This window comes from Ptiloglossa arizonensis, chromosome 8 (assembly GCF_051014685.1).
Source record: "Ptiloglossa arizonensis isolate GNS036 chromosome 8, iyPtiAriz1_principal, whole genome shotgun sequence".
NCBI classification, from domain to species: domain Eukaryota; kingdom Metazoa; phylum Arthropoda; class Insecta; order Hymenoptera; family Colletidae; genus Ptiloglossa; species Ptiloglossa arizonensis.
The window spans coordinates 12,545,088-13,615,156 of NC_135055.1; the positions used below are offsets into that span (position 1 = coordinate 12,545,088).

The following is a 1,070,069-nucleotide window of genomic DNA, read 5'->3' on the forward strand; positions in this document are numbered from 1 at the left end:
ATAAGAGAAAGCCTAAGTTACTAATTGTAAGCAGTATGTCGCGTTTCGTGTTACATTGAAAATCCGCGGGAAACGAGATTGTTGCGTGCGCGCGCGTGTGTGTACGTATGCATGAACGCGTGTTGTTGTTGAATCTGGTATCAACGATGCCAAAGATGTAAGTCATGTAATAAAGTTGTGGCTAAGGTATTATAGTAATGTCAATGATAACGATGAACAACGGTGATAATCGTTGTTGCTGTCTTGTAACGTTTAATGTATATCAGTGTCGTGCAAACAAAAAAAAAAAAACAAAAATGAGCGGCTGAGCTCCTCGGTGTTGTGGGTATACATACTCGTTCCTAGCAACTCGTATGACAATTACTACTCGATACTACTCATAACATTGCATTGATCTACTTTACTCTACGTACTTCAAAGATAAATAAATACATTCTGTCCAATCTCAACGGTGGAGCGTTTCGTTTTTACACGCCCTGTATATGCGACATCCCCGATTCCTTTCTCTCGAAATCAACATTATTTAACAGAACGACTGAAAAAAAAAATACTTTCCATTTATACTCGTAATTTTGTCGTGCCACCTTCACAAATTAAATCCGAAAAGGTAAGTGTATCTATGTAATTTTGTAATTAGCTACGTCATTCTGTTCTTTAACATACAGCAGACGATCGATATATTTTTAAATATCTTTAGAAACTTCTGTAAGTGAAATTAAAAGAAAAATAAAAGAATATAAGTAATAATACAAATGTAATGTAAATATGAAATGTTTCTTTTTGTTTCTTCACTTAAAATTCTTTTACTATTACAGTAAAGATAATAGTAAATTAAAATAAAAATAAGTATTTTTAAATGAGAGACAGCTTGAGACAGTTCTACTTTAAGAATAATAAAACACGGACATGATTTTGTACAATTCAAAAATTACACCACCTAACACGTTACTTCTCACCAAGGGGATGCTATCCAATAAAAAGATTAATGCAAAAGAAGCAATCACTTTATTATTTTCTCAACGACTTTATACAAATTTCCGATGTGTTCGTATATTTTACAATTTCACATTTATATGCAATATTTCGGACTGTGCAGTTTCAACGTACCTCCCCGATACACTTCGATACATCAAGCATCGCCTATTCTAGCGAACATTTTCGCTCCGGTATGTCACGGTACGGAATATTTTAAATCTATTTAATTTCTGATCAAATGCTTCCATATTTATTGTACACACACTCTGTTCCCTTCGTTCATTTTGTCTACACACCCCGTTTCGTCGAATCACTTCCTTCCGGGAAACTCAGAGACAAGTGTTGTTATCGATCATAATGCGTTCTTACGAAATATCGATTACGATTTTTCCCTAATAGCTAGCAGAAGCTGCCTTAAAAACTATGAAGTCTACCGCTCGATGCAACTCTGCAAAAGGACTTCCGATTCTCGAAAGCTTTCGCTAAACACGCAGTGGTCGCGCTTTCGAACGTCTGTTATCATAAAATGGCAAACAAAGCGCGTGCTATTCTATTAAACAATATGTACGGTTAGTTTCGCGTGGCCCAGTCCACGGTCTACTTTCGCTCCTTTTATTATTATTATTTTTTTTTTCATTTTCAGTTCAAATTAATTTCGAGTTACGTCAAAGATTCGTTACGCGTGCGAATTCTATTTCGCGTTGCGATTCGTGCATCCGGTCAGATGTACGCGAAGAATATTTTTCGAGAGGCTGCTATAAAAAATTAAACAATATTTTCAGCTCAGTGTTTCGAAAAGGATTGATGCAGAGTTCAGTCACGAAATTTACAATTATTTCACGACTACAAACCGATGAAAAAATTCCAACAAACACGGGTACTAACATCGTTTGATATTAAGATGCACTTTGAGTTGCATACATGAATTATAAAAGAGGTTGCGAAACTTATATAGAAAATAAAGTAAATGTGATGTGACCCTTTTATCGTCGTTAATTAGTTACAAAATAAATAAAAAAATAATCCATTACTGTCCAACCTTAACGTATAAGGTGTACAATAAAGTCTAACTAGAGAGCAAGTAGTTTCGTTCCACTTATGGTCAGACATCGAGCTTACCTTGACAGACTCAACTTTCTTTACCCCTTTGGCTTTTCTAGACGATGACAAATGATCTATCGTGCAATCTATGGTAGATAAATTTTTCTCAGATTTTCACAGTTAATATTAACATGACAATATCTATATTACAAAATTTGTTCAATAAACTCAAATAAAAGACCCTCTGAGTAATTTGACTGTTTTCTCAGCAAATTATCAATTTTTTATCCGAATATCATTTTTCATGGTTTAGTAATAACTTTATAGTAGCTATCTAGTGCCAAACATTTAAAACAAGAAAATGAATCTCCGTAAAACCATCCAAAACGAAAAGTAACATCCACTGTACGAAAAGAAAAATATTATTGGATGTTTCGATATGCAGAAATAATCATGATTATTCAAATTACGAAAATTCGTAATATTCATGACTGAACAATAAAATACACTCCACTCTGTAACATCACAATATTTAATGGACGTAGCAAGAGTCATTTTTTTTTTTTACGTCTTTTCTCTTGGCAATTGCAAAAGAATCCCTAATAAAGCAATTCGATAAACTTTAACAACACGGATAATATCTGTACAAAATACCCGAATCGCAAACGCTCTCGCGGCATCCTACCTATTCTGTGTTTGACTATTCGAGAACTGTGACTAGCTTAAAATTATGATTACACGAACGTTATCTATTGTCGTAAACAATGGTCACAATTAACCTGCACCTTTGCGCTTCTTTCGCTGTACAACTCTTTCGCGTGAAAAAAGAACAATTTACGCTGTAAGCGATATTAAGTGTGTGACTGTACAATCGTAATTGTGCATAAGTACTTCCAGTTGTCTGGACCACGTCTACGCACGAAAGTTAGAAGTCTTTCAGTTACATAACAGCTGCTAATAGAAATTCTATGATGTACAAAATGTCTCGATCCAAGGGTTGTGTAAAGTAGTCACTGAACGACGAGAGATACGAGAATATGTGACAAAAATTTTCTTCCTTATTTTTACGTCGAATTTGCTTTGATGGAAAAAACGTTTTATTTTTTTCAAAGTAATTTCAATGTGTTTTTTTAATCTTCAACTATTATAATAGGATCGAATTCAATTAAAAGCAGAAAATCTCTGCTAGGACTTATGAATCGTACGAGACACGACTCCTGTTTTCATATTGTACCAGATTATGTCTTTGTCTAAGAGAAAGGGAGAGAGAGAGAGGGAGTGGTAAGGACAACTAAACGGAGTGGTGGGGATAGCCATTCAGTGGCCTTAAGCGGCCAACTTATTTCGATCCGACTACCATACTAGCAAATACTCTATTGATTTTGTGACATACGTGCACGCACGTTTTATATTATTCATACAAAACGAAGAAAATATTAAACTGATTTCCAGGAATTAATCTAGTATAGATATTTACAGCAAGTCGTTTATAAAACGATCAATCGTTAGTTTCCCGTATTTCTCACTGTTTAATAACTATTTCATACGACGCTCATCTCGAGACACTTTCGTAAAAAGGATTCTCTAAAAATTCATCAAAAAATACATCAGGATTGTTCGTTCTTGCATGGAATCGGAATGCTAGACAATGCCAACGAAACACTGCATTTTTATCGTTGGACAACTCATGAAACATCCTCGAAAATTCGTTTAAGAACAATCTTAGAAGATTCGTTCGCAATAATATATTTGTAAAATAGCTAGTGTTCAATTAATACACTCACAATAAACAATTTTTACTAGATGCTTTGAATGTAAAATTACTTAACCCTGATGGACCTATTTAATTGGGTTTGTAATTAGTAATTCGATCGTACGATCATATGAATTTGTATTATTTTAATTAAAATTTAATTTTGGGTGATAACATATGAAATATCCACTCGCAGACACTTCTGTAATATTTTCATAGAAATTGATAAACGTACTATTTGCCAACGATATATTCTTTTCTTTTAAATTACAAACCAACTTATATTTCTTTGATGACACAAAAATGATTGCTACATAAACCTTTAAAACAAAGAGCGGTAAAAATTAATTTTAACTTAGTTTGAAAAATTAACGCTTAAAGTATTAATTTTATATTAATTATGTATCAAAAGTCTCGTTCTAAGGGCCTTAATTAATAGAAATTTTTTAATCGCCTATCTTTCTTCATCGTAGTATTTATATATTACAATTATAAAAGTCTGCCCTGTATACTACACTCGTTATATTTATCTCAACTTTTACATCACTTGGATAATTTTCTATCAGATCCTGTTTCTTAACGAAGACGTTCCAAAAACCTAGTTTTTAAAGTTCATAAGATTTAACTCTCGAAATATATTCGAACAAAATTCAAAGTCTTACAAACAATTTTATCAATCAATAATACATCGACCAAACTATTTCGTTAAAAAGATAGAAGTGTCTTTATTTCGATCGAGCTAATGAACATTTCATGTGTTATAACCCAACAGTATAAAATCAGTGAATTACGAAACGCTTAGAAAAACTAGAAAATAGAATACTAAACAAATTACACGACAACAATTTATACTTAATCTAATTCAAAAAGAATTTAAATCGAACTCGTGAGTAATCGTTTATATTATTAATCTAAATTACATCAACGATTCAATTGTAAATCGAAATCCAGGTAAATTTCATAGTAAATTGTAATCTTTCATTATACCTGAAGTATGTTTCAAAATCCATCGTATCGAGATTCCCATTGTAACGAGCGCGATTATGTTACAGCTACGATTAATCGGAGTCGCTAATTACCAATAAAATTGCGAAACGATTACCGTGTAAATGAAATTCATTTTCTAAAATTACATTCGAAAACTGCGAATTATATTAATTTACATTAATCGAAATTACATTTGACTATTCGCGACTCGATTGCGTTAATTGAAATACCTTTCGAAACGAATTCTGGAAACCTGGTCTTTACTTGCATACGTTCATAGCAATCCCTTCTTTACTATTGTACTAAACTACGATGAAACTTTCATTAATAGTCTAGTAACTGTGGCAGTGACAAGTGTCAAAAATTGCTATTGATTAATAACAATCTTTCTAACTATGGATTCGATCGGAGCTGTCCAACTAATGTATCCCAAGGTACAATTGTTTATAGCCATTTTCATCTAGGCAATACATACATATACACAGAGTGAGTGGTGTAAGACTGTCGTTACAAATATTTCAATTTTAACACGACTATATTAAACAAAATCGAAGGAGATGTATAATACATACGTGATTTAGAAACGGTTAAATGACCTCGAGATATGTTGAACTGTGGCCTCGATAAAAGTAAACTTTATTATATTGTCTAGCCAGTGTCATACAACTCACCCTGCCTGTGTCACAATATATACATATACATATATTTTTAAAACGTTACGTCCTCTCTAATATTTCCATTTTAAATTCAACAATTTCATCGTTAAAATTCTATTTCCATTAATCATTTAATATACAATATTTTCCTTTTGGCACCTACGTGAAAACAAAATTTAGAAGAACACGGTCCTCACGAGGTGGTTAAGTTGGACAGCATTACAATTGTATTAATAATTGTAAATTCTAAACAGCGACAAGTATACTTATAAAAATTCCTCTTCGTTTCAATCGGAAGTCATTATAAATTGACTTAATATTGGTGTCTATCTAATACACAGATATTTCATCGTCTTTCATAAGCTACGACAACAATTTCATTCGTTTTCACTGATCATACAAATAATCGAGATAAAGCATTGTGCAGGTTGGAGGCGAAATTCGTAACTCAATCGGAAGGTAGGTAGTTCCTCGTAGAGAAATGAATCGAATATATGGAACATAAATTTGTCATGAGTGTTCGTTCTTGAAAAAATTAAATTAAAAATTCGCGGCATATGCAACCTGCACATATAGTTGATGAATGTTCAAACCCGATTTTGTTGAAAGGACTACTTCTTAGAGAAGTTATTTTATTCCATATACTTTCGGTTCATTTTATCACGAAAAATGATTCCGTTTGCGATTGTACCACGAATTACGCGCCATCCTGTACATATAACAATTAGCAAATAGCAATTTAGACGACATCATATTAAACAACGGCTTATATGACTGCATGACTCGCGTACAATGCACAGTCGACTTAAAAAATATGTCATTTACATATATAAAATTCTAATTAAATTGCACTGAATGATTCGGTAGTGGCTGCGCATACAGAGTACAGATAAATGCGACAAACGACGCAAAAAATGATTACAACTGGATAATGAAACAAGTCTTTAAACTAGATGTTAGTATGTTATCTCTCGATATACTCAAACGTAAATCAGTATTCTGAGGTTACGCTTGAACTCTCAAATAAGTCATGGATTAAAGATTATGTATCATTATTGCAATACATACCTTGAAAACAATTACGACAGGATATTCTTCATGGCGAATAATTTATAAAAAAAAAAAAAAAAAGAACGATCTTCAAGTGTGGATTAATAGAAAAATAATGATATGGGTATTCAAATATTCGTTAAGTGTACATACTAACTACAGCCGGACCTTTAGCTCTTCCATTCTTTGTCGTATTCTTCGTTGCATCTCTTTATATCTGGAAATTAAAAACACCAGAATTTTAGCACACATTGTATGAATTAATTTGTTAAGAATTACGTACAAATTCGATAGAAACGTACTTTTCCTTCAATACAAGAATTTGACGTTCCTCCTCGTAATGATAACGCTGCAAAATGCCGTGACATTCTGCCAAAGAGAGATTCAAAAATTGTGCGACGTCAGAGCTAATTTCCGGTGTCGACAGTTTATCTACTAAAAAGAGTCGCGCAACATTTTCGTGCGGACCCAACACTACTCGAACTTCCAAAGGATACTCGTCCTCTCTCAATCTTCTTTGTTCTAGAGAAAAACATTATTTATGTAAAATACTAGATAAGAATAATTCTACGTTTTGTAAATAAAATTACCGATTCAACTCACCGCCATTATCACGAACCACGAATAGCGCAAAATTGTCCGGCTTAGCATCGACCTTATACTTGTCTAACATGAGATTAATTACTTCTTGAGTATTTACTAGGCTCGTAATCCAGACGGACATTTGAGATCCATGAGGGGGTGTGAAAAAACTAGTCTCACGATTATAAAAGTGTCCATTAATCGAACAACGACGTCGCAAACGACTACGAGATTGCCGTCGACCTCCAGGACGACGTCTGATAGCAGTAGATCCTTGTTTTCGTCTTAAAACTACACCGTCCAACTAAAATATATTATAAATAAACACATTGAACAAATAACGTATGTACAAATACAGGAATGCAATCATTAAATACCTCTAATCCACTATCGGTGGACATTGTCATGTTATCATCTTCTCTAAACTGAAGAGAATTCACAGAGTCCGTATCGCTATCTGTTCGATGTCTTTGAAGACAATCTGGTCCGGACATCGATCGATTTAATCCTTTCTCTATCCAACTATCGTCGGTACTGATAGTTCTGTTACCAGGTATATTTTTTTCCAAATTATCGAAATATTCTACCCTTCGAAGCGTTCCATTTCGATTTGGTGTTCCATGATAAACAGGTGTATCGGTACTCGAAGAACTACCTATACTGTGCGTTGGTGTACTAGTTACGCTACTGTCATTCCCGCGGTTAACTTGATGATTAGGACTACTCGTTTCTGAATTTTCCCGAGAATCGGACTTGTCGAGACTGGACTGAGACGAAAGCGGTAACGTATCCGAACTGGTTTGCGAACTTATCGATGGCAAATTTTCAGGCATTGTTTGATACAATTTATTACCATCTTCAACTTTTCGTTCAACCTAAAAAATTATAAGTACAAAAAATAAGTATATACATACAAAAATGTATACATAGCAATAGAAAATGTTTAGTAATCATAAATTTAAAAGGTCTGTTCATTACCTGAAGAAGCTCATCTATTTCGTCCCACTCCATGTTTTTAACATCTAATTTCATTGGTAAAGTGAGACTTTTAAGATGATCAGGAGAGGTTGGAACAGATTTTGGTTCAGTTTCTGTATTTTGCTCAGATGTACTCTTCACTGAATTATCCTCTTTATCCTCATCTTCTATACTCTATTATAAAAATTGAAAAGCTATACTAATTTCAAGTAGATATGTATTTTTATGTAAAAGTATGTACAAACATCAGAAACACTGCGCCTGCATGAATTTCTATTCCGAGCTGTAACCACTGTACGCTGATCATCATCTTCTTTTAAATGAATTACTCCTCGAACACCCCAGTAAATTCGAAGTGCTCCTTCTAATATTAATCTTCCATTAACCTGTATTAAAGGAATTATAATTATCTATTTCTTTTGTACTTTCCTAACTACAAATATAATAAAAACTTTATTTACCTCACGACTTCTAAATCCACCACTTTTGCCCTCATAATATTGATTGAAAACTTTCAGTTTTGATTCTAAGTGTGATCTGAACATAACAAAATTTGATTAATATATTAATTTAATAATACTTATTAAACAACATACCTAGGTAATGATGGTCTAGCTTCTTTCTTCCCAAAACTTGTGTGTGATTCAACTCTTGTTCCATGACCAAACAATTGTGGTCCAAAAAGTGCTCCATAGCATGGTACATGACAATATGGTACACCTTTGTGCTATATAATAATATGTAAAGAATACAGATTATATCATTTTGTGATTAACAATTAACAACAGTACATTAAGGGTACATTAACAATATAAGCAAAAAATATATTAAATACATTTTAAAATATATTTCAAACTAATTTAATAATATTATAATATTATAAAAATAATTCGGTGATAAAAGATTATTGCACCTCTGCATGCTGGCCTGGATTTAAACGTTTTCCACATTCCTCACAGCGTAAACATTCTGGATGCCAATCATACCCCAATGATTGTTTACGTTCAGCTAAAGATACATAACTCTTTAAATGTTTTATCAAAATAAATAAAGAGATTTATAATACATTTGTGTAAAGTACATTAATTTTATTTTTAACAATTTATGCATCAATATAAGAAATTTATATACTAAATATAATTTTTTCAAATATTACATTAAATATTTTTAATACAGTTAAATACTGTAAAAGCGCATTACATTATTAATTAAGATTGATATCTAAAATATACAAATAAACTAAAACTTCCACACATATTATTCATCTTTCCTTTAATATTTAAATACTAAAATTGTTAAATTATCAAAACAAAGAATAAACATTGTTTGCATTACTTTTTTAATTATAAAAATAACGGTTTTATTAACAATGAAAAGTTCGACGAATACATGCACAAAATAATCATTGAATAATCTCTATGTTTGAGAAATACTCAAATATTATGACATTCATTCAAATAAAAAACGAATCAATTCGACCTAATGACAGGAAACGGTACTTGTCAAAATTAGTACGCCTTTTTAATATATGCGAAGATTGGGACTGACCGAAATATACTGGTTTCCCACATTTATGGCACTTCCACATGACGACGAGCAATCAACAATTCCATAAAATAACAAAAACTAGTTCTTATAGAGTTTTAATCCATTTTGTTTATACTATTTAAATAGGCGCATTGAAAATGACATGCGGGTTAATTAAGGATGTTACTAGTAAGGCAACCTTCGCTGAATAATGAATAGTTCCTGTTCGGGTTCGAAAACGTATCAAGCACTTGACTTACATTTCTTTACTAAAATCATAGAGCACCAAATAGAAAGGAAACTACGAAAAAAGTGTAGAATGTTTATTCATGGGCATTATCCGTGATAATTAATGTATCATGAAAATTGTCATGACATAGAAATAGAAATTTGTATTTCGAATAATACTAGAAATATTATAGAAAAATATAAACTTATTTTAAAAAATATTTTCATAAAAAAAAATAATGTGAATCCAACAATTATCAAGTACAGTTTTATAAAGCTTTTATACAACATTATTGTTCTACGTAACAAATAATAAAATAACTATAAAAGAATTTAATATTTTGTTTTATTAAAAACAGTAACTTTAATGTATAATATTCCCTAGAATATTCGCTTCATGAAAACAACCTTAATGGCGCGCTTGTTAAATTTAACGGTAAATTTAGAAGTATGCCGGTTTCTTGAAGCACAAAACGTACATTACTTTCATTTTTTGATAACAATGTATTTGTGAAGAGTCAGAATAATAAAGATAAATATCACATTCACGTAAATTTCTGCACTTTTAAAGAACACATCCCAGTATATCAATTTGTTTAAAAGAATTTGAATTATACCGTGCAGAAAATTTCCTCAAGACAGTGAAGGTTATTCAGTGTAACTAAATAAAATGATGCAGACAAATAAAAAGGGATGCAAACAATTATTGATGCAAAGGATGTTTTTAGCTATAATATCCAGCATAGCAGTGCAATTTTTTCTTGTGTCTTGTTTGTTTCTTATCACGAATCTGAATACAAACTATGCATCGTGGTTTCAAAACACATGGACAACGATAACCTCATTTCGAATGTGGAGTTATTTCTGCATTCTTGCTACAGTTACTTTTTTTCAAGGCATTGTTTGTAGCAAAAGTTATTCAAATAATCCACCATATCTGAAAAGCAGATTTGCAAAACTTTATGCAATATTCACATCACAAAATATCTTACTGGGTGCTCTACACATCATTATTGGTGGCCTCCTTGTTTGGTTGCATTTATCAGTTCAAGGAGGGACATACAGCTTTTTAACAACAGAATGTACTGTAGTTTATGGAACGTGTTTAATGGAAGAACATTATTTTTTGTTCTTAAGTGGATTTTGGAGTGGATTCTATTTCTTTTTAAAGATTAGTATCTTCCGTATAAATTACTTAAAGTTTCCAATTATATCCTTGTCAAAATTCTATCGATTTAAGACAGAACTATATACGCTATTACCATCATTAATGGTTAAATGTGTGTGGCCAACTTTATACTACTTAATTGGTTATTATTTTCTGGGCTCCTACTGTCGATCTGTGATATTGTTCCTAGCATCTGCAGAACTAGAAAGCCAACCATTGAATAGCATTCCCAGATTGTTAAATCTCTCATTGATGTTCCACTTGTGGCTGTACCAATTAATTTTCGTATTAGCAATTGACAGCACATATTTGTTATTTAATCTGCATTTGACAGAATGGATTCCTTTTGAATTTAATCAAAGTAATATGTTTAACAATGACGACTCTGGAATAACAATTACTGAAGCATTGTCCATGGATAAAATACCAATAATACAACATTTAGGATATTTGGACTTAGTCACTCTGTCACAAAAAGAAAAGACAAGAAGAAGCATACTATTTACATTGAGTCAACCAGGTGGTCATCCTTATAATTGGAATTGCATTTTAGAAAAGTGTATTGAACATATTAAGAAATTTTCTGATGATCTCAGTGCAGCATGCATTAAAACTCAAGAACCATCATGTGTTTCAACTGCAACTGCAATAACAAAGAATAGTTTATTTCAAAAAGAGTATGTATATCGCATGCGCAATTTAGTAAATGAGGAAATATCAGTGTCTACTCAACAAAGTGTTATAAAAAAAGATATTAACAATGAACTGTTTATTCAAAAATTTATAAAAGAAAAATGGAGCAATTTTCTCATGTATTTGCTTTCTAAACCACTCATTTCTTACATCTTTGGTGAAATAGAAGGTGGCAAAGTGTGTCACATTTTATTCAATGGACAATCAATTGTTTGGGCTGTTGATGCAATCTCTTCCTTATCTGTATTATCAATAAATGAAGATTCCTATGGAATTGCACAGAAGGATTTACCGCTTATAATCAACACTTTACTTATTATGAAACAAGCTCTTGATAAATTACAAAAATCAAATATTATGGTAAAAAAACAAACAGAAGATATATTTGTTACACAAATGTTTCGATCATTATGTGATGCAACAAAGCGAAGTCTTTATAGGACTGTTATACACTTTGAAGCTTATATTGGAGATTTGACACTAGAACCTGCAACAATGGAACAGTTATATCCTTTTCTTACATACAGAGAATAATTTTTGTACTTATATTTATAAACTGTAATGTATATACTGCCATGCTGTAAAATAGTTATAAAGTCTAAAAGACTACTCAGTATCAAAATATATTACAAAAACTATAAAATTATTTTTGTAATTCTTATATTTATGTACATAAATTATATTTGTAGTTAGTTTTTTTACAATCATGATTATAGCTCATTAAATTTAATGTATGAATTTTCATTGAAAAGATAATTATAAGTTTGAAATGTGTAGTGTACTTTCTATATGTGATAACATAGTTAAACTTCAATTTGTAAAATGTTATAATAAATCAGATATTTTAAAGAATAACTCATTTTACTATCTCAAAGTATATTACATTTTTTTCAAAGCTTGTACAACACTAAGATTATAAAACAATTTATCTCTTAATAAAAACCAGTTCCTCAATTGTGCTTCTTGTAATGTATTTAAATAATTTCTTAATGATTCGTTCTCAGTTATTGCTGTTCCATGCCATTTTAAGAATACAGCTAAATAAGCTTGTGCTAATTCAAAGTCAGTTTTCTTTTCCATCACGTAATGTATCATTTTCATAAAACGGAGCAATAGGGTATTCGTCGTGTTTTCATTCGTCGAAAGCGACTGAATTTCAAAATCGATAGAACTTGTGCTCATATATTTCAATTCTTCCATGATATCTTTAAATTCATCGTTTTCAACGCATAATAGAGATTTACCGAAAATAGTAAGATTCTGTATATCGGGATGAGTCACAAACTTCTTGTTTGGTTTCGTATTTTTAATATCTGAGAAATCAAATTTTATTTCTAACGATGGAATAGTTGGTAAGAAGAAAGGGGCACTTTCTGGTGCTTTGGGTGGTTCTTTTGGTTTATTTCTTCTTTTAATGATATCTATGTTGAGTATATTCTGCCATCTTGAATGAGCTAAGCCAGACATTGTAATAAGGTCATTGTCAAGTTGATTTGGAGAAATGTATTCTGGGTTTAGTTCAGTGACTTCATCTTCATCGACATCAATAACTTCTGCTAATGAATTCGATAGACTGATCATTGGAATTGGATCGTCTTTATTTATTGCTTTCAACGAAATATGAGAATAAAGAGTCCGATTTGACCATAAATATATTCCAAGATTACATACATGTGTCGTGGCAAGGAATTCTCCTGTTGGAGAAAAATGTAAAGATGTACATGCTTCTGGGACCTAAAACGTTATTGTAAAATATCAATATTAATATATATATTTTTGTAATTGATTCGTTTGGTTTTTTAGTATTTAAAGTTCAAAAAATGTGTACATAGATATACCTGAAAGATATCTATTAAATTTGAAGAAGGAATATCCCATGTACAGATTGTACAATCCATAGATGCTGTTACAAGCCATCTGGAGTCAGGGTTAAAACATGCATCTGTTACACGTGCTTTGTGTCTTTCAAAACGTCGTACAATTTTTTTTGTATCAAGATCTATTAATATAACACTAAAATCTTCTAATCCTACAGCCACAAGAGAACTTTCGTTATGATACCTTAGCCATTCAATTGGTTCATCCATTGCTATTTTTGCTCTTGGTTCTGTATTTCCTTGAAATTATAATACATAATGATTACATTTACAAAGTTATTAATTCGTGTTGTAAACGAAATTACTTCAGTGGAAGGAACAAATATTGCAATCAACAGATCCTACAAGTTGGAGTAGTGCTAAGTTTTATGAGATATTTTAAAGCAACTACCTAACATTATACTTTATATTAAAGGAAGTTTACATTCCATATAAATTTACTTTTATTACCTCCCATTGGCTTAAAATCCCAAAACTTTATGAAAGCATCTCTTCCAGCAGTAATAACAGTTTGATTTAAAGGATCCACCATTACACCTTTTACAGGACCCTCATGGGCACCTTTATCATTGCCATAACTAGTTCTGTGAAGTCCTGATTGTATATTAAATCTTTCTACGTGACCTGTATTATAACCAATAACAACAAAATTCCCACATTTTGTTAAGCATACAGTGCTTGCTACAACATTATGGTTGCCTTTAAATTTTTTTGGGAATAATTTGTACTCTCCCATTTTTGCTTGATTATAAGACCATGTAGTAACTGTACCCAAACCAGAATGTGTTGCCACAATATTATTCCATTCTTTTTCTCTTGTAGATTCTGAACAGAAGTCAGCTATTGGTGGCATTAACAAGGGATCGTCTACAGCTCTTCCTTTCTTTTTTGCAGCTTTTCTGTTAAACGATGCTCTTCCCAAACTTTTGTTCAACATTTCTGTAATTGTTGAAAATATTCTCAAGGAAGAATCACTTCCAGCTGTTAATATATTACTGCCTTCATTTCCATAAAAACGAATTACAGTAGGTGGTTCTGCATGTGCTTCTCTAATTCTCAAAAGTCTGCCAGCACCATCAGCCAAATCAAATATCCATAGTTTCAAAGAATTATCAGGCGACGATGACACTAACAGTGGTTCATTTGGCAAATATTTTAAACCAGTCACTGCTTTAAAATGTGCTTTATGAAGTTGACTTTCTACTTTACGCTGCTCCAAATTCCAAAATACGATATGACCATCTAAGCTTCCTGTGGCCATAATTGGATGTTCATCTGTACGAAAACTAATAGATATTACAGAACCCCAATCTTGTACCAATTCAAAAAGAGTTTCATCGTATCTTAAATTGTGTAATATAATTCTTCCATCGCTCAAACCTACAGCTGCAACATCTATGGCAGGAGCTTGTTCAAGCACAGTTACCGATGTATTCCAACCATTGAACGTATGAATCGACTTTACAGCTTTCAAATTCCATAATTGTAATTGTCCCTGTTCACTGCCAAATAAAACTTTATTCATATAAGTGTTGGGATGCATCAGAGTTGTTATTTTAAAAAGCTTGTTGCTAAAGTTAAGCTCTAAAACGAGTTCTTCCAATTTAATATCCCACACTTTAACATTGCTATCTTCATCGACTGATATTAAATGTGGACCAAAAGGTAACAGAGCGCATACAGTATGCTCGTGACCTTTGTAGGTATGCTTTAACTCTGTTCCTCTTCGCCAAGCATATATGACATTTTCACATGCTGTATAAATATGATAGGTGTCCGCTGATAAACATGTAATTTCACTTGGATGCGTTCCTGATACACTAAGAAGCGTGAAATGCGTACAGCCGTATGTATGAAACGCATTACCAACGCACGTTACTATAAGATTTTCTTTTCGTCTCTCAATGTATCTTGTCACGAGGGGAATATGATTACTGACATATCCTAATGCGCGATTCCTTAAAAATATTTTGCTATGCACCATTGTCTCGTCTTATTATACATCAAAATTAATGTTTACAAATGAAAAATTAGGTTAGAATACACAATCATGCTTCGAAGATAGCAACTACGGGTGCGTCCATATTGGATAGCATGAACTATATTTTTTAACGAAGGTACTATCGAGTTTTTTATCGATGCAAGCAATGTATCGAAAGGCGGGTATTTTCAAATATATTTTATCCTGCTGTATTTCAATTAATAAATAAAAATAAATAGTCTCGCGATTTTATCTTGCACATAGTAAAGATTTCAAGGTTTTATATAAATTGATGAAACTATTACAAAACGTTTTGTCCTGTATTAACATAATTAGCTCTGTTGGAACTACGATGTTAAATATTTTACCTTATCTTTTATTACAATAACAATTTAACAATGTCTTAAAATATTATTCTGTACTATTATATACACCTTACACGTATTGGAGATGATAGTTATGACAAGAGCTGCATTGTTTAAAAACTAATTTAATGAATGAAATGTCAATTTTGTACACCGACGAGGGATTAAATAGGGAAAGCACCAGTAATACTAAATTTAATTGTAAGTACTGCTTTTTACAATTTCCTTTTGTTTGTCAGTCGTTTCCACGGATTCGTATAAACCATTTTTTCGTTAACATCGTATAAACACAGTATCTATTCTACGAAACAGAAATCCGTTCGTTCACAACTAATATATTGATGTCCGAAGATTGTAAAGAAATATAATAATAAATACTATCTCGTACGAATTGACTAATTGTAATCACTTATTCTTAAATAAAATCACGTATAATACATAACTCCGAAACAATTACACGCAATCATCTACCAGAGATTATAATACAATGTGTAATTGTTGAATTACAATTAACGGATAACATTTAGATAATGTTACCTACAAAAGAAGACAAAAACGATCACGTTGATATCTAAGACATCGATGCAGACAGGTAACATTCTATTGTACGTTTGAAACACATTTAGATAATTTCACATTAAAATATCATAAATTGTAAATAAAACATTTCATCGATTGATATTAATTAATACCGTTAATTGAACATTGATTATCCAAATACTTACGAATGAACAGAATTGATTAATCGATTAATTACAAAAATTACAGTTGCACTCGAATTCGCACTGTTCGTACCGTGTATAATTCCGGGATTTTCATCGATCTTAAAATCTGTTTAAACACAATCGAAATACTTTCTCGATAATTTGTAATGTACAAATAACTTTTGTTTCTTCCTCTTACTTCTCTAATTCAATTTACCATTGATTCCTTCACGAAACATGAATTTACACGAATTTAAAAAAAAAAAAAAAATAGAAAAGAAAAAACGGATCGACAGCGAGAAACGTTCGAATACTCTGATATGCATTGTTTAATATTCCCAATAAATGACGTCGTCCGATAATAAACAGAGATCAAACGGTAGATTATTCTAAACTTCTTTACAAATATTACTCGTACGCGACTTCGTTCAACTAAATAACGTTTTACAGCCTGTCGTTGTGATTTTCAATTTCTCCGAAAATCGCGTACGTATCTATTAAAAAAAAAAAAAAAAAATTAATTTACACGGAACCCTACTGCAAATGATATTTCTAATTAAACGTCACGAATATTCCACCGACGTTATTTAACCAGACACGAACGATCGACGTACGATTGCTATCGCGACCCAAAGGGACAGTAAGAACCACGAAAAACGGGTCGATCACGAAGAGATCAATAATTTTTGTTTCGTACACTTATAGTTTACAGTCTTCAGCTACAGATTTCGAAAACATTTCCCTGTGGAGTCTGAATTCACGAATCAGAGAAGTTTCGAACAGTCGCGGGGGAATTCAACGAAACAACTCTCGCCATTTGTCGATGAGCCACTACAAAGAGGCTCGACAATGTGTTCGTTTTTACATCTGACATATGCTGACCAGCAAACGAGAGATGGGAATCTCGCCGATGGTTTCGTGGAAAAATAAACGCTCGATCGTCTTCGAAGCGACGGATTTCAGGTAACCGACCAGATACATCAGCGTCCCGCTTCTGCCCGGTTGTTGTTGATAACGCGAGGCCGTGTAATCCCCTAAAATGCATTGGGCCTGGTCTTGTAACATTCTGATCGACTCGATGGCCTGCAGACCCTCCGTTTCTGCGGACAAATTTCATTGAAACCCGAACGTTCGGTAATCGCGTAGAAATTTTATGAAAATTCGTTGGGAATCGATCGGGTGGCAGATCTGGGCACTTTCGAAACTATCGTGTCTTCCTTCGTTGGTTATTTCGTTTTAGAATTGGAATCGATTTATTTTACGAAGTTACTTCGAGGAGAGTCAATTTGCGCGCGAAACAATGAAATACTCTTGGAAATAACCGGATAAAAATTTAAATAATAGCTCTCTTTGAATAATGAAAATTATGTAATTGAAATTACGAAATGGTAATTGACTGAAAAGAATGAAATACTCTTGGAAATTAGCGGATAAAAATTGAAATAATAGATCTCTTTAAATAATGAAAATTATGTAATTGAAATTACGAAATGGTGATTGATTGAAAAGAATGAAATACTCTTGGAAATTAGCGGATAAAAATTGAAATAATAGATCTCTTTAAATAATTAAAATGATGTAATTGAAATTACGAAAGCTCTCCTTAAATAATTGAAATTATGAAATGGTAATTATTGAAAAAAAAAGAAGTTTGTGTAGAAAATATTCTTCGTCCATTGTAGATGTTTATAACGTCAAATACGATAGAGTGACGATTTACATAAATTATAAATGTACAGAGTGAGGAACAGAGTCCCGAGAAAATTTTGCTAATATATTGTATAGATAAAAATAAGACAAAAATATTACACGTGTTGTTAAAAAATTATTAACTTTCTATTTGCAAAAGACGAATCAATTTTTAAATAGTCGAATAAATACTTTTTGTTTTGTAAACGATAATATTATTATTTCAAATTTTATTTGAAACACTTGTTATAAATTCGTTACTCGAAGTAAATCAATATTTCGGTTATTTCCAAATTATATTCCGGGAAATAAAAGACGAAAATGTTATCTCTTATTTTTATTTCAAATGAAATTTGCCCAGGTCTGTTGGGTGGTATGCAACGATTTCAAAGAGATCAAATATTAAGAATTCTATGTATTAAAATAAGAAACAACGTTCGTATGTACAGTAATTCCCGCTTTCGAGTGACACTCAAAAATATTATATTTTAGTTTTATTTGCGAATAGTTATCGATTATTACAATCTGATCGATTATATCGAAAGTTGAAAAAAGAAAAAGAAAAATCATAAATAATATTCATCAGAATTGTATAATATGTATCACCTGGAGTGAACAATGCGACCGCTTTCATGCATCCACATTCACCAACATCGGGAGCCAGTTGTCTAAAACGGCATATTATAGACTGAAACATAAATAAACAATACCTTGATCCAACCTCCACGTTCCATTAATTAATTTTTACAAATCCCGAACAACTGAACACGCACGAAGGACAATGAAACGTAGAAATAAGAAACATTGAACGAACAAAATTGTGTCGAGCGAATCGATCGTTATTGAATAAAAATGGGAAAGATTGTTGAAAATGGCGCACAATCAATACCTTTCCGTTAAAATTCCATATCCAAAAAAATTCTCCTCGGTGTTTTACATTATATTCGAACCGTAAGAAACATTTAAATCAATCACCTGAATGGTAATTAAATCTTGATTGGTCGTGGCTTCGTCTTCCGCTAATCTCGCTTGTATTTGTTCGTCTTCCAGTAGCCCGGTAATGTTCCAGGATATGAACCACTGGGCGAGATGAAGTAGAAAAAGTTGCGTCCAAGATCTTTCCAGTAGCAACAATTGATCGTTCTTCGAAAGCGCCAAAAAAGGTGGCAAAGAACGAACCCATTTCACGGCCATGAATAATAATCGAGCTGTTGTCTCCTGAAACGTGAAAAGGAATAGTTTCTCTCAAGTGAAACTTTCCGATCTCGAGTCCACATTAAAGATTATTGTTTTACAAATTAGCAACGCGTGCTCGTTTTCCGTAACAGAGAGAGAGAGAGAGCGAGCGAGAGAGACGGCGAGTAAACGTATCGATCCTATAAACGAAGAAGTGTGGATGTAGGAAGCTGTTTGTACATGTGTCTGACCGTTTGTATGAACTTTGTTCGGCGTTGTTTCTATATTACTTTAACAGTAATTCGAATACTCTCTGAACCATATCCTATCCTACACAAATATTCGATTATGCGATAAATCTTCAAATTGCTGTTTGATACAGTTTGTGTTACCTGTAATAGTTCCCGAATGGGAGTAAGATTTTGTAAAGTTCCCGTCGAATTGTGACTGGTTTCTGTTTGCTCCAGTGAACATTCGGATTCCGGTTGTAGTCGTGCATTCCATGCGAGTTCCTTGTAAATGGGAAATTGAAAATAATTTTTACTTCCGAGAGACGTACAGAACAATTGCAGAAGCATGTGGGAATCAATGTGTTAAACGCGTTTCGTGCGCACTTCGATTTTCAACCGAAAATAATATTCGTTGATTAACGTGTATTGGTATGAAATTTTGACGGAAATCTGCGATTTGAAACTTTGTCGCTTCGTACACTTGCGACGAATAATTCAATATGGTCAGTAGTCCTTTTTCGAATTTTTGAACACAGTCCTTTCGAACAAAAGAGTTTTCTATTACGATATATTTTCTACTACATATTTTCTGTATGTTACTTAAAAGTACATGAAACGGTAAACTATATTTTAAGATAAAATTATCGAGCGTTTGCAATTTCAAATTAACGAGATTCTTTCATAGGGGGTGATTAAATATTGATCAATGTTTTCGAAATTAATTATACGAGCAAGCGTATTTCCGTAGAAAACTAAATAATCCTTGTATAAAATTGAAAAAAATCTTACAAGTGAAATAAGACCACTTTAGAAGTATGTCTCTAAATTTTACGAAACATTTTTGTCTTTCGTTTATAATAGTTTTATTCAGGATAGTCATTTTGTGGAGCAACCTTTGGTACTTAAGATATGCAATTATTGTGTTTTCTGTTACAGATACGAAACAAATATTCAAGACGAAAGTTGAACGATTTCGTAGGTATTTATGCTTCGAAGTAGCAAAGTCATAAATATTGTATTGATTTTACAATATAATAATTCCTTCGGTAATAAAGACATCCTTTAAAGACGTTATCTACGTTCTCTAAACAAACCATGAACAACTCGAAGAAGACTACAAAATTTTAACACTTGCATTTTTTTCCAAAGCACAAATAATCAACACAAAAATAGTAAACACTAAAATCGAATTTCACAACCGATCGCCAACCTTCACAATTAATAATTCGTTTAACTCGTTCGATCACCGTTAAATGTACATTTTTTAAAAGTTACCTCCCATTCTCCTTAACATTTCATTAACTTGTTCAATCGGTCTGAATTAAAAGTATAATCATTTCACGGTTAACGATTAATAAGTTAATCATCTTCGATGATTGCATTCGCAATCGATTATTCCTCTTGTTCGTTAGTCATGATTATTAATTACTCGGTAATCATAATCATTAATTATTGGCTTGATTACATTTTGCCAAACTCTGGCCTCTTTTGGTGAACTGTAGGCAATAACATCGATAATACGTATCGAAAACGACTTCATTATATCGAGGAAGAAAAAAGAAGCTAAGTAAATCAATAAATAAATAAACAAACAACGAAGTAATCAATTTCGTCAAAGATTCTCCCGACTGTTAGTAACTTCCAATTAGTCTGGAAGTGAGCCACAAACGAAAACAGGGAATGCGACGGAACTCGTCCGTGATCGCTCAGTTTCAGTCCATTGTGTGAAAGCGGGCAGGATTTACTGGGTTGCCGTTATAAAGTTTGCAAAGGGGAAACACTGGGTCGAGCAAATTGAACTGAATTACTTACCTGATACTTCTCGGCGGACGTTAGTATCTGAAGAAGGGGTGGTTGCGGTGCAAGGGCGACAGTTGGGGGTGCCGAATAGATGGTCGTGGTCGAAGGAGAATGCGACATGGCTAGTGGTACAGGGGATTGAGAGTCTTCCGGTAGTTTCTGTCCCACCAAACCCACCGACCTAGGATAAGGCGCGAACCTCTGGTCGCACCTGAGCCTCCTTCTAGAGTCATTACGTTTCCATTAATTTTCAAAGTTTACATATCGACCAGGAATCGAAAGAAACATCGTTTTTTTTTTCTCAATTTTGTTAGTACGTGTGCGATGTATTTTGTTCGCGTGACATTTTGACGAAAAGAGAAATTTTCTCGAAAACTTATCTCGAAGAATGGATATTTCAGAATTTGCTCGAGGAAGGTGAACAGGTTGTTTTTGAATTTTTATGAGGGAACGTTGCAACGAATACACGTCGTTCCATTGATAATGAACGAATGATGGTCACTTAGGTGACAATTTTTCTTCATAGTGGATGGAAATAAATAATATCTGACACGAGCAGCGGGAATATTTCAAATAATTACGGTAAATGGGACATTCTGTATGTTGTACATATATTTTGTATAATATATTAGGTTGTTCGGAAAGTCATTTCGTTTTCCAAAATGGAGAATGTACAATTTAATGAAATGTTTATACACTCTAAAGAAATCGTGTTTCATTTTCACGAAAAGAAACGAAATGACTTTTCGAACAACCCGATAATATTTTCTAAAGCGTAATAATACGTAATAGTGAGAATGCGGTATACTCGAAGTGCTTTCTCGATCTTAGTTATCTGATATTTAAACAAGTGTACAAAGAGTGTGATATTAATTAATAGTGTACAAAACGAAGGATGTGACCGATATAATATTGCGTAGGATGAAAGGATATAAATGAAAATCGAATGAAAAATATTCTACGGATGAAATATGTTTTCTAACACGAACGTTACACACCTGTGAGATGATAGTACATAGCTGGAGCAAGACCTTAATCGATCGTTGTGTACAATCGGCGACTGTTTGCACGAGAGCATCGAATGAGGCTTTGGTTTCCTCGGGCCACGTTCATGTTGTACTGCTAAACATCAGTCACGACGAATTTATATTCTCTTTGTGTTAATAATGATTAATACAACATTTTGTTAACAGCAATTATTACAGAATCCTAACGTTTCGATCTGTCCTTCGATGTTGAGGTAGGTACTTTTTACCATACCTCGTATTTTATCGATTACTTTTTACCATTGTGAAATATCCAGACTGATTAATATTTAAAAAATGAATCATCATTAATACTGTAGTAGTAACTGGATACTTGACTCTTCTTAACAGTTAAAGTGTTAAATAAGAGAATTTGGAAATAAACGAGTAAGAAATATTATTAATATTTCCATTTAGTTTTGGAATTGATATTCAAAGCATTAAATTGAAAAAATCAGCTTTCGATTTTGTACGAAATCAGATCTTTTGATTGTTACACGCTTGGCAAAATTCGATGTTTGAGATACTTTCCACGATATAATCAGAAATGATCTCTTAATGGCGGGGAACCATCTTCAATGGCACTATTGATACCACCCCAACGCTTATAGGGGGAGCAAAGAAGCTCTTGCAGGATTGAATACAAGATTGTAGGTTTCCCAGAATACATAAATCATAATTAGCTAAATTACGTGTCAAAAAAAAGATGAATCGTTCGACACGATCGACGAGCTTACAAAAATATCGTTAATGATCTTTCATCGTTATCGTTCATTTCCTCCAATTAAATATTTTCTAAAATTATCATTTCACAAAGTGGCGTGATCTTTTTCACTCAGAAATTTTTCAATTATTTCAGACCGGTATTAAGAAAATTCAGCTTCGATAGAATCTTAGCTACAGTATAATACTCAAGGGATAGAAATATTGAATTCTATTAAAAAAGAAAAGTAAAATATATACGTTGCAATCCTAAAAAAATTGATCTTGAGAGGAAAATATAGTATTCAAATCCAAGAAAAATATCCAACCGTTCTGTTCACGATCTTCCACCCTTTATAAAGAATTTTAAACAAAGTACAAATAGAGAAAAGTTACATTTATGATTTTTTACCAAAGAATCGTCAACGTTACCACAAACGAAAAATTCAAGTTCGCGAAATTACTTCCCTTCGAAAATACACTCTTCGTATTCGAATATATTCGAATTGATTCAACGAACATACAGATTCGTAATTCGCGAATATTGCAAGCTGAAACTAACCGATAAAATAGCGAATAAATTCTCGTGATTAAATTGTCCCCGCGGTGTATCGTAGAAACATTACATTATTACAGCACCGAGAAACGTGTCGATATCGTTTTCAATTATTATTCGATTCGTACAAAGTGATTCGGTCCTCGAAGGGTTTAATAGATTCGTTGATCGCGAAATGTACAAACGTAATTCACCCTCGAAGATTAATCGAGTCGACTCCACAGCCCGATAAATCGACCTCGATATCCTCCGTTCTTCTATTCCGCTCTGGCGCGAAGTCTTCGAAATCAAGTTCCATCGCGTCTTCGAAGCCATTCTCCGCGATTGGCCTAATTTACACAAGAAAACGTTCTCACCGGGCCCGATCGCGGATCAAGCTGTTCCACTCCAGCTCGGAGGGTGGCAATGGAACCAATTCACCCACGACGATCAGGAATCACAAATCATCCCTTAATAGCCCCACGGGCGGCGCTTTCCTATTAATATCACCCACGAACTTAACGGTGGGAGCGAAAAAGTCCGCGCAGGTTGCGCGGAATTGAGTTCGGGGGTGGAGGGGTTGAAACGGCCTGGTTCGAGATGTACGAGCTGTATTTCCCCACTGGTGGGGCGGAATGGCGGCAAGGTAGGTCGGCCAGGAGGTTGCAGGGGGTTGAAATCCACCGGGAGAGAAACGGGAGGGTGAACGTGTGCGGTGGCTAGCCGGGCGTCAGCTTCCACGGGGTCTTGTCGGCAAGACATCGCGAGAGAGGAGCGAGACGAAGAGAGGATCTCGCGTAGACACGGGCATACACGTTGAAATATGTAGAGAGTGTGTGGATGTACCCTGGCAAGGGTCAGACGGAGAGAGAGAGACAGAGAGAAAGAGAATGGAACTGCAACTGGGTGGCAAACACATCATCATTAATGAGGCTGAGCGGATAGCAGCCGTAGATTCCCACGTTCGCACTGGCGTCGCAATATCTGCGTTTCGCCCAGCCTCGCGCTAGCATTGGCGGCGTAAGGATCTCCGTTTGCCGACCTTTGACGACGGGATTGCGTGCGTGCAACGGGGAACGATGCCGGGAAGGAGGTTAGAGTTCAACGGGGAGACCTCGTTTCGTGTTTTCAGAGTAATTAATGCTCGATGGTTGACTTAAACTTCGTTTAAAGTCACTTTTAACGGGGAATCTCGTACGCGTTGGTTAAGGCTTGATCCGCGTTCAGAGGAACGATGTTACGGAGAATTGCGACGAGTCGGTATCGGGGAGTTAATATCGAGGAGTTAATATCGAGGAGTTAATATGGAGGAGTTAATATCGAGGAGTTAATATAATCGATGAGTTAATATCGAGGAGTTAATATAATCGATGAGTTAATATCGAGGAGTTAATATCGAGGAGTTAATATCGAGGAGTTAATATCGAGGAGTTAATATGGAGGAGTTAATATCGAGGAGTTAATATAATCAATGAGTTAATATCGAGGAGTTAATATAGTTAATGAGTTAATATCGAGGAGTTAATATAATCAACGAGTTAATATCGAGGAGTTAATATAATCGACGAGTTAATATCGAGGAGTTAATATAATCAACGAGTTAATATCGAGGAGTTAATGTAATCGACGAGTTAATATCGAGGAGTTAATATACTTGACGAGTTAATATCGAGGAGTTAATATAATCGACGAGTTAATATCGAGGAGTTAATATAATCGATGAGTTAATATAATCAACGAGTTAATATCGAGGAGTTAATATACTTGACGAGTTAATATCGAGGAGTTAATATAATCGACGAGTTAATATCAAGAAGTTCATATAATCGATGAGTTAATATCGAGGAGTTAATACAATCGATGAGTTAATATCGAGGAGTTAATACAATCGATGAGTTAATATAATCCTTTTGCAGGATAATTCAAGGACACAGGAGTTTAGGCTAATGTTGCACACGGATTTTGTTGTTGTTTGAAAGTGTAGCACTTTTTGGGGATGAAGAAGAGTAGCTTGACGCCATACGATATAAATTTATCAATGATAAATACACTTGTAGCGAACGTAAATGATTCTAAATAAAGAGAATAATTGTTTTTTAATTTGAACGATGATACGTGTAAGTATAATATTTATCATCACTGTTATCGCTATCACCACTGCTACCATTGCCACTACTACTATTTATGATGCTATTTATGAAATCACTATCACTATCACTACTGATTTCAACAATCGTATTTATGCTTCTTGGGTTCGGATATTTGTATGTAATGTAACTTAATTGATGCACTATAGTATAATTTAATTTAAAAAGAACCACTTTAAATATTCTGAATTTATTTTGTTCATTATCATAAGTACACATTTCGCATATGTTAATAACAAACGTCTTGTACGAATATTTGTGCAATAATAGGTAGAAATATGAGTATCGATAGACTTTGTAGATGTTTTGGAAGTAGATAGGCCGACGCAATGTTGCTTTCTGTGGATTTATGGCTGGGTAAAGGGTTATATGCATAGGTTCTTAACATAAGCCATGCAGCCTCATGAGCTGAACGATCACCGGTGACTTGCGGACGCTTAATTATTGAGTATCAATGGATATTGTTCAGGAAACTTGTTTAAGAACATCGTAATCTTCGTAGAAAACACTATTTCGGGGTCTACTCGGAGTTTAAATGTTATCTTTATAAAAAACGATAATTCTGCAGATGCTGGTAAAGGCAAACCTGTACACTGTGTACTTCTGCTCGTGTGTTGTATCTTGCTAAATATAATATTCTTATCTAAAGAAACACAATTACTTTCCATCAAAAAATTATACATTTATATATTTACAAATTTTTAAGGTTTAATTTGGTAGATTTAGAAGGTTTAAATTCTAATACAGTAAACATCGATCAATGGAACTCGCATAAACAGAAGCTCAATGGGACTTCGCGTAAACTATTAAAATTACACGTGACTCCGGGGATTACAAATTTGAGAACCTGTATCGATTTAATCAATATCTTTAAACAATTGATTTCGTATTCTTCTCGTTTGATATTTTAAACTAACATTTAGCCTCGTTAACTCTATCTACTTTCGGTGTACTTTAAACAGCACATGTTGTTTCTTCATTTTCAGATTTAAATTGCAGAATGTTCATTAGCGAGGAATGGAACGTTTTGTAAGCGTGCAATACGATGACGCGCTTGCAATCAGCTCAAAAGTAAGGTGAGGCAAAATCCGCTTCGGGTCTGTTTGTTTTATCGACTAAATTGGCCGTGCATCGGAACAGGTACAAATATTATTATTTTCCGAGAGTAATAACTGTTTTTTCATCGGAGTATTTCCTGCTGGAGGAAAAAAACAGCGAGCGGTGAGAGCTTGTTTGCTTTGTAAGCAAACTTCCTCGCATCGTGTACGCTGTTGAGATATTAGACTGTGGAAATTCATTTTTAAAAGCGTACTCGTATTTTCTTTCTATCCCCTGTGAAATGTTCAATACAATTTTTATTGGTCTTTAAACGAACGATAACTGCTGAGAGCAAGTGAAAATTCAAAGGACGCTCGAATATTACTTATATGTTGCAATTAGCACACAACAAGGTGATGCATTTCACGCCATGTGCATTCGACTTCCTTGATTATTTTAATAATATTCTACTTTTTCACAGTAAACGATGTTACAAACTCGTCGATAAATTGCCAACGAGGAAAGACCGTCGTCGTTTGATACGCATCGTTGATAAAATACACAGGGTTTAGAATGAAGGAGCTTAGGACGTATTTTAAAGAAAACTTACAAAGTACATCAAAGGAAGTGTCATTGGAAAATTAAATTCGAAATTTTGTCCCCCTTTTATACGTCAATAAAACGACGTTATACAATATTAAATATTAAAATATTTACAGTACTGTTGAATCGAAATTACTCGTGGAAACGACCATCTTGCAAAATATGACAACAAATAATTCGTATAGATACGCGAAAAATGTACTCCTTGTTTTTTTATTTGCAATAAAAAAGATTCGTTTGCATATTTATTTTCCTCGAAAATAATTTATTTTCGTGTTTCGTCACGTTTCATTTATATTATACCTGCAATATATATGAATTGAATACTGGCAAAACACGAAGATAATAAAATAAATTGTTCAACATTCGTTGCAATTATTTGATTTCACAATACGGTTCAAGAGAAAATAAAATTTGTTGGGAAACAAACAGTAATGTCACTGTTATGTTTCAACGATACATGTGCAATTCCTTATGAAACTTCGATTTCAATATTATTTTGTAAGAACTATAAGCACGTTATTGTAATTTTTAGTATATAAAAGTATTACTTGTGAATATAGACAGTTTTCAAGCCTGAACAAAAGATTATCTTCGTTAAAACGACTCAAACGTGGAACTTAATGCTCTTTATTTCGTTTCTCTGAAAAAGGACGTATTCATCAAAAGAAGCAACAAGCAAGGATCTGAGTGTCGAAAAACGGACAGGTTACATTAAAGAAAGCTTTAAATTCCATGTCCTGTATAAAACGCAAAAATCTATGCACGGACATGTTTCATACGAAAAGGACTCAAATTTCATTCCTTGTAACGAAAAACAATGAGCAGAAATTTGTGCGTGAACACGTTCCATTCAGAGAAGTCTGTAATCCCATTTCGTACAATGACATATGACACGCAAAAATCTATGTATCGATACGACCTATTAAAAAAAGCTTGTTATCCTGTCCCTTATAACGAAAAACAATCTGGACAAATTAAACGCAGAACTTGACGTTCTTTACATCGTTAAACTGCCCATTCTTCCAAAAATTACGCGCATTTATAAAAAGGGAGCAACGTGCAAGAATCTGAGGATGGACAAATCTTAAAAAAAGCCTATTGTTATAAAAATTAACGTGGACGAATTAAACGTAGATTACAATGTCCTTTATATCGTTCAGTTTTCCATTCTTCCGGATACAATACTGATCCATCAAAGGGAGTAACGCGCAAGAATCTGAGGATGAACGAATCTCAAAAAAAAGCATCCAATCCCACCCATTGTAATAAAAATTAACGTGGACGAATTAAACGTAGATTACAACGTCCCTTGTACCACACAGTTTTCCATTCTTCTGAAAACAATACTGCTCCATCAAAAGGAGCAATACGCAAGAATCCGAGGATGGACAAATCTTAAGAAAAGCAAGCAATCCCACCTCTTATAATAAAAATTAACGTGGACGAATGAAACGTAGATTACAACGTCCTTTATATCGTTCAGTTTTCCATTCTTCCGAAAACAATACTGATCCATCAAAGGGAGCGAGAATCTGAAGGTGAACGCGTCCTGTTGAAAAAAGTGTGCAATCCTATCCCTTATTACAAAACACGTGCTACGCAAGTCGAACGCTTGTCGCGGTTTCGTTTCGTTCAGTTTGTCATTCTTTCAAAAATTACCCGGGCTCGTAAAAACGGAGCAACACGTAAGAGTCGATTGTTAGGACAAAGAACGACACTCGTCGTCGTCGTCGCCGCCGAGGAAGGAAATCCCCAATTTGATCCCCAATGTTCACGTCTCGGATGGATTCCATCGGTAGGGAATACGTAGGTATATACGTTCCTCTTAATTCGCCGAAACAATTTTTCGTTCGGCGTAAGGGGCTTAAGGGGACGATTTTCGAGTACGTGCGTACTCACGATCCGGACGTCGAATGGACGTAGGGATTAGGATCGCATGCGCTGGAATGGACCGCGCCCTGTTCCCTTTTCATCCACACACTCTCTCCCTTTCTCTTTCGTCGGGACTCGCTCGCTCGCACGTACATCCCTGGTAACATCCAGTGCACACAGAAGCCACGAGCCACCGTAATACTCGCGTGCCACGTGTGGTCCACAATGTGAGTTCCCACAGTTGAGTGGCGTCAGGCTATATACGCAGGACGTGGCCAGGTTAGGCCGCGTGGGCCGTAAGGCTTTGCGTTTTGTCATTCGTGGCGAGGGTGAGCGAGAACGCGAGCCTACGGGCCGTGACACGAACAGAGTAGGAACACCCGGTTGCTGAGAAGAGCAAGGAGAGGACACCGGTGTATTCTACCCCGATACGGGGAGACAGCGGTCGACCGGTTTCAGAAGGAAAAGGAGCAACAGAGGATGTGTTTTCCATTTTATTTGAAAAGTTCATACGAGCATTTTAAGTCTCGTAAGTATTATAAGAATATTTTAAGCGATATCTCAAGTGTTATAAGAAAATACAACGGAACGAATTCAAACAGATACTTGATTTAGGATCTAGATTTTATCGGTGTACTCTGTTAATCGTTTTCGCGGGTTTGCAGATACTTGTCATTTAGCGAGTTACAGGAGCTACTGGTTGTGGATTGGTAAGCATTGGATGAATGTAAACGATTGTAATTGGATTTCAAGTAACGACGAGGATCATGGTACGGGTTTGAAGAGGGAAGAATTGCATCGAATCAAGGGTTGCGATAGGGATTGATTGAATTATGGATTTATTCAGTTCTTGGAAATCGTAGAATCTCTAGACTCCTGTTTAAAAAGAACATTTTCGACGTGTACATTCGTTTTATTAAATAAATGTTTTTTCGTAAACGAAGCTTGCGACTACCGTGTTTCTTTGTTACTGTTTCGATTGTTGCTTCTGGAAGGTTGAACGATATTAAAAAGAAATGACAACTATTTCGTTACGATTCTGTACTGAACTCCAGCCAAATCCCACATAAATCGTACAATTCGCTAAACTATACTAAACTATACTCGTTCTGTTCTCGATGCACGATCGATTCCCTCGAATTGTCCAAACACGTCGAGTCGTTCGAACACAATAATCGAATCGATTCGTGCGAAGGTAACCTCCGAACGCTATAAAAGAACCGAACAACCTCTGAACGCGGAAGCAACGCTAACTCCGAAACTGAATTGATAAAACTAAGCCCGAAACGGGTAACGAGAATGTGAAAATAAAAAATTCTTCGATTAAAGGGAAATCCGGTCCTTGAGGAATCCGATCGATTTAAGCCGGCCAAAGAGGAGAGCACGAGCGTCCTCGAGCAACTAACAAAAGTAAAATAGCGAGAAACAGTGCGAAACGGCGCAGCGCGCAATGCAAAAAAAAAAAAGAAAAAGAAAAAAAGAAAAAAAAAACAAGCGGATAAGAAAGCAAGTGTACAAGTGACAGAAATAGCCAGAGGGGGACACGAAGCGCACGCGATGCACGTAACGCGGGAGGAACGAAATTTTTACCGTGTGTTGGAGCGCGTGTGTGTGTGTGTGTGTGTACGCTCGCGTGATCATGCGTGGGGTCGGGGCGCTCACACGGGTCATGGATCACGGGGCTCACACTCTGTATCCTGCTAAACGGTAAACCGATCTGTGAACATTTCAGCAGTCAGCGATCTCGAAGGCTAATCCTCGAGTGAGTGGGGTTGATACATCGACTACCACCACCATCGCCGCCACCATCACTACCACCACCACCATCACCACCACCACCACCACCACCACCACCGTCACCTTCACCACCATCACCGTCGCCATCAACGTTTCCGTGGCGTCGAGTTCAGCCCGATTGAAGGGGCGGGGGGCTCGAGGGGTCGAATTCGCGATTCGTGTGTCGGACTCGCGTGTAGGACGCGCCCGTACACGTGTTACCACTCCGGAGAGATTCATATAGAGCTTAAGTGTATACGGGCAGGGCCGTGCGTGTGTTGAACGAAAACTGGGAAGGGAACCGACCCCATGAACCTGTTTCCTGCCTTCTGGAAAATGCCGCGCCTGTTGCGGCGCGAGGGCACACGACTCGTCAACATAGCGGAAAGTTTGCAGGTGTTTAGCGGGTTCGAATACTGAGACGAGATTGCCGAGCAACGCGAGCAACCGTAATTTTAACTACGGAAATCATTTTACGTACACGTATCCCGGTTGTTTCGGCGAGATCGCGCTCGTTTTGTCTCGGGAGACTTCGACACCAGTCTACGCAAACATGGTCGTACCGCTGCAAACCGCGAGACGGTCATCGATTTCTTTTTTTATGGTATGTTTCGTTCGTGATTCTTTATGGAGTGTTATATTCTTTGGAGAAGCGTCGAGGTTGGTTCGAGGAAGGAAGGAAAGTGCATATCACTGCATTGTTGAGTTTGACGGGGGAGGGCATGCTGCGGGCGCTTTTGTGTGCATTAGAAACATTAACGATAGACATTGTTTCGAAGTTGAGACTGTTTTTTTAGAAATATGAGATTTAACATTTTCTTTGTTACGTTACAATTGTCACCGAATGCTGGAATTTACGGTGTATTATAAAATACGGAGGAGAATTTTTTAATAATTAAATTAGTTTGTAAGAAGTGTTATAAATTGAGTAGCGACAGAAGTGATTAGGTATTTAGTTTATAATGGAGAGTTAAGAGATTGTAGTGTACGTAGGTTAGTCTAAAGGGTCGTCATGAATTTTAGAGGCATACTTTACACCTCAATGACGAAAAGGTTCTAATAAACTTTTAATTGAAATAGTAATTCATTGTGAAAATGGTCTCTATAGTGTGCTTGTTTAGAGGTATAAGAAATTGACGTCAATTAACTGCTTCGTGTATGTTTTGTACTATAACTCAAAGTGATTGTTATCTTAAAAATGAATTATTTACGAATTCATGTTTATTTAAATTTGTTTCATAGTTTTTTAATATAAAGTATACTTATAAATGTGACACCCCTTTAGACTCACAGTGTATGGTACTCGATATTGCTCTTCGATAAAAATTATACAATATATGTTCGTATGAAAAGTAAAATTCAAGTTTCATAAAAATTTATTCTTGGGGTTGTAAAATCGAACTATTTCGACGAATATATGACTGCCCAATATATATGCTGTAATTTCCAACATGGAAACTGTACAAAAGAAAGAACTGAATAAAAAATCAGAATTACTGTGTTTTACATGTAACATGTAGATACGTTCCATGTTAATAGAACTTGATCCGTTGTCTCTTCTCGAAATTGTAGTACGATTCATGATGCGAGTAAGTATGTACATATGTTATGCAGATTAACGGGAGGGTTAGCGTATGCGACATGTCACATATGTATGTTTAAATGAGATGACCAACGATTAATGGATTGTCTGACAAGCTTATGCATTTAGTAGAACCGACCTTGAGATTCTTAACTGTAACGAAAACTGCATTTTCCGATCGTGTTGTCGTATACATACTATATACTCAAATATCATTTAAGGACCAATGGTACACTATGAAACGAAGCATCGATAATTTAACGAACATTTTAATTTTAATTTAATTATCGCGTATCTGAGGGTTGTTTAAATCCTTCAAAAACTATATAAAAGTTTATAACTCATCACGTATGCATATCTCTGATTTGAATCATTTCTGGAAAATATTCAACTATGTATAATTGAAAATAATCCGCGATTTGGATTTATTTCCAATACCAATCGTCACCGCAAATTTTTGTATCTACAACCCTTTAGGTTCTTTGCGTATTATTCTACATAATCGGTAAAACGATACGAACAAGTTATGACCACAGTACACATATACACGTGTTTCTCGTAATTCACACAACCCGTGTTGTTTCAATTTCTTATTTTTCGGCGCCGACATAAATTTCAAAACCATTAAAAACACAACAGAAATATTCGCAATAATTCTATCCGTAAAAATTCATAAAATTGGCCACCAATGCGAGTTCGATTCGAGCTGAACAAACCTAAACAACGATGAGGAGGCAACCGCTCGAATCCGGTGTAAAACTCGTCTGTTGAAAACGGGCTCTACCGTACCCGGTTACAGCGCCGGAAACCTTCGTTCGAATAGCTCTGGTGAGTTGCTGCGTTCGTCTAAAACGCATTAATCGCTGGATTCCTCGCGAGAGAGTTCTAAAAAGCGATCCGTCCGCGAATGAAAACGGCAATGTGTGCACCCTCGGTGCAGAAGCTCGTGGATGTAATTCTCGCAGTTACGTGAACCGTACCCGTGGTGCAGCTCCTCTGAGCGTTAGTATGACAGGTGACGATCAAAGCCCAGCTTAGCGCAACGACTCGTTCCGTCCACACAGATCGTACCCCGCCGCAAGAGGGAGAGCAGTAGCATCCAGGGACTGGTTCCATCTTCCTCTTTTCTACGGTGTGTCAGTCTGGCTTCGCGTGTTCCCCTGTTTCTGTCTCTCTTCCAGGACCCGCTTTACAGTTTACCGTTTATGTGGATGGATTGATGCTGCCGGCCGCGTGTACGGCACGCCTCGCTTCGTTGCGTTACCAGCCGTCCACTCCCACGCAACCCCCTTCCATCATTCTCACCCCTGTTCTATGGTTTTCGCCGTGTCTATCTTTCCTCGTTGTGCTCGTGGTCCACGAGACCACGTTTCCAACGCGGACGGCCGCTTGGCCGCAACCGTAACGCCGTAGGCTCGTTTCTTCCAGGTCACTCTCGCACGGAAGGTAGTTTTCTTAGAGCGAAAGAGGGTTGATAGCTATGGAATTTGTTGTCCAGATACGGAGAACAGCTATACAGACTTATTTTCGCGAAGATTGTGCCAATTGACAGTGAACATCGTTCCCGACACAGTGTGGAATCACAAGAAATTAACACTGTAGGCTCGTTTGTTCCAGGTTACTCTTGCATAGGAGGTTGTGTTCTTAGAGCCAAAGAGGGTCGATAGCTATGGAATTTGTTGTCCAGATACGGAGAACAGCTATACAGACTTATTTCCGCGAAGATTGTGCCAATTGACAGTGAACATCGTTCCCAACACAGTGTGGAATCACAAGAAATTAACACTGTAGGCTCGTTTGTTCCAGGTTACTCTTGCATAGGAGGTTGTGTTCTTAGAGCCAAAGAGGGTCGATAGCTATGGAATTTGTTGTCCAGATGCGGAGAACAGCTATACAGACTTATTTCCGCGAAGATTGTGCCAATTGACAGTGAACATCGTTCCCAACACAGTGTGGAATCACAGGAAATTAACACTGTAAGCTCGTTTGTTCCAGGTTACTCTTGCACAGGAGGTTGTATTCTTAGAGCCAAAGAGGGTCGATAGCTATGGAATTTGTTGTCCAGATACGGAGAACAGCTATACAGGCTTATTTTCGCGAAGATCGTGTTAATTGACAGTGAATAATGGAATCATGAGACATTACACCGGTAACTTGTCCAAGATCCAACCCAGACCACTTGCGGTCTTTCTTTTAGTGTTCGAGGTGATGAAAATTACGTTGATCGATGCTTGTATTGTTTCAGTCGATTCGTGAATTTTATTGAGAACGCATAATGTTTTCGACTCTAGAATTCAAGCCCTCGTCGATACATTTAATCGGAGTTAACAAGGAATTACATAACGTTCGAAAAGTGTTTTTACAATTAGTTGGGCTTACAATGGTAATATTTTTTAAAAACTTTTTTGAAACACATAATATATATGTCGTACTCCTATTCTCGACATATGTCTGTTTTTACCGGTGAATTCTTCACAGTTTCATTTTTAAGACGGGATTCTAATCGATCGAATGTTTTCAAATTTAAATTATGACTCTATCAATTATTATCCATAATTTTTTCATACATTCTGTATTATTTATCTACAATGACGATAAATTACTAAAATCGAGTACATTTATATATTCGAAGAACCGTGATTTCGAATGAACTTGAAATAGAAATAGATGGTATAATTAGACACTTGTACTCCGAGTATCACGATCGACACAACCGCGGAGAATTGGTCGTGAAACGTTATCATAAAACGTTATCGATGAATCGACCGGTTGAACTTTACGTTCAAATTTGTTGTATCTTTTGGTAGAATTGCATAAACGCGTTTCAAGAGACACTGACAACGAGACAACCACCGTGACTCAAATTCCAATCTTATTTAGAAGGTCGTCCCCAATTAGAGTGCACTCGAATGCGACGCGGGTTAATGCGATTTTAATTATTTTCTTCGCTATCGACGCGTGAAGCGATTCCACGACTGCTGAGAAGGTAGAAACCGAAGTATTGGAAATAATCCCGATTTTCTACTGGCGAAAGGGGCAAACACGAGGCGCGTCGGTTTAATTCCGGTTCAGAGTACTTTCGTACTTCCAGAAAGGGTGGCTTCGAATTATGAACGGAAACAAAGAGATTTAAACTTCGAAGTTGCGAGCCGCGATCGATTGGGCATGAAACGAGACGAAGTTTGCAGATCCAAGGGCCTCGCCCGATTTGAATGTGTACATTGGAAATGATGTTGACCGTACGGCCAGGCAGGAGCAAGGGGTTCATTATTTCGTTTTGACAAGTCAAGACTTGGCCTCTCGTGCCTTTGTACTCGAGCAAAAGGGAGGCATTGTTAACGATTTAGACGACAAAGTCTCGTAGCACGACCAAAGCCACTTTCAACAAGCTTCAGATGTAGAAACTACTGCTGGAAAGATCTAAGATGCGAAGTGCAACGATTCGAGATTGAACTGACTTCGCCAGCGAAGCGAAATAACAATTTGTGTGAACATTACACAATGGTCGTAGTGTCGTACAACCTATAGATCTTTGTATATATGACAACGGTGAACGTATAAACAAAGGAAGTATGAACTACAGAATCGGTGTCTAGATTCCAGTCGGTTTATTTGATACAATTTGTATATAATAAGATTACTGTAAATGTAGAGTGGATTGTTGCGGATGGTTTTTCAACCAATTGTCAGAAATATTGTTGAAGGGCAATTTAGTAGAGAAAAAAAATCAAGAAAAAAATAGTACAGGTCTTCGTGTATCGCAAGGAGCAGGAAACATCAATCTCGAGTTAAGTGGAATGTGGTACCATGAGCGAAAGAAACATAGATAATCGCTATAACTAAAACGTGTGAATATATGTGGATTGAAACGTGTGAGTGAATCGATTAAAACGTCCGATCCAATACGAACTGCAATTCCTTCTAGGACTTATCTTCTAGGACTTGTCCTTACTCAACATTTCCTAGCCTGACTACAATTTCGACTCTGTTCGTATCTTAATTGCACCAGAGGACTCTCTAACTGTGTCACTTAACCAAAACTAAATACAGAGACGAAAGAAACGGAGAACGAAGCAAAACGGTTTAAAAATTTTACGATAAGTTTAAAAATGATACTTTACAATAATTAAAAATGAAGTCTCGGGGTGAATACTTGTCTCCTGCGAATTCACAAAAGGAGAGACCTAAACTAAATACAGAGATCAAGGAAACGAAGAACGAAGCAAAACGGTCTAGAAATTTTACGATAAGTTTAAAAATGAGGTCTCGGGGTGGATACGTGTCTCCCGCGAATTCACAAAAGTGGAGAAAAGAAGCTGAAACTTCCCCCAAGAGCGAAAATCATCGACTCGAAGGAATATTCGGGAGCCCGGTACCAATCCTCTCTTTCCCTTTACAAGTTACAAATCCGACGCGGTAAGCCGTTTGGTAATCTTCTGATATCGTTTAACGCCATATTTCGCAAAATATACGGGCCTCGGAGCCGCGCGGGGCATTTCGTCGGCAAGGTAGACGGGCAGAGCAAATGACACCGAGAGGGATGAATTTCTGTTGAATGAGGAGGGTGCTGGTACAGGCTTGGTGTGAGGGGTTAGAGATCTCCGGGTTGTCAGGCGGCGGATGATTGCGTGCCTGCGGCGGCGCTTCGCGAAGCACCGCGTACATAATATATACCACTTACCCAGTGGTCACCTACGGTTTATGGGCTCCTCACAACGTTTCACGATACCATCTCGGTTAAAGCCCGCGATAAAATCGCGCGAATAAAATGGAATCTTTAAAGTACTGCTCGTTCGATCCGAGCGGTTGTCGGTTTCACGTCGTAGATGACACACGCGCGCTGAGAATCGAATTCAACTCACGAACGAAAATTTAAGGAGAATCTCATCTTTACGAGAGTATTGGCAATTGATTCGTGAGATTCTTCCGGTGAAAATGTGTTCGAATTTGACTTTTCATTATTTTAATTACAGGTTGTATCACGAATATGCAAATACCCGCGGGTTTTGAATAAGACGGTGTTTGAAGAGATTTTCATCGGAAAAACTTTGTCGATTTATTGATAATAGTTTCGCGAAGATAGAATGAAATGTATACAAATTGTTACGTCAATGGTTGACGTGCATCGATACGTGTCATCGCTTTGAAGTTTCGGACACCGAGCGCGCGTAACGCAACACTCGCTCGTTGTTGCTCTATCTCGCTCACTCTCGACGAATCCTGTTCGCTTTATATACATACTCCCTTTGTTTTCAAGCGAACCGGCGATTTAGATTTTGTCAGTTGAAAACGAAATTACTAGCTTACCGTCGAATCAATTCTGTTGAATAAATTGCAACCGGAATTTTATTTCGATACGTATAAGTGATCGAAAATTTTTTAAATTTGAGATCAGATCGAAATGTAATTCTGGTAATGATGTAATCATCGGTTTATTCGACGAATAAAGTTCGATTTTCTCCATTGTGCATCAGTGTGTTCTTTTGTTTTCTAAATGTGTAATATCTTACGATATACAGAATCGTTCAGTCAAATTTTCATAAAGAATTCGTCTCTATGTGATAAAAATTTGTTATCAGTGACAGAGCTTTGGGAAAATGTATCGAAAATTTATAGAGACTTTATCTTAAAGTAGAATAATCTTCCTAAATCTTTACATGTATTCTATGACATTCTAAATATACTACAAGTAGTGTTTGCGAAAAATTGAAATTATTAAATTTCAAAAATGTAGGTTATCGTGACACATTCGTCTTTTAAATGAACTCCGTACATAATAATGCGTCTGAAGTAAAGTTAACATTGGTTATCACCTTATACAGGTAGCTTTGTAAAATTGTTGTCAAAACATTTCGAAGTTCTTTCAGTAGTTCCGTAATTTCCAAAACTTGCCTACTGAAATCATCAAATTGACTACCAACGTTAGCAATTTCTAATTTTTTTCTTCCGATTTGTGTAACAAATCAATTAATTTTTAATCACTCCAATTACACTTTAGAATCCCACCCGAACAGATTACCATTTGTTGAACAATTTCCTCCGTGTGTAATTACATAAATTGTTCGTTCTGTCAACTTCTCTCTGATGAAACAACAACTAAATATTACCTAAAAAATGATCTCGTGATCAGACACCTAAACCTTGTTGCCCCCTCGCGAACGAATCTATTTTCGAAATTGATCGAGCGGGCAACTTCTTCTAATGATTTGTATCACGCACACACTGTCTGGCAGTTACATCTCTTGAAAATTACCTACATTACTTCTTTCATCCAGCATCGTAAAAACGTGGTAGAACCGACCCCTTCGTGCGCAGGATTCATCCCCGTTGATTATCTTCGCGAACTACCGCTAATTTTCAGGAAAGTAAGAGCGACCGGAGAAAGCGTCTCGCGACTAGCATATACTCGCGCGTCCTCATGAATGATGACCGTGAGAGTAAGAGAGAGAGAGAAAGAGAGAAGAGAGAGAGAGGAAAACGCGAGAACGAGAGGCTCACCTCACCCCGTGTGGAGTCTCCTTAACGTTAGGAAGCTCTGCCACTAATTGAATCTCCTCTCTTACTCGCGTCTGAAGCCTCAGCAACCGCTGGGAACCGGAGCACCCGTCCTGCATTAAGCACCCCCGACACCCTGGGCACCCTCATCCCCATCGAGCGGTCTGGTCCGCCCCTGGCTGCTTTTCTCTTTCGATATGTACCTCTGCCTCTCATCCTTCTCTCTTCGCCTTGCTCTGTACCTTCCTTTGAATATGTTCCGTCTCTCTTTATCTTCCTTATACCTTCTTCTTCGTCTTCTTCTTATTTACCTCCACCGTGTACGTACTCGTCTCTCTATTCATTTGATTTCGTATCTTTTTCATTCTCGTTCGCTACATCCTTTTTCCATAAATCAACGATAGCTTCGAATTTTCGATCCGGTACCTGTCGTAGGTTGCTCGATATGTTTCGTCGTTCGATAAGAAACGGAGCTATTAGGTTCGTTGTTTTATTTGTTGAAAGATGGTAACGTTGTTCGATGAATATGTTTGTAGACTTATGTAGATCCGTCGACTCGTTCGTATATTTACAGTTGTTCAAACGTTGAAGCGTCGTAGTATTTTTTCACAATGGAAGAAACGACGAAACTTAACGAAGAATCTAGTATCTGGAGTACTTCTGTTATCGTTCTGTTTTATTCAGATCATTTTGTTTACTCAGTTCACGCTACGCGATTTACATACTTTAACCTTTTTCGTTCGTCTGGTTATCTCTGGCTGCCTTACTGTTTTTGTTTCTTTTTTTTTAATATACATGTTATTGTTAGTGTTTGTATTTTGTTTCATTTATCTGTTTCGTTTCCATTTGGATCCATCGCTTTGATTTATTCAATCATTGTTGTTTGTTTATCTTACTCGATGATGTTGCATTAGAATTTCTCATATCTTGGTATATAGTATAGTTGGCCATTTTAAGCGGATAATATAGTATAGTGTGAGATTTATGTTAGGAACTTTAACACGATGAATAATTCGGTATTAAGTGCATAAAACCGATGAAAAATCGTCAGATTTCGTTGCACAACATTGTACAATACGAAAGGATTAAAATGCATGTATTATTAGAAGTAATAATTCATTTTGGAATATGGTAAAATATTCAAAAACAATGCGAACGAAGTAGTGACAACTTAGAAACTTTGCTCAGGTGTAAATATTTACGGCAAAATTGTATTAAAGTCCTACACCATAGAATAAATCAATTTCAACGCTTAATATTTATAAAAGTATCTTTTTAGTGTTTCAAAAGTGGAATCTAAAATCTTTGAAAGAAATTTCAAATTTTTCTGAATTCAAATATACAGAATATAGTGTTTAAAGAAATCATTTTTCGATTGTCACTGTGCTCTCTATATATTTAATTTTGACACTATATCTATTGCACAGTAAATTATTGAATCGTGCACGATTTATTATTTTATTTTATTTATGTTTAATTCCGTTCTAGAGTTGATACCGAACAAGAATTATATATAATCGTGGCGGAGTATTCGGTTGAAATATCAAACCAGGATTACGTGTATATAGTTGTATACTTCTCGATATCAAATCGGATTTGCCGTGCCACGCGAAATACAACTCTAAATCGAAACTTCGAACCTTTTCGGTCCGTGGAAAGTACCATCACCATTTTCTTTATCCGTGATAAAACATTGTCGAACGATGGAACGAATAACGGCAGTCATTATTGTTTAATTGCGATTCACTCGTTCGTAATTTTGAAAGCAACACGATGTTTACGTAACACCGTACAAGAAAAACAATAAAATTTACAGTAAATAGACGTTAATTACTATTCAGCCCGCGATGGAGGACATAATGTAATGCCGCATCGAAAGGAGATTACGAGTTTTCGAGCGATTAATTAATTAAATGGAAATGGTCGGCAACGTTTATCGAAGGGCAAGTACGCTATCGATTAAAAGTTTTGATGCATCGGCATCGTCTCGAATTTGTGAAAAGGGGCGAGACAAAGATGCAATTTTAAATTTTGACAAAATTTTGCTAAAATTTAGCCACGCGATCGATGAATTATTACAGAAGGGTGGTTTGAATATAAGCGAGACTTTATTCAATTTTTCGAACGAATATTTTGGCTAAGTAATAAAGAATTATTTTTCTAAATAGTATCTTTTAACTTTTGCAAATTTATTTTGGTTAGATGTGCTGTGTGCACCGTGAGGAACTGTCGAGGTCCAAACACGAAGTAACAATCAAGTGAGAGATCACGGAAAAATGAAACGTGGCATGATTCTGCCAAATCGTTATTAAGTGCTCATATTCAAGTTGCTTCTGTTGAAGTCTCCCACATTGTCGATTAATAGAGACACGTGTAGAACGATATGTGATAAAGCAGGTTGAATCTGACGCAATTTGAAATAAAAATTGAATTGTTTTTAATAAACTTATTTACTTATCTTTATTAAAGATAATAGTAGGTGTGCAGGAAAAATTTGGCAATATATATTCGAATCAAATTCATCACAACTCGATACTAGTACAATTTCTTGGATTACGATTGAATAATAATATTTGTTTCTAATCCTGTATTAGCGAATTAATGATTTGAAGTAAAACTTACATGGTACGTAGAATAACATTCTGATATAATCGTGCACACTTTCTACATTTTAGCAAATGCAGTTGAAATGTAGTGGAGATGAATGCATAAAAATAATAAATTTATAATGAAATTTAAAAGTTATTTTCTGTGAAGAAGTTTTTTAATTTTAAGAAACTTGTCCAAAATAAAATTAATGCAACTGAATAAATTGTTAACTAAAGAATGCAATCGTATTAATTTTCAACTGAATGCAATTGAACTTACGCCAATGGAAAGTGCAAGATACAATATTATGTCTAAAGATCGAAAGAAATTTCAAAATTTTTTCATGTTTCAAATTGAGTACTCCTTTTGACAAATCAGTTGTAAAACTAACGACAAACAGTCTTCTAGTTGAATTTGATTACTGTTTCACTAGGCCCATGAGAACGTTTACTTAGGAGGGTTTGTCTGACCCATAGCTAAAGTCACTACTTTGTGGTGTATTTGTGGTTCGAGCACCTTTGACCCATGAAACCGTAACTAAATTGAGAAAGTATTTGTACTCTGTCGTTTCACGTGTCCGTCTGCTCGAAATTCGAAAATTTAAGACGCCTCTTCAAAAAATTATTCCTTTTTCAATAAAAGACGAGAAAAACCCCCATTATTAAATACACTTCTCAAGTGTGTTCTACTTAATTCTCTACTGTCATGGTCTCTCGAAAAGAAGCGTCTTTAAACGTGAAAATAATTATTTTTTATTCTCTTAAACGTTAAATAAAAACCAGAATATCAAAGTTGAAAGAAATATTATACTGAGCAAAAATTCATCATGACTTTAATTTACACGTATTTAGACAGAATTGCTCATCTTTTATTAATTACTAATTAGTATTATTTCCAATTACGGAGAAATAAATTTCATTTACTGCTAACTTCTTCAACGATGAATTATTTTGTTTAAAATTCACAAAAATTCAAATGCTTTATTGATCCGTAACGTTTATAAATTTTGCGAAAATAATGTCGTTATACTGTATTATCATAAAATATTATATATAAAACATATTAGTACAAATAATATGTAGTTTTCTAATTACATTATTTCTCATATAATATTCGTCTTCTTTTTCTATTGTACGATTTTATCAAATTATTGCGAATCAAGAAAAATAGGGGGTAGATTTTGCTCGTTGCTACTAAATTTAACTGTAGTGATAAAAAAAAAAAGCAGTAAAATGAACGTTTACTATACGTGATACTTTTGATCTTACGACGACGTATAAAGTTTTACATAATTTCTATCACTTACCGTCTTTGTTCATGTTAGCTGCGAAACACTTAGCAAGACGACAAGCACGGCAATGGTTTCTGTGTGTTTTGTCAATGGGGCAGCGCCCTTTCATATCATCCTGCCCTTTGCAAATGTAATCCCGCCTATTGTGGATGCTCCTCTTGAAGAATCCTGAGCAACCTGAGGATCAATGAGATCATGTGCGTAGTATTGTGAAAATTCGCGTTAACCTCTCCAGGGATAAATTACTTTTTGCGCAACGGACATGAGTTCAAACTGATACTGAATCTTGATACGTATCAACTTTGTAACAATTAAACAAATATTTCTTCAGAATCTTAGCGATTACTTCTATGTTGCAATATTTCAAATAATTCACACACTAAACGTACACGTATGTGCCAGTATCCTTGAAGAGGTTCGATATTTATACATTAGTTTACGAATACAATTAGTAGTAAATTATGCAGACAAAGTTTGGCTAAACAGTTCGCTAGTATTTTCATTAGTGCGTGTTATGATACGAAAGAAATAAAATGCAGAATGTAAATAGATTAAAAAAATAATTTCATCCATCGAATGTGTTAACGAATTCTCGTGTTTTAGAGAGAAAACAATTACGATATTTCGGTTAGAAATGTTGCGCTACGTATTTAAAAAAGTTAAACTTTAAACCGCTCTGCTGCCATTAATTTATCAAAATCGACTAAAAAATTACATTTGTTTTGTACGTCCGTAAACCGAAAATTCAAATAAACAACAACGGTAAAATTATTGTAAAAGTTATATAAAGGTTAATAGTTTCTTGTGTAAATAAGATTATAACAAGTACTCTTCTTTAAACGTGTTTGTCTTCCATTGAATTATTTTTGTCGTTCTACGTGGAGTGAGATCAAAATGGAATCGTAATCAACGAGTCTGTTATTAATTATTAGAGTTTCAGAGAACACTAAAATACAAAAGATTAGTAATTACCGTCGCAACTGTAGATGCCGTAGTGTTTTCCGGAACTACGATCACCGCATACATTACACGCAATATCAAGTAATCTGTCTCCTGCAACAGAAATTAACTTCACGGTTAGTTAACTGACAAACGAAAGTAGAACGTTGTGCAAGCGTCAATAACATAATTGTTCAATAATCGTAAACGACAATTCCCATACTAAGTTCCCGTACAATTGAAAAGAAAGACATATCAATCGACTAAAAGTGACAATGTGTATATCTTATCGTTCATTGGACTCTGTTTATCTTGATTTTGTCACTACGAGCAGATGCAACTTAGAACGCAACAAATTTCTCTTAAGGGGGCATATCAGGCATATATAGTAGGTCGCTCAATCGGAATTTTTTTAATAGAAAATTATTACATGTATCTCTTTTCAGTTTACGTTATTTAAAAATACAAACTTTAAGGATGGTATACAAGAAATGTTTTTATGAGAAATATTAAAAAATGGCGGCGGAACGTCCATCACCGTGAGGGCTTGTTTCGAATGTAGCGTTTTGTGGTGACTGTTGTAGCGTGTGCAGGAGTCACCTGAAGCAGAAAGAAAGAACATCCTCTTAAAATACAATAAATTAACCGATCTTTGTCATAGTCGATTTCTAATATATCGTTTCTTCGCAAAGTGGCGGACGTTTGAACTCGAGGCTAAGGAAGCCTGTAAAGAATTCGTACGTTGTTCGACCATGAAATAAAAACACTCCAAAAAAAGATCCCTATGACAAAGACTGCTTTTCATGTAGAATAAGCTTGCAAGAATTCAAACGAATAACTTTAGACGATTTCTACAATATTTTTGTCACGCGTTTCAACGATACAGTGTCGAGAAAAAAGTGAATGTAAAACGTGTAGAAATTTTTTCTTTTTTAACTTACATCGAGTCCATCCACTTCGGGACCATAAAGCAAGCCCCCTGCAGACTCTACAGCCTCTAGAATGTTTATTCTTACTTGTCTGTGGCAAATTCTTGCATCTTGTGTCGCACAATGGACTCAAAGTTCGACTTGACGAATCCAGCGATCGTCTTTTGCGAGAGTTATACTCATAAACGTGTTCCACCGTAGAAATTTTCATGTCGTGTATACTCTTTAATAGAGATGATACGTCTTCGTTGAGAACTCGGATAACAATGAAGGCTGTTAATTCGACGAGTAAGTTCTGAAGTGATTCTCCAAATCATATTGTTCAAGCTTCCAAAACGTGAAACCACCAACATACAGCTCCAACAAACTGTCCAAGGTCCTCGTATATTTGTCGAATAACTTCTAAGACATTTCGTGGTGATTCCTTATAATTGAGTTTGTACAATGTAATCCAATGTTACATCATCACCGTGCTGTCAATGACTGCGTAGCTTCAAAACGTTTTTCATCAGTGATTCTTCGTCCATAGAACGAGTAGCAGTGAAAAGTTGTCCAGATTGTATTTTTTGTCGTCGAATCGTGATATTTTTTTAATACTTTCAACACTAGATCGTCGGTAGCAGCGTCGACACCAACGTATGTGTGACACGGCTCTCGAAAATCTTCAGGTGACAATTCTTGCAATCGTTTCTAACCGTGTCGCGTACGAAATGAGTCCAACGCGTACATATTGCAGTTAGATAAGGGTTTCGAATTGTGATAAGACACCAAGAAACCGGTTATTTGTTCCAAACGTTCGAATCGCTCGAGGAGGATCGAAAGTTTCGCGTTTGTAATTAGATGACTCCGTAAATTTTCAAGAAACGGTCTTAAAACTTTCAGAGAGTATTCTTCAATCTTTTAAATGTGAAAAATCCTTTAATTGTGAAATAAAAGGAATAAGAAACATTAATTGCGACTTCTCGAAATTTGCAGTCGTATATGCCCCCTTAATTCTTGAGAATATACAGTTTTTACTTATTTACGCAATGTGAGAATTAACGAAAGCGTTGCAGTGAACATTTACAGTAGTATTGACTCGTATTGTCAGACACGGGCACAATATGTTTCTATTTTAAAATATTGTAAGAAAATATGAACGATGACTCCCTTTACTCTGATACGATAAAGATGAGGCAGTGTACGATTGAATATTTTCGGTACACGTCGAGTGAAAATTTGTTGAAATGTGTAATTAAATAAAACGTACTCGTCGCAAAGTATATACTGCGTGCACGATACAATAAATTGCTGATAAAAGTTCGATTTTCTAATTGAAATTTCTCAACGTTGTACGGAAAATTAATATAATGAAACGATTTCGTTTATTACCTCGTTGGTTATAACAAATTGATTTACGTGTACGCGTCTGACTTCGGAAGGAAATTACTATACTTGGCATACGTTCTATGTACAAGTATTTAAACGAAAGGATCACGTTTACAGAATTGTTTCTTTTTTATACTTGCAGATTTTATTACGGCTATTCTAAACTTATAGTAAATAAATTAATAACATAGAAACATTGAATTACTCGTCTTATTTTGTTGTATGAATGTCCTGCCTGGTATCGTACACTATAACAAGTGTTTTTCTTTGTCTAAAATCAAGAGATCCACAAATCCATAATTTGGACAATCAATATAATTCCAATCAACAAACGTTAAATGAATAGACTTAAGAAAATTCAAACATTATAATTTCCTTCGTGAAACTTTGTCTTAAAGCAGAGTTTAACGTTTTTCTCCCTCATACTACATCAATTGTGCAATAATGAATGTCACATAAAATAAATAAAATATTTTTTCCCCTGAAAATTATATGTAATCCACAATGACGTATAAGATACTTATATCCATGATCGACCGGTGTAAACATACTTATACTACTTAAATTATTACACTAAGTTAAAACGAAACGTCACATTTTGCAAATATTATAACATTCGGGGTAAAGAAAACAAAAATATCACGAGATTACTCGAGTCAGCTGCTATCTTTGTGAATGTTAATAACTTGTACGATAAAAATAATACTTGGTTACAATTTAAAAGAAATACGATCGTCTCGGTGTGCAAATCAACGTTGTATTTAATTATTAAGAATGATTTTCTTTTTATTTCTCTTTCGAACAAAGGATTCGGGATACTGTTCGCGCACCCTGCAATTATGAGAAATATTTCTGATTATAAGAAAATAGTTTTTTATTTCTCTTTCGAACAAAGGATTCGGAATACTGTTCGCGCACCCTGCAATTATGAGAAATATTTCTGATTATAAGAAAATAGTTTTTTATTTCTCTTTCGAACAAAGGATTCGGAATACTGTTCGCGCACCCTGCAATTATGAGAAATATTTCTGATTATAAGAAAATAGTTTTTTATTTCTCTTTCGAACAAAGAATTCGGGATACTGTTCGCGCACCCTGCGATTATGAGAAATATTTCTGATTACAAGAAAATAGTTTTTTATTTCTCTTTCGAACAAAGGATTCGGGATACTGTTCGCGCACCCTGCGATTATGAGAAATATTTCTGTAGAGGGAATACGGGAAACTTAAAAAGTTGGCAGAAAGACGTGTCCATTTAAGAAAGCGAAGCGGACCGCAAGAAGAACTCGAGCGTTAATCTGTTCTCTCCCTTTTCGGAGGAACCCTAATCGCCCTAATGATCCGCGGCAAGAAAAACACGGCCATGCCTAAGCCAACCAAAGCTTCCGTTTCTGGCCTGGGGAACCAACCACCTTCTTCTCACACCCAAAAACCTACCAACCTAACCCGATCAGACGATCTACTTCAACCCCAACAGATTACCTCCTTCGACGTATACACAAACACGCACAAACACACTCACACCTGTACACTATTGTCTTATATATCTTACACGTCGATTAGGTATAAACGGCTCCAGTAGACAACGAGAGCCTCGAATCCTCTTCGGTTTGTTCACATTTGATGTTTCAAACTGGACGACACTGAGCGTTCTTCGAAAAAGCATCCAACCTTTCCACGCACCGAATCAACATAAACATTCTCGATCGGACGAAACAAAAATTGAACTTACGAAGCTTCATCTTCTATTGGATGTTCGAGAATATTACGAATCGAATTAATCACGTTTGACGATTATTACGGAACGATGATATTGTTTGTGCGATTGAAGTGTACGTACGTATGAGAGTCATTTATGACGAAAACTCGAAGAACTTTGAGACACGAATTTAAGGTATTTATAATAATCGGTAGAAAATATCTGGTAAATGTAGATTTAAAAATTTGACAAAATTAATGAAATTTGATGAACAAAAAAATATAAAATGAATTCAATACGGTTCTTGTAGACAGGAAATTTGTTGCACACTTTGGTAATTACCGTGTGCTCTTAATTTATTTTCTATTCATAAATTAACATGTGTATAAAAATAAATATAACGCTTCGAGTTTCGTTTCTTATTATAAACATGAGTCTGTGTATAAAAAAATTCACATTCGTGAGTATATTTAATGGAAAAATATTCGCAGCACGAGCATTCCTGTAACGTGTAATTTATCAACTTAAAATCACTTATCATTTGTATCGAGAAATAATTTTCCTTAACGCGTTTCAAATTACAAATAAATTCAATCACTGTAGTACAATAATTGACCCCGAGTAATTTTACACACGCGCGAAAACCTTCGTTAATAATTCAAAACAGTTACCAAAGAAATCAACGAACAAGATCGAGAGAAGAAAAAAAATATCAACATCGTTCCGACGTAACAGTAATCGCGTACCTACGATTTAACTACAATTTCAACGCGTTTCTACAATAAAAAATATATCCAAAAATGACCACAAATGAACCTTGACCCCGCTCAAATCCCCCAGAAAAAATAATTCATTTAAATCACTTATCGTTTGTATCGAGAAATAATTTTCCTTAACGCCGTTAATAACTCAAAACAATTATCAAAAAATCAACGTAACAATAATCGCGTACCTACGATCTAACTACAATCGAACGATTAATTTCAACGCGTTTCCACGCTAAAAAATATTTCCAAAAAACGATCACGAGTGAACCTCTTGTCGATCAGTTCCCCCAGAAAAAATAATTCATTTAAATCACTATATAAATATCGTTTGTATCGAGAAACAATTTTCCTTAACGCGTTGCAAATTACAAATAAATTCGATCACTATGGTACAATAACCGACTCGAAAACCCGAGTAATTTAACACACACGCGAACCTCCGTTAACAACTCGGAACAATAACCAGAAAAATCAACGTAACAGTAATCGCGTACCTACGATCCAAGTACAATAAAAACGATCGATTAGCGTTTTCACGCTGAAAAGTATCTCCGAAAAACGACCACGAGCGAAACTCTGGTCGATGGGGTCCCCGAATGAGGAAATAATTGAAAAAACCACCGAAACGTTCGATTCGTTCGCACTCGCGAGGATCGTCGGCGTTGAATCCCGAATCGAGCGACGATCGGTGACCGGTTACGAAAATCGCGACGAAAAGGAGAAAAAAAAAAAAACAAAAAAAAAACAAAAAAGAAGAAGAATCGTCGTGAAAACGGCTGCGAACGAACGAGGCAAATTAAAGTAGAGAAACGTCGGTCACTGTACACTCAGCACGTGCCCGAGGAGGGGGTGGTGGTGTCGAACCAGCCCTGCGTATCGGTGGCAATATAAGCAAGAGGCGCGCCTTATCGAACTGACCTGTGCCCATCCTTTGCGGCTGATCAAAAGTCGAGCATCCCCAGACGGACAACCGGGCTGGTGGTCGTTCCGACACGCCGAGGGAGTCGCGCGAAGTCCCGAAGCGTTCTCCGTGACGGGGTGGCTTCGAGCCTCGGCGTACCTACTCATCTCGCCGGGAAGGGCGTACCCGTGACCGCGTTCGTGTTAGTGGCCGTGTCGGTGTATGCACGATGCGTCTGTCCGCCCGTGTACGCACATACAGGGGCTGCTGCCCGACTGGCTGTCGGAATTACCCATTTCTCCTGACCGTGGCCATACTACGTGGAATCACGGGTCGTTCTTCAGCAACGCTCGACGTGCCGCTCGGGAGGATGGTGGGTGGTTCCACGGGGCTACGGGGTGGGTGTGGGCGATGCCTAACACACGTACGGAACTTCCTAAACGGCCGCGAGTCGGCGTAGCTGTGACTTCGGCTCGTCGGTTCGGCTAGCGATGGCGTCGAACCGCTCCTGGTACCGAACTCCGTTCCGGTACGATACGAGGTTGCGCGTTGTTCTCTTTTGCATCGTTCACTGGGAATCACCGACTTCGAGGAACTCGATGTAAACAACCTTTGGACTGGATTTGGATTTTACGGTGCGAGGGAAAGGTACGAGGATCATCGAAGAGGGTTGGTTCGAAGTTGATTGGAGTTGTGGAGGATGTTAAGCAGGTTTGGTAACTCGATGCTTGAACTAATGGTGTCGATAGATGATTGTGTACTGAGGTTTTCTTTGTTCGTGTTTCGAGAAAATAGATGAGTGAAAAAGAAGGAATTTACGAGATTGATTGTATTCTCGACCTTGGAGAAAATAGATGATAGAAAAAAGGGAAGTTGTGAAATTGATTTTATGTATAAAATAGAAAAAGTCATAGGTATTTTGAAAATATACTTTAGAGGTTAAAGTAAATTTCTTTGTAAAAGTAGCCATTTTGACTGGTTGGTAAATCTACTGTAGTGTTAAGAAGAAGCTCGAAGGATTCTATCGGAAGAAGAATTATTATTATAGAGCACCTGTGAAGTAGATGGAATTTAACAATCCTTCTAATTCGATCGCGCGAATTGATCTTTTGTTTTACTTTTTTCTTTCTATTGCGTAAATTTTATCTTTTCGAAAACGAAGCGATTATTTCTCGGCAATTTGTACGGCCATGAATTATTTAATACTCGAAATAAACAACAAGCGATCGAACGTGCACTAGATATCCGTGTTAAAAAATATCGTAAAATTAACTCAACGAATATTCGAAAAATTTGATCGAGTTCCCAAGTTGGCGAATTACGCGTGAGAATATTTTCAAATCGATATACATATTGGAAGATGTACAGTATATAGTACAGTATTGTAAGAAAAGCAGATCGTTCATTGTCAGATATATTTTACAGTCAATACGACGAACAATATTCTTTTGTAAGTTTCCAAACATGAAATAATCGAGATTGATCACTGTGAAAACATGAACGACAAATTTAATACCACATCTGTTTACAAGATCAAAGTCACTCTTCTATCTACTCGAACTATGTTCGAACAAGTTTACTAAAATAATTACATGCAGTATTTAGTAACAAAACGATCAGTATTGAATCGATACTAAATTATTGGAAACTGTTCTTCGAGATCGATCGTTTCGAAACCTCCCCCGTATACACCGATTCAAAGATTCCGATCAGATTTCATATCAGCGTGAAACTGTATAACTTCCATCCGCGAGCAATCGTCGAATTTTTGCACCACGCGGTTCTTTGATCGCTTCCTCCGTGAATAACACGAAAAACGAAAAAATTCTACCCAACAACGTGGCCAACCCCATTTGCTCGAGTACCGCGAAACCGAAGTCGAAGCCATCGCTGCGTACAGCTTCGGTCAGGCTATCGCACGTTGTACACCACTTCGTCGGTGTGGCTGGTACGTTGACCTAGAAGTGTGGGGTGGTATAGACGAGGAGGGGTCAGAGGAAGGTGACAGCGGAATAGGTGGGGAATTCGAGCGGGCGACTAGACGGCCCGCGGACTTGCTGGCCGAGTGGCTGACGCGACTATAGTGGGGTAGTGCTAGTTAGCCACGGGAAATACGGGGGGCGTCACCGAAGGCCACGTTGTCAGACGAGCGTTACCACCGTGTCATTGGTCGACTCCACCCCTGAGACGGCACAGGGGTGCAGTTCTATGTAGCAAGGGGTGATGGGCGTTTCCAGCACGCCCATTCGACGAGAGAAAAGAGCCAGGATCACAACGACCAACCGGTGCTTCGAGATTAGACCGACGTCGTAGGTGGCTGCTGCCAGGGATGCGTTTCCATTTGTCGATAAAACGGTACGTGAGTCGTTTCTTCCCCGTTCGCCGGCCAGGGAGCTAGGAGAGGGTGGAAATCGACATGATGGTGCGAGCTGCGGTTTCTGTGAGAAAGAAGGGATGGTAAATTGTCAATGCAAAGATACTCGGTGAGCGACACCCCACCATCCTCGCCCATCCACTTCCTACACCACGGCAACGTTACGCTTTGATTCGAGGAAGTTCCATCGAGTACGTGACATAGATATCTTCACTTTTTTTTTCCTTCTTTCACAGGTGGTCTGGATCGGGTCTCGAACACTGTGTACATATTTTTTTGTCAAGCCATTGCTGCGTACACCGAACGTCCGAGGAACGAAAATAAATCTTTGCTTTGCAATTATTTCACGTTTATCCAATGATCGATATCGAATTGAGCGTCTTCGCCATGGCTATCTTTTCATTCCAATTTAAACGTCGCGAATATAGAAATATTAATTGGTGATATTAATTAAATAAATATTAGATTTTAAAGGCGATTTAACTGAAGTGAAACGTGTCGATTGTACGCTCGTGCGTAGACAAACGAACAGTTTCAGCGAAGATAAATCAGTAGATTTAACAATGTTTCACGGGAATGCAAATGATATTCGGAAGGCGGTATACAATATATGGTACTGTATGTTGTTTAATTATATTCTTGCAAACAACGAGGAAGAAAAGTATCGGTACAACCGACAAGTGGGAATAAAGAATTGTATATTTCTACATTAATAATTATATTTAAATATGTATAATTGTATACTATCCGTAAGCTTCAGAAGTTGATAATAATTAAAACTTCGCAAAAGAATATTTCTTTGAAACAAAAATGTTCGTATACAATTATTAAAATACAACTATTGGATACAAGAATGATCTTTTTGTTGAAGAACTTTTTCTAATCTACCAGCCATAAATTCCTAACTAGATCAGGTACAATATTATTTCATTTTCTCCCTTAAAAATGTCTAAGATTTTGTCGACTCTCTTGCAAAACTTTCTTTCCAAATATTTAACTATAAATATCTCCAGCATATATTCTCGAACATTAATGAATGCAATTTCAACATACAAGAAAAATACTATATTTGATTACTTATGATAAACTGTGTAGCACAGTTAAGTACTATCATCGAATATTAAACGAGGTACAATAATCACAAATGATAACGACCTGAATGAAAAATGGAATAGATATATCTACTACGTAAAAGAATATGTCACACGACCAAGGAGGGGGAGGTGGTGCTCTACATACAAACAAAATATAGAATAGCCATTTTACCTTGTGAGAATTGGGTCATAAGATCTGAAATACCGATCGTGTAAAATATCAATGATTTTAGAGCGACCTCTTCGTTTAAAAACTCTAAGAACTATGTACATTCACCTGAACCATCGAAGTCGGTCACGTAGTTTTGCAGATTATGGTATCCGATTGCATAACGATGGAACGTGTTGCACCTCTGACTTATCTATATCACTGTTAGATACAGGATGTCTCTGAAAGATATGTACAAGTGGACATCAGATGATTTCTCATGAAAAAATATGAAAGAATTATTTCATAAAGAGTCACCTGATATGGTTATACATATCTTTTAGGGACACCCTGTATATACTAAATGTATATACTCTACCTTCTAGTTTTTATCAAAACGAGAGAGATCGACCCAGAATAATTCTACAATTTGATCTATTTTCTTTTCATCGAATCATCGAGTATTCGGAATCAGTAGAACCCTAGACTCTAAGTCTTCAGCAATTGCAAGAAAATTTAATCTTAAGTTGTTTTTGCGACTGATGTTTCTAATAATTCCATCAGGAATAAAATCCTCCTTCTAGTTAGTTAGTCCCGTTTTCTTTTAGCGAGCCCGATTGAAGAGAAAGATGACTGATGACGCTGAAATAGGCTTTACCAACTTTGGTTGGACATAGTTTTCACAATCACAATTTTTAAACAGAAGAGTATCTTCAGAATTACTAACAATTTATGAAATTGATATTTATATTTCTCAATACTTACGCTATTCACAATAATTAATTCTTGTTGTTTAGTTTTAATGCTTACACGTAATAGCGTTAAAATATCTGGATTAATAATATTGGAAGTGACAAGGAAGTGGTAAATTTGTGTGACACAAAAAAGTATTACCTGCAAGGTCTATCTTCCATCTTATTTGTGATGTTAACTCGAGATATTCACAGAGGGTACTGATGGTCACTTCTGCTTGTGATATTATTTTGGAAAAATTGGCCCTTTTTTATTTTTCATGCTTAATGGTAGTAAAATCATACTATGACAACAAAAATATAATAACGAATGTTAATAATTTAAAACTTTTGAATAAAATGTTGTATCTCACAGATTCTCTATTACAAATATTCTTGAAAATAATGTAAAATTTTGACTGTACCTTTTACAAATAAATATATTCAAAGAAACTCATCGTTATTTATTTATGACCATAAAAAATGAACTTTTGTAATTATTAAATAATGTTCAGCAGGAATTTTGTGTATAGACTAGAAAAATGAGGTTAACTGTGAAACTAACCTATACATTATAATTATACGCATGTACATTCAGACATCGAATAAATATTTCTGATCTTTTTATTATAAGTGTTAATCTTATTCTTTGTTAACAAGATGATTACACGAATATTTCAAAAACTTGTACTCGATTTTAAACACAACAGCCTTGCTTTTGTTAAGTATTACCATTCTATTGATCACTTTAGTAATATTTCTTATCGAAATTTAAACACATATTTATTTTCTGAAAATAAAGTGTTGTCCAGTTACATTTCGAATCGGCAGAATTCGTCAAAAACACAAGAAACTCTTTTATGTCAACAAACGCATATTCCCATACCTAATGGACCATTGTGTTGTAAAAACAATACAATATTAGCCAGAACAAATTCTGTCAGTTATTATCCTGTTACAGTAAATAATATTAGGCAATATTCAAATTTGGCATCTGCAACGGCAGATCGAGTTGCTTTGTATAACAATGGCATTATCAAACATATATCTGAAAGTTCTTTTGTAGAATGCATCATGGATGCTTTGAGAACATTGCATCAATATACAGGATTACCATGGTGGGCAACTATTATTCTTGCAACATTTTGTACAAGAATATTTACTTTTCCACTCGCTGTACATCAAGTAAGTATTATGCCTCATTAAAACAATTATACATTTACCTTGGGAGAATCCGTTCCATTTCATTAATGATCATTTTTTAGCATCAGGTTATAGCTAATATCAAAAATATACGAGATGAAATGAAAGAAACTACAGAACACTGGAAAAGGATGGTAACAAAGAACGTAACAACTTCAAAATGGTCTGCAGCACATGCAAAACGTGTTTATAGAACCAATGTAGGTTTATTTTCTCTTTATTTATTTATTAATACATTAACATAATGATTAAACATATAAGTTATTTTGTACACAATTAGAAACTAAATTTAGAAATATTTTGTACTATAATTTTCTATTTAGGTTAGTGTAAATTGTAAAATATTTGTTCTTTATGACAGGTAAGAAGAAAGTGGAAAGAATTAATAATTAGAGACAATTGTCATCCAGCAAAAGTTTGGGTAATATTCATGTTAGAAGCACCAATATGGTTAGGTTTATCATTATCTTTAAGAAATTTTTGTTTCATGTTACCTAAAACAAACGATTGTAAGTACAATGTTTCTTATGTTTGCTACTCTTGACTTAGGATCTGTAAGATTTTAAACTTCTAAAATATTTTATATTAGTTGCCCATGAAGATTACCTTCAGTTCACTACTGGTGGTTTTGGATGGATGAAAAATCTTACAGAGATAGATCATTTATATATATTACCCATATTATTTGGGCTTCTTAGCTTTGCCATGATAGAAGTATGTATATAAACATTTATGTCCTCCTTTTTAAATATGAATACATTTGTCTTAAAAAAATTATTTTTCAGATTAACTATACAATTTATGGTAAAGATTATACAAGACTTTCAAGAATATATATGAATTTCATTAGAATATTAACTGTTTGCTTAGTGCCCATACTAGCATATTTACCATCAGTAAGTTGTACACACAAGAAAATTGAAATAATCAGTTTACTTTCTTCCAACTTCTTCTTATATTAAAGTTTGTAAAATATATCTTATAGAGTGTGATTTTGTTCTGGACCGCTAATCGTTTCTGTACACTTAGTCAAATTCTTCTATTACTGTCTCCAAAGATTCGTAGACTAGGAAGAATATCTAAAGTGAATTTGGAATTGCAACATCCATATGCAACATTGTATGAGAAATTAAAAAAGAGACTACATTTATAAGAAAATGCGATTAACCAGTAACGTAAGTATAACTATAAATGAACTAAGTAAAAAAGAAACTAATCAAAATACATATTTGGATCTGTGACTTTGATCTTGCATTCTTTGTAGCACGGAGGTTGTAAAAAATGTAGCCTTGCACAAGATACTGATGATGAAAACAGGAATGAAGTCACTCTAAAAAATTTGTTTCCAGATAACATGTTCAATCACGTTCCTTGTTTATATAATAAATTCTTGTTGTACACACGATCGCCAGATTTTATTCGTTCTATGATTCCTATCCCCACCAACCGGAAAAATCCCCTCCAGAACCAGGAAGCGTCAAATAGAACACGTGCTGGTGGCTATCTTTATAAGTCTGTTGATATTTAAAGACCACATTTTTCCATTAAAATGAAAATTTATAACTTTTGGTTTCATTTCTATGAAAATATTTCTAGTATATTAATATTTCTAGTATATTATTTTTCTGACGAAAATAAGACTCAATGCGATGTGATTTAGAAAATTTGTAGTTATTTTAACATTAATAACTTTTATTTTCTTTTACAATCGTTTCTGATAAATCACAAGAACAGTTTATTTGTTATACAGGTAATTCATCTGCACTATAGTTTATAGGCATCGACGATAAATTTAGAACTGTGTATTATAAATTAGAAGAAAAATGCAATAATACAAAAATACACTTAACAAACTTGAGCACCTAAAATATATAATTTTATAATAATATTTCTACATAAAGACAGTTTTAGAATAAATGAACAACATGGTCTAAAAGCGTCAAATGTGCGCGTTTATTGTATTACCATTACAGAGAACGAGAGAACATAGGTGGAAGTACACGTTGTTATAACAAAAGAACAAGATATTGTGCATATAGGAAATCCTATCTTTAAAGAGATCGTTATTTTGATCATTTGACCGTACGTATCACTTGTACTCGAAACTTCATTCGTTTACCTGAAACGGTGAGCATTGTTGCCCTTAGCAGTTACCATTGCTCATGCGAAAAATGATCAATTTTCTGCAAAACGACTCAAAAGTTAACATTTCCGTTCAATCAACAGACGAAAAATCTATGATACATCTTATTCTAAATTTCTCGGATTTGCTCTTCTTTCTTCCTCGTTTGAACTCATTCTTTCTCATACGCCGTCCTTTTCTTCGATCATCGTTCATTCTTTCTTATTCATTCTCATTCGCTATCCTTTTCTTTGACTACCAACTGCTACTGTCGGTAAAATATAAAAGCGACCGAATCTCACGCACTGTACACGCTATAAAGCTCTGCCCGGTTTCGAGTGGCGATCATATAACGAGGTTTTACTGTACTTAGAAGATACAGATATAAAATTTATTTCTTCAATAAAGAAGACACTCGAGATTTGAAGAACGGATTTACAGAGGAAGATACAGTCAATATGAAGCCCTCTACAATTTTGTTATGTGCAATTATTTGCATTAGTTTATTTTTCTGTGGATCAACATTTGTAAGTATTTTCTTGTAACACCCATAATTGTACAAATACAATGAACATTTCAATAATTTTATATTATAAATTTTGTAGTGATTACAAGACAAACAATGTTATTTGAAGTATAGAACTACTATTAATTAAAATATTAAAATTGATTAACTATTGTATTAATGAAAATCCATTGATAATCTCAATTGATACTTGATTTACGTGATTAAAAAACATGTGTAAATTAATTTAAAATAAGTGTTTATATACATCATATTTGAATATTTCAGGGAGAAGTAATTCCTTATCCAGGTGATTGCTCCAAGTATCAGCAATGTGATGGTAGCGGGTGTTTCGTTTTATCGTGTGGTCGTGGAACGGAATTTAATCCAAGCATCGGAACTTGTGATTACCCTCTGCAAAACCGTAGGGAATGTGGGAATCGTGGATAATATTGGGAAATAAATTAATCATATTAAATCAGCATCGTATTTCTGCAGTATAGGGCTATATAAGCAAGACAGTGAGAAAGTGAATCAAACCATTGTTCCTTTTGGAATTATTTTTAGAGAGATTGAGTAATGAAATAAAGTATATGTTGAATTCATATCATTAATGTTTCGAATTATTACTGCGACTGTGAACCTTTTAAATAGAAATCGTGTTTGTAATATTTCTTGAAAATGTATAATTTTATGTAAGAAATTATACACTCTCTCACATTAAACAGGTATGAACTTTATAATTGAATCGTCGATAGACTACTAAAATAAGTATCATTAATAAATTATAAATAAATAATGTTTATCACTAGTACTATACTATATTTTCAAGTAATAATTGTGCTGGTTTGCAATTGTTATCTTTATAATCGTATATTGATCTCCTTTGTAAGTAAGTTTATTCGTAACTAGTATTGAACTTAATTACATACAAGTAACCTTACACGCTATTTGAACGACATTCAATACTTTATGCACTTTGACTATTGCTTACAAGAGGCGAATTGCTAAATCATAGCGACGACCTTTGACTTGGTATCGAATTGATAACAGATAATGTGCATTGAATAACTTGATAAAATCGTTTTACTATTTCATCAATTGAAAGCGTGACTTATACGATTTAAACGTGATAATTACATTACCATTATAATATGTGATGTGATACAATTAATAAATCATTGTCTTCGTATGAAAAATGACGGTGGTCTCGGTGGGTGATTTATCATGTTTTATTCTTGTTTGTGTCATATAATGGTAAGTATAAAGATCGATTTGTTGTTGACTATTATTGATCTTGTAGTTAAAATTTTGTGTGCATTTAAACGTTTCTAGTTTGTACAAATTAAAAACTAAAATGTATTTAAGTTTCTTCACACTTGATTCATATACTTATTTGAAAAAAGATATTAATTTGTGTAATAAACTCAAACTCGATAAATATTACTTATGAAAGATTTCTACATAATTACAATAACAAGAACGAGTGAAATAATGCTCCATTTCCGAATATTCATATGTTTACTTATCTGTTCTACTTTCAGCTTTTAATATCGGATATCAATATTGTCTTCATTTTCTGATCTATGTTTAGACTACTTTTTAGTATTTACATACAATTTATATTATTTCCTGTTACTTAAACAATATTTCCATTATTATCGATTGGCAATCAATTTTCGTGTATATTTCGCATATTTATTTCATTCTTCATCATTTTTCCTATTTATTTTCTTCTTATTATCGTACAAAAAGAAATTATCTACTTGGGAAATGTAACTATGTTTGTTACTTAATTGTCTTTTATTATATGTAATGTTTTTTAATTATAATTCTACACGAATTGTATTTTTACCTTTCCAATATGATAAGCTATGAAAAAATTGAATGTACTTTTTAATCTTTTATTTATCTTGATGTGTAATATACTGAAAATAAAATTTCGTTATCTGTATTTCATTCACTATACGTTTTTATTAAACTACGAATTTTTCTTTTCGATTTAACGTAGGCGAATATAATTCTAATTTGTTTTAATTGAGAATTAAATAAATATTTTGTAAAAAAAGAAATTTTCCGGTACCGGGAATCGAACCCGGGCCTCTTGGGTGAAAGCCAAGCATCCTAGCCACTAGACCATACCGGATGACTTGTTAACATCTTCCTTATAACAAGGTTTTATTTAAGAATTACAGTTTTATTTAATTTGAATATTAAAACAATTTGCGGCCATTTATACGTTACATGCATTAAAATGTAATATAAAGAAAATTAATATAAGTACAAAAAATAAATCACAATTTATGTTTTCTTAGTTTCAGCGATGTTAGCATTCAGACGCTAGTTTTGCCATTCTTCTTATGGTTGTCCCTAATATTTGTGTTTCTGAGATTTTAATTTATACTAATAATACATATTTTGTATATTTCAGATAAATATACCATCGCTAATTTTGTAAATACTTAATCAAAAGGAAGATTGGAAAGTTTTCACATCGTTATCAATAAGTCATTGTGATTTTCGTTTTCGAATTACTATCATTTTCATCGGTTAAGCTCCTTCATTAAGTTATCAGTAGAATTAGAAAAATGGACACGAACAAATTGCCTAAGAAAGTGCTATTCTTTTTTACAAATGATCAATCTTTTTCGGAAAATTCTGATGACGTGTGTGAACAACATGTAGCCTACAGGTCAATGTTAATATTCTTGATACTTTTTTTTCGTTTTAAACGGTGCATCCTCCTTTCTGTGGTAACCTTGCAGAAGTCAAAGTTTGCTTCTTGCGACTTTTACATGTGACATACAAATAAGGTGTTAAATAGTTTTATTTAAAGTATAAATGTATGAAATAATGGTTTATATTATATTTAGATCTGCAGACAACAAAAGCACTAGAACTGTTCTATTTCGAGATGGATAAACATCTAATTACAGTAATTTGTTTCCAATTTCGTAAAATAGACGAGTGAGAAAAATATTATAGGTGTTCTAAGTTGCGATGTATCCTCTGTCCAAACGAATGTGTCGTAGACAACAATCGTCTCTATTGGAATCAAAATATAGAAAGTACAATTTAACAAAATGGCGACAATTTAAAAAGAATTTCGATATTGTCCCAATATTTTTGAACATTGAGAAGATTGACAGACTAGAAGATTTAAAGATATCGTTCGATATCTGTTTAAACCGATAAAACACTCATCTACGTAATATCAACACGAAATTGTATTTCGATAGTTCCAGTAATTCCCAAGATATCGTATCAATAATTCTCAGAAACATGGCTTTGTGAATTTGTGCTACTTGCTTTTTACTGAAATGTGTCATAGGTTTCGTAATATTTAATATATATATTTTTTTAGGAAATACAATAAAGAGATCAATTTTCTCAAAAGTTCTTAATAGGGGATTAAGAACCACCTTTGATTTGTAGACAAAGCAAACACATAATATTTAAATTGTTCATAAGTAGCTTAAATTTGGTGGATGTGGCATGTGTCATGTATGTTACACTATTGAATTCAAGATAAGATAGGAATTTAAACGCGGAAAACGTAGGTACTTATCTCCAAATTAGATGTATATATAAGGATGATTTTTTTGGTAAAAGAAGCAGTTGAACTCGACAAATTTATCTGTGGAAATCACGTTGGTCAAGATGAATTTCTTCGCATTCTTTGTGTGCATGGTGCTCTGCATCGCTTCTCTTTTCTCCGGATCAGGATCAGCAGTAAGTATATATATTAACTTGCATTGTTTGTAATTAGAAGAATGTAGAGGATTTCAAATCAGTTTGTATTGTAAAGTGTATCGAAAGTAAAGGGTAGACTATTTCGTTCCAAGTATGTAGTTATCATCGAGTGAAACTTGTTGTACGTAAACTATTACAATATTCAAAATTAATGTGGTGGTAAAGAGTGACAAATGATACTCGATTCTCTATCTCTGGATAGACTGTTAGATTCTAAGAGACATATAATTACCAATTAATGGAACAACATTTTTTAGTTGAATGAAAATAAGTACTGATGCATATTATGTTTGCAATCATTTCAGGCAGAAATCAAACTGGATCCGGCTGACTGTTCAAAGTACATGGAATGTAATAACGGTATTTGTATTTCCTATAATTGTCGGCAAGGATTCGAGTTCAATCCTGTAATCGGCATATGTGATATTCCACGTGCTCCCCGTACAGATTGTAAACGACTCAACCAATAATTAAACGAATATCGTCCCATCGAACATGAGAAACTGAATTCAACATTTATACCCGTTCCAGAATATGTCTGACGAAATGTAACAATTGAATAAAATTTATTTTAAGCACCATCGATGTTTCACATTCTAATCATAATTGTGAATGTTCTATCTAAACGTGTACGCAATAGTCTCTATCGATTTGCAATGAATGTACAGTAAAGTAGAAGTTCCATTATCTGAACTAATATTGGGATTAGGAACATTTAAGAAAAATTTCGGATACTGGATTACTCAGTTTTCTGACATTGATTATTTTATACGCTTTTATAAATAGATAAAATTACAAAACCATAATAATAACTTTTTCTATTCTATAACGATTTTCTTGAAATTTTACGAACGCTACAAGTTTTTCGCAGCTAAGTTTTATAAACTTTTTAACTTATTTGAGTAGAATTGTGTACCTTTATGCTTTAAATTATTTCTAATTCGAGTAATAATAACATTCTCAAAACTATGCAATATTTACACTACAATGTATTAATTGTCATAATATTGGTTTAATGTCATAAGTATCTATACTAAATTCTTATAGTAGTTAATATTTATCGTTGTGAATGAATGCTTCAGCCAGAAAAGAGATACTCTATAAAGATAATCTCTGTTTGGTTAACACAATCCATTGTAGGTACAGTAATATCTTTACTATACAAATTCCATGTAACCTAGCATTTTTAGAAATAGGAGACACCTTACGAGTCTAAAGGGGCGGGGAACAAACATTTTTGATGCAGAAAAATACGGATAAACTAATTATAACTTTCTTGTATTGACGTACATTAAAATTTCAATTGATATGCACCCATGATATCAATAAAACCTGTAACGATGGGTGATATATTATTAGGAAATTTAATTAAGAACATTCATTCATAAATGTAACGATTACTTCCATGTTGTTGTATTTTAAATAACTTATAAACTACATATACGTGTCAGTACAACAAAAAACAAGTAAGTTGACTACGACATTGAAAACACCTAAGCATTAAAAGACTAATAATATCATCTTTAAATCCCCTCCAAAATCCTGATAATCATGTTCCATATTTTTTTTTAATTAATTGCCAACGAGATACTTCGTTATGTGAAATTAAACGTAATATGAATTTTAATTCAAGAAAATTATGCCAACGTGCAACTTCTGTTTTTGTCATCTCTTGTTCTGTATAACATTATTTATAATATACATAGTCTAGTAAATATAATTTAATTATTTGTGTTTACAAACGTTCTGCGAGCACTTAATTTGCTCACTGCCATTTTTTCAGTAATATTATATATTCAATGATTAGAAAATTCAATCGTTCAAAATCAATAAAGAGAACTTACTTCTGAATTAATGAAATTAAACGCAATAAAATTTCTTTATCTATAGATTTCGGGCGTGGAAATTCTCTGTCGCAGAAAGCCTGTTATCGGAAGACCAATTAACGAAAAGGTCGAAGTAAGACCTTCTAACATACTTATCACATGCAATAGTTGTATATCTCAAAAAGATATTGTCACTATTTTGAGTGGTGAGTAGTTTAATATGAGTTAAACCTGCTCTTTAAACGTTCGACCTTTTTGTTTCTGTCCTTATCGACCAATTATACGTAAAATTGTTTAGTGGAAATGATTTGTTTATTCATCGTTTTCTGTAATTAATGTATGAGGTCACACTCACACACAAAAGGTTTAAATCCAACTGTACACCATTCTCGCTATGGAAAACCGTATAAAAATTTTTAGGGTCGTTGTAAAGGGAGACTTTTGTTTCCAAATTTATTGTAAAAGAAATTGCAACAAAAAAGTATTAAACCCCGTGGAGTCGTTTGAATATAGTCAATTTTCGAAAAGGGGAATTATGTTTGTCTTTTGCCACACATCCGAGTATAAAAGCGTAAATGTTACTTGGTTTAATGGCTAGTATTATTACAAATGGATATCAACTATGATTTAAAATATTTAAAGGAGTAAAGAATGAGATGTAAACTTTACGAATTAAATGATCCCTTTGTTAAGAGTTTTCCTATAAATCAGAAAAGCACTTCAATTCCCAAATTGTAATTTCATATCAACAGATAGATGTCAATGATTAATTGTATCGTATTTACAAAAATTGTTTGTTTTCTTTACTGCAGTAGGAATTTAATGTACTCCGCCATTGATTCGTTTATTGTGAAGAATTTGTTAATTGTGAAAATTTTATTAAATACTGTCTCTGTACTGCGTTTGCTTTACCAAGTTCTGTTAATGTAATTTACGTTATGTTACTACATTACATTGAATTGAAATAAATATTTTTAAAATGGTAGTAAAACATTACAAAATTTCAGATAAGTTTTTACACGGTAAATGGATATCGTACATGTTAGTTTACTATTTTTCTAATATTTTTTAGATTCGTGTATGCGTTTCATGCAACATATTATACATATCTTATCTGTGCATGAAATAGTAAACAATTATCCTTCAATGACAATGCATACTTATCGGAAAAAATGTTATATGGTTACCTTATCGTTAGTGAAAAACTGGTATATAAAAGGGATTTTTTCGCGTTGAAAATCAGTCAAACTTAAGCAATCATTGTGATTTCTAGAAATTATATCCTCCAGTATGAATTTCTTCGTAATCTTGGTCAGTATGATGCTTTGCATCGTTTCCCTCTTCTCTGGATTGGCAAATGTAAGTATTTTTTTTATATCACACATAATTAAAATATATAATGCCAATGCTCACGTTTTGCAAAGTTTCAAGTATTTATACAACAGACTACTTCGTTTGAAATTTACAGACATTATTAAGTAAGGTGTGTTAAGATCAAATACTGCAATACCTATAAAAATTAATATAATAGTAAAAAGTGGCATATGTAACTTAATTTCGTACGTCTAGTGTAACGAGACAAGCATTGCGTCTAAATAAAATATTAGCTATTTACAGACTGTGAGATATGCCTATGAATTAAAAGGAGGAAAATTATGAATTACTTTAAAATGAGAACTGATAGTAAAATTTTTGTTCACTATTATAACGAAAAACGATAATATAGTGGTGATACAGTAGATAGCATAATGCGGAATTGAATTGAACGTTTTGGAAGTTAGAAATTATTTTACCAAGTATTATATTTAAAATGATTTTCATTTACTAATATTTACTTTTCACTTCATTTTTTTATACTATTTCTCATAACTTCGTGTTCAATAAATCCCTATGGATGACAGACAATATATTTATTCGCCTTCTATCCACCTGTTACTAAATTTTCTACTTATGTTAGAAATAAACATGTATTTAGGTAAAATGTCACGGAGATTGTTTCATCGAATCTACATGGTTGACTTTTTATCGAGAGATACATTTTATTACATTTTAATTCGTTAAGAAGTTTCATAAAACACTGTAGTGTTAAAAAGTCATCAAAGAAGTGTTTTCCAATAATTATGTTTTCGATAATGCAATACCACAAATTTACAGATCATCAATCTTTTGTTATTCTCAATATTTCTACAGAAAATATGACTACAAGGGGATATTTTTATTGTATGTTTATTGTACTTAATCATTTCAGGCAGACCTCAGACTATACAAGGCAGACTGTTCAAAATACTTAAATTGTGACCGTGGTAGATGCTTCGTCATGAGCTGTGGTCCAGGAACGGAATTTAATCCTCGTATCGGTGTCTGTGACTATCCTTACAGACCCCGTCATGATTGCCATCATGGTTAAATATATGCACCATTTATAATATATAAAGAAGTTATAAAAAATAAAGTGTAAACTCTACGAATTAAATGATCCCTTTGTTAAGAGTACTTCTGTGAATCAGCAAAAACACACTTCAATTCTCAAAATACAAAATCATATTAATAAATGGACGTCAATGATTGATTGTATCGAATTTATAACAATTATTTGTGTTCCTTCCTGCAGTAGGAATTTAAGGAATTGAATGTATCGCACTACTATTTCGTTTATTGTAAAGAAATTGTTCATTGTATAAATTTTATTAAATACTGTCTCTGTAATGCATTTGCTTTACCAAGTTTTGTTAATTTAGTTTATGTTACGTTACCACATTAGATTGGATTGAAATAAATGTTCAGGTAAGATTTTACGCGGTAAACGGATATCGTACGTGTTATTTTAATATTTTTAGACGCTTGTGTGAGTTTCGTGCATATAAATATAAATGTTGTTTTCATAATTTATCTATATAGGACATATCTTATTTATAATCTTATTAAAATCTTACAGTAAGCTCATACTTGAGCTTTGATGATTACGTATACTTATCGGTAGACATGATTTATTTATATCTTATTATTATAGAGAAAACAGGTATATATAGTGTTCTTTTTCAGTAGCAAGTCAGTCAAATTTTAGCAATCATTGCAATTTGCCAAAATTACGTCTGCCAGAATGAATTTCTCCGCAATCGTCGTCAGTTTGATGCTCTGCATCGCTTGCCTCTTCTCTGGACTAGCACAAGTAAGCATTTCTTTCTATTGTACATAATTAAAAAATATTATTGATGTAGAATGCTTACGTTTTGCAAAGTTTCGAGTATTCATAAGATATACTACTTCGGTCGAAATTCGCAAAAAATATGAAGAAACACGTGTTATGAACTGACATTGCAGTATGTATAAAAATTAATGGCAATAAATCGATTGATATTAACGCAATTATAGTACTCGATAGTCTAATCTACGATTGATCCCCTTATATTTTGTTACTTGACGAATACTCACCTGAATTTGTAGCAAACACAGCCGATACCATAATTATAGTTTTATTATCCCTTACTCTGGTAGCACGTTGAAGACGTGGTTCCAAACGTACGATAGATGTGCCAGATATTTTAAACGATAGGAAACCGAGCGTGGAGTGTAATATTTGGAACTGCACACAAGAGACCGAGCATGGGGTTAGAATAAACATTTTAATCTTGTTTGTTTTGACATTCTGATGTCACAAAACTTACACCTATAAATGTAATATTAATAATCGGTCCACACATCTTTTAATTGCCACCTTTACTGCGAGGATATTAGTAATTGCGATACTCGACTAGCCTAGTCGGGTTGGAATAATTAACAGTCAGCTAAGTGTTGAAAGCAGGGTTTGTAAACGAACTTAATATATTACGGACGAGGTCTTTACGTACAATAGTATCGTATTCAAAGTTTTTGTGTGAAACAATATTAGTTTAATTACTCCGTAAATTTTGAAAAATAAAAAGAATGTGGTCGACAAGTGTTGTTAGAGATGACTGGAACTGTTTAGAATTGCTCAAATTTTTATGGTATTCCAGTGAGAAATTAAGATGGGTTTCTCTCCCTAGGTTGGTGGAGGGGACTTGACAGCTATACTGCGTGCATTATGTAATAATCTGTAATAGTAACAATCTTTTTGTTATCCCCGATATTTCTACAGTAATGGTCTGTGAGACTACAGAAGAAATATTCTGATTGTATGTATTATGCTTTACTCATTTCAGGCAGACCTCAAAGTATACAAGCCAGACTGTTCAAAATTCAAAAATTGTGACCATAATAGATGCTTCGTCATGAGCTGTGGTGCAGGAACGGAATTTAATCCTCATATCCATGCCTGTGATTATCCTTACAGACCCCGTCATGATTGCCATCACAATTAAATATATTCCGCATTTTCCAATTTTAATGCAGTACGTTTCTCAAAAAAGGAAATAAGGATTTGAATTAAGAAATGTTCTTTTTTTCCATAAGATTTGATCGAATGTAATAACCGAATAAAATTAAGTGCAATACCAATAATGTTTTGTATTGTTATTTCATTTTTCCATTTCTAGTATACATATCTGCACAACAATAAAACTTTATTCTATTGCATTGTACAGATTACTGTACCACGAATTGTTACAATTTGGTGAATATAGTTCACGAAGATCACAGTTCCTTCGAACAATTCTGTTGGAGATGACGGGAATAGTAAACGTCCCTTTCTATGTTGTCATTGAGCAAAGCAATGTCTTTTTACAAGAAATAGGGAGGAGAACTGTAGTTTACCATACTCGCTGTGGATGTTTTCCAATGCTAATGTATGTATTGTAGTAGTGAGCCTTTCCAGAAAAGATTGCGTGAAAGTTTTCGGTCGATTCATAATAATTATTATTAGAGAAATTATTTATATTCCTCTTCTTTTTTTACCAATTCTAATCTCCTACTACATTAATAAGTTTATCAGTGAATGGTATTGATTTTATTTTTATTAATATAGTATTAAATTAATTTCAACGTAGTAATTGCTGTATCGACATATCCACCAGTAAACTTGAACGAAATCCTAATTTATTTGTATAAAATTCTATTACATTAAAATTCCAAACCTATTGTTGAGGTCATCAATAGTGATCGTCGTTCATCGAAGAAATAAAGTTTGACGTAACCGTGTTAACGAAACGCATATTAAGAATTATCGGGAGCGCTGTTTCTGGAAAGCTACGATCTATCATTGCGTGAACGAACTCACGCAAGAAGCGTACTACGATTCTCGGTGTTTACGTTCACGTTCGCGGCAGTATTTACGGCTACGCAGTCGACCTGTTTGCCGAGTGAATAGTAACTTATGTTTCTTAATCATATTGTACATATTTTTATACATGCCGTTTCAAGGTGAAACTATGGAAATATTACATTTTGTATACGTATTAAATTCACATTAGTCTATACAAATACAAATCTATTTTTACTTTTATCGTATTTTCTATATTTGTTTTTACCGTTTCTTTGAAATGATTATAAGTACAGTATTAATTTCATATTTATATGGTACAGTAGAGGCAAATGCAATTTTAAACAAGGGTATTTCATTAAGTTTAATTTTACATTCATTAAACGTTATATATAAATAATGTAACATCTCATTTTGTGTAATTTATAAAGATATTCAGCAGACATTCTGCTTGTTCTTTAGGATTCTTTGTCCAACCATTGTTGGTTATCCATAGTGGTATCTGTTTAATAGGTTTTTTAATGTTTTTAACTGTTTTCCATATAAAATAGTTAGTTGCAGAGATGACGTCTAGATTTTCCACAAATATTTGAAATTTTTTTTCTTTTAGACAAGTAGAAAACTTTAAACCTGTTTTGTTAGCTGATTTACAGTTCTAATTCAACAGTGTGATTCTTTTGTCAACTTTCCACTGCTTTTCTTTAATGTTTTTCTAATATTTCTCAGATAGCAAGTAAATGCAAATATTTTTTAAGTATCTTGTCTGTATATTAAATCAGAACAAATGTATATTGAAGTAACATACATATTTATTATTATTGAGAAAGTGGGTATATAAGAGTGATTTTTTCCTGTAGAAAATCAGTCAACTTAAAGCAATCGTTGTGATTTGTAGAAATTGCATCCACCAGCATGAATTTCTTCGCAATCTCGGTCAGTATGATGCTTTGCATCGTTTGCCTCTTCTTTGGACTAGCACAAGTAAGTATTTTCTTCAACTGTATATAATTAAAAAATATCATTCATTTAGAATGCTAACATTTTACAAAGTTTTAGAAGTCTTTACGTACAATAATATCGTATTTAAAGTTTTTGTGTGAAACAATCTTAGTTTAATCACTCTGTAATTTTGAAAAATAAAAAGAACGTTGTCGACAAGTGTTGTTAGAGATGACTGGAACTGTTTAGAATTGCTCAAATTTTTATAGTATTCCAGTGAGAAATTGAAATGGGTTTCTCTCCCTAGGATGGGGGAGGGGACTTGACAGTCATACTGCGTGCATTATATAATAATCTCTAATAGTAACAATCTTTTTGTTATCCCCGATATTTCTGCAGATAATGGTCTGTGAGACTACAGAGGGGATATTCTGATTGTATGTATTATGCTTTACTCATTTCAGGCAGACCTCAGACCATACAAGGCAGACTGTTCAAAATACTTAAATTGTGACCATGGTAGATGCTTCGTCATGAACTGTGGTTCAGGAAGGGAATTTAATCCTCGTATCGGTGCCTGTGACTATACTTACAGACCCCGTCATGATTGTCATCATGGTTAAATATATGCACCATTTATAATATATAAAGAAGTTATAAAGAATAAAGTGTAAACTCTACGAATTAAATGATCCCTTTGTTAAGAGTACTTCTGTGAATCAGCAAAAACACACTTCAATTCTCAAAATACAAAATCATATTAATAAATGGACGTCAATGATTGATTGTATCGAATTTATAACAATTATTTGTGTTCCTTCCTGCAGTAGGAATTTAAGGAATTGAATGTATCGCACTACTATTTCGTTTATTGTAAAGAAATTGTTCATTGTATAAATTTTATTAAATACTGACTCTGTAATGCATTTGCTTTACCAAGGTTTGTTAATTTAGTTTATGTAACGTTACCAAATTACATTGGATTGAAATAAATATTCCTAAAACGGTAGTAAAACATTACAAAATTTTAGGTAAGATTTTACGCGGTAAACGGATATCGTACGTGTTATTTTAATATTTTTAGACGCTTGTGTGAGTTCCGTGCATATAAATATAAATGTTGTTTACATAACTTATCTATATAGGACATATCTTATTTATAATCTTATTATAATCTTACAGTAAGCTCATACTTGAGCTTTGATGATTAGGTATACTTATCGGAAGACAGAGATAACTTATAACTAACTATATAGAGAAAACAGGTATATATAGTGTTCTTTTTCAGTAGCAAGTCAGTCAAATTTTAGCAATCATTGTAATTTGCTGAAATTGCGCTTACCAGAATGAATTTTTCCGCAATTTTCATCAGATTGATGCTTTGCATCGTTTGTCTCTTCTCTGGACTAGCACAAGTAAGCATTTCTTTCTATTGTACATAATTAAAAAATATAATTGATGTGGAATGCTTACGTTTTGCAAAGTTTGAGTATTCATAAAATATACTACTTCGGTCGAAATTTACAGAAAATATTAAGAAACGCGTGTTATGAACTGACATTGTAGTATGTACAAAAGTTAATGGCAACAAATCGATTGATATTAACGCAATTATAGTACTCGATAGTCTAATCTACGATCGATTTCCTTGTATTTCGATACTTGACGAATACTCGTCTAAATTTGTAGTAAACACAGCTGATACATTAATTATAGTTTTATTATCCCTTACTCTGATAGCACAGTGAAGACGTGGTTCCAAATGTAAGACAGATGTACCAGATATTTTAAACAATAGGAAATCGAGCGTGGAGCGTAATATGTGGAACTGTACAGAAGAGACCCAGCACGGGGTTAGAATAAACATTTTAATCCTGTTTGTTTCGACATTCTGATGTCACAATACTTACACCTATAAATGTAATATTAATAATCTTTCCACACATCTTTCAATTGCCACCTTTACTGCGAGGATATTTTTGCTATCCCCGATATTTCTACAGATAATGGCCTGTGAGACTACGGAGGGGATATTCTGATTGTATGTATTATGCTTTACTCATTTCAGGCAGATCTCAGAGCATACAAGGCAGACTGTTCAAAATACTTAAGTTGTGAACATGGTACATGCCAGGTCCTTAAATGTCGCACAAGAACGGAATTCAATCCTGCTCGTGGTTACTGTACCGATCCTTACAGACCCCGTGATGATTGCCATCACAATTAAATATATTCGCGATTTTCCAATTTTAATGCAGTACGTTTCTCAAAAAAGAAAATAAGAATTTGAATTACGAAGTGTTTTTTTCTTACGTAAGATTTGATCGAATGTAATAACCGAATAAAATTAAGCGCAATACCAATAACGTTTTGTATTGTTATTTCATTTTTCCATTTCTAGTATCCATATCTACAAACCTATCACAACGATAAAACTTTATTCTATTGCATTGTACAGATTGCTGTATCATGTTTTATTACAATTCAGTGAGTACAGATTTAAAAAAATTAACTCTTGCTATATTAATATATTGCAAAAGTTTAATCAAAATCAGATTTTTATGGTGAGTGGATCGCAAAATGTGATACAAATTGAAATTTCTAAATGATACATATAGCAAATGTAGCAGATATAGACTTCGATATTCACTTTTGTGTCAATTATTTTAAAAAATATTGAGACATACATTTTTGTCCATTATGTTAATCAATGGAACGAATATTATTTAATCCATCGGAAGTACGATCGCGCTACTATGTAGAATTCTGGAGGCATAGCCGTATTACCGATAGCGATGCTCTTTAATAACCATTTCTTTTAATTTTTCACTTATTCGTTTAGAAATCAATGGCTTCTCAACCATTCTTATCGAATAATGAAACAACGGATTGATTTGATTTTTGGTTACACAAAGTAATTGTATTTTATAAATATATTTCCTTTTTTCATCGTAGTATTAAACGTGTTTATCATTGTTGCTCGTACGAGTATCGCTGACAATTGCTAATTTAGCTATGAGTGACCCTTAAAAGCGGTTGAACGACATGCTTTACGCGTGTTAGCTACTGCTAGCAAGAGTAGCGCTACAGTTCAGAGACGATCTTCATTCGGATGTCAAGCAGACATCTGATGGTGATATATCGAATAACTTGAGGAACTGTTTTATTGTTTCTTCCGCAGCTTTCACGCTTCAGTGTAAAATACGAAGTAAATATATCAGCCGTTTTATATGCAAAAGAATGAGGTCTGCACCATTGATTTTGTTGTTTGTGTTATGTTGCTGTTTGCTGGTTTCCACCGCTAAAAGGGTGAAGGTAGTAAGTATATAGGATTTAATTGCTACTTGGTATTGTCGATAGTGAAACTGTACTTTCTTCTTGTGTATTTATACCTGTATCTGATTTATACGAATTGTGAGCTAAAAAGTTTTAATCCTGTGGTATATGAATATATAATATTCTTAACGGCAAGCTATTAACGAGAGATTTATTTGAAAATTATGCAACAGATGGAAAATCAATTTATCGTAAGTGAGAACGTTCTATAACGTAGATTTCATTTTACAATTTACTCAAACAATATCTTCAATTTATTATTGTTGGTGAAATTTTCATTCAACGGAAACATCATCAGTCATTTTGTTTCTTATTACGATATTATGATAACGTAGTCATCGTTCCCTTTACTTTTGAATATAATTTTATTAGTCGATGCATTTTTGTCGAGGTCCTTCTCAAAATAATGCGAAAGATAAAATAAAACCTAAATGTTGTATATTGAACAGCATACGTGTTAATAAATCAAGTGAGAAGGGGGTAATACTACAGTATTGAACAAGCTTCTACAATTAATGGTCCGACTGGTGAGTTTTCTCTTTCAATTGAATCTATCTGTTAACGTTTTATGTATTCAGTGTTGCACAACGGAGTAAAGCAGTAACTACAATACAAATTTTGCATAAATAATTTTTGCTCGACCGAATGGTTCTTTATCTTTCCGAATTATATTGTGCATATCTTCGTGTATATCGCTGCAAGTGAAATTTTGTAAATGTTTCATTACTTTTTCCATATGTTTTAAATTCACATTAGTCCATACTGTTGCAAATCTGTTTTTACCATTTTCGTATTTTCTACTTTTGTTCATACCGTTCTTTTCAAATGTTTATAATTACAATATTAATCTCACATTTGTACGATACACGGTATAAACAATAAAGACAAATGCAATTTTAAACAAGGGTATGTCATTAAATGTAGATTCCCTGTGCTGGGACCGTTTTCAGATTTCTAGAAACAAATTCGCGCAAGAAAAATTACAGAACAACCGTACAAATTGATTTTCGTGCACATAAAAAAAGAAAGAAGAATAATAACAAGCTCGAAAAGGACACACGCTCAAACTCAAGACGAAACGAAAAGGAAATATCACATACGTCGATTCTATTGGGTTGTTCGAAAAGTAATTTCGTTTCTTTTTAATGAAAATAAAACACGATTTTTTAAGACTGTACAAACATTTTATGAAACTATATATTCTCCATTTTGGAAAACGAAATGATTTTCGTTTTCGAACAACCTAATAATATTTCCTTCTCTCTCTCTCTCGAGTTCGAATTGCTACCCTTTTCCTCGTCGTCGTTCTTCTCGACTAAAGTTCAACCAACAAGATCGTTCGACGATTATTCTTCTCGCAATTCGCTTTTAGAGATCCGAAGTCCCAAAAATTGTTACACCCCGATGAAAATGAACTCCGGTACGAAACCAATGGCAATATCCTTCGCTGCGTTCGCAGGAAGGCAAAGAGTACGACGTGAAGCCGCACCCGGAGGACTGCTCCAAGTATCTATTATGCTGGAAGGGTGTCTGCAACTTGATGAACTGCCAGTACACCTACGTGTTCGATCCAGCGACCGGTATCTGCACACATCGGACACGCGGTACCATCAACTGCGATCGTCGTTCACCGAAGAAATACAGCTTCCCGTAACCGCGTTAACGAAACGGGTGAACGGTGATCGGGCGGCGCCTCTGGTTACCTGTGATCAAGCACGGCTTGAACAAAGCTACGCAAGAAACGCACCGAACCGACTCCTGATGTTTGCGTTCACGTTCACGTCGGTGTTTGCAGCCGCGCGGTCGGCCTCTTTGCGAGCGGTCGTTTTTGATTGTTGCCAACGAGGGCCAATTTGTTCTCCTGGGAGTCAATTGGCAAACAGTTCTGTGTGCACTCGCTCGATTGCCGCGTTGACAAAAGCGTGGCTCTCCCTGTCTCTGTCACGGTGGCTCGAACGAATCTTCCCTCCTCTTTCGTCACTGTAACGACTGGATGGTTTGGTCTCGCTCCCTCGTTATTTACCGCCCGCTGTCCTATTCCCACCAACGTGCTCGGGATTCTTCCTCTGGCGCTGATCTCCGGCACCGACCATCGACCTCCGCGACTGATAACCCTTTCTTTTCCACGAACCGCTGCGCGTTTTCTCCCAGAACGCCAGCTATCTGCCATTTCTGGGTAAGTACGCGACGATCGAGACGATCGCCGATCGGGCGCGCGCTAGCGACCGTGCCTCGTTCGTTTTATGGGGAAAAGGGAATCAGTACGACGCGATGCTCGGTGTATCGTGGAGGCATCCAGGATGATTTCGCGGCTCGATCGTTTCATCGTCTTCCTCGTTGTTCTCGGCGTGGTCGGTTTCGCTCGTGCGGTACGTGTTCCTCCCTTCTTCACTGTTCTCCCCTATCGGTCTCGATCATCACCACGTGATTTAACCACTTCACGAATCTGACCACAGAAGCGTGGCTACTCGACACCTACGTACGGATACGTGCGCGAGATCCTCCGAGGGACACCACGGAGAAACGACCCTTTCACCGAGCGGTGGCTGTCGATTAGTTTTCAGTCTTTTCCACTTTGAGAGAGAAACGTTGCGATCAAATTTCGACGCTTTCGATTAAATCGTAGATACCTTTGTAACGAGGATTGGACAGTGACATCGGTATTCATGTAGATTAGCGTGTAAGAGAAGGAAATCGTTTTTCGCCTGTTCAACTTTTCTTTGTTATTCGTAGAGCCGAGTTTCTACAGTTTATCCGAGGGGGACTCTATCGGAGATAATTGGAACGTAGTGAACGTTCGTTGAAAACACAGGCCGTTATCTACCCTTAGTTGCAAGCTCTGTTTTTGTTCATTTCACCAGTTACGTCGATACAAATTTTTATTACGAATGTATTTGCATCTGTTTCGTTGGGAAGTATCGGCACTTAAGAACAGTAGAACTTCGATTGTACGAAACGGTTACGCTATACGATGCTAGGATAATCGAATGATCATGTTTTCGTTAACGGAGACCTAATGATCCGCGATTCATCGTCTGGTCCTAAATCAGCAGGAAAATTTAAAAGGGATGGATGTTTATCTATGTTCTCAGACGTATTTTTCTTAAAATTGCTGGACTTATTTTCCATTTGGGTATCACGAGGGTCATGAAAAAATTCAATTTTAATATATCTATGTTAAATTTTGCAATACTTCACTGTTGCACGTTTTAATAGCACTGACTGTGTTTCGATGCAAATGGATAATAACCAGAATTGGGTCGATCTCTTCATACAACCTCTGAAGCTTTTAAGCGATCTGTGGATCAGGTTCTTAAATAACAAATTCTTCGACAATTTATTTTCTAATAACGAAAGTCTAATTTTATCTTGTAATTTTTCTCTTTCTACCGAAACAAAATTTCTAAAGCGGTGAATGCTCGAGGTGAAATACTATGAGAATTATTTTCTGTTTCTTTTTCCACTTCTTTATGGTCTTTTTTATTTTATTATATTTTTTTTATTATTAAACTCCTTTATTATGCATGTGTGAACATTATATATATATACATATATATTATATATATATTTTATAGAATATACACTTTTATAAAAAACAAGGTGTGGCTAAAAATGCTGTTAAAGAACCTAACCTCAATTTCTGTTACAGTTTGTGGGTAATTTATTATTTTAGATTGATCTCATTATTTGTCAAGCATTTCAATTCTTGCATCATTCTTATTAGAATTCCCACAGTTCAATATGTTCTGGTGTGAAAATTGTTTCCATTTTGTTTATCACACCGTTCTCACTTTGTTTCTCATTTGCTTTTTTTCACAGTAATTTGTTTCATTCAATTTGTTTAAATAGCGTTTAACGCATTGTCTCATTAGTTATCAAATAACTGCACTTTTTCATATTCAAACTTTTACACAGTGCTAGTACATTCACTTCGTTATCTTCAATTGTTGAAATTAAATTACAAAAAACCACTGCTCGGATTTTCCGTTTGGTTGAACAGAGTTCGAATAATTAAGATCTTATAATAATTTCACGCTATTTGACGTTATTCGTTTCAATCAATTAACAACGTAGGAAAGAAAGATCTCTAATATTTAAAGACTGTGTTCTTTTTAAGCAGATCTCATTAATATTTATGAATGAGATAAGTGTTGATAAGTTGAAGGTAAAAACGAGAAACATGGGACTACTACAAGCTATATCGAAGAATTATGCAATGTGCTCTGTCTGACGTGGACACACGTTCGGAAATAAACTCATAATTTAAAAATAATTAAGTAGTTCGTGTAAATATTTGTCATTGAATATTGTTTTCAAGTTGTACCCACGTTAACGTTGTTATTGTTTGTCTTTACATAATGTGTTGATAAAAATCGTTGACACTGCTCTTAATAAGAGAACGTTTCGAAACGATTCATCAAATATCATGAATGTGTCTATGAATAGTCATTAAGATTACGCTATGAGATATGGAACAATGGTTGTACATATCGAAGTGGAATGTGCTACGCTGGCCCAGTTTAAAATGGGATTATCGAAACACTAAAAACGCTTGTAACTGGAAAACATAATCAGATAGAACGAATGTTCGTATAATTTTTGTTCGATGATATTACGATCCACATTTTATGAAATACTCTGCATAATAACAAAAATGATTTTTAATTTTACAATTCGACGAGTTTGAAAGCAAATTCTATTGCACAATAAAAAGTGTTGTATCGTAATGTTTAACAATTAGAAAAATACGTATACTTTGGTATTCTTTCAAAATATTGGAAATTACATTTTTCTAAAATACATTCTTTTTATACGTAAATATAATATATCATAATATCCTTGTTATCATTTTGAGTACATGTATAACCAATTTTACTGGATACATAACAAACTGAATAGAATACATCGACTTATTATAAAACTAATGAATTGTAATCTATTACAACAATTCATTGCAAGTCAAAAATTATAATTAAATGTTTCGTGACTTTGATTCTTTATGTTCCCACTGAATAAATTTACACATATAAAGATAATGTGTTAAAATACACATATAAAGATAATGTATGTCCTTTTAAAGTGTGCACCTTTTATAATTACTGATAAACTTATTTGTTCACTCTCACACATATCGGTAAACTCTGATTAGTTTCAAAAGAAACCCCACCTACATTGTAAAACTTTGCATATCTTAATTATAACTCGGTAAATATTGTAGACGTTCTTTTATTGTTCTATATAAACATTATGTAAGGAAAATTGAAGAAAATCTTAACCCTCTGTAATCGTCCGATAGAATACTGTAAGGACACGAAGTAACACAATAAACTTTTTACTCTTGGTGATTCATACTGCATTTCATTTTCATATAAAACTCCATTGTTTTGCTAATTTTTGTTTATACTATCGCGTAGATTTACGACCCTAGAGAAGCGACAACGAAGCCACCAATACGAAGGGAGCCAGTACTTCCTTGGTATTTAGCTGCTAAAGATGACGTTCACCCAAGCGAAGACCCATCGCGTTCTCCAAAATGGCAGACGGATCCGGATAATCCCATACCGAAGAAACCATTCGTCGTGGACGCTGGAACCTGGGATTCTCAAAGTCCTTGGAGTGGAATCGAGCAAGAAACAGAAACTACGGACGATAACCAGGCGCATATCAATGTTGATCAAGGAAAGGATTATTCTTTAGAGTACAGTGAATTCGAGCGACAAGAAAATCAGAGATTTCCTTCGAAAGCAGGTGGTTCTCGAGATCTAGAACAGAAGAAAAATAGAGGTTATACAAAAAATAAAATAAAGAAACAGGGTACAAAAAATGATCAAGATATTTACGAGGGAGTACCTGCTGACAGCATGGTAATATATTAACTTCTGTTTCGTTACAGAGAAATTACATTTATAAATTATTTCAGTATTCTCTTTGACAATTTTTTATCCTTACAAGTGAACAGGTGTCACTTGAAATTATCGAATAGAAAGATATATTTTTTCTTTCCTAATAAAATACATATTTACGTTTTCACCAGTTGATATTATTTTAATTAAAAGATAAATCGCGAATGAATTTATGAATACGGTTCGTCCAATAAGATATTATCTTTATTAACAATTACATTTATGCGGTGGTTGGTAGTTTTAATATTATTTCCGGTATTTGTAACTGGTCTCAAATGATACAAAGCGCAGTTTACGTTAACCTTTACTCTTCGTTACCATTTTTATCTGCATTGGATCTAACCAAAACTCATATTATCTAAAAGTGAATTGAGAAAGAAACTATTAAGGCAATATTATTCGCAAGATGTTTACAACTACTGTTGCGTAGGAATGGAAAACATTATGAAAGAGTATTAGAAGATTCTTGAGGCCTTGAAATATTCTCGTTTTGTTCCTTAGGACTCTTTGTTCGTAACACCTTTATTATTCTTCGATATTCTTTAATCTCTTTTCAGAAACCTCGTAAGGAGAAAATTCTTCAATCTTCGAAATCAAAGTCCACGGTTGCTCGGTACGATCCCAAATTAGGTGTACAGTGTCCAGATTTGGATTCTACTGGGCAATTCGTGTACCCTCCCGACTGTAAATTCTTCGTCAACTGTTGGAAGGGCAGAGCTTTTGTTCAGACATGCGCACCCGGTACCCTTTTTAATCCAGACACTCTGGAATGCGATTTTCCGCACAAAGTCAAGTGTTATGGTGGAGAAGTTGCCGAGTTTCCATCAATCGGACACTTGGACTCATCAGGAAGACGGGAGCCATTACTACCTGATTCGCAACGTTTACGGGAACATGGAAAGCTACAAGTCAGTTAAACAAAATTTACTTGCGCAGTAAAAGTCACACTTTCGGACAATAAGAAGTCATACACACCGATAATTAAAATTTAGAGACACGAAAAGATAAAAGAAGAATTGTTTTTCACTATGCCACTGCACCAGACAGCAATCTCGACTCAAAATGTTTTATGACATCAGCTGAGAAATTAGCTAGTCGATATTTATGTTTTAAATTTATTAAATGGCAAAAGATTCGATAGTTACAAAAAAATAGAATATTATTCGTCGAAGAACGCAGATTTTTAAGTAAATAAGGTGGACGAGTTGCTTACGAAACAGTAAATAGTTATAAATAACCGTGGAAAGTATACTATACATTAATCCTACTATGTTACTATACAGTAGATAGTATATGATGAAAATGGGCAGAATTTTTTTGCAGACTTAATTTAAAATACTTTCAGAAATACTCATTAATTGTAATTGTACAATAGAATTCTTTATTTAACCAATTAACAAACTGTTATTAAAACCTAAGCTTGATTGGAAGTATTATTGCAAAATAACGTATTTCCCTGTGAATATTAAATTTGATTTGTAGGAACCACGCTGTCCACCCCAAATGTCAGGATTATTACCGCATCCATCAAATTGTACAAAATTCTTACAATGCGCCCATGGTGGAACGTTTATTATGGATTGTGGTCCCGGAACGGTGTTCAACCCTGCTGTCAGTGTCTGCGATTGGCCTTACAATGTGAAAGGTTGCGAAGGTAAAATGATCGAAATAAGGAAAATTAACTTCATTGATCTTATAATTAACAATGAAAGTGATAGAAATTTCAAAATATTATTTCTATCAATAAATTAAAGTGCATACAGAATGCACAATGACGTAAAAACAATTATATTGTCGAACAGATGCCTTAAAGCCCAAGACAGTGACTACATCACCATTGATTCCTCCCCAGTACCAGCCTTACGATCAAAAGGGATCAGAGTACAATAAACAACCAGTAAAGAAGGTTGAATGTCCTTCTGATTATACAGGATTATTGCCGCATCCAGATACGTGTAAGCAGTTTCTTCAGTGCGCGAATGGTGTTACATACATCATGGATTGTGGTCCCGGGACAGCCTTCAATCCTTCGATATCCGTCTGCGACTGGCCTTACAATGTACCTGGTTGTAGCGAAGGTAATTGGCAAATACATAATTTAATCATTGATTTGTCATATGATTATTGCAAAACAAATTTTTTATTTCTTTCGCAGAAACACCAACCACAACTACCCCTAGACCATGGTCGTCAGGTTCTGAAACAGGACCTTGGCAATACAATCCTCAACATAATCAAACGTGGCACAGTCAGGTTAATCGTCCCGTAACAACGACTAGTCCTCCAAAAACAGACTGGGATTCGTTACGACCAACTTGGAGACCAAATTGGAGTCCAAATACAAGGACAACCCAGAAACCATCAGAAACAAACCAAAATTGGAATCCCAATGCTTGGAAAACTGACCCACCACCTCAGAATCGCTATGATCACGTCAGTCGTGATAAAAACGATAATAATTCTCCCACACAATGGCCACACAATCACGGAACGAGTGATCAGAATCCAAATTATGATGGCAGATATCATCAACATCATCACTATCATCATTTCCATCCTCATGGGTCTGATAGGAATATCGAAACTCAACAGCCTAGTCCGCCATATGACAACACTCAAACTCAAATACCTGGTCAAGCAAATCCAGATGGAACTTGGCATTCTAGCCCAAGATATCATCATCACGAGCATCATCACTGGTCTGACGACAAGCCTCCATCACCTCCTAATTATCCCACAGAATTCGACGATTCGGATCAACAGACTCAGCAGGTCACTTTCGATCAGACAGATAATCAAAGAGGTGTCTCTGACAGTGAAGTAAATCATACTTCGAATCGTAATGTCAGATTTGACTTGGGAAACTTGCCAGCGAACCAAAGAACTGGACAAGAATTTATGCCTAACAGACAAGCGTACGGTAGAACTGATCCTGAATTTTCTGAATCAGGAGTTAACCGACAGATTCCACCCGATAGAAATATTTACTTTGATAACAATTACGATCCTGCTGCGGTGACAAATAGTAGAAACACTCCTGGTAGCTGGAATCAACAAGGTCCAGGGCAATCGCAGACTGGTCCACAGAATCGACCATGGGATAAAGGTAGATTTTATTTCTTTTTTAAAAATTTGCTACGTAGGTAATTTGTATCGTGACTTGTATCTACGAACGAAAATTTCGGTTCAGGAGAAATGAAAACGACAGTTATCAGTTCTTCATGATCGTTTTAATTTAATTTGTTCGTTCTCGCTTCTCCCAATGTTTGGAAAAGTTTGGGATTGATGGTCTGATTTTATAATAATTAATGCATGCAAAGCATGTTTAGATTAGAACAAGAATATTGCACGTCTTATAAAATACTGCATGTTGATTTTCTTTATTTTCTCGCTTAAATTGCACGGTACATTACAGCACAGAGTTTTCGATTCACGAATACATACTTTTGTGGATTTAAGTCAAAATTTAAATTTCCAACCACGAACTTTAAATGTAAATTTTTAGAGTTTGTTTCACTCGGAAACAAACCTGAAGGTAAGATCACCCAATCAGGGTAACGAGTAGACGGTTAGGTTCGTTTCCATATATCCAAGTTGAGCTTCGAAAGATAGGTAAGTATTCCAAGGAATTGTGAAAAAATAGTTTTAGATTTATTTAATATTTTATATCATATCTCTTGCAGACTGAAACTATTACGTAGAAGGAATTGTTTGACGAAATTGATTTTCTTGGTGCAGATATTTTCAATTTATAATTTTCACCCAATTGGGAAAGCCACGTTAATGATGATAAACAATAAGAACGAGGTGTCGATAAGGGTTTGATTTCTTTTAGGTGTCAACGAGGATAAATTCCGCGAATGGAGATCTAGGACCAACATATATCAAAGCACAGCTGACAGAGAAATAGACTCGAAGTTAAATCAATTGGCATCGAAAACAAATATTTTACAGTTGGCTAAAGGACAACATCGACCAGGTGGTGACAACACGACATATTCTAATATTTCGTTCCATATTTTAATCATTTTAACCAATATTCATTTCTTGCAGGAGTTAAAACTTTGCCTAATTCATTAAAGCCCCAATATCCAAGTAATATTTATATAAATGCAAACGATACTTGGGAGGATCTTCTTCCGAAAGAAATCGAGGTCAAGCAAGGGCATTCGAAAATAAACACTTATGGGCCAAACAATCTTGAAACTTTGAATAAATTTAACAAAAACGATCAGAATATTTATATCGATTCTCAAGCGACTGATTTTGGTCGAGCTGATACTCCTCCTTCTGAACTACCAGCTGTGGACACCCCTCTTCGACCAACATATTACAATCCTAATCGACAAAGTAACGGACATCGTACACCTAAACAACATTCGATCAATTCATCGCCTTCTTCGGCTGGCTCTGGAGATTTATTAGAATCTGGTAATGATTAATCAATTTTGCTGTCAATGTTCAATGCTCCAATAAAATTTAATAGCCAGTGAATTATTCAAATTTTGTATACAAAAATTTAATTAATCCATATGCAGCGTAACAATTGAAATTAGTAGTTATATTAACGTTCTAGATTCTGGTGTCAGAAGTTAGTCCCATCAAATACTTCGAGTTTTGATTTCTTTACCTATCATTTCGATCAAATTATAATTACTTTCAGTTTCGATTCTCTTATTGCTTGATTACTTGTTTATCAATTCAACAGGCACAGATTATCATCGTGTAGTTGTACCTTCGATAAATCTCCAACCACCATATTATCCAGCACCAAGTCAATCATCGATTCCTCAGAGTTCAACGAACAATTTAAAAAGCGACAATTATTATCCACCTGTGCCAGCTATTGATTTGCAGCCACCGTATTATGAAGCTACTCATACGAACAAAAATGATCCACCAGTGCCAGCAATTGATTTGCAGCCACCGTATTATGAGCCTACTTATACGAACAAAAATGATCCACCTGTGCCAGCTATTGATTTGCAGCCACCGTATTATGAGCCTACTTATACGAACAGAAATGATCCACCTGTGCCAGAAACTGAGCTTCAACCACCTCTCTACGATCCTCCAGCAACTGAGCTTCAACCACCTCTCTACGATCCTCCAGCAACTGAGCTTCAACCACCTTTCCACGATCCTCCAGCAACTGAACTTCAACCACCTCTTTACGAAGGTCCAAGTCGCGGTCAGGATTCTTCGACTTTTACATCGACAAATGTTAATCGATATCCCGCAGTATTCACCAATTTGGAACCACCAGATCGTTTCTTCGTTCCTCCAAGTCTTGATGCATCGACCACCACCAATCGATATCCAAGTGTCCCATCAATAAACCTTGAACCACCTTACGAAGAAAATCCTTCGAGCAGTTCGCCAGACTTTGTCGGTACGACCACACAAAGAATTCCAGACAAGTTTTTGATAGTTCCTTTGAAGAAGAAGGTACCGCGGACTCTGAACAATACTTTGGACAATATTTTCACCACGATGGATCCAAATGTTCCCAGCGTGTCGATCGAAGAACCAGACGTTCCTGCGTCCAATGGTAATTACGATGTGGACGTGTTGGATGGCAAAGTTTGGAAGCCAGTGCTCGTGTTCGAAAACAAAACCCAAACGACTACAGAATCCTCCGTTATCATGAAAATTGCTAAGAAGAGTGTTGATACGGATCTTGTCAATATCGAAGATGCTTCAACTCAAGAAGGTAAGTTTACTATTGGAAATATTGAAATCTACATTTAAGTCACTATCCTGGAATCCAACAGAACGTAGGTGAGTCTTTTAGTTCATTTCTATATAGATACATTTTTCCTGCATAATCCGCTTTTGGCATGAACGGCTCTTGGAATGATCTCTTAACGTTGGGCTAAGAAGTTTTTGAAATTGCAATAACATTTTCTTCCATTATCCTGTGAAAAATATTACTTCGTTTCTTTGCTTTGCCAATTTTTATTTGTCTCAACTTTTTCGTCTTCCAGTTCGTTCTACGTTTAATATTATTACGCATAAATGCAACAGGCTATTGCGTACAAAATATCGCAATATAAATGAATTAATTGCATATATTTGAAAATAAATTTTACGTTGCATATATTTGAAAATCAATTTTACGTTGCATATATTTGAAAATAAATTTTACGTTGCATATATTTGAAAATAAATTTTGCAGCAACGTGCTCTGATAGCTGACAAAATGTTTTTATTATCGATATCTATTTAAAAGGAGCAAGAGAACAATATTCTTTGATACTAATTGCACATAATATATTTTTATATTTCTATTAAGAAATATATCGAAATAAGGCATATGTGCTATAAATGAGGGACTCCTCTTTCTGGTTATAATAATAACAACGTATTAAATCTTATGTTGCAGACGAACCACCGTTTCCAACGTACTACGTGCCACCAGTGGAACCATTAGATCCATCAAAAGCAGTGTATCAAACAACACCAATTTCTGGCCAGGTGAGAATTATCAATACTATCGGAACAATTGTTGCAAGTGTTGATTTGTTGTTAATATTTGCAATAACAGACGAGTGGGACACTTAAAATTTTGAAAAACACCCGACTTTTACGGTTTAATAATCGGAGTAGAACTCATCTCTTGATTCGTTGAAGATTGAAAAATATGACAAAGAAAATCTTTCCATGACCTCAACTTCTTCATAATATTAATTCAATGTTGTACAACGAGCTTAATCAGTAACGTTGTACAATTTTTATCAAATTCCTTCTTTCATAGCGTTAGAATTTCTTATGTATAATTCTAAGTAGGTATTTATTTATTGTCCTTTCAGGTGGTTCGACTTAGAGGTGGTTCTGGGTCTCACGACGGTTATGTAGAAGTTCAAGGAACGAATCCCGGCTGGGGAGTGGTCTGCGATTCCAGAAATAGCTGGACTTTGAAAGAAGCCCATGTTGTATGTAAACAACTCGGATACAGCAGGTATTCTATGCGTGCGATAATTGTAAGGATAAAATCAATATTGTGATTTTTCCTTACACGTGCGTGTTCTAACTAAGAATAAAATTATATTGATAACGACAACGATTCTTCTACTTTTCAGAGGTGCCGAGATGGCCTGGCAAGGGAGAAACAATCGTGTCGGTACGCCAACTTGGATCGCCGCGAACTCTGTATCGTGTCAAGGCAACGAGACCAGACTCCAATTGTGCAAGTAAGATATTATGTGTCATAGATTTTTCTCTCAATCAGCAGATAAGAGTTCGCTTACGTCAGCAATGTTTGAAGTAAACATTGCGCCAATAAGTGACTTTTGACTACGTTGCGAATTGCGTTCTTAGAATGTGTAACGAAACGTTTTCAAAGACTTACTCTAGAATTAAAATATTGTGTCATTCTCGAGGAACATAATTCTCGGAAGTTATATTTCGCGATTCATTGCTCACAACTACTATATTCAAAATACTTGTCGATATTGTGCAATATCTCCGTTAGATTAAATATTGCTTGGATCAGAATTCACTTTTCGCTTTTTTGAAAATTCTTTCGACAACGAAGAAACACGTTCTTACGATGGACATTAAAAAATTATTCGTCGTGATTTTCCAGATTCACTCACGAGCCACAGTGTCGAGTAGAGAGAGACGCCATTGGTGTGAGATGTGCGTTGAATCGCATAGCGCATTGCCGCAAGGACGAAATACCGTACGAAGGGCAATGTTATCATTTGGCGAATCCTGACAGCAGTTTGAATCACGCTGAAGCGTTGGATTATTGTTCACAAAGGCAGGCACGACTTGTTGATATCACCAACCAGGCGGAAAACGACTTCATATCTGAATGGCTGGTTCAGGGACACCCGAATGTCACTTCGATCATGACTTCCGGCATAGGTTTCACCACTATAAATCACACCATATGGCTTTGGGAGGATTCGTCCCGTGCCAAGTTCAGGTTGGGAGAAATTTCACAAACTTTCTCGCGATAATTTCTTGGGACAATTTTTCACATTTGCAATATCATTTTTGTTCTATATAATTCTGATTAAATTATTAAACCTATTGATTAAACCTACTGATTAAACCTACAGAGTATTAAAATTCGTATCAGTAGTGATGGATAAAGTGTGACACAACTTTGTTCACAGATTGTCATTTAATGTAGCAATATCAGTATATTGTATGTGAAGGACTCAAAAATTGTTCTAATTTTATTCAGTTGGACTTTCACAATATGATTAAAAAGATTTATATATAGAGAAAGTAATTCGAAAGTTTCCATACACGAAGGACAATAATGTCCTGAAAATATTTCAGAGTGTTGATACTAGTCAGTATCTACATGTGTTATCAGTGTAATGATATTCATTGTAGGGCATGTTTTTTAAGTAGATCACTTTCCATAGATATGATTTATGAATTACTGTTCCTGTATGAAGACTTTTCGATCACCTTGCATAATTTTTATTAAATTTTTATCGAGTAATTACACCCGATCAATTTCAAACAGATTCGCAAAATGGTGGCCAGGTTGGATGGAAGACAAGAAACATCCCCCAATCGTGGGTTCCCGTATTCTTTGCGTTGTAATGAAACGCAAATTCCCGTGTCACAATAGGCCAGATTCAATCTGCGTTGCTGATTACTTTTTCTGGGACACTGAAGACTGTGTCACTTCAATGAAAGGTCATTCTTACATCTGTAAGAGACCTTACGATGATATCGGTACGAAGTTGTCAATTATTACTTCAGCGTACCACTTTTTAGTCTCTAGTCAACTTTTTCATTTACTTTTTTCAATTATCATTGTAATTCTTCTATAATTGATGAAACTATATATTCATACTGTTACATTCATAAATTTTGTTCATATCTGCAGGGTAATTAATTTTTTTTTAATTAAATTTTTCTAAAAGTATTTCCCATTTTTAAATTAAATTTTTCTAAAACTATTTACTATTTCTAAATTAAATTTGTCTAAAACTATTTACTATTTTTAAATCAAATTTTTCTGGAACTATTTACATGTTAATACTGATGTAGTATTTTTCGCAACAACTTAGGTTGCATTTATGGAAAAGGAAGCCAGTACGCGGGAAATGCAAACGTAACAGCATCGGGGAAACAGTGTCTTTCATGGGCCGATGAGAAAGTGCGCCATCCACTCCTAGTAAACGTTAGTTTCTATATTCTCTATGTTTTCATATCTTCTAGCATTTTAACATTTTATATTTTTTCTCTTGGGTAGTTTTTCTTTTAGACTTTTTTAGATTTTTTGTTTCACTTTTCCTAGTTTCTGTAATTTACTATAATACAATTTCAAGTTACTTTTTATACTAAGTGCTTTCAAAAGGAATTGAACAATTTTAAGACACATCAAGTTTATTTTTCTCCTTATACACAACATTATTGATTTACACACCTCTGTTTGGTATCACAAACAATGAGTATGTTTATCACATTGAAATTATTTATTAAAGAGCACCTAATTTTTTTGATTATAGGTTGTTAATGTAGATGTTAGGGAAAAATTGAAAACTCACAATTACTGCAGAAATCTGAATCCGAAACGAGAAAGCAGGCCATGGTGTTTCACAGGCCCAGCTGGGGAACGAGAATACTGTGATATTCCACCTTGTGGAAATATTGGTATTACTTGCAACGGGCATTTTTAAATCCAAGTTCTTTTTCTTTTAGATATTTCTAAGTGTTTTTAAACAATACGAACATTTCCAGTAGGTTCTCCAAAATCAGTTTCAATGGGACAGTGCAAACCTAAGCATTTCGAATGTTTGCCAGGAGAATGTATTCCTTCACCGTGGGTTTGCGACGGAGAAGAGGTAAATTATACTAAGTGTGTTAAAATTTATCGTCTACACTTTGGATACATACAGAACTCGTAAAAATAAGTCAAATGGGTTAGTAAACATTAGTCTAGAATTTAATAGTTTCCTCTTCCTCTCAAGAAAACGAGGGAAAGACATATCGAACACCTGTTGCAATGAAATAAAGTTTCTTAGTAAAACTGGAAACTGTTGATTTCTAAATTCATAATTATTCACCCTTGTTAGCTTATTTTGGTGTGTACTACAGGTACACAAAGTTTGAATCAGAAATTTTAATTCACCCTGTGTACCCTACTAATTTAATTTTGTATCGAATATTTTGGTAAAATTAAACAAGTCGAATTCAATAATTTTATGTAAGTTTTTGGAAAGTTTGAAATGTCCTTTTCCACTCTAAATAAAATGTACTTTCATATGATAACGCCAAAGCATAAGTATTTACTTGAGCATTATTCATTCGTTGAATTTTAAGGATTGCACAAATGGAGCAGACGAAAGGGCTTGCATATCGTACACGAATCTGTATAAAAAATACTCAAAGCATAAATTGCAAGGTTACGATGTTGAAAAATGGTTGAATACACCGTTAAATACATGCGCTCTTAGATGCAAAGAGGCTGATTTTACATGTCGATCCTTCACACATCAGTAAGTAAAATATTATTATATAAAGAACAGGGTGGATACAATTTTTTCTCATTTTTATCAATTTTTGAATTTAATTCATTTTTTCTAAAAATACTTTAAAGATAATCAAAAATGATTGTACGAAATTCTTCAATAACCGATACTCGCAACGACTGAAAAATTTAATAATTGTTCTCATTTTTCAATTCATTTCGTTTTTTTCCAGATCCGCAGGAAACGTTTGCCTCTTAAGTGACAGTAATGTGGGAATGACAGGAGCGTTGAAACCTGATCGAGCGTTCGATTATTACGAAATGACAGACAGGAGTATAGATTGCGAAGGGATGTTTGTTTGTGGTAATGGAAAATGCATAAACCAGACTAAAGTGTGCAATGGAAAGAACGACTGCAACGATCGAAGCGATGAAAATATTTGTACTGTAGAAAATTTAGATTACGCCATTCGATTGGCTGGTTCGGAAAACAAGTACGAGGGCAGGATCGAAGTTAAAAGTAAGTGAAAACTTCTGTGAGCGGAAATTGGTATAATAGAAAAAAGTTGAAAAATATAGACTAAAATGGTTAGCTGTCATTGTACCTACAGTTAATAGATCTATGATAATTTCAATTTTCACGAAATTAAAAATTTAATTAACTCGCTTCTGTTAAAACGTTATACTTTTTTAACGTTGACCAAAAAATTTAATTTAAACATTTTTTCCAAGAAAAACTTTTCGTGTTCTTTTTTTTCTGTATCAGTAACTATTATAAATCTTTTTCTCGATAATACCCAACAAAAAACTGTGCAGTCTTAGGCGTCTGGGGTCAAGTGTGCGACGATGGTTTCGGAATGATTAATGCAGACGTAATTTGCAAAGAACTCGGCTTCGATCTTGGCGCTTTGGAGATCAGACCAGGAGGATTCTATGGTAATCTGGATCCACCTACGAGATTCATGGTGGACCAATTGCAATGTCGTGGCAACGAGACTTCTCTGCGCGAATGCGACTTTGAGGGGTAATTTTGATAAATACGTATATAGTTATTATATTTTATCCACGTGAGTAATTATATTTCTACTAAATAGCTGCTTCGATCAAGAAACACGATTAAATGTTTCCAAAAAGTTTTAAAAATAACACAAATGGTTAATTAGATACTGAGAATTTGGGTAGTATAAATTGTATAATTTTAATACTTTATATCTCAAAAATATCCTAAGGCTATGACGAAATTTCGTACAATGAAACATGCAGACACTTAAAAAAGAAATTATTGTTTGCGTACTAGGTTTGGAAACGTAAAACAAAATTATTTAAGAGACCAGTGACCGAATAAGAGTTTCTGTCTTATTTTTACAGTTGGGGTGTTCACAACTGTCAACCGGAAGAAGCAGTGGGAATTATTTGCAAGACTGAAGTCGATAGTTGTCCAGATGATCAATGGAAATGTAAAACGATTCCCACATGTATTTCAGTTGCATTTATATGCGATGAAGTTGTCGATTGTGCGGATGACTCCGATGAAAGTCCTGAATATTGTGACGTAAGTAACAAATTACACTGTATCGAACAACTATATATGTCATTGAAATATATAGGTGTTACATAACACTATAAACAATTATTAACAAAATTTTAATCTTAGTATCCTTCGAACGAAATTTCAAAGTTAAATAATTTGTTGAACTATGAATTTTATCGTAGCCCAACAACATTTTATATATTTTTATAAAAGTAAATCTTAGTGTGTTTGAAACGAAATTTCAAAGTTAAATAATTTGTTATGAATTTTGCTGATGCACTTCTATCTGAGAAGGATAAATTCAACATACAGGTTTATGGTTCGTAAGATAAGATAAACATTTACTAGAAATTAAACGAATCAATACGAACAGGATGTTTGGATACGATTATTTTAATGGTGAGGTGTCAGTATCTTTATTATTCTTAACAGTTGAGGTGCTATGTGCTTGTAAATATTAAATATTTTTAATTAACTTTATACGTTTGAATGACGTGCAAGTATGGGTGATAATTCTAGGCACCCTTCGAGGTACGTTTAGCAAATGGAAGCTCTCCTCTTGAAGGAAGAGTTGAGGTTCGTCATCATGGCATTTGGGGCACCGTTTGCGACGATGATTTTTTGAACACAGCGGCAACGGTGATTTGTAGATCCTTAGGATATGGTGGACCAGCTGTTGCTAAAAAAGATGGTGCATTCGGATCAGGAGAAGGGCCAATTTGGCTCGACGAAGTAAGTTCCATAAAAGAATTTTAAATTAAACTCTTTTTAAAAAAGTAATTCGAACAGTATTTTAATTCTTTTATAATTGCTCACTTCTCTTCCTTTAATTTGCTTTAAACATTATATCAATAGAATTTTTCTGTGAATACATACTGTGCATACTCGTTACCAAGTTTACCCTTCTATTTGTATTGAATAACATTTTTCAAATATTTCTTACTTAAGTATCGTGCAATTTTTGATATGTCATTCAACGTAACACTCATAATTACAAATTACTATTTTATTTACTATTTTCTAGAATATTTTTGAAAGTTTTATTCAATTTTATCAATTTCATTTGACTTTCAAGATTACTTAATAAAATGAAAGTACATAGTACAACTTAATGTTAGCAGCACAGATTAAGTAATTATCGACGTTTTCTGATAAGGTCTTGTTAGTAATCTTTTCTCTTATTCAATAACACCAATTTTGTAGCCACGAATGCGTGTTTTTATTGAACCGTAATATTTTTTTAAACAAGGTTTCCTGTCACGGAAACGAGACTCAGCTATATCGGTGCGCGCACAATGACTGGGGTAAACACAATTGCAATCACAACGAAGACGTAGGTGTGATTTGTACACGTGGAAGTGTTAACGATCCCAAGGTAAATCGCAACATTCTCACCCGGAGGAAGGCAAAAATTTGAAAAATTCTAATTTCTTTGAACGATCGTTCGACTACGTCATTCAATACCTACAACAAGCCTTACTAAAATGGCTGTGCTATGAACAATTAAGAATTGGGAAAATAAATCAATATTTCCTTACCTAGAGATTATTTTCACATTCAAAATTTTGATGCGATTCGTAGTAGGATTTTCGTTCCATAAAATTATAATTAAAAAGCAAAAAAAAAAAAAAAATAAATTAGCGTTATTAGTTTGTACGCTTTCTTAGGTAGAATTTAGTAGTCGCTGCTCGTAGTATTTTAACGATTAATTTAACTAAACAAAAATGCAACTATTCTTCCAGCGCGTGGCGTAGAATTTAGTAGTGGCTGTTCGTAGCCTCTTAACGATTAATTTAACAACTAAACGAAAATGAAACTCTATTCTTCCAGCGCGTAGCGTTATTTCAACGAGTGTTTCGTCTACCAAAGTTCTCCATATTGTAATATAATTTAATAATCGTAAATTGTAAGCAATATTTCAAACAAGTACGATGCAGTAATCGCACATCGGTTATTCAATACCTCGATCAGCTTGTTTCTTGTAAACGTAAACTAACGACGGATTTGTAAACAATCGTTGAAACTTTCACAATCGGTTCAATAAATGATGACCTTACGCAACGATCACGAGGCTTGTTTACTTCATTCCTTAACCTCGATCTTCCCCTTTGTCCGTTTAACCCACGAATGCAATTATCGAATCAATAATTGCAGCTGCACTGGGAGTCACTACCGGATTTGCCGGACACGGACATCGATGATATACTTCCGGCCAATTGCGGCAAGCGATTCAAAGACTTCAACGACGACGAAGATTTAATATTCGAAAAGGTGGTGCACGGTACCATCGCGCCGAAAGGCACCTACCCATGGCAGGTAATTCAGATCTTTTTCCCACGAGGGCTTCAAATAACGTTCAAACAACGATACTTTTATATTTTATTTCGTAAACACCACACCATCGAATCTGTAAACGAATTGAACGCTTCAGGGGAATGTTTTATCGTTTTTTACAAATTTCTTTTGGCAAACAGATATTTCTTCTATTTAATGCTTCGCTGCTTAGTACGATCGATCGAACACTGAATAAAAACAATCCTTGGAAAGTTTAGCGAGTAAGTTTCGCGAGATTTGAGAATGATATTTTCTTGTAGGCACATTCAACAGACCGAGTTCAATCACTTGTTCAATTTGCGTGTCAATTGTGGACGTATGACGTATAATTATAGAATAATCTCTTGTTCGAATGTCAAAATAAAATTCAAGCGATAGAGTGTTGATTTTTAAATGCGAGAATAGTTTAAATTCGGTGTAAGGTTCAAACTCTGACGCGTTAGAATTAAACGATAAAATTAAATATCTTTGTTTCCAAGGAAGGTGATTACGAATGAAATTTAAAGAATGAAAATTAATTAAAATTTTCTTACTCTACGGAATTGATCTCTTTGATATTATACAATGATCTTTCCTGTAAATTGAAAAAAATCTCTTCCTTAAATTCTCATCTCGTTTTACAAAATGCATCATTAATCTTTTTAATACTAGTCGGCTAAAGACTAGTATTTTCCGTTACTTTAAATCTCAGTAACTAGCAGCACTTCATGTTATTGAATATTATTGCTTATATTTAAAAACTTACTAACATAAGATTGAATATCAATGTTTATATTTGTATTTTCGTTTTTATTTATTCAGAGACTGTATTTAATTACATTTTGCGATTTTTGTGAAATCGACAGGCCAGCATTCGCATTCGAGGACACAGCAGATCGAGTCATTGGTGCGGAGCAGTGATTCTCTCACCTTTGCACGTGCTTACTGCTGCTCATTGTTTGGATGGTTACAATAAAGGGGCATACTTTGTTCGTGCTGGCGATTATAATACAGAGGTAATTAAAATCGTAGTTAGTTTGTGTTCTAAACGATACGTGATTTTTTGCACACTCCAAATGGTAACGAAAGACAAATCGATCATATCGGGTAGTATTCTCTTTTTGTTTTCATCGAAAACAATCGAACTGTACATACGTACAATATTTTTCCATAGAATTCTACCGTGAAAATTATTGTTTCGCGAAGTTCTGCGATACAATTTCGAATGAACGTTCTTTCCGAAATAGTTTTATTTTTTCCGAATAAAAAACTATTCTTTTTTATCCGAAATATTAGAATACTTCCTTATTTCATGTATAATCGTTTGATTATTAGTAAAGTAACGATAGAAGTAAAGAAAATTTGGTAAGAAATTATTTTCATATTCGATGAACTTGATTGAACAGGACATATTATTTTCGTGATATTTTGTGTTGTGTCAGATCTATAAATATTATCTAATTCGCAACTAAGAGCGATTTATGAAATATTATTGAATTAAAAAAAATTTTTTATGCATCGATTATGATAATGTTAGATAGATGAAGGGACGGAGGCCGAGGCCAACATCGAGGACTATTATTTGCACGATGAGTTCCGTAAAGGTCATCGAATGAACAACGACATTGCCCTCGTGTTGCTGAAAGGACGAGGAATCGCTCTTGGCAAGGACATTATGCCAATTTGCTTGCCAGCCGAAAATGCAGAGTACCCAGCTGGCCTTAACTGTACCATCAGTGGATTTGGCAGTATCGAGACTGGAAAATCGAGTAAACAATTTAATATAAAATCCATTAACGTGCATCGTCCTTTAATTTTACTTTACTGATTTTACTTAAAAGCTAATTGGGAATTTCTTAAATATATTGTATTTAAATTTTCCTATTTTGAATATCCTATGCTATAGATTTAAGTAAAATCTTAATCGATACTTCGTACACTTTTATTTTCCTTTTCGCTGTTAACTTATTCTCGAACCTCTCAGTTGCTTACTAACTATTGGGAAAAATAAATAATTTAGTTTAGCAATACCTACTATTATCTAAATATTGTAAATTGATATATAGCTTCATGGAAAAGATTGTAAAATTTCCAAGAAGTATTAAATTTCGTAAAGAACTCTTCGAGATAAATTCGGAGTAGATATTAATCCATCTAAAAATGGCTAATTAATTCCGTTACCTTTGATGAATAATCAAATTTAAAATACACATAAATGAGTCGTAGAATTTGCTTTATTTTTCTACAAAGGTTCGAATTTTCTTTGAAACAAAATAAATCGTTTGGTTGTTGTAGCTCATTCCAAGGACTTGAGGTATGGTTGGGTGCCATTATTAGATCAGTCTGTGTGTCGTGCTGAACACATTTATGGTGAAGGTGCAATTAGTGATGGAATGGTCTGTGCTGGGTACCTTGATGAAGGTACCGATACCTGTGACGGTGACTCTGGTGGGCCATTGGCGTGCTATCATAATGGTAACGTAGACGAAAATAAAAAATCTACCATCTTTCTTAACAGTAAGGATAAATACGAAGTAATTACATTCTGTACGTAAATTAAAATTCGCAACAAATCTTCTCTGTACAAAATTTTCACTACGATTGCATTCGTGTTTCCTTCATTGTTCTTAGAAAGTGAACTAGTAAAAAATTGGTATTAATTTAACAAATAATAAAATGGAATGTATCATTGAACGTGTCAGTGTGCAATTTAACGAATAACAAGCTGAATAATAGTAAGGATACGTAATAAATAGAAGAAAATATTATAAAATTGAAACAAGAAATAGGAAATAATAGAGGGAGAAGGTGATAAATAAAGAGTGAGATTCGGTAATAAGTTGTTATTAAATTTAACTCTGAAGACTATGGCTAAAACTATGTTTCGTCATTATGAAAAAGGACGGGCTTGTTCCAATAATTTTTCTGTTTCACTTTTTATGCAGGAGCTTTCACATTGTATGGAATTACCAGCTGGGGAAAACACTGTGGCAAAGCCAACAAACCTGGTGTATATGTTCGAGTTTCGCATTATCGTCGTTGGATCAATCAAAAGATAAGAGAATCTCTAGCTGGAAGATAGAGCTTGTATTGAGATCCGTAAAATTTCGATATGCGTTTATTGAAGCATTTTTTTTAATCAATAGATTAATTAATCGAAACATGTACGTTACTTAATTTGTTTCAAATAATAAGATTTACGTTTAATCGTCTTAAAATTAAATCTACTTGTTAGTACAGTAAAAGGATGTTATTATTACACAAAGTTTTGTTTTTCCTTTGTTTTGCATATTTAACTCTTCGATATTTAACCGATAAAAGTATCTAATAGCGATACAAAATTTGAAAAATTATTTATACAAAAGATGTACATTAATACAGCCTTAGGTTCAGGTTGAAGTGTATCAACGATGCAGCACAACAACATGAAACTTGACATTAGCTAAGAATTAAATGAAATGTAATCACATGTGATAATATTCTGTTTCAACATTTCGAATAACATATTTGGAATATTGAATTTTGCTCGGAAAATAATTGATGTATTTTACATTGATGGTTTTAAACTGATCGAACGGTCTGAAATAAATAAATTACATCTATTATTTCGCCATATTCTCAAACTATTTTAAGCTGTAAAAATATAGTATGCGTAATATTGTTACACAAATATCTGCTGTAATGAAATAAAATCCAGACAGAAGTCGGTAAATCGTTAAAATTACTAAAAATTTTTTAAAATTGTAATTGTTCCGGAACGATTAAAAATAAAATTATTTCGTTCGTTTGGGATGGGTTGGCATGCTCACGGTTAATGAGAGTTTAAAAAACACTTCTTGGAGAAACGTCCATTAATCTGTAGTTTATTTCGTAAGACATCATCGTTTCTACAATAATTGTAATTGCTGTCTTGTCGCTGTTACATGATTGAGCCTATTTATGTACAATAGTCCCAACATATTCGATCGGATAGATCAAAATCACGGAAACGGAAACCTCGACGTTCATACAATAAAATCGACGCACGAACAACGTAATGAAAAAAAGGGGAATAGGGTTCGGTGACTTACATTACGAGATTGCAAAAATCGTGTAACATTATGAAATCGTTGTACGCAATCTATTCAGGTTGATCGATTGACAGCTGGACCAACCGTAAACAATTTTTTATTGACTTTATTTGCAACGTTGGCAGTTGTTCTGCTTTATGAAATGATTTTTCTTTTATCTTACGAATCGCCCCTCCATCACGCTTGTCCTTATAAAAAAAAAAAAAAAAAAAAAACTAGTAACAATACAATAATATATTATACCGATATATTGTAAAACGATTGCACGATTGTACCTGTGGCGAAATTAATCGATTTGTTAGATTCATCGCTAAAAATTTAATAAATTACTAAATTTCCTCGTGAAAACTTTATATTATACAAAAATCGACGAATATAAAATTATATCTCTGTTCAGTCCTAACTTCTTTGCAGGCAAACTCCTCATTTGATTCTTCTATAATAAAAAATATCACCTTGCTCCGTGAACTTTCTTCTACAAAATTCTCTTCCAGCGACATAAATAATATTTAAAAGGAGACATTTTAACACGTGCACCATTCTATACTTTACGTATCTCCGATGTTTTCTAAATGGTTTCGACTTTCAAACGGTAGATTTTACAAAAGAAAATTCTAGGAATAGAGTGCCGTATTCTTAAAATTACGTATCCTTTGAAACAACATTTGAAAAAAGATCCACTTTTTAAATCTTGCGGAGCTTGGATCGCGCATTGTACAACGCGAACGTGCATTTTTTCTATCTTGAAATCTTCCCGTGGATTCCATTTATCGGAAATACGTGTATTCTAGAGGAAGATTCGAGGAATAGCGTGATATCTTTCATTGCAACGCGATGCAGCAATATATTCTAATTGACGCAATATTTGGTTAAAAATACCTTTCAATTTAAAAGCTAGTAGCAATCAACCGCAAACAAGGTTCTGAAACGAATACAAAAATCCTTTGTACCCTGATTACTTTTCGTTCAACATCTTCGATCCAATAATTGTATAGAATCCGTTGTTCTATGTACATGGATAAATATGTTTTTTGTTCTTTTCTTTTATTTTTAAAAGACTCAACTGTAGACTCATCGATGATAAAAAAGGACAATCGAGCTGTCGATCGTGCAACCAATTACATTGATTTTCTCGTTTCCGCAATACGCGTTTAATCACGAATCTAGCAAATGGATCGCAATTATGGTGTTAAATTCGATGGATGAAAAATCCGTGAATATCGATCGTGTTCGATTCATCTTCTCTCTCGATCGTTCGTCGGTATCTTCGAGACGATCATTGTGTACGATCGTGCCTAGGAAAACGAACGACGATCGCCGCGGAGGTATTCCTGAATGGAATCGAAGTGAAAAATAGAGATAATTACACGCAAGCAAAATCGGTGAATGAAATCTGCTAAACTACGCAAACCTTTTTATCGTGTAATTATAAACGTCTTACAATTAAGGGAATGTCGACCAAAAATACGCTTAATATGAAACTTAACGTTAACTCTAACCCGAATACTCTTAATTTAGGCATAACACGGCCCGTGTCCTACTTCAATGAGAAAACGCAGCACCATCGCTTGTAACTTCATTCTGATGGATTCCATCCAGTTGGGTAAACGTTTGGCGCGTTGAAATACTATTAGATTCACCATGATTAACTTTTAAACGAAAAGTTATCAATCAACGATGCTCAATTAGAAAAATTGGAATCCTTTGACTTGAAATTGAAACAGTTTACAAATCGTAACTACAGTGAACGCAATACCGCCAAGAATCGATTACGTTATTCTACACAAAACGTTATATAATTTAATAAATACTTTCGCATATCGATATTCTTGGTTCGCAATAGGCTGTTTCTTAACACTGTCTGTAACTTTGCATACGTGTGTCGCTTGTAAATACTCGACCGAAAAAACAATGTTTTCGCTTTACATCTTCCAGCTTGGTGTGTAACCAAAAAATGGAGCGATTCCTTGTTCAGAAGAAATTTGAAACGAATTCGGTACAAAAAATTTTATTCTACATTTTCGATCTGTCTTCGAACGAGGAATCTCCTATTCGGTTTTACCACACATCGCGTGGCCCTACGTTTGCATTATGAAAAAAAATAAATAAATACAATCGTTAATTCCAACTGTTCGGTGTCATGAAATTCGTATACCGATTCTAATAATAAAGTAGTAAACAAATGTATCTTTAATCGTTAAGTAACAACGATAAGCTCATTCCATAGATTAATATTCATTGCAATCGAGTCCGATATCGCGATACATTTTATCGGACAAATAAATATTACCTAATCGAAGAAACGAATCACGATTCCCAATGTTACGTAATACGTATGCACCCGTGTCGCAAAATCGGCGCGTGTATCTCGAACGAAATTAGACCGATTTTTCGTCGATCTTCGAAGATTCTTATCGCTTGAATAATTACAAGCGATGTCACGTCTTTATCGTGAAACGTGCGAAAAATATAATAAAGCGTTATCCCCGACGTGACAGCTGGAACGTGACAAATCGGTAAAAAAGATCATTTCCTTCGATAGAGCCAGGTAAGAAAACAAATCTCGTGAAGAACGAATTTCTTCGTTCACCGGTCGGGAATATTGTGTGTTCACCGACAGGAAAGCTGACGCAAGCATGCGTTCGCGAACAAGGAAACGCGGGACACGGGCCTCCGACTAACGATCTAATGACTAGACAGTAAGCAAGTGTTCGTATTCTCTTCCAATCAATCAATCGTTCGAGGATGAAGGTTCGTGTGTACTATAAGGTATTGTTAGGCGATCTCAGATCGATCGATCGGCGATTATCGTGTTCGACAGGCCATCGACGTCGACACACGACGGCGTTGGAAAGTCGAGGGACACTTGGTGCCTCTCACCTACCTATTTCACGCCGTGGCTCACTCTTAAATTCGATTACGGCCTATCCAACCTTAGATCCTAAATAACGCATAGATATACGCATATGTTTATGTGTCATATAACTATATATATATACACGATTTTCTTTGTATGTACAGAATCGCAACTATAGGTGTTTCGTTACGCAGCTATGTCCTCACGAAACCGTTAGAACGGGACAGAGACGCGCGCACGCGCACGCGCATGCGCTCGGTTGTGATGGCGCTCGGTTTTCATAGTTTAATTTTCGCGCGGCACTCGAGCGATTTCCTGGCTGGTCGATGACCGTTCACCTTGTCATCACGCGGACGATCGATGTTTTTTTTTTTGCTTCTTCCTCTCTCTCTCTCTTTCTCTCTCTCTCACATTCGCTCTTTCTCTCTCTTTCTTTCTCTCTTTATCTCATTTTCGTGTTACAAAAATCGTAGAAAAAAGCGATCGGTAGAAAATATTACAACGACCAGTCGTGCTGCTGCCTGCGAGAAATCAGTCGAGACGAGTGCGAAAGAAATCGAGTGGCTGGTTTTTCGAGACTCTCCTCTCTCCACCCCGTGTATGTGTGTATGTGTGTGTGTGTGTGTGTGTGTGTGTAGATTAGATTTCTTCGTTATCGGGGGAACGAGGCGTCTCGTTGAACACGGATCTGGCGACGACCATTTTTTGAACGATTGTTGGCGCAACGGTCTCTCTCATTCGAATATTGACAACGGCGGCGCGCGGAGGCTTACACGGTAACACTCATTAATTATTACAGATTACGATAACTTCGTACTGTTATATCGTGTAATTATATGATAAACGTGCATGGGATAATCGTCGACATCGTTCGATGCTCCGAGGGTATGTTTACGTTGCTGCGGTCAGGCTACAGAACGTGTTTTGGTGTCAGTTATGCCTGAAAAGCGTTGTGGCAGACAATCGAAACGGTTTCATTCGTTCGCATCGTTCGACGTACGGGTATGTTGTATATTAACTCTCAGATATTTTAAACGACACACCGGTACGTACAGATCAGGTGTATTGTATTTGTCGAAATTTCAGATAAGGTATGCGCCCAATAATTTGGCCGCTCAATGTCGTTGAGAAGTATGTTCCATTGTGTAATCTACTTTACCACGTTCGTTTCACGCCAGTGGTTGCTTCGAAGTTAATAAGAACGAAATTGAGTTGTTCGGGTAATGAAACGAATACCTACGGGAAAAGAGTAGGAAAGTGAATACAGGAGTGATAGAGAATAGCAAATAGGTTTCATTTCATGATTCGAAATAGACGAAGGTTGCATCGCAGTGAGTTTCTTGTGTAAGTTCAAACGCGTTTATACGTTCAGTGAAAGTTGAAGCTCGTAACAATATCGTGAGAGTGGGGGTAGTTGGGACTGTGGCCTTGAGCGGTCAAAATATTTGGCGCAGACCTTTGTAAGTTTAATATCCTAGCGAACGAGATAAATGGTTTAACGTGTCGACTATTATACTCAAATTAGGAAGAAGAAATTTTGTTCAGTCAGATGCCAATGATATTCTCATACGTTTTAAAACATATGGGTGATACTTGTTACTGTTAACGCACTCAACATTACTTATGCTAACTATATAACTAAATGTGTTAAATGAAACGAAGCCTGAATTTCGTCATGTGCGTGCAATGTTTACCATCAACCATGGAAAATATCGCACATTGTAAATATCATTCTGTACATTTGAGAGAGTAAAGTTAAGTCGTTTTGATTTTTACATTATTAGCAAAGAACGAATGACTGTTTTACAAAGTCTTGTTCGACGTTATTAAAAATTGAACTGTAAGGAAAAAATGGATTTCAGCAATCAAATTGTGCCAAAGTACAAATTTTTAAGATGTTCAACGAGAATATACATTTTTCTATAAATACATGCCCGTGAAATCAAGTATTAGTACGTAGAAGTGATAATAATAATCGTACAGAACATTTTACAATCGATATAAGAAAAGAAAATGATTCGTGTTCGCTTTATTTTAACACTTGGGATAAAAATATGTGCTTACGCTCGTAGTAAAACGTAACAATGGACGATTCTTCTCGAAAAAATAAGACGAAAAAGTGGAGTAACAATTTTTTATACGAGCTCGCGTTTTCGGGGAAATCGATGTTGAAAATATATGGTGCACGTGTCTATCAGTTACAAACGTGCCCTACGTATTTTCAAGATCGTGTATCTCGAAAATGGAGGCCCGTACGAAGAAATTTTATTTTATATTTTCGATCTATTTTTTCGAGAACAATCGTACAATATATATCGACAAATTGCGCATGTAATGCGCGCAACGTTTTTTCGTCTTTTCCATCGATAACGAGAAATAAATCTTAATCTATGCTCGACTGATGTCTCGTACGCGTTGTGCCATTACAAGTGATTCTTTCCAAGGGTTTCAAGCATGTTTTGTAACAAAGTAATGCAGCAATGTAAACGTACCCTAATATCAGAACGTTCTTCGGACTACTGCGTTGCCGGACTCCTTTCCTGGCTTTGAGAGATTTCGAGAAGTGGATACAATATTCGAAAGCTTTCTTGGCGACGTTCGTACAAAATTGATCGACAACTAAATAAACATGACAGAAAATACAATCGTGGTTAAAACAATCGAGTATACATATACATGTGCAAAGTATTTATAAATAACTCTCCTAGTAAACCAAGTGGTAGAAGATTAAATTAAATATACGTAAAGTAAGAATAAAATATGCTATAGCTATCGAACATAATACTAAGCTGTAGTTTAAATATAGGTAATACGTAAAATTCTTAAGATAAAATGATCGTAAAAGTGTACGTGTTAATGCAAGAGTAGTTAATTCGACGATTCTATAAAATTTTGAGCGATCTTCTCAAAATCTTCTTCTGTAAAATTTTGTAGAATCTCTGGCTATGTTGATAATTTCAGGATTGAATTAACTTTGAATTAGATAAGATCGAGATAATAATTAAGAGCGGTATTAAAGTACAGAATTTTATAAAAAATGTATTCGTTAGTGATTTTATAGAAATACGAATTAATCACTTTCGTGATGGTGTATATAGTAAATTTTATCAAAACCAAGTTATCGAAGCTTTAGTAAAATGTACAGTAGAAATTGTAATACTGTCCGAGTAGGCGTTCGCGTGCATCGATGGTAATTTTTGTCGTTGGAAAATGTTTGGAGAAAGGAGTCCGACGAACAATGATGTTTTAGTTTTGGCGGCTCGATCGATGAATTATACTTTCTTTATCACGCGATCTTCGCGTAGACTCTGGTTCGTCTTCGTACATACGAAATATGCTACTCTGTTGCATATGATACACATTTCCCCCCCTTGTTTCTCGTACTGAGAGAAGAACGCGAAATATATTCGTTAAAAGTATTAATAACTACGACAAACGTTCGCATCGATTACTCCTGTAGCATAAAATGTAGTGTCCCTCAAAGTAGATCCGTATAAATAATGAATAAACTTCCTCGCACGTTCGTGCTCCGTTAAAAACTATTCCGTCGTGATTAAAATTAATTACAATCGAAGCCGTTATCACGGAAACAGTCGATAGAAAATGTAGAAAAATATTTTGCGGTATTAAAATATCCGTATGTCCAACAGTACGGTTGTATAAATAACATAGGAACGGTAAAACGAAATAAAAGTGTCGTATACAAACTACAAATTAAAGACGAGGAGAGCTGCCGCCGACATTCGCATAATTTCAATGCTCCTTAGTAAAGATCAACAACAACAAAATTACGAAAATAAAATTATCGATGGATGCAAAATTTGTACACACTGAGTACCGTTGTTCGAAACCGAGTAAGCGAAGTTGCGTTCACTCGTACGAGTGTCTTCGTCGAAATGCAAGAAACGCTCGACAGTACGTATAAATATTTAAATTAAAAAAAAAAAAAAAAAAAAAAAAAAAAATAATAATAATCTATGATACACTTTACCGTGAACGCGTGATGTTACAGTTTTGACTGCAAAAACAGCTTACACGTGCTCCGCTGTGCTTCTCTTATATCCATAAAGAATACGCACAGCGGAACAGGGTTATCGTCAACCCGTTTATCCTGCGAATATCGAAATGATAAAAATTCACGATCGTGTACGAGTACACGGAAATTATCTACTTAAATGCCTAATGACTGCAAGGTTTCTCTCAGTACGCGAAGTTACGAATTAGCGAGCGAAAAGTTCAACAGTCTGCTTTTGCAGTGCCCTCTCTGGATTTCCTTCACGTGTCGCAGACGCAGCTTATTCCCAGGAAAAACGAACTCTTGGTCCCTATGTTTTCACAAAATCCTTCCCCCATTGCACCCCTGATCATCATACCCAATCTTCTCCTCCCTATGTTTCTCTGTCCGTCTATTACGAGTTTATCCAGGCAATAAACGAAACAAAAGCGTCGTTTGTTCGATCGATGGATCACGAAACGATCGATTCTCTTCTCACTGGATCCGCGGTGGTCTGCGGGCGGAGGAAAGTCGAGATCATCGTCGAAGGAAAACATAATACACGAAACGGTGACGCACGCGTTGGAAACGCTTCTTCATCGATGTCAATGCGTAGCGAGAAACAGGGGGTTTCCGGTTACTTTACTCTTTGCTGTTTGCAGGGATCAGAGATCGTAACGAACACATGCTACAACTCGAACGAAGGAAATTCTTCTCGAAATATTGAATCGAAATGGTAGAATACACTGTTTCTTTTGTACATGGTTTCGTTTTCAAGGCGATCCATTTTGAAAGTGAACTCGCAGAATTTCAAACGAGAACTGTCGAATAACGTGTAGTTCGATATTTGATTTCTTTTACTTAGGCCAATCAAGGACGCGCGATTTCTCGCGAGAAGTTTGAATAAAATTTTTCGTGCAATTATAAAAGTGAAAACGGCAGTGTTTTTGCGTGGAAATTATAAGTTACTTTTACATTGGGTATGAATTGGACAGATCGTCTGTACGTAGAGAAAAGTTTTATTGTGAAAGAGAAAATTGTAGTGTTTGTGATTGAAAATTATAAATTACTTTTGCATTGTATGCGAATCGGGTAGATCGTTCTTATTGAGACAGAATCGATTGAAAACGATAACACGAACAAAAAAATTTATTCTGTATTTTCGATTTATATTCTGGGGTAGAAGTTTTTCCCTTTTTTAATTACATCATCGAATTATGCGACACTGTATATTATAAAATCTCTCGAATTTCAACAATTAGACAATTTTAAGGCGGATACAAACGCTTCTTGATTGCAAGAAACGAGAAATACGTCGTGCCAGAAGATATAGTTGTAAAATTAATAAACAGGATGTCCAAGTGATGAAATGTGATCAGAAAGCTGCTAGTGATCGACAAAAATAAAAGAAAGAAATAATAAAGTACAAAAGGTAATAGTTTTACCTTCGAATGAAGTATATTCCAATACTTAAAAATTTTGAATTTCTGAAAAAACAATTCGTTTGCAACTTATAAACGATAACATATACCAGTGTCTTTTGGAATTTGTTATACTTTAGAATTATAAAATATTTTCTAAACGAATAACTTTCAGTGGAAGCTGTGCCAACAATGAATGCAAACATGTTTTATTAGTAAAAGTATAATTGTGCAGTACTTAATTTGGCATTCTTAATTATCACTTTTATCTCGTGTTTTTAATCACTTTGATAATACAGTATGTTTCAATTTCACCAGGACACCCTGTATATTGTCGATATTATGACGAAGAAATTCACGAAGACACGACATCCTAAATTTGAGGTCAACCGAGATTATCGTTGTCTCAAACCTCAAGTTCCTTAGATAGCACTGCCTGATCAAACTAAACTAAACTTCCATCGACATTTTAATTTTAAATTTGGCTAGGTTCTCAAATCGTACGCGTAAAATTTCACAATTACGCGAAAACGTCGCGTAAAAGATTCCACGAATGCAGTCAGTAGAATGTAAATTGAACACCTGAACATTGAAAAGAAGGTAAATAAAAGATGGCGATAGGTTCGAATTTTCACACATAAGCTACGAAAGTGGTTACAATATTACCTCGCTAATTTCTCGTGAGCGAGAAAATAGCCCATTGTTAAAAAAAGAATGTTACCTCCGTAACTGAACACGACTCGCTATCACGTAGCGAGGTAGTAGTATATTTCCACGAAAATGTTGATCAGTAGTGATGGGAACTAAGTAAAATCAATTCTAACGATTTCAGATCGTAAATTATAATCCCTTATCGTCTAGTATCAAACACGTAGTTATCGATCAGGTGTATCGATACTTCTACAGTGTTACGTACAGTAAAAATTACCGATACACGCTCGATACTTCACGGAAGAAATTGAACCTATTTGATACTTCGCGGAGGTGTTTCCAAACATTTGCTGCTTCCTCGAAAGTACCATTAATACTATAAACGCGTCAGAGCGGTGGATCTTTAGAAAACGCAACGTTGCGATGTAAATGTTACCGCGTAAATTTACATTTTTAGTTAAAGAAATTTTGTCCTCGTCGGTGCAGTTGTATCGCACCGATTAGATTATGCGTAACATTTTCGTTAGATTTACATTCGTTACGAAAGTATCGGTACCGGGAATCGATACAGAGTACCCGAGTTTTCGATAGATCTCTAGACACTTCTTATTCGTTACTTTGGCATCGAATTGTTCGATTATCCTCGATATAGCTAATCGTGTCAGTCCCATCGCTATTGACCAGACATCGCGATGAACCGTGATCCCACGTGTCGTCACCGCGGATTTGGCGAATCAAGCCATATCGTCAACGCCGTAAAGATGTAAACGCTTCCTGAATAACAGCACGACAAAGCTGTGTGCGTTGCGAGCGAGTCGTATCCCTGTTTGTATCGATGATCGCGTCGAAATGTTCCTCGTATCGTTCGTTAAGTACGTGCACGACGACCGTCGTCCGCTACTACGTATCCTAGAATCTTAAAACGACAACTTCCGGCTTACTCTACAGGAACGAACCTATACTTTTTCACCTTCTTACCACCGTCTGCATCCTCTGCTCACACCTAGGAGTTTTTCGTTAGCGTATATCAAAAGGACTATGTACAAAAGGGTCGACCGCGCGAGAACGATCTCTCGAACACGTCGCGAGTGGTTCGTCGATCGTCACGGTAGTCGATACACCGAACGGCGCGAAAATAGTGTTCGAGAACGCTTCCTCGCTGGCCCTCGGGCTTAGGAACTATACTTACTTCTACGCGATACTGTCCAGTGAAATTTTCACGTTCGTTACGATAGATCGTCTCGATAGAGACTCGATCCGCGAACGACTTCAACCGGTGCGGTCGTGTCCCGTTTACGGTGTTCGCGAGTATCACGAAGCTCCGCGACTCGTACGCCTCGAAGTCGTGGAACTTCGGCGTTGTCTCGCGTTGACACGGTGACTGCCGAACCGATTTCATAAAACCTTGTGGATATTGCTTTTGGGTATATTCGTCGTTTCTGTTTTCAACCGAATCCCTTCGTCTCGAATCGGGAGATTCCGTAGAGATCGCGCTTTCGAACTTTGGATTTCTATTCGAGGTTAGCTTGAACCGCGAATTTCACGCGTTTATACGCCAACGTGGAAAACGTGTGCGAAAGGTATGCGGAACATATTTCATAAATTAATATAATAATATTAATACTTGGTTTTCCATAAGTGCGTACACTCTGCGAACGTTTTGCGTATGTTTTTCGTACACGTGGAAGTCACAAAGGTGAGAAATTCGCAGTTCAATCGTGAGCTGCAAGTGACGCCGCGATAACCGATACACTGGTGTCAGTTGCATACGCGTAACGTGACGGTCAACGCGCGGTGAGTGCAGCGAAACGCGGTCGGTGCGGAGAGCGCATGCGTCGCGTGAACCGACGCATGCGCGGAGGGTGTTACAACGCGATGTGACGCGCGATGCAACGCGCGATGCAACGCGCGATGCAACGCGCGATGCAACGAAGATATCGGTTTTCCGTGTAGAGAGGGGATAGATAGAACGTAGGAAAAGAAGTCACAGCTTCGCGGGAAACGTTGACGACCGCACCGGTCTACCTAGTACCTAAACGACGTCCTTAAACGATGCGAGATCACTACGGTGAATTTTTCTTCTTTTTATTATTTTTTTTCTCCTGTCGATCGCGAGCGAATCGCTGCGTCGGAAGTTTTTCTCTTCTTTTCACAACTTCATCGTTTCGTGCGAGTCTCTCGTTCACCATTCGGATGCCTCCCTCCTCGGGTTGTTTCCCCTCGATCCCTCTCGCGGAGGCTGGTCTCTCGTAGAAGATTCGTGCGTGAATATATTAACATTTATAAGAGTGCGTCTATTTATATATCGGTCCGTCAATATCGCTCCCATTCGACGCGTTGCACGGCAGCTCGTTTTCACTGAGCGTTCAGCTCGGACCTGTTGACACGAGATTGACAGAAAAGGAATCGTTTTAGAATAGTCGGGGACGAGTATTCTGAGGGTTGCAGGGGGTTTGTTGATGGTTGTGCGATCGGGTATTGGAAAGTGGAAAACACGAATTGAACGAGGCAAAAGGAGTCGAGCTAGTTAAATCCTTATTCTAGAAAATAGGGAACAAGGAGCATGTTATTTATTTTTTACGGTCGTTAAAATTACTTACTTTAAAGATTTATAACGTTCCTTCTCTGGGTTGTTGTCTGGCGGTTCGCATTCGAACGATGCCAAAGCCAAAGCTGCGTGAAAACAAGGAAGAACCATTATCGTTTCATTCGTTCAAAGAATTAATTAATTTCAATGTTTTAATAGAGTAAATAATACTTTCTTTAGAATGTACGATTACGTTTTTAAAATTTCATTTCAATACTGCGATACTGCAACATCTTGTTATCGTTAATTTTACTATGATTCAACCTACGATATAATTACTGTTATACTGTTCACGAATCTTTTGATATTATTTAAACATTAACAGGCTACGAAGTATTTAAAAGAAAAATAAACGAAGAGCCGAAATGGAGGATTTTAGCAACCAAATCTTTGTGTTATCGTTGAACCAAAGTGACAGTTTAACCTTTCGTTATTCGTTAAAATTTTCGATAAAATGAAATAAGAAAAATCTTACCATTTTCTGTTAGCACCGGGCTCGCCTGAAGAAAAGCAATGACACGTGGATTCTTCTCGAACGGACACGCAACTTGTTTCCAGGCGATGAATTCCGTTACTTGTTTTGCCAGTTGCCAGAATTTCTCGAAGTTAATATGTCCATTCGGTAGCCTGGAATAGCAAACAATTATACAAACTAATCTCGTGGAATACTAGAGGTTCGTGATTTATAAGGAACGTCCTCCACGTATCTGGGAAGCTTTGAATTTATCAAAAATAGAAGAAACTGTTCGAGTTGAATATTTTATACTTTTCTTCGTGTATTATTAGCACAAGTCGTATATTATTACCATGACAATGCTATAGAAAATTTGTTTTGAAAATTAACGAAATTTATATAGAAGTTTGAGCATTACACAATCGTTTATGCTGGCTGGCGCATAAAGAGCAATCGGTGAATGTCCATTCATTAATTCTCATTTATTTCATTCGTTGAATTCGCCAATAATTCTGTCCGTTATTGATTCTATTTACTACAAAAGCATGTAGGGGTTCATCGATATCTTGTTTCTCATTGGGCAGACTATCTAGTGGAGCGATAATTGCAACATTGTAACCTTTAACGTGCACGTTGCCTCTTGTTTATCTAATGTCAGGGGTTACCCATGGAATAACCGCTGTTTGTTATTTTGTTAAATTAATTTCGGATAATCCCAATCGCATTAGCCTGCTCGGGAAACGCATTGATACGTTAAGTTAATGGCTGGCTCTATAAATTTCAAGCTTAGGATGCACTAATCAATCTTCAGGTTGACGTATGCTTCGATTGATTCGAATTTAACGAGAATTGCTCACAGTTTCTCGTATGGGTTTCCAATTAACGCACAATCTCGTTGGTTGTGTAACGAAACAAATGGATATTCAAACTAAACCGATACATCATCTTACGAAATGAATGTTAGCTTGTTATTTGGAACATTTCTCTGCCAAATATGGATTACATGCATATCGAAGAAAGAGATTAAATTTACAAGAGACCATCGTCCAGGTGTCACCGATGTGGAGCATTCAAATTAAAAAAAAAATATTTTTTCTTCTTTTTGGATTTTAAAATTGCATCTATTGCAAGTTTATTAGTGACTAGACTGTGCTACGTAATTTTGGACAGTAATTTTATTTGTTTAAAAACGTGACTATTTTTTCTTTATAGATCTTTCGATATTAGTCCGATCTGAAGAAGTTTCGGTGAGTTTTGCATTTTGCACAGTCTAGTAATACATGACCACTTGTTATTATTGTGTTGCAGTTATAACGAGTACCTGCTGGTTCGTTGAAAATAATGCGAAGGTGTCGTTCTACGACACAAATTGTCATAAATAGATAAATTATGTTTCATATTTTATATTACCTAGGTTCCATATTTTGGGTAATATAATTATATTACCGTAATATAATTACATTGCAGAATTAATGGTACTTAATAAACCAGTTTCTGCAACTGATTTCTTTCGCAATATGTATTCTTTCTGAGGGGAGCTAATATTGAAACTGAATATTTTATTCAGCAAAAGGAAAGTTCATGCGAAGAGGCTTTTGGAGCTTCTTCATTTTGTAGTTTCAAGAACTGGGCTCAAAGTGGTCAGTTTGCGAGGAAAACTTGGAAAGTTTCGGAGTAGTCCTTCAAGTTCTATATACTCCGAAAGCAATGTGATTTTATGCGCAAACAATCTTGGAACTTTTTAAAATCATTCTTAAGGGAAAAGAAGAGAAAAAGAACTAAGTGCTTTCGATGAATTATAAAATATCTTAATATCGTAAAATGATTCTAATATAAGTACATACGAAACAAATTACTTTTATATTCAACGTATTAAAAAAAATCGTACATATTAATTTGTTAAATGGCATGACAACATTTAAAAAGCTTTCAGTTTGTGAATATCGTATATAGAAATTCTCTAAAATTATAAAAATGAAATTTTGAAAAATTCACACTATTTGTATAATTTGTACAATTCATACAAGTTTACTATTCATACTATTCACACTATTCACACTATTCATACTATTCATACTATTCATACTATTCATACTATTTATATTATTCATACTATTAGTATGAATTCATATAATAATTATTTCATTGTTGCTCTTAATGTTTAGAGTGATTCAAGCAGTAAACTCGACAAATGTATATTGTCACGAAATAGCCGAAAGTTCAATAAATAAAAGTGAAAAACGTTTGAAATAAAGGGGAATATGGACCGTCAACAAACGCAATGATTTACAGAATGATTGCGAATCGAAAAACATTCAGAAAAGCAATGCACGCCAGTAATATTTTTACTCACACGAGGCAATTACGGTTTATGCATCGAAGAATATTTTAAATTACGTTAACGTATTCGTTGTATGCAATCGTTGAAATTTAAACCAGGATTGAAATTCAACAAACAACTTCGAAAACTGGAATACGTAAAATAATTCCAAACGGAATAAAATATCGTGGGCGACTCGAGCGGTTCAAAAACCAAAATGAAACATAAACATAAAACTTTATCGTTTTCTAATTTACTATGTTTATTATATTGTTCATCTCTTGCAATAATTTCGTATTATATTACTCTCGATGTAGTCAAATATATTTTATACGTTTTCCAAATTTGTATCGTTTAACGTGGATTCAAAAAAATTTGTTTTATTTGACAATTTTATGCGAAATTAAAAATTCACGAAAACAATGACATATAGTAGTACAGTAATAGAAAGTATGGTAAAAGGGCAAGGTTCAGTGAACAGTCGTTTTGGAATTTTTGGGCTAATAAATAATGGTATATAATCATTTTTTACAGGTGTTGGAAATTGTCGCAGAATCAATCATGTTCCGATTTTCTCATAAAAACTAGTAGCAGGTAGTTCATGTTTTCAAGTAATAACAGTCAATATTTCTTCAGTCTGACCTATAACCGGCTCATACTACTATTTTGTACGTACCATTACTCGTCAGTTTCAACTGTAAAAGTTTCAAACTTGCACTGTGGTAGAAAATAAAATATAAATGAAACTATTTTCTTCTGAATAATAATCCAATGCGTATTAAATATTCGTGTGGGATATTTTCTAATTCAGTGACTACAGAGTCATTAAAAACAAATGCTTTCGCTTTTCAATTCGAGACCATATTCACAAAGGAACAGAACAGACAAACAGCATAATACATATATACGAAATAAAAATGAAAACAAAATTTACCAATCACGTAGATACGATTCATTCTCCCTATGAAAATTTCGCAAGATTTTATACATACCCATTTTTTTTCTAAGAATAACAATACCAACTGATTTCAACAATAACTCAGCGAACAAATCGTGTGCAACAATTCGATACGTAATTCGCAGTACCGATTAATATCTCGAGAAAGTGGTCCTCCTCGATTCGACCGATTGAACAAAATTTTTACGGGAGAAATAGAATCCTCCGGATGGTCTCGTATAAATCATCCGAGGGTGGGAAAAAAAATGATTAGTTGTCCGCGAAACGAGGGAAAACGAGTTTCCGGTGGAGTTTTCGTGACCGTTTCGAAAGTTGTCGATTCCGTTGAAAAAAGAAATGGATTTCTCTGTAACGATCTACACAACGATACAACTATCGTGGATACACAGACACACAGGCACGTGCAGGGCTTTCGCAGGGGCCATCGGAAAATTACGAATCGAACTTGAGCAATTTATCGTCGGTCGGAGGTAGGGGAACTCGCGCGCTAGCAGCACTCGCTTCCGGCTACACGACGTCCGCGTAACGTGCACGTAACAGACATTTACATACGTGTAGCTATTCGTCTTCAGTCGCTGGATGTTCCGATCGGCCAATATCCATCGATGGCTTCGAGAAACCTATCCTCCCTCGCGGTTTCTCATCCTTTCCCTTTCTCTCTCTCTCTCTCTCTCTCTCTCTCTCTCTCTCTCTCTCTCTCTCTCTCTCTCTCTTTCTCTCTCTCACTCTCTCCCTATCTCTTCCTCACCCTCTCTATTCACTTCTCCTGCCACCAATTCCAATCCCTACGATTTTGCAGATCGAAATTCCATTACGGATTTCGTCCATTGTGAAGGAGAGTGGATAATTGGCTACAGACCTTTTTCCTTATTAGGTGGTATATAGAAAACCGATTGGGAATCGACGAAAATCGGTACCTACCGGGGTAACCGATACACCGACGATGTTGCTGAGTTCGTTACGACAGCGTTTCGTATTAACGTGGAACGTGGAAGAGTGATATAAAATAGTTCCCGCTTTCAAGTAAAAAACACGTTCAACACGCTTCAAACGGGAATAGGTCTGGGTTAAACTTTGGAATAATTAAATTAAGGAATATTTGATTCTTTAAAACTCCCATTATCGATGTACAGTGTATGCAAAGTGCACGAAGCAAGAGTGATATAAAATAGTTCCCGCTTTCAAGTAAGAAACACGTTCAACATGCTTCAAAGGGGAATAGGTCTGTGTTAAACTTTGGGATATTTAAATTAAGGAATATTTCATTCTTTAAAACTCCCATTATCGATGTACTGTGTATGCAAAGTGCACGAAGCAAGAGTGATATAAAATAGATCCCGCTTTCAAGTAAGAAACACGTTCAACATGCTTCAAACGGGAATAGGTCTGGGTTAAACTTTGGAATAATTAAATTAAGAAATATTTGATTCTTTAAAACTCCCATTATCGATGTACAGTGTATGCAAAGTGCACGAAGCAAGAGTGATATAAAATAGACCCCGCTTTCAAGTAAGAAACACGTTCAACACGCTTCAAAGGGGAATAAGTTTGTGTTAGACTTTAGAAGATTTAAATTAAGAAATGTCTGATTTTCTAAAACTCCCATTATCGATGTACAGTGTGTGCAGTATGTATGGAGCGATATATAGTACTAGTTATCGTTTTCAGGTGAGTAAATCGCTTGAAAGCGGATCGGTCTGTGTTAGACTTTAGAATAGAGAGATCAAGGAATGTTTGCTTTTGTAAAACTTCCATTATCAATCTTATTATCCAGTACAGTCATTATCTTGTTTCATTATTAATTCCCAAGTTGGTACTTTTAAATGGCAAAAAAAATATCAAGATTACTTAAACCGTTTGACTTTTATTCAAAAAGTAATAGGTTGTTCAATAAGTTTTATGGAACAACGAAATTATTGTTCATTGAACTACTGTTTAATATAGTATTGTTCAATAAGTTTTATCGAACGACAGAATTGTTGTTCATTGAACTACCGTTCAATGTAGTACTGTTCAATAAGTTTTATCGAACGACGAAACTTATCGAACAACCTGGTAAATCGACCGGTGACGATTGGAACACTTTACATCAGCATGGAATTTTAATCCCGAGTTATTACTAATCTCTCGTGTTGTCCACGGTAAATACGGTCCACAAGCTACCGAATCTCGCGTTCCCGCGAACCGCCTGGAACGCATAATGCGCGGACATTTGTCTGCAGGCTGCGCGCGTCTCGGTGCAATTTGTATTCGCGTGTCTGCACAGTGATCAGTTCTTGCAATTCAGGGGAAGGTTCCAGGGTTGCTCAGACGATTGCTGCCCGAGCGTGGATTTTGTCGGAGATCTCCCGTGCCTTCGTCGTTTCGTAGATAACGCGGCCCCGTTATGAGTTTAATGCTCATATGTTACGCGGGCCAGCGACGGAGCGCTATATAAGAGCGAGCATTATGCGCGAGGTTGTCCAGTAAATAGCGCCTCAAGTAGCGGAACAGTTCCGAATAGAATTTTTTTCCACCGACGAAAAGTTCGCGCGACCGCGCGAGCGCCGAGCTTTTTACCGACGGTTTCATTTCAGCCGCGCAATCGTACGCATAATGAGTTTCTCGAATAAAAAGGCGCGCTCCACTGGCCGCGTCATTGTGATGATTAATCAGTCCACGGGGTCGTAAAATATTCACGTTGGAACGGAATTATTGGTATCCGCGTACCAGCGGGGGAAAACGATCGAAACGGTCCCGGTTTCGTATCTCCCTGCGATACATTTCTCGAAAACGTCGAACGTTCTACTAAGCCGTTTCTCGGTGTATTTCTACGATTTTTGGAAAGTTGTAATCCCCTATTCGGATAATATTGTACGATTTTTGGAAGGTTTTAATTGTATTAGGATAGTATTGTACCATTTTTGGAAGGTTTTAATTGTATTAGGATAGTATTGTACCATTTTTGGAAGGTTTTAATTCTATTAGGATAGTATTGTACGATTTTTGAAAGGTTGCAACTCTATTAGGATAGTATTGTACGATTTTTTGAAGGTTGTACCTGTATTAGGATAGTATTGTACGGTTTTTGGAAGGTTGTAACTTTATTAGGATAGTATTGTACAATTTTTGGAAGGTTGTAACTTTATTAGGATAGTATTGTACCATTTTTGGAAAGTTTTAATTCTATTAGGATAGTATTGTATGATTTTTGGAAGGTTGTAACTCTATTAGGATAGTATTGTATCATTTTTGGAAGGTTGTAACTCTATTAGGATAGTATTGCACGATTTTAGAAGGTTGTAACTTTGTTAGGATAGTATTGTACGATTTTTGGAAGGTTGTAACTCTATTAGGATAGTATCATACGATTTTTAGAAGATTGTAACCTCTCTCTAACTATGTTTTCTTAAGAACGAGGTTAATTTGATATTTTAATTAGAATAATCGCGATCAACGTGCAACGGTAACGATTGTGACGAGTTTCTGTTTTCAGTAGTCCATTCGATACAAGCAACGTTTTCGTAGCACAATTTTTTTAAATGTTCGAGGCTAGAAAAATATAGTTAAGGGTTTCTCCACTGAATCGTGCGTTCTTTGTTTTACTTTACACGTTCGTCTTTCAGTCGCTACTATTTGTTCATCCGACGATTATTTAGCCCGAGTTAACTCGGCCACGGTTTTTCGTTTCGTGGCCGGTGCTTTGTTTTCGATGTGTACCAGACAACTTGTGTATTTAGAACAATATCAACTGCGTGGTTTCTAATCGATGAATCATTCGCCAAAGCTGGAACGTTTAATTCCAGCGAATTAAACGAGAAATAAACGGTAGCGAACAAATTTGGACAACACTTCTACGTAAAATGTTAAAATTTAGCAAAATTAATACACTTATAGGAATCTCCGTACAATATTTCGTTGATAAATCCACCAAAATGCTATTAATTTTGACAATTAACAGACCCTATGTAGAAATCAGTAGTAAGTAGTACAGGACGATGCTTGGTCAGACACAAATCTCGATCACTGTTCAAGCAAACTAACCCTCTGCGTGAATAAATATTCGAGCTTTAAATGTACCAATAAATTCACAGATGTACACGTTTTCAGAAAATTCCATGAATGGTGCCCTCCGAAGATTTTAACAAGCGAAAACGAATATTTAAAAACGTTTCGTTTTCCTTCTTTCGAGGTCTCTTTCTTTCACTCTGCTCCCCCCTCGCTTCTTTTAAACAACTTCTAGCCGAGCAACGGGGAAACAACTTTTGCTATTACAAGTTTAATAAGTTTACACGTAGAGCCATAGATGGTGAGAGAGGTGGGGAGGGGGCAGGGACGTTTTTCGCGCGCAGTAAGGCGAAGGAAATGGCATGGCACATTCGTCGTCGTGATAAATACGCTCGACAAAAAGAACGGAAAGGTCGGGGACGCTTCGCACAAGAACGAGCTTCCTTCCTGTCGACGTATCGCCTCTGCAGGAACAAAATTATCGAAGCTTCAAACGAGCCACGGTAAAAAGTTTCGCCTCGGTGTGCTCGATAGAAAATCGTCGATCGCGTTTCAATGCGAACCGAGAATTTGCCCGCGCATCTGGCGAACTTAAATTACTTTATAATTATTCTCCCGCGCCCGATACCGAGTCATTCTTCGTAGGAAAATACGAGTTTATGAAATCGCGCGCAAGACTCTAGCCCTGAACGAAACCGAGAAGGATGAAACACGACGAGAAACAACAAGAGTGTATAATTTGTCTCGACGATAGAATTCTTCTCGACACTCTTAGTAATCGACTAGATGAACGCGTTATATTAGTTTAAAGTAGATTTGTGTACGGGGAATTTTACAATTATAATGTATAATTTGTGTTGTTTTTAAGGTATTGTGTTTTGTGGTTATTGACAGTTGTTAGGTTTATATTACTAAATATGAAATTCTCTTAATTTTAAATATCTTTTGTTTAGTTAATTGGTTACATTAGGCGATCTTTTAACAATGAAATAGCAAGAATGTAATTTGTGCAAAGAAAAAGTGTTGCTTAATATTCTTCGTAATCGATAAGATTGTTCCATTACGTTAGTTTAGAGGAGATTGGTACGTGTCTGTAGTATTTAACAATTATAATATATAATATACAAGAAATAATTCAAGAAGAAGTTCTGTGATAATTGTGTCTAAATCTTGAGTTCTATAGTCACTGACAGTTGCTAATTTCTCATCCCTAAGTATAAAATCTCTTAGTTCTGAACATAAAACGAGATCGTTAAATTTGGGCAATTGAATAAAAACGAAGACATTTGAAACAAAAGTCACAATTAATAACATCTAATTTTGAATTCTTATACACACTGCTCTTCTAAACTTCGGAGTACCCTTTATAGAAACAAAGATTTTTTATACACGCATACATGTTTCGTTAAAAATGTTACCGTTTCGTATTAAAAGGACATTACTTAGAAACTGGGTATCGTTCAGAAAAACACCAAAGTGTTTTAAAATATCTAAATTCAAATACAATTATAATGTACCTCTCGAACGACGATTAACTAACGCCCAATTGATGTCTAAAAATAATACATTCGGTGAAACGTTTGTGCATGCACGAGAAAAGGTTAATTTACTATCAGAGCGAAACTTCTGAACGGAGATGTATAGGAAACAAGCGATAGATAGAATCGTTACGCGAAACTTTTTACGGATAGCTTTGATACAGACACGAGAAGAAACGAGGGAAGGAAAAGTTAATGAAAAGTGCTTGTCAATTTTGTTCTGACGTAGGTCGTAATTACTTAGAGCGCGAGAGCGGGACTGAAACTCTTCAATTTTTATCAAACTTGAAATTTCCTCGAGTGCCCTTAAATGATTAATGCGAGGGGAAGTTTTTTTCTTTTCTTTTTTCTTTTCTTTTTTTTTTACTCACTTGTTGCTGCATCCCTCGTTCAGGAAGTAGAGATCCTTGACCAACAAGCTGAAGAAGGGCACGACGATTCTCTGTCGTTCATCCGTAGCGCCGGCGCTACGCCACATTGCTGCCTTCAAGGTGCTGCGATAGCTGCTGAAATTGCTGCTCGGATCCATTTGGTGCTCCAGAATCGAGAACTTCGCCAGCTGCACCTTCGACCACTGCAACAGGAAATAGTTTTCCAAGCTGTTAGTAAAAGCATCGCTTATTACTCCGTTTATCGAAGATCGAGGATACACGATTTTTTGCAATGGGTTGCTTAATAAGTTGTCGTTCGATAAGAAATGGAGTACTTCGACCACTGCAACAGGAAATAGTTTTCCAAGCTGTTAGTAAAAGCATCGCTTATTACTTTATCGAAGATCGAGGATACACGATTTTTTGTAATGGGTTGCTTAATAAGTTGTCGTTCGATAAGAAATGGAGTACTTCGACCACTGCAACAGGAAATAGTTTTCCAAGCTGTTAGTAAAAGCATCGCTTATTACTCTATCGAAGATCGAGGATACACGATTTTTTGTAATAGGTTGCTTAATAAGTTTTGTCGTTCGATAAGAAATGGAGTACTTCGACCACTGCAACAGGAAATAGTTTTCCAAGCTGTTAGTAAAAGCATCGCTTATTACTCTATCGAAGATCGAGGATACACGATTTTTTGCAATGGGTTGCTTAATGTTTCGTCGTTCGATAAGAAATGGAGCACGTCGTTTTATTTTTTTTGAAGATGACACTACTGTTTGACGAACGTGTGCGAAGTTTCACGTGGATCTGTCGACTCGTTCGTATATTTACAGTTGGTCAAATTTGAAGTGTGAAGTTTCATGTAAATCTACTCGTTTGTATATTTATACTTGTTCAATATTGAAGTGTCATAGTGTTTTTTTTTACAATGGAAAAAACGACAAAACTTATCGAACAATCTTGTATTTAATCCCTTGAATGATTCGCGACCCTTAAATGATTATTTTCCAACGAGTGAGACAATTCTTGAAAACAGGTGACAATTGATGTCTGATATTATTTTTGTTGTAACACACAAAATTATATAGTGTATTATACAGTATTCTATATTGCTCCAATGTGTTAAAGGTTTAGTACGATAATTAACGGATTGGTAAGTATCACAATAATCGAAGAAAGAAATTGTTACTTAAAATTTGTATTCAGTTACCTAGATGGAGTTTCTTTTTGTATAAAATAGAATTCTTTCTCTCTTTGTCACGTGTAATTAATAATAATGAAGCAATTCAACGATTGGACTCTTCCTAGTAGTATGTATTATATGTTCGTTTGGGAAAATATACGGTTAAATTTTTATAAACTTTCCGAAAGATTGAAACAAGAAGCCCGAGAGGAACGAAATAGAATCACGAGGGTTCAAATGGGGTTTAAAGGTCTGCAGTGAAGAAATCGAGAAACGACGCGGGGTAGGGGTGAAGCCAGGGAATTAGAGGAAAAGGTACGAAGTATCGAAACGGGGAAGAGTAGGTCAACGAAAGAGGAACGGGGTCAAAAAGCGAAGGTAACTTATCTGACCGTGCGAACGGCGGATAGAATTCGATACATCCGAATGGGGAAGAGGGTAGCCAGCGGAGGCAATGGGATCGGTTCGATTGCATTGTATCCAGAGGGTCGAGTCAGATGCACTTATTGTCTGTCGCGAACACGTTTCGTTCGAGCTCGTCTTCGTTTCGCGCGTATATGCTCGATCGTGTTAAAAGACGATGGATGGGTAGGAAATAAACGTAAAGAATTCCCCGAAGGCCAGCTGTTGATGTCGAATAAACTGCGAGGGGATTGGGATTTTCGACTTTCTCGTCTGACGTTTCATCTTCGCGAAAAGAGTGTAGAAGCATCATCGAAACATTTTCGATCGTTGAATTTCGATGTTTTTCAATATACCAGAATATTGAAACTATTTAGATACGTCGTATGTTAGATAGTAGATAGTTGGAAGAAAAATGTATTTGTATCGTTCACTTCAGTTATCTTGCATATCGAAGAAGATTGAAAGTTTCTGCAAATTGTTTTCTTCGAGTTTTCGAAAGGTGCTCCTCTTAAGAGAAAAGAATTTTTTGCGTATTCGAGATGTTTACGAAGAGAAGTTTTTTATTATATTCATTCTAGTCGATTCAAAATTAAGTTGTCTTTATTAATTTCTGGGAATACTGTAATAGAAAATAAAAAATCATGAAAATCCTAGCGACGTAGATTATAATTTACAAATATGATTGTCTATTAAATCAGATAAATGGTATATAAAACGATACAAAGAAATATATATTCGTGCAATTATTGAAAATGTATCAATATAGAAGGAAATAATATGTAATTTTTTTATATTAAATATTTTCATTTCTTTCCACAATAATTAATCATTAATATAATTTTCCACGTTTAATCCGTGTTTGTGTAAACTGTGTTCATATTTTCGCTAATTTCTGAATAAAATTTTTCGTCGTATAGAATCCTCTCTGTCGAGTGTGCCACGCTCTCACGATAAATTAACCTTGAAAGAGATTAACGAAGGATGTGATTTTAATTTGAGTGACGCTAAGTCTTCGTTAAGTATATATTTACACTATCGACTATGCATAGGGTTCTTGTGCCCGTGTCTGTTTTAAAGTTAGAATACTTTAAAACAGAATTTTTTTCGATGTCTGCTCTTTGCAGTCTGGTGATATTCAAAGTGTGTTCTTTGAGGTTTCGTGATGCTTCGTGTCTGAATTCATTGAGAGATCATAATGTTTTATGTCTGGGTTCTTTGATATATCACGATGTTACCGTTTGAGTTCTTTGAAAGATCATCGTGTTCAATGTCTGGGTTATTCGAAAAATCGTGATATTCGATGTGTCGGTGCTTTTGATATTTTTTGCCTCGTGAACTGAATTTATGTTTTACGTTTCCCGTTGCTTATTGGTAAGTTACGACAATTTAGAAATTGGAATCAAAATTGAGAGTAGTTACGATAATTTAAAAATTGAAACAAAAATTGAGACTAGTTACGACAATTCTGAAATTAAAATCAAAACTGAGACTAGTTGCGACAATTAAAAAATTGAAACCAAAATTAAGACTAATTGAGACAATTTAGAAATTGGAATCAAAGTTGAGACTGGTTACGACAATTTAGAAATTGAAACGAAAATTAAGACTAGTTGAGACAATTTAGAAATTGGAATCAAAGTTGAGACCAGTTACGACAATTTAGAAATTACAATAGAATCGAAATTGTGACTAGTTACGACAATTTAGAAATGAAAATCGAAAATTAAGAACACACTACGTTCGTAGCGCGATCGAAACGTCTGAAAACTCCCAATAAGAGTATCTGCAATCGTCATATCAACGTAACGTAATAGAAACCCATAGAGAGTGGAACTCCAAAGCAGAGAAGGAAATTTTTATCCGTCGACGTTGTACGTATATTCGAACCTGTACTAGCAAAGCTGTCCCAATTCTCTGTCATTTTCCAAAGTCTTGCGTAACTATTAAAGTTGCTGTTATCGTCAGGGTTGAAGCTTTCTCGACGTGCAGACTCTCGCTAAATTTCTCGATCGAATTAAATCTCTGTGCCTCGGCCGCGATGGAGCTCGTCTCGCTCGAGTAACATAATTTCTCGGTGAATGGCGACGAGGCGTGAAATATCAGAAGACACGACGCACGAACACGTCGTTGTTCTTCGATCTTGAAACAGGATCGGCACAGAAACGAATCGCGTCGCGATGCGGCTGTTGAGTTTCCTGTGACATCTAACGGAGGAAGAAAAGGTGGGAGGGCGGAGGGGTGGTAGACCGGGGTATTAATTGAATTAACTTCTGAAACGATGAAAACGACGTCGGCGCAGACGTCGGAATTAATTTCGTCTGTCGCGTATCTGCGCGCTTTAATTCGGAAATTAACACTCAGACGAACGTGCATTAGCGACTTACAATTAGCGTAGGTACGCGTAGCGCACGGGATGATATTAATCAACGTGCGCGGAGATATCGATGATCATTAACGAGCTTCGAGGGGGCAAAACTGAGCACTTTCGAAGCTCGAAATTCGACGGAAACACGTCTCGCGTATAATTGGGCGAATTTCGGATATCAACGGAAACTCGTTGATGGGCTGCCCGCATTAAATTTAAAACGAAACTGAGCTCTCAAAGAGGCAATCTGCATTTTTCATACGACAGTTAATTATTTAGTTAATTTCTGTTACTTTCGAGAAATGTAGGTACTCATGTTTGCGGTAGTCGTACAATTTGGACCGGTACCAGGGATATTGTGGAGGGAGATTAAAGTATTTATTTTTGTGTATCGGTTACTGATTGTAGTTGTATTCTCTTTTATATAAGTGAATACGCTTTTTTTTAAATACTGGTTGTGGTTGTATTCTCTTTTACACAAATGAAATTATATGCTCTTTTTAAAATACTGGTTGTAATTGTATTCTCGTTTATATAAGTGAAATTATACGATTTTTTTGAAATACTGGTTGCAGTTTTATTCTCTTTTATACAAGTGAAATTACATACTTTTTTTAAAATAAATTAATTCTTTCAAAGATGGAAAAATTAATACTTGGGACACTGTAGACTTTTGAATTCTTTCTAGGGAAACTTGGTAATCGCGTTTATTAGACATACTTGTGGAACACCTATATGCGTTTATCGTACCTACTGTACAGAATAACTGTGATAAGGAAATATTTTTGCAAAGTTATTTCCGAGATAAAGTGTGCTAAGATTCCTTAATCCTCGCCGTAGCATTTCTGTTTTTTTTTTTAGATCTAGAGAAACTCTTGTCTCGACTAATTGTATTGTTCGTACAACTTTTGTTAGAAATAAGAGAAAGTGGAATAAATATGAAAATTTTATTTAAGATATTTGTAGAAATAAGTTACGGGTCTATTCGGACCAAGACGTAACTTTCAACATTTTTATTTAAAAATAATAGTACTGATTAACGTGTACTTTGATTAATCAGGAAAGTACAATTCCAGTTTGTAGATGAATTATTGTGCTTGCTCAAAGTAAATGTTTTATTTATAGTAAATAGAAATAGAGATAATATCATAAAAGAATTTAATATTTCATTAATTTATTTTTTAACGATTGACAAAGTTCAGATTCATAGTTATTTAATCTCTAACGATGATTTCCTAAAGTGGAAAATATATTCAATCAATTTTTTAAATGTAAATGCACGTGTAAATGTAAATATTGAGCGACTGTGTTGATTTTATAAATATCGGTAAAATTTCAATATACGCAATAAGAGAAAATACAACAAAATGAAAACAAGTAAAACGATACATTGTTATTGAGTTCAGAAACAAGTGAACGAAAAAATATTACTTTAAAACCGAACCAAACTTATATCGAAATTTATTTCCACCTTTGATACTGAATATATCGTTGTCTCTGATACAAAGTGTTAGATACTTTGCTAAGGAAACTATTCAAAGTGACTTAATAATGCTCTAGGATACTCATAAAGCCTAATTGATGTTAACTGGTCCATTAAAATGACACCGAGTCCACTATAAAGTCGTCAAACATATCCCGACCTCGGCTCGAATTAATTTACCGGAAACTATTTCAATGTTGCATTCCGTAATTAAACCGAATCTCGTTTTGCCTGGACTTTTCAGGCCAGCCAATTAAACCGTGCAGCAACGCGTAGCAGGCCTACAATGAACGTTCGTCAATTTTAACACTTGCCACGTAAATCGAATAGAACGTCATCGAGTTGACCGGTATTTAAAATTCTTTCGTTTTAAATTCAAGCTTGAATGCACGCGTTCCTCCATACTGCAGCACTTTCGAGTTAATACGCATTGTGCAGCGAGACGAGCATCGATGAACGAACACCAAGAAATTATCTTGCGACAAACACACGAGGAAGAATTAACATTCACATATTTCTTATATAAAATTCCGTAACTGTAATTTTGTATTCACTCGTGCTATTTACTCAATTATCGTTAAATAACTCACGAATGTGATTGGTGGAAAGACAGATGCATCCAATTAAGATGCACGTGTAATACTCTGAATCTGTATCGTTTATTAACATAAATATACATGTAAAATGTAAATACGTTGGTAAATGTCTACTACAAGTGTACGTGCAATGATATGTACGTACATATATGTAGAAATGTAACGAAATTGGTATGGTTCTGAGGAAACGCGATGAGTGTTTGGAATAGACGAGCGAGTGAAGTGTTTCCAATGCGTGAAAGAAAAGTGCTTGAATGGAACTACAGAATGTCTAAACTAAGGCACGAAAGACGAGTAATTGAGATGGATCCAGACTGAGGAATTTTAGGTGAACGTGACCAAATGCATCGAGTGAGAAAGGTTAAGAATTACAGTGAAAAGGAATGAATGTGCGAGAGAATGTAGGGTGCGAGAGAAGTTCACGAGAGACTAGCCTAACGAAGATTCTAAGAGTATCGTGAGAATTTGTGCGAGCGAGTCTTTCTTCTATTTTAAATAAACCTATTATTGATACCAAAGGAGTTTCTTTATTTCTCACACTCTAAACCTTTATCCACGTGGAGTTTAATAAAGATAACCTTCACATATACGTGTTAGCAACAACGCATTTTGAAAATATTTCGAAGTCCATCGTTTTTTAAATCGGATATTAAAGAGCTTCGTGTAATACGATACCATTTATCTCACTAGAAATGTGTTTGTCTTTAAAGAAATACAGTAATTACACTCTAAGAAATTAAACGTTCAAATAAAGGTACCAGGTTGTTTGGTAAGTTTTTTTCCATTGTAAAAAAAATACTATGACACTTAAACTTCGAACAACTGTAAATATACGAATAAGTCGACAGATTTAGACGAAACTTCACACATGTTCATCAAACAGTAGTATCATCTTTAGAAAAATAAAACGACGAACCTAATAGCTTCATTTCTTATCGAACGACTAAACTTATCGAGCAATCTATCAAGATTTCAACAACAGTCGTCGATATGTTCGTATCAAAGTGATTCGTACTCAACTCGACTGATTCGATTCAATGTACACTCGCGATTAATTTCACAACGCGAAATGGAGCTATATCTGAAAGTGATGAAGATATTCTTCATCGAGTTTGCAACTAGCAACAATAGTTACTTTCAATAGTTAATTTTTGTACTAATTACTAATCACGTCACGCCAGCGAGTAACCAACATCGAAGACGTCGACCATCGACGAACAATTGATAACCTATTAACACGATAACCATTTAGTCATATCCGCGGGAAATAATGCAATTCCGGAAACGAGGTGAAAAAATACTTCCGAAACGATCGATATCGTTTCAACGATTACGAGATCGTCCCCATTCCCCCTGGCGTTGAAAAACGAATACGTTGAATAAGAGGAACGCGTCGAACGCGCGCGGCAATAAATAATAGTTGGAGCTTACGGCAAGCTGTCTTGAAACCTTTTACAACGATATTTCAAAGAATGGTCTACCGACTTCCCGAAGAATTATTAAGCTGAATGATATATCGAAGATATCCTGCGTAAAGAACGGAAACCGGATCCCCCGCTCGCAAATGCGCGGATTCTTTTCCCGTGGAAGCTCCGTCTCGGCCCGGAGGACTAAATTCTTTAAGGCTCGGGGATCCCTCCCCTGCGCTGACTGCATTCTGAGGAGGAAAGGAGGGTTCTCCGGCTCGCCGCGGGAGCCATTTTTCTCCAACGCGACTCGATTCGATTTCTCAGGAAATGCCCTCACGGAGTAAAAAAAAAAGAAAAAAAAAAAAACACTGAGAATCGAGGACTCCTGGCAGATCCGATAAATTGAAACTGGATGGAAAACGTAGGAGGAGGGGACTGAGGGCCTGATGAAGAGGATGCGGGAGGGGGTGCAGAATCTGCTTTCAGGTAAAGTCTTGCGAGACGGTGTCAAATGATAAAAAGAAAAAAAAAAAAAAGAAGAGATCCTAACGCGGCGGTGTCTGAAACAGGGGTTCTAATTACGTGGAATTATAAGGGGAATTTCTGAGATTCCCAGACTAATCTTTTGGAGAAATTTTGCACTTGTGATGGCGAAAGTTAACGAGAGGGAGACATTTTCGAGAGTAGGTGAGTGAAAGTATTTTTATTTCTGCGTTCTTTGAGGGTAAGATACGTTTGTAAACTTTGTACGAAGTAATACCGTCTTGATCGTTTCGTTTCAAGGTTTTAATACCCCCATTCACTTTTCCTATCGACGTTTCGGTAAAAGCAAGATTACAAATCCACGAGCTTGTACCATAAAGTTTTCTAATCCTTTAAATCTGAAAAGAAATCGAAAATGGTTTCAAATCTTTTTAACGCATCTACACGCTGGTACGATTTACATTCTCGTAGGTTTAACATACGAAATTCCGCGTTTCGAAAAATTTGTTAAAAATTATCTGACCACAAAATTGCCACTGAGATGTTTTTTCACAAACAAAGAACGAGTAACGCTTTGCGATTCAGAATTTTTCAGCCGCAAAGGAAATGCATGAAATTCAATAATCATGAATTTAACCTCTTTTCACGAGATGCGCTTTTATGGTCGCCATTCGTTATCAAATGTTTTTCTCGCGGCTCTGATTTTCGCATTTCCAGTTGATTTGCATATTAAAAACTCCATTTGAATCTCCATTTGAACTCGTGCAGCTTTGTCGCATAAAAGAGCGGTACGTCGTCGTGGCTGGAAGCCTCGCGGACGGTAAATTATTAGTGGGCAAGTGGAAGGACGAGTCAAAGGAAAAAGGAAATGCAAATTCCCTTCTAAAATTCGATTTTCAACGCTTGGGGACGGGAAAATCGGGAAAATACGGCGTGTCGTGTAAGTAAACAGCCCCGTGATCGATTCGTTAAATATTACGCTCGATTTGTAGGACTTCGTCGTGTTTTCAAACTCGATATTTTTTAATTAAAAACCGCACCTCTCGCGTAACCGAAGCCAATAAATTTCACGTCGCTGAATCGAAAATTATTCACGCGGAACGGAGAAAAAGAATTTGTTCGTTCAGGGTTAGCAGCGAGGAGAGGGGAGTGGAGAAGCGGAAGAGTCGTCGAGATCAGCGTAATTAAGTTTTTAAGGTACGAGAAGTTATAGACGAATAGTCGTATTATCCATTGCTCGAACTTAAACCGAGTTGCAATTTCATGAAATGTTGAATCAATTTTCAGACGACAAAAGAGTTCGACGTGAATGCGAAGAATGAATCTGTTGGCGGATCCTTCGATGTTGGAAAGAAATGCAAGCTTCGCGGAGAGAACAATTTTGAAATGTTTAAAAAAAATCAACGTTACGATACACTGCACGATTCTGACCTTTTATTCATCTTTTCTGTTAAAACTCATCAAACGTAGGTTTTACGTAGCACTTGATCTACTATGTGACAGTAATACACAAACGATTACTTTGTTCCTGGACTTCTGTCAATAAGTAAATTTTCCTCGATTATTTTTCACTCGAGTTACTTTTCCATTTACTTACCTCTTAGTATAGAGGTCCACTCAACGTTTCATGAACTCACCCTTAAAGACTTATCGTTTCTAATTCCAAACCATGTACGATAACAAATATCCCCAAAAATAAGTAACACACAAACGATTACTTCGTTCCTGGACTTCTGTCGGTAAATCAATTTTCCTCGATTATTCTTCACACTCGAGTTGTTTTTCCATGTCGAGTGGAGATTGATTCGCGGTTTCTCGGCTTACCGTAACGTCGCGAATCGTTTACGCTCGACGTCCTCATCGATAAAGATTTCGAAGAAACTGAAGCGACGAGTCGCAGGACTCTCTCCCGGTCCCCTCCCCGCGGCAATGCACGCGACAGAGGGCCAAGGGGTTGTATATCTGGCAGGGTGGATCGTAATTAGCTTTTTGAGGGACGAGGAGCGAAGGGCCAGGGGCTCCCTTTCACCACGGAAGAAGGAGACGTCACCCGCAGATTATCTCTGTGGTAAATTAACCCGGCACGGGGCGGTATCGTTCATCTTCCACCGACGGCCCACTCTCGAGCCCCCAATGATGCCGCCCCCGAGATACCAGTCGTCGAATCCCTTCGATGCTCGAGTTTCGAGGCGGGAACTCGCGGGACTCGAAAGTCACCTTGCGAAGAGAATATTTTTTGGAAAAATTGGAACTCATCGGTGCTGGGGACGGTACGTGTTGCTAGAAACGAAGTTCAAGATTCGAGCGTGTGCGCGTAAACGTTAATGTAGACGCTGATGCGCTACGTAAACATTTAGGTAGACGTTAATGTAAACACTGGTGTCTCGACTCTTTGGATGGACTATAGAAACTTGTATTTGGTAACTGACATCGTATTGCGTCACACGAGTCGTGAATAGATAAATAAACGAATATGAAATTGTACGTTTATATCACTGGTGTAAAATAACAGATGGCTGCGTTGTGTAAAAATGGCAACCGGTGAAATAATTCTGGACTTCGATAAATAACATAGCAGAGATCGATTTCGATGTCGCTCGACGAGAAAAGTATTTGTCTGTATAAATACGAGGCGAGGGGTTCGATTCTACGATAGTTTAGGGAGTCGATCGCTATTGGACCGGCTCCTGTATACTTCTTTACGAGAAGGAAAAATTGGACACGAGGAAACTTCGTTTCGTAGGGAAATGAGTGTGCGAAATACGCGCGAGGGTGTAAGCGGTACAAGAGTGTATCTATGGACTCCCATAACCTCGAGGGTTCGGTGTGTAGTTTGACAATCTGAAATTGATTACTTTGGGAGAGCGTTCGGCTTCTTCCCTCGACAGGTATCGCCGTGGAGACTCCGTTTTGAAAGGAATTGAAATCGACAATAACATTTTTATGCCCTTGTAACTCGAACATTTTCATGTTCTCACCTTTTTTCTTTTAAATTCATTGTACATCGTTCTTCTAAACGCGTATTGAAAAATTCTTCGAGGACCCTCAAAAAATGATTCTCTTTGTACACGTTGTAACATTGAATAAATAAAAATCGCTCGACAACGATTATACTATTCTAAATAATTTACGAATAAACAGAAGTCTTTCGTATCGAAGATTTCTCTTTATTCGCGTATTAATTTCGATGTGTAAGAGATTCGAGAAAAATTATTTTTTCGTTCAAGAAATTTCCTTGTCGCATATATACACACGTTATAGTTAGCTAAGGGATCGAATCGTTTAAAATTTACGCATTTCGACCCTCTCTCTCTCTCTCTCTCTCTCTCTCTTCCATCATCGGGATAGACGATTCATCCTGCGACGCGCGAAAAATCCGCCAATGTTTTCTCGAGTGAGCGACGAGGGAAGGGTGTGAAAACAACGGGAGCGCGTGGTCGAACGGAAGCGTTAAATTTTCATTAACGAAAAATTACGAAGCGAGCCACGCCGCCTGGCCGCCGATAGTTCCAGCAATTATTTTAAGCGCGCCCTGTATAAATCAGCTGGCCGAACCAAATGAACCCTGAATAACACTCCGCATCGAATAGAGCCGGAGGGATATGTCCGCGGAACAACGGCTCGGTCTCGTAATTAAAAACGAGGAAAAACGTTTAATGGTTTCCGTTCTGCCTTGCAATTTGTCCAGGCTGCGATAAAGTCGTACGCCCGCGTCGATTTGTCAGACTGGATCTCGGTTACACGTATTAAAATAAAATAATTCGACGTGTTTGTGCACCGTTTTTCTTATTTTAAACAACAACGGGCTGGTTCGGTTGTATTTATCGCGATCGTGAGTAAAAGCGATCACTCGTGGTTCAGCGATCGATAAATTTGTACTGTCGGATAATTAACGGTGTTGGAATAATCTAAAAGGGAGAAGATGGATCATTTTCCAATGGAGGTAACGAAAATTATTCTTTTTCAAAAAATTATCGTATGCATTAGAACCGGTTGTCTCAAATGCACGTACTCCGAACGATCCCTTGTTTTTCGTTAATTAAATTATAGACTTTTAACGATAGTGGTAACAGTAAGGCCTCGATTTAAGAGTTCAACTCGTCTTGAATACCGCGTAAATTGAATTTTATGTATACGGTGTACCTTTGACGCACGATCTCGGTTTTAAAAGCTAATTAGAACGAAAGAAATATTTAACTATACACAGAATGCAACGTGATGGGAATTACATTCGCTCAATTTCACAGTTGCACTTTCCACGTTACACTTTCCATTAATGTCCTCTCCGCGATGCTTTATTCATTAAACGTCGCTAAGGTTTCAAGACCCGTGGCAATTAAATGACCATAACTTAATATGCTAATTACGTTATATTCTCGCATAAATTCATTTGGGGAGCCGCGCACAGTCGCGACATATTTATTACAAACAGCCCGGTCACATGGAATATTTATGAACATTTTTATGCACGGACCGCGGGAAGCTAGAAACGAAGTTAAGAGAAAAAAAATTTAATTTTGTTTACTGTAATGACCGCTACATTTTCATCCGTGCGTCATCCTCCCGCTTAATCCAATTCGCGATGAAAATTTCATTGTGGCCAACGGGTTGGCCGCTGGGGAAATATTTTTATTTAAATTCGATCATCGTGTCGATACTATATCTCTTGAACGTGTACGAATACCCTTTCTGCAAGTGTGCACTGTTATTTATTTATTTTTTTTTAATTTTCTTTTCTCTCGCGACGTTTCGAACGTTTCGACCATTTGTTTCGTTAATAATAAATCGCGCGCCCGGAACCATTATAAAGCTTAAAATATTTCAATGTTGTATACGTCGAAGGCTCAAAAGTAGGATATATGCATTAAAGAATAAGTATAGTTAACGATCGTGATAGATTTTTATTCCAGAATTTCCTATCAATTATGTTTCTCTCCTTTTTCCAAGATTCTCGTTTTTTTCAACACACCACTACCTCCATTTTATCATTTTTGGAATTAATAACATCAAATTTGCCCTAGAAATTGTATTTTTCATGAAATACACATCACGCGAAATATTTTTCAATTCTATCAAGATGAAACATAATTTGTCGAATGACAATATTTAATCCACTTGGGACTCTTTTATCTCTTAAATCTGTGATTAATCGCAAACGGAGAAATACGAAATCTCTCGTATTTCAGTTTCGAATAACGTCTATTTTACGACGAATGTAATATTCATCCTCGTTCTCCGCAAGAATATTTAGAAAATATTTATATACACGTTGGAAAAATCCCGTTTGGAGATACGGAGCGGAAACAAGCATAAATCGTTAACAACATTGAAAAATGGCTCACCACTTTCACCGTTCAGCAGTGAACGTCGAATTTGAATCGCAGTTCGAGACTTATTAATTCGTAACCTGCCTTCATTTCGTTGAATTGTGTCCACGTGAATGGGAATGACGAACAAAGACAAAGAAAATGACGAAATTGAGATACTTCTTTGCCTTATACGACGAAGGGAAATTGTTTTAGATCGTTCCCATTCTCGACAGCCGAGGTATTTGAAACGGGATTATTAAACCGATTATTTTCCACGAACGGATTCATTGTCTTCTTTAATATCTCGGGGGATCCTTTGTTGAAATAATTATTTGACCAATAGGCGGCTCGATCGAAGTCCACTGTATTTTCTTTTAAAAGCGGCCTCGTTCTTTCGTCCCGGCTACAATTCTATCGCAAAACGAGGAAATAGGACAATGCACGAAGACATCCTCGTTCTAGGATGGTAGCAATATCGTGAGAGATTGACACGAAGGCGTACGTATTGAATCCTTTTCCTTCATTCCCAGGAAACGCAATCGCTGCGAGCGACACGCGTTTCGATTATTTCGCCAACGTCACGGATCGGAATTCAAAGTTCTTTTTTTTCGTTAGTACGGTGCTGCAATAAATTCGCGTTGCATCCTCTCACCCCCTCTCCGCCTCCTTCTATTTAACATTGAGTTCTTTATTTTTTTTTCAATCGGGCAAGAATTCCAATTGTCCCTGATTAAATTGCACTTGCCTCTTTCCCGAATCTCATATTGGCTCGAGAAGCTGCATTTTATTAGTCGAGTATTATTTTGTTAGAATTTTACCCTTAACTTGTAGTTTTAATACAACGTTGAGGTTCAGGTTTAAATAAATTCTGGTTGGAAATGATTTGATGACTTCTCTTCAAAATTAAATATATTCGTTTGTTAGAATAAATAAATAGTAAAAATCTGAGCGAGCTGTTGTAATTTTGAAAAATTGGTAGATTTGTAACGGTGGATTGAAACGTGTGCAACATAAATAATTTACAGAGTTAAATGATTTCATTGTAATTGTAATGGATAATCGTAATTGTAATCAATGAATTGAGTTATCGATGCATTAATTGTATTCTGTAGAGTACAATTTGATATATCACTGAAGAGAAAATTGAGCGAAACGATGGGTATTTATTAACGGAGAGAATACGAAAGTGAAATACAAGTTTTCACAAACGAAATTTAGATTGAGATTTATGGTAGAGTTTAATTGACAGAGTTCTCCGTAGAAATAGCCATTTGAAGTTTTATTCACCCTCGATACAATCTCATTCGATATGATTAATGGAGAAACGAGTCAGTGAGAGAACGAGAAGAAAGAACTCTCGACGCGCAATAATTGTATCGAAATTCGTTTCAAACTAAAACGCTTCTACTATATAACAAAATGTATAGTTTCTAATCTATCACGAACGTTGAGTGGATATTTGAAAATAAAAATACCTCCTAGTTTTATACATATAATATTTCAACCAGACCGTGCACGTATCGCACAACGATAAAATACATTTTCCCTGTTTTCATCAATTGGAACAATAAACCATGGTTTAAATACACAAATTACTACTTGCGTTAGAACAATATTCGACAAGACAGAAGTATATTTAACATACACGTAATAGTGTTAAGAAGATTGTGTTTCAGCAAAATTACGTGTGTATTGTTCTTAAATGTACGAGTCTATATTTTATTTATACTCGGATTTAATTCACGGTTGGCCAATTTAACTATATTATCTTTTCAAACGTAATTCTCAAAATACTCTCCTACTGAGGATCCGAGAACAAATGTTCTAGAAAGTCTAACAAAATTCAATTTTATTATTTAATGTCTCAATAATCTTCAGTAATGAATACACAATTCCTGTTAGGCGAAGAATTTCATTATTCACCTTTCTAGTCTTCAATAATATACTAACCCTGTTGGGCAAAGAATTCAACAATTTTCGACGCATCGTTTGCACATGGATCATAAAGATACAAAGAAATCGTTGCGTGCCTATAAATTTGTTCTTACGGGGCTGTTGAGCCGTAAATGCTAGAAATCGAGGATCAAAGTTTCTCGACTTATTAATTAGTTCGAACCTTGTGTACCTTTAAATCGAGCTCGCAAAACAGTGACGAGAAAGATTCAATTAAACGCAACCCGTGTCTCCATCTTCCACGTTCGTCGTTTCCCCCCCTTTTCCGTGTCCTTTCACGAATCCATTCGCTCGCGCTTCCATTCCTCGTCGATATTTTCTCTCGAAATTGTTCACCGTGCTCGCGTTTGTACGCGTTGGAGAACATTCGGTTCTCAGCGACTCGTCACAGCTAACGCTGGTCGTCGTGGCGCCACGCTCGATTTACGAGGATTACAGACCGCTTATTGCCGCGCCCATCCCCTACACGGGGGTGCAAACGAGCATGGTCCGATCCAACGTGCCGTCGTCGTATTAACGCTATTCCGAGTGGATGTCATCGTTTCGGTGAGGAATAGACAGAGATCCCTCTTAAGTGTAACGTTTCGCTGCTCCACGATCGATCGACATACTTCTAATTTTCCCCCTCCATTCTTCGATCCACTCTATTTAGAATCTCTACTCTACTCGGTTTAGATACAAATTTCATTCGATAATTGCATTCGTTGCACGAGACAAGATCCTAAATAAAGGTATGATGAAAATATTGGGTTGTTCGGAAAGTTATTTCGTTTTCCAAAATGGGGAATGTATAGTTTGATAAAATGTTTGCACACTCTAAAAATATCCTGTTTCATTTTCACCAAAAAAAGAAACGAAATGACTTTCCTAACAATCTAATAATTTAGATCGGTTAATAATACACTTCTGACGACTAATTCCTTTTATTGTCTATATTTATGTTTCATCGGGTTTTCTATTCTTCGTTTCCTACTTTTATACGTATCATTTTTTATTCATGGTCAATTTTAAACGCATAATTTCAGTTTCGAAAAGTATTAAAAATGTATAGAGCGATGATTCGGTTCTTCTTTGAGCTCTCTTTATGAGTTTATCTACGCTTTGTAAAAATATGGGGACACGAGATGGTTTTTAAATTTTGAAGTATGTTGTTTACCAGATGAAAGGACGACTGTATGGAATATTTATATGGAGTATCTAGGGTAGATAGATACTGTTGTTTGGTTTTCTTGGACAAGTACTAAAAACTTGAGTATATTTTGGATTTTACGTTAAATAATTCTTGACTAAATAACATGGTTTTCTATGTTTACTCATAGTCGTATATTTACCAGTTTTGTACAGGGTGTATCAAAAAAAGCGATACAACCAAGAAAGGAAGTTATTTTATATACATTATATTACGTGAAATAAAATTCAAATTTCGTGTATATATTTGCATATTTCTATTGTATTTATATGGAAAACGTGTAAAGTTAATAATGAGAAAATAGTATCATTGGTTACAAATTACTTGTAGACGTTATATGCAAATGTAACCCACGTCTCTAGTTAGGTATATTATATTTGATTAAAACAAGCACGTGGTTCGAACATCTTTAAAATGAATTTCAATAGTAAATTTCGATTAAAAAAATGTTAATCTATTCTTTTTCATTCATATTTACACGTAGAATTATCCTCTTCTCGTTTGTATCGTATATTATAGATCACTGAGTATATTATTGTTGATCAAATTTTAAATGCAGAAGCATTTAATGCACTGCACTTCGTGCATTTAAAAATAAAGGCAGAAAAGCAAAGAATTATTTACAAATTGCAGTCATGAATAATCGACGCTCATCGGCGATGTATATTTAATATTGGAATTCAATATTTATAAGAGCGTATTAACGCAGAATAAAAATACGATTAAACAAATTACTCACCGTTTTCTTCAGACGAGATATCGGTGACATATTCAGGCCAGCAATGATCGCCATCAGAGAGTTAAAGTTACCAATGTTGAAACACTCGCGGGCTGTTTCGATCCAGTATTCAACCACACGGACGCGTTGCTTCTTTTTTGCATGCTGTAAAATAATTCGAAGACGATTATTCGACAATTATTGTATTCAACGTTTATATGTAACATTTACGAAAGTTAACCGACATCTAGTTAAGAAGTTATACATTTTTACTCTCATTTCTGTTAGTTTCATGGAATGTGTGTATTAATATTTTCTTCGAGCAAAAATATGTGAATTTTTAACGTTCTGTTTGAAATCAGTTCGCGTGACAATTTCTATTAATTGCATCAATAAAATCGGTGAAGGTAGAAAAATTGTAATATAAATTAATACGATGAAATGAATCGCTCTCCTTGTATGTTTGAAATTTAGGTTCGCTATTGCGATTTACCTTGCACACTTCAGTTGCTACGAAATAGCTCAGTCTATTAAACCATTGGACGTACGATTCGAGATTGCGCGTTTTCTTCATGTCCTTAAACGATGTTTCCAAATGAGGAGATTCCTATTTAAATAAAAAATCGAAATTAAAGATCGGCATAAAATATTTAAGAATATATTCCAGGACGCATAGCCGACGTTTAATTAATATTCCTCTCGAGCAACATTTTCCACTCGGAGATCTCAATATTTTTCACTTTTAATATTTCCATTGATCAAATCCGTGATCTGAACTTTAAACTTTATCAGTAGAAGTATTTAAATTTTATTCGCAATAATTCCAGCCTTAAATTACCAATATTCATTGCGTCAATTTTTCATTTACACGAAATTGTAGAATATTTACTGTATAAAATTACATCGAGCGATCGTAATTATGTACGTATCTACCATCAACTCAAATTAACTTTCCTTCTTCTCGTTGATCACTCGATTGAAAACTCTCTACCGAATCCTTTCTCTTCTTGCTCGTACAATTCCTTTAAAAATCCACCGCATGGAGAACAAAATAGTTTGCACACATTCGCAATTGAATTCAATACAAACTGTATCACTTTAGCTTACTTCGTGATAATTTACTTCGCGCAGAAATTAAACGGTCTGAAAAGACACGTTTCCTTTCAAATAAATCGTAAGGAAAGGGGGTTAACGAACATCTTTTACTTCGGGAAGAAAAATGTGCAAACGTTTGGCGAGGAAAGAAGTCCCCTGATGACGCTGATCAGGAGGACACGGTTGGACACGTACCTTTGCGAATGCTTGGACGAATTCTTCGGGGCCGATATAAGAGAGCCTCTCGAGTTCCACGTGGGTCAATTGCTGTGCCAGAACCGTGGCAGAGGGACACAGCTCCGTGATGTCCACCTGAAAAGCGTGGTGACAGTTCCATTCGGTTAAAGTGTCGAAGAAAGTATCTCCCGAAGAAAGGGTGATTCGGGGGCGGGGGGTGGGAGACGATGAAAAGGAAGAACGAGGGCGTCAACGAGAACTCGATTCATGGCGCTCGCGGAAAGATAGAAAACGGAAACGGACGAACGTGAGGGGCGTCGCGACGCCTCTTCCTCTCCTTTCCAATTTCATGTCCCCGTGCTTCGCCGAGCAAATTCGAGCGAGTTCTTATCCGCGCCGACCGCAGTTTCCAAGTGGATCCAGGAGCGTCGCGACGCTCTGGGACATCGCGGTAACGATCCGGCGACTTACGTACGGTGATTGTATCGTACACGAGTTCTGCTCGATCCTAAGCACGTCGTCCAGCGTGTGCAACAACATCTACTATGCGCAGCTGAGAATAACACCTCTCGAAGTAGTCGCGGATCGTGTTGGGTCAGACGTTCTCACTCGCGTGGAGAACGTAACGATTCTTGGCAATTTTAATGAAATTCGACAGTTGACAGGCTTGTAGGTCCACGTGTATAACGATCGTTAGGGAAATTATAGACGTAGATTGTCAGTCGGTTATGAAAAAATAAGTGTGGAGTTTAAAAAAACCGGTTAAGTAGGTATATTCAAATAGTAGAGAATTTTAACTAACAGTAACTTTAGCATGGGTAAGTATCCTTTCTAACTTTCTTTTCTATTATATATGATTACTCAATGAAGTCGATGATTTGTAATGTATGTATTATATATTAATTTAGCTTAAATGCTTCTTTTGTTTCTACGACAAATGACGTCCAGCAGAACGTAGATTATACGAACGTTGGTTAATTGAACTTTCGATTAACACTGTTTACTCGAATGTTCAATTAGCCAAACACTTGATTATCCAAATAATGTCCAATAGGAGAGAGCTTGTTAATTTATAATAATAGACGCTATACAAGTACCTTTTCAAACACAGATACATTATTCTAATACTTCAAAATAATAAGAAACATATTTTATGTCAATTTTGTCCAATAAAGAAAAATTGTAAATAAAGAAAATTTAAGAAGGATCTAAAAAATGAAAACAAACTTGTACGTTTCACATTCTACACGGTGATTAGAAACGACAGAGTTTTAGTTTACCGAATTTTCTGCAGGAAACTTTGCAACCTTTGTATTCAAATTTTGTTAATTATAATTCTTTTGATTTTAATCTATATAGTTATTTTTATTCCACTGTCTTACGTTAGATATTTTACTTTGTCAAAAAAGGTGTGCGAGGAAGACCAATGTATACCTCCTTCTTTTAGTACGTACAGATTTTAATTTAGGTATAACAGTGCCTCATTAAACGTTTTTCAACAAAGAAATATTACCGTAGACCAGGCCATTTATTAACTCGAATATACGAAGGAATAAATTCGGTAGACATTTCAATTTGAGTCGAACGCTCGAGAATTCATATCCGCCTCCTCATTGGACGAAACGACGTCTGGAAAATTGATATTCTCTCACTCAATATAATAGGGCGGGAAACGGCGTGTCGTTGCAAACACTGAGCTATATCACTAGATGCTGCTGACTCGAGAAAACAACGAGATTCCATTGTCATTTTCTATTATTCATACTTTTATCGACATCCTTCCGTATATATTTTTTTCTTTGTCGGTTGCTGTACCTTTTTTATTTTTCAATCGAAAGTCACGAGAGTATTTTCAAAATGTTTTCACAAATGTGTCTTTTTTAGATTCTCCTTCTAGATAATTCGTACAAAAAGAATCAGAATGGAATCTAGTTTCCATTCCTATATATTTTGACATCCATTTCAAATAAGACAGAATCAATTAAACGAGAGTTAAAATTAATCTCAATAGCCGACACGTGGACCGACTAATTATTTCTCGGGGAAATTTGGACGATTTTTACTCCCTTTCGCGTTAAAGAATTATCAACAGTTAAAAATGGCAATTAGCGCGGTCAGATTACGCAGAGAAAATTGCTCGAGTTACCATAATTAGTCGGCTATTATTCGCGTTTCAACGAAATATATGGAAATTGCCGGTAATTGCGGTTCACGGTAGCAATCAGGTAATCGTGAGATGGAAATCCTTTATCGTAACAACTTAACTTTGATAATAATTCTTTTATTGCGTTTAGAAGTATAATATATATAAAAATTATTTGCGTAGACGAAACGAGCTGGAAGGTTGCTGTACAACTTTTGAATTAATTATAATCGTTTATATCGTTACCAATAAATAATGACACCTCGTATCATAATTCATCAATACAAGTAATGACTTCTGTTACTGTGTCACAGGTATTCATCATTCATCAACGAATGAAAAAATTAATCAATTTACGTAGGTAATTATATAATAGAAAAATTGACAATTTTTAGTAGTCGTTCCCAGACAAATAACTAGTAAAAATCGTGACCAAAAATGATTGAAGATATTCTGAATTTGTCAAGAAATAAAGTATCTTGTAATAAGAAAGAATATACTTTCGTTCATTTTTTTCAGGATTTATTTCACTTGAAATACTCCGAAAAATATAACGAATTATTGAATGCAATTGTTGAACGAAGTCACCGCAAAAGGAAATGGAAAAGTCACTTTAGGAAAATATCGTTGAAAAGTATAAAGGATATCAGAAATAGGATGAAAACGTAGAGCAAAACAGGTTATTGATGCATCAGCTGGCAAAGAGTGGCTAGCCTTACCTTATGAAGCGCTATGCTTTTTCTTTCTTTAAGCTTTTACGTTTCATTCGCAAGGGAGGCCATGCTTTCAACGCGTCGCTCTTTTAACTTTATATTTTTTACTATGTACGTAGAGTGAGGCCATTTTGACCTTGATAACAAAGAAATGGAACATGCTTTTTACCCATCGTGTTAATAGACCAACTTTTTGTGAAATTGTAAAGTGCAATATTCGTGTGGAAAGTTGGGAACAAATTACGGCGCTGTGCAAGGAGGAGTGACCACTACCACTATTCATATACAACGAAAGAACTAGCCTCTACTTTACTCTGCACTTAATTATTTGTAAGTTTAAAAGTGTGCAATTTCTTTTGTTCTTGATGTCGAACGAAGGTAACGAATTATTGGTAATAAGAAGAAGGTAGCTGTAATTTATTGGATATTAATAATACATCCACAATGAAAATCGAAGAAGCATGGTTACCAAAGATAATACCGAAATTATAAACATTTTTTAACCAACCATAAAAAAATTAAGGCGAGACTCAATATTTTACTTTAAAAGTGAAATATTAAGTACTTTTTAAATACTTTTTTTTTAAATATTAAGACCAATATTTCGTCAGCTTTTAATTAGCAACAACAACGAAGATAGTCCAAGAATTTTAAGTATTTTTTCTCGAATCGAAAGCTCTTCGTTATCCACGATAAGCCAGTCGAGGGAAAAATATTCCTAATTTCTGAAGATTAATATATATATTTAAATATGCATATGTTAAGTATTGAATAATTTTGAATCAGTCAATCATAGATTTTCTATAATAAAAATGTACTTCTCGCTCTTTCTTTCAGCGACGAATATTTCGTTATCTTTCAATCAACAACAACGAAGACGATCCAAGCACTTGGAGTATTTTGTCTCGAATCGAGAGCTCTTCGTTATCCTCGAAATTATCGAAGCTTCGACGAGCAGGTTTCGTGAGAATTAAAACGGTCAGACGTTTCACCTGCGTCGTTTCGATGGCCACATTTAAATAGCATTTTCCGCCGGACGTTTCCATAAAACGTCATATCGTTTCCTCAACGCGATAAAAGTAAGAACCGTCGGGTTCGAATAAGATCAGCGAGCCGCGTGATTCGGTTACGGGCAAATGGTGTTCCCGCAGCCTCCGTTTCTTCGAATTAGATCGTCGATTGAATTATCAACGAGCGAGGCTGGTAGACGCGACAAGAGCAGGAGAGAACGTTCCCGATGTGACCGTCTGCGACATCATTGATTCGTACTACTCGGAGCAAACAGAGCGCGAGTGAAACGTTTCATTTACGTGGAAATTCGTTTGTATACTTTCCTTTTGATAAGAAAGTGGCGCCAACGACCCGTGAATCTCGATCTAACGAAACAACCGACCTGTCGCGATGAAATATGAACAACAACGACGAAAATATCGTCGCGAAGACGATTTTCCATAAAACGTTTCCGATCGCGGAGTTTCATCTTAATTGGGATACAGAAAGTAAGTTTGAAAATCTTTGTTCGATCCGAGTGATTGAAAAAGATTATTTATAATCAATTGTACGATTCGAGTAACTTAATAGATTTACATAAAGTATTCTATTAATGCGAGTATTCATTTTTATCGTAGTGTATGTGGGATGTAATGTAAGAATGTAGAATGTGTAGGAAAAGAATTAGTAAAGTAACAAATTACAATTTTTACATTTTATTTTGGAAGTAAATTTGTTTGTATATAGTTACTGTGTATTGTAAGAGTTGAAGTTTAATGGTTGGAAATGTTTTAATAAAAATGAATGTGTACTGATTAGTCTTCGATATGTCATTTAACATCAAATATATTTCGAACAATAGAATAAACTTTTACAATTTAAAAATAATGAATATAAATATTGATACTTTGCTTTACAACTAGAGATACTAGATTGTTTATTCCGCAGGTATTTCGATGTCGATTGCTGTATGAATATAGACCAATTTACACATTCGAATTCATTGAACCAGAAAATACATTTAAGAGAAATTTTATCAATTTGTCACGCCACATTATTCGATATATGGTAAAATATTAAAAATTGTATAAACCGTTTCCATAAGTTTATTGGATTGACTAGGTAGAGAAAGTCACGTACCGAGAGCAAAATGGAATAAAATAAATGATCGTGCTAAGAATGTCGAGGCAACGCTGAGTCAAGTTTCGAATCAAGAAAACTGCAACGACTGCGCAAGATACAAACCGCGAAAGTACTTCGCGAATTTCTCTGTTCGCACCTTCTCGAAACTGGTAACGGTGATAAAATTAAAAAAGTTACGATCCATTATTTCTTTGCGAGGAGATCGAAAAAATTCTAAAGGAAATTAAACGTTTCCAACAATCGTAACAATGAAATTAATTCCTGCGACAATACGCATGAATTGAACTTTATTTCAAAAAATTGTCGTTTAATTTACGGTTTCAGTTCAATGAAATATAATTTTTTCGAAATTAGTTGTAACGTTAAGCTTGCAAGTAATTACTATGCACAGAGACGAATGTATAAATTATGATAAAAGTATTAATCAATTATAAAGTTTCATTATTTTTATTCGTAACTGGTCTATGCTCGATCATTTTAGGAGCAAGGATTTTAAGAACATTTATGAAATTACTGCGAAGGATTAAGTAGGATTAATTCTTTATTGGCCGATAATTTATTATCAAAGAAGCTCTGGATTCACGAGTATTAAGAGTTTAATGTAATGGAGCTGATAAGTCAAGTATTTTAATTCGATAAATTCTAATTGAAATAAAATTTTATAAAATATATAGTCAAATGACGTATAGTATATTTAAAATTCTAGTCATAAGCGATTACATATTATGTACTGCAAAAAACTAAAATTAAAGATCAGAATGTTCATTTAAAATAATGTTAATTGTTTCGACTACGTCCTAAAGATATCTTTTTCACAATTCGTTTAACAATTATTAAATATATAAAGTAAGCTCGATACGCTCAAAAAAATACACCAATTTTATCACTGAACCTCGTATACTCACAAAAACAAAAAATAACTCGATTGTTTTAATTTTGTACGCACTCAGGTTTGAAATCAAAGTTCATCTAAATTAATTTCTCTGAAACAGAGTCGATCGGTTATTAGTATTTCGCAAGTAAGGGTTGGGTATTTGCCAACATTAAACCAAAACACGTTGTCTTTATAGTCAATGGCGAATGTAGCGTAATCGCCAGATAGGAATGAAATTTGTATCGTACGAGCACAAAGTCATCCTACAGCATGATTCCTGGAAGTTTCAAACTGCTCGAGTTTCGAGGACGATAATGTTTGCGGTGTTCAAAGAAACCTGGTAGAAGGTATTGTGCAGCGCGTGCAATTCTCTCGTGAACTGCAATACACGACCGAATGCAATACTCCCCGGAGATTGTCACAGTTTCTTGCACTGGACAATTAATGACGGTTTCGAAACGGCGCGATATATTAAGTTGGGACCGACGGCATAATTTCGCCGGATCCTCGTTACACGCGATATCCGTTACTGCATTCAAATGAGGTGCATTGGCAATTTCCAAGATACGAAGCCCCGGAACGATAAAACTGCAGAATTTTCATCGTTCTTTCACGCTCACGCTGCGCGAAACTCTCAAATACGTACGATTCTGGGAAAATAAATGCATTATCGATATCGATGTAGGGATTAAATAATATTTTTACTTGAATTTTAATCACGCGTATATTTAACTCTTTTAATCCTAATCGTACCGAGGTAAGGTCAATATATGTTTTTTTTTAATGGTATTTTACAACTGTTGACAATATACAGTTTGCAATTTTTCTATGTGTTTTATTATTGATTTCGAATAGTAAAGGGAAAAATTGAAGGGATCGACTAAACTGATTTTTGCAATAAAATTTGTATATCGTGTTTTTGCGTGTCAATTTTTTCGTTTTACTTCTTTAGGCACGAGAATTATAATTATTGATCAGTTTAATATAGTTGAGGTTAGTTGGTAATTATAATCTAGGTTTATAATTTCCAATCATAAATCATACTAGCCTTGTTTTTTATTAACTTGTTGATTCAATCATAATCATAAATGTAATCATTTCGTGTTAATAAATAATCAATGAGTCGATTGCGTCAATTAACATTCGATGATCACTCACGGTTTGATTGTTTGCGTTATATCGATTGCTTAATTATCATAATCACTGGATTGATTACAAAGTAATTTTGTTAATCATTAAGTAGATTACACTTTGCTCGCCACTGGCGCGTAAGTAGATTTTAATCTACTCAGCAATTTTAATTATATTTAACAATTTATTATTTATACAAATTCGGTTAAATACCTCTCATAATTAGTCCAACGTATATTACACCATTAAAATTAATTCAACAAAGTATTTTTACACACATCCGCGATTTAGTATTTAAATTACAAAATTAAAAGGAAAATATTTCAAAGTTACATTTTTTCGTGTTCCCGTAGCAAGTTTTATAATATTCCGTAGACGAACAGTTGTTCGTCGGTATTGTTCAAAATAATTATTCCTGTCGTTCGCAGGATCGTCGGTACAATATTTGTAAGAACGGAATGCGTAAAACTAACAGGCACGATTACAAGGTAAGGGTTATCGCAAAATTGATAGTGACATCCTTTAATCATTTAAAAGCAGGGATTAAATTCGATTCGGCGTTAATTGGATACAATAGCTTGTAACAGAGATAATATGGATTTTAACGCGTATTATCGTTACCAATTAAAATCCCGTTATCTGCAGTAACAACGTTAACGGGGGACATTTAAATACGGCCGATAGCGCGCGGGAACTGCGTTTCGAGGGCCTTTGTCTCCAGCTTCTCTTTCTGTCGTCATTACGCGGAAGAAAACGTAATTAAAAGCTTTGTTCGCCGCGACACGCAGAAAGACGAGCTTTCTAGCGCTCTAATAGTTTCAAGTTGTCTCTTACGTACAAATCGTATACAGAGCGAGTCGCTACGATTTTCCATGTTAAATAACTCACCCCGTTTTTCCAACAATTATAAGAATCGTTAAAAGTCTATGCAGTCGTACCGAAATTATTTGTAATTCGTGTTTAATATTTTCAACCAACCGTTTGCGATCATTCTCAAAATTATCAATGTAGAATAATTTGCATTAATGAAAAGAAAATTTGCCTGATGAATAAACTAAAGCTCCTCTGAGCATATTTTTCTCTTGTTTTCTTCCTTATTATACTTTCGTTCGATTTATTTATTTTTATATAGGGACAGAGTGAGCGAGGTGAGGGTTATTAGAATTTAATTTAGAATGTGGAATAATTTATCAATTATATGATAAGAATCTATTGAGCAAAGTTTGTTTGTGCTAAAGTTTTGGAATATGAAATATAAGCATAATCTATGTGTACTATACGTAACATGTAATATGGTATGTGTAAATTAATCTGGAGAGAACTATGTAACAAAATTGTAGAAGGTCTAAAATGTTTAACGATGTTCTATAATGATAAAAATATACAATAGATTGTACGCACAGCGAGAGAATATATAATTTTGAACGAACAAAATTGAACAAGTTTGTACGACACGAAAGTAAATCTTACGATCGTTACAACAAAATTCAGATCCATCAGAAATCAATTATCCTTTGAGATGTAACATCGTGCCAACCAAAAGAATTATTTTTTTTTTTGGAGTTAGAAACGTGACTCGTTTTTGTACCGATATCGTTTTGATGTATTTAGGTCTGAAATTAATACTCTTGATGGCTATCGTATTTAAATATAATATTCGTTTTATCCGTTTTCAATTTGAAACGGTTAGAAATTATTCGTTGAATGCAAATCCTCTTATCGATAAAAGGCAAGCATCTTTTGAAGTTGAAATTTCAATCTAAATTAGAAAATAATTCATATAGCTATACCTCCTTTTGAATTAAAAATTCAATTTACATTTATGCTCCTTCATTTTCTCCTTCTTTTTAAACGCTTTCTTTTTATTACGCTATAGAACCCACTACAGAGTTATTAGCAGCATGCACTTTGCAGTGCATACTAACGATACAGAAAATAAATTGACACGAGTCTTAAGGATTGTATGAACGTACAATACACGTAATAATGTTTTTGTATTTATAACTAGAACTTAAGGTTACTGTTAAATTGTTGAAAAATCATACGTATGTTACCGAGTACTCGGTGCAGATTAATTAAAAGTGCAAACTGTGATTTTTTAGATATTTATGAATACACATCAAGGGGGTGGTGTATGGTTCATTTAAAAAGAAATCCATTGTGTAGAACAATGATTATCAAGCATCTAACTATCACAAATATCAACACGCAACTGTTTCAAACGCTTTCTTAATTTCATTAGCGATGGAGCGTGTACAGCACAATGTGAAAATGCATATTGAATATTTCAAACATTGAGAAAGAATTGATGTCAAATTTTTGTCACGCAAAATGTCAGATTTTAGTCCTGTTGCATTCAAGTACAGAAACTGATGTGGAAATTAACTTTTCCAGCAAGCAGCTGGTCAAACGCAATAAAGGATCTAAATTGAGTTGTTGGGTGTTCGTTCAAATCTTCTTTTCGCGAAAGAAAAAGATTAAAGCGTGTTGTTGATTCACGAGTTCTTCTTGTTCTCAAGAAACACAAAACAGATAAATTAATTGAAGGTGTAAAATGAATAAATACGTTAAAAAACGAGGCATAGTAAGATTCCATTACAAAGGTTCGGAAATTGTTATTAAGTGCGTAATGATTATTACATTAAAACCTGTTTCATCGAATTACCAATTAATTATGTATCATATTATGTATTTCTGTATAATAAAATTATACAGTATAATACAATTCGAGTATTTTGCTTTTCATATGGTTTCTTTCAAAATTGCTCTCGTATTTAATTTTACTTTTCTATACGAAAAGTTGAATTTCCTTTTTAAGAAAAAACGATGAATTCTCAACTTATAAGAGTGCAATTACTGATATTTAATTACAAAATAGTATAATTTTCGGTGAAAATTTATATATTTAAATTGCATAGCTGAAACGAGAGTTTATAAATGTTCTACAATGGTGTTAGAATTTTGGTGGAGCTTTATCTACGTATAAATAATATATAATATTTTTGTAAAAACTATTAATAGTGTTAACACGTTTACTGTCCGCCCCAACACGTATATTTTGTAGATGTTTTATCGAAAAATACTCGATAAATATGCATGTCAACTTTTTAAATATTCAGTTTTGAATATTCATTTTCTCTTTTGTAAATTCTCGATGGTAGTCGATGGTTACCTTCCACTTTCACCATAGTTCTGTAATCAAGGAAGTCGTCGAATGCGTTACGAATACACCGATTGTTATGGTGTAACATAAAAATCCATAGAAACAACGAAACGTTCAACGCAGAAAAAGGACAATTTTTTATTGAACATATAATAATTAAATTTATACTGATAATTGAAAAAGTGTCAATAACTTCAATAGTGCTGTTTAGTAAATTTCAAGAACCTTCAGAACAATGTAAGAAAACATGTGACCCCGAGTAAAAAGGGTCACAGCTGACCGATTCATGTGATCCTTGGAGGCAGTTATCCTTGGAGAAAAATGTGAATCGCTGATTGGTGCGCCCCTTGGTAACCAAAATACAATATAAAGTGTGACTTGACTAACAAACATCGTAACATTAAGTACCGCTATCGATCTTGTAACATTCCAATCTTGGTTGCAAGGCCTAGAATAATACATTGCTTGCGAATGGACCCGCGTTAGAGTAAACACTTTGGCGTCGAACTGTCGCCAGGTTTTCCGAAGGGCACGAGCGACCCTTTGCAGGAGGAAAGACAATACATGTGGTTCGGAGAAAATGAAGAGTGTTTGGAAAAGACGAACGATCGAGATGGGCGAACGTGACCAGATGTCTGAAGTGAGAGAGATTGGGGATTAAAACGAAAGGGAATGGATGCGCGTAAGAATCTAGGGTTGCGAAAGAAGCGTGTTTGGGACAGTAAGAATAAGATATGAGACTTGTAAAGACATACTGAGAAAGGAGAGTTGAAAAGACACAGTGAGAGGAGAGACTTGTACAGACGCAGGCGACGATCAGTTCAGTTTTATATACAATCGATCTACTTTTAGCGTAAAGAGTGTTCCGATCTACTTTAGTGTAACCTATTCCAAAACCACGTCTGACTATAATCTGATACTATATCTATTCTCATCGACAACAATTCGTACCGTCTCGTATAAAACGAAGACGACAAACAGCTGGTCGAAACATTAATAACATCGTGGTCCCTCGAAAGCGATAAAGCATTTCGTAGTCGAGCCAGTTCCTAGCTCATGGTTGGAACTTTTCTGACGTTGGTGAGTACCCAAAGAGAGAGGGGTAAGGGAGAGAGAAAAAAAAAAGGGCACGACGACGACGACGACGACGACGACGAAGGAGGGGCAGAGGAAAAGAGATTAAGGGCGTATTATTGGTCTCGCGAGTTACGTCTCGCTTCTTGAAAAGTTCAAGCGAAGCTGTCGTCGCGGCACGTAGCAGGAACGAGTTCAAAAAGCGCGGCGAACTTCCACTTTAATAAGCCGGAGCTTCCTAAGAGCCCCGACCTGGCCGTTTCCTTATCCGCTTTTTTTCCCCGCCTCCTCGTACATTTTTATTGCTTTCCTTCGAGCCTCAGACTTCCTGCACTTTCGATGCAATTCCGCCGTAAATCTTGGCCACAGACGTACAAGCGCCACGCAAATACGATTCTTTGAAAGGATGTTGCGAGCCGCGAGACATTCTTCTTTATACAACGACGACTTTTCCTTATTGCGCATCCGGTTGAATCACACGACCTTGTCCAGGGGACAGGGAATATCGTTTCAACGCAAAAATTGTTTTCCCGCATTTTTTACACGTGACGCCTTTTGTTTTACTTTCCGAGGAACACACAAATAAGGCTTTGCTACTGTACTGTAGGGTATTAACCTTCCCTTAAACAGGGAAGGTTGATATCTCGGTCGATATCGATTTTATTGGGAAGTTGTGTGGAATGATTTAATTTGCAACAATCTTTGTCGTTTTGCAGCTTTTTTGTACCTAACACTTTTTGAGAAATAAATGAATAGGGCTTTGCTACCATACTGTAGGGTATTAGAAACAGGGAGGGTTGATATCTCGGTCAATATCGATTTTATTGGGAAGTTGTGTGGAATATGAAAGTTTCTAAATTTAATTTGCAACAACTTTTGTCGCTTTGCCGCTTTTTTGTACCTAACACATTTTGAGAAATAAATGAATAGGGCTTTGCTACCATACTGTAGGGTATTAGAAACAGGGAAGGTTGATATCTCGGTCAATATCGACTTTATTGGGAAGTTGTGTGGAATATGAAAGTTTCTAAATTTAATTTGCAACAACTTTTGTCGCTTTGCCGCGACAATTTATCGATTATTGTTCGTAATATATTTATTATAATTGAAGTAGAAGTGTAAGATTCGTGAAAAGAAGATTTAAATCTGAACCGGTTTTTCCAAAAGAAAATTGTTACCATCTATTAAGCTTCTTTTTGTGGAGATTAAGTGTTTTACGTTTTACAAAACATTGTGTACTGTAATAATGTATGCGTATAATTAACGATAAAATTCCATGGAGATAAAATAAAACTTGTTACAAATAAAGCATAAAATATTTTACATGCAGTTTGAGATAGATTAATTTTTGATACTGAGCTCGCTTATTGCGTGTACTTGTTTCTTTACTTTAGAAAAGTTACTTTTTCAACGTATTTAAAACATCCGTTTTACATAACAGTATTGAAAACAAGTATTAAAGTTTCACATTATCAAAGTGTTTTCAAATATTTGTTTTCGAAATGAAAATTTATTTCAACAAACATTTCATCTCGACTACAATTTCGATATTAATTATTCGTCGTTTTGTATAAAGAAGGAATGATCGGAAGGAGAGAATTCTAAAATACAAAAGTACAGTGAATCACAGAAATATCCGCATTCTCTCGATTACATAAATTTTACTTAAATTTCTACTTTCGTTATATCGAAGTGGTCTTTTCCACACAAAGTTTACATTATTTCGAAAATTTGCATTATAAGTAAATATCGATTGTTCAAAATCAATAATCGGCGGGATACGAATATTGCTGCGGCGCACTGTATATACGAATACTATAAATTTTGAGGGAAATCGAAAAACGGAGTGCTTTTTATGCTGCAACATTTTAATATTCATTTCCATCCTTCACAATTTTAATATCTTTTGCGGAAAACGAACAGTTTGCGAGAGATCTCCGATGAACGTACACGGTGGGGGGTTTTTTTTTTCTTTTTTTTTGTTGCGGATAGAGGAAATTGCGTTCACATTAATTTTTCCATGAATACGAAATAAACGTACGCTTTCGCGACGAAGTATGTTATATTTATCGTAACAATTTCCATTGAATCAAGCAAGCAAGTTACGAGATGGTTACACGGAAAGAATATTAAAGTTGCCGTTTAAAGAAGCCGCTTTCAACAATTTCCGGAAACTTCTGATAGGCGATGGAGCCATTTCCTTCAGGTTTTGACGAGGAAGTTATTTATTACGCGGCAGGAAATTTATCTCCCTTTGATCGTAAAGAACGCCACTATTATTCATTCGTCCACGATGAAATATGCGTTTAATGCTCCGTCATCGCGGAGATGAAAGATCTTTCAGGTTGGGAATAAAACTACTGTCCATTATCATTAATATTTGGTAACCCTGAGAAAAAACATTAGAGAAATTTGAGTATGTAATCGTCGATAGAAAGAAGAGAATTCGTTCTCCATTATCGAATTGTTTGTTAATGGTTAAATTATTATTACAAACGGTAAACGAAGCAAATTTAGAAACTTTAGTAAATGAAAAAAAGAAAAGTTTGACGTGCAGTATCTTAAGTGAAAGCAATTTCTTCTTTTAATATTGTACGTGTTTATTTTATTTTGTCCTTCTTCGTCAGTAAACGACCATTTTTTCGATACTATAATACATAGAAGAAATTCGTTTCAATTGAGAAATGTAAAAAATTCTCGAACGAGATACAACGCACACAAACACTCCATGTTATCTAAGTTAACTTTATTTTACGCGTTGTACATTCAATAAAATTGAAAAATAAGCCAAAAGCAAACACCCACCTAAACTTTCCAACAACCGTTTCGACCCTTCACTTTTGGATCCTCTTCGGTAAAAATAGACGTACAATCTCCTCTTGCCTACGTTATTACTATTTTCATTTTCATTTTTTATTTTTCCACGGTTTGGTCGCGGTAGATCTATTTTCACTCTAGACCTTAAAACTGTAGGGTCGAAAGGTTCGATACAAAGTTTACACAGATGCTTGTTTCCGACTCTTCCCCTTTATTGGTACCATAGAAAACATTTCTTCTCTGTACTTCAATTTCACCGAAATATGTTTCCATTCTGGAAAATATACGTTAAAAGAACGAAACGCTCGTAACGATACACGCGGGGAATTACGTTCACCAATCTTCGCTGTTCGACACAAATCGTTGACAAAATCGAGGCGCCTGGCGTCCGAAACGGGTTTCCCATCGAACCCAGCAGCCACGCAATGAAACAATAGGGTATGCGGCAATTTCTCCAGCCGCACGATCATCAACGAAGCTTGTAGTGGGCTGCGCTCACGCAATTCCGTCCTGATTAGCCGCGCCCGATGCACGGGCATATTTAACTAACTAATGCAGTTGCAAATTAGCTATTAGTAGGTGTTACACGCGGTGGCAGATAGGCGCAGGGTAATCAAATTAAACCGAATAGTTACTGCACTGTCTCCCATGCAGGGAAACTACGTAACACTGTTACCCTAACTGCACAAAGTGCACGCGTCCGAATACGCGATTCCGTGTGCAGGTCCACCAAGAAATGCGAATAACGTTCGTAAACAAGATGGTGTGTAACTGAACGCTACGTAAGTGTTGTGAATCGTCACGAGGCAAAATATCGAAATGTCTGTCCAGGAATGCACGTGGCTGGAAAATCGAAAACGACGGAGGAAGGTAGCTTCGATTCCTCGAAACACGAGAAATCGTCTGGTGGGTGCACCGAAAGTACAATTATGAAAAAATGTGTGCCAGGAGTGGCGTAAGTTTCGTTGGAAATATTTTGATATATAATCTAATGGTTGATCGATGGAAGATCGAAATGTCACGAATGGGTACTCTCTGTTGGTCGAAGAGAGCAATGGTACTAATTTGGATATTGTCCTGTTAGAGAAATGAGCTAGTGGATAAAATAATGAAAGATACGAAATATTCATAAGGTTCGTATCTTCGATACATGTGGGGAGTAGGTATGTGAATGTATGAAGTATGTTTGGCGCCAATGAATCGTGTGTGGAGTGAAGTGTTCGAGACTGTGCGAAAGGGTCTAGTGTGTCAGAGTGCGTTTGTTTCTAAGGTTTGGGTGAAAAATGTGGATGGTCTTTTTCCAAATGTATGAGAGTGTGTGTTTGCGTGTGTTTGGGGTTTTAAGGATAAGTACAGCGTGGGAGGCGGTAGTATTAGGACAGATTCGAAAAGTAACAGAGCGAACAAAACACTCTAGTGTGTAGTTTTAACGAATCTATAGTTCTGGTCTATCTTTAATAAACATAGTCTTACGTTTTCAACCTATATCTCAATCTCGCATCAATTATTCCTATATACACGCAGTGAAAATCCTCTGCAGTAACAGTACACATGTGTCAGGAGTCAAGAGAGGGATGTTTGTCTAGAATCTTTGGACATCGGTATGTTAAGGAACTGACAACGCCAAAGAGGACAGTGTTATGAGACTGTAACGAGTGGTGTGAAACACATTTCGCGGCATGTACCCTTAAGGGTATTGCTTTGGGTATCACTTGAGTGTGCCTCGAGTATAGTAGGTGGAACAGATATAGCGAAGTACTCGAGGCACAGTGAAGTGGTCTGTTAAGCGATACCCTTGCTGGGTACAAACCACCAAATGTGTTCCTTCCCATTGAGAAGCTATTTATTGACTGGAGATCCGTAGTTAATGGATCTAGGTTAAGTTTACTTTTATTTTACATCGTTTTTTTCGAAGCAGGAGAAGTTTCAGTATATTTTGATAATAGTATAATAAAAAATGTAACATGCTTGTTTGCTCTAAACTGATGCCAAAGTTAACATTGTCCTTTTATAAACGATACAAGGCTTCTTCTATTTAGAAGAAAGAATTTTAAAATAGTATGGGATTTTATCGGATAAAGTACCTATAGTATCGTAATATTTGTAAGGGAATTGGTTCAGTTTTGTAGAAACAAATGTATGATGTTTTCAAGAGTGTTAATTATAAAATGATCAGAATAATGAAAGATCGTATTAATAAATGTTGTATAATATTAGTCGTTCATAGTTAATCTTTTAAACGATGGGTAGATAGTCGTTTAGGGCTATTAGTAGCGAGTGGTTCGAAGTTGTTAGCTGTTGAGTTAATTGTCGAAAACTCTGGCGAAGTTGTCAAGTGTTCAACTCGAGGTGTCATATTTTCAAGTGTTGCATCGGGTCGTTAATGTAAAAGCGAAAGGAACTTTGTAAAATAATAGGTTACCGTATACATGATGCAGTAAGTGCATCTTCTGTATATTTGAAAACAATTTGTGCTTGAACTATATATTTTCCATCATTACTTGTTAAAATTGTCCATTAATGTGGAAGTTATGCCTCTTTTATAAAACACTTCGTATATATAATTAAACAAGAACTTATTCCATTTTTTACGGTCTTTAAGGTATCGAAGTTTCTTTCGTTGCTTGGATCGTTCATTGTCTCTTTTTGTTACGTTATTATACAAAATCCACTTTTCGGTTTGGTAAGTTTTTCGTTGATAGTTCGCACGGAATCCATGCGCTGAGTTTCGAAGCGAATCCACTTTCATGGAGATGTCTGACAACGTTTGAATTATGAATTCCAAGTTCAGATGCAACTTCACGGCTAGTTGATTCTGGATTTTCTTCAACGAACTTGATCATTTGTTCGCTAGAGACCTTTGTTGAACGCTCTTCTGGAGAACTGTCTTCGAAGCTGAAATTTCCAACGCGAAACTTTGCGAACCATCAGCAACTAGCGCGAACAGTCTTGGTACATTCGCTGAGCACAAAACAAATGCTTTTTTGCTGCATCCGTTGCATCGTGACCAAGTTGAAACTTGTAGAGCACGCAATGTTTTACATGGACTTCACCACTGTTCATTTTAATCGCTTGTGAAAAGTTTTCTGAATTCCTAATTAACGAAGGAGTAACAAAAAGATTTTGGTTCAATCCTTTTCAGGCTCTAGAATCATTATTTAGATAGTCTTTTAGAATCGATAACAGTGACGATCTAGAAAATCTATTTTTCTTAGAAAATCTAAGAAAAAGATCAATTATACAAATATGACAATAAAAATGCATAAGTATTCAATAAAATACTTTAAATATACACTTTACATTTTTTGTTTACCTTTATATACTTAAAAAGGGGATTGAATACCTCCTAAACGCACGAAGCATTGAAATATTTGTTAACATTTTATCATTTACATTTTCTACAGTTTTCAAGTTGTTTCAAACTCTGTATAATAGTGAGTAAATGTTCCAGAGAAAATTATCCGTACTGTATGCGTTGCGTAGGTACTGTTGTAGTTCGGGTTCCGTAATTGAGAGCATCTTATGCAAACAGTTGCTCATACGTATGCAAATAGCAGAAAGTGCATTTGTATTGATACAAGGGTGAAGGACACGAGCGAGCCATTTAAACCGAAACAAGGGCCTGATGCTACGAGAATGGAATTGGTACGCGAAACGAGCTGAACGGGTGCAGGTCGAGTCCCGTAGACAAGAATATTATCGGCTCATTATACCGGAAGTTCTCGAAGGTTTCATACAGTTACAGTAAAGCGAATAATCGCTATCGAACCCGATAAATACGATCAAGTTATTGGAGCGTGTACGCGAACGAATTAATACTGTTCACATGAGATAAACAATCCAGAACGACTGGCAGAGCAAATGGAAGTGGAAATAAATGAAAGTACGTAGGATTTAACGTAACGTTCTCAATTGAATTTTAATCAACCACTTTTGTACAATCATTATTCCATCGGAGATCGTGTTAATTAAAAGAGTAATAAAATAAAGACAACCGTTACACTTTTTTATATATTTAAGAAATTGATGCGAAATACTGTTAAAAATTCAGTTTCATCATCGGAATTCTTCGCGGTGAGTAATCAAAGTAATGTAATATACGCGGTTACGTTATTAAAATGCCAATGTATGTTACTCGAGACAATTAGTGGACAATTAGTGATTATACGAGTATGAAAAAAAGGATAGAACAACTTTGGAACGGAGTACGGTTTCACTGTTCTTTATGGGGAATAACGCGACTTAAATAAAATTTTCAATTAAGAAAGAAATTTGGACTTGTAGAAGTAAACTTAATTTTTCGGAATGGAGGACCATATTCTTTTCTATATTAAAAATGGTTGTTCAGATAAAAATAACGATAGTAGACATGCATCGTTCGGTATCGAGAGAGAGCAGGGAAGAGAGAGAAAGAGAGAGAAATTTCTAGAAAATATGCGAGCGAAATTCCTGTTTTTCTTGCTGTGTCTTGTATCAAAATCACAATTTCTATTTTTATTCTTGAACCGATATTCCTTCGACGACTCACAGAGAATATATATACACGTGCTCAAAGCTGGAATGCACCAGTTTTCAGCATTTTACGTTATTGGGATTACAACATCGACAAAATAATATTAGAACACTGTTGAATCCGTCCAAATAACTGGTTTGGACTAATTTTTGCTATTGAATTATTATGAAATGAAATTTATTTCATCCATTGTATTTTTCGGAAAAAGTATTTTAAATAGTTACTCAATAATAGTGTGTTATTATCAAAGATTCTTTATCCATATTATATCACCACAAATGTGTTAGCTGCTACATAATCCGATCAACGATAACTCCGATCGATTCTTAACAGTATAATTCGTTCTCGAGATCAATTTAAAATAATAATAATAAACTATCGAAAATTGACTACCAACTCCACTTACAGAAGCCACTACAGTCGCAAAAATGAACCAGGAAGTTTCCCCCAAAAATGTTATCCGTGTTCGTATTCTCGAAACAAGTCGACCTAGCTTTTAAAACGAGACTGTTCGAAGTAACTAAATAATGCAGCGTATTATTTTCAAAGGTTCTTGATCCATATTATTCTCATATCACCACAAATGTGTTAGCTGCTACATAATCCGATCAACGATAACTCCGATCGATTCTTAACAGTATAGTTCGTTCTCGAGATCAATTTAAAATAATGATAATAAACTATCGAAAATTGACTACCAACTCCACTTACAGAAGCCACTACAGTCGCAAAAATGAACCAGGAAGTTTCCCCCAAAAATGTTATCCGTGTTCGTATCCTCGAAACAAATCGACCTAGCATTTAAAACGGGACCGCAGGTCCTGACGGTTGTAATGGGCCTTTGTAGGAAACTTACGTACCTGTGTAAGTTGTTCTGTCGCTGCCTCGGTCGCCAGCCTAGCCAGGCCCTCCTCGTACCTCTCCAGGGCCGTCAGTCTGTGCAGCAAGTTTTGCAGCAACGCTGAAACTTCCTGCCTGGCCGCAGCGTCGACCGTAGCGACCTTCTGCGTGATGGACCTGACGTGACCCATCACCCTCTCGTCCCGAAAATCGTACGGGAATGTTTCCGTCCATTCGGCCAGCAGCTGCACCAGTCGCGGAACGAAACGCTGTAAACGCTCCTGGAACACGTCGAAGGTTTTCTATAAATTGTCTTTCTAATTTATTTTCAAACCGTGTCACTTGCCACGCGTTAATGTCACAGGTTCGCGAGTTGCATTCATTCAGCAAAGACACAGAAGCTTTTCTAACCGAACGAAAGTTGAAGGAAGGTATACTGTAAGGTACAAGTTGGTCATTGATAGTCGATTGTGAATCCTCAGCGAAGATAGATATTCTTAGGAACGAGCGATTGTTTTATATTGGATTATGTAACAACACGGAGAGTCTAGAGTGGAGAATTGAAAAACCGAAATCTTTACGTGGATAAAATTAAGTTGGTTGAATCTCTGGAATTTGTGAACAAATACTGGTTTGATTTCTGTAACGCTGGATGAATTAAACAAACGAATCGATTCCGTACGGCACGACCACGAGTATTCGAACCATCTTTATCAACTTCGAGCTTCGAGACACTCCAAATTGATCGATCATGTATAAAATGCAAATTCAACGACGGACACTTTGACTCGTTTATCCCGTGCAACGTTCCAAAAGTGTTTTTTACAAAATAACCAAAAAAAAAAGAAAAAAGAAATTCATTGTTTCGGTGACTCCGTGTCCGAACGCGACCAAACATTTTAGCAATCAGAGCGTCGATGTAACAAAAACGTCGCGACGCACTGTCCCTTCCGTATCCTGTTCAAAAAAAAAAAAAAAAAAGAAGCGAAAAAAAAATAGTGGAAAGTAACGTGGGGTCCAAATTGAAAAAAAAAACAGAGGAGCGACGGGGGGAGATGGGTTCCGCGAAAAGGAGAGGGGGTAGGGGGTAGGGGCTGCGAATTCATTTGCGAGCGAGACTTTTCTGGCCTGGATACGCGTGCTCGTTATTACAACGCGGAACGAGAACGAAGCGTGCCGGGATGATTCTCCGGAGGGGGTGAATGCAAAAGGGGGTCGAGTCTGCGAGACGATGAAACGATAATGCACGCGGTGGCCGTAAAGTGCACGCCCGGAAGGCTCTCGGCGGGCTTTTGTGGGACGCGGGATTCGTGGCTCACCTTGCCACCCTCTCCATTCAGGTTTTGCTGATGCTCGCAGAGGGCGCAGACCTCGCCTAGGAGCTCGTGCGGCTTGATGAAGAGCCTGGCGCTCAGCAAAAAGGCGAAGAGGTACGCCCGATCGGGATAATATTCCTCGGTGGGCACCATGTGCTGCACGAGGGCTTCCAGAGACCCGGAGACGAGATTCCCGTCACGGTAAACCAGAGCCTGAAATGAAACACGAAATTGGTTAATTGATTGAGAGAGGTTCCAGGGGGTCTACGGGATGGTTTCGCGCGTAGATCTAGGGTCCATGTGTCGTGTATTTTCAGGATGGAAGCTTTCTGGGTTCATTTTCTTCCTTTTTTTTTTCTTTTTTTTTTGGATAGACGTCGAGCGGTTTGGAATTGTTTAATCATGCTTGTTCGTTTATCACTTCAATCGCAACACGCGTCGAGTGAAAATTGTATTCCGCGTTTGGTGGGATAATTGCGTATCGATGAGAGGTAGCAAACGGGAACACTGTTCAATTGACGATTTGACAGTTTTATGGAACGTGGTACAGAGGTGAAACGTTGGAAAATATTGGAGCAGTTTTTAGTTTTATCGGCTTGTGTTTGTATTCGGAGTGGGAGAGATGGAAACTATCCTCGAAGGTGAAATATTTATTTAGTTAAATATAAACGAAAATTAACGGGAGTCTTTCAATTTGTTTGATTATGTTTTCTGTTGTGTATACGCCACGACGAAGTGGTTAGAAAAGGTAATTTTCTGAATTAATGTCTACGGTAGCTACGATCACACTTGGGCTCTATTTAGTCATAAATTTTCCAACAGTGTGTCATAGTGCCCATTGGCTCAAATAGCTTCAGTACATTGACCTAAATGGTCGTCTACGAACGGAACGAATTTTATTCATTTACATAAAAAACAATATAATTGTAACACGTTGAGAAATAAATTTAGTAACGAAAATCGTAGGCAACTTACGATACGTACTTATAATATTTCTTTTGGACGAAACATGTTTTAGATAATTTTGTGTTACGCGAGTACACTATTTTCATTGCTAAATTTATTTGTCAACGTATTATTATAACGTTTATTCTTGTAACTGTTTTTCTAAGGACGATTAAAATTATACGATGCACAATTAAATTTATGTAATTGATAAAAAATTTGTTTACAATATCAATGAATATTAAAATTACGCAAAACAAACAATTTTTAACATTGTAAAATTTCAAAGATCATTCTTCGTAATGTAGAACGTACAATAGGCAACTACGTAACTGTTTATTTATTAATCGTACATGAGATGCATAAACAATGTTAAAATTGTAATTGAAAGTGGTCGGTAATAGCTTTTAAATAGATGTGAAATTAAAAGAATAAAAATTGAACTGACTAAATGTGGAAAAAGTTAAACTTTTACGAGCAATGAATTTAACGATTTCTTTATTCAAACGATGTATAAAAATTTCATTCAAACGATGTATAAAAATTTCATTCAAATGGTATAGAAAAATTTCATTCAAATGGTATGGAAAAATTTCATTGATAAAATGAAGAAGAAAATCGAGCTACCCTTCAGAATGTTGAAATCTGTTCGGAAAGGTTTGTCGAGGTTTGCACGATAGCGCGAGGGATCGACGAAATATGGCCGAGACGTTGAATAAACGAGCTGGCCGTTGTCGTCTCGGTTAATTCCCGCGATCGTTCCACCGATCCCCGCGAACAACGACAAAAACTCTTTCAAGTTGGTACGTGTACGAAATTAGAAATTTGTTTCGGTTCCACGGGCCGAATGCCTCGAGCTTTTGAGTTTGGCCCGTAGGAAAGTTTGTACCCGCGCCCTGTTAAATCTGCGAGCCATTAAAGTTGCGCCGACCGGTAAGCCCGAACAACTCACCGAGGATTCAAATGGCTTAAACTTATCGCGGGCTAATACAGTATTGACGGAGCAGAATTCCTGCCTCGTAAACTTGCCACCGTGGAAGGACGAGGAGGGAGGCTGGATGGGGGATACGTCCACCCTCCGGGGCGAGTTCAATGAAAAACTTGCAGCTTTCGTTCGAAAATGCCCTCGGAGTTTCGTCCATTTCACTCGAATTGCGAACGAATCTGGGGGCTGTACGGAAATCTTGCGAACTTTTTTGGAAGTTTTCGCTCGACAGTGTCTCGCGCGCCATTTTCAAGATACAACGAACGTGCCGAACCACGTGTTTATAATAATTCTTGGCTATAGTAGTCTTTTTTCGTATTGTATCGCGTAACTGTTAAACTCGTTCGTAAACGTGTTTAGTCGTTTATTTTGCGTTAATACCCACACGAATAAATACGGAGAATAGAATACGAAAATAGGCTGTTGCAGGTAAGAATTATTATAAACACGCGGTAAAAGTAAAGTAAAAGAGTAAAGAGGCAAGGTGCGGCTAAAGTGCAGTTATAAAATGTTACTTTTATCGTCCTTTGTAACGGATAAGGTTAAGTAACCTGCTCGATACGATTCTCATTTTCGAGGACGTACAGGGTGGGTGTAACCGTTGCAAAATTTATTTCTTCTATAAGAATCTTCTTCTATAATGCCTTTCGGGTTGGAATATCTTGTTACAAATATGAGCCTGTAAACTGTACCATGTTGAGATACAGCTGCATTAAAATGCAATCAAGTACGACGAGATCTTGAAGTGCATTCATGGCGATTGACATGGATGCGGAGAAAAAAGAGCGATACAAAATATTCAATTTAAATAATACATTTAATATATTATATAGACATTTTGGGATCGAAATGTACACTTAATAATACATTCCCCAGACAGAAAAAACGAAAAGGATTAATAACCAGTATTTCACCCCCACCAATCTCCTAGTGTAATTTCACTCTTCGTTCCATCGTCCATTCACCTCTCTCCATTGAAGTTCTATACTTTGAAAAACAATTCGATAAGATCGCAGCAGTTGAAATTTTTCCAAAAATCACACGAAATTTTTCCACTACTCAATCCTTCGATCTGTGCATTTTCGTTAAAGTCTCGTTTCGTTCGACCCTGGAATCTTTCCTCGAAACGCGTCTTAATTCCATAAAAACTCCCGTGGCATTCACCTACCCCCACTTCCTCGTATAACTTCACTTTTCGTTCCACCGTCTCCCATTCACCCCTCTCCATTGAAGTTCCGTACTTCGGGGAACAATCGCGGCATTCCGAGTTCTTCCTCCGATCGTTTTATGCGGTGGAGTTTTGCCACGGCGTTCAGACCACACTCCACTTGGCAGGACCCCCTTTTCGAAACCGTTTCCTCGAACAATTGCGGCGTGCGTTTAATTGCGAGGCACGGGGCGAAGAAAAGTGGAGAACACAAATTCGCGAAACCGGGTCTCCCCGCGTTTTAACTAAACTTTTGTCGTAGCCGTAACAATTGCCGGCTATTCAGGATTTCGAGCTAGCGTCGTTTCTGTTCCTCTCTGTTCGCTCTCTTGAAAAAAAAAAAGAAACGAAGGCGCAAGCCTGACGGAAGAAACACGAGGGAAACGGAGGGTGAAGAAAACCCAGCGGTTCACCCGTTATAAAACATTCCAGCGTCACCGGGTTGTCCGAGTTTCCGCGAGCTGGCCGACTGTTTTTCTTTTCAGCATCGATCCTCGTTGCCGAACCGAGCTGCAGAACTCTCTGCCTTCTTCAGTTTCCCGCTCGATGGGGCAATCTGGTATTTCGTGGGCCCTAAGTTTTTCTATTCAACGGTGGAAATTACTTAGATCGAATCGACGAGGAGGAAGAACGATAGAGTAGATGTCCCATTTGTAGGATTTTTAATTAAGGGTCAGTGTGTTAGAAATATTTGTTCGACTGATTCACGTATAATAAACAATAACAGTGGTATCTCGAGTAGACAGAATTTTTCCAGGTAGAAATTATTTAAATTGAATCGACGAGTCGAAAAAAGGTAGAGTAGATGTCCCATTTGTAGGATTTTTATTTAAGGGTCGGTGTGTCAGAAATATTTGTTCGACTGATTCACGAGTAATAAAAAATAACAATGGTATCTCGAGTAGACAGAATTTTTCCAGGTAGAAATTATTTAAATTGTTTCAACGTGTCGAAAGAAGGTATAGTGATGTCCCATTTGTAGGATTTTTATTAAAGGTTGGTGTGTCAGAAATATTTGTTCAACTAACTCACGAGTAATAACCAATAACAATGGTATCTCGAGTAGACAGAATTTCTCTAGGTAGAAACTATTTAAATTGAATCGACGAATCGAAAAAGGGTAGAGTAGATGTCCCATTTGTAATTAGAAAAAATTAGAAAATTATTAATTTAAATTAGTCTATTCAGCGAGTGAATCACTGTAAATCCAAATTTCAAAAGTTAAGAAAATATCTTAACTTACTCGTTCTTCCTTTTCTTTCTTAAGTAAATAAAAAATCGTAAAACATTTTTGGTCGATGGTAGTTCACTCTTTGGGCAAATGTTTTTTCTATAACATATTGAAATTTCAATCATCTCATTGCCGGTTGCATCACATTTTACCGGGTACTCTGTATACAATCTATGTCTGGGAAATTGGAGGATTGATTGCGTAAAAATTCATGCATCACCCACGACTGCTACTGATCGATTGTCATGTATTGGATATATGATGCATGAACTAATATATGAACGTTGTGATGTATGAATATCCGGAATACGTGTGAATATACAACGTACACCCGAAGTTTAGGAATAGAAGACAAATGTGTGCGCAAGTCGACAGAAACTAGCTTGCTAGCTGATCGATTCCAAATTTTTGGCTCGCGATCAAAGATCCATGATATACGCATGGATGTTTTAAAAGATGACGACAGTAAGATCCTGTATCGGTGTGTTGGCAGATGAAATTACCTGCAGCGATACAGTGGAATCAAAATCGACAAGGAGACTTTGACGTTATCCTCTATATAATCTGTCTCTCTTCGCGCAAACCTGCAAGTACATATTCCCTGTTTCTTAAACAGAATCAAATCGATACTGTTTAAAAGTACAAATCGTTTCTAAGGAGATTCACAATTACACTGAAACAAACTTTCATGACGACACAATTTACACCTAACAGTTTTAAATAGTCTTCAATTATAAAATTTAAAAAATTATATTAGGTACACAAGTATCGAATTGTAAGAATTTTATAGACATTCAAATTCCTATCGAACGTTTTATATCAATCGAAAAAGTAAAAATAGTAAATTACAACCTTACTTGATTCATCTACAAAAATGATGGAAATATATTGCAATGCTCGATATTTCCACGATTACATAATTGTAGTCTCGGAAAATTTCGCAACTACGATAGGATATTGTTCACAGAGTTTACAAGTTGTATTCAATACTTGATGTTTCCACGATTTCATAATTACTAGCTCGGAAAATTTCACAACTACGAATAGGACATTGTTCGTAGAGTTTATAAGTTGTATTCGATACTTGATATTTCCACGATGGCATAATTGCTATCTCGGAAAATTTTGCTATTACGATAGGATATTGTTCATAGAGTTTATAAGTTGTATTCAGGTTCGAGCGACACGGAAAGCTTGACTATGGTCGTTTCGTCGTTCCATAGTACTTTGGACATCTAATTTTGCGCGAACGAAGGTTCCACACTGGTTATAAAATGAAAACGACCAGGAAACAATGACAGGGAAGTCGTCTCAATTAGTAGACAGCTATAATCGAGCGGCGACGATTTCCGTTTTAAGGAGGCAATAAAGCAAACGACTGGAAAGTTTCGTGCTGGAAATCGTCTGGATATTTCCGCCCCTACTGTCGTTTTGTTTCGACTTCTTATTATCCCTCCCTACCTACATTCCTCTTTGTCGTTTTCTCTTCTTTTAACCGCGACTCGAGCAATTTCATTGCATTTCTAATTACACTTTAATACGAAGCACTCTAATAAGCATCCGTGCTTCCCCGTTCGGAAAAAAGTTGCAATTTTCTTGCTGTTCAACGGTTCGGTCCCTTCGATTATTTATAACGACACGATTATTACTAGAATCGCAACACTCGAACGATGATTTAACGATTCGAAGCGATCACCGAAGACAGGTTCCAAAATAGATTTTCTTCGTTTTCGAATTAAAGAATTTACGACATTATTCGCTTTGTTCGTTTACAAGTAGCAGTGTATTTTTGTATCGTTTGAAAAATGCAACGACACTGCGACAAACGAAATTAATTTCCTTCCTGTTCGTCGAGTCTCTTGAAATATAGCGTATTTTGTTTCAATTATTTTTTTGTTTTCAACGTAGACGGGACGGAAGTGTTGCAAATAAGAGATAAAATCGGAGAACAATTATTCTTACGAGGAAGTACGTTCTGAGAACCCCTGGTCGTGTTTTAACTATTTAAAAAAAATATTGTGCGTTTGTGCATATTTACAGTGGACAACTGAGAAGAATACCGTTGTTTCATTACCAGAGTCCATTAATTATTTGCGTTTAAGCAGAAATACTAGGCTCTTTACCTTCAGGCAGATATCGTGGTTGGTGCTGGAGAGCTGGTGGTTCTCTGCTCAAACGAAAAGAATTAATGGACCACGGTGGTGACACAGCGGCATTCTTCTCGGGCATGGTTTATATCTACGTATTACACGTATATGTGTTTTTCAGTTCTTTCTAAACGGTTGAATGGATTTGAATAAAAATTTACAACGATGTCCTATATTCTTATTCTAAGATTTGATTCGATTTTCAATAAAATCAGCCCACGGATGAATGACGTTTACTTTTGCAATTTTTAAAATTTTTCTAGTATATATCCGTTGTGTTTTTAAAAATGAAAAAAATGTTTCCAATAAATCTTGAAGAGAATCAAATTTTACACAAAAGAGTTAAACTTTTCTCTATCTCTTCTAGTAAATAAAAAATTAATTTACCAATACATAAGTGATACATTCGTGATGAATGACAGTTACCTTTTGCAATTTAAAAAATTTTTCTAGTATGTATCCGTTGTGCTTAAAAATAAAAAAGAATGTTTCCAATGAACCTTAAAGAGAATCAAATTTTACATGAAAAAGTTAAACAAACTTTTCTCTATCTCTTCGGAAAATAAAAAAATTAATCTACCGGTACATAAGTGATGTATCCGTGTTAGTTAATTTTTTCCAAAACGAAGGAAAATTTACTTCGAATGGAAATTTCCAACGGTACAACCCTCTGTGTTGTAATACAAAATATTCGAAGGAAATGCCACGAATTTACTACGGAATTCTTGGTGTGTTATTAATTTAACGAAAATTCAATATTTTCGCACGCTACCGTCGCGCGACGAAACCCTCGAACAACATCGTGAGCATAATTTCAGATTCGTTTAGTCCCGAGGTGCTTTCGAGCGCAGCAAGTTCCGCATCGCGTGAAAACTTAATTTCTCGGGAAATGCGTTTTGCGAGGACTCGCGTTGCACATCGACGTGTATTACGAGCCGTGCAAGTCGATGCAGTTCGACACAGGCTCGTCCTGTTATTCCACCTTGAAAAGTATTAGCGCGGAGGGATCGATAGGGACAATAAATTATGGACGGTGGGGGATGGCGGTGCATTTTCCCAGGAACCACGATGGAGACGCTTGTAATAAGTGATTGCAAAATAATGAAGAATCTTCAAGAGCGATGAGGATCAAGCGAAATTTATCCAGGCTGATGGAATCCATTAGAGGCCCTGAGCTTTTTATTTCAGAAACCTTTCGCCAGCGGGAAAGATGTATACGAAGGGTGAATGTGAAAAGCTACCGAACAAAGTGAAGCAACGCGGTCCCGCGTCTCGGCGAAATTAATTGGTCGAGAAACGCCGGAAGTGCGAGGGGACACTGGTTCAACTCTCTTCGGTTTTAAACAAAACAACGCTTCGAGGCACCCTCGATGATTTAGAACGCGAAAGGAGAAGAAATGAAAATTTTTGAATAAAGGAGAAAAGGAAAATGGTATAAATGTTCGCCAGGAAATTGGGTATATTTCAAGTAATTAGAAGTGTTTTTATCAATACCGAAACTTTAATGAAAATTACGTGAAACTTTGATTCTTGAACGATAATGTATCACTAATTGTGGGTATGCGAGATTTATTACTTTAGGAATTTCTAAAGAGTGCAACGTAACAGATTATTAGAAAGATATTTAAAAAAGTATTTTAAAGCGTGCTACGTTGTATGTACAAATTCGTATTATACTGTAAATAGTTGTTATTATGCATTAGAAGTAACTATATTGAATCAATGGTCAGTTAATTGGATAGGAATTTCAGAAAGGAAGATTAGATAAAAATAAGCGATACGAGAAGATGAATAATATTCCATTTTCCGATCATCGTCCCAAATTCCAGGCTATAGATTTAAATCCATTCGATACAAAGAGAAACCTTCCCTTCTTCATTGATATCAATCAAACGCCCGCGCAATTTACGAGAGGGTGCATGAAAAAGCTCGGTCTACAAACGCGTTTCAAGCTGAGCTTGCAAAAGCTCCATAGGGCCTCGCGCGCGGAAAGGTTGTAAAATTTATCGTCGATACCGATCCTCCACCTAGTCAATGACATCTAGTTTGTTACACGAGATATCGTCGACTACTGAAAACCGATTTCAAAATGAAATGTTCAAATTGAAAAATATCGGACGACACGTAAGAAAATATTTCAAATACGGTGGAGAAATATCCGAGCACTTGCTACAGTAATAAAAAAAAAAATCAAAATATAACTTCATACCTACTATACCTGAAGTATAACACAAGGAATCAATTCATGTAAAAATATGTGTTCCATTAAAAAAAAAATACTCAATATTATGCAAGTTCGAACAATCGTATTATTAAAAAACTAAAGTAACTGTGGTACCCTAAACATTTTCTCGCATCTTTCGTCACATTTTACACTGGTTCGATATTCAAGTTTCAACGTTCGTATTATAAAAAAACCAAACGAGTAATTGTTACGTCCTACAAATTTTCTGACGTCTTTCCTTGCATTGTTCGCTGATTCGATATCCCTACTTTTAACATTCGTATGATTGAAAAACCCGAACGCGCAAAAATAATTTATTTTTCAATTAATCCTTCCGATCAATATCGACGCTGTTACGCGACACGGTGTAAAAAGGGCCGGGTGATTTGTACTCGTCTCGCTTTATCTCGTTCACATGGTACGGAAAGGGTTACGTCGTACTTGAAGGGTAAGTAGCAATCTCGAGCTGAACCCGTCGGAGAATCGCGCGTGTTCGAGATACGTTCTCCTTTGTAGCGGAGAGGGTGTCGTGCGCTCGCGATTTCCGTGTTGCTCGTTGCAATTCGAGTGATCGCACGAGCTCTCGACGGTGCAGCTCGCGACGGACGTCCGTTCCGTTTCAAAAAGGCCAACCCTGCCTCCATTTCGAGGAAATTGGATGGAACGAGGGGTCGAAGTGATCACGATAACAAATTTCCAGCGGGTTGAGGAAATACGAAACGACGCCCCGGCCAGAGATTGGAGTTTACGAGCTGCCGAGTGAAAGCATGACTCGGAAAAATTTGCCGGCCAGCTCAGGCTCTGGGCATCCCGGACCCTTTGTCCGGTACTTCAATTCTCCGTTCTTTCCAAGATTTAATGGAATTTTGAACGTTCCCCGTGCGATCGTGTAACGACCACTGGACTACCGAGCAATTCCTGTAAACAACTCGCCCCGAGCACCGACTATAATAATAATGAATTCTTTGGTTCTCTGTCGTTACCAATGTGTGGTCAACGAAACATAGAGAGTCTTGGGTTTTCTGAAACGGAGTCGGTAGTTTTGTAATGCTATGTTTGACCACACTGTTTTCCTCGGTCGTGGTATTGTAGAAAGAAAGAAGGATCAGTGTTGGAAGGAATTGCTTGTAGGATTACCTCAAACGTCTGATGCAGTTTAGATTCTGTTCGTTCGTGGTAATAATCTCTCTTTGATCGAGGATTGATCTTTTTTAATCCTTGTAGAAGGCATTTATGTTTTTAAATACGATATGCTGAAATATAAAATTAGAAACGATTAATGTCGTTTATTGTTGACTCGTAACAGTTTAAGTGATATTTTGTAGAATAAAAAATGGAGACTCTATTCCTTAGATTTTCTAGATGTAACTGTTCTTGTATTCTTCTTCAGATCGTGAGAGGAAGAAATTTAAACGAAGATGCTTTAATGCGAAGAATACGAATAACGAGCATCCTGTTTAATTCTCTTGTAAATTGAAAGAAAATATTATTTATTAAGGGTCCGTATTTAAATGATCTTGGGATCGATTTGCGCGAGAATTGGAGCGAAAAATTATTTGTTCGTTATAAATTCATTAAACACGAGAAACAGGTGAACGAAGTCGATTAAGAATTATTAACGAGTAATTTACTTCGATATTCTTCGAATTGTTTCAAACGGAATATTAAATTACGCAATTTCGAAAATTACTACGTTAATCGAAAGACAATGATTGCGATTAAAGCAATCCTTTTACTAATGAACATTTACTCGTACGATATACTTCTAAATAATTCTTCGCACAATTAGTTAATTTAGACGACCGTAACCATAACCTGGGTTCTTGAACAGCTGCAAACCACCTGCAAGGTAATTAAAGAACCTCTCCGATTTTAGTATCTTTGTTAACTTTTTGCTTCCAAGAACTCCAAGTTAACAGCTGACGAGAAATTTTCCACTCCTCGTTTCCCCTTCTGTCTACACAAACCATCTACCAATTAGACACAACTTTTTCCACTTCATTATCGTACAAATTATCTAATAAGATTCCATACTAAATACACAAAATACCCAGAGCACCCGCGCAAAGATTTCACGTCGAGTTTTCGAACAGTTTAAAAACACATCGAACATACAACGGTCAAACACTCCGGCGATTGTGATTCAAGTATCAGTTCCCTCCACTTCCATTCACAATTGTACCGAATAAACAATTCGTAAAGTATTTCGTGAACATTTTTAAATTCTAATTCGTTTGAAAAATTTACATAAATCGACAAAAGTGTTACACGTCCATGAAAACGTTACAAAACTTTAATTCGATTGAAAAAGCATTTAGAAATTTGGACTCAATTCGAAGTGTGGTCAATTCCTCGTCGATGTTCATCGTCTCCGCTTCGAAGTTCCATGAAACAATAGCGCACAAAATAATGGGTAGATATCGTCGTTGGATAAAAATTCAAGAGCGGAGAATCGTGATTCGGAGTACCATCAGCTACCATCGTTCAAGATACAATTGCCTTTGAATCGTCAGAATCTCCGGCCAATTGTCGGGAAAGTACAATATGCGTTTCGCAGGATCTCCGCTTTCGACGCAACCACGACGACAATAACGCGACTAAGTCGGCTGCTTAACACCTAGCTTTAGCTTTAATAAAGCGTCCTCGCGATCGCCTTTGAATTCGTGAAGGGTGCGGTCACGGAAGCAGCGAGAGCATTTTCCGACGCTTTCCACATTATACCGTCTGAGGAAGAGGAAAAAGTGGTCGAGCAATGCGCTAGGAAAAATAGGGGTGGCTCGAGGGGAGAGGAGAGCTGGCCCAAAGGACGGAGAATTCCGAGTCACGCCGCCGGGATCCTTTGTTATACAGCGTCGAGTCCTCTCTTCTTTTCTATTGTTTTCGTCCGAGCGCACCACCAGCATGCTTTTCCGCCCTTCGTACCCTTCGTCGAGCGGTTTGCCGTGGTTTTTATGTATCTGGCTTAATAAAACGTTCAACGCTATTTCGTCGTTACAACGTGCACCTACCTGCTCCGGGGTCTCCTTTTTATTACCAGTCCCGTTAGATTGTCGCGGAACGGATTCAACGCATCGCGTGTCAATTTTCTAGAGACGTCAGCGAGGTTGAAGAGAATTGTTTTACGTGGAAATTAAATCGTTTCGAATTCCCCCTGCGTTGCCTTCTTTCGGCCCGATCACAGTTTCGCGATCTCGAAAGGAGCCATTTTGTTACCACTAAATCATATCTTTAACATATCTTTAAACGATGCGTGGTACTTAAATGCGAAGAAAATATTGCTTCGAGAAATATTCGGTCCTGTAGTGTAACGAAACGTTATATTATTGTTTGGGAGTTAAGGTACAAATACACAATGTTTCGAATGGAATAAAATTATCGTTAGTGTAGGAGGAGTAATTATGATAATGTTTGTAGTCAACTCCTGGGTTACGATGTAAAAATTATACGTCTTGCAACATGGTAATACGTCGTATATTTAGGTGTAACGTTGTTGCAGAAATTAGATTTTAGAGATATGCAATTAAAATATAGTTAGATGTAGCACAGTTAGATTTAGAAATATTTCTCTTTATATGTATTAAAAAGAAATAGTTTCAAAGTGTTTTTGTAAGCACACACTGCTGAAATTATTATTAAAAATTATTCTTGTCGTTCACGCGTGAATAACAGGATACTCGATGCATTATAGTGCATCAAATTCTTTGGTAGCGTCGATGGTGAAATTCGGTACAAAAGAAAAGATATTTAATTCGCGGTCAAGTGCGTAATTGTCCAAGTATTTGTAAGAACATTGTAAAAGGTATGATTGTTCGTTGAAAAATAAACGAAACGCAAGGAGCGAAATTGTTTCACATTTAGATTCCGTTTTAGAAATAATTACACTTAAAAGTCTCTCGAGCACGCGTGCTGCAAAGTACGACACGGGTAACGTGTCTGACCACGACAAACCCTTTCTACTTGTGGCATGCTTGAAAGTGCTCCACGCCCCTTAATTCTTCAACTCTTTTCCAGTCACTGTCCATTTAAATATACAAGTCCACTCTTCGCGTGACGTTCAGTTACCAGCGTTTCATTATACAACCTAACATTGTATTTATTTCTTCGCAAGAATATTTCCGCGCAACGTGTTTCCTCTACTGCGCACACGAGTGTGTCGTTTCATTAAAACACCGAGGAAAGTTCAACGCAGCATTCGTTTCTAAATAAGAGGCGTTTCATTAAATGTTTTTAACGTTGCCCGCCAAACCACGTAGAGAGAGTAATACGCACATTCTATAGCAATCTCGAGCCAGTTCGCGTTTGCAAGAGAAGTTGGACGATCTGACGTAGAATAATCCATCTTTAACCTCTTACTGGTTCTTCTGTATTAACCGTCGGACGTGACCCATAAAAAGCAAAGCTACCAAGACGCAGAAGCGGAGAACAAGAGTCCACAGCCTAAAAGAAGGTTGGTTAATGAAACTTTAATTCAACTGCCTGTCCTCGTTTAATCGTTGCGTTTTTCATTTCCTGCTTTGGGCAAGGACAGACAAAGAGCAAACAAGGAAAAAGACAATGAGCGCAGGAAATAGAAAAACAGAGACGAAATACGGCTCTAACGAAAGAGGTTAAAATCACATTTAATATTCTGGAACTACCACTGTATAATTAGATTTAAGATGTTTCGTCAATTTTCTGTATTTGAGTGGCTCTGGGAAAGCTTAAATAACTATTTATTTTTGCTGTCGTGTATTTTTTTTAAGAATTCCTCCGTTTTATGTATCCTTTTCACGTTTTCCTGAGAAGAAAATAATCGCCTTGAAAATTAGACGTAAATGAAAAATGTGTAATAGAATCTTTTTTATACGAGTCTTTGTTTTTCGAAAAAATCGATTCCGAAAATTCCTGGGCCGTGCGCGCGCGACTTCAAGAGAACGTGCCTGACCGTCACTCGTTATTTCTATTTGTGTTCGTGTTTGTAAACACTGACGCTTTTAATTGGTTCTGGCAAGAGTCAGACACGTTCACCATTTTGTACACACGATTCATCGCTCGTGTACGCGTTGGATTTTCGCATTTAGTTTTTTTGTAATCGAAGGCTCGTATCAAAATATTGTATTCTGTGTTTGATCTATTTTTGCGCAAGAAATCACCTAAATGAATTACACGATCTCACTCACCCTGTATAAAATTGCAGACGTGCACTGATAGACAGTATGCAGAGCGTACCCTTTACGTTTCTCACCAAATTATAGCGTTTGCTCACCATCGTCGAAGCTGATTACATTTTGTTCGAAATATTTCTTTGGAAAAAAATTCCTCAATCCTGCGAAATGATTCAACGCGCGAGGTTCGAGAAAAAACTTCGAAAACGTCATCTGGAACCTCACGTGTGCCTACCTAGACCACAATAGTGATTTCGATGCATTGTAGTTTATATATGTACATTCGTCTGATTATTACCTCTGTGGCACCACTCGGCCGCAATTTCACGGCCTGAAAAATTAAATAATAAGGATTCGTCGGTGGATCGACGAAACGGAAATAGGGCGACCCGCGGCAGCGTGCTTTCAGTGCATCCTGAGAAACGACGACGAGGCAAAAGGAGGCAAAGAACACCGAAGGGAATTAGAGCGTGGTCCGAAAAAGATGAAATGAAGACGAAAAAAGGAAGAGCTCGGGCCGGGGCTCGATGAAAGTGCCCAAAGAGCGAAACATAACCAGTGAAACGAGAAAAGAACGGTTCGACGATAAGCGGGGTCTTGTGAAATTAGAAAACAGAGGGAACAAGAATTTCAGTGGAATTGAAAAATTCAAAGTTCTTTATTCAGGGTGTATGTAATAGGATTAGAGAAGTTGAATGTCCTCTGAAAGTCCCGAGACCCTTTAATGTTTCTTCGGACTTATAAGTCACGAGGTATCTGAATTTCTTAACAGCTACGGGGAGGAACTTGCGAATCATTGATTAAAATAAATTAGAATTAATTAAAATTAAAATTATCCACAATTTCGAGGGTTAAATGGAAAAGTGATTTCAATGGAACGATTTAACCCTGATGTTACTCTACAACTTACGCAAAGTTGAATAGTTGAGTAATTTTTAGAAATTCTGAACAATTCGATTTAATTGTATCAGGTTTTCCGAACGAATGTTTGAAATAATTTCAATGTCCTGTATCTATTGCTGTTATAGATAGAATAGTCGATCGATGCCGAACAAACAATTCTCCGAATCGATAAATTGGCCGGTTCGTCACTATCGACGAATGTTAAACATTTCTGCGCATCGATCGCGTTCCATCTCATCACCAAAGACGACAAAAATGAAATCGATTAAATTTGAGACGACCCTACGAAGCAATTTCTCTAAAAGTTTCGCGTCACAGCTACTCACGATGTTTGGTTAACCGTAACCAAGAACAAAGCCAAGAAAAATAGGACAGCACGACTGAAAAGGAAAACGAACGATCCAAGAGAATTTAATTGAGGAAAACGGCAACGAAGGAGCCGAGGAGGAATTTAAAATTAGAACCGACGAAAAGAAATAATTAAGAGCAGGGAACAGGGGGAGACAACCAAGAACGAACGAAATATTAATACACCGTGGAAGAAAAATAAGTGGAATCTAATGCAAACGATGGAAAAAAGAACTAAACAAAGGAGAGGGCGGAGAGAGAGAGAGAGAGTCGGTTGGTGAAACGTAAGGCGGAAAACGGAGCCGGATTGAAGGAAATAAGCAGAAGCGAGATTTAATGGAAGCGGTGGTAAAGAAGCGAAAGCTTTTCGAAAAAGAAAACGAGGGAGAAGCTGGAGAGAAAAATAAAGCGTCGACGGTGACCAAAGACGACGAATGTTTTGAAGACGGAGGGAATGGAAGAATGGCGAGGCGGGTAAGTTCCCCCGCGAAAGAAATTTGGATCGCAATTACGGAATTAGTTTTTTCTCCTCGCGACGTCCGAGCGGTGGCGCGCGACGACGAAAATAAAACGCAGCCGGATGTGTACGTGCTCGGCCGAGCGAAGCCACGGGCCGTCGTCGTTTGGTAGTTCCACCACCCTCTCTGCCCACCTACAGTGAATGTCGTCAACTAATTTTCCGGCTGCTCGCTGTTCTGACTATTTTCACGACAAACGAGTTTCAGGGCGTAATATTCTCGCTTAAAAATCTCCTTACGTTTGCGAATACCTTTTTCTTTAATACGAGGTTTACAGATGCATCGAATTGCTTAAAAATCTTCTTACGATTACGAATACTTTTTTTACAATTTTTAGGTTTAAGGTTGTATCGACTTCGAGGTCTTTAGTTAGTATACTGGTCAACTAATTTTCTGGCTATTCGCTGTTTGGACTATTTTCACGACAAACGAGTTTCAGGGCGTAATATTCTCGCTTAAAAATCTCCTTACGTTTGCGAATACCTTTTTCTTTAATACGAGGTTCAGAGACGCATCGAATTGCTTAAAAATCTTCTTACGATTACGAATACTTTTTTTACAATTTTGAGGTTTAAGGTTGTATCGACTTCGAGGTCTTTAGCTAGTATACTGGTCAACTAATTTTCTGGCTATTCGCTGTTTGGACTATTTTCACGACAAACGAGTTTCAGGGCTTAATATTCTCGCTTAAAAATCTCCTTACGTTTGCGAATACCTTTTTCTTTAATACGAGTTTCAGGGCGAAATATTCTCGCTTAAAAATCTTCTCACGTTTGCGAATACTGTCTTTTTTCAATTTCGAGGTTTAAAGTTGCATCGACTTCGAGGTCTGTAGCGAGTATACTAATTTTCCGGCTGGTCAACTAACTTTTCGAATGGTACTTACAGTGTTTTCAAAGTCCTGAAAGTTATTAATAAAAATGCTAGCTTTACAAATAAGAAAATGTTACGAAATTAGTTACTAAACAACTGCTGCTACAAATTTGAAATCGAAATGAAAGAAAATATACAAATCTGGTCAATCGATGAACTTGCTGTTTTGAAAAATAAATATTAAAAGTAGTGCTTCGTTGGAATGTAAGAAATTATATGTTACAGGGCAAACAATCTTGGAGTCACGAATCGAAACGCAAAAATATATGTCGGTCGATTATCTTCCGATTTAACGGTGGAATAAACACTGATGGCGTTTCTATCCTTTTCTGGTAATCGCGAAGATCATGTTCAATAATCACGACAATTAGCTGATAAGTAAATTGACAGCGTTGCACGCGAGGGCGTAGAAATTGCTAGCGCAAGTTCGTGGATCCTGAGTACTCTCAGAAATTCTCCTATTAAGGAATTAGTGAGCGTGTTTAACAGGGGGAAGTACGGTGCAACTTCACAGTCAGCATGGTTTCCGGCTAACTGCCCTACTCAGATAAGTCGAAACGTAGGAAACTCCTATGGAGATATGGTTAAGTCGACGGGATTTAGTTTCCGTGCAGTTGGAATTATCGAGTTGTCACGTTCGCTACATTTCATTTAGAAAACTACCGACCTTCTTCGAGCTAAGAAATATTTGTTTCATTTTTTTATTCGATGCTCGGTTATTTTATTCAGTGGAACAGAAATAAAAAGAAACCAGCAGCTACTAATTCTCTCATAGTATTAACAAGTCGATATCTCGGTTAATGCTAATTCTATCGAAGATTTGTACACAACGAAATAGTTTCTGCATTTAATTTTCAAGTTTTTGTCGTAATAATAATTGTAAACGAGATATCGTATATTGCATATTTGGTGTTTCGATTGTACAATTCCTTCCACTGGAAGAAATTTTCTCATATCTGAGAAAATTTTTATTTTTATTTTCTCAATATTGTGTGTCACAGTGAATGATCTTGGTCGAAAGCAATTGATCGCAAAATAAGAGAACGTTAGTCGGATAAGAAATATCTTAACGGTGTATTTTGTAAAACATATGGGTGTTGAATTGTTCAAGAATCCTTTTGCAAATATCGGTGTATTTGTTTCACAAAAGTTATCCAAGATATTACCTCGAAGGTACAATGACTTGCTGAAAGCTCTCGCCTCTCAGCGAAGATGAAATATTCGACTACGTCCCTCTCATTTTCCTCTGCCCCTATCTCGGTTTTCGATTATAGAATCCATATAACCAGCACGGGAATTGACGAAGGCGAGCTTTTTCTGCTGTCTCATGTAAATCGATAGTACATCGTCGAAAATTGTAAAAAGAACTTTGGACGTTTGGAAAAAGCGAGAGAAAGAAAGAAAGAAGGAGAGAGAGAGAGAGAGAAAATATCTGCGTGACTGAGAATGATGGAACGAGACAGAAGATAAAGTGAAACAAAAGAATCAGACGGTACCAGGAACGAACGAATTAAAATCGTCAAGGGGAGAGCGAAGGGAACGAATGAAAAAGATAAAGCTTGGAGAAGGTTCGTTTGCACGCAAGAAAACGAAAAGAAAAATACTGACGTATAAATAAGGAAGACTTTACAGCAACCGAGAAACAAAAAGGGCGTATCGTGGAAAAATGGTGAGAGGGAAAAACAGAGAGTCTGAAAGGAGGGAATTACGCAACAAGGTTCAGAAATAAGAAATAACGTCCTGTTAGTGAAATCTGGAATTAAGGAAAAGGTACTTAAGATCGAATCCAACGATCGAACGACATAGCGTAAATTGATTAAAATCGAGAAAATGATCAAAGGGAGCGTATAATAAAAACAGAGGGTTAGTATATTAAGGTTAACTCATACTACATTGCACAATTAAATGGAAGTTAAGAAACATGATCACGATTCAGATTCAAATATTTTAATGAAATGGTTTTTGAAGGAAGGTTCCCTTAAAGGGAAAAATCTTCCCATTAAGTCACATTAAGTGTCACATAAGCTTAATCGTTTATAGTTTAAATATTGTATACCACCATCATTGGAAAGTTACATAATTTCCTATTGGCGAGATTTAGTAAAAATATGCGCACTCAGCACCTCGACAACGACAGAATTGACAAATAACAGATAGGTACTGAATACGATCAAATTTTCCTCTACGAGACCAAGACCTCCTACTCACATTGCATAAATAAATCGAGGTTTACATTAAACACCCGGTCGTGATTCAACTATCTTCTCAACTCGTCTACAATCCGTTAATTCGAAGTGCAGTCACGAGAGCGATACAACGCTTAACAATAGTGGAGAATAAATTGCCAGATTGAAAGGAAGGGTCAAAGAAAAGTAATTTTAATTGAAAATACTTAATCTTGAAATAGCATTAAATAGTTGGAGGACGATGGAGGAAAGATAAAGCGTAAAAGGATCAAAGGAAGGACATTGTAATAAGAGCGGATCTACATAGTAGGTAATAAACCGAAGCTAAGATAAAGCAGCAAGAATAGAGTGAAGGGGAAGGATCGAAGAACAAATTTCAATTTCAATTTCCACCTTGACGTTGACGTTGACGTTGACGTAAAAAAGAATCGGACTAAGAAAAAATTGAAAGAAGATAACCGTTCAAAAAAAAAGAAAAAAGAATAACTATACGTATGTACAATATAATAATTCTTGCTTTGAAAGAAGATAATCGTTCAAAAAAAAAAGAAAATAAATATACGTATGTACAATATAGTAATTCTCGGTTTAAGTAACAAACTCGAGACTGTCGATTCATGCGAAAGCGGGTTAGGTATTGATTTGTATCCCAAATCGAGATCCAGACTCGCGTATAGCGCTCTGGAGAGATATAGCACGTGTATCGGTCCACCTCTAATGAAAAAAACATGTCTATACACTTTTAATGCAAATTAGTGATGGTACTACTTCTATACTTTTTACATCTTTACGAAAGATCAATGAATCGCTACGATTCTTCCAATGGAAATGGCAACCCCGTTCGAATTATTTTTGTACGAACTTCGTTCGCAAGAAGTATTCAGTTGGACGTAATTGAAAATAGTTGGATCAGTCTCGTGTTTGGACTCATTTTAACCAAGGAAACCTGGCCAACTCGTCGATGATACTCTCGTATGATTCTCCATACGTGTCTAACCGATCGAGAACAGTCGCGGGGATGAGATTTCATTACTCGTTTTTCGATGTGGAAACTGTCACTTGAAAGCGGGAAATGTGGAACGCATCGATGAGAAAGGCAGAGTCGGATTCGAGAGGACGATGGAACTATGAAAACGGAGCTGCAAAGCCTGATGACGTAAAAATTGACGTCGCTTATCAGACCGAATGGGAGGCTGAACGTTTCGAAACAAACGATGGCACGTATTCCGCGAGCATCGCTCTCCATCGGGTTCACAGTTCCACCCCCGGCCCCCGAGTCTCATTTTCGTCCATTTTCACCGCTCAAAGCTCAACGAAGCAGGCGGAGGAACGTAGATAAAGGTTTTAATTCCGTGCGAATGGATCAACGCGCGAAAATCGGAAGGGAGGATCAAGCCGGGGTAGGCAGGGGCGCGAAGAGGGACGGATACCGAAGGGAGGTCCGATTGATGGACCGCTTGGAACAATGGTTAACTTCAGAAGTAATCGCTTAATTCCTGGATTCCCCAGCTATGTCCAGCCGATTTCCGATTGAACTGTCTTCCAGGCTTTTTTAATCTTGTTGATCGAATCGATCGTCCACGGATTGTTTTGTTGCCGCGAAAAACGCCGAACGAGATATCGGCTACCGAGTAATAAATTTGTAATTTCGTGCGGGACAGGGATAGAGGGATCCAGTTTGGATAGTAATTCTTTACAAATTACGAGACTCTTAGTTCCAACGATTGGTCACTTTTTACTTTTCCAAGACTCTTCTCGACTACCAAGTCGATATTATATTTCAACGATTCAGATTCTGGTGCTCGCATATACGCAACTGTTAATTCTTATTACAAATTGTACAAGTTGATTTTTTAATCTCTATTTCATCGTTTAGAAATTTCGAGTTAACGTAAGAACTCTTGTTCGTATACTGTTAAATTTATAGTAGGACTTTTGGTTTTATATTGTTAATGTAAGAACTTTTTGTAGTACGTTGCTTTCTCTTTCTCTTTTTGTTTCTTTTTCTCTTTCTCGTTTCGTTTCGATGTTTAATGTACACTTTCTTCCGTTTAAGTAAATAAATAAATTTTCCCTAGATACTGATTTAGATTTCTTCATTGAATATTCACGAATATTTTAAAAGCTGACGATAATAAGAAAATTCAAAATTGAGTAGAAATATTATTCTGTCAAGTACCGTAGAGTTTCTTCCTTTTTCCAGGATCATCTCTTTAGAGTTATTTACAATTTACTTCTACCACTGTATTTTTCAATGTTACGTCATATTCAATTACTTGATCCATTCAACCTGAACTACGAATTACAGTGCACGATCTGGACCAAAACGCACATCTACGAGTCAAATTCATAGTTGTCCATCTTGGACAATTTCAAATCATAGTTTCTATTTTCTATTATCCGAAAATTGTTATAAATAAAGACGAATGGGTTAAATTATAACATATACAAAGCAAAAGCTTCTTTTTTCCAATGCAGAAGAATTACGTTACTTATCAATTGTAAACGAAAATAAATTAGAAACGAATTACGAGTGCATACGGTTGATGCATAATAAATTCATCACTACCAATTTATTTTTTCCCACCTATTAAGATATATTAACGAGTCGTAGCCGTCGATTGTCGTAGTCGTTACGAGTCACTATGTTCGCGAGTAATTGCGAAGATTTCCTCGAGCGTTCGCATATGTCAGTTTGTTTTTTTTTCTTTTCTTTTTTCGTTCATTTCTTCGCGGACCCGGCTATACGACGATATAAAGGTAGCCGCGAAATAAAGCGAAAGAAAGCAAACAATGCCCTCCGGCACGCCGAATGACTCACTTTGTTGCTTTCACTGTGAAACTTTCCTCGTGGAGGTACTTTTAAGGAAGTTTCGAAGAACAGTAACAGCAATCATTGTCGAAGGAACGGGCGACTTGTTCTTGCTTGCTCGGTCGAGAACCCGCTGCTTTTTCTGCCACTATATCACCGCATGGCGTTATAGTTGAAAGCGCGACGAAATTTTTACGAGACGGTTTTGCGACACGACCAGAACAAGTTACTTGTTCCGAGCAAAGCTTTTCCAGAAATGAAAATTTCCTACCGAACGGGGAAGACCTTGCATCGTTATCGAAAATTACGAACGAGGATAACAAAGTACGAGGACTCGAGGACTCGTTTCTTCATAGAATTGATAAGGTAATGTATATATATATATTTATTTATTAAAATACAGAACGTGCATCGCAGCGAGATTTCACGAATTAATTCTCTTCCGTTTACGTTATAAGCGCTCTACGATCATTTGTATGAAATACCAAGTTATTGTTAGCCCCCCAGGAATTTTATTAAATGCTCAAGTACTCGACAAGTGCTTGGAAAATTCAATCATTTGGCTTATTTAATTTTACATTAACTTCTCGAGAAGATTCAATTTGTCGGTTGGAAACGTTTAATAAAATGCTCAAGCGGGCCGATAATTTCCACGAAAAATAACCAACAACAATGGCTACCCCCCTCTCAATCTCTTGTTACGACTTGTGCAGTTTGATCGATGAAAAACTACGCGAAATAAAATTACTCACGTGTTCTGTGTTTAATGCAGCACCGTCACGAATATCTTGATGATCGGCACCGGAACCATTGACCATACCAGAACCGGCGCCAGCACTTCCGCTTCCTTTTCCACCGACACCGCCAGCTGGGGTTTGTGGCAAGCTCTGGAAAATAGAAACATAATATCAGGATAATTCATGGAACCGTAAAAAACAAACAACACGGTAAATTATACTCTAAGAATTTCTTCTTAGATTTTTCGTTCAATTAACTTTAACGTCGATGCATTATTTCTTAAACAGTTGACCATTTTAACCAGCTGTATGTACACAAGTATCGGTATAAAAATTGTACATCTTTCGTAGTATACAAAAGACTTAGTTCTTTTTGAAATTTTTATTTTCATTCAACGTCTTTGTCGATCAAAGTTCACGGTATTATATATGCATAAATTCTTACTCTTTTATTAAACGCGTGCACCAATGTTCGAATATGTAGTTTAATTTAATTCTTATCTCGTATCGACCAATCATTATAACAGAGAAACGGGTGTTCGTATCAAAAGCGAGAAGAATACCGAGAGCATCAAAAGATTCGCGATATTTCAATAACGCGAAATTTTAAATTAAATTGTCGTTTCATTTGCTTCCTTCAACAATCCTCCCTCACTCTCTCTCTCTTTCTCTCTCTCTAGAAGAAAACTAATTACCGGCTGGAACGTGATTTGTAAGACCACCGAAGGAGAAGCAAAATAACGACGAATACAAATATCCCTGGGATTAAGCAATGCAATTTAACATTATAAATCACTCGAACAAAGAAATGTATAAGAAAGCCACACGGTGTTATTTATTCGACCTGTTTTGCCGCGGGATTCGCGCGCTGAATTCCTGCCTCAATTTTCCGCTTCACACGTATCGTTTCTTTCATTCAGCAGCTTTTCTCGAACTCTTTTGCCACGGTATTGCACACCCGAGATTTCTCTTTCTTCCACGGAACACGCTTTTACGAGAAGGATTAGATGGTGCAAAGATGGTCGTAAAGGGAAATTTCGTCGATCGTGTTTGCTCGACCTTACCCTCCCGGTAACGAGAATTGTCGCAATAAGAAAACTTGTAACCATAAGAGAGTATTCGCAATAGTAACGCAAATATTTCTTTTAAATTCGTTTCGCCATTGTGTAGAGTTTCGGGAGAATACGTATTCAATCACACTTTGCTTACAAATATGTGAATTATAAATTAAGTACACGTGATATAAAAGAAATATATGTAACGATCGTGGAATAAAGGAAATTATTATTATTATTATTAATATTAATATTGTTATTATGTAAGTAAAATGTATCTACAGTAGGTAAGTCAAATTTCTCAACGGAAAAATTGAAACTTACGCGTTTGATCGAAAAATTTGTACGAGTAAGGAGATAAACTTTGTACAATTTTAATGTACGTATGTGCTACCGTATCGTTCACAGAAACAAAGTTTTAGCTGGTCTTAGAGTCTCAGTGGCGAAAGTTCTTCGCTATTTTACTTTCTTTCGTCGTTCTCCAACGAATGCAGAAAAATGGCGCGATTTCTTAAATCTGTCGGAGGGTAAGCTTAGTTCTGCTCCTACTTATGAAAATATTTCATGCTTTCCCGAGTGCAGATGTGATTAATGCAAATGAATTTTGCACATTGAGGTTTGAATCAGAAAAAGTAATACTATGGTTATGATTTTACAACTAAAGTTTTATAACTTATTTTATACAGAATTGGTATTATTTAAAGAAAAACAATTGAACCAGATATTTTACCCCCCAATTTGTATCAGTCATTTGATACTTTTGACTGCTTCTACTTCATCGCCGGAACATTAATTACTTCTCGTAGATAAATACAAAGAGACGAACTAATCTTGAACTTTGTTTGACGAGCTTCGTCATTAGCGAAATTGAAATACGAAGATAGTTAAGATTATAATTAATGGTCTCAAATATTTTAATAAGACACAATCTTGAGATGTACCCATGTTTTATACCGATACAAAACTAATCAAGTCGTACATTACTTGAAAGTTTCATGGCGGTCGATAGAAAATAATTGCAATGCAATTTTCTAGTCTTGTTTTTATTTTCTAGTAACACATGCCACTGTTAAGTATGTGCATGTATATTCATTGCATATTCTTCAATTGGAAAACAGAAATAAGAAAACCCTTTTAAAGAGTAAAATATTTCAAAGAGAATTAAATCGTGTGCATAACTGTGTAGAAGATATATTACAATTAAAAGGTTTGAAATCCTTCGTTCGTCTGATATTCTATAATACGAATCATTATTAAATGAAACCTGGATCTTTTAATTAGTTGATTAATTAATTAGTTACTTATTAATTACTATGTAGAATGTTTTACCAATGGTATGGATATTATCGTTACTTTCAGAAGACACTCATGGGCCTCGAGATGTTTTTTACAATTACAATCGTAATTTCATAGTTTTATATTAAACTCCAATATTGAACAATCTTCTCAGTATTTCTTTGTATATGCTGTTACTAATCTAACTTCAAAATATATCCACCGAGATATTATACATACTCAATTATAGTCAGCTAACCAATTATAAAATTATCGTATGAACGAAAGAATGAAAGAAAATATCAAGCGACACGGTGACAAATGTAATCAAAATTACATATCAATATGTATATCGTATTTTTATAGAATATTGTAAAATCATTCGAAGAATGCTTGTCGATGAATAATTCCATGGAACAGTGACCTACCTCGCGTATAAAAAAAATCTCCCTTGAAAATTAAACGTTTACGCAATGGACGGTAAATGAAAATCTCTCGGAACAAACGTTGAAAATTCAACGCGATGCGACAAACCAACCCCACACGAAAAACGACAGGAGTCATCGGGCAAAATGTCACCTTCGTAGTCATCGTCATCGATGCATCCCGCATAAAACTTCCTGTTTATCATTATCCTCGCTCAATTACCGACATACGCGCAACGTGCCGAGTTCTGGCAAAGCTCGCAGCTTGAAATTTATGCGAGCGATCCGAGTCGATGGCCGCGTTACCATTATAACGCAACGCCACTAGGGGGATGCAATTTTGAAGGCAATTTAACTTGAACCGCAGCAGCAAGCGTGAGCTATGGGCAAATGTTTACCGTGAAAATCGTTATAATCGTTCCGAAAGCTTCTGGACCGAGAACCTTTTCTCAGGGGACTGGGGGGATGTCCATATATTTTAGTTCTATTCCACCAAACGTTCCGATATTCTCGTCCCGTTCAATTCTATTTATACTTTTTCAACTTTCAATCTTTCGCGAGCATATTTGTGCATTAACGCGAAGTAAACTTCATAAGAAGTACTCCTCGTGAGCGATTCATTGTCCTCTTTGAGCAACCAGTTTAATTTCAATCAATTTCGACAAAATATTCCCTACCGGTGCTTTGCATAACCAGAGGTCCCGATTTTCAAATATTAAACGAAACACTACCACAATGGATTATAAATGAAACCTGAAATTTGTAAATCACGAAACATCCATCTGCTTTACGAGCCTATTGTTCTTTCGCACTATTGTTGTTATTTCTATTCAATGGTCCAACACATCCCTACTGTGATCATCTCTGCTAGATTTGTTGCAATTTCTAGTCCATGGCTCTCAATACATTCCTACTATAATCGCTTCAGTAGCATTTGTTACTAATCCCGGTCGATGATTCAATATACCCCTACAATGATAGTGTCTATTATATTCGTTGCTGTTTCTAGTCGATGGTCCAATGTTATCGAGATTCAACCTCCACTTTGACGTTTATACAAGCTTCCTTCTTATTCCCAAATGATAGCAACAAAGTTCCAATGTGATGTGAAAGGTAACCTAACATTTATTACCATATCCATGGTCCAACACACCTCTACTATGATGGCTTCAATTACACTTATTGCTATTCCTATTCAATGACACATTGTTATTTCAATTCAATAACACATCCCTACTATGATCGTCTCTGGTAAATTTATTATAATATCCAGATGATGATCCAATAGACCACTACCACGATCACTTTTACCGCATTTGTTACTATTCCTGGTCGATGGTCCAACGTTATCGAGATGCAACCTTCACTCTGACTAATCCTAGTCGATGATTCAATATACCCCTACAATAATAGTGTCTATTATATTCGTTGCTGTTTCTAGTCGATGGTCCAACGTTATCGAGATGCAACCTCCACTCTGACGTTTATACAAGCTTCCTTCTTACTCCCAAATGATAGCGACGAAGTTCCAATTCAACGTTGGAGGTAACTTAATATTTATTACGATATCAGCGAAGCGAATTTCACGCGCACCGACTGAGCCTTTTCGCGGCGTTCTCACCCTCCCCAGTCAGCTTGTCACTTTCCTTCGCCCACCCTCCGTGCCCCACGAAGAGTAAATGTATGTATACGCGACCCCCGTCGTTGGTACGTTCGCAGCCCCCGCACTCTATTCCTTATTTCCTCTCTCTCTCTCTCTCTCTCTCTTCCCCTTTCTGCCTTTGCGCTCCCTCGAAACCCAACGCAGATCATAACGGATATTTTAGTTCAGTCAGGAAGTTCACTTTAGCTGCGACACAGCAGCTCCTCAACGAGGGGTTGAAAACAGACCACGACGAGGGTGGTGCGCGAGGCGGCGAAACGCGCGATGGAAATAGCGCGTCGCTGGAAATTGCGACCGAAGGATGAAAATTATGACCATAGTGAATGGCGTTTCTATAGTGACCGGAGGATGAACGATCAGTTTCTGGATGCGTCACGGCCCTGGTTCGTGGGAATAAACTGGTGTTAATTGACAGTTTACCGGATCGTACATTATAGCGAATTATACGATATAAAGTATCGTTTACTGATGTTTTTGCACAGATGAAAGAAAGAAAGACGAAGTAGTAGAATTTATTGTGCAATTTAAATAAACGTTTACTAGTCTCACGAAGTTGCGAGGTTCGGGTATAAAGATGATATTAACGCGATATTAATGTTAGCAAGTTTGAGATGGTTCTACTGTGGTTCTTACGGTTATTAGAGTTTATTGGTTTCCATGAACATTGGAATAAGGAGTCTTAACGATAATCTTTTGTAATGCGGTACTTGAAGATCGAATATATTTTACAACTTTTAATTGTAATCTACGAGTGGAAAGTTAGAAGGTTCGTAACTGTTGGAAAAAGATTGTCATAAAAATTTGTTATAATTTAGATCAATTTTGGAAGATGTAGTCTGTTTTCGTAAATGAAAGAAAAGACAGGTGTTTCTAATTGGAATTAGGTTCGATAATAGGTAATTATATGTAGAATTTTAATTATTTTTTTTACCGCGTTGAAAACTGTGTCGTATATCAATTCATTGCACTACGATGCTTTCAAGATAAAAATAACGCTTCACCAGCAAGTACAGTCAATAACAGTTTGAAAACAAGTTCCCTTAACCTATTACCTGCTTTATTGGAACGATGTATTATATTTCTATAAAAGGATGCACAACCTACATCAATGACTTTTTCTATATTTTTGTTTAGTAGAACTTAATTTCACACCATTTAATGGTTCATTAACCTTACCTCCTCATTGATGAAATCCTTTACAAACAATTACCTATTCCTGAAGATACCGTAACATCGGGTTACTTATATTTTTACACTTGCAACTTCTCTGAACAGTCAGTCCTTTCAAACTCAACTACTACGTAACTTCGAGTAACTGTTGCAACCTACGAAAAGTGTCTATTGACCAGTAATTAATGACCCTGAATAGTTGCACCATCGGTATAGCTATCTCGGTTTTGGTTGCATTTAGATGAAAGGGTGTTTCGCAGAGAAATTCAAGAAACATTACCTCGACCCACGAAACTAATAATAATACGTCTTTTTTGCAATAGAAATTATATACAACATAAAACATAATTATATACACCACGAGCTATAGGTAACCTCAATCCTTTCAGCTCTCAATAGTAATTAAACGGTGAGGTGGTGTTAACCACCTTCAATGGCTTTAAACGACCACTTGAATCAGATTCCACTGTAGCCATCTACTAATGTCTATGACCGTTCATTCATCTGTCTTATGTCAAGACTCCTATTCAGTCCTTGGGAAAGCCATGTCCTCTACGAAACTGAAACAGCGTCAAGCTATTTGTCTTCGTATTGACCCTAAACATACGTAGTTGCGAATAGATCCGAATGGCCTGTCGATCGTTCAATAGGTTCATACATTTCACAAATGATCGACTCGTTTGCATCGATAACTACGAATTTGTCCATGACATCGATGTTCGCGATTCATTATCACCAATTTCACATTCTTTGGATTTCTTGATAATGGGATTAAATCCCATACGGATAAAGGTTCAGAAATGTGAGAAGTAAAGGAACTCCTTTTATTTATTCATTCATTTAAACTCCTCGTTCATCGACACTCTTAGAATCTTCTACTTTATACACTTTATACTCTCTTACGCATTCATTCCCTTTCGTTCTAATGTTTAACTTTCCTCACTCGATATATTTGGTCACGTTCACCCAAAACTCCTCAGTATGGCGCCATCTCAGTTGCTACTCTTTCGCACCTTAGTTCAAACATTCTGACATTCTGTTCAAGCACTTTTCTTTCACGCTTTGAAAACACTTCACACTCGTCTATCTCACTCTTCACATTTTCTCAAAATCATATCGATTTCATTAGATTCTCACATTACGAAATATTTTGTTTCTTTCTGCGAATGAAACTTTCGTAGCCCTGCCAGATAACTACAGCTTTTGGATTCATCGACGTTAGGCTTGATTCACCACTTAAACCATCATCACGAATGACTACTCGCACACGATCTCTGGTAAATGTACATGTGACGGGATTACGCGTATTAACGCTCCTTCCGGCGACGGTTCGATTATCGATCGAGATGGGTCGAGTTCGAGGCCATACCTGCCCACCTCCTCGTTGAATTCCACCGGTTGGTTGGCACCTTCGGAAACCTACGACTTACTCCGTGCACGAGGATGGCGAGCAGACGGATTAAAGAGGATTTCTCCGTTCTCGTGCTCCTTCTTTATAGGCTGAGTCGAGAGTCGGACCTAAAATTTTATTCCGTTTCAAGTGCCTCGGAGTTTTATTCGGTATCGAGAAGCTGAAATTTTACGAACGATATGGTACGGTTTTTCAATGAAATTGATTGCCGAGAGATTTTAAGGAGAACTTTCGCGAGCAACTATAGCTTCGGGTATAGTTAACGGTCGGTTTCAAGTTAATTTGCTCGGTTGTGTTCGGATATTGTTAACCGAGCCGATATAGTAACTTGGTCATTGTTTCGAGACCTGGATGGATTATATAAATAATAGTTCTTCTTTAACAAAACTGACCCACCAAAGTGAAGCTCTTGTGGAAACCACTAACGATTTTTTAAATAAATTTTTATTTTCTTACAAATTTCTATTAGACGAATATTCGCGTATTTTTTAAATTTGATAATTAATTTCATCTTTATAGATTGTAGTTTCAATACTTGATAGGGTATTCTTTCTCATAAATAATGTTTTTTAAATATTGTAACAGATTGTAAATCATTTGTTCAAAAATATTTTATATCAGTACCGTTCCACTCGTTCTTCATTCTTTGTGTCAATATTTCTTCGAAATTATTGACATTTATTTGATCTGCTAATCTAAACCATTCGATAAATTTTCAACGAGGTTAGTGTACAATATACAGTAACTACGCGATATACAGAATTAAACCTGTGCAAAAAATTTTGCACAACTAAAATATTCACATTTGAATAAAATATTGGCTCCGTTTCCTGCTTCTGTGATATCATGTTTGGATTTAACGAGTCATTTTTATTGTCACGTCAACGAATATAAATTTCCATTTAGACGTTATATATTTTCATTTCAGTTACAAGGTATTTACGATACACTTAGAAAAAATATATCAATTTCTTTTTCGCCGAATATACGAATCGTGGAAACATTTGCAATGCAAGAGGTAACGAAGGGAAAAGTTATCATTTAACCGATCGATCACTCCCTACTCGATCACGCCCTTATCTCTCGTTCGTTTCGTCGGGGAGAAAGTACGATCTGTTTTGTAATTATAAATCTCATTAAAATTCATAACGCGACATGGAAAGTCATTAGCCTTAAGCGTTCTACGTTGTTGCGCCTTCGAGACACTCTCCAGCGATTAAGCGACCTTCAACAGGGGAAAATAATTTTAATTTCCCAAGGTTGGTCGTACCGAGACGTTTTCTTAATAATAATAATTATCATTATAATTGCATTGAAATCGAAAAGAAGTTTTACGAACGAGCGAGAAAATGTAATACACGAATCACGTAGATACAAAATTAAATACGTCATCGATACTTATTACGATATTGTAGACATTATTTGACTTCCAAACACCAACATTGCAAATAATCAAATTCTAGAAAAAAGCAGGAATAAAATTGCAAGTACAATCTTATTCAATATTGATTTTTAAACGCGATAGAAATATTTTACTTATAACTGGTGTCACACATCTATGTGACATAATCAAATATCGATAGACCAGACAAAATTCGTGTTTCTCTTACTGTAATCCACAACGAAAGTATTCACTCTACATAAAAATCGCCAACACTCTGATCGACGAAAAACCACGAACGAAACATTTTCTTACCGCTGTATAATTTCTACCGAGTGCCTAACTTTCAAGACTACCTCGATAACTATACGTAATTTCAGGAATTACGTCTACTCCAGGAATTAAAGCTATTCCAGGTCCTTCCCGGAAACTCGATACTCCGATTTCCCACGGTTAAATTAATAAAATTATCCCGGAGGGTCGAAGTCGTTCGAAATATCCCGGCGTGATGCAAATCAGAAAGGGTGGTTTCCGGCAATCGATCGCCTCAAACGAGGCACGAAATTGTGGCTGTCGACTTCTTCATCGATCACAAAATCCCGACAATCCGTTCGCCGAGTAACACGCTCCATAGAATCCCATTTGAAGGAATATGGTATCCGTGGTCCCCTTGAAAGCCCGAATAAATACGTTCACGGCGATTTAATCTTTCAAGCGCCAAAGACCTTTCGACCCGTTTTGTCACCGTTCTTTATACACTACTCGGGTACTCCTCGTCGCTCCTACGACAGGAAGTTTCGTCGAAGCGAGTTACCTGCTCTTTTACCCTGCACTTTGCAGTCTTCGACGGAGAAAATTCAGTTTCAGGGGAATTCTCGGTTGCACGGCCATCTTCCTCGCTCCACGTCGTCATCCTTTCTCCTGTGCCATCACTCTGTTCCTTTACTGCGCTTGATAAAGACGAATCGTCGGTTGGAGAACAGCTGAAGATATAAACTGGTCAGGGGTAACGACTGGACGAAAGGGGGACCGCGAGAAAATTGAACAAAAGTTATTGCAATGTCGACAGAAGGGAGGGGGTTTGTTAAAAAATTCGAAAGCGTCGAAATTGAAGGTCGATTCGAAATGGGGCGAATGTTAAGTGTTGAATAGGAGTGGTCGAATGTGAAGACATTGAGTTTCTTTTTGGTAATCGAGAACTCGGTTTTGTTTGTAACAAGGAGCAACGGGGTGTCGATTATTTAATACAACGTTGGGAATGCAAAGTGCTTCGAAGTAGTTCGACCTAGTGGTCGATTTGTTTACATCTTGGAATGTCTTCTTTAAATGCTGTTTATTTTTTTTAATACTTGACGATAATATAATACATAATGTAGAATATAATAATGGTAAATCAAAGATATAATAATGTTAGTAGTTAGACAGTAAGTTCGAAACCGAAGAACGATTATTTGTTGAATAGACATTGTTGAAAATGAAATTGTCGAACTTTTGGTAATAAGGGAGTTGTAACTTTTGTTTGTAACATATCAACGCTGTTATAGAGATTCATTTATAAGGTTAGAAATTTACAAAACTTTAACAAAAGTAAATAATATTATTCTTTTTCAATGTTGTAAGAAGATAATACAATACAAAAAATAGTATCGATAATCTACGTGCAAGAAATATATAATAATGTATACAAATTTTTGATAATAGAATACACATTATTTGTGCTCTAAAAGATTCAGATTCTATTAAAAAGCAATTAATAACTTAAATAATAATTTAAATAATTTTTCCAACCCTTTGAATCTTGATTAAGTACCATAAACGAAATCAATGGAGAGAATTCTTATTTAGTAACTTCATTCGGACCTATATCTAGACAAATGAATCGTTATTTAATATTTTAATAACGTCAAAGAATACGATAACATATTATTGTTCGAATAAATCACCAATATCTCGCAGGATCAGCAAACTGGTACGATCAGTTTTACTTTGAGAAAATCATGCACGTGATATTCGAATTTTGCATCGCATAGAAGGTGCCCTATTTCTGGCCGTATTTTCATCGATCTAACACACATCTAACCCACACCTAATCTAAACGTTTGTACGTACGGCTTTCTATCCGAGATTATATACATCGCTGATTGGATCTCGTCGTTGGGATCGTTTGAGAGTTATGGCTTTTCGATGAGTAGAGAATATATGCCGAGGGCCTTACTAGATTATATTTCGGATAATCGAGAATATTTGGGAACACGCACACTTGGAAACTCAGTTCCTTCAAAAACAAGGATGAGCGAGACTCGTCTGTTCCGTAGTAGGGGTCCTCAATTTCCTGATTCTGTCTCCAGGCACAGATCACAAGCCTCTGTTCGACAGAAGCTATTAGTCTGATACACAAAGTTTTCCACGAACGAAGAAGATTTTGTACAGTCTTTTGCTTGTCTGTATTAAAAACATTGTGTAAGCGTACAGCACAGTAAAATGAAAAATAACTGTATTATAAACTCGAACAGTTCACGAGGATGTGTGGTTCTATAACCACCATATGGTGGACATAAAAAATACTAGATCGACGCCATCGACAGGAGAATGTCCATACAGAATAACATTTATTACTGTTCAACAAATCGACAAATTGTAACCAAAAATGATATCTCCAAACATCAAAGAATATATATATGGAAAGTGACGATGAATTTCATCTATGTTTAACGTTACAAAAAAAATGACCAAAAATCATTTTTATTCCAACATTTCACTCGAGTCTCCCCCTCTTAAGGCTCATGAAGAATAGTTTTGTCCATTCGGGTTAAAAATTCAGCAAAGAGATTAAGTGGAAGCTATTAAGAAAGTTTCACGACTGTCACCGTCCGCGTTCATTAGTCGCTTATGTTATCGTAGCGCAAAATTTGTAAGTCTGGGAAAGGGACGTTTCGCGCGGAGCAATTTAATAAAAAGCGTTTACCATTTTCCTGGTCTACACGGGCAGACGAATGTTTCGAGTTTCGGTTGTGGACCGCGCAAACGAGGAGAATTTTCCCCGGTAGTAAAGTCGACGAAATAATTAAGGCAGGCCCTGCGGATGGGGCAGAAAAAAGAGCACGCATCCGGGTAATACTGCACGCGGAAACGTGCACGAGCCACAGGGCTGAAAAACCTCTGGGTGAACTTTGACGCGAAGGGAAATCTCGCCTTCTGGCTTCCGATTCCCTGCAAAATAAGAAACAAGCGAACGGCTTCAAAGGAGCCTCGGAAGACGCGTTGCTGAATTTTCGTCGACGCTCTCGCATTACTTGTATGCAATTTCGACCCATCGAAAATACGGGAAAATTGTTTCAGCGATGTTTATGAAAAATTCTGTCCAGTGAAGTCGTAACTCCCAACCGGACTCAACAGTCACGAGACGCGAAACGTGGATCGAGAATTATTAACCGACTATGAAATTATACAATAACGAAACGAGAGGAACGTTATCCTTTGCAGGGAAACGCACAGAGGAGAATCATATATGTTAACGGAGAAAGTGACGCTGCATTTCTAACGATCTCTTTTTCATTATATTTATAGTTACATCCATGAGTAATGGTTATTACCTTGACTTCATAGAGGTTATTTATCAGTGAAACGTAAGCTTATTTATTAATTTCATTTTTTTATTACCTTTCTATGGGGTTAACAGTTACCTTCTGTACGATAATAGAAATATTAAAATATAGAAAACACGCTAAGAAAATGTATCGAAGGCAACTTTTGTGAAACGTTACGTTTCACTTATCTTATATAAATAGTCGATGTGAAGGACGATAAGTAGACGCAAGAATTGTATCGAGATGAATTATTTCGGAAAAATTCCAATAGCGACGATAAGTACGTCGAATACACGTAGTTGTTCAAATCGTGCATTTCTCGAACGTTTCGACATCAAAGCCTCGAGTTCCGTACGATAAGGAAACATCTTCGCCCGGAGCTTTCGGATGGAAACGTTTAATAAATATACAATCTAAACGTTCCCTGTACCCGATTAATTTATCATAGTATTGGAATTTTCAACGAGCAATTTCCCGGGAAATTATTAAAAGATCTTTGACAAGCGCAATCGGATCGTTCGAAAGAGACGACGAAGGGGAAGATATATCCGGGCAGGTAGTTTAGTTCGCTTTTTCACCTCCGGGTTCGATAAAAGATACCAGAGATGGATCCACCGCGGAATAAAGGAGGCGAACGTCTATAAAGAGCGATCGTAAAGTGCCGAACGTCACTTAAGGGGTCTTCAAGCCTCTATTACTTTGCGAGAAGCACTCTACGCTATTACCAATACACGAAATAAAAGCGAGGTGCGAGAAGCGGAGCCGAGCTCTTACCTGGACCTGCTTTCGTCACCGACACTGTCGCTTCTTACGCGACCGAGTCCCTCTGTTCGGTTTCCTTTCGCTTGTTCGAGCCACGGTCCATCGACCAGCCCATCCCTTACCACTTGCAAAGTGCTGTTCGATCGCCACGATCCATTAGGAAGGCCAAATATCGTTTCGTCGACTCGCTACCTCCGTTCTTGAAAGTGTTTTTAATAGAACGGATCCTCGTCCACGTCGCGACACACTCTCTCAATCGTTACTTGGTATTCGTCCTCGTTACTCGGCTACCGACGAACGTGGGAACAAAAAATTACGGTGAACGGAGCAGTACCCTAGGACGACAATCGAGTATAATTTTAACGCTTTTCAATTAATTAAGAAATTCCCGAGCAAAAAGAATTCTAACGCAAAGAATTCTAGCGCGGAGGAATTCCAGCGCAAGGAAGATTTTTACGGAAAAAATTCTAACGCGAGAAATTCTAATGTAAAAGAATTCTAATGTAAAAGAATTCTAACGTGAGAAAAGAGAAGCATCGTGAGAAATAAAATTCCTTGGAATATTGTTTTAAAAGACTAATCTATCTCGAAAGGAGCACTAGTCATTTTTTTTTTAACATTTCAATGTACACTCTTCTTTCGTTTGTACAACGGCCAATAATGATAAGAGAGAATTAGGTTAAGATAATAATTGATCGTAGAAAAATGGACGAAGTAAAAATTTCAAAATGGAAAACGAAAGCGTTGAAACCAAAGGAATGCGTAATTATTCTCGGTATAATATATTTGCTTGCAAAAAGATACGAGTGTATTGAGCACAATTTTATAATAATGCATTAGCAAATGAAATATTGTAATAACGAGTGTATTTAACTATCGAGTAATTAATTGTCCAGAGCGATCAACATTGAATATTAGAGAGAAAATTCGTTAAAAATACCATAGTTATAAGAACATCGAAAACTGATAAAAAGAATCATCGATAATATATCTTAAAATAATAATATTCTTTTTAATATGGAATTAATACTACCAGAGACAGGGAAATATCCGCAAGTTACCGGAAGGAATATTCTACGAGCAGACGTTGCGAAAAATTGCAAACCGTGAAGCAAAAATAATCGTATCTGTTACAAAATACATTACACCGCGAAAAAACTAGTTAACGTTCAATTCTTTTTCCGGAAATCGCTTTCACTTCGATCACACACCACGCTCAATTATTGCTGTAACCGTTACAACGATGCTACAAAATACACCACACCGTGAATAAAATAGTTTAAACGCTCAATTCTTTTTCCGGAAATCGCTTTCACTTTGACTGCACACCGTTCTCGATTATCACTGTGAACACAACAACGCCGTAAAACACATCTCACCGTGAAAAAAGACTAATTTGCTCTCAATTTTTTTTTCCAGAAATCAATATTACTTTACGTACCGTTCTGAATTATTATTATCTCAAACGTTACGACGATTCAATCCCGTGGGGAAATTTTTCGAATAACGTGCAGCGAAATACTTGCAATTCGTTTCGAGCTTGATCGATCGTTTCGCCACTGTCCGAGCAGTTGCGGAGTATTCCGTGTTGAAAAAAAAAACGGTCGGTCTTAGTTACGGAACAACCTTTTGTTTCCCAGTTGGTTGTCGGGACGAAAAAATGTATAATTAAAAAATCAGACCCCTGTCACCGACGCCGTATTCGCCGAGCGTTGCGAAACTTTCCGGCTTTTCCTCGTTGCTGAAACGAAGCAATCGATCAACCCTAATGCAGGGAACTGGAAAAGTTTCCCCTGACGAGCGATTTAACGAGCGTATCATAATCCTTCGTTAACAGACGGGCGTCATTAAGCCGCGATATTGCGTGTCGAATTTCGTGGAATTTCATGCCGTGCTCGTAATTACGACTCGTTCCATCGGCGCCTCAAAAATCGTTGATCGGATCGCGTGTACCGTAAGTACCAGCGTCCTTTTCTCCGGATTATTAAAGGGATATACGTGCAAACGTTTTTATTCCTCCGCGAGTTGGATTATGTTCTTCCCTTGGACGGGTTAATTGCAGAACAGCTGGAAAGTTCACCGTCCGTTTATAAGATAGATGTCCGAGGGAAGCGCTCTGTTATTAAAATAACCGCTGCACCGCATAATTTCAACAATATCCGTAATTTGATGTTTCAATCGGTGCGCAACTCGTTTCAGAGACGGTCTCGATTTTATTGACAACGAATATCTCGATCACTTCTTTTTTTTTGTGCAATGGAACAAAAGTTTAATTGCCTCAGAGCACGAGACATTTTCTTCAATCGGGAATGCATTAACCGTGAATGGAAAGTTCCGATAAGAGAGGAAAATTATAAACAAGCATTCGTTAAAATTTTCTATCGAACATTTCAATCTTACTATGTCGAGTCCTCTTCGGTAAAAATGATTAGAAATAAGAAATTAAATATTGTAAAATATAAGGATAAAAATGAAATGATTGAAAATTAAAAATAAAATATCGAAACGATCGTTAGAAGAGTATTTCTAATTATGAAATCGAAACATCTCTTCAACTCTTAAAACTATAATATCAATCTTGTATGTTTTGTTCGATTAATTATTCAAAGAACTGGAAGTATCTAATATTTTTCTTTCATAAACATCGTTCCAACAGACAAATGAACCAAAGCGATGGAACAGAATATTGTTCATAAACTGAGAAAGGACAAGAGCAATTTTAAATATATTAAAAACGACACTTTTCTACCTACTCCGTGAATGAAATTACGTTGATCCGGATCGACGACGTACTTTTAATTCGCAGCCCTTCGTTGTCCACGGTTAACAATTTAGGTGACATTTGATACAGAAGCAAGAGAAATGGAAGAAAGCACGACAATCCGAGTGTGCTCGAAAGGACTTCCTGGTGTCCAATTAGAAGACGAAAATTCGTTTAATACAAAGCCTCGAGAATCTCCCCAGTGGAGTTCGCCACCGCGTACCCATGACAAAGTGTTGGAGCTCTGGTGTAAAAGTGGCGTTTTATGCTTATATTTAGCAGTTCACGAAGATCTCGTGGGAGTCTGGTGTCCCGTCGTCATCCCTTGGAGATACTCGAGACAACGATAGCCAGGTGAAGGGAACCAAGGGGACGAGGTGGAAGAAAGGTGGGGAGGTTGGGCACGTAGGGCGCGACTGAAGTGGACAATGGGTGTTCTGGTAGCGCACAAAGGCTCTTCTGTCGAAACTGGCTCTATCCGAGGCACTCGTCTCAGAAGCAGGGACGAACTGAAATCCAGGAGCCTCGGGGATTGTTCGTAATAAGACACGAGAACCGGGGAAATCTCGAACAAAGCCATCGTAGTGGCCACGGTAATTCTTGAGCACCGAACGTGTATTTCTGCACGGGACTTTGGGGTAGCAACTCTGGCGAGCTTTCGTTTTCTAAATCTTCGCGATCTTTCGTTTCGAAGCGTACGGATTGACGGAATCGACGAGTCGAAGAACGGTACAGCTACGAAAACTACGTTTCGAGATATCGTACAAACCATTTCTCCATACCGCAAATTTCCATTCGTTAAACTCAAGGGACTATCCGAGATACTCGTAAAGGGTATCTTCTTACTTGCATTGTTCTCGATCCCAAGATGTACTTTTATGCATTTATGCATTTTCCAGATTATTTGAAAATGGCTAACTTTGGATCTGCACTGTTCTTGGATTCATCGATTCACTTGTAATAATATTTCTCTGATAGTTGTACAACACTTATTAGATGGGGCACGATTTTGGAAACAACGTTGAAGGTGACATAGGACGTTTTTCGAGACGATTTCAAAGGAAACAGAACTTAAGAATTATGTTCCGAATTTAAGAGTAAGACCTTGAGTTATATTTTGGATGTTACCTTGAAATGATTCGATCAGTATAGAATCTACGGTAGCACGTGGGAGCTACATATTCAATGAAAAATGTTACATTAGTCTCGAGTTATAGCTATTTCTCTAACAGGTGATTACCCCTAAACTTAACCCTAAACCAGGCTACTAGAACCAATGCTACTAAATTTGTTAGAACAATTCATACCTGGATGTATGACACGGTTGCTCGGTGGGCGACATTTTCGTGGAACAGTTGTTGAAAATATTAATGTTTCGGTTGCTTAATTGGACGAGGAATTGAGAGTCTAGAAGTTGCTTCATTGTTACGAAATTTCTGTGTCTCTAGCGTGAATCTCCAGCATTCTTGCTGCTTCGTCACAATAGCAATTGACATGTCGTGAACCCAACTTCCTGTGTCCCTCCACGGTTTGACTACTTCTACAGATGACAGGGTGGGGGAAATCGCGGGAAAAAACTTAAGTACCTGATTCTTAAGATTTTACACTCAACAATCACCTAAATAGAACTTATTTAAAATCACGGACAAAGATTGAACAATTACACGTAATTGGGAATTACATTGAACTCTTTGAACGTTACGAATTTTAAACATTTGGACATCTGAGAATAATTTGCATTGCACGAAAATATCTTGTATCACTATTAGATTTTGAATTATTGTATTCTTTGCATTTGTGATTTACGTCTGGTTTGTTATCGTATGCTAAATATTGCTGTGTTTACGAATAAGACATTATTCGCTGGATATTCGACTCCACAAATGCTGTGAGAGCTAATAAAACTTTTTGTTTAGAATGTTCGACAATTTCTTGTTGTTCATTCTGTTCTATAAGTCAGTCAACAATTTTTTCGAGACTTTGAATGCATATTTTCGAAGAAAGCAATACCACGATAAACGATGAATATTGCTCTAACGGGCTGCGACAATTCCATTAATTCGTCGAAGAAAAAATGTGAAGAAATTTCAACAACAATCTGCGATTCCTCCATGACGATACGTCGTTCGTACGGTTCGTGTTGCGAAGGCACGATAAGAAAAATGAGGATTTTATAAATGATCCTATCTATTCTCAAAATTGAGATTCAGCCTTCGGGGAAGAAAGTTTCAAGATGGCGAGGAGATAAAATCGACCGTATTATACCATTTTGAAGACAAAGATAAGCGTATCGTTACTTCTAGACACGTTAAATTACATAAATACGGTGAATATTATTGTGCAACATCGAATATTGGCCGTCTATGGAGGACACTCTGTTCGATGCAATATATATTGAAACAATCAAAAAGTCTTTCATATTATTCAAGCTCTGTCAATATATTGAGACACGTGCAGACAGTATTCTGCAATATGCCACGAGTGCATCGCGCGAGAAGAAATATTGAATAAGAACTGGAAATATTGTCTCGATAATATTGTCTCGTCTGTGTGGATTATCTCTTCTCTATGTTATTGACGTAACATTATGAATAATATCGATCGTGTACGGCTACCTTCAGCTTCATATCTGAAACATACATCGAAGCAAGAGGAGCACCATGCCGAAAAATAATACTCGATCGTTCATTCCATAAAAGGAAAACCAGGTCCATCCTTCCGCATCTTAATTTCGAGTACAGTGAACTTTGTTGAAATTCGATTAATTCGTTACAGATAATTTACTATTTTCGTTTGAACTATACAATAGTATATTTTCTATTTCTTTCGATTTTTAGGTTCACAATTTTTATAAATTTGATTTTTGATTTTCATTTATAAAATTGTACAAAGTATTTATTAAAGGAGTTTCTTTACTTTCCTTAAATGTCTGAACCATGATCACGTAGGATTTAAGAAAGACAATCCCTACAGTATCAGTGTAAACAAATATGCAATTTCTGTCCGTTCTTACTTCAGGAGGTTCAAAATTGATACGAGATTCGTGGTTCGAGGATCGAGGACTTTCGTATCCAGGTAAGTTCGCGCAGCAAGGTCGAAATTTCGATCCTTAACGACAGAAACGTCGTGCCATCCGGGTGAACAAGTTGGATACCGTTCAACGCGAATTAAGTGAGGCCGTTGTGCATTGGCGAAACACAGTGGGCGTAAATCGCGAACGTCGAGCGTCGTTTCGCGCATAATGGCTTTCCAATGTACCGGGCGCGTACGGCCGAAACACTCGCGCGAAATATTTATCGGCAAGCGGCCGAGATAATGCACGCGCAAACTAGAATTTACTCTGCACGCAGGGATGTACGTCGGAATGGCGTGGGGCGTTACGAGAAATCGGATGCGAGGGGAGAGCTGGCCGAGTGATTGAGCCCCGCGCCCGAGTACTTTGCACGTTTGCCCTCCGCTCATTAATCTTTCGACGGATCGCGGAATAGGCCTATCGTATCCCTGCCGATTTCACGCCTCTTCCGTTTCAACGGAGCCGCCATAACGCCCAATTGTACAAGCTACGTCCGGAAAAGTATTATCAGAACAATTGGACGCTTCCGATAAAGCGATCGAATGTAATGTAAGTTGAATGCTTTACACTTTAAGAAAATGTAAGTTAAATGCTTTACACTTTAAGAAAATATAAGTTAAACGCTTTAAGAAAATATAAGTTAAATGCTTCACACTTTAAGAAAATATAAATTAAACAGTTTAAGAAAATATAAGTTAAACGCTTTGAGAAAATATAATTTAAATGCTTCACACTTTAAGAAAATGTAAGTTAAATGCTTCACGCTTTAAAAATTCCGTGAATTCATCGAGTTTCGTAGTTTCTGAACGAAACAAATAACAAATAACGCATCAAATGTGGATTGGCAATATTTAAAAATATCACCAGTCGTCTCACCCTGTTATTCCGCGTGTTTCCCATTTAATCCCTCGATCATAATATTTATTTCGATGAAACAAATAATACGCCAATATACGATATCGTATAATAAACCTGGTTAATCTGCATTTGTTTAAGCTACCGATACCATAACTTTTTTTTATGAAATGCATCCCGTATCGAAAGAGTAGCACAGCAAACGTTTGGGAGAGGAAATATACGTTACGTTTTCCAATAAATAATTATTTAATGCTGATATTATTGTATATTTTACGAAGAAAAACGGAAAAATATATCGATCGCTGTATCAGTGTATGAATTTTGTTTTAATTCTTTATAATATTTCATAAAAATTATTTGGTTGCAATGGTGTTGAAAATTTGAAATACTTTGGAAATACATTTCTGCAAAAGTTGATAATGTGGTAAATATGTTTCAAACGAAGTAAATGTATATCTAGATACAGGTATTTCGAAGAAGATAGATGTATATATTAGATGCAAGTAGTATAGGCAAACCACCGATCAGACGTGAATTATAATTCTTGAACACACACAGTTTTTGATGTGTACATTTTTCCCAGTAGATGTACAAATATATCTCTTGTATATTTCATTTTTTTATTTTTCAAATGTACCGAAATTGAAGCAATTAAATGAAGCACATTGGGATCAAATGTAGAGCATCCCTCCTCTCTCTCTCTCTCGCCCCTCTTTGCTTCTAATTTTCGTTTATTGCCATAGCTGCCTCGTCCTTTACATATCTAGAGTTAAACGATAAACACGATCAAACTTAAAATCAACACTTGTTACCAGCAAACATCTTTACTAATGGTACCTGAGAGATTTATCTGCATCAAATCATCGGATTTGCAAACTCGTTTCCCTATCCTCTACGAAGTATTTACCTCCTTACAAACTTTTCTGTAAATCAGTTATTAACACTTTCCCATTAAGAATTTCATCGATGAGAAATATTCCACGTGTACATAAACTGTGCAAAGTCTCTGAGAAGTTAGTATAACTTAGAATTGATAGAACACAAATCAAACACTTTAAAATGCTATCACACCCAAACAGGATATAATACATATTTGAATAAATATTTCTGAATATTTTTCTATCTTTTCGAATTAGTTCGAGGGAAATTTTCGATCATTCCAGCGATGCTCTTAATTGTTCGAAGCGACACTGGTCAACTCATCGTCGTTTATATTTATGATTTTGACCAAGTCACGAGAATAATGTCTGTTCAATGATGTGGCAGCAGCCAATGCGGCCCATGTAACGCAACGTTGAAGAGACGAGCCGCCTAATTACCCCAGTCATCGACGCAACCTCATTCGGGAGTAATCATCCGTATCGACTAATTCGACAGACAGGCCATCGTCCGTTATCGTGCATCCACCTCAGTGTCCACGCTTCATTAATAAAGACCTTCCGATCGATATCTCAATTTTTAATTCTTCCCTAATCGCGTATTGTTAAGCACGTTCCACGATAGGCAACGCCAACTGTTATTCTCTGCAATCGAGTATCATATATTTGTATATTTTTATAAAAAAAAAAAAAAGGAAAATTCTTCCATGCTTTGTCAGTTGTACTTAATAACAATGGAAAAGAGATCAGACTTTTCAGAGCATATACTCTTTTGGTCGAAGTTTAATTATATATTTGTATGCTCTAGGTCTTATTAAGAACGTGAATTTATCGTTACTGGTAAATTAGTTTAGTAGCAAACTAAATGAAGCAGTAACAGAAATCGATTATGCGTTCATTTAGGTAAATCTACATTTTGTTAACGGAGGTCGTTACGTCCTTACCTTGGTAACTGTATATAATAAAGATTTCGTATTATTTTACGACAATAGTATATTTTCGAGCGATATTTGCAAGTCGTGTAACACAGTTAAAATTGCAAACAATAATCTTCAGAATAAATAGAAAATAAAATACGAACACGAGAGAAATTAATAACGAGATATGTTTATTGCATCAATATCAAACAAAGTTGAAAATGTTGTAAGTTCAATAAGCAGTCAACGAATATCTTCGTGTAAATACTAAATGAATTCGTATTCTTTTTTCTGGAGAAATTTATACAGCAGATTACATTATAAGACGAACCAGGAACGAACAAACGAGAATGTGAACGTCGAATGATTTCTTCAAATAATTATCAAATTATCGCTATTGATAAACTTTGAAACGTATTTCTTAATTTGGATGTTTCTGTTTATCTTGTGTAATTATTAGAACCGCTTCATGATTCTAAGAGCACCTTTTCTGCACACTGAAGAGACTGAAAGAGCACGGTTATACACGATCCCGGTATTACCAGTTAACTTTCGTGTTATAAGGGAAGGTAATTTCAGAGAAGCAGCAGAGTACTAAACTCTCGTAATTAAGAACAGTCTGTGTTCATCGCGTAATTTATAAGCACGAAAGGTTAAATACTTTCGTTTCTTTCATTATTTGACATGAAACTTCAATTAGTCCAGAAATTAAAGTAGTCCACGGAGTGAATTTAAAAACTGTGCTATTGCTTTGTTCTATGGATGGATAGAAAAAATTGGTAGAGGGAAAAATTAAGGTACCTTCTCGTTGCCATTTCATTCGAAATGCGCACCGATGCACCTACACATTTTTTCTAAAATGAAACCATATCGTACCTTCTTTTACACAAACTTCAGCAGTACGAAACTATTAAAATATATTTTTCAAACAAATCTATCATTCATAGGATACGTTATTTCAGTAAAAATACCTCACAGCACCGTGTCCAAAAGCGTCACTGTTACGATTCTCTATTGTTGCACAAGAGTATCGCTCAATGATCGTGTTCCAACCTACAATTTTAATTCGCTCTTCTAAATTTCACGCTCGTGTTTTTCCAAATGGTCGACTTCACTTCGTAAGCAGCTACTTCACCTTATAGAAATAAATTTTTGCATTCAAATTTTATTCCAATTCTTAAAAACCGTCAACGATTCCGAAATCGTGCAAAATATATTCTCGAAAGAAAAATAGTTCGCCGGTTGCAACGTCTTTCGAAAATAATTTGTCACGGTGTCGAAAGAGGGAAATTCCGAGACGACAATGCCGAGTGTTTCGCTCTTTACGCGTCTTAACGACGCAGTATCGCGAAACGGTGGAACGAAGCTGCGGGGAAATATTTTTTCTTCTTTACTGGTCGCAACACAGGTGGCCTGTCTGAGAAGCGAGGGAAGAGATTGTTACGGCAGCGAGAGATGAAAAATGGTCCGCTATAACCATACGTCTTACGTGGAACCTGTTGTCTTGTAACCCGAGATGCAGAAGCCTGCAAACCCTCCGCGCCGCAGTCTCATCCGTGACATTAATAATTACAGGCTGTGTACCCACGAAAATTACTCTCTTTATCTGTCCTCCTTGTCTTCCGGTATCTTCGTCCCGTCCGCTTTCGTCGTCTATTCTCCTCTATCCCGGTCGCAACGTTTCTTTTGCGAGCTTCCTTTCAATAAGGCGGTTATATTTACGAAGCTTTAATACCCGGTGAAGAAAAAAGAGCCTGAACTCCGAGCACGCGCGCGCGCGCGCGTGGAAAAAGTGTGACTCTTTAGAAATTACGTAAACGCCCGTATCGCGGGGCTTTTTCGTCGTTGAGGATTTCCCGCGGTGGAGAAACACCAACGAATATTCTTTCCTTTACTTTCCCTGTTACAATGTAATTGAAAAAGGGGCCGACCAGTTGTTTCCGAATCGAAGAAACCCTCGACTTCCTTTCCACAATTTTTCAACGAACATTTCCAGACCATTTTCTCGATCTTCGTAAATTAATTCGATCGTCACTGAGCGTTAATTGGAAATTTTAACGATTTCGATCGATACCAGGACCCTCTTCAGAAATATTCTAGGAGATGAACAAAGTGTGCGAAATATAACGTAATGTATCGAGATCGAAGATCAATGTTTTTGAAAGAAAATTTCTTTTTCAACGGAGAATATTGTATTTAATGGTTCGTTCCTTCTTTTTGGATTGATTTCTTTTAAACGAGGTTAGTCCTTCGAATGAGAATGTTGTAGATAGTTATTTGTGAATTCTTTTTATTTTTCGAACGAATCTTTTTTCCGATTGTATTACGTTATATTTCGCATAATTTGTTCAACTTGTAGGATTAATGTAAAGAGAGCCGTCACAACGGCCAAGAGTGTTAAAATTATAATTAATGCTTAAAGCTTATTAAAACAATTCATTTGAATTTACTGACAAGGATTTATGTTCCAAATATTTGCAATTTTATTAAATTCGAACGATACTCGGAGAATAAAATCTATAGAGAGTGTCTGTTTTATTCGAAGACGATAGAATATTTTACGAGAATCTGAAAGCATCGTAAAAATGTTTTCATAAAATTTGTTCGATAGAAAGAAGAACATTATACTGTTGGGAACTGTTAAGAGATTTCAAATACTCAGTTTACGATATGCTTCAAACGTAAGAACATGTTTCGTGTAAGTAAAGCGTGACGAAGTATCGAACACGAACGCAAATAAATTATTATTCGTCGCTGTCATTTTTTCTCCGTCATCCGAATCTAATAAAACTTTGTCGAGGTTTGAAAAAAAAAATGATGTATATACAGGGTGTACCGCAACACGTGGGACCTACTTTAACGGTGGGTCGGAGACACGAAAGTAATGAAAAAAGTTTGTGTAAACATGTGCCCTATTTGACCTTGTTCCTAAGTTATAGCAGTCTTTGTACTGCAGTAATGTGCAGTAGCACATTTTTATAGAAAATGCTTGAAATTTGATGACATTGTCCGCTTGATTTTTGCCTTCTAGAACCCGTTGGGTGATTCTTGTAGAGCCACTCTCTCCAAACAAGAATCTGCTACAAAAATGAATTACTGTATCACCCCCAATTTCTGAAAAATATAGGATTTTCGACAAAAATGGGATATTGCACGAATAAGATGCATATTGTAACATAAATGTTCGAAACATGTATAAATGTTAATAACAATCGCGTAGAGGAACAAACAATCACTAGAATCATTCGTCTTTACAGATTTCGGAATAACTTGATGCTTATATATCATGATAAATAACAACAGTTATAGCAGTATACTATGAACAATTATTAATAATATCCTAGCATAAATAATGGCTTAAAATAGCATTTCGTTGAAACATTGTTCGTTCGTGAAGAAATTTTTCGTCGAGAATCAACTGACATTCTCAAGGCTACACGTATCGATCATCGATTCACGAGTATTCAACGCGATGATTTTTCTATCCAGAAGAGCGATTAATTGAATTTCGGCACTATTAAGTAAAGAGTACAACTTTTACGCGTATTGTGTAAATTATAAGAATTAAACAAATGTTAAATTAAGGTACCAAATAGAGAATTATTACTTTCCATGCTTAAAAACTTTACGAAACACGGTTTTACTTCGAATCTCGATAAAAATTAATTTCTATCGGCAAATCAATCATTTATAATGCATAAATAAGATGCACATTATTCGATTAATGTTAGGAACATGCGTAAATGTTAATAACAATCGCGGAAATGAACAAACATTCACCGAAACCGATCGCCTTTGCAGATTTCGCAATATCTCGATGTTTGTTTATCATAATTATTAACAACCGTCGTAGGACCATACTTTAGACAATTATTAACAACGTCCTTGTATAAATAATGGCTTAAAATATCATTTCGTTGAAATATTCTTTGTTCGCCAAGGAATTTTTCGCTGAGATCCAACTGACATTCTCAAGGCTACACGTATCGATTATCGATTCACAACTATTCATCGGGATGATTTTTCTATCCAGAACCTGCGATTAATTGAATTTTGGCACTTTTATGTAAAAAATATCACTTCTACGCGTATTGTGTAAATTATAAGAATTAAACAAATGTTAAATTAATGTATCTAATGAACAATTGTCACTTTCCATGCTTAAAAACTTTACGAAACACGTTTTAACAACGAATATCGATCAAAATCAATTTCTATAAGTTTCTTAATTAATTGCAATACATAAATAAGATGCACATTGTTCGATCAATATTGGGAACATGCATAAATGTTAATAACAATCGCGGAAATGAACAAACATTCACCGAAACCGATCGCCTTTGCAGATTTCGCAATATATCGATGTTTGTTTATCATAATTATTAACAACCGTCGTAGGACCATACTTTAGACAATTATTAACAACGTCCTTGTATAAATAATGGCTTAAAATATCATTTCGTTGAAATATTCTTTGTTCGCCAAGGAATTTTTCGCTGAGATCCAACTGACATTCTCAAGGCTACACGTATCGATTATCGATTCACAAGTATTCATCGGGATGATTTTTCTATCCAGAACCTGCGATTAATTGAATTTTGGCACTTTTATGTAAAAAATATCACTTCTACGCGTATTGTGTAAATTATAAGAATTAAACAAATGTTAAATTAATGTATCTAATGAACAATTGTCACTTTCCATGCTTAAAAACTTTACGAAACACGTTTTAACAACGAATATCGATCAAAATCAATTTCTATAAGTTTCTTAATTAATTGCAATACATAAATAAGATGCACATTGTTCGATCAATATTGGGAACATGCATAAATGTTAATAACAATCGCGGAAATGAACAAACATTCACCGAAACCGATCGCCTTTGCAGATTTCGCAATATATCGATGTTTGTTTATCATAATTATTAACAACCGTCGTAGGACCATACTTTAGACAATTATTAACAACGTCCTTGTATAAATAATGGCTTAAAATATCATTTCGTTGAAATATTCTTTGTTCGCCAAGGAATTTTTCGCTGAGATCCAACTGACATTCTCAAGGCTACACGTATCGATTATCGATTCACAAGTATTCATCGGGATGATTTTTCTATCCAGAACCTGCGATTAATTGAATTTTGGCACTTTTATGTAAAAAATATCACTTCTACGCGTATTGTGTAAATTATAAGAATTAAACAAATGTTAAATTAATGTATCTAATGAACAATTGTCACTTTCCATGCTTAAAAACTTTACGAAACACGTTTTAACAACGAATATCGATCAAAATCAATTTCTATAAGTTTCTTAATTAATTGCAATACATAAATAAGATGCACATTGTTCGATCAATATTGGGAACATGCATAAATGTTAGTAACTATCGCGGAAATGAACAAACATTCACCGAAACCGTTCGCCTTCGAAGATTTCGATTAGATCGAACAAAGACAATGGAAGAAACGGTAAGTCACCTTGGGGAGGGTATATAAGGAGCCCCCGGTTGTTTAAAATTTCATTCTTCCTGGAGGCTCCGAGGTGGACGGATCTCTTCGTTTTAGGTTCATGGAAGGGGTACCCCCCACCTTGGTAACCGGTACTGGCCGCCGGTAGGCGGTGGTCAGTACTGGCGACCATTCTCTCAATCCTTTCTTTGATTTTTAATTGTTTCTTTGTGTAATTTATTTTATTTGTTCTCTGATTTTAATTTGTACTTGTTTTTCCATGTTTATTATTCTGTCACTGCTTCGTTTATTTTCTTTATTACTGCACGACTGTATGTAATCACTGACCAACTTCATTTCTATTTTCTCCTTTATTCTATTTAGCTCCTTTAGATAGATGTATCGGAAAACGAAGAACGAAGAGGACTGATGCATTGCATCCTCCGCGGGACTGCTAATTCTAAGTATAGACTAAGTTAGTTTTAAGGCCACCATGTACGAATATCTGTGATCTGCCGAGCAATTGTCCAATCTTTAGCTTAATTTTGCTCGCTTCCTCGTTCCTCAGCCCGGTCACCACTGCTTGTTGCATAAGCAAGTGACCGGCCGTGGAGGTGGACCGAACGGTCGATCGCCGTCTCTTCTGGTGCGTCCGCTTTGAGAGAGAACATGCAGCGAACACAGGGGCAGGTGTTCGCACCGGTCCCTGTGGAAGCCCCTGTGCCACAAGACCCTCTCTTCGTCATCCTCCGTGAGACAGGTCCACGCTCCGCGTGGCTCCTGGCTGCGGAGTTGGGAGAAACGGGGCACTCCAAGGAGTGGACGGCGTCGCGCATTTCCTTGAGAATCGGGCCCACTGAGGGGAAACGGGACCGACCTAGTAGGAACAACTCCACGGTTCGCGTCGCGTATTCTCCAATTTTGCCTCATTTTTCCATAATGTAATTGCTCGGCAGAATTAAACGAGGAGATCGAAGGAACATTGATTCCTTCTATCTCTGCAGTTAGAATAAGTTAGTCTTAAGGCTGTGATCTGCCAAGCAATTATCCAATCTTTAGCTTAATTTTGCTCGCTTCCTCGTTCCTCGGTCCGGTCACCACTGCTTTTTGTAGAAGCAAGTGGCCGGCCGTGTAGGTGGTCCGAACGGTCTATCGCCGTCTCTTCCGGTGTGTCTGCTTTCAGGGGGGACATGTTGCGAGCACAGGAGCAGGCAGTTTTGCCAGTCCCTGCGAAAGCCGCCAAAATAAGACCCTCTCGTCGTAAAGATGGAGAAACGGGGCACTCCTCTAGGGGAGTGGATGGCGTCGCTCGTTTTCTCTGGAATCGGACCCACTGAAGAGAAACGGGATAGACCTAGTAGGATCAACCGCACGGTTCGTGTCGCGTCTTTCCTAATTTTGCCTCATTTTTCCTTAATCTAATTGCTTGGCAGAACTAAACGAGGAGATCGAAGGAACATTGTTTCCTTCTATCTCTGGAGTTTAGTAATTTCGTTTGTACTGCGTGTCGAGGGAGATCGATGGAACTTTGATTCCATCTATCTCTCTCCGGGTCTCCGCTCGCAGCAACCTCCACGTGGTGAGACCTGGTAATCGGTATTACTCGCGACGAACAATAATTATTCGTCGCGGGTAGTACCGAGCTAATTGGCTGCGAATTTAGAATATTACATTAATGAAATTTTTGTTAATTGAAATTGATTAATAAGTACATCATAGTTTAATAATTGATACGTGCAGAAATATTTGAGAATAAAAGAGAGTATCCTGAAGTAATAACAACCTGAAAGGGGAAAGTACGATACATATACTTACGAAGGAAGTGCACCTCACCCAAACATTCTTATTGTCGCAATTAACAGAATGTAAAAGATACACTTAAACGCAAGATAAATTACGAGGTAAAAGCAGTTATAAATTCGTAAATCCATAAACGAGCTTATTTGCATCGAAGAGACATAAATAATTACGAAATTGTTCGGATGGAACGAATTGAGTCTAATTTTGTTCGCTGCTCCATTATGGTATTATGATTTTACGACCTCCTTTCCTCTCATAATTTGTCTTACGTTCAAGCATATTCTATACGTTTTCTTAATTACAACATTAAGAATATCTCGATGGACGGTACAATCTCGTATATATTATATATTACTTTTTTCTTCTTTTCATGATAAATGACTTCTTGAACAGGATCGATTACAATCGCGGAAACTCGAAAAGTGGAAGAATTTCGAGACAAGTGTTCATGTCACGTTCACGTCTAAGGAAACGTGCATTATTCCGACAAGAATTGAATAATTTTCGGAAAAATTCCAATATTTAATGTATCGTTACACATACTCGAAATTCCGAGTCGATTCGCCGGATCGTTCCCTCGCAATTTTCGTACTCGTTCGTTTATTTCTTCCGCTATGTAAACCGCGTGCGTACTTTGCGATAATAACGAGCATCGTGTTGCCCGCGAGGGTAGCGAGCGAAACGTACCTCGTTATTAAAATTGCGCTACCCGTTGTCTAATAAACCAGCGACGCAGATGCTACGCTCGATTCCCTTTTTCGCTCAGTTGTCTCCGCTTTACCGACCTCGCGCCACTTCTCGTTTCAATGCTTCGGTCCCACGTGTACTTTTGTCTGTTAGCTTTGTCAAGGGTCATATGTTTATGGAACAGCGAATTCGTCGTCGAGCACGAATTCGTCTTGCATTCTATTCCGCTTGTCGTCTGCGACGCAGACAGGGCGTTGACAATGTGCGCGACTCTTCAGAGAAGTGCACCCTCGCTCTACGAAACGTATTTCGAACAACGATTGTTTCAAAAATTGCACAGCGAACGAAACGTTTGGCGACGTTCGTTAAACGCGATCGTAAGTACCGCGAACTAGTTTTTAATTTTCTGGGGTTTGGTATTCTTGCGAATCAAACTGCTCGGTTCATTTATAGGGATTGCTATGGAAAATAAATACGTGAAATACGTACAAATACGAGATAAGCTTTAGTTTACTTAAGAGGTTCTGACACCAGGAGTTTTTTCGCCTTTTAGCCGAGGTCGTGATAGTTTTTTGCTTAAGTTTTAGAACGAAATTCGTTTTGAGTATCAGTCCTCGACGTACACGCGTTACGTTTTATGTCTTATGTTACTTTTTATGATTTTTACGTATTGATTTTAATTATTGTGTTTCTTTTTCTGTTATATTAATTATTGTCATAGTCACCCTAGTCAATATATATATACATGAAATTTAAATTACAAATATCCAAGTTCTCTTTGGAATCCTGACACTCGTCTATCCTTGACATCTCAAAAATAAATGATTCTTTTCCATACTTTGGCTTGTGTAGTCTTTTAAATATTTATCCAAATAGTGACAGTATCGGGATAAAAATGTCTAAAGATATACTTTACGAAATATTCTAAATTCCTTAACAAGATATACGAGGGTAGATTCATTGCAATATTTTCTTTTTATATATATTTCGACACATTCTTCCGAACACTGGTAAAATTGAGTTAAGGATTTGTAAAAATGTAATAAATTTCTTACGAAATCATGAGGGAGCCTTTTAGACATTTTATTATACACTTCTAAATATTCTTCGGAATATTGACAAGTATTAGGACAAGAGTTTTTAAAATATACTACAGATGAAACAAATTCTCAAATAAAATACATGAGAGTTTCGATATATATTTATCTAACAATATAAGACGAAAATTGCTCTTCACCTTTATTCAGTAGCGTGAATATTTCTAAGGAAATAACTATAGAAAATTATTTAAACGCGTATAATAATTATTTTAATTTTATAAGGAGAAATAACGAAACAAGAACCATAATGTTTCACACGTAAGTGTGAAACGTCTTCTTGGATGAAACGTGTTTTCATAAATTAGAATATTTTATTCGCAAGAAGCTATACTTTCTCGAAATATGATACTCCACATAATTTAATAATATTTCACAATTGAGCCTATTTAAATCAAAACTGACACGATGGGAACAATAGTTGGTAAGATTGTTACTAACATTTGTGTGTAAGATCATCTTTCGAAATATTCGTAGTACTATAATTCGTATTATAGAACTGATACTCTCAAATTTGTCTCGAAGAGATCGGTAACGATTACTGAAAACTCTTAACAGGCCCAAGTGGAAATTCTTCTTCTGTATCCACTTTTCACCGTTGTTATATACCATAACGTACGATTCGCGTGTTGAACTTACAGCTCGCGTCGTAGACGCAATATAACAGATGGAATTATCTCGAATCCTCCTTTTAACTGTGTACTCGGCTGAACGAGCCCGAATCCATCCTCTGTTCCAACTTCTGCTTGATAAACAGACGCGAAACTCCTCGAGTTGTAATAATATTTGAACAAAAGCCTCCGCACTATGGTTTAAGCCATGATACGCGGGATTCGCGCACTAGCGAATACGAATTAAGGAATTAAAGTCGAAAGAGGACGTGCTATCTGCTATCGCGATAAGACGTGTCACGCTTAATCCGTCGAGATTTCATTACAGTCTCAGTTCCCACCGTTCCGTATCTAGATTATTCTCGCAACGAGGAACGCCCACGCTTCTTCTTTCGAAGAACTGAAAAATTTTCACTGTGAAAGAGACATCTTCCAAGGAGAGCTACTTCGAAGGATCGTAAAATTTCAAGAAATACAACGTATCTCGACAAAGACCGATAACAAATACTGTCGAATAATAAAATTATATTCACATATCGAGATACTAGATGAACAACAAGAAGAAAGTAGACGATCTTGGATATTTAAAGTTCTCGAGATCATTGGAATTGTTTTATCGTAATCAGATATTTCTATCACCGTATTGTTGCAAGTGACAGAGAATGAAAGAAAATTGTTAAAAAAAATGGTTGTAAACGGTACTTGAACCGGGTTAGGCCAAAAGGAACTTTCCTCCTAACTCAACACTGCATTCATTTCGCCTAAGTATTTTGTTCATGAAAACAACAAAACTTTAACGATTTTTTATTCGAAAATGGGAGTTACTTTGCAATTTTATTAATGCTCATCTATTACATAAACGTCTGAACAAAATTTGATCATAGAACTAAGGGAACACCTGCGACTTTTCCCCTCAAGACACTTCACAGAGTATCCATTCCAAGAAAAATACGATTACTTTTTTCCGAATGCCACAATTAAATATTACCCTTGGTATACAAAATACCCCAACGTGGGTAATTAAAGGTTAATCACCCAGAATAACTCGTTATTTAATAACTTCGTAAACAAATGTTTCAAATGAAATTTCTCGGTTCGGATGAGACTTATTACGTGTTTACATTCCAATTTTTTGTGTCTCATATTTTTGGAGATATTCTATAATAAGATTGACCTCCTATCGATCTTGAATCTTAAAACGAAACGAAAATATGTGAAGAGTAATTTCGGAATGAAATTTCTGAAACATTTCTTTACGATGTCAACAGATAATGAATTATTTCGAGTGGCTATTCTTATTATCTCGTATTTCATCCAATTGAAAAAAGAAACAACAGAAACGATAAAAATACCAGAATTATAAATGATAAAAAATTATAGATCTCACCCTGTGAGTAGTAGAGGAAAGAAATAATAAAAACCTTAAAAATACCAGAATCTAAATATTTCACAATCGATTTTAATTGATTTACCCTGTACGTAATTGAAGAACGAAACAATGAACACGATAAAAATACCGGAATGCAAATGTTTCAGCATTGTAGACTTCGTTGAAAAATTTCAAAATTACAGATTTTAATCGACTTACCCTAGATATGATAAAGGAAAGAAATAACGGAAACGATAAAAATACCACAATCTGGAGGCATCTTCAGAATTATTGTTTCAGAATTGTAGACTTTGTTGGAAAATTTCAAAATTACAGATTTTAATCGACTCACCCCAGATGTGATAAACGAAAGAAATAACGGAAACGATCAAAATACCACAATCTGGATGCATCTTCAGAATTATTGTTACAGAATTGTAGACTTTGTTGGAAGATTTCAAAATTACAGATTTTAATCGACTCACCCCAGATGTGATAAACGAAAGAAATAACGAAAACGATCAAAATACCACAATCTGGATGCATCTTCAGAATTATAGATAGTAGTGGTTGGCGGAATCGTGCAAAATTCTATTAACGCGGCGAGACATCTGGTGAAGTTGCGGAATGCGTTTGCTCGGGGCGGTTGCCGCGCGTCGTGTACGCGGAGTCGCAATTACCAAGTGTTTCGAAACTTTCGTTCCGTTTGCACAACCGGAATCGACATTCCGCTTATTAATAACACAACGCGAGTTACAATGCTATTCGCCGTGGCGTGCAATTGCCGAACAAATTGATTGCTGCGACTCGTGCGCGCGGCAAATTGAAATACTCCGTTGCAAATTCGCGAATTATTTTTAATTCGCGCGTTTCACGATCGGCGGATAAAAACGACTGACGAGTGCAAAAGTGATGGAAATAAACACGCACGTGTACGGGGACAGAGATTACATTCGTTCTTTGTTACAATCGAGAAATATATTCGATGTATTGACAAATAAAATTCGTTTGTTTTTAAGGACAACCAGCAATCGTTACATATTTTTACAACATTAATGAAAGCTAGTTGTTTATCAATGCAAGTTTTTTATCATGTTATTTCGGAATAACTTTATGCTTATTTATCATGATAAATAACATCTGTTATAGCGGCATACTTTAAACAATTATTAACAATGTCCTGGTATAAATAATGACCTAAAATATCATTTCGTTGAAATATTCTTTGTTCGCGAAGGAATTTTTCCTTAAGATCCAACTGACATTCTAAAAGCTACACGTATCGATAATCGATTCACGAATATTCATTGCGATGATTTTTCTATCTAGAAAAGTAATTAATTGAATTTCGTCGCTTTTAAGTAAAAAATGCAACTTCTACGCGTATTGCGTATGTTATAAAAATTAAACAAATGTGAAATTAAGGTACCAAATAGAGAATTATTACTTTCCATGCTTAAAAACTTTACGAAACACGGTTTTACTTCGAATTTCGATAAAAATTAATTTCTATCGGCAAATCAATCATTTATAATGCATAAATAAGATGCACACTATTCGATTAATGTTAGGAACATGCGTAAATGTTAATAACAATCGCGGAAATGAACAAACATTCACCGAAACCGATCGCCTTTGCAGATTTCGCAATATATCGATGTTTGTTTATCATAATTATTAACAACCGTCGTAGGACCATACTTTAGACAATTATTAACAACGTCCTTGTATAAATAATGGCTTAAAATATCATTTCGTTGAAATATTCTTTGTTCGCCAAGGAATTTTTCGCTGAGATCCAACTGACATTCTCAAGGCTACACGTATCGATTATCGATTCACAACTATTCATCGGGATGATTTTTCTATCCAGAACCTGCGATTAATTGAATTTTGGCACTTTTATGTAAAAAATATCACTTCTACGCGTATTGTGTAAATTATAAGAATTAAACAAATGTTAAATTAATGTATCTAATGAACAATTGTCACTTTCCATGCTTAAAAACTTTACGAAACACGTTTTAATAACGAATATCGATCAAAATCAATTTCTATAAGTTTCTTAATTAATTGCAATACATAAATAAGATGCACATTGTTCGATCAATATTGGGAACATGCATAAATGTTAATAACAATCGCGGAAATGAACAAACATTCACCGAAACCGATCGCCTTTGCAGATTTCGCAATATATCGATGTTTGTTTATCATAATTATTAACAACCGTCGTAGGACCATACTTTAGACAATTATTAACAACGTCCTTGTATAAATAATGGCTTAAAATATCATTTCGTTGAAATATTCTTTGTTCGCCAAGGAATTTTTCGCTGAGATCCAACTGACATTCTCAAGGCTACACGTATCGATTATCGATTCACAACTATTCATCGGGATGATTTTTCTATCCAGAACCTGCGATTAATTGAATTTTGGCACTTTTATGTAAAAAATATCACTTCTACGCGTATTGTGTAAATTATAAGAATTAAACAAATGTTAAATTAATGTATCTAATGAACAATTGTCACTTTCCATGCTTAAAAACTTTACGAAACACGTTTTAACAACGAATATCGATCAAAATCAATTTCTATAAGTTTCTTAATTAATTGCAATACATAAATAAGATGCACATTGTTCGATCAATATTGGGAACATGCATAAATGTTAGTAACTATCGCGGAAATGAACAAACATTCACCGAAACCGTTCGCCTTCGAAGATTTCGATTAGATCGAACAAAGACAATGGAAGAAACGGTAAGTCACCTTGGGGAGGGTATATAAGGAGCCCCCGGTTGTTTAAAATTTCATTCTTCCTGGAGGCTCCGAGGTGGACGGATCTCTTCGTTTTAGGTTCATGGAAGGGGTACCCCCCACCTTGGTAACCGGTACTGGCCGCCGGTAGGCGGTGGTCAGTACTGGCGACCATTCTCTCAATCCTTTCTTTGATTTTTAATTGTTTCTTTGTGTAATTTATTTTATTTGTTCTCTGATTTTAATTTGTACTTGTTTTTCCATGTTTATTATTCTGTCACTGCTTCGTTTATTTTCTTTATTACTGCACGACTGTATGTAATCACTGACCAACTTCATTTCTATTTTCTCCTTTATTCTATTTAGCTCCTTTAGATAGATGTATCGGAAAACGAAGAACGAAGAGGACTGATGCATTGCATCCTCCGCGGGACTGCTAATTCTAAGTATAGACTAAGTTAGTTTTAAGGCCACCATGTACGAATATCTGTGATCTGCCGAGCAATTGTCCAATCTTTAGCTTAATTTTGCTCGCTTCCTCGTTCCTCAGCCCGGTCACCACTGCTTGTTGCATAAGCAAGTGACCGGCCGTGGAGGTGGACCGAACGGTCGATCGCCGTCTCTTCTGGTGCGTCCGCTTTGAGAGAGAACATGCAGCGAACACAGGGGCAGGTGTTCGCACCGGTCCCTGTGGAAGCCCCTGTGCCACAAGACCCTCTCTTCGTCATCCTCCGTGAGACAGGTCCACGCTCCGCGTGGCTCCTGGCTGCGGAGTTGGGAGAAACGGGGCACTCCAAGGAGTGGACGGCGTCGCGCATTTCCTTGAGAATCGGGCCCACTGAGGGGAAACGGGACCGACCTAGTAGGAACAACTCCACGGTTCGCGTCGCGTATTCTCCAATTTTGCCTCATTTTTCCATAATGTAATTGCTCGGCAGAATTAAACGAGGAGATCGAAGGAACATTGATTCCTTCTATCTCTGCAGTTAGAATAAGTTAGTCTTAAGGCTGTGATCTGCCAAGCAATTATCCAATCTTTAGCTTAATTTTGCTCGCTTCCTCGTTCCTCGGTCCGGTCACCACTGCTTTTTGTAGAAGCAAGTGGCCGGCCGTGTAGGTGGTCCGAACGGTCTATCGCCGTCTCTTCCGGTGTGTCTGCTTCCAGGGGGGACATGTTGCGAGCACAGGAGCAGGCAGTTTTGCCAGTCCCTGCGAAAGCCGCCAAAATAAGACCCTCTCGTCGTAAAGATGGAGAAACGGGGCACTCCTCTAGGGGAGTGGATGGCGTCGCTCGTTTTCTCTGGAATCGGACCCACTGAAGAGAAACGGGATAGACCTAGTAGGATCAACCGCACGGTTCGTGTCGCGTCTTTCCCAATTTTGCCTCATTTTTCCATAATCTAATTGCTTGGCAGAACTAAACGAGGAGATCGAAGGAACATTGTTTCCTTCTATCTCTGGAGTTTAGTAATTTCGTTTGTACTGAGTGTCGAGGGAGATCGATGGAACTTTGATTCCATCTATCTCTCTCCGGGTCTCCGCTCGCAGCAACCTCCACGTGGTGAGACCTGGTAATCGGTATTACTCGCGACGAACAATAATTATTCGTCGCGGGTAGTACCGAGCTAATTGGCTGCGAATTTAGAATATCACATTATTGAAATTTCTGTTAATTGAAGTTGATTAATAAGTTCATCATAGTTTAATAATTGATATGTTCAAAAATATATGAGAAAAAAGGAGAGGATCTTGAAGTAGTAACAATTTAAAAAGGGAAAATACGATACATATACTTACGCTTGTCTTCGCACGTACCATCCAAAACACTTTATCGTTACATATTTTTATGACATTAATGAAAGCCAGTTTTTTATCAATGCAAGAATACGAAATACTTATTTTTAAAATCAGGGCCAGAGTTCTACCAAATGCTCAAATAATGGGAGTGCTTGATTTTGTAGAACGGAGAAATTTATTTTTATGCATGATTTAATTCCTGCCAGCTTTGAGCTTCGACTCCCTTGCGCGAGTGCATTCGAGTTCACGCCGAATGCGAGATTTAAATGCGAACCGAGGTTGAGGCAAGAAGTAGAGCGATGCGGACCTCTTTGTGCATCGGCTTACGCGAATCAGAAAGATCCAATGAAACTCTTTCTCTTTTCTGCGACAAAAGGTTGAGAAACGAAGCTCTTCGGCTAGAGTTCTTCAAGTTATAAAGCTAGAGAGACATCGAAGAATGTTCCGAGAAGAACGAAAGAAACACAAGAATTACCGACACTCTTGATGATATTGTGTTATTAATTGTCCACTGACCCGTACTTTTGTAGAATACGTATTAACAGTGAATGGATCGATCAACGAGTCTTGTAACTCTTCAATTATACAGTTCGTTTGCATTCCAGGTCACTATTTAAAGATTCGATTCTGGTAAGGGGACGAAGATACCAATTAAACATTCACACCGGTATTTCTCGATGGAGTATGCTATAGCAAAGTGCAGTATTGCTCCTGAGGTTGCCGCAAGTAGTGACGAGACCTTGATACTCTTGCTTGGAAATTTCCAAGCAAGTTGGAAAGATTCGAATCACTTTGAGATTGTTTTGAAGCGAAAATAGGCTCGAAAGGCATGAATATTTTATAAGCCTCGCATATTTCAAAAGACTTTTCTACATTGTTGGTATCGTTATGATACCGAAGAATTTGCTCGTGATTATTTCATACAATTAGATTAGAAGATAATATTTTAAGTAAAATCTTGTTTTTGCGTTACTTGTTAATTTTTCTTACCCTTGAATCTTTCAAGATTTTCATACTTTTAAGATTTTCAAAGTACTCGAGACTCCCAGGAGTTTGCAAGACTTTCATAAGAGGTTTGTAAAATTCTAAACTTTTCTCGAGTTTCGCTCCTTGACTCAAAATGTTTTGAAATTGTTTCAATCCTGTCACTAGGCACAGACTCGAACCTCGAAGAGGATAATCAAACGGACAGGTAGATGTTTCATAAATTTAACATGTTTTTCCATTTTGTATAGTTCGAGAACAAGAGTAAGGGATATCGAACGATTAAACGATACAAAGAAGCGACGAGGTTAACTAGGTGACAACCTGAGAGACAGTACCATGTATGCAACTTAAAAAAGCAGGAATACGTAAGAAAGAAATGGAAACAAACGTGGAATGTGGATTGGTCGACTATCTTAGAGTATTTTCAAAGTTCGACAACTCGTTCTATAATTCATATGTTACTTCTGTTTGAAAATTTATCGCATCCATTGTCGAGTACGATGGATACACACAAGCATACATTTTCTCGTTGTCCATCCGTTCTTCCGCTCTCTGCTTCCCGACGTTAAATGCTCGACTGGGAATAATATGTAACTTCAATTGCTAATTGGGGATCGTAAAGTAGATTAGCTACTATTTAGAAACTTCTAACTACTTTGTACCGCGGTGAAAGATGTTTCAATATCAGTGTGAAAACCGAATAATGACTCGTTAATTTATTGCTAAATATACTCGTTCGCTGAGCAATCTATCTTACCTTTAATGTTAATCAATTACAATTAAAGTTATCTATAATGGTAGAATTTATTGTATTTTCGGAGGTACTGCTATTAATGTTGTCTCCATTATTTTAATTCTGGTATTATTAATAATTTCTAAAATGAAATATACATATACTGTGAACTAGAATTTACGGTACAAATATCGAGTAGATTCTATGACTCAAAATAAGACGAAAATAAGGAATAACAAAATTGCATCAGAGGCTTCGATTTCGAGAAAAGTGCATTTGAAAATCAATTTAGAACCTGTACACCTAACGCGTACGATAATTGACATAATCTTTATTTTTGTTTTATTTTGGATCGTAGAATCTCCCTTGTTTCATTTGTACCACGAATTTTGGTTCACAATGTATGTTACACAAGAGATTTATTTGCTATTCCTTTACTGTGTAAGTTCTTTTTATGTTAGCCAAGTATTAAAATCCAGAGTACACCGTAATGAATAAAACGAGCGAATATGAGATGATTCTACATGCAAAAATGGACCGAAAACGTGGAATAGGATTTTTTTTGCACGAGACTTTGTTGTCGAGAAAATTGATTTTGAAAGTGGTCGAGGCACCTGCGCGTTTTAATAAAAGTTTAATGAATATCTCTGTAGATACCTATGAGATTTATACATAGTGTGTAGGTATAATAATTTACAATCAGAAATATGATATACGAGTATTTTCTTAAATAAGGATGAAAACAAATTTTTATTCCACGTTCTCGTTTCATTTTTGTTTGTATAATCAAATTATTCTCGGTGATAACAGTCCCTGCGGAATATTTCGTATAAAAATTCTAGATAAAATTCTGTAATCACTGGATCCGCCGAGCATTAAAGATTAAAATGGTAATACCAAAGACAGATAAATAATGAATAAATTTCTTATTAGTCGACTTGTGTATTTCACGAATTATGACAAAAATAAAACGTTAAAATTTTCTTCTTACGTCCAATGACACCATCCTCTTCAGTTCGTGCTATTACGTCACAGGAAAAAAACCAATTGCTCAAAGGAACAATTTAAGATAGTTGGAATATTCTTGTTTCAGAATAAAACGTATGCAATAGTAATGATGGTAATTTTCTTGTCGGATATATACGATCCAAATTTTACATTAGATTAAACTAGCTGGAATTTATAATAAAATCAAACATTAAATTAAATTCTTCTGGACGATAACCTAATGAAATTACGTAGCCACAGCCAGCGAATGTTCGTCCGCGTTATTTAACAATAATTACAGTTGCAATCAGCGAGATCCCGTTTATAAAATTTTATTCGGACCATTTCACGAAATTTCGTTAAATTCCAATGTCATTACCACTTATTTCCCGAACATCCGTGTCACGGAAAATTGCGCGAATTTGAAAACAACTTTGCAAACCCGGCATTGAGTTTTCATAATGTTGTAATCAAATTTTGAGCTTTAATCTGTTTTTTAAACATCGAGCTTCTCGCGACAATAATTATATTTTATTTTAATATTGGCCAATCCCAATAATCCTTTCGCCGACCAGTGGAATAATAATTTTTCTCGAGCTTGATTTCAATTATGCATATACAATTATATTTAATAGCATTGCAAATAATATTCTTCATAAACGTTTCGATAAAGGATATACTATTAAATTGGCATATTTTAGAAATAGCTAAATATTTTAGAATCAGTGATTTCATTATTCGATAAATTTGTCCACAAGTTTTATTTAAAAGAATCTATTTTTCATCTTCTTCGTCTTTGTTTGTTTAGTCACATATATTATTATTGGTTGAATATTTGAAACTATTTTTCCAAATAATGTGTGAAATTTTTAACACGTGTAAAAGGTAGTGAAATTAAATGTCTCTTACAAAAACATTATCGAGTTTGGTCGACGTGTAATATTGTCAGTTCACTAGATTCAAATTATTATCAAATAATTAAGTTACTCAAATTTTATATTACTTATCCATCGAGGAAAAGAAGTATACATAGAAAGTAAAATGTTACTTTAAGTACATAGCTAATTTCCAAAAAAAAATATAGAAACTTTGATAAAAAACAGTAAACTTTTTTCTTTGCCAAAGTAATCTAACACACCTCGATATTGAATACAATTGCAAACATATGGACAATTTTTGATGGAAATATACTTTAAAGCGTCTTTCGTACTGAAATTTCTCTTGAATTTCAATTTCGAATCTTAAATGTCTTAAAATCTGTACACCGGAATGTAACGCTTACTATCGGAATTTCGGGCCAGAAGAACGTCTCGTCAATTTTGCGTCAAATCGACGACATTTCGCAAACAATTATACCGCAACTATTCGCGCAAACAAAAACTGTGTCTCTGTCCCGAAGTGACCTTATCGTCGCTATCGAAGAGAGAAAGGCGGGCAGAACGGTGGCGGATAGGATTGTTCAGAAACGATTGCGAGCGTAAACATAACTGTAAACACATTGGAATTCTGTCCACCGTGACGGTGGCTTGCTGCCAGTTGGGAAAGTTTCGCTGCACCGTTGGGGTTGCATGTGCAAGGGATAGATGGAGGCTGGAAGGGAACGAGAGCTCGTTCTGCGCATTCTGTATGTGTACAAACGGATTGATACGGCTTTCCTAACAAAATGGCACATGACTCGAGATTCCTGACCGGACTACGTTGCAACTGCGCTGAATGGACTCCGCGGGGCGTTTCTAGCCGCCATAATAATCGGGGCTTCCGCCAGGAATTTAAAATAGACTCCGAGCATGCGGCTCTTCCGCTTGACAGATGTTCGGTGCGCGGTGCAGCGTGAAATCGTGGACGGAGCATGCAGGATTTAAATGACGATGAAAACCTCGATCATTTCACCGCCAATGAGCCTTGCAAAATTTTGGCGTTTGTTTAAGAATGTATCGGTTCGAAAGTTTTCGATCATGGGGTACAGCATTGTTAAACTTAAGTTCCAACTGTGAGTTCCTGTTGTTAAGAAAAAGTATAGATATTTTCATTGAGAAAGAATACAGATAGATATCTGATACGATGAAGTTGATGTAGGTCAACGATACAGCAACAACCACAAACGCAAAACAAAGATGACTCTCCACTCTCGTTGCTATACATTGTCACAATATTTATTTAAGTCTTGTATTTTGAATCTCGTATATTTTCCTTGTACATCGATGCCCTTGCACCGTGTTGTCCCTCTGGTTGCATTTAGAGTCTGGATTTTGATCATTATTTCATAGTCACGCTGTTAGATCTGTTACTGTCTGTGCTGACATAAGTTGAAAGCACTATTTTTTTACAACATTTCGTACAATACGATACAATTCGTAGAAATTTTTTTCTCTCGAACTATAATCGTTTCTCACTCGTTCATGCAGCTTCGTAGATAGCTCTTGGATCTTAGATACACAATTTCGATAACAGAACCTGGTGTTCGGTCGTTCATCTTGGTCAGAGTTCCTTTTCATTCAGTAGATGCCTGAAATATTTTATGCTCGCAAAGGAATTACCTAAATGGAAAAATTGTTCTTTTAACGACTTTGAAAATGAATCAATGAACGATACTTCGGCTATAATTCTCACTGGGTCGTAGCTACACGACAAGAAACCCACTGTCGGGATTTAATACTGCTCTACCAAGTATACAACCTGGAGCAAAACTCACAGTAGCGTTTAATCCAACTATTGCATCGCGAACCTTTAGTATGTGAACGCGTTTGGAACCACTTTAAATGAACTCAATTCTGCGTCAGGATAAAGACACTGCAGTCTCGACAATCCTTGCAACGGTCATAAATTAAGAGGCGCCGTTCGACCACCCTGAAACCTTCTCTGTTTTCCTTCCAATGTATTGTGTCCTTTTCCTTGATCTTCTCACTCGTATTTCTCTTTCCCTGACCTATCTCGACATGCACTTTAGATTGCTCCTACGACTTCTTCCCACAGTTTCTACATTTCCTGAATATCCAACTGTGGTCCGACCACTCCCAATTCTGTTCTTACCGATTCTGAGTTCACCAATTAGAAACGACGAGTGTTTAGCTTCTAACCGAAAACACGAAATTCAAGATCACTCCTGAGACTTGCCTCGACAGTCATACACCTTCGCGTTCGTTCTTTCACCAGTTCTACTCGAACAGTATTTGCGCAAAGCTTCGATAAACGGTTGTTATTGTATATTGTGTACAATTGCGTAATAATTATCCATCGATTACACATCGATTAATTCGACCTGCAACGCGTGTTAAATATTCAATTCGACACGAAACGAGATCCGACTCGAAACGAACAATCCTTTCGTTGCAATCAACGATCGAGCCAATCGTCTACCTTCGCGTTCATTCTTTCACGAGTTTTACATAAAATGTATTTCTGCCTTATATACAGTTTCAATGAACTGTTCTTATTCCATATTGTGCGTAATTACAACGAACAAGATACATTTAATGATTCCGTGAAACATTGAATTATTCAAGCTGAACTCGACACGAAACGTCAAGAGACTGGACGTCCGTATTTTTCTCCACTCGATCTTAAATACTGGATGATCTCGATATTGGACTTCTGCATTGTTAACACCTTATGGGAAACGGTGATTCTCACGACCACGGGACCCCTGTTTATTTCACCGATCGGTCCACGGTGAAACTCGTCGAAAATGGTTTACGACGCCATCAGGACCGCTCGAGAAGTGAGCGACACTCGAGAATAAGGAAAAATTTCGGCCGTTTAATTTGGCAGCGAAGATTCAGTTTCGCTCGGGCAGCAACGATCTCCATCAAAGCGGAAACTATTTCCGGCGGTGGTTTAAAGTGGGCGCAATTTTCTCGACGTTCGCGAAGATTTGCATTCCGTCGAGAGTGCAGTTCCTCTTTATAAGCTTCTTAAATTGGTACCGAGTCGAGGCCAGCCCCGCTGCCAGGACAAACGCAACGATTTCGGCGCGGAACGACCGTTCGAGAGGTCGAAATTCGCCTCGCGGAAAAAATTCCGCGACTCTGATGGTAGATTACGTTTGGTCCGAGCGGACTGGGAAAGCCTCGAGCCTTCCTCATGAATAATGAAATATGAAAACTGGGAGAACTATGCGGCAGGCATTTTAAATGACAAAGCTGAGCCACCTTAAACGGATAAGATACAAAAGACGATTTCTTGACAAGTATTCCGATCTAGCGATTGATCTTTTTATCGCGCGAATGGTCGCGAGAATCGAAAATCTGGATCGAAATATTTTCCATTTGTAAATTCTCGAATAAAGGATTTCGCAATCGATCGTCCTTTTGACGGTCAAATGGTCGCATGAATCGAGAAACTATGGAAACGAGAGAAGAATAAAATAATTATGAAAGTGGTCAGTACAAATATACTGTATTCGTATAATAACGTATAAACATTTCGATCTTGGTTTTGGGTCTTGATGCATCGAACATTATTCTAGAATGAAGAATTTTTATTCACGTTGAACTTTTATAACTATGTACAAAAGTTACAAATTCAATCGTAATTTAGAGTCATACTGTTTACCTATAATTTTATTCTTACTGTACGTTATTGTACGAGTGTAATATGCTTTTGTACCGACTATTTCGATCATAAATTTATTCGTTTCGTATAATTACGTCTTTCGTTTCGTTTCTAAAATTTCAATTCGAACAAAGGATCTTTTACTCGTTCGTGTAACTGTTTCGTGTAAAGGGGTCTCGATGAAAACGCGATATTTCCACGGGTATCGCCACGGAAACACTTGTCAAAGTAATAGTTCATTTATCGATGTACAAATTAATTTTAACCATCGGGACGTTTCTGTGCGCATTATTATAGATTTCTTCGAATAATTTATCGCGTCGAGTTCCGTGTTTAAGATTTATTTTACCGATTGCAAATTGTTTAAACGTTACTCACAGCACCGCTCCGATATAATTACGCGCGGTTCAACTATTGTCCCCTTACGTGCACCGTGTACGTACCTGAAAACAACGACGATACAAAATGATTAATTTCATCGAACCACGTACGGAACGAATACGAACCGTGGTCTCGAAATATCCCGATAACCGATGCGAAAGAACGCTCTACATTGTTCAGCGCAAACGCGATCATTAACGCAAAAATAAGGGCAGAGAGAGAGAGAGAGAATCAATTGCACTCACGTAAACGCGAATTTAAGGCGACACGTGACCAGGAATAATCGAGCATTGAGCGTCGCGCGCACACGAGCGAACGCATCGACGGATTCCGATCGCGTAAATAATCACGGGGTTTGCGGGTGTGGCACCCAACTGCGGGTCGTTTCACGAGCAATCCATCGGGACGCCCGATCGGTGGCTGGCCCGACATATTCCGCAGAAGTTAAGTGCGTCGTGATTAATGGAAATAGTCGTACGACGTTTGAATAGACGTGCACGCCCGCACGGTGGTCAGTGAATAAACGAAATTAACACCGCGAGATACCAGATACCGATACCAGTGGCGTATTCGGTAATCCTCACTTTCGAGCGAAACATTTTTACACCGCTCTCGAGCGACCATTTTTAAACCGGATTCGAGCGACAATCTGTACACCAGTTTTTAGTTGCAATCTTTATCTCGGATTCGAGCGACGATCCGTACATCAGTTTTTAGTTGCAATCTTTACACTGGATTCGAGTGACAAATTGTTACCCCGGATTCGAGTGACAATTATTACACCGAATTCAAATGACAATTTTTACACCGGATTGGGCGACAACTGTTAGATCGAATACAAATGACAATCTATACACCAGTTTTGAATTATCGAGTGATAATTTTTGCCCCGCTTTCGAGTGACAATTTTTAAACCAGATTCGAGCGACAATCTGTACACCAGTTTTGAGTTACAATCTTCACCCCGGATTTGAGTGATAATCTTTACCCCGGATTTGAGTAACAATTGTTACCCCGGATTCGAGTGCCAAACAGTTGAGTAGTTGCCTTCTCGACAATTGATATCGACATACCAAATTGATCGAACACGATAAAACATTGTAACATATACAGAAATATAATAAATGATATAAAAATTCTGATTTTACATTACTCGTATTCGTTTCTCAATTCGGTGAGAAAGATTGAGAATACCTTTTCTAAATTTGATTGAAATTTTAAGAAACTCGAATATACAAAGTGTATTAAAGAAATTCACTTCACGAGTACCGTTCTCGTACACGGTTGCATATTAAACGAATGGAATATTTCCAACATAGATTGTACCCAGGTAGCATTGTATCTAAAAACAAAAGTTTATCTAATCAATGCCCGCAAACGAGCGCAAGTTTCGAACGCAGTGACCCATCGCACGGAGTGAACAATTTGCTCCCGCGTCCGGGAGCTCGCGATATTATTGTGAAATTTAATTTCACACCGTTGATAACGGAGCAGGCGAATCGATACCGGGTGTGACAAGGCGATACAACCCGTTCGATGAAGGCAGAGTTGCGTGCGCGTAAATAATCGAGTATGTGAATAAGTGAAGGCGCGCGCCTGTGGGGAAATCTCCGAGCGCACGGGGATACGAAGTGATTGAGAGTTAGGGAGGGAGGAATAATGTGGGACAAGCGATACACACGCGTTGCGTACGCTGCCGGGAGGTTGCAAGGACCGGGGAGAAAAATTATGGAAAAATAGCGGAGATGAGGAAAAGAGATAGGGTCGATGATAGAGAGACGTGGTAGGAAAGGGAACGGGGAACTGAAGAGATGGGACCACGGAAGAGATGAAACGAGAAGTGGAGAGTTGGGAAATTGAGGGGAAAAGTGAAGAGGTTGGGAGATTGGAATGCGCGAATGGAAAAAAATTGTTCAAAGAGACTCGACGGAAATAGAAAAATTGCGAAAATAACGAAACCGGTAGGAATGCTAGTAGCGACGAAGGAAGTCGCCGAACGAATGGAAGAATACATTCAAATAACAGGAGTGGTAAGCAAATAAAAAGACTCGCAGGGAATGGCGATCATAGGGGGGACGGAGAATGGAAACGGAGGAATACGTGTAAAAAAGGCAGGAAAGTACGGCAAACTGGGAACACGCGGACTGTAAGCATCGTAAGTGGATACGCGAAAGAGGATCTCTACCTTTCCAGGAGATGCGGTTAAGTTAGATTGCTACAAGACAGATCATAAATATCCTGGAACGACTTTGTATACATGTGCACCGGCCTGGAGCAAAACCGGAACGATATCAACACGAATCGACGCTAGATCCATATTGTTTTCCCGTGTAACTCGATGCATTTGAAATGCTCCACGGCTGCAACCGGCTGTTGTAGTTTTACGATACGCATACGTGCTATGAACATTCCTTAGCGATTGAAAAAGTTTCGATCTTAGAGCTTGTAATTTTTCTCGCGCACGGTATTAAAATATTCTTTGGAAGGACGTGTCGTGGACGGGCCTTGTGACTATCGTGAACTGATTTTCAATCGTAGGTGGAAGAAAAACACCTGAACTATCGTTAACAACTCGATGGTGCTGAAAAAACCGGAGAGACTTAGGTTTCAACTGTTGCGTACTCGATCGGTTAAGAACGATTTTATACTATTGTTAGTGTCGATCTCGATCGATTGTAGTTCAATTTCAATTTTTTTATTTTTCATTGCAACGTTCGAACACTCTACACAATCACAAATATTGAACAGTTCTATGAATATAGCGATAGCAGAATAAAACGATATTTTCGTATAATAATTCCAATTTCAAACGCAATATTTTTCCTCGCCGTTAATCCACCGGTGAAAATATAACAAGTATTGGCAAAAGTAAGATTTATTTGTGAACTTTTCGTTATTTAACATTTTAATACCAACATGTTACGCACATTTTGAAATCGTTTTCTGTTATTCGTATCGAACGATGAATTTATCTTTTTAAAATAACTTCGCAGAAATATAATAATTCCTTATCCATGTATAATACGCGTGCTAGAAAATTGCATTTGGAGGTATATCGATTTCTAATATATTAATTCAGTGACTACCCCTTTGAGCGCGTACAAAATAAATAGACGCCATTCAGGACACTTATTCTAACCCTAAACGCAATCTCTTCGCACTCGTACTATACATATACACTTCCCTCTACCATTTCTAACATTTCGTTCAGATTCTATCGAACATTCAATAGTACTTCGAAAGTGACTGAGAACTCGAGATTGAAAACATTTGAATAAAGTTTGAGCCACGACTGCTTACATTCAACAGAAGTCGCCATTTTGAACGTACTCCGTTTTCAAAGTTGCATCTTCTGGCGCAGAGCGATCTCGTTATCATTCAAGATCCTGATAACAACGTCAGATACGCAACGCTACCAACCGCGAAAACAACCGCACATAACGACAAACAAACATCAAAGCTCCTCGAGCATCTTGACCAAGAAACCCCCTGCGATACGGTGTAATTCCATCTTGAGAGATTCTCGTTCCTCCTACCCCCCTTCCCATTTGCTCGCGCGAGTCAGACCGATTCCGCTCGGTGTTCGAACAACCGGCGCGTTATATGGTAAATTTACGAACAGGCCGCACAAATGGAGCCAAAACTATCCAATTACCAGGAATCGCCGAAATCACCTAAAGCCTTGCTCACCGGGACCGATAGAAGCAACCGCAGCAGTTGCAGCGCCGACAATCCGGAATAAGGTGCTTCACCGGGTCGGTATCTGGGCCAAGGACGGTCCATTGCACTCGACATAGTTGCATACCGCGCGCGTAGGGCGCAATTAATGGTGCAATTTAGCCGGCCTCGAGTGCGCCTCTTGTCCGTGATTGAAACGATACAGCCGAAGGGGGCGAGTTCACGGGGCAACGAGAGAGAAACACGGCGAGTGTCGAACAAAGAGGGCGAAGCTGAACGAGACGAGCGAGAAAGAACGAGGATGGGGTGGAAAGTGACGTGGGGACGGCCGAGGGAGAAGAAAGAGCGGGAAAAAAAATAATTTCACTGTGGCAGAAACGAGGACGACGTTACACAGGGACCTGGTTACCCGGGAACGATGCCTTCTCGAAAGTAAACCACCCCCGACGCTTCATCCCCCACTCCATCATCGTTTCTTCTGCTTAGCCCCGCGGAACTCGATTGCTCTCTCACTCTCTCTCTCTCTCTTTCTCTCGTTTACTCGTCTCCCTTTTTCTTTGCGACGCATCGGGCGAGTTTGTATTTTTTTTTTCTTCTTTTTTTTTCAGGCTGTCTTCGTGCGATGTGTTTTCACTATCCCAGTCTCGGTTATATTTCCCTGGAGTGACGTGTTTGCGTTAACCCCTTGACGACAAGGTTCCGTACGAGTTACGGACTCGCGAGTTTTTCAAACGTCAGGGTCGGTCGGTGATACGTGCACCCGGCTGCTCGATACACGTAACGAGGATGTTGCACGGATTGCGTATAGTATGTGTTTATTGAGGGGGACTAAGCGGTTGGCTGTTGTAAGAATTATTTCGAGTAGATGTTTATCTATGATATTATACCAAGATATATTATTTTTCGTGAATGTTCCATCCGTGGAATAATTATTTGTTACTTGTTACAAATTACTTTCTCTGTTTAGTCGAGTAAAGCATTTGAATAGGTAATGACAGTTTACGAAAATTAATTATTCGAATAAATAATGACTGTTTATTTATACAGTAAGTAACTCGTTCGAATAATATTTGGCAATCGTTGTTCGAATAATGATAATACAAATAACTGTTTCGATTAATATAATTTTGTAAGAGGGTGTTTATAGAAGTACTGTACACGTTTATTTCCTGACTGTGTTTTCTGTATAAGTTGTGAAAATAAAACGAAGCAAATTTACACAAAATATCGAACACAATTTCTAATATGTCAGGATTGGGTAAAAGTACCAACCCTTATCACGATACGATTCTGGTTAAAAGAGTCATTCGTTTCTCGATCTTTGAATGAAAATGTGTAACGATTTTCAACCATGGTGTATAATATCTAGGATAGAAATTTGCAAATGTAATTGCAACGATATTAAAGGAAACGTGCCTTGGAATTCCGACGATCGTTTGGAGAGGAATCCTGGAACGTGTCGTTAATAACGATGAGCCATACTCTTTGTAGACAAAGTATGCCCGTTAATAAAATGTATATTGCGTTGCTCGTTTTGTTCCACCGATGAAGATACTTTTCAATGTAAGTGTTGACACGTTTCTCGTGCACTCTGTGTAATAGTTTAGTTGCTCGTATTCTTGCCAGCGCCATGCTCGAGTTTTCGTCGCTCGTCAGTCGTCGTGAAAGGGTTAAGTCGACAACACAGAGGATTCCAGACGAAGTCGTCCGTGGCGCTCTTTAAAGCGACGTGATTCAGTTCGTGTTGGCTGATAATTAATTAGTCCGGTCGGTAGACGAATTCCCAACTAACGCAGACGTGTTCGTGACGTTTTTAATCCGGGACACTGCTCCTGATACTGTTGAACACGTTGGATCTTCTTTGGTTTTTTTTTTTTCGTATCTTTTTTTTTTGGAGTTCCCATTATTTCGCAGCGTTGCGCAGTGATTAATGAATTTTATTTAGTGGAAAATGGTTGAGCTTGTACGAACGGAAAGTTGACTTTCGAATTAACAGCGAACGTACTCCAATGAACCACTTTTTTCTCCGAGTTTACTTGCCTTGACTTTCTGTGGGTTTAATTTCAATGGTACGTATGCAGTTTTAAACTTCAAGACGAAAATGAAGTTCTGTAATTTCTACTTATTTTTGAGTGACTCGAGACTGTAACAGTTAATTTCGGTAGCGGTGGAATAAATGAAGAAAAAGTCGATCGATTCGAATAATATATTATAGTATTATATCTAATGTACCGTAATAAATATTCGACTGTATTTGAAATTATTTATTAGAAATCTAGAACAAAATATACGAAGAGAAAGTAGTTGAAAGAATTGAATGAAAATCGCTCGACGATTAAATAAGAAATTTACAATAAATATTCGTTCGCAGGAAAATCATAATGTACAGTAGTTGTAGAATAAAAATAAAAGGTTATTCGAAATGTTTTCCTTGAGAATTGTTTTAAATATCATGAATATCGAAGTTGTGGATAAAATTGTAACTGTTTGAAGAACTGAATTTATTCAGTGTAACAGTTGATTTCCCAGAAGAATACTGCTAGTTGCTAGAAATTGCAGCCCCTTGTCTCTGCAAAAACTAAATACTCAATTACACTTGGTGTTGAAAATTTTTTAAATATTAACAGCTCCATTGTTAAAACATGAAGATTTTAATTGCCATTTGACCACAAACGAGTGTTATTTATCTACGTTACGGGATAACATTTTAATTACTATTCTTCCAAATTATTATATTTTTTGTATATTATGCTTGTATGTTGTAATTATGAACAGTTTCTGTTCTCATTAATAATATATATGTAATATAATCTGTACTGGATATTTAAAAAACGAAAACACAATATAAATGATAAAAGTTACCGCATAGAATAGCAATATTTAAAAATTCCCGTGTTTTAATATTTAAATCGGTGGAGTTTATTCCACATTTCAACAATTCGTTCACAATTTTATCTTTCTCCGAAACGATCAAATTTTCTAACAATAATACTCGATAAATTCGAGTTAAATTTTATTCCGAATTTTAACCATTCTTTAATTTCCTCTTCGAGACAACTAATTTCAGCGATAACAGTGATCGATATCGGTCCCGATCTTTCCCAAGGAAATACGCGGCGAGATAACCAAGGCTTTTCCTTGTAAACCGTCAGCGCTGGTCCGCGCCAGATAAAGGGATGAGTTTGGCCAGTGCACAGGGCTAAACACCACACCCCGGGTGTTTAACACCCTTTCCCGCGCCAGGAATCGTGGCTGCACACCTCCGGCTCTTCTTCGATGTTGCGAGCGAGCTGCTGCATTATTCAACGCGCCGGAGCGATGAGTGAAATTTCTCCGCTCGCATCTGACGCCTGGGAAACTTTCCGCGCGGGTTTTGTCGCCAAAATCCGCAAGAAGTTCGAAAATATGAACGGATGCTGCCGTGCAATCCCCCAAGGAATCCTTCAGAACCGTGAACTTAACGTTAGTCGCTAAATACGGTGAACCGAGGGTTAATCTTTCCTTCCGCGGGAAAATTCTAATTATTCGAACGAAGAACGGAGACTATTATACAATTTCATGTAATGGACTATATTTTTACTATTATGCAATTTCGAAATTTTTTTTCGACAAATTGGCGTCTCCTCGTCCTAAAAAGTGAGATTTTCTACATTCGAGATTTACAAACAACACATTTTTTATATATCTCTTTCGACTAATTAAAGATACAATTGTTTTCATTCATTTCGATCGATCGATTCATTTTGGAATTTCGAGGAATCATTGAGGCTTCATAGAATTGAATTTTTTTATTCGTTGAATGTGAAAAATTATTTACGAAAAGATTCTGGATAAATTACTGGAGCGTTCCGGAAAACTGCTGATTTGGAAACATTAATTTATTAATGTTCGTGACGGAAAGTAATTTCAAACACGATGATTTGTACAATTTTCTTAATCCGAGGTACAAGAATCATTTATAAAACGAGGCGAGTGTTTAAAACGATGAGAGTAAACTATCCCCCGACAGTTGTTAAACTTCGATGATTAATGTACTAATAAAAAGAGATATTTAAGTTATCCACATTTTTCTACTTTGAACGTATTTCTTCGAGCCCTTCGTGGAATGTAAGATGCTCCCCTTAGATCGTTATTTGTTCTGTGTTCGAAGAGTTTTTATTTTACTTTCTTGGAATTCTCCAATTATCTTGAAAGTTACGTAATAAATACAGTCTGGTTTATAGTTTCGTCAATTCTTAATACTTTGCGAATTTCTAGGTCCTTCCATCCAATTTCCTTCCGTCCGATTCATTTAATTATTTATTATTCCGAAAGATTAGAGAAAATTCCGTATCACCCTCTAGCGATATTTTAATTTCCTTAATGCAATTTCTTTGGTTTTGCGTTACCATATTTCCACGTTTCTGCTGAAACTCTGTCTTGGAAATACTTTCACACCTGCGGCTGCTTCTACTGAATTTGTGGTCTTAATATTACCTTCGTCTTAATTACACTTGTCGTATTACCGTGATCATAATTGCAAACTCTGGTTTAACTTTATCTTATAATTATAGTCTCAGGTAGTACTGCTACGTTACCGATGTCATTTTTGTCTTAATTACCGTCCTCGCGTTACTTCCGTACTATTCGCAAAACCCGCGTATTCGAATAATTTATTTCCCTCAAACCTCGTGTACTCCAACGAAAACTTTAAATTTATTCATCTCGAATTTATCGAAGTTGATCAAAGATTCGGTAGGACTTAGAGGAATCGCAACGTTTTCGAGGTTGTTTTGAAACTGCATCGACTAAGAAATTGCAATTCGAGAGATGATTCTCCACGATGGAAATTTACAAAAACCATTCACTGTCTAAATATATTGTAGGAATTACTACTGATCACTTATGAAATGAATACAGTTTCATGATATACGTAAATTGAATGAAATGGTAGAAATAAAATAACAACAAAATATACAAACTATAACTACGCTGACTACGAAACTTTTTTCTCGACTCGGAATAAAATTGTGTTACTATACATTTTAAAATAATTCGAAGATTTACATTTTTTTGTAAGATGGAAAGTATTATACATCCCATTAATATTACTTTAGTATTGATATTACGTTTGGGTAATTATATTATCTTCAGGATTGGGAACAGTCAAACAACAGACATGGAAGAAGAAAACAGATCCTAAAAATATAAAATTCTAATCTTTGATGGAAATTGGCAGACAGACTTCTAATAAGATGTATGAAAGTACGTGTTGGAAATGGTGATAAAAATTTAGATTTCAATTGTGATGTGAGTGCCCGCGAAAGAAATCTCTCCAGGCCTGGAGTACCAATGACGGTTGAGCAAGACCATTATCTCCAGGAACGATTGGGAATATATAGTAAACGCTGGTATATTTGATAACGGGAGGTTCACCTCTTCAATATCTCCAATTGCAAATTCTCATGATAGTTTCATTGGTTTCCGTACATCTTTTCAGCTATTTCATTTGCTCGCGTTTAATGTACACATAAAAAGTTCCGGGTTAAAGTTTATTACAGTTATATGTGGTAAAAGAATCAATTTCGATTGGACGTATATTACTTTCCAATGGATAAAAAACGTGAGCATATCAAGAAAAATTTCCTCCGTTACATTTTGACTATAAAAAAACAATTTCTTCTCGAATGTGCATACACACGTCTGTTAGCACGATTGAATTGATTTCAATGAAATGTCACTTCAAATTTTCTACTCTTATCTCGAGACTTAAATTTTGAAAGAAAGCAATCCACAGATAGTAATGCTTACCTCTCCAAGACATAGTTTCTATTTGCATAAATTAATAACATTATTTTCTATACATTTTAACGAGAAACAAACTCTTGGTAAAGAATCTTCTTTAAGGATCTACCTTAGTATGCTACGAGTTAAATGGAAACATTCTAGTTCTATGGAACAAATTTGAACTGTTTCAAGGAGCACGTGTATTATTATTTTTCCAAGATTATCCTTTCAGAAAAATTTAACGTGATTGATATTTTTTTATATCACAATATACTTTATCGATATCCTTTCAGAGCATAATCAATAAACCATACTGTTTCTTTGAAAAGAACATCGATCGTTCCACCTTGGTACTCTAAGGGTTAACACAGCCCTTGTCCAAGTTACGACTATCGTAACAGTCGAAACAGTCGAAACAGTCGATCTAAACTCTCTTCGTACACTCTCTTGAACGAAAGCTTCGTCAGGGGCTAAGCTTTGAATGTTTAAATGTATTTCGAGCACGCTAGGTCGTGGTGCGCGCCTCTGCTCTCTTCGAATTCGAAGAATGCAGCTCATTCTCGGATTATGTCCTCGGTGTGTTTCGCGTGCTCGGGCACGCACCATCGTCTCGCGTTTCTCGATTCACGTGTAATTGGAAGGATGCGGGTCTCGTGCGAAACGCTTCGCGATTCTTTCGCCCAACTTTCGTTGGTTGCAGCCGACTCCGCCTTTACTTTCACGAACGGATCCTCGGACTCGTATTGTGAGAAGTTTCCTGAGCGCAACGAGTCCCGTGGACTTTCCTGTTCCCGAACTACCTTTTGTTCCCGTGCTCGTCGATGTCCGAGGATCGATTCCAAAGTCTCGCGACGTATTCTTTCACCTTTGAAACGCGATTTCGTTGCCAGAAGCTGAAAGCACTCGCGCGATTACACGGACGTCGATTATTACGGATTTGCGTTCATTTCGGAATTAATATACTTGTCAAAGCTACTTGAACAAGTAGCTTCGACAGGTGTAATTATAATTGCGAAGGGGAAGGTGAATTCTAGAGAGGTTTGTGGAGTCTGAGAAAGCTCAGTCAAGAAACGTTGGTGTATAGCTAATGAAGATGGTTGAGCAAGTAGCTTTGAGAAATATAGTAAACAACGAGTAGCTTGAAAACATAATAGTTGGACAAGTAGCTTTGACAGGCGTAATAATTGAGCAAGTGGCTTTGGTAGAGCAAGTAACTTTGACAGGTATGATAATTGAGCTAGTATCTTTGGCAGAGTAGGTAGCTTCGACAGGTATGGTAATTGAGCAAGTGTCATTGGTAGAGTAGGTAGCTTTGACAGATATGATAATTGAGCAAGTAGCTTTGGCAGAGTAGGTAGCTTTGACAGGTATGGTAATTGAGCAAGTAGCTTTGGCAGAGTAGGTAGCTTTGACAGGTACAATAATTGAGCAAGTAGCTTTGGCAGTGCAAGTAAAATTTGAATCTTTGTGGACCAAGGAGTAACATCAAAGAAAATACTTATATACATATAAATACATATTTATCCATATACTGAAATCATGTACTCGTAGTTCATGTAATTGTATCAACAACGTACAAAATATAATTTTTTACGTTAATTCTGCTTTACGATTGCGAATACGATATAATTGAAAGTAGAAGGAATCCAAGATCAATCTCAAAATACAATGCATCCAGTGTTAGGGCATACATTCGTGCACAACTTGTATTTACACACAGACACAAGAATCCAAGAACTTCGAGGAGTTTTGGAGAAGACGAACCAGTTCTTAAACATTTTTAAGTACAACACGAAATTATATATGGGGATTTCTCGAACATCGGACAACGTGTTTCCGAAAGTTGAGTTTCTAATTATAAATTCGTGGTACTTATACCAACGTCAGAATGGCTCATTAAAATTCCTCGTTAAAACTTCACCGAAACGAGGTGAACAATTTCATCGTGTTTTTTAATTCTCCTATCTAATTTCATTAATCTCCTCGATCGCCGCGTCTTTTTAATTTTTAGTCAGCCGTGGGTCAATTAACCCGAATATCCTTTGTTCGAATATTTGGGGTACATAATTAGAGGCCACGCGCACTCAAGGACTGACCAATTTTCCAGTGGTTTTAAAGGGTCCTTCATTCAAAGTTCCGCGATCGATAGCAAAGTCTCTAATTTGAATTAGCTTCCAGTTACTCGTGTTCGTCGATCGAAATTCGAGATTTCTACGAGAACTGTCGTCGGTTCTATAAGTTGGCTTCGCAAGGGTCGTCGAGTAATCGTCGAGGAAAGATTTCTGAGTTTAAAGATGTACAAGCCATTTCTATAAATATTTAACGGATTGATCGTAATTATTTAAAGTAATTAGGGATAATGCATTTATTCAGAGTGTTTCTATTATCTTGACCGATTTAATATTTGCTTCGTGTTTAAACGAAGGAAACAACATACATACGTAGTACATAATCAATAAATACCTACTTACGTAATTGAAATGTGGAGTATCTGAGAATTCAGTACAGTATCAAATATAAACAACTGACTCAAATTTCCGCAAGGATATAGTTGATCTAATTATTTTAATATAACGAATAATATAACAAGCAACTAATAATTGGTTGACTCGACAGAATACTTTACATTTTAATAGTAGTAATTAAACATTATGATTATAAATTACACAAACAGATTAATGCATTTTAAAGTTACTTTAAAATTGATCGCAATTTTAAATATATGCAAATTAGAAACATACAGGCCTTGATATTGGATTATCTGGAATAAAATTTAGATAACCTATGAGGTCGCGTAAGCAACGATGAAATTGTATAAAAATAATAATAATGTAACGAATAATTAAACTATACAAAACTCGAGTAATACAAAATGACAAGATTTTATTCAAGGTTTCGAAGAATTGATTTTATAAAAAAAAAATAGGAGACAATTTAAAGTAGATACCGATGTTCAATTGCGCGATCGAAGAACGTGAAATGGTTTTTAAGACTTGACAAACGATGGTCCATTGGGTAACGAAATTCGCAAAGAAATCACTACAACCCCGAGGAAGAGCGCGTGGTGTGTCAAATCGCGATGGTCGAGTATCATTTATCTTTTCAAAGAAGAGGGCGAGGGTAAAGAAAACGTCAAAGGGGAAGTTTCGTGCGTCGTCTTCGTAAAACACGGAACGAAAGACAAATGGACCCGTATAATAGAATAAAACCATTTCCAGAATGTTACAAGGGCGACGTACCACTCGGTAGATTCATTAAACCTTCATTCGGCAAGCGTGGAAACCAATTCTCTGAACGATTGTTCCCAGAAAAATTGACTTGTATGCAATTTCCCATATCGAATTCCATTCCACGAGAATAACCGTTCGACAGCTTCGTTCATTTCGGAGATGAATCTTTTTTTTCAAATCCTTTACGATATTTGTGAAATTCATCAGGACCCTATATTGCACCGCTGCAATGTCAATCGAACGATGTAAAAGTAATCAAACGTCCATTTTCAGGTTTCAGGATATTATAGAACCGTTCTCGTAAGAATAAAATGAAAACTCGAGGCAAACGTTATCTAGTTATAAAATTCGGTTCGGTAATAAGGATATGAAAACGTGGTATCAGGTGAAGATGTCGATTTATAAAACTGCACGTATACGATATCATAATCGTTTAATTTCCAAGCATCCAATTTTAGTAATTTCTGATCGTTAAAAGATTACTTCTTTTTATTACCTCCACAAACACGAAGGAGTAGAATCCTTTGTACGTAATAATACAAGTGTATTTATGACGACTCGATGATGTGCAATTATGAACTGTGTAAAAATTTTTGAAAGTGTTTCACGAGGAGAAAAAGAAAATATCATTTTTTTCTAGTTTATTCGATTTTCTGTATTTTGAATTTACTTTATTTTCCAAATTTACACGATGTAAAGATAATTTGTGTTAAACTTTTGAGGCTCGTCGTCATTTGCACGGAAAAAAGTTTGAATAAAAATTCCAAAATTATCTTAAATAACGTTGTGATTCTTTCTGTACGTAAATAACATCCTCTACTTTAATTTAAAAAGATAAATTTAACCAATATTCTAAATGCTCTAATCAGCCCCTGTAACAAACATCTAAGTACACATTCTTTAAAACCCCACAACACTATTCGAGAATTAAAGACGTCATAGAAAAATAAAAACAACGAATGAGACTCTATTGAGGAAAAAGAATTGTCGGTTCGTTCGTCGTGAATAAAACGCATAAAAACGATCAAACGCAACAAAAACTATTACAAAAATCGTCAAATACCTTGCAAAACAAATGACTCTCGAAACCATTGTTCCAACCCCTGTGTTTAGTCGTCGAGTTTTCCATATTTTTACCGATCATCGACAGAGCTTTTTGTTCGCCCTGTGTACACCCTCGAGAAAATTCGACCTATCCCCAGTATTTTCAGTCGCGATTGCAATATGCGGGGCACTATTTTACTCGAATTAATTTCGACGCCGCAATTTTTCTCGAGGTCGATCGCCGAACAACGCGCGATTCTCTTCACGGGGACAACATTACTCCGGGGTGGAAACGCAAACGAGAATTTCAGGGCAACACGATGGCCGCATTTTTTTATATCAATTCATTACGAATCACTGGCGTGATGTCGCACTATTTTTCACCCCTTCCGTACCGTGAGACTGACAACAATGCCGATGGCCAATCGATAGCGCCGTTACCCCTTTCGTCACGCGCCCTTCATTGTCGAGAACTTTCGGTCATTTTTCATCCCCTTGTCCTATTCACGAGCTGCGTTATTGCGCGAAGAGTGACGTTCAACCCTCTACCACGACAATGCGTGTTGCACGGCAACGCATTACAGCCTTCATTCTTCGAATTAACGAGACAAAAGAGCTCGCGAGATTCAATGTACATATTTAAACGTTGGTAACGAGAACACCGACGATCGTGTTTACGTCGAGAAAAGATTTGACGAAACTTTTAACTGTCCAAGTGCGAGGTTCGATGACAGGTTCGATCGTGTATCGTATCTAGTTTGTAGCGAAATCTTACGAGCATCGGGCAACGAAATTGCACAAGGAATGCAGTTTCTACAGGAAGGTAGTTGATATTATTAATAAACGACGAGTAATTGTCAGTCTCGAACGAGCTGTTTATATTTGACTATTTGACTCGCACGTCCTAAGATATATTTGAAAGGATGGAAAATTTTAAAGATATGAATACAAGATTGAGAATATATGCTTTTTTAATCGATTAGTCGAAGAACGATGCAAGTCCAAAAATTAAATTTTGAGATATTTGAAAAATTGGTTTTTGCATTTATGTATTTTATGTATCAAGAAATTGTTCGAATATGGCTAATTTTAGACTTGTATTGTTCTTCGACTTGTTAAGTCGATTATGTAGGAAACGAATGGTGCATGTGAAGTTACATTCCGTAAAATAATTTTCGAAATTAGGCACGTGCCATTTTTGTCGAAAGTTACAACCAATTTTCACGAATTAGAAACTTGTTCAAGTTTCCGATATTGCTCCTTCTTATGAATAAATTAAGTTACATTCTATAACTTGTACAATATATTTCACCAAAGAAGACGTCCGAATATAAATAAATACTCGATGCACGTACACACATTGCCTTTCAGTATTTCTAACGAACGATTACATTCGTAAATAATGTATAAAAATCGATGGAACTCGTTTAATTGCAACTGATAACTCCCTAACGTTCGATTTTGTCAAATACGTGCATAGATTCCGCGTAACGATCGATGCAGTTGCAACGTTCACGGATCGGTACTTTCACGTGGATCGGAATGAATTTCCAGTTTTTACTCGGTGGATCGGGCCTGAAATCAGTCTCGAGATAAATCGAAAACATCGATCAGGTTAAATGTCGCCGGCGCACGGGCAGCCCTCCAGACTTCCGGCCGTAGATTTTCCATGCTGAATGAAAAATCACACGGGTTTCGGCTTGAATACCAACCGAGTCGGATCGCGCGGCTGCGTAGCAAACAGATGCTTCCGATTTAGCATATCACATTGTCAACGCTCGTTGTATACATGCATGCATAAAGGATATTCGATTCCATCTCTGCCGGTTGGGAAATCGCTTTCAACGGATTCCTTTTGCGCTCGCTTATCTCGCTTCTTTAAGCTGTGACGAATATGCAACGATGTGTGTCGCTTGCAGTTTGTTTTTCGGTAGACGACATTTCTCAATTGTCGAAGACGAATACAATAGAGCTCCGTTTTTTTTTTTTTTTTTTTTTTTTCAGAGTAATGAGAGCGAATAGAATTGTCACGGATAAAAAAGTGAGGTGAAAGTATTCGAAAAGTTATTCGTTTAATCATTTTTCGAAACGTTTCGATATCAGTGTATTCGATAGTGTATTCGAGGCAAAAGAAAAATCCGGAATAAAAAACTATTATTAGCAACGATTGGACCAGATTTCCACAAACTTTCGTCCTTGTTCGCATTTACAAACTGTCAAATATCCCTTTTCGCTAAACCCATTCTCAAACATTCGTTTCTATAATAAATACCGATTCGATATCAGTGTATTCGACGAGCTACAGGGCAAAGGAAAACTCCCGAACAAAAAACGGTTATTGGCAACGATTGGACCAGCTTTCCGCAAAATTTCGTCCTTGTTCGAATTCACGAAATGTCGAGTTTCCCTTCTTCGGGAAATCCACTCTCGAACAATCGTTTCCATAACGAAAAACAATTCTACGTCGCAATCTTTCGCCCCGTTTCTCGCGATTCCGGGACCGTGAGTCACGGCGGCGAGTGGAGAATCTCTCGTTCGATTCCCGTACGACGTCGAATCTAATGCAACACCGTGGAAAGCTCGCGAAATATTCCGAGTGCGCGGGCACTCGTGCAAAACGAGCGACGTCTCCACCTGTTCACCGAAGATAACCTTAAACTCTTTCCAATCCTATATCCAGTGACTTATGGAGCCGACACGAGACAGTATTAAGAGGGCTGTGCGAAATGGCGAAGGACGGAGGGGGGTTCGAGGGCCGGGTGGGTGGGTCCGTGCAAGAAAAAGTAAGGACACGTAAGTCGAGGGGCTGGGGTACAGGGTGAGGTGTTAGTTCGCAGCCTGGTCACGATGCTGGTAGGTGGTGGGCGCGAACTACGGGGGAGGGGGTGGGCCACGGCACGGGGTTGGTTTTCACGAAGGGACCCAAGCAGATGGGAGACACCAGGGACTGCATTATGCATCCGAAAGTGGCTGACTACCCTCGTACCGACGTTCAACGCGTAGTGTACGGTTTCCGTGGAATATTCGACGAGGCTCGAATTTATGGAGGTCGCGGTATCGCGCGTTCGCCGCCGTGTGTTTCTTCTTTGACGAAGGGAAATGAATAATTGCGACGTTTAGCGTCGCCCGCGTGAATTTCGAAGCGATAACGTTCGATCCGATGGATTTAACTTCGTAATCCGTGCTCGCGTTCAGCACGACGAATATAGGTTAGATCTCCACACGGAGATCCGAGCATCAATTTTTCGTCGCGTTATTTAACCCTGGTTGACCCTCCGAAACGATTCTCTCGCCTTCTTTTGGTTCTATTCGTAGTGAATTGGAGTTTCAGTCGTGCACGTATTTTGAGGTATGCATCGAATGTGCAGTGTTTGGTGAACTTTGGTAAGAATGGTTTGGGTTTTTATTGTTGAAATGTATGACGAATAGTGTTGTTCGTAACCGAATGGAACTATAAGTCGGGTGGAGTGTTTACTTAGGCTTCACAGAGGAGAGGTGTCTGTACAAAGATGACAAAAAGAAGAAGTCAATCTATTGGTGTCCAGATTGCAAAGTAGAGTCCACACTCTTTATTTGAAAGAGTGGTTCAAAGTCTTTGGTACGATTGAAAATTTGCAACGTTATTTGTATTATTTTTGATACTTTACTACAATAAATTACTATTTTTTGATTACTTATTATTTTTAAAGTATTTACAGTGCGTCGTTAACGTATATCCAAAATTAGGGCAAGTAGGTGTTGTTTACATAGTAAAAGTATTCAACGTTACTTAAACAGTTTGAATACATGCTGAACGTTGTACTGCATTCTTTTCGCGAAGTTGTCTACACACTATCTACGGATAAATGCATTAGCCTGAGTATTTCAATATGGATGGAAGCAGCGCCGTATCTAAGCTCGATGATACGTTATCTGATAACTTGAGTAACGCTGCACGATATACTTTGCACACTTTCGTTCTCCCAATATCTTGCATAAAAGAGTCTGAGGAAAATCGAATTTAAAACAATGAATAATATATATAAAGAAAAAACGGACGACAACGATACAAACATTCACCGTGTCCTTTTTTATTAAGTCAGCTACTCGAATGTAATCGCCCACGTGTCAATCATTTTAGTCTAACAAACCTACTTCCGGAAAAACGAAAGTTTCTCGTCTACAAGTTAAAAATTTTCCAATTTCCTCATTTTTCGGTTTCCAAAATTATCATAATTTCCTTAATTTGTCAATTTTTATATTTCTCTAATTTTCCATATTTTCTACTGGTCTTGGACACTCCAGTCAAAACAATTTTTTCCCATATTTCTATTTTTCCCAATTTCCTATTTTTCCCAACGTTTTTCTTCGCGTTTCCAGCCCCTTCGCTATTCCAATTCCAATCCCCGATTCCCCGATTTTCCGAACTGGCGCCACTCTAAGTTTTCAAGTTCGCGAGTTTCAAGTTACCGTAGTTCAGAATTCCCCCGCCGTCACCGTGAAGAACCGATCTTCTCCGCTCGACCGCGACAAATCGATTCGTTTGAATTCCATCCCGTCGTCGAATTACTCGCTCGTTGTTCCGAGTCGAAGGTAACAATTCTAGATTCGGTTGCCCCGCACGGAACACGCGTAGCTGGTTGCACGCGGCGATACAACTCACCGATTCGCAAACTTTGCGCTTCACTTTGTGTGCATATTTACATTTGAACCTGGCCGCTTCTCAAATCGAGTTTATTGTCTATCGACATGCCGTCAAAGGAGACGAAATCGTGGGCGTAACGCAAGATTCACGAGGAGTTCGAGAGAGAAAGACAGACTGTGCGACAAGGAGAGAGAGAGAAGAGAGAGAAGAGAGAGAGAGAGAGAGAGAGAGACCTTCTGTGTGCAGTCGTGCGAAACTACTCAAGGACATGTACAGGAACCGTCACAGCACCGTCGACGGATCCTGTCGATGCCACTACTCGACAGGCTTACCACTAAAGCCCTGTGATTCGATTCGAGCCAGCGACCCAGATCGTTCCTGACATTTGCCAGACGATCCACGACAGATCCGCCTTTGCTCACAGTAGCACACTGACTTCCAGGCTGTTTCATTTTTATGCTCCACGGCATCTACACCGGTATACATAAAGATGAAATTTTTCCTGGTTACGTGTGAAAACGGATGCCCCCTTCCGGTTGTTGATTTTTGTTATTGCTGGCGCGACACCAACGATATCCTCCATCGATACAATCGGTGATCGTAACGAGCCATTTATTGTTTTTTGAACACTTTCGATCGAGAATCTTCGAAGATCATCATCGAGACTAGCGGGTAAGGATAATTGAAATTTATGAAACGGAGTGGTGTAGAGATAAATACAGGATAGAATTTTTGTATGCGTTTAGATCTGTAGAAAATTGGAAAGAGAGAACGGGAAATTAAATAAACGTAGAGTGTACGAGTGTACGGTGGAATTATGTATTCTGTTTAGGAACTGGTGTAACTTTGGTTCGGATGTAAACAAAGTTCTAACAGTGGTAAATAAGAAAAAGATATAGAATCTTGTATTTTACATTGTATTATTTAATATATATTCCTTTCGATCTCAAAAATACCTCGCGTTAATTACAAGACACCGATATCCAGAACAAGTAGCATAAGTGAATAGGAAGCAAAATACATTCCTGTTTTTAATTTTTCAATACGACTTAATGCATACCGTACGAACGTAATATTCAATTGAAGTAAAGAAAAACTTAATACTCATTGAACGTCATCCAATTGCACAAACCAGATCAAAAGAATCTGAAATCCAGAGCAAGTAGTACAAGTCAACGATAAATCAGACACGTGCATTCATTCGGTAAAGGAAAATATTTTCCGTGAAATTTGAACATTCGTGTCGCTATAATGTATAATTTACACGCATCTGTAATTTTAATCGATATTTACGGTTTCATTACGATTAAAATTCTTTTCGTTAAATAAAATATCAACAATGACGAATTTCGTGGCACATCTTTCCTAAATATTACAATACCAAATCAGAGGGTAGTGCAATTGAAAATGATTTACTTTCGACACATGGATCCAAGTCCGTTTTTTGCGACTCTCGCAAGATGATAAAAAAAAGAAAAAAAGGAAAAGGTAAATTACGTAATAGGTTGCGCCCTCGAGCGAAGCGTAGGCGCTATAAAAATAGCATCGGTGTGCGTGCCCAGTGATTTGTCTCCCGTACAGTTCGCCACTTTTCACCTGCCATCGATTTCGCTGGTTCTCGCTCGATCGTTCTCCTCCCTCTTATTTTATTTTTATAGTCGGTCTACCGCAGTTGCAGCTGCGCGCCGCTGCAATCCCCGCCCTATCCTCACGAGGGTACGTCGCGAGGGAAACGCATATTGAGAACTGCATTACTTTGATTTATATTTCATTTGTTACCGCGTCACTTGAGGTTTCGCGCGATGACTTAGCGGACCAATCTTGGCCCCGTTCTCTTATTAATTTTACGAATAATGTGTATTGCTTGTCGCGCCCAAGAACACAATAATCAAAAGTATGGGTAACCAGCTGTTTTTTGAGAACTCGAAACTAAATCGAATAACGAGAAAAGAAAAAAAAAAATCTCTTACAACGTGGTGTTTGAAATTTACTGAAATTTATATCAATTACGAAATATTGATATCCAGAAGTGGTATAAGACAATGCGAGTCTTCCACTGGTTCTCGTGCAATGTTCTGCAATTGCAATTAAAATTTTACAAAATTTCTAATATGGTTCCACACACATTGCAAGAACACGATACGAAATTGTTAAAAAAATAGCATAGTCTATTTTTTATAGATATTTTTACTGCAATTTTTAACTTACTTCGATGTGTTAAAAAAAATGAAATAGACGTTATTTGAACCTAAAACATGAAATAGGATTCATTTCGGCAAGAAGAACTTTTTGGCATGTAGCGAACGAATGCATAAAGGTCAACTTTTGCCTAAATAAACATTTTTATTATTAATTTTACAATTTATATACGAGCTGAAAGTAGAACGATACACGAGCCATACCAATATCTAAAGTGCTATGACCTGTTTCGTTTTGAATTAAACGTTCTCGTAAGAGCGATGGCTAATTTTAGATTCAACCGTAAAAGGAGTCTATGCGAAACACGAGGTACGGAATTTACGAAGAATTTTTAGTTCTGCGAGATTAATGTTTTTCTGTTATAAGAATTTTAAAATCGAATTACGTCGGATTAAACTTAATCTCTTCGTGACTCGTGACATTTAATAATATTCAGCCTCTGTAGCAGTTTTATATCAGTAAAAATCGATTACACAATATTCATTTCGTCTTACAAGCAACTATTCTTTAAATTAATACATAAACGTTAAATTAGATTTATTTCTATTCTTCTCGATTATCGTCGAATTTTTATATTTTCTTTCCCAATGTTTCTCAAGGTCTCGCAGTTCTTTAAACGGTACCCAAAATCTTGTACGAAACAATTTTTATTTACAAACCATTCGTTGCATCTTATGAAGAAACACTTGTACATGTAATCGTCTCTTTCGACAAGGTTCTCTTTGAACGAAATAAATGTTCTCGTATCGCTGAAACAATCGCTAAAAAGTTACGGGAATGTTCGTTTCAGCATCATCTTGGCATTTTCTGTTGCACGTCTATCTTCGTTCCCGCCTCCCTGTCTCTGTCACGTGACATTTTTCGCCGTTTATCGCGTTCCGCAATGATCGTGGCGTTACGAAAATCGTGGTCCGCGATCATCTCGCGGATTAATTGTCGCCCAGCGGGGAGACAGATTGGCAGGTGTCCGGCAAAAGGGCACTGTCACTGCGGCACAGGACAAATTTTCCGTTCCGTGACGCGCGGAGATTTAAGTCGACGATGTCAAATTGGAAAATGTGGTCACGCGTCAATTAATTTGATGCCTTGACCCGACGTAACCGTCTCCATTACTGGATCGCGATTAATCGCGCCGAGGATACCGTACCCGATTAACTTTTGAAAGTTTGCGAAGGAACATCGATTATCGTATCACGTCCCATCCCGATGGATTCGCATAGTGTCTCTCGAAACTGATACAAAGACCAATGGGCTCGAGATACGGTGAAACGACATTCAGATGTTTCGTAGAAAATGATAGAATTCACAGGTGTAAAATATGTTTCATAATTTGATAACTAGAAAGTAGTGTCAGGTAGTTTTTATCTTATATCGACGAGACAGTATATTAAACTATAGATTTCGATTCATTGTGCCTTTAAGGGGAATTATAGATTTCAATTAAAGTATCCGAAGAGACGAAAAAGAGGTATCGTAGATTTTTGTTTTTTAGAATTAATTAAAGTGTATTTAAAAGTATTTAGTTCTATCTCTCGAACTGTGATCGCTCTCCAGAAATGTAAATAAAATGGAGTTCAATGTCAGTACAGTTTCAGACTATGTATATTTTTTGTACGAATCATTGAAATTAAAATTAATAATTAGTAATGGTTAAGATGCGAATCCATGAAAAGAGAGACTTAAAATCAGTTCGATGTGTTTGAAGTAAATATTTTAAAAATAAATTCAAATTTCAAAATGGTGCACAGCGATATTAAAAAACAATGACTGAAACCAAACAATAAAACAAGAAAAACTCTAATCGAAGGGGCGTTGAAATTATTAAAACTGTGACGTTCTCTGCTTTGGACTGTTTTTATTATAAATGAAATTCACGAAGATACCCCGGTATTCGCTCACGCGCTATATTTTACTCGAGTTTATTGTAGCACGATATAATTCAAACTGCAGCTTAGATGTAATTCTCAGAATTGAATTCTACAACTACTTTAAGGGGCTACAGTAGCGCGGTCCACCTATGTTTTATTGCTACCATGCAAGGGCAGAGCTCGATATACGACGCTGTAAATCTCGAGAAGAAGTTGTCGGAAAATTAGCACCGCTTTCGACCTGAACGGTGAACCAATCTCGTGCACCAACCAACCAACCAACCAATGCACCTTGCTGTTCAATACCGTCACACGAAACGAGTACTATTTTTCAGACCCTGAAAAACGTGGTCTGCGTTTCGACTCTCGATGCGTTAAATTGAAAAAAATATTCGTGGTCACGAAAGACGTGCAGGTTTTTTATAAACATTGACGCAAGTTGTATCTTTTTTTTTTTTTTTTGGTCGTTGACTACGTCGAGAGTTTAATCCACTTGTACTTCGTCGAATAAATGACAAATACGAAATTTGTGTATCGTTTCGAGAATATTAATAGTTTAGAAATGTTTGAATATACCTTGGAACGACTGTCTCGAAAAAATTGAATACTTTGAAAATATCAGAAAGAACGACAATGTTTCTTGTTACCATTACGATAACAATTTTTCAAGATTTGGATAATTTCAAGATTTCCAAATTTTTTCCAAAAGAGATTCATTAGCTAAGCGAAACAATTTGTAACGTTCTATTTCTCGTGAAGGTTGCATCGGTCATTAAAATAGAAAATTGATGGATTTAAATGTAAAGTGGTGTTCTAAATGCAAAACGAAATACTGTTTTGCACGAATTAAGGTAGACATTTCGCGAGATATTTCCGTTACAAATCCGTAATAAATCACCAACACGATACGTTCGCGTTGTGTAAATGAAAAATATTCGTCCAGTTTTAATCATTTTTACGTAAATACGTACGTCATTTTTTCACGTGGAATTTTTCAAACTTGAACGTTTCTATTAATATCCAGTTTGCTAACGACCTCGTTTCTCATTTTAATATTTGCCGGGTTGAAATTGAAAATGCCAACACGATGACGAGTGGATGGAAAAAAATCAACTTCGTTGTAAAAGCAACGCGAGCGAAGCATAGCTTCCCTTTTCCCTTCGTTTCACATTTTTTTCCCGAGAGAGAAACAGAGAAGAAACAATCACTTTTCGCAAGACAATGGTTCACTCGGAACGGTGAAAAACGCGGTGAATATGGTTTGCTTGCCATGAGTGCATTTTGCGTAAGATTTTCCCAGAACGTTGACTTTGCTGTGAATAACTTTCAAACATTTTCGTTTCCCAATGTTCTAGTTAAAATGTGTGCACGTCTATTGTACCGGTAAATTACAAAAATGTTCGAACGTAAAACGAATCAAATTTTCCCTGAATTTCAAAGTACAACATTGGTTCAACATGGGGGAGGACCCAATCTGACCTTTGATATAATTTTTCAAGACGATACAGAGAATATAAGTTTCTGTCAGGATACGTAGAATATTAAATGTAGATATTCGATAATTTAAGAAATATAAGTAATTAAAATTCTTCCACGATGGGTAACTGCTCGATGAAATTTATGATTTTGTAAATTTCTTCGTAATAATTCGATCATCCATTGTACATTCACAATTCTTACTTTATGTTGCAAGCCAATAAATTGTGTTCAATTTTATACCAATAAACATTGAATTCTTCCACCTGATTAGACATGAAACACAAGGGGATGGATCGAGTCTTTTTCCCTGTAAGTCGCAATAAATAATGAAATTGACGTTTTCGTTAAAATATTAATTTCCAAATATACACGACGAAGAATGAATCAGGTTGACAACACAGAAATGTCGCGTTTAAATACGCGCAGGTAATTTTATCGCTCGGTTCAAAACAAACAGAACGCGTAATTTTACTGTCGGCTTGTTAAAACGATTAAAATGAAAATACGACACGGGAAAAGCTAGATCGCCGAGAAAAATCGGACGAAAAAAGACGAAATTAAATACAATAAATTGAACAGTAGTATTCTAAAGAATAAAGCACAGAATAAAGAAACAGAATGCGTTATTCGAGAATTTACTATTTTATCTAACTCCCTTACGGTACAAAAGAACCCTTTATCGATTTCTGATGAAAAATCGAACGGAAATGGACAAAATTAAATATAATAAATTTAACAAAAAATTCTAAAGAATGAAACACAGAATAAAGAAAGAGAATGCGTTATTTTACCATTTACTTTTTCGTCTAACTCTGGTACGATACAAAAGGACCCTCCGTCGATTCCCTGGGATGTTAATATTTTCTCTAAAATACGACAGAACTTTCCCGATACATATTTCGAAAGAATTATTTGGTCGTGGCATCGCTCGAGGGAGCAGACGGTCGCTTCGTGATGTCCGTATCATCGAAAACACGATCCGTCGCGGGAAATCTTCCGATACTTCGATCTTTTCTTTCACGGGAGATCGGGAAATTCGTTGAACCGAGGAGGAGTTTCCCGCAGTTCCCGGTGTCGCGAGAAAATCCGAAACACGCCCGCCAGGACAGATCCGTTGATATATAGAGCGCAGTTCTTCGAGATCCGAGTGCAAATGGCGGTGGCACGAAGGGCTATGCAAAGGATGAAAGGGAACGATGGGTAGTACGCGGAAGACACTGGGTCCTTCGTGATAAAACTCGTCCTTCGGAACAACGCCAAGATCTACGGGACACCGTCACGGAATTTTTCTCTGCTTTCTTTTCGCTGACTGCGAGCGGGTGATTTACAAACCGTTCCGAATCCTCGATGACAGAAGAAATTTAAGGTCTGCCGCCCGATGAGACTATTTGTCCGACGAGAAGAATGCAGAAATGGGATCGCGAGAAAGGGTTTCCGTTTCGATGCCTTCGTTCCGTATCGGGTGGAATATTTCCGAAAATTTGCGATGCAAATGCACCTTCAAAGTCGTTCGCCGACGATATTTATATCAGACCATCGGGACCCAGGACGGGGAAATAGATTGAAGATCTGTACAGAGTGTCCTCCGATGTGTGCCAGTGGTCCACGGGATCTTAACAAATAAAAGTTTCGGTTTAGTTTTAAAATAGGTCACGTGGAAACACGTTTTGTGTTGCAATTTCTCGACCCACTGAAAAGGGAATGTTATTGGGTTGTTTGGAAAATCATTTCGTTTTCCAAAATGGAGAATGTATTATTTAATAAAATGTTTATACACTTTAAACAAATCGTGTTTCATTTTCACTAAACAAAAACGAAATGATTTTCCGAACAACTCAATGTATGCTAACACACTTATTGCTCAGTTACTCGAGACGAACTTCATTTAAAAAAGAAAGGTACATATCGGTTTGTCGTTGAAATTTATTTTTCTAAGAAAAAACTATATTTTTGAGGTTACCAGTTTGTAACTGTATAATAGCTCGATTCGATAGCACACCTAGTGTTTAATTACTTGTGCAAAATTTAACTTTTCCAAGAAAAAGAAGAAGAAATTGTTGCTTTCTTATTGAAATGTATTTTTCCACGAAGAAATTGTATTTTTGTAGTTTTGTAATTATTCGGAACAAATTCAACTTTTCTAAAAAGAAAACAAAAAGTGATTCACCGTTGAGATTTATTTTTTCGAAAAGAAACTGAATTATAAAAGGTACCAATGCGGTGAAAGTATCGAAAAAAAATGCTCCGATTCGAGAACGTATGCACTGAATTATTTACAGGAAATTGAACATTTTCGAGGAGAAAGAGAGAAATGATATTATCGTTGAAATTTTTTCCAGGAAGAAATTGTATTTTTGAAATTACCAATCTGCTTAAAGTATTAACAAGGAAACGTTGTGAAAGTTCTTCGACGCGTTCATCGAAACAGGCAAACAACCCTTTGATCAGGAGTTAATACGAACAGTTAATACGAAAAGTTTACGTAAGGTCGCGCCAGCGTGTTCACGGCTGACTAACGGTTGAGCGAAATGGAATTAACGATGGCTGGAAACTCGATGTAAAATTCTAACCGCCTATTACGCAGGTCGTGAGCTACTCATTTACGGCTTGAGGAGCTTCCGAACGTGCAAGCTTCGAGCACGCAGACAGAATTTGATTTATTCATACGTCGTGCGAAAACCCATTCATATAACGCAGCTGACGCGCACAATTTAAAGGAGAGTATTGCAAACGCGAGACCCTTTATTCGCGACTTCGTGATGGAAATTTCCCTCAAATTTCGGAGACACTGGACACCGTGTACCGAAAATTCTGCTACAAGCGAGTAGGAGACGATTCTTCGTGCAAAAAGAGGATGGACGATGCAATTTCCTCAAACGAGATCCATTTACGATCGAATTGGTTTCGAAAATTCCTTCCATAAGAGTGCAATTCCATAAAGGATATTGTAATAAATGTTTCAATTGTTTTCAAGAATTACGAAATAATATGCAGAAAGGAATTATTTAACTCGAAAGAAGATATATTTTATATATTATTACGATATTATAATATATTTATACATTGTAACGAAATAGTGTTTGATCTTCTTTTTCAAAAAAATAAAGAAACGGATAGTCGACGGTTTCTCGAGACAAATCTCTGTCACTATTGTATTCAAACTGAGGGACTGTACATAATACATTGACATTCGACCTTGAAATGTTCAAAGAAATATCCTTCAGAAGTAAATATCACCAATCGATAGTGTCTATTCCTTCAAAATACTCCCTTACACGTTTCTACAAAACCTCAACAAGCAACGTATATAGCAAAATGGTCAAGATGAACCATTTCGTCCAAAATCTGTGCAATCTGCCCAAACTTATCGTTGAAGTTACCGATGTTCTTTATTTGCAGATTGATATTTCACATACTCACCACCGATAACTTCGTGTACTCCGTATCTGGAAAGATCTGAATTTACCCAGTTCCACTGTCGAAAGATCCTTTTGTTTATCAACTTCAACGTTTCTCGACACTCGAATCACAGTCACGCTCGAGTAAAATCTTTGCGATTCTCTGGGCAAAACCGGACACAGAGCTGCCCGTGATGCTCGAAATGGACGATGTAATCCAATTCTACGATTCAAAAGCACCGCAGAGGCCTGTTCCCGGGCCGCGTAATGTCAAATTTGTTTTTGTTAGCCAGCATTACGAACATTACAGCGGGCAAAGTCGGGACGCGCTTTGTGGGACTGGCCTGCAGTTAAACCGATTTGCAGAAGGGAAATTCGCCAGGTATTATATATCGTCGTTTAGCCCGACGTACCTCGCTAATCCATTTAGGGTCGACATTAGCTGACTTAGACGCTCGACTAACTGTATATCGCATTAAACTCGGTACCACTCCACTATCTGACGTTTTCTCAAGTGACACGGAACGTCTCGGTAGTTGCAGCCACCACTTTTAGATCGTAACTGTATAGTCAAGTTCGTAGAAGCTTGACGTCATGGGACTGTGGCAAGTTTTGACACTATCGATACAAGTGAACGATTACTCGTACATTAAGCGATTACTCGTCCACTTTATCGTGGACATATATCGGGTGTCTTCGAATTTGTGGGATCCATTCCAGGAAGGTTACATACAAAATCAATGGGAAGAATTTGTATAAATATATGTCTCGTTTATCCTTGTTTATGAGATACAACGAATGTGTATTTGATTACATTTACGAAATATATTAAAAACTTCTTTGCATTAGCGACAGAATGAACTAAATCGATTCATAGAGTATTTTGAGAATTTGCAGAACTATCGTCGTACGTCAGACGTTAATTATTATTTGTAAACAGAACGATTTATTGCTCACGAGGTATAGAGTGACCTTTGTTGTTTACGAGCTCCACTTTGCAAAATTTCTTATAGCTGATAAACGAAAGCGGGTAGAATGTATATTTATAAGAACTGTATTCGTTGTTTTGAGGTGTAGGACAATCTGTACAATACTTGATAACCTGTTCTACGATTCTATTTTGGAGAAACTGAAAATCAACGTCAAGTGTCGTACTATTTTCAAATGATTATTAAAATTTACAGATCATTAGTGAGTACAAAACATACGAGAATTTCGAGCATTAAGAAAATACTTCAGTTAGGTCGAAACAGTATACAACCGTGCAAGGATCTCACCTCGTTAGGTTGCCACTTATTTCCATGTAATAAAGTATTTTTAACATAACGACGACCTCGGTGTTTTGAATACCTTCATTCACCTTAAAACTTTGCTTCTTCATCCCAGATCTCTTAGAGTTTGACCTATTTTGTGCTACTATGCGTAATTTATTTAGTGCTCTCTAACGTCTCCGTGGGTCTAATTACTTTTTTAATTTCGAGCCTGAATACTACCGAATCTTATTACATCGGTGCTTATTAAAACGATTAAAATGAGAATATGACACGAAAAGGCTAAACTAAAATCGGAAAAAGTCGGATGAAAAGAGACAAAATTAAATATAGGGAACTTAGTAGGATTCCAGGGAATAAAGTACTCGGAGATCTGTCAGTAGGAAAAAATGTTGAAGCGTAAATCATACTCTAAATCCATTCTCGTTCGATTTAATTATTCAGCGTCGCAGTCTGAATTCCGAAAATTGTGGAATAATTTTTTAATACTACAATTAGAAACTCTCAGGCTGGGATAAAATTAATTACTTGCTCTCTCAATTTGCTTCACGATAAATTTTCACTCTCTATGTTTAATAAATACTAAAATTGAAATTAATGTTTGTACTTAACCATGGAATTTTAAAACGAATACATTCGGTCAAAGAAAAACGATCGAAGATCGAAGACATCGGGAAAATGCACGTAAAACTTTGTTGGAAACTCTTTTATGCAAGTGCATCTTTCGATGAAAATGCAACGCGATGCAGACACTCTGAAAGTACGAAAGCAAATAATTCGTGGACAAGAAGCGTCTGTGAGTTGCGGTAGCGGATTGAATTTTATTCTCGGGGATTATTTAAATACCAAAAATAAATAACCTATGGTTTATGATATTTTTATTCTTTAAAGAACCCGTGAGAATTTCCTGACACGCGAATCTGGACAAGAATTAGATTCAATCGATCGAGCTACCGAAAAATAAATGTTTTACTTTTATTAAGAGCACGTAATTAATCGTCGAAAGTTAAATGTATTTCGTCTTGAATATGTAATTTATCTCCATTATTATCAGATACGATAAACGAAACAGATGCTTCGTCCATAGCTTGCAGGGTAGTTTTCAGTCCTGGGATATGAACATCTGTCGATAAAAATTGTACGAGTTTAATATCTTTCAATGTGCCACCTGTGTACCGAGTTTCGTAAAAATCGGAGACTGTCAATCGAACGATGCACGTTGTGCATGGTACCAATTTCTTTAGCATTCACAGGGGGAAGTGGCTCGTTTATTTTCAACGGTTGTATTCCTTTCTTCGTTTCTAAGGTCTCGCTATTTTCGAGGCGAGCTGCTGAAACGATTTCCTCGACCATAGATACAATTTTTGCTTGAAAGAGAGCTGGTTTCCGCGGTACCAGCTTCGTTCCCGGATTGGCTGCTCTCAAAAGGGTATAGCCACTCGAACTTTCCCCGAAGATCGAGAAACAGCCACGGAAGTCGAACGTTTCGAGTACGATACTTCAGTAGGTACTTCGTCGTGAATATTTCACAAGTTCTTCTCGCCGCGAAGTTCTCGAGAAGGGACGCAGAACTCGCAACAGGAGATGTTCGTTTGTCGTCAAAGAGGCGAAGAGAAATCTATGACCCTTCCGCAATCTTCGGTTACCACCAATCGTATCGCATATCGTTACAGGAAGACGTGTACCTTTTAAGAACGCTTCCATCTTCCCTTGCTTCTTGGAAAACGCGTTACGAGATGTACAGTCCGTTGCAAAAATCGACACGAATTTTATGTAATCATTGTACGAGTGACCAAGATTCATTAAACGTACGTTACTACGAGTTTCTGTGATACACGTTGATGTTACACGATAAAAGACCACCGAAGTATCGCTGCAAAGTTGAAAACCAATTTCTTAGATATTAATATACACAGTGTGATAGAAGAATTTCAGGTCTTTGGCACGCAAATTTTATTTTTAACACTCTTTTCATTTTCTTACAATTTCTCCAAGAAAATATTTCTTGTCGCGAAGGACGACACTTGGAAAACCATTTTCGTATGAAATTTCATCGAATTTGAGAATTTTTACACAACTGCATCGAGGTATGATCCCCGATGATTTGGTTCATATGGTAATTTTATATTTCTGAAAAACTTTATCGTGTATATAATCTCAAATATTCGTAGATAAGGATTTCAAAACTTGATTATCTATAAGTGTCTCGTCATTCGTTTTCTTTTACAGGCGAGCTAGTTATCGTATAGTCGAGTTTCGTTTCTTATAAACGATCGTTTCGTGGAACACCTTCGTTTGCTGCACCACGAATCAAAACACGGAACAGGCCCGCGTAGTCCTCGGGACCGTTCGAGGGTTAATTTACGCAGCAACGCGTCAAGGAGCACCGCAATTTCCTCTTTTCAGGCTGTCGTTTCACAGTTTGTCCTGTTTTCCAACGTCCCTGTCGATTTCGTCGCGAGGAAATTGATTCGCGAGAAAATCCAGGGAGACGCGACACGGTTTCTCCCTCGGAATGAAAAGCAGATGCCACGCGATGTTCCCGCGATACTTGTTCCTTTGACGATGTTTCGTTAAGGGGCCAGGACAGTTGGAAGTTTTGAAAAAATCCATTTTTTTATCCTGAATAGTAGTTCCAAGTCTTAAGAGTAAAATATGAAAGGTTTCAATTTTTAACACCAAAACTACCAAAGGGATCAATTTTTTTTTGCCTTAAATTGGAATTCGAAGTCTTAAGAGTAAAATATGAAAGGTTTCAATTTTTAACACCAAAACTACCAAAGGGATCAATTTTTTTTGCCTTAAATTGGAATTCGAAGTCTTAAGAGTAAAATATGAAAGGTTTCAATTTTTAACACCAAAACTACCAAAGGGATCAATTTTTTTTTTGCCTTAAATTCGAATTCGAAGTCTTAAAAGTAAAATGTGAGAGCTACTAGTATTTAACACTAAAGCTACCAAAGGGGTAGTTCGATTTCTTTCAAACTTCATCTTAAAATTATTTAATTATTAACCGTGTGTTCGCCTACAACATTCGTGGACAATTATCGAAATAGACAACTAATGGTACTCGTAATAACAAATATTTCACAATAATATTTGTTAAAAGCTTTAATTATCCAATTTAATTTTAATCATTCGTCCGCATTCGACTTCTCAAATACAAATAGCTGCAACTTTGACAATTTTCGTAAAAATCAAATTCTTCGAACGTCGATCCCTAGAGAATCTATTATAGTTTCTAGCATTTTCTGAATTTTTGTCGCACCTCGTCCCGTTTGACTCGAACCGTGCATACCGATATCTCGTATCGTAAAATAATCATTGGAAACGACGACGTCGAAAACGCAGACAAGAATCGTTCCTAAAAAAATTACCGCTGCTTGTCACAGTACACACTATCGTAAATTAAATCACAAAAACTTGCATCAACCGAACGTTTACTTTCGCTTTGGTGTGGATTTATACAATACGTGTTGCTTCTTAAACCATCGAACCATTTCACCTTGAGATTTAATCCCCTTGGATCGAGAGCAACGAGCCGATTCGCGCACATATCGTTCCCTACAGATCGGTCAATTAGAAGAAATCAGGAGTTCACGAACGAGAAGCGTCGAAACGGGTTAGTCGTTCAGTCTCGAACGAGATATTTTACGAGAGGGTGGATCGAGCCCCGAGGTTCGACGCGGAATGGTGCAGCTGCGAGGTATTTCAAATATTTTGACATTTCGGGCTCGAACGAGGGCCGGTTTCCTCGAACGAGGAGCTGAATGGAAAGGTCACGAAGTTGATTTTTCTCGTGAACGCGATTCAACGCGGCGAAACAAAGTCTCTCTCTCTCTCGACCATTCTCGCCCGTACGCTGAAACAGTAGTCCCTTTTTGCGCGTTTTGTTAATCAAATATACGCGGAACAGGTTTCAGGACCGAGGTACGCGGCGTTGGTTCGCCTTTTTAGCGACCCGTCGATTAAAGCGAGTGCTTTCGACATGATTCGCGACGATATTGCAAGCTGAAATTACCGTCGGTGATCCGATGCAGGAATAGTTTCGAAAGATTTTATTAGCGAAACTTTGGGCGGGAGAGCCTCGTCGATCGTCGGGAAAACGGGACTGAAAATTCTTGCAGGTGTGCACAGAGATCGGGCCAACAGATCGAGTACGAAGAAACTTTGCCCCGTTTTCAAGTAACAATCTCGCAGCAGTTTCAACGGAGTCATCGTTGATTCCGCGTGTGATTCTTAGCATCGAATCGAATTTTATGCGGTAATTACGATTTCTAGAATATATTTCTCGATACATTTTCGTAACTGTATTATCGATTGGAGAAGCGATAGAAAACTGACTTCATTCGAGCTGTTTCACTTTATTCGTGGCTGGAAATATTTTAAACAGCGTGCAATTAAAAATTGAACGAGGTAGTGATTGGATTCGTTTATACTCGGATAACCACGCCACATTGATAAGTGATACTGTTGTAAATATATAACGAACGGTATAAAAATTATTTGCATCGCTTTGAAGTTTCGACTATCGAATGAATGTAACGCGAGGCTCGCTCGCTTTCGCGCTATCAGATTCAATTTGGGCGATAAAATAAATTCGGCAGCGAGTAATTATTGGGTAATGAAAGGTTTAAGAAATTACATAATAATCGACCGAGGAAATAGAATGTAAGAGAAATGATTTCTCTAGTAAAATTGTCAGAAATGTAGTATCGATCAAACTAGTTGTCCTTTAAATTCGTCGAATAATATCGAGTTAAACGTGTATCGAGAAATGACTCCTCAATCTTAACGCGTTATTTTACAACTGATATAAATATTATTTTCATTTCGAATTGCAGAAAACACAGTTTCGATATGTACAACGTGTACCGAGTTACTTTATAAGAGTAACTGTACTCCCTTTTTACTTAAATTATATAAATAAACGCGATTCGTATTAATGCGCTCGACAGAACATTTACTTCGATATTTATAAATTTAATAGCCTCGTCACTTCGGTACAGTGTCCGTTTATTCTCTCTTGATCCGCCGATGTAAATCGTAATGTCTAATTTCAGCGAATTAAAAGAGATAATTATCTCGTCCGGAGAACGCTGCGAACCAGTGGCGTAACTACCCTGACTTTGTCACAAATAGAAACAAACACGATATCGGTTAACTTTCGATTATCCTGTTCATCCTTCTCTCCTTTTGTAAATATAAATTCTGTAATATCATAGCGAATATAGCAAAGTATCTTAATTATTTTCCTGAACATATTTCCCAGGAAAATTTCATTTAATCCGATGAATATTCTCGAGAAACTTTTGTCGCTTGTTCTTCGTTGAAAATTGAAAATGTTACCTTACTCTTGCCCAATATTATACGAGATTTAGAGAACAGAATGTACATTTCCCTCTAAAAGGGCAATTTTAACACACGTGCCTCGAAGTTGCTGGTTACGCCATTGCTGCAGACACATTCAGTGTCAAGCAAGACGAAGAAGGAGAGAAAAAATATGGAGTCGTTCGGTGTTTCGTGAGCTTTTTAATAAAGCCCACGCGAGACTGTCGGCCCGATGTTTACGGTTTCATCGCGTGTGCAGAAATGCTCGATGCAATGAACGTTTTGCTAAGGTTCACCGGGGAAAAGCTGCCCGCCAGGACGAAACGCGAACTGAACATGAATTTCCGTGTAAGCAAAACGAAGGAACGAACGAGACACTGAGAACGAAACATACAAATCAATATTACAACCGAATTCTAATACACGCGATTACAACGGTCGTTTTTCCCCAAATTTAGGAAATTTTATTCGGTAATTAGTGGGGGAATCACGTTCTATGGGATAAACCTTGTAACATGTTCACGCGTATTATTATTGTTGGTAACGCAACGATTACAATTTTTTTATCATGAATTACAACGGTTAGGATGGTCCTTCAGAGTGGTGAATAGCTGTTTATCATTTATCAGACATTGAGATCGAATCTGCTATGACAACATGACCTCGATACAACATCGAGTACGAGAACTAATATTTGTGAAACGTAAGTAATCAGTACATTCTGTTTTGGCAATACAAATTTTCCTACTAGAGGTCATTTGAGGTCATGTTAGATAATATGAAAAAAATATAGGGTTGAACATGAAACAAACGAAGGTTAACTTAAGAGCTTGCAAAAAATTACGCATAATAAATTTTAAAATTTTTTAAAATTTATTTTAAATATTGAGTAATGCTTTATTTACGAGTATTTAAATTAATACTGTGTCACGGTCTACTGTACGCTTGAATCTACATGGAAAAATATATTTTCTCAATTTTTACGTATAAAATTGATGTTGAAAAACAATGTTAACAAATTACGTGTAGTTTAATTTGTTCCTTCGAGTTTTCCACGGAAGCAAATGAACACGAATAAAGTAAGTACACGACTTGTAAAAAATTTAACGAGAAGGTACACTTGCATTTTTTGTGCATCGTTGCACTTACGAAAAAAGTTCGACTTTTATATCTACAGTCTCCTTTTAAGAAATTCTTTTACCAAATTCGAAATATAATCTTTTCTCGTCAACGTATCCATACTGAATACATTTACATCTAATTAAAAAATTGATTTCAATCGCAAATATTTCGTATTGATTTGAAAATAAAAGAAGTAAAAAGATAATACGAGTTAAAAAACTGAAATACCAGTTTCATTTTAAAATAGAGGAACCTCCGCTCCGTAGCTCCTCTTCAATAATAAACAAAGAAATTTTCAAACGGCGTTGACAATACCTTTCCTTTCGTACTCGCTGGTTCTCGATTCACCAAACATCCACAACATTCTTTAGCATTTAATGAATATTAAATATTGTGCGATGTAATATCGGTAAAATGTAAAATCGCTGCGAACTTGGCAAAATAGGGCTACGAAACGTTTTATTATTCAAATTCAACACGGATGTACTAGAAATTCTATTCGATTTTCTTCTACTGGGTAGTCCAATATATACCGAATGATAAAGAAATCGTAAAAATATTTAAAATAATTGAAATTCTCACACGGTTTGTCGTCGACACAAAAGCCGGGCACTAATGGTATACATTTCTTTTTGAAGTTCGCTAATTGCATCAAACAACGACAGAACGAAACAGAAAAACTCGCCGTTAGTTAAATTCTACAATATTAGGTCACCGTGAAAGTTTCGGCCACTGGTAAACACGAAACTGTGATCCAGTTTCTTCTTTTTTTTTTAAATATTTTTCACTCGAAATTAAACTGTAGTGTTCACCGGTGTTGCGTACGAATGTTTTTCGTCCTTCTACCGGATGCACGGCGACTCTTTTATGAAACTTTCCTGATTTATAAGAGAACTTATTAAATCTTGCAAGAAAACTCGTAAACCAGGCAGTACGAGAGTGGATTGTATTTTTCATCATTTTAGATTCTTGCATAATTTTTTTCTGTCTACCTCGTAAACGAATAAGCTACTTACACTGTACAAACTGGATTTTCGGTGAAAGTTTCACAATATTAAATATCAAGAAAATTTTCTTGTTTTTAATTAGTGGTTCATTTTCCAGCCACGGGGTTCTCCCGATTACTTTCATTGGTGTTTTTTCAACCGACTTTATTTGTATCAACGAAGCAATTCATTTGTTTTTCTTTTTTCAATACAATGTACAATTGAGATAGTTTTTGTTTAATATTTAGAGAACGTGTACTCTTTTATAACGATTAATATCCATTTTTCCTAATCGGATAAATCGCTAAAATGAATACAACTGGTGGAAAATAATGGAAATTCATAAAAACTACGTACCAACTGAAGACAGTTGTCTTTTGATATTTTCTAATCAACGTTTCGTTAAAATATCTTCAATCGTTCAGAAGTTATTCATTTACTTCGATTTTCAACAGGTGGAACTTTCACCGTTTTCTTGTTCCGCTATCTATAGACTTAGGAGAAAATTGGCAACGAAGTTCGATCATGACAACATAGATTTACGAGTATGCAAAATTTGGAGCAAATCCATGGAGGAGTGAAGAGCAACTCGATCGTTTTTCAAGAAGCTCCTTTGTACTCTAAATGTGTGAACACTCTGTATCAAATCAACAGAAATGGTCTATCGTAACAAATTGAATATAATTTATAATAAAAGTGAAAGATATAAAGTAACGAATGAGACGTTTTTTCAAATTCAATTCAAACTCGAACTTCGTTCGCGATTTTGAAAAGATTCTTCAAGATATTCGAGGCTACGATCGCAAGTGAAAAGTTGACGAATCGAATCGCTGTGTTTGACGTCAGTTTCGTCGAAGTATTTTCGAGATTCGAGGAATTTCGGAAAAGTGAAAATTCATGTACGTGTATGAAGATTCCAAGGAAATACAGCGGAGACAACATCTTTCGAACGAGAAACAGGAGTGGAAGGAATTTCAATAGAGTACCGAATGCTGTGCGACGAGCAAATATTCTGAGACTCCTGGCATCATCTTCCTTGCATCCCGTTTCGTTGGTCTTGCATCCTCAACACAGAACAAAGGGATCCCTGTTATATGCTACGACTTCAATTTGTTTTAGAAAACTCAGTAGGGGGAAACGCAACTACGAGAATAAATAGTTAGCGAAACGTTTCGTTCAGTTTGAGACAAAGAACTTGATGTTGGCTCGCTTACTTCAAAATAATGCAATCACCTCCTTGACGAAAGAATCACTCCTTAAGATCATCCGATTATCGTGAATTTTACTCAACAGTTAGCACGCTGTATAATTCAATATTTATTAATTTAATAGAATCGAGTAAAATGTTGTGTCCTTATGTGTAATTGGAATCTAATCCTTCCTACCGAATTGTAAGAAGATAATTATTTCTTAATTAGAGACTTTAGATAACGGTACGTGTATTTGTGGTAGGTACTTCCAGAAATTTTACAAACATTGTAGTATTAAAATCGAATCGATTTGATAAATAATATTCTCAAGTTTTGGTGAATAGCAGAGAAGTTTATGATAATTAAAAATTTTCTATTATTTTAACGTTTGTACTAACTGTGCATCGATAATAAAGGAAATATCCATTGGTAGATAGATTTCGTTCATTAACAACGCTTTGATGTCTTCTTCGTCGTGTATTTTCAATTGTTTTACATTATTTATCTTGTTCACGTAGAATTTGTATTACGATATAATTATACTGTAAATATATCATACAAAATATAACATTTATATTGTAAATATAAATTTTTTTTGATAAAGAAAAGTTCCTTTTTCTCGTCAACTTCAGTGCTTCTTTCTCGTGGACGCAATATTTCCATCCGTCGTTTCTTCGTTTAAGAAAACGGTATTGTTCGCCTAATAATTCGAGAATTGCAAACTCGGCCACGCTCTTGGAATATCTGCCGTTATTAATTCCTTGCGGCGAAACCATTTGAAAGATCATCCCGAATTTCCAGCGATCAAAATTACCCCGAATATTTAAACGGTATTCGATTCAGAACGGACGCAACCACGATATTAATTCTGCGCCCATTTCGAATAGTTTCGCCAGTTTATCTTTGATTGGATTCCAGCTATTGAGATCTCGTATCCTGGCCCCGCGTACCGGGTGTCTAGTAATTCATCGCACAGCGGAGAAGAGAATTATCCATTGTCCAAAATTGAATCGTGAATATCGTGAGTAAAATGTTTTCCGTACGAAACTTCGTTAAATAGAGAAGAAACAATTTTCGATTAAACCGATGCGTAAAGTCTGCGAATATGTTTTCAACGACTTTTAAAGTGATGTCGAAATCTCTTAGATGATAATCTTATCAAAAATTCATCTTCGATATTTATTTATCCCCTTCTCTGAACGAAGCAACGGTTTACGTACGTTCGACAGTTCGAGTGCAACTGCACTGTGCACTTAAATCGAACACACGGTACAGTTTCAGTTTGTTTTCGAACGAAGGACCAACCCTTTAACTGTTGTACCACGAGTTGCGGTGCACCCTGTATAATCGACGCCCGCATCAATTTATCGCTTTCACGTCACTACAAAGAAATTCACATGGGGCATGAATTACACATCAACCGTGGCAAACCACAAATGCAATAGTCATTTGAAAGCCAAACACGAAACGCTGGGTGGACTTTATTTAAACCTGTCAATTTCGACTGATTAATTCTTGCGGTGAGGAGAACAGTTATAGTACACTATCGACTAACGTAAGCAATCCATATACAACGGTGCAGCTTGATGCATTTTCTCTCTTACCCTTCGTGAATACTTCTCGTCCAGAATTCGACACACTGCTGAATATTCCACGCGATTTAAAAATACAATGATTTAATTAAATAACTCAGCCACCAGTGGCGAATAAATATCAGTGTAATTTACAGTGTACATCGTATCAAATTTACAGTTTCCTACCAAAAGATGAAATCTTTAACGAAATTTCTACCGATGATTGTCCATCGAATAAAATGCATCGAAAGGAGTACAATTAGCTCAAGCTGTCTGCATAGTCGCGAAGATAGAAAATAGCCGAGAACTTTAATTTTCTTTCGTGATTTTCACTCACCGAACCCCGAACAGTCTAATTGCCAAACAGCCGCGCACAACAAACCGAAGTTCATTCTCTTAATCGTTATCTCCTTCATCGTTCCCAAAAGTTTGTCTTTCCAGACTACCGGCCCCTTAACATCCCAGTCACACTTAACCAACCATTAATTAGATTTACGATCCGAATCACGAGTTTCGAATCACGCCAAGTTCTCCGGGCTCGTCCGTTAATCCCCGAGAAATTAATTATGCGAATTAACAACTTAACGGCGAAACTTGAACACCGAAATACACCGCCGCCCGTAAGTTTCCGGTCACTATTTAAGTTTCATTTTGTCGTGAATTTCTTAGCACTCGGGTTAACATACCCCAGCTAGTGTGCAGAACAGACACAAGAATCATAGAACAGTGAAGAGAATCTGCATATTGGATTTTTAACTGTTGAACGAACTTGGATGGAAATGTTAGAATATTGAATTTGAAGATAGAATTGTTAGACAGAGATGTTAAAGTCACATCGTGAGTCTCATTCGGTGAGATACGTTATTGTATCCTATCGTGGATGAAATTTGAAGATTCGTAAGATTTAAACGGTTAGTTACGATATACAAGGGAAAGTAATCTACGTTTCGACGAGATAAAAGAGTGAATGATTTTTGTGACTAAAAAACAGGACCTTTGGGGGAGAAGATAGTGTTCGTCGTGCTGGTCCTTCGGAATCATGCTCAAGAGGATCTCCTGGGGAATCTGGAGCTTCTACAATCCATTTATACGAGTATAAAAATGATATTTAAGTGTTCTGGATAAGTCCAAGTGTATTAAAACGATCTTACTTCTTTTTGTTCTACTTTCTATCGTTGAAAAATATTCCAACTCTTAATCTCGGTAAAAAGAATAATAATCGAACGAAAATTTCAAGCACGATTTGCTTAATTAATAATTGTTTCAGCCTCCAGTGCCCTCCTCGAACCAGAAACTTACAATTAAATAAAGAAGTGAATAGAATCTTCATCTGATACGTTCAATGTTAAATTTAAAATTGATAAAATGGTAAACCGGATGTTCCTTTTTCCGATGACTCGCTCTGTATACGATTAGAATATATACGGATCGTTGCCCGTTGACAGTTATGCTATCGGATAACGCGTGACCCCAATCTTAAGGACAACGGAGCACGTCGTTTAACCCGAAAAGCTCTCCATAAAATACACCATTTCCGGGCACGAGATAAACGCGATCAGAGTACACGAAACCGGAACGAACGACGAGGGAACTCGGTTTCGTTTCTCCCTTTGTATCCCTCCTGTGATCGTTTTTGTCACGACTATTGTCAGGACTATCGGATTTAGAAATTCCAGTGACGAAGTTCGGTGGTACGGTTCACGCGGAGGAACGGTCCGTTTCCGGGACAGAACGCGACGTCACACGCTGAAAACGCGTTATTTTTGCGTCCGTTGTAGCGGTACGAGCGAGCTTTATTTCTTGGACGAGTCCTTCCGTCGTCCAGTCACGTTTCTCGGAGACACTTGTCTCGACGAAACGGCAACACGAGGCCGAGAGACCGGTGTACCGGAATCGAATCTGCCCGCCGGATGTCGAAAATAAGAAAATTCGCGGCTAGAAAAATACCGTGGCACCGTACACGAGACACCGAAAAAAGATAAAAAAAATTTAACAGCTGGTGTCTAGCGACTTTCCACGTCCGATTTGTATTCCAACGTGGGTGAAATTTGCACGGTTAGTTACGATTTACTGTAGCTTGTTCGATAAGTTTCGTCGCTTTTTCCATCGTAGAAGAATACTGTGACACTTGAACTTCGAACGACTGTGAATATACGAACGAGTGTGCACATACAACAAAGTGAACATACTTTGAACGAACTTTTATCAATTATTGTATTGTTAATATCAATAATATCGTACACAATACTCATTGTATTACTCACTCAAAACTGGATTCACCTTTAACCCTCATGATCCAAAAAATATGCTCACCTGAAACAGAAAATAAAGGAAAATTATTAATTTTGGTGTCTTTCTTACATATCTTTCGATTTGTTACGTCCTCGTAATACAATAGTCCTTTCAAATTGTATTATAAAATTGAGAAGGTAAGTTTCACATTTATGAGACATCTTTTACTCCAACAATCTCGACTGTCTACGTAATTCTCTATTTTTAAGGCTATTGTAATAGATCTTCAGTCCTTTCGATTGCACCATAAAATTGAAAACACAAGTTCCATATTTATAGGACATTTTTAACCCGAAATTTCTCGACTCTACACTCGAACGGAAGAACATTTCAAGATTAATCGTCAACGACAGAGAACAAGAAGAGTACAATGCACGATCGCACGATCTGCAAGACTCGGAAAGAAATCGTAGCGTCGATAACGACGATTAAATCGTGCGCGAAATCGAGCAAACAGCTCGCGGATTTTATCAAATTTCACGGATAATTTCCTCCGACTACTTTCCGCGCGACGGAAGTCTGTTCCCTGAAAGGATGGCCGGAAATTGATATCCCTTCAACACGATGTCCAGACATCCCAACCAGGTATTTTCAATCGCGAGATTTTATTCCGCGCCCGAAAACAAACGCGACCAGCGGGGTTTGTTCGTTGTTCGTCAATTATGTATCAATTTTTTATGCTTGATTTGTGTACGCGGTGCTGAACGTTATACCGTTTCGCATCGGGGCCTCTTACGGCCCAATAACCGGTGAACGGTGAGAAATTTATGGACGATCCAACCCTCCGAAACATCATCGTGAATAATTATATATTATTCGATGAACAATTTACCACCAACGGCTCATACAACCGTAATTCATTGACCCGCTGATAACGCTACGATTCTCGTAATTCCTCTAATAATGAGGTTGCTGGTCGAATGCATCGAATAATTCATTGTAATAATAGCGACAAAGGAAATCGATGATTAGGTAAACGGTGTTTAATTGTCTCTAGAATTACTTAATCGCGACGACGTTGCACCGTTATTATTCGACGACGAACTTGCAAGATGCAATTTGTCAACGCGATTGACACAACGAGTTCGCGTACTGTTTCGAGCGATTCTTGTGTAATATTATAGAATGCAGCAAATACTAAAGTCTTATTAATTAAGCAACTATCAAGAATTTCAAACGTACTGTATATTTTATTTCAAATCTCCGGATCGGGTCTCTAAATTTTGCAAAATTTTTCAAACAATCCAATTCTTTCTTTGAATTAGATTATTTTTTTTAGAAATTCTTAAGTTTGCTATACAAATATTTGGCCACTATTTGTCAAATTATGAAATCGTCAGTCGTAATTAGTAAATCAATACAATTTCTATATTTCTTAGTGTCTATAATAAAAATTACATGTAATACAAAATTACAAAATATTAATTTTCTTTAAAAATAAAAATAGATTGCAGACAATTGCCATAATAGGTTTGATATATATCTTACAAATTGTCAAATAGTGACACCGAGAAAGCGAGTTTTTTACTTTAAATTTTTTAATTTCGAAAAGAAGAAAACAATTATCAATTTCCGTGCTGACAATCAAGCGCAAACACGGTCGAATCGCGAAGTAGCTGTAAAGGAAATTTAATGAAACTCGCTGAAACAAGTTGATGAAGAATGTAAAACAGCGCCCGGAGTCGAGACATCGGATTAACTAATAGCGGTCGTGAATAAAAGAAAAGCATCGCAGCTTGTTTCCTTAATTCCACGCGCTGCATGCATAAAAACTATGCTGGTTGCCGTGCCTCTTAAATTGTACGAGCGAATTCGTTTGCACCATTGCTCGTTCTTCTTTCTACGTCTACGAATATTTCGCAGTTGCGTGTTTCTTGCGCGAATGCAAGACGACGGGGAATTTTCGAGCGAATCTCGTTTTCAGTTTGACAGTTCGCATTCCAACGAGCCGCCTCGCTTTGTTAAGAGCACGAGTTTCGCGTTGAGTGACGACAAATTAACGTAAACACTGTGACTAGAATTAAACGAACGCAATCCGTCGTCTGAATTTGAAATAATAGTTCACAGTTTTATCGAAACTATCGTGCAGAAGTTCACGTATTTATTTTCGGAGTAATTATACTGAGTATGTACAATACGCACGCGAAAAGAATGCATCTGAAGTCGTTCTATTCGTCCAGGAACCATTTCTTGGAGCTTGTGTGACAAATAGATATGTATACATAGTATGGGTTCATAGAAGTAAGTATATACAGTACACACGCGAGAAGATTGCATCTGAAGTCGTTCTATTCGTCCAGAAGAAAATTAAGTTTTATATTTTACACGAATATCGTTAAGTATTTTTGTATTTTAATTTACCAATATTAGAGACTATAATTTGAAACGATTCATTTCTATAAAATTCTCCCCTGCGGGTGTGCGTTTCCTCCGGTGTCTAACAATTATTATTGCAAACTTTGGAGAGCAGTTTTACGAAAATTAAACACGAGGTACGTGTGCACCATTCGCGAGAAAACGTTGGTCAGCAAATTTATTCTCCGTTCGTGATAATTCAGTAGCAATCTCAATGAAATTTCAGCCCACGGTATACCTATACCCGAAAGTCTGGTAAGCGAATTCTTTCACGTTCTACGTTTGGATGGAAATTTTTAGAAATTTTGGAAAATATTGACCAATATTGGCTCATCATTAATATAACGTAATTTATCATAATTGAATCTGCGTGTGAGTTGTATTCTAACTGAATTTAACATTCGAAGAGTGACCGTAATTATAAATTACCAATTAAATGGCTAAATACTTATTTACTAAATTGAATTTAAAATACACGTTTATTTTACTAATTACGTATGATACCGCTACGTTACTCGATTAAAATATCAATTTGTGGTAAAATTATAAGATAAGTGTTCCAATTTGTGTTGATTAATATCGGAACGAATTAAATGATTTATAACGAAATGATCTTCGAAGAATGAAAACCTTAAGTGTGAAAAGTTGTATTAGCTATAATGTTCCGACTACCATTTGTAGACTTCGGTACCCAAGATTATTTTAAAATGTGTCGTTTGTTAGCTGTAAGCGTAAAAAGGGTTTTGACTAGAGCGATGATCCAATCAACGTGACGACACCGATTGATACCGCAGCACTGACTGGTTACATCTTGTACGACTGGAAATTTCATCCCCATATTTCAGAATAATGAAACCCATAAGGATATATGGGTTAGATATCTATAGGGGTGCTAGCAGAACCAATGTAGCCATTCCTCAGTGAAACCAATCTAAAATTCTCCGAGCCAATGCTCAGTGGTATCTACCCAACCATTTATGTAGATCTGAGTATTCCATTTATAATAAAAGTTATTAAATCGTAACCGTATAAAACACCCTAGCAGGTTATAAACTCATCTAAATCCCCTCGTTCGATTACTAACTCAACAACAGGATGTCAGAAAATTGAAAAGACTACAATGATCTCGTGATCAGAGTAAGGAGAATCCCTTGCTGCATAAATCTTCGTTAAAATATCATGGGAACTTTTAATTAGATTCTGTGTCAGTATACAATTATTCTGAATTGTTGGTTTAATAAACTAATGGAAAACAATATTTCGAAATGTGACAAATTTACGATCGAGTCAATGGCGCTTGGAGACTTCACCTCGATAAATGTATCGACTTCGCCTCGATACATGTATCGACTTCGCTAGGGAGAATATTAAGAAATCTTAACACCCAATTTCCGTTTAGAAAATGCGAAACAAATCTCTCTAGCCGCGCACAGTTGATATACCAATACTATATTCTCTTTCTATTTGCATACACTGTTCCTTTCATCCCCTCTTTTCGTGACCTCTGGCATTTGTCTCGTTCCTGTCCAACGTTCGCGTTGCAGCAACACCCGCGATGCACACACAAAGGGATGTATCAATCGAACGTTTATACACGGTAGAACGAACCACCAGTAGTATTTGCAGGAAGAACAAAAGACCGCGCTTATTAACGGTTTGGAACCGGTGTACCTTGCTGACGATGGCGGGTACATGACCCGCAGGCCTGTGGAAATTATGCGAACGATTCGCGGTGATTGGATTCTAGGGATATTCGTTTGGATCGTTTCCTTTCGATAGAGGGGGGTTTTTGAGACGAAGCAATTCTTATACAGTGTGCCCCGATTGTTTCTGGAAATCTAAGAATCAATCTTTTAATTATCACGTTCGTGTACAGTTATTCTAGATACTCGTTAAAAAAGAATACCAAATAGAGGATATACCAATACTGATCAAAACTTTTGTCTCCGTTATCAGATAATTAAAAAGAAGTCGAAAAGAACATAAGAGAAAGATTAGTAGATTGTATACAGAAGTCATCGAGTGACGATGAAGTGACTGAGTGTATTACTTGTGAAGAATTATTCGATCGACATTAGATAGAATGCACTTGATGCGAAAAGTGCATACATGTACCTACAGTTCAGGAATGAGGAAAATATTTTATTTGTGATATTTGTAAAGATATATTTCAAATAATACTATTCTACGTATTTCTATAATTTCGTTTCATGCTTTGTATCATGTGCTACAAAATAAGTGGCAATTATTATATTTATACGTTGCTGGTATACGCTCGTTTAATCCACTCGAGCTCGTAAACATCGAAGCGTTGGTCAAGTAAAAGGGAGCCCCGGTGACATTGCGTAATAAATTTTCATCTAATTTCCTCTCTCTCTCTCTTCATCTCCGTTCTTCCTAATGATTGTGAAATTTACGATCAAGAAGCGTCTAGGATGCTTCGGTGCAACCACTGCGAAGGTGTTCTCGCATAATGGAAGAAGATTCTGAATCACTCTAGAAGCTCGAATTTATTGAAAGCGACCAAGCTTGCTCGTGGTTGGTATAGATCGCGTACGTTAATCAGGTTCATAAATTTATCGTGGGCCAGATATTTTGGAACAATGGTTTCCGGTATTTAAAATTCTTTTGTCCCCCACTTTTGCGTTATTTTATCCGAGCATCCTTTCAACGCATAATTTATTGTTCGAGAATAATTAGAGAATCATGTATTAAAGTAATTCTATTATTCTATGGAATATCGAATTAAAATTTTAATATAAAGTAACGGTTAAATAGAGACCCTACTATATTAAACGTGCTAATTGGTCCAGAAATATGATCTCTTGATTTTCATATTTTCGAACACTGTAATTCAAACGTTAAAATTTCGGTTTTAGTAATCGAAGTACCAATTCTGAATTGTATTCAGGAAATCGTAAAAACTTTTCCTAATATAAAAACAATAATAAATACAGAATGTTACCGAACTGAGGGTACATCATTAAAGTACAGTATAAAACATCATTAAAGTTCTACAGTTAACAACTATATATAATGAAAATGCATTTTTCCACGGTTTGTGGAGTTTTAGACGCAGTTATTTAGCTGCATCCACGCCCGAAAGCGTTTTATTACTTTCTAAAGAGCGATTGTCGCCAGGTCTTTGATGAACTTCGAGATTTATCGAGCGTGTTAAATTCTCCTGTACGCTTAAATTTTGCGGAAATTGAGAACCGTCTTGTAAATCATCGTGTGCAGTTTATGGTAGCAGAAACAGCTTAACGAAGGTTCGTATACTATTCGATTATAAATATGTATATCAGGAATAAAGAATTGAATTCCATTGCAGTTAGTTTGACGAGTTTCACTTATTTGTGGACAATTATACGCTTTATACTCGATCCACTTACAAGGTTCCAGAAGTGCATTCTCGATTTAGTAAAAGTTTTAGTATCACTTCAGTAATAGAAAATTTTCAATTCTTCTGATTAAAAATTTTTCACCTGTTTAGAAATATTTAATTTAGGAATAATTTGCGATGCAAAGGAGATTTCAAATATAATGCAGAGCCTAATATTAACAACAATACGATAAAACATTAGTTTTAACCAGCAACTGCATTCTTAAAAACAGTTTTACGACTCCGCGTTCGAAACCAAGTCTTACGTCCTAGACCCTCCATCTTTATCCCAATAAATAGTTTATTCACTCGTGTGCAATATCATTGAATATTATATTCAATTAAATATAATGCTATCTACATTTTTCAAAGAATTAGTCAAAGATCGTTAGGCACGATTATTACTTGATAAATGATAAAAATAACGAGTAACTAATAAAAGTTGCTACTGTGTGACCTAAGAATTAACTGATTGTCCTAACCGTTAGAAATCCGTTTGTTTCTAAACTAAATCTAGGCCGATGAAGCCTAATTACTGCTGAAACTATTTGAAATCTCGAGTATCTCGAAAGCTCCTAAGCTGACCGATTGGAAACCTAATTGCTTTCATGGTTCTAAGTGATTAGATACAATGAAGTTTGAGTTCTACCTGTTGGAAACTTTACTGTTACTTGGGTTCCCTGACTAATTATGAGTTATGATTCTTATTTACAAATTAGAATCAATTAAGATCATCAACTATATTCTTTTTCATACGATACAATAAAATATTCCTACTTATCACATACCAAAACGTATTCTTGCTGCTTACGATTTTACAATTGTTATTGCTCGGGTGTAAGGTAAAATATTCAATTAAAATTTTATATTTATATTTATATCACTCGTACAGAAATTATTCCCTCTTTCTTTCATCCACAAGAAGCATCCCCAATTTTTCAAAGATTGTCTTCTGTACTCTTTTTATACGATTCAGCAATGGTAACTGTATCATCGATCAGAAAATTTGACGATATGTTCAAAATTGAAAGCTTAAATATTTTATAAGAGTATTGCTCGATTTTTATTTCCCTTTATATAACGACGGGATATTTGTCGAGACGCAACTTTCGTAATCGAAGAGAAACAAATCGCGAGTCCCAGTTTTATATTTTCCTTCACTCGACTCGATTCAACTGTTGTCCAACTTTATGGGACAATAAACGTCGCGAAACATAATATACGCATTGTTGTGGTGGCGCACGTGATCCCAGACAGAAGCACGTGGAAGCATATTTGGAGGCAGTCACCGACAATATAATATATCTTCCTTGTGAGTGGTCACGTTTATGGGAACTACTGGTTGCTCGCTTGAAGAAAAGTTATCCCATATATCTTCGATTCTAAGGGCAATGCCCTCCGTTTGGGGATGCACGCTCTTCTTGTTCCGTTCGAACATATCGTACTCGAGCAATGAATTGTCATCTATATTGAAACGAACTCTATACCAACCTATTTTTCGGTAAGTTTTGGCTCCTTTGTCGCACGATCGAGACTCATTTTAGCTGAGTAAATTTTTCAATAGTTACTTTCACGTGAAAAAAGAACGAAAATTCACCCTTCAAATATATCTGTTTCTAAATGCAACAATTTGGAAGTAGGCTTCGTATTCTATTAGTTTGCAACAATTTGAAAACAGATTTTGTATTCTAATTGTTTGCTCTCTTATAGTATTTTGAAGATTTTCTTATGTACAGGCTGGTGAAAAAGAACTTATAGTATTCTGTATAACCGTCTAAATTTGTACAACCGTCACTGGCTTTACAAATTTATTTTTATTCGTACAATTAATCAAATTTTATCCATTATTTAATTAAACTACACTGTGTTTAACGAACAGTATTACGACGTTAATTAAACATACATTATTTCCAGGCAGTTTTCGATTAATGTTACACCCCTCGGGCTAAAGTATTAGGTCAAAGGTAAGATTGATTAAGTTAAGTTAATTTAGTACATGAAGGTACAAAATTGTGGATAATAACCATTTAGGTGCGGTTGATGCAATGGTGAAATATACCTAGAAAAAACGAAAACAAAATTCTTCTTTTTAGTGTATTATACGGAACTAGAGCGAGAAATAATTTAAGCGATGGCATGTTTGTGTGCCCCTGCTCATAATGAAACCTTTCGATGTGACGGGGTTTCGTGGTTAAAAGAATCAGGATAGTTTCCACGAAGTGCCTGGAAAGAAAAGTTTCCCCATAAATCTGCCACGCACACTCGTCCGTTCAGAATTGCATGCACCACCCGTTTTAGCACTGCACGGGTCTCGCGAAAAAATTGTTTCCATCGATAAAATATTTGAGAAACAAACTTCCGTGGTTCAACGTTCGTTGGAAAATTACATTATCCTCGATTTTCCACGGTATTTACATTTCGCGTCACAAATAGGGTGCAAAAGAGCTTAACTTTAATTTCTCTATTACCGTACGTCGAGTATCCGAGTATTTGAATTTTAATATTTTATTCCCCGTTGTATGAAAATAAACACAATGAAAAATAAAATGCAACGTTTGCGAAACTAAATTGCAAAATGAGAGAATTAGATTATTTCCAGTATTAAATTATTTTACAAATCACGGAGTACGACACGTCTCTTTATTTCTCGTTGTATAAAAATAAGCATAAAAAATTGAATGTAGCGCTTGGAAAATTAAATCGCAGAATGAAAGAGTTAGACACTTCGTAAATAGATTTTTGCACCAAGCGTTAACTCATTTTGCAAATTATAAAGAAACACGGTCGAGATCTCTTGAATATTTGAAAGAAGGAATTGTCAAGACAATTGATGAAGATTAATCGACGATAAAAATATTTAATGCTTCCATTCCAGGTCACGAATCGATGCGTATATTATTGTCCACGGATTGTAGTTTCCATGGGTTGCGTAAATGGTGGGGAACGTAGGATTTTTGTATGCAAAGCTTTCGATAGCGACGATATTTTAACCTTGATGAATTTCGCCGATCGGGGCGAACGATAATGCTCCTGGGACCAGTCGAGAAGAAAAGTTTCTCTATAAATTACGATTCCTATGTCCATTGAACGGTATACACGCTGAAACGTGGCGAGGCACCCTTTATGTCGGATGAAATACGCGAGAAATCAAGAACTCTGGTGAAAAGTCAGTTGAGAAATCTTTCTCATATCTTTGCTTACCGTTGCGGCAATTCTTTGCACGCGGCAGTATATCAATGACTGGGAAATAACGGACATTTCTCTATTTCGAAGGGTCCAATGATACCGTCACTCTCGACTTTGTCGTTAAAATTTCAATCGTACTTACGACACTTGTACGTTACCGTAACTTTTCGAACACTTTCTCTATAAATGAGAGACCACTTTTGTTTCTATACGGATGAATAAATATGTCAATATTTCACGTTTCTTCTTGCGAAATTTAAAGCACTTTGTACTCGAATGTAACAGTTTTTTTTTATTGCTTCTGAAATATCGAAGGGATCACTTTTGCGAACAACTCGAAAAAGAATGCACAAAATATTAGAAATGAAATTTTTATTACAAAATCTATTGGAAAATTTCAAGTGGCATATTCCATTGGACGTACAAGTAAGATCAAACGAGCTAAATAACCACAATATTTTATAATCGATGAAAATGCAAACATTTGCACGTTAAAATGCAAATTTTAACCTTCCGTTACACAAATTTTCTCCTTCGCAAAATATCGAAATGAATCATTCTTTACAATCCAAATAATCCCTTTTAAATCCTCGTTTAAAAAAAAAAGAAACAAACGAATACACTCGAAAACGAACCTCGCGCAATATGAAAAATAAAAATTCAACGTCACGAATAATCAATGCGATCGAACAACGGCGCGATAGGTTTCGAAACAATTCCAATTCCAATAGAACGCGCGGAATCTCCGTTTGTAAATCAACATCGGGTAATGCTTGAATCAATCGGTACGCGTCGATCGTGTATAAATCCCGCGTAACTCTCTCGACAAATTTTACACAATTTCTTACCTCGAGTTCCCTGAAGGGTGCATTGTGCAATAGGTAGTTAAATGCCTCGAAACTAGGAAATCTTGGACTTACATCGCTGTTGTGTGTCGTGGAGTCTGTAATCTCGCAAATATGGATCCGGTGTGTGTATGTGCGTGCATGCGTGCGCGCGTGTGTGTGTGTGTGTGGTAATTCTGGGTCGTGAATAGCGAGCTGGGAGCTGCTCGTTCTCGTGCGCTTCTTGTAGACCGAGCGTTCCTTCGTGCGAGTATTTCTGCTTCGCTCTGGTCTTGCGATGGTCTCGTAATAACCCGTGGTCCTTCCCGAGTCGAGTATAAGTAGTCATTCTTGACAGTACCAAGGACCGAGCGAGGTTTCTAATTGGCGGTGGAGAAGGATAGCTGGTTGATGCAGCTAAAGTCCTCGCGTACCGTTATGGAGGTCACGATCACCTGTAGACGTATCGGTCGCTTTTGCAACTTAATTACAGCTCGATGGAACACGGATAGATTACGATTGTAAAATAAATTAGGGTGTAGGTATGATATTGCGGAGTGAAAAAGAAAAGGAAGGAACAGCTCGCTTTTAATATCGCAACACCCCAACGAACGAACGATCCACAAGATCTACCGTGAAGGTTTCAAGAAATTGATCTTTTTCGTTGCATTTTCTTGAAGATTGGGATTTGGAAGGTATAGCTGCGCAAGGATATGTAAACATTTTTTAAATTAACTAACTTGTAGCTGTTCCAAGGAGACGACTATTGGTACAATACTTGAGTAGGTCTAAAATTTTAGACGAACTTTTCTCGAAACTATTGGGTTAGGTCATTTCGTTTTCCAAGATGGAGAATATATAGTTTAATCAAATGTTTACATACTTAGAAAAAATCGTGTTTCATTTTCATTAAAAAAAACGAAATGACCTAATATATACATTCAACTCTCCTATAATACAATTGATTCATTTCGTATTGTATGGAAACTGTGTCAATTTTCATTCTTTTTCTTTAAAAAAATTCCTGGACGTTATCGAAACACGAGTGGACACGTACGAAAAAGTTCGACGTTAAAGGGTTCGTAGTGTCTTGGCAAAAAAATACGAAAACCCGGTTGAGAAATATGTTTAAGGGTCAGAACTCGTTCAGAGGCCTGATAAAACCTAAACTATGCTCGAATTCGTTTACGTAGAGATACCTGTGTACCCGGTAGAATTTCTGAAAATCTACACAACCTTTCCGAGCACACTTCCGAGCCTGACCACCGAGCAACACCGGCTGAATGGAGAATCATCGGCGCGGAAGTTTCGACGAACAGGGACACGATGCAACGGATACCGATGCAAGTCGTTCGATGCGTGTGGATGCAAATCCAGCGGATAAAGCTCCCGTCCGGGACTTGAACGCGGAATGAAAGATAAATTCGATGGATTCGTTCCATCGAAATGCACGCTTTCGCCCGAGAGGAATCTTGAAAGCGATCGCTTTCATCGTTCGTTGCATATGAGATGCAGCGCGAGATGCAGAACGATAAAAACCGACCAGTTAGGTTTTCATTCGACCAGCGATGGGACTGATCCAATAACAATATCGACGGCCACGAATCGCGTTGAGGTATCGAAACAAGCAGCCATTGGTACCGATAATATGTACTCGACGAGTGTTCTAAGATCGACGAAATTCAAACATCGAGTATTATCGAGACTTAAACGAAAAAACACAGTTGGGGATTATTGGAATAATTTCTAGTAAATGTAGCTGATAATCTAAGTAAAACCGTTTCGTTCGAGACATCAATTGGTGTAATTAATACTCGTTGTTTGAAATGTGCGTTTATAGCGAATAGCGATGGGACCAAACCAGCGCAAAACTTGCATTTATATATCGTGCAAGTGTCGAAATATGTAAAGACGATAAAATTCAAACATCGAGTACTATCGAAACCTCGTCGAGACAACTATGTAACTGGTTTAGTATCAAAGTTGAATATTATGGGAATAAATTGGAATAAATGTTTACTTGTACAATAATTGGAATAGAATCGTTTTACAATTCTTCTGGGCAGTAAACACTCGTTATTCGTAGTGTTCGTTTGCAAATGATAAAGGTTCACTCGGATTAGAGATTGTTAGGACAATCGCTAAATAATGAGTCATGGAGCTGAAGAGCGACAACGACAAACATTTGTGTTATTAAATACTCAGTTGGCAGCTATACTATCGCTCGTTCCATTTATAAATGAGAATTGTAAACAGACATCGAACTCGGTATCAACACGAGAGTGTCGATGAAAATTGTTCCATAGGACGAACCAATGGGAGAATCAATTTCTGGCGTCAATGTATCGATGGTATCTAAATGCGTGTCGGTCCCATCGCTAGTACGCGCGAACTGAATTCCCGCAGCGATATAAACAAAACGTGAGGCATTCGCGGCTGAAACGGCAGTCGATAAATCGAATTGCAGGCCGTGCTATTTCCAATCGCCGATAAAACATTTATATTCGATTGGCCAATAATAACCTCTGAGGCGCTATTAAGAATAGTTCTCTCGATGGCTCGGTTTATTTTCTACCGTTTGCACTTGAGCTATGCAGCTCCACGTTTTATCGTGGATCATCTTCGAAAGTCATTTCGAATACTCGTACGATTACTTTTATCGATCTTGCGCTCGATACCATACGTTTAGCAGTGTTGGAGCAGTTATTAACACGTTGGACGCGATACTCTAAAGTATCCACGTTTCTCTAAAGAATTAACAAAGAATGAACTCTAATGCTTGTAAACTTTCGGATAATGTTACCATTGTTGGTAATACTATACAATAACAAGCACACCGATAAATTAAACTTTCCATTTTTTACGTAATGTCGAATCTTTAACGCAACAGACATTCTAAACTTACAAGTTTAGAAAAAAAACTTACTTCTAAGGAGTTGGCAAAGAATGACAGCTACCAGTTCAATGTTTCGTACCTGGGTATGGGCCATTTTCGAAAACTTCTTCCTTTATTTCGGCCAGAATAGGTACACTTAATTTCATACTACCCACTCATTAACATTCTCAATGTATTTCATTAGTATAATTGTTTAAAATTTTGCTGCAAGGTGACAATGTATGCTTGAAAACGATCATCTGTTACGAATTTTTGGAAAACACAAGTAATTGAAATAACTTTGATGAATAAATTTATAATGTTTAAAGTATCAGGACGAAAATTTTATACTAGGTTTGCACATGATATGTGACTTGTCGTCTCTCTTCAGTTTTCAATCATCGCGCCACAATACAGGGCTCAATGTTGGGTTTAGATAGTCATTCTGTAACTTGAACACAGTAAACATATATTTGTTATTAGTTCCCTTGACAGTGGCTCTTCGATCTCGTATCTGACCTCGTTGATTAGTCGACACATTACGTGCAAGTTTAATCAATTTTCCACGATAGATTCTAATTGACAATGAGATTTATTCTTTCCTACGTACACCGTAAATCTTTCCTTCGTTTCTGATAGGTTCATGCACGGTCCCGTATTCGATGCATTTTTAATAGCATGTAAATTTAAATTACCACGACAGAGAGGAAGGGTCAGGGCACGAAGATCGACTTCATGGCATTCGACAGACCTCTAAGCCCCTTTCCCTCCATCTCTCTCCTCTTCTGTGAGCTTCGAACCGTATCGATGCCATTCACCCCAACTTCGAACCTGATCTATCAACCGCACCTTCGGACTCCTATCTCTGAACGTCGGCTTATGACGTCTTTGTTTGCATTGGACCGATCTCGATTATTCGGTAGACATTGTATTGTTGTGCACCGACCCGTCGCAAATTTTCAATGGGAATTCGGAAGCGTACGCGTATGGGAAATGTTGTACCTCGGGAAGTTCCAGAGAGGGATGGAGAAACCGATTGTTTCCCTCGTGAAACTTAGCAAGAGAAAGTACCTATTCGTAATTCGATCGGTATGTGAGAGATTTGCATATGGAACTGGAAACCTAAATCCCATTAGTCCACGAAGATAAATTGTGCGAACGAACAGTTTGCATTTTATTTCGCACAGGTTGTATTTATATTAGATCATTTAGAATTTAAAAAATTAAAAGGAAGACGATATTTTTCGTATCTTTTTCTAAACATTTTTCGTTCGATAGATTTACTATCTTATTTTGAAAAAGAATCGGAGTACTTGATGCAGAAAAAATTAATAAACGACCTCAACGAAAATAGATAACCGATGATACGTACATGTACATCATTTGTCGAAGATTGAAAGTTAAACAGGGAAAACAATGATGGCTAGATGGTTTCTGAGAAAATGTTTTTATCTCTATAATTCGGTAAGAGTTCCTGGAGCTTGAGAAAATAGACCAATAGCTACAGATTATTTAACCGATCACGCAGAAGTTAATGTAAACATTGGTATCTCGTCCCTTTAGACGAACTATAGAAACTTGTATTTCGTAACTCGCATCCTATCGTGTCGTACGAGTCGTAAATAAATAAATAAATGAATAATCGCGTATGTTGTCACGTATGTAAACACACTACTGTAAAATAACAAACGCATCGAAATGGCAACCGGTCAAATAATTCTGGACTTTGGTAAATAACGTACGTATGAAAATCAACGGTCTCTCGTTTCTTTCGGAAGTAATTTCAAAATCAAATATAAAACTAATTTTTCGGATATCCTGTATCGATAGGTTGTACAAACCGTGAATTTTAATCGAAGAACCGTGAATTTCAATCGAAATGCTCGGAGCTAATTTACCGGTATCAAATTTATACCATAATATTTGTCGTTGAAAATTCGCAGAAACTTCCGGTGTTCCGCGTATTTGAGATGCAGTCCACGAACGCGCATGCGTGTGTAATTCACGCAGAAACGTCAGGAACTAAGAGCGAAGCGACCGTCTGTTTCAAGACCGTAAGTGAGTTAAACAAAACTCCTTAACTAGATTCCACGTTAAATATCGACTTTTGGCTTAACCCTCGACTGGGATGCTCCTAATTGAATCGAAATTTCCGTAGACGTCCAACGGAATCAGATATCGCGACGGAACTAAGTTTACCGGATGCTTTACGCAACAAATTCCGCGATGCGGTTACAGTTGGGCGTAAAAATTACGACCAAGTCCTTGAAACGATTTTCCATTTTACTTTTTTAAATTTCATCCGTTACTTATCAGAAAATCTTTGTCATTCGTTGGCTAAAGGAGCGATGATTTCGTTTGCATTTCGAATTTTAACGTAATAATTATTACGCGTATTTTAGACACTATTATATTTTTAGAATATACTTCGATCTCTTGACCCTAAAAAAAGCGAAAATCCCTTTTACTTCTACTATTTTCGTTCTTCGATATTTATCCAGGGACGTTTTAATACATAAGCGAACCCGTATTTCCCGGAGGGCTCGAGCTTTAACTTTAAACGAACATGGTTGCAAAATTGCAATATACTTATTTTTCGTTCATACAGACGATATGAGCTACATGTTTCTTATCCATCGTTGCATTTCCATAACATATTTGTCTCAATTTTAATTTCTTTCTCAGCCAGTATCTACTTATTACAACGAGTGGAATAATTTTGTTCAATTTCACTTGTAATCTTCAAAAAAAATATGTAGTTAAGGGTGATAAGTGGAGCCTTAAAATGAGATTAGCATAACGCGACTGATAAAATAGTAGTGACTTTCCTCTTTACTTCGATTATAATTTATAAAAACGAGAAGAAATGAATCAAGAAATCGAATGCCACGAACACCTACAAATTTAACACTTACGAATATTATATATAATATTTTGGCAGAGATTGACTTTGAAGATGTAAATTTTCATGTTTACCTCTAAATATTGAAAAGTTCTTTCATAGAAGATGAAACGCACGTATTTCTATTATCATCATTGCTATTATTGCGATTAGATATTATTCTTACAAACTCTTTCGTAAAGTCTAAGCAAAAATATACTCGCTCTACTCGATCCTTGACTCGTCGCTGCATTTTCGAAAATAAAAAATGCATCGAGTAAAGGTCAACCAGCCCGAGAAACCGATCAAGAAAATCGTCGGTTTCGCACGAGAAAAAGAGACCATTCTGGTGCATATGGTAACGAGCTCGGCAGATTACTTCCTGCAAATGGCCGAGAGGGTTGGCTAGCGAGGTACGTGGACCGCCTGCGAATTAATTGAAATGATCTTAGGCGGGGTGGAGGAAAAAGGTTTATCATCGGTGCAGCTGCTGTCGCGATCTTGTCGTAGGTACGAACGCATCGCGTGGGTAAATTGAGTTCGTGACCTAGGATCCTCTGTGTCGGGAATCCAGATTCCAAAGAGTACCTCCCCACCTCTCTGTCTCTCTCTCCCTCTTTTGTGTTCGATAAGTGCCTGTAAGATAATACAGCAGTTTCGTCGTAAAGGGACGGGGACGAGACAAGACTGACAATCCGGAAATAAATTTTCCCTTCGGCGATGAGAAACTCTGGCGCTTGCGCGTTTAGAAAATGGAAATTGTTCGCGGATCGGTGAACTTTCGATGAATTTCCTGATGAACATTCGGTGCACGTTAAGATACAGATTGCAAGATTAACGTTCAGTGTATTTTCAAGTAGTCGTGTCGCAGTTGGAGGAGACTGGAGTTTGTCGTAATTTTGGGAGAGTTTCTTTCGGGCAATATTATTATATCGAAAACGACTCTATTGACCATTGTGTACGAATCGGTAGCTTTTTATCTATTACCTAAATATTTGAGTTGATCGTATTCGGATACGTTAACGCGCAGGGAAAACAGTTTGTTTTCATTTTCAATGTTTCTGTATTTTCAACTGATTCGAGAACGTTTATTTTTTGTACAATCCTTTCGATCAATGTGCATTTCTTAATTTATGATACTTTACTTCACGTCGTGTAATAAGTTAAGAGTAATAAGAGTCGAAAACATAATTAACATGGCAATATGCAGGTAAACAACTATCGATTCGACTATGGTAGTGTAAAGAGTCGTTTTCGAAATAATATTACTTAAAGAAAAATAACTGTAAAGCAAGACACTCAAACCATCTGCCCTATATATAATCAGTCATCGAGGATCGAGTTAAATACGGAAATACTATATCTACTATATAAATATTTACTGCATCTCCTCGACCTTCGCTCTCAAATAAATTACTTACACAGAACAAATCCCAATTAGCATAAATATACTATATATGCATACACAAACACCTACAATTTCATTACACGCGAATACAGGGATATCTGGCTAAAGAATCACCTATTCGTATCTAATGTATCGGTGAAAAGATCCAAATACGAAACAAATTATCTGTGAAAAAAAACTAATTGAAAATTGAAACGATAAATCGTCTACCTCACGTGTCAATCGTCAAAGAACGTGCCAAATGTCGAGTTCGGGTCTCCTTCGGGGGACCTATTTCTTCCTTATCGTCTTCGATGACTGGTGACGGACAAGTTACGTGTGCCTCTCATCCCCGTTCAAAGAACGAAGACGAAAAATGGGCAATGAAGAATCAATACGATCAATGCCGATCACGTAGCATCCTACAAGATACGATCGCCGTCGGTTTTGCGAACGATAAGTTGGTCCTTTCGGGATAATGGGGTCGTCCTCGGAGATCTGGGGAGCAAGTGGTTTACTCGCAATTCCGTAAATCGCCGCTGGCGCTACGGATTTCTTCGCACGAGGCTGAGTTTTTGGCGGCTGAAATAGGATACGGGGGGGAAAATCGAGAGGTTCCTTCCGAGATTTTGAGATACTTTGACGGGAGTGGAAACGATGAACGAATAAAACGAAACTGCGGCCCGTGCGGCGAATTAGTAATAGCGAGCGATGAAATAGCGATGAAATTCGAAACAAACGGTTCTCGAATTACTGTCATTACGAGACGATGGTAGTTGGAGAATCGTTTTATAAGAACACTTCGTGTAAGTGTGTAAAAGAGTAGAAATGAGATGGTGTAAGTGTATAGAAGCGTAGAAAGGACCTTGTGTAAGGTATTAGAGGTGTAGAGAGAACTTCATATAAGTGTGAAGACATGTAGGAAGGGCTTCGTGTAATGTATTAGAGGTGTAGAGAAGACCTCGTATAAGTGTGTGCAAGTGTAGAGAGGACCTCATATAAGTGCGTAGAAGTGTAGAGAGAATTTCACATAAGTGTATAGAAGTGTAGAAAGGACCTTATGTAAGGTATTAGAAGTGTAGAGAGAACCTCACATAAGTGTAAAGAGATGTAGAAAGGGCCTCGTATAAAATATTAGAAGTATAGAGAAAATCTTATGCAAGTTTATATAGGTGTAGAAAAGACCTCGTATAATATATTAAAGGTGTAGAGAAGATTTCACATAAATGTGAAGAAGTGTGGAGTGGATCTCATACAAGTGTGAAGAAGTGTGGAGAGGGCCTGATACAAGTGCGAAGAAGTGTAGGGAGACATTGTGTAAGTATATAGAGATTATCTCATTGATACTTAATACATTAATAACTGTTACATTATTACGTGGAAGGTATATCGTGATATGTGGGCTCCATCTCTGCGGTGAACTGGAGAGATGTAGAAACAATGAGAATAGTTTGCACAGATTTGTAGCTTACTTTCCCCTATTCCTGAGTTTTTGTTCGGGCGCTATCTCAAATTGCACCTATCTCGAGAGACCCCAAGAGGGACGAAATGACACGACTTATTTAGGCTTTCGTTCACGTTCCCGATCGTGCCTCAAATTGAATATTATATCCTTGTGACCACTGCTGAGGAAAGAACGAGGGAGTTCATAGAAATAGCAGTTACGTGAGTACCATACATATGTACGTCGGAAGAACAAATGATGGTAACTGTTTGTTCGAGGAAACTTGATTATTTTCATCCGAGTTCAGGTAAGAAGAAGTTCGATTTATTTTCAATGAAAATTAATTGTACATTTGTTACTCGACATCGAGAGCGAAATGTATCGATTGCTGGTACGAAAAATTGTTTCGAAAGCAGTTATCGTAATAATGAATTAATTAATTGAACTCGTGCAACGTTGATGAAATAAAATTGTTCTTCGTTTCGTTTACCTATTCCGTGACAACACGAACGTGGAAACGTTACCGCGATCGTTCGAAGAAAACTTTTACCATAAGTGACATCGGAGAGTTTCATATATTGCCGCGTTACGAAGAGGGTACACGACTTCTCTCGTTAATAACGTATCGAGTATACACCGAACAGTCATCGTTACACTCAATAATTGCTTCAAACTTTGATGAATAACTTCGTTAGTAACCAAAGTTCCGCGTGCATCCAAGGATCAGACGTAATTTCGTAATTGCAACACACGAATCCTTGAGATACACCGAAGCGGAAGCAACGTATGGAATAGAGAGCAATCCAAGTTTCCAAATGCGAAATCGCGTTAAAGATGAACGACGTATTCGAAGTATCACCACTGAAAATATCGCGACAAACAAACGGGTTTTTTTTTATCATCTACACATTCATTGACAGACATTGAGTCAATTTTATACCAGACATTGAGTCAATTTTATTCATAGCTGCAATAATCCACAACACGTTTTATCAATCTACTTATATGTATTATCAAAGGGAATATAACAGCAAAAATATTAGCGTTAATAAACTCTTTGATAACATTTTCGAATTAACTTCTCACATCATCTCGAATAATGATTCATTAATTAAGTTTTCTATGTTTCATTATCCAGTAATTTTGAATGCTTTATTTTTCTAACGCGACTCATAAATATTCTTCTCACAGTATATAAAAAATCAAAGTTTCTCTCGATTGTTTGTCTTTCTATCAGTTCTTTCTTCGCCCATTCGCTCCTATGAAATTCAATTCGAAGCTAAACGATCCTCTCGAAGGGCTTCTCTATCTCTTCTGTGTAAATGTGCCTAATATATCACTCTCCTCGCTTGCGACTCCCGATCGTGAATTTTGTTTAAGCGGATTTTTCGTCACCGGCAAATCGAACTGTCCCAAACAAATAAGTTCCACGTCGGACTACGATTAATTTTAACCCGACGAGACAAAACAACGACGAATAGGGAACGAGCGAGAGGAGAGAAGCCAGCGAAGGGATAATGGTGGAGGATACTGAAACTTCACCGAGAGTAGGGTGGCACTTGCAGTTAGCGCCCGGCACCGCGACGAAAAACAATTAATTTTCTTTCCAGCATTGGCAACCTCCCAGCGGTCTGTAGGAAGCTCGAAGAAAAGCAGACGCAGGTAAAAGTACACGGAGAAAGTTTCACAGGAAGAGGGAGAAGTGAAAGATGAGGAGAGGAAACCGTGTCTACGATGAACGGAGTGGATGGAAACAAAGAGAAGGAAGAAGGAACGTAACCGAGGAAGGAAGATGAATTTTATTGCGACACTTGTACGGGTACTCGCCCATACGAATTCGGTGAAACAAATAGCTCGAGTTATTGGCCGTGCGATTTATTCCTCGACGACGTGCGAACGAACAACGCGAAGAATAAACGTTAACTCGATTAGAAGAATGGCGAACAACCGATCCGAGAACAATCGTTCCCTCGAATGTTGCGAAACGTGCGTCTAGGTTCACACTGTTTGTCTTCAAACCTCTCAGGACATTGTCTATTTTACAAAAAACATTAAGTATGTAGACTTGTTGGTTTTTTCAGGCAATAGTGTAAGATTTTTTATTAGTTTATATGCGAAATACCATTTGTTCGAAAAACTACCGAAATCAATTTTTTCCACGACACGGTAGTACAGCTGGAACTATCGGAATAATTTAATCTTTACAATATTGTCCACGTTACAGAAAACACAAGATGTATAAATTTGTTGACTTTTGCAGGCTACTCTGTACGATTTTCTAAGTATGTATGAAATGACACCGTTTGTTCGAAAAGCTAACCAAACCGATTTTTTCTATTATATTCTACTCTAGTTGAGACTATTCGAATAATTTAATTTGTACAATATTGTTTGCGTTATAGAAAGCACCAAGTAAACTTGTTGGCTTTTGAAGACAATTCTGTAAAATTGTTCAGTGCTTTGTTAAATTTCTACGCGAATTTATGAGCACAATTTTTAAAAACGTATTAAAATCGATCGATTTAGTAGTGAAAAAGTTGATGTAGGAACGAATTGTGAAATTTTGTGCGCACGTTATTCCTGCTTTTAATACTTGAAGCAATTTGTACCGATCAGTGTGTACCTTTGATATGCTCGACAGTAAATATTCATTCGACTGTGTACAAATCGCTGCTTTCGTAGAGAACACTGCTCGAACGTATACGTGTGCTATTAAACAATGCTGTAAGTAACGTATAAGCGATAGTTTGCATTTGGCTGGAGTGATACGCAAGGTTCGTAAATTATTTCCTGCTACCTCGAAAGTGGAACTAGAATACTGTTGCTCGGCGCGTGCATCTAAACGATCTTACCGGCGAAATTGCTTTCGAACCAGGCTGAGCAAATTTACCGAATTTCGAGTAAATTATGTGTCCGCTTCTATATTCAATTAGCGACTCTAATTCGTTACCAACAAAGAAAACCGATTTTCCTGCTTCGTGCATTGGATAGATATCGGATCGCGATAATTTATTGGGGAACGAAATAAAAACGTTTCATCTTTTTCTTCGAACAATTTCAGCAATCAGAATATTTACTGTCTTTGATGTAGCACTCTTGACAGTGTCTCAGGAGACTGTAAACCATTTTCTAAAAATACATTTATCGTAATATCTTCATCGAATTCTTCTTCAGAAATTTCCAAAGTTAAATACTTTGTACGTTACGAATCAATACCTTGTGATTTTTTATCGTAACTATAAACATAGTTTTCCGAATTGAAAATCAATTGAAGGAAAATCAAAAAAGGTATAAAACTGGAAAAGAAACATAAAACATTCGAGTTATATTATAGAAACATTTGTAAATAAATTTCTATTTAAACTTTTCGTGATATAAAAGTTTAATAGCGGGAAAAGAAACGAAGAATACTCGAGATATGTACAAATATTTCTATATAAATTTACATTACCTGTATAGCTATATAGTATAGTAATGTATTGCATCATATCTATGCATAACTATGTATTATGTCTATATAACTATAAACTTATACCCGTTATTTATTTAAGTTCTCGATATTTTTAAAAATTCCGATCTATTCGTGAATTCTGATAATATTCAAGGTTTTCAAATATCGTCGAGGACTTGACAATCTTTGAGATTCTCGACATTCTCGAGTAACGACATAGTTTCAAGGACTTGTCTCGTCTCGACTCGAGTCTTCTCGTCTGGTCTGAGAAATCGAAATCTCGATATTTACGAGACCTTGCACACCTATGATAGTTTTCGATAAGGTTTCGAGAAGAATTTTGAATAGAAATAATAATCCAAATAAGAGTTAATTGACTGTAACAGTGTTACTTTTTTGTAAAAGTTTCCTCGAAGCTTGTTTATTTTTACCCGACTTGCTCTGCGTGTTTTTCGATAATGTAACAAAGGTTTGTAACGACTAATCTAAAAACTAACGATTCAATTTTTTTACTTTCCCTTGTGACATTTTAGTTTGCAGTACAACGGCCAACTTCTCGCCAGATGGCGATACGTAAATTTTGATTCAGTCGATTAACAAATAACAAATTTGTATACGTGCCAAGTGCAGTTATAAAATAGCGAAAACGTGTAAATAATTCTTCGTGATGCTCGTAAATAACCCATTAGTAAAACACGGTACAACTATACGCGTACAAAAGCGCAGAAAGTACTTATCTACTATAAATTTCTTTCGCCCTCTCACCGCATGTTTACGTAACCTTTGGATCTATAATTTAAAAATAAAATTGTAGGAGGTGGAAAAATATAGTCCAAGAAATATTAAAATTAGAGAAATACAGTCCAAGATTTACGTAACCTTTAAATTAGTAATTTAGAAACAAAATTATACACGTCTGAAACATATAGTCTAAAAGATACTAAATTAAAAAAAAGTACAATTCAAGAAATATTAAACTCATCTAACGAGAGAATCCTTCGTAAAAGCGTTAAAGTAACAATAATAAGACACTCGCTCCAGACGAGTTTTACTTTCAGAAGAATCGGAATTTTCTCGTCGAATATGTTGATCGTTACAAAAAGAAATCATACAAGTAAATCGCTCTCTCGTTTCGAACATTATCCCGTAGCCACGGTGGCTACTCTCCGCGAAATGCAATTTCACTCGATTCGAACGCGATACAAATATTAGATCCGAAGCGGGCAAGAAAATCGATAATAAAGTGAAAACCCCTATTCCCTTTTCTCGAAATGGGAGCGCGGAGTAATCCCCAGCCCGGCCTTATATTTCTTATTTCGTCTCATCAACAGCGTCTGACTACGTTCGGGTCCGATCTACTTACGGGTCCACACGTCTCACGTAAACGCACACAATTTTACGGCCTGAATTCGTTATCGAGACCGGGAGAGGCACAACGCAATTGCAATTACGCGTAGAGCAATACGTCGGGGGTGGCAGGAGGAACGGGAGGCAGAGGGTCGGAAGGCGGATTCTATCGTAGATTTCCAAGGCAGGATTTCATTTCGTGACTCTTTCGCGTCGATCCCCTTTCAACACTCCCTCCTCGTTACCCAGGAAAGATACTCCTTGAAAGGGTAAGAGAGCCAGTCGTCAGCATTTTCAGACACTCCAACCCGGTAGCTAGGTTTTCCTCGCGTCTCTCCGCTTTTCTCGCGCTCTCCCTCTGTCTTTCGTCGTCTCTCAAAACTGCGCCTGAGAGGAACCTACGTGCCCGGGTACCCGGTGTCTGTTTCAGACCCGTGTTCGTACTTAACCGTGTGTGGATAGACGTGAAAGGCATTTCCTAGTCGACGTTGAATTCGTAGAGTAGCGCCATAGGCGTAACGATACCCGGTTTCCATCGCGAGAACATTTCTCGAGAATGTTTATTCCGCATTGACGAACCCCCTGCGCGAGAAATCGCTTTCTATCGAGTCTTTCACGGATCGCGAATTACTCGAGCAATTCTTTTTACGGAATTTGAATTCGCGTCACGCGTTTATCTGCGTTCTCGCGAACGTTTCTCTTCTCTGCGTTTCGATTGTTTACGAAGAGAGTCAGGCTTTCATTCATTACGATTTCGAAAGACACTTCCGTCTCGAATAACTCGAAGATTTATGTGCAACTATTGGATTCGACATCGAACACCCTCTTACGATCGCCAGTGATACACTCCGTTCAGGATTCGGTATCGAGTAGCGAAATCTCGATTCGAAACGATAACGAAGTCGGTCCCCGAACGCCTGGAAACCTGCAACGTCGGTCGTTTTGTGGCTTAATTCGAGTTTCGTTTAACGCAGCTACACCCTCTTTCTCTCTCTCGTTCGCTCACTCTCTTTTTCTCACTCTGTCGCTCTCTTTTCCTCGCTCCATCACTTTCTCTCTCTCGTACACTCACTCACTCATTCATTCACTTACTCACTCGCTCACATTCTCTCACTCACTCACTCTATTTTTCTCATTCACTCATTCACACTCTCTCACTCACTCACTCTATTTATCTCACTCACTCACTCACTCTATCACTCTATTTTTCTCACTCACTCATTCACACTCTCTCACTCACTCACTCTATTTATCTCAGTCACTCATTCTATTTTTCTCACTCACTCACTCGCTCTATCACTCTCTTTTTCTCACTCCATCACACTCTTTCTCTCTCTCTCTCTTTCTCACTCACTCACTCTCTCTTCCTCTCTCTCTGACGACCCCTCGATCGGAGGAAAGGTCTTCGATCGCTTTCCCTCGCGGGAGTGGGTTGTAATGAGAGTTCGTCGCTGCCTTCGTTACTTCTTTAACAGAGGTCCTTTGTGAGCGAAATAAAGGTCGACTCCGGTCCCCTTTGCGCGACGCCACGTTCCAACGTGTGCGCCCTCGTAGGAACGGATGCAGCCCCGATTCCTCCGCTTTTCTTCTGCTCGTCGTTACGAGGAAAGTCACGGTGCTACGGGACACCGAGAGGACAGGAAGCAACCGACGTTGGCCAGTATCGGTGCAACGGTTCGTGATAATTTCGCGACAGGAGGTTTCAATGGCTGAAATCGCGACTCGATCGCCTGGAACGCGATATTCTTGAGCAAAGTTTGCTGGAAATATTCGTGCACCGATTTAGCGCGGAATTAAACCTTGGGTCGATAATCGAAATGCACACGGCTGTTCGATACGCGAGAAAGCGTCTGAAGTGTACTATAGGAATGAATCGGGAAGGAATCGTAGCACGAACGAAAGCTGGGTGTTTATTTATGTAAAAATAAATCGAAAGTTTGAAAGAAAACTTTCCTATACGTGGCCTCGTGTTCGAAGAAATCGATTTTCAAAGTTCAGAGTAGAGCAGGTGTTCAGGTGACTAACGTGGTCTGTCGAACGATACTATGTTGGTAGAGTATTTTTTCAAACTCGTATGTTCCTTTGTTTGTCAACCACACTGGCACAGTTTTGCTTTAAAAAAATAATAACACGATGTTCGAGCGACGTTATTTCCGGAACCACGAAAACCCAAATAATTTCTACTGGTCACCACTTTCGTAAACTGTCCGTATAAAATTTCTACAAACGAATTTAGAAGCATAGTTTAAAGATTACTAACTTTACCAGAATGAATCGGAATGTCTCATTAAAGGGATACTCTTTTCGTGTCGGTTCGAACATGAGCCGAGTTTATATTCGCATTGTTCCATACCTTCCATAATGACACCCATTCTGTTCATCGTAAACAAATAACTCAAAATGATTTTAAAACTATACATTTATCTTTATAATAGACACCAGAATGGTTAAAAATAAACAAGACACGGTAAAACGACAATAACGCGACAAGTATCGATTCTTCGAGACATTGTATCAACTTTTATCAGTTACGTTAAAAAAATCAATGATACGACTTATTCCGTTTTCGTATGCAAATGAGTCACGAAGAGTTCTCAGTGTCTCGAAGCAAACAACAATCTTCGTTCAACATTATCCCGTACGGTTGATCCTCTGATTTACTCTCAGTGTTCAAAGGGGTGTAAGAACAACCACTGTGTCCACGTTTAAATTTACATAGAGAACAACTGGATTTCTGATTGTACGTGTGCACGGTATCGAGCATGAAAACAGAGGCACTGGCCAGAAAGGATAGGATTCGCCCCGAAAGAAATCAATGCGTGAATATAAACTGGTATGTAAATGCCGTTGAATATGGAACACTCGAACGCGAGAATACATCTACCAGGGTAGACGCCAAATACAGATAAAATCCGGTAAAATTATTCAGTAAGGACAAGGGAGGAGGTAGGGGCGTGAACGTAAGGAATACAAACTCGGGAGGTAAACGCGAATACGTCAACCGATATCATTTGACTGACGGAAGGGAATCCCATTTGAGTTCAGCGAGCGCTGAACAATCAGATGCACCCAAGTATTTGTAATCCCGGATGGAATAAAGTATAGGAGCACAGACAGTTCTGAGAATCAATTTTCCGTCGAGCGAGGAGGCACACACGTTGATAAAATACGTCCAACGTGCTCGGGGTAATCTTTACGCGATACGAACCGAATGTGAGAAATGGCCGAAGTAAATGAAGGGAACAGCGAATACAGTGATTCGTTCACTTTTGAATTTTGATATTGACAATGAACACGACAGTGTCAAGGGGGCTGCGACGTATCCCGTGACCGATTGGAAATAGAAAACGAACATCGAGGGAAAAAGGTGAACAGTTTCGAAGGGGGCCACGTGTTACGGAACGTATTTTCCTCGCAAGTGCAACGATACTTTTGCAGGTTACAATTGCAATTTTTTTTTTTTGTTTTAAGTAGTGTTTTTATATAAATACTCTGGTTATTTTGTGCGACAAAGTGTATGGAGTGGCGTTCGAAAAATGAATTAATTCGTGTAACGTTTGGTCTGAAAGGAAAACACTTATCGAGGTCAATGCACGCTTTACGAAGTGTTCTTGTTGAAGAAGATACCGAAATGCGATGCGTAATGTATTTTATGGGTGTTGTAATTACCCTCTCGGGGCATAATAATTTTTGTAAAGAACAACGTATAATTTACAACCTGTTAAGAGTGCTAGATGAAAGAACTTACTCGTGTTTTGTTTTCAGAGATGAATAGAAGCAATTACAAACAAAACGAATTACAAAAAATATTTAATTTACGAAAAAAAATTCTTTGTAAAAATAACTTGGAAATCAGTTCTGGAAATACAGCAATCCAAAGCCGTGAAAAATATAAATAAATGTGATGGATATCACCGGCAGAAAAGAAATCTATGTACATACATACGTGTACGTACGAACGGAGCATAAAGAGGAGATCGAAGAAATGTTTTTCCATGAAATATGAGCACGATTTTTGCATATATGCGGCACATGTCATGGCTCGTGTAACTGGAATGAATAGTAGGTAGATTTTATGGGAAACACGAAAATGTAAGCTGATATGACAGCGGGAAAGGAGATCGGAGGATGCGAAATCGATGAACGAACGGATGTTGTATTTTGCATACGCGAGTTCGTGGTTACGAGGGCTTATAACCAGAAAAAGAACCTTTCGAATTGAGGAAACGTCTCGTAAAGAAAATGTCCTTCCGCAATGTTATTGCCGATATTCGAATGATCAGCATTTTTCCTTCAATATGTCACATAGAAATTCACACATTGCGTTAGAAGATACTCGCGAAGAAATTGAATAAAATGTTATTCCTTTCGAAAGCATTAGTTCTATTAGGTTATCTTTACCCCAACGAAGATATTTTAGTCTTCCGGTTTATTGGGTTGTTCGGAAAGTCATTTCGTTCATTTTGGTGAAAATGAAACACGATTTTTTTTTTTAAAGTGTACAAACATTTTATTGAATTATATATTCTCCATTTTGGAAAACGAAATGACTTTCCGAACAACCCAATGAATGGTCTACCCTGTATATTCTTCCTTTTTTTCTAGAATATGTTTGTCAGTTCGATTCCAATACACGTTTTATTATATTCATTTGCAGGAACATGTCCATTTGTTTCAAAACTTTGAACGTGTCAAAAAAACCTGGAAGTTTGTTTTGTGTATATAAAAACCATCTGGCACTCGAATATCTTTGTCTATTCGTATCAGTGCACGACGAAACTTTCCTAACAGCCTGTCACAGTAACGCTCGACAATATACGAGAAATCGGAACAGGACATTCCCATATAGCCGGGGTTGGTTGCGAATATTCGTTTCAGAAATTGACCTTTTTTGTCTCGAGCTGAGACTCAGCAGTGTGTGAACCGTTAGACGAAGAGAATGAACGAGATACACCGAGAGCGAGTGCAACAGCGAACGTGTCCTGTATTACTGACTTTCAGTCACCGAACTTCAAAGCGACGTGGCGCAAATATCGGTATGACAGCCACTAATGCAAATTGGAAATTTTTATATTTCCCATTGTATCGTCGTAAGAGTACTATCGATAAATTCATGCGATCTAATCTATGAAAATGAAACCAAACACGAGCGTATCAGTACCACTTTTACTTATACGTTGTACGAATTGTTTTTGAAACATTATTTACAGCATATAATTAAAAGTGGTCGGAATGTGGTCGTGTTTGGGCTCATTTTCAACGGGACATCTTCAGAAATTCATTGATAATAGTCTCCAGAAGATACAACATCGAGTATAAAAATTCAATTTACATTAATTCAAATGTAATTTGAACAGTCTGTATATTTTATCGCTCTTTCCTTGGTCATTGCTCGAAACAACGATGGAGATGATTCTTTCCTATGTATAAAAGAACAATGTTTTCATATAAGCGGGTACCACTGTGTTTTTCAGTATCGAACGTTTGAAACTGAACGTCGTGCCCATTTTAAAAGCAGAATGTCTTCGATAGGATTGATAAATGATTCGAAGCTTCATTGGCTCGCGATGTTCCACGAAAATATGATTTTATAAATATTTAAAGACGACTATTGTCGCTACGAAAGTCCACCAGCGTCAGTTTTAATTTTCCGTTCATTTACGATTCACGAAAAGAAAACGACTACCGTGCGCATTGTAACCGGTTCTTCTAGGTTGTTACTCATACTGTTGCGAGAGAGCGTTGGTAAAATATGCAAACCGTCAGGGGAGAAAGAATATCGTGTCTCATAAGGGCAAAGTACACGTGCAGGGACCATGAAAACAACGGCGAATTCACGCCCGGCTAAATGAAACATCAAACTTAAATTTATTTACGTTTCATTAACTCGGGCACAGTGTCATATTTTCGTGCTGAAAGTCACATTACTCGGGAATTGTACAACCAACCGAGTAAATTTATTACATATTTTTTACGTTACTGCATCCACGAGGAATCGCATTATTAGAATAACGAAAAAGGTGATTAAATTAAAAAATCTATGTATTCTTCTATTCGTATTGGTTGATAAGAGGTTTCAAAAAGTTCGCGACGATAAGTTTCAATGATCACTTTTTAAAAGTCCTACGAAGAGAGCACTAAAATTTTACATAAAATCACATTAATTTTGTATCCTTTCGTTTCTTGAATCTTAAAGTATCTAACTGCACTTTGATTAATGTTTCGTGCAAGTATTTCACGTTCCTCGTTCATCTGTAATGTAAAATAACAAAATGGACGTACACGAACAAAATATTGTGTCGTTGAAATATATAAGTACGTATATACGTTCATATTTTATTCATTTAATCAGACAAGTAGTATGACCCCGTTTGTGGTCAGACACGTAGCATCACCCTGTCTGTGTTCAGACAGGTAGTATTGCCCCCGACCATGACCAGAAAAGTAGTATTGTCCCGTATATGGTCAGGCAAGTAGTATTCCCCGTCTATGGCCAGACAAGTAGTATTTCCCCGTCCATGGTCAGACAAGTAGTATTATCCCATCTATGGTAAGGCAGGTAGTCTATGCTACTATAATGGCTATAAAATCGTTAAAAATCATCGTATTTTAATGCTCTCGCGCTAGTTTGAAAGGCAAATGATTGCGCTATCCGACAATCTGACCAATAATTTACCAACTGTTTTTTTAACAAGCAGATGGAACACGAATGGAACGTGCAGTAGAAGAGAATACTGATACAATCGAGTGTCCTTTCACAGAATAAACGATAGAAAAAGAGAGAGAGAGAAAAGGAGAGTATTGTGATCCAACGAGTTTAACTTTTTAATAGGGGGAATTAAAGAGATAAAAGAAAATGGTTAACGAAGGGAAAAGCGAAGAAGAAACCGGGGTAGTCGTCGAACGAAGGAGAGCAGCGGGTTGCGGACTTAATGGATGGGTCATCGCATACACGGGTTAATTTCAAGTGTAAATTATGAGAAGCGTTTGAGCTCGGCGCGAAGAAAAATTCTCTCTATCGTGTGCAAGCTTCCGGTAATGTTTAGAATTTCTCGGTGAGGGGCATAGTAAAATATTACATCGAGAGATTAAAGAAGCTTCCTCGTGGAGCACGACCTTCTCTTTCCATCGAAATTAAGCGACACGAAACACTCTTAATTGCACGTGCAGTGACCTATCCTTCGAGGATAACGAATCCTGCGGAGAAGTATACACTTCTTTGTGTAGTAACTTTTCATTCGAAGATGATCAAGCTTTTGACGAGAGAGACTCGAGTAAAATGTTGAAATAAAAGTGACTCTCGGCAATCTTTCTCAAACGAGAGAAATTTCTGAACTGCACACTATTATTAATTTTAAACAGGATTTAGGTTTGTACGATGAGTAGTTCTATCAGGAAAAACATTTCGTTTGATTTTTCATTCTAGATTAACACAAAAAAGTGCTAGACTGCATCCCGTCTAGAGATCAATAGAGAATAATAATTATTATTACTCGAAACACCGATAAAGTATAATCTTGGAATAATAAAGAATCTATATATGGAAAATGAGGAAAAGTTGCATCGAGGTTTTACGTTACGAAAGAAATTTTTTAAAATCACTTTCATTTCGTTTCACACGAGTCGGTAAACAAAACTAAATTCTTTTCTAGAAAAATACATACCTTCACAATCCACGAATTCAACCACACTTTCGTATTAATAAAAGAACCTAAGAAAACAAACCAAAAGGTCAATTCACAAATTTCCAGCTATTTTTACACATCCTCGCAGGTTTACAAAGCAGCCGAAAATAATAAAGGACAAATATTCAACGCGATCTTTTGGCCTCGTGAGAGAGACGAGCGTGTTCGCGTTTTTTCGCTGCAATATCCTCCATTCGAAAAATTACGAAGCCCTTTGTTTTGCATTGAAAAAAGAAAAACAAGGGAGAGAGAGAGAGAGAGAGAGAGAGAGATTTTAAAGGCACCGAGTATCGACAAGTCTCTTCATCAATGTCAACGAAGCAAACGTGTACGCCACTAGCAGTGCAATTAATATATTCATAAATCTCGACGGTCGTGGCGCGAGTTAGGGGCTCGATAATTAATTTCAGTCTCTGTCCGTAGCCGTGCGTTTACGTACGGTGATTCCGCTCGGCTCATTAAAGATCCGGCTGGCACGAAAGAGGACGCGAGGGTTGAATCGGTGGGGATGAAAAAGCTAGACGCCTACCCGCCGACCCCTCTCTCTCTCTCTCTACGCCCCTCGCGAACTGAAAGCGCGTTGCTTACGAGTAAAATAATATTTTCTTTCAAACGGAGCTCGCTCTTCTTCGCTGATCTCTTTTTCAGCGTCTCTAGCACGGAGCCGACGCGGGGCGCAATATTAATCAGGCCTCAATGGGTCGAACGTCTGAACCCGCATCAGGAAACGTTCGTCCAATCGGGCTGAAAGCATTCTCGTTGGACGAGGTGCTCACCGTCGGTCCTCGTCGTCCTGCTGATGCAACGCTGAACCGGCCATCGAGGTTGCACCGTACCCCGGATTTGCATAAGGCATTCGTCAGCTGAACGAGACCCTTGGATGATCGCGCGAAACGAAAATTTTCTCGATTGTTTCGCCGCGTGTTTCTCCACGCTCACGGATTTTCCAAATTATGAGACGCCCCGAGGGAACCGAATCGCAGCTTGTTTACGCGACAGGATTTTTTCAACGTATCCATGACGACGAAAGATAGGACAATTTTTGCATTTTTATCGCGCGTCCGGTTCTATAATACACGAATCAATCGATTTACCGCGGCGCGCGATATTTGTAATATTTACAACGCGGTAAATCGATCATTTACCGAAACAATTGTATCGACAATTGTGTAATTTTATAGATACGTATTTGTACAGGATGATGTCCACACGTTCCAGATGGATTCTTTTGAATTTTTATTTTTGTACCATTCTGAATTTTTATCACATAAAACGGACCTTTGTTACGTTATATTTATTAATAATTCTATGTTTGTTTCTTATATTTTGGACGTGGTAGGTGTTGAGAGAAATGTAAAGGAATATTAAAATTAAGGGAATGAACGTGATAATTGAACTTTGAACTTTAAAATTTAAATTCAAATTGGGAACAGTTAACGAAACATTGATTGTATTTCTCGATCGCTTTGTTCTGCTTTCGGTGATTATCGATACGCGAAGATAACCAAATCGATCGAAAAACCGTATTGTGTGAACTGGCTGTTACGAGCAGTGGCTGAGATCTGAATCAAGGATTGAAACAGTTATGGAACTTTTTCAATCGGTCCCGTTGAAACGCCCCAAATGGAACTTACGCAATAAAAGTTTTCGCGTTACAAGTTTCGATTAGAGCCGATCGATACAAGTTCTAGTTCGATAAATAGTTTTCACAAAATAGTTTTCGATTGTTCAAAAAGTTGGGCGTTACTTCTGGCCAGTTTACTTTTCTCTTCGATACGTTTTACGAAACTACTAGTTTTATATTATTTCGTATCTTTTATTCGAAACAAATGTAGGAACGTGTTATATTATTGTATACAGTATGATATTATATCGTCGAAGGAATGTATTCGGTCTATTCGTTTTATGAATTTTTATCTAACCGAGGTTCCGAAATAACTGTTTCTGTGGAACTTTTGTTATAAGAGTTCTAAAACATCTGTTCCTCGTGAACAGTTTTTAAAAAAGTTCTCAAGATAAAAGTTTTTTTCCCATAAAAGTGCCGCGAAAACAGAGATTTTTTTCCAAAGAAAAGTATAAACTTGAATAGAATCGTTAAAAAAGAAATCCGTTTCATTTCCCGACACGTTTTATCAAGACAAATGTTACGATTCGGAAAATATATTTATCCTTTCAGCAGGATAAACACCTCCTAGCACTTCTCCCATCGATGTATCTACCCTTAAGCTATAAAAACAGTAGTAAATGTAGCCATTATGTAATACATATACAGTCTTTTATGGGGAGAGTTACCGATAAAAAGTCCACGAGAATATGAGGATAAAAAATTTATTTGATACAAAATTATTGAAATCTTTCTTAAACTAAAAGTAACGAAAAGTAACGATAGTTTAAAAAATATTCCAGTTGTAAATAATAAATCCGGATTAAAAATACCTCATGTTTTTATACCATAGTTGTGAAGAATACTACAAAATACTAATTACTGGACCACAGGTATTAAATAATCTTTGTTCGATGGCGTAACAGTAAAATTTAAAATTCGTATAAAAACAATTATATTATTAATACGAAATTATTACAGCAATAGAAACCCTTGACTGTACTTTATTTACTATATAACTAATATATTCTCTGATAAGTCTAACCATTAATTTTTTCTTCAACAGCTTACCAACGAATAAATAACGAAGCAATAAAATAATTGGTATTTTAAGATTGAAGAAGAAGTCCCTAGAATTATTTCATAAAATGTTGTACTCGAGCTGGTATATTTGCGAGTATCGTAAATCACGACTTTTTTTTACAAATAATATTCTTCGGATAGGAAAGAGAATTTGGATTCAAGATTTTCGGTGAAGGAAAGATCTTTCTCTCTTTCAGCACCATCGATGGCATACACAGCAGTGCCGTTTAATGGCCTGCATATATCAAGGTCTAGAGCAAAGCTCTAGCTTACGTGCCCGATCTAATATATCACAACGCTTTTGCCTGCATCTTCCTTCTCTTCGTGGACGGAGATGAAAAGCTTTCTAGTTTTCCAGAATGGCTCTCCGATTTGTTTCTGTAGACGTTTAACGTAATCTGCCGTTTCCAATAATACGTAATTATTGTAATCGAAAGTCTCCGTACGCAAAATAAAACGATGCAGGTAGCACAACATTTTGAAAACGTGAAAAAGACATTTTCTTAAATCAAGTAAAATAAGAAGAAAATCCCTCGCCTTCACTTTCAAATATGTTTCGAGTATATTATCTGTACATTAATGAGAGAAAATGATGGAAAGATGAAATAACATTTTGTAAGAAAATTTACGCAAGGAAAAGCCACAAAAGGTAAAGTATGGAAGAATATATTTGTATATATTTTGTTTTTAATTTTCTATCAATCTTACGTGCTTCTCTTATTGTTAGTGCATGTGGATGCTCAAAATGCACATTGGTAGTGTTTTCGAATGTATTACAGGGCGCAAGAAGGATTAGTCTCAGTGTTGAGTAATTTGCCCTTAGTCGTAGCCTGTACGAATACTAATTGAAACATCAGTCTCGATACTAGTTGTAATTCCATCCACGATTCATATTTCCATCTCCCTAGAATACATTCTGTGTTGTAAGTGACGGACAAAAGACTCTATTTACATTGGTAATTCCAGAGAAAAGTGTTTGTATAAATAAAGAAAGTAGAAAGTAAGTATTAAGTATACTTATTAGAAACTAAGCACACACGTTACCTACCAGAAACTAAGTGTACTTGATACTTAGTGGAAACTAAGTGCACTTAATCGTAAGTAGAAACTAAATACACTTGACACGTAACAAAAATTAAGTATAATTTATATTTAGTAAAGAGCAGGTATACGTGATACTCAGGAGAAATTAAGTATGCTTGATACTCAGGGGAAACTAAGTATACTTGATACTCAGGAGAAACTAAGTATAGTTGATACTCAGAAGAAACTAATTATACTTGACACTCAGGAAAAACTAAGTATAATTGAAGCTCACTTTCTACAAGTCTACTTAATATTTAGGTCCTACAAGTATACTTAATACTCGGCTTCCACAGGTATACTTAATATAAAATTTCTACAAATATTCGTTTCGTTTCCTACGATTGCAATTATCGTCTAATTATCGTCGAACGGAAGAGTAACTCGTCGACTGAAAACCAATGGGCGTTGAGAGATAAACAAGGTCTCGAAGAATCACCAACTAGCATAAAGAAGAAGAAAATCGAATCAGATTCAGTACATAATGATGTTTACTCGAACGCACGCTCCGCGCGAGAATAACTTTTGATTTAACGATGCCAGACTCCTTCGGTGATGATCGCATTGTCGTTGATCACGTCTCCGTACAACGAAGACCGTGACAACAAATTGGCCTGTTAGGGGCGATTCTCTCCTCCATAGCCTGTCGTAGAAGGCTGCTAAGGTGGCCGACTGCATATTTCAACTGGTTTCTCAGTTACGCTATGACAAGCGGAGTAATGGCCATTGGAGCCAGGCCACCTAGCTGGGCTTCAACAGCAACAGCAAAGCTCGTCGTTTCGCTAGCAACGAGAATCTTTCATGCAAATTCGTCGATATGTTTTCCTGTAATGACCACGTTTCCCCCTTCTCTTTTGTTCTTGAATCGTTTCTTTACGCGAGTATTACATCACGCGAAAAACACTAGTCGAGATGATTCGACGGATTAAGTGGCGATCGTTTAGCAATTCTCAAAAAGGAGAGTATGGGTAATTAGAACCTGGTCGAATTTTACAAGACGATACTGCTTCTTACGACAGGAACATCGATCTATCAGATTGTTCGGAAAGTCATTTTGTTTTTTTTTTTTGGTGAAAATGAAACACGATTTTTTAGAGTATAAACATTTTATTAAATTATATATTCTCCATTTTGGACAACGAAATGACTTTCCGAACAACCCAATATTAAACGTGAGAAATTGACCGAGGTAATTTCAGTGAAAAAATAGTAGTAAAATTCAAGAGATTCGAACGAAATCGTTGATAATTTTGTATAGAAAAACGTAACAGCGAAGAATTTGTTGGGGATAACTATTTCAATAGCCTTGAATAGCCAGTTAATTTTGAACCGAACATAGAATATAAATAAATGAAAAGTCAAGGCAGAATGAGAGATAAGTGGTAGTAGATCGTCTGTAGTCAGACACAGGCTGCGTCCAATACTGCAAGCGTCACTTCTCGATGCAATTGCTAATGCATGCAATATTTTAAAGATACCTTTAGCGCACATTTATTCGGATTAATAGAAAATCCAAATGTAGATGTACTAATAAGTTTTTCTTTAGATTTTTTAAACAGAATGTAAAGAAGAATTACTTGAATATTATAAAAGATGCTAGCAAAACTCTATACAAATATATTAAAGTCTAACATAAATTTTTTTATTCATTTTCTAATTTCCTATTTAGAGTTTTGTCGTTTAGATTAAAATTTTTCGTTTTGGTCGTGTTTTACTTTTGTTTTATATTAATTATGAAAAAACAAATTTGTCTGAAGATGACCTTTCAAAGTGGGATGCTTGCAATATAAATATTTATTTTCTCATACACCGATGAATGAAAATACATAATTACTTGTATGGCCATAATTATCGATTGCTTTTAACATTTACAAAGTGAAAGAAATCTCTGATGATTTTGATCATTTGTGTTTGCCATCAACTTTTCACGAGTCAGGAGATTAAGGAATATAAATGTCGTGCAGGTTTGTATCGTTTCTTTGTGGAAATACTGTCTGCTTCGGAAAGAATGGTGCTCGTTAGTGAATTTGTTATCGTTCAAGGCGGATCACGAAAATTAACTTCATGGAAAGCGTATCTTTAGATCTCTTTATAGTTTTACTTGAAGCTTTCCTTAAACTGGTTTTCACTGAAACTGGATGTTGCAACGAAACTACATAATCACCCCATTGGAACGAACTACAAAATAATTTATATTTTTAAGAATTATCGTTACAAATTAAACGCTGCTTTTTATTGATAATAATTCGAATAATATATTGTATTAAAAAATGGTTTAAATTTCTTCAAATAACACCCCATACTGCAAGATAAAAGTTCTTTCTTTAAAATTTCTCATTTATCAGACTATTTTACAATTTCTCTGATATTAAAGAATAAATAGTAAGAATACTATTTATATTTAACTTTTACTACAGTTATATTTCATTAATTGCAATAATGTTTAAATATTACGTCATACAACATTTAATTAGCCAGTATATTATGCTTTATTTCCACTATAGTCAACTTCATTAATTTAATCTCTTTATATTCCACAGGAAAGAGTTGCTTGCCAAACGCAAGTTAGCACGTATTGTAATATTTCTGACTCAAATATGAGTTTTATAATTAAAGACCTCGGTTATTATGCGTTAACTTCAAACGCAAACTTCATTATTCATGACATTTTACCCGGTATTAACATTATTATAGAAACTTTTACTTTCAATTTCCGCTGCTCTTATTATTTACGCAAATGATACGCGTTTCTCTGTACCGTGTAATTTCTATACTCTCCTTTGTTTTTCGTTGTAATTTAACTTCTTTGTACATGCCGAAAAGGACGAAAAATTTATATTAAAAAGTTTGCGACGATTACAATGCAATGAAATGCATTTCGTTACGAATTTTTGCTTTGCAATATACGAAACAACCAACGTCAAATAAAATTATACAAGCTCCGTTACCGTCTAGTCGAGAGTTTACATTACAAATATAATTAATGCATTTAATCTCGTGCAATTTCTGCTCCGAATGTACACAATTCATCCATCTTGTGAATTGTGGGAGTCGATTAACGAACTTAACGTTACGTAAGTTCCATACAACCTACCTCTAGCGATGAATTCGTGGATTGCACGACAAATTGAATTTATCACGGTTTTCTAACGATCGCGAGTTGGCGTGACACCGCTCCCGCGGATCGTCATATTAATCATCGGCGTTGACAGAACGGAGTAGCTACTTTATCCGTTTTTAATACCTCGCGTATCAAAGTGACCACCAGCCTTTACCAGTGCCTGATTTCCTGGCTGTGAAATTGCAATTTGAATGCTGCCAGACACTTTTAGAACCAATTTATCATGCGGTCTGACGCATTTATCGGTTTCGTAATTTAAGAGCTACCGTCCAGTGATAGCTAATGGCCCCAGAAAATGCAGATTAGCGCGAGAAGGATTTCTGCGAAAAATAAATCGACGCTCCGTAAAATACTACTGCAGTCGGGGACGAGATCGCGCGCTAATTTTTCTTCGCTTCTAGCGACCGGGATGCGTATCAATTTATCGTTACTTCGGAAGTGGGAATCGTTTCAATTGCAGAATTGGGTACCGAAAATGGATAATCGAGTTGCAAATTTTGCGTTCGAACGTTCGGGAAACATCGTTCGACGTATTTGCAATTGAAACGTATTTTCTTTCGTAATCTGCGTACCGTTGCATTTATCCGAGAAGGATGAAGGCAAGATTCAACGTCAACAACCGCGACAACGAAAGTGCCGAAATTTGAGAAACAATTGGAACTAGTTCGTGAATTATTAATGGAACGCTAGTTCCTCTACGCAAACGGTATAACGGGATTAACGGTAATTAAATATCGCCTAGTTGCGTGAGTCGTGAAATGAAATCAGGATATTACGTTCTGTATTGAATAATAAATCAACTGTGACGGGTAACAATTTAATATCGCTATATCAGCAGTTTATACGGACCGATTAAAACATCCACCATTTTAACTACAAGACCGATTTATTTCTGTCGAGACAATATTTTATACGTAATCCAACCGATTCACCTATACTGCACACTTTCGAAATTAATTTCGTGGCTGTAATTGCGTTGCTAGGTAATCGTGTAACGTTACAAACAAATTTGAAATATCTTTACGTATTGTACAGTTATGCACTGTGTACAGAATAATGGAAGCAGAGTTCAATAACGTGACTGTCAAATATTTACCTCGGATAACAAATTAGAAGGAATTTATCAAGTACGAATTTCCCAAAGATTATCAAACAGAATGATTCGAACAAAATTGAAACTTGTTTACCGAGTATATATGTTATACACGATATAGAGGTATTATTAGAGACAATTGGAGGCTACTTTTAAAGACTGCAATCTGCAAAATGATATTAAAATTGTGAGAAGTATATAGATAAATTTATACCAAATAACGTGAATTATTTAATTAATTTTTGTCAATGAGACTCTACAAATCCCGCCATACCATACATATAACAAAATAACCATCATACCAGAGTTAAAAGATACATCCTGCATACGTGTGAAGTTTGACGTGTCTATTAATTTGACAGCAAGTTAAATTTTCCAAACAACTTGTATCCAAAAGCCAATTGTTCCTCCATTTTTTTTCCAACCCCGTTTACATTAAAAAAGGATCAACCCTTCCAATTCTCTCAGCTCCAGAAAATCCTCGTCTCATTGTAATAAGCATTTTCCTCGTTACATGTTTTTAAAAATAGTCTTCAACTCTACAGTTTAATTTTCTTTACAATTCGTACTTTAAACGATCGGATGTTCTACGCGCAATTTTTTGTTTAGCAGTCGGTGCTAGAACCTGGCACCAATGCACGCCATTGTGTTTTTATTTTTTATCAAAACGAACAAACAGACAGAAATGAAACGAGATATTGAAAATTGAAATAGAACGAATACTGTACGCGTTCGAGGAGATACACGAAGTAAATAAAGTGTCTTGATATTAATTTAGCAATTTAATAATAACTGCTCGGCAAAAGTCAATACTTCGTGGAGCAATACTCGCGACACATTCATTATCGATGGCGATATTCGCCAAAGGTAAACAGAATTTTAATTAAAAACAGCGACACTATTCATCAGACTTCCTTTAAAGATTACTCGAATACGTTCTTCGGGTAGCATAATTCATATCTAATGCAAACAAAAACGAGACAATTATTTACGAAACGAAATCGAAGAATTTGTTTTCAACCCTCTTCTTTCGTTTTCCCAGAATTTCATTCAGTAATCTACACGCGTTCGTTCGACTACGTTAACATCATTTCGTTCTGGAAAATTTCGTCACCGTCATCGCAAGTTCGACCATAAACAATGGAGTTCGTTGAAATTGATTGTAAAAGTCGATAACCGATAACGACCAACCCTACGATGTTTGTCCAATATTTTTCGACGTTTCTGCTATATTGTTTAATAAATCGAGCACGGTACGTATTATTCTTGCAAAAGAATCTTGTTTTACGTATATTTTTATTTATCTAGGTAAATTGAATAATTTATACTGCTGTAATTAAAGTTAAAGTTACATTTGTGTATAAATAAATTGCATTATTACACATACTGCTACCTAGGAAGATATTCATTATTAATTACTGTAATATTAATTTTTCCTAATGTTTCAATATATAAATTACTTGCGAAACACTTCTTGTAATAAAAAGCTAGTATGTTACAGAATTAATACATTTAATTGTAATTTATATAACCCGTACCTAATGTATATATTATTATTTCGACTTCCACTATTTCTCTTAAATATTCGTAACTTTAATTTTATACTCGTAAATTGTATAAACATGCATATTCCGAAGCAAAACACAATATACACTACAACAAAATATATTTACTATTTCTTCCCTTTCCACAGAGATAAAAATACAGTAGCTTGTTTAAAATTGGCTAGTTGCTCGTCGATTACAATGACAAACACTCTCCTCACTACGAGCAAAATTATTTGCTAACTATTTGTTCCTTCTCGAATGTACAGTTCGGGGCACGTACACTCCGACATTGTTGAAACTCTATTTCCACGAAAACAGGAGTACCTCGTGCGAAGGAAATTGATTCCACACCATCGACTTTTATATATGCTATACTTTACAAAAACACTACCCTCCTTTCGATCGCGCCACGAATCGTGCCCCTATCTCTGTAATCAAACTGATCTGCAACGTAATAGATGCCCAATCTACGAACTGTACCGAGCATCTGCTGTTTCGCTCGTCGACGAGTAATGTCGTCCGATAAATTCACTCGAAGTAGGTTGCAGAGAAATAAACAATTTAAAAGCAGCCACGGCCCGAGCTGTTTTAACTTGCGCGTTCGCCGCGCAAAAATAGATGCGCGACACAATGGTTCCCAAAGGAGGGTACGTTCCAACCCCCCTCGCAGACGTTTCAGAAATTTATGGTAACATTTGGAATTGTAATGCTTAAAAGGGTGACAGGGGACGAACAATTTAATTCGAGAAGTTCTCGAACGACTACGACCATGTGTACTTTTGCGCGCGATAACGCTCGGAACGCGTGGTGTTCCATAAAACATTTAAATTAACGCTGCAATTCTGTTCGGGTTTATTTGACCTGGAATGATTTTCATTCACTTATACAGTGGCTCACGTTGAAAATCGTCCGCCGAATTATCCTTCTATTTTTCGTTTATAAAATGTGTCGTATAAATATATTTTTTCGATCGATCTAAAGATAAAATATCTATATAAAAATATCGACCTAAAAATAATGCTCACCGTTCCTCTTTAAAGTTTTCGACCGAGAGTATTTATTTTCAATCGGTTATATATATATTTTTTTATCGTTTTCTAATATTTTTTACGAATTGTTCGAAAAGTTCGAATTGTATAAGGTTACAACTGACCTTGTTGAATTTAACAATACGAACTTTTGATCTTAATAATTTCCATTTAAGAATACTTTATCTCGAAGAGACTATTGTTAAGATTTAATGGTATTGAAAGTACTCCAATCCTACGCGAACTCTAAACGTTTTTTTTTTTTCGTCAAAAATTCCTTAAAGAATGAAACGAAAATATTACGACTGTTGTATGAAATATGGATTAATGAATGCAGTTGAATAGGTCGCTTATACGTAAACCCAGGAAATGTACATCGCACGAGATGAAGAAATAAAAGAGAAGTGGAACGCGTATAAAGGAAGTGGGTCACAAAAGCACGTACAAGATTAACTTCGCGAGGTATTTCGGAAAAAGGGTCAATCGATGACCGTATGCAATACATTCGGTTTACATTTGAGGCAGTCACCGTGCATCTCAATTTAGCGATGCTACTTCTGATACGAATCGAAGAAAATCAACCACGAAGAAGCAATACACAATGTCGGCCTTCGATTAAGAATTTGACGGAAATAAGAATTCAAATATTCTCTAATAATTCCCTGAATGTTTATCCCTGGCGGGTGTTTCTTCGTTAAATAAAAGTATCTTATTGCGTAATCAGTGTAGTCGAATAGTTGCAAGTAAAAATCACTAATCACGCATCGATTAATTTTCTCAATTTTTATTCGGAATAATTTTTGGATTTTTACCAATAAGCTATGCCTTATACTTTATAACTCAATGTAAAATTAATCTGAAACGATAAGCAAAAATAAATAGCATATTTTCTAGAATGAATTATTAGATTTGTTACAAAATTTTGTAGGTTTCTTTCTAGTTCGATACCCGTATGAAATATTCTCTCCATTGTTGCTAATATTAGTTCTTTATTGTTCGATTCCGTAGTGATTGATTTCAAAATAATACCTCCGGTAGATTACAGTAATTGTTAAACGTTTTTAACAGTTTTCCAAAACGAGATTAACAGGAAAACAAATTTTTAATAACAACGTTGCTACGTTCGTGTTGGAAAATTTGTTGGTAAAGCTTGGTGGGAAAGTTGTGCATTGATGGATCTGAAACCCAATTTCCAACGGAATATTAACGATTATTTCAGAAATTCTGGTGGTTTTACATTCAAAGCAGAATCAAAAGAAATATAATATAACACGAGTGGACATTTTCTAACGAAGAGTTTCGATAATTTTAAATGAACTAACCGACTGACCCAATTTATTTCAATACTCGCTGCACCAATGCTTCGATTATTGCGATTTTAATACAATATTGGAAGAAGTGAAGTGTAATAAAAATATCACACAAAAATCGTAAATAAAGCAGCCATCGAGAATAAATCAAAATTTATTTGTAAAATGAAAAACGATCCTCGGTAATCGAGTACTATACCGCGCGAAAAACCAAATTGAAAATTCCACGAAATCCGAAATTCACGAATTTATACCGGCTCGAGAAAAAGGAAAGGTAAAGAAAATTAAATATTTCTGATCAAAGTGCCAATTAATTAAATCGACAAATTTTTGTCGCACAATGGCTCGCTCTGTATTCTCTATTATCGTTTGTCGAAACAACACCGGCGATCGTATACCCTTTCATCGCATTTTCAAATAACAAGAACAGAAAATAATTTCCAGAAAAATATCTCGCCGAACTGCATTACGCGAGCTGTAGATCCACTGATCTTCATTCTGATCCAATTACTTCCGTCGGTAGGAAAAAAATTTACGAGGAACCCTCGATTTCCAAAATACCGAATTGCTCCATTAATCTCGTTCCAAATTCAATAAAAATATGATCCGATGAAAAGGGCTCCAAACACGGACTAACGTCGAATAGTTAGTAATAAGGTTGAATTCGCATTGAGTCCTGGACGAGCGAAATCTATCGGCAAAGCAAAACCGACGAATCGACTGGAGGGGGGATGGGGAAAAAAAAGAAACGGTCCCGACCGACTTTGATCTATCTCGATTTTCAACGTCGATGATCCCTTTTGTCCTCGGAACTGAAAATTTGGTCTTCGCTCACTATGTAGGGCGAGCTTTGATCGACGAAGCTTGATTTCACCGGAGATCAGAAGCGGTGCGCGTGCCGTGCGTTCTTTTTCACCGAAGCCTCGCATGACGAAAAAGCTCGCGGGTCACTCGACTTTCGATGAAAACCTGCAATCGTCTGTAGAACGGGGCCGACGTTGCTGACCGAACGAAAAAGTATGCCCAACTTGTATAGGGAAGTGGTACCCTACCTTCCACGGAGCCGAAATATTCTACCGGTGCCCCCCTCCCTCTTGGTGTTTTGTGTTAAAAACTTGAAGGACAAGTTTCTTGTGTTCTCGTAGTGTCTTATTCAATGCACCTTGTCAAATGTTGGGGCGCAAAATTAATTAGAAAGAGCAGCGATTTGGTAAAGTACGGGTGCATCTGTAGTTGATGCAGTTGCTAAGAATGCAGTCATAAAGAATCGATGCTGCTGTACGTTTGATTGCATCTGGAGAAATTTCCAAATTGTCCACACACTCGGTAATACCATGACATTTTATCATTTCCACCAAGAAACGTCGACATTCGAAAAACAAACATCAAACAAACAGATTCAAATCACCCACACACTTCGTAACTGCCATTCCTGTGCTAGTTTATTATTTTCAATATCAATAGAAACTGTCGAAAAATTGATATTCGAAAAACAAATATCAAACGGACAAATTCAAACGTACCTTCAAACAGCACGCGTCCACTAAAATGGTTAGAGAATTTTCCAAATCACCCACACACTTTGTAACTGTCAATCCTATGCTAGTCTATTATTTTCAATATCAATAGAAACTGTCGAAAAATCGATATTCGAAAAACAAATATCAAACGGACGAATTCAAACGTACCTTCGAACAGCACGTATCAATTAAAATAGTGTAGTCTCTTTTTTAGTTAAAAATACTAGTACGCTACGTATCATATTAATTACACTCGCACAAATTTAAGTTTGACACTTGTCACGTGTTAAATTAATCTTGCGTGGTCGATGAATAAGGAATACGAAATTACACGCAATGTGCAATAACAATTTATCGAAACTAACGCAAATATAATTTAAGTAAATCTTGAGGAGGGAATAACTGTCGAATGAGTGTCAGAAATGGTCTCTGAAGGTCGGTTATGGTTGATCTAAAGGTCTGTGAAGGTGGGTGGTTATCGAGGAACCGTCAAGGAAGATCTCTGTCGAGAAATTGTCAAAGTAGATTTCTGTCGAGAAACTGTCGAAGCTGATCTCTGAAGATTTTGTCTTTTTGTATTCCAATTTGAAACCTAGCTTATTTTTTGGTTACGCTGGCGGTGATTGACGCGGATTCGCGTCAACCGCAGCAAACGGTTGCAAATTTGTTCACACGTTGAAGATTTGCGACCCAATACCCGCAAACTTTTCTCATCTCCGAACGTTTATTTGTCATCGCGATCATTTACCTCCAGAAACGTTCAGGCCGTGGAATTCTCGCAGTGAGATGTAGTTTTCGAGAAATGTTCAAAAAGGTATGGTTTTCAAAGCATCAACGAGGCAAACTTGCATCTGTCCACGTACCTCTGACACTACCTTTCGTTGGACTATAACATATACTGGGCTGTTAAACTTCCCTTGGTAAGCTGCTTTCAGTAGTCGGACTAGAAAACTCAACGTTTTCTTACTTCGTTCTTTAAATATGTAAAGACACTTGCAAACTATTGTTAAGGATTTTTAACGAGACACGTGGCTACGAGTTTACGCTGCGGGCGTACAAAAGACAATGCCGTCTTTGAAACAGTCGTTCGAGCCTCTATAGTTGGTATATGTTTCATAAAGACTCGGAGACTGTTGGAAAATATCAGTCTGCTTTCCCAGAAAAGTAGCCGTAGCTCGCTCAACGGCACCTGACGCATCGTAGGCAGCGAAAAAAATTATGGCAATGTCCCAGGGCGGTTTTCTCGAACAAAGGACTTCCTGTGTAACGTTCCTTCACAGCCTTCTTGCAGTACGATTGCCTTTGGTCTTGTAGGCGTTGCATAATAGGGTCGTATCTCTGATGAAATTGTTTCTTGAACTTTAAGAACAAAAATGAGCCAAGAGTAAACATACTTCGCAACAGCTGAAGACTGAAGTGAAGGATCTTCGGTACCAGTTTTCGATGATTCGAATAGAATGAGAGAACCAGTAATTTCGAGTCAAACAAAATTCGTAGCATCGAATAAAGATATTTTTATATTTAATGAGAATTTGTACGATTCTTTAGCTGGGTGTAACATCGAACGATGATTGTTATAAGATACTTTAATTCGTTATTTATTATTTTTATTTCTTCGTTGTATCTTCGCTTTCAACAGTTTGGCTTTCTTAGCTAGGTATATACCGGTAAAAGGACGATTTAAAATAAAACTAGTTTTAAGATCGTAATAAGATACAAGGTGTGCTTCAGCTTCGTCGCAAAGACTACAAGCAAAGACATCGCAGGATCTTTAGTTGTAAGCTTCGTCTAAGCTAGTTTTAAGTCAGCCATGTACGAATCTGTGCTCTGGCAAGCAATTATCGAATAAGTGCTTTTTTTCTTGCTTGTTCATTCGTTCCTCACCATTGAGACGAGAACTGTCTCTGTTGTCAGACGTTCTAGGTTGTGTCCACGTTTGCGTGACTCGTGGCGTGTTACAAAGAGAACTAGGGCACCTGTTTCGGTGGCGTCGATCATCATTCTCTTCGATCAGGCTCACGAAGAGGAAACGGGTCTGCCCAACTTGAACCAACTCTGGTACGCGTCGTTTCTTTCCCAATTTCCCCTGATTTTGTTTGACGATGTAATCACTTGGCAGAACAAAACGAGGAGATCGATGAAACTTTGATTCCTTCTGTCTCCTCGATTTAGTCATCTCGATTCTAATGTATGCAGAGGGATAACGATGAATCTTTGATTACGTGCAAAAGATTGCTCGTCACAGGTAGTGTCGAGTTAATCGACTGTGAATTTAGAATAGCTTTTTAATATTGAAGAATAAATATAATATTCTGATATAGAGTACCTTTGTAATCAATATTATAAACCTTTCGATATTTCGACAAATTCGTTCCAAGTAACACGAACACCCCTGTATGAGATACAATTAATATTATTTCCCCCAAAGAGAGATATGGAACTTAGTTACTAATCTTCCATGCGTTGTTTTAAAATTCCTACATTGGAACATAAAATATCGAGCAAAGTCTGAACATAGAGGGAACTTGGGGAATTTTAGTAAGCTGCTAGGATAGCCGCAAGTATGAAAATATTTTTAGTTCCGTGTAGTCCATCAGTTTGCTAAAATATTCAAAGTTCCATACGATTTCGCGTTCCTGACATTGTCCAGTTCCTATCTGTTTTAACGTAAAGCTACGAAAATGTCTAACGTTTATTGTTAAAATATTTTCTCCGACAGATACAGTCGGTGGAAACCTTCTAGAAGTTATTTCCGACGAACGATGTGAATTGGGAATTGCAACTATCCGCGTACGTGTAATAAGAAACATTCGTTTTCTTTGCCTGAAAAATTACTGTTTGAAAGGTATTTGCGTTTCGAAAGTATCGCATCTCGAAGATGACAGAAATTACTGAAAAATAGAGTGGTGTTTAAAAGGAAAAACTATCATTTGGTCGTGGAAAAACGGTGCAGTCGCGAATGCAAATACTTTAATCAAAATCTATCGAACACAGGGTTCTCGCGACATTTCTACCGGCCGGTATTATTTGCGAAAAGAATTACCGGTTACACAGGGGAAAATGCAAATATAACGACAACGATAGTCCCAATTACAAAGTTCCCAACGTGACCGAGAGGCGTTTCCATTCAGGGGGGCTTTTCATTATTCAAATCCGACTTTGAATCGCGCTACAAGCGCCACGAGTAAAATAATATTCATCGTGTTTGGCAAACGTGTTTGCGCTTCCGATTTCCGAGTCCGTGGCTTTTTCTCTCCGACCTTTGTTCCTCGCTTGATTTCCGTTTCTATTTTCCTTTTCGATAAAAAAAAAAAGTAAACGTTTACTATATATTGTAATTTGCGAACTCGTCGTACGCATATTCTAAACCCGCGACGATTCCATTCAATTCTATTTCCATTGAAAATTTGCAACAGGAAGTCCTATAGAAAAGAATTTTTAACGCGTTATCCAATATGCAAGATAACGTTTTTACAATCACGTCTATTAATTTATTTATGCTCCGCTCTATACATGGTCCACCTTTGACAATATTCTTTTTATTTAACCGAATTTTTTTTTCGTGGAGCACAACACAGTATCGTATCCGTACGATGTTTGTGGATTCGTTGAAAAATGAAGGGCATTTTGATGGAAAGTCATCGGAACGAACAATGAAAAACATTTTCGGTAAAATAGATTGCGAAATTAATATTCAGTTTTCAATCGTCTCGTGCAATCCGATTGAACCCGATTCAATACGGTTGCTCGGTCGTCTATTCGATCGTTCTATGATATATTAATCTCGACATCGCGTCTCTCGGTGGCCTACCGGAACGAATCGCCGTAATTTACGACGTCGTAAATAATATTCTTACATGGTAGAGCATAAATCACGGAATTATTTGTTGCTAGGAAAATTCTCGATTCAAGATATCGTACCGAGTATCCCGCGTTTTTATTTCGCGGTAAGCACATTCGATCGCGCGACGGAATGAAAAATAGCCAAGGTTGCCTCTTCTCTCCCCTGGTTTGATTTAAATCTCGTGTTCCGTTGCTTCGGGTCATGGAAATCAGCTTAATAAATACTTCCAGCGTGAAACAACGATTTCAGACAGCCACAGTAATTGCGTTCTTCTAACGAAATTTTCGTGAGAAGGAAAAGAACCGAGACCATTGTACATCAAACATTTCGGAGTATCAAACTTGTCAAATTTATGCAAAAATTGCTCACTGGTAGTGCAACGTATATTTCACTACAATTTTTGCAACGGAAACCAAGTGCAGTGTGCGAAGTGAGGCTTTTACGATATAAAGGAAAGCAAGATTGGCAATCGGAGAAGTTTTCACTTTTTCATATCGTTTATAATAATCCTAAGTGGAAGATAAATTAAAAAGTACGAAAAGTAACGAAGAAATATAAATATATAAAATGTTCGTTCAAAAAGTGAATTTTAAGAACGTACAGTATCGAACAAAATAAGATACGATACGAGTAGGAATGAGTTCAAAGAGGAACATTTTTAAATATTTATGGAACAGAGGTATTCAATATATTTTCCGCTCATTTGAATGCATAACTCGGCGCGTCCCTTCATTCCGACTCGCACGGACTCGAGAACACTATGTTTTCTTTCATCGATTCACACGAACAAAGAATAATAGATTCAGAGAGACACGATACATTAGAAAATCGATAACTAATCGAGAAGACATCGGAGACATGTCCCGTAACTCAAACGGTGTCGTAACATGGTTACCAATCGAATAAGTGTCTCCATACTTTCTATCGCAAATTTGCAAACACTTCTTTCCGCAATAAAAAATAATCTGTACGATTGACAGTTCGACTGAACCACCAATGAAAGAAATCGAAAGAGAAAGTAAAAACAAGGATCACCTCTTCGTACAAAGTAGAAATTTGAAAAATCCGGTGTTTGCAAAATTAGAATATTTTCTATTTGTCCAACTATCGCGAACATCGACCGGTGAGATAAAAATCGGAGTAAATGGAATCGAAAAGCTCTGGAAGAAAATCAGCGTTTCTGATTTGCTCGAAGGACTCAAAGCACGAGAAACCTCAAGGTATTTCGACGAACAATCTGTATTGCACCGATGTTGAATCTTTAATTAGTTGGTATTGTTTGGTTAGTTAGCGAGCGGGAACAGGGGGACGGTAACGGAAATGAAGATTACCTGTCGTCAGCAATTTGCTGACGAGAACAGCGAGCTAGTGGGCCGAGTTAGGCGGAAGATATCGACTGGGAAATAGTTCCTTCCGTCTCGGACAGCTGCAATGTGTGCACGTAGGTGATCCTTGAAGAACAGTTGTTAGACGTGTGAAATTATACGAAATAACTAAAACTAAATAATAGACACATAGATGTGTCTAATAATATCTAACCGATAGTAGATACTTGATCATGAGATGGAATGTTAACAGTCTCACCGTGTAACTTGTATGTAGTTATTTTGATTTTTCATGGTGGGTTAAAAATATCCCAACGTGTGTATCAGGGAATTAAAAAGGTGGAATATTTCTTTGTACACTATGTCCCAAAGAGTTAAGTTCTCTTTATAACGAGACACTCGCGCAACGTATCCGAAATAAATTACCAGAGTGGTTATTGAGGTGTGATCCGATTTAAAAAATTGATTGTTCGAATTTCGATCACGTTTCGGGGGATTCAGCCCACAGTGCAATCTTCTAATGTCTTCTGTGCAACGAGAGTGTCGTTCGAGCGTCGAGTCCCTTGAGCGTTTGGAAGAATCATTGCTCGTCGATCTGGATGCGTTTGGTTAGGTTGGAAACCCCCGAGTGTACTATAAACCGGGTAATTATATTTTTTACCATGGACGGCAGTAAAGCTGGCCGTAGTAAAAAGGCGAGTGATAATAAATTCTTTTTCGTCGGGCTTCCTTGCTAACTGTAATAAAAACGCGACCCGGCGCACAGTAAAATAAGACATAAAGTGGATAATGATACTTGTTACGGACGCGTATTTCGGTATTTAATAGGATGTATCGCACGAGAGTACAATGCACTGTATAATTTGATCAGACGGTAAACATTAGTGACAATTGCGATGTAAAATTTGTAACGAACACATGAATCGCTTTGCAGTACATCTGTGATGAAATATGCATTTTCACGGGAATAGATTCATGAAACGGGGTCAGGGTATAAATCTTAGCACTATATGCTAGTTTCGTATAAATAATATAAATAATTATGTAATATAAATTAGTAAGTTGTAGTTATTCGAACTTGATGGATCGTGGACTGTGTGACGTATGTAAAGAGTGTCGTTGAATAGAAAAATTGCACACGTGTGCAATATGCACTTGCTTCTTTTAATTGAAATTATACACTTCCGTGAATATTCGTAGAAATTTTACTGTTACCTTTGTGTATGTTCAATACGACAAATATTAAGCATAGTCGTCGATTACATTGTCACGACTATTTTTAAATCTTTGTACTTTTAGAAATAAATGTACACACTTAAACGAGACATGATTTGTACAATTTCTGATCTCGTTGGCGGCTATATTTAGCCTAAATATTTATCGTCGTATTTCTTGTAGATTTAAAACAAAATGGGACACGTAATTCGGGGATCAGAAATTGAAACGTACCCCGAGAAGTCGTAACTTCAGCATTGCCGCGAAATCGAGAAATTAATCGCAAAAGAGGGGCCAGTTCTTACGTCTTGCAGTCAGCACGTATAGTCTGGTTGAAAGATAAAAGCAACCCGTTAAAACTCGTTATTTCCGTGGCCCTTCTCGACCACGTACCAGCCGTATACGCAGTTACAAAACATTTTATTGTCCCAAAAAGAAGAGGAGGCAGCTTCCTTTTACGGCCCCGGAAAGTGTTAAAGAGGCTGTCAAAGACAGGAAGGGAAAACAGTAACAAAAACTTTGAAACCGTCGCTTAATTCCTACATGGTTTCACAGCGAAGCTGCTGGTTCGGAATATGTATGTAGGAAAAAATTGAATAAAATTGTTAAACTATACAACGGTGTTTTCCAAAGGGTAAGAAAATTTCATATGCAAAAAATCGTGGATAACTTAAACATACATATTTGTATTAATATATTCAAAGATTAATAATCGTAAGAATATCTTCTCCCTGTATCGTTTCAAATCTACAAGTCATCTCGATCAATTCTTAATTTCTAGATTCGAATAGAAGAAAATTATACGAATACATTAATTGAATTTTCGTAATTATTTTCACGACACACTCTGATGAATATAATTAATTTGAGATATTAAATACTATTTTGTACTCGATGAGTACAAATTTCAATCGATTAAAATCAATCGAAACTTAATTTCCAGTTAATTGCGATAAACGCAATAACATTTTATCGTTAAATTTCAAGTTTAGGAATTCTCTCTTTTTTGTAAGGGGTTTCTTTAAAAAAAGAGAAAAGACTTTAGAAACCACTCTTAGAAATTTTCAAACGAGCCGAAAGAATCTTGTGAATTTCAAGCGTGAAATATTTCCAAGGAAAACCTCCTCGAGAAACACGGCTACGCGAGATCGAAGAGAAAGAGGTTTATAAACGCCTGCCAGCCTTGCTTTTCGTAAGTTCAACGAAATCCGTATCGTGTGATTAATTAAACGCGACTCTATGGAAACGTCTGAACTTTCCAGTGGGGGACGTTTAATAAAGAAATCTTTTTTATTGGGCAATGGCGACACGAACGGGAAATTCCGTGTCAATTATCCGCTACCTTGGGAAAAAACTGTTTCGAAGAAGGAAACTGTCGACTTCTGTTGCGACTTCGTCGATACCAACCGACGTCGACTCTGCGAATCCTTTCAAAGTTCCGGAAGCTTCGCTTTTAACTTTCTGTCTTTTCCTTTTATTCCGAAACACGTCATTAGAGCTCGCCTCGTTAAGGTGTCGGAACAATTTCAAAGCCATTCGAAAGTGGACAGGATAATCTCTTTACAATGCAGTAAACCAGCTCGCTTCCGTTCCCTCTTCAACGCGTAAATGTTTTATGTAACATTACTTTCGCGTAACCGTAAAAGTTTCATTTCGTGCTTAACCAAATTGGTTTACGTTATCTTGGACTACGTTCAAATTCCTCTTACGGCTCGGACGTCAAAAGGTTAGAGAAAATTCTTATCCTTGGTTTTTTACGCTTTGTTTCCATCGAGGTGTTATCTCGAACGTCGTTTCGCTAACACGCTGCTTATAACCCGAACACACTCTTACTTATTCTTTCGGTCATTTTAGAGAAACGATTAACGAGATTCGTGTATAACGAGGGTCGGTCGATTTTACGAAGTCATTTCTTTCAAATTTATGTTTCAAATTACGCAATTGCCTGCGGTTCGGTTCTTGACGAAATTTTGTTCGCGTAGTCAACGAAAAATTGCTTTTGTTAGAATTTTGAATAAATTTCTTGAATTTTTTGAATTACTAAGCAACCACTAATTGCCAGCCTTGAACAAGCTGCTTTTTAATGCTGTGTTTCGAGTCGTATAAAGTTTATTCGAAATGTCTGTTATTTCAAACACTGTAATAAATTATTAGTCGAAGTATTTGTTATTTCTAATAGCGTATTTTTGAAATATCGATGAAACTTATTATTTCAAATAGTGAAACATTATTACTTCGAGCAACGAAACAACCGACACTTATTTATCAAACTCGATATTTTAGTCTGAAATGTTATTTCAGATAATTACTTCAAATACGATTCACCCTAGTTTTCGTAACAGCACGTTTAGTAGTTTCTAGCACGTACTAGTTCGAATGCAACCCTGTTAATTGGCTGGTTTTTTACTGTCGCGATACATCTATCCGGTCCGTATAATCTCGTAGCACGTTTAAAAAATATTCCGAATAATTATACAGGAACGTGTGTGCTCGTATATTGTATTTATTCGTGCAGCTGGAGGTAGTCGTATGTAATTATGCGAAATGCACCGGCAAGATTACGCTCGTAGCGGGTAACGATCTTCTCTAGAAAGATGACGTAGGTGAAGTCGAACATTTTCTGCTGGTTAACTTCGAAACGAGGTAACGCCTTATCATTTATAACAATGTTTAAACGAGAAGCTTCCAGAGCAATTTCAGTTAGGAGTTAGTCTCCATTCGAAATTACACGCAACGTTAGCAATCTCGATTGTTGTTGCTCCACTGTTTTCGTTCGTTTATGCAACGAAGAATGTCAATATTAAAATAAATCAAAATTCGAATATTCGAAACACGTTGAAACAACTCCTCTCGCAGAATCAATCCGCGGAAGGTACGGTGTCGCACAATTTTGTTTTTCCTTTTTTTTTTTATTTTTTCCTTCTTTTTTTTGGCGTCGTTACAATGGTGTATAGATTACGCGGCTGCCAGAAAATTGCAGAGTACGTTGGTAAGGCGGCCATTATTCAGAATCATCGTACCGAACCATCAGAATGCTCAGAAAGATGAATGCGAAAGTACACGCGGCCTTTCATCGCAATTCGCAACAGACGCGTCGCGAAATTTCTGTTTCGCGATACAAATTTCTCAAAGAATACGCGCAACTGCAAAATTTCTTACCGTAAGCTGGGAATTTACATTCTTTATTTGTTATTCGCCACCGTACATTTAAATGTAGGTATACACGAAACGGTTTTCTCTTTCGAAGAATATTCTCGTAGAAAATTTTACCACAAATTTTCAATACGAACAGGTTGCTAGCTTAATTCGTACACGTGTAGAAATTATTTGAGTTGCAATTTTTTAACACTTCGAAACCTGTTCTATAACATTCGTTTCCTACGAGAAATAATCCGATTACCTCGGTGGCTTCTATTATGAAGTAACAACATTTGTAAAGCTAAGTGGATAATTTTAATACCCTATTATCTTCCATGTTATCCGTAAAAATAGCATTGCGTTGAAAATTGATTGAAACGTTTCTTTACCTTTATTGGATAAGTTAAGCGTGAAACTAGAAAAATGATAAAATTGAAGTTAAGTTTAAAAACATCGGTTTAACTACACTTTAAACTAAATCTATGAGATAAATAAAACATACTTGCGAATATAACGTATTTTCTTTCTTTCTTTCCATAGAAGCAAATTTTAAATGTTCTACCCTGTATATGCGGAAAATTTCTTTCCATATCGACAATTTAAATCTCTGGCTCGCGTAAATATTGCTCGTCAACTGACACAGAATTAATATTTTTAATAAATGTTACGAATTCTGTATAAATGAACGATATCTGTTCAACACAGTCGATTAAACGATTTCATTCGTCAAATACATCTCCCTCGTCAACTTCTGAACACTAAATAAATCGATCCTCGACTCGTGTTACGTTTACACTCGCGTCGCCCGTAATGCATCGCAGATTACCCTCATCGAATCACCTTATCATCGCAACGAAATCTATCAACTCGAGTAGAGATCATTATCACTCTCCTGTCTTTCGAAACCACCATTATAAATACACTGGCGGTTCACGATACCTAGGAAACTGTTCTCCAAAACGACCTCCACGACGATCGATCGCCATGAAAATCGAGGCCGTCGAACTTCCGGCAGACGCTTTTGCGAGACACTTTACTACGTATAATGACGAAACTTTGACGCTCTTCGTATGGAACGAGACGCTCGCGTCGGTGTTGGTTGTCATCGGGATTGTATAAACTATGTCTCGAACACGACGTCGAACTATGCACGGGTCTTAAAACCCATTGAATCGCTACGAATGTACGACATAAATCTCAAAATCGTTTCGAACGGTTCTCGAAACCAGACGATCCTCGAATATCGCGTTACGAATGTTACTCGAAATCGGATCTCTTCAAGTACCATATCACGAATGCAATTCGAAAAACCAGAAGCGTCAAATATATCAAAGGTCTTGCCAAATCTTGAATATCTTGAACGTTCTCAGTCTCGATTTTCAATGTCTGAAGCTTTCCGATATCTTCAAAGTTTTGAATCTCTGAAACATTCGATTATCTTGAAAATTGTCGAATATCTGACATTTTGAAGGTTCGAACGTTTCAAAAGTCACGAATAATTCGAAAGTTTCGAATACACTTGGAGTTTCGAATATCTTGAAACTTTTGCACGTTTCGAAGGTTTTTAATGCATTGAAAGTCTCGAATCGTTTTGGAAGTCATGAACGCTTGAAGGTTTTTAGTGCCGTTAGAGATTCGAATTCGATTGGAAGTTTTCAATGTTCTGAAAATGTTGAACATCGTGAATCTTTGAAATACTTCGAAGCTTTCGAACGTTTTGAATGCTTAGCTAATCTTGTGCCGTGTACTGAATCTATGTAGATTCATGATCCCAAATGTCTATATATATTACCATATAAACATGGGTATTATGTGCAATATGGTGTTGGTAACTAAACTTCCCAATAGATCACATAATAACAAGCATATACTTCGCCATTGTACGTAAATATATACTTATCTTAAATGTATATACATATACATTATCCTTCTTACCCAATATCCAATTTCGTATTGTACACACCACTGTTCTAACAAAGATGGATCGTTGTTAGTATTATCCAAAGAACAATAAGCAAACGAAGCCAATAATTGTTTCGTTACCACCAATCGTCTCTGATTACTAATGATACAAGCGATAATATTTATTCTACAGGAGAAAATCGATTTAATATATACAATAAAATTTTATTATTCGAATCATGGTTTTCGAAAAAAGTAACCACGCAATAAAAAAACTATGAAACAGAAAATAGATAATACTGTGCCAAAATTACTGCTTAATACACTAACGCAAAATAAACGGCAAGTAAATACGTTGACGCGTTATCCGTTTCGGTCGAATTTATTTACAATAGTTAAAAGAAAGTAATATCGACAAAAAATGGTCAAAATAGATATACCAATAGATACAATAAATAGATACCAGTACCGATACATTTTCGATTTATTTTCTTGCATAGAAGGACCGTATTACCACTTGTACCACTAATTACCGAACAATCTCTATATATTCGTGACGAAAGAAAATCCGCGAAGAATAATTTCAAAATGTACGTTCTCCTCCTAATACTCGTAATTACAAGTTCTGGGTATCTATGCGTCTGCAGACATTTTCTCGTCGTTGGATTCGATGCATGGAGCGTATCACCAGGGTTCGACGTTGTTAACCAAGTTGCACTCGACTTGATTATAATGACTCGGCTTCAAAGCAGCACTCGGGGGACCTCGGTCATCACGACACCAAAGCAGACGCGACGAACTCAAAGGAACACACCCCTTCGTGGCATTTCGCCACCTTCCGACACATTCGCGTATCGCTGATATCCTCGTTCAATTGTTACTATTGCCGCGACAGTGTCTGTGTTCACCGTACGGATATGTTTGCACATCAAGAGGTGACGAGATATGCGGGTTATTACAGAGCAACGCTGGAGCGTGAAGATGCTAGTTAAGCGATGATTAAGTGTGTTCTATTATTTACGTTCGCGTATGCAGGTGCGCGAAACTCGTCCGTCTATCGATGCATCGTTCGTTTCGCAAACGCAATTATTTGTATTGGATTTTTTTGTACCCGCATTCGAGCGAATTGGCAACGCCTGGTACCGATTGAGTGTTTCGTAACGCGGGAGTTTTTGTAATTTTGTGCTGCGTTAGGGAGATGAACGTGGACATTTCGAGTAAATAAATATATGATTGTAGGAGAAAAATTTTTCTACTCGAGTACTTTAGCGAGCGATTCTTCGAGTAATATAGCTGTTACCAAGACACAGAATCTTTGAATACTTAAATAAACTATCAATTGGCTTCGTTTCAAGTATAACCGAATGTTTTGCAACGTGCGAGTCTTTGTAAATTGTATTTTGTTAGAGAAACGAACGTGGACGTGTCGAATAAATAAATATACAATTAGACCAAAGCCTCTCGTTGCATTTGCGTAATATAACTGTCGCGAAGACATAGAATTCTTAACTATTTAAAAAACTGTCTATTCTCTTCGTTTCTATTTCCACGAAAGAAGTTTCATATTAAGAGATTGTATTATCTCTACCGTAATTGTCTTTTCTTCGTCCAGATAAAAAAGATAACAAGTAACGACGTTATTACTTACGTTGGGGTACGTTTCACACGACGAAGAACAAAACGTGTTACTCACCTGAAACAAAAACGAAAATTCAAACATTAGCATAATTCTCAAGTTTCTCGTTAGTCTGCAAGTAAGGTTTCTTTTTTTTTCTCAATTATTTCCTTTTTTACCATCGATCTGTTCATACGTTTGAAGCACTGTTTATTCATTTTCATTTACTCGAGTGTCTCTTGTTTCGCAAGATAGACATTTCTTCGTTGTAGAAGCGATCTGGTACAATCACACGATCGCTGCACGTGAAAATATAATTTCTTACGCAATACACGTGGAAGAGTACAGCGTTGTTCGTACTCTCGGAGCACTCGATGTTACAATTCCCAACGATTGTACAGCACCGTCCATTTTATTGAAATTTCGTGAGCTTTGCCCACGGAAGCACGCGAACGAAGGAGGGAAAAAGCTCGAACCCGGCACGAGAAGAACCCCGTGCACCAGGAAAAATTTAGCAATCTGCTTCGATTCACAATTTCCAGTGGTCAGAATGTAGGTCGAAACGCGGTTCCTTTCGACGATGCACTCGAAGATCAAAGGACGACTATGCACCCTCTGTAATCCTTTTCGAGAGAATCCGTATCGAGTCCTGAGTCGACTCTTCTCGAGCAAGTACTTCTTATTCAATAATCCATTCACCCATGGTCGCGGTGTTCGCAAGTACCACTAGCATGCACTTCCGTGCACTCTAATGACACTCGAGTGGATCGTATTCTGTTTTGCGGCGCATTCGTGAAACCTATTCAATAAGAGGTCGGAGCTGGGATTGTTAGAGGGAAAAAAGTCTAATTTGAAATTTACACTCTGAATCGATAATCAGATTTAATTAAAACGACCGTCGAAAGAAGCGGACCGTAATTCTTCCTACATTTTTAATGCGAATAAACGCTCTTTTCATGGGGTTAAGTAAAATGTAGAGGAGGTCGTGAGATAACCTTTCAGCTATAGATTGTACGAGATAATTAAACGCTCTTTTCATGGGGTTAAATAAAATATACAGAAGGTCGTAAGGTAAATGTTGTTTGAAATAATGCCTAGACTATAGAAGGGACGAGAAGAAGCTAGAGGGAGAGAATGATATTCTTATCTTTCGAAGGTTATTCCAAGTTCAACTTCATTTCCATAAATACTATATTTTTTTCTTTTTTATCAGAGAATGGAAAATTAAATCAATGGGATATGACAATAATGTTCGAGACCATCCGAGAGAAGAGATGAAATATACGGTAAGTATCGTATTTATATAAAAAGTTTTCAAAATAGCATTTCTTGACAACTCGAACGTTCTTTTCGGTAAAAGTAAAATGCATTTCTGATCTTGAAGGAATCAAATTGACCTTGAAATAACCTTCAGAATATGAAAAATGAAATTCTTCCTTTGCGTAATTTAAGTATTATTTTAAACGAGACACCCTGCTCGGAGAAATAATTGAACCAATCAGAAACCAAATTGACTTCGTTTCATATAAACTTTTTAATTCCAGCTAAGTTTCAGAAACAATATTCAAAGTATCAACCTTTATTTACTTTTTATTTTATGGAGTTGATCAGATTGGTTTCTGAAAGACGCGATTAATCGTAGAATAATCATTTACCCCGTTATATTATGGCACTCGTTATTTAATTATTAATTTCTGGAGTGAACATTTAGTTCTACCCCATTAAATCATTCTGCTGTGGGAAATTGTATATTCGCTTTTCAATCGGTTCTCAAACGTTAATGAAGTTTCCATTCCTCCCTCTGCAGACGTTCACGACAAACGTAATGCAAATTGAAAGCTAACAATTCATCTTCGACGAGGTATGCTTATAACATTGGGCTCTGTTATTTCCTTAGTCGAAAGAACTCGAATTATTTTGTATTCCGAACGTTTTATTTTCACTAGTCTTTCAATTCCATTTTTAGAAACATTTAACTTCGAAAAAGTTAATTATGTTCGAAGTCACTTATGCTGCTAAATACTATCAATAGGTATCGTTCTAATTATTAAAATCCATACATTGTAATTTTGAAACCCAACGATATTAAAGATTAAGATACACGAAGAACATTTTAAGGAAGTTAAAACAATCAGATTATCAAAACTACAGAATTTTATAATGTTCCATAAAAAAAAGGTTCAATTTCTTAAACAGTCACACCATTTAGTAATTGAAACCTTTCTTAATAAACTAGAGAAAAATCTATATGGATCGACAGTCTGTTACGTTCAGATTAAATGATTAAAAAATATTATTTCAAACAGTCTTATTTCCATTTCGAATAAAATTTGCCCGTGTATGTGACACTGTCTACAAGAAAGACGCCCGTGTTCATTACGAACGTGGAACACAATTGAACGAGACGCAATATACGAATATTAATTTCGAGTCGAGAAACTCCTCGGTGCCAAGCATCTTAACACTCCTTCGTATCTCATTGTGTTGGGTTCTCCTTCGCGTGTCTGTTGAATTACGTGTTCGACCCAAAGTCGTGTGAAATTTAATGGATTTAGATCGACACGCGAAACGCGAATCCACCGTTATCCTTCGTGACTAAATGCACACACGTAATTAACGAGCTAGCAATTAACTCTGGCGACATTTCGATTGACCTGTAACCACTGTTACATTCTGGAGGTGCGCGCATATACGCAACCACCAATTGCATGCTTGGATTGCGTATACAGCCAGTTCAATCGTGGAAGAAGCAGATAGTACAAGGAGAACTCGGTGGTTCCATTTGGACCGTGACTATTCCATTCCATTGTATCGCCAGCATTATACACACCGAAGCAAACATGAAAACACAAGTACCTATAGAGTTCCACGAATCGAAGGAAAAACATATTTCTCTCTTCAAAGTCAACCGGTGCATACATTGTTAGAGTATCTAAGATATATCGACCCATGTGTCTCTATATCTTGATGTACTATATATTCAGAGAAACCTAAATGTCTCTATATGTGGATTTATGTGTCGATAAAGACCGAAGGGTCTTTATATATTGACAGCGACTCTACACATTGGTTTACGTATTGAGAGAACATCTAAATGTCTCTATACGTTGATTTATATTTCGATAGAGAATCTAAATGTCTCTACATGTGGATCATTCATATAATATTGTTTTACTTAGCACAGAAGTCTAAAATAATTTTTGAAATGTTAATATCATAGAAAATGTCGATCAAAGGAGTTCGTTTCGTTGTATAAAACATGTAAGGCTATAGACAGTTCGCGTCTTCTTGCGAATCTTCTAATGTTACAATATAAATCAAATGATACGTAACGATCGTTTCGGAAATAGTTTACATCTACGAATAGATAAATCGATTAATGGACTCTTTGCAAGTTGAAATAATTTCTTGTTTATATTAGACATTCGTGAGAAATCTTAAGCAGAAAAATTCATCGTTGTCTTTGATTAAAATGAAAATTTAACCCAGTTTTGTTAAATATTTGGAACGTTTAAATCGATTTCGATTTACCAGCCAGCCAAATTTGGAACAAAATTGGAAGATACTATCAATTCCAACACCCTGGAAAATTGAAAATTTATTATAAAAATCGACGAGAATGAATTTTCAATAGGGAATCGCTAAATTTTTAACGGAATTATGAATAAAACTTGGCGAATTTTTATGAAACAAACGTTTCGAATTTCATAAATTTATCCGGATAAAGTTTCGTAACTGTACGGTCGCACCGATGTTAATAACCACCGTGTAACATACAAAATGAAACATCAATCGTGCGTAACCCGCGAGAGTGTACCTATTCCGGGGTAAATCAGAAAAGGAAACCGTGGAATAAAAAATATGAGAGTGGAAACGTGAGTTATAATATCTTGTTTCGTGTACACGTGGGCGCGTTGTAACATATTTTTTTTAACAGCAAGAAATACTTTTTCTCTCGGCGAGAAAAAGCGAACCGAGGGAAGCTAAAAGCAGAAGCAGAGACCACCAGAGACCGGATATCCGGCCAACCTGTCTGTCTCGTACAGCTTAAAACTTTCGTACTGTCTTCTACACATTCTTGCATTAACCTGCACGAACGTTGCGCAAAGATACATTCAAAGAAATACAAGCCCTGGCAATAAAATAACAAGAGTGTATTCTCGAACAACAAACGGCTGCTGACGGGTTAAAAGCGAGTAGGAGGCTATTGGTTTTGATCTTTGTAAGCTAATTTTAATCACGAACCATCTCCTGTCCGAAACTCTGGGAAAGCGTGCACGTTCTGCATCGAGGCAATGCACCAGTTCACACTGAGTTCACGGTGCAGCGGAACAATTCTTGGCTGACAAATGCATAACAACTGTAAAACATCTACATTGCTCGACAGATGTAACTCTGTTATTTCTTCTTATTCCCCAAAGAGAGAAGTCTTTGCTCAAAAGGATACGCTCCAAGTTCCGCCGAGACGATAAAATAAAAAACAACGAGTCTGTTAACAGTTGTTGTTACAAGATCCGCAGGACTGTTTCAAACGGTGAAAGACACGAATGCAGCGGTGGGTACATGCAAAAGAAGAGTATAGTGAGTTCTCAAATTACGTGGTTGTAGTCTTTATACAAGTCCTTGTATATATTATGTAATCACATATTAAATAATGTTTTCTCTTCGTAGAGGACTATGTATAAATGTTCAACTTGGATTAAACTTTGTAGCGAATATTGTATACCAAATGTAGTCTGTCGAGAAAGAAAGATGTTAAATATCACCAATAATTGAAATAAAAATTATACAAACGTATAAATTTATTTGATAGTTAATTTAGTATGTTAATATTATAATCGTGTATAAAATTAAGCATAGCGTGGGTTACGATGGATTAAAATTTTTTTTTTATAGCTAGATATTATTAGAATAATAAATAAAACAATTACAATTAGAATGTCGAATTGTAATTTCACTTACGCCGAAAGCTCCAGAACGGGTTAATCGCGTAAGCAGAGGATTACTGCATATATATATATATTAAAGAGGATAGAAGTAAAAATGTAATTGTTTTCAAATAGAGTATTATTAATGCATCGGTTCCGTTATTTTACAACCACTTTGGTGCAGTATTTATTATTGAAAACAACGAGAGAATGTAACTCGTTGGAATTTGGGGAAACGACTAGTTTTTGTCAGCTTGCATCTTTCACGATCGTTGATTAATTTTGCATAACCTGTGTACACCACGTTTGAACACGTGAGTTTTAATTGGTCTACGGAAACGCGTATGGTCGCTTCGCAGTATGTACAGGAATTTTTAAAGTGACGCGTGTAGTACGTGCACGGATAAACGACGCGTCGGATTTCTCGAGCGTTTTCCCGCCCACCACGCTTTTTCATTATTAATTCCAAGGCTCACCCTTGGATTTCACGGATTTACGAGATTTCTGAGCACAGGGGAGCACTTTTGCAACAGCCATGGGGCCGTAGTGTTAGTGTATTAAGTCCTGGAGTGTCTTGTTCGAGCCACGAAACTCGACAATAAACATAGTCTACTCTCGAGAAGCGCAATAAAAGAATGGTACGAATTCTACACACTCTTTCGTTCATGATACAGCTTAGAATTGGTTTAAGAAATGTTACATCAATTTTAATCTCTTTTATCGAATTATTTCGATAACTGGAAAATTTCACTAACGATCATCGAGTTAATTTCTTGAATTCTATTTCAAGTTGTTCGCAAGTGCACGTTATGTAGTTTAAATTTGAATATTCATTCGTGGACAGAATCTTTTTCATCTAGACACTTAAATAGTTTGAATTCCTTGACAATTGAACATTTCGGATTTCACGCTACGAAACAATATAAGGCAGAATTTACGTGCTTTCAAGAGGTAAATATAATAAACATAGTCCTTTTCTCTCAAGGTTAACTTTTTGGAGCATTTAAACTTTTCTGTATTTTGTTTTAATTTCTACCCAGTATTAATTAACGACTTGTATATTGTAACTGTCGTCATGGCGAATTCAACCGGATACTACATGATCTTGAAATGACCTTGAACGTAATATTAAGCCTTGGAGATTTTTAAATGTAAAATTAGTTTTCTCGAGCCTCCAAATATCCGTAACAACGTAACAGTTTACGTCGTGTATCGATCAACATAGTATCTACAGTACGCGTGTAAGAAAATTGCAGTTGGTGTTATTACGGTTCTTGTTCGATCTAAGGCACTATCTTAACTGACTCCTGAACCAATAGAATCCACCGTCACTCAAACGCAATCTTCTCGCACGCGTATTGTACACAAGTTCTGTTTCCTTCATCAACCTCAATATTTTTAATACATTTGAGCACAACATTTTCAGCCATATGTACCACATTACAGAATAGAAAGTATTCAAAAAATAAAAAATTGAAAACAATTTAAACCGAAATATTCAAACCGAAGAAGATTTTCTAAAATGTTGCAATGAAGGTTCGCTGAAAAATCACATCGGCACCGATTACGAATAAATCGCGTATAAAATTAATAAATCGGTCGAGATTATTTATAATTCGGTGTAGATTAATCGTCCACTGTTTTCCATCGACCAGCTTAACGCGTAGAAAAGGAAAACAGAAAACCCTTGGAGTTTTCGCGTAAATTCCAGTCTCGTTGCGGTGCGCTAAACGCAGCCATTTTCAGAAAAAAATTCACCACCGAAGGCATATAATTTCGAGTGGGCGCCGTTTCGCTCATTACGCCTCCGCATTGTTCATTCCTCGGAACAATTAAAGCGAACCATCCGATGAGAGAGGGGGAAAAATGGGTGAAACTACTTGAAACGCTGTTTTCTCGACGGTTCGTCAAAAAATTAAAAATAAAATAGGAAGGGTACGGAACGGTGAGAGGAGGGGCAGGAAGGGGGGTGGTTAGGAAGCGCAACGAGGAAATAATTTCCTAATTCCGTTAAAAGGGCGACCGACCGGTGCCCGTGTCTGCAGTGAACGTAAAAACCGGTTTTGGTGTTTCTACGTCATCCTGATGTTTAGAGAAGAGTAGAGTAGCGAGGGATGCAAGAATGGAAATTAAATTAGCTTTTATCCCGAGACGAGAGCCCCGTGGTAAATTAATCGCTACAAAGCCTTTGATAAGAACTTGCTTGCCGGAGAATACCGTCTTCTTGGCAGCCCTTGGTAACCATAGTTCCAAGATAGAAACGTCGGCCCTTTATTTACCGTAACTAAACCTCCTTTCTTTTTGTTGCGGATCTTGGAACCTCGTTTTAACGGGAGAAAAGACGACCGGACGATTAAACGGACAAATTTTCAAGATTTTATTCATTCTTCCGCTCGAAGAAATAGTCTCGAACACCTAACCGAGGTAAAAATTACTTTTGTTTCTTTTTTTCAAATTTGTACGCAATTGGTTTTATCGTGTACCAAGGAATCTTTGTCTCGGTGAGGAGTGAACATTTTGCATGTAACTAAGAGCGTTTTGCATGCGTTTAAGCTTCACCAGTGCAGTTCGAGGTAAAAATAGCTACCTACCCCGCTTTCGAGTCAATGCGTTGGACAGTGTCCAGTATTGGCCCCGATCTCATTAAATATATCGAGCTATTTACATGTTGGAAACAAATACAATACACGTAGTCGAGAGAAACATGGTCAGTTGGTCAAATAAAGGATTAAAGGTATAAATTATGAAAGATCCTGGACCACGTACCCGGTTTTATGAAATCGACAAGCTTATAGTGCTTCACACGTTCTCACAGAGTTTCTCTCCTCGTGTTTCTTCCTTCCATTAGCTTAAAACTAATACAATAATTCCCACCAATTTACTTAAAAGCGGGGAAGAAGCTAATTCTTGTCTTTAACTAAGATCAACAAAGATTTTCCTTCTGCTAAGAAAGTATCATTTTAAGATTCTTGAAAGTCAACTTGCAAAGTAATAGAGTAATTCACATTAATTTACTTCGAAACGGGAGTAAATGGTAATTTTTAATTCTAAGTAGGGTCAACGATATAAGTGTTCCCTTGGACTGTACAAATGTAAACAACAGGGTGGAAGAGGCATTCGTGTAAAAATTATTACTCCAAAACAGGATTAACTCTAAATGAATTTTCCTGTTGACGGAGCTCCAGTATATGTGATATATATTATACATATACATAGCTGTCCAAGAATCTCAAGATACAATAATTCGCAGAAAATACAACTGGTATATTTCACATACCGTTAAAAGTTTATTTTGAAAACTGCGAGGTCGACGTTAGCACAGCGTACTCTATTAAATAGGATCGAGAGGTAATACAAAGGGTCAGCAATTATTGTGAAAACGAAGGTAGAATATGCACAGTGTGTCGATTGCAATTCGAATAAGACCGTAACGACTGAAACGTTGAAGCTGCAAAAAAGTTGTTCGCACTTTTTAATTATCCAAGCACTCCAAAATCGGATTTTCATGTTTGCTGTAAACTCGGTGGAACCGACGAGTCCTTATCTCAAATTGTAGTTTAACTACGCTACAATGTTACCCACTGAAATTGTTGCGACCAATGAAGCAACAAAAGACTCGTTCGTTGCAATTATTCCAAGAACAATGTAATCAACGTATTTCGCTCTCAGAACGAGATTTCAGGCACTAAAAATTTGAAGTCGAAAACCATTATCGAAAGTTAAGAACTTTCTTTGTCCCTTGTATATAGCGGTGAAAAGCCTCTGTCGTGTTCGTATCATGAGAAAAGGGTGGGCGAGGATAATGAGAAAAGTAATTTTCCTAATCCTATTCAACGTGAAACCAGCGAAGTTCTGCGTTCGTAAGCTCTGAATTTCATGGGAAAAAAGTCGACTATCGTTTGTTCCTTTACCTTCTTCCTTACGTGGAACACTAACGACGAATAAACGAGTCCAATTGATTCGACCGTTTCTTTCTTTTTGTATTTCTTAAATTAAAATCTTGCAATCGTGGAAACCAAGCGTGATAATCAATTTTAGTATCACGTGGATCTTGTTCGAACTATTGAGCTTTCATTGGAGATAAAAATCAATATTTAAATAACGAATTTATTACAATTGCCCAAGAATTTTTGAATGTCCTACCAACTTGTAAACTTTTTGAATAATTTCATCCCGGAAACTTTACATCGTTGTTTCAAGCTATTTCGGAGAAACTATTTTCTTTACGCTAGAGATCTGTAGGACAGCACATTCATCTTACGAACTGTACCGTCGAGTAATTTTTGCTCGACCTTAAACACGTTTTTCTCGCAACAGGTATTTTAAAACTGATGGGTCATTTTTCTTAGAAACTAGTTACGCGACTGTCTCGAGAACTTGACCGTACATTTACAGTAATCATTACACGTACGGATGTTTTTCGTCTCGATACCTTTCGAGAAAACTCTTTCAAAAGCTGTCCATTTTTTCTTCAAAATTTACATTTCTTTCCCAAAAAGTTCGTCGTTCCAAAACACTTCAACAAAACTATCGGTACTTACAACGATAGAACCATTCACCAACCAAATTACAACATTCAGGTCCCATTTACATATTCCACGCACGTTAAAATGTTTTCATAAAAATGATCAAAAGTACCTTCCAAAGTGTGTTGTCGACACACGTAAACATTGACGTAGAACATTGCACATCTCTGGAAAAAATTCCCAACAATCGGCAGCTTTTTTCGCTGGAAAGTGTGCCCCTCGACGTGCACCTTATTCTTGCGGACGGTTCGAAAATAAGACGGATTGAAGCAAAGGGATCAAAACGTGCAATATTTCCCGAGACGCCCTAATAAGAAAAAAGTTTCGCGGGACGGGTCTGGAAAGTTACGAGCAAACTCGTTTTCTCGAGGATTAAAGTCGAGCAGCCACCGGAAGACCGATACGAGGTGTAACGTCGTTCCACGTCACCCAATCTGAACTAGTTCTCGAGCATCCGTTTCCAAAATCACCGTTCCGCCGTTTCGAAGATTATAAGGTCAATCATTCGACGAGTTCGTCGTGCCCGGTCGAATTCAGTTCGACGTCCATACGGAAACTTGGGGAACTTCGAGAGTACTTACGTGCGACGAGTAGCGGATGAACGGGGTTACGGAGATGTTGGAACGAAATATCGGAATTACGCGAAAGCCCCGAGGCTCGAGAAGACTATGATACCCCGGCTTTAAGAGCCGTCTTGACGGATCCTGCGACTCCGATCAAGTCGTGTCTCGGCCGAGCAGTTGTATCGCGGCTCCAGATTGGTTTACTCCTTGAGATCTCGTTCCGATGTTTGTCGAGCAATTTGTAAACGGTCACCAGAACAACCAGGGAAGAAGACTAAACTTTTCGTCTCGCGACTCTGTATCGATTAAATGTTTTTTCTTTTTTTTTTTTTTTTGGGTAGATAAGATACGTAGATATGGATTAGCTACGCCATCTTGTTTCTATACGGAGAATACGATATTCTGTGAACTGTATTTTCGAATCTTTAAATAGGTCAATTTGTTTCTTTTAACTTTGCACAAATTATGGTGGTATATATTTTGATGTGTATTTGAAAACTTGGTAAAATGGTGTTAACTGTTGTTCGGATAGATGTTTTTATGATACGACGATGAGTGTTACCGTAAGTATAATACAAGTCTAGAATGTATTTACGATGGAAATAATAGGAGAAAGATTATTAGACATTTCGAACGCGGGGGATTATTTTCGTGAATTAATGTCGAGTACACACTTTGTCTTGTAACTTTTAAATAATTTAGGGAGATGTTGCTATAGTAAATTATTTCCCTTTGCAGTAGTTCCAAGCCCTTCAAAAAATATAGGAAATTAAATTTTCTTATTGTTTGCATTAGTGTTCCCTTTGTGCCTAGTATGGAAGTTATTCTCTGATCAAGAATAATCCTTATTTTTTATACAAGTAATAGTACAAAACCTAAGTATTAATATAATTGTAGCTCGACGATATTAAACACTATAGATGTGTCTTTAATTTTACAATTTTGCAATTTTCACCGAGTCGGAATAAAACGTATTATGAAACCAGAAATTCGATATTCGAAATTAAACGATACAAATATTAGAATATCGATTATTTTCCTTCGGAACCCGATATAATTCGGTTGTGAACAGGGATTCACATGTTGTCTATTAAAAATCAAGAGTCCAGTAAACATCCGCATTATTGCTGACCGTTCCGTTTTCAATCTCGACTCGAACTTATTGGCTAAATAAATTCAAATACATTCACCGTGATCGAATGAGCTGCACAAAACGAATTTGCGAAACTATCTCCAAACTGAACCAACTCTCGATTAATTTCAACGATTCTCGATTTCCTAGGTGTAATGGCTCCGAATCGGGATTCCACATTTATCGACTTTCTCAATTATCGGAAATTCGATCAAATTTTCAATCGATACGGATTTACCAATAGTTGGTCGTTAGTTTTTTCATCTCGCAGAGTCATCGATCTCGAAAACAGGTAAAGGTGAATATTAATAACGAACGCATTATAAAAACATAGAGGTAATCAAAATTTTAGTTTAAATAAAAATACTATGCAAAATATGATCCACGAACGAAGAGCAACGCTTTTATTTCGAATACGTGGAAAATATTTATACACGAATATTAGGTCTGCTTCAAAAATAAACACGTAAAAAACATAATTCGTGGAGAATATGATTTTTTTTCTCACGACCTACATTTTGTACAAATTAAGTCAGCTACGGGGAAAAAAATCTTCCAAATAATGCTTACGTTGGTCGTCTGGTTGTTAAATATTTTAAACGCGACTTAACAACGCGGTAATATCATTGAATAAACCATTCCTTTTCACGATTAGGTTCAACCTATTCAACTTTAAAGTAATCTGGTTCTAAAAAATACCAGTCAACAAATATTGATCCGTGTCCTATTACCTGGTAATCGTTTATATAAAAAACCCAAAAAGTCAGTGGAACCCATACGAATATAATAAACCGTGAAAAAATGTCTTTTCAAAGACTCTTGGAAGAAAAAAAAGAAAAGAAAACTCCAGGTTGAACGAAAATTTAAAGGTAAATCGGTTGCAATATCGACGTACCTTGTGCTTGGTCCGATGACGGTGATAATGATTGGGCCTGGGGTGCTCGACAACGACGTGCTCGGAGGTGGTGGGCCCGAGGGTGGGGGTGTTCACTCGGGACGGTCGGGAATGATGACGAGCAGTCTGAGGTGGTTGCTGTTGCGTCCTCCTCGGCGATTGTTGTTGTTGCTCCTTGCGGACCTCGTGACATCGACACACCGCTGATCCTCCGCCGCCACCCGTCCCACCCCCGCCGCCCCCTCCGAAGGAGCCACCGCCGCTCAAAGCTGCCGCAGTCAGCTTGCTGGCGTAATAATACATCGCGCACATTTATCCGGCGAGAGCTTAACACCACGGCCCGCGCGCCACCTCACTGCTGTCATCACTGACGTTAGCGATGACGCTCGAGCGTCCTTAGCGCGTCGCTTCGAGGGTTCGACCGCTTAGAAGCGTCTTCGAGCGTATGAACAAGCCCCGCGTGGCGACTCACTGAACGATCACGGTGATTCTCATCGCACGGGGTAGGTTTTTTTCGCAGCTGGGTTCGTTCGTCGCGTCGTTGACCCTTTGCTCGCCAGCAGAGGGTACGGGATGGTCCTGGTTGGGTCTACAGTTGCCGCTCGATCGGTTTTCCCGTTTCCTTTCACGACGTGCGCGCAACAACTCGTTGTTACCGTTCAAAGTACGATTCTTTGCGCGTTACTCGAACGAGGGTTTGTTTCTCGTCGAGCGCTGCGAGACACTCGACTGAAATCGTTCAGGGTAGCTGGACCTGCACGACAGGATCGCGGACCGTTGTACACTGAACAAGGCACTGTTTATTGCGATCGTGGAAATCGCTCAACCGATGAAATCTCTAGAGAAACGTCGAACTTGCTCCCGACTTCGAGATTCTTCCGTTCGAGTCGGAAGTTTCGAGTAGTGTTCGCGGTCGTCCAGCGGCGAAAGTATTTCTGCAACGTGGTTACGAAAATCGGTCGACGACACGATTTTCGACCACTCGCGCGTGCAAAGAAAGAAGCTTGGTATGCGTCGGTGAACACTGAACGGTTTACGTCAGCTACGTTTCGCACACCTGCGAAGAATATTGATATAATTAGGGACGTGATACTTTCGAAATTGTACGAATCGGGTTCACGAGCACGGTTCTCTGGAATTCGAGATCGACACTGGGAAAGGACGTTTACGACGCGGTTGATACGTTTCGATATCGAAGTTTCTATCTGGCGAGGATAAACATCTGGCACGAATGTGGTTTGCTGTTTATCCGAACCTTTCGTCACGAATGAAACTCTAAAAGCGGTATTATTTATTTAGAATTGTAACTTGGTACGAAATCTTATAGGAAGGAGAACTATAGAACTATAATTGCGATTTATCCGAACTTTTCGTCACAAGTGAAACTCTAAAAGTGGAATTATACAATTACATTTTATATATGAAATCGCAGAAATACGCGACAAAATTTCTACGAACAAACTGTTCTTTCCACTTGAATAGAAATAAAAAATATTGAACCCAGTGAACAAAAGCACACCACGGAAGAGTATCGAAATGCTTTCAAAAGCGATGAGAATGACCATAAACTTGGGAGTAACAAGAAGATTGAAACGATGAATGAAAACAGTGCATCACGTCGAAATCCCTATAGTGGAATCTCGATATTTTTACGACGTGACAAGTCATTGTTCGATGTTACAAAAACGGAGGAAAAAACAAGCGAAAACGGAAACAAAACGAAATTGTGGTCCGCTTTGTTCACTTGTCTATTCTTGGCTCGAATTTTCGACGAGACATTGGTTCACGTTCGATTGGTCAGTAGGTCGATTTTATAGGTAACTGCATAGTAGATGCGCAGAATTCAACGTTGAATGCAGAGGGAAGCTGCAGGGGCTTCATTCGTGTCTTCGTCAAACTCTATGCGGTTATCGAGGCGGACAACTTTGATTGGACATTATTCGCGGGAACTTTAATTCCCGGGAATAATTCGAACGGTTTTCAAACCACTTGGCAACGTGTTCACCGCATTGTTACAGAGACGCCATAGATTAACGCTCGAATTCATATGTACCAATATCGCCTGAAACTTTCTTACGATTTTTTCTCGAGGAATTTGACAAATTTAAACACTTAAATTATTAGAAATAATATTTCCGGTAATAAAATCAATAACGATTAGATATTCAAAAACCTTCGTTTTGTCGTATAACATAAACAATGCGACGTATCGTACCTTTCATTTATAATTTGCAATTTGTACGTGTGAAAAGAGTAATACAAATTATTCTTCGTCTTTTCTTAACAATATACAGGGTATCCTAGATTTTAACGCCAAAGCTTCGTCAGCGTATTCTTCGAACATAAATAAGGAAAGAATATTATACAGTACCAAAAAAAAATACGAATAAGAAAATAACAATTAAATTCGTTTGGCGAATTTAAAAATAAATGCAGCTTGGACGGAGATGAACCGAAGGTAAACATTTACATTTAGTCTACCTTTATCCATTCGTATATTTCTATATTCTATCGTAGTATTATTATTTCATTACTATCTTATACTTTTATCATAACTTTCGAATAAAGTTCTAAACGACGTATATATTTTCGTAACATTTTTTTCTTATTCAGATTCAAAGAATACCCCAACGAAGAATGGTCGTAAAAATTTGAAACATCCTGTATACGTTTATTAATATTGACTAAATGTAAAAGAAAGAAATAATACTTGACATTGCCAAGATTCTCTGTTTTATTTCGTGAGGTTGATCGGTTCAACATCCGCGGGACTCGATATACGGAACGTAAATGGTATCGAATCAATTTTATCATTTAATCGCATCAATTTTACACCATAGTTACACGATGGATGCTCGAGAACAGCAGCATCCTTTCACAGAGGGAAATTCGTTGTATAATTACACGCCGCCGGTCGTTTCCAGCAACTTTGCACCACGTATCAGAATCCAGCAAACCAGTAACAACGCTAAGCACTTCACCGACAGCTTCATGATCAACGTACACGCCCAGGGGCGAACATTTTCCTCGAGGAACTCGTTCGACTGGACAGACAGAACGACAATAAAAGTAGTAACAGTTCGTACCCGACGAGACGGGGCTCCGATCGTCGATATCGATCGCGCGTGCAAAAAAGGAGCATTGTTTATGACGAACGTCCATTGCATGCGCGGTCCTCTACTTACAAAGCACGTATCGAGCAGCGGCGTGCGCGGCGTGGTTCACTGTTAAAATCACCGTAAATCTTTTTCTCCATAAAAGTCGAATGAATTGCGAGCGCACAAAACGGCGGGCATTAAAACGTTCCTGGAAATTCCAACGAACGTCTATGAATTGCCTCGTTTAAATATTGCGAGAAACTAGGCGAACGAACGCGGAAAAAAAAACAAAGAGTAGGATCGATCAAAGGTGTCGACCGACGCGCGAATAATTAGGGTAATTCAGAGTGAGACCAGTCAGTTATTTCTGGAGTTCTGTTAAATTACATACGATCGAGAAATCTTGTTCGTTATTGTAATCTTCTCAAGTTAGTTGTATGTGCACAAGTGATTAATTTATCGTGAACAAATTAACAGGTTCATTAATCGTAAAGGGATAAAATAAACGAGAAATCAATGTGAATTGGCTCGTATCTGTACTGACACGAGTACAACTTATTTTTGAATATTTTATTACACATGTGTGTATAGACGTTTGCGATTTGTTAAGACAGTTGCTCCATTGTTTCGTGCATACGTTAAAAATATTAAGTCGTTTAATTGTAAGTTAAGCGTATATTATGTTTACTCGAGGTTTCTCACTGATCAAAGCGATCAACGATGCAGAATCCGGGTATTGGTGCAACGATGCGGCATCGTTGGATAGCCTTGAGAGGATACAAGGGTAGACCAACCCTCTCGAAGGAAGTTTCAGAGTTCATCGAATTATCGGGAGAGTTACTATTAATTAACGTGGAATTAGCCTGCAGTAAATGCTAGGTTTTCTTTTACGAATGTAACCGATTCTGTTGTTCGACGATAAGTTTTCTTATATAGAATAAACCGTAAATTACAAGAAACAAAGCTATTGGATATTAATTCGATTAGTCAAAACTGTAAATACTACAAACGAAAGGAAATTATGCCGAATCCACTTTTACAGGAAACATGTTTAAAATCTTCTTCCTTCAAACGTACATTGTAGACTATTTGTTCTGAATCCCAATTTATAATTGTTTAACAATCGTACATCTTCTGAGATATAAATTACAGTTCTGTAAGTTACAACTTACAGTAACTACAATTATGACTCCTTAGTAATTTATAATAGAATATTGCATAAAATTTCATTTAAAAAGAAAGTATTAGTTCTTATTCCTAGAGTGATTTTTGTGCTCAGACGATGAATGTATCGTACGTATGTATAATTTTCCGTCTTTCAGTTTTTGATAATTATTTCTAGAAATACTGACTTTCTTGAAGCGAAAACTTCGAAAGGTAATGTAAATATGGAAATTTTTGAATTACATTGTCTGACAATCCGGCTCATCTCCGTGGCAATTATAAGTAATTCTATCAGATCAGGATCTAGTTGGGTCGCATAATAAGTCAATGAATAAATTATATCGTCACGAAGGCGCCGCTCGTATTTCCATGAATGACAAACCATGACGAAATGATGGAACAATGTCCTCCTGGAAGATGTGAAAGAACACTGTGTAATATCTTTCGACGTGTCGATCACGCGCGCTAGCTATTATTCATGAGTCGCTACTTAAGTGAGATCGTTCGAGTGCCAAAAGCTGATCGAAATATTAATTATTCGATTGGCCGCGTGACGTTAGGGACACCTTGAGACGAATTTCTATGAATTATTATCAGATTGCGATACGCAACGAATAATATAAATTCGGGCCTGACGCTAATCGTATTAATCGTCGAACGATGCAGATACTGATAAGGTACACGATTGAAGTTACGGGACGAATTATGGTTTGGTTGTAATAAACTGTCACGAGAATTCGTTGTTTGGAGGATTATTTGGTATAAGCCACTTGTTATTCAATTGCACAGGGTAATAATTTGACGTGAGCATCGATTAACGTATGTTTATTTCAGTAAAGTGACATTATATATACTGAACGGAACCCGGTTAGGTGCTCGTAAACGTTGAAATGACATCGATTATTTTATTAAATGTTAATGTACAATTTAGCGTTATTCTACTGCAACACTGTTTCATTACCAAAAATAAATTTCTTAAGTTGTACAGGCTGTGAGACGTAACTGTGGTCATGATTTTTTGGGCAAGACTTAATCAGTTTTAAATCGACTACAATTTGTAATATTAAAAATTTAGAATAGATTTTTGTTTTAATAAAATGTCTAGGTTATCTTGATTTGTTTTTGGCTATAATTATATTACATTCTTTACGGTTAACTTAACTTCTTTTCAGTTATAACTATTTTTGTTTTCTTCTTCTGAAATTAAAACTACGAGGTTTCGTGATTCTTTATGAAAATAAATGGTATTGTAAAGTCAAAGAAGATATAGGAAAAGCCCCAATTTTAAATTCTATAATCAGAGAATTAACATTGGATAGCAAAAGTATCTAAATCATGAATTTTCGTGAAACATGAATCGTAACAGGGTCGAGCGTATCATCATCAAAGGGTTAATTCTCGTTTTAGCAGGTGTTAGACAATCACGAGGAACATCGTCGTTCTCTCAAGGGATGCGTCGTCTAGTGCACCAGAGCATTACAAGATAATGCTAATACGTTATCGAGCATCATGATTGTCTGTAATCGTACGTGCATAGTCACTAGATAGTGAGAAATTATTTAAACTATCCTGATTTTCCGAATAGAAAGCGTAATAATTTGACAAATATCATTCTCCTGTTGATTTCTCAATTAGTCAAAGTTTCTCAATTGTGATCTTGAAAGTATTATCAATGATTTGATGAGATTTTCCCAATCAAAATGAATCCAAAAATGACCATGATCGCGTTTACAATTATGTTCATCTCTACTTGAGATATATCAGATAATCAGATGATTCGTGTCACATTATTTTTCAAAACAATTTTTAATCACTTCGTTATACGTTCTTATAGATAAAATTAGAAATTTCTATCACACTTTCCTCTTCATATACAAATCGTATTTTCGCTTGAAATATTTTTAACACTCCTTCACTGTACTCGAAAATCAAATCATAAACAAATATTACATCCTGATATTAATTTACGACAATACAATTATTATAATTGAATAAATTGACATATCGAAATACGCAATATTTGTCGAGTTACCCAAATATTATTCGATTATCACTACCAAGGAACTACCCCGATGATACTATTAAACCTAATTACCGGCACGCATGATTCACTATTCATCTGTTATGGGTAACCGTGGCACGAGACAAGTTATATTTTCGCGTAGAACTCGAAACTCGATCGTTGGCGCAATTGTAGAATAGGGCAACACCGGGACAACGAGTTTCTCCCTAAACGTCCAGCAAATCAGTCAATGATGATTGACAACGTCCCTTCGCGGATGTCCTGGGGGTACAGACCAGGCGGAGGAGAGTTTATCGGTATATCTCGAACACAGCATCAATTAATTATCGAAACAGTGACCGCGCGGTAATAATTATCCATTCGGTCGCCTCCATATCCGTATTTATGGGGGCGCGTGCACCGAATGCTCCGGCTATTTGCGGCCGGCCAATCACAAATATGCCGGTCGACTGGACGCTCAATTTTACTAATTAGCACGACACGTCCAAAACTCGTGTAACGAGGGCACCGGCTCGTCCGTCCCCCGTCTGAAAGAGTGCGTTTGGTAGCTCGCGTTTATAATTTCTACGAGCGTAGAAATCATTTTCCCCCGATACTCGCGAATGAAACTGCTGGAAGTAATCGGAGCATTACGTAAATTCGAAATCCATCCCGCTAATCCACCGTAGTAATTTCATTCGATTGATTTATTATTATAAAAAGGTTACTCGATGCGTTCGAGCCTTCCGAAATGTTACAATACATTAATGTAGGATATTAAGACAGGAGGGTCGTTTCGTAACAATTTTCTCACTATTCTCAACTTCGAAAACGTTTCGAAGGATATTCTTACGGTTACTGTCGTCGAAAATAATTTTGGAATTATTTTTATCAATTTTTTTTTTTGAAGAATCAATTTATATAAAATCGATCTTGCTATCTGGTACAGTGAGAGTAAAGCCTCGAATTGGACCCTGATTGGAGAAAGTAGAAACGTCGGATGTTTTTTTTTTTTTGTTGAATTCGAAAACTACCGAGTGCTCCTGAAATTTATCCGGAACGTTTGTACACGCCCCAAATAAAATATTAACAAAACCATTGACACGAGTAATTGTGCTCTCTTGTCTCGAAAATACGACAATGTATTTTTAATATTCAAAAATCATTTTACCCGCGCGTCGAGCTCACCGAACCATGGAATTTTATGGGGTGTATCATTTTTTAATTAACTCCATGCCGCGCGATGACAATGAAAATATTATTCCGGCTTCCGAGCACGTTTCCTGTGCGAAAATGGCGCTCGTTACACTTCTGCCCTCGTAATAAGTCGGTATAGGGGGCGCCGAATGCCTTTTTCAATTCTTTCCTCGGACTTTCGGAATATTCCACGGTGTTATTGTTACGTCTGCACGTGCGTAATCGCGTGCAACAAATGTTACGCAAATTGCGACGTTTGTTTAAATATTCCGTTAATGTCGTGCGTTCGTTGATAACGTTGCTCGAATTAAAAATGTGCATTCCAGTAATGCGTGCACTTTGCGCTCCGCTAACGAATGAAAGTTTTAAGCGAACCTTTATAATTCAAAGCGGACATTTGGTTTACCCAAATCGAGTGAACAGACGGAGAATTCTTATTCGGACGGTAAATGCATAAATTGTCAACGTCGACGATTTTCGTGAGTAAAAATTGCTTTGAAATGAACTTGAAGAAATAAGGTTTCAAGTAGACATCGATTAATCGTAATACAGTGTCGAGGAGAATTTTATTTCGATAACAAATAACGAGCAAAAGTGACGGGGAGTGTTTATTCGTCAGTTGAGAATAAATTTATTTGCAACTGAAAGTGTACGTGTACAATACAGACGGGCATATAAATATGAAGTTATTTGGGTCATTGTTCAAGTTAATAATGGTAAAAGTTTTTATTGCTCGAAATATTTGTATTTTGTCTCGTCAATAGGCTGATTTGTATTTTAAAATAAAATATCGACACACATTTTACAGTTATGTTCACTTAATAAGAGATTTCGTTTTCACAGAAGTGTTTATCGTTCGTGGTTCATAAACCATTCATTTATACTGCTTGCTAATGAAGTAATGCTTCATTAGCAAGTGCCTTACTTGCCTTGAAAAATTGTACTATAAATGAAAATAGATATTCGTGTTACACTATACTTAAATTATGAGGCGAATAATTGTTCACGAAACCGAAATAATTGATCCTTGAGAAATTATCTTGGATAAATATTTTGAAGAATAGATTATTCAAATAATACCCAACTATTACAACCAAGAGAAATGTATCGATAAAGGAACGTCAAAGACTTTAAATCTCGATTGATATCGCATGTATATCACAAAATGTATAAACGCTACCACATGTGATCGTGGTTTTCAATTACGTGATACGACACTCGTTCAACTAATACATATCCGGCATTTTGTTACAAAGCTGCTCTTTCTTTGCGCTTCAAACTCAAAACGACGGAAATATGTGTTTCAAGCAATGCTCGCGCGACTCTCGACCATTGAAGAGTCGAAAAAGTCATACAAACGATCAAAAAGGGAACGAAGGGTGCTTTGTGTATACAAAGAACGTAGTAAACAATTACCTGGTATCGATTCATTGGTATTACTAATTTTTTTTCCACGTATTCCCTTTTGTCGATAGTTTTCGATACAAGTTAAAAAATATCGTAGATAGAAATGAAAAAGTATCTATAGAGAGAATTTTCTTTCGTAGGAACGCAATTGATCGCTTTCATTGAAATTCGTTCAAATATTTCAATGTCTAAAATTTCATGGCAGATAAAAATTAACGTTAATACGGTATTCCTCGAGAATAATTCTGTATCGATTCACGGAAACGTATAACTAACTGAATTCCATTACTCGAAACGAAATAAGGTTGAAAGGATTAACTATTAAGAGTACTCGTACTGCCTGAGAACCTAATTAATTCTCTCTCAGCGAAGTTACTCAGACTGTGTACACGTTGGAAAGATTTCATCACGATGTACAATAGGGACCGTGTTGAAAGACGACTAGGATGGTTTACAACGTGTTCGTGGACGGTTTATGGTATTCGACGAGCGCGATAAATCGATCTTGAGGGTCTCTTAAAATTTTTGAAAACGGCACGCGTTATGTTCGTATAACATCGTAAATCTGATACTCTCCATTTCTCTGGAATTGATAAAAATATTGGATTGCTGCAGGGGTTCTTGCAGATTTCTCCTTACAAATCTGAATTGTCGTTTACGATATCCGAAAATGATTGATTTAAAAAGAGAAATTTGAAACCGTTGCGTAGAAATGCGTTAATCTTGAAACTCTGAATTAATAGAAACTTTTAGAAAATTTTTGCGAAATATTATACGATAAAGAAGATCAAAACCGTATCGCAATGTGGTAGATAACGAAAGAATAAAAAATTCTATCAATGAATTTTACTCGCAACGATATCTATACAATGAAACTAAATATATAATACAATATCTAGGTACCGAAATTACTGGTTCGTTCTTTTGAAACGAACACCATTTAAAATTAATTTTATCGCACGGTTCATAAAAAGTAACACACTTCTAAACCTGAAATGCGCACGTTTCTCGTTTTATTTAAATAATACAGAGATCGTTGCTCGTTACTTCGTATTACCCGGTAAATTCATTGCTCTAGAGTCTGTATAGTTCCAGGCAGTACAAATATTTTTGTTTCGTGCCGTTTTAACCGTGCTTGCGTGCCATGTTCGATCGAAGGTTCGCGGACGGAAATGATTACATCACACCAACAAAGCGAAATTGCGTTCCGGTTCAAAAGGGAACAACAACAAAATCATCAAACGTTGATATACACCCGATCTGAAAATCATATTCACCTCAATTCAAGTATATACCGCTAAATAAATTCGATGATGTTAATTTCGGTATATGAAAATGTAGGTTTGGAAGTACTTCATCCCCTTTTTTCACATCTGGGGGCAAAAAAAATTTGCAAACCATGTTTGGAGAATGTTACTAGTGGTGGTATTAATTACCATGAAACTAACGAGCTTCAACCTTTTTACCTAGGTATTCCCCTGTGACCTCTTGAGGTTAAATTAATTTGTTAATTTAAATGCTATTCAGAAGTATGGAAGAAAATTTTATCATTCTTGGACAATACCCTGGTCTACGTAAATATCTAATTCTTGTCTCAATATCTATAAACTTATTTCTTAATTTTTTAATTTACCCACTATTCGTGTAAGAAAATTTTTTTATTCGTGAAACATAATATGGTCATTTTACACCGACATGAAAATACGTTCGAGCGATTAAATTTCACACTTTTATTTTGGAAATGAAATTTTCCCAAAATCATGATTTTATAAATACTCCAAAACGTTCCAAGCTTTGGTGCAATTAGATTCGTCACAGATCCACGATATCTCTGCGTGTGCAAAATTTTCGTTAAAAATCGAAGCTTTCGCGATAATTATCCACCGGAGAATTTATTAAATTAATTATACGCTCCGTTATAATGGAGCATATGAAGTCTCTCGATGAATACCGTTCAATGGTTCCTAATGAGGTTAATTCCAGATTCCGTTTACATATTCTCGTTTACGAGGCACGGAACGAAGCTAAACAGAAAGCGGTTCATTGAAAAAAAGGGTGCGGACGTAAAACGAGGGTGAAACGAGCGAACGTGGCCTAGGGTGAGACGGGAAATGGGGTGGTTATGGGGTGGTGAGAGTGGAAACAGAAGTGGGAAAATAGGCAGCGCGATGGGAACTGGAACACTGTGTTACGTCCTGCAACGATTCGGTATTTTGACGCGTGGAAAAAGCTATAACTTGGTTCTTTTGTATGAGAAAAAATTGTAACGCTTTTTCGGTTACCAGTTCTACCGGCATTGAACACGCCATTGCGTTTCGCAAATACATCGAAAGAAGTAATTATATGCTCGAGCAAACGGCTAAGGCTAATCCGCTGTTTGTTCGAACAAACATAATAAAGAAAAGGATACATAGAATTTCTCCATTGACCGTACCATTTATCGAGAGTAACCCAGAACTCCAGAATTCCCAGAATTCCAAGATATACTCGGAAAGGTGTACTTTGGTTATTGCAATTCTAGTTCGTTATTCTGTGAACTATTCGAAACAGAATTTAACCGCTTGTGTATGCACACTGATGCTTCGATGACTTCTACGGGCTACGAAATTGTCGAAAAATCTATTTTCGAATGCAAAGATGCGTCTTGAGTTCACTATGGTGCAATTAGCTTCGAAATTTTTAATTCCAGGTTCTCAAAATCCTTTTTAAATAATGTATAACATCGTGTAACAAAATGTAATATTACTTTCGTTTCTTCGCCGCATAACCAACCCGAAACGAAAGTATTTTCATCGTACAGTATCGTTTACAAAACTGTACAACTTTCGTGGAAAACATTTTTTGGAACACCGAGACCGGAGGAAATGTTTCGGGTGATAAAGTTGAGAAGGACAGTCTGTATATTACTACAGGAAGTAGAGTACTTCCTGTAAAGACTGAATAATTCATTTCGCGAATCCTTCGTTTTTCACTGTTCGCTCGTGCCGTCTAGCTGCGCACTTTTTCATCGTAAATCGAATAAAAAATTGCACGCAGTTGGAACGAAAACATTTCCGGTTTAAAGCAGCTGTTGCGATATAAAAGAAACGCGGTAATGTCGAAAGAGAGTCCTTGGCGAGGATCAAATTAATTAACAGACGCGTGTCTTTAGGAGGTGCTGGGGATGGTTCATCAGATACATTAACAACATCCGTTTTCGATGGAAGAGAAAACCCTCAATGCGAAAGAAAATCATTGTTGAGTAAGAGAATTGACAAATTGATGTAAAACTAACAAAGTAAACATTACCTTTTAGATCGTGGATTAAGTTCATGAGTATAACGATTACTTTTTATATTTAATGGTAAAATCACACGACACTTGAACCATGTATAACACTATGTAGAATAACTAGAATAGATTACAATGCTGTTCTTGTTCTAGGATTCGTGTTGTTACGCTGACAGAGTTATTACATATTGTTCGCGAGATGCAGTTGAATTACGATGTGTTGTTCGCGAGATGTAAATGTGATCTGGTTTTCCGGTTGGACATAGTCGCAGATGATTGCGATTTGGTGTCACGGAGGTGTATCGTGTTTTGTGTGCAACTGTAGGAAGAGAAGGAAAACATTATCCGTCCTTAATTAAAATTCCCTAATGTCTCGAGATTCACAGACGACCTCTCGGTGTAACAAATAAACTTGATTGCGACTAGCGTGCGAGCGTGGTCTTCTGTCGTTCAAGAGTCTCTAGTATGACTGTTTCGGAGACAATGTTGGACTCGGGAGGACCTTTGAAGTCCTCGTCTGCTTAGCTCGATGCACAAATGAACAGGAGGTCGTGTGGACTGTCACACCCTTACTATTGACGCATGGATCAACGCATTGTTTCTAAAACAGGAACACCCGAGATATCTAGATTTTGTAATTAAGACTCTTGTTTCGTTGTTAGAACGAAAGTTGCACGTTAAGTAACGAAAAGTTAGCGTTTTTTCTCTGGTTTAGATTTCCCAGAAAACAGAACACCCTAAAACCTCGATCGTGTGCAACTATCTCCACTTTCATCGCACAATGGCTAAACGCTAAAGTTCACGTAAACGTACACCCACGCGGAACAATCAGGACATAGTTTCACCACGAACAGGACATCGAAGCCTCAAACACGGTAACAACACAAACATCAGAAACGAATAACATCGTAACTTCAGTTGTTCCAGCGATACTGTAATTTGAGTGTGGTGTAATATCAGAGCTAACCTCAAAACATGTTTTCGTTCTAACCGTAAACTTGAGAGTTAGATATATGAGCCAAAAATGCTCCGAATGGTCGTCATATTTTTAAATGTACGATACAATGGAAGAGTCGAGGATACACGAGGGCATCCGTTCGTCTCTGTTACAATGTACTCAATAACAAAGAAGTGATAATGAAGGACGTGGTGGGTCGAACAAAACCCTAGAGTTTCATATTTATTACATTTAGCAAGGGTTACGTACAATACGATTGCAAATCATAACCAATTGTGTCGTGTTTGAAACCACAGAAGCTCACTACCATAAGGTAGATAAAAAGGTAACCTATTAATCTGACTTATAGGGAAACTTCTTCGTACTCGACACTCTCCCCCGACCGCAAGTGTTATTCACGGCCCCAAGGACCTCCGTGTCGAGCCACGCGTCGACAACCATGTACATAAAAAAAAAAAAGAAAAAAAATAGAAAACAAGAAAGAGAAAACGCGTCGTATCGAAATCGTTTCTTCAACGACGAAGTCTATTTACCTGGTCCCGCGCAAGTCGAAAGCGGACCGAGCATCGCGGAGTCGTTGGCTAAAACAAACGGGCGTGAAAGTGCCAACAAGCGGTAACAGTTCGAAATAGGGCATAGAAGTCGGGCCTGGCGATCGTTTATAGGGTCGAACCCGGGAGGGTTAAACAGACGCCAATCGAGAACTCGAGCCGCTGGAAATCCAGGAAACGTATACCACCACGGTCGCTAATGAGGTTAATCCGCGATTCCGTTTACATTTTCTCGTTCACGAGGCACGAAACGAAGCCAGGAGGCTCGTTGAAAAAAAAAGAGCGAGAGAGAGAGAGAGAGAGAGAGAGAGAGAGAGAGAGAGAGAGAGAGAGAGAGAGAGAGAGAGAGGAAGACGGAGAGGGAGATGAGAGAGAAAGAAAAAAAGGAAACCGTCCGCGCAAAGCGAGCCTGGAGGAGACGGATGTAAAGCAGGACGGGAGAGCAACCGAGGCGGGGTGGGGGAGGGGAGGGGGAGGGGAGGGTCGCGAAAAATTACGGACGACCCACGATGGGAATAAGAGCAGTGTGTTACCCTGCACACCGTTTCGAGTGCACCGCGCTCAGATACACCCTCTCCAGGCATCGTCCAACCCCCTCCCTCCCACCCACCCTCCCACGCAACCCACCGCCCTTTCAGCCTCTCGTTCCCGCCACTCGTCGCGACCTAAATGAAACTTCGTCCCCGCCTCGATCGGCCGATTCGCGCACCTGCGTGCCAAAGGTCGTCGTTTTCCCCCTTTTCAACCACCACACCCCCCCTGACGCGAACCTTTGTCCTCTTTTTTGATTTGCAGCGACGTCGTGGAAACGAGGAGCGTTGTCACTCTTGTTTCCACGCTATCGATGATTACTCCTTCCCCCGCCACCGTCCCAACGACCGTAGCCCACCACTTTTGTAGGTCTTTCGTGTTTGTAACGCGGTCGGTGCGCGAAATGTTTAACGTCGACGCAACAAATGACGAAGCGCTCTCCATTCAGTCTGGCTTTCACGTTCCCGGATGAAATAGTTTTCGGGACGCTCGCAAAGGGGGAGAGAGAGGGGGCCGGGGATTTATATCTCGAAATGTCCGGATGATTCGGATGTCTTTTCAGGGATGAAGTTATCGATGTGTTTTCTAACGGTGCAAGTATGAAAGGGCAAGATTACTGTTGCATCTCGTAAAGGCGCAAAATCTCGTTTTTTTGAAAATCTGGCGAGCAGCTGACTGTCCAAAGGTTTATTATTCAGAATTGTATATCGTCGATGTAACGTACGAAGGATTTACTACTCAGAATTGCATACCACCAACGAAAACTCGTACGTTACCGAATACTTCGGTATAGAGAACTAATAACTTCAGTTACAGAGGGTACTGCTAAAACAAGGGTTAGAAGAAACAAAATTTACGAGTACGGTCCACTTTACTACGGGTCTCTCTTGAACTGTATATGAAAGGAAATTTACGAAGGAGGTAACTACCCAAACATAATTCCAATACTCTTAAACGCTGTGGTACGAGGTGAATAATCGTTGTTAAGTACCAGACAACGATAAGAGTAACGGTGCAACTTAACCGTTTGTTTACCACAAACATTGAACACTCAAAATTAAATTTCCGTTTCGATAGAAGAGTTATAGTCATTCGATACAAAAATTGACCACTCAAGGTCACCGACGAGCTATCCCTACCAAACCGTTTGATTATCCCTACCACTCTGTCCTTCGTTTTTGTAAAAATCTGTAACTATACACACTGAAAACAATCGTCGAATAATTGAAATCATTTAAGGGATTTTGTAACACACTCGACTTTCAACGAATAATTTACGAATGTTTGCTCAAGAAAGTCACTCAAGATTTTTCTTCAACGTAGAAGTTTGAAAGATTTACAGTTCTGGAAAAAGTACTTACGGATTATAAGTGCCTACGTGACAATTTTTTATCAGAAGAATAATAATACAATTCGTTGGATTGGCATCCCATCGAATAACACCAGTATATTCCAAACGCATTGTCAACAAAGAATTTTACGATATTCAAAGGGTCTTGGGTTCTGAAAATTGAATGAAAACCTTTTGGGAAGTTCAAAGCCTTTGTCATCTCTATTCACTGTGTCGTGAATATATTGATTACGCACGAGGGAAATATTTAGACAATTTCATTACTCGTAAAGTTGATTACAGAGAGTATGGAAAAGCAGTGCACGGAGTATGGCGGAGTGTAGCACTGGGACCCCTTCAACCAACTATTCGGGTAACAAGATGGCTGTTGTAAGTAAATTCTGAACACGAGGGCTCTGTGTTTGTTAGTACAACGAATTTCTTTGATGTTTAACCGGTGATGATAATCTCCATGTTGATCCGCATGTGTTTATGATGCAAAAAAAATTTGGAATATCGTTCGTTGTCGGGATAAAGTAACGAAGTTGACGCTGATCGATCGGATCCGTTATTTGCTTTTGTTCGCGGATTTTAGTTCCCCCCTCCTCTCTCATCTACCCTATCGGACGAAATCGGTTCGGGAGCGAAAAAAAAAAAAAAAAAGGAACGAACTTTATTCGAAAACGATCGTATTATTATCGCACGTCGACTAAAATCTCTATCGGGCATTCAACAACGACTAAATTCCCCTGAAAATATAATCAACGTTACGCGCCGATAATCGTTTGTGATTTGTCGCAGTTCCGCGAATTAAACATTCGTTTGTCTGTTGCAATTTTGATGAATCAAAGGGTATGGAAAATGTTTGAACGGAAATTAGCGGGAAATTCTGACCTTGTTCATTTTAATCGAATTAAGTTTCACTATCCTCTAGCAGAATTTTAGAAATTGTTTGCATTCGTGAAACAGTTAATTCTATTTTTCTCTGGAGATTTTATTCTGAAACATTGATCCAGAAGAACAACGTGGTGTGACGTAAGAAGGAATGTACGGAAACGTAAATATGTTTGTACAAATGTGGATGACAAGAAATGATAAAAATCATCTGTGATTAGATAATATATTTACGTAATAAAGTATAGGAAGTCGTTAGTCATTAATAATAATACTACTATTCATAATGAATCACAATTTTTATAATTTTCCAGTCACCAACTTTTATTAGAACATATACTATGTAGTTTCTTGTGCATTTCTCTTTATGTTATTATTCTAAACGAAATAATGCCTCTTATGAAATAATTTCTCATATAAAATAATTCTAAACAAGAGGATGAAACGAATACAACGGACGAAAGAAAGTCCAGCTGGTTCTAGTGTCTTTTAAGATATTCGATATTTCCTGTACATAATTATTCAATGGATAATAAACATGTAACATAAATATGTAATATGTAATACATAATAAATCTCCAAAGACGTGTTCGCAAAAGAGTTTGATCACCCGTATCGTTAATTATAATACAATTTCGTCGGTTCGTGTGAAATTTGATTCGCGAACGTTCGAGATTCGTTGCATCCACTCGACTGAGAGATGAAGAGAGGAAAAGGGAATTGGTGGAAGGGCACGTTGTGCAGCGATTTCCGATTATTGGATAAGACGGAGGAAAAATCTTGGCGAGACTTACGGGATAACGCTGAGAAGGGGAATCTCCGGTACCGACATTAAAGGAAAAGGTGCTGAGAACAAACAGAGGGCGGTTGTCTCAGTTAATATTGAAGTTTCGTGCCCTCGTGCTCCGCCCTTGTAACTTAGTCCCGCCATCGGAGAATATCTTCTTCCTCTCGGTCTTACTCTCAACGTACAAAATATAAATCGTTGTCGCCGGTGTTTCGGTCGATTCACTCGGAGTGATATACAGCTGCGAGTCGAAAGTTTTCAGGACAGTCGCCGCTCTGGCTCCGCGCGTTGGTACCAGAGAAATCGGAATTTGAAATAATACGGGATCAAAGTGTGACGAGAAGGGAAGAAGGAACACGGACGAGACAAGAACTTTCATATTTATAATAGTGAAAAAAAAGAACTCTAAACGCGGAAGGAAGTTCTATCTCTGGGATTTCGACGTCGCTTTGCAATTCAAGGGAACTGTTGGGGACTTTTCGAGCCTAAGTTCACGATACTGTTGCTTCATACGCGTTATTCTTTTCGAGTAACAGTCGGTGGAAACAATTGACGCTCCGAAGGTCTAATTGCACGAGAGGTTAAGGACCTAGATGTCCTCGATAGCCATTGACATAATTCACGGTTAATGGCCTCGATAAACGTCCAGGGTGATTCTGTTGTCGATAGACTCAAAGACAGTGCCGCTGTCTAAACATCCCAGTGATAATCCTCTGTTTGTATATAGTGATGAAGTGGTCGATGTCCCTGTTGCGTCATCGACTGGTCGACTACGACGACTAGTGTAACAGACACTGCTGTATTTGTAACATCTGTGAACTAAAAACTCTCGCGCAGGATTATCGCTCAGGTGTTTAGATAGCGACACTGTGAGTCCACTGACGAGAGAATTATCCTGTATAATCATGGGTCCAATTTTCTACGCCTTCATAGAGTGGAACACTTCGGTAGGCGATAAGGTGAATGAACTCTTTGGGAAGACTTGTCTACGAAGGAAAACTCGATTAGTTACTTGTCTACAATCTCACCACCCACATGAAGCAATTGTTTGTTTAAGAAGCATTTAACAGAACAGTTATTAAAAAAGCAGATGGAAGGATACGTGTACGAAAACAGTTCGTCAGATGTGTAGAGTGTAAAAATGAGAAAATTTTCTTTTATTTTTCTTTTATTGTAATACTTATCCTTGATAATATTTATTACGTCGAATATACCGAATATATTACCAAAGATACGAGAATCTTTTTATTAATACTTATATGTTCTTATATGTTAATACTAATATTCTGGACCTATACCTACGCCAATGCATTCCAGTTGTTGCTCGTTATCGTTTCGTTTCGTACTGTTTCGATGTCTCTTCATCGCAACATTTGTCACGCAATAGGTTGTATATACGATCGCCTTAGTTAATAACGAAATTACGTATAATTCCAGGTGGGACGATTAATCTGATTCGTTGACAACTTACGATCTCTGTATAGTACTTTGCAGAGATGACTTATTGGCTAGGCAACTTGATTGGTTAATGCATAACGGCGACACCTCTAATCACACCCATTATCGTTATTGGCTGAATTGGTCACATCGCGTGATGAAGAACATGTCTAGATAGAATGAGATAGAGCAATATTGAACGAAGAGTTCGACGCATTGGCGTAGGTATTCAAAGCTAAATAACTTGTACATAACAACAGTGCTACAATTAAATATAATATTCATTTTTTCTTCCTCTACAAATCTTCCAACGAGCTTCTATCACTTTCACTGTCTTCAGAATCTTAAGTTAAAGCTCAAGCTGTCCATTGCAGTTTCTAATCAATTATTATTCTCGCAATATTTTTTCAAACTGAACTACACTCAGTTATAATATTCTAACGAAAACTAGTAACTGTGATACTACTTGTAGTAGAGTTTCCATCGAACAGAAGTTTCGAGAATAAATTCTGCATAAACTTCTAGCGAAATAAATAAATCGGTAAATACGTCCATGCGATCTTTTCTTTGTTGCAAAAAAAATAGATAAAATATTCGTGCATCTTCAACACAGCCACTGCTGAGTCAACATGGCCCAGTGTATACGTTGTAAAGTTAAACACACTCGAAGTAGAAATATCGGATTTTGGATTATTGTACTCTCTTTATTTGTGCTCCGCGTACTCCTCCGCGCGGGCTAACAGAAACCTTGTGCCCTGGGAATCAGAAGGAGGGCGTACAAAAGCTTTTTGTAGAACGGCTGCGGTTACCCTATATTAAACGCGATGAATGGCAATTGATTCACCAGTTCTACGTAACCTTCTTTCGTGAAAAGTGTTACCGAAGTCGCCGAGGTCTCGCAACATTTGCGCGCCCCGCATGGAAAGATAAGTACTTCATCAGCCAATGAAGGCCTGAATCCGTGAACCAGGAAATGAATGGCACTAGAGCGCTGCATCAAGCAAACTCGCAAGGCGATAAACAAGCTTCCGCGATAGACAGGATTACGGATAAGAGCGGAACGTTGCGAACCTAATGACCGCAAAATTGCGAAACCAAGCAGCCATTGCGAATCTGGTCGAACCTTAACGAGCTGCTCGAGCAGGTTCAACCATTGTCCTTCTTCCCTCGAACTTGCAGTTATCTACCTTTCATTCAACGATGGAAAAAAATATCCCCTTCGGGAAGCACTCCGTCCTCATTCTAAATGCAACCTTCGTAGGTAGCTACTTATGTTCGATAATCTTCAAAAGGAACATAAAGATTCTTTATTCACCCTTCTCGTCGTTCGTTTCGAATTGAAACTGCTCGTTTCTATATTAATCATTCCTACCACGACGAACGTTCGCGCAGAGTTTCCTCTCTGCTTTAACTCTTTTATTCAATTTTGTAACGCGCTCAAAAATAAGGGACATGTTTTTCTTTTTTTTTTTTGTTTTCTTTTCAATCGGAGCAATTCAAAGTTTACGGAGTTGAAACTGCATCCTGAAGTTTTACACTCCTGGTGTTATCTCGGAAAACGTATCCAGTAGACTTTTTATGATTTTTGGTGGGTACATGCATCGATAAAATAAATTCTTAAAAAACGTCGAAGAATCACTTTCGTCATGATTGTTATCGAACTGTTCGAAGAGCTCGATATAGCGAGCTATTTTTGTTTCGTATTTAATTGAATTGTTTTGACGATTTTTGGCGACTGAATTTTTTGCTCGTCAAGAGGGAAAAAGTATTTAAAGAAAGCTTTCAGCCGAATTAAATGCTTGGGGAAATTTCGCACTAATAAATACCAGAAGACGTAAACGGAACACGAGAAGGATTAAATGAATTACAAGTCACATTTACATGGCATGACGTAAATATTAAATCATTCGCAGATTCTGGTGATTTAGTTAAAATTTTGCGCTCTGACTATTCTTGTTTTAAAGTTGAAAGGTGGGGCGGAAAGTTCAGTCGCTGCAACGGTATATGTAAATACACCGCAATTTGTTACATGCTTATTAAAACGCTTCCTGTATCTGTACACTCCAGGCTGAGTTGGAAGTATGTATATTTAGTTGCGTTTAAGTTGCCGCATGAATAGAGGATAAACGTAATCGCGGTAAATATTCTCCAATGAGATTATATTCATTTACATAACGACACAATAAGGTGTCTCCGGCTTTCCGGTTACTTTTTCTCTATTTTGTGAAAACACACAAAATCGTAAATAAAAAATACCATTAATTTCCTTTACAAGCAGAGTATATGCACATTTTATTATTAATACATTTTTTGGAATCCGATATTTGTAAAAACTTTCACCAATAAGGAAAAAATGGCTTTTTTAACGCGTACTGCAAAAATAAATACACAATTTCTCTACCACGCTTTATTTTACGAGCAAAATACGTTGTGCAATCATCATTATGGAATAGTTATATTTTCGCTGGTTAGCAGGTTGCAATACAATGTTCAGAAATGATAAAGTTTTAATTAACCGAGTTATTTGCAAAAATTTCCACAACTTTCGTACCTTAAAATTCGTGTATCATTTATATTCTGTAATATAATAAATTTAATTTTGATATATTAAACAAAATTACACGTATCCGTTGTAGAAGAAAATATGTGTATTAATAAAATTCTTTGCTTTTATAAATTAGTATATATTACAATATTAATAGAAAATGAATCATGATGCTACACTAGTTACTAATTTAATAATTTGTCTTTTCTTTATTTTTAGAAATCTTCAAACTCTACACATTTTTAAACGCTTTCTTTTACATGCACAGTTCATGTCTTTTAATTAATTATAGACTACTTTTGTAATTTTGCTGATATATTTTCCAAATTTTAAAATTGAATACATTTCTTTCCTTAACAACAATATTGTTCACATTCCATAATTCAAGTATATATTATTATACACTTACTTCTGTATTGCCTAGCAACCAATATGATTTAAGCATTTACAACAATTGATCTACAATTTTATCTACTTTTTTGAATTTAATTAATAAATACAGATTCCTGTACGATGAATATTTATAATTTTATTTAACATATCAGAATTTCAAAGTGTGCTACAATTTTGTCACAGACTCTACAACTGTGAAGAGTCGAAGATGCAGGAAAACTACAGATTGGATAATATCACAAGAGACAGTAATTACTCTGGAATGCCAAACGTTTTGGAAATTGGCCCATAGAAAGTTATTCGTTGAATGGACATGCACACACGCGTGAATTTATGCACACGGTTATGGACAAGTCACGTCTGAAGGACGATTAAACCATATTTCCATGCACGACATGAACAGATTCACCATCTACCCTCTTCCACTACGTCCACGCATCCTCTCTGTAAGCATACGCGTCTGTACGTGGCGTCTAGTCGTCTACCGGATGCTTCTTCCTGTTGCAGTATACCGGAAGTCTCGGCGACTTGCACTGTCGCGGAACTGTTACCGTAATTCGCGCACGTGCGCCCTGGATATGTGCAGAAATCTTCGTGGGTGTGGTTTGCGTGTCATATAAGGGTTAAAGCGTGTTAGATTCCTCGGGTTACTGGGTGGATTAAATCGTGCAAGCTGTTTTAAGCTTCTTCTGGAACCAAATGCACACGGCCATTGATATAAATACGGAACCACTCGATTTATTGTCCCGTACGTGATGTGTGAACCTAATGAGATTAATTTTTACATCGTTCTTGTACGTTTTTGATAGCTATCGATTCTTTGATCGAATTTTTATTACATTTACAGTTGATATTATTTAACAAGACCATCGGGTAAAATGAACTTTATCGCTTTCGTACGAACGAAATAGAAAGTAACGTAATTTAAAAAAATTTAAAGAGGACAGTACGAAATTAATTATTAGTTTGTACAACTTGATAATGAGATTCAGTTTGTGATAATCAGCTTATGGTGGCGTTGAAAGTATTTAACATTTTGTTCGTAATACGGAAAAACAACTGTGCAATTTTAAAGTATAATTTTCTATTATTTTTTAAATCTTGTCTTACAACTTTAATTATTAATTTGCAGAACTGGAGAACTTGTAATTATTCGAGAAAATATACTACTGCAGAGGACATCATAGAAGATTAATTATTAATCTTAAATTTTGTTTTGCAAAATTAATCGTTTAATTTATCAATTCAACTTGTGAACCTAGAGGACATGTTATTACTCAAGAGAGCATACTGTTGCAGAGTACAGGACATAAAAAAGGATTGACTATGAATTCTAAATTTCGTCTTGCAATATCGATCGTCGATTTGTAAAACTAGAGGTCTTGTAATTGTTCGTGAGAAAACAATATTACAGAATGCAGAATACCAGAGACGATGGAGTATTAAACCTAAATTTTGTGTTGCTGAGCTAATTCTAGCTTACGCGAATAAGGCGATGTTTGTCGATTTGTGTGAACCACATTTCGACGGCGTTGACATATACACCGCTGAGAGATGGCGACACTGTTACCTGCGACCTGCTGGAACTACACGGTTCATAAATCTCCGTGCTCAAGTATTTCAGACTGGTGAAACATTAGCTGCAAGATAAAGTAGTTGGATCTGTCAAACGGATGCCTCTACCAACGAACCCATTCCATTTAGACACGCTGAGAAATATATCGTCCAGGATGGACAGAATAATGATTTCAATATTAAAATAACAATATAAATTATTTCAATTTCGCTCAATTTACTAGAGAATCGTACAGAGCCGAATGCATTGCTCAATTACATCAATAGCATGTACAATTATAAATCGAGAACTAATATATTAAATAAACAGCAGGTATACAAGAATTATATTACCTTACAATTATATAATTGTATCTCTTTGTGCGTCAGAAGGATTCTACCAAAAATTTCTATTCATATCTGCTCGCAGACACATTTCGTTTCAATCGAAATTAATATTAAACACAGTCAGAGCTTGAATGTGTGATAATTTAGGAATTCTCGTTTGCTGTTGATCAATGGTTTGTAAATCCAAAAGGTCTGCGTCAATTAAGAGTGAAATGTAATAAACTGCCAAACAGAAAGACACTTTTAAAAATATCTTTCGTTCCACCTTATTCCAGGAAATATTCCTGAGAAATATTTGTCATCTCTCAAAAATCTACAAACTCCTAATAACTAACGTAAATTAAGTTTAGAAAGTACTGTTCAAAATATCCCTTGTTCCACTTTACTCCAGGAAAGATACTTAACCAATGTTTCAGGCCTTCAAAAAATTTATGAAGCCCTAATAATCAATACCTGTTAAGAACAAAAGATAAGAATGAATTTCCAATATCCCTCGTACCACTTTATCATAGGAAAGATTCCTAATCAATGCTTCAGACATTTAAGAAACCTGCAAGTCCCTAGTAATCGACATCGGTTAAGAACAAGATATAACGCATCTCCAAAAATGAATTTTCAAAAATATCCCTCGCTTTGCTTCATCAAAAAAAAAAAGATTCCTAACCAATGCTCAGTTTACACCTTTAAAAAACTTTAAAGTTTCACCTTTAAAGAACCTGTAAACCTTTCATAATCGACACCGGTTAAGACCGAGATGTAACGCATCGCCGAAGATAGATTTTTAGAAAATATTCCTCGCACCGTTCGTTTTATTCCACGAAATTTTCCTGACCAACGCTGGAAAAAAAGTGGAAGGGTACCGCTAAGCAGCCAGGCGCAGTCCCTCAATCGCCAACGAGCAATTTCGCTCTCCGAAATTCAAGATCCTCGGCCGTATCTCGATTCGTACGAAAATTCCACGGGCAGAGAACACGTACGCGAATCCTTGCATTTACGTGCTCGCGGTTCGGTGTATGAGAGAGAGAAAGAGAGAAAGAGAAAAAGAGAGAGAGAGAGAGAGAGAGTGAGGAGGGGGAGAGATGGAGAATAAGGGATCCGGGTAGGTATAATTCTGCAGGTTGTTCCGGCTCGACATAACTAACATCCCTCTCCGACTTCAGCGTACCGCTGAATATAGGCGTTTGCACTGGGAAAGCCATTAGCGTCCGAAGCAGCTCACCAGCGGCGTTTCCCGTTTCTCTTTCGAGCCCCGCAAATCTGTCTCTTTCTACTTTTATCACGGCCCCGAGACAACGTTGGGGACCCTTGCGTAACGAACACCCGCAGTGTTTCCCAACGTTTGCGATCTTAATGCGAAATCCTGCCGGTGTGCAGCCCGCCTTGGTGTTGCACCGAAATTGCAATACGCAATTCATAAGACGTACCTCACCGGTTCATTCGACGCTACTTTCCACGGGATGATGAAAACTACACCCTCAAGTGGGCGTCCACCGTATTTCTTACGTCCATGACGACCAACGTGTTTCGAGAGTTTGCGTGTACGAATAAATCTGTTTAGATGAACTCGATGCGCGAGTGCAGGGACACGACTGCCCTAGTTGATTAGCGGTGTTGCAAGGATCTTTTCACTCGATGCAATTTGATTTTTATCGGTCGTAGTTATTTCTCCAGTCGCACCAGGCTATCAATATCTGTTCCACGATGCAGGTGTGTATTACGTCTTGCAATGTGAGTACAGAATCAAGTGTGTCGTAACACATTATTTCTGCAGTATTCTCTGTGTTGATATCTCTTGTTATTTGATCATAATTCATTTTACTTATTCTTCTAATTGAACTGGGCTCTGGGAAGTTCTTTTGTAACACAGATGTATAGGTAAATCTATTCTCTCTTGATACTTCTTACTATTTGATTTCAATTGTTCTTGTAGTTGCATCGAGCTCTAAGAATTTCTTGTATGACGCAGGTGTATACATAAATCTGTACCATTTAGAGTACAGTAGAGTAAGCTTACGACGCGAATACTGAGGTAAGTGTGTATCCCATTACTGACTGTTCTTGCAGGATCATCTCTCTGGATATTTCTTTCTATTTGGTACTAACTGCTATTAGTATCCTTTTCGTTGTACCAAGAGTTACTCGCGCAAGGCAAGTGGATAAATCTGTCTAAATGAATCCGATGCGTGAGTGCAGAAGCATGTTTGCTTCAGTATTGAATGTTGTTGCAGGATCTTCTCTCTTGATACTTACTATTTGCTCCTAATTACTTTAGTTGTTCTTATAGGTATACTAAGCTCGAAGAATTTCTTGCACGACACAGGTGTGTAGAGAAGTCTACGTTGACGAACTTCTTGCGTTACTCGGGACGCAGGTGTTCCCTAATATGGATTAGTATAACAAGATCTTTCTCGTTATCTCTCTCTACTCGGTTCTGCTTCTCTTTGGTATTGATTCAACTGCATTGCAACGTTCTGTATCAAGCAGATACAATCGACGAAGTCGCGGTAGGAACGAGAATAATGCTCGATACCTGATCCGTTGGAAACGTTTCAAAAATGATGACTCGATCCTCGCGCAATCACTTGGGAGACGTTCCAGTTGAAACGATCGATTGAATTAAAAATGTACCGAACGCGAGTGTCGAATACATTCTAAATTACTCCGCCCGGATAAAAGAGTAGATTAATATTTAAACTATCTCCTCTCGAAGGCAAACTCCTCTCCTATTATCGACAAAAAATACACCATCTCTGCGTTGAACATCCTCAAAGCAGAATATAACTACGATAAAACGATGATCCCTTCCGCGCGAAAGTGGAGCATTTCCCGTCAGAAATTGAGTATCGTTCGATCGCTATCGAAGCAACAACGATATCGCTGAATAGTCAACTAGTGGCGCAACCGTGCCACCTTTAAACATTGAATCTTCTCGGTGACCGAAGTTACATTGTAAGCGGAAGTGTCGCGACTGTGAACACAGCACCAAGGAAAGGAAACGCGTACCGAGGATCGCGATTTCGGTTTGAAACCAACGGTCGAGCAGTTCCGGACAGGAAGAGAAACCTCGGGGTGGTTTGGAGCTGGAAATCTGCAGTGCAACCCCCCACCACCCCCTCCACCTCCCTCTCCGCCAATAGACTTCATTACATCCCGGGCATATTGTTGCCTGCGCAGCTCCGCCACGAGGTACCGCTATCCTTTGCTATTATTTGTTGTCCGCCACGAAGTTCCAGCCAACGCTATCGTCCGTCTCTTCTATTTTCTCGGTGGCACCGTCTGCAACAGTGTGTCATGTTTCACTAGCTTTTGTTAAGGTCCGCCCGTCTGTCTCGCGTTCCGCGTCGCCACTCTCGCTGCGTACAACGTTCCGCTGTACCCAGGGGTCGGTATTTCTTCCATTGTGCTCCCTGTTCCTTGCTATCAGTCACCGTGCACTATATTTTAGCGAGACGTTCGGTGTTGCGTTTTTATCAACCGCTATCGTCCAGCTGCAGCATGCTAATCCTACGGGGAACTTTATTCTTTCGCGGTGGGTGATGTATCGCGAGCGAATTGGGTCGCAGGAACCGACGTCGTTAAACCACGGACATTGTTACGGGCCAGATGCTTTCGTATAGTTTTCCTATGGAAGTTTCGTTTCGACACTCCGCAGCTAAGAACGGTGCTACAATTGGGGAGGGTTGCGAGAGTTCGGAGTTACTTCGTTGTGATAGGTGGTTCGGTAAGTTCTGTCGTTCGATAACACTTATCGAGCAACCTGGTACTACACTGTTCGATAAGTTTTATCGAACGACACAACTTATTGAACAATCTAGCATACTGTTTCGTTTTGTACTGTTGCGCGATAGTCGGCGAGAAATTGAATTATCTCGTCGATTCGGTATTCCAAATTAACGAATCAATGGGTATCGGAATTTTCACTTCTTATTCGTGACTGCTTGGAAAGTAGGCGTTGGGATAAACGTTTTGACGTTGGACTATAGCTGGGTTTTCAGTGGGCACGAGCGACCCTTTGTGGAGGCTGTGTAAGACGGCCAAGTGTGGCAATGCGTGAGAACGAAATGCGTGTAATCCGGGGAAAATGTAGGGTGTTTGGAAAAGACGAGCAATTGAGATGGGTGAACGTGACCAGATGCAGGGAGTGTGAAAGGTTAAGAATTAGAATGAAAGGGAACGAAGGCGTGTAAGAACACAGGGTGCGAAAGAAGCAGGTTTGAGAGCAGTAGGGCAGTAGGAGTTGTAAAGACACGTGCAGAGAAGACGGAGCAGGTTGTAAAGAAGACGGAGCAGTTGTAAAGGCACGTGTCGAAGGTACTTGAACGATTAATTTGGTTTTATACGGAAATTCTTCGTTTATGTAATTAATCTCCTAATAAATAAGTCTATTCTTAGTACATAAAGAGTAGTTGTAAAGACACGTGTCGAAGAATTCTTGAAAGCGATACTAATAAAATTGAAAGCCGGGAGAATATCCTCGATTGCCTCGTACACGTTTCGCAACTGTCCAAGAACCTCAGATTATGGTCGCAGTTGACCGTAATTACTAATTTGACAAATTGAAGACTGCGGGTCGGTTGGAGGCATTGTTCAGCGATTCGTGCTCTCAACATATACGATTGTGTCTGGTGATTACCTGGCCGTCACGTTCATAAGATAATGATCAAAATTTATCAATCTCTAGAAGCAATAAACTAGAATTTAATGTTAAATTCAAATAGCGTGTCGGTGTGCTAATAAAGAGAGTTGGTGGGTTTCCTTGCAAGTCTCTTTGCTTGATATTTATTCTAAATTAATGTGTAGAATCTTTTACAATTTTATTTATATTCGTCAACGCTCTATTTCAATATTACCATTTTTCGTTACTTCTTAATGTTTTCCTTCTACCGTGTCGTTTTATCCAACGCAATTCTTAATCTATAATTCTTCCCGTATTAAAATAATTCTCGTTTTTAACGTTACAAATTTTCCGTCGTAAAGAATATTCCCTCGCAGCACAAATTTCGACTCAACATTTCCTACCGCCATTCGTTATTCGCTTTCTAATGTAACTTCGCTGTTCTCTTTCGCTACACTCCATTTATTGCTCCCGCCCCCGTTATAAAATTAGCGTTTGTTATTATCCGCCATTAGTTTTCATCTCTCCATCGCCTTTTACCACCTCTTGGCATCTATTATTCCCCTTCCGATACCGAATACTAATTTAATCGACCCTTCCTATCTTTCATAAACCTCCATTACTTACCTTTTACTTCCAAACCGCCCTTCATCTACCTCCATTATCTCTCACCCATTCCCTAGTATTTACTATCGTCCACAACCAACCGTTTCCTTTCACGCACCATTAATCAGGAAACTATCAATCGCTTTTCATCCTTGGCTTTCACATCTTCCTCGACCAGCACGCTGTTACTCATCGATTAGATCGAAAACTTTATGCCCACTTCGCGTACTTAGTCACCCTTAAACGCGCGTGTACACCCTAAACATTATCCTTCGTACACAGCTACTCTGTACCACGTTCTTCCCCAAACTCCAGTCATTCACGTTCGCGCACACAAGGAAAAGTTCCGAACTTATTCATCGGAACTTTGGTTGATCGCTTTCTGGTACCAGAGTAAGCAGCTCTAAGAAATTATCAGAAATCTTTAGATATTAAGCATCGTACAGAACCAAACTTCAGCGTCTACGATCCGTAAGGAAAACAGGTTCACAGAGTTGGAGCAAACACTGTCGATGTGTCCTCGGCCCATTATCGTGGTCATTAGCGAGTCAAAGCGTTTGTGTACGACGAGCACTATTTTTCTTAGATACTTGACGCCGAGAATCGAGGTTAGCTTCAAAAGCACCTTGTATCTATGCACACCTTCTCGTCGTCTGCGGGTAAATAAATGTTTACTTTGCACGTATCGTGCCTGGAAACTTTGTGAAAGTAAGGACGTTAAGTAAAATGAAAAATAAAGAATGTCTTGGGTCAGCTTAGGGTACTATTTTTAGACAGAATGGGGAAAAAGAATCGATTTACTTTAAACGAGGACACTTAAACATCTTCGTCATTTACGGTTCCATGAAACACTCTCCGGGACGAAATTGCACTATTCGAAGGGACACGTGTACTTTTACGAGAATTTAAGGTCATTGATATCTTTTTTATCGGAACGCTCAATTTTATTCGATACGCTCGCCGAGTATAAAAAAAGAAATAAATCCAACGAGCTTACGATCCATAACTTATATAAGAGAAACGTACGATTCTACGCGAAAGGAAACAGTGCAATTGCACGTTGCACGTGTGTCGTTGCACTTATGAAAATATTCAGATCGTAGAAAGATGGATCCTTATTATTCTATCCAAATAGAAATTATTTTCCTGGTTCGATGTCGAATGTTACTTCAATTATAATAGAACTTGAAATTTCGAGAAATGTGCAATTCTTTTCAAAGAACAAAGATTTGTCTTCGTTTTTACCTGAATTGATCGAGTTTACCTCGCTAAATTCGAAACGAGCAAAGAGACACGATTGAAGGAAAATCCATACCGGGAGAATAAAAATTCTAATTGCGGGAGCAGCTGTAGCGAATGGATACGGGCAATTTTTGATAGATGGAACCATAACGCAAAACCCTAAATAGCGATTACTATTCCTGTTGCGCCGCAGTCATCGTATAAATTGTATTCCGATACGGTCGAATCGTCCGGAGATTTCGGGGGATAAAGAACAGTACGGGTTGGCATCGTAAAGTACGAAGCACCGAAATTTTCGAGATTATGGAGGGCTTAATGCGCACGTCCACCATTTGCACGGTTTCTGCCGTAGACCGTATATAGAATTCACGCGACGATGATAATACAGGATTTGAACTAATTCGCAATACCACCCACGAGGATGATATTTCGTCAAAAAATAAATTCAAAATTCCGAATGGAATGTTACGATCGAATATTTTATTTCGACAGAACAAACATCGATAGGTAGAAAATTGGCAAGGAAAGTTTTGTTTCTGTTCAGTGTGTTCGATTCCATCGAATCGAAATAATTTAACATTCATTTTGTAAGAGTTGTTAAAGAATTTCCTTCAATTTAGACTACGCGTCCGATTTGTTCACATTTTCCAATTCTATCGAACGGTGTATCCACGGGACAATTTTAATAAATGGAAAAATAAATAGTATTTCCGAAAGTGTGAATTGAATGTAGGAATATATGTCACGTGAGAATGCGAATGAAGCTAAACAACGATCAACTGAAAAGTAACGAAAACCTGAATTTATAGTTGAATAAAATAATTCACTTTGTTGAACGAATCGCTCGTAAGGAAAATAAATGAAATCGACGAAGCGATATTACGAAGAATATCCATTAGCATCTAAATGCTAGGAAATGAATATAAAATAATTTCAGTTTTCTCCTCACGTAGCGCTTCCACGTAAATTCTACTTTAAGCGGTATCGTATATTGCTGGAGGTTTCAACGAATGTGAAACTTTCGAGCCCTTGGAAGTATTTTGAAAAATTGCCTCTCGTACGTAAACCTTCGTTTATATATCTTTCATCGCCACTTATCATAAATAAACGACACTGTCCGCGCGCTTATTTTAATCGGCTGTAAGAATCTCAAGGAATTCCAGTTTCGAGGTATTAATGTTTCAACCCTTGAAAATCTGGCTTTACATCTCAATGGAAGCGAATCAGGGCCGCGAGAGGTACGCCGGGATAATGCACGGAAGAGAAAATAAACGTTAGAACCCCGAATCGGGGTTTCGATAATTTATTCACGCGGTTCCGCGAAATAGAAATCTATTCCGAAATCAGAAACTGCGGAATTTCGATCCTCGTGTTCGGGATTATAAATTAACGACCCATGAAAGTCGGAGTGCCGCGGGACGTACTTGAAAACTCGTTTGTTCGCGAATTTTAATCGCAGGACCGAACCACCAATTTGCCCATTTTGCACGAATTTTCCCCGAGCGTCTCCGAGTTGTGGGAATAAAATGAATTATCCGATGAAAAGCGTAGGAAAATGTTCATAATTCGACGAGATCCTTTTATCGCGAACGCGGCACTTTCCCCTTTCTACTCGAACGTTGAAATCACAGCATCCGCTTGAAAATTAATACGAAATTCGAGCCCCGTCGTTTTCAATTTGATATTGTAACAACGTGTTTTCTCGACCAGTTATTCGAAGCAAAAATTAATGTTTCGAAGTAGACAAAATTACCGTGGAAACAAATCTATCCTATATCGACGAGTTTCGTTTTCGATCATTTCTTGTTTACGTAATAACGCGAACAAACTGATAAGAAAAACTAACAAGTTTTCCTCGAATAGTCCAGGAATTGTTGGGTTTAGAAATAACAACCACTTAACGGAACGATGGATTGGAATTATATTTTTCGATCGTTTGTTTCCTTACGAAAGTATCGGAAACGTATAATCTGTATACCAACATCGATAGTTTCGATGGTACTCGAACACGAATTAGTGTCGAGCAAGTTTTATTAAACTATTCCAGAGGCCCCTACGGGAACTTATTCCGAATAGTGCGCAAACTCGCTTTTTCGGATCAGGGAGAGTTCGAAACTAACTTTGTGCAGTGTAGCAGTCATGCAAAAACGACAGATGGCTTGAAGTTTCGCGTGAAACATTGAACTTCCTATAATGTATTCGCTTTTTCCAGCTGTCAGAGCCCGGGTTACGTCCCAGTATCTAAACCGTTCTCGCGTAAACAAATTCTGACAATTGTGAAATTGCTCCGTGAGAACGATTAAGGACGCTCGACTGGACGCTAAATTTGGAATAAGTCCAATCTGATATTTCGCAAAAAAATTCGGATATTTGAAAGGAATTGATCACTGGTCTAGAGAAGTTTAAATATCGGTCAAAGTTTTCCCTAACTTTGGCTTCTCCCGATCAATTTTAATTGGCCCCAAATAATTCCTTAAAAATCTTTTTTTTCGTATATAAGTTTCAAATCGTTGAATCGTGTCCCTCAGAGGTTCAATCGATGAACTTCACTTTACGAAAAATACTCAATTTTGGTCAACTTGTGAGAAACGATGTTAAAACACTATTTATAACACGAATTTATTCTGCTTTTTATTTCACTAATTCGTTTAATCTGATTTTCAAGAGTAAATACATAAAACTTGGAAATTATTGAACGTAGTATAGTATTTATCGTGCACTGAACTCAGACTGTAATTAAACTTTCATAATTACTTAACGAATCGTACAATTGTATTACTGTCTAAGAAATATTGTACCGCTCTAATTGAGTCTATATCGAAGTCTGTACAATTCATCATAAATAATCTCGTTTCGATATTGTTTGTATATTTTGAAAATTCGATGAGACAAGACATTTATTATTATTCGTATCATTAATAAACATCTCAATTATAAAGTATATCTAAATATGTACATATATAAGAATAAAATATGATTAAAATTCGTACATACGTAATTATTTCTAAAAAACAACAATTTGTCTCTGTTATTAGACATGCAAACAGATCAACTTGAATTGCTTCGCCGTAAAACCTAACCTCAATTTTTTCGGATAAACCGCATTCGTATCGCGTCTATTCGAATATTTTCAAGGATCCGTACAATGTATCGTTGCACTTACGAAAAATACCGAGATCATAGAAAGATGAACTTTGTTGCACCAACGTAAGTACAACGCTCCAATAACTATATCGATGTTGAATTTTATTTAAACCATAATAGAATCTGTAATTACTAGCCCAGAACAAACGTTTGTCTAGGTCGTTACGACACAAAGACCGATCAACTTTACTCGGTCTCCCGGTAAAACCAAACCTGAATTTACAGAGGCAGAAACCATATCCCTCTTGGCGAAAATCGGATAAACCGCATTCGTATCGCGTCTGCCCGAACATTTTCATCCGACCGGCCCCATACGTACGCGTACGATGAAACTCGAAACCGATCTCAGACCACGTGAATCCCCGAAATGAGAATATTCCAAATTTATTTCGAAACCGCGTGCAAACTCGGACGCCGCCGCGCATCCTCCCGTCTAACTTTCGCGTCGAAAAACGACAGATGGCCGCGAGTTTCGTCCGAAACAACGGACCTTTTATAATGTATTCGGTCCCTCGCGACTGTCGGGCCACGTGTTGCTGTACAATGCAGATGTGACAGCTGCGTTTATCGCGAAATTTCAAGGTACCGGTAGTTTTCCAACTTCCTTCGGTGCCACCGCAAACAGCGGCTCCGTACACGTTCCACGTTAAACCAAGGTGAAAAACCGCGGTGGATCGCGGCGAAACAGCTTATACGTAAATGTTCTTGCCCGGCCGAGAATTTGCAAATCTTATGAGCCTCTCCATTCGCCGTCTGAACCGTCTCGCGTTAAAAGGACCCCACGGGACGGCCGGACGTCCGACACTCGACGTTCCAGGAGTGGAAAGTGCAAAAGGAGCGAGGACAAACAACGTAATCGTTCGTTAAAGTACTGCGGAGAGACGAGATGTTGGCACACTACCTACAAGTTAAAACAGCGCAGGGATAAAGGGATTCGTTCGCTGGTGGCGTTACAGCCGACGCCCTTACGCGTTAGGCGTATTTTCGTTATTCAGTTAAGTCGATCGCGTTTATCGGGTAACTCGGGTATCGCTGCTTTGGGTATAACGAGATTATCATCTTTTTACCGGTGCAGTGAAACGTTCAGGATGGTAGACAGAAATGTTTAAGAGATCGATCAATGAGTTTTCATTGGTTTCGAAAGTGTTACATCTTGAGAATATTCCGTGGAACGTTGCACTCGGACGAAATATCACGGATATAGTTTAATCCAGGATTTCAAGAATTTGTAAAGTTTAGAAAAAATAAACATGGAGAAGTGCTTTCGATACTTTTTCGACAGTTTCCATACGGATATGCCATATGGAAATAACTTCTTCGATCAATTGATGTGCATATGTACGTAAAGGAGGGTGTGATCAAATATTTATATATATATACTTTTCGTACTGTAGAAGCTTCAAAATAGCTGGAAAATATTATGAATACAACAGTATACTTTTCAAGCAACTAAAACCTCGTTTCAAGATCATTTTACGTACGATCTGAAAATGAATCTTTCTGTAAAAAATATTTCAAATTTGTCTGGATTACTTCCTTTCGTATCGATAAGTAACAATTATTCGAATTTTAGTCGAGCCTCTCTACGTTTTTACAAACGAGGAATACAAATTTAACCCATTCGATCGAAACCATCCCGAATAAATCGTTGCGCGTTCGTTTTATTCGTTATCCATTGTTTTAACGAACCGGTAACTCGTGTTTCACGAAGCTTTCAAGGGATACATAAAATTCAGATAGTTCGGGAGTTCGAAATAATTATGACGAGGCGGGCCGTTGCGATGAATCAACGCCTAACGTTAAAAGGCCGCCTCGGAACCGAACTTCCGGTAAAGGACAATTAAGAGTGGGTGGAGCAAAGTAGTCACGAGTTTCACCCCCTGGTTCGCCCCACGCTACTTCTGGCCGAACTTTCACCCCTTGTTGACTCAACGATTATTCCCTATTTGTCGGAGTTTCTCCTTCGAGGTTCTTACCTGTCGGAACTTTGATAAATCTTTTAACGCACGTCCTACACGCTTCAACCGGTGGATATCTTCTCGCGAGCTATCGACCATAATTAACCGACAGTTAGGTGAACGAATTCGGTGGAGAACAATTCGAAGGAAACGCACGATGATAAAGCGACTCGGTTGTATAAACCGAATAAGGAAATACCAGTTTCGGTTCGATTAATACCGAACAAAACGATCGATTAACGATTATGGTTAATTATTACGCAGCATTGATAGTTTATACAATCAAACGGCCGCACCGATGAATTGATTTTGATTTCCGCAAGCGTTTCGAGCACGTAATAACAAAATTCTGGCGCCCATTCAATGTGTCAAGGACGCTGAGGGGTATTATTAATTGTAATAGTATAGTTACTGTGGTCGTCAAAATTCATCGAACATTGCACGGGTAAAATAACAATTAACGCTGCATCGATCGAATCTGGTCGAGTAGTTTTATCGTGTCGCGTTCTTTCCAATTTATTCTTAACGTAAGAATTAATGTTAACGTTTCCATTAAGATGTACTTCGAGAATACGTTTGTAAATAATTTCGAGGAATTTATTTGTCGATAACTATGATCCGAAACGCAAGATTTACGAAGCGGTTGATTTTTTTAATATTAAATTTTCGATTTAGAAATTTTAGATATTCACGAATAACAAGTTTTGAAAGGAGAGATTTGTTCGAGTGAAATTAAAATTTTTACCTGGAGGAAGTAACGAGTATTAAAATATAATTGAATAATAAAAATATGGGAATAATATCAGAGGAAATGTTAGAGACGATAGTAATGTCAATGGTAATGTTTATTTAATTCCTATTTTGATTCTAATTCTGTCGTTTTGAACTCTACGAATACTTTTCAACTCTGATGTGTAATTTTCGTTGACGTACCTTGTTCTTAGGATTAGCTGCAATAAAATTGTCTTTATAAGAATAAGTATGTTCAGTCGCGAGTAGTATGTATGTAGAATGTGCGCTATTATTGCTTTTAGAGTTGTTCGGGGACTGTTACAGGCCGTGAAAAATTCGATGGAAGCGGCTCGGAACACGAAAGAATCTTGCATGGGGTGCAGATAACCGTGCAATTTTCTTTATTGCGCATTATGTTCTTGAGTTTTCAGTATCAAACTTCTTGGACTTTTCACGAGTCCTTTCGTTCAAAGTTCGAGCAAACTCTTCTCCTAGCCAATGGCCAAATAAATTCCTGTTCTTCGGCGAATAGCATACCACGAATTCCAGATTGTAGCAAAACGCGAAAATAAACAAAAGAATGACCGATAATGTGAACCAGAAACGCTGCAACAACAATGACGTTATAATTAGCCATTTAAGACGACAAAGATGATTTCTCATTAAAACAAAGATACGTTTCTTTTAGTAGCTTATCGTTAATTGCTGTTTACTAAAAATTAATTATACTTGTGTATATAAATCACTATTTAAATCTCGATTTTTAGAGCAACACACAAACAATTTTCCGACTGGAGAAAAACTGTAAAAAATCACGATTTTCATTAGTAGTTTGCCAATACATCAAACCATTTTTTCTTTAAACTTTACTATAATGTCGTGTATAATTATAAATAATGCAATGGTATATTTGTCCATTAATTCAATTTTGAGTATTCAGTGTCATTACAAATATATAGACTCACGCGCTAAATTCGTATCTGTTGATCGTTCACAAATTTTTTATGTATAATACATCATTCAATGATGAATGAATATTTGTTGAAAATAAATATTGAAAAACTAAAAATGAATTTTTATTTTCTCCGTTCTTCTGGCATCGTTTCCCTTTAGCTAATTGCAAGTGCAGTACAATTTTTAAAATTATGCACTTTGGAGTTAAACGGCGCTCTTCGTTCAACAATGACTGAAGATGTATCGAACATGAAATTTTTCGTTATAGGCGCATAAAGTCAGACCAAAAAGCGTCCCCGAACGAACTTGTTGCTATATCGATTGCCTTCTGGAAAGCTTGGAACGGTTCCAGGCCGATTATTACCGCGCCAGACCACGAAACCTAGTGAAACCTAGTATATCTATTATCTATGTATTCTCCACAGGACACCGTAACAGGGATACGTAGGAACTTATAGTCTGACTCAAGGAAGAATCTACTCCAAAAATGTCTTACTACTCGTTTCGATTGGAAACACTTTTTCCCCACTGTGATCGGTGTTGATCAACGATGGGAAGAAACTGATCGCAAGTAGAATGAAAATCCGATCAAATGGCATTCTTTTAATTATTACTCGTGGACAAAAAATGGATCCTATTTATGAGATTTTAAATATGGAATAAAACTTATAGAGTGTCGAAAATTAAACTTTTTGTAGAGTATCAGTTCGGTGCAAATTGTTAATAAAATCAATGCTATAATTCGTATATGACAGAGCCTGAAACATAGTACTGTGGTGAGCACAAAAATAGAAAAAAAAAAAAACAAATAATTAAATTGTATTATTACGTTTTTTATATTGTTATATATTCTTAAAGCGGCTGACGCGTGAAATTTATAGTTACAATAAAGTGCATTTTTAAATTGAAATTGGAAGCATTCCAAATGAGCTTTATTTTAATTATGAATATGGTTTAAATAATAATAAATTAGAAAATTTTGTTCCAAAATGTGACGGAGAGTGGGAAAGTTTCAATTGAATCGACGAAAAAGCAACGTTGAAATTAATTATACCGCGATGGAGTTTATAACTGAACGTGAATGTACAATAATTTATATAAGTTTAAAGTACGCCAGACGATACATACGGATTTAATTTATAATTATTACTCCAGTTGCGGAGAAATTTTAATGCTACCGTTTATATCTTCAATTGGAGAGACAATATCTCCATTTCTAACTTGTTGAGTATATCTTGTACAAAATGGTTTCTGAATGTTTTGGAACCATTCCAAAATCTATAGCGACCAGTTAAATTCGAGAGAATTCTAATTCTGCAACTTATGATTATTTAAAGTGAACTTTCAAAATAAAACTGTTAATCCATTTCAATACGAACATTTTGTTGCTTTAACAAAATTGTTCAATTCGAAAATTTTCGTAAAGGTTTTTCCACACCGAGGAAAATTTCTTGATTATATGTACCATCGTATTCATACTAGTTAATTTACGTTTCCTTTTTACATTCTTCTTATACAATTTAAATACTTGTATACTCGTAGGTCTAAACTGAGGGTGAAAATTAGGAATCGAAATATTTACATAAAATGAACTATACTCGATTGAACTACATTTTACTCTTATAACATATGTTTCAAACACGACAGACAATATATACCATCAAGCTTAAGAAAAAAGATTCTCTCGACGATGGATTCGGTATTTAAACAAAGACTGAAAACCAAAACATTCGAATTCAATCGTTCGATTGACACTTTTTCAAGACCGAACGAACTTTTTCCAAAATATTATGCCAGATCGTGTCAAGCGTAAACCGAGAAAGTTCTTCTCGGGTCGCATTTCGATCTCGATTCGAATCACTCGAAACCTCTCGAGGGATTTGACAGTCGAAACCGCGTTCCTGTGGATTTAATCTCAGATCCCGTGATCGGAACGCGTATAATGTACAAAGGGTTTGTTCTCGTATGGCATACCGTTCGCGATCGAGGGTTGTTCTAGGCGTCCCGACGCAATTATGTTATATAATTTCGGCCGATTCGGTGTTTCAATATTTGATTTGGACGTTCACTCGGAGAATGTAGGGGGGATGTATTGGAAATTCGTCACAAATCTGCTCAAACGATCACAGCGGAACATCGATCGCGCATGCTCCACCAAAATCAACTGTTGTGTCTCAAATCATTGTTCGAACGAATGCAGTTTCTCACAAAGTGAATTTTCCGAAGATGTCACTTTTAGACGGTTTTCAGGATAAAATATTATCAGCTTCTGACAGGTTTTTTAATATTTTTTCGTACACGTTGGAATACGATTCGAGACATAACGGTATCATTTTTATTTACTTAGATTTATCATTACTTATGCTATTACATATTTACCGAAATGGTTTTAAATAGCTTAGACGATATCTCAACACAGAATTAACCAATCCCTTTCAAATTGAATGTACATCTGTACAAAACGAATGCATCTTTCGAACTAGAATTATATAAATATTTCGGTTGGCTTCACATGGTTGCCATTTTGTTAAAACACAGACTTTCATTCTAGTTCAGAAAATAATTATACTCGTAGAGACTCGAATTACCTTTGATTTTCCATCTTGTCGCATGGATCGTGGAAAGCCATTTAAAATGGTACACTTTGGCAAACGTGTAATAGCCCAAGTAGTGGCAGGTATAAGTATATGCAAAAGATACTATTCTTTCTCGAATCATATTCCAATGTGTACGAAAAATATTACATTTCTTAACCTATTAGAAGCTGGTAATTTTTTATCTCAGAAACCGTCAAAAAACGACGTCTCCGGATGAGAACACCTCTTAAGGAAATGTTTTCTTCGCGAAAGACGATCGTTTTTCCAAGCGACATTTGAAATTCGGTGGCGCCGCTCAACCACCGAGAAAATCTTCCCTGTTTTTTCTCAGACTCGTCGTTCCTTTCCGTGACACCTCGCTCGCATTTTCACGACCTTCTTTGTACATTTCACCGCTTCCCCCATAATCCATTTCCATAGCCTTTTGAATACCCAAACTCCAAACAACCACACCCGATTCTTCTTTTATGACACTGACTCCTCGATTCGACAAATTTTTATCGAGAGAATGAATGTTCGAAATAAAAATAACCGAAATATTTTTAATTAGCGCAAGTTTGACTACTAAATGTATTAAAACGGAAGAAATCCATAAAAGTTTCCGCCCAGTATTGCAATCGTATATGCATATTACATGGTTATAACCGATCGTTGATAGTGTGCAGTGCACGTGGGTCACGCTAATTTTCGCATCGTAGGTTAATTATCAGGGCTCGTTCGAGATCCTTTACAGAGAATTTCGGTTGTTTTATTCTATTATCGGGTCGCGTTTCTGCGAGAAAATTCGCTTTACCTCTAGTGAACGTAACAGGGGTTCGTTAATGGCGCGCTGGGAACAGCGATTTGCCACGTGTTAAATAATTCCCGATTGGACTTTTCCGCGGTGCCTTTGACACTGTCCCGTACCGTCAGACTAATTCCACGTTTTCAATAACGCTGATGTCACATTACAATGTTACGGTATTCGACCAGCTGGACAGTTCATACGAGGAGAAAGGAAAAAGATCAAGAAATATTGCAAAATATCTCTCTCTAGTGTGTTAATCGGTCAATGACGAAACAAGGTTCGATTAAAAAACAAGCCACGAAGTATGTGGAAGTAAGTATACTTTAAATTGGCATTGGATAATAATGAGCGAAACAATTATTGTTTTAGATTATTTTAATCAGCTTTTTATTTTAAATATACTGTATGCGAGGAAAATTTGTCTCGATACACAAGAAATATTAATCGTCCATAAACTGATCACCTTCGCTGATTGTTTCCTCTCGTTAAATTAATTTATCAATGTCTCTTTCATAGAAATCAGTTTATTTTCAAAATTTCGTTCAGTGTCAATTTCAATCTATCTAAGTCGTTTTTATTTTGAAATAGAATAATAATACGAGTCAAAATATATTATTGTTAAGCTTGTAAAGGTTAAATTTTGTTATAGGAAAATTCATTTTAAGATTTGCATCGCTGTAACATTGTCTTAAATAAATTTCTGATAATTCTACCATGATAAAAATTAATCATTCGGAGAACTTTAAGTGCTTCTAAATTCAACTTAAATTATTCTTCAATTACCCCAAATTTTGTTTATTAATTTTTACGAACGAAAATTTATACACCGTACGTACGATTCGTATTTTTATTTTTTTTTTCAGTTACAGAAAATACTCAGCGATGTGATTTCGTCAAAAGCATTTCAAAATGTCCGTTCCACTCAGTTTCATTTCATTCCATCAACCAATAAGCGAACATTAAACAGTGTATGCGTTTGAAATTCATAAGTAAACACAGCTAATACGGGTTTGCGTCATAAAGTGTGCCACCGCTTCCACGATAATTACTCATTAATTCAGTACAATGGGCGCAGAAAATTGAACGGTAACGGTCATCGTTTTATAAAACCACTGACGCTTCCATTTTTCAACATTATAATGACAATACTCGTGTACCGTAATTGTTCCACGCGAATCGTAATTTCCACTTCGACGTTATTAAATTATTTCCCAGCAAAAGACAACACAGGGCAACACGGTACAATTTATTATACGAGAGCTGTTATTTCGACCTTACTTATTGTTTCATAATTACTTATTATTAAAATTTTTACGTCGCATTATCGAAAATTAATTTAAGATCGTGATTTGCCTGTTCACTCAACTCAGTGGTAACGATACTTTAACATTAATTTAAATACAAAATTTAACAGAATCCACGAATACAAGTTCGTTCTGTAACAAGAGAAATTTAATTAAGGAATAAGAAGTTTAAACATTCAATTCATAGGTCTGAGTAATTTACGATACAAAAATTCAAGAAATATTTACACTTGTGTAATAATAAAAAATTTTATTTGACAAAGAATAGAATACTTGCTAAATTATAACGTTTTCAATTTTACGTGCAGGTCCTCTCAGATGTACGATTCTACGAGTAATTGGCAAAATTATATTATACTTGGTGCGATAGCGATAAGTATTGTGCAAATTGAATGTTCAAGAATTTAAAACACTGTACGAACGTTCGAGTAATTTTGACCCTAAAAATTGATCCGACGCCAAACGTATGCTCTAATTTTCCACCAACGAAAGACTTTTGGGTGAATTCTTGAATTTTGCATACGCTTCGAGCAAACCCAGTGCACGAGGCATGCAGGTATGCTATGCAGGGAAACTGACCTACAATCCCTCCTCCATGTTCATCATTTACATGAATTTACGTCAGTCGCCACTGAGAAACAAGAAGGATCTCCAGATTCTCCGAGTTTTAATAATGATAACAGTGATACGAAATTTACCAAATTATGAAGAAAGTAACGTTAATTATGCAGGCGTAACATCCACGAAAAATTAATCTAGACAATGATGAATGAACATGGTTCGACGTAATCTGTATTTATATAACGAGTTACTATCGAATGAGAGAAAAATTTATACCAGCTTAAACAAGTTGAAATGTAAAATAAAAAATCCTTACCCTGTGAAATAATATGGTAAAGTGAAGTGTACATTACAGTATGGACTGGTTCTGATATTTTTTGCGCTAATACTTTACGTCGTTATACTATAATACTTTGCAAGTATTTTTTATTTTATATTTCAACCTGTCTGAACGCACACAAATTTTTCTTCGTTTCTCAGTATGTAATTTATACATTTTTTCTTTTATCTAAACGACTGTCTACGACAAGAGATCCTCACAGACAGACTATGACATACTTCCACAATCTATACCAAACAACTTAAAAAATATAATTCCATTTCAAAACTATCATTCTTCCTAATAAATCGACTGGAACTTTCATCAAGCAAGAAGAATCATTGACAAAAGTCCACTGACGAATACAGTAATCAGAACACAAATCCTGGTCTGAACATTAAATTAAATCAAAGATCATCCAAACGAGCCTCTAAGGCAGAAGATCCTCGCGTAAAGACCACGGTACACTTTACTATCCACACGAGACAACTTGGAGAGTATCCTAGAATCAGTCATCGTTGTCACCGTACCGAGGAAGACAATTTTCAAAGGTATCCTAAAAATCGTGGACAGATTCAGGAGGAGCGGGCAGAAGAATCGTACGTAAAGCTGCAACAATTACGGTTAATTCTTTTTACGTTGGGATAGACGAGACTCAGGATTGACGTTTTGGCAAGCGGTTCTTCCGCGGTCGTGCTAAATTCGCTGCTGCGAGATGACTCGACTGCTCTGTTGGCCCGACTGCCTCCGCTCTGCGGTTTCCGCTGTCAATGCCTTTCTCTACGTACTCTGTGCCGGCAGCGTATTACACTTCGCTTGTAGTGACCCAATATCATGTTGCGTCAGCCATCCCTGGCTCTCTCGCGAACGTAAATTCCGCGAGGGAACACCGAGCTCACCATTTTCACGCTTTCGTTTCCGGTACGTTCAATTTCCCCTCGCTCGGCACTCTAATTTTAACAATTTCCCCGGTTACCGCCATTCGGTATTACACCACGATGGTACAACAAGATTTCAGCGAACCGGATAGGTGCAGAGCGGGTCACTGGAAGTGACAAGACGTGTTTCAAGATCCGTTTCGTTTGCGTGCATTTGGGACGAAGTCTCGCGGTTAGATTGTAAAACAGCAATTCGCTGAATTATGAATTCAGCCTTGGTTCTCGATATAAAATTCGGTACGTGGTCATGTTTGCGGATCATTGGGGAAAATTAAATAAATGTACAGATTCGTGTGTAGGGAGAATAATGCAATTGGTTGTTCAATAAGTTTTCTAGTTGAATGAAACAACCTTAGTATTTATTGGGAGATATTTTGATTTGAAGGTAGGTTATTTTAAGGGGAAATTGGAAAGTTTGATTGCTATTTTAATTAATATTTTTGCTTTTCACGGTAGCTGAAATTTAGTTTGGTACGAAGGTGCATGTAGTTTGAAAATGTCGGGCGATAACGTTCTTTTTCACGGTATACGTTCATCGCTGCTATACTTATCGTCTTCCGGTGTTTTTATGGAATAATATACATACGTATGTTACATTTCTTTCTTCGTCGAGAATAAATTTTACGTCTTTGCAATTATATCGGTTATAAGAAAATTGTGCATTTCAGTAATTGATCAATTTATTACAGTTTCAATATCTAAGAAATTATTTCGTTTTGCATCCTTCTTTGTTAATTCGACCGTGTAAAGAAGAAATTGAATAATGTTTAAAGTTGAGAATTCCTCTGCTGCATATTTTTAGTCTTAATCGCGTTCGTATTAGAATCAAGGCTGAAAATATCTAATTCGATTAATTATTATATCGATTTTATAAATTTTCAATTTCTTCTTTGTACGATCCGATGAAAAGATTGAACAATGGAAGAAATCGTGTAAAATTTGATATTTGTACAATCACGTCGCGATCGATCGAATGATGAATAAGTTCTTAATCTCGATTAGTTAAAACAAGTGTGGAAATTGTGAAAAGCAATAGGAACGACCGATGGTGTTTCCACTGCATGTATCTTATACATTTCGACGGCAATAGCAGGAATCTGCATCCATAGAATCTACACTGAACCACGTGAAATATGTATGAGCGTTAACAGTAACCACCAGTGATATAGCAGCGTATTCGGTCAGACATCTTTTGAGACGCAAATGAAGCCAACTAGTTGACCTGGTTTATATTCTTTATCGCTTCGTTCTCCATCAGCAAGGGCCACAAGAGGAGTGATTTTAAGATAACAACACGGCCGCACGGTCGTTTCCAAGTTCAAAGTACCTTTTGAATCGACTGATTTCAGGACCGGGTAGCATTCATCTTTGTTCCAACGAGGAAAATAATACTCGAAATAAAGCTAAATCCATGGAAGTGGAAAATAGACGATGTATTAATTTCTCTGCGAAGCGTCTCGTCGACCAAAGAGTTCTCGTGCTACTCGAATTCGTGGATACACGTGCCCTCCACTTGTATACATTGTACGTGTGCATTTATTCACATATCGAACAAAATGTTCATTTCTTCGATCTTGATTCTTGCCAAAGTAGAAATACGAATGTATTTGTTTAATTTTCATTAACGTTTGTAACAAAGATCGCGTACCAAATGTATTGCAGGGAGAAAGAAAGATCGGTCCTGAGAGGAGTTCCTAATAGTATTGGTCGAACGCTAGGGATTTATTCACGTGTGAAATAAAATTTTCTTTCCTTCGATTTTACTTCTCATAAAAGAGTACACGTATACATATGTATCTGTTTAACTTTAATTACCGTTTGCAACGAAGATCACATGCAAAATGTATCGTAGAGACAAAGAAAGATCGGTCCAAGAAGTGATTGCTAGACCCACTGGGTCAGACGCCACGTAATTATTCACATATTAAACAAAATTTCCTTTCCTTCGATCTTACTTCTCGTGAAAGACTACGTATGCATCTGTTTAACTTTAATTAACGTTTGTAACGAAGATCGCGTATCAAATGTATCGTACGGAGAAAGAAAGATAAATCCTGAAAGTAGTTCCTGCTCGTGTTTGGTCGGACGCCCCATTTCCCTTACAAATTGCACCACATTCTTCTCAGCTTAGAATCGATTTTTTTTTTTCTTCCACTTCACGATACATCGTATTTCGATTCGCGTGGGAAGTTCTAAGAATAAATAAACCGTGTTTGTCGTAGACTATACTTATTGTTACATCGTAGGTACACATCCTCTCGAAATGTACGATCGTGTTGTTCCAGGCCATAGAACAATCGTTCGAACGTGAAACTTGGGCGAATGTATAATATATCGACAAACAGGTGCACAAACATTTGAAAACAAACATACGTGCGTGGTACTTGCCCGGTCGTCATTATCATCTAATTTCACCGGTGTGTATGATTAATTACGTGACACGATCGGAAATAAACGGCGAACGTTTCCGTAGCCCACGTAACGATATAAATCTCGCGACACTGTTTAACCCCGACTGTTCAATTATTAATGCACAATACCGATCGGTATCGTACTTACACCCTGCTACCGTAGAAATAAATTACGTAATTCGAACACCGTCGCGATTACCGGCCGAGTGAAATACGAGCTAAGATACCATCGTGAAACGCGTACGAAACATCGCGGTACATCGTGGTACATCGCGCGGCATCGTTCTGAAATAATTAATGTATCAATTTCGCCAAACGAAAATCGACCGAGCCACGATCGTACCGTGCCGGTAACTCGATCGAAATTTCATCGGGACGTTGTAAAGCCCGTGGTATCGGCCACTTTCTCGCTGGGTCGAAAGTATACATCGGTCCCGGTAGAAAAAATTTAAGAGCGCTCCTATTGGTCCAAAACACTCCGCGGCTGCTATTAAATTTCGAAGGAACCTGATTGGTTCCACTGTGAGGATAGAGCGAAAACACATTTCGCGAAGATTGGGTTCGCCAATTAAGTACCAGCGTTATATTTAGAGGGTAGCCAACCAAATATTTCTCCGGCAGCAATATTTAGTTCAATATTATTGTAAGTTTTTTTTCTTTTTCGTTACGAGTCGTGAATACAGAAAATATTACGTTTAGAAATAATTCGTTAATTCGGTTTCATCTGGTGTGAATTATTCTTTGTTTTTTTTCTTTTTAACGATGAAACTGATTATATTTCATCTTCTTATAAATTTTCCATAAAAATATATTCGTAGGAGCTCATAATACCGCTTATGATAAATAAAAATATTTATCGAGAACAAATTATTTTTGTTCCGTAAAATGAAAAAAGTAGTATAAGTATTCCGTATACTTTAATTTAAATCTCTTATTAAAAATTATTCTTATTAAACCCCCAATGAAATATAATTTTGACACTATATACTTATCAAAAGACATATAAAAATATTCCTAAACACCGTATCAAACTTTCAATCTACGTTCCAGTTTCTATCATACCTTACGTGATCGTTATTCGTTCAGTCGCTCTATACACAACCCAAGAGTCCACTCGGAAAGTCAAGTGCTAACATTAATCGTTAGTCTGCGAGACAATACCAATCTCGACATTTCTCACCGATAATCGCGCTACAATTCCGCTGAATGAAATCGCGAGCGGATCAAACGAAACCTGTCCCGAAGTATCTTGAATTTCACCGAAACACGATCACGGTACTCGACGTAGGAGCTCTATTATAACATATTTTCCATCTACGCCATTAAAGAACGCTCGAAGCAACAATTTCCACCGTTTGGACGATAACAGGGTCGGTGGCCGGTAAAATTTACGAAATTGCGTCTCCGTCGAGTACAATTAATTTCCCGGCGATCAACGGGAACGACGTGCCCTGTCGTTCATTAATTCATTACGTTTATCATTAAAATGGCGTTTTATTATTCGCCCGCGGGGATGTGGCGGGGTGTAGAGTGCACGCGTCCTTGGTGTGTATCGTTGCGCGATGCCTCGAAAGCACCGACGACCATGCTTTTAATTAAGTTCGCCGAGAGTACGGAGCAGCTCGCCTTAACGATCGATTACCGTCGTAAACGTTACGCTCTTTTCTCTGCTTTCATTTTTACGCTCTTCCCTGGCTCCGCGAACGACGGGCGGTAACCATTGCACCGATAATATCACCGTGGCCCCCAGGGAGGGAAAGGGCACTTTCCGGAGGGGTGTTACACGAAATCCGCATTTATCATCGACGTAACGCTCTGCATAACGCAGTTAGGCGAACACGTGTATTTTTATGCCCCCGACACGATTCGATTCGATTCAAACCGCGACGAGAGTTTCTCGTTTCGATGCGAGCCGCACGGAGGATGTTAACAAGGCAGAGACTGCGCGCGCGGTAAAATTATTACGAGAAAAAGACTAGTCGCGAGCTGAGGGGAATTTGGAATCGCGAACAAGTAGAACGTGGACGATTTTCCAGGCAGAAAATGGCTATCGAGTCCTCCACGGGTAGAAGTGTAACGTATTGTATCGTACAGGGTGGTTCACGAAGATTCGTCAGCTGTATAACTTGAGAACTGTCAGGTGAGAAAATGTTCCGAACACGAGTCATAGGGTACGAAGTGGAGTGTACCAAAGGTCACTTTGAATTGCTATTGAAAGAAGTAGGAAAAACTTGGTAAAAAAAAAGAACTATTCATTCGCAAGAAATTATCTTTTTTAAATATAGTTTCTTACAAACTATTTTCTTTGTAATGCAATTTTTTTACTCGAACTTTCAAATAATAACTGATGATTAAAAATGCAGAATCGTTTCGAATAAGTGTAAGTATCTTACGAATATATTTTAAATATTCGTAACATCTTGTCCTATATTTCTTGTCATTTTTCGATGTAACTATTACACTTCAAACGCTTTGGGGATTGCAAATTTGGAATATTGTATGTACGGAATTTTTTTCATAAATTTAATTACAGTATTATTGCATAATGTGGTATTAAAACAAAATGAGGTAGTTCGATCGAACGGAATATCATGTATAAATGATAATACAGTCTTACTATGATATACAACCTAATTGATTCGAGTACGTAAACAATTTAGTTTCTCATTTTCTGTAAGAAAGTATTTTGTTGCTTCCGCTGAATAATTATTAATTTAGGAAATACTCTATTCAAGTAGGTGGAGTAATATTAGTGCGTTTCAACCTATATGAACTCTCTTATGTGCACAGTTATAATCATGTTTATAAACGCCTTTATCAAGCCGGTAACTTGATTAATGTTTGCAAACATGATTAAGAGTGTGTACGTGTAGGGGAGTACATGTAACTAGGTTGAGAGACAAGAATAGTACGTTGCAAACTAAAAGTTGGTATATCTCCTGAATTGATTGAATAATTTCGTTGCAAAAGCATCGGAAAACTTTCTTGTCGACTATTAGAAACTTCATTAATGCACTATAATATATGAGGTTGAAGTACGAGCATCTATAATACTGATATTAAAAGTAAACTTCTCAATTAGTAAATAACTTTGATAAGACTAACTACAACACAAGAGATTTTAAACTTTCTGATTTAATAATCTATAATATAACATAGTTGATATCCTAAGTTGAGTATTAAAACTTGGAACAATTATTAATGCATTAAAGCTGTCTATATAAATATACGAAAAATATACAGGTTGCTTCGTCTAACTTGACGATCAAATTTAATTTAAGACATGATTACAAATACCTCGATAATTATTAACTTTGGATGTAATTCACCTTAACATGTCTGTACTTCATGTTTGGTATCATTTCAAATTTCCGAGCTAAAATTGGAAGAAAAATATTTAAAGAGTATTCCTTTCAAATTAAATACAAGAAAGAAATTTTCCGTTTGCTTATCAATATCGTTACATAATTTTCTGCACGATTCTTCTTTTCTGATATTAGAAGCAATTCAATTCGATATGCAAATTTTCCTTCCTGAATTTTTACTCGTTTTACGTTTCGATTCAGATTAGATCCTTTCATAAACCGTGCTTATTCTGTAATATTGAATTACTTCTCGTAATAAGAAACAAGAACCATACAGCGCACTGTTCGATGCAGTTGCATCGAAAGTAATTGGTTGTTTTATCGAATGACAAAACTTATCGAGCAACCTAGTATTCGTAGAAACATTTTTATTTTTATCGCAAGCTTTTTACCATCGCTGTAATTATTCTCTGCGACGAAGTGCCTTGCAAAACAGCGATTCGAAACGAAGTAACCAAGACGGTAAATAATGCTGTCGATAACCGGTGCTCGATAATACGTAACGTGAGGCGAAACGGTTCGTTCGTGAGAAAATTAAAGGAAAGTAAAGTACGATAACATCCAGTACACGATTTGCACATGCCTAAAATTTATCGACAAACCTTCTACGCTGAAAGAGAAGGTCGTTAGCGTGAATTTTGTGAAAAAAATGCGCTAGAAAATGCAGTGAAAATTCGCGGAAGATCGAGCAAGTAGATACTCCATAACGAATAAAAAAATGTTCAGAACATTTAGAATGTCTAAAAATGTTTTACCTTTCAACGACTTCTTCTTCGACAATAATTATGTATTTTCTTATCGTGAGTTTGGCTATTGAATGCTTTCAAAAAATGATAAAGTTTTGCAAGAATCCCCAAAATGATTGAAAATATCAGTTTCACGACAAGAAGAATATGGTAAATTAATTTTCTACAATCGAAATAAATAAACGTTTCTGCATGTTTGATGCATTTTCAAATGGACACGAATGGAGTTAAATCCATTGAAATGAAAATACTTTGAGCACCATTATATAACTTGCTTTTCAATGAATTGGTTCGTCCACTTGCAGAAATGATTGAGAATACGTTTAAATTGAGATCGATGTCAATAAAAACTCTGTCCGTGTTATTATAATTAATATTACGGCTCATAAACGGACGATAAGTTGATAAATTTCGATGCGCGGCCGCATTGAATTATTGCGAAACGATGGTGGCACTTGTAACAAGAGGAAAATGCAAAGAAATAATTTATGAATTTCGCGTAATGTTGTTGCTACGTAACTTGAATGGGAATATTGGTTCGCGGCATTATTCAATTTACAACGTGATCATGAGCTGCTAATAACAGCGCCGTGTAAATTGGAGCTGCCATCTCTAAAGGAATTCAATTGAAATCAAATATTCATTAGGACGGTCACTGTTGGCGCTTGGGTTAAGTAAAGCGTCGATGAATTACGTGCCAGATATTATCGTGCGAATGCATTTGATCAGAGACGCTCCATTTCTATGATATTTACCGATTAAAAATGCACTCCTTTGTAAAGCACAACGTACTGTTATAAATTACAATTTACATCAGTGTTGCAAACAAACCTGCAATTTGTTAACATTCTAAACGTCAAGTGCGACGATACGTTCAGCTTCCGAAGAATCTTATCAGTCAACGTTGATTTTTTGGTGCAACAGTCGATGAATCGAGTTACGATACTCTCATCGTTTAACTCGTAACTGGTAAGATAGGATTAATGAATTTTGTTACTGTCAAAATTCAATTTATTCAATTTTTTAATAAATTAATAAGAGTACTTCGTAGTATTAGATTTTTTTCTAATATCTACGAGTATTCAAACGATACTCGGTTCTACGGATTCTATCATACCGTTTATATAAAAAAAAATAACCACTGTGACAATTAAGGGTGAATTAAGTCTCAAATTATTCGTCAATTCGCGTATTCTACTAAGCATGCCTTGGTTTATCTACAATACGAAGAAAACCTTATTTCGATAGATTAATTTCATAAATTTCTGAAAAGGATTCTATCTATGATTTAATTACCAGTTTCGGGAAATGTAACTAACTTCGGTAACATTGACGATATGAACGGTTTAAATAATGAAACACGGTATAACAACGCAACAGGGTGGGTAATACATGTATAAGGGATGATGTTGAACTAACAGTAAATTTGAGGATAGTTCCCCTAAGGCTAGACGGTACTGTTCCTAAAATAATACACCATTACACAGCTTATTTAGCTGTTTAATATGTAGAAATTCGTTTAACGTGAAAACGAAGATAACACAAGTACGAGTTACAATAACACGAATTTTATATTCGAACGAGGAAATTGTATCACTTTGATACGTGATTAAATACATTATCACGGAGAAGAGATTTTTGATACAGTTATCATAGAAATGCTAAATATTAATTTCAATGTATCTGAAAAGAGCAACAAAGAGTACAGTACAGTTGAAATTTTCACCATATTCGGTCCTTCGTACACAAGACGAGGAATTCAATTATTTCCTCAGAATGTAGAGCCTGCTTTATTCAAATTACACGTCCAATTAAACCCTCAAACGACATTGTACGTCTTTTGAACCGTATAATTTCATAAATGGAAATTTGTACAAACACTCATCTGTTTCATTTCTTAATCTCTCATCGAACTGACTACACATTGTACTAAATTTTAATCGTTCGAATTAAACAAAACCTAATTTTGCAAATATTATCCATTGAGCACACAGTTTCGTCACTCCAAGAAAATTGTTTAACGCTCGATTCACAAATGTGCGCAGAAATGACCGGAATATAAATATCTTTCGAACGATTTATCAAGGAATGAAATAAAATTCATGCAACGAGGGGTTAAATTCTCCAGGCTCCGTTCTATCAAATCATGCTGTACACGTGACAGTATGTAACATCTTTACGACTGTTACGCGGGAGAATATTCGTACAATCGCGCGCGCATTTTCCTGTCAAAAATTTCCCACGAGGATATACAAGACGAGGTCTGTGTCGAGAGAGTCTTAAGGCTATCGTTGAAATTCTGTGGGCAAATTTTCGCGCATCGGAAGACGCGGATATCCGAATAACTTACATCGGAAATTTTTCACTTATTTCCACATTGACACGCGCGAAAAAGTTCCAGGTGAATGTATATATATATATACATACATACATCCGAGAGAGTTACGCGAAACGTTGCTTCGTAGCGCAAGTTGTTCACCGACCGAGAGCATTCTGTATTCAAATTTCGCCCCGGCGTTCTAAAGAATATCGAGGAAAATTGAGTTCCATTCAGTAACCAGGAAACCAAAGACACTGTTAACTTCTCGTTATTGGTCATGTCACGCCGCGCCTATGGCTGGTTGGCGTTTTCCATTAAATTATTGGTCGCAACTTCGGTTGAAAACCACCGACATTGTCGGTAACAGGGTTTACTTCCAGGAGGGAGAAAATATGCCGCGACATCAAACGACTTAAACGCGTTTTCCGTCGATCGGTGGTTTTGCAAATCAATTCGGATGCAAAGTGTTCGCTCAGAGACGCCGCGAAGATTGAAATAAATTCAATACTCAATAATGGAAACTACCGTGATCGTGCAGCTCGCAGAAACGCCAATACTTGTATAATAAACGAACCTCCGTTTAAATATTGGCGCTGAGACGAATCCGGTGACGCGTGTTGGCAATAGTAGCCCTTTGGACGAGGAATTCAATTTAATTCAGGAAGAAATTCCAGTATAAATTGTGTAAAAGTGGACGAGTACGAGTGAAAGTTTGCACGAGATTTTTGTAAGACCGTTTCCTTAAAAATTTAGAAATTTCTTGTGTGGAAGTAATGACTACTAATCTCGAACGAACTATTCTTATTAGTGACTTTTCGATTCGCACAAAATGTTCGCAGACAGTGAAAATTAAAATCAATTAAGAAAAGATTCAAGTGTAAATTATGTAAATATATTCGAATTGGAATATTGCTTATATTGATCTTTCAAAAATTTGAAAATGAACTATGTAAAAATAGCGAATGATTATTAATCTGAAACAAACTATTCTTATTATTGACATTTTAATTCGTGTAAAATATTTTTAGATATATGGGAGTGTAAAATTTGTACGAGTTCGTGTTCAGAGATATTGCTGTGCATTAAAATTGTATAAAAATTTTGAAACAGTATAAGAAATTACAAAAGAAAATTTTTAAAGGAACGAATACAGACGTACGAATATTTAGTTTTACGATAACATTAATATTGTTGATTTGTACTTTTAACTATTTATTAAACAGTTTGTTATAATTTCCATTTACTCTACCATTTTCCTTTCAGAATCAACGTTGAAAATGTGATTAATTTTCTCTCCTCTAGATCCTTTCAAAACTTTAATTATAGCGAAACAGTTTTCCAGAGTGAATTAAAAAATGCTCCTACATAAAATTATGTACTTTATTCATTCGCAACATCGCTGTCGAAAGACTTCATTAGCCCAGTATAATAAATCTAGGTACAACTTTCACCTATTCAAGTTTTATCCAATATCAGACTTTCGATATTACTTTCCTAATGTCGTATACAAATAATTACCATCGCTCGTTCTTTTAAAAGCAAACAATTTTTATACCTTCCATCCACAAAGAACAAATTCCACATAAAAAAATCACAAAAATTACCCAAATTTCGATTTTAACGAATAATTTCACAAATTGTATAAAATTGATCGTTACAACTCATTCTTCCAGAAACGAAACACTTTTGTATCTCCTATCGGCGTAAATCTGATTCTCCGTTAAAAAGTATACATACGGTGTCGCGAAAAATTGAATAGAACCTAGTTACTCGAACGTGAAAACAAATATTCTTAAGCGGATTCGAGCGAACGACGACACCGGTGTACACGTAGATCGCGCAAGGTGGCTATGGAACGTGAAAATCTCCGAGTGCACGGATCCTCCGGGGCTGTGTGTCGATGCTAATTTATTCAGAATCGCGTCCCGATCTTCCAGGGAACGTTTAAACGAGGCCGTAAAGCGGCGGTGATTTTATGCGTCGCACCCTGACACGCGTGCATCGTCGTGATCTTGGCTGCTTCTTCCCAGGGATGCAAATTTCCAACGGCATCACCGAGCTCTGTCCTCGTAAATCGGGGACAAATCGTTGGGGTGAACCGTTGGGGTGAACCCCTCGTGGCTTTCCACGACCCTCGCCAATGGATTTCCGTCGTTTCTTTTAACGGAACCAAATTGTGTCATCTCGAACTCTCATCCGACCTCGAACTGGAAAATCCCTCCTGCATTCGACGAACGACTCGGTGAATTAAGAATACATTAGACGAATACGAGACACCAGTTCGAAGAGAACGAAGAAGAAACATTCCAAGCACGATTTTTCGAATCTCATAACTCAAAGAAAGATAATGAAATTTCTTCGTGAAACTGTGTTTTCATTGTTTTTGGAAAAGAACTTCTCTTTAGAATTAAATTCAAGGTAATTTCGAAAATCTGGGATGTATATTTTTTTTCAATCAACTAGACGATTATATAATATTTCGTGTAGCATAACACGTATAGAAATGTAATAAAATTTGTTTGCCCTTTGATAGAATGGTATACGAGAAATAATGTACGTAATTCTTTTCATTACCTTTGTGAAATTAATTTTTCGTCGGAATTGAATTTAACCTGACTACGAAAATTTAAGATACTTTTTGCTTTTCCAATAGTTTTCTAATAGTAATACATACATAGATATACCCAAACTCTATGTTCTTTTATGGGGAATACATGAGAAGTACTTGTAAAAATCCAATGGCTTTCGACCAATATTGAAATTAATATAATTCAAACGACGAATACGTTCATCATTGAGATTGTTTACTTATAGCGGAGAAAGAAAAACGTTAATTTATTCTTTATGTTACAATTCAGAAGGTACGATTTTATTTTGCATCGCAGAAAAAAAAGTTGGAAAGTTTTGTCTAAATTTCCATTCCAATAAAATAGAAATTTTTACCCCGAATTTCATCTTTCCATCCAATCATTTTCGAGGAAACATTCCAAACTTTGCCGAGGTCAACGACACACGGGCTAGTTTATGAAAGAGACGTGACTTCTTTGCTATTTTTGAGAGTTAATATTTGGACTTGGACGAGTTGGAGTTCCTTCGTGTCTGTTAGAATTGCTGCTACATCTGTTGATCTTACGAATGTACTCTTTCGGGGAGGACGGCAATAAGATTTACCCGTATATTGAAATTCCTTGGTTTCTTTAATAACAGGTAAATTAAAATGAACCACATCTGGCCGGATAATGAAACAATTTCGAGAACGTAACATCGCAGAAACTCTGCAAGAGTTCAAGGTGCAAGTATTTAATCAAAAAAAATTCTTATTCTGAAGGACACTAATTCAATCCTGAAGGAAAGATTCTAATTTTTTTCTGCAAAATATTTTTGAGAGGATGTACTTGAAACTGGTGGACTTTGTAATCCAAGTTTGTCAAAAATGAAAATATTTTGTGGACCAGGTCTGTATTAGATTGAAGTTATCGATACGTATCTTAATAAATATTGATTGGTATTACTAGCAAACAATAAGAAATATATGTTTATGTATCGTTAAATATTAACTTAAATCGCTAACCGATAAAATGAAAACAAATAATTGGTGGTTGAAAAAGAATTGAAAAAATATGTAACTCGATAGAAGAGTGTCAAGATGAAAAACCGTAGATATCTTAAATTGAGAAATAAACGATGCATTCGAGTTTGCAATAATAAATCCCGCATCGTGAACAATAATAGGATAAATTTAATTACTCTTAATGCATTCATTGATCCAATTACATCAGTAATTTATAGTATATTGATATTTGGTTCGATACAAATTTTGAATTTTATTTTTAAACAACTTCAACAATTCGAACCCTTGTCGATACTTCGTGCTACGAGCTCGTTAATATACACGAATAAGCACTTTCATTACAGGATCATTTATTAGATATTTGATCGTTTATTACCAGACTACAAACTGCTCTGGCACTAATAATTAAACTCACAATTAGCGCAGCGAGCCGTAGAGTATATATTTAAAATTCATAAACCTTCTCCATTCCTAACGTGTTTCCTTTCCATCAAAATACATACTAAACAAAAATCGACGTCGACGTAATTATCCAATTAGTAGTACCAATGTTACAAATTCAATAACAGGTAAAATTCGTTGTAGCTTCGAAAAAAAAAAATACTAAAAATACGACGCAACTTTTCGTACCAGCCGCACATTATTTCCCATAAATTCCAACAAATTTTAACGAATATTGAAAAAGTGACAAATTTGAAACAAACACCCAAACTAAGGTTTAAGGGCTACCAACTCCGATGTTGATTGTCTCGACAGACATTATTCGTTTTTCCTTGTTTGCTGTTCCATCGGGTCAACGAACCCCCGTGGGAATCAACACGGTGATATCGTAAACAGCGTCGAGTAACATTATCCTGGTTGCATCGGAAGGGCTTCCAACTGTTTCGAGACGCAAAAGTAGCGGCACGCAGTTGCTTCTCGAGCGTGCCGCAAAGGGTTTAGATTTGTTTAATGCGCTTGTACGATCTTAACGAGCATCGATCGAACCACTCGAGGAATAATGGCGCATCGGGATTCGGCATTTCCGTGGTAGATCAATTGGGACGAAGGGGGAGGGGGGTGGATGGAGAAATTGCGGCGAGTTTCTAATTGCGCGCCAGACCAGAATTTAAAGACGCCACTGAACAATCGATAATCGTTTTTCAAGCATACACCATCCCTCCCCGGCCACTCTCTCGGTGCCACGGCGATGAATGAAATTTATTACAGAAGCACGACTCGTCGCGGGCTTCCAGGCTGGAATTATTCATGGATATTTGTATTTCTGGCGTAGTTGGCGATTTGAATGAGAAAGCCGGGAAGAAAGGCGTTTTCAGTGAAACGCGGGGGAGTAATCGAATTCCGAGCCAGGGCCGGGCGCACCGCGTTCGTTATCGAGATTTTAAGGACGCTAAATGCGAACGGAGGTTCCATGGATGCTCGGGGAAATTATAAGAAATTACCCCGGGCTTTCCGCGGAATTCTGTGATCGTTGAACTCCCTCGTGGATTAAAGCTGAACGTCCCACCAGCGTACCGGCGAGTACTGTTGCTAAATTCGTAGCGAAGTAACATTTCGTTTTGTGGACAGGAAATTGTTCGATGAATACGGTTTACATGACAAAAGATGTTTACCAAGTCAGCGCTACCTTTGTCACAATTTGTGCGACACTGGAGGAAGAAAATTGTAGAATAATTCAATGTGCAATCATAGAAGAAAATTGTACACTATTTAAGAAGAAAAGAATCGAGTTATTTAATTTGCAATTATGGAAGAAAAGAATAGAACGATTCAGTGTTAGTATTATAGAAGAGAATAATGGAATAATTCAATATTAGTATTATAGAAGAGAATAATAGAGTAATTCAATATTAGTTTTATAGAAGAGAATAACAAAATAATTCTATACGCAATTGTAGAGAAAATAATAGAATAATTCAACATACAATTGATTAATAATTTTTGAATCACTCGGTGAGGACCGAATACGAAATGGTAAGTTGACAAAATATTCTCACGATTGTTCTGGAAAATTCCAAAATATTTTTCCTTACTATCATACAACGTACGATGCAACTGTATGATACAAACTGCATCGCTAATATTTTCTCAATTTTGATTAGCAAGTTTGAAGATGAGGAATGGGATATTTTTTCGTTGCCGAAGGATGTGGAATGTTTATAATTGTTTCTAGAATATCAATGCTCGATGGGGGTAATTTGACATACAATTTTTCGACAAAGAAAAAAATGATTCTTCGTGTAAAATTCAATCGAAAATGTTGAGTAAAATTGAATTTGAAAATTCACCGTGTACGTGTGCAATTGAATACGAATTTACGTGTCTGTCTATTACCGCATGCTTCTACTTGTATCGGTGTTTGTAAAAATTGAGCGTAGTATTGTGTGGTTTGTTTTAAGAGGTTCTAACTAGTTATCACATAGTGAAATTAATAGAAAACAGAGAGCACCGCATCACCAACGAGGTTTCCAAGTACAAATGTCAGTAGAAACTCCAAGTAATGATCAGACACGCGTGCCAATTTGTACCGACTTTTCAAATCGAATTTTCTTAAAGAAAAGACCACGTTTGACAAACTTTGACTCCACATTTTCCATTTATTTTTACACGAAGAATCATACTTCTTTCGTTTATATTAAAAAATGTAATTACATCAAAATTTTGCCACAGGATATGTTAATAACAATACGTAGCTAAAGGAAATATACATATTCAACTCTACCATTGAATATTTTAATTAATTCTTTAATTAGTACTCCATACATTGCAATGTATATTATTATACGGATGAAATAATTTTTCTTGCGTTTGATAAACACAAGTAAAGCACTGTATTTGTTATTAGCTGTTCTACATCAAGGACTAGATTTCTCAACAATCTATGAAAAAATTTCGTTCTTCCTCGATTTATTTTGAAATAAAAAATCACCTCTTTCCCGATCATATCATTACACTTCAACCCACAGTGTACATTTGAATTATTATACAAACGAAAGATTTTCCTGTGCATTTAACGAAAAGAGAAGAAATAACTTTTCATTAGTTGATGTACTTGGACAATTCCAAGTATATAGAAAATGTTTGCTCCACACTTTAGGTTTATTTTCAAATAAAGAATCGTACCCATTTCTCTATTTTACCACGAACTTCCTCTCTATACATTGTTATCGTACAAAGAAAACAGAAACTGCAGCATACTCTTTATCAATTGCTTCTTTACCAATTCCAAAAACAATTTTCAACGATCGATGACAAATTCTTACTCCAAACGCTCTAGATTTATATTTAAATAAAATATCATCTCCGTTTCCGATCCCATCGTGAATGTCGACCGACCCCGTATTCAAGAGCGGAAAAGAAATTGTCGCGCGTTTGTGTCTCGTATTCAAGGACAGTGAAAGAATTGTCGAGGCGTAAAAACCAGCGAGTTCCGTTAAGAAATAAATACAACGCATTGTTCAGGTCAGAAGTACTTGGTGCGCATTTACCCTTAAATTCCACCACCTCCGGCAATTAAACTCGACTACTTGGTAACAGTAGTTTCTCTCAATTCCAGCAACACCGATACGGAAACCCTCGCGATTGTACCGCCCACTTCCCTCGTTTACGGATTGATACTCGTTAAAGTTAACCACCGTGTCGGTGTGTCGCTGTTGCTTTTCGATCTACCGATCTATCGATCAAATTTCACAAATATTGAAACATGAGACGATACCAGAACAACACGTTAAACCACCGCGCGGTACGTACGAAGTTAAGTCCAACAGACACAGCAATTAAGGAGTATTTAGTGGCGGTAATTAACTCGTCTTTAAATCCCGCCACCTTCGAATCGGCGTAACACAGTTAATCCCCGCGAACCGTTCTCTTTTATTTCTGATGGGGCTAAAAACTTTTCCCTCGGCTGCCAAATCCTGCCCGGAAAATGAATCGATAATGGCCACATTTTCATTCCGCGAAACTTCTCGACAGGACGTCGAAATATCGTCGAAACAACGGTGTTATTGAATCGCGTGGCGAAACATCGATGGTAATTCCACGACTCTTTACGTTCAGCAATTACACCATGGAGATTGTTTGTAAATTTCACGATACCGGGCAAAAATTTTCCAACACAATACTCGCGTTTGGGTAGTTGCATTCGACGTGTCGCTGAATCGATAAAACTACCTACAAAGGACGAGGAATGGCAGATAAATTGTTATCGTGGATTAAAAAAATTTTGAGGACAATATAAATGTTTGAATAATAAACGAAAATGTAGTGAAAGTATTTAGAAGACATCGATGGGAATGTAAAAAGGTTTTGGAAACGTATACTTGTAAATTAAGATTTTTGTAGATTTTTAATTTTTCAGATTCTGAGTAATTATTTATTTCATATATATATATGTATCGTATGTACCGTACGTAACATACTTGTGCTTTGTTATCGTGATTGTTGTATCTTACATCGACGGTAATATAAAATAGCAAATGAGGTTTACGATAACAAAAGACCAAATAATTACGTGATAAATTACACGAAATATTACGAAGAATTTTCATTTTGTTGTGGTCGTAAAGTGAAATTCAATACCTTTGGTACGGTTAATTCCCGAGCGTACATTAATTAAGATTTTTTTTTGTCTCCCCAAACGAGTTCACCGAGTCTGTAAATTCTGTACTCATAATTTATAAACACTCTGTATTTATCGCTCGAATTCTCGCAGAAGAAACTGTTCGCACAGAGAGACACGGTCTTTATATGAAGCAGCTGGCGCTCGTTAAAGTCTGGAATCGAGTTTTATTTCTGCCATTAAACTGCACGAAAGCGAAGACGCCATCGGACTTCTTTGCGACCGAACGTGGGGTTTTCGTTATTTTGCCAATGAATCTAAACAAACGCAAAAGTGTACGATATCCGACTCATTATTTCGTCGAAGTTGAACATCGGGTATATCGTTTTTACTATAAACGCGAAGAATGAAATGAAGAAACAAAAAAAAAAAAAAAATGAAAAGTACTTGTATCCCTTCGGTACAATTGGAGAAGTTTGACACAAGAATAAATAAAAATTTGTAAGCAAAACAGACTCACAGATAAATATAATACTGTACATTGCCCGTGCAAAAACGCAGCTGTTAAATATTATCGAGAAAAAGAATATTTCTACTTTTTCCATTAATTCTCAATTACCTTAATACATAATAAATTGATGGAAAAAGATCTCCTCTCTTGGTACATAATTAATTAATGGAAAAATGTCTCAGGTCATAATACATAATATGAATCACCGATAAAAATAAAACCCCTACTTTACTTCTCGATTTTATAAATTATAAGGTGACTTTGCAATTATTTTTTAATCAAAAATTATCCTCGTCAAATTTGACCTTTTCATAATTTAAGTTAAATCTAACCTGGCATTATTTTAGCAGAAGATCTTCTACAGAAAATTATTTTGCTTGTTTTTATACATATGCAGCTTTCTGAAAACCGATCAATTGATAAGATAAAATTACGAAATTATATCGGCGTAAAAATGAATTCTTTCGTCGATCGATTACCACAAGATGCTTCTTGAAAATGTGCCGAAATTATGTAACGAGTTACCTTTGCTTCAACTAGCACAGAATTGGCCATATTACGAAACTATCCAAGTTCCTACTACATAATATACAGTGCGTCTCACCTGATATTACCATCTTGATTTACGTCGCTATTATTATCCGTAGCGGAAAATATTAATAGTTTCGAGGGAGGGGGGCACATTCTGATGTTATTAATTTGTATGAAGGTAAAGACATAAAGACCTTGTAAAGGTGAACCTTGTTTCTTCTAACAAAATTACATAATTTTTAATGAATTAATTATCGCAACACGACATTCTCTACAAAAGAAAGTACCGACCCATTTATTTCGAAAAATTATTGGTTTGAAAGATTCTTTAATTCGAATATTGCTATGAAACCATTATGTTCTTACTGATGTTAATTTTCTTTCAAATTAAAATATCTCCGAAACTAGAATAAATACATACACCAGAAGCAGATAGTAACACGAAACAGAAATAAATTTATTTCAACCCTCGTCACTATGCATGCATTGATACTTTCTAATAGAGAATGTCAAACTGCATCGACTGATGCATTGAAAAACACATGATTCCACTTGAAAAAACATAGTAAATTTTCAAATATCTTTCACGTGACTTTAAAAAAAAATTAAAAACATCAGAATGTGCTGTACGAAAAACTTTCGACTTTTATTTCAAATATTGAGGTAAATCAAGATGTTAATATTAGGTGAGACATCCTGCATACACACGTTGTTGCCTGAAGTCGATGGACCTATCTACTGTAAAATACGTTAAACGAAAGCTAGTCGATAATTTACTATCGACCATTCGTTGGACCGTGAAACTAATCAAACGAGAATCTCGAAGGTTCTTTCGTTTCCTTCGTTCTCTAAAAAAACAGGAACACTTGGGATTTCTGGACGATCGGAGGCGTGTGTACCAGTAGAGATCACTGCGCTTAATTTATCGTACAATCGAGAGGTCGTCTGGGAATTTCAAGACGCTAACGAAGGGAAATTAGAGTTTTCCCTCTTTGCTACATTTTCGCTAAGAACACGACACACCCCGGCGAAAATTAAAATTCGATCATGAACGAACATTTCCATCATCACGTCGCAATAATAAATGTTAAATTTTTCATGGATTATATTCCAAACAGATCGAATCACGATTCTACGACAAAAATAAGACATTGATAATAACACGAATTAGAAACGAATCGCAGCATTGTTTTAGTTATTTCAACGAAGAGTTGCAATTCTATTATTAAATATAACAAGCGATTTATTACCCAGTCTCGAATCAAAAACATGTCATTTCGTTACGATCACGTTGAAAAGTAACTTTCCACTGCGTTAACATTAAAATGACTCGTTTTAATTATTTTTACACATATACAGTATGGTGAGGTCTGTATATAATTGCTTAAATATTTGTAGGTATTGTTAAAAAAGAAACATCTGATGTAAATTATTCTTATTAATCTATCAAGAAACTCAATAATTTACCTTCTCGAGTTTCGACTCAAGTTGTGTTAAGTTTTAAACACTCGATCGATTTTACAAATTCCTCTTTTCAATACTTTCGAACGTAAAGATATGAACAATTCAACGATTAGCCTTACATCGATGTTCATCTTTCTCGTGGTTACTTTCTTTCAAGTAAAATCGAGTGAATTATAATCGCATCGTTACTCGTGAATTCGAAAACATTCCAATTGATTTTCGCGTAATATTTTCCTGTCGTTGAACCTTCTCGATGCACGAGAGGAAACGTAATCCCGACAAAGAATTTTGATGGTACACGAAACGATAAAAGTCCTTTCCTATTGCAGTAACTACCGTCCTTTCCATGCGGAAGCCATTTTCCTCGCGGAAAGAAGGCCAGTGTATGGCTAGCTACTGTCTCCGTGATCAACGTTTCGATCCTTCGACGAGTCTCCGTACTCAACGATACAGGGTGTCTCGCAAAATGTGGTATCATCGAGGTGATTTCACAGGAAAGAGTAAATCGAAAATGGAAGATAAATTTTTTTACAAAATCGATTCTGAAAACGCACCGAGTATACCTGCACTTAATTCGTAAACAACGACTCGATAACCTAAGTGTACATTTCTACGTTTTTCTAAGTGTACATTTCTCTTACATTCGTGCTTGTTTGATACGAAATAAGACAATTTTTGAACGCGTAATATAAATGTTGAACAGACGTACAGTGGAAAAAATCATTCGGTAATCTCGATCACCAAACTTGGCATCACTCTCATGCATGGAGTCACATCGCATAGGTTGTTTGTTTCGAAGATGTAACCAGTATCGAACATTTATAAGGTTGCACTTGCGTTTGAAATTATACGTAAATTATAATATATTAGAAAAAGTTCCTGGTAACCTGGCATAGAAAGCTCAGGTGTGTATGTAACATGAACGCTTGCAACAATTTTCAGAATATTAAAATAAAACATTCCACAATTTCCCTTTTTTCTTCTATGAAACGTTTCTCTTATCTCGCGTCGACGAACTAGATTCCACGAAACGAGAAATCTATACTAAACTTTACCAAGTCGTACCCCGGTAAATTCGTAACCGTGATAAGTATTCAAAATCGATTCTCTCGAGAAGGAATCGTTGCTCCGAAAACGTTGTTCTCCGTTTTCGATTTACATTCCCGCGCAGAATGATCGTCTGTTCGACGGTACCGCAGTTCGCGGTACACCCTGTACATCGACGATAAGAACTCGTCCCGATAGTTTCCTCGGTGTTCGAACACCGCCGGGGCCAGCAGGGTTCGGAACAGTGGATAAAGAAACACCGAAAGCATGGTGGAACGCGACCGAACCGCATCAACTCCGCCATTACGACCCTTAACGAAACCAATCCGCCGGGAGAGACGCCTCTAACTAACCTAGGAACGCTCGATCTTCTTTAAAGGCTTCCGAACGATTAAGAGCCGCGAGTAATCAGATTCCTCTTCGCTCGTTTCCATCGAACGGTGAGTCCTGCGAGCGAAGGGACACACGAGTCGTCGACCCTCGTTAAAAGTGATCGTGTCGCGGTATTAAAACTCGATCGGTCGAGATGAGAAGCTTTTCGATAGGTACGGGGGTGGTACGGCGACGAGCATTTACGAGAACGTGAAACGAGGATCGGTGGAACGCGCGAAAAGCACGCGAGAGATAAACAGGATCGGGGAGAAGAAGCAACTCCCCTCTCGTTCGAGGTGCACGCTACGTTTCATGCTCCCGAGGCTCGCTGTTGGGTTCGAGGGGCTGGGCGGAGGCGAAAGGGGGCGACCGGATGAAACATAGGGGCAAACGGGGGGTTTGTTCTGCTATGGACGCAAGCTGCATTTCAAACAGGACTAACTCTTCGCCTCTGGAGGTCCTTGCTCGAGTATTAAGTCGACGGAGGTCTCGCCTTTGCTCCTGCCTCTCGCGGATTCTACGAGAGGAGCAGTGTCTCTCAAACTTTTCGCGGAACGGACCACTTGGACGGTGGGGAATGCGTTGGGCTAATTGATCGTGTTGGTCGTGGTCTTCGGCTCTTTCGAGACCCGTCTTGTAACGCATTACACTTCTGCGATCGATTATCCACGCCTGACCAAACTGTGTGCAATCCTTTTGAAATCTTCTGAACGATAACTACCAAGTTCACTGTCTTTTTATGGTTATGAGCACTACTGAGTTCACTACCTTTTTTTGATTTATGATGACTACTAAGTTCACTGTATTTTTCAGGTTACGATGACTACTAAGTTTACTGTCTGGTTCAGGCTATGATGACTGGTAAGTTCACTGTCTTCTTTAGATTACAGTGGCTACTAAGTTCATCGTTTTGTTCAGGTTATGATGACTACTCAGTTCACTATTTTGTTCGGGTTATGATGGCTACTAAGTTCACTGTCTTGTTCAAATTATGATGACTACTAAGTTCACTGTATTTTCAGTTTAAAATATGGGCAGAAATTAGAAGCAAGAAAATTATTCTTTATTTTGCTCGAGTTATGATTAAATACACTCGCGTTCAAAAATAAAGAATCGGTAAATTTTAGCTAGAAAATTATCAATTTTCGAACAGTTGTAATTCCGTTAAAAGTTTTCGTAGGATTATGATTCTTTTTAAATTAAAGATCGAAGTCTCTACTTTATAATATATTTTAATGCTTCGAACTATGCAGCTGCATTATTGTAGTATTCGAAGTGCAAGGGGATATTCGTGATACTGAAAGATTGCAAAGTTGCCTTCTATGGGGTTGCGCAAATTTTGTTGGCACGTGCCATTTATATCGTTGTAAAATTTGGATCTTTCCAATTAATTCGAGAGAAGAATGAAGCCGCTGTAATTTTTTCTCGCAAAGTTACAGCATCTTAAAGGAACCCCTGCACTTTTGCAACGATGCCCTGGAGGAAAAATCGTGATTCATTCGTGAATAACACACGAGACCATTCTCTCCCTGTCTACTGTACGTGACTTCTTACGTAAATAAACACTGTCGACAATGATTTCAGTACCAACACATACGAGAAACTTCACTGCAATATCGAAAAGTAGTAGATGTTTAAGACGATATACCACAAGTTGAAAGTTTAAAAAAACTTTCCGTTCGGGATCAAAATAAAGTCGCTTCGACTTGTTTCTCTGAACACATTCTAACGTTGACTTTGGTCAGTTTGTGTTATTCAGCATTGGAGCTTAGTATATTAAAACCTGAGAACATTTTACAACCTCTTCCCCCATACTAACACACAATTAGTGTACAATTGTACTTCTCTGGACTGATTCTGACTACCTACCAAGTCAATTAAAAATCAAACAACGTATTACTTTTTATTTTCTCCGCGAAGAGAATTCCCTCCAATCGTGAATCCGTGAATACATCATTACCGTACCAAGATCGTATACCTTGATAAGAAAAAAATACTACTAATAATACATTATTGAGCGAAGAAAGGAAGGAAAGAAAAAAACGAGAATAAAAAGTTAACGTACGAGAAGTAAAATTAAAGTATACGTTCGGTATAAACGAGAAACGGCTACACTGTCGTTATTAACCCGATCTTGAATTTGGACCGCGGTAAAAGTAAAAAAAATTACAAGTTGTGTAAATTTTCGCGAAATTTAGGGTCACATCGATCGAACGTAACTTGTCGAGAAATCCACGCGCTCCGTGTTTCGAGAAAGGTTGCTGCTTCGGGACACTGTTGTTTCGTTTCTGGTGTCTATGTCGTTTATTATCGTTGTTAGCTGCGCTGGAACGATCTCCGATATCGTCACTTTCGTTAACGCTGCGAGGACACACAGACGGTTAATAGAATCATCGATCCGCAAGAGCGTGACGAAAAGTTCGCTTCGGTGAACGAGGCAAGGTAACGAGGATTGTTTAAGACCGAAGTATCGTTAAACCGCCGTTTCTGAGATTGTCGACCCTGTTGTTCGGTTCACGAAACTGTTCCGCGTATTTTTCCGACAGAAACGTTTCGTTTCGCTTCGCCTACTTCATTATTTCCGCGAAATATAAAATCACGAAGTAAATACACTTTTACACCAGATTGAAAGACATTCGCCAGGTATGCTTTTCTTAATTAAGAGAACAGTAGGTGCAACACTTTGCATCATTTTTAATCGGGGAAAATACAGAAAATAGTTTAATATTGTTATTCAACAGAATGCTCCATATTGTCTTCGCAAGATTGAGAATCGGCCATTAAAATTTATCTCTTTCCTTCTTGCCCGAGAAAGAAGATATACTTGTATGCAATAATTGTAATAATGTTACAATGGACCGTATCGTAACGTCGTGCAAGAAATACCAACGAGAAAGGAATTTCTATCCAATAAATGGGTGCCTAAAGGAAGCCCTCAAGGACGAAGAGTTATGCTCTAATTTAGTAAACTTTTCGGTGCGTGTTAATCTACTAAATTATATTTACTAATTTTCTAACTTATGTAAACAGTAATCGCGATTTCTAACGACTTTTTCAGGTTGAAATAACCTTAAAGAAATTCAACAAACAAAAACATAAAACGAAAAATTATTCCCTGCATTCGTCTTTTCGCAATTACACTATTTGTTTTATTACTCACGTCTTGCGTTACTTTATGAAAAATCCAATCTAATCCTGTCTAAGGGAATACCAATTTAAATTTCGTAACTTTTACTCCGAAGAAGTAAAAGAATAGTTTATTTTTCGAAGAAACTCGTCCTACTTGCTACAAGGAAAATGATACATCAATTTTCACTTTCGTGACCTCTGCTCCGAAGAAATGAAAAACAGTTTCCTTTTTCAGAGAAACTCGTCCTATTTACTTCAGAATGAAAATTGTCCTCGTATTCGGTTCGAACGTCGAAAAGAATCGTATTCTATCGACAATGTTTAAACATACAGATCCGATGACACGTATACACATACGTATCGAATTCACGCGCACGTTCATTGACCTCGTTTAAATGTCAAATGTCGCGATACAAACATTCTTCGGGAGAACGGTGTCGGTGATACGGATTACACGATAAATGGAACATCTTTTTTCTTTTTTTTTTACGTTATCATTGTAATTTTAATGCCGCCAGAAGAATTCGGCATAAAAGAAGAGAGAGAGGGGAATGAGATCCCAGTGCTCGAAAATTTCTGACGAAGAACGGTACTTTTAACGAATGAAGAGATGCGGTATTAAAAATAATATCTGGAGCAGTTCGGTCCACTGAATTACGCGGTGCGGCTTCCTTACTTTTTTTCTCATTAAACTATGGGCTTTATTATCGCAAGATCGATCACTCTTCCCGTTTTCCAACGGTCCATCGCGAACGATTTTCGTCGTTTCGAAACGCATTCGAACGATAGATTTATGAAAAATGTTCCTCCTTATCGCGTACGAGATACGGGAGCAAAAATTTAATACCATCGATTGGGGAAGAAAATTTGTATCCCTCGGTGGCGGTTTAATCGTCAAAGGAATTTAATATTTGCGCACGTTCGTTTTCACGTATCCCCGGTTTCGAGACCGACGACAACACGAATCTCTACGCGCGACACAATTTCACCGTGATTAATTAACTTGGGCTACCTTGTAGTTTGTACTCTTTATGGATATAGTTTAATTAGAATTTAATCGGAACGCATCGTTCGAATTAATTCGGAAAGTATTTTCTTGCACAGCGCCAGCGATTATTATGTCGATTTACAACGCGATAATTTCGATATTGTCTCGATTATTCGGAGCGTGCATTTACCCAAAATTCGTTTCTAACAGATTCGCGAACGATTCTAAAGCATCCCTATTAAAACATAAATACACGTCATTGAACGTAACGAAATTTCGCCAACATTTACCGAATCGGTTGCGTCAATATTAACAATACGTACCAGCGAAGAACGCAATTCCCCGAGTAGAGAAAACAGGAGTCTCGAAAAAAAACATCGAGCGATAAGAACGATTATGGGGTTCGTTGCGAAACTAAATCGGCCAAAGTTTATCGAGTTCCGAAACTAAGAACGGAAACGATGCTTGCTGTGTAAAAAGCTAACGATTCTCGATCGCGACCGAACGGGATAGCTCGAATGAAAAATCATCGAAGTTGGCATTGCTTTCGCTCGATTCTCGAACAAATTCTTTATCGCGTTTGGAATTAAATCTAGTAAAAGAAATTAACGATTCTCGAACGCGACCAGAGGATAACTCCAAGGAGAAATTACCCAAGTTTTTCATTTCCGAGCGAACGCTTTATCGTACCGAAAATCAAATCTGGTAAAAAAGCTAACGATTCTCGATTCGCGACCGAAAGATAGCTCGAACGAGAAATCATTCTAGTTGTCAATTTTCGAGGGAATGTTTTATCGGGTGTAAAATCAAATCTAGTAAAAAAAAAAAGAAAGAAAAAAAAACCAACGATTCACGATCACGACCGAAGGATAGCTCGAACGAGGAATCACTCAAGTTTTCAATTCTCGAGCGAATTCTTTATCGCGATCGAAATCAAATTTAATGAAAAAGAAAGAAAAAAACTATCGGGAGAATAGCATGGACGAAAAATCAAGTTGATACAGATTTAACTTAATTCTCGACGCGAATTTTCCATCGTCCTTGAAATCGAATCCGGTGAACTTTTCGGAGGAAAGAATCGTTACGAAATTACACCAACGAGAACGACCGTCAGGTAGGTCGCGATGTTTCGAATTTCTTCACGAACCACACTCTGGACGAAAACACCATAAAATACACAGTTTCTCGAGTGACGAAACGAACCTCGAAGGTGTTCGAAAATTCGTCCCGGTGGAACGCAACACTGTTACGAACCTCGTTACATCGCCACGGAATAAAAACGTTCGAAGTTTGCTTCCGGAATTTCACGCCCGCACAGAAGAGGGACGCAGAGGGGGATGGGGGTACGGGGTGGATGTTGCACTGCGCGCAAGAGTGAAATTTTTGCCACGACTTCGCTAAACCTGCCACTCGGTTAATTAACCTTGTGCGCACCTCAAATACCGCAACATACTAATTTACTCCGACGTAATTACAACACTTTATAGAGCGGTGGCACTCGATGGGGCGGGTATCGGGGATCCAGGTGAAAAGAAACGAGTATACAACACGCCCGGGGTATACCGATCGCGATCGGTCCTCACCGAAACCGGTAATCTACACCGAAATAAAGCGAGCGAGCGAGCGAGCGAGCGATCGATGAAAATGCGGGATCTCAATTTCGCGAAACCGTCTCATCCTTTCGAGGAATATTCGCTCGGAGTATCTTGAATACGCCAAGCTGGAATTCCCGGACGTATCTCGAAACGCGACTCGTTCAATTTTCAAACCCCCCTTTTTCATCCCCGGTTTGGTTTCGCGGGTCCTTTCCCTTCGCGGTGTTTACCATCGGTGAATATTTCTTCGAGATATATTCGTACACCGAGGTAGGTTTACCATCGAAGTAAAAGACTTACCGCGACGATTTTAATCAATTCGCGAATTGGAGAGCAACGCTTCGAAACTATTTTACATGGTGGCTCGTTTCACTACTGGATATCCACCGGTACACTTGCACACTTCTCCGATCCCGGTACCGGGTGTCGGCGTGTCGCGACGCCTATGCGCTCCTCCTCCAACTGTGTATACATTCACACGAATCACCCACCACGTCGAACTGATACGCACCACCGAGCGTATACGCGAACAAATTTCACGCGCGACCGTCGACGCGATTCTTTGCTTGTTCAACGAAATTTTTCCTCGGATTCCGTTAGGTGCGTTTCGCGCGTTCGCGGCGATCCGTTCGGTTGGATCGCGAAACGACGGAGTGAATCGCGCGGGGAAACCGATCGTACTGTGCGCGAGCGAACGGGAGACTTTCCCGCCTAGACGGGACGAGCGAACGATTTCCGGTTCCCTCCTGGAGGAGAGCGAGACAGAACTGAGCGTCTCTCGGCCGGCAGGCCTCGGTCGGCGGGGTGGCACCCTCGGTAACGGGGCCGTGGCCCACCGCGCTTGCGTTACGCTCCTGCGCGCGTATAACCACCCTACCGTGTCGCCCCTCTCTCGCGCTACCGAACCAACGAACGAACGAACGAGCGAACGAGCGAACGAGCGAGCGTGTTCGACGCGCGAGGACCGTCTTTACGTCGCGGGGATACCCCCCTTTTCTTCTTTTCTTTTTTTCTTTTTCTTTTTTTCCTGTTCACGGAAGTTACCGAAATTCCGCGATACGCGACGCGTCTGGACCCGCTGCGGACGATTAACCGCGAGAAGGTGTATCGATAACTCGTGGATTAATCCGTCGGGGAACGAACAGAGCGTTTTTTTTTTTTTTTGGGAAGGAGGAATTTTTTAGGAAATTTTTCTCGATCACTTGTCATAATTAAATAATTGAAACGGATCTAGAAGATGTGTTTCTTTGTTTCTTTACTATATTTCGGGGAACCAACAGAGCGTTTTTTTTGGGAAGGAGAAATTTTTGAGGAAATCTTTCTCGATCACTTGTCATAATTAAATAATTGAAACGGATCTAGAAGATGTGTTTCTTTGTTTTTCTACTATATTTCGGGGAACCAACAGAGCGTTTTTTTTGGGAAGGAGGAATTTTTGAGGAAATCTTTCTCGATCACTTGTGATAATTAAATAATTGAAACGGATCTAGAAGATGTGTTTCCTTACTATATTTCGGGGAACCAACAGAGCGTTTTCTTGAGGAGGAAATTTTGAGAAAATCTTTCTCGATCACTTGCGATAATTAAATAATTTAAAGGGTTCTCGAAGATGTGGTGTTTCTTTGTTTTTTTTACTATATTTCTTGTAAGATTGAGAGAGAAATAAAGAGGTAGTATGGGAGTTTCAAGTGAAAGGGTAATTGAATTAATTGGCGATGCAAAAGTGTCCGTTCGATTTTGTAATATACTTTGTGATAATTATGCTTGTGAATATTAGTATCGTGTGAAGATAAAGCGAATATTTTGTTGAAATGTTTTTCGATAAGGGGGTTTCTAGAGATAATTTCAAATAAAAGAGTAACCGATTAATTCGTTGCTAAGATTAATTAGTCAAAGTCTTTGTTCGGTTTTGTGATTTATTTTGTAATATTTGTACTCGTGAATGCTGAGTACGGTGGGAACTGTGGATCGAAAAGGGAACGATTATTTGTGTAAAAATAAATTGCAAATTTTATGGAAATGTTTTTCGATAACTTGCGAATAAGCTGCAAATAAAACAGATTTTAAGGGGTCGATATGGTAATTTCGAATTTAAAAAAACACCGAATTAATCAACGATAGAAAAGCCTCCGATTAATTTCGTAATTTATTTTATAATAATTATGCTTGCGAATACAGGGAGCGACAGGAATCGTAGCATAACAATCGAGAAAATGTTAATTATTCTTTCGTGCGATGAATAACGTGCGGGAAGAAATATTTTGGAATATCCATATGAAAACGCTTTGTTGGAACCTTTTGATCATTTTGTTTTCCGTCGTCATTTGAAAACTAATATATGTATAGAAAATTAATATATAATTTAGGTTCTGGTTTACAAATGCGAAAAACTATAGACATAAAGTATAGGTATATACTGTATCGTAAATATTGTGACCGTAAGTAAGATTATTTTATAACAACGTAAACGATCGGTAAACACGAGTGGTGTTTGAAGACAAAGTTAAATACACTTGTACATTTTTCAACTGCGTTAACTTCGCTGGAAATGAGTCACATAAGTACTCCACTGGGATCAATTGGATCACATTGCCTCTTTCCTTCTCGATACGTACGATACGCTGACTCATAGGATAATGACAGTGCGTTGACTCTCGCGCAATGACTTACGTATAAGATACACAAAAGCTCGCGCCTTAAGCGTTATTCTCTTACCAGTTGTAAATCAATATTTGTCGACCGGGATCCGAACTTCACCGAACTACTCCAAGCTTTTGATTAGATGCATAAATGTATGTTTACAATATTTACTATTCAAGGTATCCGACGGAATTGAAGCTGTATCGTGGATTGCAAAATCGAATAATTTCGATTTACCCAGGTCGTTTATACATTCGGGTTTCCATCAAACGCAACATCGTATTTTGTTAATGCATTATTCGATGTGGCTTTGTTCTATAACCTTACCTCGAATCTTTGAATTCTCTCGCTAACGAATTGGAATTTATCGATAATCGTTAATGGTATCTCCAGTCCTGGCGAAATTGTTCGACCCACGAGCACCGATCGGAAACACGAAGGGATAAAGCGATATTGATGTTTCTGGGTGGTCACGGTTAATTTTAGGATCATTCCGCCTTACACGGTTGCAAATCCGTGACGAATTTAATTAATGCCCGGTTAACTTGCGTAAAAATGAATGCGTGCCGTTTTTACACTTGTTAACGAGTCACCGGCGGAACGCGGGCGAGTTTGTTAGTGGAGCGTTTTAAAGTGGAGAAATGTAAATTTGTTTTGTTGGGAATTTCGTTGAAAGATAATTGGACGCACTAATGCATCGTAAAACGCACAGCACGTTGCATAATTGAGTTTTGAGATTGTTAATATTATGAGCTGCGATAGTTTGAGTTTAAGATTAATGGTCGTGCCGAATAGTAATCAGAGCGTGTACGGTTTTGAAGCGGTTAACAATTCTAGAATAATACAGTAGAATCCGCATTAACCGAATGCTCTAGTGTTTTGACAGGAAATGACTGTATGTAACATATGCGATGATGATAACGATAATAATAATTACAAATACCATTATTGGGTAACAATACAAGAAAATAGTACGGAATGTGAACGACAGGTACTAAACTAAATATAAAATAAAAGATTCTTTCATTACAATGGGTAACTATAGTTGGATCGAAATCAGCTGATCGTTCAGGGTAACTTCCGCGATGAAAAAATTGAATGGGGCAGATAAATGGAATGTATTGTACGAATAATCTTTCCATGGTCAATTGTTTTTGCTTCGTCTTAATATTGATCGAAAGTATTACGACAATTACAAGTAGTATAAATTATTTACACGTATTATTGGGTATTCTAGTGTTAAAAATTCGAATATGAAAAGGAACAACTCTCTAATAATCTTGAGGGCAAAAGTAATCAAAGTTTAATATCTTATTTCGACATCTTAAGCTAACCGTTATATATATTTAGTAATTCTTAATTTTATTTACAGATAATCATTTTTTTTATGTAGACAGATAAAGTGGAGATTTTAAAAAAACTTTGCAAACATGTACTATAAATTTTCTCGTAATAATTATAGGAAAGAGTAAATTTACCAACATAAAAACAAGTCACAAAATAATACAAGAACTAGAAACCAAACAGAGTGTCAATATTTACTAGAATATGTAGTATTGGAAAAGATATGATTCTCAATAGTAAAAGTAACACTATTAAAGGAATCATTGAAAAATTAGGACTTTGATGACAGTAAACTGTACTAGAAAACTTTAACAATCTGAATTTTATTTTCACACTTCTGTTATTATATCCAAATCTGAAATGATCGATGTCAGAAAAGCGTGTGCTTTATTTTATTAATTTCGATAACGAAGATTCTACGGTAATTGTTCGAACGAAATTACTGAAAATGATAAATAACTAACGTCCCTCCGTCGATTTAGTCGTAACGACGTCATATTCGATTTGAAAATTAAGTCGTTACTCCGTCTCCTCCCACTACCGTAGAAACGGTGAAATTCATTTCCCATTTCATTGATTAACCAGTTTCAGGATTTCCGTTCGAAGTGGTCCATGGCTCCTCCGAATGTTCGAAAGGAAGATCAGAAAACGTTTAACACCAGATCCGAATATAAGGAAATATTTACCAAAGAGATTTCCTTCGTGGATGTGAAAATACGACCAGATGAAACGGAGTTATTTATTTCCTGCCTTGAGGTAGCTCGTGGTGTATTAAATGCTCACGGTTATCTTTTCCCCAGTTTTGTGCGCAAAACGATTAAGGCGAAAACTGTATTTCCACATAGCAGATGCTGCAGACATATTAGAAAAATGCTCTCGTCCCACCGTAAATCTAGGAAGTGAAATTCAACACCAATGGTGATGTAAGATTGTGAATCTTGCCTTCGAGTGCCTGCTGTTAGACGTTCGATTCAACGATGCACGTGACGTGTTCACTCAACTACGTACCTACTTGTTACTCTCCATAAGAAACTGCACGAAATTAGGTTTCTGTAGAAAAACCGTAGTGAAGCTGCACAGTACATCTTGTCTAATTGAATCTACACTTACATTTGGGAGAAATTATACAGAGAAAGTTACGTTACTTTCCGATGACTTGGTTAATATTTTCGCAGACTGTACGTATTACTTTTCTATCGAATGAAAATTTCATTTATAATTAGGACGAGCATTACTCTCTAAATATATACGCCCATAGTAGTAACACAAATACTTAAACGCGCGAAGGATTAACGAATCCTCGATTTATATTTTCTTCAATTACGTACAAACACTATTTTTTCAACGCGTAGTTTAGTTACAAATAAATACTATTCTTTCAATAGAAAATAATTTTCTAAAAATTACCAGTAAATACTATTTTTCAATACAAAATAATTTGTTTCATAATTACGAATGAATACCATTTTCTCGACACAAACTAATTCCTCCCCATCGCTCCAATGTTAATATATTCGATCATTTTTAATCTAATTAAAAAATACCCAATCTGTACCAGACATCAGTGCACATAATTTACTCCAGAGAAGATTTACCGCATACAAGATTAAAGTAACCGTTTCGACAGTTCCCCAATTTGACCACTTTTACCCAAAGTAGCAAAAAAAAAATGATCTCAAAAGGGTCCGATCAACAACTACCCCCAACAAAGTCGTTCGAGCGTAAAAATATCGTCCTCTTATCGTGGTCGCAACGTTCCCCGATTGCTATACAGCGACTGTCGGTTAAATTAGGATCATCTCGACGGTCATAATCATTTAAGGCGGAAATACTCCACTAATACGTGCCGTTTTTAATCTCTGCGGGGTCTCCGGTTAGCAGTGTCGTTGCAGCCCCTACGACCGCGTAGAGATTCACGTTTGCAACCGCGTTACGAGCATTCTCAGCTGGGAGTTAGCATAACAGTCGCGTTGCGCAGCATCTCGTAACTGTCAGGCCAGTGATTAACATAACAAACGGATAATAACGGCGGTGGTTCGCGTGTCTCCGTCCGTGGGTGTAATTCCTTGCGTCTCGTGGAAACGTATCGCCCCGAATTTTAATTAAATTTTTGCGAACGAAGAGGATAACGCGCCGGGAGCATCGAGATACGTACGAAAAGAGGAATACAGGGTGGCTAGATTGGACTCTATTGTCGTGGCATTCGTGTAAGGAGATAATTTCATTGCGAGTTACAACTGTTTTCGAGTCGCGAGCCTTTTAGTCTAATGGTATCCGTTTCGAGCAATACGTTTCGGATTTGAACGATGCACAGTTAAGAAAGATGGCTTCGTAAACCTTCGTTGAGAACTTTCCTGGACCCCCGAGACACCTTTAAGAGTAGCTCGCGAGGTATGTTTAATACTCGCGAGCAAGACGCGATTTTATCTTCGCTGTGTTTCGACGCAGAACAAGGGAGGATGGAAAGTTGCAATTAATACCGGAGGAATCTGCTTCAAAGGGTGTTTCATAATTTGCAAGTTGTTAGCTACTCGAGTCCATTTGTCGAAAGTTGTAAACACGGCGAGGAGATCTAAGAGTTAATAGAGGCTCATTGTGCGATAGAGCGGAAAATGAAATGTGCGGACGAAAATTGTTTCTAGGATTACTTCGACCGATTTTTGCGGGCGTGGATGTAAAATCGACGAGTGAACGTAATTTTCTTTCGATGGTAATTTGGATTCACTTCGTTCGAGGAGAATTCTTCGAAAAGGATTAACCGATTGTATCGAACAATTTGTCTTCTACTAATTTTAGAATTGTAACATTGGTATTGTTATTGTTTACAATGTTAACAATAATTTATATTTACACTGTATTGCAATATTTTACATTGTTATTGTCGTATTCTATTATTACTTTATTACAAGTCACATTTATAATCAAAACTTCTTTCAAGTTTTAGTACGCAATTCAGGTTACCTCTTGAAGAGGATCAAACATACTGATCGAAACGTCCAGAAAAAACACAAATCACTTTTCCACGTTAAATTGCACCGACTACTCGAAAAAACGATCCCTTTCCCCACTCGTTCGAATCAAATTTGCGAATTGAAATCCAACGTATTCGCCACGCGAGAAAACCCGATCCTCAACGAGACAAAAATTACTGACCCTGCGAAAAATGATTACCATTGAGCACCGATCCGAAACAATATTCCTCTACGTGGGTACAATAACAAGAAACTGTTCTCAAATTACGATAATTTCCATACGAGTTACAAGTTTCTCGTAAGTGGCAGAGAAAAATCCCAAAGACGACAATTTGTGTACGCGTGGTAATCCTATCTAACCACCGGCATCCGTAACATCCGTGAGCGGAAGTTATAATTATGATACAGAATCCGTGAGCCCCCGTACGTACACGCTCCGCGTAATGAACTCGTATGATGTAATTACGCGTTTATCGCCGGCGAAGTTCGAACGCAATTATTAAGATGCACGGTCGCAGTTGGCAAAGAATTACAGGACTCCGCCGGCGTCGTAAATATCATAAATCACGGCGTCTGAGGCGCTAACTTCCCGCGGCGAGCCAAACGGCTGCGGGAAATGAAAGCTGCCTGAGAAATGTGCACACGCGCTGTCTTTCAAACTGTGAGTTCCCAGCAAGTTTCGAAATTGCTCGCCTCGAGTGTGCGTCGAATAATCCCCACCCACCCACCTACCACGTGCGCCTCGAGATGCGTGTTGGGCTGCGAGCTACTGTTACGCTAACCGAGCGCGGGTTAACTAATACGCGATACGCGTACGTGCCTCGCTTGAACGCGAGGGAAACTTTTGCCCCGCGTTCAAGTCGCGAAAAGACTTCTCTCGCCGATTTCTCTCGCGCGAACTCGACGGAGAAACGTTCGATCGTTGTTTGTTTCTTTTTTATTTTCTTATTTCCTTGAGCGTTCAAAGTCGCGTCAACTGCTCATCAACGACTCCGTTCGTTTGTTCAACAGGGGTGTTAATTTCGTGCGACCTTTCGAAAGGTCAGCGATGATACAGGTTATTGAATTTGTTACCTAGGTTCACGAGACGTGACTTAGAATATTTATAAAAGTACGAATATAATATTATCGGAAAGAAAATCATCGATGGTGTACGATATTGTAAAGTATTTCGCGATAGTGTTTTTCATGTGAATTTATCGAAATGGTTTGAATGCGAAATAGAGTGGGGTTTACTGATGGTATTTATTGTGTTTATAGATTTCTGTTTTTTAATAGTAATTATATCGTGCTCGGTGAAACGACCGTTTTAAAATTTGAAATTGTGCTTTAATTGTTAGTTCTTTCGTAAATTTTTATAATTGTTCGAGGATAATAGAATACCCATTATCTCACAAATTAATAAAATTAATATGTTTTGATTGTATTCCCCCTGCGAGATTGAGTAATTTTAAAATGGAAACTGTTTATACACTGACAGTTCACTCTGACGTATATTACAAATTAGTTGAATATCACTGACAGAAGTGAACACTATTTAAATTTGCCCTGAGTTCGTGGTTATGTAGGTCAAAAGCTTGGACCATCTGGTATGACGTCTGGTATAACAATCTATTTAAATTTCTATCGTTCTCGCAAAAATTGGTATTTCGTTCGCGTTCGAGATTTTAAATACAACTGTGCACTAACTGGTAGCAATTTCAAGGTCTGGAATTAATGGAAAATGGAAATTTCGAAACTCTTGATAATTCTATACCTGTAAGAACTTCGTTTACAATGTAATATCGTATTGCAAACAACTGTAATTAACAAACATCGATTACTTCGAGTACGTATCGCAACGGAGAATATCAAAGATGTCACACTAGGTAGAAAATCTTAATTACCATCCTCGGCTTGCTTTAAATTTGAAAGTTTCGTTCACGATGTCATTCTAAAGTTAATTTTAAGTTATTGCCTCTCGAATCGTGCTACCTTTAATAGGCAATTTCGTTATATTCTCAAGTCTTCGAAAAAGTAACTTCGTCAAAGATTATTAAATTCAGTTTATTTATTTATGTTGTACTACTTGACGCAGCAATATTAATAATTGGTTCTTTTTTTTCTATCAATTTGTATAATTACCCGTTTAACTTAACTATTCAAAATAATGAAAAGTCTATCGTTCGTTGCAGAATTTTTCTTCTTAAACACTTTTACCGTTCTATTTATTATGTGTGAAAACGTGCACACGAATGTCTATACATGTAAAATAAAATATAACGTTACCGTAAGAAGCGGTAACAAAAAATACTACCATAAAACCTAACCTCGATATAACCTGATTCGAGCAGTTTTTAGCGATTCAATTTCTGGTTACAGGCGCTTCAATTTCATTGAATTCCGATAACCAACCGCTAGATAATTATACGATCGTATACCGAACATATTCCCCGAGTTAAAAAAATAATTATCCACCTAATGTTACTCAACACGTAGAATTTACCATCGATCCTGTTTCAATTCCAAATACAATTAAATGTTCCAAGATCATATACGCGAAAAGAATATTCGACTAAGATTCAACCCTAAGATCCTTCCAATAGTGATTGCGCAAGTATTCCCCGTATGTTCGATATAGAAATGGAATTTTTAGTACAGAGGTATCTTTTTCGAAGGGGGCGATTAATTCCCACAAAAGATCCCAATTTTGAGATCTCCTCAGAAACGATGTAACTGTATCCTATACTCGTTCGATGGAAATCCAAATATCGAAGAGAACGGGCTGCAATACCTCTGACGATTCTGTCCCTGCAAAGCGATCAATTCCTTCGTTTGTCGTGCACTTTTTTCTCCCGATTCGCGGAACGTGTAGCCCGCCACGATGGAACGAGAAACTCCCTGGTTCTCGGATCCACTTAGCTGGTCTATACGGGGCCGAGAGGACGGAAACGTTACCGTACGTTATTACCCCTGTAACCATATGTGTACAGGGCTCGAGGGCCTCGATGGAAACTCGAAGTAAACTCCGCTGGACGTTACGACGCAACTCTGCTCGTCGAAGCCGCTCGAGTCGGCCAGTGTACGCTTGTAAGACTATGTAGAACGGTAATCGGTACAAGGGATTCGTCTACGGTGTTGCAGCTGCACCCCGAAGCGCCGTTAAGCCGAAATTGATGCGTGCGTAACGAAGTGATAAACCAGTGCCGCGCAATCAAGCGTTTCTCGACGCGTCTACTGGATAAACCGAGGGGGTAACGCTACGTATATATTGTTCCTTCGGGGACAATTTTTAAAAGTGGCGGCAAAAGTGGACGATAATTGTTTTCTGGTTTTTTTTTCTTCTTTTCGTTTGGATAAGTATATTTTTGAAAAGCGAACGGGAGAGGTTACGTTCGAGCACCTGGTAAGTGAGTAGGTGGTGTACTGTATAAAACAGGTTGTTGCATCTTGTAATTATGTAGCTTGTGTATTTAAATTTTGTTGCAAGAGTCGTGCAATTTCGAAACTCTGATACACAGTTTCCTTGTCGTAATCAAGCTTTGTCAAAGTATTTCACCATTTTTTAATGCGCAATATGGATTTTTCGTTATGTTAACTTCTATTGAAAGATATTCAAATTATCTTCTTCAATGTTTTGAATCCATTTTCGCCTTTTGTATTAATAACAACTGCGCGGATAAAATTTAGTATGTTAGAAACTCGGCAAACTTGTTCTACTTGTCTCGTGTCTGACCATATGAAGATTTATTCTACTTATCGTTCCGCTACGTGTTTAATTTCTAATTGCAAAACTCCATTCAAACGTTTCGCGTCAAGAATCTTAAGCGGAACGAAGTATAATTTTCTATTTTATTTTATTTTAATCGTCATTTTACATTTCTATAGTTTTATGCGACGAGATGTAATATATATAACACATAATCGAAGAAACAAATATACACAGATAACAAATTCTTAAATAAAAAGCAAAGCACTAATGTAACGAGTAGAAGTACTTTGAATACGTACTACTACGAAATTTGATGTATCTCCTGCATGTTTACAACAACAACAAATAACAACAAATTTCAATAGTAAAAAAGAGATGTATAGATCGGGAAAACGTCACTCGCTAATAAACACAAATAAGAAATTCTTCGAGGCACGAACCAAGAATAATCTAACGAATCAAACTACCTCAAACATGAACATCCAACTAGTTTAAATTATTCTCTGCTCGTAACACATCGTTTAAAAAAGGAGATACCCAAATTGGAATAACGTTACTGGTCCAAATACACGGACAACAAATTCTTCGTAACACCGACCAAGAATAATGCAACGAATCAAACTACTTCAAACGTGTACGTCCAACGAGTTTAAATAAGCCCCCAGCTCGCAACGGATCGCTTACGATAACAACGAGTAACAACAGCGAGTTTCGTCGGTGAAAAAGGGGCGTTCGCGTCAGTGGCGACAGCGATAAATTAATTTGCATAAACAAGCGAGTCGGGCGAAAGAAACAAGCGAGGTGCGCGTTATAACGTACACACGGTCGACCTTAACGCTCCTATTTGTGTACACACCGTGGGAACAGGGACGCCAATGCGCGGTAACGTCGAGCGTAAATCGGAAAAGATGCCAGAGTCGCGTCTTACGGCGAAACAGTAACGAGAAAAGCTCAAGAATTCCGCGTCTTTTCAACGAGGACGCGATCGAACTCGGAATTTTATATCTCCAGCGAATTTCACGTCCCATGAGCGTCGCGTTACGTGCTCGCGACACGGTGAAATCCGCGCGATTTTCTGCCTTGAAAACCGTGTCCCCGTTACCTCTTTTTCGCCGCTATATATATTTTCTCTCTTTCTATCTCTCTTTTTTTTTTTTCTTTCTTTCTTGTTTCATTTAAATAAAATTACCGCGGGTAAATTTCGAGCGTGCACGACGTGGCCGGCCGAGTCGCGTGATTGGTCTATCCGCAGGACCGCGAAATCGCATTAACTTCGGGTTAATATCCGCGGAAATCGCGGGTTCAGATCACCGGACAATTATCGTGGCCCGACAGCGAACGCCGACCAATCGCTGTCCCCGAAGCTAGGATTTTCATCCTCGCCGCACGAAGCTGCCTCGTAATTTCTCGCCGCGCGGGAGCTGACCGCTGCGCGTTTCCCCGCTATGATTTCCAATACCACCTCCCCACCAGCATCGTGTATACGCCCCTTCTCTCTCGGTGCATCGTCGATGCAATATTCAACCACGCGACTCCAAGGAAAATGCTTCCGCGATAAGTTTCGGTGTGATTTTCGTCTACCGAGATAACGCAAAACTTCAAGAAAGCTGAATGGAACGCTACGTACTTATTGGCTGGATTATTGTTTCTCCTCTGATTCGAAGATTTGCAGATTTTTGATTTTGATAATCAGAGTATTATTGGAGGTAGAATGAATCAAGGTTATGTATAATTAACTCGGAGAGAGTTGTAGAGTGCAAATGACGGTGCAGAGACGAGGAAATTCAAAAATTTATCCTATGGTTAAAACCATGTTTCGTAGAGTATATTGTAATCCGAGATATAGTTTTCTGATAAGAATATTATTTGTATTTATCTTATGCGAAATTGTAGAACACACATTACAGAATCAAATTGAGAAATTTATGAAGCAAATTGATATTGTACATCAATAATTCACTGTTTATTATTAATATGGTGTTTCAATAATCCACCTTTTATTATTAATTTAATTTAAAATTCAGGTATTATTGTGCAAAACGAACGTTGCAAGGAATTTACAATTGTGTTCTTCGTATCGATAGAATAATTAGCGTTTGCAAGAACGGTGCACAGTGAAGTGTCTGACTGGTCAAAACCAAGAAATTTTATTTCTGTGGGATTAAAGTACCCAAGGATGAATTAAAACCTTGGAAACTAGTCTTTAAATCGATACAGGCCTCAAGAGTGTATAAATCGAAAATAGTTCAGCAGTTTATTATACACTCCTGGGGCCTGCTGCATCGAAGTAGAATAAATTAAAGTTCTGGTTCAGGTGCTAGCTACTTAAGCGTGGCCAAGATTTTCCAGATTAATCTGCGAATTAAAGAGTGTTGCCTTTTACATTTATTCCACGAGTACTGAATCGCCATAGTTGAATTAGGGTATGGATATATTAATTCTAATTGAAGAGTACCACATTTTACACTTATTCCACTATAACTGAATCAAGGTACGAGTATATTGACTCTGTCTATTAAAGAGTACTGTCATACAAGCACAACCAATTCCACCATAGATGAAATCAACAATTAGTAATATTTTCTTCAGAGAATTGTAGATACATACAAACACATTGCGAAGTAGCAAGAAAAACGAAAATATGGATAAAAAGCTAATGCGGCACAAGCTGCATTAAACTCGCGATTTTCTTCCATGTGAAATAAAGACAATGAAAAATATTAGACGAAGTGATATTCGAAATAATATTTCGTCCCGCTGAGAGAGCGGAGATAAAGTTAAAGATAAATACAAGACGATTAAAGTGGTGCACTCCAGAGAATCGTCGGTTCAAATAACAGTGTTGACTGATGATTCTTGGATGGTCTGTGTCACGTTGTCGAGAAACCGGAGAAATTCGATACACCTGAACGATAAAAAATCGAGGCAACGATTAAGGAATAAAACGTTCGAAGAAAATAAAAGAGGGTTAACGTATCGAGTCGAATTGCTGGTTACCTATGGTAACGTTAAATAATATTAAATTCGGAACGAGAGGAAACCTTGGGAAGAAAATTCAGAGAGACGTAAAAATTGTTACTGGTACTTCGGAGCTGTATCGATTAAGATAAACGATCGTTAGGAATACACAGATCGTAAAGTACAATGCTCTGCTGCAGTGAGAGAGGTAATGCATTATTGATTGCGTACTTGCAATTTCCAGCACAAGGAAAACGTTGAAGCTTCATTTCCTGCGCGCAAGTATCCCCCGAGAAATCTTGCCAAATATGTGTTGCTTAAATTGACGTAAGATATGTCGGGGATTATTTCCTGCAAATGCACCGAACACCCTTCCGGAAGGAAAACTTTTTATTCCGAGTCATTCGCTTCCAATCTGTACAGAATATTCACAGTATTCGCGTTCGTGGTTTCTCTCTTGTAAGCGACAGAGAAAAATAATATTTCACCAGTTCTGGTAAGGCACACGATGACTTGAAATAATTCCCAATAGATCTCGAAGTCCGTAGGTGACTAGCATCTTTCTTTGACGAAAAGTTGCTGTATTTTCATATTATGCGAGAATAGTTGTGAAAATCAAGTCTACGATACATAAACAATAAATAATAAATCACACGACAACAGGAATAGAAGAAACTTGGAAAAAATGTCTCGTTAACGAGTGTAAGTTACAGTGTAACGTAATTACTGATGGACAATGTAAATATATTGTGAATAAAATAACTAGGGCTCGAGTCCGGTATAAAATTGCTAAAACACTAATGTTGCGTCTTTTTTAAAACATTAATACACGTAACTATTAACCGACAGATCAATTTTTCTTCAGAAAGATTACTTACTCGAATACTCTTCTTTGATCCTCCAAAAGTGTCTTTTTACAATCACATAAATATTTCCAATTCAACCACAAATACGATACCTCGTCCAATAAATTTCCACGATTAAGTACACTACACCCTATAGCGAAGTATCCGAACGGAATGTTTGTAAAATGTTCTAAAATATTCACTCAACCCAGTACACCGACGCACGCAAGAATCCAAAACCAAATAAAAATTCCATTGTAGGATTCGTTTCGGGCGATCAGAATTCTCCATCGTTGTTTCTCCGAGCGATACTTATCACGGTTCGACCGAAAATATGCATGTGTCGAAATAACGAACCGAGAACGTTCCCCGAACTCGAATGTTAATTCGTTCGCGAAGTTCTCACGGTCGTTTCGAGCACGCTAACAGTGCAAACTTCTTTCGAACAATTATCGAGGAACGTCGCTGCGTTCCCAATGCGCGCGGAGAAGGAAAATTCGCGAGAGAAATTGTCACCTTAAACCGAACGCCTCCCGCGGAGATTCCACGCCAGGGACGTCACGGTGAGAAGAGAAATCCACGGAAACGGAATATCATCGAGCGATCCTCGACGGTTGAGAATCCGACGCACAAATTCAAGCATTCCCGACACGGGGGAGCAATGTCGCTAGGCGAGGGTCGAGCGATCGAAATTCTCCTCGAAGAACTTGCCCGCGCTATGGCAGCCGATTCAAACTTCCCAACTCCGATTTACTAAATAGCGAAACGTTATCTCGACATCGACCGGATTAAGCAGCCGAGCTCTACGCGATGATTTCCCGCGCACCGACAAAGGAAATCCCGCGCCCGCGAACCTTGTCGATGTCTCTGCGCTTTACGACGTGAGAACACACGAAGCTTTCTGCATCTTCGGGTCGACTCCAACTGCAGGAACGTTTCCTCGAGAAAAGAGAATTCCTCCGATTGGTGCCCCTGGGATGTTTTTTTTTTTTCTTTCTTGCGAGTGCAAACGATGTGGTTTATTAGAAATTGAATGTTTGCGTTGTTCGTGGACATTGAGAGACACTTCGTGTTCTAGTTGTTTCAAATAGCGATTATTTTACGTGAATTTGTTAGTGCAAGTAAGTTTGTTCGATTCATTTGTTCTTCAACTTTTATTGCACCAGAATGAAGTTGTTTTTATAAAGTTATTGTAATTGTTGGAAATATGTTGCAATTTCTCCATGTGTTTTATTACTAATCTCGATTGGTCGAGACAAAAGAAAGAAGAAATCAAGTGGAACAATTTTTGTAAGAAAATTTGAAATCTATGGAAAAATTTGTACGATCTTCGTATATAGTGTTCTTGCACAACAATTTCTTTTATTTTATTTCTCTCGGTAATTGAGTTGTACGAATAATCAGTTGAGATTGTATTGAAACAGACTAGTGACACGAATGTATATATTGGATAGTTGTAAATAGAATATAGAGTGATAATGGGACATATGATTTTATTAGGTTTGTTTGGATTAATGGAATCGATGTTTAAACGTAAATACTATGATAATAATTGATAGAATAATGGTAAAATTACAAGGTCTTTTAAGGACTCTTTGGTAAAGAATGTCGACCACCCCACCTTATTGTGGTAAGAGTTAAAATTGCTTGCAAAGGGATAGATGCTCTTGCAAATTTTATTGACAAAAAACTTCGTTGCAAGGGGAAGATAAGAAATGATATAAAACTTTATCTACTGTACCATGGAAGGAAGGAGTAAATTGCGAATAAATATTCCGAATTAAATTTTACAAAGATACAGCGTGGCTAAAAAATTGATCAATTTCAGTAACGGTTTGTATTTTTGCATAATATCTTTAAATGTGTAAAAGCCTTGTATAATATTTGTTCGTCACTGAAAGATTTAAAAGAGATGCTACATGTTTCGTATGCATGTCATCAAATAGTCATTGGATTAATGAATTTCATATCGTGTAATCTGTACAGATATAGATAACCGTCGCAGAGAGGATAGAGTTCCAGGCTGTAAACTATGCGGGGATTTGAATTAACATACTCGTTAGGACATTAGTATTAGTTGAAACAACTTCTGCATAATACAGAATTTAGCAGTTGATTCTACCGTGTGATTGATATTTATGTGACTGACACGGGGTAACTGTCTGACCATGCGCGAGTATGTTCTACTTGGAAACATTTGTGTACGTCCAGGTTTATTCTACTTCCTGTCTATCCAGGCAGACAGTGACTTGTTCTACTCGTTGTACGGTAGCTTATATGTACCTAAATATTCATGTCCATATTCGAGAAACGAATGATATTTTTCTTCGCTCTCGTAGTTGTGTTTCAATTATTTATCCACAAACTACCATTATTAATTTATGTTCTCACGATAAATTACTTATACATTTGAAACAGTATTCATATTTATTCACACGACACGTCCAACGTTCACTTTCCTCTAAGTTTTTCTCTTGCTCTAAAATGTGTAATTTTCATACTGTGTAAATATATTTCAAATTTATTACAAATCACTAAATTGGAACCAAAATGGCTCGCTTTTACTCGTTATTTCTACGGTAGTATAATTTTATTATACGTGAAATATATTTAAAAGGAACAGTTTGCTATTTAATGTGAATTGCATTCAAAGTGCATACAATAGCACGTTGTATATATCTTTGAAGCAGCGAGTATATTTATCGGTGTAACATTCATCGACCATAAATCGTTTCTATCCGTCAATTACGCGTTTGAAATGATGAAAAGGTTGCTTGTGTAATGCGGAGAATGGAAAACGAGATGTTAAAAAATTAAAGGCTCGTGTCTGATGCATTTTGTCGCATAACGATTTACGTTGCTCAACAGTTCCTATTGCATTCGCCTGTAAGCAACCAAAGTCAAACACGTCACGCACACCGTCAATTGCGCTAACTGTTAATTAGAGAGAGAACGTATATAATTTATAACTAACTGTGCCGTAGTGCGTTCTATTCTAACGGGCGAGAGTAGTATTTCATTGCGGCGAATTTCGAGAGAAATTCAACTAAATTCCTACTCGACTACTCAGCGTTATTAATTAAACCAACGGAGTGCGTTCGATGTATTTGCTGCTTCATTCGACATGGCGATCGATCGAAGAACGTAATAACAATTGGTTCACTGTGAATTTGTGTAATCTGTCGATGACACGATGCCCTAGACACAGAACTAGCACGGCTGAGTGCACGACAAATAATTCTTGACCTCTAAGGACACCAGTGAATCGAATAATTAAGTCGATTGTTCGTCGAAAATTCTGATACTGTGGTAAGTTAAAAAAATATGAATTCTGTGTTGTATTTATACATAAATAATACAATAAAGTAGAAAACGTCCAATTTTTAACGAAATATTGTTACCAGAGTGGTTGAAATTAAAAAATTGTAATTGATTGAAAAATAATCAATGAGCAAATTTAATTGGAAAATAATAAATATTATGAGAATCGTTTCACTAGAATTATCTGCGCAAAATTCGATCTCCTTCATTGTGCATAATGACCATTCACGATATTAAAGAATAATTTCACTTCACATGAAATTGCATTGTATTACTAATTCATTCGATATTTAATTCGCACAAAATGTATACATCTCGAAATCGTTACTCATAAATAAGCGTAACTGTCTGTAAAATTTCCATGTCAATTTCAAAAATCAAAAAGTGATACGTATCTCTGTTATCTATTCGTTAATAAATTGTTCTTAAGGAGAGAAATTATTGGACTTCCCAGAGGAAATACATAGTTAGTAAATGATAAAAATGTAAAAATGAATACACGTCGAACAAACACCAAATACGAGATTACACGTATTATACGTATTAAAAAATTTGCGTAAATCCTTTAAAAAATATCTATACTTCCTGCTTTGTCCGGTTGCACTTTTCTCGATTGATGCCCGATGTATACTTTTCAGATTGGAGTACTTTGGCTTTTCATTATGGAGCACCACCGTGAAACTAACGTCGTAAACGTTAAATAACAAATAACGACGGTACTTCATACTTCGCTCGAGTATCCGAAACAGGTATCCTTTGCGAAACGTAGGTATGCGAGGTACGAGTTCAAAGGGAATGATGGAACAATGAACGAGATACCGGAGAGACCCTGGGCTAGCTCGGGCGCGCGCGGTGCCAAGAATTCATTCCGAAGACTGCATCCATCGTGCATTATTGCATAGACTCGTCCGGTCACGTACATGCATCTCGTAACCGTGAACACCGTGGCCAGCAACAGCTTTTCCATATTTCTCGAGAAACGGTCTGAGGGATGGCACTACCAGCGGCGACGGACTGCCCGCTTTTCCGATCCACCCGGAAACGGAAGTTCTCGCAGGGGAACTTCGTCGACGGACACGTAAGCGGTTAATGCACCGCACAGAAATATTCCGGCGGGGCAAAAATCCGACGGCTGTTCCCTCTGCTTAGATTTCATTTCCAGCCTGGCGACCGTCCAAGGAGCCTCGACACAAAGGGCCGTTGGATCCGTGGCCACGGTGTATCGAAAAAACCGCGGCTTCTGGTGTAATTCTTGCTACACGAAATAACGGACCCGTTGTTACTACTACGAACGTTGCAATCGGATTTATTATCTCGAACCGTAATCCTTCGAACGGGAATTGCGTAAAATTTGATTCCTAGATATCGAATCGTTATTGGGAGCTTTGGGCGATAATCGAGAACACTTGTGAACGAGAAAGGACGACTCTGGGTTGCAAAATAAATTAAAAGGGAGGAATTATTTCATGGACGTTGTAACGAATTAAATGTAAATAGATTCTACTGAAAATTCTGACCATGGGGACGATGGTAAAATAGAGATGGTAAATTAAATAATGTAAGTAGATTTTATTAAAAACTTTGACAATGGGGACGATGGTAAAATAGAGATGGTAAATTAAATATTGTAGGTAGATTTTATTAAAAACTCTGACAATGAGGACGATGGTAAAATAGAGATAGTAAATTAAATAATGTAAGTAGATTTTATTAAAAACTCGGATGATACGAACGGTGGTAAGGTAGTAATGAAATAATGAACGAGTTAAGTGGGAACACGTACGACCGAAAAGAAGATGATTTTTTGTTAAAAAAATAAATTGAAAGTGGGAAATAAAATTTGTACCAGGCTCCATTTTCGACGAAATTCGTTCTCGATGCACCAATATAGCTGATATAGTAAAATAAAATTTTCTATAATACGTATTAATAAACACAGCCCATAATTCATATTTATGTCACATGTCGCGCAAACTGAATCATCATTAACACCGTGTAAATTAATTTACGGAGTTATATAGCACACTAATCGGTACAATTAGTAAGGTAAATTTATCGTTACATGAAAATTATAATCGATATTTTATCGCGCGAAGTGAAAACAAAGTAAAAATTGGTTAATATGAACTGCTTAATAATGAAAAGTTGTCACTCCGTTAGAGAACAGAATTAAAAAGACATACTTTTACTTTGTGTATCCTCGAAAAATAATTTTTGCAAACATTCTGTGTTTCTCTGAAGGTACACAATATGGAATTTTTACTTTATACCGTATGTATAAAACATTGCGTTTGTTGCAGTAATGTTCAACAAATATACATGTCGGAAAAATTATCATTTGATATTAGCAGAGTAAAACACTAAAAACAAAACAAAATTTCCTTTGATGTGATTCCAGAGAAAGTTTCAATTTATATTCGACAAGAATATACGGGTTACGAAACGGTGTGATGGGCGTAATCAAAAGGTAGAGGGGGCGTAGCCAATCGACGCGTAGGGCGTGGCCTCTCGATAACCTTGAGCGGCCAATTTATTTCGTTCCAACTCTGTAAGTTTACCTAAAACGTGTAGAGGATTATATTTCTTAATTTTTATTTCAGAATTATTTCATACCCTGTGGAATGATTACAAAATTGTTGAAATTCCGAACGAAACGTTACGCTTGGTTTCTGAATCTGGGAATACTAGTATTTCTCCCGCAATTGTCACGAAAAATTGATGAAATGCAAATGTCGAAAAGTATGATCTCAATGGCGAACATGCTGAACGCGATCTCGCATAGAGTAAAGAGCTCTGAACGTCGTGATGTTCATCATCCATTCGGAAAGAATTCCAAATGGCTCCAGAAGACAGAAATTTCGATGCGACACGGTTTCGAATAATACGATAGATCGTTACGATCGTCGCAGCCGCGCTGATATAATGAATGTTACACTTTCGACCATGACTCGGTTGAACGCCGCGATTCTTTGGCACTGGGCCAGGGTGGGAATTAAATCTAAACAGGGAAAACCAGCCCTGGCTTTTGGCGTTAAGCGTTTCGCATGTATTTATACGTACACAACAATTTTGCATTAGCCTCTTTAATTGTGTACTATCGAACGAATCCGTATTTGTCGTTAACGACAATCTTTATCGAACGATTTTGTAAAATTCGTTCGCTGGTAGAACAAGAACATTAACCTTGTACAGTGTGGTTTCCTAAAAATAAACTGTATGAATATATTCTGTCATATAGTTCCATTTAGAAAAATATTTAAATTTTAATAACATTGAAAGATAAGTGTTTTAAATTATATTATTTCGTATTGAACGATTCAAATATTTTACCTTTTGTTAACTTTGAAATAAAAGTAGGATGCTCGTAAAAAATGGATGTATTTTAATATATTCTATTATGAAATTCTATTTAAAAAAAAATACTAATAATAACAAACATGTTGAAAATTTGGTCAGCGTACTTTCTGTTGTAGCGTTAACTCCGCGTGAAATCCTTAGAAGGCTGCCAGTTGACTCGATTTATTTACTCACAATATTTTCCAAGATTGTTTTCGCTGAAATGGATTCATTAGCGATTCCATTAAGGATAACGGTTCGTGTCCTTCGCGCCATTTTATTTCAATGGGATGAAACACTCGCTAAATTTGTCTCGAGACGAAAGGACGAAGGATTCAAGACATTGAGCTTCCCGCTCGTTTTCCGTAGATTTTTCCACTGCGAGACGACAATGAAAGAGAACGTAAAACCCTTAACGATACGAGGCGGGAAGAAAAAGCTCGTGAAGCTCGACGACGATTGAGATAGCAAGCTGTAATTAACTTTCGATGTCCATGGAGACTTTTGGTGCCGCCCACGTCATTATCCACTTTATGCGGCGCGAAATGTTATCTTTGTATCTGGTCTTTGCTTTTCCAAACATATACACAACTTCGATGAAAGTTCTTAGTCGCGATAACCGTATTACCTCCATCGAAAAGAAAAATTTATCTTTGAAAATATATCTTCGTGTCGCTAATTGAATTATTTTTTACAATTGAACGCTAATTTTACAGGAGGATATTTATATTTTCTATAAATTTATATAAACTTTACTATCGAAGGTTAACTAGCATTTTTTGGTAACTATAATTTTTCTCTATTGGTAGTGATCAATACGAAGCAGTGTCATTGTTCTCGAGTAATACATTCCTTGCATTAATTATTTAGTTTCAAATATTTACATTCGCATCGTACACTTCATTCGTTCGCGTTGATTTAAATTGTACCGTTTCGCTTTAATTTCGCTGAATTAAATAATATCAAAAATTACAAAACCCCTTTCTAAACTATTTGAGATATTTGTCATTTTTATCGATGCTGAACGAATTTCTTTTTCCAAAACTACGACATCGAAGTCTCGTTTCGAGTGACATTTATTTTTCAATCGCGAAGGCACGTTTATTTTTGTTACGCGTCACTCACCACCGATACCGATCCATAATATGCGTTCAGGTAGTATATTTTCACTCGAGGTTACGAGAAAAGTACCGGGCGAAGAATTTAGGAGCATTTCAGAAACGTGTACACACCTTGTGGAACATTCTACCTGATACCGTCAAATGAAATAGTAAACAACATGGATGTTCTTTAGCTATTTTTGCAGAGAATACGCTTTTCAGAGCGAGGAATTTCCCGTGGAAAGATCGCGTGCACTCAAAACAAAGATTTCGTGGCAACAAACAAGAAGAAAGAGAAAATGGAAACGAAGCAGCAAATTATCTAGTCCATCGTTGTGAAAAGTTTTACGAAAGGTGCTTGAATCTTTAACGCGAAGAAGTAGAAGCCTAGAAAGGTTTTAACTTCGTAAGTTTCCTTGGTTTTGAAAGTTTTATGAATACTATAAAGGGAATTTTTGGCGACAAAAGAAACGGCTACAATATTTCTTACGGTGTCGTGTATAAAATTAAAGTTTCAGAATTTACGACTAGAAATCATACTTCCGCTCTCGCGTTACTCGCGACGCGTGCATGTATTTTGTTGAGCAATTAATATCGGTCAAATGGAAGTATAGTTTCGGTCAAATTGATACGCGATGCGTCGAGTTTATTTTAATCTCTCTTCAAACCACTGGCCAACCGTTGATCGAACTGCATCGTTCGATTGAAAACTGCATTGCGCACACTTATCTCCTTTCATGCTTCGTTTAACGAATACAGCGACCAAATAATCGAGCAACGCGTAATTCCTTTTCAACTTTGTAACACGTACGATTGTTGCAGCTGCAATGCATTTACACAAGCTTGCAGCTTAATCAATTTTCAATGTATCTTCAATATTGTTTCAACCTATACCGATACAATTCAACGTGAAGTATCTGAAACGTACGAGATATTTATTTGAATTTATTCTTCATTGAATATATTCTTATTGCTAGTTTATAGTTTCCGTAACACCGTAGAATTGTGAAATTCTTCTTCGAATTCTACAGTTTCGAAAATATTGTACACGAGTGAAATGAAAATTATCGCTTTAAAATACGATGTTTGATTTAACAAATCGAAAGAAGATACGAGCATCGAGTACTACATACGGAATATAATTCAATCGGAACGTATTAATTCCATTTAGCAGCACGACCAATTTCACGGTCAATATTTCTCAATTCTCCATTTAACGATTTGTTTAAACAGATCTATGGCACGCGATTTCTCAGCCCACTGTTTCTGCGCGTCCACCGATGATCTATGCATCGTTTCGATACTGCGTACAGAACGAATTCTCGTTAGATTTATGTAACCGGAACGAATTCATAGCGTCTCGTCGACGTTTGGAAATTGAGACGTTCCTCACCAAACATCGCGCCATTATCCCGCGAGAGCGTATGAAAAAGAGTGGGCATTTTGTTCCGTCGAAACAGCGAGGCATCTATTTCCCCTGGAAGATACCACGGACTCGATATGCTTACATTTATTTCTCGAGCCATTTTGCAACATTTATCCTACGTGGAAATCACACGCGACAACCCTCATACCTTAACTTTATCACTGTCAGATTTCCAGTTCGAATCGCAGACTATCGATGCCTGTTAAATAACGAAAATATCGTAGAGTGGCTGAATCATTTTTCTAATTGTTCTCTTGGAAATTTTTATCGGTCGTTAATTAAACATGGGTCGATTCGCTACAATACTTTAACCTTTATAAATTTGATGTCCCGTCTGGCGATTTATTTGATTCGTTTAAACCGTGTCTCGAAATCAGAAGATCGTATAATCCGATCTAGCTTCAATTAATTTCAAGTTTAGCTGGGTCCACGTAATCTTTTAAAGTAGAAACCATTTTTTTCAATTACGATCCTCGAGACCACACGTCGAGCTTTAATTGCCAAGTTGAAGGCTCTGACAGTTCAAAATCCTGCGTAAATCCAATTTATTAGTCGTGTAACACTGACAGTGGCATGTGTCGCGCAAAAACTTTACTTAAATCTACTTTTATCTACGTTTGTTATTCGTATTTATTCAATTCTATTTATATGCACGTATCTCCATGTTTGCCCCAGAGTATTACAAATTTCTTAAAGGACGATACATCGGTTCTAGAAATTATTATTAATATACATTCTCGTACATAAATAATAAATGCAGACTAAGAACATACCTACCGACATTGTGAAATAATGTCAATTATGAAATCAAAGTAAAACTGACTAAAAGAAGTATTCAAAAGTTTCGACTTTTGAATTCAATTCTCTAAGAGGAAGCATAAATTTTTAAACAAGAAAAATATCGCCTCAACTAAATCTTCTTTTCGTCCATGTGCATATCAATCGCGTTTCAAATGGACTAATTCAAATCGAACGAGTGTATTACAAATAAAAATAATGAAATAATAATTTAAAGACAAGGTGACTTCAGGAAATCAAGAGCTTCGCTCGTGAACGTCAGCGTAGATCGAATAAACAACCTCGAGTATTGATAAAATCCCTTCCTAGAACTGTACTGTACATGTTTCTTCAATTCGAGCGTCATTTCCAAGAAGACAAGAATACACGAAAACAAAACCCAGCTAGCCTTCGTTCCACCGTATTCCATTTGTTTTTCTTTTCGACCAGTTCCATTCCGACGAAAGATTCTCCGCTCGTGCCCCGCGTATTGATAACAATCTCGGTGTTTGATTATACGAGACATTGGCGTGCAAATCTTCCTGGCAAAATCTCCCAAGAAACTCCCAAGTTCCCAGACACGAGAAATCGAACTCGTCAACGACGTGTACATGCATCGAATCATCCCCCGGGCTAAGGTTAGACTCCAGCTTGACGCCTTACGAACAAAAAGTGGCCAACGATTCGTTTCCTCTTCTCGTGTAAATATTTAATCCGTGGCTGACTCGAGCCCTCGATATCTCGAGGAGACATCCGTGACAGACGAAAGGTGTGGCAGCACGTACCTCCGTGGAAAGTTGCCTGGCGGTAAGTTGACAAAGTGGTCCATGGGAAGGACAACGTTCCTCCGGGATTAGAGGATTTTTCCTTTTTCCCTCTGTCGACAGATCTTTCGCAAAAGGTACACCCCCCGTGGGTAGCACTCGGCCCTACTTATGGTCTATCGGGGATCAACGAACGGATACGCTCGGATGATCCTGGCGCGTCGCCAGAGCGAAACAAATACAAATTTAATTAACCAGAAAGCAGCAGATAACGCCACATTGTTCTTTCTTTTTCCTTTTTTTTTTTTATGCACGCGCCGATCCCCCGGCTCCCGGCGGATCCTGTTTTGTTGCCTCCGCTCTGTATCGATCATGGTTCTTCGTTTCAAACTCGACGATGCACTCGGACTATAGGAAGAGCTCCGTTGCTTGTACCCGAGCAATGTTTTCCCTGGTTCATTGAGCATGGTTTAACACGTTGGCTGGTCGCTGCTGACTCGAGCGGACAACGTTCCTTTAACCCTGGAACATCAGACCTGGGATACTGGATTCCTAACCCAGACCTAATTCATACACCGAGCAGGGATCGGTGAGTTTTTCCTGAGAGGAACCAAAGAATAGAAATGGTGGACTTTGAGGGTCTAGAGGGAATATACAAGAAGTTATCCACGTTAAATGGATAATTTCAATTTGACACAGTGTTTGTATTAATAATATAAATTTAATTAAACCTCAGATTTAACTCAGTTTTGCAATCGATCGAAATAAGGATTAGTAAAGTTTTCGTGAAAAGAACCGAGGTATAGAAATGTTGAACTTTGGTACCTAGAGACAGTACTCTCTTGGAAATTATCTACCACGAAACTCCTGCTTGGGAACAACAATTTTAGTACTCAGTGTATCATTCTTGACATAGACGAAACGTGATAAAAATTGTCTGCTATCTCAAAACTATAAAATATTAATTGTACATTGTTCAAAATTCACCACGATCCCCAAGAATTATATCACACCTCGTGAAACTTTCCTTCGGATCGTTTGTACGTAACTCAAAAACGAGTAGGAACCCTCGATCGAAAATCTTGAACGAAGAACGTCCAGGAACTATTTCATTGCGTGTAACATAAATCTATGCCATTGTTCGTCCGTGTCGTAACTCCGCGCGATGTTAGGACGTTCGAGGAACGACAAAAGGATCGAGGGATCCGGTGCACGTTACGCGAGCATCGATCTCGCGGCTCGACGCCGAAATAAATATCGAGACAGTGAATCTGTATTTCTCGAAAGGACGATGCCAGGGACGGGTCAGAAATTCGATCAAGAGAATTCAGCTCGCGATACGTCCACGAGACGGACCTGATTTCCCTTCCGTTTCATAAATCCGCCACGGATTCGTTCCATACGTGGCGCAGGTACCGCGTATACATTATCGGCGTGCACACAGTGGCAACGCGAATGCGTCTATACGGTGGTGGATAAGTTATGAGTCCCATAGCGAGCCGTAGATCCCATGGACGCAGACGTACTGCGATCATTATCTGCGAATTTATGGGGGCCAGTCGTGGCGTCGCGCCGCCAATGCTTTCCCGCGGTATTGCACCTGTTAAAAGGCCCTATGAAATCTATCGGATGTGCCTTTAATCGCGCAACAACGGTTTAATCATCGGGACAATTGTAAATCGATCGAAATCTCATAAATTGATTCAGTCTTGGCCCTCGGTATAAATGGATCTCGCTTACGATGCTCCGTGAATTTAACGTTATTAAGTGTATATGTTGCTCGATAGAAATTGCTATTCGAAATATCTCGTTACTTGTAGATTCGATCGAAGAAACCTTTCGCACGAAATGCATTTTATTGGAAAAGGCCCTTCGAACGTATGAATTTTTGTTCTTTTAGGTCTTGGATTCTCAGAGATATCAAGGTGACGTTGAGTTTTTCAAACGATACCATTAGGTTGTTCATAAAGTTATTTCGTTTTCCAAAATGGAGAATATATAATTTAATAAAATGTTTGTACACTCTAAAAACATCGTGTTTCATTTTCACCAAAAAAAAAAAAAAAACGAAATGACTTTTCGAACAATCCAATATATATTTTGTCAGTGCTGCATTGTAGCAGGCAAACATTTAAAAGGGATTCGTTTAATAGGTCTCCATGTATAATATATTTCGTAGCTTGTATAGTAGATTTGGAAACTTGAATCCACTTAAAAAGAAGAAACGAGATACTAAATATGTATCTATGTTTGTTGAAGTTACGATTAAGTTATTTAATAATTTCCCAGAACTTCTTGGAAATTGGTATGTAAAGTATTCTAACATTTTGAGAGCAACTGTCTTCAAACAGCTCGTTAGTAGTCATATTGACAACTAGCAGCTGCCCGTCTCCGTTTATTAATGTAATAAAATTAGTAGACCATCGAACAGCATAATAAAACATAACATGGACAACGATACTAAGACTGGACATGTGTAGAGTGTGCGTTAGACTAAATGCTTCATCCTCGCAAGAGATCCGACAATAGATTAATAGCTTCGTCGTTTGTTCGGATGGTGTAATATAGCTCGAGAATCGCTTAACGAGGTCTGTATCGTTCATAAATACAATTGTATTTGTTGGCCGATTGTGTTCTCGATGGTCCGTGTCCTAACGATTTACTGGGATTTCTATGGTATCTGTAATCTTTGCCGTTCGAACGTGCTTTCGATGACGTATCATTGTGTTCCACCTACGGTACGTGAATATATGCCAAACTATATATGTTCTCTTATATAAAGAACACTAATTGTGCCTTGACACGCAGTAGAAATGGATACGATTAAGTTTGACACGCACGGGAAAGTTTCACTAATCGTTACTAAAAATTATTTTGGATATTTTGAAAATTAACTTACAGTGGATACGAGATTGAGATTCCTTGAAATTTTTCAGAAATATCAAGGGATTTCTGACCCATTGAGGATTAGACGACCTTACATACTTTACTAATATAGTAGAAACAAATTATCCTTTTTTCAAAATTATATAGAAACGTCATACGATACTCGAACAAATTTTAATATCAGTGAATAATTTTTTTCTATCATTCCTATATATTTAGAAGTATTCTATACAAATCCTGGCATATAAAAAGTCAATTTGCATTATAATTTGACGCCTGCAATAGGTGTACTTAGTAAAAATATGACGTTAAATTTCCACGTTAAGTTTCCTTGATAAATATTTATAAATTTATGCCCCGAACATTGATATTTCATTTTCTTAATAAACTATCTAATCTAAATCTTGTCTAAAACGGAACAAGCAAATCAAGATCGAAAATAATTGATTTTAATTTTCCTTGTTCAATAAAATATTTTACATTGGAAAAGACCTAGGTGTCTCACGGACAAAGATTCATGCGTTATTCAAATTTTGGAAACTATCCGATTTTAATTTTCTTTATTCGACGAAGTATTTTAAGTTCGAGAAGATCCAAGTAACGCGCAGAGAAAATTGCGCGGGTTATTCAAAATTTTCTGTACGAATCGCAGCACGAGCTGCTCGTATTTCGATAAGGTGGGCACACACACGTGACGACGCGTGAACTGTGTGAAAATTAACACGTGCCACGGCAGACACTTTCGCTGTCTTTCTTTTGCAGACAACCGGCGACGAGAGGGAGGAAGGTGTCGGGGATGAGATAGGGGTTGGAAGCTCGTTGGTTGCAATGGCCGAAAGCAGGAGTAAGAGAGCAAACATTTGGACCGCGATGAGAATCCACAATGTAGGCTGGCACTCGGTGCAACTCGACGACTCGCCACAACATCGTGTAACGCGTATTGCGTTTACTACGTGTGAAAAACCACGGCTGGAACGGTTCTGCATCCGGTGCGACCGGAAGTGCCGTTTCTGTGTCACTTTCTTCCTTCTCCTGCGACTAAATTATACCAATCTTCGGAGTCGCTATTACTTCGCTTCAAGTTGACGCTCCGATAGATGTATTAAGGTATATCTCGATTGTACGTATCTCAGAAAATCAGGAAAAAGAGAAATTTGAGAAATTGACCATAGATATAGAATAGAAAATTATTACGAGTAATAATGCCTTGAGAAAATTTGCGATGGAATTTATAGTATTGAAAAACATGAAGTAAAATGTTTGATAAAAATAACTGAAATTAATCGTTTCGACTGGTTGGTGAATTTAGCGTTGATTAACTATGGAGTGTCGACATCATTGCAGCTATCGTATTAATTGTAGAATATTTTCAATGGTATCTATTATTCTTATCATAATTTTTTTTGTTCTTCTTCAAACTTCATGCTCTACTGCTTATTTTATTTTAAATTAGTTTGAATTTTTTCGCGATCTTATTAATGTACTTATCATCTTATACATTTATTCTTATTGTCTACTTTCCATTCCTTTTCTATTTTTTTTCTTTATTATTTGTATCTTCATTGTACTCGTATTACACTGTTTTTAAGGACAGATAAATAACAGTATACAGTTATATCTCGCTTTTGTAGCGAACGTACATTTAATCTTATTTCCTTCACTCAATACTGCATTATTATCTTTTTCCTTTTTAACGAGTACAATCTTGGGACATTGAAGACAGTTATTATTGTTATTATTATTAAGTAATGTCCTCTACTTTCGAAAAAATATTATCTCAATTACAATAAGGTTAGTTATTTGTTATGCCATAACTAATAATAATGTTATTAGTCATACTTGGTAAACGTTTAGTTAATCTTTCGTACCGATATTTATATTCTTTTTTTCTTCGTGCACATCAGCCTATCTTGTCGCAAATATGAGATTACACGATCATAATTACGAGTAATGTACCAACATTGAAGATTAATCGATAAAAAGATAAATAATTTATATTATAATGACAATATAATACTTATACACGTGTTAGTTTCTATTTTTATACGTAATTGTATGCAATTTTAATCTTTATCACTTTTATTAATTACAGTTTGTAAACGTACGTGACTTTCGTAACAAGTCTGCTTGTGTACATAAGTGTAAGCATATATACCCAATTTAAAATTTTAATATTATCAGATTACAGGTTCCTCTTCTATAGATTCGTATTATGTTATATATTCATATTTATTTTATATGTATAAAATATTACGATCCAATTGGAAAGATTAAAAATATTAAATAAAAATATGCTTAGTAGGAGTAACAACCTTAAAATTGTTTTTATATTTTTCTTTCAAAAATTTAACGATCTCCTTGTCGCTTTCGCGAAACAAATTCCGTCTCAAGTGACCGTACTGATTTAACGTGTAAAATTCAATCCGGGTCTAAGGGAAACCACTTTTCGTCGAGCAAGGGTTAAAATTAGAAATACTGAACGTTTTACCCGATAAATTATTAAAATTAGCGTATTTAAATTCTACGAGATATTCTTTAAAAAAAAATTGGAGAAATATACAGTAGGCACATAAAAATCATATTCACGGTTTCGTTGCATAAAAGACAGAAAATGATTTTAACATTCTTTTGAATATAATTGAATTTTCAAACTTAAGATTAAAATAAAATTGTAATAATATACTCTGCTCCCAATTTCAATTTCTTATATTGGCTACACTTATAGTGATATGTATAAATAGGGATAAGATCATTTTTTTCAAGTATTTTCTTTGAAAAATGTATACAGTAATTGTATGTTATGACTCTTGAAACACACTACAGCTAAAACAAAGGTTACTTTCCTCGTTGAACTGGAAAAACGGTACACTTTAAATTTACGACGTGATGCGTGTCGTAAAGCAAAATTATGTCACTTGGAAAAATCACAAAATTTTACGACCAACTTCCTAGGAAATGGAATTGAAAGTTATGAACTGAAAAAAAAACGAGAAAGCGGATTATCGAAGCTTTGAACCACAGTCAAGTGGTTCTTTCTAAGAAAAGATCAGCAAACTGGATCTTCACCATCGGCCAATATTACATTATGTTCGAAACGAAGAAAATGGTTTCGATTGAGATCTGAAATATTTCATAAAGATTTTTCCCAAAACAAGAATTTTATACACTTTATACAAAATATTACACAATAACTGTTTCTTGTATATCGAGGTAACTTGTAAATATAACAATTGAAAAATACGATTAACGAATCTTCGAGGGTATAATTATTCATTACACTACCTTTAAAGTGTTCCAAAAAGCAGAAAATTAAAAGTCTCGAGTAGAGATACAAAATACTTCATACAGATCTTTTCCAAAGTAAAAATTTTCCAGATTTCATAGGATATCTATTGCGTACTATGGTTGTTTATAAACGTGGCTATCGTAAAATAAAGTGCACGATTCCTTCAATCCAAAAGTTAACTTCCACCGCTCTATACGCATCCAGAGTATGAAAATCTCACTAATGACGACTGGGTCTTATCTTGAATCTTAAATGTTTTCATTTAACGAATCAATGCGGCGCTTTGTCACGTGACTTGCGCGTTACGGTTCGCAGAGGGTGTATTCTTCCCTGAAAAGAATTAGGAGTCAATGGAACCCTGAGTGCCGGTCGAGATAAGAATTCGCAGGAAGTCAACAAGAAAGTCCTTTTCAACGATCCTTAACCACCCTCGGCCGTGTTTTCCTCCGTAGCACAGGGGTGGCGAAATTTTTCAGCAAGAAATTCGAGAGTCACGCCGTCTCAATTTCCATCGCGTACCCTCCTTGCTTGGAATTCAATCCACTCCCTCGTTTATCCATTTTCTTCGAAATATGGCCCATTTTCTTTTCGAAATTATATAAACTTTCGGAAACACCCCTCCACGCCCGGATAATTAAAACGTTACGCGAGGGTGGGAACGAGAATTTTAATGGAAAACAAATTACGAGAGCAATGTCACATCTGGCACCGTTTATAAGGAATGTACTATAAAGCAGTACCTTTTGAAAATAAAAATACATGCTAAACCTCTAAGATATTATTTTTAACGAGTTCCCCGTATTTCCGGAAAGAGGGGTTCCCTGGAAAATTGTTACTCTTTTCGTGAACTTTTCAATTTTGGTACGATTAATTCGTTTCGATTAATTTACGTTAAACGACGAGGTAAGTGAAAATTCATCCAGTTCTTTGATGTTTGTGTAAAGAATTATACCGTAAGCCGAGCAATATTCGATTACTGTGTTGTTACTTTGGTAATCGATTAATAAACTATCGCTCGAAGTATGCATTTTTTGAACGAGCTCGGACAAGCGGAATCGATTTGCATAGAAGCGAGTTGGTTTCATTTAAGGGAAGATAAATAATATTAAGCCACAGAGAAATATACGGTTCTGAGAGAATGTGAAGAGAAGAATTGAGATGGCGCCGGACTGAGGAATTTCGGGTGAACGTAACCAAATGCACCATTGTGAGAAAGATTAAGAATTAGAATGAAAAGGAACGAATGCGTGAAAGAACATAAATGGACCAGTCCAGCGAGGATTCTTAGAGCATTGCGAACGAGAAAGTTTATCTAAGCCTTAACTTTTATCTCAAGTAAACTTATTATTGATACAAAGGAGTTTCTTTATTTCTCATGCCTCTGAACCTTTATCCACGCGAGGTTTAACAAAGACAGCTCCCACAATTTATTGAATATTAATTCAGCGTAGCGCGTTGCGGCCAACACAGCCAAGAAAAGGATTCACGGATACCGAGGAAGCTAAGCTCCAGGGAGCTTAGCCTTAAACACATCAAAGTAACATTCTGAACCGACCGATAGTTGCCCGATCCTTGGATCTCCCTGTCCGGGTCCCTGGCTCCGAGTTTACACGTGCGTCTTTAGAGTGGACCGCTGAGTGCGACAAAGCTGGTAACCGTGGTCGAAAAACGCGGGTCAACCTCGAGTCCTCGTTGCTTGTCCGCTGGGAGGCTCTAAATCCAAAGGGTTCGGACGCGAGTTTGCGCAAGAAAAGCAGAAGAGGATCTCGAGGGGGACGAGAAGCCAGGAAATCGGCGAAGATGGACGCAGACGCGCACGAGGTCACGAGAAGGGAGAGAAGAGGAGGAAGAGGAGAAGGAGGAGGTGGAGGTTAGCCTAAGCGGAGAGGATAGCAGAAATTGTACGCGGTCTCTGGTGGACGTTGGAGAGGGCCGTGTGATTGGACCAACGACGCGGACATCCGTCGCTTTGGAACTTGGTCCACCGTTAAATATGGCAACCGACGGCCTGGACGACTAATGTGATTGCTGGCAGACTGTTAGAGGACGCTAAAAGCACCGCGTCGTAAACTCTGCGTTCCGCGCGCCGGGATAGGACCGTGTGTGCGTGTGCGTGTGTCTGAGAGAGAGAGAGAGAGAGAACCACCCACCACACGGACACACGTATCCGTCGGTGGTAACTTCCAACAGTGTTGTGCCCGGCTCGCGTCTACGTCGTAATTTCGCCCCCCTCCCGGATGAATTTTGTATCGAATGGCCCCGACTGAATTGGAACTTCCAACGATCGACTAGAGTCGTCCATTGGGTGGGATCGCGGGCGACCCTCGCGAAGAAAACGACGCGCGATGTTCGGTGGAGATGTAGCACGAGACTTGTCCCGTAACTCGGATCGATGGCTCCGAGTAACAGAACGAGCGAGTTAGGACCATCCTGGTAGCTCGTTAACCTGTTCAGGACGCTCGACGTACGTGCACGTCGTCCTAGACGGGCCTGTCATAGCCGAGTGACCTTACTTTATCGTAACGGTGATCGATCTTGCGCGACTGTTTTCACAGTTGCTAGTTATCGAGAGAGACGTGTGTCGACTAACGTCTACGAAGTAGATATTATCGATGAAAGTTCTTTTTATTCAGGCCGGTCGCAACACGAGCGTTCCATTCGTGTTGCGTTTATGCGGAATAGATGATATCGGTTTTCAAGTTTTTTTTTTAGTTACGGTAGTTGCGATGCAAATATTCCAGTGCTTGCAACGTACCTTTATGAACGATTGGTATGGATGAAAAATAAATAACATTCTCAGTGAGAGAATAGGTATTATCGGTTAAGTTCTTTCTATTTACGGTAATTATAATGCAAATATTCTAGCGTTTGTGATGTACCTTTATGGAAAATTAATGTGGAAGAATAATTAGTAAGGTTGTCGGTTGGTGAGGAAGGTTTTTCTTCGTTGGGAATTTTTGTGATAATTTGGCGATGAGTCTACGATCGATGACATTCTGGAACACGTTCGGTTTCGTTGGAGATTTTGTATAAACAATTGAGATTCGATATCCGAAAGCCCTAAACGTTGCAATGCAGACATCCGTAGACCGTATCAAGACCTGTCTAGCAACTCGAATCGGTAGCCCTGGATAACAGAACGAGCAAGTTAGGACGATCATGGAAGCTCGTTAACGCAGTTTCGACTGCATCGAGGCGAAAGTTACGAGTAGGACTCTGCAACTGTGGCCCCCTGGGGATTTTTGTGATATTTCAAGTCATAAATCTACGATCGAGGACACTACGGAGAATGTTCCGTTCCATTGGAGACTTTACGTAAACAATTGCGATTCGAAATACGAAAATTTGTAACTTTACTGTTTTTACAAGGAAGCGTGTTAGGTTCGTACAACACCTGTTTCGCAAGGAAAAGGTGTCGATTTCGAATCCCTGCGATTCTAGATCCTTTTTTCAAGTTTTATTTCGAAACATTAAATTTTATACGATCTTATTTACCGCAACGTTATTACGATCGTGTGAAATTTCGTTATTCGAAGTAAAATTTGAGAAAACAAGCCGAGGTCATGGGAATTCTAATTCGAGAGCTACCGCATACGAAGCAGGTGCTCAGCCAATATATTTCAAACGTCACTAAAATCTCCAGGGGCACATCTGTAGGGCCCACTTGTCGGATAATACAACGATACTAATTGGAAGAACGTCGCAAGGGGTCCCCTTTAAATTTGTAATCAAATTTTTTTTTAGATATTTAAAAGACGATTCTCGATAAAGTTACAACGTAGCTGGGCCGATTCCACCGCACTTTTTAATAATAACATCATTTATACGAGAATGATAAGTTGCATGTAATTCACGGTAACCTTTTAATTTCTAATATCGATTTTAAATTAAATAGTGTAAATATTCGACATAGAATACCATACCCAACTTTCAAACATCAATATAACTATATACATAGTTTTGGTTTCCCTTAATATATTTAAAAAATAAATAAGACAGTTGCAAAAGAAGCAGGACTTTCGAAGAAGCAAGTAGTAAGGTAATAAATAATTCTGGAAATATTACCACGTTTATACCACGTAACAGGGATTTTATACTAAATCCCCAATAAAATCTTGAACATTGTAAACTATTACTCCTGTGAAGTATTTTTCACAATCTGGTAAAAGATCATGTTGTTGAAATTGCTCGAGGAATTGTATTCGGGAAGTATATACGGTTCACAATACGTCTAAAAGACGTTTTCACATCAATTTCACGACTAGCATTGTAATCAATAGTCACAGGTACACCTGTCGTCCCTCAAGTACACAATGCTGGCTTGAATCGCAGCTGAGTACTCGCTTCAGGGTTTCAGAAAGCACAATCGTGGTCCACTGAAATGGGTAAACTCCTCTGGAGGTTACGGTCGATAGTATACCAGCAATTGAACACAAGTGAACAGTATCTTGAGATCGATTGGTATTGGCATATCGTAGATTCTTTATCTTGGGATGCGCAAGTATCTCCCTTCAATGTACTTTTGTTCCCTCGCAATTTCGAGAATTATTATTACCTAACCAGGCAATAGAGGTAATCAGCTACGTAATTCTCTACCGTCGTAACCGGTATTCGTTAATAATTAAATCTCGTATAATATTCGCGAAATTTGCAAAACTGAACCGAAGACTCTTGAGAATTTGATTTCGATTCAGGCACTTTGCCAAATTAACTCTAGAAATCTTTCATAAATTACACACGTAATCTGTTAGGTTACTCACTCGATGTTGAGCTTACTGTCCAAACCAAGATTGAATCGAATTTGTAGCTTACCTGAAACAATAAAGAAACGAACGATTAGTCATCGAAGTAACGGTCGGTGAGAAACTTAAAATAAAAGCTCGATGCCACGATATCTTTCGATTCTCTTCGAACATCCTAAGCTCGAACGAGCGACAGCCACTTGTCGCGAATTATTAAATACATTTTACACGAACTGTTAAACAAACTTCGCGACAATTTCGAACAGGTCGGGTTACGTCGTATTAAACGATTACAGATTCCGACACCAAAATTTCAAAGCAAACAAAGCATATTTGGCCAAAGTTGCATTTAATCGAGATAAACCCGAAGCAGTAACGACTACTGCTTAAAGTAAACGCACGAAACGCAAAGCCGTCTCTAATCCGCTTTAAGTGATATTCATATTCCTATCGTGCAATGTTGGAACACCACCCAGGGCAGCTGTACGCCCTGCGAAATATAATTTCACGTCGAATTTCAATTTCGGAATCACGACCTTTCGTTCACTGGGTCAGACGTAACAGGAATAATTGCGGTATCGTTAATGTATTCTAGCAGGAATCCACTCTAAGTCCATAAAGCCGCGTTACCATAACCCCTTAATTGGCCTTCCCAGGAGTGCCGAGATGGCTCGAACCGTGTGTCGATGGTAAATTTATGGAACCCCAAGGTCCGACGTAATTCAATTACTGTTCCCATTAGGGCAAACTCTTCCAGTCTCGGTTCTGTGTCCTTCACAAAAGGTTCTCTCGCCAGCCGGCCATGGGGAACGCGCTGGGACCCTCGGTCTTTCAAAACGTACACTCGTGCCCCTTAACGTTCGTCGCAGCTCTCTTTTATAATTCCCTTTAAAACTCTTCAATAATTACGAAACACGGTTCAACGTACCTAATATTTCAACGACTTGAAACAAGTATTTTCATTCACGGCCGGATGTCGCGCATTTTCGTCACTGGATACAGAACCACGTACGTGTATTTTTAGTTTCGTTTAAAAATATATCGATTTCGTGTCGGGTCGATGTGCTTGACACTCGATAAAAATATTCCTACGTCGTATCTCGTTCGTTATATTGGATTCGTCTTCCCAGATGTTCGAGAAAGTTGATTAATCGTACGGAATAATGATAATAATTTATTCATTATGAGTAATTAATACTTAGACAATAGCCAGATAACAGTGAATTTCCTTCTAAGAAAAGGAAAATTAAAAGTCTGTCAGTCAGTAATCTGTAGAATTAGTTGAGAGTTTATCGACAATAGACTAGTCGGTTGAGGCTCTATTGATCACTGGACCGTAGTAACCTGAGAATCTATAAGTTAGATCTAGAATCTGTTAGTTAGTAGTAGCCTGTGCAGGCAGTTGGCAGTCTAAATCAACAGTCTGTAGTCAGTTCAGACCTTATGAATCGCTAAATTCTGGAGAGTCTATAGGGCAGTGGATTACTTGAGAGTTTATAGGGCAGTGGTCTGTAGAATCATTTGGGTATCTATAGGCCAGTAGACTGTAGAATCACTTGAGAATCTATAGGTCAGTAGACTGTAGAGTCACTTGAGAATCTATGGGTCAGTAGACTCTAAAGTCACTTGAGAATCTATACGTCAGTAGACTGTAGAGTCACTCGAGAATCTGTAGGTCAGTAGACCGTAGAATCACTTGAGAGTCTCTCGGTCGGTCAATCTATAAGAAAATCATAAAATAAAGAGCAAAAAGTTCAACACTGAAGATTAAATACAGAACAGTGATAATTGTACCAGACTGCTACACAGAGTTAGGAGATAATCTACAAACCAGGATCAGCCTTATTTTAATATCGTTTAAGTTGGCGATAGCTAGATTAAAAATACCTCGTATTTAACTTTTTCGTACATTCTGTGATTCCAGATCGAAGATTAAGAAAATATTTGCCGTAGGAGTAACGTTCGAGCATATTCGAGCCATTCACTTATACGCGTTGAAACTTTTACGCGTATACTCGTTTTCACGACACCGTGCTCGATAAGATCCCCGATTTACCGAATTATACGCGCGCATTCTGAAATCCGTACGGGTTTCTTCGCATAATAGAGGTCGAACCCACGGGGAACTCCTCGCAGATTACGCCCCGTCGTTCCGAGAGGTAAGTACGTAAAAGTCTTTTACGATCCTTCTCCATGGCACGCGCACTCGAGAAGTCGTTCAACTACGGCCTCCACTTCGGCCGACTTTTTCCGAAGCGATCGCGGCTTTCGATAATGACAATATCAATCATAAAGGAACATTACGGTGATACTAAACCCTACCAGAAACTTAGTTTCATGACTTAGATTACGATGAAAATAATCCGCGAGCTCGTGTCGCTGGTTTTCACAAGCCTTTGATGAAACGGTTTTATTCCCCTGGTTCCCGAGAACTCCGTTGATACGTTACCATTGATAAAACCGAAAATAATCATTGATTTCCACAATATCGTCGATCACAATTACCTTCACTTTCGTAGCATTTTCAATGTACATTACATCTTTCGAATGATAGAATATCGACTCTATAGGTACCTCTTTCTTCTAACAAAGTTCTCGAATATTATCTTTCTTATCGTTTACAATGACACTTCAATACTTTATTTTATATTAACAATTATACGTTCGCAATTTAAAATAAGAACAAACAGTTGTAAATAACGATGTTTACTCGATGATTAAACATTTTATAACTATTTCCATAATAACATTTCCATAATTATTTCTTTCACTCGTTCTTATGGATTATCCAGTAAAACATTTTTCAATTTACAATTTTTCCAGCACGTGGGCAGCTGTTATTGGTAAAAGAGGCAACGTTCCCCCGTAATTATGCAACAAATGGCGTTCCAAGGAATTTCCCGTCGTTAAAGCCGCGATTTCCGATCGTTATCGTAACAATTGTTACCGAATACCACTTCAGGTGGTAGAGTTGTTACGAGTGGCGTGTTCGAGGTCTCGCGAGCACGAAAGAGCCTCCTACGTTCGCAAATTACGCGCGTCAGAAATTCTATCGGTTCTTGCGGGTGAATTCTTCGAGGAGGCGAGAGGTCGCAATTAAACGAGGATAAATGCGCTCCGTCTTAAACGGAGGGGCCGTAAATTCGCCGGAGCGAGAGGCTGAGCGTGTCCCACCTTTGTTTCACGGCTCTAATGATTTCTCTCATTAGGCAATGTTACTTAGCGCAGCGATGCGCAATCGAGCTTAATTAATTGCATTTGTCGCCTTCGATTATCCCGACTCTTGGCGTTCCCGTTCCTTCCGCTTCTCCTCATTGACGTCAGAGTATAAACGTCAGACAAAGCAGCAAGTGTTTATAGTCTTCCGTCATCCGACTGCAGCCACCGTGTTGAACACCGTACAGTTTGCGCAACCGATTTTAGAGTAAATAAAGAAATCGTACGAAACAGATATTATAACGGACTTTTTTCCTTAATTTATTATGTATCTCTATCCTATTTCCATGACATTTGGAAAAACATGTTTTTCGATCGATGTAAAAATTTGTTTAAACGCTACACGAGTTTCATAGATGAGACGTGAATTTAAGAAGAATAATTTGATTCTTCGTCGGGTCGATATTACGATATTATAATCCAAGTGAAGGATATGTATAAAATTAAGTTTAGGGTATTATATTTTTTTATTAGGTATACTGGTGTCACTGGGAGGTCCAAAGAAACTCCTCGTGTTTATATTAAATAATTCCCTTGAAAGTATTCAAATTTTTATTCCGTAATACTATGTAAAATACTAGGATCGCTAGTTGTTCCAGGTAAATCTTTATTTAACGTTTTCGATATCCTTTTTAAATCAAATTTATTAATAATCGTCCTGTAATCTAACTTTCTACTTTTGCATAATTAATGGTTTATTCGAAATGTATATATACATTTATTTTTAATTTCAAATATATATATATTCTTCTATAATTTTCTCTTGTATTGTATTAGGAATATATTTATACTTTTTAGGGCTGATATTTCTGTACGTTATATAACTCTGAACTAAGAGGTAAACAATATTCACAGGTCAGAAGTTAAACATGAAAATTGAAAATAGAAAACGAGGTCAAGTCCAAAGTGTGGAAAGTTCACGGAGTTCAAAGGCTTCGTACAGTTCGTAGGTTCAATGTATCTCGTGAGTTTCCCGATGTTTCCCGATTTATAGGTACATAAATTTCTTCAAAGCAAAATATTGCGGCGCGAGAAATTCATTCAATCAAGAATAACGTACTTTTTACTATCTGTATAATTCGATTTCAAAAATACCTCTTCGAAACGATCGGGGGGAAGTAGCGGCTGAAATAGAAGGCAGAAAAATAACGGTGGATCGTATTCTGCAGATAGATAGGTGCCAGGCACTTTATTCCATAAGTTCCACGAAGTTCAAAACAAACGATTTTTTCCATGGAATACGCTAACCGAGCAATTTTATATTTTTCGTCCCTTTTTTTACGTTTGACATACGTTTGCAACATTGGATCACATATCGCGGTAATCGGAGATTACGTAGACACGTTTCTGTAACAGAACTTCATAACAAAAAAAAAAAAGAAGAAAAATGCACCTGCAGACTGCAAGTTGAACGAAAACGATCACCATTACATTTATCGATTCCTTTTCGCAAATACGTTTCGTCGTTCGATAACACGATCGTAGTACTATTTTTAAAAATTATTATACACAATGATCTCGTTCAATTAATTTCTATCGCATTGTATCCATGAGAATTTCTTTCAAATACTCGAAACAAAAATTAATGCACTTCGTATATTATGTGTAAATTATAACGTTGTACTAATCTACTCCGAATGAAACAATCTTCTGAAAATAACGATTCTTCTCTACGATCTCTTTTTATTTTACGGATAAATAAATAATATTCCACAGTATCAGGGAACTGCACTTTCCGAGGAGGACAAGCTTTTAACTCTGAAAGCAGGAACGCGATCTTAACAACGGATCCCTCCTGCTTTTAATCCGACTAACAAACAAACTACGGTTCCACTCGATAATCAGAAATCCTAGGGATCGATGTCCAATCTGGATCGGCTTTTAGAGACAAAGGTATCACGGCGAAGCTGAAGGCGTTGGCTCTTGTGAACAATTTATAACGAATTTATTACACGATCGTGTCCCTTGTTAATAAATCGAGTCCAGTATAAAAGGTTTGACGGAAATTCATCCTGAAGCACCGAAAGGGAAGCAGTGGAAAAAGCGGGTGAACCTTAATTGCAAACGGCCAGACTCTTTCAGGATTCCGGAAGTGCTATACAGGATGAACCATGTACCTCGATCACTTCAATTGTTTCTAATTTAGCGTGCCGATACGAATATTTTCGTTAAAGACTATTCGTTCCACGGTACCCTAGAAATTGATCACTGTACAATTTTGATACATTATCAAAATTAATTGCATTCTAAACGAGCTCAGTATTCATTATTACGTCGATGAATAATATAATAATCTACGATACAACTAAACGAGGACATGAAGTTAATTTTCAGCTCAAGCGTAAAAAATTAATTGCAATTAAACTTATAATATATTTCGAGTATTGACAATTCTTTACAAACGAGTAGTTACTTTAATGGAATCTTTTATGTCATTTTTGTCAATTTTCAAAGTAACTTTCAGATCTTTTTAACGAAACTATATTTTCTTTCGTGGGTCGTTCGCCAGAAGAAGAATTTAACTAACATTAAAAAATATTGTTTCTGTCCCCTTCAACTGAATACGTTCCATTAACGATCTTAACTCCTTGTTACATATTGCAAATCGAGAACCAAATGAACAGAATTTCTGTAACGTGACTAACACAAAGTTACTTACGAGAAAATTGTATTCTTCGATAAAAATTGTTACTTTTACACATTGTGTACAAAGGTGATAGAGAAAGAGAGATGTCGCTTATCACACACTATAGGACGAGATCCTCTAAGTGCATTTAGCCATCAGTGCAGAGGAGGTGCAGGTGTGGAACGTAGCGCACGATTCTACTTAAACGAAGTTAACAAATAGGCGGATACATTAAACTGTGATATAGATGCACATAAAAGGTATCTAAACTATAAATTATACAAATATACATCCATAACAATGTAAAGCTATGCGCGTATGAACGGAAACAAAGATAAGAATGAAAGTAAAGTGTAGAGAGATACAAAATAAATATTAAGAGAAGATACGTGTACTAAGATAAAGAAGAAATGGAAATACAATGGATACCTATAAGGAGAGCCATTAAAAACAACGATGGTTCATGCTCCCGTTCGAAATACAAAACTTCGGTAACGTCGATTCGAGGATCTTTCTTTTACAGAAACATTCTCGATCTCAATTCTGCGTTAGAGTCGGTAATTTATTTTTATTGAAAATTCCAAGAAAAGATACTATATAAAAGAGATACGTATTTAGAAGTAACTAATTAATTCAGGCGTGTGATTCGGTTAACGGTGATCTTGAAGATAAAATCGTCCAGGAAACAATTATATTTTACGTTCTCGATTTATTTTCGCACTTGGTAATCATTTCTGCTCGATTGAACCACTCATTGCGAGTCACCCTGTATACCCGATACTCCTGAAGCTGATCCTTCCGTTTAATGCCATCGATTCGGGGCCGCCTATCGTTTGCCGAACGAGGAAAAGTCAGGAGATTCGAGTAGGTACGATCGTTAAATCCCCGACCTCATAGACGACTTAACCATCCCCGAAGGTAGAAGAGATAGTGGCCATTCGCCGGGTTGAATTAACTCCTTACCCCGACTGTTTCGACGTTGGTAGACGCAGCCTTTTATAAGAAGACCATGTTGGAGGGGTGACATTTCCTATTAAACTTTCACCGATCTCGTCACCTCATCATCGTAGTTTCACGTACAGCGGATTACCATTATACAATCCGCTACGATAAGAACGAACATTAGGATCACGAACGATCTTTCGTAATTATTAATATCGAAACACAGACGTAATATATGTATGTATCTTTGAATCGTTTTTCACGAGGAAATAATTTGATCTCTTTTTAGGGATATCGATAAATACGTGTACTTTAATTATCGACATTGTTTCAAATGCATGGAACATGGAAATAATCGATAATGTTGCGAATAAATATTTATAATCTTAAATTCTCCGATGGTATGATGCAAGGATGAAATTGTATCGAACGAAATAATTCTTTTTGATTAAATGGAGAAACATTACTGCGTTTATAGTAACTGCTATCTGCACTGGGGAAAATGTTAAGTAAAGATGAAGAGAGTTATTGGAAGAGTATACGATTTAAATCAATGTTAATTAGTACCAAGATTGTTCTCTTTCCGTTAAGATTGATTTAATTATTCATGAAAGATACTATTCTTGGAAATAAAAATGTGCGAATAATATTGATTGTGAAACATTTTATTGAAACAGACGTATCGTGCGATCGTTGTTTGTAATTTCACTTCGTTCTTGCAACGAGGAATGTGCAACTTGCCCGAATACGCATTTCGAAAATAATTTCCAGAGATAAATATCTTTCACTTGAAAATGTTCAATGCAGATAAATATAATTAGACGTAGGAACAAAATCGAAAATTCAGCGGAATGGAGAGACGCGCTGAACCCTTGGCACGTATCCAACAAGGAAAATCATCTTATCAACCAGGCCGTTTCGAAGCGATGAGAAATGTCGCTAACAATATGGAGCGGAGAAAAATGGAATAAATGGAATATTAGCAAATCGAGAAAAATGAAATTAACGAAAGTGTCGGAATCGTGCATTATTGCAAATTATCTCGCGTAACCGAGTAGTACCAAATATTCTCGTGCACTGAAAATCACCCTCCTATAAAATATCATTATCGTAATAACGAACAGTCTTTCAGTGTTTAAAATTTCGTTTCCATTACCTTCAAAAATAAATCACCTTTCGTTAAATAATTCTAAACGTAAAAAATCTCCGTCGTAGATGTTCCATAATTACGGTCTACATTTCTTGTAAATTACCGTTTATTAAATAATTCTAAACGCAGAAAAACCTTCGTCGCGGATATACCATAATTACCGTCCACATATCACGTAAATCACCGTTTATTGAGTAATTCTAAACGCGAAAAATCTTCATCGCGGATGTTCCATAATTACCGTCTACATTTCTCGTCAAATGGTCGTTCGTTAAATAATTCGAAACGTAAAAAAATCTCGGTCGTGGATGTCCCACAATTACCGTCTACATTTTTCGTAAATCCCCCGTAGCGTGGATACGTTCGCTCGTAATCGATAATTCGTAAACTCGTCGACGATCTCGAATCTGTTCGAAGTCGACGACGGTGAGAGGACGCTGCATTAATTTTACGCAGCTTCCATTAGCTTTGGCGCGCGAATTTCTCGTCGGCGTAAACCCGGCCGCGTATCAAGCTCAACGTAAAAATTTAATTAACCGTAAGAATGGAATCGAAAGTTGACCGTAACGGCGCCTGGTCCCGAATCCTTGGCACGGATCCAGCCGTGAAAATCGCCTTAGCCGCTGGCTGCTCGAGAGGGGGTGGCGGCAGGAAAAGGCAGCGGAAAGAAGAGTGGAACAAGAGGGAGCGTACGGTTTTTAACGTTGAGGTAGGACAGGTCTAAGCTTTCCACGAGCAGGTCCTTCGGCTCTCTTACCCCCCTCGTCTTCCTTTTTCTTCCTGCCCGGAAGATCTTCGCGGCGGAGGACGAACTCGGGTTCCACGGTGCCGGAGAGTGGAGAGGGGCCAACAAGAACCATCTACCCTCCCCCCTCCGTGATTTAGTGCACCGCTGCACTGCGCTTCTTACCAAAAGGGTGGAGACGCTCAGATAGCGAGCGAAAGAAGGAAAGGGAACCGCTGGACAATTTTAAAGGGAGATGATAGCTATCGTATATCTCCCTTGTTTTCCACCAGGAAGGGTCTGCAGACGGTTGGAATTGCCATTAACCCATCGAGTACCACATTATTTTTTTCGACGAAATTCCTCTGCGTTATCTACACACGAATATCGTGCAAACTTCGAATTTATTTTTATATACGCGAGATTTATTTTGCTCGATGGTGTACAAATAGGATGTATCGCGAACGACATGAAAGATTCTACGAGGAATTGAGCTTTGTTTTAGTCAGACTTTATCGAACCTTGATGTTTCTTTATTTGTAAATGAATACGTAATGGGTTAAGGGATTGTGCGGTGACGAGCTTTGGAAAATTTTCTACGAAACCGAGTATAGTATTTTATGAAATGTTTGTGTGCACTTTGCAGCAAAGTTTTCGGGTGAAAAATATCGATATTTGAATTGCTGTTACTTTGTGAATGAAAATTGTACAGTGTGTACAATTGTACTCTCTTTCCTAGGGTGATTTTAAAAGAGAAAGTTTCTACATATTTATCCCTGGATTGAATTTTCTCAAAGACGCTTTTATACTCGGACGTAGGGCGGGAAAGCGAAGATGGTTCTTCTTCAAAAATTTCTAGTGAAAATAACCTGTGCCACTGGTAAACCGTATCTACGTTGTATGCACTTGCAGCTGACATTGTTAAAAATGTAAAAGCAAATTTAGATAACGAATCCACAAAAATTCGTGCGCGACTCTTACATGAATAAAATACATGAAATTTCATTCGTCCGTTTTCATTTCTCGAGAAGAAAAAAAAATTCGACCAATACGAAGACAGCTATGGTAATTTCGAACAGTGAAAGCTTAAGAGCAAATCCATTCAGAAATGAAAAAAAAGAGTGTTCACGTGCTAAAGTGTGCTCTCGAAATTTATTCTCGCAGAAACGTTACGAGACATTAATTTTCATTAGCAGAGAAGAGAATGAACAAATTTTCACGAATCATCGATCTTTCCCATAATATATTTTACGTTTGGCAATTTTTCTATATCGAACGACTCGAAATTAAAAACCGGCCAATTCCAATTTCGAATCGAGGATTATCGACGAAGTAAAATTCCAAACGTACGTAAAAGTCGTCCAATGGTCATCCAAGTCGCTTGCATATATAGTCATAAAATGGATCTACAGGGCAGCAACCTCGTGTCCAGGTTCGCTACTGTCCGTTTTCTTATCCTTCCCGGCCGCTATTCGTCCTGTGAAAAACAGATACGCAGCGCCAGCTTGAAAGCTAGCTGGATCGTTAAAAGTCTCCAATTACCGGGTGGAGTCGTGAACCTCTCCGAGGAAGTCCGTCTGCAGCTGCAACTGCAGCCAGCCCGGCAACAGCTCCGCATTTCGCAGACTCTAACGATGATACCCCCTAAACTTCCACTTTACTCTTATTCCCTGTGTTCTTTGCGTTCGTTTCTACTTGGCTCTGTTGAGGATCGATCTATCGCGGTACACGGCGACAACGTCGATACCCTCTGTGAAATCCAGGATGGGATACTCGTGTCAATACTCTAGAATTACCTAGCATTACACTCGTTGCTTTGAGTTTTGCGTTCAACGCGAAATGTTTTCCGAATAAACTCCTCATTGGTCCTGCTTTGACGTATCGCGGCGGAGAACGATTGTAACGTCGCAAATACGAAGGGACCAGATTACCATTGCCCTCGATAAATGTCTGAGCTTTCATTTTTAAAAATTTTCCACCGAATCGTGATCGACTCTCCTCTTTCCGCCTTGCGAATAAACCGAAGTCAATCATTGGACTCTCGGATGTCGAAACTCATCATTGGACACCTCGTCGTGATTCTACAATTTTTTTCAACACGATTGCACTCCGTTAGTACGAAGTGCAATTATCGAAGCGACGTCGCGCTCAACAACAGTAATATGCATCGTCAGTCGTTGAATGTCTATCAGAACGCAATAAACAGAGTCGCTTTCAGAGATCGTGATCAAGTGGACGGCACTTGATCTACGATCCAATAAATTATCGTTAGTTTCTGAAATTGCGTTGTTATTCATGGCGTCCCGTCAAATTAATATTCGCGAGCGTAACCGTATCATTGCGCAAGGCGGATTGATCTGCATTCGGGACGCACGGATATCGATATTGGAGCTTTTTTAATAGCTTTCTTCAATAAGCTTTGTCGTTCGATAAAACTTATTAAACAACCTTAAAGTTTTATCAAACGACAAAAGTTATCGAACAAGCTAATAGTCCTTGCAAGGATGGGTCTTTGAACAAAAATTTATAGTCTCAGGCTTCACTGTTCGACGAACATTATCGAGTAATATTCAGGAGGAATGTATCTCGAGTTAATCCGAATTGGTCAAATTATTTAGTCATTTGATTTGGTTGAGATACGATGGGAAAATGTGTCATGGCCTTTGAAGAATCAGCGAACGGTGGTCGTGTCTCTCGAAGTCTAATAAAAGATGAAAATGATTATAACAACGACACCCTAACGGTCCAAACAAGCGTGGTTTAATTTTACCAAACGCTTCGACCCTATATTTGCATCTTCCTAGATGATATAATAGTTTTACTGATACGAACGCGACAGATTTTGATAACTACATTACAAGAACGTAATAAATTATTACTTACTACGATTGATTATTAACCTCCATTACGTTTTCAAATTACCAAAGATAGCATGTTCTTTATTTTTTACCGATGTTAAAAACCTATTATAAATTTAGATCAAGTTCCTGATCGATATTAATGAATTTCAAGTATGTCGTAAAGGACGTTATTTTAAATAACTTTTTCCTTCGCGGACAATAAATAGTTGGTTTTAGGTTCCGAATATATTCGTAAAAAATTTTATGTATTGCATAGTTAATTTCTGTTATCTATCTATCTTTTTCATAAACACATTAATACATTACGGATGAAGTTTTTATTTAAATACAGATATTGGTATCCACAGATAGATACATTGTTTGTACCAAGTGTTGCTTTAAACATTGACGCGAAATTTACGAACACATTACTGGTTTTATATAGAGGGTTAGGTTAAATTTCCTCGGGACCGAGGTATAGGGAAAAGGGCGGAGTACCTCCCCGGCTGATACGTTCCGTAACTATTTACTATAAATAAAACGAATTTACTTCTCGGCAAAAGCTTCTCCAATCTACGAAAGTAGTTTGTTCAATACCTAAACTATCAATTATTTGATCAAAGCGTGGCGGTGGATAACATAGTGATTCGACTAAAAATGTTACCGCTTTGAATACAGGTAAACGTACGTTTGAAAGAAATGTTCTTGTTTCAATGGATTGAAAATATCTGCATCGAATCTTCTGTTCCTTTTTCTCGGAAAATAAAGCCGATGGCCTATTTTACGCGCAAATGAAAATGTTTTTTTCAAAGAACGACCTTTGGAACGTATTTGGAAATCGGTGAGAAGCAATTAAGAATTTCGTTTAATTTTCAGTTCGTGTTGCGTCACGAGTGACGTAAGATCGAACCATGACCAAATTGGTCAACAATCGATCGTATTCTCGGTGCTATTGATTCGTTGAGAATACTTCGCAGAAATATAAAGTGCATCTGCAGCGGAGCCCGCGAGCGTTGCTAGTAGACAAGCAGATATGTAGTCCAAACTGAAGCAGTAATATAGGCCGTGCAATATATTCGCGTCAGGTTGACCAATGCCCTGTCCAACCCACCATACATCAACTGCTGTATTGTGGCCACTTCGGATTATCCTGGCTTCGAAACGGCTACGATTTCAAATTTCCACACCGAGTTTTACCACGTATCGTCGCTTCAAACGTTCCGCTACGTTCGAATCCCCCTGTACCTTTCATTTCGACGCATCCAGGTTTCGTTCGTGCGCCCGGGTGGGGATTGGCGCGTTTTTTTTTTCTTTTTTTTTTATTTTGATCGGGTTTCGAATGTTTCGATGTACCGAATAAAATGGAACCGTTAAGATTATTTGTCCGAGCCGTGTGAGATTCGAAAATTGGAAAATATCAAAACGCGTCTCTGTTGCTTGCATTCAACGTATTGGATTTCGGGGACAAAAACGAAGAGGAAAGGAACGATATAAAGTGAAATACTTCGATGCATCGAGTATTCGACGAATCTAATACGAGAACATAACGAAAACTGAACCGGATATTCGTAATGTCGAAATAGCACGAGACAGACTGCAAATGAAATTCGTTAAAGTCGTCGTTCGTTTTCAAATACCTATTCGAGTAATGATATTCAAATACTCAAATATCTATTCGAATAATGATATTCGAATACTGAAATACCTATTCGAATACTAAAATACCCATTCGAACGAGACTATTCGAATACTAAAACACACGTTTATCCTTGGTATTTTCAATATCCACGAAACGTCCGCATATGAAATTATTCGAGTAGTTTCAGTTCTAGTTTCAATTACTGGACAAATAAACCGGTACAATTAATACGGTTCGGGACACGAACTGGGAGGTTCGAGTATAAACATTGACCGCGATCGTGATTGCTTCCCTCTTCCAAAAGCTCCATAACTTTCAGCTCGACACCAGATCGACCATTAAGACGACCACTTGGTGGCCCGATCCGTCGAGACTTTCAATCAAGCTTTTCACCGGGTCGAGTAATAATTCAGTCCGATCACGTGCGACGAGTTCATTTACTTTTATGAAAGAAACGCCGCAGAACCGGCTGCCAACGAGAGAGATCCGGCTTCGACTCATCCGCAGTTTCCTAGAGCTTATTGTCGCGACTAGAATCCACCAAGGAAAACAATTAAGGGGACCACGATCGTGATACACGTTCTCGTTACCGCTGGAACTCCATCGAGGTGTTGGCTGCCCCTGTGTGAAACTTTCGTCAATTAACCGGCGAATCGAGACACAAAAGGAACAATTCCCAGCTTCTGCGCAACCAATTAGAAGGCCCAATGTCTCGAGGAAGCGAGCGAGTTCACGGTGGACGATCGATTAATATGGAACCGCTGTATTCGACGTCTTATAAAACACCGTACACACACCGTGAGACAGTAGTTCGTTCGATCGAATCGGTACGGTTAACGATGGGACCGAAACGTGTTTTACACTCTTGATGAAGGTACGCGTGAAATCCTGAGCTTGTTAACTGCAAGAATCGCGTTAAATAGGTGACGATAAAGAAGAAATTAAAAATTAACGATTTTTTAGTAGAAAGCATCTCTCGCGTGGAACAATTCTGAGAAACGTCTTCCAACAATTTCAAACCTATCGAAACAAATGATTATGATATCTTGTCGATTAAATTAATTTTAGTAGCTAAATAATCTTTTCGGGTATATGTGTTCGTAGCAATGTAGGTGATTAAAAAAAGGATTATTTTTTCAGACAGAATAAACGTGATATTCGTGAGAAGGTATTAGAATTTTAGAATATTAGGAACGGTTTGGTACTAATATGACATAATAGATCGTAACAACATAATGTTTTATATAAAATATTAGATTTATTTTAATTTATAATTTGAAATGTGCTCGTTTAGATTTAAATGAACTTTTACACTAGAGGTAAGTCAGCAAATAAAACTATCATTGATCATCTTCCACCCCTCCTATAATTTCTAAACAAATCCGAGCATTAAACGTGAAATATATCGTACATTTTAACTAATTTTTATTGCGTGTTAAATTAACTTTGGTTCGCGTACAAAGTTTTCCGCGTTTAAAGGATAACATACAATTGCACGAGAGGAAACTTAATGAAGTCATTTTAGAGCACTCAGTCTAGAGGGAGTATTCTACTCTTACATTTCTGAACAGCTTTGCTTTGGTGGTCCGCGAAACAAGTTTTGCAAAGTCGTAAATTAACCGCAACATGTGTTTAAGTATCCTGCTGTTTGAAAGATAAAACAAGAACAAGGAACCAATTAAAGTTCAAATATCGTTCCATTGGCTTTTTCTAACTCGGTTTTTATTCAACAGTTCCCCGATTTCTACGGATTTTTAAAATTCTTTTTTTCCAATATTTCTTCAAATTTTTAAACATTTTTATTTTCCGATACTTCACAAATTCATTCAAATTTCCTTCTCTGATATCTGTCCTCGTTCAATTCTTTCGTAAATCAATTTCTACGTATTTACGGATTTTCGTGAATTTTGTATTACCCGCCGGGAAAGTATTCCACAAACACGTCTGGGATTAAGAAGAACATTTAATGCGCTATCTTGACTGCTCGGCAATGGAACCACGACCAAAGAGGTTCGCTTGTACTTAATCCTGCAGTTCTACTAAACTTACCCGACTGTTTTCAATTAAGATAATAGTTGGTACACAGTTTCAACCACGAAAGTTAATCGATCCGAAGTGGCAGACGTGAAATGTGAATGAAATTCTCTTACTCCTCGAAATGCTCCGAGATTCCTCTTGCCCCGGTAATAAACCGTGTTATTCTTTCTTTATCGTGAACCACGAAGGAATTAGTAGAACTTTATAGCCTTACTCGCACGTCGCAACATTTCAGTTGCACAAATCTGCCTCTCGCTCTTGAAATAACGATTTCGTTACGAGCATCGCGTCGAAGGATATTTTTACAACAATTCGATTATACTTTTACAACTACAACTACGTCCGGTGTAACATCGAAAATTTTAAATACAAATCGTCCAATCGCCTCAGTTTATACACGATATCTTGCCTGTCGAAGGATATCTCGAAAAATATACCAAGCGGTAAGAGTATTTTTCCAGAATGTTAAAAGTATTAAAGTACGAGCAGAAGTATACGAACTCGTGTGAAAAGTCTGCGAGAGTAACTTTGAAAATTTTCGACCATGGACCGATATATTATTCGGACGCCGTACTTTTCGAGACTTTGTGGAAAACATGTGCAAAAGAAGTCGATCTCGGGAGCCAGTGCTGCCCGAATTGAATTCCACCCGGTACATGGCGGCGATATGATCCCGCGAACGAAGAAGGCGTCGATTGAAATGCTGATCGATCGAAACGTCGCGATTCGACAAGATTTAAGGACCTCTTTGCGTTTACGTGGCAAGCTCAGACCGAACTCGGGCCAACTTTGGTAACTTTCGAATTTTTACTTATTCGGGGCAAGTTCCCCGAATCGAATAACAATTACGGTGAACCTAGGCCCGTAATGATCTTTGTCAACGTTCTGTATCTTGACGTCAAGTCAAAGAAACGTTCTGACTTCATTCAAGATAAATTAATGGATCGAGATAACCTTTGTCAATATTCTGTATCTCGACGTCGAGTTAAAAAATCGTTCTAGCTTCGTGTAAGATAAATTAACTTTCTTTAAATTACTTTCAATTTCAAATTTGATTTTCACTTTTATAAAATTATATTGAAACTCGGAATTGTTAAAAGAATATGTACGGAAGTATAATTAATTTATACTTCTTTGGATTGTATACGACTACGTTGTTGTAGTTGTATAGTTGATCTGTATTAAATATCTTTCAGTATGTTGATTTCACTGCAAAGTCGAATCATGAAAAAATAATATGGAAAAAGTTGGATCGTCGAGAAAGTTCGAAACTCAGTTTAAAATAAAACGAATTTCAGTCGGTATTATTATCGTGTAAATTCCTATAGTTTCAATTCCACTTGGAAAAGATTATTATGGTAGTTTCGAACGTTATCACGGTTATATCAGAATCGTGGCCTCCAAGCGGCTCTAGTCACCAGTTGAAATAGTGGAATTAGCGTTAAAAGTTAAGCCCACTTTGAATTTTAAGTTACCCTTAGGACGATTATGAAATTGATTTAAGGAAGAGAGGTAAAATCAGTAGACAGGTTGGGTGGTTACATAATCATATTATATACGGTTTAATATTAAAAGTTACCTTAACTTATATTACCGAAGGCGACCTTTTTAACTGCAACCCAACTTAAAGCCAGTTTCAAAGTTCATTTACGGAAAGCGATCCTCTCGAAGTTGCTGTAATTAGTTCGAAAATAGTAACGAAATGCAATAATAATATTTCTCTCGATGAAAATTAAAATTGACGTGTAATTATTCGCACGAAGTGTGCGGTAATTTTAATTAAATTTTTCTACGAACGAAAATAAAATTTTCAATTGTTCTGGACATTCAGTATTTATTAATACCTTTACATCGATATCTTCGTTTCTCTATAAACGCACTATATCCTCGTCAAATATTTGTATTTTACATATATCACCGTAGTATATATTTCGGTGGATAAGTTTCTATCATTTCTTTCGATTATTAATTTTCCACCGAAAAGTTCACAAGTCGATGAAACACTCTCCACACGACATACTCCGATCGATATACAATTATCGTATTTTTACGTATTTTTATACATATATCGTATCTTTTTGTTCGTATGTTCGAATATTTATTACGTTGTTATTGAGTCGTCGCGATGTGTACAATTTGAAAAAAAAAAAAAAAAAAAAATTCAACGAATGTCAAATATACTACCTACCGAATCGATTAATCGGTAGTTTATTCGTTTAAGCAAGGAACGAACCGATACTCAGTTGCGTTATTCCACGACAGATAAATATTTATCGTAAAATTCAACTGTAAAAATGTCAAATATTTTATTCCCTCGTGTATTTTACATTGAATCGATTCGAGTTGAATTTATTTCGATAGAGGTTGCAAATTCTTCGACAAAGTTAATACCGGATTCGAAGCTCTACTCTTCGATTGGTCAGCATCCTTTCATCGCACGATGTCTATGTTATCTGACATCGAGTGGCGTTTTACGATAAAATCGACCCAAATTCAGCAGCGGGAACACCGACAGAGTTTTCACAGTGATTGTCAACACTCTATGAATTCCCTTTGCCGATCCATCGGAGCAGATCTACGCGCGAGCACATTTAGCGAATTACAGAACAGGATGATTCACGAGCGTCGATTTCGATCGTTGCGATCGACTCTTCGTTTGGTAAAGCTGGCCCGGTAGAATCAGATCTATCGGTGCCACGATCCGCCATTATGACGTGCAATTACTTATTATCCGTCATCGCGCTCCGGCTTAGTATTTACAGTTTCGCTGAACAGTATTTGTTAGAAATTATACTGTTCACGATGACTAACGAACTCGCGCTTCGTCCGACAATTCGCGATATCCGCGAGCACCTGAAATTTCGACAATGACGAGCACACATAGGTGTGGAAATTAGTTCGGTTCGTTGATCGGATTTGTCCGCGTTATTCTGAACGAACGTCTGGAAAAATATACAATGGAGCTCGTCAAAGTATTCGTATATTGTAAGGAAATTTCGCTAACTTATACATGAATTTAACGAAAGTTTGTGTGTGCATACTGGATTGCATACAACATAATTTATTTGTCGACGAAAAATATTCTTGAGGGGATAAAATCAAGTCTTGAATATTCTTAATTTTTTGATTTCTTTTAATACAATTTTTGGAGGACTTTTTCATTTTCATTAAAATTACACTTACGAGTTAGGAGAATTTCCTTACAATAGATCGTACGAATACTTGATTAGCGTTTCTCTCGCAAGTATATACGAGAAACTTGAAAAAGAAGAAACTTTTATTGTTTTTCTATAACCAATACGATAGTCTGGGACAATTTCTTCCGTTAGGAACGTTTTCTGTGGAACGAAGTTGACGAATACATTTATTTATTTCATTCTTAACCTTGTGCGATTCTGAAGGTTATAGCATACCATAACATTGAATTTGCCTTGAAATACACTTTCATATGAAAAATGTGTAGCATTCTATTTAAAAAATTGAAACTTTGTTTTTCGACAAATATTGCAAATATACAAAATTTACATCGAGTATTATATTGGCTATAAAAAGCAGTACAAATTTTTTTCTTTTCCAGCTCCCGACTGTACACGAAGCTCTGTAGTCAACAGACTGTTGTTTATCCTTGATTGACAGTATCGATTTAAATAGATCGATGGATTCGTTCAGGCAATTGTACAACGATTACGAAAGAAAAGCAATCATCGCCGCCCGGTAAGTTTGGACACCGCGAATCGATTAGAGTGACTCTAATCGGGGCGCGGACACGGCTGGTGAATTATGGCATACCAATGGTGTGATTCATGCACAGCAATTTCACAGTCATGCAGACGAGACGACGTCCCTGGGCGTCGTAATTCAAAATTATGCGCGCGTCAGAAGCCAAAATCTGGAACGGGAACAGCAAGCGTCGTCGTGATGCCTCGGATCGAACGAAAACCAGATCACGAGACAACCTCTTGGGGATCCTTTTCGACGTGATCGCATTTAATCACCCAAGTTTCCTAATTAGTAACACTCCCCTCTTCGATGCATACCTTTCGTTCTCCCTCGACGACGTTTCTACTTCCGCTTCACAGCCCGTAGAAAATTGTGAGTTAATCTTGATTAATCGAACACCGAAATAAAGTACAATCTTTTATCGTTCTTTCCCTCCATTGACACAGCATTCATGATTTTACGAGCAAATCTCTCGCTGTGATCGCGTTGTGTGTATACAGTGGTAATCAGGTTACGTTGAAAATGATCGAAGAGTTCTTTGAATGTGCAAAGAACTGCAAAGAACAATTACAGTGATGTAATTTTTGAAAATGACGATTAAAAAATAGTGGGTGAAATTTTAATACAAAGATCGATACTTTTTTTTCTAGATTTAATTGTTTTCTTCTTTTTTTCGTATTTTGTCCTTTCGTACAATGTACGTAGTTTTAACATTCTTGATAAATCTAGACAAAAGATCTCTTTGGTTTGGCAAAGAATGGTGAACGATCGATGTAAGACACTTTCTATTAGAACAGTATGTTTCAAAAACATCCAATAAGGGACATTGTACAAAGAGTGCTTCTCCTGTACAAAGTGGATACTTTTTCCGCTCTAACCGCGTTCCAGTCTTATCTCTCGCCGTGAACATAGACGCGAGCCAATTCACATTGGAATTTTCAAAAGATTCGAAATCACGGTGCGCGGAACGTCGAAAAAGAAGAAAGGCGAAAGCACCGCGAAAGAATGTCGGATCGAGGCGTACCGCGATAGATGTCAAGATGATTAATGATGCCGGGCTAATAAATATAATATTAAATTCCAAGCCTCGGTGGATTATGCGTCAACTCTCGCGACTCATCGAGGATAAAACCCTCGAAGATCGTAAAGTGTTCGTTCTGCGAAATAATTAATTCTTCAATTTTTTTTCCTTTTCTTTCTTTTGTTACGTGCCGCTTGTAACACGTACTTACAATTGGCCACATTTTATCAAAGATTGCGCTTGTCGGCGAAACTGAAATTTCCCGAGTGATTTAATTTGTAACGATTCATCACCGGGAAAACAGCTCGAACAGAAAGGAACCGATAAAATTAGTATTTCCCGTATTTACGTACATTTACGTGTTGTAGATTTATCGTAACTGTAATTCTGAGACCAATTTGTCGGGCTGTAAATTCAAATACGCGTCCCGACGTTAACCGGTAGAAATAGTATTACATATCGACAGGAGTTTCGTGTGAAATAATTTGAAGTAATTACTTAATATTCCGTAACAGTGTGCGCCAAATTAATCGATACTGCACTAATGCAAACGTTACTTCATTCTCGCGAAGATTCCAATAGAATAACGCTGACCTAAAACCGTGGTCTACATCCACGGATTCCAATTATACGCACACGCAGAACGTTATAGAATGGCGCGTTCTAATTGCATTCGATGCACGAATATATGTAAGATTAAATATCGTTCGATAGATACTGATAAAATATAGCTATTCAATTGATTGATCAATTGTTTATTTCGTTCGTACACTCGATATTTTGCACAAGTGAATCGTTGGTACCATTATATACACGAAGGTTTGCTTGGTTGTAAAATACATATGAATGAAAGATCAGTTGAACTACCTAGACATTTAATTGTAAAACTCTTACATTAGAATACGAATAATTTATATTCTTCGAAAATCAATGATCTTTAATAATTGATTTGAATGTGTCTTTGAAACGAAAGCAATCGTACGCCGTATTAACTAATTTTAAGTAATTTATACTTTTTCAGAATTTACGTTTAAACAATTCTGACGACTGTGTAAAAACAAGTTCGACTTGTTGAAATTAAATTTTCATTCGTGACTCTCTCGAGACTAGTACCTTGTCTAATATGAAAGTAAAATTTTTCTATTAAAACCGACACCTAGAATCATTGTATCGCAATATTCTCTATTTTAGATAACACCCGAGAAAGATTTTTCTTATTAACGAAAGCTATTACACCACTTCGACCAACTCGCAGAAGGTAGCAGCATCGATCATCTTTAGTTACGTTTAAATATAAAAATAAAGTGATCAATTTTCTCGAACAGAACACTTCCTTGAACACGAAACCCAACGATGAAGAACCCAAGGACCTAATTACTTCCGTGAAACTTTACAACGAGGCGAAGGAATCGAAAGGAGACGAAAAAGAAATAGTCTCTATACGTAGACTCTATACTCAAAGTTTGCCCTTTAAAGACGACCGCCATGGAATTTACTGTCGTCGCGAGATTCAATTTTCCCCTTTTGAGAGCGCGAGTCGAATTAGTCGAGTAATTAGTTAATTCGACTTTACCCTGTCATTCGTTGCGATTGTTCAAGTGCATGGTGCTTTCGAACGACGAGTCGAGTTTTGCCAACATTGGGATTGTTGTTTATGGCGTTTCGCGTAATGGTAAATTGCAATGAGTCTCGAGCTGTAAAAAAATCATAGTGTATTTATAATATTACAAATTCTTATCGGTATAAAAGATAAATGTAGTAAACGTTTACCGACTACACTTTTCTTTATTTTCTATTAATTTTAACGAATAAATAATGTACCGATTAAAGCGACTAAGAATGAAAATGAAAAAGATTTCGCGTACATATTAATTCGTTCGTTATTTCATTTATTATGCATTATGTCATGAATACATAATCATTTTAATGAATATATAATTTTATGGTTGCTCGATAATACAGGAAGAGAGAGATTTTATAATCAGAATTATTGGAAAAGATACATTTAACAATTAATCGAAGTACAAAGTAACAACTTTGTAAAACTTCTTTTGCGTCGATAAAAAGTACTCGTTTCGAAAGTTCCACACTCAGACTGGAACTACTTAACAGATAATTATAAAAGCATTATAGGATTTCAATATATACTTACAATTGTTCGGAAATTATACGGTGCTATAGAAATTTCGAGGAATAGGTGCAGTATCAACGAAGTGAAAGAATAAAATTTAATTAGGACCTTGGTTCGAGAAAACGTTTGAAATTATTCAACTTTTCGTATCCTTTCGATTTAATTCCCTTCGAGAAAAACCTTCGAAAATATTTAAAAGTGATCTCTTTGCTGAAGTATTAGGAAAGCTTGTAGTAACTCATTTAGCAATTTCTGACTTGAATTTCCAATGTAATTTCACTTCCTTCGTATCTGTACTTGCTAAATTAAATTAACCGATCTATTTACTTAATTAATGTGATATTTTACCGCTTCCTTCTCATAAAAATGATAAGAAAACATAAGCATCGAATTACATTGAATATCATTCATAGACCACTCACCCAAGCACTTTAAATTCAAATTAAATTTATCGCACAAGGTCTATCGTATATTTAATTAATTTCGATACGATACCTTATTCACTATACACTAAAATACAATATATAAAAAAGAAATAAGCTAATTTTCGCTTCAGGTATATATCCACGGTAGATTCTCAAGTAACAAAAATAAACCGGTTTATATTCTATTAAACATAATAAATGAATAATCAAAGCTTCTCCGTAAAAAAAAATTGATCAACTAATCCGAAAAATATCGCTAAATCGATTTCCATGAACGTATACCTATTACGTCCATTGAAGATTGTCATTAAAAAACCCCGCAGACTTTTAAACATTAATAACGGGTTTCGGTACAATGAATTGAGAAGCATTCGATCAACGTATATAATACTATACATAGGAAACGAAATCAACTCGTGACAATTTCACGAGTTCTGTCCAGCAGGAAATCAAGGAAACAATAACCCTTTTCTAAACGTATTCTCTTGATGCGTGACCAATGAAACGATCCGGCGCAAACTCTATGGAACCCCGATAAAATGGACGCGGAAATGGCGTTGAATGGCATTCAACGAGGCCAACTGAAAAGCAGAACGCGAACTGCTGAGGTGTCCGCGACGTCGTTCCTCCATAAAGCAATATTCTGCAACAATGAGTCGGGGACGAGCCCCGTATATACCGGGACGATGCAATTAGCAAAGTGCCGGGAACATTACTCATTACATATTGTGTGCGTAACCGACATGCGAGTCACGAATATGCACGACTAATGATCGAAAGTCTGACTGGAGATGATTTTCATTCGATGCGGTTTCGTTTAATTGTCTCGCCAGCGAGACCGTATGGAAAGGAAAATTAAGCATCGCAATTGAGTTTCTCGGTATTAAGTTACGATACTGAATAGGGACACATTTTTTAAGGGAAGTGTCGATCGAGTAGGCTACTGTTCGGAGCCGAAGAGAATGCACCTGGGAAGGAATTCTATCGCTCTCGTTAACGAATCGAATGAAATCTCTCGATAACGATCAATTTTCATAGATTTGTTTATCGAGGATTCGTAGCCACGATTGATAGCAGTTAGTAAAGTTTGCATTTTTTAAGTTTTAAGGGTGGTTTCTTCGGGTCTCGTAAAATTCAGTGATCTTTAAAATATAACGAAATAGCGAAATCGTGAAGGAAAATGTTTGTAAGTTTTAAGATAATTTCTAAATTTTAAATAAATATACAAAATATTGTGGAACTGCTCGAGAGAAACTTCGTTTCATTATATGTTTCGTAATTGTGTGTACTGAGGTGTTAGAATGTTTGCGAAAAATTTTAAAAAATCTTTTCTTTATTATAATCGTGAGACAAATACCGTACATCCTCAATTCCATCTTGAGCAATTTATTTTTTAATTTCTGATCAAAATTGCTTCGTCCGATTTCAGATTTTTTACAATTTTTACCATTTTTCAGTTTCATAGACCTTTTTCCGGGAACTGATCCCTGTTGCTCTCGTTAACGAATGTAACAAAATATTTCGGCGACGATGAATTTTCGTAGATTTGTTTACCAAGAATTCATCGTAACCGCAATGTTTAGTAATCGATAAAGTGTATATTTAATTCTTAAAAAATGGCTGTTAGAATTCTTTCGTTCGATAAAACTACGCGATACATTGAATCGAAACTTGTGCTTGTTGATACACACGAGAAAATATTCTGCGAATTTTTCAATACAATAAAATAATGCAGGAATTATCGGCAATGGTCCGGTGCTGCGTCGAAAGTGACACAGTTCTAGATACGCTAACGTGGAAAATAAATTTTAAAGCGCCGGATTTGCCAATTTCCATTCGAAAAAATTCAATCCCCCATTCGACGGTCTCGAATTTTTCAGTAGCACGGTGCCCGACTTTCTAATTTTAAAAGCGAAAAATAAACTCGGGAATTCGGAACGAAACTCGCACGATTGAACGCCTCGTTTTCCTCGGTAGAATTTGAAAACATCCGTGTGCTTGAAATAACGAGCTGCTCGGCCCATTCAAACCGGGCCCTTTCAATCGCAACACGTTTCGGAAGCCGAAATCAGAAAGGCAACAAGTTCTCGCGCAACGGGGGAAGAGGTAACGGACACGAGATTACCGAGATTCCCATAAACGCGGTAGATCTCGAAGGATTTCGAGACAGCGGGGAGGAAACGACGGAAACGGGATCAAAACTAAGGAAATCGAGGGACGATCCTCGACGGATGGTAATACGAAGATGAGAATTAACGAACGAGAATGGAAACGATCGCTGGATCGAAATAACCGCGAGAGGGAGCGACTACGGAGAAATGGAGAACGCATACGGAAACGGAAGAAATGTAATTTGAGTCCTGTGCCAAGGAAGAATGGTTAGAGAGGGTAGGAGAGGGATCTAAGAACCACCAAAAAGAGGAATTGTTTCCCAGGTGTTGCACCAACTCGTCGTGGAAACGATTTTTAAGGAGATGGCGGGAATGGAAAAAGGATTTAATAAAAGGAAAAATGAGAACCATAACCAGACGAAAATAAAAGGGATTTACAACATTGCATCCGCGCGTGAGAAGTCCCGAAGTAGCGGCAATATTTTGCAAGGCCAGAATCGCTATGGATTCCGTGAAATTCTCGAAGATCGGGAAACCGAGGGACGCGGGGCGATTCAGGGAAATCGACTTCGCCGAGGTGCAAGATAAAACGGAGAAAACTTCTGGAAATAGAAACTGTGATAAAAATTGAGAAAAATTACGAAACGATGTAAAAATTAACTGCCAAATTTACCTTTATATTTTCCGCGCGAGTTCGCGGAGAATTTTACCGGCGTTTTACGTTTACTTCGATAACGAATAGGAAAGTACGTGGAGCACGGAATAAAATTATTACGGTAGAACGTAATATATAATAACAAGAAAATGTATCGTGTAACGGTGTTGTAAATTCTACGCGCTTTGTTACAACGTGAAATAACGATAATGGAAAAAGAAGATGAATTTTTCACCCACTCGATGCTAGCGCATCGTCATTGAATCGGATAAGAAAGAAAAATTATTCGTGAAATGTGTTTCAAGATAAATGTTTGTAAATGTTTTACATCTGTACAATTTGATATATACTCTTTCTGGCTATACATAGAACGACATTAATATTTCATATTAATTATCATTACATTCTTTCAACTTAGTAAGTAATGCTTCATTTTATCAGATACTTCTACTCTGTCAAATAACAAAACTTTGATTTTTATTTCATTTTACAGAGAGTGTCACTAAAGAGCAGAGTGTGTCTCTGAAAGAGTATAGTGTCTTTGAACAATATTATTTGTTATTAATTGTCACACCAGTGTTCCTATCCTCAATTTACAAATCACACAATACGTTTACTCCAATTTGAGAACACTCGGTTCTTCCAGTTAAATTTGACACGATACACTTTTTTTCACGCTTTGTGTCTTTGTATAGCAAGATGTGATTCTGGAAGAGAAATAAGAGAAAGACGTCGTATGCTCGAAATAATATTATCTGTTATTAATTGTCACACCGTTCATACTCTTACTTTACAAATCCCACAATACGTTCGATCCGATTTGCGAACACTCGGTTCTTCCAGTTAGATTTGACACGATACACTTTTTTACACGCTTTGTGTCTTTGTATAGTAAGATGTGATTCCAGAAGAGAAATAAGAGAAAAACGTCGTATGCTCGAAATAATATTATCTGTTATTAATTGTCACACCGTTCATACTCTTACTTTACAAATCCCACAATACGTTCGATCCGATTTGCGAACACTCGGTTCTTCGAGTTGCATTCGACACGATACACTTTGTTTCACCGAAGCACGGATCAACCAGGAGGTTTCTCGCTTCGTGAAATCGAAGATTCTCGCGACGATCTTTAAAGTGGTCGTATTCTTCGAGACGTGTGATCCAAAGAGACGCGTGAAAGTTGTTGGAAAGAGACTGAACCGAAAAGAAGGGCGGAATAAAAACGGGAAGAAAAGGTTTGCAGACAGCGGGTGTAGAGACTTGTTCGGAAGTTTATCATTACTTTGCACCGGTTGCATCGGAATCGAGTTCTGCACCAATACCCGCCGACTAATATCATTTTAAAACCAAAGTTTTCGCGCAAACTTTTGTTTATTATTTCCCTGTTGCCGGGGGGTAGAAACCGTCGGGGCGCCGCAACCGAGGATAAGAATGTTCGGGAAATCTTCGATCGAACTTCTTTTATTCCACGCCGCGTTGCTTTCCCATTGTTGTTCCGAACTTATCGAGCGAGTATCGAAAACGCCGCGATGGAGATCGGAAACGAGAAACAGGCTAATGTTACGCTCGAGAGAGTATTGACCGATGGCGGAACATTTTCTACGATGACACGCGAGTTGTACAGATTTTTGATTTACCGTGATCGTTCGAGCGTTAAAGATAAAACGAATGTACAAAGCGGGGCGACGGAATGATATTTTACGAATGCAAAGAATCGTAGAACGCTTTGGAATCCGAAGGAAAATCGTCGAGAAATACCGGAGCGTTTCCGGTGGATAAATTGGAAATATTTGTGCTCGAATGAACTGTGCGTAAAAAAAAGAAAGAAGAAAAAAAAAATTATTATCGTTTTCGAGGATATCGCGAAATATTTCATTAATTTTCCGGTATCGAAAGTCGTTAGTTACGCGACAATACAGTCGTTAATTTTTTCATCCGGCGCTTCAAAATTATTACGAATACCTTCCGGTCGAAAAAATTACTTATCGTTAAATACTAATGGCAAAATTTGTAACGAATTCGATATATTTCTACGATATTCTCTGATTTGAAAGCAATTCCATTGAAACAAACTTTTCATCATTTTTTTCAACTCTTGAGTTCATCGTTTATTTGCGTTGATCGCATCGTTAAAAAAAAGAAGAAATCTCTCTGTACCGACGAAAATCATAAATCATTGGATAATTTTCCATTTGCATCGTGTCAACCCTAATAGATTCGAACACCCCGCAGGGAGTCAAAAGTGCGAACAGATTTTTTTAAAAATCATGAAAAATTAAATGCTAAATATTTCGCGTTGAAATTTTGCATGCATATTTATACGCAGACCACTGTATTACTGCGAGTACTTGTGGCGGTCACATGATTTTAAGGCCCCCCGTGATTCAAAATAATTCGAACATGTTAATACCGTACAAATTTTTGTTTCCATACATTTTTAACGCGCTCTCCTAACATTTTCAACTTTCGTTCCATGGTAAATTTTTCCTTACCTTAATTTAAAATAAAAGACAGAACGTTAAATTCTTCTGAAATTTATTATTTTCCAATATTTTCCATATTGTATTCATCGATTCTGAACAATCTTTCTTAAAAAAGAAAATCTCTCCGGTATTTTCTACTTGGCAGATAATTTTCGAATACGTTAAATTCTCCTGAAACTTATTATTTTCCAATAATTTCCATGTTGAATTCATCGACTCTGAACAAACCTTCTTAAAACAAAAAAATGTCTCCTGTATCTCCCACTTGGTAGACAATTTTCGAATGCGTTAAACTCTCCGGAAATTTATTACTTTCCATATTTTCCCTAACAAATTCACCGATCTTGATCGAACTCTTCTTAAAAAAAAAATGTCTCCTGTATCTCCCACTTGGTAGACAATTTTCGAATAGGTTAAACTCTCCGGAAATTTATTACTTTCCAATATTTCCCGTATCAAATTCACCGATCTTGAACAAACTCCTCAAAAAAAAAAAAAAAAAAAAAAAAAAAGAAGAAAATTGTCATCGATATCTTCTGCTTGCCGGATAATAAATTGAACAATGCTAAGCTCTCTGTGTTCAATTCCAAAAGATTGTCCGATTTACAAGGCTATTGGGTTGCGCGATCGTTCGCAGCAGGACGGTGAATCCCCATCGACGACACGTCGTGCAAGTGAATAAAGTCAGTCGGGGACCAGACGCGGCTGATCCAAGAGCGACGCGACTACTTGAAGCGATGGAAGACAGAGAGGGCAGCGGAGCAAAGAGGAGCCTGGATTTCTATCGGAGATACGGTACGTCAGGTCCAAACGACAGATTCCCCGTGCTCGGATGATCGGTTCATTTCCGATCGTTCCCCACAATCAACAATACGCCCTTGGACATTCCAGATTCCGGATCCGTCGGCAGGATCCCGTTCCGTAAGCGTTTATACATCTGTGTACGTATCTGTGAACACTGACACGCGTGGACGCGTCTGGGTTAGGTCTGTTTGCATCAACGAGCGGGTATGTGTGTGCAGGTGCATTGCGGCCCAGAATCCAGGTTCCACCGTTCGTTGCAATGGAGCTTGTTATCCGCTGTAGCGGCACGGTTGATGCACCGTTTATTGCTGGCGTAGCAACTGCGACAACACTCGGCCCATTGTGACCGCTCGTGGCTTTTTAAAACGGACGCGAGCACTGGAGAAACTAGCAAGTGGCGTGCTCCGTTCCATCGAGATCCTTTTATCCCGTTGCGACGAGACTTCCGGAAGATGATTTGCAATACTTGCCGATTTCCACCGACCACCTCGGCCGTCCACTGTCTCCCCGCGTCGATTTTAACGACGATTCTATTATCACGATCGTATTCGTCGAGAGAGAAAGATTTTAACACCGAGAACCACCGATGGTGAACGTGATAGTATCTTTTATCGGGTAATGTATGTATCTTCGAAGTTGGTAGCTTGATCGATAAGTTTCGTCGTAAGATAAGAAATGGAGCTATTAGGTTCGTCGTTTTATTTTTCTAAAGACGGTACTACTGTTTTATGAACACGTGTGAAGTTTCGCGTAGATCTCTCGACTCGTTCGTGTATTTACAGTTGTTCAGAGTTGAAGTGTCGTAGTATTTTTTTACAAGGGAAAGAAGAGAAGAATAAATATTTTGAGAATTTGATAACCATGTTAATTCAACGAAACACTATTGAATTTTCAGCACACTTCGTTTCGTTCGATGATTAATATACCTTTGCAAATATTTCAAAGTGACTCGTCTTTGAAGTATTAGAATTCACGATTTGATTTTAATTGTTCGTTACGTGTACCAATGATATTTAACTACTAAGAAATTTCATTTGCGAAGAATTTTATTAGCAAAGTACTGGATACTCCATCGAAGTCTTCTTTTGACAAATGAATTAAGTTTTGACAAATATTACTCCATGTATTATTTCTACATATATAATTCAACCGAGCACGTTCAATTAAATTTGTACTCTTCTGGAAAGAGTTACGATTGATTAATTGTCCAATCTAACTATTTAATTACTAAGAAATCCTATAACCGAGGTATTGAACGCCCCACTAAAGTTTACTTGTTATAAAAGAAGTAAGATCACCCAAGTACACTCAACTCTCCTACAACACGGTCAATATGTTTCGTATTGTATCGAAACCGTGTTAAGCGAGATACTTTTCAAAGCTTCGAGAATATTAGAGAATATTTGTGCTATACGAGGTTTGTCCAAGTTCATTAAACCGTGCTATAAAAAATACCTCGCCATAGGACTGTCACGGTTTTCGCATCTGTCGCATATTTTGGTTTCATACGGAAACCATGTTTTAGAGACTGTTTCATAAAACCGTGTTACGAAAGAGTTGAATGTAACAGATTCCCCAAATATTATTCCACAATTGATCGAAGCGCGTTCTATTCGATTTAAAAGAGTTATTTAATTTGGTTCGATTGCGAGTGTAAACAAAGAAATAATACAATAACGCGAGCCGTGTACTCGTTCGGAGAACGAGATATATTCGTCGTAAATTTCTGTCAAAAATCAATATCCACGGAATTATCGAGATGGTTCCAGTCACGTGCCCTCTGTACCCCCTTCTCTCTCTTACTCTCGCTCTTTCTCTCTCTCTGTCTCTCTCGATCGGTACATTCGTGTGCTACGTTTGTTTTATAATCTTTTTTTTCACCGTTCACCCCGATGAAACAGACGCATCAGCATTTTCCCAGCTCGCCAGCGGCGCTCAAGAGGTATCAGAAACGATATCGATTTAATTTTCCCGTAGCTTTATTTTCGCGATAAATTCGCGATAGCCACGCTGGGGCGACGAATCCCCTCAAGACTCTCTCACACGTCCGTTCATTAATCTCGATCGTGTGTCACGTTCCGCTTATATAGACATACCTATCGAGCGTATAAGTGAATTCACCTGAAACCCGGGCGACGATGTATCGGTCCGGCGCGATAACCATTATCGATGTTCCGTCAAAACGGCCGAACGAGGAAATTAAAAATGTAACCTATCCGCGTCCGGTGTAATGGCACTTGACGGGCCCCCCCTCCGAGGGGAGAACGGGTGGCTATTTTTCAAACCGAGCACCGACGATCCTCCTGAAAACCGTCCAGCCGTTCCTTGCGATAAAACCGAACCGCCCGTCTGACCGGAAGAACCACGCCACGACGCGAAAATTGATAAATCAGGAAAAACGAACGCGGAAAAAAAGTGCGTTCTCCGTACAACGAACGCGATTCTATTTAGACCGATGCTCTACTCTTCGTTTTATTTCGAAAGAAATACTTGCTTCGTTCGATTTCAGACCACTCGGACGATTTTCATCATTCTTCTTTGGATTTCGAGTAGATACGTGCGCGGTATCGAATACATCGAGATCTCGGTGTTCGAGACGAAACGAGAAGACTCGAGTCGTGACGAGCTGAGCCCTCGAAAGTATCTCGTTGCCCGAGAATCTCGGATATATCGGGATTGACGCAAGTCGGGACGAGCCTAATCCTCGAAAGTATCTCGTTACTCGAGACTCGCGAGAATCTCGAAAAATTCGTTGGATTTTTGGAAATGTTCGAAAATTTCGCCAACGTAAATAAACGATAGGTATACATCGTACAACTATATACGTATATGTATAATTATATATCTACTTGATACGTACTCGATTACATCTTGAGCAATTTTATTTCTTGTCAAAAAATTGCTTTGTTCGATTTCAGATTTCCTGTGCAATTTTTATCGTCTTTCAGTTTCATAGACGTTTTTCCGGGAACTTGATAGGTCAGTCGAGAATTCTGCGACGTAGCCAGTTATTTTTTAACAAAATGGGAAGCTGTCGGTCCACTGGATTGAAAATCGTAAAGTGAAATTCTTGTAATGCTGTTTCGATGAACGATGAATTTGAGCAATTATAGTCTAAGGTCCAAGTGTGGATCCTCTGTGCAATTAAGAGCATTGCCAAAGAGAATAATTTTTAATTTTATAGAAAACGGTTAAATCGTTTCAAAACGATTTCTTTTTTTCAAAATTTAACGTTTTCCAAATTACCGAATAGGAAATAGAATATTTATACTGTCGATTTTTTATAATATGTGTGAAACATAAATGAGATTGTTCGAATGGAAAATAGAGTATTGTGCAAAGAAATACAAAGCCAAACGTCTATTTATAAAGTGAATTTTGCGATTGTAAATAAAATTGAAAAATATCATGGTATGGTTTCCATTTTCCAATAAAAACGATTCCAGTCGACCAATATACCGAATAGGCAAAAGCTTTTAACAACGCCTGTAGAATTTTTTCGAAGTACGATTTCAAAGGATTGGCTAAATCCAATTTTTGTATCCAAACAAAGTACAATATTAGCAAATATGTAGTTTCTTTTATGTAAAATGTGAAAACTCAAGATCAGCTTTTTATATATTTGGACCGTATAACGTATTTCGATAGTTCTTTTAGTGCAAAAGTATACAGTATGCAAGTATACAATAGTGCATTGTATACGAAGAGAAATCAAATCTGGTAATAACTAATAACTGATTTATCAAACGTTTTCGTACAGTACTCCTATTCGTACCAAATTCGTAACGACCATAGACCATAAAAATATAGAAATATTTTTTCACGCGTGTTCAGTGGTTCGTTAACTGCTCCATTAAAGAAATTACAGCAAAGATTAAGAAACTGATCAAAGAGAGTCCTTTAACCGGAACTTGGAAACTTTTCTACCCAGGAAAATACTGCCTGAAACTCGTTAGATAAGGCGAGACTATTCGAACAAATACTGTAACAAATGCTTGCAAACAACAGAAACAGGTACTACTTTTGTGTAAAACACGGAACGTAGTTAAAAATGTCATTTTGTGTAACAACGAACGACAAAATAAGACAGTTAAGAATGAATCATCTATAGTTTGACCTCCGACTATTCCCTTAGAACAGTTTTAACAATTTTCTAAAAAGAATAACACCAAAATTTCAAATTCCTCTAAGTCTAAATCGTAGATATAATTTACTTAAATACCCTTTGTACCTTTCCTCCGCACTTTTTATTACAAGGATTTGGTTCTAAAAGGTTTATAAATTTTTGAAAGCATTTCTACCAAGACGTCGAGAAATTTGCATAAAAGGATGAGTTTTCTGCTCAGGGAGGCTCTGTAGGAGACTGTGACCAGGAGGAAAGGAATGAGAACGGAATCCCGAAAAAATGTATTCCTGAGACCTTCGATTACAGACGTCAGTAACACTGATTCGCAGCTGACATTTGCATACGAAAGTTCTTCAACCTGTTAGAGAAATGGGAATTCACTTATTCGCGAAGAATTCAAGAACCACGTTAGGACCAATTCACTAATTTCCTCGTCATCTGTGCTCGATTTTCGCGAAGTTGTAACATCAAATTCATCGTTCGTGATCGTAACAAAGAGAGCGTTGCATCTCGTCGTTAATCACTCGTTTCTTCGGTGAACGTCTAAGAACGGGGGTTATCGGACATTTTCTTCTTTTTTTTTTCACGCTCGTTGTATTTCTACGACGACTTTTGTTCCAGCTGGTAGCTACGACCATCCTCTTTACTTCGCACAAAAGTTAACGACCGTTAAAATGCATCACCGAAGAAAAAAACAGTTCCGCGCAATTAATTAAATCAAGGAGCTCCCCGGGGGACGTTCGCTCACCGCCACGTTTCGCGTGTCAAATAAATCATTTCTGTCGACATTTGCATTTGTCTGCGCGTCCGAAAGCTCCTCCAGCAGGATCCGCGTGACGTAGAATAAGAACTTTGCTCAACTTTCCAAAGACACCTTGGATTAACGTAGTTCTTCACGATTTTTAATTGAGAATAGAGATCAATTTTAAGAAATAAACCCGTTGAGTAACACATTGAGTACCGTGTTATATATTATCTAGCACAGAAATGAAGATTTTGTTCCATGAAAAACCAAATTGTGTTACTTTCATTTATACGAGTTGCAATTAAGTTAAAAACGTATGGTAAAGCATAATCGAGAGAAAAATTACTTGCACTATTTTGTACTGTGAGGTGTTCCGTGCAATCGAGTTTATAAAAATTTTATTTCTCTTGGTATAACAGTTAACGTGTTCACGGTTAATTATAAAATATGTATTAAAATTAAGATAGTGTTTCAGTTATTCTTGTCTAAAGGTAAATGAAATAGGAATAAAAATACACTTTTTTAAAATTTTTGTAAAGAACAATCGCGGTACAAATGTTTTGCTTTAACCTTTGCTAAACCTAACCCTTACGCTACTTTCGAAATCTGGTGGATCGAACTAAAATGATTTACAACCAAAATCTAACTCTTACGATACTGTACAAATTTACAAGATCGTACTAAAATAATTTACATCGAAAATCTAACTCTTACGCTCCTCTTCGAATCTATAAGATCCTACTAAAATAATTTGCATGGAAAATGTAACTCTTCCGCACCTCTTGGAATCAATAAAATCGAACTGAAATGATTACTTTAAAATTATTCGCTACACGTGACCAAACGTCCTCGAACCGAATGGCCCCGGAGATGGAATTTGAACGCGAAAAATGCAATCACCGTAAATACCTTCTACGTCCATTATCCTCTCAGGAGCAGGACGAAATCAATCGTCGAACGAGGCTCGCATACAGAATCCAATTACTCCCCGCGGGAAAGTTGAGCGCGAAGACCCGCGAAACGAATGCTGGATCGAGAGGGCGGTGGTGTGGCCAGTCTCTCCTGCGGCGCCCTCAAATTACCCGAATTACAAAATCGTCGAATGTCGCTAATGGTCGATTACGTTTACCCTGTATACGGACGAATCGGTCCGCATTCGCCTCGCGGGGCACGTGCGTTTAAAGCCGCACGAGGACCACACCGAAAGTCACTTAACGAGAGGATTCGTAGTAGTAGACGCGAAAGAGCCGCAGCGGGGACCCTCGGTGGAAAAAAGGGACGAGAACAGAGAAGACAAATTGTGGCGGTGGGAAGCCGTAGTTTCTGGCACGGGGCTCGGGCGCGGAAACACCGGATGATTCGAATCGAGGGGACGGGGTACGGGGTACGGGGCCTCGGGATGAGAATTAAAAGGAAATTCGGCCACAACGTGGAAAATGTTCCCGCAAAACGACCTCGTTGCTCGCGCCGAATTGGACTCTAATTAGAAGGATTCGAACAAAGGGGAGAATACGATAGGCGAGAGGATAACACGCGAGGAAAGCCGTTCGCTTTATCGACCTCGAGCTTTTATTTCGTTCCGTTGAAAATTGTAACACGAAGCGCTAACGATCACCGGCGTTCGATACACGATTCCTTCCTCTATGGAAATGAACCCATCGTTTTCGAATTCTTAATAACGCGCGAACTGTTCCGTGCGAGTAGAAATTTATCGATACGCACTGTTGCCCGACCTACTCTTCCGTGCGAGAGAGAAAAATTTATCCGTGTTGACTATTGTTATCCGATGCGTTCACTGTTGGCCCTCTCGACGGTCTACGCTGTAACACGGTCCTGTGACCCGTACACGAGTCACGAACTGCAATTGTGTTGATAACGGAAGACTGTTATCGCTTGTCCGGAGTACAGCACGGAAGTCTAAACATTGTACGGTAGATTACCGGAAAAGAGGTTCGGTAAAATCTACGCTCGGTGAAAAAGTATGCGTTTTTTCAAAAACTATTCACCGAGTGTAAATTCGATCTTATGTCGTACCTAAGTCGTGTTATTTTAATTCAAAATTATATATAACTTTCTCGAGTGTACCGTGACTATGTATAGATCGAAATAGTGAAATGGTTCCAGTAGTAAAATTACTGGTAAATACTAGTTCCTTAATTCTAGATTATTTTGCGAGCTGATAGCTTCGCATAATTAACCGTAACTCCGACGCGAATGAAAAGTTTACAATAAGATTTGGTAAATTTATACTTAAATGTATGTACTCTCGACCAATGTACAAACACGAGACAAATTTACGTATCCGATTCCACCAAAAATTTCCAAAATTTATCTTTTACTTTCTAACCACTGATTTTTGGGTGATCCTGACGCGAATTTACTCTAATCCCTCTATAAATTCTACAAAAGATGTCAAATACTCAAATAACATAAACCGAGTTTTCAAAGTTTCCAACATTCAAAAAAGCTTCAAAAATGTCTACTTCGCCTCGTATTAAAATTATATCGAACTCTTCGTCTACATCGTGAACCGATCCTCCAAACGTCCGAGCGTTCGCGAAATTTCCAAAATCTCCACTTTCCTCTTTGTTTCCCTGCCCCGTGTCCCTGTCGTTAATCTCTGTCCAAATTGCACAAAAGACGTCTAAGTACACTAAAAAAAAAAAAAGAAATGTTCCCCAAATACAAAACCCGCTTCGTCCGTATTATGAACCGTGCTTTGAAACGTTCTAACGTATAGTCGACCATTGAGAGACTCTTTAAACACAACCTCTTCTTCCCACAGATTTCGTGCGCGTTTACCTTTCGCTTCCGCGGCGTATTGTGGACAATTTTCGTCGGTTCCTCTTATGATTACACGGCGACGATACAAGACCGCCGGGAGCAGTTAAAAAAGCGGATAAAGCGACGTTGGACGCTTTCATTTTGCACGCTCGCCACGTACCGGCTCGTTTTAATTCCACCCGGTGCTTAACAACTGGGCAAGAATTACCGTAGGTGCTCGAAGGAGGGAACCGGAAGTCGCTGCGTCGCCCAGCGGTCTCTCCTTGGCCCGTTTTCGTTGATGCGAATTTACTCGCGGCAAAGGAATCTACTTTACGCCCGGTCAGATTAATTCCAACGAAGCCGCGCGAATTACAGCTGTTAATTTCAGCTTGTTCGACCAATGGGGGCAGTCCGCAACAAAAGAGAAAAGAAGTTGCTGCGCCATTCGGCTCTCTTTCTCTCTCTCTCTCTGTCTCTATCTCTCTGCGCCAATCCGTGTAGCCACGATTCGACAAATTATAGCGAAACGCTTCCCCCCGCGATGTTTGCGCGAAATTAACCGCGCGACTAATTCGAACACGAGAAGATGAAGGCAATTGGTCGAGACGACTCGGCGATATTTAATTTAAGGCAGTGGAGCTAAATTGAGCGCGTACACAGAGTTTCGTAATACGTAGGTGTAACTTCAGAGGGAAAATGCAGTGAAATAATGTACTAAGTTTACATCGATGCACATACATTCGCGAAATATTCGATAATATCATTCAAATGGTACACTCGTGTACCACGATTCGACGAATTATAGAGAAACATTTCTCTTCGATGTTCCCATTGGTTTTTAGGGTAACGATACAGATGCTTTTTATTCCTTTTGGGAGACACTTTTAAAGATTTTCTACGAACTTTTTAACGTTGTTTGTTGAGCTCCGAGATTAAACATTTGGAAGAATAAAGTACTACTGGGATAGTCGTTGAAATTTGCCTCTCAAAAATAAGACGAGGAACGCTCGTGTCGTAAACTCCGTCTTTGAAAGTTCTACAGAAAATTTCAATCATTCGATTGAGATCGAACATTCCCCCCTGCGAAATAAACTTTCTGCCAGCGCTAGTAGAGAAGTTGTTTCGCGAACGTCGAGCCTTAGAAAGCCGGAACGAATCGTTTTTAGATTTTTAGCCGCTTGCTTCGCGCTTCTGGGAAAGTGCGTGGTCGTCGAAAACGAATAAATTCCCGGGGAAAAAACGTCAAACGAGATCCGTTTGAGCGTAAAATGTTTTTATATATTTGTTATCGACCTATACTTACTATATTATCGCTGGAAAATTTTAGAAGAGTTTCTAAACTTTGTGTAAATTTTTGACAAATTTTAAAACTGCTACGATACTTACGAATAATTAAAAAATTCTATTCCTTTCGATGTTTCAAATTTTCGTGAGAAATATTTTCATTCTGTCTTTATAGATCTCATAGATCCCCTGTATTTCACACAATCTACGTTAATTTCAACGTGTCCCTTGAAACAATGTATTATAATTCGATTATATAATAGAAAGTGAACAAATACCGTAAACTTAATCTTCAACACTGTTCGATAGAAAATTATTTTCTCCAAACGTTTACCTCGAAAAATCATAATCCACTTAATTTTATAATGTCCGTTGAAACAATAAATTACAATTCTGTTATCTGATAAAAACTGAACGGACAATCATCGAAGAAATACCATAAACTCGATCTTCGACACCGATCGATACAAAACTATATTCCCCGAAATATTTTCCATCGATTCGACTCGGTGATCCGCTTCCGTAAGAATGAATCCTCACCGTGCAATAACGTTCAAAAAAAAAAAAAACAAAAAACCAGATTCTCAAAAACTATATTCCCCGAAACATTTTCCATCGTTTCGACTCGGTGATCCGTTTCCGTAAGAATGAATCCTCACTATGCAATAACGTTCAAAAAAAAACCAAGAAAATAGATTCTCGATCGAATCTCGATCTTTCCGTAGAGCCTATTTACTCATCGAATTTCTCGATGTCTTTCCACGTTCTTAACCATTGTCGACGAAGCGTACAAAATTAAACAATCCCCTCTCGACGATTCGACACCGAAGCTATAAAGAAAATTTCATCGGTTATCGAAAGGAAAAGCCGACGGAAACCTTTTGACAGCGGAGCTTCGAGCCACGAAGATAGAGTGCGTCCCGACGGAACAAACAAACGGAAGAGCTTAAAATCGATGCCTCGCAGGATGAAGTCCCCTTCCAGCTTGACGAGGCAATCGAGGGAAAGAGAGATTCGAAGGGAACCGGCCAATAGGTCCACAAAGAGCCGTACTTTTATTCCAACACGCCCGGTATAAATATTTTAGCATTTGTTGTCTGACATCTTGTTAGCCAACCGGGGAAACTTTCGACCGCTCGACGAAAAGAGCTTCGACCACCACGACCTGGAACGACCGGTCAACAGTTTCCCTGTTGGTCGCGAAAAAAGGATTGACAAGAGGAGGCACGCCATCGTTCTCGTCGCGAGATACTGGGATATATTTGTTCATCTAATGGACCGAGGGAGGGAACCGCTATATCAAACGAATATTCCGGGAAATTCCGCGTTTCGCGAGATGACCGCCTTTTGTTCCGAACGGAATTTCGAATCGAACGTTTCCATCGGGCCTCGAAGTATTTCTCCCCTGTTTCCCGTCGGACTTTCGAAGCCCAGTTTCACTGGAACCGATGACAAACGTTTGAAACAGAGAACCGAATGGGAAACAATTTTCTACGCTCGGCACGCTCCAAGTCCCATTCTTGTTTCAAACAATGACCTTTCGGCGAGTCTTGAACCACTTTGAGAAATTTATTTTTCCAAAATTAATCTTTCAACACTTTCCGATCCGAGTTGATGGGTTTCTACACTCGATCGTTTTCGTTTAACGTTCGGTGGGTACTTTCCTTTAACATTTACCCGGGTAATTTCATTTTTCTCGACGATGGACAATCGCACGGAGTACAAATTATTTGCGAGTAGTTCGATACCGGGTTAATTGGACGATATTGTCCAATATGGGCATAGAAGTATCAGTATTTCTCGAGTGGAAATGATAGATTGAACGAAAGAGAAAATTTTAATATTCGAGACACGAGTAAACAGAACCCTAGCGAAGATAGCGGGGTCAATGTCTCGGTTACTATAGTTGTTATCGGAAATTTCTGTAGAAAGAAAAGTTTCTAAATTTAATATGCAATACCTTCTGTCCTATGCAATTTTTCTATAGAAGCAACGGTAAACGAGATATCGTACATTTAATGTTCGGTGTGAAGTTATATATCAAAGATGTTCACGACCTACCCAAAGAAGCACGTATCGTAAAATTCGAAGTTTTCCTTAATTTTCCTGAATATTTCCTTCGATGTATTATAGTTTATAAAATGAAACTTAAAAAACATTAATCTTGGATTATTTTTGAGATCCTTTCAAATATGGAAACATAATTAAGAAACGTTTAATGCACAGTAATGTATTTCTTATCTTGTACCTATCCCCATCACTTAATTGTACCTCGCTCGCTTATACTGCTTCCCACTCGTTGTAATTTGAAAATTATTTTCGGACGAAATTTTCCACATATCGGTGAATTATTTGATCTACCAATGAATTAATAATACTTCGTTAAAATTGATACCATTTTCATTTACCCGTTTCTAGTCCCTTCTTTTCGTAAATTTCATAATTTGCATTTCAATAGAAAGGAAAAGAAGATTAATTTACATATTTAATTTTCGCGTAATGACGTCCAGTCCGGTGTCTGCATCCGTGCACGTTGTGGCCCCTTTCGCGTTAACGATACGAGTATCACGAAAAAATGATAATAATCTTGTAAAAATTAACGACGGACTTGCATTTTGTTCTTCAACGTTTACCACGAGAAAACGTTGCTCGCTGCAACGAAAACCAGAGTTTCTTCTTCTTTTTTTTTTCAGACGAAGCACGGAAAAACACGGACTTGCTCTCGGCGGAAGTTTTCTTTTCCTTTTTTGGACTTTTTTTAGGTGACGAGTACATGGCAAAAAGAAATTTCTCCGACGTCTTAGGTTTACAAGCTGCTTCAACTAAAAGAAATCTGGTTAAGCCGCAAAGCCGCCGCTCAAAGGAGTTTAAAGTTGAATGAATAACGCAGGAACACGCGAGCGAAACAGACCAAAAGAAATATAGCTCGGTAATTAATTAAATTTCAGCAGGATAGAAGAACTTTCTTGGAGAAACAAAGTCGATAAATTGTTGAACATTTATATCGCAACGTGATTTTACAAACTAAAATCGGTTTCGTCGGGGCCCACTCCTCTCGACGATTATCGTTGGAAAGAAAGAACAACAGTGATAATTGTGTTGTAAAGATAAGTGGTAATTAAGAATGTAATAAATTCTTCTATGCGGAAAATAATGGTTCGAAACACATTCGTTAATTGCATTTGTCCCAAAAGAACATTTTCGTACTTCGGATCTAGAGTTACTTTCTATTATTTGTCGAAGTTAACGAAACTTTTCAATAGAATTTCACGACAGTTAATCTAGATGCAATCAAAATCCTCTGTAAAAGTATGGACCCGATTTACTTTAGAAACCAACGATCCAATCAACTTTCACGAACTTCCAGCGCATCTGGAAGACGGAGCAGTTCGAGTAAATATTCTTGAATTTTCTATTCGAGAAATTAGTATTATTCTGCAACGATGTCCAAGCTGTCGAACGATGCACTCGAAGAGTATATACAACAATTTTATGCAAAAATTCGATACGAGTTGTGGAACAAATCATTTGTAAAAAAAATGATAATATTCAACGTACCGTGGACTAAACTTAATAGCATTTTAAATATTTTTATTTCAGAAGTGTTTACAATTTTTCTAAAAAAATAAAATTGTACCCCTTTAATTTTACATTATAGATGAACTTCTTTTTCCCCGAAGACTATATACAAACGCTCGAAACTTTGAAAATAATTTGCGTCGAAGCGTAAAATAATTAGAAAACTTTAAAAATTAGTTTCTTGCCGGTGCAGCTGTAAATTTATTGACTCTGCGTCACATTTGCATACGTCCAGAGGTAATTCCAAAGAAAATATTAGCATTACTCGACCTTCAGGTCAGCGGAGAAAATGAAGAATTTTTCTTTACGAACCACTGCAACATTGCAACTTGTGGTCGTTGTATGATTTTAAAGCTTCGCAGTGGCGTGACTAGTTAATTAGGCGTGTGAGAACACGTAATATCTTGATTACGCTTGAAGGATCGCGTGTCGTGCCAATTTGCGTCGTATAAATTACAATTATCTTGCTCCCAATGTCGACAATTGTTTACATTCCACGACACCGTTCAATTAAGAACAGAATTAAATTAACAGGTTCGCCATATTTAAGGGCGTTCTCGACAATTGTGTGGAGTGAATTATTAATTGAAATAATTAATACTCGTTACGTGTTAAACCTACGCTATCCTAACATTAGAACTACCAACGATGAACATATTTCTATTTGTCTCGAATCACATAGGTTTCTTCGAAGTTAGATGGGGATAAGGCAAATTAATTTACGAGTACCGTTACTTGTCTATTTCGATAATCGTTCACGAATATTATAGGAAAAGACACCGTTAATAATTGAGTAATTTAAAAAAAAAATTTGAAACAAGTCAAATTGACTCTTTTGGTAGCTCTAGTGTCAAAATTACGATACTATATTTGTTCAAACCGTAGCGTAAAAAAATAGAAAAATTCAATAATTTGTCGATGTACTTATTCTATAATAATATTCTATATTATTATCAACGACGTTATTTTAAAGTTTACAATTATTAGGCTTCTTTTCTTACGAGCCCTTTAGAGAAACGTAAATTTAGTACGTTGGTCAACCAGTGACCACCATGAGATTCAACGTGTCAATATTCGCGAAATATTCAAAGATTCTCAAAACACTTGGCGTGGTAAGGTTTGCAATTTCGCGCTCAACTTCGAAGTTCTACGCGGATAGGAAATTTTCGATGAACAAATGAAGAAGGAACGCAAGCCGCGTAAATCGGAGAAGCTTAAAGGTGAATAGAGAACGAGGAATGGTGCAAGTTCGAGGGAGAAAAGTTCCATTAAAGAGCTCCTTTCTCATTCCGCGGCGGCGAGTTGTTTCCGCGGGATAAGGGTAGAAAAGGAATAAGGGAAGAGGAAGGGCACGACGAAGAAGTTTTCAGGGCTGAAAGGATTACGACGGACCGCAGCAAAGAATTATACCCGAAGAATCGACCACGATAATCGTTCCAGTCATTCCCCGAATATTCTCTCGCCATCTTCTTCCTTTCTCTCTCCCTCGTCTCGTTTCTTTCACCATTTCCCTACGATCTCATCCACGTTTCCTCCGCGTCTTTGTATCCAGCTCGTATTTACACATATTTAACCGACGATGCGTCGTCACGTCTGAGGAACAACGTCTGAGAGAATTTCCATTATCTCGTAGAGATTCCCGCGACCGCGTCATTTAATCGATTCCCGAAAGACGTCACTCAAGAATGTAGAAATTTCAATGTGGAGTTTAACTTTTAAAGGAGAATTCGTTCCCTCCGTGGAAACTAGTTTCATAGGACAAAATTTCGCGAGTCAGAAGTAAATGCGTTGCAGTGGTTTGCAATTTTAAGAGTGACGTAATTAAAGAATGAAAATGTACAATTGTATTTTCAAGAAACTATACCAACGAGTAACTCGACTAGTATAAAACACTTGTATAATGTTGATTTGTACGATGACGGTACTACGGTGTTGTTTCTTGAATTTTCGAGTTATACATAGCTCGACAATTTAAAAAAGAGACGAGATTAAAAGATAAGACTTACAAGAGCTACAGAGATAACGATTTCTGATAAAATAGTTTGCACGACTACTGTTAACGATAACGATTTCTGATCAAATAGTTTGCACGACTACTGTTAACGATAACGATTTCTGATCAAATAGTTTGCACGACTACTATTGGTATACAAAGATAATTGTAAAATGTTGGACGTTGTAGTGTCTAATCCGTGTTGAATGACAGTACAAAGTTGTCATGCGACTACCATTGCAGCTTGACGTACGACTGGCGTACAATAAATCGTTACGTGTGTGGCTCCTATTAGAGTCACGTAGCTACCGGCTGTCATCTGATACTGTTTAACACGTTGACTACTCTGCCATGCATATATGTATGACGCTAATGGTTTGGTTACTGCGGTGTCATTTGTTAAGATCTCCCCTACTGATACGAATAACTCTACGTGGACGTCCAATAGACCGAAAATGTCGCCCATGTAGGAACTTTAGGATAAATTGATCAAAATGATGTGAATAGGTCGTTCGATGAGTTATGTCGTGAGAGAATACAGGGTGCAAGAGAAACGCGAGAGGGACTATACTCGATCCAACGAGACGAGTCGATAAAGAAAAACAAACGTCAGATAGTTTATATAAGCCTTAAATTTTATTTTGAATAAACTTATTATTAATGTTAAAGGTGTTTCTTTACTTCTCGTACCTTCAAATCTTGGAGTTTAATAAAGGTAACCTCCAGACTATTGAAGTCACGCGAGAAGGTTGCGTGCGCAGAAAAATTGCGCGAAAAATCCAGCAACGTGACCAATTTAAAAAAGATTCGAAATACCCGTTGAAAACCGTGATAGCAGGAAACGTAATTACCATTGCACGGTGTTACTAAATACATTCGAAAGCCTAGAAAGCATCAACGTGTTAACTGAGCGCGAAATTTAAGCACAAAGGGTTCTCGATGCCGAAAGAAAATATCGCACTAATTAAAAGCGTTACGGTATTACGAAAAACAAACACGAATAACGCGTCCTGCGAACCGAACAAGTTTTCCACACATTCGCCGCCATCCTAACAAGGAAATTCATAACGAGCTACGCTTAAATCGATTTCGTACGAACAGAAGAAGCGCGCGCGTAAACAAAGCGTCTGTTCCCTCTGGGAGTTTGTTGTTGCAGTAACGTGAAAAATAACAAGGCAACGTTACGACGGACGGGGTGGGGGGATGCAAAAAATTTCTCCGCGTGTCGGTGTACAAGGCTGGAGCGCATATCCCTCGGTTTGTTTTCTTTTTTACTTTCGGAGATAATACACTTCTATTTTCATAAAGCAATAAAGCTCCTACCGTTGGGTTTCAATTAATCGTCTCGTTCTGTCGACGATTTTCATATTTCGAGCTGATCGGGTCTTGCGAAATGTTGAATTTCCAATACCATCTAAGTTATGCACTAAAAGTGCATTAACCGTATGCATGTATATGTATGCGTATACGAATGTATGTATTTGTGTATGTATGTATACATGTGTCTTTCTAGAATCTTTTAGAAGATTCTAAAAGATTCTATTCCACGGATAGGTGATGTTTATTAAACGAAACAAGAGTTTGTTTGTCACCATGAGAAAACAGCGATTCACAGATTGAAAGCCGATCTCGTGAAGAACACACGCAAGAGATATACCTACTGGAATATTAACGAAGTTCGATGTATCGATAAAATAGAAATACCAAGCTGCTATTTGATCGTACTCGTAATCCAAAATTCTAATACGAAACTTATCCCGTGTGTATAAACAATCAAAGTTGGATCCACGAAGTTACAATCGTGAGATCGACGCGCGAGGTTCAATAACGTTGAATGGTTACTATCGGAATCGAAATGGCGCGGATCGTGTGCAAGTAACCCCGAAGAAACTCTCGAGAAAAGTTTTAATTAACCGCCGTGAGAACCACTTTCGAAAGTACATCTGAATTTTCTGCTCCGCGAACGCCCCGCGAAGATAACTTCGACATCCATAAATATAGACGATGCTCGATCGTATTATCGAACCGGAAGTAAGGGAAATTTTCAAGGGGATAGAAGATTACGCGTTGACTCTCGTACAAATATTCCTTAATCTTCCGTAATTCGAACTGCCTTTGGCTTTTGGACGAATTTAGACACGGTGACCCGAAATTCACGGTACGAATTCAATCAGAATTACGTAAATTATAGTAAAGTACGCGTGCAATTTGTTAGTAATCGATGGTACGAATTTCAGTACAGGTAGCTTCTGCGATTGTTTTTACATAGAATACAATGCTGGACACTTTTTACTATCCTACCATTTATGCAACCAATATTAATCCTTGACACACTAAAGTGGGCTAGTTGACGTTCTGTATCAGGGGAGGTCGTTAAAAGATAAGTTTCTCGATGTTGCATTAATCATTATTATTATCCAATAGTTACATCACTCCTTTGTATGACAAATTAATTTATTAAAACGTGTAAAATATTTAGCAATTTCGCTCAAACAAGAGCGACCCTGAAAAATATTGTAATTAAATTTGAGACTGACTTTGACGAATTGTTCAAAAAAATCGACGAAACCTTCGAAAGTAAGCTCGATTTGAAAATGATGTAATTAATTCAACCGAGAGAAACTTTTTGGTGTTATTATTCTCTCTTTGGTGTAACCGACCCCTCGTTTATTGATTTTTTGTAATAATACGGGAAATCGATATTAAACATGGCACGACAGGGATTCTGTACTGCGAAAGACAAGATGTTGCTACCTCGCGAAAAAGGTAACTATATCACCCAGCCCTCGTCCTCCCGCGCAAACTCCGCTATACTTAGGCGCTTGAAAAGCACAAACCTCATATCGTACGTCGGCAAATATTCATAAGTTAAATATCGTCTCTTCGTAGGAGGCTCGGGATGAGAATTCAGGATATAACATCAGCATGGTATTACGTTCCACTTGGAAAATCCTCTCTCTACCAATGTGTGTCGAAAGCCATCTTTCGACTCTAACTCTTTCGAGTCCTCTCTTCTCCCCGCATTTCATGCTCGTTTCGGCCGCCAGCTTCGCTCAATTTTTTTTCTTTTAATCTCTTTAATCTTTGCTTTCATCGTTCATCCCCTACCGAACCGTTTGTCCTTTTTCTTTTCTTTTTTTTTTTTTCATTAAACGAAGTTAAACTTGCTTGTTTTCTGACATTCAATTCCATTTGTTTGCGTTTATTACCAAATCGTTTTAGAGATTTCCACGCTTTCCAGGAAATTTTTATTCGAGGAAAATATAATAGAGAGAGAAAAATGTGTTTTTCGTATAAAAATGAACTCGGACCGAATCAAGATGAAAAATTAATGAAATTCCGCCGCGATTAATATCGATTTGTTAACACTTGCGTAAAATTTTGCAGTGTGGTATTCTCGATCGTTCAAATATACTCGTTTCTTATTCAGCCTTTTTTATCATTTTACTTCCGTCGGTAAATTAACTCAAGCAGTAGCACGTATAAAGTACATCGTTTAAAATGAAACTAACGAGTCAAGTTTCTGGAATAATCGACGACTTCGATTTACTTTATACGATACAATTTTTACGGAATATTTAATTTATGACGTATGGGAATGTTTTTGAAATGATTGGATATTTCGAGAATGGACAGAATTATTTTGAAAATCGTCTAGACACAAAGATGGTTTCGTAAATAAAAATTCCATTAAGAACGAAGGAAGCACGATCGCAGCTGAAACCGCATAAAATATTGGACCGGAAGAACGGAAAAGAGAAATTGCATAATACAACGAAGTGGTTATCGATTTTCTACGGGAGCAATTATATAAATTCGAATTGTTTCAACGTCGTGGAAAAATAGAAAAAACTATGAAGCTCGACGCTCGGTTCTATTGTGCCGACAAATTAATTAAAAAAAAAAAAAAAAAAAAACAAAAATGTTCTCTGTTCGTAGATCTTCACTAGCGCACTTTTTCTTCGCACGGTGAAAAATTCGTGTAAAATTCTACATGCGTGCGAGCACGTTTCTCGCGTGGGATACATCCATAGTCGGAACGTCAACATTTTATCCATCTCGACACGACACCCGACACCGAGTATATCAGAGGTGTTTTCGTACAAGAGAGAGCGACCTCGTGAAATAACTTAGCTTGGCGACTACGCGAAATGGTAAAGGAGGAAAATGGCGCCTTTCCGGTTCCTCGAGACCTTATCGAGTGCTAAAAATTACTAGGACAAGTACCGGCGTAAGGATCGATTTCGAAATATTTCTACGAATGACAAACCACGGTACGAAGTTTATTCCAATTCGAGGGAATTTGAAAAAAAAAGTTTTCCCAAAATTCTCGATAACACTTAAATACGGTTACACGTGTACAAATATTTACACTTATAGACCAGAAATCCTTTATTACTTACGTGTCTGTAAATAAAGAATGTAATCGAAGAATTACATTTATTTTCTATAGACATTTATTACGTTTTGATTATTTGAAAGGAGAATTTTTGTTCGAACGTAAATATGTATGTATGTCTATTAAAACAGTTGTGTCAAGATCTGATCAGACTTCGGGCAACATCGTTCCGTTTCATTAAATAAACTTTTGCTTCGTTTATTTTGATTAAAAAAAAAAATTATGCGAAATTTGGAGCATTGTGTGTTTAAATTGTATCTTTTTCGCGAAACTGTATTGCGACCTATACGTCTCAATTAATTCGTACTTTTAATCATAAATTTCTGGAAAATTGTTTTTGTGGTTTAAATGTACTATCAGTATCTCGACTCGTATTTGTTTCTTTCGAATAATAACGCTTCCATTCGGCGGAATAAAACAGTGAACGCTGCAGTTCTTCCTGCGGAAATGAAAATTTCATAAACCATGGTGGCGAAAAATAATTTTATATATCTTTGAAAAATTTCAATTACCGCGATAACGTGATTTCAAGAACAAAAGGTGAATTTATCTACACAGAATGTCTGTATACAAAAACAAACCTGGAAATTAAAATAAACAATATTTCCGAACATTTGTAAAAATTCCTCGATCGTTCTTTGAAAATTTAACGCAAAATACTTTTCCTACCACAGATCATCCGGATTGTTTCATTACAAACAGACCACCTTATTTCGTTCTTTTAAACAATACCAACGAACCAGTTGAAATATTACACCCGTAATACTTTAATAACAGAGATATTAAAAATTTCCAATTTCTATCGAAACACCTTCTATTATAAATCGCGATACGAAATTTTAATGAAATTTTAAATTCACTGTTTAATTCGATGTACCACAAATCAATTTGATATTTAATCCCAGCTAGATTCTATTCGACTTATTGCCCAACCTCGTTTCCAAATTTAATTAGGACTGCTAATTAGACGATCTTTTTCGGTATCGCGAGGAAATAACGAAACTCGGTATTTGAATTTTTTCTCTTTCTCGCGACACTATTTCAAATTATAGACACACACACCCCGTAGTTCCTCCCGAGAAGGTTTACCCGTTCGGATAGAATATTTTCTTTCTACAAGTGTGAAACGCGCGCGAGAATAACACGGTTATTGTCAATTCCACAAATTGCCTCGAGCGTCTAGCGAACACGGTGCTGAAAATCGTGCGAAACTCGTGGAACGTTTTCAAAAGCGGACGGACTTGCAGTTTATCCGGAATGGAATTACGTTTCTGATCAGACCGTGCGTTCGGTTTTATCCAATTTAAAGACACGGCAACCTCGTGCGAAAATCATTGTCTCGAAGAATCGGTAGCCCCTCTCGTGAAACTTTGATCGGATAGCGTTCTATCCATAGCACGGATAACGTTCTCGTCCTCGTCGTCCCAGAGACGTACGTCAACGTGCAATCAAAATTTTGACAGACAATCCAAGTTTCGAAAATTACAACAAACGGTGAGCGACGCGCGCTGGAAAAGGCAAAAACCGGGTACGCGCGAAGTATTGAGAAAGTTCCAGGAACTCTTGCTAGAATGAACCAAGTTTCAAGACCCTGAAACGAGTTTACTTCCCAAGATCAGTCGGGATTAGGTAATACCGCGTCGCGACTTATGGTTGGAGTAAACCCGGTTCATTCAAGTGCAAACAATTTTTTAGATTATTATATCGGTCTTGCGACACCAACTTACCGAGGTATTAGAAATTTTACGCTACGACGAGCTTCTTGGCTCGTGGCACTCAGGTGCATGTTCAGATGGAATAAGAAACATTCTTCAATTACGAAAAGTGTCTCAATTACGAAACTTTTTTCCCTTAGAGCCCAGATTTTTTTTTTTTTTTTTTAGTAATTTACACGCGATCAAGTGATCTCGAAAAGTGTTTTTCCATAAGAAACATTTTTCAATTCCGAAACTTTTCTTCCATGTAGGTCAGAAAATTGTTTTTGAACTGCTTACACGTGACCAAGCGATCCTAAACCGTGTTCTTCCCGAAAGAGACTAGAAATCTTAAAACGTGTTCTTCTAGGAAACATATTTTCTAACCTCGTCTCAGTTACGATACTTCCTTCCATGTAGGTCAGAAAATTGTTTTCGAATTGCTTACACGTGACCAAGCGATCTTAAACCGTGTTCTTCCCGAAAGGAACTAGAAATCTTAAAACGTGTTCTTCTAGGAAACATATTTTCTAAACTCGTGTCAGTTACGATACTTTCCTGCCGTGTAGTCCAGAAAAGTTTTCCTCTCGAATCGAAAGTGTAGCCTCGCGAGCCTGCTTCGGGGTTACAGAACCAAACGACGAACGAACGTGGAATCGAAAACCATCGAGTCATCGCTGAAGAAACACTCCCCCGTTATATTTATCGTTCGACCGCGAAAGAAAGTGTCCGTGAAAAACGACGAAGACGAAAATCGGTCGAGAACCGAACGCCAAACGGTAGCTTGCACTCGCGGCCCATCGAAACGTCAAAAAGACAAAGCCGCGAAGACACATCGCCGCTTCCCAAATGCGCCGCAATCACTGTACCCGTCCCGACAGTGAAGTAGCGAAATTCGTAATTGCACTTCAACCGCAGCAAACGTATTTACGTTACAAAAATCCCGGGTAACCACGAAGCAAGCCGGGAGCTAGGGTGGAAAGCGAGCGAATATTACAAACTGTCATGAACCGGGCGCAAAACTTGCCGTGGCTGCTGGTAAAGTGGACGAAGTTATTCATCCTCTCTGGGACGAGATTATTTCTCGGGATCAGTTGGGTGCCTGGAATTGCCGACGTACAATTTGTTGCCCGAGGTTTGCGGTTATGCTCGAAGCACTGAACTAAAATAGGAAGACGGGCCCGATATGCAGAACGAAAAGTTAGAGTGAATGCAGGTCCTTTCGGGATCAATTGCTCCTTTTAATCGCACCCTATAATGCAATCTGCTATTACACTTTTGTATGCTTATCGTCGTCAGCTATGTCTACGAATGTAAGTTTGTTCGTAACGAATGTAAGTTCGAAGTGATGTTTGAACGAAGTGACGAAGAAATGTTTGGTATTGTGGCTAAAGGAGCGAACCAAGTTTCTTGGTAGTACAGTACGATTCATTCTTGGACACCCAGGGTGTCAGGGTGGGTTTGTTTGGAAGATTTTAGGGAAAAGTGTGCGTCGTCTTTTCTCAAGGTACGAGAGCGTGTGTATGCGTGTGATTTAAGTTTTGAGAGCACGAATGTAGCGCGAGTGTGAGTTTTTAATCTTGAGATATTAATCTTGAGTTTTAATCTTGAGAATTGGAAAATCTTCTCGGAGGGAATAGTGTAGCACGTCGTGGGATATGTATTGTTAGGGAATTTGTAGGTTATTTTTAATAAAACGTGACTTTATATCATCAAGGTACACCCAGTTTCTCGTAATAATAATCACTGTAGTGTACACTCTTCGTTGCTCGAATTATTCTTGTCTCAAGCCGTGTCAGAGGAGACACCTGATCGGTGAGTCCGATCCTCCTACTCGACGAGCTAATGGAAACTTTGTCTCGATTCTAACGATCTAACGGGAAGTCGAGCTTCGAGAACAGAATTCTGGCGACAGTAGATCTCGATTAAAATTTCAAACGGTGGACTTCACGAGACGACTGTCGTCAGTGATACGTGTTCCTTAGCGATAGTTGAAACCCTTCTTTTGGGTATCGCGAGTTAGTTTGCTAATCGACACGCGTTAACGTTATTAGTCTGTTTGTAAATTGACGTTTACTTCACGATCGAACCGCTTTCTTTAAGAAAAGGACTCGAACGAACCGTTTTCTCTCGGAAAAAGATTCAAGAGAACCGAAACGAGGTTCACGGTACATTCAACTGAACGAAATCAAACACAACGGAAAATAAACTGTAGAGTAAAAGAGAACCGAAACGAGGTTCACGGTACATTCAACTGAACGAAATCAAACACAACGGAAAGGAAACTGTAGAGTAAAAGCAAACCTAGGTCAGAAGTGTCTCAATCGACGCGCGTTAACGTTGTCAGTCTGTTTGTAAACAAACGTTTGGTTCACGATCAGCGAGAAAAGTTGAATCGTTGCTCGCCGATCGTCCAGAAGATTAAGTAGTATCCCGACCAACCGCTTTCTTTCAGAAAAGGATTCAGGGGAACCGAAACGAGATTCGTCGTACATTCGATCAAACCGAGCCGAACGCTATGGGGGAGAAACAGCGGGGCAAAAACGAATCTAGGCCAGGAGTATCTTAATCGACACACGTTAACGTTATTAGTCTGTTTGCGAGTAGACGTTTACTTCGCGATCAACGAAGAACGATCGTCCGGGAGATTAAATAGTATCCGAGCCAATAGCTTCCCTCCAAGGAAAAAAAAAAGAAAAAGAAGGATTCGAGAGAACCGAAACGAGATTCAGATACGATTTACGTCGATCGACCGATTCAGCCGCGAACTCGCAAGCCTTTGACCGAAGCTCGCGTTTTCCTAACCTCGAACGATTCGGTCAGCCAATTGTCTTTTGGTTGAATGCCGCGGTGGTCCCTCCTTCCGGCCTGCCGGATGTACGAAGCAGGGCAAGGATCGTTTCGCTATTCGATTTCAGCTCTTTGTTCGATTCGGTAGAGACGGGAGGCCGAGACCACGACGATGACATCGCCTTCGAAAGGCGACCTCCACGATCGAGAATCGTTGAACAATGGCACGGCTGACGCGGGCGTCTCGTCTATTGTGGAGTTAACGTTGCCGGTATTATTATGGAGGCTCAACTTCTGATCGCTGCGAATCGATACTGGCGGAGGGATGATAATTACGGGAAAATAAAGTCTGGTCGGGGGAACCAATGAGTATGAAATATCAGCTTCCAGAGAGATCTTCGGAACTTGATCGATGACCTATCTTCGAGATACTTCGTTCCGGGTAAGAACTGTCATTTAACATAGGGAGTTACTGCTTCGGGTGATGCGCAACGATCAGAGTACAGGATAACAAATCGTCTTTGAATCCTCGCCGACTCGTCTCTAAAATAATGAACCGAGGTTCGATTCTTTGATTGTCTTGTTTTGGAAATAGGAACTCTGTTGATAATTGAAGGTACAATTTTTGTTCCGTGTTCCACACTCGAGTTAATAATTTACGATGCAGTGGCGATTTCGATACGATACTCTGTTGTTCGTATTCTGAGAACATTTGTGATTTCTGTGCAATGATTGCAATTTAACGAACGGTTGAGATTTTGTAGAGTTGTCACATTGGGTATCGTAATCATTTTCAACCGATGCATTAGTTGATGAGTAACTATTATGTATGTATGTCTCATTCTACATCGTGTGGTCATCCGATCACAATTTTTGTTTAAACTATTCGATCCAATATCTATTGAAACACTGGTGGAAAGTTTAAGTCCTAAGGTGGGAGTAGCGATCTTCCAACGACTCGATTTAGGGTATTATCCTAATTTGTGCAACGTTTACACACCTTGAATGTAGGCTTCCAAGACGTTGCACGCGAGTCCTGGGTTTTTTTTTTCCGGAAACTGGTCTATAAATTAGGGACGCAATTCCCCTTGCGTCCCGGAAAAAGTGCCTGATATTTTCCAGTCGTATCCGAGTCCTGTAAGAGAGAACATCGCTCGACAAAACCCAGAGAAATCCACCCCACAGAGCCACTAGAGAATTCGGTTAGCGCGGTACGAGGACGTTTATATTTTCCATATACCTCGACACTCTTTTACGAAAATTGACGGGAATGTTGTTCAAAGTATGTAATTTTTCTACATGTACGAAATATTTATATTAGACGTAGCGTGTTATTGTAAAAAAAATCCAAATGTAAATAGAGCATAGAGCGATAAGAGTGTGTCGTTACAAACTGTGGATGACAAGTGTTCAGGTCATGGTGAAATAAGTGTCTCACCATAATGATTTTAATAAATTTATTACGATTAATAAGATCGATGTTAAAACGAAGATACTGTAATAATAAATAATATAATAATCAAAAAACCATGAAGAGTCTTTGAAGAAACTTCCTCGGTAAAGAACATCGACCGTCTGAACCTCGTACTCTAAGCCTTAAATGTTAGTATCCTCTTACGTTACTTAAATTTCACGATAAATTCAATTATTCACGAACCCGGTCGTCGCAAGAAACGCCCGATAGATGCTTTCACTCGGATCCTTGCCATCGCGCGTATTCTTCGCTGAGATGAAAATGACAGGGTTCGGTAACGTTAAAAAATAATAGGAAAAAAGAAGACGAAAGAAGCCAGGTCACTATTCGATCCTCGATGAGCAGCACGTAATCCTTCATTCCCTTTTTGCTCAGTTTCCGCGTTCTCGTCCGGGTTTTTGCAAGTCAGGAAGACCTTCGATCGAAAACTAAAAGTCGTGCTTACGTAGGGAAGCATTTTCAATTAAAGCGGCACAGTCATTAAGGGTAATTAGGCTGGCCCCGGTAAGGCAGTCTCTATTCGCTCTTTCCACTCGTTCGTCTCTATCGTGATGCATCGCGTGATAACCGGCGGGGAGAAGCACGAAGGAAAGCTCTTATCGCGAAAGAAGATGCTGCCGTGAGGTACCGTGATCGAAGACGAGAGAGCTTTCTCATCTTCGACGCTGAAAGCCTCGCTGGTGCGGCAAGTGTTTTACCACGATAGACTTTCGTTCGAGTTGTAAGCGCCAAGCGACGCGGGGATCAAGATGTTATGCTTCAAGCTGGCCATTATCAGTGTACCTCGTGAAGTATTTCTAGGGAACTTTATTACGGATCACGGGGACTCGATAAAGCTACCGAGGAACGCATTCTTAGTTGTTGGAAAAATGTCTCGGCGTATTGTCGCTTTGGGTGAAGAATCGCACTCGAAGCGAGGAAAAGATCGATCTAACGTTCACTATCGATCTAATGTCGATTCACCGATATTGAATGAACCGAGGAAAAATTCTCCGAACAAGATTTTCTCGGTTCGTGTTAGAGAAGAGCGATTGCAGTTTTTAATTCGTCAGCAATTAGTTCCGAAAATAGAAAGACGGTACTCCAATCGCAGCTGGTTTAGATTAAATAAGAGCAATCATAGTTTTCGATTCGTCAGCAATTAGTCCTAAAAATTAAGAAACAATGCTTCACGTTGAAGTCTGAATATTATTTCAATATTTCACTATTTTCAATGCTTCCTTACACCTTTGAGACAAAGTTGCACTTGGTATCGTTACAGTATTCTTAAATAGTATTTTGTGTTTTCTAATTGTTTGACGTTCTAGGATTGCAGATAGCCCAATTGGATACACCTCTTGTATTCTTACTTGTGTACGTGTGACTTGTGCATGAACTAGTCAAATCTGTTCTACAAATTAATTTCTCATTACGAAGCAAAGATTTGAACGCTTTTACTTCGTCGAAGAATATTTTGAAACATCAAAAACTAATGATTTTAATGTACCATTAATAGATTTTCCGTCAATTCGTATCGTTCTATTTCAGTGACTTGAATAAGTATGCTTTCATTTCGTACTAATGAAACGAAAGTACGATTTATAAGAGAGAGCCTGTTCGATAGACTAACTATACAAACTCATTAGCCTATTAATTTAATCCTATCTGTTTCTATAACTTCCTTCTCTCGTCTTCTCATAATCAGCAAAGAAAGATCATCAATCGAATCAATTTCTAAAGAAAAAATCCAATTTTTCTAAGCTCGTAAATAGCCCTGAAGAATTGTTCAACCCTCGTCGCTGTTCGGAATACTTCCCTCCTTTTTTAAAGTCTGCGATCAGCGTTCGTTTCTCATCGGAGCAGATGCATAGAGTGCAAACAGCGACAAATACACATATACAAAATTTCCAACTACCTGGATCTCGTCTAATTACTACGGGGACCAGGGATTATTTGATACATTTGGATTCGCTTATCCGAGAACAGCAACTACTTGAGATCTCCCTCGTCCGAAACTCCAGCGATTTCCCTGTCACCTCAAAAGGAAGACGCGTAAAGGGCAATAAAGGGGATTCGAAAGACGGGAGAGAGGAAAATGAGGATGAAAGCCAAGGAACTCGAACCGAGGCGTGGAATTGAAGCGGAGGCAACGCTTCTAGCATCCCCGGGAAAGTTTTAGCCACTTATTTTAATACTGGCTGCGGTAACGCGACTCCTACGGCCAAGTCCGAGGAACTGAGAGATAAACAAATACAGCGTGTACACGGTGAAAACCTCTTCCCCCGTGTTTACGGTATCTCTCGTCTTCAGAATTTCGGGATCTCTCGGTCGAACGTGTAAGAACGTCGACGACTGCGTACGAGCGTCGAAGATCTTACGTTCGACAATTTATAATGTCGAGACGCGACAAATTCGAAGTTGGTACTCCGAAGTAATAGAAAAATCTGGTGCTAGACGATTCGCGTGGAGAAAAAAAATATCTTCGCGTAGTTCGATACAGTTCGAAACCAAGTTAGGCTAGAAAGGTAAATGTTTCGATTATTGATACATTTTTTAACAAGCATCGATGTGCACGTTAATAGAAGATTCTGGATATTATTTTCTTCCCAGATTATATTGTACGAGTACGACGCATTTTACGTGTTTTATACCCTGTCGCTTTTTTTGTTTTTTATAAGAAATAATATTTTATATTCCAATCCTTGAGAAACGAGCCATCAATGCCCAAGTGTTCGACAATCGTCCTCGTCTGGATGAAATTAATAGCACTCGCCGATTTACGAAGTAAAATAAAAACGATAATAATAATTTATCGTTCCGGCTTCAATATTTGTCCAACGATTTCGTTCCATTTAATCGTGATTTTCACTAAACGATCCTCCGTTTTATATTTAATTTAATTACGCGCACTTTCTCGATGCATTCCAACGCCACGGACAGCTGCGGCATAATGATTTATCGTCCAGCGGATTCTAATCCGAATTATTGCGATAATTCGTCCGAAATTAAAACCGCGTAACAATTAACGAGCAAAGAGGGAACGCGAGTTAAGTGGATTAAAAAATTAAACGCCGAAAAATTCGAGCGACGTTCCGCGACAAGAGTGTCGCGACAAATGTTCGACGCAGAGAAACTTTGGGAACGTCAGACACGATTAACAACCCCGGGAATGTAATTTCACTAAAAGCGGGAATAACGAGGCGCAGGATCGTGCCGGGACGATCATCAAATTTTACATCACCGCCGACACGTACGACGACGATGTTCTCAATTTTCGTTGTAATTAGTTACAGCCCGACGCCTATCCTAACCGTGTAACTCGATACTCGAAATCGATCAACGAAATTTCGTCAGCTAATCGCACTTTTCGCGAATTCAAGTGAAACCGAAATTATCCAAACGGTGAGACACCAACGGTAACAAAGTACAAATAAAAATTTTTCAACTGCGAAAAGGAAATATTTTACTCGAGTCATCGTTGAAAAAGGGATGAGAGAATTGTTTCAAATAAACGATCAAATACTCGCGGTAATTGTAACGAAAGTACGAAGAAGAATTTTTCGATTACAAAGGGAATACATTTGATTCGAATTGTCGTTACGAGAAAGAAACAGATAATGTTCGACGAAAGAAATATTAAACATTTTATGTTCGATTTTGGATACACTGACTTTTCTTACGGGTATCGAAGATGACAGGTAATGCCTCGTTAGGGAAGAATTTCAATCTGTTTAATTTTGGCAATTAGTCCCTGCGGTACGCACAATCTACAATTTATGTAACACGATCTTGCATCGTGGTTTGCTCCTGCATATTAGAAATTAATTATTAACCCTTCGTAGCTTCAGAAACGTTCAGTTTAACAAGCTTTGAATCCGACGTATGTTGTTACCTATTTAGTTTTCGATTAGTAGCATTTATGGACAACTTTAGAAAACTGAATTCTATACAATTTTGGTATCTAGTCGAATGATTTTCCAGGAATTGCTTAAATAATAAGTAATGTCTCGTTTTTATTGTCACTTTGAAGCTCTTAGAATACTTTCATTTTAGTTGCGAGTAACAAATAACAATTACTTTGTATGATTCATATTCTTACTGGCACTACTTTAATTAATCAAAGCTTAGAAATAGCATCAATCATAGAATAGCATAATCTTTGAATATTATTATATTAAAAATTATAAAATTAAAAATTATATATTTCAGGACCATCCCTATTATAACTTCTAACTAAAGAATTAATGCGTTCCTAAATACCCAATATTATTCTAACTGAAACTCAAGTGGAACTTCGGTCAGTGTTCAGAATCCAGATTATAGAAAAGCAAAACCGTCGTGCTGAAAAATCGAACAGACGAATTAAATTTATTACGAAGCCGTTATTTACGATAAATTCATTCGGAGCATGTAATTCGATCTTTGATAGGTACTTGTATTGATTCGACCTGTGCCATCCAATCAACCGATCGCACAATTCATTCATCTTTTCTTAGTCGAAGCTGTTGAATAGCAGAAAGAAAAAAATTCCTCGGCAAAATGAATCTTGGAACGAGTCGCAAGAATGAAAAGAACGCGGAATAAACTTTTTCCTTCGTAAAAAGAAAATTTATTTCGAATTTAAACTCGGAGGTTTCCTTCCTGAAGCTGCAGTGGACGATGTTGCAGAAAACCAAATATTGAAGAAAAACTTATTACATCTTGAAAGATAACCAAATTTCCTTTCATTCCGTATTCCTAACAATTTTTGAGCAATTAATTTCACATTTTTAAATGATACACCTCATTCACGTTAATTACGAAAAAGTATACGATAAATCGGTTAATTAGTCAGAATAATTTCAAAAATATTTCACAAACATTGAGTTCTTATTACATTAATTTACTACACGTCAGTGTGGAAAATAAGCTGGTCATGACGTTTCACGCATGCGCGTGTGAGTATTCCCTGCACGTGGACCCCGAATCTAAACCCCATAAAGAGAATCCCTGCGTGTGAGCCCCGAATCCAGATCGTTTGTGCCAGAGATTAGCGTCATCGCTGATCGTATAAGACGGATACATTTCATATTCATATTATTCGATATAAATACCGAATAAAATTGTGTCCACGCGATATTCCTGCTACTCAGGTCGAACACCATGAGATTTCTCTCTCACTGTCCAAAGAAGTCCGAACGAAATCTCTCGAAAAGGACCGGCGAGCATGCAGCGACAAGAAACTATTGATCTCGAACAAGATCAGTCTCAAAGAAGACTCAAAGTTGCGAGCATTAAAAATTCAGCGCAAATCCGCTCGATCATCCCCCCGAACGTCTTCGGCGACTTTAATAAAGTAACGACAAGCACGAAACATCCCGAGGAAGTAGTCCGGGCCGGCGGAAACTTATTTATAGGAAGCCAAGAACCGCCTGCAGGAGAAGACAAGATCACGAGGCAACGACAGAGGAAGCGAAAGATTCCTCCGTACAACGGTGGAAGAATGGATATCGACTTATTCCTCTGTCTCGAAACTTCTGCCTCTCGTTCGGGCAACGGTACGATCAACGGGGGTATCCCGGTATTCCGCGAGGGTCGGGGGGTGGATATTGGTTTTCAATTTGCATTCTCCCAATAGCCAACCATGCATCATTCCAAGTTACAAACCAGCGAACCAAGCAACCAGTTCCCCCCTATCCGACCCCCACCCTCGAGCTCCCGGGGACGTGTTAGCCCGCGAAAAAAGAACACCGACAAAAACAAGGTCTCCAGCAGGAGGAACGAGCCACGAGTGACGCTGAGTCGATAAATATTTGATGGCGTCTGCGGGTAGCTCCCACGAAGCTCGTAGAGCCGATTATTTGACAAATAAAGCAGGCCTTACTTGCCAATATAGAATTTATTGACAGGGGATAACGTAACGCTGATAAGAAATACGAAACGTTGGAAGGGGGTCTACGAGCGTAAATGTTAAAATTAACTCGAGTGGTGTAGATCTGTTGTCATAACTTCATTTTGGTGCTAATGATACACGTAACTGAAGCTCTTGTATCTTCTTGGACCTTTGATAGTTCTTGGGTAATTAATTTCGTACTTTTTAAATGTTGCTTTTCGTCCACGATAACTACGAAAAGATATCTGTCGAATCGATTAATTAGTCAGAACAATTTCACAAATGTTTTAAAAGCGCTGAATTATTATTACATTAATTTAGTGCACGTCGGTGTGGAAAATAAGATGTCTACGACGTTCCACGCATGCGCGTGTGAGCATTCCTTGCGTGTGGACCCCGAATGTGAATCACGGGAATCCCTGCGTGTGAACCCCGAATCTGAACCGCATGAAGGGAATCCCATTGTATCGTAAAATTAGAAACATAGGTTTCGTACAATCGAGATATTTTTTACACAAGGATTTTGTTGTCAACTAGTATACCCTGAACAAAATGTAACAGTATTTTTATTACTGGAAGAAGCTTAAGATAAAATATCCAGCAAAGTCGATTTGTGTTAGAACAGACTTTCGAGAGAAGTTTATAATGGAATTGTTTTACACAGTTTTATTAATAAACCGTTGATGAAGCGTTTGTAGCGTTTCCTGTCGGTTTATCGAGACGGTGAGTAAACAAAGTAACAATGTCACGAAGAAAATTAACCGATACTTTCCATTCGTATCTATGTTCGCAAAGAAAAGACAGTATACAAATAAGATTACCTAAAAACTGGTATTGTATCGTTCGACTTCGGTACGAACCCACCCACGTGCCTTTAACAGTCTGAAAGCAGGATAATCTTGTCGAGGAGTATGTTAGCAATCCACACCGATCTCGGTGTGTTCCTGGCCCGGCTTTCTTCCTTGGTCCTCCTTCTTTATTGACGTTGCTCCGTGTAAGTGTAGGACGATGAATAAATGAGCGTGTAAATGGAAATGCGGGCTCCATTGTGAGCAGACATTGGAAGACTGGAAAATAGGTGAAATGCAGAGGAACGAGGAAATAGGAAACCGGATCGATCCTGATAAATGTTGGAGAAATCATTCGAGGAGGTGCAAGGTTAATCGGTTTAAATTGCGTACAGTACGGATGCAAAATAAATCTCTCGCAATAGGCGTCCGTGAAATTTTTAGAAATTCGTAGAAAATACTGGTGCGAAGAAAAAGTATTCGGAACTTGAGAAGAAAGTGTTTCTGTGTCTACGATCTTACGATCTCTCCTCGAGATAGTAGAATGCGTTCCTATTGTTGAAGTTAGAGTTTTGTAACATCATTTTAGCGGCCCCTTTCTTTTTAGAAACTTGCATAGTTTAGTTAGGGTTTATCTTTATATTTTTGTACAGTTTATCTTTACTATTGATGGTAATAGTAAAACTTTTCGAATAGTAAGTAAATCTACATTACAATTTATATTTTAAAACAAGTAACTCTTTTGTTTATATTTTTGATTAGTAATTTTACTAAAGTACTTTTACTTTATCCTCCTATTTTTTCTTAATATGACAAACTATTTTTACAGTAACAATAATAATAATAATAGTAGTAGTAGCAGTAAGAGTGTGTCTACCTATTTCATGGACACATTATATTGTTGGATTATAACTGAAATAATTATTGGCTATTTCTGAAAACTTGTTCCAAAGAAAGACAGACAGTCCAAATCGTACGACGAAATTTGTCGTTTCCATATTGAATACGATTATTGAAGAATCTACAAGGGAAAATCTGTCTTCACTTTCAAGGGCGAACGGATTGCAGAAAAGCAAGAAGAAACATCGAACATCTAATCGTAAAAATATATATATATTATATATATTAGATACTGTAAATATTTTTTATGAATAAATTCTATTAACGTAATTCTACTATTGCGTTGAAAAGGAAGCAGATCAATTTTATAATATTTAAATTTCTCTCAAATATACTATTTCTACTTATCATTACAGCAGTTCAGTTTGTGTTCATAAAGGTATCAGAAGGTTGATATTCATAACTGCGTTTAATTTAGTATTTGTTTGACACATATCTGTAGCAGTTGTTCATAGTTTAGTTCATATTTGGGTGAAAAATGTAGCGAAACAACTGCAGTGGTAATAAATTACACTCTGTACATTCAACGCGTAGATTTACCTCGCTGTTTGGTTTATGCATATCTAACGAATTTTTTACCGTAAGACTGATATATTGTCGTGCAAAGCACCAAACACTGTGTAAGTTACTGCGTATCGGATAAACGCTGCAAATGTGTATATTGAATACAAAAACGAGGATTCGAGAATTTTTTTAACGATACGAGGTATCGTACAGTAACGGTTTGCATTAATACGAAATATTTAAAATACGATTAAACTTCAATATAGTGCGTCAATTTGAAATATTATTTTCAATCGAAGAAATATTTCGAAGGAAAACGTTCCAATATTTCAATAAGCAATTAATTGTCACTCTTAATCGTTCTCAACCACCTTTACCGTAATTAAGTTCGTAACGAACGAAGCTTAAAGAAGATTATTATCGAATCCAAATGCACTTTTAAACGCGCTAAAATACTCGGAGATTTTAAACATTATTTTTCGAGGATTTGGGCGTAGTTGGAAAATACCAGCTAACTTTCCGCGGAACATAACTCGCATGGCCGCACACAGTACGTTTGATATTCGTTGCATACATTTAGAAAACCACCCTAAAAATTTGTTTCGGTTTTTCTGCAACCTCGACACATCCAATTCTCCGAGAATCTATTACAGAAGGGGTTACAAATTCCGTACAATACAACGTCAGCTCTTACGAATCTCACCAACCTTTAATACTATTCGCGCAATAAACTTAAATTCCTTCAATTCTCTATTTCAATGTTTATTTCGAACATTTTACAATCTCGAACCATACTTAGACCTGTCCCGTGCTCCGAAAATTGTTTCCATTTTTATTTTGCATCGAAACTCTGCACTACAAATTCCTTGTCGTTGAATCCAGTTACGTCTCGGTGCATAGCGAATTCCATTACAGTTCCAAACAAGGTTTCTATCGCATTTGCCAACATAACCACAGTCACGGTGTCCGAGTGTAGAAGAAAGGTGAATCTTCTATTCGCGCTGGTTTATCAACGATACGATTACCGGTTAATTATTATTGATCCTCGGTTCACACCGGTGAACGAGTGACCGTGGACGATGTGAAATCTTTGGCAACAGGTCAATGGCCGAATATCGCAAACGCTCGTGCTTCGAAACGCGGGCAACGTGGATTCACGAGTAAATTTCAGCTCGGAAGCCGGAAATTCACTGGACCGTTTCCAGCGGCGTGGTACCGGCCTCTCTCGACCACTGGTTAAACACAATCTAATTTAATCCTTTTAAACCGTCTAATCCCCGGGAAACCATTCAAATAAATACACAATTGCTCGCGTAGCGCGCTACGCCTCGCTCTGTGCGTCACTCCTTTGCGTCGTTTCCCCCCCAGCTTCTTGTTTGTCGATCGTTTCCTCTTTCCGCTCGGTGACCAATGATTCGTCGTTTTCCACAGACTCGGTGCACACAATTCTCGCTGATTTTACCCCCTTTTTGTGCCCTTTTTTTTTATTTAAGTACCACGTCTTAAATAAGTGGAGTTACACTCCACTTTTCTTACCTTCCTCCTCGATCAAGTCTCTTAGGTATTGTCTCTCATCTATTATAGATACGACGAAAATGATAAACAAACTGAACGATCAAATTATTAGGAACACTTCGAAACGAGGTTTGAGATTGAGATTCGAAGTTTGATCAAAGTTTGATTTCTTTTACAAAACGTATCGTTGTATTTGTAACATCTTGCCACGATTTTAAAGCTTTTACGCGTTATTAAACGAATGAAAATATCTCTTTGTTAGCCATGAACGATACCCGAAGCGTAATTCGTTTTCTTGGAACCATTCGTCAAGTTTGAACGTGTTTGAAAGCGGATTGATTCGATTTATCCGAAATAATCACAGTTCTATTGCATTTATTGTTATTGTGTTTGTTCATATATCCGTTTATCTACTTCGTCCCAGATCTGTCCGTCGTGTTATCGACGTCTCGATATTCGTTCTCCTATTTTCGTCTGCCCCCACTTCCATCTACCTAGAAATACTTTGCTCCGTTATTTTCGTAAAATTATTTAGAAAACTCGCGCTCGTAAATTAATACCGCAGAGTTTTTCATCGTGAAAGTAGAACTTTACTCCGGAACATTTTCTTTGCGCAAAACTTTATACCGGCTAATTACATAATTTTATATTTACGTAAAAATCTTATTAGTTCGGCTACTTGGACGCAGCAAAATGTGTACCATTATATAAAACATGATCAAGCGATACCACGAGCTTCCGCAAATATTTCTTTAGCGATGATCGTAGCAACGCGTTACCAAACATTCAGAAATATTTAAACTGATAAAATTCGAGAAAATTATTACCGAATATAACGTTTCTTTCACCGAAAGCTCTCCGTGCATCGAAAATAGTACAATATTGAAACGAATTTAAATACCGTGAAAAAAATTCTTTCGAAATGTTCTCTGCACATGACACTCGCGCATAATGCATTAAAAAAACGCCCAACAGGAAGAAAAAGCGTGTCGGTGCGCCTAAGGTGGCATTGTCGGTGCGCCCTGTCTAATTATTCTTTCCACTGCGCGTATAAAAATAATAAACCCCCGTTTCTAATTCCAAGGCACTCCTGCATCCCCCGTTCCATCGTTGCGTTACTTTCTTCGCGTTCGTATGTTAAGGCCAGCCAAATTAGGAGCACGAACGAGGCGGTCTTAAACCTCAAAGAGAATGCTCTAACGAAACTAAACGCCTACGGTGTTTGTGTCTTCGTCCGCGTCTGTTTCTTTCATTCGTTATTTTACCAGGCTGCAAGACAGAGAGAGAGTAATGCGAAGAAAAAGAACCCCCACAACTTTTCTGGCCGGCCAGTTTGCGCAGCAAACCTGGACAAAGACTACAGCGTCTCGTTAGTGGCTACCGTTAGAGTTCCCGAAAGTTTCGCAGTTTTTCGCGTCCTTCGCGTCCAGTTCGCAAACCCCCCGTATACGTGACTTAAGGGAGTATTTTTGTCTAGAATTCCCCCCAAAAAAATCGATTTTCTTTTATTACTTTCTCGTAAAGTATACGTGGAGAATACGTCTGCGACAGGATTTCTTCGAATTCGTAATATTTACGAAGTCACAGCCGTTTGAAGAGCGCAACTGACAATTGCAGAGGACCGATAAGTAAAACTTTGAACGCGTTTCTATCGAAACCTCGTTTCTTGAACCGATGTGCACGATATCTCGAGTACACTGCATCGATTTACCTCAAATTTCAACCGGAAAAAAAATGTTTTTTCTTTTATATTTTTGTAGATTCTTTTCTTTCAGAAAAGAACAAAAGAAACGATATTTAATCTTCAAAGTGTCTCTATCTTTTTAATTATTAAGATTTTTTATTTTTGACGGTTTGCACCATAGTTATATTCATACAGAACAATACCATTTTGTTTATTTGTTTCAGATTGAAGGAACTTTCCTTTGCAATACTTCCATCAGCCAAGCAGTTCACGAAATTTGTATTATTTTCAGTTTCAAGAAATAATTTCCTTCATTTCAATCGTTGGTAAATATGCATGCCGGAACCCATAGTCGAAAAGTTTTATTTTTTTTTAAATCCTGAAAAAAGAACGAAAGAAATCACATTCTGGAGAAGAATACCCCTTAATCCACCTTTTCTTCGTCATCGGTGTCTCTTTCATCCGTGGAGCAGCCCCCAGACCCCCTTGTCCTCGTGTCTCGTGTGTTTCACCCCCGCCAATGGCCACGGAAATCGCCCGATCTAATTTCCTCTAAAACGCGCGGCCAACCGAGGACTCCTCGGCGAGCTCCCGACGCGAAACGATTTTCCACTCCGTTGGAATAGAACGCGATAGGACGCGTGTTTGCTTAACTAGCGCGCTAAGCGGGCGTGAAACGTTTTTAACCCCTTCCGTGTGTGTGTGTCGCCCCCTCCCCCTCCCACACCTGGCTAAACGCAATGAACGACGTTTACTTTTTTTTCGATACGTACGAGCTTATGTATTTGCTCGTTGATATAACGCGATCGCGGGGGAAATTGACAAAGAAGCGTACAAAGAGGATATCTCCCGATGCAAGTACCCCAAGAGTATTTTGTGCAATATTTTCTTTATTGAAGAAGATAGGGAGAAAGTTCGTCTAATCCTTTTTCCGTAGAATTTGATTTTTGTGAATCGTTTTAAACGCTCTTTTTTCAATTCTTTAGGGATGGAACGTATGGTAGAGAAACGAAGGGTGCAAGTGTGCGATTAATAAAGTTTGTAAATTTGAAAAGTTGTAGATTCTTGGGTTGAATTTAATTCTTATTGGGATTTGTTTGAAAGACTTTTCTTAAAAATAATATTTGTCTTGAATAGTCAATTTACACGCCTGAGAATAATCAGGTATAAGAATGTTATCGAACAATAAATTATATATATTTTCAATAAGATTGTAAAAGAGAAACTTTTACGTCTCAAAACCATTTCGATTCATCTGTATTATTACGAACAATATTTTCCCAAATGAAAAGATTCCCATATTTATGTAACAAAATTAATTATACCTTGTCGTATAAAAATGGACGATATTATTTGTTCGTTCCACGGTATCGTTGCCAAAGTACAATAAAAAGATCTCGTCTGGTTTTTATATTTTCTCAGATTTCCCCCTTTTCGGAGGGTTGCGACAAATAAAGTAATAATACAGATAGCCGATATAAACGTACTACGTTTGTGTAATAATAATAATGACGTATAGATCTCTCAACCCTGTTCTTAGGTTTTTTTTTGGCGTATCAATCTGCAACGAATTCGGTTCCGATAAATACTTGCGGGCGCACGAAAACATGAAGCAATTATCAAATTTTTCTCATCGTTTATCTTTCTTGACAAATATCATTATCATCTTCTAGTGTCACGTGTGTCAAGATAGTCACCGTTATTATTGCTAGTACGTAAAGCATCGGGACAATAATCGGTAGACTACGACAAAGTTTATCGTGAAATTCTAGTTTCAGTAGTTACTGCTATAGCAGATATGTGATACGATTAATAATATGTCTACGTGTATCTCCACCGAATTTTCCACGTGAACTCGGTACTACGATCCGTTGGTCAGATACATAAAATTGTTATCGCTCGAGCTATAATTCTAATACGAGAAGTAACTTTCCAATTACTCGTGGATTAACGCGTATCGATCCATCGACGTTAATAATTTATCGTTTCTTCGTAAACTCTAGCGACGCCGATATTAAAAAATAGAGCACGTTAATTTTAGAACACAAAACGGTTCATGCGCGCAATAATTTATCACACCCTTCCGTGTATGAAACGGAAGTTCTTGAACCCAATATGAACTACGTTTATAACACGAAACATTTATAACGACGATGTGTCGTATATTACATCGAAAACTGGTACAAAATGTAGAATTTAAGAAGCAATTTTCAAAGTAAGTACCGTGTATTGTTTACTTCGATACACCAGCTGCAATAGTTCAAATTCGTCTAGAATTAGACCAGAGAGCAGTTAATGTTCATCATAATTTGTCATCCCTTTCATAGCTGCAGCAATTCTCGAGCGCAGTGGAACACTGAATTCAGGGTGTATCAATCTAAACGTGATAAACGAGCAAGATGCTAGTCACTTCAATGTTCGCAAATATTACATCTAACGAGGGAATAAAAGTCCCTTCTAATCTTAAACTGGAACATAGGCAAAGACAGCCTAACTATCATAAGGGAAATCTTATTTGCTCTTAAAACACGTATTCACACTTGCATCGAAAAATTTGCATCGCAGAATAAAAATGATTTATAGTATTCGATCTTTGTCTCCTGATGTACGTCACTCTCTACGATAAGATAATACCTTGGGACAAATTTACGAATGCACTTCGTGGAATGCATTTCGTGTACCTATACCCAACAAATTTGGCAAGTTCATTGTAGCTCGTACGAATTGAAATTAATTATTTCATACCGACGGAAGATTGATCTTAATATTCTTGAACGTCTGCAAATATCGAAGAAAATATTAAACGGTTTATAATGAGTTCAAATAACTACAATAACACAGCTTACAAAGTTGTTCTATCTTGAATCTAGCTACCTAGAACATCGACAGATATTTTCTGTTTAAATCTACAATTTCGAATAGATTTAACGAATATAATGCTAGATTGACACAGCCACGGAAATATCAACGGAATTAGTGTTCCATGGATGTTGTTTGGAGACACACGTTGCTTAGATTGTTCCACAAAGCACATTTGCATGTACTCGTCACACCTTCGTCAGCAGACTGACGGTGATGAATAGTATTAGGATGAAATGTGAGACGAAACGGTGACACTTCCCGATGTCCACTATATTTACGGAAATAGAGAAACCAGATACCTACTAACTTGTACAGACGTATACTGACTTGTACACGTGATTGTTATTAGCTTACTAGGATGCAAGAATTGATCGAGTCGTCAAAAGAGGTCGAGTTATGTAACTCGTGTACATTTTTAAAAGTACGCGCTACATTTTCCAGTTATGTACATTTTCTATTAGTGGAGAAACTTCTAGGGAAAAGGATCAACGATCCAACGAACCAATATTTGTTCTCGTATAGGACTAGTTCGTAAACCTAGATAACAAAGGTCTATCCTTATCGTAAATTCGAAAGAGCAAACAGTTTCATAAAGGAACATGGAATTGCAGAAAGCGTAGAATAGATGGTTATGCAATAACACAAAGACCGCACTTTATTACGTGATATGCCCTCGTGGTGTCTACGAACTTCTAACCCTCGATCTACATATAACGTCACAGTTGCATTAACGCCTCAAAGGGTTTACCTGCGACCTGTTAATAGGCAAATTGTTGAGCACGGAGACGTGTTACACCATCGATATCAAAATTATAACCACAACTCCCTTCCACTTCAAATTAATGACCCGAAGTTCACTTTATTGTTCGTCCAATGATATCGCGTGTTTTAATTCGGGACACGTTATACGATAATCACGTATTATATTTAATACTAAGATTACAACGCTGAAATTGAGTATCTCTGGAATAATTATAGGAACTTGTTCAAAAATGACAAAATTCAACATTGGATCCAATATAGGAACTTATTCAAAAATGACGAAATTCACCAATGGATTCACCAATACACGAACCTATTCAAAAATGATGAAATTCACCAATGGATTCACTATGGATTTACTTCAAATTTTGCACATCCGTATATTTATACGAACCATCACCGATCTCTGTTGTACATATTAATAACTTATGAACAATGAAAGATACTTTAACGAGTTTTCCACCAAAAAATAGCAAACGAATACTGTTTTCGGATGATATAAAGTTTCCACGGGTTATCTTTGCGTTGCACTAGTTATACCCGTTGTTATTCGTCGCGTTGCATTATTCATGCCGTGGAATTAAAGTCTGATTGTTCGATGCGGATTTGTGCATTTCTAAAACTTGTCACGCATCTATGAAAACCCAGAAAGGAAAGAAAATTTACGAAACAATGTCGTTTATCTCATCCTAGAATAACATGTATTTTGTCCTGCGTGAAAACGAACCTGCGTTAAGATAAACGTTTTCCACTAGCCTGTCGCCGGGTTTAGCTTGGGCACGAGCAACCCTTCACGGGGACCGTACAGAACGTCCAAGTGTGGTAATGCGTGGTGCACGAAAGGAAATGCGTCCGTAGAAAATAAAAAAGTGTTTGGAAAGGACGAGCAATTGAGACCAGCGAACATGAACAGATGCACGGAGTGAAAAAGGTTAAGAATTGGAACGAAAGGGGATGAATGCGTGTAAGAATACAGTGTACGAAAGAAACGTGTTTGAGAACAGTAGGGCAGTAGGAGTTGTTGCAAAGACGCGTGCAGAGATGATGGAGCAGTTGTAAAGAACACGCAATAGTTGTAAAGACGCGTGGAAAGATGGTAACGACACTGAGACAATTAGTTTGGTTACATACGTAAATTCTTCGCCTCTACGATTAATCTCCTAACGAATAAGTCTACTTTTAGTACTCAAAGAACCATTTAGTACCCTATCGTAACAATTCCAACAAGTACCTAACAAAAGCTTGTGTGCCTGACTCGCCAAAGGGCTAACAGTGTTTTAGTTACCGATCACCCGCGACACGGACGATTCTCCGGGTTCAGATTAAAATTATTCCTCCGGCCAAGGAACAGGACAGGAGATGTCGAGAAAGAGGTTAACCCCGTGACGGTATAACGGATCCCAACGCGACCGACTGTTCTGTAACTGTGCAACCGATGATGAAGAGCGCGAGTGGCGAGCGTGACACACGCCCATGTGCGCATCGTAGGCAAAGGTAATTAATCTAAAGGGCATCAAACGAACGGGTAGCGAGCCGTCGGCAGACGTGACAAATTGCCCGGATGAGCAGCAGCCCTTCGCCGATGGTACAGTTGGCACAGTCGGCGGCCACAGTTGGTACAACGGGCGCGTAAGGGCCAGAGGCTTTTGCGGCTCGCGCGGTCCATCCGCAGACGGAAGTTACGCGCAAGCGGCACGTCGATCCGCGAAACGAAACAAAGTCAGCCGACAAGACACTGCCAAGTTTTATCATCGATATGTAATAGCAAGTTTTCTCACCGATATGTAATAGCAAGTTTTCTCACCGATATGTAATAGCAAGTTTTCTCACCGATATGTAATAGTAAATTTTCTCACCGATATGTAATAGCGAGTTTTCTCACCGATATGTAAACGCAAATTTTCTCACCGATATGTAATAGCGAGTTTTCTCACCGATATGTAAACGCAAATTTTCTCACCGATATGTAATAGCAAGTTTTCTCACCGATATGTAATAGCAAGCTTTCTCACCGATATGTAATAACAAGTTTTGTCACCGACATGTAAAGGCAAGTTTTGTCACCGACATGACCACGGTTTCGTTCCTGTCGATTCAATTATGACTGCCGCGCAAACTCGGTTACCGAGATCCGACGATGAAACTCGAGCTAGGGACGACGACATCCTGGGATGCTCGAATTAGGTGAAAGGGATGAAATTCGGGATTTCTTCGATTTGAAATTTTTAACATTGAATTTTTCACGCGATCTTTGTTATTCGTACGCATTGACGTAGTGTATTTTGCTCCAGTAGAAATGATCTTTTCACACTTATGGTGAAGATTCTTGGAAGATTCGTCGAAATTGAAAGTACACTACTTTGTCGTCTTAATGGTAGTGTGTACACTTCTAATTCGATGAAATACAATTATGGTACAATTATAGTACAATTATAGAATAGTATACTATTTATTGGATAAATCTGATTTTTTACTTTTCTGATTTTAAGGTATTTACTTGCTGTAACTATCCTGTTAGATTGAATTCTAATTATTCTCCTTTTTAACTTCGTCAAGCAAGGAGAAAATGATACGGATTAATGTACCTGATATTTTATTCTTCGTTGAGAGTTTTTCTCTAAATTAATATTGTTTTGTTTGATTTTTATTGATCTTCCTCAGTTTCTCGTAATTTATTTTATAATTTTAGATTTACGCTTGTAATAATTATTCATTATTGTGGAGAACCGCAACACGAGGTCCACATGTTTATTTATGATAAATTATGGTCGTTTATGTCGATTAATTATTACTTGAATATGAAGAGCAATTAGTGTTATATATTCGTAATGATGCATATTCTATCGAAATTGTACAGTGCATTCCACTCGAAAATATCCAATTTACTTGTAACGATACGAACAAATATTTTATAGATGAATTCGAATCCTTTAAAAGAGCGTATGCGTTGCAAAAAATACTTTCGGTTCAAGATCTTTCTCTTCGAGACTTTCAAGAGCATTGATATATTTTTAGATGTAGATACATATTTTTTCTTTTGCACATTGTAATCGACATTAATATGTATCCGAGCATTATCGTAACGTGGCTCTAAAATGGCCGGAAACAATATTCGTAATAAATATTTGAGAACAAGGTTCCTTCGAATAATTAATTTCGCGTTGATTAATTTATAACGGGTACATTTTGTCATGGGTAGTCGTAGTTTGGCCACAATGGTTAACAAACACCACTAGTTTAGGATTTACCCGTATTGTTGCATTAGGTTTTAGAATAATCTGCATTACGTACTTAAGCAAATGAATAATCATCGAATTTGTAATTTGGTTTGGTTTAATCGTTTCGGACTTATATAATTAACTATTAATTCTAAACACACGACTACTTTATTGTAATTCAACCGAAATCTCGTGTACATTAATGGTATTCGTAAAGTATATTTTTTATATAATGTAACATTATATATTCTTCTCCGCTGAAACACATCACTTTTTGACTTGGACGAACAATTTCTTCAAAGATTTTTATACAAGATGTCCAAGCTACAGAGTAAAGAACTCTAATCCAATCGTCACAATTAAATTGTGATTGTGTCCACGCATCACTAATTACTCGTTCTAAGCTACACATATCACTAATTACTCGTTCTAGCCTATACGTATCGCCAATTACTCGTTCTAAGCTATACTAAATTAAAGTTCGAAATCCTAAAACTTAATCCAATACGATACTATTAATCCTGCTACAATAGTTAAAAAAAAAAAGAAAGTTACACTCGCGACTCGAACAAATCACTTTCCAACATCGACGAACAATTTTTTCAATGAGTTTTACACAAGAGCTCGAAGTTACAGCGCGAAGTGTCGTAATCCAGTCGTCACAGTTAGGTGTTCTCGTTTGGCTTTATTATACTCGTACAAGCGATCTTGATTTACCGGCATGGCCGATCGCAAGGGCGGTCGACCATACGTGCTCGATCGAGTTGCACGTTGAGGTAGGCGATCGAGAAGGGCCGTGATCGTAAAATTCGCGCAGCTGTAAAAACTTCAGTCGGACAGATAGAAAGGCACTACTTTTCTACGTCAAGGAATTCGAGAAATTTATTTTGAACGGACGGGCGTGGAACACGGCATCCCGGAGCCCGAATCAGTTCGAAACTTCTGTTTGCGAAGTAACTCTTCCATCAAAATGTTTTGTCGCGCCAAAGGCTACTTATCGATCGCCCCTCCAGCAGCGTTTCTATACGTTTTATCAAATTTTTCTCGACCAGCACGGAGACAGTTCTTAACCCTTGAATTCCTTTCGACGGGACAAAAGAAACCTTTGAAAGGAAATCATGCATCGAACCGTAGAGCCAAACCGGGATAAATTATTATCGCGGCCGATGTTTTAGAAACGAACTATTCGAAGATATTGCCATGGATTTTGAATTTTTGTTCTTTCTCCATTTTTAGATTATCTTGTTACAGTTCTTTTTTAACGTTTTTTATCAATCGTAAGATATCGTTGCACTCTTCGGATAGAGTCGAGTATACTTCGTTTGAATCGAAAATAAGAAATAACTACTTGAAACGAAATTTTCATTTATTGTTTCTTTCTTATTTATATTTAAGTAATAGGTGTTTTAAAAGAGCTTTGAAATAACAGTATTATCGTTTAAGGAACGAATAAATATTTATTCGGATGGGTACAAATTTATTTAGTATTTATAAATGGGAAATTATTTATTTTTTATGGGAAAACCTCTTAATCACCCTTGAACACCGTCATACTTTTCTGAAAGTTTGTTTATGTTTTAAAGTTTCAAATAAGTATTATACCATGAACGATGGATACACGAAATATCATATTTTTAAAACTCGTTTCGAAGATTATTTCACTTTACCATCTCGAATACAATATTATCATTTTATCGCCTCTATAAAATTACTAAATCCTACCAGATCTCCGTTCTTGATAAAACCGTAATAAATCCTCAAAGTTCCAACAATAGAGACCATTTTCGTTACCCTAACGAACGGAAGCACCGAAAATTAAATTTCAATTCCAAATATAAATGGAACGGAATTGGTCCGCGCAAAATGACTTCGTTTCAATCCTTCCCGAACCCACCCTCCTGCAAGCACCCGAGAGAGCTCCGTAAAAGTTCCGAGAAATTGAGGCCACGAAAACTAAGAAGCCACAAAATAAACAAGATCCTTACGATGCAAACTACCCCGAATAACTCTCGAGTCGATCGAACGTTTCCTTCCACGATCTCTGGCCGTGTAAAATCAACCTCGAGATAAAGGTGGACGAGAGAGGGTGTTTCTCACGAAAGCTCGTTTTTTCTCAAGAAATCCACGTTCCCGTGGTTAATCCGTTGCCACAGCGCGACGATTCCGACTCGTGATAAAAATTTCGGACCAGCCACGAATGTCACGAGTCAGACTCGTGGAAACAAATGCGAGCCAAGAGTGAACATCCCGAGTCTGACTCGTGGAACGAAAATCGGGCTATATGTACTAAAAATAGTTTGACGGAGAAATTAACTAAATTAATTTCTATATTGATACAAGTTCTTGTCATTTAATTTACAATAGTACGATCTACAAAAAAGGGTGGAAATTTTTTGAAAAATGAACCTCGTTTGGTCTTGATTTTGGCCAAACAGGACGAGTTGCAATAAAAATTCAAAAAATGCTAGAAAGTGTAATATATTCTCTAGGGATAGACGTTCGAATATTTTGATTTTTACGAAAGTTGTCGAGATGACTATTTATATTCAAGTAGTCGAATATACGCGAAAAATTTGTACGTTTTTCGTTTATATCTTCCAGAATAATTAAAATTTAAAAAAGATTCCAAGTCATTCCCCAACAAATGTTGTAACAAATACGTCCGCAAAATTTCAAAGTGATCGGTCAGCTGGATCTCGAGATATCTTGCACATCGTTTCTGAATTTTCAAATACTAAAACTGTTCGTCTTTTACTCTCGAGTCTTGAAATCACTGTTCAAGACGAAAAGGCGATCGATATATTCAAAATTTCGAACCGTTCTACTCAATAAAAAATGTTCCTCGAGACGAGCGTTCTCGCGATAAACTTTGTTCGATCGGCGCGAACCCGCTTCGACACGCGTCGTAGCGTTCTCCCCTCTTGCTGCAAATGGTGTTCCTCGCGCGCACGACGATACAAAGAATCGAACGACGAAACGACAACGATATCGGCCAGGAAGCGACGGCCCGTGCGACTATTGGCCCTTCCACGTTCCAAAGCTTTCCTCGTTCCCGTGCACAGATTATGCAAATCTCCCGGAAATCCGGCCGAGAAGCGGACGCGGCGAGCGCAGACTGCGCAGAAGGGACTGCTGGAAGGAAGATAGCTTTGTGACCCCCTGTACACCTCCCCACCCTTCACCGGTCAATGCTCGTGACTCGATAAGATCGTACGTTTGGTCTCTTCCGGGTGGACAGGCCTCGCGCCGTTTCCGGAAATTACATCGGCCAAAAGATCGCGCGACGTTCCACCGGAATGGAACTAACTTCCGACACGGTGATTCGATGGAATTTTTCAAATCTGGAAGAACGTGTACGCGAAGGTGGGATGAATCTGACCGGACACGTTCGAAACTGTCGGACGTAACGCGTCGGAGATTCGAGAAACGAGAACGAGGACAGGATTCGAGCTGGAGGAGATAATCGTCGAGTATCCACGAACCAGGAGAGGATGTCAGCGTGGAAAAAATAATCGCGATGTGTCTGGGGATCGAAAGAAAGTTCGAACGTGTGAGGATAATCACCCTAGAGGTGTATCTGGAATCGAAGAGAGGATTCGAGCGCGAGAAGATAACCGCCGAGTATCTGGAAACCAAAGGACAGGATCCGAGGGGAGAGAAAATAAGTGCGAAGTATTTTAGGAACGAGAAGAGAATTTGAACGTGTCGGGATAATCGTCGAGTATCTAAAATCGAGGAGAGGATTCGAGCGAGAAAAGATAATCGTTGAATATCTAGAAACGAGAGAATTTAAGTGGGAGAGGATAACTGTCGAGTATCTAGAAACCAGGAGAGGATTCCAGCGGGAAAAATACTGGTAAAGTATCTAAGAACGAGAAGAGAATTTGAACGCGAGAGGATAATCGTCGAGTATTTAAAATCGAGGAAAGGATTTCAGCGAGAAAAGATAATCGTTGAATATCTAGAAACGAGAGAATTTAAGTGGGAGAAGATAACTGTCGAGTATCTAGGAACCAGGAGAGGATTCGAGCGGGAAAAATAATCGTAAAGTATCTAAGAACGAGAAGAGAATTTGAGTCAGAAGGGATAATCGTGAAATATCTAGGAACGAGAAAAGGGGGAGAGGAAATAAATATCCAAGAACGAGAAGAGAATTTCAGTGAGAAAAAGTAATCGTGAAGTATCTAGGAACGAGTAACGAGCAGCGACCAGTTAATGTTCTACGTTTGAACGAATTACCGAAAGAAACAAAAGATCGATAGAGAAAACATTTGAAATCGACGATGATAACTATTATTATGTATATATTAAGTCTTGTATTGAGAAAGAATTAAAGTCTCGTTCTCGCGTCGAGTTTTGTTTCAATTGAATCTTGTTCGGCTCGATCGAACGAGTATTTTAAATTAACAAACACGCTAACTTATTTATCGCCTCTATCCATTCCTGGCGACAGTTTTAATAGCTCAACGAGTATTATCCTATCTGTCACACTCGAAACCACGCAAACGCAACTACGTCCTTCGTGAAACAATTTGTACGACGAAGCACCTATTAACTCGAAACATTTATTTCCCGTATGATTGATAGTTTCGAGGAGTTTAAACTCCCGTAACAAAACTCGATTACATCTCTCAAAAATTGTAACTCGTTTCGTGAAACTTCGCCTCCCCTTACGAGACCCTAATTATAACTCTAATAATGCTAATCATTTTCATAATGTAGGGTATTTAGACCATAAAATGCCATGCAATAACGAAAGGTTCAACCAAGAAACGATCAATTCACTTTAATAGCTTCGTTAGTGGTATTTAGCTAAATTCTAAGAACCTTCGAAAAACAATCTAATAAGAAAACACGTTGTCAAAGTGATCATCGGTTAAAAAGTGTCGTATCGGATCATCCACGCTGGAAAAACGCAGGATTTAGGCATTTTTCCTTGAAAAAAAATGTTCACCGCTGATCGGTGCGCAACTTTGGTAACCAATATACTGTACAAAGCGTAAACAAACTCGACCAGACCTGGACTCGACCACCACCGTAATGATACATACCCATCGCTGTTAATTTTGTAACATTCGAGTCTCGATTGTTCCAAACATTCATTAGTACACTATTTATACTAGTATACCATTATTATCTATAATAATTAATCGTTCTTTAAACTCGATTTAATGTTCGCTCGAGATTAGTTTCTCGACGTGAAACGTTATCGAGAAGCATCTTTCATCGAGATGCTCTGGAACAATGATCACTTCGCATTTCGCGACGCGACACGATCGATTGAATTACAGGAGCATTTCCAAGGACGAGGCACCGAAAACGAATGGCACCGGGTGCAAATTTTCGCGCGGCCGTATCGATCGATCGTTGACAACGTCGAGCGCGGAACATTTTTAAAAAATGATTGTCCACTAGTTGTACCGTTCCGTGCAAGTGGCGCACGAACAGCACAATCATACGCACAACCGGTGATGAACGCAGAAACGTTGCACGTGAACAGAGAACACCGCGTGACGTCGTCCCGTGACTCGATTTATCACTCGGTCATGCCATCGAGTCTCTCCGTTGCTGGTGGTGGTGGTGGTGCTGGTGCTGCTACTGCTGCAACGCGACTAGTTATTCGTAATTACTCGCGTCACGGGGAAAGGCCGTTTCTCAAAGTAGACGGACGAACAGCCAGATGAAGAAGTTTATTGGAATGGGATTTCCCTTTTCGCGTAAGGGACCATGATGAATATTGCTCCTAATAATCGTCACGACGAACAAACGTGTTACCACCGTATCATTGCAGAGCTGCTAATAACCCAAATGGCAGATTCTTCTTAGACCCTGTAATATTATTGCAGCGCAGTATCGATATTGCAAACAGTGTAGAAAATTCCACGTAAAAACGGAAAATTATTCTCTCCGAGGGCAAGAATATTTTTCACCGTTTCATTCGACGGGAAGTACTCCGGCACTCGAATTTATGAAGTCACTGGGTTCCAGAAGGTTTCGGATAAAGTTCAAGATACTTTAAAATCCTTCTTTCTTAACTCGAGCACTATTGTACATTCAAGCAGAGTCAACCTTCTTCAACTTTCTTTGATCTTGGTAAATTCTTTGTTTCACGAGTCAATTTTAGTCTCCGGCTACTTTTGGTCTCTTTTAGGTATTAAAGTTGAATTCTACAAGTCTACCGTATTAAGAATTTCTCGTATAATTTGTATTCGCAAGGACCACTGTCTTTTGATAGTACAGAGAGAGAGAGAGAGAGTATAAAAGATTTTTATCATTCTATTTTTTGACAATTTTAATACTTCGGAAACGGACGTCGGGTTTATTTTTCACTTTGTCAGATGGGAATTGTACGGGCCAAGCCATTCGTGTAGATCATTGTCGAACTTTGAACCATAGCAGTCTTCGCGCTCACGTTTTTTACTTTAAAGCGATAGAATTTTGTTCCCCAGTATTCTGTGAAAAATATGACGAAATTGGACTGGATATTACGTACAAAGGTGTAAGAAACGACAACGAATGCGACACCAGATGCGTTGCATGTTTGTAAAAGACATTCGAAAATTCATATATATTTTACAAATATATTTTCTTTATCTTCGATTATCGTTCGTTATTATCAGTCTTTGAGACACAATTTTCGGAAAAATATTTTCTTCGAGCAGACAGTTGTTCGATGAAAAAGAATTTCTTTGGAAAAATAATCTTTGAGAAGGAGCGAATTATTTGGAAAAAATCATTTCCGTGAACGTAACGATACAAATGTAATTTAAACGCTCGTACAACGTTCCTTGAAAACACGCATTAAACGCGACGAATTTTTTCAAGACGAATTAATCGACGTTACAGTTTAAATTAAATTACCAACCGCTCACTTCCACACCGTTTTCCTCAATTTGAATCGCAGGAGTGCCCGGCGAAGTATCCGCGTCGTAATTACGATTGTAACGGTTTGCTGAATCGATTAAAATTTAATACAGCCCGTGTAACTTATCGAAGTAAAATTGGAAGGAAATCGAGAGGAGGCGGTAATTAGGAAAGCGTATTCCAATTAATCCTTAAAGCAAACCTTCGGCGGAACAGGAATGAAGATGAACGACCCACTGGTCATCCGTTAAACGATTGCAATCAACGGTGCAATATATGAAGGGGCCGTAATACGAATATTGCATATGGTGGACGTGCCACGTAGAGAGCAGTTTAGGTCACCATACGTCTCTTCTCGTACCTTCTGTCAACGTTTCTCATCCTACATCTTGCTCTTCGATTTGAGCTTGCTCTCGTAGTAAACTCGCCGGATCGTAGCTCGGAGAACTATCGATTCGCGACAGAGAGATACGAGAATTCCTACGTTCGAGTCGTTGTTTGTTCACGTGGATCTTTTTTAAAATTTTCGAAGAGATCGAGACTCTCTTTCGGTAAATTAATACGGGCGAGACTCTTGGAATTAAATTGGGCAATGTTGCTGATAAAACTGATTCGAAATGTTTGCGCCAACTTTTGAAAGGTGCTCCACGATTCGATTAAAAGAGAGGGTACAAATCGCAGAACTATTGGAAGCGTAGAGCTCAAATTGTGTTAAGCTCTGACAGTAAAAATGATCAAAGAACTTGCTTGCGATTGCTAGAGACCAGAGTCTAACGTCTGTGTCTAATCTTGATGATTCGAATACGACGAGAGGACTAGTCATTTCGAACCAGACAGGTGGATAATTAGAGACTAACTAATCTTGGAATTGATGCGGTGATAAGCGAAAGCTTGGTAAACTTTCTTGCAAATGTTGGAGACCATAGTCTAGGTTTCTCCGGATAATTCGAACTCGTCCTCGATTATTCGAATACAACGAGAAAACTAGTTTCTTCGAGTCGGATCCTTCAGTGGTGGTGATTGTTGAACGTAGATCATTTTTGTTCGTTTTGTTCGCGATCTCCGGATGAACGCGGTGATAAGCGAAAGTTTCCAGACTAATGAGAGCTACGCCACGGAACTTCGCGAACAATGTCGAAAAAGCAACGTTACAAGCAACGTTAAAAAGTAAAGAAGTACGCGTGGCGTGACTTTTTCCTAGAATATCATGGATGAAGAACCGCCCACGAATGACAGGCTATCGACACTGTAAAAATTCTCGAAAGTTGGGCGACATCCTGTGCGCATCCAGGTCGTAAACTAATTTAAGGGCACGCTTGCCGTAGGCGTCGCTCCAGCTCGGTCACGACCAACGCGATTTTTACCCCGGATTCAAGTAACAGAATCATTCCCCTGTTCATTTTTATATAGTGCCAGCGACCCATCGAACCTACAGGTAAACTTATCTATCGACGAAAATGATGTCGGATCACTTCCCACGGTATCTCAGTGATTCTCAAAATCTCTAACCTGACCTCAACAATCTTATGTCCCGATACAAGGTGAACAAACTAATAAGAAACACCGCTCGATTGATCTTCGATTGGGATGAAACTTGGTATATCGATGGAGTATTAACACATATAGGTATTTTTGTTCATTAAGCGATATTTGTGTGCAATAGGTAACAATTAATCTCAAATTTGTACCTTCTTTTACCTGACAACTGTATTGTTCATATTTGTAGAGGTATGCATGCGAGACAAATATGCTGTGAATTGTGCGAAAAAGGCTTGTACTGAACTAATAATAAATCTCTCTTTTCTCTACACAAGTGTATTATTTTTTCTTGCAATTACGTTACCTAAAGGAGTCTCAACTCAAGGATTATTATTATTAAAAGTTCTCTCGTGACTTTCAGAAGAAGTGTAACAATTGTTGGGCGAATGCACGTCACAAAAGAGGCCATTTCAACGATCGTTCCTCCTCTTCGATCGTATTGCAAGTGTAGGTGTTACGTTTCGTTCTATCCTCGGTGTAACGACTCCTCCATTAGACCAACATCGTTTCCAACATTTACAGGTCCGGAAACATTCGTTCGAATTTCCTCGAGAAATGGTAGCAAATACAAGAATCCTGATACACGAATCCCAATCCTTGTCCAGAAGTCGTCGAAAGCAATTCCATCGAAAAGGGGCAAACGTCAAAGAGAAAGCGAACACATACCACGAGCGTAATCAATGGGACCAGCTGCGAAATGGACCGAGAGGATCCTATTACACGCGTTACAAGTAACTCGAACCAGAAGGGTAGTTCTCCATCCATCTCTTCGTCCCCGGCCCTCATTCGAGCAGCTCTCCTCAACAGTCCATCGGTGCTACAATACGCGCGGCACATTGTAATCTATGAGCTGGGCACCGCCTAGGTGGCCGCTGGCAATGATGATATCAGATGTGATTGACGCGTTGGCTGTGCCACAATCCCAATCCCCCGTTTCTCACGCCACGGTACCATCATCCTCCGTTGTACACCGGCGAGCACACGACGTGCAACCAGGTGTGCAGCACGGGTTGCGCCCAATTAACCATTTAAATGTGCAACAGTCAACGGGTACGAAGGAAGTGCATTCGAACGATAGATCTCGAAGTGCAGGTACCATCGTACGGAGATCACGGTCTGGGTTTCTTCTCGAGAATTCTTTCTTTGGAATCTGTCGAGACATTTTTTATCATTTCTTGTTCCCCGTTTCTCGAGAAATGACGGTAACGTAATTCGTGAGTTTCTTATTTGTTTCTTCGAAAATGAGTTTTCAGTTGGAAACTCGAAGCAGACTTTTCGAAAAGTATGATAAGAATGATTCTCTTGAAAATTTTGAAGAAGCGTTTCACATCCTCAAAGGATTGTCATTAGAGAAACAATTAGCGTTGGCAATTGTAGATAGTGTAGAAGAAATCATTAAATCGAGGAAGATAGATTGTAAACTCTGAAAAGAGTGCTTTATATTTTTTAATTAGGTGGAAAAAGGATACCTTATTTATAGAAACTGATGTTATACGTACGATGAAGCTAATATCTACATATTTTTTTATAGCTACAGATTTCGTTACGAAGGAAAGAAGTAGATTGATTGACAATGCACCAAAACTATTTGTAATATTCATATGTATCGAACCGAAATTAACACGAATACTTTTTTAGTTTTCATGTACCACGTGTGACGTTTACAGATTATGTAATATCATGGATACAAACGTTTGTGAATAAATGTATAAAAGTTAACAATACCGAAATTATTAAAGAAAACACATGCAAATATTTTTTTTTTGAAAAATGTTTCTACCGATATTTTCGTAAAACTGTGCGATACGGTATCGGTATTTTGTTTTTCGATAAAAGTCCCCATTTTGTGACCGACATACAAGATACACCGACAAAAAGATAGAAACGTATGTTAACGATAAAAAAAGTTCATCATTTTTGCTCTTATAATATTGTTACGAAAATAATATCAGCTTAACGTCGATCATCCTTTTTAACTGCTTGTTTGCATAGCTTTCGCATCACTTTTACGTGACTTTTTCCACCTATCCCGCAACAGAACCCATAAATATTATTCTAATTTTCCGCGACGTTGTTCGGTCGTTTTTTTTACTCTGTGTTGGAAAAACTCCTTCGTACTTGTCAACCATTAGAAATATAAAATTGTCATCAAATTATCTAATCGTGAAAAAAATATGACAGCGTTACAGAATTACAAAGAAGAATAACCATAAATTGAACGTTCGAGAAGCTGTGCTTGAGAAATGTAAAATGCATTCGTAACACTCAAGAATTTTCCCCGTTTTTAAGCTTAATTCATTACAACAAAATTACTATGGTACCAATCTAACAAGCGAAACAGTACGATTCTACAAAAAGATTAAAAAAATGTCCTATTGCATAAATTGTCCCAAGTCTCTCCATCGATTAATTAATCGAAGTGCATTGGTAACGTTCGTAACAGTTTCCTATTGATAAATTTTATATATCGCGATAAATCGACGACAACAACACGAACAGTACGACTCCAGAAGAATTGTTTACACACATACCTCACGCACGAATCGTCCCCAGTCTCTTCGTCATCGACCTACAACGATTAATTACTCGAGTGATCCATGGTCGCTCGTAGACACCGAGTGTACAACTGATAAAGCTATTTTACGATGCCTGCAGGTGACAAAATGATTTCTCAGATTCTCCGCATCGTCCACAGGTTGCGTCGTCGAAACGAATCGCAATTTCTACTGTAATCCCCTAAGCATACACACACTCACGTGCTCACTGATACGTTGATATATGTAGACACAAGGACGGAGATCGTGCAAAGCGTCGACTCTGCCGATAGCCGGCCAAAAACTGATTCATACTGTTTGCCCATATTCTCGCTGTTTACCAACCTGTTCCTGATTCTGGGTCAACCTCGTTGGACGAGAATTTCGTGCTTTTGCGGTTATTAGTGGCAGGAGTCATTATTAAGGATTCAGGCCGTCCTATTGGCTCTCCGATCTGCTCATGGATCGTGAATGAGGACGGATCGAGTTTTTGCGGCGGTAAGAGCCCGTGGTGAATTGGATTGACGGACATTTCGCATCGATAACGGATTCCCGGAAATGATACGAGGATACGCAGAGGTTTGTTGAAACTGTGTTTTCAAAGATGAATCACAGATTGCAGTGAAATTGTGATTTAATCGTCGATTAAAATAGAATTTATTTCCATTAGTTTGCCAGTCCTTTGATTCGAACGTAACGCAAATATATCGATTTATCCCTTTGTTTTCCAACACGGTTCGATACTATTTTCAATGAAAGAGTAACGTGTAATGCTTTCGAACGGGTAATATTGTTCGAATAATATGACTATTGTCCCGTATTCGGAATCGCGTGTATCAAACGCATTTATGCGAAAGGAAATTATTGCGCCGATAATGTAAATCTATGTTTATTATGAACGATTTCATTTTAACAATTGTTTATTCTTATCGGCGGTGTGCTTTCGTTTTATGCTAGCAACAAATATCGAGAGATACGGAGTTCTTTTGTGTTACGCTTTTGCGATTCTTTATCCGGGTATGGAGAAAAATGGAACGAAATGTTTGAATAGATTATATTTCGAAGCAAAACGGAATTATAATTATGGTTAACCTGTCTCGAGTCAGTGTACATTTGTGTAATACACTAGATATAATATTGCTTGATTTATTAACGTTCGTACTACTGTGAACAAGGACTTCGAGATTGTTTAATTGCTTCCCTTCCAAATTCTGTTTTCGATAATTAAATGAGTTGTAAACCTGCCTGAAGTAATAATACAGAACCACAAATACAACAACGCAGCGTTTATACTTTTGGAAAAGTATGATCGTATAAAACACTTGTAACAGCTGTGGTATATATGGCTGACCATTGCGGCCATATTCTACTGCGAGCAATGTGTACACGTTGTCCTAACATCGTGTTATTTCTCAACCATTGCACGTTATTCTTTCGTATATCTGTTTTTTTTCTCTCTCAGTTCACTTCCAAAATACAGACAAACCTTAAACACAACAGACAGTAGTTTAAAGTTCAGTCGGCGTAAATAAAAATTATTTTGATCCGTGTGCGTACAAAATTATATAATTTGTAAATATTCTAACCGCACCATGGTGCGATATTACCGAATATATAAATTAATGAAGAAGAAATAACATATTGTATCTCTTTGACATCTCGAAAGCAACTCCAAACCGATTGTTAATTATTACGACGACAACTAACATCTACTCATCTCTATTTATTGACACATTCTGTAGAACATTGGCAGAACATAATAAATCATAACAATATTTAAATTCTCGTTTCTTCCCTACAAAGTTACAAGAGATATTTGTAAATAAACATTAAACGAAACCTCCCAGTAACATTGTATTTTATCGGAAGAAACTCAACTGCATTGAAACATTTGTGTTACAAAATAACAATCGTACGAGTAACGTACGAGTTTATCGTGAAATATTAATTGCGATTTCAAGATAACTCAACCAATATCGACAACACTTACCACTACGAAAACCTGAAAAATTTCCTCGGTCTAAAATCAACAAGAATCGCGTGGCGATGCAACTTCACGGAACTCATTATTTCCATCAAAATTTATCCGTTCCCTAATGGACCATAAAAGCAACGCAAACCATTAAGGTTTTCTTATTGGTATCGTGACGTGCATCAAATACGGTGAATCGTCCGTGGAAATATTTTGCATCGAGTTTTCCTTTTATCCGTGTCGCAGTCGTTAGACGAAAGCAATAACGTTAATTTTCTGCACGTGTCGCAGTGAAGCGAACGATACTCGAAAGGCAATCGTGAATTTCGCGTTCTTTTCGCGGACGTGTGTCATAAAACGCTTAGAAATTGCCCGGTGACCTGGACTCTCATCTTCCTTTTTCGCAGCCTTTTGTACATCTTTATCTTCGTGCTTTCAGCTCAGTTATACACCGGGACCATGTCGATCGAGTCGTTCTATTTAATCGATGTACAGATCTTAGAAGAGGAAAGAGCTTTTGAAACGTGCCCCTTGGAGATTTTCAGACGACGGTCCACTGGAGAAAAACTGATCACTTTTCTTCAACGTTTTCATAAAGTCAATTTTCCCTGAACCTTTTCCCTCTGTATAACCACCGAACGCAAAAGATTTTATTCAAAGTTCTCTACGTAGGATAAATGCACAAATTGCATTGTACCGCGTTTACAATGTATTCACAATGAACTAACGTATAATTTTATTTCCATTTATAATTTAAGCACAGAGAAATCGAGTAAATCTCTAGTATTGGGAGACGAAATGTTGAAACATTACTCGCAAACTAACGACACGAGGAGCAAGGAAATCAGTCTCTTGTTTCACCTATTCTCTTCGCATTTTAGGTTTCTAGAGATCGGATTGCAGAGGAGTAGAATTTCCAGATAGAGGAAGATAGTTTAAAAATTCGAAAAGTTAAAATTACAAACATGGAATCTTATGCATTAATAAAAAGTAACAACGTTCAGTGAAATTATAAATATCTTCGATGCAACGATTCGGATAGAACGAAACAAAATAGTGAGGTATAACGGTGAACGACATTGGCGTAAACATAAATGCAGAATATTAATTATTGTTGTACTCTTGAACTCAATGTGTTTGGAATGTCTGGTTAATGAATTCGGAGAGTTCAAAGAATTAATGTCCACCGAATTTATTCACCGATTTATAATTAACGTTACAAATTAAAGTGTCATTCCATCCGAATTGCTATATTAAAGATATTTATAATTTCAACATTGTTACATTTTGTTGATACAGTGAGGTTTTGTGTTTAAAATTATCCCATATTCCGCAATGATTTTTATACATTTTTTACCGTAAATTAATACGCATCGTCGTTACGAAAATAATGCTTCATCGAAGAAATACTGAGAAATTTAATATTTCTAAAAAAACTGTTCATTGAACATTTGAGTTAATTTATCGTTCGATGAAATTCAAGACCGACAATTTATAGCCTTTTTCAAAATATCGATTTCCTTGTTAACGTCGACGCGAATCGAAGAGCATTCTAATTTCCGGATCATCAAGGCGCGTTTTAATCACCCGAATATAAATGTTAATAATTACGCGGAATTCTGGTTTCATCGTTAACGACGACCGTTAAGGTAGATAATATTTTTCGAGCAACGTGAAAAATGCGAAAAGTTTGCAGTTCAACGGCACGGAATAAATTAAGAGTAGCGAGTTTAATTATTATTTTCACGATTGGATTAAGAAATCTGTCAAATTGACTGACAACGTATCGGACGTTGAACATATTAGCGTTAGACTATACGGTAGTTCATATTTCACTCGTTGAAAATTAACACCGGTAATATAGAGGCCTTCTGAAATGACTGGTTTCCATGTTAATTGCAACGAATCGAAATAACATTTTAACTCCCGAATGATCAGGGCACGGTTTAATTGCACGAGCCGAAATTTTCATAATTACAAGAGACACCGATTTCCACGTTAACGACGATCATTAAAGTAATATTTTCCATGGCGGTAAAAAATGTGAAAATTTAAATGTTCTGTAACACGAAAGAAATCTTACAATCCGCACTCGATATTCAATTTCGATAAGAATTTAAAGAACCGGACGAATCGTCTAAATTGTTCGTACAATATAAACAGCAAGATTCGTTTTGTAATTATACGAATGAAGTAGGATTTACGATGGAGATTAAAAGACTATTAGCATTAAATTGAATATCATCGGATAGTAATTTATTGATAATAAACGATGAACCGCGTATCAAATATGAATCACGATTGAAAATTATTCTATTTATTAACGATCGAAGTTATTCCATTTATTCGTGATTGAAATTATTCTAAATATTCAAAATCTCAACGTTTACATTATTCAAGTGAAACAAATATAACGTACCGATTGTTTCACGAAATGTTCGTGAAAGATTCATTTCAATTTTAAACTGAAATATTAATTTTCATCGATAAGTTTCTGAAAGAAGATCAACGTTTTAATCGTTTCACCCTACTCGGCGGAAAACTCGAATTGCTTTGATTCGACTATTGTCGAACGGTTCTTCTTTTCCGTAGAAATTTTCCCGGAAACTCCAACGCCGTAATATCCAACACAAAACGAAACGTGGTTCGATAGACGGTTCGATCCATGCGATGTAATTATTCGAGTCTCGTTAATTCGCGTCACGTCGTTCAAACGGGTGTTTCATAAATCACGGTGGCCACGTCTGCTTCGCAAGAAAGTAATCGACAAAATGATACGCCCATCGGTGGACAAAGTTACTCGTTAAATGGCGTCTGTATTGTTATACGAAATTAATAGGTCGTACTACAGCCACAGTCCAAACATCGACGATTAATTCCTCGTTTTATCACTTCTTGATGTAGATTAATTAACTCCTCGCAAACGCTGCATGGTTCGCGTCTCTACGGCATTCGAGCATAACATTTGTATGGCGCTAAATTTCGAAATTATAGGCGGCTGAGGATAAATTTGACGGATAATTCGTTAATGCTTTCACGGGTAGCATTATTCGATGAAATTAAATCACTGTTTCGGCACTGTTATTTCACAAAGATTGTAAAATATCGACAAAATAAATATCAATACTTACACAAACGAATAAATTGTCTAAGCGAAACAAATATTTTCCATACGTATGGTGCAAAATAAACATCTACCGATAAATATCGTCATACTGCGAGATTGTTAAGAATTTCGCGAACGATAGAATAAATTGTTATCGTTATTTAAACAAGACGAAAACAATGTTACGACAGAATTGGTTAATTCAAGTTTATTAATAGAACGAAAATTGTACCTTTGCTCGTATAGTTTACTCTGTAGAGAAACTGCATTTTTTAGTATTAAACGAATCGATTGTTGGCATTGCTAACAATGGTAACATTATTTAAAAGTCTACAAATATTAAGGTTTCTTCCTCTAAAGAAACATTGTGAATTTAAAGTTGCGATATTCTTCTCTTTCAAACTAGTTTTAATTAAAAAAAAAAATATTCTTTCAAAATGTACTCCAAACGTCAAACGTAAGAAATAATTTCTTATACTTTTACATTCTTGGAGTTTCGTTAAGATATTTCACAATAGGTGCCAAATAACGGTGAATCGACCTAACGACGAGAAAATCTCGCCAGAAGAGAAATTTACAATGTTTAAAGAAAGATTCAACGACAGTATACGCCACGAAAGAAGTCTGAAATGGGAGACAATTTCCCGAGTAATCGATAGATATTTCGAACAATGGTGATTCCTATCGTCGATACACCGTAGCTCCTAAGCTTCCACTTTGCTTCTTATTTATTAGAGGGAAGCACAACGCGAACGCGGGACGACATTTATATTCATAACGAAACGAGTTCCTCCGTTCCCGTTTCGCGCCGCCAGCAATATTTACCCTCGACAAATATAACGTGGAAATCATTCACCGAATCTCCTGTTCGTTCTACACGCTTCCCTTGCACCCTTCTCGTTCTTATTCTCGCATCCTGGTGCCTTCGTCGATTCCGGATCAACGACCCCAGTCAAGGGAGGATTTCAGCTGCTGTCGATTTTCGCCCGAAGCTACGAAGGGAATGCCAAAATAGCCGCGGTTATGACACGGTGGGTATTGTTTTGCCATAACACTCTGGGTAATAGAGATCCCTATATCAGGTGTATCTAAATACACGTGTACACGCGTAATGAAAGACTACGAACTTTAAACCGTGTAATTCTTGATACACGGGAGCTAGCGTATATCTATATTATACATACCAGTATATTTGTATATTGTACGGGTACTAGTGTATTTGTGCATCGCACAGATACTAATGTATTTGTATATTATACAGGTACCAGTGTATTTATATATTACACAAGTATTATAATATAAGTGCATTTCCATAGTACATGGGTACGAGTGTATTTCTAATATTACACGTGTATTTTCTTACACGTGTATTTTATATTACACATGTACTTACATTTGTTTACATTATCGCACTTCACCGACTCCTTACTCGATCCCTAATCGTCTTCCAAATCAATCGTTTCTACGTACACAACGTCTACATTAAACGCCTGGAACACTGACCCAGACATTCGCACAGATCCCATTTAATCCAACATTCAACGTCCTGCAGATGACATAAGTGTTACCACTGAAACGACCTATGTAGATACAGGAATATTGTCCCCAGCATCGAATGTGTACGCACCTGAGATTCCCCGAATCGACTAGTTACCTCTTGAAAGCGATCCAGGGATCGAACGAAACGCATCCGGCGCGGTGAAATTGTCCAAAGATCCCACTTTACGAGATGATCGTCGCGAAACGATTTCCTGGAACGGTGCCGCCCCCAGCTCTCACGAATGTTCAATTTTTCCACGTCGCGACATCGCTCGGTGTCTCGTTTAAACACACCCTCCGTAAAAAAAGTTCCCTTTGTATTAGAAAGCATCGAACGTTGGAATAAAAAGCTCCCGGCGCAGGTGTGGCAAAGCTCTCATCCCGTTCGCAACCCTCTGCTCCCCACACCGGTCAACTTCTGGCTCGAGCCCCGTTTCTATTCAATCGGCGATACGTTTAGTAAATCCAACGAAAATTACTCTCGCGGCTCTCGTATTAATCCCCGGTACACGGCAATGACCGTGCAAGCGGCACAGTGCTTGCTCTTCCATTCCGGTAAACGTATCGCGGGCAGAATCTGCTACGCGGCGTGTTACAGTGCCGCGGACGTAATCACGCTGTGTGAACATGTAAATCCAAAACGATTCGCCGCTCATTCTGAAACGCTAACATCGATCGCGCGGCCACGTCACGCGTACTTACGTTTCATCCCTTTCAGGAGTCGATCGTACTCCTCCGCCCCTATCCCACCGATCCTACCACCATGCGGGAAAAAAGTTTCATTCGTCCGCGACATCGCGCGAAACACCACCGGTTGAAATATCCGTCGTTTAGCGACGTTTCGCCAATTAGAAGGTTACGGTGAAACTTTGGAAATACGAATTGTGTGAAAATAGTTTTTTCAAGAGTGTTTCAGAAATATATCTACACAACCTTGTCACCGGTTGGAATATCCTTCGTTTGTAGAGGTTTCGTGAATTAGAAGGGTAGGGTGAAACTTTGGAAAAATGAATTGTTTGAAAATATTTTTTTAAAGAATGTATCTATACAACATTATCACTGGTTGGAATATCCTTCGTTTGTAGAGGTTAGCGAATTAGAAGGGTAGGGTGAAACTTTGGAAAAATGAATTGTTTGAAAATATTTTCTTAAAGAATGTTTCAGAAATATATCTACACAACTTTATCCCCGAACTCTTAAAATTAACGAAGTTATAGCGGTTCGAAAGACGCGACGAGCAACGTGACAATCACCGCAGTGGAGAACTTAAAATTATCCGAATCGAATTCAACTTTTTTCCATTCGAATCGTTATTTTTAATTCTAATCTCGATAAAAATTTACCGAGTCTTGTCCCAAAAATCTGTAGCGCGTTGTCGCGTAAAATGGTTTCCCTTTAGGAGTCAGCAGCGGCAAAAACATGAATTAGAATAATCAAAAACTTCCTTGGCAACAATAAACAGTGTTTCTTACCGCGTCCCACCGGGGATCCGCAATATTCTGCATGATTCCGCAATTATGAAAAATTTATGCAAGGCGTAAAACGGGACACGGTCTTCGCGACTTTGCACGTTAAAGTCCCTCCGCAGAAAGGGTTTTAGAGCCGAATGACTTGCTCGGTACGGCAGTTACTTTTAATTAGAGCGCTCGGACGCTCTATCTTCGAGCGTTTAAGGGTAGAGGAGAACACCGACTTAGCAGCAATTTTTACCCATTAAGCCTCGTGGAAGAGTCTCGTGAGACGCGTTCCGCGAAAAAGACCAAAATCTCCTTACACCGCGAACTTCTACCTCGTATCTTTCGCGAAATTATCGAGGCGATACTTGTCCTTTTCTTCTTAATCTTGAAGTTTGGCCGGCTTTCAAAACACGGTACGGAATATTTTCTCGTAGCGATAGTTATTAACCGAGAACGAGAACCGAGTCGGGCACGAATTTACAGGAAAGTTTACGCAACGTATTTTGGTAAATTGTTTAACTCGCAAACGTTCAAAATCAATGATTAATTATTCCGTTGCTTCGCTCGGAACGAGTTCAACCTTCCAGAGTTGAAATTTCAACCAAAACAGAGTTCATTTACCGGCGAATGTTTTATTCGAAAACAATGAACGTAAATAAATAAATACGCGAAAGCGTCGAGCTTCGCTCTTTGGAAAAGTATAATTCAATTCACAAAATAAATTACACCGTTTCAACGATACGTGTGAAAATGTCAACGAATGATTGAACGAGTGTCTGGAAGAAAGAATTGTTGTTTTGTAAATTGTGGAGGAAAATTTAAAAACAATTGAAGAATACACAATGATCCAATAACGCGAACTCGGGTCTAAAAAAAATTGCTTTCCATGGAAAAACTCGTTCCAAAAAGTTTTCCATTCTTCTAGACACCCATTCGATCGTCATCGATATAAAATTCAAGACTCACCCTTCGACTGTTGCCATCCTTCGGGTTCAGGTTGGGTTCCGTGGTGACCGTACCGAAAATGGTTGGCTGCAACAGAAAATCGATTATTTTTAACACTCCCTTCGAACCACTTCGTTCCAACGAATGTGTATACGGCAAAGACAAATTCGATGTATCGTTGTTGCATCGAACGAACGCATTCGTTTTAATTTCGCGGGAAATTAAAAATAAGAGATATATTTTCTTAACCGAAAATAAGAAATGTATTTTCCGAATTAAAAATAAGAAGCATACTCTCTTAATCGAAAATAAGAAATATACTCTCTCAATCGAAAATAAGAAATCACTAAAGCGCATTTTTCCAAATTCCGTTTTGCGACAATACACGCGCGAAAACGCATACTCGCCATCACCGAGAAAACTCCCCGAGCGGCAAAGTAGTCAATTAAAGGACGAAAATTGACGATGATCTGCCATTAGGAAGTAACCAATTACATTTTCCAGCTTTCAGTCAGCGACATACCGTGCCTTTTGACATCGATCGACGAGCTGTCAATTCGAAATAGAGACACAATTTCCCCGCGTGAAATCGTTCGGATGTTACGCGTAAAACTGGGAATCCCGAAACGTCGCTGTAAAAGCTGTCGCCTCGTAAATCTACGGAATGCCATCTATACAGTTCGGTGGGTGCAGTCGGGCCATTAACTGCCCCTGACCGAGAAAATGCATTCCCCGTTACATCGAACGAGAACCCGATGTAAAATCCAAGTGGTTCGTTGGATCGAAACGGCGCCTGGGAATCGCGCAGTGTGTTTGCAAGAACAACCTGGAAGCTATTTCCAGGTTCGATTCCACGTGTCGAAACGAATCGAAAAGTTCTTTCCCGTTTCGCGATCCGCGGCTTCGTTGTCGAGATACAAGCGATCCAAGTTTTTACGCGCGCGATCAGCTGATCGGGATACAAATGGAGCACGCCGCGAGTCGTTAAACTTCAACAACCCGTATCTCGGTAACAAAGCTACGAATTGTAAAATTCTAGAGGACTTTTCCATTTCTGTTACAACAAAAGAGTACACAGCTTGGATCATAACTGTCCAATACTAATGCAGAATCTATAGTTTGAGTATAGATAAATTTGACTCGATTAATAGGGAAAATTTCACGAGTTTGCGTTCTATCTTCTAATGCACAGTTTGGACGAGATCGTAGAACGTTGCTAAATAAATATAGAATAAATTGAAATAATTGTGGTATAATGTATTTGGTTACGAAGAATTGATACTTTGACAATAGCTGGATAACAGTAAATAACGTGACTATGATACAGTTCTTTACAACGCTTCTCGACTCAACACTCCTCGATTCGACCTGTTTTTCCTTCTGAAAAAGGAAAAACTCTTACTCGGTTTTTCATTGGGCTTACTCCAAGCCCTACTTCCTCTTTTATTTCCCTTGTTCGTTGCTCCACAAATGCTGTCTTAAAGCTACGTTTTCCTAAATCTACGCTAAGCTAAAGTTACGATACTACGTAATATTTGTTTTTTTTTATCGTCGAGGAACAGTCAACAAGTACGCGTACCCCATATAGACCGTTCACCGTATCGATTAATATGTGTTGCAGCTTGCAAAAGGTCTGCGCGAGTCGGGACAAAATCCACCGGTTTATGACGCGATTAACACATAAACGAACCATCAAGCGCTATGTCTCGATTTACAATTTATATAGTTAATCACTACGTTCAACAATGCCCTGGGTTGTTGGACAGCTGCAAACTATCTATAAGGCAATTAACAATAGAACTACCGATGATGAACATATTCCTATTTGTATCAGCTCACATATGTATCTTTGAAGTTAAACGAGGAAAGGGCGAATTAATTTACAGGTACCATTAGTTGTCTATTTCAGTAATTGTCCGTTAATAATTGAGTAATTTAAAAAAAAAACAGTTCGAAACCAGCTAAATTGACCATTTTGATAGTTCCAGTGTTAAAGAACCAGTGTTAAAGAAAAATTCTACGTTCCCCTTCTGTCGACCATCTACCAATGAGACACAATTTTTTCCACCTCTTTAACGTACAAATTATCCAATAAGATTCCATACCGAATACAGAAAATAGTCCACACACCCGAAAAAATTAATTTTCCTTGTCGAGTTTTTAAACAGTACAAATATTATACGACAACATTCCGCGACAAAATACATCGTTATAATCAGTAAATAGTATTTCTAATTGATAATTCTATACATTTTAGGATATGTTTCTCATTTAATTAAATTGACCTGTACTTTGTTAGACTCGTTTTATTCGTATTGCTCATCACCTAGTTATTACTCAATAAAACGAAAAGAAAATAAACTGAAACTTCTTCATTGCGCACACAAGTCTCCAATTCTCTCTACAGTACGCCTGTATTCCTTTTTTTACTCTACTCATTTGTTCCATCGATTCATCAGGATCCAATTATACCACCAACATTAATTTCCAACGATCTCGATAACTTTAACTTGTTCCTTATTCGATGCAATCGACGAGATACTTCGATATCAACGCTTCTCGTCTAACAACCAGCAACAATTTCTTTTCACGCGAATAACAAGAATTCAACCTTTCGTTCGGAGTCTGGTGGTAGATTTGTCGGTGAAGCTACCGAGATACCTCTATTTCGAACTACACCAAATGTTCCATGATCGATCGTGAAACGTACAAAGGATATCTCGTAAATACGTGGAACCCACTTCAGGGGTGGATACAGTGTCGATAAAAAAGATTCGTACAGACGTATATACTCGACATTGTTCCAGAGTTAGAATCATTTTCTTCGTGTACCAACAACACGTGACTGTTTACTTTCGCGGGAATTTTTAAAATTGAATAAGAAAACCCCTCCGAGAATCGAATTGTTTCAATTATCAAATCGAGGACCACCGTGATGGCCTAAAATTCGCACTTTGTGAATTCACGATGCATTCACTAACTTGTACCATTGCTAGGAAGAATCAATCCAGTTTGTGTGGAAATAGTAGTGATAAAACAGAAGCACATCTTATGATCGTTCGATAATTCCGTAACTTTAACGGAGAATGATCCTCCTGGTCGACAATACTACCCCTCGGGGCGTTTTGATCAAGCCAAAGACAATCCTGATCCATTAAACGTCCTTTTATTTCTGAAATAACAGTTTCAGGCGGCAGTTTTCCTCGAACGTCACGCGATACGGTGGAATTAAATAGCGCACAACAAATCGTTCGAGTCCCCCTCCCATTATGCACCGGTCGAATGCATCGCCAGGATTTACAGTTTATGAGACGATAAAAAAAAGAAATTGGACCAAGGGCTCCCGGTTTTACGCGGTTCGTACAGTGTTAGACAACCATAAACAGCGACGAAAGCAGTAAACCCGAGACTCGTGCTTTTCATCGCGAAAACGATTTTTACAGTAGAGCCACCGAGTTCTGACGAACTTGGACAATTTTCTTTTAAACGGTTGGAGACGGACATTCGTCAACGAACGATCGTTTCGTTATTGCATCGAAGGTGTCTTATAATTTGCGATAGACATAAGGAGTTTATATATTTGACTGGATTTACAACCGAAGAAAATAGAAAATCTTTGTAGGGAGTGTTTGTTTTCATAGCTTGATCGATAGTTGGAGTATTTTAATTCAAGAGAGAATGTAAGGTTGATTTACCTTGTAAACAAGGTGCGAAAGGAAGCTCGCAATGTACGTAATTTGTACGAATTTAAATGACAAATACGATGAAAAAAGAATTATTAATATTATTTTAGATCTTGGATTTTAAAATATTGAAAAAAGGGAATTATTACATTATTAGATATTTGTCGTGAATTGAATAAATAGAGCTCCTTCTAAACTTACTCCGAATGTAACTGAAGAGACATTAGATAATTAAATAAAATAATTTAAAAATTTACTTCCTGTCATTTAATTCTTTTTTTTTTTAATTAAAAGCCATACGAACTACCCCACTAAACGTGTTTCAGTGTCAATTACAAGATGAAAAAGAAACGGAAATATGTTATTCCGTATAAAAAAAGCAAGATGTTTTTCAAAGCATAGAAACTACGAACCTCGAGAGAAAAGTTCTTGTAATATTTTCTTTCTCGAAATTATGCACTTCTTCAAATTTCACAGTTCTTTTAGTGTTCCGTTTGAAGTTTGAAAACTTAATCTTTGTGCACCGATAAAATCGTCGATTAACATTTAGCACAAGAGACCAAACTATTCTTGAGATTATTGTAACGCCCCACCGACTGAAAAACGATCCTTATACAGAAAACGGAATATCCAGCAAACAATTGCAGTTTGTTTCGCTGAATCAATATTGCATTTCAGTGAGATAAATGTGCTAACGAAAAATGTTACATTCTGCACGGTGAATCGAGTTCACAGTTATTACGTGCACGTTATAGCAATCGAGGAAATGAATTGAACCTTCGCAACGCGCGTAATAATAAATAGTATTATTTATCCGTTGTTTGTACGAACTTCGATATATGTAAATACTGCACCGTACTTCCGTGAAATCGGGCAATTTAAAAAAAGAAAAAAAAATACGAAAAATCGTAAAGTGGGAGCAAACGAAGGGAAAAGGGGGCCAATAATTTAAAGCTGGGGAGCAGTAATAAATGTGACTGTAGCTGCGGAAACGCTTCTCTAGTAAACGTAACGGAGGATTGAACGAGCTGAAACATTTTTCTCGAAGAATGAATATCTTCCATTGTCGTTTATGAAAGCCTCCAAGGTAATTGCTAGCTACGGGTCTCGAGAGGAATCGATAGCCCGTGTCTTGAAAGCATAAAAACCAGCTCAAAGTAATTGTTATCAATATGGATAATGTAGCTGGATTTAAGAACAGGATTGGATGGTAGAAAAACCGAAGAAAAACGAAGAAGTTACATTACAAACTGATACAACCTCGTATCAATTTCAAGGATACGCGCGAAACGTGTTTCTCCTGAATCCAATCTAATGCCGAATTGTAAATATAATGTATTTTTATAAGCGAACGATGTCGGAGAAACGTTTCGAGCGATAAAAAATTGAAAATTGGAGAGAGAAAGCGATAAAGAGAAGAATAGTACTAAATAATACTAGGTGCAATGTAATTAGGAGATATCGACTAATTGTTATTCAGAAAGGAAAAGGAATGAAACTTGTCTGCACCGATCGTATGCATTAGATATATTTTTGTGTCGTTGGTCGTTGATCAAAGTTTCCTTCGCAATATTTTCAAAACAATATTTATGTCGTTTAAGAAACTAATAACCGAGTTTCATATTTCGCTTAATTTCATAGTCAGTTGGAATTGTTAATGTCCATGTTCTCGTCAAAGGGAAGTTTCACGAATACTGCCAACTTTTCCACTATCGAAGAAAGTAAAATCGAGTTCGCTTTTGTGTCGCTAGAAATATGTGCATAACGGATGAAAATTTTCGTACAAAAGGTCCATCGACAGCCACTTGGCTCAAAAATATTAAATTCATCCAGTTTTTCCAGTAAAAGAGTTAGGAACAAAGCTGTATAAATGACCGGTGGCACTTATTCAAGCAGTCCCTCAGCCTCCATATAACTCGGTGCAATATGAATAATTTATACCTCGTGTGTAAATAAAATAAAATACGCAAGAAAAATTCAGTGATAAACAGGCGTACATTTAAACCACGTTTCGATCCTCCGCTTGGAATTTAAAATACACTCTTCTTCGAACCAGCACTTCCCTTCTGTATTTTATTATATTGCAACTGGCGCGATATAAACGTCGATGGCGTTCAATTTCCAAACGATCGAAAGTCTTCGAATCGTCGAAATTCGTCGATCACGAACGTTCCATCGTTCTCGATGGATTCGTTTAAAATATTTCCCCGAATACTTCCGTCAAGTTGCGTCACCGAGCGTCACGATTGAAATTGTTTCTTCTTTTCAGCGGAATCGATTTTCTTTCGAAAAGTTTCCTAAGGTTTCGAAAACTTTATCCTTACGGTAACCCAGAGAAACGTGCAACCCGCGACACATTCGAGATATCGGAACCGAGATTCTGATAACGACCGACTCGTAATTTATGACGTAAGAGCCAGGTAAGACGTGTCGGGCGAGAAAAACAAGTCGAATCGATTCGCGCTGTGGAACATCCGCAACACGGAATCCGCACTGAATCGTTTCCTCCTTATCTTTATCCGCTTCGACGGATCGGTCAACAATCGCGTCCCTGATTCAAAAAGACGACGAGAAAAAGGGAAAAGGTATTCGGTCAGTTCCCTCGCAGAGATTTCTTCTCGCGTTCGGTGTTTCTTGTTCGATTCGAACATTCTTTATGCGCGCACGAGTCGACGTACAGGTAACCCTCGTACAACACGGTCAATCTATACGTCCAAACAGTTTTACGATTTACTGCTAATTTATACGCGTGCACAGATAGCGGAGATATCGATCCGCGTAGAAAATAAATTTAATTCAATATACGAAGAAATGAAAATTTATTATTGCTTCGAGGATTTGTAACGATTTAAACGTCTTCGATATTTTTAACCCCCGATGGAAACTAAGGAGTATAAATTTCAATCGTCGATTCAATTTTATGAAACGTTACTATTGACTCGAGAATTTTTCACGACTTGAATGATCTACGACGTTGAAATTAAAATGGCATAAGTGAAGAATTGATGTTTTCAAGTACGAATGAATGTAAAATATTGTTATTTCGAACGTTTGTGATTATATAAAAAATATTTGTGAGCACGTGTCGTAAACATTACACACGTGTAGTGATAATCGAAATAAACAGAAAAATGTTAGCGAACACCGGTCGAAAACCTAATCTCTTTCGAGTTATAAAATATTTTTGTACAATTCCCCACTGTTAAGCGAATTGTTGACAACGAACTGAATTTTGATGCTCCGGTTGAAATAAAGAGATTATTTTCACGAGATACGCAACCGGATATAAACATATAAAAGAAGTATGAGATATCCTCGTTACCAGTATCCTACCAATTTCGCAGATTTCTCTTTGTTTAACGTTGAAGCTGCGTACAGCGGAATCGTTCCGCTGCAAACAAACAAAATCAAACTACTGAAAATCCGTGGTACAATTGGACTCCAGAAAGCGCAATATTTTTACAAATAAAACTGAGTTTTTGAACACATAAGCTAACCACGCGATCGCATCTGCAAAAAAAAAAAGAAAAAACAGAACGGTAGGTAAACGAGATACATTTTAAACAAAACTATTTCAAGAGAACCCTGCAAGTGTGGTTCAATTTTTCAACGAGATAAATTATTGTGAAAGAATCTTCGAACACGAAATAAATCTCAGTTCGTAATGTACCGAAATTGATAAAAATTATCTTAAATACATAAAATAACATTTGGAATTTCTTTAAGTGTAGTCAAGATCTGTCGTCCTCGTTTCGTTCAGAATAGAATTGTCGATCATTGGCAATAACGAATCGAACGAATGAAAAATTAATTACTCCGAATTGAATTACAATAAATGCAACGAAGAATTGCTTACTCCAAACAAGAGTACAATAAATGCAATAGGAGAAACTCGAGCCACGGTTAATTTGCGTAGTTTAAAATTTTCGATACGAATAAAAGTTGCCAGAATTGCAACTCCAATTGTTCTCCGTAAAAAATACAACGAAATTCTATTCTCACTTGACCCATGTCTGTTTCCAACGGTACGAAACGTTTGTTAATTGTGTTATTGATATTTTCTCGGCAAAATTATATGGAAAATTTAATTTAAAATTTTCCTCCAACGTATTACATTTTTCTTGTTGTACATTCCTATTTGTGACACATGGTTACCGTGAGATAAAGACTGCGTCGATCAACGTTTGCTGAAGCAACAACTTGACAGTTTCGTTAATGTATAGCGTAACACGAATAACATCTGATCCGTAATATGTAGCTCGAAGCAGAGGCCACACGATCTTCGGAGGTTGCCTCTAAATCCTTCTAGTCGTTAAATTATTCCGTGTTCTCGTAACACGATACTCTCGAGCGGGTGATTAAGAAACTCCTTTGAGGACCAAGTAACCGATGTCCGTCTTATTTACAAATTACTCCCAGGACCCAGGTGCACTGGGGAAGAACTATAACTGTGACATCTGGACAGCGTTTAAGTCGAACCGAACGTGTTAGAAATTAATCGACCCGGACGATTAAATACTCTTAGGAGAATAATTGAAACAAAATGTAACGTTTCTTAATTTGGACGATTAAATACTCTTACGAGAATAATTGAAACAGAACATAAAGTTTCTTAACTCGCAGAATGTCTTATACAGAAGAGAATCGAATGTAAATAAATCTTCGGTAGATATATTACCCAAACGCTAACAAAGTCATTCGTAACAAATACATTTTCAATCGGACTTGTTCGTTACGAATAAAACGAGTTTAATAGAAAATTTAAATTTACAACACATAGCTATACGTTGTTTCTTACATATTCATTTATTTGTACGTTTCGAGAGAAATATCTTATTTGTTAAGACCTTTATTTGTTTTCTAAATATACTATATGTAGAAAACGTAAAATATAAGATTGAAGGTAATCTTGCGCGCAGACCCGTGGATTTATAGCGTCAGGAAGATACTATGTAATCCAGGAATATAGAACACAGGCGTTAACGAGGAAACGTAAAATGGAGAATTGCAAAGGGGCGAAGGAAATGAAAATCCAATATCGAAGATCTCGTAATATCACGATCGAAAACGAGAATCGAGCCCAACGGAAGAGATAAAGCGGTAATCGAAATACAATATCGCTAAAGGAATTAAATATTAACAACGATACGCAAAGAAATGAACATCGAGGAACTTCTTCCGAACGTTTAACGATATTTCGATCGACGTTAATACTCGAGGATTCAATCTATTATACTTTCGTGTCGAAGAGAGTCGATCCACGATATACAAGATGACATCGTTGAAAGGATACGACTTATCGGGCTGATCACACGAGGGATGGAATGCTTACCAATTATCGGGCACCATCTAAGAGAAATTTTTAATTAAAGAAGCGGACAAGAAATGCTTACACCGAGCTTCCAATATCCGAGCTGATTGCTTCAAGGGTCCCGCCCAATTAAAGAGCCGAAAGTGTCGACAAATTTCCAGGAGGATCGATGCGAGGATAGGCGCGAAAAATCCGTCTCTAATGTTCCCGTGGAAGGCGTCGAGATGCTACAGAAACGGGGTCGAAGTAGGGGGGCAGAGGGGGCGAAAAGTTCGGAGGACGATCGATGGGACACGAGCGCGAAGAATCCAGCTCGAAAATTCCTCGAGGAAACATGCAGAGCGTCGATCCAGCGACGACGCAACTGGAATGAGGTCTTCGCGGAGAAACGTGGAAGAACAAAGAAAGGTTAGAGCAGAACAGGGAAGGATGAAAATGACGGGTGAATAGACGAAAGGAAAAAGATAGGACTGGAAAGGAGCCGGAGACAAACGTTGGTCCATTGTCGCGAGTGGTTCGCCACCAGAATTTCTGGAGGAACCATCAGGACACTCGGGGCAACGGGAGCCTCGAGAATAACGATGATCCCAACACAGTTAGCGAGCGATTTCGTAGCCATCCTCCAAGCGGACCTCATTATGAACTGTTACAAACTGCCCGAGAACAATTCTGAAAGGATTGAGACGTGCTCGTCGCGAAAATAACAAGAAGCAGCTGGTGGGAGATTCTTTAATTTACAGAGGAGAATTCAAGGTGGGAGATTCGAAAGAACAATATGGAGGAATTTGGAAACCGTAGAAAAGTACGATGTGCGTGTCGGTGACGCTGGGAATGTATTATATTTTAGAGAGAGGGAAACATCTGTTTCGGGTTGAGGGGAATGTCGTGTCGTGAATGAGTAGAATGTAGGAAATGGGTAGTTAAGTCCTAGGCAAATAGATATGTAGAGTATTGTAGGGAGAAAGAAAAATCAATTTTGAGTGGAGAGAATGTCGTATCGTGAATAAGTAGAATGTACGAAATGAGTAGATAAGTCCTTGTTGGATAGATACATAGAGTATTGTATCACATGTATTATTAGGAGAAAGGAAAATTAGTTTTGAGGAGAATGTATCGTGAATGAGTAGAATGTACGAAATGGGTAGTTAAGTCCTAGGCAAATAGATATGTAGAGTATTGTAGGGAGAAAGAAGTATCAATTTTGGGTTGAGAGAATGTCGTGTCGTGAATAAGTAGAATGTACGAAATGAGTAGATAAGTCCTCGTTGGATAGATACATAGAGCATTGTATCACATGTATTGTAGGGAGAAAGAAAAATCAGTTTTCAGAGGAATGTCGTATCGTGAATAAGTAGAATGTAGAAAATAATTTTCTACGTGGAAAATGAATAGTTCAGTCCTCATTGGGTAAATATGTAGAGTATTGTACCGTATGTATTGTAAAAAGGAAAGAGATCAATCACTGGTAAACAGTAATATAGTACTATGAGTAAGTGGAGGATGAAAAATACTTTTCTACGTAGAAAATGGATAGTTGAATCCTCGTCGGATAAACATATAAGGTATTGTATCGTATGTATTGTCGGAAGAAGAAAGATCAATCACGAGTTAAGTAAGTGGAACGCGCACAGTACCGAGTAATATTTTTTTAGTCGCAAGTCCAACAAAAGACAACTCGCAACTTGCAATACTTCCGGGTCTGATCTTTTCTTCCTCTTAGAATACAGAACGAAAACAAACCGTCGCCTGAACCAGAACACCTAACTAACCTCATTTGGTTCTTATTTCTACGCAAAACGAAAGTAGTACAATACAGAATAAATTCCACGCGCTGCTCTATATTAAAATGCAAACAATGTCTACTTGAATTATGAATTGCTAAATACTTCTGACTCGCAGAAACTGTAATAATTAAGATACAGAGAATACACGATTGAAAAACAGAATAATATTACTACTATAATTGAGACGTCGTAAAATAACGTTTACACTCTATTTTAGTAAATTAACATGGCACGCGTCTCTTTCGGTAAAAGGATAAACAAATTTTCGACATTTCGAGTCGATGTTGCCTGCAGTACAAATGCTTTGCTTCGACCGAATTATGTTATTGCGGTTAGAATTTGTAAAGTTGAAAAATTATTTAGAATGGAAAATACAGTCGAACGAAAGAACAACGTATTCGTAAAAATTGCACGGAGAATGATTTACAATTCTATACAATAATAATCATATAGCAATGTAAGTGCAACAACGCATTTGCAGAGTGAAAATACGTACAATTTTTATTCTTTTAACGAGAACTGGTGGGTTCTTTTCTTTTTTTCTTTTTAACACAATAATATTTGAATTAAATTAAATTCTTTTTTGAAATAATAATAATAAATCAAAAGTTCATCCTCTATGCGTTCAACGTGTACAAATTAGGATAGTACTGTACGTAAAATTTTCTTCGAAAACTTCAACCTTTCAACCGTCAGAAATAGTTAGTAGATTGTAATTTCTATTGTTGCTTGTCGACCAGTTACTATATAACTGCAAAAGTCACAGTACGCCTATCTGTCGGTACCAAAAAAAAAAAAAAGGTTATTCGATAACCGAACAAAGAATCCAAGTCGCAAATTGAACTCGTAGAAATAATTCATCGCGAGCACTAAAGCCATTGCAAAAGTACAACACAGGTTCTTTTTACTATCGTGGACACGATAACACAGTGAAATAGTGTTTCGGAGAGTGTCAAATCGAATAACGGTAAAGAATAAAAGATTGTGTCTGGCAATTGGTCCTCTGCAAACAGTAAACCACGGAATACAAAAGAAATGTTTTTTAACTCGCTTTGTACTCTTCGTCGTGCTCCTCGTGCACGCCGAATTCGCATTCGCGATAGCTAGCCGAAATATAGAGCGTTTTATTCCGCTCGTTTTGCGCGGAGCTGAAAACTCTCTTCGAAATCGTACGACGAGGGTGCTTCTCTATTACTTACTCTCTGTTCGCGAGTTTAATTATTGCTTTCTCAAGCCTAACGAGTAAAAGGAACTCGAACTCCCCCTCGTCGACGCGTTCTCTTCGTTTTTTCTTTTTCCTTTTTTCTTTTCTTTTTTTTTTTTACGAGCACGTTGTTCCGCGTTCTCGGCGGCACGAACCTGTTCTAGCAAGGGGACGTAAAAGTAGACGGCCGTCAAGGAAAAACCACGTTGAAAATAAAACGTTGTCCTGTCAGGATAAGCCGCGAGAAGAATCGTCTCTAAAGTGGAAATCCCTAGACACGACTATAAATCCCACTGAAATGTTCAAAATTTGTCCCGAGCGTTAGCGTTCCTTCTTTTCTTTGCTTTTTTTTATCTCATTTTCAACGCGGTCGTAACTACGTGCAACTTTACGTCTTCGCAAGATGTCTGTCCCTATAAAGAAAATAATGAACCCGATACCGTGTATTCTTGCAAAACTGTCGATTTCCAAGTTCGATGTCTCGAAGGTAGAATTTGAATTACTGTTACTTTTTATCGTCGCAAATAGTAATTTTAAGAGATGAAATTTTCTCAATCGAATCGCACAAGTATTCTTAAATCGAGATACGTTTTTAAATTATATATTTCCACAGATATTTCTTAGAATGGATTTATGTACAAAATTCAAAAAACCGTTCAAGAAACTCTCATCAACGCCTCTGTAACTCTATATATATCTGCATTTTCAAATTCGGAGAATTTTAAACAACCGTGCTGTAGCAATTAGAATTGTACACTTTTAAAATATGAAAACACTTGCAATTTCTAAATTGGTCGCATTTAAAATATGTACATGCACGGAACAGTGTTCCAACAAGACACCGGTAACTCCATAATGGATCGATTAGGAACTTAATCCCTAAAGATTCAGCTTGGGATCCAACCCCGAAAGATTCAACTAAGGACACATGACCACGTAGTTGTCCAACTAGGTATGCAAGATCCCGAAATGGTTCAACTAGACAGCCATAGCACTCCAGTGGCCCAATTTAACAGACATAACACTCTAGCGCTTGAGCCGAGGATTCATGAATCCTCGGTCATCATCCTGAGACACGTGTCACGCTAGAACAAACTGTGTTAGACTTTCATTTTTCTCAAGTTCTTTGTCCAATTGTTCTTTAGCTTCGGTTTTAATTAATTCCAATTTATCTCCGCAATTTTCTCTCAAGAAAATAGTAGTCGTCTCTCGTGGAGTACTTTGTTCAATAGGATGACACTCCTTCGGTATCTGGCAAACGTGTACGTTTCAAATGTTCCAGAAAGTGTAATTAAACGACTATATTCTTCAAACTCTCTGATCGATGACTATACCCTAGGTCGATAAACAGTATAAGTTTCGTGCACCAATTTAGAGATATTAAATGTTCCAGAAAGTGTAATTGAACGACTATATTCTTCAAACTCTCCGATCGATGACTATACCCTAGCTAGATAAAGCAGAAATGTTCTTCTTCGCGGAAGATTTGTGCACCAATTTAGAGACATAGGAACGATGACGTGAAAACACGAGGAGAATCTTTCGACGATTCAACGGCCGTGCGTTTCTATTTTGATAAAACTTATTCGAACCAGTTTCGTCCGGCTGTAAGCTTCCCGGTGGGCTTTTGTCGAATTTCCATTTCGATCCGTCGGACTAGCAACAGAATTTTATTCCCCCGAAAATTCCGTCAAAAGAACATCCACCATACCTACAAAGACCCGTTTTCGAGGAGTGAAAAACTCGCATTCGATGAACACATACCCGTTCGGAGCGGTCGATTTACCAAAAGCAATAGGCGAAAGAGGAGTAGTGGGGGGGAGGAGTGGAGGAAAATGCGGGAGAAAAATCGTTGTAACCCACATAATGGTGAAACTCGGGCGACGGTATTTACCCGCGAACGGCTCGCGGAATATCGAATCCCACGGTGAATCTGCATCTCGTTTCTCGATTCGCGGCGCAAGATTTCATCTCCCGAACGCGCGGAGAACTCGTAAAGAATCATGGCTCTCCAGCATCCCATCTATTAAAGTCCCTGTCCTTCGTTCGTGCGTCGTAAACCATCTCGTTCGATTCGCTCGCGTCACGATTATACGGGTGTGATAAAAATCGCGGTGCGATCGGAAAGCGAAGCGAGTCTCGAGTATTTATTATTTTTTCTTACGCTCTACAACGAGAACACGAACGGTGTACCGCCGGAACGGAGCAGTGAGTACATAATTTTACTTTTGATTTTAACGAAAGTGAGGAACGAGATCCTGGTGGAAAATTTATTAACGGAGTCGAGAAGCTTTTTAAATATTTTTTCTTTTTTTGGAAGGGGGAATTAACAGTATGTGAAACGTCTTGAAAGGTTTTACGATTTTGAAAATGGATAAAGTTGTAGTAAAAATTGTAAAAAGGTGCAATCGGCAATCATTTGGGTAGCAGGTTGAGTGTCTGGAATAATAAATGTAAATTTTATGCTCGAAACGATAGTTTGAATTCTTCAAATAATATTAAAAATTCCTATTGAATAAATTGTATTGACGACCGAAATGTGCATTGCGTCAAATTTTGAACGCGTTTTTCTTGGAACATACTTTCCGGAGATTGAGGGATAACTTCTTTTGAAACGTCTATTTTTAATAGTTTTTCACCAATTGTAGTGTATACGTAGCTGAAAAAATGCATCGCATTTATCGAGTCAATTTTTTTGGTTCGTTAATTTCAGATTGCTATTTGTTAATAAACGCGCAAACTTTTCACTTTTTTACTCTTCGAAAAAGTGAAAGGCAATATTTCGAAATTTACAAATCGACACCAACGGATCACAGTAAATACAATAGAATTTAATAAAATTCCATCCCTTTCGCATCGAATTACTGCAGAAATCCGAATCGTGCAGAGTGTGCAGCAATTTTCGCACTGCAACCATGTGCAGAATTTAATCTGTTAGCCACATTTGTTTACATATGAAACTTCGACACATTTTCCCGATAACCTACGATGTATTTCCTTTCTATTAAAAGAACAATCGAATCAATACGTCGAATAATTCTTTTAAATAAATTTATGAAAAAAGTAATTTTCACAGTAGTTACCCACTTAATATCTCTTTTATTTGCGAACGTATTTCTACCAATTGATCGAAAATTTACAAGAATATCTCCGCTAATGTCACATGAAACGTCACTCGACCGAAAACGATTTAACAAACATTAACAAACGAATGTAACAGATATAAAATAAATGGCAAAATTATTACCTTTCTCTGACAATTTCCATACTTTCCACTTACATTATCGGTTGCATATTGTATACTCAAACAGCACATCTACCTCTTAAGATTCATTTCTAAGTATCAAGCATAAAATATGCAGTATTTGTACACCGTTACAGAAACAAAGTCCAAATTTAATATTAAAATTAAATAAAATAATTCAAGTGTCAGTCATAGGTACACTGACAGCCGTTGGAACGTGTACCCTGTCGTTAATACGAATTAACCAACGCAGACTTCGATTTTTTTCCCCCCTTTTTCTCCCCCCAGGGAAGTCGTAGCCTGCTCGAATGCATCACGATTTTCACATCGTGTCGGGTATGTGTGGAGCTTCTCGAGAGCCGAGCCCATATTTCGTGGCTCGTTTGATTCTCCAGCTCAGTGCCCGTTGCGGAACGACGCGATAAATCTCCACGAGCCGGACGGATGTCCATTGTCGCGGCGATCGTGACGAGGTTTTGGCGTCGATGCCGATATTTCGGACGGACACGGGTTCCTACATTGTTTACCGCACCGTCTACTAATTAATAAAGTGATAACGTCGTAGCAGCGCCCCGTTATTCGTCGCTCCGTTTGACCCCGTTCTTCGTCGCTCGGGAACTTTAAGTCTATTAACTGTTCAAGTGAACCGAATTGGTTAACGTTGCCTTAACCGAATTAACTGCTCAAATCTCCTAAACCGGCAACAAATTGATCTTTGGACACATTAACGTAACGTCGCGAAACTTCTCCCCCGATCGTTGAACAATGGATACCAAGGCAGGGCAATCGTTTTGCCGTTTATCGCAGAGATTCTCGTTCCAATGTGACGATTAATGGAATTAATTCCTAATTTCCAGAGATACATTCGTATCGTACGATTAAATACGTAGAGTATTATTTAATCGAACGTGTGAAACTTTTTCGCTGGAATTGCAATTGTATTTTCCAGATACGTTGTTGTATAGACGATTTATAAAAATGAATCAGACTACGGTGATCGATTTAAGCTCGAAAGAAACTGCGAAATTTTCTTTAGAAACTGATTTGGACTGTGCGATTGTACGAGTTATAGTTACTGTATAATTAATTTTCTAATGCGTTCAATTGTTTCGGATTATACGAAAATAATAGTACGATCGAAGGAGAGTGAATTTTCTAAAATTATTATCAAATTTTCTATACGCGAAAAATATTGTAATTGTATTTCGTACAGTCGTACCTACGATTTTTGAAACGATCCTGAATATTCTTTTTTTTAACTCGACATGTTTAAACGTATCTGCGAATATTGCTATCTTTCGTGTGTCTCGTTTTACCGTACATATCACCGGGATCAATCTTTCATGCTATGAATCCTATTTCGTGTACACAGATTTCGTTCCTGTGCAACAGGAGCTTCGATTCCAAATTCCATTTCGTTCTATAGTCATCGTAAATGTACACATAATACCGTGCGTAGCTTTGCATAAGGATCCGAGAGTCTCGTAGATTCCTTCGCCATTTTCGGTTTACGAGCAGCGATATTTCACCGAAAATAAATCGTATTCCGGGGTTCGAGTTTAGACGCGTGGTATATTAGTAAAACGTACTCGGCGAGGAATTACCACTAACTAGACTCAATAACTATGTCTAATGCGGGTGCTTTGTCATTGAATTATACTCGAGAAATAATACAAGCAATAAACGCGGAATAGAATTTGAATAAAGATATGACCAATAAAATGGTAACGAAACGATAATAAATACAATTACCTGTAATCTTTGAATATCGGATATTTTTTTCAATTCTTATCTTATATTGGGATCTATCCAGATCTGTGTCTACGGTACTGATATCTGGGATTGTCTATTTTTAAAAAATATCTGGACGAGATGATTATAAATCGATGAGTTTATTATACAAAGAATTGAGTACTTATTTTTATTACTACAGTGTTGTTACTTTTTACAGATACACGAACGAAATGTTTACGAATCGGTAGATCGATTCAGCGACATATCGAGGACTTGTTTTTATTATCAAAATTCATACACTTTTGTGCAACATTTGACCCGTGCAAACCAGTAAATAACGGTTGCAGGATTTCATTGCAAATAAATTGTACAAAAGTATCAAGTCTCGTTCTCTCAACATTCCCTGCACTGTAAATAAGACCTGTTGCGACGCGAGAGATTTACTATTTTTGAGAAAACTCTGCTACGAACGTTGTTGCTAAGTTTAAAGAAGATTATTTACTCCAGGACATCATCCTTGGTTAATCCATTACGAGATTTCTAGAAAGAGTCGTACTAAACGTAAAAATTACAGAAAGTACTAGTGAAAAGTCAAAATGCAAAAATAAATTACAAAAAATCTATTTTACGAGTCTCTTTCCAACACTAAATTCAAAAACTTAAGTAAAATAATGTGTAATATACTTAGCATCTCGTGAAAAAATGGAAAATCGTTATAGTTGAAAGCGTGGTATTTTCAAAATCAGAATGTACGCGTTACTTTTGCCAGTGAATTGGTGTACAAAATAAAAAAAAAAGCTTTTCAAATTTCTGTTGCTCAGCTCGCATCTCGTTAATACTCCACCGACCGAAAGTGTCTCTAATTTTAAAGCAAAACACGTGACATTGGCTAAGACTCGTAGCCAACATAACAAAGGGACGAAAAAGTCTGTATTAGAGAGTCCACACCTAGAGTCATTAGCTACTTCGACATGCAAATTGGTTAATTGCTACTGCTCGCTGTGGCCAACGTCATTTTACTGATAAAGACAAGGTGGAAACACCGCAGACACGAACCGACTGCTACGCAAAAGGCAGAAACAATGTACTTTTGGAAATAAAAAAATCGATGGAATTCGTTCCTTCGCCGCCAGAAGCTTTATTTCACATCGTGAAGGTTATTCTTTCATGGTTCTTGCGCGTTATTAAAAATTAAATTACTCAGCATTGGTCAAGAACGAATGCGTTTGTAGACGTTTATTCTATTTTACCTAATTCTGCTATAATATCTGTTTCAAATATTACGTTATTGTAGAAACACGAGGAGCAAGCTACTTTTTAAATTTCGATCGAACAATCAATAATTTTGTACCGACTTATTTATTCGTTACTGAAACTGTCAGAGAGAGAATTATTGATTTGATTTTCCTGAGGAAATGTTGTACCATCGATTCGGAGATGAGAAATCTCGAATAAAGGATAAAAGATAAATTACTTTTTATAAATAATAAAAAGAAAAATTTGAATCACTGAATGATATACATGTTTTACTATAAACGAATCAAAATTTTACTGTCCAGAATAAAAGAGCAGTGTTCGAAAGCTCCATTCGAAGTAAATAAGTAGTACTATATAATTCAATTTCATTACGTATACTTTGAACTTATGAACTTACACACATACCTAATACATGTATCTCCGTTTCAAAAGCCCTGCCATTCGATCTTACTTTTCGTAAAATTTTAATTTTACCCAGACTCCAAGAAATAATATCGAAGTAATTTTCCCCATCTTTTGCTTCACAGAGATGATAACTTCAACATACGAGAGGCTCGTTTAACGTTTCGATACCATGTGCAAAAAATATCCCTTCGTTTTATAAACTTGGACGAAACGAGAAACATTCTTTTTCGTGGGTTTGTTCGGCATCGTCGATTTACTACCAATGTTAAATCGTTTCAATTTATGAACTCGACGGTAGACACAAAATAAAAATGCCGTTACGTAGATTTTATTCTGCTTTGAAATTGATCCTACGCGAATCGTAAACTGCGCCAGTTGACGGCAGTCGTCGTTTATAACGACGCATTGCCGTTTGCTCGAAGATTTTCTGTTACATCGACGGAGAAATGGTGAAACTAGTCACGGTTCGCCAAAGGCGATTAAAACTGCTCTATTTGGGAGCGTGCGAGCGGAACGATGAATCGATCGACCGTCGACTTTGCAGCTGAATTTAGTCAACCGTGCTGGACATCACGGTACACAGAATGAATTCTAAATTGGCACGTCGCGTACGTGTAAACCTTATTTGCTCCGACGAAAGAGGAAAGAATAAATCGAGCCCGGTGCATAACTAATTTGCAAGTTGCAGTAACGACAATAAGGGTAACGCTGAATCGATCGCGTGGAATAATTAACGGTTGCACGGTGTACTACGGTTCTTTGTTCGATAAATTAACCGTAGAGAAAATCCTTCGATACAAATATAGTGGAACGAGCTCCGATGTAGAGGAAAGTTGCTAAAATTCTACCATTCTTTTAAATCGGATTTCACCGGTTTTTCTTTCTTTTTTTTTGATAAAATAAATGTAAACGGTACATCTGACGTTATAAACGTAAAATATACGAGTACCGACAAGTAGAAATAAAATATTTCTCGTTCGAGCGTTGGTTTTGTTTAACGCAAACTACAGACGTTTGAAAAATTAATAAGATCTTATGTAACTTTTCACTATATTTTATGTAACCGCGCTTGTTTTCTTATTTTCACGGTCCGATTCAAATGATGTATTACCCATATCGTATCTTTTCGATGAATTTTAAGAAACGAATTATTTCGTTATCGAGAAAAGATTACTCACCCAGTAGCGGGTATCTTGTACGTGGAACTACAATGTTCAATAATAATTCGTGACGAAATGGATGTCAAAGAGGAAATATTACGCAAAATATCGAAAGTGGGACGATTTTGGCAACTCTCCCCTAAGTGCACAGAACGTAAAATACACAGAATATAAATCAAAGCTGTGTAACTCAGGCTGGCCGCAATAGTCCAAGTAACATTCCTACCAGTGATGTCGAGCCTACCATGAGCTACGAATGAATAAACGCAATAGCCAAAACTGACTACTGGGTCGTCGGTTATGCACTCCTCTTATAAATTATGTAGAGAAATAAAGGGACGTAAATATAATATGTGAAATATAAGAAATAAGAAAAGCTAGGATTGTAATTATTTGAAGAATTTTACTAACTAAATGTTACTTATATTTTAATCATTATTCAAAAGTCACAAAACGAATTAAATTAATTTCAGATGCTCCATTTTTCTCTGGTAACCTTATGCACCTATCTGTGTGCATCGATGCAGTCGAAACATGCAATTGCACTAGCTCGATTGGAACCCCTTACTGCTCGATACAATTCATTCGTGTTTTTAGTACACACAAACAGGTATTCGAGTATTTTCATACACAAGAACTATTAGTTTAACGTTTATTTTATACGATGAAAATATGTTTAACAAAGAAAATAAGAAATAGAAGTAATGAAGTATCAAACATACAAGAAGGGACAAATATTACGATAAACAATCTTCTCAAGCCTATCGATATATCATTTTAACGGGACGTTATATTTTTATCATTGTGTCATAATAATTAAAATTAAGACCAATCCAATGCATAATAACAGCATGACCTTCGTGTGACTTTGAATACGAAAAATTCTAAAATCAATGGAAATAAATGTAATTAATGAAACAATTAGAATAGGAAGATTATCGAAGATAATTTATTTCGACGAATGCCGAAATTGACATCTTAACTTCTCCAGATATCTACAGCGAAATGATCGAATCACTAATCACTCAATCGAATTAATTGAATCGATTAAAATCACACGCAGATCGTGCTATTGTAACTAATTGAATCGTTCGTAATTTCAAGCATCGAGCTACTACGATAAAAAAAATACGCAAATTCCGTTGAGAGGATATCGTGGACCTTGAAATTTCGTAGAATACGACCTTGAAAGAGATGGTCCGCTCGTGGTAACATTTCCTCGTTCCTATCGTCGAGAAACAGTTACTTAAAGCGAGTCAGACGGGACGACATCGTGTGTACCTATTTCGTTTTTCACGTCGTGTTCCTCTCGATGAGGACCATACGTGGTCGAAACATCGAACGGAAACGTTCTCGTAAATAAATTTCCGCTCCGCGTTGCTTTTACGAGCGAGAACCCGTTTCCATTACCGAGGTAAATGTAAAAGATCGATGCACGGTGAATCTGTAAATTTCGAGACGTTTCTCCGGCCCGAAAGCGAGAACGACGAAGAAGAGGATTTTCGCTCCGAGGATGGAACAGGCCGCGAACAAGCGGCGAACTGTTCTAAATCGCGAGGCGGCTGTGTAAAAATCTTCCGCGTCGCGTCCCGTGAGGAAACTCGGTGAATCGGTCAGGCAAACAGAAGTTCCGCAGGAGCAGCTAGCTGTATTATTTGGGGGGAAACGAGGGGTACAGGACACGAAGGAACACCAGGAGAGGAAACGGATACGTCAGCGATGGCGGAAGGCATCGTACAAATCGCCGCTTTATGCCGTTCACCGATATAAATAAAACTGCTACCCGATTGCGAACGAAGTTCGATCGTAAAGACGCGATATCGCGCTCTCCGGGAAAACTCTCTTCGCGGATATATTGTCCCAGATACCGACGCATCCGCGTTTTCCGCTTTTTTTGCTTTTTTTGTTTTTTTTTTTTCCTTTTATTTCCCGCGCGTCAAGATAGGAGATTGCGTCAACGTGCTTGTGATTTCGGCGGAATCGCTTACGCCCGTGCGCGCCGTTGTAATAAAAGCCGCGATAAACTTGAAGCATTCCGCTTGGAAAAGGAATACGAAACGCACGGCGAAATAATAACCTGCGCGCGCGTCGCGGTACGTCGGCCGGAGGAATCAGCAAACTGAGATCGCGGCTTCGAGATAATTTAATTCGATGTTGGTTTCAGAAGTCGTTTTTTCGCGGAGGAACCAACGATTTTGGAATCTTACGATCCCGAGGGGGATCAAGTTTTTAGTGGGAGAAGCGTGTGTAGATTGCTTTGGGTATTGGAATGTTTGAAGAATTTCTTTGGAAGAAAGTTTTGAGCAAGAGTGACATGTGTCAAGTATTTTGGACATTTGAATATTTGAGTATTTGAACACTTTCGAAGTAGAGTATTCGAATAATATAATACAAAGTATAGGTCCAGCTCTTTAAATTCGTCGTTCATGTAGAAACTTGAAACAATAACATTGATAATAATATTCAAATACACGAATTTTTGAATATTCCTACTCGAAGACTTAAATATTCGAATTTTACTTCCAGTTTTCGAATACTTGTTAGGCCCTATTTTTGACGAAGTTCAATAACCACGATGATTAAGATAATCGGTGACGTGCACGTTGTCGAGATCGATACCTAATTTCTTATTTAATAAGAAGTAAGATCTATCGTGCCAGAACAGAGAAGCGATGTATGTATTCGAATATTTTAAATTGAAATACTTTGAAGAAAAATTCGAAACAGTGTAATGGAAAATTCAAGTAGCCCGGAGAAATCATATTTCAATATTTGAATTTATTCAAGTCGCGGGAATTTTTCTCAGGCGAATCTAATTCACTGCACAACCTTCTGGGTCAACATATCATAGCTTTCGTCTGCGTAAACGCATGTACGAATACACCAATTCCTTCTGTGGAATGACGTTATGTATCGAAACGATGTTAGTATTCTTAGCCATTCTAAAAATACGCGAGTAGACTCGGCTACTAGCAACGTAATGAACCCCGACGATTTCTGCGAGTATTCTATTTAGAGTCGAGAACCAACAGTCCAGACAAACCCGATTGAGAAATAGAACACACGACCCTGAAGAAGCGAACCGAAAGTGACCGAGAAGGAAATGCGTTGCGACCTAACGCGTTAACCTGCGAGAGAAATTTAAATTAGGTTCCATACACGGCGCTCGTGGTAGAAATTATTCTTAGCCATCGACGAGTTCGAAATATCTCGACAAAAATAGTAAAAGTTGAGAAATGGGATGCAATTTGAAATCAAACGCTACCAACGAATTTGTAATTAATACCCGTATCGATATTTTAAACGATCTTCGCAACTTCGATATTACAAATCAATTTTTTCGATACTGCTAACGAATATATTCGTTGGATGAAAATCCTGCCACCAATTGGATTTTTTTAGCGGTGGAAGAAAAATTAATAAGAAATAGAAAATTCGTAAAATCTTAATACAATCCTAAGATACCACTTCTTCCAATGCACGATGTTCCTACCAGTAAATCGGATTTAAAAAATAATTAAAATTCGATGTAAAACGAAAGTATCGCTTCCTTCGATGTACGATGTTCGCTATACCACCGAAGAAAAATAAAAAAAAAAGCACGTTAAATCTCGATACAATCCTAAGATAAAACTTTCTCTTTCAACGATCGAGCGACGAAGTTGGAAATCGAAATTCCTATCTATAAATATTACTGAATCGCAGCACGCAAGCCACGATCCATTATAACGTGCGCTCAGTTACACTATAGCCGTGGATTGGTGATAATAATCAAACTCCAACTCTACGTGTAGCTTTGGCCTATAATTACAGTCAGCGAGCGATCGATGCCCATAATGTAGCCCATAATATCACGTCATTATGACATTACGATAATGGTCAAGACATCGCGTATAACCTCCATTGCGATGCGTCCATTCCAGTTCTCGGTCTCATGGAATTCCAGCGGCTTGAGAAACGGTTAACTACTTCTCGAGGTATCGTCCGACACTCACAAGTGTCCCAAGATCTATCGGAGTTGTCTACTTCCCTGACCAACCCTCGTGAAATTAACCACGTTTGTTGCTTAACGGGTGCGAATTAATTGCGACCAAATGCTTTTACAAAAGTTAAGGGCGAAGTGGAACCCTTAGGCCACATTACCTGTTAACTGTTCGCTCCGTAGCTTCTCCAATTCTAAAGAACAAGTTGTGCGCGAGTCAAACTGTCTAGAAGTTTGCGGTGCAAGTTTGTACAAACGATAAGATGGTCTCTGGATAGTTGAAGTAAAATTGATAGAGTCGAAGAGAAGTTAGAGGCGAGTGTACGAAAATTTACAAAGCTGGAAATATCGCGCTGTTTAGGATTTCAGTACCATTTTAATGCGATTCGAATTATTATCGTACCAGGTAATGAGTTGTATCAATTTTTTATTCAATCTCATACCTCGTCTGTGCACCAAAGGACCTATACGTGTTTCGTTCGATAAATGAACGATATGCCCCGCAATTTTTGTCAAATCTTTTAGAAAACAAACAGGAGAGGGAACAATTTTTATTGCAACGTTTACATCCGATGTGTTATCAGTAAATACTTTATCGCGTTTGTAACGGAGACTCGTTAATTTCTAAATAATCGGCAGTGCGTATACCGTGAGAGTCAACAGACATTGTTGTAAACATATTGCGCAATTCACGCTAAATAATATTTAAAGCAATGCGCATCGCGTATCAATTTATTCGCTACATTTATTCATAGATTAAATGTGTTTCATAATGGACCATGTTGATTTTGTCTAATTATCCATGAACATCTGCAACATCCTGTTAGCAACTGGTCTTTATATTCTATCCCTCTGCTAACGCGTTACAACGTTATTATGATAACGACTGTGTCAACATGCATAATATCGTAATCTGTTAGAGTCATTATATCACTGGCGCATAATAACTCGCACAATATACGGAGGAACGAGATTCATTTCTGTTTGTATTCCCTAATTTACGCTGCGAAATGCATCAATTAATTAACATTTTGCAGTCGATGAGTACACGACGAACGAATAAATATTTGCGAAAGATATTTAATTCCTTCGGATATGCATTTACCTGCTTCTCGTCGCTCCAAAGTGTATAATAGGTAGACGTTGCGCCAGTTTTCTGTGTTCAGAGGTGTGTTTGACGTTTGTTGAAATTGTAATACGAGAAATATAAATTTTCGAAAGTACAATGGTGTAACTGTTATTTCTTTCTGCGGTTTTCTAACGACAGTAATATTACTTAAAATTTTATAAATTATCAGAGTTCGTAGTAGAAGGTTTAAGAAAATATTCCAAGTTCAATGCATGGTAGTCAACTTAAGAAACATACAGAAAAGGAAGAATTTACAAATCTAGATATATTTGTATAATCTTCTTGCATCCTCAAAAAGAGTGGAATACGATGCCAAAGTTTGGTCAACTATTTATGGAACACCCTATATACTCTTACACTTAAAACCGTAGATCAAACTTTAAAGCCGTATTTCTGGAAATAGCATTTTTCAAGTTGGTTGGCATAACCTCTCGGGAACCAATACACCGATTGACTTGAAATTTGACGCACGTATAAAATAAATGATCTCTATCGTACGAAATAAAATAAACACGGTGTCCGTAAAAGTTTCTTTTCACCGCTCGAAGTAGCAACAAAATTTGGCGAAGAGATCGAACGTTTTCCCCAACGTGCTGGAATTTTATCAATTTTCGAATTCTCTTCTAATTCGAATCATAGTCACGTTTATGCGGAACGAAAATGTTTTCGATGCGTTTGCTCGAGATGACCCAGACCTAAATTTTCTCCTAAGCACTATTACGGTTACCCAACCGTCCGTTACTTCTACTTAATCGATTCCTAATGACGAGTAATATTATTTATAACACCCAACAAAATAAATCTAAAAACCCGTGCAATTTTGAAAGCTCCAAACTATACCGCCCCTTGAAATAACTTCTATACACAACCGTGTATTACTACGCCAAAATGAAAGATCGAACGTTGGTAAAATTTTGCTAATTCGACGAAGCTTAAATAAATAGCTGCGCGCAGTTCGAAACGAGTATGGCTAACAGTTCCTTAAAAACAATCCGATACATCGTTCACTTTTTACTGGCCGAAAACTCGGTCAGACGCCTAATCCAATTTCGAAAATTACCGAACCGAAACACCTGTCGTTTGCAAAAGCCCAACGAAATTAGTATCGCGTCGAAGCTCACGGTCCACCGATTTTCGCCGCCTTTTAATTCGTAGCGACACCCGCGGAATAAAAAAGATCCCTGTATAATCGGAATCCGCTCGATAATTCCGCGGCGATTTCCACGGGGGTTTAGCGCGATCCGCTGGAAATTTCCGCGGGCCGACGAAACAATATCGGCGGTCTAACGACGCCAGAATACTTCGTCAGTATCCAATAGCAGACAAAGCGATTTCCGCGTCCGGAACCGCGGCGCCGCGTATGGAAAAACACATAACGATCTCCCTTTTGCGACTCGCTGGAACGACGGATTTCCTTCCCCCACCCTCTCGTCCCTAGCGTGCCCGCGACGTGAGAGAAGGGGGGGTTAATCGCTCTTTGATGCGCGACTGCTTTTCCCCGACGTGCAATCTGCACTTTATCTCGCCATCCCTCCTCCCTTCGCCCTTCGCCCCTCACTCTCCGTTTCCGCACCTGTTCCCTTTTTTCTTCTTTTTTTTAACTCCCTTCTCGCTCACCTGACCCAGACCGCAGCACGAGCTGATTGCTGGCGGAGTGTAACGAGCGATCGTCCCGGCAACGCGTAAACGCAGCCGCGGTCCGCGTCGAGAGTGTTCCGACGCGCTACTCGTGGCCTCGATCGAATGGAGTTTCCCTGTCCTCTCGGGGATCCAGCCGCAGAGATCGTTAACCGAGCGACTCGTTTCTTCGATCCACTTTCGTCGCCTCGATTAGAGGTAGCACGGAGAGAGAGAGAGAGAGGGAGAAATGGGAAAATAAACAGATAAATAGATAGATATAAAGAGAGGTAAAGAGATGGAGAGATGGAAATACAGAGAGGTAAAGAAATGGAGAAAGAAAGAGAGAGAAATACCTAAGTGTGTAAATAGAGAGAGAAATATATAGGTATATAGATAGAGAGATAGGTAGACAGAGAGATAGATAGATAGAGAGATAGATAGAGAGATAGAGAGATGGAGAGATAGAGAGATAGAGAGATAGAGAGATAGAGAGATAGATATATAGATATATAGATAAACAGATAAACAGATAGAGAGGTAGAGAGATAGATATATAGATAGACAGATAAACAGATAGGTACATAGATAAATAGATAGATAGAGAAAGAGAGGGTGGTGATACCGCATCAATATCATTGATCATCGGTAGAGTTTAACCTAGCATCGAACAGTATTAAACATCTAAATATCGAAAATCGGACAGAATCCATATTCATCCGATAGTCTTGCAAAAATATCAATACACGATTTATCGACACCTCGCGAAAGTGTACCAACTCGGTTTTCCCTCGAACGTATTATTAAGTTTATCCACACTACCGCTCGTAGTTTGGAGCAACCTAAAACCTGTAAGGTATACATTACAAAGGCACCGGTATCGAAAATTGATACCAATTACCTGAATTTTCGACACTTTCTGTTAAGCACTTTTGTAGCGAATTGCTCGAATATCGGCAACACCTAATCGTATCAGTTTCATCGCTGGTTCTGGTTAATCCTAGAGCGAGATCCTCTTTATTGGGCCACGTTTGCAAACTTTCCTCGTCGTCACGCTCTTCGTATTAACGAGCGACCTGTATTAGCGTGAACTGTGAAGATTTACTAGTATGACGCGTGCTCCGTTCCTCATAATTCGCCTAATTTGTTACCAGTGGTTTTTCAGACTGTGCTTTTCTTTCTCGAGGACGATTCCAAATATCGAGGTCTTTTTACATATTTCATATGCGTGTGCAGTGTCTAAAATATTTGCTAAATATTACATCCATATTCGAAATACGAATGAAATTCATAGTCTTTGAAGTGATACATACGTCTAGAACTCCTCTAGCTGATACTTAGGTTAATTCTTTTCCTATACTTACGGTCTCGGCGCGTAAATATTTTTTTTTTATGCATTTATGTATGCGTTCTTGACTCCGAATCAAGGATACTTATATGGCTCTGGGAATATTTTACTAGACTGCAAACATTTTAATAGCACTTTATTAGAAGAGTGTGTTTTACTGCAGGATAAACCTATAATAGAGTGTATTCTCTTAAAACGATACGAAACTTTTATGAATTGTTTCTTTTCGCACTAAACGGTTTGCGCAATTCTTGTTTCGTATTTTGATTCGTCAAAATATTCTCACACTGTTGCGTTAAACATCGACAAATATTTATCGAGAGGAGCGTATTAATTTGCGGAAATTTCTAAAAATTTCTGTCCAGAACATTCACACTGCAGAACATAGTCAAATGAAAAAATCAATTTTTATCATAGACTCAATTCGAGCGAATAACCCTTAATACTCTTATTCTCAGAATTCAGTACTCCATGGAATTGTGTCATAAAAAGACAGGACATTTCGTGAAAAGAAAATGAAGTTGACCTAGAAACCAACCACGTCCACGGATATCTTCTTTCTAGACAGAAAATTCTTGTCTCTACGGTTCTTTTATATATACATATATCGCCACCTTTTGGAAATAACTCAATCCATCGCTTCGTATTAACTTTTCGATCGCTCTAAGAACATTATTCTAGAAGCTCGAATTAAAGGAAACACCAGATACATGAACTTTTCGATTTTTGTGGACAAATATGCAAGGATTCTCTGTTTCTCTATTCAATTTTAACGTACATTTATAAATTGTGCAATTAATTCAGCAAATTTTTTTTCCATTTATCCAATGTATAGAAAAAAAAGTCCCAAAAATTAATTTCAACCAAGAAATCACTCAATCTGTCCATTTGTACTAACCTTTCGACCATTGTAATAACATCATTCTGGATTCTTCACTTGTGCATTCAATTCTAAGGTATATATACGACTCCAACGATTCGAAAACAAACTGTGCAATTATTTCAGCCAGTTTATTTTCCATCGTTGATTAATTCGACGGTGAGAAAATCTGTCGATTCAAAGCATGGATAAAAAGAAAGTTCCCAAAAACTAATCTCACCAAGAAATCACAGTCTGTCTCTTCGTATTAACTTTTTGACCATTGTAGTAACATTATTCTACATTCTTCACTTCTGCATTCAATTCTATGGTACATTTACGACTCCAACGATTCGAAAACGAACTGTGCAATTATTTCAGCCAGTTCATTTTCCATCGCTATTCGATGAATTAAATACAGAATTAATAAAGATTAATTCGACGATGAGAAAATCTGTCGATTCGAAGCATGGATAAAAAGAAAAATCTCGAAAAGACTGATCTCGTCGTTGAACAACCACAGCCCGAACAATCGACGTGCCACAAATTACCAAGAACAAAAGACCGCCGAAAGCATGAATCGCGAAGCATCGGGACGACCAGCTAATACTGTCTGGCTATTGGAATGTAAGTTAACCCCAGTCCCCGTTGGCGAACCAGATGAAACAATCGGCTCGCATCTTAATTACGCGGCCATAATTTAACAGCCACCAAAGTCCCCAAGCCAGTATTTCGCCAAATGTATGCGAATCTACAGATTATAGTTGATGCCGTGAATGCGAGCGACGATTACCGCAAACAATGCCGATGATATTGAGTGGCCTGGGCAAACAAGAGGCAGCCCAGTCTCTTAAGTGGACGCGTCGAATGGGGCTTTGACTTCAAACGTGGAAATAATTGTCGATAAACGTTGTTTCGTTACCATTCGCGGAGAATTACAGCTGAGAACGAGTCGAACTAAAATCTATTTACGAAATCCAGTTTACGAATAATTGATCGAAACGCCTCCTGGGATTCGCCGGTGTACCGTGAATCTAAAATATCGCGTACGGTATTTAAACAATTTTTTGCAGGCTGTATTTGCACATTATACGTGTGCATCGACGAGGAAATATTTAGAGAGTGTACGTTTTTTTTTTTTTGTTTTTTTATTTACAGACGTTAATCTGTATCGAACGACTGGAACCGAATAAGATGAATTATCCATCGAAACGTTGCTCCAATTAATGGTAAATACGCGAAACAAAGTTCTCGATACAACGAAGATTAATTTCCCACGATTTTATTGGCAAACCTCTCCATTGGTTTCACCGCACACATACGGAAGTTTCGTCAAAGTAACTTATAATTAACATGGCCGTCGTTCGAAGTTACCGGAGGGTTAATTTCCAGCAGCTGCTACGTCGTAATTTACGGTTATTTCATGTAACACTATGCCAGCAATTGTGAAACGCTAAGAATTCTATATTTTGTTTAATAATACGGCACGTACGAATTACGTTCGAATGTTCTCCAGCGTTGTTTTCGAGCTTCTTTCGGAAATAGTGTAGAATACATTAATTTAGTAAAAGAAGGACTAAAAGAATTTTTCTTACTGAATTTTTCTTACTGAATTTTTATTTTAAATCATATTTGTAACAATAACACAACCCTTTTAATTTTATCACGATTATTTCTGTTTCCGATCCTCCGATTTTTTGATTAATTTCATTTATAATTTTCTCCTATGTGTGTTTCAAATTTCTCAATACAAGATAAAGTATATAAGACAATCGTTATAATTTTTGAATTAACTTTAACTGGCTCCAAGGGTGAAATTGAAGCATTTTAGAATGAAATGGAGAAAATATACTTTGCACCGTTTGCATTTCTAAAATTTCATGCAATTTATTACGATAATACTTACCCATAAAACATAGCCAACCACGCAAGTCAAAGACGCGATCATAATCCCATAAACTGTCGGTAATGTTTCCCCATTGGACTCCCCCTCCTCCATATTATGTTTTCGCTACAAATTTCACAATCACAAATGCTCACTTTATCCACAACACGTTTAAGCTCAAATACTCAACTTCCTTTGTTAAATAATTTTAAATTATTACGCAAAATAATTATTAATTCGTCGAATTAATTAGGTACAGCAAATGCCTATTCAATTAACTTCGAAGCGTTTTTCCGTTTTATTGTACGCTCAATATTTGGGTAAAAAATGTGTCAAATGTATGAAACTCGTATTTTCGATGAGAGAAATAAAGAATTTAATTGTAAAAAAACAATTAATTTCGAGAACGTCGTAAAAGATCCGAGAAACGTACCAGAGTCAATAACTTGTTCAATTATTCAGCAACTCGAAACATAAACATAAACTCAGAGACGTACAAAGGAGCAGATAATGAAGAAATTTGTCTAAACATTACGTACACAACGAAACAAATAAATTAGTACTGTACACAACAGTAGCTCTTCCAAACGATGAAAAGGTATATGGTTATTTCGGTAAAACCACAATATGCTGTTGTCTAAATGAAGACCTGTTTAGAATTTTACGAAATATATAATATAATTTTATAGCTTCACGAAATATTGTCAAGAAGAATAAAAAATATTCTCTCCATTCAGAATTAGAAAAAAATGAAAAATTTCCTCATCGAACGAAAAACTATGTATCTCAGAGTGTAAAACAGCATTCTGTATATTTTATTCTATTCTCTCCGCTTTATATTTTTTTCTATTCCTATTCTTCTGTGGTGCTACAAAATCATCATAAATAAACATGAATCGAATTAATAAATACATACGAAAAAAATTAATTCCCACAACTCCCTTTATATTTTTCTCTATTCTTCTCTATACCTATTCTTCCGTGGTGCTATAGAATCGTCATATAAATGAACATAAATCGAATCAATAAACACGTATAAAAAATTAACTCCCACGATGAATCGATAAACTGTTCTACGCGATGGAATATCATTTTCAAGGAACGATGTAAACATTCGCGAATCAATCGTAAACCAATCGCTACGAAACGAGACAGTCTGTGCAGCTGGAAGAATCCCGAACGCTCGACGCAAATCCTTATCGAAAGGAAAGTTTCGTGTCCAGCAAATAGCAACACGGCTCCCCGTTGTTCAGCAACAGTAAATCGATAAATCTGGTTCCGTGGAGTTATTTGCTGGTAAAGCGCCCCGACCAGGAAACACGAAAGCATCGAAGAGCTACAGGAAGGAAAAGGAAGTGGACGATTCTCGTTGGCTTTCGAGAAGGAAGAAAGATTTATGGTGGTCACTTATCGAAACCGACCCCATGCTCGATCATTTACGAGCTCCAGGGACGAGCATTTTTTTTTTTTTTTTTTTTTTTTGGTAACTACGTTCTCTCCTTCGATCGAGTGTTTTCCTTGACTCACGATCGGGAAAGTGACCTGGCATAAACGCGACCTTCGTACAACGACCCCCTCGACGAACTTGGGCCAATAGAGGATGAAAGGGGTTCGAGAAACATGGACGGATATTAATGATTCTTCCTTGGTGTGAAAAATTTTATTTCAGATAAGAGAGAACGGTTTCTTCGGTGTTGCAGTTAAATCTTCGAAACTGTTTTGCATTTTACGACAAGTGTCGTGGTGTTTGTATAGGTAGATTGCTGGAAAGGTGGATCGAGAATAGTTGCTCGATGTATTTGAGATAAATATTGTAAGAATATTAAAGAAATCCTTGCAAGATCCTTTGATTAAAATAAATAAAAATATCGTTCAGTTTATACTCGTAAGAAACGCTTTTCGTGTATTCGTCCTATTTACAAATAAAAATTCCGTACACGGCGTTGTTACGAGTTTACTTATTTAACGAGCTATCGATCGTCGTGCACCGAAATATATATATATATATAAATACTTTTGTTCGTTTAGCGAGTCGATTGTGTCGATCGAAGGGTCGACCGTTTAAAACAACGGGGTTACCCACAATGAACTTAAGCCGCACGGAAATCCAAGGTTTCGTATTCCACGAATTCTTTTGATCGAGGAAAGAATCTCGGGTACAAGGTCGTTCGAGTGACGGAAAAAATGATTTCCACGAGGAACGAATCTCGGTAAGTGTGACGAGCGTACAAAAGCTTTCGTGCTGGGAGTCGTTTGGTGTTTGAACGTGAAACGCGTGGCTGAACGGTGTCGCGCGAAGAAGGACAGGGCCCTCGGTGTTGGATCAATGTCACTGTTTCTGTGTCAACGAGAAAATACAAGTGATCCTTGATCCGGTGTAAAGAAGGAAATCTGCGAGCAATTAGTACGACCCAATACAAGTGCGAATACCTAACGATAAGTGAGGTAGGTCAGTAGGTTCGAGTTTCGCCTTATCGATCGTTTCTAAAGATGGACAAAAAGAGAGAAAAAACTGAAGGAAAGAACGGAAGAATTGTAACGAGTAGGGATAACGAGCTCGAGGCAAAGACCACGGTGGATAAGTGTAATTATTTAAGCGAGTGTACGTCGAGCGACTTAATTACATCGCTACAGAATTTCTGTAATATTCGAGTAATTATAACTTGCAGCAGGTTCGATCGAAGTACGGGTTCGGAGTACACGAGTTGAAGGTCCTCTTGCACAATTTGCGAGAGCATACCACCGTTCGAAATTAACAAATAAGCGAACAATGTAGCGGAGAATTTGGAACGGTAGCTTCTTCTGCTTCCTTGTTAGAGTTCCGGAGCAAAATTACTCCTCTGGTCGGGGATGGTTCGAAAGCGAGCTGTCCGTTATTCGAGTTCTCGTCCCGTAGAAGAATACACGCGTTCGGATAACGAAGAATCGACGAGGAGAACGACGAACGTCGGGAGATTATTCGTCCTCGAGACAATCGGTGCGTTTAACGCGTTACGGTGTACCTGGGTCGAGGTACGTTTACTTTTCCAATTTCTCGAGCAGCTGGTTACTTCGACGAACGATATTACGGAACGGTCGAGACGAAAGCCGATCGCAGATTAGCGCGAAACGAACTGCTCGAATAAAAGGTTAAGCGGTGTAATCGAAGAGTTGAAACTAAACCTTCCGTTACCAGCCTCGCTCGTCCCCCCAAATGGAGACACTTGGTCCCAACTGCACTTCGCGCGACCCAATTAACATAATCAATTATTCATCGTTTCGAATGCGCCGAACTTGACGCGAATCGTCGCGATATTTACAAACACCGCGGGCTTGTCTCTTCACTCCATGATACGAGTTACGATCGTTGTTTTCGTTGGAAATATAACAATCCTTTGAGAACAACCAAAAGGGCTCACAGTTCGAATCACTCTTCCGTCGCGCGGAAAATTCGTGCGGAACTACGACGGTCACGTTCTAGTCTCGATGACGAGGGATCGACACTGACTGATCGGTGAGAAAAGCTCTCTCTCTCTTTCTCTCTCTCTCTCTCTCTCTCTCTCTATTTTTAACACGTGGGTCAAAGCCGAGCGTGGCGATCGCGATCGAACGAAAGGTCGCGGAGGATTCGTGGAAAAGAAATTCCTCGTCGAACGAGGCTCAGGAGACCACTGGTTTCTGGTTTTCGGTCCCGAGTTTCTGGTACCACTCGGACCACTGGACGCGGAAACGCGTATTAATAGTTCGGTGGAAATGGAATCTAGGTGAGCTACGAGAAAACAGCGACGAACAAGCTGTTACGTCGCGGGCCTCGATCGAGGGTGAAACGAATTTGCAACGAAATCGAGTCGATGTACGCCAATTTATTGTTCGATGCACCTGATCGACCCGCTACCGCGCGAACAAACGCTTTCGGCCCGGTTTAGACGATAATTCCGTAGTCTCATAAATTGGATCCACGCGATGGTTCATTATTGGATCGGAATATCCATTTCTTTTAATTTTCGCGTTCGATGAAAATGTAACCCAGACTTGGTCGTTCTTTTTCAGTTTCATTTTTTTTTTATTTTTTATTTTTACGCCCGATAAAAGTGTAACCCCAAATCAGACCTGGGAATTCCTCTTCATTTTTAACTTTTGAGTTCAATGAAATATACTTTTAATACAGATCTAGCCGTTCTTTTTAATTGTTTATTTTTACATTTGATAAGAATATAACCGAGACTGACAACTCAGATCTGAGAACTCTTGTTGATTTTTTAATTTTTGGTCGATTTAAAATATACTTCTATTACTCTCGACATATCGTTAGAGAGTTTAATGAGAATAAGAGAATATAAAGTATAATTTTGTGTTTTTTTGAGTTTTAACTCGATAGTTTCTTTTCCGGGTATTTCTTAACAACGCGTATTGATTTTCTATCGCGTAAATTATTTTCCAATGCAAAACCCTCGGAATATTCGATCGTTTTGTAAATTAAATAATGATATTTTCTGTTATATTTCTATCGTTTGCTCTGCTATTATTCGATCGTGTCGAACAAACGCTGTAAAATTAATTGCACGTAGCAATCCGTCAGTTTATTTTCAAAAAATCATCCAAATCCAATTTCAACGTGTGCAAGTCGTTTTTCCATTTTGAAAAAGTTATTTCTTCTCCGGAATAGCTTTCCTCCGGAACAATAGCCCACAGTGTGTTTAATATAAATTTTCGTTGCATTCGTTCTGAATGAAAGAAAAATATATATTAACCATCCTGCTCGATACGCTGCATCGAAATAAAAAAATGTGTAAATACTAATTAATCGAGTCTATTAAATGTAATATCGTTCGAATCGTTTATATTCCCTCGAATTAATCATACACGTATACAGAAATACGTAACATTCTTGTAATTTACGTTCTGTCGGATTACAGGAATTTTATTCACGGCGGTAACAATTCCAATTTTTGATCGTTGCAATAATTTACGAAAATCGCAGAACTCTGAGGGGCACCGCCGCCGAACGTGAAAATCGTAAAAACACGGTAAAGCTTTAGTGCATTTTCGCCCATGCGATTTGCAAACCGAGCACAAGTTTCGGGACTGGACTCCCTATAAATCTGACCTCCATTTGCGGAAAGTTCCACAGGGAATTTAATAGATCAGCCGAACGCTCCTGTTAGAAACAAATCGATTCCGCAAAATCGTCGAAAAACAGAGAAACCTCGGAAACAAACGTTCAAACGTACGAACAATTATTGCCAGCTTTTAACAAATGTAAATATAGAAAATCGATCAAAAATTCGATATCATTTTACGTTTTTACACAGCCACTGTCCGATGTTACAAAAGCATAAAGTTTTTTACAATTAGGTAAGTAAAAAATTCTACCATGTGACATTTATAATGTAGCTATACCAATTCAAAGCTTGAACCGAGGTAATTAAAAACAAGAGGATTTCGTCAATTATTTTAGTACAAATGTCGAGTAGAAAATGTGAACAAATTCGAAGATATGAATGTTCAAAATGAATCACGTGAATGTACTCAAAGAAACGATCGATGAAATGCAGATCTCTTCGATAAAAGAATAAATGTATTTACTTCGCGATGGTAAAGTTGCATTAAATATACCAGATTATATTTTTCATTAATAAATATAATTTGGCTGTACCCAAACCTTTCATTTGTGACAATCTCGTATTACAAATGGTAACATTTCCAGCTCGTGTCGACAATAGGTAAAACGCTCGACGAAATTGTTCGAAACTTCGAGGTATAATCTTGATAATACAATAAGCGAGTCAGAGCTAAATTTGATAAAACACTTGTAGTCGGTGCATCAAATATTTCTCGACGCAGCCATGAATATGTTAATTTTGAAACCGAGAAGCTCTGTATAGTTTCGAACAAAGTGCTATCCCTGCAAGGGAAGTTGTGTCATCTACGTCTTCTATAAGTATTCAGATGCAAATTGAGATCAGTCGAGAATCTTTACGAATAAAAATGCTAGGGCGATTCAATTCCAATTTCGAAGCTTTACGTCTAAATGACAGACAATGAGAAATAATTCTTTCCATGATTAACAACATTTTCGACGTAAAAACACGAAGTGTATATTTCTATTAACCGTAACTAAAGTACTAAGACATATTTGTAGTGCACGCAACTATAAAGAATGCATTCGAGAAATATATGCGAGAGAAATTTATCTCTTTACTCATAAATTGCATTTTCACGATAGTAATCAGTTTATGCAATATGTAAACCTGACCGACAGTAAAATAATCTTTCTCAAAGATTTTGAATTTCATTCAGATGTATTCTTTTTAGATACCGAATATATATTTGTATGTACTATTTTAGCACGTACAATTTTAAGAAAGAAAACATAGTGGATAAAGAAGGTCGATACTTATTTTCAATATTTGTTTCTCTCAAAGAAAATAATCGCTAACGAGGTTGAAGATAATTCTCGTCGCTCGTGAAAAAGTGGTCCTGTATTTGTGCTTCGTGTCAGACCCATAACGCAGCTAATTTACAAAACAAAGTAAGTGGTATTTACTAACTGTATTTGCTAGAATTTGGTGCAGAGCAGAGTCAACAATGTTTCACATACTGTTAACAACCTGGCTGTAAAAGCACCCTTGCATAATATAACAGTTGATGCCATTGTGCGCGCAGCTTTGTCTTGCGAACCTCCATTAATCTCGATGAATTAGAAATTGTTACGCAAAAAATTTTTACAAACGAGTTTCCCCGTTTTCGTTGAATATTGAAATTATTTTAGCGTCAACATGGTACATTTGTTCCCTGATGATAACTGAATAATAAATGATGAAATATTAATGAAAAATAAAACGCAGCTTGTGGACACAAGATTAAATCGAATATTTTGTAACGATAATTTTATGTAATCAATGTCCTTTAATTCAATTCAATTTACTTAACAAATTTAATATCAATTTAAAAGTCATTAACGACCGCTGTAAGTTACATTCATAATATTCGGATAAATCGTATTCAAATTTAATAAATTTATAGTAACGTACACTTATGTACCTACGTAAAGTCGTGAATAATAATATTTAAATTTTACATATTTCGAAAGTTCCTTAATTTTAAAACGTTATTTTCTTTAATAACTATACTTCATCGAGTATTTTAGTTTCTTCTAGACCATCTATCACTTGTTTCATATATACTTATTTATTAGAATCGAGACAGTAGAGAGATTCAGTTCCTGTTACTAAATAAGGCTGACATTTTTCGATGACTTAAAATAAAAATTCGGTATGATAAATTTGCGAGAACAGAGGGTATGTGTTTTAATTTCAATCGTTTAAGATATTGTCGTATTTTTTCCGTCGACATCGTCGACACGACGGATGACAAATTTTTGAGTGATTGTATTTCAATCCACGAGCGTTCCAACAATTATTGTAAACTGCGACAACGATCAGATTACTATTGTTGTATCCTCGTCCAGGCGAATTTGAACGCAATACTGACGATATCCAGAATAATCGGTTGGCGACTGGTGAAAAAGTTATCAACGCGTTAGAGGCAATCACGAATCCAATTACGATCGACGTCCTGTTCGTTGCATGTGCATTCTCTATTTGCATTTCTCTCTTTTTTCCTTGTATAGTGTACAGAATTCGGCAACGAGCCACCATCACGATTTAAATATCCGCGAATGATTCGTTTCTTGTACGGACGTTAAGTTATCATTATTAATCGTCTCGACGATTATCGTAAGCGTAACCTTAAAAGATGCATTTGACTGTTTGTAGCCGATGCATCGGTAAACTTTGAATAATCGTGGAAATATGCTAAAGAGTTTAATTACAAAAGTCCATTAGACGGGAAGTAATGAATGCGTAAAATTCTTTCTACTGTAAATACTATATCAAAGACACTTGTGCGTGAGCGCTTTAATAAAATAAAATTTATGCTTTGAGAACATTTTAAATTAAAATTAGCGGGTCGTTTGTATTATAATTAAACCACATTGGATAATTCGTCGAGATTACAAACATTTTATTACAGCCTTCGACAAAAATTCTAATGTCTCCATCGATGGGAATAATTGATACGAACTTAAAATTGTATTTAAAATACATATAGAAAAAATAACTTATTAAATTGGAGTGCTAACAAACGTATAAAGAAATGAGTTCTCGTTACTGGTAAAAATGTGTTAAAATACAGTATCAAAAATATACTGCTTTTGGTTGAAACGATAAAAGAAAATTCTATGAAATAAAATAAAAATTGTTCATTGAACAAAACATTATACTACGCATGTACGTACGGTTTCAAGTATCACTGTAGAAAATAGTATAAATTCCAAATACACATATTTCCTTAATAACACAATTCTACTTTCCCAAGAAAATAAAATAAAGCACACAGTAAATTATAATGCAGAGATTCTAAATTATAGAATGCAAATTATTTCTACCAATGTAGACTCAAAAATTCCAATAGAAAGCTACGATAAAGTGCTTCTGTAATGAATACGACTAACTATCCAATGAAAATTTTGGAAGTTCCAGAAACAAAAGGGTAACATTGCGTTAAATGTGCGTGGCGAATGAAAATACGACCAGAGCCACGAGGACGAGCAACAAAGTCGAATAAAAGTTTGAAATTGTAGTCTGAGAAAATCGTCCGCGATTAATCGGCGGATATATTATCGGAGATCGGAGAAGTTAATTTCACGGGTCAACGAATTCGTGGTACATTTATTTAAATGTAAAGCTCTGCTCCGTTCTTTACCGGCTTGTTTGTAGCAAATAACATAGTTCTTGCGTCTGCAATGAACCGGTACACATTGTTACACGACGTTGCATTCAGCAGGACGTTATGACGCACCATGGGGGAATTTATTTCGGAAACCCTTGAAACTGTTTTAGGAAGCCACAATCTGTTGCAACAATTTCCTATAAAGTCCGTGGTTTGCCAGGCAGATTTACAATTCCACGCATTCAACCGAGTGGTCCCGGGGTAACAGTGCAACCGCTGTTACATGTTTCACTATTAATCAGCGAATTACAATTAAGCTTCTCTTATTTATAGTTCTATTTTTCGCCGAGTAAATTAGTTCTTTCGAATGGGGGACGCGGAAACGTTACAGAAGAAAATACACCGCGTCGCGAGAGGAAATTTATACGCAACTTTTTCAAACGAGACTCTCCAAATGAACTTTTATTATTATTCGAGAACGAATCGCTAATAGTGGTATCGTGTTTCTTTAAATAGATAGTTCTGGACGGTAACGGAGAACGTTTTGTGCACAAATTTTCCAAAACAGAGATTTCAAGATTTATTCTCATTCGGTAAGAAATGATAACTCATTGGGAACGGTACTCTCGTATTTTTTTTAAACAGAGACTTCTAGATGGAGTTTTATTATTATCCTGTAACGAATACTCGAGTAACGAATATAAGGTAATTTTCAAATTTGTCGAATCTTTTGAAAAGAACTTCAGAGTTTTTAAAATTCAGAAGTTACTTGTATTTGTTCTGTAATTTTTTATTAATTTAGCGCTTCGATTTTGTGGCACTGTGTATTTTATATTCTTTGGATGAAAAAATTACAAATTAAATTTTATGCAAAAAATTTTAAGTTCAAAGAATACATTTTCAGTTTAAGAATTCTTATATTCTGATTATATTGTATTACATACATAACCTGGATATTGCAAGTAGATGAATATTTATGAGGATAAAACATAATCATATATAGCCTGGATATTGTAAATAGATGAATATGTATGAGGATAAGATTATAATAGAAGAATTCTAAATCCAAATTTTAAATATACTCTCAAACTGTAACTGTGTTCTTTAAATTCATCAAACTCGAAATTTCATACACATAAGTATTCCCACATATACGCAAGAAACTTCAATACCAATAATCATTTATTTCAACCTTCGAGATTAATAAACATACGTCCTCGGACGTGAAACCATAGAACGAGAATTCAATTCCCTCTGGTGCGCGAATCTCAAAATTTACCAAAAAAAAAAAAAGAAAAAGAAAACTATCCCGAAATTTCTCGTCCTTCTGTAAAAATTCTTCTCAACTCTCCTTCACCGAGTCCCATCCCGCTCGACATTGTACGTCCGTTGTTTGTTTAATTCGTTACTCCGTTACGCTTAAACAAACGCGGCCCGACTTTCATTAAGCGGCCGCGTAAAATGAAAACATCAAGGTACAAATATTTTACATCGGCTCGTTCCTGGCCGTTGGATAAAACGAAATATTCGCCGCTAAATAAATTGCCAATTAAACTAACCTTCGCCGGGGGGCGCCGGCTCGCGAATCGAGAAAAAACACGTCGGCGAATTATCAAAGTAAACCTAACTCGCAAATTACAAAAACAAACAGCCCCTGCAGCGTATCGTCGCAACGACACGAAGATGGCCCTGTGAACGCATCAGAGGCGTCCTTCGGTCGCGCATAAAATGCAATTTGGTGGGTGTCAGACGGCCGTTACTGTTGCCCGCTCTGCTACCCTGGCCGAACGCGTTACGAAATTTAATTGGATTTATCGATCGGTTTTCTGATTCCCATTCCCCGTGCGTCCCCGGCCATCGCTCGAGCCCACGTGTAAATCCGCCGCTCGTCGCCCACCCGGACTGTAATCGACATCGTAAACCCGACGATCGGTGATTTCTTTCCCACTTTGTCGAAAATTCTCGTCCAGTTCGCCCGATACCGTTCAATCGGCAAAATAGTTCCGCCTTTTGATCCTTTTATCCTAACCGTTTCGTACGAAGTCACGATACCCATACACCGATCGTTACCGTGCCGAACGTTCGCGTAACGTTCACTGGCCGCTCAAGGCCATTCAGAAGCAACCCCCCCTCCCATCTAAACGCTCAGCTACTGCTTTACCTCTGTCCTTCTTCTCGAATTAATCGCTGCGATAAAACTCCGCGCGATAAACTTGTTCACCCGAGCCCCAACCGTTACCCGGTCAGAGAATTTTGAATTTTGAAGAAGTTCGAAGAAGTAATACCTCAAAATGTAAATTTCGTCCATGGAAATGAAAATTACATCGAGGGGGATGGTTGAGGTAAATGCTGAAGTAAAAGCGATTTTTGGGAATTGTTTTTGTAAGATAAAACCTCGACGAGACTCATCGTCGATTTTCGTATTTCGAGAAATTTCCTTCGTTCTCGGGGACGCGTTTTATCATCGAATTGGAATTTTTTTTTAACGGGATTTAGATTCGTACCATGCGTGGTTCTATTAAGAACGAAATTTAGTTTGATTTTTTGTTCTGGATCGACGTGAACATATACACGGAATGCTAGATTGCATACCGATCAACCTCGTGGTAGATCCATGGAAAGTAATATTTATTACTTGGCAAAACATCGATAAATAGTGAAAAGAGGAAAATGTTTTCCTATCTTAAAATATCGAAGAACACGTACGATACGCGAGGAAAAGTTTCGTCGAGGTTTTATGTTATAAAAAATGAAACGTTTCAACCAAGTCTCTCCCTTTGAGAAGAAAAAATATTCTTGAGAAATGGTAATCGAACGTAATATTTCTTAGTATCCGTCGAGCTGACTAGAATTCTATCTATATCCTCGAAGGAGGCTATTCTATTTCTGAGACTCTAACGCGCACAATATATTCAGGCTCGTGTCATAAAGCATAAAGTGATAGGTACGCTGGTGAAATAAAACGAATGTTCTCGGATACTTGCATATTTATGCAGGAAGATCAGCAGCGAGCACATATCTTGAAAGGAGGTACAAGGAACGTCAAGTCGTCGGTAGAGGTAAATGTACGGTCCTCAAGAAGAGAAGGTAATCCCATTTAAGGTGGCCAACGTAGGCTGATCACGTTTTCGGGCGATGTCATGTTCCTGTCACTTTGAAATTTGAGAACTGTCACGTAGTTTACACCTTGAGGCTTTTTAGTGGTGGCGACGTGTCTTTGAAACAATGGCTTGGACGACACGCACGGAAGGAATAATAGAAAGAGTAAAAATGAAAAAAACCAGAGAAGGGCGACACCCTTTTACTTTACCGGACCGAAACGGAACGGATCTCTATGACGAGAATAACGTTAAATTATTACGAAACAGTGTACACGGGAACGCAGTTTAAAAAACTATAAAGTTTCAACTTTAAAACTTAATTTACTTTGAAACGCAATCAAAATTTATTTATACACACTAATCAATGATGTTTATTCCACAAATAATATATTACCTTATTAACGTTGCAGTAAATATGTAAACATTAATAACAACCACAGTTCGAAATCGAAATTCATTAGCCTCCAACCTCTACAAATTTCTCTATAACGTAATTTCGATTAATTTTCATTGTTAACAATTTACATTGGATAATATTTGAAATAATTATTAGAAATTTACTAGCAATATTTATTGTGCAAATAATGATACACTGCATATTTAAAATGTCAAAATAATTTATATTGTACTATATTATAAATTTGTGGCTTAGTTCCCCCTTAAAAGTATTACATACACAGGATAACACGAGTGTTACCTAATAATAACAAACGTATCATTCACCTGCCCGATGGTACCACTCGTTTGGTAACACCCTGTATAGACCTCAACCGGAAATATTCTCTTTCCTTAGAATCTTTGAAGTGGACGAACCCATTTCCTGACCATTCTTGGGTACTTGTGGACCATCCCACGTGCCAACCGACCGTTCGTGACTCCGAGTGACTACTGCTGATCATTGGTGATCAATAATAATCATTTGTGAGCAGAAGGGAGCACTCTTCAATTTAAAAATGTAAGCCTTTCTTTTTTGTGGCTTTTTGACCCTCTAATAATTGTACATAGTACACCTGTTATATTCTTTCATTTTTATGAATGTCTTTTTCCTTCTTAGATATTGCATCGCACATTATTTTGCTGAGTATATTAACATCATAAGACATTTTGTTTAATCGTATAGTGTGTCCTTTACCTAGATACACGTCTCGTCGAAAGAAGATGATTTATAATAAGACAGTGCAATTCATTGTTCACAATTTTTATATCTTCGTCGTAACTTCAATTCTTCCATATTTGCCAAGTAGGTTTTTTCAGTTACGTATTTATCTGAAGAGGATTTCGAATAAAATTAATGTTAATTTCGTATCGTGTTCGAACGAAGAGATCTCATCTGCTGCAGAATCTTCGATTTTAAAGTTAGCCTAAACTAGTTCAGTTTCTTTCTGGCTCGTCGAATCGTTCCTCGCTTCGGTAATCTCTGCATGCTCTATAAGCAAGTGACTAACCGTGTAGTTGATCAGATGCTATCCTCTGTTGCGTCTGCTTCTAGGGAAATATATTTTGGCTGCAGAGAGGTACGGGCATCGGGTACCTGTCTGCGGAAGTTACCGAAATTAGGAGAACCCTGTGTTGTCAGACGCTCTAAATTATGTACACGCTTGCGTAGCTCGCAGTGGGATACGAGGAGAAATGGGGCACCTGTTTCATCATCGTGCTCTTCAATCGGGCTCGCTAAGAGGAAACGAGACTGAGTCCAGATCCTGGTGGAGTGGTATTTGAACTCTAACGGTAAAGACAACCCAAGAGCAAACATCCTTGCTACTACAGGGGAACGAAGCAATAAATTGCAGAATTATTTCTAGCAAGTTCTCTTAATCTGTGACAACTCGAATTGTGTTAAATTCTAGTAGCAAAAATGACCAAAGAGTGAACTTTCTTGCATTTGCTGGAGATGGAGTCTGGCATCTTCTGTAACTAACCTTGACGATTCGATTGCAATGGAAGGACTAATTATTTCAATCTAGACCTTCTGGTAGAGAAGGACTGCTTAGGGATAGATAACTCTGTTCGTGATCTCCGAATGAATGTGACGATAAGCAAAACTTTTAGACCTATGAGAGCTAGACAAGAACACGACACGGGTACAAATGTCGAAATGACAACTCTGGATCTTATCCCTGATAGCATTGTACTAATCTTCAACAGCAAAAGTGAACCAAGAGTAATCTTCCTTGCGATTGCTAGAATCTAGAGTCTAGGCCTCTTTGTACCTGTCCTAGATGATTCGAAGACGTTGAGAGGACTAGTTGTTTCGAATCAAATCACCTAGTAGTGGTCCAGCAAAATGTACAAGTGCTGATATGGACTATATGGGTCGGATCCATATACAAACACAAAACTACATGACCCCAGGACCTCAATATTATCGCTGATGAAATTGCGTTGAACTCTAGCACCAAAAAGGACCCAAGAGCAAACATGCTCATAACTTCTGAGGAGTCTGGGGTCTTCCGTACCCGTTCTTGATGACTCAAACACGATGAGAGTAATTATTCCAAGTCAAACTATCCCTGATAGAGGTGGTTACCAGGTGGTAGGTATATTTAGTTCGTGATCTCCGATCACTAGGGTTAAAGGCAAAGCAATCTGGGTACCCATGAACGGTATGCCCGGAAATTTCCCTTTCAATGACCTTAGGGCCAACTAAGGTAGGTACACAATTCGAGTCGAGTCTCTCCTAATTTCGTCTCATTTTGTTTGACAAAATAATTGCTCGGCAGAATTTCGATTCCTTCTATCTCTCCAGTTTAGTAATCTCGATTTTAATACCCGTAGAAAGAGACCAATGGAACTTTGAATCCATCTGTCTCTCTTCGGGTCTCTACTCGAGGCGACCTCCTCGCGGTGAGACTATGTAATCGATATTACTCGCGACGAAGGAATGTTGTAATCACCTGTGAACGTAAAACGGTTTCTCGACGTACAAGACTAAGTGTGAAATCGTAATAGAAAACTTTTGCAACGCTTAAGTATATATGTAACTCTGAATATTTTAATAGAATATAAAAATATCTATGTAATTCTGATGTAATTCAGTAAATGCATTCTTAGTGAAACTAATGGCTTCCTTCCTTTCTTTCTTTGGTCCCCTTTATGCGATCATAAATTATAAGGCGAAGAAAGAGATATTAAACTTCCAGGTATTGCTTGTGATCGTGCCACCCTTAAAATATGTATAAAACGTTATAGAGTAAAATCTGAGAATAAATGGGACTTGGGAAATTTTAGTTAAAAGCTAAGGTAGCTGCAACTTTAAAAATATTTTTCGTTCCATGTATTCTAGCAGTTTACTAAAATATAAGTTCCATCTGTTTTCGCAATTCTGAAGTGTTCCAAGTCTTATCTATTTTAACTACAAATTATGAGAATGGATGGAAGTTGTCAGAATATTTTCCAAGACTTGGATTGATAAACGGAGTACGGGGGAGAGTTTTCTACGTTTACTACCCTTACCGACTCCGGTGGTTGATTTGAATATGGTTCTCAAAGTCTGCATCCTAACACGTAGAGTGCGCTGCAGATTTTTCACGAGGTCGGTACATCAGTTTGTGTCTTTCGTAAGATATTGAATCTAATCTATATCTCGTCAATAAAGCTAGAACTATTCTATACCTGGTCCCTGATATTGAGTCTATTTTGTACCTCGTATGTGACTACATCGTATTCCCGACGTTATCGACAAAGATAAGAAGATTTCCTTCGTATCCACACCAGTCGCGATATTTCTGCCTTACCATTGGCCGAAATAGTAGAAAACTTCTTATCGATCGTGTAGAAACCTTGCTGTTGATACTACGTTACCACGTCCAGGTAACTTACCATGGAACAAGATTGGTCGATAAAGTAGATTCAAAGGTACAAAAAAAATATTGAGAAATTCATTTTAAACGAACGATAAATCAAATACTTGTACAAACTGAACAAAATGTAAAACAGTGTATTAGATTTGCAACGATGATTTGTGCGCTGGTCGTTACAATTTATAGGCTCTTCTTTTCTTTGCGCGGAACCAAAAAATGGCAATACAATGCCTGCGATTGTATTCAACAAGGTGCTTAACGTCACCAGGAACACGGTAAAGAAACAAACCGGGAAGTAACTAATTCTATGCAAATCAATGGGGCGTGGCACAGAATTCCTGGATGTATCATTATCATCGGTCCGATATATTACGTCCTACGTGCAGTCATCCAATTGCAGGTGCATATAAGTGTGTCTTCGAGCGTATCAGACAATATGCATCGGCTGAGATTTCCCGGCGATGCATTTAATTGTGACAGGACAATGCGATGCACACTGGAAGGTTATCGTTTAAAATGTCCGATTATACAAATTCTCTCACAGTTTTACGATCCAACTTGCAAAACCTCACGTGCAATGAAAGTGCTACCGGAACCGTACGCGGTTTCATTTTTTCGAACGTCGTTCGAAGCAAATATATTCCTCGTAAAACGGTCCATAAATTCGCGCGGGAGATAAATTTTCAAAGCTAGTACACCTCTAGGCGAGATCACCAGCTCGGTTCGTATCGATGATTTTCGAATCGATGACGCGAAAGTGACGTTAATACGAGAATGGATTGCGTCGTATCAGGGTCACCGCGTAAATCTTCGAATCTGGCGTGTACACACAAACCATAAGTGGTCTATCGGTTCGTTGTATTCGGTTTCGCGAGTGTCGTCGAAGCGTTTTTCGAATGACGCTTATCGATCGAAAATGAACGAGCACGGTTCGAGTATCGATTCGTATGCAACGACTGATTGGAAACGACGAGGATGGTTCTGGTTCCGGTCCCACCATTTTCTCCCCGCGTAATTGATCGGGGAATCTTTCAGCCGGTGTCCTCGAAATGTCCGGGCGTTCTTCGTTAAGGAACCGAAATCTCGGCTCGTTGTGCACCAACGTTATAAACGCGCAGCTTGGAAGTTATCGATCTTCCGAAACTACGGTGGCGGGACATAATGCGTTCGCGAGATTGCAGAACGCGGCGGTGCAATTTTTCAATTTGCGCCACGGCAAAAGGAAACTCCGGATCATGAAAGTTTCCTGCAATGCATCTGCAACAGTCGCTGCCGAGTGTACTCGACCGAGCAACCCGCAAAAAGACAAGTTCGCGTTGTAAAAGTTCTTTCTATGCGCCACGCGTGCAGCGAATGCAAATAATATAATTTCCTTAACTTTCGTGCTAGTTATTTCCCCCCACCCCCCACCCGGATTGGACGATAATAAATTCGCGTTTCGCGCGAATAATAACTGTTTCAAGTACGTTCGGAACGTAGCTATCTAAGATTGCGAGAACCGCGTTACGGCCAATTATTGTTGGAGTAGACCGTTCGAGTGTGAAAACATTGAATTATTCATAAATACCTTGCACCTCCGTCGTGCGTTACACATAATTTATGAAACACGTTACTTTTATAATACGTTTCGATTTTCCGGGGAGTATACACGTCGAGAAAAATTCAAGGAACTTCATCTACACTTGGAAACTGGAATCTTCGGTTTTTTGTATTTTACCTGAGCAGCAGGTAAACGATAAACTTGGAATATTTATAGAACGTCTGCGTTTAAGATAGAAATTTTAGTTTTATAATTGAAAGACTACCGTAACGAAGAACACGTTTTTAAATTACGTTATTCTCGATTCGATTTTAACATCGTAGAGGCTCGCGTTTAATATTTCTATCGTTCTTGGTAATTTAAAAATACAACTCAATTTTTGCAAAAACTCCATCTCAGTGATTCAATACTCCAATGCCTATGTAAATATAGATATACGTGTGTCCACGGAAACAGTAAACACATGGCAAAATGATTTTAAGTTTTAATAATACCAATGAGTAAAGTTACATATATATACGTCCATTGAGAAGAGGTTAGCGATTCTTTTATTCTCTTCAACCAACAAATGCGCGAACAATTGTTTCACGAATAAAGAATGCCATTTCCTATACCATCTTAAACCCAATTTCCCGAAAAGAACTAAAAGAGAGAGGTTAAAATACCAATGTTATTTAAAACAAGTTCCTTCCAACAATGGATACTCCATTTTCGACGAACGAGACGAGCGATAAGTTTATTTAAATACGTCGCAAACCGTCCAGAAAATATCCAATAACCTTTCAGTCACACGTGACGTAATCGGTTGCAGCTGCTTTCGAGGCGAACGTTTCCATTTTCCTATTAAAAACTAGCGAAAATTCGGCCGACTCGCACGATTCCGTGGATTATCGAATCATTTCTAATCAAACGAGCTTCCCTTTATATTCAATAATCCGATAAACCCCCGGACGCAAACGAACCAAACGTCCAGCCTGAAGATCGAATCACAATTAGTCAACTCGTCCACGTTGAGAGAAATTTTCCGACTAAAACATCCCGTCGTGATCCATTAATTGCCAATCGAGTTTGTCGATTCGATTCCGGCCAATCAACGCGGCGGACGAAGAATAAAAAAAAAAAAAAAGAAAAAAGAAAAGAAAAAACAAAAAGAAGAAAGAAAGAAACATTGCCACCGGTATTCCAGATTTCCGTATGAGGAGAGCGAGGAGACCATTACTCAGTTTGTCAGGCACGCAGCGCATCCATGACGATCACGACGTTTCCTTGCTGCGGTACGAGCCAGCCAATCCTTTTTACAGACTGCCTACCTACCGGCTCACCTATCCGCCATTGAGTCACCTCTGCACTCTCCGACGGAACAAGGAAAAACACCAGTCGTTAAGATCCCCTCTCACGTATCACGGAGAACCAGCATGCGCCGCTACCCTTTAGATCGGATTAACTTTATCGCTTGAAACTGGGTGTTGCGACGCAACAACGATTTCGTAAGATCCTCGACAGTCACAGTAGACACACATCTCCGGATGCATTAAATTTTTTAGTAATTTTCTTGCTCCCTTACGGGGTCATGACCACCTTGTACTTTAACGATCGCATACGTGGACGTTGAGACGTATCTTATAAAGGACGCAGGCGTTGGAAAGTATATACGTATATATATGTACGTATACGCCCGTGAACAACACCTGGTGGAAAGAATTCGATCGAAAGAAATTGACACGGCTGCAATGATAGTTCTAGAGTGGTATCGAGAGGTTGTACAACAACTGTGCAGTAGTAGTTCTCGTATCTTACGCTCAAGGGACGTGTTTGAAGATGTTGGTGTAAAGTACAATCGGTAATGAATGTCTGTAGTAATAACAAACTACGGAAAGGAACCGTTGGCTCGATTTTTCCGGAGGAAAATTGTACAATTAATTACACGTATAACTCAACGTTTCGTCCACATTTTTTGGGTCTCTCCAGGAGTCCAAATTATACAAATATTAAAATTAATGTAGATTTATAAGGTAAATTAATTTTCATATTTTTATAATGTGGACTCTTGTAAAGGTAATATACATGATTAATATATCAAAATTAATTAATTTTAATATTTGATAAATATTATTAATAGATATCATAAATTAAATTTAATACTTAATAAATTAATTTTAATATTCGTATAATATACACTCCTGTAGAGGCGAAAGAAAATATTAATGTACATAAAATAAGTTAATTTTAACATTTTTATAATTTAGACTACCGAACGGAGTAAAATATAAGGGAAATATATAGAAAATGATCAAATTCAACAATATACGTAAAATTAGTAAATTTTAATACTTTTACAATTTATATTTCCAAGGATGTTTAAAAAGCACGGAGAGAAAGATTCATAGTTCGATCGATTGCTTAATTATGTTTGCTCTGGAAAATCCAACCGATAGTTTCTTTCCTTAACAACGAATAGCTCAACGAATAAATAACGCGACAACAAAATTATGCGTTCCATTTTCTTTTTAAATACTGTATTAATATCGTTACTAATAAATAGATAAAAGATCAAAAAATTGGACCACGTCCGAAAGTCGCGAAAATTTTTCCATCGTGCTATTCCGTTGGAAACTTTTCTGATAAGAAGCGAGAGAGTCCATTTTTTGCAACTCGCGTACCTTGAACTCGAGTGGACCACTCGCTCGCGAAAGGACGAAATTTTTAATCGTTAACGCTAGATCCACCAACCTAGCTTTCAATTCCGTAGCATGTTTTTCCAAGACTTCGTTCTCTATTCTACACACGTGGTCGATTTTAAAAATTCCACTTTCCTTCTCATCGAATGTTTTTTTTTTAAATACACACGAAGTCTACCTTAAATTTCGAAATCTATCGTTGGCTCTAGCGTTAACCCTATACGCTCGAAGCATTTTTCTGCACGAGGAACTGAAAACCTCGACGAAATCTTCCAGATCGAAAGTAAGAATGAATCGTGGAACAAGCTTGTACCTTATCTTATCGCGATATTCGATACATTGTACAAGACACTTTTCTTTATCTCGAGCCGCGAAGAAAGTTTCCCTTGGTAATTAGAAAAATTGGAAAAATTCCGGTGCACGAGTTGGCGACTCCCGGTCGTCTTTGTAGCTTAAAAAGTTTCACTTGTCGCGAGACGAAACGTCGCGCGATTGATCTTCGAGATCCGGAGTGACCCAAAGCCAGCGCGCAAGGGTGATAACTTTCCTCCGCGAAGTAGCCGACAAAGCAGCTTATATGGAAACTTACGCGGCGACTCGTTTCACCGAAGCGGTTTCCTATCTCGCGTTATTCGCTCCTATAGAATACAGAAGGACAGCCGAGGCCTGTCGGCTATATTAGTATGCCGCTTGTACAAACAGGCTGAAGTTCGTGAAGCACACGAGGGAACGGGACGACGTGATAGACGGAACGAGGGACCGCGAGATTGGAGAAAACCGGCACCGGCACGGGGTCCAGGGTATGTGGAATCTATCAAATTTCTAATTAGAGCCATGGAAAATCAATTTCAACGTGGGCTGCGTTGGATACTTGTGATTCGATTCAACGAGCTGAATGAAGTGCAACGGTGAGTTTAAATACGAGTTTCGGCGCGGGAGAGATATACAGAACGTTTCAAGTATTAACGAACAAACTTCAACAGTGCCCAATATGAGAAAAGTTTACATAAACATGGCTCCGGAATTGCTTCGTTTGCGAGGTATATTATTGTTCTCGGTGAAAGGCGTGCACAGCTCCGCGAATTAGAGAAGATCCTCGAGGGAGTGGCCTAAGTAGTGGGGACGAGAAGCACAGTTTTCTCGACGGTGTGCTCCAAGTCAAACGCTACCAATCTTACGTTCGTTTCACTTTTACAAAATTTACCGCATCCGAGGACGATGTTGGAAAATTCGTTTCCGAATGGTACTTGTCTTATAGGTGAAACGAGATTTGTGATATTGAATGTTAAAGTCGTGAAATCGTTTCGGCCGATTCCTTAAAAGTATTTAAGATCTTAAAGATCATTTGAGATAGAAGATTAATATTTTGTAGAAAATGTTGCAATTTAGGTAGTAAACTCCGTTAACTTTAAGATAAATAACGTGAAAAATTCAACTGTTGAGAAATTGAAGGATAAACCGAGTTTACGAGAATGCATGATGAGAGAACTTTACTAAAAACTCGTGAATGAACACGATTAGTCTCGACAATTTACTTACAAATGTTCGATATTATTGAGACTTCTCAAAGTGATGGTACAAACCTTTCGAAACTTCCCACGTCTCACGATTAAATTTTCTATTCGACAAACGTATACAAACACGTTCTTCTTCTTCATCTACCAATACTCTTTAACGTTACACGTTTACCAAACTATTCAATTTAAAATCTCAGTCCTATGAAAACCAAAAGTTACATAATCGCAGTACTCTCGAATTACCGATCAATGTTTCGTCAATGTTACGTACAGAGTTCGATGAATAAGATCCCCCGAGAGTATGGTATTCGACAAACTCGGATCAAACGTAAATTCTATCGTACCTCCGCAATCGATAACGAACCACAAGCGGGATATAAATTATTCGGTTAAACAGATTGCTCGACGAAGTCGGTGGATCGCTCGTGCAAACGATTTCAACAGTCCCTTTATCTTCGAAACTAAGAGAGGCGTGTGTTCGAAATGCTCTGTTTCTGGTGACTCGTCCGTAGTGTGCAATAAAACGGTTAAGTCTATCTATAAACAAACGGAAACCGCGTGAGATCTCATACCCAAACGAAACATCGTTCCACGCTCACCGAACACAGAATCCCCGACAGGTTTGATATTTGTTTGGATAGACACATTCGCGTATACGATCCGCCGACTACCCCGAGCAGCGTGAAACAGGATCGAGGAGTAGCTTACCGCCGAGTTGGTCGTCTGAACTGGTACCTTTGTTCCCAATCCCGTGAGCCCTCCGAGACACCTACGCGAACAATCGGGATCGTTATCCTCGCAAATCGGACAGCCAACCGTTGATGAACCGCCACCGGTCTCCCGGAGCACATGGTTGCTGCTTGTGTTGGTCGTGTAACCTTGGTCCGAGCTGGCGTTCGAGTTTGGCCTGGACTCGTCCGAGCTGTCGAACGGTTTGATGTTTCTAGGCCGATGAACGATTCCCACTGGCTCCCATATCTCGCTGGTCGACGAGGCATAGTAATTGTTCTCCTTGGTCTCGCGGCTCCTTTCGTCGACAACCTTTCCGCCTCGTGCCACGGTGACCTCCTCCTTCGTCACGATGGACGACTTCACGCTCAAGGACGTCTCGAGTCGAACCGGGGCCCTTTGCAAGCATTCCGTGTTACCCAGATATCACGATGGATCGCTCCACGAGAACTCGGCCACACACGTCGTCGCGTTTCCTAACCGCGGGCCAAATTTTCGAAACTGTCGCCGGGAAGTTTAAACGAGGTATATCCGATCCACCGTCATCTCAAACGGGATTCCTCGGGTTTTAAAGACTCCAAACTTTCCAACCATCCGAGTTCGAGAGTAACCACGAGTCGCGATCGCTTCTAAGCGATTTCAGCGAGTTTCGTTCAATTTTCGTGCAATTAGACTCCGTGTATGATTCTAGTCCGATAATATGCCACGAAATATCCCTAGGTGATTGACTTGAGATTCACTTGCGTCGGTGAATCTAGAATTTTTCGTTGCTTAGAAGAATTACGCGGTTGAAATACTCAAAGAAGCTTTGTCGCGAGTTTACTTTCGAGGGACCGAGTATTGCATACATTAATTTTACTACTTGAGCGATAATACGGTACGCTACTCGCACTTTTCTCCTTCTTGATAAGCTTCCACATGACTGAAACGCTAGATGGCGCATACTCGAAATGCATTCTCAAATGCTACTATACATACTTAATACGTTACTTCTATTACAAACTTAAAATATCATGGAACTCTCCTGAGTATTATTCTAATTGCGCAGGCACTTGTATCTAGATTTCGTGTATCAAGATTCGTCGTGAAATACCCTAATCGTACCCGATAAATAATATTCCGATCCTCGAATATCCTAACTTGTAATTTTTGAACGTATTCCATAGGTATCGACAATCGTCCATTTCGTCGTGCATGGATTATCTACACCCAGGTCAGATAACCAGGGTTAGATGTACGTTCAGAATGTTCGGAGCTGGTTCTGCGCATGTACGCTGCGCCGCCGCAGTAGCGCCACCTGGCGTTCCAGTCACGTGACAAGCAGAAGTTTATCACGAAAGAGAAGGGGAAACGTTTTGCGCGCTGTATTTCCCTCAGGCAGCGGAAATTAATGGCACCCGGTGTATGGTCCGTTGAAACGATTCTGTCCAAACTACTACACGTGCACAGAAGGCTTCCTATTGTTAGAATGAGATCGGTGACGCACATTCCACCAACCAGGAATCTAAACGCGCTTCTGCAGTCGTGTGTACAAAATCATTCGAGGTGTGCCCGATTTTCGCTCGAAGTGATCGTTCCCTCGTATCTCGTTGGTTGGAATTTTCGATCTCGTACGGAGAGTTTGCACGAGACCTCGATGTACGAGCGCCGAATGTGCAAGTACCGTCGTTGTATGGGTGAACGATTATCGACACGAACGCGAATCAAAATTACGGTAACAGCAGGGACCCAAAATAATTCCAGCAAATTACAAGGCGAAGGATAACATCGCTACGCGGATGCAATTTATTCCGCATTAGGGCTAACCGAGGAGGATCCACTATGATACCTGAGGATTCCAGCCTTAACGAGGATCTGATTGAGCAGATCGCACGGTGGCACCTGACCGGTTATCATGGCCTCGCGAATGGCAACGCCATCGGGGCCCTCGAGGGGAATCGGTACGCCGTTTATCAGCAATACTTCCTCCTCTCTCATGCTGGACTTCTTTTCGCAATCTACCACCTTCACCCCAGGCCCGAGGATCGACTCCACCGTCGACTGGATCTCGTGATCGTCCATGCCTGTGAACGTACGGTATGTTGGTACGCGAAACTCGTGGCTGATTTATTGGAACCTCGTGCGAAATCGATATGGACGTGGTTGCGGTTTCTTTTGATGAACTTTTATGGTCTCTGGACGTTTACGGGGTCACATTCTGGGTTAGGTTCGTTGGGTCTAACGTTTGATGAACGAAGCACGATTGAGTAAGGTTAAGTAGAACATTTTGTTGTAATCGGTAGTTGTTTTTCCAAGGTGTTTCAACCAAGGAATAATAGTTAACGTTTATCGATGCACAGATCGGTCCGAGTAAAAGTGAAAACGTGTTTACTCTTTTCGAAAAAATATTCAAGGTTTAAATTGAATGGTATTCGAAGATAATTCTTTCCGAAAGTCGTTCATTCGGTGCAATTAATATCGATAATGTTTTTTTTCTTCAAATGGAACCTTTCTTTAGATTAAATTGGACATGTGTTTGTTAAATTAGTTGTAGTTACTATTTCTCCATGTTTTGAGCGAAGAAACGAATGCTGATACAAACGAAACGTTATAAACAGTGAATTTGACAGATAAATATGTACGTATTGTAGATCTTTAGATAATTATTGTTACATTTTACGAACCCTGACGCCATTATCCATCTATCTAGAACTATTTTGTTTAACAACGATGTAAAACGGTATTCTGTTTTTATAGGGTTATCTTATTTAAAAATATGCTTCTTTAGAATATTTATTTGAAATACGCAGTATTAAATTTACAATATTTTATATTTTTCAGTTTAGTCTCGTTTTTCTTTCGATCATTGTTTGACAACTGTTCGCCCACGTAACCATATTAAACGTTAATTTGTGATTTAAATCGCGCAGAGATGCTCGAGATTTTAATAAATACATGGTAACAATATTATAACGACGAAGCTTCTGAAATTAATCTCCGTTCTCATGTTCCAAATTTCTAAAAATTGCTCAGACAGCGTTCGAAGAAACTGAGACGCGATAAAAGAATTATTCGTCGTCGCAGTTCGTGCTCCAAACTGCTTCTGAAGCGACTTTAATTTAGAAATGTTGGTTAAGAACACACAAAAAAGGTCCCCTGTCAGAAACGGTATTAATTGTGACGAATTTCAGCTTGACGAACAGAGATATCGTTGTGCCACGTTTACGAAAATACCTCGACAAAAATTACTACCATTAGTACGTTAATTTAAATACGTCAATTTAATATCAAGTATGAACGTTGCATCGAAAAAATTCATTAGAATTTGAATAATTATTATCAAAATCGTTAAGTAATTCGGTTTCTCGATCTAAAATATAAATTAAAAGATACGAAAATGCTTAACAAATAGTAAAATTCAATTTTGTATAATTCTGAGCCCCAAATGGAAAAATTTTATTCCATATTTTCGATTTATTTTCCCACAGAGATCGTGATTTTTCAATTGTACCAGGATTTCGGAAACACCCCGTACATGTTGCATTGGACACTGTCCAATGTCTTCGCAATTCAGCATGAGGACAATAGGTACGTGACCTCGAAACGTATGTCTTCTTACAAATTTATTTCGTTCATATTTTAAATAGTAGTAAATACAAAAATTTGTCGTATCGATTTTGAGACGTATGTATATTTATCATGATTTTCTGGTTTCATTTTATAAGTACTACCACTTTGTTAACCGAGTACTTACAACATTGGGGTAAAGGGATACTTAGCATAAAAAGGTGCCGAGTAAACGCGATAATTTATATTAAAATATGCGAGTTGTGAATCGAGTAAACGCGAATCATCTGCAACGCTATAAATACATCTTCCTCGTCGTACTGTCTCATTGTTTAAACCAGCCACGTGTTGATCGCTTTCGAAATGCTAAAGACCTCGATCAAATGCTATTCGCCTCTTAAGCCAGCGCTTCCACAAATATACGAATCCTTTACCCTCGAACGGACTCATTATTTTTACACTCGACCCAGATTGCATAACCGTTCTCCAATTACTCCAATAACGATAAATTAATAAAACTCGGTCCCCGATATCGTCGTTAATCTAATAGCGTTCACGCGACCAGCGAATAAAATCTGAAAAATAAATCTCGCGACACCGTTAAGGCGACGTCGAAGCGACAAAATGACTTCGAGGAAATACTAATGTAATAATTTGCACCTGCCCGATTCGGTGCAGATAAGTCATGCTAAAATACGCTCGAGGGGCACGCCGAGGAATCAGCTGCGCACTGAATTGCAAATGAGGCCAGAATAACGAAAATACAGCGAAACTGCGAACCGTGAAATCGTGAATCTCGTATCACCAGGTTCCGATCTAATCGGATAAAAATCGATCGCGTTTAAGGTTTCGTCGTAATTCAAAAGTGCAGCGCAATTGCATCCTCGCGCCACTTATTGCATCGTAACGTAAAATTCATCGTGATGAATAAATATTACAAATTATTGATCTTTTCACAGACGAATCAGTCGATGATAGTAGAAAGCCTCTATATTGAACTAAACAAACAAACAAATTTTACAAAACTGTATCTAAGAACTCCCAAAAAGTGAATATACTTGGTATTTTTTTAAACTTCTTCCTACGGTGCATCACTAATGTTCCAGCATCGTTAGAAACGATAATCCTCGTAGAAAAATGGAAAGAGGACATTGCAAACTGTGCAGTGATATCGACGAAAATGACAATAGTTTTCTGTAATTTAATTACAAATAAAAATATTCGTATACGGAACGAAACTAACGCACGTAAGGGAAGACATCTAGAGACACATCCAAGAGAAACAAATAAAAGTGTTCCAACCGAGATAAGATCGAGTTGACTGACCATGCAGCTGTGTGCACACACGTGATCAGGGCAAATGCGTTTAAAATTATTCGCAACCAAGTCACGAGAATCACGAGTCGAGTCAAGAGCTGCCGGCTATTCGTGAAGGCTTCGGGTAATATCGGACGAACACCTGTACACGTGCATCCCACCACCTGAGCCACCTGAACTAACCTAACCTAACGACTACCTGCACGGAACCAGAGACGCCACGCACCTGCATCCAGAATCGATCTTCAAATACTGCATACATCGTTGAAACCACGATAAAGATTGTTCGGTAATGATTCTGCAACGATACTGACTTTCATCGTGGGATCGAATCACTGTCCGATTTATTGCACGGTCACCGGAAAGTTGCAATCGCTATCACGATTCAAGAAGTACGTTTCCTTGGTAAATATAAGCGAAAGTGGTTGACATGCAACGAACAATTATGTACGACCGTGTTCGTTAATGTTTCGTGTTACGGTCGTGTCTTACGCGCGGAATATACGATGTTGATTTATAACGATAACGGTAGCCGGAGTGATTAATAAATTTATACGAACGAGCACTGATCAAGATTATAAAGTCTTACGCGGCGTATTACAATTGAGAAGATTAGTCTACGATCGAACACTACGGTCATGGTCGTAACAAGACGATCGCGTATGAAAATAAAATTTAACCAGGAGTCTTGTTGTTCGACAAATTAGTTTTGCTAGTCGACTTTGCCAAATTGAGAATAGTACGTGGAAGCGATCAAATTATATCGACGAGTAACTCATTTGCGGAGGGATATATTTAGAGGTGTTTTTTCTTGAGAATACTTCTAATGATTTTTTAATAATTTTATATATTAATTGTAAAAGTTTGATTTTTATAAAAATAAAATAAATGTCAAAGTATGGTCTTGAAAAGAATCCATACTTTGAATTCATTTCGAACTCGTGAATACCTCAAACTTAGCATTTGATATAGATACTTTTCTTATAGCTGGTTTAGAGCAACAGTGCTGAAATCATAAAAATTAACCTCTTCAAAAAATGAATTATTTTGTTTGAAATAAATAAATATTCAAACTGGTACTGACCTGTAATATCTACCAATCATTTGCCTATGCTGTTGTATTATATTATCGAGAAATTTATTTACGAATATTCCCTTACAATTTTCAGTCATTAATTCCATCTTACGATAAATAAAGAAAAGCTAAGAACTAAACGTACAGGTAATGGCTGGTATCCTCGAACAGATTAATAAATCCCAAAGATATTTATCACATTCCCACGAGGATATTCGTAAAGTTAAAAGGTACGAAAACTTTATCGAACGTCATGTGAATTGCCAATGTTTCTTTATCAAATTATCGTATTTGGTACAGAGGATCCACAATGAGGGAAGAAAACGATGAAACGAGTCGATCTTCCGATAACATTCAAACGCTACGTTACATTTACGACAAGCGCCGATTCTGAGATCAGGTACAGTTCAATCCTTATCGCGTGTGTAACTTTGCTCCCTTAATTCCCTTGTCTACTAGAAGACCCCCATTTTCCTCCTCGAGTTTAATTAAATCCTCCAGAAAATTGCGGATGTAATAATGAACGAAGAATGAGACGATCGATGAAAATTTTTTCACATAAAATTACCTACAACTCCCCCGCCCGGATCGGTGTTCAAAATTTAAATCGATCCTTGCGCTAAAAATTCTTATCAAACGATAACGATCGATGAATTATAAATCTTTCGAAAGGAAGTGTCTATCAATTTTAATAAAAACTTATCGAAGCTCCTTAGAGTTCAATTTATCTCTCACTTTTGAGAAACCGAAACGAAAGTTCAAGATTGACGTTGATGTTCTCCGTCGACCGGTAATCAATTCGATAAACAATGTTGCGAAACTTCGCTCGAGAGATTTTTAATCGTACAACTCGAATTTATGTATTTTTGTTGTAAATTGGATCGCGTAACTGGCACGTCGGATCCGAACGTTCCTCTTAAACGGATCTGAACCAATTTCGTCACGATCGTGATATAAATTCAAACTGCAAATGAAATTTCATTCAAAGGGCATCAACTTTCCATCGAAATGTAATTTCACGAGGGCAAGATCGCGTCCGCATCACTGCACGCGATCTAGAAGCGTAACACGGATCGTACGCGTTTTACATAGTTCGTGTTAGATATCAGTTTAATAGACAACCCTCGTATCAGATGAGGTAAGTGGGTATTTGTAGATACGAAAATGCGTTAATGACCTGCCCTGAGATGCAGAAGCACGGCGGATGGTTCGGCAAGGCGCAATTTACTGGCCACGTAGTTAAATCGAAACTCGAGTGTAATATCGTAGGTTGTCACGCTTGTCGTGCAACTATTTTTTCTTCCCTTACCCATGGGAAATTGAACGATGAATGCTATCAAGATTTTCATTAGTTACGTGAGAATTTCTTCTCGACCGTAAAATCTAATCGCGTCAGGAATTGAAACATTTAAAAAGAAGCGTGATTCGCGCGCATCTTAACGAGGCGAATCAGCCACGGTAATTATTTTAATAACTGTCATTACTGAATTATAATAACACACCGTCTTAGGTATTTACGATTATAGTCGATTGCGATGAGATTGCGATTCCGATGCAAAAGGAATCAGAAAATTTCGCTGAAAAAATTTCAATCTATCCGCGCTGCGAAAATTAATTAACAGATTGGTTACGTTGTTTTTGGTTAATACTTGTCAGAAGCGGATTAAATGTGACCTGTCGCTTTTTTATAAATATCCGATTGGTTACCACGATGTTACCTATGACGTGGTGAAATCTTTACGGAGACCTCGGGATTGTTTATAAAAAAACAAACAAACTCTAATCGTTTCCTCCAATTTCCATTATTCATTCACGTGTTTGACTATATAGTTTTTTCTCCCGTGTAAAAATCTATTTTGTATGATAATTTCTAATCTTAAATCAATCTAATCTTAAATCAGTTTTGAAGATTACAGTCAACAGATGAGAAAGATTCCATGTTTATTTCCAAAGAAATCGTTATAATTTTCACACCTACGAGTAAACAAATTCAATTCTAAACAGATATTTCGTTCGTAACTTTAAGGGTAGTTCTCACCCCTTGGACACGAACCGATGGAAAATGATACCGATTTCGATGCGCAAGTTCGATCGAAATTAAAGATTGTAAATTGTACTTGTCGAGGAATAAATTTGTTTCTCCTAATTCATTTTTCTTCAACATATTCTTTCGCCATCAAGAAGAAGACAATTTTTCCGATACATCTCAAATGTTTTCATAATTCATACGTCCCGAAGCTCGCGACAAATATCGTCCTCCTTTATTTCCAAACACGAGTCTCCATAGGGAAAGCAGTCGTTGCACAGACACGGGTATTTCTTTCGCCATAAATAACGCTGGTTGTCGCCACTCGCCATCCCCCATTGCTCCCTCCGAGGTGTAAATCGTCGAAGGTGGTTTCGGCGCATCGGTGAGTATGCGTGAACCGAGTTAATGCATTCTTCGCATCATCGGACCGCAACGTTCTTAACCTCATTCGTGACCGAGGTCGCAGCCAGAGTTCTTGATTTATCTCGCAGGCATCTCCTTGGTTGTGATGGAAATGCGTCGCGTCTATTATTGCACCGCTGCATGCATAATACAACGTCGCGCGGAGAGCCTTTCATTATAATTTTTTAAAGGAAATTTCTTACACAATGCTTAATAACCACGTTTCGGTATCGACGAACCGTTTGATTTCAAATGAAAATATTATGTCCTCGACGAACGAGAAACTTTCTTCTTTAACGATACCTCTTCGTCTCGGTATAGTCTCTTACCAAGAATTTCAATTCGCTCGACGATCTATTCAGCCCACCCTTTACGCGACTTTTCATCTGCAAACACTGCCTCGCTCAACTTCTGTAAACACAGTGTCAACTGTGCCCTACGAACCTTGTGTCATTCTAGCCTCCATATTCTCTACGAAGCTACCTAATGCTTGCATTACACTATCACAACCTTCACCGACCTTAAAAGGACGTAAATCCATTGCAATTTCTCAGCTCGGAGATTATATATTCATTCTGACGTTCAATCGTAACTTTTTTCAATCATTGGTGTTTTGCACAAACAGGTAGTATTGGTAGAATGGGTTGGTAGAGTATCTTTGGTCCTGAGGATCAATGTCAATTCCAAATTGTTCAATCTCTTTCGTTTAACGATATTTGAAGTCGACAGATGAGATCATTAACGTATTTGACGCATTGTTCGTGTATTATTGTACGATTATACAACATTCTCCCGATACGTTATCGAAGGAAATAAATCGATGATAATACTCTGCGTGGCGAATTACCTTCTCACTGGAACGTATTTCTGACATTCGATACTTATCTGACTCTTCGATAAGCTTGAACTATCGAAACATGGCTAGAATTACAAACGTCGCGCATAACAAGAGGGTTGTTATTCAAACTATATTGTACGAATGAATCGATTTGACGTGTCCTGATCCAATGCCATTCAAATTCGTACGAGCTTTAAAATCGTAAAAATTAGGTATACATATTTGCAACGGACAACCTTTATATATTTTCCATCTAAATTCTATTTTTGTTCCCATATTATTCCAATACGTTCGTTAATATCCGAAATTGCGTTATTCGTAGTTCGATCCGTAAATAAGGATTTCTTTGTAAATTGGAATTATAAAATGATACGACGAATAAATAATGATCTATGCGATCCTATCCACTGCAACCAGAAACGAGACAACAATTCAGTTGTCGTCGACTTTCGTCGAGCTGGCTAGAGATTCGTTTGCGTGTTTCGACACCCGGAGCGTACGCGAGAATTCCTAACACCTTTTGGGATCGCGGTGACGAGGACGTGTTCCGATCCTGACATACGGGGTGGTCTATTTTTAGCCGTAAGAAGACGACCGTGGCAGAAAAAACCGGCAAGGAAGAAGACGCGAAGAAGTGGCGTGGAAGTCGCTGGTAAGGCAAAGTGCGTCTGACTGCGCCGGGGCGGGAGGGCTAATTAATTGCCGGCGTGCTAATTAAGGGCACGAAACGAAGTGTCGTGGCGCTCTATTTGCGCGGCACGCGGCGGGGAAGCTGGAGATACAGAAGCCAAGCTGTTTGAAACTGTTTGCAACCTTCCAAGTTCAGTCAGCTTCCATCGAGTCTCATTAGTCCTTAATCGCGTCGCCTTCGCGACTACCAACTCGAACTCGAATGTTTCGTTGCGTTTGGACGCGTTTGAGCAGCGGTTCGCGCGAAATTCTGCTTCATCGTTTGTTTATCGCTGAGTGAAATCGAGCCTGGAGATTGGATCGTAAATCGCTGTAACCGGTGGGAACAAATTAAAGCGAGAATTATTCGATAAAAAGTCACTGCTCGAAAGCGGCTACTATAACGGATAAGCGATTTCCAACGAGTCGTCGGCAATCGGAAAAAAGTTTATATCTACTTAAGGGGTGGAAACGATACGAATCTGTGCAAGTACGGAACAGGCTTTACGACTCGGTCTGTACCTGGCGTTGGAAGTACCACAAGGTAAACTTCGTTTAAAATGTAAATAAGAAATAATTTTATGCGAAATAACACGTTTCTGTGGATTCGAAGGCGAGAACGATGCGAATTTCTGCGCGGGCCAAACTTTACGGGTTACCGTTGGTAACCGAGGTGAATAAAAAGTAATTATTTTAAATAATATTCCAGCCGTCCACCTACAGCGATGTTACTCGAAAACGAACGGAATATCGATTAACTTCGAACAATGGAACCATTGTATTGACTTTCATTTTTTCTTTTTCGTATCGACGAAAGATAATGGCTAAGATAATTCCTTGGGATATTTTCAAATTTATTCCATAATACATAAATTTACAAAGCGTTAAAATCTATTAAACGTGTGTACTCTGATTTTGCCGATAATTTAAAGGGTTGAAACGTCTCTCGAAAGTTCACCGACCGTGATATTCTATTCACTGTTTACTTTGAAATTATTCGTCGAATCGAGAAACGTTTTGGTCAACGCTTCTCGAGTTTGAGCGCAAAATCGTATCCAAATAACGATGAAAATGGTGCAATTATCGGTACGAGCGAAGAAATAAATAACGCGAAGTAAGAATCTCCTCTTAAAATTATCGTAGAATTTTATCAACCATTTGTATCGATTACTTCATCGATATTACAGCGACTTTCGTAACCGTTTTCATGTTTCTTACACCTAACACCCCTTTAAAAGCAACCGCGTATCTTATACCACTTGGGCTCGATTGAATTCAAACATCGACTCAACGGCGCGCAACTGAGCGTTATTAATATCTATAAATTACCGAATAAAATGTTTAGAAAAGTATGCGTACCTCCGTTAGCTCGTTGAGGTGATTGCCTCTTAATGTTCGCGTTTCCTTTTTTAATCCGTTCCTCTTCCAGCACGTTCGATACGAGAAACAAATGAAAAAGTAAATCGAAGTAAACGTTGCGTAAACTTTTCACGAGGGGCCGTAATCTGGCCTCGGATCGATCAAGATTGCCACGCAGACGAGTGTAATTAGCGACTACGTAGTCTAATTAATGGACACCGCGACGTTAGAGGCAGCTCGGTTCCTTCTCGGACTGGTAACTTCTCTCCCCTTTCCAGATGTCAGAGCTACGCTCCGAGTTTCTCACGAGCCACGATTCAGGAACACGCGATCCGCGTCTCCTCGTACGGGAATAATAATAAGTAAACTAAAGACGCGCGTCGTTCCTCTATTTTATCAACGTGTGTCCGGTGCGACGCATGGAAACGAGGCTGAGGGTAGACAGGAAGACAACGAAGCGAGGAACCGACGACTCCCCCGCGCGTTCAGTTGTCGATGCACCGCACGTTAATTACTAACCCAGATAATAAATACTGCGACCGAACGAACAGGAAGCGCACGAAAGACGGACGAATTTAATAATAAATTGCCCCCTTTTGTCGCAATTCCCTTACGCGTTACGAGCCTAACGGAAAATGTTTCACGTACCGAAAGTATTCATTTCGAGGTGCGTAACACAGTTGAATAGTAACGAGAAAAAGAAACGAATGTTCGATTAATGACGTGGTTTTATTGTTGGCGTACAATAACCCGTCGTATACATTCACGTCATACTCTACCCATTGTAGTACGATCGCACAAAAGCACCACTGTTAATTTACGCCTGACCTCGATATTTTCGCATTATTACTATTTGATCGTTTAAAAGGAATGGGTCTGAAGAGCATTGTTAACGGAGGCACGACCGTGCCGCCAGAATTACGGCAGGGAACTCCGGAAACACAATCGCGGCTTCGATAAATTGAATAATTTTTCTCGGGTTCGTGAACCCCGGTCGAAAGAATTCCGGAAAAATAAATCGACGTTTCGACCGGCCAACGAACCTTGCTTCGGACTGCAATCTTCGATAGATTACTTGAAATGTATTGATTTTGATTATTAGAAGATACTATTGGAGATTCCTTGAAATATAGTGAATTTGATTATTATAAGTTACTATTGGAGATTTCGTGGAATATATTGATTTTAATTATTTTTAGTTACTACTACAGATACTTTGGAATACACTGATTTTGATTGTTATAAGTTACTGTTATAGATTTCTTGGAATAAGTACAGGTTTACAATTTTTATATTATTTTTCCTTAACGAATATTTTATTCTCTCGAAGACAACAAAATTCATTCATGGTCGAAACGTCCGATTGATAAATAATTTCCAATTATATCGTTATAAATTGATTATTACAAATCCACGTTCATGATTTTTACACTTTTCCTTTAATTAACATTTATCGTTCGACAAAGCCAACCAAGATGCGACTCATTCGTCCTTTTTAATTTTTGGCGCGCGTTAAATCCAAAGCGGATTTCCCTTACAAGGAAAGCCCTGTATTTCGAACACCTCGTCGAAAATGAAAAATCCAGCGAAGGACGATGAAAATCGTTCGCGGTTGAATTTACAAAATTTTCGACACTCGGTCTCGGTCAAGCCCTAAAAAGGACACGTTTTCGTTTCGCGGCACAACGCATTCCACGAAATACGTGTTATTCATCGCGACAACGGGTCGTCGTATGCAATTTGCACACAATCCGACTCGCGCTTTCTTTATCCGTCGAGATCTTGCGCGAAATTTCATCCAGCCGCGTTTTAATGCTCGTCCTCGTTGCGCGCCAGAAACGACACAACCGGAGCAACGCGTTCCATTGGACATTTCGCGTTCGACGTGACAAAAGTTCACGCAAATCGCGGAACGAACCGGGAATTCACGCTGTTCCGTACCGTTCCCCGTCTTAATTACTCCGCGAGCATCTAATTAATTCCGGCGAGGCACTGGTTTCTTGGAAGGAAAGTACTCTCCGCTCGGGCTCGAGGCGTGTCGAAAAAGTGCGAGTACTCGGGTTTACAGTTTTAATTGAGTCATTTATCGAAACACGCAAATTAGCGTTCGCTTTATGCGGAAATTAGCGCTACCCTCCGGTACTCCCGCAGCACCGTTACAAATTTTTCTTCCAATGGTGTATAATTTTTTATTACCACTCGCGTACGTGGACGAGTTCTGCCCTATCTGGATTGCCGATGTGCCGTTTCGTTTATCGAATTGTGTCAAATTAACCGATCGAAATCGATCGATTCTGAAAAATGTAAACGTCGAACGAAATTATACGCAACTCACGAGTAGATAATTACATACGAATTTATATTTATTCATTCCTGGAAGATTCGTATCGAAATGCGTATCAACTTTCATCGGGTGTTCGTTCGTTCGTTAAATTATACAAAAGTTGATTTAAAAAATTGATCGATCTCGAGAAATGTAAAAATAAAAGAATCGTACGCAATTTAAAATGTGCGTGTATAATTACACGCGACTGTACGTGTATTACTAATTTTAACATTTCTATAAGGTTACGTATACTTACTGTCGATTAGAAGATTTACGTTGAATATTACAAACGTCGCTCACTGTGGTGGCAAATAGCGTTTAAACTCGAGCGATAGTAATTTTAATCGAAACTGTCTAAAATTGTTTATAAAGAAGAAAAGAACGGCCATAGTCGATAAATTTTAATTTCGCAAGAAGAAAGAACGTACTTCAACGGTACAATCTCGATATTTTTTATTCTCAAACTTCATTACTCCGACGAATTTTCTTCTAAAAAATTACACATTCTGTTCGGAGAAACGAAGTGGATCTACAATTTTCAATAGATCGATTGTCTTAATTTAGTTTATAACGAACATTTGACTCGGTCGTTTTGGCACTTTGGTTTCTCGTATCGATAGACTCGGTGCAATAACACGAATCGACGAACAAATCCCGTTACAACTTACACTATAAACGGAAACGCAAACGTCAGGTTACTTTTCCTTTCGCGAGAAAACATTTGCTCGACTGGTGAATTAATACGTTCACTCGCGAAGCCACGTGCACTCGAAAAATCCAGTTTCACATGCGACCGGTAGCCGGAGACACGATTCGTTTAAAATATGTCATTTTATTTCTACCTAACCGAATATTTCGTCACCTACGGACAGTTCGTTCAATTGAATCTACAAGTGACTTATTCGCGTCTACCGAATCCAGAACGAAACTTTCGTCCTTTTTCTAGATATTTACCAGTTCCTTTTCACTTCTCGCACAAATTGGCTACACTGTTCCAATTAGAAAGCTGAGAAATGTTCCTGTATTCAAATCAGATCTACTCGCTTCCCAATTTAATTGCACCGGTCTGGTTATTAAAATTAGTAACCACTCTATTGCATAATTTACACGATAGGAAACTTAATAAATGCAACACGTGTAACGATCACCGAGGAAATTTTACAAAATTTGCGCACGATGTCCCCACACGAGGACATTCAACAGTTCTGCGAGTTCAGTCGCGCGGTTTTTGATTCGAATATCAATTAATTCGCAAACGTGTGAACGATCTGAATTTATGAGGAATAAATCCGTTTCAGGAGCGTGAAATAAAGTACGGAGAACAGAGAATGGAAAAATAGAATTCTCTGAAGGATCGTTTATATCGTTTCGTTCAGAGTTACCTCGAGTTCTTATCGGTTCTCATCAGCGGGTACTTATTTCGTACATAATGCGCATTATTTACAACATATTCCGATGGATTCACCCCACATAAATAAGCGACCAAGGAAACGATGCATTTTCGAGATTACATAAGTTTAACACTGTCAAGTTTGAACAGTGCGCGCACTGTTGCGCAAATTCCAAACCACGTCGAATAAACGATACTAGTGGCGAGGATGATTCCGTTTCGTGTATCCGGGTAGAAATTATTTCCTATATCCGGGTGATACGATAGTCGATTATTTCGGTAGGATACGATCTCGCGTGTTGCTCGATTTACGACTATATGTTCATATACGGTGCTAGTAATTGCTCGAACACTATTCTAAAATATGTCAGTAAGTATTTGAAATATATTGACTTCTTTTCCGTTGCTGCTAGATTTAAGTTTCTAGTGTTCCGTGTTGTACATTCTTACGATTAATCCTTCTTTCTTTGTATTCTAAAGGATTTAAATCGTAAGTAAGTAAATAAGTAAACAAGTAATGAAGTAATGAAATAAATAAGTAAACAAGTAAGTAAGTAAATAAGTAAATAAGTAAATAAGTAAATAAGTAAATAAGTAAATAAGTAAATAAATAATAGATAATACCAAATAAGTAAATATTGAATAATAATAAATAAATAAATAAATAAATAATATATACGAGGTTTTGTAACACTGATCAATTTGTTCCCTCGTTTATGATTCCACGCATGCCTAATGAAGTCGTTTAATACAGATTATAATATTTGCTGATTATCCATGTATAATTATCAAGTATGTAACCTTCCCAGCTATCTGTTACCCGGAATAATTATATTCTTCGTTTACCCATAACGGAGGAAAGCGAAGAATAAATTATGTCCACCACGGGCAAGCGGATGACCAGACGTTATTATCGTTAACGAGTTGCAAAGATAAAACGAAGTGTAGAGGAAGGGAAAAGGAGGTTAAATAAAACTTTCGTTAACTAATGCCTAACTCTGGCGGTAATGCGCGCGCAATTATGCCGCGCGCCGGAACACTTGGAAAGACACGCGGCTCGATGACGTTTAATATTCAGTTAATTAGTCACGGATCGTAACGAACTATCTTGCCGTAGCCGTTTAGAATCCCGTCGTTTTGCCGCGTAAAACCTGTTCGCCGGGACGAACGATTAACGCGCGCAATTATCATCGGTCGTCTACGAGATCGGCGCTAGTATCGTCGTTGTTATTCGTATACTAGCCCTACTAGTCGCTACTGGACGATTGACGCGTTCCTGGTCGCATTGAAGCGGAATCGATTGGCAAACTGGCCGAAATTTCCGCGGTTGACTCGTTTTTCGTGACGAATGGGACTCGTTAAAAAGCAATGGAAACCCGAGACCGATATCGTCGGTCGGTTGAAAGTATTTTTACGGCAAATGAAATTTCGAAGAACGGTAACCGGGCGTAATTTACGAGCGCGGAGAATCAGACATTCCGAGGAAAAGGAAATTGTTGAACCGGGCGTGGATAACTGGGAATTGGAACGAATGTGTCCCTCGAGGAGGAATTAATTTCTCGTTTTTTTTTCTTTTTTTAACGACAGTCGACGTCACTCGAATAGTCACCGTTGGACTCGAATAACTTCGAGTAGTTGCTAACGATGTGTAATCACTTGGAAGACCCTTGGATAATGTCGATTAATCACGAGTAGTTTGAAACGGTCTACGATATCTTGATAAATCTAGAGTAATTTTGTATAGTCTCGAATAGATTTGAATAGACGAAAATAGTTTGCAATTGTATTAAACGGTTTAGATATAATCACGAATAGTTGGAACATTTAGTTAGTAACTGTTTTGAGTAATTATGACTGGTTTGAAATAGCATGCAAGAGTCCGTAACAGTCTATGAAAGTGTAGAATGGTTTGCAACAGTCTGTAATAGTCTATGGTAGCCTCTAACTATCTATAAAAGTGTAGAGTAGTCTTCACCAGTCTATAATAGTCTATAGTAGGCTGTAACAGTCTATAAAATTCTAGAGCAGTCTGCAACAGTCTATAGTAGTTTATAGCGGTCTCTGATAGTAGTCTCCGATAGTCTGTAACGATCTATAAAAGTCTGGAGCAGTTTGCAATGGTCCATAATAATCCACCACACCGTAGTAGGCTGTAACACTCTATAAAAATCTATAATAGTCTACGATAAGCTGTAACAGTCCATAAAAGGATGGAATGTTTCAAAATACTTTGTAACAATTTATAATGGTCTAAAGTGATTCAACATTTCCATGTACAGTTCGGTACGGTCTGAAATATAATAGTTTAAGAACAGCGTAACGTAGTCCAAAGTAGTTGTTTTAAGCGGTCTGGAATAATTCAGCACGGCTTGGAACAATCCACAGCCTAGTCTCGATACTCTCGGTGTATCAAATTCGTTTAAGAGAAAGAGCAATTAACATTTCGAGCGCGAGGTTCCCATGTTTTATTCGCAAGTATATTTGGTATCTTCGTTTCATATCAGCACGAGAATGTAATTGTACGATGGACTCGACCGTGAAACGAGCAGGTGTTAATTGCATACGAAACCGTGCTGCAGAACGTCGGATAAAATACGAGTATTTTTACCAGCAACATTTTCCAAACAATTGATCCTTGCTACCGAAGCAACGCGTTACGGATTCACTGATACGCGCATCACGATTTACGTAACGCAACATTCTAGATACACAGTCCGTTTTATTTAGCGAATGGGTGAGAAATTGTTCAAAGTATGCTCTAAATACCTCCGGAACTGTGCTCCGGGCTTCTGCAGTTCATTTTGCTGGAAGACGGCCAGGAATATTCTGTTAACGCATTTAAAATTGAAATTGTATCCACCACCGTTGCGGCGCCCTCCTCTTCCCTCGGAAAATGCAAACACGATGAATTGTTTCTTACGTAACGTTATCCAAAGCCACGTTGATAAATAAGGGTAACCGAAAGTGTCAATTACAGTACTGTTACGACGCTACGCGAGCTCATTTTTGAAAATAACGATAACAACGTGTCGGTGGCAAAGGAAAGTGCAATGGAAAAGAGAAACATAGTACGATGACAAAGAAAGGAGGGATATTCGACAACATATTAGTCTTAAATCTATCTATTAAATTTTCCTTTCAAATATTCGAGTACACGTATATTACGTTCTATACGTCAAAATTGATATTAGAATAATCGAACGATTTAATCCGTCGGTTTCATCGATACTTCATTGTTCCAAGTTACCATTCGTTCGCACAACACAGAGCTCCGATAAACTCATTTACACAAATAATTACATATTCGCATTCGAAACGCCAGATAATTTAAAAATAAATATACATTGACAAATTCACAGATAATATTTACCTCTAATCAAATATAAATTCTATTACAAGATATTAATTCACCTGACCAAATTCTCCAAGTAAAATCCCCCCAAGTAATATTTTTAAAATTCAATCGGAGTGTGAAAGGGCTGTACAATATTCGGATTCAATCGCGTAGAAATTATTAACCGTGCCGAAAAATAATTAAAAACAAAAAAAAACCATCGTATCCCTCGCGGACATAAGATTCGCCAATAATCGTACGCGTTTGGAACGATTGAAAAAATGTGTGCGATGGAGAGAAAATGAATTTCGCGAAACAGGGTCGCGAGAACGAAAAATTAATTTCCACGTGGAAGTGAACCGAGGAACCCCGTACAAAGGGCGGTAATATTTCGACGTGGTCATCGACGAGTGGAACGCGATTGTTTCTTCTGGCGGCGTTCGCAATTAAGAAACCAATTTGCCAGCGATTCGAGCGGCCTTTAAACGTTCGTTTCTTGAGTGCCGTCGAAAATCCTGTTCGCTGGTTTGATTTTTGCGCTCGGCGTACGGGCGTTGGAGCCCGGCCAGAAAGCGTAATACTGTGAAATTGACGGGGGTACGGGGCAAAAACTGTGCGCGAACCTGTTTCCAGACGGGCACCGAGATATCCAACGTCGTCGGGTACACGGGCGACGGTTTTCCTTCGGAACGTACCGCGAGCGTGGAGCACCACTCCGCGAGTGGTGGCTGCCGCGGCAGGGGGTGTGTATCGAGAGGGTGGACCGGGCCGAAATTTGCATTGCAGAGTGAAATTAGCTTCGTAAAAAGTACTCGCTCCGTAAGGAATTTGCAATGTTAACGAGGCCGATCGCCGCGTTTCCGATGGCACAGGGAACCGGGCACGTACCCTCGTTTGCACGTTAATTCGCTCCAGCTTCAAGTCCGCATCGGCTAACTTCTTTCGCTCGCGATTCTTCTTGCCGCGGCGGCGACGCGTTTCGACACCGCGACGACCAAATCGTCTTCGAAATTCCTGGCGACGACGAATCGAACCGATCAGCACTGGGGCACAAATCGACCGTGCACCAGGCCGTTATCAACCGATTGGTCACATTTTTCCGATGTGAATAAATCCAAACGCCATCTTTCGACCATTTTTAACTACATGTAACAGGAAGTATTTTAGAAGCGGTCGTATTTGCGCGCCAAATTTGTGGAACACTCGATGTTTTCGGGAACGCCGAGTTTTGTAATAGTAATTCGTAATAAGAATATTGAAAATAGTAATTAGTTTCGATTTTCGTTGGTTTTGAGTAGAGAATTGGTAAAATATCGACAGTGTACGAAATGGATGGAAGGATTTTAATATTTTCGAAAACGTGTAGTTTCGTAATAATAATAACCCAACAATCTTTCGTTGCGTAATTTCAGAATTGAATCACTGGAGATGACTGCACGCAAGATTTACATTATAATCGGTACGATCGATGTACAAAGAGACGGCTTATTCGTTACTAAAGAGAATTTTAAAATAATGGTAATAACGCCACTTTATTGTACACGGATACACACCAGTCGTGATAGAAAATACAGTGGAAAAGAGGAAGAAAATAATTGAGAGAGAAAGCGATGGTAATGTTATCTGTGGTCTAAAGAACGAGATTTATCGATATACTGTTATTGAATTTAACACGAGAGTAAAAATTGGTCGGAATGATTGTTCTCGTGATGTGTCACAGCTTTCACCGCAATTTAATGTCGTAACGAAGTACTTTAGACGCCGGTTAAACGAAATAACTTTCCCCCGACTAAATGAAACAAAATCATCCACACTACCGTTTACGTTTCTTCGAAGAAAATAACTCAAACTCGCCGAGAGTCCAAGGGGGACTGCACATACGTGCATACGAATTGCAGTGCATTCGATATGCACGTATACATTTATACGTACGTATATTGAATTTTATTCGCTGATAGAAATAAAAATGTCCGTATTAGTTATTTTATCTGCGCCAGGGCGTTGTCAAAGGATTGGTGAAATTTTTCCGATGAAAATAAATCCAAACACCACCATCTTTGGACCATTTTTAATTATGTGTAACAGAAACTCTTTTAGAAGCGATTTGAATAACGTGTAATCAAAAATAATCCTGATTAAAATCGAGAGTATTAAAATACTATTTCTACCGGTATACCTCGCAACTATTGTAGTAGTACTCTCGTAAAATAATGAAATACTTTAAACAACATTATTTCGAGTGACAAATATTTTTCTTAATTTTCCAACAGTCGTGTCTTTGGAATCTACCAAATGTTACTTGAAGATGTAACATTTTGTACAAGGAACTACTCCAGATTTCTCCAAATCTTGGTTCTACGAACGAGAAAATTGGTTCGCATCGTCACTGATGTGCAACGATTGGAACATAGTCCTTTTTCGTTACCTTGACTCGAATATTTGTCGGAGGTCTAAGCAGAAGATTGTTAGGGAGAGCATTAAGGGAAGAAATATTGCCAATTTGCGGAATTCGTAGCGGTACGCGTGTCTCAAATTCCGCGCATTCGCCTACTTTCTTGAAATAGCCGCGACGCGACGAGCCGAGGAAATCATGAACGTTCAGGCGTATTCTCGTCCAAGGGAAACGAATTTTCCCCCGCCGGCACATTAGACGGTTTGTTGTTAATCCCTTTCAGCGACGAATCATTAACTCGCGAGCACGCTACTGCAAGAAACGCTGAAAGAACTTGGTTTAAATTAGCGGAGCTAGCGAGCGAATTTTTCTCGTCTAATTTTCGGTCCGTTGAAATATTTCCTTCGAGTCGTTTATTTGAAAATACACGGACGAAAGGGTCGAAGCTGAAACGTTGACGACGAAGAAACCATTCGGAAAATTCGACACGGTCCCTTAATAATCGCGAGAGAAAATTTGTTGTCCGGTATCAATTGTTGCGATTCAATGAAACGTCCATTAAAAAAAAGTTCCCTTACGCGAGTTAGCCCTATCAAAACAGCGCGAGGAAATTCGAATTTTTTGCGTCACGAATCAATCAGAGTCTATTCTCCCAGCGAGATAATAAAAAAGAGGTCGTCGATAATCGAATAATCCTCTCGACAATCGACAATCGTACGTTCGCACTCGGCACTGCGTAAAAAAAAAAAAGAAAAATGAACAAAAAGTATTCCACTGGAAAACGAACAATGTTGGGCTAAATAAAGTCTTCGAGATGGTAAATTTCTAATTAATAGTAATTAACTAAATTCGGTACTTTTGCATCAAGTGACGTTGAAGGGTTGAGAATACGAGTTTAACTTTTGATTACAAAATTATATTGAAATTAAAAGTATCAAACCTTCTGGAGTATTCACCGAAATTAGTTCAGTCGTAATCAAGGTAACCAAGTCGGATAAACAAAATCTCTAGCCGAAGGAGTGGGGGAAGACAAGTAAGCAGCAACAAAATGATAAAACACTAAGAACAGAACATTTTCTATATAAAAAGTTTTGCTCTATTTCGCACTACTACGAAATTGTATTTAAAAAATCAAAGAGAAATGTGACACTGTAAAGACTGATTTTAATCAATTTCATACGATTGGAAAGCTCGCTATAAATTTCATTTTCTTTATAACTTTTTTATGAATTGTCTTACAAAAAAGGTTGAGTTTTTGTCCTTTGTCGTTCTATGTAAAAAATCCAAGAAAAAATAGCTTTAAAGAAATGAAGAAATATTGAATTTTCAAATTTTGATACTATCCTCTCGAGAACATTTTTTGTCGATAAAAAAATTATCTCATATACGGCCCGGTATGCTTTATACGCGCACTTTCGTTAAAATCAGACTTGTAGGTTAGTGTAGAAAATACTTTTTTCATCCACTGTACCTATCTACAACACAATAGAAACAGCCGTTACGTTCTCCCACTTCATCGTTTAGCTGTCTTCTCCCACTCCTTTGACTTAGAATTTACCTTATTCGTCTAGCTACGCTGGTCACAATCACAATGAGTCAAACTTTGGCTATTGTACAACACGTGTCGTATGTTCGTTGTTTCCACCTCGTTGAAATATGTTACACACGCATGTTTCACGTTGCCTGTTCGTTGTTTTTTTATTTTCGAAACTCGACACCGTCATTTTTCACCGATCGTACAGCGATATTTAGATCCGTGCTATTTTGTATGCCTCGGACTGGCGAGTTAAACTTCAATTATTTCAGGAATCCCGAACTATTCTAACCGATTTAAAGTTACTTTAGAAAGCTAGTTGCGAGGACAGTCGCATTAAGCAAGCTACAGCGTTACACCCTCCTCTAACACCTTGGTTATTTACCACCAGCATTACGGAATACACCAAAGTTGTCTCGTTATGTCTGTCCCTTACCGCGTAACTAGAAATATGTCCAGTTTGCTCTGGGTTTGAATTCACGGCGGGGGATTTAAAGCGATTAGACGCGATTAAATTATGCTTACTTCGGTGCTCCGCAGCGTCGAAAATCCCAATATTTTGTTAGAACGACGCTTAATGTCATACAGGACCAACAAGCAATTGGTAATTTACGCCCTCTGAATCACGTCGCTAAACACTAGTAGTAGTATACCATTTCGTAAATATTTTCTCACGTATTAATCAGGGATAAAGGGCACCACCTTCGAAAATATACAAATAAAATAACAGGGGAAACAGAAATAATGTACGATGCACCGGATGCAAGCGGTTAGAGGCACAATGGTATTACGAAGGATGCAAGATGAAGACTTTCGTGCTTCTAAAAGTCCCTGAAATGCGAACGCGTACGGAAGCAATTGAAATTTTTACAAATTGTACATTTATACGTAAACATGACTATTTACAGTCACTTCGATAACTGAATTGTTCATTCTATAAAGTGAATTCTACACGAAAAGTGTGTGCTGCTCAATGGAGCACAGAATACTCGAAAGTGTATTTTTTAATAACTTTCGTATTTTTTAAGATTAGAAGGTCACGGTAACTTTCTTTAGCGGAATACGGTATTCTTCGCTCGGCTTTGTGGTAAAGAGAAATTCAATGACCTATAATGTTACGACCTTGAACCTGAGTACGCGATCTTGGAAATTTTTCAAATTTGCTGCAAACAATAAAATTCTTCGCAACGTGTTACTCGCAATTCTTGGTATCTTGTCGTGTTGAATAAATAATTGAAAACTGCACAGAGGCGTACGAGCATTACCGGGAACAGAGATGGTAAAATTTTATTCGAATAACGAATAACGAATTAAAATCAAGAATAACATTTTATTTATCACTGACGAATAAATATCTATGCGAGTGAGACTCTCGTCGAGTAAGAAATTATTCGAATAAGAGTTTATTCGAACAATAATTTCAAATATTCGATTCGAGTGGAACTTATTCGGATAATTGTTTCGCGTAAATGTTCATTCCGATTACTTGGTACAACGCTGTACCCCGACCGGCAGGAAACATTACGTCTCGCTTAGACGAATAAAGATCGTGGAGCTTCGTAAATTGATATCGATGCGAGCGGTGTTGTGTGTGCGTCGCACTCGAATAATCGGAGTGACGTGCGCGCGAGGAGTGAAAAATGAGCAGGATCCGTGATGCAAAACGTGTCAAGTAATTGGTGTCAAGAACGAGAGGCAGGAATCGTCGGAGAAACGCGTTTAAGCAATCGTCTTACGGGATGTAATGCATTTGAGGCAGTTAAGATAATCGCGGGCAACAGTAAGAAAGGGATCTCGCGTACCCGTGGTCCCGAGTGCAAATGGAGATATTTCCTTTCGGGAAACGCGATAAACGTCGCCGATGAGACCAGGGAAAATCCCCCCGGCAACGATGCTCGGAATGCCAAGTAATTGCACGATTACGCTCACCTCCTGCTATATTTATGTAACCGCGATCGTTCTTCGAACACGAGCACGCACGTTCCTTTGTTGCGAACGGTTCGCGAACGAACCCCATGGAATTCCGTGCCCCGATAGAGTAACGCGTTGTCTCGAACCAACGAGTTCACTTACAGCAATGGAACGAGGCCCCCTCCTCCACCTTGGTATCGATTGACACCCGTGCATTCGTTATTAAACGGAACGCAATCGCTAACAATGAAATTCTTCGTAACGTGTTACTTACGACGATTGGTATCCTGTCGTGGTAAATAAATAATCGAAGAATATAATTTCACTCGTCGCGTTCCAATTGGAAATAATTACCGCGAAAATATGGAGCGAAACGGTTCCCAAATCTGATCGATCCCACGTGTCCGCCCCTTGTACAAATAATCGAAGAATATTGTTATTCGGTTTTTAGAAGCATCATCGATTTGGATTCTTTCAGGGATTTCTTTTAGGATTCTTCCCGTAAGGAAAGTAAACGACCTGTTGGAACGAATATTAAAGGATTACGTTAAATTTGTACTTTTAAAACTTTTTCTTATTAGGTACAAGACGGTAGTTTGAATCGTTGAAAATTATACGAAAAAAGGTTACGTTGAAAAAGTCGTATTATCGATCCATATTTTTCTCGATTAACGATATCTACCTTTCCTTTTTACGAAAAATACAGAGTACCCTAACACTTATAGAGGGAAGTGTAAACGTGTACATCTATGATTTGAAAAGTAATATTATAGTTAACGATGACGGTAGTTTACAATACATATTTATCTTTTTCTCGTGACTCGACTTGATCCGCTTCTGGATGCAAATGGATCAAGAAAGAAGTAAACGTATAAAATAGTAGTACACGGATAAAAATAGCAAAAGTGTCACAAATAGCACAGCTACAATAAAACGAATAGAAAATAGCAATACGCGTAAAAAAATGACTTTTATTTTCAACTTTTGAAAACGACTTTAAAAAGAAAAAAAGGGCATATCCTTGGGCGTATCGAAATCGTCGACTTTGAGAAACACTGAGACGGGGGGATGGATCCACGTCTTTCTAACTGGACGATGACCTTTTCGAAGTGGTACACGATACAGGAACTATATAAACCCAGTAAAGTAATATATGGTTACAACGCCTCCTTCGGTATCTTTCGATCGGGCTCGCCGGTGACAAGCGAGCGTTACAAATCATCTCTCGGCTGTGGCGACGTTTTCATGTAAATTGACACGTAACCGGCGAGCACCGCGGATCAATCGCTGTTCGTGTTTTCTTATTCGAGGCGTCGTGTGTCTACGACTCGTCGTCAATTGCCGTTGCACTCGCGAATGATTGATCGACTCGATGACGCGGGGTACTACAGCCGACTCGTTTTCCACGAACAGCAGACATTTTGTTTCCATTCGAGAGCGTCACTGGGAACACGATAAACCAATTTGCGGGTGAATCGGTGAAATTGCGGGACGGGAGGGTGGAGGGGGCTCTGCAATTTCTCCCTTACATCGAGCAATGTTCCTACGGTGTAATCCTCTCCTTCCACAACTTGGAGGGGATTTCGTTCCACTTGCGCGTTTTGTGTCCCGCGATCCTGAGGGTTCGTCCCCTTGTACCGCGACTGCACCAGAACGCGTTTATCAGTGCCGACGTATGATTCCGTAAGGGTGAATATTTCGGGGGGGCTGTTGGCCACTGTTTATGCAAGAGCTTCCGTGGGGACCGGTTCGATGAACCCGGGTTTTCGGAGTATCGATTTAAAATTTCACGGTCGCAAAGGGTTCCAGCGAACGTAACGACGAGGATCGGGTATCGTTTATCAAAATACCACGGGGAAACTTGTTTCGAATATTCGATCGTACTTCTTCCGTGCTCGAGTATCGAAACGTTACCATTGTACATCGTTCTGTATACAGAAGACACTGGTCTACGTTGCTACGTACGGGGTGTCCGAAAAATTACGAACGAACGAACATTAGAGGTCGAAACGTTCGAATTACATCGATAGTGAAATTTTTACCTTTGTGGGTCTGGTATTTTACGATACTGTTCCATTTTACGATACAGTTCATTAGATTATCGAATTCCGTACATTGTCGGACGCTTGGTACAGCTGTCCCCGGTTATGTGAAATTGAATAGGGTACGCATGGTTTCATATAATCGCGAAAAGTAGCGTTTCCCGTTCCATACTTTCGGCTTATTTATCTCGGGTTGAAGCACGAGGACGGTAATTGAGATTTATCGAGAGCGAGCGAGATGGAGCAACAATGGGCGAGTGTCGCGTTATCTGTTCTATCGTTTCATGATTGTCTTGTACTTCCTTTTGTACACATATATACGTTTAACGCCGCACAATTTCACTCGAAGACGATGGTTTCATACTTTAGACACACGGAAAAGCATCATTCTTCCAAATTAATATCATCCGATCAATTTTTTGAATATTGTCGAAATTTTTGTTCAATGTTGTCTCCAATTGGAATCTACATTTATATAAATACAAAAAATACAAAAAATTCTTATAACAATTACAACAAACTGTTTCAGTCGTAAGGAGAAATTTCAAGATACATATCTCCTCTAAAATCAATGGATGGTGGATGATTTTATTCGAATAAAATTTTTATTTTATTAAAGCATATTTTTTAAAAGCATACTTTCAAAACTGTATCATCCTTGTAGTAAATTTAAGTTGGAGACTATTGCGACAGAATTGAGACGTATCGAAACATATGGGATTTCAAGGTACATTGTACACGGTAAAAATTTCGCCCATCTTTGTTCGAAACATCAAAGAGACCATATACAGTCAGGAGATACCTCTGAGCATCGATCGAACAATATATGGGGTGGTCGCGTAATTGGGACGAGTTCTATCCTAAGAGTTCTATTAAATTTAATAAAAGATAGAAAAAAACTGTGGAGTTTTGTAATTCCTCTATTTCTTTAGTTATTTTTTTTTTCATAATTGCAAGAATGCATCTAAAAAATATAAATGCACTTCTTTCTTACCGGAATTGCGTTGTTTTACTTTTATCGATTATTCGAGTCATACTGTGTAAAAAACGTATCAGGATACTGCGATTAAAAAATTTCATTCTTTATTTCATTTCGCATGTTTTATAAAATCGTTTATTTATTTTAGAAAAGATGCAATAAGTATCATTACATATTCCTACTGCATCTACAGATTTTTTGTTACAAAATATTATACAAAATAAGTAAATATACCGAGATTTTCACAATCGGTAAATAGTATCATTTTCTGCGAGAATTTTAATTCGTCGCAAACAATAAACTGTCAGTTATCGAGTGAATTTTATTGACCGTTAGAATTCCTGGCATAAAAAGATCGAACCTTGTCGAACATTCTTCTATCGAATACCGTTGAAGTTTCTTCCATTAAAAAATCGAAGGCAGTTGCTCTTTGACGCGTCTTACCTTCGCAAATATTTATTTATCCTACGAGACACATGAAACACCTCGCGAGATATCAATTTCTCAAACACCGGTACCCTGATTCCTTCTTTACGCAAAACGAACCGAGCAATATAGTAGACACGAGCCAAGAAAACCTATACGATTCCATTTACGTAAAGAAATTCCATTTGCGATCTCTGATGCGTCGCACTTATGAAAAAAAAAAGAAACCAAAATCGTGGAAGAAGAGACACCATCGTTCGACATCCCCCTCCCGGCACCAATTTTCCCTTGCTCTTCGTGAAATTCGATTCCCGTATCCAATCTCGGGTCCCACCCTGTAGACTCGCGAGTGAACTGGTCGCAGAACCGCGGACGACTGCGTGGAATCGTAGTCGCGGGAATCGACCCCCTCGAAGTTCGTCCCCCGTTTTCAAAGAGGCGATCATTGCCCATAAAACGTGGAGAAAAATGCCGAAACATCGGGACGTATCCGAGCGTGGCGAGCGGGGCTAGAAGAAGCCGGAGACGCACCGGGAGAAGATCGACAGTCGCGACCAAATATGGCGCGCGGAGATTCGACGAGGCTACTTTCCGCGCGATCGTCGCTCGTCCCCCCTTCGTCCTTTTTGTCCGTCGGATGTCCTGCGCGACTATATTTGTAGTTACGAGCGCGCGAACGAATCGCGTCGGGTGGTCGAAAGCCGTCGGGGGGTTGTATTTACGTTCCGTTTAACTGCATAATGCATGCGCATCAACCGCGCCGCTCCATTTTAATCCCCCGGCCACCGGATAAACGAGGGGACGGGGGAGGGAGAGAAGGTACCACCGGTCACCCCTTCGCCGAAGGCGAGGGGGTTCGATGTGTGTGCGTGTGGAGCGGAGGACGAACCAGCTGCGACGTATAAAACGTTCGTCCGGCCGACTGGTCTCCGTAAAAAGGAAACGAGGCTGACCTTCGACCGTGCCCGGCGTCAAAATGGACCGTCACGTCTATTACGTACTTGTTGCCGGAACTCGGTTATTCGCGTGTACGCAACGAAATTAATGAATTCACTTTCTCCCTCCCTCCCTCCCTCCCTCCCGACCGACCGCCCAACCCCCGGCCCTCCGCGATCGTTCAGACCGGGCGAAGTTGACTGCTCGATTAACACGTTTACTCTTCGGAGTACGGTTACGCTAAATGCGTGAAACGATACGAGGTATGTGAAATTCAAAAATAGATCGATCAGATACTTCATTGTTGGATGGAACGTTAACAGTCTCATCGTGTAACTTGTATGGAATTATTTTAATTCTTCGTGGTGGACAAGTATCTCACCGTGCATATCAGGGTACTAAAAAGGTGGGACGTTTCTTGAAATGATACAAGGTAAGTAAAATTAAAAACTAAATTGATCAGGTACTTAATTATGAGATGGAATGTTATTTTAATTCTTCGTGATTGAAAAATATCCCACCATGCATATCAGGGTATTAAAAAGGTGGGACGTTTCTCAACCCACTGTGCCCCAAAGAATATAAACGCTAGGCTAGTATTCTACACTCGAGGATGCCCCTCACAGTAGTTAGAATTGTAAATATTCGATAATTTGTCGATAATTAATTCGATAGTGCTATTTAGAAGTTTGCGTTGGAGTTCGTGTCTTGTAAATGGTTTAGAGAATCGTTGTAACTCTAGCGTTTGATGTGTTCATACTAAAACTACCAAAGAGGTCATTCAACTTTTTGGAGTATAGTGGGTTGAAAACTGTCTTACCTTTTTAATATTCCTACCTTTTAATATTTAATACCTTTTAACATTTTTCAAATCACCATGAAAAATTAAAATATCTTCGTACAAGTTTCACGGTAAAACTATCAATGTTTCATTTCACAATTAAATCCAATTCTATCTAATTGATCTATTGTTCAGTTTTAGTTATTTTGTACCATTTCACGCGTTTAACAACTGTACCTCAAAGACTTAACCGTTTTGAATTTTTTTTTAAGTTACTCAATGGCGCTCTCGTCCGCAATGTTCGTTGACAATGATTACAATAGAAGACTAATTAAATTCGTAAATTAATTCGTCTTTTCTCTTTCGAATTTCAAAGATACGTACCAAGTGTGGTAGAAATAGGAACACGTTCATCGTCGGTAGTTTCAGAGTTAATGCGTCGCCCCGATCGCTCGAGGAGTTGCACTCATCGATTTCGTTTTGCGCTTTTTCAATCAACGTGCCAGCCCGTTTTGCTGGTTTAATGAAAATTTTTAAAATTAATCGACCGAAATTCAACGAAACGAACTCGCGTCGTTCCCTCCGTTTCGGAATTGTTCGTAGGGGGTAGACGAAATTAAAAATTTCCAACACGGTTAAACTTCCCCTCGATGCCCGCTTCGTAGTCGTGGTTCGACGTTGTATACGTGTCGGTTCAACGTTTCAACGCTTGACGCGCAATTTCTTCAGATTCGTGTTTCCCTACGTTATCGATCCATCGTTTGTGTTCTCTCTATAAAATTAATCATGGGTCGTAATTTCCGGTAACCTTGTCCCTTTCTCGCGAAAACTTGTAAATAGAAATTCTTGAACGCGTATTAACACCATTTAACCGAAAAATCTGAATGTTACATACGGTAAAATGAACGAACGTTTTCAGAATGATATTTTTCATTTTCGGTCGAGGAGTTGAGGACGAAATATCGAATATCCAGTTTGTGATACGGAACACACAATGGAATATTCGGAAATAGAGATTCGAACTTTTGCAAAATTGAAAAGAGGGTGATACGGATTTTTGTAAAATTGCTTTCACCGAAGTTGCACGGTGTAATTAATTCGTGATATTAAATCGGTGTCCTCTTTCTGCTCCGTGCGCTGCAAATGTTAATTGGTCGCGAGTCTAACCGCTGAAATAGCATAAAAATTGAAGGAGGATCGAAGCGCGCCCGATATTATCGAGAAACTGGGGCGCCGAAATTATCATATCTCGCGCAAAAATCCAGACTCCACTTCGGTAACCCGTTCCAGGCGGTGGTGGAAGGGTTGCGTTTAAATTCACAAACGGGGCTTAATTGTCCAGGTAAGTCTAACTGCATAAATCGAGTTAACTTGCGCGGAAGTGAATCGAAAATTGTTATACCCGACAGTTTCGCACGGTGAGCGCGAAAACCTACTATTCAGATTTCATAATGAATTTTATCCGCCAGATATTCATGCAACAAAGGGAAACATTTTTCAGTAAGGTTACCACCGCAAATTAAACGCACCGAACGGCAAACGTGCGAATTTAATTGCAACCCACGTGCAGGTAAACTTCTGCGTGTTTCCTTTCAGCCGCGCCGTTATTAATTTCGTTTATTAAATAAACGCGAGCGCCGGGGCAAGTTTATAAGGAAACGCATCTCTCGCCGTGAATAACGCTGCGGGTGAAAAGCAAGAATGTTAATTACAGTTTAGATTGTGGTTTCGCGCATAATGCGACGGACGCGCTGGATGACCGACATTTGGATTTCTTACTCGTGTATAATTATATATTCCAGGGAGAATGAACCGTGCTTCCTTCCTATAAAGTTCGAACGAAACGACGATCGATAAATACGTATCAGTTTTCTCCTCTTTTCATTCCGCGAGTATTTTTCATTGTTCGAGTAATTAAGTCGACGTTACCATTGTAAGTACACCTTTCGTTTTGTGCTGTATAACATCGACGAAGCATCGTTTACTACGTCGAGCATTTAAAAAAATCACGATTCTTATTTTTATTTTATTATACGATCTCTATCGTTATTTTTATTCCATTACACAACCTTGAATTGTTATTTTTAATTTTATTATACAACCTCGAATTGTTATTTTTATTTAACTGTACAACCTCGAATAGTTATTATTTCATTGCACAACCTCGAATTGTTATTTTCATTCAATTATACAATCTCAATTGTTATTTTTACTTTATTATACAATCTCAATTGTTATTTTTTAAACGTTGAACCCGAACGATATTTTCTCGATATTTTACAGTACGAAACAACAATGTATGTGTGTTAGCAATTCCCATGACCAAGTATAGCAGAGGTACGCAGACTTAAAAACCTGAAGTAAAGTTCGTCGACCTCCGGACAGCTTCGAATCGTAGGTCGTAACGTAGGAAGTTTATAAACTTCGTTATTTCCCATTACCTCTAAATAAATACCTACTGCTCGAAGAAAGACTTTGTCCGTTGCTATCCAGCGGACTAGAAAATATTCGTTTATTTCTTCTTCGAAAAAAAAAAAAGGAAAAAGAAAAATTCCGAATTAAATTTCTCCTTTCATAAACTTTAATGGTACTCTGTTTACGAGTAAAAATGAAAAGAAACCGAAAGCATCTCCGAGGACAAAATCCCCGGCCAGAAAATTAAGTAAAGCGTTCGCAGACAATACCGTAATTGCCCGTGGACGTTAAGGGTGGTTCGTGAAATTCCCATCCGCAGATTTAAGTCTCAAAGACGAACCACGTTCCTGACGTCGGTCGAGGTTTCCAACGATGAGTTGGGAAGTAATTAGACGTCCATCATATTCTCCTTCGTGACTCGGCGCCTCGAGGTCGTGATAAAAAATTCAATAGTCGAAGCGAAGCCTCGGATACAGTCACCGATGATTTTCATTGAAAAAAGCGTGTCTACGTAAAAAAAAAGAAAAAAAAAATCCTCCAAAGTAGAGGTATCGTTACGAATTCGTTACGGATATAAACCGGATCTAGAATATCGATTATATCGTAAACTGATTACCGATTCGCGTTACGATCCAGTATAAAACGAACGTGGATGATCCACTCGAAAGTAAAGCGTCCCCCGGAAGCATCGTGTACCATTTTCCCATCGAAACGATTCCTGTATTATCCGTTGGCAAAAACGTTCCACCGTTACGAACTATTCGTGATCGAGAAAATTGGCGGGAACCGAAACACCGAGCGAAAACGCTACGTACGTAATTCCATTTACATCGGCGAGCCTGATAGCTAAGCGATGATCGTTGCTTCTCGCGGACTTTCAGCGCAATTGAACTGTCCACGCATAACCAACCGAGCTGATAAATCGAGTGCAATTACCGTCGGTCAAATTGAATCACGCGTCACGACCGGATAGAAGTCAGATTTCTCCGTTGTGTCGTTTCGAGCCGGCTCATTATTTATCTTGCCTAACGAGATAGCCTTTTTTCGCCGCACGGCGAAAAGAGGCCAAAAAGTGATAAAAAAGAAACGGACAAAAGGAGCTCGCAAAGCCAAGAGAGGTACTACGGTCGGGTTCCAACTTTGGATTCAACGGCGTAAGGAGCAAACAATTTTAATTACCGCCGACCTACGAGGCTCTTCCTAATTGCATCTCGGATCCTCGAGGATCCTTTCACGTCCGCGAGTGGCCAGCGAATAATTAAAAAGAATAACGGTCCACTACGTCCACGGAGAAAGCACGTGGCCGCCGGTTGTAGACCTTTTGTCGGCGCGGTGTACGCGCGCGAGATCCTCGACCAGGATAGGAAGCTCTTATCGAAGCTTTCTCTCGCGGTACCCGAACAACGGTCTATCATCGTTTACGAGGTACACTTGCCCAGCCTCGTGTTCGCCAATGTCGTTAATCTATTCAGTTGCGACAGTTGGGTCGAGTCGAGGTTCCGAAAGATTTTTCCGAAATTGAACACAACCGTCGAGTCGAGAGCCACTCACGATTTTTCTCGAACGATCCGTTCAGTCGATTCGAACGTAGATCACGATTTCTTCGATGTTTCAATATTGAACAGTTTAGTGGAGTTATCACAAGTACTCGATTGAGAACTCTTTTAGTCGAGTCGTACGTGGTCATAAATTCTCAACTGAGAACTTCTTCAGTGGAGTCATACGTCGTTACAAGTACTCAATTGAGAACTTTTTTAGTAGAGTCGTATGTTGTCACAAATTCTCAACTGAGAACTCCTTTAGTGGAGTCATATGTCGTCACAAATTCTCAACTAAGAACTCCTTCAGTGAAGTCATACGTCGTCACGAGTACTCAATTGAGAACTCTTTTAGTGGAGTCATACGTCGTCACAAGTACTCAATTGAGAACTCCTTTAGTGGAGTCATGCGTCGTCACAAGTTCTCATTTGAGAACTCCTTTAGTAGAGTCATACGTCGTCACAGATTCTCCTCGACTGGGAACTCTTTTAGTGGAGTCATACGTCGTCACGAATTCTCCACAACTGAGAACTTTTTTAGTCGAGTCATACGTCGTCACAAGTACTCAACTGAGAACTCTTTGAATCGAGTCGTACGTCGTCCACGATTTTACGCAACTGAACAGTTTAGTCGAGTCGAGCTTCGTCTAGGATTTTTTCTCGACTGTTTTGTTTCCCTGTAAAAAACAAAAGAAGGAAAAATTCATTACAGTCGACAGTTCGAGGTATGAAAATTCATTCCAACGACCAGTTTCCGCTTCGCGAGATCACTGAATCTCAATATTCAACGTCCATTGTATTTCGTAACAAAATCCGGACAACCGAAACAACGACCTAATCTCCGCGTAAGACTATTATACATCGTACTTCGTATCTTTCGATAAAAATTAACAAATACGCAAATCGATAACACCGAGCACTTTGGACACTTTTCTCCGTCGTAGGACTTTTCCGTCGAGAAGCAGTCCAACGAGTATCAGTGCTCCCGTATACGAGCGTGTCTTTTACCACGTCGAGTAAACAGACGTCCGAGAAAAAAATCGATAGTACGCGTCTAGGCTAGCCTTATCGTAACTTTCTCTCGCGGTGGCCATGCCCGAGCGATCTTCGTTTCCGAGATACACACCGGCCGACACCATCTCCGGGAATAAGTCTTCCCGACTAATCTGGAACGAGTTCAAGATTTAGAAAGTGCGACCGGTCAGTCATCGGTTTTTTCACCTGCCCCCCTTACTTCCTCGCGAACCACCCGACAGTCTCGTTAACTCTGCTCTCGCGCGCGATCGTTATCGCGATTATTACTCGCGCGTCGCGTAAAGATTGCAGCCACCTACGCCGGCTGACTTAATGGAATTAAGATTAGCTTCCTCGTCGGTGTTGTTTCTCGCTCGCTCTTTCGCTCGCGTGACGGGGAATAGCGATACTTGTTTAAGATTATACGGAACTCGTTCTGTTAATCTAGTCATTGTTCTGACAATAACGAAGTGGAGGAGATACCGAACTACACGGCGAGAAGTGCGCCCGGTGTGCTTTAAACTTGAGGAACGAGGCTGCTCAAATTATACGATCGCTAATTAAATTGAACAATCGATATTCGTTCGTAATTAGCCATTCGGGAACGGATGTAGGGGGTGTGTGTATATATACTCCTGACAGTATACTTTTCCGATTATGAGTTCCGAGTTAATTGAAAACCTCGTTTCGGCGTTAATGATACGTTTGCTCCTCGTGCTGGAAATACATATTTGATCGTTACAGTACCTTGAGAAGGTAAATACGCCGTTAGGATGCGCGATATAGAAACAGGGGAACGAGAGGAGACTATTTGTCTATGTAGGTATGAATAAATAGAAAGTTGAGGGAAATCTTCTTCTTTTCTTGATCGATCGGAGCATTCGAGTAGGTTCGATCGATTGAAAGTATCGGTGGCTCTCTTCGGGAATTGGAAATTTATAAACAAGAGAAATAGGAGACACTTTAATGACGAGATAAAACGGAATGTGAATAGTATATGTAATAGTATATGTAAATTGTTTCTTTCTGTACAAGACTACAATCGCAAAGTTGAAGTTTCGAATCAAATAAACGTATATTATTGCTCCAATTGGATACAGAGAAGAAAATTTTTACTAGTCTACTGATTTTGAGAAAAAAAAAGATTTATAATTACTGGAGTTTCATTGAACATGAAATTATTACAAGTTGTAATAAATATATGGGTAGGACGAATAACTCGGATCGGTCGGTACAGTTGTACCATTGTTTTAATAAAAAAACCACGATGATAGTGGTTCTTCTGTAGTACGAAGTTTCATTAGAAAGAGAAAATACAATTTCTATGTGGATAATCGACAATTAATAGACGAAACAGCTGGTACTTTTAGCGAAAAAGCTATTACATTTCGTAATAGACTATTTATTTTTAATGGAGCATAAAGACTCGATGGAAAATTACACATAATTTGTTGAAACCAGGAGGCAAGAACGAAACTGGCTTCGTATGTTCTGGGTACAAGTGGGAACAAAATATAAGTCTCGTTTTTATTGCAAATTAAAGGAGAAATAATTTTAACGTTAAATCTGCTTTACGTCGTTAGTTTCGAAACGGTCTTCCGCAAACTAATAATCGCATACAGAAATTACTCGATAAAAGTTTCCGCTCGGAGACTTTTAACGAGTACGATAGACGATTTTATTCCAAGAACTCGGCTTCTTTTTATTTACCCAACCGATCGATCAAATACATAGTGATGGAGATGTTTCGGAAACTTTTATCGTGGTAAAGGTCTAAACAAAAAAGAGTCGTAAGTGTATAGAGTGTAGAATACTCGCTTAATCGATGAAAAAATACTTCAGTTAATGTAGAACCAAAAATGAACTCTGTATAAGTAAAAATTCATATTTTTGGTTTCACTGGAGCAAACAATTTCCTTTCTCCATTCTTCTGCTCTCTAAACGATCCACTTCTATCTTTCCATGAACGTTTCACAGTTTCGTAATAAAAAAAAAACTTACACACTCTTTCAAAAACAGTACCAAGTATTTTCCACTCGTCGAAACAAGAAAACTGCTTCCTGTAATATCGCGAAATTATATTCACAATATTACACACAACCATTGATTTACAATCGAACATTATATCTTCCAATATCAACGTATTCTGATCGATGCAGAAGCAACCCGATCCAACCCTAAATCGAGTATTTGTCAAAATAGTTTCTCCAATCTACGACCATCTTTCACCCCGCGATGATCGAGCACTTTTCAACCGCCCCGATGAACATCGAACACTCTGAAAAATCCATAGCTTTTGTCCTCTCGGTGTACACCGTACAAGTGTTCGTACCACGAAAAGGAATCTTCCACTAGCTGTGAAAATATTCCGCAAGTCCCGGTGTTTCTCTCGAATTATTTATCGATCATCGGCCGGGGTATAGAACCGTCGACGCAACTGTCGGGCTTCGAGCGTGGAAACAATAGTTCTAAATGAAGAATCGGTCCGCTGATCACGGAAGAATGGCGAAGTTTGCGGAAGGAGTGGCTCGCTAAACGCGAAACCGACGACTCCGAAGATGGAAACGGCAATAATAAAGTACGGGATTCGGGGAACGGGGCCGGTTGGCACGGTAGAAAGGAAAGGCGGGTAGTCGACCAGGGAGACGAGCAAGAGAAAAGATTGAAACATGCACCGGGAACGGATCGAACGGATCGGGAGAAAGGGCACGGGGAAACAGTGAAAGGTAGAAAGAGAGGAGGTTTCAGCAGCACGTGCCCCAGCGACCGGTCGAAATCGGTTCGACGATTCCGGACAGGAAACGGGGCCCGGCTTCACGGTCGATGGTCAGATCGTATCGATGAAAATTGCAATGGCCTCGCCGCGGTGAAACGTTCCAATTTCGCGAGAGAACAACGACACGCTGCATACACACCGACAGTCACTCGAAGGGGGAATCGAAACACGTTCGATTGTCGTCCATCCGCCCCCATTTCGCATATCGCAATTGATATTCGTAATACACAAGGGTGAAATTCAGGAACCCCGTAAACTGTTATCGTAAACTGCCCCCATCCACCCCCCGCACCCCACGTAAAAACTGCAATTATATTTTACACGTTCGACGCGATATATCCGATAGCGTTACCTTCGTCGACCAACGAAGTGATATCTCTTCCGTTCCCTCTGGAGGTATCGTTTGTAGGAATTGGAGAGGCACGATAATAAGAGGAAACAGAGAATTACCGAGAGACGGATACAATAGTTGCGCGATTAATAGGGGGTGAAACGTTGCGTGGGAATTAAAAAGGAAAATTTATATTCTCTTCCTTTTTTTTTTCATTTAGATTGAAATAGTTTCGAAGGTGACCACGGTTGGTTGGAGACGTTGAACCAGAGAAAGGTTGTTAGTATAAATACAAGCTTCTTTTCTGGAAAGATGAATGTTTGGTAAAGTGATCCAGATATAAATACTTGGAGGTGTACTATTCGAAACTTCCGTTACTGTATTCCTGGGCCCTGTATTAATACCGTTAATAAAAGATCCACTGTATTTTCATACATCTCTCTGTGGAAACTTTCCTACCTTCGTTTCAGATAAATTACAATACTAAATAACTACAAAACTCGAACTCTCGGTGTTCGATCGAGGATTACCGCAATAGTACAATGTTCCAGGGACAATTGAAACGCCGAGGACTCGATTTGAAATCAAAAATTGCCTATTACTCTCTCTCCGATTCTCTGCTACGTTGCTCCGTGGATGAATGGAGAAAAAAAAAATCGAATCTACAGCGTTTCAGTGTTCGAAAAGGACCGTAGGAATGTTCTCTCGATCGCTGGGACGTCGGTGACTCGATTTGAGACGCAAAATTGTATCCAATTGCCGTTTCGAGGTACAGAACTCTCAATATATCGCAGCGAGGTGAATTTAGGAAAAGTTGGGTCACAACTGGAGCGCAATACCTCCGAATACTCCACGTCTAATTGTAAGCCGTGGTTCTTTGCCGGCACGGAGCAAACGTGGTCGCTTGAAAATTTCTCAGTGACCCGTATTCCTTTAATACCACCATCTCGACTCTCCTCCATGCGGAGCCGATATTGGCTGGATGTCATGAAAACGTTTCACCGGGAAAAATTGCCCGCACATAACGTAGTACCCAATCCCGTCGCGACTAACGTCGACTTTATCCGCCCGTTGGATTCAATATCATGTAAATGGTAGCGAAAAAGGGTTACCGCTACTGGCTAGAATGTCGTTTTGGACGAGAACCAATCGACTATGAGGGTACACTTCGTAACTTGCAATTAAATCAACCGACGGTCGACTGCACTCCCCGTGGATGAAACTTTTAAAAGCGGACGCGCGCGCGCTCCTTTCGGCAAAAAGCCTCCGCCAGTGTGCATTTTTGTGAAATATAACGAAGATCGTGCTTGCTGGTATATACTCGACCGTTCGATTTAATTTCATGTCGCGAGGAATAAGTTCTCCGTCAACAAAACTTCCGAAACGCGATTTTTAATCTATTTCGACGTATCGAGTTAACGTTTCAGTTTTAATGGAAGTTCGGCTACTTGGAAGTTTCGAAATTTTTAGAAAAGTACGCGCAACCGGGCTAGCTAATTAGTGACGGAAAATTATTTTTCATTGGTTATACGTTATGTTCGATTTGATTTTACATCGCGAGGAATAAGTTCTCCGTTATTGAAATTCAAACGCAGTTTTTAATGTATTTCAATTTATAGAATTAATTGTTGAATTTTAAGGGAATTGGAAATTTGACACATTTTTAAAAATTGGCGCAAGTAAGGTAGTTAAAATTCGTGATATAAAATCATTTTTCTTTGGTGATTAAATATGGTTTATATCTTTTAATTTTATGGGAAGTTGGGGTACTTGGAAGTTCGGAAAGTTTTTAAAAAATAAGTGCAAGTAAGATGATTAATTTGTGACATGAAATCATTTTTCTCTGGCGATATAATATAGTATAGTTTGTGTATTTTAGTTTTAAGGGAAGTTAGACTTTTAACGTTATACGATATACGTTATACGTTCTACGTTATAGGAGGTTCGGAAAGTTTAGAAAAAGTACATGCAAGTAGAATACTTCATTCGTGACACAAAATCATTTTTCCTTGGTGGCACCGTACGGTTTATGAGGGAGAAATTACTCCTTGAAGAAAATATAAATTTTTTCTTTTTTGAACAATAGCTGCAGAACGGTGAGTATTATCGGAAAAAGTTTCATCTTTTATGTGTATATAATATGTACAAAACTCCATGTACATGATTATCGAGAAATCTATGCTTTTCAAGTTAAACCCTTACGATAAAACTTTTGTACATTTTAAATTTCTATCAAAATATTCTTACATAATTATTTTTTCCTAGCTTTTTCCTAGGTAACCTGTAAAGGTTGACAGTGAGGGCAATTTGAAAAGCATGAATTTTATTTTATTACACTAGTAGTGACATTTCTTCTAAACTTTGATACACGTGATTCTCGTATATAGATTTTTCTGACATTGAACAAGTTTAATAAATATTGTTGATATTTCAAAATATACCTCGTGTTAATCGACAAATTATTTAACTCTATCGATATTGTAAAATTCGTAAATTTGTACGTAAATGGTGTACGTAAATGTTTACGATCGACTGTGGTCTCTAGATAGTAAACTTTGTAACTTTACCACTATTGACTAACACTTGAACGTTTGTTCTTTCTTAAGAGTTGCTGAACAATCGACCCTTACTGTAAAACTTACATTTTATACCAGAGTCGTTTCAATTAATTAAAAGTGAAAAAATGAGACAAGTGTACTGCCCTATAGTGGTTACTCGTTAAAAACGTAAAATGCTCGACGTTCCTTTGTCGAATAAAAGTTTAACGACCAATGAACATCGTGCTTGATTTATCGAAAGTTCGTTCCAGAACTGTCCGCATTAACAAGGATACAATAGTGACAGTTTCCTGTGGCACTCCTGTTCTGTCCTTGATAGCAATCGTTCGAGCTTAAATCCGTATTAAGATCAATTTGCACACGATAGAGTCACCAACCTCAAAGTATCGCAGACAACAAAGAAACTATTGTATTCTTTCTGGAAAATTAACCTCGATGTAAACACTTTTAAACGTACGTTCTACATCCGACTGGACCCCGTACAATTTGTACTTGGACAACGTATTACCAAATTCCGAACAAAATCAATTCACCACTCCATTTCCTTCCGCGAACAAATATTCGAAAAATAAAACTTGACTCGTGTTGTGTGCAAAAACGAGAAAAATATTTTTCGGTCGTTTCCATTCGACCGAAAATTCACCGATAATGCGATCACGCGAGTCGACGGATTCTCGCACCGATAAAATATAAACGATAGAGAACTTTTATCGAGGTGAGCGTCCGTACTTTTAACGAGGACGGTACAGTTAAAGCAACACGACCGATCTGATCCCAAGTTGAAACACGTATAATCACGGAACAAGAGGACGAACCGCGTATTCGTTTCGAAATTGGATCAACCTGAGCATAAAAATTCTAACGTACAGTCATCCGCGCGGGATGTTGACTTTCCATTTCGCGGTATCGGGATTATATTCCGTAAAACGATACGAATTGTTAGCAGTGACATTCGAATATCGTTGCGGCTTGAACTCCAAGGGAAACCGAGACGTTGGCCTCGGAGGTTGGGATTTTCAAAGACTGGAACAACCACTCGTATCGGTGGAAAACGAGACACTTCATTGCCGTGTCACGCCATGCTCTCCATATTATACTGGTTCTCCGTTTCTCCCCGTACGAGACTCAATTTTCCTCGCGCGATCGCCCTTACGATTACAGAAGTAAAGTGAACGCGTGTCGTTGGTATATACGTGTCAGAAGGTTCACCGTCTCCTAACGTTTATTAATTTCATATTCTCCGGCAAACGTCGGATAGAGTACAAACGAATACAATTACGTTTGTGTAACACACCGGAAACGTACGCAAATTGCATTATTTAACTTGTGAATTTCCAACGAAACGGGGGATACTGCTACGTGTACGTATTACATACGTGAACGTTTAATTTTTACACGGTTTTAAATGTTGCAACATGGAGCTAGCGATTCAAATCCCGAAGAAATGTTCGTAATTAAAATTTCCAGCGGTAATACAATCGAAAGATAGATAGATATTATCGGTCGATGTCAGTTCGAATGTTTATTCAATTTGAAGACGAGTGATTAATTCTTGAAGAGATCACTGACCGAAGAAAATACTATCTCATTTTGGACTGTTTTTGTGGAAATTTAACGCGAGGCTTGGGAGAGAAGAAATCAGCCAAAGAAACACGAATCAATGTATCAAAAATTATCTTAGCGTGTTACATATCTAGAGTTGACATCGATAATTGGATTTCGGGTAGAAAACCATCGAGAACATACTTAAAATATGAGTTTGTTTCAAAAGTCGAAAGGTGAAAAAGCAAGTAGAGAACCAACAGAATTAATGTACCAAAAATAACCTTACTGTACCAAATATCCAGAGTAAACATCGATGATTAAATGTTAGATAGAAGACCATCGAAATGTCAAAAGGTAAGAGAGCGGTAGGAAAATATCGAATGGAAAATATTTCATCGGGAAACGAAGGAAAAAACTTAGACGCGTACGTGTATAAACTCGCCATTGTAAAAATAAATTCGAAAATGATATTTAAAAACTTAACACCCGCATGTGGAACAACGGAAGAATATACAGAAGCAACGTAACGTGTATTAACGAGTCTCTTTGGTCCAGAAGCTTAACATCTTACGTCCACGGTTAATCGGTTAATAAATACGGTAATACTTCTAGCGGAGTTTGTACTTTCGAGACCTTCGAGTGGTCACAATTACCATGTTTACGAGTCGGGTCCTTGGGTATTTGCATTTTCATTGACTCTCATATGTCGATTGGTATTTACCTCGTACGCGAGATCAATTCACGCGGGCGATTGCACTTACGGTTACGATGCCAGCGAGCATATACATAAGCGTGCACACTGGAAACGGTAAAGCCGACGAAGACGCAGAGACTCGCAGCAATCTCGGCTTCGGTCTTACGAGCGAGACTGCATTGCAAGCGCCGATCGCTAATTCGAATTCGAATCACGCCTCCCGCTCCGTACGTCTACGCAACGCGATTAAGTTGTGTGTCCGTAGTCAGCACCGAAGCGATCGAAACACCGTGTTAGCTACCATCGAAAGTAGTTTTATCACGGTGACGAATGGAACGCTTGTTTCGCGAACTTCGCTCGACCGAGATACGAATAATAATTTTACCATTTTTCTCGCCGATTCGAGGAAAACCGCCACGGTTTCAACGAGATCGATCGTAACCTGCGTGCACGATTTCCAACGAAACTCGCAGCGAGAGCGCAAGAACCTTCGAGATAATTAAAAATATTCCCTCGTTTAACGCGTATGCCACATAACGCAATTCAATGCGTGAAAATAATTCCAAGATCGAACGAATCGCCTCTGGTAGACTTCGTTACGAATTATAGTGGTTCAGGTCGATCGGTTGACGCGTGGATATTTTATAATATTCAAGTAAGATATTTGTAATATTTGTATGTTATAAATTTTTATATACCGTATTATTTTTATGTTGTTTTCGGATACATTGATATTACTTCTCCCGATTGAAATTCCAATTCTACTGAAATTTCTCCATGATGTATGTACAATCCCTAAATTGCAACATATTAGTAACGTTGCATGTAAAAACTACTCGAGGGAGTGGTAATTTCATAATTATTATCAATACACGTAACAGACTATATCGTTCTACATTGTTTCTTACAAGAACTCCAGAAAGTAAATTTTTCCTTATTCGTTTATACACATTAATATTTACATTGTTCCCGATTTGTAATTATTCCCTTGATTTCTTTCTCATTTTCCAATTCTTGAAATTTCGTTCATTTATTTATTTATTTCTCCCGAGGAGAAGGTTTGTTCTCTGCAATCGAAGCGCCGAGAAAATGATTATTCTTGGGAGTAAATGCTTACATAACCGAAAAAAATGAACATCTTTTTCGCCTTTCTCTTCGACGATACCTTCGGCGAAAAAAACTGGATACGTATCTTGTTATTTCACAAAGGCATTCGCTCAAAAGTATAAACGATGAAGAAACACGGCACGGACCCCAGGGAAAATTTTACGAAATCGGCTCGGGCACTCGGTATGTCAAGAAACCAGATTTTATTTCATTCGGAGGTTGTCTCGTTCGGAAATATCGTGAGACAGAGTGCACTCGCGAGCGTACGAAATAATTTGAAAGTACACGCGTCTTTAAAGTACCATCCGAATAAACGACAATTAATTTTGAAATTGAATGCGTGAAAAACGCAGCTTCCAGGGTCGAATAAATCACTTTTAATACACTTCGTCTTAAAATATAGTTCAGGTCGATCGGTTGACGCATGGATATTTTAAAACGTCCGTTAGCCACACGAATGAATGGCGCCTGCATAAGTAAATGGCTGAATGAATGAGAAGAACGACTGCCAAGTGCGAAAACAAGAATGGAGGCGCGTTCCTTACTGGAGCTCTAAAAGCTGTTCTTACGCACGGAGTTTACGACTCTTCTGTAATCCCAACAAACTGGGCATTATATCCGCAATACCGAGCTTCTCTAGCGAGCTAATTTAAGAGTAAATTGTTATAAACTCGATTACGTTACTTTATTTACCTTTGAAGCTCGCCCGAGAGCTTATTTAAACATAATCTAATTAAGTTCCCGACTGCGAGTACTAACCCGTGCGTTGAAAAATTCAAATATTTCGAAGGAAGTAAAGAATAGCAAAATTTGAAAGACTACGTACCGATAGCTTAAGTAATGTTTAATTTTTTTTCAATATTAACAATTGACGCATTTAGGTACTTTACATTGTGTACCTCCACTTTGAATCTTACGTTTACAAATTTTTTGAGAGATATACTCGAAAGAAAAGAAAAATATCGAAAAGGATCAATGTATTTACAGAAAGAGATGTTTAAGTTGTTCACATTTTTCTACTCTTTCACTATGGAGAACATTATTCTGTATTCAATTTTCAAATTTGAACACGGCGGTGATTAGCAATATCTATCGCGCGTATCGTACGATATTGTTAATTAGAAAACGATTAAAAATTAGCCCCGTACTTTGTCTCGTAGATAAATCGTGAAAATAGTTCGCGATAAGATCGCGCGATAGCAGAGGCATTTAACGAAAAGGAAAGGTGGCGTTATCAGCGACAACGTTATCATATTACACGGCGCTATGCACCTCGAGAATCACGAAATACGTGACTGTACGTTTATACATATCGAATGCCGGATTGCAAAATCCCTTGCGAGTAGTACACGATTCTAAGAATTGACAGGTGATATCGTCGGAGATTACGCGAATAGTAGTCGACACAAATGGAAAACAAAAGTGAAAGCAGAGACGTGGACCAAACAAAATTATTGCTCTTTCGATCCGTTGATTTTTTTCGATCATTTTCTTAGAACAATTCGCGAGAAATGTAGTTCAATTCCATTACAGAACGCAATTGTACAGTAGATTCACGCTTCGGTGACAACTATGATTTTGTTGAAACTCTACTCCGTAAAAGTCGTTTAAGAATTTCCGCACAGAGCGTAAAAATTGAACAATGATCCGAAATTAATTACCGGGGCTGAAAATAATGTACAAATAGTGGAACACTTTGTCACGATTCTAGATTGATCGATTGATTGATATTAAATATTCATCGCTGTAAAATTACAACAGAGGGGAATTACGAAACTCGATTATCGATCATCGTTGCGATAAATTTTCCTCGATTTCGTCTCGTTTCGATAATATTGACAGTATCGATAAATTTATCCAATTCGAGGCTACTTCGTGGAGCAACTATTTGCTGCCAGCTAGTCGTGGGAAAGCTGTATTCGAGAATCGACGGTAACGCGAGTGGTAAGACTTGTTACACATTGTAGACATCTAACGACCATCTTAATAGCCGTCCAAACGGCTGTCATTGCCAGATTTGGACCTCTTTGGCCAAATATGGAGGTTCATCCCGTAAGGTGAGAGCGACTCGCGACGCTTTCCAATGTTCGGATTAGAGCTGTGAACCAACAAGATCGTAAGATTCGTTGCGTCCGATAACGTAACAAACGAACTTCACGAGAGAAACAACGATGCTTTATCATTAACTGTATTTAATTCAACGGAATTAGAATTGTAGAATGACTTAAACAGGGAATTGAAAAAGTTTAATGTAAAATTTTCGTTTAATGTAGATTTAAGTTAGATGCGAAATTTGATATTTTAATTATGACAGTGATATATATGTGTACGTGTACCTTCACAGGTTAAATATTGCAGAAACCACTTGTATCATTTTCCGTATTTTAAAAACTCACAATATTCCTTTTACAGAAATTTTAATTAAACTCTTCTATGATAAATCGTACAATTGTATTGCCAATGTAAAATGTTGCAGTACTTTAACTAAGTTTTTTAAAAAAGTCTAGGAATTATTCCGAGTAAGTTAATTCTTTTATGAAAATCTATATAGGTTTCGTAATGTTAAATTCGGTATCGAGGATTAAGAAAAAGTGACGATGAAATCTGACGTATTCACCATACTGTCCAAATTTATCTCCCGTGTCACATCTTTCGTTATTCGAATAGTTTTTCGAAGGGAAGGGATACCATGGAAAATGCTTTTTAAAGCTTATAGGATTTGGAGCTTTAAAACGCGAGAGCGATGATTTCGAAGCAAATGTATTCAAACGTGTATTACCTTCTCGAGTGATTCACGAGACGTATACTTCAATGATTAAATATTGTTTCGTGCGTCCCTACGATACATCAGATTCTATAGAAAGATCTAGAAAAAAGTTATTGTAAAAACGAGAAAAAGCAAAGAGAACTTCAGCAAATAAATATTCAATATTGTGATATAGTTTTATACCAAAGGGCAAAATTCGATCGAGTGAAATATTAGTAACTACAGTATTGGACAAAAGTATTGGAAAGTATTAGCAGGACAATTGTTACGATACAAATACTTGGAACTAATTTAATTTAAACGAAAAACTTCTCGACGTACACATTTACTGTCTATCCTAGTTTATTGCATAACAAAAGCAACAATATAAATAAAATAATACACAAAATGATAACAAAAATATAATTCTTTGAGCATTTTATGAGTAGACAAAAGTATCGACACGGTATAATATTTACGCTCGTAACTGATTACATAACATAAGTTCTAATATTTTATTGGCAATCCTTTCCTTTTAAAGACTATTTTTAATCTCCGAGGCATCGAGTGCACTAACTTACAATTAGTGAATTCAGGCACACTATTGCTCCATTCCTGCAGAAGGTTCTCCAATTCAGATTTGTTTGCGTTATTATATTCCCTAATTCTTTTTCCCAATTCGTTCCACACGTTCTCAATTGGATTCATATCCAAACTCTGAGGTGGTGTATTTAATGCGTGAGGTATATTTTTAAACGTTGCTAAATTTTACATTTCAACCCTCGATACCGTTTATGAAGCTACCAATTATAATTTCATAAACATCGAGAAACATAATCTCCCAAAAAACGTGTTTCGTCCTAGATTGTTGCTCTACTCGCGAAAAATATTCGCGAACGTAAAGGATTATCGATGTCTACGTGTTTGTTTAACGGTTGTGTTTTACGAGAAAATCGTATCAATATACGTCGCAGGTTTCATTCGAGCACCACTAATGAGTCCTGCTTTGGCTTTATTCATTGGCAATGAATGTTCATCCCCAAGGGCTCCCTTGGTTTTCAATTTTCTCGGGAATCTCGCGCCTCCAGTTGTGACGAGCCTGGAGTACCAGGAGTATCGATCCCGCAGGAATCGCGTATGCGCGCATCAGGTCTTCCCGAGGCAGATAAACATACGGTATAATAAATAAACAACGGATTGAAGTATCGTACGCGTCGTTCGAAGATTCGATTACAATTGAATAAGACTTCTCGTGACGAAACGATTCGATCGTACGATTTTCAAACGTTATGATCCGGTAATGAAAATAATCCGTGCGGGTTAATCGTGATAATTAAGGGGCCACTCGGCTGGAAACCATTCAACTGTTAATTATTCGCTCGGTGCGAACTGCGTAAATAATTTCATCGACGCTATCGTACTAGAAAACGTTGTTATCTAACGCGTAGTTACGCGTATAAATACTTTCTTGCGGACTGCGCGTTAACTGCACTGAACTGGGAAATGACCTCTCCGACAGGATTGCATTTAGAGCAGAGCGGAGGAAACAATTTTGTTCAGAAATATATAACGCGATCTAGAGTCGACAATTAACGAAAAGAGAGAGAGAGAGAAAGAGAGAGTAATGATATAATTAATTGAATTCTATCAGGAACCGGTTACTTTGACAAACAGTCCAGTGAAAACAAAATTCTGAGAGAGAACATAAGTGGTAACTAAAGGGAGTTCTAACGAGGGAACGTGCTCGAAAAGGTCTCCATATTCGTAGGTACTTTTTAACGAGCAAGAGAGAAGAAAAAGTTTGTCGAAGGTACCCGAATTGCCTTAATTGGATCGGTAAATAACGCAAGATGTGAGTCAACGATTACTTCCTTTCGGATGCTCGCGAAATAGTTGTGTAAACAAACTCCTAGGTAAATCATGGATAACGTGGATCATATCTATCCAGATTAACAACGAAAATATCGACTGTTGGACAAATGCAACATTTCGACGAAAGTTAATGTAAAATTTGGTATATTTTCAACAGCAAAAAGTGGAAATTCTAGCATCAGGTTCTAAAATCGATATTACGAATTTAGAAAGTTTGCTTTGCATATATTGCCGTGGTATGATTACCAAGAAAGTAAATATTAAAAATTGTGCAAATAGAGACTACCGATACAGCCTGAGATTACTATATAAATAACTTTCGCTAGATTTATCGCTTAATTTATACACTTTGTATCTTACCTGGCTTTGTTTACACTTTTTTCCAATTTCCTTTCTATTTTTTAATGTAAATCAGTACACGCGTTGTTGTGCGTGCTCCTGAAATTATCCGATAAGGATTCTGACTTTAATGTTCCGTTTTATGAGTGTATAATTTTATGTTTTTTCTCTCGTAACTTTATTAACTTTCGAAAGTTAATGTATCGTGTAACACTGTCTCAGGTGCAACACCTTCGCCTGGATAACTTCTTTTACAATCTTTTGCAAGGTACATAATTTTATGCTACTTCTCTTCCAACTTTATTAATTTTAGATTATTAATACAACACGCAACTCTTAGTTGCAGTACTTTATTTCTGCTGCAATCTTTTGTGAATTCAAAATTGATCAAAGTGCAGAGAAAGTATTACCCCATGTGTGTACGACTATTAATAAAGAATTCTACTTGTAAATAAAATATCACAGACGTCTCTTTCCGTAAACAAAGGAAAAGTAGAATAATACAAGTAGAAACGTAATACAACGTATGCAAATTGAATTAAAGCAACCAAGATACAGTTCGATGTACGAAGATTCAAAGCTTCTTTGAAATTTGTTTCTTCGACGAGGAATAATTACTGTAAAATTAGAGAGAACGATCGAACGAGCACGGATATCAAACGAACGCGTTTCTTCGTGGTATCCACGGTTTGACCAGTGCGGGAAAACTGCGTTCAAAGCTCCCCGAACTTTTCCCCCTAGTTTGGCAAATAACGTGGAGGATGACGTCGTCTAGGTACAGTGACGACGAGTAAACCGGGAAGAGGAAGAGGACGAAATGGCTACCAGCCAGTCTGGTAAGAGGAAACTAATTCCGCACGCACAAAAGGATGGCTCTTCCACGTGGAAGGCGATGGTAGCGCGGCAAGGGTGGACGAAGAAATACAGAAAGATGAGGAGAGCAGATTGAACCAGATGGAGTCAAAGGGACTCCCTCTTGACGATTTACAGCTTCGCCTAGAAGCGATCGAAAGTGTTTTCCATGGGGGTTGTAACCATTGAAAGCCTCTTGAAAAGAGTCGAGGAAAGATTAATCGCTTATGGAGATGCGTTATGAAATATGCATGCGCCCGGCTTGACGTTCTCCAGTGAATCTGCATCACAGAGAACTTCAACATTGAAACGAAATTTGTACCGTTAACGTTCGCTCCCAATTCAACGCCTACGAATCACCGAGGATTCTTCCCGAGAATTCTTTCGTTAATGAAATTACGTTTACTCGTTGTTTTCAAACCCACGGATCGAAAAATATTATCGCTCGCGATCGACGTTGCGCACTCGATATTTGAATAATTGGAAGGAAGTAATCGGTCGAGAAGTTCGATCGTTTCGTTATCGGAGGAATAATTCGAGGGAGAGAGAACTTTTTGGGATGTTATAATATGCAGAGACCCGACAGGATGTCGATGTATTCGATAGGACACCATTTCCGTTGAATGCCGAGAAAAAGAAAGGAACGGGAGAATATTACTACGCCGAGGAAGGCACTACAGTGCGAGCACACAGTGAATAAAAGGTAACAAAAATTCGAAAGAAATCGTTGTTACTTCTAAATCAAACACACTTCGTACTTTACGACTTACAAGAAATTCCTCTCGAAATAATATTTCGAAGTTTATCATTTCGTTGATCCTCCTGATCGATCTTGAATATCATACGATTATCAAAATTAGAGTTGTAGCGCAATTAAAGTACATTGTATAGTTCTGGTCGAGTTTGCAAACATTTCATCACAGCTTTCGATCATAATTTGTAATTTACCTTATACAATTCTTCGCAAAGATATTTTTCTAAGCCACGAAAATTTATTAACATTCTTCGATAAATTTTGTCGTATTAATACTGTAATTATCATTGTACGTTTGTCGATTTCTTCTATCGACGAAGATCGAAATTAACGTCATTCTACGATCGTGACAAAAAGTGAAATTAACGATACGTTACTCTTCTCTGTAATAGATAGTATGTTTCTACAAATATTTATTTTTCCCAATCAATATATTCGTATCTTACACAAGTATTTAAAATAAAATTCGTGAAAGATTCTACCAACTCGTAACAGCAACACGATCAAAGTATGTACGTACAGTGATCGAAATAAAAGCTTTGTTACGAAACAAGGTTACACAAAGTATCTCCACTCTACGGACGATAAATCGGAAGGGAAATAAAGGGACATTGCTACACGTTGCGATTAATTGTAATGGAAAAGAGATATCGCTGGGCGTGATCAAAGAAAAGCCTCGCACAGAGAATCGCATTGATCACCGAGGATACGCTGAATGCATTTGAGAAACGATGGTTTAGTTCGACCGCTGTTGCGGTCGTGGCGGTAGAAAGCGATTTAGCAAACGACCGCACGTACGCACTGTCAATGACTGTTTATGGCCGCCAACGATTGTCCGGCAACCCATTTATACGTGAAACCAATATCTGAGCAAAAAAATGAAAACCGCGGCCGAAGTTCCGCGCAAAGTATTCGCTTCTGGCGCACACTGTGCGAACTTACGAATCGTTGCGGTGAATTGTACAAATCCATTTTCTCTTTACGAGGTGCACACGAACCATTGAGAAACTGGGTGTAGATAAAACACGAAAGTAACGAAGGAAAAGTGTTCCCGAAATTTATCGAGACTATCGATCAAAATCAAGCGGATTCTTGATGTTCCATTAAGAGTCAGTGTCTCTGTAATTGACATTTAAATTATTTTATTTAACAACGACGTAATCACGAAGAATCGAGAGTAAAACAATTTTAGTAATAAATTTGGACTTTGTTTTTAAGTGACAATCTATGGACATTGTATATTTCTATTTGATATTTAAAAATAAATATTAGGGTCGTTTGAATATAAAGGGACCTAATTAACGTAAGTAGAAAGGGTGAGAATTGTCGTAATGTAGCAAAGGTGATAATTTTACTATTTGTCCTATATCTGTTACATAAAGTGGATCGGTAATATGTAAAAATTTTAGTGACAGTATTCGAGTGACAGTATTCTCAGCGACGGTAATAGGGACATTGGACTTTGTTGTACATTTTCGATGAATTGGTAATCGAGTCATCGTATAAAAAAATTCTCACAAATAAAAGAGACGTTGAACAATGTCATACTCTCATTTGGAACGGTTTTCAGATTAAGTAACTTCTACGATAAAATAATTAAACGAAGTTACGCGATAAGCTTAAAGTGGCAGTAATTGGAGCATCCACCCTATTGCGTCCCTAGAAATCGTTAAGGGATGGAGAATTGTTATCAATTTAGAGGTTCGAGTTAAGATTACGGATTCGGACGTTTCGTGTGCCATAACTCTCTACGTGTTAGGTAGTCGCGATAAACTGAAGTGGATTTGAATCCTACTTTAATTGAAACGCCAGAAGAAGTCGATATTGTATGCACACATATGCAGCTGCAACGTCATGCGATGCACATTTACAAATAGTTCATCTATCGGGTGAATCATGCGTTGTTTTTCGACGTATCAATGAACGATTCAAGCTGACGATAAAGTTTACTTTACTTTCTGTCTCAAATCAAGTGCTTCGAACACAGCTCTCAACTTTCATCGATTAAAAAAAAAAAAAAGGAGAATAAATATCCAGAAGATAAGACCCGAAGAATATATTCAGCTTCTTAATCCGCGAGTCAATCGCGCTATGTGTTTTTCTCGGCGAGTGTTCCTTGCTTGAGATGTATACTCAATTAATTCGTAAACAGATGAACTCGTTTGGAAGTTATTTATCAGTCACCGACAATTCGAACGCTGAGAATATCGAATATGTATTAATTTCTGCACGCCCATTGATCCACTGACAAAACCTGTACGAAACGTCAATTAATGCTTCAACGACCCATTGTTTCCTTATATCAAAAACCAAAAATTAATTAAAATATAGGGAACAATGTGTACGTTAATTCCGATATCCTTCGACGCGTTCCACGAACTATCTGAATATATAAAATTCAATGAAATTCGTATACTAATTTTAATACACCGATAATAATCAACGAAGACCTTCAACCTTTACCGTACGAGTAATATATATTCCAATATAATTACCGGAAAATATTCACACGCGTGGATACGAGCTCCCCATACTTTTTAATTATCCCCATTATTATGCCAGTTTGTTCACATCCCCTGTTTGGTACTCGAGGATACCACTCGACTGCTTCTTAAGCACCTACGCAGAGGAGGGTTTCCCTTTCTTAACCCATCTCTCCCCAGAACCCGTTTACACGGTCTCCAGTCTTTGACCACAGCTTTCTTAGCAACGGAACGAAAATTGAACCTACACCCGGAAGAAACCTGAGCGAACGCTACTTGTTCACAATGGTCGTGGATCATTTGTATCGTCGTCGTCGTCGCTTTCAATTTATCAACAGGGAGACCACAAGACCGTGTAACACCAACACGTGGATACATCACGTGCGTCTGGAGCTAATGGAAAACACTAATTGAACGGTTAATAATAATAATAACGCGAACGAGAGGTATTGGTATCGGTAGGGGAGGAAGAGAGAGAGAGAGAGAGAGAGAGAAATCGATGCGATATCGTTCTCTGTGGATGCATTTCGGTCAGACTGCGTTGTTGCGAGCCAGAGAAGAGCATGCGACGCGGCGGCTGTGACGAGCTGGCGTATTTAAGCGTGATTAAGCTCAGCAATATTGGGCTTTCGGTCACAAAGGGAATTTCACTTGCCATGGCAGCCTCTCCACCCCGACATTACCGTAGAGTGCAGTAACCATAACGTTAATTAACGTTCGTTAAAAGAGGCCGTGAAGCTGTCTTTGCATCTTCGAATCGTCCCGGCCCCTCCCGAAATCCCACCGGATTCGACTGGTTCCACGATTCCTTTTTCTTCCATCAGCCGTCGAATCGGTAAACACAACGGAAATTTAAACAAGACGTCCCCCGAACGTCGAACGTCGCAATTCGCGCGATGTTAAATAATTTTGTATTCGTGGCAGCCCTCTTTGTTCGAAATTCATTCGCGTAATATAATCGTAACGCAATTTTAGCCAACGCGCGATAAATGTAAAATTTATACAATTCCGACAGTTTTCGATTAATAAGCCACGGTTACGTTCAGTTGTCACGCTAATTACACGTACGCCCGTGTTTCAATAATTGTAAAGATAAATTAACAATTTCTGTCGGATTCTCTATTCGTATTTTTTCAATCGTTCGGTATAATTTTCATTCGGAGAGCTTTTCGATCGAATGAATTTTAAACGACGAGATAACACCAACAATTGTATCATTCTATACATAGTATTCAATTTTAACGAACAGTTGAATACGCTCCTATAGGTTAAATTATTCAATTACGACCGAATTATTCGAGGACGAACACGAAACGCGCCAGTTCGTTTTCAAACGTTTCTGAATTTAATAAATTTAGAACGAAGAGACAGTTCCGACTATTTTATTATGCCATACACGGTATTCAATGTTAACGAATGGTCGAGTACACTCGTTGAAATATCAGTTAACGAATTCAACGACGACCGAATTATTCGAGGACAAATTCGTCTTCAAACGTTTTGAATTTAATAAATTTAGAACGAAGGGACAGTCCTGACAATTGTGTCACGTCATACACAGTATTCAATATTAACGAACAGTCGAGTACACTCGTTGAAATATCAGTTGACGAATTCAACGACGACCGAATCATCCAAGGACAAACACGAAACGCGCAAGATGCGTTATCCGCGGGGATTAGGTTTCTTTCCTCGCTGTTCAAATATTCCTCCGGTTTAAAATGTTCCATATGTACAGTGAACCTCTATCCGAAATCCCAGGCTCGCAATTTCCAATTCTGTCTTCCCAGCGCGGTTCGATCGCTTCAATAATTCCGTTCGCCGTGCCCGCGTTAACATTCGCGCACCGATTACTCGTATAATCCGTAAAAAAGAAGGAGAGGTCGAACCGAAAGGAATATCTCGCGCGAGTCTGGATTAACGAACGCAGCCTGGTCGTTCTCCCGCGATATCGAGGGAAGAAAAAATTATTCGAATCCCGGGAATGCAAGAGAGCAAACCTCTCCTAACATTATGCTCCTCGGAATTCACCGTGATTCCAGTGTCAAAGGGCCGCGTGTCAAAGGCGACCGCGAACAGATCGTCGAGATACTCGGTGCTATCGTTGATCAAAGCGTCCAGAGACGTCACGTACTTCCTGACAGACGAACTCCTGGAGACTCTGGAAACCCGGGAAATTCTCGGCGTGACTTCTGCCACGGAAATGCCGGCCAGCTGCCGTCGAAACCGATCGCCTTCGAACTCGACGCAAATTCGAACGACGGAACTGATCGCCGTTAACCTTTTCCAGAACTTCCTAACCACTCGGCGACGCTTCCAAGAGAGTTCGACACTACGGACCATTTGGCACTGTTACAATTCTCTGCACCGGACATTGGTCGATGACCAGTTCTACGAGGGAACAATTTTCTTTTCTATCTTTTTTTTTTATCATTTTGGCTCCGTGGTTCGCGTTGAGTGAATATGGATGAGTCAAACGGAGCGATAAACTACGGAGTCAGGGAAAGACGATCGTTTTTTTCTCGATTAGGAAACTGGAGAACAATCTATTCTCGCTTGGGATTTCTTCCACGGAGTCTTGTATTTGTACTTTTGGTTCTTTCATTTTTTGTAGTAGGAGAATATGTAAAAAGAAAACGGTTCGAAGATTCTTCGGTGGTTAATCGATTAACCCTTTGGTATACACAGGGTGAGTTGTTTAAATTTGTTTGAATATCTTCGAAACTGTTTACTGTAACAGAAAATACTTGAACGAAAGTTGTATACTTTTCGAGGTGGCAGGGGATGATTTAGTGTAATAATAATTTCTTTTGGATAGACGTGTAGAGCGTATTTTTGAAGATTAAGTTTCCGTTTTTAACAAATAGTACGTATCTTCTTCGATACACGAGAAGTGTATATAAAGAAAATTAATTACAGGTACTTTTGATTATAAACTATTACCTCCAAATATTATATACAAATGTAATAAACGTTCTAGTGAGATTTATCGAAGGAAACTTTAGAAAATGCCTGCCCTGAACATTTTTGGGGTAAATTTTCTCGAAAAAGAAGCCTTGTACAAATTTTGTTTTCGGTCAATTTTTCAGCACAGAATTACCCGTTTATCCATTGTACCGGTCGTTGATCTCTACACGGTAAAGAAGAAATTACAACTTACACATATTTTATCGCTAACGCGCAAGCGACGCATCTCGTTAACGAACGATTAGAAACGATGTTCGATAACGTTAAGAAATGTCTGCAGGTTTCTGTACTCGACAGATGCTGGAAACAGATATCCACGTGTACGAAGAAAATCAATTTAACGCGATAAAGCGATGTTGGTTCGTTCGAACCGATCAAATCGAGTTTGTAAATTGAAATTACTCGATTTAGGACAAGATCTCTGTAACTACAACGCGGCACGATAAAACGCAATTCAGTGAATAAGTACACTAATTAAACCATCACGCGAGGGCATGTTTGCGCTATCCTCGAAGCTGCGATCTCGGTGCTGTCTTTGATTCAAAGCGATATTCGACCGTTGTATCGTGTTAATGCCTCTCGTAAACACTTTCAAGGGCCACGAACACGCATATCCGTGTACGCATTTATTATGAGCGTGTACACGCGCGCGCCACTGCATGTACCCAGCTCGAGCTCAGCTTTCGAACATCGGCAATATGATCACGATGCTTGTCCCGCGACAAACAACGCGAAATGCCAGTGGATTTACATTTCATCCAGAACGGTATATGTAACGCGTACTCTCTCTCTCTCGCTTTGGTCTCGTGCATTCGATTATCCGTGTCAATTTCCACGCTCGCGGAATTTTATTGCAGTCGTTTAATCTCAATTTCTATAATTTATAAAACGAGATCGTAGAATCGCGTACTATATTCTGGGTGTTCTAAGAAACAGCAACGATGATTGCATCGAGTCCAAAATAACGTAACAGTGTGTTAAGATTGTTGAGAGATCTGTATAGACGATGATTGCATCGAGTGCAAGAACTTTTAAAATAATGTAACAGTGTATTGAGATTGTCAAGAGATCTGTATAGACGATGATTGTATCGACTGCAAAAACTTCAGAAATGATGTAACAATGTGTATTAGGATTGTTAAAAGACCTAGACAAGTGGATTGGTGCGTAATATTCTAGATATTTTAAGAAGCATCAATGGTTGCATCGAGGGCAGAAACTTGAAAAGTAATGTAACAATCTGCGTTATAATTGCTAAGAGACCTACGTGGAAAATGATTGTATCGAGTGCAAAATCTTCGACAATAATACAACAATCTAACTACATTATGAATGCTAAAATACCTTGGCGAACTCGTGCATAACAATCGAAACATGTTAAGTATCTGATAATTCTATCGCGTGTAGAAAATATCAGAAATGATATTAAAAATCTGTAGGATCGTTGAGATATCAAGAGTCTAGGTTATCGTTGAAATCTCTCGCGATATCGCTACCGTTGCACTTATAACTCGCGCGGGAGGAAAGATTTCCACGGATCGTTGCTTATTGACTGTAAAATAGCGTTCGGGAGATGGCAAGTAAATTGAATCGATGCTTCGAAACAGCGACGTGTATCGCGTGATGAAACTACTCCGAGTAAAAGTCGCAATAACGAAAAGGTCTTTCCGTGTGGTATTATCCACGAGAAATCACGAAACTGTAATTTCTGCTTGCACAAGCCCGCTTCCTGAGCCAACGATAACTGAAATTTTACGCGGCCAGCAAAGCCAATAAAACCGACAACGGCCAATCGTTCGACGGAGAATTTTCTGGGTCTGATCTCGCGCGAGCACATTAAGTGGACTTTTACGACAGCACATTTCCATGAGCTTCCGCCGACGGGCGTCATTCCGCTATGAACATCTTTTATGATCGCGGCCCATAAATCGTGTCCACGTCAACGAGAATAGGAAGGAAGGAGGACACGCCGTCGATAGGGGGGAGAGCCAAATTCGTCGGTGACATAAGTGCAATCACGTCGATTAAACGAATTCGCGCCGGGGATCGTCGTTTAAGACGCGTCCAGGCTGGCCTATGAACATTTTCACGTTGTCGCAGCTTGCAAACGATGTTTCAATCGGGCTTGGAACACGTAACAATTAAAACTTACCTCGACACTTTCGATTTTCACGAAATATGCTAAAATATACGTGGACAAATTATCGTAACACCGATTCTACTAGCGTTAGATCGAACGTTTGAAACGGTGATACGTAATAATACGTTTTGTTTTATTCACGTTCGTCATTTTGTTTTCGAAATAAATATCTGTGAATCGAGTCTTTGTTTCGTTTGTATTTTACATCCAGTGCCACGCTTGTGTTCTCAAAGACAGGAGTAATTAACTCGCGACAATTTTGTTTCAGCAATTTCGTTTCGTCTTTCATTTCTCTCGTCGTTCGAGAAAACATGGCGAATTATCGCGATGAGTGATTTTTTAGATGAAAGGCGTATCGAAATTATTATATCGGTGAAGTTATACACCGAAACGAATCAATGCCAAGGAACTATGTACGTATATACGTCTAGAAGGCCTTTGCTGTATCGTGCTGTTCTTAATGATATATTTATTACGATATCGCGGGTAGAAAGGTACGAAGTTGACCAATTGTAACTCCTTGTAACATGACAGTGAACACGTCATTAACGTAATAACTGCTACTGGTATTATTTATGACTTTCTTTGCTTCTCTTATTTCAAATGGTGCACGTACCACCTCGTATGTATTTCTAATTGCACAACGTGTTCCGAGATTGATTTATAATAATTAGTTCAGAACTACGCCTCGTTAAATGAAATCTATTTTTACACAATCTAATTAATTACCCAATCCATTAATAAAATTTACCAAGAATCCAATTATCTGTTTCTAAGTCCCGTGTTCTTGAAATTACGTGCTGTTACTTTAATAGGTTTCAGATACGCTGCGAGCATCCCGGTGTCGGCTTGTACATCCTCTTATCGTTGAACAAAGCTTCTCGAATATTAGAATATTTTTGTCGCAATAATGAACTTGTTATATACGAAATCCATAACGAATTTCCATAGATGATTTATTCCCAAGTAATTAAATCATCCGGTACCGAGAAACTTCCACGTTTGCTACCCTCTCCGTTGATAAACCTACTTCTCGCATAACTTTTACGAATATGTAAAAAAGTTTCTTCTCAACGAATTGGTGTCAACTTATAGACACCAAGACTACTTTCGAACGGAAAAATACAGAAACAGATCGTCCCGAAAAACTATCCCATCGTTCTCTACATTTTCACCCTCCACGTTCGCCCTTAATTTATCCTTTCTCGATTATTCTTTCTACCTCCGACGATGCACACGTTTCGTCGTATTTATTCGTACAATTCAAGGGTCGCGAACGTCGAATCGTCGAACGTCCAATATTTATTTTCCACCCGGTCGATCCCCTTGTACCGTAAACTATCGTACGCGTACGTTCGATCGAACGTGGGTATCGGGTACGCGCGCGAAAAAGCGAGGAAATTAATAACAAGCGGCACCGCAATTTCCAAAAGTTTCGAACGACTCAAGGGGTCGTTAATTGCGAGAAGGCCATCAATTTCATCGCGACGAGATTAAACGCGGCAAGATTGATGCTCGACGGTGCCGCGCGGCTCCCGGCCGCCATTATTAATCCTGTATCAATCGATCCTCCTCGTTCCTCCGAATTGAATGCAAGCCAACCCCGACGCTCGCGGTTTTCACCGTGCGTTTCGTCGATCGAACGTTGAAACCGACGCAACACGTTGATTTTCGGGCAGAAGCAGCTCGATCCGGCGCCGAAATGCCATGGGTTACGGGGACCTCGAAGGTCTCCCGTCCCTACTCAACCATGACTCACCGAACGACTCATCCATCGTGCACGGAGCTCGTACCGTGGAGTCGTATTCGCAGTCACGATCCACGGTGTTCGTAATTGTGACCCGAGCGTGCTCGAGGACGCACGATTGCACGCCCACCAGCGCGGTTCGCTCATATCGAAATTCCAACGCGTGGAAATCGATCGAAACGGACCACCGATACAATTTTGTATAAAATTTTCAATCGATCGAACCAGCGTTCACCGCGATTCACCGTGCAACCACGCTCGAGACTATTGATTTTTCCTTAGCGCGAACGACTGTGCGATTCCTCGCCGCTTTCCAAACTGCCGGGTCAGATGGTCCTAATTAAGGAACTTTATCCGGACACAGTCGTAATTGGAACATTACGAGCCTCTATATTTCAATTATCGGGCCACACCCCCACCACCACGACTCCCCTGGCCGCCTTTAATTTAATTATTACCTAAGGGATGCGTGGCGCAATAATAATACCTGTAATGGAAATGGTATCGGGAAGTCGATAACCTGGCTGCATCGGGCGTGACGCGAGCATAGAATGATTAAACGTCCATTGAATTTATGTACGTGAAATTTGATGTTACGGGAAAGGAAGATGGATCGGCCTGGATAAATGCCGCGCGTCTATCCTCATTTTTGACGGATGAAAACCATGGAGACTTTCGAAGAACACCGGCGTTCGAGAATCCACAGTTGCTCAAACAAGTGTTCGTAAGTTACGTTACAAGGAGATTTCCCTGATCTGCAAGTTTGATTCCACAAGATAATTTTTCTATCGACGAAAAATGTTCTTGAGAAAATAAAATCTGAAAATTCGATATTTCTTCGTTTCTCTTTTGTGCCATTTTTATCTGGGACTTTTTACACAGTAGAGCGACAAAGGACTGAAAACTCGAGATTTTTTCTAAGAAATTTTTGTTCCGTTTTGCACGATAACGATTCTTCAGTTACAAAGAAAATGTACAACGATTAACAATATTCAACCGGGATATTCCTCTCAACGTTAAATCTTTCTGATCTGTTATTCACTTTCCACGTAAACCCAGCAGACGTACACTTTTCTAGTACCTTTGGAGCGAACTTCGACGTTCTCCAGGGATCTTACGTGAATCCTCTACTGTTCCTCTTGTTTATTAATGTCATTCTCGAATGTTTCGAATATTGCTCTTTTCTAATGTTCGCGAACGACCTCGAAATCTTTCGTACTATTGATTCCTCCGTTAGTATTTACACATCTTGTACAATCTGGTTTTAGTAATTTGGAGAATTAATATTCAAGTAATAGATTGTGACTTAAAATTTCTAAGCGTTCAGATACGGCGCTAATACTCGAATACTATTCTAAAATATATTAACAAGTACTGGAAATGTATTGATTTCTATTCCACCCCTGCTAGCCTTAAGTTTCAATTGCTTCCTGTTATACATTCTTAGGACTAATTCTTCTTTCTTTTTTCTTATGTATTCCAAAGGATTTACTTCGTAAGAAAATACGTAAATAAATAAATTGTACGAGTTACAACGATGTAGATTCAATTATCGAGTGACGTTCTGAGGTAACGTTGCCCCTTTCAACGTCACAACGTCCAGCCATCGACTCGATCGGCAATTAATCGAATTACACGAGGCCTCGTTCTACTTTTCCCGGTAAATATTAGAACAATTGATCAGCGTTTAATTTTCACGCAAGACTGCGTCACGTTTTGTAAATTTTCGCATGGTTGAAAATAGAGCGACCGAAACGGTTGCTTCGAACTGTCCACGTTCATGAACCGTAATCGTGCACGGACCAACTTCTTTCGTGTTATTACCTTGTTGAAATAACCGAGTAGGTGGCCATTTACGTCGAGTATGTGGTAATAACCGGTGTATTATACCATGTATTCACTTTACGTGCTATTTATGCAAAGCATTGGTATCTCTACCGATACGTACTCTACAATATCGTAAATACAACAATTTCTACATATCCCTTACCACGCAGGGAGTAAAAATGAATTTTTTTTCTCGTTGGATCGTTATTTTCAATTTTAACCGAAATTAAAAGCTTTCGTAAAAATGTAACCGTTAGTAAAAAAAAAAAAAAAAAAAAACGGATACTTTTCGATATTCGATTATGGTGCTCGGTGAATTTTATCGATGCAAAAATTTCTGTTTTTATTCGTTGCTGGCCTATCGGTCGAGTGTATCTACCGTGTACACTGTTCACGAATTTATCGTGTGCATTACGCGCGATCGATGGCATCCATCGGTCAAAATGTTCAAATAAATGGAGCGCGCGAGTGGAAAGGAAACGGTACACACTCGTCCGGTTTTTCGTCTCATTGCCGTGGAACTGCTCTCGAGAATGTTTCCGCGGGCTTTCCACGAGATGAGTCATCCCGAGGAAAAAGGGTGGAAAGGCATTCGTAGTCGAGGGAAGAGGGTAGGCGTTCTCGCGTGTATGTCATCACGGGGCCGCGAACCCTTGTCTACTTAAGAAGAAGGGCGAGCCAGCCCCCTCACCGTGCCGTATTATCCGTCGAGCTTAAGCTTCATAAAAGCTGCTTCTGTTCAAAAAATTTCACCAGAAAAATCGCGTCACCGGGGGAAGAAAGAAAAAAGAAAAAGGAAAACGAAAACGACGACGACGACGACGACGACAGCGACAGCCACTTTGCGATTGAGCTTTAAAACAAGGATGATAAAAGCACTCGTGCGACCGTGTACCCCCGTTCTACCCCTCGTTTCTTCCGGTTGTTAATTTTCGAATCGAATTGCGTACAGTTCGCGAGGAATTACGTTGCGTCGATGGATCGATGTTTACCGTGCAATCTTCAACGAACTAATAACAACGTATTTATCGCGATCCGGTGATTGCGTATAAAACGAAACGACGTATCGGTTGAAAAAAGGAGCAAATAAAGCGCAGAAGTAAGGACAGGTATACGTTGTCGTACAAACTGTCATTAACTCAACTACGAGTAATAATCACGTGTCCCTGTCGAGACCCCAAGCGTAATAATGATTCGCGATGGAATTTTTATTTCGTTTCGTATACACTCGTGGCGACGGAGGTAATGAAATACGGTTGAGACCAGATAATTCCAGGAATCTTCGAGCCCAGTTTCGTGCAACTACCGAGACTCTTCTATATAAAAATTCATAGCCGTGTGTTTTATGACATTGCGTGCAAACGACGAGTGTTTTCTGTAGAACAAACGGAAAATTTTGGTCCAATCTGAATGCATCGATGTTACGAATCTTTGAATGTGGTAATAGTTACACACGAAAATGTATTTTCAAGTACTAGATTCCCAGTTTGGTTAATTGTACGATTAAAGAAGAGTTTCGACAGTAACTGTTGAATAATTGTTCGAAATTGCAGTTTGCGAAAATGCACTATTCATATAAGAAATCCTGCGTAACGAATCTATCGAACGATCTCGAAATATAAATTCCAGTTTCATAGAATTACTGTACAGGTATCTACTGCAGATGCATCGAGTGCAACGCATCGCTACACACGTATAATAAAATCGTCGATGAAATTTCACCAAAGTCCATTGACGTGCACCGAATATTCTGTTTACAGAATTCATCGCGACAAATACTTATTGCCATTTCTCCCGTTGAAGAACAGTGGACGCAATTCCAATAAAGCCAGCTGTGCCATTGTAATCTGTCACGTGCTGGAAGAATCCATATCCAATCGGAAGGCTCGTATTTACACAGGAAAGGCACGAGCGCTTCCTTCCTGTCATACGTACTTACACCAGCCCGTGTAAATCGATACACTTACTTTTAGACGGCCTTCGGACATATTCTTCTATTATGGAGTCGTAAATCGTCGTAGACTGTAATCGAGCTGCGTATCTTGGAAAAGAATCCGCGTAAATATTCGATGGTGGCCATGGAGAACACTCGATTCTCTACGTAAGACTGCGTTTTACGCTAAAATTACCAGAGCATTGTGTACTTTCCTAGCTGAATGAAACTTAAACGTTCTCAATCCCATACTTCTCTTTCATCGGAGCCAATGCCTCGGATACTTCGAGACGCTTCGATTATATAAATGTCGCGCGGAAAGAAACACGCGCAACAGGTCACCGGTTCGCTAGACTCGCCAGAATTATGTTCGTCGAGCAACTTTTATTTCCGTGAGATGAAATTAATCCGCTGGAATTTGAAATTTCACACCGAAAATTATTTCTTCGACCATCCGACATTGCGATGCATATTTCAATGGGGATGCAAGTTTGTCAAATTTCGGATGAAATTGGTTGGTTCTGTATATTTGTGATGTATTTGTGACATATTTGTGATACGTCGAATATATTCTTAATTTTCGACACGCATTTAATCGTATACGAGGGTTAGTGGAATTATTGCATTAAAATTCATTCAGATTAGGACAGACAGCGAGTTCCACTTGTTCGTTCCAACGAATAACGGAATTATTAATTTAACGGCAGAGTAATTTTTTAAAATTACTTTCTTTTTAAAATTGAGAAGAGGGTCAGCTCGAAGTTACGCTAAAATTAAGAGAGCATTATGTACTTTCCGAGCCGAATGAAACTTAAGCTTTTTCAATCCCGTACTTCTTTCATCGGAGCTAATACCTCGGATATTTCAAGAAGCTTTGATAAATTTTCAACAATTCCGAAAGTTCGTCGGAAAGGATTTCCCATTCGAGTGTCTTACAAAATAAATAATACCGAAACACCGAATGGTCTCCTATCGGTGTATTATCGACGCGCCTGGAATATCGATTTCGCGCAACAGTTTAAAATAAAATAAATAGACGCGGAGTAAATGGAAATTCGATCGAGCGTGTTACGTTATCCGACTCGATTTTCAAAACAACCCACCCGATAGCTTTGAAAATTAAAACGGGGTTCGTGGCCGGGGGAAAGTAATACTACTCGAGGGCGAGGCCTACGAGAGACCCGTTGTACGTAGCCGACAGTTGTAGAATGTAGAAGAAAGGACCGGAGAAAGCAAGCGAGCCTGTTCAACGATGGAAATTGAATTTCTCAGCTTCCACTTCGACCTCCTTGGTCGTTTCGTCCGTTTCTATTTGCATCGCACCGTTCTGCCTCCAGCTTGTATGCATCGCAGTACACACGCGCCGAGTAACGTTTACTCCGAACGACAGGGTGTCCTACGATACAAGAGAAACGGAGAGAAAAGGAAATGCGGTACGATCGAGGCGAATAGCGAACGGTGCAAGGAAGTGTACAGAACAGCCACTAGTTTCGATACTTGGAATACGAATCAGCCCTGTTGCGCCCTAGATTGCACCCTTCCGCTCGATGCTCTTTCCATTCTACTCCGGCTACGACCTCGAAGAAGGCTGTACGTGTCCCAAACGATCATCGAGGACAAAATATACGGTGAATTGGATGGTGAATGTTGCATACCGGAACGGAATATTCTATGGGCACGTATCGAACGAAAGTTACGACTATTATCTTCCTTTTCGAAATTGGAAATCGATATTCGCCTTTGATTACCATTACACTTGTAATTTGATTGCTCTTATCGATCGGTTTAACGCATTAGGTAGGAAATATTGTTTTTTCTTCACACGATATTCTAATGAATCTTAATACCGGTGAAAAAATATTTCCCTGAATGTTCTAGAAGTAGGACATTCACCATTAAAGATACAAAAATATATCGCACAAAGGTTGAACATTTTTTCAGATCCAACCGAACGGAGAGGTGGTTTCGAAAATGATTTCTTTTGCAGAATAACCCTGCACTTATATATACACATATTTTTCTATACTGTATTGTTTGAAAGTATACAAATATTCTAGTTATTAACCGTATCTTAATAAACTCGAACGTTAGTATCGACTGTCTTTGCTTTTACTTTTTACTGTACATCGATTTCGCGTCAGGAACGTGTACAATAGCTATCGATAGGTGGAATGTTAGTCCAATGGTATGTGCAGAGAAGTTGTGAGGTATCATACGGTAATCGATAAAGGCAATAATGGACGTCTGGCCGAAGATTATGTTAAACCTCTTTGAAGGATGCACGTACACAATACGTATGTACTTGGTTTGGGGATATCGACGAGCACATAAATACTCACCGAGTACGCTTTTGTTCTACCACGTGTCCATCTACACGGTACTCCATTTATTTGTACACATTGGAATTAAAATTGTCGAAGTTTAGAGAAAGTTTGTAAAAAACTATTGCAACGATAGACGACACAGTCGTCTTGTATCGTCTATAAGAAACTCGAAACGAGATTCTCTTACACGTGCTACTATAAATTTCAACCCAATGTTATTCTATGCTTTCCTCGCGAAATTTGAGGAACAAACTCAAGATAGACGCAGTTTACAAACTTATTTACTACTCTTGTTTTCACGAACTACATACAACTCTGTACGTAAGTTACTAACGAGCTTTGTTCTACACGCGTAATTATCGACGTGTATTTACCAGAAACCCTACTTATTCAGATGTTTGCAAATTGAAGTTATACGTACAAACTAGACAAGATAGCTTCATTGGCAACTACTCTAAGGGAACGAGTGTTTGAAACAGAAGTTGCGACTACTGACGGGAGCCTCCGCCATACATACTTGATGAATGTATTTAGTTCACTGTACGTGAGTAATTGTGTTCCATTGACTGCGGCTTTTCCATTTAATCGAACATTGCTAGGGACTGTCTCCTATCGGTGATTTCCTACGAAGGTGTGGAACCGTTTGGTAAATACACTCTGTCGCGTGGGAGATGAATTCAATGCTGCTTTGCAACGAAAGAAATTTGTCTAATACCTGCATACCTTGTGGAAATAAAAAAAATAAAAAACTAGTAATAGAGTAGTCCACCGCCTTATCAGAATTTTAATTTCTATATTACGTTAGCAAATTTTCATCCCCCTGCCTAACACCATTTATTCTGATCTCTACTTACATTGTATGTAGATTGTGGAAGGATTCTTGCAAATCATAAAGACTAATAATAGAGTACTTTATTAGGATTTTAATTTCTATATCGCGTTAGCAAATTTTCAACTCCTTCCGAAATTACTCCGTAAATTTATTTACGAAAATAGAGAAAGTGTTTCGTTTTCTCCAGATTCATAGTGTACTGTTCGAGTATCGTAGAGGGTGTAAAAGAAATAAAGCTAAAATAAATTCATTTAAGAAAATAGAGAAAGTATTTTGTTTTCTCCAGATTCATAGTGTACCGTTCGAGTATCGTAGAGGGTGTAGCCCGCGGAAGATGAGTTCACCGCGGAGGACTCACGCGTGCGAGGTTCGTTATTTCCATTGAAAGGGTTAATCGCGTGGAGAAAAAATCGCGGAATTTTCTCGGGGGATCACCGGCACATAGACTCGTATGTTCAGTAGGAACTCCGACACTTCCTACACGGAAGCGTAAAAACTGGCCAGCAACGCCACGTGTTCCCGCGGTGTAACCTTTTTACGCCACATCGGGCTGAATCACCGCGGACCAGCGTGCGTGTGCGTTGCGCGTGTGAAGCTGACACGCGGCAGGAAGCGTGATGCGTAAAGACGAGTTCACGCGCCCTAGCTCGTGTCACGAGCTTACGGTTTTTTGCGTCCCTGAATCTGCCCCCGGTTACAAGATATCGTCTTTCGTTCGACCGAACCGGCTTTCATTCACCCGTCACGTAAACCGGTATTTTTAAAATTATCTACACGCGTATGGTAATATATTTTTATTACGACCGGCGACATTATGCTCCGTGACGTTAATGAGACCGTAAAGTGACCAATTTGTGTCGAATCTTTCTCGTTGTCGAGTCTCGTGCGCACTATAATCCGATACGTTACTACTTCTAACGTGTTATTCGGGTTGCGAACGGACCATAAATACAAACATCAGAGGGTGATAAAACTCCTCGAACGGAACGAAAAATCTTCGGGAACGTCTGTCTGGGAGCTAACAACTTCAACGATATCGATCTTTCTAATTTTAATTTAAGAGTAACCGATATATCGAGAATCGAGGTTGTCAAAAAATAGACGACTCGAGAAATGGCATATCCTGCCATTTCGATCCGCGTTTGAATATCACCATTTATATTTAACCGAAATTTATTTCATAAATTGAACCCAAGCGATTCGTATCGATTGGAACGTCTGAAGTACGTTCTCGTACTTGATTTAGATCCACGACTTAATTGCAATGTAACGTATGCAAGTGTTAATATTTCCTCGTTCGCGGGTCTCCCCGGGATTCCCCGTGTCATCGACACGATTTCTGACTATATTCTCGGAACAAAAACTTGGTCTTAGAAATATTTACCAAAGCGATGATTAATTCCCGTGTCTTATGTACTCCAGTTACCAGTGTAAACTAAGCCACTCTCCGAGCTACCAAGTCAATATTTAATTATCGTGTACAACATGTGTCGAGCAACGCCGACTGAAATATCGTATTAGAAAAAAGCCGCACACTAATCTCAACGCGTGCTACGCGACTCCCGTTCGTTGTTCGGATTCGAAGCCGTAAAAAATCTTCTAAACAGCTATCCAACGTTTCCCTCGAGATGCCTGTTTTCAATTGTTACGTCGCGAAGAATCTAAAATTACCATTCGTCGCTTAGCTGAGTAATATATTCCGTCTTTTCAAGTGTCTTCGAAATTCGAATATTCGTTCGAATGAAAATAATCGACGAATCGACGATATTTATTTATTTACCGTTCGAATATCTCTGTCTTCCCTTCTTTATCCGGACAACGAATCGTACCGATCGCGTTTCGAAATTTTCAACTTTCCCAAAACAGAGGGTTTCGATTGGCTCGAACTTCTACTCTCGTTCGTGGAACGATGCTAATCTATCGATACACGTCCTTGGTCACCGAAAAAAACGCCATCGAGCCGCGCAGTTGGGACGAGCGATTCGGGACGAGAACCAACAGCGTAATCGTTGGTAACAACACGCCATTAACGAATCGAAAGGAACGCTTCGATCGACGGGCAACGAGCCCCGTTCGCCGATTAAATTGCACGCCCGACAAATGGCCGAACGTTTCGGGATCATTAGACAAACGTTCAGGGACGTTATTAATGTCGACGTCGGTACGTCGTGGAATGAATCGTCCATCTCGTTCATCGAGAATCGTCCCTCCTCGTTTTTCCGCCGTGAAAAACGTTCTCGACTGTGGCCCGAGCTATCGATCGCTAGCTCCATTCCAATTTCAACGTTACACGATTCCGCGATCTGCATCCTGGCGGGGATGAATCTTGCTTAAACGGACTGGGACCTGGTAGACGAACTATTAGCAATCGTTAAGGAAGAACAGAGCCTGGCCTGGGTCCGATGAAAGAAATCCATCAACGCGTCGAGTAACTTTTTCCTAATACCGATCGATGCGGTTTGATTTCCACGCGAGGTTGTAATAAGTTTTATCGTTCGTTAAGAAAACGAGCTATCAGGTTCGTCGTTTTATTTTTTTGAAAATGGTACTACTGTTTGACGAACGTGTGTAAAGTTTCGTGTAAATCTGTCGACTCGATCGTATATTTACAGTTGTTCAAACGTTGAAGTGTCATAGTATCTATTTTACAATGGAAAGAACGACGAAACTTATCTTAAGTTTTGCTATATGGAAAGCTTGTTATAAAAATATCGGGTTATGGGAGAATTATTGTAATTCTTTCGTTTGCAGTGTTTTCGGAGTAGCGTTTGAAGAGGACCGAGTGTATTTCTTTGGAAAATATGAAATGTATATCCGTTACTATTTTTATTATTATTATTAACACGCACAGTTCGCAATGTACAAGCGCAATGTACAATGTACCACTGAAACTGGAGAATATTTTATCGATTTTCATAGCAACAAATACTTCATCTTTTCCAAACGATACGCATTATTATTTCTGTGTTGCGCGTACACGTTTTGCAGTTTTAGAAAAGCTTCCAGTTTAAACGTACGGCCAATATTAGTCGAGTCGAAACTGTTCTGACCCACATGTGCATCAGTGGCCTGTGAACGCGTTAAACGTCTTTATTACGTATATATGGAAGTACATAGAGCAATCTTCGCTTTCGGGTGACACGATCGTTACCTCCAATTCGCTTGAAAACGGGTTAGGTAATAATTTTTATCCCGAGTCGAGACCGATAAACCGAGATTACTCGTATAAGATAAATGCGAATAGGAAAGGACGATTCGAGCTCTTGAATCCGAGGTTAATATTCGTGCTTGAAAGCGGGAATCACCGTACACGAATATACGTAAAGGTAATATATAAAGAGAATATATAAGTAAAGAATATTCATAAAGATAATATATAAATATAGAATATTCATACGGATGATATACAAGTAGAAAATATATAAATAGAGAACATATACAAAGATAAAGTACAAGTAGTGTACATATGTGTGAAACACATCTCTGAATGAATTAATCGATATGTAACCTCGCTAACGCATTTGTTACATTTATCGCCGTTAAATTACTACTCGGTCGATCATTTGAATAATTTTTCAACGACGCAAGTTTTCGGTGGTAAATGCGACGCGGGACGTAAAATCTATCCGAGAGAATGGCACTTATTCCGATTAAAGATCGGAAAATGCTCGTTTGAGAATCGAAAACGAACCGCAATCGATAGCTCGTTTCTCATACGACGAACACGATTCTAAATCGTGCTTTAATTTCGTAACAGTTTCTCCAGCCTGGAACTTTTCTATTTCCGAGCGTGTAAATGGAATATCCAATCACAGTTGAACGTAACGCGGTGTCTCGACGAATGCAATTTCCATTCCTCGCGGTTGTGTAAAGCTTTCGTACCGATAAATCGCTTCGTTTGCGTAATTTTATAATCTTGGCTGCATTTAAATATCCTAGTACCCCGCTCTAATAACGAGCGGTTCGTTTGTTCCCCATTACGATTCTTAGTTACGCATAAACGAATTTAATTCGTTCGTAGCGTACACCAATAAGTACGCACAACATGTACGAAACTATACTTTGGAGTATACTTCGTAAATTGATATAGGTAATAACATTAACGTTTCGTTCCGCATAAATGCATACCTTCGGTGCACACCGCGAACGCATAATATCCCCGGTCTTTGTTACCGATAAAATTATAATTATCCCGAAATAACGCGTGTCTGTACGATCACCGTAGACAAACATCGGGAAACGTATGCAAATACGAAAAATAGGTCTCGTATGATGTTTTCGTTCTCGTTTGATTACCAATTAACAGCGTCTGTTGTTAAATAGTATCGATCACGGAAATAAGAAGATTCGTGTATTCCCGAACTACCGGTATAATTCCGCCTCATCGACGATTACGTTCCATTTCGTCGATAGCATTGCTCGCTGCTTCCGATACGTTCCAACGGGTCTGCGTGTTCCATTGAAACTGCTGTAATTAGCAAATTTCGTGAGTAATCAAATCCGATCGAACCGCGGACTTAATTGCGCTCGGAACTGTGCTTTTTCGATAGCCCTCGTCGTTGCGTGGCTTTTTTTCCCCTCTTTTTCTTCCGGGAGAAGAGAAAGCGCTCGTTAAAGCATCGCGGAACACTTCGAGTATGGGTCTCGTAGTTGAAAGAGAATCCCGGAAAAAAAAAGAAGGAAGAAGAGGGGTGGGGGTGGGGGTGGGGGCTCTTCTCGAGACCTTGCCAGAGCGATACGAAAGGGAGGCGTCGAAATGAATAGCGTCGTTTCCCTCGGGATTAAGATCGTGTCCTACTCCAGGATTCGGGCGAAGTTCTCAACAGTAACCAGGCTTCGCAAAAAAATATTCTCCGAGCGAATATTAAAGCCAGCTCCGAGCGTTTATTCAGCGAAGTCTTCGGGAATGTCTTCCGGACTTTTTGGCGAACGTTGCCCGCCATTGAAGCGGGAAACAAAACGGGAAAACTTAACCTAAAAATCCGAAGAAGAGGGGAATCATGCGCGACTCTATCGTCCGGGTTTCCTTTCTCTCTTTGTCAGGGGGAAACCAAGGATCCCGGATGGTATTTAAAGACTGTGGGTCCAAAGTTTCGACGAGAATTCATCGCTCTGATATACCAACCCCTCGTTAAAACGTCGCGTTTGTACCCCGATAAAACGTACCGGGTCGTTCTCGCTATTGTTCGCGTTCCGCTCGAGCATCGTGTACGAATTTAATAGACCGATTGAACGAATTTCAAAGATACAAACGTTCACGTTTCTCGAGCTAGCTCCGCGAGAGTATTGTCAATGGATCGGCGAGATTCTTCGGATGAAAATGAGACCGAACTCGACCGTGTTCGGAGTATTTTTAATTACGTTCAATTGAAAGTGTATTTTTTTCAGAAATTGCATACCTAACGTACAAAGGTATGAAAGAATTATTATGAACCACGAAAGAAATTATTAACCGTGCAGTGAAACAATAAAAAAGCCATTGCGTTTTTCAAAGACACAAATCCGTTAAATGAACTCTAATAAACGGAACCAGACTCTAACAATCGTAATCGGTTGACGGATGCAATGTTAACATCTATCCACCGTCTTGGTTCGAACAATCGTTGAACTTGAAATCCTTCCACGAAAGTGGCTGTGACTTTCTCGTGTTCTTTGAATTTTCAATTATTCCGAGAACGGGTGGTCGCAGAATTGGCGGAAAGAATAACATTTTTCGAGGCTCTTTTTTTCGGCGACACCGAGTTAATTTATCCACGATTCGAAAGGTGCCTTTCCCACGACGTTTCCTGATAATCAGATACCTGGTGCGAGTTCCGTTCTCTCGAAGCTACGTGACCCACCGGCGAGTGTCTGTCGGGGTGGTTCTGAAGAGATTCATGAATTATGTAGACAGATCAGCGTGTGGGAGGAGTCTCTACACGCCGGTTGCACGATCACCAGCCGAACGCTTCTGGACTGTTGGCAGAATGTTGTTTACCGGCTATGGATTTGATGGATGAATCTACGCCGCTCGAAAGGGGGTGACACTCTATCCACTTTATCAAGCCGGCATAGTCGTCGTGTCGTCGTCATTCACCGAGCTTTTCGTATTATTCGCGATTGGGTCGCGTATTTGCGTACGCGCTCTTCGAAGAACGCCATTAGGAGTGATCGATCGTCTTCGCAATCGAACTGGATGGATTAAAGACGGAACAATTTCTATTTAGTTTTCCATGATTTTTAAGCGTATTACAAACCGCTATTGCACGAGTATCGATACGAATTCGACCGATTGAAACAACTGGCAGAAAGTAACGAAACAATTATGTATATCTACGAACTAATCGTTTTGGATACGGTTTGTTATTTTCCATTTACTCTTCTACGATTTACACGTATATTGCGAAACGTGTTGCACATTGTGCAAGTATTGGCATAAATTTAACCGATTGATAAAACTCGTAAGAAGTAACGAAAAAATTACGTACGTATATCCGTACACTCAACGGTTTGAATTAAGTTCAAGTAATTATTCTGCGTTTAATTTAATTTATTTTTGCAGAGGTATTGATGTAAATTTAACCGGTTAATAAAACTCGCAATGAGCAACGAAAAAGGCGCGTGCATTCGTAAACCGATCGTTTCAGAGATTTGATATTTATTCGTTTCTAAGCCGAGCTTTGTATAATTAGAGATCATAAGACTGATCAATGTCTCGGAAGGTCAGAGTATCGATAGTCCTTGGAACAAATGTCTCGTTATGGATTATTTTTTCACATTTTCCGCTGCACATTTATTTCGAATATCGATGTCGACTGCATTGATTGTCCTTGAATTTTCTTAGGCTATGTGTTAATTCAGAATGTCTGTTTATACTTTTTCAAATATGGACACGAACAACGAGCATGAAAACTTTGATGCATGACTCATTCTGCAGTGTACAATCCTACAAAGAAACGTGCAATGGTACTTCCTTGTACCTTTTCGTAAATTTGATTCATCGTTTCTGTTTATACTCACATTTCTGAACAAAATTGTATACAGTTCGTGCTTGAAAAATATTAACATAATCGAGAACAAAGTGCGTTACGAATTTCTATCGTTCGAATTCTATTCGACGAAGAATATTCAATTCGTATTTCACATTCGAAATGTGAACGCGATTAATTTTTTTTAATTTTTCACGTTTCGACGACTGCTTGCGCTGCTTCGTATTAAGCAGTTCAAGAAACGGAACCATAAATACGGGAAACGTAGCCACCGATATCTTCTTCGTTATACATCATCGTTTTTGAACGCTCGTGTCCGATCGATCCAGAAATATTTTCAAAAGTTGCATTTCCGAGTGTGCAGTTCCGGTTTAAAGATATATCTACCCGGGCTTGACAAATTCGCAAAGGCGAGCAGAGGCATCGCGTAGTTTTGATAAATGGTGGAATCTCGGCCGAATAATGGAATGAACTATGTGTATAAATTGCGCGTGACTAATACATGCCTCGTTCGGTTACAATTCAACGCAAGCACAGCGTGGAATATTGCACTGATTATGATTAACATCGATATCGCGCTGTTAAATATAGTACACGCGTGACAGACGCAATTTATACTTCTATTATGCGAAATCATTCATGGGCGCTAGTTATAAATCCTTGCGAAAGACTTGGACAGAATTTTAACGAATAAATCATCTGAAATGATTCCGTGTCGCATCATTCTGTATCGAATCAATATTTCATTATTAATTCGATGCAGCGTTTGATATCGCGAATTATATATTTTAGAATCTCTAACGAATTCAACGTCTCTGTCATCGAGAGGGTGGATGAAAAAATGATACAGGAACGTTTGAAACAAAAATGAATTATACAGCGTTATTAATCTAGTGACGCAACTTGCTAAAATTTTAAATGCACACTGCGAACGCTACGAAGATCTAAAGGATCGAATATAAATTTTTGAATCGGGTCACACTTGTACGAAACGTGAGAAAAATTGCAAAAGTGAATACAAGTGAGGAAATTCGAATGGAAAACGTAAATGAAGAAAGATATTTGAAAAAGAGTATTTTATTATCGGTTTCCAAGCTCTTACGAGTGCGTATAATAATTTTTTTTTTAATGCTCGGTAGTGTATAGATTTTCTTTTCGAAGTTTCGCTTTATCCAGTTATCTCGAATTAAAAATTTCAACGTCTGTACCATTTTTTTTTTTTTCAAAGACCCTCGATTATGCGTGCGTTTCGTTAAAGGATACTCGGCACTGCGACAGAGGAAAAAAGAAACGCAGTGCTCCGAAACAATAATGTTCGAATATTTTTCAATATTTCTGTCACGCTATTCTGTATAGAATATTGGGTTTGGGTAAATTTAGTAATATGCAAGGTGTTACGAAACTATCTTGGCTGCAGGGAAATCCAATATCTTGCTTGTCGTCTACCGCCAACAATTTGGAAAGGAAAAACGGAGCTAACCATCGTCTCTGGACCAAGAAATAAATTCGAAGTCGAAGCAGTTAGCCACATTGCGAATAGCAACGTTTGAACAACAATCGAAGAAACGTGATCTCTGTGTTCCAAACAGTGGCCCCGAGCTTCCGATTCTGCAATCTGGAAAAAATTATAAATAACGAAACGGGAACACTACTACCAGAAACTGAAACGAGCTTTGAGACATGTACGGGAAACCCACACCGAACTACTGAAAAAAAACAAAAAACAAACACATCGGAATTTACATTACACGACTCTGGAAAGAACGTTAAAGTAATATCGAAAAATTTGTTGGGTCATGTTTGTTCCAAGTCGTAAAATTTTTCACGATCCAAGCATTCCACTCTACTTTGACAGACTAATTCGATGAATTTATTATCCTGAGCCACAATTTTTCAAACTACTTGTAAAATTGGAACAACCTAGCCAGCTACGAGATTTACAAACGAAATGTTACATTTTCTGTTTCTACGAGTCCTGAATGAATTAAAGGTTGTATATAAAAAATTCCTTTTCACGTTGTACCGCACTGTTTTTTCTTCGTATCGTTTCCAAAGAGATCAATAACAGATTTGAACAACTTTCCCTCGTAACAATTTATCCACAAGTGCTTCGCCAAAAATTACACTACTGTCGATTAATGTTCGTAGAATAAGATAAAATTTCCGAAAGAGTACTTACACCGAGGTCAAAGTTTTCCCATTTCTTTCGCATCTAATCAGCTGTTATCTCTCCAAACAGTCTTTCCGCGACTAACTTTATTTTGTTTTTACAGATCTGGTAAAAGCTTCCCTACTGTTTTCCAGTCAGTTCCATAAACTCCTAACGCTCGTTCCTATAGATTATCTACATCAAATACAATTATGGCGATTGCAGTTTCTCGGTACAATCTTGTAAAGTATGAAGAAAGTTCGCTGTCGTTGAGGAAGTTCCGTACAATCGAACGTAAGAAATATTAAGATAAACAGAAGACAGGGGCGCGAATCGCGTAATTTTCAACGAAATGGCGGGAATTGGTAAATTCTCGGTCTGGTCTCGTATCGATCTCACTTCCGTCCCTTCTCTTCTCATCTCTACTCTTTTGTGCGAGCTCTCTCTGCTCGGCAAACCCTCGAGGAGTCTTGGCAGCGAGGAAACGCTTTCCATGATTTTCCACGCTCGGTGTGACGTCACATCCGCTGGTTCGTCGCCCACCGAAAACAACATCGTGTGTTGGTCTCTTGTGTTTTTGAAAAGCACACGTATCAGATGGCTGACAGAAGCTGAAATTGCTCAGTTTCTGGCTGGAAATTGGTACGTTACATTTTTGGAACGGGATGATTGCATCCGGTGCGATGATTTCGACCGCGACAATTTTTTCTCGCCTAATCCGTGGCTCTTTTCAGGGAACGATTGGTAAAATACGAGACTGCGATAATTACTCCCGACATTTTAGCCGATATTGTTGCGACGTTAATTTATGACACATTGCTGGAATTGTATTTCCGAAGTAGAGAACCGATATTTCGAATCGATATCAGTCTCGTGATACGAATAATTCAGAATACATTAGAATTTGTACTTTTCGTGTAAAGAATTTGAATAGAATACTTTAATTTTGCGAAGGAATTGGCCTTTTTCGTTGAAAGATCTTTCCAAGAATATTCACTCCAAGTAGGATTACAAGTTTTATTTCTACTATAATTTAATCTACTCGAATTTATTAATTTGAATAATATCGATCAGCGTTGCACTTTTGGCATCATTTGAACGCAAAATTGTAGGTTACATTGGAAATCAAAGATATCCTTAATATCCGTAAAATTAAAATAAAATTTTCATCTGTTTACACCATTGTGCCAATTAACAATTTAATCATTTATATTTATATAACAGTTTGTTACCGAAGTAATTAAGAAAACGTGGAATAATTTCAAAAACTGTCCCTAATAATTTAGCAAAATTTCACAAACTTAACGTTTCGAATTGTTCGATTATTCGGAGTAACTAATATTTGTGGATTTTAAAAGATACAAATATATTGCAATTCGTTACCGATGAAAATAATGTCGATTCAACGAGGATTTATTTAATCATCGTAAAATTTATACCCGGTACAGCCGTTCCCATTTAGAAAATCGAAACTCCACAATAATGTTTTACAACGAAGAATGTAAATTTAATCGAACAAATTGCCGTGCAAATAAATGACCGTTACGAGTAAATTTTATTTCACATCGCAATAAAGCTATTGACATAATAACGAATACATTGTGTAAATTGGATAACGCGTTTCGTACAGATTTACATATCCACAACACCGCGTAGGCATTATTTTCACGATTATACCACGATAACAATTTTTCGAACGCAACGTTACCAAAAAATGCGAAATATCCATTTCGTACCGAGAGATTCTTTATCCGCCTACATGACAGCGGCGATTGAACCGATCACAACAAATTAATTAGCAGCCCCGATCGCGCGCCGGGCTTTTAATTAACGACAATAATTAACTGCTTTTAGGTCAGCGCGTATAAATTGAGACAAACCAGTTTTATGGACGTGACGGCCGAATATTACGAAACCAAAATAGAGATAGCCGATCGTAAATCTCGCGCTAACCGGTCGTTTCAATAGAAATAATTCATGCACAGCCCGAATCGAATCAAATTCGTTGCATAAAATGCACATAATTTCCGTAGTAAAATATCCGTGAAACGACTTCACCGGAACATTTAATAATTGTCGCCTAATTACGTGAAATTCCACGTTGCGGCTCGATCTTTCGTTCTGTGCCATCTTCAAACTCTCCCCATTTTACGCGAATCATCGTTTCATCATCTATCGTGAACCAGTGTTTTATAACCTCTACTCCGCGTAGAACGAATTCTTTGAAAATCGAAAACAAAGTAGATTCCCTCCCGTAAAATCGTCCGCATCATCGACGAATCATCTCCCGTAACTTTCTAACCAGGTGCTCGCGATTCCGCGAATGGTCTCCCCGTCTTCGATTTCAATTCTCAACGAAGACAATAACGCAAGATAAAATCTAGACTGCGCTGCCATAACCAGGTTCTTGGTACGAAGATAATCGATCGCGAAGATGAGTCATGCTCTCCTGCGGGAAATTTCAAAGGGATGCAGCTGATGGGGGTTGCTAGAAACGAGACAGGGAGGGAGGGACAGAGAGAGAGAGAGAAAGAGATACAAGAACGAGAGTGAGAAAGAGAGACAAGAACGAGAGACAGGAGCAAGTGACGTGGAACATCTCAAGGTTAGCTCGAGTGAGGCGGCACATTCTAAGAACAGCTTCCCACCTCGTTAACAATTAACCCCTGTTGTATCGATGCCTTTGGAGCCATTGTAACACGACTCGCATATTCACCGAAAAAATCGTCTCGCCCCACAGCTGTAGGCTACAAGCGTGAGGTGACACAGCACGGAAAATTTCATTGCTCGTCGATACTGTTCTCTTCGATTATCGCGATAGAATAATCCATTGCGACGATTATTTATTTTCATCGCCGGAAGGAATCGTAGTTGAATTCCACGCCTCTCTTGGGCGTTTCGAGAATTCTTTTATTACACAATTGATAGTTACAAACGGAAAAAAAACTATTTCGAGTCAACAATCATCGAACGATAATTATTCGTAAAAAGAAAAACAGTCAATGCGCGAGGTATTTGCAGTGGTTAGTGAAGTCGATGGAAATAAGATGTTGGTTGTTATACGGTGACGTTTCTCAAAGTGTAGATACATTATGGAGTAACCCCTCGTTAAAACGTGCACTTTCCGGTCCACTCGAAACGTTTTAAGGAGGGATCATGGCAAATTTGTTCTTGGAATCGACCTTTCGTATCTCGTGCTAATACCCAGCCACGTGCTAACCGTACGACGCAGAGGGTGAACGAGATACAACGGGAGTGAGAGAGAGAGCAACCCTGTCTCGTGTTACAGGCGCTCGATTGACGAGTCACAAAGCGATACTCCGAGCGCATCTGTGTGACAGCTCCTAATGCGATCCAAAAAGACTTTGATATTTCTTTTTGTGTCTTCGTGACAGTATTGGATCGACGAGATTTTGTCGATGACAACGAGACCGAACACAACCGTGCTCGAGCTATTGTTTCCTATATAGCGAAGGAATCGTTTCTGAACGACTTCTAACATCGTACAACGAATACAAGATCACTTTAACCCAACTTGTTTTTAATCGAACACAAGTTTTCTCGAAAGAGGCAAAACCTACAGAAATACCTCAAGTTTTCGTCAAATATACCTAAATTCGAAAAGAAAAATTTTATACACATATTCACTTATACTAAAATAAAGTAAAAGTATATACAAAATTTTATCCACAATTTTTCCTCGAAACTTACGTACAATGGAAATTCTATGCATTTTGTCGTACAATTAAAAATACTTCGAATAATGGTGTACGATCTTATTTTTTATGAAAATACTCCATCGGTCCATAAATAATACTCCCACGAAGATACAATGAGAAACTCGCCGTTTAGATATAAATCGAGGGAGAAACTCGACGTTTTAACGAGGAAGTACTATAGTATATACGAAACTGGCCAACTGTACGTAGCGTACCCATTACACGCAAACGAATCATTCACCGATCGAATCTAACGTCTGAACGATCTACGTTGCATCGTCGAAATCTCTCGACTCGGAGATTCAAGTGAAATTAAAACACACGAGGGAGAAACGAGAACTCGGATGCAGGTGTTCCGGTGATGATTTCCGGGAAGAACTCGAGGTAGCCGGAAGGCATCTTCGAGTGTGCTCCGGCTCGTTTCCAGGCCGCGTTTTCGTTTCTTCCCCATTAATCGACGCTCGTTACTCGTTTTCGGACCAATTATAACACCGTTCGGCTCCGCGTATGCTCATCGACGATAACTTCCTCTCGAAGTGAGAGTCGAGTGTCTCCTCGATTATCCGTAAATGAAGCTGTACCGTAGCACGGATAACGCCGCCACTCGTCCTACGCAGCGTCCGTTAATGGGGTTCCAGCATTCCGCGATTATGCGCGCCACTCCGTAGAGGAATTAACAATTTATTCCCAGCTCGTAAATTGACCTGTCCCGGCGATATAACGAGCTTTGCTGAATTGCGCTCATACGGCGTTTAATTTTATTGGATTTACTGCACGAATGTACACACTTAACGCGCACGCCGGCTTTGGTTGCGTTCCGTACGATGTGATTCACATCGCGAAAATGACACTTAACACGTCCCGTGCCGCGTGGGTCAACGATGTTCCACGGATAGACTTTCCATTTGGACCAGTGTTTTCCAAAGCGGGGGGTCCGATCCCCACAGGGGGCGCGATTACGAGCCAACCAGGCCGCGAGGGAACATTTTTTAACGCAGAAAAATATGGATGAATTGAACCTCTCTTTCTAATAACGCATCCATCATCGAAGATTAACTACTCCGAGATCTCTCGTGTAACATTTTGTATATACGACTCGTCTCGTTTGATAAATATTCTAGAACGGAACATTCCACGGATACGTTAATCGAATTGGAAAGAATCGTGTAAATGTGTTCTTCGAGTAGTTAAAAATTGTGCAAGTGTGTTCTTCGAGTAATAAAAAATGGTGTAAATACGTTACTTGGATTTTTACCATTTTTCTTTCGCGTCACATTATTTCGTGTGTGAACATTGTGTGAAATATTTTGTGCAATTTATAGTGTAGTGAGTATCATTTATTGGCGCAAGAGTTTTCGATGTATTCGATTCGGTTCTCTTTAAGTAACTATACTCGATAAGTGAGAGATTCAGTCGGTCGAGCTCGATCGATTGAAACGAGTCTAATAAGAATTTTTTGTTTCTAATATCAGCCACGGAAGTTTTACTTTTTTTCAAGGGGACAGCTTCTACACAGTTTGGAAACTAATTTTGCTAATTTTACTATACAGTGAAATATTGTGAAGTAACAGACTATACCATTCATGGATAATTAATATATCTAACGTAAATACATCGTGACTCATCTATGAACCATGCGGCATAGAGATCTCTTTCTACTTACGATAGCAACATTGGTGGCGTACAGCTATTGAACGGCATGATAAATCCTACGAAGGCCGTGATTTATCGTCTACAATTACAATAACGGAAAGAAAGCGTAACGGACCAAAAGAGAAACAAGACAATCTAACGATCGGAGTATTGTAGCGGATGTTCAATCTTCGCGTTAACCCAGACACGTCACTGTGAGAATTTATCTTTAAGATAAACGATTGAGCGCCAATTAAAAATGAAACCCCTTCGGAGTAAAAATTATCCTTTTGACGAGTTGTCGTCATTCGCGTTTCAATTATTTCAGTACGTAGGAATCGCGTTAGGTAAAATATTTGGTTCCTTTTAAGGGAATAAACAAAAATCTTATCAATTATTAGACGAGTTCGGTAATTTTAAAACGATCAAAACGAAAAGTACAAGAAATCACTATAACTGACAAAAATATTAAACAGTTTACAAATTAAGGTACAAAAAACTATACTATAAATGTAAGAACGTACTGTGGCGATTACTTAAAAAAAACCTAATGTACGTGTAATATGTTTCAACGTAATACGTCACAATATGTTTTGTTAATTATAAATTTGAAGAACTGAATTTATACGTTACACCTTTTACTCGATAATAATTTATGAGTATTATACGACATATATTGCAAACGTCTAATGAAATCAAATTTTTTCGTGAAATTATTTCTATACTTAATTATCGTACAATTTTAGGAACATATCACCGATAGTATCGAAATTCAAAATAAAATGTATACTCTAGAAACAATACGCTCTGCTACTTTAAATACAGAATATAAATATTACGTTTCTGTACATTTCTATAAAAATCTTTAATTTATACTTTACAATATCGCTAACGAAACAGACGTGTAAAATCGCGAAAATGAATTTTCACGTGTTAATGAATTCCGACGCGCGGTTACATTGAATGAAACGTGTTCGTCGAGAAAAAATGCTGAAACGTCTTTGGACGCGTAGAAATCCGCACATTGCGAAAAATTCACACGAAAGTAATATAGTACGCTGCAAATGAAAAACGATGCAACGTATTATTCGCGTTTCTAATTAAAATGCAGGAAACTCATTCGGATTTTCCTACGCCCAGGAGCCATAATAAAAACACTTTTGAAATTATCTAAATTGTAACCGAAGAACGTTTTCAAGCTACGGTACGCCCATTCAACGCGACCAGTGATTGTGCTGGAGAATTCTCCAGAGTTTTTAACAAATTTCCACTCCCGTTTCACGAGAAAACAATTTTCAAATATTTCGTCATTTCCGATTCCCGAAGAAAATTTATCTCAATTTCGACAAATTTAGAAAACATTGTGCGTTATATACGCGGTTATGTAAATAATACATACACCTGTGATAAATAAGGAAACGAGTTGAGAATGACTCGATCGTTAACTATTCATGAAGCAAAGTAACTTTAAATTTGAAAAAAAAAAGAAATAAAGTCGTTATCAATATAAAACAAAAGTATTCTACGTATAATTACAAAATTTTCAATTTTATACATAAATTTGTTCGATTATTCCTAATTTCTACTTTTGAGAGCAGAATTATCACTTCAGAATATTTGCATCCTCTCCCCTCGTCGCTTCGTATTGTTCGTCGAATGAGAATGTGATTTCTCGTTATGTGTCAATTGTCGATCGAAGCAGTTGAATATTAAATAATAATATCCGTTGACGATTCGCGCCACGATAAAGAATGTTATTTCGTTTGGAAAATTGTCGATTTCGTATCTCGAAGAACAGGAAAAATGGGATTCGAGTATTTTCGTTGCTCGACAAACAAAAAGTCCCGGGGAAACGCAATCACTGAACGCGACCCCTTCACCAAAGATTTTCCCGAACAAAATGGAAAGCTCGGCGGCGATTCAGCATGGACATTCAACTACCGACCGTTCATAGAACAACCAGAGATTGGTCCTTTTCCACGAAGCGCAAACCGGCGTCTCTCGCTGCATCTAACGGCTTTTGTAGGGACGTTCACAATGCACGTCGCTTCTCCGCGCTACCTCTCCTTCAGGACGGTTTACATACGAGCATAGGTATTACTCTATAGTATCTAGGTTGGTTTGCCATTGTCGCGTATGTGCACTATGGCACAATAACTTTACCGAACAGGAACAGAAACGTGCTCCAGAATCGGAGATAGTGTCTTCGACGCGAGAACGAGAGGCAAGGGGAATCGAAAATGAACTTGGACCGAAGCTACGCGATAACGAGTTTGCTTATGCATCCTCGACGTTCGAACTGCAGCTGCATCTTTTCCAAACTTTAATACTACCGTTACACTCTATACAGAATGAACATTGCGTCGTAACGCCCGGTACGTACGTATTCCTTCGAACGAAACAATTTAAGCGGTCATTGTTTCATACACTACAATATTATTATTGTATTTCTCTTTAACGCGCAATACATGTTTTCTCGTACGAATTGATTTAAGTAATCATTTTTCGTACTTATTAGTATTGGTATCGTTATATTGTGTTTTAACCCTAAGTACACCTCTCTTCAAAGAGATTATTTTAAGCAATTTAATTACCTTTCGACCTTTTTTTTTTGAGTTTTCTTTGATACACAAAAATTGATTGTTTATTACAATAAAATGTCGAGCATACATTCCGAAGTTCGCGATTATTATAATTCGATTACTTTGTGCAACGTAGCTTCTAAAGTCAGACGTTTCAATTCGTTCACGTTTTTCACTCGAGTTTTAAAGACACCGCTTGCTCTATAAATCGCTGAATAGGTACTCATATTCGCAGGAAGTCGAAGGTGTTGAATGTAATACAGGACGTTGACCATAGACGTATCATTCTCTTTCGTGCCAATACTGGATATTCAATATTCTCAATCGTAAAGGTACTATCCAATATAGTCATTATTATACACACGATATTACGTTTCGAGGAAGAAATGTGAAAAGAATGAAAAGGTTTAAACGATTAGCGGCATGTATGTGCCAGATAAGTCTAATTGACTCATGAATTTTATTAGTCACCCAGTGTTACTCCTTTGGACCATACAACTCGAATTAAGCAACGTTTTATGACGTGGATGAGATTAAATTAACTTCATGCGTTCCAACACGTGCTACGACGAGACTATTAGGGCGCATCCAGACTTAAGCAGAGCGTACCACCTAAAGTCAGATTCCCGCTTCTTCGAGTGACAATTTTAAAATGTCGATCGTGACGTATCACCCCTAAAAACTCCCTCGAGTAATTACAAATGTGTAAAGATGAGTTCATTCGTCTTGTCCACAGTAAGTGAATACGCGTTTTAATTTAATTCCGATGCAAGTATAACGATGAAATAAAAAACAAAAATTCTTGGATAAATAAATGAACAATTTACTCGAAACGTATTACGAGTAATGGGATAAATTTTTCGTTTAATTCTCCCTTCTGTGTAACGAAACTGACAGGAACAAAACAACAACGAAAAGATCAATTTTTCGCGATTGCAGTGAATACACGATTATTATTCTGCTTTAATAAAGACTCTTTTTGTACTGGAATCATTATTAAATTTTTACGACGAGTTAACTACCTCTATCGCAGTTGGTCACGCGATAGAACTCATTTCCCGAATGGCTATAGACATTTGCTATATTAAACGGACGCGTCCCATTACGCTCCATCATTTCTTCTATTCAGCCCTTGGTAATTCACTTCCAGATATGGTCGTGTCGATTCTTGCTTCAAATACTTCAAATATTTCTACACGCGGTAGCGTGGCTTTAAGTTGTTCGATTCGATATTCGACTCGAGTCTGAATGCACCTATTGAAGTTCCAAGACAAAGGAAATTTGTTGTATAAAGTTTTCGAATGTTCTGCTACCTTGCGAATAGTCGACTTTCTAACATCGAATCGCGAAAAAAATCAAGAATCAAGAGTAACCGAATCGCGAATAAATCGAAGTCGACTTTATCAAAAATAAGTTTCTTTCCATTATTAATTCGTTTCGTCTCTGTAAGATAATTTAAATAATTTTAAATCAGCATTTTAATCGAAGGGGACCCAAACTAGGGTCGATACGATTAAACGTACAATTATTTAATTTATATTCGAGCTGACCATTGTCATTATTCAGTTTACATTCAATACGATGAATCTTTGTCCAAACAATTGTTTGTTACTCCTCGTTTCTATTACAAAATTAAAGGGTTCAAATCGAATTAAGACCGAGTTTATAAGCGAAAGGTCCAGGTCGAATTAAGACAAAGTTCACGAGTAGAGGGTCCGAGTTAAACGAAGATCAATTTCATGGATTTCTCGTAAAAAAATTCACCCTTAAAATAAATCTGGCAAGGATTTATATTTTGAATAAAATAGCACTTTGTAGAATGGATACGATCATTGATTCGATTACTATCTTGTACAAAGTTTCTTCCAGTAGGAACTCCGCTACGATGTATCGTCGCTTGGTCTCGACATCCTCTCCGCTTCGAAGTAACGCGTGTCTCCCGATTCAAGAGCGATCGCGAGAAAAAACTTGATCGCACAGGAACGTATTCGCGATGCATCTGGAAAAGAAGGATTCCTCGAACGAAAAAGACGATGTATGCACAGTAATCCGACCGCAACACGTTCTCTTTGTTGCCGATCTCGTGTCGAATGGCTCCTGCCTCTCCATTCTGCCAGACCTGTACACTTTCGGTTTTTTTCTTTCCCTTTTGTACCTGGCTGCACTCCAGATACATTGTGAGGGCCAAGTATGGCGCCCTACCCGAGAAGGACGAAAGAATTGCTTTCCATTATGTAGAGGAACGAGCCTTGTGTGCGCTACGTTCCCATCGGCAGGTAAAGGTGGGCTCACACAGGGACGGTCAAGTGTACACGTACGCGCGATGCAACTCGACCCGGCGCACCCAGGAAGTCTTTTTATCCGATCGCCGTATCTCCGAGCCGATGATTCCCGGCAAAGTCGGAAACGCGAACTTATCTCGATTTTATCGCGAGCGAACAAACAACCGCGCGATGAAATCTTATAATACCAGCTACGAGTTTGTGTTCCTCGACGGCCAGGGAAGCGTACTGCTATACGCGAAGCCAGCACCTTCGAGCGTAGGGGCCCCTCGTGGGCCTCTTTCCCCCTCCATTTGAATCATCCCCACTCGGCGTATTTCGAGTGTGAGTCCTGTACGTACTATCCACTGATTATCAATGTCTCTGCCTGTAATTGTACTTATTGGAAATCACAAACTATCCCTGTCGATGTTTTAGCCTATAACTATTTGTTAGAGATTACTATGTGTCTCTTAGGGTCCTCGATGGTCAGGGAAGTGTACTGCTATACACAGAGCCAGCACCTTCGAGTGTAGGGTCCTCTCGTGGGCCTCTTTCCCCCTCCAATTGGATCATCCCCACTCGGTGTACTTCGAGTGCGAGTCCTGTACCTAGTATCCACTGATTATCAATGTCTCTGCTTGTAACTGTACTTATTGGAAATTACAAACTATCTCTATCGATGTTTTAGCGTATAACTATTTATTGCAGATCACTATGTATCTCTTAGCGTGTACAACTATCAGAGAGTTTGATTCGGAATAATTAGTCCCCTTATTTTATTTCGAGTTATCGAGAATAGGTACAGAGGATCTTTGACTACAGTTTCTAGCAGTTAGAAGGTATTTACTTTTGGGTGATTTTTACCATTAGAGTTTGACAATCGATTTCATCAGGGATATGGTTGTTATAATCGACACTATCTTGGGTGTAAGTTCCGCGTGTTGTGTTTACGAGTTATTAATGTTTTCACGTGTAACTCTACTTATTGGAGATCACAAGCTGTGTATCTCAGAGGTAGAACAAATTTACCTCTGTGTCGTAAGAAATCTCACAGACCCTGTACACGACACGTGCGATGATGTCGCGTTCAGGTGGTAGCGATAGAACCCCGGAGATACCACGCCCGGATATTTGGCGCGGAGAACAGTGGAATACCATCGAGAGGAATAAACAATCCATCGATTCTCGATGTCCTCGTTTCGAGGTAGATAAAAACCCGAGAGAAAAGCGACAAAGAAATTCCGCGCGATCGTGAAAAGAACTTTTTGTCGGGTCCTCGAAAGAGGTGGTTCCCAAGAGTGCACGTGAACAATTGCACACCTACTATCGGTGATTTGCGCCACTTCTGAACCGTGTAGATCCAACGATAAAATTAAATCCACACGTTTCGGTGCGAACGATCGATACATAATTGTATCCCCGATCCGATATTCGATTAGATAACGAATCGATCGATTCGTTGGGTAGCTCGTTGCGTTCGTGGCTTTACGTTCCACATACGGGGCATTGAGTCCTCTTACGCTCGTTCCTCTCGATACTCGAACGAATTACAAGGGAGCTCGTGTACTTTACGAGGGAATCCCTTCGTTTGCAATACAAAATCAGAAATACGTACGTAGAAATCCGTGCAAGAACGTTGCCACGCCCGACAATTTTGCTGAAATCGGCCATTGAAACGTTCGCGATAAAACCACGCTGCGAAAGAGTACACCGGAGATTATAAATTCCCGTTCGTACCGTTAATTCGAACCAAGAACCGTGTAAAGGGAGCTACGACAATGAAGATTACCCACCGTGGCACAAATCAGTTTACAAAGCGATAATACCGTCCCCGGTGAACGAAGAACCGGACCTCGGGTTCGGTGCAATAGAAAGTAACGAGGTGCCACGATTATTCGTAAAGCTGGACCGCTATCGGAGTCGCGTATCGCGTGCACCGAGATACCTGTGTACGTACCGGAGCAAAACGACGCGTCGATCGTGCGACACTACGAGGAGAAGAGAATAAAAAAAAAGAAAGAAAAAGAAAAACACGCACACACGGAAAGGGAAAAGGAAACCGATGAAAATCGGCCCTCTGGGTGTACTGACCTATCGCGTCCCACTTCTCCGCGCGCGATCTAAGATCAGTCGTCGTCTAGCCGAGTAAACTGGTTCGATCGCTCGATTCGAAACCAGTTTGCGCGATGGGCATGGACGATCCGTCTTGTTCACCTGCACTTAGACACGTACACGGCCCGTTGTACGTATACGCTCGTTAGCACGTGCGTGTATACACGATATCCCAGATTCGAGATCCGATTATTCGCCCATGAGAGGAAACAGCCTGTGCGAGACCGAGCAGAGCCGAGATCGGAGCTGCGGTTCGAAACCGGTAGTTCCCCGGGTCGTTTGCTGCGTGTATGTAAGCGTAATGCGACGCCAGACAGTCGGTCGACAAGACGAAAACATTGCGCGCGAGGAGATCGAGGTATAGAGACCGCGAGCTTGAATCGCGGGGATCGCCCGCCGCCGCTGCTGCTACCTCGCGCGTCACGCTATTTACGTCGACGTGCGCAAATATTTTTCGATACCGACTTCGCGAATTACGGTGACGTTACCGTGTACAATGGGTGTCCGCGTGACCGGCAACGACCCTGGAATTGTTTCCGCGGCGTTCTGTCCGGGAAATCGAACGGATCGCTCGATAACTGGATACGTGATCCGTTTTATCGGACTGCTCGATAATGTTGCCAGTTGATCGAGAGGTGTTCAGATTACGGACTCGAGAAGAGCTCCGGTGGAACATCTTGGCCCTTGGCTCGCGATACCGGGGCTTTATGGAAAGGGCAAAGAAGAGTCTTGTATTTTTTTTGTTTTCAAGTTTGTGGAGGATATATAACACGTAAATAATATCACATATAGAGAGATTATTCTTAATTACTTCCGAAATATTATAATTCGAATCAAAATTAATTTCTAACTCTTCTTTCGATTCGATACAAATCTGAAGAAATTTTACAACTTGTCGAGTCACTGGTATTATTTTTCAAGTCATCGATCAAGCGATAGCTATCAATTTTCAGAATGGGTCATTATCCGTTTTCGGATCGAGAGAATAAAATAAATTTATACATATCTCGCGCCAGTGATTTCAGATATTAATTTTAAAAACAGACTAGTCTTCCGCTTTAGATATTAAACAAAATATATCGCTAAATATTAACGTTTCCCTGTACTTTTAATTATTTCAAAAATATCGCTTATTTTTTACGCAATTCTCTTAACCCAGATATATTTTTTTAAGGCTAGTTACCTTACGTACGAAGTAAATCATCGTATTTATTGTAATCCGTCGTTAATAAATAAATTTGTTTCTTCGACTAAATGAAAATTAAAATTGATATGGGAGTATGTAATTAAAAAATCACCGATTCGACCGCGATTGTTAAAAGTACGGTAATCGAAGTAATATTATCTAAAAGAACAATTAATTAAAAATTGAAACAAGTACCAGTCTCCCGAGAATATATTGTACAATTCCTTGTACCGAACGTGCAATCGATCTCTCGTATATGAAACTTCTCTTCTCGATTATAAACAACCGAACAGATAAAAATATATTTTCTGACTTCACTTTCCTTTTCCTTCGTCGCTAGTCACTCGAACATTATTTCCAGCGTCATTTCCCTCTCGATCCGCGTACATACGCGAGGAATTAATCGCTTCGAAGGGGATTTCCGTAAAAGTCGTAGAACAATGCCCAACGGTAAACAATCTGTGAGATATCTAGAGAGGTAGAAGGTAGACGCGTATGTAGTTACGGTCGATACTACACCATGTGCACGTACGATCTCCGGATGCTGAAAAGAATCACCGACTACCGTTTGTTCCTTTACGCGTAGGAGTGACGATATCCTCTGATGCGATGGAAAAAGGAGAATGGCGGCACCGGTGGTCCTTGACAATGAACTGGTTTTCGGGTCTTGGCGTCGAACCAGTTGCACAGCAAACGAAAAAGAAGAAACTTCGACCGAGAGGTATTGACCGAAGAAGTTTCCACGCAGTTTTGATAGCGTTAGATGGAAAACGAACGAAAGGCCCTTTCCTCGTGGCCAATTAGAGATTAAGATATGAAACCGTTTCGAAAGAAATTCGAGATAAATTTCCGTACGAGATTTTACAAAGAAACTTGTTTTTAATCCTAGAATGACTTCTGGGATCGTTCGAAACGAGTCTCGAATCTTAATTTCATCGACGAGTTAGACGAACTTGGAAGAAGTTTGAAAAAAAATATTCATTAGTTTTCGATTACGATAGTTTCCATTTTCTCTACGCAGCAGTGATAAGGTACGGTCGATTATTTTTAATGTTCGAGCATTTGTATCAATGTTTTTCCGATGGACGTGTCAAAATCTGTGAAATTGATCAAAAATTTACTTTCACGTCTGGTCGAAATTCACTGCAAGAGATCATTAATTGCAAATACGAATTCCTTGGGTTTTAACGTTAGGATATTTGCACATTTCGTGCTTTCTTAATTGTTTAACGTGAGATTAAAATGTAGATGCTGATGAGTCACGATCGCGTTAAAGAAAAATTTGCGCGGTAGGAAACTCCAGGAAACCTTCTAAGGTTGAAAAGATATTCGAGGGAAATCTGTATGCAGGATACACTTGGTTCGTATTAACGGAAAACGCCAACGCGGACGATTATATCTATCGTCGTGTTTCCGACTAGCAAGTAATTTTTCCTACATTACGCGAAGAAAATTCGTACTTCTAGATTCTATGAAATTCAAGGAAAATCACGTTCACGCTTTCCACGGAACACCCCGTGAAATCTCCTGCGAGATAAATCTTCAGGATTTCGCAGATAAGATCGTGTTCTATCCGGACAGATAATTCTCGAATGGACGAAGGATTTATATCCTGTAATTTAGAGGAATCGCTAGGTGGAATCTGTGACTCATCGACAGTTGCTGTTACGATCCGACAAATCACATTCCGGCCGTCATCGTGTTCCTCTTATTAATCTCGTTCGAGAATGGATCAAATTTTATTTAAATGGTAAATTATATAAAAGAGCGGCTTACAGCGACGTACAGACGAACGAACAGTTATTCAAACAAGCTTATATGCTTTCGACGTAAAATACAGTTTCACTCTATGATTGAAATTCTATAATAATTTCTATTCGATAAGTAACGAGTGAAAAACGTTGCTCATCTTCTATTCCTTGCTTAAAGTTGTTATCTACATAAAAATTTGGATCTTGGTGTCTTTCTCGTAGGAATTTCAACGAGCTGAACATCACGGTGTAAAATTAATTACGAAATAAAATCGTCGGAACGCTTTTCAGTGAAGATTTGAAAAAGTTACAGGAAGTTGTAAAAGAATTCTATACAGCGTTATCAAACGTTATGGTCTTCTTTGCGACTCGCGAACCTCGACGTTTCAATAATCGCGATTACAGTGTCGTTTTGGAAAATTTTCACTGCTACGAACGAAGAGAGAACGACGTTGAGTCATTACACGAGTTCGTATACTCGTTACACTCCATGCTTCGTGAATAAAGAGCGTCGGCCTCGAGACAATGACTACGACTTCCATTTATCGAGGACCGTGGGTGTGCAAATTTGCGAGCAGTCGCGTATCGCGAAAATAAACTCCCGCGAAAAATTCAGAAACCTCAATTGGCGTCGTTTAATTTCTATTTAATCAAACACCAACGCCGATTGTCGAACGTGAACGATCCAAGCGAAAATACAATTCGTGTAACATTAACGATATCGTTTCTAATCATTTATGTACATTTTCGAGTTATGTGTCTAGCCCGATGTGTGCTCGTTAACCGACCTCCCTTGCAAATCGAATCGATCAACTTCACGAAATGAAAAGTAGAGAAAATCAATTTTAGTTCAGGTGGAAAAAATCGAAATTAAGTTACTCGACTTCACTTGTTCTAAATTACTAATTCACGGAAAGTGAAGTCGTCTCGGGTCTTCAGAATTCTAATTATCGATGCGAAGAGCTACAAAATTAATAACCTGAATAGTAATTATAGTTGTCAACAACGAGTTCACTGAAAATGTAACAAGTTATTTGTTTTATCGACACTGGCATTTAGATCTTCCCGCAGCATCAAATCTTAATATTTACAACAGCCAGATTCATTATTACAACACTCTCGAGTAAATATACTGACGCGTAATAATTTCCGGTCAGTTACCTTTCTAAGTATGCCTTCGAGGAGGGAAAGTAAAACGAATTTTCGATAATATGGAAGTATATTAACATCACGGATTTATTGCGCGAGAACGACTATTAGATTTTTTTAATCGACGAGAGTAATTTATTACTAAAGAATTCCAATCATTGACTATTGATCAACTTTGGAATAAAGTAAACAAAATGTACTGTATTAAAATGTACGTAAATTTAATGCAAACGATTATCGAAAATTCCTTTTAATTAATTCATTTTGGCTACGTACACAGTAACAAAAACACGTGGCAGACATACGACATTCATTTTCAACGGTCAGTGAAGAATACTACCTGTAAGTATTTTTCCCAAGAATTACTATATTTTAACAATCCAACGTCATTGAGATCCTTCGTACCGAAATCAACTATTTCTTCTGAATTATTAAATAGGGTCAAAAATCAATCTTTCTTACGTCACTATTTCGTGTAATAAACAATACTTCTGGAAACGATCCTCATCTTGGGTCGAAACGTTAAAAGAATCGATACCATCCTGATTCTTTTGCAACTGCCTAGCCTCTGATCGATTTCAGTCGGCTATCGCGTACTTTATTATCAAAACTGCTAAAAATAAATCTGGTAACGATAAATTGCTTCTATTCGCAACGAACCATTTGTTACGTACGATAAACTTTATCCACAGACTATAAATAATTTCGTCTACGTGGTTCTATCGTGCAAACGACCGTGTACGCGACCAGTTTTATTTACCAGGAATTTTTCTACGAACTCGTAGATGGAAATACGCATTTTCCTCGATCTTGCATAGTTCCAAGTTTTAATGGGAAACCGTATTTAGACACCTGTCGGGGAATTCTCTCTGGAATGTCACCAACGAAGGTGCATGCGGTTGCGGAAACACGAGTACAGAGGCGAGAAGCAGAGTAGAGGAACGAAAAGGGGAGGAAACGGGCGAAGAAGACGCGACGCATTACATAATAGTTGGCAGTTGGCATAGTTCTCGAGCAGGGCGGCCGCTTATTCACGCACGGAGAACTCGCACGAGAGTCACGAGGCGACAAGGCTAAGGGCGCGTTCACATGCTGCTTTCCCAATAGACGTGCCTCCCAAATGAGTGCCGTTGCGCCAGGGAAATGAATTTCTCTACCGTGAATGTTCAGAAGCATGAAACACTTGTGGTGTCACCGATCCGAATATCGTACAATCGTAAAATTAATTGATCGTACCTTTACCGCGGATATTGAATTAAAATTACAATGCTGACCGAAGAGAATTTCACGTTGTCGCGAAAGATCATTTTTTTTTATCGATTCGAATTACATACGAGCCTAAACTTATACACGATTGGAAACTTAACCGATCGAGTTCATTTTCTGAAAATTTCTCAATTTCGGTTAAATTTAAGGAAAGAATTTGGAAACAATGCCTACGTAAATTTTCGTGTACGTAAATTTCAACGTGTACGCAGAATAATAAAAATTTGATCGGCGAATCGAAACACGTTCGCATTTTTCGCGATACAGTTATTTATACGAGTGACCCGCCGATTGATTTAAGCAACGTATTATGACGTGAAAGGATACGGAATTCAGATCAATTAACACGGTATCGTATCGAGGACATTGACTGAGCATGTATTACGTAACTGTACGCAAACGAAAACTGATTTAGTCGAGTCATTATACATGTGAAAACACGCCATTTGTAATTCCCTTGCTTCTTACACGACCGGTCATAAATTATCCGGCAAAAGCGAAAACTGTATTTCAATGTTATTACCTTTACTTATCATTTTTACTAGTTCCTGGACCGATATATCACGGTGCAATGCTTGGAATAATTGTTCATTACAAGCATCATATTCGCGTAACTCGTTGCTACGCTAAATAATTCAAGTCGCATGAGAAATCGTTCACTTCCAGACGTCTGGAACAGAAATTTGCATTCACGTTCAACGATAAAGATATATTTAACTGAAAAAAAAATGTATCAGCGGACACACCAGCAGGAAAATATTTTCCCACGAAGCTCGAGTCATACGTTACAATTTCACCTCGTTGTTTCCTTATCCTCCGTTTCCACCGTATCTTAATTTATTTTTATTTTTATTTATATGTGGAACACGTGACTCGTCAACGAGACATTTTTGCGAAGAACGAAATTAATTTCACCGGTAAATTCCATTACACATTTTTTCTCTGTTTAAGATTCATTGAACCTCGTTCTACTTCGTTGCAGGGAACGAAGATCGATGCTCGATTACATTTGCGTGGACATCTTTTATACATAAAATGTTCCAACGCGTCGGCTGACGAATGAAATTCTAATTTCCGATCAGTTTCGATGAGCTGGCTGAAAATCATGAATCATACATTGCGCTTTGCATTCGATTATGCGTTCGATTTCAATTTTATTCGATACAACTCTGTTCCAGACCGCGAAAAGATTTTGCATTATTTTTATCGTAACGCGCACACTCTCCATCGAATCGTATTGTTTACAAAAATCTTACAGATACGACGTTAACTAAGCAGTAGAACGTATCAAAAAATACAAAACTCTTAATAAAGATGTGTTGAAAATGATCGATCGATATCTCCGAGCACGTCTTCGCATGCTACTAAGTTCTCATTAAAATTATTCATATTTGAAAAGTTCAGATTTCAGTTACGAGAGCATTTCTCTTCGTGAAGAGCACCGACCAATTAAATTTCATTTCACGAGTCTGAACCATCCTGCACATGTCTGCTTGTTACCATCGTGAACATACATACGTACTTCAGATTTTCTATATTATAATTAAAGGTTCTCAATGTAGATCTTTTTGTTGAGAAGTTTCTCATATAGGTTTCACAACCAAACAATATACATTAAGAACCTCTCATTTTACTAACAAATCAAACAAAAAGAAACGATTATATATTTGATTATATTGTAATTATATTCACTTCGTGCGAAATTGTCTCCCCATATCTTTCTATCAATGCTAATTCGTACAAAACTAACCTTCCACTTTGCTAACAAATTCTAGCAAAGATTTATATATTTTACTATAATTACATCTGCACGTGAAAGTGAAAACCCAGTGCGTTCACTTTCCTACGGAAATCGTTTCCGTTTGTCAATCTTCTCCCGATATTTCTCCCTACAGGTGTCACGTCACTTCATCTAAAATATCTACATTAAGGAGCTCTCTACTAATAAATTGGAGTAAAAGTTCATATATTTTATTATAATTGTATCTCCACGTGAAAGTGAAAACCTAGTGCATTCACTTTTCTAAGGAAATCGTTTCCGTTTGTCAATCTTCTCCCTATGTTTCTCCCTACAGGTGTCACTTCATCTAAAATATCTGCATTAAGGACCTCTTTACTAATAAATCGAAGTAAAAGTTCATATATTTTATTATAATTGTATCTCTATGTGAAAATGAGAGCATTTCCAGTGCATACACATTCCTAGGAAAATCGTTTCCGTTTATCAATCTTCTCTCGATATTTCTCCTTAGAGATGTCACTTCACTTCATCCAAAATATCTACATTAAGGACCTCTCTGCTAAAAAATTAAAATAAAAGTTCATATATTTTATTCTAATTGTATCTCCACGTGAAAGTGAAACCCCGGTGCATTCACTTTCCTAGGGAAATCATTTCCGTTTGTCAATCTTCTCCCGATATTTCTTCCTATCGGTGTTTCATCTACCCCAGCGTTCACGAGCTCAACCAGCAGTCTTCCTACGCTTGCTAGTAAACTCGTCTGGCTCGAACATGCACTAAAAGGCCGTTTGCTCGAGCAATGCTTTAAACGTGTACCGTCAGTAATACATACGAGACACGTTACGCGCGAGTACACGCTGCGAACCGCAGAGGCACAAACGAACGGACGCTAGATGAAAGGAGTCCGTGCATTTAGACGCGTGGGATCCGTCTGAGGCTACACCTTCGATATCCGCGAGCACACACGTGTGTGGTCGATTCTATTGTACGTCAAAACGCGCAGGCAGTTGGCACGTTTGATTCCGGTCAATCCACCCAGTTCTGAATTTTTTTTACACGCCATCATCCTCCTGAACCCTCGCTGTCGCGTGAAATTTTAGGTTTTAGCTCGTCGAACCGATTAACCCTCGGCTGGCTAAGGTCGAGGCACTTGTGACCCATACGAAAGTTTCTCTTTAACTCGACTGATATCCTTTGGTACATTTACTGAGAAACGTAGAATGTAGTAAAATGTATTTGGTTTCGATGCAGCACGGTAAATTTTCTCCTTATTGGAAATTTAAAAGTTTCGTAAGTATTGCAATAATATCTATTTGATATGTTGAAACGATTAACATTCGTATGGTTTAGTCTGAGGTACTTGTGCTCCGTTTGAAAGTTTCTTTTTAGCAATCTCTAAATTTATATCTTCTGGTACATTTATCGTATAATAAATTTGGTGTAAAATTCTGTAAATTCTTTTCATTACGGAAATTAACAAATTTCACAACTATTGTGAAAATATTCAATCCGCTGAGACGACTGACACTCGAATTGCTAAGATTGGACCAAAAAACGTGACACGACTGAAAAAATTTCATTCAATTTGAGAATCGGAGATATTACTTTCAGAACCGATCGCTATAATCCAATGTAAGATAATGTATTACGTGGAAAATAATGCTTATCCTCTTGGAACGGTCTGGTAAATTTTAGCTGCTCTTGCATCGGGAACACGATTACTATTTCTCCGCAATTGTCGATAATGCGGTCGCAATAATAATTTCATTCCCGGAGGCCAAATTAATTTCATTATTTGAAAGTCTCGCGCAAAGAGCGCTGGTCCGCCGTTCCCCGACAGAACAAAATTTAATAAATTAATCAGCATCGAATCGTTGCTTTCAATACGAAAAATAATTCACTAATAACCACCATTCAATGGATATTTGTTCCAAGATTAAATTACTGTCGTCGTAGAGCCACCGATATATAAAACGGAGCTGAAACCCTAATGCAATCCAAAAAGATATTTTTTTCGATTTTGATAGATCGAGTCGAAAGTGTGAAATAAAGACTGTGAAATAATATGACTATTAATTATAAATAAAGTGCATTCGGAACATAGTAAATACACGCCACAATAATGCTCGCTTATGCTTAAATAAACAGGAGGTTGACGTTAAAATTATCGCGGAACAGATAGCGATTTTATTCCGGGAATTGTCTCGAGTTCGAGTCTCCAGACTCTCGACAAAGAAAGGGAATAAACACAACAGAAGTAAACAAGAAAGAAATATTACGCGAAGCAAGAAAAATTAAAATTTTTCATTCTTCGTTTTATCTTTATAGTAATAGCATCAATGAATTCGCGAGATTCTAGATCGAAATGAGTCCAATGGCGTCGTAAATCAAGTGAATTATACTTTTAATAAATTCAAATGTCCCAAATAGCAAAAATAATAAAATAATAGTAAAATTTTTCTAATTTAAGCCAGGTTTCGATTCATTTTCAACGAAAAAACCTCACTGATCTGTTAACATGGTTATTATAAAAATAAACTGAAATATATATAAATTAAAATTCTTCTAATTAAACGATTCATCGTAATGCTTGCGTCGTTTCTTCGAAGTACTCTTACCTGATCATTACTAGTTCTAGGCAAACTATTTCTTTCTTGCTCACTCTTGCTATATATACTTGCTATTATATTCATTGTCTTTGCTCATAGGATTTGATTGTGTTCAGTTTGAGGCAGTGAACAGTGGGGGGAAATGGTGGGGACGGATCACTGAAGTTTAAGCGAAACAACTCTATTGAAATTTAAGCGAACATTACCGTACAAGCTAGTGTGCATTAACTGGCAAGAACTCTATGCAACTTTGATCGAAACGATGTCAGCGATCCTTCAAGTAGTACTACATTTAATGTGAAAATTAATATGACGTCGATACGAAAGTTAACGAATTAGAGTACCATATTAAAAATAAGTATACCAACTGTATTCTGTCATCGATTCAACGTTGAAAAATAAAACAAGAAGAATATAATGAAATAATATAGAGCAAGAAAACGAGAAGAGAAAGTAGATAATGGAAACATAAGTTTTATTAATGAAAAAGAAAGTATGCAGCTAAATTTCAAATAAGAACAGAAAAAGAATAAAAAAAAAAGACATAAGGTGATTATGTCAGAGAATTATTCAAAGAATCAAATACCGACAATCCACATTATTCGTTGTACACATCGGTTTTTAAATTGTTCATCGTACACGGAACTATATTAGCTCCAAAAATGACGAACGAATAATCGAAATGAAATTTCGCATTATTGCGAGCAAAATAATTCATCTTCGAGTGTTCCTCTTACACTTTTAACGCTTCGTAAAAGAACCAAACGAAATCAGGGCTTACAGGGCTCTTAAAACAGCCGAGGAAACAGATACGATAAATTCCATTGAGAGAGTCCGAACTGGATCTCCTTGAAAACAAATCACATTAAAAGAAAGAAATCTTTGGCCACGTTTCCGGTTAATTTCTCGGTACGTCTATCCCTTACGTACGTAAGGGATCTCGAGCAACCGTGCAACAAATTCGACGAAGAAAAAGGAGGCAAAAGAAAGATTACGATCGTAACGCCGCGATCGCGTTACCGATCGCAAAAAGGAAACCGAAGGGACGGAACGGGGTAGCTAGAGGCGAGCTGTGGGAAAAAGAAAAACCGAAGAGAAAGTGGCTCCAGTGTTACAAGCCTACCGGCGCAAAGATGTCGAAACGGGTACCGGCTAATAGCACGTAATCGATAATAATCGAATATCGGAGCGAGGCTCGAAACGAGGCGGCGCGCCAAAGTGGCCGGTATAAATAATTTAATCTCCCCGGTGTGCTCGCCAGAGGTTGCCGATCCCTCTGACTTCTTCGCTAAGGCAGATCTCGTCTGGAGAGGAAACGCGCGAACGTTGCGCGCGTTCCCGTTTCTACGTACAACTTGTACGCACGGTAGAATAAGCTCACCGAAAATAGATCTTCACCTTGCGCCTCCTCCTGGTCGTCCCGTGCTATCGGTCCATCTCGCTTTTGCCCTATTGCATTCGCTCCAGCATCCACGGATCCTTCCCCGTCTCGTAGGAAAACTTCCTCTTTTGTGTTATGTTAAATAACGTTGCGTCCACAATCGGAAAGTTTCAAGTACGGGGGAGTCCAGCTGACTCCAGCTGAATCCTACTACAGTTACTCCTCTCTACACCGAGCAAGAGTTTCCTTGGGTACGACTCGTTAAGATGGTTTATTAAACAATTCTGCACCAACGGCGAGTGGCTGTCCGACTAAGTAACCAGTCTTGGAGAAACGCTCGACAACTTCTCGTCCGCGAAATTCAATTTTGCCACAGGTTTTCGCCAGACGAACAATTACGCGAATATGGAATCTGGTAACGAACTGGTGAAAAAGTAAAGTCGAGTGCGTAGAGCGATATTTTTTTCGTACGGAGATTCGTTTTCGAGTAAATCGATGTTGAATATTCGTGGAGTGTGCGTGCACTTGCATACGATCTCACTCGTATACTAATTTTAAAGGATATTACTGGGTTAGTCGAACTAGTATTCAAATTTCTTGTTTCGGACGCTAAGGGATAAATATCGAAATAAAATTACTCTTCGAACGGGGGATGATAACACGTCAAGATATCGATACTGTTTGTAAGATCAAATGTAAGAAATATTGTAACATAGTACCATGAAAACGTACTCCGCGAATCTTTAATATCGATTTATTCGAAAATGGAACTTTTCACGAGAAAATTTTCGACTTATTTTTTCACGTGGTCATCCCCTTTCGGTTTGTACCACCAGTTCGTTAATTTCCTATATAATGATTTAATTGTGCGCAAATAGTGCTCACAGATGCAGTTTAGTTTATCAGACGTTTATATTTTGTCCTCGTTTTTAGCTTCTCTTTGATACGATATATAGACGAGAAACTGTTCGTTAAATCTAACGTTCGAAGAAAAAGCTAGTAGAAGAGTAAGAAGAGCTGTGAAATTATTCTTAGGGAAATTAATGGCTCGCGGATTAGTTCTTACTTACGTAGAAATTAGAAGTCGTAATTCTTCATTAGCGCCAAACTCGATCAAATTCAAGGTGAACGATATGTACGAATGTTTCGAGTAGTCGAATCACGTTGGTTAAGCGAAACGAGAATGTATGCACAGGTGTAAATCAAACAGAGGATAAGTTTGGACGATAGTTCTTGCTCGAGTGTGTAAATACGAATTAATTCGAGACGCGTAAAAAAACAGTAAGTTACACGAACCAAAAGGAGGTAATTAAAATTTGATCAAAAATATTCGAAAGTGGAAAAAATAGAATATTTTCTATGAGATTCAAATTAATTCGTTTCCATTTATCCGATCCATTGTTTTTCACGTGTCTCAAATTAATTCCTATCTATATAGGCGAGAATCATCGACAAAGCTTCAGCGCTGTTTGTTTTCACGTTTGATTTACATCTGTACATATATACTCGTTTTAATTAACTAACGTTTATCAAGTACTTGGAACACTTGTGCATACCATTGGCGTTCAATTTGATCGATTTCGACTCTAATTAAGAATTATGACTTCTATGTAAATGCTAACTGACGCTTACGCTGGCAATTTGTTAAAAATAATTTTACAGTTCTTCCTGTCTGTATACTATCATTGCACCGAAGATTACCTGAATCAAACGTTTATATTTAATAAATTAGATTATGCGTGTGTAAATGTCCCTTTCCTCGTTTACCTTACAATTATTTTTACGTTCGATCATCGTTCCGTTCTCCGTTGATTATGTATTTGGATTTAACAATGGGACGGTACGAACAATACACTTTCCAGGCTACTCTCGGTTGAGCCAACTTCTGCAGGTTTGGTGTCGCGAAGGACGAGCTAATCGAATTTTTGGACGTCGTTGAAAGACTACATTCGTGTATACAAATACGTTGCGTAACGTAAACTGAGAATTTCATGCAAATTTATGGTATCGAAGAAAGTATCGAAGGAAGGAGGTCGATTTATATGCAGCTTTGCTTTCACGGAAACTGCTGAGCATGATCTTGGCGTTCGACGCGCGATTATACGCGACTGATCTTCGATACTTGATATTCAGAAGCGAATCGAAGAGTTTCTGCGCTGCGATTTGCATTTCGCTAGCGTAACTCGAGATGATTTACAAGTGTCCTGCAATACCGAAGACGTCCGAGTAAGAAGTTTCGATCGCCTTTACTAATAGAATCGAAGAACAAAGCGATTCACCGATACCCTAAACGAGATACGTTCGTACCATTATAACAACAATCTTTCAACAAGAAGGAAACTCAGAATTCTATTATATACAAATTGTCAGATTTCCCGTCCTAACCTGATTTCCAAATCATTTCAACCGATAAACATATACTCAAGGATCTTCTTGCGACAAATGTAATTTCTTTCGCACGAAGATATAATACCATTCGTCGAAACAAACGTTTTATTTCTCGTTCAGAAAATCATAACAAAAGCATGCATTTACTGGAATCTTCGAGAATTGGAATATTTTTCAAATTCGAGGTATATTTTGTACAAAAATTTTTTATTACTCACGCTTGCTATATCGATAGAATTTTGATATCTTTATTTTAAGAACAATGTGTCCGTGAATAATGTTTCAATTGTGAATCGCACAATTTCGACAAATCTAATTTGTCAGAAAGCAAAGTTTCTCTCGATTGTTATCTATCGATACCTCGGAGCAAACGACTTCACAATTACTTCTTATCGTTAGAATTGCGTTCTCTAACAATACGCATTGGACGAATTCGAAAATGAGCAGCAGATACGTACTGCTCACGGTGTTCCGAACGGAACAAGATTAGGAGTACTGACACAAGAAATAATCATTCGGTCTCTGCAAATGTTTTGTTAATCGATAGGAAAGGGACTAAGATCAAAGGTATAATTTACTCGATGCACGCTCTAGCTGGTCTATCTAGACGCTAGAGAGGATTATCCTGGCGTTCCACATAGAGCGCGGTATATACGACCAAGACTCGATACTACGTGTTCAGGGGCGTATATAGCGACAGTTCGGTACTTCCTATAAAGAGAGGGGAATATCGTGTTGGCATGGGCATTAATTCTGGATAGAGGCCAGGAGCTCGGTAAAGGCTGCTGGGAACCTGGTACACGGCCAACCACCGGCCGATTAATTAAATTTTACGATTTAACCGGCAATCCGCGCTTCCTTCCATCGCTCGGAAAGAACCATAGCCAGATAAACGAGGTGTTCGATGGGACTCTACCTTTAAGTTGGAAATATCAATAGAACCGTGCTTCCGTAAGGATTACACGATGTAATCCTTGGGATTCTAAAGTGAGAGTTACTCGGAAGATACCAAAGTACTCTATTGTTAATACTGTTCTACGAATAGCACCGATCGGATTTATTTTCCTTCTTATCGAAAGGATTTGCATAAAGTGTCTGTAATAATTCTCCAATAATATTAAGATTTGATTCTTTTGCTCTTGTGTACGATTAACGATACACGTAGAATACAGTATGTATAATTTCTTCCCGCACAGAAGAGAGAATTTAACGATTTTTATCGTTACGTTAACTATCTTATCGTTACGTCGTTAAATATCGAGAGTGTATCGATAACTTATCGATAATCAATAGCGGTGGCTCTGGATATATGTAATCGTGAATTAAAATTCGTTTCGGTTGTATCCAACAACAATGGACACGTACGGTTAATTACCTCTCCGCTTCTAATTATCGCACGAGCAAACGAAATTAACGAAGTGTAGTCGTAGGTTTATTGTACAAAATGAAATCCACCGTTACTGTACGTTAAACAGTCGGCAATATGCATACTAATTTTCAGAGCTTGTTAAGATGTTTAATGTAAAATTCTATTAATATTTATCTCGTGTACATAGGAGAATGGAGAGAAACGGAGCCCGTAATAATGTACACTAGGGTCTGTACACGTCCGTACCGTGAAACTACAAAGCCTGGGCAAAGTTCGCAAGACTCGCACGGATCGATCTACCGGTTTATGGATGCAAGCATGGTCGATCGAAGTTTCGAATCGAATTTGAATTCTTCCAAGGAACCGTCTTCCTAGTGGATTCAACGGAGAAGATCGGATAGAATGTCCAAGGTCTACCTGAGAAAATCCCGAGTTTTAACGAACCTCGGGTTGAAAAGAGGTCCGAATTCAAGAACGAGACCGTGTACGTGAGAGGAAGCGGGATGGAATTTTGTAGGTCACCGAGAAAATGGAGAGAGAAGAACAGAAGAAAGCACTGACGTCGTGAAACAAAGGGACCTGGTCGACCTGACCGGCTTAGTAATTGCCTAGATTCTTAGTTTTCCTCCCGTATTCTTTGCCTTTGGTCCATTCGAAGGTTCCCTCTCAATTAAGCCTCGTGTCGTTAACAACTCGCGTTCTACCCGACGTTCCGAACTGATGTTTCCGAAGCGTTATCTTCGTAATTGTGAGATTGCGTTACCGTGTACCGTTGAATTTACAGAGTTTGAAAATCCGAGAATTACGTATTTCCTAAATTTACGTTTCTTTTATCTTTTCGCGCGAACAGTGTTCAAACCCGAAGTACTTTTTTAAATAAAATACCTCCGATTCGGAGACACGGACCGACGAAACGGGAATACGAAAAGAATTTTCGTTCGCAGCGAATCGGATTTGAAAAGTCGGTTCGAGTAAATAAATGTTCCGTGAAAATTTGCTCCGCGAACGAACAAAATTACGAAATTTGCTCGCGAATGTCCATTTTGTACGAATCGCAATCGATCGATATCGAATCGATTGCCGCGTCTCCGACAACTTTTCGTTAAGTATCTCAAAAACCTTCGAGATGTGGAGTAAAATTGATTCGACCGGAAGTCGTCGATTCTAACGAGCTTACGAAAGTTCACCGCAAGAAGTAAGTTTACTCTCGTGGCAAGTTTCACGGATATTGGGGTCTGGAAGTCGACGCGTTCAAGTCTTCGCGAGAAGTTACGAGTATTTATATCGAGATTGATTATCTGCATATCAAATGGAAGAAACAATAGAATTGTACGTTGGATACTCTCGATCGAAAGCGTATTCGAACAAATGTACGAAATTTCTTCCCAGGAGAGTCGTGCATAGTTTTAACGATCCCGAACGATCAACCTGGATGCATCGAACGTTGTAGAAACCGCTCGCTCCAGCTCCTTTTTAAGGAAAAAGTCACCGACCGCTTAACGACCCGCAAACGCAAGGATCTTTCGCTCGTCTACGTCGTCGAACAATTCTCACAGAGCCTGTTCTACCACCGTCCCCGTAAACAGCGTGCTGCCCGTCGTTCGACAACATCAACCGGCGTTATACGCTGCAATGGAGGTCTCTCATTGTAAACGGGTGTTTATAGGTAGCTTTTATGCTCGTCGGCTACGAACGTGTTCAAAGCGCGGAATAATGCCAGGCGTTGATGCGTTTGGATTTTCTTTTTCCTTGTCACGGACACCCAACGTTACATTAACAGTCGTTTGCTGCTCTTGAGCCTCCATTCTAATCTGGGAGCCCTTCATTCTCGACTATTTACTGTTTCTTTTTACTTCTTCGCGACGGGGCTAGTGGAATCTAATTAGACCGCTATTTCTCGAATTACATTTCCATCGATTCAATTGATCAAAAAACCGTATCTATTTCGTACTTTGTATTTCGATCGCTTATTTTCTATTACGATACGTTCTATCGCATCGAGATCTTCGGTACTCTTCGCGTGAAACAATTCTCGACGAACGAAGTGCAACGAAGATCGAGATCGAAACAATAAGAACACGATTACATTTATTTTCAACGAGTTACTACAATGTACCCAATTTTATCGTTTTCACGAAAACAAATACTTGCAATGGAAACGTAAGCACGTTTCGAGACTAGACTACGTACTTTTGGTAAACAACAATTGATATTTCCCCCGCACGCGATCGAATTACTGTTGATCACCGGTTACGTAATTTTACCCGATACATCGAGCGCGATCGATATTTATCAAAACATTAAACTCATTGTATTACAAACCACAGATTGTGTAAGAATCTCGGTGACACGTGAATCGAGTTAAGTCGGTGCATCGCACGATACATTACTCCCGACCGTACCTCGATGCGACTACCGACGTGAAACCGGGGCGAACCGAGAATTTTTTTTCGCCAGCGTGTTTCCTCGGACCGTTTCTCCGTAAGACGAGATTCGCGTGGTATAGCGGCACGCGAATTTTCATTGGCGATGTAAATTTAACTCGCAAGGTCACCTGTACCGAGACGCGTCTTTGTCGCCGGTATTCGTACAAATTTTGGTCGCTCACCGTTTCCATTTCATCGAGGTGACTTGAACCTGACTGCGCGGAGTCAAGTGGGGCGTCGGTTTGCGTTCTCACGTGTACGGCCATTTGCGCCATTTACGCGCCCGTACGTACACGGACACCGTGCGCACGTGCGTCTCCATGCGCATTTTGTCTCGGCATCGTGCACAATACGCGCATTAGCTTGTTACGCAACTCGCGCGACTGCCGTGTTATGTGGGTCGTAGTAACACTGTCGCAGTCGTAACGACACGCGACTGCGAACGCGTGTACAAATACGTCGTGATCGAACGCGTAAATAGACGTCGTTCGACCGAAAGGTGGGGGCTGCTGTCTATCTACTCGTCGAATTTGTCCCTGGTCGAGTATTCCAACGTTTCGGTGATTATAAAACACGGCGAATCTAACACGAACATTACTCGAATGGTTAACCGTTCGTGTACTTGAGTATACGAGTAATTGACCATTGGAGCGCTCGATTATTAGAGCAGTTGGCTATTCGAGTAATCGACCATCGGAGTGCTTGGCTATTCGAGTATTTGAATATCACAGTATTTGACTATCAGAGTATTCAGCTATTCGAGTACTTAAGTGTCAGAGCACTTAACCATCAGAGTATTTGGCTATTTGAGTATTTGACTATGAGAGTATTCAGCTATTCGAGTACTTAAGTGTCAGAGCACTTAACTATCAGAGTATTTGGCTATCAGAGTACTCAGCTATTCGACTATTTAAGTATCAGAACACTTAACTGTCAGAGAACTTGACTATATGATAAATACTTGACTATCAAAGTATTTACTTGGTTATTCGAGTACTTGAGTATCAGAATACACGACTATTTGGGTACTCGAATATTGAAGGACTTGAATGTTCGCATACTTGACTATTCGAATATTTTGAGCAGTGATCAACTATTAAGAAATTTGAAATTTGATAAAGATAAACAAAAAAACATTTTGATAATTTTGACACAGGAGGAATCTATCGTTATTTCCCTTCCACTGAACAGTAATATTCGAAGAATAATATTTGAATATGAATAATCGAACAGTAATATTCGAATAATAATGTTGAAACAGTAATATTTAAATAACGATTCTCGAATATTCAAATATTCCTGTAAGTATTCGAATATCTAAATATTCCTAGTTAGTATTCGAGTATCCATAAAATATTCGAATTTCTCGATTCTTTTTAAGTCGAAATAACAAGTAAACTGCTTTACTTATATTGGGAAAAATGATAGGGAATTTTCTGTGAAATTTTACGACGTTGATTCTATTGCCACGATAAATCTTTACAGCAGTTTTACGACGTACCCTGTACTGTTATATCGGTGAAGTGAACGACAGAAAGTTACGTCGAAAATTTATCGAAATAGAGCAAAGAAATCGGTATTACACCCGAAACTTTATTCAAATCGCGCAAATACTTTCGGATTATATCACTTCGGTGAGTTTCTCGCGGTAGATCTTTCATGTGCTACGAATCGCGCGAATAAATCATAGCATCGTCGCGATAACGAAATGCATCGATAATTGCATCCGTGCATCGAAAGGAGTACACGATGGTAAAATAACCGAGCATTACGTAAAGCAAACCATCAGAAATCAACGTAACTAGACTGGAATGACCATTAGAAGAGGATCCTGGAGCTTAATGACCACCCTGTTCGATCGGCAATGAAATCGACCTTGATCTCTCGTGCATATGCACGAGATATTCATAGACAGCCTCGATTATTAAGGTCGTCTTCTATGAACTACGCGGAATGGTGCATTTCTACGTCCTTACGTGGCTAACGACTCATGAATGAAGAGATACTTTTTTTCAAAAGCATTAATCCATCTCGAAGCAATCTTTGGTATTCATTTTCCAACACACAAAATGAATTCCCCCGAGTGTAACGAGCTTTTAGAATCGAACTGTATAGTTCCGATCGCGATTCGTACAGTGACGAAATTAAATAGAGCACAAACAGGATGGATTGAATGTTTATTCATCGTGTTTATCGATGAATACTGATATTCATCGTGTTATTTTGAAACATTGTTATTTGCACTGTAACTTACTCGTTGTTAACGTTTACCGAATAAAAATTGACAATTGTTGTAAGTTATATATAGAGAGTAACGATGCTCTTTGATATTTGTACAGAATATTTTTTTATTTATTGTTCAATAAACGGAAATTTATTTGTCTGGTAGAAATTCTTAAACAGAGTAAACGATTCTCAGTGTTCGTGCATTATAGAACTAATCGTTGTTAAAAATTTTTGTACGGAGTCAGATTTTATTTAAAAAAAATGCTAAAATTGTTGTCACTTCGATAGGTATTTAAAGTTTATTCTACAAGTACTATAAGAGTAAAAGAAAATATTCTACAGTGTGCTTTCTACGTTTGCTTTCCTTTTCGTAGAAAATAAATAACCTATTCTAACTCTACGCATGGATAACAGTAATGAGAATGAAGGAACAGAGTGCATGTAAACGTAATAATAAGAGATCCACGATACGAAACACTAGGGAAACATCGCGAGTAATAATAGAATGGAATGTACTATCGCTAACACTGCAAACAGCATCAATTCGTAGCACATATCCATCTCGAGGTCGTATAGTATTGTTGACACTCAGAATTCTCAAGACATTGGCCTTTGTACGACACAATACCAAGCGGGTAAAAGTCTCTACACCTATACTCTCAAACATCCTGTACAAAAGGTTACATACTTACCCGCCCTAGTTTCTGTCATACGGAGTTTCTGACAAGTAGTAATAACGTTCGGGAAGGTTACTCCGAATTTAATGAAATAGATTTAACCCTCCATAACTCAAATTATTCTCGACTCGTGAACAAAATTATGTAACAGGTTATTAATAATGGAATGGAAATTGAAAAGTAAATTCTAATAGAGCGATGTTAGTTGAAATATCTTACTCGCTGTGTTCTTTCGATGAATGAACAAAACGTTCCTTTCCTTTTGGAGTAAAATGAATTTCGACAGTGTTCAAGAATGATTTATTTTGAAAAAGATAAAATCTACGAGTGTGTATAAACGTACGGAAATAAATACAATGCGAAACTGAACAGAAAAAAAAACAATATACGAGAGAACAATGAGTATAAAAATAGAAATATACAAACGAAAAGAAACTAAAAATTCAGGGGCTGCTAAAAACGAGACAAAAGGAGAATAATTGAAGCGAACTTATCGTTCGAATAAAGAAAAAAAGACATTAAGTGAAAAATCCAGTGCCTGAATAATCCTAACAATCGCGATGATAATAAAAAAGCGTTGCGTGGTAAATCCTAACAAAAACGACCTTCCGAATACGTTCGTCCCGTTGTAAAATAAATTATTTTCTAATAACGTTTCGCGATTACGATGGTCGAAAGATGAAATTGGTCTTTGAAAATAAATAGACGGACGAATATGTGACCACGGAACGATACGCTGCTCGCGGAAGGTTGACATACCCATCCCACGGTTATTAAGTATATTAATATCTACGTTTAGTTCGAAACCACCGGATCGAGTATCACGAAGAAAATCCATTGGATACGTAGTGGTACGTTAACCGAGTAAAGCATACAAAGAGGACTCGCAAATATTTAGCCCACTTGCGTGCGCGCAAGACAGGCAAATATTAAATCTGCGGACGGAGCGTGCACAGGGATCTCGGGAGTCAGGAAATTCCGCTCGGTACGAGGACAGTGTGCGCGCGGAATTCGCGAGCAAACAGGCCCTCTCGTCGTTTCCTCGTGGCCTGAAACGAGACCGAAACCTTTCGACGGAAAGAATGGAATTCGACGAGCCGATTGCGACGTCGCTCGGCTCTGTTATCACCAACCTCGGAGCGAATTACCGTCGTAAAACCGGTATGTGTCTACGGGTAGGCCTAATCTCGGTGCGCTAGCTAATCGGAAGACTAGTGACACGTAAGACGTGTCGCATAAAAGGGCGATACCACCGCCACGGAAACTATTGTCCACGAATAAACAGTAGATACGAGACACGGCGCCAATTGGTGCGATGGAACCTTGAGCGGTTCCAGATAACGCTGGAAAACGCACCGATAGAAAGTACGATCGTGAAACCTTCTCGGTACAGTTCTGGAGTACCCTCCGGACACGCGAAAGAATTCTTCCCCGGTTAACTGCTACGAAATCCCGTACCCACCGACGATTATATTTATTCAACGACCCGTAGTTTCGAGCGCCTGACCCGCAGTCGTAAATTAACGCACCACCTAATTCCCTGACTCGGTGTATATACAGCACCGTTTCTGCTGGAAATAATTAGTTCACACTTTTACTCATGAAATTTTAATCTATTTCACGAAACATCGCACACTTGGCGGGAAACTGGGACACGCGTTTATATTTTTCGTTCTAGATTCTCTAAAAGGAGAAAAGTTGACTTCGGTTAACACCATTGCCGTGATCTCGCGAACGAGCGAACCACCGTCAACGATGAGAATCTTATTTTTCAACGGACACATTTTATCTGGAATTGATCTCGATGTACGAGAAGATTTCGTTCGTTTCGATTTAAAGAGGGAACCAACCCTTTCTTTTTTTTTTAGGATTCAGTTAGTGTTCACAAAATGTTCGATAAAATGAATAAATGAAAAGTAAACTATGCTCGATATCCTAAAATCTATTTACACTCGCCAAAATTTACACCCAGTTAACGTCTTCGGGAACGATGTATTTCGTTTGAAATAAATTTAGACCAGTATCGATCCATGACATCATTGGGAAATTTAGTTACGAATATTTATTCGCAATTTTAGCGCTTACGTCCGTATTACAATGTTGAGAATAACATGGAAATTAACGGGTTCACCGCTGAGATTAAATTCGAAACGACATCGTCCAGATCGTAATATGCTCTTAGCGTGACCCAACGTGAAATCATTCATCGCACACCGTGCACGTACCAACGTCTTTTGAACAGTTTCGTGCACGGTTTCTTGCTTTCGCTATCGATCACTGGATAACCTGGACAAACGTACGAGAGGGGAATCGCAGTGAGGGCGGTTCAACTAATTTTTAACCCCCTTTCTACTCACCAATTTCCTCGTGTACGAAACTGCCATCGACGTTTGTAGTGCTCGGGTAAATTCGACTGCACGTCCGTCACACGTTGCGCGAGAACAATGTGGGAATAAAAACAATAACAGCACGATCGTGTGCACTATTTTTCCACTCTGTGTTTGTTTAATTCGTACAGAATTTATATACCCCTCTCGGACGATATTTCAATCAATTTTACGAATTGTATTCGTGCTTTCGATGAATTGTAAATAGTTCTATCTCGTTTGTTCTCTTTCGAGTGAAACAATCGCGCGACTTTTTCGGCTCGACGGTTAATACGAAACGAGAAGAAAATATCGTGTCCGAACAAATATATCGTACCGTTTTTACAAATTCGAACGAGCAAGGTACTTTTTAATCGGTACTGAAAAAATTAATCAAAGCGAACTAACAGATATTCCCTTCAGTGTTGACGACCATCGTGTGTTACTTTATTACGAAACTATGTTTCACTTTCAATGTATTATTTCAAGCATTCTCCGCTTTCCAATTAAAACTTCCGAATGCATCTGTTACAATATTTTTGTACCATTTCTCTTACATCGACTTTACATTGAGAAATTTATTTTGCACGAGTCAGCTTTTCGACCGTTCAATATTAGTTCAATTCCTGTACGTCTTTATCGTAAGTAAATCAACGTTTCGTACCCGACGGTTCGTCTCAATATTATTCCCATCGAGATGTCAACATCGAGATGTTCAGTAACTCGATTTACGGGTGAGTTTTTCCGTAAAGTTTGATAAAAATTACCGAAATATTCAGCAGCAATTTGCATACCTAAGTTGACGCATGTCGGTGCTGTATAAAGCGAAACTTCTTCCAGTTGGCTCGCGAAGCGTTCGTACAAATTTAATTCTAATCTCGCGCACGTTGTACAGCGTGAGAAACCAGTTTGCAAAAGAGATCTGTGCAGCTGTGCATCGCGGAGTGGGTTATCTAATTTTCAACCCCACGTACCACATGAATGGGCGTAAGTTGGGTACAATACTGGCTCCCCAGGTGAACGAAAAGACACCTTGGCGCCGAGTAGAGCGTATTGTTCGAAAGAACAGGCTGCGAGGGACGCAGAAAAAGTAGGGTGCCCTCGAACCACCATACGGGAGTCTCGCCGAAATTATTAATTACGTTTTCCGTTCACGGATATCCGGGTGCACGTGGTTCGTGCCTCGTACCGTTCAGAATGCGTGAACACGGTATAGGTATCGTTCAAACATCTGTTTCACAGATCGCAGATATATTCCCTCGAACCACGTTTACGTACTAATAGCTGCATTTACATTCTGACTCTTTCTCGTAGTATTTTAGATGCAATGATAAATAATCACTTTCCCGTGCGTGAATTTACACGATTGTTGAGAATCGAAATTCGATTATTTTGGACAGACATTGTTTCAAATTCGCGATCCTTCAAAGAAAAATCGATTACGAATCGGGAAACGAATATCTATGTTTATATGTTTCCTTGAAGAAAAATTACTAATTAAAATGTAATAACGATAATCGCGCTCTTCGATATTGTTATACGAATCATTATCTTTCAAGAACGTGATGTTTCGATATTACGATGTTAAGTTCGAAGATTACTTCAATCGATAAAAATCTACATTCAATGTTACACGATCATCTTCAAATTCACGAATCTTTTTAATCGAAATCGGTTACGAACATTTTTACCGACATGATTATTCATTTTGGAGTCATAGATGACGATACGGAAGAAATAATGAAAAACTAATTATATTTGTACTTTTCCTCGAAGAAAAATTATCAGTTGGAATGTGCTGAATGTAAACGCGATAATTGTGCTCTGCAATGTTGTTACGCAAATCGCTATCTCTCAATAATGTGATATTTTGATATTAAGATGTCGAGTTTGAAGATTATTTCAACTTGTGAAAACCTGCATTCAATATTACACAATCGCTTCAAGGATACTTAGATTACGTTGTAGAAATTTACCGTGTGTACGCACAGTTTATCAAAGCTGCGATATTATCTTACCAATAAATACAGCGTTAATACTCGTAGTCGAGTTTCATACACAGTGGAATCTTAACCGGAGAAGGTTTAGAATAAAATACCGAGATAAGATTAAATCGATTCATTATGAAATAGAACCTTTTAAATATTATACAATACGCCGTAAACGTAATTTTATTTTCGCATTGATTACTGAATTTAGGATCGTTTTAGATTAGTATTAATTTAATTCCGTTACCGTAAAAATTATAGTTTCGATTAATTTTTCTCTCTTTAACAGTTTTTCACATTCGTCCATATTATCTGGTAATATTATGAAATGTACTTATCAATATTTTAAATACCACGTCCATTTATCGATATTCGCACAGAGGTTCCTAAAAATAAAATCAAATCGAAACAGATTGACAATTCTGCACATTAATTCCGTGGAAAATATTTTTTACCAGACAATCTAAATGATAATAAATGTTACATACTGTTTCATCTTCGTTCGCCATTCTGCTTCATTCTTTTCTAGATACATACAACACCGAAGAGAGTATTTCTTATTCTAATGAATATTTTCACCTTTCCTTGGCAAGCGTTTGTACAGTTAAACCGTGACAAAATTTAAAAAAAAAACGAAACACGTATCTGAAAAATTGCACGTTAGATAAGAAACGATTACTTGCTACACCGTACAAGAAGGCGTGGAATTTTCACGGTTCCGCAAATGATATTCCGGTTTTGTAGCAAAATTGAACGTGCGAGTATTGACCTAAATTTTCGGAGGAACAACCGGAGCATTTTTACAAAGTATTAAAGGAGAGCGTGTAAAACCACACTCAGCTTTCTCCTTTGAAACCGTTAAATATACTTACTGGTTCGAAGAAACGTTGCGTTTTAATTATCGACGATTACACGACGTATAAATGGACTTTTCAAACGTGCTTAACGACGAAATAATTTTACATTTTAATGAACTATCCGTACCACCGTAATAATAAAAGGTTCCCGGCGCTCTTTAATTAGCCGTGTCGGCTTTTCAACGATGAAACAAAATCACTGAACGTAACGATCGTTCATTTTCCAGTTGTACGAATTATAACGCACGCACGAAGACATCGTACCGCAACCAGGTTGAAATTTTCCTTTTATCGTCGTTTAATCGTCCCATTAACAGTTGGTCGAGTAACGCGTCCATTGCCGTAACGAGTATCTCGAAATTGTAAACAAAATTGTAACTTCCTGCCGCAATTATCGAAGATTGTGCGCGAGTTGAAATTACGCGGTGTTCCGTCGTTAGAAAAGTTAATTAAAATGCTAAGTAACCAACGACGAATTATCTCTCCTTGAAGAGATCATCGCGTTTCCTTTGAATTTCATTTGCAACTTTGCAACTTCGCAGGAACTGTTAGTGCAATTAAGAACGTTTCAATGTAGAAAACAAATTTCCAACCGGGATTTTTTTTTTTTACTATAACAGACCTGAGCGCTCCGGATACTTTTAAAGGAATTTTATTTCAATTAATTTCCAAGATCGGTCGAGAAATAATCAACATTCGTAAGAATTGATTAGATCGTTATTGCATAAAATATTCATTATCGACCATATCGGTACCGTTCTCGTTTCTTCAATTTGAAAACTGAAAATAGACTACTCCGATTCGAACATTACAAATATAAAAATGTAGAAAACAATTTAACGCAATTAACTGAACAAAATAATATATTATTTGTTTTCGAAATTGCTACTGAATGCGATTGAAACTAAGTAAATACCTGTACTTTTTAATTCTTCCTACGTTTGTATTTTAGTTTTATACGTAACTCGAATAAATAGTTTCATCAGATAATAGCACTTTTGAAAGTCCTCTCCATTTTTTAAATTAATCCCAATAAAGAGATCAAAGGCAACACAGTTCCTTAGAAAAAAGCTATTAGCTAGCTACAATGACAAAGTCTGAATCTATACAATTCCACAAAATATTGAAAAAATGAACGCTAAAATTTATTATTTTCATTCCTGGTCTTCCTTAATCCAGAACAGCTAGAGGTCACTTGTAACCTCAGAAATCGTCGCAAGGTTAACAAGATCAAAATTGTATTATCGAACTACGAAAGCTTTCATCGAATATATCAACCACCAATCGGTATCGCGAATATTATTTTTAATTTGCAATTTTAGTAAATTTTCCGCCCAGGTCTGACCACGCGAAACTTCATTTACCTCGCATCAATCACGGTTACGTGTCCAACCGCCACGTTCCTCCGAATCAGCATTATTCGCTGGCACGATTTGCTCGAATTGTCCTTAATTGCTCGAAAATTTCAATAATTCCATCGCTGTACACGCCGAGCGACAGATGAGAAATTATATTGCTCTCGTCACGGTCGTTCTCGTCGCATTTAGGTCATCGCGACCGTCGTTCGCGACGGATTACGTTCTTCCTTCGGCTCGCGCAACAGGAACATCATTGCGGGTCGGGACGTATTACTCGACAACTTTAATAAGATCCCTGAGGGAGTGGCCTGAGCGAGGAGGTGGGGCCAAGACTACCGCATACGCCTATGCGGTACAGGCTATACTCGGTTTAACGTTATTCGATACTGTTTAACACGTTGATCGTGACGCTAGTTTTACGCAAGGGGAGAGAACGATTCGAAATTTGGAAAAAATCGATTTTTCTTTTCTGTCTTGAACAGTGGTACGAAATTTCGAGAATAAAATTCGAAAGGTCTTTGAAAGAATCTACTTTTGGATAACAGACTGTTTGGATAAAACTTTAAACTCGTTTTTCTCAAAACTTTGATCATTTGTCGATATACTTGTTACGTTATAGTATTACTTGGCGTTCAACGTGTTAAAAGAAGAATTGAAAAAGAAAACATTCATGGATTCTGAAAACTATTTTACAAGTATCTAGAGAGGACAGAAACGAGTGAACCTACCCTCCAAAGTTTCATCCCTTTATATCCCCCATGAAAACTACTGAAAATACAAACAAATTCTTTACGATCACAGAAGAAAATTAAAGTCACTAAAAAGAAAGAATAAGAAGATCAGAAAAGTAGCTTTCACCATCTACGTTTACAAAATATTTGAAAAGATTCAGTGAACTATCTTTATTTTGAATTTATTTTGTACACGTATCGACACTTATCAACATAAAATGAATAATTGTAGAAATCCCCTGTAAACGATGACAGTCTTAAACAAATAACACGTGATGGTTTGTTTACTCTCTGGCTAATTATTTTCGAGAAAATAATCGTCTAGAATTTACTCAATAGACTACATATTGTACAATAGTATCAAAGGTAGTACAGGAAGACTGAAACTTCGGAGAGGTAGTTTCGCGCCTCGAAGTTCTCTTATCACCGCTAAAACGAAACACCGTGTCATTAAAAACATGTATATCGCGCATCCAGTACATCCAGTAGGGGTCTTATTTAAGTTGGGTAAGGAATGCGCGCGCAAGGTGCCCGCATAGGTGTTCACGGGCCGATTTCGTGCATCGTTGTCGCGAAAGCAGCGATCGCTAGACGCGAGCCAGCTCGTGTGAAACTCGTACAACAGGTGTGCAATCGCCGGCAGCGTTCGTGTGTCGACGCGAGTCTCCCGCGAACCGGCAGCGCCTGCACGCTTGCCAAGGAAACTGGGTTAGAAAAATGTTCGACAGACCGAGGCTCGTCGGCGTTTCGCGGGACGATCGGAACGGAGATTGCTCGAATCTCCGCCGGTGAACTTGAAAGTAAAGAGAGTTCGATGCGCCGGCGCCCTGGAGCGGTGCAACATTTTCAATTCTAATCGAAACGCCAGCTACAGGCTAATCTTATCGCCTCGGCTTTGCTTTTGCTCCGATTCGTTTATTCATCGAGAATTACAATTACATCGAATAAAATACGAAATTATTTTAAGGTGACAATTTATTTACGTATTTCTACTGTACCGAAATAATATCTAGCGAAGTAGTTTATAATAATAGTAATTTTGTTGGTCAAGATTGTATGCAATGCCAAATCAATATTTTGTACGAATTATACTTCTTTATTGTGTATTATACCGAATGGAGCATTGAATGAAAAGAGGAAATAAAAATGGAAATAAAAATAAAGAAATAGTAAAATATTGAGATAAAGAGCTGTACGGGACACCGTTAAGTAAAATAGTAATAGTAGAAAAATGGAAAAGGATAATTTTAGATTTATATTCTATTATCGGTCACTGAATCGCGAGATTGAAAATTCTCCAGGAGAAATGTACGAAACGGAGCCAGTGCTGCCCAACGACGATAAAAGATTCGCAATTAATTACGAATTTCCAATGTCGTTCCACGCAAGACCAATCAGAAACAATAGCCATTAAAAAATCCATTGTGCGCTCGAATCAGCGTTACGCTACTATAATTGAAGTAATTGGAGCGGCGCGACGTTGACTCGCATCAACAGGCGTCCGAGCCTCCGGTTTTTATTTTTTTCGAATTTAGCGCGCGACGCCGTCTCGAACATCGTCTCGACGCCGGGAGCCTCGACCGTATATCGAATTACCAACGTTACAACTTGACCGTGGGACAAGCGTCGGCCCACGTTTCTTCGAGTGATTTATACACGATAAATAAACACGGAGCAACGAAGCTCTCGATAATGATCCGGAGCGTAGGTAGGAAACTGCGACTTGTTTGAATTTGAATTTCGCTCGGTGTTAATTTCGATGGATAAGCAGCGAAAGCGGAAAACCGAAGTCTAGAAAGTTGAATTCGACGCTGAAAGTTGAGTTACCGTGAAAAGCGTAAGTTACTCAACGCGGTTGCACGTAAATCCGAGCGTTGTTCGACGCGAATGTACGAGAAAAAAAAAGGATGAAAAACTTGCTCTGTATCGTTTGAATATATGCTCGGAAATTTTGAAATATTTTACGTAATTTAGATTTCAATTTTGTTCGACGTTCATATGGACAAAATAGCAGACGATACACTGGAGTGTATTTAGAGAAGTTTAATGAATCGAATGTTTGCAGTAAAAGATTGCATCGGAGAGAAGAGATATCGATTTATATCGAAGCATGAGCGTCGAGCTCGAGACTGAAGTTGCAGAGTACGGTTCGAACAATTCGTTAAGAAAGTGTTCCGTATTCAAATATTGGCGCCAATGCGCATCGAAATCGTTGACTTACGATAGAAATTAGTCGATCCGAACCGTACCGTGCAACATCGCAACGACGAGTAAATTATTTCCCGCGATTTACAATTGAGTCGAACGTTTCATTCACGTACACGTACACGCGTGGAATAAACTCGGAGAATTCGCGCGACACCCAAGATCTCGACGTATAATTCCCCGAGTATCGTGTGTACTATATTCATCGTATATAGATCGTTCCGTTCGAATTCAAATTTTATTCAAGCAGTTCGCCACAGTTCCGTTCGAATAAATGTTCATTGAGAGCACCGAGCCGTTCGCATAATACGATTCTGAAACGCGAAAATCACGGAGCATCGGTAATCGCTAAAATTCAAAAGGTTTCTGGACACAAACGTCCGCTTATTTGGTTAAATACGGCCGCCAGGGGGCCAGCGGTGATAAACGCGATTAAACGTATCGACGATTTCAACCGTAGATAGAACGTATCGATTCGAAATCTAACCTTTACGGATTCTCGAATCGCGGCAACTTCGGTCCAACCGCTCGCAGCACGATGTATAATACACGATGCCCGAACGGATCTCGCTCGAAATACAATTTGTCACTCGTCCCACGGTCAATGCACGCGACGCGTCTTACACAATAAACACAGGCCCGAACGTTTACGTCGCACCGTGCGAGATGTGCTTTAGCTGCCTCGAAAACGAGACACCTGTTTTCCTCTCTCTCTCTCTCTCTCCGAACATCGGTGCACGAGAGATTCGACGAACGCGCAATACGTTTACGTCTACCATCTAACGGTCGTTCTTTTCGCGGCAAACGAACGTGTAAGTGCTAGACTAGTTTTTTTTTTTTGCCACTTTGCTCGTTGCTTCGCAAGAAACGTTGGGCCTGTCTTGTATTAGGTCGGTGCATGCGAAATGTCGTTTCTTTCGAGTACGAATGTCCTACCGTACGAGATAACGCGAGCTGAATGACAATTGATCGACAGCTGTTGTACACCATATTAAAAAGAAAGCAGTTTTTTGTGTCTGCCGGTGACACATTACCGACAGAGAAACAATTCATCGTCAAGGAGCATTTTATCCTCGATTTGTATAAATAATATTGGAAGAAACTTTAATTAAATCGTATCGACTTAATCTGCGTTCAGTATTTCGAAAAGAAAAACATAAGAAAAAATAAGTAACGCGAGAGAAAAAAAATTAAGTCAAATATAAATTGCAAACGGTAGAATTTTGTAAGACAACGTTAAAAATAATCAACGTCGAACCGTACCGCGGATAATCTCGAAAACGAGTGCTAATCTGTCGGATACTTTTCTTTATCGTGTTCTAACAAAGCTCGTTAATCTCGGTTAACAATGTCAATAGCCGCGAAAGCAGTTATCTCGTTCGAATGTATAAAGTTTGTTTCAATCGAGCAACGAAAGTGCACCGAAAGATGGAAAGCCAACATTTCGCGTTACCAACCTAATAATTACGTACGAACGGGTAAAGTAACATGGACTCACTTGTTGTCCTTTTCCCCTGCTCGGCAAGTCGTGTGACAACGCCGCGCTTCGTGGTAATCCAATGGCACAAGAAGAACACAAACAAGTTTCACCGAACAAGAACACAATTTCTCACCAAGCACAACGGAACGTAACGTGGTGCACACGGTGCTTCTTCCCGTTGGAACGTGGCCGCGGTTACGAAAAATGCGAGATTCGCGCGAAATCAAACGGCACTGTCAGACATTTACCGAGAAACACGAGCGAAACGTCGTTCCGTTTTAAACGCCGCGACGAGACGCGGTGACGCGTCTTCCGGAACGCCCCTCGACGATGACATTAATGTTTATTTTACGCCGGTCACCCACTCGCGGCTACGAAATAATGAAAACACGAGCGAGAAACGAAACGCGACACTCGATCCACACCACAGGAGCGTTCGCGGCAGACTGACAAGTGACAATCGTAAGCCGGCGCAGCCCCACGCGCCACGTTATCCCTACTCACGCGCGTGCACGGCTCACGCGTATCCGTCCTACCTGGTCTGTGCGCGCATCATCGTTCCGTGTTTTCAACCGCTCGCGAATTTCACGAATCGATTTTCCTTTAAAATGTTCCCCGCTTTTAGAAATACCTACGCGCAACAGAGACGTCCGCTGTTCTTCCCGATTCGAGTTCGATGACCGCGCCATCAGGTGGTCAATTTCTGTAGCTTCGGTTGTTCGATAGAAAAAATTAATCTCGAACGGGACTCGAGCGTAACGGATATTTTTTTCATCTCGCGTTACCAATCTAAGGTCGTGAAAAGTTTCTGCGCGCGAAAGTGAAAGTTTCGGCGCGTATTCTTCACGATCGCGGTACATCGAAGCGGCCGCGAAACTTGAACAAATATTGCGTACGTATTTATTGCCCGAATGGGTAATTTTGTCAATAAACGCACAGTGTTGTTGAACTATATAAATATCGTAAATCGATGTACGTATAAATGATTGCTAGCGACAGGTTAAATTTATAGAAATGTACTTTGAACGATACGGAAAATTCTAGTAACTTTAATCGAATCGTGTTGGATTTATCAAGAGAATCGAGTAACACGGTAAAGATATATATTACTGTTTCACTTTTCGGAAAGTTCTAGAACAATTTTAATTTCTCTCGAATGTAAAAGCGCCATCTTTCTCGGTTTGAATTCAGTAGCGGTGGCATTGCATACTTGTAAGACGTAAATCTGAGCTTGCTCGGTGATTCTATTATATATTTTTAAGTAATAAGGTGAAAACAGTAGCGTCGAGCAATAATAGTGGAAACGAGTTTACCTTGTGAGAGAGAGAGTGAGCACAGCTGGAAGAAATTCAAATGTACGTGCATAATGGATCGCAGATAACAAGTGTGCGTCTTCGGCTGAAGTTTACGTGAGTACTTTGCAACATTTATTATTGTATGCGTCTATAGACGACAAGAGATTAGAAATGTGTGTACATAATTGTAAACACTATTGTCTATGTTTCTGAATTCACTATTGTCTATGTTTCCGAAAGTTATGTTAAAACATTTCTGCTTTCTTCGTAACGTATTGTTATAGGTTAAACATTTATTTATACGAATTACGATATCGCGATGAACGCGATTGTAATGTCAAAATGTTACATTCTTTGCGACATAGAATTGCGAATCGATCAATTTGAATAACCGTAGTACCCATGAAAGTTAACAAAATTTTACATTTCAAATCCATGACGGGGAATGTTTATAAGGATACGAAGTTTACTTCGTAAATAACTATTGGATCGTAGGTCCGTCGATTTTGAAAAAATCTTTTAGGGGGTACAGGTAACTTTAGAAAATAAAATTTAACCGATAAATATTACGCGACGGATAAGAGTTGGTTAAATAGAGGATAACGAGCAACGGTTAAACTATGAAACTAACGCACTCGATGGTGCTGGCTCGAACTACTCGGTCGTAAGATTATTTCCTACTTTAGCCCGAGAAATGCATCCAATGGTCGGTATGGAAGTTTCCTGGGCGAACGACCGTCGCTGGAACAGAAATGATTTCATTTCCACTCGAAAGATGGCAACAGCTTCCCCAACACTTCGCTGATCCTATTTTCCTGCGAATATCAAACCTGATGAGACTAGTGAGGTAACCCCGACGATCGATTAATGGGCAAACTTTGTCTAATTGTCGGGGCGCTAATTAAAATCAAGAACAAGAAGTTTTGAACCGAATTACGTATATGTCTTCGAGTTTGAGCGAATTTCGTATGCGCATTCTCTTCTAGATGGAATGATTATTAGTTCGAGGTCACAGAAGTTTCACATTAGTACGTAATCATCGAGCACGACGAACGTAATATTCGAACGTAGATTTTCCGTTCGACGAGACACGCGCTTTTAATCCAACACGGTGAACGATCATTCGTCCGATCTGATATTTACAAATTGAACAAATTGATCCATTTACGCTCTACGAGGGAAATATTACATGTAAGCAGAAAATTTAGTTTCTCGTGCCGTTTAGTATCGTTGAAACAACAATGAATATTGCAAATATTCGTGTTTTCCATATAACTGAAATTAAATCAACCGAGAAGCTATAGAATTCGCAATGTTTGCTAAAAAATTTGTTCGAAACGTTTTATCGTTATTTTCAAATTCCCTACTGAAAACGTGTGAAATTTATTATCACGTTGCTCCGATGCAACGATACTTAGAAATAATACTAGTAATAGATGGTATAAGATACTAAAAATAATACTAGTGTAGAAATTAACGTACAAACGGGCAAAAATTGTACTCGTGGGAAAGGACCAGAATAATTTCGTTCAGTTTTGGACCGATCTCTACCATCGGAATTTAGATAGTGTTCGCTGGTATTCCTCCATTTAGGTCCAAATAAATTTCGGTGATATATTCTGCGGATCGCCAGCTAAAGCGATATTGTCTTAGTGACTCTTTCGATCGCAAGCTGCACACCGGGGAGTGCACTTCCGGGCGAAATTCGATACAGAGAGTAAACTCGATTTAAGCTTTGGTCTCCTGACTCCGGTATCCCCAACTATAGTAACCAAGTGACTAGCGCTCGTTCTCACTTACAGGAAAGAAGGGTCTATAAAACCCTGCGATGTGTAAGTGATCACTGGGAACTTCACACGCTTGAAATTGAACATCCGTGGACGGTTGTCGATAAAAATACTTGCAACGACACGTTGAACTTGAGAAATATAAAACATGTTCGGGAAACAAAATATCGAAAATAATTTCTTTAATGTTTGGTCGTAAATTTTAACTAAACGATAGATTCATCTTGCCTGTTAAAAAAGTTCGCCATTTGAATACAATATTATTTAAAGGTTGTTCGAAGAGTCATTTCGTTTTCCAAAATGAAGAATATGTAATTTAATAAAATGTTTCTACACTCTAAAAGAATCGTGTTTCATTTTCACCAGAAACAAAACGAAATGATTTTCCGAACAAGCCAATATGATATTCAAATACGATATTATTTCAAGACGATATTGGTTAAATTATGTTTCTCGAGTAATTATCTTTTCCCTATCGATATTCACTGCGAGAAAGAATTATTACGTAAATAACGTCGAACATCAGAAGTTTCTGCACGAAGAGCTGACGCGAAGGAAATAAAGGGAAAACATAGAAGAGCAATGTAAACGAAAATAAATGGAGACGAAAACATTGAGCAAATCGAACACTCCGAGGAAAGGAGGAACCACCGAAGAGGGAAGCGTCAGTGAAAGGAATCTGGATGTAAAAGTTACGATGGGGAGTAAAGAGAGGAATAAAAATAGGTAGGCAGGGAAGAGCGTAACAGACCCGACCAGAGGGTATAAAAGGAAAACGTAGAAACGCAAAGTAAACGAAAAAACTGTGCACGAAAACATTGATAGATCGAACAATCCCAGGAAAAGGGGAACTACCGACGACGACGAGGCAACGACGAAAGAAAGCTAGAAGTGTTTGTAAGAAAAAAAGAAAAAGAAAAAAGGAACAAAACCGGGGTAGAAGATGTAAGAGTTACGGTGGAAGTAAAGAAAGGGATAAGAATAGGTGGACAAGAGTGTAACAGAGCTGACGTGGAGAGGAGAAGAAGAAGAAGAAGAAGAAGAAGAAGAAGAAGAAGTAGAAGAAGAAGAAGAAGAAGAGGCCAGCGCTTATATAAAAGTTAGAAGAAAACACAGAAGCTGTCGGTGGCGGCTGAAGGAGGCGCGATGATGGTGAGGCTTGGCGGTGGTTTTAAGTGCTCTTTTGCCGAGCACAGACGTCTAGGACGATGATGAAAGCGCTCCTTTATTACTTTCTCGCGGTAGGTGCGATTTGAATTTCAAGGGAACGAACGGCCTGTCGACCGAGTTGATTTCTCGTAAATGAAAGGCCAAACGGTTTTCGTTTCGTCTTTCAATTCAAAATAAATACCTCGGTCACCCCTGTCGACAAATTCGAAGGAGTCCACCGATGACGAACGAGTCCCGACGTTCTCGCAGACGCGATTCACATTTACTGTTTGGGATTCATACGTTACGTACGAAAGCTGCGCGAAACTCCAAGGTAATTATTTCACATCTCCGTAAGGGTCGTTGGTTTCGAAGGATTCTACGATCTTTAGGATACGTATGTTCTTTAAACACGTGAGCTGAATTAGTCGCGTTTTTCGAAGCTTGTTACAATTTTTTTCATTCGTCGGTTAGTCAACTTCTTCTACGTCTTCTTCTTGAATGGTAGACAGAAGTGTTTGTGATCTCGGACTTTTATTTCGAATAAGACTGTACTCACATTTGTGAACGAGTCACCCTGAAATTTACTTCGGATTGCACGAAGCTCCAGGGTAATTATTTCACATCTCCGTAAGGGTCATTGGTTTTAAAGGATTCTACGATCTTTAGGATACGTATGTTCTTTAAACACGTGAGCTGAATTAGTCGCGTTTTTCGAAGCTTGTTACAATTTTTTCCATTCGTCGGTTAGTCAACTTCTTCTACGTCTTCTTCTTGAATGGTAGACAGAAGTGTTTGTGATCTCGGATTTTTATTTCGAATAAGACTGTATTCACATTTGTGAACGAGTCACCCTGAAATTTACTTCGAAGATTGCACCAGGGTAATTATTTCACATCTTCGTAAGTATCGTTGGTTCAAAGAATCTTACGACCTTCAGAGTACGCAAACTCTTTAAACATGTGAGCTGAATTTATCGCGTTTGAGAGGGGTTGTTGTAAATATTTTCATTCGCCGGGTGGTCAACTCTTTCAACACATTTATTTTAGATGGTAAACAGAAGCGTTTGCGATCTTGGAGTTTTATTTTGAATACGATTCTCAATTGCATTCGTCGTGCACTTTCGTGAGCAAGTTATCGCGAAATGTTCCAATTACCGTATACGATATTCGTTTAAATTATTTTCGATTGATAATCGAGTTTCCGGACGTTGCTCGATTAAAGCGATTAATTAAAATTTATCCTTTTGCGATATTAACGCGAAAAATGTGTTTAAAGGTAACGAATGAAAATGAATTTTAATGTAAAACAAATTTGATATTTAAACCGAGTACATACCTCGACGAACGTGGTTGCAATACCATCGAAGTCCATGCTGTTAATTAAACTTCGTACATAATTTTCTCCGACAACCGAGCGGGCAATAAAGAAGGAAGTGTACGAGAAAAAAATGCAAACTATGAAAAGGAAGGAGCTAAATGCATCGAGTCTACGCGAACAGTTGTAAATAAGTGGGAAAATGAAGTATGGGAAATGGAAGGCGATACGATAAAAGAACGCGCGCAGATGAGAAAATTGAAGAAGTCAATTAACCGTCATTTGCGAGTTACTTAATAGAATGTACAATTATCACGAAAGTAGTTCAACAGTGAAGATGTTAAGTTGAACGTGGCGCGTAGTCCAGGGTGATATACCTAAATACACATACATTTCTTAGCGAACTTTCGAAAGTACGATTCTATTTAAATTACCATACTATTCTCCCCATTTAATCGAAACTGGGGCAGTGGCTTAATTCCAATTTACTGCAGTCCTTACTCGAGAATTCTGCAAGTTTCTACTTAACGCTGTTTTATGATTTTAGCATTTACACCATTGAAATACTGCTTTCTAATTAAAGTGCGTGGTGTGTTCGCAAAGTGGAAGAAGTCGCGGCTGTAGATTTATTTTCAACGTTACTCTTTCAACTTTATTAAGTTGAGAACTATTAAGTATTATCGAGAATGGTTTGCAGAACAAACTGAAAAGGAAGTGCTTTTCCATTGCAAAGTACCAGTACTTGCAAAGTAAAGAAGAAGGAGAATGGGGTCGTGAGAAATCGGTCGTTATATCGGTTGGACAGGCTTTTAATAACTTTGAAGGATACTTGGGGCACTGATCTTCAAAGGACAGTCGTCGTCCTTTCATTTATTCTTACACTCAATAATTCTGTTTTAAATCATTTATGATTTTTCTCGTTCACCGAGTATTCGGTACATTATACACCACCACTGGTGAAACCATAATTTAAATCAAATATTTGATTGTTTGTTCTGATTTACGTACATCTAACTGCAACACACCGCACGTGAAATTTACATTTTAATCGAATCAAAGTTACGAACGGCATTGAAATGTTTAATACGTTGGACACAGTGTCGATAGAATTATTCTTCTTTGTATTGATGAAATTTAAGACATTTTTGTTCATCGAGATTGTAATGTTAGAGACCGACTACGTGTATTGTGAATAACATCCCATATTTTGAAACTATCACGTCTTAGTCTTATTTGTATCAATTTTTGAATAACGAATCCAACGAAGAAGAAAAATTAGTCAAAAACAAGTGTCGATTTAAATATAAATAAATCTAAAAATCTTTTCCAAACGATAAAGGATAAAAATTTGGTCACTATTGGCTTTTTATTATAAATGCAATGTTCATTGTTGTATAGAACCACATGTACGCGGTTTAAACGTTTACCGTACTTGAATGTTAAATAACATATATCTCCGTTACTAATATCAATCTATAAAGAGCAGAGATAACAATTTTGAATTTCCATCCTCGTAAAATTAAAGTGAGCAGGAGTCTTGGAGTCTTATATGACCCCAGAAGTCATTCCGGGGTTAAGCACAAAACTTTCAAAAACTCAGACCGTATTTTACTCTCCAATAAAATTATACGCGTCTTTCTCTTCCAGCGTAAAATATGTGCCCGTCACCGATGTATAAAGACCAGGAATAACAATTTTGGATTTCCGTATCGTAAACTTTGAGCCAACATGGGTCTCAAATGACCCCAGAAGTCGTCCCGGGGTTAAGCGCAAAACTTTCGAAAACATTCCAACCCTCTCACGAATAATAGAGATCCTCGACCGCCTTTTAAAAGTCGAGTCCAAAACCCTGGTATATAGAAGCATACGCTTACAATATCTCGCCGCGATAAGAATCAAGGTCTTCGGGTATTTACCCGAGAACTTAGACGAGTTGGAAACGCTTTCGGATGCAACATCTCAATTTCTGATCGTGAAGCCCATGTTGCGCCACAAAAAGCGTTTTTCGAGCTCTTTTAGACTCATCCTCGTCTCTCCCCCTGACCGACCTGATCTCTCCCTAGTTTCTTTACTCCCTGCCTCCCCCTCGCCCTACCACTCGTCTTCTGCTGGAAACTGTCGATATCTCTTGGCTCCTTCCACGTCCTCTCGTCGGTGAAAGAACCGGAATATTGAAGTTTTCGGTCAGTGCCCGATTTTAACTATACGACCCTATCTCCGCGGTAGCGCCGAATCCAGACGCGACTCGACGCGACGCGACCCGACTCGACGCGACTCGACACGACTCGACTCGACTTGGCTCGGTGCGACTCGGTGCGACTCGGTGCGACTCGGTGCGACTCGAGTCGACTCGACTCGACTCGACTCCACGGAGAAAGAGACACTCCAGCGTGAAAACCAGCGGGTGGGAGACTCGGTAGCTCGAGAGAGGGGGTTGTTCGGCAGATCGGCGGCCGGAGGGTTGGCAGGCGAGTGAAACAGACAGTGATGGTGGGTAGCCGGAAACAGGACAGACAGTCGGATCCGCGGAGTCGCCGGAGGAGAGAAGAGACAGAATGAGCGAAAGAGGGACCGGGCCAGAAGGGAAAAGGACGCTCGGCTCGGGTATAAGAATCAAACGGAAGGAGCGAAAGAGCGAAAAGGAAGGCGGTTGAAAGGTGGATAGGAGGGAGGGGGTGGAGAGAGAGAGAGAGAGAGATAGACGGCAAGTAAACGAAGCCCTTTTGACTTTCTGGGTCAGGAAAGTCGATTACTCGGCACCCCAGCGCCTGGGAGAAGCTCTTAACTCTCCGCCAAAGTGTAAACAAGCCTTGGTACTGGTACCGGGCGTGCATAAATCTAACGGGTGTACAGGTGGCTAACTTGCTACGGAAATATTAATAATTACACGCAACGAGTGTACGCAATTCTGGATTATTTTACTCGAGATTGTTCGCGCTGACCCCTCGAGAAAGGGGGAGTTTATTCGAGGATTTATTTTCACTGTTTGCTCGCAAGCGATTAAACTCGACGTTACCGCTGGGAAGTAGGCGATCGTGCATCTGGGTGTAGAGAAAAATTAATTTTTGTTTGTTGGAAGAATATGGCGCCTTTCAAGTTTCATATTTCTTATTGGAAATATTCGATTCCATTGAAGCAATCGAATTATACGTATTTCGTAATTTGTTTTGAAATTTGTAAATTTATTTTTTGTTATTTATTTATTGTAATAGAATAAGCGGTTTGTTTTGAAGGAAAGAGTAATTAGCGTGAATAATATATACATACCGTATGTAACTTGAATTAAACGAAACTATACGTATCTTTTTGAGAAAAGAAAAATTGAAAAAGAAAATTTGTTTTAAAATGTCTGTAGGTACACGCGTACACACAAAATATGTGTAAACGAGTATTCGTGGTACAATTGGAAACGGGGTAATTTTACACATAAATTTAAATAAAGAATTTCGGAGTACAATTTTTTACACGAGGCTTTGCTTTCGAGAAACTCAATTCCGAAATGTAATCAAATATGCGTGCAACTTAGTACGAATTGGATAATGTGTCTGTTCATTATTCATTATTTCTACTTCCATTATTGTTTGTAAACGTTGGCAGTGGTACAGTATTATCTGTTTTCTGCCGATCTCATTATCTAGTTGAAACCAGTTAAAACAGATAATATCAAACCGTAATCAATGCTTACAAACACCAACACAAGTAGAAGCAACGAGTAATGGACAGACACGATAGCCAAGTAGTAATCAATTGCACGCGTACCCAACGGATTTTCAAAATCGATTTTCTCGAAAACAAAGCCTTCTATGGAAATATTCCATTCTACATTTTCGATTAAGTTTGATGCTCCGCATTGCTCCATTCTTGATTGTACCTCGAATTTTGGCCCATTCTGTGTAGTGTGCAAATATTAACAGAAATTAAGTTGTTAGTTATGTACAAACGTATAAAGAAAGAAGATTTAGTTAGAAAATTAGTGTTTTCATATTCTATCCTATGATATCTTAAAGTTTGAACATTTATGCTTATTGCGGAATGTTAATTATTTGGATCAGAACGAAACAAAATAATTAACACATCGATTTCCTTCTTTTCTATTTCGATTAATAAGTTTTTTAGTTCTTTTTTGATTTTTTAATAATTCAATTCCAGTGTTTTGTACAATAAAAAAGTTATTCGATAATCTTCAGTCCGACGTGTAAAAATTCCTTAACAGCCGAGAGACATTTTAGAAATCTTTTCGTAAAATAAATAAATAACAAAAAAGATTAAGTTATTCGAAGATTGAAAAATCCATCATATTTCTAGGATACAATGTATGGACGTCGATGCTTTTTTACAGATTTGTTAAAGAATTACGAGTCACTCGTCGAGTCGTACGTCGTAAAACAGGGACATTCGTCATTGATTCCATAAATGGCTACACCCGGTAGATGGCAGCTGCACAGCGAAGAATATACGGACAAGGTTCGTACAGAAGTCATAGTAATTACTAATTAAGCAACAGGCGCACTTGAATTTGTAATTACGGCTTGTCTGGTAGATGTATGCAACAATTTTTAATTATTACGACATTCACCGTACGGAACAATTTGAATGACGAATGAAAAGTGGCTCGTATCTTCCGTTGCATCGCGATGCACTTTTTTTTCTCCACGCAGGCTCGTAATGCGTATAAAATTGCGTCTCTTAGTGCAGCGATTTACTCATAATTGTCGTGGCTCGATCGCGATTTTGCGATGTTGCGCGCGCACGTCGAACCTTTCCGCGTTTGAAACAAATTGCAACAACGACGAGCGATTTAATTGTACGAATAAAGGAAAGCGCGTGCTCCGCGCCATTCATCCGAAACGATGCACCGATAACAACTTTCAAAGGCTCGATGAAAAGCTACAAATAATTTGATAAAATTAAGAAGCGAGAAAAAAAAAATTACCTGCCGTGTTATGGATTTAAGTAAATTCTTTATTTCTTCGGACTGGCGATTGCTTCGAAAGATTCCGTGCACGAATATAAAGTAAAATTTATACAATGAACTTGATAAAAGTTTCTCTTCGTTAGATTCACGATAGAACTTTCCTTAATTAAAATAAATAAGAGAGGTGAGGGAAAATGTATTTTAAGCAGTAATGGAGTATACCATAAGTGTGAACCTCAATCTGGAAACGTTATGTTGTCAGAATCAGTAATTAATAAGATATTAAACACACAATAATAAAAAAATATAAGTGTACTTTTCGTCTGAGAAATTTTAGATATTGAAATGTTTTCGAAGACATCGAGTAGGCATTTCTTAGAAACTTTCAGTAATTTCTTTTCTAACTTTGCGTAAAATAGTTGCAACATTATTTTATTTGATTTCATTTAGATACCTTTTCACAATTTCTTATCGCAACAAATTCCCATTACTTTTGTTTGTATTTCTTATTTTCGTTGATTTCTAAACAAAACATTCGAACATTTTTCGCAATAACTGTCGTTAAAAATCAGAACTCAATAATCGATTTTTTTTTAAAACGAATAAATATTTATTACCAACGTCGGTAAGGATTGTTTTGATGATTTTTAAAGGAAAGCACGTGTCTTCTGTGCCATTCGTTCGAAACGATGGATCGATGATGACAACGTTCTAACAATTTGAGAGAAAAAATGGTGTTGCTTCGATTAAAGGTATCGACGTTGCCTCTAAACTTCACGCAACGAAATGCTGCGCACGAGTACGTAGCGAGATGGGTTCGTTAAAAATTTACATACTTCATACGGAGCAAGATCGTTCATAGTTAGGTTTATTCCTCTAATGTATTTTAATTAGCTCTCGCAGCGCGGTGCGTGCAACCGTGCACTACGTGTATAATTTATGAGAATGCGAGTGAAACTTCAAACAAACACCAAGCTAATAGCTGAAAACGAGGTAGCCGAGAATAAAGTTTCGGCGAGGAAAATATAACTGGAATTCACGAATAGGGTCGTTATTGGGCAAACCAACGTTTCATCTAAAATGTAAAGTGGTGTATTCACTTTTTCGTTTCTGAATAATTTTGTTTGGAACAGTTTTTGTTAAAACAGTGTAAAATATAGTGCATCATTTTATAACTGTGCGAATATGCATTTGCGAGTATATGTATTATATGTACATTACAGACATTTTGGCTCTAGAGTATCGTGCACACGTACATTGTCAGGTTTGTTTTAAAATTTGTAGAAATTTAAAGCTTTGGAAATGAAAAATTATCGAAGCTTACGAAAAATTTCGTACGTAATATTTAAACTGAATATTTTCGACGAGGATTCGCGTATAAGAGTAGAAGGCATGCTACTAAGTAAATCATATTACGTTCAGGCGATCTGATTATAATCCGTTCAACTTCATTACGTGATTATTAATCTTATTAATCATTCACTGAAACACTTTCGTCACTGCCATACTTCACATACCTATTAGGAAATGCTTATTTGAGGAAGAACGTTTAATTAAATTCTCTCATAGTGCATCCTATCTTTGATAAGGCACTACTTGTTACTTAGATATTTAACAGCAAAATACAGGCAATTTATACGATTAAGAAAAATCAATCTCTGATGAATTCGTTTCGTAGAATCTTCTTTCAAACAATGGTACTCGGAAGAAATAAAGTTATTAAATTGACAAATATTTGTACAGTCAATACGAACGTCAATGTGTTCAACTACGTTTAACCGAAACTCAACACGAATCGTAACCTCGTAATTCTAATTAAGTCCTGAGTATGGTCTTCCACTCGTAACACAATAAGTAATTCACAAAGTATTTCGATGAAAAGCTTTCGACAAGTTTCCAATATTATAAACGCGATGCACGCAGACAGTTGATGTTTACTCGAACAATATCGTAGCGGTGCATTATGTCCGTAATCCAAATAATAAACTTTCGCAAGCCTATAGATCATCGTGTGCGATGTATTGTCGATTGTTTTGTAGCTCTCTCGAAAATGAACTATTTAACGTGCAGTAGACAGATATACACGTGCAAGCAAACTCTCCGTTATGGACAGCATAATTTTCAGCTATGGCAGCACAGTTTCTCTAATTGCATAGACAGCTGCCATGCAGTTGCTGTTACTTGAGCAACGTAGGCTGTTAACAGTCTAACGAATGTTTACAGATACACGACTCTATTACTCACCGGCGATTCTCCAACACGAAATTTAACTTAAACCTTGAACATTCGACTCCTCTCTCTCTCTCTCTCTCTCTCTACCTCTTCATTAACGTCACCGAGAATAATTATATCCATTATGGTCACGTACCTACCGTCGATTTCGTTAAGTATCAAAGTCGAACGACTTCGCTGATTCGACTGTCAACCATTCTATTTCAGTTTGCGTCAATTCGCGCGCATTCGCTTGTAAACACGTACTGATTCTAGTGTAATTACTCTCGAAGTCGAAGGAATACTCTTGGTGACACTATAGCACAGCACTGACAGCAAACTATGTTTGGTAGCGTCTTACGAGGAACCAACATTGTGACAGAAACTTGGAAGCTTACTTGAAGTTATACGAAAAGGAAATCCGTTGTCATGGTTGCAGAAAGCGTAAAATATTTGCTAAGCTGCTTTGAAATTTATTATTATTTCCGTGTGAAAGTTTTCTTCTTGCGAGAGGACACCGTATCTTCGATTTAAAGAAGTCGTAACAAAGATGAAGTATTAACAAAGATGTAATAGTTTTCGTGGAGCATGTATTGTTAAAGTGATATTGACGATACTTGAACATTAAATATTCTTTTCTCGATACAGGTACCTTCAAAATGGTGAGTAACTTGTCTGACAAAATAATTATTCGATTTATATAAAATTTGAACCGTAAACCGTATATTTGCGATAAAATTCTCCATCTATGGATTTTTTTATCTCCCATACTTTTTGAGAAAAATTCAGAACCTCTCGACTTTTCTGCAAAACTTACATTCGTTCTTAACAAGCTTTCCATTCCTAAACGAATCCATATTTTTAAAAAATTCTTACTTAAATTGGTAGTAATATTCAGCTGGTTTCTAGAAATTTTAATTTCACTCAATTCAATTCTAATCCTGAGGATCAGAGAAATCTATTTGATCATACGATCAGGAAATTCGGGTAGCATTATACGAGGACGTTTATATTTTCTAATTATATGCTACATTTTTCTATAAAAATTGATAAACATATCGCTCGAAGAAAGTGATTCTAATACATGTGCGAAGTACTTAAATGAAACATTCCGTATCGTTAGAAAAAATTCCTAAGAATCAGTTTTCTTCGGTGAAAATGAAATAATTATTTTCTCCAATTACTCGCATGCATCTAACGATTACCTTCCTAACACGAGAATAACATTCGATATTACTGATTTAATGTTCGGTTTAATTGCGTCGTTATCCCAGTCGTAAGTGTTTTTTTTTATTTATCTATTTATCGAAGGCAGAACTCTCGCTAGTTAAAGGTGAAAATAAAATAAACATTTTCGAGGAAGTAAAAATAAATAAAATTTGCACACGGAAGAACCGAAGCAGCTTCAGTTTATCTGGGCGCGTGAAAGTAATTAATGGGACGGAATTTTAATTGCATAGCACGCGGTAAGACGAATTACGCATAATACCGACCACTATAATTGTGGTTGAAAACTTTCTCGTTAATCGTCTCACCTCTTTTCGCTGGAGGAGGGAGGTAAAATTGTTTCTCGTAGATAATTTAACAACTAAACTTGTTTATACTTCAATCGATTAAAATGACGACAATCATATGTGAACTACCTTTACATCTTATTTCTAAATCGCGAATTATAAACTTACGATTTATATGTACTAATTTACATTTTATATTACGCAAGGTTGAATTTCTCTGAGAAAATACTGAGAATTCTACGTTTCATCGCGTAAAAGTATTTCAAACAGACGTAAAAAATAATGAATGATACAATCCTAACGAGCAAATTGGAACGAGTTTTATTTTTCTTACGATTTACGATCACTGCGGTTTGGTATCTCGCCAGAAATTTGAGTTTAATTGTTGTATAGAATGTGTCGTCGTATATGGATACAATTTCACGCGTGAATTTTTAAGAAAATTTTCAGTTTATTTCCGTATCCTTGAAATGAATATAAAAGGTGTACTTTATTTTGTTATACGAGCAATAAGTAAGCCTTTGCTATTAAATCCATCAAGAAAGTTGAGCAGGTCTTGTCTTAGATACATCTCTCGGTTAAAAACTGTCTTCTATTAGCAGATCGGGAACTAAATGCTTAATTTTTGTTCGTGTAATAAAATAAAGTACACCTTTCACATTTATCTTAAAGTACTAAAAATAATTCATATATATATTCATCTTATTCGAACAATCAACACACGATGTTATTTCGCGAGTAGACATCATTATCCTGTAGTGATATCAATCAAGTTACATATTAATAACGTTATATTAAAAATATATCAAGTCACCCCATCGTTTAATTAAAATTTTCCAAGACCCATCCATTCTCAGACCCCACTGTATAATATCTTACATTCTACGGATGGAATGCATAATATCTTATATTCTAAGAGGGGAATGTTCAAACAACACTTGAAAGGTTAATATTTCTTTCTTCGCTTTATAAATTAGGATCGCATAAAGGGAATGGAAGCAATGGAGGCAAGGGAGAAAGCTATCCATGTTACTAGAAATGAATTTATTATCGTATACCTAGTCGGTGGAATAGGTATATATGAAAGCTCGCATACTTGTCGACTATTCCTCGACAAAAGAGTCAAAGTAAAACTTGACTACTTTTGCACAAAGAAGGCGAACGACTGTCGATTGGCTACGTAGTATCTGCAGGGCCCTATTGATGTACCGTTGACTAAAGTTGTCAATTGGTATTACTATTGGTATTAGTATTACAATTGGTATTACTACAAATACGAAATATCGATGAAACGTTATCATTCAACTGAAATAATTATTTAGAGAAATCGAAAATATCTTCCCCGAAAAAGTAGAGAATATTCACGGTATTCGGCGTTAAGAAATCACGAGGTCTCGCGCTCGAACGAACTGACCTACAAAGTTTCATCCCCCATCGAGAACCCCCATTGGCGGTCACTGCTTCTCGAGTGTTGCTCGACGAATCGCACACGTTCGTTTCGCGAATCGTTTACCATCGTACTCGAGAGCCGATTTCCGGTTCGAGATGCGCGCGATCTCAATCGCGGCGTAGACCCGCGCCTCGCTTACGAGATAGGGGTCGCGACTTCTTTCCCCCACCGGAACGGTCCCTCTCTCCTCCCGTGCGTCCCTTTCTCCCCCCACTCCACGTTCCGTTTCCTTTTTATTTCACCGGTGGTACTCGGTGATTAGTCGAAGTAGCGAGGAACGCGCGAGCGGGGGAATGGAAAATTTACGGGGTGGGGGGAGCGGGCGACTGGGTGGGGTTGGGATTGGGGGTAGGGGTGGGGGTGATGAGCTCAGAGGCAGAGGAGCAAACACAAAAGAGCGCTGCACGCTACCCGCGTCGTGCCCCCGGCGGCGTCCGTGCTCTTTGTTTCGCGGGCGCGGGCAAACGGAAATAAAGAAAAGCCCGAAACGAATATCGTAAGGAAGCGGACGAACGAACAATAAAGAAGAAATGCCTCGGTGAATGGCGGTACCCGCTCGATGCCCGTGTACCGAAATATCGGCGCGACGAATAGGGTCTTGCGGCTGAACGGGAGGACGCCGTTCAACGGCCGTGTGTACGCGTCGCGACGCCCGTTTCCAGCGTGCAAGACGAGAACGAAAACCGGCGCGCCTCGCGTACAATATTTCGCCTGGAATAAACGCGAACGCTAACCGACTGCGACGAGTTATTTGCACGGCTTGTAAATCTCCGCCATTGTGTCGGTTGGTTTACGAAAGGGTGCATTTATTGGGGAGGTGGGGAGGAAGGGGTGGCTGTTCGCGCGTCTCTTTCGATTTACAGCGGGGTCTCCGTTATCCGAACTAACCGGTGGGGACAAGATGGAGGGGATGATTCGACTCGGAGAGCGCGAAGTTCGTTACCGGAATTTGTTGCGCGCTGATTCCGGGGATGGTATCGGAAATTTTGTACACGTACTCGTGGCTACGAGACACACCTCGTGTAAATTTCTTCGGACGTTAACGATCCTTCTCGTGTTGTTTATTATCGCGTGGAAGAGTGTGTAAAGGAAGTTCGATGGCGCGCGTGATTCGAGCGGTTATGGTCTTCCGAACACAGAAGTTTTAGTTTCAACACTAAAACCAGTACGTGAACGTATTTCCACCGGACTTTATACGTATCTTCGAAAGTAGAAGGGGAAAAGACGAATCAACTTACCAGTATAATTAGTGTTCTATTTTAGCGATTTTTTTAAATAATTGAAATTGCAAAACTGTGACTCTTACGAAGAAGAAAGTTTTATTTTTAGTAGAATTAAGGTCTTTATTATGTAATCGGTATAGAAGTCTCCAATATAAAAAGGTAATGTGTACATAGATGAAACATTAATTAATTTTATTAACTGAAGTTTGGGGATCTTCAAAGTTAGGAAACTCGTCTAAATTATTGCTAAATATAATACTTTTTCGTACCTTTAAAATCACGCGATATTTGTATAGATTTAATACTACTAATTAAATTTTTTCCAAACGTCCTCTGTAATCGTAGGGCACTAATTCATCACTTGGACATAATGGTATGCAATTGTTATTATACAATGCATCAATTGTCATTACATCGCTTCGACGTTATTATTTGTTCACAATTCTTGTACTGATTCATTTTCACGTTGGAACAATATTTCAATAAGAATAGGAAGAGCATTCCTTTTCTCATACATGCTAGGACATATTCTGTTCGAATAGTAAAATATTCTAACAATAAAGTGCTCGATTGGTTGAACATTCGGATAACGGAGGTTGTGCAGTGTTCGATGACCCGATGCTAATTCGCTTTTGACGAGCTTTGATGTCGATTGGGTATATGATTCGATCGGTCCTAATTCGATGTTGTGCGACTGTGTTTATTTCAGTTGACGCGCCAAACGCGACACATACGGAATGTTATATTGCGAACTTTACGCGTGAATTGATTTTTAATTATACAACGTGCGACTGAACTCGAAGTTAGATTCTATAAACCCGTGAACGAAAAATTGCATTATGCATTGTGAAAAAATGCAAGTGACCTTTACACGACCTTGACGTTCCAACCCAAGAACCTTTCTCCTGGAATATTTGAGTATTTTTCTCCAAGAACTTTAACCCTTCGAAAATAATTTGAAAAAGATTCAACCTTGTTCGAAAAATTACAGATTCACTCATTAAAACAAGACATCCTGTACAGAGTGATTCATCCATTCGGGTTGCGAGGGTTCGATGAACGTTGACTTAGAATTAACCCTTTGGGAAGATCGTACGCTCGATGACATACTTTTTCCCATTCTCGACGGTATTTGATTAATCCTGCCAACATGTTCTGGTAATGGACGTTACTGTTATTGTTACCGTCACGTGGAATTGTTGGAGGTAATAATACATTTGGAGAACAAAAGCTAACTCGGAGGAATGAAAGAGCCTTTGCAATGTTGAATAGCCGCGATGCCTCGGAGGTACAGTTTATAAGTAGAAAAGTACGCGTAAAGCTTAATGTACAAATGAACGGACCGAGGCTTTCGTGAATAACATGCTTAGTACAATGGGAACTAAGGTGTACTTAATTACGTTCACTCATCTTTTTTTACGCAAACGTACAAGATTGAAGAGAGAAAATTGTTTCTCTGGGAATCGGAAATATGTGGAATAAATTCTTGTAATTAAAACTCGTGTATTGTACTCTGAAATTTACGTACGTGGAAAATTTATAATTCTTTCAAAAAAACTACTGCATTTCTTCGTGAACAAGTACTTGGTGAAAAATTGTGAATAATCTGATAACGTTGAAACAAACATGGAAAGATTACTTTGATGTGTTACAATTTTAGAAAAAACTCTTCGTTCCTTCGGGCTAGTCATTGTTTCAAAAGATACTATTCCGTCGACAAATATAAAATACGATTTGTACAGTGAATTCGATAAAAATTACTTTTCGTTAGATACGTAATACAATTTTTCTAAATCAAAATACAACAAGAGAGTTCACGATAAATCTGCTTTAGAAACTGACGTAAAATCGAAGCGTAAATTAAAAATTTAACTCTTCTCTGAGAAATTTCGAATATTAAAATATACTTAGACATTGCGTAGACGTTTCTTACAAATTTTGGGTAACTTATTTTGTAAATTTCCATAAATCCAAAATACTCGCAGTATCGTTTCGTTCGATTTTATTCAAATACGAAACAATTTCCTATCGCAAGAGGCTGTCATCGATCTCATTCGTATTTTCCATTCTCGGCTAATTCAGAGCTTACTAATCACTCTACTCTGATCTGGTATAATAGCCTGTATTCGATGCAATTTGCATTCGATGGAACCGTGAACACAACTACGAAGTAAATGAATATTTATTATCAAAGTCTGTGAGAATTCTCCGAGCCGAATTTTTTTGGCTCGAAATTGAACCACGGTCTTTTAAAAATAATATTCCCGAGGATCGTTCGCTACTGAGAAACATTACTATTGATTTTCACCACTGCCGTGCTTTCTCGCTTCGTTCGCTCTTCTTTCGATTTTCTTCGACGAAATTAAATTATTCATAACGCGGACGTGTGAACGCGATGACAATTTACCGCCAGTAGCATATTGGAAGTGACGAGACCTCGAATTTAGGATGAGCAGCGGACAGCGAACTACGGGGGTCCTGGTGATTGCTAAACTCCAAAGGTGTCAGTTGTTTGTCTTCTACGCTAGTTTATTCAGTGTACCGTTCCTGGTAGTTCGTCTCCGATAGACGATTAAAACTGCACACCGAGAAGTTTCACCGTTTCCTTGGTCGACAGGATTCGAGTTTGTGCGGTTAGTTACAAGGATATATTCGTGTTCGACGAACACGCGGAAACAGGAAGCGAATTTACCTAACTTGGGAGAGACCCGGCTCTGTTTCCAGTATTTTGATAACATCGATAATATGAAAATTGTCGAGACCATTGAGCGTATTCTGTTATCATTCGCCTTGGAAAAATTAATTTCAGCTACTTCGCGCGAGAATAATACAGTGGAACCATAACCGTATTTACTTAGAACAGACGTAGTAAGTTCGTGGTTTGTTTCGGTTTTAGAATCTATCGAACCTGGATGTTTTAATGGGTCGATTATTCGATATATTTTCCATCTCATTTATTTTTATTTGATTAATTTCTACATATTTCAGATGTAAGTATAGTCAGATACTGCAAAACACCCTCTAAAAAAAAAGTGGTTGTTGCTTCGTTACGATATGATTTTACATTATTGACATATCGTTTAAAGGGAGTTATAAATTTAAATATTTTGTTGTCGCGCAGATAACATCGCTCGTTTTTAAAATTGAGTCCCTCTCTCGCATTCATTTACCGACCTATCCCAAGTTCGTATGGGATGGTTAGTGACAAAGGTTGAGTCATCGCTACTTTACTATTTTTAGTCGTTACGTATGTATTTTCGAAGAAAATGTAGGTCGCATTATTTATAAGATTTTTCAACCGTCATTCAACACCCCGTTCTAAGCACATTTTAGTATAGTTTGGCATATTTTAAACGCTGCGTTTTAAAGTGTCATCTCGACAAGCAAATTAAATATTAAAGGGAAGCATACATTCTGGTATCATCCGAATCTTGAAAATTTACAATTGATTTATAAGATTTAGCGATCCTCTTTTCATTCTTTACTTAATAGCTTTGTCAATTTTTATTTGATCTCTATGCACTAAAAATCTCAACAGCTTAATTTCATTCATATATAACGAAAGCGTCGGTATAATAAATAGCACTGCACCCGTATTATAAGGTTAACACGTTCGGAGAATTAAACATTTCCTTCGGCAATATTTAGACGAAAGTGTAACTCTTATTCAATAGAGTAAATTCGATTAATACGTATGATATACAAACATCGTTCGATAGATACCTACATCGGATAATATATAACCTCGTTAATTATTAATGATTACGACCACTGTGTAAATCAACGATTATGATTATCCCCGAGTTTGTAATTATAATAAGTCAATAACACAAGCAATCGAAGTAAACGTAACCATTGAACCACTGACCGTTGATTAGGAATTAATTTTACCACCCATTACGAAGTAAACGAAGAAGCATTCGTACGTACACTTTACCAACATAACCGTTATTATATTATTAAACGCCTTTATCTCGTAGACGGATACAGTGCACGTATGTCGTATCGCGAGAATAATTTGCGCGACCGGTGATCTACAGCCCTCTGGCTGCTCTTCGACCTAATGTCGTTGAATCAAGATTAATTCAAAGATTAAAGAACGATTAAACATTTAAAACCAGGAACCCGTAAATCGTCCGTGGTCCCAGCTTCCCCTCCCCCGTGGTATCCAACTAACTTTTACGAGCGTAATCGAAGCTTGCGAAATTGCACAGCGCCATTAACCGTGAGCCAGGATTTTTCTCCTTTTCGAGCTCCGTTTGCGAGAATGGTTCTAAGATCGTTTCGTCTCGCGTTTCGAAAACCTTTTCGGTGTTGCTCGTCCATCAAGCGACATTCGCGCGAAACAATTGGTGCCGTACCCTCGTATCCCAGCGAGCCGTTACGGAATTTCTCTCATCCGCGCGAGAATCGCTCGTACAAAAGGCCATTGCTGCGCATCGAAACGAAATGCCTCGTATCGGTCGCTGCCGCGGTTCCGGTCGGAGGTCGAGAGCGGAACATGCCTGGTTCCATTCGTGCGTGCGGGAAAAATTTCGCCGAGAGGAACTTGGCCAGAGAATATGGAGCAAGTTTATTGCTCATTGCGATAAATACGTCGATGAATTCGTGGCTTGTAACACGCGAAGATTGGAAGTGTTTCAAATTGTACAGTGTGTTCGGAAAATGAGTAAAATGCATCGATTGGTCGCCATTTCGACACGGTGCACGGTGTTTCGTCGTTTTGGAACTTTTGAATAATTTTTTACCTTCTTAAGGGGAGGGGGCAAATTCGAGTAAAACGTTGAAATAAAAGTGATTCTCGGACAAATTTCTATGGGTAATAGCTTGACGATACTTTTCGTTATTTTTTATATTTAGTCTTTAACACTTCGAGATGATACTTTTCCTTACTTTTTGTATGTAGTCTTCAACACTTCGAGATGCAAATTTCTTGTTTTCTGGGTAGAATGTATCGATTTCTTTTTCTCGGAGTAAATGTTATTCTTCGTTGATCTTCCTATCGACGGCACGCTGTATGGTATTTTTTTATGTTAATCCGGAGTAAAGAATCAAACGAAGGTTTTTTCGTAAAAATATAATATTTTTCGAAAGACGATGCAACGTAAGTTTCGAAAGACACGCTTCGAGGTTGTTTGATGTCCAAAAGTGACGATGTCGACTTCCTTCTTTGAGATTTTTTAAAGAATCTTCGTTAATAAACCCGGAACTACGGAGCAACGAAGGGAAAATGTACGGTAGAAGATTAGAAATATTTTCCTGAAAAGATTCAGAAATGTAAAATGCATTCGAGAAAACGATGCACTTCGAATTTGTTTCGCGGAGGCCATACGTCTTCCATGTTCAACTCTCAACTTCGAATAGCTAATATATCCAGACAAATGAGCAATCTCTTATTTCTTTTGGATAATATTTAAAAACATTTAAATATTCGTAATACTTAAAATACCAAAATTTAAATAAATATATAATTACACCGATGAACTTGTCGTTGATAAGATGAGAGGTGTTGTTAACATACGCAAGGCACGAATTTATTTCTATTTCAGAAAAGTGGAAGAAAGTTACAACAAGAATCGATCAACGAAGCAGAAATATATAAAAAGTAATTATCATTGCAACGGCACATTCCCGTTTTTCGCATCGGTGAATTAATCGTTAATATTTCTATAATCTAATCGTTGCGCTTGTGTCATTTTCATTGAACGTATCGATAAATTGTTCAAACAATTCGAACAATATCTTCGAAAGAAAATCTTCGCGCGAGTTGAAATAAAGCTTCGGTACGAAACGATAACGGTGTTTCGTCTATGTGAAAGCCCTTGGGCATTCGAGGCCCGAACCTCTGGCCGAGAACGTTTCTCCGTGCTTCCAATATCGAGAGAATTATTTATGTATTCCGTTTCTGACGCGCCACCCCGTACAATCCATCCAAGTAACCCAAGGATCATTTTCGTTGCGAAGTTCTTGCGTCTCCACTGAATAATTACAACTTTCACGGGCTCGAAACTTAATTATGAAAACGCGCCGACGGTTCGGATCTCCTTGAATTAACGAGTAAATTATTTGTTAAACGGTATTGCGCCATGTACGGTAACACTAATTACGTATTTCTGTCTACCGATTACCGTACGAATTATCCGAGCGATTTCGATGCAAAATAATTACGCGTTACAAAATTAATTCGAAACATCTATATCGAAGCACGTATCGGTTACACGAAATTGAAGGGTGGGGGGATGTTCGACGTAATTGTAGAAGTCACTGGCAATTAGAAAATGTAATTTTGTCCAACCTGAAGTACACGGTAGGTACTTGTTTTGTCAGTTGGCGTATTCGATTCGATTCAGATTTGTTGACATACTCGATTCGATTCATATTAGTTGGTATATTCGATTCGATTCATATTAGTTGGTATATTCGATTCGATTCATATTAGTTGGTATATTCGATTTGGCTCGATTCTCATTAGTTGGTACATTCGATTCGTTTCAAATCAGTTTGTAGTTTTTAAACTCGATTCGATTTTAAACTCGATTTTTGTTTCGGTTTCTTCAACTCACGTAGATAGATCTATTAGGTCGTTCCGTAAGCTCGTGTCGCGGTATGTTTACACTTCTTGCGTTACGTTTCATAAACACAGAGAAAAGGGTGACAGACGCAAGGACGCAGAACTGTTATGCTTCAGTTTAGTCCACGAAAGGCATTCGAAAGCCACGGTTCGTGAGGTTACAAGAATTTTATAGTCAATATCCGATAAGCGGATCCATTTTCGTCGTGTCGTGTTGTACGAGTTCCAAAAAGAGAATACGGTAACGTCGTTTATGGGGAAGGTGTTTTATCGATTCGTACGTACAGAAAGTGATTGGTTGGTTTTGGAAGAGAAATTTTAATTTGAAAGATGAGTTACGAGCCGGACGAAGACAGAATTCGTAATATCTGACGAACCATACGAAGAATTTGTCAGTGTCGAAATCATGCGTGCGCAAACATTCGAAGAAAATGGGAATCATGCCAAAATTGGACGTATGTTATCTTCGTAGGTAAGATTAAAATGTTACTTCATACGGTAGAAAAATAAACGACGCGAACTCACGAAACGATCCAATAACTAGGCAACCGTGGACGTAGTATTTGGATCAATCTGACTACTCTTTGTATTGAAACATAATTTGAAATATAATTTGCGTGAAAAGTGGTCCTTCGAACATTGAAATTCTCAGTCGGTCCACGGTTGTGCAAACGTATTCAAATCTCGCAAGATCTTCGGATCGACCACGAGCGCGCAACATTGATAAAACTACGAGACAGAATGCTACCGACAAGTAGGAGAAAAAAAACACAGCCACACACACGTACACAAAGAAAGGAGCGAAGCTCGGGAACGTTGCACGATGTAGACGAGTCGTTTGACATCGATGAGCGCAAAAACGTGATGAATCGGGGGTGAAAATTGACGCGAAGTTTTCGACGTTGGTTATCGGTCAAACGAAAGCCGCGAGGCGTCTGCTGTCTCCGATGGCTGCACGGAAGAAAGCTCGCCCGGGCCCTGGCATCACACGAGCTTTCTTGCGGCGTTTCCTGCCTGTTTTTTACCAGGAACGAAAAGAGGTAAAGTGCCGCGGGAAGTCGCAACGAGGTAAAGATGGAAGGTGGGCGAGCAAAAGAGGGCTAAACGGGGGTGAGGGAAGGCGTGGGCGGCGGTGGTGCCGCGAGAGGGCACAAAAGGCGAGAACGAAGACGTTTGGATCGAGCCGGAGACGGGTAAAACAAAAGGCGCGATGCCGAGAATGAGAAAATGCTTCGCCTATGAACGCGATCGCGAACAAAAGACGGCCGGATCTCGCGCTGAGAGGAAAATATTTAATCCCTTCGACCGACAGCTTCTGTCGGCGGTCGGCCAGCCGGAACGAGACCGGCGTTTTGCGTTTTAAAGGGATTTATTAAAATAAGAGTTATCTACCCGCTAATCTCGAAGCTGCCCAGATTGATCCGCTCCGCTCCGCTCGTAAATACGTCTCGAGGGTGCTGATTTATTCCTCGCGCTTCGACAACCCTGATCAACAGTAACACTTGCGCGAGATCCTCGACAGACGATGCTATTCGAGCGTTTCGATCTTCCGGTAAATAATCGCAAATTTATACGGATTTCCAGTTGCATTGCTCGACGAATAATGTACCATGAGGTAGCCATTGTGCGTTAGTTTCGAATCGTGATCTCTTTTTTTTTTTAAATTCTTCAAACTTTTTGGATGTAGATGTTTGTTCCTTGTATAGTTTCTAGAGTCGTGGTTCGGCGAATAATTTAGCTTATGTCAATGTTGCGCGTTATTTTTATTTCGTAAATTTCTCTTTTCTTGAATTTCTTCAGTTTTGTGACACGTTTCTTCCTCGTGTACTTCCAATGTTCTCTATCGAACCAAAATTGTTGGGTAATAATTTTTACGCGCTGTTCGTGGTTTTGGATAAATAATTAATTTATCGTGGGAAATTTTTAAAAGAGTTTCGAAGGTGCTTCGTAAGCTACGTTGTCATGAAATTTAGAAACATACATTTGAGTCTATCCACTCGAATTACCATTTTTTTCATACAATGTAGCAATTTGTTTGTATGTATTTTCTGGTTACAAAATGATCTTGGTTTACACGTGTATCTCATTTTATATTTACATCTTCTCTCTTACGCAAAATCTTATCTTAGTAGCTCATTCTACTTTGCATAAATTAGATATTTATAGATATTTATCCATCTTTCCTTTTATTTAACTTCGTAGATATTGTTTTCTTTATTTTTATAGTCTCTCTGAAATTTCTAGTCATTTCGCTATTTCCCAGTTCTTATTTCGTCCACTATATCCTCCGACCTTGTTTTATTAATCCTTTAGGACAAAGAATGCAATAGGTTGCACTCTTCCATTAAATGCTTCAGCACACCGTATTTACGACCATATATTGCACACTCTCTTGTTCTCACTCGACCAATATTTGTTCCTATCTTGGAAATTCTCACACTTTGCCCTAGTCTTTCTCGTCTTTTTCTAGATATTCTTTTAACCTATCTACCCTATTAAACTTATTGCACTTTGGTCTTTGCATTTTGTTACGTTACATTTTCTGTTATGTTCTTCTTAAATTCTCTCAACCTCGTTGGTCGATATATTTTTGTCTCGTTTAATGAGGTATCATGGAGGATCGTAAGGGGTCTACAGCAATAAGTATAACGCGAATTATACGTTATTCCATTCGGGACAATGTTCGTTTTACATGCTGGTGTTTTTTTCACGGACCACATCTTAATTCTGTACTGTAATGTTTCTGTAACTGTGGTTCGCGGATCCCTGGGAGTTCGCGAGCCCTCAAAAGGACGAAGGTAGCATATTACGCAGTATAATGAAAAAAATGTTTCTCGTGGTATTTTATTCTTCTCGAAAAACGCCCTTTAGAAAGTAGTGAAAACAGCATAAAGGAGACTAAAAACTAAAGGGCTTGAAAAATGAGGACAGCTGAAACTTTTGGCGTAGTTCTATCAACATTGTTATATACTTCCAACGTGTTCGTCGCTTTTAATTCTGCTTTTATTAAAAATGAGAAAGGTAGGAAATTTTATTAAATTTTTCGTTTGCAGTCAAATGGTTTCATTTGGAAGTAAAGAGGACTTTGAGTATCATTCGATACAAAAATTAATTTATTATTACGTAACGTTCAGTAAATCTTATCCACACTGAACGTGCTCAATGTACGAACGTTAAAATAATTTCATACGGGATCATAATTGTCCTCGTTTCTGTCCGTTGAAATATTCAATTTATAGCTCGCAAAATGAACTTTTTAATTTGGTTAAAAATATTATTAAACAGTTCTCGATCTGGTTTTCTTTTTTTTTTCGACAGTAGGAGCGATTCAATTTCATATGCAAATCCTTCTCCCTTGAAACGTTTATTCGTTCAACGTTTTGACCAACGTCGGGTTCTCCTCGGGAATAATTATATACGCAACTTGTACTCGTACTATAATACAACGAACCAAAGACGAAGAAATTTACGTTGAAGTCGTTCGAGCGAAGAACGGTGTTTAGCCTGGGGCGGAGACCATATAACCCAGACCTAACTCAGACTAGCATATTTCAAGTGTCGGTGCACTAGAGAGCTGTGCAACGTTCGCAAAGTTCACGGATTTATAAAGTCAACAGAGGAACGTTTTACCAAATAAATCTAGAATTCGTTCAAAGTAACATCGCTGACCATAAATCCAACGCTCTATTTCGTCTTTTATCTCCAAAGGATGCCACAAAGACTATCAATTTTCTCGCGAGAATATCACACTTCTAAAGTGGCCGAGTTAACCGAGCTGCTGCATTTATAAACAAATATTATGATACTATGACCATAGTATCACTCGTATCGCACCTTATTTTATGCTCCATCTCCAACAGAGTGACATAAAATATTATCAATTACCCCTCGAGATTATCGCACACTCAAAGTGTCCAAGTTACGCCTCGGTAAAAGGACACAGAAAAATCATAAATAAATATTAATATCCAAATCGACATTGCTGACTATAGTATCGTCCGTCTATCTCTAAAACAATGACACAAAGTATTATCAATTGCCTCTCGAGACTGTCGCACACCCAAGGTATCCAAATTGCATCTCGCTAAAAAGAGAACAAAGCACCCGAGTAACAGCATAGTTAAAGAAGAAAGAAAATGGACGAATTCGTGAACGGATACAAATATTCGAATCCAACGGTCGTTGACCATCGATTTCCTGTCTCGTGCTCCATTTTCGAAAGAACATCAGACGAAAAATATCGACCGCCTCTCGCGATTCTCGCACCCTCAGAACTATCCAAGTTGTGTCTCGACGAAAACCGAGGCAAAAGTCTCTCAACGCAACCAGTAGCACCTATATCCTATCCGCGGCTCCGTTTAGGGGCGAACGAGCTCGCTCCGTCGATCCGAATTCGTCCATAGGAAGTCGGCCACACACACACATACATACACACCCACACACACAGGCTCGCGGCATTTATCATCGAATAAGGCCACGAGTTTTCATTAGTCTGGAGGAAAGAGCGCGGCGAAATATGGGAAAATTGGAATCTCTTCTCCACGGCCCGTTTTTCCGGAGGCAGACGACGAGACTTGGCACGAGGAACGAACCTTTGGCTCGGGCACAGAGGTGGGTAGGTTCGTGGGTCAGAAGGAGGGGAGGGAGCGTCGAGCGAGTGGGTGGTCCGGGGAAACTAGCGAAATGTCGATTCGCGGCGACCGGGGTATCGAGAGTGGGGGGAACGGAGGAGGGGCCGAGGGTCGCGTTTATTTGTTCGTCGGAAACAAAGGTCGAGCAACAGGCCCTTCACCCTCAACCCAACCCTCCTACTCCACACCCTACAGCGGCTGCATTCCAGCCGGCGCTTCCGGCACCTTTAACCCCGAATCGACGGTCGTCCTGTCGCCAATTGGAAACTACTACGGACGATAACGCCGTGAAAGAAATCCGGGACGAAACGTACTCGGCCAGTTTATCGAAAGGAGGAAGTCCATTGTTGCTGGAAATTCGGAATCGAATTCCGGCGGATGGTAGCCGCCGTCGGGGAATATCGAGCGGATTCTGGAAGGAACTCGGTCGTGATCGTGCGCGCGAACTTTCTCGCCGTTCAACGCTCGAGACATTTCTCTCTCTCTCGCCTCTTTTTTTCCATTTCGTTTCGTTCGGTCGTTCTCGTGTTCGGGGGAAAAAAGAAAAAAAACGAAAGGAAAATAGAAACAAAAATGGCGAAGATGCTTGGAAACGATAGGTCGATATCCTGTACCGGTTCCCGGTTTTTTCCCCCCGAATCGACGTTTACGAGCAGAAAGCAGAGCGTCGAGCCGGGGTGCGTCCGAATTTACGAGATTGTATCTTTTACGGGGCCCGCTTTGTTGGACGAGAAGTGTCGTTTATCAGGCGCGTTTTGTTTAATTGATTGACGGATCGATTTACGCTTTATGGGTTCGTTTTGTACAGGTTTCGAATATTCGAATCTCGATAAACGCGGAAGATGTTTGTCCCGTTACAAAGCGGTGAAATGTTATACTCCGGTGCAGCGAATACTCTGAATACTGAAATGAATGCAAATTGGTGACAACAACGCGAGAACATTTCAACGATAGTCGCGAGATTTGTAAAATAACATTGTTTTCGAAAGATACGATACTCGATTCCATTCGTGTTACACTCACCGTAAATTGTTCAACGATCGTCGTTATTAACTATGAACATGGAACATGGTCGATCCGTCGTGATGACTTCTTACGACAAGTAATTGTAATATTAGTACAAATAAAATCTTCAATTTTCGCTTGGACGAAAATTTCTTAATAACGAGATTAAAATGTTTTGGTAACAACTTGGATAAAAGAGGAATAATATGTAGAATAGTTCAAAATTCATATTAGGTAGACTCTGCAACCGGCTACGAGTAACGATAAAATTAATGTCGACACATATTCCTGATTTAAGAGAATATTTTGAAAATTAAAGTCTTGGTCGTATCGTAATTGATACAGAATGAGTTTCTGAAAATAAATTGATCAATGTTCACGAAGACTCGCGGAAGGGTCTAGTTATTCCGAGTCAAATCCTCTAGTAGAGGTGAATACTAGTAGGTGGATATTTCTATAGTACGTAATCTTCGATCAATGAGGTTATAAGCGAAAGGTTAGGTATCTATAGACCCCACGCGTGGAACTCGCTCTCAATATAGGTGTTACGCAACGAGAAGGCAGCTCTAATTTTCATTGATCTAACCATACTCCCATCTGAACACATGTTTCTCCAATTTTCATTGGTCTTAACATACTCCCATCTAAATTGGTTTCTCCAATTTTCATTGATCTTGACGTACATCTAAACACGTATTTTCCTTCAATTTTCATTGGCCTTCATACACACTCCCATTTAAACACACGTTACTAACTTTCATTGGTCTTGACATACTCGCACCTAAACACATGTTTCTTCACGATGGAAGAAAGCTCGAACTTGGTAAAGTCGAGCCGAGTTCGACGAAAAATAACCTCGCGTTTCAACCGAATCGCTAAAATCTACAAACGTCACATTAGAATACACCGAGAATTCAACTATACTACATTTGAATACACCGCGAGTTCAATTGCGGCACATTTGAATATCGTCAAATTTCCAATACCGGGCCACCAAACACTCCCCTCTGTTTACCGCAAACACAAGTTATTGTATCGTTCGCAATGCATTCTTAATTGTTTAAAATTTCCTTGCTATTGTTAAATGAATATTAATTATTCGCAAACGAAGTTGCACGTGCCGAACAATCGGGTTCGTGTACCCCGTGGAAGCCAACGAACCGACCCAGTGACGATTAATATTTATCGGGTAATCGTGAACGAACATTGTACAAATTACGTGGACGAAAGGACTCGTCGTGAAACCCTGATTCTTTTCATAGTATTCACGCAAAGATTCCACGAAGAAACAAATTTCTCGAAGACGTAAAATCGCCCTTTCTCGTTGTTGATCCCTTGGAGAATCGTCGTACCTCGATCGAACGTTTCAACGATCGAAAAGGAAGAAACTCGTTCGATAATTTCGTTGAAATCGCTAAACTTTATTGCTCGCGTTCACGTTGCGTCATTAATCGAACCCTGCCGTAGCCATTGGACGCGTAATTTCGAGATTCAGCCGGATACTCGTTTATTTCTAAAGCTGGACCGGGTTCCGTGCTCCGTTCCCAAGGATTTGCATATCTATGAGTGCAGCGTAGCGTAGATATGTGTAAGAGAGGCATTTGGGCGAGGCAAACCGAGCCGCGACGGGGTGGATAAGGACGGAAATGGGACGAGGGGAGGTGAGGGGGACGGGGTTCTAGCCTGAGAGGGTGGCGGAGAGAGGGTGGGAACGGCGGGAACCGAGATGCCGTTACAGCGACACTCAACGGGGTTGCGAGAAGGTCGCGTAGCTATTTGTAATTGTAATTAGCAGCCGACCAATTCATTACACCGCCAAGAAATGTACGGTCGACCACCGTGCCTCATTCCGCGGACGTTAAGTGCACTCACTCGTCGACTTGCGAACGACCGAATTACGATTCCGCGTGCATTGATACGGGCCCAATGAAACTTTAATTAGACGCCGGTCTCGCGCGACGGTGGTTCGTTGAAAATTTTCGATCGGTCGATGCGTGCGGTACGGTTCGTAATTATCCAGACGGTTCTACGCGTTGAAAAATCTGAAGATCGCGTTATTAACGAGAAATGCGTTTATTAAACTCGAGAGAATTCCTGTTCCGAATTACGGATTATATTCTGAAGGAGTAGTCGGATGATATTTATTTGGGGGTTAGAAAAAGGTTCGGAACTCGGAGAGTGTACATTACTCGGTCAAGTGTGCGAGAAGTGATCTTGGTATAAAGATTGTATTGTTAACGAGAAACGTTTTTATGAAACTCGAGAGAATTTCTATTTCGAATTACGGATAGTATTATGTTTGTCGATAATGATTCGAGCGAAACAGGAATTGAAGATATTATTGAGAGGCTTTGAAAGAATCTACGGGGTGGTAAAAAAAAAGGCTCAAAGCTTAGAGAGCGTACAATACTCGATAAAGTGTGCGGGAAGCGGTCCTGTCAGATTTAGAAGCGATTTTTGATTCCGTTAGCCGATTTTCTTCAGAGAAATTGCTCCTTTCCAGCGATAAGAATAATATTACAATAAACTGAGAAATACACTTAACAATTATTTTTAGTTAACCTATACTTTTTAATCGATCTCATGTTTTTCAAAACAAGTGTTCTGGACTAACACGAGAGTTTTATCCGTAGACTTTAACGTTTTAAATTACTTTATTGTTTTCGATTCAATTGTTCCACACGAAAAAATCGGATTTGAAAAGCAAAAATGTAGTACTATTTCTGTATCGTTATTCGCAACAATTTTATCGGTTAGAATCAATGTTGTATCCACAAGGGCAATTTACAGTAAATTTATTACAGTAACATCATTTTGGTAATATCATCAATCCGAATTAAGATTGGAAACGTTTATTTAAAATAAACTATGCTTCGTTGGATAATATTTTCAACGTCGATTTCTTTCAAATAGCCTTTGTCTACTTCGTAACCTCACTCCCAAGGTGAAAGTCTAATTCAATTACTTCTTACATATTCTACACCAAAGAAGATCGAAATTAAGACGACAGATGTTTATTTGAAATAAACTGTGCTTCGTTGGATAATATTTTCAGCCTCGATTTCCTTCAAAAAGCCTTTGTCCACTTCGTAACCTCACTCCCAAGGTGAAAGTCTAATTCAATTACTTCTTACATATTCTACACCAAAGAAGATCGGAATTAAGACGACAGATGTTTATTTGAAATAAACAGTGCTTCGTTGGATAATATTTTCAGGATCGATTTCCTTCGAGAAGCGTTTGTCCATTTCGCGAGCTCACCTGTAAGGTGAAAGTTAAACTCGAGGTGCAACAGATGCAAATGGAACGAAAAAGTGGTGGCGCGATAGAGTGAAAACGGAGCGTCGGGTTTTCCAGCGATTCGAAAGTCAAGCAGCGAAGTGTTCGCGGAGACGAAGAGAGAAGGCGGGAAAACGTGTCGAGGAGCAAGTAGAATGACCCCTGTCTCGTCTGGCTGGGGAATTCGAAGGCGTTCGTTGCACGGCAAATTAGATTCTTCCTTTGTCATCTCGTTTCCGGTCAGAAGCTTTCAAACGTAACGAGCTGAGCCGACTTGGACGACTCGACGAATATCACGGAAAATGAAATAATTTTGCGAAACTACGAGACACGCCAGACAGCGAAGGGGTGGGGAGTCGTTGTTGCTGAAAGACATAATGCGACAGACGGCGCGTTACCGTGAAAGATTGTACGAAAATAAACGACCTTCGTTGCAACACTTGCCCCGTTTCGTTGTTAAAATCCTCGGTCGTTACCCCTCTAACGCGAATTGTTTCGTAACTTCGAGTTGCAAATACGAACGACGAAGGTCGATTCTCGGACCGATCCCAAGTGCAAAGGAATCGTTAACCATAACGGAGAAACAACGATTGTCGTTGAATTTTTCCAGGGGCACGACATCAACGAATATGACGTACAAAAGTTAAAACGAGTAGAGTAAGTGTACGAAGCGTTTCGAAAATCGGGTTGGTACTTTCGATCGGGTGTCATTTTGATACCACGCGACGCAGTTGTTCGTTATTGTACAGTTACGAAGCAGACACGTGGAAGATTTATTTATTTACGGCTCATACGGAACGTGATACGTTTCCAGGTCGTTTAATAACCAAAAGCGATGACATCGCCCCACCCGACGACTTTCCATTTTTTTCTTTGGTGTTTCTTAACGCCTTTCAACGTTACTGGTCTTATAATTGGTACGCATGCGCGCTACGGACGCGTATACACGTTCAACGAATTGGGCGCCACGAACGCTGTGGACGTATTTACATAAAGTATAAAGGAACGTGATAGTATAAAGTGAAGTATTCAGCGCCGAGGCGTGCCACAAAACAGTAGAGTATTTCGCGCGTACGCGACACACTCGTCACAAGTATGCAGCACCGAAAAAGTTAAAGAGCGAGTCTACCCTAATAAACCCACAACCCTGGAGCAATTAAAACTGAATGTTAAAAACAAAGTACGGGATTAACGTTTGGAACACGTTGTACCACGTATGAAAAATAGAAAACGGTCGTTGAGTAGGAAAATAGAAAAAGTCGACCAAGTTTTGCAACTTTTGCGCTTGAATCACGTTTCTGATTTTTTTTCGATCGTTTTCTTGTATTTTTTATTTTATCGGGCGTTACAACGATTTTGTATTTCGTAAAGAAGGGAATCGAGTACAACGATATCTCGAATATTGGTAACATTTACTCTACCAATATTTACGTTTCTTCGACTCGAGAAATTCATCTCGTTGAATCGTAAGCATTGTCCACTTCGTACGATTTGTTTGAGTTCCATCAGTTCTGATGGAAAATTCTCTACCTATGTTTCGCCTATTGTCGCGATCTTAGAATGTCGTGGATAATTCGAGCCAATTTATAACGATGAGATCTATTTTATATAAATGAAAGAAACGTTCAAGCATGTACGTACAATCTTGTGCAGAACTCAAAACTTATGAAAATTCGTAACTGTGCACGATGCAGAGAATCCGTACAGAATCTCTGCAAATATTACAAATTTTCGTACGTAGGTTTCAGTACACGCACAATGTGTTTATTACGGAAAATGGAGACATCTTAATTATTCAAGTTATGCTTGCATCGGTCACTCTCGTTATCGTGTTCGTATGCAACGCGACGAGCAATCTTCGTGCGAATATTTCTCAATTATTTACAAACTCTCTGAATAACCACAGTTCGGAGAAACGGTAGGGAGAAGAAATTGGCGAGAAATCGATTCCTTTACTCGTAAACTATCGACTAAATGGAAAGGACTGGAAACGGTCGGTTGTGATTAAACGGTAAATTTAATTTGAAATTACCTATCGCCGTGAAAGCGGTGGAAAATTTTGTCTCGTGTCGCAAAGCGATGTAATTAACCGATATACCGGTTTTATTTATCGCTCGGTGGGAACAAATTTTTTATTCCCGGTTCCGCGAACGAAACACACCCCGCCCGGTCCCTCCGAAAAAGAAAATAAAGTAATTTCGCGAACGTCGGAAGTAACTCACGCGGCCGTCAACTGCAGCGCGCGGAACACGTTTCGAAAATGTTTGCCTCATGAATAATTCAATCGGAGTCAAATTCGAATTCGATATTTTCAGATCATGGGACACCGGCCGTACACGTAGCCATTTCTTTTTTCTTTTTTTTTTTTCTTCTTCTCGCGAGCGTTCGAATGCTTTATCAAAGGATCGTAACAACGTAAACGGTTTCGGCGGGAAAATCCACGACGATCCTTCCCACTCCCCCCTTAACTCGGTAAAATGTAATTTTTACGAAGGTACACCGAATATTTTGTATTCCCGTGTGTGTGGGAACTTTTTTCGCGGTTGAAAAAAGTTTGCACGCGCTAATTGCAACGCGCGGCGACAAACGCGGGCCACCGCAACTTGTAAAATTCGAAATATAATTTCTCGTGTCTCGTGTCTTTTTCATATTTTTTTTTTCACTCTCTCTCTCCTCTCTCGCTCTTTTCCCTCCCTTTTCGTCTTTTTTCTCTTTTTTTTTCCCTTTTTTATTTACCGTTTCGCGACAACAATCGTCGGCGCGGCGTAATCATTATTTTCCCCCGATTCCCGTGTTTCCGACCGGCCGGTGAAAGGAATGAAATTACGCTCGCGGGCGTTCGCGGTTTCAATTCCAAAAAGTTGCCCGACGCGGGATTTCATCGAATTTTTTCTTTTTTTCTTTTTTTTTTTTTTTTGTTTCCACGCGACGCTCCATTTCCTTGGGGCAAATTACAGCCACCCGAGCGCTTTTTAATGGACATGACGATTCTCCTATTTTTCATTCCATTATTATTATTCTCGTTCCGTGAACAACCAGCGGAATTAAATGTTATATTAACCGGTTCGAGTACCCGCGATCGTATTTTGACACCAGTTGTTTCAAATCCATTAATTCGCGATTCGTTGTTCGGTGTACGTGTATTGAACACGGGGGGAGAGGAGGAGGTGGTGGTGGAGGTGGGTAATATCGTTGAAAGAATAACGCGGTAACGCGGCCCCGAATAAAATTACGCTCCGTAGAGGCGAACTTTTGAAACCAGCAGGGAAGCCGGCGTATTGCTTCCCGAGGCATTTTCTTTCCTCTGCAAATGCACTTTTCACCTAATAACTTCGGTATGGATCGCTGGGACGCGGAATTCCGCGCTCGCTGATATTGCTAAAAGCTGGAGTCAACTCCTGGAGTCCAGAGCGTCCCTGTTTGCGCTCATGCCAATTACCAAATGCAATAACATCGCGCGACTAATTACTAATTCTCCGCGGTGGACAAAATCGCGCCGGAAAAATACCGCTCGATCGATGTATTTTCTTTTTCTTTGTTTACCTTTCAACGGAGCGTTTTAAAATGCTGATCCTTGATCCTGATACATTCTCGATACTGTGATGACACTTTGTGAGTCGTTAAAGATCAATTAAGAATGTTTTTTATATGTATATCGAATGACTTTCTATTATAGACAGATTTGTACGTATCTTGGAATGCTGTATTGAAAATAAAAAAAAGAAATGTATACAGGTTGAAGCGTCGATGTAAATAAAACTACTTCGGAATAATTTTTCTTCTTCATCTTGAGGGAGACTTGATTCGATGTCAAGAAAGTTCGATGTTAATCCACATAAATCACCGTTGATTTAATCAGTGCTAGGAAAGGCTCCGTACTGAATTAATTGTACGATTTATTTTGGAGTAAGTACCCTTACGAATGTGTCTAAATATTAAATAAGTAAATACGAAATTTTATTGAATTTTTCCGGAAGATTCGATATACTCGGTGTTTCTTCGAACTTAAGTATCTAGAGTGTACTTTATACTCAATTGAAAGTTAATTTTTCTAATCGGTATAATGTTTGAAACAGAACGCTAAAGAAGAATAATTGAAAAATAAGTCAATGGAAGCAAGAAAGTACTCGCTGAAAGAATGAATAAAGATAGAAATTTCAAACTGTCGTAAATTTGAATGTTAACGTGTATACGAAAATTGATCGATATTCTTGTACCGATAGTTATTCCAATTTATATCTTCGTTTAATGTCGTTTATGTTTTGGATAACTTTCCTCTTTCCGTTAACTTCTCGAATAATCTATTTTAAGTCTGTAACAAGCAGTATTATACGTAAGACGATTCGAGAAATTGAGTTCAGATCGTTATATAATAAATTGCTCGACTAACGATTTACAAAATAATGAAAAAAGTCTATAGGAGCGATTGTCCCCGTTCCGTCTGACCTCGTTTTCGAGTTACGGGCTTCTTTACCTTCTGTCAATATCTTTATCCTTCTTCAACGAAGACAATGGCTGCGATTCGTAATATCATTCTCTAATGTTCATAATTTAAAACAGATCAATTCAGTTCAAATTGGAATCCGTATGAACGGTACGCGTGCGACGATATCATCAACAACGGAGGATGTTAAAGTAATTCTATGAATATTTTATAATGAAAAATAGAAGATTACTCTTTAATCAAATCGCTTAAAATGTAAACGGTGACGAATGGACACGTCGATTAATTTGCTTTCGAGAATAAATAAACTTTCACCGATCAGCTGTTGTGTGGTTCGAGTAGCGAAAATTTATCGAACGAGTCGGTTTTGCGGAAAAGCTTCTCTGCTCATTTTCAGTCACGAGAAACAACAGAGGCTTGATTAAACGGTACGTGAATTTTGATAGAACACAAATTATTTCGCAGAGAGATTAAAAAATTCGAAAAAATTCGTATTTATCTCTTTCGGTAAAAAACTCGCTTAAATGAAAAAAAATCTCATTGTTCTTTACATTTGAGAGTTCTCGTTTATGAAACGGAAATTGTTATCGCTTAAAATATAATAATTTCTTTGCTCTCTCTGAAACAATACATTAATTGAAACGAAATATTAAAAGATCGGTGAAAACTTCTTCAATTTCAAACTCACCGAGTTCTTCTTTATCGTAATCTTTATTGTCGAGAAATATTTCGGGTGACTCCACCGATGAAATACAAATAAATACTTTCCATAGTGTGAAAACTAATACGTATTCTCTCATTGGTTAATTTCGCGTGCGATTTCCCTTAAATAATTTTTCTAACGTCAACTTGGTGTTTCCCACTCGACTTCGTATTAAATATTTATGAAGCTACTTCTACCGACAGTTAAAGTATAAGTTGTAACCAAAACTGTGCGCTGACAATTTCGATCGTGAGATACCCGACGTGAGATATTAGCATATAAATAGGTATTAGAAACGCGTATGGTTCGCCATATTCCTGTAGATGCTTGTTTCTCGTATTACGTGCATTTCGTAAGAGGTTAGTGCTACCTCCGGGCACAATCTCACCCCATCAACCGGTTAGGTTAGTTCATGGTAGTTATCATTCACAGACGGTTCACCGTGCATCGGTCTGCTTGGAGATAGTAAAGTGTAGCGAGGTGTAAAATGGAGGTTTCTAATGCGTTGTAAAATATGCACGTTGTTCATTGCGCCGATGTGTACTCTCGGTTCCTAGCGGGGAATAATAGAGTGGTTGAATTAATAACTCCCTTTGAATAAATTCAACGAGCTCGAGGAAAAAGGTAGAAAAGAAATTCCTGACAAACATGTCGCTACCCTATTAAAAGTAAATAATTCACGTGGAAAGGAAATATTTAAAAATCAGGATTATGGTGATCGGTACGAAGATTCGAATTGGATTATACAGTACGATGTTTGATCGAATATTAGTGAATAATTACGAAAAGATTTTGGCGTTTTAAATATATACTTTTTGGTCCAAGAGTGTTAATTCTTCGTGAAATTAAACATTCTTGAGTTAATCGATTTTTCGAAAACAAACACCGCTTGGTTTTAATACCGATAACAAAGGTGAAAACAAAATTAATAACAAACGGGACAATATTTACTTTCAAACGCTATCGAATAATTTTTCAGTAGACTCTTCGATGAGAAGTTTCGCAAAAAGGACAAAGACTCTCTCCTGTTTTTTTTCTCATTGAAGTACTACGAGCAATATATTTTCTCGACGAATAAATATTTCTCGATGAAAAAAAAAATATACATTCCCTCGAGAGTGTATACAAAAATGTATGCAAAGTTTAAGAGAGGTATTGCGAATAGCCTTCGAGTGAAAAATTGAGAGGGAAAACCCGTGGAATATCGTATTACGAAACGATGACATTTTAAATCTCGCGCAAGCATGATAAACTTCTCTCGCGTTTTGTCGTCATCTCGGCCCGGATTTTCGAATTCTTCGTGCCCCTTTGCCCGAGATTAAACTCGAAAGTCCCGCGAACGATGTTCCTTCATTCGAGAGAATGGCGTATTAAGAGGAACGCACGAGAAGACGCGTGCCGACGCCCCGGATTGCATTTGACAGACTATCGTGGAACTCGCTGCGCGTTTCCTTTCCAAAAGGAAGGTCGCATTTCCTTTTCGCGAAAACGTGCAACGGAGGGGGAAAAATACGAGCACCTCCCGAGAAGCTCTTTTCCACGAGGATGGTCCTCCCGACTAGTCGCCTCGGCAAGCAATCTCGCGAAATTGCAGCGCGCGATTTCACGTCGTTTCGCAGACGTTACTATTCGCGTTCCCATCGTGCCGTTCCCGGATCCTTCGGGTTTCATTTGCACGACTATCGCTGGAAACACGAAGGAGGCGAAACAGAATAACAATCGAAACATGATCCCGTCCCGAGGAGAGCTTAACGAGCGAAGGAGTCAAAGTGATTTCAGTTAATCCCCCCGCGCGTAACCGTTACCATCGTTGACTAATGATCGCGATGCATTAAACAGCGACAATGTTGGATCGAAAATACGATTCGATACTTAACGGTTCACGATACGACAGTATCTGTCGCCGCGTCTGTCTAACTCTGAAGGAGTTAGTAAGTTATTGCTCAGATTTTTGGATAGCGCAGTCGTTTGCCTTTCAAACGAGCGCGGGAGCAATAAATTGCGATGATTTTTAACGATTCTATAGCCATTACAGTGGCGCAGACTCCCCGCATTGCCATAGACGGGGTAATACTACTTGTTCGATCATGGATGCGGTCATACTACTTGTCTGACCATAGACGGGGTAATATTACTTGTCCAAACGTGGACGGGATCACACTACTTGTCTGGCCATAGACGGGCGCACTACTACTTGTCTGACAATAGACGGGGACACTACTACTTCTCCAACCATAGACGGGCAATACTACTTGTCTGGTCACATACGGGCTTACACTACTTGTCCAACCACAGATGACTCATACGACTTGCCTAGTCATAGATGGGGCGACACTACTTGTCTGATCATAGGCGGGGTTGATACTACTTGTCTGACCATAGACGGGGTGATGATACTTGTCTGATCACGGACGAGGCGATGCTACTTGTCTGTCTTCAAGTGACAATTTCCCTACTTACATATCGACCACAATCAAATATGCCAAAACGGGAAGAAAGTGGAAGGATTAAACTTTAACTAAATAATCTATCATCGAACATTGAATAACTTGTAACTTATCTTAAATATTGTTCATTATCCAATATTGTCCATATATTCAAGCCATTGGTAGTTTCATCGGCGAATTTCGTAACTAATACTTGTTTCTCCAGCAATTTTTCCAAGGAGAACGAGATTCGAACACTTGGCCCTTTGTTACCACTGTTCCCATCCGTTTTGCGAAAGAAAGTAGGACCAACGAGGATTAAAACCATTGGCGTAACGCGTAGGGCGTTGGATCGCGGGACGCGTGTGTCATTTAGCGGTTTTTTGTTCGTTCGTATGCATCCTCGATGCACCCCTTGCCACCTGTCACTCACGCGAATGGAATTTCACGTAATCGTTACGTGCGCGAAGAATCCGCTCGTCTACGGAGAACGTTGATTTTCACACGAAACGAAATCGTGCGCGCGTCGTTCGATCGAATGTAACGAACATTATTACCGGTTCGATGGAACGCGTCGAGTTTTTACATCGTTAATATTTACGAACACCGCCTCGATACACCGCCGATGCGCCAATAATAGAATTTCGCGAACGATTGACACGGGTTTCGCTCGCAGCGAGCATGAATCACATTTTAATTTAAAACGCGGGTGAAACTATTGACACGGGATTTGTGCGAGCAGATTCGTCGAAGTCGATGCAATCGGTGTCAACGTTCTCGTTATTCCCAGTAATTTGTGAATTTCTGCTATTTTTGTTTCGACTCAATGAAGCGTGGACGGTTGTTATTTCCAGCACTGTACATAAAATCGAACGATGCCATCGAAACGAACGGTAGGTTTTTTCTTTTTAATTACGCGTGTCCGCATAATTACGAATTACACGAAACCTGCGTAACGTGAAAAGAAAAAAATACGTGGAACAACTGTTTCGTTGTTTTTTTAGTATTTTTTAATTTAATCTCAAACTGCACGAAAAAAAGCAAAGTAACTTTCATCGGGTTGCTCTTAATCGAGGTGTTTAAACAAATTTTTTTGTTGTTCTTGAAAAACAGACACATCGACGTTGTGGTAATTTATAATTTTATGGACTAGTAACTAGAGCAATTTTTTGCTACTTATTGGTAAAGTGTTCTAGTTAGGTATTTATATCACTTGGTGTATGAAATTTTTTTTTAGTTACCGTAGATTAACAATAATTTTACCAGAAAATAGTATTTTAGTTTATGGGACGATATTTATCTGTTATGAACGTTTATTATAAAGTTTGAACACTTATATTTGTTTTACATTTATATTACTGCTGTGTGATTCAAACACAAGAATATAAAGACCAATAACAGTGACTGGCATTAATTGCAATAATCGTTCTCGTTTTATTATAACATTAAAGAATAATGGCAAATATGTAATTTGTGCAACAAAAAATCGTATACTATTTCCACTGGATCGATCCTCGTACCTATGTTAATTAAAAACTTTAATGCTTTTCCAATTTATCGAATACATTGGTTTAAACAAAATCAATATTATTAAACGACATTGCCCATCGATGCATTATAAATGATCCTAATTAATTGTCTATTATAATTCTATACATTACTCTCCACGCATCTGTCGCTGTGCCGTACATATGAGTGCATTAGCAAACAATGGCAAGTAATAACAATCGATGACTCGTCAATATTATGTTAACAATTTCACGGACACAGGAAGCGCTTACTGAGGAATTAATTTCAAATTACACGGTTGTCGTTATACGACCACAACCTGTCTGTTGTAATTGATGTTCGCTGAATTCAATAATTAACAGTCAATCTAGAAACCAGTAAGACAGCGAATTCGTTAAAAATAATCTCGTTTTAAGAGCCAAGAATGTATTACATTGCTAGGCACGAAATTGTGGATTTTACAAGCCACATTTTTAATTTATAAATAACATTCCAAATATTTTCATTTATAAATTGTATTAAAACAATTTTATTTAATTTAAATTCTCACTGTATTCGAGCTGTCTTCGTAATACGAAAATTATCAACGAGTGTTGGAAAAATTTATAGCATATGTGGTTTCAACATTAAATGTGTTAAGAGACCACAGGACTTCAATGTGAACAAAATCGTAAACCAGAGAGCAGTATCCAGCTCTTGATAAGAGATTAAAACAACAACAATTGTAAAATTTATTCAGAAACGACGGACAACAGTACTGTCCGTCAGGTTGTCAGTAAGTTACCCCTACCACTTGGAATTATATTTCACTGGTTTTCACTGGTTCCCTCGTTCTCGTCCACGACGTATCACGCAAAGACGTGAAAACCAAAGCGACGAAACTTTATCCACAATACTTTCCTGTTTGATTGTCAGAGACTCGAGATCAAAAGATAACCTGGCGAGGAGCACTCCATCGAAGAAGATCGTGTAGCATATGGGGCCTCGACAACAGAAGCGTTAAGAGACCATTAAACGCGAATGGGATCGAAATCATAAACTGGAGAGCAATGGTCTCGCATCAATAGCAATCGACGATGCGCGATTTCGTGGCTATAAATTACACGCAAACATGTCGACGATGACGTCGTCTACCCGATACTCTCGCGAGCAAATATCAGCAAGCGAACACGAGGATCCGGCTCTCGTGAAAACTAAGGTCGTAAAATTATACTCCATCCACCCCATCCACCCTCTTACTCTACCGAGCGATTTCGTGGTTGGCTGCTCCCCGATGATATATATCGAACAAGAGAGAAAGGGGTGCGTTCACCTATTTCAGCTTCCCGCCCGGGAGCCCGAAGAAGCAGAAGCAAGCTGTAAGGGGGCAGGGGATGTACGGTGGAAAAGTTGTTTGGCCAAAAGTACGGGAAACTCGGTCGTGGGCATCGATCGGGGCTCTAACGAGCTCTTGGTAACTAGTTTGGAGCTGGATCGTTGCTACGGACACCCTATTTGAATTTGGTCTTTGCGCCGCAAAACCTAACAGCAGACATTGCCGGCAGAAGCGTTGTGTACACTTATGGAAAAACTTACCCGCACCTTCGGCATCTCCTTCAAGCCGATGGCTGGCTGGCTTCTGTTGCTCTGTAACAGTAACGGAGAATAGCCGATCAGCAAAGTTAATTGACAACCTTTCGCGATATTAAACGGGGTCTGGGAGTTTTGTCAAATGGTATAATCAAGGTATCGAAAAGTAAGGTCGTTTTTGAAAATTTTTTTTTCAACCGTATACTTCGCTTTCGTTGAAATTTATTTAGGTGAAAATTCATTCTTCGGGGTGTGGAATTGAATAAAAATGGATACGAAATACGGGCAGTGGAATTATAATAATTAACACGTTTCGCAACACTGAGCAGAGTGTGGCAGTTCCGTTAAGTGGTACAATTAAGAAATTTTAAAGTGAGGTCATTTTTGCAAATTTTTTTTTTTAAACTGTGTGGTTTGTTTTCATTGAAATTTATTTACGTACGAAGAGTTACGAAAACTTGCTCAAACCTTCTGGATGTTATCATTACATTACTGTGTGATTTATCAAAATTTAAATATATGTGAAACTTTAGGAATGCACATCTGTATGGTTAATCTTTTAAAAATGGTAAATAAATGGCTTTCTTCCTTAACGTACAACTCGGCTGCATTGAATCTTTAATAGTTCCATTACCCGCAGAATAATAATTTTTTAAAGAAGTTGTGTCTGACAGATGTAGGTTAATGGAAGTTGTATTGGACTGTTAAAGCGTTTATTATTTAATCGTCGAAGCAGCGAAGAATGATATCGAGCAGTGTTATTTTTATCGGTGAAGATTGTCGATAGCAATTGATTTTCTACGGGAATTAAATTGCTGCATAAGGACTTTCAGTGGAGGTATTTTCTATTGTTGCATTGTGTAACCAGTATCAACATTTCTTTTTTAAAGCGTAAAATCTTCACCGTTAAAATAAGAAATCGGTAATTGTAAGAAACAATAGCACTCGCCCTAAGTTTCGATGATTAAAACTTAAAGTTTGATCTTTATACAAACAAAATGAAACATTTGAAAAAAATAGCAGTAAATTTAAATTAAAGCAGCTGTCCTAGAAATTGCTGTCACATTCTATACATACCTGCACTCGTTAATTTTGTTATCGTGATTTTCGAGTAGATTTTAAAACGAAAGAAAACAAACAGAATTTATTCAATATATTAGTACGAGAATTTTAAAAAAAATTATTATTCCGCGAGTAATGGAACTATTAAAGATTCAATACAGTCGAGTTGTTTGCTAAGGTAGATAACCGTGATCTAAGATCGAAAAAATCGTAAAATATTTTATTTACTATTTTTTAGAAACGTCGACGATACATTATATCAGGTATGAAAAATTATTTACAAACGTATCAGAGAACGAATAGAATTGAAATCTTGGTAAAGACTTTCGTCAAGTCAAAGACTTTTTGAGCCACCGATTGGGAACTAGAAGACGATCTCGATACGTGTGGTTGATAGGTTCGGTTATAAAAGTCCAATGTCGTAGAATAGGGTTACATGGAAGAAGAAGAAGAAGCGACGTAAAATCTTCCGTGGGATTTTCTCGAGATTATCATCGTCAATCTATGGGGATGGACTGATTTTACGAGGAAGTAAAACCGTTTCGATTTTCAGTTCGTTTTAACAAATCGCGTTCACCGACGAATTTAGACAGTTAAAAAAAATCGTCTTCGAATCGACAGAATTAAATATTTATTCGTGTCATTTTTATATCAAACACAATCGATCAATTAATCACGCGAGACAAAATTGCTCCGTTTCACGTTCGATATAATTCGAATCGAGGTTAATTCAGAAACATAAATAAATTAATAAATTTTGAAATTTAATTAAGAATCAAGGAATTCCAATTTTCATATCTTATTGATATACGTCGGAATAATTTTTCCATAGAATCTCAGTATCGATATTTTTAATAGGTACATATTTTTTTACCCTCTGTTACAATTAGCAGACCATGTAAACCGAGCATTTTATTGATTCGGAGCAAGGTGAAGCAAAATAATTGTTAATTGGTCAGTTTTGCAAAGTGAAGCAAAATACAGACAGAGAAAAATATTGAAATAAAAGGAATTTTTACTTTTGAAAGTATAAATACTCCCATTTTGTATAATACATAAAAAAAATAGCTATTTACCTCGATAAATTAACATATAAAATACGTATTCAAATTTTCAAGCAATAATCAAACCCAGGATGCAATATCTAATTTCATCGATCATCTTCTCCAATTTAAGTGTCTAGCCTCCAGAACCAATTCCCTAATTCTGTGCTTCCAAAATTTTGTGCTCCTCAAACTTTGTACTTCCCTAATTTTGTTCGTCTCCAATTTCGTGCTCTCCTAATTCTATGCTCGTAATTAATTACCCAAACTTAATTATTCGAAAATTAGCAAATGGCGTACCGATCGTTCGGTAGTGTAAGTCTTTGCGTTGTAAAAAATTTGTCGCTTACGTCTGTTAAAAAACGCGTCGCTATCGCGTCCTTTTATGGCGTTCAGAATGTTGTGTCCCGATAGGGAATAAATCCGCTCCAGAAAAGTAACGTGTCGTTCGGCGCGGTATCGTTCGGCGTAGGAACAAACGATAAAACGATAAATTCAGGAAACTGTCGAACCGTACAGTATCGTCGTGCCGGGCCGTCATTGCTGGAAACACGTAAATCTTAATTGGCCAAGTGGTACAGTGTGCAGCCAGTAGCGTTGACCAACGACTACGAAAAAAACTGAACGCGCGAACTTATTTCGGTCCCGTGTACCGGGGCCACGCCTAAGTACAATCGGAAATCGATCAACTTCCACGGCAATTAGGGTATTTCTTGCTCGATAACATGTTTAGGTAATAACCAATCAAACGCTGATTACCGTAAGCACGCGTCAAAGTTCCCCACCAGTATTCGACCACTCGCGAACTTCGAAAGATCGGAGATCAGACTTCGGGACATGAAATTTGAAATTCAATTGCTCCGTGCACCATTACTGCGGAGAATATCGATTTTAACGAGATAGCAGCGCCACAATGAAGACTGGCAGCCAGATTGATACATTTCGGAGTAGTTCAAAATCAACAAGAGTACTAGATTGAGAAACAACGAACGTACTGCGACGGCGATAATTAAGCGGTTTATCTCGATTAATTCCGGATAATTACATCGGGTAATTAGTCCAATTACTCCGATGGTTCAACATAGAGCGGGTAACGCTAGTCCTTCTCGACACGTCCCCATTGGCCGAATTGTCGCAAACTCGACCGCAACAACTATCCTATCTTCAAAGCTTCGTACTGTGTTTCCGGTTTCCAACTGGAAAATTATTCCACGCAAATGTTGTCATACCTTACGGCCATTACGAGACCATTGTACGGATTCCATAAGCACGTAATACGTGATTCGAGTAGTTCTTTGTTTTCAAATTTGATCACTGTCTATGTACTTGGAAATGTACGATTAATCGAATCGTGCACGAACGAGACAGATGTGGTACGAAAATTTGGGCACTTGTGATTAACGAAGGATTATCGTTCGGTCGAACGTGACCAAAGGAATATAAATTGTGAAAGATTGAAATGTCTTTGAATGCGCGTAAAACTCGAGTAATGAATCGTGAAACAGAGTTTATTTAAAAGAAACTGTGTTTTCTCGGTCTGTATCTACGAGCTGTGTATCGTGCCTTCGAACATTTATCGTGGCTGTACAGAATTCTGTTCAACTTACAACTATAATATTTCATCGACGCTGTTGAATATTGTACGTTAAAAATCATTTTCCAGCAACGAAAGCATCGTCTCGTAACGTATGCGCGAATGTTTTTTCGTTTTCAAGAGTTAAATAAAAAGCACAGATAGAAGGATTCGTGTATTTTTAATGTTCCATTTCGCGCAAAAGTTTAATGTAGTCCGTTTCCGAATTCTGTAAAGTACACCGGTAAAATTAAACGTTTTTATTCCAGAATGTTTATCACGGTTGTATTTACGACGACGAGGGGCAAAATTACACGGTCAGAAGCGCGATTTAAAACCGGATACCTCTATTTCTATCTATTGTCTACCAATTAACCCCAACAATTTTCCCCTTCGTGGGCAAGAAAAAATCCAAACGAAAAACGTTCGACCGATTTTCATTCCACTATTTTTATTGCCAATGTACAAATATTGTATTATCACAATTTGAACGTTAATTAACGCACACTGCAGTTACTTTTATTTTTCTACCTCCCAATTTGGATGTTTACTTCGACCGAATATTCATTTTATATTTCCATGTTTCTCCTCTGTTTCATCCGTGTAAACTTTTCCGTAGGATTAAAACTTTCGAAAAAAAATATTCTTCTCCTCTACTCTCGAATATTCTACCGTCGCTTTCGTTCTATTTCTCAAAATCGATCCCCGTTCTCCGTAACGCGTTTATCGAAAACGATAAACACTCGTGTCCTCTCGAACGTACATCTACGCGTAAACTGATTCTCGTTCGGATTAATTCTTCGTCCCTTTGTCGAACAACTCTATGCGCGATAAGGATCGCGGTTAATTTTCCTCGGAATGTTCCATTTAACTACACCCCCGTCCTTGGCGCCGTAAATAAATGGACCTCGGCACGGTCAGACCGCTAATAAATAATTCAACGACGGTTGTTTGCGTGTAACCAACACCGCGCTCGTAAATTGGCGAAGTGAATTCGACCCCGTCTTTCCCTAACGATCAATTAACTATGAACTTGACCGATCCGATGATACTTTCTCGAATGTGGCGACGTGCCGTTGCATCGCCACTGAAACCCAACGTGACGAATTGCATCGTTTCGCTCGAAGGGTGGCGCGAAAACTCGTTGGAAAATAATCTCGCGAAGATTCACGCGATTCCAGGCAACGAACGCGGGCAAAAAGTGCTCCCGAGGAAACAAAACGCGTAATTTACCGGCACCCGGGACGACGAGTTACAACCGATCCGGAAGTTTAATCACACTTCGCTGTTTCTTGTCCCCGTCCGACACCGAAGCTGGGAATTTGGCAACGATATCGCTCGTTGTCGCTGTATTTGTAATCGCCTGGACTTTTCTATCGAGTTGTCTCGGTGCTCGGCCAAACGGTAATATTCGAGAGTGGCTCGACCCAGTTTCGATAATTGCGCGCCAGTTCCTTTAAGTTTGCTCGATTCTTCGCCTGTTTCGCCGTTTTTCTCTCGCTACACCCTTACCCCCGGCACCTGGCTTCGATTCTCTTTTTATTGGCCGCTTAATCGTCCGAATCGGGGTCGCATCCAAAATGCTCCACGAAAGGTTTGGGGTAAACAATTAAAGGAAGAACTCGATGGACGGGGAGGAAAAAAAGACGCGGTCGCCGACGAAAATACGACGTAAGGTTCCAAGGTTCGTTTCTTTCCAGGGAAAAGTTTCTCTTCGCGCGTTGGGTCTCGTTTGTGGTCAGATTCGACCGAATGGGGTTCAATTTCGCGAATCTATCGGTTCGCAACTCGCGTCGGGTTGTAACTGTGGAATTGCTTTTACTAGCGGGATATTGTGAGGTGTGAGCGCGAATAAAAATGTATGGTCGAACGATGACGCGAGTGGTAATACACTAGCTTGTTCGATAAGTTTTGTCGTTCGATAAAACTTATCGAGTAGTATAGTAAATAAGTTTTGTCGTTCGATGAAACTTATCGAACAGTATAGTAAATAAGTTTTATCGTTCAATAGAATTTATTGAACGGTATAATAAATAAGTTTGGTCGTTCGATAAAACTTATCGAACAGTATAGTAAATAAGTTTTGTCGTTCGACAGAGTTCCTTAAATAGTTAGGAACTATTGAATAGTTTCTCGATTATTCGATCCCTTCGACTATCGTAGCAAATATAATTTTTGCTATTATTTTCGTACAAATAGATAAATAACACTTTACAATTGAGTTATTTGCAAAACAACTCAAGATTTCCATAATCACAGTAATCTATAATATATTGTATTCGATGATTTCGTATTCTCGGAAAATACGCTTTTGATCGAGCAGATTCTTACAATTACGGTAATGGGATGTTTCCTTTCTTGAAAGATCAGTTAACAGTTACATTGTTCACACGAGTTAGTTTCCAGCGACACGATCGAGTCCAATTACGCGTCACAGTCCTGGAAAGAATTTAATTCGTTTTAAAAATATATAGAAGCTGCGATGTTAACTTTAACGGATCTAGGTACAGTCACATCGATCACTCGAGTTGGTTTTCAGCGACTTGGTCGATCCTGATAACGTGTCACGGTTGTGGAAAAACTTTCTTTAAAAATACATAGAAGCGGTAGCGTTAATTTTCACGCAGGAGGAATTAATACTGAAACACGGTCCGTCGTGGACCACCTCATTCTTATCAACTAAGGATAAGGTTGTCCACGGTATTGTAAGTTGTCCGGTGCGAGAACACCGTGTTGTTTGCTTCTTTTTCGTGAAATCTGCACCAAGTTGTTCCTCGAATCGTCGTCCACGGGCTCCCCTGGGAGAGCGAGCTCCGAGCTCGATGGAAGAAAAAAAAACAAAAAAAAAAAAAAAAAGAAATACATTACGTAGTGGAATTAAAAAGTGTTTCCCATGGTATTTGATTCTTGTTGAAAAAACATCCGGTAAAAGGTGCTCTGTCGTCGGCGGTAAAAACATCGAACGATGAATCGAGAAATAAAAAGCTTCGAACGTATTCCTCGCTTTTCGTTTCGTTTATGTCGAAAGTAATGAAACGTAGCAAACGATAATGAGCCGTTCTACCGAAAAGCGAAGCGACACGGATTTTTTAATACCGTTCGACGCAAAGAATTAATTTAATCGCGGAATGACTCGCGCGAGCTCGCCAACGCTCTCTGTACTCATTTTCGTGCATTGCTCGGGTAGGCAACCCGTGCAAAGTAAAAGTTAAACGATAAAAAATCCATTTGTATCGAACGAAAGTTCTCCAAATGAAAATACATTTCATTCGGAAACACTTTTAAAATACATCTGAACGAAGCAACATTCGCAAACGCGAATTACACGAAATATTTGAATGAAAGACGGTTGTTTTATTTCCGGGGAATGTCATTGGCGTTCCAATTGCGAAAACCTAGCAAAGTAGATTAAAATTGCAACGGTAATTCCTGTACAGATTTTCGAATCTCTTTTCAGCTGTATTTTGCGGGTTGAACGAATCCTGATGGCGATATTTGCTCGTTGGACCGTGAGCACTTACGCTGTAACGTTTTCCTCGTCCCCTCCTCCGAAAGAATATCGAAACGCTCGAATGTATTCGTAGCATTAACCGAGCAAGTTTATCGTTATCGTTGGGCCATTGAAATTATCCAAACGAAAGATTTCTCACGGACGAAGGTTCGATCGTTCGTGTGTTCGTTAACTGTCTCGAAGACGAGGATCCTTTCGTTTCGCACCTTTGGTTAAACGGGTTCGCACGGGTAACGGTGATGGTAAGGGAGTTCAGTCGGATCGAAAATCTTTCGTTGACTGGCGACTACTCATTAGTCAGAATTGGTAACATTAATTCTGATTTGAGGGAACGCGAGGAGACGAGGGAATTGAATACAAATCAATTTACCGGAACGAAGCGTGGCACGAGTGTGGTGGTTATCAGGTGGATGTGAAAAATCCATTAGTGGGATCACGTACAAAGGAAATGAGAATTCCACCTAGGCGAGGAGGCCGCCGGCTACCTTCTGCGACGTGCCGTTCGGATAATTATATAGTCACCGGCGGCGCTTTGTGCAATCGAGAGTCGAGAACGAGTGTGATATTTAATTCTGGTTAAAAGCAGGGCGGAGTGGGGGTGGGGGCTATTAGGATCGAATGTTACCACAGTTCGAGGATTGCCGAGGAAAGCTGCAGACACGTTCGAGTTTTTCTGGATCTCATTACTAGCGCGAACGTTTTCACTTTGTTCGAACCTCGAGGTTCGAGCTACTCCGTTAAATGCACCAAAAGACTACTCGAAAGACCAAAGCGCAAAAATTTCTTCTTTTAATTAACCGTGTACAATCGTATCGACCACTCGAACGAGCTTTTAGGGAGTCGATTGATACCAATTGTGCGCTACGATTCCGGTAACGATACAATTTGTTTTAAAATTGTTCGGGAGCTGTAACGTTCATACTCGCGGAGGAGTTAATATCGAAACGCGATCTATCGGTGGGTAATTTGTTGCAACTGAGACGGTCCACGATATTCAGGTTGATGTATTAAGAGACCATTGTGCTTATCTTCGAAATTAACGAAGAGGGATAATTTATATTTATTATTCCTTATTATTGTAACGATACAATTTGTTTTCAAATTGTTCAGGAGCTTAACGTTGATTTTCGCGGAGGAGTTAATATCGAAACGCGATTTATCGATGGGTAATTTATTGCAATTAAGATGGTCCACGATATTTAGGTTTAGGTATTACGAAGCTATTGTGGTTATTTTTTTATTTAACGAAGAAGAAGAATTTATATTACAAAAGAGAAGAAATGTAACTTCTATAGTTTTGAAGATTAGTATAAATTATTGGTTGAAAACTTTAAATAGGAATAATAAATCTTTACGTGCACAACTAGCCTTATGTAGTTAGATAATTCTTTTTATAAGAATCATGTTTGATTGATAGTAGAAACGAAGGGGATGTATAATCCCACCCCTTATTCCACTCGTGTATTTTTAGCTTCACGGGGGGAGGACAGATTGTTCGAGGCTTAAAGTCGATCGTGCAAAATTATTGCAAGATTGGCTACTTTTGCTATTTTATTCACTAATTCACTGTGTTCGACGTGAGCATGAAATGATATCCAAATGATGCCAGTAGTATTATTTGCTTCAAGTGTCGAGAAGAACAATTTTGAAAGTAATATCTTCGTTGATTAAAATACTTTTAGCGAATTGGATTGCACTTGGAAATCTACTAAAGTAGAATAATTTTTTTATAGTGCTCTTTCAATTATTTATTTCGGTAGTTTAACATTAAATGCCAGAATTTATATTGGCTACATTAAAGCATTTGTGAACCCGACGCAATATTAATTTCGTATTAGTTTCCGCAATGTCTGTAGGTTTCCGTCGCAAAGCAGATGTTGTTTATTCGTAGACATTAATTAGCCTCATATTCAATTAAAGAAGTTACCAATGGAAATTCCAATGTATGCCAATGGAAATGTACCTTTGAAGTCGACGTTTGCTGAAAACGGCGTTTAATTTGCTTAGCTGGCGAGCAGAAGCATTTTATCAATTGAAAATACGAAAGAAACGAAACTGCTTCCGTTTTCTGTTATAAAAAACACTGAACTTTATTTCAGTGTTTTTGTGGTACGAGCAATCGAGAGAAGATAAACGGTAATTTTAAATTCGCGTTAAACGCAAAAATTATAACGAATGAATCAATATTCGATAATGTAACAATGCAAATTCTTTAATTCGATTAAAATATTTGTTTTTAAAGCGCGAAGGCTTTAGAGAAATGTTAATTTAAAAGAATTTATTACAACGTTGTATATAAAACCGGTGAAACGTTTCTATTATAATTTTTGCTGTACACAATTAATTTCAAAGTAACGCACTTTACAAAGTGATGGTTTCTTATTAATTTCGCAAGGATTCTATTCCATGTTCAGAAATGATTAATAATGTTTCATAACGGAAACTGTGTTCGGGCTCAATCGATTCATTTTGCTTCCCTTTATTTCCCTCTGTCGATATCACTGAAGTACAGCGAATTATTAATTATTCCAGTAGGGATTGCTACTTATGGTGAAGAAATTACTTGTAAATTATCATTAAAATTTAACTAAGAAACGGGGAAGAAATTTAGGTTAGCGAGTAAGTGTAACGAACGATTCTTGTTTAATTATTTTTGGAGTAATTATTCTCCAAATTGTCGTCAATAAATTGTAATTTTAATTGCTTTGGGAAGTTTAAGCATCTTAACGAGGATTGTGTTCTTTAAGTAATTGTTTGAAAATACAGCTGTAATACATTTACAATTTATGAAAATTTTAAGAAGGAAAATACAAAAGACGGTAAAATGAAAATAATTCTATAATGAGAATAAAGTATTTTTTGTAAAGTACAGCTTCGAATATTGTATTTTACCAAAGAATATGTCTAGTTAAATTTAACATGCAAGTCGCATCTCGTTCAAAAGTATTATTCCTTAGTTCAAGTTATATGCAAGTTTCAGTGATGTTGCAACGAAAAATAAAATTGCATTCTCATTAAAATGGAATTCTTTCACGATAACTGTAAGTAGAATTTGATACTGGCACCATTTATTACTTTATAATTGGACAATAAGATTCTGTCATTATACCTATAATTACCATGAAATATATATTAAAAACACATCATTGGATTCTCCGTACTGGAAATTCATTATGACACGGATAATAATTATAACAACAGGGGGATATAAGCCGTAACGAAATAATTACTGTTGCGATCACTGATTCGTCCACGCCACATTTAACTCGTTAACATTTTCAGTCGATTTGGCAGATTAACGATGGTTGTTGTATTTATTCGTAATAAATGATACCGGATAAGTATCATGAATACTACTTTGCAACAAATAAAGTGATCGTTAAAGCGATAAGTGATTCTACTATTTTACCAATTTCGTAACATTCCGAACATTGCGAGAAACGTGATGGAACGAACGTAGAAAAGATTTTTCACGTTACAAGTACGAAAATAGAAAGAAAAAATATTATTTAAAAAATTCAATCGGCGGTTAGAATAATAAATCGTTGTTCGATAATAACTTTTGCTATCTGCGTTATTCACAGTATATTTAGGAATGTTCACGTTACCCAAAGTCGTATCGTATTGCTACCAACTCTATCAACACTTTGACATACACCGACCGATGAAATCAAAAATGGAAAACAGAGAAAGATAAAGAATCACAGTGCCGGTTTTATTTAACTTTCTTTATTATTGCACGTATTTCGTGCCAAAAGCATTTTTTGCTACGCCACGACAAAAAATTAGGATATACGAGTTTATTTTCGGCTCGTAAAGAAAGTTTTCGAACTATCCACGATCTAATTTCTCTGGTAAAATTGCTTTCATCACGATCGATCGATCGATCGATAGGAGAGATACCGTTATTAAAGTTCTACGAAAGCTTAAATACGTAATCTTTAAATAATAGAGTAACAACACTTTTTATATAACTGGCTGTGTAGCTAATCTAATCTGGATGTCTGAATTATAAAATAGTACATTGTAGTTTTATCCAATTAAACGTGTGTATACATTTACGATAACGTTGAATCGATGAAATAAAAAATTGATATAAGAACCTGCAAATGAACAAAACATTCAAATTTAATATACTTTGTCGATGGTTTAGCAATGACTTATAGATTGAATACATAAAATTTTAGATAAGTTATTGTTGTAATTATACTTTGAAGTAACACCGTGGGTCACTTCGATGACATATTTGTTATTAGTTTGAATCGAAACGATGACACGTTGCAAGAAAATGTTAGCTATTATATCGTCTTGTCCTGAGATGTAAACTCATGGCAGTTTATCGCGCACACGTAGTCAGGGTGTAATCGATTTTCGTATCCAGCAGGATGTAACGAACGAGCAGGAAAATCAACAGTGAACACCGGGTGCTAGTGATGGGGCCAATCCAATGACATGTCCATTAATGCTGTTACCTATCAATTCCCAAGTGTTATGGTATCAAACATGTATCGAAGCAGGTTATAGTTGGTTTAGTAAGACAGATTTGTTAACGTTTCTTGTAGTATCGATACAATACAAACATCGTGGATCATTCACACATTAACGAAATAACGAAATAGATCATTGTAAATTACTAACAACTACCTAAAACATACTTTATGGTCGATTTGTTATGACATTCTTTTTCTGGTTATTATGTGCATAAAAACATTAATTTTGTAAACCTTCTCAACCTGAAAAGGTCACCTCCAGACAATTTTTTGCACGACTATAAAAAAGGAATAATATCTATTCAAAGTAATCATACATTTAAATGATTATTTCTTTGTTAAGAGTTATATAAAATTGTTTAGAGACGATCTTGTAAAATTGAAAACGTTTGGAAAGTAAATGTTCTTGTTCATAGGACGATGAATAAAAAGAAAAATGATTGGTGTTTATTTTTAACATTCGATTCGGTATTATATTCCTTCGTGAAAAGTATTCTAGTCGTTGTAAATAACCAGTTAGGTGCACTTGGGGTCGATGCCAAATATATTCGTAAGGAGGGAAAGTATCAATTCCAGGCGCGGAGGTATCGATGGTATCAAAACTGGCTAGGAATTTCGTGTTGCTATTCGCTAAACGCGTATCATTTCTATGCAATGCAACTTCGCGCGGTGCAACGGAACGCGGAACGTCGATGACACTTCGGATAACGCATCGCAGTAGAAAGCACGTGACCTTTTCGAAATGACCACGCGACATTCGATATTCGAAGACGAAAGAAGGCCAGCGACGTATCGACATTCGCGCAAAATGCAACGATAGTTGCACACCGTCGATAATGAAAACTCAATTAATATCTTCCGATCGGAACGGTGCTCGAACTCACCGACGAAGAATCGATGAGAGGGACGAGCAATTTGACGTTTTCCCATTTCGTCTATTCGCTCGAATGCGCGTCAAAACGGAGGCTCGTTCGAGAAAACGGAAACATCGAATCCCACGAGAAACGTCCATTGTTCTATTTTTTCGACTCGAACTTTCGATTTTTTCTCTTTTTTTGTCACTTCCGGATCTACGGGAAAGAGAAGCAGCGTAACGGAGAAAATTTCGAAAATATTTCTTTTTTACGGAAAAACAGGTTTCAATTATTTAAAAGAATCGTATGTACATCCTTCGATGCGAATCTGTTAACACGGTAACGTCTAAATGGTAGAACGGATTGCGATGAAATTTTATATTTAAATTTTACACGCTCGTTTCAAGGTCTTATTCGACTTCGAGGAAAATCGTCCATGAATAATGATATTAACGGTTGAACGGATTTCAATGAAACTTTGTATTTAAATTTTATACTCTAGTTTCAAGATCTTATTCGATTTTGAGCGAAATCGTTCATAAATAGCAACGTTACGGTTTTATCGCTTTTCTGATGCATATTCGTTATTCGAAGGTATGTTTTAAAATGTTTCCAAACAAGGAGACTTAAATTTGGTATAAAAAAAAATTAAACAAATTCTCTCTGTCTATTGTAACGAAGGAAAAAATTAAACGAAATCCTATTCATTGCATATCTGGAGCAAACTTTTTTCATCAAAAAGTATGGTGACGTAATTCGTCCCTGTTAATTTTATATCCGTTTCCGCGATTCTCCGCTACCTCGTACGTCTCGTAAATTTTTTAGCCCTCGTCGGTGTGTCGGGGATAATTATATCAGTCGCGAGGAAAATGAGATTCTGTACATTTTCTCGGGGAACTCCATTCCCGTGGTTATTGGTCGCGGACCAACACTCGATCCTATAATGTACCTTCGTTGCTGCGATTCTTTAATCTTCGGTGTTTCGATTTAAATGGAATCCTGAAGATTCGAATATTTAAATCGTTGCAATAGAATAAAAATAACATCGTGTAATTTAAAGAGACAATCTTACTTCAATTCGGCAATAGAAATGTTTGGAGAATAGTATTGCCAAGGACCGTTTGCTTAAATAATTTATTCGATGAATTGGTTAACGTCTAATAAGACATCCTGGCTTATAGTACGTCACACGATCGTTCGAGTAAAATTAATATGATCGTAAACATATTGTACACTACTACTCCTTGAAAGTATTCATATTTCACTATTTTGAATTAAAATATATTAATGTTTCTAAGCTCACAAAATGTATATAAAATATCTATTGCATAGATAATATCTATTATATTTATTATATATATATAAAATATCTATTGCATACATAATATTTATTATATTGATTATATATATATATAATATCTATTTGCTTGTTTTATTTCACCCAATTATCGTTTCACGTGCAGATAACACAAATGATATTTGCCAAGGTAACTGGATTAACAGTTTCTGAAAACATTCAGGAATTGTATCTCGGAGTCGAATCGAATCATGCGCAGTTTATCGATTACCGATCCTTCGGTGTACGTGCTTGGATTTCTATTAGAGGTATCTCTTGTTCCCTAAGTGAAATGTTCTGTTACGAATGCATCGGAAGATGCAATCTCTTCGGCTCGTAGAAATGCGAAAGCATAATCGGGATCGGCGTGATTTCGTTTGACTCGTTGCTCTTTTTTTTTCTTTCTTTTTTAATATTATTCGTCTTCCCCTCCGGACATAATTGGTGGAAAATATTTGTACCGCATTTCGCAATTTTCCTCGAGGCAGTGTCTCTCGATTGCCTCCCCCGCAACGATCGATGCCAAACTATATTTAATTTCATAATCCTCCGACCGACAATACCCTTCGTTTGCAGGAACCGCAATCTTGTTCTTGGCGACGTGTACTGAATGGAAATAACCGTAACCGAGATTAATTGAAAGATTACGAAGTCTTCGAAAGGTATGGAGAAGGAGAATGGATTGCGTCAGTGTGATAGCGAGGTACCCATACTTTGTTGAAACAGATGTTGGGTGTATTTCAAATTACATAAATGTTGATTCACGTGATTGAGTTCCGGGACAATGGATTCCATCTACCATGATTTCGTTGTGCTAGGAATTTTGTAACAAGACAGTGGGGTTGTTCGAGCGAAAGTTCCGTTCTCACGAACTTCTTTATAATAACAAAGTATCCGTCTGGGACTATTAAAGCGAATTATAGAAGGTTCACAATCAAACTTGTCCGATAATGCGAGGTACGGTTGAAACGGGTACAATGTCTTATTCAGAAATGTATAGGATAAAATTTCTTCGCTGTGGAAGCAGCCGATTTAACCACGAAAATCCAGGATTAGCTTAATAATAAGATACAATAATTAATTTAACGATACGATCGTTTGGTGGATTCTGGGATTAATTTATTACCAACAGTAATCTCCTGAGAAGACTTCCCTGAATATCTTTAATTACTACGAATCTTCAATTGCGGAGAACTTGCTGCTATTAAGGGAAGGAACTCTTCGAGCATTTAGGGGATTCAAAATTAAACTCACGTATTATTGTACAAATTCTATATTCCGGGTTTCTCGTATCTGTGTGCAGACATTGTAACAAGTTTGCGCAGCGCGTACAATTGTCCGACTGTGTTAAAAATAATTATTCAAATTAATTGGAAATACGATACTTTTCTGAACCTGGTAATGATATTCGGAGATATCATTTATAGATGTACATAATTCGTAGATATATTCTTTCGGTATATTTGATTTATAATACGAGCGAACGTAACGAAGTACGATGCTCGCTAGAACGGAATTGCATCAAATTTTTCTATGGGAGAATGTAACGAATCAAGGGTTTATATTAATTAAATAAATCAAGCTGAAACTGGAACGCGACTCGTTTCTTTTCTGATTGCAATTGAAAAAAATATGCCAGAAGAAAAAGGTGGACCATATTTTTCCGCAAGTGCAACGCGTATGCATTTTACGGTTGCACCGTATTTTCGAAAATGGAAACGCGTATGTATTCCATAGATCGAAACCTCTCTGGTTGCTCTACGTGAAAAAGTGTTAGAGCGAAGTGGTCGGAAAACGATTAGTTGGTGAAATATTTTAAATTCGCGATAAAATATTTTAAATTCTTCGTTAAAATGGACGTCGAAACACGATACGCGAAATATTTAAAATCTAACGAACAGTCGTTCGAACATTTTCTTTAACGATGACATTTATCTAAAATATCTAGCCAATCGTTCTTCGATTATATCGCATATATACATACATACATACATACATACATATATATATATATATATTTCTTTTTCACACGAAATAACTAGAGGATTTGATATATGCAAAAAAGAAGCGTACGTTTTCGTTTAAAAAAAATGGTGCAACCGTAAAATGCACGTGTGCTGTTGCGCTAGCGGGAAAAATATGGTCGTGGAAACGTAGTTCTCTTTGAACCGTTCACCCTCTTTCTCCTCCGACATTTTTTTCTAATTGCAATCAAAAGAGAGAGAGAGATATATATAATATATATGTGACCTGTTCCAGTTCCGTAGACGGCCAGTTCCTGCACGCGCTATAATATTTTGAATTAAATGCGTAATTGCCGTTATAATACGGCGTAACGTATCCGAATAGGTAGAGAGAGGAAATTTCTGGACAGCTTGGTATGCCGTTTCACTTGGTGATTTCGAGCAAGTTTTCGTGTTGTAAGCCTCCTCGTCCCTTTATTATTCCCGTTTTTCCGCGGACCGGCCGCAAATTCAACCGGCTGTTTTATCTGCAGTTATAGAAGCCATACGGCCGTGCCAAATCTGATTAACTCGTCGTTGCTCGTCGTTTCGTGCGGCACGATTTTTAGTGGGACATGCAAACATACGGTCCAACCACCGTCAAAGACATCCAACCTAGCTAGAGGCTCCCCGTCTATTGTTACCTCGGACTTTTGTGGACCGTAGAACGGATTGTTTTCAGCTTCAGCGGCGACAGTTTTCATTTTGCCATTCAGGAAAACGTTGAAAGTTTTTGTTACACCTTCGTGTTGTCCCAATGTATTCGCCCGCGAATGGCTGTGACTTAAAACCAGCATGGAAAGCAGTTCCCGGCGACATTTTCCAACGACGGATCCCTCCCACCGATAGTGATCGTCGATAGATCGATGAAATTTATCGAAACGCGAAAGATATTCCGTGAGGAGTGTTAGGAATTTTTACGAGTACAACAGACAGCACCAAGAGCAACGATCGAACGATGAATATCGTTAATTTATAATATTTGGAAATGAATGGATAAACTGCATCGGTAAAATAGTAGATTTGGAGCGACAATTGATGTCGATATAGAAAAAGAGTGCGTCGTGATAAATATAAAGGAAAGTAAACGGAATCGACTAAAATTACGAAATAAGCAAAAATTACATTTTGAGAGACAAAAAGAAAGTGTTAATGATGTATTAATAAATACGTGGAGTATTTACTCGTATTGTTTCTTAATACTTTCGTAAAGTATTTAAGCAACTTCTGACATAAAATTTCAAATAGTATCCTTGCATATTTCGAGAAAATAATGATAAATTGTTATCATTTTTAATATCTTTAAATTTCACTTTCTGCTTAAGGGGGTATTGAAATGTTTTAAGAGATATTTTTGGAAATATTTAATACAATAACTTTGTAAAGTATACAGAAATTAAATAAAGACAAGCTCGGGCAATTTAGTTCCCGGTTTACAGACATCGTTATTACTGTCTTAAGATATTGATGTACACAATGAATTGTACAGAGGGCAGCGAGACAGTGAATGTGGCAGGATATCATTAGTTTCAATTTGCAAGCATAATTCTCAGGGATGCGAGGTAGTTGAGCTCGAATTTCATGAAAATAACAAGATCCTGGGAATTTATAAAATGCAAATGGAAACACGAGTGTGTAAATTGGGATACGTAAGTTATAATTAACTGCATTTCGGAAGGAAAATATTCACTTATGTTCGCGAAAGTTGAACAGGGTAAAGTTCGTGATACCCAATTAAATTAATTGTATTGGGCACAAAAACGCAGGTAACTTGTTTCTTTTTTTTTTTGTAGTATTTACGAGCTTAAAGTTCCTCGACGTTGACAAAGCGGATACTATATTCATTCGTCATATTTACCACATACGTTGTACATTTGCAACTCCTAGATTCGACAGTATAGTAATACCTGCAATTGATTGATTGCTAATCAGTCACGGTTGGCGATTGAGGTTGTCGATTACGGGAAATGGATCTAAGCTTTGATCTGTTATCGACGTGTTTATTAATTACAAACAACCGTGCAATATTAAAAGACTCGATAGTAATTCATTCAAAATTTTATGAAAACTTTCATTTCAAAATATACTTTATCGAACTCTGCGTGTATATTTGATGCACATTAGAGCTACTTTGAATTAATTATTTAAATTTCAAAGCGCGTTCGAAACAAGCAACGCTTAATTACAAATACATCGGTTTCCTTTCCAAACTACATACCTATATTAAAACAGTCTTTCCCTTTTCAAATTGAAATTAAAATCATTTATCATTACAGAAATAATATCAAATTTGAGCGACGAGTCGATAAAGAATCTTTCGGTGGATCTGGTTCACAAATAAATTTCTGCAATTAATTTCCTTTCGTTCGTTACACGACCACCTTAAACCCAAAGTTTTGCGCCAAGAATTTGATCAAAATCGCGGGTTTATCATTCGTAGGTTTCGTTTCGACTTACCGGTGAGTCGCAGTGTCTCCGGGACGGGAAATAGCTATCTTCGTTAATGATTAAAACGAATCCGTATAAATGGAGGAAGCGACTTTTGAAAAGCACGGTGCACGGTCTCGTCCTCTTTCTGTTGACGCTTTCAAAGCATCGGCTCGGGTAGATACGATCGAGAAATGGATGTATTCACGGGAGCCGCGCGGTTTTATTCGTTTTTTGCCACCGAAAAGCCGGAAATACGTACGGGTCGAGCCGAAGGAGAAGAAACGAGCGGACAGAAGCGATACTATCCAAATAAGTCAATAGCACGACACGTTTCTACCCCTTTCAGCAATTCGTTCGCAAAATCTGCTTCGATGTGGCCTCGTGTAGCGTCAATGAAAATATATCAACGGGGTCAAAAGCGTCTTAAGAGATGTTCACCTGGAGCCCGATGTCCATGAAATCGTTTCCCTGTTACGATAAATCTCGTAAAAAGACCGATTCCTCGAGTGTTTGCCTCGAGAAATCGCCTAGGAAGCACTCGTTGTTGCTTATCTACACTCCTCCCAAGTATCGAATAGATACGAATTTTCTTCGAAAATTGTTCGATACTTGCTTCGCAACCAATGATGATGAATCGTTTTAAAATTCGATCGTTCCTACGGTGAAACTAACCGCGTTCTTATTGCGCGCGAGACGTCGAGGTTATTCACAATGGAAACGTGGAATTTATTTAATTTACGAACGTTGCAACGAATATCAAATGAAACGATATCGGACCAACGCGTTACGAAAATACACGGAGTGGTATCGAGAGAACGATGATACACATATTATACATTACGAGCAGAGTGCAGTCACAATTTTAATATCCGGTAGCAAAATTGTTTTCTTTCGGGATGTATCTGAAACGTTCAGACGCACTGGATAGAATTTTCTTTCGAGTAGTTTGAGAAAAGATTTACATTTTTCCGTATTTTAATAATCGCGGAGATCGTTACGAAAAAGAGTATAAGAGGTTTTCTTTTTTTTCTAATAGAATTCGAAAAGTGCAGGTTCCATCGTTTGAACATTTTTTTCACGTACTGTGTCACAGGAGAAGACTATTTCCAAACGTACACACGTTCAGTGTAGGATTTCCTAGGTAATTATCGAATCCAATTAGTTGGCTGGAACAAAAGCGAGTAATGTTTCTTCTTTCGACAAGTAACAAAAACTATTCACGATTTCAAAATCTATAGAAGTCATCGTCCATTGTTAAAGCACGATCGGTAAACGGGGTGTAGGATTTCTCAAATTTTTCCGTTTCAATTTCCACGGATTAATTGCCGGAATTGTTTATCAATTCGAACACATCGAATAACAATTCTGACAGCAAGAACCGCGCTAATCGAGTGAACGATTATTTCCACAAACTCGACACGTCGCCCTTTAAGTACGGTCGCGCGTCCATTAATATCGCAAAATTGTGTCACCAGGACCACCCGTTTTGCTCTCCACGCTCGCATTGCTAAGCACGCTCACGAGTGTTGAAAGAACGAGGCATTAATTACATTAGAATGGAACGCGCTTGCTTGCCTAGACACTTGGCCTAGCAAGAATCCTCTAGCGGGTAAACGAGCTAACGGAGCCTGGCCAGCAACGGGAGATTCTCTTAACTTTTGTATCGTCATCGGGATTACAAAGGCTCGTGACAAATTACCGAGCAAAGAACATTGTTTCTCTTGGCCAATCTCGAGCTTTGCACTTTCCACGATCGTTACGTCGAGCCTTGACTATCGAGTTACTTCAACCGTGGACGTCGATCAATGGACGAGTGGAGACAATTTAGAAACATCGAAAACACGAACCTGAACGAGTTCAAATAATTTGGAAACGCGGAAGATATGGTCCTGGAGGAATGGAAATTTGTAAACATGGAAAACGTGGACCTGGACGAACGGAAACAATTCGGAGACTTGGAGAACGCGAACCTGGACGAATGGAAATTTTGAAACACAGACCTGGGCGAATAGAAATTTGTAAACATGGAAAACACCTGAATGAATGGAAAAAATTTAGAAACATGGACATGGATGAATGGAAACAATTTGGAAACGTGCAAAACATGGACCTGAACAACTGGAAATAATTAAAAAATTGTTACCGTCGCGCGCAAAAGTTTCGAATTTGAGCAGACTTTGATACGTACAACATTGGTAGTTCGAATTCTATACTTAAAAATTTCTACTTTAACCGAATCTTTTTGGTTCCATTGTTGCCTGTATTTCAATTGCTCGGACGATTGTCCCGAGATTCAAAGAATAAGGGATATCGGATAGGGAAGAATACGTACGGTACGCGCGCGAGAAGATTACATCTAGAGTTACGGGGGATTTTATACGTTCCGGGCTATCTCTTCGCGCACGTACGGATCGGATATACCCACATCCCGTTCGCGCCTGAGGAGATTGCCTCTCAACGAATAAGGCCCGCCATAACTTCGGAAGCAATCTTCCCGCCCGCGTACTGTACACTTTTATATTCCCAAGATCTCCAAATATTTTCGTAGATCGATACAAAGAGCGTTCTCAAAAACTAGCTTCCATCGAAGAGTCAGTATCACGGTTAACGAAAACCATAGAATTCTCTTTTCGTGTTTCTCGCTCGTTTTACAGGCTACGTCTTCAGAACTCGACCGTTCGTCCACCAATTCGCGAATCGTGAAACTACCGTTGGCAAAACATTGCTCTAGCGCGAAACATCGAAGGACCAACCGGTTAACCAATTAGGGAGCGGGTAAAATGGCGCAGCTTGTCCCGTGACGGATCACTTTTTCGAACGAAGAATCGTAACACGGTTGGAAACGCGAAATCCTTTTACCGTATCTCGTTTCACGTGGCACGACAATAAAATATTCCCTTTTGTGCCGTTAAATCCTTTATACGTTTCATTTAGCGTTTTACTTTGCACGTATTATCGTTACCGCGACGAAAGACAAAAAAGAAAAAAGAAAAAAAAAAGAAAGAAAGGAGAAAAAAAAAAAATACGGGACATTACTGAATTGTATCAAAGGGACTCTCGGAGAATCCTCCGTCAGGCGGGTTGGGTAACGCACCGTGGTCGGAAATGCGAATTCTCTTTACTTCTCCATTGTCCACCGTACTGTGATGGGGGTATATTTGCTCTTCTGAGAAAGTAAACTCCCGAGCTTTTCATACGCGCGCGACTCACAGCGCTAACCCAATTTTGCCGGAACGACGCCAGCGGAGGTTCGGCGGCTAGGTATTCGCAGCGAGAGAGAGAAAGGGAGACGGTTATTTGCCTTCCTGCACGGCTCTCCACGTACCGTCTTTTATGCAAAATATTGGCAAAGATTGGAAATGTCTGTCTTGGATGGAGACCTCGTCGATAGTTAAAATATTATCGCTCTGTCGGGAAATCGTCGCGGAAGCTTGAAAATATTTTCCACCGGACTTCACTCTGGTATCGAAAATATTTTGGAGTACAAAGGATAGCGAAGAAACAATTGAAAATATAAAATTCTAATGTAAATGTGTACGAAGTTTCGGGCTGGAATTGAGATTTTTGTTCCTTTTGCTTCGAGTGAGTTTAATCGTCGGTTGGAAACTTGTAAACGTTTACAGTGATATCTTGAAGTACAGAGAATAGCTTGGAATCTGGGAAAAGGTAAAGAAATAGTTCAAAATATAAAATTATGATTAAAAGTTGACCTTATATTTTATTCTCTCTCCAATTGGTTTACTTACCATCTGTTTGAAATAATTTTAAATATTGTATTGGTGTCATCGAAGATGACTGCACATTACTCGAATGGATGAAAAAACTATTAAAATTGCATTCCCAGTTAAGCTCAATTTTAATATAACGCGACGATTCACGTGCTGTCGAAATAGTCGTAATTGAATCAAGTAAAAGTTAACGATCGAAGAAAGCAAAATAAGTTGGAAACTGTGAGGTCGGTCGTAGTCCCAAGAGTCTTATTGTTAAAGATCGGTCGGTCGTGGATCATGGTTCATCCTTTTGCCTCTTGTTACTTTCTTTTAGTTCTCTCTGGTCAGCATCGTCAAAAAAGAGGACCCAATTATCCGAATCGAGATTCCTCCCTCTTATTTACCGCGTATCGTTCCTAAGAACCTCGCGTAATCTTATCGCACAACTCTCTCCTCCAGCTCTAAATTGAATAACTTTGGCCCGAATTTATGCCAGCCGAGAACGAACGGAATAGGTAGAACGTAGCGTATATGCGAAAAGTGACGCGAAACGTGCAAAAAGATACGTTCTCGAAGCAACGACGAAGGTGCGCGTTCTCGATACGATATTCAGACCAGGTGAAGCTATCGTGTAGTCACGGAATCTGAGATTCGCGATTCGGAACATGTGCAACGCTCGAACGTGTAACGTCGTCGTGAGTCGACGCCGAGGCATTTAGTTTTATAGCACGGCCGGAGTTGTCTAGACGGAAAGGCCGAGCGTGGAACTAGAGCGAAAGGTACACAGGGTCGGTAACGAAGTTTTCAAAGACAACATCGAGTTTGATATCTAACGAGTTCATTCCACTTCGATGCCGCGGAAAAAACTGCAAGTGGAGATCTCTATCCGTTACGCCCTTCAGCGATCCACCCATCCATCCCCGTCTCGCGTTCTTTGCCCGCTCTAGCGACTAGTTCGGGAAACGTGAAAGAACCCTCTCGCCCGTTACTCGTTCAAGGTCCGTGGATTCTAATTTTATAAAGAATTATTGGACACCGGGAAGTGTACTTTGACCGCTCCAGTGCCCTCTATCACGAATCTTGCATTCTGTTTCGCAATCGTTAGCCGGTTCGCTACTCGGAAGGAGCACGGTTCTCGGGATAAAGCGAGACTCGTGAATATCCACGAAACGAATGCTTTGTTCCGACGAGGTGGCTCGTTGTAACTTGAAATTGAAATTTCTTCGACAAAAATCGTGTTTATTTATAAACGACTAAGGATGACCTTGAAAACTTCTGAAGAGGATAAAGAAGAATTCACGAAGCGCACTATATTCATCTCAAAACAATCTTATACCACATATACAAAAATTTCGATCGATCCACTAACAGAAAAATTCAAGGTCATCGTAGAAACTTAAAAAAAAAATTGACTCGCCAAAAACATATTTTCTAATCAGCTTGTAAAGCGAACAAGCCGGTCCAACGAACGGATAAACCGGTATACAAATAATTAAATCGTGAACACTCATGCCTCTAAATCGTGCAATTCTACTGGTTCTCCGGACGTCCTTACCTCGGATTCCGGTGACTGAACGATCAGGGACGTTCTCGGTGGCTTTTCCGGTGGCACCTTCTTCAATGTACCGGTGAACGAAGCCGCGGTAGCGCTACCAGGTGGCGCTGATGCACCCTCGTGACCGTCGATCTGACATTGAAGTCGATGGAACTGCGTGAACGAACCGCGCGATGTGTCGGCGCGCTCGAATTGCGGTAGACACGGCAATGGCATCTGTGACATGTTCGGTATCTGAATAGAATTCGGGTCGCCGGTATCGTGTTGAAGCCTGGGGGACAGTTTCTCTCGGACAGACGATTGGCAGGATTGATGATTAGAGTTCTGTGAATAGGTGGCAGTCAATAATGTTTGATGATGAGTGTGCGACGTATGCTGGCTCTGCGACGGGCAAGTCTTATCGGGCTGTTCCTGGTGGTTGGGCAGAGAATTCGATTGTACCTGATGGATCTCGTTCCCGATCGCGTACTGTTGGAAATCCGTGGATCTTTGATGTTTATCGCACATCTGGTTCTGCGCCTGGAGGCTCTGTAAACGCGCCTGAAAGTCGCTCTGCTGGTGTTGAAACTGAGCGACCTTGTCGAGGATCTGGTTCTGGTTCTGGAGACACTGTAACTTCGCCTGCAGATCGCTCTGTTGGCGTTCGAACTGGCTGAGCTTCTCCGAAATCAAATCGAGGCTCCGTTGGTTCTGCAGTTGTTGCTGCTGCGCCTGGAGTGAGTCCGGTTTCTCGTTCTGCGGATCGAGTTGGCCCTGAAGGTTGTCCGTTTGGCTCTTGCTGTGCGTGAGCAAGTTGCTGGAGAGATTGTAACTCTTGCGATGGCTGTGTATTATGTGATCGACCTGGTCGATCGGTTTGTTCAAATTCGTGTCACCGAAATCGGTCACCACGGTGAGCACGGTTTTGGTGTCCAATTTTGCCTCGCTCAGGGCTGGATACTGATGACAAATATTGGGACTGGCTCTCTGGGAAGGTACGGTGCTGACCGCCGGTCCGAGATTGGCCACCGAGCCGCTGATGGGCTGATCGTCGAACTCCTTTCTCGATAGTTCCATGTGTTTGGTTAAATCGGCGCTAACGTGACGCAGATGACGACGTTGTTCCATTATGGTGCTCTGACTGATGTTGGGCAGTGGTTGGAAGGCGGATTGCGTCATTCTCGTTTCTTTTCGTTCCTCGGTCTGATGCAACGGTCGAGAATCCCTTCTCTCCTCGGACTGATTGCGGGAACGCGGGCTGGTGGAGAGCATCTGGTTCTGCATCATGGTTTTCTCGTGCTCCTGTCGTTGCCTCTGCTCGGCCCATATCGCGAGCTCCTGTCTGGTCTTCTCGAAGTTTTGATTCACGAACGAGGGACTCTTCTGACCGGCCCGATCGGCCGACGCCTCGCGAATCGGCACGAACGGCATCGGTGACCTCCTCACGTCCTCCATTCTTTTCCCTTCGATGGTCATGGGTGATCTTCTATGTTCCTCGAAGTAATCGGACCGTCTATTTTCTTGCGGCATCGCCACTCTTTGATTAGGGCTCACGTTACCCCACTCGGGCTTCCTATCGGCTCCTATGCTCTTCCTATTTTCCTGTCTCGTATCAAAAGCCATCGGCGATACTCTTAAGCTCGTATCCAATCGCCTTTGATCAGGCGGGTACACTTGATTGGCTTCGACTCGTTTCGGATCCACCATGGTCCCGGTCTTCCTGGCTGGTATCAATATTTCCTGATTCGTATCACCGGGAAACGTAAAAGTGATCGTGTCGTTTCGCCGCGGGAAGCTCGACGTGACGTCCACGGAAATAGATTTCCTGTGCTCGGGTCTGGCCACGTAGAGACCGCACTCGGTGGCCACCGCCTCGCAGATTTTTTCTCGTCCAGGTGGATCCCCGTTCGTATCGACGTACAAACCGTCCTGCCTTGTCCTGGGGGTTTGATTAATGGTGGCCAGATATCGTCTGTCCTGACCGTCGGTGATTATCTGCGTGCCTTGTACGATTATCGCCCCGTCGCTACGATGTATCTGATCCTGGCTAGGATTTTGATTGGGATCGTACTTGGGCTTTTGCATACCCGGCACGTCGACGCTGGCGGACTTCCTGTGTCCCGTGTCGTGAGTGATCTTCGAGTTACCGCGCGGCGGGACCATGGGTTTCGGTCCACGACTCGGTCGCTCGGTGGTCGCGATAGCGATCCCGTGAGCCACGTTTTGAGCGATCGGTTGGATGATCGGTTGGGTTTGATACTGTCCAAGATCTTGGGAGAATCTCTGCGGATTCGGTGACTGCTGACCAAACTGTTGAGCAGGATACATACCAGCGTGCGGAGTATACGGAACCGCGTTCATTACCGTTTGGGGATACTGACTGTAGGAGTATTGAGGTTGGCTACCGAACTGAGCATATCCGGGTGGTTGAGGCACCACGACCCCGGAGAAGTACGGAGGTTGAGGACTGGCCGACTGGGAGGGTATCTGCGATCCGTGTTGAACGGTCATGTACTGTCCCTGACCAGCGAACACAGGATTGGTCGCTCCTCCTTGATACAACGCTGGATCCCTGTACGTGACGTCTCTGGTGACGTAACCGGCTCTTTCGGCGTACTGGGCCTGCTGAGGGTATATCTGCGGTCTTATGTCGAACTGACTGCGTATCTGGGTGTACTGAGTTTGATCGTAATCGGGCATGAACTGGGGATGCGTCTGGACCAGCAGAGTTTGGGTACTCGTTTGAGAAACGTGCTGAGTCTTCTCGATGGCTGGTTTATCCTGGGTGTACTGTTGCGGTGGTAGTTGTCCAGTTGCAGGGTGTCTGTCTTCGGGTAGACCGACCACGGATTGTCTCCTTCCGCTCGGATACTGTCCCGACTGTTGAGTCTGTTGGTGTTGTTGATCCTGACCCTTCCCGGTGGTTTGACCCTGTTGGGATTTTTCTTGGGAGAACCGGTCGTACTCGATGGTCCGATTTTCGAACCCGTTCGAGAGATCCTGCTTTGCGTTATCCGCAGGCGGCTCCGCGCGTCCGTTCTGACACGTTGTCTGTTGATTCTCCATCGTTTGACCCGCTTGGTTCTGCTCCTGGGTATCGTTCGCTCCTCCCGATCCGGACTGCGACATGCTGGCGGCCCCCACCGACGGTCGTCCGCCGATGTAGCCGAGAATTCGCCCCAATCCGCACACCGTGACGACTTACCGAGCAACTAGCTGTTGAAAATCTAGATTCTCGCTTGAACGCAATCGCCGCGGATCGCGTTTCTACGCCTCGTGGATTCCTCTAGGTGGACTCGAGGCATGTAAACGCCGATGTGGTGTCGTTTGATCCACGTCGGTCGTTCGGTGATCTTTATCGATGTTGTTCTTCTTCTTCTTCGGAGAATCTATCGTAACGGATGTCTCGATTCTAGAACTCTCTGTAACCCGTGAGTACTCAACGGACTCGATTCCAAATTTCTTCCCGTGGATATCTGACGAAATATCGACGAAATTTCATCAAAGTTTCCAGATTGGACAAACTCGACGCTCGTTCACGGGCAATTTATTATTTATAAATTCTTTTACTCGGTGTCTCGTCTCGATCGACCGAAAAATTCAGCGCCAGGCTCTCGCGCGCGTATTATCCACGTCCGGTGATTCTTTCTTTTTCGTTTTTCTTTTTCAGAACATCTCGTCCAGCACGCGAAGCTTCGTTAATAAATCGTAACTACGGCGAATAATTTCACGTGAAATTTTCAAGCATTTGTGCCGCGAGCACGGGTTTCTTTGAGCACGCGTGTCTCGTGTTTTCTCGTGTTTCTCGGTTCCACGGCGCGTAAAAGGGAATACGCGATCGCGAATGTAATCTCTTTTATCGCGTTCCTTTTTCGATACTTTTATTTCTACTTTTTCTTCGTCGTTTTTTTTTCTCCTTTTTTCCGTTTTCTTTTTTTTTTCTTCCTTTTTTTTCCGTCGTTGCAGCGCAGCCTACATCGGAAAACAAACGGCCCTATAATCTGGTCTTGTCCGCGATACCGTTTTTACTTCATGGTCTCCTTGTCACGCGACAACGGGGAACAGCATTACGGGGAGGGGTCGTGGGGGGGTGGCTGTTTCCCTTCACCCCTCTTTACCCAGCGTCGTTCGTAAATACTCGTCGGGCTGAAACGACGCGTCTGCGCGCAAAAAAAGTCTCTCGTATTTCTGGATTCGTTTTACTCGCCCCGTGGAAGTCACTTCATGAAACGCAATTTAAAAAGCTCGTCCGCTGTCGTCGGTTACGATCCGCTCGACTTTTTCTGAAAATATTGAATCTTCTATAATTCGACGCTCGGATTGCACAGCACCTTCGGCGGCGTACGCTTCTCCAGCGATGTAAATATTGACTCGCGAACGAGACGCGATTAGACGGTGTAAATTCTTCGAAAACGTTAAAAAAGCCACGTTAATTCGGTTTTTGATTCTCGGTGCGCTTTGAACATTTTTGATTACATTGAACGGTTCACGTCACGGAACTCGATGGTTCTTGATCCTCCTTTTGTCGGCAATGATTCCACGATCGATTTATCCCGACTGAAAGACGGCATTTGATTTTCGTTTTTGAATTTCTTTCTTTTTCTTTTCTTTTTTTCTTCTTCGTTCTCGGATCTCCTGCAATTTTTCTATTTTACGGAAGCGCACACTTTCGTGCGGTTTCTTACGGCAGTGTTGACGTATATCTCTGGATAGATAAACGGTGGAATCGATCTGCAAGAGAATGGCACGGAATGTATCCTAATTTTCGTACAGTTCTATCAAAATTGACCCAATAATATTCGGCGCAGCGCAAACACGTTTCTCGTTTCGCGAAATCGTACCGCTGAGCCTACATTCGGAGAGTAATCCTTCTCAGTAAAATCAACGATGTTACAGAAATTCCTAGATTACGTGAAAACGAATTTTCATCAATGTTTTCCAAACTAGAGATCTCCATCACTAAGGAGAGTGTCTTACCCAAGAGAAAGAAAATTTGTAACGCAAAGAAATTTGATTAATTTGAACAGCTCTCATTTTGTTTAGTAAGTACACCTATTTTTAAATTTTGACACAATCGCACCGGTATGAAACTTAGATTTTACATTGGAAAATATTTGTACCGATATATGTTACATTGGAAAATATTTATACCAATATACGTCGCATTGGAAAATACTCGTACCAATGTACATTACATCGGAAAGTATTTCCACTAATACGAGAGTCTTCGATTGAAATAATTCGATTTGAATAAAAATCGAAACGCTTTCATTCAGAATTAATCAAATCGAACCCAACGAAAACGCCACGATCTATTAATTTCTGGTGCGGAAATTCCCTCTACCGTGCAACCTTCCCCAAAACTTTTGGCAACCATTGATATATATATCCACGTGTAACCACGTGTGTAATTCGTGTATAATTCGTAAATTTCGCTGGAAAATTCATCGAAATTTTCGTGCTGCGACGAACCGGCACCGAGGCGACGGGAAAGTTTGATTAATAACGAAAAGTTTCGCGTAAGTGGAAACTGTCGGCGGGAAAAGTTCGGTGCAAACGTGTACAGGTGTTTCGTTTCGAAAATTTCGCGAACGATTTCTGGACGAGGCGTAACACCCTGAAAACACTTATTCGCGAAACGATGAAAGCCCCGTGTACCGGGCAGTGCCCGACGAAACGTTGACAATCCGTGTTACAACTTATCGTAGGAACGACAGCACGGGACAAAGCGTTCCAGGCTTCGCGTGGCGATCCGTTTTGTACTCAGGAGTGAGAATTGTTTTCGTGATTTCCCAGGTGCTTCGCGATCGCTTCAGTTTCTGGGAGCGGGGCCATCTTTTATTGTCCGGGAAGTTACTCCGCGTGAAACGGAGACGCGGAAAATTTCTCAACGTCTGGCGGAGCACCGACATCGACATCGTTTCCACGCCACGTTTACTTTTATCATTTCTCCACGGTGTTCGACAAGAAAATGGAACACGGTTCGCGCGTTCCTCTCGCGGAGAAATGATCCTTTCGCGAGATGGTTGCAAAATTATCGATGACCGAATTGCATTTGGTTACCACTCGAAAAGACAGATACGACCGATGAAAGAACGAAGGGTTTGGAAAAGTCATAGGTTGTTCGTTTTCAATCTTTTTCTATTTAGTGGTCATTTCAAGGGTATTGTTCTTCACAGATGATACCAACAAAAATTGATCGTATTTGCAAAGAAAATAGTAAAGTATTGAACAAACGTGTGTTTGTAGAATTTATTTTTATTTTACATCATTCAGACTTTCAGTTGTGAACCTATACTTTGACAGAACGTTTCTTCGGGTGGTAAATCCCTATATAGGGTGATAAAAAAGATTTAAGAATTTAGGGGCTTGTAGTAGTCACCGAAACGAATACAAAATGTCCAATCAACATAAGTCCTACGATCGATTCTTTCCGGGGGAAACTAACTTTTGTTATTTACAAACATTCGGTATTGCTAGCGAGGTATTGTAAGTTGTCGCTCTTCGCGACAAATTGAACGTAAACAAAAGAATTGGTTTCGAAGTATCGATCGAAGGTTGTCAACACGAGATTACTGATACGAGCAATGTATAATACTTGGATGAATTGCAAAGTCGAGTAGTTTTCCATTAAATTATTCAGCTACCTTCTTACACATTGTATAAATTAACGAACAAGAAACAAACTTTTGTTTCTCTAGACTCTAATCTTTTTGAAATCTCGAGAGCAACTGACAAACAGCTCGTTAATTGCTTCATCGATAACAAACTCCTCTATTAATCGACACACCCAATGGAACATTGGTAGAACATAATGAAACATCGTAACGTGGACAATAGTTGGTATAACACTCAGTAAAATCAATTCCAATGTCAGAACACAGACTCTACAGATTCGACGATCCTCCCGCCAATCGATGATCATAAATCAGGGATCAGGGGGCGTCGTTCGAGCATCCTGACATCTTGTCTGTTTTTCCTTCCAATACTTTTCACCCTTCTCTCTGATCTTTCCACTCGCATTTCCCTTTCCCTGGCCTTTTTTTTTACACACACCTACACTGCTTTCGTGATTTCTTCTCACAGTTTCTACGTTCCCTGTACGTCCAATCCTATTTATTAAGCGTGAATAAATCTCTATCACGAATTATTTGAATTGTCGAAATCGAGATCCGCTCACGTGGAATATTCGTTACTACGATAATATCGGTTTATCGAAGAAACTGTATCGAACAAGGATTCGGTGATACGTATAGTAAGCTAGTTCGAACGAAAGTGTGGTGGTAACGGTTCGAAGGCTAGAGTGTAAAAGTTTTCGACTCGGTGTACAAAATAAGAGAAAGTCGTTGGACGTAAGAAATCGTCGGAGGGTGGAAGGTCGATTGTAAGGAAATGGACATGGACAATCCCAGGAACTGAGCACGTCTGGCGTTTCGAGTGTCCTGCAAATGGTGATTTATAATGTAGTCGAGATCCAGGACTGATACGTCGCGTTTGACGATATTTTACAAATTAGATTAGTGCACAGCTTTCTCTAAATTTATCTGAACATAGACGCAATATTGAGTACTATTAGTACTGCTAATAATCGTTGTAGAGGATTCAGTAGTTTAAAAAAAAAGACACTGACCACTTTCAATATTGTCCTCATTGACTCCGGTTCCTCCACCATGAATTAACACTCGAACTACCAAATTTATATGACAAGTCAAATTATTTTGACTTGTTTTAAACTTCTTTTTAAAGTTACTCAATTGTTAACGGTGTCTTTGTCTACAATATTCGTGGACAATTATCAAAATGGACAACTAATCGTACTCGTAAATTAATTTGTTCTTTTCCAATCTAACTTCGAAGATACCTATGTGGTCTGATAGAAATAGTAATACGTTCATCGTCGATAGTTCTAGTGTTAAAAATGACCACTTAGATTCTCGATAACCATCTACTATCGCGTTTATTTCTTTGTAAATCTTTAGTTAAATTGTATCTTGTTGAATTGCGATAAACCATTGTTCCTTTTTACTGTGTGCGATTTCGTACTCTTTGTAGATTCCTCGCGTAAGATTAATTTCAAATATCGTTAATTTTTAGCGACTCGGTTTTATTGTATAAACATTGTGTATTTTAATATTACATTTTACACGATACACGAGGTATCTCGCATCCCCGACTTTGACAAGGTCGTTGAACCATTTCGAATGTTCGAGCAGAGATGTGTCTCTCGAGGAACATTTCGTCCTGTGAAAATTGTAGCGAAAAATCGAATAGTAGGGGAGAGTAAGCGTTGCAACGTTCGTGTGTAACGAAGAGCATTTGGAAGCTAGTTTACGAGCCACAATTTTCCAACGACGAGCGTAAAATTTGACGTAATGGGCAGTCGAGTACTTTAATTATCGGTGATAGGTGTTAAACTCATTGAGTCAGAATTTATAGGGGAAGCGCTACGAAATTACCGCGAATTGTGCAGTGTGAGGTTTCAAGCGGAGGATAACATCAAATTGCATTCCATTTTCGTTCGATTAATACGGAAAATCTTAACCGCTCGCGAAATACTAAATTGTTACATTATCGTTTGTAGTATTTCAATGTTGAAACATCCGTCTACATAGAATTTTCTTCGGAATATAAAATGAACGGTTACTCGGTGTTCAAGTCTCTTAAACGTAACATAAAAGTGCACGATAAAATAACGAATAAATAATCATAATTAAATTCCACAATAATGATCGGAAAGTTACTTTGCTTCGTGATCGAACCGAATTGAATAGGCCGGTAGAATTTCGTTGATAAAATGTATCGTAATATTATAGATATTCAAATAGGTTAAATTTTATAAAATTGACAGATGTCGCATGTCGATATCAATTTGACTTTTCGTTTATTTCGAACGAAACAATTCAACCCTGAAGAGGTTAAACGTATGTCGTTTAAGATATCTAGTTTACGAAAAATTGATTTCTAAAAATTACAGTTCACAATTTGGCGAAGACATTATGAATCGAACAATCTTAACTCAAACGAGGTAGCTGGAGTGTATTTACCGGGTGTCTTACGCGATAGCTGACAAATTTCCCAAGGGTATACAGCAGGTCAATGTAAACCAGAAACGATATGTGTATCAGCTGGATCAATTTTGTTATAAACTTGTACGAAAGTTTTTGTTTCGTGTTATTTTTACTCTCCAGTTTCAATCGTGGAGGTGATTTTGGCTCTCGACTTTCAATCGTGGAGGTGATTTTAACTCTCCACTTTCAATCGTGGAGGTGATTTTGACTCTCCACTTTCAATCGTGGAGGTGATTTTCGCATCCACGACGAGAAGACAACATCTAGAAAGAAAATGTTACCCTCGTGTCCCTGTTCTTCCGTAAATTTTCTCCTAGTACCGTGATACCCAAGATATCGAACGTGTCGACTGTTATGGGTCCACCCTGTGTATTTGAGAATCGAAGACCAAGGTGTTATGCAAATCCAGTGCCTCTGCCCGCAGGGCTCTGTACCACCTTGGCCTTGATGGCTACACCCGCACATCTGGCGACTAACACCCCAAAACACACACGCCATCCCTTTGGAATCCAACACCATCTTTGAGTTAAGCCGAGGGTCGCACAGATGCAACATACCGAGCTTTGACCCTAACTTAGGGATGTACGTTCAACCAATCCGCACAAAGGGATCATTAATTAAATCTCTCTGTTGCTTCCTGGCCTATTTCGCGCGGAAACTAATATTTAATACCCCGCAGATCCGTTTTTTTCGCTCGATTGCGCTAAATGGAAACAGATCGATCGAGACACACGAGCTGGACCGAATAACGTGCTATGCGTCAAATAATGTTCACAGTTGATCTCGTAGAATATTTTATCCCGTTCTGTCTCCATCGATACGATAAAGAAACATCGGTTGGCGCAACGAGGCACAGAGTTCAATCGAAATCGTGATTCGATCGAGAAACGTGTAATTCTTCGTGTAAAACGAATCGTAAACGTGAAATCAAATTTTTTTTTGGTTTTTACGCTATACTTGCTTCTCGACAAAATGGAGTTTTAAAATTCGCTGAGTACACGTGCGTTCAACGGGGCCGTTCCACGTCAAATCGATCACTCTTCCCAGCGAATGTCAGGGATTTTTGTAAAACTGAAATACGACGAATCGCGCGAAATTAGAGTGGGTTTAAGTTATCGTTTTGCCGGTTTCGAATTTACTAAAAAAAAATTGATACCGTCAAAGAATTTTTCTTTTTTTTACATTTATCGCGAAAACGGTATAACTGAATTTCTATCTCGAAACGTATCAACTCTGGGGAATTGGTACTTTTTTTCTTTTAATCTAGACGGATCGCCCTTTGTGAATCAATTCTTTTTCTTTTGCTCCAGAGACGTTTCCATACCATGTAAATCAAATAAATTCTTTTTTCGACCGAGATAAGAACACTCGTGTACCGAGTGTATTTTACAATTTAATTTTCTCGATCGAGAAAAATTTCTTTTCTATTTTCCATTTATCTTTACCGTTTCTTTTCTCTCTCTGGTATGTACTGCGAATTCGTGCGGTTTTTGTACAATTGTTAGAAGTAGTCCGTATTGAATTTAAGATTAAACTTAAGGAGCTTTGTAAGTGGACAGAAACTCAAACTACATCTTCACTATTATAGGGTGGAGCCACTTCCTGGCGATCTTATCTCGATAACCAAGTCGGATAAACTCGTAATCTATACGAAGTTCCCGATACAGAACAGCTTAGTCCTTCTAAATACATCAGAGACGATTATTGGTTAACCCGCGGGACGTTCTGCATAATGGCGAGCAATATAATCGAGGGAAATAGATATCCGGGCGAGATACGATGAATCTTTTCAATTACTTTCGACCAACATTTCCACGAAATCTACAATTTCAACCATGTCGTTAATTTACCAATTCAGCCATCAGCCGTCCATTGTGTATTGTATCAATCGTTCTAAATTGCTCTAATTGCACCACAGGACGTCACGTTTCTCTGAATTATTTTCATTTCCCCGTGTTTATGTATTGAACTGGAACGAGAGACGAAAAGAAAACAGAAAAACACGTTACAGACTCGTTAGAATCGGACGACAAATAATTTAAAAGTATTTCCTTGGACGTGTCTCAAGGAAATTTTCCAGACGCTTGGGAAACCAAATAAATTGCTTTCGTCGTACGTGTGTATGTGTGTGTGTGTGTGTGTATTCCTATACGAGGATCTATATCTAGATGTGTACTTATGTCTGGAAGTACACAGAATGTAATATTTGCTCCGAGTGTCTGGATACAAATGATGTAAATTACTTTACGGCGTGGCGTTTTGTGGAAAACGTTTGAGATATTTTTAGCCGGCAATTTTAACAACAAAACTTTTTCGATTAAATTTTAATCCGGCGAAATTTTGTTCGCAGGTTCAAAGCCAATTTAATTCTTTTAAACTCGATGGTAACAGATACGTACAGGATATTTTGAAGTCAATAATTTTCCGATGTACAGCGTACACGTATATTCGTGCATGCGTGTTACGTATAGGCTATATTTGTGAAATCATGCAACCACTCGTACATACACGTATTTTATATCGTATAACTGCAATTTGCCCAAAATGTTCTAGTACGAATTATCGGTTGAAAATCGTGGTCCCACGTCCGAAAGAATTAACGAGTCGAGATTGCCAGGTTTCGTTTCATAAAAGTATTATTTAGCTCCATTTTGTCATTTAAATCCATACGTGTTCTAATTATATTGTATTTTTATTATTCATTATATTTCGATCGAATGAAATCCACCGATTCTAAATAAAATCATCGCAGTAAATCGTACGAGAATTACAATTAAAAATATGTTGCTACGATAATACGAAAAAGAATTTAGAAAATTGAAAGGATCACACAGTACGACAGAATCAATTCTGAAAATCTCGCTTTCTAATATTTAAAAATCACTCAATACTTTATTTGAACAAAGAACAAACATTGTTTACCATAGAAAAGACCACATCGAGACGAATTCAATCGTAACACTATATGATGTTCTTCGACAATGTAACAATGAAACATTAAACGTTCGAATACTTGCATACTTACTTATTGTTGGTAGACAGTAAAATTTCAATATCATTGCTGAACTGCGTTTCATTTCTCACGATAACGTTACGAGAATCTCGAGAAAAGTAATTCCAGGAAATTGTATTTTCATTTGCTCTTGGAACAAGTGCTCGCTGGACGAGGAAAAACACGTTCGGATTAAATGGACGACGCAAAAACATAGACGTGCACCATATGTCTGTGCCGGGGTCACTTTGATCGAATTTAGCGAAGAGTAAATACCTCGAGGAAGAATCTTAAAAGACGCGCGTGCTCGGGAACGTCGAGTTACACGCGACTACTTCACTCGTGCCGACTATTTCCCTCAAAAGTGATCCGATGGAGATCGACCATTTATCTCGTTGAAAGTTGACGAGAACACACCGTGAGGAATTCCAACGTCAGCGGAGAACAATTCCTCGTAAACCGAACGTCGATTCGACGCTATCGCCCAGCGTTTCGGAATATTAGCTCGTTATTCCGTTAGAAGGCTCGCTAACGACGACATTTTGAAAGTCATTCGACGAGAGGCGATCGGCAATCGTTAATAGGATATCAAACGTTACGTTCCCGGGTGAATCGAGAGCTTATACGTTTAATTAAGCTGCACCGGTTGTTACGTTGCATTCTGACGTTTACGACGTATTCCGGATTCTTCTGGCGAAGATATTGTCCTCGCCAGACACCACTTTTCTGGCAATAATACCAGTCTGGAATCGAAAAGGTGTACGAAGTTCAACTGTTCAAATATTTCGTTTACGATGAAAGGATCAAGAATTTAAGATGGTTACAATTTTGGAATTTAGAAATTAATTTTGTTCGAAAAATTTGCAACAATAAACGAAACGGACTGTAACTTTATCCTACGTGAAGTTGGGAAAAAACTTGCAGAGAAAAAGTTTTCTCTGTTTAGTACTCTTTATCGTGAAAGGATTAAGAATTTAAGATAATTAAAATTTTGAAATTGAAAATTTAATTTTTGTTTAAAAATTAACGATAGCAATTGGGGCGACCTGTAATTTCGAGGTTTAAAGTTGGTAAATATAATTGAGGAAAATTTTACTCTGTAAAAAACGCGCTCCATTCTACCGCTGTACAGTTTTTTCATAAATGCACAGATGCAGCTACAAAGTGCAATTCTGCTTTGCTTTTTAAATGGAAATCTACTTTTTTTTTTCATAAATTGTTATTTTTGTACGTGTAAAAGTTGTAAGGGAAGGTCATTCAAATCTCAACACTTTAAAAATTTTACTCGTTTTAAATTTGAAACTACTCTATTTGTTTCAAATCAACATATCGTTGAATTCCTTATTTGAATAATAGTTCGAAGGTTTGTTCTTTGGCCCATAAATGTATCGAACAAACGAATGATAAAGGAGTTGAAGCTTGGTTGGTTTTATCAAGTTACACAGTGAACTTAATAATTTATTAACTGTAACGTTTCGAGCATGATCCTCTTTAGGTATAATAAAACATGACCTCAAATGAATTTATGTTTTTATTATACTTCCATGGTCGAAGTGTCGTAGATAATACGTAATTAAATTACGTTCACTGTACCTTTTTTTAAAATTACTAACGCACGTAGAAAATTGCTTTTTATTTAATACCGTGTATAATAATTCGCTGTGTTGTAGTAAAAATTCCAGAAAGACGATTTATATTCACGTAAATTTAATATAAAATTAAAAAGAAAATTCTTGTGGATGTTCGTTCATTTTATTTCGCGTAATTTCTAACGTAAAATTTATTTGCGTTTAATCACCGATCGGATCAGTATTAGATTAATCGTTAAATAAAATATAATTATAGTCAAATAAATGAAATTTTAATTTCCGCGAAAGCTTTTCGTCCAATCTTGTAACTTGAATATATTCTCGTGAAAATGATCTTGTCTCGTAGTTAGTTCCATTCAAAGTAACCGTACCTGTTTCCACAATTGTTGATAGAAATTGTATAAAATTTTCACACACGATACAAACATTCTACCACAACATATTTATTCTGTAATTTCCACTCGTAGGAATTTTTTATAGTTAAATTGGTATCTTAAAACACCTCTACGTGTTTCATCTCCGTGCGCTTAATTAATGCTCGGGGAATTCATTACTTATATTTTCCGGCATCAGACATTGCCACTTGAGGTGGAACGATGATAAAACTCGAGTAACGAGATAATCGATAATTGCGTTTGCTAGATCACTATTCATGCTTGCAACGGGTATCCCGTTGCCGCAAGCCTTACGTAAAATCCATTTACACGACAGAACAATGCAGATGATCTCCTCCTATATTTGCGGGAAACTCATCGATGTGCATTCTCGTTCCTGAATTTGAGTGGATGGAGCTTAGATGGAATTATGATGCATTCGATCCCCCTGCTGCGAAGTAATCCGCGATGCACTCAAGTATTACCCGACGAGCGTTGAAAATTTTCAACGAAACACGGCCCGGTCGTGAAATTTTCGTTATAGATTTCGTCGAACTTGTTATCCGATTACACTCGTTAGCATACTTCGAGCTGTATAAGTATTCTGCGAACAAGTTGCACGATCGGGATCGCGGATTCCTGTAACGCGGATCCTGTGTGCGAACTAAAAGCCGACGTGTTTCCCGAAGCTTTCAGTTCAATCCTTGTAAGTCAGCTTTTCGAGAAACACGTATAAAATCTTCGATCGAGTCGACCGACATCACGCGATTTGCTCCAGACAGTATCTGAAATTGTCTGCGTGCGACGAGCAACTGCAAAGTGTTACATCTGTGCGTTTCCGTCGCGTTTCACATTCTGGAACTTGATACGGGAATAATTCGATGCTTCGTGCTGTGACGATTCGACGTGTATTTTCAATAGGATAATTGTAATGGTAAGACGAGGAATAATATAATATTTGTACGAGAATAATTGAATTTAAGGATAACATTGATTCAATAGTTATGTTTATATCTGACGATCCTGGTTAAAATTCTCTTTAGGTGAAAATATTCGATTAAAATATAATTGCTCAACTTTAAGAATGATACTTTATTGAAATTTTTCGACCCTAGTTTGAACACCCTTTAGTAGTGATATTCAATTGAAATATAATTACTTGATTTAAATAATAATATTCTATTTAAACCTTTCGGTCTGGTTAAAATCTTCGGTGAAAATATTCGACTAAAATATAATTGGTTAATTTAAATAATAATACTTTATTGAAATCTTCCGATCCTAGTTTGAAGCGTCTTTAGTAAAAGTATTTGACTAAAATATAATTGGTTAATTTGAATAATAATATTCTATTTAAACCACTCGATCGTAGTTTGAATCCTCTTTGGTGAATATATTCGACTAAAATACAATTGCTTCGTTCAAATATTACTATTGTATTTAATCCTTTCCATTGTTGTTTGAATCCTCTTTAGTAAAAATATTCGACTGAAGTATGAAAAAAAAAGAGGAAGTAACGCGAGAAGATTTAACTTTTTTCAGGATACTGGCATCAATGTGTACGTTTAGTTTTCAAGTTACTTTATTTATTATAACGTGGTAATAATGGCTAAAATTGTAAAGAAATATTTATGATTAAATTTGTCAGTAATATAGCACAGTAACATAGTCGAAAGATTGATAGATGTCATAAGTTAATATCAAATTATATTTTTATTTATCTCGAGCTAATTGGTTCGTCACAGAACCAATGAAAAATATGAATTGTCAATATAGTTATTGATTTATTGTTAAGAAAGTTAAAAAGGAGTAGTTTAATATTAAAAATATATTGAATCTTCCATTAATATTCTTACAAATTAAAATATTTAAATGTAATACTATTGTACCATTTTGCTATTAATATTCAACGTGAGAAACAACTCTCGGAAGATTAATTTAGAATGTATTTTATTTGAAAATACAATAAAACAATTACATATTAACTGAACTAAGATTAATCGAAGCTTTTCCGAGTGTCTAGTCAAGTTACTTGAACTTTTGCGAAGAATTACACAAAATAAAATTAATTGTTCCGAGTAACATCATAATTCTTATTAATAGAAGGTACGGTTCGTTTAAAAAAGAGACAATCAAGGATGTAGCGACGATAGCGTTGCTACAATTAAACGAAACGTTTGTTACAGCAGAAACTAATCATTGTCAAACGATTGTTAAACGATTGTAAATACGATGATTCAAAATCCAGTCGACCTAGAATTACAAAGACGAACGACAAGATCGGTGAAGTTTAAAGTTTCGTTCCCAGTGATCGTTGTTCGATAATTAAAATGCTCAGATACTAATTACGAATTTAGAGGAATTAATCCTCAAAAATTCAAAGGAGAAATAATCCCCAAGATTTTCAACGAAATTATGCAGCTCGACACTTCACCTAAGAATGAAAAATTACAATCTACGTGACCCATACTGTCCAATTATGAACGAAGCGAAGATTTTCTCGCTTCTCGCGACTTTGTTTTACTTTCAAAACTAAAAAAAGTTACGAAAGAAATCCATTTCGACAGTATCGCGGTCGGGAAGAAACATACGACCGAGTCCCCGCAGAAGACGACTTTTAACAATGTTTCGAAGCGTAGAAAAGAATGGAAGACAATGAACTACTGCGAAGAGTATAACTTTTGGCTTGTGTAATTTTTCAAGAGTAAAAGTTTTCCTGATATGGTTCCGTTTCTTTTTCCAGACTCGTTGGTAGTACAGCCGTAACGAATGGAAGTTGAGAAAAAATATTTTTCGATTGACATGCATGGTAACAATTTTGAATTTATGGCTCGTGTCGGTGCGAAGCGAGATAATAGTTGCTTTCGAGTAACTCGATGAAAATGTGCTTTTAAATTTCAATCCACTTCACGCCGAGAAATTAATCTCGAACGAACGTTAAAATAAATCAGTCAAGTTTAAATATGATCAACTTCGATATAAACATTTGAAACAAATGTTTCGAATTCGATCCATACAAAATTAACAACGGTACGTCTCGATACGAAGATTATTGGTCGAGTCTTGGTAGTTTTTTTCTGTTGTGCTTTATACAGTAGTTTGGCGACCAAAGGGTGCATCGATCGACGATTAAAATTTGTCTGCAAAGAAAATGAGTTTTTCAAGGCTCGTGGACGAAAAATGAGGACTTTTAGGTGATTCTTGACGTTTCGTTAATTTTGTGTTTTTAAACCGGTCGTTGGTTGTCTTATATCAATGAGTACAACAGTAGCACACTTTTGTACAAAAATATCAGTCTTCGCTTAGTTTATGTATACTACCCCAAGTGGAGATACTAAACTTTGATTTGTTTCGCTTATACCTCGACCTTCCTGACGATACAATGTTTTCTTAGCGTATGGTTCGTTCTTAGAATTTGACTAAATCGAACCATTGAAGCTATTGAAGTAAATTGTCCGTTTCTTCGTTGATCGTTTCGCTGTTTCGATGAATTTTGTATTTTCACGCCGTAACGATTCGTTATGAGAATAATTGTTTCGATTAATTCTCCTCGAAATCGTTCCAGTTTCTCGAGTCAACGAAAAATCCTGATAACGAAGACTCGATAAGCCGGATGTTTCGCAGGTTTAACTAAAGAGCAACCGGCCTATCGTTTTCCACGAAGAAATCCATATCGAGTTATCGAGTTGTCATTCCTGGTAGAGAGTTCACCGGAAACTGACGATAACGCGAGGTCGTGGAATGGACCACGACCGAATTACACCAATTTCCTCGGTCCTGGGTGCAGACGTCTGGCTATCTGGAGTGCGATCGACTGCCGCGATGCATCGGGATCAATTGAAATCGGCTCGAAATCCCATTACTTGCTCGATGCTACAAAACACGGTGATCCGGTTATTTCAGCATTTATTTCGAAGAATTTCCTTGCAGTTATCGAGCACAATGAAACGATACTGCTTCCAATCTCCTAGCAGTTATCGAGAACAATAAGACGATATTCGTCGAGAATCTACACGCATAAACGATTCGAGTATCGGTTCTTCTATCGCGAGAAACGGTGGAACTCGATCCGAGAGAAAGAATCGAAGTTATTCGCAATGAATGCGAATGTTTATTGTCACAATCTCCCGAACCCCTTGCAATATTGTATCGATGTAAATTGACAACGTGTTACGGAGAAACAACGGAAATATTATTAACGTATACATCTCAGAAAGATGGAACTTGTATTAGGATAGTTGAAGTGTATTTGATAACGAAATACTCGGATTTGATGAACGATCGATAACGAGAATTCGAATCTAACCTTTGTTCGAATCTCTGCGAAGATATCTTTCTGTTCGACGCTTCGTTTGTTGTTCGAAATGTGTAAAAGAAACGAACGAAGAGTAGTGCTCGTAGCGACTGAAATTAATTTAAAACGATTCTTGCAACTCGAGCACGGTTTGACTTTGTTATTCGTCGAACGTTTCAATCTGTTTGTTCAGCTCTCTTCGATGGAAAACTGTGGTTCGATTACCGGAATAATAAAAGGAAAACAATATTCGCGGCAAGTAGAACCGAAACGAAAAATTAATTTCCGTTTGGGAGATTAATCGTAAAAGAGAAACTTTTTACATTCTCGCGTTCTATTCGATGAAACTCGCTACACCGAGTCCGAAATAATTACAATAATACGTATACGCGGGGAAATTTCTAATTTTAATTTCCGATGCAATTTCTTCCCAAACGAGTACTTCCTCCTCTTGTTCTTGTGCACTCTTTTATCATTGAGCAATCGAAACTCTGTCTACCGGGATTTCAACCGTGACGGTACTTCCCACATTCGCCACTAGAGGGAAACTATATCGCTGGCAGTTTCCCGCAAGTTCTCGTACCAGCTTCGATCAGTATATATACGATCCTCACCAATCTTCCAATATCGTATAAGGCTAGAATGCCTTACCGATGAGTCCACTAGCAGGTTCGGGATGAAACCCTCTCTCTTCTTCTATTTTCACTCACTTACTCTTCCACCATCACACTCTCGAAATCGCCTCACAATGAACAATAAACTTATAAAAAGTGCTAAATAAAACATTACTTGTTATCCAACGTACAATTGCCCCTTCATCTATTCTGTAGATAGAAAACAGTATAGTTTGAAGTTAACCCTTCATTGAAAAATAATTCTCTACTCAATTTCTACTCTACTCACAAAAAGAAGAAGATCATCTAAGACATAATAATATTAATCGAGTTCCTTTCCTGTATACTATATTATCAAGTATACTAAGTTATTCTACGCGCAAGACTCCGTCACCTAAGTTTCAACGAAACTTTCCACACAGAAGAGAGAAAGAAATCCTTTATCTACTCTGCATATAGAAACGGTATAGTTTGAAGTAAACTCCTTCGTTGAAAAATAACTTCTCTACTCAACTTCTGCTCTACACTCACAAAACGAACATCCAAGATCGATATCAATTGAGCCGCCCTTTCCTATAATACGATATATATTTAGGATATACGATATATCCTCGTATATTTATCAAGTATACTAAGTATTTCTGCGCGCAAGACTCGTCGTCTAAGTTTCAACGAAACTGTCCACACGGAAGAGAGAAATCCACAAACAATCCCCCGGATCAAATTTCCCGAAACCTGCGTGACCGACGATTCGCGTCTTTCGGCTGAACCGAGTTACCCCGATCCAGTTGGCGCAAAACCAAATTCTCTCCCAATTATCGCGTCAAAGTCTGCGACCGTATCGATTAAAATTGGCGGCCGTAGGTCGGTCGGTTGCGTAGCTAGAGAAGAGAGTTTAATACCAGCGAACTCGATCGGCGAACTGACCCGCAAGACTGAACGAAATACGAAGGGAGGAGAGGAGGAACGTTGTCTGGTGACCCGATTGCTCCGATTTAAAATTCACCGACGAGCCAAAACGACTTGTTCCGCGTCTCTGAATGCTCCACTACTGTGCAAACCGCGACGCAGACCCTCGGAATGGGCGAGGCTGGATAGGTAATATCTCTGCATCATCTTGCACTGAATGTCTGCAACTCAGCTAGGTGGGTGCACAGTGTTGGCGCACAATCTACGACCGAATGAAAATTCCCAGCTTTCTGGGGACCAACTCCGCAGAGTGCAATGTCGACGATAATGATGCCGATGTTGCCACAACGTTGGGAATTTCTCCGATTTCGTCCGCTGTTAATTTACGTCTCACTTCCACGTGTACTTGACACGTAATATGGGGGGAACGTTAGAAGGGCAGTCTCGCGGGATCTCGGTGTCGTTCAAATTAGGAAGGAATACCGTGTGCGGGTACATTTGTATTCGTATCTCCATTGGGAGGTTTTTCGGTTTGAATGGTGATTCGGTTGGAATTTTGCTGTGGAAATTTTTCAGGATGGCTTGTGTCTGGAGAATCGTATAAAATAATTGATAAGATTCATTCGAGAAGATAGGAAAGATTCTATACAGGGATACGAAGATTTGTAGGTATGTATCAATTAATACTACGCGGTTGAGTGTTGTTTTTGAGACAGTCGTTGGAGCATTTGGAATTTGTCTGTATTTTCAAGAGCTTGGTTACCATCTCTTCGATATTTTAATGTATTTCTTCTCAGATTCGAGAAACGAAATACAGTAGGAATAACCTACCGTGATGGTACATGCAACTATAAGAGTTCCTTCGTATTCTTTCTAATCATCTAGCATTTTTTCCATACGGAATTTGTTTTTATCGAAGAAGGCCCGTCAGTGTATAGCTAGCTAATGTTACAAGACGATTTTGCTCAACAGAGAGCTTCTTGTGCAATGTTCCTTGACAGCTTTCTTGCTGGGCGACTGCTTTGGTCTATGTGGTCGTTATATAACTAGGAAACCGCTTCAATTTCCATTAGTTTTAACATTCTCTTGCTTAAATACACGTTCTTTCACAAATGGTGGAAAGGAACTTGGACTTGGTTAGGTTGAATCGAGTTTAGTAAAAAAGAATCGTTAAGTGAACAATTTTACAGAAGCAACCAATTTCCTCACGAACGTTCAAACCAGAAGATGTTAAGCAAATGTTAAGATCAATTTTTCAAAGTGCAGTAGTCTGATTCGTATTTTCGAAATAAATTCAACAACGAGTGATAAATTTATTTTGAGACTACATCAACGTCGTTACTTTTCACAATAGGTGTCAAATTGTTTTTACCCTCGGTTTGTGAACAAATTATGAGCGTTGATCGTGTTCAATTGTCGAGAGAATATGTGTGGACGCGTTCAAGTTCGTAATTTTTGTCCCGAAGGTTTACATTTTTATTCCTTCCGGAGCTCCCATAGCTACGTTAGTATACTCCGATTTCCATATTTATCACGCAGCTAGGAAGTTTTTCCTGTGTTAACTTCGTACCAGGCTTGAAAACTCATTCTCCTCTGGACGGAAGGAGACATCGGCGTAGAAACTCCGCTCCATTTTGTTGCTACGACGAGAAAATTAAACACGACCGATCGTTCGTTTCATTCCCATCTGCGCGCGAATCGCGACGAGGCAAGCTTCTGAAAAATAAATTGTCAACGCAGCATTAACGTTCGCTCGGTTCTTTTTACGAGCTTTTCCACGAATTTGTTGGATACGGTAAGAAAATATTGCGGATCTTCGCGCGAAAATTATTTCGCCACGAGGAATAACGTTCTCGTCGCTTGAATTGCGCGTAACCTTGAAACAGAAACATTTCGACGCGTCTTAGGGCTACAATTCGCGATGTAATTAAGGAAACTTCCGACAAGAGCAAGAAAAGCGCTTGTAATTTAATTCCAAGGAAGTTCGCGATAGTCTAATTTTATTCCACGAAGTTTCGATGCAAAATTTCGCTCATCAAGGATCGCGATAATTTAATATATCCAATTTAACATTAGTAAACTTGGTTATCTATTCTCTAACCGGAAGGTTTCGATGAAACCTGAAATTGAAATGATTTTAATCTCTTCGATTAAGAAAAACTATCAAGGAACATGATCTTTTAATACATCGAGTTCGATATTGGGTTACTTCTCCGTCTATTTTATAACCTTTCCTTTTTGAAAGGTCATTTCTTCGTTTGTTTATTAGATATTCGATACGACGTATCGGTATAATTTTTCGGTACTTTACGCGAAGATGGTTCCTTTTGTTTCTTTATAAGAACGTGTTACTTCGAAGCGACGATAGTGGAAGAAAATGTACGAAGAAATGTGACAAAATAAGATCATTTTGAAGCTTGAAAGAATCACCATCATGACGCTAAGGACCCTCCATGGACTGTAATAAATGAAGCGAGTGCTCGGAGACTCTAAAATCTTCTAGACTGATGAAAAATACTTTTCCTAGCAGGGGCAGGCAAAAAGAAACGAGGGAATGGAAAATTGATTGCCGACATTACATCGCGAAAAACAAAAGCGGTGGAAATAAATGAAATTTATATTAATGTACCGTAAATGCGACAGTGGAGCGCAAAAATTAAAAGCTCCTTAAAATAATAAATTTCGTACACTTGCGTCGAAATTAATATCAAGATTGTTTTAGGCGTACCAAGGAAATCTATATTTAACGTTTTCGATGTTTACTTAAAATCACCTTCACATATTTTAAATACTAAGATAGAGTTGTAAAAAGAATACACGATACGAGTACACATATTTTAAAAACAAGTTCGGTCGATTTACGTGCTAATTAATTCATACATAATTCTTAAATTCACAGTAGGTTATATCTCACCTTCCGTTACTATCATTATATAATACTTTCCAATTTTCTCTGTAATTCGATATTATTCTCTTCTCTTCCACCAGTTACTACCTTAATTTCATATTTAAAAACACGAGTCGAAACGTAAAAAGAATAGTCTGTTTAAAACCAACAATTTCTCGTCTATAATTACTATATTATTCCCCATATAATACTGCCTCTTCTCGTACTCCTTTTGTACTTATCGTATCGAGCATAAACTACGCGAGATTTTCGAATCGAATTAATTTATTCCGCACGCTCTAGTGGAATTCCAATTACGGTTTTTCGTTCGTGTCCGATCAAAACGATCTATTTATACGCACCGGTGTGCAAACAATTGGATAATAACGAACGTTTTTAATGTAAAGTGCGCGCGATTCGTGGATTTCGTCGCTTTCCATGGGTGCAACAGAGATCCATTGTTCGCGACGGGACAGACTACAATTTCAGCGAGCGTCGAAAAAAAAAAAAAAAAGGAAAAAAGGAAAACGCGTATTGTCCGAGGGGAACAGGAACGATACGCACCGTAGAGTATAGAGAAGAGGGTGGCCCGTGCGTTAGCTTTTTATCGCCATTAGCCAGGCATTCGTTACCGGCCACTTATTTTCGTAACCGCGATCATTAAAGAGGCCCCGTCGACGAGACCCACTTGACCCCCTCGGCGGCGTCGCAACAATTCGCACGCCGGCGCGAAAGGAAACCGGAAATATGGGGATTAAAATTGCAGAAACGTCAAACGGGGGTCCTTCCAGGTGAAAAGGGGTCAGCGTGTTAACGAAAAAGCGAAAACGGGAGAAAAAGAGAATGGAAAAAAACGAGCGAAAGAGAAAGAGGGAACGAGGGAAAGAGACAGAGTGAAAAAGAGGAGCGAGGTAGAGGGAAAGAGACAGAGTGAAAAGGAGGAGCGAGGGAGAGAGATAGAGGGAAAGAGACAGAGTGAAAAAGAGGAGCGAGGGAGAGAGAAAGAAGGAAAGAGATAGAGTGAAAAAGAGAACAAGAGTAAGAGGAGTGAGGGAGAGAGCAAAAGGAAAAGAGATAGAGTGAAATAGAGAACGAGAGAGAGAGAGAGAGAGGAGAGAGAGGGAGAGAGAGAATTTGTGGAACGACCGCAAACGTTTGTCTACACAGATTCGGTTGTCCCTGGTAAACGAGTAGAACAAGGTCCTCTCTCTCTCTCTCTCTCTCGTTTTCTCTCACGCGTCTTCGACCGTGTATGAGAATGTGTACGTATTTATGCGGGCTAACGACCCAAAATACACACCTGCACGTTGCGGAAACCATTTGCAACGGTTAGAAGAAACCAACGAAATTAAAATCTTCCGCACCGACCTACATTCGATCGAAAACATATCGGACATTTTTTTGTTTTTTCTGAAAAATACGGCTCCCTCGAAAATTCGAATCCAAACTCTGCGAGACTAATGGAACGAGATATTACCGAACATAATGCGAAAACTGATATTCCGAGTGGTCAAGACCGGTGAAAGCTGTCATCGAGAACCGTGGGCCGTACGCGTCGATGAAAAGATTTTTATTCAATTTCTATGGCGAGATTCCCTCGAATGCATAGTTTCTTTCACGATTTAAGGTCATCGTTCATTTATCGGCGTAACCCCGACACGACATCGAACAGATGTCGGGAATTTCGTATCAATCGCTCATTTATCAACAGATCACAGACACGACAGCGTTCAGTTGTCCACGATACAAAAGGTACTTGCAAGATATAAGAAATAAGATTTAGGAATGTATAATATAAAAGAATATTGAATCGTTATTCTAAGTATGACCAAATTTTTCAACGAAACAAATCACTACTATAGATTAAGAGGGATAGAAGAATGAGAAAAGAATATTGGTAACACGAAAGTTTGAGAGTAAGAAAGAATTCGTAGGTGAATTTTACACATTATTACCGTTGCGATACTCTCAAAAATTTAATTTCTGGGTAATGCAACAAATACAAAGAACTACCGAACAATTAAATTGCTGGATAATGCAATAAATGCAGATGACTACTGAGATAAGTGAGCGACGACCTTTAGAGGTACATGTCTACGATCGATATTATCGAAGATGGTTCACGCAGATGATTCAATATTATTGATACAATATTTTCAATTTTTCTCCTCGCGCGATATATTCTTCGTATATTGCGCGATGCTGCATACACACGTCAGAATGTATTGATAGGGCTTTAGCGATATGAAATATCTTTTGGTGGTTAGATATATCGAATCGATCCACGATCTCGTCTCTGGACGATGAGTATTATTCCCGGTATTCGTTATTACAGTGAGCGGTCAAATTCTTGCGAATACCTTGAAACTATTACTTAATTGAAATTTAGTCAAGAATGGAATTGAAAATGCTCTCAAAACTTTGTTTCTTTTTTGTAATGTATTGTTATACTCGTAACAACATCTTACAACTATTTCGAAGCTTTTACGATAAAAAAATATATATACGAATACACACCGTCCTTTGTATCCATATGCAACAAATATCAATTGATCGACAAATATAAGAAAACTGTCGAAAAAATATTAAAAGCATGCAGGACGTATTTGGATAATTATAGGTAAGAAAGATGGTGTGACCAAATATTGACACGTATGTATATTTTTCATTGCAAAAGCTTTAAAATAGCTGTAAGATGTTGCTACGAATTAAGTGCATTTTCAATTCCACTCTTGATCAAACTTCGATTAAATAGTAGTTTCAAGGTTTTCGAAGTGTCACTCACTGTACATAGTAATATTGAACGTGTGTCGAAACATCGAATTGGGGATATTTGTGTTCTCGGTTAATTTTTTAATATTTTTACATTCCAAGCGATAAGGGAGAGAAGCACTTTAATCTTCGTTCTTCATAATTTTTCAGTAGTTAATTCTTTATTGTAATATTCTTACATTCCAAACGATAAGGGAGAAAAGTATTTTAATCTTCGTTCTTCATAATTTTAGAGTAGTTAATTCTTTTTTGTAATATTTTTACATTCCAAGCCATAAGGGAGAAAAGTATTTTAATCTTCATACGTCGTTTCCATGTTCTGAACGTACGAATGATCAGAGGAAATGAAGTTTTTGAAGAATATTTCTATCTTAAAGACGAGATAAGTTAAATTATACCCTGAAAAGTAGACGTTATTTCGGTATCGAGGGATGGGTCTAAAGTCCATATTCAGAAATGTTCGTCTTGGGTAATTTCGAAGAGAAATATGTATCTTTCAAAGAAGCGCATCCCACGAATAAAGTCGGTTTTAGCTTATTTGCGAATTTATGTCCGCGGGTGTGTGTTTTAGCTGGCGCTAGTGGTGCGCACAATGTTTGCGCCGCGTAATTCACCAAAATGTTGAATCAATATTGTCTGCAATTAAAATAGTGGCAATTAAGCGCCGCGGTAACTTAAATAATATTTTATCGGTATAATCCGTTAAAGTATCTGCAAATATATAGGGTATATTCGTAAGATATATTTAACAATTCGTTGAAACGTTAATTGTAAAATATCTGCATCAGGAATTACTTATTTTGGAGAGGAAGCTTCGAAAAACACTTTTGGCCGATTTTCAACAAATTTACAAGAATCGCGCAAGGATTTGCTTATAATTTTCACGTTACAAAAACGATTGCTCGAAAAGAAAATTTATTCCGAAAGTTTGTTCCTACTTGAAGAAAACGAAAAGAAGAAGAAGAAAATTAAATACGGTGAATAGTTTCGGATTTGAAAATTTACTTACGCAGTCCGGTTTTGCAAAAATGGCGAAGGTAGCAAATCGTCAAACAACAAGTTGACATGCACACGAGTGTGTCAATTAAGACAATTACGTCTAAAGGACTGAACATATTTCAATGCAACTTTATATTTAACTTTCATATTCTTATCTCGAGACCCGATTTAAATTTAATTAAAATCGGCCCATGAATAATGATTGTCACTTGTAGTTTTTGATTTTTTATGTCATAAAGTGCACTCTGCCTAACTGGACGAATTCAATTGTTTCGTAATCAGTGCTCCAATCGAAATCTTTTTATCTTGTATAATACGATTTTGAAGGACCTTCAAGGTATTGACGTTTAATTTTTTCTACATCTTCTTTCTACTCATATAAATTTTCAAGGTCATTTTCAACTTTCTTGTGCACAACCATGTAATTTACAAAAAAAAGAATTCTGTTTTAGCTCGTGGGATTTGTCTCGATACCTACTACCTAATAAACGAAACAAATTCTAGTATTCTGAATAAAGAAATCAATTTAAAAACATACTTGAAAAAATGATATATAAAAAATGAAACGTCCTAAACGTCCTCTTAAAAACCCTGTATCATCCATGGTAAAGAAAACTTTACATTCGTCCGTTATTAATTCCGAAAAAAATCAAGTCAATCGAGTTAGATTCACCCTACACATACCCTGCTCTTGAAAACGTCAAACAACTTTTCGAACGAATGAAAATAAAACTCAATGCTAAATAAACCTCCGTCTCCTACGGTGATCGATAAATTGAACAACCTTGCTCGTTGCACATTTTACCTTAAATTCCTCGTAAATTCGCAAGTCTCGCGAGGCAATGGTCGCTGTTAATTTTCGATTAATTCGACGAATGGGACGATAGTTATACCAGGGGCCACTTTCGAGGAGGGCCGCGATAGTTACACCATGGTAGGGTGTATTCTTCTGGTTGGGCTTCTTATTCTCCGGCGAGCACCGGGAGGATCTTGAATCAAGTTCTCGCATAATTCAACGACCGCCTAGCCTTCTCGTTTCGCCGGTCGGCCGGCCGGCCGCCGGAGAATTCCATCTTTGAAAGCGTCGCCGCTGTTATTATCCCCCTTAGCGGAAGCCGTTGTCAAAGCGGCCGGTGATTTAACAATTTCCCGGGATTTAATCTCCGCCAGCATCGGGCCGACGAGCGTGTAACGAGGCGAGCCGCTTCGTCGCATCGATACGGCCGCCGATGAAAAATCGGCCTCCGCTTTTTTTTACGCCGGCGAAGTTTAGCTTCATTTCTGCGGCGAACGCCGGCCCGCTTAACACAAAAGAGGAATCGATATCAGGGGCTGCTTTTGGCCGAGCGCCGTCCGGCCAATCGACCTTCCTTTCCGCGCGTCCTTCGAAATTTCTATTAAACGTTAATTAACGACGCCGTCCGGTGCTCGTCGAAGCTGAATATTAAAGAAAAAAACAAGAAGAAAGAAAGAAAGAAATAAACTCGATACGTGTCTTGGCGATATATCGTCGTACGGATCGCTACGAGTATACTTCTCTGATTAATTGGCCGGTAATTAGCGGATCCGTTTCGATGGGATCCTTTCCCCGTACGGATCCACGACGCACGGGATGTTTGTTGGGAAATTTTTGAATGCGTAACAACGTGTCTCTTTTCGATGTGGTGTGAGTTGAGATTAGAATACGAAGTTTATTGTGATAGGCAGGAGTTATCAGAATTCAGTAATGTAGTGAAATGTGAATGCAGGAATATAAAGTCAAATATATAAAGAAATCTATAGTGTAGTATCGAGTGCCTTTCTTGACTCTCTGGAACTGAAAAGTTTAACGCAAAATAGCCAAATTTTTGACCGTGTAACAAACAACCTTTCGGCACCAATACAATGTCAGTTTTTAAAACTAACGTCAGCCATTGGCTAACGACGTCTAACATGCCTGAATATCATCGTTAAATTGGTTTCAACGCGATACAAATATACGCGCGAAGTTTGAAATTGACGCAAAGTTTGAAAAAAGTCTCAAATATCGCGGAATCGTTGGCAATTTACCTCGTTACGTTGCGCGTAGTTCGTTGATGGTGCATTGTTTTATTTATACGATTGAGAATCATTGGTGGTGTATATTGAACACAGATTGTTCGGTTTTGCAAGGATTCTATTTGTTAAAAACTTTCGGTGCACTTTTGACGAATGTAGCATATTTATTTTATATTTCTCTCGCACCGTGAGGCCATTTGTTAATCATTCGCTGTTGCAGAGTTGCGTTTAGTTTAAAATATGTTTCGAGTAAAATGCAGAGAAATTCGTGTAGTAATTCACAAGCCTGGTCGCATAAGACACGGACACCTATGAATAATCACCCAGAATATGTACAAAAATTCCTCTTCCATATAAATGTTTCATTCACATGTACTCGGCGCGAATATTGGCGAAATTACAGTTGAAACAACGCGTTTCCTTCGTTGTATAATTTTCTTGCTCGAAACAACGTACCACTTTATTTCTTTCGTTCTACAATTTCACCGTTATAAAAAATACTACGATCGTTAAGATCGACGAATAAAACGGATTTTCAAGATTACATTTATTTTCATTTTCAACGTATGGTCGACGATTTCGACGTATTAATATTTGTAAATGAACGAGTCGCGTTGTACTATCCTTAAAATTCTTCTTCAACGACCTCGTTGCAGATTTTAACACTAAAACTACCAAAGAGATCAACTTGCCTCGTTTCGAACTTCTTTTTGAAACTACTCAATTATTAACAATATCTTTGCTTACAATACTCATGAACAATTATCAAAATAGACAACAAGTGGTACTAGTAAATTAATTTGCCCTTTCCTCATCTAACTTCGAAAATACATACATGGTCCGATACAAATAGCAATACGTTCGCCGTTGGTAGTTCTAGCGTTAATAACGATCGCGGAGCTTCCTTTAAATGTTATTATTTTTGCGGTATCTTCCGTGAAATTCTGACAAAAACTCCGTCAGGTTCTGCAGTCGTCTATACGTTCCAAGAATTTAAATTAAAAGATGCAAGAATCTCATATGCCGGTTATCCTCGCCTCAATTCCTCGACTTTATTCTTCTGTGTTTCGACCTCGCCTGTTGGAAGAACTACTGGAAATTCCAAAGTATTTTACCCCCGAATGGTGTGCCAGGAGCACGTAGGAATATCCTCCGCTTCCTGTCGTTCTTTTCTAGAACGTCTGCCGCGCGGATACCGGAAGACTTGTACACCGGAAATCCCTTCGGTTTCCTCGGAATATATATAATTGCGACTCGCCCGAAGGAGATTCGTTCTCTCTCGGACATCGTGACATCGGTGTACGTTCATTCACCGGCTACAACGTTACGCGAGTTGGCTGGAAAGTCGTGGAGAGCGACGAACAAATAAATTGTTTATCCACTCTCTCTCTCTGGACCCTCTTTCGAAATTCTCTCCGGTGTAATGCTTGTTTTTAAAATATACATCTGCGAAATTCAATCTAAGTTACACTTTATACCACTTGACCGGTATACCAAGAAGACTTTAAATCTCATCTGGAATAACTAAATAACTCTCGAGAAGTTTTCCATGAACAGTTTCAACGATGTATTATTTATTTTTAAAATACACATTTACGAAATACTTGTCAAAGGACTCCAAGATGTACATTTACGAAGTCTTTGTACAATTTGACTGGTATGTTAAGAAGATTTTAAATCTTATCTCTAATGACTTGATAAATCTTGGAAAAGTTTTCTTTAAATAGTTCGAGCGATGTATTATTTATTTTTGAAATATATATTTATGGAATCCAATTTAAGTTATACTTTGTACCGTTCGATCGGGGTATCGGGGAAATTTTCGATCTCATCTTTAATAATCTGGTAACTCTTCAAATGTTTTCGAAGATTGTATCTTTGAGTCGCGTGATTTATCATATTTCTTAGATTTATTTCCTATAGACATTCCATACAGAATCTATCGAGTAACTCCATAAAATGTATGGAATGTGAATCGGTTTCTATGGAACTCAGTATTCGAGAAAATCGAATTCGAAAATTCACCGAATACAAATGCATTTATTTGCATTGTGCGTCAGAGCTACGTTACGCTATGACGTCGTTAACAATCAGTGAAGTGAATAATTTAATTCCATCCGAAGGAAACTTTGTGTGTAACTTTTTGAACATCGATTTCAAAAGTATGTTACTTACATCGATCGATTAGAAATTATTCAAATAATGCACGTATAACCACGCATGTACCGATACGTCTATATATTCCGAATACAAATACGTTAACGAATCGTCGATCGTTCTTTCTCTCGAAATACGTACAATCGTGGCTGATCAAAAAAATATTTTGTCTCTCTCTCGAGCATTTTGGACATCGGTATACGTTCGTTCAGCGACAACAATTTTACGCGAGTTGGCTAGAAAGTTGCGAGACCGACGAATAAATAAAATGCTCACCCTCCCCTTCTTCGTGCCGATGCTTTCACCTTCGAAACAACGAATCGTGCCATAAACTAGAGAAGAACGTTGGTTCTAGAAATCGAGGAAAGAAATTAGATCAATCCGAGGATTTCTTTGTATCTGGCGGTTGATCTGATCAACCGTATACGCGATGTAACCTTATTCGTAGTATAATGGAAAGGAATTCTTTGTCCACGATAAGTCAGAACCGTGCAATTTCTTCTTTTGTGAGAAAGTGCTCGAATAACTTTCCGTGCGTCCGCTCGCGTTATTTCCATGGACAGTGGTGGATAAACTTGGCCGGAGGAGATCCTGGGGCGCAAGTTCCGAATGTAAATGTTCGTTATAAATGTTCACGGGAAAACAAGTCGTGGTTTCGTATCGGACAATCGGTTGTTGGAATTTGTCTGACTCTACTTGGGAATAAAACTCGGTTCTGTAAAAAATGGTTAAGGAGAAAGTTCGAAGCAACCTGGCTAATTTGAACATGGAAAAATTTGGAAAATATTCTCGTATACGCAGTGTCGTGTGTCTGGCTGTACGAGTTGTAAGGTGGAGATTCTACGTGAAAAAATGAGCAGAAAGTTTCGAATGACATTTTTCAAGTACCAGGTCTTGTTTTCCAACCGATTTTAAATATCCATGGAGTATGCAATTGAGTACGGCTCGACTAATGTGTCCGATACGTTACTTGTCGTTTACATAACATATGTGTCGATGTACGTATCAATCGTAATTAATGACGGTGATACGATATTATCCGTTTCAACTGGTTCTCTGCGTTCGCTTTCCGAACGATTCGAATCCCTGTCCCGGTTACTTCGATAAAATACTCAATGCTCCCGCGATTTAACACCACCTTATTTATTCACCCAGCGAGATTCGTTCTCCGTTGAAACTATTCAACACGGAATGTCCACGAGGCTACACGAACACCTCGATTCACCGATACGATTTCATACACCCGCGTTTAAATAATTCCCGTGGCCCGTAATCGCGACGTCCATTCGTCGTTACATCCATAGAAGGTGACAAAGGATTCGCAGAAACATAAATATTTTATCGCGGCGCGTTTCACCGGCTACAAGAAGAAGAATAGAGGGGGACAGAGTGCCAAGGAACGAGAGACACGATAAATGACGAGAAAGGTGGACAGGGAGTGGGCTAGGGGAGGGAAAACGAAAGGGTTGTAACGCGAAGATAGCACAAAGAAAGCGAAATGAAAGGGTCGAAAGGGGGGAGGGGATGGAGGGGTGGGTGGGGGTAGGAGGATTGAATGAAAATGTACACAGACGATGGAGCTTTGCCGGCCCTTGCACGCGTTTCACGCGCTCCGTCGCGGCACGAAAAACTCGCGACAAGATAAAACGTTTCCGTCGGTGCTCGCCAGTTGGTCCTGAAATTTCCGCGTGAGATGCATTTAAAATGTCCAGAAAAATCACCGATGGAAGTCACGAGTCCGCATTAATTTTCCAGAGTGCCACTTGCCCACCAACGCCCCCCACCTAGGGCAAACTTCCCCGAGTCGCGTTCCCGTTTATTTATTCCCAGATGTCGCCGCGAGTTCCAGCGTATTTTTGTATTTCGAATCGCCGCGGGCCTCGTTGCGGCACTGTTTGCATTCCGTTCGAATAAAGTAACGGCAAATTAAGTAAAACGAATCGGTAATCGTCGATAAACAGGGGAACTCCGGTTACCGGGGGTCCTGCTGTTGCTTTTCGATCCGGCGGTTTGCGTTCGACCCGAATAAAAAAAATAATGCGCTCCGAAACGAGCGTATTTTACGTGCGAGTGTATCTGACGCGCTTCGACCCGGATTCTTGTTTCGTTCGGGGTGCTTTTCGGAGGATTGTTTTAAAGGACGAAACTTCGGTTTGAAACCGGGTAGGAGTAAAATATAAAATTGCGGATGGATGTAAAAGAGAAGGAAACTTTTTCGGAAAGATTCGTCAAAGAGATGCACGAAATTATAGATTAGTTATTTGGTTAGAATACGAACTCGCGATCTCCATACGGATAAATGTAGGAGAAATGAAAAATGATCGAGTTCTTTATACAGAAGCGATATCTCTGTAAAGATAATACTATGTTTGTAAAATGATGGGTAGAAGTAGGACGAAATTACAATTTTTGTGTTCGATATTGATCAATGTCGGTATAGAAATAATACAGTATTTTTTACATAACGTACGATACGGTTGAATGGAAATATATCGAGCGATTTGAACGCGTGTGTGGAGATTTCTATGGGTATTTTTCAAATTAATTTGGACTCAAGAAAATCGATTTTGTTATTATCGCGACCTTTTTTTCGGAATTCAATTATACGGGCTACGTCGGGGACCGACACAGTGGGAAACGCGGTTTCGTTGTATGGAAAAATAAATTGTAAATGTAAAATAATATTTTTCTCTTCTCGTCGAAGCTTTTGTTTGGAAGGAAATTGATTTTAAAAATACGCGCGGCATGCGCACACTGAAATAGAAACGCAGTTTAATTGGATTTCACGGCAAGGATGGCGGGTAGGTAGTAATTTATAACTGTCACATGAATTGTCAGTACTGCAAGACTTTTTAAAGACAAGAATAAAAATTAAACTGCATCGGGTTTCGAATAACCCCTTATAATAATCTAATAACTCTTGACAAATTCTATTAAGGATTATATCGAGTAATTTTTCATATCCCTCGTGTTCATTTTCTATACGTATTTAATTTATAATCTATCGTGTAACAACGATGTTAAAAATGTGAAGTACATATTTATTTCTACGAAGCATAACGTTTGAGAAAATAGATTTTGAAAATTTATCGCACAGAGTGTACCTGCCTCTTCGCGTAGATGATGTATTATAAAATGTTATACTTCGTCTTCTACAATCTTCGTTATTTGCAACTATCGGTCGCAATACAGCTATTGCAATTTGAATTGGGCGTTGCTCGTGTCAATGCAACAAGTATCCACGTACGTTTTTCTCATTTACGTAGCTTCGTAGAAACGAATTTCATTATACATTTTCGACGTACCATCGCAAAACTACGTTGCAACGTCATCAACGATCAACGAAACGAACAATTTGATTTCTCAACCATCTTCTCAACTGGACTGCACTCCGTTGATCCGTATCTCGATATTAATTTCCGAAACTCTTCGAGCAATCGTTTCGCGATTCATGGACGATAACGTGCGCCAGGATTTGCTACGAAGAAAAAAAAAAAAAGAAAAAAGAAATGAGGAAACGTGTTCCAATTGAAATAAATCTCAATGTTCGTATTTATAAAGGTGACCGGTACAATGATCCTCTTGTCTATCGTCATCAGCCCTTGGAATTTAATTCTCTGGCGACGTTCGTTTTGAAACAGTGGCAATCGATTTCGCGTCACGCGCATTGTAATTGTTTGTCATCGCGCGATATTTGATGAATCCCGGTGGAAGCTCGTAGATTTTCATCTCGAGCGATGTTTCGCTTTGAAATCACTCGCATTCAGCTTAACTCGCGACATTACCGGGCGCTTCCGCGGATGTGTCACAGTAACTTATTTCCGTCGGTGGTATCGATCTGAGCTTTCCATTGCGAACGCGCCTCTAACCCAGCATTTATCAAGCCGTGCATATACGTATGTACACGGGGGATACATGGTTGACTATTAAAGTGCCCCGTGACGCGCATCATAATCAAGTAACGAAACGGGGGGAAAGCAGTTGAGAACGATGAAAGGATTTTTCAACGGATTAAATGCAACCATTATCGTTCCAATTTCACGAAAAACACCGTAAAAAGAATCTATTAAAGCGCAATTATAACCGCGGTGGACACGAATGCACGTGGCTCGTAACTGGCAACAAGAATTTACGAATGTTTTTGCAGAGACTTCCTCCGGAATGGTCTTCCCATGGAACAAGAAATTTAGTTAATATTGCTCGAACCGGAGGTTCAGGTATTAATATTGCTTGAACAAGATATTCATTTATGAATACCGTTTGTACAAGAAATTCAGTTATTCCTCTCGTGAGTTGTTATTGCAGTACGATGTTTCACGGTGCATCATTTTGCACCGAGTTTTGCAACATTTTCGTGTAAAAAGGCTGAAGAATAAATCTCCCGTGCTTGACATTTTGTAAATGTAAATTATTCAAAATATTCTGATCCGAATCAGAAACGGCCGCAGGAGATGAAATTTTTATTTAAAAAGTTCCATTAATATGCATGGAATAAACCATAAAATGAATAACACGTCGGTAATTACGTCGGCGGAAATACGTCGATGCTTGCGTGAATTTCTCGTATTTCTCTGGCTTCACGGTGCCGTGAAGTACTTTAGTATTCTTGTAGTGGGAATGTTACCGAACAAATGAACGGAGAAATTCTTGCATCGAAATTGAGAAGCGAAACGGACGCCTACCGAGTAAAAGAACAAATAGTTTTAACGACCTCGGTCGGGAATAATATTTTTCAAAGAGGTAGCGAAAGAATCGCAAACTATAAAAAAATTAACTGGATAAAAATTGTACTATCGTAATTTTTTGAACGTATTCGGTATCTTAAACCTAGAGTATAGAAACCTCATCGATAAATTTATGTTCAAAAATTGATTCTTCGCGCGACAAAAATAATAATCGAATGCAGAATTAATTTTACGATACGACAAATTCGTAGAAAATTAGTCCACTGATTTGTAGAAACGAAACATTGCGAACGTAAATAAAAATATTTTATTTAATCCAGTCATTCGAACGATCGATAATTTTGTCTTATCCCTATCTGGAAAATTACAAACTGCAAAGAATGTCAGTTTTAAAAGTGAAGAGAAAAGTACACGTTTGGTAAAAAATTGCAAACGTGCGATGTCGAGTTCCGCGGTTTTATTTGCAATGACTTAATACTTCCAGAAAAGTGTTTAGGTGGTAAGTCGAACTTACTGGCACTTGTGGATGCGTCAGTGTGTGGACGGTGGTGAATAAGAATTCTAAGAGGAAAAGTGCGGAGGTTGTGCGAAAACATGGGAACTTCAAAGACAAATGGAGCAACCAATCGAGAAGAAAAACGTTGTAGACAACCGCACGCGTCTCTGAATAGATGAACTAATCCCAATGTTAACTTTGAAAATGTTTTCTACGTTTCTCTTCTTTCGACGTTTCCAGAAACTAAGAAAATCGAGCTTGAAGAATTTACGAACTCTTACGGTAACACTGTAAGAAATTAGCTGCAAATCTTTATCGTTCTAATTTCGCGAATCTTTTCGACTTCGTTCTAAAATATAATATCGAAGAAGTAGGTCAATCGAAGAAGAAATAGTTAAATAAAGATAGATATCGAGAACGTACATAAATTGTAATGTTCGTTTCTTTAAGAAAATTTATTGATAACGAAACGAGAATAAGAAAAACCAACTGGGCTGTACCTACGTATACCAAAGTGTTCTTGATAAAATAATGAGAAAGAAAAGTCGGATATTTGCGGAAAAACGAAGAATGAGAAAATTGCCTCCCGAGCGAAACTGTTCTTTATTATTTTAACTAATACAAACATGTTGAGAAAGCGGATAATTAAATTTTTCAATTTTCTGCAGCGCAGTAATTGCTTCTTCAACGTAAATTTATCGCGAATGGAAGTTTATTAATAGAAAGCCGAGTATGAAAGCTTCTACGGTATTCGTGGAATAATAACAGTGGTTGCCAATGAAAACGGAATTTATTAAATAGCAGTAACATCGGCAAATGGCAGCTTCGAAAGTTAATCGAATTGTTCGAGAGTTAATTTTAAAATTTCAAAGCTTACTACGACAATTTGCAAGTTGACGCGGTTCAAACACTGCATAAATTAAACATCTTGGAAGTCTGAATATTCTAGAAATTCCAAGTTTAAACGTACGTATTTAAATGGGTCACTGGTTCTAATTATAACACATGATCTTCAGGCAGACATTTAATAATAACATCAAAACCATATAGATCGCTGACAGTCCATTATTCGAAGTAATAAAATATACAAACTACTAGCTCACTATCGAAAATAATAAAATTAAAAATCGCTTGCAGTTCATTATTGAAACTAACAAAATACAAACGTACATCCCTGATGGTTCATCATTCGAAATAATCGACAATTTCTTCTTATCATTCCCCGTATTACTAAACACCTCTATCGTCGAAAGCCAATATTGCTCCTCGTTGATAATACCATAGTAATTATGGTCCATGAAAGTCTTACCGAACGCCGTTCTGTCTCACCGAGAATTTCATCGATGAAAAATTCAAGACTATTTCGAGGCCATTGTAACGCAAGAGTAGAGGAGCCGCGTGTACACTCAGAAATTGAATTCCAAACATTTTCGCACGACGTGGAACGCGTATACCGCATACCGGAGTCAATTGCAATTTGTGACTGCGCGCCAACGAACACGAATGGTCGCGTGGATAGCGTATCTTAGGTACCGCCACTTAATTAGTCAAAGCCAGGTCGGACCTGGTAATCGAGTTTCCATACCGCGTGCTCAGACTATCCTATATTATATTATATCGATGTACATTAAATCAACGTTTCGTATCTTGCCGGGACACTAATGAAATTTCCACTCGACGCCGGCAACTGTCCCGTTCGTCCCTGGATCGTTTCGATCGTTTGCAAACAACGTTACGTAACATTCCATTCGGTTGGCGTTCGAGTTATTGCGTAATTGCGAAGGCAACGTCGCAAAACTCCGTTCGCGGAAGTAATCGGGCAATAGGTACGACAGAGCTGCAATTTGTCGATGGAAAAAGTCGCTCGAGGCAATGGAGACGAGAAGTTTTCGCGTCGCTGTGAATGTCAACCGATACGTAGAATTCTCAAGGCGGAATCGGTCCCGGTGAAAAGTTATTTCTCAATGTTCCCGGGCCTGCGCGCCACGACGCTTTTAATCGTACCTTTTGCAACCAGGAGAAATTGCAATTGCAAGATGTACGAAACTTGTAGAGGATTGCGCGATATTACGCGAAAAATTGTAAATTATATTTTCGATATATATTAGTTACAAGTTACGATACATTACGAAAGGTCGCACCAATAAGGACACATCCTCCTGGGATTTCATCTGGTTCCATTTCTGGATTATTCGCGATTAATTCTTTATTTTTGAGTTATTATACCACCGTACCAATAAAGGAACGTCACCGGTAAAATACAAAACTAATATTTGGAAAGCATTCTGTATTACTTGACACGCGTTCGATGATTAATATTCACCTAAACGTTCGAAGAAAACGAGTCTGGTGTCAAAGGCGGCAAATATAAAAATAAATCCGCGTATAGAAATCCAGGGTTGTTTCACTTCCCTTAGAAATTACGCGAAAAGCATTAAACTGGGAAACTAATATTCGTGGTTGACGTTCAGCGTTACTTGACACGCGTTTCGATTATTATTATTCACGTCCCGCGCGAGCCGTGTACCGCGCGTACGTGATTGTCGGGAGTGTGTCAAGCGAGGCGTAAATTCGTTGCGCGCTCGCAGCGCGGCGAGGATCGTGATCTTCGAGCGTCGAACGTGTCACGTCGGCCGCGATTATCGAAGAAAGTCGCGCGATCATAATAGAAAACCGATGTCTATACTCTCCCGGTCGTGAAGTCCTCGCGCACGATCGCGTCGGGACCGGCCGACCGTTCCAAGGGTTGAAGGGTGGCAGCAGGTCGGCGAACGAGAGAAAGGATCATTAGTCGTGTCGCCACCTGGGCGACGCGAGGCGCGAGGCGCGAGGCGCGAGGCGCGGCTAACAAACGCCACGACTGCGTATTCCGCCGTGAATAATTTTCCGCGTGTGCGGCCGTACGCGACTGGGAAACCGTACTTTGTACACACGGCCCGGCGACAGACCTCCAGGTGTAACGTACAATTTGCCAAAGCGCACGGCAAATGGCTTCGGGCGACTTTCATCCTTCAGCGTGGTTCCGCAGCTGCGGAACATCTGGGGAAAGAGACCAAACGAGCACGCGGGGCTGCTGGTTCGCGGTAGGGTGTTTCACAGGGAGAGCCCGTAAAGGGCTCGACCTGCACCACCGTTCCGATAGAAAAATATCAAACCCATTTTCCCGTCGAAAAACCTGGAAACGTCGACACGGCCGAGCTCCCTTTGAATACCGCGCGCGAGATAAAAGGTATCGAATGCTTCTTAGCTAGTTTGGACGGTGAATGGTGCACTCGATCGCACGGGGAATCATTTGGCCAATCTGTGGACGAAACGGTGTGCCCCTTTACCATCGAAGAGCGAAAGTCCCCGGAGGAATCGAGCACCACTCGTTTATTAATAGGACGGGGATCCGATGAAATAGCTACGGTTCGGAGAACATTTTTAGAGCGTTCTGGATACAACCAGGTGAAGTGCTTTCCGTGGTAATACGGTTGTCGTAGAGGGTCCAACGATGCGGTACGAAAGTGTGAAATATTTCTATGGAAGGATGGTGCGACCAGTATGTACGAAAAAGGTTGCGTATGGAAATTAAGGTTCGCGTTACGAAACCAGCGGAGTGTGGTCCGCGTGATTTGTGCGTGGCATGGCTTGGGGAGCAGGTGGGAAGAAAGTGGAAGGTATACGAATAGACGGGACGAAGGTGAAGAGAACGCTTGTGTAAGCGTGGAACGGTACAGAGAGAGAGCGACGATCGCAGTAAAAAGTGAATTCTATCCTTGTAATTGTTGTATTGTATCGTCGTTTAAATATTACAATAGATTACACAAATATCCACATTTCCAAGAGGGGAACAAGGAGTGTATAAAAAGAATATATAAATTAAGGCACGAGAGACGAGCAATTAAGATGACGTCAGAGTGAAGAATTTTTAATTAACCTAAACATAGCATTCGATCGTACGGAGGATGATTTGGCCAATCTGTGGACGAAATGGTGTGTCACTTTACCTGGTAAAATTTGCAGAGGAATCTAGCGCTCGTGTATCAATAATGTGGTATGTAATGAAATAGGTGTGGTTCTGAGAGAATCTCAATAGTGTTTGGAATAGACGAGCTAGCGAAGTGTGTCTTGCGTGACAAAACAGCATGAACGAAAAGACAGATGTCTTTACGTTCTAACTAAGGCACGAAAGGTAAGCAATTGAGATGGCGCCAGACTGAGGAATTGTGGCTGAACGTGACCAAATGCATCTAGTGAGAAAGATTAAGAATTAGAACGAAAGGGAACGAATGCACGAGAGAATACAAAGTCCAGGAGAAATAAGTCCAGCGAGTATTTTAAGATTATCACGAGCGAGAGAGTTTACCATTTCTTTTATTTCAATTAATCGTATCATTGATACGTAAGAACTTTACTTTATTTTTCGTATCTCCAAATATTTATCCGTATTGGGTTTTATAAAAGTAAACCCTACAATAGTTACCCCGTTCGGTGTGTTCAATGCTCGACTATGGTTGTTTACGCGCAGCGGTAATGGAGTAACATCGATGGCAATTTAGCGAGCGGTGCTTCGCTTGTTTCGAGAAAAGTTTAAACGCGTGGACGCTAATGCGAAAGTTTCCCTGCCCGATGGTCCGAGTTTTTAGATTACTTATACTTTTAACGCGGTTTAACAATCCGAGTAAAAGCTTCCCCGAACGAGCCACTTTCGAACAGAATTGGACAGTTTACGAATGCAGTTTTATTCGTATTTGAACCTCTTGGCCCGTTTATGGATATTGGCGTTTCAGTTTAGAATTGTAAATATAACGAAACAGAACAATCGTCAACGTTACGAATAAATATTTCTAATTAAATCTCTAAACGATACACCGAGCAAGGTGGTGGTAAGATTGATAAACGTCATTGGTTAATGTTGGTTTGAATTTTCTGTTCATTTTGAACAAGATACATTGCGAATATTGTAACACAGAAATATTTAACCACTAAAATTGAGAATAAATGGAATATATGTCATAAAATCGATATATATCATTAGTCAATGTCATCACGAATTTTCGTTCAATTAAATAGACCAACTCGTCAATAACGAAATTAAGAAGTTCGGTAATAATTGAAATATTAACCTCAGATTTATATTCACGAAATGGTAGATCTGTCGAAAGAAATTCTTCGTAGAAACGAACGACGTTCACTGAAAAGTCATTTCGCCCCGAGATGCTCATCACCTTGGGCTCATCAGTAAGGTTGATCCAGTTATTTCCTTCGACGCAATTTATGCGTGATTAAGATTTAAATTTAACGAACGTGACGGGTAAACCGGAGCTTCTGGATAACGCTGCTAAGGAGCTGTTCTCTTAAGCCTGTTCCAATAGGTTCGTTAAACAGTTGACTTCTATATGAGAGTCATTTTCAATCGGGAATAAATTACATCCGACTTCACGTTCACCAACGAGTTCACCGCCAATCTATTTATTATTTCCACAAAAAATTCTCTTAAACCTTTATTAACTTCTTCGGGGCAAATCATTATCGTTTAAGTCCATTCGCGAGAAAAATTTAATCATCCCGTGATTAAATATAGGAATAGCAATAAGGTTCAGAATTTTTCTGGCAAGATCCTCTGTACAATTTTTGCAACATCTTAAAGAGTGCTAAAGATAACTACTGCGAAAGTACTAGAGCTTCCGAGAGTCTCGTATAAAACTTTTATTCCGCGTGATCGTCAACTTAAGCGGATAAAACTTGGAAGTGTACAGGAGTGCCGTCTCCTCGCGCCTCGCTTCGTACCACACATTCAAAGAAACCTTTAAATCAAAATGAGCAAATTGATTGAACAGAGAAACGTGGACTAAGTTCTCTCCGCTCCATGTGATAGGAATCGTTAAACAGCGCTTAAAACGAAGTTTTACGAAGCTGCAGGAAAGTTACCACTGCGAAGCAGAGGTACCTTCTGTATCATAGGTAACTCCCGATAACTATTTTTAAATTTTCTTCTATCGTCCAGACGACTTGCAGCGTCGTTCCGTGAAATACTTAAATTCGTGTTCACAGAAATATTGCAAACTTATTTTTCCCGTTTCGGTGAGACGAAGATACTTTGAACAATTATTTGAAACGTTTCTAACGAGTAATTTACATTGCTCTATAATTTCTTCCACTGCAAATTCCTTACCTACCTTTTTGCCTATTTTAGAAACAAATGAAATTTTTTGTTATTTCAAAAATTTCAAATGACACTGTTTTAATTAATAGAGAACGCGACGTAAAAGTTGTTCAATGAAATATTATACTACGTTACTCCAAAAGTACTGTCACACTATGCAGCTGTTGCACTATGCACTATGCAGAATAGAATATACAGTGTTTCATAAAATGTAGGTCCAACTTCAGAAGTGAATTCCGTATGTAAAAATAATAGAAAGTTTCGTGTAACCATTTATTCCGTATACAACATTTTTTGAATTTTACCGAAGTTCTTAATGTTCCAATAATATTCCTTGCAAATCCAAGATAATTAATTTAACGAAGAAAATTACACTCAAGTACTCCTAGAAGATTTTATAAATCCTTTTGCATTGTTTCACGAACCCTCTTGAAAGCAGCAGAAGGTTCTGAATATTTCTACCAGACTTCCCTTTGAAATTATACGAAGTTACAAAGTTAAAGTACAACGGTACACCATAGAAACGGTTCAAACACCAAGTCAGACACGACTTAATAAATGGTTGTACGAACTTTTATCATTTTCTGTGTGTTCCGAAGATAATGAAGTAACACCCACATTTTACAAATACCTTTGTACGAGTAACATTTCGTTATCGATGCTTTCGCTGTGCGACAGAGAAACGATTACACCAACTAATAATTTTTTACGCTTCGAAGATAACGAAATAGTGCCCATATTTTCCGAATTCTTTTCCACAAGTGAGTTTCGTTAAGCGACGAAAGAAATAGTTGCACGAACGTTTACAATTTTTGTGTTTCGAAATTAACACGAAATGTAACGTTCACGTTTTATAAATCGTTCCGTGGTAATATTTTACCCGAAATGCTTTCACCAGGCAACGGAAAAAGTCAAGATTCACGAGGGAAGTTTGAAACGTGACGTTCCCTTCGTTGATGTAGTTTCTACCGCGAGCAATTATGTCACCGTTGCGCTAAAAAATTGCAACCAAATTTTTGGGGGGAAGCTGCCGTAAAATTGTTACGAAGAGCGGACGGGAGCGTGACGAATTTATTCAGGACGCGTTTATCGTCACCGGGGTCGAAAGCTTTGTAGCGTTGGTGGCATGCGGCGAAGGTGAAGCGTAAACATGTTGACGAACCTTTCACGGCTCACAGGGTAGATGTATCAAGGGAAGCCAAAAGTTTACAACGAAAGAGGTGGTATCGCGAAAGGGAAATTCATCGCGCGGTTAAAAGCTGGCGCGGGAAACAACTAATGAAGAAACATTTGAAAACGCGACATGATTCAGTTTCCATCTTTTCCGGGGTTTTTCAGCACGGAAAACCGTTCCCAAAGGAGTTTGCGAGGCTTGTGATGTTTCTAGTGCAGTCTGTCTCTAGAACTGCGCCAAGAAAACGAACATGCCGGAAAGAAACGAATAATTAATGATTTTCCCACTATTCTACCCTTTAGAAATTATTCTCCGATGAAAATAATGTACCATGTAAGTGCAACGTTCGTAATTCGTCGAGAAACGATTGTTTAAATTTAAATAGTATCGTTGTACATATTTAATCGAATATGATTATTCGAATCAGTTTCGGTATTGAGAGAGGCAAGAATTATTTGTCGAGTTTTTGAGCTTTAATTTTTCAACGTTACAAAATTTGTATTACAGATTGTTCGATGATTATAACTTATCTTGAAAGTTATTAGAAAGAAACATGTTACTTCTTCTTATTAAGAAACACCGATATAATGCTATTTTTTAGAAGCCTGGTTTCAATATTTATAACAAGCATTTCAGCTAGGGTAGTGTGTTCTAGCGTTTGAATAGTTTAGAGTACGAAATGAATTTGTGATTAGCGTTGTTGGTAATCAATAGGTGTATTTTCAGAAATTCATGGATGTAATTCAGGTAATACTCTTCACGTTTTCACTATATCGATTTTACATTATTCTATATTTTTATAATAGGAACGTTCCAGAAAATGTGTATGTGTGTAAATGATCGTATTTTACCTTATTTTGATACACTTTGCGCAACTGGAACAAAATTAATTATTCGAAGCACCAAAATTATTCTATACTGTTACGGTGGTGTACCCCAGGGCAAGTAGAATGAAACAGTTATGATCAGACAACCTAGAAAATGTAATTTTAGCAATTGAAGTATACAAGAAAATGTTGAAAAGTCGTATACACCTTCTTTATTTAAATTTCCTATGTCGTAAATGATTTACATATTTTTATATGCACATTACTTTCCAGTCAGAGTGTATAAAAAAATATAGCATAATACAGTTGAAGATATTGGAGAAATTTAGGAACATTCGATGCGTTGCATTATTGATTGGTAAATTGCTAATAATTGTTATTTGTACAAATACGTTAGAATATAATTACGAGTGTTGTTTTTAAAAACAATTTTACAAAACGACTCGTCCTCTTTTTCTTTTTATGTGAGATCAGTTTCCCCTCAAATGAATTTCACAAAAGCACCTCGAAACCGCAATAACAGGAATTGTTTTTAAATCTTTGTATTATTTGAATTACTGAAAGCAACACGCGGTTTCTGTGTGGTCACGTAGGGCGGAAGGTAGAGAGCAAACATTCTGGATAGTTTACGTGTATAGGATCGTTTTAGTAGAAACAGATCCTTGCAGTCAGACGGCGACGCTCACGTGTAAACCGTGGTTTTCAGCTGTTCAAGGGGGAAACGTTCCAAACTCTAAGCGTGTAATTGTTTGTTATTGTTACCAGAAACACGAAGATACACGAGATTTATATCATTTCAGTAAACGTTTCCGATACCGGTGTACAATCTTTCTACAGTTGCTGTGGAGAAATGGCCATTTATACTAAAGTAACCACATTGCGTTAAAATTTTTACAAAATTACGTTTTTAACGAGTAACACTGGATTGCAATAAAATTGTAACGTCTGTGTTACTGCGATATTATACTAATTTTCTATAATTGGTATTTGTACTAATTTGTAAAAAATTTACGTGGCAGTACGTACGAGTAATTAAGATCAAGAGTAGGTAATTACATTATTGTGTAAGATGAATTAAAAGCGAAGTAATTACAAAAATTCATCTTAGGTGCATGATTTTTCGAAAGAATTGCAAAAATTTTCTATATACTGCTTATTTTAAAGCAGTTCAGCAACGTGAATATCTCATTTTTCAAATTACAATCCTGGGTGAAATAGTAAAACGTTATCGCAGTCCATCAAATTGCCACCAACTAGCAATCTCGCTCGATTTTCTCTTTTGTGTCAAGTTTTCTGCGCGTTGGTTGAATACATCGCAATCGATACTTTCCGAAGCACTACAAAAACTGAAATCGTGTTTCAACTTTTATTTCGCATTCTATGTTCAATGTTTCACCTAATGAGAATCGAAGTTGTGTAATCAACGTACGAAAACTGAAATGACTCGGTTACAATACGTTTGTTAATTTTATTTGGCAAATATGGAAACAATAAATTTTGAATCTCACATATTACGAGAATTCTGTTCATCTAGAAATTCAGCCACGCTGCATAATATATTCCTTATTTACATTCATTGTTCATGTTTCATTGTTTCATGGACGATTTTCAATCATTTTGTAATTTACTCGGATTTGGATGATCAAATTTAAATACGATATTCTGTACGAAGTGTGACAATGAAATTTTCTTCCTGTTAGAAATTCCTGTGTTAAATTTGAATTATTAATTTATTTCGGAACATTTTACTGGCCAATCAAAATATGTATTTCATAGATATTCAAATTTAAAGTAATTCCATTTATGTGTATAATTTTTCTGCACCGTGTCATTTTCCATTTCTCCGAAGCTGATACAACTTCGACATATCGTATGCGCATTAAGATCGTTCAATTCAAGGTACGGCTACTTGCGAGAAGCTTGAGAAATGTACCCTCACCTAAGAATGAGAAAACTTTTCTGCTACATTCGAAAACACCTTACGAGTCATTTATTTTGTACACGCGAATAGAGTTTCTATTGATTTTTCCATCAGTGCTTTCACGCATTAATCTCAAAGATCGTTCTCGAGATAGAGGAACATAAATTGTCATTGTTCGACGTATCTTGATTTTCCTTGTCTCTTTATGTCGGGTATCGATTCACTTCGTTGGCCTTTAATAAACGAATTAACACAATTTCAAAGAGTTTAATCGTATGCATTTTACAGTGTACGATCAAAATGTGAATCGCAATTGATTCTTGTTTTTCGAAAATGAATCGACTACATAACAAATTACAATGTAAGTTGTTTGAATAATCAATAGGTTTACAAACCTGAAGCATTGCAATCTGTTTTGTCAGACATGTAGAAATACGAGTGTATGGTCAGACAAGTAGAAATGCGAGTGTGTGGTCAGGCAAGTAGAAATACGAGTGTGTGATCAGACCAGTAGAAATGCGAGTATATGGTCAAACAAGTAGAAATGCGAGTGTACGGTCAGACAGGTAGAAATACGAGTGTGTAGTCAGACCAGTAGAAATGCGAATGTATGATTAAACAAGTAGAAATGTGATTTCATGATCAGACAAGTAGAAATACGGGTGTATGATCAGATTAGTAGAAATGCGAGTGTGTGATCAGACCAGTAGAAATTCGAGTGTGTGGTCAGACAAGTAGAAATGCGACCGTATGGTCGGACAAATAAATAGCGAGTGCACGGTCAGACCAATTACGATGCAGGTTTATGGTCAGACAATTTGTAAACACCTGAGAAACCTTGGCAAAAGTTTGACGGTCTGTAAAAGAAAGCAGAGGTGGCCTTTCGGAAATGACTCGTTCCATTATTATCTCCAACGTCTCCATTCTGAAACGAAGAAACAACTGTGAAAGTTTCCAAAACCTTTTGAGTGTTATTCAAAAAGTAAATCGTCCTCGTGCTACATCGAAGAAACGTACTCCGCGACGAAGCAATCGTCAAACGATGTTTCCGCTGCGTTCAATTTATTCCGTGGAATTTTCATCCGTACTGTTCCGATACGCTGGAAAAAAAACTCGCTCAGCGTGACAGAAGAAGTGGAATATTGAAACGGCAGCCAAGTGTATCGGGATTAGCCCGAGGCTGGAAATCTTACGGGAGGAAATATTTATCGGCTCAGACGATTCATTATACGCGCGGAACTTGTAACAATAGTTAATATTCACGAGGGGACAGTTGGATAGAGTAGGAGGACTTGGTTGGGAAGCTTCCTCCCAGTTCCAAGTACGAAAGGAACTGCACGGTACACTCAGAGCCCCGGAAGTTGCCGAAACGTAAGCTTCTCGGTCTTAATCCCCCTCCTCTCCTCGCTGGGTCCCTCTTTGCTCTTCCGCGTCGTTCTTCTCCGCGTTACTTCGAAAATAGACGAGCTTCCCCTTTTTCCAGATACGTTGGAGGAGCCTCTCGACTGCTTCTTGAAAGGTGAGGCGTTACGGGCCGATGTCACGTCCCCCCCTAACTACATTATAATTTCCTTGGAAAATCTCCGCCACCCCGTGGCTTGAAATTTGCTGGCGGAGCACCCGGGGCAGAACCTCCTAGCCCCGGATACGGGGTCAAGGAGGGCACGATGTCGCGCATGACGGCCCCATGAGAAATTCGTCATCCATCGTCGAATATCGCGTTAATCAAGCGCACGGATTACGAGCCTCTCGAACCGCCCTGAAGTATTCTTATCGTATGCGCCTCATTCCAAAACGAATCTCGTTTATAAGTTCGAACACGAGACCCTCTTAACCGGTGGGCACGCCTAACCTACGTACGGATGGGTAACACGACCGATTTTTACGATTACGTTTTTTCGTTAAATATGTAATTGAAAATGTACAAAGAGTGACACGATTCTTCGAACACTTTCGATCGTTGTACAAATAAATATCTCGAAGAGGAATCTCGACTTTCGGTCAGGTGATTTTGATTGTTCTTTAAACGGTATTCGAATCGGTGCGGTTGGAAAGATAAGCTGAATTCTACGTCTCGTAATAAGTAGGATTCGAGAAACAATGTATGCAAACTTGAATGTTAAAAATGCTTCACGTTTCGTGGAGAGAGAAGAGCGAGAGAAAGATTAAAATATTGCATATTTCGTAGCTGGAATTGGAGAGCCACATTTCGCACGGATCAACTTCGTAATCCTGGATTTTTTGAACAGTACACGTAACTCGGAAACAGGCGTTTTCAATTCTCTTCAAGGAACTCGTTTTCAGACAATTTTGCCGAGTAAGAATACCCGAGCAATGAGAACACACTGGCCTGCAAGGTTTATCCGCGAGGGATTTGTCACTCCTGGACTAATCTCGCATTCATCTCGCTCGGTTTCTTGGACACCAGATTTCAACTTCTGTCTGAGAGAAGCTTTAAGTTCTTCGATCTCGTCTCATTTAACGGTCACAAATTCATACCACTCTAATTAAATCGAAATATATATATATATATATATTTTCCTTTCGAAAATAGTGTTCCGTGATCAACGAGCAATACCTTCCGCTCGTAAAGTATTTAAAATAACAAGAGAATTTACGATCGAACAAGCAACTACAATTCCGCTACTTATAGTATATAAAATAAAAAGAAACAAGTCGCGAGTCGAGAGAGATATGTGAAATAAAAAATAATACATTTCGTTGATTTGCGATAAAAAATGCTCGTTCGTTGGATCGTAATTAGTTTCGTCGTTATAAATACTGTGTTGTTCTTGCGTCGATAAAAAATACTCGACAAATCGAACGTAAGTACGTCGATGAATGAAAATTTGCGTGAAAAACCGACGTTAGAAATGTATTTATAGACAAAGTGTTTACATTTCGTCAGTGATTAGATACGATAAACGTAATTAATTGCACAAACGTGGTTCCTGCGTTCTGGTATTTCGAGCTCGCAAATTTGCACGGCCACGAGACAATGAATACAGTTCAATGAATATTCCACCCTGAACTTAAATGGAAATGGAAAGGAAAGCTTTGTTGCTGAAGCGAGGAAGGAAAGAGATTTCAGAGACGTTACGAAATGCCCTTTGATCCTCGCCAGATTTTATTGCTCGACTTCCTGCAGCATAAAATGTAAATACAAAGCCAGCGGAGACTAATCCCTCATTAATCTCGTTTTCACGGGAATACAAAGTTTCGCTAGGTATTTTTCCAGGGAAACGGAGAAATTTATATCGCGGAGGCACTCCTTTCTGCAACAGAATTGCACGATTCGCGATTAAATTTCTCCCAACAGTGGCGCGTTACTTTATTCCCAGATTTCTCGTCATTGGATCGTTAGTGTTCTATTTTCTCCCGGTGGAATTCTTCACATTTTCACAAAAGCTGCGCAATTTCGCGGGGCATTAACAGTCGAGAAACATTTATCGCTTGAATTTTTCAATGTTCTTCTGCATCTTTTAATACGCACGTGGTGAACAATGCGCACTCCCGCTCTTGTATTTTCCTCGGACGGAATTTTTAACCGTGCACAGATGTTCGTGGCGGTACCAAGTACGAATCGAGTTTTCCATTGTGCAACAAAATTATTAACAACGGAAACGCGATATTCTCTCGAGCGATTATTTTAGCAAATATCGAAGGAACGTGCGCGGATTAAAAATTTTCCTTTGTAATTGGATGTAACGACGACGGTGCTCCGGTTCAAGTTAATTAAATTATCGTCCGTATTACTTGATTTTGGAAAAAGAAAGTTTCGTTCACATTTCGGAGCATTAATTAAAATATTAGCCGAAATCCTCTGCGGTGCTTGTAAGCTCTTGGTACATTTCGAAGCATTTCGCAAGTTCCAGTATACAAGCAAAATTGTTAAAAATACACTTTGTTTAATTAGCTCAATTGTTAATCGTCTGTAACTGGCTCCCTCTTTTATTTTTGCACGTAACTTCCATTATAATTATTCCGTCGCGCAAAATTTTTGCCCATGCAAATTGCCTGCCTCGTGGAATCGCGAAAATAAAAAAAAAAAATATAGGAACGTTCCTGTGCGATGCTTGCGGCAAATACGGGTCACCATTTTTAAAAATTATGTGCTCGGGACGGTGCTTTATAACCCAAGGAATTGTACACGCTGCTCTTAAATCTTCCAAAGTGCAAACACGTTGTTACATTATGCTACTTTTCGTGCCCATCTTCTGTGTCCTCTCGGTTTTCATAAGAATAACTGTGAAGTACACTCTTTGTATATTTGTAAAATACGACGACAAAAATCGTACCTGTCTTTTAAATCACATTTTTAGATTATTACACATGTTTTCGCATATTTATTACAAATATTTCTTAATACGAAATATTACCGAGTAACGTGATTCCACTTTCGATTTATTTAAAAGAAAATTAGTGGACACGTCGAGCGAAGTAACGTTTCATTTTACAATTGGAACATTTTACAATTCAATTAATATTCATTTTACGATTATCCTTACATATTTTTAAAACTGTTATTAGTTTCTTTAATTTATTCTTAAAATTCGAAGACTTACTCAATTTATTTTAACGAACGTTACTCTCTTCGCTTAATTAAAGACTTTTCTTCTTTTAGTGCTTTCTCACTTCTATTCTACGAAATTAGATTGTTTCGAACGATGAAAAGCTTTATCATTTGCCAATCATTGCATATATTCAGTTCATACGTTTCACATTAGAAAAAAATTTAAAATTTGACGTATGAGAATTTGCATGTACGTTTATAAATTAAGAAAATGTTTACAAATAAAATTGTTATTGCATCGCTGCATTAAATAAATTCATATCTAATATCCCTTCGTTTGCATTTCAGATTGCGTGCACTGTGACAACTATCGTGGACTTTGCTGTACCGTATTACACTCTCGCTACGAAAGGTCAGAGTTTTTATCAATATTATTATCCATTAATCCACGACTCGATTAGATAATATTAGCAACATCGCCGTTTCTATTTAACACGCATCGTGTACTTTTCCATGTACGCTTGCAGCTAATGTCAAATCTGTCATTGAAATAATATTTTTATAAAATTTGATCCAATTTTCACGTTGCATCCCATTCGGACAACCAGAAATCAATGCTTGCAACATTTTTAAATACCATTCCACTCAAAAACCTCTATATTGCACAATATCGTAAAATACGTTTGTTAAAAATTGCAATAGGTGTCCGTGCTCGTGGTCGATTCCCTTTTTACAAAATTTCGATTTCTCTCTGTTACCTGTACAAAATATCGAAAAGTTGGACCGATAAGCGTGTATAATTCTTGGCTTACGAGAGAGCAGAAAGCGCAAGCGTGGAGCGATGCATCTCGTATCGAAAAACTCGGCCAACTGCAACGCACGTGCACGCCTACTTCCTCTTCTCTCGTTACTGTAAGCTCGTGGGCAACTTCCTCCGCGAGCGGGATGGAACTTGGTCGGTAAACTTCGCGTTAATTTCATGCAGATTCGAAAGGGTTAGCGGAGCAGGCTTGTGAACGGAGTTTAATCCTCGACGGTGCTATGTACCGAGCAGTGACGGCTCTATGGAAAGCGCCTCGACTCCGTCGACTCTCTTTTGTTTTCCCGGATTAAATGATTCCTGCTCGTTGACCTCCAATTATTCATTCGCAGAATGTAATTCTGACTCCCGCGCTTTGTATTTCGTTCCGCAGACAGTGAAATATAGCACCGTCTCGATCATTCGGGACGTTTAACGAAAGGTTCGATTAGCCGAGGAAACGGTGTCGTCTAGGAAACGAAAAGAAATATTTCGTTTAGGTATTTTCGTACCATCGATTGCGTCGAGATACGAATGAAAATAGTACTCGATTAGATAAGGAAAGATGAAATTATGAAATAAGTTATCGAGATCTGCGAGTAATAGAGAATGAAAATATAAGACTAATAATATTTTTTAAAAATTCCTTTGAAATAGTATACGATCTAGATATAAGTAATAGAACGTTTTCAAATCAAGTTTTTAAATCCTCGTCGCTGCAAATAATATTTTAACGATACAAGTATTAACCCTCACAATTGCTAAATTTCCCGTATGAATCATTGTCATAAATATGTATATATATTAATTTTCAATATTCTTATGATACAAATCCCTGAAAAAATCCAAAGAATACGGACGAAATAATGTCCATTCTCGAAAACTCGTTGAGGAACAACCGGGCAAAAATTCACTCGAAACGGGAGTTATTCGTTGGATTGTTCGTTCACCAGGCTCGGTGGGGCTATCTTACCAATCGAATCTCCGCTTCGTCGAGAAGCTTGTTTTTAATTGTTCAAACGAAGCCACTTCTTCCATCGTTTCTTGGATTAAGAAAGTTCGGTTCCTCGGACGTTCTTCCGATTTCATTGCGCAAAATGGATTTAGATAAAACTGTTCGATCCCCTCGACCCCGTTGAAATCGCTTTTAGATGTAATAATTGCTTTCCTCCTCTCGTTCTCGTTCGAAGTGCTTCGAAAGCGGCGAGCGATCCCGAGAACTTGAATCTCTGGTGATTGTTCCAACGGCACGATCGTAACGACGAGACGCAGGCTAATACTCCTGAAGAATTCATTGGCCCTGCAACGTCAATCGTTGGACCAAGAACGAACGCATTCAACGATGGCGTTGCAAAGGAGCTCCGTGGCTTCCGGTTAACGTTCGCTGCGGTATCTCTCTGTACACCGACAGTTTCGTCACGATTCCAGGTTTCCCTGTTTGCGATCAGTCAAACCGGTCAACGTTCAGCGAAGTAGCTCTTTCTATTCCGATTGCGCTATCAAGGTTTCACGGTCTATTGTCGGTGTTCGGTCAAATCGAAACAACTGCGTTAACACACCGTTTTCGAGCGATCTGTCCCTGTCTGTTTGGGTGCAACAGGATTTTTTCAAGCGAATACGAACAATTGTGCACACCTCGAGTCATTCGAGTACACTCTCTCGAAGATTTTTGTAACTGTTAAAAAATGTTTTAAACAGGGGGGAAATAATTTAACGCGATGAGAATTTTTCTTGGACGAACACCGTAGAAGGTATTTGAAAATTACGTTGTTAGATTAATATTAGGATTGTGTTTAAAGATACAAATTTATCAAAATGTATTTGAAGATTACTTTTTTTAATTAACGTAACTGTAATGATTCGACTCGGTATTTTTTATAAAGAAAGAAGAGTGTATTTGTGCTGGAAAACCGTTCGTTGAGGAGATATAAAAAGTATAGTTTATTGAGAAGAATGTACGACTATAGATACTACCGAACAGAGGATATTTTTCAACATGTCGAGAATTTTACAAACATGTTGGAAAGAGTTGGTAGATTATTTAATGATCGAATAAACTTTTATATTCAGGTCAACGGATACATAAGTGTTACTAGTACAGTAAAATAAGCATCACGTATCACTACTATACCTTTCCACTATTAAAATTCGAATATCCACTCGTCGAATGATCCTTGGCATAAATATTTTAATACTTTTTTATGGAGAGGACAAGCCGGGTCGATCGATGTTTCAAAAAACATGAATTCGTTAAAAAAATAAGAAACTTGTTACTACTTCACCTAAAAGTATCCTCTACACTTTCATTTAAGAATAATTCATTTGTATCTAATAAATATCATAGTTTCGAAGATATTTAGGAGATCGATTTAAATAACTCGCCCTGTATTTGTTAAATTACAAACAGAAGAAAAGTGAAGGAAACCCTTGATTTATTTAGAAAATAAATAGTAGAAAGTAAACTATATTAATTGAACAATCAATAATCGTCTTAAGTTTTCTCATAATTTTTTTTCCACGACGAATAATTTTATTAGATTCAGATTTCTTCTGTTTTCAAGAAAGTTCTTGCATAACTTTCGATCGATATTGTTTTCACATTTTAAATTATAGAAGTCTGAGCTCGATACAATCTTTTTCGATATCGTTCTTATCGTTGACTTGAATAAAATTTAATTTCAAAAATCTTTTTAACAAAACGTAATAAAATACGCTTGTTTAAGATCGCATTTGTCGTCGTCGTCGTTTAAACTTAGAAGCTCATCGAAGCTTTCGTGTAAAAACGAAGGAAAACTTGCATCAGAATTTTCCAGTGAAGCCCGATAGTCGAAATAGCTATCGTTACGGGTTACGAACGGAGAGTAAACACGAGCAATTTTGTTTTCCTTTTAATGCGATAAGTGTACCGCACTCGAAGGGAGCCGCGAGAGCAAAGAGAAGCCTGAAAGGACGCGGCTGTGTAAATTTCAACGTTTCCCATCTTTTTCCATCGAGTCACCGAGATACGTATCACGCGGGCATTAAAATGAGTCGAGAGATGTATAAACATCGAATAAACTTCCAATTAATAACGTTGCCCTAGGTATTTGAACAAAGCGACGCGAGAGATGCGTCAATATTTTTATATCCAATTACCGAACGTATAGAAACTTCCTTGTCGTTCGCGAATTCGAGGACACTTGGCTTGTTTGCCGTTCGAAAAGTTGGGAAGAAACTTTTTTCCCCGTTAATAAAAATACGGGGATAGTTCGATCGGTGATAACGGAAAGGCGAACAAGTATTACCATCGAGTGGGCTTTAACTCGAGTATTCGGTGTTATTGTTCAGATTTAAGCTTTTAATTTATGTTGTAGAATGGAAGCTCCATTATTCCGGCAAAACGGGACTGAAAATCCCTGCAATGATCGAGGTTCATGGCATAAGCTTCGTAACCGATCCAATGAGACGGAGTCCCGCTTACGTGGTATATCTCCGCTATGTATGGTCGGTAATACCAGTTAGTTTCCCCCTTTAACTTTACTCGTTGCTAAGTGACCATCCCTTCCACTTGTCAACATATTGCAATCTACGGGGCTTTGGTGTGATAACCGAGCTGCTCCTGTACGGTGCTTGGATGTTCAAATGTCTCCATGCTACTGAAAGCCACGTGGAAAAGTGGACCAGCTGTCATAAAAAAATAAGTACTAAGATTGTGAAAAAAATTTATGAAACGCTGGTTACTCGATATCGAATAAGTTTCTGTACGATTGATTTAAGGAAAGTAGGAAGAAATTGTCGTTGACGCGTGAAAGAAAAATGTAAGTACTGCGATTGGATGTAGTTACGTTTCACAACGAATAATAATTGGCAACGAATGAAAGTGTTCCAATGATTAAAAGTGTTTCTTGCTGCGAGAGCACTCTCCTTCTTTCAGAGAATATTTTTCGCATAAAAGTCGTCGACCATTGATAGTCTTAGGTATTTATTTTGGGAATAACTCCTTTTTCTATATTTAACGAGGAAGATTTACCGAGAAGGTCTTGCGAGCTTTCTTTGCGTAGAGATCCACGAAGACATTGAAATTGCTCCTCATGTCGTAGATTCTTTTCTGCACGGACCTTTGCTTTCATACCGAAAGACTTCAAAGTAGAGAAATATTTCCCAAGTTACCAAGAATGGTGAAACACGTAATTCCTTTATAGCCAACAATGGAGGAACTCGCATATTTTGCATCAACTTTCAAGCACAGGTTCAACAGTGCATTTTAAAGAGCACCCCTTGAACAGGTCACTTTTGCCCGGGTTTTGAATAAAAATACGTATCTTTTGTACCAGGTATCGCGTTGAGCACCGGGTCGCAGCATTGACTACGTAATCTTTTCGAGTTATCTAAGCAACGGGAGGATGATCAGTCGTGTCGGTCCGGTGGACATAATTGGGGTTATCAAGCTTGTAAGAAAAAAAATTCAGAAGACCGTGTCCGTTCGAGGATGTAGTTCATTTTTTATTCATGAGATCTGGCTAGACCTTTAGAAGACCTAAAATGTAACAGGTCGAAACGTACACAAATAAAAAGTACAATACCTGTTCGGTTGGATTTTTCCTCTTTCTTTCGCACCAAACTTTATAAAAAGTAAAAAATCGACGAGTCGAAACGTTTTTGAATAAAAATTGTACATCTTCGAATAAACTCCTTTGATTTCTTTTTACATTAAACACGAATACTAATAATTATTTCCCGAAGAAATGTTCGAACACGTACCTAGTTACCCAAGCATCAATTAGAGGAAGGGAGAACGATTTCCTTCCCAACTTAATGAAAATAATTAACATCATCGAGCTCGTAAGAAAAACAAATCGACTGTGTGCATCCAAGCGCATTGTTGATTCCTACCTAAATTCAAACAAGTTAAAACATTCGTGTATAAAAATTACAATTCTTCCTATAGACACCATCTTTCCATACTACACCAAGCAACGACACTATTGATCTTACTTTCGCAGGAAGTGTTTACTTCGAACTGTTCGAAAACACAGGATAAAATTGCCTTTCCATCTTCCGTTGAAGTCAACACAGGGCAACGTCCCCTGTTATGGCTACTCGAGACATTCCCCCTTCGTCTCGCCCATAGTCGTGTGCGAAATTTAAGTTCGCTAATCAAGAGGCACGCGCGCGTGCACGTGTCAATTAATTTGAGCAACGAGGTGCCGATAAGTCCCGAAGCTGCATAATTTTCGAGGCGTAGCGCCGAGGCAAAACGTATAAGCCGATGTCCCGAAACGTTGAACTCCGCTAGCGCTAATAGAATCTCTGATCGTTGGACAGAATGGATGTGTTATTTGTACGATGCCGCACACGTTGGATCGTTAATCGCGAAAGCTGTAACTGTGTGGCTGCGCTGTCGTATCCTGCGTCACTCTGTATTTATCGCGGCCAATCGCGATAATAATCGCCCCGAAAACGAAAGACCGTATTGCACACACACATACACGCATACACACTCACGCATACAGGAAATTATTTGCGTTATCGTGTGATAATTAATTGCGCGCAGCTAATTAGACAACGGCCGCGATCGGAATTAGCGCGTCAGCATTCCGTGCATAGTAGCCACGGAACCGGTGAAGATACTTCGAAATAAAACACACAGGGTGGCTACTGAAAGATCGAAGGGTTTGAAAATATCGTAGCTATTTACTTTATAAAAAACACAGGGTGGTTACTGAAAGATTGAAGGGTTCGAAAATGTCGTAACTTGTTCATTTTCAATCTTTTGTATTTGATGGTAATCGAGAGATGTTATTTTTCACACATAATTCTAAAGAAAAGACATTAATTGCATTTCTAATGAAATAATATGAAATTTAAGAAACGTATGTTTGTAAAAGTTACTTTTATTTTATAGAAGACTGAGCGTGGTCACTGAAAGATTGAAGGGTTTGAAAAAATCATAACATTTTATTTTATAAAAGACACAGGGTGGCTACTGAAAGATCGAAGGGTTTGAAAATATCGTAACTATTTACTTTATAAAAAACACAGGGTGGTTACTGAAAGATTGAAGGGTTCGAAAATGTCGTAACTTGTTCATTTCCAATCTTTTGTATTTGATGGTTATCGAGAGATGCTGTTCTTCACACATAATTCTAAAGAAAAGACATTAATTGCATTTCTAATGAAATAATATAAAATTTAAGAAACATATGTTTGTAAAAGTTACTTTTATTTTATAGAAGACTGAGCGTGGTCACTGAAAGATTGAAGGGTTTGAAAAAATCATAACATTTTATTTTATAAAAGACACAGGGTGGCTACTGAAAGATCGAAGGGTTCGAAAATGTCGTAACTTGTTCATTTTCAAACTTTTGTATTTTATGGTTATCGAGAGATGCTATTTTTCACACATAATTCTAAAAAGAAAAAACATTAATTGCATTTCTAAATTAAATGATATAACATTTAAGAAACATGTATTTGTAAAAATTATTTTTATTTTATATTAGGTCTTTTAGTGACCACTCTGTTTGGTATAAGATTATTAGGTGTTTCGAAACGCGTTTACCCAAAACATAGTTTTTGAACTTTTCGGTCCAGTTGTACAGTTTTTCTTTCAGTCTACAGCGAATCAATTACACGTGAATACTTTTCAATTAGTTTGCACTGTTCCGTAGCTAGATTCATCGTTCAACTGATTTCGAAGTTAGAAATTAATTTATTAGTTCGTGTCTAGTTCGATCCATCCACTAGCTCGGTTTATCGTAACGTAAGTATTCCCCTCTGAGGCAACAAATTTTAATCAATGTTTGCCCTCCAATTTAGACTGTGGAATTTGCGATATCAATGTTTTCAAAACACTTAAAGGGTCACAGTATCCGTAATCTAGAGTGTTGAAGTTTCTAACTGTAAAAATATTCCAGGTGAATAACGTTGAACGAAGTTCACGTTTCCGATAACTATTTATTATTAACTTATCCGTATATTCATAATTTATTCGGTAATCCAGATTATAAGCGATGCCATAAACACAAGACCAAAGTATACACGATGTAACTAAATCGTTATATCGAGTTTAGCGATTAAAACTCTCATTTTCGATAAATCACACATATTGTAATAATTAATTCCAACTGGTTCCAATCATCGCTACTAATGTTGAAATTCGGTATGCGTTCATTGATCAGTGTTTCAATTCAGACATCGTACATTTTATTTATTTTATTTTTATTTCTTTAACGATCTGATTTAACGAGGAAGAAACCAAAGAAATGCATGCAAATGCAGTACGTGAAAATACGGTACAAACTAGTAGAGAAAGAAAGATAGAAGGACAAGGTTTAGAGAATTTTTGTTCTACGATCTATCCATATACTTATAATCTAACTTAAAAATATGCCACTAGAAAATGGTGCCACTTATAAGAAGATGAAAATGAAGTGTTGTAGAAAATAAGAATAAAGAAACAAGTTGCATGTGTAAAAAGAGTATTAGATTTTGAAGATTTTCAAGATCGGATTGGGATAGTGGACACGTAGAAACATTTGGCTAAAAAGTTTGAACAAATAATTATTTATCGTTGGTGAAAAGATCCTTGTAAACAAGACAAGAGTAACGTGATGAAATTCACGAAAATAGTACCAATCTCGAAACATTTTAAGAAATACTTTTACATTATTAATATCTCACTTCGGAACTAAAACCTACAGGATGTTTTATAGTTATTGCACCGAATTCGGGGTTTATGACTTCTCTGTTTCCTTCTTGCACGGTTATTCGGCCCAACGTTTGCGAAAACACGCGTCGTCGGCGGATATCGATTTATCGCGTACTTAGCGCACGTTTAAGAGGTCTCGAGTGAAACTGCGGCGCACGTGACACTCGATGCTGAAAAATCAACTAAAATTTTAATGTTACCTCTCGGCTCGCATTTTTTTTCAGGCCGCAACAGCGTATCACGAGGAAACGAACGCTCGGACGAAAAAAAAAAAAGAAAAAAAGAAAACGAAAATAGCGCAGTGAAGCGTGTAGTTCGAAACTAATCCGCAGAGACACGCTGACGAACCGAAGTTTTTTCTCGGTAGGCGGAGAGAAATAATTTCAGCTATTTTCTAGATAAATGTTTGACACCCTCGAACTCGAATTCGCGCGTTCTTTTATTTCTCTTTTTTTTTTCTCCTATTTCACGGGCCAAACATACGTTACAAGTGCTTATAAAAGTTTATGTTCCTTATTTTCGGAGCAGATTTAACGACATAAATAAAATTTATGGACATATCTGTGTGTGCTTCGATATCCATGTGTTGAAAAAGCGTTTTATTGTACATATAGCAATTTTATCCGTCTATTTCATTTCCAAAATTATTTTAAACTTACGATAAGCGTTACTGCGTTTTTATAAACGTTTGCCTTTCTTCTTAATGGGTACAGGGAATAAGATCTGACAACATTATCGTATTTACCGATTCTTGTGTATATTTTTTGTTTGCTGTGTCAATTTTATATCGGTCAATTATATAATTTAATCAATATTCTAAGTAAACTTTCGTTTACTCTTTAGACTCTTCACGAACGTTGAAGGATACATCCACGTTAAATTTTTTAATTATTTTAAATATTGCAATGCGCGAAAGTAGCTGCTCAAACTGTGAATAAATATTTCCAGTTATGATCACGAATAATATAATAATTGTCGCAAGATTAATAGATACTCCGGTTAATATTGGTTTGAATTTCTATTTATTTCGAATGTAGTAATTCGTTGCTGAAAAAATTCGAGACAAACATTTACACTGAAATTACGTATCAACGCACTTCAAATTCTTTCTCGTTTATTTATTTTCGTTCTGCACGTTTCCTGGCTTCATTATAATTGAAAGTTGTATTCTGCGGGAGAGGATGGAAAACTCACGTCGAAACGTTTGAAAATTCATGTCCATTTAACAATGCTTGCTTATTACTACATTCATCGTGTTAATGGAGATAGTATACACGGTGTTTCCTGTTTATAACGGATAAACTTTGGTGTTGCATAGAGGCACCGCGAATTACATTAAACCGGAATAAATTCATCGCACTAGAGCCATTTGAATGTACAAGTTGTTCTTCCGAGCAATTAACTAAGTGACAAAAATTTTGATATTCGCTCTAAAACAAATTGCGCGAATTGAAAGGATGCGTTAAAACTCAACCTGCGTTTAAATCGAATCTCAAAATCAATTATCAATTTGTCGTTCAATATCGAGCATATGTCCGAATACATGTGTTTTCGAACTTATTATATCGTGATATTTTCAATTGTTGTCCGGCTGTCGTCGAATCGATAAAACGATGCGCAGAGGAGAAAACGATAAATATATTGTTTGACAAATTCAACATATTCGTATAAAAATAGAGAATTTTTGATAACAAGCGAATAAAATTTGAGTGAGAAGAGTATTCCAAAACAGGCGTTCATATTTATTGAAAAAATATTGTCACCTATTCTCTTTTTATTACGACAAGTTTTCTCACTTGTATCATTCACGTTGAACGTGCATACCTATGCGACGATATAATAATAAAACACCTAAAACATCTATAAAAAAAAACCAATCGACATTTCTTTTCGATTTTAAAAATCGAAAATTTTTTACCAAATTGTTACTCGTCTCTGCAAAACGGTGTCAGGCGCTTCGATGAACAAAAATACAACAACGTTCGTTCGAATAAACTTTTCGATAAATAAAATCGTAACCTTAGTGTACTTCACGTGGTTGATACCATGCTTCCAAAATTGCGCTCCAAAATGTTACTCGTGTCAAAAGTAGAACGAAACAAGAACGGTAACAAAAACAGAACAGTACTCTCCAAAGAAGAAACAAATTCGAATAGACCATTCGATAAATAAAATTCCAACGACCGATGTATGTCGTTACTTAAAAAAAAAAAAAATATATACACATATATATACAAAACCACCCATTAAAATTTGTTCGACCGTTCGGAAATAATGCGCGTCCGGGACACGGGGCAGCAATGCGCAAATTGGGGTCCAAAATGAGTTCGACACGACCGATTCGAAAGGCTCTTTCCCGCTGGTGGCGCGATCCATAGAGAAACTCTAATCCCGGCGGCGAAAGACGAACGAAAACTACCGAAAGTACGTATCTCGTTGAAAGCAGGGATCCGCGTTCCGTGTAGTAATTAGAGTGTCTGTCAAAACCGGGTCTCTAATTGTGAAAATGGTTACTCGGTGGCATCAGCCGTGGACTTAATTTCTTACTGGAGATTAATTCCCGCTTTAAAGGGTTAACCGGGGCGATGTCCGTCGACGTTCCCACTCGGATGGAAAATGGACGTAAGCCATCGGTCTTGTGTCGTCGGGGATCGTGAAAACAGAGGCGAACCTTGGATTCGAAACGACTCGCGGCGAGGGAACAAGCGGCCAGAGGTACAACAGGATGGTATATACGGACGGAGGGACCGGGTTGGTAGACGGAAACAGGGAAAAGAAATGGAAAGATGAAGGGAAGAGGAACAACACGAAAAGTGCATCCCCGCTTTGATACGCGAGAACAGCGAGCGTAGCGCGATCGGGCGTAGCGCGAGCATGTGTCCATAAAATGGAATGCTGGCCACGCCCGATCGACGCTACGCGGAGACGTACGGGGCAAGGAATAGGTGGTTGAAAACGATACAAAAGTGTCGGGAGAAGAGCAAGGAGGACTCTGAACTCGAGTGCTCGCTTCTCTCGACACTCTGCCTTTTGCTCGTTGTTTCTCTGCGTTTTTACCCGACGGTGCCCCTCCCCTACCACCCAGCTCGGGTAAATACGTTATTGACGAGCCAGACGGCGCGGAATCGAACACCAACACCCCGAGAATCGCGACGACTGCTTTTTTCCCCCGCACCGAAAGAAATATTCGATCCTCTATGTGTGTACCTTTATTCTATTCGCTATTTACACATCCGCGATTTTTCCTCAGTACGGAACACCGCTACGGGACGGACTCGAGGTTAGAGAATCGTGAATTCGTGAATTCGTGATATCGTGATATCGTGATATCGTGATATCGTGATATCGTGAGCATCTGGGAGACGATCGAAGCTCCGTGAAACGGAGGATCGTTTTCGTCGATTTTGGATTAGATTATTCGAGAATTCGAAGATCGATAAATTGCTGTATCAGGGTGCCCAAATCATCTTTATCGATTTGAATTTCGCGCTGTTTTTAAAACGTCGAATTAGTATGAAACTTGACACGTCGATTGACCACCAAGATCGTGCGATTCGACAGCTTTGGAGTTTTTTCTTTGGGGTCAAAGGTAAGGTTTATACTGACAATCATCGTCATTGGTGAAATTGATCCGAGTTTACGTCGTGAAAAATTTTGGAAAATGATCGGTTGTCTGTGAAAAGAACCAAAGCAGACATTTGGAAGATATCTTACTTAATTATTAACTCCTAAGTTTGTACTTTTAAATGAAAAAAAAAATATCAAGATTACTTAAACCGTTTGAGTTTTATTCGAAAAGTAAATCGACCGGTGATGATTGGGACATCCTCTACTCGAGAGGTTCGGTGAGTAGGAAACTTTTTAAAATTTGAAAGTTTGCAGAAATATAGTTCGAGCGATCGTTATGCAGCAATGTATAAGGTAGATTCCTAGGAGATTCGAAGATCCAACATTTGCTGTACTTATTCACGAGGTTTGACGATTGGTACATTTTCAAAAATTTGAAAACTTGGAAAAATGTAGTTGAAAATGTTGACGCGTATTGATAAAATTCGTGACTCGGATCGGTAGTTATCGTCGGGTTTGCGATCCTTCGACTCGAGCGACCATTATTTTCAAAAATCTACAAAAGCAAGCATTTCAAAAGCAAAATCCACGCTCGAACTTTCGTTCCATTGTACACCGTTCATTGTTCCCTTCGAACGACCTGTTTGAGTACCGATGAAAAATTCTTCATCCATGTTTCGCGTATTGATAATTAGAGAACTCGACTTTCGAACATCGCAGGACACAACTCTACCGTAACTAGACCCTATTGCAAAACACCCTTTTAAAAAAACGACTTCCAAAATGACCAGAAAAATCGTCCAAACCATTGAATAAAACTTCCATTCAAACTTTTATAATTTCCGATATGCCACAATATTCCTAAAATAATAATTCTTAAAACATTCTCTTCTTTCGACCTCGAGTATCCACTCCCCTAAATATTCTTCCAAAAACAATTACTTTCTTCTAACATTCGCGTACGTATTATTCCCCTGAAAAACTCCCACCACAGGAAACAACAAATCGCAGACCGTTAACTGAACCAATTATTCTCCAAAAACTCACGATAATCTGGAACCAAATATTCTTTCCACGGTATCAAACCACGCGAGTCCGCGAGCCAATTTCTTCTCCGTGATCGCGATTCTCATAGTTCGCTTTACGCGAAAGATTATCGCATCGATGAAAAACAAATACCAGACACGTTAAAAGGTTCACGAACAACGTGTACGATCGATTCGCTCGAGGAGCAATCCGGAAGTGGGTTTCCTCGAATGGCTCGTAACTCGGAGATTCGGTTGTCGCGGAAAATAACGAGCGAACGATGGAGAGTGGTGGGGGGTGGTGCATGAAGTGCAACGAAGCGTTTCGCGTGGGTACTCGGTGCACACGTTAACCGTGGGAGAGACGTTAGAGTACGGGGGCGGGGAAGGGAGATTTTCCTCCCTCTCGAAAAAGATAACGAAACGAAGTTGCTCGATTCTCCGAAAGGCGGAAAATCGCGGCGCACGACAATGCACACCGCATCGACGTTCAATGACGAGCCGGCTCGGAATTCACGTGGAATTCACGGGTACGGAAGCGACGAGAGTCGTGGAATTCACGACGAATGCGCACGGACATCCATCTTCGACCGTTTCGTAGCCGGGCCGCGACTATTTGGTATTCGTGCCCTGTTCCCTCGATCCTGCAGACAGAATTTGACGCATGGACAACTTAATGCCGTCTACGAACGAGTCGGCATCGCGACGCTCGGATTCTGCACGTCGGATGGAGGACTCGCGAACCGAGCTCCTTCGACGGTGAGTCGTTCGCCGCCCGATGACAATTTATGCGAACGACCGAGCCGGAACAGCCAGCCAAATACGAGCGACTGTTTGCTCGGTTCGCGATACCGTTCAATGGAAGAAACAGAAAGACGAGAACGTAAAAATGCTACAAGCTAGCTTCGAAATACTCGTCGGGAAATATATGTGATAGCGTAATTTTAACACAGCGCGGGTTTGGGACATTTTTAGCGAACGTGGCGCGGGGATGGTTCTTCACTCGTAAGACGTGGTATTGAGATCGGTTCTTCTTTATGCGTCGAAAATACACTCATTTATCGGGAGATTAATTACAGAGACAAAAAATTTCCTCACGAGAGTAAACTAATCGTTTTAGCGTCTTCGGCAGGCGTCGTTACCGTCTTTGTACCGCGTTTTTAGAATTGTGTCTGTTTTACAACTGCTTCGTCTTCTCTGCACGTGTTTTTACAACAACTACCCTACCGTTCTCAAACACGTTTCTTTCGTACACTGTATTCCTTTACACTGTATTCATTTACTCCCTTTCGTTCTAATTCTTAGACTTTCTCGTTCACATGTATCTGGTCACGTTTACACGTCACAATTGCTCGTCTTTTTTGTATTATTTACATTTACGGTGAGCATTCGATGATCTTTCAGAGAACTGTTGATATTAATTTTTTCAATTCTGTGGCTTTTATTTTTAGTATCTTCGTATTTTTAAATATTAAATTTCTTTCTGTGGAGAATACAGAAAGAAAGGGTTGGAAACGTTGATATCGATCGGTTTCTAATGGACTGTTCGATATATATTCTGAATAATAATTATTGATAGTAAGTGCGAGCACGTGGTCGTTGTAACTTTAATCTTCGGTACAGCAAGCTTTTATTCTACTTTACGTGTAATACGAAACTACGTATTTTGTAAAATATAACGATTTTAGATTTATAATTCCTGACGAAGTACTAAACGAGTTATTATTTACTTGCAAAATAATAATCTATGTTGTATCCTCGTTTCAAATTTGATCGATTCAAGGTTCTTATCGAACGTCTAGTTTGTACAATGTTTCTGTACCGGACGAGTTCTCGAGATATCGATTGTCGCAAGTTACGTGGCAGTTTGAACAAGTTGTGCAATTGAACGTAAAAATGTCAAGAAATACAATCTACGCGTGTAATGCTCGTTGTACGATTTCAATACCGATAGTGAGCACGAAACCTTGCATTCGTAAGGCAGTACGTGTCTTGCAGGAAAATGAGAAGCAGCTGCGAGCAACGCCATTAAAGTATACGTATAATTTCATTCTGAACGCAAGAGAAGTATCTTTTAAAATTCAATTCCACTTGGTTGTTTATCAACGGGCGGAACTTCCGTATCTACGCGGTGCTTGGATTTTGTTACAAACCGAGCTGAATGAAATACAGTGGCATGGATTAAAACAATTCGATAATCTCGAGCTTTTCGAACCGAAGGAATATTATCGACACGATTTAAAAACTTTTTCATTCACAATGGAGTAGACGAAAGTTTGTTATTCGTCGTCGAACGAAATGACCCGTGGATTAAAATTAAGGACTGGGATTAAATAATTTCTGAAATTACATTTCACCTCGCGTTAATGGAGTAATTTTTTGCTCCCACGAATTTTACGGAATATTTTGCGAGGCGGTCAAATTAATAAAGAGTTGAAAGACACGGTTTTTAGTGACACTCGACGATCCACTTTTCTGGCTAAGTTAATTCAGGGAGGGACGAACCGATTAAATATTTCTCAAGTTATTTGTCAAAGATGCAATATTTCGTGACGTGTTCCGACGTCGAAAATGATCGATGGTATTTGTGAATTTTACATCGTAACTCTATAAAGTGTAGATACAAATCGAAATTTAATTCCTTGCACGGTCAATAATTCTTTTACGTGGTCACGAGAAATGCTATCGCGATGTCGGAGTAAATGTTTACGTTACTCTCGTAAAATAAAGTTTAATAACTCGTAACCGATACCAAGTGCAATGGCGCTGATAGATGATCCATCTATTCTGTACGATTTGGAATAGATGGACCACATATTCGATAACGATAAAGGTAAAAATGATTTTAAAAACTGGAATGAAAGTCGATGCATCAATATGCGCAACCATATGATTACCGTTGGAAAAATAAAACAATAAACAAGTGTTCGATAATTATAATAATAGAAATAATCTGTTTCTATTCGATAAAACAATCTGTTCGATGAAAATAATTTTTACGAATTCATTTTCCAAAGTAATATAACTTCTCTTTAAGAGATGCAATTCACTTGCAGTGACGAGGGAGAAATGGACCACAGCCTCGAATTTTATTTTTCTATTTTTGTAGATATTTATACAAATATTGCGTTACGATAATTACACGTCATAGAACAAGTAATTCAATAAACGGACCAATACCTTTAATATTTAATAGTTACAAAGCATTCGATTTTGAGACGTTTCCAAAACTGTAGTCCCTCGAAATTATACAGGAACCATAATAATGGATTCGATTTATATTTTTATTTTTATTAAATTTATTTTTGTCAGACCATATAGCGATCGTGCACTGAATGACGATGCTAAACGCGATTGTTTCTTACGCGACTGAGCCAAATCTACGATTAGGGAACTGTACAGTGACTGCACAGAGAGTTTTTGTTCTCTTATTGGTTGCCAACAATTTCCTCTCCTTTGTACTCAAAAACAGAACTTTGCAAGGATCGATCCTACCGATCTTGGAAACTCGCAGAAGGCTTTCTTTTCCCGGTTCGAAACTTGGGATTAATATTCATCAATGTTCCGGGAAGTTACGAGCCGCGTTTTCCAAACTTGCGAGAAGTTAACCACCATCGATCCTACCGCGAAATATCACGATCTTTCTCATTCGCGGTTGCTTATAAAAGTGCACGCGCGTGTAAGGGGCGTAAACCGCGATGCAAAGAAAGTAAATGCAGCGAAGTGTAACGCAAGATTCCACAACAATGCGTGGGGGGTTTTCATTCACCTGGGGCAGTCGAGAACGCCATCCTTTTCAAGAACAACGTAGCGAAAAGACACGTATTCTGAAAAAATCGACCATCACTCTTCCATTCTCGAAGCTGGCCGTATGAAATGGTATCACCGACTTCCGAGCGAAAGCCACACTTTGTGCCTCGTTACGAAGATTGCGAAAACACGAAACAACGTAGCAGCTTCGTTCGTGAAAAATTTCATTCGGTGGGAAAATTATTCTACTCGACTGTGTGTATCGTATTATTTACCATATAAAACGATTGCGCGAATATATGAAAAATTATCGACGCGGAACCGAGGGTGAACTCCCTCGGTGTTCTTGCGTCCGTATAAATTGTTTCACATTTACTTCGTAACGATTAGTATGCTTCGATAAATTTGATCGATTTGAATTTCCTTCGTAACGATCGACACGGTTAAATCAATTTATTTTATTCAAATTTCTTCGCCAACGATTGACACACTCGGACACGTTTATTTCATTTGAATTAATTCTCCAATGATTATTCATGGAAATTTGAATTCTGGAAGTAAATTTCACATCGGGACGAACAATTCGGATACACCGTAAAGATACAAACACAACCGCTTACGTGGAAACATTTCCATTCGGTTTTTTCGAGTAAAGTATTTTAATCGATGATTCAGATGCACGCGTATATTTGTATCCACTTGGAAGAGGTGACTTGCACCAATTTTTCGATCCATTCGTTCAATTCACCGTCGTGAAACGTGTCCCTTCGTTCGTCTTTAGAAATAAAATTTTTTCATGGAAAAATCTGTCGTTTATCTTCGCAAGGGTGACGTATTTTTCTCATCCACGTACGGAACCTAATTACGCGACGCACGAACCTGGTGAATTCACAATCGCTCGCTCTCGACTGAACCTTTTCCCTTGCGATTCGATAGTAACAGATAAAACAATTTCAAAGACGAGACTTCATTCTTGAGCGAAGAAAATTTCTAATTAACCATCCCCAAGCACATGGAAACTCCTCGATCGAGATGCTTCTATCCATTTCTACTTATTCAATCAGAAATCCACTACTCTCTCGTTGGTTTTTGTTCGCGGTCTTCCAGTATTGAGTCTCACTTTTCAAAACGTTATTCAAAACACGTTGGCGTATGACATTCTGCAAAGGAAAAAGATCTTCTATGCGAGCGTATTGGGTCAGAGGTTGGAGTCGGTCTGCGCGAGGTTATCCATATTCTACTTGCCCACTGTACCACGTTCCCTTTAATCGAAGATTGTCGTTCCCTTCTCACTGAATACCTACATTGAAAGGAAGTTTTGAATCGAATTTTTACGGACCGTTTATTTGCAATATCTGATTTTCATTTTCAAGAAATGTCGTTTTTAGAAAACTTCTCTTTCGACAAAATTCTCGTCCAAAATATACGAAACATTAAACAATAATCGAAGACAAGAAAACTATAATCGTAAAGATAAAGAAATTCGAGTATGTTTCTAAACGAACAATATTTATTCCATAGATATACAACGCGTATAATATTCTTTCCAAACGTTTGTACGTTTCTTACAAATATATTTAAAATTTGAATAACATTCTGGGCTAGATTTCGTCTAATTTTCAATCCATGTGTTACATTACGCTATCGGAGTAAAAAATGTTTTACTATCGGTATGTTATTTTTCCACGATTATAATTACTAGAATAGGATAGCGAAGTTTAATCAAACGGAATAACAAGTATAAATACAAGTATGATAATACACTGCATTCGATGCAACTGACTCGAGATGAGTCAATGACGTAGTTTGGGGTTACCACCGTAAGAACCACTTGTTCTTTCTATCTTTTAGTGATACGAACTCTACGAGAGATTTTACCCGAAAACTAACCGCGTGGGCGATGAACATGGTTCCATCGTTGTCGGTGTCACACGAAATTCTCCGCGTTACATGTCGTTCATCCGATGGAGCTGTTCATCCGTCGATTCGACGAAACAAATACTTTCGGAGCGAAATCGCGCCAGCTGCGCACAAATCTCGACCATCGTTTAGCGAAACCGACCACGCGCGTTCTCCATCACGCGTTTCTCTCGGTCACCGCCCTGTCCGGTCAACAACGATGCGACTCGATTGACTTTTTTTTTCCATTGTTGAACATTCGATTCGACGACACAGGAAATATATGGGTGCTTTGTGCATCCTTAATATGTATTCGGTGGACTCGCTCGCGACAATAGATTTCGTTGTGTTAATTTCGCGGTTCAGAAAAATCTGACTGCCCGACCAATCCTGGTCCATTCTACTCGCGGAATTGTTGGTAATTTTTAATCATAAAATAATCCACGTATAAAATAACAATGAAAGTAGTCGAATAGGAACATATATATTTTTATATTTGTATAGCAAGAATATTATCGTATAAACGTTTCGATTTTGATTTTTCTTGGGTCTGTTTCTGTATATTAATAGTAAAAGGTCGAAGAAGAATACGGGAACGTAGTTAAACGATGTAATTTTGTATTATGAATACATTTTTTAATCGTTTGTACAATGGTGTTAAAGTTCAATATTGCTTTACTTGTCATAGATATAAAAATCTAATACGATCAGTCTGAAACCAAATTTTATTTTTCGATGGAAAATTCATTTATAATATTCTGAAGAACGATTGAACTGTTTCGTTTAATTTTCAACTTTTTTAACGACTATTGCTAAACCTGGAAGAAATTTAATCTTTAATATTTATTTATCGGATTCGTTCGCGACTGTAGATCTCGTTGCGTTAATTTCGCGGTCCAAGAGAATCTGTCTGACCAACGCTTGATTATTCTACTACTTCTAGTACCGTGAAATTTAATATTAAAATGTCTACTTACTGCTGTAACAAATAGGTGACAATTAAATAACAGTTTTAAAGAAGATATTTTTACCTAACGTTTAAATTCGTAGATTTCGAGTTATTTTCAAAATAATGATAAATTATAAACCTATAAATATAAAATTACGACTACAATTATAAATATCAAGGTAAAATGGTTTGAAAACAGTAATATCAAATTAGTAAAGAAATCAGAAGCTACAATAATCGTAATAAAATGTTAAATGTAAACTAATGTGAATGCGAGATGTAAATAACAAATAATAAAATATGTACAATATAATTCGTGAAAGGTGTCATAAGAAATATAGGAGAGCATTGTGCACGTTTAATTTTCGTTCAACAGGTTTGCGATGATAAATCATACTACATTCATTTCACGCTTTAGACAAACCTGGCTGTTCGACCAATGATAGTCTATACTACTTGTACAAGCTAAACGTCTTCGATATAAGCTGATTCAAGATCGCATTGCTTCATCCGCTTTGTATTTACGTTATTAATTGCTACAATTAATTTTGGAACTGCGCAGACATTAATTTGGAATACCTAATTAGTATCAATTAATTTAATATCTAATTTACTCCAAAGGATATTTATCACTGATTTACGGAGGACAATACACGTACATAAATACAATAATAATAGATTCTAGTTGTATAACTCGTGATACTATTCAATGCTTTGTACATTTTTAAATATTTAATTCGATAAAATACTCAACAATATTTAAACTTTTCAAAACAAGTAATAGAAAAAATATTCGCGGGGCTGTATTAAAATCATCGTATCTGACATGTTCTAAAAATTTGAAAAACTAAACGCGGTAAATCAGCAGCTAGTAGAACATAACGTGAGAAGAAACAGTTATCTTCCAACAGTGTTTTATGTTTCTTGAATAATTGATTAACCGATCCCGACAATCTGTAATGGTTGCAGATCGTGATAGTATGTTGGTATATACACGTATGTTGGTCGTCTCTACTGTTTCAATTACAGTGTAAAGACAACTGTCACATGTCGAGACATGATTGGTAAATGCGGAACAAGTATTTTCTTCGTAGAAAATGGTTAATCGTAAGTAGAAAATGCGAACAATAATCTAGTTTTGGATAGTCGTTAAAAATTAGAAATTAATTTACTCTTTCGAATATCCTTCTACCGAAAATACTTTCATTGGTGATACTACCAATCCGCTATCGAAATACTACGAACGTGATGTCACAAATGGAAGACTTTTAATATTTGAATCGTAATTACCGGAAATGTGTTTCAATATTTCGTTGACGCCAGCGCTATTATTGTTATTGGGCAAAATATGTAGTACGACAGAGATACATCCGCGAATAATTAATGAAAGAAAGGTGCACCCATTGGCCCTGGCTGCTGGCTCGTGATAGAAATTTAATCAATGTTCGTATTTCGAACACTGTCATGGTCAAAACGTAGTAAAGCCATATCGCCAATTCTAACGAACTTGGAAATGTAGATTATATTAAATACCGAATAATACGCGAATAATAACAACAACAACAAAAATGATCGGTATGTTAAAATGTAAAAATTTTGATTTATAGATGGAAAAAAGGTATTCCAGCGATTAATATCGTTATAAAAGGAAATTTGAGAGTGTTTGATTAATTCCATTTAACACGATATGCCATCAATGTTTTATTACGTCACGAATGAACAAAAATATTGTTTTCTCTCTAATAACACATTAACATTTAAATATATTTTATCTTTTAAGAATACTTAATACAAAAGTCGAAACTTCGTACGTTTCATTTGTTCATAAATCGAATAAAATTACAATCTCTAAAGACTCTGCGTATATACTGGAAACTTAGATAAATTACAATATTCGTCGTGTATAAGAGAATTGGTCCTATGCAAAGCACAAAACACAAAGTATAATATATACAATTATTAAATAAAAAAAATCATTGTGCCCCTTGTTAGAGTGCAAATTAATTAAGAAAAGGGACGATTTGGGAAAGTGTTGTTTCTGGTGCAACAATAAGGAAGTGACTCGACCCAAGCAGGCCCAACGAAAATTCGAGTAAGGGTTTTTCCTTTTTTCAGAAGGGAAGACACTGTCCAACCGAGCAGTGTTGAACCGAGAAATATTGAACCGAGAAATGTTGAGCCAAGAAGTGTTAAGCGAATAGTCGTGAAGCGTTGTAGAGTGTTGTGTCACAGTCATGTTATTCACTGTCATCCCAACTACTGTCGAAGTATTAATCATTTATAACTGAATAAACTGTACCACAGTAACGTAGTCAGGGAATAAAATAAAAAAAGAGCTCGATGTCCTCGCGATTGTCAACGGTGCATGAAACACGGTTCACAAACACGAAATACCGAGCAATTTAACAGCGTCCAATTGTCAAACCGGAAACACATCGAGCGTAAGAAGTAAATCCGTTCAGCCAGCAATCATAACCGCTGATGCCCGTAAACAAATCCGGTCAGCTTATACCGTCTCCATCCGCCAATCGAGTGGCTCGAGTTAAAAATTAATCGCAACAGACAGGACAGCACCATGGTATAATTAATGGAGGCTCTAGAAGCGGTTTCCTGGCTTCGATTCGCCAGCGTATTCGTCCCAAAAGGGACAGTGCGTGGCTGCAGATTGTCCAGCAAATTGAATCGGGTCAGATCGGAAACGACGTAGTATCCGTGTACACCCCGTTCGCCTAATCGTGGCCGCTTATCCGGCCAAACGAAGCGCAAAATCCACCGATACCGTTCCAATATCCACGCAGAATTTATCGAACTAACGCGCCAACGATACGATCGGTCCTTGCATAAGATTCCCTTCGATATCTCGTGGAACCTCGAACGGAATTTCGCTTCAACCTTCTCCGGCGGCGAGATCAGCTTTTTAAGATTGTCGAGGATTCATGGTAGGCAAATCTCACCGTACGACCGTTCGGGTACCTTTTGCAACCGGGTAAGATAAAATGAAAATTATGGGGGTCTGTACAGGTGTTGGTACGATTGATTCCGCAGCCGGGTTGTCGCGAACGAGCAGGAGGATTTCTTTTCGTGTGCGATATCTTTTTTCGTTTAATTGGTCGTTTAATGCTGCATTAATTATTTTGTGGGTTATTGGCCATTTACAGTTGGGGTTGAAACCACTTTATGGGTTGTAATAGTAGACAGTTTGGTCTCTTTGAAATATCGTAAAGGGTTCTCAATTGTGTTGTTGTTTTTCCAGGATGGGTTTTATAAAATGTAGACGATTTGTGTTGTACTTTTTGCAGTCCGAGGTGATGTGATCCACTGTCAGGGACATTTTGTATAATTCGAAGGTTAGGGGTTTTTCATTGTAAGGGAGGTATTGATGGGTGAGTTTTGCGTGTCCTGTTATAATTTTTTAGGGTACAATTTGAAAGTGCCTTGATAAGGTACAGACGATGCAATTCTTGTAGAAGTCGTTAATTATTTTAATATTTATACGACCTATTCTGTGGCTCTAATGAGAACCTGAAAGTAAGGTCGATAGTGTTCGTTGGTAATGAAAGTAGATAGAGGGGTAATGTGAACAGAGATGAGTTTTTTATTTTAAAAAAAGTGACGAAAATGCAATATTTTAAAATTGGGTAATCTTGGAGATTTGAACATTTATTTCTGTCGAAATTAAAAATATGATTGTATAATCTAAATGTTTTGAAACATCAGTCTGGTCATGAAGATAAATAAATTTATTAAATTTCACTTTCTCGATTTCTATAGTAAATATCTATCCGCTGCTCTTTTTTTTTGAGTGAATTGAATTGGATTTGGGTACCTCGTATATATTTTTATCGAAACGTTGATAAGTGTACTTTGCGGAATAATATCCGGTGTTAATATCAATTTGTTCATTTTGGAGAGTCGTATAAATATTATTTCTTTTACGTTGCATCAATCATATCCAACCAAATAACCAAACACCTTTTTACACGAGCATTTATAAAAATAAATAAACGTTGTTAACGTGTACGAGACATATGACGACGTAACTTCACACGATGATGTATTCTGATTCGTAAACAAGCGAGTTTGGCAAATAGAATAAATTGCTCGTCTCTTCACCAAGGTGGACTTAATAATCCACTTTGATTGGTTTCTCGTTGCCTACTTTTGCGAGTACTATATACTCATGAATTCTCCCATATCTTTGTCCAAATTACCTGTATTGTAACATAGATTCAGCGACAAATCTATCGGATTGAAAATTTAAATATACTATTTCTTACATTACGCGAATAACTCTGCTTTTCTGACACGAACATCGAACTTTTTCTTAAAAAAAGGAGTTGGTAAATTCTTCGTCAGATTGTTGGACAGTCTATCAAACGAGCGCGGGAGCATTAAAATGCAATGATTTTCAACGATGTTATAGCCATTATACTAGCGCAGACTACTCGTCCGACCATATACGGGGGTCATACTACTTATCTGACCGTAGACGGGGCAATACTACTTGTCTGGCCACGAACGACGATCGTACTGCTTGTCTGGCCACGAACGGGCAATTCTACTTGTCTGATCATAGACGGATCCGTATTACTGTCTGATCGTGGCCGGACAATACTACTTGTCTGACCATGGACGAGGGTCGTACTGCTTGTCTGATCATAGGCTGGGGTAATACTACTTTTTGACCATAGACCGGGGCAATTCTACTTAACGTTATTTCACTGGTAATTCAGGTGCCAGCATTAGCGAACGATAAAAAGAACCATTCGAGAAAAGACGATAGTAAAATGTTCTCGAACGTTAAATTTCCAGTGCTCTCAATTTTGCAACGTTATTTGCGTCAAGCCTGCTGCAACCGAAGATCCAAGGTAGATCTGGCTTACATCTGAATTAGACGTAGGTTAGGTCGGAGTTTCCACGAGAATTGTGTTTCTCGCCGAGCGGAGAAATGCGCTTTCACGTGGACGGATTTCCAGTGCAGACAGCGAAGCGTATTTTTAAATAGACGAGAGAAACGTCGAGATTTTCCAAGAAATTTCATATGTCATTATTTTGATGCGCTGTTAAAAATGCTGGGCGAATTTGTTCAGCGAGGCGTTAATATTTATAATTTTTATTTAAAAATGTCAGCGCTGCGTATAAACGAAAGTGAATTAAAGCGAAGAATCAAAGAATAATCGCATTCATAAGAGTCCACGACGCGCGCAAAACGGTTGCTGAAATAAATTATTTCGAAAAGAGTGTGCTCCACGCAAAAAATATCAAATTCATTAAAATCCATACATTTTTCGTTTAAAAGAAAGCAGAGCGTTGGTTATCAAAATTAGTAATGCGATTTAAAATTTTTAATTCCAAAGTGAAATTCAGAGATTCGTTAAAAATTGTTCAATGAAAATGTCTGCACATTTAATGTGTATAGTCAGTTTCGTTTCTCATTTCCGGGGAAATAGTAGATTCGTGCACGGTAGATGCGATATTATGCTGCACGTGATAATTTATATCGTTCAATTCGTATTCGTTGTGTGCGATAAAAATAATAAATCTCGTAATGTATTAATTTTTCGAGGGGATATTACAAAATGTCCTTTAATAAAATATCGTGGTAATTTATAGGAACGTAATGAAATGCGCGTGGTCTCGAGAAAATGTGAAGTGTTTGAGACAGACAGACAGAAATTTTGGGTAAACGTATCCAGATGCATCCGGTGAGAAAGGTCAAGGATTAGAACGAAAGGGAATGAATGCGTGTGAGAATATAGGGTATAAAATAAATGCGATTGAGACACTATTTGTTGGAGATTAGTCGAAGTTAAACGAGTCGAGTAAAGAGAGAGTTACTGTAGCGAAATTCGTGTGTTACTCTTATTTTACTTCTAGTATTTTATTCAATATACTTGTATCCCAAAACTCTAATCACGTTTCATTTCGTACAACAATATTCCTACAATATAAATAATGCTCGCACAATTACAATAAAAGCAACAGAGCCACGAATGTCCGGTTATTTGTAATAAAAGTTAGTATTTTTAAAATCCATTGTTACTAAAATATTCAACTCGTGTATTTAGATACTTGTCGCTCTCATTAGAAACTGTTAGAGTACTTCTCTCTCAAATAGATTTATAGCTTCCTTACAATCAACAACCTCTGATATACTTTATACATTAATACATTTCTATACCTTATTTTCCACATATTGCACCTCGGTATCTTCTTCATATTTCTCGATGTATTTTATACGATCTTCGATACATTTATTCATTTAGAAAATAACACGTACATCGATCATCCGACTGTTTTCCACCAACGTAACCCGGACGCGAGATTTCGTTGGCGCTGAAATAACGAAAGTCTTTATGACTTTTTAAACTAATGTTTAAAGTCGTTTCGTGGAGTAGCAGTACCTGGCGTATCGGCAGACGGAACGACCGCCATTACTTTTACGAGCTCTCAAAGCCCGGGAAGACTGAGAGACTCCTTGGTAGCACAATCACGAATTATTTCCTTTTAACTTCGATAAACAAGTTGGGGGCGGCGAGTTTTATAGCCTTAATTCCTGGCCGGCGAGAAACTTGGATATTCATTCGCGGAGCATTGAAATGGGACAAACTGCCGCTGTATTACTTTATGAACCGAAAACTTGATTCCACCGACCTATATTTACAAGAACGCGAAGTTTTCATAAAACTTGGTCCTTTCGTCGTTGCTGCGATCGAAGCGGTGACTCCGAGCTTCCGAAGTAGTAAAGCCCCGATATAGGCTCAGACGTAACACTCCTAAGCGTTTAACGTTCCTCAGCTTTTTCCAACCTCGCCAACGAATTGATCGCATTTATCGCGAGCACGAAGTCTGCGAATCGAACTATCCTAGTGTTCATTTTTCATTCAACTTCTCATCTACCATCTTTAGACGAAAAAGAACGAACATTTAATTTTACACGCGAACAATTTTGTGCCCCAAAAGTTTACTTCATTTTTTCGATGTGGCGTACATTTTAAGACTCTTTTCAAATTTTACACATTTTACTCTTTTATTTCGTCCCTTAGACTTACATCGATTCACCAGCGATTGTTAGAATCATCATTTTTATATTCGCTTAATTGCTTACTTTGCAGACAGTTTATTTATTCGTGGATTTACTTATCCAGAATATATTTCTGAATATCTAGAATCAATGTTCGTGCATCGGAGAAGATCAAAATTAAGGATCTTTTTGTGCAATGATATTCGTTTGGAACATCACCGCGACAATCGATTTTTCCAAATTCAATATTTTGCTACGTCGAGAGAAATAACTTTTCACGCGTCACTCGCAAATAACTACATACACTCGACGAAAGAACACGAAACGAGGATACTGATAAATTTTCCATATACAACTCAAAAGTATCCAAATACATATATTACCTATCGTGCTTTCCCAATAAAAAGAACAATCGATCGCGTTCGATATCCCCCGAATGGAGTACCGTTCCTTTGAAAATCAGATCCGCGTGACCACTGTAGGAACAAGTTTTCCCGTTTCGAATCGTGCTCGATGAACGTTGCTCGTGCATTTCGATGCAATTACGAGCGGCCAAGGAAATTGAAAATGTCCAACGGTCGCGAGCCGGCCCGCGCGTCGCTGATTACGCAAATAATCGGCGCGAGGGTACAGCGAATTATCAACGACTCGCGGTATACGGCAAATTAGCAACGGTAATCGTCGGGTTGCAAACCCCTCCCCTTTTCACTTGTTCCCTTCTCACCCAGGCACTGTTGCGTCGGCGTACACGAAACACAGAAATTCCACGCGGGAAAGTATGCCCCCTGCGTCGTTTGCGGCGATGCGTGGGGCTAATTTATGGGGAGCGTGACACCGTGAAAGCATAGATCGCGGTGCCGGGGCGCGTCGTGCGATCCGCTATTGTACACGCGGTTATGGCGATAATATTCTAATCGGGGCGCGTGTGTCGCGCGGTAGAGGGGAGGGGCTGTTTCGAAGCTGCCGCGACAGGTCGCATTACGCGGCCCCAACGCGCGTGTGACGTAGGAAAGCGACAAGGGGTGACCGGTGCGGTACCAACCGTTCCATTGAAATATCGTTGCCTCGGCTATTGATGTCGTCCAGGCATTTACTTAACTCTTACACCGAGCCACCTCCGGGACCTCGATACACGGCTTTAGATACCGTTCCGTAACTCTTGGAAATACTCGACAAAGTATTTTACGTTGCGTCGCATGGAAATTCACCCGACCTACGTGTGCGATTTTAACGAAAGTTAAAACACGTGCGCGTAGAGAGCACAATAATGCGCGTATATGGAGACATTTTTTTATTCGCAAGAAACTTTTTCGAGAAACTTTTTCGGTGAAATCGAGTCTCGATGGTTTTAATGTTCACTTTTCTCTGCTGAGGATTACACGTTCCCCTTGCGTAGGTTCGAATGTTTCTTTTTTTTTTTCAGAAACAGAAAATTTCAAATGTTCCAAAAGGAGGAGACATTTTCCAAGAAATATTTAATTCAAAGTATACGACATAGTTCTCTTTGATATTGTTTTTAAATAACGCGAACCTATCGTCGAGATTGAAATTCCTTAACGAAATATTGCGGATCGCTCCGTCGTGACGCGAAGCTCGAATGCGGGATACGATTTGGTACGTGTATCGTAAAATTATCGAATCGACCGGAGCGAAGATCGCGGAGAATGCAAACAACGTCCCGGCCGATGGAGAACCAAAGGCACGAAAGTACGAAACGACGCTACTTGGAATCGTAATATCGAAATATTGTAACGAGGCTATCGATGTTCCTATAAATTTGCTTAATCGGGATGCATGCCCGTTACGTTCAAATGAAACGCACGAGCAAAGGTATTTCATGTCGCTCGCCAGCTATTTGTAATCAGATATTGCGACAGATAAAGTAGAAAATACGTTAAGATGAAGCACGTCGATAAAATACCGTAGGCCGCGCGTTGTCTCGCGTAAATTCACGAAACAGTGGCACGGACTCGAATGCATTCGAATGTATGCAAAGTATCGATATCACCGGATATTGGGTCTACGATAATTCAATTGCCGCACGTGATAAACCTCGAGTGCAGTTAACGAAACAAAATGACAGTTAACTTGCTGCGAGAACGATGAATACTTTTTCGTTAATACGGAACGTTATACTTGCGCGGAATAATTTTATCCCCGGAACGATCAATTGTTTATCGATACATTTTTCATCAAATGTGTACGAATTTGTGTACGAAGGTGAACAGTAGGGGATTTTTTCTCGTTGTGAAAATTTTGTTACGACAAATTTGAAGGTGATTCGTAGCCAGGTAAAATAAAACGAGCTTCAAATTGGTAGTGTAATATACATGTAAATTCGTAAATAAGAAATAATCGTTTTCTTTTGAAATGCGAACCATATTTCTCGTGGATATAATACAAACGTCTGTTTACTATTATATGTGAGTTATTAAAGTGATCCGTTTATTTTTCAATTAAAATAATATTTTCTCGATCGTTTCAACATTTTGTTTGCGAGCAATTTTGTTATTTCATATTTTGTAAACTTTCTATTTCCATGAGAATGTGTCATCAATTGCAACACGTTCGTTTTAATTTTTAAATTCATATTTCCGTTTGAAAATTTAACGAATTTATATCTTTTACTTGTATAAACCTATAAATGTTTTGCTTTGATAAATTTTTGTTCAAATCGTATAGTAAATAAATCGAATTCGTCGTGTTGTAACTTTACTTTATTTTAAAAAATATAAAGATCCGATTAAACTATCTCGATTCTTTTACAAAATTCTAATGTTCCACGCAGAATTCTTTAAATACGTGAATTACTGTTTTTCGTTTTATTTATGAAAAAGAAAATATAAAAGAAATTTTGAATTCCTTCGCGGAGGTTAATAATAGTAGTTATTTCTTGTTAATAAAAGTAACTATTAGTATCACAATCGCTAGATATCTTCGACAACAGGAAATTTGTAAATATTGCTACATCTATATGAGTACAACAATTAGAGAGAGAGTGAGAGAGAGCTACAGAATTTATTATTCATAACATTACATAATGCTTCGCATTTTATATACAGACAGCCACATTAGACTCGTTCTTTATTCCAGGCACAAATGTTCTCGAAATGTTTAACAGTTGGAACATTTGCGGTAAAAACCTGTAACAGATGTGAAAATTCCAAATGGATCGACAAGAGTGAAACGAAGGCGAACTGGATAATTGGAACCTTGCATTATTACAACAATACCAGGAATAAATTCGCTTTGCATTAATATTTCGTTTGAATATTTTCAATAATCATGCATATTTTATACAAAATCCCCTTTATTGGAAATATTTCCAAAAGGGCGTTTTTACTGTGCACGAATAAAATCGATAGCAAAAAAAATTGTTTTAAATTTGTCAAATTCTAAATTCAGTAAAAAAACTATTGCCAATGTGGACTGTTGCAATAGAAATGACGAAAGATTGAAAACTTTATTGGAAATATTGTAAAAAAGACGTCCTTGCTCTACACAAATGTAATCGATATCGAAAAATATATTCCGATTTGTTAAATTTTAGATTCTATAGCAAATTATTGTCAATATGAGCTGTTGCGATAGGAATAACAGAAATTTGGAAAATTAGGGCGTGTTTACCAATATTAACAGAATACATTTTCGTAGCCAAAGATGATATTGACCTTTTCGTTCAATATTCTGCAAGCCGTAATATCAATGCAAAATCGTGAACAATGCGATACTTTAGTATCTACATACATATACAATCGCCTAATAACGCGATGTGCGCGTGCATAATAGCAATAGGACACGCGTTATGCTCTCTGCAGGTATTTCAACCCATTAAACGTTATTGCGCTTAACAATTCTAATTCCCGCGATTTAGTCATTCCAGAAGCTACATTTCGATGCAGGAAATTGATCGAAATCTTTGGTGCTTTGTGAAAGAAAATTCACTATGAAGAAATTCGGTTTTCAAACAAGAATTGTATCGGTGGATTGCAAACATTGAAAGTTCTTTCATATTTCGAGTAAAAAAATTGGTTCTCATTTGTTTGCGTTTCCCCAATGATGGGACTATCGAAAAGTGATTAATCGATCGGCTTGAACTTTTAACCGCACGTAAAATAAACATCGAGTTTCCGCTCGAACTAAAATTAACTCAATATGTTAACAATTACATTAACGTGCATAAATTATAGGAAAATCGTTGCACGCCATCGAAGTGCCTCCATTTTGTCAATTTCAGCGTTGTCTAATTTGTTCCAATACGGACGAGAGATACATTCATGTTGAATTACAATCTGTTTGTGCTCTTCGTTCCCAATTATTCGACGAAGTGTAATCATGGTCGCCAATTAGGATACCGTTTTTGATACACAACCGGAACGTTATCACCAATTCGACTATTATCACAGAAAATTGCGTACAAAAATTCACGCAACGTTATCGTAAGTGTACCTATTAACAAGCGCAAAAAGTTTCACTCGAATTCATAGCGTACTTTCGTTTTTGAAAAAAATCCCTAAAAGTGTCCCATTTTTCAATCCAAGACACGAGAAAACTTTCTCAACCGAATCAGCTTGGAATAAGTAGACCTCGAGTTTTCATTCGGAACTTTTTCAATTTCGATCTTTCACTTCAAAAATACGTGGAAAATTGAGAATACAAAATACCGTAATGCGTCCAATGCGTTACCAATTTTTACCAAAAACGATTGGATATTAATACGGAATAATGGAACGCGCTGTTAAATTTGAGTAAAGTGTCACGAAACTGGACAAATATTATTAAAAGTATCGGGTAGGAGGTATCAATGATCGAACGAGCGAACCATGAACGCTGTCACCTTTTAGCAAATCATTTTACACGATATCTTCCTCGTGAAAATTAATATCGCTCGCCGAATTTACCGCATCGGGAGGTCTATAAAAATTACTGGTGGGTGCGTTATCTAGAGACGGAGCCGCTTGATTCATGAGAAATCGATACTAATAATGTTCATAAATATGGAAACGCGGCAGGCTAAGAATCATTAATATCACGGAGCAATTCTCGTTTCAGTCGCGCGGCAATATTCGCTTACCGTTAATTAATAGAACTTCGATAATTAAGAGGAAGGTTGGTTGGGCACTATTTGTGTCTCAATAAGACTCTTTTCCCATGCCAATATTTGCGTACCGTCTGATTCGCGGCCGAAAATAAAATCGCTTCCCCAGCATGGCGAACGATACATTAAAATTAAAATTACATTCCTCGCTCGTGGATTCCTTTTATTTTAGTTTCCTTTTTCTTTTTTACGTTGCTACGAAGCACGATCGATGGCGAATTACGTTCGAAATTTCATTAAACCCGCGATCACTCAAGCTGAAAAATTTATTGCGCGCGAAAATTATTATTCATCGGGCAACAAATGAATCACGTGTTACACATAAGCGATATGCATATATCGATTTCAATGATGCTTGTCGGGAATATTAAAAACTTAGATGTGAACAATCTTCGGGAATACTTGCAACTGGATTTTAATTACTCTCAATCAAAATTGATTATATATGACACTTATTCTTAGTTAATGGGATTGTAAAATATATTTTGAATTTCATCCCTCGATTTTTATTACCATTGAATGTACCTTATATTGTTATTTCGGAGTATTCAATTTCGATAAATATTTTTCTCGTAAATTAATATATACTGTAATAATATTGTAAGTAAAACGACTTTCGTAACGTATTTCGTATTTGAGAGTACAATAGAATTAGCTTTTTATGGACATCTGTTCGAAACTCGAATAAATGAAAGTATTTCGATGAAATTCTACGACTGTGACACATACGTATATTCAAAGAATAATAATTAACGACGTAGGTGAAGCTTCGTGGTTAAATATCGAGGTATCGATTCCCCATCTTTTTTCACGAGGGTCTAGCACCACTAGCAGGGATGTAAAACCTCGAATAAAATATCTTGGACTCATTTCTCGATATATTCATGATCGTAGAGCAGTCTCGAGGTTCATACATCAATGATAACGTCCTTATTGGATGGTTCGACGACACAGAGATTCCGAGTATCAGGGGACTAAAGTATCGTGGCGTTCGAGCACGTTTCGATAGAAAAGCGAATTCTTAGAGGGAAGGCGTTTCCAGCGCGAAATTCGTGCAATTTTCCGGGAAATTGCTTTCATAAAGATTTTATTAATCCTAGAATCAGTGTGACGCGAGAAGACCATTTTTTAAAGCCAAGTGAATGTTCAAACCATATCTCAACCCCCTGTAAATAAGTTTTTCGCGGTTATATTTTCCAAAAAATTTCATTTTACCGTTTCAAATATATTTTACTTTTAATAATATGTAAATATCTTCGAGAGCAAGTTTTATTCTTTGGTTAAATTTTATCCATTGTAGTGTTCATGAAAAGAAAGATGTTATTTGACAAGATGGGAACTGTGTAACAAAAATTATTAAAATGGGTGATAAAATATGTAGGTTGAACAAAATTGTATTTTGTATGGAATAATAATTTTATTCGATGTTATTTATATGGAATAATCCAACAGGATTGATTACTTCCAATGAAAGAAACTTTGTACAGCAATGAATGTGTATTAAAGTTATAGAATGAAAATATTAATGAGAATTTATATAAATGTTTATTCTCGTATTGTTAGAACCATGTGTGTTAATTTCTGCTTTATCAATTTTATGACGCTGGTTTTTAATGAAAATAAAATTTTGTGATTCATTTTACAATAATGATATTTTAATTAAATATTTAAAAACTAATCGTGTCTCGAATAAGGTAGTGCAATGAAACGTTGTAAATAATAAATTCTATAGCAAATGTAAACATAAATAAATTTGTGAAACTTTAACTATAATCAGTTATAAAAAAAATCTAACATTACAGAATTAACTTGACACCCTTTCGTTACAAACTGTACACAAGTTTAAATATCTAAAATGTTTGAAATCTTATGCACCGCAAACGTATTTCATTTTTCGTTTCTCTCTCGACCGTTGTTTAATTAACAACACAATGGGTAATATTTGCACAAAAATTAATTCTCTGAAATTTTAGCGCAAAAATAAAATCCACGCCTATACCAACTGAACAACAGTTTCATTTTCCAATTGGATTATATTACCGAAGATATGAGCTCCATAAAATTTTAACATGTAGTATTCGTTAAATTATTAATTATCTACGTCTAATCCACACATTATTAGCTTCAACATTTCGAATTATATCACTGTACAAAAGCTCATTAATAATGAGCATAACACTTACTTAGATATATCTCACTGACACGCCCATATAAACTTCACTAGAGATTCGTAAAACAATCGTGTTTACATTACCAGCGATATTATTCCTATGAAACTTTAACATTAAATATTCGTTAAACCATTAATCGTCTACGCCCAAAACTATATATCGAGTCCTATAATTGTGCAAAAGTTTACTAAAAAAATCAGCCTTACATTTGAGTATATCCCCTTGACACGCCCACCGACCAATCGCGTTTAAATTCCATCGAACTTCAACATTCTATACTCGCTAAACCATCAGTCGTCTGCGCCCAAAACCGTACATCGTTACCTTCAACATTTCGAGTCCTATCATTGTGCAAAAGTTCGTTAAAAAGCAAGCGTCACACCTGAATATATTCCCTTGACACGCCCATCGACCAATCGCGTTTACATTCCACCGAACTTCAACATTCTGTACCCGCTAAACCATCAGTCGTCTACGCCCAAAACCGTACATCGTTACCTTTGATATTTCGAGTTCTATCACTGTGCGAAAGCATGCTAAAAATATTGAACGTCACACTTCGGTACGTTTCGTTGTCAGCCGCGATCACGTAACGATAATGCGACGTCGGAGTTCATACATCAATGATAACGTTCTTATTCGCCACGGCGGACAACACCGCAGGACACTGAATAAAGTATCGCGACGTTAAAGTGGCTCCCGGTAGGTATATCGAGCGCGCGCCGCGCGTTAATTTACGGCGAGTACGCCTCCAGCTCGTCGATAAAACGGGCCACGCGGGATCGAGCGCGCGCCCGTGGCAACGGCGGTGCGTGAACGCGTAATGAATATCAGGATGGGAGTGGAACGAGGGGTGGGGTGGGTAGGCGTTGCGGGCGGTGGGCGGTGGGCGGTAGGCGGTGGGCGGTGGGTGGTAGGGAGGGAGGGCACACCGGAGTCCCTTTTTCCCCGAGTCTTTATCCGCGGCGGTCCTCTTTTTCCGCGCCCTGAGGGGAAACGTTGGTTAAGCGGTATCTACGATAACAGCGAGCTCGCCCAGCCCCCGGGAGCCCTGTCGCGCGATTCACCTACGCGAGAGGAACGCTTCGAGCGAGGGGCGTAGAACGGGAGGAGGGAGGAGGGAGGAGGATCGAAAAACGAGATCGCGCTCGCTACAAAGATGTCATTGGTAATGAATTTCGAACCCCGCTAATTGCAACCGCTTGGAATCCTATTTGTTCGGTAACGCTCGATTAGGCAGAGTTTCTGTAAAAGCGAGCACCTCTTGGATTTTTATGTTCGTTTACAGGGGGAGGCTGGAAATAAAGGGGAGTCTTACGGAAATCAATGATTGTGCAAATGCTAGGTATTTCTTCGATTTTTATGATATTTTCATTGAAATTTAGTTGGAGAAAGGATCCAAACCCTCCTACTTCTAGGGGGTTGGAGTACGCTAGAGTAAGGGAGGACAATGTAAATAAATAGAACGGGTATTTGTTCAACTTTGATAATATTTTTGTCGAAATTAATTAGGAGGAAAGGATATTTCTAGGGTGTTGGGGTACGCTAGAGTAAGGGAGAGCATTGTAAATAAATACAATGGGTATTTGTTTAACTTGGATAATAGTTTTGTTGAAATTCATTTGGAGAAAGGGATACTTCTAGAGGGTTGGGGTACGTTAGAGTAAGGGAGGGCATTGTAAATAGATAGAATGGGTATTTGTTCAACTTTGATAATATTTTTGTCGAAATTCATTAGGAGAAAGGGATACTTCCAGGGGTTGATATACTCTTCTTTGTCAAATAGATGCAAAGTGTGAAACGTTTCGATTGCATTTTGAGGGAGATCTTTTCGAATATATTAAATTGGAAATAAGTGATGTATTGTTTTCTATGAAATTTATTATATATTGTTTTGTAGGGGGCTGGCTCTTAGGGTTGTACCTTTACTATGCAAAGGAGGTTGCGAAAGAAATATTGTAACATGGAAAAATGTGGATGGCCTGAACAGCTGAAAATGGAATAGATCGATTGATTCTACGTGCGTTTGAAAAGAGGTTATGGAGAGGAATTTTTGCATAATTTTACAAAGTACAAAAATTTAAATTCTCACGTTAGATGCGCTCGATAAATGAAATTTTAAAGGAACTTCTGCGAATTTTTATATTGTTCGTTATATCTTTGAAAGACCAGAACTAACGAAATTTTTTTTTCGAGGTATTTTTTTACCAATCGATATATCACACACGGTTGAATTTGTTCTTTCGTTAACAATATTGTGACAAGGAACATACTTCGTAAGTATAAAATGCAATTTCCATGAACGCGAAAACTTTATCTAAATATTTATCGTTTCGAAACAAAGCATTTATTTTTGACAAATTTGGTCATTCTACCGGAAATAACGAAAATATTATTGTTGCTAATGATACACGAAACACCCTGTATATTTTATCTTCGTACTCGAGATTTCTGCGCACTTGGACAATATTATGTGTACTATTATAGACGAAGTGATGAATGACAATATGTTACATTAACTAAATGGCTATATTTCGTTAAATTGCGAAATAGCATAATATTCAATATGGCCGCGACGTAAATTCTACCTACGGTCCAATAGTGTAAATCAGAATTGTGCTATTATGGTTAACCGATCGCACGATAAGTAAGTACAATTTTTAGGGAACATCTGGTCACTTTTCACTAATGTTTCGTATGGTAATGCGTTTCGGTGGCCAACAAGCGGTTTTCTCTTGTATGCGCAACATGAATACATGATTAATACTACAAGTTGATGGTCTAGTAATTATTTCGTTGTTATTGCAGTTCTCGTATACATGGAATCTTTAAGTTGACGAAATGGACGTTGTTCCAACCAGTTTGACAAATATTGAGATAGCTACACGTATGAAAAGAAATGTTGAGTACAAATTGTAAATGATAATTGATAATTAGGACTGCAAATAATAATTTCATTTTGGAAAACATCTTATTAATTTATTAGTAAATTCAATCATAAACTTTTAAAACCATACACTATTCCAATTATTACATTTAAAAGACACATGTGGAATTTAGTATTATTTAAGAGATTTCCATTAGTTTGCAAAAATATTTGTTCGCTCGTCAATGTTGACGCTTTATTGTAAATTTCGTATTGAAAGTAACGTTTTATTTGATTATTAATTGTTGAATAAATCCTCAAATTATTCTGTTGTGCTGAAATGTAACAATTTTGCTGCTCAGTTAAATTTATTATATCCTTTAATTGGTAGATATGACTTCATTAATTTATATTAATTCGGGAATGCGTTTAGGAACAACAGAATAGTATACTACGGTTTGCAGAAGCATAGAATAAATTTATATCGCATAGTAATTCAATCGTCTCGGTTTCTTAATTACTTTATTATTATTATATTAATCGAAAACGTTGAAATTCCCATATTCCTTAATACAGTTTATCAATTGATTTACTAATGTTCTCAATGGTAAAGAAAATTTTTACACGGTAACGTTTCGATAGAAATAATTAATGTATACAATTACCACGAGTAGTACTCGTGAAAATATTTCGTTATTGATCCACAAGATGCGAGCAGTAGTAACATCTCCGTTCGAAGTCACTGACCAGACAAAACTTTTGCAACAGCGTGTAGGTCAGACGTTTCACCGCCCATTCATGAAAGTTTGATCATATCGGAACAATGTAAATCCGAAAGAAAGAAAAAAGATACGCGGACGTATCGAGACAGTGTAAGAACGTGCCAAGAAATAAAGAAGTTGTCATCAGAAGCGCGAGGGAATGTTTATCGGTGCTTAAAAATATTTAAAATTCAATTAAAACTTCAAATATTATTCGTACAATCTTAAACGCAAGTAATCACAATTGTTTCTAAATCGTTGATTCGTTTTACGAATCGTTCTCAATCTCCACTTCTTTTACTTCTTTCACTTTCATAAAAAATTAAATTCGGACAATTCATAACACAGTTTCATAAACCTGTTATTCCCTTTCGATCGAGTGTTTTCAAATATTCGTGAACGTTATTATTCTTCGACGATGTATTAAAATACATTCCAAAACACAAAATGCTTCTAGGATAATTTTCTGTTAGACTCAAGATTCCAAGTACAACAGACAACCTCCGTCTAATTTACGTAGCTGCAGAAACTTCGTAATCAATTTCGTATTTACGCACTTTGCAACTTTTCCAACGGAACACCAGGCTAGTGGAATATGATCTTCGTAACAGCGTTATTAATTTCTTAACTTGGCGAAACTTGGGGTATAAAACACGTTAGAAAAAAGTTCGCACGACTGTGTAAGTTGAAAGTAACTAGGAGGGAGAGTGTCTTGATGCGAAATTTGTGTATTGTAGATTTATGCGAGTTAAAGTGTAAACTGATTCGTGTTCAGGAACCGTGGATTATCGCCTATCCGTGCGTGCAAAAAGTTACAAAACTGACGTCACACGAAGCTGTAAAAAAAACTCGGTAATTTATTCCTCGGAACGAGTTGTAAAAATACTTTACGGCAAGATTGCAGAAATTTTCAGGCTAATGGGCATCGCATAATTCGCGCGAAAATAGAGCACTTAATTACGTGAACTGCAATCTGCGGCAAGAAATAAACAGTTCCGCATTCAATGGCGTCTCTACCGGCTGGGCAATATTTTTCAAACGGGTTGTGTTTTTACTCCGTAAAAAGTTTTCGACGAAAAAGTTGCACGAATTTGTAAAACAAGATGGACTCCTGAAGCTATTTCAGCCGTATCTATTGTAAACAGTTGAATATACAGTACGCAGCGTTTTTGCCAGCATCGACGAGCAAATAACTTTTACACAAATGCGAAAGTCTTCAAACGATGCGATAACGATGTAGTTTCCAAGCACCGAAATAGCTTTCTGTTGCTTTCCCTCTATGTATTCGGAAATAAAAGTAGCTTAGAAATTGCTGAACATTTTATTCTTCAATACACTTTTCTTTCGAATCTATCCCCCAAGAATACTATTTCCACATTATTTTCCGAAATCTCTTTCTTAAATTTCTATTCACCGCCATCCGGCGGTTTTCTCTCAATTGTACTCTTCGAGTTCGAATTACAGTACTGTATCATTTCTGGTAGCATAGTCGATGGGAAAGGTTAACTTTACGTTCCCGTTTTAATCGAGAAAAAAATTCACGATTCGTCTACAGTTATCCGAGAAGAAATCTTGGACAATGAAATATCGGGTTCGATCTTTCGAGAAGTATACAAAATGATGAAATTGCCATTCTGTCGTACGGGTCTTACCGCCATTCGTTTTCGGTTTCGATAACGTTTCTTCGATGCAAATCTCGAATAAGACTGGAAGAAAAACCAATACATCAACGCAAGATCGGAACGAGTTCAGCAGAAACACGCCGGAGGAATATGTAAAGCACTGGTGTATATCTTAAAAGGATTTCGCGTGTCAGAAATGATCGATGGCTGTGTTTCTCCGATACGAGCGAATCTATACACCACGATTGATGCAAGTGAAGCGAGAAAGTCGTAATACGTTCCTAGAGAGAAGCACATATTTCTGGAGTTGTTCCGAATGATATTGCATGCTCGTGAACTCTCAGCATCGATTCGTATGTGGAACAATATGAATTGAAAGAAATCTGGGTATCGTACTTCGTCGCGTGTGATCCGTGTTGAATTTACCGAGAAACTAGAAATTTATTTCCGAATAATCGTCACAGTGTTTCGAGCTTGTAGAATAAAATTTAAAAAGAAATGACGAATGAACGATTTAAGATTGAATCAGGCGACAACTTTGATTATCGTTAAAAATAAATACTAATGGTGCATAAACAAAAGGGTGAGAATCCCCGAGTCATTGATACTGTTGTTACCAATGTCTCTCATTTTCATATATTCCCTAAGGCTAAGGATACCGAAACGTGAAGTTTGTTTCATTTCTCCAGATTCGAAAATTTAGATCAAAAGCATTCTGAATTGAAAAAAATTTGAAACGAAGAGATCGCTTGAATCGACTGAAATACATGTGGAAATATTAACAAACTATGCGTGTGAGTGTTTAAACTATTCTGGACTATAGGGAATCGAGTGGATTGAAGTATTTGAAACTATGCAAAAGAGACCGAGCGTGTGTTTCTTTCTAAGGAACGCGTGTGGCCCTTTTCAAAGTATGAGGGGAGTGTGTGCGCGTGTGTGGATGTGGATGTGTATATGTGTGTAGAGGATTTAGAACGAATGCAGCAAGTGAAGAGGCAGTCGAAAAGCGAGCCTCGAACAGCGTAGCATAGAGTGCGGTGAATAGCGTTAGAATACTCATTATTGATCCTTTTTGTATTATTTGTTTAAACTACATTATCAAGCTTACATTACAACTTTGCAATACATATATTCCTACATAGAAACTTATTCTTTTATTTCAATACGCTTAATTATCGTATAATAATTCTAATTTATATTCTACACTTCAAACATACTAAAAGTTAATAGACTTACTCGTACCAACGACATTCTTGCGATTTAACACCAATAATGCCCATTCGAAGAATATATCTTCATTGAAAGTGTATCTATTTTGTTAATTCATTGGGAAGAAAAGTACGAATACAGAACATTCCATTCAGTCGAAACAGAATATTTTACTAATTAAAAACCTCTTTAGGTATTTTTGATTAATTAATTAACTCGCATAACGACATTACGATATTAAACAGAATTTCATACAAAGTGAGGAAGTTTTCACGCGAAACGACTCGGTATATTAAATGGCCATTGTTTCGAGGTACATTGAAATTCGTTTGTTGCGTATGTTATAAAATTGGTGTACACATTTTCGCTTGTAAAGTCGGATTATAACTCGACTTCTGCAAATCCACTGTCACCGAAGCTATCTCGACAACATTACACTGAAACGTAAACATGCTGGAAATTGGACATTTTAAATTTCCGAACATGTGCGTTTAATTTCACCGTGACGAAGTTAAACGAAACGTGAAATCAGTGATTTATTGGAGAAGCTTAAAAACGTGTTAACGAGTAACAAACATAACCTAATTTCTTTATTCATGTTTGATGCCCAATTGTGGAATATAAACGAAGAATTATTAAAACGCAATACAATTCATTTCCGTTGTTCGTGGATTTATGCTTAATAATTTTACTTATTTAGGAGACGATGACAATGAAATCGTACTGGTTTTAAATACGATGATAGATATTTGTTGCTCAAATTATCGAAATAACGTGCTCAACGATAATATCATTCATAATTATTTGTCGTTGTTGACCAAATGAATTGAAAAGAAATGTTTCATTCAATTTTTCGACTAAATTAAAATTAGAATCTTCTGACCGATGGCAATGCGAATGAAACATTGAATATAATCGTATCGCGTCATGCAAATTGGTAAACCGCATTATTTCGAAATTGCGATTGTCTCTTCTCTGCCTACCTATTAAAAAAGTATCTATAAATAGATGTGTTCGTATATTATGATTCAATAATTGCAGATAAAAATGAATAATTGTTTCATCAATTTTTCAAACGTTTAAATACGTTCTTTGAACTATCTGCTTTCAAAAAATCCAATGTAAGATGCAACTGCGAATATTACTTCCTCGTAAGTTGTTATACAGTTCGAATTATTAGGAAACTTAGATTTCTGATAAAAATCTCATCCTCTGGCTTCGAATACAAATAGAGTATTACAATCGATCGGAAAAGATACGAAACTCGGAGTGTAGTAACAATTATTCTCGAAACTTCGACACAACTGGTAAAGTATCTCAAGTGCTGAAAAAAGAACGTAGAATTTTCATTATTCTCAAATTTAAACACCAAACGTACAAAAAATCCTCTTCCGACTGTAAAGACGCATTTCCCAGCGTATAAACTCAAACGAATCGAATTGCTTCCAAATTAGAATTTAAATTCATTCTCGTCGATAAATAAATACAGTCTTGTCCGCGCAGTAAATTCAAGCATTCTGTACGTGCATTGCTGCGTTTCAATCGTGGTTACGATCCTTCCCAAAGATACGATTCTTTTTCATGTACGATCGATAGCATTTAAACCGATCGTAGCGCGAATTAGTTGAAATGATTTATTTGTTTCCGGATCTAAAACAACTCGAGTCGAGTTGTTGCACGCGCGAGGGTAGCTTCGAGCACCAATTTCCGTTCATTTATGGACTCACGTTCCATTTCTAAGTGGCTACTGAGAGAGAAAAAAAAAAAAAAAGCGGATGGCGCACAAAAGCATTTAAGAACTCACACTCTCGATGCACTTGGTCGTCGGAGTGGCAAGGAAAAATCGATTCACAAGGGCGGCTAAGAGCTTACAAGAACCTAATCAATGAGACAGCTACACGAGCGTAGATAAACGATCAAAGTGATAGCGCAGCCATCGTATATCATTTAAACGGAATAGATACGCGTTGCTCGTGAAACAGTATCGTTACAACCGCGCAGCGACGCACCAGATGCGCTCAACGATTCGAGTGCATCGAGTGCTTAGCGTTATTGACCCCTAAACTGAAATACGTGTCTGAAAGACGCTGGCTCCCTTTACTTTGTTTCTGTAACAGCTGGAGCTAAAGTCCACATCTGTGGGAAAGTTTTGTTAATGCAAACGCAAGCTTCCCTAGTTTACTTTAACGTTTCTCGAGGTATACTTATTAGAAGAAACTTTCGGTAGAAGAATCAGAAGCAAGACCAACTGTGTTTCGCAATTTAACTTGTCCACTGCTCGAAGCAGAAAATTCTTTGCCTTGTACGGACAAACCTAATTATCGAACGACATTCGAAAGAAAATTGCGACGCCGGAACGATTAATAGGGAAAAGTTCAAATAGAAAAGTTGAGATGGTTAATCTTCCAGCTGCGTTTGAAAGAAAATTATAACACGAGAATAATAGGCGGGATAAACTCGAAGAGAAGAGAGGATTAAGAACGCGTCGAAGTTCAGCTATTTGACCCAATGAAAGTTTGTGGTATTTTTTTTTTTTTTTTTCGTTATTTTATTTAGTGTGCAATAGGCGATAAATTTTCCGTCGGTTTGCGAACAAGATTGTATGTAAATCATTCAGATGGGACAGATTTAAACGTGTCGTGTAGTTTCTTATGAATCTGAACATTTTTAGTTAAGAAAGACGAATCTCCGTTCGCAGTGGAGAACTCGCGGCACAATAATCTCGGTTGGACATTTTTAAGTGTGAATTACTGGAACTCGTAAGACTCCGTTTGCGTTCTCTTTATTCAAAGTTCGCACACAGTGAAATAAATTTTAAGAACCGTGACAATAAATTTTAAAGGATTTCATTACACCGGGAAGAATATCCGATAAAAATCCTTTCTACATATATTACACTGTGGGTTTATTAAAATTTTTCTTGTCGTAAAGTCTTTTTCTCGCACTCGTCCCTTTATACAAAGTCCTTTATAAAAATTCTTTATAAAAAAGATAGGGCACCGAATTTCGAAACAAAATGTCAAAGAATTGAATATTATTAAAAATTAATTTTTACCTTTATCAAAGTCAATGTCTCGTCCTTCTGTCCACTCTATTAAACGAAGAACAATCTAGAGAATAAATTTCTGATTAATTAACATCTCCTAAAAGGAAATTAAAATCTTGTATCTTCCCTACTTCCGTGCTTCCGCTAATTGGATTCTGACTTATGTATATAAGCATCGTAAAGACAAATGACAAATTTCAAAAAACTTAATATCCTAGAAAGAGTATCTCGCAAAGGTCCTGTTTAAATTGTACAAACTTCGTTAAAAATAAAAATAATTACAGTAAAAAGGTCTCCTTTCCTCGCTTTATTATACAAATAAGAATCTATATGCATCGGATCCCTTAATTAAACCGACAGTTGCAGTTCAGAGAATGATATCTTAGAAACTTGATAAAATAGTTTTGAATTATTTTTTCGCTCTAGAAAAATATCTTGATGCTGTGCTAGAATTATACTAGTTTTATTTAGTCTTTTCAAAGCGATACAAAAACGGTATTATAATTTTTCAACGTTACGACCTCCTTTCCAGATTCTCATCAAGAATTTCTATCTAAAGTGTCTTTGATATTCAATAAATTACAAATATTCAATAATAAAAATGTACATTAAAATTAAATGACAAAACAATTAAACTTTCAAGATACTACAGGTTATACCAATTAAGTGGTTTTAATATGATTTAACTTACGTACATAATTGTTTTTCCCATTTCCTTTTTCCAATTCTAACGTTAGATAAGCACTATGTAAACTAACCCTTGATCATTAACGTGTACGTATTTTCCGTACTTTGAACAGCTAATAAAACGACACATATGACATCTATAACAACGACGACTAAAGTAACTATTAATCGCGCGTAAATATTAATCGTAATATTTTTGGAGCGCACAGATACATTCCGTTAACAATTTCGAAGCAAGACTTTTCCAACAATCAATTACCTCGGAAAGGTCCTTTGGGAATGGCGCAAACCTGATTAAAAATTATTCCCGTCGGTAGGTCTCCTCTTCTCCGGCCGCTTCATTAAACAAATAACAATCTATAGGTGTCGGATTAATTAGTCTCCCTTAAAAAGAAGTTAGAGCGCTGTGTCTCGAAACGCGAGACGTCTGACTCTCTATCTCCTCTAATTGGATCCTAGTTTAAGTATACGCCAGGAACCTTTTGAGGGCATGTCACCCTCTTTGAGGGAGCAAGAGGAGCGAGACAGGGCTGGTGGGGGGGATGCAGGGGCTAAATGGAGTCGCGTTTCCTCCTTCAGGATCCTCGGATGCGATAAGCTCGCGCGCCTCGCACTTGAGAGTCTCCAGAGAAATGTACGATTATAGCTCACCTAAGTGGGATGAATTTATCACGAAAATAATGTGCACCTCCTTTCGAAAATATTTCAAGGCGAGCGAGTCTACGAGGGGTTTGTAACTCTACCGGTATTGCTGGGTACTTGAACGAAATGAGCGGTCAAAGAGACAATACACTGACATTCTTTGTGCGGGGAAAGTGCGCCATCTTTCTCGTCGTTACCCACTCTTCGATCAAGTCAAAGGAATTTTAATCGTGTCGTTAATTCGGAAACTTTTTCGTTGGTTTTATACAATCATCCTTTCTTATCATTATATCATTATTATTGATTTATTAACAGGCTTCCCTTCTCTTTGTACACGATTAATATAACGAAGTAAAATAGAATAAAGTGAAACGAAGTGATACGTTGAAGCAAATAAATTGAATTTCGGGAAATGTTTCCCAGAAATTTCATTTACGCGACAAAATAAAGAAGTTACTTTTGTCTTTCTTTAAATTATCGCGAAATATTCAATGGAAACATTATTAAAATGATTAAATAATAGAAATGTTTCGTTGATTGTTTTTAAGTATTTAAACTTAACTTGTGCAGAAAAGAAATTTTACAAATATAAAAAAACAGATTTGAATAGAAAGTACATTAAGAACTGAGTTATTAAGAGATCGGACAACCATTAATTTCTACCAACAAATAGCCCGATACGTATAAAAAGAGGCAAGAGTGATACAGCGGGCATGAATATTGTTCGAAGTATCGTAAATAGTTTTACGACCATTTTGTTGGTTTCTGCACATACAGAAGGAGGTTCACTTTATATTGATCATAAACAAGAATGGTAATTCTTATATTTAGATACGACCGGTCGAACAAATACAATAAATCCCGAGCTTTTCGCCATCGATATAAAATTGAATAACCGTCTGTGTACGATTCCGTAAAAAACAGGTAAACACTATATTTTTCACAAGCATGAAATAATAGGATAGAGAAATCGTGGATAAAAATTGACCTTTTCGCGTTGAACGTGTTTGACTAAATTGTTTTGCTTCGTGTTCGAATAATCATAAGTCCCTTGTCACGCTCTGTTTAATCTTTTACGATCCCTATCCTTCGTGCGCGCCATGTTTCGCAGGTGCAATTACATTTCGCTGGCAAAGGTTGAGACACGGTATCAGCAAAGAAAATTACACAAAATTCCCTCGAACACGTGAACGTATTATTTTATCCCCCATCTACGGGTTCATGAATATTTTACAAATCTAATTTGTTACAAGTATCGAATGTCGAATCGTATTTCTATCGTAGAGGGTACACAGGTGTTTTTGTATTTTGCTACTGTTTTTCACGGAATGAAAAGTACTGCACACAACGAAGGAAGAAATAACGCGATCGTATTATACTAAGGAGACTTTTACGAAGTTTTTAAAAAATCGATAAGATATCTCTGAACAATTTCCACGACCCGTGAAATAAATTGTAAAAATGGTGTCCACCGCATAGACACGTGCGATTCAAATGTTTACAAACTGTACGTTACTTGGTTCGTTTGCATTTTTATTTTATTTCACTTATCTGGTATTCAGTAGGTACTATAGAACTTTCGTTATCCGAACGAATTAGTAGACCCCCGATTTGGATACGACAATGTTGGTCGTTTTGTAGTAATTTCACGAGTTAATCGTTTGTTTTACACCGATAAAATTATTAATTCGACTAGATGGCATTAACGATGTATAAATTATAAGTACTTGCCCTTTCTGTTAATATTATGTACATTCAGTACTTTTAATCTAAATGGATATAATTTTATACCAAGGAGAATCCAAATAGTCTGGAATAAAATATCAACTTACTGGTTCCATAATATTTTTCTTTCGTAAACTTACAAGTCTATCTAACTAAAGATACGTACCCCAAAACATGAATAATAAACTCGGTTATAGCAAATCGCTCTTAATCCTTACAATATCAATACCTAAACCAATACTCGAAAACTGATCAAGTAATATTCCATTTGACAGATACAATGTTTCTCGACAATATTTTATTCGCGTTCCTTACTATTAAACCATCGTCGTTAACGGTCACATAGACGAAACTGATACGACGCTATATAAACGAAAACAAAAGAAAAGAAAAGTAAAAAAATGTTCAAATATTTTTACCAGAGAGAGGAAGTTCCGAAAGTATACGTTCGGATAATAGAAAGTTCGAAGGTTGTAAAGAATTCATGTGAAAGAGATTCGCCTGTACTCGCGGGACGAATAAAAGCTACAGCGGTATCGGAACTTCCAGGAAGTCCAAAATTATTTACGAGAAGATTCTCGAAAGTGTTGCTCGAATTTCGAGGGAAACAGAGGGCCCCCTGCCCCCTGCCCCATCGAACCGTGTAACGAAAGTTTATCGCGAGGACAAGGCGCGACTTGCTGTTCGAGGGTGTTCGAAAGTTGCGCGTCCCACGGATACGATTTCTTTATGTACGCTTTATCGCGCAGGGATGTACGACGAGAGACGGAAAGCGCAAGGGTGGGCGCCAGTAGAGGAGAACTTGTATTCTTCGGAGACGTTTTGAGTGGATGCTCAGGAAACAGGTCTGAAAGCCTCCCAGTATGAAAACCGAATACCCCACCCGCCGTTTTCCTCGGTAATTTCGCGCGACGAACCGATCGCGTAGACGTTACCTGGCAAGATTTAGACGACGCCTCGAAGATTACAGAACCGCGGTCCCGTTTGAAAACAGATTGAATTTCCCGTGGAAAACCGTCCTCGTAACTTTATCAAATAAATTGATCCCAGAGATCACTACGAAAATACTTTACCCGCCACGGTTGGAAAGTAGCTTCGCGCTCTTACGTCTACGAAGCGTGTCGTCCATTACGATACATAAAAATTTATTGGACACTTTCCTCGGGAATAATGGACAGCTTGAGCCGCCCGAAAGTCCCAATTTCTCTCCGAGTGTCGTTGATTTTATATTCGATACCCTCCGCAAGGAAATTCGCCTTCGAAGAAAGAATTACATCGATGACGAGACGCGAAGCTTACGTTTGTTCGAGTTTGAACGATTCTGGAGCGATTGCAATGCGATTGAACGTTTTTCAACGTGCACGGTTACATTCGTTGCAGGTCCATTGATCCGACAAACTGTAAGAAATGCCCTTTCAAATTTCGCGAAAGAAAATGGAAAGTAGAAAAAACAAATTAATATTAAACGCTCTCTTTCTCTCTCTCTCTCGTAACCCACGCGTCCGTGCAAGCACTCGACCGTGACGACAACGTACGGAAGAGTGGGAAAACAAAAAGTAACGCTACGCCACGAAACGCGACGAAGTACACACATAGCCAACCTGCACGAGATTGTTGCCAACCGTTCTATTACGTAAAAACTGAACACCGAAGCTGGACACTTTCAACAGACTCTGTATACCACGACGCGGACTAATAGCGCAGAGAGACACGTAATAGGAGAGTAAAATACAGGTAGTTCATACAGACAAAGATGAGTGAAGAATATTCAACTCGGAAAGGTTCTTTCTGTCGTTGTTGACGTGTTTATTCGAGAAGGCTCGTGTTTGTCGAAGTTTGAACGATTTTATGTAAGTTTACGTGGGCTAACAACGCAGAGAAGCGTAATTTAACCAATTACGGTAAAATAGGTCTACACGCAGACAGAAGAGTGAAGAATATTTAACTGAAAAAAAACGCCTCTCTTTTTACCTTCGGATTACGTATTTTCTCGAAACGCCTTGCGTTTATCAAAGTTTGAACGACTCTGTGTGCGCTAACCCGGGCTGATAACACCGAGAGATGAGTATTAGTCAAATAAAGTAAAATAAGACTATACACGCAAAGATGAGTGAAGAATATATAACTCGAGAAGCGTTCCTTTTTGCCTCCCTATTGTGCGTTTCCTCGAAAAGGCTCGCGTTTGTTGAATTTTAAACGACTCCACGCGAACGTGGGCTAATAACACAGGGGGATAAGTATTAGCAAAATAAAGCAAAATACGTCTACGTGTATAAAGAAAAGTGAAGAACATTTAACTCGAGAAACGTCCCTTTTCGCCAACGTATAACGCATTCCCTCGAAAAGGCTTGCGTTTGTCGAAGTTTGAACGACTCTACGTACGCTAACGTGGTCCAACGACACAAAGGGATAAGTGTTGGCAAAATGAAATAAACTACGTCCACGTTCGCGAAGAAAGCGAAGAATATTCAACTGAAAAAACAGAAAAAAACGTTTCTCTTTACGCGTTTACTCGAGAAGGCTCTTCATTTGCTAAATTATTTTCACCCACTCGAGCCCTTCGCTGCATACCCCTGAAACTTTAATCGCTACGTTACTGGCCACACGGATCCATGTTTACCAACGCTCTTTGTATCCCTTTTACGACTTTTATTAACCACTTAGCTTCTCACCTGCAGTTTCGACCACGTCCCACGTGCATAATTCAAAAATGTTAATCGCCCCTCCACTCGCCGCTTCCGCGGCGAGCCATCTCCCCGTCGTGGTTCCTTCGTTTTTTTCTTTTTTTTTTTCTCGTTACGTCGTCTAAGAGGGAAGTGCATATTCATACTTAACGTACCTCGAGTGCTCCGACCTTTCAGCGGCGCGAAATGAAATTATTGCCCAGTCATCGGCCGACGTATCTTAAAATACACACGAACAACGAATGCTGATCATTACTTATGCCGCAACTAGCGAGAGAGAAAGACCACGGGTGAAGTGGGACGTGGATGGGGGGAGGGGGAGAGGCAGAGCACGATACGGAACAATGCAAAAGGAAAATACAATAGCACGAGGGAATGGAGGAATGCATTTTCTCCTCGTAGGTGCTCGACAACGGTGTCCTACGGCGCTCGAGAGCTTTTAGAGAGATATACGCTCGCAGCTAATTCCCGAGACAATCCTTTCTAACCTATGAGGTGAATTCTCGCGGAAAATTCGAAGCTACGTCTACGTTCCACCGAAAGCAAATCTGCGGGACGCGCTTTATCGAGTACCGGCGAATGAAAATAATAACGCGCGTTCGTCCCTGTTCAACGAAACGAATCGAAACTCCTAGCCAGGATGTTTCCATACGTGTACCGAAGAGGGACGATCAGGGACTAAGGATCGGTGTGGTTGGCTCTCGGTGGAAAACAAACGCAATCGTTTACGGGAATGTCTCGAGAAGTTGGTAAAATTCGAAAAACAACCACTTTCCTAATAAAAGTAACGTAACTCTCGAAAGGAGGTATAATCGCGAAACGAGTTTCAGGCAGGTGGTGAATTCTTGATAACTTTAAACACTGGTTTTACTCGAAACTTGGGAACAGTGCTACCCGAGTGAAGTTTAAGTAATCGTAGTTGTACAACAGAAGCGACTTCTTATAATTATTATTACGATATAATGAGTTTCAAACGGTTATGTGCACAGTGTCGGGAAATTCCCTTCGAGTTGAGGCGAAACTGAGATTCAAACAAAACAGTGGGTTTAAGGAATAAAAAATGGTAGAGAACGGGGTCCTCCAGGCATTTGGGACGAAGATTCTTACGGTTGGTACCGTTGGATACTTTTATGCGTAAGTTGGATTCTTTTTGGTCAGAATTCTGCATTTACCGATTATCGAAATATTTTGAAAATGTTTATCTTATTATGGATCCGAATTTCGTGTCCTGAAACATAATGACCAACAGACCCCGAAATGACAATTTATAGAGTATGGATTTTCCTCGTATCGTGAACAACTGGCAAACATTTTTTATTTCTCGGAACTTGCGCCGCGCGATCGGTACCGCGACCTCGGTATTCATACGCGACAACCAACGTGAAAAAATACGAACTTTTATTTGAAAATTGCAGAAAATCACCCCGTTTGACGCCACTATCCCCGTGCTTTTACCACTGTGGTGTATATCGCAAGAATGACGAAATCGAGCTTTGCTTTGTTCCCTGCGCTTTGCTGGTCAAATAGAAAGAGAGCTGCGCGAGTCGGGTCCACAGAGCGTTCAAATTGAAACTAGTTTTCGGGGCAAATTTGTTTTCATTAACTGTCGAAATAGGCTTCCTGGACTTTCTGGAATCTCGAGCAGCAAATTGTCCGTTCACGATTCACCGATCAAAGGCAGACGTGCATCGTACACGCGTGACCTGAAATTTCGAGCGACTCAAGTAAACGTAAACGCGAACCAACCCCCTTCTTACTGTAAACGGTGGCCTGCAAAGGGAGATACGGTCTTGATCCCCTCGTTACACATACCACGAAATTTGCCAACCACTTGTGACGGCGGTAAACCGTAAGTACCGCAGACACCTGCAATTATGATGTTCATTTTCAACAGATACGGCGCGCCAAAACCAATCAAGCGTCATCGGTTACCACCGTCTTCCTCTTTTATCGATCATTAGCCCCTGTTTACAGAAACGACCGACGATTACACGCGTTACACGATTGTCCAAACATCCCTGTGTGCGTCCAGAATGGTCGATGAACCGCCCGCTGTTTGTACCGCGCATAGCTGATTAACAGCGGAGTGTGTTTTTGTCGTTAAATCGTGAACGTTGACAGCGCCGCGAGTTCTATAATGATTAACGGATACGTTTGGTAAATTTATATTACGGTATTGTAACGGTCGTATCCACGGTAGCAACTGTTACGGGACCTTTCGATAAAAGTTTCGAACGATACGAACAAAGTGTCGAGAGAAACGTTTATACGAATCGAATGTAAAATTCGAAGCTTTTATTTAGCTCGTAGCTCGAGCATACCGAAGAAAGTTTCATTTGATTATGGAACATAAATTGAACAACGCGGGAAATAATCTTTTGTAGATTTTGCAATAAAAAAGCGTTCTGTCGTTCGAAGCTTCCTTCAGAAAATGTATTGTTTTTTTTTTCAAGTTGTACGATATTGGAGAGAGTATCGAGAAGAAATCTTCTAACATCGAGTATTTCTTTAACTATTACAAATTTTGTAAAACTCGAGAGTTTTACTTTCTTCCCATTGTTCTTAAAGTTTGCTCACCGGTTTGAAATGCATGCGTCGTAAAGGGAGATTCTCGAAGTGCGGTAACATTGTACAGAACGGAAGAACGTTTTTCATAATTGGAACCGTTTCAATCGAGCCGGTGTTGAAGGTTTTCGAACGGAATTACGGATCATCGGATAACAATTACACGTACATAAGAACAAAGTACGTATCGCGTACAACTTTACGATTGGCAGCTTGACGATGAAAATTTTCAGTGAAAGATCAAAGCTCTCGCGTCATTCGTTTCGCGAATAATTGGGATTTAATTGCAATTAAAATAAAATCGAAACTCGTTAAACTTTATTACGAAACTCGATGGATCGAGCCCGGTGTCTGAATTAAATGAGCGAACGTTTATCGCGCGTTTAACGAACTTCTATAAATCCCAGATTGACACTAACAATCTCTACTTGCCCTCTCCCAATGGGAATCGATCCTCGCCCGACGAGAGGACTGTATTTTCATAATAATTCAGTGTCAGAACTTAAACTCCGAAACACATGAAATTACTTCGTTAGTAGTTTACAAATTCAACTAGGTAATTCGCTGTACACAAAGTTTCTGGCAGAGATTGAATTCAACGTAGAATCCGCTAACAATAATTGCGCGGAACATGTTGCGCTCCGGGATACTTAGTGTTGTAACTAACGTCTAGTGTTGCAACTTGACGACAAAAACCGAAGGAAATCTGGTAAATTGAACTGGTGAATCTGGTGGACGATTGTTCGTCCCCGATATCGAAGAGGAAACATTTTCGGGACGTACGACTGGGCTCGTATGGCTCGATACTCGGGAGGTTATGGGTGAGAGTTACCATAAATAACAACAGGGCGACGAGCAGGCATAGATTACGCTGTTGCCATCTCGAGATGATTTGGTGGTGTTGTTCTTTTGGAATAACCCATTCCGACCCTTCTTTATAGGGTCTGCTGAAGCAGGAAAAGAGGGAGTCGATCTTGAGTTATCGATCCTCGGGCGTCTATGTTTTGAGAAGACTCTCGGAAACACAAATATTACGCGGAGGACGCGGAAAAGTAGTCAATTCCTAGTGGTCGTAAAAAAATTCTCGACGAACATGAATTCGAGAACGATTCATTACGCGTTCTCTCGTTACGTATCAGCGTTGTAACCGATGAAAAGTACTCGTTCGTGGACGAACTCGTCGTTTCGACTCGAACGTGACGATTGATATTCCGTTGGAATATCGAAATAGTTCTGCAAATAAATATTTAAGGGACTGTGAATAATATTCATAAATATCACGACCCGGACACGAATGTTTCCGTGATCTATGTGTATCGAGATCTTTTAAATACCCTGAACGTGAATAATAGCGTTCAGAGTCAATATAAAGCTGTGCGGTACATCGGAACAATAGATTGCGCAGCAATTGTTATACGTTTAAATCAAACTTTCACAATTTTCTACTTTTTCGATTTTCTCCAATTCTTTCTGCGCGCATTGTTTCGAAAAGCTGTTCGTCGATAACCGTTCGCATTATTTTCCACTGTGCTCGTGAAACAATTTCCAATTCTGAACTTCCATTTTTCACGGTGTAACGTAAATGTGCTATCTACTCGTTGAAAATTTCCGATTAATGTACAGCAATAATTGCACGTTCGGTTGGTCCACCGTACCATTGTTGAACGTGCTTGCCCTGTGACAGATTATTTGTCAAACTGTTTTCCACCGTCTAAACATTAGTCATCGGGACAATAGTCGGCTCGGAGGATCTCTGAGCCCTCGTAACCGAGACATCGATCTCTTCAACGATATTCAAGACTTTGAAACGTTTCTTCTGCTAATTATTTCAGCTCAATTTCCTCCTGAAACATCGCTGTCCTTGTTAGAGAAATCATCGTCGAAATCGACTATAATTGTGTATCGTTCTTCGCTACTCGAGAACGTACACTTCCAATTTTTATTTCAGTCACATTTTCAAACTACGCGCACCTACGTGATATTTTCTATAAATCGTAATCCAAACAAATCATCGCGGAACTCGGCATCGATTTAACGTGGTCGTTTCTCAACAAGTTTCCAGCACACCCTCTATATTATTATTATCATCATCGTCCGTGTACGTTTATTCCTGCCAAATACTTCCACTCCGGCGTCGAGTGTTTTTGAAGCCTACAATCCGATCATCTAGACAAACACGTGTCTGTTCTTTCACCTCGTGCAAACCCCCATCCGCTGGCTGGTCATATATACCCCATGTAAACATCGCTGTAACGCGACCCCCTTCGGTGCCCGACAACACACGGCTTTCCAATGGAAGCCGTCAAACTAATCATGCGGCGATTCCAATTTCGAGAACATTCGTCATATCCACGTATCAGGAGTTCTTTCAACGCAATCCCGTTCCCGGTTCAATTAACTGGCGCAGCTTAATTATCACGCGCGCGTAAACAGAGCGGTGGACCATCTCGCCAACCGAGGAATTTCTCCCACGGTTAACACTTTAATGCCCCTACGTCGCGTTGGTCGTTTGGAACGCAGTCCGAGAAATAATGGTCCTTTTTCCCCTGTGCTCGCTCGAAACACGGCCATTTGTTATTTCGACGGCGCGCAAACAGTTTTCGTTTATTGGTCCGTTTCATTTTGCCCACGGATAAGATTGTTTAGACTCGTTGGTTCGTCAAAAAAGACGAAAACGTGCCACTACATTTTTGGTAGCGTTTTACCGGTACATGTTGCAGAACGGGACGACGTATTGTTACAGGTTTAGTTTGTTTTTCTTTCTTTCTTTTTTTTGTCCAAAATGTTCGATGAATAAATGTTTCACAAACATTCCCGAGTGTTACTTCTGCACGGTGAATTGATGTTTACTAGGAAAATTCTATTTTGAAAATTCTGCTAGGGTAGTTCCCACGTGAAAACGTTCGAAACTGCGAAGAAATGGAAATGGTGACCGATCGTTATTTGTGAGAATTGTGCGAGTTATTTATCGGATCGCACCTTCGGATTTTTATGCGTTCGTCGATGCGGGGAATTTTGATTCAGGCGGTTAAGTTATTATCAATTTTGTCATAACGTGCATCTGAATTCTTTCAATTTATTTCATTCGTTATTTTATGTTCCGTCCGATTCGTAGTTATTATCAGTGTACGGTGATTCATAGATTTTAATCAAATTGAATTCACTTTTGTCGCGCAATTTATCTTCTTTTTCATTTATTATTGTACGCACCGTTTGATCAAATATTAAAATCAATATACAGTGCTTCTCAGATTTATTTACACAAGGCACTAAAGTGCATACGTATAGTCTTATTTTTTATCCTTTAGTTTTCGTAACGCAGTGAATCATCGTCGTTATCGTACAGCTTGACTTTTACGTTAGAAGAATGTTTTATGTTTTTTGCATTCGACCAATGAGAAACTTGCAAACACATTTGTTTGGGCGTTTCTTCGTAGATATCGAAAAATACTTTATTCTTCGAGAACGTTTTCATTCGTTTGTTGCGTATTGCTACCTCGTAAAGTCATTCCAACGAACCTGCTTCCTGTTTTAGATAGTGAAATTTTACGTGAGCTTTATGTGCCACTAAAAGGTTCATAAGATATGTACAAGAGCTTTTCCTTCCCGCTTCACTCTTAAGATATGGAGATTACTCTCGTTAAGCGACCAACCTCCTTTCTGACATAATTAGTGGAGGCTAATGCAGCTTTTTAAAAACATCATTCTTGTATAATAATTTCGTAGCTGTTGTGCACTTCATTCTTGAAACCACCGGTCCTTTTGTCTTGCGCGTCCTCTTTGGCGAAGAGCTCGAGGTGTCTCTTCCAAGAATATTTTCAACTAGAAAGTACGAGATCAACCGAGTTATCGTTAACAAAATTAGGTTGTGAGCGATTTTAAACAGGTTTTATCATTTTCTTGGAGACGAATTATTACACATCAGAATTTGTTTGACCAGCAATTCTAAACGTATGTAATTCGACTCGACCTTTTTGTTTTTTTCTACACAGATAAAGTCTGTGATTACGAAACGACGCTTTTTATAATATCGATACAATATTTTTCGCACAAGATAAAGTCTGTGATTATGAAACGATGCTTTTCATAATACTGATGTAATATTTTTCGTACGATACTCACTTTGTCGATAAACTTTTATCTATTGTACGAATAACTTGTAAGTCGCTTTCCCTTTAATTGCCAAGTTTGTCGTTGTTCGTGAACAAAATTGCAATGGAAAAATATTAAAATCACTTTCTTGCCAACCTCGTTGAACGTCCGTTGAACATTCTGCACTTTCTAAAAGATCCGATCACGTTTTGCCATCGACACAATATTTTTTCTCGTATCGAGAGACCTCGTTTACGAAATAAGCAAGTCCACTTTCAACATCGATGGAAATACGTCGTCGTCGCGCTCTAAAAAAGAATAATTCGATCAACTTTCTCGTCGCGTTCGCAATTTCTCGCATCGAGATAAAAACAACTATATTCGATACAACAGCATTGACAATTAACAGTCCTGCGAATGTCACCAATTAATGATATCGATTTTAATGAACAATAATTATTTCGAAACAAAGCGCAGCTGTTCCCAATGTATAGAAAATGCAGTCTATGCTTCAATACAGACCATCGAGTCTACATGATTCTCCAAATAGGATGTCTTCGTTAATACGCTACTTCTGTGTTAATTAACTTTCCGTCGCTGGATATTTTTACGCGATATCGATGAAAAAGAAATTGTCTTGTAACAGGTTGTTCGATAAGTTTTGTCGTTCGATAAAACTCATTGAACAGTACTGTTCAATGTAGTACAAAACTTATTGAACAACCTAGTATATTTATCTCTCTGTGTACCTTATCGCGCAGTTCTTTCGTCGCGTTTGACATAGTATTCGATATAATTTTTAATTCAACGATTCTACCGAATGTATCAAGGCTGGTAAATATTCACCGAGCAGCTAGTGAATCTTTTTTCATTACCGTGACAGTTCATGATTCATTGTCTCGCGTCCAAGTCGCACGATCCAACTACTTTGATTGAACGTCAAATTACCTCAATTGCGACATAAATTGGGACATTAAAATCCACTATCAATCAGGTCGGTGAGGTCGACGCGTTTCATCATCATCTCCATTTCCCTCTCCCCTCGAACTTTGATTTCGTACTTTCCGCGTGGAATTGTACGAGCAGCTCCTGCATCGCTATCGTCCTTCGTCATTAACTCACTGACAATTTCGTGCACCGAATTAAACTGGTCTTTTCACTTCGGTCTCCTATTGTCGTATTTAAATTAATTTTTCATCTGTGTACGGATAAGCTTATTTGTCGCGCAACGAACGAATCTCGTGGGGTCACCGAGGTCACGTACACTCTCGATGTACACTTGGGGGATGTTTAATCGAATCATCGAAGCGAACACGTTTAGAACATTCCTAATTTCCGTTGATTTTACAGTTACAATCGCCAAGAATTTTTCTTCCTTCGAGGAAACTTTATAGGAGACGTCATCGATAGGGTTGGCCAAATATTTTTCAAATCCGTTTACGAGTGCTTAAGAAAACCATTAAAATGAACACGTTTAGAACATCCTTAGTTTTCAACGATTTTACACTCACAATTGCCAAGAATTTTTCTTCCTTCGAGGAAACTTTATAGGAGACGTCATCGATAGGGTTGGCCAAATATTTTTCAAATCCGTTTACGAGTGCTTAAGAAAACCATTGAAATGAACACGTTTAGAACATCCTTAGTTTTCAACGATTTTACACTCACAATTGCCAAGAATTTTTCTTCCTTCGAGGAAACTTTACAGGCGATACCGTGCAATTTCTCGTTCCCGATAGACTCGTCGTCGACAAGGTTGGCCAAGTTCTTTTTTTTTTCAAATCCGTTCGAACACTTCGATCTATCGCTCTTAACGTCCCATTAAAGTCGAAGGTAATTTCCATTTCGATGCAAATCGTGTAATTACAACCGATGATGAATGACGTCGATAGCACGGAACAGGGACGCCGGATTGACGCGGTTGAATGCTTCGCGGTGCTAAAATTTGAGGGGGGGCAGGCGATTATGGCGAATTCGCGTCACGGTTGCTCGATACGGTTTCAAGAATCGGACGCTCCGTGGTGCGCTTTAATTTATTCGCGCATTCCCGCTAAACCGAACCACACGACTCAGCTTCTTCACCTTTAAGCTTTCCATTAATCTTCCCTCCCTGTTTTCCACTCACGAGCCACCGTTAATCCACATGTTTACCAGTTACATCACGCACAAAGGTTTTGTTTTCCCACGGACGTGTTCCATAGCCGCGATTTTGCATGATTTTTTCTTTTTTTTTTTTCCTTTTTTTTTCTTTCTTTTTTTTTTTTTCTCCTCGAACGTGCACCTCATTCCATCGCGGGATCCGCGTTCGCACACTGGTGCACGCTGCTCGACGTTAATCAGAGTTCCCCGTGATCAACAGGAAGAGTTCAGCGACATCACGGTTTCGAGCAATCCGCGAACCGCTAGATACACTTAATTCGTTCAATGGAACGTACCGTTAAGTGAAACCGAGGAGATCGATGCCTCGAATGGTTTTATTTCATGCGATAGAAATTGTTCGCGGTCGGTGCTCCGCGGTGTTTTTATTTTCATCGATTATTCGAAGCCTACGATGTGTGTTTTTTAGAGGACGATCGAGGAATTTCGGAATATATATCGTACTGTGTATCGTGCTCGTGAAAAAAAACGCGAGAAATTTACTGTTAACGTTCTGAGTCGAGAAATCGAACCTATCGGTGCACCTCATAATTTTCTATTCGACGATGTTTTTATTTTTATCGATTATTCGAAGCCTACGGGTATTGTTAGCGAAAGATCGACGAATTTTGGAATATACGATATTATGGATATCGTATATCGTACTCGTGAAAAATAGACGAAAAATTTACTGTTAACATTCTAAGTCGAGAAATCGACCCTATCGATGCATTTTATCGTTTCTTGTGCTAGTAACGCAAAGTTACTTTACTTCGTATCGTCAAATATCGTGTATAAATCATGGTTAATGATTGCAGCGGTCACTGTGTCGAGTGACGAAGAAAGTAAACGAGATGTGTCGAGATCGAGTGAGATCGAGTGAGATAGTTCAAAGCGAGTGCCTGTGCCACCTCACAGGACTTCTTGTGAGTCGTGTACACTACAGTGGTTAATGAAATTACTACGAACACTTCAAACCTATTACCTACACGAAGTATGGTCAAGAATGGAATTGAAAATGCTCCACTTTGTATTTCTAAAAAACGTATTGTTATATTTATAACAACATCTTGTAACTATTTTATAGGTTATACTGTAAGAATTTATATATATACGCATGAATATTTATAGACATTAGATCACACCGCCCTTTGCATCCATATACAGTAAACATCAATCGATTGGGAAAGTTATATCCATACGGTATCACTATCGCGACCCATAAATATAAGAAAACTGTCGAAAAAATATCAAAAGCATAGTACAGAGAAGCGTTCAGGCAATTATAGATGAAAAACGTGGCGTGACCAAATATTGACACGTACATATTTTTTTATCGCGAAAGTTTTTATCAAAACTATTTATCAAAATAGTTACAAGATATCGCTACGTATTGGATAAAATTTCGATTCAATTCTCGGTGAAATTTCCAAACGAGTAGTGATTTCGAAGTATTCGTAATAATCGATCATCGTACCTTCGACATCAATTCTCTCGCGAAAGAAATCCCCCACGAGAAAACTTTCGCCCGCGTTCTCGATGCATTTTTTCGCACAGATGCATTTCGTACAGTTGCATCCACCGGTGCGAGATATTTTTATCCGTCCTCCCGCACATCTTCGTATTTCGTTCAGCGTTGCGTCGAAAAACAAAATGGTAAATGGGAGGGGGGGGTTATAAAATTGCATGGCCGGAACCGAGGATTTTTAATCAACCACTTTCATCAACGCGTTTCACGTACGATACGGGGTAATCCGAGGAACGGGCGTGTATGGTGGCGCGACACATCATCCGATGTCGACTTCCGATACGGACTGTCGAAACAGCCTTGGCCTGGGAGCTTTGGTGGGGCTCCAATTACGGGTAATCAGTTTCCCCGATGACATCTTTCAGCGTACACGGCTTTAATTAGAAACGCGGATGTCGCTTTTCGTTCTCGATTGTCAGCATAGACGTACCACGGTCACGTGACCCCGCTTAATCGAAAGTGGGCCGAAAGCGTTTCAGGTATTTCCAGACACGAATTCTCGAGACCTAAGCGAACCTATACGCTTATCCTCGATCGTCGATACGTAATCGAGAGAATTGTTCGGAAAACTCGCTCGGTTTGGTCTTGCAAACAACCCGTGAAACGTTAACATTTTGGTAACCACTTCCATACTACTGTAGATCTACTAATATCGCGTTGTACTATCTCACGAGTTCGTAATGAACGCGGTGAACTGTTTTGAGAAGATTTAAGAAGATTTTCCAGCTCGTTTCGTTTATTTCAACGACCGTTGTTGATTAATTTTTATCCTAGCAACGTTACGAATCGAAGGTTACGTACTTGGATTGCATTTTGTGCGTTAGAAAAAACAGTGGGAGAAAAAGGAAGGGTCGTTTGAAAATTTGTGGAGAAAATAAATTTGGGTCGAAGTTTAAATTTTTAGACGGTATACTGAAGGTTAGAAAGAGCGTGGATTATTAGTTTGTTTCTAAAGAAAACAAATTTGTGTCAATGTTTTACTTTGTATCTCTACCTGGGCACTACCAAAGGACAAAAATTAAAAATTATAATTTTGAATAATTTCTCTTATTCCATTGCATTGCAAATTTTGAAAAAAATTAGTACAAGTGTACGAATATGTACAAGTTTTTAAAATTCGTTAGGGGAGAATTGCAGTAGATCGTTGCACGACATTTCAAGTGTCTTTTTGCTTCGAATAACTTTTATTGCCAGGAGATTGGAACTCTATCGGCTCGCTCGATTATCGAGTAACATTATTAAATATTTCTCAATCGCGACTCCATCGTAGCTTGTGAAATATAAATTCATAGTTGATTTAGTCGCATCGAATAAATTCCTTTTATTAACGCTCTCGACCGTCTCATTCGGGCTAGAATTAAAGATTTTTCTACAATATTATAAGAAGAAGAGAAATATTGCACATTAATAAATATAAAAATAGAAAATTAAATAGTACAAAATTGAAATTAAAGTATAATCATACATACGTCGAATTGCTGATAACAAAAATTCACTCCCCTATATATATGCCATAGTAATTTAACACACCCACGATTTATACTTCGATCTCAATTTCATTCCATTTACTATAACGAAATCTTTAATCAGAACTACGTAAAACTTTTAGTAAAAGAATTAACCCCTCTATATTTATATCTTAACAATTTGACCTGCCCAAGATCTATACTTCGATTTGCATCATAATCAGTAACCAATTACACATCGCTCTTCTTCTTACGACAATAAAATCTTTAATTTGATATTTACACGGTACTCAGCGTTCTCAGAAGGCCTCGAGGCGACAGGCCGAAAGAGAAAATACGATTTTAACTCCTTGACGAGTTCGGATTCTTCGTCGAGTTGACGTCGTCCAACGACACGTGAAATCGTTTTAATCGTGGCGCCAATTAACGAAACGTAACGCGAGGAAAGCGTTCGGGCGAGTCGCGTCGATGCCGCTAAACCTTGGGGGTGGTTAATCGAACGACGTCGATGCTCGTAGGGGTGATTTCGTGGCCGCGTAAGCAAGAGTCTTCTCGCCCTCGTCGGGGTGCACACGCGAGCACGACATCGAAAGCCAGACTCTCGAGTGCCAGACGCGGGAACTCTGTTAGGGTTAAAATCACGATCAAGTTTCCATTGATCTCGAAACTTTCGCCGGCCGGTACGATATTAAATCAGCAATTACGTTTCATCGAGCTTCTGCCAGCTGAGACGAGTTCTTCGTGGTGAATTCAATTTACATTCCTCCTTCGATCATTTTAGACGCGAGTCGCAGTTTTGGTAAATGTTAAGTCGAAAATACTCGATCGTTGTCTAATCCTCGAGCGAATCGATGTTCAGAAACGAACGTTGATAATCGCGTTTCAGTTACTTCGCTCCTTGTTCTTAAATTAGTAACGAGAATGAATATTCGACCAAATGTGACAAGTGTTCGAAGTATATTTATGACACGATATAGTAAATGGGTACAATTTGTTCCAGAAATGTGTATCGTTGATATCTTCGAATGGTTAATATCCAGTGGAGAGAAGTTTGTGATAAATTCAATTTTCACAGGATGTACGAAAAACGTACGGTCTGTCCCGGAAGAACGTGTTGTTGACATCTTTGAAAGTTAATATTCGAACGAAGGATTGCGATAATTGAAACATTCACAGGAGTATTCGAGTCGCACAGTTTGTCTCGCAAGAACGTATTCTTGATATTTCCGAAAGTTAAGGTCCAATAAAGAGAAGATTGTGATAATCTAAATATATACAGTCTTCTCGAGTACGTGTTGGCTAACATTCTCTCGAATTTGTGTCACCGAAGAGATCAGAATTTCGGAGATGGGTGCTACATACGCGAAATAGTTTCTAGTTGGCCCGAGAATGGAGAGCGTAAAACAGTATCATCGTATTGTTTTACACGTTTCAGTCCCTCGATACAAATCACCACAACGAAGAGCAAACTTACGAGAAAGCGTGATTTTAAATTAGAAACTGCGATAAATTCTATTGAACGAATACGAAAGTCGTTAATTGCTTCGTGCTTCGAAAAATTGATGGAAAAAAACACTGCTAAGCTAGAATCGCTAATAGAGGAGATTGGACAAGTCGTTAAGGGCGTATATTAAACACACCTTCGTTCTATTTAAGGCTTTTTATAAATAAATATTCATTTCTCGAGATATCGCCGACACGTTCGCGTGGGATGAATATTTTCCGCGCAAATTATAATCGAAATCGACAAATATCGTTTGTATTCCACAAACGTACTACTTTTGTTCTAACCACTGGATAGAGGCAATTTTGTTCCAACGAGGGTACTCTCAGAAATGAGGACTCCACGGACGGAAAAGAATAAGACTTCGATCGAGAAACTCGTTTCGTCGACGACAAAAATAGTAACTTCTCCCTGTATCCGTCGCACGGTCGACCGCGAGACGATTCGCCCTGCGAGGGGTTAATATCCCCGAGTTACGCGCGCAGAACGCGGCGACGAAGCGCGCTGAAAAGGAAATCTCGAGTCCGTGGACACGAAGATCGGTATCGGTGCTTCCGCGGCGGTAAACACGACCGTAGAAATCCCCGGAGGAAACGAGTCCCCCGCAATGGACGTTGAACGTCGTTCGGAGGATCTGACCGAGAGGGATCCTCCAATTCCGAGCCACACCTGGAGCGTTGCATAACGCGCTTTAAGATGCGCAGGACCGAGGGTCCTTTGAGAAAACGAGGATACCGTACACCCGATACGATCGGGGACAGAGAAACGACGACGAAACGATCGCTCGTTGGCGAAGCACCGTGCACACGCGTTACCGTTGCAACTGACGCACCTCGCCTCGAGATCCCACGTCACCTGTGAGCTCGTTTTACCCGTTAGAAAAATCCGTTCGCGCTTCGGTCCCTGTACCTTCGTTGCACCGACTGCTACAAATTCTGACGCCTCTTTCGTACGGGTCCGTCCTTCTCTCCGAGAATGCATCCTTCTCTGCGGTCGAAGCTTTTAGCACGAAAACTCTCCCAAGATTACTCTCCTTTAACGTTCCTCGGCATCGTTGTACCGAACGAACGCGAAACTTTGCGCCGGAATATTACGTGGAATATTATCGGGTCTCGAGGATCTCCCATGGAACTTACCAGGCCACGTTTCGTACGCGAGCCGAGACGATCGATTTTCGTTACGAGGGTTGATTCACGTGTTCGCCCTAGCGACGCGGGGCGGGAATCCCGCGTCGTTTAAAGCCGCAACGGTGTAATCCAAAACGCTCGACGCGAGGAATCCGCACACAGGGCCCGCGCTCACCTTAAACGCGTGCCGTTCGGCTCGTTACATAGAACCTGTTGGATCCACACCTGAAAAACGTTTCACTGCCACTGCGCCACGTACTGCGCCACACTTCACTGAAACCGTCGGGGGCTCCGACTTCTCGTAACCGACGTGACACAAGATTTATTCAAGGGTTGGACGATCGGCACCCACTCCCGGCGCGACGAGACGGCCCCGGTTCTCGACCACCTGGACAGGGCGTCGTTTCCACCTTTATTCCCGCGATCGCGATCGAATCGAGGCGATTCCCTCCCTGCTGACACCGCGGTTCCGCGAACGATCGCGCGCACCGACTTTCGTATCCTGGTTTAGGATACCCCACGTGACAATGTTTGCCGTGAACACTGGATCACCGTAGAACGATTCCCTCGGTTGGCGCTCGATCTCTGTACGCGCGAGACACCGGGGATCGGTGATCATCCAATTGCCTCGCAATCGAGATCCTCCGGTGGACACCAGCTCGTACGCACCGGCACACCGTTATCGAAGCCCCGTGATCGTCCCCGATCGGCGTTCCTCGCAGTATTGCGGACCAGCTCCCGGCGCGTGGACCTAACCTCGAATTTTCGTACGGTAACCGTAGCGCGCTGACCTCGTGTTACGGTCCGATGGTCCGCCGCGCTCGACCACGTGTCACCAAATTGGTCACACGAAGTTCCTCCTTCGGGCCGAGATCCTCGCAGCTTCGGTTCCCGTGCACGCGTTCCTGTTACGCGCGGGTACGACGCTGTAATCGACGCTCTCGTGTCAACGCGGCCACCGAACGTACAACGAACGCCCGTTTCAAACGTATCGACGTGCGGTCCGACCGAATGCCTGGACATGCATCAGGATGTGGAAAGTTCGCGACGGGACCCCCAGAGCGAACTTCGACGCAGCGTCGCTCGCTCCGAAACGAACGACGCCCTGTTGTCGTCGCGGCACGGGGTGAACGCACGACTTTTGCGGATGACGATCCGCGCCCTCCACCACCCAGAAACTACCTTCCACCGTTGCCGCCGCCGCCGCCGCCGCCGCCGCCGCCGCCGCCACCGCCACCGCCGCCGCCGCCGCTACTACCACCACCACCGCTCCGCTCACCCACCTCCACCGGCTTTCACGACCACCTCTACTTTCTCCACCAACACCAGCGCGCTACAACCACCACCACTAACAGTCGTGTCGCGAGCATCACTAATACCGAGGCTCACGGGGTTGGGAAATCCTGTTCGTACCACCACCACCACCACCACCACCACCACCACCACCACCGCGCGGGACTAGTTCAGTCCAGAGGGGGCTCTACATCGACGACGATATTAACACCGATCCCCGTGGCAGTGTGCAGTTCGTGTTACAACGTAACAAGGTTGTGGGATTACGCGATGAAATGTTGCTACAAACTGCGAGAGGCTGTTCAAACGTTCCTGTTCGCGGCCCTTGGGGAGTCGATTGACCGGGTGACCGATAACCATGGTCGATGGATCTTTCGACAGCTTCGAGAATCGAACCGGATGATTCTCGAGGATCGTCTATGAGCGATCTTTCGGTTACGGTATACGTAGGTTATCGTTCGCGCGGATTCGCTCTATCGCCCTGCGCCCTTACCAACACCGCGCCAGAAGCGTGTAAACGCGGTTATCGCGCGCACACGTTTCCGTTCAAGTTTCCGTGGAGTTCCCTTCGTCGACATCGACACCTACAACACCGTGGATCCAACGAACACAGAGACGGTGGTCCCTCGTGGGTACAAGCAGCAGATCCTGGCGCACGATTCCGTGGCAGTGGTTCTCCCCCGCGCAGGTCAGAATCCTCCGTGACGGTTGACAAGAATCGCGAACGGGATGGTGGGGGGTGCGCAGAGGGTGGGTCCGGGTATCCTGCTCGCTCCCGCGGCGGTTCTCTCGGTGTGTTTACGGGGCGTCTCGACGCAGGCGCCACCACGGGGTTGGGTGGTCACGGTTGGAAGTTCCAGCGTCGATCGAATCCCCAATTGGGTGGGAGATGTGGGCACCTGGGGGTAGTTGGGACGCGGGCGGCTCGAGGTTAGGGGAAAACGCTGAACCCTCCTGGCTGGCAGCCCACCCTACCCGGAGCTCCGATAACAGCGTTGCCGCGGCTATGCGCGTCTTTGTGAATGGAGACAAAACCGAGGCGATCCGTCCTCGCGAGAAGGTCGACATCTTCCAGAAGGGATTCCAGTCGGGGCCTCGGGGCTCTAATGGCCACTTGGCCATCACGATGACCCAATTCGCGTGTTTTATTCCCTCGTCCCGATTAAGTGGATGTTAATCGCGGCCGTCTCTCGACGCTCGGGGTTTTCTCGCGAACTGGCCCCGTGACCGAAATCTACGAACGACCTGGACTCGTATTTTATTTATTTCATTCATTGTACGGTTAAAGGCGCGGCAGTGTACCGAGGAACGTATAAAGATGTTACGATACTCGTACAGTTGTTGCGGAAAACAGAGCTCGCACGGAGATAGAATTAGAGAAATAGAGGATAATTTAACGTCGAGACTAGTATTGAGACTCATGGTGTAATTGAAAGTTGTAAATCCGGTTTTTCAACATGGACAAATTGATACCAAAGGATTCAGGAATCGATGCGCGAAGAGATCGTGAGGTTGTGTACAGGAAGGAAATAGGAAAGTTTCTCAGATTTCTCGAAAGAGCACGAACATTCGTACAGGGTTACTTTTGTCGGTAGAGCATAAGTAAATTAATCATTTTTTATTTAAATAACATTCGCCGCTTGGAAGGAACGCACCATGAATTTTTTAACGCGTCGCGTATCCGTGATGCAATGATTCTCGGTGCAACACCGCGTACACGTGCGATAGCAACAATTATCGCCTACTTTTCGTCGGTATGAATAATCGAAGCGCGGAACACAGAAGATTGAACAAGAGGGATTGTTCACGGTATGTTGGACGACGCCTTCGAAATATTCACATTCGATACATTTTCGTCGCTAGAGGACTTCAAAATGTTTAGAGGGCGTTGAATCGAACAAAATTATTACAAACGCAGCGTAGTCTGTGGCGGGAGGTTTTCTATGTGCGTTAGGGTTGAATAAGAAAGTATTAGCAATATCGGGTAATATTACGTTCTCTGTTGATTTATACCTGGAAAATTGGATGCATTTCTTATTTATATAACGTACAGTCGTAAGTAGCGCGTATTGCTTATTACGCGCAACGATACAATAAACAAGTAAGAAGCTTCAACGTGCACAGTCTAATTTTCCGTAAATGGTACGAGCAGGAAGTGAATCGTCTTTGGTACAGTAGAAAGATCATACTTATAACTTAAAATATACGTAGACGAAATGAACTTTTTCGTACGTGATGAATTAACACCTAATGAGGGAGGAGTACAAAAGCTTACATAAGAGGGTCGTCGTCGGTAAAAATGTACAATACCCCATTTTTCTCAATATCTGTATTACACATTTTATATGTTCACACGTTATTACAATAGTCACATGGTTCAATAGTCACGTTTCGATAGTCTTTGCACAGATATTACGAATGATACTGTAAAAACGAAGACTTCGATATTACAAGATTCGTTGCACGAAAACAGACTTAAACGCATCAAAAATATCAAAATGCGACTTGGAATCCACTTAAATCGTTGTCAATTAAACCAACAATCTGATCTGACTTTTTTAAATTCGTTACATTGTATGGTACGTATACTTGTTAAGTGAAATACACAGATATCTGGACTTTGTCACGATTCTGATAAAACGCATAAATATATGTACACAGGCCCCGATGTGTTAATATCATCGTTTGAACTGATAATTTGGCAATTCTAAGACCGTCGAGTCGAAAGTCCGGGAACATTTGAAGCTGTTCGCTAAATGGGATTTTAATTAACTTTCTCTCGCTCTGTCTTCGAGTAGAGTTTCTTTCCAACTTTGTTCGACGGAGTTCACTTTGAGGTGGTAAGCCATACCAGGAATTTTTATTCCTACAAATGTTCGACCAGTTGGCAATTAGAGATTGTAGATCGTTCGACGAAAAATTTTCCTTGTTTTAATAAATCCTATAAAACAATTCGTACCAAATATGTTCAATTTTTTCATTAATTTTCTATAATGTGTACAGCATTTTTAAACATTCGTTAATGTACAAACTGTTAACGTGAATCGATACACACAATTTTTATAGCTTTATCGAACGTATACTCCAATAGAAATTTCAAATAGAATAAACCCCGAACCGAGTACAAAGATGAGGCACAACAGGGTCAGTGAGCTCCTGTATAATGCATGTAAAAATAAGAAACCCATCGCGCCTTCTACTTCGAGCGCAGTAGCGATTTCTTTGAAAGGAAAACTGTTTCGTAGCTACTTTGCATAAACGGTTGCGCGAAAATATTTCCTCGGTTTACTGGCCGAACAAAACTATCCTTCAAAAGATTGTACCAAAGAAACGCGAGAGGAAGAGGCTCGCCCTCTATCAATGTATTTGGGTTAAAGAATGAAACACGGATTAAAAGGAATCTCTCTTGACTTCTGTGGCGCGTTTACGCGAATGCAAAGATACGGAGGGAATAAGTGCATACGTGTTCGCGGAGCGAACGTCGATATAACGGTAAATAACGGGCAGAGTTGCATCCCGCTTCCTTAACTGACTTTTAAAATAACGGATCGCTTAGAATTGATCCCGCAGCTCGTACGAAAACAGAGGAAAAGCTAGCAAACAGCTAAGCCCGAACGGAGAACCAGAAAAAGAAGAATGTCAACGGATTGATGAATTAATAAAAAGAAGAGGGGGAAAAAAAAAAAGCAGCAGCCCGCCGACTCGTGACAGAGCGAATCAAGCTACGGGATCGCGTTCCTCTTTGTTTATTTCTTCTTTGTTTATTCATTCACTCGCTCTTTTCAGATTTGCTAATGGAAGAACGACTGCGAGTGTGTCAGTGGAACAGCTCGATGTTCCGTCCGACGGGTCTGAATTCAATCCATAGTTCGTAGCAATAATAAAACGAAAAAAAAAAGAAAAAAAAAAGAAAACACACACACACATACCTAAAAAGGAAAACAGAGTTCCGTTTGCTTGGCAGCTTGCACGATGAGCAGAAGGAGAATTCATTTCCACCGTGTGACCTGCATGCCAAGTTTCGCGTGTTTGGCTCAACTACGAGCGCGATCCATCATTCTCTGCGCCCTGGTTTATCTTTCCCCGAACCCCATTATCCCACTATGATCGAGTTCCTAACATATTTTCAGAGGATAAGAGCGGCCAAGGTGGTCAGTCGCGGAGGCCTTGAGAACGCTCGACGTTTGATAACAGTATCCATCAAACTTTCGTGCCAATAACTCCGCAACTTTCTTCACGGTGAAGTTTGGTTCCTATCGGCGGGATAGACTGGAGAAAATAATTAAAGAACCTATTCAGGGACCACAAGCGGTTTTATTGCTCGGTAAGGCACTCAGTAGTCGTCCAATTAGTCAAAATGTCCAATTAGCGTTTGCCTTTATTCATCAAATATTGTAGTAAGATTGTAACTGGTTGCACCAAACTCCGTGAAATTTCATATTCTTGTGCCTGGAGTTATACAGGAGGAGACACGTAAAATGGACCGTCCGAATAACTCGTTTGCTTTTAACGATAGAGAGAACAGTTTTGAAGAAATGTCGCTCGGTTTCGAGGGATGTATAAGTACGATGTGAATCATTTCTTTTTTTTTATAGACGAAGGTGTAGAGGAGACGTGATTTGAAAAATCAAAACTTGATTTTTTTAATGGAACGATATGATTTTGTTTTTTACATTAGAGTGCTACAAGATGAATACAATGATCTATACTTGAAAACCATTTGAGGTTAAACAAGGTCAACTGCAATGGAGAAATACGCGTTTCGAGAAACTGTTCAAATATTAAATGGATCTAGTGCTACAGTGACTGAAATATTTGTTGCACTTTCCGTCGTCAGATGCATTTTTGATTTATTTACGTTTTTTATCATCCACGCTCTTTGTTTCCCGTATGAAATATAGAAACGTGTGTAAATAAAAAAGCATTCCATTGAAGAAAACAGGTTTGATCTTTGTATCTTCACTGCTATAAAAAAATGATCAATATCGCATTGAATGCCTTTAGAAACAGAGATAATTTTTCTTCAATATTTTTCTTCCTATTGTTAAAAGCAAGCTTGTTGTTCGAATGGCCGTTCCAGATGCAGCACCCTGTATATACAGTATTGTAGTTCAGATCGTCGTAATATTTGTTCTTAAGGTTGTCTCGGCTCGGTCTCGAGTAGGATGGTATAACAATGTAATTGTTATTATACGTATAATTACACAACAGTGTTTCGAATACATAATCGCGAACTTCTTTGGAATTAAAGAGTAAAATTGTCATTAGAATTATTGTACAAAGTTATGAATCTACAAGGGTTGATCCACATAGACTTATCTCGGGTGTAGGTTCTTACAATCTATACGTTTTGTCTGTGTTAAATAACTATCTATAAATTGAGTTAAATAAAATACAGTACCGATACAAAAATATCTTTCACAGACTAGTACTTCTTAATATTTGCATTACTTTCCGGAATTTTTCAGAATCTCGTCTCTTATTTTGAGCATGTTCTATGCTATACACGACTGAATACATTAGCATCGATATTGAATTTAAAAATCCAACTATAGTTGCGGCAGAAATATTACAACACTGTACACATTAATATTATCTGGCAATGATAGACTTTTAATCATTAGCTTTGCTTTGATTAGAAAATACAGACGTGAAAGATTTGGAGAAACAGGTGAAGTTACCGTTTATAGAGTTCACAACACTGATAGCCAGTAGCTCGAAGAAAGTAAACTCGATTAATACTCATTTCGTTGATCATTTAAACTTAACAGAAGCTAACGATAATTCATTATTGGGGCAATGTTCAGTATCGGTTTTTCGAGTCGTTACTTGTAGCGGTAATAATTTAGTTACCGACATCGCCCCGGTAACTGAGGTTCGAGTAGAGGCTAAGCAAGTTCTTTTGTTTTATGACGTAATCAGCGAGTGGTGATAAAAAGAATTGAGCGAGACGCGTTAGAGAGTGATTAGCGACGAAAGTGTATAACGAGGAAGCAACGACGGCGATTTTATATTGTACACAGACACGAAATATGTATTTAAAATTGTCCTGAAGTGTACAGCGTTCGCTGTATAATTATTTTCCTCGTCCGTGGTTGCGGATAGCGGAATAAACTATTCGACACCATGTGGAAAAGTTAACCTATTCCATCACGCGACAGAGCTATCTATTCCACCACGCGTTAAGTTATATTCGTGAAATGTAGTTCCACGATATACTATTATATTAGACAAAGAATGGATCAAAACCATGATGGTATTGTTTGAAGCTCTCAGGTACGAGCCACGTCTTTTATGGAAAGCATTTCAACGTTTCGCTAATAATGCAGTTGCTCGTTTAAACTAATCGTGTTCTACACGAAATTAGTCATCTAGGTTTCTCAATGTCACCAACAACAAATCCTTTACTTGATTACCTGAACAATGAAAAAACTAGTTGTGTCTTCCACACGAAGTCAAACTAACAGATTCATCGATGTATCGGTGATCACCACCAACGAATCCTTTACTTGATCACCTGAACAATGAAAAACCTAGTTGTGTCTTCCACACGAAGTGAATCAAATAGATTCATCGATGATCACTACCAACGAATCCTTCAATCGGTCACCCGAACGATGCAAAAACCTGCAACTGTCTTCCACGTGAAATTAATTATCTCATCTATAGCTTCGTCAGGGTGTCGTTTGAACCTCGACCGAACAGCTACAAAACTGCATAATGCATATAGTAATGCACTTTCCTGCATAATTCACTTCGAGCCCGAGACAGTGCGATCTCTTTGAATTCTAGCGGTGAAATCCTAAGAAAAAATCTGATCGCCAGAAACGTCGAAGTCGTAACGGTAACAACCGAACACGAGAGGTCTAGGCTGCAGACACCGCGTAGCAGAGAATAAGGGCCGGTTATCGCTCCTCGATTTACCAACCCCGTCTAGATAGCGAACGCGGAAGGGTGGTGACTTTGAATTGCCTGCTTCCACGCTGCTGCGTCGACCTCGAGTGCAGCTCTTACCTCGGAGGTAAAAGGGCCAGGAATCTTTGAGCACCGTCAACGAAGAAGGGGGATATATATCGACTTGCCCTAGACCTTCGTACCCGACGCTTTACTTAGCCTGAGCTTGCAGTTCCGCGTCCCCATTACGGAGACCTGGGATCACCTAGCCCCCCGGCTAGTTGAGCACCAGTGACCCACCCTTTTCCGCTGCTTCGAGTGTCTCTCCTTGTTCTTTCCTCTCAGCGTTCGAATCCACGATTCCTCCCTAGCGCGCTCTCGTACATCCTCCCTTACCTCCTCCTCTCTTTACACCCCTACGTGATAAGGGTCGGAACAATATAGGTTATTACAGAGGGAACGTACGAGCGCACTCTGTGCGACAACTGTTTGGACCTGGTCCGTGCTTAGTTGAAACGTTGTTTTCTGAAATATTTTATCTACGCTTCGAATGGGCCCTGGTGTCTCGGTCTTCTTGCGGGAACGGTTAAAGGGATGGTTTAACCCAGGTAACCGTTTAATTAATTCACGTTAAATCTTGGCAGCTAGTAAATGCAGTTATCTACGCCGACTTCTCCGCTGACGTGAACCGGTTGAATTAGTTAAACCATGCGAATTCGGTTGGGGTAGCTGGAACACGGGTGAATATATTCGCTTATTAGGGCAGCTGAAAGGTTAAACATTATCTATATTACAGGCCAAGTGTGAACGTAGTTAATGTACACACTTGCTGTACATGCATTCATCTTTAATACCAATATTGAATAACCAAGCGCGCGTATGCACGTTCAAAGATCTCGTGTCGAACGCTCCGATGGAACGATGTTGGTTTTCGACGTGCTCGAAGATCGGGATAATTTTGTATTAATTTGAACAATTATGTGGAGAACAAATTGATTCACCGAAGTGTATTACAATTATAAAATATAAGACAGCGTTAAAATTATAGAATATGACCGGTAGAAAAGTATATATTTATATAATGTTCGCGTTTCATTTATATTTAAATACAAGCATCTTAAACATCTTCGTGTGCGTTGTAAAAAAATATTTCATGCAACAAGAGATTTCCAAGTAGTATTTTAGGGATCAATATTAATTAAAAACGTAAGTATTGTATTTTTAGTAATTAATTTTACCAACTGGAATACAATAACGAATCGAATACATTTAATACAGTTCGAGGATCTCTGGCCAATTTTTATGATTATTTTTATGAAATTCAAACATGATTATACCTAGTAATTTAATTACAACGATGCTAATGTTACTGCTTTGCTACTACCATTCTTTTAAACGTAAAGTGACGTTAAGGTAATTCTTAACACGACAAAGTGCAATCTATATCTATATAGAGCAATAATGTTACAAATATTTCCATAAGTCTTTTTGATATTTTTCATGAGAACGAGAACTTTAAATAGCTATGATATCGTGAATCAGCTGTAATGTTTTCTAGCTAGTTGAACACTGAAGTCTTTCAGTCTGTTCGAGCATCCCCTTTCATTTTTCTTCATCCTTTCCTACCACAGTTGCCTTCATGCGCCCGCTTATAGTATTTCCTTGTGCTGCAGTTTGCACTCTTATATTGCCCGAGACAATCCAGGCACTTTTTGTTTGATTTAAAGTAAATGATTCGACAAACCTAGATATTGTTTCAATTCCGATAAATTTTCATCGCAACTTTGAAAGTTTTATCTTGGAATTTTCCACGCGATTCGCAGAAATCGAAACAAATTAAATTCTGTATTATTTTAGAAATAATACTTTTCTTCTTCTTTTCTGTCAAGTAATAAACCTCAATTGATCGTGAGTCACTGTCGAATATAAAATTTTTCAGAATCTTTGTAAATTGCTTAATGTTGTTCGGAAAATCGTATAAAGAAAATAGCAGTGAACAAAGTAAAGAGACATATTCCTGAAAAAGATTAAAAATCGTGAAACATTGAAGTTTATAAAAGTTGTCTTAGTTGAAAGAAGTCATCTAAGTATCTGCTTTCTTTTTAATGACACGAAAAATATTTATTGTACTATTTGAACGGTCTTGAAAAAGGAATTTCAAAGAAGAAAAAATTGTATTGTATTTTGGAGCGCATGGAAGAATACATTTTTAAAATTGTTTAATTCAAGTGTGTGCGAGATTACGTGATAGCACAAAATGATCGCTCAACTCATTATCCACGATTAGCTACTCAGACACTGGATCGAAAATTTCCAAATCGATTCAGGTATTGCCAAATATATTTTTCCATTCCACAGAAAAATAATTTTTCTTCCTTTTCTCTTTTAAAATCATTCAAAATTATGGTACAAACAGTTTTCACGCGATGGGAGCATTTTTCAAAGAAATCACTCCCAGTAAAGTGGACCTTGATAAATCATTTCACCCTCCTTTACAACCACTATATTACGCCCAACCTTTGATTATGAAGCAACAAATCAAAAGGCTTTATTATCGCAAAGAGTAAATGTATTGCCACAATAGATTCTACGAGATACATAAATTTTGGTCGAATAAATTGCTAAGAATCTTCCCTCAAGTGTCCAAAGTGGGATATCGAAAACGACTAATAGAAATTCGAGGTACAGTCAGTTTCAAAAGGACGGAGTATTTCCACGAATCCGACATCCGTGACGATCCCTCACTGAAAAGTATCTCGAAGTGCTAAACTGGGTGTCGATATTAATACCCTCGAAATCTATATCGAGAAAGAGAGACCGACCTCGTTTCCGCCCTTAGAGAAAACCACCTTGCGGTGGTGGAAGACTCATTACAGAAGCAGCTTCTCCTGTCGCAAATTTCCGGAAACATCGCTGTCGAATATTTGATATATTCTGATTGATATATTCTTGAATCTCGACATTCTTCGACCGGAATAATGCAATTTTGTAAAAGGTATGAAACTATGTGCAATCTTTCTCATTGATGGAAATCATCGTTCTTACGTCCTTTAAAACATTTGATCGTTATGAACATTAAGTAACATGAAATCTACTTATTTCAATTTTGACTAACTTGTAGGTTGAATGTTACCTTAGTGTTCAATTTATAAAAATTTCAAATTCTTTCCATCTTTTACAAGAATTTTTTACGGTATTTATTCTTCGTTCTTCTTAACTAATTTCGAGAAGAAATAAAGGAAAATTAAACAATTCCTTACAAGAAATTTAGGTACAATTGATTCAAACATTGCTAGAATTAAATTATCATAATACTTTCTCGCAATAATATGATATAAATCACAATGTTGATAATTTTCTATGAAAAATGGACGACATATCGTTACAATCTCTAATAATTCGTGAGTTTTCATGTTTCCTCTTTTATCTTAAATTTATGTTAATTTATATACTGTTCAGGAAACGTTTCTCATCATATTCTATACAAAGTTATCTCGAAGATGGGCTTCTTAGATCAAAACCTTATGCAAGCATAGTTTAACTTTCTCCTACGTTAAACATTTCGAACCATAGTTTGTATTACCTTTAGTAACATGGAAATACATTAACCCGAGTAAACGTGAACGAAAAACTATACAGTTCTGTATATACAAAAGTAAAATACATTCTACAAGAAGTACCACATAAATAGAATAATTTAAAGAAAGCTATTAACACACTGTATAATATGTCGTTATTTTTTCCAAAAAAATCTTACTCGTATTATTATATCGCCCACCAGTAGCAATCCGTACAATTTTTTAAAACAAAAAGGCACGACATTTTCCATTCCGTAGATGCGATCAATTTCAAAGGTTCCTCTCTTTCTTCAATCATTGATTTTCTTCAGATACATACGCGGAACACTTTAATATACTGAAATCTATCGTTCCAGTGTTAACGACGTACGCGGTAGCGATATTTCGGCTGCGAGGACACTCCGTGGAAAAAGCTCGGCTGCGTGTGGGCTAGAGCGGGTAGGCGATGAAGGGGTTGGGTGTGGGGTGGTGTGCAGGGGAAGTTCGTCGAGAAAGTCGCGCTCAAAGCTCTCTAACCTCCCTTCGCGTTGAAGTTCCCCCGCATTGCGGAGACTACGCGATACGACTCGGTGAAAACCCATCTTCTAATAAACTTGCCAGGCAAAACGACGAGGACGACGCGGGAAACGGGGATCCGCCTCGTCTTCCTTCTTCTGCTTACGTTACACGGAGACGGACACCGTCGATGTGTGAGTTCCACGCCACATTCTTCACCAGGCCGTCGACACACCGCCGATAACGCGGGACGCAACGGCGCGGAAGTCGGGAAATTTTCTTGGACAAAGGGGCGAATCCGTGGGAAACGTCGCGGTGGATCGGACCCGCGAGAACTTCGGAATTAAGAGCGAGTTTAGATCGCGCTATTACGCCCGATAATGCCGCGGAAAGAAAGGATCCTGTCTACCGAGAGATATGGGGTGTCGGTGCAGCCACGGGGGAAGTTCACGGGTGAAATTTTATGCCCACCACGGAGACGATATACGCGACTTCTTGTGCTGGTTGCCGGCCCGGTGAATCGCGTCGAACACTAATTAGAAGCTTTTTTTAACTTTCCTACTATCGGTAGATATATAACGGTTGAAACTTCTGGGTAAGGATTTAGCAATGATCTAACATTATTCTTTTGGTTTTTGTAGAATGGTGTAAAATATTGGAGATTTGTATACGTTAAAGGGGTAAAATTTGTTGTGGAATTTTGCTTCGGTGGTACATTAATCGAGTACTAATTTAGAATTTCGTGAAACGTTTTTTTTCATTCTCTGGTATTTGTTAGCAGTTGTATTTTGAGTATTATGAGTAAGTACGAGTAGTGACGAAAATTCTCTTGTAATCAGTCAGTGATGGCCTAACGTTATTGTTTTTTGTAAAATGGTGAAGTATATAAAACAATGGTATACGTTAAAAGGGTAGGTCTAGAATTCCAAAAAGACCAACCTGTTTTTTGGGTGTACTATTGTTTTGATATTTCAGGTAGAGAGAATGTGTATTGACAAAGGGATTGTCAAACATGGAAAAATGGGCGAAGTTAACTGAATTTTCTGTGTACTCCGATATTACGCGTTGAAATTTTGAAGCAACTTCCATCGAAACAACATTTCGCAAAATGGTGGCCGCGATATTTGAAGATACTTGCAATATTACACGCGCGTACACGAAGCAGGTATACGTCCTTCGACGAGTTTCTGTAATTTCGAAATTTATAAATTTCGTGGAGAACAAAATCAGATTTAAGCGGTGTTTAATATTTAGCCGACGGTACGATTTTCGGTGAAAATAGTATTTTTGAAAGTGTCGATGCTTTTAGAACGCTATCGCAAAATGCGTCACCGGTGACATGCAATATTTTACATGCTCGTAGAATTTCGCGGAAAAAAAAGAAGCGTATTCGAATGTAACTTTACATGCGTATCGTGTTTTACGAAACAAAATGTACAACATACTCTGTTTTACGAGAAACGTAATTCCCATTCAGGGTTGTAAAGCAACGCACAAAGGCGCATTAGACACAAAGGCACACGAGATAGTATAATCGCAGCTTTGTTCCCAGCCAGCGTGGGATATTTATTTTCATTGTGCAATTATTGTCATAATGTCCATTTCTAATGTAGAATACTACCACATTTTACTCGCATGAATTGTACATCCCCAAAGCATTTACTCCTCATGAATTTCACATAAGCGGGACTTCATCAATTTCTTACTACACCAGAGTTGGCTGAAAGTACAGAATACCTTACCACACGTGACCACTAGGTATAAAATAACAAAGCTGAAAGAGAAAATATATAAATTTCCTTCTGATACGATTAGCTTGCACATATTTTACAATATACGTGAATGTAAAAATCTTATCGGTTGCTATTTAAATTCGTGCACTCGATAAAACTTTGCTTTTCCTCGTTGCACGTAACTTTTAATTCCTTGTAACATTGCAATTGTACGCGGATTGTGAAACCTCCGAAAATAACGGTTGAAGTTATTGAAATGTATTCGAATAAATTATTTTTAAAATATCGCAAGGACAATCATTTTACGGTATTAACGTCGTTGTTGTTAAATTCGTATACACCGATCAATTTCACAATTTTGCACAATATTTTGTACTTCGATTCTTTAACGTGCCAGCTTTAAAATTAATTTAACTAAATTCGTACGATGGTCGAAACTTTAAAACGATACCGTGCACCTGTCGATGTGTAGAACACAAATACAAAATTTCCATATTCATTACGGGCATTATATCTTCACGAGAATATTACTAATGGATTGGCTTAGTTTTTTTTACGATAACGAGGCCGAATACGATCTCATTGCAGCTACGTCTAATTAAACATACGAATCACCTCTGAAAAACTTTCAATTACGTATGATTAAATGCTCTGCGAACTAGTTCGTATTTTCATTTATTTTCGTCGGTAAAACCTTACCAATTAATCGATAATACTCGCACGAAAGTACAGTGACACATATAAATATTTTCATTTTCGTTCTTCGATCGAATCCGTTTTTATTCATATAAGTGGTGAGGACGATTCAGAAACTTTTATCGAGTTGAAGTTTCAAACTTTTAACGAGGAATTACTGTACGAGTGATACCTGCGCGGTAAAACGCACACGCATCTATTATTTTTACGAATCTTGATAAAATCTTTGAGAAACCAAAAACAAAAATAAACTATATAAAAAAAAGCACAAATGGAATTCAATATCTTCAATTTGCTAGCGTAGAATGCCAACACGATGATAAATTTCACTAGCCTTAGAAGTACGGTACAAAAGTTTCGCGCTAAATTTAATAATAAATTCAAAAGAGATTCGAAAACAAGCACAATTGTGAATGTAATTCTATTTTAAATTACCCAATCTTTCGCAATTCGTGTCTTCTTCGATACGCGCAGTAGGAATGAACTTGAATCCGAACGAAATTCCCTTTCTTTCTCTAGTTCTTTTCACCAAAGAGGGCTGAAAATGTGACGAGTGGAAACGTTGTAAACATAACCGAAATAAACAATTTTAGAATCATTGGCTGCATCGAAAATACGCCCGTCCCTGACTATCCTTCTTCCTGAAGTAACTGTCACCCCAAGAACGCAGTTTCAACCCTTTTTTTTTCACTCGTAGCCTTCGCTGACTTACGCCACTGTACTTTCTCCCGCGCGCGCTTGCACGTACACTTCGAGATCCGTTACTGGTTTCGGTAGCTGTGTATGCGTGTACGAGGGAGCGCTCGTTGCACCTGTGTGAGTTCACTTTCTCTGTTTTTCTTCCACAACCCGATGGAACTTCCCCCCGGGCGAGGGTGTTGATACTGCCGCGTGAATATGCATCCGCCTACTTGAATAACGGTTCAATTAGGACTGTTGTTTTGTTCGGTGCACTTTAGTGCACTCGATAAGGGCGAAACGCTCACGGAGATATATACGCACGAAACATAATTGCCGAATAATTGCGCTGCGGGTCGCGGCTTTCTTTTGCTATGCAAATGCGCGCGACGCGATTAATGGAATTTCTTCGTTTATCGTAATCTAACGCGCGTTGAACGTTTCGTTGTTATTTATTTCCAATTCACGACGTATTTGTTTGTACTCGATCGAACGGTGAACACATCGAGGCGTTGATTAATTTATTTTTTTATCGTCCGTCGAAAACGTCACTGAACTCGGTTTTCGATTAATCGTCCACGCTGATGTAGAACGCGTAGGTAGTTCTTCGCTCGTCAGATTTCATTTTCGGTTTCGCGATACGAATTTGGATAACCAGAATGATTTTTACAAAGCGGAGACTTCGAGGGAGAATTGTTCCAGAGGGGTTGAGAAGGTTACACGGTCCATTTCCTTTCTTTACGCGGGAAGGTTATTTTTCCCCTTCCAAATGCTTGTTTCGATTCTTCCAAACGAATGTTTGCTTCGATGATTTCAGCAAAAATCGAATTAATCTGTGCACATGCTATAATACACGTACAAGTATCGCTTTTATCACGATACCTCGTAATTTTCAAAAATAATAATCTCTATTTCACGTATACTAATCATAATCGTCATCCTCTCCCACATTTTACCTTACTTTTAATTTTACTCGACCTAAAATTGTTTAGAAACGATCTCATTTTCATCGCGAAAATCACATCAACGCGTTCATAATACAACCTCGAAGGTACCAACGATAAAAAATATAAACAATTACAACATCCAAGAAATACAAACAGCTGATATCAGCCAATGTTTGCTCTCGTGACCTTAATTCTCTTCGCATCTAATTTTCTTCTATTCAAAATTTGAAAAAAAAAGAAACCGATTCAACTCGTCTTTGTACTCGTCCTCACCGTGAAAACCTTACCGATGCACCCGCGACACTGTCTGCGAGACACGACGACGATACAAAGTTAAAAAAAAAAAAAAGGTACAAAGAAAAGGTACAAAGAACTGTAATATCTAAGGGAGACCGTGGACAATAATTTATTCGTAGAACCGTTCGTCATTTCAGCGTGCTCGGGATTTGTATCGATATCGGGTACTGCGTGGCATCGCTGTGAACGTGTTAACCAGCGCGCGACACGCGCACATGGGATGCACAAAGCGCGCGGCGATGCATCGACAGCGCGACGCATCGATTCAAGTTAGGCGCGCGCAACGACCACTCCCCCCTCCCTCTAGGCACGACGTCCCTCGCCCGGGCTGTGCGGCTCTCATCCGCGTTCACCGTCCCCGTGCCGCGATGCATCTGTTTTCGGTCGTCCCTACGGACCAACGGGTCTTAGTAAATATGCACCCGCCCTGCGAGGATCGTAAACTTTTCCACCCTCTCTCGCACGGTCAGCCCCTACCACCGGCACAAATCATCCGCCGGTGGCGCCTCGACCCTGGAGACGTCGAGAATCGCCAGGGATCACGAGTACGGGGGTGGAAGCGCCCTGTGTGTTTCGTCGGTCGGGAAACTGGAGGACGCGGGGACGGAAGAAAATAGCGCGGATACCGTGGGACGATGAAGTTGGCGAAAAAGAAGGGACGACAGGCGATGCACCGTGCTTCCACTTCCTTGCTTTGCCCCCTACCCCTACCCCCCTCAAAGGACCCTGTTCCCTGGTGATATACGACCCCCGGCTCGCTTACTACCGAGATAATAATTATTTTCACAAAGGGGCGTCGCCGGCCTTTATGAGTGGCGGAATTTTTGTCGTTTTACGGCGAACTCTATTTAAAGAGGCTTACGTCGGTCGAGTTTCTCGGTCGACGACGCTCGGTATTCTTCGGTTTATCGAGTTTCGTATGTACACTTACGGAAGAAAGTTGAGATCGTTCGCGAATTTCTGTCTGTTCTTTATTATCGTTGCTTTATTTGGCGGGCGGGAGATTCGTTCAAATTGTACAAGTACACGATCGGGGAAGAAGAAATGTTACTACAGTGTGCGAGATTTAATAGGAGGCACAGAGGAATTTATCAAATGGACGAAGTCTGTTTGGAGAGCTGTTGAGTCGATGGTGGTCGGTATGATTCGGTTTATCGAGTTTCGTATGTATAATTACTGACGGACGTTGGAAGACAGAGAAAATGTTTTCTAATTTCTGTACATTGTTCCAAATACGAGATGCATGGGTTAAAATTAGAAATGATGCGAAAGGGTAACATTTTACGTGCGAAAGGGTAATATTTTACGTGTGAAGTCGAATGTGATTCGTAGTACGAAGTTCGTCAAGTATGACGAGAAAACAATTTAATTAAAATCGTTGTATTATCACGAAGATTAAAAAACGATATGAAAAATTTGTCGTCGCGTCAAATAGTTATTCAAAATCTTATTAGATTATCGTAAAAATTGTAAATACACGCGCAACATTGTTTTTTTTAAGTATTGTAATATAATCGAAGCAAAGTAGGTTTCTTAATTTTCCTTACAAAGAGTTGCTCGTTTTTTCATAATAGTTATAGTCTTTCTTCGAGCATATTCGAAAAGAAACTTATTTTTGATCGATTTATAAGATGTTATAAAATTCGCTAATAATTACTTTGTTTAATAACTTTTGTCTGTAAGTGTAGTTTCCGCTGACGAGGATCTGGTTGTGCTTCGCACGAAGCACATAGGTCGTGTTCTTTCATGGAATAGCGTAATCTTATTACGGTGGTGTGTAACCATTTCCGTTGCTGGCTCGAGTGAAATGAAATAAAAATTGTACGAGAGTCGAGTTTCGAGCAAAGACGAGAATAAAATAATATATATTTCATATAACGTATCAAATTTATTAAAAGCGAAAGAATATATATTCGAAGCTCCGTGGAATTATTTTCGTTTTAATTACGTTCGTAATTGTATAAATCGCGGTAAATTACAATAATAGTACCCTCGATTTCATTTTGCAACTTGTTTCTAACTTTGTGTAATATTCGATAAAGAAATTTTTATTTTTCAATTTCACGAATCCCGTAACTCGTATCGATAAATTCCAACGAAGGGATACCTGTGATTAATTTCGTAGACGATTTATTTATTTTTTTCTTACTCTGGAGAACAATTTTCAAACTATCTCGCTACCTTCTAGACAGGAAGTGAAAATACTGCGAGTATAACTTGCGTAAAATGGGCAAGCAGTTCCCGCGACAACTTCGTTTGTCGATTATACGCTGTCATGGACGCGTGGGCAGCTGTCACCCTCTAGTCAAATCGTTTCGCTCAAGCAAGTTGATAGTTTAGCTCTCGAAACGAGATTGTAAGACTTCTTCGCAAACGAATCTCGTCGTCGGGCAAATAGACACAAGCGGCTTAAGCACACCGTACAGATTGCTCGTGCCTGAGTTCATGAGCATCGTTTTTATTCGTTTCTATCCGGAACTTCCGTTTCGCCGGCTTATCGCCAGAGTTTCGTAACACTACTCTCTTATATTCCGCCGGAGCTACTTCACTTCCCTCGACTCCGACGCGTTCTGCAGTTGCGGTGGCAGATTTGCATTAACCCATTAAGTACCAGTGACCTATTTAAGGTACGTAGGAAAAAACGTTCGTTGACCGGTATTCAAATTTATTTCAATATCGGGTGAACTCGATACTCGAGCAAAGTAGACTGTAATTTCTTTACAACCTCTTCTACGATACACCGTTGTCATACACGTGATTTATCACGCTTTACTAATATTTTACCGAGTGTGTCAATGAATGGTAACAGGCAGTTATTAATTATCTGCAAGACAGCTAACAAATTCATCGGGAATTGTCCTCGAGATTTCAAAGAAACAACGTTTCTTCGTTTTATCGTTCAATAATTTATACATGGGATGATATTACATAGTGACATTGGTTCACAAAATTTGTTAAGCAGAATATTATGGGTAAGAAAATATAGTCAGCAGTAAATTCGGTTTTTGCTTGTCTGGAATATTTCTACGGTGTACATTATACGTATCGTTCGTAGTGTTATACGTACGCGTATCGATGTACGTACGATGGAAAAAACGAAGGATTCGTCGCCGAATTTCGTTTCCCTTTCGTCGGAGTTCATCGGCAAGGGACGAAGGGACGGGGGTGGAAAGCGAAGAGACGCCGCTCGAGGATTCAAACGACGAAACAAGTATCGCGCTGCAAAGCCTCGCTGGCTGCAGACGTGCGCGACTCATTTTCGGAAGTGGTTCATTTTTTATTATTCCCTTTCTCTCTGAGTCGTGAAATGTCGTTCAGGAGCGTATCGTCTACCGTGCACCGTCCTCTCCTCTTGCGGAGAAAATATTTTCCGAAGCTTCTGGCTTTTGTATCGAAATGATTCGATCGAATTACCACAGACGAAGTGGGGAGGATGCATCGTGAGGAGAAAAATAAAACTGTTAAGCACCGATCGATAGTAGATGCACACTTTCGTATGAGAAATTATCACTGGAAGCTTAAATAAAAACGATAGTAAAAAAAAAGAAAAAAAAGAACAGTGCCTCTTGTATTCTAATTTTTCCTTTGATGAGAGAAATAAATGGGTAAAAATTTGCTTATAATCGATGCTTCTTTCGCTTGCTATTAAATGTCAAAGTGTGAAGGAAAAATATGCAACGGTACACAAAGAAGTAATAATTCTTAATACCTTTTATCTTTGTGCAATTATAAACAAGTATTTATCAAAATTAATAACGTTTATATTTCGTTTGAAAATAAGTTTGGTTAATCGTTTCTCGAAGGTATTTCTGTCGGTTGGAATTATTCTCTGTTTCTCTTTATTTCTTACTGGGGAAAAAAGTATTCTCTGCAGGGTAGTTAATCAGTTGTGACATATTTATGGAATGCTCTGTAATTTCATTTATTGTTGAGAATAGAAATTTTAAACTTACATCGGTGTACGAAATTTCATTGCTGCGAAACGCGAACTACGCGAAACGTACGAGAAATCGAGAATTATTTTTTTAATCAAGTTGAGAGTTTAATGTATCGGCCATTAATAAATACCAAATTAGCAAAGTCAAGAGACACGGAAGAATGCAACACGTACACGGAACGATACAAATTACGCGACAAATGTTCGTGGAACGGCTGGTAAGAAATGAGTGCAGCTCATTCTCGGAAGTGCTAGCGTTTCTTATGGTTCCTTTTCACTTCTAGAAAGGACACGCAATTTAAAATGCTTTTTTCGTAATTCGAAAGAAAATTTCTCAATTCGTTGAAGAATTTAAAAACTTGCAAGTGAAGGGGGTGGGGGGACTGTCGCTCATTTTATTTCGAAAAGCAGAAAATAAAATTTCTCAACAGACACGGGATGTCTTTATACTTTTTTGTTCTCTGAGCGAGAAACGACCGAATAGGTGTGACACGACGGAAATTTTGCAAATCCTTCGCGATACAAAATGTGTAGAATAATTGAAAGACCTTCTGAAATAATTTTTTAATTCATCGAAACGTCCAGTATTTTACAGAACGTTCAAAACTGTCGAGTGAACATATTTTTTGGATGTATTTATCGGTTTTGCGTTCTTACAATAGAAATACTTTCATCTCGTTTAAAAAGTAGAATGAATAAATTATACAATATCTCGTGCTGCATACACAACTATCTCCTTCGAATTAAATTGAAAAAACGAACTTTCTCTGCTGGTAAAGATAGATACATTATCATCGTGCTTCCAATTCAAGAAGCGTATCCACGTACTCTCTGTATCACATGCTCGTAGAATATTCAAAATCGATATTCCCAAAAACAAAGCCCCGAACGAAAAATTTCATTCTATATTTTCAATCTTTTCTACCGCGTAGAATCACCCTCTTCGTTCAACCATCCATACCAAAACACCCTGTATATCGCCACTCGAAAGTTCTTCCGCGACTAAAGAATCTTAAAAGTATCTATTCTTATTATTACAATACTTTGGTATTCTTTACCACGGTCCACTCGAGCGTTTCTGCAGCTCTCTGCGTCTCTCAATCGTTAACTCCCGCTCCCAAAAAAAAAGAAAAAAAATAACAACCCCACCGAGAAAGACTATATACAGCACCCCGTGGATAATCAGCGATTTAACCAAAAAGATTACCAGCACCGAGTATAATTTCGTTTTGGAGGACCTGCTCGAAACGAAATTTGCTCCCCAAAGGAAACAATTTCCCATCAAAACCTTCGTCTCGCTTCAGTTCCCCTCTCCCCTAGCCCGATCCCACCTTGAGAGCGAACGCTTTCGCGCAAAGTTCAACGGACATCCGCTCGCGAAACATCGCCCCCGTGCTACGTCGTCTGTCGGCGTTGAACACGAGAATCGGATCAAAAACCCAGTAGCTGCGATATACCCGGTGCACGAAAAACAGACGAGGAAAACAAAGCGAAAAAGAGAACGCCGGAGTGAAAAGTACCGGGAACCAGGGAGACGCATAATAGGAAAGGACTCAAACGAGGAGACAAGTGTCGCGCGACAAAGGGCTGTTGGCAGGGGTTGCGCACGACTCATTTTCGGAAGTGGTTCATTTTTTATTATTTACAGCCTTCGTCCTATACGCGGGAGAAGCCTCGTCGTACCGTCCCTCGCGTAATCTGACCCAAGAGGAAAGAGGGTGGTGGGAACGGTGATACGTCAGGGTGGCGGGAAGACACGGGGAGAAGGACGAAACGAGCTACGGAAAGAGCAGAGAGGGTTACATCTCACGTGTCTGGAACGACAGGAGACTGGGATCGTCGAACGCAGCCGCGACTGGACGATCAGGAGGGGACAGTTCAGTTAAATGACGGTCGAGAGAAAGAATAGACGATCCCGGTGTGTTCTTCCGGTTTTAAACGTTGACTGCTTTCGAGACGGGACGTTCTCGGTTCTCTATGCGCGAGAAAATCTTTCTCCCGGTTCCCCGAGCTGGAAACTTAAACAACTTCCCGGCTCCGCAGGACCTTCTCAACGACTTTTCATCCGGTCTTCGATCGGCAGTCTTCTAATGGCCGGAGTGGTCAATTTCGCCAAGTTTCGAGGGTGTTATTACCGAATCGGGGGCCCCGTAACTGGGACAACACTGACGTGGAGATCTCTGCGATCTTATTGATAGAGATTTCTAACGGGGACTGCAATTAATCTTTGCGTCAATACCTGGATAAACGTTTCAACTTTCGAGGCACAAGGTCCGATTATGCACGGTGGGGGCGGAGGTTGATTCGAAAACGGGATCTATTCAGACGGAATTCGATCAATTGCGTTCACAATGTTATATCCACGTACAATTAAACTTTGTGCACGTACCTGTTTAATCTTTCAACTTTTGGAGCCTTGGCTTCGATTATGGATGGTGAGGGACGTAGGTTAATTTGAAAGGGGAATTTATCAAGTCTGAATTTAATAGTTTGTATTTACAATGTTGTATTAATGTACGATTAAACCTTGTGCACGTACCTGTTTAATCTTTCAACTTTTGAAACCTAGGGTCCGATTATGGCCGGTGGGGATGAAGATTAATACCTATTTAATCTTTCAAATTTTGGAGCCTAGGGCTCGATCATGGATGGAGGAGCGAAGATTAATTTGAAAGGGGGATCTATCGAGGCATTATTCGATACATTTACAATATTGTATTAATCTGCAATTGATACATTTTTAAAGCGACCCCTTTTGTCATGCATTCGTCACAAGGCTCTATGTATCTGTGTATAAATTTGTCAGAGAACCTATCGACAAAGCAGACTGGCGCCATCTAATGGAAGGAACTAATTATCAGACATATGTTAAAATTCGAACTCGTCGTAACTATCAGTCGCAGAAGGATCATTGTAAACGAAACACGTGTCGGTGAAATAAATAAACCGTGTTAGTCGAAGCTAAATTAATGGAACGCGAATTTATTGAAAACTGCCTTGCACATTTTCCCCTGTCCCGATATAATTGTACCAAATAGCAACTAATAAGAATTAAGCACAGTTTATCTCGACACCATTCCCCCAATGGTTTGCCCCCTGCGACGAAACGCTTCGATCCCGTATTCGTAGATCCATGGGGTGGTGTCCCCATTCGGATATCATCGTGTGTCTCCGAAGGGTCGTTATTTAGAAAATGTCACGTCAGTTAATTAACGCGTTTTAAAAATAAAGGGAGACAGAAATTTGTATTTTGGTACACGACACGTAACGAAACGCTTGCTCAATACCCAGGATACCTCTTAACGATACATCAAACTGCTCATAATTAGATCCGACTGCGTAACAAATCAACTGTTGCACTCCCGAACATGCAAGTCGACCACATACCGTAATATCGCAGCAACGTTGAGGACACATGCGATAGATAACGTTATTGTGCTAATTTCAACTATCTATCAACACGGTTTAATTTAGGTAGCGGTCCAAATGAGGCAATGTTGTTTATCGATTTCGCAACGATATGGAAATGACGTGTAACAGGAATCGTTGAATTTTGTATTTATTTCCTTAAAAATCGATGCTTCGTCTTATACCGTTGATATTCGAATTTTCACTTATAATTATTATTCATCTCCGTTCACTTTTCAAAGAGATGCATACTCGCCATTTTTGTTTGTACGATTTCGAGGTAATCGGTAACTTTTTAAAATGAGATCGTGTATTATAGTAACGAACGTGAATAGAAATTGATCGATTTATTTTATGACCTAGAATTTATCATGGACTGAGCAATTTGGATTTAATTAACGCAATTGTTTCGACAAAATTTTTGAACGTTTAATATCCAAATTACTGGATTCGATGTAATAGATATATATTGACAGATTTTTTACAAAATCTCGTAAAGAAATGAAAGAAAAAATTATTTCTCTGATTACAAGCAGTCCTTGAAACAATGTATCTTTACTCGAGAAAGTTTTCACATATAAATTAAGGTGGATAATCGTGTCATCCGTTTAGCCGAGACACACTGTATACAATTAAAAATGTATTATTAATTGGATAGAGTACAATTGAACCGAATCATTTCTGATTCATCTTTTTACACACTGTATTTTATATCTCGCAGTAAATGAAAGTAATTGATACGTTTTTGACAACAATCTCGACATTCTGTATAAGTTAACCTAATACTTTAAATTCGATGACTTCTAATCTTTTTATGTTCGTTTAATCCTGTAAAAAGATTTTCCTTGCATAGATTCATGCATCGAGGAAGACCCAACAATTAGGGTCGAAACGTCTACACGTTTCGTGCAAGTATGTCACGCTTCTATTAACTACGTTTATCATTTTTCTATTCGTCCACATCGCAAACAATCACCGTGCTTTTTTCATCCGGAGGATGGTTCAATTAATGAAAATTTATTCACGCGGAAACAATTGACCCGCGTAGTAGTTAATCAATTATTGCCCACTTAGTTGGTTCAACGAGAACTTATTTTCAAGTCGGATAGGAATGTCGCGTTACAGCATCGTCACGAACGGGTTATCGATTTTAATATTATTTTGCATCAAACGACGTTTAAAGGTTCGAATAATCTCTGTAATAAAGCGCGCCACCCGTAGGATTCGTGCCGCATTAAGGTTGCCTCGAACTACTTAAAAGATTATTTTTCGAGTTTATTAAATAGATTAGTACCTTTCGAGCAATATTCAACACTCTAAACAGGAATTATATTAAATCCACCATCGTATTCCTCATTTCCGTCCAGCTCGATTTGAATTCCAATATCTGCCGTTGGATGGAAATTCGGACGACTTATTGTCAATTCAAATTGAAAATAATTCGGTTACCACATTAACGCGATAGAAATTTACTTACACGTGATTCTAATTCGAAAAATATTTGTCGCCAATGTCTGCTTCCGTCTGTTGTGTTTACAGGTTCTGCATTCACCAGACAAAGTGTCACTGTACAGTATTGATTTTATAAAACCAAAACGCGCTAAGTGAAATTCATTTTTTCAGATGTTTTCACTGGATTGTATTAACGATACGTGTGAAAGTATTTTACTGAAATATTAAGGTCGCTGATCGCTTTGAAAAAAAAGTTATTTCGCATTATTGCATCGAAAAGATACATTTCTGGTAAACTCTTTTAAAAGAAAGTACAATGACATTCTCACTTTGGGAAAGAAATTTTATGTATTTTATATACAATGCAGTGAATAAAAAAATATATATATACATAACAATATTCAGTCACGTCCCTTTCTCATCCATAATTGCCTGAACACGTCACTCTATACTTTCGATATTCTTTCAACAGTTCCGCCAAATGTGTATACTTCTTTTTCATCGAAAAAGCTTTAAAATAGTTGTAAGACGCTGCTACGAATTAAGTGCATTTTCCCAATAATTCGATCATCCACTCTGCATCAATTTTACCTCGGATGCGTTATTTCTTCGAGAGAAGAGACCGTTCGATGTTGGAATACCCAAGACTTTATTTTATCGGTAATTGAAGGGTAAATACGAAATTGATGGTAGCAGACATCTTGTTGCGCCGCGACGCGCGTATTTTCATCAACCCGTCGTAATTGAGAAGGTTATTCCGCGTATCGGATTTGCCTGTAGCAGTTTTGACGTGCAATTTCGAACCACGTTTGCTTAGTAATCCTATTCCATCGTTGAGCGCATAATTTAATTTTAATTTCTCGTTCCAAGAAAAAGGCGGACAAAAGCGAACGTACCATCGAACCCAATTCCCAGACGTTCGATCGATGGACACAACGGGACACGGATCGATGGAATTCCGTGCAATTCGTTTCCAATTGACATTAACAAAGACAAGGAGCTTCCGTAAACGGGGTCCCGGATACCATGGAATTCCGAGCGGAGCTTGGAAATTACGATTTGCCCATAAAAGTGGTCGTAAAGTCTCGCGAAGGTTTCCTAATTCCACTTAACACTTCTACGACGTCGCTGTCGCGACTACCCGTCTTAAAACATCTGCGGGATCGTAAGCATCAACTTTAAAGAGTTCTCCGTCCATCACGATAGGCAGCAAGTTTCGGTTATGACATCAGCATTGTTACGCGGGACCGTATTGTACGTACTTAACGGACCCGTTGAAACTTTCGCGAGAGTTTTCCACGAATCTTTGAGGGAAACGTGCCCTCCTCGAACGAACTTTCCTTGTCCATCGCGGCCACCTTTGTTGCCCGTTAATACATTTTCTCTGGCTCTCGTAAACAGTTCGTTGACCAACGAACGTTCAAAATTGTCACGAATACTCGACGATACGGTAACAACGATGAAACACCTCTTCTTACGATTCGTGGGAAAATATTAAAGTTCGGGGATCTACACCGAGATACGAAACGTGAATAGTTTTTTTAATCAACGTTGGCGTTGACAAAGAAACAGTAGAAAAGGAATCGTAAGGAAATACAAGGTACTCGATTATTCTTCCGCCCTTGATATTTATGATTTTGTAAATGGGACAAAATTTTGTGCGAGTTATTTATCTTCTCGTACATTGCGAACTACGTTAATGAGCTTTAATGAATAATTATGATTTTTCATGGCTCATAACTTCGTTTAGTTAAAAAACTTACGAGTGACCATTTATTATTTCGAAACCCGATCAAAATTTATTCAGGGGTACACTGATTAATGGTGCACAAGGCGTTAGTAACATGCGTACTGTAATACAAAATGTGCATAAACATTAATAGCGATAACATTGCGTTATTAATAGAAATTAACCGTAATTACACGTTGCGTGAATATTGATCGCAATAGTCAATTTGTAGAAATATTTGATCGTTTTTCGACCACATCGAACAGAGAGTCGAGGTAATGGTAATTCTGTGACGTCATTCTTTTCAAAATATGTATTGACTCGTAACCAAAAATTTTCAATTTTTCCAGAACCTTTGAGGTAGACGAATCTCCCGACTTTGGACGTAGCTTCTGCTCAAATTTGATACTCTGTGTCTTCTGGACCTCCTATTGGTACTCGTTGACTTCTGCTGAGCAGTATTGAATGATAGTCAGCATTGGTGAGCACTCTCAAATATTGAAACGTGTCCTTCTTTAAATGTGCCTATATTTCCCTTTTGTTCTTTGTAGACGAAATCATTTTTTCTCGTGTATTTATTTTTTGTTTTGGTTTTGACTATGTAGTACTACATAACTGTATCTAATCGATAATCAATTTGATTTTTTTTTTTTTATATTTTCTTACTCCTTTGGTAAATATTGCATCGAAAAATAAGGATTTTCTATCATAGATTTTCTCCATATACGAGCCTTTGTGATGTTCCAAGTAATTATCAACTGGCTTCTTTTTTGCTCATTCACTCGTTCCTCGCTTCGATCACCCCAACTTGTATAAACAGTTAGCCAGTCGTATAGCTAGTTTGAACGGTTAATTGCCCCTCTGTGGCGTTTCTGCTTCCAGGAAAAGATGTTTAGGGAATGTTCGGGGAAACAAGTAGCCGAAATCAGAAGGACTCTCTCTGTCTATGTTGATATCCTGAACTGTGTTTACACTTGCGTGGCTCGCAACGGAGAGAAGTGGGATACCTGTTTGAATTATGTTTCGCTTCAATCAGATACACTAGGAGGAAACGAAACGGATCCCAAAGGCCCTGATCTTATTCCTGATGGAATTCTGTTAAACTCTAGCAACAACAAGACCCCTAGAGTAAATGTTCTTGCAACTGCTGGAAACTAGAGTTTAGAATTCTTCATTCTGAGTCAAACCTCCCTGGTACTGGTGGTTACTACAAAGTAGATATTTTTAATTTACGTTCTTCGAATGAACGAGGTTAAAGACACACTAGAACGAGTACTCGTGAACTCTACGCGTAGAACTCTCTCTTTCAATGACCCTAGGTCCAACTCAACAATTCACGACGCGTCTCTCCCAATTTTGCCTCATTTCTCGTTTGTAATGCACGTAGAAGGAGATCGATGGAACTTTGATTCCATCTATCTCCCTTTGGGTTTCTACTCGTTGCAAGCTCCTGGTGGTAAAACTTGGTAATTGGTATTACTCGAGAAGAAGGATCGTTCGTTTCATCTAGTCTGCTACTAACCGAGAAAAATTAAAAAGAAGTCAAATTTTAACATAAGTATCCTAAACCTCTGATGTAATTCGGTAAATTCGTTTCTAGTATCCGTGGACTTTTCTTTGCTTCTTTCTCTTTCTGTGATTCTAAATTATGAGATATTTCTAAAGTGTTGTTTGATCGTTTCATTCTTGAAAAGGTATCATTATGTAGCGTCAGAGGGTAAATAGAATTTGGAAAATTTTAGTAAGCTTCCAGAGTAGCTGCAAGTTTCAAAATATTTTGAGTTCTATGTACTCCAGCATCTTGCTAAAATATTTCAACTTCAGATTTTAATGTTGGAACATACTTGGAGGTTGAAACTGAGTATAAAGACGACACGTCACAGTGTTAGCTTGGAATGCAAAATTGTATATAAGAAACCCGAGTAAATATGTGTGCAGCTTTGTTTAAGCAGAATCTGGTTTGCACTTAGGCGACCTCGTCCCGAAGCTCACTCCGATTACAGTAGTAATTTGAATAGTAGAAACTTCGTACGAAGCACGTCGTATCCATTCATAAAATTCTAAGGACATTGAAACACGTTCCTATGGCTGGGAACTTGTTTCTCGATTCGATCAACGTCACGGTTCCGACCTCGGTATAGTTTTCACTTTCTTTCGAACGATCGTGATTAATCGGTAATTTCGATCACCAATAAAAATAATATAACCGTGGAAGGAAAGCGAACGGGAATAAAGAGATTAATTATCGAATGCACTTACCAGTCTCCATCTTGGAGAACGTTATCGGATATCAAGGGACAGATTTTCTTGCGGTAATCGTCGCGAACACGAAACATCTTTATCGAAAGAACGTGTACTCACGCGGCAAAGTATAAACGAGGTTTTGAAATCCACCAGATGCAAAACGTTTTGGACGTGCTGCGATGACGTCACGATGAGATTTAATTCCCTGAGAAGTATCTGAATTTCTGGCGACGTTTGAAAGGTTCGCAGATGTTTCAAACGCGGTGCAATTTTCATTTAGTCGTTCTCTATGGCTTGCGCGTATTTAAAGATTCGGCCAACAACTTTCAAACAAATTTCAACTTCAAAGTTCTATCTTTACGGTTGTATACGTATGTCCTTTGTTGGATAAATTTACTTTTTAAAATATCTTTAAAGTATCCGTAAGATACTTGCAAAGTGTCTTACATTCATTTTTCTAAACGATTATAAATGTAGATAAAGTTTCATAAGATACTATATTAACGCTTTTAGTATACTCATTAATATACTCACATTGGTATATTCATTAGTACGCTCACATTAGTATGATTATTAGTATGCTCATATTGGTATGCTCATTAGTGTAGTCACTAGTATATTTAAATTAATGGATTCATTAGTGCACTCACATTGGTATACTCACGTTGCAACGAAAAACATAGTTCTTCGTATAGAAGACGATATTAGTTTTTTCACTTGTGGTTTGTTCAAAATCACCTAGATTTCGCGGAATAATTTAATTTCGATCGATGCATTTGCATCTGCAATGGATCGTGTTTCGAGACGAAAAACAACGATGACTGCAACTTTAGTCGCGATCAGGTAGTTTATAGTCTCGCGGTAACAAAGGTAGACTCTAATTACGGTGCAAGTTAATATTTTGAAAGTTAATTAAAATTACACCGTGACACGGGAGAAATACACGTTGGCATAAATTTGACATTAATTTGCACACGAATTAAGTGCGTGCGTCACTGCAACGCCGATGACACAACGTCAATGCGGCTTAATGTAATCCGAGAATTTAAGTTGATACGCGAGATTCGTTTGCAACATTATCACTTATAAGTGAGACAGAAATAACAAGCTTAAATTCATGAAAGCTAATGACGGACAATCTGCCCGCTCAATGAGCGATTTATTAATTAACCGGTTGTACAGCATAATACCTAATTCATTAATTCGCGTAAATGTTTCAACAATTATTAAATCGTTACGATTAAATTGTAATTCTCTTTTTTAGACTTCGATGATTATTCAACACGATGTTATAAAGTACCAAATTAAATTATTCGCACGAAGCAGAATGCAAAATATTTGCAATAAATGTGCGTAACACATTTAATACGTAACGACAAAGGCAACGAGTTTCTCCGAGTCTTTGCTCCGGGTGTTATCGTTATAAAGTATAAACAAAACCAACCTCGTTCGTTGATATTTAATTCGCAATTTTATTTGTATCGTTTTTCCCGAAACGATGATCTTCGAGGCAACAATAAATAGTCGACAAACTGTCTCGTGAAAGCCGAGTGGACAGAATTAACAAATAAATTCCCTAATTAGTTAATGCATTTCAAACGAACCGAAATTTAATCCCCAATCCGTAATGTTTGTTTCGTTGACGGCAAAATATTTGCAGTGCAGCGCTCTCATCCGTTACACCAAATCTGCAATGATCCGTTGAAATGTCATTTCGAAATCGACGCGGAAAATGTTTTAGCGAGTGAACTCTAACTGGAAATGGGTATTTGTTTATTTCTGCTTGGGCACTGGTCCCTTGTCCGCCAGAGAAACCAATTTCAATATTAATAGAAACAACACCCCGGCAGAATTAATGTTTCAAAGTGGAACAAATTTCCAGAAAGTTATCCGGTAGAACGAACGAATTACCGGTAAAGAATCGATGTAAACTATCGGCTAATTTTTCGCTAGATGTGTTCGATCAATAGCGTAGAAATTTTAAACACGTTCAAGAAAACCAAATAGGAAAGAAATTGAAACGGAAATGGAAGAAACGCTCGTTGTGCGTCTGTAAAGAACTCTTTTTTGCACGAGGCCAACGTAAATTGGAAAACAAACTCGATATACCGCTCGAACAAATCGTAGCAATAACCAGGTCTAAAGTTTACTTACCTAGAAAATATAGATAAATTGGATTTATCGAAAAGTTTCGATATCAACATCGAAGGACACTGGTCGTCGTTTGAAAATCATATGGAGCGTGTATCTACGGATTTTTAATTAATAACAGTCGATAGATCCGTAACACGAACATGTGATACTGAGTATACCACTATAAAATAAAGTTCAGCAACAATATATCCATTGATCTCGACCAAAACCAACTACAGTGCTGGTAAAGTAACGAAACGAATTTTCTGACAACATGGAGATTTAAATCTTGTAGATTTAAAACACTGTTTTAATAAGTGAATAGCTTCTGCTCGTTTTAATGTACATAGATAACACCAAGCACACGGTACGATCCATGTAAGTGCAACGAACATCGAAAATTTACGCGTGTTAAGAGAATCTTCCAAAACCTCGTATACATAGTTACGCGTGTATACAAGAGAAGGAGGAATTACGACGAAATCCATGTAAACAATTTTACTCGAGTTAAGACGCAATGTTGACACCCAATGCCTCATTTCTACGCACGTATACCTGCCGAAGATTATCAAATTGAAAGATCGCACCGGTCGAGCGATGTTTGGTTTTCTCGAGGTACGTCGCGAGGCTCGAGCGGCTCGTCTGCCAGTTGAGTTTGGGATCGCCCTTGAGACACATCCAAAACCACGCGCAAAGTATTCATCGTGACGAACCGCGTGACCGATCGTTGGCCCTCGTAAATCGAGATAATCGTTGCGTGTGACTTGTGCGCTGTTCAGTGACTGTGCGAGACTTGTGTGCAGTTCAGTATGCATGTGCGAAACGTATGCATACATTTGTATCGGTGCACACGTGAAACGAGATCGTTACGAGCCGAAATCCATTGTGAGCGTACAACCTGCTCTTGTAACCAAACCCTGCCCCTCCGTCAGCAACGATCATGGACCAACAGTCTTTAAATCGAGCGAATACCTTAGTAAATATTATTTACCTTAGTAAATAGTATATTTCGTATTGTACTTTGACTCGTTTGGACACTTATTTTCTATCTGGCAGTAATCTGTGTAATTTATTTTCTTGTCCCTCTTTAATTGAATCGAATTACGTTCTTCTTTGGCAGTTTCGAAAATTATCGTAAATGTTCGGTCGAACGTGATAAGCAGAAATAATAAATGACTCGTTACGATTGGAATAATGCTGCGCGTCAATTCAAAGAGAAGCATTTTTCATATATTTTATCTCTTGGAAACATTTATCCGAAGTGGTTTTTACTCGAACGAAAGGAAAACATTGTCATAATTACACACACGAAGAGAATTGCGTAGATTCGTGTATGCTCTGATCTTGACAAAGGTAACTTTTATTGGAACGTTTTCGAAAAATACAATTGAAACGTATCAAAATTGTAAATGCGTGCGAAAAATAATACAGTCGTTTCTGTACGAAAAGATGATTTTCTCTTTTCTATGTTCGGAAAACTCGGGCAAATTTGGTTAAATTAATATATACATTTGCGGATGATAAATTGTAAGTTTTGCGCAAATTTTTGATTTTTTTCGTACGGTTACATTTGCGTAATAAATTTGTCTTCCGAAGAGCAACGAAATAAAACCCGTTGGAAAACATCGTGATAAAAGTTACGTTCACCGAGACCGCTCGTAAATATAAATTTTCATAATTTCATTCGAACAACCCAGATCGTCGAGATAAAACGATACGACGATCCCTTGTTTATTGCAATTTTTTTTGTTTTTTTTTTCAAATACGAAATTTATCGCAGAGATATTAATTCGTTGGTATATTTGAACGTGACCCGCCTATATCGCTGCTCTTTCGCCTTTTCCCAATGCCGCGTAATTTTATTACGCCTCGATTCGTTCTATTTGCATTCTTACGAAATGAAAATTTCCGTCGTTGGCGTGTCCGCTTTGTTTACACTATCCAACGGGCGATATTAAAACGAACACGGTGAACGAAGTTATGAAAAAACAATATTTCCCAGCTGGCCGTAGATAACCGGAAGCGTTCGGTCGTTTCATTTACTTTGCTCATTGGTGCCGTTACGGCGTCGGTACGCGGCCATTGCAAATCAGATGAACACGCTACGCCAAAGTTATTAACGAGCATTCGTTGGTCATAGACGTCGCGCTATCGTCGATCGATTTACTCCGGAAAATTATTCGGTAACACCGACTCGACAGCCCCTAGTTTCGCCGCAGACGATAGATATAACAATAACGAACAAGTTTAATCAGTGTCAGGAATATCCTGTGGGTTTGCACATCGAGCCGCGACCGTACTTTAAATCCGGTACAGGATATTCCCGATCCGTGAGCACGCTTCGAATGTAGAACTAGACCAGGCAATTACAGAATTATTCCTATTGAATTTCCCAGGAGAGAAAGGAGACCAGAAAGAACGCAAATGTTTTACCGTTTCTTTTCCCTTTTATTTCCCGAGCCTTTATTCTCGTTTAACGCTTTGTTCGAGTCACGGCTATTACTGCGGCGAAGTGTGTGACTTTATTGTAGAGAAATACTAGTATAAAAATACAATTCTTTCGTTTATTCGCTATATCGTTAGGCATCGATGTCGATGGACAATTGGAAATCGAAATTTCCGACGATTCGGATAAAAAATTCATATTGAAAGGAAATTGCGGAAGTAGTTCAAACGTAATTAAACGTGCGTATTGTACGTAGAATGTATATTCCATACGCTAATCTTTGGCGAATTATTTCCTCGTAATGTGTACGATGAAATAATTTCGTACTATAATTTTTGCATCGCTTATCACGATATCACGTCGTGGCTCTTGGCAACTTTACTTTAAATTTGCAATCTCTGCAGATAATGTCTTCATCGGTGTTAGCGATCAACTACTTTATTAGATACTTCCTGAACTTCAAATCTTTCCAGGGTATTCTGACTTTGATCCTTCATTCGCTACTTCTTGCATCGCTTTTACAACTTTTTGAAATTAAACGATATTACGCATCGGTAACGATCCAACTTGTGTTTCCTTCGTCGAGAAAATTTTGAAAATCGGTAGTACAAGTCAGTGATAAATAAATTTCTTCTCGAAAGTCAGACACAGCTCTCGTAACTGCCAAGGAATTTATTTGCTCCTAATTTTTATAAGCAGCATTATTTTGAGCTCGCAGCACAAAAGTTTATTTCAAACTTACCGCACGAAATAAATCTATGGCAACTTCAGAGGTTTACCTACTTCAAGGCGGGAAACGTGCACGTTCACTTAATACCTCTTCAAATACAAATCCCTCCCTGAAACTCTTACCTTGAGTTTATACTTTGATCTTCCATTCCACAGTTCTTTCATTTATTTTACAATTCTTTTATTTGTATAGTTCTTCTTAATTTCTCATCGGAGAATTACATAAAATAAACTACTCTCTCCCACAGTAGAGATTTATAATACCACTCGTTCCTAAAAGTCTGTAAATTATCTGTCCGAAACACAGTACCTTCGTGACGACGTTTCGTACATGCGATGCAATGGAAGATAATCTCAAGATAGATTAAAATCGCTCGAAATAAAAACAAAAAAATAAGAATCAACGCCACGAATTGCTCTCGGACTTCCCAAGAAGCTTCTATTCACGATTGGTATTATTAATTTCCAAAATGGTTTAAAACCCGCGACTGAGCGCATATTCCCGCAAACCTAGGGCAATCCGTCCACTCTGAAACGGAGAAAGATGCATCTTCGCTCAATACATCACCCCTTGCGTGTAGATCCCTCGAGCGTATCCCTGCATTGAACTCGGAGCCTGATCTTTCGTCCCGTATCGTCCTCGTTGCCTGCTACCGGTGCATCAACTTCGTAATTGGTATCGCGAACACGCTCCAGGATCGTAAGAAACTTCTCACATGCGTCTCCGTGGGCCTTTTCATTTATCACTGTTCCGCGTTCCGCTCTCCAAATCGTCGTTGTTCCTGTCGGGCTCGTTGTGCCTCCTTCGCGAGTTTCTGTCCTTTGTAGCCCGGGCCAGCTCGTGCCTGTCGTTCCACTGGAGGCAGTTCTGGCTCCACGAGCACGAGGGGGGCGGATACGCGAGAGTTAAGGCGGACCGTAATAATTTTGAATTCGGTTAACCCGACACTGACACCCGGGCAACCTTCTCCGCCCTACTTCGCGAGTCCCCGTATTCCTTCCATCGCTGGGGGTGCAAACGCCGAGATAACCGCAATGAATCATCCTCACCGATAAGCAGGAGCGGTCCGCAATCGCCAACGGGTCGTCCGCGAGCCAATTGTATCGCGACGCGGCCAAATTTTAACGAGAATTCCTCCGAACACCGAGAACACGAAAACAAGATCGTGGAAAATTCAATGTTTCGCCGAGAGTCGAGTTGCTACAAGGAGGACCACTCCTTTGATATCGTTTCGTAAGTCGAAACTTTCTACGAGCAATTTTTCCATAATATTTTCAATGTTCTAATCTCTGGTATTGAAACGTTCTTCGTGTCTCCTGGGCTTGTTGGAATTATTTCGTGACTCGATCTCACCCGTTAGAAAGACAAAATTACATAGGTTGGTCAGGAAGATGTATTTCGAAAGTTTAGTCGCTCGTTACGTGTACACTTGGCGAGATTAGTTATTGTCTTTAATCGATAAGGGAATTACGGACCCGTAAATTGATCTCGACGATAGAAATTCTGTTATTTTATAGTAATTTGACAGCTGTACTAATGGTATAATTGGGTAAAAAGGCTCTCTGGGTTCGAAAAGACCCAGACGCACTGCGACGAGGGTTAAGGAGTCAACGACACGCATGTGTCATTTCGTTGTGTTAGCGAGTCAGGTATTCTTCGAAGGTTGAAAAGATATTTCTCCGTACGAAATAGACTCTTTCACCGATAGAATTAATAGAGGGTAGTTTCGATCGATAACGACGATTTAATAATTTCGGTAGGTTGTTGAATCAAATTACGCGCAGACGTTGTTGAAATATTCTCCGACTTGTAAAAGACATCGACTTGGCGCGAGACTTACTACTCGTCGAGACAAGAATTATTGTAATAAACATTGAACAAATGGGTGTACAGTGTTGAAGTAAATTTTTCCTTCAAGTCTGAACCTTCCGCGACATAAATCATCGCGGAACTGCGAAACTGTTGGAAGACTTGGGCGATAAAACTTTTCCGTCAGGTTGCTCCGCTTCGCCCGGAGATTAATAATATACACGATGTGAACGTGGCTTAAGCGTCCGTGTTTTAATTAAATCGAAATCCGCAGTGGGGCCAGTTAGGCGGTCTATTATAGGAGTTTGGGGTTGATAAAAAAAACATTATAAACGACTGGAGCAGGGAAGGAAAAACGATATAGAAACAGAATTAACTCGTTGGAAATGCTTCTGTGTCTGTGTTTTGTGATGTTAATTGAAGAATTATTGCACAGAATTGTAGAACACTGGTGAACGAATTCGTGACACGGTGCTGCGATTGAAAGTTAATACATTTTTATTGTTACACGCTTTTATATTTAGTTCGCCTGTTCCTCTTTGTGTTTTTAACAGTTCAATCTACATAAACGTTGTATCAAACTTTTATTAAACAAGAATAATTCTAATTTTTTTTTTACTACTCGTACACTGTTACCGATTTGGCCTGGAATTGAATTGATATTGAAAAACGTTTTAACGAAAAATTCGATTTACATGAAATTTACCGATTTTTATCGAAAAATCTACCGGGCAAAGAAAAATCTGTTTGGTGTTGTTTTGTACGAGATACATATGTTCGTTACCCTAGTTTTGTTCGAGTTTATATTTATTGCAATCTCGTTCGAAGTTACTATTTTGATTCAATTAAAGTTACTTATAAAACATCAAAAATCAATTACGACCTTTTGGTAATAATACAAGAAGTAATTATAGTTTATACAACTATGGTACGTAAATTGTATAAATTCCTCGTTCCATGTTTGTAATAAATGACTTATGAATGGAGATGAAATTTATTTAAATATTGTAATATATTTCCGATACAGGCCAATTTGACAAGACCAGCGTCAACGTAACAATTATTTCAACAATGCGCAAGCGTTAATCTCGTTTCGGATAATCCTTTCACTTGCGACGCGTGTTCTCTCGCAGAGGTTTTTTATTTTGTTCGAAATATTTTATTTTCAACGATACGAAAAGTGAGATTAACCATACAGAAGAATTAGACGCTTAAATGAACAATACAAATATATTTGTCAAAATATTTTCATTTTTTCAATATACAGATATATTTATTTTAACGAGAATAATGTACATTTATCGAGCCAAAACATCGAAACGAAGTCTCATGCGAATTAAAGTATCATACTTGGAACGTAAATGGTAACCATTTCAATTCTCAACGCTATAAGTGAATTACGTCAGAAAACGGCTCGTAAAATTACAGTGGTTCGTTTATTACAGTATCGCAATTATAAAACGTTTAATTGTCGGAGAAGAAAATTATAATTCTTCCATGAATCCCAACACGTTATTCGAAATGAATTTCTTCACGAGGACGTAGCGAACACACGGAAGTACACAGCTCGTGCTCGCTCGTTGCTATCGTACACGTTCAAACGGTTTCAAACAGCTTTAAACATCCGCAAACAAGCAGCCCGGCGTTCTACTCGGAATCCTTTGGTTTCGTCAAACCGTATGAAACCGACTACAACGAAATAGTGAATTATTGCGCGAATGGACTAGATATCAAACCATTTCATACAAACGTTTCATTTCCTGGCGCCGATAATTCGCAAACGTTGTTACCTTTTCAATCGGCGCGCATCGATCCAGTTAATTTTCGAGGCCGGTCCAAATTGTGCGAAATTAGAGCGCGTGTATCGGCCATCGATGATTCGCTTCTTTTCATCGCTCGGTTATATTCTCCGCTCGACTCGACCGTTGCGCTTTATGCCGCTGGTTTATAATTACGGTTTAATGAATCGCTCGGCCAACAGCGCGGCGCCCATTGGCCAACTTTTTCAATTCTGTCGTTCCGACGGAAAAGTTAAATAGAAAGCTGGCTCGCGAGGCACTGCCTGAAAGTTTCCGCTTTTGTATATTTTAATGCAATTGTACACGTTGACCTGTGTACCGTGCGTCAGTACGGGGTGTCGATTCCAGACATGAATTTGTGTTTTCTCGGTGCTTGTTGTCGTGTCGTACGTTCGAGTTCTTAATGCTATAAATCGTCGATACATAATTCTCGTTAAATGAAAGTTGTCAGTGAGTTCAGTTCCGGTGAATTTGATCTCGTTTTTCGTAAAAATTTCATTGCATTCGAGAATTACACTTGGGCATTTATTGTTCGAAGAACTTTTTTTTTATCGAAGTACTAAAAATACTATAATCTTAAAATTCGCGAATGAAAATTCACGTGTGTTTGTTCCGGCCTGTTTGAAAACGCGCGCGAGAGTTTGTCGTGTCGTTTTATAGCTCCATGAAAATTTCACCGGTGAAACTCGCGACAGGTAGTTCGCGCGATTAACTCGTTTATTCAACTTCTGGTGATTCATTGAAACTTGGAACGATCCTTTTGCGACGTTCCACATAGAACGGAAAAATGAATAACCGACGAAGGATTGCCAGCGAGCAAGAAACAAACCTCGAGAAGGATTAGGAAAGAAAAGAGAAAAGTAAGACAATTTATAGTCGGTGTGATAATTTCGAGCTTAGAAGTATCTGTGAAAACGAATTAAAGTACGTGGATGGGAGAAATGTAAAAAAGACCAAGTTCATTTCTTGAGCAACAAACGGAACTTAAATAAATTTTAAAAATTATAATAATAATGCTTCTACGAAACTTTTGGTTCTTTCCAGATTATCAAGCGTATCTACATTTGAGCATATTTTTATTAAGCATATCGTACAATCGTGTACGATTTGGCTAATGTGTCAGTTTATTATTTATTATTTCTGTTTATGTTTGTGTTATTAAACATTGATCGTAGTATAATATTATCTATTTTTGATTGACCTAGCCGTAGTGTAACTAGATAGAATCAATTGAAACGAATAATACCGTATCTCATCATCGATGCTTACAAACACCAACATAAGTAGAAACAGCGAACAATAAACAGACACGTTAGAAAAGTACTCGATGGTGTATGTACTTATTGAATCTTGAATATCATTTTCTTCGAAACTTCTGTCTCAGATAAAAAAATTTTATTCTACGTTTTCGATTCATTTTCTCATACAAATTATTAACCATCTTCCTCAAATTCACAATTGTTACAAGACCGAATGTAAATCATCAATGGACATCTTGTGATCAGCAACATCGGATCTAAACTTATCCTAAAATTAATTACTTCGAAATATCTTTTCTATTTTTAAAATTTTCACAGAGATTAAAATAACATATACACACTTCTGTGTATGTTGCCAGCAAGAAAGTCTGTGAATATATAAAATTATTTTTAAAAAAATTCTACTTTGTCTTTTCCAAGTAAATGCACCCATATCGTTAAAAATAAGTTTGAAATAAAATTAGAAACGTATGTTTTCAGAAACATTAATAATTTTTTTCTCGTGCTTCTGAATAGTAGTTCGTTTAAAATATCAACAAACGAGAAGCTCCTGAAGATTCCTTCCACTTGGAGGGAAATTTCCGTTAGTTTCAATCTAGATCCGTTCCTAGGTAGAATTATGTTTATCTATATTTACATCGAGGCAAAAGTTCGCATGGTTATATACGCAAATACTTACGAGCTAACCTGATAATTTCCGACGACGCGGCGGACTGGACATTCGGAAGGAAACAGACGGAAGAGACGAATGTAAGATTCTGAAATCCAGCGAACAAGTTCGCGAGGAGTATAAAGTTTCTTCCGGGATGCTGGAAATTGAAGGAGAAGTATGCTCGAACATCTGCGATGATTTATTTGCGCGAAAAGAAATTCCCGGAGATACAGTTCGCGCTTGAACTCTGCGCATTAGCGAAGAACCGCGAAACTTTTGCGAAGCGAGCGAGCACTTTAAAATGGTCCCGAACATAAACTTTTTCTAATTGCATTTAAAATATTTCGAACGAATTTCGGATTAGCTTTATTTCCAAACTCCGATTAACAATCACACTGTAGACGGATCTTCAATTTTACGATGAATTTTAATCAATTCGACTACCTTGTTTTTCTTCGTGTACGTCTAATTTAGTTATTCGAGTAAAAATATATATACAAGTGACAAACAATCGATGTACGTATATGTGTATTTTATGTTAGATTAAAGAACAGGAAATCGCTAAATCACACCGTTCCACCTTCTTTCTTTTACTCGTGAATTTAAATTTGTTCTTTTTCCTCGCTCATTATCGTGAACGGAATCGTTAAGTAAATAAAATGAGAATAAATCGAGTCGTTACATTTTCAACATACCTCGAGTGATACTTAACAGAGCAAAAAAAGACGACATTATATTCTCATGTAGAAAAAATAATCTTGATTTATTTCGTATATCGGTACTATGAATATTTCATATTTTTGTGCATAGATTCCAAATCGCAAGGAAAATATAGGCATACATTATAGCTTGAAATGCTAAAATAAAATCTTGAAATGCAAAAGTCTTGAAACAAATAGGTTTGTAAACTTTATCAATTCTAATTTGGAATAGGAAATAGTTTTAAAGCTCTATTGTATAAAATTTACATACAATTAGAAATCCATCTTACCAATTTTATTGAAACAGCAACATATAATGTGTATTATTATTGATGATCGATTATTGCTAAATTCTACTGTGAATACATGTATACGTAACACACCTTTATACTATTTATAAGAAAATTCTAATGTGAAAATAATGAAATGCTCACCCCAATCTCTCGACTTGAACCCCGCAGAAAAACTATTATACAATATATCTCGAATGTACAATTCCGAGAACAATATGCAAAATAAAAAAAATATTTATGAGAAATTTAACAATCGGAGTGGAACCTAATTGACAGAGAAGTAATGAAAGAACTACCAGCCGGAATACCACGGCTCGTAAATTCTTTTTCATTATTATTGAGTTATCTGACGAATAATTGTTCAAATGCGCTCCACGGTACTGTACAAACTAGCACACGTGAAATTAAATCAAGTTAATAATCCCTCGCGAGTCGACATAAAACTACAAATCGCATTACGAACGATCAAGCTCGATTCTCGCTAGCCTCGAAAGTAAACACGGCCGTCCGATCGAAACCGAAACTAATTGACCGTACGAACGTTATCTCATCTCCGTGACAGAGATAAGAGACGATTCTCGCCCGCGAAAGAACTCATCGACGCGAACGTGAAATTCCTTTAAGAGCGGAAACGTTAAGAAAGAACCGCGAGACGATAGGCGAGAAGCAAACGGCGTTGCTCTCGTTATTTCGTGCTCGTTAACCTCGAGGATCGGCCAGTGGCCAGTTCGTAGCGGTGTGTTGCTTTTTAATTAAAAATTCTAGCTGCTTCTGGACGGTAATTTGAATTCATAGGCAGCTGTGTATAGCCATAGCGAACGGGCGCGTAGCACCCCGGCACCGTTTAAAAGACGCCACAGGCGAACGTGGTACGGTAAAAGGAGCCAGGGGAGGCTGAGACATGCCAGCGATAACGATAATTATCTTTCTCTCAGCTGCACTCGCTCTTCGCCAATTTGGCCGGCCGAAGAAGGCCTGCCAGAACGTAAAGTGTTTTCGTGTGTTTGTCGCGCGTTTGTCGCGTGACGCGGTCGTCTCTTGCGTCCGTCTCTTGGCCTCGTGGCGCTTCCGGCCAGATAAGGGCTGCTGAGCTGTTGTATTCACGTGGAATTGCAAGAGAAACACTCGCGAGGTCACGATACGTGGATTCCGCTGTCACGTGGCGGACGTGATACGAGAGAAACCAACCGGGGAACCTAACGCTCCGGCAGGGATCTTTCGTGCCTTATCGTGGTTACATTTAATACAATATTGTTGCACGTGTGTTCGTATCGCCTAACGCGAAATATTCTCATCCATTTGTAAAAGGACGAACCGTAGATTTTATCGCCCGATACGACAAACACGGAACCAACGACTATTTTATCATCGTGATTTGCCAAACTTCTCTTCGAATGAGTATCATATTGCAAATAGAATTTCGTCAACGATTACCATTTTATATATTTAACATTGTACAGTAACATTTTTACATCTACGAAGGAATTATTTGCGATCGGAGCTGAAATTGCTTCTGTATTTTACGTTCTCGGGTAGATGGTATTATTAGTGCAAAGAAATGTTTGAAATTGTTAATTGTTGGTAACCTGGCGTACGATGAGAACAAAAAGTAAATTTTAAACCACCTAAGTGCTGTTAATCCGGCACTGTAGTACGAGCAACTGCTTTAAAGAATGCATTTCAAATTGACAAATTAAATATTTCACGACCAATTTACATAACAAAGACCCCATGGATCCCAGGACAATTTTCACTTCGTTTCTGACACAAACAATACCTAGACACACTCTGGCATTCTCGCCGCAAGGAAAACGGATTCCTTGTGAAAACGACGCTAATTAATTCGGTACGAAAAGATTTTTATCGTTTCGTGTACCATTAAAATTCTCTGTTAGCGAGCAACCAAGGAATTACGTTCCTTTCGTACATCGAGGGAATACAACGACAGGAAAACACGATACAAAGATCAACTGGAATGTTTTCGAGTTAATATATGACGACGTCATTACAAGTCTTATGACTTTTAAAGTAACGACAGAAAAGACGACGTACTTTCCTCGTGGAAAGTATGCCAATCTATGGTTAATTAATCACTGTGCAATATCGTTCTAAAGCTGATGAATATCCAGTAACCCAACTTCAGTCGTAAGAGACTCAACCCTTTACTACACCGGAAGCTTTGATGTTTTTGGTTCCTGGTGGTTCCCCAAGAACACGAGAGGATGTCCACCATGGTAGAGTTTAGTGGGTATCCGGTGTTTTCGGATGCGGAGAATCCTACACTCCCCCCAGCCCCACTTCAAAGGGTCTGAGGTGTCTTTTGAAAATTTCCCTCGCGTTGAAAAAAAAAAACACCCTTTGACTACTACCGACTTGAACGCAAAACGTACTCTGTGTGCCTAAATTCTTCTCGCGTATCGATAATGCATGCGCGATGAACGCCTATAGGCGTTTTACGCAGAATCGAGCGAAAGGGTTAACAGAGTTCATTGTTCTATCGAAACCTCGAGGCAGATTTAATCATTTAGAGAACCGAATGCATAGTATTATCATACCAATGTGTCAAATACATTCTGCATACGTTTTGCATGTTTTCTCATCTTAGCATAAGTACGTCATAAATGTATAAAATCTATATTACAATGTATAACGTGCACTGTATCCGTAAGATGGTTAAATCTTTACCTGATACGCTTTATAATATTGTAATAATATCGTTACAATATATAATGTATCATGTTGGGTAAAAATTACCATCGTTTGCACATATTTGACATTAGGTGGTATTTCGGGCAGATATTGCGATACGTTTTTGTTTCCTTTTCGCATTTGTCTCTTGACTTGTATAATAAACGAGAAATACATTTCTCACATCGAAGCATTGTTGAATAGCCAAATTAGTTGAAAACTGTAGCGTTATCTCTGTCCGTTTCTTTCAATATTCAATTGTAATCGGTAAAACTGAAATGCATGCTTCCATTTAAAATTTTTCTCCACACTCTGGTTCGAAATATTAATTTACAATCAAAAAAGTCTATTAGAAATATTGTTTCTCTTTATACAGATTGAACCCTATTACTCGAATCGAACACTACTTGAACGAAAATAAGCAAACAATGCAGAATAAAGTCTATTCGCGCGAGAGTTCCGCTCGTACGGATTAATATTCCTCTTGGCGACACCTCGTTTGTTAAGGTTTAATCGCACGTGGAACACCTCGGTTTCTACCGTTTCTTGAGACACGATTCTGTTTTCTTCTGCTTGTACATCATTGTCATATCCGCCATTATTATTGCCAGGATCATACGTATACAAGACGAGTGGCACAGGAAATGCACAAAGGCTCCCGATTCCTATCACTTTGGCTCGCATGGTTCTTTGTTTCACGATGCGCCGCTTCGTGTTGCGAGCACACAGCCAGGGCCTGTTTCTGGAGGCAACAGGACAAACTCCAATTGCAAACAGAATATCCCAGCGTCATAAAACATAGACGAGCCTTTTGAAGCTATTGTCGAAGATAAACCCCTCCAGCGAAACGAACCGCAAAAGTGGAGTTTGACCGGTTATGGACCACGCAACTCAAAGCGGAGACATTTATTTTGGAACGAGTGAATAAACTCTTCTCTACCTCTCATTGAAATTTCCGTTTCGTCAGATTCGTTTCGTCCGTCGTTCGGTTCCCAGACTCCCAGGAATTGAACGTTTAAAACACCTCGAACTTAAATATCTTTGGACAACGGTTATCGAGTTAGAGACTGATGCATTATTCGTGAAAAATGGAAAATTCTATGTTTCTTTTTAAATACCCTTTACACCGCGTACCAAATACGTAACTCGATCTTTAATCCTTGAAAAACAAATACTAGTATGTAATTCATTTCGAAGAAAGTTCGACAGTTTTTCGTAATTTCGTTAAGTAGCAAATTATTCAAGTTCGAAAGCAACGTTCGTCGTCCGTGAATGTTAATATTGATTGTAAAAATAGAATACGATCTTTCTCGAGTAAAATACCCCCTCTTGTACTTCGATCGGTCTTCTCGTTTGGAGAAGTAAACATTTCGATGCGTTGAAGAAATTTGTTCTCGAACGTGAATAAATACGTAATTACGGTACGGTGATGAATAAAAGGAATAAGTCGTTCATTTCGTTCGTATCTAATTCAGAGCACAAACGATCGTTCCTTCCACTTGCGCGTGCTTTGTTATTAATTCTTCCCAGCAATTTGTCCTCTTTGGATTGTGAACTTATTTTCCCTCGAAGCGTCAAAGTTCTTCGCGCCGTTGCACGTAATTGACACAGATTCCGTAACGCTGGGAACAAAGCGAATTTATTTCTATCGCGCGTTCGGTATTCTTCCGAGACGTGCCTTCGATATTTTATTTTCTCGAATCACCCCCTACCCTCCCCCAATTCCCCACCCCGCTCTTATCTCCCCAGATGCTCTTACCTTTGCGCCGTATACTCGAACACCGGAACATTCCCCTTAAAAGAGTTGTTATTCGTTGTGCGAGCACTCGCTCGGGACGCGTCGATGTCTACACAGGGTGTCACTGGAAAATATCTACGAGCAGCCATCGCTTCATTTCTATGAGAAGAATACGACAAAAATTCCGAACAACTTCGTTCCATTTGGAACGTAATTTTCGAGAAAATCGTCTTCGAACATTCGTTTCGCATCATACACGCGCACTTACAGTTATTCTATTCGTAAAGAACGTTCGTGCAACGTTAACGATCCGACGGACTCGAGAGAAAGCGCAAACAAATATTTTACCAAGAATATTTTATTTCGATTACAGAAGTTTCGTAATTGTCGTTCGGGTTGTGTGCAAAGAATTTTGAAAATTTGTTTTTTATGATTAAATTCCAAACAAAGTTATTCTGCATTTTTTTTCATATCTCTTTACGAGGAATCATTCGATGCTTGTTCATATTTTCCAGACACCCTGTTGTGTACATGTATATTTGCCTTTTCTTACCTTCCAACTTCTTCGTTTCATCTTTTGTTCTGTTTACGCCCCTTGCGTCGAACGAGAGAAGAATTTTCTGTTATGGATATTCGCTGTCTGATGCGCTCGTGTAACCCAGCTTCCCGCGCGTTACGGGGCGAATCGTGGACACGTTGTCGCGTTGAATGACACTTCCAGGGAACGCTTCAATGGCCGCGTAGTTCGAAACACGGCGGAACATACGAGAAAACAGATTTTCCTCGGGTCTTTATCACCGAGGAAAATATCGTCGAGATTAATTTCGCTCGGTGGTTTCCTTCTCTCTGACCGAGTGTTAAGGTTTCTTAACGAGACACGTGATTACGAATTTACGCGGTCGGGGCCAGAGTACAATGTTGTTTTCGAGACGTTCGAGCTTTTGTATTTTACACGTGTCTCTTAAAAGCTTGAGACGACTGGGAAAACATCGATCCACTTTTTTAGAAAGAAAACGGTTCTTGGTTAATAACATTTGACCCGTTTCGGGCCGATACTTGGCGAAAATAATTGAATCGACCGGTGCAGAAACAGTAGAAATCCAAAATTAATCATTTTTAAATGGTATCTAAACTATTATGTGTGAGAACGCGAGAGAATTGAATTTTTATATTTTTATCAACGGATCAAGGACTAACGTTCGATGAATTTAACTGTATTGTTCGTAAAATGACGTGTACACCTTAATTAGAAATCACGAAAGAAGAAATTCATTGATAAAGGAATAATTGTTTTACAGCGATTCTAATATTTGTCCAATTGTAATAGAATGCTAAAACAAACTAAAAAATATTTTTATTTGTTATCTAGGGGATAATATCTCATAAAATCGTTGAATCTTGGCATTTCAAAATTTGTTTAGAATCGCGAGGTTTTATATTCGAAAATTCAGACAGTGTAAAAGAAGTGTAACGAGTGCAAGAAACTGATTTTTCAAATATTTAAAAAGTATGTTTTCGGACTTGTACTGTTCTTAGACTTATTGATTCAATTCTGACAATGTTACAAGACTGTTTCCTCGAACAACGAACTGCCTATGTAATGTCTTTTTGTAGTCTTCTTGCAGTGCGATTGCCTTTGATTGCGTAACGAGGAAACCTTATGTCACGTAATGAGAAAACTGCCTCAATTTTCATTGGTCTTAATACAATTCCATCTAAATAGAAATTCTTGTATGAATACTGAATCAACAAATTTCGAACTTAGTCAAGTAGAACCGTCTTTAATGAAATTGAATCGGAGTAATCTTTGATTTCGACCATTTAAACACTATTATAATTTACGAACCCACAAATGCCCATTTGGATACTCTTGAACTGATAAATACATTTTAGAACCCTCTTCGATCTCGAAGTCTACGAACCAAGTACTCAGAGTATCATTAAATGTCAAACACATCGAAACGTTTCAACCTCCAAACGGCACTGATCGTTTACAAGCCTTTGAACGACATTTTAAACGAACTTTTCCTTCTTATCATTAAGTAGAATCGTAAAAATTAACGTAGAATGAAATTAAGTGTACAATTCTTTTGCCGAGAAAACATTGCAGCCAAGCAACGCGCGTTATTTCGACCATGACGCGATATTTTCGGATGTACAGAACGGTGGTTCAATAACTGGTGATACAAGCGACAACATGAACGTTCTACGCGAAAACACGATTCGAAAATATACACGAAAATTTTTTCATTCGAGTTCTGGTTTTCGAGAGAAACGACATTCAATGTTCAACAGGTACGCTCGCGATTGGGTACAATTTGTCTGGCGTGTCTGACCATTACTTGTTGTTTCTACTTGCATTGGTGGTCGCAAGCCTCGACGACAGTACGGTATTATCCATTTTAACTGGTTCTACTTAATTGGACGACAAAAAGGTCTACGAAAAGTAGATGACATCCTTTCGCGATCAATCTTAAAAAAAAACACCAATATAAATAGAAATAACAAATATATTATTTTCTTATTAACAGAGACGTTAATCGAGTTGTACACGATTGCTCGCGTATTCGAACGTATCTTTCCAAATCGGTATTCTCGAAAACGAAGCTTCGTTTGAAAAAATGTTATTCAGTTGAGATGTAAAAAATCTCGAAGACCTGTGATGGAAAAGAAGCAGACCCTTCTTTAGTGTTTTGAACGGGGAATCAAATAGCACTACTAATCTTTTAAATCGTGGATGTTTTTAAAGTTATTTGAAGGTCATCTTGTCCTTTTTTTTATCATAAGCTCATATTTTTTACTTCGAAATCGTACTTTCTATGTACTTTTTCACGTAGAATTGCCATATTGCTGTTTGTACCGCTAATTACTAAATGTCCAATGTAAATTGGGGAACAAGGATTAGAAAAACGTATCTCTTTGAAATCTCGAAAGCTATTGACAAATCGTTTCATCGACATTGGAATATTACTTGGAAAAATCGAAAGTCAAAGATGAACTTCCAATCGCTATGAGACTGTTTTGAAATTAAAGTATACTCGAAGATCGTAACAGTCTTGAATGTTGGGCGAATGTAGGGCAAATAAAAGTCTCGAGGGTCTTGAAAGTATTATACTTCGTGGTCTTGAAAACCTTCAAGCTTATTGCAATCGTGACTTTGTAGTTATCGTTACAATATTCACAAATCTTTTTCCCCGCTTATCTTATGAAACCAAATTAAAAGACAACACTGTCGATAAAAACTTGTTTTGACATCCCTCGTTAATCTTTTCTGCGTTTGTTTACCTCTTCGTCGAGATCTTTCACCTTCTATAAGCCCACTTGAACCCCAACTGTGGCTCCGAGAGAAAATATTCACGCATATATATTTATTTTTTTAAATTTAACTTCATACTTTCGTCAATTTTATTATCGTGACTTTAATGTAAGAGTACGATTCGACGAAGAATATTATAAAAAGAATGTATTGCCGATACCCTATCGTGATTTTGCTTAGAAGTCGAGAATAATTTAGATTATCAAAAATTGATAATATTGGTAAAAAAAATTAACATTTTCATGATTTTCAATCTTATCGGTATTGAGAAACGTTTCTTAAGACAATTTGAATCTCTAGCATTAGACAATATTCTCCGAAAGTAGTGAAATTGTATCCAGACAATATATAGTTTAATTTTCTGAATAATTACTTTCTTTTTCTGGTACATCAAAAATAGTGATAACTCTCTGATTTACAGAGTATAAAAATTTCAGTCGAGGTTTGACGTTTGCCTTATTTGACTATCGAATGATCATCTTAAATCACAAAATTGACTTTATTAATAACTTAGTCCTATCAGTTATTCTCCAACAGCTCATCATCATTCTTACTGTCTATTAGAAAATCTACGATTACGCAAACTCTGTCTTATGCATTTAGAAACTAAGGATTAAGATATTCTCTTGGCTGAACACTCCAATATATCTTTCTCTTTGAAAAGTACACCGAAGCTCGCTCATAATTCAGTCTTAGCTCGATCATAATTCTCGTTCATAATTTAATCTAATCTGGCTTAGTTGCATTTTTCGCAAATTACTCACATCTAAGATAGGATCTGCTAGACAAAGCTTTACCGATGAGTTCAATTATTAGATCCAGGACGAAACGAGGAAGGAATTGTAAACGAAGTTATGTGTCCAAGAAGCAGCCCGAAAGACCATAAATCCTTTTCATTCGGTTACATTTAGGTAAAATCGCACTTGGAGTCGAGTTCTTAGTAGTTGGTACTCGGTAATTAGTACCGAGACCTTCGTTAACGTCAATTACTGCCAACCTTTGAAACTATAATTCCATTTTATTACGAAGATCGTTATTAAAATATCTAAGACGTTTTTACGACGTAACTCAATCTATTCATATATTAATAAATATATAAAGAATACAAATAAACTCTCAGATTCTACAGATTAGTTTAATATTCTATTAGGTTTATGCAAATAGTACGAACACATTCGTGATATTTTTTAGAATTTCACTCTCGTCCAATTTTTGCAAGGTTTTGTACTTTCAATTTAGAAATATTAAATAATGCTGTTCTCGGAACGTATTTTATAAATATAATCGAATAGATCGAATAGAATATTCGATGACATTATCGGAAATAACATTTCATCTGATATAAAGGTAATAAACTTCTTCTTCAATAATAATGTCAGATTAAGCGAAACTCGAAATATATAGAGTACAGTGCATTTATACAAGTAAAATAGAAAACTCCGTGAAAGCTGTGCTTTCGTACCTTCCAACATCATTAATAACCTCTTCGCGACAATACAATGTAACGTGGACTGAAAGATTATTTTTCAATAGAAAGTAATTCGTTTCCTAAAATAATAAACGTCGTATACCCACGATTGATATCTATTTAAAGATTTTTCGTGTCAATTAGTTACAATGAACGACTAATCTGTCAAAATATATTGCAAATAGTTTGGCATCGTTCCAACATAGCGGATCATGAGAGAAATGTCGCTGCTAACAGCTTTTAAAATAATAACTTTATCACGCAAACTTTTTATTCGTAGTTTCTACGGTGTTGGTTGATATATAGATTAAGTAAATCGATACCTTTATAATTATAACAGTTATCGTTGCTAATTATAACAATTCCAAATAACCAGAGGGCGAGAGAATTTTTTCTAAATAAACAAATCTTTATTTTCTTTGTTGTTTGAGCAATACAAGAAGTATCTATATTTCTTCGAGTCTTTCTCGAGAGAAACCCATTGTTATAACTGATAAAAAAAACATTTTAATATGTTCTGGCGTCCAAAAGTTTCCGATCACTTGACCGAAACGCTATCAATTTGCGAACTTTCGAACTGCTGCAACTTCGAGAAAAATAGCCCTACAGTCATCTTCATAGAGTCATTCTAAAGGTCGAACCCTCCCTTTTCGTGTCCCTAAATTTAATTCTCCTGGAGAATCTCTTACACGAGAAAGCGATTGAAAAAGTAAAGATGGTTTTTCTCAAAGAAGTAACAAATCTCAATCTACTTCCAATTGTGTAAATAAATTTTCACGCTTTTAAAATTACCGTGAATTTTAAGATCGAAGCTTCTCCTTTACAACGACCCTTAAAACGTATATATACGATTTTTTTTCACCCTGTTATTCTATTTTCAATAGAAGGCGTCGTGTCGACATTTCAATACAGTTTAGAGTCGAGAGGTTACCTATTCAGACACCAGTGAAATGCGTAACAACAACGCATAAATGTTAATTAATCGTCTAAAATAGTACCTAAAATCGATCTATACAACTCCCTCATACCTTAGATGACACTACAAGTCAAAAATTGTTAATTCGAAAACTTACCACATTCATAAAAACCATCTTCAATTCCTTTTCCTGGTATACGAAAATTTTCAAAAGAACTCGACTCAATCGCACGAAAGTAAAAGATTCAATCTTTAAAAAGACCCCACGAAGATCACCCTACGACCATTCTCCAAAGTTACAGCGGTACAAAGATCGATATGTAACTTCCAAACGTAAGAATACATTTTCTCTATCGTTAACCGTAACAAATTATTCACTCATTTGTCCCATATACCTTCGGCGAACGAAAGTGGACACTGATTCGATTCAACGATACCACTTTTCATTCGATTGAACAAATTGGGGACTGCAGGGATTAAATAAAATCGACATGAATCGAACGTTCGTCGTGCCCGACGATTCATGGTTTAAGCGTATGTGCGATTTAACGTCGAACGGGAGAAAAAAATTGTCGGCGGATGAAAAAAAAAAAAAAGGAAAAAGGAAAAAAAAAGAGGCACCGTCTAATTCGATTTTGAGCCGCGCGGTGGTTTCGCCCAATCAGAGGTGAAAAACATTTTTTGTCGAAAACGACGGGTCCGGTTGATTACGAAACTGGTTGTTGCGGTGTCTCGGATCTGGGTCGGTTCGTGCATCGATTGCTCATTAACTCTTTCCAGGTGGTTCGCGCGTACGTGTCGTTCGCGCTCCGATGAATCGCACTCGAAAAATCAGCGATACGTCGTACGCGTGCGTTTCGCGACGCAACCGAAATAAAATACTCAAAGGGACGTTCCCGCGTACGGGGATAGAAACGAGTTCCACGTTTCACGTTTCACGACGCGGGCACCGGTTCCCCTGCGTTAAACAATTGATCCCCGACGAAACGAGTCCCGCTCACCGCTGGAATAATAATTCGCCGATATGCTCGCTTCGATCGGATTCGATCGAAATTCGCTAACGAACTAGCCAACCGTTCGCAGCGTTACCTAATTTCTGCACGACGGTTTAATGGATCCTAGAAGCTTCCGCGTTTACGCGCGGTAAAATGAATTTCACGCTCTTCGGAATCGCTCGAATCGAAATTTTCGAGGAACAACGGATTTCGAGCTCGCGCTTTCCCCGCTTTTGTCCGGGTTAAGCGAATATTGCACGATTAATTCCAACGATTTTCTTCCTTTTTCTGCCCGTTCCGTATGGACAGGACACAGACCGATGAGACGTAGTTTATTTCAACGTATCGAGCGAACAGTGTATACTTTACGTTTCGTAGTGTATCACTGATGATGCATAATTCTTCCGTTGTGTTGGTAACTGTCCCGCTTCGGTTCTTTAAATATTCAATCGCATGCACTTCATCGACCTTATCTAAACGATACAAAAGAGGGTACTGTTAAAACGATCGATTTACTTTTGTGCCGCGAGATCCTTTGAACCTCGTTTTAATAACAGTGAAAATGTCGGGAGTACTGGGCTAAAATTAATCGTAAGTTTTACATTTTTTTAGGGAAGAAGTAAGTTTCATTTTAACATTGATCGCTATATTTATCGGTAGATCGTTCATTCCTCTTCGATGAAATATAAAACTTCGTGCAATGCACGATTAACAATTGTTCAATGATAACAATTTTTACTTTTCAAGATTACGCGACCCTCTTCAGGGAAAAACATACGTTACTTAGAAAATGTTATTTTCTAATGTATTCCCTCGTCTGTCTCGTAACAGAGGATACGTTATCAAAATTGTTAATTACCGAAAGAAAATTCGTTTACAATTTATGGAAATCTAAGCACACCGAGTTGAAAATGTTTTGCTAATTTTTGCAATATCCGTGTACTTTTCTTCCTCCGTGGAAATTCACGCAACTGTACAACCAAAACGTAGAAATTTTTAAATAATTATTAACCAGCGTTAGCGAGGTACCTCCCAATAAAGTACACCAAATTTTTCTCATAATACAATTAAGTCCTGTAACGTGACAGTCTATCAATTACTCGGACACGAGAACCGGGTAATGAGAAACGTGTCCATCATTACTGGAACTGAAACAGGTGTGTGACCTGCATAAGCGTCCTTTTATAGCAGTTAACGTAATATCGGAGCATTACAATCGAGGGCTGTAATAAATCACGGAAAGTTAATTTTCAATTTAGTTCGACGCTTCGATAACTGATCATTCGGATTATATATATGTACATAGCAGGACGTCGATTAATCGGCTTAATCGGAGTCAAGACAAGTAGGTCGAATCGATACTCATCACGGATAATCGAGATCTAAGGGAGAACTATTCGAAGCGAAACTGTTACTTTTTTATATAGCGAACGTTTCGAGGAATCGAGCTTATTTAAAACGAAGATTCGTTTTGTGCGAAATGTCTTTCGGTAAAAATTGAGCCGCGAGTTTCGTTAATTTTGCGTAAACTAAGTATTTCATCTATATTTCGCCAAAAAGGAATACCAAACGCCCTAATATATTCTTATTCGTCAAAGAAACTGGGTACAATTGTTTTAGGAAACGTGATTAAAAATACATGCATTTATTTACTCTGTTCGGATCAATGGATCGACAAGGACCAAACAAATTTCCTTGATTGATCGTAATCACACATCGATTGCAAAATGTACAAATTTTTCGGAAATAGGATTAAAAGTGTATACATTTATTTACTCGGTTCGGATCAATGGATCGAGAATGTACAAATTTCCGTAATTGATTATAATCAGACGTCGATTGCAAAATGGAAACATTTCCAGGCAATACGAACGAAAATAAACGTTTCTTTGCTCTGTTCGAATCGATGGATCGGTCGAGAGCGAAGAAATTTCTTTAATCGATTATAATGAGACACCATCGATTGTAAAATACCGTATTCGATATTCGACGATGCGTTGAATGCAATACGGGGGGCATTTAATTCTTCGCAGCAGGATTGAATACGAAATACGTACGAGCGAGTATCGATAGTTGGTCGCCGTATGATGTAAAACGTTGGATCGTTGGTCGTGTTTTCGATGAATTTCCATAAAAAATCATTGCACGTCGCTTACGAGAGACCGCGTGTAATCGATTCTCGGGTTCCTGGCCACGGGGGATTTTGACGTTACCGATCGAACTTACAACACAGTCCACGTTTCACCACGGTCTTGGAATTTTTTCTAAAAACGAAAGTATATCGCCTTGTTTCTTCGCGTCTCCGTTGAAATAATGTGTCTGAGCCAGGCTGCACTACGGTTTCGTAATTGGACACCACTAATGCACCCCAACCTCGTTTGTCGAACGTGAAGGGAATGAAAAGGGAGAGAAGGATAACTGGGGAGAATGGGTCGAGATGCGTCTGGTAACGAAAGAGGATGGTAAAACGAAAGTAAGACAGGAAGGAAGGAAGGAAGAAAGAAAGAAACGAAAAGTGAAAAATACCAGTCGATACAGAGGTCTGGATTATTTAATTTATTCGTTCCACCGATCTGTTTCATTCCGGCTGAAAAACTTCCATTGCTACACTTCTCACCAACAATTCGTCTACACCCTTTTCTTTCGTATCCTCTCGTTGATCGTTTCGTTTCATCCTCCATTCGAGTAAACGAACAATATTTTTTCTACACAAAGGGTTACGCGTAACGATCGTAAACCTATATTTCGAGAGAATGCATCTGGAGTTAACCGATTATCCAGATGCTTTTACTAATTTACGATAATTTAGCAACGATATTTGAGCAATAATAAGTCATATAGATAACTAATTAAACGGAAGGGATAATAACAGTCAGACACACGAAATATAGTTTGTTGGTAAAGCTGGTTCTTTTCGAAAATTTCTTTAAAATTTTCACCCCTGTGATTCCTCTCGTTAAGTTAAGATCTGTACTTTGTATAAAAATTCTTCCTCGTGTATTCTTCTTTTTATCTTCGCGTACACTTTTTACAATTATACTCCTCCCAAAGAGAGTCCAATGAGGTCAGAAACGTCGAGATTAGACAATAATACGAACCCCAGGATTATTTGTCCCGGCCACCAACAATACACATGCCATTATCACGATAAACATTTATTTCGATTTACAAGGGGATTGAAGTAATCCCGAGAGTCTAAGCAGAGGGTCGATTAAAACTGGTTTAACCGTAGAAGGTTATTCTAGCCGGATTTAACTGCTCTGGATTAGCATAGTGGAACTCGCGAACAGTGTGGACGCGATGTTACGTCTCCAATCCGCGCGGGACTTCTAAAAATTAATTTCTACAGATTCTGTCTACGAAATATATCGCTTTTGATCCTCGAAATAAATATCAGAATCAGAGAGCTCGAAGAATGAAAAAATTGTTCGCACACAACACTGGTTACTTCGATCCACAGCACAACGTTCTAAACATTACCCAACTCAAAGCTTGTCAGCGAGAGAAAGCTACTCAGAAATTTAGAAAATTTGAAAACACTCTACAAACAAAGTAACTTGTTCGTAATACAGAAACTAAACACTATCTAACCCAACAGAAGGGTACCCAGAGAGTTACCAACAAGTAAAAAGAGTAGCTAGAAATGAAAAAAATTTTAAATGACTATATTGCAAGTGGAGTAGTTCACGATGCAGAATCCAAATATTATCCAAGGTTCACCGATAAGAGAAACTGATCTGGAAATTCATAACAGAGTAGCTCGTTCGTGAGACGATAACTGAACACCGTCCGATCCAAGGATTACCTAACAGGAGAGGTATTACCAAGAAGAGAAGGCTACCAACAAAATTTTCAACGCAACTATTTTCCATTTCAGTCACAGCTCGAAGGGGTTTAATCGCCCCTCGAAGAGAACGCAGATTTCCCTTTCTCGCGACATAGCTGCGGAACGCGTACGGATAAACTGCGGATCTATCGCGGCCCCTTTTTCTTCGAGATGTCCTCGACCCCGAGCACGTGCCGAGTGTCCTCCTTTTTTTAATTTCCAGGTTCCCGACGGTGTTGTTTTTGATCACGTCCACCATCGGTTCCTGCCAGTTTCATATTCTCGAAGGTTCACCTTTCACCACCATTCGTTTCACCTTCCCCGACAAACGTGGGCCGTGCTTTCGTTCGCGTCAGTCGATACTCACCACGCCTCGTCTTTCATATTTCACTCGTTCCGTGGTCCCTCACCGTTCCTACGGCTTTGTCGTCCGTTTCATTCGTTCCACGGTACCGGTAATTCTCGTTCATCATGAACACCGACTTTCTTCGTGCGTTGCTTTATTATCCGGCTCGTGATCCGGCGGGCGCCACGGTCCCGCAATTTCCTCCAAGGTTTTTGCGCCTCGTCATCTGGCCGGCGCGTATATCCCAACATTCGATGTTCCCATTTCTTTCCATCTTGGACGAGCCACGGATTTCGTATTATTTCCCACACGGTGCGTCGTCCCTTTCACGTTCGTCCCCTGCGTCCCATTATTTCTTTCCCAATCGTTCCTTCGAGCCTCTGTGCGCGTTCTTCGCGGTGTGCACCCTCTCCCACGGTATCGAACTCTCCGCTTCCTCGGTTCCCGCATTTCGTATCGAATCCTCGTTTAACGTCCAGGCAAACATTTGTCGGGGGTGTTTGTCCGCCAAGTTCGCGAAGTCGACCGTACAAAAAACTCGAGAGTACGCTCAACCCTCTCGCAACACGGTCTCGATGCGCACAATGTCGTGTAAATGCGTTTGGACGAATGGCTCGTGATATTGTGAATTTTTATCTTTAAGGTCGGTATCGTATCGATGGAATTACGCGCATTTCGTATCGAATCCTCGTTTAACGTCTTTGAGAATACCGGTTGACACATCCAACAAAAGAATGATAGAAATACAATAGAAAATCATGATTAGACACCCTTCTATTACAAATCATAATTATAGAAATATGATCGAAGTGGTCGATCCTCGAGTGTCTCTCGAGTTAAATATTCTTCGTTAATTTCTCCATAATTACCTCCGTGATCAATTCTCGTAGATTTCTGAATTTTTCGAACGAAGCTAACAACCCCAATTGTACCCCCACGACGATAAAAACTATATAACCTTGTTTAAAAAAACTGATCGATAACCCCGAAGCCTCTAAAACTGTAACCTTGGGGACGCGATGGAAAAGGGTTGCCTCTTCCAGGAAGGAAAATTGTCCACCGTGGTGCGCTCTCGCAGAAATTAGTTTTCCACGAATGGAACGGAATGGCGGTGAAAAAAAAAAGAAAGAAAGAAAGAAAAAATGAAAATGGCACGAGACTTCGCGGCGATTCGACACGGTATAACGGAAATGCCCCGCCCAGAGCCTCGGTATCTCGAGGACCTCACCTTATCGCTAGGATTGCCCGTTCTTCCCTCGTTCCGGCCGCCGTTGCTCGTCACGGTTCGGGTCAACTCCCGACAACTTTGGTCTCTCTCGCGGAGAGAAGACGCCCAAGCTCGGGAATGGAGTCGCCAATTCTCGATTGCTTCGAGCGCTCGAAATGCCACTCTCCGCGAGCCGGATCCTCTTCGGTTCTTCGGCAAAGCGCGATAATCCCGGCGAAGTTTCATTTGCCGAAGACGGTGGCTCGGAACGAGCGAGAGAGAATCTGAGCGCGCGTGAGGGGAAAAGAGTGCGGAAAAATACGGAGGAACGAGATAGGGAGAGACGGAGAGAGAGGGAGAGGAAAAAACGGAGGGAAAGAGTGCGAAATAAGCGAAAGGGAGAGACAGGGCGAGAGAAAACTAGAGGGAGGGATAGTAAGAGAGAAAGAGAGAGAAAGAGTGCAAGAGAGAGCGAGAGGGAAACTATGGGAGAGAAGAAGAAGGAGAGAGAAAGATTACGAGAGAGAAATGTAATGCAGGAAAAACTGAGAGAGGAAAGAGAGAAGAGGAGAGAAAAAACGAGAGGAAAGAAGAAAGAGAGCGAAAAAGAAGCGCGAGAGAAAACGAGAGAGAGCAAGAAAGAGAGAGCTGGACGGAGAAAAGAGACCGAGAGACGTCAAGAATGGAAAGGAGAGAGAGAAAAGGACACAGGGTGAGAGGAGGAAAGGAGAAATAGGGTTTGAACGAAGGACGAGAGGGCACGCAGGAATTGAATCTATTATTCCGAGGGCTCGACGATGAAACGCTGAAGGGACGTAGCTCGGTGCTCGTCGAAAGTTTGCCTCGTTCTTTTAGATTGCGTCGTTACATTATTTTCCTGGTGAAATGAGATAGAGCTTTTCCATTGTCGGGCCGCGCGTTCGACGGGTTTTCGTGAATCTCAAGGAAACGTTGCTTTCCCCGGATTAATGTTCCCGAATATTCCCAATTGTTGTTCGTATTCGTGCACGGTCAATCGCGGATTTGGAGATGGCGAGAATGGGATACGTTGTTCGAAGAATCTACCTGATCGTAGTTATAACACGGTTCCTTGGCGAGGTGTGCCGCGTAGAAAAAAAAACAATCTCGGAAGTAATGAAAATGAAATTTTTAAACGTTAATTTTCGACGTTGGAAAGCAAGTAACACGCTACGTTCATAGAGCCAAAAAAAAAGGAACTTGTGCTCCGTACTTACGGTGGAAGAAGGTTTTTGATATTTAAACGCGTGTTGTTTTTCAGTCCAATAACAACTCGTCCGGACCGTTGGTACAGCGAGTTTCACTTTGTTTTAACTATTTTTAAGTATTCTTAAGGTTATATCTTCTTAAATTTTCCTAGATTTATTAATTTATTCTCCTTTCTTTCAATTTACAAATTTCACTTAACCTCTCCTTGCGTTTGATCATTCTGGATTTATTCTCCGAGAGAACTCGATATTATAGATTCGAAACGGTTGTATATCCTTTATTAAACGTCAAAATACATCACCAAAAGTACAATGTATTTTTCTCTTTTTTCCACACGTTTCTATCTTTAACACACTCTTTGTTCCATATTAAGTATAACTAATGTTCTAAAAATAACCGTAAAGAGATAGTAGCTTGCATAACAAGCTATCGCGATCTTTATGTTTCTCGAACTCGTATAAATTTATCATTCAACGAATTCGCTCGAGTATAATATTCAACGATACGGAAGTTAAAGGTATTAAATTCTGCGCATCATCGCGATGACCAAGGGAGGATACCCAATTCCTTGAAAAGTCACGAAAGAGCCTTCGTTGCCTCCAGAGACAGTCGATCGATCGAATTTATTTAACGAACAGCCGAGTCACGGCGAAAATAGCGAAGGACGCCCGGGAGTTTCTCGGCTAACAAATAATAGATCGCGTTGCGATGATCGAGAGAACCATTTATCTTCCGTGAATCACGGAAGGAGAGGAAAGAATAATGACAAAACGCTTACCTTCCCGGAGGCCCTCGAGTTGCATAAGAGAACACCGGCAGCGTGGATTCTGTACTCCTTGTCGAGCTGCTCATGTTGTCCTTGAATTTTCCTGCAGGCAAAACGAACGGATAACAATACCTTGAAAAATATTCTTCGTTCGTTAATGGATCAGGAACAAATTTCTCGTCTTCAATGATCAGGTCTTTTTTCGTACGACGAACGATCGAGCGATTCGGAGTAAGTTTAAAGTTTACTGAAGAAAATATTTCAAATTCAAATCTCTCGTGATATTTTCTACGATTAGGAATAATTCTTGACCTCGATTTTAATCAAGAGAATATTTAAAATATGTATCACCTTTAGGAACGTTGTTTCGAGATACTGAGAATTTAAAAAGATGTATCAAATCAATGAAACATATGTTTCTTTGTCTACCAACGATTGTGTTTAAGCGTCGTAAACGTTTCTATCGAGGGTGGAAAACTTGCTGAATGCAGTATCTTGAAAAAACTGGATTTTTTCTGAAAGCTATTTACGTAGCTGAATTCTCGATTCGATAATACACGATTTTCATATTGAAACTTTTCGCCCTGTAGCCGATAGTTGCCAAGATATTGGATCGGATATGTTTTTCACCCCCAAGGGTTCTTTTCACCCCTTCGATAAGTTTACCGATGGAAAGAAATACGCGGTGAATATTTCCGTGAGAACTACTTTGTACCGAAGTGTCATCAAAATCGGAATTTGTCGCTCGAGAACATTCGATTGTTCACAGTTACAACTATGAATGTAGACACTTGTGCACGTGTACAGTTTTCTTCGTCGATGCTCAAAGAATTGGCACTTACGTAATATCTGATTGACTTCTTCGACGTTGAAGATGTACCAACAAGTTCGTGACCGAAGTTGAATACTTCCATTGTGGTAAACGTGTGCCATTCGTGTTTTATAAATTAGACATTTCGTTCATGACTATTCGTTTATGCGTAAAGGGCAAGGGATCTGAGTCTACGTTGTAAACGAAAGGGACGAGGCCCCTTTTGAGATCGTCATTAGTAAACTGTAGTAGTCATTAGAGTGACTTTAGTTCGTATACGGGTCTCGAGGACTCTGTTACGACTGAAATATCAGCCAACATTTATTTAAGCTACATATGGAAAGGGTGGAAAAGTGTGTAGGGTAGAATGAGTTTTGAAAATGGTCAATTAGGACTTTTGTACGGATACGAGCAATTAAAACCTCTCCGACGAAGACTGCAAAGTCTAGCGTATCGGTACAGAGTAAACGATCGCCAAGTATGCGCCACATATTTTGGCCGACCAGGGCCATTCGAGGGCAGATCCCACTACCGTCATTTTCGTATCTCTGAGTACAAAAGTAATATCGTTCCGTACAAAAACGAGGTACAGTTATATATTCTCGTTAACCTAGCCTCTGTTAACTTCGTTTTCGATTCACTCGGCATACGTAGCTATTATCGCAGAATCGTTACCGAAAATTCGATAGAGGAAGCAAAACAAGCACGTTCGGGTTTTAATCGACGCATTAATTCGTACGATCTAGAATCTTCGGTTAATTAGCGGGCTCTCGAAATGATCGAACGCCGAAAAAAGTGTAGAGAGAGGTTCGTTGTCGTCCCTTCTACGCGCGAGAAAAAAATTAAACCCCGAACGCGAGCAAACCAGGGGATGGATGACGAGGTCCTTCGCTAGCTGCGCAAGCGAATTTTTCCAAGCGGTTTCCGCCCAGTGATTTAGGAATCGAAAAAGTTTCACGGATGGACGAACGTCTCCGCGGAAACTTCGGCAATTACGCGAAAGCAAACAATCTTACGAATTCATGGCGCGAGCCTGCGCGCGTTTTACCCTTCTTTTCCCCGAACTCGACACCGCTCGAGCCTTCGATGCAAGGGACTATCGAAATTGAATACGCAGAGCCAGCGATTTATTTTTCCAACGACATTCAGATTCCCCTGTTCCGATCCCTCGGCAGGGAAAATTTCCCTGAGAAAATTTTACTACCCGAGAACAATCAGAGTATACAAACTGCTCGGAATAATTAGATCGTAATCTAATATGAATATCTCTCCGAGCTCCAGACCTGTTGCGGAAGTTAATAATTCACTGGAATCGTTATCGCGTTAAATATACCATCGTATTGCTGTTATTCGGTGCATCCTTCTTAGTTACCTGGAAACCTGATCTTATCATTGTTTCGATGTGTAATTTACGATTTTTTAGATATCGTGGCTAGTAATTCAAATTTATCCAGGTAAAATAATACGTTAGAACAGAACTACGCATGGATTTTCAAAGTTGTGTCACGAGAGTTACTAAAACGACAAATAAATTCGATAAACTTTTTCAGAGGCTCTCGACGATTTATGTTCGTTTTTGTAAGATTTGCAAGGGCCTACTAGCTCGTGAATAAAGTAATAATAGTAATCGTAAATATTATTTACCGCTTCGACATAGAAAAAGAGTAAAAATATTCACGGAATTCTCATGGTCCTTCTTTGCACAGGACTCGTTTCGTTAACAAACTTTAAATATCGAATTAACTGAATAAATTTACCTTGTTCATCGTAATTTGTATTTTCGAAAACCCAGTTTAGCGATCAAAATTTATCGTAACCGAACTTTACAACATTTTAAATATTCTCTCGTGGAACATCGAACAATCGTGTTTTGCGTATCGTGGAAAAATGATAATGATCGTGATTATGAGGGTATATGCGTAAGGCTATCGTGACTAAATTTAACACTGATCGAAATCAACAATTTATCAACAACTACCAACAACGACTCTCGATGAGAGATACACTGTTTCCTTCCAACGACACATTGTATAACAACGCTATAGTTCAACCTTACGGTTTCCTTTATATTTTCAATTCTGGGCCCACGTGACCTAGGTCAGGAGGTCATGGCCGTCTCGGGGGATGCACTTGTCTTCTAGGGTGGTCATTGGGACAATAAACAGACCATGAGTCCGCTTCACATCGTCATCACCCGAAAACTCCACTGTCTCAGCGAGCAGTCCTCTTTTGTCAGTTCCAACCCCCCAAGTAGGGTTGCACGTTCCTCTACTCGTTCTCGTACTCTCTTTCTCTCACACATCTGACAATCAAACTGTACATTTCTCCCATAATTTATGATACTACGATGTTAATGTTATAGGCAACATTTTGATCGAAGGAAACTAAATAAACATTCGATGTAAGCATTTGTAGAGAATATCGTCAATTTGTATTCGAATGGCTCTCGTAATTTTCGAGTTCCACGCGAGATTAAATACGCGAATTTCGCATCATTTAGTGTCCATCAACGCAATTGCGAACCTGGGGCAGTGGTTTCTGAATTACGCAATATGAATTCTAAAGAACATCCTGAATAACGTTGAAGCTTGAAATCCCGACGACAAATGTGGAATAACACGTACGCGTCTTACGAGAAGGGAAAAATATATTCATCGTGAAATTCCTCGGTTTACTTCGTTCTCGTTACACGAAATTATCGAATGCTTCGTAACGTTGTCCACCGTTGAGTTATTAAAAATTTACGAAACGATACTCACCGGAAGTGGACCGAACTTACGCGAAATAATTCCTGCAACTTCGTCGTGGAGTATGGTTGCGCGAGAACGATCGAACGTTTCCATATTTCAAAGTGGAAAAATCTGGACAGGGGGAAAAAATTGAAAAGCGAGAGAAATTTTGTTCGTGAAGTTTAAGATCGTAAAAGGTATAATAAAAGATCGAAACAAGCCAGATTTCTGCATTTTAACCGTGGAGTTCATAGAGTTTAATTATTAAAACATTGGTAAGGGAAAATGGTGACCACTAATTAACATGGAGGAGAAACTCGGTCGGAACAAAGTTGGAGTAACTTTGGTTCGTTACAGTGAAATGGTTTGTTCGAACAAAAAAATTTGCAAAAGTTAACAATCCGTAACTTTCGACTTCTTCATCGATTATGGACTACTAATGTCTTCCTATCGAACGTTTTTCACCGTTTTATCGTACATTCGGAAAGTTAATTTAAAGAAATTGATCGTTTTTAGTACGTCTCGAAGAACGACGAACCTTTTATATTTTTCAACGTTCTTGTACGCCATTAAATTTGTGATTTTGCGAGGCAATCGTACGGCGTAAAATGTGACACTCGTCCTGTCATCGTGAATACCCAGAGGATACGGTAAGGTTAAGAGAAACTAGATTGTTTAGGGATTTCAAGATAAGCTTGTGGACGGACCACGTGATGACAGTGATACATGAGTCTTTAGGACGGTGGGATTCGCTCAATCTTTGGAGAACAATAACGTCACGCCGTTATACTGCTTGTTAAATTTATTACACACCTTTGATACTTTATCATTACATTATTTCGTGTATTTAACGAGCAATATGAAACTGTAATTACACCGTACCGTAGCGACTAAAGATTAATTTCGACACAGACTAAAATCAAATTTAATCAATTCGGATTAAACGATTAGTTTTAACGCCCGATAATATCTTAATATATTTAACGAAATAAATCGTAATAACGTAATAATTAAGTAATTCCCGTACATCCAGCTTTTTAGATCGGTACGTAATCAGGCCTGAAATTCGACCAAAGTGTCATTAATATTTACGATTATTAAATTAAATCTGTACGTTAAAATTTTCATGTTGATTTTCCGCGTACATCGCGATTAATTACGAAAGAATTCAGTACGTACGAGTATTGATGATATATCAATTCCTGGTGTTAAAATTATCGAGAATTTTGCACGTTGCGAATGCAGAATAGTAATATTGATTTTTTCCAAGTAGAAATTGCAAGAATTTAGCCCTTTGAGGAATTTTTATGCGAATAAATGGTTCAAATAACGAACGAAAGGAAAGACTTTTCATTCGTTTGAATCAAATTTAGAATTTTAATTATAAAACGGTATGTGGTACAATGAACGAATAAAAATTTGAACGTCCGATCGAATAAAGGATATTAATTATTCGAATAAAAATTTGCCCATCTCTGTTCGAACCATATTGGTGGAACGTGGATAATTCCACATAAAAGAGACTGAAAATTCCTGTACGTATCGAGATTCGTGCAATCATCCAGGTAACCAATCCAATTAAAAGGAGCTCCACTTATAGAGTATGTATTTGAAACTACCTGTTCGTACCACCTCCAAATTTACTCGTTGCTAAGTGACCATCTCTTCCACTTAACCCAATGCAACGAACGAGATTCTCGTGCAATAATCGGTGAAACATATTGACAGTCGTACGATACGAATACACATATTATCGATAAAAATGGTCTTAAATTTTGCTTAGAACGCAAGCACGTAAATCAACAAAAACAAACTCGATACTTTATGAAATGAAAAAGTTGTAATTTAGTGCAACGAATGTTGGATTTAATTTTGTCTTTATCAGAGAAGATAGAGGAAAAGTTTATTGAAATTTCTTACATAGAATTGGATTCTCCTTAAGACTTATTTAAAACCTCTTTGAAAATTTTATAAACGAAGAATGTATACGTTAGAAAACTAAAAAAAGCTACGTAATTATTCGTGGATCGATTTCGTTCGAAATTGAATCGAATCTCGAGATGAAAGTATAAAATTTAAATACAAAGTTTAATCGAAAACTATTCACTCCTTTGAGAGCGATCACATTCCCCTCAAACAGTGAATTTTCCATTGTTCTTTCAAAATACACACGCACCGACGAAACAGTTTTCACATCTCAAGATACGCAAAATGAAAACATTACGATCGAGACAAATTTCGAAAAGATTCTCCAACAAAGAGTACACATTTCGAAACGACTGAAAAAAGAAAAAAAAAATCATCCGTCACTCGATGCACGCATAATACGTCCGCGCGTATTTGCATCGAATACTCAAACCCTTCTCAGAGATTCTCGTAATCCAAGTTCTCCGTGAAAACAAAAATCCCTCTCTCCGAAATGTTTCTCCCGTAGAAAAAAACCTTCCATATATCGCGAAAGTAAACAATAAAAACGAGAGGAAACAACACAGGTTCCCCAAGAATTGCGAGCCAAAACTGAAAACGGAGTCATTAGAAATCACGGTTGATTCGTAGCGAGGCTGTACCACGTAAAATGGAAAAAGCTCGCGTTCCATTCGATGATGTACACCGACTTTCGAATATTCTCGTTGCTTGGTGTGCTTCATAACCAGTCTTTATTCCACGAGAAGAGAAGATCGCGGGGAAATGGGTATCGCCCGTTCCCTGAATAATTTTTCAAGCCCCACCCCGCTTCGTATACCTTCCGTTTCCGCATTCAATTTCTCGTTTTCCCGTTCGGAGAACGGATCGTCAATTATTGCGTTGTTCCTCGCACGTGTGCCCCGTAACGCGACGCAATATTTCGTTGGCCGGGCAAAGGAGGCCGAGAGTTCATGGAAAGAACACGGGGCCCACGGAATAAATAATTCCCCCCCGCCGCCCCCTCGGCCGTTGCGCTCGCGCGTCCTCGCGCGGAAACGGAGAAATTCCGCGGCTAGGCGAGGAGAGGCGAGACGATCTCGTAAATTTATCATTTGCCGTATAATCAACGAGAAGCCGGCCGCCATCTGCAAACAGGGCCGAAACGCCGCGAGCATCTCGTTGGAAGGGGGTTGCGCAAACAGCCTCGAAGCGCGAAAGCAGCCAGAGGGGGAGCCAAGGGGTCGGTGGGACGGTGAAAAAAAAAATCACGGACCTTTACATATCGCTGACTCCGAAGCTTTTCTTCTTTTTTCGGTTTTTTTTTTCTTTTTTCGTTTATTTTTCTTTTTTCTTTCTTTTTCTTCCCCGTCCCGAGGTGTCGGGAACGCTTAACTCGCTACGACGACGTCGAGGCAGCCGGCGCGTCTCTAAGAACGCCGTCGGCGATCCTAATTTTCGGGATTCGAGAAATCCGCGCGCTCGCGCGTCTCTTAGGCGGATTTATCGCTGGAGAAAGGAAATTGGGTGTTCCCCGGTAACACTCGTTACGCGGGGACACTACTTACCGGATGAAGGAGAGCGCAGACGGAGAGGTTCGTCAAGGAGTGTGTTTCATTCGATAAATGACACGGGATTTTTAACGTTACGGTACGGGAATTTTTGTATTTTTTATGCATTTTTTGCGAGGGAAAATTTGCTTCTACGATGGGAAAAATAAATCTGACAATGAGAAAATCTGAACATTGGAAACAGAGAAGGTACAGAAGAGATTTTTGTGTACACTTCTGTAAAATTGTTTTATATAGTAAAGATGAACAAGGTGTGTAGTAGAATATAGTTTTCGGTGAGGAGAAGGGAGAAGGGGTTTGTCTTGGTGTGTTTGACTCGATAAATGACGCGAGAAGATTTTAACGTTTCGTTGCACGAAATTTTGTATTTTATAGGAATACATTTTTCCGGGTGAAAATTTACTTCCAAGATCGGAAAAATAAATTTCCAAAGCAAGAAAATTAGAAATGTGGAAAATACAGATTTTTGTATGTATCGTATGAAACTAAAATTGATTTACAGAGTAATCTCGGTACGTTTGATTCGCCTAATGATTAAAATAGATAAACGTTTAAAGAGAATGTTAACGTCCAAAGTATTGCAATCTGGATTAAAATACCCCATTAAATAAGCGTTTATTGACGTTTTCCTATCTCAATACCGTTCCAAGAATTCTACAAAGTGTAATTAAGGAACAAATGGAAGAAATTCAAATATACAGCGTATAATCTTTAACTTATACGGTTCGTTCGTTCGAAACTGTTTCGCGTCGGTTAAATATACGCATTACGTATCGTAGGTGGAAAAAAACGATCGCTCTCCTAGGTTGAGAAAAATCGCAGTATCACGAGCAAAGGTAATATGAACAGCGATTAATATTTGCTTAGTCTCAGGCCTGGCAAAGGTTAATTAAAACTTCCGAGACCCGATACGAATCGCAATTCCTTCCGCGACCGATCGTTCTCTTTCTCCCTCGGCAATAAATATTTCGTGCGATTCGAGTTTCGAATATTACAAAAATTAATTAAAGCTAAACAATACGTATACGCGTGGCCCCTTTGTGAAAGTTCGTTATTGCTAATTGAACAGCTGTAATTTTTCGACTGTGATGTTTCATTTTATTCGTCAATTTCGAGGTAAAATAATTCCCCGATATTCCGTGCCAATTTATAACGCCGAGGACCTAAAACCGTGGCTGGAAACGTTTATACGTAAATAAGCTACGCTTGTCAAAGCTGACCGCGTACCTGTCGCGTTCGTTTTTGTCTAAGCAGAAAATTTCAAAGTTCCTTTCTCGTGGAAATACACGGTCAAATTAACGAGCGATAACCGTACACCGAGAGACGACTCTGACCGAACTGTGACGCAGTTTCAAGTGCACCTCGATGCAAATATTAGGCGGAAAATTCATCACGCCTAATCGCAGCTAGGAAAATGATTAATCGGGGTGTATTCGATACGGGAGAAAACGATGAAAGTTAAGGCCGACGTTTCGGCTTCGAGCTAGGACGAGTCGCGCCGGAAGCTAGACGAAACTGCATAATTCCACGGTAGTTTGATCAAATTGTTAGTTCGCCGGAGGACAGGCGCTAATAAATCTTGAACGAGTTAATCCTCCCTCCCTTTTCTCCCTTTCGGGGGTGGAACAGGAACTCCCGGGGCAGAGTTCGCGTTACGGGAGTCCAGTGCCAACTTGCAAAATATATTATTCGAAAGCTACCTACCACCAGGGAAAATGGATGTTTCCTTAGCCGAGTTTTTCGTCCGCGATACTTTCGTCGGGAGTTTCGTGATTCGGCGACACCGTAGCAGAAAAGGCTTTCAGTGGAATTACATATTCTTGCGATAAGACACTCGATACCGTGATAACTCTTTTCTTCTTTTTTTTTTTTTTCATTGTTTTTTATCGCGGCGTACTCGCTGAATTTGCATCAGTTCGTTAGCTGGTTCTGCAAGAGCAACGTTGAATACTTTGTTTAATTGTGCCACTGTGACGTGTATCAATAGAATCGGTCGATAAATTTTCAACGAAGAGTAGTGTCCTTGCGTTTTAATTATCAACGCGTTAAAAAGTGATACATATTATAAATAAACACCAAAGCGAAAGTATACATTTGGTTTGTATAAGTTTTTGTCGTTTAATTTACGATAGTATGAACAGTAAACGAGTGGGGGAATTTTTTGGAAAATGATTCTTGTTTGCGTTTGTCACGTCATCGTTTTCAATGATTGTTTTTCGATATGGTTTTCAGTGTGCACGATTCCGACCAAACTGGTCGAGATGCAACAAAAATTCATAAATGCTAGAAACTATAATATATTCTCTAGATATTGACGTTCGAATCGACCCCTTAAGTAGATTGAAGAAATTCGTTCAATATTTTGCGTATATCTTATAGGGAAGAATTTTATAAAGTATTGTACAAAATATTGGCAGACATTCTGTTCCACGATCATGGTAAAAATAATTTAAGAAGAGGATCGTGAGAACGATAAACTACAATTTACATATTCCACTCGTTCTCAGACAAACTCTTGTCTGGCTAGGTACGCGTCGATTCTACTTACGATATGGCGTGCAGCAACTCCTGCCTTTGCTTCTCTTTAACTTTTACGCTCCCCCCTTCTGCGAGCGCAACTTGCAATTCTCTCTGAAGAACTGCCAATTTCCGGCGTTCACCTTCCAAGAGCAAAGAAGTAACCTGCAACAATCAATTTTAAAACGAAACTTAAAAAGGTACAATTTTTGGGTATATACGATTCACGAGACATTAAAACGAATAACAGCGAAATAATTGTAAAATGTGTATTGAAATCTAAATCATTGTGAGAGATACAGTAGAACGGAGAGTAATTCTATGAACAGTTACAAGGTGATCTCGAATCGTTTTCCAGAAGAATAGATTCTTCGTACAATCGACTTTATCCGTGCAAGGAAGTAAACTTTCCCTCGGACGATATTGCTCTCAAGCTTTGACACAGACGTGTTGTAGGATACACTTGACCACCTTATGGAAGTTGTCGTAGACTAGATATAGAATAGACGGTTCAAGTTACGAGGGAGTTGGGGTCACACGACCTGAAATACCGACCTCGTAAAATGTCAGTAGTTTTGGAGCGACCTCTTCGTTTGAGAACGGTGATTCTGGGAACTATATTCAACCGAACCACCGAAGTCGGTAAAGGTAGTAAGTAGTCCTAGTACCTCGTTTATGGTTCTGTCAAATCTATCGACCTCAGAAAATATTTTAACAAAGATCAATCCACTCTCAAAGCTTCCTGCGACAATGCATAGGAATTGGAAATTAGAGTAACTCGTTAGAGTAACTATAATTCTATAAATATTCTTAGTTCCGTGTTCATTTTTAAATATTTCAAGTTCCATTGATTTCAAGCGCCATTCTAAACCAATAGGGGAAGAATGTTCGATGAGACAAGTGCAAATTTAATAAGTCTTTGTTAACCTCGTGATATAAAATCGAATAAATGGAAGGATGCAAGGGAGTAAAGAGGATTAGTCGTAGTACCAGAAATAAATTTAATGAAATACGTCAGAATTTTACATTCTTATTCTTACGTTTCATTCAATTATTTAAAGTTCGATACATTTATAGTTACAAAAGTTTTGTATATTGCAGAGATGGAATCAGAGTTCCATCGATCTCTCTCTACACGCGTTACAATCGAGATTACTAATTCAAGGAGATAGAAGAAATCAAAGTTCCTTAAATCTCATAGTTTAGTTCTGCCGAGCAATTACATTGTTGAACGAAATGAAATACATTGAGAAAACAGAAAGATCATCGACGCTAGTAAAACAGATACTCCATTTCTCGTATCGCATCCGTCGTAGAATCTTTAGTATCAAATTTAGTTTGCGATAGTTTTGATGTTTGATGTTTGCGAACTCGTTCGTTCTTTGCTTCGGTCACCTCTACTTGTTGCATATGCAAGTGACTGACCATGCAGCTGATCGAAACGGTCACTTGTCGTCTTCTGGTATGTCAGCTTCCAGGGAAAAATATTTCGACCATAGAGGTGTGTACAAAAACGCATAGATACTTCGGATCGGTACTTTCGACAGTACCGATCATCTTTCTCTTGATTCAAGTTTGCATCGCTTTTTCTCCAATTTTGTCTCGTTTTGTTCGATAATTGCTCGACAGAACTAAACGAGGAGATCGAAGGAACTATGATCCCTTCTATCTCCTCGGTTTAATAATTTCCATTGTAATGCCTGTATATCTACGCTTGCAGTAACCCCCTCGTGGTGAAACTTGGTAATCGATATTACTTACTAAGAACGATCCTTCGATGTGGATTAACCGAGTTAATCGTCTACGAACTTAGACCAGTCTCCTATGATATAACAACAAACGTAGATATTGAAACACATAGACCTTTTGCGTGAAAATATATAAATTTTTCAATATTTAAATGAAACGTAAGACTAGAAATGTAAAAATTTGAACAATTTAAAAAAATTCACTCTTAGTAGACTTTCTTTACTCCTTTGTTTCTCTTTCTTATTCTAGTCCTATATTATAAGGTAAAGAAAGAGATATTGTACTTTTCGTTAAATTGAAAACTAACTATTATTAAAACACTATCCGACACTGATAGAACAGGTAGCGCATAGAATATCATCCGAAGCTACTTCTTTCAATTCTAACCACTAATGTCGCTACGAGCTTATTCCATTTTAGAACCGATAACATTGCACTTATCACCGAAATGGCAACAAGGTTCCAAAACTTTCCGAGTTCCGCATTACATTCCCCCATTGCATAGGTCTAATTCTCTATCACACCTGTGATAACACGAAACACATACAGTTCTCCTTTTTACCGATAACCAGTCACCTGTCTCGATCGATCGTGCACCAACAGCCGATATAAAAATTCCTACCGTAGAAATTCGATCGATAAAAATCATACACGTGGCATCGATACAACAGTCCCACAGAATGGCGCACCATTCGAAGGAACTGGTCAATCCGCGATCAAATATATCGAATTCTACAAAATACCGCGTCGCGATCTCTGTAATCTGGAGGCGCGGATAATCCTCGCCGAAATGAGGAAATGGAAAAAGTATTCTTCCAAGAAGTGCCATATCGAGCACGGAACAAAGATCACCGAGCCGTGGCCGGTGCAAAATTTACCTTCCTGTTTAGCCCGATAACGATCTATTTCTCTCTTTCGCTTCCCCCCTCTTTTTCTCTCTCTCTCTCTCTCTCTCTCTCTTTCTCTCTGTCTTTCTTTCCGTGTTGCTTTTTCTTTAGATGCATGCAATGCGTACGATAATGCAGCGGGCGTAGGTGCATCCACGTGCACGTGTGGGTGTAGCTTTGTACGTGGAACATGGAGAGTCTGCATAGATATATTCGAAGAGATAGGAGAATGAGCGCCGTAAGACGCAAACGCGCTACGATCTGCGAGCGAGCCTGCATGCGAATGCGTTCCATAATTGGCCGAACCCGCTGGAACTTCCTACGATTATATGAGTTATTATACCGAGATTATGCAAATTCGGCGGTGGATCGAGATCGACCGAGTTCGCGCCCATTGCTTCGGTATCCCGAAGTGATTTTTGCGAAACGTTTCCCTGAATTCGTCAAAACGTCGTAATTCGTCGCGGTTCGTTTCACTGTCCGAGGTTGAGCCGCGTTCGCGATAAATACGCGATTGAATACGTAACGATGATCAACCAATGGAGAAGTTCATCGAAACTCGAGAAAATACTAAACGGTAGAAGAAATTCATTTCATTTATCGATGACGTATACGAGTATTCATCGTAAGATGAATAATAATAATAGTAGTAGTATTAATAATAATAATAATAATAATAATGATATGTATAATTGGTTAGTAGTAAAATATAATTTACTTATTTATGTCGATATTTAACGAGTCGAGCTCAATTTTTCACGAAAGTTATAATAACGCAAAGAACATTGAATAAGACATCGCGAAAGAAATATTTTGTAAAATATCTTGTATAAATACCTCTTGATAGATTGCCCCAGATTATTTAAAATAAAATTGAAAGATGCTAACGACTCGACAAAAATGACAAAATTGAAAACATATACGTGTATATAGACATTCTTAATACACATCGAACAACGTTACAAAACCATTCAAACATTTTTTTTCCAAAGAGTCTGTTCATTGAATAAGAAAATTGTTACAAGCAACCTATCGTAGAGAAGCGCAATTCTGATTTACAGAAGACTCTCGACTCGCGGCAGACACGAACCGAAAATTGCACAATGCGTACAAAGTTATTTAATTCCCTACCTCCCTATTTGCAAACAGCTGTTTTACAGAAGACAAGGGACACTTTATACGCGTCGGACACGTATTGGAAAAGTATACAACGCGCGCAAAGTTATGTAATTTTCGACTTCCCTGTTTGCGCACTCCTGATTCAGAGAAGAAAAGAAACACTCTACACGTGGCAGATACGAACGGAAAAACTATACAACGCGTATGAAGTTGTTTAGTTTCCAACTTCCCTTTTCGCGCACTCCTGATTCACAGAAGAAAAAGAACACTCTACGCGTGACAGATACGAATTAAACACAAAAGTAGAACGCCTATGAAGTTGCTCGATCCTCGACTTCCCTGTTCGTACATTCCTAATTCACGGAAGAAGAAATTATTTACTCTACGCGCGGTAAATTTGAACGAGAAAGATCGTACAACGCGTTCAAGGTCATTTCACTCTAAACTTCCCTTTCTGTGTACGAGCATCTTTATCGGAGCTTCGAACAATAAAGTCTAAATGATCGCGAATGATCATCACCGATGTTGGTTATTCGAAAGTTAACGATCGTTCGACGAGTCAGGCTATCGACAGCAATCGGGCTATCGAACCGGAGCGGTGGCGCAACTGATAACGGCTATTCGATCCACTCGACGTGAAAATTTGATGTCGTGATAAAGTTACGTAGATTACCAGGGGAAGCAAGTGTTGGCTAACTGTAACAAACGATACGATATCGCAGTTTGTTACCAGTTCGAAACTACAGGCTGTCCAACGGTTCGTTCCTCTCCCCGATTGTTGAAATTTCACGTGGAGGCTACCGCTTCTCTTTTATTCTTCTTTTCTTTTTTTTCCGTTTTTTTTTTTTTTCAAGGTCCGCCTGCGGTTTCCCTTTCGAGTAATAACATCGTGTCATAGAACGTTGTGCCACGACGCGATTATTCTGCCACGCTGATTCGAAATCTTCGTTGATTACGGTCTCTAGCAATTTATACACGGTTGCCGACCAGTTGCCAGGAAATTAGTAAACGCGCCCGATTCTACGATAAATTGGAACAACGTTCGCGTGTAATAATACACTCGACCCTCTTGTAACACGGTACTCGGAAAATATTTCGTTGTGACACGGTGGAAAAATTACGACACTCCTGTAACGCGAGATTCTTGTAACACGGTTTCCCTATAGCCTGAGTACTTAACGAACTTGGACGACCTTGAGTGCAAAACGAGAAAATTACGAAAAATTACCGCACTGTGTTTACCGTTCATTCTTTGTTTCATTTCTTACACTTTGTCACCTTACTCTCGAGGAATGTTGGATATTTGAGAGATTTTGAAAAATATAAATATATACGCTATATTTGTATTTATTTGCGCGATATAACGCGTATAAATATTTATATCAGTGATCTCTTCTTGCGTGAATACACGTGTCGCCATTTTTCAATCACAGAGCCCAAAGAATAGAATTTCACGACCTACTCTAAAATGCTATGAAAAAAGAGGGTCGTGCAATAACGTAAAATTGTCCTCAAACATTGACAGAGCATTCATGTGTGCAAGACGTAAAGTCACTAGCTACTGAAGAATTAAAAAATAAATATAGGTCACGCTGCATACAGTAGGTTCAGATCAGATTTAAATTCGCTTGTTGCAATTGACTCCAATCTGCTCAGAAATTTGTTTCTATTTCTTAATTGAGTCGAAGAAGGCTACAAGTTCAAAATTAACCGTTTCCACACAACGTAACAAACTTTACTAACTAAAATAGCATATCAGTGCAAATCCAAAATTAGCGATATTTAAATGATCCCAAATTCGTAAAATGTATAAAACTACGCGTTGCAATCGAGAACGGTGCAAAGGAAGTACCCCGTACCCGTTTCTCAGGTTGTCCCTCGAGGTTAACGAGCGCAAAGATTCATTTTTTCGAATATCTCAATACGTGGTTTCTGAATTTATACATTAGTTCGATTCGTCTACACGATTATTTTTAATTTCTCAACGCTCGCACTTTTCATCGTGGTCCCGCGTTGATACGAACGAAATCATCCAATAAGAAAGTATTTCTCGTTGGGCCCGCCATTTCGATTACCCAGACAGTTGAGCGACGTTACGCGAGTACGCACTTTATTAAAGATATAATTCGCCGCAAGTGGCGTCGAGCGTAACAGATCCTTTTTCTCCGACTAACAAGAATGTCCGATTACGACAGACAGGATAATAACTCAACGCTTCGTAATCAGCCTCGTATCGCAGGCGGATCTTTAATAAGCAGGACCAGCTCGGAGTTGCACAAACTTACGTGCGTTTCGACAGACATCCTGTCCAACTGAGTTGTGGTTCCGTATTTACTCCGACGGATCGGTGGTATCGATCGAAGCGAAAAATTGTTGCATCTTGTGTAAGGAACACGTTTCTCGAAAGTCACGCGATTGGTGCTCAACATCCTAGAAACTTTATAATCTCGACAAAATTAACGACAATTCCGAAAATTATGAACCACTTTGACTCGGTTACAGACAGTTACTTTCGTTTTGAATTCGAAACGAAACGGACCAAACTTATATACGATGTAACCTCGATAAATGTAACAGGAGAACCTCGTTTATAGTACTTACAAGCGACAGATACGATAGAAGGTGAAAATAACAGATAGGAGTAACTGTAGCTCGCAGAACTGGACAACAAATAATTATTCTTCGCTCTGTAACCGATTATTAAAAGTAATTATGGTAATGGTAACCATTAATCTGTCTTAATCGTCAGTAATATTTATAGCTCGTGGTCGTAAATCTGTGATCGTAATGTATAGTCTGCAATTTCTTAATGAACGACTCGGCTTTTATTAGCTTCTTTCCCTGCCATTTTTATAATTAACTTATTAGTTCAATCGAATCGTAAATGTAATCACTTGGTGATTAATTATCGGGTTGATCGTATCTGATAATTACATTGGCTGCAATTATCGATGGTATTCATTAATCATAATCATTCATCACTGACTTCGTTACATAGTAATCATAATCGAATACATTAGGCCTAAGACTGGTAGGTAGCGAGAATACATCGTATAAGTAGAGCTGCTCATTGGATTCGTTACCTCGATCGTTACACGAACCCCGATACTTGCAGGATATATCAGCCCTGTGTTCCCACAATTATCGAGATACTACTTTACTATACCTAAGCACCGAAGAAAATGGTTCGTTAAGTTTCCTTAAATTTCCTTAAAGTTCTTTAAATTTCTATCTAAAAATGACTTGAATCTTTTTCTACAGTTTTTCATTTTATGCATATTTAAGGAACAAATTAAACAACATTGCACTCCAGAAGTGTACCAAGAAGTGCAACGCAGTATTTTTTCCCTTCGACTTAACTAAGGAAACTGAACGCGTTGTTTTAATACGTTGGAAAATATCCCACGATGCATATCAAGATAATAAAAGGTGGATAATTTTTTAACCTATTATTCCACAAAGACTCAAAAGGGAAAAATTCAAAATTGCCCCCCCGCCCTCCGATTTTAACGCGCTTTTGCAAGACGGTGGAATATATAAATCCCTGAAAGCATTCGTAGAATATTAAACTAGTAAATACTCGATAATTTTCGAGATAATTTTAGATACGATTTACATATCTTAGATTATACAATATGTATATCAGCCTATTATCGACGTAACGCGAATGCAAAATAGAATAATTACTCGCTGAACTTGATCGTACCGGAGTGAAACGATGCACTCTTGGATGAGTTGAAGTTAAAAATAACACACTCTTGTACAATATTAACCAACGGTGATCGAGGAACTACGGTAAAAGGTATTCTTTTGTTCGTTAGCGAAGAATACCGTATTCGCTTGAACGAAAGACAAAACAATCGGTTCTGCTTGAATTATTTATTTCTACGCGATCATCGAGTATCTGCGCTCGATGTTTCGCACATCGCAACGGTGAGCTGTCGTCTATCAGTCATCCTGCAAAAGAACGTTCGAATCGGAGGTGCACAGGTCGGGTCCTTTCCTCGTTAGTTCGTTAAAACCATTCAGCGATCCCAGAAGTTACGACACGTTCGAAAAAGCAGCCCGAGTGACATTTACGACACGTCCAATTAAATTAGCCACCGGTGGAAGCATATCTCGCTCAATTATACAGTTTCTTTTCGTCGTCCACTTAAGCCTCGGTTTCTCGTCCCGTTTGCAACGCGCGGTACAAAACGCGAATGCGCGCTCAAACGATCGTCCAAACGGTTAGGGATGGGAGGGAGGTACGGTGGGGTGGCACGGAGAAATTTTTATATCCTCCTCGCTCGTACCGTACCGTTTCTTGCTCGTTCGTAGATCCCGGTGTTGGCGTTTCACGGTTTATTCCTTTCATCGCGGATAATTCGATTCGTAGCACCTGTACCCTTGTCGTCGCGACCGCATCAACGATCGAGATTCTGTCGTTACCTCGAACGAAATGAAACCGTCCAACGAGCCTCGAGATACTTTAATCGCTGTAATAACGGAACCGATTCTTCTTGCGAGCGGTTTTTTGCGCGACAGCGATTGAAACTCACGGCCGATCGACTCGCAAAGGGATTGAGTCGTGTTTGCTGAAGCGTAATTAACTGAAATCCACGCCGGATTTGCGTCCGAGATCGTTTTTATGCAATTTTCAGCCACGAGGGAACCGATTCGTTACGTTTGCTCAAATTCTCGCCGCGCTACGGATTTCCAAACGATACATTTTTTGTCTATTCGGATACTTGATGATACCAAGGACTGAGACTGCAACGTCCTTCTGCGGGAAGAATATCGTGACGATTTTAGGTACTTCGAGGGTATCTGGGAAGAAAATTAAAGGTAACTAGGAGAGCAACGAGAGTTGAGATATATTATTATTAGGCGATGATTTCAGGTACTTCGAGGGTATCTGGGGAGAAAATTAAAGGTAACTTGGAGAGTAAAGAGGGTTGATAGATTAATATTAGAAATAATTTAAATGACCTCGTTTAACTTGTGCCTGAACTCTTTCGAATAATTTTGTAGCGAACAATATATATTTACACACGTTTCGTGTGTATAAGTATACAAATACGTTATCCAGAACTGGAACATAATGTATAAATTTCACAATTCAAAGGGTTTGAAAGTTGTCATATTCACCAGTTGGTTCTCTAATTGTACAAACTGATCCAATCGAATGGTCATTTGTTGTTCGATCCACTGATAGTTATTGCGAAAATTCAATATAGATTTATTGTTCATTATTGTGATCTATTGAATTGAGATTAGTTGGTAAATAATATCGAGCATGGAAAATTCTGACTGATATAACGAATCTGTAATAAACGTGGGCAGAAGATAGTAATCTCCCACTCGTGGAAAGATATCGCTACAAGTAAGTAGTTGCACCCTTTGCAGATGGTACGGATTCAACTGTACATCATGCGGTATTCTCCGAACAATCGCGTGTCCCACGTCCTTCATTCTTGCAATCATTCGAGTGCTATCCCTATCATTTCGGCCGATGCGATTGAGGACCCGCCCTTCCGAATCTACAGACGCGTTCTAGATCTACCACCGATAGAAATACATCTTCGAAACGAGCCAGTATCCCGCCGACGTTCGTGCATTCTTTAGAACAGTGATTTTTAGAGTAGGAGTGAAGGCACCTTATAGTCCAAAAGGAGCGAGAAACGAAATGTTGAACATTGAGAAGTATACAAAATTTTGAACGTAAATACGTGATAAATCTTGAACGTAGCGAAATATCGAATATTTTAAACGTAGAAAAGTATGGAAAATTTTGATTTTAGATATATTTGGAAAATTTTTAACGAAGATAAAATTGGAAAATTGACGTGGATAAATTTAGAAAACTTTAAATATAGGGAACTTTGAATGTTGAAAAATATGAAAGAATGTCGAACGTGGAAAGAAATGTATTGTAATAATTGAAACATTTCTTTTTGTTTTCGATGATTTTTCTGGTTTTCTACTATAAAATTCAAGCACAAATTTTCCTAGAATTCTATTAGAAATATTGAAGATATTCTGACTAAGGTTCGGAATAAGGTTGACCTACAATTCGTTTACTGTATCAAACGGAAGAAATGTTTGGACAAACTTTATTATTTTTTTGTTGATCGACAAATTTTTCCACAAAAATATTCTCACATGATTTGATGCAACCTGTACACGTAGATACATTCTTTAATTTCCACTTCATCTTCTTCGTGCTGAAACGATGTGTTTAGTAATTGCACAATTTGTTGCTGCAGGCTGGTATGCTGGAAAATGTCAAATTGTCGTGAATTACGTAGCAACCTCTCATAATGCATCGATGAATACACTGTAAGTCGATGTTGACTCTAATGATACGTAATATTTGTCTACGAACCGACGCTTTTATTTCTCTGTTTCTTCCGGTATAATTATGTTCGAAAATATAGTATTCTTTGACTTATACGGTCACATTTTCGAGTGGTCGGTACCAAATGCCGTGTAATATTTTTCCATTTCGTGTAAAGTTGCAATGGCATCGTGCATGAACTAGTTTCACGTGTCAGACGTTAAATATTAATGAAATGGTAAATAATTTTGTAGCCCATTGAAAGTAAAAATATATACATTTTCTGATAACACATCTTTTCATAAATCGTGAAGATCGACACGACTGATACTTCCATATACTTTCTACTTCAATTAAGCGTGAGTCGTTCTTTCGGCAACAACAAAAATGGTAAATCTTTGCAATATATTCTTTTTAAAAAATTGTTGAATCTACTCGATGACTTAATCACGAACGATACAAATCGAACGCACAATTCGGTACATTTTTTCAACAGATTCACGTCGTAGAAGAAATTCTAATACCCTAAAAGTTTTCACAAAGTTTTCACAAAATTTTCACAAAATTCCAAAGACTCTCGAATGTGCATTATAAAGCGAAGTGTGCGTAGAAATGTCCAGTTTCTTAAACTCGATCTTCCCCGGATTGAAATATTTATACTCGTTGCAAAACCTCGAGATATATATATTCGAAATCTCCAAGTTTTTACGTAATACTCGACATCGCGCAGCTTCGTGGAGCAGTTTTTTTTTTCGATTCGTTCCTGTAAATCCGAAGTTTCCGCAACGTTCGACACAAAGGAAGGCAACGAATCGCTCCAACGGCGCGGAAACCGCAAAATGTTGGGTGAAAAACTCGAAATCGAACGTTAACGCTGTTTTTCTGGCCGGTGGGTAATAATTTCAATGTAAGCGTTTTCGATAATGCGCTGCGTTTAACGTAAAAGTGAAAATGCTCCTGGAAGCACGGAAGCGTAACCGGATAATGACGTGACCAGTACGCGCTTGCACCGACGAAACAAATTACGAAATCGCTTCTTTTTCCGTCGCTGGCTCGTTCCCTGTTCCTTTTCGTCGATGAGAACGAGATTCGATTAAATGTCATTTCGCAAAGACCTGAAACGGCCCCGACACTCGCTGGACGGGTATCGATTAATCGTATCTATGGAAGGTCTGAAAAGTCAGCCTGGTAATTTTCCTCCGGTACCTTGAGCGATTTTGTAACATCGCTGCATCGATAATCGAACGATTAACGAAGTTTGTTTCGTGTCAACCGGATAATGAAATTTCTTACGTAAATTAACCTCTCGAATCGAGCAATCATTTTCATACCCATTGTGCAATTCATTCGGGGAAAATGTAGATAGCGATGAAATTACAGCCACTCCGATTGGAGAATAATTTTTGCAGCCGTTGTGTGATTCAACTTCGCGAAATATAGCAATGAAATTAAACTTCTCCAATTGTAAGATCATTTTTATTAGCCATTGTGTGATCGAACTTTGTGCAATGGAGTAGCGAAATTAAAGACTCTCGAAGTGGAAAATAATGTTTCTAGATATTCTCGTGGTTCGATTTAACGAGGTACAGTGGGAAAATTAATCTCTCGAATTTAACAATAATTTTTTCTCACTCATTGCCTCGATATTAATCGATTCATTTACGTATAAATATGTACGAAAGAATTTCTTCTTCGAGCGATAAAATAAAATTCGTGCAATTAGAGGGTTGAGACTCTTCTCGATGGTGTTTTCTTCGTTGGGACGGGTAACCATTAATTTCATGGGGGACTCGGTAAAAGCGATCCAGGTTATATTAAATTAATCAGTTAAGGGATTTAGTATTGTCGTAAATGATTCAAACGTTCGCTTTTATTATGATTGCTGATTGCTGGTTAAGAATCTATACAATTGATAGATCGATGAAAGATCGAATCTATTTAACCTTTAAAATTATTGTTTTCTGAACGAACTAGTAATTTCGTAGCTAATAAATTCTAGAGCTACGAAAGTGACTTATCTAACTCTAGACATTATTAAACTCTCGACGAAATTCCAATGCTAACGTAAAAGCTACATAAAACACGATAATATACCTACAATCGGAATATGCAATACACGTTATCGATAACCTCTGCAAACCCGTGCTTTTACAATTTTCGTTAGATTTTCTACTAAGAGTAAACAGGTTGCAAACTTTAAAATTTAACTATGCCTCGTTTCGTCAATTTTTTGTCAATTTTCTACACGCTCCTCTTCGTACTTGTATTATTTTTTATCCGGTACGTAAAAGGATGTAATCGTTCAAACGAGTAAACTAAAACGAAAATAAATTATTATCACAAGATGGTATTCATCCTGCGTATTACTATCGAGTATTTACATAATGACTATCAATATCTAAGACCGTTAGAATAATTATACAGTTACGATATAATAACACGAGTCAGCCACAAGCACGGGGGTCTATCAATTTCTTTATTACACCGTGCAGAAAGAAATTGATGAACATTATCTTTCTCTACGTACGAGCCGTTCTAGAATTTCCTTCGTCCAGTCTAAACCGAGCAAACCGACCGAAACGATTTGTATCTCGGCCGACGGCCGATTTAATGAACTCGTGACGCGGTATTACGGCTCGTTTACATCGACGCGATTAAAACGACCAGGTCTATCCGATCGGACGGGACACGATGCCAGGTTCTCCGAACATTAAGCCGTGTCATTTATAATGAGCCGCGGGCCGATTAATTAGGCTCGCGCCATATTGCCAAGCAATTAATAAACCCTCATCGGTAATTACGACAGAAGCAGGGGGAGGGGAGGGGGGAGAGGTACGTTCTACGCGAGTAGTATCTCCTCGTATGATCAATTTGCGTTAGAACAGCAGCGGTTCCTGCCATCGTAACATCTGTTTGTTCGATAATTCATGAACCTCGCTATGGAACACATTCTTCTCCTAGGCACAGTCCTTGCTTTTAGGCTTATTTTATCCTTGTTTGGTCTTCTTTCTTTGTCCTTAGTTTGCGCTTACTTGTGCTCACTCTGTGCTTACTTTGCATTCACTTTGTGTTTACTTTATGCTTAGTTTGCGTTTAGTTTGCGTTTACTTTATGCTTACTTTGTACTTACTTTGCACTTACTTTGTGCTTACTTTATGCTTACTTTGTGCTTACTTTGCGTTTACTTTGTGCTTACATTGTGCTTAGTTTGCGTTTACATTGTACTTACTTTGTGCTTAGTTTGTGCTTAATTTGTGCTTACTTTGTGTTTAGTTTGTGTTTACTTTGTGCTTACTTTGTGCTTACTTTGTCCTGACTTATGCTTACTCTGTCCTTACTTTTTTCTTACTATGTCTTTACTTTCTGTTTACTTTCTCGTAGCTTTCTCCTTCCTTTACCCTTCCATTGCCCTTACTTTTTCCTTTGTTTCTCCTTACTTTCTTTCTTACTTTTCCCTCACTTTTGCAATAATTCCTCTCACCTTAAATAAAGACTAAAACCACGCTTTAAGAAGCTAAACGAAAATATGAAGAAAATATCGGATAATTTATTAAGAGAATACAAATAAAGTTATCAATAATTAGAAACGATACCTCGGAAAAATCGTACGTAAGAATATTACTAAGAAAGAGATTGTCTCTTTCTTAATAGGACTGAATTTCAAAGGTGAAACCCGATAAAATAAGTTTACAATGAATTAAATCTCCTGTTCGAACTTCGTAGGAAGTTTCTATCGACGGAAGCAACGGAGAAAGGTAACGGAACATATACCGATGTAAAAACCTCGCGTGTCAATATTATACCAGCGTGATATATTTTCGTTTCCGGGTTCATTTGCGATCGATTTTCATCGAACGAGCAACCATCGATCGCTTTAGAAAGGCCTTCTCCTTTCTCCCGGGCGATCGATGCAACGAAAAGGAAACCCAGATTTGCGCACATTGTGGTCGTGAATCAGCAATCGTACGCTGTTTTCCGATTTCGCACCGTTCCGAACACCTGCGATCGATTTTTATCCGGTTCTCATTGCCAATCCTTCCTCGAAGGTTTTATTTTCGTCATTGCACGCTCGAATGCGCGGCAAAATTATTTCGCAATCCTGCACCTTTCTCGCGAACGCGCAACGATCGCCGATCGATTGTTGGTAAAAGTAAATAGAATTGTAACAAGTACGATTTATCCGTCGCGAACGAAGAACGGTCAATTTTGCGATGTAAATAATTAGACGAAATCTTGGATCGAACAACGAAAAGGTAACTAATAACCGAGGTAGTATGAGTGTTTCTTTGCGGCAATAAATACGGAAAAACGGATGTTTACTTTGCGAAAAGTAAAAATATATTTATCAATGTAAACCATATTTTGCTTAGAAACTTAGTGTTTCAAGATAGGGTTACTTTGCGAAAAGGATATAATTTTTTGAACGTACGACACGGTTATTTTCTTACATGGAATTCAATTTTGTAAACGATTATGTATTAAACTGGAGTAAGTGTGTTTTAATGGCGGGGAATTGCTCGTATACTATCAATTGCGATCATCTTGATCGGGAGAAGGGGGAGTTATCTATATTATAAATAGGATAATTTATTACAAAGACCGAGATAATGGGGGCGTAGCAAATAATGTTGTTAAAGATAATTTAGAATGTAAAATAAGAATTCGCGTTTGGAGAAAAGATACAGTGCAACGTTAAAGACCTTTCTTCGTGCAATAATTTAATACCACGCGTTCTGCAACAATGTTTATGTCTCGGTTTGGAACACCTTAACGGAAAAGGAAAATAAGAACATTTTTTTCCACTCGCAGGTTTATCTACCTTTTTGCGACCCTTTTTTTTCCGTTATTAGAGCCAAGAAGTCGTAGAGCAAGCGGTGTTATTTATACCATCTTTTGTGCGTTCAATATAATCACGAATAAACGAACCAAGGTAGTTTAGTTTTTGTCATAATTTCGCCTTTCTCCGGCGATTTCTTAATAATCCGCGACCATGGAACATAACGATCAGCCATCTTGCGTATATTAAGATCACAGGATTAGATCCTCGGCGCTTAGCCTTTCGTTTACGTTCAACGTTGCCCCTTTTATTCTTATAAAACTGAACGTTTTAGCTGTCCGCCGTTCGCACGATTGTTATTCACTGCGATGCAATAATTTCTCATTAGACTCGAAACTATATACGCCGAGAAACTATTTCAATACGGTTAAGAATCCTTCATCGCGGTCGCTACAAAAGGCAATAACCATTTTAAGATCTTCCCTGACACGTGTAATGCAACGTTCATTACCATTCAATGCAGAAACCTATAGTTCGGAATTGATGCGATACGATAATACAGTGAAATTAATTGAGAATTGTCGATATCAATTTTTTCAGTTTCAAGAGTGTACCGGAACGAGTAAAAAATATATTAAACCGTTCGAACGAACGGTCCTCCGAGAGATGATCAGAGTAGTTAAGTTTAATTCATCAACGAACATCTCTCATGATGGATATCGTTCTTATTTTTTAATTATATCTGCCACTGCAACGAGAATTGACAACATGTACCATTACATCGTTGCGTAGGTTACCGTAATCGATCATTTTTATCGAAAGCAAACTAATATAATTTACGACGCATTCTTTGTTTTTCTTTTTTTATGTACACGTACAAAGTTGCATCAACTGCCGATGATTAATTGCAATTTGTTCCGTTCGTTCGAGCTTGTTTGACAGATGTTTCGTTTGAAGGGTGCAATGATATTTTTCTTTCTATTTTTATTCAACGACTTTATTCACCATAATAAGGACAAATATATACAAATTCAAATGTTAGAAAAATTTACGTGCATTAGTATCGAAAGCAACGTCAAATTGCTATCTTGAAACCTTATCGTAATATGTCTATTGATATAACCTACATTTCGTTTAAAAAATTAGTATTTTGAGACAGATATAGCATAAAAAAATTAAAATACGAATAGCTTAACACAATCCCGGAACATCTATCGATTTGTTAAGATCTTTTCCTTTCGTTTCTATAATACATACAATCCCTCGATTATTTTTGTTCTTTCTATATAATTCCTTTTACAAAAACAATTACAAAACCTGTACAAAACATTCATTTTAATATCGATCATATTCAGTACCGACAAGTCTTCATGAAAAATACAATACACAAAAATTAACATCAACGAATAATTTATACAAAACCCGTAACAGAGATTGCTCGTCGATAAATCACGATAAATCGAATAAATCGTTTCAAAATCCTCTAGAGACTTTATTTTAATCTTTTCGAAAACATTGATTTCACATAATTTCTACATATCGTCGAATCTTTCCAAAGATGTTCGTAGCTACCGAAAACGTTCAATGTTAAATCGGATATTAAATCGATTTTAGTTCATTGCTGTCGTTGAAAGAAAAATGAAATATTTTCCAGAGGAAGATCAGTTTCCACGATGACAGCGCAGAAAATGGCAGATCCGATCGCGGTCTAGATACCTCCTACGATTACCGATGGAGAAAGGTAAGTCCAGGGAATCGATCGGTGAAGGAAGAGAGTGCTATGGTCAGACTTTCCTTGGCCGATTCGGTATCAGGTAGCCGTTTGTTCTAGCAGAACCGACACCGGTTTTCTGGGTCGCGCCTCTCACTGGCCTATACTCGCACTGGCAAAAGTGGCTATTGAATTTGCAACCAGTGCCTCGTCGGGTGAATGGGCTATCGATTCCAGATCGAATTTGTTTCTGACCTCGACAAGGATACCGGAGATCGGTTCACGTTCGTCGCCCTCGCGTTCACATTAAAGGGCCGAGGTTTGTTAACCCTTTACCATTGAAAAGTGCATCCCCCCGATCGTTTCACGGTGAAATCCTTCGGGCCGAAAAGACACTCGATTTTTCGGGAATTTTTTCCGATGGTAAAAGCCTTCGGACCGAAAAGAAAGTCGATTATTTTGGGAATTTATTCCGACGTTACGGAACGTCTGATATACATATTTTATATATGCGTACAAATTGAATAGTTTGGACAATATTTCCGCAAATTTTCATGGGAAAATGTTAACGTATATAGAAATTATAAGTATCTTCCTGGGCTTACCGAATGTTTTAAGAGCACGATGGGGTGGATTTTTACAGCTGTAATAGTTAAAATTGAATGGAATTGGAATTTTTAAACACTGGATGAATGTTGCTATCGTTAAACTTAGGAATGTTTAAAAATGTTGATTTATTCAGAAACGGCGAACTTTAAGAAGAGAATGTAGCTTTTGAGAGATTTTTTTAAGTTTTCTCAAAAAGTGTTAAGGATGGAAAATAATTCTTATGTACGAAAATGGAGTGTCATTTTGAATGTTATGTGAAAATTTTTAATCAATTAGGTGAGTAGTTTCTGAGAAAAGTTTGCCGCCTGTTTGGAGAAACCTGTTTCGAGAAAAACTCGTTTAAAGTTTAAGGATCAGAGCGCTTTAGTGAGGCACGTTCCACGGGAAACGTTATATCTTCATCAATGTTTTACATTCTGACTAAACATTTACGATCGATATTCTTAAATTGTTGAATTTTATAAAATTTCAAAAGGATGATGTTCCCCTTTAACATACATTTCTTTTCATTTATTTGCGTACAAACAAATTAACCGTAAAGTAAAAACTAGTGCTACATTATATTTGAATCATTATTCAAAATATTTCGTTACTCGGTTCAGTACATTTTATCCGAGTATTGAAATATGATAGAAGTGAAGGTAGGATCTTAGCGAAATTGTGCTTGAAGGAAAAGAAAAAGAATTTAAATAAGACAAGAAATAGTAATGATAGACGGTATCATTTGCAAAGAAATGGTTTCAGTTGACAGGGTTTGAAGTATTTAAGAGAGAAAAAGAGATGACGTAGAAGAAGAATCTCGGGGCAAAATAATTTTGAAATGCAACAGATACGGTATAAAATGATTCGGGGAGCAAGTCATAAAATAGATTTTATAAATTTTGTAAATATTATTATAACAATTACCTCGAGCTGCACACCGAAGAGATCTCGCGATCTGCCGGGTCTTGATGTTTCTAACTCCTGCATTTCGGCTTCTCTCTCGGCTAGTCCCATTTCTTCTAAATATCTAAAACAATAGAAACAGTTGTCATAATTTTTCATTTTCACTCTTAGAATTTCAATTTAATTTAAATTAACAACCCCACAAAGTCAGGTACCAAATAACATACCACATGCTGTTTAACGATAATTTTTTGTACACCTTTGGTCCACCTACCAAAAGCTGTCAGTTTTAGAGATAATTACGATTGACAGCATCGCGCAAGTTTAATTAAATTTGGAAATGGAAACCCACTCTTCTTCCAATAAAACTAAAATATTTACTTCACCAAATTCATATGCAGTATATATTATTGTTCGTGTCAGAATTAGGAAAATTAAACTCTGCCTACTTTAGGTTTAGAAATAATCATAATTTTCTAAATAGAATAATTTGATCACATTTTTAATAAATTCCAGCGTATGTTATTCAATTCGAAGTCAATAATTATAGTGCTATGTAGTCTTTGGTTACAATATATCGAAATCTTTATTCGATAGCTGCTACATTGTTAATTTCACTCATAAATGTGAAGTAACAGTAATTGTTTACAGCTACTTATTATTTTTCGGCACTTGAATAAATTCATAAGTCGTTATAATCCTATTTCAGTAAAGAATTTAAGAAACTGACAAACCACAACTATATGCATGTGTGACATCCAAATAGTTTCTAGAATTTTATTTTCGATTGGATCAAACGAGAGCATTTCTCATGGCTTCGAAAACGATAAATCATTCCACAACATTTGTGTGTCAAATTGCGGTTGGGTTGGACGATGATATATCGTCTTGTCCATTCGGTTCGAAAGGAAAATTCTAGGAGCCGCAAAATACTATAATAAACATATTACGAGCAAAGTAAGAATTACCATAATATTGATCGTATTTTTTATACAAGATATTATCGAATTATATTTTTAGAATAGATCAGACCTGTTTTCTCTTGCCATTTAGTAAACCACTTTCGACCACGATTAGGACCTAAATGAAACTTGTGCAAGTCACACAAAGAACGATAAAAAAGAAATTTCATTACGCTGCAAAGAAGAGGGTGCTCGTTTCCAAAACATTTTGGGAAAGTAATTTTAAGAACGTTAATCCTATCAACTCCATGAAACGTGAAATATAAAAACTGAAGTACATAAATTTAACATTATTTCTTAAAAATTAGAAAAAAGTGTTTCATTTTAACCAGAGTCATCGATAAATAAACGATAAATAAATGTATACAAGCATATTCAGTTAATAGGCCTCTACAATCATCTTACTAAAATAAATAAATTCACAAACATTCAAAGTACGTAATTGATTCAATAGAAATTAAAGATTGGTACTATAAATAAGAATAAAATTTATATAAATACATAATACAAATTATTTACAGAGTGAAACACCTCGGTCCTCCAATGTAGAATAAAGTTCTCAGGATTGTGCAAATGATGCAGAATTTCTATAATAACAATACAGTGATAAAAATTGATACCGCAATGAATCCTGAAATACCTCTCGGTGTAGAATAATTCAGTGTTATCGGCGCGAATGAACCAGGACTTCCGCCCTTTCGTCAGCGTTGAAAATATAAAACGGCCAAGCCGATAAAAACCGTGTAACGGGTTCCAATTGAAGAGCAAAAGGTTAAGAGGTTAAAGAGAACAGCGCCAGAGGTTTGCACACATTGTCTTCCCGCGAATGGCCGTGAATCATACGAAGCCAAGGAGAACAATTCCAGACGTTTCCAGGTGCAATTAAACGTCTCTAAACGTTGCGTGCCGAGCGTGGCAACAAATCAAGTTCTTCCTTTTTTTTTTTTCCTTTTTCTTTTCATTACGACGGCCGTGCTTAATGCAATTAGAAGAAAATTGCCGCGAACCGCGGCGCAACCCACGCGAAAACGCGCAACAACAATGCGTCTCGCTGGAACAATGGATGCACTTGGAGCAGCTCGTACGCGCAACGACTTTGACGATTCCGCCGACAGTGAAATTATTTGGTAATTACCTGTAATTAATCCCCGCGCGACACTCGGCGCTTTGATACTAATCATCTTGGCGAAGCATCTTAAATATTAATCAGGTACTAATAAAATCAGGAGTCGTGTTAGTTATGGGGCTCGTTTAACAGGCTCCATTTAAACAGCTGAGCTACGTTCGAAAAAGTTCTCACGTAAGGAATTCCAATGTGAACGGATCAATTAAAATACAGAAGTGATCGATTGAAATAAGAGAAACGACTAGGTGAAATTTCGATGAATTATCTTAGACAATTCGAGATTTTTATCAATTTTGGTACACGTGCGTGCAAGGTCCAAAAATTTGTTTCCAAGGGAAGCAAATGAGTTTCAAATTTTCCAATGCGAAGCGGATCGATCGATTTAAGAGTTTCAATTCCTGGTTGAAAGTAGGATGTCCAAAAATAACCCAAGCAAACGCGGAAACAATATTCAAGCTCGTTATAACATTGCTGGAAATTTCAAGTTCACGATATCTTCACTTTCTCCTAACGAGGAATGTGTAAAGTTATACACTGGAATATAATTTTAACGTTACGATTACCGATTTTACTTTATCGTCGATATCGATTACTCGAGATCAATTTTACTCGAATGAATTAAGAAATGCGATTGCATTCGATCGTACGACTGTACTACTGTACTTTGTTTAATCGATAAGAAAATGACAAGCTGTTGCATTGGGAAACCTTCGCAGTCGTTCTACGTCATCGATTGTGTTATAACCGGTATATATACGCAATTACGTTTTTTTTCTTTTTTTTTTTCATTAAGATTTCGTTACACGTTTACTGGTTCGCGTTCGTCGTTTTTTACGACGAGATCGTATTGAATTATAGAAGTAGCTATGTGCCTAATCGCTGGAAAGTCATTCGATTATCTTAAGCCTCGTTTCTCATCAAACGTAAGCTGCTTATTACGTCGAAACGAAACGCACACCGGTTGATATCTCCTTTTCGTGGATACAGATATTTAACAACAAATGCAAACTCGTTCCTCCTTGCAAATCATCTCCTGACAAATTTAATCTTCCCTCGAATTTATGGATTTGAAAGTAGAACGGAATGTGGCAATATCATTAATCATTAAATTGCAAAAAATTATGTACTTCCTGGACGCTCGTGCACACCGCGCGATCGAACGTATATGTTAAAAAATGCTAACGAAATGCAGCGTTGATGCAGACTGCATTCAATTTCGAAGCACTTTCATTCGATTTTAATCGCCTGTGGTAAGTCACTTTCGTGGAAAGAACAAGACACATAAATCTGAAATAATTGTCAGAAATAGAGGAAGCTGGTTCCGAGAAGGCTTTGCTTTCGTTATTCGTTTTAGCGCAAGACTGAATAAAAAATTTCATTTGATAAAGTTTGGGGTAGAAAATATATATTATTCGAATACCAGAATTATTTGAACGCTTCCTGATATGCAACGTTTTTCCTTTTAGTGTCCGAAGCAACGACCATTTTTGCTCTTACTTTTAGGGTAAATATCTCGGTTAATATCGCTTTTATGTAAAATTTGTATTGCGTAAAAAAATTTCCAAATTTCGTTTGCAACAATTTTCCTTCTATGTATTTTTGTTGCGAAAGCAACGGTAAGTGAGCCATCGTACATTTTATGATCAGTGTGTTCGCTCACAAATCTAGCTCCGGGCAAGAAATTTACGATGTGCATTTTAAAATAAAAGTCGAGTTGTCCTGTGGATACGCTGCAAGCTTGTTACAACTGCTTCGGCCAGTTTCTCGTTATATAGATTACAGAAATAATAAAAAAAAGGATTAATCCTGATACAAGCGACAATGTACACGCAAACGAGAATTCTCTTTGCTCGAAAATAGTCAATTCGTGATTAATAATAAGTCAAATTTGTTGGTAGAAAGAGTAACGTTACTGTATTTCGTCCCAGATCAAGGATCTGGAATTAAGTGGACTCATCGGTAACCACTTTCTAGCAGATCCTGTTTTAGACCCGATGCGATTAATCTTAATATTGGAGAACTATTCGAGCTAATTTAAACTAATCTTATCGCGTCCAAGACAGGATTTACTAAAACCGACTTATTGAGTTCAACTAACAGATCTGGAACGAAAGGCAATAACATTCCTCCTTGTAGAAATTTTACTTATTAATAGACTTTTATGAATTTCCAGTATATGCAAATACGATAAGTACATGCAAAATGTATGGAGATAATATGCAATTATGCAAAATAAATCATTAAAATTATTATATTATTTTAGTAAGTATTTTATTAGATACCGGCATAAAATCTAAAGTCTACTTATTACCTATTATTAAATCATTTCATATTATATCATCGTTATGAATATATTCTCTCGAAAGACATTACGCTATTATCTCTGCGGTGATTTTGTGTAATACTTTATTTTATAATATGTATTACATTAATTTATGATAATTATCGATAATAATGCTTTTAAAGTTCATTAAATTTTCACTTTCCGAATTTAAGCATTTCTATTTCATATTTAAATTGAATTAATACAATGGGGATCGTATTTTACTAACTCTTTCGTACAAGTTTTCCAATTGATTGTGATATTTTCGTATAATCGAAAAACTGCAATCATTTAAGCTTAGAAAGGAAACACGATATTGATCAAAATTAATGAATACATGGGATACTATAAAACTCTACAAACAAATTTGGATTATATAGTATCCCATGTATCCATTTATTCTGGTCCATATCCTGTTTCTTTTCTAAGCTTCAATGCTGAAATTTTCATTCAAAAGTAAATATGTATTTGCAATTGTTTATACTTATTGTATTTTATTATTATTCGCAAGTAAGTAAAATAAAATGCGCTGTTAGGTATATGAAACTTCAAGGACCCGTAACAGAGCGAGACAATTAAAAATCTAATATCACGTGTAAGTTGACCATAACCTCAATTCAGGTTGACTAAATAGGATAAAAGACTCCAATAATCATACAAGATAATTACTAAGGCATTGGCCATTATTTGCTGTTCTCCAGTATCTTTCCATCCTTTTTAGGGTTAAATGTAAATAGGTCAGAACAAACTTTATATTAAATTTCCAAACTTATTTATTTTTACCACACACACCAATTACAGATGAGATCAACTAGGATAAAGATTCTCAAAAATTCACATAACAAAATTACCAAGACATTCTATTATTTCCCAGCACCCTTTATCCCTTTCAGAGGGCAATATAAACAAACCGAAACAAACTTTAAACAAACTTTCCAAACTTACTTATTCCCATCAAATATATATACCAATCAGAAACAAGATCAACCACGATAAAACGTTCTCGAAAATTCTCATAACTAATCACCAAAGCATTCATCACATCTTGATATTCCCCCGGTAACCCTTCATCCCTTACAGAGCGCAAACAAACTTTAAATAAACTTTCCAAACTTACTTATTCCCATCAAATATACCAATCAGAAACAAGATGAACCACGATAAAACGTTCTCGAAAATTCTCCTAATAAATCATCAAAGCATTCATCACATCTCGATATTCCCCTGGTAACCCTTCATCCCTTACAGAGCGCAAACAAACTTTAAATAAACTTTCCAAACTTACTTATTCCCATCAAATACGTATACCAATCAGAAACAAGATCAACCACGATAAAACGTTCTCGAAAATTCTCATAACTAATCACCAAAGCATTCATCATATCTCGATATTCCCCCGATGATCCTTCATCCCTTAACGGAGCGCAAAATAAACGTATCGTAAGAAAGTTGAAATGAAACGCGCGCTATTTATTTTCCCCAGATACATAAAACCAATTAGGAACGTTTAAAGCTTCCGAACACCGGCAAGGTATCGCCGAATGCCATCGTAACAGCGAGTTCAAGAAAGGTTGAAGCTTGTAGCCGCGTCGGTGGAAGGACCGTGGGTTAGAGGCGGAAGCGAAGGTGCTCCGGAGGTGGCAACGGTAACGGGATCACCGATACGGATCATTAGCGTTTCCCCTCTTCCTCGTGCTCCTCTAACCCTTCCTTTGTACCTGGACGCTCGTTCGAACCACATTTACGAAAAATCGTTCGCGGAGCGATCTCGAGAAAAAAAACCGGCGGCGCATCGGTGCGGTGGAATTTCCTCGTTTCGTTTTCCACGTCGGGGCAACGTGAGTCATCGGTGACTATTGCGAGACCATGCAACCACGGTTGCAGCAGAATCGCGACTCGAGCGCATTAAAGCGATTTAGCGAAATTCCCGCGGGCTTCTCTCTCTCTCTTTCTCTCTTTTTCTTTCTTTCTCCATCTCTGTCTCTCTCTTTCTCTCTCGCTTCTTCTGTCCCTGTTACTCGTTGCATTTCACCCGAGCGCAGAGCGTTATGTAAATGAAAGTTCGCCCCGAGATAATCAGCGCGACGGGTTTTTGTTTGAGAGTCTCTCGTTCGGAGCGCTGCGACTGGATTTCGCGCTAATTTGGCAAGCCGCTTGAAACGGGTCCGTTTGATCGGGTTCGCGGCGAGTGGTTCTAGTTCGCGTGGAAAATTTCTTCTTTGTCTCGTCCATTCGTTGCCGCGTTTCGCGACACTCGGTGTCGGTGGTTATTGTTTCAAGGCAAAATATACCGGGTACAGTCCGAGGACTATTGCGGGGAACTATCTTGTCCGAGGTAATGTTTCCGGATGGAGTAGGGATAGGTAACAAATCTTTGTAATATGTTATAAGACGACGTGCAGTCGTGTAATACTCCGAAAGGTAGAGTCATTGAAGCAATCATAATTTTATGTTTAATTCGACCAAAAGAATTGAGTGTATCTCGACAACGTGTACAATGTTAATAACAGGGTTTTGTTACAACATGGAGTACAACGTAATTAAAAGGAGTACATGAAAAATGATGTTCTTTAAACACTTTTTCCAAGAAAAGTATCAGTGTAAATAATTTTAGATTTTAATACAAGATTACCTAGTGTGCTTACTGTACTTTGAATTTTTTATGTTGCAGATACGAAATTTTAATCGCATGTAAATTCTCTTAATAGTTGATCTTCAAGATGGAAAAATTTATGACCGAAATTATTCCGTACCTTTATGATAATTTATGAGGTGTAACATTGAGAATACATTCTTGCATTTCAAAAAATGTCTAATTGTATACAAATTCTATCGACAAGAAGAAACAATTTACTAATACTACATTTTTTACACGGAATGCGGTAAAATAACATCTTACGACGTAGCAGCGATTTAATTAATACAATTAGCGAATACAGGTTTTTTTTAATTCGTCTCGAAGGTAATAGTCGTTGAAAATAAATCTAAAAGTACAATACGATACTGCTGACTCTGTAACCGACAAAATCAGGGTTATTCTGTTCTCCTTTTTCTTTTGCCTTTACGAGTATAGGCAAGGTGAGTTCACCTCACTGAACCGCGAACGTGTACCGTATACATTGGAATACAGTAAGTTTTACACTGTTCCACTTTAGAATGTGTCGCGTAAACGGCTATCGGAGTAACTGCAATGCTCAAAAGTCTTAAATTACGTTTTAATTTTTATCATTTTTATCATTTTTAAAACACCGTAACAACTCGACTTTACACATTTTATAGTGTAAAGAGAATAAAATCGAAAGGGATAAGTGTGTAGGAAAAAGAAAATTTATCTTTTTCTTCGAGCAGAATTTTTATAATATTTTGTCTCTCTGCTCTTATTTTATACGCAGATATTCTGAAATTTTTATCATATTTCAATCGACGTATTATTTTAGACACAGGTGTATTAAAATCGTACGTGTTGAGTTTGAAGGTCTTCTGTACTGTAATTATGTACATGTAAATAAGATCTACAAAGTTCGAAAGATTCCATCTTTCCTTCTGCGAAGTGTAATAATAATAAAATTCCAGTTTTAATTCTCTGTCTAAAAAAAAAACGTTGAAATTCGTGGAAAGATAAATTGTCGCGTTCAAGGATATTTCAAGGTCGCGTTGTACCAAATCGTTGAATATCTTCTGAAATCTAAAAGATCCTTGAAATCGATAATTCACCAATTATAACTTTTACTCCCTTGATTCGCGTAATTGCTTCCTGAAAGTATACTATTATGACGTAGAAAAAACATCGGAGATTTTTCGCGCGATTATGACAGTTGCCAATCCTTTCCCTTCCGTGTACATAATCAGTTACACAATCTAATACGACAGAGAGAATGAAAATAAACTAAAACTGTACATTAATTTAAATCTCCATAGTTCTCCAACAAAGGACAAAGAGAACGTTAACGCCCCAACAACAATAATTCTCATAAACGTGCACCCTCGATATTTATCCAATAACAACAATGTATTCTCAATTACCAAAAGAAGTCTTCGAACCCTCCAAATCGCAACGATTAAACCACAAAGAAAAAAACTAAAAGGTAAAACTAAAATAAAAACTAAAATCTCTCAAAATTCCTAAAGATAGAAAAAATTGAATTCGAACGATAGACGATCGATAAAACGAATTTATTTACGCCAATGACGTTAAATCGACTTTTATTTCTCCGGAATGAAGTGTGATATTACAAAATTCCAATTGTACGCGTAAAAAATCTAACACCAAAATTCGTTTCGTATCCGTTCGGGACTTCAACGCGGACAGAAATCCCGTCCATCGACGTTAAATCCCCGACGAAGCTTACGAGCTCGCTCAAAGTGCAGTGGTTGCACCGAGGTTCGATTGAAAGGCGTGCACAGCTGGCGTTCGCGAGCGCATAGGGGTTGGCTCGCGACGCGCGGGCTCAAAACACGCGTTGCCACGACGCTCCGGAAGCAACGGGCCTCGTTTATCGATTACAGGAAAAATTCTTTGTCAGCGGTGTCCGGTATCAGGACATCGCGTACCTTTCCCTGGTCTCTTATCATCGGCACGTGTCCAACTTTGACACGGGCATCCGATACAAAGTTGACGTCGAATCCATCGATCGTTGTTGCGGGTTACAGGGGGAGAGCGGCGGCGTAGGGGGCCGCCTTGTCCGCGGGCCAGAATAATAATTAAAGTTCCGCGGGCCTCGGTGCCATTCAACGTTTCTCCTCTGCCCCACCTCTCCACCTTCTCCACCACCCCACCCTCTCTCTCTCTCTCCGTGTAAACAGACCGCGAACGACGAGTTTCGAACCGCCCGCGATGGATAAATAATAAGCGGCAATAACAACCTGCCAGCCAGACCACGCGCTCCTGCGTTATTACGAGCTGCTCTATCAACCGGGAGGATCTCGGCGAGCTGTATCGCGCGCCACCCTCTTTCTCTTTCGCTTACTTATCAACTTTTACCGCGCGTAGCGAGTCAACCGCATTGAAATCGTCACCGGCTGGGTCCGTTTTACGACCGAGATTCGAGGAAGCGCTTCTGGGTGTTCCGAGCGGAAATGGAAAATTGCTGGGCCGACGATCGAAGATTCGAGGAAGTGCTCGTCGAAAGTCGGTGAATTCTTGAGATTTCTTAAGCGATTCCTTTAAGCGAGGACACAGTTTTCCGGGGGGATTGGTATTTTTTGGGGGGAGAGGAGATTCTTCAGATTTTTTCAGAGATTCTCCAGCTTGGAAGAAACGGTTTTTTGATGTTTTTGAGAAGAAGGGAGATTTTTATGGTTTTTTAAACGAGTTTCGATTCTCGAGGAAATAATTTTTGAGTATTTTAGGGGGAGAAATTCTTGAGAATGTTTTAGAGATTCTTGATCTTGAAAGAAACGGGTTTTTGATGTTTTTAAGGGGGAGGGAGATTTTTATGATTTTTTAAACGAGTTTCGATTCTCGAGGAAATAATTTTTGAGTATTTTGGGGGGAGAGATTCTTGAGAATTTTTCAGAGATGCTCGATCTTGGAAGAAACGATTTTGACATATTTTTGAAGGCTAACATTATATATTAACACAATTCAGAGATGGTTAATAATTTATCGAATAAATTGACTACACATTTAGAAAGATTAATTCCATTATTAAAATTCGTACGAAATTCTGAATCTTCATATATACCTCAAAAGGATTTCGAAATATAACCTAATAGATAAAGCAAACAATACAATGACTACATTGTTTAATAATAACAATTTGTATCTTATCTTTTCTTCAGTTGTACATATTACATTGTACTGTGTAATATATTTCGTACTAACCAGCTTTCCGATTAATAAATAATGATAAAAGTAGTAATTAACAATCCAAGGTCTAAAATTGACAGAACTTGTTTTCACGCTTGATCGATACAGTTTTTTTTTTTTTTATTTACAGACTTCACGGATTACAATCAGCTTTCAAAGGCGACGCACTAAGCCGATAAACTCGCTCCCTCGTGTCGTTTACAAATACGACGATCTGCTATTGTATAAACGAATTACCGGGATCTAAACGCTCGATTTGCTCGCAGCATTGTATAACCGAAACAAAGGCATCGGGTTTTATACCGTACGGGTACGTACGTTCGTGCATACGGTTTTATCCTAAAATTAGTAAATCTGGATTGAAATCTCGCATCGATCTCCAAAGTACCGAATTTACAAGCACCGGGCGGCCATGTTATCGCGATCCGATGTCAGCGTAGAACTTCTCAGAAAATGTAGGAAGGTTAGTAGTAACAGCGAGGAATATTTATTCCAGGAATTACGGGAGTCGTATTAACGTGCGCTCGTCCAGGCAGGTTCCGAGAAGGTGCATAGGCGGCCTGTATGCACGCGATGCAGTTCGTTACGTTAAAGCAGAGCATGTAAATGAGTCTATGCATGATCGTTTTTTTTTCCTCTCCTGGCAAGGGAGAGCCTACGCGAAAAATGTAATCGGAGTCTAGGTACCTTCGATCGAGCTAACCGTGTACGATCCGTCTACCACGTTCCTGAATTAAATTTATTTTAAACCATCTCACGGTTCAATGTATTATGGTTTAATCGAACGTCGTTGGTATCAAGGAGAACAATTTTCGGACCCAACCACGAAGAAATTAACTACACCGAGAAGTAATATCAAACAAGTTCTAGTACGATAAACAGGTCGCTAATAAGTTGTTGGTAATAACCATAAGCAGTTAACAAGGTTTTAAACATTGTATACAAAGAAAGAAAATGGATGGACTGTTTGAAGTAAACCAAAGAGTGGGGGAGCACTTTGCGGTGGAGTGGAAAAAGTAACGGGTGTACTTATTATATTGCAGTTAGATGTCATACCTTATACAACAGGTACACCGGTTACTTCTCTCACTCCACCACAAATTGTTAGTATACTTCAATAATAAAGTCACATCCCGATTTACATTGTTTCTATTAATAACGCAATATAAGAATATTGCGTAGTATTAAGAATACTGTTCAGTTTCTGTTCGAGTTTGGTTACTGTTCCAAACGCAGAATCACGAATCTTATTGTTCGAACAATTACCGAGAATATACGTCATTGATGAAAACAACGTGACACGATCGTATTTGTATACATCGTTGACGATCAGATTTACTTTTAATCGTTGCGGAAGAATTACAATTGGAAAAGGGATGTTCTTGAAGGACGTGTTCGAATAACAGTAATAGAGAGGGTTCGGGTAAAGAAGGCTCTATTGTGCTTGGGAAATCCGATGTCACCGTCGAAGTGCCTTCTACCGTCCTTAGTCGTCCATTGATCGCGCAGTTATCAAGGCTACTAAAGGGCAGAGAGAAGAATAGATCGAGCCGGGTTAATGTCGAGCTGTCTAGGTCACGGATCGGTCTGTGTTCTTGATCGGTTGCTTATCTGACTGTAGTCGTGACCCACTTGCCGTTACCGGTAATGTTAATCGCTGTTCTCGACCGGCACGTGCGCTGCACAGTTATGCACTTTTTGTTCGCTGTGCAGTTCGCTCGGAAGAGTCGTTCGGCGTTGACATCGAGGGTTCACGCACTCGCACAACGAAACAAATGTATCGAGTGTTGGTCAAAATTCAAAGGATCGATTTATCAACATTCTGACCGCGAACACAATTACCGAGAAAAGGAATGTATTAGGTATGTAAACAATATAATTTGAACGCAGTGGCAGTAACGCTTACGATGCTTTCTTCCTAGGTAGTAAATTTAGTTTTCGCGCTAGTTATTTCTTCAAGCTTGAAAATATTTTTACAGAACACTCACCGTGGCAAAGATTTATTTAAACAATTTTTCGGAATATTTTATAAACGAATAGAAAGAAATGCAATGTGACCGCGAATAAGTACAAGTATAGAGGAAATAGGAAATTGAACCTGTAAAATTTTACAGAATGACCAAATTAAATAATAGATCAATTAGATATTTAGTTACGAGGTAAGGTATTAACAATCTCACCGTGCAACTTGGGTTGGATTATTTTAATTTTTCATAGTGGATATTAAAAAGGTGAGCTATTTCTTAACCTACTATGTGCCAATGTGTTAAATAATCGTTTAACTTCGTTATTTTTCATCGAAGTATGTTATAGTGTAAGTGCAAATTAAGAAAGTTTTTAATTCCGTCGATGCTGCTACTTACTCGTGATTGCATTGTATTTCTTTGTGTTAATTTATAGTATATTATATAAATTTTCACTAGCTACTGGGACAACTATTTCGATTTATCAAAGAGTATGGTGTACCTAAACGTTTGAAAAATGCCTATGGGTCTTTCAGAAGCATCAGTAAGCAAACTAATTTTTCGATCCATCTTCATAGCGAAAGGTCTAAAGGATTTAGGTGTGGAAATCGTGATGTAAATTCATCTAAACTTCCTTGTCCTACAAAGCTCATAATGAATCACTGGTACAGTTTGACGCTAGGAAATGGTGAACCTTTCTTATAAATATGTTTATCTTTTGTGCATCGAGTGAAACTGCATCTGTATTTCTTTCAAAATTAATTTATAGTCCTTGTTTCCTTGACACAATCGGTCTATTCTCTTGAACTTCTATTTCAAATCGTCCTTATACGAATTAAAATTTTACACTGTTCAAAATATAGTTACAGATGATTATTGATAGTAAAGATTCAATAAATTCGAGACATTATTTTTGCTTGAAATCGAACTCGAAGTGACACAATTAATAACTTCATACGGTGGCTTGTTAGTTTTTTTTATTATAAATGAAGCGTGACCACCAGTCGGTTTCTATAATTCACGAACAATGTTAAGAACTTCTTCAGCAATTCCACATTTTTATTATTTTCTAAAAATCCTAATACAAGCGACAGTCGCGATCGTGCAGAATAAGAATCTATTTAATTTTTTCGATTCGAAAAAATGCTTGAATTACAAACATCGACAACTTTGCTCTCGTGTCCTTCGACGCGATTGTATATAACTCAAAAGTGGATGATCATTGACATTCGAAGAAATTTACTTACATACTCGAAGTAGGCACAAATGTGGATACAAGATTTCAGATCGATAGATTTGATACTTCTTTTGAAAATAATAATCAAAGGAAGTCTACATTCGTGCTCTAGACCACTGCCGACAGATCCGATAAAATCTTGAGGAATCTCTGTCACGAGTCCATCGTTCCTCGTAACTATCGAGTCTCTTATTTCGTTGCATCGTTCTACGACTGAGGGAAAAAAGGGAGAGAAAAAATGGAAAGGTGGTCGTTAATGTCAGAACTGGACCTAACGATCGCTAGAACGAAGAAGGAACGAGGAAAGGGAGCAGGGCCGTCGAGGCGTCTTAGGTCTGTGCTCTTCGTTCCTGGCGGAAATAAAAGAGCGCACGTGAGAGAAAAAGGCCACGAGGAGGGATCAGGTGGGGAGAGGAAGAGGAGGAGAGAGAGATAATGAGATGCTTTATTAAGCTCGAGCATTCCAGGTGCCTTTTTGCAGGTAATTATACGCTCGCGCCTAGCGGGTTACACCGGTGGCACGTCGTCTAATTACTCTTAATTACGAACAAAAGCACCACCCTGCGGACACGGGGATACCGTGTATGATAAAGGTGACGGAGTTTACGATGGACATCCTCGACGGTTTCGAAGTACATACATCGGTCCTCGTAAGAGCTTGTTCCGTTTCTCACGAGCCCGGAAGCTGTTCCCCGGAAAAATGTTAGCACGCCGACCGGAACACAGCCGCGAGATCGCGTTAGGTTGAGTAACAGGTTCCTCTGGGCCTCGAGAACGCATGCGTCTCTGGGAGCGTTATCTCCGAACCTTTACCTCGAACCATCTCGAGCAGTGCTCGGGCAAACTATCGGGATTGTTTACGAGACAAATGCAGGTTTACGTTTAAAGGGTTCGCTAGAAATTGAATCTCCGGGTAACAGTTTCTTTGGTATACAATAGGGATTTGTTAGCAGAATCCCCGAGTAGGTTTGTCCGGTATACCGAAATACTGGAAATTTTGGAGTTTGAATAGTTCTCAACTTATTGAAAATCTAAATAGCGATAGTAACCGACCGATGGTGAAGATTGAAAATAAAAATGAAACGGGATTTTAATAGCCAAGTTAAAAATAATCTTTTAAGCGGATCGAGGATAAAACGTAGTTTGCTCGTAGATGGTATTTCAAATTATGGAGAGAAAGTGATTCAAAATTTGCGATCGTTCCACTGAGATTGAACTGTAAATTTTTACTTATACTTGAAGTCAAAGGTTTCCTAGAGGTACGTAAGGCGACCATAATTCCTTCGTGGGTGGAGGCGTAGAGATTTGAAAGTCGAGTTCATTTTTCTCACGTGACGAGGACAGGAGCCGCCTTTCACTGTTATAACGTCACACGGTGCATTTATTGACGATAAAAATCATCGCGATTTAACTAGAAGCTATTAATTTATCCGGGATAAAGAATACCCTTCGATGTGTGCTGGACAAATCTCAGCCTTGTCTTTACAAATACATTCGTAGCTTCCCACATCGTTATAAGCCACTCCTAATGAAGAGGAGAAGACTTCAAACGTTTACACGACAGAAGAAGGAAAATGTACCGTTTGAAGTAAACTACTCTGCATCTCGAAGTACTCCTCGTGCCTATTAATTGTCTACTCTACCATCGAGGATATATTCCCAGGTTGTAGCAAAGTATTTTATCGTAATGTTCTACAAATGAATTCGTCTTTACAAGTACATTCGTAATTTTCTACATCGTTATAAGCCGCTCCTAATAAAGAAGATAAGACTTCAAACGTTTACACGACACAAGAAGAAAAATGTAGTTTGAAGTAAACTACTCTGCATCTCGAAATACATCTCGTGCCCATTAATTGTCTACTCTACCATCGAGGATACATTCCCAGGTTGTAGCAAAGTATTTTATCTGAATGTTCTACAAATGAATTCGTCTCTAGAAATACATTCGTAATTTTCTACATCGCTACGAGCCATCGGTGACAAAGTGGACATTTTAAAACACGTCACACGAGAAGCGATTACTCTTATCGCGAGTGAACGATGTTGCGTTATTATCTACCCGCATGAACTTATTAAAATAACGACACGCGTGTTTCGAAAGGCCATCGTGGGAATTTAACTGCGTTTAGAAGTGAAACGGAGGAGGCGTGCAAACGATACGTAAACTCGACGACGGAACTAGGAAACGTGCAAACGGTGTTCGATGAAACTTGACCCGTGAACGGCGACAACCGGCTGAGAGGATTAGGTATCTAGCGCAGTGGAATCGAGCCCAACGACATAGAAACGGACACGATTCAAGAAGTCGGACGACTCTGTCGTTTCCCTCTTGTTTCACACTCGAGAGGCATCGTTCGTTCATCGACCGTCATCGTCCAGCGGAACGGTCTTCCGTTTTCACTAGGGACACGAGCTTAACGGAATATGTGTCAGGGTTGCTTAACCTTCCCAGAATCGTGTGTCGAAATCGAAATTCGCGCATTGTTAAGATACTGTTGACACGTTCAGCACCGTGTGGACACCACCGTGAAATATTTCGTAATATTTCCTCCAACGGTACGTAATTAATCATTTACAATTATTACTTACCGTCGTAAGTAATTTCGAAGACCGACCGAATGAATTCGAATGCTCCACGAGTAGTTCAGAAATGGAAAATGATGGATCAGGTTCAAAACTTTGCGAACAATTTACCAAAAATTCTCCGTTCCTCTGAAATCATTTTTGTCTCGGCTGTCATGAACATTTATTAATTACACGTATTTATTTAATTGTACACTGGCATACTTATAATACGCACCATATTGTGATCTGGTGAAATCAACATGTATACTTCTATTCATCGCCACCGTGATACATCATGAAATGAATTAAATACTGCATATTTAATAAACGAAAAATAAACTTGCACACTTATTCAAGATAACAATCACCGAAATTTTAAAATCCAGTTTTGCTATTTTTTCTCTACTTCGAACAAGCCACTGTAAGGTAAAATTCACATTGAAACACTTTCAAAATCATTTATTAATCTATGATACATCAAAGTGTTTTACATAGACAAAAGAACGCAAGACGGTACAATAAACATTGGTATAACTTAGGAACGTTATGGCCACCTTCAGAGTATAATATATACACATACATGAATACTTAGAGAAACTTGAAATATAACGAAGTGTTTCGTGTATCTTGGTAAAGTCACGCAATAGTTGTAGCATTCGGATCGTGGCATTCGGATCGAGAACGTTCGATAGAAATGTTACGCTCGCTGCGTCCACAACTTTCGCTAATTGATATACAATTTCCCGTGAAAATTTGCGAAGAAAGTGGTACGAATTGGTCGCGCGTGTAAATTTCCCCGGGAAAAACTGTTCGCCACGCGAGATTAATCCGCGACCAGACGACACGACGTAACATTCGTAACGCTTGCATAATCCGAACACACACGATCGGCCATAAATCGCTCACACGTCCCTTTTCAGGTATTATTTATAGCCACCCCGTTGTATTTTCACGGAGGTTTACAATTCGCTCGCACCCACGGGGTTTTTAGCTGTCAATCTGTTACGTAAGATTACGACGGTGCATCGCGACGGGAGCCAATCAGAGTGAGATCCGAGGCATCGTTAAATGAGAGCAAAGTGTTGTCGATTCTAGACGAACAATTTATTTTATGCGCGTTCCGATTAGCATTTAAAATGATCGCGTAAACAGGAAGTGGAATCGGGAAGAAATACGGAGGTGTTCCGCGTAAAACCGTCCGAATGATTCAAAGCCCGAAATTGTCATAACAATAAAGATTGACAAGCTGTTGTCGAAGGAATTTTTACGACGCGCTGTACCTCCGACGTAATATTTTCATTTCGCGTGGCTGTACAACAGGTATCTGTTACCTGTAAATGTTAGAGGATTGTTTATAGCGTAATTCAATGGATTTCCTAAGGAGAGATACTTTATTTATCCATTGGAATTTTTAATACATTAAATATTTACGTTTCTTTAAATATTCTTACGTATGTTGTGCTTTTTAAGAATTCGCGTAATCTGAAATTTCTAAGCGAGTTTGTTTTGTAGATTGCTATTGACATTGTATTATTAATATTATTTTTTAAAATGTTACAGAAAGAAATTACGTCACTGATTATTAAAAAAGGAAATAAAGCGACCCTGTCAAACCTTTTACTTATACAGTAGCCTAGCATTTTCGCTTACATTACATTTATTTGAATAATCTTCTAATTATCCGAGTGTACAATGCCAAAGAAACATCTAATTAATTATTCTGTCCGAAAGCAGGTACACAGATGTTACTTTCGACTGGTATATTATAACTCTGCTTCGATTGATTCGTGTAGAGTGTAAATTGTCATATTATTGATTTTTTGAGAATACAACAAACCTCGACGTTAAAGAAAAAATAACTATGCGCGAAGAAGCTACTGAATCTCATTAAGCAGGACTAAATGAAAGAGCCTACAATGCAGAGTGGTGGTACCGAAAGGAACGAAAATGAAGATTAAAAGTCACGTCATGTCGCTGGTTCTCCGTAATGGCGGTTACGTGGTGAACAACCTCGGTTTCCCTGCCGTCTCGTTTCGTTAGTTTGGTACGGGCCGCGGATTGGCCCGTCATTTAAATGCCAACGAACCCTCGAGTCTGCCACGAGCGCCCCTGAAAACACCCCTATTCGCCAGCTAGGGTAAGAATCGGTAGAAAGGGTAGCTTCTAACAATTCGTGGAAATGCCAGTATCTCGACTCATCGGCATTGTTCCGTAACTCGAGACATTTCCACGTGAACTTCTATCATTAACATTTTAACATTAGGTTAACTCGTTTCGCCACCGCACATTGATAAGTCAAGATGTCGGTCATCCATACGTCTTATCGCTGGACAACGAGACGAATTGTTGAGAAAAACAGTGTGGAATACTTTAACTCCGGTACAGATTCTCGTATTTATTCGAATAAAATTAAATTGAATGAAAAAAAAAAGGAAATCGAATCGTTCGTACGTTTACTTCTTCGAGATTGTCAAAAAGATTGAAGTACATAAAAATAATAGAAAAATGGATGGAGAATTTTAAAAAGCAGTTGAGAAAGATATTAATAGATAAAGTCAATGCTTTAGAAACGATTCATAATGAAATGTATCATAAATAACTGACTGCTATTCAAGATGATTCAAGCGAATTTAATTGAATCTCGTTCATTTATTAACACTTTACCATTCGTATGGTACAGTTTAACATAAGGTAAACGTATACAGTATACTTTCAGTTATTACTTTCGTGAAAGTGAGTAACTACAGAATAAGAAACAAATCGTTGAGATTAATACGAGACGGTTACCATTTGACGTTCGATGTACATCTGGCGCCAAAATGACGTCAGCGTTACGGTGCTAGGATTCCTCTGTCCGTTTCTATGAATCCTCGGTCCTCGTATTCTCGTGATACCCGGTAACTGTAATTTACAATGCAATGAATTCCCTTTCAAGGTGGCGCGAAACGTGTCTTTCAAAATTTGCTGACGAAACGTCGAGAGTTCCACAGTGTCTTGCGCGAGTGAAATATTATCAGTCACTTGAAAACCAAACGGTCCGTAACTTCCCGAAAGGGGACTCGGTGCCAATTTTCGGGGCATAAATCTTGCTAAAAGTTCCTGGTAAACTTCGCGTGATTTTATACCACGGTATTACGTCTTCCGGTTAAAAAGAATACCGCGAATACCTGTTTGGATTTTCACGGGATACAACTTATCTTAGCCAGGCGACGAGCCAAACTTTCAAATCTTCAATGAATCACTCCGCGACAATAATGCGGGCTCACGAATGATAGAATGCGGACAATGAGAGTTTCCAAGAAGCCCGGAGGATACACTTATCGAGAATTATAATTTCGTCAAGGTGCGATTGAAAATGGAAGTACAAGGAAAATTTCGTTATTCGTCAATTTGTAATTGAAATATTCCTCTCGGATTATTTTTTTAACAGATAGCGAGGTGTTCAAGTCTTTTCAAATGGAATCGCAAATTTTCACTCACGTGACACCGCAGCACCGAGACATAACCTCCAAAAGAAATATGAATCGCATGTAACGTATGAAAATCGCATATGAATAATGGAAAGACTATGATAAATAAGATTGGACTCTTCGTATCGTTTCATAACTAATAGTAAAGCAAACTTATTCGAATATTATTCGAAGGACATTCGAAGGGTGTGTTCGTGTTCGTTTCTTGTTCATATTTCTACTCATAGAAGATATTGGTACCTGCTGGCTATTAAATCCTGGAACACTCTGCATATAAGTATATACAGGGTGTTCCAGGAAGAGACTGAACAACTTTACCAATATATTTGGTAAGTCATTCTGAATCAAAAATTTCACGATAAATATTGCCCTAGTTTTATTCATTTCAGGAAAAAGCTTCCACGTATACATAATTGGAACAAGGTAACAATATTTAAAATTTTTACGTAACTCTTATCTTTTTTTACTGCTACACTTTTATTCGAAGTTTCAACAACCGTTACCTCGTTCCAGTAATTTCATTTCCAATGGCGTTACTCGCAACACGCTCGTTCCCAGCGCGCATTTTGTGCGATACTCGAGTACACTAAACACTGATTACCTCGAAAGCGAATAAACCGAAATCTGTAGCGTATACGCCCCGTTTGATTCGGAATGACCATACCGGGTAAAGTTACTCTCCTCCTGGGACATCCTGTACATAGAAAACCCATTCATTGTCCTCTCGTAGCGACTCGTTCGTTTTCGAAAAAAAATTCTCCACCTGTGCTTCGCATATTGATAACCAAATTTCGCGACGCCTCTGCATCGTTTTTCGAGAACTCGGCACGACGTCAAAACGATATTCCGTCGATACTGCGCGCGACAGTCGTGTACAGTAAACCTTGATTATCTTAAAAGCGAACATCATTATGCGAGTCACTACCGGCGATTTTTCGAGAGCCCTCAACACGGGGTATTCGAACAATATCCCGTCGACATATATAGTACGCGATGCGCTCGATCCTGGCGTGCATTTCGCGCGATACTCGAGCACAGTAAACAAAGATTATCTTGAAAGCGAACGAACCGGAACGACCACACCGGTAAACTTATTCTCCTTCTGCTCCACCCTGTGCGTAAAAAAAAGCATTTCGTTATCCTTCGGAGGATAATTTACCTAAAAAATTCTCCACTCCTCGCATATTGATAAGCGATTTTCGAACATCACGCGAGCCACTACTGGCCGTTTCTCGAGAACCCTCGACACGGTACTCAAACGGTATCCTGTCGATGTGCTCGATCTCGAGGCCGTCCATGGCAACGCGTAAGGTAAAGTACGATGTCAAGTCCGTCTCGTCGCGAGCCCTGGCCGAGGTTAAGGGTGCCGTAAAGGGTCGGTCAGCGAGCAAGTGATAAGTGTTCGTTCTTTTCACTTTCCTTCCTTCCTTCCCGCGGCACGACAGGACATTCGATCGCGGCTGGATCGCGTACATGCTCCAGGGACTACGAGGTACGCGAGGCCAGAGTAAACTCGCTTTATATACGTTTACACGGGGCGCGGTATCGACACCTCGTAAACCAAGAGGAAGTCGTACCTTTCCCGTGTGTACACGCCGTAATAAAACGAGCATACAAGCGACGGTGTCGCCGGTACGCGGGCATAAAGCAATATTGATCCGGCGTACTTTCTAGGTGGATTTTTCTTCGTTAGGAAATTCGATGAGGACAGACGACCGAGCGTGTGTCACCGTTGCGCGCCTACCTCGCCAGCGATAATATTTTGTTAAGTCTGTTTTCGCGAGCGATATCGCGTCCCCTCGTCGTCCTCGAGGCCCCCCCTACGACAATTAACGAGCCACGGTGGGGGACAGCTTTTTAACCACCACCTCCTCCTCCTCCTCCTCCTCCTCTTCCACCTATTCCTCCACCTACCACCCTACGGAGCACGATATCGGCGCATCTAATGGATTTTGCGTACGGTCGCCGCGGTGCTACTTTTATTATGTCCCCGTATTCATAAGTGTAGCGTCGTAAAGTTGGTTAACATGTGGTCCGAGGCACTCCCTCCGCGAAGAACGCCACCCTATAGAAACACAGGGTCTAGCTTCGGATTTCTCCGGTCGTGTCGTATCGCTCCGAGCGACATTTTCATTTCAGGAGATAAGTTTCTAATTTTCTCCTTTCCTTTTTTTTTTTCTTTCTGTTTCGGATGGTGTAAGTAATTCGTGATTCCACTCTGGACAGAGTAAAGTCACGAAGTAACGCGCGAAGGTTAGAAAGGGATTCTTGGATGTGTTTCGCGTTGTTGTTTAGAAGTATCTTTAGAAGGGAACGTTTTTCGAGTTCTTCGCTTATTTTATTCCGTCGACAATTTGTAATTGCACGTGGTGAATTTTGCGAAGTAATATTGCGAGGATTTGCAACGATATTTACGAAAATATCGCCTATTTATATTATTGAAACATTCGCGCGAGCTATTACGAATATAAACTATGCGTTCACAAATAATATTAGTAATGCAAATATTCACAGGGCTTTTTTTTTGTCTCACCGAATCATCGATTCTGAATATATAAGCATCGATAAGTAATATTCTGGAAACTTTTTACAATCGAAGAGGGTGAGGAAGGGATAAGATATTTAAAATATTCCGAATGATAGACTCGACGAATCTCCCCCGTCCCTAATTCTTCCAGTATTGATAATCTTCTTTTATTTTTCACGGAATTATTCCCCGTTTGCCGAACGAAATGATACTTTAAGTCACACGCGCAGAAAAAGTAAGGTTATGTTAGCAACAGCAATCTACCACGCCTCTTTTGCACAACCATCGTAATTGCTTATCTTGTATACGCCCATTTGCATATACGTGCGATAAAACAAAAATAAACAAATTAACACCAACTTACGATCGGCCCGTACACGCTAATATTCCGCGCGAGATACAATTGCAACGCGATTGAAAATCACCGCCGAGAATAATTGCATTAATCGAGCCGACGGAACAAAGGCTATCGCGTAATGCACGAAAGAGGAACACCGTTTCTATGGATTTATCGAGGCACTGTGTATATTGGCACCTCGTAAACTAGAAGGAAGTCATTCCTCTCTCGTTCATCGGGTCGCAATAAAACGGGCGTACATCGCTGACGTTCGTTTCGTGCGCGCGGGTAATGTAACGTCAATTTGCGATACCTGGCGAACCTTGTCGGCGATGAATTAGTAAAATAATTCAAGGATGTCGACGAAAACCATAGTCACGAATCGACTCCACCGAAAGAATATATTTCGTTGCGTAAAGCATTCTTGAAACGAACTCTGCTTCGATGATGGCCAACTCGTCGAGATCTGTTCGAAATTAAATTATTCTATTAATTCACTTTTTCTTTTTTTTCGTTTCTAATCAGATACGTTTTTGTATCTGTAGGAAAATGAAAATTTTTCAACCGAAATGAACACGAATAGAATCGAAGTAAAAATTCAATGGAGAGATTGATTTTAAATAATTTAGTACGGAGTAAAATCGATTGAAGATTTTTAATTTAGCGAACGTTTTATTGGTCCACTTCAGAAACAATGTAAGAAACGACTAATCTGTAAAAACAGAGTGATATAATATGCGCGATGTCACATCTGTCAAATTAAATTGCAAATATTAAATGTGACACTAATGCAAGAGGGTAGTTCGCGAAGTCAACGAAAACCATTCAAGATAATATTTCCATCCCGAATTATATCATACTCTAGGAAAAACCATCGTATAATCTTTAAACAAATATTTGTCTACCCAAAAGAAAAGTAACCGCCAAAATTGTTAACAAATATTCAGCACTAAAATTACCAACCATACAATGCAGCAAAATTATCACATTGGCTACTTCCCCTCGGTTCGAGTCTCCCTTCCCTTTAAAATAAAATCCTGTAACGTAAGAGTAAACATCAAAATTATTAAAAAATATTCCGAACTAAAATTACCAGCGATACACTATAGCAAAATGATCGCAACGCAGTCCACTTCCATTGATTTCTCTTTCTTTTCGCTTAAAATAATTCGCTCTTGGAAGAGGTTAAAATCTTGCCAGCAACGCGGCAAGCAGTACAATTAAATCGCGCGGTAAAAATTCGTCCGGGTTCCCTTAACGAGCCGGTGTATCGACAGCTCGTAAAGCAGCAGGAAGTCGTAGCTGCAATAAACTCGACTCCTCTTCCTCGGTCCGTGTATCCTGACAGGACACCGTGACCCACGTGAACACCTCGCTGCGAAAATCGCGGAGGCCGTGTTTAGATAGCGGGCCTCGCGTCTCGTCCCGAAGGAGTAGAGACAAGCGGTGATGGTGGTGGAGGGGGGTTTGGTGTAGGGGGAGAGGGGAGGAGGAGAAAAATCACGGTTCGTTTAGAGAGGCACGTGGAGGTGGCGGTGGTTCGCGTTTTCAAGAGATCCTTTCGACGCGGGGACCGTGAGAAATTCGAGCGGAGAGCCGGGTCGATGATCCTCGAGGAAGTCCTCGACGACCTTGAATCGGGAAGGACCGCTCGCGCTGATGATACTCGTCTCTCCTGGCCACCGGAAGTTCTGCTTATGGCAGCCTCCTCGAGGTGAAAGGAGGAACGATTACGGCAAATGAAAGTTTTTGCCGCCGCTACGTATGACCGGATCATTGTTATTTCGTCTCACGAACGACGAGTGAGTTGTTGATCTTGAAAGTTTGTAACGGGCTCCGGAGCGTGGACCGTAGGAATTTGTTGCTCCGGACAATTGGTGAATCGGCGTTTCTGGGAAGTTCCTGGGGAGTTGAGTAATATGGGTGAGTAAGCGCTGAGTGATATTATTGTTAAGTATGTTCCGGTGTGTATATATATATATATGTCCATGCAGTGGTTCTCATGTTCTTGGTCCATGGAGTCCTTTATTATTTTTGAACATCTATAAGAGGCTTCGAAGAGTCGTTTACGAGGATTTTAAGTATCGATGTTCAGTGTATTGGAATTTAAATTTTGAGAAATTCTTTAAAAAGGTATTTGTTGCTTCGTTTGATAAATATTCCGTATTTGTGTGTATTCTATAGTATATCTATTTAATGATGTATCAATGAGCCTTAGATTGGAAAAAGTGTACCACTCCGTAACTAATCTTTATATTTTGTGTTGAACAATCTAACATTAAAACCACCCCCTCGACGCTGTAAAAATAAAGCACCTCTTTCGATTTTTTTCCGTGAAGAACAAAAAGATCGCTTTAAACTTCAGAGTTTAAAACACCCTGAAATTGTGAAATTAAAAATTGAAAGGTCGGAGTAAAATTCAAAATTGGAAGGTAAAATTCCTTGTTTTTTTTTTTTTGTTATAAAGGGTAAAACTTTCTAATTTATATTTCTGAATTTTATATACAAAAATTGAATGTAACATTAGAAACGCTCCAAAAGTACTCAAATAATGCCCGACATTTTTCATCCACCCTTCTCTTAATCTAAACTTTCCCTCCACTCTGTTCCACGCGCTCGAAACCCCACGCTGTAAGAAGAAACCGTGAACCGATCGAATGAAATTAAATCGAACATTACAAGTGAAGACCACCTACGTTCAAGAACTCCGTTCCAAAGTAACCCGCTTCGTGCCTGAAACTATTAAAAAAAAAAAGAAAAACCACCTCCCCAACTCACGAACCTACAAAACCTACAAAATCACGAGCCCTTTCATCGGTCCGGTTGCCCCGGTGAAATCTAAAAAAGAATAAAAGGAAACCGCTCGAATCTCCGCGGTATAAGAAAATACCGCGAGCGGATAGGCTCGCGTCACTCGTGGAGTCTAGCGGGAACGTGAACAAGTTCCCTAAGAGTCTTACAATTAGTGCAATATTCATCTTCTTGCGGCGCGGCAGCTTCTCGGCCTACCGCGAAGTCCGACTGGCGAACGCAACAGAAAGGGTAGGAAGGAAGTTTTCTATCGATCCGTGGCGATGTTTTGAGGTCAGGGCGCTGCGCCAGCACTGCGGCGACGGGGTACCGCGATGCCTAGACCGAAGTCGTCACCGACGACGGAAACCCCGAACGATGATCTCGACGATGATCCAACCTCGCGATCCATCGACGAACGGAGCGTCACCTCGACGGAGGTTCGATGATTCGATCCACTGTCCCGACCCACCCCGCTCCCCTCCATACGACCCCCTTGGTTCTTTATTCCCCTGTCAATCTTTTCCCGGGGACCGCAATGCGGACAGACACCGTTTCGAGACGGGTCAGTCCTCCTATTGCGACTCTGCGAAGAAATCGTTGTAATCTCCATGTAAACCGATGGAACCTCTTGAATGTGTTCCGATAATGGATGCTTTCGAACGTTCCGGAATTCGTTGCCAGGCCTGTTACCTCCCCGCCTTTGGGATTTTTAGCATTTTTGTTCGCCCGGAAAGTAGGTTTTCGGTACAAGGACTGCGTTTTTTCGGTGGAATCTCGCGAGCAAGAACGTTTCACGTACTTCGGTGTTTCTGAATGCGAGCTCCGCGGAACGGTGTTCGAGGATTACGTTGACAGGGAACGATCGCGTGTTTAGGTGCATTTATTTATCGATATTTCGTTCTTTGAATTTCTATGCGCGGGGAAATCGATACATTAAAATACGTCGAAGGAAATAGTATTGGAAAAGAGGTACAATTCGGAAACAATTAACGAAATTGTACTCAATTCTATTCATTTACGAGACGTGCAATCTTTGGAAAGTTCTTTATCGTGTACATTGAGAAACTTTTGTTTGATAAAAATTTGAATATCTTTTATGAAATAATCTTTCATGGAATTAACATTTTTATACGTATACCGTTTTTTGTATAAAGTTTCAATACTTGTTAATAGTACATTATAATTTAACCTTGTACCTATGTCAACCATTGTCGTTTACCTATTGGTATTCAATATGAAAAGCAACCTTCCTACGAACACGAACGTCAGCGAATAACAAACTATAATGGTTAGACTGAGATCCAGACGCACAAAAATTATCCATGAATACCTTATCAAGAAAGTGGAGCCACCCTTTTGTGAGCGATGCCAAAACCAAACAGATCTAACAACTGGCCATATATTATACGAATGTAGAACAACAGAACTATTAAGGAGAAAATATAACACGACTCCAATCGTAGAATAAAAAAAGATCGGATGGATCGTAATCTGGAATACTTGGAGCTAATTAATATACATCGCAAAATATGGATCATCGTAATGCAATATCGTCTCCAACGAGCAAAAAAATATGACGTAGAAATAAAACAGAGAAGAATCATCAGCTAATAAAACATTTGATTTTACCAAACGAGTCTCGAACCCAAGACACATAATCAAACATTCGTGTTCCGAATATAGGGGCAATTACAGTGGCTCATGAAAGTATTTATACACTATTATAAGAAAATTTCCCTAATCTATAAGTTTGATTTTAATGAAAGTTTGTGTGCATGCAAAGTATACTGTGCCACATGTGACACAATTATTTCGTCGAAAAAGTATGTTCTCGACGAGATGCAATCAGTCCCCGAAAATTCAACATTTCTCCATTCTTCTGATACAATTATTTCTAAGAAAATTTTCCGTAAGAAAATACCAAACATTCTTTCCCAGAAAATGTTTATTCTGCCTCGCACAATTGCAAAGTTCCAAAGAAATAGTTGTTGCAAGCTCTTCGATCGTACGAAATCGCTTAAAATTCTCCTTTGTAGTGCCATTCTCCTTTCAACCTTTTACAAATTGTTTACAAACACAACTTCGCGAAGTTGCGAAATAGAGCGAAACTTTTCTTACAAAAGAGTTCACTTTCTATCGCTCCAAAAAATTTTCCTCAAAAAATGAAACAAGAGCCTAATTTCATCCCCTCGGGAATATTTTGTGTCAAGAAAAAAAAAAATTGCATCAAATGTATTTCGGTACGTTTTACCTGCACACGAGCCTTCGTTGAAGTCGTACTTACAAGTTGGTGGAATTTCCTTGCGATAGAACGTACGAATTACTTTCGTGAACGATTGTATGCGTCTGCTGGACGACTGTCCTCGATAGAGGATTTCGTGATATCGAGATCAGACGGTCGACGAGAAATCGAAAGAATCGAGGCGGGTTCCGGTATTCAACGTTATCAGCTGTTCGTCGATGAGGGACGAGACCAGGTGGGCGTCACGCACCGTGGAATCCCTGGCCTTCTAACGTTCTATCGTATCACGAAAACTGTGGCAGATAAAGAAGAAAGGGAAGACCGGGAGAATTACGCGGGACCGCAACGAAATTATCCGAGCCGCAGACGTTCTTAATGCTACTCATAACAACGCGGCGAGAACTGGAAGGCACCGTCGGGGGCGAAACGGCCATTATGTGCCAGCTGTTTCTGCCCCCCTACGTTCTCTCCCCCTTGTGTCTATCCTTTCCACGTGCCCAGCCAGAATAGAGCCAGGCGTGTGCCACGATTAAACTTGATACTCTGTATCTTCTTAATTTCCTCTTTTTTCTTCCTGTTATTGCCCCACCGAGACACATTGGCCGAGTTCGAAGCTTTATGCATTAAATTGCATGACTCGATGTTTCGGTGTACGAGGCGTTCGCGCGTTCCGTGGCTCGCAACGGAAGAAACGAGGAACCAACGAGTACCCTCGATGAGCTAAGCTCATCGATCCAGAGGGAGTTCGAAACATCGATGAGTTAGGAACTGTGGGGTAAGGATTGGTTGAAAGTTTTTCGATTGACTTTAGGGAAACTTGGACTCGAGGTTTCGAAACCTCCTAGGAAGATTTTAGATTCCGAGAAATAAAATCGAATCGATGGGTCGAAGAACGGTACACGTTCGCGAATCATAACTTGAGACGAATGATGCACAGTTCGAAAGATTTTTGAAACATTTGGCGATTGGTTAGGATCATTGGAGTAAGTGGTAGTAGGGTTTACAATCGACGTTATGGAAATTTAGACTCAACGTTTCAAGTTTAGATCCCTCTGGGAAGATTTTAATTATTAAGAGATAAAATTGAATCGACGAGTCCAAGAACAGTGCAAATCTAAGAACCAAGTCTTCAGATATTTGAGAAAAGCTTCTTGCACTTCTTTTGCGCGGTTCTTTATCCCAGTATGCAGTTCCCTATACATTTTATACAGTTTCGAGATCACTTAAAAATGGTTAATTTTAAACCTGTACTTCGACTCGACGATCAACCGAAAGAAATTTCAAATGAAGATTTGGGATCTGACCATTTGTCTCGATCACTACATTTCCGTAGTGATCCTTATTTTACAATCAAATTCGCGGTATAATATCGTCAAATTGAAACGATCGGAGCAATAAGAAACCAACAACCAGTGTCCATAGAAGAGTTACAGCTAGAGCTTCCAGCCATTTCGTTTCGAATCGTTGGACACGCCAACGTCGAAGCGACTCGTCTCGTTTCTTTGTTCTATCGCTCGTCGTTTCTTCGAGCGTGTAACGTTAGAGCAACGAGACACGGTTTAACGTTATAAACAACCTTGCTCTCCATTTATCCCGCTGCCAGTTCGTACCGAAGTTGTTCGACGATTCGTCGAACAACAACGCGATCCATCAACATTCCCTGTCACGTGGAAATAAAAGTGTCCATCGCTCGTAGCTGAAGCGAATACGCGACACGCGAGGAACGTTCGGCCGTGTCACTCCGTGTGCAAACAAGCGACGTGAATCTCGAATAACAAACTTCACCGTCGACGCGCGGTTAATCGAAGAAAAAAGTGGAGCAGTTTGTAGCACGGTGTGTCCACGTCCCACTGGCAATTGCGCCGAAGCTATACCGCCGACAATCCTCCTCTTGGGTGCCTCTTAACATTTAACGTGTCTACGTCCCGGCTAGGCCACGATTTCCACGATCCACCGCTTATACCCGATGAGAAGCGATCGGTGGCGCGTAGACGAGTCACCACGTATCCATGATGCACGTGCGGGCACGAAAGGCGTTTACGTGTCCCCCTACGCTCACCTAAGTACATAAGTATGTGCGCCAGAAAGTCTACGCGATGTGTACCTAGACATGAATGACCACACGGCATATGGCGTCCACGAGCATCCCGTACGCTGACCACTTTCCATTATTCTAGTTTCTTTTTATTACTCTGCATTTCGTTGCTTCTGGGTAGTTGTCTACCTGATTGCATCGCACCGAGGAATCGCGGTCAAGAGGGTAGAACGGTTTGAAATTTTGGAAATTTCGATACCTTTTCGTTTTAGATTCTTGTTTGGAGTCTTAAGGGTAAAATTTGAAAGGTACCGATCTTTAAAAGAATCTATTCTCGCAACGATCAAGAAACTAGGGAAACCTAAGTCTAGATCGTATTTGGGAGAATTTTGAATATCGTTGCACATTTCGGATAACATTTTCGTTTTAGCGAGCGTGAAATGAGAAGCGAAAGATGGTATCTTGGGAAGTTTGCAGGTGTTAGATCGTTAGGTAAGGAGTATTACATTAGTTGATTTGTACCGATGTAAAGTTGGAAATAAATAATTATGAGCGTTTAATTCCCGTATTCGTGAATTAATCGGTGTTTATTTACGGACTGTCTGTGGTTGCGTATAGACTGGCCAGGTTCTATGAAAATTTAATAAGGCTAAAGAAAAAGCAATGTTCCTTTTCGTGCTTCTCAGACCAACGCAACGAAACATTTATGCGCATAACTTTGCGAAAAATGAAATTATGTTTTCCGAAACTTTCGCACGATCGTAATTTATAATTTTAACAGAACTGATAAATAGGTGTAAATTAACGAGCGATTGCCGCAGACACGGACCGAACCTCGCAGATTTAATCCATTAATACGAAATAAAAAATAGCATTCGTATCAACATCATTATTTTCAATTAACTCTCGCGAGAAACGTTCATTCGAATGTATAGAGTAAGAAAGAATTTTCTCAAGAATTAAATAACGAAAATAATTCGAAGGAAAGTTATTCGTATATTGACGCAAATTCCCATCTACGTATCCAAAGAAATTCACTCGAGCAATTATATTAACGAGTATTATTCATTTACAAAAAAAAATGCACGATATTATCCTCGGTCCCGTCTTATGTGTGTTCAAGAGGAGTCTCCAGATGCGGATCTGGAGTCTTTTCGTAAAAAGTGTGCTTTCGGAATCGACGCACGCGACATTCTCGACGAAGATTACGATCCCGAAACGTTGGTATACTCTTCCACGCGGCTTGCACCTGGACTCTCCGAAACAGTGTCAGGTGGCTCCACGCTTTTGGTCATCGGTGGCTCCGGGCTCGTTTGAAGACCGAAAAATGGAATCTAATCAAAATAATAAGCACTCACCGCCACGAATTTACATATACCTCTTCGGCAGCTGCGCCGAAACGAGGAGAAACACGTTTCGTTTGATCAACGGACTCTGAATTCTTGTTTCTTTCAGCGCCGAGAAACTGAGCCACGAGGACAAGCCTTTTTCGATGAACGCCGTCAGCGATGTGCACGTGCACGCGAGACGTCACGCGACACGGATGAAAGCGTTGATAGAAAAACCAGTCGATATTTTATATATTATAGTATATACAAGTAACTATATAAAAGTATAAAATAATATAATATAAAATAAAATGTATAAGTAATATATAATAATAAGATTGTATCTTGCATATGTACATTATATAATATATATCTTTTACTTTTATATATATATATATATATATATATATATATATATGTGTATATATAAATATATAAATAATATATTTTATGTCGTATCCCGAGGACGCGTTTCGTGTATTTCCACTACCACGATTACACTCCGCCCGCAATGAAGTATTTCTTCAGGGACACGCAACCTGGCATTATGCAGGGTAAGATCGTAAAACGATCCGTTGTTGGAATAATACGAACGAGTTACGCGTACTTACATGTCGGACCGTTCAATCGCGATCAGTGTGAAATTACTACTTTCAACGTATTGGTCACTGCGGAACAGAATTGCGTCAGGGTGTGTAATCGCGAGCGACGTTTGCGGGGGATTCTCGAATTCACGTATGGACAAGGTAATAGACCGAACCTGGTGGAACTTGGCATAAGTAAAATTAGTTTTCGAACTCAATCTACCTTGAAACGTAATTGTACGAGACTTGGTCGGAATTAAATTTCTTGAAATTAATATGTACCATGTCGTACTCGACATCGGATGCCACCGCGATGGTGAATTAACGTGCGAAAGAAAATTGTAAATTACGCTCCGATTTGCATTTTACTTCTGGACAGAGATGGAACAAAATTTCGATCCGTAGGAAAGTTTTCGAGCAACGAGCAAAGAGTAAAGAACTTTCCCTCCGTTACACGTTTCGATCGAAATTAGAATTTTCATCGTGGAATTATATATAAGGATACGGGCGAATAAAGATTTTGTCGTACAATCGAAAGAGTCGATTGGTTTTATTCGTCGTTTTTTACTTGACGAAAAATGTATCCGTCTTTGCTTCTGGATATTGAAATCGAAATGTCTGGAAATATCTGCGACAAATCGCGGATCGACAATTCGTTCTCGAATTGGAATTACCATTCGAAAATCTACTATTTGATAATAAATTATTTACGACTATAGCAGGCAATAAGCGTTCATTTTGAGAATGACAAGCACCAATTGCAGGACTATTAGTGCTATTACTATTTAGTAAAATTGTACAAGTACAATTTTGTACAAGTACAATTGTACAAGTACAAGTATTTAGTAAAATCTCTTCAAGTGAAATCGAGTTGCAATGCTTAAATCGTATTGTAACCATAAATTATGCAAAGAAATTAAGCGATACAGAAACGATGATGCCATAAATAACGACATCTTGAGATTCGATCGATTCGATGCTAGTGCATAGCAAAGAATCGTGAGAACGAGAAGCTAACGTAGGCGTAATTATTCGCTGTATAGAACAGCAACGTAATCATTGCATCGAGCATAGCGCAAAGTAGAAGCAACGACTTCAACGTTACCCTAAAAAAGACCATAGTGCCTCTATAATCTCTTTCAGGACAATCTCCTTCCAAACTCTTTTATAACAGATTAATCGAGTGGTACTTGTGAAAACGAAAGGCTAACGTAGGTGTAATTATTCACTGTACATATTATCAACGTAATCATTGCATCGAGTATAGCGCAAAATAGAAGCAACGACCTCAACTTTGCTCCAAAACAGACCGTAGTGGCTCTATAATCTTTTTTAGGACAATCTCCTTCCAAACTCTTTTATAACAGATTAGTCGAGTGGTACTTGTGAAAACGAAAGGCTAACGTAGGTGTAATTAATTACTGTATATAATATCAACGTAATCATTGCAACGAGTATAGCGAAAAATAGAAGCAATTACTTCAACATTGCCCTAAAAAGGACTACAGAGTCTTTCGAATCCTTCTAATATGAATTAACCGACCGGTAGTACCCCAAGGTGCTAATAACGATCCTCGGGTTCGACAAGCCTACGGGCAGTCCGTTGGTTAGGCTCTAAGCAATCATACAAACAACCTGCCGGGCAAAGAAAGCACGGGTCATGTGACACGCATCTAAAAAACCAGAAGGCCCGCGTTCCCTCATTTTTTATTGTCATCGCGGAGGGCCGAGACGCCGATAAAAGTCGAGCAGCCCGGATCCGTTTGCTCGGTCGGAAAAGCACCGGCATGCTTAATGATATTCTCGTGACCCGAGGCTGGTTAACAGAGAGAGCCCTCCAGTTTGCTTATCGATCTGCGAACCGAGTCACGCTAACCGACCAACCGCCCCGAAGAGTCTTTCGAGGCAGAATTGACTTCGACTTCTTTCCCCTATCGACGAGACCCAAGCACCCCGGTGACGAGCAGGACTCTGATTTCGGTGAATGACGAACCCGTGGAAGGAATCCTCGGATCTTCGGGTTAATTTCCGTGTCGCGTACCGACTTCCTCCGACCTGGAAACGCCGAACGAAGCATACGCAAGGAAAATCTAGGTGCATTTACAGAGTGCGCATACGGAGCGATCGATCACCACGGATGTTTGGAAAAAGGATTTTGGGGAGCGGCTAGGATTCACTGTAGTATCCCTATTGGCAAGTTAAAATTGTGTTAGACCCGGAGCAATAAATGTAGTAGGTTTCTGGAGGCTTGTGTCCTTCGTTGCCTCCGGGTTATTAACTTTTGTACGTATTTTGTATTGTTATGAGCGAAGTTGGTGTCTTTCGTTGCATCCAGGTTATCGACTCTGGTACTGGATGTTTCTGAGTTTCTTTTCATTCTCTCGTCGCGTTGCACGCGAATTCCATACGTTTGGAAGATTCTTTACCGAAAGACATTGATCGTATTGGTAAACGCGAGAAGGTTTTAAGGTTAACCCTGGAATGACTGCGTTCTGGAAACGTTTGAGGATTCTGTCTAACTTTGTTATTCCATTTCAGGTTCGAGCTAGACAAATTCGTAGTATATTCGGCGATGGGAGGTAATTACACCGAGCAAAGAATTAAATTATGGAAATTGGAAGGAGTTACAAGGATAAGTCAGGACAGAGACCACGGAGGACTTGGTAGAATCAAGGTAAGGCGAACGCTTCCAACAGCTGCGTGAAATCTCCTTCTTTATTTTCAATTCGACACGGTCCTTAGGTATTTCGCATTTGACTCGGGACAGAGGAACGCCGATTTGGAAAACAAAAATTCCAGTTTCGCGAATGGATCCACGACATCCCTGTTCGCAGAGGCAGTCCATCCCGAAGATGACTCTCGTTGCAAACGAGACAAATTACTTCGTCTCGAAGTGAGATTAAATTGAAGTTCGAAGCACAACGTTCAGCGCGAAGATTTGGAAAATCTTCCTTGATTCGGCCTTGCCATCCTCTCTGTCCTCGACTCAGCTCGTTGCCCCTGCGTCTCCTGCTTCTATAATTCAAAATTCCATCGTCCAGCGGAACGATAGATTTCAAAAATTCACCGATCCCTCTTCCAGAACGTCCGAGGACTATACCGAAAACCTTTACAAACCCTACAAACCTTTCGTAGGGTACCCTCGCGCTGACCGCGTAGCAGTTGCTCCCGACTTTAGACCGAACCGAAGAGTGTAGAGGAGGAAGGGGACCGACGGCAGGGGTTGAAGAGGTAGGTCACGCGAAGAATGGGCGGAGATTCCAAAAATAGGACCATTACCGATAAGACCTAACCGAGGCGCTCCCGTAGGTGGGTATAGGAGCCCGAGGTAGCCGATGGCAGGTGATAAAGCGGGGGAAATAGGGTGAGTTAAGGGAGGTGGTAGGTGATGATGGCGTTGGGAAAATCGGTCAAAACCTATGGAATCGCTTTTTTCTGCTAGTGCTCCTCGTCTACAACCCTCCCCACCCCCCTCTTCCACGAGTCCCTCGGCTCCCACCCTCCTAGACGGTGAAACAGGCGAGGCTCAGCGCGCGATGACGCTGTCGAGCGAAATGAAATAAAAGGGAGAGGTTATATCCCCGACCCGATATTGCACTTTGTCCACACCTCGCGGTGCTTCCTGTTTGAGAAGCTTAATTGGATAGGACAGCTCGAGGGCTGCTGGCGTCCCGGAGCAGTCTCTGGGCGTCGTTGGGACGGCAGTTTCAAGCGTGATTCGGGGGACGTAAATGGCGGGAAATAACGGTCGCGGTGGATGCCCGGTACGTTCTTTGTGGCAGCGATCTTCGGACACCCTGTAATAATTTTCCTAGTTATTCCTCCGTGGGGATCGATAAACATCGTGGTTAAAGGATTCGAAGAAATTTACCAGGTGATCCCGGACCAATTTGGAGCCTTTATAGAGGAGAAAGAAAGACACGATCGGTTATTAAAGAATTCGTTGGAATTTACCGGGTGATCTTACCTCTAGTCGGAGTCTTCACGGAGGACCGAGGAAAACGCGATCGGTTGTCGAAGAATTCGAAGAAATTTACGGGACGGTCTTATCCTTATCTGGAGCCTTTCTAGAGGGCGAGGGAAAACGCGATCTGTTGCTGAAAGATTTGAAGAAATTTACCGGGCGATCTGACCCTATTTAGAGCCTTCGCAGAGGACGATAGTCGACGCAGTCGATTGTTAAGAGATTCGAATAAATTTACCAGGTGATCTTATCACTGTTCAGAGTCTTTATAGAGGACGAGAAAATCGACCGTACAATCTTATCTTTAGAGCGTCTATATAGAACAAAAGGAATACATAATCGGTTATCGAAAGATTTGTAGAAATTTTCCCGTTCAATTTCACACCCATTAGAGCCTCTATAAAAATTCGAGGGAAGGATTGTTAACGATTTATTGATAAGTTAACGATTTATTGGAGCTAACAATTGATTGGTATCGATGTTATTCTCTAGTCCCTGTATTCGTAGTCCATGTCTTCCTTATCCACTAAAACCCAAGATCCCTATCGTTAATGCTACCAATGCTTGCGAAGTCTCGCAGACTCTGATATTGGCCGATATTAGTCGAGTATCGGCGACGATAAGATCCCGTGTATAATTGAACGGCTGTGCGAGGACGCAGAGTCGAGATTCGTCGTCGAGAGAATCGAGTTCCGGAGCCCGGAGTATTCGACTTGGCGCAAAATGGGAATGTTTCTAACGGGTTGCGGCGAGGGCGGCCGAACCGTGGCTCGGTGTGGGGAACGGTGGTAGGAAAAAGGCACAAGAAAGGCTTGAGTGGCGTTATACGAGGGAATCGCGTGACTACTCACGGATCAATAGTTTGCCGCTATACGTATGTACGGGAGTCGGTTTGCACGAGACTTCGTTTAGGCGCTGGCGTTTATACCGAGGTGGTCGCGGAGAACGAAAATCGGTGCTCGCGTCGAATCGCTTCCGGTGAACGTCTGCGGACGTACACGGCTGTTTGTATTATTCAGAGGCCACCCTCGAGCATCGCAACGGTGCACGTCGCAATAGCAAGACCGGTTCCGGGAGCATTTTGGGGATGACTTACGAATCGTCGTTTCGAATTGTATTCGTAATAATATCGATTCGTGCACCCTCGGCCCTCCTCTAACACTGGAAACACGGTACGAGATGTAACACGGTACAAGATTGCAACAGTTCCGCGACACATTTTAAGTTTTCCTGGTTTCTCTTTCTTTTCGTTCCGTTTTTAAAATTATACGTATCATTGTTCGTCTTTGCGCGACTGCTACGTTAATACCTTTCTCTGTAACAACGAGTTATCCCGTCGATTGAACGAAGAATGATATAATAATAAAACTAATAGAAAGGAGTAATACGATTTATATTTAGTACGGTTCGATAATTTTGAACGACACTCGTACAGCTTCGATGCAATACGGAACGAATTGATCGTGTTATAGGAGGGTTGACGGTGCATCTCGGTTACGATACTTATATACGAAATAAGTATCTTCTAAATACTTTATACAGAAGCATTGTTTACGAAATTACTTCTAGCTGAAGAAGAAATGCAATGTCTTTTCTGCGAGTTCATTTTTTAAGGTAAATCATAATTTATGCGAACATTTTTAGGAACAGAATATCAAAAAGTTTCAGGTCGTTTATTTCGAATTTATCTCAAGTTTCAAAGCCAACTGTAATTTTTTAAAGTTCTTTCTACCATGTTCTCAGCAACCAACCATGTTCACTGTTTCAGTTTGACAAGAATTACTTCGAGAGGTGTTTGAAGTCATCGAATTGACGCTAATTCGTCAACGTGCCGCCATTCCTCGTACACGAAGTCGTGCGTTCTTCTGCAATAAAATTGGTTCGCACCTTCATCGATGGAAGATCCACTCTTGGTAACAATAACCATTACCCTAGCTTTAGGTAACGCTATGTTCTTACCTCGATCGATTCTACTTTCCCCCCAAAGCCATAATTATTCAACAATTTATCTCGCTACACTGCTACATTATACCTAGGTTCCAGTAGCTAATTAAACAGACTGTTCTTAACATAATTAGTGGGTTTCGTGCAAAGTGGAAAATCTGTCCCATATTTTTCTCTAGGTCTTGTTACAAGGCTGCCAAACTTATGAAACACACTCGAGTAAAGATTCCCTTGAAAATGGAGAAAATGACCCAGTAATGGCAAAGACATGGGAAACCTTTGCCAAATTTCTCTCGTTGAATAATCTGCATTACTTTGGTCCTATTTAACTGTGTTCTACGATTTAAGTTTCGATATTACGTATCATAATCAATAGCAAAGTCACAACTCTCACTGTCCTCGCTCGTAAAATTTTTTTTCTGAAGACATTATATGAGAATTTTAATGATTCTACAAACTCAATCGGCTATATCTAACGTATTCAACTAAATTTTAATTACATTCCCTTCTAAAATAATTCCATATCGACCGAATAACGATACACTGCAAACAATCGCTCATCTTCGTGTTCAAAAATCGCTCTTAAAATATTTAAACTTAAAATACTCGTACACACCTATTTTCACACGGTTACACGAACATCGATACCGTCACAAGGCATTTGAAGACATCGTACAAACGTTTCTTTCCAACATTTTCAAGAAAATATATTCGAAGGTAGGAATGCGAACCACGCAGCGGTGTTTCCAACGTTTGGCCCCGATTTCCTCGCCACGAGTCTCGGGCACGATACCCCGGACGAAGAGGTCAAATCTTCCCGCTTCGAAGCGCAAAGATCGGCAAGTAAAAGTCTCCTCTTTCGGCATCGATGATGAACTCTTATTAGCGTTCGCGAGAGCGGGGGTTGGGTTCGTGCGAATCACTGCACAGGAATCGGCGTAAAAATGGTAAATAATAAACCACGTGTACGGGGAAGGGGGACGTTTGTAGCGTAATTCAAGAACTGGCAGGCCGGAAACGAGGGCGAAAATCGTTCTCCTTGTGATTTCAACGTCTACCGCGCGTTACACCGCGGAACAGCCCTTATTACCGCGTGGCGTGGGAGTGGGAGGTCCGAGCGGAAGAAGCGTGGAACGAAGAGAGACGGAAGAAGGCGGTAGTAGAGCCTATCCACCGGCAGTAATGGCAGGTCGTATCGATCGTAACGAAATGTTCCTGGAAACGTGACGAGCTTCGGGCTGCTTTCGCTCGTCCATTTATCGGCCGCGTGGCGTACGTACGAGCTTACGAGCTTACAGGGCACCCCGCCTATGAAATTTCTCTTGTGTACGACAAACTCTCCCTCCCCTCCCTCCACTACCTCCGTACCTGCTCTATCCCTCGCGTCCTCGAGGTCTTCCTCGCGAATTTTACAACATACAGGCGGAAGTTTGCGAGTTCAGAACCCGGCAACTTCGAGGGGAGTGAACCGAACTTTCTTGGCCGTGGAGTTGGCTTTAATAGATTGAGTCGAGGACCGAAGTTACTGGTAAAAATTAAATAACGATCGTTGCACACTCCGGGAACGAACAAGTGGTGTTCTTTGTTATTTCTTCGATACGGTTCAGGAATTTGGTAAGATTGAAAATTTGGTATGAATGGTAACGAGTCGATCGATAAGTTTTGTCGTTTGAGAAGAAATGGAAGTATTAGTCGTTTTGTTTTTTTTTTTTTTTGTAGATGAGGGTACCGTTTGGTGAACATGTGTGAAGTTTTATGTAGATCTCTCGACTCGTTTGTATGTTTACAAATTTTTGTTCAAAGTTGAAGTGTCGTAGTGTTTTATTACGATGGAAAAACGACAAAACTTATTGAACAATCTAGTTTGTAATTTATTTGTAGCTGTACCTAGTCGATATATTTTCGTTCGAGACGATTAAAGTTACTCGTGACAATCGAGTAACGATTGTTATGTACTCGCGTAACAAGCAAGTGGTTATTCTTTGTTATTTATTTGGGCTTATTCAGAAATTTAGGTGCATGTAAAATTTGATATAATGGTACATTATAACAATTGATATAATTGTAGTTATAACTTGGTTTAAAATTAGCTATACTTGAGATACTTTAGTTGCCTAACGCCAATTGTAAAGTTTTTTAAAATTAGAGTTTCGTCCCAAGTTAAATTTTCACGAAGACTTAGCAAATTTTTCCTTAGACACGATTTTGAAAATCGAACGTAAAAATATCAAATTATAAATACTCACTTTAAATATTGAAATTTTATAATTAATGATCGTTTCTGAAAATTTTACGACGAATATCTACGATGATTTCATTCAGAAATTAAAATAATTCGATTCGCTTAAAACTCGAACGACGTTAATATACGTTTACTAATCATCGTCGAGCGTTTAGAACAGCTGCGTAAATAAAGTGAAATTAAAATTTTCTACTCTGACAGTTGTTTCTCGGTGTTTCGTATAAATTTCACCAAACTCGACGTTTTTGCCAAGCTTTCATAACTTGTTGTCCGTTGAAATGATCAAAGCGATATTGTCGAAGAACCTAAGGTAAATACGAGCAGAACGGAATTCGAGCAGATTTTCTCACCCTATTGGTAATTTTCACAATGTTAAATCAAAGACTGTTTTCAAGAAGTACCCTATTTCGAATCATCGATCAGCGCGTCTATTTAAACGGTTCGAAGTCCGTAGAAAACGAAGAGACTCGCGTTTCCAGCGCTCTCATTGTTACACCTCGTAATCGAGTCAATCGATTCTCGTTCTAAGGCGTAAATAAATTGCCAGGGAACCCTCCTCTCTCTCGTTCCACTCTTTCTCACTTTTTCTCCCTTTTTACATTACTTCCTTTCTATCTTTCTCTTTTTTTTTCCTTTATTTCCTTTTTCTCTGTCTTGCTTTCCCTCCGTCGCTCGTTCATTCTTTCTCTTTTTTCTTCTCCCTTTCTATTTTGTCTCTTTCTAACTCTCCTTTCTTCTCTTTCTCTCTTCTTCGCTTTGTGTATTTCTCTCTCTCTCTCTCTCCCACTTTGTCATTCTCGGTCCCTCACTTTGCGTCTTTTACTCTTTCTCTCCTTCACACTTTGCGTCTTTTACTCTTTCTCTCTTTAACACTTCGTATCGTTCACTCTTTCTCTCTTCCACAGTTGTGTCTTTCTCCCTTTCCCCCCTCTCTCTCTCTTGCATTCCCTCCTCCTCTCTCTTTTTCTCTTTTCTTCTCTAAATCACTCTCTCTCCCTCTCTCTCATTCTTTCTCTTTTTTCTCTATTTTGTCTCTTTCTAGCTCTCCTTTCCCCTCTTTCTCTCTTCTTCACTTTGTGTATTTCTCTTTTTCTCCCATTTTGTCATTCTCGCTCCCTCACTTTGTATCTTCTTCTCTTTCACACATTGCCTCTTTCTCTCTTTCTCTCTCTCCCCCTCTCACTTTCTATTTTTCTTTCTTTCTCCCTGTCTTTGTATTTCTCTCTTTCTCTCTCTCTCTCTCTCTCTCTCTCTCTTTCTCTCTCGTTCCCGCGTTCGGTCTTTCTCTCTGTCGCGTGTCCGTGTACACAAGGAACACTCTTGGTACGTGCGCGGCGCGATTCCGGTGGCGCGCAAAATGATTGATGGACTCTTTCGCTGGCGTTTTCTCGGTAAAGGCGTATCGATTCGCCACTCATCCTTATGTATTTATTCACGTGCGTTCACGCATGCAAAGCAAACACATTTCCATAAGCGTATGTATCCGTGTGTCTCTGGCCGTGCACGATGCGACGCGAGACGCGTTTGCTTTTGCGCGGCTCGACCACGGGGAAAAATGTCCTCGTAATTAAACTCGAAACCACGAGCGAGAGAAGTGCTACCCATTATAAAACCAGCCACTTTGAACATTTCGGGCTTGAAAGGGAAACGTTGCGGTCCGGTTGTTGCTTAAACGGATCTTGGGTGTGCAAATTCTGTTTCGAAAGCGGTTTAATATTGCTGAAAACACCGCGGGGTTGGTATGCAAATGACGCGTGTACCTGCCGGGTTAAAGGAAGCACGAGGAAGGGTAACACGTGAAATTTTAATGCTGCGAGCGATAGAGTGGTTTGTTCTTTACCTCGGTTTATTGAAATTTGTCTCGAGCGGAACAACGGAAAGCGTATTCAACGATCGAGAGAGCGTCTGAAGGAAGGAGACACGTTGCATTTTCCAAAGTGAAGAAGCGAAGAATTAAGAAACAATTCGTTGCTAACGATTAAAGAAACAATTGGTGCGACGTACGCGCTTCTTCCACTTTGAAAAATGAATAACACATTTCGTGGAAAAACTCGTTTCGAAAAATTTGTAACGTACGTCCCCTTTCTGGTTACTTATTTAATTACGAAAGAATGGCAAGGTATATAATATTAATCCGTACTTTTACGAACCTCGCAGGTTTTACACGTGCAATAAGATTTTATTATGTGCAATAATACTCGGTTGCTATAAAAGTGAGATGCTTGATATACCGAGGTGAATGATCTTTTAAACTGCCTTGTGTAAAATTATTTATTTAAATACACTGTAGGACGTTCATTAAGTATATTATTATTTCAAGTACGCGGAATTTCTACTATTCGTTGTGCTCGATTTATTGCTTCAAATTACGCAGAGACGTCGGAGGTACTTTTATTTCGACAAAAATTCAATCCATTCACCTAAATTCTTAAATCCCAGAATTTCCATCTCATTTCGTCAGAGACCTTGTCGCAATGACATTGTTCCAGCAGAAACTATTACGCAATCTATCCCGTATTACTCATCGGAGAGTTTGCCCTTCCAAATAAATCCCCACAATTATACCGGTAAGGACAGAAGAATAAAGCAAGTTGTCGCGTACTGGGAACTGGGACGAAAGCATTAATAAATCCCACCCGACCTTGCACCCTAATATGGATTCCCTTACCTCTCGAGAGATCTCTGGATGTCATTTACCAGATCTGGCTAGATTGTGACGGACGATTAGAGGAAGACAAATGGTGGAACGGAGAAAAGTTCTTACAAGCTGGAATTTCTCTATGTCTCGAGTTTCGACTCACAGGTCGATCTATGCGTACCTCCATTTTGGATCATACGACGTCCGAAGACTCGGGATTATCCTCGTATCTATCAAGGTAAGATGTTTATTCCAAAATTATCAAATTCCCTATCCACGTGGATTTGCTTCAAATTTTGCATAATTTTCGTTGTAAATTATTCCTTAAACGCACAAGGAACAGAGGAAGAATATTACTCGGTGAAAATCGAAATGAATTAATATCTCTTGAACGATCGAAGATACTTTAACGAGATTTTTACTCAGAAATAGCAAAAAACTACTACTTTCAGGTGGTATATCGTTCTTATTGGTTACTATTATTTCACACGAGTTATATATATTGATATAACTAATGGTATATTATCAATACTATTATGTCTATGTAACTTCTAGCTCAAGTTTACCACAAGAATAATATAACTCCGAAAAACTGAACTTTGTTATATTACTACAATAGTTCTAAAAGTATCTTAAAAACAATTAAACACTTACGACTGGTACAATCGCGTTCGTTTATTTTCTACAAACGTACCAAAAGTAACCAACGATAAGTGCAATAAACACAGATAATAAGTGTGCAGCAAAGTGCAGCAAACTGCAGCAAAGTGCAGCAAAGTGCAGTAAATACGTACAGTCGAGATTAAGTACGGTGCAGCGACTGTGCAGCGAAAAATACGCACGAACGCATTACTCGAGTCGCGATAAATGATAAATAAATTTATTCGATAAAAAGGGTCTCGCTCGTCGAAGAGTTTAGCGTACGTGTTGCTCGGCGCTCGTCTATCATTTGTTATCCAAATTAAATCCTGTCTGGTTAGCTCCGGGAGCGCGGGCGGCCGAAAGTAGACGCAAAAGCCTGTGCGGAGCGGTGAGTGAGAAGACGAGAGGGGACAGGGGCGAATAAACCGGAAGTACGGCCGCGTGGTCGCGCAGTTCATTCAGACTCCGCGTCCAGGTTCAACCAGCGTTGTCCTTTTCTTGTTTTCTTTTTCCCCGGTGTGTTCCGTCGGTCGAACAATGGAGCCACGATGCCGTAATACACGCCAGAGGGTGATTAATAATTCCAGGAGCAGGCCGAGGCACGAAATCCGAAACATTTCCGGCGAGAGCGATCGCGATTACACGAAACGCACGCGGCCCTCGAAGGATTTTTCGTCTCGCGAGGAGACCACGGATGACGCCCGGTTAAATAATAATTTCGTCCCGCGATACGCGTTATTTCATCGATCGACCGTTCAAGGTTCCTGGACGACGAAAAAGATTCTGTAAAAATTCAAGTATACGGAATTTTTCCCTCCGTGTCGACTGAAGGGAATCTTGAAAGGAATCGACGAATCGAATTATTGTTAATAGAATAACGATATTGGTTATAAGTTTTGGATGTAAGTAATAAGTATAAATAATAAGTAATAATAGTATAAGTTCTGAGTAGTTAATAGGGCATCTTTAATGACTTCTTTGGAAAAATTCTTCATCTGTGTTATTAAGGAGGAAATTATGTTATAATATAGACAAATCTTTCAGTCGATATTATTCATTTGAATACTATATGTACGAGTCCCACAGTTGAACGAGAGAAATTAACGTTGAAGGACATATTAACCTCGCGAAAAAATAATAAAAATGTTCATTATTGCATTCCTCGAAGACGTAAATCTATTGAACGAGCTTGCTAAGAAAGAGAACTGATGACCTTGAGCGGTTGATGTCATTTTAAACGCGATAATAGTTGTAAATTTTCATATCTAATGTTCATCTCGTATCGAGTGTTCTATTATTAATAATACCTCCAGAATAAAAATAAAAGTGGTTGTATACTAAAGTGAATTCAATAATTGGGATTAAAATAGTCTTAAAATTCAGCTCGTTAAAATATTATGCGAGAGAAATTAAAAAATAAAATTATCAATTGAAAATAATTAATTTACCAGCGAGCTGTTTATATTACATCACATATCATGTTTCTTTGATTCGATTCATTCCTTTCAGTGAGTAAGAAACATATATCATGAAAATTTAACTTCAAAGTGTGTCATCGTGGTAGATATTTCATGCTCGCTGAAAGTTATGAATAAAAATAAACTTGCTGTGAAAAAGATTTGCGAAGAAGCAGTTGAGCGAAATATTCCAGCAGGTATTATTTCATTCTTGTAATATCGACGGAAACCTTATTTTATATTTTCTTTCGTATAAAAATAAAAATAGTTGAATGACGAATGAATTGTTCGTTGCTAATAATTGTAAGTAAAAGTATCGAACACGTCGTTCCGACTCGATGAATCGTAATGTGAATGGTTTCTGAATTTTAACGAGCTGAACACGATGAACATTTCCTTTGACTGAATATAGAAGAAAGGTGCTTACAAATAAGACGTCAAAAATGTTTTATTAGACAGTTACTGTAGCTGAATTATCACAGTAGAAATATTTTGCCTCTTTTATATTCCAAATGAGCGACTGTAAGAGACGTTCGCATTATTTAGTACGATGATTAATGGAAGTGTTCTTTATTCATGGCAGTAATCGCTTTTTTAATTTGTATAAAAGTGAGTTTGCGTTTAATATGATAATCGTGCTTCGTTTGGAATACGGAACGTCTTAATGAAACTTATTTAAACGAACATCTTCGTAAAATATCGTTCGTTCGTGACGATAAAATAACATTTCGATATTTCGAAAAACGATTTCGTTCGATGCTTGAAAGTGAAGTCGGTTGCCTATCGTCTAACGTGCTTCAACTTTCTTCTTTATAATTATTATCTAAATTTTAATTACTTCCTTCTCCAAAATAATTCTACAGACTTAATCGGTAATGTCTAACGTGTCCGACATCATGTTACTTCGATACGATCTTTAACTAAATTTTAATTACTTTCCCCTCTAAAGTAATTCCCGTAACCAATAACGATACACTGCAAACAACCGCTCATCTTCGTGTGCAAAAATTACTCTTACGATACTCGAACTTCAAATACTCGCGCACGCGTGTTCGCGTGCGGTTACATGAATATTAATAACGTCAAAAGACCACGGAGAAATGTGGATAATTAAAATTCTTCGTCCAAAAGGCGTCACCTCGCCGCGCCTCTCTTGTGCCAGTGGCTTTAAAAGCAGGGTCAAGGGTAAACAATAATAACAAGGATTATTTTTAATCGCTCGAGGCTGCCGGTAGGTATGTTTCACGAATGGACATTTTGAGCAGTCGGTCACGCCTCGGACAGACAGAATCGTGAATTTACGGTTGGTGTGCCAGCAGGCGGAAACAGGGGAGCATCAGGTGCGAGCGGAATTATGGACCCACCTGCCATTGTACGGTTGGTCCCCTGCGTTATTTCTAGTCCGATTCTAGTTTTATACGTGCCCGCAGCTTCAAAAACTTGCACGCTGTTCGTTTTCTAAACACACCGAAAATATCCCACAAATTGTAACATCGAACAATATTAATCCTAGTACGTTCCTAGGGTCTCTCTCGACCCATCGTCTCGACCTATCTTCTCCTCACACTATATCGTTTTTCTATTATTGAAGGTGTTATAATAGATACACTGGGTGTTACTGTGTTCCTTTAGTTGTCTCGTTATGTTACAAAGTTACGAGAACGAGTTCTGTATATTTGGGACATTTTTGACCCGAAGATATTATAAATATCCCAGAAATTGTAACATCGAACAATATTAATCCTAGTACGTTCCTAGGGTCTCTCTCGACCCATCGTCTCGACCTACCTTCTCCTCACACTATATCGTTTTTCTATTATTGAAGGTGTTATAATAGATACACTGGATGTTACTGTGTTTCTTTAGTTGTCTCGTTATGTTGTTAGTTGAGAACGAGTTCTGTACATTTGAGACTATAAAGTTGTTTCGTTATGTTATTAATTGATAACGAGTTCTGTATATTTGGGACATTTTTGACCCGAAGATATTATAAATATCCCAGAAATTATAACATCGAACAATATTAATCCTAGTACGTTCCTAGGGTCTTTCTCGACCCATCGTCTCGACCTACCTTCTCCTCACACTATATCGTTTTTCTATTATTGAAGCTGTTATAATAGATACACTGGATGTTACTGTGTTTCTTTAGTTGTCTCGTTATATTATAAAGTTATAAAAATGAGTTCTGTATATTTGGGACATTTTTGACCCAAAGATCTTGAGTGTACAGTCGAAAGGAAGAACTTTTAAGGTTAAACACTTTTAAGATGGTCATTTGATACTTCAAAAAAAGTATCGATTGACGTAGTTTGAACGTAATAGAATTATTAATTTATTTGAAATGAAATTTCATATAATAAACCGAAGAGTACGTTTGTCGTGACTTTTCAAAATGTGAAAGTAATTTTGAATTTCCTAAATATCCAAGTGTTTTTCCAGTATTATATCCTATTCAATAAAACGTCGAATTCAATGACGTATAACAAAGGGATTTTAATCACCGAGTAATATTGATTGAAAGTAAATTTTGTCGTGAGTTTTTTGCAACTGAATTATGTATCCGTGCCAAATTTTAACCCAACGTCGCATCGTTGAATTATTTCCAATTCGTTACATCTGCAGCAGAGGCGTAAAAAATTTACCAGCATTTCCTCAACTATATTTATATACCTCCTGAATAACGAAAAGTACAAATTCGTGTCATCCTCGATTACAATTCTTTTCTTTATTTAAGTAAGGAAGACGATAGTATTTTTCCCTTTTTTTCTTGAGAATTTTCAAAATAATATTTTTGATCGAAATCTCGTAATTAATTCGGCGCAAATAGACAATAAAATAAAGACTTCGACTTTCCAAAAGAATATTCGTGAAAATGAAACTTCGCTACATCGATATAAAATATAACCGAGTTTCGTTTTTAACGAGTGTTGTTCAACCCGAGAAAATACTGTGAAAATGGAACAGTTGATGAGAAACACGTTACTAATACCTAAAAACGTTCATGTAAACGAAAAGCTCTGCATCCATACGCATTTAAAGGTTAATCACCGTAAAAAAAAAGCAGTGCAACAAATACAAAGAGGAGAATTAAAACTCATCCGCACCGAGTACCTCTCTATCTGTTACTTCATCTCGACGCGAAAGTTTATGCAGAAAGTCGTGCTCACGGAATCGCGTGTTTATTTCCCGGATTATACCGTGTACCTAAAACAAACGTATACCAACATTACAACAGAGGGCGTAGCAAAAGTTTATGCTGAAAATCTCGCGGCTCGACCGACTCTGAACACCTTAAATGGAAAAAGTTTGTTGCAATTTGAAACTGGCGCGAGCTCACGTAAAAGTCTTTCCGCGTGGAAAAATAAAAGAAAACTACTTTTACTCTTGTTAGTATTTTTCTTGCAGGGTGTTCGGCGTGAATTTTCCAACAATTGGTCTTCAACCCGGGGACCAATACGAATCTACGAGTCGAGGAACCGTACAAGTTTAAAATTAACCATTTTCAAATAATCTAGAAACTATATAGAGGGGAAAAGAAAAGGAAACGAGAATTGTTACGAATGAACTTTATCGATAAAATTAAGTTCTAATATTTTAGTTCGCCAGTAAAGAAACAATATTCGATGAATTTAACTGTACTTTTCATAAAGTGTTCATAACTGTTTTATGGGGACAATTTAATTGAAATATTACGATTTGATACGGTCCCAGTTATCAAATAAAATGTTTCGTAAAAAGAAAAATCACGAGAAATAGTCACTTCTTATTTTTTCATATGTAAAGTAGACAGAACTATAAATTGAGATCGAGAACATTGCCAAAGAAGTACCCTATATCCGTATTTCGTGTTAAACTCCGTTGAGTTTAATGACTGTAAAAAGTTGTTTTCTCAAATATCTCGGATCACGATTTTTGGACTTGTACCGTTCTTCGACTCATCGATTCGTGCGAGTAACGTTATCCCAACGACTGCTGTTGGATCCCGAGGGTAACGCGATAAATTGCACGAGAAAGGAACAAGAGAATCGCAGCGAATAATCGCGATTCGCAACTATATGTCGCGGTTATCAAAAATGTTCGCGGACTGACAGATAGAGCAAGTTTGTCGCGTGTCTTTGCACGTGGGAGGAGGTTAAGGACAGTCGGACGGGACACGAAACGGTTAAAAATATCGCTGGCCGAACGAAACGATCGATTCGAGGGACGAGGTACACGCGTCGCAACTTCCAGCATAGCTAAGTTTACGAGACGAGCCATTTTCGGCGACCAAGAGGGGGCCATTTTCGAGGCGATCTTTTGGGATCGAATTTAACAAGAAGTAACCGACGAAAATCGTCGAAATTTTGTACAGGTATTTACTCGTGTTTAAACTTATTCTACGCAAAATTTCGAGAAATTATTTTCAGTACTTCCCGAGAACATCGTTGTTGAAAATTTCTCTCCAATTGGACAATATTGAGGGAACTCTTCGTAAGTTTATCATTTATGCGAGTACGGTTATCGTTAGAATTGGGATAAATAGAATTAGATATTTAATCAAATATAAAATTGAATTTTCAAACGTTAATTTTGAAACTTTCTGGAATCGTAAAAAAAATTATGGTTCAGACAATAGCGAGATAATTAACAATTGCTTCAATTGGCCAGGCAAGGAAGGTTACTAAAAATCTATCGCACGAGGGATAAAAAATAGTCCTTACTTTTACAGTAACCGTTTATATTCGTGTAACGTGAATTTGAAATAATATAAATAATTCAATTGTGTCACATGGAAAAGAGATTGGAAGAACATTATAAGTAGCACCTCGAATACCTTGTATTTGACGTGCAGCACGACAGAGGGGTGGAAGTAGAATAGACTATTATTTCGTAGCTAAAGGGTTGAAAGGCGATCACTGTCAGGATAATGATATATCATTAAGGCCGCAGCGCAGTCTTTTAGCATTTCTCGTAAGGAATTAAAGTTATCTGTTTTACTTCGTAAGTGTTAAAGTCGGTCGAGAGAATTATTCTTCGATTTATGGAGCGACAAGCATTTTCTATAATAATACTAAAGTTCTTTATTGCGCTCGGACGCAAATGAACACGTAAAATAAAATATACACAAAGGTTGTAAATGTTAAAAACACCGCTATAAAATCTAACCTCGATGCACCATACCTTCGAACGTATTTCTATTACTTTGCACTTTCATACTTCTGAATTTATTACGTAAGTAAGCATCGTTGCATTCGCAAATATTATTTTTCATTCGACGATAAAACTCCACGAAAGTTTCGCGAAGAAGTAGATCTCGTTTAATTTCGTCTACAATTTGCTTAACGCCGTTTTCATTCGCGTTAGCACGTTTTCATGTGTAATTCCGTTTCTGTAAAATATAATATCGCAGAAAACGAAACGGAAAACAGTCGTTCCTCTTTTTTTTCTTTTTTTTTCGATCACGGAAGTAAGTCTACCGGCAATAAAACTTATCATCCATTGCGTGACGTCGTCCGACCATTAGGATACGAAGGTTTTAATTCCGCGAATTACGCGAAAGAGTATTACGCGAAATTACCGTACGTCGAACGATAGAACCGAGGAGAAACGTTTCTGTCCGTCAATTTGAATAGACTTCGGTACTATTATCGCGCAATTGTATCGCAAGTATTACATATATACGGTTACGACTTCATGAAGAAACGTGGCACGCCGGTGCGCGTTGATTTCAGATTATGAAAATAATTCAGATAATATTGAGCGAAGTCTCGGATAATTAGCAGTTTTAAATACTAATTCTTTAAGATACCAGATAAAGCGCACGTTTAAATCCAATTTTAATTTGCCCCCTCTTTAGAGAATAGATTCGTATCAACGTCCGTGAGAAATGATAGATGACGACAGCACACGGAAGCTTACTTGCAACATATACTTTTTTCTTCGAGTCATTCCAAGTGGAGCGTCCACTTGAAAACGTGTTTCAAATTTACGCTTCGAGCGTGGAGTAAAACGATGGATTTGCATCGTTTAATTCGCGTAATAAGGAATCGTTAAATCGGATGCAACGAGACCACGGATCAACCATAAACTGACTCCGACGCGTTGGTAGTTATTTTTATGTGAATCAAAAATTTGTACAAAGTGTAAGATAGTTTTCTCCTGTAATTCGTTTCAAAGTGCATCGAACTTCAATTTTCGTCAAAACTCTGTATATTTAATACGTTCGGTTATATTTTGAATATTTCAAAATTAATTTCCAACACTAGAGTTCATTGTGTCGAACGTTACGTAGCGTAAGATCATCATACTTATCGCTATGACACTTGGTGACTATTTAATATTCCTTTTACAACTACCGTGTCGGTAACATTGTACTTTCTATCGGGTTGTCACAATGTCTACTTGTCGCGTTGCTGCAAAGTCAATCCTGGTTTCGAAACTGATATCTCCGTTATTATATATAATTATATCTAAGCTCTTTTTTCTCGTCTCTTGACACAACAGAGATCCACCTACTTTTCTGTCAGAAACTGACAGAGTGGACTGTACAATTAAGAACTTGCAGATCTACTCTTTTCCTCTCCAAAGCATCAGGAACACGCGATGGTAGTAGCTTCACCGTATCTACGTGGCGTGAAATTAATCTTTCTAAATCGGGGTATTCGTATCTCTGAAAATGCTACTATTTCGTAACGAATGTTATGGCTCGGGTTTTAGAATTTTCGCAATAGCACAGATAGTTGTGAATTTATTTTCCAACAGCGTGTAACAAAGTGTCCATATCTACCCCTTTCTGAGGATAATTGTTGATCAGTTCCGATGTTCCAAATCTTAAGGACCTTCCGCTGTAATCTTAATTGCATCTACAATTATGAAATTTGAATCATCAGAAATAGATAAGAATTGAAAATTAAACAACCTCTAACATACATCTTCTGATGTTCCTTTTAACTCCTTCAAATAATCAAACGACACGATAGGGGGATTATCTATTCTAACTTTAACGATATTTCCAATTATTAAATTTAGACGATTAAATACTGTTAAACTCTCTTAACCCCTCCAAATCGTAAAATAGTAATAAAGTTATTTACTCTAACCTTAGTAACATCTCCAATGATCAAACTTAAACAATTAAACACCGTTCGAAATAAAAAATTATTCATCTACAAAGATACTCCTACGCTTTTCTTAACCCCTCCAAATCAATTCCACAACAGTAGAATTATCTACCCCAACCTTAGCAACATCTCCAACTATCAAACCTAAACAATTCGTCCAAAACCAAAAATCATTCGTCCACAAAGATACGACTCCCAAGTCTCTCCTAACCCACCTAAACCATCGCGTAACAACAACAGAAGAATATACATCTAACGTCCCTTCGAAGTAAAAAATTCACCTCAAATATTCTACACGGACAATGGTTCGTTCTACCGACCGCCCGCGAGGTGAGAGCTTACTACCGTGCGCAGACCATCCGGAAACGAACCGGAAAAGAAAAATCGCATCTCCGTTCCAGGGTAAGTTAGCGTGACCTCGGTGGTGGCGCATCGCGGTATGCCTCCCTGGATCGATCCGTAGATCGCGGGCTGCATACGCTCGCCGCCGGTTTATTTCGTGGATGCACGCGCGCAGCCGACGCACCAAGAACGCAGGTGGTGGCGTGCAACGATAGGTGCACGGCCTGGCCGAGCAGCGTGATCCATAATGGTGGCGGGTGACGGTCTTGTGTACACGCAGGGCTGGCATGGCAACGGGGTCGATAAATAGCCCGGCACGGCACCGACTTCCGATTTCATCGTCGACGCTGCCGTACCACACAGGTAACGCGGTCTGCGCTGGCATTCCCAGCGATCCCTGTAATTCGACCTGAACGTTCTTAGCGCACCTCGACCACGAAAAACCTCCTTGGAAAACTTTCCAACGGTGTAACAACACCCGGAAAGAGACGAAAAAAACCTTTCGAGCTATTCACGAGCTTGATGCGAACGCTAAACTGAAAAAATGATTCGAATTCGTCGAGTCTATACAAGTATGGAAAATGAAGAATGAGATAGGATATGGAACACGACGAACAGATACAAGGTACACGATATCGAGGAACGTTTCTATCAGCGAATACCTGCCTGGAAATGGAGAAGGTGAGATAGTCGTTGGAAGACCGAGTGAAAGTGAAAATATTAGTCTTCTCGTACTGCACCGAGTAGTGCTTCTTTCTCGCGGGAAATTTGTTTTCGTCGCGGAAAGAATGCCGGTGTTTGGCTTAGCTATTCAATCATTGTACAACCGTTGACTTGCGAACGAAGTTATACCTCGATCGTGCAGTCTTTCGGCGAAGCTGTCGGGTATGTATTTGAAGGGTGATTCGTAAACAGATGGGCGAACTTTAGCAGCGTGTTCCACCCTCCCAAGGGATGAGGGAAGATCATAAATATACAACGAATTCACTGCTCCGCCGAGTTCTAAACTCTCTGTTCGTCGAAGAGTTTTGCGAATATCTCGTAAGGTTGGAAACACTAGTCTCGTTTTCGTTTTCTTAATCGATGAACCGCTTACGGTAAATCTACCGGTGATTGTTGAAATTTAACGATCACCAGCGCAAGACGTGGAGCGTAGAAACACAGTATCGTAGAAATATTTCGACACACTTCGTACAAGTTGCATCGAACGAATTCGTATGGATCGATTTCTTCCTGAATCGCTTTCGAAATTCAATCGGAACAACACGATGTAATTGGTTAGAAAGTATCGCAGACAGATGAAACTTTCAAATATCCATATTGGAAATATTACAGAATGTATAAGTACGGAAACAACAACGAACTTGTCTAAATATCGCACAACACTCGAACGTCGTACAAGCGAAATCCTTTCCCTTTCGAAAATTAAAATTGAATCGATGTTACACGATTACCTAAATCATTAATTTAAGATCTTCTTCACCGATTTCTAAAACCGGCTTATAAATATATCATTGTAAACGTATGAGAATCTTCAACAAAGATTCCAGGGATAGGGTGTTAGGAAACTTTTAATACACGCTGATCAAAAATACGTGGAAAGATATTTATTTCGTACAAGTACTTAACGTACAATTGTTCACGATCAGTTTCGACGTATAATCGAACGTACAGATTAGAATGCCGAATATCGCAACAATACCGGTACTAAACATGCGCGAGGAAACTATGACGGCACTCTGCGTATTAATTTAATTAGATTAGTTTTTTCATTCTCGTATCTAATTACTTAATTTATCGATAAAGTATTGAGAGCAGGACACTCAGGGCACACGCAGCTGTCGTTTTCTTATCCTCTCGCGGGACTTCTCGGGAGAGTCGCGTGACATTTAATCCGAAGTACCAAAGCCAAGGGACAAAAAAGATACGTTAATTTCAACGGGCGGTCCTCGCATTTGCAACCTGTCGCGATAGGGGCTCCTTATCTACGGCAGGTGCGCGTCTCGGAGAAAATGTGGGCGCCTATGCATAATGGAATGCCACGTAGCACGTTCCAAGGTGCGCGAGTCGTGTTTTTATCATTCAACGTTAACTGAATGGAGCCTCCAGAAATGAGCCTTTTGGGCGTGGAAAATAAGAAAGTTGCTCCTCCTGTTACTATTCACCGAAGGAGCCGTTTAAAAGTACAGTACCTGACGAACGTATTCGTGCGAGTACCGATGTCACGATGTTTCCAACCGTTTCACTTTGTCCAAGGACGATGAAACGATACGTAAAACGACGATGCGAATAAGGACGAATAAAATTATATCCTTACACGTTTCCATAGAGGTAATGTGAGTATTGAAATTTGTATCAGTTAGATCACTCGTCTATGGGTAGTAAGGGTCGTTTTCGATCGCAGATAAACCGAGTCTCATTCGCTGTTGTACTATCTCGATTACTCTTCTTCAACACTCGGTGAAAGGCTTGGTCTTCAACCGAGGCAAAAAAGGCTAATTCCTGGAGTAAAAACGCAATTCTATGGGACTTACTGTACTTTGGATACGTTACACATTTCACACATTTACGGAACATTACAAAGAGTACCTTACAATACGTGGAAATACTCGAACATTAAACAAAACATAGTAGTGCGAGATAAAATTGTAACAAACAATAAGAAAATTGTTATACGTAATATATAACATTGTACGAGTTTCCTATGTATGTATATGTAGTATAGTATCATTGTACTAGTATTTACACAATGCATTTGTTATTAACACACGTACAATACGTATTTCTATTAATAAAAAACGAAAATTCAAGGAAATTCAAGCTCTATTTAATTACACCCATCTCTTCCTATCCTTGAAAAACATTCCATTAATATAGTCAAGAAAAATATGGAATTAAACATTTTCGAAAAATTTTGTCGAATTTTCGTACTCTGGTATCAGGAAAACATGATGTGCGAGGAGGTAGCACGATTCTGTCGATTCTTGGAAATGACGTCATTTCCAAGAATTTCCGCGAAGCGAGAATTTTAAACAAATTCTGGGCATTCGCTAAAATTTTTCACCGATTTTCGTACTCTGGTATCAGGAGAACATGATGTGCGAGGAGGTAGCACGATTCTGTCGATTCTTGCAAATGACGTCATTTCCAAGAATTTCCGCGAGGCGAGAATTTTAAACAAATTCTGGGCATTCGCTAAAATTTTTCGCCGATTTTCGTACTCTGGTATCAGGAGAACATGATGTGCGAGGAGGTAGCACGATTCTGTCGATTCTTGGAAATGACGTCATTTCCAAGAATTTCCGCGAGACGAGAATTTTAAACAAATTCCGGGCATTCGCTAAAATTTTTCGCCGATTTTCGAACGTTGGTATCAGGAGAACATGATGTGCGAGGAGGTGGCACGATTTCGACGATTCTTGGAAATGACGTCAGTTCCAAGAAATTCCGAAAATTCTTAGAACGATAAGCAATGGTAAGTCACCGTCTGGGGGAAGGGGTATAAATAGAGTTGCCGGTCACGAAAAATTTCACTCCGCCGGGAGCCTCCGTGGTGGACGGGTGTCCGTTTCGGATACCTGGACCGCCGAGTTTCGGAAACTCTTGGAAATGACGTCATTTCCGAGAAATCCCGAGAAATCTTAGAAATGACGTCATTTCCAGAAAATTCCAAAAATTTCGAAAATTCTCAGAAATGACGTCAGTTCCAGGAAATTCCGAAGATTCTCAGAAATGACGTCAGTTCCAGGAAATTCCGAAGATTCTCAGAAATGACGTCAGTTCCAAGAAATTTCGAAAATTCTGAGAAATGACGTCAGTTCCAAGAAATTCAGAAAATTCTTAGAACGATAAGCAATGGTAAGTCACCGTCTGGGGGAAGGGGTATAAATAGAGTTGCCGGTCACCGAAAAATTCACTCCGCCAGGAGCCTTCGAGGTGGACGGGTGTCCGTTTCGGATACTCGGACCGCTGAGTTTCGGAAACTCTTGGGAATGACGTCATTTCCACGAAATCCCAAGAAATCTCAGAAATGACGTCATTATCAGGAAACTCCGAGAATTTCGAAAATTCTCAGAAATGTCGTCACTTCCAGGAAATTCCGAAGATTCTCAGAAATGACGTCAGTACCAAGAATTTCTAAAATTCTGAGAAATGACGTCAGTTCCAAGAAATTCCGAAAGTTCTCAGAAATGACGTCAGTTCCTAGTAGTGGCACGATACGAATACCTCCTCTGCTATCATGTTCTCCTGATACGAAATTGTGAAAATCGGTCGAAAATTTTAGATTTTTGGAGTTTCGGTATCAGGAGAACATGATGTGCGAGGAGGTGGCACGATTCCGTCGATTCTTGGAAATGACGTCATTTCTAAGAATTTCCGCGAGGCGGGAATTTTGAACGTATCAGTGGACTTTCGCTGATATTTTTCGCCGTTTTTGGAACTTTGGTATCAGGAGAACATGATGTGCGAGGAGGTGGCACGATTCCATCGATTCTTGGAAATGACGTCATTTCTAGGAATTTCCGCGAGGCGGGAATTTTAAACGAATCAGTGGACTTTCGCTGAAATTTTTCACCGTTTTTGGAACTTTGGTATCAGGAGAACATGATGTGCGAGGAGGTGGCACTATTCGGTCGATTCTTGGAAATGACGTCATTTCTAGGAATTTCCGCGAGGCGGGAATTTTAAACGAATCAGTGGACTTTCGCTGAAAATTTTTCGCCGTTTTTGGAACTTTGGTATCAGGAGAACATGATGTGCGAGGAGGTGGCACGATTCCATCGATTCTTGGAAATGACGTCATTTCTAGGAATTTCCGCGAGGCGGGAATTTTAAACGAATCAGTGGACTTTCGCTGAAATTTTTCGCCGATTTTGGAACTTTGGTATCAGGAGAACATGATAGTCGAAGAGGTGGCACAATTTTATGGTTTCTTAGTATCGTGACGTCATTTTTAAGAAATTCTATGAGTTTTGAATGATATATATGTCCGCAATTATCGATATTAGTATGAATCAAAGGAGAAGAATATTGGGATCATGGGAATTATGTAAATAAATCTAAGACTTGATTCGTGTAATTTCAAGTATATTTCTTTTTATTGAAACCATTTCTTTTACATACAGCAAATATGAGACTGATAAATCTAATTGTAATTATTGAAATAAAGGGATGTTATGTCCTGGGAGTAGTAGGGAGTAGTAATAGTTGTAGCAACGGCAGCAGTAGTTGTAGCAGCAATCATAATAGAAGTAGCAGTAATAGAAGTAGTGGCGGAAATAACGGTAGCAGATACAGTGACGATAGTAGCGATAATAGCGATAGTAACTGTAATACTGGTACTAGTGGTAGTAGTAACAGTAGTCACAGTAGTAGCTCTAGTAACAATAGAAACAGCAGTTGTAATAATTGTAACAGTTGTAGTAGTAATGATAGCAATAATGTAGGTAGTAGAAATAGTTAAAATATTAAGAATAGCTGGTAAAGTAAAGAAGTATTTGTATCCGGACCCAATGATGGTCTAGCCTAATGACGTATGTGTCTGTACCTTCCTCATTGTTTCAAGAAGGAATATCTTCAAAGAAAGTCTTTTTTTCTACGCAAAAATAATTTCGGGCCTTTTATTTCAAGAAAAAATTACTGATTTACATGAAAAGTTGTTGAACTTTATTTTTGTTCTTTTGAAATGACTATTTAAAGATCGATTGAGAGAAAATATTTTATCGTCCTATAGTTTCGGATAATTAAAGTTCTATTATATAGCTAAATACATAATGTACTTTTCACTTAATTTAATGTTATTCCTGTATTAAAAAAAAAATGATCAGATTCAGGATACATGCTTATAAATTATGGTAACATTGCTTTAAGAATAAAGATAAATATCAGATCAAGTACAGCTACTTACAGTAATATTATATTTTTTCATATGTTCATTATATTTAATTAATAATGTTTTAAAATGTTTCATGTTTCCAGTGAAATATAATTAAAAATGTATAAAGAAAGAACTTATGTCACTGCTATGTTATATAAAACCATGAAGAGTAATGAGAAATCACGATTACTTGCTATTTGTACTTACATATATATAAACGTGTGTGTTTAAGACAATTTTCAATTTGTTAGATTGCTGCTAGGTAACATGTGCAAAAGACGTGTTTCCTCGTACTATTTTATCGTCAGCATATGAATTTTAGGAGTCGATTAATTGAAAAAAGTCCAATTATGTATATTCTTTCTTTTAAGTGATGACAGCACACGTTAAAGTACTCGCGCAGACGAGGTGTAGAATAGATCTGACATCCAATCGAAGAATGTGTCGAGGTAAATTTCGAGAACACAACCTACATGCTCAAGTTTAACCAGAACCGTGGCTATGATCTAATTACAATTACTTCCGAAATAATTAATTTTTTCATTTTATCTTAATTCTAAACGCGAAGAGTGCTGAAATCGTATTCCAGTCTGAACCGATAACGTCAGGAGTAACAAAAATATGGTAATGGACCTTTAAAGACCTAAAATCGTATAATAAAAAATAGCATTGGCTGACACTAGACTATTTTATAGCTCATCTATGCTTTATTAATTAACAACATAACTAATAGAGCAAGAAATCGATGAAACGATCAAAGAATTAATAATAATTGCAACTTGCAATCGAAGATTGTATAACACCATTATTCGTAGAATTATTGTCAATAGTTATATATGATACAAATTACAAATTGCTCGATGACACGTTGGACAAAGAGAGAGACGATGATTACAAACTCATCGAGTAATAATCATTGCTAATTTACACAATTACTTTAATCAAAGTGGACACGGTTTAAGAATGCGTTTCTTTATTTTACATTTCAATGTTTTATCGAATGTTTCTTACCTTAGCTGATTACGCGATGATGGAATATTTTTTATGTATTTTGTTAATGTATTTAGAAGTATTACTATTACATTTTATGAAATTAAAATTAATACATAACGAGGGAAAATAAAAGTAACATAATTTTAGTTAAATATATCTTTATTCTTTTATTTCCTCGATTTCTTGCACATATTTTATTTACTTCGTTATATTAATATTATTCATTATCAATATACGTATAATTTGTACATTTCGTATCATACCTGTTGTCGACAATCTCCTATTTCAAGTTGTCATTCTCTGTAATTGAACAATATCTACTCAAAGCTGTTAATATGTATTATATGTTAAAGATACACCTAATAAATAATCGTAAACCTTCTATTCTTATTTAACCGATACACCTATGTATGCGTTTCTTATCTCTCTAACCATAATACCTACTATCTAGCGCTCTATAATCTACCTAGCTCACGATATCTAGGTTTTTAAATAATTAATGTTGTCGTTGAAACGCATGGTTCGATTTTATCGGAAAATACTTTTTCTAGTTCGAACGCCAACGTTGAAACGACGTTGATCGTTAAAACAATTTCTGTAAATAGATTCGATTCAATTTCCGAACAAATCGAATTCGGTTCACAAATGCCACGATACAGAGATCACAAATTCGGTTCGCAATGTATCAAAGTTGAAGAAATCGAGCTCGAAGGTATCTAACGGTTAATCGTTTAAATGAATATTAACATCGTAGCATTTTCCATTATTTACAACCTCCCTCGTTTCTATCTTAACGATCGAACTTGCTTTCCCTCTCTATTACACGCTTCGTTATTTATGAAGGTAAACGATCCTATCGTCGACGGAAATACTTAACACTCCTCTGCTCGAAAGTATAATTCAATTCGTCGTTCGAAAGGATTCGTCGCGTTTAGTAACGGTACGAAGGGGGAAGTTAATCTTCGATCGACAACAGCAACGACACGCTCCGTGGTGCAACTCGATGCATCGCCGGAGTGAATCTTCCCCGGTGCATCTACTTTCACCCGATTAAAGTGAACAACACGCTCGAACGAGTCTCTAGGTAATGATCCACTTCGATATTCAGTTAAGGAGCACCTTGGCTACCTGTATTTTCGTGTCGTAAGATCAGTGGTTTCGCGAACGAAGCAGTCATGAAAGATCATTAGAGGGCAATACGACAGAGTTAACTCCGTTCCTCGGGCTGCTCGTTAAAAGATGATTTCCATGACGTCTTGTTAGCAATTTGCGGACCTTCATACGGGATTACTTATAAACTACTCTGATTTCCATTAAGGAGCATTCGATTGAATTACGACTGCGCCAGAACATTGAAAAAACACAATCGAAGTTTTCACAATACATTTTCGAGCACTTGAAAATTCGTCGGGTGAATTTATAAGTAGGTACAAGAATTTACAACTATACGAAATATTGATCATTTGAATCGAGAAACAATTTAATACACGATGGTTATAAAATTTCGTGTGTTTTTTATATTAGAAAATTACAAAATGCTTGTGTTTGTGTGTAGGTTCTTGGGATTGATTGCGAATGTTTTTATTTATTAGTATCTTTTATAAAATTAGGAAAGTATAAGGTGTATGTAGAATTTCTAAAGTGAAGTTTATTAAAGTAGAACTTATTTATTAAAGTTTAGTACAAAGCATTCGGTACTCGCATTACGACACTATTTAATTATTAAATATTGATCGATATATATGAAATTACATAATACGTAGGAGAATCATCTACTCGATTGTAGAGTGTAATAGTGTTTCTTCGTTTCTGATATTAAGTTTATATTTCGGAATTTAATGCTCATTATCGGTTCATAGTTCACACGTACAAATGTTTTACTGTTTGAGCAATGTAAAGTTTACACGAATGTTTTTATAAAAATGTTTTCCGGTAGAAATCTTTTATCGAAATTTTAAGAATTTTGCAAAAAAAAAAATGAATTCCTGAATTGTTCCACGCGTTCTAAATATCGATTGAATCGAAGGTATGCAAATTTTCCCGAAAAATGAAACTGCTTCGCTAGAATTATTGTCGAATTCGTGTTGAAAAAATATTCGATTTAATGTCAAAAGAATCTTCGCAGAAATTTCATCCGCAAATTATTCCGTGTCCCGAAGCAAGGGTGACTACGATCGAAATATTTATTGCATTCAGGTCGCGTTAAATCGTGCACGAGTGAATAATTTCGAAAGGCGACGATAATCGTGTCGCAATTAATCTCACTCGGTGTCCACGATGAATCGGTATCCAGCAAGTGATGGCATTGCAAGATCCACGATTATACACTGCACATCTGTGAATTCTTCCAGTGCCAAGACCCGCCAGAACCTTTCCTGGTGTCCTTGATCTTCGTTTCCTCCACTTTTCTCTCGTTCAGACGTCAATACTTTGCACGATACATTTCCCTTTCTCTTTCCTGTTACTCTACGGTTCACGTGAGCCACGTGTTTGTCGACTCGGCGAATTATTTCTCGCACACCGAGGTTTTCCTCGTGCAAGAATTGGGTCGTTATTTTGAAAAAATTGCATACAGAGACTGATATTTAAATAAACATAAATTGCATTCTTTTATCAGTTACAATCAACTGTTTCCTCGAGCAAGAATTGTATCGTTATTTTTAAAAAATTGCACACAAAAACTGATGTTTAAATAAACATAAATTGCATTCCTTTATCAGTTATAATCAACTTTTTCCTCGTGCAAGAATTGTATTGTTATTTTTTAAAAATTACGTACAATAACTGATATTTAAATAAACATAAATTGCATTCTTTTTAATTATTTATAATGACCAGACTCGTTGAAAATATTGTTTCTTCCTCGTCGAAAAATCGTGTCGTTACTTTTAACAAATTTCATACAGAAACTGACATTTAAATAAACATAATTTGCATTCTTTTATTATTTATAATAACCAAACTTGTTAAAAAAATAGGTTCCTTTCATCTATACAACGACGTCTATGATGCAATAAGTACAAAACAGTATTAAAAACAAAAGATTGTATTCCATTTCTTACAAGATAAAGATTGAAATTTGTAATCGTAAAGATTAATAACTGAACGATAAAAAGAATTTACCGTTCTTCCTATTACCCCACGACTATGGTGTACAGAATTATCGTATACATGATAAATAAAATTTGACAATATTCAATTTCGACTAAACAACCAATTTCATCGCTAATGTATCTAATCAATCCCGAGTCACCCAGTATCTATTATTAACCCAAGAATTTTAACCAAGCCAAGTAAGCAACTATTAATAAAATTAAATAGCGTTCGAGATAGTTGCGCGTACAAAATATAATTAAAATTTACATTTAAGAATATCGTCGATCCGATTGCAACCATCGATATAATTCCCCTGGTAAATAAAGTGTAGAAATTGAATACGCCTATTCAGAAAATATCTATTCGGTGATCGTTCGCCAAAATTCGTTCGAATAGTGGCAGAATTTCGAACACGGTGCTGCGACGAAATTCTATTGAGGTTTGCGAAACGAATTCACAGGTAAGAAAGAACGAACCGTGACGAAGGTTTTTGGTCAACGTTTTCTGCGTGGGCGTCGAGATTTCGCAAGCGATTTGCGAAACGCGTTGACCCGAACCGCGTTGGCGAACGATTTGGTTACGAGCACCGAATGGATCGCGAATTGAAAGTCAATGAATCGACTTTGTTACGATTTCGCGGGATCGATCGTTATCGGATCGCCTCGAATAACAGCCCTGAATAACACGTCAAACAATGAATCAATTCGTGAACACGTGCATACACGTTCGATCCACTGTTTCGACGATATTTTTCCTCGAACCGACAACGTTCCCAAATTTATTTCGCCATTTTAAAACGTAAATCCACTTCTCGCTCGATTTTCGTTCGATTTTACGCACCGTGCGTACTTATACGCTCATTATGGGAAACCCTGACTCGTAACAACGGATGTGAAAATATTTAGCAAAAGAGGTAAGAAAAATTGCAATTAGCCCCCGTGAGATTATTTAAAAATTAAATCGCGAATATTTACACCGTGATTAAAAACTCCAAGGTTGCTTCCATTTTGCGCGAAAGAATGAGAACAATGTGAGAACATTTCCATCGTCGAAAATAAAATTAATATCGTGTAAATTCGATTCTTTTTTCGTAATAACTAAAGTATTCAATACCGCGTGTGCATTCTTCTTACGTAAAAAATCTGCTTTCGACGAAGATTTCAGATTGCGAAAAGATTCTCATCGTTCGATTGCAAATAATGCAATCTGTGGGTACCGATTAATTAAAAACAACAAAATGGCGATGTTTACTTTCGTACGCGTAACTTGCGATTTAATGCGCAAATTTGCGTAAAAAGATCCAATTTTAAGCCACCAGAAAGAAATTATTATCGCCGAATAAATATTTTTAAATTCACGCAACTGCGAATAAACATCTCCAGATTGGTGTGTCTTCGTATAAACATTTCAAGATTCCATAGACAAGACTTACGAAAGTCTACTTAAAATTTAATTGTAAAAATTATAAGCTTCTGTTACTCGAATATTCTCGTGCCTCAATTCGCAAGGGAAAAAAAAATTATTTCAATTACTCTGATAATAATTACCCAAACGTGATAAAACGCTCGTTTCGACGGAGTGTTTTTGTTCAAATTTCGAGATATTCTCGATCTGAGCGAGACTGCGTCACGATCACATGCCTTTGAACGAAAGCAGTCGCGGAACCGAAGTCGTTAAAAATATATGACGAACGATAACAACGGGTCGCGATAGAGTTGGCAAAAATATTTTTTTCCCCGGCGATAAAATATTTTTAACGCCCATTTTACCTGCGCGATTTCACGCTTAACATTAGAACGACCAACGGTGAACGTAATGCTATTTGTATCAGACCACATACGTATCTTCGAAGTTAGATGGGGAAAGGACAAATTAATTTACCAGTAGTGCCATTAGTTCTCCATATTGATAATGACCCACGAATATTGTAGGCAAAGACATCGTCAATAATTGAGTATTTTTAAAAAAAATTTGAAACAAGTTATTACTATTTGTATTAGACCACATACGTACCTTTGAAATTAAATAGGGAAAAGGCAAATTAATTTACCAGTACAATTAATCGTCTATTTCGATAATTGTCCACGAATATTGTAGGCAAAGACACCGTCAATAATTGAGTAATTTTGAAAAAATTTTGAAACTAGTCAAATTGACCCTTTTGACAGTTCTAGCGTCAAAGTCGTGTCAAAGTCGTGGCGCCCTTTTTACTAGGTTGTTCGCTAAGTTTTATCGTTCGACAAAACACATTGAACAGTACTACATTGAACAGTACTGTTCAATAAGTATAGTACTAGTATAGTACTAGGTTACTCGATAAGTTGTATCGTACGACGAAACTTATCGAAGAATCTATTACCTTGGTAAACTGCTGCGGATTGATTCTCGGCGCAGTGCCGCTACGATTCCAGGGACAGAAAACCGAAACGAAACGGTTCACGTTGTGCGATATCGTCGCCGAATAAGCATTGCGAGAATTATCGTGCCAGATCGGCGAAAATACAGTGAGCGAGAACGAGCGAAGAAAATGGATTGTTTCAGCTGGCGTTTGAAAGCAGTCTCGCGCCGCGCTGCGGGGAGAATTTATAGCGGCAACGAATGACGACCAATGACGTGTACGATGAGTTCTTTTATTCGTGCAACGTTCCTCTAATTTTTTTCGATGCAAAATTGCGCGAGTTTGTTAAACTGGATGCAAAGAAAAAACAAAATTGAGAACGATTGAGTATCTAAAGTGGCCCGATCGTTAATTTATCCAAGAGGTTGGATATAATTTAAAAATAATGGGAAAAGTGCATCGTTCTTACACTTTTTGTCCGCCACGATGCAAAACTGCGCTAGTTTGTTAGCCTGGATGCAAAAAAAAAAAAAAACAAAATTGAGAACGATTGAGTATCTAAAGTGGCCCGATCGTTAATTTATCCACGAGGTTGGATACGATTTAAAGACGATGGTAAAAATGGAACTTGACAAGTTTTAATATTGATACAGAAATAAAGCATTTTGAAATGTACGACTAACTGCAAAATCAGAGAAGTTCGTTTGTTTAAAAATTACGAACGGTAACGGAGTAAGATTTGTCGAAATTTTAAATGAATTTTGATCTAGTTTCGTACGAGTTTTATAACTAAAGTATCGAACAATTAAGTTTTAATTTTTTACACGAAAGAATTACCGATAATTATGAATTAGACGAAAGTAATAAGTATTGATCCTTGAGCGACGAGTTCCATACACCGTATAGATCGATTTTTAGTCGTTTTCGAGACAAATAACGTTTAACGCGTCTCTGTCCCGTGAAGAAACTAACAAGTCGTGTCTCAGTTGCTGAAGGATTAAGTGTAAAAATTGTTAAAATGTATCTATTGTAATTTACAATAGATACATTCTATTGTAATTTATATTGTAAATGTATCTATTGAATTTGTTTAAATTGGAATGCTGTTTCTTAAGGTCGATGCTCGTGATTAAATTAAATTAAAACAGTTAAAGACTCTCGTAAGTGGTTTTAATGATAGGTGTCGATTCGAATGCATCCAGTAAGAAATAAATTCGAAGAAATAACAAACGATAAACGCACCGCTTCTAAGAATAAACCTATGAAAAGGAAATTCCAGTGTTTACATTCCGAGAATAATGATTATAGAAAAGGAATTGTATGGCCGGCGTTGTGTAACATTGAAACGAAGACCTCTGAATGTCTTTGCACCACGTGTCTGCATTCCGCGTGTTCCTACCTAATCACCCCCTTTTTTCGCGCTGCACTTTGCACGTTTCTATTGTTTAAACGGCCAGAAATGTTGTAAAACATAGCAGTTTCTATTTTTAGAAATTACACGATAGCAAAACTAAACTCAACAAATTTTCATATTTGACACTTCTCTTATTATAGAGTAATTCTTGTAATTAAACAAAGTAATATTTTGTAACAAGTTTCTTCTAATAATTCGTTTACAATTCCAGGGAACTACCTTTTTATATATTTGAATAGAATGAAATAAAAAATTTTCAAAATTCATCAAAAAATAAAAACCTTTTACGTTATTGTACCCACAGACGAAGTCCATGTCGAAAATGTAGAGACGAACACAACTGCAAGTTTATATTTTTCAAGGACAAATTGCTGAAAATTGTTTCCTCGTACTACCACATTATAGTTAAAAGTTTCGAAAAACAAATTACCTGCAGTCTCTCGCCAATTTTTCTAACCCCTGAAGCTGGTGATTATTGAAACAAATCAAGGTCGAAAGATATTTAATAAGAAAATTCTTCAAGGAATGTCTAAATTGAAAATTCGTCTTTCAAGGAAGCACACTTTGAAAGAATCTTTAAAAAAATCCTATCAATTTACGCTACTCAAAATAATTAGTAAAGTGTATTCAATATTTTCGAAGTTTTGTGTAAGTTAAATATCCACCAAAATCATTAATATATTAAACACACAACATATTACTTCCCTGAGCAATCCATGAATACGACTGCCTAGTTTCGTCCACGTAGTAACCAAACCGAATAAAATCATTGAAAAGAAAGACAATGAAAATTTCAATAACCTTGGCATCCATTTCGCTTTTCGAAATCCTGTTACCTTCCCGTATCCGTCATCCAGAACACCAAACAAAAACATCCGTCAACCAAATAATACACTATTAAAACTTCCCTTTCCCTCGAAAACAATAAACGAACAAAAATTGTGCAATCCATTCGTTCCAAAATTCATTTCGTTCTTCCAACGTGGTGACTCTGCGCGTTAAACATTCACCTAGGAGAAACAAAATCTCGACCTCTTCCCGAAAGTAAATCTCAAAAAGAAAAAAAAAAAGAAAAAGCAGTTTCCTCACAACGAAGCTTCCCCGAGCGGGAAAAAAGAGATCAACACCAGCGACACGAGAACCGCAAAAAAAAAGAAAAGTAACCCAGGGAAATGGATCGAAGATCGACGATTACCGATTCCGATTTTTCGTCGCGTATCCCCCGCGGTACTTCCGGTCTCGTCGGGGCGATCGCCACTAAAAAATATCTCCGTAGGGGGAACGACGGGCGTTCGCGGCATTCCTGCGTTGGGGAACACGAAACGAAATGAGAAACGGCGCACGGGCCGAGCTCGGCACACGAACTGAACACGAAAAACCGGCCGTGCCCCATCGTGAAACTTCGGTACCGGTCGCCTCGTGTCGTTCCACCGTGTGCGGCGTTCCGTTCGGTTCCGCTCGGTTCCGTCCAGTTCCACGGAAACCACGATACTGATGGGCGAAACCTCGTGCCTCTCCCGCCGCGTTCCCTCCTTGTCCTCCCGATCGCTCGTCTCTTCTCCCTCGCCCGCGTTTTTCCCCCTCGGTTCGACCGCGTCTCCATTATTTCTGCCATCGGTTCTCTTTCAAGGGGGTTTCCTCGTGTCCCGGGACTCGAAGAATGCTTCCACGCAATGCTCGGGACATTTTCGTTCGGAATTGTACGCAACCTGTCGAACTAAAACTTTTTACGCCGATTAATGCATCATGAATTTTTTGTTCACTTGGGTAATTTATTCCGTAATAAAACAGTGACCAACGATACTGTAACGATGATGTGGAACAGTAATGGAGTAATAATGATCCGGAAATGATGATATAATTTTGTCAAATTATAGTTATGCGAATAGAAGGAAAAGGTGAATTTTAAAATACATGTTAAAAATGTAATTCGTTCTAATGGTAAAAGAGTCGTTAATAACAGCACTGTACTCTGAATGGGATGATCACACGAGACGAAGGATAATATGATTTTATCAAACTATAGTTATGTAAAAGGAAAATTACACTTGTTAAACTGAAAGTTTTGCACCGATTAGTAATTGAATTTCTTTTTTGTGTAATTTATTTGAATAATAAACGGTACTGTAACACAAAAATGACACTCACTCGAGACTAGGTCGATATAATTTTGTTAAAAAGGAAGTGATCGTAACAATAGTAACAATACCTTATAAATTAGAAGTTTCGTTACACTTACGGTATATGCATTCCATAGACACCTTTTCGTCTTATATTGTGGTAAAGTGTGTTCTCAGAATCTCCATTATTGGAAAGAAATTAGACTCTCGAATACGTTGTATTATTCTATGCGAGTTTGAAAAAGGAAGTAACGCAATCGTAGCGTTGAAAAAGGTACGTCGGTTTTAAGTATAGGTTTGTCTTGCTATACCAACTCTACAACAAATGTTCGACCGTCGTTCCCAACCCCTCCTTAGCCAACAATTAGGCAGCACGGAACGAGGCACTTCTGGGAGCAGGACTTTCATGGTTATGCGACTCGGGCCTAAAAAAGGCCATCAACTCGGAGAAACGAGAATCATCGACTACCATTAACGATGCTTTATTAAAAATACCTCTTTATCAAAAAATATCGCTTCGATAGTTCTGGATCGTTGAAAACCGAACAAATAGTCCCCGGTTCCATGAACAATTTTCCGACTCTATCCTCTTACGAATAGGTTCTTTTCGTTACGCTACAAATTAAGTACATTACTTGAGAAATTTTCAACGAAAACGATGATCGAGTGCATTATGTAACGCAAATACCGCAGTGGAAAATGTACGTTCTAGACAAGACTCCATCGATATGACTCATTGTCAGTGCCAAAGGAGGATTACAAAACTTGGGACGAAAGAGCGATTATAATCTCGAAGATCAGCTTCGCGTTAGGAAACATGGAAGATATTTTATTAATCCCGATTGTAAACGTCGAAGATTTAACTCGAATACCGAATCAGTTTTACGGTCAGTCCACACGCGAAGAATACGAATACGAACGATGAGCAATGCACGAATCGAACGATCGATGTTTAACAAAGCACGAGTGCATACTCTTCTCGTCTACACACCGAGAAACGAAAGGTTTTGTAACGGTGGATGAAAAATGGTTGTGTTATATATTAACGTTAAACACTGAAATCAATGAGTTACTTATGGCGAAACCTCGATATTATGCTCGAAACTAGAACTACGAGAAAGCTTTATCGACGTCTGTCGAGATACGTAAGGGATTATTCATCGCGGAACGTTGCCTCACGATCAAACGGTAACTAAGGACTTTTATTTGCGAGTCGTTGGATAGCCTGCAGTCTGCATCGGAGGAAAAATGGCGAACCTTAGTCACGCGTACTATTTAACTACGTCGGGGTAACGCGAGATCGCAGGTCGCGAAGGAAACGATACATGCAAGATTTCGATCGGAAAATTATCGATCGGCACGTGTTTCGATATTCGAGAAACGATTTCGATGGAAACGAGGACAACTCGCGACAACGAAAGAATAATTGTTGCTCTCGGAACGAAGCTCAAATAAATCGATAAGAGAACAACGACGGAGAAACTAGACAAATATGAGGGAAAGGATCGCAGAAAATGAAGAGAATCAAAGTGTCGATCAATCGTTTACAATTACTCGTTTATTCGTATCTTTTATATGTATATATGTATATTGAATAAAACTGCCTTAACCAGCGATACCATTGCTGGTCGATTTCGTTTATTTTATATCGCGAACTGTTTACCTCGTGTACTCGAGATCACTTTTATCTTCCTTCTAATTAAGCTTGCCACAATTTTTACTTTCGATATTTTACCCCGAGATTTTACACTTTTTCAGTTTCCTACGTTCTTTATACTTTCAATCTATGCTACTACAATTTTTCGTTTCTTCTTTTCGTTACTTACACTCGAGTCTCACCCTCGTCAATCCTATTCTCGATTTTAAACGCGATTCTATGTTTTATTTTTATCGTATTTTATACATTATCCTAAATTTCTTTTCTCCGTAATTTCTCCACTTTGTATCCCATAAATCGCACCTATTCAATGGTTACATATCTACTTACATATCGTCCCTCGATTCGATTATACCTTCGTCGCATCTCGACCTGCCTGGCAACGAATTAAACAAATATCGATATTTCTCGGTTCCTCGTCCGGCTGACGTTTCCTTTCGCGCAACGCGATATATTTTTCTTTTTCCAACACCCTTAATTCTTCCGCATCGCCGCGAACCACCCCACCGTTACATTTCTCGCCAATCCTCGTTATCCATCTTATCTACGCGCGTTTCAATACTTTCCCGTTTATTTTCATTCGATCCCAATACCGCTCTACGGATCGACTTCTCTCGATATCTTACCCCACTTTCGCGTCCGACCAATTCCACCCTTTCGCGGCAACCCCCTCGTCACGATCGACCATCACCGCGACTCTTTACCCTTTGGATATCTTAGCCCACTTTCCGCGTACGACGACGCTTTCAAAATTCCTTTCCCCCGGTGACAACCCCCTCGACTCCGTCACGACTCTTTAACCTCTCGACACCCTCGATTTTCATCCGAGTTCCCTCTCTGGTAGCCCTCTGGCTGTTCACCACCTTCTAAACACGTGCCCGAATATCATCCTCGTGATACTTTCCACCCCCTCGAGTTACCTCGTCGTTCCCCGCGTTATCCAAATTCCTCTAACCCGCGCACTCTAACCCTCTCCACTTTTCCGCGCGTAGTCGTTCTCCAATTTCTTTCGATGTCCCCCCGCGGACTCGTCTCTCGTCGTTATCGTGAATCTTTCCGTTCCTCGAGCGTCCGTAACAACCCTTCCTTCACCCCCCCCCTTTGTTCACCCTCGAGTCTTTGGCAAACGACCCGCTCGATCTTACCGCGACTCCCTCTCTGCTCGTTGTCTTACCGCGGACGTTCCTTTTCTCCTACGGCGCGTTCGCCCTCCACCTTCTCCACCTTCTCCACCTTCTCCTCCTTCTCCTCCTTCTCCTCCTCGTCTCGTGGTATTCTCACTCAGTTTTCCCTTCCTCCCTCGCCGCCTCGGCTGCACACGACTTTCGGCCGCCGACGACTGACCGGGACTGACGAGGCGCCGCGCGAGCGAACGTGCCCGCGGGGGTGGCCGCTCGCCGCGGCTGCGCCCCTTTTTTCGTGTCGACCACCCCCTCCAGCTAGCCCCACGGGCATCCGCGATCCCTCGTACGCGACACCCCGCTTTCCACCAACCGGGAACAACTTCCTCGTTTTTCCTGCCCCGACCGCGACGCCCGCGGTAATTTGTCGCGCGCGTCGGTCTTGCGAAATTGTTTGCAATCGCCACACCAACCGAACCAACCCCCTCACCCTATTCTACCAGGAGGGTGTCTACTCGAAGATTGCTCGGGGATTCCCGTACGAGCGAACGGTTTACTATAGGACCGATACGATTGGGTGTCGATGATGTTTTCAGAGATACCGGGGGGGTACAGTGAGACCACGTCGCTGGTTCATGCTTGGATTTCGTTGGTTAAGTGGTAGGGTTAATAAGTGGGTAAGATGAGTCCAGTTGGGAGTTTATTGTAATTACGTGCGAGTAAGGGTGAGTCGATTGGAATTACACGTGAGTGATTGCACGGTTGGGTCTGGGTTATTTGGTAAATGTTAGGATACGGTGAGAACACTTGTGAATCCACTGTAGTTACGTGTGAGTAACGATTAGTTTACTGTAGTCACATGTGAGTAACGATTAGTCTACTATTGTCATATGTGAGTAACGGAGAGTCCACTGTAGTCACATGTGAGTAACGTAGAGTTCACTGTAATTACATATGAGTAATGATTAGTCTACTATAGTCATAATAAGTAACGAAGAGCCCACTATAGTCACATGTAAGTATCAGAGAGTCCACTGTAGTCATATGTGAATAACGATGAGTCAACTGTAGTCACATGTGAGTAACGGTGAGTCTACTATAGTTACATGTGAGTAATTACACGGTTAATTCGTTCTAAAGATTTGGAGTAAGCCGAAGTTTGGTTAGGGCCTAGATTTAACGAATAGCGTGTTACAGTGAGCCCAATTTAGGTTAATTCGTGTTAGGGAATAGTTTAACTAACGAAAAGAGCTAGATTTAATAAATATCGGATACAGTAAATCCATATACGCGGTTGATTCGTTTTAAAAATTAATCAAAGTTTAACTTTGAGCTAGATTAATAAATATCACAGTACAGGGTTGAAGTTTAACTAAGAGCTAGATTTAATACTTCTTCGAAGTATTAATGACTTTATCATTGTATTTTCCCTGTATTAGTTTGTGTTTATTGTATTTATTTTCATTGGGACTGACGTGTCACGTGTATTTTAGGAACGTGCTATTGTTGTCGTGCAAATACTTTTGGTATAGAGTATTAGTTTCAAAAGTTAATGGAAGTTACACAAGGCCACGTGTGTTTCTTCGTGGAAGGAAAGCTTGTAGAAACAGAAACTTTATTTAATATGTAAATGCGTGGGTACGGACAAATATGCACAAGAGTGTACAGTCGGTCACACGAGTCTACGTATACTCATCTATTATGGTATGAAAAGGTAAAGTGTTGAATATAAATAAACTCTAATGCTCGTATATTTTTGTATAAGATTAAGGTCGTTAAGGATATTGTAAAAGAATAAATATACAATAATATTCTACTCCAATAAAGTTTTCAAAACCGTCTTTCAATTTCTCCTTATCTTAAACTTTCCATATATTGCAACTTCGTATCTGGTAAACCAATATCATTAAAGACCCGATATTTAAACACAATTCGTGCAAACAAATACCACCTCGTCTTCCAAGAATTGCAGACTTGAAAATCAGAACAAGAAAATGATTTCAAGTTAAGTGCAAAAGAAGAGCAGCTTATCTAAAGACCCATCGTAAATCCGAGTTAGGTGATACAATAAGTTCTTTGATTATTATTAAGAACGAATAAAATACAAACTATTCTTCAATAACGAATAAAATATAAAGTAACAAAATACGAATAAAATTATTATTTAATAACGAAGAAAGTATAAAGTAAAAAATATTGAATGAAATTATTAATTAATAACCGATAACCATTTTAGAAATTCTATCGAATTTTAAATTATATTCGGCACATCGATTGTACCTACCTTCTTTGCATATTCTATTCTCTCTCGTCTTATTTTCACAATACATAATACTACAAATTGTGTGCAACGAACACGTTAAATTACTAAACAATGAATAACGAACGAAGAAAGATAAAGCGTATTAATAATAAATGAATCAATAAGTAAGAAAAAAAATAAAATTGTACCAAACGAAGAGAATTCGTGTTTCAGGAGAAATTCGAGTCATCCGGATCGAAAGCATCCTCCGTGGACTACTCGAGGAACAGGTGTCGGAAACCAGCGTCGGAATTCGCAAGAAATTTCCACGAGTGCAAGTAAAAGAAACGGGCGATACGGGTCGGGAAAACTGGAACGTCCACGTTCTACCCACACCTCTATCGCCGATCGATAGTAACACGTCGCTCGGACTACACCGTTGGCATAATCAATACGTACCGATATATCTGTAATAGGGGCGAAAGACAGACGGCTGGTGAAATAGTAAAGGGGAGAAGAATACCGATGATAGATCGTTGATGGACAGGCACGATACACGGCTTATCGCGAAACGGGTCTCTCCGGAGAAAATTGTGTACACCTTGGGACGACGCTAATCGTTTTTCCGAGTGGCGCGCGCGGGAAATCGAACACGTGCTCCGTGACGAGGTACGCGACTCCAGGGATAACTCTTCGAAAATACCGACACATGTGTACAATTCACTTTTCAACATTTCTTGTGGAAAACGAAGGAATGTCTGTTTTTCTTCGTTAGGTACGATTAATATACCTCTTTGAAAATACTGGCACATGTGTACGATTTACTTTTCAACATTTCTTGTGGAAAACGAAGGAATGTCTGTTTTTCTTCGTTAGGTACGATTAATATACCTCTTTGAAAATACTGGCACATGTGTACGATTTACTTTTCAACATTTCTTGTGGAAAACGAAGGAATTTGTTTTTTTTCTTCGTTAGGTACGATTAATAAATCTTTTTGAAAATACTGGCACATATGTATGACTTACTTTTCAACATTTCTTGTGGAAAACGAAAGAATGTCTTCCTTGCTCCGTTAGGTACGATTAATATACCTCTTTGAAAATACTGACACATGTGTACGATTTACTTTTCAATATTTCTTGTAGAAAACGAAGGAATGTCTTTTTTTCTTCGTTAGGTACGATTAATATACCTCTTTGAAAATACTGGCACATGTGTACGATTTACTTTTCAATATTTCTTGTAGAAAACGAAGGAATGTCTTTTTTGTTTCGTTAGGTACGATTAATAACAATGGAAGAAACAAAAGATTTCGTATATGGAGCAGTGTGTATAATTGTAAGAATTCACAAACAAACTTCAATATTTTGTTTTTTTTTACGTTATTTTAATTATTCTGACAAAGCAATGTTCATTGAAATTTGGAAGAAATAATTGTAACTAAATTTCTCGGTCATAAAATAGATCGTGAGAATCTATTGGATCTGATGGATCAATGTTAATTTGAATTTATATTTATTTCAAGCAGAATAATTCATTTAAAGAGGTTGAAGAATCGAGAAATGCCAAGGATCGAAATAAATGGTTAACTTTGTTATTTATATCTGTTAGAAATTTTTTCTTTTCATAACGTATTAACCGGGGAAGATAAGTTAACTCATAACGATTAAATAATTGCACTTATTCAGGAAGAGCAATACCTTATAATGAAATATTAATTATGTATATGTACCTATTACAAATAAAATTTTTATTCCTGTTTTATTCCGAAAAAGTACCAAAATTTCATTTCTTCGACCGATAGAATATTTTCTAGGAATTTGTACATTTATTTGTCCAAGAATCCCGTCTGTAGTTTTATCGTTATATTTGTGTCAGAATTAAATTAAAACGTATCATATGTTACACTAATTTAAAGTCAACCTGCATCGCGCACAGAATCTGAATGATTACCTACAAACTGTATTCAGTGGAATGTTTTCGTTTCTTAATTCTTTCATTTTTATTTTAGTTATGTGACTCGTAATCAATTAAGATGATTATATCGATTTTCTTTCATAAATGTTTGAACTGTTGAAGCTTTTAACGCGAAAGGTTTACTTCGTTCATAACTTCGCAAAAAATAAAATTTATGACACGTACACATAAATTATAAAGGTAAGAAAATTCGAGCTTTGAACTTCGTCAAAGCTTTTGGAGCTTTTTCATCGACCGACGATAACCACGAAGCTTTACCGACTATGGGTAGACTCGTAAGGAGAATTTTGTATTTATCGTGTTTCTATAAACTTGAATAAAAATTTCCGTGTAACTGTAAATTAATAAATAAAAATACATCGTTTACAATCTACGTATATTTAATTTTATTTCGACACGTAGTTGAATTTATTCCGATAAAACATTACCGACGCTTTTATTCCCCTGTTTAATGGCAAGATCAATACATCTGACAAAAAAAATAATAAAATTTTGAATATTTTTCGGGAGATCTATTAAAAATAAATGACAAAGCACTCGATACATTTGCAACACGCTATTCATGATTTTTCCATTGAGCTATATGTTAGGAACAATCATATTTGTATGCTAACTGTGCTAATGATCAATTAAGTCGTTAATGGCTGTACTTATTCGGTAGAATTTCATTGAGAAAACAGCAGCGATGGTACACAAGGACGCTTCTAAATTGCTCGATTAAATTGAAAGTCCACGTTTTTACTTCTCGTTAGACGTAGGTTATAATTTTATTTTAAACAACGAGAGAAACCACGCATCAAAGGGACCCATCAACTTTAATTAATTCCTATCTATTTACGATATAATTAAGATATAATTTATTAATAATACACTTGATCATCAATTAAACTAACAATTCCCCGGCAGCCAGTTAACTCCTGTTTAAATTACACAAGGTAAACCAGCAACGCGTACCACGTAAATCTATGTACTCCATTTGGGTGCGTTATTATCACCTTACACGTACATGGAATAATGGTAACCCGCGTACATTTACCGTGTACTCTCATGCATTTATGAGATAGCATACATTATTCATTATACTCGCAGTTGAATGGATGCGAAAGAAAAACGTTGAATTTCTTCGATTTCTCAGACTTAAATGCATTTAAGTGCACGACGAAACTATTATATTAATATATTATACGCTACAAGTAAAACACGACCTATTGGCAGTAGAGGGGCATTGTGGGAGGAGCCAGAGACCTACTGAATTATGCACTTCGTCCAAGTGGGGCGTAGATAAAATTGAAAAAGACTGTTCTGCAAAACAAACAACCACGCACCCTCGGGTGCAGATATTGAAATACATCAAAATATCTACTAACCGTACGCAGAATAAATCTTGTATTCAATCATAAAGTCTAATTATATGCATTTCACAATTAATGAATACATTTCCCAGTGAAAAATTCTGAAAGATCGAGCATTAAGATTCCCAAAAATGTGTACATATAATTTCAAATTTTATCGTTAAATTATTGCAAATCCTTGTTACATGAACGTAAATTTATATACAAAGCTTTGCACCCAAATATCAGAAACAATGGAAAGTTTCCTAGACACGTTTTCGTAGATAATCCTTTCGCGTTTTATCGCATCTATTTTTACACGGGGCAACATATTTAAATATTTACGTTCATAGGTATCACCTGATCTCAACGAAACGACAGTTAAACGTCGCGTCTATTGAAATTTATCGTTGCGCGTTAAAATGGGTCTCATCGTTAAAGAACGCGTAAACTCGTCGGACACCTACGTATTTTCGCGAAGAAGGAGACGCAAGAAGCGTCTTCCCAACGCACCCCAAAGGAAGGAAGACCCAGCAGGAATGGCTGGTTTGATTTACTCGCGTCACAGGTTCCCTCGGAACCAAGAAAGCCTTTATCGCTGGTTCGCACGGTTTCTAACGGTGCTGAATTCCCCAAGGATCGCTCGTGTTAAGCGGAGGATGCAAATGCATCCAACGTACCCTTGGAATTCGACGTCGCTTCCGTTTTCTTCGGGTTCACCGTGAGCTCGCGATGCGTCTGGTCTGGTCGCCATTTACATCCGAATGAGATTGAAAACGAGTGAGCCGAGCACCGTTCCCTTGGATTTTAAACACAACGGAGGGAGAGAGAAAACAATTGGTAAACACTGCAACTACCAACGGTGAGTTTACCATTCTTGTTTGTACCAAATCGCGTAGATATCTTTGTTACTAAAAGGGAAACGAGCAAATTGATTTACGAATACAATTGCATGAAAATGTTTCAATAATCGTCACGGAATATTGGAGTATTGTGGATAAAATTACTGTCGATCGTTGAGTATTTTTAAAGAGAGGTTTCAAATTTTAGTTACATTCGTCCCTTTGGTAATTCTAGTCGTGAACTAATCGAAGTAGTTTATTTACTTTTAAGAGATACGACAAATCACCCGCACGGGACGTGCCATTTTGTAATAACGAGGTAAAAATAAATAAATATTTTCAAACACGTCGAATTGTTACTCACCTCGTTTGTAATTATTTGAAAATGATTGAGAAATAATTTAGTTTAACCTTAAACGCTCTAGCACAGTGTGACAGTAGAATCTTACAAATTTTTCGCGTATCATAAATTATAAGTACAAATACCTAACGAATCGATGTTCGTTAAAAATAAAATACTTGAAAAAATTCGAAACGATATTTCCCCAATTTCAACGAAACGTTGTCAAATTTAAAGAATTCGACTCCGAATGGTTGGATACTCGATTTAATAAATAATTCTTTCCTCGTTTTATCACCGATTCCCAACGTACGCAGACTGTGGTCCAAACGGACCGAGTGAAAATGAAATGCGCGTGTCTTTCGCGTCGAGAGGAATAAAATTTAAATAATCGTCGGTCGCGGAACCTACGCGAATCGAGAGAAGAGAAGAAAAAAAAAAAAAAGAAGAAAAAGAGACGTCGTCCAGGTTCGCGAAGGGAAACGTTTCGAAAGGAAAAGGAACGCGTGGACCATCACCGATTCTCTATTTATGTGCCAGGGGAGGCCGATATTGATCAATCGTTTTCCAAATCGGAACAGGCGCGAGGATCTTGCGAAACGCTTTAAACGGAATCGCAGCGGTCGAAGTGGCGCACTTGAAATTTCTGCACATATAAGACCCGATGGAAAGTAGCGAGTACACGACGCGTCGCCTCGACGGGCCTTTTGTAAACGCATTTCACTGCAACGGGACGGCAAACATCTGAGGATCGTGTATCCCGAGCGCTCGTAGACCATTCTTAACGATTTCTTTTGACGTGTCGACTGCCAAGCCGATTTCATAAAACATTCCACCGGCGCACCGCTCTATCTTTCGTCCGGGTTTGTACCATTTATAACTCGATCAAGGAGGGGGTGGTGACACGCTCGCTCCAGTTTTGTATTTCTTCGTAAAATACGACATATTCGTGGTCCGAACTGCTCGAAATTATTGCTCAACATGTGGGTAAACTGATACGATTTTACGTAACAGTGGGAACAAGGAAAAAGACGATTAATACGAATGTAACGTCTATTGGAAAAATAAGAAGTTTGAAAAAATTTCGCCAAAGGATAGTTTAGCATTCTAATAAATATTGTACGTTCTAGGTGAAAAGTGAATAGGTGTACCATGTTCTTCGATAGATAAAAATTGTATGTTCTAGGTGAAAAGTGAATAGGTGTACCATGTTTTTCGATAGATGTGTGTACCGGTGCTTTTGTATATATAAAGAATGGTAAATAATCTATTAAAGTTTCCTGCGTGTGTAACACTTTGAAAAAATTTGTTGTTAAAATAACACAATCTTTTCATTTATATTAAACGAAACTTTTGCACAAGTTTAATATACTTTGAAAAGTTTAAGGAAAATAGCAAACATTAAGCCTGTTCCTGTCTTGGAAACAGTTGTGTACGTAAATTCAATAATAATAAAAATAAATACGATGTCTTTAAAAAACATACCTTGTAACGTTTCGGTCCTTATTTTGAGATCTACAATTTTCTTCAAGAGTACAAATACGATGAAACAGTCGTAATATTTATTCTCGCGCTTGTTTAAGATTACATTTGCTTTTATTATCTTGTATAAAATTTTAGAAACAATTGTAGCAGTAATGTTAGTCATCGATTACAAGGTCCCCTTCAAGATAGTCACGGTACTGACCTCGCCGTCAGTCGACTCGTCAGCTGACGCCTATGCACCACCAATAGTAAAAGTCCCTCGCTACTGACCCCTTTTGCGCGTATTTTGAATAATTAATAAATCAAACATAGAGCCTCGAACGTAATTTCGTTCTTAATTTTCTTCTTAATTTTGCACGGACAGAAAAACTTTGACCACCTGTTGCGAAACACTACATTTAATTCAATTTAAAACCAGAACATTACGTTTTATCATAAAAAATATTTTACTAAACAAAATTGTTAAATTCAAACCCTTCACGAATTTCTGATTCCAAGATTGACTTAAATTTTAAAAATACATACAGTTCGCCTAAAGAAAAGATTACTGCTACTAAATTCATTACAAGATCGAGATCAAACTAACGGACTAAATTTGCACAAGAATCGTCGAAAGCGTAATACATGGCGTTGATTTTGTAATTGATATAAATCACTACATACCGAAAAGAAAACGAATATTCGAACTGGTCGTTCCCTTTCTTTCCAGTGAAAATACATTCGGATATGAACGCACCGTTAGAAGTGGTTCGTTCACGCGCGAGAGAAAGGGTAGAAAAGTAGTGTAACTAAATGGTTGACAGATTGCGCCGATCGGACACACGAGCGAGAAATTTCTCCGAACGCGGAGCAAAAGTTTTCAATGGAGAACGAAACGTTTCCGTGTTGCGGCCAGCTACGGCAGATGCGTGCGAAAGGAACAACTGGATACGAAAGTCCGCGTTTTACGACCGTGGCTGAAACGCTAACGATCGAAACGTTTTCCTGTCTAAGCGACGATGATTCGACGAGTTTCGTAATAATCCCAGGTGAGACATAATGGCCTCGAAACTTTCTTCCACGCGCTTAGAAGTTATCTTCGATGAAAGTGGCGAATTGTCTGGAACACATTCGATCTCGTTGTGCCTCGATTATTCGAGCGAAGTTTGCAACAAACGACACTTTCGAAACGAGCGGCCAGTCGCGTTGTTGTCGCGCTCCTTCTCCAGTTACGATTTTTGGAGCGAGCGATTTCTTTTTCGGATCAATGTTTCACAGGATGAGCCGCTAATTTCAGCATCGAGGGTTTATTTCTGCACCGTGTCTGGGAAATGTAAAAATGGAATTAATGTATATTTATGGTGTATAATATATAATGGTACGTGTGATAATTGTGGTGTGTACAGATAGTATAGTAGATAAGAATTCAGTAAGAGCGTAAAAGTAATTAATAAAGATAAATGTTTTAATTGTACTTAATGTTCTATTCTTTTTTTTTCAGATGTTATTATTTCGTAAAAACAAATTTAAAAAAATACTATTTTCGATTTTTAATTTTAAATACATTTTTAATTTTCTACTTAATGAATAATTGTAATTGTAACTAAACCCAAAAAAATGTTCAACGATCTTCTTTTTAGTTTTTCTATGCACGATACTATTACTTTCATTCATCTGGCTTAATTTGTCACAGTGATACATACGTATGTATCAGATGTACATAGATCGCTTCGATCGAATAATAAATCATGGTACATAAGTGCTACTACAACCTACTTTTCCTAGGTATAGTTTTCACTGAAATCGATTAATCATTTTTGGCGCGATACGAATGAAAGCTTCAAAACAATTGCACCCACTTGTACTACACGAAGGGACTACTTTCTCGAACTTTCACATGTACACTATAAAACATTCGATTGTAAACCCATAGAGACACACCACCTTTAATTTTCGTCCTTTTAATTTCATTGAGCGTGGTACGTCAGCAACCTTCCATTTTCCACCAAAGTTGTTTTTGTAATTTCATGCAGAGACAGTGTCGTGAAATATTATATATACACAATTATCGTGTACAGTAAATAAAATCATCGTACCGTGGGACAATGATTATTTCCGTAATGGAATGTCTATAAGTCACGTCTCATAGACGTACACTTGCAGCGTACGTAAGTTATGCCTTATAAACAAGTAACTACAATATAAGTCACTTCTTATAAATGTGGACTTGCGATATAAATCGTGTCTTATAAACGTGTACTTGCAACGTAAGTTGGGTCTCGTGAAATCTACGTACAACATAAGTCACGTCTCACAAACATGTACTCGCAACATAAGTCATACTTTATAAACATGTACTCTCAACGTAAGTCACATCTCGTAAACATGTACTTACGACACAAGTAATGTCTCACACACAGGTACTCGCAACATAAGTCACTTTTCACAAACACGTACAGTTGGTGATCAAATTATTATGAACACTATTATTTCGTTGAAGTTTGGTCAAAAATAGAATTGAAAATGTCCTCAAAACAATAGCTAATATTATATGTATATAGTATATATATAATATATATGTTTTTGATTCTAAAAATTTTTAAATGGTTATATGAATATAGCAATTTTTAAAAAACGAAGTACCGTTTTAAGAACATTTTCAATTCCATTCTTGATCAAACTTCAAATAAGTAAGACTTTCAAAATTAAGTAAATTTTCAATTCCATTCTCGATCAAACTTCCAATAATACTTTAAATCTATTCGCAACAATTGTGATCATCCACAGTACACCGAATGCAATAACGACTTCGAAAAATTGATACCCTTTTAAAATTGAAAATTACCCACTTCAAAATACTCGTAAGACATCTCTATAAATGAAATACATTTCCAATTTCATTCTCGACCAAACTTCAAAAAAGTAAAACTTTCAAAATTAAGTAAATTTTCAATTCCATTCTCGATCAAACTTCCAATGATACTTTAAAACTATTCGCAATAATTGTGATCACATACTGTACACCGAATGCAATAACGCTCTCGAAAAATTTCAAATGGAAAATTACCCACTTGAAAATACTCGTAAGACATCTCTATAAATTAACTACATTTCCAATATCATTCTCGACCAAACTTCAAAAAAAATTACCAAAAACTATTCGCGACAATTTCCCCGCTGTACACCGATCCATCACCTAACCCCACCATTTCGCGCCAAAATCCGAACCACTGTCCCCCGTGAGAACAACCGGCTAGAAAGCGGTAGAAAAATAGCCGCGTAGAGTTTTCTCGCTTCCAATGGGGGCTTAATTGCCCGGATACCGTTCTAACGAAGTTGCGGGAAGAAGTTAATAAACCTTGGCCGAGCAATCAACGCCGATCCATCGGTTATCCTCCGCTGCGTAAAACGTTGCCACGGTGAATAGAAGCTCCGGGCGGCTGTCGTTGCCTGGACTCGGAAATCTTGATCTCGACTAGGTCTCGGATCGGTCGATCTCGTCGCTTCCACGTTCTCGTCACCTGTCGTTATCGCGCGATAGATCGCGATAGATCGCGATAGATCGTTCGGTGTCACACGGGGGGTAACAAAAACCACGCGCGTGGACTCTTTGATCGACGCCATCTCCGCGTCTCGGTTATCCAGCGACGATCGATCGAGCGATCACGGCCAACGGGGAAGAGTATCTCTAACCCTCTCGCTCGTAAACCGCTCGCGTGGTCTGTATCCAGAGGATGTGGTTTCTCGATGGTTGGTTCGTGGTTGGTACGGTCGTGTCCGGTACTGGCGGTGTGCAAATCGTTTCCGATGCTTCCCCCCACTCCCCACCTTTGTCTTTTGTTTTATTCCCGACCGTGGTTTTATTTCGACGGTGGTTGGTCAATTTTTTTTCAACCCGACCCACCTCTTTTGTCAGCGTCGATTACGGTTAGGCTACCAAAAGAAAGAATCGTATCCTCGGTTCGAACTCGAGGCGTTTTTTTTTTTTTTATCATTTTGTCATCGGTGTGGAATAGTTGCTATTTTTCGCAGCGTGCGAAAGAGATCTGGTGGTTCTCGAGAGACTTTTGAACGATATTTGTAACGTTTCGAGACGCTTCTTGTAGATCGTTGAAATGGTGGATAATTTACGTTGTTCTTGAAAGGGAAATGAAGACGATCCAGGTTAGGAATTTTAAAGATCGTTACTTGTGTCTTTGAGAAAGAAATAAACGTGACTTAAAATATTACTCTTTACTCTACCATTCGCTCTCAACAAAACTTCCAAACATAAAGATTTCCATTGCCAAGAATTCGTCCATTTTGGTGTTATCGTTCTACTCGATCACGATCACCGTCTCTAATTCGATGGAGAATCTTCGAACCGACGCTCTTTACCCCGATTCTTCTTCTTCTGCTTCGATCTAGTTAGCGATCTATCCAAAGTCGATAAAAATACCAGCGAGCTGTCTTTGACCGTTAAAATATCGATCGCGTTTAATATCTTTCCAGTTTCGAATGAACGTTGCGCGAGTTTGCTCGAAAGTTCATCGATTAACGTCACGATCCTCTCTTCGAAGAGCTCTATCCAACGCGAGACGATCCGGATAACGATCCCTCCAATCAGGGGGTTACTATCGCGGACAAAAACGACTGGTTCGCGCCACTCCCGAGACCCTGTTAATCGAGACGCGATCGAATCTCGAAAATACATAGAAGAGCGCCAAGCGTGCGGCGTAATACTCCTCGGGCTCCACTTAATTGCCGAGTTAATGTTCTAACGAAGCAGCTCCGCACGCTCGCGCAGTCAATCAACGACAACCCGTTTCTTATTCTCACGGATGCAGATAATGCCGAGCTTTCCACCGTGGCGGCGCGTCGAGTTCTTCCTTTTCGTTCGCTTCGTGCCTCTCGATCGGTACGTCCACTCGATCACGCCGAGATCCTCTCGATCCTTGAATTATATCTCGATCAACGGGAGCGCGCTTATTGACCCCCTTAATCGTCGATCATTCGTTAAGGAAGCGCCGCGAATAGGGGAGAGGTAATTCCTCCTAATAAGTTCTCTCGCGAGGCTTTTCGTGCCGAGGAAGACGTCTTTAATCAAAATTGTTTCATTCCTCCTACGATGAAACGTGTGGAACGTAATTTCTTCCGAATCGCTTCTTTTTCGAGTTCAACGTCAGTCAAAATTATCCGTGGATATTTTTGTGTGAAATTATTCGCGAGAAAAGAAGTTTGAAGTACACAGTGAGTAATTCTGTAGCAAATTTTTACTCCGAATGGATCCGTTCGATACACAAGTGTTTCTTTGAAATAATACGAATGTAGATGTAAAAGACGAAAATTACTCGATGAAGTGTTCTGAACGTAATTTCTTCTAAATTATGTTTTTCTATGTTCAATATCTGTCAAAATTATCCGTGGATATTTTTATGTGAAATTATTCGCGAGAAAAGAAGTTTAAAATATACAGAGGGGTAATTCTCTATCAAATTTTAATGTACAACCGTTTCTTTGTAATAATACAAATGTTTAATATTATTAATTCTCTTAGGAACATTACTCTACGTTGTTCGATACACTTCCGAGCCATTAATTTCTAATTTGGTGATGCTATACTAAACTTTAGCTCCAAATGGACAGATGAGGTTTAACCTAACCCGAACTCCCTTGATCGTCGATCATTCGTTAAGGAAGCAACGTGAAAAGAGAGACGTAATTCCTCCTAGTAAGTCTTTTCAAGACGCTTTTTGTGCTGTAAACGATGTCTTTAATTAAAAGTATTTTTTTATGTTTTTATCAAAATGAATTTTTGGTATCTGTGGCAAGAGTTGGTAATTTTTTATTCAATTCTGTATTTGTTGAAACGTACGAATTCTGTGGACTCTGACATAAGTTCGTAATTTCAAGGAAAGATAAAATAGTGTTTTTTTTTTTTTTTTTTTTAATATATTATGCATTAAAATTGATTACAGCACGATAAAGGACCGAGTATTCCGTTTGAATTTTTGCATTTTCTTTATCGTCTTTGATTTCTGATTTCACGTGAACCTAAACATTCTTGGATCGTATACATATTGACAATTTATCTCGGCAGTTACTTTCGTAAAATATAAGAAAAATTATAGCATTCCATTCAATGAAAAAGATAACAGTCGTCTTTATATTTCGAAATTTAACGAATATTTAAAAAATTGATCGGTATCATCGTATTCCTTGCAAACAAAATTTACGAAACATTTTATTTGTTATGTGTTTCTTACGCCATTAATTTGCAACAGTGTTGTAGCTCGACGATATCACGAACAATTTGCATAAATTCCAGCCACAACGATGATTCGAGCTCAATATTCCAATTAACGTATCGATTGCCAAATCGATTTCGCGAAACTCTTCGTCGATGCTCCAGCTTTTTCATAATTTTTATTTTTGATTCGATGCGTTTCCTTTGACCAATTATACCAGTTTCTCGCAACTTTTAAATATCAGTTAGATTTTTACACAACGATACTTGTATTTGGACGTTATGCTTTAAAAAATGGTATCACAATAACAGAAACAGTAACGTTAATCGTATAATATGTATTACTGGTCAAAATGTACGAGATTGCCTAACTTATTATTTCCTTTTTAATCCATAAATGCGTAGTCTTTCTTCGATGGTTGAAAATAAAATTGAAAAAAGATATTGGCTGGTAAATAAATTAAAATTCACAAAACTGTATTATAGAGATGCAACAATAGATAAAAAATACGTCTCTGATAGTTAATAATATTTATATAAAAGAATAATAAATACTATATGCATTCGAAGGTTAATGTAGCATTTACAATAATACAATTTTAATCTTCTCCCAAGTTGCATATTGTCTACCCTAGTGATTTCAATGCGTGTAAAATAATTTTTGCGATATAAACATTCCTCTCATTTCTTTGTACGTTTATTATCCATAGAAACTATTCACAGCTAACTCTACTAAGAATACTATTTTACGTATCCAATAAGACATTGACAGTTTCTACTCATCCGAGCCATTAATTTCTCATTGAGTAACGCTACGCCAAACTTTGGCTACTCAAGGACAGGTGACATACTTAGAAAACACTATTTCATTTTCAAAACCTTCCCTACAGTTATCTGCTCAATACACAATTGCCTCTTGGTAAAGATATAAATTACAACATACAAAAAAAAAGAAGAAAAATGACTCGTTCCTTAATTTTGCTAATTCTTTCAAAAACATTGCGTTAGTCGTTCGATAAGACATCGATAATCTCTCTCTTCCAAGTAATCAATTCCTAACTGTTCAATACTGTGATCAACTTAAGCTTCAAATGGCCAGATAACGTACTTAGAAAATACTACTTCACTTTGAAAACCCACACCTTAGAAAACCTACAAGCGTACATATACAAAGGACCCAAAACTACTCGTTTCTGAACCCCACCAATTCTCCCAAAGTACACAGTTTCGCAGTTTCTCCTCTATCCGACCTGTTAATTTCTATTTCACGTCCTTAGCGCCGTTGAAGATCGATGAAATTTAAATTCCCGGCGAACAACCCCGGAGAAACTGGACCATCGCCAAAAAAATTGTCCAAGTACTCACCACTCTGGTTCTCCACGGTTCCCCTGGTCGATAACCTTCTTCTAGTCTTCCTCGTATCGTTTCTATTCCCTCTCCGGTTCACCGTCTCGCGCACAAACACACGTTACACGTACACGTACACGCGGACACTCGGTTCGAGCACACGCGAACCCACTGTTCTCACTTTCCACGGATTTGAATCGAGGATCGACGGAATCGGACACTGGTCTCGACTCGCGGCACGATCGTCCTAACGAGCTTCGAATCGCTCGTTGAACGCGCGCGATTAATCGTTCTACGGTCCCTTATCGTTTGCTCTCGAGTCTCGCGACTTTGTTGTCACGTCGCACGGATAATGCCAGCCGTCTGCACGCCTCGTTCGTCTTCGAAGCCCCGGCGCGTTAAATCGTGCAGAAATCCAGGTTGGACGTGCGCCGACCTGAAGCCACGGAACCGTCGTCGTCCCTGACCTGCTCAACCAGCGGCCTCGATGAATCACGGGACCGGCAGATCTTCGGGAAGACAATCGACGAAAGTTCTCATGCAGCTGGACGGGGGTCTCGAGGTGATCGCTCGGGCCCCTCGCGACCTTCGACGACGTGGAACCCTCTCTTTGGGAAGGAACGACGTTTCCTCGCGAATCGGAGCGCTCTACGGTCTCTGGTAGCACCGTTTACTTCGAAATGACCCCTGGAGTCGAACAGAGGCTCCGCTCGAGCTTCGAGTACGCTGAATTTCGAAGAGGGGAGTGTTTTCATTCGAAAGTCCTTCCAAGGTGTCGACTCTGGATCGGGTAGCACTGGTTTCGTATACAGAGGACAGTTTCGAGTAGTGGGGGAACTGTTGATATTTAAAGGACGCTAAAGTTTACGTCGGTTTGGGGATAATTGAATGATGGAGAATACAATTTCGTGACGCACGGTTTATCTTGTATGTTTATCCGTAGATTGTTGACTCGATTTTCGAATAGGAATCTTTCGTTTTGTGCAATTAGATTAAAAGAATTGGGATTTATCTTAGAGAAGATGATTTACCAGTCCTCGAGTAGGTGAAACGATACGGAACACTGGATTTCGAGAAGAGATCCTTTTGTTGTAGGAGTATGTAATTAAATTGCAAGAGTTGAGTTCAAGTTCGTGGCACACTTTATCTCGAGATGACGATTTATGAGTCCTTGGATAGACGAGTCGATACGATACACTGGATTTCGAGAAAAGATCCTTTTGTTGTAGGAGTATGTAATTAAATTGCAAGAGTTGGCTTCGTGACACACTTTATCTCGAGAGGAGAGTTTACGAGTCCTTGAGTAGCTGAGTCGATACGAAGCACTGGATTTCGAAAAGAAAGTTTCCGAAATAATTTAGTTATAATTCGCTCTGGTGGCACGGTTTATTTTTCAATTATAATTTACGAGCATTCGAGTACCTGCTAATTCGATCTTCGATGCGAAACAGTGAATTTCGAGAAGAAAGCTTTTATCGTGGAAGAAGTTCAATTGGAGGAGTTTGGTCCAACTTCGTGAACGATTTATCTCGAAAGGACTGTTTGCAAGTCCTTTGATAGTCGTCGAGTCGATCTTGAGTACCAGTCACTAAACATCGAAAAGAAATTTGGGAAATTCTTTTGGAAGTAATTCAATCGAAAGAGACTCGCTTCAATTCGAAGTCACAATTTATCTTCAAAGCACAATTTAAGAATTCTTGGATCGCGCGAGGAGATACAATTCGGTTCGATTCGATGGCACAATGTGTCTCAAAACGATAGTTTACTAACCTGGAGATCTAATCGATCCTCAGTTACGCGAGATAATTTCGAAAACAAGATCGACCTACTTGGAGAACGGTACGGTCGCAGCAACTGCAATTGCACTTAGATGCACTTATTTCGCGAGACCTTTGAGAAGAATGTCAAATCCATTAAAAAACTACTTATCCCTCGTTTCGATTCAAATTGATTAAAAAATTTGAAAATAATTCAATTGGAGATCGACTTGGTCTTATTTGACGTCACAGTTTATAACTATGAGTTGATCTTCGACGATACGAAACGCTTTATTTTAGAAACTTATCGAATCGTGTAGTACACTATTCAAACTATTGAATCGAAGAAATTTTCAAACGGGATTTGATGAAACCATGAACGAATTTAGGGTCAAATTTCAGGTGCTCTTTAAGTTACTTCGAACTAGTTAAATTGGTCCTGTTCTGATAAAAAAAATATTCAAATAATGTGCTACACGTTAACCAACTCTTTGATCGTTGAAGAACAGAATCACCTCGAGATTTCAAATTTTTTAGAATTTTCACGTCGCAACGGTAAACGTGACTTGGACGATGTCGAAATTGTTAAACAAAATCGTGTTTAAATTTACCATCGATAATCGAATCGAAAGAACTCTCCTCCGGTACGAATCTACAGCTTCACCTTTCTTTTCACTCTACTATCGATGTTTTCCAACTACTTGTATTGCGATCTGAATTCACTTTATCCAGCCGTTGATAAATTGTTCGTTATCTACAGAATTGTCAATACCGTATGATTACCGTCTACCGTTTGCTTCACTCCCGATGTATCAAACTCGCGATTTATGTAATAACTTTGTACGTCGACTTTACTATTTTCCAGCTACAAAGCTCCCAAACCGCTAAGTTTCTTTCTTCTTTCTTAATTTCTCGAAGGTTCTCGATCACTTTTACCATTCCAGAAAAATCTCGCGCGCAATAGTAATCTTCGATTTTCAACTTTCGATTCTCAACCTTATATTTTCGATCTTCGATTTTCAATCTTTGATCGTCGATCTTTAACATTCGACCCTCGACCTTCGATCTTCAACTTTCGATCCTCAACCTTCAAACTTCGATCTTTGATTTTCAATCTTCGATTTTCAATCTTCGATTTTCAATCTTCGATTTTCAATCTTCAATCTTGAATTTTCGATCTTCGATTTTCAATCTTCAATTTTCGATCTTCGATTTTCAATCTTCGATCTTCGATCTCCAACACTCGATCCTCGATTATCAATCTTCGATGACGTTTCTCCGTATCTGTGGTCACTTGTCACTTCACACCGCGCACTCGCGTAACTTTGTTCCCGAAAGTTCGAGCCGAAGATACGCACCGGCTCGAGGACGCACCGAATCTATTCCGGAGCGATTCGCGTTCACCGCTCGAGCGCGATCAGTAACGCGAACTCGCGCGCGAATAGTCGATCGTACCCCACCGTGATCGCGGGTTCGAGTTCCAGAACGGTTCGCGAGATAACTCCTCGATTCCCCGATACCGATGTGCCCTATCGAGACGAACCTGTTGATCCTTTCGACGAATCGCGATTCCCATCGAGAGCCGGCAATTTGTCGAGCCAGGGGCAGATCTCGTCGCGCGATATTACGCATTCGCTCGATCCCCGTAATTTATTTGCGGCCGATGGGAGGGCACCGCGGAACGCTCGAGATAAGATCTCTGCGGTGACGTTCGTCCCTCCTCCTCCTCCCCCCGTGAAACGGGATTAGTCAATAGCAGTTTGAATTACACTTTCGAGCCCGTTCGCCTAGAAACGGACCGCGGCGGCCAAACTTGGTCATCCGACTTCTCGATTTCCAACTTGAAATCTCGCGCGCAGAGATCGCCGATCTGGAAGCTCTCCTCGGGAACAGAGAACACTCGGGGAGGATCCTTCGGGAAAATCGAATTAGATCTCTAACGTCTCCTCCGTTTCATTTACGAACAATGTACGTAATTGGCGACATTGGAGTTTCCCGATCGTAAACGGAATCCTCGATCGAAGGGATGAAATTCGTGGCGATGATCGAGATCGCTATCGAAACGTCACCGTCTTCTTAGGCGCTGAAACTTTGATCTCTGGTAGAGGGGGTCACCGTCTTCTCAATGTTCGAAACTTTGATCTCTGGTGGAGGGGATCACCGTCTTCTCAGTTTCCAAAACTTTGATCTCCGTTGGAGGGGGTCACCGTCTTCTCAATTTCCAAAACTTCGGCCCCTGGCAAAGAGGGTCACCATTTTCTCCGAATTCGAAACTTTGAGCTCCGCTGGAGGGGGTCACCGTGTTCTCAGTTTCCAAAACTTCGATTTCTGGTAAAGGGGGTCACCGTCTTCTCAGTTCCCAAAACTTTGACATCTGGTAAAGAGGGTTACCGTTTTCTCAAGATTTGAAACTTTGATCTCTGGTAGAGGGGGTCTTCTCAGTTCCCAAAACTTTGACTTCTGGTAAAGAGGGTTACCATTTTCTTCAGTTTGCAAAACTTCGATTTCTAGTTGGACGGGAGTTAATTGTTTTTCAGGATCAAGCTTTTCGAATGTGGTTTCATCAACGATGATCGACTTTAGAACGATAGAAGATCGTCGTTAGATCTGGGTTAGGTCTGGGTTAGGTCTGTGCAAGGTCGACTTCAAAACGATGATCCTCGACTAAAGTCGAATTGCACTGATTGTCTGCTACTGACCTATTACCATCTTCTCAACTTCGCTCTTTGATTTCTGTAGAATCAGACTGGGTTAGTCAAGCTTCTCACAATTAAATTTCTGCAACGTCGAGTCGACTTTAGAATCCTTCCGCTTTCATCCTCTCCTTTTCAATCTTCGATTTCGGTCGAGAAGACTCGAGTAACTGTCCACGATTCTTTCGACATTGCAACTCCAACAGTACTAACGCAACCTTTACAACAATGACCTTCGATCGTGACGAAATGAGTCACACTGAAATTATCTACCATCGACCCGTTACCATGTTCCACCTTCTATTCCCAAAAATTTGAACGAGATCCGATGCTCTCCTTAATTTTCCTTATCGTAACTTCGGTATCGAATGTCACTGAAGATCGACGAATCTCTCTATCTACTCATCTTACTTTCAATCTCTGTAAGATTCTACTGAAATCGTACACGAAATTTCCCCAAGACCTAATCTTCCAACAATTCCAAATACTCGATCCTCCAAATCTCCTCTAATACTCTCCAAGAACTCTTTAAGAACTCTTCGAGCTCAAAGATTCCCCTAGACGAAATGTTCTCGTTAAATGTTCAACTTATCCCACCTCGAAGGTTCGTCTGGACCGGTGTTAGGTTCGTCGTTGCGCGACAGTTATATTTGAACGAAAAGATAGTTTGTTTCGTCTCGTATCTCGAGCCAGAGGAGGGTCGAGTTCGCGATGTTCCCTGGAGGTCGATCTGGTTTCCTGTCGGCGCGATCAAAACATTCCGCGGCGTGTAAACGCTCGATCGGCGAGGTGTCGCGCGCGCGCGTTTTCGAGCATGCTTCCGGCACTTGGATCGATCCGTCGGGTCGACGCGCGGCACCGGAAGCGGCCGTGGTACCAAAATGGCGGGAAGCTGGAACCGCTGGCCCGGTGAAGATCGACGCGATACCGATTCGGAAGCTCGTCCACGGATACTACCGAGCGCACGGCGCAGGTAAGAGAGGTTTTCGAGCAACTACGAGCCGGTCGGAAGGCGGCGTGTCTTTCTCCCCTGCATCGTGCATCGGCTCGCTCGGAGAGAGGGAAATTGCGAAACCGATGGTAGGAGGTGGAGTGTAGTGCAAAAAGCTGGCGGGAGGGGAGACGTAGGTGAACGCGATAGATTCGAGGTCCTCGCGAATCAGGATCGGGATTCCTGGCGCCCAGCATCATCTTCGCCACGAGAGCACAAGAACAGAGCCCCAGTTCCTCGAGTTTTATGGGTGTTGAATTTCTTTTTTGTTTTTTTTCTCTTTCCACGAAAACGATACCAGCTTCGAGAGAAATCACGTTGCTTGAGATGGATGGAGTTGGTAATATTTTATTCGAACAAAGAATAACTAAATACTTTATATTTGTTTTCCAAAGGACGGATAACGATTCTATTCGAGCAATTCTTTCCAATAATGATTTCATTCGAACAATTTATTCGAGTAAAGATTTCATTTATAGAATTTGTTCGAGTAAAGATTTCATTCGTAGAATTTGTTCGAAGAAAGATTTCATTCGTGGAATTTATTCGAATCAAATTTGTTTCGAATAATGTTCAACTCTGACCAAAGTTATGTATGTAACATATTTTCGTACAATGGAATTTTAGATTCCACTGTGCAGAAGACTGAGAGACTTTTTTGTTACGTTTTCCATAGTTTGGTTATTTTCTTGCGTTACACGTGTTCTGTCAGTTCGAAACATTGAGCGATAGATTAATTATTCGTAAGAGCACATTTGTTGCTGCATATGTCGTATCGAGTATCGATGCCGATATCGGTACTGTTATCGATGACATTGACGTATGGTACCCTTATTCGTGGATTTATTGAAATAAAATTTTAACTTCCTTTCATTCATTGTTACTATTCGAAGATTGATCAAATAAAATATTATTACAAGAATTTATTCGAAATGCTATTTAGATACAATTTCATTCGAAGAATTTATTCAAGATGTTGTTCGCGTTAAATTCAATTCGAAAAATACCTAATTCCGTTGTCAAGATATCGATGCAACGTAATTATTATCAAATGTACGATTTTTGAAGTAGTTTCCAGTGTTTTAGGAACACCGATAGTCTAAATAAACATTAACACTTGAAGAATTTGAAAATTCTATGCACACTAATGAGTTAAATTATAAGTCGTAAGATTTCCCCTTCGGTAGAGCATAGAAAATGTTTTTCATTATCTTGAAACTTCCGAAGATTTTATCTACACAGGAAATATACTCGTATAGCGACTATTATTATTACAAATTAAATCAGTCCACCCGTCAAGAATATAATGTTGATGATTAAATTTATAGTATCTATAGCTTTTCTAAAACTGGAAGCCGTTGATAATTTTGCCTTACAAAATGGGGTTGCGAGCGAAGAAAAATTAAGTAACTCTGATATAGGACAATGTGTCCTAAAATAAATGGAGGGAGAGGGAATGTGAAAGAAAATTTATTCGAATATATAAAAGTTATTTTTTTACATCACTCTAACGTCTTCAGAAACGAATTATTTTGTATACAATGAATTAGAATTCTAACTTGATATTCACTCGTGATATTTATCAATCTCGTGACAATATTGCTCTATTCGATCATTGGAAAATTTAATTATGTATATTTACTCGTAATTGCAGTAGTAACGATTTACCAACTAAATGTACACGTAAGTGCTAATATACTCAAAGAGATTATATAGAAGTATATCCCTTATCTTGTTTGATAAATGCCCCCATTCTCTAAATTTTAGTGCAAGAATAGCACATAAATATGTTAAATTTTCCCAATGCTCTCTGTTGCACCCCATTATTGCAACACACGACATAGTAAATATACTCCTTCGCATTCAATGAATACAAAATTTAAACTCGAGGCAAAATTATGGAACTGCGATAAATAATTTTCATCGAGACCTCGCTTTCAAACAATGCAATTTATTTCATCGTTTATTTTCCGCTACGAGTAACTCGGCCAACCCTGAACACCATTTCTTTTAAAACAAATACCATAGGTGCGTTGAACTCCGATATTACCCGGACAAAATTCCTAACTAGGAAGAGTTTCCAAGAACTATTAGTTTACACGCGTGTCTGTATAATCGAGGAATCAATTTCCGTGTAATCGACGTTTTAGATAATCGATCGGATAATCAACGTTCCCTGATGCACAGAGATAAATGACTAAATAATACCCGGCTTCGTTAATAATACGTACGCTCTCGATTCTGTTCCGTTTCAGTCATCTAAACCGCCTATATATTTAGAATAATTAGGCCTGTTAACATGATAGACAATTAGAGTGAAAAGAGAAAATATGTAATTTCGATGGCGCTCGTTTCGAGCTGAATCTTCGATGCTCATCGACTGTTACGTTGCACTGTTATCGTGCACTCCGTGTAACGCGCGTTATGCAAATAACGGGGGAAAAAAGAAAAAGGAACAACCTCCGAATACGTTTACTTGCGCCGTACGATCGCAATGGTAATTCAACGTTACAATAGCAACGCGCATTACTCACCGAGAAAATGAACGGAGTTGTAACATTTCTGAAACAGAGGACATGCTCTGTTTCCGCAACCTGTTGCTTCGGAACTGCCTCCACTGTTCTACTATATCCTGAAAATAGTGGTCGTTAATTGTCTTCACGCGTCTGAAAGGTTACGAAGCAGGACCTTGACTCGCTGTCCGGTTTTTACTGTTACCTTTACGAAAATAGCCACGAAATTGCAAGAGCCGAAATGTAAAAAGTTCTCGCAAGTTTTAATTAATTCCAGAGAATCGCTCGCGGAATTACGTTAACATGGCAGACCGTACGAAGAAGGTAGACTTTGAAATCTTTTTCTCGAGACGAGTGTATAAGGATTTTAGCAGACGTTTATCCAAGTAGTTGGAAAAACAGGCGTTGAATTTTACTGAAAATTTGTTATTCGTCATCGTCATCGAATCAACGGAAAAGATACCCAATCGCTAAATGATTGAAAATAAAAGAAATCGATATCTTAAGTCTCGTGTTCGATACAATTTTAACCACCTAGTATAATTGGTAGATTTTGTTCGTTAAATCTACAACTAACTTTCACTGGTGACGACACGAGCTAAGAAATGTTCAATTAATATTCTTATACTATTTTTGTCGCGTACTTAAATAGAAGTGAAATATTTTCTTTTATCAGAGGAACAGAGATTCGATTAGAAAAATCCGATATTAAAAATAATAGAAATCTGTCGTTATTTATACAATTTGATAACTTTTTAAATGTTGTCATCGAATATAACGCTATACTTATTTATTTACAAAATTCTGTACGTCTGTAAAGAGTCAATTCCTATCGTTCACGTGCTTGGTACTCGTGTCGTTGACCAATGCTCTACAAAGAAAGAAACGTTTCAAAGGGAATGCATTCGAGTTGCAATTTTACGCTCAGGTGACTTCGCTAATTCGTGAATGTCAGTTGGTTCCTGCCTAAAGCAACAGGTGGTCGCCAATACCATGTGTCGATTCTACAATCCGAACGATATCGTATTTTTCTACGTTGAAATTATAAAATCCATTGGACACAAATTTTTCAAGACAAAGCGCCGATATATTCCCGACTTCGAGTTTTACCTATTAAATGTATCACTGTTTGGTCGATTTAACTTTAAGTCGATTCTATGGCGCATCTAATTGCAGTTGAGTTTCTAAATAAAATAAAAGAGGAGAATTTCTACTTGATTGAACCTAACTGTTTCTACGAGTCTTTAAGTGAAAGCAGAACCGTGTTACAAACATTGAGAATCGCTTCTTTCCTAAACTCTAGGTTTTCCAACATCAACGCAAGAATAACTTCTTCCAAGAATTTTTTCTTAAACAAGATTATTACACAGAAATGAGCCACATAAGTAATCCAAATAAGACAAGTAATCACCACTTACGGTAGCTTCTCTGTGATTATAAAAAACCTAATTTTGAAAGAAGAACGAATTACTTAAATTTCTCACTTCTAGAGAAAGATACCAGTTAACACGGTTACAATTTAAACTTCAATTACAAAAGTTTTGCCGATTTCTCAGTTTTTTTTTCAACCTCGAAATACCTACATCTAGGTAATTCGACATAAATTCAACACAATACTTACAAGCGTCTGATAGCACAACGAAAATACAGCCCACGAATAAAATACAAATAACTCTTTACCAATCCTTTAGTATCTTATATATTGTTCGACAGGGATTTTACAGGTGTACATTAACGGGAACAACATCTATGTGTGACTTTTGTTAAATACAACCGGAGCTTGTGTCCATCGCGCTACAAATTATTTAATACGTGTTCGATACAATTTTAACCACCTAGTATAATTGGTAGACTTTGTTCCTATACATACGGTAGACAGATATACAAAAACATTGTATCGTACAAAATAGTAGCAGTAGTATCACCACTAGTTTCGTTCCCACGGATTCTTCTCTTGTGTACGGTATCTTTCGTTGACCTTCGACATTTTATAATTTATAATCGTTTCGTAAGAAATCTTATAAAAATACAATCTTTCAACCCTTTACTTGGCCATATTCGCTGTGCGCGTAATCCTACGTTTCTTTCTCGAATAAAAATTCTTTAATTTCACGATCACTATTACATTTAGACAAGATGCAAATAAAATACAACGTTAAACAAACATTCTAACGTTCTGTATAAAAGAAATTTCATAAAAGAAAAATACACTTTGTAAAAGCTAAAAGAATTCAGAAACTATCTAACAATTGAACAATATAATTTATCCCTTTTGCAGATACAATGACACAAGGTTGATTCAACAGTAAGCTCTTCCACATTCATTTTTATTTCAATTCGAAATGGAAATTATTCCTATGAATAAATTACCAGTGATCGACAATAATTCATCACCTTCTATCAAGAACACCTTTCAACTGATCGATATATATGTTACATTGTTTCTACAAAACCAACGAAATGCTAAATACACATTTAGAAATTGAGACAAATTTTTACCGAACCTTTGAAAATGATTTAATTCCGTATCGTCAAGCTCGAACGCGTAAAACTTGCACAAATACGACCGATAATTCCAAGCAAATATTTTCGTTCTAATTGCAGATAAAAACAACACTGTAGATACAAAAGAAGAAAAATCAAAGAGAACTCGAAGACAGCCCGATTAAACAATCGTGAGAAACGCAGCCAGTTAAAATCGAGTTCCAATTTCGTTCGAATTGAAATTGTTCGACGAATAAACGAATCTGAAATAAAACCAATACCCCAAGTGCCTAATCATTTTGAACCAGCAGCCAAATAAAGCGTTAAAATACTCTCCCTTTGAAACGAACGATCGAAACAATCACCAATGACCGTCAGATCACGTTGAATTCGATTTCTTGTTTTCTCGTTTCGTTTCTCAGCGAGAAAAACGTAAACAAAAAAAAAAAAAAATTCCCGGTCAACAATGCATACCGTACACGGAGACATGTCGAAAGAAGAAAACAAGTGAAAACACGAAGGGTACGCGTTTCACGCGCGTTTATGTACAAAACTAAGGTAAGTGTTCGTTAACAAATGTGTTCGCGCGGAACTTCGCTCGCTTCTTCTTTCTTTTGTTTGCACTTCTGTTTTTCTTTTTTTTTTTTTAAATTATTCTTTCTCGTTTGTACTGTTTTGTCCCATTTTCGTTTCGTCACGAAGAAATGTAACCGATAGCAGGGAGAAGGGGTTGAACAACGTATATGTATATATATATGTATATATATATATATATATACACATATATCGCGTGCATATTTTTGGAACGAGTGTTCACGAAACGAAACCATTCGGAATGTTGTACTATGATCCAAGTTTTATTAAACAAATTAAATACAAAAAGTTTCCTGTTTTCGTGGTTACTCGCAGGACCGCGATTCGCAGTCGCTCCGTCTCGAAGTATTATAAATAATTAAAACAACAGGAGAGAAAGGGGGTTCAAGGGGTTGGAGGGTAGGGGGCATAAATAAAAATAAAAGAAGTCAGGGGTCGAGGGGGGCTCGTGGAAGAAGAAAGTTCAAGGCTTGTCCACACTTCTCTCTTTCTTTCTTTCTTTCTTTCTTTCTTCGATAAACACTCTCGCACGCTCACATTACACGGACTCTACAAGGTGGATCGTTTCATAAAATTAAGGGAAGAAGGGCTCGAGCATACGGCAAATTCGAGACCAATACGCTCGATCTCTCTTTCGTTGCTCGCGCGCGCAAACATACGTTTCTTTTCGTTTTTCTTGTTTTTTTTTTTGTTTTTTTCCCCCCGTTCCTCTTCGAGGATTCCTCACGCGTTCGTTTTTCATATTTCCGTTCCTTTTGATCCCGTAATCGAGCACGCCACGGATTTATTGCTCGTCGATTCTGAACACGGTTTTTCATTTCTCGTTTATCGGAGCACGAACAATCGGTAACACTCGGTTTCGAGAGCGCGACGCTTCGATTCGACGAAAGAGATTTTCGACTGGTTCTCGGATCTGTCCACGCGACGAAATTCTAAAGAGGAACGGGGGGTGGGGGTGGGTGGATGGTTGGTTGATTGGGGTTGCAGGGACGGGTGGCACGCGGCGTTGCACCGATTCGCAAAGGCATGGTAAATGCACCCTGGAATGGATTCGTGTTCTTGAACTTGGGCCGAAGATACGAATAGGAAGAGCTCGGAGAACCAGTTCGAAAGGAGAAACGCAAAACGGGTGGATTCTTCTCGGTTTTGACTATGAAAGAAAAAAAAAGAAAAGAAAAAGAAAAAAAACAAAGATCAACAACAGAGAAAAGAAAACACGGAAAGAGGTCGTTTTTTCGATCCGCTCGTTTCGTAGTTTTTTTTTTTTCTTTTTTTCTTCTTCTCTACGACGCTCGAATCACGGAGGAATAATCTTGATCGATGAAACGCTGGATACAGTGATTCTTTTTCTTTTTTCTTTTTTTTTTTTTTTTTGTTTCCTGTTCAACTTGTTCCTTCGAGAACGTTGGATTAATAATATTTAAAAGTCATTAGGATATGTACAAAGAGATATTAATATGAATATGCAAGTAAATGTTGATGGATCCACGGTCGTGCCGGGGGATCGAGCTGGACCAATCACCTCGATCCCGCGGGGGTTGTTCTTGGGGGCAGGGGGGCAGATCGGACACCAACGAGGATCGGCACGGTGTTCGAGGGACATTTGAAGCCTTCTTTTGTTTCTTTGTTTTTCTTCACTTTTCGATGGATAGTGTTACGCGGTATTAATAATAATATCTGAGAGCAGTCTGTCGCATGCGGGGGGGTACCCGTGCGGGGGGGAAGCATGTTTGGCCACGGTTCACAGGCAAGACACAATGGAATGTCGACAGCGAACACACGCTCGCGAGCGTTCGGAGCGGAGAGAGGAGCACCGTGTTGATCCTCGCGTGGTCCGGCGCATTTTATATATTTTTTTTTTTTTTTAGCTTTTTTGTGTTTTTTTTTTCGTTTTGGCAGATCGTCCCGCAAGAGATGCCCACGACGATTAGGCCCTCCAGAGAGAGACCGACCCGCGCGGTTTCTAGCGCGTCCTCT

At 38.2% G+C, this 1,070,069-nt stretch overlaps 11 protein-coding genes, 5 long non-coding RNA genes and 1 other non-coding gene across 24 annotated transcripts; 10 read left to right on the top strand and 7 right to left on the bottom strand.

Annotated features, from left to right (window-relative positions):
* Positions 1-986: 986 nt before the first annotated feature.
* Rassf (Ras association family member) lies at positions 987-9,760 on the bottom strand. Its single transcript, XM_076318443.1, has 10 exons — positions 9,571-9,760; positions 8,936-9,030; positions 8,619-8,749; positions 8,484-8,559; positions 8,268-8,408; positions 8,023-8,196; positions 7,422-7,919; positions 7,066-7,348; positions 6,765-6,984; positions 987-6,679 (listed from the first exon to the last, which is right to left on the bottom strand). Exons 1-10 carry the CDS (start codon positions 9,608-9,610, stop codon positions 6,619-6,621), a joined length of 1,719 nt encoding a protein of 572 aa, XP_076174558.1. The 5' UTR covers positions 9,611-9,760; the 3' UTR covers positions 987-6,618.
* Positions 9,761-10,267: 507 nt separating this feature from the next.
* On the top strand, positions 10,268-12,399 carry Ndc1 (Nuclear division cycle 1). The gene has a single exon (XM_076318594.1). It carries the CDS (start codon positions 10,448-10,450, stop codon positions 12,170-12,172), a length of 1,725 nt encoding a protein of 574 aa, XP_076174709.1. The 5' UTR covers positions 10,268-10,447; the 3' UTR covers positions 12,173-12,399.
* An 81-nt stretch (positions 12,400-12,480) lies between these two features.
* Positions 12,481-15,594, bottom strand: LOC143150369 (WD repeat-containing protein 36). Its single transcript, XM_076318593.1, has 3 exons — positions 13,966-15,594; positions 13,477-13,754; positions 12,481-13,372 (listed from the first exon to the last, which is right to left on the bottom strand). The coding sequence occupies exons 1-3, from the start codon at positions 15,497-15,499 to the stop codon at positions 12,518-12,520; spliced, it is 2,667 nt and encodes an 888-aa protein (XP_076174708.1). The 5' UTR covers positions 15,500-15,594; the 3' UTR covers positions 12,481-12,517.
* A 349-nt stretch (positions 15,595-15,943) lies between these two features.
* On the bottom strand, positions 15,944-49,819 carry LOC143150016 (nuclear receptor subfamily 2 group E member 1). Of its 3 annotated transcripts, none has more exons than XM_076318000.1 (9): positions 49,739-49,819; positions 44,091-44,171; positions 43,134-43,295; positions 22,459-22,579; positions 21,473-21,683; positions 19,823-19,942; positions 19,230-19,472; positions 18,861-18,942; positions 15,944-17,665 (listed from the first exon to the last, which is right to left on the bottom strand). In XM_076318000.1, the coding sequence occupies exons 1-9, from the start codon at positions 49,746-49,748 to the stop codon at positions 17,427-17,429; spliced, it is 1,269 nt and encodes a 422-aa protein (XP_076174115.1). In that variant the 5' UTR covers positions 49,749-49,819; the 3' UTR covers positions 15,944-17,426. The 3 variants fall into 3 exon arrangements, with proteins under 3 accessions (XP_076174115.1, XP_076174114.1, XP_076174116.1); XM_076317999.1 differs by having other exon boundaries at positions 22,459-22,582; positions 49,739-49,813; XM_076318001.1 differs by lacking the exon at positions 19,823-19,942 and having other exon boundaries at positions 22,459-22,582; positions 49,739-49,818.
* Positions 49,820-54,639: 4,820 nt separating this feature from the next.
* LOC143150131 (cytochrome c oxidase assembly protein COX18, mitochondrial) lies at positions 54,640-56,676 on the top strand. The gene is made up of 7 exons (XM_076318176.1): positions 54,640-55,253; positions 55,334-55,471; positions 55,633-55,780; positions 55,861-55,985; positions 56,057-56,167; positions 56,257-56,446; positions 56,536-56,676. The coding sequence occupies exons 1-6, from the start codon at positions 54,729-54,731 to the stop codon at positions 56,422-56,424; spliced, it is 1,215 nt and encodes a 404-aa protein (XP_076174291.1). The 5' UTR covers positions 54,640-54,728; the 3' UTR covers positions 56,425-56,446; positions 56,536-56,676.
* Positions 55,464-56,604, bottom strand: LOC143150132 (uncharacterized). Its single transcript, XR_012992961.1, has 3 exons — positions 56,163-56,604; positions 55,878-56,035; positions 55,464-55,765 (listed from the first exon to the last, which is right to left on the bottom strand). It is a non-coding gene; the product is annotated as an uncharacterized LOC143150132 (long non-coding RNA).
* A 1,019-nt stretch (positions 56,677-57,695) lies between the features above and the next one.
* LOC143150338 (putative chitinase 10) lies at positions 57,696-58,503 on the top strand. The gene is made up of 2 exons (XM_076318519.1): positions 57,696-57,920; positions 58,187-58,503. The coding sequence occupies exons 1-2, from the start codon at positions 57,852-57,854 to the stop codon at positions 58,346-58,348; spliced, it is 231 nt and encodes a 76-aa protein (XP_076174634.1). The 5' UTR covers positions 57,696-57,851; the 3' UTR covers positions 58,349-58,503.
* Positions 58,504-58,651: 148 nt separating this feature from the next.
* On the top strand, positions 58,652-62,232 carry LOC143150337 (uncharacterized). 2 transcript variants are annotated; one of them, XR_012993037.1, is made up of 4 exons: positions 58,652-59,155; positions 60,330-61,142; positions 61,263-61,630; positions 61,957-62,232. It is a non-coding gene; the product is annotated as an uncharacterized LOC143150337 (long non-coding RNA). The 2 variants fall into 2 exon arrangements; XR_012993036.1 differs by having other exon boundaries at positions 60,330-60,590; positions 60,772-61,630.
* Positions 59,973-60,044, bottom strand: Trnae-uuc (transfer RNA glutamic acid (anticodon UUC)). The gene has a single exon. It is a non-coding gene; the product is annotated as a tRNA-Glu (tRNA).
* Positions 62,233-64,707: 2,475 nt separating the features above from the next.
* LOC143150024 (uncharacterized) lies at positions 64,708-66,046 on the top strand. The gene is made up of 2 exons (XM_076318012.1): positions 64,708-64,836; positions 65,726-66,046. The coding sequence occupies exons 1-2, from the start codon at positions 64,768-64,770 to the stop codon at positions 65,882-65,884; spliced, it is 228 nt and encodes a 75-aa protein (XP_076174127.1). The 5' UTR covers positions 64,708-64,767; the 3' UTR covers positions 65,885-66,046.
* Positions 66,047-66,166: 120 nt separating this feature from the next.
* On the top strand, positions 66,167-67,949 carry LOC143150025 (uncharacterized). The gene is made up of 3 exons (XR_012992917.1): positions 66,167-66,261; positions 66,520-66,646; positions 67,659-67,949. It is a non-coding gene; the product is annotated as an uncharacterized LOC143150025 (long non-coding RNA).
* A 725-nt stretch (positions 67,950-68,674) lies between these two features.
* Positions 68,675-70,506, top strand: LOC143150405 (uncharacterized). Of its 2 annotated transcripts, none has more exons than XR_012993046.1 (3): positions 68,675-68,814; positions 69,549-69,634; positions 70,057-70,506. It is a non-coding gene; the product is annotated as an uncharacterized LOC143150405 (long non-coding RNA). The 2 variants fall into 2 exon arrangements; XR_012993047.1 differs by having other exon boundaries at positions 68,678-68,760; positions 69,511-69,634.
* Positions 70,507-70,916: 410 nt separating this feature from the next.
* On the top strand, positions 70,917-71,948 carry LOC143150393 (uncharacterized). Its single transcript, XR_012993042.1, has 2 exons — positions 70,917-71,007; positions 71,661-71,948. It is a non-coding gene; the product is annotated as an uncharacterized LOC143150393 (long non-coding RNA).
* Positions 71,949-75,148: 3,200 nt separating this feature from the next.
* Positions 75,149-96,724, top strand: LOC143150566 (uncharacterized). 4 transcript variants are annotated; one of them, XM_076318945.1, is made up of 28 exons: positions 75,149-75,297; positions 78,343-78,792; positions 79,389-79,739; positions 80,314-80,485; positions 80,634-80,909; positions 80,987-81,937; positions 82,667-82,810; positions 82,885-83,262; positions 83,540-84,544; positions 85,217-85,308; positions 85,644-85,792; positions 85,914-86,024; positions 86,420-86,764; positions 87,320-87,534; positions 87,873-87,985; positions 88,314-88,458; positions 88,546-88,649; positions 89,128-89,303; positions 89,509-89,795; positions 90,092-90,299; positions 90,644-90,827; positions 91,326-91,538; positions 92,056-92,181; positions 92,961-93,122; positions 93,986-94,135; positions 94,657-94,888; positions 95,415-95,594; positions 96,065-96,724. In XM_076318945.1, the coding sequence occupies exons 1-28, from the start codon at positions 75,172-75,174 to the stop codon at positions 96,199-96,201; spliced, it is 7,182 nt and encodes a 2,393-aa protein (XP_076175060.1). In that variant the 5' UTR covers positions 75,149-75,171; the 3' UTR covers positions 96,202-96,724. The 4 variants fall into 4 exon arrangements, with proteins under 4 accessions (XP_076175060.1, XP_076175062.1, XP_076175063.1 ...); XM_076318947.1 differs by having other exon boundaries at positions 88,549-88,649; XM_076318948.1 differs by lacking the exon at positions 83,540-84,544.
* An 8,949-nt stretch (positions 96,725-105,673) lies between these two features.
* On the bottom strand, positions 105,674-884,870 carry LOC143149932 (uncharacterized). Its single transcript, XM_076317813.1, has 14 exons — positions 883,762-884,870; positions 769,686-774,395; positions 746,125-746,175; positions 531,803-531,868; positions 179,688-179,822; positions 157,416-157,625; positions 156,117-156,377; positions 136,714-136,830; positions 135,917-136,030; positions 135,445-135,588; positions 118,328-118,530; positions 109,175-109,326; positions 108,713-108,785; positions 105,674-108,489 (listed from the first exon to the last, which is right to left on the bottom strand). The coding sequence occupies exons 2-14, from the start codon at positions 772,791-772,793 to the stop codon at positions 108,468-108,470; spliced, it is 4,656 nt and encodes a 1,551-aa protein (XP_076173928.1). The 5' UTR covers positions 772,794-774,395; positions 883,762-884,870; the 3' UTR covers positions 105,674-108,467.
* Positions 884,871-943,028: 58,158 nt separating this feature from the next.
* On the bottom strand, positions 943,029-971,145 carry LOC143150677 (uncharacterized). The gene is made up of 4 exons (XM_076319123.1): positions 971,056-971,145; positions 953,010-953,143; positions 943,426-943,551; positions 943,029-943,068 (listed from the first exon to the last, which is right to left on the bottom strand). Exons 1-4 carry the CDS (start codon positions 971,143-971,145, stop codon positions 943,029-943,031), a joined length of 390 nt encoding a protein of 129 aa, XP_076175238.1.
* Positions 971,146-986,389: 15,244 nt separating this feature from the next.
* LOC143150404 (uncharacterized) lies at positions 986,390-1,002,034 on the top strand. The gene is made up of 2 exons (XM_076318654.1): positions 986,390-987,014; positions 1,001,553-1,002,034. The coding sequence occupies exon 2, from the start codon at positions 1,001,563-1,001,565 to the stop codon at positions 1,001,863-1,001,865; it is 303 nt and encodes a 100-aa protein (XP_076174769.1). The 5' UTR covers positions 986,390-987,014; positions 1,001,553-1,001,562; the 3' UTR covers positions 1,001,866-1,002,034.
* Positions 1,002,035-1,070,069: the final 68,035 nt, after the last annotated feature.

What these genes read in the sequence shown, in the direction of transcription:
- LOC143150016 (XM_076317999.1), bottom strand. An exon ending in AGCTAACATGAACAAAGACG is followed by an intron (nt 22,583 to 43,133) that starts GTAAGTGATAGA and finishes ACTGATGTTTAG; the next exon opens with CAGTACAACATGAACGTGGC. An exon ending in CCATTCGGGAACTATTACAG is followed by an intron (nt 19,473 to 19,822) that starts GTAACACAAACT and finishes TTCACGTTTCAG; the next exon opens with GAGACAACAGCTCGATTATT.
- LOC143150024 (XM_076318012.1), top strand. Translation starts at nt 64,768, where the DNA reads ATGAATTTCTTCGTAATCTTGGTCAGTATGATGCTTTGCATCGTTTCC. An exon ending in TCTTCTCTGGATTGGCAAAT is followed by an intron (nt 64,837 to 65,725) that starts GTAAGTATTTTT and finishes TAATCATTTCAG; the next exon opens with GCAGACCTCAGACTATACAA.
- LOC143150566 (XM_076318945.1), top strand. Translation starts at nt 75,172, where the DNA reads ATGGGGAAAAGGGAATCAGTACGACGCGATGCTCGGTGTATCGTGGAG. An exon ending in GGGAACATGGAAAGCTACAA is followed by an intron (nt 79,740 to 80,313) that starts GTCAGTTAAACA and finishes TTTGATTTGTAG; the next exon opens with GAACCACGCTGTCCACCCCA. An exon ending in ACCAGACTCCAATTGTGCAA is followed by an intron (nt 86,025 to 86,419) that starts GTAAGATATTAT and finishes GTGATTTTCCAG; the next exon opens with ATTCACTCACGAGCCACAGT.
- LOC143150369 (XM_076318593.1), bottom strand. Translation starts at nt 15,499, where the DNA reads ATGGTGCATAGCAAAATATTTTTAAGGAATCGCGCATTAGGATATGTC. An exon ending in GGATTTTAAGCCAATGGGAG is followed by an intron (nt 13,755 to 13,965) that starts GTAATAAAAGTA and finishes TATAATTTCAAG; the next exon opens with GAAATACAGAACCAAGAGCA. An exon ending in ATTTAATAGATATCTTTCAG is followed by an intron (nt 13,373 to 13,476) that starts GTATATCTATGT and finishes ATAACGTTTTAG; the next exon opens with GTCCCAGAAGCATGTACATC.
- LOC143150404 (XM_076318654.1), top strand. Translation starts at nt 1,001,563, where the DNA reads ATGCGGATCTGGAGTCTTTTCGTAAAAAGTGTGCTTTCGGAATCGACG.
- Ndc1 (XM_076318594.1), top strand. Translation starts at nt 10,448, where the DNA reads ATGATGCAGACAAATAAAAAGGGATGCAAACAATTATTGATGCAAAGG.
- LOC143150338 (XM_076318519.1), top strand. Translation starts at nt 57,852, where the DNA reads ATGAAGCCCTCTACAATTTTGTTATGTGCAATTATTTGCATTAGTTTA. An exon ending in TTTTCTGTGGATCAACATTT is followed by an intron (nt 57,921 to 58,186) that starts GTAAGTATTTTC and finishes TGAATATTTCAG; the next exon opens with GGAGAAGTAATTCCTTATCC.
- LOC143150131 (XM_076318176.1), top strand. Translation starts at nt 54,729, where the DNA reads ATGATTACACGAATATTTCAAAAACTTGTACTCGATTTTAAACACAAC. An exon ending in GTTACCTAAAACAAACGATT is followed by an intron (nt 55,781 to 55,860) that starts GTAAGTACAATG and finishes ATTTTATATTAG; the next exon opens with TTGCCCATGAAGATTACCTT. An exon ending in TTAGCTTTGCCATGATAGAA is followed by an intron (nt 55,986 to 56,056) that starts GTATGTATATAA and finishes ATTATTTTTCAG; the next exon opens with ATTAACTATACAATTTATGG.
- Rassf (XM_076318443.1), bottom strand. Translation starts at nt 9,610, where the DNA reads ATGTGGAAGTGCCATAAATGTGGGAAACCAGTATATTTCG. An exon ending in GCTAGACCATCATTACCTAG is followed by an intron (nt 8,560 to 8,618) that starts GTATGTTGTTTA and finishes TGTTATGTTCAG; the next exon opens with ATCACACTTAGAATCAAAAC. An exon ending in AAATAGATGAGCTTCTTCAG is followed by an intron (nt 7,920 to 8,022) that starts GTAATGAACAGA and finishes ATAATTTTTTAG; the next exon opens with GTTGAACGAAAAGTTGAAGA.
- LOC143149932 (XM_076317813.1), bottom strand. Translation starts at nt 772,793, where the DNA reads ATGTCGCAGTCCGGATCGGGAGGAGCGAACGATACCCAGGAGCAGAAC. An exon ending in TAGCAACTGAAGTGTGCAAG is followed by an intron (nt 135,589 to 135,916) that starts GTAAATCGCAAT and finishes ATTATTTTACAG; the next exon opens with CATGCAAAAAAGAAGCAACG. An exon ending in TATCTCGTCTGAAGAAAACG is followed by an intron (nt 118,531 to 135,444) that starts GTGAGTAATTTG and finishes TTCCTGTTGCAG; the next exon opens with TGGTCGAAGGTGCAGCTGGC.
- LOC143150677 (XM_076319123.1), bottom strand. Translation starts at nt 971,145, where the DNA reads ATGGGACTAGCCGAGAGAGAAGCCGAAATGCAGGAGTTAGAAACATCA. An exon ending in TCTTCGGTGTGCAGCTCGAG is followed by an intron (nt 953,144 to 971,055) that starts GTAATTGTTATA and finishes TGATTGTTGCAG; the next exon opens with GTTACTTCTTTGCTCTTGGA. An exon ending in TTATTCTTTCCTCTCCTTCC is followed by an intron (nt 943,069 to 943,425) that starts GTGATTCACGGA and finishes GGTTATTTTTAG; the next exon opens with AACATTAGTTATACTTAATA.